Source organism: Urocitellus parryii, chromosome 3 (genome assembly GCF_045843805.1).
Source record: "Urocitellus parryii isolate mUroPar1 chromosome 3, mUroPar1.hap1, whole genome shotgun sequence".
Classification (NCBI taxonomy): domain Eukaryota; kingdom Metazoa; phylum Chordata; class Mammalia; order Rodentia; family Sciuridae; genus Urocitellus; species Urocitellus parryii.
The window spans coordinates 186770271-187923703 of NC_135533.1; the positions used below are offsets into that span (position 1 = coordinate 186770271).

Here is a 1153433-nt window from a genome sequence, read left to right on the forward strand (position 1 = left end):
GAAAGAGCAGGGGAGATAAAGGAAAGGAGGGAAGGGGAGAAAACTGAAAGGAAGGAATAGAAAAAAAGTTAAGGAATAGCTAAAAGTGTTTACAACTAGAAATACGCCTTATGGCACAATCCTTTGTACTTGTTTTATGAAAACAAAATTAAAAAGGGAAAACAATACTGAGTTTTAATGGGAGAAGTTGCAAGGAATGGAAGTCTTGGGCACTTAGTGGGACCAGATGTGGAGAGACCTGTGGTGAGAAACCTGTGGTTTTTTGAGGCTTAGTGATACAGTGCAGAGATCATTTCTTCCTCTTTCTGGGGAAGCTGCACTACACACATGAGCTCTCAGACAAGTGAGCACAGGGAGCCCATTATTTGGACTCTTATTAGTTCCCTAAATCATCAGGATTGGCCCTGAGGATGATGCAATGCAAGATGTCCATCTTGAGAAGTGCTTCAGGCTTTTTGGTGACCACACTGTGGGGCATTGAGCATCACCTGTTCATTCAGTGTTGTGCAAAGTTACAGTAGGAAGTTCAGGATGCTCAACAATGGTCCCTGTCCCATAGGATACAGTAGTCCATTAGGCTCTCTTGGAAATAAGATCCAGAGTCTGTCTGTCTGTCTTTCTTTCTTTCTTTCTTTCTTTCTTTCTTTCTTTCTTTCTTTCTTTCTTTCTTTCTTTCTTTCTTTCTTTCTCTCTTCTTCTTCTTCTCCTCCCTCCCCCCTCCCCCCTCCCCCCTCCCCTCCTCCTCCTCCTCCTCCCCCTCCCCCCCTCCTCCTCCTCCTCCTTCTCCTCCTCCTCCTCCCCCTCCCCCCCCTCCTCCTCCTCCTCCTCCTCCTCCTCCTCCTCCTCCTCCTCCTCCTCCTCCTTCTTTCTTTCTTTCTCTCTCTCTCTCTCTCTCTCTCTCTCTCTCTCTCTCTCTTTCTCTTTCTTGAAAACTCTGTTCAGGAGGCACCAGTGAATATTTGCTTTCAGTCTTGTTGATATTCAGGATGAGAACAAAGAATGACAACATGTATTATTTTCATGAGTATGCTTATTCATATGTTCAATATACTTGCTTCCTAGTTAGTGAGCGAAATTGTTAAAGCCAGGATTACAGTTTGTAAACATTACCTTTTAATATACATAGCTCAAGTGGTCAAGAATTACCTGCAATATATTGACATGATCAACTTGATATGTTGTAATAGCTCCCTCCTCTACTGAAATATTAACTTATTAAAGGCAGGGCCTGTGTATTATTCATTTCGGGAACAGTGTGTGTAACATGCAGTAGGAGCTTAATAAATGCAAATAGAGAAAAAAAAAGCTTAGAAATCTGATATGTGATATTAAGATCAGTGGGATGTATGATATTGGTTTGTGATTAAAGAAAAGTAAGGTCAGGTTAAATATACTTACCATTTATAAAAAGTCACATGCACACCACCCAATTGATGACCAAGGTGGCCACCAGTGACAGTTTATCTGAGACATGAGCTCTCTAGACATATAAAGGAAAAATATCATTTTCTTCTCTTGAGAACTTTTTTTCCTGGAGAAATGTCATGAGTTTTCCTGTGCCGTCCTGCTCCCTTTCATTCTGCCAAGTAAGAAAAGGTCCTTCTGTATAATGAACCCTAATGTTCTTATTTATTTATTTCTACCTCCTCTTATTCTCAAAGGGATCTCTTATAGTTGAGATGTTAGGAGTCCCCCAAAAGCTCAAGAATATGTAAGAAAGTTTAGAGGTGAAATGATTACATTATGAGGGTTTTAACCTAATCAGTGCATTAATCCCCCAATAGTGATGAACTGGGTAATAACTGTAAGCAGGTAGGCTGGGAGGATGTGGGTCATTGGGATGTGCCTGTGGGGTAGATATTCTGTCCTCAGTAAGAGGAGAAGTCTCTCTCTCTGTTTCCTGGTGCAACATCCTGAACCAATTCATTCCACCATACTCTTCAGCCATGATGTTTTGCCTTCCCTCAGGTCCCAAGGAATGGGAGCCATCTTATGGACTTAGATGTCTGAAACTGCGAGTACCCAATAAACTTTTCCTCCTTAAAATTGTTCTTGTCAGGTCCTTTGATCACAGCAATGAAAATCTGATGAAAACAGGACCTGAGTTGAAAAACTCCAGTAGGGAGTATGTGGCTGGTGATCATGTACACCCGAGTCTCTGACCCCTTGCTTGTTCTTAAGACATTCTGGTCTAAGCTGGTCTCCAACCCTAGTTGCTAACAACATGTCAGGTAAATAACGAATGCAGCAATATATGTATTTCTTATGTGCCATGGAAGACTTACTCTGAATAAATAATGAAGCCTTCAGAGGATTGTTGTAAAGGATTGTTTCCACCAAGCTTTCCAGCTCATCTGGTATTTAACAAAGAGGCTTAACTCAAGCTACTTCCATGGTCACCAGGAATCTGTTTCCCCCACTGCTTTTGGATGGGGAGAATCATGGGAATAAAATATGGTTTCTATCAGAAAATGATGTCACATGCTAGGGAATTCAAGGAAACAGGATTGAAAGTATTCTTCCTCTATAAAGGTCACAATGTAATGCTCAAAAAAACCTTCCATTTGTGCCTCTCAGACAAGCACCTTTTAAGAACCTTCACTTGGCTAGATTTTAAATTTCTTTGATTTTGAATCATCAGTTTTTACCTTCCTAAGAATACATATGTGTGTGTGTGTATCTGGGTGTCTAATTAATACATTGAAGTGCGATAAAGCTATATGTGGCTTAGTTTAAGTACAAACTTGAACTTTGTATGTAGCATAGTTCTAAAGCATGGACAAGGAAATTTTGTATAAAGGGTCAAGTAGTGAATATTTTCAGTTGCACAAGCCATGCTGTCTCTGTTGGAACTTGCCAAATCATATGAAATGAGTAGATGTGGCTGTGTTCCAATAAATCTTTATTTACAGAAAAACAAGGGCCAGGCTGAATGTGGCCCACGGGTCTGCAGCTTTGTGATCGCTCTTCTAACAAAATACACAATAACATGGGAAAGAAGCCAATGGCCTACTCTGTAGCCACTCCTCAGATCTGTGTAAATACATTTAAATAATACATTTAAAGGCAAGTCAACTTAAATATAGTTTAAATTCCTTGAGAACTTGACCCCCACCCGCCCACCCCACAGGCCACAGGCATCACTTGTCATTACTAAGTAGGAAATTAATGCCTTTGTCATCATGAGACATCCCCCGACCCCACATAACTCCCCTTACAATAGCCCTTCCCTTTACTTAACTGCTTGGTGATAAACCTCACTAGTGAGAAGGACCAGAGATTTGTTTCCAGAATGACTTTGCATCCTCCAGCCCCTGCCTGCGGCTCTTGAAAAAGCTCCCCAGCTCAGCTGGCCGCCTGGGCTGGCTCCTTGTGACTGTGGGTTAGAGTGGATATCACATTTCTAATGGATTAGCTGACTATTGGGAATGCAGAAGGATTTTAAAAGTCTCTTAACTTCCTAAATGCAGCACATAAATGGAGTTCTATGAATATTTAATTTGAGTGCAAGACCCAAAGTTCTTTGCAATTAGTTTAACTGTTGCTTTTGGGGGGGGGGGAGTGGGGGGGTGGTAAGGGAGGGAGAGAGAGGGAAAGGGAGAAATATTTCCTTTGGGTGTTATAGTATTCACCGTGCATCCTTTGTTTTCCTCATTTCGGAAAGTTTGCATGAGCTAGGCCATGACCCCTTTTATAAAATGCTCTGATCCATTCCTTTCTTAGTTCATACATCTAGTACGTGTCTTCTCCCAGTCATTAGAAAAGAGATGGAGTATGAGGTAGAATCTCTCTTCCATTTTTAGTTATCTTCTCTCACATCTTTAGTTAGGATCTCAGCAGAACATTGATACTCAGGTTTACCTGATAGACTAGCAGTGTCTCCTGTAAAATTGGTCGCTCATCTTTCCAGAGAAGTAAGAAGCTTATTGGAAGAACAATCTACTCTGAAAATCTAGATGATTTTCTTTCCCCCTTTGGAATAATACCCTGGCTCTCAAAAAAAAAAAAAAAAAAAAAAAAAAAAAAAAAAAAAAAAAACAACTTGACTGAATAAATCCAAGGTCTTAATCCAATATGATCTAGGGTAATATCTTTAATATTTCTAAGAGTTTCCTCATTTATAACATGAGAACTTTTTATAAGGTGATTTTATTTCCCTTATAGCTCTTAAATTTGATGGCTTCTCTGTGCTCAATACTTTGCTATGTACTGAAATGTCTACAAAATAGTATAAAATCATAACCTTTAGGAAACATTAATTAGGAAAGCAAGAAAAGTACAAGAATAATTAGAAAAGAAGAAAATGCATCATATAATGAAGAATGATTAATGACTTTTCGGAAGAAGCAGGTTATGTGAATGTGGAAAGAACTGATGGAAAGGGAGAATTTGAAGTAGGTCACTCATATGGAAATTGGGTTGCTAAAAAAGAAGAAAGGGAAAATTTCCAGCAGAGTTATTAAGGGAAAAAGTATTTAAAAGGTATATGAAAACCAGGAAAGAAGATGATGTATAATGAGAAAAGTTGGAGATAAGACAATCTCAAATTTGTGACTCTTATTAATATTGGCATTGTGTAGCATGGATAGGTTCTTTCTCCCCCTTTTTTGAGTGTCTTTTCTCCCTTTTTTTCTGTCTTCTCTCCTTTCTTCTCATTATTGTTCCCCTATCCTCACTTTAGAGATGCCATTTGGGTTGCTTTATTCATTCACCAAATATATTTTGCATACCTGATGTGCACAGGAACTCAGGCGGCCATCATTGCTTGCTTGCTTAGACTGTTCCAACAGCTTCTGAACTTGTCTCCTGTTCCCTAGTTTGTCTTTCCCACAGTCCCCCTAAAGGCTAACATGCAAGTCTAAAGTTATTAAAATAAAGTCTTATCATGTTACAGTTGTATCCTGACATCAGAGCATGTTGAACAGCACTTTGCTGATTTATCATTTTAGCGTCACTTTGAATAGCGTCAACAGCCTTTAGAGTTTGGCTTCCCCAATTACAGGCCTTATTGTGATTCCTTTTCACTTGTGCATTGATAAAGCCTGATTTCTCTACATTTGCTGAACTCCACTGCTGACTGCTAATGCTTTCATGCTGTCCATCCTTGATTGGCAGATCAGTCCCAATCTGGCTGCTTTCATAGTCTTGCTTGTTTAGTAAAATAATTTGCACCACATTCTGATGTTATTTGTTTGCAATAACTAGATGATAATTGCATAAGACTGTTTGAACCTGGAATGCTGGTGCACACCTGTCATTCCAGTGACTTGGAGGCTGAGGCAGACAGATTACAAGTTTGAGACCAGTCTCAGCAACTCAGCAAGACCCTGTCTAAAGAGAGAGAGAGAGAGAGAGAGAGAAACAAAAGAAAAGAAGGAGGGACTTGCTGGTTTTTGAATTCCAAATTTCTAGTACAATCTTTGGTACATTGCACCTGTATAATAAATGTTGAATAAATATCTATTCTTCAGCACTGAGGCATGAGGATCAAGAAAGAGCTCACATTCTTTCCTGGTTAAATCTAAGTTTATTTTTCTTTTACGTAATTATTGTCTGGTTTTGCTATTTATCATTTTAGCTGGCTTTCTATCTCATTTGAATCTCATTCTTAAATATCTTTTTCTTTTGTCTATTTGCTAATGTCTGTTTAGCGCCATTATTATTCTTGAAAAAAAAATGCCCTAATGTATTCAACATACAATGTCTTAACAATTTTCTGTAATTTGTACCATCATGTTCTGCTGCCTTGTGGTGGTAGGTTCTGGAAAATGTTGTGGGCTGCCATTTGTGGGAGAGTCTCTCTGGGTTAAGGCCATACTGTGCTCTTTTACAATGTATTCGACACCACAACAAGTCAACACAAGAATCTTCCATGGCAACATCTGTGGAGAAATAAATCCTTTTGTGTGTGGAAACATCTGTTTTCCATGTGTCTCTAAATGGATGGGATATGCATTTCCCAGTACCTTTGTTTATTTAGCACAAATAAATCTATTTCCTACAGAATAGTTGAAAATGTATGAATCCACCATGTATAGGCAACACCTTTCACACCCTTTAAATATGAATAGAGACTAACAACACATTGCATCCATGACTTGCCATGTGTTTATGACCTTCTGACACATATTATTAGGGACATGGAAGTCAATAAATTGTGTAGTTCAGCACTTTGCTACTTTTTTAAAGATAAAATAAATAAATTATTTTGTTTCACTTCACTTTTTATTCATCTACTTTTAATCCTACAGGAAAACCTAATTATTATGTATGTATCCTCCTCTACACCTCTGATTTCAACTTGTTTCCCCTCTCCATACAGTGTGGTTATCAGGAAAAAGTTTTCAGAACTTTTCCTAAGCATGCATATAGATACAAATATAGATGGATAGCTATAGACACTTCACAAGTGTATTCATAAGCTATGCATATGTGCATATTTATTTTTATATAATTTCATGTGCTTTTAACAATCAATGTATCCGTAGGTATAGATTTATCTGATTCCCTTTAACTGTCGAATAATATTCCACACTAGGTATAATATTCCACAGAGACATCTGGCTAAGAGCAACCAATGCTCCTCTAAATGTGGCTCAAAGAATAAATAAATAAAATAAATAATAAAATAAAATAAAATAAAGAACCTTTATTATTTCAATTACAAGGAGACCCAATGTAGGTGTTTCTGAGGCAGGTTCAGTGGCTGGGCAATGCTATCCAAGTTCCAGATTCTTTATCATTATTAAGCATCCTCACATTTGACTTTCTTCCTGTCTGAGTTATCTCACCTTTAGTTTTCTCTTCATATTGCATTTAAAAGCAAGAGCAAGAGGTCTAGGACAAAATAGCTTTCCTTTTATCATGAGTCCCAGTAACCTTCAGCATACTTCCTATTACGTCTTACTCACCAGAACTAGGTCAGGTCCACATCAGCTGCCAAATTAGGATGGCGACATGAGGATGCGGCAAAGGGGAAACAAATGGTTGTCCTTGAATTGGACATATCATATTATATCACTGAGACTTCAGGTATTGCTGCAAATCAAACTGTTCTGGATATAAGGAAGAAGAAGGAATGGCTAATGCATAGTCAGCTAACATAATATACCATAGAATATAGTTATTTAATTTTCCATATTCACTGGCTGGGTTAATCAGCTTTCCGTTGCCATGAAATACATGAGAAAGTCAACTTAGAGGAGCAAAGATTTGTTTTGGCTCACAGTTTCAGAGTCTCAGTGCCTGGTCGTTTAGTTCTGTTGATTCTGGCCTGTGGTGAGGCAGTACATCAGGGTGGGAGGACACGGCAGAGCAGAGTTACTCACCTATTGCAGCCAGGAAGCAGAAACAGAGAGAGAGTGCAAGGGAGCAAGGAGCTGGGGATCATACATACCCTTCACACAACCCCAGTTACCTACTTCCTCCAACCAGGCTCCACCTCCTGAAATTTCCACCACCTCCCAATAGAGCCACCAACTGGAAACCAAGCCTTTACCACCATGAGCCTTTGAGGGACATTCCAGATGCAAACTATCACACTGACATTTTAATTATTTATGTCTAATCTTTGCCATTAAAAACACTGCTATAATGAAAACCAGGGTACATGACTTCTCGTTCTTGTGTAAGTCCACTTCTCATGGAAATACAAAGAAAAGGAATTGATGGATCACAGGATATAAAATACGTTAATATAAACTGCCAAAGTGCTGTCAAAGTGCTTGCACCATTTTACATTCTTCAAGCTGTGTAAGGTAACACCTCTTTCACCACATTTGGCAATATTTTAACTATGAGATTTTGGTTATTATGGGGAAGACAGGGACAACTTATTTTTGTATTTAGCAAATCTTCTTTGACACTTTTGGCATCTTTTAACATCCTTAATTAGCATTCTCCTTCCATCTCTATAGATGTTCCATTCATATCTTCTACCTACTTTCCTATTTCCTTTTATATGTTTCTGCTTTCTTGGATTGGTTATATATTCTCAATATGATCTGGACATACTTTAATTTATTATATTTTTTATTAGTTTTTATTTCTTTTCATGACTGTAGAATGCATTTATGCAATTTGATATACTTAGATGGGATGTAATTTCTCTTTTTTCTGAGTATACATGATATAGAATCATATTGGTCATGCAGTCTCATATGTACATAAAGTAATAATGTCTGTTTCATTCTATTATCTTTCCTATCCTCACATCCCCTCCTTTCCCTCTCTTCATTTCCCTCCACCTAATCTAAGGTAACACTATTCGTCTCTAGTGCCCCCTCCTTATTATGAATTAGCATCTGCATATTAGAGAAAACATTCAGACTTTGGCTTTTTGGGATTGGCTTATTTAGCTTAGCATGATATTCTCCAACTCTATCCATTTACTGGGAAATTCCATAATTTCTCTCTTCTTTAAAGTTGAGTAATATTCCATTGTTTATATATATCATATTTTCTTTATCCATTCATCTATTAAAGGACACCTAGGTTGGTTCCATAGTTTAGCAATTGTGAATTGAGCATATATATATATATATATATATATATGGCTGTATTAGTGTAGTATGCTGATTTTAAGTCCTTTGGGTATAAACAGAGGAGTGGGATAGCTGGATCAAATGGTGGTTCCATTCCAATTTTCTGAGGAATTTATATTTTTATAAAGTCCATTCCTTTGTTTTTGAACAAACTCTTTGTCATATGGAAGTTTCTAATTTAAATTCCACTTATAGTTTTTTCCTCAATGATTTTTATATTTAGTAATTCATTTATAGCCAGTATAATAAGCACAAACATTTCTTCAGTTATTTTTTTAATTTTTTTATATTCATTATATTTTTATTTTATTTTTATTTGTTATTTTTAGATATATATGATGGTAGATTTGCATTTTAATATATTATACATACATGGAATATAACACTCTAATTAGGATCACATTCTTGTGGTAGCACATGATATGGAGATTCATTGTGGGATACTCATATTTAATTCAGTTCTTTAAGGCATCTGAGTTTTTTTAAAATGATCTGATGATAATCTTTTTAGATTTTTTTCACAGATTGTTGTTTTTGTACTAGTTATTTAATACTAAATTATTTTCATTAGGATCTGAAATATCTTTGTCATAATCTTAATTCTCATGCCAACATGAACTTTTTGAACATGTCACCTAATAAAACTGATTTGCTGAGAGTTTTTCACTAGTAAAGATGCTACATGTCTTTTGAAAGGATTTGTATTCTCTTTTGGAGCATAAAGTATTAGAGATATATGTCTATATGAGTTTTTCTAACTTCTTACAGTCAAATATCCCATAACACATTTTTTTTCTTCTTTAACTACTTGATCTGTGAATTTCTTAGAAAAGTTAGTATTTCCCTGATAACTTTCCATTTACTTTTCTTACCATGTTTTTTCCTTTAAAAATTTATTGTAATTTTATTGTGTGCTTAGGATCCCTGAGATTCCATCTTTTTTGTAGATTGTTCTTTAAAAATACTTATTTTTTTTCATTTTATTGATTTTATCCTTGAATATCAGTATTGGTTCCCTGGGTATATATTATATTGTATTATTTTTTTAGTCTCAATGAGTGTCATTCTTACAGCTAACTTAAAACTATTTATAAATGTATGGTTAGTGGCTCTTTTATTTTTCAGTTATTTATTGTGATAAAATATACATATCATAACACTTGCCATCTTAACCATCTTTTATTAGTGTTCATTCTTTCTCTTTTGGTAGTGGGGATTGGACCCAAAGGCACTTTACCACTGAGCTATATCCACAGCCCTTTTTATTTTTTATTTATTTTTTTGTTTTGAGACAGGGTCTCTCTAAGTTTCTTAGGGCCTTGCTAAGTTGCTGCCTTTGAACTTGTGATTCTCCTGCCTCAGCCTCCTAAGTTGCTGAGATACAGGTGTGCACTACCACACGTGGCCTTCTTAACCATCTTGACATATGCAGTTTACTGGTGTTAAGTATATGCATACTGCTGTGCAATCATCATCACTATTCTCAAAGTTCTTTCGATTCTGCAAAACTGAAACTCTATGAATATTAAGCAATAATTTCTCATTTGCCCTACCCCAGACCCTGGCAACCACCATTCTACTTTCTGTCTGTATGATTTTTTTTATTACAATAAGTACCTCACATAAGTACAATCATATAGCACTTGTTTTTTAGCATATGTCCTCCAGGCTCATTTTTGTTGTATTATGTCAGATTGTTCTTTTCTTTTTGATGGTGAATAATTTATTCTTTGTGTGTATATTTATTTTGCTAATTCATTCATTCACTGATGGTCCACTGTTTTAAATGTTATTGTAAATAATGCTGCTATGGATGTGAGTGTATAAACATCTCTTTGAGATCCCCTTTAATTCTTTAGATACATACTCAGAAGTAGAATTTCTGGATCATATAGTAACTCTGTGTTTAATTTTTTAAAGAATGATATACCATTTTTCAAAGTGGTACTATTTTTACATTTCACCAAAGATTCACAAGTTTCTAATTTCTCCACAACCTCACCAATGCCTATTTTCTCTTTCTTTGTTATAGTAGCTCCTCCATGGGTGCTATGTAGTATCTTATGTTTGGATTTGCATTATGGTTGAAGGTTCATTCCTTTCTCTAGGTTTCCTACAAGTCCTCCAGTGAATGCTTGTAGGTGTGTGTCTTTGATTGGCATGGTGTGCTTTAACTTAATTTCCAAGGATAGTAAAAGAAGAGACTGGGAATCCTGTAAGATAAAGCCAATCTCCTGGGAAGAGGCACTCCCACATTTTCTGAGTATTAGCAGACAGTAGGAATTCTGCATTGCCCCCCTTTTTTTTGGTACCAGGAATTGAACCCACGGGCACTTAACCACTAGGGCACATCCCCAGCCCCTTTTTGTATTTTATTTCTAGATAGGGTCTCACTGAGTTGCTTAGCCTGGCTTTGAACTCATAGTCTTCCTGCCTCAGCCTCCCAAGCCTCTGGGATTACAGGCGTGTGCCACTGTGCCTGGCTTGCCTTGCCCTTTTTTGAATCAATCATCTATCTACTCTTCTGAAGGATGAAGTTTCCTTTATTTATCTAGCTAAAATTAAGTGAGAGCTCACTGTGCTGTAGATACTGTTTTAGGAAATGGGAATATCATGATGAACAAATTTTAAAACTTCCACGCCTTCAGGGAGGCCTGTGTTTAGTGAGAGGGGACAGATAATAAGTAAATGGGGAACTAAATAGATAATATGCCCCATAGAAAGAAGTGCTTTATAAAAAATATTATATTTGTGTTCTGTTGCTGTGTAACACATTTCTACTAACCTAGCAACTTAAAAAAGCACAAATTTATTGCCTACAGCTTGCTTTGGTCAGGAGTCCAGTGTGGCACAGCAGGATTCTCTGCTCAGTGTGTCATATGACTGAAATCAAGGTGTGATCCAGAAGGTAATCTCAGCTGAGTTCCAGGGTCCTTTTCCAAGCTCATTCAGTTTGTTGGTTGAATTCAGTTCCTGAGACTTGCAAAGCTAAAACTAAAGTTCCTGCTTCCTGGTTGCTTGTTCACCAGCGAACTGTTCTCAGCTCCTAGAAGTTGCCCATCTTTTCCTGCCACAAGTCCTTTGTGCAACATGGAGTGGACTCTTCGATACCAGCAGCAGAATCTCTCTGCTGTCTTGTAGGTCTGACTTTTTCCAGAAAATAGATACAGATATAAAGGATTAGGTCAAGCAACTGTGCCTTTGACTATTTCCTAAACAGGACAATAAGACACATCATATTCACAGTGCTGGATACTATTCAGGGGCATGTACACTATTGGGTGGGGATCTTGGGGATCATCTGAGAATGATGTCTACCACACAGGATAAGAGGTAGGGTGTGCAGGAGTGGGATGGGCATGGTGCCTTTTTATACAGGATGATACAGGAGAGCCTATCTCTGATAAATGCTATTTAAATGTAGCTCTGAGATGTATGCAGGAAGAGTGCCATTTCTGAAGCATCTGCTTCCAGAACATGAGTTAGAAATAGAATGAGATCTTCATGGATAAGGAGATGAACTGAATTGGGGAGTAAAGGGAGATCAGTGTGAGAGGTTCCAATCAGGTTGGAACCTGAAGACTATTATGAGAACTTTAGTTTTTACTTCAAATGGTTCCCTTTTCAGTTCCCTTGTACATTATGTAATGTCATGACTTAAATTCATTGCTTTGGAAATAAAAAGGTTCATAAAGTTGAGTTGAGATGAATCTGGGACAAGATATATGGACACCAAATCTATAGTACTTATTAGTGCATATCCTGGAAGAGCTGAGGTTCTCAGATGTGGATGAACATAGTGATGGAATGTGGGTGAGGAATGAGGACATTTATAAGCTCAGTGTTTTAAATCAACACAAAATGTATATTTTCCTATGTTGAAGCTTCTGGAAAAAAATAGTGATGTCAGGACATGCATATATCACATATGCACACACTATTCACATTTCTCAACAATACTTTCAGTTAAATGAAATGTACGCCACTTTTTGTTTGAAAGACTTTAGATTTCAACTTAAACAAGCAATTTTGCATGCCCTACCTAATCTTGATCATGATTTATGAGGATTCTTTGCTTTTATTTTTAAATTTGGATCCTATAATTTGGGACTTCTTAAATGAAAGGAAATGTCATATCAGAAATATGAGGTTAGTTTCTCTAATTGGGCCATATATATTCTCTTTTATGATTGCAAAAACCACTTTGTGGTATCTACTTAGGCAACCCAAAGGGTCAGGTAAAATAAAAATCTTCAAAATCAACTTAATAAACCCAGACTTCTGGCTGGAAGTATTACTGATGTGTAGGCGGCAAACCATTTTGCAAAACTGGCAGTTTTCTGACTATGAAGATACAGATAAGTCCATCCATCTTTCCTACTCACACAGCAGCTTGAAATGCAATGTGCTGAATTTCTAGGCAGTTCTCAGGCTCTATCCCTGGATGTCTCAATGCTGCTCCAAGATCTGACAATTCTTCTTTCTCTTAGAGTTTCTTTTCTGCCAAGTTCCCCTTTTTGCTGATAGAGACACCATCTGCTACCTGTGCAGTGACCGAAGCATCACTGAAACTTTGCTGTCAGTTTTAGTTCAACATCCTACCGATTGCTAGTTTATCTCTGAAGCAGATTCCCACTCTAAAGCTCTTTATTTCAGCTTCAGTCATTTTGTAGCTTTCCTCAGTCATCTTAACATTTTGCTCCTCCTCCTCCTTCTCCTTCTTGCATTGGGGTCTCACTATGCTGTCCTGGCTGTCATTGAATTCCTGAGCTCAGGCATCCTCCTGCCTCAGTCTCCAGAACAGCTGGCCTACAGGCATGCTGGTAACTTTAAGGCAGATAGATGTTCTAGGAGCTGCCTTTCACTGACTTGCCTACCATTAGCTATGCATGTGCCTGTAGATTGTGAGTGTAAATGGTGAGTGCCCTTCATGTCAGATACTCCCCTCATTGTGCCAGTAGTGTGTAGAGGTCAGAAGTGAAGACTGGTATGGGGTCAAAGATTTGGAAAACTATGACTCCCCAATCAGGAGTCAAAGAAGCTGCTGCAACCAGCTGAGTGTCATCACTGTCCCTTCCCAGATAACAGCTGGTTCCTTAATACAACAGATCCCTAAAGGAGTGCATAGTTCTTAAGGGTCTTTCCTACCCTCTCTTACTCTTATTTGTACCAAGTGTTTTTTTTGTTTTTTCCCCCCCTCTCTGGTTACGTTTTCTACTTCTGCTTCTGAGATTTACATTGACTAGAAGGGAATCCAGGAAAGAGACTGAATCCTATGCACTCCATCTAGTTAAAGATATGTACTATTAAAACTTAATCTAGCTATTTCCTAGCTCTAGTCACTCAATATTGATCTCACACATGGATGTTGTAAAAATGAATTACATGGTATATGTAAAGTGGTAGAAAATGGTAAGAACTTTCTATTCACTCTCTGTTTATATATTTTTTCTCTCTTTCCTTATTCACTATGTGCATGTACTTGCACATGGATATCTACTACTGCCATATATAATAGTACAATCAACTGTGCTGTACATAACACAAGTGACTCTCTTTCTTGGTCTCTCTCTCTCTCTCTCTCTCTCTCTCTCACACACACACACACACACACACACACACACACACACACCATGCAACAGAGGCTGCATCTATTGCAAGGTTTCCTTCTATTCTTCTCTCCTAAGAGCCTACTCAAATCTCTCTTATTCTCTAGGAGCTATATAGACTCCTGTGCAAACTCACTGGATTTATCTAAAGAAAGAGATAAAGAAAACTGTCATTATCCGTAACTCTAAATGAGTCATACCTATTTTATAATCACACATACAAAAAAATTTTAAACTGAGGAAGTTGTTTTTTATTTAAACTAGTAGAATGAAACATGGTTGGTAAACATGCCAAATGCTAGTAAAATGATAATTATGACTAATTAATGAAATGCCTTTGAAGCTGAATTGACCATTCAGTGTTAACCAACTTTCTCCTTTGATTCTTAAAAATTTATTTTTCCCTGTAGATGACTCCAGTTCTTTTTGAATATTTTTTTTCTTTTTAACTTGGTTCCTCATGAACATCATGTTCTAAAATAATGTCAGCTATATTTGCTTTTCTCTGTGGTGCATGGTAGAAAATACACTCCTCTAACCTACGGTCCTCCAACTTTGTGTTTAGGTCTATTCATCATTGTTTCTGTAAGATATTTACAGTTGCATATCCTGTGGGTATTTGGAGGAAAATACTGTTGGATATAGGAGGAAGGAAATAATTTCCTTCTGCCCTTCCAAACTCATCAACAGCGCTATTTATCCTTTTTAACAGATCTGTCATCTTAATATTCTTTTTCTGTGAATTTCAACATAAATTATTTTTTGAAATAAAAATGTATATATTAATTGGTTCAAAGTCTTCTCAACAGTGGCTTCTGTTTTCATAACATTATTACTTCCTAGCATAGTTCAGGGAAACTATACTAAGTAAAATCCCACCTGCCTCCTGCTTTTGTAAATAAAGTTTTATTGGTACCCAGTCACACCATCCTTTTACAGATGGCTGGTGATGGCTTTTATGCTACAATGACAGACTAGAATACATGCTACTGAGATTGTAAGGCTAACAAAGTCTGGAATATTCACTCTCTGATCTTGTACACAAAAAAAATTGGCCAATACCTAGTCAAAGTGATTAGGGAGTGTGTGTGTGTGTGTGTGTGTGTGTGCAAGAGAGAGATAGAGATTTAAGATGTAAAATGCATACATAAACACTTATTATAATGCTTTTGAATTTAACGATACCTAGTCAAAGTGATTGGGAAATGTATGAACAGAAATAAAGGAACAATTAATGCCTGCTGAAAGGTTAGAAATTAGGTAATATTTTACAGAGTAGCTCATGTTTTAGTAGAATATTTGGAAATTAGTGTAATTTTCATAAGAGGTGGTGGGTGCAGGCAGTTCTTTCAATAAACACGTACTGAGGGGCTATTGATATATTCAGATAGAAAGAAGGTTTACTCAGGCTAGGAATATGCCACTCCCTTGTGGTGGTGGCCCCTTGCCTTCCACAAGACCTCACAGGGAGCCTTGTACCTGGTAATTATATTGATAATAAGTACTGGCTATTTAGCTGGTGAAGTAGAATATAACAAATGGATGATACTATTTTACAGCATAAACTTTAGCAGAGTTATAAAAGACTTAACTTCTGGCAGGCTTTCTTGGAGAGTGTTATGGGAGGAGGGATCATTGTAACTCTAGTTTTGTCATGGATGGAACAGTTTTGGGGTGATTAGTATTTGCTCCCAAGATTCATTTGTTACTCTAACCTTAATTCTTTGCTTTTTATCCTCTGATGATTTTTATGGCTGCTACCCAGTACATTGTTTGCTTTAGAAGGAAAACCTTCAATCATCTATGCTCTTTGAAGTAGGAATTCAATAAGTGGTACTAATATTAGAATGAGCTTAGTGCTCAGGGCAAACTACTCAGGGTAGTACTTTGCCGTACTTTGAAGCATGGAAACAGTAATTTTATTGGATTTTCCACTAATAAACCACTTCTTCTGTCTTTGGCCTATGGGAATTAATTTTTTGAATACTGGGCCTAATTAAATTAGCTCATCACCTGAAGCTTATACTAATAATCTAGGTGAGAGCCCTAAGCTTTCTGTCTTTTCAATTCCGCCCTTTTGCATGGTTTCAGATATTGATGACTTCCAAATCTTCAGCACAGGGCTTTCTACTGAACTCTGACTACAGAAATATCAAAAATATCACCAGTTTTGTGTTTGTGCAAAGGTCTGCCTTCCCTGCTAATTAGGATTCTCCCTGGAGGCAGGGCCTGTGTCTTCCTTTCTCATGGTTGTAGCTCTGCCTTCACACAATGCCTGGCCCATTGAAGGCCCTCATTAATTGTTTAATGAATGAATAGATGATGATTCTTATGTAGTACCATGTATTAGAAATGGTACTAGGGGTAGAGATAAGAAGATTATTAACTCCTGCCCTAGCATTATTCATGGTCTAGCGTAGAAATTCCTCTTAAAATAGACAAACTAGCTTACCTCTTGATGTTAAGCTATTAAAGGACTTGTAAGAGTCGTTTTCCATTTATCTTATTGTCATTTTTATAGGCTAATTTCATTTTGGGGAATCAGCCCATGGCAAACTCAGTCACTCTGGGGCTGTGGGACTGTCCTCTGGGGATGTTCTATGTGACTTTAACTTCCAGCACACTCATGCAGGAGTGCTCATGTGCTTGGGCTCATTGCATGTGCACTGAGCCAGGAATTAGCTGTGAAGGGACTTTTAGTGTGGAAAAGAAAAATAAGTATTGGAATCAATTACTCAGATATAAAGAAATTAGCCTGTGTTGGGTGGATTTCTTTTATTTCTTCTTTCCTTTATTCTTCTCTGTCTTTTTAATTTTGAAGGCAGGAGGGAAAGAAGATAGGTAGTAAAAAAGGAGAGAGGGCTTTCACAAATTCCACTTCCCAAGCAAGGCTATGTGCTTTTATTGTTAATTTAAAAATAAAGAATAGCATTTTGATGTGATAATAATTATGAGTAACATCTAATGGGTGTAAAATACTCTATTAAATGTTTTAACGTATTTAACACCACCAAGAATTCTAGGAGGTAGGTTCATAGTTAGTCTAACTATATGGGTGAGGAAACCGAGGCACAGGAATGATGAGGGGTTTTTCCAAAGTCATAAATCTGTTGGGGGCGATGGGGCGGTGCAGGTCAGGTACCTAAAGTTTGCTTTGAACAAAGCAGGCTGTCCCAGAGTCTGCATTCTGAACTGCCAGTTTTTCTTTCTCAACAAGCTCTATGGGATATCCTCTATGCATCAGATACTGTCACTTGTGTCTTTTCATTTTACCCCCCCCCCACTATAATCCCAGGGAGCCAGGGAATTTGAAAGAGGGAGAGTGTACAGGTAAGGAGAGTCTTACTCAAGATCACATAAGTAGAAATAGGCAGGGCCAAAATTCATGTCTAGGCTTTCGGATTTTAAGGCCAATATTCTTTGTATCCCTATTACACCTACCTGATTGTTTCCTAGCCAAGTGTGAGAAAGCAATTAAGAGAATTTGAGATTGCCTCTGCATTTTGCCATTCATGGCGGAAACCCTCTGCAGTCTCCAGAGCACTGTAATTGTAATAATGGGACCTTAATAATGGACAGAGATTCTTCTTACTTTGTCCTAATAGAAGTGTCCCAGTCACTGAGTGGCCAGTTTCCATCAGAGAGCATCTGCTCAGCCAGGGTGGGGCAGGATACTACCTAATCCAATGAGCCACAGGTGGGAGGCCAGCTGATGTGATCTTGCTGATCTATAGACAGCCTAGTGGGAGGGCATGGGGGGGCGGGGGCGTGGCCTGGCTGGCAAGGCCCTAAACCTATCTAGGAGAACATGCTGAAGTTTCTATCACATTCTACCTTTGAAATTCTGAAGCTTGACAATAGCAATAAAATTAAGTACCAGAAAACACCATGTTTTAGGATTATTTTATAAAAAAGGGCCTCTGATAAGAATGCTCATTCAGTTGCTTTATGCTTACATGTCATAAAACAAGAGATCTTGGAAAACTGAAGACAGTCCTCATGTCAAGGGAGCAATAATACCATTAAGGAAAAAAAAAAAAAAAAGCTTCCCTTTCCTTAGAGAAGCAAATCTGTTGAGACCAAGCAAGGGGCTCATCTTTGAGGGATGTTACAAAAGATAAAATGGCAAAGAAGAGAAGATGCATTTTTCTGTTCCTCTGGGGCTGTGGGGTATGAGAAGAACTTAAAAGTTTCTGCCCATTTCCTTGTGCAGCCCCCTTCCTTTTGAGGATCGAGATTTAGATCCATTTAAAAGGATTTATTTGAAAGGAGCTTCTTATACCATACCATCCAGGCAGTTTGTCTTTCTCTCTCTCTCTCGGGCCTTTGTAAATGAACAAAGTCACCGCTTGTCCCACACAGGGTGCAAAGAGAGGTTTGGTGTGGGTTTGACTGTCCATTCAGGCTCCTCGCTCAGCCAGTTGTAAGTGAAATCCTTAGAAGCCACACAGTGGGAATCCTTTGCTTGGGGCATGGGGTGGGGAGGGATATTTGAAAAACCTATTGAAACTGAGAGCTGTTGGGTAGAAACTGTTCCTTTTAGACTTCCGCACAGGCAGTACGGGAAATAAACACACATAGGAAGTCATTTAGCCTCTCTGTGAACTTCATGTTGACATTTGCTAACCAAAAAGTCCATTGTGGCTACTTACAGAATTGTGTTCATGGTATGTGCATGTACGTATGTGAGACCCATACACACAACACACACACACACACACACACACAGAAACATTTGCTGATTCTCCTGTAGCATGAGATTCATGATGAGTGCTGGAAAAAAAAAAGAAAGAAAAAAAGAAAAAGAAGAAGGCGACACTAACAATTGGGAAAAATTATAAAAAATATAGGTGTATGTACATTTTATAACACTATTTTCAGTAATAGTAACTAGATGTGCATGACATAGTTTTACACAAACATTCAACAATCTGCTGGTTTGCCTTTCTCACGTGTGCTATGTTGTCACGCTTTTTACTAATTACTAGACCCACAACCTGGTTTTTCACATGTAGTATTTGGTTCACACATTTAATCTCTACTGATGCAATTCTTGCTTTAGAATTCAAACAACTTTAAAATCTTCAGTAGAGGGTCACTCAGTGGCTAATGTGATCTGAAAATACTGATTTAAAAAGCCAAAGGAAAAAAACACAAATAACCTAATGGATAAATGGGCAAATGAACTGAACAGACACTTCACAAGAAATATGAATGGTCAATAAATATATGAACCAATGTTCAACATCTCTAGCACTTAGAGAAACGTAAATTAAAACTACATTGAGGTTCCATCTCACTCTAGTCAGGATGGTAATTATCAAGAATACAAGTGACAATAAATGTTGGCAAGGATGTGAGGGGAAAGTTCACTCATACATTGCTGGTGGGACTGCAAATTGGTGCAACCACTCTGGAAAGCAGTATGGAGATTCCTTAGAAAACTTGGAATGGAACCACCATTTGACCTAGTTATCCCAATCCTTAGTATATATATAACCAAAGGACTCAAAATCAGCATACTATAGTGATGCAGCCAAATCAGTGTTCATAGCAGCTCAATTCACAATAGCTAAGCTATGGAACCAACCTTCAACAGATGAATGGATTAAGAAAATGTGGCACATATACACAATGGATTATCACTCAGGCATAAAGAAGAATGAAATTATGGTGTTTGCCGGTAAATGGACACAACTGGAGATTATCATGCTAAGCGAAATAAGCCAGTTTCAAAAAACCAAATGCTGAATGTTCTCTTTGATATGTAGATATAAGGGGAGTCAAAGAGGGAAAGAATAGAAGTTCACTGGATTAGACAAAGGGGAATGAAGGGAAAGGAGGGGCAATAGGAATAGGGAAGATAGGAGAATGAATCAGATATTACTTTTTCATGTACATATATGAATATATGACAAGTGAGACTCTACATCATGTACAACTATAAAAATGGGATTCTAATTAGAATAAGCTATATTCCCTGTTTGTACAATATGTCAAAATACACTCTATTGTCATGTATATCTAAAAAGAACAAATAAAATTTTTTTAAAAAGTCAAAGGAGAAGGGCAGTAAACATATTTTATAGAAGAAAATGAAGGTGCATGATAAAAGGGGAAGAATATTGGTGTTCAGAAAGTAACCATCTGGTTGTTAGGAAGAGAAATCCCTTGTTATGATTGAATGTGTGTCCCCCAAAAGCTCATGTATGAGACAATGCAAGAACGTCCAGAGGTGAAATCATTAGATTACGAGAACTGGGACCTAATCAGTGAATGCACTCACTGATATGGATTAACTGGGCAGTAATTGTAGGTAGGTAGGTTGTGGCCTGAGGAAATAGGTTACTGGATATTCCTCTGGGGTTAGTATTTTGTGCTTGGTGAATGGAGCAACCCCCCAACCCACATCTCTCCCTCTCTCCTTCCTGGTTGCCATGTCCTGAGCTGCTTTCCTCTGCCACCAATTTCCCATGATGTTCTGCCTCACCTTCTCACCTTAGGCCCAGAGCTATGGAGTCTGCTGACTGTGGACTGAACCTCTGAAAACATGAACCAAAATAAACTAAATTGTTCATGTCAGGTACTTGGTTACAGCAGCAAAAAGCTTCTTGAATCATCCATTCAACCTACTGGAGGTTACATGGGAGTCTCACTAGCATGATGTACAGGATTTCTATGAAATGTGTTTCAGAAATTATGGAAACCACAAAGTCCTTTGTTTCTCTGTCTAACTCTGGACTGTGTGGTCTCTCAATTCTACTTCTTTCTGTAAATCTGTTCCTTTCACTTTTCCTAGTCAGTGGTCATTGATTTGTGATTTCTCTTTGAGATCACTTAAGAAGAAAAGAACTGAATATCTAGGCTCAGGACTAACTTATGGAACTCACAGCCAAGTGTTCCAAGAAACTGGAGCCTAAAACTAAGATACCCAGCACCAGAAACATCCCTTCCCTCTCCTCTGAGTAGGATCACCTCTTGTCTCTGCTATCATCTGTACTTTCTCTTCCTCCTTCTCTATCCTTGCTCCCCAATGCTCCTTCCCAAATGGGCTTTGTTTGTTCATTCACACAGTCAAACTCCATTTCTCCCTTTACATCACTTTTATAGAGATTTACAATTTATTGCATGAAAGTTTGTGTTTTCAGAAGAAAATATCTTATTGGTTTAGGAGACTACCTGCTTCCTTCAGATGCAATTTGAGGAAGTCACCTGGAATAATCATGTCCTTAAGGAAATGCTTCAGCAGAAACTGTGGGAAGACCAGGGAGGCTGCTAAGGCTGGAGAAACATGTCTGTTACAGTAATTAGTATGAAAAGACCCTCTGCTCTGTTAGTACATGACTCGTATTCCTTATGCTTTAAGATTATTTACTACAAAAGAAATAAAGTCTCCTTAAGATTAACTTCAGGAACATTTTAAGTTACCATTGGCATAGGCTGAAAGTATTTTCTGTGTAAATCTATGAATTTATTAACTATTTCTGGAATTAGCTTGCAATTTCCTTTACTGATAGCAATAGCAGGTTATTTATTTATTTATTTATTTATTTATTTATTTATTTATTTATTTATGCATGCCATGCTTGGTATCAAACCCAGAGCCTTGTGCATGCCAGGCAAACACTCTACCACTAACCTACAACCCAGCTCAGTAACAGCAACACAAGGGACAAATGTGAGCAATTTAGGTTGCAATTTAGTTACTGATAACTGAACTTGAGCAAACTTCAGTTCTTTATCATGTGATGATCATATCCCCAACAGCAGAATATAGTATTATTCTTTAGCAGTGAGTAGTTCTCATTCCTTTACCTCACAACAGTCTTGTGCTCTTTTGGATCATTGATTTTCTCTATAAATTTATATTAACATATAGCTATCATGATTTCACTCTCAAGCTCTCTCTTATTTGGTGGAATATGTTGTTCATTCTTGAGCTTTTTGTTTTGGAAATGAAAAGTTGTTTAGTCACATAATCAATCCTAATTTTGTATACTCTGCACTTTTATATAATATTACTTGCTCTGTGTCTTTGGGCAGATCACTTAACCTCTGTGAATCCCAATTTCTTTGTCAGCAAAATGAGAATAATAGCACCTACATCATTGGCTTGTTCTGAGGACTCAGACAATGCATGAAAGACACATCGCAGCAAGTGTTCAATTAACATTGCTATTATGAATACCACTTTTGCTTTTATTACTCATAGGGAAATGTGTGTAGTAATAAAAACATATTCTGCTCTCCCCCACCCAGGCTTATCTTTGATTTTTCCTACAACTACAATGGACAGTTCTGATTCATCTTGTACTTGACAACATCATAGCTGATTTTACCTGTCTGTCTTTCCAGTTTCTGCCCAGGACTTTCTTTGGTACCCAAATAATTCATTCTCCAATGCACAAACACAGCTTGGGAGTACTAGTGGTGATAACCTCCTTCAGAACAATATTCACCTGAGGCAAGTGCTCCAGTCAACCAACTCTCAGTGGAAAACTAATTCTAGGAGCATTTTGAACATTTCCCCTAGGTCTAAGCCAAATCCATGTGCCTTTGGTCTTGAGCTGTAGATCTCAATAGAACACATTTGTCTTGCTTTTTCATTTTCTCATCCAGTCTGTCTATCCCTTCCCCCTGGTTTACTTGCAGGGATTATTTCTAAACACCTCCTCTTTCCCCCACACACAAATACTTAAAAAGAAAAAAAAGTATACACCTAATCCTTGTCATTGAATTTGCTTTAGGAAGAACCCAAAGTCAGCAGAATATTTAAGAGCATGGTTTCTGGAGTCCATATCTGGATTTGAATCCAAACTCAACTGTTTTATCATTATATGACCTTAAATTTTTAAGTTATCCAATTCCTCTCACCTCTAATATGCACATAGTAACAGTAACTACCTCTTAATATCATTTTGCGGAATATACAGCTTGCTACTGTGCAAATATAAAGCACTTGAAATACTATCTGATGGGTAGTAGTTTGCGTGTAAGTATATCACTTATTATTTTCCTGTAGTATCATTGAATTACCTCTAGGAATCATAATGTTAGCTATTTCCTTCTTCCTCTTTGCATTTTTTTTTCTGAATACACCTTCCCTCTGCCCCTCCCTTTCATCCTTTTTCCTAGTTCTGACTGAAGAGATTGAACCGCCACTGTTTCCTGTAGCTTGGCAGTTTCTCCATGCATGTCAGAGGACCCCTCTTTTGTGCAATGCTCTATTTTTTTCTTCTCCTCCAACAGCCCTGACCCCTGATCTGTTGGCAGACACTGGGCAAGTCTGCCAGCGCCTAGTTATTCAGAAGCTCTTTATCCAGCTTCTTTGCTCTTCTCTCTGGCTGCCTGCCTTTTGGCTGTTAGAAGCTCCCTGGCATTACTCTCAAAGGGTATGCCAAGGAGGGAAAAGATAGTGGAACTCAGATTAGCCAATTATGGTGTCTAGAAAAATTAGGATTTTTTTTTTTTTGATCACGAGGCTTCCACATGAAATGAGAAATGGCATCTGAGCCATTTCTCGATGTTGTCACTGAAAACTCAGGAGTCAGCCTTTTGCAATAGGCCGACATCAATTGAAACATAATTTCAAACTTTGATTGAAATATAATTAAGACATAATAAAGTACACAGGTCTCAAGTGTTCAGATTTGATGAGTTTTGGCAAATGTATGCATTCATGTAATAACCACCCCAAATAAAATAGCAAACATTTCTAACACCCTCTCTAATTAATTGCTTTCAACTCCCAGACATCACTTTCTGATTTCTGTTACTATATATGTTTCTTTTTTTTCATCTTGGACCTCACATAAATGAATTCACACATATTCATTCTTTTATTCCCATCTTTATTTGGCATGATTTTAAAATCATTCATGTTGTTGTGTATCATGTTTATTCTTCTCAATAGTGTTGTAGTATTTCATTATATGAATATGTGCCAATTTTTTAAAATCTGTTCTCCCGTTAAATACATGTGAGTAATTCTTAGTTCATGGCTATTATGAATAAAGCTATTATTCCCATTTTTATGTCTTTTTCTATATGTATGTTATCTCTTGGGCAAATAACAAGATGGAATTGTTGGATCATAAAGTAGAAGTATTATTAATTTTATTTGAAAAATTCATTTTAAAAAACTATCAAACTTTGTTCTCCAAAATAGTTTTACCAAATTAAACTTGCTACCAACAATATATGGGAATTTCAGGTCCCCAATAACACGTCAACCTTTAATATTTTCAGTCTTTAGGTTATCCATTCTAGTGGGTATAAACTGATATGTAGTTGTAGCTTTATTTTATATTTCCCTGATGACTAATGATTTTGAGCACATTTTTGCATCCTCATTGGTCATCCCAGTATATTCTTTTGTGCATTGTCTTTTAAAGGGAGGATAATCTGTGCAATTTAATCAATATTTTTGAGCCCTTGCTCTTAGTCATTCAAAAGGAAGAAAAACAAAAGTACTTGGAGCTCTACAGCAGATGTAGGGAAGGTCAGGGAGTCAAACATTTAGGAGCAGATGCTATGTGTATTGTAGTCTTTCAATATACTACAATATACTGTATACAATATACTGTATACTCTGCCTATACCTTCTTGGTTCTTACCCTGACAGGGCATGTCAGCTGTGTCCTGGGACTCTCTACTTGAGAATGTTCTTTTGGCCTGAATCTGAGACAGGCTAGAAGTGCTAAAGATTTCAATTTTCCATGAGCAGGTCTCAGACAATATGAAAAGCAATAGAGGGCTACATTCTCCAGTTTCCTCACATGTGTGGTTTAACTCTGTGGCATATTCTACACTGTCTTCCAGAGTTCCCCAGTGGAGACAGATCTCAACGCTATACCTTATTCAATAACGCAAACTTAGCAGCTCACTCTTTATCCCCGTTGACTGATCCTACTGATTTTATTGGGAATCAATTCCAGAGTGAACTACTAGTACTCCAGTCCTTGGGTTATAAGATATGCTTCTGAGAAATACAACTAAGGCTTCTATCCTAAATGATGTGTGCTGGGACTCAAGAGTTGTTAAGTAAAAGGCTATCTGAGCAATTTGGTGAGCTTAAGTTGATAAAGTTACGACTTTAATTTCCTGCATAGACACAAATGAAAAGATGAAGATGAACATGACAGAAAATTAGGACAGGCAGAGCCTAGCGGAAGCAAAGTCTTCTTGATGGCTGGTTGATGGTTGAGGCTGATGGGATAGGTTTTTCAGAAAATGTCAAGTGTTTCAGCATCATGGAAGTGTGAATTAACAGAAGGTGAGAATATTCCTCTCAATGACATGAATGACAATGGTATGAACATATAGGTCATATTCGGAGTAACAATTTATTTAGAACTTGAGATGAGATGGAAAAAAATAAGCATTACAATGTCAGATAGAATGGCATTAGGAAGAATATCAAATGAGAGATTAAGAAGCTTTGATTTTCTTTCATAAATGGTAGAAAAACACAGAACATTTTCCAGCGAGGATTTACACAGTAAAAGCAGGTTTTCAGAAATTCAAAATATCATGTCATTATAGAGGGTCAATCATGGCTTAAGGTGGAAAGTTCTTGGTTCAGTTTAGCAGTTCTGGTGTAAATTGATGAAAATCTTAAAAAATGGGTAGTGGTAATAGGAATGGAAAGGACAAATCAATTCAAGAATCATGTGAAAAGATTCAATAGAATTTGATGACACTGATAATTGAAATTGGAGGAAAGATAAATGAGTGAAAGTTGATAAGGCTTCCAGGCAGTTGGTTTCAAAATGTTCTCATCACCTTGAAAATGATCAAATTATAGAGGAGGTAAAATTTTAGAGTAAAACAATTCATTTAATTTTATGAATGGTAATTGAAACTCTGGATCCCTTTAGGTGATTGATAATTACACAGCCCACAGCCAGCAGATATTTTAAAATTGAGGGCTCGGTTTCAGGAGAGAGATGGCACTTCTAAATTATATCTAGGGGTCAAGCTTTGACCATGAATGTGATCACGAAGGAGAAAAGTTAAAAGAGTTTAGAACACAAGACTAAGGATTAAATCCTGGGAAAATGACCTAATTTATGGAGAAAAAGGAAAATTGGCAAGTAGTGAGATAAGCAGGTACAGTCAGAAGGAACATTGAGTCTAAGAGAAAATGATTGTCATGGGGAGGGGGTGAAGCCTGTTAGAGGCTTCAGTGATCAAGGGGAAGTAACTCCTTAGCTATAGAAAGGGCAATTCAGTATTGGTTTTAGTAGCTTCTTCTGAGCTGAGATAAATAGATAAATGGATAGATGATGATGATGATGATGATAACAATAATAACAACAATATAATAAAATGCTAAGGTGTTTCAGCAACACTGTATGGGCTCTTTGATAGCTAAAATGCAAGGGGGATTAAACTGGTTGAATCAGGAACAGAACCAAGAAGGAACTCCAAGATCTTTATAAAAGAGTGGGAAGAGACTTGCAGGAGGAAGATCACCAAGAATAAAATCTTTGAGAGACTGATGGCACTGGGAACATAAGTAGGAAGTGGAGGTACTTACAAACTCATCTGTACACAAAATTTAAAGCTCCAAATCTAACGTACATGTAGAAACAGATTTAAAAAAAAAAACTACAATAACAAATTAAACGTGTGACTACTGGACCTAGTGTTGAAGGAGCTACTTCTAAATGCAACTGAGTTTGAAAGTGAATTTAGTGAGCATAAATACAGAGCAGAAACTAAGATACTTTCAGAGCTCAAGGTAAGTTCGATGTGGACTCATTTCTTCTTTGAGATGATTGTGACTGAGGTACAGAGAACAGGAATATTTATATACAGTTTCTATACTTAGAACCAAGCACAAATGTCCTGTGTTTACAAAAGTCGACTGTTCCTTCTCCAACAGGTTTTCCCTGCAGAGGTATGCAGTAGTGTGTACATTTTGTTTCAGTGGCTGCTTATCTTAGTGAAATATTGAGCCATGTGGATTGCATGCTTGCTAGTTGTGTTAATGAGAGATGAGAATGGGGAAAGATAGACAACCAGATAAAATGGTTGCCTCAAAAAGGCTGTGTTTTCCAGGTTTTTGTTTAAACATTTTAAATTGCTAATTACCATTCAATCACTGTTTTAATTTTTCTTTTCTTTTTTTTTTCCAAACATTTTTGAACTCTTGGGAAAGAAATGGCCCTGCCTAGCATGTTTGAGTTGCTGAGGTCCAGTTACCCCAAAATGCTCAAGTCTATTCTCAGAAAAGTTTTTGCTGTAAGCTAATGATATCAGAATCTAGTTGAGTGGGAAACACAATCTTGGATAAAAGTTTCTTCCCCACTGGATTTCCTGAATATAATAGCAATGCGATTAGCACATTTTCCCAGTGATTGAGTTGGCATAGATCCATAGATTTATAAATAGAATTTATTGTGAAAGTTACTGTGCTACTGGGGTAAGTGGCTATTGCAATTTGATGATAGAATGTGCTCTCTGAAAAGAAACTATTATATGCCTTATATGCTGTGGCCATCTGAGGACAAAGAAGGACAGAAGATACAAGTGAGTTTTGTTTTCAGTCAATTCCACAGTTATGAACAACCAGATATAGTTAACATTTGGCAAATTGATATTTTACTGCCACTATATTTTCAGTTGCATTAATAGAGCAGGTTGGGGGTAAATGGCAATTTCAAATGCTTCACCATTTCGCTGTCTTCAGGTAGTCAAATGGTGACCAGTTGGAGTGTGTCCAGATTTCTGCTGATGTCTCCTCAGGAGAGCAATAGACTCATGGAATTTGAATACCATTTAGAGTTGACCACCAATCTGTGCCTCAATCTAATCCTCATAAATTAAGATTCTTATTTACTGCATTCAGATTAGACTGATGGTGACTTTCTGATGTGAGCCCTGTGACGAAGGACATTTATGTAATTGAAAATATCACCCTGGCCATCACAACAGAAGCATAACTCATTTCCGAAGGATAGAGTTGCTCGTTGCAACTAGACGAAAACTGTTTTCCATGAGATTGATTTCAATGCACCTTTGTGCTTTGTCATCCAGTCAAAATTGTAATAGTGAGAAAACATTTTTATCTTAAGCAGAACAGTATTTAATGCTTCCTCTTAAGCCATCGGCTGTTTTCCCAGTTCTTTGCCAAGCTCATCCATGAGCATGCATGTGACTGTATCTAACTGGCTTGGGTTTTATATATGGAGAGCTGTCTTTACATTGCATTTCTTTCTCCTTGATAGTCCAGCTCCACAGTGAGAGCCTATCACACTAGTAAGTCACGAGTGACCATGAGCCCTGGCTTCAGCTCCCAGTGGAACAGCAGCCAACCAGCCTGGAATACATACTCCTTCCCAAGAGCAAGCTTGCACTACCAGTCCCATGCCAGCTATACCTACTGTACTGGACACCCTGCTGTAAGTACCCGTTCTTTCCTATTTAGTACAATGGATGCTTTATGCAGGTACATTTTATAATTAGAGCTGCTGCTTCTGTGTTAATTGGGCTACTTTTCTAATGAATATGTTGCTCTTGGGTACAAGAGATGAGAAATGGGGAATGTCTTAAGTGTTTAAGTGGCATATGTTTGGATGATCTTTGCTGAAAATTGGTACTTCATTTAAAGTTATTTCTAGGTAACATAGGTAGGAAGAATTTTCAAATGGTGTGGTGAGGAGACAAAGGTTTTGGGTCTCTGATTTTATCCTCTGTTTTCCTCTTGGCTGTTAATTATCAATCTAGTTGGTTGCTTTGCACATGGAGGAGTCCTTCAAACTGTCATAGAGGATCAGTGGATCTTGGATGCTCCCATTATCATTGATGGCCTTATATATTTATATATATGTAAAAATATAGGAACATTTTCCAGTTACTACTACACAGAACTCTGAAGTTGTTGTCAAAGAAGACTCAAGGTCACCTAAAAATAGCTGATATTTATTAAGCATTTAATATTTTCCAAGGTCTGTACTAAGTATTTTTGTTTGTATTCTATTGTGTTCATATCTATATAGATAGATATATGCATATGTAGAATTTATACATATACATGTGTGTATATATATATGCATATTTGTGTGTGTATATGTGTGTGTGTGTGTGTGTGTGTGTGTACTTTTCAAAATAGGTATTATTAGCATCATTTTATGGGGTAGTGAAATAAGTTCAGAAAAATTAAGTGCCTTGCTTCAACCTCTATAGCTTGTAGTGGGCCTGAGATTCAAACTCCAGCTGTTTAACCTTCCATCCTTATTCTTGTCCATTGTAATACACTATTCTTTCTCAATGACTCTGTGTATTTATTTACACCCAAGGACAATTACCAGATAAAGGAACATTTGTCTTTCTGAAATACCTAATTTTAGGTTTAGGGTTAGGGATGAAGACTAGATGCCATCCTATCTTAGAAATCATTAGGAACATTGTAGGTTTATAGTCCCTTTCTATGCTTTAAAAATCAGCACCTGATAATTTTCTTTTGTGAGACCACTGAGAATCAAGGAAATCCAATAAGAAAAATAGAAGCAAAAAGATCAGAGACTCCTTAGAAAAGAGTTATGGGTGTTATACTTCTGATTTCAGGGATACTCTTAAGGATGAACTTTAAAGCCTGCTTGATGTTCTTCCATTAATCCAACATTTAAACTTTCTTCCAAATTTCCTTCCCATGCTTTGATCAGATGACATTAAATTCTTGACTCTAAGATCAGTACTCATTTAGCTGTACTACTTCTTAGTAAAAAGAATTATATCATCCAAAAATAAGCCAGTGGTTCCACACAGGAGACTGTGAGCCAGGGTAGGATGACAACATCCCAAAACATGAACTATCTCATAGTATTTATTAGGATCCATTTTGCAAGTCAAAGTACTAGAGAAATAGCTGGTGAGAGTAGATTCCACAGTTGCCATGCAGCCTAGTATCCAAAGAGGTTTTATGGCAAAAACTGCCGAAAAGGAACCCTTGTCTGAACATATTCCCAGTAATTTTCTTGACTCATAAAATTTAGCAGGCTTTAGCAGAGCTATAAATGCTTTACCCACCTTGTGAGATGCTGGTCCTTTCTCCAATTCAGTAGTTGGGTTAAAGATTTCCAGCTCTTTGTTTTGTTTGCAGAGGAAGCAACTGACTCAAAGGGCTGCCTTTGGCCCCCATTTCCCTATTACCAAGGAATCCTGATATCCCCCACAAGTGTGTGAATAGTTAACTTGACACTGATAGCCTTGTTAAAATCTCAGAATACAGGGCGACCTCTACCCGACCAAATAAGTGTTTTTTCAGAGTCCTTTTTTACATCACTGTATTAGTTTCCTATAGCTGATGTAACAAACAACCTCATATTTGGGGGCTTAAAACAACAGAGATTTATTGTTTTACAGTTCTGGAAGTTAGAAGTCTGAAATGACGTTTACTAAACCAAAATCAAGGTGTTGACAGGGCCACACTCTTTGATGAGGATGTAGAGGAAAAGCTGGGTATTTTTTTTTTTCCTTTTCCACCTCTGGAGCTACATTCCTTGCATATTTTGGCTCATGGGCCCTTCTCTGATCTCCAAGGCTGACAGGACAGCATCTTAAGTCTATTTCTGCTTCTGCTTCATTTTCACAATTGCCTTCTTTGTCTGTGGTCAGGTTTCTCTATGCCTTCTTCTTAAAAAAAAATCACTTGTGATTTATATTTAAGCCCCCCACCCCATGATTAGGATCATCTTCTATCTAAAGATTCTTAATTACTGGAGCCATAAACAAAAGTTTGATATTTTCTGAAACGCCTTATCGTTCCACTTCTAAAATGAAGTCAATGGTAACAATGCACCTGACAACACCTCTAATAGCATGTATTAAAAGAAAATGTAGGACAAGCGTATTAAAGTTTAATTTATTGCATTAGTAAATGAAGAATTCAGTCAAAGGAAGAAATCATGTTCAGACATATAGAATGGCTACTTCAACTTGGGATATAAAATAGCAAAATATCATTCAAAATGTTCAAGTAGGACAGTCCACATCCTAAATATAGGATATTCTTTTTATTGTTTAAGGAAGCTACTAATAGAGAATGCAAATTTCTTCCCTAGTTATATTTATTTGAAGCACATTTCCTTCATGAAATATTTCTAACAGCTTCCAAATAATATGTTGACTGGTATGTTGGTGTGATCTTCCATTTGACACTTTTGTCACTAGATAGATGATAACACTATCTGCTTTGTGACTTGATATAAAGAATGCCATCAGATTTCCAAGAACTTCCTATTAATTGATAGCTACTATGTGACTAGGGCTCAAGTTAATCACACACAAAAAGAGATTCTTTGGCTACCCTCACACTAGCTCTCCATTCTTCCTGCATCTGCTCCTCTTTGGCAGGTATTTCCTCACACCTGAAATGATGCTATCATTTGGGAGACTTTAGGGGGATGGAGAGAGCAGAAAAGTAGGAAGATTAAAAGTAGATGGGGGCTCTGGGCATGATGGTACACACCTGTAATCCCACAGGCTTGAGAGGCTGAGACAGGAGGATCACGAGTTCAAAGACAGCCTCAGCAATTTAGTGAGGCCCTAGGCAACTTAGCAAGACCATGTTTGTATATGAAAAGTTTAAAAACAATGGTGGTGGCGGGGAGTTGGCTGGGGATGTGGCTCAGTAGGTAAGAGGCCCTGGCTTCAATTCCCTGTTCAAAAAAAAGTAGATGGGGATGCTCTGGTCTTAGTTGCCAAGGCCAGGAATGATGATTTTTGTTTCTTTGTTTCTCCAGTGAGGATGTAAGCTATGAGTCCACACTCCACTGGGGCTAATTGGAAGACAGCTTGTACAAACATGAGGCAGGGAGAGCTTAGGAGTGACCAGGGAGACAAAGCAGAACGGGGTAAAGGGAAGAAGAGGTAAAGAAAATGTAAAAAAAAAAAAAAAAAAAAAAGATAAATAACAAAATAAAAAGGAACTGTATGCTCAAAGATGCTGCCCTGAGGCCTTGTCTGTCCTTCAAGAGAAGAGGTAGGTATGGACGGCAGAGTTGACAGAGCGGTACTCAATTTCTCTTTTAAAAAAAAATCAAAACAAAAATCCCTTCAAAAGGAAGGGTGAAGACATGGCACTGCCTTGCTGGAGGACTCTCTCTTTCATCATTAAAAAAGGCTCACAGGAGGTTCCTTCCCTAGAAACTTGTTTACAGAGCACAGGGACAATTTCCCCATTGCCTTCCAGGAGAGAAATTAAGTTGGTATATAAAACAAGTGTCCCCTAACATCATTAGAGTGGGTATCACCACACAATGAAGCATCATATCTATGACATCTGTTCATATCTAGGGCCTCTGATAACCCTAGTGTGGGCTGCATCCTGAGTTCGGGTCCTACTTTTCTTCATCAGCAGGAGCAAGTGTTTCTTTAGCAATTGATAATAACAGAAGAGGCTGCATGCCTCCTTTCTCTTACTTTAGGACTTTTGTACTTCAAGAAAATATACTTTCTTTGAGAATAAATATGGTACCCTCTGTAATGGGTCCTCCAGCTCTCTGTTCTAATTCCTAAGCCAGAAAGATGATTGAGTAACACATTGAGTACCACAGCTGGCTTTTTTGTAATATCTGGAGATGACACACAAATATTGGAACTTAGATCATTAATTGTCTTCATTGGTTATCCAAATTATTCTATTCTATTTATTAATATGTGCAGAAATGTTTCAGTACTTTGACAACCAGTATGGCTGGGCAATAGTTTAATAATAGTTCTGCATCAACTTTTGAGGCTAATGGATAACTTGGCTAGGGGTATGGAAAATGAACATTTTTTTAGGGAAATAATGATCAGATCGTCAACTTCTTTGATTTCTCTTTTGTAAGCTGATTTGCTGGTAACTCAGCAGTATGCTAGTGCTATGGTCACCATATTCCAGTTTTCCTGGTTTATGCTTATTTCCTAGCATAGTTATTAATAGTGTCTCCTCTTGCTCTCAAAAATGTTCAGGTTTAGAAGATATATGATCTCCCTACCATAGCCTGTTCCAAAAAAATAATAAAAAAAGCATATTCTATGCACATAAATCTTACTGTGGCCCATTGCCTCAGGGTATAGAAGCTCCCCAGGAGAGCACCAACAAAGGAAATGCCTCATGTAATGATTAATCAGGCACCATAAGCCAATGGGGCTTCCAGTCTTTCCCAGCCATGTGTGTGTCAAGTGCTGAGGGAGAAGAATAGTGTTATCATGGTCTGAAACTTACAGCCTTTGCAATTATTTAAACTTATAATGAGAATTTTGGATAACTTATAAATGAGAAAGAGGGTATGTAATTTTTCAAAATTCTTCTAGGAACATGTGAATAAACCACTATTTAATGCTATTTAAAGACATTGCTCCAAGCTATTCTTCCTAAACTTTTTTTTTTTCTTTTGCAAAAATCACATCATGGAAGTCATTCTTAGAGGAAGGAGTGCTACAAACTCAGGATTCTGGCTGCCCTCAGCCTTGCCAAGCTTCTTCTCAGCATGCCTATATCTCCTTGTAGCATATACTGTCCAAGGCTTTCATTTCCCGCCTCACAAGACAGATTGTACAAAGCAAATGGCAACATGATTGCTTTTATTTGCAGGTGGGGCAGGAAACTCTATCATGGTTATTTTACTCCTCAGAACAGTATATCCAACTGACAGTGGTTTCAAAGGGACAGTTGCATTTTAACCTTTTTGAATAAAATGTCTGGATGTGGAGATGTGCTTTTATCTTTGTGGAGGATGACTGCAATAATACCATCCATCCTATACCCTCCTTTACAATGTATCCAACCATTCCCCAATCTGGCTGCCCCTGGGACTCACTTCTAATCCAGAAGTGATGCTGTGTGATTTCTGGATGGAAATTAGAAGAGGCCATGCAGTGCTTACTCATTCTCTTATAAAGCGTACCTCCTGAATGCTCTCTCTCTCTCTCTCAGGTGTGTCCTCTCTGAACCCAGTCATTGTTGTGAGGAAGCCTATGCCACATGGAAAGCCCAATCTATAGGTTCTCTGGGAAATAGATTCAGTTGAGCTCAGCCTTTCAGGGACCAGACACATGATTGAAGGAGACTCCAGATAACTCCATCCTATAACTCTGACTCACTTTCAAGTACCAGTGTCTTCCCATGAAAAGCTTCAGACACGAGAGAACAGAAACAAATCATTCCCACTGCATACTGTATATGTTCTCAATCTTCAGAAACCATGATCATAGCAAAATACTTATAGCTTTAAGCTACTAAAACTGGAATAGTTTGTTTTTCAGCACTAAGAACATGAACTATAAACTTGAGCATATTCATAGGCATTACATCACATACTATTTTTTTGTTTGTGTATGCAGAAAATACTTAAAAATCTACATGCCTAGCAATTTTTAATGATATAATACATTGTTATTAACTATAGTTACTATAGTGTACAATAATCTCTTAAATTTATTCTGATACATTGTATCCTTTGAATAAAATCTCTCAAGCCTTCCTCTCTCCAACTATCATTGTTCTCTCTACTTTAGATGTCAATTTTAAATTTCCTAAGACTTGTCTGTGGCTTACCATATGATTCATACCTGGAGTATGTTCTATATATACCCTTGAGAAGAAAGTGGATTCTGCTGCTATTAGATGGAATGTTCTACATGTATCTAATAGGTCCATTTGGTTGAAAGTATAGTCAAGTCTGATATTTCATGGTAGCATTTTAGGCTTTCTCTAGCCTGTTCCTCCAAACTTCTCCCATAAATCAATTCCAAAGTCCCTTCATATCTTCAGTTATAGTTTCAGTAGTGATCACCACACTTATCAGTACCAATTTTTCATGCTGGCCAGTTTTGTGTTACTAGAATGAAATAGCAGAGACAATTAACTTATAAAGGGAACAGTCTCCTTTAGCTCATCATCTTGGAACTTCCACCCCAAGACCAGGTGACCTCCTATTCTGGGGAACCTCTGTTGGGGGTACTGCCTGACAATAATGGGAAGCATGTGACAGGACAAACTGTTTACATCATGAGCCAGGAAATTGAGAGACTGACAGGTCAGGATTATGCAATCCCTTTCAAGGACATGCCCCAAAATAAAGGTCTCCCACTAGATTTTACCTCTCAAATGCTCTAACATCCACCAATAATGCCACTCTGAAGACTAATCCTTTAACACAGGGACTTTTTGGGGACATTCATCTAAACTGTATTGCACTATATATTTTCAAATACATTGTATTCTTGGTCTCAGATTCTTTTGCCTAATAAATTCTGTTGATGGTGATTTACACTGCATTTTTCATTTCACTTATTGTATGTTTCAGCTCTAGAATTTCCATAAATACATATATACACACACAAATATGTATATATGTGTATATGAACATATATGCATGTATACGTATATATATATTTCTGTGTGTTAAATTTCACATTTTTATATTCTCCTAAGTTTAGTGAATTGGTTCTCTATGTTTTCTGAAAGTTCCTTTAGCTTCCTTAAAACAATTATTTTGAATTCTTTGGCAGTCATTTTGTATATCTCCATTTCTTTTGGGTCAGCTATTGGTAAATTTTTGGATTCTTTGATGATACTTATATGTCCTATTATTTTTCATGTTTTTTATTGCCTAGTGTTGATATCTGGGCATTTGAAGAGGTGGGAACTAATTCCTGTCTTTTCAGACTTACTTTGTGTAAACCCTCACCAGTCCATAGATTCTAGAAACTTTATGTAGCATGGTCTGAGGATGGGTTTTTTGCTAGACTCCTCAGACAAGTTAACCATATTCTTGGATCGGCAGATGGACATGCACAGTGACCAGATCTACTAAGTAGAGTGTTGGTTAGTCCTCAGGAATGAGATTAGAGTCTGTATCCATAGGAACTGGACTGGCTTTAGGATGGGCCTTGAGCCTTAATTTGAAGGAGATGGTCGGGAGCTAGAATGGGCCTGGCAACTGAGTCCATATGGATTGACCTTTAGCCTGATTATTCAATGTCTGGTCTGTTTGGGTGGAAGACTCACACCTGGAACAGCAGTGATGAACTTGGAGCTTGGGTCCACAGGGATGGTCTTGGAGCATTAGTCCTCAGTGTCTGGCCTGCCACCATGATCTACCTAGGGTCTACTGAAGCAGGCCTGAACCTGAGGTCCTCAGGATCTTAGAGGGACATGAATAAGTCCGGTGTCTAGTACTGCCCTGGGACTGAGACAGAACTTGGGCCCATGAGGGCTGGTCTGGAGCCTAGAATTGTCAGATGCCCTGGTAATCCTTGTCTGCTTCTGTTGATTCAGAACCTGGGTGAGCAGGTGCTAAAATAGAGGTTAGATCTGTGAGAGCTAGTCTGGGTCTTGCATCTCAGGGGTTGCTTTGAGACCATGGTATACTGGAGCAGTTCTGGAGCCTGGTTCTGTGAGGGCAGTCCAGATGCTACTGAGATAGACCTGGATCATGGATCTGCTAGAACAAGTTTGGACCCTTATTCTACTGAAGCATTTCTTTATTTGTTATGTAATAAATTCAAGGTTCTATTAGTACGGAGAAAGGGAATGTGCAATGTGGACTCAGATCCATATTGTTTTGCTTCCCCCAGCATGCCCTTAGTGATCTCCTAGAAGATTAAGGCTCTTTGAAACAGCTTTAAAATTCCACACTCTTTAAGTCAGCTTCTCCACTGCTGTGACTAAAAGACAAAACAAGAACAATTTTAGAGGAGGAAATGTTTATTTGGGGGCTCAGTTTCAGAGGTCTCAAAGCTCTATTCCTTGGGGTTTGAGATGAGGCAGAAAATCATGTCAGAAGAGTATGGCAGAGGGAAGCATCTCACATGATGATCAAGAAGCAAAGAGAGAGAGACTCCACTCACCGGATAACAAATATATACTCCAAAGGCATGCCCCCAGTGAACCCACCTCCTCCAGCCACACCCCACCTGCCTTCAGTTATCACTCAGTTAATCCCATCAGAGGATTAATTCACTGATTGGGTTAAGGCTCTCATAACCCAATTATTTCTCCTCTAAGCCTTCTTGCATTGTATCACACAGAGTTTTAGGGGGAATACCATACATTCAAACTATGTCACAAAATAAAATCCAATTCCCGCTTATATCACAATATTTAAACCCAGATTAAATCATCTGTGATACTGCACTGTGTGTCTGGGTTGTCAATGTTATTTGTATATGACTCAAGGTGAATACATTAGGAATTTCTATCCTAAATTTTCCTTGTTCTTTTGCTTAATCCTTCAGGGACTATGGCTCTTTTCATAAAAATATGCTTGCTTCCTGATTATACTTTTACAGTTGTGTAGCAAGATTCCAAACCAATAGTTCTCCAATGTTAAGGGTGCACCCTTATAAGACTGTAAGTTGAAGAAGCTATAGGAATATAACAGCTCAATATGGACACTCTGGAATCAGACTGACATGGGTGTGCATCCCAGCTCTATTAGTAGCTACATGATCTAGGGTAGTTATTGAATATCTCAGGGTCAACTTCTTTCTATATAAAATAGACAAATTATAGCTTTCTTCTTGTGAACATTGTGGGAATTTAGTGAGATAATATACATGAAGCTGTTTAATACAAGCTTATCCCTTTAAATCACATAATAGAAGCTATATTGAAATTGGAAAGAACTCAATTTTAGTTTGATTCATCAGAGAAGGCTTATTATAGACTCCCCAGTTTGCACTGTTTGTGTGGCATCTTCTTTATGACACTGGCACTTGGACTTCAACTTTTGAGAAAGTTTCATGTACATGAAGAATTATTTACATCTTCCTGGAAATGTCAACCTTTTCCCTTTCTTTTCCATTGAACATCTATAGCCAAGACTAGGAAGGTGCTAGAAATGTGGCTATACTTTAGTGACGTCTAAGAACTAAATTCCGTTTGTTTCACATGCTTTTCTTCCCATAGGCAGTGTTTTCCAGATAGGAGTGAGAATCCCATGTGCTTGTACCTTTTATTTGCCCCACAGGAAAAATCAGGTTCTGAGCTGGTGTACTTCTTTCCCTTTGTGTAGTCTCCAGTCATGATATTCTCCCTTGTGTGGCCTTTCCTCTTTTCTAATATTCCCTTATACTATCTCTTTAATGCTTGGCTCAATACTATTTAATTCTGAGTATCCCAAGCAGATGTTTTGGGGAATGGATTCACTCCTGTATCAGGAGGTTCTGACCTCCTCTGGCAGATGCCTGAAGTTTCTAAGACAATGTTGGGACTCTAGGCTGTGGTGTTTCATGTTGCTTGAGTCTAACTCTGATGATTTCAGTTTTGTATATTTGACTTTCTTTAAAAAAAATTACCTGTCATGATCATACTTAAAATATTAACATTCAAATTGACTAATTATAATATATCCCATTTAATAGTAAATTTTTAAGTTGTCAATACAATATTTTCTTATAGAAGTAAACTATTTGCAAAGGCTTTGGTGGATAGCATGGAATCTTGTGCAATTTGGATATGACAACTTGGGTGAGATTAAATTCTTTTTATGACAAGAAATCTGATACATGAGAAGAATTTGAAGATGATAAGAAAAGAAAAAGGGACACCATTGTTGTAAAAGACACATGAGATAGAAGAGTTTGGTTTATGATCAGTGCTGTTCTAAATGCTAGAACTGATGCAAATGACCAGTTTTATCTGTTATCTGTTCTCTATAGGAGTGAAGTCTCCTGACACAATCTTACTAAGCTGAGTCTTTGAAAGAAACAATGACAAAATGTACTTTTATTATAAAGATTCCCTTTTGAAAAGTAAAATAATAATTTTAAACTTAAAAACAAAATGTTTCAGATTACATCCCCTCATCCTTTTAGGAAAGCCAAGTATCATCAATTACTTCTAAGAAGGGACTTTCAATGCGGTTTCTTAAAGCCAAGCTGCTGCAATCACAGGCAGTGAACTTACATGGCACAAGCTTATCAGCTCAGCTCATTGGAGCATCTTTGCAATCATTCATGTATGAATATCCATTAAGATTGGGCCAGGACTTTTTTTTCATCCAAATATAAACTAATGCAGGTTATTTGAGGACAAACATTCAAACTTTTAAAATATACATTAAAATTAAACAAAACATTCCTGGTCTCTCCTTCCCTGGCCATGAAGATAGTTATTTATCTTCCCAGACACTTTTTGGTTATGGATATATATTCTTCAATAATTCTTTAAACTTACATGTGTATTTAATTATTAATACAGTAGTCACCTCCACCCATATCACCTTATCTGTGAGGGATTTATTTTAAGACCCCCTAGTGAACACTCGAAAGTGCAGCTATTACTGACAATCTATTAGATAACTGAGGTGACTACTCAGTGACTGATAGGCAGGTAGCATATACAGTGTGGATACACTGGATGTATTTCATGCTGTAATGGTGTGGGCCAGCATGAAATTTCATCATGTGCTCAGCAGGGTAGCAATTTAAAATTTAGGAATTATTTATTTCTGAAATATTCAACTTACATTTTCAGACCAGGGTTGGCCACTTGAGTTCCTGAAACCACAGGAAGTGAAACCACAGATAAGGGAAAACTTCTGTAAAATAGAAATAATTACAAAACAATCTAACAAAATGTACATCTTTAAACACAACAACCAGCTTTAGAAACAGAACATTATCAACACTTTTGACATTATACCTCTTGAACACATCCTATTTCTAGCTTCTAACCATAATCTAGGATTTTGCTTTAAACATTTCTTTGTCTTTATTCATGGTTTTGCCATTCATACATATTTTCACATATTCCTACCTATGTTTGAACTCAATATCAATACAAAATGTACTATATGTGGGATTGTGTAACTTTTTTTTTCTCAGTGTTACATTTTTAAGGTCTATCCTTTTGATGGGAGTAGCTATAATTCATTTACTTTTGTTGATGGATATAAATATATATATATATATATATTTACATTGTCCGAACACATTACAATTTATTTATCCATTTTAATGTTGGTGAACATGTGGGCTGTTCTGTGTTTATACTAGGATAGCAGTACTATTGAGTTTCTGCTTCCTGGTACCACATTGGCTACCCCAAGGGTGTGGCATATTCAGTTGGCCTAGGCAATACCAGATTGTGGCTGTACTGTGCTGTATGGTTGAATATGAGCCACTCCTCGGACCTCTGTGTGAAATCCCATATTGTACTACATTTTCTTCATTTTCCTATTAGAATATTTGTCATTTTGCTTTCTATAACTGGATAATAATCTTTTGTCAGCTCTGCCTATAACAAATACTTTCTTGCTGCCAATTATATTTCATTCATTATGACATCTTTTGATGAGTAATTGTTGTTAGTATGAATGTAGTCATATTAAGCAGTCTTTTATAAGTAGATGATATTTCCTATGTGTTTTTTCTTTTTTAACCATAAGGCTGATGGTGGTTTTCTTTCCTCTCCCTGTTTCCCTTCTAGTATATTCAAAGTGAAGAACAAAACTTTCCCTTCTTATCATAATAAATTCACCCTCAGTAGTTCTTTTGTGATTTTTCTGTTGGAAATTTGAGGGATGACCAACTGAGGTCAGATATTCAAGGCATTGTATTGCATGCCTACCATTCTCTTTCCTGTGTCAGTCCTCTTCTGTCTTTGCCTGGCCTGTGGAGTCATTGAGAAGTTCTCTGATAACAATAATGCCACACTTCCTCAAGTCCTTTGGGACCTCTGATTCTACCTTACCAAGGGATTTCTTTGGAACAAATAGAGTGTTATCCTGAAAGAATTTTAGTGAGATGTAAATCAGACTTACCAGAGATGAAAGCCCATTTCACTTACTATTTAGCACATTCCTTTTGTTTAACAACCTGTATGAATCTTCTTTTCCTTCCTTTGAATTTTGGCATAAAGTATTATAACATGGCTTTGTGAAGAAGTATTTAAATCTTCCTTTATTAGGGATACTTTAGGTGGTCTCAAGTCATTCTGAATTACTATAATGAATGTACGTACATTGCTTCCTTATGTGCGTACATGTGCACATATGTATGCATAGATCCTTATATAATTTTAATGTTGTTTCTTTAGAGTTTTTATAAAGGTGGAATTGCTATAACTAGTCTAATTTTCATTTAAAATTCTTACTGCAACTGTTATGCTATTTTCTAACCTGTCTTAGATATTGTCATTTAATTAGACTTTTGTTAATTTGGGTCAGAATGGTGTTCTATTGTTTTAATTTGCATTCTCTCATCACTGGATAGGCCAGTGTTCTTTTCAAATGTTTATCCACCATTCATAATTTTTAAAATACTTCCACTCCTTCCTTGAATGAAAGTAGAGTGATAATACAAAGCAAACAACTAAAGAGATAGTTTGCACTTTACTGAAATTGTATTTTCATCATAAAGGCAATAGAATTAATGTCACCTGAATATATACATTTTGTCAATATTTATACTTCACCTAAAAAAAAGATCACAAACCTAAGCAAAAGTAAATGGATTCATTTGGGTTTGCTACCTGAAATCTTTTCTTCTGTGTTTAAAATAATGGGGGAGAAAAAGCAGTTCCTCCAATGTTTTCTCATATGATCCACTAAATTTTTGTAACAAAATTGTAAATCAACAGATACCAGATTAAACAAAATACAACAAAATGCTTGTTAATTTATTATTATAAATATTCTTCCGTACATGTTATATACTCAAGATTCTAATCTCAATTCAATATAATCAACATTCAGTGAAAACATTTTTAAATGTTAATGACTGAATATAATAAAGGTTATAAAAAAGCAGGGAAATTACAAACTTCAGAATAAGAGGGGATACTTGGAAGGCATATATATGTCTGCTTTCCTATTCATGTTCTTTTTCTGAAATTAGATAGTATATTCCCAGGGATTTGCGTGCATGCTATATAATTTCTCATATTTATGCAATATTTCTTAAAAGTTAAAACCTTGGAGCTTGCCTTTTTCCATTTCTACCGTGGCACATAAAAAAGGATTACCACTCTCAAGCTTAATGATCACATCTGAGAGATTCAAATGCCAGTGCATTTGGCAGCAACTTAGTGCAGGGTTTGTGGAGCCAGTCCACCAGCACTGAGTAGCTTGGATGCCTGTACCTAATCTGGCAAAGGGAACACTGATGAAAGCAATTACTCAAATTGCTTTAGTTCATATGGCCCCTCAAGTAATGAAAGTTCTTCAAGGCATATGCTGAAAAGGTAGAAAAGTAGGGTGGCATAGGACTGAAAGAATCTACTCCAAACCACTTATGTAAAACATTATTTAAAAATTTAGCCAACTGTTTTCTTGACGGATGGTTGGCATAGGTTATGATATAGACTTGGTGCTTGTAACCTTCTACTACTTTCTAAATTAAGAAGATGAGTTTCTGAAATTTCCTGAAGTTGCATTATTGAGGCCTGAGGATAATTGTGATGGAATTCATGTGACCATCTAGGTCACTTTGAAGTTAATCCAGGGAAAGGCTAGAGATTGTCATTTTGGGATTTAATCACGAATGTTCATCACACAGTTTTGTGAAACACTTCCTTGTTTAAAGAAACAAAACTTCTTGTGGCAGATTTTTACTGATGGGCGTGGAAGGGGTGCTATGTATTAAATGGATATACATTTGGACCTGGTGTTGGCTTTGCACTTACTGTAAGGTACCACAGCAGAGATTTACCCTCTAGCAGTGTTGCATTCAAGTGGGGCTAGTGGAGCGATAACACCACTATCAGTGGCAGTTAAGACATTTATGGCACAATTCATTTAGATTTTTATGAGTCCTTCATATTCCCTTTATGATCCCAAACAGGAAATGTCAGTGCAGGGAATGAGTAACACTGTACACAGAAATCTCTTTGATTTTCTTCTTTATATTAATATTCACTAACCTTCTAAACCCAGGAGATGTAGCTTCCTAAACCTCAAGCACTGTGTCTGTCGTGGAGGAGTGTCTTCTGAATGGAATTTCTTCCTGAAGAATGACATTGTCTGGTTTGATCCATCTTGAGAGAATATATTTTAGACATAGGGAATTGATATACTGTAAAACAATAACATTAATTTAATTATTTTGCTTATTGATCCAGTACTATATGCACATTAGTTGGGGACCTACTGTGTGCTGGGCAGCTTTCTAGTTCCTGTAGTGCATTTATTGAGTTATTTATAGAACTCATTGCTGTGACAAACAAATTCTCTAAATTAAGGCTAATAAATAGAACCTTATTTCTTATTCATGTGAAGTCTACTTGGGGTTTGAAAGTTTTTTTCCACATGGTGATTAGGGTACTTTTTTCAATATACTCCCTGACTTTGCAGTCCCCTAAGACCTTGGAGTCAGGCCTAGGATCCCTTCATTTGACTTGCAAAGAAGAGAGGAAAGAATAGAGAATCGCAATTAAGGGTTCTTTGTGGAACTGGCCTTGAAGTGGTGCACATCACTGCCACCACATTCCATTTTCCAGGACTCAGCTATGTGGTCGTGCCGATTGCAAAGAAAGCTGAGAAGTTTGGTATAGCCTCAATTCCTGGAAGACAGAAAGCAAGTTTGGTAAGCATAAAGCCAGTCTCCGCCTGATGAGCTCTAATATTGAACAGAGCAGATGAAGTTTCTACTTATATGGAGTAACTTTTCTGGTATAGCAAGATAAACATGTTAACCAATAAGAATTACAAGTAGTTTCCCAGTACCAAAAAACAAAACCACAGTGCAGAGTAATAGGACTCGGGATGAAGAGAAGAGGGAAAGGGAGCTCTTCAGTGTAGCATGATGAGAGAGAAATTTCTGTGAAGATGAGATTCCATCTGAGATCTGAATGAAGAGAAAGTTGGCATACAAAGACCTAGAGGAAAAACTGTCCAGATGGAGACCAAAGGGCAGAATCTAAACAGGCTTGACATGTTCAGAGGACAGAAGGAATCCAAGTCTGGCCAAAGCTTATTGACTAAATTGGAAGAGGGATAGGTGAGCAGAGGGAAAAACAGAACCACGTGTTCAATGCATCTCCTGGAGGACTTCACGGATGCTATGTTCAGGGATGTTTGCTCGGAATTTTGGAAGCATACCTTTTCTGCAAACCTATGAGATGGGTTTGATTGTCCTTCCTTTTAGGGACAAACAAATGAAGTTCCAAAGAGTTGGAATAACTTCTGAGTTTGCACAGCTGATGAAGTAGAATTGGATTAACACCTAAGTCCGTTTGATTGCCACTCCAAAGCCCATTTTTCTAACCACCATGCAACCATGCTTTCACGAAGTTCCTGTTTGATGCTCACAGCTTTTCTATTTCTTGCATGCAACAATGCAGAGCAGCGCACTCTTCTGTCTTAAAGATTTCTGACAACTCAAAACCACTGGAAGTGTTCCGAAACCAATGAATGCTTCAACAAACAAAGGCATTTAAAATATTTTCGTTGAAAATTTTTTCTTATAATATACAGGCTTTACTCATATTAAGAATTTTGGTCACATTTATCATTGTCAACTATGGACTATTGTTGTATAAGGGAACCTGTGAAATTTAATCCAAATCTTTTCATACAGAAGTCCTTCCATCAAACACTGCTTCCCTGAAAATGTATTGCAACTTCACTGCAGATTAGACTAAGGAATATCCAAAGTACCTTTTTGTAGCCTATTCCTTTTTCTTTTTTTTTTTAACTGCCATCCTGCCTGCTGATTTCAGAGTTTACAGTTGTTTTTAGTACCTCTAACGTCATGCTCATGTTTACTTTCCTGTTTTCTAGTTTTCTCTAATTTATCAATTTAATTTCAAACTGATTCTAAAGCCCAGATAATAGGTAAAATCACTGTCAGTATGTGCATCTCTCACAACTCAGACCACTGGAAATCCTCATCCAGTGAAGGATGAAAGGTGGCACAGAGTCCTGTGGTTTGATCTTCATGGCAATGTGTTCCATTGCCTTTCATCATCGTTTCTACACATGATGCCTTTTGTCTGCCTAAAGAGGACAAGTAAAACCTCACTTTTGAACTCCAGGACACAAAAATGCTTCAACTGAGACATTTGTCTAAAAAAATATCGTCCTTTGCTTCATTTTCTGATGTGGGATCACCATAGAACAAGCAACGCTGCAGTGTGGAAAATACCTTCCAGTCTCCTTTAGTCTATAAACACATGAGAGAGTCAGGAAATTTTTAAAAACACAAACTTTTTGTTTGTTTGTTTTACTTTAAAGATAGAAGGAACTATGAAATGTTTAAAACTTTTTTATTAATTTAATTTATTTACTTATTATATATATGACAGTAGAATGCATTATAATTCATATTACACATATAGAGCACACATTTTTCCTGTCTCTGGTTATATACAAAGTATATTCACACCAATTCCTGTCCTCATACATGTACTTTGGATAATGATGTCCATCACATTCCACCATCATTTCTAACCCCATGCCCCCTCCCTTCTCCTCCCATCCCTCTGCCCTATCTAGAATTTGTATATTCCTCCCATGGTCCCCCTCCCTAGCCCACTATGAATCAGCCTCCTTATATCAGAGAAAACATTTGGCATTTGTTTTTTTGGGATTTGGCTAACTTCACTTAGCATTATCTTCTCTAATCAATCCATTTACCTGGAAATGCCATGATTTTATTCTATGCACTCAACTCAAAATGGATCAAGGACCTAGGAATAAAACCAGACACCCTGCATCTAATAGAAGAAAAAGTAGGTTCAAATTTCCATCATGTGGGATTAGGCCCCAACTTCCTTAATAAGACTCCTATAGTGCAAGAATTAAAATCAAGAATCAATAAATTGGATTGGTTCAAACTAAAAAGTTTCTTCTCAGCAAAAGAAGCAATCTGTGAGGTGACTAGAGAGCCTACATCCTGGGAGCAATTTTTTACCCCTCACACATAACAGAGCACTAATCTCTAGGGTATACAAAGAACTCAAAAAATCAAATAACCCAATCAATAAGCGGGCCAAGGACCTGAACAGACACTTCTCAAAATATGATATACAATCAATCGACAAATGTATGAAAAAATGTTCAATATCACCAGCAATTAGAAAAATGCAAATCAAAACTACTCTAAGATTTCATCTCACTCCAGTCGGTATGAAATTGTTTTTACAAGAAACTAAACATATAGAAGCATGCCTAATGACTGAGGGCAGAAGCTGATAAGTCTTTTAGAAGGAAACAAAAGTCAGGTGATTTCTACCTACAGACTGCTTGACTCCTCTTATTTATTTTATTTAATTTATTTATTTATTTGTAGATGGACAGAATACATTTATTTTATTTTATTTATTTATTTATTTATTTTATTTTTATGTAGTGCTGAGGATCAAACCCAGTGCCTCACAGGTGCTAGGCTAGAGCTCTGCCAGTAAGTCACAACCCCATCCCTGCCTGTCTCTTCTTTAAGCTCCTCCTATGGATTTCTATACAGGTGACACCAGCCCATGAACAGAGAATGTAGTAACCCTATTTTTGTGGTACAGCTAGGTTTTAGGTATTTATCCTGAAGAAGTAAAGTCATCATACTATGGCAATTGCATGCCTACCCCTGTGTATAGCAGTAGAATTCACAATAGCCAAACTGTGGAACCAGTCTAGGTGCCTGTCATTGAATGGATGGATAATGAAAATATGGTGTATATACACAGTGGAGTTTTATCAGCCATAAAGAAGATTAATTTATGCCATTTATAGGATAATGAATGGAACTTAAGAACATCATGTTAAACAAAATAAAACAAATTCAGAAAGTCCAGGCTCATAAATTTTTCTCTCATATGTGGATGATAGAGAGTAAAAAGAAAAAGGTGGAAGGGGGAGCAAAGGAAAGGGAAAATACTGGGAAATTATATTGGCTACATTATATTATTATTTTGTGTGCATGTATGAACATGGACCAATGAATCCCACCATTAGATATAACAATAATGCACCAATAAAAAAAACAATGTGGAAAAGAAAAAAAAAAGCTTCCCCTGTAATTCTTTTCAAATGAATTATTGTTTTTATGAGTTGCAGACAAATTCATAGATTTTTTTTTCTATTTCTGCATTTCTACATCATAAAGTCATTCTCATTGTTTTCTCCTTTATCCCTCTATTTACTCTTCCTGGTCCATGTGCCTCAGTGTTTCCTTCTCCCAGGCAAATGCATTTTCATTTCCTTGAACCTGAGATACTTTCTAACTCTTTTGAGTCAAATGGTGCTCCCCTTCGAGGAATGAAGAACATCATTTAAAATTTTCTTAATTTTGAACTTAATGGAGATATAAATTCCTCCAACAAGTCCTTCCTGACTCTCTTCTCTTCCATATTGGAAAAATGGTACAGGCTTGTGTATACGCATTGTACTATTGAATAAAGTTACATAAATTTGTTTCTGGGGAAAATGTGGTTTTAATTACAATGCATTTTTCAAAGTCCTTTTAAAACACATAGGATACTTCTGAGTTGAGAATGGCTTTATACTTATTCATTCTTTTATTCCTTCTTTTGAAAAACGTTTATTGATCCAGATGTAGGGGGTACAGAAGTGAACAAAATGTTGGCACTAAAGAGTTCACAGTTAATGGAATAAGAGGCACTTACAGACCATTACACTCTCAAGACAAAGGGTAAATTAAAGTCTGTGCAAACTATCAGAGAAACACCAAACATGAGACAAATAATTAACTGCCTTTGCTTTTAACCAAGATGACTTTGCAGAATAAAGAACGTTTGGGTGAACTCTCAGAAAGTTAAGATTTAGCCTTATGAGGAGGACATCATTATAACAGACAAAAGGAAGGCAAAGGCCTATTTCTTCATGCATCATAAGTTATTTGGGGTCCAACTGCATTCCTAGCATGAAAGCATTGGACTAAATGAGTTCATGTCTGTCTCCAAATTCCATTCCCCTAGGATTTCTATGGTGCTACAAATCTCTGCTTCATACAAAGTTAGGTCTGTTCTGGTTACTGATCCTCCACAAGACATGGTAAAGAGGTTTTATTTCTTCTCTTCTACTTGTAGCTTGAAGTGCTGTGTTGTGAAGAACTGTAATATCACATGTAGGTTCATCAAAATAATGAGTTGTGATAGATTACTAATGCCTATTCTGGTGAGGAGGGAGAAGTGAAGATATATACATCATATATTCATGACACTTTTTCTACTCTTAGGAGTTAAATTTAGTCAGTTATCCAAAACCTAATAGAAAATTGGATAAATGAATGAAAGAAACATGTAACCCAAAAACAAGAGTGTTCTTTTATGGGGAGTTATATCATTAAACACAAATCCTCAATTCAATATTTTGTTCTCTTAATAATTAACGCATTATCCATAGCCGAAAAATCTAATTATTTACTTTGGGGCTGTGAAAGTTAAACTCAGTTTAAATGGTCTTAAACCAATTAGATTTCATATGCTCTCCTAAAAATCTGTTGTCTATAATCCCAGTGGCTCAGGAGGCTGAGGCAGGAGGATTGCAAGTTCGAAGCCAGTGTCTACAATTTAGCGAGACCCTGTCTCAAAATAAAACATAGAAAGAGCTGGGATGTGGCTCAGTGATTAAGCACCCATGGGCTCAATTCCCAGTGTGAAAAAAGAAAATCAGTTGTCCATTATAACACTCTGAGATGTGTCTACTTAACTAATGGATATGTTCTCGGAGGGCAGGAATGTTGGCCCTTACATCTCTAGCAGCTAGCATAGGAGAGCTTCCTGGGAGGTATGCGTTATGTTCCCACTACATAAGTGTCGAATGTAAAAATGGAAGGTTGTCTGTGATAGTTTGTGTAGATTTTTGGCTGTCGAGGTGTGTGCAGAAAGTTCACATCTGTAGATCATAAGCAAGATGTGAGAGGATGCCAGCTACTCAGCTGACGCCAACATTGCACAAGGAAGGAAAGTTTAGATGTGATATTATTTCAGAAATAAAACTTTATGAATCTTGCATATAACCAAATAACAAGCTGGCTTTTCATTTACACAATGGAAATAAATGTTAAAGTATTCATAAAGACTAGTGGAGAAATATAAAGTTATTCTGATGGAGTGAAGTTTTAAATGCAAAAAAAATGAATATATTTTATAGACTTATCTCAGCATGTAACAGATTTTGATGAATACACTGCAGACTATGGGTATAGAATTCATTTATGCAGATTCTTATGGCACCGACCATTGTAATTCTTGCAATACATTTAGCCTGTGTTTAATAAAAACTCCAAAAATTTATAATTTTCTTTTGTGCCTCCATCTTTCCATTTTCCTTTAAACCAATTTATACAAGACAGGCTACTCCTTTTGTTGGGTGTAACTTTGAGAGAAATTTCTTTATTCATTAAATTGTTTAGAGAAATGTTTCAATTCTAGGAAGTGCTTCCTTCCAGCTGAACCACATAATCTTTTAAAATAGAGACCCATTTCTGCCCTCACCAAGGCGGCAAAATTCCTATTTAACACCATAGATTAAAATATTGATTATAAAAATTTCTGTGAATGTGAAAACTTTAGATAGTTTTAAATTATAAAGTTAACTCCTTCATCTTCAAACTTTAGCAAATCATTTTGAATCGTATTGCAAATGACTTTTAGGAAGGCTTCTCTAATTTTCCTTCGATGTAAAATAAAATCAGTGTTTCACAGAATCACTGTTGATGGCCCTTTGTCATTTCCAGTATGAACACCTTTGGATGGGTTCAAGACTGATTAGCTTCATTCTCAACTACAATATAGAGATGTCTTTGCTATTGAGTTTATCTCAGATATCGAAGCCATATTAGAAACACACACACACACACACACACACACACACACATCTTGATTTAATTAAAAATGGAGAACATACTATAGCATCTAGAGTACCTTGCCAAAGGGTTTACATTGTCTTCCTTAGTTAACCTGTGTCAGACCTTTTTGAGTTCATAAGAAGAGTCAGTTACAACACCACAAAGGTAATATGAATGATGGCTGAAGAGAATTAACTTGAATTAACTTGAAAAGATGTGAACCAGCCCGTTGCCTAATGACCCCATCCAAAATTTAATTCCTGGACATTATAGATAGAGATAAGGAAGTTCCTGGGATTTGGTTCTCTTAGAGGAATTTATTGACATCGGATTGAATATATGTCTTCGAGCTGAAAACTTTAAACATTTTTTTGTAAACATAAAAATGGCCTAGGAGTCTATATGCCCATGAAATTCACACGATTAAATATAACAAGGATTTTTCCTCCACAGAGTAAATAACTTCCTTCCCATGTGTATATTGATATAAACTCTCAGTGCATTTGTTTTATGATTTAGCACAGATGGTTTCTCCCTTGTTTGAGGCTGAAAAATGGATTTCCTTTTGGCTCCCCTGGAGTTCTTTTTCTTTGATGGTTAGAGAGTAGGTGTTAGCTTTTCTTGATAATCCCACTTAAAGAAAACTATTGCTCTGCCTTTTAAAATGATTTTTATTTGTGTATATTTCAAAAACAAACGCACTGTGGTCGTATCTGTGGTTAGCACACATTAGAATTTATGTTCTCATGATAAGAACAATTCCCAAAGAGTCATAAGAATGCCAGACAACTTTAAGAAAAATCACATGAAAATCTATTATATTAAAACCAACGCTTGGCATTTATTGTACTGTTTGTTTCACATATTTTGTTAGTGGCAGCATGAGATCCAAGGGCATATTATTTTATCTGTTTATCACGTTCAGATAGAGATAATAAAATTAATCAAAATAAGTAGGCTATAATCTGAAGATCTTAAGCAGTATGGTGAAGAAGATTTAAATAATTTCTCTCTTTTATCTAAGCTATTCATTCTTGCTAAATATGTTTCTAGGTCAATATCATTTAGTCTGGCAGAAGTATTAGATATTTTCTAAACCATTTAAAGTCATTACTTCATAATTATGAAAACAGTACCGTGAAGTACACAGTGTTATGTTTTCTAATGTGAGAGATCCACAGAAGCAGGAGGCTTAAGTGGCTCACCTCAGATGACCTAGGATTTTGGGGAAAGAGAATTAAGTAAATATTAGTTCATAGTGTTTTTTTTTGTGTGTGTGTGTGTGTGTGTGTGTGGGAACAATTCTGCCTTCTGAGGCATAGCATTTGAATGGGTCTACTCATTCTTACACAGTGTTTTACCAAATGGGAATCTTCATTGGACACATTGTATCTAAGATAAGCCTTATGACAACAGTAATAGTAACAGCTAACATTTATTGAGTGCTAATTATGTTTGGCAATGAATAAAACTCTTTAACCATTGCTTCATTTAATTATATTAACCATAAGGAAAAGGCTGTCATTATCACCATTTTAGAGATGAAAAGACCTAGGTTTGAAAGACTAGAAATGGATCCAGTCTCATGTAACTGATAGATACTATAGCCTCAGCCAGATATTACGATTTTCACCAATATACTGTGTCATGAGAGGAATTCAGTTAAGCAGGAAAACCACAACAAACCCCATCATTAATAAAGATATTATAAAAGCCCTGTTCTAATTTTTAAGATTGCTATTGGACAAATATAATTAAGCTTCAAAAGTAACTCATCAGATTAAGATCCTACATGATAATTTAATCCTTTTGGGTTTGGGTATTGCCATAAGAACCGAGATGCTAAAAATTAATGGTGGTGCTTCCTAAATCAAATAATTAGTAGCCCTAATTTGCTAATTGGATATCTACCAGAGTCAGCTAAGCAGACAAAATATCTTCTGTCGGCCAAACTCATTTTTGCCTGGTCAGTGAGGTTTTCAGCTTCCTCTTACCAGGGCCTGGGTTAGTCGTCCTCCTTGCTCCCACACCTTGTCTCCGTTCAGGCCTGCTTTTCCAGTCCTTCACATCCCACCTGCCACCACTCCAGCTCCTTTTCATGCCTTCTTATATCTGATCTCTGTCCCTAATATGTGACATAGATTTTTAAGGAATCCAGATGCACTGGTCTGTGATTGGCGCAGAGTCTGCGGAGTCAATAAGAACCTTAGAGCCAACTTTAGGCAGTGTTGTCATTCAGGGCCAGTGGGAGGTGAGGTGGTATAAGTGAGGAGCTGTGCTGTGGATTAAAACTAAATCAATATATGCTAAGTGACTGGATGTCTGTATTGTTCATGCAGCATTGTCAGCCTCCCTTGTCCTTTGGGTCTACCTAAATCTTCCAAGCAAATTCTGCGCGTACATCTATGTCTTCTTCTCTAGCACCTTAAACTTTGAGATTTGCAGTGCCTCCTCTCATTTTATGAAGGAGCAAAACAGCTTGGCAAAGAAACAATAGAAAGCAATGACATTTCCCTTCACAGAATACACCTGGGTTTTACTTTCCACCATAAGTGACTCATGAACCACACATACTGTCCTTTCCAACCTGGGTTAAATCTTATTTGCATTTACTCTAGCACAGATAAATTCTTCCAGATTCGAAGATCAAGATCTCAAAAATGGACTCCCTGTATAAAAGCATATTAAAACCCAAAAATAAAATGTGATGGCTTAAAATGGAAATAATGTTAAAAATCATGTTTCATGCATTCGATAATTTTTTTAATGAATTATTTTCATGGGTCCCATTTGGAGTTGGCAAGAATGGGGCACAAGTCCAGCTTCATTTACAGAAGATCACACAGTCCAGAAATTTTGTCTCATACATCCATTCTCATGCTTTCATTGTTTGCTTTCTTGTAAACATTCTGGCCACTCACATGTAAACAAATTAATCAGTGCAGAATGATAGATAATAAATTATAAAGTTGGAAGTATTAAACATTAACCAGATTCTCAACCCCCTCCAAAGATCTTGATTCTTTGAAATAGGGATACAATGTCAAGATAGCTGAAGAATTGTTGCCTCATCATCTGTAGATCCTTGAAATGTTTCCCACAATCATCTTCCACCTAAATGCCCTCTCCCAAATGACTAACAAATGTTTCTATGTTTTCTAAAAGCATGATTTCCACTGATTTTTACCAAAACCTGAATAAATCAAGAGATCTTAGGAAGCTTATATAAGTAGAGGTAAGGTCATAATTTATATAAAGAATGACATGGTGTCGAAACCTAAAGATTCCCCCACATACACAATTGACAGTACTGTGTTATGTAATCTGCCTTTATTGGTCAGTGCAATAAAAGGCACTACTGAAACTATATAATCACTAAATGTTTTGAATAAATTCTGTGGTGTTCTTCTCACTAAACTTAGCTTTCCACTGGGTGGAGGAAATGACAGCCATTGAGAATTTTGATTGAAAAAAAATAACATGCTAGACAAGCTATTGTGATAGTTATGCACGTGGTGGAATAGTTGCGGCTTTCTGCATATGTTCACTTGTCATAGATGGCTGTATCTACGGTTCTCTCTTTGTTCATGAATAGGAGTGGAACAGTAGAAATCAATGCAGTATTTGTTATCATTCATCCAGTAAGCACTTGCATCCTGAATGCAAGAAGACGGGATATAGAGGAAAATAAGACAGTGTCCCTACCACTGGGATTTTCACATTCTAGAAAGGGAAAAGGAAACATAGCAACACTCAGTATAATCTAAAACTGAATAGGAAAAAGGGATACAGATGGTAGGATGGAAACATCAGGGAGAAGGTGGCCCACTTCTCTGAGGTGAAGTTTGGAGGATGGGATAGATGTCTGCAAACAAAATCCTAGTTAAACTTGACTGGACTCAAGGTCCAAATTCTGACATGACCTGAACATCCATCCCCAGATTATTTTTAATGCATTGATAAGATTTTTTACATCCTCGATGGTAATTTCCATCTTTATCTCTTTTCTCACTCATGCAGGTTCTGTTTCACCCCATATCAATTAGGGTGGGAAGTTCTTAGGAACAGTTCACCTGAGGATAAAAACTCAGTCTTGGTTCACAGCATGACATAATGAAAGGCTCCTGGGTAGACTGAGGGAGGGCAGGTGAAGCAGCATAGCTGCTTACTCCAGGCCCTGCCACCATGCATCTCTTATCCCATTTCCACAGGGGTGGTTGTTGTTGGTGCTAATATACATGGCCAAGCTCTTGGTGTGACAGGTCAAATAATGTGGAACAATTCATGATGCACCTGATACCCTAGATTCCATCCTCCAGCATCTAAGAAAGGCCAGTGGCAATCTAGGATTCTTTTCTCAAAAAGACAGTAGTTATCTGCAGTATTGGGTAATGCTTTGCAGCCCTAAATGCCAGCGCTGTGTCTTATTGAAGATTACAGCAACTCTATGAAATAATTTGTATTTATCACAATCAGACTGAATTCCATTGGATGGTCTGGGCTATTATGTCCAAGTGGTAGAGCAGCTTTCGGTATAACCTGAACCCATACCAGAATCTTCTCTTGCTTGACTTTCACTCAAAATCAGAAACCTTAAATTTACTCTTTTAAAGGTTCAGAGCAGCATCTCAAATATGGTATATTTACCTGAAAATTCCAAAGATGCAAAACCAGCACTTTACCTCTTTTTCTCCTTCTACTAAGCATCTTTAAAAAAAAAAAATCCAGTTAATGCAAATTGGCACAATTGTTTCTTTCACTTTGAAGAAATTCAACTTGCTCCAGACCATTGGAGACCAGAAACTTCAAAGAGTTGTGGGCCGCTGAATTTATGTGCTGTGTGTATGTGTGTGTGTGTGTGTGTATGTGTGTGTGTGTGCCTGTCCTATTGCATTCCTATGTCTTAGTAAGACATCAACATGATGACATCAGTATGGTCACACCAAGGTGGTGATCTATAAAATGTCCAAACAAGTTTCCAGATGACTGGATGATTGCAGAGGGAGGGAGAGGATATCCCTAACAAAGACAGTGAAGAACTATTCTCTTTTATGCCAGTTGAGAACTACTTACTAGTGTGTATATGTTCATTGATATAATAATACCATTTAACATCACGAGATGATAAAACCACCAAGAAAGTGAATTTGGAAGGAGAGAAGAGACCTTATGAAAAAAAACCTAGAGTTACTTTAATGTTTAGAAGTCAGAGCAATGAGGCTAGGCCAGAGTGACGGAGAAATTTCCAGGAAGGTAGGATGAAAACCAGAAGAGAGGAAAATGTTATGAGGTGAAGGTATTGATAGACATTCAGGAAGGTTGCCAAAAGGCTGAGGAAAATAAGCAACTGAGAATTAAATGTAGAATTTAGCAATGCGGGAGTCTCTAACAACTTGAAAGAAGTTTGAATGGAATGGAGAGCAGGGGGCTAAAAAGCCTGACTGGAGTGGGTTCAAGAGAGAATGAAAAAAATAATTGAAGAGAGCAAATATAGAAAGGTCTTTCAATGACTGTTATTGTAAAGATAATGAAAGAAATTGGTGTAAACTGGAGGGACTTAATATAGCATGCTTTGTGCTGATGGAAGTGATCTAACAGAAATGGAAAAAAATATATATGTATAATTCAAGAAAATGGAGAGTAAAATCACATGAATGAAGACTGAGAATAAGCACAAATCAAAACAGGGTATCTACACTTAGGCTCCAAAGATGCCCAGAATAGTTTGAAGAATGCATGATGGTTTGCAGTCAGAGTGCAAAAGAGGGGGAAAGGAGAAAAAATGTTTGAACTAAGAATATTTGGTGAGTCTGTGAGATGTTGGCACAGAATGTTCCTTCCCCTTGTCAGCCTTCATAAGTGTATGCGCAAACATGCGCACACAAACACACACACAAACACACACACCACCCTCCATGCAGGCGCCAATACATTAGCATTGAAGCATAGAAAACTTGAAGGCCAAGTGGAGGTGCTCATAAATATTCAAGAGAACATCATGTTGGTGTTTCCTGGCATTCTGTTCTCAAATATCTCTGTAATGTTTTAGAACCACGTGTCTTTGCTGTTAGATTGCAAATTATCTCAAGACCTGGAGAAGCCTCTGTGCAGTTTTAAAACAACGATGTACATCTCATGATTTAGCAAAGCAAATACAAAATCATTTAAAAACACAGATGCTGTTGATGGCTTCTAGGGACAGCTGCTGTAACATTATGGATGCAGGAAAAAAAGGACACTTTGCTTTTCTCTATTTTACAGTCATTTTTTAAATTGGAACCATTGATAAAGTTTGCTGACATTGTCAACATAAGGAAAAGGCAAACTTCTTAATAAAAGGTCAGGTTGCAAATATTTTAGGCTTACAGGCTACATTTTCCCTGTCACAACTACTCTTTTCTATTGGACAGCAAAAATAGCTGTGGACAACATAAATAAATGGGTATGTGTTCTGATGAAACATTACTTACAAAAACAGATGGCAAACCAAGTGAGGTGGCCTATGCTTACAACCCTAGCAATTTGGGAGGCTGTTGCCAGAAGACTGCAAGTTCAAGGCCAGCCTTGAAACCAGCATCAGTAACTTAGTGAGACCCTGTTTCAAAGTTCAGAAATAAAAAAAAAAAAGGGTAGAGATATGGTCCAGTGGTAGAGCACCCTTGGGTTCAATCCCCCAGTACCACAAAAACAAAACAAAACAAATAAACAATCGAATGAGTGAGGTGGCAATCCAGATTTGGCCTGACATCTACAGTTTACTAACACATAAATTTGGAAAATAAGAATAGTTTTATTGATCAGCAGTTCTTAAATTTGAAACTTTCCAATATTCTATAGGAAAGACTTGTACAATCTAGTTTTCTAGAATGTTTTTTGTGTTGTGTTTAACCACCCAAACAAACTATGCAGACTTCTGTTTGTTTTTTTTTTTTTCTCTCTCTCTCTCTACGTTCTTAAGCTGCTTAGCTCATTAAAATATGGTTAGGAGGAAAGTAATTCTTAAAAATAGTAATCTCATGAGAAAGCAGGAGGGACCCCACTCACAAATTAACTGAGAGAGCCATGGCATTTAGCTGGAACACAATGTCCCGTAGTATGCATAGATGCTCTTTCCAAGGATTTTTGTTTTTAAAAAAGTGGAAATAAATACACTAGCTCGAAAATGCTTAGTTTTCTTTAACTGGGCCAACATCATGGTTTTCATATTATTAAATCACATTCTGTAAAACACGTCATAATGTTATTGTGTGTGCTTCTTAGTCTTTTTGAAAAATAACTCCTAGCATTGTCTCAGCAGTATTCTCAGGTCTAACCAGTCAAAATCAGTTCATCTCGACAGGAAGGACTTGACTTATTCCATAATATTCCCCTTGCTTATTTATGAGTTACAATGCAAGAGAAATATTTACTTTCAGTGGATATTAGTTCTTTCCATTTCTCCTCATTTCCCCCTTCAGATGACCACCCTCCCTTTATTTTAGTATGCATATTGCAGATAGAATTAATCCCAGTTACTGTTCTCAAGATGGAAACATCCTCCAGGCCTGCCCAACCAGAGCACTGCATACTGCAGAAATGGGCACCGCACAAAAGCCCAGCTAGTCAATTTCAGCTGGTGGCATTTGGGGGATTTTCCCTGAGCACATGGCAAAGAGGCATTGCCTTCTCCTTACAGAGACTGATGGAGTTGGACAGTGGTCTTGGAGACTTTGGGAGAAATCTTTCCTCCATGAGGGTTGAGTCTGAGAATGAGAAACTTTTAGAAGCAGAGCTGAAAGATAGTAGGAGATCAGCTCACAGTGACTTATTTTAACCCCTGCTTAAAGCCACAATCATAGGAACCACTCACTCTTTTTTACCATCCCAATATCGGCTGGATGGTCTCTTACAGACCATCTGTTCAGCACTTTGAGCTGCCCATTGCAAGAGTACCTTCTATAATATCTTGATTTGTTGCCACAGTAAATCTCTGAGACAGGCTTTATAATTACTGTTTACAGATCAATAAACCAAGGCTTAATAATACCATAGAACCTCAGTCATTTATAAAACAAGGTGCCCAATTACATTCAGGATTCAGATTTCAGATTTTAACCCTTCGAAGTTCTTATCTTCCTGTCTCTTCCCAAGGGAAAGGGGCAATGTGGGGAGGAACGACGGCTCTGGCTTTGTCCTTACGTTGGTCAGCTTCTGCCACACACTGCTTTGCCTCTAGAAACCAATTCAGTCTCTGGCAGGGAAACTGGTAAAGAATACAATGAAATTGAAGCTAGAAGCAAATATAAGCAATGGAACTGAATAATCTATAAATGACTATATGCATATCTATTTGATAATGGATCATAAGAATGTACCATGTTCTTATATGAAGAGTCACAGTCCTCCACTTACTCATAAGGGAACAGGCTGGTGAATGAGAGCAAACTTTCTGAAGACGGGCTTGTAAAACTTAAATTTCAGTTGTTACTCACCAGCCCCAGGATAGTGGCAAAATCAGGTGCCAACCTGCATCTCAAGTTTAGTCATCTGTAAAATGGGAGATAATATTAGGATCTACTTCACAGAGTTGTACAAAACATATAAATGATTAGAACTAGCTCTGATACAAAATACTCATTGTTGGCTATTATAATTACTATAATTATTGATAACTTTTCTCTCAGAAGTTTTTGATTTGTTTAAAATATTTTTACTTGTATTTATTTTTTCAACAGTAGAACTAGTTTCAGTTTATAGTACAACTAGGGTAACCTTCACCTAAGTTTTCATGTGTTTCCTCCCCTACCTGCCTGCACTGGCAGAGAGCTCTGTTCCAAATAGTATCTCAAGCAATTATATTAAGAGAAATCTAACTATCTTAACAGGCAGCAACAGCTCAGAATGACAGGAGCCAGCACAAATGACTTTTTTTTCTTCTTTTGATTTCTCTATATTTTCAAAATTAGGCATTTTAAAACGGTTTTCTAAGTGAAAAGAAAATAATATATTTTTTTAAATAAATAGGACTTAATTATAGTAAACTATGACTTAAAAATAAAAACAATGAATTTATAACATCTAAAGGAGAGAGGAGTTATTTAATGACATTAACTTAGAGGAAAAAATATTTGTTCTTTTTAATAACTACAATCCTCTTGTCTTATGATTGAATACAAAATTCAAGAAAATTAGAAGTTATTTTTGAAGCTTATATAGTATAATATTGCAACTAAAATCTTCAGTTGGTTAATTATTTAAATAAATCCAACAGTGATAAAATTTTCCCAATCATGATTATCATATAAACAGATAAAATAATGGTATTCTGTACTACCAGTGAAATTCATTTTTAAGGAACAATGTAAATGCTTCTGAACATGGGAGGTTTATAGAAGTCATCATTTTACTCTTCAAATTAGCAAAAAAATAAAACAAGTTATTCAATATTATTTCATATTTAATAGTTATTTTGCCATTAAAATATTTCACATTCAGCAATAATCTTTCTCCATCCTATTTTCACAAAGCACTTCTTGGCTTGTAGAAGAATATATCTTCTTATACTCAACTGCCATTATTTTTAGTGAGAGTTTCCACAAGAAAGTTCACTAAGAACTGAAAATGAATTGGAAAACAGCTATGAAGAGTGAATAAACCTTTGATATTTTCCCCTGAACAATATTAATCATAAATCTGAGCAAATAGTTTATTAGTTTTATATCATTCTCAGAATATAAAAAAATATATTTTAAATCTTTTCTGTCTAAATGACAGACTGGACTATTGACTAATATTTTGTACTTCAAGTTTTGATGTTGAGGGGATTTTCTCTTTTTTGATTTTTGATTTTTTTTTTTTTGGTAGTTTTCATGCTCTTAGTTAATGCCATATTCCTAAAAGGAAAACAAGTAAAAATTGTGGATTTCTTCTGTCTTTGCTCAATTCCTAGAGGCAGCCACCTGGGAATCTTCCTGTGTTCCCCTAATTGCTGTTCTCTGCAGTTCTTGGTAGCATCCCTCGTCTTCTCTTTCTTGGTATTTTGATTTCAGATTTTTCTAATGCTTTTCCTTTACAGAACTTGAAGTTTTAACTCTCACATAAGTGTGTATGCTTCTCTATGAAGCTTCTCACATACAGCTTAATCTGAAAACTTCCTTTGATAATGATTCAGGGTTTGTATTATTGTTACATGTTGGAACCACATTTGATGGTATAATTAGTCTGCCTTGGATGTGAATTATATGCACTCTGAAGTTAATCATCTTGCTTTAGTTTCCTCTTCTCACCTGGGCAGATCCTCTTGAGGCCTTGTGAAGACCTGGTATCCTGGGATCTCCTTAAACATTTGTCTTGGAGATTCCCTTCCTCCTTTCTGTGTGGGGTCCTTTGTCTCCTGGCTCCAGCATCTCCCTTTCTCTTTGTTTACTTCTTTCTATTGATATGTCTTTCTGGGAGGTTAATTTTGCTGTGTTCTTCATTCATGTTTTATGATAGTTTTCTGAGGTAGAGAATTCTAAGTTGGAAATGATTTTCTTAAGATTGTTGAATGTATTTCTCCATTTTTTTTTTCCTGGCTTTGAATGTTGATGTTCTGAAACCAGATGACATTTAATTCCCAAGGCTGTTTGTGTGACCTACAATTCCACAGTTTGTTATGGGAGTTTTTCATCCATTTTTCTAGGAACACAGTAAGCCCTTTCCATTGGGAAAATCATGTTGTCATTCTGTGAAAAATTCTTTAGAATATGTTGATAAATTTCCGTCCAAGTGGGGACATACGGGTCTTGATAAAGAGTTGGGTTGTATTTTAGTCTTAGGAGGAATCTGTTAAAAAAAAATCTTAGGGAATGATAGGAAAGAGCAAATATATAAATCAACCACAGTACAAATAATGTTTCATATCATGTTGGAATATTTTTTTTTACTTATAAATGAATCATACTAAAACCATAGGATAACAATTAAAATTTATTTATTTTTCTCTATACTGGGAATTGAACCCAGGGGCACTTAACCACTGAGCCACATGCCTAGTACAGGGTTTCACTAAGTTGCTTAGTGCCTCCTAAGTTGCTGAAGCTGGCCTTGAATTTGCAGTCCTCTCATTAGCCTCCCAAGCCATTGGAATTACAGGTGTGTGCCAATGTCTTCTTCATTGTTTTATATAATTGCATAGTGTTCCATTTTATCTGTATAACATAACCTGTTACTCTAGTCCTTTATATGGGTACCTCAAATTTGTTCCCATATGATTGCTATGAACAAGGATTAACATTGTGCACATGCCACTCTGTAGGAATGAAAATGTACCTATAAGATAGACTATTTAAGAATACAATTGTTAGGTTAAAAGGTTAATGTTTTTTATAATTTGGATAGACAATTGTAGGTTAATTTTTTAAAAATGTTGTCTAACTTAGTAAAGGGAATATTGGGTACTAGAATCCAAGTGGCAGTGGTTCATATCTTTGTTTTACCTCTGCTATTCTTATAAAATGAGCAATTTCATCTTCTTCACAGTGCTTGTTTCCCAGATAAGATTATAATCTAATAACAAATGGATGGAGGGTATGTGAGTGTTGAATGTAGAGTCACTTATTTCAAAACGTTTATCCATAAGAGGCAATGAAAGAATATAAAGAGCTTGGGGTGATAAATGAAGAGATACTTCAAGATGGGAGACACTTGAGCATGTTTAAACTTTGATGATTCAGTTGAGAAGACCTGGTTGAACAGATAGGAGATAAAGGCATGAAAGTTAGGAGGAAGGGAAGAGGAAGTAGGAGTAAGTGAAAGGATTTACTGGTCTCTGCAATAACAAAGAATCCTGAAAGTCAGTCAAACAAAAGGGAAGCTGTGGCATTGGGTGGACCAGTGATTTTAGTACAAAGGAGCAGAGGGAATTTCCATTTATTTACTTCAGTGTTTTCCCTCAAATGAGAGGCTGGGTGATCTTCTGAGATTAAGGGAGAAAGACAGAGTAGATGTTGGATTTTTGAGGGGAGAAGAGAACGTTTTAAGCTGTTGTTGCAGACAGTGAGGGATTGAGTTGGTCAAAGAAACACACCCTAATTTTCAGCCAAAGTTTTGTTCTCATTTGAGTTTAGTGATTGTTCATTTTTCGGTCAAACCAGCTGTCCTTGTCTAGGACTGTAATTGAGCTCAGCTATTTGGTTGCAGAATATATTTTATTCATTTAATTATCGAGCTAAGTGGCAAGGGAGATTAGGATGACTCTACAAGTACATTTTTAAAACAATGAACCAGAGGCTCTAAATTGAATAATGTTATGGTTTAGATACGAGGTGTCCCCCAAAAGCTTATGAGTGGAACAACACAAGAATTGTTCTGAGGTGGAATGGTTGGATTGTGAATCATAATCTAATCAATGGATTAATCCATTGATATGGATTAACTCGGTGGTAACTGTAGTCAGGTGGGGAATGGCTGGAGGACATGGGTCACTGGAGGCATGCTCTAGGGTTTATGTTTTTTCCCTGGTGAGCAGAGTGCTCAGTGCTTCTTTGTTGCTGATGTCCTGAGCTGATTTTCTACTCCACGCCCTTCTGCCATGATATTCTACTGCACATCAGGCCCAGAACTATGGAGTTGGCCCTCTATGGTCTTGAGACCTCTGAAACCATGAGCCAAAATAAACGTCTCCCCTTCTAAATTGTTCTTGTCCAGTCTTTCCGTCATAGTGATGAAAAAACTGACTAAAACAAAAAAAAAATGAAATTGAAGAAAGCAATGGATGGGACAAAGGTAGAGGATAAAGTAGGGTGAGATCCATTTAACAAGCAAATAGGAAAGAGAAGATGCCATAACTGTTGTTTTCAGCATTTGAGATAGGGAACACATTTCATTTATCACCATCCCTAGCACATAGTGCTCAATAAATGTTAGCTAGAGCCATCGCCATGAATAAAATTGTGTTCTACATTCATCCAACCTAACACTTCTCTTTGAGTCAAAACTACAAGGTTCAAGAATCTTTAAACAGGAAAGTAAAAGAGATCCTTCAAACCAACTGCTTATTTCAAAGGTGTAAAATCAATCTGCTTTTTTTTTTTTTTCTCCTTTTTTAATCTGACAAGCCGATAGGGAAGTTCATTGTTGTTTTCCTTATTCCTATCGAAAACACATTGCAACTGAGAATGATAAAAGTACAAGACAAATGAAATTTGACCTGGTCAAATAGAACATTTCAGTGATAGCCTTCAGAAACTGCCATAAATTGGATATCTGATTCAAAGAGGTCTCCTTCCCTTCCTTTCACCTCCTCATCTTTGATGAAGTTGGGTTGTGGAATTAGACACAGAAAGGACGACAGAGGGCAAACACATCTAGGTCATTTGATGTTGCCAGAACCAGAGTCTCTATTGATCAGCTTTGATTATTCAGTTCTGTTATTCCAATACAATAAGACTCTGAGTCTAACTGCAAGCTGTTTTGCTAGGCATTCTCTTGTTTACTGAAGACTAGAGAAAGTGGGGGAACAAATACACAAAGCTGAATCCAAACAAAAATAGGTAACACAATGGAAAACATCTAATTTATTATCTATGTGAATGTGAAAGCATAGAGAAGAGCAGAATTTTTAGCAGTCTTGGATGAAAGATTAAAATAATTCAGAGTGATTTGTTGCAAGCTATGTGACAGGTCAGCACATTTGAATCTCATTTGAATTCAACAACGATCATAAGAAGAGGTGTAAACAGAATATCTTCGGTGAGTTCTGCATCTCGTTTACTGGCAGAGTAAAAATAAATACTAATAAAAATAAAACTCTTGCTGTACAGAAGCATAGAACTTAAACTGGGCTGTTGTTAGGTGCTCTGTTTTCCAATGGACGTATTTATCTTCCCTATTGATCCTTTTTTAATTTTGTTTCTTTAAGTTCTTTATTGTCTGTATCCCCCAATTAGAAAGCATGGACTATGTTTGTTTTGCTCCAGTTCCTAGGAAAGTGTCTAGAACATTTTATTAGGTGCCCAACACATATTCTTTGAATGATTTTGAATAATGAAAGAGTGTCTAAATCATGCATTTATCCTATACATAAATTCTAGTTTTTCAAGAAAATATTTGATTGGAACTATCGATGAAAAACTATTTTTTTTTTTTGGCTTGCCTTTACAAAATGCAATTTGAGGAGATTTAGTGGGTAGATTTCTGATGTGTAAAGTAGAGGACTTGAATCTCTGTTGGTAATGTAGAATGTCTCCCATTTGAGCCAGTGTCAATTAGTACAGTGTCATGGCATGGAGAAACTGGTACTTCACTTGATCTGAGTATAATGTGACACTTCGCTGGAAGTGTCTTCAGGTTAAGGAATCTGTAAGAAAAATACTCCAAACAGATATATAGACAAATTTTCCATTAGTTGATGCGAGCTTGGAGACCACTCAGGGGTTTTTCTTGAAATATGGAACTAGTGGGAAATTGTGATTCCTATCATTACAGCTACACAATATAAAGACTTTTAAAGAACATTTAGAATACTCTGGCTCAGAAAGAAGAACTCCTTGATTTTTTTCCCCTCACAGTTCCTTTTCCCAGTGAGCTCTTATTATATAAAATATTGTGTCCTGACTTCCTGATATGACAAGCAAGTGTATTCTTGGGTCTTATTATTTTTTTTTATTTATCTATGAGTAGTATTTACTCCCTCTTCCACACTGTAGTTCTTTATTCCTTTGCAAAACCCTGACTAATCCACACTTACAAACTACTTGAAAAAATCCAATAAAAATGGCACAAAATGGCAGGATAATGGTTCCCTTTCAAGCAGAAATGAAGCTTTTTGATAACATAGAATTTCCTTTCTGTACTTAAGAATATTTGTCCTTTATCCTTGCTCCTTACCTTCTGTTTGCAGAGATCCCATATATAATGAGGTGTAGAATGCACAGTGTCAAGGAAGGGTTCAAATAAGGAAAAGCATACCCACATAATTCTTGTCTAACACACAGTGTTTTTCTCCATGACCCTCATCTTCTATCTTGTACTTTTATTACTATACCTTCATCAGTTTTCAAAAACAATATATAACTATAGAGCTCTTTTACAGTGGTAATATATTTTAACAGCAGGATTCACAGATGTTAGTTTATTATCTATTCATGTATATTTCATGAATTAAACAGCAAAGCAGTTTTATTGAATTATCTAAATAAATTTTCAAGATTTTGAAAAATAAATTGATTTATAGGGGCACCTGCCTTCATTATCTTATTCTAGGTAATTTGCAAGGTTTAGCTCTTACTGAACTTGACATTGTATATCATTTTAAACCTCTTTTCAAATTCTCTATTATTTCTTTATTTCATTCTTGGAGTTATTCAAGGAATTATTTTAATAAGACTGCTTTTGTTTTGGGGAAAATAACTTTTGTAGCAGATTTGGTGTATTACTTGTTTTGAACAAATTCTTGGAAAAGTCAAACTTGGAAAAATGACTAATCATTTTCTTTTCTATTCTTGTTTAAACATAACCTGCATACCATTAAAAATAAATAAATTACGATTTCTAGTTCTGTTTGGTGAGTTTTGATGAATGTACCTGATCATGGAATAATTATTGCCCTCAATTTTTAATATCCCTTTGTAGCTAATGCCTTGTCCCTGGTAGCAATGGATTATTATTTTTTAACCCTATAACTTTGTCTCTTACAGAATGCCATGCAAATGAAATCAAACAACATATAGTAAACCCAGAGTATTTAATTTACATTTTGAAGTTCATCCACATTATTTCATGTATCAGTAGCTCATTTCTTTTTGTTTGTAAATAAAATCTATTGCATGGATGTACCACAGCTCTTTTCATTTGTTTGTTTGTTTGTTTTTAAGCCATTTTCAAATTAAGGAATATTTGTTTACTTTTATTTCTTTTTTCTTTTTTTTTTGCAATTACAAATAATGCTACCCTAAACATGTTTTTTCAGGCTTTTATGTAGCTATAATTTTTCATTTTTCCTTTGTAAATACTTAGGAATGCAATTGCTGGATCATGTGGTTAACAATACATTTAACTTTATAAGACATTGCACAATAGTTTTCCACAGAAGCTGAAACATTTTGCATCTTTACCAGAAATGTGTGAAAGTTTCAGGAAATCACTATTGTGCCCAAAATTGATACCTTGACTTTGTTTTCTTTTCTTCCTTTTTTTCTTTCTTCCCGTTCTTGAAATCAGTGTTTTTCTAATTACTAATGACTTGAGCACCTATTTGCATGCTTGCTTATAGGCCATCCATCCATTTTCCTTGATGAAATGTCTGTTCAAGTTGTTTGCAATTTCTTAACTTATTGTCCAAGTTTTAGAATTCCTTATACATTCTGAGTACAAACTATGCAGCAGTGTGATTTGTAAATATTTGCACCTAGTCTGTGACTTGTCTTTCCATTCTTTTAACTGTTTTTCAAAAGATAAAAGTTCTTAATCTTCATAATACAGTTATCATTTTTTCCTTATGCGCCATGATTTTCTTGTTGTACATGACATTTTTTTTCACAAAGATTTTTCTCCTGTGTTTTCTTATAGAAACGTTGTAGATTTGAAGTTAATTTTTGTGTAGAGTACAAAGTAAGTGTCAATATTAATGACCTGTATGCATATCCCAGCATCATTTGTTGAGAAGGCCATCTTTTCTCTATCCATTTGCCTTCATATCTTAGTCAAAAAACAATTGACCCTTTGTGTGTGGGGGTCTATTTCTGGATTCTTTACAGTACCCCATTAATTTGTTTCCCTTTCTCCAATATTACATCATCTTGATTGTTGCATCTTTTATTAAAAATTTATTTATTAGTTCTAATTTGTTATGACAAATTCTACATGACAGCAGAATGCATTTCAGTTCATAGTACACAAATGGAGAACAATTTTTTCATTTCTCTAGTTGTATACAAAGTAGAGTCACAACATTCGTGTCTTCATACATGTACCTAGAGTAATGATGTCCATCTCTTTCCACCATCTTTCCTACGCCCTTGCCCCTTCCATTCTCCTCCCTCCCCTTGGCCTATCCAAAGTTCCTCCATTCCTCCCAGGCTCCCCACAACCCCATTATGGATTAGCATTCACTTATCAGAGAAAACATTCAGCCTTTGGTACAAACCCACATAAATACAGTTTCTCATACTAGACAAAGATGCCAAAAATATATATTGGAGAAAAGATACTCTCTTCAACAGATGGTGCTGAAAAACTGGAAATCTATATGTACCAAAATGAAATTAAACCCCTATCTCTAACCATGGACAAAACTCAACTCAAAGTGGATTAAGGACCTAGCAATTTAGACCAGAGACCCTGAGCCTAATAGAAAAAATATAGTCATCCCAAATCTTCATCACATTGGATTAGGACCCCACTTTCTTAACAAGACTCCTAAAGTGCAAGAAATATAATCAAGAATTAATAAATTGGATGATTGTTGCGTCTTTATGGTAAATGTTGCAAGTAGGGAGCATGAATGATTAAATTCCCTTTTTCACTTTTTTTTTTTTTTGCTTTTTCTAGTCCCTTTGCATTTCCATATATGTTTTAGGATCATCTTCTCAGTATCAATTTTAAAACCCTACCGAAATCTTAAATGAATATTTATTGAACTATGGGTAAGTTTGGGATAAACTGTAATCTTTATAATAACTAGTCTTATAATTTATGAGTGTGGTATGGCTTTGCATTTATTTGGGTCTTTGCTTTTTTTCATCAGTGTTTTATGACTCATCACTTAATTATATCATGTCTTTTATTATTGCAACATGACATTTTTAGAATAATAGCATTACCGACATAAAATAGGTTTCCTAGAATTATATAGCAGTTAATAACATGAGACCTTACTCAGTGAGATTTTTGAATCTATTGCTTTTGCTTTCACTTTTTTTTTCCTGGTCTTTAATAGGTTAAAAAAAAATGAGCCTCTGGAAAATTTACTGATAAGTGATAGACTCTGATAAAGGAAATGATCTAGATAAATCTTGTATCATTTCTTCCACATATAAAAAGTGAGGCCTGAGAAAAGGTGTAGTAAAAAAAAAACCTGAGGATCATTACTAATTTTATTTCAAAGAATTACAATTATTGCTTTTAGAAAAAAAAATCCACAAAAGAAATATATCTCCATGTTTTTAATATCCATGTAATGTATAGCAGAGTATTAATTTATTTTCATATGAATATTTCAAGAAAATGCCTTAAGATGAGAGGTAAACCTTCTTTCCAGAAATGAGCTTTGAAACTTATTTCATGCTCCCCTCTCCATATCATTTAGCAGTGCCTTTAACCCACAGAGTTTACATTTCTTACCACTTCCAATGTTCATTGTGAAATTCATGTCAAATACCTAATTAAGTCTCAGTTTTCTTCCAAAAAGCATTCCTTTAAAATTATATATTTATTAAAAACCAATCTGATATGTTTTATATACAGAATATGAACCATGCTCACTGACCTGTTATATAGTCTGTTACATACCTACATCTGAATGGAGAGAACCATCCAGTGGGTACCACAGCCTAGCTAGATCATACTGCACAACTCCACAATTTCATGGCTTAACAGACAAAGGTTGGCATACCTTGTAATAAGCTCCTTTTCAGTGATTCAAGATCATGCTTTCTTTTATTGTTAGATCTTAACAACTTAATTCATAAAAATAATTATCAAAGAGAACACATGAGAAGGCATTTCAAAAACTATTGTGATCCTCATGTTATTAAAATCTACAGAAAAACATGAGTGCCTATCACTTCTCATTGGATTTCAATTTAAAGACAACTTTAAAGGATTTTAGTTAAGAAATAGTATAGACCCCTATTTCACAGATGAGGAGATTAAAGCCTGGATAAATAATTTGTCCAAATCCCCCAAATTAGCAGAACCATAACAAAACTCATGTCTCTTGGTACAAATTTCTTTGCCTTAAGTATTCCTTCAGTGTTTATATGGTGTGTTTGAAGCTTCAGCCTAATTTCCCGATTATAAATGAATTTAATGCATGGGGTAATCTACATATATCAGCAGTCTTTTGTCTTTTCCTTTTCTGCTACTTCTTGTCAATTATCCCTTAGTTTAATTGATTCAATTGGGGGCTACTCTAAAATTTTAATATACAACATAATACACATATGGTACACTCTTTGGATCATTTAGGTGATCCATGAAGGTTCATTTGGACATGGTAGTAAAAATGTATGAAAAAATTATCAGAACATGAAAGACAATTATTTGGTGGCTACATGTGCAAGAATTTAAACTCTGTCAAATAATATCCTAGGTGGCTTGGGCTGTTCCTGGGATGTTGAGGACTACAATTGTACTTGTGCTTTTCCTGTGTCCTACACACAGCCATCACCAAATTCCTTGTCATGTAGCACAAATATCACAAGAATTTAATAGATGGTATAGAAAAAACAGAGTCTGTGATCAATGAGTTTGAGAGATTTTAAACAAACAAATAAAAAAAAATTACACAGAATCCTACAAAAGACTTCTCAGGATCTTTAGTAGGTCAGAAGTTTAGCAGGTTGTGTGCCCTTTTAGGGACAATGGGATATGGCAGTACCCATTCTGGGACTTGGTGGTGATTATGTTCTAATAGGGGGAGAAAGACATTTAAAAATAATCACAAGACATCAGTTTTAAAAAAATAATAATCACAAGAAGGTTTTGAACAAAACACTGATATCATCATCTCACTAAGTTAGAAACTAAGTCAATGTGGCTGTGCTTTGGAGCTCTCCTACATGATAGAGAGCAAGAGTGGAAGCAAGAAGACTTTGATGTTAATATGGCAATCCAGGTGGAGAGAAGGTGGCTCATTCCAAAGTGGTAGCAGCAAAGGCAGTGACAAGTGGTCAGGTATTGGATGATTTGATGATAGAAGTGACAAGTTTTCTTGATAGCTTGGGTGTGGTATGTGAAATAATTTTTTAAAAAATAAAAAATAATTCAAAATTCTATAACCTGAGCTACTGGAAAGATGGGGTCACCATTTATAGTAAAAGGGAACATTTAGGGATGGAACAAGTAATTTTTAGGAAAATAGCTAAGTAATATAATTAATGACATGCTAAATTCGAGGTAGCTATTAGATATCTGAGTAGAATTATCAAAGACACAGTAGACTAATCTGCCTGAGTTCATTCTTGCCTTTGATTATGTTACTTATTTTACCTCTTTTGATTCCAGTTTCATTTGTTAAAAATTATGATAATAATAATGCCTAGTTCATAATGATTTTGAATTAATATAATAATTGTTCATATCTAAAGATCTGTATCAAAATATAGTATGTTTATATCTAGCTACATGTCAGTACGCAGATAAATTGCACCAAATATATTAATCAAATACATTGATCACTAGATAATTTCAGCTATTATCATCATTTGTTTTTTTTTTTTTAAAGAGAGAGTGAGAGAGGAGAGAGAGAGAGAGAGAGAGAGAGAGAGAATTTTTAATATTTTTTTTTTTAGTTCTCGGCGGACACAACATCTTTGTTGGTATGTGGTGCTGGGGATCGAACCCGGGCCGCACGCATGCCAGGCGAGCGCGCTACCGCTGAGCCACATCTCCAGCCCTATTATCATCATTTGAATTTGGAATTTGAGACAGAGGCCTGGGCTGGAGATTAAAAATGTAGAAGTCATCAGTTTATTGATATTGTTTATAACCATAGGACTGAATCACCCTTGTCACTTGTGGATATAGATATCATAAATAGTTTATGCTTTATGTTTCAAACTTTCTTGGTCCCAAGGTGTTTTTTCTCTGAAAGTACATCTTCCTGTAATGTTTATGAAAGAATGTTATCAAAGTTCCTGAGTGGGGCTGGGGGTATGGGGTATAGCTCACTTGGTAGAGTGCTTGCCTTGTATGCACAAGGCCCTAGGTTCAATCCCCAGCACCACATACAACAAACAAACAAACAAAGGCCCTGAGTAGATGCTCAATGGAAAGTTTTAATTAGAAAAATGTCACCTCAGGGGCTGGGGTTGTGACCCGTGGTAGAGCTCTTCATAGCATGTGTGAGGCACTGGGTTCAATCCTCAGCACTATATATAAACAAAAAAAATAAAGTAAATCTAAAATATATTTTTTAAAAAGTCACCTCAAAAATGTTTGGAAGATATGTAAAAAATATTAGATGTTCCTTAGGATAGTCAGTTAAGTCTATCCTAAGGATGTTAGAAATCTGTATGTCAGGAGGCAAAATCAATGGATAGAAATAAATGGACCCACATTAGTGGAAATGCAGGATATATGTAGCTATTCCAATACACAGGCCAATTCTTTCCCACTATTTCTGACTTTCACAGATGCATGTAGGATACAGAGTCACCACTATACTGTCTCCAACAGATGGGAGGCTATGCAAATGAGTTTGGATTATGGGCAATTACAAGCAGTTCTCTTATTGGTCAATAGCCAGATGCTTAAATTTTAGGGGGCACTAGTAGAGAATTCAAAGCAGCAGCTCAATTGTACAAGGCCGATGCTGTCCTGAGCTCACTCTTCTTGTCAAACTACTCCTGCTCATCATTTTCTACAGTCTCCCAAGTTTTCTTGGAGCCTGAGAAATCCTGTTCTTTATGCATAGGGTTATTACTGACCTACAGTAAGCAGGCCATAACTTGAATCATTTCTCTGGTTTTGGTAGATTTGTAGTGGTCCTTTCATAGTCTCACATCTGTTCTCACTTGTGGTCAGATACTAGAATTAACAGAGGGTTGGCTTGAGCTAAGCATTTGGCCATTGACTATGAACCAACACAGAAAATGACTGACTCCCAGGAGGCCCCATCAAATCCCCGTGTTCTTTTCAGAACACTGTGCTAAGCAGCATCATTCTGTGCTTCAGATGATAGCCATTCTTCATGGAATCCAGGATTTTTCAGGGAAGCACTTAGCACATTATTAAGAGATCATTAACCCTATAATCCTTTCATAAGACTTACAGGGATGGAAATGTGAAGGTATTATTAATTTTCCTTCTCTCTGCCTATACTTTATTGAAAATTTCCTATAAATTATTTTACTTCTTCGAAAAGAATATGACATTATCCCATTTTTCCTGATGGAGCAACTAAACACTTCAGAAGTTAACAGAATTTCATGGGTCCCATATCTAGGTAAGGAATTGACACGCTTCCGGGAATGTCCTACCTCAAAGCCATTGCTTTTTTTTTTTTTTTTTTTTTTTTAATGCATAAAGCAAGCAACTCCTATAACCTTGTGCTTTAGGTCAGAGACCCAGAGATACTGCTTTCTGTCAAGTTGGCACATTTAATTACTGAGTTTTTGATGGCTTTTCTGTGACTTGCAGGTGTGGTGTGAAGTACCTGTGAACAGCATTCTGACAGCAGATGGATATTCCCACGTGCAGGTGCCTTGTCAGGGTTTTCATTTTCATCTATCTACTGTAAAACTGTCCTTATTGTCACCAGAGTCCTTGAGACTATCTCTTTCTCTGTCCATTGTCTTAGCAAGTCACTCTATCCTGTCATGCACCGAGAAGCTTAGAAAGCTGCTGATTTAAGTTTTGGGTATCTTTTATCATTGAGGGTTTTCTTGGTAAAGCAATATTTGGCTTTAATTTGCAGACACACACACACACACACACACACACACACACACACAAACACATCACACATGCCTGTATCCATACACATACATCAGAATCTGTATGCATGATAACCACAATATGCATATAAGTATATGTATATTTAATTATACAACTGGATGTGTTTTGACCTTTATAAACCCACGTTATTACCATCCACTCTGTTACCCAACAGTTTCATTTACCACTGACACTCCCTCATTCCTGTTCTAGTTCTAAGCAAACATCACAGCACCCCTCACTAGTCTGTCACCCCCCATAGACTCATGGATGGATGCCTGAATTAAAGGTTGCTGTGAGCATTTATGTCACAATCTTTGTATGCACAAAGGCACTCACTTCTCTTAAGTATGTGCTCACAAGTGGAATTGTTGGGTCACAGGGTCAGGCACCGTATATTCAAAGTGATTTGGAATGCTGTTCAGAGTGGAGGACGGCAAATCAAATGATTAAAATGAAGCCAAATAGTACTTATGATTGGAGAAAGAGGAATTGGGGTTACTCCTTCTGGAAGATATGGCTAAGAGGTGATTTCCTAATTCTCTTGAAGTATATAAAGGGTAATTTTAAGGAAGAAAGGAACACACTATCAATTTATACAAGGTACAAGATGAGAGAAAATGGGATTAAATTTCAACAAAAGAGTGCTTAGGCAGAGTATTATCATAATTAACATAGAAATAGGTTACTGTCCCTAGGGTGTCTTCAAACGTGTAATGCTCTTTCCTTGGGTAAAAAGAAGAAAGGTTAGGAAGCAAATTTGTCTTGCTATCTCATGAGTCCTTATTCTTGATTTCTTTTCTAAAAGATACAATTTTCTTACTAATATGTCTTATGTCTAGGATACCTTACATATATGAAGCCAGAATACTTTAGTTCAGCATAAATGCTAAACTGAAGGGTTATACCCAAAGACTTAAATATGGATTTTCCAGAGGAAAGCTGGAGTATAAGATTATAATTATGATATTTATGAATAACATTTCTGAGACAAACCAGTAATATCTGGACACTTTTTTGTTTTGTTTTGTTTTTGGTATTGAGGACTGAATCCAAGAGCACCTTAATATCCTTAGCATTTTTTATTTTTTTATTTTGAGACAGGATCTCACTAAGTTGCTGGAGCTGTCCTCAAACTTGTGATCCTCCTGCCTCAGCCTCCCAAATCATTGGGATTACAGGCTTTGCCACCATGCCTGGCATACTTGGATACTTTCGACAGAAGTAAAGCTAATGAAGAGTCAATGCCTTCAGTATGGCAGAGTAGCTTCCATTAGACCAGCCTTTCTACAGATAATAAATGCAAGCTCTGAACAATATAATGAACTTCTAACTGCAAATGCTGGACAGACAACTAAAGCAGGCACATTTTAGAGAGGAGAAAAATAAAAATAAAAAATAAAATGAAAAAAAAAATAAAAATTTTATTTATGAAAATAAAAACCCTGGCAAGACATCTGGTTAGAGGAAAGGCATTACTCTACATTACTTTTTCATTTTCATGGCTTCTAGCCTGAGAGAATGCTAAAATATATCCTGGTACTGGGGGCTTAACTTCTGAAAGTCACTAACTTTTATTGGGGACAGGACTTCTAATCTGCTTTATGTACGATTCCATGAGAAAAGGACACAGAGACTACTTTAATTTACCCCTATAACACTTACAAATATGAAGTTTAGCTTCCCTTTTTATTTTTCTGTGCCTGACAATTGATGCTTGTGTATGAATAATATAAAAAAATGAATATAGATATATTCCCAGTATGAGGCTCCAAGCTGGATCACTGTTGGCATATGTGATACCATTTTAAGAATTATAAAATGCCACCCTTCTTAATAAAATGGCTCACCTGGAGATTTCTGGCAAACTAACTCCAAAAAGATGTTTAAGACCACTGTATAGTACACCTTTGGTGGGTACTGTTCTGATAATCGTAGTCCTAGGCCAGAGGCCCCCTCTGGAGATCCCAATAAATCAAATCTGGCCAGTTGCCTAAAAAAAAAAAAAAAAAAAAAAGATGAAAAAAGTAATGGTTAAAAGCAGGAAAGGAACTTTAATCAGTGTATCTCTATTGGAAAGACAAAGAAGACCAGTGCTTCCAGCCCTCTTGTTAGGAGTCCTGACATGTTGCTTCCAGATTTTATAGAAAGGAGGACCAGAAATGCACGTCCTGGAGCAGTCTTGGTCAAACTGGTTTGCTCATCCTTATCTCAAGATGGGTCAGGTGGACCTTGTCAGAGATAAGAAAGTTGCTGTTGCCTAGGGGGTAGTTTTGACTCAACCAAAGATGTTTATCAGTCAGACCTGTTGTTCCTGAAATCCAAGGTGACTCAGCAAAGGAGACACAGGAAAGCAGAAATGACAAGATTTTTTTATCCTGCTTTTAATTTTCCATTGGCAGTTTCAGGTCTAAGTGAAGAGTCCAAGTCCTTGTTACATTCTCACAGTAGTCTTGGTGAAAAATAGCTCATGGTCTGTTGAACCTTGAGGTATTGCCATCAAGGGTCCCCTTTCACTAAAAGATCATGCCCCCAAGAAGGGTGTGGCCAGGTTTTACCCACAACTTGTCCATCACACAATGGCCAATTGAGAGGGATATAAATGGCAGCCTTGGACCATTTGGTTTTTCATGACTAAGGAGATTTTCTGTTTAATTTGTTTCCTTGACACTTAACTTTCAAGAGCTCTTGGACCATTTTGATCTTTTCCTACTGCTCACTGGACTGAGATGAAAACTCTAACTCATAATTCACCTTAATGGCAAAGCTGGTCTTCAAGAGCTTAACAATTTGAAAATACTCTCCAAGATTTTACATGCATAGTTTTTTTTTTTTTTCACGATATAGCTCAAAGTCCTCAGATATTCATTCTGATGATCCAATCAGAAATCATCATTTTGGAAAATGGTTTTACCTAAATTCTACTTCTAAATATCACTTTTGGTTTTTTTTTTTCCTAAAATGTCTAATTTTCTATCTGTGCACATCTTTTGCAAGAAGGTATAGGTACTATATGATCATAATTTCAGGAATAATCATTTCCTTTTTTATCCTGAACTTTGGCTAGTCCCCCAAGAACATGGTGAGTAGTAATGCATTAGTTTTCTATTTTTTTTACACAATAAATTATCATAAATGCAGCATCTGAAAACAACTGAAATTCATTATCTTTTAATTCTGTTGGTCAGACGTCTGGAAAGTGTTTCACCAGACTACATTCTGTGTATACATTTCCGTGGTCTGTGTTACATTCCAGAGGTTCCATTTCTCTGTTCATTCGGGTTGATGATAGTATTCAGTCCCTTGCAGTGGGAGGACTAAAGTTCCCATTTTTTCTGTTGACCGTTGACTGTCTACCACCCTCTTGAGACATTCAGTTCTGATTGCATTCTTGGATCCTATTATTTAGTAAAAATTTGATGAACCCTTAGTTCCGAATAAAGAATGTAGAGATGAGTAAACTAGGACCATATTTATTAAGTACTTAAAATAGAAACCACGCTCAAAGTTACAGATATAAACTGAATTCTTTATAAAGCTGTCAATTTAAAATTGTCAATTTATCTGCCCAGATCTTTAAGAAAACAGACCATGACTTTTATCACTGAATTCCCAATACCAAGCTCTTGCGAGGTATACATAATAGGCACTCAACAAGAATTGTTGGATTCATGAATTCTAAAAGTATTAAGCATCTACTTAAGGCCAATATTATTTTAGATGTTTGGTAAACATTAGTGAATAAAATAAACAGTCTATACCTGTGTGGAGCTCAGGTTCTAGCAGGACACTTAATATTCTAGGGAGGTACTTTCATTTTATTGCTGAATGATTAAATGAAGACATGAATGTGGGCAGCTGAGTAAATAAATTGAGTACAAATTATCTGAGATTTCGAATGCCTTGCTTAGGTGTGTGAATCTTGTATTATAGGTAATGAGGAACCAGTGAAGATTCTTAAAAAGAAATGAATTATTAGCAAAATCAGTTTTTTAAAAACACTTGATGCTCGAGTAGAGAGAGGATGGACTAGAGGCGAAGAAAATCTTGAACCAAGAAAACAACAACTCAAATAGAAAGGAGGGGATGGTCCTAAGAGATATTTATAAAGCTGAAATCTGGAGAGGGGAAAAATGTTACGGAACCTAGTGTGGTATATGGGAATCTGATAAGCAAGTTCAGACACATATACTCTATTATTTGAGTATAGGTGATAGTTACTGTTTTGAATTAGATGTCTGCTTAATGAAAATTCATTTTCCTGTTAATATATGAAAAGGTTCATACACAGAAATGCCTTAAAGTGTTCTGACATTTGATATCATGCTACTAAGCTAACCAATAAGGTACAGAACATCTGTCAAACATAGAGTATCCTTCAATATTCGAACAGGGAATGTAGACAGTATTATTTTTGAAAGCAATAGACTTTATGTGCAAAGCCATCTGAACTGAAAGCATAACACGGGAGAATTTAGCAGTTGAAATGCAACCAAGCATACATCAGAGGTGACCTACATAAGGAAACTTAGTACAAATGATTCCTCCTTTGGGGAATCTACTTTTGTTCTTTCTTGTTCAACTGGGGAGAGGCGGGGAAAAGTCTGTAAAAATGCTAAGAAAGAAAGTAGGATGGAGAATTATGTTAGAAGGGGCATTTGCATTGTGTTTGTGAGGATTTCTAAGAGCTGTATGTTAGAATTATACATTCTATCTGGATTTCTTCTTTCTTTAATGGATTTTCAATGATGACTCCCTTGGGACTAGTCTGGTCAGTGTCCTGCAGGGTAAACCTTTGATCAGAACATAGTCCTGCAGCAGATAGGATCTGGAGGCAGACAGAAAGTCCAGTGGAATCTTTGAAAGGGTCTTCCACTACTGATAATTAAAAATTTTTATCATACTTAACAGAGAAGAGTCATCATAAACCACAGCAAGAAAGAAAGCAAGTGCCTTTGATTTTGTATTTGCTGAGATAAACACACACACACACACACACACACACACACACACACACACACACAGACTTACATATCAGTACAACCTTAACATAGAGTACTATGTGGGGACCAAAAATTCTGTGGTACAAAATGTTTGTTCATCATATGGTAAGCTTACTGAGTTGCTTGGGTTGAACTACCTCAGCCTCCTGGCTGAAAGGTTTAGGGTTCAAGAGTTAATCCATCAATACTATTGTGTCCAGATTAACATTACTGCAGGATAAGAAGTGTTGGATTTTTATTATTTTCTAAATAAAGGCTTAAGCACACAGACGTACACACATACTAGTTAAGAAATAAACATATAAAAAAGAAACGTAGCTTTGACTTTAATTATGAAACTGTGTGAAATAATATCTTCTTTTTTAGGTCATAAAGATACCCTCTATTCAGGACCTTGTACAATGAGAAAGAGTTCTGGAAACATCAGAACTCTTTATTCACATCATGAATTTGTGAAATTCTAGAGTTGGGAAAGACTTTGTTACCTTCATCCACAGAGGTGTACAGAGTGTCCAAGAAACTTCCAAATACATTGAGCTGCATAATTTTAGTGCTGAACTACAACACCTTTTCTTTTCCTGAAGGACAAACATTGAGCATTCTTGTATTTATTTACTTTTTTTTTTCACTTGTATGAATGTTTATAAGAGGATAGGAGTGCAATTTCAGTAGCTTCAAGTTCAGAATGAAGGAGAATTCAGGGATACACCATTTTGCTCTGCATCTTTGTCTCTGGCCCTCCCCACAACCTCCCCCTACTCATATTGAATTACGTCATGCAGGAAATATGTAAATATTCTGATATCTAAGTTTTGTTTATTAGATGAAAATATTATAACCTGAAAGCTATTTTTTAAAAGATCTGAAGACCCTTGAGGGAAAATTCCTGTGTTCTTAAATTAATTATTAAATATTTTATGAGTATTTTATTTATTGTTCAATCATAATGCCTTGAAGAAGATAACCAAAATAAGTGAAACCAAAGGACTAAAAAGACAACTTCCTAAAATTGACTTTTTTGAAAGTCAGTTTATTTTTTATTTTTGACCTAAAGCTGGTTGTCATTTTTGCATTCATCATGGGGTTGCAATATTCCCAACATATTAGGAAGTGATTTTTTTAAAAAAAAAGCAGAAAAATTTAAAAGAAAAACTGATTTCACTAAGAAAACATTTATTCATCCACTTGAAATATTTTTTCAAAGGCATAATGCCTTAAGAAAGTTGAAAATGATTGAAGAAATGAAGTCACATGACAAATGGGGGGAATTTAATGTACTGACATGATGTGCTGAAAGAATTTTTGTTGAAATATTTCTGACTTTTATATCTAGATCAAAAATTAAGGGCTAAATAAATTATAAGCTTAATTAAGGATAGGAACTCTGTCTTATTTAGTTTTGTTTCCTCTCCAGATTTTTACATGGGATATTCAACAGCTATTGTTATCCTGAACTATAATTGACTATGGTTCAATTGCAGTAATTGGAAGGAGCAAGTATCTATTATTTATACCAATTTTTCTATTGCTCTCAAATTTCATGGACCAGTTTTCTATAGACCATATTCACCAGTATACCAGTCTATGTGTTTTCGTTTTGAATATACATTATTTAGCCATTAAATGAATTTAACAGTACCACCCAGCCATCAAGGGTTGCTTCATGAATTACAAATTATATGAAAGAATTTTATACAGATAAGTGTACATTTTTTTTAGTACTGAGGATTGAACTCAGGAATATTCAGCCACCGAGCCATACCCCCAGCCCTATTTATTTAGATACAGGGTCTCACTGAGTTGCTTAGCACCTCACTTTTCCTGAGGCTAGCTTTGAACACGTGATTGTCCTGCCTCAATCTCCAGAGCTGCTGGGATTACATATAGATAAGTGTAAATTGTTAAAAAATTGGAAAAATATGTTTTTTAAAAGTTTAAAAACCTTTAAAAAATTGTTTAAAACTCTCCAGTGGCTTCTGTCCCACTTAGAAAGGTAAAATGCAAGCTTCAAGCTCCATCATCCATTTCTACTTCCATCTCTGACCTCTGGATTCTCTTCTGAGCTTTTCCTTCCTCATCCCTCTGTTGCTCCTTCCTATGCAAGGTGCAAAGGAAGCCTGGAATACTGCCTGGAATACTGTTTCCCCTCCTCCTCTTTAAACAGCTGGTCCCTTCTTATCTTTCACATATCAGTTCAGTGGACCTGTGACAGTCAGGGATCCAGCAGGAATACTAATTCTATGCTAATTATTGAAAATAAAATTTAAAAAAAATATATGGTGCAGGGAACTGAGTACCCACGTGGTTAAAAACCCAGAGAAACTGAACAGAGAACTGTGAAGCAACTGAGGAAGGATCAACAGCTGGAAGTCATCCTTACCCATGGACTGAGGGAGAAATTTTTGCTACCAGAGCCCAGGAACAAAGTCAACTGGTAGAATCTAAAACTACAGAGAAGTTCCCTTCTGATGGAATAACTGTGAAAAGCAGAGAAGGAAGAAATAACCTACTTTTAAAAATTTCTCCTTGTTTCCAGTACTTGGCTAGCAGGAGCTGGCAGCCTCAGAAATCCGGGAACCACAGGCTGTATACTGAGACAACCCTGTAATGAGGCAGAGGATGGAAAAAAAAAATTGGACATGAGGGCATGGTGGCCAGGGACCTCCCTGTACACAGGCGACTTTCACTGGATGAGACAAATCTAATCCAGAAATTCTGAAACATTTTTTCTCTTTTACTTATATTTTAGGGGATCAGGAATAGTTGATGGTGTCAAAAATATCTGATAATTGAAGGAAAATAATGTATCCTTTATTGTGCATTTTACCTCTCCCCCAGATAAACAGTGAAACCCATTATTTTAAATTCAGAGATACTTGACTGAGGATGTATCTAAAGGTTAAGGAAAATCCTACTCAACATATTGTTTAAAATGTGACAACCCTTTTTTATCCTATATTTCTTGACTTGAAGTGTAGTGTCTGGTCCACAACTTATAGTTTGTAACTATAGTCACCGTTAGAAAATGAAAATCACCAAAATGGGTGTCATGCTTAATCATTTTAGATTTATTACAACCCCCTTGAACTCTGCACTTCAGTGTTTATTCTTATAGTTCACAAATACAAAATTCTACAATTGAGGTAGCCATGCTGACCCTGTTCCTACCATGGCCTTAAAGCCACTAGACAAGCTTTGAGGCTGGGAAGGGATCTATAACCCAGCTTGTGGACCCAGGATCCTTTGAGCAGTATTACACCTGCATTTTCCTTCTCACCTTTCCTCTGCCCTCTTGTTCCTCACTCCTTTCTCTAGAGTGTCTCCTTAGCTTTTCATGCCAGTTATTATTTTTTTTCTAGAAGCCACCCAACCACACTCATATATCATACATGAAAGAAAACTCAAAGCAGTAAACATCACAGACAGCAGCTATCCCAAGGGAATCTGCCACAAAATGAAAATAAATGAGTTTTTATTTTGTTAGCCTATGAGGTTATGCAGAATAGACCTGGATTCTGCTTAAGAATTCCCAGTCCCCTTAGGGCCATTAAGTAACAGACGCAGGCATTAGAGAAGATTCTTTTTAAAGGGGACATTAAAGTACATTTAATAATAATGGGTTGGACATAGAAAATCATGGGAGGAATTTAGTACGAAATAGCGAATGAAATATTTATACATTCCATTGAAGCTTCATGTATATTCCAGAGGGAGATGTCCTAGCGAGATGGGTCTTCCCCTTTGTTCTGAATCTATTTTTCCAATTGCTCTGACACAGCTGTTGGCTTCGCAATCATTCTGAAGTTGATGAGATCAGAAAGGAGAGGCCTGCCTGCCCAGCATGACCAATGGCAAGCATGAAGTTTGTGGGTATTCCAGGCGTGCAGTCTGTGTATCCAAGTTGGTTTTGGTATTTTGCGGGCCTCCATGTCCTTTTCTAAGTTTGAGTGCTGCAGCATTTTGATGTCATCTGCATCTCAAAGAGCACAGTACAGTGCATACACTTGCATAAAACCACCAATCCAATTGGAAAAAGGCTGTTGGATTTATAGAGCATGGCTATAATTACATTCATACACATGCTCAGCTAAAAGCAGAATCGAAACCTTGTTACCTCTGTTCTGTTTGTTTTAAATACACAAATCGTCTGGATTTAACTTTAAGGAAATATCTGGTTACCTATTGGGAAATGCTTTGAACTTGCTATTGGAATGATTTAGTGTTTCTAAAATACTTGGTGTAGGTGAGCCTTATCACATAGTCATCTTTGTCTCAAAGTCAGAGAGGTTGATAACAACTATTTAAAAACAATGTGAGATAATATGCTGATTTCAACCATTATTTTATTTACTCCTCACAAAAACCTAGGGAGGCAGGTATGGATTTGGATTTCCAGGTTGCAGAGATGGAGGTTCACAGAACTCTCCCCCATCACACGTACTCCTGCCCCTGCCTCCAGTCAGGTCTGTCTGATCCCAGCTCCACTGAAGCACAAAGTTGCAGATGGGGTAGCATTTTAGTGAATGTTAACCTCCTTTAAAAGAAATTCTGTAGGTGCACCATAGTTGCACACAGGTAATACCAGCTATTTGGAGGCTGAGGCAGGAGGACTGCAGGATGGAGGCTAGCCTGTGAGACCCTGTCTCAAAATAAAAAAAGAGGACTGGGTATGTAGCTCAGTGGTAGAGTACCCCTGGGTTCAATCCCTGGTACTCCAAAAATGAATAATTAATTAAAATAAGTAAAATTTTAAAACAGATAGATAAATAAAAGGAACTTTCCTTAGTGGAAATTGGCCTCTGTGTCATGTGACTATGTCCACAGCCCAAGAGGATTTGGGGACTTGTTGGAGGAGAACCTTGAGTGGCTCTTTGCCAGCGACAACCACCCTTCCACCTGTTTCGTCAGGTTTCTTTGCCAGCTTGGCTCCTGGGAAGCTTGATCTTGCCAAAGGTACCACGTCTCTAAGCATAGGATCCAGAGCCAGCGTCATTCTGGGTCAGCAGGAACGGTCAGCTGAATTATTGTCTGAGGATTAGAGTTAGGAATGACCTTAAAGTTCATCTGGTCTGAACAACCAGGTAAAGAAGATGGTCCCCGGGCAATCAGGGGACATTACAGAGCTGCCCAAACAGGGAGGCAGCCTGCATGAGAAACAGCCTGTATCATCAGTTCCCAACTCTCCTCATCCTGCATTGCCAGGACACACTACCCACTGTTCCTTGGCAATTGACATTTTTTCCTCTTAATATTATATTTTACTAGGTTGATACTATAATCTAGAAAAAAATATATTGAATGGCTGGGATAGAGGATGAGTTTTAATTTTTAAATCTTTAGGGAATCGATCTGCCTTTTCATTTATTGTTTTAAACATTCACACGTGGAAACTGTTGACGGTGTCTCTTCAAAGAGGAAATCAGAAATGAAGTCTCTGTCTTTAAATACCTGGCAATAAAGATAAGCTTACTGGGACTAAGACTAGTCCTGAGGTTTTTCTTTCTCTTTTTTTTTTTAATTGCTATGTGTTTGTAGGAATTTTGGCAGAGGACAATGACACTAAGTGTAAATACATGTATCTTAAAATCACATCATTGCAGAAAAAAAGGAGGGGGGGCACTGAAAATGGAGGGGGCCACCAGATGTTTTTGTGGGCTCTGCTCCTCCCACAGATCTTAGAAAGTGATAGGTCAAAAGGAGAAATTTTCTTTGCAAGTGTAGATTCCTAATCCTTAATGCATTCTGAGAATTTAACATTAAATTTCTTTTATGGCTCAAAAACAAACAAACAACAACAACAACAACAAAACACCTCAATTTAGAACAAAAACAAATGACCTTAGAAAACACCATTTCCCTTCCCTGAGGATGTGGAGACTGTACTTTGCACATGTTCTGTAGAATAAGAAGGCCTCTTGACTGAATATGATGATCTGTATGAACCCTTTTCATGTGCCAGGGGAAATAATCAGACAATTGTGCAAATGCTTGAATATTTGTGGCTGCTGGATTATTTTTATTATGAAAAACTGTGTGTTAAAAGACTATTCCCTACTAAAGGAAAGGTTGTTCTGGATAACTGATATTTCTACAACTTTAAAAAAAATAATAATAATGCTATTCTGTGTTTGGAACTAAACTGAGGTTAGAGGAAAACAATGAGTGTCTTCAAGGGACTGAATTCTAAAGAAAAACCAGAACAGGAAATATCTTGCCCACTAAATTCAGCCTTCCTTTTCCGTTCTCCAGAGATTGGGTTTGGAGAACAGGAGAGAGAGAGAGAGAGAGAGAGAGAGAGAGAGAGAGAGAGAGAGAGAGAGAGAGAGAGAGAGAGAGAGAGAAACATTTCCTCCAATTTGTAATATTGAATCAGGCCCATTTTAAACTGTGCTAATTTATTCTTCATTGAACCATGGAGATTAATTAATCCTTTGTTTTGCTGGATTAATGAGTAATCAATATGCCAAAGGGAGAAAAAAAGAGAATGATTTCTATTCAAGGAACAAAGCATTCAGGTAGCCAAGTCATTTTATCTTTCATGTTTACAAAGCACATCACAACCCAGATGAAATGTGTGGCATTCAGGGAGATTTTAGAGAGATCTCTCTCTCTCTTTCTCTCTCTCTCTCTCTCTCTCTCTTTCTCTCTTTGATTTTGAACTAAGGTATCTAGCATTTGTATGTTTCAGAAGGATATAAGCCACTGGTGCAATATGCCCACCTAACCTGTCTCATGTGGGTATTTTGGTGGACTCTACTCATCCCACAAAATTTAAGTCAGTTTCTATAGTTCTTTAGCACATTCTTAGGATGGGAAGGTCACAGCCCTCACAACCAATGAGAGGCCTTCCCTAACAACCAGTGCTATATTTGAACACTCTTGCCTCCTTATTTTATTGGCTTCCTGGTGTCCATCACTATTTGAAATTGTCAGTTTTGTTTATATACTGCTTGCCCATCTCACACTCACTCCCACACTCAAATATAAGGGTAGGCATTTTTTTTTTCACTGTTTTATTCATTGAGGTAGCAGCAAGCCTTGCACACAGCATCCAAGCAATAAGTGTTTGTTCCATGAATGGAGGAATTTGCCGTGAATCACACTTGACTTGAAGCCACTTTTTCTGACAGATATGAAGGACCGGGTGGAATTTGTAGCTCTTAGAGGTCTAAAACCTAAGTGATAATGTCACAGGCCTTGGGGGACAAATATCATCTCCCTGGATGGGGAGCTTCCTACTTAGACTCCCCTAGAAGCGGTGTCTCCTCACAGTTATGTGTAGTCCTGAGTAGAATGGCATGTTGGTGATCAGGGTGGAATGGGTGGACGCCATGTGTGGAGGGGATGTGTCTCCTCACTGTTGGAATCATCTTGATACTACTCAGTATCACTTGCTACCAACACAATTCCCATTCAAAAGGTTAATAACAGATGCCAGAACCAACCTGTATTACAGTGCATTATTAGTTTTGTAGGAGTTCACCTGTAATCAGAAGCTCCAGCACATATTTTTATATTCTTTTATTTTATATTATAAAAAATTATGAATATAATTTTGTAATCCATTGGTATCTGAACTTGCAAGTGATCCTATACGTCAAATACATATGTTCACATCATATTTATGTCTTCAAACAAAATCGAGAATGCTTCCTTTGTGTGCCTCTACTTTAGACCTTTCTATTCAAGATTATGGGGTCAAAATTTGTCTTTTAAGGTTTTGTGAAATCATTGGAATTTTTAAAATTATTTAGGGGTCATGTCTAGAGTCCTATGATGGTAGGCAACAGTGCACACACACACACACACACACACACACACAAGCAATTGACTGAAATATATGGATTGAAAAATCAAAATCTACCATAGGAGAGCTGAATTTGAGAGATTAAGAATCAGGAACAAATGAGGACTCTCTTCAAGGTTTCAGAGTGGTGATGAAGAAACATCAACTCCTTTACATTTTGAGCTCATGCAAGACATGGGTTTTCAAGAAATGAATGCGATTGGTTTAGTCAAGTCAGAATAAGATGCCCAGCCCTTGAGTTGGAGACCATCTTGCATGAAAATTCAGAAATGCAGAAGGATTTTCTCCTAGGGGAAAATTAGTATGCTATTAATTAACAAAACATTAAAAGGGATGCTATGCAGGCAAAAACACAGATGTCCACTATAGGAACTCAGGTATGCCCATCATCCTTTTTTATTTTTAATTATATTTTCAGAGCAGTGGGAAATAATCACTCATAGTAATCACATGACCTTGAGCAATGATAAAAGAATAAACTTAGATTAAATTTTAGTGTTGATTAAAGTACAATGCAGCCAGTACTTTAAAAAAGAAATATTAATTGATAGTGACAAGGTAGGAAAGTGGAAGGAAATTAATATTTGGAGAGAGCCAAGCACTATGCTAATTGCTTTACAGGAGGCTCTCATTTAATATTCATGATGATTATAGGAAGAAGACATTCTTAAACTCATCTTAATGATAGGGAAACTGAGGATCAGAGATACTCAGTGATTTTTTTCAAGGTTGCATGATTAATAACATACTAATATAATGATGTGGTGCAAGTTGTATAGCTGTCAATACGGTTCCAAAGAAAAACACGTGTAATTGTTAGTCTGCCTTGCTGAAGTGATGTTGCAGTTGTCATGGATAATTACTACATAACTCCTCTCTGTTGGTCCATCATGTTATCTTGAGACCTAATAAAATATAAGCATCTCTTTTTCTGCTGGTATTTTTAAGGACTATGAATATTATCACTGGATAGCACATTTTCTTTTCTAGCTAAAAATTTCAGTTGTCAGTTTTTATTTGAAATTGGCTGTACTGTTTTTAACCCATTTTTCTTAGGTCAGGTTTCCTAGAAACAGTTCTTGAGATGGGGATTCAGGTGGATGTGCTTTATCACAGCACACTTTTCAGAAAACAAATGAACTGAAACACTTCAAAGGAAGTGAAAGAAAGAGAAAGAGTCAAGCAAGAATATGCTCCTAGGTAAAAACAAGGACCCCTGTCCTGATCCACAGGGGACTCTGGAGCATACTTTGTACTTAAGACATTTCACTCCTGAAATTGGGGACTAGGTGAGATATCGACTGAGAGTTATTATCCAGAGGTGGGGCAACACTGAGCCTTTAATAGATGACACTTGCAGGAGCTAGTAGATAGGTTTACCCGCTCAATAAAGGGAATCTGGGCCAGCCATGAACAATATCAGCTCTCATTTGACATTTAGGAGTCTAATCATTGCTAACTTCGTGGTCAAAGAGAGAGTAGGTCTTGCTTCCTACTTTTGCCTTTCTCCTTGTAACAAAATGTTTTTACTCCTCAGGAAATGTCCTTTCTAATAGGAAGATACACCTCACTGCTGAGCCTGCTAGTTCCTGGCAGTAGGGCCTGTGTCCTTGGCTATGTAAGACAATGCTTAGTCATTGGCTGGATTTAGACCTGCTTTCATCACTGTAATGATATAGTGGTCTTGTCCTAGAAGACAGCGGATAGGCACCGATGCCAGATAGCCATGATTCATGACTGGAGCTGGTGCATCTGCGCTCTAAGGATGCAAGCCTTGTAAGAGAAAACAGTACCTTTTTGTTTGTTTTCTTAGCTTGCACATCTAGCCTAAACATTCATATCTTACTTTTATGGTTTTAGGTAGATAGCTTTTGTTTATGTCCCAATCTCCTTTCTCTTATCTGACCCTCTTGAATTGAGTTTCATAAAAAGATACACTTTGGTGGTTTAACAGATATCAGGCTATTTAAAATAATTTGGGTGCGCTAACAAGGTGGGATTTTTAAGGAGGGGGACTTTCAAGGCGGCATAAATAGATATTTTCTACTTTACCTAACATCCAAACGATTGTAATCGTTATCTTTTTGACCAACTAAATCTTTCAGTCCCTGTGCACCCATCTGAACCCCCACTTTCTCCTTTCATGGATAATATCTCCTGTCTTACTTGTAGTTTTACAACTTTTGACCCCTTCTAAGTGTTTTAGAAACACTGCTCACCTACTAAGTGCAAGAAATGGAACAACCCCAACATACCTCTCAGGGCTTATGATGAAAGTCAGTTATAGATCAATTTTTCAGGATCCAAATCCCCTGAGCACCCTGCATTTTAGCAATTTCCACTCCATTTCTGCATCCCTTAACTGGTCTCCCTTTCTGCAGGATCTGCTCTGATCTCATACATTCTTCACAACCACTAGAATCCTATTTATTAAGGCCAATTATTTTACCTTTTTGTATCTTTTGAGTTTTTCCTTGGGCTTGCTGTCCAAAAAGTTGAACAAGTAATTAAATTTAAAACAACTGACAAATCAAATTATATCATCTTGTTGCTTATGCTGTACTAGTTCTCCATGATGTAATTGATCATAAATTCTAGATAACTCTGTGTGTGTGTGTGTGTGTGTGTGTGTGTGTGTGTGTGTGTTTATGTGTGTTCCCTCAATAGCCACAGAAGATTGGGTCCAGAGCTTCCCACACGTGCCCCAAATCTGTGAATGCTCAAGCCTTTTATATGAAATAGCATCGTATTTGCATTATAACCTATGTAAATCACCAGCTTACTTTAAATCACCTCTAGATTACTTATATACCAAAAAAATATAAATGCAATGTAAGTAGTTGTTATACTGTATCATTGAGGGAATAACAAAAGCCACTTGTACATAATCATTATAGATGAAATTTTTTTTAATATTTTCAATCTATTGTCATTTAACTCTATGGATGTGGAACCTGCAGATACAGAGGACCAGTTGTAAATATATCCTCATTTTGTGCCAATTTGCACCTTATTGCCTGCATGCCGCATTTGCAGATTTATGGGCTCACTAGGCTTTCTCCACCTCTGAATGTGAACGTATGTCATGTTCTCATATGTCACCGTTCAGCCTTTCCTCCTGTGTCTACCTGAGCTAATCTTACCATCTTCATGTCTTTGAAATTGAAGCAAATCTCACTTCCTCAATGAAGCTTTCCATGAACTCCCAGGCACTTTTAGTTATTATTCTCTTTCTCCTGGGTTTCTTTAGTGCCCTTGATATATGTACGTTTTAATAAATTGCAGTTCTCTATTTACAAGTCTGTTTCTCCTCTGAGTCATGAGGGCAACCATGTAACTGCACAGATATGGCTCCCCAAAGTCCAGCTGGCGGTGGTTTTCATGTGATTGTGTTGGCTGAACACCTTGTAGAAACCAGTGGAGACATAAATACCTCCTCTTGCTAAAAATGAAGAAAACATACGCTTAGGTGGGATTGCCAATGAGCAGCATCAGAGATGGCTACTCTCGTATAAGTGATTTATTGAGGGAGTGCTCTCAAGAGAAACCTGTAAGGCAGTGAGGGAAGCTGACCCTAACAGGGAAACAGGCAGAGAATGGTTTCAGAAATCTGGCTGCCACCTGTTCCACTGGAGAACATTGGAGCATGGATTTTGACTTCCACTTTGCAAAAGAGCTGAGGTTTTATAGCTCCTGTTTATGAACCACTCCTCAGGAAGATGTTGGAGTGATGTACCTGTAGCTTCCCAGGCAACTCTGGGTGAGGTGCTCTTATGAGCTAGAGGCTAGCTCCCAGAAAAGATGGGAGGATAGAAACACAGGCTCGGCAAAGGAGAGCTGTCAGGGGTGGACACAGTATCTGTAATAAATACCCAAATATTCTTACACATAAAAGAAGGCAATAGTTCACATTTGTTGAAATCTCACTTTCTACCAAGGGCTGTGTTCAGTGCCCTACATGCATGAGCTTGGACCTGTCAGGGGTCTGTCCTAGAGTATGTTAAACAACTATCTTCCTGGAGAGTGCATCATAGAACAAATCCAGTCAGGGAACCAGGGAAAGAGTGCCTATTCCTGCATTTCACTGAATTTGAGAAGCACTGATTACAAGGTATGTCATTATTTTATGCTCTACTAGGAAAGAAAACAAATACCTCCTAAGGGACTATAATACAGTGCTTTCCTATCACCCACGGTGACAAATCACTTGGCAGACATGTCAAAATGTAGGAGAAAGGCATGCATGTTATTTGGAAATTCATGAATATTGATGGCCAAACAACAAGTTGGAAGAAGTTTTTTTATTAAGAAGTATACAATTTTAAATCATGAATTAATTTTTTTGAAATGAGTTCTAAACTGGGTTATTTAAAATGATCATTACTGGGCTGGGGATGTGGCTCAGCAGTACAGCACTCGCCTCACATGTGAGAGGCACTGGGTTCGATCCTCAGCATCACATAAATATAAATAAATAAAATAAAGGTATTGTGTCCATCTACAATTTAAAAAAAATGTTAAAAAAATAAAGTGACAATTATTTTAAAATACTATAGGGCATACAAATATTTGTAAGAATTATATATTCTTCTATGTCACACACAGATTCTTAAAACAATATGCGTATACTTCCTGAAACTTATATTTGCTCCAGTACATCTATATGGTATTTTCATATAGAATCATTATGTGCTCTATTCTAAGCAGAGATTATATTAATTACACCTGTCAATAGTTTATCAGTAACTCTTACAATTTTCTATAATGGTATACATCTGATATTAAACACGATGTTTTCTTGTTCACATATGTTTTAATTCTTGATATAAAACATAAAAACAAAGACTATTGATAATTTTAAGAGACTTTTCAATAAATGGGCCAATTACACAGGCTGTTGTATGCCACACAATTTTCAAAGATTACCCATTACTTCCCTGGCACATTTCAAGTAGTAGAAAGCCAAAGACAATGCCATTGATTTGATAAAAACCAAGACTTTGAGTTGTCATATTGGCTTACTCTATTACAGATTGGTGTTTCCTCATTTTCCAATATTAGTGTGAACATTATAATATGAATTATATTAGAGTGAACCTTATAAATATTAACAGTGCAATATTTTTAATGAACACTCTCTGAGCATCAGCCAAATGAAATGAAATAGCCACCCTCGTTATGCTTTAGTTCAGTTAGTTAATTGAAATATGAGAGATTTCTTTATTTATTCTATGTTAAAAAGTGCTTATTGCCTTAGCCAGCTAGTTGCTATTACCAAAATTAAAAACTATATAAATTACACAAAGCTATCCACAGAGGCTAGCTTAAAAATTACTGCCCCTGCTGAGGACAAAATGATGTCTTTGGTTGAATTACCAGATACAAAATAACAGCTAGAGATAAATTATTTTTTAGACCATTATTAAAGGATTAAAGGTAGGTCCCAAATCTCTGTTGACCAGATTCATTTTCGCCTTTATGGTTGGTATGCCTTTGCTCAGTTTTGAGTTATTTATAACAGAGGAAATTGCTGCGTTGTTAAATAAAGCTCAGAGCTGCCACAAAAACGAATCTCATTTATTGCTTTTGTTTGTAGGTTTGGTTTTCCATGCCACCATCAGAGAGCCAGCTCTGGCATCTTTTGCAAGTTATCTAAATTTTTCAGTTGGTTTATACCTAAGCTGATCAAAAAACACTCTCAATGCATATTTAAAGCTAGGGTTCAAGTTCATGTGCAATCACTAACAGTTTTTAGAACTGAAAGTCTAAGCCTTGGAATTGTTTCCCCCTTGCTCAAGAGTGGGAGGATTGGTAAGGGAGAAAAAGTTTTCATCACATAGCTTTGCCCTTAGAGATAAGCTTCAATTTTTCACCTGTCTAGGAAACACTATCTCAAAAGAAAGCCAAAAGGATAACCTTTTAAGAGAAAGTGAGAGCATCTCTCTGCTGGACCATTCTACTTGGCCCATGATGGAATTGTATCATAGAAAAACTGAATAGCTTCAGATGTTATGAAAGTGGGTCATCTCCCACTATCCTGATTGATCAGAAACTATACCAAAGTCAGTGGGAGTGGGGAAAACCCATGGAAATAACTGCAGAGCTTAGATATGTTTTATTGGCATTTTATTCAACAATAGTTTAAACAGATGTTCATCTTTAGTTGTTCTTTACTTTGAATACAGAAGAAATTTAGTTTATTTCCCAGGCTAAGAATAAGAACAAGGAAATGAGCCCTCTCATACATTTTTCCTTTTTATACATATTTCTGGCTTTAAAAGTAAAGGAAAAATAGGGATAAGTTACAGAAGAGAATAAACATCATTTGAAGGAAAAATAGGGATAAGTTACAGAAGAGAATAAAAATCATTTGTTTTTATTTGGTGAATCATTCATTTTTTAGTATATACCATGTACTAGGTATTGTTCTAAGAACTGGGGCTATAGCAGTAAATGCAATAGACATTTCTACCCTTGGTGAGCTGACAGTCTCATAGGGGGAGATAGATAATAGTAACAAACAATATGACATGCTAGGTGATAACAACTCTTGAGAAAAACAAACTGAGGTATTCACAGTGCACACAAATTCAGGGAGTACTTTTACATTTTATTTTATGTCCATCTCACCCCTGCAACTCTGCACCATGGCTCTGGAAAGAACTGGAGACTGTTGGAGCCTGTGAATGAGAAAGGGATATGTTGGAGGTATGGCTGGATTGTTTCAGAAGTGTTTGCTGAAGGTGACATTTCACATTAAAAACTTGAAGGGGCCATGGTGCATGCCTATAATTCCAGAGATCTGGGAGACAGAAGCAGGGGGATTGCAAGTTCAAGGCCAGCCTGGGTAACTTAAGGAGACCCTGTCTCAAAAGAATAAAAAATAAAAAGGGCTGGGGATGTATCTCAGTTCAAGTAGCTTCAAGTTCAAAAAACTTGAAGATGTTGCTATTTAAAGGAAGACTGTTCTAGCCAGAAGGATTGGTCTGTGCAAAGGGGAAAGCATGTTTGGCAAGTCTCAGGTCCAGCTAAAGAGGCCAGTGTGGTTGGACAAGAGTCAGGACAAGGATAGTAACAGGAGATAAAGTGTGACAAGTAATAGGGAAGGTTATGAAATGAGTGTGCTGTGCAGCCATTGGGGGATTTTGAACAGAGGAATTTGATTTAATATTTAAAAGGTCATTTTCACATCTATACAGAGAATAGACTATGGGGCTGAGGCTGGGCAAGTCTGGAAGCTGATCTTACCATGCGAATTGGTGACTACCATAGAGAGAGATGCTTGCACAGGTTAGGTCCTACTTGACTTTTGTTGTGATGCAGGAGGAAGATTACCATCTTCATTTCCCATTGCTGAGATATCCATCCATCCATCAGTTCATTCTGCACATTTTTATGGTATGCTACTGTTAAAGGTTCAGAGGAACAGTGAACAAAATATGAACATTAGTCTCATGGAGTTTATTATCTGTTTAGGAGAGGATTGACTAACAAACACATATCATGCCACATATGTGTAGTAGGTTGATATGGCTTCTAGGGGAATGCTGATGGAGGGTCAGACCAGGTGGAAGTAATGGTGGATTGTATGGATTCTGGATATATCCTGAAAAAATTCCATTTAAATATTTTCTTATATAACATATGGATTCACAAGAAGAATAAAAATAAATTTAGTTTTTGGTATTGTTATAGTAAGGGAGTATATCCATGTAGTATTTTGCATGGATTTGAGTGTGTGAGTGTATGTCTGTGTGTGTGTGTGTGCACGCGTGTTTAGGTGTATAAAGTGTTTTGTAGTTATAATCCTATGCCACCTGCTAATATATACATTTGCACTTAGTATAGCATATACCATGACATAAGGATATTCTACATCCTTAAATGTTAATTAAGAATATAATCTTTAAAACAAAAGTCCAACACTTCACAAATCACATGCATTACCCTGTTGTCACAAGTAAGCATTAGAGTAGGTTCTGTCGAGACTGGATGGCAGCCTGCGGTCTTTCAGATAAGAGCTCTCTTTGGGTTTGCTGTGCTTTTTATCTTGCTGTTTCAGAGAGCTTCTTAACTGGGGAGATTTGCCAAAGAGCTTATTCTCTGAGTTTGGTAAGGAGCCCAAGAGTTAGGTGGCCAAAGCTTTGCCCTTGGCCAGGCACCTGTGCCCTGGTTCTCAAAGGATCATTTCTTATGCTGATGAGGCTTTCCTCACCTAGCACATTTATGGATAGGCAATTCTCATGGTCAGTTGTAATTTTGTGGTCTCCCCAGAAGTACTGGCAGAATCTAGACAGGAGCCCAGCACCACATCCTCACACAGACAGTGGGAGTTACTAATTTCTTCTGGAATCTCTTCCTTTTATACCTCAGATAAGCACCCCCTCTGCCTGCCTGTCACTGTGGTCTGGTTGCCTTCCTCTCAATCTTATGTGGAGACTTTTTCATAATTTCCTGTTGGTAATGAGGTTCAAGTATTCAAATCAGCATTTGCCTGGACTGGAAGTGTCTGAGACACGTGTGTGCGTACACGTGGCTTGGGTACAATATTGGATGGAAATCCCAAAGCTTACGAAAATACTAAGCATTCTTAACTTACTGTTAGATAATTTTGTTTTCTTATTTCCTTGTGGCTTTGAGATGTGTTTGGGGGATTGTTTCTGGCATGCAACATAAATTCTAATCAGAATTGAAGCACATTTCATTAATTAGTATTACATTTGTGTGGTATGTCTCATTCACTACTTTAAATTGGCACTTACCTGTTATTTCTTATTAGAACCATAGATGCTATTCACCTGTCGACAGGCACAGCTCATCCTGGAAAATGAAGGTCTTGCCTAGTGGAAATTAGTTGAAAGAAAGAAAAATATTGACTTACTATTCTCACCATGGGAATTGGTGACTACCATAGACAGAGATAGGTTAGGTCGTATTTGACTTCGCACAGGTTAGGTCCTATTTGACTTCTATTGTGATGCAGGTTAAGCAAGAGGAAGATTACCATCTTCATTTCCCATTGTTGAGATATCCATCCATTCATCAATTCATCCTGCACATATTTATGGGATGCCCATGATACATCAGCTACTGTTAAAAGTTCAGAGGAACCATGAAAAAAGTATGAACATTATTCTCATGGAATTTATTATCTGTTTAGAAAAAGGGTTGACCAACAAATATATGTCATGCCACATATTTGTAAGTGCCATAAAGTATGCAAATGGTAGGGTAATAGGACAAAGAATGAAGTGGACATGCTGTGTTATATGACATGACCAGGAATACCTCTTGATTATGAATGGAGATCTATAAGATGGGGGGGAATTAAGTCATGATTATCTGGAGAAAAGTTGGTGCAGACAGAAGGAAATAAAGGGCAAAGACTCCAAAGTGACAGAATGCTGTTCTCCCGAGCACCAGCTAGGGGGCAGAATAATCGGGAGGGGAAGTGATAGAGATGAAAAGGAGGTAGCAAATCCTTGTGGTTTTGCTATCTCATTGCCTGCCATACCACCATTTCCCTCCTTATTTGTATAATGTGTTAGTCAGACTTTTCATTGTTGTGACCAAAATACCTGATAAGAACAATTTGGAGGAGGAAAATTTTATTTTGGTCTGTTTCTAAGGTCTCGGTCCATGGTCACCTGACTGTATCACTCTAGGTCTGAGGTGAGACAGAATGTCTTGGTGGAAGGGTCTATTGGAAGAAAGTTGTTCAGCTCATTTTTGTTCCAGAATTTTGAGATGAAACTAAATTCCCTGGTTCTGTTGACAGATGGGATTTGTTCAGGCCTCACCAATTTCCTTCTGGGTTCTTGTCTTGCAAATTGGAAGTATAAAATCCACAGACAAGAACCAAAGGGAAGAGGGAACTTAGTAAGATTTATTTAAGTGAGAAGAGTTAGAACTCCTATGATGTAGGAGGGGATCTGATAGTATGGCAGGGCTGGGACCCTCTGAGAAACTGAAGGAGCATGAAGACACCACCCCCACTGACCCCCACTTCCAATTCCCACCCTTGCAATCAAGTTCCAAAGATTTCAAATATGTCGTTCAGAGTGACAAGCATGCGTTTATTGAAATGATAGGAAAAGGAAAAGTAGACACTCTCCAGGGAGAGAGTCTGTCTGCTCAGAGGGGAGAGGGACAGACAGTATGTCTCTCCTGCACACCAGTTTTAGTGGGGATTTCAGAGAAGTTTCTAGAGAGCCCCACCCATGTCTACTTCTTGACTTTTGACAGCAGGATGGCATCAGATTTTTCAAGTCCCCACTGCTACGACTACAACTTTGGCTCATGCTAACCGGTTCTAATTGGATTCTGAACCATGCATTCTTAGAGGTTTTATGGTTAGGAGGAATCATCCTGATCTCCCTGAGTTCTGGGATCTGGTCTGTGAAAAGGGTCACAAGGTCTCCCCCTTCAAAGTAATTGGGTTTTTCTTATTGATGTTATTTGGGGCCTGTATTTTCTCTTCAGATAACAGTTAGTTTGCTGAGGAATATGACATATCCTCTCCTATTAAACCTGGCAGGGCTGCAGGTAAATTGTTTCCTGGGAAGAAAACGTGTGTGTGTGTGGGGGGGGGGGCGCATAGTGGGCCTATTTTGTGGAATTATTCCTTTAACCTCATGTTCCCACTACTCACATCTGTATGTCCCCATCAATGGCAACCAAAAAGCAGAGGAAGGAAGGGAGGGAGGGAGAGAGGAGGGAGAGAGAGAGAGTGAGAGAGAGAGAGAGAGGTGGAGTGGGGTGGGCAGAGATGAAAAGAAGCCAAGGTCAAGATGTAATCCAAGGGCATGTCCCCAGTGACCTACTTCCTCCAGTCATATCCCACCTGTCTCTAGTTACCACTCAATAGTTCATTCAAATTATTAATCAATCAAATGGATTAATCCAGTGATGAGGTGACTGCTCCCGTGATCAAATCATTGCCTAAAAGCCTTACCTCTGAACCTTGCTCTATTGGGGACCATGCTTCAAAACCTTGAGCTTTTTGTGGAACATTAAATGTCCAAACATAACATGTAGAGCTTGAAGATGTTTATGTCTTCCACAACTCCTATTTAGAAAGAAATGTCCCCCGGGATAAATAAGACCTTAGAGTTGTTATCATTGGAAAGCTAATTTTCACTATACTTCTTGGAGATTCATGAATGACCAGCAAAAATTTGATTTAAAAAATAAGGGGTAGGCGTTGCTGGTAAATTGAGAAAGGAAATAGAATGTTATTGGGGAAAAGAGTATGATAAAACAGCAGGAAGGATAACAAAATAAATTAATTTTGTATGGAAGACAATTATGTTTTTTTAGACAAATTAATTACCTTTGATTCCCCTTTTTTTTCTTGTAGGGCTCCAAATTTTTTCTGTAGTACACAGTCATGTGTAGCAGTTTTCTCTAGAAAAGAAAGAAAGAAAGAAAGAAAGGAAGGAAGGAAGGAAGGGAGAGAGAGAGAGAGAGAGAGAGAGAGAGAGAGAGAGAGAGAGAGAAAAGAAAAAAGTGATTTTTCTCTCAGGCTCAGAAAGTGGTAGGTCTTGTGTACTCTAAGCCTGTTATGATGATTCCATCTCATCAGTAAATTATTTAGGCAATAGCAGGTGACAAATTCTGTCCAATGAAATATGATCAGTCAGCTGGGAAGGGGTTTTTAATAAAGGTGTTTTATATTTTTAACAGAGACAGAATCGATAAGGCAGATTCTTCTGGATGTTGATTGTTTTAGTCAGTTTTTCTACTGTTGTGACCAGAAGACCTGACAAAAATAATTAGAGGAGGAAAAGTTCATTTTGAGGCTCATGGTTTCAGAGTCTCTGTCCATAGAAGGCCAGCTCCATTCCCTGGAACTCAAACAGAGACAGACCATCACGGCAAAAGTATGTGGTGGAGGAAAGCAAGTCAGGTCATGACCACAGAGAAGCAGAAAGAGACTGTACATGTCAAGGACAAAGTATGTAACCCCCAAGACACGCCCCCAGCGACCTGCCTCTTCTAGCCACACCCTACCTGCCTTCAGTTACCTCTCCGTTAATTCCTATCAGGGGATTAATTTTCTGATTGGGTTAAGGCTCTCGTAACTCAATCATTTCACCTCTAAACCTTCTTGTATTGTCATACACATGAGATTTTGAGAGATACTTTACATCTAAACTCTAACGTTCATGGATTAGGAGAGTTTGGGTAAAACCATTGTGGGGTGAGTGTCAACATAAGGAGATTTCTTGTCATGGTTAGGCGAAGGTCGTGGCATCATTGACTGATGGTCTATGGCTTCAGAAAGGACTTTTAGAATCTAGATCCAAGGGGAAAACCCACAAGACCCATACAAATATGTATTTCTATCTTCTTACATAAAATGATGTAAGTTTTATTTGTAATAAAACCCATCAACAACCTGTGCCTCTATCAATAGAAAATCATAAAGTATTGCCATTACATATTAGGTATTTTTTAACTGGTGCTTTCAAAGAAAATTTTTTACAAATATTGTCAGGAGAAAGTATTGCACAAAAATATGAAGGTCTCATGCAGATTTGACCTATGTGAAAAGAGAGATGTATTCATAGGGGAAAAGTCAGAAATAGACCAAATATTAATAGCAGTTACTTCTGGATGATAGGATCAAATAGGATTAGATGTATGAATTTTGTGTTTGTTTTTATGCCATTTTACATTTTAACACCTTATAGTGAAAAAGTGGAACTTCTATTGGCAGGTGAAAGTTATGAATTTTTCAAAAAAAAAAAAAACAGAAATCAAAGAAACATGAACCAGGTGCCCCACAGGCCTTCTCTAATACAACATTGAAAACTTCAAATACTTTTCATGAAACCAAGACCCACGGGGACTCTCAGTGTACCTTGTCTTACTCAAGTCTTACCTTTGTCAGACATTAGCCTTAATTTGAATACTTCATCAAAACTGTATGTTCAGCCAGGCATAGTGGCACACACGTGCAATCCCAGTGGCTTGGGAGGCTGAGGCAGGAGGATCATGATTTCAAAGCCAGCCTCAGCAATTTGGGGAGGCCCTAAGACATTTAGCAAGACTCTGTCTCAAAATAAAATAAATAAAAAGGGTTAGGGATCCGGCCCAGTGATTAAGCAACCCTGGATTCAACCCCTACTACCCCCTCCCCCCCAAAAAAAACCCCAAAAATCAAAACTAAAAAAAAGTATGTTTAAAAATCACTACTTGAAAAAAATGGTGAGAATTCTTTATAGTCTCCAAAAGGGCCACCTTTGTAGTAAGAATGATACTGTTAACTCAGAAGTGGTTTCTATGGCCCCGGCCCATACTTCCACAGACTGTGTAGAATAAAATAGTGAACTCTGGTTTTCATATGAGGTCCTCTGCTTAAGTTCAGCCACTACCTAGTGATGGCATGGAACTGTGATGGCAGTGATAGGTTGTTCTGCATGTTTGGTTTTTCTACCCCAAACACCAAGGGAGCATGAGACCTAAGCCTGCAGATGACTCCACCAAGATTGCTGCACAGGACAAATTAAAATTCAAGTCAGCTTGAGTCCTGCAGGGACTCTGGGCCTCTAAGCCAATTTAGGATGACCTGCAGAAGCCAACGGGAGGCAGAATCTGGATGTTTCAAGTAGTTTTGAGACTGGGAATGATTTTAGAATCGTTGCTATGATGGAATACTTAGAGTTAATATATTTAACATTTTGGAACACACATCAAGGGATAGTTTTATTCCTCTTCCCTATATCCTGGCATAAACATAACATATGATCCAACAGTCTATATATCTCGGAGCTCTCTTGGGGTCTTGTTTGTCTGCTGTATGAGAGGAAAGAAAATGGGAATGTTGGAGGAACAAGTGTCATGATCCGGCTGTGTTTATGGCCAGTGTGGTTATGTCCTAAGTTGTTAGAGTCTGCACCATTTTATAATCAGGGTCAGAGACAAGAACTTGGGTGCAGAACTGGGATGCAGATAGATTGCTTGGTACATGTTTCTCTGAAATACAAGTGAGGAAATGGGGAAGGTGGAAGGAGGAAAATCCAACACCATGTGCAATGTCAAGGTCATTACTTAAAAGTTTGTAGCAGAATACAAAACAAGACAAAACAGTAGGGTTGGTCAATTGTGTCAGCATCACTAAGACCATCTGAAAAGGTACAGAGGACTTTCAGAACTGTTTGCATATGGGCTGGATGCAAGAACACTTTTACCTTCTCTTAACCTTTAGTATTTTGTGTCACCTTCACACAGTTGCCCTGAACTTTCAGGCCAAACTCACACAGGTGTCTAGCACTCTTGGAAGACACCTTTGGGAGAATGAAATATGTGGCGTATGCTTGAGGTGGCACACTGTGTGGTAGGTGAGCCTCTGCTTGCATGGAACTGTTTCCTGGAGCTGAGATGGCTGAGAGGATGTGATAGGGATCATCAAAGTTCCTGGTGATGTCGACCCTTAGAAATAGTGTTTTAGGAGTTGGAGCTTGGGACAAATTGAATATGTAGTCTATATTTTAATTTACTTATGAGAACCTATTATATTCCAGATGCTGGAAAAATTGACATGGTTAAGATCCCTTATAAGATTCCAGTTTGCTATAGGAGATAAGCTTATTTAAATTAAATAAGTTACCTACTCTCATGGAGCTGTGTATAGGATGCGTAATAAGGTTTCATGGGAAGCTGCTCTTATTCCAAACTGAGGAAGACTCTCATAGGAGGTAAGAATTGGGATACAGACACGCACACACGTGCACGCACGTGCACACACACACATCTATCTATATCTTTGTGTGTGTTTCTTTCATTCAGAAGGGTGATGATTGCATGCTTCATGTGAATTATTTATCCATATTCTCGAAATTCAAATCAAGAGACATTTTAAGATTCATGGAGCACAAAAATGGACCACACAATAAACTGGCTTAGGTGAAAAGTGTACTTTCCTCCCAGATCATATGTATGCTTTGGATACTTTGATATTTTGGGTTTTCTGGTGACTTATGTTCATTGCAAAAAAGGAAGACTGCCCATAAAGCTTATGTCTAGGTTTGAATTTGTATTCCGCAGAAGAAAACCTTTGCACCTGCCACTGAAATGCATCCACGTCTGGAGTGGAATGTGCCAGCTGTTCCCATCTCCAATGGCATGCCAGGCAATCCAGCTCTGAGAGGGAGGCATCAGATCCCAAGCAGATGAAGCTGGTGGGGAAATTTCAAGTTGACAGAATGCAATTACCCAAATTGAAATTAGGCCAGGGGCATATCTGGAGGCCCTTCCCATCTGCTGGGGAAAAGGATCATCAGATATTTACTGAGGGCAAGTGGTCAGTGTCTTAGCTTCAGGAGACATTTAAGAGGCAGACACTTAATTTTAAAAAAAAGAAAATACTAAAGGAAAACTGGACCTGGTATAAAAATCATATCCCTTCCCTGGAAAACAAAACAAAACGAAACAACAACAACAAAAAACCACATAAAGGCCTTGAGAGCCTCAGCCCTTTCCGGCCTAGGAGGAAAGAAATGTTTATGGATAGGGAAGTTAAATATTTCCACATCAGCTACTCTTAGAAAAGACATGGCATAATGGACAATTGGTTATACTGGAAGTGACACAAAGAGATTTCCCCAACCAAACATATTGAATCAAATACATTTATCCCTGGTCATAGTGGATAGATCTTTCCATTAGGAGCTTACGGAACAACACTGTGCAGTTTCTCTAAGGGCCTCGGACACAATTATTATTTGTTTACCCAAAGAAGCCAGCTAATTTTTAGAGTTTGTACCGTAAATAAAGAAGCTGGCATCACACAAGCCTTTAATAACTACCTTGTGACAATTGTACATCACTTCCATAGAATCTGCAGGTCCAGGTTATTACAGGGAAGCCCTGCCTGTTCCCTTGCCACTGGTAACACGTATACCCTTCACCCGGGAGGGTGGCTTTTGGTGAGGAGATAGAAGAATCTATCTTAGTCTTCATACCCTTGTGAGCCCACACATTCACATACGCTCTCCACACTCTAGTCAGAGAGAGGGAGAAGGAGAATGAGGCATCTCAGGCCAGACGGGTCAGGGGGAATCCATCAACCTGAGCAGACTGGCTAAGATACTGACCACTTGGAACTTTCTTTGCTTACAAAAGCTAAGATACTGACCACTTGCCCTTAGTAAATATCTGATGATCCTTTTCCCCAGCAGATTCTTCTTAGTCAATTGTTGAACTGGGAACTCATCATTTCTAGCCTGAGGGAGGAATAACAAAGAGGTATCTTTGTGCCAGATGTCTCCTTTTCCAATTGCTGCCTTTTGGAAACGTGCTTTCCTGGGGTTCTCACTCGCTACTCCCCAAAGGACAGCACCAAGGAGTCTTTTCTCTACCCTTCCTATAAGCAGCTATTTGATGCCACGTGGCTAATCCTGAAAAGCTCTCACTTCTTCCCACGGTGCCTAGAGAGGAAGGAAAAGACATGAGCTGGTAAGAAATCTTACACAGCATGAAAAGGAAAAAAAAAAAAAACTTCCTTTGTTAGGGTGGTTCACTTGGAACTTTCTTTGCTTACAAAGAGGAAGCATGCAGAGGAATCTGCTAGAAGAGCCAGACCTGCATGGGTTGAGACAAGGTTAACTGTCAAATTTAATGCAATTGTCCACTTTGGGAGGGAAGAAGCCACACGAGGCCACATACACAATAGGCCTCTGAATCCCTCCCTCCCCTATAATACCACCATTTACCTGAGTCTATGGCCGTGAAGATCAAGAATCTCCAAGTCTCATGGGTTTTCCACTAGTTTTTCCCACCACATAGTGACACACCATCCCAGAAAACCTCCCAAGATGAGCTCAATCCAACCAATGGCCCATCCTGGCCATATTCGGTACAGTTCACTTGTGAGAAGTGCGAGCATTTGAACATACATGGTGACTTATGGCCCTAGCTTTGCCCGTTTTTGATGAATCAGCCTATACAGATGTCTTCACCTCTTCGTTTTTGTTTCTTTCTTGGTCATTTATGAGTACCAAAGTTTATCTTTCACAGGGGAAAACAGAACACATGTGAGTTAATGTGAATCCAGAGCTCTACAAATGTTAAAAACTTTGGCATTATGGTTTAGAGGCTTAACTTGTACTAACTGCCTCTTAGTTTTACTAACCCTATATAACCAGCCATCTTCTGCACGTTTTATGTGAAAGCTGGTTTTCTGGAAGGGGTGAAAGTTGTAGGAGTAGGGAGTGAAATAGGTGCTAAGTTTTATTTCCTACTAAATAATTCTCCTCAAGGTGGGTAAACCTTTAGTCATTAAATGGCAGAAAACGAAGATTCTACGTTACAAGAACAAATCTCTAAGTGACAATTATTTGTCTGTGTTCTTAGCATTTACGAGTCTCGGTAAACATTCAGTACATTTATGTTCCCCCCATTACCTTCGGTCATAAACTTCCTTAAAGAAAAAAGAATAATTATGTCTCTTGACTGCATAATGAGCACAGATGTTCAGAACACTGAAAGGCTCTGGTGGCACAGGTCGGGCATGCAGGCCGCTAAGGGGCCAAGTGTTTTCAAGGCACTGGCAAAAGTGGCAGGCTGACTGTGTGTCCATGATTTAGTGCCATTCATGGAGGTGCCATGTCAAGAAGGCAAAGCAGAACTTCTGGGACATTTTTGGAATTGAGTACTGCTCCAGCACACAGCTTCAGGGAACATCTGGGAGTCTGACCCAAGGGTGATGACCCCATGCTACAGATGCAAATCTCACCATCAGTCCCCAGGGCCAGACAGTGTTCTCCTGCAGCCCAAAAGATTCAGTCTCATCTTAGTTTACTAGCCAGTGGTTCAAGGTGTCCTGAACTATGGAAGTCAGAAAATGACCTTCAAATCTAAATGCAACCCTCATTTTATACCTGAGATAACTGAGGGTCCAGCTGGAGAATGGATCTCTGTCATGTCTGTCCCTCACAGCCAAGATACCTGACATGTCCTGGCTTTGATACTCTTAAATAGCTCCCTTGTGTTCAGGAAGGTGGTGCAGGTTACAAGATAAGGCATTGATAATGAAAAGAGAATCAGGAAAACAAGAAAAAAATATTTGAAGGAATGAAGTGTTTCCTTCCTAGTTCTTGTGGATTTTACTGCTCTTTGTATTGCAGTCAGAAAACAAATCAGTGCAATTTTTCTGCACTAGAAGTATGCAAATGAAAATGAAGGAAAATCAGAAAATTGTGTATTTCCTGAATCAGTACTTCTCAAACTAATGGTGAAAGACTAATTTGGGGGGTTGGGGTTCCAGTTGACCTCAACTGATAGTTTTTGTGAAATACCATAAAATTATTAGAAAAACAAAATGCAAAAAAAGACTTTCAAAATTTATAGAAGTCCAGACTTTATTACCTAGAGACAAGAAACATAAAATTGCAATGAGGTTGCTAGACACTTATTCTTGATTTTGATACTGGATGACCATGGGTACCAAGTTGTTGATTGGCACTTGTCTGTGCATCACACTACATGGTTAACATTGCCCTGATCTTTTCTCTTCTCTTATGCTCATTCTTCTGGTATTTTAAAATGAGCATGTCTGTCATTAGTTTTTAAGTGAGTTTTGCCATTATTTTGATATAAAACTAATGACTCTAGCCTTTAACGAAAGAATGAAACCTTTCTTAAGTTGACATCTTATATCAGGAATAGAGATCTAGGTATCTATCATTGCAGATAGCATCTTATTATTATTATGTTGACTAACAATTGAAGAAAAAATAAGTTAAGTTTCCCTCTGATTAACAAGAAAGACACTAGCTTAAAGCTATAATTAAAAAAAAAAAAAAGAGCTCCTGGTATAGAATACTGCGTGGATACAAATCAGGGACATACTGTGGGTTAAGACTTAAGAGAGAATTAATTGAGGGACATGTTTGGTTTGCCCACTTTGAGTGTAAAGATAATTGAAATATTAACCATTGTCATTTGTCATTAAATTTGGACTCTCTACCAAATCCTTCTGAGTCCTCTGAAAAGCCTATAAACCGTTTCAGTGCATCAGTTAGGAGCAATGTTGCCAGATTTAGGAAATAAAAACAGAACGGCCAGCTAAATTTGAATCTGACACAAGCAATGAGTAATTTTTAGAAGAATAGTTCAAATATATCATGAGACTTACCATCTAATATTTGGGCTATAGCTATGTTTGAAATATTTAGCTATTTTCTGAAATTAAAATTAAGTTGATATGCTGTATTTTATCTGGGAATTCTATTTAGAAGGCTTTTGGCCTGGACTTCTGGCAATCTGTTTTTTCCCCCCCGCTAGGAGAAAGAGTCAGCCCAACCAAATTAAATCTAGCCATATCGACCCAACTTGCTTAGCTGTTGGCAACTAGAATCTGGAAGGTCAATAAAAAGTGATGATATTCCTTTTAGAAAAATATGTTTCCCTGTGGCAAAGCAGCTACACATTTTCCCCTGCTTTAAGGTTTTCGTTGTGTGTTCTCCAATGTGCTGGTCCACTACTTGGCATAGGTCAGGGCAGTAAATGTGCTTATGAGAACTACCACTGGAACCTATCTGTAACCTCAGAGCAGGTTGGCTTGATGAGCTGCAAGAAGTGGAATTCTTTGTACAGGAATATGGTAGGGAGGCATAGTGATAGAAAATGTTTGCTTATGGGACACATGTAATTTATTTTGATATTGTCACTTCTGGACTTTCAAAAGTTTCCTCTTTGCTAATAATAAAAACTATACTTTTGGAATATACTTACCTAAAATTTTCTTTCAAAAAAGTTTATTTTAAATAATTTCATATATTCTCACTTTTAGATAAGTTAGAACAAATTTTTATTTGGGTAAATTTGTTTACCCAAATAAAAAAGTTAAATGACCAATTACCCCAACCAAAGAGAAAAATCTTCACTGTTATTATTTTGATGTAGTTCTTCTATTCTCTTATCTTTGTGTTGTTATTTCATGGTTGAAAACCTACTACATATTTAATATTGTATTCTGATAGTTTCCATTAGTTACTCAGCCAAAGAATTTTCTCACATTGTTAAACTGTTTCCTAAGTATCATTTTAGTGGGTTGAATCAGAATCTATACTGTGCTTTATTTAACCAGTGTGCTAGACATTCAGATCTTTCCAATTACTTTTATAATGCTTATCTGGATGATTTGTTTTAGTTTCTTCGACTTACTGGGTGAAAAGAATGAAAAATTTGAAGTTATATATTTTATTAACCTGTTAAAGTTATTGTAAATGACATTAAGAATATATAGAAGTGTCCACTTCACTGGTCTTTTTAGCTTCCATATTTCCTTTAATTTCTTTGGGTTCTCCAACAAAACAGAACCCGTGTATGGAGAAAGGAAGAGAAAAGGGCCAGGGGGGCGGCGGCGGGGAGGAATTAATGTAATTAGCTAGGTGACTTTTAGTTTGAACCCAGCAGTCAGGTAAGTTAGCAGTCTGGAGACACAGGGGAGAGATGACATTGAGTCTTGAGTTTAGAAGCGGTAAAAATGCAGAATTGCTTCCTTTTCAGGGTATCTCAGTCTTTAGTTTTAATGCCCTATACTGATTGAATGGGAGTTATTTGTGTTATGAAGTGTAATTTGCTTCACTCAGAGTGTACCAATTTTAATGTTACCCCAAACCAGAAACTGACCTCACAGCAACATCTAGATTTCTGTGTGATCAAAAAACTTGGCACTATAATTTGGCCAGGATGTGACAATGAACCATCTTATCTGTTATCCAAACAAGATGGACACTCTGGTGGAAGGCCAAGCTCTCTTTCCTCCCAGTTCTCTCTCTATGAAGACTGAACTGAGTTATTTAGTTATTCTGTGAGTTCCCCAGTTTGAACACAAAGGTTTTCTCAGCCAACTTGGAAACAAAGCTTTTAAGATTTCCATCAAATGATGCTGAGGAGAAAGTTGGCTTTGAACCCCATCCAGACATGAATCAGGAATATTCCTCTACCATGTTGTACATGGGCAAGCTTGGCTTGGGTAAATTCTCTCCATCTCAGTTTTTCCAACTGTAAAGCATGAATAATCACAATTACTTCCCAGATGATTTTGAGTTTTAACCGAGGGAACATTTGTAGGTCTCTCGTACAATATCACATATGCAGTAGACCATCTCTCTGTGAATTCATTTCTTCCTTGTCTCAGTCACTTTGAGCTGCTATAACAAATTCCAAAGACTAGGTGGATTAAGTAACAAACAAATACTTCTTACGTTTCTAGAGGCTGAGGAGTATAGATCAAGGGGTTAGCAATTGTGGTGTCTGGGAAAGGGCATGCTTCCTTGTTTGCACAGGGCAGTTTTATCATTATATCTTCACATGGTGGAGAGAAAATCACATGTCTAATGTCTCTTCTCATAGGGGTACTTGTCCTATTCTTGCAGGCTCCACCTTCATGCACTATCTCCAAAAGATTTCACCTCCTAACCTTTCATAGTAGAGAGGATTTTAACACATGAATTTGGGGGGACATCCATACCACTCTTCCACATTCTTCCTTTCTCAGTCAATCTCATTAACCCATTTTCAATAATCCTTATGGTAAACCTTTCCCCCTTCAAATGATCAGTATAATAGTGGTTGTCCTATATGAAAAGATTTTAAAAATATCTTTTGGTACTTGCTTGATTTTCCCTTCCTTAAATTCACAAAGTAATGTACAACAACCAACAGTAGATGAGTGAGGTAATCATAGATGGAACCATTCATTGATTTATTTAGTATGTATTAAATTCCAAGGATTATTCTATATGTTGGGATATAATGTGAATATGATAAATTCCCTGCCCTGTGAAACTTAGGTATTAATAAGAAAGATATTCAAATAAGAAAACCAACAATTATGTACGCAATTTGCAAGTGATGCTGTATTAGTTGTGCTAGGGTAGGACACTCTGTGTTAACAATCACCAAATGTCACTTGTAGAACATAAGCAAAGTTTGTTTTTTTGTGAATGGTCAGTGGCTAGTCCAGGCACCTACCCAAAGTAATTGTTCTCAGCTTTTCAAAGTACTTTGTTCTCATTGTACAGCACATGCTTCCACCAGAGAAGAATTCAACCTCAGCAGCCCTCAGCAGCTGAATCTTTTGTGTGGGGGGGAAAGGGGGTGGGGGTGGGGTTTCGGGGTGGAACCAGGGATTGAATTCAGGGGCAGTCAACCACTGAGCCACATCCCCAGCCCTATTTTGTATTTTATTTAGAAACAGAGTATGGCTGAGTTGCTTAGGATTGTGCTTTTGCTGAGGCTGGTTTTGAACTCACAGTCCTCCTGCCTCAGCCTCCTAAACTGCTGGGATTATAGGCATGCACCACTGTGCCCAGCTGCAGCTGATTCTTTTAAATGTATTGAAAGGAAAGTGTTCCTGCCCCGAAGCTAACATGTACCACTGCTGCTTCATGTTTTATTGGCAATAGCAGTTCACAGGACTGTGCCCACTCTCAGTGGAGTAGAGAAATGTAAGCCTGGATATTTCTAGTATGAAAGGAGAACTACTGTGTCCACCTCCAGTATTAAGTGCCATGAAAAATATGTAGAGCGTGAGAGGATGGAGGATTTAAAATTTGTACAAAGATAACAGAGACAAAATAATCATGTGCTTTCATGTAGAGTATTACATAAAACTATAAGTATGTATTTCGGGCAAATATTGAGTGGATATAAAGAAAACTAGTTAAGAACTATTGTTATAAATCGGTGCTCAGACCTGAAAGAAACATTGAAGTCATTCATGACAGGCTAAAGTTTGGAAAATTTAGAGTTGTAAGCGTATTTGAGAATAGGGAGATAATATTTAGATTGATGTCTCCTATTATTTAGACATATAGTAGGTGCTTGAGAAGTGAATGATATTCATTATTTTGAAGTCTGGCTTTTCTACCAGATTAACCATCTTGAACTATCATCAGTTATAATTTTGTCGTGTTACTTAAAATCATCTTCCAAAGCTAATTTTATTATGTTTGTATCAATATTTTTATGTTCAATTATAGCTTCAGTTTGGAACAGGTATGCTTAAATCGGTAGTTGTCTATTTCTCCTTATTTGTCTAGGGTATTTCCCTAAATCATTGTTAAATGTTCAGTAGGAGAAAGAAAGTTCTAATACTACTTTAAGTTGGATTTTGCAATCAACCACCTTGTCTTTTTTGTTGTTGTTGTTTGTTTGTTTTTTAAGCAACCTTGATGTTTACCATCCCTCTGCCAGCAGCTGTGTTAAAAAGGGATTTCTCCTATTTGAATAAAGAATGGGGGAAATGCCAAGATTAAAAGAAAATATATTCAAGGTCATGAATATTCTTAGTGATTGACTAGTATACTTGCTTTCCAAGATGCAGCAGTAGAATTAGAGTATTTTCCTGCTCATTTGTTGCTCATTTATTTTGCTTTGTAAATAAATAAATACCCACAAAGAAAACTCAGCTGTCCTTTCTGTGGGTAAGTCAAAAGGCAAACCAGAAGAGTGTCTCTGTCTCTTCCCATCTGACCTTTATTGCAGTTATCATCCCTTCCCAACAACTGATGGTGTGTCTGAGGCATCATCTCGACCCTGTCAGTCAAAGAGGCCCGATCTGTGCATCACATTGAGTCTGTGAATGTCCAGGCCCTTTGATGCCCTTTGCTGCTCCTGCATTTGTAGGGAATTTGGTGGTGAGTTGGCAAATGGGACACAGCTGGCTTCTGATTTAGAGAGTGCCTTAAACCAGTTACCTCCTACCTTAACTTGATCATTTAAATGGAAAGCGCTACTGCTCCAACAGAGCAGAAATGATATAAAAACTATTTCTGACATCAGTATCTTGCCTCCTGGATTGCCATGGCTACTAGTGTCTCTAAGGGGAAAAGAAATAAAAAATAAATAAGAACACAGCTTTTATAATTCTCACAAGTGTAAACCCACTTTGCATTACTTAAGAAGCGCTTTAAATGCACAATGACTGTCTTAAGCTAATGACAATTGATGCCAGACCATTACAATAATCCAATGAAATAGAAAAGGGTTTTGCAAAGTGGCAATTTGTGTCGAAATTGTTGACAGCATCAATACATGGTGGGATCTTTACATATAAGTGGGCTACCGCTTTGGCTGAGGAGTTATTTACTTGGCCTTTTATTTGTAAATAATACAGTGTTCTTTTACTTTTTCAGGGAACATCTAGGATAGTTATTAATTAAGAACAAGGACATCCTTTTTCCATAGTGCCAGGATTTGCAAAATCAATCCTGGATGCTGGTCTTACAGGTGTTGGGATTGGGAAGACCTCAATAGGTCATTTAGGATGACAGTATTCTGGAGTTGAACATGCCCGGATCCAGACTATTTGGATGGAGTCCTTACTCTCATGCAAACTGCCAGCAGTTTTGCTTGCCATACCAAATTCTACCAAGACCAGTGTGATCTGGCCCAAGGGCATCTCTCCAGCCTCACTTTATGGTCATCTCTCCTCATTCCCTTCATTCTAGCCCCAGTGCCATCCCTATCCCATTCTGAGGGTACATTTCCTTTGCAGCCTTTCTGTATGAGCTTTTCCCTCTGACTAGCATTTATTGAGCAGATCCAACATGTTAAAGGTGTATAAATAAATGCTTCCTGTGATTATCTTGGTTGATTCTTATACTAACCCGGTGGAGCGAACAATGACATTTGATGGATCAAGAAATGCAGGTGGATGGATGCAGCAGAGGCAGTACTAGAGCCCAGGCAGGTATTGAATAAGCCAACAGCACCCAAAACTCAGGGAACAGTTCATACCCTCCTTTTAAGTTTAAGACTCTTGTAGGGAGATCATCTTTCTGACTATACTTTAAAAGGTAGAATCCATGAGATACTGTTTCTCTTTTCTCTGCTTTGTGTTTCCTTACAGTATTGGCTATCTCCTGATCTCATACTATGTATTTATTTGCTTATTCCTTTGTTCACCCACTAGAATAAACACCTTGTGAAGGAAAGACCTAGTTCTGGTCCAGGTGTCTCTATATTCTTTATACCCATGTCAGCTTCTGATCCGTGTCAAAGAACAAAATGTACTGAAGAAATGAGTTCCGCTAAAATTATATATCACATATAAAATATTGTGTCTTTCAGACATTTACTGAACACGCATTTTGTGCCAGATTTCATGCTGGTTTTTTGGAGATAGGATGATGAACAAAAATGATGTAATACCTGCCTGTCCCAGAGTTTATAACATCAGGGAAGAAGCAAGCAGTCAGAATAAGCATTCTGTTAAGACGACTATAATGCATGTGGGGAAAGCAAGGGTGTAGAGAAAACTACTCCAAGGAGCGATGCGTGTGCTAAGATCAGGAGGATGGGCTGAGGGGAGGAGAGGCAGAGGGAAGGCCTCAGGATTTCAGTATCAGGGATTGAACCCACAGGCACTTAACCACTAATCCACATCTCCAGCCCTTTTCTAATATTTTATTTAAAGTCAGGGTCTCACTAAGTTGCTTAGGGTCTCACTAAATTGCTGAGGCTGGCTTTGAACTTGTGATCCTCCTGCATCAGCCTCCTGAGCCACTGGGATTATAGGCAACTCCAGTGCAGAATGTGTGAGGCCAAGTTCAAGGTTTGAGATGAAGCAGGAAGCAAGGGCCAGGTCATCAGGTGTCTTGAAAACAGTTCCAAAGAGTCAGTACTTCATGGTCTGAGCAATATGATGCCACAGGAGAATTTTTAAAATCAATGTGGTATTTAATATCAGTTTATTGCTGTTAGCTGGGGAAGTTGACAGCACTTCCATTTTATAGGTAAGACAACTGAGGTCCAGAATGACACATTAAAAAAATTGCACAGCTGATTCAATGACAGTGTTGTCAGGGCTCCTAAAGCTTGTCTTTCGCTCTCCTTCCTTCCTTCCTTCCTTTGGATTATCATTCTTGACAAAACAAAGCAAAATTATTGGCTGGGTGAGGTGGCACCTGCCTGTAATCCCAGTGGCTCAGGAGGCTGATGCAGGAGGATCATGAATTCAAAACCAGCCTCAGCAATATAGCGAGGACCTAAGCTACTTAGTGAGACCCTGTTTCTAGATAAAATATTAAAAATGGGCTGGAGATGTGGATCAGTGGCTCAATGCCTGTGGATTCAATATCCCTGGTACCAAAAAACAAAAACAAAAAAAAAAGAAAAGCACAATTTTTACCCACCATCCTCATCTTTCTTCAAGGAACACACAGGCTCTCATGCAGCTTCCAGAAACCAGTTTCCCTGAGTGGAAGCCAGCTGCTTCAGGGGTGATGGGGCTTGTACATGGACGGACACCATGTGTGCATGGAGCCCCAATTCTGTGCTTTGGGCCAGGAAGCTGGATTTTTACCAGGAACCTTTTATCGGAAAAGGCGATTCTGGACTCAGGAGAACAGAGCCAACTTGACAAAGTGGAGAGGCAGAGTATTGGTCTGCCCACGCTTTGGGCATGCGTGAGCATTCCCAGCAAAACACAGCTGGCACGTCTAATTTTAGCCTCACCACTGCCTTGAAAAGGGACCCTTTAAGAAAATATATTTTTCTCCGAAACAATTTGTATTATAATGTAGCAGCTGATAGACATGTCAGAACATTATTATTGGTGGGGAAAAAAAACTCTGCCAAGTAATTATGATTTTTGTGGGGTTTTTTTCCTTGTGATGATATCAGTAAAGTGATTAAAGCATCCACGAATCAAGAAAATTCATAAAGCGAGAAATGGAGATTTTATTTATAAAGAAGCTAATAAATTTAGGCGATGGGAGAAATGCTGATTTTATTTATAAAGAAGCTAATAAATTTAGGCGATCACTTCCTTTCGTGTTTTTTTTTGAATGGATGTAAGCATAAGAATGATTATTTCTGATATTATACATTGGTCCATCTACTTGTACAATGTGTGGCTTGTTAGTAACAGCCCTGGAGTAGACCCTGAAATTTCCTCCCTACTAGCATCCTCCTTGTCTTCAGGAAGTGAAAGGTCAGTTTCTCATGGAGGTCCTGGATTTATCTGGCTTTGTGTGTGTGAACCGGTTTCGAAATCACCCCAAACACACTTTATTTCCATTCAACTAGCAAGGTTAGGTCCTCTGTCTTCATTCTTATTATTATTACTGGTCTGGCTTTGCCTTTCTCCTCCTTCCTCCCTCATCCTCTCCTCCCATCCCCTGGTCTTCTATGTTTTGTTCAGCAGTGTGGCTTACCTCAGAACTTGGCAAGAACAGAAAAGAAGGCAGCTCTCTCTCTCTCTCTCGTGGGGTAGATGGAGGGAGGGATAAGAAATAATCCACCGCCTGCTTTTGAGTTCTCCAGGTTCAGTTCCAGCAGCGGCGGCAGCTTAGCTGCAAAAAACTGCTCTGCTATTCCAGATAGCCAGCAGAGGGAATCGCAACTTTGCTGGCAGCAGGGGTTGAAGCAGCCCTTTTTTTTTTTTTTTTCCTTGGAGGAAATACTGCAGCCTTCTGGACTGCGTACGCTGCTCCCTGGAGAGGCTCTCTCGGTTCCACCCACTGGCTGGAAGGAGGGGAAGTGAATGAAAGGACAGGACAAGCCCCGAACACCATGTCACTCTGGGAGGGAGACAGCAGCAAGTAAGCTGTGCAAGGTTTTCTTTTTTTTTTTCTTTTTTCCCTTTTCTTTTTCTTTTTCTTTTTTTTTCCTTTCCCTTCTTTCTTTTTCTTTCTTTCTCTCTCTCTCTCTCTCTCTTTTTTTTTCCCTTTTTCTTTAAGGTGGGGAATGAGACAAACAGGAGACAGGAAACTGATCTGCAAGGATTCGGAGTTGTGCTAAAAGGACTTTGATTTTTTTTTTTTTCTTCCTTTTACAAACGCTGGCAATTGACATCACCACAGACAGCCTGCTTAGAGAACAAACTGCCTCATCCCGAGTGGACCCCGGCAGCTGGGAGAAGCCAGGCGAGATCTGAAGAGGCTGTCCGTTTTTTTTTTTTCCCCTGCTGATCTCACTCCCCAACCTTTTTTTTTTTTTTTTTTTTTGGTGTGTGTGTTTTTGTTTTGTTTTGTTTTGTTTTGATATTCTTGCCGTGTTGGAACTAGCAAGTGGTGAAGTGGTGGAGTCTCCGAAGCCTCATCAGTCATCGGACTGTCAGGAATAGTGGTTTAAGAGGAAGCTCTTGGCCTGGGGCACTATACCCTGTCATCCAGTTCCCTGCCTCGGAGATAAAGATTCCAGCTACATGGGCAAACGCCTGGATCAGCCACAAATGTACCCCCAGTACACTTACTACTATCCTCATTATCTCCAAACCAAGGTATGGCTCAAGCCACGGTCTGCTAATCAGCGTGGTATCGTTCTGCACTCGGGATGGGAAGCAGACAGGCATGTGAATTACTATTTAACCCTCACCCCTATCACCTCTTCCTGCTTCTTTGAAATGGGTAACATACCAATGGAGTTAATGAGGCAGAGGAAGATAGAAGAAGAAAGCAGCAAACCCCGGAATTGTAGCTTTCTGTTTAAGGAGTGATAATAGTTAGACTCGAGTTCCTTTGTTATTTGGAAGCATAAATGTTCCCTGTATCTGTGGAAGGTCCTTTGCAGAGGGACAGGGATTTTAGAAAGGAGATCACAACGGTGATTATCAGGCACAAGAATATAATTTCAGGGACTTTTTTGGTGAGCTGTTCTTTGTTTGTGGCTCTCAAAGGGTTTTTCCCCACTGGAGAGGAGGACACACCAGGATGGGGGTGACTCAAACTTTTAATCGCTAAGTATGGAATGAAAGGAGGATGTGGGAAGGCATGGGGTACCTACCAAAGTCTCTTTGAGTTTGTTTGGCTGCCTTTGTATGTTTTAGTTGCCTTGCGTACTTTATTTTGTATTGAGGGTGACTAGGATGCCAGAGGCTGAATTTGCTTTCCCATGATGGTCTTCACTTTGGGACGCTCTGTTTTTCTGTGTGAGTCGCCGTCAGGAGGCCTGGGTTCTTGCAAAGGCATGGAATGTAACTGATAATAATTGGACTTGAATTGGTTAACTACTTTAGGCTTTGTGAGTGAGCGTGTGCTTAAATGATCATTAGGGGCCCACGTAACTAAGCAGTGGGCAGTGCCAACCCTGAACTTTATCCTGCAGTTAAGACATGACAGACTCTCAGGTGTGAAATCACTGCTCCAATTTGTCAATTAAATTGGTGGCGGGGGTTGTTTCTGGAGTCACCACCTCAAGTGCATGGATGATATTATTTTGCAGCTGCATTCGCCAGACCCTACCATCTTCTTAATAAACAAATATGCCCAGTGAAGAAGGCGTGCCTGCGTGGTGTGGGCAGCCAGCAGTACTCACTGCTGTGGTTAGGCTTTGGTAATTCATGCTGTAGTTATCTCTCATTTCTTCTTTCTCATCAAACAATGCCCATTTGTAAAGCCGACCAGGCAGCAGACTTTCAGTATTGTATTAAGGATCATTGCTTGTTCTCTTTCTTTCTCCCCCCCCCCCCACTTGCTCTGTGATTCGCCTTGCCCCTCCAAGGTCGACTAGCATTGCTTTTTGCCTTTGTGAGCATTTAGTTTGTGCTGTTGCTGCTTAAATAGACCAGCCCTCCTGCTCAGTGCCTTGAGTTTTAACTCCTTGGGGGACTGAGTAGAGAATGCCTCCTGCCATTCCTCAAGGAGATGGCAAAGCAAGGACGAGTTAAAAAGAGGGAAATTCACAGTCATTTTTCATCCCCCAAAGAAACAAAAACAATAAGCTCAAGCGTTGCCTGAAAAATATTGAACATTCCATCCCTTTTACTCACTTGGCTAAATTTTTCCAAATGTTTCAAAAATCGTGCTTTGTTTGGGTCGTTCTTTTCTGTGATTGTGTTTACCCAGAAGAGAAACTTTAGGTTGAAATGAATGAAATGATTGTTTTTCTGCATGAGATTTAACCTTCTATTAGTAGAAAATAATGAATGATGTGCATATTTTATCAAAGATACAGGGTGTTGTATGAGCTACACCAGTATAGCGTGTGTGTGTGTGTGTGTGTGTGTGTGTGTGTATGTGTTTGGTGAGTGTGTGTGTTTGTGTTGTGGCTAAAGGAGGAGAAGGAAATGGTGGGGGAAAAGAAGAGAGCCTGGAAACTACAGAGGGAGTTTTTAAAAATTGTTTTGGGGTCCTACGTAGTTTAGTGGTATGTAGACAGGCAGCATCTGGATCTTGTTACTTTCAAGCTAACCAAAGGCATCAACTTCTGGAACATTTTTAAAGAAGTTAGATCCATTAAGCATCATAAGCTGATATTCAGGTATTCAGGTTGGGGTGGTAGGGACTGTAAGATCAGCTAGTTTGGTGGCTATCAGCCTAGTTCATATTGATTATTGTGTTGTAAAATTTCCACAGTGCTGTGAAGTTGTTGAATATGAGCCTCTGGAATGACAGACATTATTAATGTTCCTGAGAGCTGAAGATGTGAAACTTGCTCTATTTTGAATCTTGGGTTCAGAAAGGCTGGAAGGAAGTGGCAGTGTGCAATTGTATTTTAACATATGGGGACTTTCTGACAGTGTTAATCCTATACAATAAACCATTCTCTTGCCCAGGGTAAGAAGAAAACAACTGGGTTATTTTCTTAACACTTTTTGCTCCTTCAACATTTATCTCTCTAAATATAATATTTTTAAAGAAAATACATGTTGCTTATATTTATTGGGTAAGTCTGGATATAATCCATAAAATCCACTGTTCTAACCTTGGTTTGTGATTATAATTCAAATTATAAAATCATGGCTAATTAAAATGATGCTAACATATAAAGCATACTCGTGGTTGATAGAAGTAGAATTCTGTAGTTGATAAAAAATCATATTTGGTGATACCACACCTTAAAGTGTTGTCTAAATTCAGGTGTTCTTTTCTTCCCAATCCATGAGAAATATTTGCTGACCTTTGGGGTGTTTCTTGTTTGTTTTGTTTTGGTTTGGTTTGGTTTTTGTTGTTGTTGTTGTTTGGTAAATATGATGGGAATCTTTATTTTAAGGAACAAAAGTGTCTATTGTTATAATTATTCAGAAAATGCAAATAACTAAACTTTCTGTTTAAATAGTGTAACTTTACATACAGTTGCTTTTTTCTTATGGTTAAAATAGAATGAAAATGGCATTTTTTTAAAAAAGGAAAAATGTTTTCATTCCTTTGTGTATATGTGTGTGTGTGTGTGTGTGTGTGTGTGTATGAAAGTTTTAGGAAATGTGACACTTCCCTGTCCTCTCTGCTCTCATTTCCCATTACATTCAAACTGATCTCTTGACTTTGCTTAGAAGAATAGATACATATTTGCTTAGAAGAATAGATATATGATTTATGTCCTGTCTCTTTGGGTGATTTTCCAATGCTTAAAATGTTTTATATTAGAAAAATCTTCAAGTAAATTAAATAACACAAAAACCCGGCAGTTGATTTGTAGCTATAATTTGTAGTCACATTGCTATAAGTGCTTACTTTTCCATACCTCATATCTGAAAAGATTTTGTTGATTTTCTTTTTAACTAGTATTTTTCCTCCCACCCTCTGCCCCCAAAAAAGGAATTTCAAGAAGGAACATGGCTTTTGATTAAGAAATAATGAGGAATTCTTAGTGACAGATTATGATATTTAACATGAGACTTGATAGTATTTTAATAATACAGTCATTAGAACCTGGTGAACTGATATTTTGCCATTAAGAAATAGGCATTTCTTTCATAGGTGATATTTGGAAAACTTTAGTCAGCTTCACAAAACTTCGTAAGTCACCCAAGGCAAGTTCCTCCTTTCTTCCTCTTCCACATTCTTACCAGCTCACCATGTCCCACCAATCCAGTGCAGAGTTCCTAATCATTCTGCTCTTACATCAGTGCTGCATTCCCTTCTTTGGCCATCTGGTTCCCCAGAAGGTCTTGAAGGAAGAGATTCAGATTTGGGGACCCTCACATAGTTTTTCTGGCTGATGGTATTCAGATTATGTTCAGAGTCTTGTGTGAAGAAGGGGTCAGGTGGAAGGAGCAATCCATCAACTGCACACTGATTTCAGACGGAAGTTTCGCCATCTGCAGCCTGGATTCCCGCCTGTCTGTAAAAATCTAGCTGTAGTCCAAACCGGATTGTGCCTTCCAAAGAGCAAACACTTGAAAACACAAGAAGTGACGAGCAGGCAAAGAAAGAGGGGCTTCTATGGGGGCAGAGAAGACGTAATTCAAGATGTGAGTGTGCCCAGCCTCCAAAAGCAAAACAAAACGACCACGCAACACACTCCTTACACATGGAAATGTACAAAATCATGCAGAGGGAGGGAATGGGTTTAGAATTTCCTTAGTACTTCCTGCCTCAGATTTGCATTGATAGCCAGAGTTGGGAACATGCCAATTGTTTTAAAACAGCCTTGAAAACTCCCAAGTTCTGTTTTCCTTTGAAAGTTTTCTTTTGAAAAACTGGTTTTCTAAAGTCTTCCAGCAATTTAGGTACAACTCCAGATATTTTCTTTTGCTTCAGGGGGGCAATATGATAGCATGAGACTATGATAAATCCTGTTTGTCTCATTTTACAATGCATAGAATTTTAATCTGTTTTAAATAAGAGAAAAATAGAAACAAGGGACCACACTTCCCTTTCAGTTTTTCTTTTTTATTCTCCCTAATCTTCTTTTTTTCTTTTTTTTATTGGTTGTTCAAAACATTACAAAGCTCTTGACATATCATATTTCATACATTAGATTCAAGTGGGTTATGAACTCCCATTTTTACCCCAAATACAGATTGCAGAATCACATTGGTTACACATCCACATTTTTACATAATGCCCTATTAGTAACTGTTGTATCCCTAATCTTTAGTATCAGTGAGACTGGACACAGTTCTGGGACACATTTTGCTATATTTTCTGTAACTCAGTTATTATTTTCACAACACAAAATTTGGTGCCTTACATAAATAGAACAGGAATGTAAAAAGTTCATTTTTTTTGTTTCCTGTAGAATAAATTCAAAGTTAAAGGAAACACTACATTTATTTCTTTCAACAGCATCTTTCTACAGCATTTTCCTTTTAATTTCTCTCAATTTGGGGAAAAAATAGAATTATGTAATACAAAAGTATGTCTGTGAAGTAATAAAATCTCTTCGAACACTAAAAGCAGAGGTAATGTGTAGGGAGGGATACAAAGTAGGAGGGAGGGCTCAAGTTCATTCCAGGTTTCTCTGGCTTCAGGAATTCTGGAAAGCTTCATTTTTACACTAATGTGATTTTACACAATCCTTTTGGACATTATCAGTCTTTTTGACAGGAAGAGGACTCCCTCACCATTATGACCATGCCCAATTCTAGGAAAACCAGTCTTTTCCTTTAAAAGAAAGGTTTTTTTTTTAGTGTCAAACTTTTTATTCGGCGTAAATGGTTGATGTTTATTCACAATTGGCTTCAAGTACTACATTAAAATTGTTTTGTAACAGTCTCATAAGCCACAGCTGTATGTGATTAAATAGTGTAATATCAAAAGCATGTGAGAATAGACTTTTTTTTTTTTTATACTATAGCTGCTGCACAGCAAGAGTGCAGATGGAGCTGAAGGGAGACCAAGAGCAAAAATGTATTCATGTGTGGTAATGCGTGTATTGAGGATATGTGTTGCTATTTTTTGCAGTAGTGGGAAAATGTTGAACTATTTTGGATGTGCTTAAAATATATACTTTCTGAAAATGGAAACAGATGCCAATGCCAATTTTTTTTAAATGGAGTAGATAATATCATTTAATGAGAAAACATATAGGGATCAAATGGATCTGAAATCAATGCAAACATAAAAATCAAAATTACCCTTATAGAGCACATAGTCAAAAAACAAAAGGGAATTCCTGATTTGTGTTTTGAAATTATAAATACGCTTCTTCCTTGTATTTGCTACTTTAATCTGTGGAGCTTCTGTAAAGCAATCTTGAGGCCATTTATCCCTAATAAAAACAGGGGTAGGTAATAAGGTTCAGCAACTTAGAGACAGCAAAAGAAGCAACTGTGTAATTCTTTGTAAAGAAATTTGAAAGTACATTATTGGGTTTTGTATTATGTCCTCTGTCATTGCCAATGTTAAGAATTACAAAGTTACACAAGGGCATGTGACTTGTGCTTCTATTTCTGTAGCAGAGACATTATAGTAAAGAAGTTTGTTTTTTATGTTTGCTTTGCAGTATTTTTGAAATAGTATTTGTTCATGAAAACTATAATTTCTAGTTTTATGGAGAAAGTTTATGGAATTGGCTATTGGTTTTCAGATTTCAGACACTAAAAAAAGAAAAAAACAAGAATGCTGGTCAGAGGTGAATTGAATCATGTTTTGTCTTTAATATTATTTTCGTTCAAGTTGACACTGGCAGAAAATTTGTGTACATTTCACTTTTTAAAAACTTTTATATGTAGGCTTATTGATTAGGAAATAAATAGCATGTGGGATCATTTACATGAATAAATGTTGATAATTCAGTACTTCAATCTCTAGCATCAAATTTAAGAGTGTAGATAATCAATGTTAAGGCATGGATTTTACTTTTCTTGGGGACAATCTCTGACTTCTGCATTGGTGCACTGTTTGCTAGGTTGTGTTCATTCACTAAGACAACTTCTAGATTTGTCATTTTTGTAACTCTTGATTATAGGGAGTGAGCCTTCTTTGGTACCCTAGTGGTATGGGGAGGTTGCCTGGGTTTGTACCATTTCTGAGTTTTTGTTTGGTCCCTCAATGCTTTTTACAGAGCAGATTCAATATTGCTTTACCAACTCTCTAGTGATTTTGACAAATTTAACTGTCAGTATCCTTTGCGGTGTCTAAATCCAGTACACTGAGAGAAACACATCCATCACTTGGGAGTGGGTGGAGAGCAGTTCCCAGGGGTGGGACAAAATGACAGGCATCATTTAATCATTATCATTTCAGGCTTTGTTATGGTGGTGAAAGTTTTCTCCTATGAGTGGGTAAAATCAGGGCTTCTCTAAAGGCTTAATAGTGACAATATGGTGCTTCCCTTGTTCTCATTTAACTTCTTTCTATAGGTGAAAGAAGAGCTCATGGTTATGTGTAACTTTGGCTAAACCAGATGAGGTACAAGGAAACTAGCAGGGCCATGCTACCATTACTGACGACTCTGCTGTCATGGGTGAGCACAGGAGTCAGCGTAAATATAGAAATAATGATATATAGACAAAATTTTATTTTGACTGGAGTTTGCAACACCTACAAATTTCTGAACTTCAGCCTTTAATAAATACGGAATACCATATTTACCCTGTGTATTATAGTAACTATGTATAGTAATATATATATCTGTATATGTATACAGTTATATATGATAGGAAAATGATAATATCTCAAGGAAAAATAAACAAAATAATCTTTTCATCTTTTTCTTATTAAATACCCTTTGCCCTGCACCAAATTACCTATGAACTGAATTAATAAAATTAAATGTCAAATAATATCCAATTTTTAATACTTCATTTTTGATGCTTTGAAAATTCCATATTGTTTTCATCCAACTTAGTGCATAAATTACTATTACGCTTGTTGTCATTAATTGCGTATATTCAGAGCATGAGACAGGAAACGTAATCCTCAGAGGAAACCCTTTGTTTTCATTCATACGAATTAGTATGTTTGTTTGTTCTTCTGTAAAATGGGTGCAATGAACCCCCAAAGCTGACAATATATTACAGTGACACTGTTTCTGGAGGTATAGAGTTGCTGTGTGTTCAGAGAGAGGCTGCCATAGCAATGTTGTCATTGCTGAAGCTCCAGTGCACATTCTTATTTATATTAGTACAGCCCCAGCATTGAGGGGGGTTGTCTGTCAGTTTCAAACAGAAAAGTTTAGAAGGTCCCCAGATGTGTAAAAATCCATTTTTACTTGCTGGAGGCTATTCCTTCACCACATGTGATGAAGACATGTTTATAATACATCAAAGGGTTAAAAAAGGTAATTATGTTCCCAAAGTTATAAAAGCATAAGGAATACAAAGCCAGGTGGCTGCAGGAGGGGAGAGAAAGCAGAAGAAGTGAGGAATGAAGTTGACCAAATTATGCTATGCTCAGGTATGAATATATCACAGTGCATTCCAATTTTATATATAACAATAACACACCAATTAAAAGATAAACAGAAGGAAGACAAATAGAGTAAAAGAAGGGTATCAGGGGAGGGAGAAGGGGAGGGGAAATGGAAGGACTGGGATTAAAATGTAGCAAAGTATGTTATATATATTTATTAATATGTCAAAATGAACCTCACTATTATCTATTACTCTAATGCACCAATAAACATATCTTTAAAAAAATAAAATCAGCAAACATAAAGTATATATGTGCATGTATATCCATACATGTACATGTGTGTAGATACGTGTGTAAAAAGGCTTCAAGGAAATATATCAAAGTCTCAAGGAAAAGAAAGAAAGTAAATAAAATCCCAGTTTGTTTTATGAATAATAAACACATACACTAAACAGCACATACTCAGAAAGTAATCATGATAGTGTCCATTCTTGTTGGCTGAAAAGTCAGGTGTAGTGGGAGAAAAGCAAATCTAGCCATATTCTAAATATTAGTGGTAATAGCCTTTGGAGCTGATGTTTAAATTATATTAGAATCACCTTTCCCATGATCTGTGAGACCAAGAATTTGGGATTGCACTCAGGATGCCGTGTGCAGATGATTATTTTGTTCTCCCATTTCTTTCAATGGTTTTTAAGCTATATACCAACTGATCACAGATTTTAATTTTAATGAGGACTTCGAGAAATCTTATTGTTTCTTATCTTGTGTACTATCGTTCAACTCATTTTTGATAGTTGATGACAATTTATTGAAAAGAAAGGTGGAAAACAATTGCTAACTTGCTGATTTCTAGAGCCGGTTATGATATTTTAAAAGCTTTTTTTTTTTTTAAAGTAGGGGAGTCATATTTGAAGCTGTTATGGATGTTTATAAACTCTCATGTGGTCTCTTTTAAAGTTTATCCCTCACACAAACTGGACGGTGGCACCATCAATATAATGTAGAACTAAGAGATCTTAATTGTAAGCAAACATTCCTTTCAATTACCAAATAGATGTAAATAGATGAAGTACTCGAAAAATGAACATGAAGCCTGAGATGATTCTGGTGACTTCATCTATGGAGAGTTCATTTCATCTCCATATGCTTTTAAAATTTCAGAGATTGTTTTCCGGGGGTAATAAACCAAAGATATGATAAAACTTTCATTTCCTCTTGAGAGATGAGGAAAACCTGTTGTGCTACTCACTTGGAGGGCTTTGACAACCAAGCATTGGTTTCAGCTTTTGGCCCCTTAATCTCCTGTCCAGAAGACAGGTAAGGAACCATCAAAGAATAAAATTCTGCTATTCTTTTCCCCATATATCCCCCAAATTTTTACCAACGGCTTAAATTTTATTATTCACCTGTTAAGAACAATTTGGCTTCTTATTAGCAATGGAAGATTTTTTCTTTAAGACTTGTTGTGTTTTAGTTTGTTTACAAACATGAGAAAAAGTCAGAGGGAATATCAATGAACATGGAGTATTTTTTACCAAGTTTTGTGACTTCCAAAGGTGGAAGTTCAGGATCATTTTAAAACCTATTTAGTGGGGACATTTTTGGAGACTCCAATACCACATACAAGCAAACACATTAAGTTGCACTAACATTACACATCAAATTTAATTTGTCTGCAATAAAATATTGAAAAAAACTATTGTAATTTTGTTCTTAAAACTCTCTGGATACAAGTAATTCATTTAATGTATGCGTTCTGTGAATTGGGGGTTATCATCTTGCATATGTGGGTATTTTGGTAAAGTGAGAAAAAAATCTGTCCTACAAATCTTTTTGAGGTACAAAGATATTATTAAAACTCTAAGTGAAACAATGAATAAAATTCACCATGTATTGTTTTATATATAATAACATAAGTGTTTATTAATTTTAATTTTACAGTTTTGTTTTAGTTTTTTTTGTTTTGTTTTCATTGGGCCAGTTTTTGGGGGGTTCCCAAAATGTTCAGAGCATCTTAAAAACTGACATTACATCTCACTGTTGTGTTCTTTTGACTTTTAAGACATCTCTTTATTTTAGCAATCCCAAATTTCCGGGGAGAGACACACGATAGGACACCACAACATATTGGAAAATGTCATTGACATTCTTGGGCTAAAATATCTCAAAAGCAGACACAATGGATTGAGTTTTGGCAGCGAGAGCAACTAGAATTTCCAGGTCTGGGTTCCAGGTTCACAGAATATTTTATTGCATAATTGGTGGAATTATTTAATAGAAACTGAATTTGCACGTAACAGGTGTTTCCCTAGACTCCCAGCTTAGGGGTACAGGCAGGAGGCAAATGAATGGCGCAATGCTTTTGCTACAGTATAATATTTCTGTCTCAAAGTCTGATGGTGGGATTTTTACAGGTATTAAAACTGGCACATAACTGAAAATTCACTCTCTACCCTAATCCCAAAGAGAAAAATTCCCTCATAATCACCCCATGTTATATTTTCCACCTAATCAGTCAAACTTTGTTCCCATCTCTAGGCAAATCCTGCTGAATTGCATCAGCAGTTTCAATGAATTAATTCTTCAATTTCTCTTATGCATACGCGTACATGCACACACACACACACACACACACACACTTCTGAAAATCTATAGGGTTATTGTAATGGCTCTTATTTTCTCTGAAGTTAAATGATCACACAGAAATACAAAGGGATGAAGTGGTCTTAAGGAATCACATAGCTGCTCTTCTTGCTTCTAATTAATTAAATTGCTGCTTGCTGGTAGCACAGAAGGGTGAATCTTTCTTTTTTATTTGTTTTTTTCAGAAAGGTGAATTTTACTAAAATAATATTAATATTTTTCACTTTCTGTCAAAAGAGTAGGATCTTCCCATGATCTGAAATTTACTGATAGAGTATTATGCAAGTTAAATATCTGCTTTTTTTCTGCTCTTGTTTTTGATAGCATTTTTTAGAAATTTTATTGATTGATGGATTCTAATTTTTCCCAAATCAGTTCATAATAGTTGTTTATACTGTGGAGAGTCTAATGATCCCCAAAGCATTTAGTGGCGAGGCTATCAATACTGTTAGAAAATAATGAAAAGATGACAGTTCTACAACTTTAATTTAACCAGTGATTTATGAGGAGGAACCAGGAAGATTAAAACAAGGAGAAGAAGGAACTGAAACTAGAAAGGCTAAAAGTACCAGGTCTTAGTACATTTTTGAAAGTTTCTGGAAGTAGATGACTTGTTTCTCTTTCCAAGAGCAAAAGATAAGAGCTATTTGGCAAAGAAAAGATCATTAACAGAGAAATCATCTTGAGGAAAAACTTGATGGAAATACAAAGCTTAGTGTGCAGGAGTCACGTAGTTGAGACCCTTGGTGTCTTGTAGAAAAAGAATGCTGTGCTTTGGTTTTCCACGTGTAGCTGACCTCAGTGAGGCCCAGCATTTGCTTTCACTGTGTGGACTAACTCATCACCTGTTCTTAGGAAGGAACAAAAGTCTCCTAGGGGCTTTTGATTGGAAAGAAGAGTGCTTTTCAGAATGAGGCTTTGGAATGAAGTTTTACCAGCTATTTTAGAATTCCTGTACACGAGATGTTCATGTAAAGTCTGCTAGGCTCCAAACTGTATTTTTCAGCCTTGCCCTTATTCTGTGTAGAAAAAAACCTGGTTTTGAGGAGGAAAAACCAACACCTTAGTTATAAAACCAGCAAAGATGTATTGGCATGAGAATCACCAGTGGAAATTGCTAACCAGGCAATGGTCATATTTGAAGGCTGTTAATGTGCTTGGGAACCCAAAGAGCAAGTCAATAGAGAAGGAGTGTGTGATAGTGCTTACTTGCTCTGGGCTCATAGCACAGGCTTTATGTTAGAGGGTGGCGCCTGATGAGAGTGTCTAGACTTCAGTATGGCCCAAGGAAGGCTAGCTGTTATATTTTTCATGGTCTATCCTTTCTGTGGTTTGGTACTGCTTCTCTTTATTCTATGCAGTATGGCTATCTGATGTGACCTTGCTTTTACATTTTGTCTTATACATCCTCCTGCCTTGCCAGGATGTATTATAGCATCTACTTCTCTCATCCCTTCCTACTTACCTCCCTTTTCTCCTACTTTCACTTTTTTCTGCTATGGTTTTGCCTCCCCCACCCTGCCCCGCCCTCTGGTCCTAAACTTCTGCTCACTTCATTGTGTTCTCTCAACCTTCGGTCCCTTCTTGTCTTTGTATTTTTCATTATAATTTGTATATTTTCCATTTCTTTTTAAGGCATAGTGAGATTGGGTTTCGACTTTCTCTCTCTCTCTCTCTCTCTCTCTCTCTCTCTCTCTCTCTCTCTTTGCAGTGGGAGCTTGGTTGTAAATTTATTTTTGGCATTTTGAACATGTCTGTTCTCCGTCCCCCTCTCTTGGAAGAAGAATACTACTCAGTTTCTCTACAAAAGTAGCTAAATATACTTGTGACTATATTTAGATGTATATAAATATAAACACATAGGAATACATAAAAGTATATATAAATACATATAAATATGTATAACTATATATAAATATGACTACATATATACAGTCACAATTATATCAGAGTTAGTCTGTGAACAATTTGTTGAGTAGGATCACAGAGTTTTCATCTTGGAACACTCCTGCAGAATCTAGTATACCCCTGCCTCATGCAGACTGAGGAATTGATCTATCTTGTTCTGTGCATTTCATGTTACTCCACTGTGAAAGGCAATGATTTTTAAAACTTCAGCTGCTTAATATCATGTTCACTGTGATGTGTATGTCAGAATGCATTCTGTGTATCAAAAGTGAGCCTTTTAAAAATATCCCTCTTTGACTGTCTAGATTGATGTGATCTCTCCACACCCTATTTTATCCCCTGAAATATGTGGGTCACTGGGACAGATACCTCTGGGCTCTTGGCTGGAGTTAGATTACATTCTTAGCTAATGGGATGCAGTTTCATAGAAGTAGGTGAACTATGCCAGAAACTGATAGAAAAAAAAGAAAGAATGGAAAGAAGGAAACCATGATAGTGCCACATTCCAAGATGCTGGCAAGAAACTCAACACATGTGCCAAACTGGAGGGGGTAGAAGTGAATTTCAAAGACAGCCTATGTAGCTGGCATTTGGAACTTTGGGATGGGAATAAGCAAGCAGGCCAGAAATAAATGGTAGTAGTGGTGGTTTGGAGAGAACTGGAGAGGCAATTCCTGAGCAATGGCCAAGAATATCAGCCTTTATATGTGGCTTCCTTTCATGGGTTTGCAGAAAGTTGGATACATCAGAAGATAAACCTCACTTAAATTGCTATGAGATGGGCAGAGTAAGAGTCTCATCTTTTGTCAGTTTTACTTATTCAAGATCTATTAACTATGCATGTTATCAGGTTCTTTTTAAAAATCAAATACCTGATTTTTTTTTCAAAAATTAAAAAAATAGTTCAAAGATCATCTTTGAATGACAGAATTTCTGTTTTGGAGACCACTATCTAGTTTCCCTATAGAGTGAACTAAACTGGTACAAAGCCATGACCAAAGGAATTCTGAAACATATAAAAACAATAACCTGCTGTGGCTAACAGGACAAAGGATGATTTTGATTTTAACTTCTCATGATATTTCCAAAATTGTCCTGAGTCTCTTAGGTTTGGTCTGCTATTTTTTTTCCTCTGTCATATTATTTTGTTGCATTAATGTCATTATTTATAACTTGTAGAAAATGTAGTTCATATATTCATAATTCCTCAAAATTTAGTAAGGTGTTCATTGCAAAGTGATACATGCTTTGTATATCTAGGAAAACAATTCACGATACATGATGACACAGCCATCTAGAACTCTATGAAATAACCAATACTAGTAGCTAGGGCATGTCTTCCAATAACATTCTCTATGTTCATGCAAATTGCAATTGGAACTATGATATATGAGTTCAAACAGATCAGGTGGACTACTTTTTTTTGAAAATATATTTTGCATATTCTTGCCAGGTCATTAGTTCTTTATGTTTCTTATTGTCATTGTCCCTACTGTGTTTATGGCATCTTTTGTGGAAGTGCTTCCAATCAATGGGCATGCATTTTAATGACACTGTTTTCTCACTCTGCGTGATGCTACAATATAGGTCAAGGTACTCATTTAAACACTGAAAGTTGAATCAGTGATCTTCTAGTTGGGTTGGCTTCCTTGAAAACATGGAGAATGATGCCTTTCTTATTACATAAGAATTGACATCTCCTCTTGGATTCCTAACCCAAAGATTTGGTGTCTTGTGTGATTGTCTTCTTTGTGTCTGGATGATCAGGGTTGAACTGTGTGCTCCCTTTGGTAAGAAGATGAATATCCTAGTTGTGTTCACATTGAAGGAAACACCCATATTTGGCAAAAGAGAGAATGTCTAATTCCTTTGTGATTGAATCATGGATTGAATCAGGTGCTTTGGGTGAGCAATGCTACCATTTCATCATTCTCCTCCATTTCCTACGGGCTGCTGGGGTGTCTGCCTCCTGTGTACTAAGTTGAAAGTGCAGCAGCAGGTAAGGACAATTTTAAGCAGCCCAAATCTTGCTAGTATATTAAAATTCCACAGAAATATTTTTGTCTTAGAAGAAAAAAAATTCCAAAAGCCTTGGACATTGAGATTTTTCTTTTTAGACTATTTTTTTGGGGGGAGAATATACCCAATTGTGTTTTTTATGATAATCCTTTCCGAATTTATTTGGAGCTGCTTGGTCAACACCATGAAGAATCAACTGAGCTAAAACAAGTGCCCTGGTAAATCTTACAAACCTAAGTTAAATCCAATTACATTTCTTCTTTTTTTCCCCCCTATAAGTAAAGCTAGACCAAGAACACATATTTCTAATAACATTTAATTGTCTTTATATGTTCATATTTCATATTAAGTTCCTACTGAACTTAATCACATCTTTCCATGTTCTGATGACTCAGTTGCACACCCTTCTTTGGAAGCTCAGGCAGTTTTTCCCAACCAAGGTCTTCTGGAGATGATTCTTTGATGTCGGTGAGTTGGGAGCAGGGAGCTTGGTTCGACACACTGGAGCCAAATTAGCATTTTCTCTTTTTAGAACCAGAAGATTCGACCATTCTTTACCCAAGTTTCAAAAATCACAAATGTATAATATATCATATATATTCAGTGCAAGTAGAAACATCTCAACAAAGTCAAAGAAAGGAATATAATAGAAATTTAAATAGTAGTTTGGTTGTGTGAAAGAACCCTGAATGTGCTATGATTCTGGAAGGACAATTTCTGATTCTACAACTTGTGTTAGTGCCATTTCCCCAGGATTTCCTTACTTTTCTTTTATATTTCCGTTTCCTGTTATTTCCTCCCATCATAGGAATATTTAGTTATTGGATAAAAATGCCTTCAGGATCAATTTTAGATGAGTAGTAATGCATCTCAGTGTTCTGCAAAGAATGCTGATGTATTAACATATTATGAAGGTGATAAAATATAAATAAGAACCATTTACTCAAAGAGATTGTTATTAGTGATAATGGTAAGAAGAGGCCAGCTAAAAGGCTTGGAATTGACTTGTTACATGAGCATAATGGCTAACAGAACCTCATGATGGATCAGATCAATGCTATTCATTCAAACATTTCTTTGCACTTCTATTATGCTTCTCAGTATCCGTCTCTGCAATCAGCTGAGCCAAATCATACAGAGATTTACTTTCAATATTTCTCATATTTCCTACATGAATTTTTTTTTATTGTTGCTCTGTTTTGGAAAGCAGTACAAGTCTGTCCTGGCACTATAGAAAACTCAGCCTGCAGACTAAAATGAATATATTGGAAAATGGTCTGTTTTTTTTTTTTTTTCTTCTTCGTGACTACACTTTACAATACTTGTACTTTCATCATTTGAGTTTCCAGGATGCCTTTGTCCCCTAGAGTAACTAAATTAGAGGGGAGAAGAGGTGTCATTTTCTTGTAGCCATCTCCCAGAGTGTCAGCTTTTTCCTTTTCCTGGAGTGAAACCTCCTCATGTTCAAAAACTCTGCAGGTGAGGCCAGCACTGGCTCTGGGTGTGGTATTAGGTTTTAGCTAGATGATTCTCCAGACTATTCAGTGTGGAACGAAGAAATGGAGTTTTCTTTTTAGTTTTTCCGGCTAGCATTGAGCTTTTTATTATCCTATGAATTTCTTCATATTTAACATAACTAAAATTAATTTTCCTCTCTTGTTAATTTTTCCCAGTTACTATGGTGGCTCTCAAGCTCAAAATCCAAGGGCTATCTCAATGGCTTTTTTTTTTTTTAAAGAGAGAGAGAGAATTTTTTAATATTTATTTATTTTAGTTCTCGGCAGGCACAACATCTTTGTTTGTATGTGGTGCTGAGGATCGAACCCGGGCCGCATGCATGCCAGGTGAGCGTGCTACTGCTTGAGCCATATCCCCAGCCTTCTCAATGGCTTTTAAGTTGAATGATCCCTATTCCCTGCCCTGGAAAGCACGAGTTAACAGACATTAACTGACTCCATGATCCGTCCTTGTACATGGAAGTTGCTATTCCATATCTAAACCCCAACAACACTGAGGGGTAATTTTTAAATACTTAACCACTTTTCTCCCCTTTAGAAGCTCCACAGAGAGAATCCTCTTCTGCTCCATCTGTGTTTTGTCCTCAGAGCCTACAAGGTTGGCTGAATGTAGTCAGCAATAGTCCATGTGGCCTGAATAAAGAGCAAATGGTCTTATTCCCTAGATATCCTTTTAATTGATTTCATAATCTTCAGAGAAGTTTAATAAAGCCACTCTACACTTATCTGTGGTTCTCTTCTGGTTGGCTATGTCCTTTTTAATTTCAAAATATCTCACTTGCAATTCTTGATATTCAACATAAATCTAAGAAGAAAATGTTAAGGTGAACTTCTCCTCTGGCTGTTTCTCTGTTTTCCTGTATAATATTTGCTTTCTCCTTGCACATTCACACATTTACTCTAAACCCAATCTTTGACTTAATAAAAAACAGGTATCTGAAATGCATCTTCACTCTTTGCATATGTTTGTTCTGGTGGCATATTGGTGAAGAAAGGGGGAAAAAAAGATTTTTCAGTGTTTGTTGGCTTGTGGAATTATAATATGTTCCAGCCCAGTACAGTCTCCATTCATTTTGTGTCCTACAGTTATTAAGAAAGTGTTTATAGGAAGTAAATGTATCTATTAGTGCAGGAGCCTAGAGCTCTCTCTTGGGTCCTCACTGTATGGGATGGTTTGGACAAGACAGAAGGAGGGTATAATGGGATTCTTACCCATCAGAAGCTGAAAATTTACATGAGAAAATAGAGATGACTCATAAAACAAAGGAGAGGAAGTAGATGCTTGGTCACCTCACATTGACTCTCATTGAAGAAAGGGCCAGTGGACCAGGAAGGGAGAAGACAATCTTGAGTCAGCCTCAAGGTGGGCAAAAGTTTTGAGTATTTGGTATATTGCCCAAGTCAGGGAAGGTAGGGAAAGTCTTCCTGCTGGAACAAGAGACATGATCCAGGAATGAGGTTGGAACTTCAGGGGGACAGGATGGTAAGAAAACAGACTTAGCTGGCACAGAGCACTAGGTCTGATGGCCAGAGAATAGAGACTGCTAGAAAGATAAAAGGAGAAGTCAGGAAAGAAAAAGAAAGAAAGAAAAAATCTTTAATCTTTGGGTGCAGGGAGGTATTTTATTTTATTTTTTCTGAAGTCATAACCACAAAAATAGAAGGTTAGGTTTTTAAATTCTTCATGGTTATTTTGAAAATCCTACATTTTGACCGAAGCAGTATTTATAAATCTGTATATTGCAGAAAGAGTATCATAAAGAAAGGTGAAAATCAAATAAATATTCTTATAACAAAAGGTTTGCAGCATTTACTACTAATTGTAACTCCACATCGTACAACCACAGAATGGGATCCTAATTAGAATAAGTTATATTCCATGTATGTATAATATGTCAAAATACACCCTACTGTCATGCATATCTAAAAGGAACAAATTTTAAAAGTTTAGTGCTTTATACATAAAACATGCTTCTAAAACTCAACAGGAAAAAAAATGGAGTGGGAGAAGTTCCAATAATATAAGGGACAAAAATTTATAAATGAAGAGATAGAAATAGTTAATGAGCGTGCAAATGTGTCAGTCACCAATAATCACGGAGATAAGTAGGAACGAATATATTATTCTCACTTACTAGGCTTTTAAAGAGTTAAGCATTTCCTAACAAGAAGGGTAGATGGAGATGTAGGGAGATACCCCTCCCACACATTGTTCATACTCAAGGAAATATTACCAGACAGGTAGATTTGAATCTTAATTGGAAAGAATGCATCAAAAGCTTTCAAATCAAACATGTCCTGTTGTACAGTAAGGCCAATTATAGAAATGCTTGCAAAAGTATGTATGCACAAAGATGCTTATTGCAGCCCTTTTTTTTTTTTTTTTTTTTTTTTTTTTTTTTAGTAGAGAAGGTTCTAAGCAACCTAAATATCCACCAATAGGTGTAGATTAAATAAATTATGTTGTCTCTCTTTTTTAAAAAAAATATTTTTAATTTTATTTGTGTGTTAAAATGCACTTATGCTTTTGATTCAGGCATGGTATTGTATCTTTACAAAGAACCATTATTCAGGCATGGTATTGTATCTTTACAAAGAACCATTATGCATGAAATCAATTAATATAGATATATTGACTGAGGGAAATTCCATACTGTTAGGTTAATCAAAGTTACAAGGCAGTTTCATAATATGATTCCAAACCTCTCTTTAAAAACCTTGTATACATGTAACACACATGGGGAGTGCTTTGAATTGATTACTAGGGTTTTGCAAGATGTGATGGAGCAGAAGGTTAGCATTTTTAGGAAGTCAAGCTAAACCTGAAAAAACAGATAAGAAAGCACAAAATGCATGGTACCAGAGAAAGGCCAGTGTGGAAGACGACAAGAACATGAGAAAAGTTGATTGTCCAATTTTAAACCTGTTAACTCTGAGGTGAGAATGGGACACCAGGCGAAGAGGTGTTATGGGTAAAATAGAGAGAAATCTAATGCCAAAAACATAGATTTAATATCATCACCACTCAGGGCACATTTGAATTGGTCAACATGAACCAGATTACCAAAAAGGACAATAAAGCAACAATTATAGGGAGAGAAGACTTGTCTGAGCACTTGAACTCGAGAGCTCTATTCTCCCATCCTATCTGTACTATGCATTTTTTGACTCCTTATTTAAGATTGTCCTCACATGATGAGACTCTACATGTTAAGAATTAGTAACTAGCAAGAATATTTGAGTGACTGTCCTAAGAAAATCTAGAAGCCTTGTCTTGCAGACACGTAACCCATCTAAAGTCTGAAGTTTTATTTCCCAAGTTTTTGTTTTATTCTTAGCAAGCAACTGTCCCGGATAGCCACTTCTGATTTTATTCCCATGACCCTTTTGTTTGGATCATCCCAATTTTGAAAAGCTTTCTTCAGATGGAGGAAGACGGTTGGCTGTGTTTCATTTGCTTATTTGCTGATTTAAATGATTTTTGTTTGTTTGTTTGAATGACCAATCAAGTGTTTTATGTGGGATTTTTTTTCTCTTGGGTTATATTTAGGACATTGGTTCTTAATCTTTACATGGATTTAGAATCTTCTGGAGGACTTGTTAAAACATTGATTTATGTTTCCTTCTTTCAGAGAGTTGGACTCAGTAGGTTTGGGATGGGAGATGGTTGCTAAGGGCTATTTCTCCTGGTCTCCTAAGTGATGCTTATGTGTCTGGTCTTCAAACCACAGGACGAATATGCTATCTTTATTTTCACTTATCCCTTTTACACACAAACACATACATCTATGTCACTAACTACTATGTTGAAATTCATTGATGGTGGCACTTATTGATTCTTACTATGTACTGTATATCCACTTATCTAAATTTTAATTTGCCTATAATGTGAATAACTATATTTTTTTTTTTTGGCTTACCTCTCCTGAGTCTGGTGTCTTCAGACTTTCACAACATGACTGAAGTTGAGATCTGAAGAGGTACACATTGAGTGTTCCCTAGGAAACTGGGAAAATTAGTTTACTTCTGAGATTAAAATTAACTGCTTTTATCAGCACATGCTGAGAAAACAATATTTATCTGCATACATATGAATATCTAGTTTAACCAGTGATCTGTGAGATATTTGAAGAGAAAATATGCTTGAAGGCATTGGTGGATGTGTGCTTCCCTGGCCAGGAGAAAGGAAATTTGAAGCTCAAAGTTCAAGCATTCTCTCCAATAGGGTGAGGTCCTCTGCTGTGTGGCTGGGATGCTTTCAGCCCAGTCTAGGCAAAGATTTCCTCTTGCCTGTTCACTTCCCTGTTCTTGAATTGCATTTTATCAGCAACCTTCTTATGTTTTTATTTCTAGAAAATGTGAATAGGTTGATCAGAAAGGGATGTTTTCTGTTGTATATGGATAGAGTGGCTTTCTGGTCTATATGCTTTCATCTCATTTGAGTTGATTTAAGTGAACATCTCCAGGATTCCTTTCATCTCAGTGTAAACTGAAAATTCCAGTTTCTAAATCTTCAGGTCCGGGAGAACAACCATGGACCACCATCAGCTTACCAAGGCAGTCAAATATGTGGGTCCTCTGAATAGCCCATAGCCATGCCCCCCTGGAAACTTATCTGTTCTCCCGAACACTTTGCCTGCTGTTCATTTGTTCATTTGCTAGGAAGCAGAGCTATAGAATTTTATAAAACTGAAAGGAACTTTGAAATCATCAGGGCTAGCCCTTTCATTACGAAGTTGAGGCCACAACCTTCTACTGGTGTCTGACTATCTCCTGAACCTGGCAATTGACACCATTCAAAAGGCTAGTGCACTGTTCAGACACAGTCCACAGTGTGGTGGAGTGCTTCTCTTTTGTGATACCTTAGTCTGAAGCGTGGTGCTTGGCATTGGGTGCAGGTGCTAATGTTAGAATGAGAATCCATCAAACCTTAACCTCTAGGCCCCTTTCCTTACTTTAATTTAAGAATCACATGTGTGCATTATAAGACCTGTCTGTTTTGCTTACCTTTAAAAGTGAACTTCCCTTTCATTGAATTTCTCTTTGTAACCTTTGCAGCACAGGATGACACTTGATAAAAAATGCAAAGACTGAATCCTGTTGAGATGAATGCATGCTTAAGAACAGATCAGAGGGAAAAAATATACCTGTGAGCACCAAATAAGGTTAAATGAATTGTGGATTTACTGCACGAATACACAAAAAGCATAATTCAGGTAGTCATTAATTAATAAAGGGGGGTAAAGAAACCAGTTTTTCCTTTCATAATGAACTCTTCATATTTGTTTACCTTATGTGTAGTCTATTGTAATGGGAAGAAAGTGATCATAAAAACCTTATTCTAATCATTTACTGTCATGGCGAGGTTTCATTGCTTTTCTTCCTCTAAGAGATTTGGTTGTGAGAGTTAGGGATAGTATTTGGAAATTGTTTGGCAGATGGTATGGACTTGAGGAGTGGTGGTTATATTTAAGGAATATACCATAAGCTTATTTCTAACTGACTGACTTAATCAGGGCCATTAGAGCTCTAACTGCACCACATGGAAGATCTCAGGAAAAATTCACTCACCCAGGCATGAAATGTGGTCATCAGAGTACTGATTCTAGTAGGAACCTGAGATCTCCTCAGGATCACCCCAGGGGCTGGGCGAGGTGGTGCATGCCTGTAATCCCAGTGGCTCAGGAGGCTGAGGCAGGAGGATCCTGAGTTCAAAGCTAGCCTCAGAAAAAAAGTGAGGTGTTCAGCAGCTCAGTGAGACTCTGACTGTAAATAAAAAACAAAATAGGGCTGAGGATGTGGCTCAGTGGTTGAGTGCCCCTGAGTTCAATCCCCAGTAACTCCCCCCCCCAAAAAAATCACCTCAGGAACCGTACTTTCCTTGGCATTGTCGTAGATCTGAAGTACCCCTTTATGGCCTGCAGTAACTACTTATTTTACTTGATATTTCTGTATGTCAGGGCTCTGTTTTGCTTCATGACGGATTCTGACTTCCCAGCATTGCACATATACGCCCGCCTTATAAATAAAATCAAGTTCCCTGCTATCCCACTAACCTGGGTTCTCCTTTCCTCTCTCCTGAAATTCCCAGATTCTGAACTTTGCAAGATTTGACTGTCTTTTCTTGATTTTTACTATCATGCTAGTGTGTATTTTTAGTGATGACATAGAAGATCATTCTGGTTTGCCCTTTGCACACCTGGCCCTACCCCACGCTGACCTCATCTCTTACCACTCTATCCCTCCCTCCCTCATTTCCAACTATAATGAACTTCCTCTTGCTGCAACTTGCCAAGGTCTTTCCAGGTCCAGGATCTCCACAAGAGCTGTTTCTCCGGCCTTAATCTTCCCCGTCGCTTTGCTCAATCTTCGTATGAATGTATTCTACTTGTTTTTTTCAGATCCCAGCTTAAAGTTCTTCACTGACCACTCAGTTTAAAAGAAGCCCCTGGCCAAACTCCATTGCTTCACTACATTTTAATCTTTCCAGTACATAGAGTCCTTCTTGTTTCTGGATATTTTTTAAAATTTATCTTCTTACTTGTTTATGATCCGCCTTCCCTATTAACATGTAATCTCCGTGACAGCAGGGATCTCATCCATCACATGCTCTTCTGTATTCCCACAACCCAAACCAAGTGCTGGCACATAAGATGTGCTCAATAAACATGGTCGTTATCTGTATCTGGCTCTGTTTTCTAAGTTCCTACATCTGTTTGTATTCCAGGATAGAGATTCTTTTGTCTCTGATAACAAAAATTAACTCACTCAGCTCTTCTTCATTGGCCAACTTCACCTACCTTAGCCAGGAAGACATTAATAATTGACGGCTGTGTCCACAGCAGCTCCAGGAGGCACCACGACTTAACCTGACCCTGAAATCAAAATGACTTGTCCATGTTTGATCCTTAAAGTTGTTTCTCGATTTCCATTCTACTCAAATTGGATTGATGGCACCTGCTGTGAATTATGCACATCCTCCTTAAATGATTTTCCAGAGGAGATCGTTTAGGCAAAGTTTTTCATTTTAAAAACACCTGAAGGAAGTTATCAAAATAATAAACCACAGAGATTCAGAGTTTGAGTTCCACTATAGCTCAGCAGTCACAGAGTGTCCACAAGGAAAAGGGAACATGTATCCGTTGGTACAAAAACACATGAAGAACAAAGATGTGTGTTTGACACATCTTTTTTTTTTTTTCTTCTTCCTCTTAGACCTTTAGAAACCTCTCTTCTGAAAATTGCAGCATCTGGGTTTGTGTGTACAGCATCAGGGTTGAAGGGCTGGGGGAAGGTCAAGCTTTCTTCCATGTGTATATTTTTGCATTGTTTATAGCAGTTTTGTCTGTGTGTCAGTCCAATTTTAGTTTTCCTATTGGAATGCGAATCTCTTACTAGGTACAGGTTTGGTTTATCTGCTTATCAAGGAGCAAGACAACTCTGCACACGGTGGACTCCTGACCCAATCTCTGAAAAGCAGCTATTCTTTTCTAAAATTATTTATCTTGATTTATCCACATGATTGTTAGCATTCACAAGAGACCATCTATTAGAACCTTCCCCTTAGCTCTCTAGGTCCTCTGGTTCCTATCTTGGAGGCTCAGTTCTTATGATTTGCCTTTGCTTTTAGTTAGCTAGAATTTTTTTCCCCCTTCGGGTAACAAAAATCATTTACTTTTTCCTGCAACCATAGAACCTTGACTCGTAGAGTATTTCATTAATATTGAGCCAGACTGATACATGATATTTAGTGTTATTGGTAAATACAGAAGATGCTCAGATTTTGCCTCCCTTCTGCATTTCTGCTAGAACCAGAGCTGTGTCTTCATACCTGAAAGAGAAGGCCTCTCTGCTTCCAGTGAGTCCAGTCTCTTGCCAGAAGGCCTCTCTGCTGGAGTTTGCTTATGCTATCCCCTTTGTTTAGAGTCTTTCTCTATCCCATATCTGTCTTCTAGGTATTGCTCACATTTTGTCTCCTCTTTGAACTACAGCTTCAGAGATTAAAATAACCATTCCCCGTCATTCATCCAGTCTAATTCATCTTTTAGTTGCCACAGCATGGAGCTAGGAAACCTTGCATCTGTCGCTAAACCAAAAGCCATGTTTTAATTTAATGTGTTAAATAAAGGGAACGTACACACACAATTACAAGGAAACTCACTCTTTAAAAAAAATGTACTCATTCCTGAATTTATTGATCTTGTTTAAAATGGCCACTAGTTCTGTGATCGCTATTTCCATTTCGTTCGGTAAACTAAGGCAGTCTTAAAACATCCTCCCATTTTGAATCACCCCCACCTTGTATTAGAGAAGACATTCAGCGTTTGTTTTGGGGGGATTGGCTAACTTCACTTAGCATAATCTGCTCTAATGTCATTCATTTCCCTGAAAATAGGGAAGAGAGGTGGGAGGGAAAAAGAGAGGGAGAAGGGGAATTGCATGGAAGATGGAAGGAGACCCCCTTTGTTATACGGAATACAGGTATGACGATGTGAGAAAAAAAAAGAAGTGTGTCACTTTAGATTGGGTAGAGAGAAGTGATGTGAGGGGAGGGAGAGGAAGGGGGAAAGTAAGGACAGCAGAATAAAATAGACATTATTATTGCTGTGTGTATATACGTGACTGCATGACCAATGTGATTCTGCAACCTGTACACTCAGAAAAAAGAAATTATACCCCATTTGATTCAAATGTATGATTTGTCATGTGTAACTAATTAAAACAAACAAACAACAATTAAAAAAAAAAAAACATCTTCTCCTCTCTGTTATCTCTCCCTCCTGTTTTTACCAAATAGAGTGGGTAACCCAGGAGGATTTGAATGACTTTTCACAGTTTGTGTTGCTTTGAGTCCATGATGTTGCTTACTGCAAATTGGAAGCCTGAGAAAGACAGCCAAGAGCCTCCATTTAGAGCACTACTAGGTGGGGTGTTAAAGTGGTTGTCATTGGTGGTGGAATTTCAAGAAAAAATAAAAAAGAGCCGTGGCATCTGTGAGACAAAAGAATGTCACAACAATCCAAGGGTAGTTTCCTTGTAGCAAATGTGGGGGAAAAAAAGCCTTTGTAAATCAATTTCTTATCTATTATTTGGGGAGATACTTAATAAGGGCTTCTAAGTATAAATCAACTATTGACTGATGAGCAATTTGCTATTCATATAAGATATTTAATATTATAATATTAAATTCATTTCATCAAATAAAATTTAATAACTGAATAAATAATATTCAGTTATAATAATAAAACAATGTATTTAATACAGAATTAAATACATAAATAGGCAAATTGCCTAGGTCAAGAAAATTAACACTCACACTTTGCCTTTGAGTTAAATTTAATGAAAATGATCTGGATTCTTCATTGCTTAAAACATTTTTAGCTGGGTGTGACAGCAGATGCCTGGAATCTCAAATACTTGGGAGGGCTGTGGGCAGAAGAATTGCAAGTTTAAGGCCAGCCTCTGCAATTTAGCAAGACCTATTTCAAAATAAAACAAAACAGGCTGGGGGGTAACTTACTGCCATTCCTTGCCTACCATCTGTGAGGCGCTGGGCTCAATCCCCTGTAAAGAAAAATTCTTTAATTCAAATTAACATTTGTTGGATTTTTAAATAGCTGGGGAATGGTAAAATATGTTCTGGCAATTGGAATGAATATTTCAAACAAGATAAATATTGAGCTTAACTTCTCATAGAGCTACTAGCTTGTCAGAGATTTTAGGAAGTGTTTGGATTCATGGTAGCTTTATTTCACCAGTATGGCAAGGGACAATTCCATTCTACAAATATGTATTCAGCACCTGCCATGTACTGGGGCAAGTACTCTGCCAGATTGATTGTGATGGAGGAGATGGAATTATTTTTACATTGCATTTCCAGAGTCTACATAATGTCTGGTACATAGGAAGCACTCAGTGAACACTGAATCCACAAGGAAGGGGCTAAGTTACTGAATAAGACATCAGTATGTGTTTTAAGAGAAGAATAAAGAGATTTAGTGTACAACATAGAATAAGTCCTATGCAAGGTACAGAAGCATGTCAGGAATAAAAAACAGTGTTGCAAGGTCCTGTAGTTTGAAATCATTGATGAAAATTCTGTGGATATGTCATTTGATAGAAATGATAAAGAACATTATAATTGTGTGAAAAAATGCCTGAAGGAAAAGTACGCCCCAAGTCTGGAGTTTGAAAAGTATGTGTCTGAGAAGAATATGGCATAATGGAAGAACACTGGATACAACTCGAAAGTGTGGTCAGAAACCCAGAGAGCTTGACTGCCCAGTGAGGATGCTAGAAGCTGCTCTAGATGATGACACGTTGTGAGCTTTTCCCCAGTGAGATATGATATTAGATAATGGTTTTGAACAGGTGATCTGGTATTGGTTAGGATGAGGTTCAAAGGAGAGAATTGGAGACAGGAAGTCAGGTTAGAAATTACAGATATAACACAGGTAAGAACTCCTGAGGCTCTGGCTGAGAAAAGTTCTGCTGAAGAGGGTGAGGGATCAAGAGCTTTCACAAATGAGTGAAGTGGCTGCTGAAATGACACTGAGGGTCAGATATTCTCACTTGAGAGAGGAAGCCCCTGTGGAGGAACAGGTTTGGGGGACAAGGAAGAGAGTTAAGTTGTAGACATGAATTTGAAAGTATTGGCTTGCCCACTAGTTGCAGCTGCTAGAAGTCTGGTAGAAGCTTTTACTGAAGCCTGAAATACAGATTTAGATTTAGTGATATTAAGAATATCAATGACAACACCAACTAACACTTATTGAGGGGGTTGTGTTATATTGTACTGAACCATGAAATCCTTCAAATAACCTGGGAAGTAGGTTCTCTGTTTATTATCATTTTGCTGATATTTGGTATTGATCATCACTTAGGTTAAAACAAAGAGAAAAAAATTTTTTTTCAAGGCATGAATCCTATGGAATATTAAGGATCCCACTCAGTGAAAGCGGGAAGATGAGAGCACAGGAAGAAATAGAAATGAGTATTTTGACAGTAAAGGGAATATGGAAAATTCTGACAAGAGGGGTGTTTAATGATTTCATATATTGGAAAAAAATTAAAATATTTGGAAAACAGAAAAAAAAGTCCTTGCATGTAATCATTTGAGGTCATTGTTGACCTTGAGGAAATAGTTCCAGCTGAAAAGCAGTTGAACAAGGGTGGAAAATGCCGAGATTGGTGAGAACTAGAGGCACCAGGGCAGCCTTCTCTTTCTGGGAAGTTTGAGGTTGAAATTAGAAGAGAAATGGGCAGATATGGGATAACCTCATTAAGGGAAAGTATTTTTTAAATAGGGAGATTGTCTTTGTGGTTTCAGTCAATAGAGGAGTTGGCAGTGAAAGATTGGTGATGTGAGGACGTGGGCAAAGAATGCCATTAAAAGTGTGTCCTGGGCTGGGGATGTGGCTCAAGCGGTAGCGCGCTCGCCTGGCATGTGTGCGGCCCGGGTTCGATCCTCAGCACCACATACCAACAAAGATGTTGTGTCCGCCGAGAACTAAAAAAAAAAATAAATATTAAAAATTCTCTCTCTCTCTCTCTCTCTCTCTCTCTCTCTCCTCTCTCACTCTCTCTTAAAAAAAAAAAAAAGTGTGTCCTGCCCTTGGACAGATCAAAGGTACAGATGGACCAATTGAACATAGAAAATCTGATCCATAGTCACTTCTTCCTCTAAGGAAGAAAAAGAGGGAGTAGATGAGGACAAGCCTAAATTTTGTGTTGGGACAAAGTAGAAATAGATCATATTTGAAAACTTTCATCTTAATAAAGTAGGTCATCCTCTGTGAGTGAGCTGGAGGGCCCAGGAGAGGTCATATCTGGAGAGGCAAAGGCAAACTTGCCCTCCTATTGGAGCCTCATGATTTATAGGTCTAATAATTAAAGAATTTTGAAACAGAAGAAACAATTATTACACACACAGGAAATCTATGCACTGGATTTGGATCCTCTCCATTGAAATTCTTAAATACACTTGAATTGGAAATTTTTAAGCTTCTGTATTTAAAAAAAAAAAACAACTTGGATTTTTAGTGAAATTCTAAATACCATGGTTAATGATGACAGTTCTATAAACCATATTGGTGCGTTAAAGGTTTTTAAAGGTCCATCTGTTTCATGAGAAGATTTCCTCTTCCTGAAGTGCAGAAAAGAAAGGAGAGATGTGGAGACATCTCCTCCAGCCCCAACTTCATATTGTTACTGAGCTAGAGCTGGGGACCACAGGGTCACTCAAGATGAAGTTCTTGTTGTAAACTGATGTGGTCAACATATACTGTCATGTGACACTTTGGAAAGCTGCATCTAACATTTGTTTATATTTATGGCTCTCATGGTTACCTGTTATTCTATATCCCTTTCATAGATTAACTAGTATTTTGTTTCTACTGAGTTTTCCTATTTGTTAGATAAATGTAAAGTAAAGCAAGGCAAACAAAAACACAGTATAAAAATGTTCTGTCTGCACAATGCAACAACCAGTTTTTCCAGACCTATCTCTGATGTTTATGTCAATAGGGCCTGTGTTATCACTCCTGAGTGCACCTCTTCCGTGGTTCCAGCCACAGGCATTACTTTTCAAATCATATCCCTGATTCGGTAGGTTAATGGGGCTGTCGGGCATGGCACTGGTTGATAAACAGAGCTAATAAGCGAGACTAGACATTATCTTTTATGGGCAAACAGATTTGAGGTGAGTTTGTTTGTTAAGTTCTCCCATTATCTCTAGAGAGCCCTGGCAGGAGAATATCATTCTCCAGTTCTCTAATATAGCTCTTCTCTGAATTGAAATTGAGATTCCCCCATCAGCCTGGGTTTGAAGAATATAATAACAGTGTTTATAGACTGCTTTATACTTCATAGCCAGGCCTCCAGGAAGGAAGGACAGAGGGAGGGCAGAAAATTAAGCTGAGCATGAGAGGCACCGACTGCCAGACTGACTTTAGGAGTAAGAACTTGATATTCTAAGTGTGTCTTATACCACAATATGCAAACCACCAAAGGAAGATGTGTGAGTAGGGCATATGTTCCTGGGATGGCCATTTAATTCAGGTGAGGTTTAGTATTGAAGGTGATTAGAAGCCAAGATAGAGTCATTTGCTTGGAATATTGCGTGATTATAGCATGCACACTTGACTAGCAGAGGGCAGGAATAGGGGAATTGGCTATTTTAGGGATCTAGGGGTTAAGGAGTAAGAGTATGAAGAAATAAGGACACACTCCTAGTAATCATTAAACCAATCATTGTCACCTTTTTGTAGAGCTTGGGAAGCCAGATATGAACTGTTAGCCAGGCCTGGATTTCCTCATTTGTAGATGAGAGGGCTTGACTTGGATCAGAGATTCCCACATGTGTTCCATGGGGCACTTGTGCTGTGATGTGTACTTTGAAAAGGAAAGGGCTCTTTTATCAAGTCAGCTTGGGAAATACTGCACAGTCTATCTGCATGGTCGAGTCCTGAAGCCCATTAGTATTTTAAAGGATCAGAGAAGATCTGAAAGTAGGAAACATACTTAGATTTTATGAACCCACCATTTCCCAAACTTTGTAACTGCATGGTCATATGCTGAATAAAACCTACTGGCTTTCTATTTTAACACTGGAGTTTCAAGTTAAATAAATTATAAGGCAATTATCAGAAAATTTAAAATCCAAAACATCTGGTTATTTTTTTTTCCCTCTGACATTCTGGTTTTAAGGTTGAGCACACAATAAAGTAATGAACTCGTTTTTAGGGTCCAAGTATGCTGAAGGATATATACTCTATGTTTTCAAAATCTGAACTGTTCTTACTTGGCAAGAGGTTCCCTTCCATTGAGATGTAACAGAAACCCAGTGTGACCAAGGAGAGGCAAACTCCTATCTATCTCAGGACTTGATCTTGCTGTCTGTTATAAATTATTTGTAAGCAGCCACAAATTAAATCTCTTAATTCATTTTCATTCTTTCTACCCCTTTTCACTCTCGATTTCTCGGTTTTTGTCTATGCATCTTTTTTTTTTTTTGTATTTTTCCCTATATGTTTCTAACTCTGTCCCTTCATTCCTCTCTCCTATCTTCTCTTTTCATTTTCGATTTCCACTCCTTTCCCCCCACCAAGCCAGCTGCTCAGCAAACACAGAGCTGAAATCCCATAAATTAAATGTGCCTGTGCTGTGTTGATTTTTTACAGAAATGCTAGTTCTTGGAAAGTGTGGACACTGGAGGTAATCCTGAGACCCCTCGCCTTTGATTTGCTCTCTCATCTCTTGGCTCTTGTGGATTTAATTCTGCTTATTCCATTTACCCTCCCTGCCCCCAAACTGCAATCCTTCTCTACCCCATTATATTAGGACATTGGCTTGGAGAGGGATGAGAGAGCCCTTGTTCTAAGCCCTAAGCAAATAATCTGCATTTTTCAGTGTTGACCTGGAAAGCATGTGCATACTGTCTGTGGATCTTATAATTAATTGCTTTTTTGAAAGAATGTTCACCTTTCTTATCTTGCTTGTTATGCACATCATTTTTCAAACCTTGGAACGGTGAGCTGGCATTTCAAGTAAGTGTGGTCCCACAAATCAAATGTAGTGTGACTTGAGTTTCATTTCATCGTTGAAACATCTGGTCTTGTTTTAGTGCACACAATAAATAGGTAGGAAACAAGTAAAAGTCACTGCTGCCTTCAGCTCTGATGGCTTTCTCTTCTTTCTGCCATTGTTTTATAAAGCTGACTGCCTCCCGTAGTAAGAGGAAGTTAATTCCATAACAGCTTGATTTGCCAAGACTCACTTGCAGGTCCATGGACATGAAAGGTTTGTGTGGCCTGTTTTTCCAAATTCCAGTCTGGAACTCCCGCCTTGAACAAAGAAGGTTGAGGCACAGGTCACTGGTGTCTGCGGTGACATGATTTACTTGTAGGAGTGTTGAGTTAAATGTCACGGCACTAATAAGGATGATAGGAACCACGGCCACCCTTCAACTTTCCTAGCCACAAAGCAATATTTTTTTCCCCTCAGGAATCCCAAAACTCCCTCATAGGAATAATATTCTACACTTTGTGGTACATAGACTTCAGGTTGGTAGAAGTACATGAAGCTTCCTGGAAGGGCAGCGCTGGTCTTCAGAGCAAAGTGCATGTACCCAGAAGGTGATGTATTTATAGATGGACAGCATGCCTAATAGGAGTCCATTCCCTTTAATGGAACATCTCTTTTGAATGCCAGCTGCAAGTTCTGGCTCTCTTCCCTCCAGAGTTTACCCTTTAAGTTTTTGACAAAAGGAAATTTCAGGATGAGTAGAGAGAAGCCCCAAAACTGAGAGGGATTATCTTTAAACAAATGTATGGAAAATTCCTTGCTGCTATTTCTCATCCATCTCTTGGAGCTTGGTCATTGGCAAATTGTCTTCATTTGGTTTGGTCTACTTCATGGTGTTAGAGGCCTGGGTATAGAGTAGTAGTCACAGGGATAATAACTAACATTAGATACACCTCTTCCTTCATGTCAGGTTTTTTATGTGTTTAATTCAGTCTTCATAGCAACCTTGTAGTAAAAGAGCCTATGAAACTGTATGCTGCAAGTTTGAATATAATGTAATTGACAGTTGGTGCCAGAATCATTGGACATCTCAAACAGCTAGCTAACCTCCTTCTTTTCATTCATCTCCTAATAAAGGGTCCTCCTGTTTTATGGGATTGAATATTTAGATTCCATCTTAAAGGAATTATAGGGTTTCTAATGCTAATACAATCTTCATTTTACAGATTAAACAATTGGGGTACAAAGTGTTTAAGTGATTTTTTTCCCCAAGATTGCTTAGCTAGAAAGTATTGGCTTATAGAGTCAATGTGACTCTGAAGTTCATGTTTTTCAAGTATGGTATAGACTGAGCTTTATAAAAGATGTAGAAGGGAAGGATTCACCATTGCCTAAGTCTGCAGATGTGGCGCTGACCCTGGGTTAGTTACAAATACCCCATGTTTCAGCATTGCCTTTCTGCTTTGTTCCCAGGCACAAGGGTGGAGGGAACCAAATATGACGTACATAAAACGTGCTAGGAACCAAACCAAAGAGCTGGCTCATCAAGGGGCCTTGACATTGATTTAAAATTTCAAGTTTTATCTCAAAATGCATTTTCTGAACTGGAGGAATTGCTTTAAGCCCAACTCATGTGTCAAACATGAGTGTTGAACTGTGCTTTTCTGAATTGGAGTTATTCTTTCCTAAAGTGCCTCAAAAAGGCATGTACTTTTGCTCGGTAAAGTGATGCCAGTAGCTGGCATATGAAATTAGTAAGAAATATGCCAAAAGAGCATTGGATCCTCCATCTGGATGTAGCTCTGGGAATCCAGGCTTGGGAAACAACCTAAATGCCTACAGCCAGAAACCTAGAGCTTTCGTGTTTATAGTCTGAGTCTCTCAGGCCTAGACACATGGTCATCTCTGATCTAATCACATTAACTTTAAAAATAACACATATAAGGCTGGGGCTGTCGCTCAGTGGCAGAGCGCTTGCCTAGCTTGTGTGAGGCTTCAATCCTCAGCACCACATCAAAATTAATAAAATAAAGACATTCTGTCCATCTACAAATACAATTTTTTAAATAACACATATAAATTAGATACTGCTGACATTATTGAAAAGAAACTTGTGAATATTTATCAATGATCTTGAAAAGTTCATAAGCTTTCTTCTAAAAGACCCACATCAGCAATGATAGAAAAGGTACGTGTTCAGAGACGTCCATCATACTTCTATTTATTTGTTTGTTATTTATTCATTTAGTTAAATAATAATGTTCCGATTAAAAAGATAAATATATAAGTAAAATGTGCAAATTCTTCTCACTCCAAATCCACAAGCCAAAGTTCAACCACTCTTAGTTTGGTATAAGCTTACAAACTTGACCCTTATTGTATTTCTTCTCTTCTCTTCTCTTCTCTTCTCTTCTCTTCTCTTCTCTTCTCTTCTCTCTCTCTCTCTCTCTCTCTCTCTCTCTCTCTCTCTCTCTCTCTCTCTCTCTCTCTCTCACACACACACACACACACACGCACTCATGTACATATACGTGCATATATATATATATATATATAATTATGCACATATACACATGCATTCAGCTACAAAATTACACAAAAATATGATTGTTAAGGAAATTGAAAGGGTATAGATATTCTCTATAACTTAATTTTTCCACTAAATTATAGATATTCTTTTTTTGTGAGAGCATGTGGAACTACATAATTCTTTTCTTAACGTCAGAGTCATCTGGAGTCAGAATGTATTGTTAAGCATTAAACTTAGTGAACACTACATTTATTTCTGGTTTTGTTCACACAAACATGCTGCATTGAATCTGCTAGTTGCTGTATTTTGGTACATATTTAGAAATGTGTCTAGGAAATCAAATCTTAGAATTGATGAGTCAAAAGGACATTTAAATTTGTTAGAGATCAGCCTAAATGCACTGTAACCACCACCTCCATCTCTGATACAGTTCTACCAATTTATTTCCCACACACATGGTAAGCAGTACTTTAGGTTTATGCTATTCTTTTTCTGGATTCTTGAGAAAAATTTTATGTTTTATGATAAGTTCATTTTACACTATAAATTAATCTTTGAATGTTCTATTGTCTGTGTTTCATAGGTTTTGAAATTTAGGTTTTTTATCATTTCATATATATCTAAAATGCTAACAGTAATGCTAGGACCACCTTTTTCAACCTTTAACACTGGTATGGTAGTACTGGTATGAATTAGCTAGTTATCAGATATGTGGCTCCTATTGGAATCTACTGTCTATAGCCTATCACCTGACTAAGTTGTACAATTTGATATCTTCGAAATATATTTAATATAACTTGCTATATACCTTTGTTCTGACTCTTTGCTTGGATTGCTATTCCTGATGACTGTTGACAAAATTCCTATCAGTAATTCTAGGTTTCTTTTAAATAATACTGCCCCGATCAAGAAGAAATCCTCTTATGAACCACCTTATTTTGTTTGAACTTGTTATGGTGGTTACTATCATCTTCACCAGGGGCCAGCAAACTTTCCTGTGACGGACCAGATAAGCATGTACTTGCCGAGCATACATTCTCCATTGTTTTTATTTCTGTTGTAGTGATGGAAGAATAATCTGTAAGAATATATAGAATATATAATATAAGAATATATGACGTGGAAGAATCCATAGGCAATACCTATATGAATGGCTGTGGTAGTGTAATCATAAAATTATACAAACAAAAACAGTTGGTCATCCTCTAGGCCAGGTTTTAATGATGCTCCTTTCATCTTGAACTACACTATTTAATAGCTACATAAACTTTTCTAATCTTCTATTCTGAATTATACACTGCTTGGAAATGAAGTTTGTATAAGTATCTATGTGGCTTAACCTTTAATTCCTATGCATTCAAGCAATGTTGGAAAAGTATTAATACCATTATTACATACCTGCAGAAGTTATAGAGATTCAAAAAAATAATGAATATTGAGTATATTGACATATAATGATCAAATTTGTCTAAAATTAATATGGTTTCTAATTCATATTTATAGTGCTTTCTTGCTCATGTTCTGTATTTGGTTTATTCTTTTAGACTCACTCAAAATGTTTTTAGAAATGGAAGAAATTCATAAAAAAGTCTAGTATTTGAAAAAGCTTGAAATCAAAACAGGATATATTTAAAAGAACGTCTACTTAGATTGAATACTGTGACATTTATTCTTGTCTAGAAAATTCTATGTGGGTTGCTAATTTGTTTTTGGCTTAACTAAACTCAGCTATGACAGATTTGAACAATGATACCTTCCGAAAGCAAATGCAATTGGTAACTGCAATTATTTTTCCACCTTTATATTTCATTCTTTGTCCTGATAAGGAGTTCTTTAGGAGAAATAAGAGTAGGATGTTGGGTTTTGTTCAGTATATTTCTTTGGTTTTAGGCTATACCTATGCCTAAAACCTTTCAAAAATCTGCGGATGGAAATCGAGTCTATTCAATCATTAATTAGTGTTACAAGAGAAGGAATGTGTAATGAATTCACAGCCATTCAGAAACCACAGAGGCAAAATACACATAAACTAGGCTGTTAATAATTGCATAGGAAAAAATCCAAATCAATAAATACTGAGCATACACACATACACTTACACACACACACACACACACACACACAGAGAGAGAGAGAGAGAGAGAGAGAGAGAGAGAAATATATGAAAATAAAGGAAATGAGGCACAAGCAATTGAGAAATTTAAGAAATTATGAAATATGAAAAAGATTGTGCATTCACATAGTAAAGACTTGAGAAGGAATAAAACTTCCTACTGGCCATAAAAAGAGAATACAGTAAGGTGGCATCATTTAAACTGCATAGTTTGTCTTTTAGCAGTAGCAGGAGCTTGTGTTACTCTCCTTACAAGACTACACTTGTTCCATCCACTCATGGAAAGAACAGCTTGTCTTATCACCCTCCAGTGGAAATGAGTTATGAGCCTTTTATCTGGAGCTTACAGAGTGGCTTTAACCTCTTTATAGTTGAATTTCGGTGATGAATGCCGTATCTTATTTCATCTTAGTTAAATTTTTTTTCAAGAATTTCTTTTCGTGTTCTGATTTGTGGGCACATACAAGATAATAATGGAAAAGATCAAATTACCCTATTTGGGATCATGTTAAACAGCTATGTGTTGTCCCGCAAGTCTTCAGTATTAATTTCCTGTTTCTTCTGTTCATTTTAATCCAGTTAGAAAAACTAGGCCGTTGTGATATTCACAACAATCTGGTGTCTTCACAGTATTTCAAAGGATATCTAGTGTTTTATTGCAGTATCCATCTTAACATCATCCTTCGTGGGCTTATTTGCTTACTCTCTTCTTAGGTTTATAGTAGACTGTCAAGAATCTTATGAATCAAAATACCAAGACTGAGGTCATTTGGGTGCCAACTGAAGGTCAAAATGATCACTCACAAAGATGCAGAAGCCCTAACCTGTGTACTTACTGTTAGCAACAGCAAGAAGAGTGAGATTGCTGCATAAGACAAATGGATGGCCTTTCATGGCAGCTGGTTCATATTTCAGTTCTATAAAGGCTCACAACACAAGGTCCTGACTGAACTCATCAAACCCAAGAGATCCAGTGGATGAAACACATCTCCCCGCCCACACAGATCAACAGATAATTTTGAGTCATTACTTTTGGATGCTTGTATAGAGTTTGTGATTTGCCCAAAGTCATAACTCAGGTAGGTGATCATGGAGATCTAGAATTGTAGCTTCACGCCAACTCTATGTCATATATCCTCAGAGCTTCTCCCTGGTCTCATTTGGGGCATCTCCATGGAATCTAGAGTGTGTTCTTCCAAATAAAGTCAGGCCTCTGGTCCCTAAATGAAATCTGTGTACCAATGGCTTAGAGAAGACATGCTTCTTTATCTGTATCCAATTGTCTTTCTGCTCTTGAGCTCTACAGGCCTGCTCAGTCTGCCTAGTTCTTGTGAACAATTCTCCCTTTATCCTTACCGGCCTACTGTATATGAAAAGGGTTATAGATGCCATCAGGGAAGGCTTGAGAGATGATAAGACTCAGCACGTACCAGCTGGGGGCCAGGGTCTCTGCCAGAGCATTTACATGGTACCTCATTTCATCTTGACTCTATCAATGATGCTCTTCTCATTTCCATTCTCCAAATATGCAAAATAGATATCTTGTTTTAAGTTAAAGAGTAAATAAGAAATTTAGGTTTTTAACTCTTGTCAGTCTATTTCCAGAAAACCACTTTTTTGCACATTCTAATACTTGCCAGTCTTGAGAGTATGCTCCTGAAACAAAGTTCTTAGAATACTAATTACATCTAACACCACAACTAGCTTCTATTCTTATTCAAATTGGTCATGTCAGCACCTGTCAAAGCTGGTAAGGACATGGCCTATTAGCACCCCTTTACCATAAAACCCTGCCCTCTTGAAACTTCTGCTCTGGCAGGCACACAGTAGAAATAAGGACTCTGTAGAATACCTTTGCACAAGTTGCCTGAGCACTTATAGATAAGGAGGTGTTAATTTTACTCTCAGATTAGACCACCACTGACTGTTAATATGAAGAAACAGAAGATTCTACAAAATAGGAGAAACTATATGAATTCAGAGCTCTCTGGAAGGTTCAGACTGTTTTTATTTTAACTCTTAAATATCAAACACTCCACAAATACTCAAAAGGGATTTTATGAAAAAATGTTTTCTCCAAAGGTGCAAGAAGCCATTCCTTGTCTAATCACCTGGATCATCCTCATAGTCACCTGGATCTATGGTATATAAGTGGAGAAATTTAGGCTATCAGAGAAAAAAAATATAAATGTCATACCTCATTTCAAGATCAGTAATTCATAGAAATAATAATTGGAGACACTTCTATTCATTTATAGAATATTTTTAAGAGAAACATCTGATAATATGTTGACTTTCTGTTTTCTGTTGACTGTTTACTAGCAGCTCCATGACTTTGCTATTCAGGCAACTCAGAGTTGCAAAACACATTAGGGAAAAAGTATTATTTTTAGTTATCAATTAAGAGTTTGAATAAATATATTCCTTTTCTAAGTGGAAGGCTATTACAAACTTTGACGTCAGAGAACAGAATATAAACTGTGGCTCCAATGCAGTTGGTTTCTAAGATGCTGTGAAGATCTTTGAACTTGTTCCTCTCTCCTGCAAAAAGCAGTGGATTTTCAATAACAAAGGTACTAAATGGCTCCTGGACTCCTCCCTGTCATGCCAAGGGACAAGAATCTGCAAGTGGAATTCCACTGAGCTTTCTCCTTCATTTACTACCTTGCAATAAGAGTTTTATTGTTTCCTAAATTTTGTATTAGTCCTTTCCATTGAAATATATGATCCTAGCAACGTCCTTCAGAGCTAAAAATAATCATTTTGAAGTTATTACCTGGTGTAAAATAAAATAAGACAAAATTTTACTCCTGCCTTTTTAATAATTGATGATGTCTTGTTTAATTACTTTAAAGTTAAGTTTGTAAGAAACTTACAAGAAAGAAACATTGAAATACATTAATTTGGCCAGGAAAAGATTTTAGATTACAATACATTTTGTGTGGCTAACTTTTGTAATTTTCATAAGCTGTTCCTAAATGATGAGATGAGGGTCAGTTTCAAGTTAAGTGCATTCTTTATTTGTTACATATTGCTGGGCTTTATAAGTCTTTATTCCTTATGAATTGAGAACCAAATAGATCCCTATGTAGTCTTCCTTCTTGCAGTTGGCTGGAGTCATGAAAGAGCAGGGTCATCCTGATGTACTATACAAAATGAATACAAATTTGGTTCTCATCTCCAGTGTTCCACATGCTCCCTGCATTTTAACCAGCACTACATCACCAATATAGTTAGATATTATAATAGAGTCCACTTGTGGTTTAAATAATGAGAATATCCAGGAACCTGTGATGAAAATATGGACAGAATTTTACCAGGTACTGTGCTCAGGGTTAGGTAGAATTTTCTATAGGATGCTCCTTCTATGAAGAACTCTTCTTTTTTCTTTTTTTCCCTCGCTATCTTCTCCTTCCTTTTCTCCCTGTCTCATTCCTCTCCTTCCTCCCCTTTAGGTAGGGGGTCAACCAATATTTATAGTATACCCACTAAAAGCAAGGACCTAAGGATATGAGAAATCAATGAGTTTGTTATCTAGTAAAAATGTCCTATAATTTTTTTAACTGTTGCTTCTAATTCATCCTGATGCATCCTAATTTACATATAAATACATGAATTGTAACTAAGCTATAAAACTTGGGATGCCTTAAAATACATTAATGTTCTGGAACCTAAATCAACCAATGCAATCTTCCATACATGATTGAAAGATTCACAGTTTAACCTTCAAAAAGACATAGAGAATGCAAGGAGTGCATCTGCAAATAGAAATTCATAGTCCTACTATCTTGACTAGAATTCTCTTAAACTTCCTAGTCTAAATCATATCCACTTGCATTGCTAATTATTTTTTATAGTTTTTTTTTTTGTGAAAAGGCCATGGTTTAGTCATTGCTCTATTTCAGGAAAGATTCATATAAGGAAACTGTGTTATATGCAAAGGATTTGTGGACAGTTCCTTGGAGTTAATTTTCAAGGGCTATAGAAGGTACTTAAACTCCAAGACACAGAAAGGGTTTATAAATGATTGCCATAAGCTCTTTAGCTACTTAAGTTAAATAAGGTAGTGCTCCTTTGCCATTGAATGAATGGTGTGGAGAATTTGTGGGTCTGCTTAGAACTGTGGAGAAGTCCATTGTTTGAAGATTATGTTTTTGACATATCTCACTAGAACTCAGCCATCCATTTCATAAATGTTATTTAAGTGCATATAGTGTGCCAAGAACTGGACTTGGATCACCATGGAGACCATCAAATTCTAGTCTCATCTGTCAGAACTGAACATAAGTAAAGCTCAAGCAAAAAAATCAAGAAAGCCTGAGGCTCAGATAGACTGCCAATGGTCTACTTTTGAAGTTGCCTACCTGATCAAATTTTAAAATATATATTGATGATTGTCAAGGTTGCAGACACAAATTATTTTTATGCTTATACATGAACTTTCTTTTCTAAATAAGATATAATTGTAAATTTTTCACAAAAAGGTGATTTTTTTATAATAAGCATGCACGGTGTAGTAGAACACCTAATAAGGGCAGAATACAACTACCCCAGTAAAGAAGCAAAGCTGTAAGCTCAGGCATGTTGTTCCTATGATCTTTTCAACTTTTAGACAGATGGTATTAATAAGTTGTTAAACTTGTGACTGGAGTAATTGGAAGTTGGAAAATGCCAAGATTGAGATCTGCTCTATGATTCACATTATTCTAATCTTTTCATGGCCCCAAATGCATGTTTAATTTCAAAATACGTAATAAAATTCATAATCAAAAAAAGCAGAAATCAGAGGCCATATAAAACATGTCTGTTGTGCTCTTGTCTCCTGATATGTGTGCCCCTTCTGATACTGTGCAAGCATAATTTAATATGTATACATTCATGGATCACTTAACAATGGGGATGTGTTCAGAGAAATGGATCATTAAGTGATTTTGTTGTTGCATGAATGTCAGAGAGTATACTTACACAACTAGGAGAACTACAATGTCACTAAGCTATACAATCTGTGAGTCATCATTGACTGAAATATTACATGGCCTGTGACTAAATAAATGTCTATCTACACTAGATGGATTGATTGAGATTTTAAAAATCAACTATTAATATCTCATAATATCATTCACACTCTTTCTTTTTATTGCCCCATGATTTCTAGTTAAGCATAGAGGCAATTAAAGTCTTGGCATCAGCATTTTAAGGCAACATAGTTTAATAGAAATTTCCAGAAAAGGTGACTAAAGGCCCCACAAAACACCCCCACTTAGATATCAGCCTTGTTCAAACAGGGCTGTGAAATGGAGTCTGTTTTCTTTGATTTGTCCATTTCTCTGGGGAAAAAAATATGTATATTGAAAGCAAACCCCTGTCTTTCACAATCCCTAGTGATTTTTAATTTTGTTTTTATTTTTATCTGAACTTTATTTAGAGGACAAAAGAACCCACTGGAGTGTGGATAACAGATTTTACTGGGTAGTGAGCTTAAATGCAGTTCTGTAAAGCAGGTCATGAGTGTTGACTTCAACCTTTGGTTTTCCTTGGGAGAAAAGCAGTTGGAACTGCCAACAGGTTCCAAGTCTTCCTCCTGCTGAAGAAGAGACACTGAATTTTGGTTTGATCTGTTTCCTTTCTTCTTACTTTGGTCTCCTCTTTGTCTCTTTCCATTTACATGCTCTTATGAACTTCTTAGTGTTGGGGCCTCATAGCTACTTACAGATTATGCAGCGTTCTGGCTAACAGGATGAATATTTGCTTCAAGACAAGTCTTTTTTGTGCAGTTGGTTCTTTTTTGGAACATGTGGTCTCTATATGGATGGTCCTCTTGCTAGATTACCTGGAATGCTGTGTCCTGGGCCTTGTTCAGAGACATCTGCCTCTTTTGCTACGGTTTTGGCCTTGGAATTCATTTCTTCTCTGCTGCTGTAGTGGACAGGGTTGTTTGGACAGAAGAGTCACTGCCTTGCTCTGCTGTCTTAGCATCATAGAGAGATGATCCCCATGTGCCCTTCCACTAAGCCACCACACACACCTGCACTGAAGTCTCCTTACTCTCTTGTAGCATCCTGAGCAAGGTAGAGCATTCTCCTTTCATTCTGCTTTTCTCTCCTTTTCTCCTTGGCTGTTCCTTGTCTTTCCTAGTGTTCCTTCCCATTTTCCTACCTGCTTGCCTGCCTTCCTACCTTTTCTCCTTCCTTCCTTTTATTATATACCAATTTTTCTCACTTTTATCATCTTTTATTTAAAAAAAAAACTTTATTCCTTTTTTATACAGTAAAAACTAGATTCCCAATTTACAGAAAATTTTCTATTTGCACACAAATGAAGGATTCATGAACAAAATGATTAATTGCTGCATTCTTTATAATCAAAAGTGATTGGAAGCACATCAAATCTCCATCAATAGGGGGACAAATTGAATAAACTATAGCATGTCCAGAAAATAGGACACTATGCAACTGTAGAAATGAATCATGAAGCACTCTATATATTCGTTTGGAAATACCTTCAAGATATTTATTTAAGTAAAAAGAAAAGCAAAAACAGAAGATATGTACTTTATTTTTTCTTTGTGAAAAAAATTGGTGAAAGAATAAAGTTCTGGGGCTGGGGATGTGGCTCAAGCGGTAGTGCGCTTGCCTGGCATGAGTGTGGCCCGGGTTCAATCCTCAGCACCACATACAAAGATGTTGTGTCCACTGAAAACTAAAAATAAATATTAAAAAAATTCTCTCTCTCTCTCTCTCTCTCTCTCTCTCTCTCTCTCTCTTTAAGAAGAAAGAATAAAGTTCTATTTTTTGCATTTTTATTGCTACTAGTAAACACTGTTGAATTGAATTTATATTGGGAACTACTCTCGGTAGTCAGGATCAAGTGGAATGAGGAAGAGTGAAATGAGTGATTTCATTGTTCTATCTTTTTGTATTCATTAATTGTTAAAAATGTCACCTAGTACCTATCAAAATTAAATATAATAATGTAAGACTCAAAAACAAGGTAGGATTCAGTTGAAAAAATACTAACATAATGTGTGCTAAAATATAGAGGCAATTGACATGACTCGGGTATTTGTTCAAACTCACGAGTGCTTTTCTAGTGTAAAAACTGTCTTTGGTTTGAATCAAATGGAATTATTTGATAGGAAGAAAGAAACTTTTGAATATTGGCAACTAACTTAATCTTTCTTTATCCCAAATTAAGGCATCAGAAATTTATCCCAAGGTTGGACTGAGCCATTACACCCTAAAAGTTTTACTTCATTCCTCTTCTGTACCATAGAATTTTACTTAATTCATTTTCCTTTGCCACCTGGGTGGTAATATGAGGTGTAGCAATTCTACTATTGAATCAGTTTTCCATCCAAGTTTTATTAGCATATATATATGCTGGGATTATAGTGGCCTTCTCCACTGGGATTATAATGGCCTTCTCCTGAAAAGTCATTCTGAATCCCAGTCTTCTTTTGTGTGTCTAATTTCCTCAGTGACACCCAGATTTATCTTTCTGCAATATAGTTTGAATCCTGTTGCTCCTGACTCTAAATATATCTCATCTCTTTTCACTACTTATAGAGTGAATGTAGAGCCAACTCAGTAAAGGACGCCACTCAGTCCCAATAGCATCTACAGCTACTGATTGTTTCCACAAACACTCTGACTGACGCTTTCCCCAAATTGTGCCCCCCAATAGTCCTCCATGGCTTTGCTAATGACTGTTTGCAAAAGAAACTTCGCCACCTTCTATGATGTTTTACTACCTTTTAAGGTTCTATCCAGGTAACTCTTTTCTCCATGTCTCTGATCTCCAACCATCCACACTTAATTGAGTTCTTGGGGTTTTTTTTTCCATGTCTTTATTGCTATTATGAATTTGTTATGGTGTGTCTCCGATGTTTGTTTATGTGACTGTCTCCCCATTGACCAGTGAGCGCTTGGCAGTGGAGAGGAAGGTCTCGGTCACCCTCATACTCTCTCATGCTGAGCAGTGCTTGCTGTGTGGAGTTTTGTGCTTGGTAAATATGGACATATTCAGCAATGGTATTACTACTAACCTCCTTTTCTGTGTGGAAGGAAGGACTGCTATTAACAAGGTCTTGGAGAAGGGAAAGAAATGCCCTTTCCTGAGGAAATGAAAGTTGAACATTTAAACTAAACTTTCTAATTTCCTCATTGTCATAGGGAAGACATTGGGTTTGAAAGCATTCCAAGATTCTCCTTGAGTGTCTCCTTTGCTTCATCTCTGTGCTCATTTTGATAATAATTAAGGCAATGACACCAGTATGAATGAAGATTTTTTTGATAATTACACCTCTAAAAAATCCTTTGTCCTTTCTGTTGCTTGAATTCCTGTATTAATATTCAATGGCAATTGTTCAGGCTACCTTTATACCAGACATAAATTGAGTGTTCTTCAGACAAATAAACCTGAAAATTCTCAGGGGAGGAGAAATAAGATTTATTCCTTGTCTTAGTCTGTTTTCTGTTGCTAACAGCATAATACCATAGACTAGGTAAGTTATAAAGAAAAGAAGTGTATTCTTGCTCACAGTTTTGGTCTCATGTTGAGAGCCTGCATATTGTAATGAGCTTCTTGCTGGTAGAGTCCAAGGTGGCACAGCGACCACATGGTAAGAGACAGGGAGCAATAGCCTGTCTCCTCTACTCAATCTCTCTCTCTCTCTCTCTCTCTCTCTCATATCAAGTCACCAGTATTCAGTCATGGGGGTTGTACCCTGATAAACTACCTAGTCCTAATCACTTTACAAAGGCCCCTGCTCTCAACCCTGTAGTGAGATTATATTTTCACTCTATCTCATACCTTACAGTAAGGATTAAATTTTAATGCAAGAACCATTGGGAGGGTACACTTGAACCATATCCAAACAATAACACTTTTCCTTCTTATTCCCTTCCTCCCTTTCCTCCTGTTACTGTTATTTAATATTATTAGCATTATCATTTTTCCCTAATCTGTAAAATAGCCTATTAATTTAGCCTTTTAAAATTGTATTTGTACCATTACTGAAAAATATTAAGTTATCACCTTGAAGTACATACTCACCATAAAATGAGAATTCTTTGATAGTCTGTGGATCCTATCTTTTGCACAGTTAGATTAAGTGGCACTAGTTGGAGTGAGTTTTACTCCATAGGATGTTTTAGTTATTAGATCTTTATCTTATCCAAGGACCAGGCTGCCTGTTTTGTAGCTCCTAAGTAAGAGCTAGTACGTACATCTAACTCCTTGTCAACCTTTCAGTTCATCGAAATAAGTCAAAGAACCATGATTCATCACCTGAAAATGAGCCCAGGCAGAATGCTAGTAGAAGCGTTAGAGGACAAAGTAACGTCATCCTAGACCATAGACAATAATAACCTGTTGATATAAGAACAAGGGAAGTGCCCATTACCCAAGAGAGAAGAAATTAGCAGCAGTGAGCAGTGTGCTGCTCACTCAGGTGAAACCTACTATGGTCTGGTCTGTTATAACATCCTTAGGTCTTGCCACTGGCATTAAGAGGTGCCTGCCCTTCCCCTATCTTGACAGTGTCCTTCCACAAGAACGCTGTAGCACATTTAAATGGTGGACTAGTACTATAACATTTTTAGTTCATGGCATATTGAAAAGTGAGCAAGATTTTTTTTTAATGGAAACCAGGAATATATGACATGACTTAAATGGTGAAATGCAAAGTCTTTGAGAATGGCAAGATGGTGATTAACTGTGAGAAGTGATGGATCTGTTTTCTATCAATGTGAATAAATCACAATGAATTTTAAAGTTTGTGGGGCTTGAAAAGGGAGCTATTTAATATTATACAATGACTTTTCAGTTCTTCCATTCCCACCATCCAATTCTTCCAAGAATCAGGGTTGGCCAGTCATTTTCCACAGATTCCCATGCAATTATAAGATGACTTAAGAATTCTGGAATATGTTCTCCTTTCTCACAACCTTCAAGTAAGTCTGACTCTCCTTTGCTGGGTCAGATCCCCAGAACGTTACTCAGAGCACTTCTTACTTTTCTAATACTTGGTTCCACTTCAAATTCACAGTCATTTACATGATTATTTTTATTAGTCTTCCTTATTAATCCCAAAGCCCCATATAGCTGAGGACATTCTTCAACTCCTTATTGTAACATCAGTTCCTAGTGCCATTGTGCACATAACACATGGAATAAATATTATTTTTAAATGGAAAGAGTGTCTAGATATAAAAATAGTCAGTTTGGGCTATAGCATATAATTTGAAATGTGCCTATTAAATGTATCCTTAATTATGATTTTATGATTTGTTCTATTTTCTGAATTTCAGATCAGTATCATTTCTTTATTCTAAAAATAAACATTGAGTGATATATACATACACACACATACATATATGATATACACATATATACATATCATAATGATTTGGTTTTGAATTCTATATTGTGTTCTTTTTCCCTTATAATTCATTCAAATATTTCTAATATTTTTTAAAGATAACTTATTTGGATTCGGGGAATAGCCACATCTACATTTGGATGTGAACCAAAATGAACCAATTAAAAGTGTAAGCATATGGACTTTAAGATGTATGTAGAATTCTCCAAAGCTCATAGTGTAATTAAAGTTTGGAAGGCAGGTGGCTGAGAGGTTCTAGTAATTTATTGTGTTGCTTTAAGATGGGAATCTAAAATTTAAAAATTATAGGGGATTTGTAGTTAGCATGAGTCCAATAGATACACAATGGAAGCTACAGAAAGAAGATTTATTAAAAAAAACAGAATGAAACCAATAGAAATAATCTGTTAGAAATTGGATAATACAGTGCATCTGAGAAAGTTGAATAAGCTTTAGAATAACACTTTCTGTCCCTTCCTTGGGTGGAGGCTACTCTTTGGTATTAACTAGGAAATTATCTTTGTGTTGCTTGAATCAATTCAAGAAAATGAAGTGTTTCAGGTTGTCAGCAATTGAGGTAGGCATAGTAATCGAGCACAAACCCAGCATTTTATAGTGAACGGGTCTTCTACTCCCATTCAATGGAATTTAAATTTTTAAATTTAAATTTTTAAAATGACCTAAAGATGCCATAGATAGATCTAGAAAAATCTGGGGTACCTATTGTATTCACAGGATGCTTTAAAATTTTATTCATTCCTCAATATTTTCATCCAAATCTTTATGAAATTCACAGCCTACCTATAATAGTTCTAGATACACGATTGCTAGTGTAGACCAGCATAGTTATCCGACAATGTTTGGATAAAGCAAAAATTCAGAAACTGCAATGGTTGCTCATTAAAGACCCCCAAATATATGTTTGAATAGATCACTATATGGTATTTTGGTCTTTATACTACAAAAATGTCTCTTCCTGATCCCCGTGATCCTGTTTTCAGAGTGGGCGTTTGTTTACAAGTACTAGCCATGAGTTTTCAATTCCAGCTATGTTTGTCACTCAACAGCTTCTGCATTCAGATACCCTGATCGTGGATACACTTTGGAATAAGTAATACTTAATAAGTAATATTTTAAACTAAACTGCTTTATCTAATTTATGAAATCATTTGGGCTGGAAGGGCCCTACAGCAAAACATATAGCTCATCCCCTTTTCTAGAATAGTGGGATAGATTTTTATTGTCTATAAAAGACATGCTGGGTGGGTATCTATTCTCAGCCTTCATTATCTCCAGTGATAGCAATTCCACAGCCTCCCTTGGCAGCCTTCCCTTTTGCTGAACTAGCCTTGCTTATTAATCCTATAATAATACCTTATGTTCTCTAAATATTGAAGCAGTGCTTAAGTTTCCCCTGCTAACTCATTCCTCCCTGCCCACCCTGTGAAATGCTTTTGGGGGCGGGGGAGTAATTATGTAAGCACATGGCACAAACTGATTTGTTGTACAGCCTCGTCCTGAGGCATTCCACAAGGGGCTTGTTAGGATGGACGTTGTCAGTCCATAGAAAATTAAGCTATTAAATCTGCAGCACCAGGGGTAGTGATTGAATTGTTTGTGCCACAGGGATGAAATTGCTTTGCAGTCGTATGAATTTAGCAGGCAGTTGTACTCTTCCCTTCTTGTATGCTTTAATGCTATTGTTAGATTAATTCAATGATTTAGGGGCTATTCTGGCATGCTTGGGCTGGTACTGGCACAAGGACACTGATTGCACCTCTCCTAGGAGGGCGTGGTCCATGAATTGTCCTAGAGATAGAATTGATAATGGAGATTGGAGAAGGAGCATCCTCTTCCAGTCTGTGTACTACCTGGAGCTGGCACTGAACCTATATTTCTGAATCTCTTTTACCATTTGTATGTGCCTATCCCAGCTTCTGGATGCTTTGCTTGTCCTGACTAGTGCTTATGATGTTCTTTGGAGGACTGCCCACGACAGCTGCGGAGCTGAGGTGCCTGGAGTTCATGTCCCCCCCCCCGCCCCCCACCCCCGGTATGTATGAAATCCCAGCTCCCTTGCCTCAAGTTGAGACAAACTCTAGCATCTAACTCACAGCCTGTAATTCCTCTGCAGGGGTCTAACTGAAGTTCCCCTTCATAGTTCCTTGCTTGAAAAAGTGCTTTCTCTTGGTTTCTTTCCTTTTTTCTGCTTATTTTCCTCCACCTTTCTTACCAGTATATTCTAGAAGCACTTGCATAAATTTTGCCTATGAAGGCTTATCTCAGACTTTGCTTCTTGGGAACCAGACTCAAGACATCATTCCTTATTCTATGACCCATCTAAAATCTGACAATTAGATCCTTCAACTTCCCATGTTTAAAGTGGCTTGGTTTCTGCAAAACAACAACAACAACAAAAATTATTATTTTTTTTGTCATGGTAAATACATGGGCTACTACCCATGGAAATCACAAGTTTTGTTCTAGGATTGTTTGAGGCTTGTCTATAATATTACTCAAAGTTTTCTGAGCTTGCAAAACTTACTTGGTATTTAAACCAAGAACAGATCCCTTTGCTCCTGGAGTTTTCCTCCCATGCTGTATCATTCCTATCATCCTTTTGAAAGTGGTTTGTCCATCTACTAGAATACTACCTCTGGTTATAGAATTTACCTCCCTAACTGGACAGTGGATTGTTTAGAGGATACCTGGCCATCAGAAACCCTGCATGGTGTCTGCCACTCCAAAGCTGCCCAAGAGTTATGTGCTGCCTTCTTTTAATCAAAGGATTTCAGTGTCTCCATGCTGGTAGCAAAACAGTCCTTAGGGCTGATTCACTTTGATTAGCCATTTTTGTTTGTTTATTCAGCTCAGCTCCCAAACCACTGCCTGATTTATCTCTTTGAAGCCCAATAAATTCTACATCCCCAGTGCAGTAGATATTTGAGAATCAGAATAATCAAGGAGCAACGGGAAGGTATGAAGTGATGCACTTTGGGACAAAATAACAAGAAACAACCATAATCATTCTCTCACACCTTTTATTCTTTCCCAGGGTTTTTATCCACAAATGATATATTTTTTTAAGTCCTTCCTATATCTGTGGGTATGCCTTCCTCAAATTCTGGAGGGATACAGCTGCTTTGTCTTAGAAGTGAATCCCTTTTCAAGAATGAAAGCTGACCTGAATGTAATGTGCATTAGCTGAGGGTTATCAAGGACAACTTGCCTGGTCATGAATGTTCCAGAAGCTATGGGTGAAATGTAGATCAGCATGTTCATTGTAATGTTGATGTCTCCTTCCATTCTAAATCCTTTAAGTGAATACCTGAAACCTCCAGTCACACAGTCTCTTTCCAAGGGTACCTTGCACACAGTTTGGTACTTCAAAAGTGTTTTCAAATTATTTGATGCTTTATTTCTTGTTAGTACACACACACACACACACACACACACAAAAGTAATTTGACAAAAGTCCTGTCCCAAATACATAATTGATAATATTGTAAAATAAATAAGAAAATTGCATTTATGTTGCATGTTCCTATAATCATTAGCAGGCCCACTTTGAAATGAGAATTCAAAGTATAATTAAATAATGACATTGTTCTAGATGACTTCATACTCTTGTAGTAGACAAGCAAATAATATACTGGTTATTATATTATCAGCTACTATCTTAAGCAGAGAAATTTCATTAATAGGAAATAAATAATTGAAAATTTTTAGTTACAGGAGAACTTAAAACTTATCTGGTAACCGTGCATTTTTTATTTGATTGCCATCTTACTAAATTTGTATATTTGTGCTAGTATGCAGTAATATTTACATATGTAAATTTTGTAACAGAAAGGAGTTAGGAAGAAAGATTCTGGCACACTCTAAAACTAATACTTCATTCATCCTCAAATCAGTTGTCAGTTCTTTCTATGGCATGATCCAGCTTGGTGCATAGTTTCCCTGACTTTTATTGCCAGAGGTGACACGGTAATTGTCCTCATCCAAGATTCTCTTGGGGTTTTAGGCCTCAGTAGAAAGCAGTGGTGCTGTGTTCAGTGCCAGCACATGGGACAATCACTGTGGGGAAGGTGACTTTAATACATCAGTGGGCTTCAGATAGTGTGTGTGTGTGTGTGTGTGTGTGTGTATTGTGCTGCATTAAGCCATTCTTTGTCATCGTGAGACTATGTTGAAGGAAACATTTTTTAAAAAGCTGCTTCAAATCTACTGGACAATTTAACTTCAAAACTGAAGTGAAGTTACAGTGAAGGTAATTTTTAGCATTGCCCCTGTTCCCAGTTAACAGTGTCCTCTTACAACAGTGTGGGTGCGGCTTGAAATGTTCACCCAAGAGTTGCTCGTGACTAGGATTTGTTTCTAGTGCATAGTTATTGGATGAGAACAGGGATTCAAAGTTGTCTTGTTATTTCTGTATGATTAGGCTACGGTTTTTTACTTAACTGATGGTTCTTTATATGGTAGACTGATGACCGTATTTACTTTGTTTTTATGAGGAAAACTCCCCACAACTCAGGAGAGCAAGGAAATATAATAAAACAGAATGATTCAGTGATTAGCACGTGTGTGATTAGACAGACTGGATTTGTAAACAGCCCCACGACCATAGACAAGTTGTGTGTCTATGTTTTATTCTCAGTTGAGATTATATAATGAGACTATACAAGTTAATGTGAAGATGAAAATAAAGATGATTATGTTCAAAGTGCTTAGTATAATATCCAAAATCCAAAAAAGCCTTCCTTTATAATGGTTAATAATATTGATAGTAAGTCAGAGCTATTACATTAACCTTTTGTTTTTATTTCATAGAATTATTATCTAGGCTTTTCATAATTCCTGTTTATAATACACATATAGCTTAATGTTTTCAGTTCATTCCAAGACTGAGGTATCCTTAAGAATATAAAATATTAGGAGGCTGGTCCACTTGGATTTCTTTTTCTAATTTTAATTAAATATTTACTTAAGTCATTTTTATATTATTTTATACTTTGTTTTTTTTCCTGTCACACAAGAAGGTCCTTAAAGACAATCATTTCTACATATGTCTACAAAATAATGTTCTGCTTAATACATATTCTTGCAGCTATAAAGCAGCAGATGATAAATCAAAAACTAATATTGCCAAGTAGCTCAAAAAATAAAAGTCTGTGGCAGATTAAATATGGGCTAAATGAGGCTTATGGATGATTTGTTCTAATTAGATATAAGGTAAATGTTCCTGCAATTGTGACTTTTATTAAAGTCAGAACATGTGGTAGTTCAGGCTTTCTTACATTGCCCTTTAAAGAATCATTTGAAAATATTTTGGGTCTGCTGTTGCTGAGACAATATGGCTTGGCAGCGTATTGGTAACTTAATAAGCTCACCACATTTGTCATGCAGAAACTGTTCTTTATATGCAAAGCTGTCAGGCAGATTGAGTATATAATTCTTCTTCGCATGAAATAATATGATAAAACTCCAGTTTCGCATTGAACGCTGTACTAGTGTTTGGAATCTTTCATGCATAGGTTGGAATTGTTTTACAATGGAAGCATTGTTTGATGACAAATACTCTTTCCTTAACATCCATCCGTTAGGATTTAATAGCAGACATTATCCTCCTCCACGTAGGTCGGCCTTTTTTGCTGTTAACATACTGGAAAATGAAGACTACTTCACAGTTATGTTTGACATTTTGTTTAAAAAAAATTTTTGAATGGTTAACTGCTACGATTAGACTCCACCATCAGAGTTGTAGATGTTTTCATTCTTTCGACAAAAGCCTTATTTGTCATATTTGGCCAGGTTTGTGATAGAGCAGGCAATATTGACCTCCTTCCCAGTTTTGATCCCATCTCCAAAGAGAATGCTTCTCAATCTAATATTTATAGCGTCAGGTTATCCCAGAAGAGAAGAACACGTGAAATGAGGCCTCATCACGCATGGTGGCACCCGCAGTAGACAAATGGGTTAGCAGAAATGGAAGATGTAGCTCACGCAGCAAATTCTAGAAGGTCAGCATTTGTATTTTTCTCAGTGGTGGACGTCCTCAAGGAACTGGCCCACCCATGTCAGTTTCAGGGGGCTAAATGGGAAAGAAATCACTTCAAATATGCACACAGCAAATGTACTTAAAGCAGCCCTTTGCCAAGCAAGTTCCTGTTACAGAGGTGGCCTGGTGCCAAAGCTCTTCCAAGCACTCCACGGCTACTTCATGTATTTGGTATGTGGGAGAAGCTCGTAACTCTGGGGCTGCCCATTGTACCATGTCTGTCACGTCTGAAGTGTGAGCATTCCAAAGCCTCACAACCACCCCACTGAGAACCCTACAGGGAGGGCAGGGATAGGGTTTTAGCTGAACAGGAAGGGACCAAAAAAGTGCATTTGTGAAATTTGTCCAGTTCTCTCTCTTCCCTCCCTCCCACTTTTCCTCCTTTCCTCTGGACCCCTCTCTTCCTCCTCCCCCACCCCATCCTTCCCTTTCATTTTGTTTTCTAATAGTTTTATTTTCAAAGGGCATTCTGTTCTAAATGTATTAAAAAATATTATAAAATATTCATGAAGACTTTTAGGTCCGGACTGGGCAAACCTTCCTTTTTCAGCTGATCAGATTTTTCCGGTTTTTCTTAACAAAGGAAAATGAAATCTTTCTCATCCCCTAACTTCACAGCAAAGCCTCCATCTGGAATGAATTCGGCATCTTTAACAAATATGTGTTCCCTATTCAAAAAACCATCTAAAAATAGTGCTTCGACAAGTAAGAGAAAAATATTTTGACATTTTCCTTGTGTTTTGTGTGGCAAGCACAGTTTGAAACAGGCTTCCTGTTAATTTTCACAGGCCTAAGAGGCGATGTACTTTTGTGTGCCACTACAATGTATTTTACTCTCAGATGCTTTCTGATCTCAAATATAAAAATATAATACAGAAATTGTGTTTGTCAGAAAGGGACAACTGTTACCACCATGAGCCTTCACCCAGACTCAGACACAAGTATTGCAAGTTAAATGATCAATCCCAGTCTGCTGACATCTGAAATACTAGGTTTTCTTAACTTTTCTTGTGAAGGTGTGTTCACAGCTACTACCAGATAGGATACTGGTGGCAGTGACTTTAGTACCAATCGAAGAACCATGCCAATGAGTTAACTAACCAGCTGCTATGTATTAGGCATCATGAAAGGGTTACCCATATAGTACATAGGATATACATGCATATACATTGTGTGTGTGTGTATACATATATCTTGTCATTTAATTCTACAAAGAAATGATTAGTCACTCTATGATCAGAAAACTGAAACTCAGAAAGTTTAGCAAACTGCCAAAGTTAATCTGGTGAATTAAAGACTAGCAAAAATATTCAAGCCGAGGCCTTATACTGTCTCCTTTGCCTTCATGTTCCTAAAAAAGTGACAACATATTGACCCCTTTGGTCAAATCCATATCTAAATAATTTGAAAGAAATTAAGCTCAAATCATGTATATCCTCTCCATTTTCCTAGTTTTCTAACACTCTTGGATGTTTTAAAGTATAGAGTTGTAGCAAACTTGAAACAGTGTTTTAATTACATTATAATTTCAGTTTCACTTTTTTTAAAGAAGTGATTAAGGAAAATATTACAATTTAAAATTGGTGGATATTTATAAAGATATTTATTAATGGAAATATTGCTATCACAGTATTGATTTTTACCAAGCATTATATTGCCTTAGGTGTTTTTAATACACAATGTTGAAAATTTTTCCACTTAACCAGGCATGGTGGGGCACACTTGTAATCCCAGACTGAGGAGGCTGAGGCAGGAGGAGCATGAGTTGAAGGCGCCAGCCTTAACAATTTAGCAAGACCCTTCACAAAATAAAAATATTAAAAAGGGCTGGGGTTATAGTTCGGTGTAGAGTACCTATGGTTCAATAATAATAATAATAATAATACTTATTATTATTATTTCTCTGTCAATCAAAATGATTTCTCCTATAATAGAATACTACCTATATGGCTCAAGTGAGCTATAAGATTTAGGAATACTCTAGGGAAAGTTATATTTCACATTCACATGCAATTCCTAATATTATATGATATGGCACAGAACTAAGACTTGATATAATGGTAGAGCCATCCTGTTAAACCTTAGCACAAATGTAAAACAATTCACAAACCTGCTTATCTCTACTAATACTTAGAATTCCTAGGCACATAGTTAAAGCACATAGTTGGCAAGGTTGGTCTTTCCAAGTTACATTGTTGTGCAACATGGTATCAGGAAAATGTATTTTAGATTTGGAAAACCACCCCATTGACTGTCTGATAACCTATGTTAGTACAAATGGAAGAGACATGCAGCTTCTAATTAGCCTCCCCATTTTTAAGATGAGAAGACGGAGGCTCAACATTATCAAGTGAAATTGATATTGAGGTCTACACCCAGTTCATGATAGAAAGCTCTGGAAATAAAACCTTCATGTGCTTGATCTGTGATTTTTCTTCTGCATTGTGACTGGCTCTCTTTAAGCTCTTTTGAATAAGCTTCGCATCTATTTTGTCTTTGATTTGCATTCATTTTTATGTGCTAGCTATAAAATATCAATTCTAGCATCTTGGATATCATAAATGAGGCTTAGAATGTATTTTATATTTCATCTGTGAGTTATATAACAGCAAATAAAGTGTTTCATACTTTACAGATTGACATCAACTGAGGCACACACAAAAAGAGAGAATAATTGGCTTGCCTTCAGCCCAACAATTATTTCTCTTGTAAACTATAGAACAGAATCTCCCATGTAAAGGTTTAGAACAAAATGGTCCTCAGGTGTGGTCCCTGGACCAGAAGCTTTAGCACCACCTGGGAGCTTGAAGTAATGCAAGTTCTCTGATTCCTACCCAGAATTACTGAATCAGAAATTTGCTGGTGGGGTCCAGCCATCTGTGTTTTAAAAACTTTTCAGACGACTCTAGTGAAGTTAACATATAAGAGCTACTAGTCTGCTGATTTGGCCCATACTGATCTCATTGTTTCCTCCTTCCTTTCCTTCTTTTCTTCCTCATTTAATTTTTCCTAATAATTTAATACTTCCTAAATATATCTTTTTCCCATAAATACTTTAGTTTCTGAATCTTTGCATACTGTTTTTTAAAATATGTAGTTATTAAGCCATCACTATATCCTATTCTAGACTTTTGTAAAACCAAATGGTTACCCTTTGTGGGTGAGTGGACCAACATCATCAACTCTGATAAGACTCTTGGTGGGTGTTTCAAATGATCACCTCTCTTGTTGGTCCCTACTGTATTTTCCACTAATTAGCATCTCTGCTGGCACACCCCACTGAGACGTGAGCCATCAGAAACCAGAAGACCACACACTCCTCTCCCTCTTGTTTCTTCTCACTACTCCTGTGATACCTCATGGGCAAGATGATGGGAAAAAATGGGTTGGCTGGGGAACCCTGCCTACTCTGTGGCCCAGGCCATAATTCTTCTAGAGATAAGGAGGGAAGCCTAATTCTTCAAGCTCTAGGTTTACATTCCCTTTCCGCCAATACTAAATTCACTTCATTATCTTTGTCTGACTGAAGAAAAACCAAGACAAATGACATTTACAAATGAAAAAAAATCTGGAGGGCAAGAGCTTTGGAGTATGCCTAATAAGAAGTCAGTTGTTCTGTCTGCCAGTGTTTTGTGTGCTGGTATGAGCACCAGGAAGTGGCTGCAGGTCCTCACAGATGGGGAATTTCTGATCTGAATTTCTGATCTTTTGTTGTCCAAAAATGGCTGGAAAGTACTCTGTTGCAGAGTCATTAATCATGATTATTAAGCAAGGGAATAGGAAAGCTTCATGGCTCTTATTTAACTCCTAACAGCATTGCACACTGGATAGACTTCAATATGTCTATCCACTTTTTTCCCCCCCAAAAAGAGCAAAATGATGTTGTCAGGAAAATCATATATTTCTAGCAAGAAGACAGTGATATTAAAAAAAAAGCAATTGCCTCAGAAGTACAATGCCAAGAGATCTCTGGTAGGAATTGAGATCAAAAATAACATTGCTGACAAATGTCAGATGTCATAAATTTCTCTAATAGAAAGGAAATTTTTGAATAAATTAGAGGAATATCTGAAGTAGAAATGCCTTGAAAAGAGATAAATAATTGCCTTAAAATTCACAAGATGTTATGAATTCTGTGTTGGATTATGTGGAGCAACACATTTTGTTGGCTCCAGGTCATAGGGAAATGAGCAATAGTGTCCTCTTCACCTGAGAAGATGATGTCAAGGCCAAAATAGTGTGAAAATGATGATCTGAGGCTAGACACAAACACTACCTTGCACTTTTGCTGAGGAACCGTCTCTGTTGATTGATTTCTTCTGTTAAACAGTGTTTCTCCTATGATGGGGCCAATGCTAGATCAAAGAAATGTCAAACACACCTAGGCAGAGGTTTCAATAGCATTTGTCTATTTTCTCCCAGGACTGGCTACATAATTTGTGAAGTATGAAGCTGAATGCCAAATGACAATGTAAAGTGCTTGTTTAATAATACATTAACAATTTCAAGATGGTGACACTACAGAATTAAACCTAGAATGGAGTTCTAAGTGAGGAGCCCTGGGCACAGGTCTCATGCTCTTGAAGGTGGTTCTGTCTTCTTGCTACTTTATGGAAGTTTTTTTTCTCATGCTTCTTATTTTATTTTATTTTTTTTTATCCAGTACACATCACCATTGGTGTGCTAATGACAGAGAGTAAACTATAAAGTCTGATTTTGATATTGTATGTGAAAGTTTTCTTTTGACTTGATGGAGGATTTTGAGAATTGAGGAATAGTTTCCCTAGTAGCCAAATAAACTGAAAGTTTAATGTGTCTCAGAATCATTTCATGTTCTTTATAGCATTAGTTCCAAGTTTGTATTATTAAGATTTGGCAAAATGCCAAATCTTTCCTTATGTTCTAAAGTCATATGTCCTTAGAAAAGAAGAATGCCTTTTGCCTGAATACATATAGCAAAAGCAAAGCTGGTCTTAGTGTAAAATCTCTTAAAACCAATTCTACTTTTTAGGAGATGTCAAATATCTCAATTTCCTCCATGTGTTTTCTTTCTTGGCTTGACAAGATAATTATATCATAGTGTTTTGGAATCATAACAGAAACAGTAGCAAATGGAGTACATTTAATACTGTCTATCACCCCTTCACATTATATAAACACACATATATGTATATAAACACACATGTATGTATATGTACATATATCCTTTGTTGAAAGATGTTTAGAATAACTTAGATCTTGTTTGAATAGATAAAAGGCATCCTTACTTGATACTTTTAAATTTATACTAATTTAATTTAAAGCTTTAAAATATATTATTCTATTTATTTAAACATGTGTGCTATCATTGTCAGAAACTCCATATCACTCTTGTAGTGAATAGAAGAGTTACCCAATAGCAACAACTATATATAGAATTATATATATGTAACTATACATATATATGTATATACACACGCAGATGTTTATATACATACATACACACAAATACATATATATGAAGATATATGTGTGTATATATGTATATGCATATATGTAGAGATACATATATAAATGTATATATTAAATACACATATATAAATTGCTGTTATACAAATCCATATATAAGGTAAACAAATAAGCACCGAAATCTTTACTTTTTAATGCACAGAATTAAATTGATAACTAGTAAGCATAAAAAGAATAGGTAAATGAATCAAGTCATTTCATATGTTTTTTCATTTGAGTATCAGCAGCTCTGTGAAGGAGACAGTATCATCCTTCTTCAGAAAAACAGATTCCAGGAAGTTCAATGATGATGCCCATTGTCACACATTGGAGGGTTCAAACACTGGTCTGCAATAATTCTAAAATATATTCTCTTTTCATTATCCTGCTGTCCCGAGCAAAACATTTTTAAATGTTCTCAGTGTCTTATTCTATTGTCTCTTTTAATCTCCACTCTTATATTCCATCGGTCATTAATAGTCATGTAATAACTGCTCAGATTGACCAACCAGGTATCAGAACTCAAGGAAGTGAGGTGAGTTGTCTTGTCAGTTTCTAGAAGCTGCCCTGTTTCTGTGCTTCCCTGATGTGCCAGCTCTGGGTTCTTGCCCTGGAACATGCCATCTGTACTTTAGTCTTTGCTCCTTTTACTACTATTAACTAGCAACATACATTTTTCTTCATTAGTTTGTAATTCTTTTAAGAGTCTGTGCCAGTTGTGCATGTGTGAGACTCACCCAACATCTACAAAAATAATTCCTCTCAAACAAGGAAGGAGACAGACTTTGGTCATTCTCATTTTGAGAATGTAGAACCGAGCTCTTCGTTTTAGGGACCATGCCAAACACTGTTAATTGGATTTCACTTAACTGCATTAAAGCCCAAAATGCACATTTTCTCTTGCCTCTGTAATCTCACTCCTCTTCCTTAAGTTTCATTAACCATCGTGTGTTAGGTACTACTGCATCCCTGGGGATACAACTGGGATTGCTGGGTAAAGTAAGCTACAATTCCCCTTCTAACCAGAAGACATATTTTCACAGGGATAATATGAAATATATCAAGAAGAAATTGTGCTTATCTCATCATTTAAAGGAATGGGGTCTTCAGATATGAACAGAAAATAGATGCTTTGTTTCCTTACAAAATTGCTTAGTGTATCATCTACAGGGATTTTCGACCTAGTTCTTTCTACCATTACAGGTATTCTGAAGAGATGACCAATCCTAAAATCAACTTTGGAATCAATTTCAAATGGACAAAATATGGTGACTCTTTTAATTGAGTGTATTTTTAGCTGGTGGCCTTTTTGAATATGGAATACACTAAAAATTAATTTAACTACACCTTGCTCATTGCTGTTTGCTATTATGTGTACTTATTTGCATAAGACATTGAAAGCTTAGACTCACTGGAAAAACTACTTTTTAAAGAATGATTTTAAGAATTACAATACAACCGGCTGCAGTGGTGCATGCCTGTAATCCCAGGATCTAGAGTTCAAAGCCAGCCTCAGCAAAAGAGAGGCACTAAGCAACTCAGTGATACCCTGTCTCTAAATAAAATACAAAATAGGGCTGGGGATGTGGCTCAGTGGTTGAGTACCCCTGAGTTTAATTCCTGGTACCCAAAAGAAAAAAGAAGGGGCTGGGGATGTGGCTCAAGCAGTAGCGCGCTCGCCTGGCATGCGTGCGGCCTGGGTTCGATCCTCAGCACCACATACAAACAAAGATGTTGTGTCCACTGAAAACTAAAAAATAAATATTAAAAAAAATTATCTCTCTCTCTCTCTCTCTCTCTCTCTCTCTCTCTCTTTCTCTCTCTCTTTAAAAAAAAAGAATTATGATACAATAAATAGCTAATTTAGAAGTTGTGTCATTAAACCAATGGATAATGTAGCATAACATAGCTGTGTACTTGAGATGTTACCACATGGTTAGGAATTTATTTTTAGAATTGTCAAAAATCTAATTACCTTGAATATTATATTCTATACCTATGTTGACCAATTATTTAGTCAGGTAAATATACGTTAAAATCCATATATTGTGTTTTAATCAAACAAGTTTTCCAAAGATTGTACAAATGGTTGATGCATTTGAACAAGATTTGGAGAACGCCCCCCACTCATCCTTTCTCACTGTAACATTCAGATTCTGAGTTTGTAAGATAAAGAACACATTCAAAAGCCAATTTGTAATTTTTATTGGACTAACAACTTGCTGGTGGAGAAATTGGCTTACTGACTTGTGTTTGAAACTGAAATTCTAATCAGATCAATGTTGTATGATTAAGTTATTTTTTAAAATTTTTCTACTTTTCAGGAATAGGGATGGAATCCAGAGGCTCTTTACTACTGAACCACAAACTCAGCCATTTTTATTTTTTATTTTGAGAAAGGGTGTTTCTAAATTGCCCAGGCTAGTTTTGAACTTGCAGTCCTCCTGCCTCAGCCTCCCTAGTCACTGGGACTACTGACATGTTCCATGGCATCCAGCTAAGCTATTGTAAAAGTTGGAATGTTTGGAAACACTTAGTGCAACTAGTTTCTTATGCAATTGTTATTCAGTAGAACGATTTCTGAAACTGTCAAAAGTTTGTTTCTATATAAATAACTTGATTTAGTAATATATTTGCATGTGTTTTTGATCTACTGAAATAATATATGTAAAAACAATCTAAGAACAGGCATACATGACTCCAGTGGAGGTTCTGATTTCTGATCTCAATGAACTGCCTTCTGGGAATGTTTCGTAATAATTAGTATGTACATAAGTGATGCTCTATGGAGGCTTTGTTTTCTTTCTTAAGATGTAGCCAAACATGCAAGGAAATCCTGTTTTCTATTTTAGTCATCTCAACACTGATAAAATGTTGCTAAGTCTAAATAAACCACCTTGATTGACAAGGAAGAACAATATAGTTTAATATACTACATGTTTTAGTCTGAATAAATAATTTTAGAAACTTTCAAATAAATTTTGCTACTTGAAAAAAACAATTTACATATCTGATTAAGATACAATAGTTTCTCTTAAGTAGATAGCTAATATTTTTCTCTTACTTATGAAAAAGTTTTTCTTTGGAATGTAATAACAAATCCCAGAAAAAAACATCCTTAACTTCAAAGTTGGAATATGATGTTCCTCTGACTGAAAAACTTGTTTTGGTAGGAATGTTGGTGAATTGAAAGCAGCAGGGAAGCTTGATTCTAATTCATTGCCTTCCAAAGTACCTCCTACATTTCTGTGGGACTGCAAATTGGTGCAGCCAATATGGAAAGCAATATGGAGAATCCTTAGAAAACTGGGAATGGAACCACCATTTAACCTAGCCATCCCACTCCTTGATCTATACCCAAAGGACTTAAAAACAACATACTACAGGGACACCACATCAATGTTTATAGCAACACAATTTACAATAGCTAAACTATGGAACCAAACTAGATGCCCTTCAGTAGATGAATGGATAAAGAAAATGTGGTATATATACAGAATGGAACCATTGTTTATCTTGCTTACCACAGTAATGTACTGAAGTCATTATGGTAGTGTTTCCATTTTAAAGTTACGGGCATGGTCTCTGCCATCTAGAGACTTACCTGATTTCTTTCTTAAGTCTGTGTTATCACCTATACTGAACCAAGACTGAAGAAATCACTTTTCCCTATATTCCTCTTCTCCCCTGCTTCCCTTTCTAGTTCTTCTTTCAAAGGGAAGAAATGAACCCCCAGATTAATAAAGGAGAGCCTTTTTCTGTCATTTTATTCTTCTATTTGAAATGAACCTTCAGACCAGGTGCTGTGATAGGCACCATGGAGTGCTGACCAGTTTCGAATGCTGATAGTATCATGTTGTCTCTGAAACTATCTAACAATCCCTTGTTTCCTGGAAAGTAGAGCAGACATTATCTTTTAAAAACTTATATTTCTCTTAATTAAACAAGGGCAAAGTGAAATCACATCCTTGGTTCTGCTTCAGTTCACCAGTTCTAAATCTTCTTTGGGGAATTGCTGGTAGAGAGCAAGTTCCCAATCATAGCTGCTATTTTTAGTTTCTCGAGATGGCTCTTGTATCTATAAATGTTATTCCCTTTGTTGAGGCTAATGTCTTAAATGCAGTCCAAAATCAATTAGCTCTTAGGTGCAACACGACCGCCCATTAGGAAGGTGACTGTTGGCTTTTGTGTATCCTTATCATTATTTGGCACTTAGACCACAAAGCAAGAAATTGAAAAAGTTCCTGGTGTTTCTCTGGGAGTAATTTAAGCCAACAAATTTCATGTCCATGCTTCCCTATTTCTTTTCCCCACACACAAAAAAGGATGAATTACATTTTTTGAACATTTCTTCACAGAAGAAATTAAGACAGATCCTCTTATAATTTATCCGTAAGGGTCTTCTCCATCAAGAGAGCATACTAAAAGACTGTCATCTCTCACTCCTCACCTAGCACCTACTGATTTCTCTGTAGGAACTTAAAGCCCATCGAGATGCCAGATTCTTAATTACCAAGTGTCCAATTTCAAGCCATCCTACTAACGGCCCATCTATCCAACTGTGATGGCAGCAGTATTTGTCTTGTTAAAGACCCTGAAGTTTAAATTACTGCTGCACTGTTTTCCTTCAAGGCTCACTTGTTAGTTATGGTGGGAGTGAGCTATTGACTGGGGTCTTCTCATTCATTTAGATTTCCTTTATTATTTTAAATGATCCCAGGAGCTATAGCCAGCAAGTGGCATTCCTTGTTCAATGAATTCTACCTGATAGTTCTGTCTATAATTTTCTTTGGGAAGGGAAACAGAAAATCCAAGAAGGAATAAATCGTGTCTTGAAAACTCATGACTTTGTCTACTCCTGTCACAGAAATGCATAGATTTCAATTTTCTGGACTGGGGAATCATTGAGGGGAGCAGAAGTCCTGTATTCTAGTAGTTTTGAAGAAGGAATGTTTATTTTTCTCTCTCTTTGGTTCTCATTTTTTTTTCTTGCTCTAGGCCGTGCTTTCTCCAAAACCTAGATTTCCCCCATGGCTTTTATGGGGATTCCTCTGAAGGACATAAAACGCCTCTCTCCATGGGAAGCCCGTTCACTGGAGACAGCTCTTTCCATCTGTTTCATTCGCCCTGCATGTAGCTTTCTCATCCAAATGTAAAAGCTCTCTGAGCCCCAATGCAGCTCACTTGAGTCTCCCTAAAAATGTGCGCTATCAGGCTTACACAAGCATGTGATGTTTGAAGGAACAGGCTGATAAACCATGACCAGAGGAGGCCATTAAGGAAACAGTTTTGATTGAAGTCCTGACACTGATGTTGACAGCATAATTAAAATGATTAATTTAGAGTAAGAGAAGTGTTTCAAACTAATTAGAAAAATGGTTTGGTCATACCCCCAGACTGTACATGTGGCCCAGGGACACCAACTTTTTGATGGAGAGAAAGAAGAAGTGAACATCTTTGTGAGAACTGTGTCATTCTTCTTTGGAAAGGTTACTGCAAAGTTAAAAACCACAAGTTATTTTTATGTGGGTCGTTTCTCTGTGAGACGTTGAGCCCATTATCCCAGCCCTTTTTGCACATGCTCTCTGGGATTAGGGGGTACATCCATGTTCAAGAAGCAAGGATATTTCACGTACCCAGAGATGGCACATATTAATATAAATTAATTCTCAATCCAAATGACTATTTACTGACTTGTTGCTAGAGAGAAAACTAGTTTACAAAACCCTGCAGATGACTTAGCATATACTGAGGGCTCAGGGTTTTATGTTTGTGCCAAGGCAGCTCAAAGGATGCTTTCTAGTATGGCGAAATGAGAGGAATGGACAGTTTTGCTTCCAGTTTATGCCTTCTTTTTGTTCATTTCTGTTGTGTTGTGAATTCCAGGAAGGGCAATTAAATCTTACAAGTTCAGAACTCCGGAATTATCATGGGCCCATCAGTTTGCAAATTATTAATAAGTACTATTAAGGGTATGCTTCAGGCTTCTGCATATACAACTTAGTTAAGGCATTTCCTAGCTTCTGTTAAAGTCAATGTGTGACATTGTGAGATCTGAGCCCTTCCTGCACAAAGAAAATATTCCCTAAAAGAATTCCTTTGGCTTGCAAGCATAACATTTCAATAGCTGTTGACAAGAACTTTCTAACTAAAAGTGATATGAAAAACAAGTTCTTGCCAGATTTGAGGTTTTCCTTCTATTTGTGTTCCCTAAAGCCTGATGGTGGGTTTGCAGTTAATGCCTTCGGCTACATGAAAAAGGAGTTTCACCAAGAATGTCGGGAATTCCTTTGGTGCCCAAAAGGAAATATGAGGACTCTGGGGGATGATGAGAGAGAGGAAAAATAGGGAAGCTGTAAACACCATTGCCAATTCCTGCAATTTATTTCATTTTCTTTTCGATGTAAGATCTGAAATGGTTTAAATGAAATTTTAAAAAGCCTCATGTTAACTTTCTAGCAGTTTGAAGATGGACGTAAATCAGAATTCTTCAAGTGACACATAAACATGTGTAGGTAAATGCACTATTGGTAAGAATTATAATTCTTAAAGACACTGAATAAGTAGGTTCTATGCAGGAAGCTGACTAAAATTGATAGGGAAAACAGAGGAAATTAAAACAGATCCTCCTGTCTAGGGATCTGTGTATTTTCATTTAATAAAAGTAAACACTTGCAATCCTGTTAAATTAGAGTCGGTTTTGTATATTCTTGCTAGTTAAAGTTAATATCTTTGGGGTGTATGAGTTCCTGATAGAGAGGAAAAATGGTCTCTCGGGAAAAATGGCATTTTGACGAATCGCAGGAAATAGTAAATTATGTGGATTCCACACAGTTCCCAAGGCTGTGACAAAGATTTTACCCTTGAAATCCATGCACTCTGGTCTGTGGGGAGTTTTAATGGAATTACAATTCAAGTGCTTTACTTTAGGTGGAGTACAGGACTGGGACAGAATGAAATGTTCAGCATATTTCAACAAAACTCCTGACAGCAAACACTTAAAGAGGCAGAGAATGCAAACTTGTTATTTTACACACACAAAAAATCTAGCTGTATGAAGCAGTGAAGCATTCAGTATGATACTGGCCTTAAAAAAGTTTAGCATGTACTCATCATAATAACCTATTCAGAATATTTCAGGAAGGAACATGACTATAGTGAATCAGGTAGACTGCATATCAGGTGGGAATGAAGCAAATAAGGAATGAGTTTTCCAGGCTCTGGCAAACTGCATTTTACTGAGGCTCAAGGTCTCTTTATCAATAAAATTGGAAACTTATTATTATTTTTTCTTAGTATTCTTGTTTTCCTCTTGTTTCAAATCCCTTGGTTGTCTTGTCAATTAAGCTAATTAGAGCTGAAAATAATTCCCCAAAGGGGACATGGAACTAACATATTTCAGGGAAAATCATTTCTAAGACTTTAAATCAAGTCAGAAAATATTAATGATATGCAAGTGGGGTTATGTGTAAAAGGAATGCTATAAAACGCTAGATTGTTCGTGGTGCATCTAGTCAGACAAAACACTGTGTTGTCTGCCTCCAGAAAATGGAAGTTAATTCATGCAGTTCATCAACAGCCTTTATTATAGCACGACATATTCATGGGAGACTTAAGTCCATGGGAACTTTTTACTCTTGATTCTTTTCCTTAAAAAAAAAAAAAAAAGAAAAGAAAAGAAAAGAAAAATCGAATCAAATAACTGCTTATTTTTCTAAAAAAAAAGAAATACAATACAATAATGGAAATGTGCCCTATAGTCCCGACTTTTCACTAATACCTCCAGTGACATTTGGCAAAAAAAAAACCCAAAAATTAGAGCTCTAATTTCCTCTTTAAGTTAAGTGAGGTCACAGAGATCCAGGATCCACTTTAAGTAGCACATTGAGACTCAATTCAGAAATGAGAATGTGTCCTTTCCATTCAACAATCGATCTTTTAAAAAAATGTAGCTTATGTTTCTTTGGCAGCTGAAGTCTGCCTCCTAATGAACTCTTTGAAGTAGGGAGGGACACATGGTGCGTCTTTCACTATCTTCTCTGTTCATCTCCTCAGACTGCTGACTCTCCTTTCTCATAGGGCTGGTGGGTCAGAAAGGAAGAGGGAAGAGGGAGGAGAGGTGAGCAAGGCTGACTTGTCTATCTTGAGATGGCTTTGCCTTCTTTTTCTTGGGGACTTTCTTGGGCTCTTTGACAGCCTCTGCAGTGGATGTTTGGAAGCACATCTGTGGTGCTGATGATATTCTCCAGCCCTCTGTTCCCTTCTTAACCTTCACTCCCCTCAGAAGAGATCCATTCTGCAGATTCTTTGTGAAACTCTCATCTCCTCCCTTTGGTTCTTCTCAGAAAGAGACAGAAGGGCTCCAGCCTCATACCTTCTCTCTCCTCTGTTCACTCACACCTTGCCCAGGAAGTTCTGGTTCATGATGACTCCAACAAAGTCTTAGAGTGCAGTCTAATCCCAAAACCTTCACTTTGTGCCCCCAAAAGATCATCAGTGGTTTATTTTGTCCTCTACATTTCCTGAATAGGAACCAATCCCGGTTCATTTTGTCCAATTAATTCAGAAGAAAACACACAGGTTCCTGAAGGTCCCCTAGGAAGCTCCTGTTGATTAGCTGGAGAAGTAAGCACAGAACAATTTTTTTTTTTTTTTCCAAACAGATCTTTCACACGACTTCTCTTGCTAGTTCAGTTGGCCGGCAGCATGTTTTTAACCCTCAATGCATATTAAACCAGGCCATTAAACCAGGTTTAATTTGCCAAATGTCAACCTTCTCTGACATTTGGAAAATGCTATTGTAGGGTGTGCCTAACTTCCCTATCTGCATTTTATCTTGGCCACTCAGTTAAAGAATTCAAATTAACATACTGTTGCAAATGATTTAAATTTTAATAGCCTTTAGAACTTCTTATTATTCCAATTTCCCTTGTGAACCCATCCAATTAATCCCTATTTATTCATGTAATTCTAGTGGTTCATTTTGAACATTTTAAAGGAAGGAATTTAGAAAAAAAAATTTTTGTCATGATAAAATTATGACTAAGAATTAAGGAATGGCTGTTCCTGTTAACACAGTTGGTTGTTTTATTTTTGTAAACTGAATGTCCAATTAGGCAAGGATTGGTTCATATTAAAGATTACGAATATGTTTAGATATGTTTCTAGATCTGGATACATGTGCATGGAACAGAAAATTATATCATGAATTTCAATTGCTTACCACATGCAAAATAATAGAAAAGATAATTCAATCTTAAGATGTTTTCATTTAGCAAAGTTGAATGGAACAATTTATATATGTCAAACAAACTAGAAGCTGGTGGGGGGGGGGGCCACAAAGATGGATAGAACCAAGATAAAGCTTATGGTCTGTTCTGGCCCAAGTGTCATAACATCATTCATGTGGAGGTAGCTTGGTTTCTTTTGAATGATAATTGATTATTTGGAGAAATAATTCAAATCATAACACGAAATATAGTATGTTTTCTTTTTAATATTAAAGATGTAAAGAAGATACAAAAATCCATAATCTGCTACTGAAATAATGCCTTTCACTATAAAAACTAGCAAACAAAATAAAAACAAAAGCAAAATATATGTGCATTATAAAAAAAAATTTAAGAATATGGAAGACTGTGAAAGGAAATAAATCTTCTATCCTGTGCCCTATTTCCTATTTCTAAATCTATCTTTCTTAAGTGTTCTTACCTGTTCTATAGGACATTGTGTGTGTATGTGTATGTCTATTTGCATTTGTATTTGCAGGTTAGTATATAAAATTATCATTATAGCTATCCATTTTCCAACTTGCTTACTTAATTTCTTCTTTGCTTCTTTTATTTATTTACCTGGCCTTTTTCCTACAGTTTTACCTCATTGTTTCTACTAGCAATGTTGTATTCCTTAACATGGAGATGTGATGACACAGTTCATCAGCCCTCTCTTGATGGATGCTCTCACTGCTAACACAAACAACATGTGATGAACATCATTGCACCAGCATACTGATGACCCTCTGGAGGGTTTTACTCTCAGCCTAAAATCCTAAGAGTTGCAATAGTAGATCAAAGGAACCTTAAGTTTTTTTGTTATTTTATTATAGATTGCTATATTGCCCATAAGAAATAATCCACATATTTATCCTTTAGCAAGTATAATTGACTCTGTTTTTTCATAAGCTTTCTAGCATTATGAACATTGAACTTATTTTGCTTAACTTTGAAAAATACAGTCTCACTTTTTGTTTTGCATTGTTTTGTTATGAAGGTCAAAGTCCATTTATCTATCATTTGTAGATTTTTTCCCCCAGAAACCTAATATTCTTTACAGATTTCTACTTTGTGCTCTTCTATTGATTTTTTTTAATAGATTAAAATAATTACACATGTATTTGAAATAACATTTTCAAAAAAGTACATTTCAAAGAAGTACATTTCCTTCCATTGTTTTCTACTTTTTAATTTCATTTACATTTTTGCCCTATAAATGTATAAAATATATGAGTGATAAAATCTATTTTTTCTTTCAATTAATTTTTCTAGGTTTTAATGTGACTTAAAATATTCTCCTGTTCAGAGGATGAATAAGTTCAACCATGATTTCTTCTAACCTCTTTGCATTTATTTTTATATTCTATTGAGTGTAAGGAAATACACAAACAAATGCTTATGTACACCAATACATCTATCTACACACATACACAAAGACTCACATTTACATACATATATGTTTATATGTATAAACTGGACCTGTAGGACCAACACTAATTATCAAATACTTTCTCTTTTTGTACCTGTTAGAAATGTAGTTGAACTACAAATTTAAAACTTGTATGTTTTTGGTATATTTCTAAATTCTTTTTTTTTCTGTTTCATTTACTTCTTTTTATAGTTCTTGGTGTGTCTACTCTTTTATTAAAACATTCCATGGTATTTGCTAGAATTTTAAATTTTCTTTCCACAAGTGATATGAATTTCTTTTAGATTAATACCTTGTCCTTTATGTTTTTCCTTACTATCAAAAATTAGTCTATCCATTATTTTTCTACATATAAATGATAATTTTCTATATCACTCCCATGTTGAATTATCTTAGGATTCCTAGTATATTTTAATTGTTTTTGATTTAATATTCTTGGATGTCCTTAGGCATAATCATATCACCTAAGATTAATGATAAGTATATCTCTTGCTATTCTGTTTTTATAACTTTTTCTTTTTTAAATCTCATTGAATTATCTGACACCTACAGAGCAGAATAAAATCACATCACAGTCTTGTTATGACCTTGATTATGATGAGAATGGTTTGTGTTTCCCTGTTGCATTGATGATAGTGTGTATAGTGTGTATGTGTGTGTGTGTGTGTGTGTGTGTGTGTGTGTGTGTATGTTAAGTAGATATGTGTATATAGTATGAAGGAAGCATATGTCATTATTAAGGATTACTTTAGCATCGACACTGGACTTGAACTCTGTGCTTTTAATGTATCGATTAAGGAATAGAGAGTCTTAAAAGCATTAATTTCTTAACTGGCCACCTTTCTTTGCGTGACTGAAGCAGGGCATTTTTTTGCTGTTCTTTCACTTACTTATAATTGAAGATTGTGAGAAGGAGGATTTTGCAATCATGCTTCATTCTGCTATCAGCAACCAAGAGTCTGGTGGGAATATTTTAATTATTCATCATGAAATATCTACATAGCAAATCAAATAGTTATGTATTTTTCGCTTGATGATTTTGCTAATGTGATTCTAATATTCACAAGTTTAAAAACCACAAACAGCCAATAATGTTTTAAAACAACATAATTAAATAACGCTTGAAAGTTGCTACCGAAGGGCATCTAGTCTTCTAGGAGTTATACATTTATAAACCAGGGGGAAAAAAGAGATCAACACTTGTATTTTAATACATACTCAGTTTCTTTTTAGCAAAATGTCATTGATAAACAAGTGCAGGGTACTCGTTTCTCAGTGGACGTGCTCCTCGTCAGGACTCTACAACACTGGGAATTGCATCAGCTGGCACCAATTAGGATCAGATCCAGGGGCTTGGCCAGCAGTTCTTCCAGTCTTCCAGGAATAGGGAGGGGAGCTTTCATTTTGTCTTCTTTTTGTTTTGTTGGTTGTTCTGTTTTCCCTTCTGATTTTCATTTTTTTTTTGTGGTAGCTTTTTTTTTTTTAATGAAACAGTCCTTAAATTTTCTTTTACAGTTTATTGATTAATCATTGATATTTTCTTCATTTCCACGTGTTTTTATCCAAACTCCACCATCTTTTCAGATACCCACATATTTGAACATTGGCTTGTTCTCCTCTCTCTTTGCACATACGTGGGCAAAAAAGTAAACATGATTTCACATGTACATGCTAATTTTAACAAGTATTTATACACATGTACATGTTGAAATATAATTTAGTTCATTTGGAATACGAAATATAACTCTTTTTTTTTTTTGGTGGGGGGAGCGCTGGGAATTGAACCCAGGGCCTCACACCTACCAGGTAAGGTGCTCTGCAACCCAAAATATAACTTTTAAGTAGACTGTATTCTTGTTGCTTATGATCTCATAGTCTGTCTCACACACACACTTCTATATACTTGAATATTTATTTTCTTTTCATGTGTGCATGCACACACATACACTATATATTGAGTCATGTTTTCAGAGACTTCATGGAGTTAATAAAGGAGGTGGGTGATACTACCAATAATGATGTTGGACTCTGTAAATGCAATGCATTTGTCTACATCTGATAGAGTGGATAATAACCAAGATGGGGTTCTCTTGCTCGAATGGTGCTTATTCAGGCAACTTGGTGTTGACCATTTACACTAGCCTTTGGGAGCCATCTGATTTACTTACCTAGCACTCACTCTGATTCAAACTGTGCTCTTAGAACTTGAAATACAATACCTTCCTTAGCCCTTACAAAACCTTATATAGATACTATTTATCTATTCCGTTTTCTGATGGGAAGTTGGAGCGCAAGGCATTTTAACAGTTTGTCCAAGAGTGTAAATCCGGTAAATAGCAACCAGGATCTAAGCAGAGTTCCTGAGACCCTACTCCTATCTATTCCAGCACTCAGCACTGTCTGATTCTTCATGCTGTGTTGTAATTACTCACTTAATCACATGGGTTCTTGCCACTGTGTGTTCTCTGAATAAGGAGCCAGGTGATCCCACCTGTCTTTCTAGCTGATGCTGTCATGATGCCTGACATGTAATAGGGGATATGTCACTGGTATTCTTTATTAGCGGAGTTCAGTTAAAAATGTGCATCTAATGTACCCCTTTTACTCTATCTATACCTCCTTAATAATCAGCTTTCATAATAAACTTAGAAAATGTGTAGTTTGGTTAAAGAAAGATAATTCCAGAGAAAACAAAAAACAAATTTCTGGATCATATACCTCATCTGACCTACTGCTTAATTCCCATTTTCATTATTGAACTTCAGAAGTTCTTGGGGTAATTGACCATTTTTAGTATCTTGGAGTTTTCTAACACATTGCTCTTTTAACTAAACAAGATGACTTATGAGAATATATGTGCAACTAAAAAGGAAAGAAAGAAAGAAAGAAAGAAAGAAAGAAAGAAAGAAAGAAAGACCTAGCCATTTTCTGATGATACTTGTTCAGTTAGGATGCACAGCAATATATTTGTCATTCTCTCAAATTCTATATGCACTATGGCAATGTTTAGTCTTCTAAAATACCAGTGAGTCCACAGTGTGTGCCTCTCCTTCTGAAATTAAAGGGAAAGCTTTGAGTGCAAGACAACTCCTTGCCCCTACCAAAGAAATCATAATGGAAATTACATTAAAGGAAAATCTATTTAAAACCAGAAGTACAAATCTTCCATATGTGGTTCAATGACTTCTGAAAGAGATAGGGTGTGATGACCACTCCAGTCAAGATTCTGTTTCTCTAGAAAGTTCTCACATCCTCCCTTCCAGCCAATAGTCCCCACTCCCACTCTTTGTTAGCCTCTTTTTTTTATTTCTGTCACAATTATTAAATTTTGCCTGTTGTACAGCTTCATTTTGAACCTTACAAATGAGAAAGTACTAAAGAAATCTGTGATCGTGGTCACCTTTGCCTTTGTAAAGATCATTGGTCAACTCTCCAAGAGGTACAGCATCCAGGGCGCCATGCTGATAGAATAGAGCCAGGGCAAGTTGAGTTAGCAGATAATGCTGAATGCAGACACGGAAGGTGTTTAAGATGCCTTTTGAGAAGCAGGTCTCCTGCGAATAGTTTCTCTCACCTTTGTGGCATTGTCTTTTTTTTTTTTTGAATGACTACTGTGTGCTGTGGTTTCACAACCTCTTAATTAGTAGTGATGGGAAAATACTTTTACTCTATGTTTTGTTGACCTAGTGGTAAATTCCGTGGTACCCAGTCGTCAAGCAATTAGATTATAATAATCCCTGAAGAGAATATTTTCTTAAGGCAGTTTATTGGGCCAACAAACCCTGTGAAGAAATAATAATATCTTTTAGTTTGAGAAAGCCTGGTTTAACTCCTTCTACTTGTCAGGACTAGCCAAAAAGTGATCTTGGTGACTTTCATTCTATTAAAAAGTGCTTATGATTGTCCTCACCATCCTGCCAATATGAAAATAGCACAGCCAATCTAATTGTTAAATGAGCCATGATTTCTCAGGGACTCCTTCTCTTTAAAAAGTTGGGTGATTTGTACATATTCTAGTGATTAGTCTGAAGTTTATATAGGAAATAATACTTGCGGGGAAAGTTGTGTGTTTTTGTCAGTGAGAGTGTGCATGTGTTCAGATACCTGATGCCTTTACTGTGGCCAGAGACCCTCTTTTTCTCTCCTGTGAATTAAGTGTTAATGCTTGTACTTATTGCTGTGAGCTGCTGGAAGGACCAAATGAGAAAATGCACTCAAGAAGTGTTGGGTATTATTTGGTTTGGAAATTAAATAAAAAATGCAGTTCAGATGGGATATATATATATATATATTGTCCAGTGTAGAAAGAGGAACATAGAAAGTGTGATCACCATTTAATTTACAAGGCTTCTTTTAAAATACTACAGCCTACTTTCTAGATTGAACTATGTGTCGTGTATTACACAAATAGGTTAAGGTATTTTGAAGTGTAATTTCAATGATGCTTGACCTAATTTAATACCAACTTAGAATCCACTCCCTGATAAAACTCAATGACACTGTGTTGCAGTTCTTTGTTCCTCTGGTTATAGTCCCATGTGGGATGTCATTCTGCCTTCTCTCTTTTTCCACATGTATTGAGATCCTACTGTATACCATAATATAACTAAGCAATTCCCTTGCCTTTGATATTTTGAGTCATGTAGAAATTTTTCTTTGCTTCTCAGCCCCCAAGGCTTCCTTGGCTGAATGGGAATCTGTCCCGAACATCGGATAATGGCTTCAGTGTTCAATTTTAACTTTAATCCTTACCTCTAGGGCTTTTTTGGTTGAACTTGGCCTCTTCTCATTCTTTGGCCTAAATCTGAAAAGTGTCTCATTATATTCACTCAGGATACTTACTGTGTTATTCAGAAAGACTGGGACACACACATGTAATTTATAATAAATACATTTGGGCAGAAATAAGCCTATAAAGAATTGGGAATAGATTATTTCTTATTTTGGTTTGCCTACTTTGTGGACAAGTATCTTTACTGCAAATAATTGCAAAGAGATTAGCAAGACCTGATTGCTGTGTAATATAATACCCACAGAGACCCTTTGACCCAGGGCTTTCTGAAGCTTCAAAACATAAAAAGAATGGTTGAGGATTCACTATGTAGTGAAAAGATTCACATATTACTGAAAAGTTAATTTAATTTGAATAAAGCAAAAATAATAAATCATTTTTGTTATAAAATTTTATTAAAATTCAATATCACTCAGAGTCACAAATGTGAAAAGTTTACGCTCATATACTCAAGTGTGATCAGAAAAAAAATTTGTATTCCCATTTGGAAATATCCATAGATTTTAAAATTCACATACCATACATGCAACATTTTCACTTGTAGAAAGCATTTGCACATGTACAAAAATATAGATATTTGAATATATATGAATATATATGAATATTCATTGCAGACATGTTAGAAATCATTACATACCCAATGTAGGAAAAAGTGATTAAATATGGAACAACTACATACATTGGCATTGTAAAATCTCAAATACATCATTAGTTGAAAAAAAAACTTGCAAAACAATGTGCATAGAATAATCATGTTAGGTTAAAAAAATAAATTTACAGATGAATGTTCATAAACATATAATTATAGAGAAAGAATGGCAGCAAACTGCAGAAGTTGTGGGATTCAGGAAAAGTACTATCATGATGACTTTATTAGACCTACTTGTGCCCTACTCCAGTATATTTCTTTGTGTGTGTGTGTGTGTGTGTGTGTGTGTGTGTATGCATGCATGTTTCTATGCTGGTGATCAAATCCAGGGCTTTGCATATGCTAGGTAAACAGAGTACTACTTGGCTACATCCCCAGCCCCCCAGTTATATTTTATAACTAAGCACAGCATAACAGGTTGTTTATCCTAAGCATAATGTTTTATCTAGGGGTTTTCATGACTCAAGAGTAAAATATGGATAAGTATTTGGTAGAAACAACCCAAATGTTTTAAATGGAGCGTCCTGGTTAAAATCATCTTCATTTCTGAGAAATATATGTGAAGGTAGCTAGCAGCAAAACAGAGTAGATAGCATCAGTCTTGAGCTTTTTTTTTCTTAACATACTTTATATTTTCCCATCTATAAAAAGATGCTTTGGAAACAGCCACGAGAGTCCTTCAGGAATAACCCAGTCCCTGCTGCCTTATTAGATGCATAGAAGTGTGTTTCCTGGTGAGAGTCTCATGCTGTGAAAGTCATTAGAATAATAAATTAAACTTCTCTGAGCACAGGCTTTTAAAGCTTCAGGTGCATATTCCTTTTATGCTTTTTCCATTTTCCCATAGCTTGAAGTATTGGGATTGTAGACATATTCCTTCTTCCAAAGTTCTGCCAGCATAATGAGTTCATGAAGTCACTGATGCCTAAAATAATTTGAGGAGCTTGGATTGCAGTGGCCCACACAGTCCTCCTTTGTCTCAGTTTTTAAGAGCTCAATGCAAAGATGAGATCTAATTAATGAAAACTGACTTCACAAGGGCTGAGATAGAAGATCACATAAAATGATTTTTTAAAATATTTTATGTTAGGGACTGACACTGAGTTCCAATGCTATCCATACCAAGATATTCTAATAGCATTTCCTTATATGTATGAAAATTATCACATTAAATTACAATTTCTGACACATAAATTTTGGGAAAGCCCAATAATATTTGTAAGAAAATTTTCTGAAAGCAGAATGTATGAATTTAACAGTAAATGTTGCCTTTTCATATTTAGAATGTAAAAAATTTAGGAAAGGTTATATTAAGTACATTATTATTTTTTTTAAGACATTGCCATTCAGTGTAGGAAGTGTAGTATAATAGAGCATTTTTCCATTGTTGAAATAATATAGAAATGGATCATTTCTCCTCTCCTTATCATAGGAGAAAAAGAAAATGGTACCTTCTGATCATTGGTGATCAACCTCTGGATCTTCTAGGATAAAGCTGGAGAAAACAATGTTACATCTAAATGCAGCCGGTATGGAACAAAAAGGCATCCGTGTTTCCTTGTATTAATTGTTACATATTCTCTCCATCCACTGGTTCTCTTAGGAAAGGTGGACTTCCTCATGCAGCTCCTACTTGCCATTCCCTAGGGTCTCCTGAGGGTGCTGTGTCTCTGGCCATGGCTTCCTTTCAACTCTTTCTCCCTTTACTTCTGTCTTTAAATATGCAGTGCTACTGTAATTCCTCTCTTCCTGAATGGGAAAAATAAATCAACTTAATTTAGCTGCTAATGTTCTCAATTTCTGCTTCACACATGCTATCATATTTTATTTCACAGCTTCTTTTTTTTTTTTTTTTTTTTTTTAAAGAGAGTGAGAGAGGAGGGAGGGAGGGAGGGAGAGAGAGAGAGAGAGAGAGAGAGAGAGAGAATTTTTTTTAATATTTATATTTTAGTTCTCTGCAGACACAACATCTTTGTTGGTATGTGGTGCTGAGGATCGAACCCGGGCCGCACGCATGCCAGGCGAGCGCGCTACCACTTGAGCCACATCCCCAGCCCATTTCACAGCTTCTTGAACCCAATATTTCTGTAGACATTCCTTCTGTTCTTGAGTCCTGTCTACTCACCGAGACTTTATAAGTGAAGGCTGGTTCTCACCAATTTACTCAGTAATATTCTGGAAGCCTCTCATTTGACTTAGATGACTTCATTCACTCTTTTTGGTTATTTTAATTGGAAGAAAAGTCACATATTCTAATTTTAAAATAAAAGATAATAAAAGGAAAATAAAACCAACCTTCAGCTTTAATAATATTCCCCATCAAAATATGCATGTAAATTTAGAACAGATAAGTTATTCTTTATAAAATATAACAACTCATTTTTTTAAAAAGTCATTTAGAAATAGGATTTCTTGGGTGATATGATATGTATTCTCAGTGTCACACAGATGTAACATAGATCTGTATAGATGAACTTGAGGAATAAAGAAGAACTCAGGCTCCTAATGAAAGAAGCCTCCAGATCCAACTGTACAGAGAACTAGAAGCATGGTGGCATCTTTCTGGCTAAGAGCTTCCTAACCAGCCCGGCAGGCAAACCAACTTCTATAACCCAAGTAAAATTGCATTCAGCAACCTCCATTCTTTTACTCCTCTATCATAGTACTATGTCACTTTTTGATGACTTTTTAAAAAAGTGTATTTGTTTTAATCAGTTATACATGAAAGTAGAATGCATTTATGCACTTTGACATATCATACATAAATGGAATATACTTTCTCATTTTTCTGAGCGTACATGTTGCAGAATCATGTTAGTTATGTAGTCACATATATAAATACAGTAATAATGTCTGTTTCATTCTACTATCTTTCTTATACCCACATCTCCTCTCCTCCCCTCCCCTCCCTTCACTTCCCTCTACCAAATCTAAAGTAACACTATTCTTCCCTACTGCCCCCACACCTTATTGTGAATTAGCATCCATATATTAGAGAAAACATTCGGCCTTTGATTTTGTGGGATTGTCTTATTTCACTTAGCATGATATTCTCTAACTCTAACCATTTACTGGCAAATGCCATAATTTCACCCTTCTTTAAAGTTGAGTAATATTCCATTGAGTATATGTACCACATTTTCTTTATCCATTAATCTTTTGAGGGACACCTAGGTTGGTTCCATAGTTTAGCTATTGTGAATTGAGCTGCTATAAACATTGATTTGGCTGCATCACTACAGTATGCTGATTTTAAGTCCTTTGGGTATTAACCAAGGAGTGGGATACCTGGGTCAAGAGGGGGTTCCATTCCCAGTTTTCTGAGGAATATTTATACTGCTTTCCATAGTGATTTTTGCAGTCCCACCAACAATGTATAACTTTTTCACCACATCCTCTCCAACATCCTGTTGATGATTGCCATTCTGACAGGAATGAAATGAAATATTAGAGTAGTTTTGATTTGCATTTCTCTAATTGCTAGAGATGTGGAACACTTTTTTTTTTGCCAGTTTCATTATCTAAAAATTTAGAAATGATCATGAATGTCAGTCATACTAATTGGAAGCCCAGTTAGCTAACAGTGGGGTAAATATGTAGTAAATACAATTATATTTGATGATGCATGGAAACAATAAAAAAGAAAAAGACTATAAATATATGCATGTCTGTGTGTGACTAGTTTAGGTAAAAATTATGTAAATGATTCCTGAGTTAAATATGGTAGCCTCACTGGGCATGGTGGCACATGCCTATAATCCCAGTGGCTCAGGAGGCTAAGGCAGGAGGATCACAAGTTCCAGTCCAATCTCAACAACTTTATGAAGCTGTAGCAACTTAGAGAGACCATGATTTAAAATAAACAATAAAAAGGGCTGGGGATGCGACTCAGTGGTTTAGTGCCCCTAGATTCAAACTTTAGTATGAAAATAAATAAATTTATTTATTTATTAGAGTGCTGTCATTCATGGTTTTGCTGTTCATAGTTTCAGTTACCATTGGTCAACTATGATCTGAAAATATTAATATTTTCTTGACTCTTTTAAGAAAGAGAGACTACATTCACATAATTTTTATTACAGCATATTGTAAGATCATTCTATTCTGTTACCAGTTATTGTTAATATCTTTCTGTCCCTAACTTATAAATTAAATTTTATCATAGATATCCATGTATAGGAGAAAATAGTTTACATTCAGTTGAGAACCATGTGTGGTTTCAGGCATCCACTGTGGGTCATGAAGTGCATCCCCCGTAGATAAGGAGTGATTTCTGTCTACAGTATATGTGGAGAGACTTGAGCATACTTTAACAATTTAATATAGTTCTCCATTTTGTCAAAAAAACCTCGGTAATATAAATTTAAAAATCAATACTCATAATTAACAGAAAAATGGTTTTATCTAATTAAGATAATGTATAGACTTCAAGTATTATGATTTTCATATCAACTTATATTCAAGAAAAGTATTTAGTGGCCTGAAAACACTTTTGATATTTTAAGAAAGTAATATGCAGAGTGAATGTGTATATGTATAGGAGAGAGAGACAGAGACATGAAGGAAGACAGACAGGCATACAGAGTAAAGAAACAAAACAGAGAACATTTAACCTATCATGGAAAGGAAATATTCCAAAATAATAATACTGTTTTCACAGATAGTTTATTTTTCTTTTCCTCATTTTCTACTATTAATATTTAGTACCTTTATTATCAAGGAAACACAATAAATGATATTTTATATGTAAAAATCAATGCTTAGTAAATGCAAAGTATGTATACATTTTTAAGCTGACTATATATTTTTTGATGAGAATAAAATTGCTCTTGGTTGCTTTCTATCTTTCTGCAGTTCCCTTGTTCTCCCTGTAAAGAATATATATCACTCTTAAAATAAAACATAAGGTTCATTTTAAAAAAGAGGCAAATATCCCCTTATGCTTAATCAAATATTTTGATGCAACTAGAAAAATGAAAGACAGTAATTCACTTTCTCTACAACTAGATTATTACTAATCAGGAAGGACAATAGTGCACTTTATTTTATTATGCTTTCTTCCTCTGTTCTAAGCCAATAAATGAAAGGAAATATTGAGGTGGATATGTTCAAATGTCCCTAAAACAATGACTGAGATTTTAACTTGATGGAAATAAGTGAATTATCGCTGCTTCCTTCTTTTATACACAGAGAACACTTTGTACATTCAACGCATTGAGCCCTCAAACTTTCAAACCCTGCATTTTAGAGAATTGCAAAATATCCCCCTTGTATATGGATGGGGATTCTTAAGAGGCCATCAGGTCAGTTCACTTTCTAGCAGAAAGAAGAAGTGGCAGCCTGAAGTCATCTGCCATTAGAAGCTAGAAATGACACCAGCGTTGCATCATTTGGTGGGAAAGTCCCCCAAGCTCTGTGTAGCAGAGCTAAAGCAGTTGTAGATGAGCAAATGCCATCTGGACTTGGCCTGATCGCCTGGGAAGATGGAATTGCCCTTACTGAGCTGTGGAAAGTTAAAAGTGCAACAGGTTGGTCTGTGTTCATCCAAGAGGGCTGGGAGCAGATTTGTGTTCCTTGTATCAATAAATATTTATTTTTCACATCACTGTTGGAAAATGGGAGTCCAGAAATAGTTGTTAAAAAAAATCCTTCATTTTAATTTTAGATAGAACAAACATTATGAGATTATTTTAGGTTTACTGAATCTGTAACACACCTAATTTTTATGAGTTTTTGTTTTAATCTCACGTTTTCAGTGAGAATTTTTTAAGCCCTGGTCCCCAATCCCAGATCATCCATCTTTAACCCTGTCTCCCCCAACACACACTGGGTAAGGGGGAGCAAGGAACAATGCACAGGAAGAAGTAGGAATAGTTAAGGGAACATTTGCCTTCCAGTCTGTCTCAGTAATGGGTTAGCATCAAGGAAAGAGGGAATGATTATAGGGTAATCTGGTGGGAAAATGGTCCAGAGTCCAGAACTAAGAAAGAGAAATGTTGAATGGATTATTAGACCTTAAAATGAATGCAGCTGAAATTCTTCTTTCTGTCTAGTAAGGAGGTCCTAAAATGGTGATAGGGAGGACATTCAAAGTCCGCCTTTCTTATCATGCTTTCTAATTCCAGCCCTGGTTTACAGTTAAACTTTTCTTAGTAAAGAAACAGCTGTGTCTGAAACTTCTGTTCCAATTCTCCAAGGATCTGGCTCAATTAATCTGAAGATACAATGCAGGCACCAGCTTTTCTTTTGAATGTCATTTTCCTGAAGCCTAAAATAATGTTTCTCTAACAAATAGCCCCAAGAAATGGCTTTGTGGTTTCCCTTTCATATATTCAGAGATGACAGACAGACAGGCCTGATGACATGTAGTTCTGGGAAGTCTTTTTAATTGACTTGTCTATAGACTTAAAGAACCTCAGTAGCCAAGTTGTCTGCTATTGTCTCCTCATTTTCCTGATGGGCTTTTCTCCAGAGAGGGCAAGCAGATTATGACTTTGTTTATTGGTTTCAGTTGGCCCTTCTGAGCCTTTGGACCTGATTGAGGTATGATCATAATATCCTGCATCTTGTGGCTTAACATTTATTTGAACACAGCAGAAAGTGCTATGAAGATTGGGCATCTATTTACATGTCAGATGATCTGTTGTGGGATTCCTCTCTTGGTAAATTTATTGCTTTTGATAATCTGTTGGACTTTTAATTTCTGTATTTTAATTTTCATTGGGCTCAACCATGTTTATCCGTTGGATTTTAGTACTGGGCCTTTGAGATTCAGTTCAGACCATTTCTATTTGGTAATGGTGATATAAACCTGGCTCTTCCCATTGTATGACTCCTACATTTAGTGTGTCTAATAAATCACCAGAGGAGCAATAATTAAACACTTCTTTCAGTTCTATTATTAAATCAACAAGAATGCCTCGATCCTGCTTCTAGATGTGCTATAATTTATACTATTAGTGTGGATTGTTTTGATTTTCTAAAAATAATAAATGACCCAATGAATAGCATTTGGCCAGAGGCATACAAGAAACAATCCATAGTATATAGATTTGTTCAATGGCATTTAAAAGACCTTGATTAGAATTCAGACTGGGCTGGAGTGAAGAGAATGCTGTTTACTGATAGCTGTTTGAAGTTGTCCTATGTGGCAAAGGCTAGAGGGATGCACAAATAGAAACATTTCTTACCTCCAGTGGCTGGATCCAGCTGTCAGAAGGAGCTGACATTTTAAAAGACAGCTATAAAAATGTCCGAATGTCATGATCGCTGATGCTGTTTATATGATTTTGTTTTTACGTTACCTTTGTTTGCACAGAACTCCAGCAACAAGCCGGGTCAGTATCCCTCAGATGTTGTGACTTTCGGGTTATGAAAACATCAATGGTTTCGCACATGGCATCAAAGCATCTTTTCTGACATACATGTTCACTCATGCCTGTGTTCTTGCTGTCCAGGCTAAGAACATTCCAACATGCTTAGTCTTTTAGGATTGGTAGGTCCATGTGCTCAGTGATGGAGATTTATAGGCTTTTCTTAGAAGGCTTGGGAATGAAGCTACCTTCAGGGAGAAGGAAGGTACAAGGTGATAAATAGTTCATCTTTTAAATGCAAGCAGAGCCATTATCTATCTGTAAAATTATGTTGGAACACAGACACACACACAGACACACACACACACACACACACACACACATGCACATAGACACACATTACTGAGTGAGCAAATGTGATCCCTGCTCTCAGGGAATTGAGATGCCCATATAACCATATTAAAATATAACTGTGATTCTATTAGTTGTGTGTGTGTGTGTGTATGTGTGTGTGTGTGTGTGTGTGTGTGTGTGTGTGTGTGTGTAAATATCAGAGTATGTGTATAACTGTATAGGTGTCCTGCTAAAGGGAGGCAGTGACTGGCACAGGTAATCCTGTTTTCTGAAGGTCAAGAAAGGCTTTACATTTTATGTAGGTTTTTCAGGAAAGGTCCAGAGTGAAGGTAGTGATGATATCCCAAAGAAAAGAGGAAATCAAACTAGCAAATCTGCCCAACCCAGAACTTGGAGAACCAGGCAGTACTTTAATCAGTTCCATGCACAAAAAGGTCTTAATAAATTCTTCTATCATATCTGCCTCACCTTGAAAAGATTCTTTACTTCCTTCCTTCATTTATTAATACTTTGAACATCTTTTAAGTAGCTAGCATATGTTAGTGTTCTAATGGATGAGCACATTCAAAGTCTTCTAGATCAAGGAATAATAATCAGAGTCAAAAAAAGCACTGGGCTAACAATGAAGGATGACATTAAGACATTTGTCAGTAAATGGAAGGATCTGGAGACTATCATGCTAAGTGAAATAAGGCAACCCACCCCCCCCCAAAAAAAAAAAAAAACAAAGTTCAGATGTTCTGTCTGATATGTGGAATATAACCCAGAAGAAGCAGGGATGGGGAAGAATAGAAGTTCAGTGTATTAAACAAAGGGGAATAAAGGGAAGTGGGTGGGGGGCAGATAGGAGAAGGAAAGACCCTAGAATGAATGTAACATAACTTTCCTATGTACATATCTGAATGCACCACAGTGAATCTCACCATCATGTACATCCACAAGGCTGGGTTCCTAATTAGCATAAGATATACTCCATGTTTGTATAAATATGTCAAAATAGACTCTACTGACATGTATAACTAAACGAACACATAAAATTTTAAAAAGCACCTAGCTAAGGAGAGGAGAACCTAGAAGCCCATGAAAGCTTTCAATGAGCCAGAACACAACCACTATTATGCAAATATAGATGCTTCCACAGTTAAGTTATGAAAGTTTGCCAAAATATTGCTTTTGTTTGTTTTAAAAGTTTTAAAGGAAGAATTATTGGCTGTATTTGTTTATAATGAGATAGACCAGCTAAAGTGTCATCATTTTCCCTTTCTGATAAAGAGGACAAAATCAAAAATCAAAAATTAAAATCTTGACCTTGTGGGGAGACAAACTCCCAATGTCTCTTTGAACCAATGAGCACCAAAAGAATTTCACATGATTTTTTTTTTTAATTGCAAGGTTTTCATGTACTGGTTTTCTGTGTCTCCCACTCAATTTTACTATTGTTCCCTTAATAATAAATGTCTCTAGGAGACCACGTTCATCTTTCTTCTGGGATAGGAAAAGAAAAAACATTAATTGCCCAGAATTACCATCTGGGGTGGAGGGGAGTCAAGAAAAAAAAAGACAAGAAAAAGATGAATGGACAAAAAAAAAATTGTCTTTAGGCTTACTCATCTACAAAATGGAATTGATAATGAAACCTACCTAATATCCTTACTGTGACAATTCAGTGAGAAAAAAAATGCACTTGATGCCATTAGAACTGCACTGGGAAAACAGTCAGTGCTCAATTTTGTTACATCTTTCTATTTTGTGTTATGCACTAATAAACCTAAATTTAAAAATTCAGCAATTAGCAGAGGAAATTCCAATACATTGGCACAAATACATTTCTCAGGCTTTTGAATTCCATAAAGCAAGATGTTTGGAAATACTTTCAGGATTAGTGCCTAGGGTTTCTCATATCGAAGCTCTTATTTGGAGGTCACATGCCTGGGTGGTAATGTCCTGGTCCCCTTGTGTGCGAATCTTGAATTGCTTCTGTTGGTTTTTGCATCTAGAACCCACCAGTTGGCTGCCATTCAGTGAATCCTCAGCTCTGTTACTCTGGAGGAAAGCAGCTTCTGAAACTGGGAAAATAAAAAGGGTTAGGGAATACTGTTGGGTCACACCAAGGATAATCCCCCCAAAAGAAAATTTAACCAAATAATACCAGCTGTGTATTTTCCTTAACCTCCTGGCTGTACATATGTGCTGAATAAATGTGATTTAGCAAAAGAAAATGAATGGAAATTGAACAAATTGAAATAATTAAAAGATGTAGAAGGGAGGCAAAAGTCAGACTTGGCCCTCCAGACCTTGTGGGAAAGAGCTTGGTGTTGGATAAAGAAATGGTAATGACTACTTTCCCTGTTTGCAGACTGTTATCAGTGGTTTAGGTCCTTGTGATTTGTGCTAGAAACTGGGAAGGAATGCTAACACATGAAACCGAGCAAAGAAGTGGCAAGTAATTGAGCCTTGAGGGATCCCTTTGGAAAGCATCTTGTCATTTAAAAGAATGCACTTTTGATAGTCATCTCTCTGGTTTCTGAGTGCCTGTTTGCAGGAAATGAACTCCTAGGCTTTGCTGTTTGAAAAGGATAGGATAGGAGCGGGCAATGTTCTCAGAAGTAATCAAAGCCTTTTAGCATTAAAGATGACTATGGAATGTTTGGGGCTGTAGGCATAATGTTGCAAATTAAATGGTGTATTAGTATCCTGCCTAGTAAATGTGGAAATCTTCAAAATTCTGAGGATGTGTAGGTGGTCAGCATTAAAGCATGGTACTGGAGCTCAGAGGCAAAGAAACTCTTAATGTTATGCACATTTTTTGAGAGAGAGAGAGAGAGAGAGAGGTTACTGTGAGAGCTGGGGTGGGACATCAGTAACCTTGCAGAAAAGAGAGAAATTATAAACATGGGAACTCTAACCATTGGATGGTGTTCCATCTGAGTATAACAGTCAAACAAAATTGCAGAGGTCAGCAAGAATAAAATATTAAAACTGTGAAGATGGATCACGCACAGCCTACATCAATAGCTCTTCAGTAAATGTGAGTTGATAATAAGGACATGTCTGTTAAGTTGTAGACTCAGACCAGCTCTTTTTAATTTTCCAGGAATTTTGCAAGCTGAATTTTTAAGCAGAGTCAATATTGAAAATTATATTATAGAGACTTTTAATTCATTAAGTGAATTGTAAAGAAAAGGCAATGCTCAAATTTATCATTTATAATGAGTTTGCCATGTTTTGCTAATGTCTATGCTCTTGAAGTTGTTTACATGTACTAGATGGTGAAAAGAGTATATAGGGGAGAAAATTTTATATAAAAATGTCCTACTACACATTTCATACCCCATCTGCACTCTGTGATGGGATGATAGCAATTTGAAATCCATTTTACCTTCAGGATTTGGATTGTCCTTTCTCCTACCCATATGTAAAACACAGGATGGTAATTCTGAAGTCCTTCGGGAGAAATAAAAAAACAAAACCAAAAAAAGCCCCAAACCAAGATTTGTTAAATGAAATACTATTTTCTAAAATCAGTGTCTATCATCCCTCCATTGTCCTCTATCTTAGGGACTCCATTTCTTAGCAGGTGGATGAGCAGTATGTTTCATGGCAGCAGAGCCACTCCAAAGCCAGAGGACCCCAGGACACCATTCCAGTTAATTCCATCTTCTACTCTACTAATGTAGAGCATAGTGTGATAGATACACAAAACTATTCAAATTTAAATATAAAAAATTACTTCACGTTGAGCATAAACATGAGAACCAGAGGATCTAATTTAATTTGTTTTGGTAAGGCCTGAACATGGGAATTTTTTATAGGGTTCTCAGTAATACCATCATGGATCCAACATTGAAAACTTCTAGTTCAGGTTAATTTTTGCCTTCCACCTCCCTGGGGATGTCCTCTTTCTCTTATTACCACACGGCCTACGTGACTTACCTGAGTTTGCTTTCTTAGTGAATCTTCTCTTATCTCCATGTTGGCTGCAAGCTTTAAGACGACATAACCCTCAGAGCCACTCATCTCCAAATAAGACAGATAGTCTTACCTGGTAGCTCCACTAAAGGTATGAGGGAGCAGTTTCATTGTCCTGGTTTGGAGAATATATGTCTATCTCTCAAGCAAAACCTGTGGCCAGGGCAGTCGTGCTTCTGCCTGGTTGTTCTTCTATACTGAAGCAACCCCCTCATAACAGATGCTAGGCAAACAGATTTCCATTCCCCTGGATTAGATACTTATTATTATCATATGGATTAAGGGCTCCATTGTAAGCTTCAGCAAAAAAAAAAAAAAAAAAAAAAAAAAAAAAAGTTATACTAAAAATGGCACCCAAATATTTAAAGTTTGGTCTTTCAGCAAGCATCTTACTAGAATAAAATGACATGTATTTTTGATCAGTCTTTTTACATTGATCTCATTTCAAACATTATGCCCAGAACATATGGTAGTCCTGATTTTTCTTATTGGGCATTAGTTGCCAGGAAAAGCCAAAAGCTATACTACAGAAGTTCTGAGATTTACTCTCTAATCTGTCTCCAACTAGCCTTGAGCCCTTGGACAAGTGCCTTAACATGAAATGGAGATGAAAATACCTATCTCACAAAGGTTTGGTGGGGACTAGATGAGATAATATTGATGGGATAATTTTGAAAAAAAATCTATCAGATTACAGCTCTAAAGGATTATTCATCCTTTATTGGCTAACAAAGTAAAGGACACCAAAAGGATTATTCTTAACATAAAATTTCCACTGATATATATTCTTCTAGCTGCCATTCTGATTGGATTGTACATGCTCCCTTTGCCAAGACATAATTTGAGTGAAAATTTTTAAATCATTTTTTTCTAGTGATCCTTACTAATCATTAAGTGTGATATCAAAATCAAAACAAAAAAATGTATAAAACCAAATGCATTCATCTAGGAATACACATAATTTGTTTTCCAAATAAACTCAGTTAATATTTGGATAACATCTCTCATTTGTTTTATAACCTTTGAATCTGGTTTCCTAGTTTAATTTTCTCCTACCCCCAGAGCATCATCTCTATCTTGTCTGCCAAGAGATTTTTCATTCAAGGCCTCAAATAGGTGACCTTCTTTGAATTTTCCATGACAAATTTCCTTGGGCTGTTTTCTCTCTTTTCTCTCTCTCTTTTTTTTTTTTTTTGGTACTGGGGATTGAACTCAGGAACACTCAACCACCAAGCCACATCTCCAGCCCTATTTTGTATTTTATTTAGAGCCAGGGTCTCACTGAGTTGCTAAGTACCTCACCATTGCTGAGGTTGGCTTTGAGCTCATGATCCTTCTGTTTGTCTTTAAGTTTCTGAGAATCACACACACACACACACACACACACACACACACCTCACCTACACACCAGGTGGACTTTTGGACACAGGTCTTCACAGAATGTGTCACATTTTATAAAGCTTATCTGTTTATTCCTTTTTGTTTGTTTGGTTTTTAATTTTTGATACTGGGTGCTTTACGACTGAGCTACATTCCCAGTCCTTTTTATTTTGAGACTTTTTATTTTCAGACAGTACAAAGTTTCTGACTTTGAAGGTGTTACCTTCCTGCAAAGCCTCTTGAGTTGCTGGGATTGCAGGTGTGTGTCACTACACATGGATGTTTCAGTTATTAAAAGTAATTACCCAAAGTATCGTTCTTCCCTCTTTCTACATGTAAAGCAACCAATGTTGAATGTTGAATGAATGATGGAATCATAAAATTAATTCTTTGATGTTGATGAGAAGTTAGAATAACTAAGAGAGGAGGTCCAAAGAAGAATCCTGAAATTTTTATTTTAAATTAATATAGAAATAGAATGAATAAGCATTCATTAGATAAGTACTATAATGCCAGGCATCCAAGCAAGAGATGGGATTTAAGCGTGAATTATCATCAGAGCTATACAAGAAATAAGAAAGGGGTGGAAACAGGCCATAATGGAGACTTAATTTAGTTAGTGTGGTCCAGGAAGGACACTCTGAAGAGATGGTCTATCATCTGGGGCCTGAGGAAAGAGAAGGAAATAGTTTTACAGAGACCCAGAGGAAGGCATTTGTAATGAAGGGAAAGAGCAAGGAAACATATGGGGACTTAGAAGAAAGGAAAAGGGCTGGAAGGTGAAGAGCAAAGAAACAGAAGGAAACCGAGTCACAAAGGGATTAGCTAAATTGCCCACGTCACAAACCTTACTAAATAATGAAGCCTAGATGAGGGTGAGTCAGTGAGAATCCAGATCCCATGCCCAAAAAATCAGCATTGCTCAAATTGTAGTCCACAGACTATGAAATGTTTTTACTGGATCTGCCATAACTATGGAATTTGAAAGTGTGTTTTTTTTTAAAAAAAAAAAAAAAAAAAAGGAAAGTGTATCTCGAGAGGGCAAAATTGCGACGTATGCAGTTGAGGGGAGAAATAAAGAATGTCCACGCGCTTCTGCCCCTTTCAGTGCTTTATTCACTCAAATGACTCAATACAGTTTTACTCTATAGGTTCTTAATCAAGAAAACAACAATCCTTAATGCTAGTCACTGCAATAGACATAACCAAGTCACAGTAAACAATTCTAGATGAATTCTAAGCACTGCAAACACACTTAATCATGATAGGCTAATGACAGACATTTCCTCTGCAGGCTAAGTTCAAAAGTCTTCAGCCTTAGGCTTTATGTCCAGCCGATGCACACTCACTCAGACCACAGTGATCAGGTCCGGAACCGAGGCAGGATTTTCCTGGGGTGGAGCATATAACCCGTTGAGGAGGGGGTCGTAGGGAGGAGTGGGGCTGTCACTGGGGTCCAGATGAGGCGAGGTGGTAGCATTTGAAAGCAGTGAGGATTGCGCAGAGGCTCAGGAACCATGACAAGTGATGGGATGTCAGGTCCTCATCGGGCTCTCCAGCTTGAGTGCATCTTTGTTTGGGTTGGCTGAATCCCTGTTCATTTGCACTATTATTTATACTAAATTTGGGGGCTTTTTAGCTCCCCTTTCAATCCTTATCAGCTACCACCGGATTTCTCAATGACATCATTTACCCTGGGGTCAGAAACATCAGGTCTGGTGGGTGGTCTTCATCCTGATGTTCTTTCCCTTCCCTCTTATCAGGACAACCTGCCAGGGGCTTCACTCTGTTTATCAGGGTGAGGGGAAGTAACTTGTTTGTGGCCATACTGGAGGGCTCTGTCAGTGTGCCTGGTGAAACTGCAAGTTTCGAAATGGATTTTAAAAAATGGAGTTTCTTAGGTTCAGGCCTAAGGCTATCCTAACAAAGTGTGTTATCAGTAGTCTTTCCCCATCGAACCAAGTGTAGACCAGTTTGACAATTGTCAAAGTAGTGTGGAATTATCTGCAACATGAGCTGCATATGAACTTCTGGACCACATATCAGTCCATGACAGATTGGGAGTACAATGGGCCTTCACCTTAGAGGTTCACAAAGTACCACTTGGTGCCATATGCTCTACTGCCACAGACGAAATGAGATGTTAAATCTCCTCTTCTGTGCTTCCTGATATTCCATGTTACATGTCATGTGTGGAGTTTCATTTGTAATTTGCCTTATGAAAGCTCATTTTCTTTCTCACTTGCCTCTTGGGCCTGTAAAGAGGTGTGAGAGCAAAGTCCAGAAAGGAAAGAGGCCCTAGGACTTCCTTCTTGGCACTGATGCTGTGAAGTAGGAACTTGGGTCGCTCCCTGCAGCCATCCTGCAACACCTGTGGACCTTGTAAACCAATGGGAGAAGCAAGGTTATGTGGATGCCAAGTCAGTGTTATACACCATCAAGTCCTCTGGGACATTTGAGATGGTGTTAATTGCTCTAACAATATACATTACATTGTTTTCTTTCTCTGTTAAGTCTATAACCTAATCTTTAAGCTACAACCCAGAAATCTGGAGAAAAGGGATCCTGTTGTGAGATCTGTGTAGATTCCTAGAATGTCATCACCATGGGGTCAGAACAGAGGGATATTAAGGGGAATGTGAGTGACATCTTCATGTATGAAGATGACACAATTACCAACAGGGGAGAGAGGGGTAGACAACATGTGCAGTGATGTTATTCCTATCACTAGGCAGAAAATCACTGTGGACAGTACATTACCCCGCAGTCTATGGCCCAGCACAATAACCCTTATATCATATCCCTCTGCCCCTTGCTCTAACTAGAAAGGTGTCTGTTGTACCCTTCCCAGGTCAGATATCCAGTATGTGGCACCTGTGTGATGAGTTCACTTTTGTCTTTTTTGTTGTCATCCGTATCACCTCATGTGTTCTGCATTTTGAGTTGGCTATGGAACCAGATTTGTCTCCCTTTCCTGGAAAAAAAAATGGATCCCATAATTTAGCATGGGTGCTATTGAACCAGATTTGTCTCTCTTTCCTGAAAAAAAAATGGACCCCATAACTTAGCATGGATGCTGTTTATTTCTTTTCTTTCTTTCTTTCTTCCTTAACTAAAGAATTAGAAAGAATTCTGATAATCACCATATTGATGGGCATTCCTTGCTATTTTGAGCTCCATCACCATACTGAGGAAGATATTCCACAGGCTCCCAAGTCTCCCAAGATCCAGATTCTTCCACAAACAAGTCACACACAGAGATGAAATATGGAATTTTTACAGGACATTCAGTTCTCCTGTTGTCTTATTGAAAGACAATGACGATTTTATTTCTCTGTGAACACCTTTTCTCTGCAGTGTTGCAACATTTGTGAACTCTTAGGAGGAGTAAAAATCCAACAACATTTATTAGCCTACCACTGTGTTCACTGACATCCTGAAAGTAACATATTGTTCTGGCTTTAAGAGGTGATGACTGAATTATAATGTGAGCTACTTAAATACTCTTTTCTACTTTAACATAGACTCTAGATATGTGACAATTTGGGAATTTTTTTCCTACTCACTTATATCCCCTCTCTATAGTACAACCACTGAAGCTAGTACAAATATATTGTTTACATTTTAATATAGAATCCAGATAGAAGTATTCTTGATTTTGTGGTTATTTCCTCCTTTCTTTCACTAACCTTATTTAAGAAAATTAATGATAACCGAAGATAATCAATGAAGAAACTATACACATATATTGTCCGTACATTGAATCCATGATCCCTGTGATGAGAAAGCAAAACTAAATGAGAAAACCTGTTGTGTTATTGAAGGGGTAATGTGTAACCATCAAGGAGAATCCCTTGGTGAACCACACCTGACCTGTCCTCCAGCCAAGCCTCCAGGACTGCAGTGTCACAGATGATATATTCTATTACAAAAACAATGCCTTTTATTTTTAGGATGCCACTCATAATGGGAAGCTGATCTTTGCCAAGATAGTGTGTACCATTTCTGACCTCATAAATAGATAAGTAAAAGCTGAATTTTTTGATCCTAAGAATTGAAACTGAAGTGGATATGTTTTCCTTTTTTGAACCTAGCTCAGTCTCCTCTCATCCCTTGTCTGTATAAAACATTAGGGTATCACTGTTTTTTCTAGATGCTGTCTGTGATCCTAAGTGGCCACTGATGTTTCCTGTTGCTATTTACCCCTTAAAGATGGGGTAAAGGCTAAAGAAAGTTATTTCTGTAGTGCTAATTGTTCTTCTGTGACACTTGCAAATTGATTTCCCAAGAAGAGTTCCTCTCAGTCTATACATTTCTTTGAAAAATCAGTACAGATGTTGAGTTAAATTTGTTGTGGTTTAGACTCAAATCATGGTGTGTGGGGGGTGCACTTGGGAGGCAAAGGATAGGGAGATATTGTCAGCATAAACAGAGTCCTAATTCCATACTGGATTATGGAATCATCCATACTGCATGATTAGTCAACAGCATCCCCGGGCACCAAACCCAGTACCTGGCAATATATTGCAGTACTATAAATATGTGTGATCTGGGGAGTCTGACTACCCAGGTAAAAATTTTGTGTCTGCTGCTTACTAACAATGTGATCCTGAGATCATAACTGTTCTGTGTTTTAGTCACTTCAAGTATTAAAACATAGGCAATATGATTACTTAACTCAGAATTTTGAGAAAGATTGAAAAAGGTAATGTGGAAAGTGTATAGAGTACTTAGCTCATACTCTAAGTCTGTGTTAACCATACAATGTATTTTTGCACTCACCAAACTTTGAGCTGCTATCCTGAGGGAGTTGATAAGGACGAAATTGCAATGGGTAGGAATCCAAATGTGAAGGGGAATTCTAAATTAGCTGGAAAAGTTAAAACATACACCAGAAAAAAAAGATAAGCCAGAAAAACTCTAGACATATTAAATAGCGTCTAACAGGATTTGAAGGAGGGCAGGGAAGTGAAATCGAGGCCCACATCTACTCTTTCCTGGTCTGGAGAGTTTTATTGAAGTGCCTATGTCATAAAACCGTTTTGCTACCAGTGATGATAATTTGATGCCTTAACCATATTCATTGTGTAGCAGGTGTGACTCTCTCTTGATGTCTGGAATATAAAGGAGAAAGTCTGAGAAAAGACATAAACATTTCAGAGGCTTAGACCTGGGAAAATAATAGGCAGCTTCCGGCTCCCCCAGGCCACTCTGTATAAAGCATCCTTGGTCTCTGAAGGCCTCTGACATTCCTCAGTGATGTGAGCAGAGAGAAGAGAAATGCTTTCTAGTTGGCTCAGGTTACTTCGTTCTGGTTAAATGAAAAAAAGTATTAGCATTACATTCCTTGTCACCACAATTCCAGCTGTCCAACTCGGTGTTCTTGTGGCAGAGATGGAGGATCTTTTTAACCGCTGAAATTAAAAAAAGAAATGTGTTGCTGAACAAATCTCCCTATCCCTACCCTTGCTCCCTGCCTCTTGTGTGTGACAGGAAGGTGAAAAGGTCAAGTCTAAATAATAGATGCTTCTTCAGTGAGTGGTTAGAGCAGTGTTAGTAGATGCTGTGGAGTGTTTGCCATTCAGAAAAATGCTGATCAGATAGCAAACCCCTTAAGAAGGAAAATAAAACAGAATTTTTAGATATGCATTAAAAGAATCCCAGTTGTTTTTAATGCTCAGCTGACCTTGGTTGCTAAACCCATTCTTTTTTTTATTTATTTTTTTTTATTGTTGGTCGTTCAAAACATTACATAGTTCTTAATACATCATATTTCACAGTTTGATTCAAGTGAGTTATGAACTCCCAATTTTACCCCGTATACAGATTGCTGTATCACATCAGTTACCCTTCCATTGATTGACATATTGCCTTTCTAGTGTCTGATGTATTCTGCTGTCTGTCTTATTCTCTACTATCCCCCCTCCCCTCTCCTCCCCTCCCCTTTTCTCTCTCTACCCCTTCTACTGTAAATCATTTCTTCCATTTGTATTATCTTGTCTTACCCCTCCTTTCCTCTTATATGTCATTTTGTATAACCCTGAGGATTGCCTTCCATTTCCATGCGATTTCCCTTCTCACTTCCTTTCCCTCCCACCTCTCACCCCTGGCTAAACCCATTCTTATAAGGGCCCCAGGACTCCCTGGTTAACACTCAGAGCCTAATTTACAGAGCTTTTTTTTTTTTTATCACCCCTTTTCCTGACATCATGTCTAAACCCTACTGTGAGTCCTCTGAAACTCACAGAGTCACACACAGTATCTCCTTTATCCTCCTGTTTTATTGAATTCTTTCTTTCATTATCTTGTTATTTTTAAAAAAAAAGAAAAAGGAAATTTAGATATTCTAGAAGAGACTGCATCCCCATAGCCACCTCCAATTGGGGGAGTGGATTCTGCTGGTGCCAGAGAGTTTCCTCATTGCCATTTCACCTTGTTCTGGCACGTTCTTCTCTAAGACCCCAATCTATGAATCTCGTGGATCTTCAATCCATCTCCTTCGATGATCTCTCCACACTTAATTCACTGCATTCTTTTCTAATCCTGACATATTCTTGGTGGTTGTAGGACCCTGGCTTATCACTTCCTTGACCTCTTCTCCTCTAGTGACTTTCATTTTTATTTAACATCAGCCACCCCTCCAATGGCCATATTCTAGACACTGTCATTATCAACAACCCAAACCCCTCCATCATCCCAATTTCAGGAGGCCTGATCTTGAATCACTTTTTTCTCTTTCCAGTACACTACTCTCAGTTTTCTAATTACCAACACTTACTGGTTTTAAAAATGTCATTAGAAACTGTGAGCCGTTGTTTCAACTGTCTCTTCTCTGTTCCTTCTCCTCATGTTCTCCATACTCCACGTAGATTTCATGGAAAACCATTGTTACTTACATGTCCTTGTATAAATTTTCTCATTCTTCACTTTCTCCTTTGATCTACTGTGGTCCATTCTAATCTTGGTTATGTCCAGTTTTTTTTTTTTTAATCTCATTGAAAGTAAAATAAAAAAATAGAATGAACTATTCCTTTTACTAAGAGAGCCCTAACCCTCCCTCCTACCATCATTTACCCATTATTTGTTTGGTTTATTTATCCAGATCTCTGATAAAATGCCACTCCATCAGAGAGGACTTCCCCAACCAAATTAACTATTATCCATCCATCCATTCATCTATAATAAATACATATGAATTGCCCTTCTCTCTACTCCTATTTTTCTGCATACCTTTATCTGATATAGTTTTCTCTGTATCTTGAAAACGCCTTGAGACAGATGAATAATTTATTGTTGTATGGTTTTCAGAAATAAAACATAAGCTTCAAGGAGGGACAGACTTTTGTGTATGTCATTCATTGCCAGATTTCTAGAACCTATTTTGCATATAGCAGGTGCGCACTTCATATCTTTCAAACACATAACACTGAACAAAAGATTTTGAACTTAGATTTTACTTTTGTCCTTTTTCACCACTGCTGTGTTTTTAACCCAAGTTTACTTTCCGGGAATTCCAAGTTAAAGGAACACTGTAATTAGAGAATTTGGCTTTGAAGAAACCCATTTTATGTCTCTCCCTTACCAAATTTGTGGTTTGGCTAATTTTTTTCTTTGATAAGAAGGCTACAGAAAGAGCTTGCACACCTGACCTGTGTGCAAAGTAGGCACATCATTAAGTGGTTTCTCATAGTATTGGTCTGTACATTTTAGATGAATTGGGTAGAGGAGGATAATACTTAGCTAAACAGTTAAATCTTCTCTTATTTTTTTTTTAATTTAAAGTACCATTTAATTAAACCCTTTTGGAGAATTGTCCTGCCTCAGGAGAGCTAGTGAAGTGATAACAGTACAATCAGTTTGACACTCTGTCTGCACAGGAAAAAGAAATATGCACAAAACGATTCAACCTCACTGTCTTTTCTTCTGCTCTGATTGCCCAGGTATGCTTCTTAGCCATTAGCATGGGTTTTTTTTTATATATGTATATATTTGTCTTTGTCATTAGCTGGGCTTTTATGTTTTCTGTGTTAAAAATTCTACCCTTGAGATTGCTGTTACAGTGATCCCAATCTCGAAAAGACAAGTTTACAAATGTAATAAGAAGAAAATGGAGGAAAGGCTGGCTTTTAGCTGCAAAGCTACATGTGGTTCTGTCGTTCACTGGGGAGTTATGCACCTCCACAAGTGCTTTATCACAAAGGCTGAACTGTTCAGGGATGCGCAGATCCCTGAACATCCTCTGGCATCATTTATTTATTAATATCCTGGGCATCATCGTTAAGTACATGTTGAGTCCCTGGTCAGATTACCGGGCAGGGCAGTTCTCTCTCCTGCACTTGAGTCAGCATCTCCAATCTGGCTAATGCATGAATTCATTGAGTGGGATGATGATAAACAGGCTCCACAAAAGTGACTTCCTCAGCTCTGAAATTCTCTATAGTGACAGACACTGGCTGGGTCTAGGGAAGTGGCTCTCAAATAAAACAAGAGCAAAGCTCCCTCACTGTTGGGGTATTTGCATCCTTCATTCTTGTTCACTAAATGGTTTAGTTTTGCTTTTCTCATTAGAATCTGCTCGTTTGGTGTCTCACTATGGGGCAATTGAGTTCCTTATTAGTTATAGCTCCAGAATTTCTTCAGCAGGTTGAGAGGAAGGATTAGGGCTGATGATTGACAAGAGAAAGGGTGGGAACATGCTGTTGAAAGTGGCTGAACACTCTCTTTTCAATGATTGTACATCTGTTTGTCATGATGTTGGCAGGGATTGGATAGTGCTTTTGCACTAGAAATAAGAGAGATTTTAACAAATCCCTCCTATGAGCCCCTTACCATCACTCCTGAAAGAGTTTTGATTTATTTCTTCATGGTTTTATGTCAAATTCTATTCTGAATGAGTAACAAGCTTTGGAATATTTTAAAATTCTTTTGAAAATCAAAGATTATAAGAATCTCCCTATCTCCATTTTCCCTATCTTTATAGCTTGAGGTTTTCCAAATTCAAGATAAAATTTCAATGCTCTAAAATAAATAGATTTGGAATGTGTTTTCCATACAGTCTTCCCCCCTAAAACATTCTGCTGCTACATATTCAAGGAGATATTTTGTGGTTAAAAACTGCTCCAACTTTGGTATAATCTACCCATTAATATACTTCATTCAGTGTAAGTTGCTGTTGATTATAATTCGGACTCTTTTTAAATGCACTGCTAAGAAAAAAAAGCTGCCAATTTAACCATAATGTGATTATAACAAGCATTTCCATGTTAAAAAATAATTTGTTGAAAAATAAAAAGACATGTCTTTGAGTTTTCAAAGTACTTAAATTCACGAAGAGAGTCACAAAATGCATTTGTATATCATAGGTTCTGACAGGTACTGCACCAAAGAACTTGGCTGAAATTTCTTTAAGCCAGCATTTTTAAGCCTTTTGGTTAGCCATCTGAATTTCTATTATAATGTCCAACCTCAGAACATTTATTAAAGTTTATTTGAAAATAGCTAGTGGAATATTATCTAATAAGGCATTTCAAAGACAGGCGATCCATTGAGAGTTCTGAAGAAATGGAAAGAGAAGAGAAGAAATGAAAAAAAAAAAAACCTATGAAATAAAAAGGATGGGACAAGTCAGGTAGGGAAAATGTTAAGGATTAAGAAAAAAGTTTTTTTTTAAATATTCTTAGCAAGCTTTCAATTTTTTTGTGAAAATCTGATACGTTCTTTTTTCAAGTAGAAAGAGACTAGGAAAAAGATTGGGATTTTGATTGGTGAGAGTTTATGGGGGAACATGATCACAAAGACTCTTCTTGTTGATGTAAGCTTAGCTATAAGCATATAACTTTTCCTAGAATGCTATTTAAATCTGACCTCAGGTGTGACCCAAATTATATTTGTGTAAGTTACATGGGAAGGGTTTGGGGAGGGAGAGAGATAGTCTAGATTCCAGGAAATAAATGTTTGTTTCAACTTTGGAGATACTGCTCTATTATCTATAAAGTAGGATGAACAAAACTGAATGGCCAAGAACCCTTGGAATGTAAATGTTCACCACTAGGGATCTAGAATGTCAGACTGTGTCATGGAATTGTAAAGAAGAACAGTAAAATACTTAGGGGATAAATACTATGCTCAAAACACATTTCCATGTCTGTTTAGACTAATGACATTATCCAGATGTGCAAATAAAATTTTGTTTTGTTGAAAATCTGTTTGAAATAAAAGAATCAAAAGAAAAGGAGAATTTATATATATAATTATATTATACAACATATAATTATATAGTTATTATATATTAAATAACTTATACTATTATATATATTATTTATTATTATAATTATTAAATTTCATAACACTTACCTACATATTATATATAGAATAAAGCAATGACATAAAGCAATGACAACTGAATGGTAAGTGTAATTAGAAGATCCATATTTAACCTAAAAGATGATTTGCAGCTATGAGAAATATAGGAAAAAAAAAGACTAAGTGGGCTATAAAGCATTACCAAATATATATGTATATTATAATACCCCAAATTATCTGTTGCTTTCTTTTTTTGTCATTCTCTTTTCCTCCACTTCGACAGCATCTCCCATGAAAGTAGACTTTATCTTTCTATTATTATTTTCAAACATTTTTTGTGTGAGTGACTGGAATATAGGGGTTACTCAATAAATATTACACAGTGTTTGCTTAGGGAATAAATGAATAAATAAAACATAATTTCATTCACCACATTTGTTACTCATAACTTGAAAATGGATCCTCCTTAAAGCTTTTAAACTTTTGCTTAGTCGATATTATTCTTCTGAGGAATTCATTAGAATGACAGATAACAAAATTTTTATACAATAAGCCATAAGGCCACAGTGGAGGGAAGAGCACATATATATGAACTGCCTCAGTCATGGTTACACATCTGTGATGAGAGGTGACAGAAGGGTGTCTGCAGAGACATTTACTCCAGCAAAAAGAGGTCACACCCGACCTCACTTGACTGAAGATGTCCCTGGCAGCATTGCCAAACCGCATAGTGTCTGCAGAGAAGCCAGAGAGAGTTCTTATTATTATCATTCTCTATCCAAAGTTCAGGGTCGAATTTACCCTGCTGGCCTTTAAAAAAAAAAAAAAAAAAAAAAAGTCCTTTCCATGAAAGAGCCCCTGTATCCACAGATTCCTGTAAAGAATGAGTAAACTTCTGGTGGCCTACCTGTGAAATGCTCCACAGAGGTGAGGCACATCTTTGAGCCTGGATTCTCAGATGGGGATGAAAGGATGTCTCAGCATCCCAAGGATATGAACCTTTTTTTTTTTTTTTTAATCGTAAGACTTTGAATTGTAAACTTCCAAAATATTTCATATGAGAATATGTTCAGGGGAATATATTAAGTTTTCTGTCACTTTGTATTCTAATGCTGCTACAGAAGGATTGGATCTTTTAAAATGTTGCTTTTGAGTTTTTTTCTCTTTCAGAGAAAATCCTAGAGTTGATTTAAAATTTAGCATTTTTCAGAGCCAATTCTCAAAGCACTCTGGTGTGTGTTTTTTTTTAAGTAACATCAGAGTATTTTTATTATAGTCTTTACAGAACAGAATCTTTTATATGATTTCTAATATAATTTACTATGTGAACATATTTACATGAATTCCCATCTATAAATAGACATTCATTCAACCTTATATAGACCCATTCTGTGTCCCACAAACTATTTTGGGTTCTGAAAATTAAGTGATGCATTTGATTATCCTCAAAAAATACACCATGCAGGATATAATAGCAATGTGTAAATAAATAAAGTATAATAATGTAAGGAAAAGAAATGGGATTTTTAAAAAATATTATGGACAAGCAAAGAAAGTTGAAAAATTTCAAAATTCAGGCACTCTGATTAAGAGGTATACATCCTAAATTTTATACACATATAATTAATTTATTTTATTTTATTATTAAATAAGAAATAATTAGGAAAAGGAGAGGTTAAGAATGATTGGTAGATGAATGATCTACCTAGAAACCCATTTAATGGTATCCCATTTAGAAAAACCAGGCTTATCATATAGAATTAAAACACCAATTATACTTATCCTATTAAACTATAAAGCTGGGTCACGTGGCTCTTCAGCCCTAACGTCTTAAGGGCTCATGTTGGCTTCTGAAGCACTCAGGATCTCTCTAGCTCCCATCTCTTGACTTCTCCTGTCACTCTCCTGGTTCATTCTGGGCTTTCAGTAAAGCCCAGATGGTCTTGCTGATCCTCACACCTGGCCTTGCTTAGTTCATTTACCCTTTCTGTTCCTTCTGTCAGAAATGCCCTTTTTTCAACCACATCTCCTCCACGGTGCTGAAATGTTACCTTTCTAATCAAGTCTGCCCTGATATCTGCACTTAATTTACAAACTGCCCCTCCTGGCTTGAAAACTACCTTTGCAATCTCCTCAGATTACCCCGTGTAGCTGTTTGATGGATTGGAAGTCAATGTGTAAAGATGAGGCTTAATGTTTTAAAATCCTCATTATCATTTCCTAATTTGGGTGTGAAAGCATCAGGAGCCATTTATTATGGAACACTCCTCTTATCCATTGTTGTCAATTTTTTTTTTTTACCCATTTTCTCTGGACACCATGCCACCCTTAAAACTGACCCACCCCAAACCTCTAGAATTAGATATTAGATTTATTAGATTATGTATTGACAAGAAATGCACAAGATGAATTCTGTGTCCTGGATATATATTTATATAAAGAGATATACAGCCAGTCAGCAGTCACAAGAAATACTTGAGTTAAATTCCCATCTGTAAAATGGGAGAATACCTGTACTACTTAACAATGCATTCTTTTTAGGAGAAATAAGTTAACATATGTCAAAATGTTGTTAAAGTTGGAGATTACTGTGACATTTTACATTGTTGTTGTAATAGGAACATGCGTATGTTTAATAACATCTTTTTAGAGGATGTTCTCCTTCCAAAAGCAGTAAAACCAACCACCATTATTTACAAGAAGACTTTCTTTTTATTTCCTAAAGAAATATCCTCACTTATTGCCACTATTTTAATGGTAAAACACATTCAGAGGAAGTCAGTGACCTATAATCAAATTGCTGCTAAACAATAAAGTGTTTTCCGGTGATGCTGGGAGTCTTCTGCTCCACCATTTTTTTTTTTCTCACCCAAAGATGAGACTAATAATGATGGTGTAAGGTTGGAAGGGATTGGAATTGGAAAATCATCAGAGTAAACTATAAGAAAAAAAAATCACTGGATGCAACATCTCGGGAAGACATTTTGATAAGGCTTGAGATAGTTGTGTTGTCTTAAAGTACTTCTACATGGATTGCTTATTAGTTGTAGGTCAAAAATAGTCTATACATAAAGTAAAAGTTAAACAGAACTTTGGCCAGATGATCAGCATTACCAGTGACAGGCAGGTGGACATCATGTGTTTATGAATGTGATATCCTAAGAAGGACACAATATGACATGTGTTGTGTCATCCAGGAACAATACATGACCTGGATTTATTCTCAAGGAAACATCAGATGAATCCAAAATGAAGAGCATTCTTAAACAAAACAAAAATGCTAAATTTTTAAAAACTGTCCATGTCACAAAAGTCAAAGAAAAACCAAAGATTTGTACAAAGTTAAAGAGGACTAAAGGTACATGACAATTAAATGCACAGTGAAGGGATCCTATAATGTAGGGGTAAATGCTAATAAGGTCATTGTGGATTAGATGGCAAAATTGGTGAACTGGTTGTATCAATGTTAGATTTACTGGATGTCAATACAGTACTATAATTCTATCAGAGAATATCCTCCCTTTTTTTTGTACTGGGGATTGAATTTAGGGACACTCAACCACTGAGACACATCCCCAGCCCTCTTTTGTATTTTATTTAGAGACAGGGTCTCATCACTGAGTTGCTAAGCACCTTACCATTGCTGAGGCTGCCTTTGAACTTGAGATCCTCCTGCCTCAGCCTCCCAAGCCGCTGGGATTATAGGCATACATCACCTCATCCAGCTTGAGAATATCCTTATTATTGAGAGATTTGCATTAAAGATTTCAGATAAAAAGCTATATTTTGCCAATTTATTCTTAGATGGTTTAAAAAATACATTTTTAGTAGATGGATGGACAGATAAGTTGCACTAGCTCTAGACAGAACAGAAAAATTGAGCAAAATATAAGAGGTGAACCTATGGAAAGGGCAGATCCCTATTCTTGGATATTCTTTGTACAATTCTTGCAACTTTTCTGTGTTTGAAATTATTTCCAAATAAAGATTAAAAATTAAAATAATAAGGCACAGTAGCTGTGACTTCTGTTTATTTGACTTATCTGAAAGAGTTTATTTTCTTTTGTAAATACCTGACTTACAATCAGGCAGGGACTTAGTCTCCTGGGAAGGTAAGGTGTTTTGTGCATAAAAATAGCAATAGAGAGGTGTTTGATATGTTAATATTTTACTGCGTTTTCATTTTTTTATTATTTATTATTAATGAAATGCAGTTGTCTTTGAAGCCTGCTGAGCATTTAATAATGAAATTGTGCATTGTTCATTTTCAAATGTCTGCGTTCCATATGTGTTAGGAACATAAATTCAATATGCACTTCAAATCATTTCATAAAGGGAGAACTACAGAGAAGTTAACCAACTGATGCACTTTAAATGCATGTTTGATACACAATCACTAGGTTGACATACAGGTTAAGAATCCTGTGTTGTATGGAGAGTGCCCTGGTAGAGCATGATTGCTGGAGCCCACCGTTTGAATGAGTGATGATATTCTTCCTTACGATCTCTAATTTCTTTCTTTTTTCTTTTTTTATTGTTGGTTGTTCAAAACATTACATAGTTCTTGATATATCATATTTCACAGTTTGATTCAAGTGGGTTATGAACTCCCATTTTTACCCCGTATACAGATTGCAGAATCACATCAGTTACACTTCCATTGATTTACACATTGCCATTCTAGTGTCTGTTGTATTCTGCTGCCTTTCCTACCCTCTACTATCTCCCCTCCCCTCCCCTCCCCTCCCCTCTTCTCTCTCTACCCCCTCTACTATAATTCATTTCTTCCACTTGTATTATTCTTCCCTTACCCCTCACTTCCTCTTGTATACAATTTTGTATAACCCTGAGGATCACCTTCCATTTCCATGCAATTTCCCTTCTCTCTCCCTTTCCCTCCCACCTCTCATCCCTGTTTAATGTTAATCTTCTTCTCATGCTCTTCGTCCCTACTCTGTCCTTAGTTACTCCCCTTATATCAAAGAAGACATTTGGCATTTGTTTTTTAGGGATTGGCTAGCTTCACTTAGCATAATCTGCTCTAATGCCATCCATTTCCCTCCAAATTCTATGATTTTGTCATTTTTTAATGCAGAGTAATACTCCATTGTGTATAAATGCCACATTTTTTTTATCCATTCATCTATTGAAGGGCATCTAGGTTGGTTCCACAGTCTTGCTATCGTGAATTGTGCTGCTATGAACATTGATGTAGCAGTGTCCCTGTAGCATGCTCTTTTTAGGTCTTTAGGGAATAGACCGAGAAGGGGAATAGCTGGGTCAAATGGTGGTTCCATTCCCAGATTTCCAAGAAATCTCCATACTGCCTTCCAAATTGGCTGCACCAATTTGCAGTCCCACCAACAATGAACAAGTGTACCCTTTTCTCCACATCCTCGCCAGCACTTGTTGTTGTTTGACTTCATAATGGCTGCCAATCTTACTGGAGGGAGATGGTATCTTAGGGTGGTTTTGATTTGCATTTCTCTGACTGCTAGCGATGGTGAGCATTTTTTCATGTACTTATTGATTGATTGTATGTCCTCCTATGAGAAGTGTCTGTTCAGGTCCTTGGCCCATTTGTTGATTGGGTTCTTTGTTATCTTATTGTCTAATTTTTTGAGTTCTTTGTATACTCTGGATATTAGGGCTCTATCTGAAGTGTGAGGAGTAAAGATTTGTTCCCAGGATGTAGGCTCCCTATTTACCTCTCTTATTGTTTCTTTTGCTGAGAAAAAACTTTTTAGTTTGAGTAAGTCCCATTTGTTGATTCTAGTTGTTAACTCTTGCGCTATGGGTGTCCTATTGAGGAATTTGGAGCCCGACCCCATAGTATGTACATCATAGCCAACTTTTTCTTCTATCAGACGCCATGTCTCTGATTTGATATCAAACTCCTTGATCCATTTTGAGTTAACTTTTGTGCATGGCGATAGAAAGGGATTCAGTTTCATTTTGATGCAAATGGATTTCCAGTTTTCCCAGCACCATTTGTTGAAGATGCTATCCTTCCTCCATTGCATGCTTTTAGCCCCTTTATCAAATATAAGATAGTTGTAGTTTTGTGGATTGGTTTCTGTGTCCTCTATTCTATACCATTGGTCCACCCGCCTGTTTTGGTACCAGTACCATGCTGTTTTTGTTACTATTGCTCTGTAGTATAATTTGAAGTCTGGTATCGCTATACCGCCTGATTCACCCTTCCTGCTTAGCATTGTTTTTGCTATTCTGGGTCTTTTATTTTTCCATATGAATTTCATGATTGCTTTCTCTATTTCTACAAGAAATGCCGTTGGGATTCCTTGGGGGATCTAACATGGCGGCGAAGGGACTGCATCACCCCAGGGCGCCGCGTCACTAAGTGGGAGAAAGACGATGCAAAACGGCTGAAGGATATCTTTGGGAAGTTCAAGTGAAATTGAGGTGCTCCAGAATCTAGTGGACAGATTTCCATCGTGCGAAGTTCGGCTCTGAGAGCTCCATTTCCCCGCACGGAGGGTCGCATAGCCTGACAGGCGATCGCCCCGCGGCTGGAGTCTGTGGCGCGCGCCGGGGAGCGGCAGGGTGCCGGAGCAGGGGAACAGAGATACGGATCCGGGGGGGCTCCCGCCAGTGGTACATCGGAGCCCTTAGCGCTGAGTTCCGGCTTTGAAACAGAGGAGAGAAGAGGCCCAGTTTGGCTCCAGACACCGGTCGGACCACAGTGGAGAACAGCAGCCGCCATTTCGGAGAGATGATGTAATCATCCCCGTGTTCTACTGATCTCAGCCCATTCAACTACGAACAGGTGATAACAGGCTGGTATTTGCCTGCTTCTAGCAGACAGATTTTCTGCTCAGGCTCGGGGCGGGGGTTCTTGTGGAGAATACTCCTAGAGGCTCGTGCCTGGCAAGGCGAGCGCCAGGCACTGAGCAGCTGGTTTCGGGTTCCCGGGGCTAACCTGGCCCAGGTCTGAGGAAACTGCGGAGACTGCCGGCGGAGGCCAGCTCCAAGTGGAGCGTGCGCTGAGCTTGGGGCGACTGGGTTCTGACTCCCGGAACAGTTTTGGCCTGGGGCTGGGAAACCCGTGGCGTCGCTCCCTGGAGCCAGCTCCCAGCGGAGAGTGTATCAGATCGGAGAGGCGGGGTTCCGGCTACCTAAGCTGCTTTGGCCCAAGGCTAGGGAACCGGCGGTGACTGCTTCTCAATCAGGGTCCGGCGGGGTGTTGTAGGGACAGAGTGGATCTTCCTCCTGCGCCCAGAGCAGTCCAAGTGACCCGCCGGCGTGGTGCCATGACACCCCAAACGCAGCTGGGGCTGAAGAGAGCAGCCGCCCACGCATAGAATAGGACCAGCGATTCCGCGGCGCAGCAGCCAAGTAACCTCATTTGGAGTAGGGGCTGTGCGGAGCTGCCATCCGAGCAAGCAGGGCAGGCAGACCTGCCGCCAACTGGCAAGACAGGCCAGGTAGCTTGCCAGCGGGGTGGACACGTAACACCGAGGCAGTCGCGTCACACTGGTTGGAGTGGGGGTGGAGCAGGGTCGCCGCCCGGGTCCGGAGGGGGCTCAGCAACCCGTTGGAGAGGTAGTTAGGTACCCCCATTGGGAGTGGGGGCTGTGCAGAACTGCGACCCACCGGCCTAGAGGTCTGCCAGCGCGGTAGACTCGTCACACCAATTGGAGCGGGGGGCCCAGCTGAGCCGCCACCCACATCCAGATCAGGACCAACGATCCCAGGGCGTGGTAGTTAAGTTACCACAATTGGAGAGGGGGCAGAGCAAAGCCACCACCCGTGCCCGCAGCGGGGGCAGACCTGCGACCGATCAGCGGGGTAGACAGACCACCATAATTAGAGGAGGAGCACAGCCAATACCCGCCCTGCAAGGGAGACTTCCCAACTATACAAGAGCAACATAAATAAATAGGGGGTAAATTTCAAAAACACAACAGTGGCACCAAGCAGAAAGAAACGTCAGCAGTATGAAAAGACAAGGAAAGAAAGGACCACAAGCAATGCAGGTCAACTCAACTTTAGAAGAGGTAATAGCTGCAACAGATGGAATGTCAGATAAAGACATCAGGATTTATATGCTTCAGATGATCTGGAGTCTCAAGGAAGACATGAGACAGCAAAATCAGACAATGAAAGATCACATTGACAAACAAATCCAGGAAGTAAAAGATCAATTTCACAGGGAGATAGAGGTAATAAAAAACAAACAAATAGAAATTCTAGAAATGCAGGAAGCTATAAACCAACTTAAAAACTCAATTGAGAATACTACCAGCAGAGTAGATCACTTAGAAGAGAGAACATCAGACAATGAAGACAAAGTATTTCAACTGGAAAAGAACATAGACAGCTCAGCAAGTCTGCTAAGAAACCATGAGCAGAACATCCAAGAATTATGGGATAATATCAAAAGACCAAATTTAAGAGTCATTGGGATACAGGAAGGCACAGAGCTCCAAACCAAAGGAATAAAAAGTCTTTTCAGTGAAATAATACGAGAAAACTTCCCAGACTTGAAGAATGAGACAGAATCCCAAATCCTAGAAGCCTACAGGACGCCGAATGTGCAAAATCTTAAGAGATCCACACCTAGACACATTATAATGAAAATGTCCAACATACAGAATAAGGAGAGAATTTTAAAAGCTGCAAGAGAAAGAAAGCAGATTACATTTAGGGGTAAACCAATCAGGATAACAGCTGATCTCTCAACACAGACTCTGAAAGCTAGAAGATCCTGGAATAACATATTTCAAACACTGAAAGAAAATGGGTTCCAACCAAGAATCGTGTATCCGGCGAAATTAAGCTTCAGATTAGAAGATGAAATTAAAACCTTCCACGATAAACAAAAGTTAAAAGAATTCGCAGCTAGAAAACCATCTCTTCAAAAAATCCTTGGCAAAACATTACAGGAAGAGGAAATGGAAAATAACTTTGAAAACCAACAATGGGAGGTAGGACAGTAAAGGGGGGAAAGTAGTCAAAGAGGATAACAAATCAGGTTTAGTAACATCAATAAACAAATATGGATAGAAGAACAAACCATATCTCAATAATAACCCTAAATGTTAATGGCTTAAACTCACCAATTAAGAGACACAGGCTAGTAGAATGGATCAAAAAACAAGACCCAACAATATGCTGTCTACAGGAGACGCATTTGATAGGAAAAGATATACATAGACTGAAGGTGAAAGGTTGGGAAAAATCATATCACTCATATGGACCGCGGAAACAAGCAGGAGTGTCCATACTCATATCTAATAAAATAGATTTCAAGCCAAAGCTAATCAAAAGGGATATAGAAGGACACTTCATACTGCTCAAGGGAACCATACACCAACAAGACATAACAATCATAAATATATATGCCCCAAATAATGGTGCAGCTGTGTTCATCAAGCAAACTCTTCTCAAGTTCAAGAGTCTAATAGACCAACATACAATAATCATGGGAGACTTCAACACACCTCTCTCACCACTGGACAGATCTTCCAAACAAAAGTTAAATAAGGAAACTATAGAACTCAATAACACAATTAACAACCTAGACTTAATTGACATATATAGACTATACCACCCAACATCAAGTAGCTACACTTTTTTCTCAGCAGCACATGGAACCTTCTCAAAAATAGACCATATACTATGTCACAGGGCAACTCTTAGACAATACAAAGGGGTAGAGATAATACCATGCATCTTATCTGATCATAATGGAATGAAACTGAAAATCAATGATAAAAGAAGAAAGGAAAAATCAAGCATCACCTGGAGAATGAACAATAGGTTGCTGAGTGATCAATGGGTTTTAGAAGACATCAAGGAGGAAATTAAAAAATTCCTAGAGTTAAATGAAAACACAGACACAACATATCGGAATCTATGGGACACATTGAAAGCAGTTCTAAGAGGAAAATTCATTGCTTGGAGTTCATTCCTCAAAAAAAGAAAAAAACAACAAATAAATGATCTCATACTTCATCTCAAAATCCTAGAAAAAGAAGAGCAAAACAACAGCAAAAGAAGTAGAAGGCAAGAAATAATTAAAATCAGAGCTGAAATTAATGAAATTGAAACAAAAGAAACAATTGAAAAAATTGACAAAACTAAAAGCTGGTTCTTTGAAAAAATAAATAAAATTGACAGACCCTTAGCCATGCTAACGAAGAGAAGAAGAGAGAGAACCCAAATTACTAGCATACGGGATGAAAAAGGCAATATCACAACAGACACTTCAGAAATACAGAAGATAATCAGAAATTACTTTGAATCCTTATACTCCAATAAAATAGAAGATACTGAAGGCATAGATAAATTCCTTGAGTCCTATGATCTGCCCAGATTGAGCCAGGAGGATATAGACAACCTAAACAGACCAATAACAATAGAGGAAATAGAAGAAACCATCAAAAGACTACCAACTAAGAAAAGCCCAGGACCGGATGGGTATACAGCAGAGTTTTACAAAACCTTTAAAGAGGAACTAACACCAATACTTTTCAAGCTATTTCAGGAAATAGAAAAAGAGGGAGAACTTCCAAATTCATTCTACGAGGCCAACATCACCCTGATTCCGAAACCAGACAAAGACACGTCAAAGAAGGAAAACTACAGACCAATATCTCTAATGAACCTTGACGCAAAAATCCTCAATAAAATTCTGGCGAATCGGATTCAAATACATATCAAAAAAATTATACATCATGATCAAGTAGGATTCATCCCTGGGATGCAAGGCTGGTTTAATATACGGAAATCAATAAATGTTATTCACCACATCAACAGACTTAAAAATAAGAACCATATGATCATCTCAATAGATGCAGAAAAAGCATTCGACAAAGTACAGCATCCCTTTATGTTCAAAACGCTAGAAAAATTAGGGATAACAGGATCATACCTCAACATTGTAAAAGCAATCTATGATAAGCCACAGGCCAGCATCATTCTGAATGGAGAAAAATTGAAGGCATTCCCTCTAAGATCTGGTACAAGACAGGGATGCCCTCTCTCACCACTTCTGTTCAACATAGTCCTCGAAACACTGGCTAGAGCAATTAGACAGACAAAAGAAATTAAAGGCATAAAAATAGGAAAAGAAGAACTTAAATTATCACTATTTGCAGATGATATGATTCTATACCTAGCAGACCCAAAAGGGTCTACAAAGAAGCTATTAGAGCTAATAAATGAATTCAGCAAAGTGGCAGGATATAAGATCAACACGCATAAATCAAAGGCATTCCTGTATATCAGCGACAAATCCTCTGAAACGGAAATGAGGACAACTACTCCATTCACAATATCCCCCCAAAAAATAAAATACTTGGGAATCAACCTAACAAAAGAGGTGAAAGATTTATACAATGAAAATTACAGAACCCTAAAGAAAGACATAGAAGAAGACCTTAGAAGATGGAAAAACATACCCTGCTCATGGATAGGCAGAACTAACATCATCAAAATGGCGATATTACCAAAAGTTCTCTATAAGTTCAATGCAATGCCAATCAAAATCCCAACAGCATATCTTGTAGAAATCGATAAAAGAATCATGAAATTCATATGGAATAATAAAAGACCCAGAATAGCAAAAACAATACTAAGCAGGAAGTGTGAATCAGGCGGTATAGCGATACCAGACTTCAAACTATACTACAGAGCAATAGTAACAAAAACAGCATGGTACTGGTACCAAAACAGGCGGGTGGACCAATGGTACAGAATAGAGGACACAGTAACCAATCCACAAAACTACAACTATCTTATATTTGATAAAGGGGCTAAAAGCATGCAATGGAGGAAGGATAGCATCTTCAACAAATGGTGCTGGGAAAACTGGAAATCCATTTGCACCAAAATGAATCTGAATCCCTATCTCTCGCCGTGCACAAAAGTTAACTCAAAATGGATCAAGGAGCTTGATATTAAATCAGAGACACGGCATCTGATAGAAGAAAAAGTTGGTTATGATCTACACGCTGTGGGATCGGGCTCCAAATTCCTCAATAGGACACCCATAGCGCTAGAGTTAACAAATAGAATCAACAAATGGGACTTACTCAAACTAAAAAGTTTTTTCTCAGCAAAAGAAACAATAAGAGAGATAAACAGGGAGCCTACATCCTGGGAACAAATCTTTACTCCACACACTTCAGATAGAGCCCTAATAACCAGAATATACAAAGAACTCAAAAAATTAGACAATAAGATAACAAATAACCCAATCAATAAATGGGCCAAGGACCTGAACAGACACTTCTCAGAGGAGGACATACAATCAATCAACAAGTACATGAAAAAATGCTCACCATCGCTAGTAGTCAGAGAAATGCAAATCAAAACTACCCTAAGATACCATCTCACTCCAGTAAGTCTGGCAGCCATTAGGAAGTCAAACAACAATAAGTGCTGGAGAGGATGCGGTGAAAAGGGCACTCTTGTTCATTGCTGGTGGGACTGCAAATTGGTGCAGCCAATTTGGAAAGCAGTATGGAGATTTCTCGGAAAGCTGGGAATGGAACCACCATTTGACCCAGCTATTCCCCTTCTCGGTCTATTCCCTAAAGCCCTAACAAGAGCATGCTACAGGGACACTGCTACATCGATGTTCATAGCAGCTCAATTCACGATAGCAAGACTGTGGAACCAGCCTAGATGCCCTTCAATAGATGAATGGATAAAAAAAATGTGGCATTTATATACAATGGAGTATTATTCTGCATTAAAAAATGACAAAATCATAGAATTTGGAGGGAAATGGATGGCATTAGAGCAGATTATGCTAAGTGAAGCTAGTCAATCTTTAAAAAACAAATACCAAATGACTCCTTTGATATAAGGGGAGTTAACAAGGACAGGGTAGGGACGAAGAGCTTGAGAAGAATATTTACATTAAACAGGGATGAGAGGTGGGAGGGAAAGGGAGTGAGAAGGGAAAGTGCATGGAAATGGAAGGCGATCCTCAGGGTTATACAAAATGTCATATAAGACGAATGGAGGGGTAAGACAAGATAATACAAATGGAAGAAATGATTTACAGTAAAAGGGGTAGAGAGAGAAAAGGGGAGGGGGGGAGGGGAGGGAAGGGGAGGGGAGGGGGGATAGTAGAGAATAGGACAGACAGCAGAATACATCAGACACTAGAAAGGCAATATGTCAATCAATGGAAGGGTAACTGATGTGATACAGCAATTTGTATACGGGGTAAAAGGGGGAGTTCATAATCCACTTGAATCAAACCGTGTAATATGATGTATTAAGAACTATGTAATGTTATGAACGACCAATAAAAAAAAAAAAAAGAAAAAAAAAAAAAAAGAAATGCCATTGGGATTTTGATTGGCATTGCATTGAACTTATAGAGAACTTTTGGTAATATCGCCATTTCGATGATGTTAGTTCTGCCTATCCATGAACAGGGTATATTTTTCCATCTTCTAAGATCTTCTTCTATATCTCTCTTTAGGGTTCTGTAGTTTTCATTGTATGAGTCTTTCACCTCTTTTGTTAGGTTGATTCCCAAGTATTTTATTTTATTTTTTTTTGAGGATATTGTGAATGGAGTAGTTGTCCGCATTTCCATTTCAGAGGATTTGTCGCTGATATACAGGAATGCCTTTGATTTATGCGTGTTGATTTTATATCCTGCCACTTTGCTGAATTCATTTATTAGCTCTAATAGTTTCTTTGTAGACCTTTTTGGGTCTGCTAGGTATATAATCATGTCATCTGCAAATAGTGATAATTTAAGTTCTTCTTTTCCTGTTTTTATGCCTTTAATTTCTTTCGTCTGTCTAATTGCTCTGGCCAGTGTTTCCAGGACTATGTTGTACAGAAGTGGTGAGAGAGGGCATCCCTGTCTTGTTCCAGATTTTAGAGGGAATGTCTTCAATTTTTCTCCATTCAGAATGATGCTAGCCTGAGGCTTAGCATAGATTGCTTTTACAATGTTGAGGTATGATCCTGTTATCCCTAATTTTTCTAGAGTTTTGAACATAAAGGGATGCTGTACTTTGTTGAATGCTTTTTCTGCATCTATCGAGATGATCATACGATCTCTAATTTCTTTATGTAAACTCTAAGTGATGTGGGTGCTATTCCCCTGATTGGTCTTTGTCTTAAATATTGTCCCCAACGTTTACCATCATGTCCATGGAAATACCTGTCCTTGGCTGGTTTGGAATGAGGGAGTGAAACTTGCTTTTAATCCTCAAGAGAAGAAACAGAACACTTAAGAGAGCTGTGTCCTGGGAGGGGTGCCTCATGCCTGTAATCCCAGCGTCTCAGGAGGCTGAGACAGGAGGATCCTGAGTTCAAAGTCAGCCTCAGCAATGGTGAGGCAGGCATTAAGCAACTCAGTGAGACCCTGTCTCTAAATAAAACACAAAATAGGGCTGGGGATGTGGCTCAGTGGTCAAGTGCCTGAGTTCAATCCCTGGTACCGCCCTCCCCCTAAAAAAAAGAGAGGGCCATGTTCTAAAGCTTCCCTGATACTCAGGCTACCATTCCAGCTCATTATTCTTTTTTACTTGTTCTCTCATTCCTCCCCCTTTTTATCCTCCTTTTCCACTCATTCTTCTCCCCATTGGCTCTTCTCTATTAAATTGCTCTCTACTTTAGCCTCAAGTGATCTGCAAGCAGATGATCCATAACCATAAGGTCCTTCTGCCCTGGGACAGTGACAGAATAAATAGAGGAAATGTGTTCATGATGACCAAGTATTCAGACTGTGGTGAGAAAGGAAGGATGTGAGACAGACTGCTTTAATTTCTCTCAGGGATTCTGGGGAACCATATCTGTAGCTATCCATCTTCAGTGTTGTCAATGTCAATGCCAAGTCTGGACCCAGATGGACGTGAATTTACCTCCCTTCTGCAGCACTGATCAGCTGTGTGAGCGTCGTCCGTCAAACTTTCTGGACCACAGAGACTTTTCATCCTGCAAAGAGAGATAATGACAATACCAATCCGGGGACTCTCTTGAGGGTCAAAGACTATCTAGCAGGCTGTTTTGCTATTATTTTATTCAGCAATGTCATTTCTTGAATTCTGTTTCCCAGAGAGTTCAGCTCTTTAACTGTCAGCAAGGTCTCCCCAGATCTTCTGGGGGTACGAAGCAGGTTGGATACAATTTGAGTGAAGGAGCTCAGAAATGAGCAGGGTTAAGTTCTCTCCCTTCAACTTTCTAGTCTGCCAGAGGGTCACAGTGACCAATATCTCGTGGGCTGAACCTCCGAGATCCACACGCCAACTGATGAAATGAACAGAATACTCTGATAATGACCAGATCTTGTGTTGGTGAAAGCCAGTCTTATTACTGTGATTTGAAAATTCTTCTGAATTGGAGATGGAAAGATCTTTCTCAGATCCTCCCCACTGGCCGAATTCCAGCTGGAACATATGGGCATTGCCTGCCATGAGAGTTTATGCCTGAGATATCTGGAAGCACTGTCAAGATGGGCATGCGGGGAGACAGCGTTCTTCATGCTTAAAAGACCTCCGCCTTCCAAGAATGTCATGCCTTGCAAGCTTGAGGTGACCCAAGAAATGCTGACATGGCAGGAATAAAACCAAGCACCATGCATCTCAGCCAGCTTATTGTCTATGCTGTGTCCATACACGGGAGGACACTCCAGAGAGGAGAGGGTGATGGGCTCTCAGAACTTAGCTTTGAAGAGGAGGGGTTTGGCAGTCTTTTGGCAATGTTCTGCTGTACATCTGGGAAATTCTTGTGGAGAGTGGGAATCACTTTGCAGATCTCAGAAGTGCTTTTCCCACTTGCAAGCTGCTTGTGCTAGGCAGAGTCTCTGGCTGAGTGCCAGCTTAGGAAAATCACTCTGACGCTATCAAACTTCTCTCCTTCTAGCCCTGCCTTATCCCTTTTTCTTTTTCCTAGATATATATCTATATCTATCTATCTATCTACCTACCTACCTACCTATCTATATTTTTGGCGAGGCGGGTACCAGGGATTGAACTCAGGGGCACTTGACCACTGAGCCACATCCCTAGGCTTGTTTTGTATTTTATTTAGAGACAGGGTCTCCCTGAGTTGCTTAACTCCTTACTATTGCTGAGGCTGGCTTTGAACTCGTGATCCTCCTGCCTTAGCCTCCTGAGCCACTGGGATTACAGGCGTGTGCCACTGTACTTGGCTTCCCTAGATATTTTAATATCCATTCATACACTGCAGAGCATAATTTCTTGGAACAAATAACTAGACAAAGTCCAAGTCTCAAACAGCTATGGTCCTACAAGTACACACACACACACACACACACACACACACACACACACAAAGATACACACACAGACACACACACACAAATCACACACATCTATATGTTTTCATTTCACAGACTTATTACCAGTAACAGTATGATAAAAGAAAATTAGATCATAAATGTGGTTTTAACAAAACACAATTTATTACATTTGTAGACTTCGGAACAATTTAACCAGGCATTCTGGTTATGAAATATATGTGCTCTTAACTACAAATTTAAAAAAAGAAATTCTATCAGAAGCTTGGAACATTGAGGATTATTTGCCTTTTATAAAAGAAGCCTGAGATAAACACTTCAGGAGAGATGCTTTTCTCAAAAGTTTCAGACACCTATAGCACTTTGACTTTAGGCTCATGGTCTCAAAAGAGCTGCAGAAGCCCCAGCATCATGTCCAGACTACATCAATCTACTGCCTGCTGCCCATATTTAAAACCTCATTAAAGTCAAGGGAAAGAGCAAAAGCCAAAGGTGTCTGTCAGCTGAGTCTGTAACCTGGATTAGAAATGTAATATTGTCCTCCACTGCCTGAGTACCGACTCAACCAATACCCCATTATGTCTTGTTGACCACAACTGGTGTGCACCAGTTCCTAACCTGAACACTATAAGTCAGGGAGAGATATAGAATGAAGAATGCTGGTAGAATCAGCTAGCTGATTGTGTTTGCCACAGGTCCCAAGTGAATAATGAAACTATATATTTTTTAGAATGATCAGGTGGCTGAGTTATAAACAGGAAAAGAGTTGATAGAGCTCAGTCAGTAGAGATCTATATACCAGATTGATGAATTTGGGTTTCAAAGATATGGGGCAAAATTATAGATTCAGAATCAGAAAAGTGGTTGCACTAAACAGAATATTCATCTAGAGCTGTAATTAAATTTGTTTTAAATGTCTATTTTCCATCCCTTCGGGGGAGAAAAGCTTGATAAACCCACTAATACAATGAAATATTGTTTTTATTTCATTTGGAGACAGATAGTTGAATTCAATTCAAAGAGTATTTATGAGCTCTTGACTGCATTCAAGAGTGCATTGCTATTGCCACAGGAATTCTGTGCACGCTATAACACAGATGGACCTTGAGGACATTAAGCTAAGTGAAGTAGACCAGATACAAGAGACAGATATTGTATGACCCTCCTTCCTTGACATACATAGCGTAGCCAAATTCATAGATGCAAAAAGTAAACTGGAAGAACAAGGGAAGAGGAGCTACTGTTTAATGCATACAGGGTTTGTGTTTGAGAAGATGAAAGAGATGCTGGTAATGATTGTGTGGTCATGTCACTATACTTAATGCCAATGAATTATAAACTCACAAATGGTAAATGTGGCAGGTTTTATGTCATGTATATCTTACTCTGATAAAAACAGAAAAGGAAACACAGTTGCCACTCACGAGTTTACCACTAGCAAGTGGGAAAAGGGAACTACTACTTTGAAACTGAGTGCAACCCAAAGCACAGAACAATAGGGAAGAAAGAAGTATCAGTGGGGATCAGCAGGTTGTAAGCACCCTGTTCGCTCAGCCCAATCCTATGTTCTTCTCGAGTCTTACCGAATTTGCTACTAATGAATAAATTCATTACCTAGAGGAATCTGGGTTGGTGTTTCCAAGTTTACAGGTGAAACGATAGGAGTGATGGGGAGACACATCAGGAACTCTGAGACGTTTCTAATTGGGAATGAGGGGACTCCTGTGATGCATGGAGAATGGGTTATAAATGGATTATAAAGAAGAGTTGTGGGTTAAAATGTGTAGTTTGGATAATAAGCAAATGCCAAGGTAAAAAGTTTTATGCAATTGATTATACAGTTGGAAACCACTAGAGGTTTCAGGTAAGATATCGATAGAATTAATATTGCTCTGAACTCAGAGAAGTAGTGGAAATAATAGGAGAGAATTAAGAGCAAGATACAATTACACTTCTTGATTTTACCTGCTGGGGCGGTATGGGATAAGCTGGAGCCATGTTCAATGGTTACCTATGTTGGAATCCATTTGACTGGGAATACTCCCAGTTTTCCTTCAACAGGCACACATATTGTCAATCAATCAATCAATCAATCAGTTAATCAATCAATAAATAAGTAGTTCTCAGAAATGTCTGTCACTCACTATCAAAAATGCTCACATTAATTTCAAATTATTAAAGATGGGGTGTTTCGTCATTTGATATTGCTATAAAATACATTTTAGTGAGATACCATCACATCAGTGATACAATGAAGTTATAAACTGTTACGTTGTGCCTACTTCTATAAAGAAAAGTGAACTCTTAAGTAGGGCCTTTTGTATATTTAGTCTTTGCATTTGCAGCCTAACATTTTCCAGGGGTGGGGGTAGACGGCTGCAGAATAACACACCATTTCACCCTGAGAAGATATTTAATGCCCTCCCTGGTGCAGAGCTATAGGAGGGACTCTCGTTTCTGCTCCCTGCTGCTTATTTAAAACCCAGCACATATTTTAAGAAGAGAAGATAAAGCAAGACCAAGTTAGCTTTTAATTTGAACAGTGATAATCACTTTTGTGTCATAAAGGAGCATAGATATGCAGGATGCCATAAGTGGGAACTTCTGAATGAAGATTAGGAATAGGAATGTGCCATTCTTTGAAATACAGCTTATAAGTGAACTTGAATTTAATTTTCTTTAAGCTTTGTTAAACAGAGAAGTGCTCTTTGCGGAAAACCTGCGTTGTTAAGGTTTATCCTTCTCAGCATTTAGGCAGCTGCTCCAATTCTTGACTGTCTTGTGGTCTAAAGCTACCATGGTTATTTTTTCATTTTTATTTTTTTTAACTGAAAAAAGGGGAAATTGCCTCAAATTAAAGAAAGACAGCTTTGAACAACCTGCCCCAGAGTAAAGCATTTTAAATGTCAAGAATGTTATCGAAGATGCCTATACTGTAATTTAGATAACAGCTCAGACACCAGGCTGGTTTGTGTTCATTGTTGAGATTGCTACTTTGAGTGTTCTTGATGTCATGCCTTAGTGTTGTCTTTTTACTTTGAAAGAGATGAGAGAACCCCTTATTCATATATTGAAGACTAAGCTTTGTTTTGGTGGGTACCAGGGATTGAACTCAGGGACACTTGACCACTGAGCCACGTCCCCAGTCCTACTTTGTATTTTAATTAGAGACAGGGTCTCACTGAGTTGCTTAGCTGGCTTTTAACTTGTGATCCTTCTGTCTCAGTCTCCTGAGCCTCTGGGATTATAGGTGTGCTCCTAGCTAAGACTAAGCTTTTTGATATCTGACTGAAAAAAAAAAAAAAGTAAATACTGCAGCCTTCAGATCAGAAGACTGCATAGGAAAAATTATCCTAATGAAAAATGAGGTTATCTGGAGTATCTTGAGCTAAGAATTCCAGGTAGTCCTAAAAACTTCAGCACCAACATATATTAAGACAAATGCAAAAACTATTCAACCTCCCCTCTAGAAAAACAGTGAAAATATTTCAAGAGATTATGTCTTATTTTTGTATTCCCTGAGGAGTCTTTGTTCAATAAATGTTCCTTGAATGGAAAGATTACACTGTGATATAGTTGTTTATAGCCCCAGAAAAACAAAAAAAATGGGTAAAATTACCTAGTAGTTGTGAGATGTCTTTTGAGTGTTTTTTCTAACAGTGCTCATAGTGACTTGTACCAGTTTTTTTCCAGATGCTCTTGGAAATATTTCCCCAATTGATTACAAAGTACTCTCAATTATAAATATAATGGACCAGAAATCTGATGATTTGGAGAGACGACTTTGTAGATTCTGTCCTGACTCCAAACTCTGCTGATTTAAAGGTGGTATGAGAATTTTACATTTCTCAAAGGAAGAGGGTGTGCTGTCCCCAGTGGTTACAAACTGTGGCACAGAACTTTGCATGGGAAAATATTAAAACAGATTGATACAGAAGAATTAAAACTGGGGGCTAGGATGATGAACTGGAGTTTATTGGCACACAATAACTCATTGCAAACAGAGGGAGACCCAGATACAGTATCTTAGACAGTAGCTGTCTGCTGTTTGTGTTTTATTTCTGGGTATTTAATTTCTACAAGGTCCTGTAGCAATACAAAAAAAAAAAAACAAGTATAGACATATTTTTGAATGCTTTAATATAGGAGAGTCAAAAGGAGAGGGATTGAGCTGTTATTCGTATATACAGAAAGGACAACTTGTTCTCAAGCCAGGTAATATTTTCACAAATTTAGAAATAAAAGGCAAATAAACAAAAGCATATCACATCCTTTCCCATAGTTCTTTGAGAATCATGGCTATACTGGGTCAGTTTCTTATCCTGGCAAGAAAATATCTGACCATGACTACATGAGATCAGGAAGGGAGGTCAAAAGAAACGAAGTGCATATGAAGCCGGTGGGTTATTTCTTGGTCTCCTCTTATTTAAGGTGCTTGTTTAGAGCACAGCCTGTGGAGCATCTTGTATCACTTTTATACATAACTGAAGGGGGGAAATAGTGTGGAGCATCCATAGGAGATCTGGGTCTATGTAAAAGAACTAAGCCCATCTGAGTAGCTAACTTTATCGTCTTCCCATCACTCTGGGAAGATGAGCCTGGGAAAACTAATTGAAGATCAATAATAAGGGAACCTCCAACTTTGGACACCATCCATTGTGGGGCTCCCAAGGAAAACCAGACTTGGAGAAACAATAGGATCTCATTAATATGTTCTGGGAGTGTTAAAAATTCTGTTTCCAGGACAATAGGAGACTCACTGGAAATTCTGGAAAGACAATAGTGAAGTGGATGGAACAATACATTGCAATTAAGCCGGGAAAAACATCATGCCTACTTTCCTTTTCTGTCATTGTTAACAGACATGAAAAGAAAGATCTTTATGCATAAAGAAACAGATTCCTTATCTCATCTTCCCACCTACTAAAATAATAAGTAATGCAACATTAAAAAAAATCTACCCCCTGCTCCCCAAGCAGACAATACTATATAGTTGTCAAACTGCTCAGTGACCTCTTTTATGAATTGGGGGTATAAAATGCATTGATAGTTGTATCATTCTATTATTCTTTTTATAATACTTGATTTTATGGGTTAGGAGGATCTCTGTCAGTTCCCACTTATATAAAAGAGGGAGAATTCGCTGGGAGTTTCCAGGTGATATTTTTGCAAGGTTGTCACTGAATTGCAACATGATTTTCAGAGTAGCAGATTATTATTTATTTTTCACCTGATTCTTTGATGAAAAATACCACTGTGTGGTTAGCTCTGGACTCTCTAGTGCCACCCCTACCCCATGCCTCCCTGCTCTAGGTAGCATAATGATAATGAGTTGGCAGGTCAAACCTGAGCGATCAATCTACATTTTGCCTTACGAACAAACATGTGAGTATTGAGTTACAAATAGGTCATCTCTAAAGATGGCAAAGTACCGGCAAACTGAGCACATTTGTTTCCTCTTTTCTTCCAATACCTCTGGCAAAAAAAAAAAAAAAATGCACACACACGAGCTTGCACGCGTTCGTGCACTCACACACATATACACATCTCCAAAAGATGCCAACAAAAATGTAACTATAAAATTAAAAAAAAAAGTCTTGGGCAGGTTTTGAACTGTGTAAAGATTATAATGCTAGATGGTTCCTTCACCTTCTCTGAATTTCAATGAATGAGAATAAAACAGGAATGGAAGAAAACCTTTACCTAGAATTAAAAGCCACAATAGCCATGGGTAAGGATTGCTCTTAGTCATTTCATTCCTAGGGTTGATGCTTTTAGAAGGTGTTTTAAATTCTAGGACCCAAAAACTATTTTTCCTAGGTTTCAAAAAACAAAAATAGTTCTCAAAAGGAAATTAGATTTTTGTGGTATATGTATACATGGACATAGCACAATTTGGTAGATTACATTCCCCAGCATTTCCCCATGCTCCCCCCTCCTCTAGATCTCTTTGCTTGATTCTATTGGTCTCCTATTTTTGTGAGATTGCCTCCATTTTTTTTCCCTTTTCCCTGTACCTACTGCTTCTGTATATGAGAAAAATCATTAGACCCTTGAATTCTGTTTCTGCCTTATTTCTCTTAGCATGCTATTCTCCAGTTCCATCATTTACTTTGCAAAGTATGCAATTTTAGTTTCTTTTATAGCTGAGTAAAATGCCACTGTAGGTATGCCTGTATATACATATGTATATAGGTTTATGTATATCACATTTTCTTGATTTTTCTGTTAATAGGCAACTAGGGTGGTTCTATAACTTGACTATTATGAATTTTCTGCTGTCCACATGCCTATGCATGTATCACTATATATACTTATTTTTTTAATCTTTTGGATGAATACCAAGGAGTGTTGTAACTGGGTCATATTGTGGTTCCACTATATCTTTTCAAAGAATCTCCATACTGCATTCCAAAATGGTTGTACTAATTTGCAGTCCCACCAACAATGTATAAGTGGACCTTTGCGCTGCATCCTCATTAGCAATTATTGTTGTTTGTATTCTTGATGATTGCCATTCTCAGTGGAGTGATATGCAATCTCAGTGTAGTTTTGATTTGCATTTCCCTGATTGTTAGGGTGATGAATATTTTTTCATTTATTTATGAATCATTTATATTTCCTTTTTTTGGACATGTCTGTTTAGATTATTTACCCATTTATTGATTGATTGACTTGATTTTTGATGATAAGCTTTTAGAGTATTTTATATATTCTGAATATTAATCCCTTGTCAGAAGTGTAATTGGCAAAGATTTTATTCCATTCTGTGGGCTCTCTCTTTGCATTTTTATTTCCTCCACTGTGCAGAAACTTTTTAATTTGATGCCATCCACTTATTGATTCTTGGATTTATTCCTCGAGCTTTAGGAGTCTTATTAAGGAAGTTTGTACCTGCACCAATATGTTGAAGTGTTTAGCCTCTTTTCTTCTGGACGTTTCAATGTTTCTGGTCTCATTCTTGATGTCTGATCCACTTTGAATAGACTTTTGTGCAGGTGAGAAATAGGGATCTAGTTTTTCTTTTCTGCATATGGATATCCAGGTTTCCTGGCACTATTTGTTAAAAAGGTGATCTTTTAATGGTTTTGACACCTCTGTCTACTATCAGATGATTATATCTATGTGGATTTGTCTCTGTGTCTTCTATTCTACTCTGTTGGTCTTCGTGTCTTTATAATGCCAGTTCCTATGCTGTTTTTGTTAACTCTAACTCTGCAGTATAATTTGAGATCAGATATTGTGTTGCCTCCAGTATTGCTCTTATTTCATTTTTTAAATTTTTATTGGTTCTTTTTAGTTATATATAATGGTAGAATCTATTTTGATATAATTATGCATACATGGAATGATCTTATACTAATTAGGATCTTATACTAATTCTTATGGATGTACACCCTGGTGGGATTCATTGTAGTGTATTAATATATGACTAGAGTAAAATTGTGTCAGATTAATTTCACTGTCTTTCCTTTTTTGACTACATTGGGTCTTTTATTCTTTCATATGAATTTTAGGGTTTTTTTTGGTACTTCTATGAAAAAAATCATTGGAATTTTAAGAGGATTGCATTAAATCTTTAGGCCACTTTTGGTACTATGGCCATTTGAACAATATTAATTCTGTCTATCCAAGAACACAGGAGATCTTTATATCCTCTAAGATCTTCAATTTAATAAAATTAGATCTAAATGGGAAGGTAAAGTATTGTTCATGAATAAGTTATATAGAAGCCTCCAGGTTCTCTTTTGAACCCAAGATTGTCAAACCTCTCTGAGAACAGTTAATATAGTTAAACCATATCAATGCTTTCAGATGCTAACTTTCAGGTTTTGTATATGATATTTTTTTTCTGTATAATACCATTTATTGAAACATAAAAATATAGAATTATACATTTCAAATGAATTCATAATCCTTCTAACTCTAGTCCCAAACATTTCCCTTGCTTCATCTCATACCATATCCCTGTTGTATATGATCTTGTGTCCATGTTAAATAACAAATTCATGAAAAATTTCTTTACCAGGTCATATTTTTTAGAGTTCTTCATTCTTAAGTGCCTTTTAAAAAGAAAAAGTTGTTCTATCCATCAATACTTCTGAGTCCTTAAATAATCCTGTCCCTTATTATTTTGTTAACAAATCAGGGTTCATTATTTTCATAGTTAACATCATTGCCTTTTTTATGTATTGGAAATGCTTTTAGTTATAATGTATCTTAGGGAAGGTGGGAAGAAAAGAATATGAAACACACACTCATCCTCCCGCTCCTCCACACACACCTTGCTTACCTCAATCTGCAAAATTATGTTTCATTTTTTGCCTACAGCAATGAGAAAAATTCAAATATATCCATAATATTTGCAATATTTTCAAGGTGAACCTAGTGACCTGCGAATTTGTTTGCAAATTTTACTTTGTTGTTCTAGCTTTGTGATTTGCCATTAGTTGGGAAGAGGTGAAGATGTTGCACAATTTTTTATCTAATTAGCCATCATAAAAGAGTTATGTTAGATTAGATAGATTAAAATAGTCCTTGAATATTCTCACACAACTTCCAACCAAACCCAGACTATTTTTTTCCAGCAACATATTCTAATTGTTGAATTAAAAAAAAAAGAATGTAATTTATACACTGTCTTCCAGAGTGATGCAAATAAACACTAGACTGTTTTACAGCCTTCAAGTTATACTGTCACTCATAGTGATGTTTGCCTAGAGGCAAATTAAAGTAGGTATCTTTGGTGAAATTCTGAAGGAGACATTCATTCAGCTTGGTGATCTGCGGTTGATGTGTTAAACAGTTGTGGCTCACAGCTATGCTATCTCTAAATTCATTCTGTGGAGCTTGACCTTAAGATAATGTAAAAAAGCAATTAGTTTTAAACAGTAGGATGCCATCAGTGTGAAAGAAACAAATTACACGGTGGGGTGATATTTTTAGTGATTTTTAAAGAGATTATTAAAAATGAAATCTGTACTAAAAGCTGTGATCATAACTTCTAAAATTGACATGGAGCAATGCATTGATTTCAAAGCATTATGACTCCAAACATGACAACCCAAGGCCCTTTTCTGTGTTCTCATGAAAGGTGATCTGGCTCTTTCAACCACACAAAGCTCCACCTGATTAAGAAACAAAACATCCTTGCATGGGACTGTTAGGTTCCACCCTTTTGCTTTGTCATTCAGTATTTCAGCAAATATTCATCATGCACATGTGATCCCAAACTGGGTTTTACATCAGAAACTCACGTTTGTCATCCTTAACTAGATCTTGAACTGTTCCGAAAGATACTCGTGCAAACACACATATGCACATACTTTTACGGTTTACAATTTTCTCTTATTAAATGAAATTTGTACTTTTTGTTGACTCCATGCTTGCAGTTAGAAATAGCCAAAGGTCATTTTATTCCTTTGAAGTGTCTCTTGTTTAAGTAGTTAACAAAAAAAATGGCAGCATTTAAAATTTAATAGTTGAATTCAGTGTCTGTATTAGTCATTTAACTCTCCCAGGTTTATATTGCAAAGGAAGAAATGACCTTAACATGGTAAATTTGATCACCATTTCAAACTTCCGTTTATGAAACTTAGACATATGCTGATCTCCATGTCTCCAAGTTGAAATTCTGAGGTGCAGATGCTGACTGATATATTTTGCAGAACCAACGTAGAGCCTGACTCAGTTTAACAATAAATTTAAAAACAAGAACAATCTAAACATCAACAATGAGAATCACTGTGCCCTTGCCCAATTCTAGGAGCTATTCTGTCAGTATTATAATAATCCTCCTCAAATTATTAATAATTCTATTTCTCATCAAATTATTCAGTCAGCCAATAGCCCAACCACTTTGCTTCTATGGTTATTCTCAGTTTTCAGATAGGGAAACTAAGGCTCAGAGAAGTTGCATTTTTCTAAGGTTATGTGACTTGTAACTGAGGAAGTGTGTGCACAGGCTCGGGCTCTGTTTCAGAGTGCCCATTCTTTATTACTGTGCCCTGTGGCCACACCTTTGGGGCTATGTTGTTTATAAAAACTTTCATTGTAATTTGATTAAATACACACGGTCAAAGAATTTTAGTACAGGCAAGTGCAATGTGCCACTCATGCTATGATTAAATAATGTAGGGTCAAGGGATCTCACTGTAGGAAGATAATTTCAGAGTGCGTCCAGTGATCCAGGTACTTAAAAGTCTCTCTAATCTCCTGTGCTCTTTAATGGGTAATAAGGCACTATTCTTGCTTCTATGGCTGACTTGACTTATCTTTCAGTTAAGAAAGAGTTAAGAGTTAGTCACCATCTTCCTTACAATGAATACAAGTCATGGTCTCCCAAATTTATCTGAATAAATCAATATCAAAAAAATGTGCTGTTGGAATTTTTCTGCTTAAATATTCTAACTTGGAAGTAATAGGGTTATTCGTATTATTAATTGATATAATAAAATTAATAAATACATATTAATATCTTTAAAAAGACATTATAGAACCTAGAGATAAGCAGTTTTAATAGGTGACTGAAAACCAAGTAAATAATTTTTTTTGTTCACTTTTTATCAGAATGACAAATTTCTTTTGACTTAATTTGGTCTATAATTTTTTTCTCTTGGCAATACCTCCAGACTCATAAATAGTTTCTGATGTAATTCTTTAGCTCTTAATGTAACTGTCATATTAATTAGCTCAGTTGGTCAAAATTTGGTTCGAATACGGAGATCATGAGTTTATTTCCAAGATGGATCACACCAGTATATTTAGAGGTAAGAATGTAAAGTCTGGAGCCAATTGCCTGATCTGTAAGTCCTCCTCTGCTTTATATCAGCTCTGTACTTAATCTCTGGGCTTCAATTTCCTCATCTACCATATGCTTGGAATAGTGCATGTCATGTCATAAGGACTATAAAAATAATGGTTTAGGGGAGAAAAGTATTTCAAGGTCAAGGAAAAATCTTAACCTGATTTTTTAATATTTAATGGGTGCAGAATAAACATTCAATAATGATATTTAATTACTATGCAACTAACTGTAGGGGACTTATATGTGTAATAGGTACACATCTTTGACTCCCTAATGACATCATTGTACATTATTTTTAAATCTTTCTTTTCTAAATTATGGAAGGAGCTTGGAACAGCTGATCCCAGTTCTTTTGAAAAGCATCCATCCCATTAGAGTGTGCAATCACTATACCAAATAATAATTATTTTCTTCAGAATATACTCACTACTACAGGGTTGAAGGATCTATATAAAAACATTCAGCTATCATGAGCCTGAGGTAGAAGGCTTTTTTACAAAGAATGCTTTGTTATCTGGTGGACTTACATTTAACCAGGACTGCCAACTTGAAATCCCTTTAAGTATGCAATGATGCATAATTACTTTGCTGCTGCACTCAGGTCACTAGCAACCTTCATTTTGATACTAGAACAGAATGAAACAGACTCTCAGAGTTGGAAGGAAACTTTGAGACCAAATAATTCAACTTGCTCATACAAAGAGAGAACAGAGAGAATAGTCTCTAGCAGATTAAATGTCACACAGCCAGTTAGTTGGCCATCAGTATCTCAGATAAAGAATGTGTTTTTTAAGTACCTATTTCAATGATTAGTTTCTGCATAAAAAGTAGCAATAGATAATACAGTGACTAAAAACTGTATTGATTAATTTTTGCTAGGGATCCTCTGTATTAATTTAGCAGGTCTCTCTGTTCCCAATGGCACCAACTGGGTCACCTCTACCACTCCAGGCATCAGCGAGTGTGGCTGGGGAACCTCACTTCTCCTCTGCATTGCCTCTTTCTCCATCAGCTGTCTCATTCTCCAGAGTCTCTCCCTGTGGAATCTCTCTAGCAGGATATTCTGGGGCTGAAATGGAACGTGTTTAACCAGGCTTCTTTACATTGAGTACCATTTACTGTGCTCCAAGTTTATCTGGATAAGTCAACATCAGGAAATTATGCTGTTGAGATTAGTTCTTTTGCAGTGAGGTAGCTGGGTTCCAACAGAGAGCGTCTCAGGAGAATAAGCTCTGTGTGCAAGTGCTTATCAAACCTCTGCTTGTGTCCTCTTATACATATCTAATAGTCACAGCAAATCTATGGCCAAAAGCTAACATGGTAGAGGTGAATTACAGAAGATGTGGTTCATTCGGTGCTTCCAAGTTGCCTCCCTACCAAAGTGGCAGATAATATATGTGGTCAAAGCCAAAAGAACAAATTGTGAAAACACTCGTAGGTGATACACATGCTCTGTTGCTTAAATTAATCGATTTTTTTTTTTTTTGGCATTGCTTTTGTATATTGTGCACAGTCTTTGGTAGATTATAGGATTGAGGGACAATTGAAATATTCTAGAATTTTATGAGCAGTGAGAATGTTGACATTGTTTTTTGGCCGCCATGGTTTCTTTATTTCAGGTAGTGATATGGTGCTAGACTCAGGCAGCTGTCAACACTTCGAAATTCAAATCTCTGACCATCAGAGTAGAAAACAGCCAGTATTTTCAATGTGTGTGTAACAAAAAGTCAAGGCATCTTAATACTGTTCTGGGTATGATTCACTAATGAACAGAGCAAGTCTTCAGTATTATTCTTTTATTAGGATGAAAATTATCCCGACTCTCACCTACACTGAACTACTTTAGCCAGCAAATTCAGATGGAAAAAAAAGAAAATGTGCTGTCACTAAATAGCTGGCCTCCTAACAATTGCCACCTCTCAGCATGTACAAACAAGTGCAGGCAGGCAGGATTCAGTCACGAAGTTTTATCCTATATAAGGCTTCTCTTGGCCTCTCTCAAGTCCTTGACATACACCTGTGTCACTGACAGCTAGTATGCAAATTACTTGAAAGCTCCATTAGGCTGGTCCAGGCAAGGAAAGCCCATCTGTTAGTTCTATGACACTTTCCCTTTGGATTCTCATGTGGGAATATGTCCTTGAGATACCCAGATGGAAGATTTTGTGCCAGTGTCTGGTACCACTAACCTTGGGCGAAATTTTCACATCTGCTTCTTTTATTGACTTTAATATTTGATGTCCTCTTCCCTCCTGCTCCCAAAGAATAAAAGTTTTAAGACTAAAACTTAAATGGGATGGTAGACTTTTTTTTTTTCAATAAAAAGGAGACACCATTTTTAAGTGTGAGAGGATGGAATATGAAGACTCCTCTGTTTGCAAAATCTTGGTGTTCACTGGGGTTTTCAGCAATGTGTGTGTGTGTGTGGTCTGGTGATGACAGAAGAGAGCACACAATTTAAAATTAACTGGTGCTTGTCAGCTGTTGCTGATAGCTGTTGGAAGGCTTTAGGAGAGACAGTGGCTCGGTGATATTTTGGCAGTCCTGCCTAATAGGGCCATTTATTGGAAATGGTCTCATGATTCTTACTTCCTCTTTTCAGAAAAATGAAACAACCACTTCCTATAAATAGTAGTAAAAGGAATTCTAGCCTCCTCTTCTTTATGGGTTTTTAGGAGTAGACTTAAGTCTCTTTCCCATCTCACACTGAAGTCCACAGAGAAGAATTAGAAGTGGTAACAACTGAATCAGAAGATCAACCATCTCTTTGATAATTGATATTTGTTCATCATAAATAGTTTTCTTCCATGCCATTCATCTGGCTTGGCACAAAAATCTACTCATGTTTCTTTTTACATGAAGGTAAGGTGGCAAAAAAATAAAGGTAATTCTACCACCTGGAGAAAGTCAGTTTTAAGGATGAGAAAACAGTTCCTACAGATAGATTGTTATCTAGAACTAGAGAGCTAAAGCATTTCCTCCCCTGGAAATTCTTCAAGTCTGTGACAAATAGTATATGAAGGTATGTGAAAGGTTTAAGTCAGGGCAGGAATTGATGCTTTTGATCATTTTGACACCAAATGGTTCATAATTATACCAGATTAGAGCTTCTTTTTCCATTGTTCAGAAAATGGTCCAAAAGACGTACTGTCATTATTGGCAGGACTTTCTACCTAGTCATTATTTGCTAATAACATCATGTTAAGAGTCTGAACAGAGTGACTTGCCAGAGAGAGTGAAACTCCTATGCCTAACAGTGTTTGGATGAGCAAGATAATTACACCCTTGTCCACTGCAGATGCTGTTCTTCACTTTGGCAGTTTTTCTGTTCAGTGTGAAAATAATGTTCTCTAGTCAAGTTGGTGGCTATTTGCAACAAATATATATATATATATATATGTATATATATATACATATATATATATTTTCCCCTAGTTTTCAATGAACCTTTATTTTATTTTTTTATATGCTGTGTTGAGAATTGAACCTGGGTGCCTCACACATGCTAGGCAAGTTCTCTACCACTGATCTACAGTCCCATCCCTAATATATATTTTTTCCATCATCATTCACAAAGAACAACTGAGTTGATTGGAACTTTTTAATGTTTTAAACTCACATACAAATCTGATATTATAGAGGAAAAAACCTCAAAATTAGTATGCCATGTCCATTAGAGGAGGTGATAGAAGTTATTTATTTAAATAGTTGGAATACATTGCCAAGCTTATTTTAACTTATTTAAATCATGATGAAAAACTTAAATCTTAATGTTGATAGACATTTACTATACAGTAAAAAGCTCTTTATTTACATATCTTAGAAAAATCTTAAAAGATCTCTGACTCTGCATTTTTAGAAGGTTTCATTTTAGAAGGGTATAGTGAGAATCAAAATATGGAATTCACTTCCTTCACAATTTGACATATAAGTATGACTGTCCTGGCTCAAAATAAATGTGTATTATTCTTCCTGGTCAATGATGAGCAAATATATTTCCATAAGCCAGGTAGCTCAGGTGTAGTCGTTGTGTCGGTAATAGGCTAGCAGGGGTTATGTCAAAGAGATGCAGAAGAGGAAGAACGTGGATCTATTCTCTTTCGTTTCTGTCTATATAATGCAACATATATTCATCTAATAAAACTAAGAATATAATTGTGGGGTTAGGTTTTGACCTATCCTTGAATTTCTCAAGAACAATCATTGTTGACTAGATTTTTATAAAATTTGACTTTCAGCACATGATGAAGTACCAACAGAAAGATTTGTTCTAAGTATGCTCTCAGGATCAGAAATATGCTCGTTCACCTAGCCAGACTCAACTTGCCAGCATGCTGGGAACAGAAATACCCACTAAAGGACAAACTATTGTATATCATATCTGTCACCACCAGATACATGACGAAAACGTCCCGCCCCCAGCCTTAAGCAGGGAGAGAGAAATTTACCTGTGATGAAGGTTTCTCAGAGGAGGAGAAATTGGAGTCAAACTTTCAGGATGAATAGGTTTGGCTACTGGAGAACCAGGAGGCAGGCATCCCTTATAGGACAATAGGATGGATCTGCAAACATTAGGATCCTCCTTTAACAAATGCCTTTTTCAGTACATGCTCAAATGCCTTACCTCAAACACTAGGTAAGATGACTTTAAAATGGGTAGGTGGCCCTACTTGAACTTGGGCATTATTATTTCATTCCTCTTTTTAGAGAAAGAGTTGTAGCTGAGAAAGCGGGAACCATACAGAATAGTTTTGATAAGAAAACTGAACTATGTTTGTATACACTCATAAAGATTAATTAAATACTTGCAAAGACAATTCTAGTTGTATTCAATAGTTGCATGAGTGTCACTAGAGATAATATAAAAATGGTTGTATGGAATCTAGTGTAAAATGATTCCAGGTCCATCTAAGGCTAAATGGGATTAATGGTATTTTTTATTCACAGAGTACTTAGTAGGACCTGCAGGTGACTTTCCTCTAGGATCCTCAAGGTTGAGTTTCCATTTCTGTTTCGAGATGCAGAGAGTTGACTGTGTAGGGTTCATTCTGTAAACTTACTCGCTATTTAAAATGGTGTGTCCTCAGTTACAAATAACAGAGTGAATGGTGTGTAAGGATGGGAACTTCCTTCCCAGGATAAAAATTTATGCATCAAGGATATAGTCCTTCTCTCAGCTTTTCTTTCACTCAATCTGTCCACTTTCAGTTTGTTCTCCTGCCCTTTCTTCTCTAGCTACACACCCCGGCACATCTGTATTCCCACCCCCTTCCCCGCTTCATGAATTTGCAGCTACACACACAGTAAAAGATCAGCTTTGGGACATTGCTTTTTCCTCTGGAGAGAATTCTTTTAAGTTTTAAGGATGAGACTGTATTTTTAATCATTTTTTGAATATTCGTGTAATTCTATGTTTATCTTTGTGCCTGGTCGCATCCAGGAATGAGGATTCTGCAAAACAAAAATACAAACAAAAAATATTGGACTTAAGTAAAGGGGAACTATCTGCTTAACAAAGTTTATAAAATATATAGAGAAAAATATAACCCTATCCCTAAGATACATCCCAGTTAGAGGACAGTCCAGATTTCCCACCAATGTTTCCATAGCTGTCTGCTTTTTACAGTACTTTCCTTCTCAAAAGTTAACCACCAAAGTCTTTCTGTGAAGAAAAATGAGTGAGAAACAAAAATAAAGGAACGTCATTCTTCACCAAATAATTTAATTACGGAGAAATGCTTTTTGGCGAAACATGGTTTCTAGCGTCTTCCATCTTCCTGCTATTTATCCATACTCTGGATTACCTCATTCATTAGTTCTGACAAGGGACTGTATTTGTATCATTGCCTGACAGATGTGTTACATGTTTCAGTCTTAAAATATTCCACTCTGAGCTCAGTGCTGCATACTTGGGAGATGATGTTAAATCAGCCTTGGCAACACACTGCTGTCACCATGCCAAATAACTCAGGGGAAAAATGATAAGGGTATAAAGAGATCAATAAGGCAAGAGAATCCATGCTTTCAAAAGTAAGGGGAAAAAAACCAGAAAGACTATCAGTCACGCATTGGGGCGTAAATAAAGCAAGAGCGTGCCACGTTCAAGGCACCCATACGCTACAGTGAGCCATTATCCCCTGAGTAGTAAATTTCTCTTATGTTTTCCTAACTCCTTTAATATAGGTCATTTTAAAATACAGCCATAAGATTCACTGGCACATTGATCAGTCTGGCGTTGCTCTTCCTTCCCTCCTAATAGAATAAAATGAGGATATGGCTGATGAATGTCGAGAAGGACAATTCCCAGCCCATTCAGATGTGAGCAGCCACATTGGAACACTCTCCCTGTAGGATAAAGATTTGTGTAACTCACATCTTGGTAAATATAAATTATGCAAATACACTTCTGCCCTCTGAAATGAAATTACTCAACAGGGTCCTCATAAATGCCCAGTTGTGTTAGATTTTTAGATGGAAAACAAGCAAATGGTAGAAACTAGCAATTTGGAAATTTAAACTCTTTATTGAATAGATAGTCAAATGTGCACCAAGAGGCAGCGGTTTCTCTTTTTCAGCATAAAACATTACATTATTATAAATTTGTAATAATATATGGAATATCTTACAGATCCAAGACACTAAATTTTTTGAATATTCAAAAATAGGAGTTATCATGTATGTGCTCATGGTTAAGAAGACTGAAAATTATTCAGAGCCCTTCAATGTCAGTGTAGGGAAGGTGCTCTGCAGACTGTGAAGAGCATTTCAGGATTTTAATTTTTAACATAGGGATGAAGTGTGAAAATTAATTTTTGTTCTAAAGCTAGAGCTTGAGGCTGTGCGGGCTATATTAGAGTACTTGGGGGCAGGAAACACAATTTGGAGATGGTTGCATTAATCTATATGAGAAGTGAAGTAGTAGACATGAATAGAAGCAGAGTTAATGAGAAAGACAGATGTGGGGCAAACAGAGGGAAGCATAGGAAGAAATCAGTGCCTGCATCAGATGTAGCCATGACAAAGAACAAACAGATGTATCCAGATGTTAGGCACCTATACATATTGGTCTGTGTGAAAAATGATTGCAAAGTTCAAGTTGAACTTTTAAGGCTTAATGTATATAAGAAGAAACATTCCTTCCGTAGTCTGAGGCAATACTTGAAAGTGAACAAATGCAATCAGAAGAATGCCCAGAAAAGGACACTAAGGGGCATGAGCTAAAAGGATACGATTGTAGTCAGAAAGAACAGAAAGTGGGAAACTACAGGTGCAAATAGGAGATCATCTCTTCTCATGGAAGAGAGGCATTTTTTCACAGATCTTTTCACGATTGTATATCTGATCTTACATCATCATTTAAAAATTATTTTCTTTAAAAATGGGCAGTGCTACTGGGTGCGATGCCTGTAATCCCAGAGGCTCAGGAGGCTGAGGCAAGAGGATCTCAAGTTCAAAGCCAGCCTCAGCAGCTTAGCAAGGACCTAGCAACTCAATGATATCCTGTCTCTAAATAAAATATAAAAAAGAGCTAGGGATGTGGCTCAGTGGTTAAGTGCCCCTGGGGTTCAATCTCTGATACCAAAAAAGAAAAAAAAATGACCAATGCTATCCAAACTGTATAAACTTTAGACTGCATAAATCTACATTCTTCTATCTGCTAGCAATGCATTCATATGGATTTGGAAAACTTGCAAAAGACAGATAGTTTCATCACAACTGGTTAAGACCCTTGTCCTTTCTTAGTCTGACTTCCCTTGTGTACACTTTTCTGCTTCTCAGGTGTTCATGGGTAGTTTGGAATTGAGCTAAGGGTCAGTTAGGTGGGAAATGCTTTAGTGTGGATTTAGTGGAATTTATTTGTGTTTTTCCTTGATGTTCAGAGCTAAGAATGGTTTCCAAGAACACTCATACTGCCCCAGGTATTGAGGTCCTGAGCCATAGAGAAGAACCTGCTATGGTTTGGATATGAGGTGTTCCCCCCCAAAGCTCCTTTTTTAATATAGGAACATTCAGAGGTACAATGATAGGACTATGAGAGCAGTAATCTCGTCAACTTATCTTAGATTGAATTGATTGATGGAAACTATAGTAGGTAGGGCATAGCTAGAGGAGGTAGTTCACTGGGACCATGCTCTGGAAGGGTGTATCTTACCTGTATCCCCTTTCCTCAATTTCTGGCCACTGTGATGTTCTGCCTCATCTTGGGTCTAGAGCAATGGAGTTGGCCCACCATGGACTGGACCTCTGAAACCCTGAGCCAAAATGAACATTTCCTTCTGTAAGTTGTTCTTGTCAGGTGTTTTGGTGAAAGCAATGAAAAGCTGATATATCCACCAACCAAGAGCCGATTGTGATAGAAATGAAGTCTTTGTACCCTACACTGGAAGTATGTGGGCAGAAGAAAATGGGTTCTGTGATCTGAAGCCAGAACACAAGTCTGTGCAATATTCTTCCAGAGTGTTTTTCCAAAATGTATCATCCTAAGAATTAATCAGCCATTGTCATTAACAAAAGATGAAATTGTATATAAATCTTTTCTATACTATCAATCAATTAATCAGTCAGCATTTATTAAAGACTACAGGGAAGAGAGAATTATCTTTTTATTATCTCTGCAGAAAGTATTGAAAAGCAACAATCAAAGAGCATACAGCAAAATAAATAGATAAAAGTGGAAGAGGGTTTTTTTTTAAACTCTATGAGGGAATACATACAGTTATATTCTACACTTTTGGTGTTTGTGTTACTTAGTCATTTGAAATTGGTGATTTGTTGAAACTTCTTTTTTATTCTAAAATATGTTTATTTTTGGAATTTTATAAACTTTATTCTTTTTAAAACGGTTCTTCCAAATTGTGGAAGCTTTAAGCACTACACAGCCTGGATGTGTTACTCAGTTGAGGGGAGCACATTAATTTTTACAATTAAGTAAATAATCTTAATCTCTGGCACATTCAAATGCACTATTGTGAAGTTGAACATCTGTTGCCTTCAGAATCCATAGTGCTCACCCTTTCTACTTTCAGCCCTTCAACTCCTACACTGTCCTAATTTTCTAATTATAATTAAGGAATATTTTAGTGACTTTTATGTTAGTGGGATATTTCAATATCCTCTAAAATTTTATACCCTAATTCCAGCTAAAAAGAATGATCCCCTTTCTGCATAGTATAATATTTGACAAATCTATTTAGGAAATCTATTAAAGTAGAGCTTGAAAACTAGTTCAAGTCAGAGATATGTGGTTCAAAACAAAGTTGCAGTGGGATATATGTACAAATTCAGGAAGATCTCTACATGTAATATTTCTCTATTTAGAGAGTTTTGGGAATTTTAACTAGTTTCCATTTTTTTAAAGTCTTTTCAAACGTATACAAAACATCTTGAAGCACTGCCAATGGAAGGAGCCATCTAGCATTTATCAATATTCCACTGCCAGCAAAACAAATGTTAAGTAATTATTTTTACTTCATTGCATGATGTAAAACATAGATGTCCTCTGGCTCACAGGGAGACCACCCACAGAAACTTAAGTTCATAAAATGAGCAAATTTTCAGTGTTAGAGATCATTTTTTTCCCTAGTTGATCTCAATTCTTCTGTGTTTTTAATAAAAAAAAATAATCTATAACATGAGGCATGGGGATGTTGTCTGGTCACTAGAAGCAGCATAACAACTGCAAACGTCATTTTCATTTTCATTTTGTCCGCAAATAAGTCTCACCTTTATTTGTCATGCTGCACAGGGATAAGTTGCTCACAGCAAATGGAACCCTTGAGGTCATACTCTTCTGGGTATTCTAATTAAGGAAAAACAAGTGCAAAATATGCTTCTTTTTTTGGTTATTATCTGTGTCATCACACAAGATTGTGGGTTGAGTCTACAGTGGAAACTGGTGGCCAGGATCAAGGGTGTGTCTGTCTGTCTTTCTCAAATTGCTAACATATGACACTAACAGACCTTGTCAGAAGACTCAGTGCTGATTGAAATTAGTGACTAGTAGATTCTAAATAAATAAAAGGAAATGTACCTGATTACATAGTGTAGTCAGGTTCAGGATAAATGGACGACCAATGGTATAGATTACTGGGGGCCAATGGTGGGTATAAACCATGTTACTCAATTGGCCTGCATATTTTGCCCACACACACTCCTGGTCCTAGAAGCTGACACAGGACCACCTCAAAATTCTTTTTCTGTCTTCCTGTGATACCCAAAGTTGCTTTTTGCTACTCATGCATATGATCCCTTTCCCTTGTTTCTCTCTTCTAGGATAGAGGGCTGTTGGAAAACATTTCTCTTATGGTCACATCTGTAATGGGTTCCAGTAGGGGAAATGCAGCTAGTTTCCCTTGAAAGTTCTGTGACATGTTCAGTCATTTTACAACTTGGTATTGAAGTCATATGTCAGAATCAGCCATGGACTTACATGGCACAAGTAGCAAATCCATAAATCAGTTCTTTTCTTATTTTTCCTCAGAGACTCAGGCCCCTAATTCCGAGTACTTTCCCTGTTTCAATTTCCATTCCTGACAATTTGCCTTTGGCAAACACTGAGACTTCCTTTTGGAAGACCAAAGAAATGGTCATTCTTCAAAAACCCTTAGTGATTGTTCTTTAGACAGATTGTTTCCACTGTACGTCAGGTTCCACAAAATATTCTTTAAAGCAAAGCAAAGCAAAACAAAAGCATTCTCAGGAATATTGGAGTTGTGTAGTGATACTTTGGAATGTATAATGTATTACTACCCCATTTTATTTGATGAAATATTTGCTTTGGCTACCGTAGGGCACATGTCACATAACTTGTTAAAAATTAAGGATATACTTAAAATGAAATTAACAGTTAGTGTCATTGTTTACCCACAAAATATTCTTGCAGAGTGATAATTTTTAAAACCCAATTATTTTTAGTATTAGAAGCTACAGATATAGTATTGTTTATTTTCTGTATAAAAACTCCTTTTAGTTAAGTGCATGGATGCTTCACATCTATAAGCATTTTCCACTGCCAGTGAGATATGTCTTATTTTAATGATATGTTAATAATTTTTAGATATTCTCCTAAAATCTGTATATCTGAAAATGATTTCCATTGTGAAAGATGATATTTATCTTGTCATTAGTTTATATGAGGGCCATCAGTATGAGCGGCTAAAATTGAACTAATCAAACCTAACATCCATTGAGGAAGGACATTTCTTGATTTATAATCTGTAGAGAATTTCAGTCTGACAAGCATTAATAGACTTTTTACTTGGTATCATGAGATTTTTAAACCAGGAAAATCAGAGTTCAATTAGATCAGTCCTTGGACCAATATACCCATTACTCAAAAGAACATAGCAATACTGGTTATGACGACAATGGACATTGCAAAAATGCTTTGGGGTTTATGTAAGAGTTAATAGCTATTGCCATGGGGCTGCTTACCATGAGCCGGGTTTTATTTATTATACACACTTACTTGGCACGATTAACTATCTTCTGAGGTAGTTATTACTCCCATTTTCACATATAAAGAGACTAAGGCAAAAGATGAAGTCCTTCTCCCTCAGGTGTCAGACAGGTACCTGAGCCCAAGGCTTGTCTTCAAATCTAAGGCTCTGATCAATGTGCAATGACAATGACACTCCATTTTCCATGAGCTTTTGGAGACTTACAAACCCAGGACAAACACCCTTTATGTGCCAACCTCTGAAGCTCAATCACTTCTTTGAAAAAAGCTGAGTAATGTGTAATGTGTACAAGGAAAACTTGTCTATTATGGGGAATGTTTCATTCTCCAGGCCAAAAAAAAAAAAAAAAAAATCAAATGACTGGGAGAAGATGCAGCAGAACTTGGTTGTGTCCATGCTACTCTGAGAATTTCTGTAAGGTACAAGGTGCATTGACTTAAAATATACTGAACAAGAAGTCCTCTAAATGCTAATAATTATGAGAAATAGAAGTCTGAATGTGTAAATATCTTATATGTTTCTGATGATAAAAATTACAATAAATTTGTTAGCAATATAAAATACTTAATATTTATTTTATGGTCTCATAGTTCTCATCTCATGGGCCAAAAACATAAAACGTTGAAAATATAGTTATAGGAAATTCTCTGTGCAAGCACTTTTAATTTTTATAATGAAGCAATTACTTTTCATGTATTAATTTATGTCACATTTTGGATCTGTGCTCTAACATTGTCTTCTTGAGGAAATTATTGTGTTTTATAGTCCAAATTTCTTAGATTTAGGAGTTTAAAAGCTTAGGTTCTGTTTACATTTAATTTTGCTACATCAATAAAATATGAATGAATTGGCTAATAAAACAACAAAACTATTTTATGTCATGGAATATAGGTTATTGTTTATGAATTTGCTGAATTGCCCTGCTAGCTCACTGTAACAAGGCTTGCGCGCGCGCGTTCTCTCTCTCTCTCTCTCTCTCTCTCTCTCTCTCTCTCTCTCTCTGCTTTTTTTTTTTTTCTAGTCTTGGTCCTGTTGAGAGAGTAGTGGGAGTGAGGGGCCCTCTTTGGGGATGTTCATGTGAGATAGATGATGTAGTATTGAAACTGTGGAGTGATCCAGGCAGGAACATTGTCCAACAAAAACAGAAATGTTTTTTCCTGAACTAACAGTGAATATTGATTTGTCTCTCTCTCTAACAATTTTACAATACATTTGAAACTTGGTTATTGGCTAAAAACAAACAAAATACACCTATTCTTTCAACAGATTCTAATGTACTACCTGGAAATGTCTTTTAAAAAATGTCCACTTTCGCTCAGGAGAAGTATCAGTAGAAAGAGGTTTCATATGCCAAAATCTAGACCCACTCCCTGGTCATAGGCGAGGATGGATTTAAATATGGTCTCCACTGAAGGGAAAGCAATTGCACTTAAAAAAAAAAAGAGAGAGAGAGAAAGATAACAAACCCATAAATAACATCATGGAAACTGGGACCACTCTTTTCATAGCACATTATGTACTGTCTTTGAGTAGCATAGTGTGAAAGACAACACTTTGTAAGTATCAGAATAACCTACATCAGCACTGCCCAACAGAACTTTCTATGATGATGTTTGCATATGGACACAGTAGTCAGTACACATGTCTGTTTTTGAGTACCTGAAATGTGGTCAATGCAGCTAAGAAATTGAATTTTTAATTTAGTCTAATTACAGTTAATTATATTTAAATTGGAAGAGTTGCATGTTACTAGACTGAACATGTCTAGAGTAGATGCTGGAATTAGCTGGAGCGAAGACTGCCAGCTTCAGGTCCAGTTTATGTGCTGAGTAGCTGACTTCTCTGAGTTCCAGTACTCTCTTTCATAACATGGTGATAATAATAGTACTCACCTCCAAGAGTTCTGAGATCAAGAGTTCTGAGATCAGGAAATAAATATGTGAAAATAAAGCCCTTAGAACTGTGTCTGGCAATACACTATGTGCTCAGTAAACATTAGCCATTGCCATTCTTATTATTTCATTATTGTTTATAGATTTTAATGGTGCAGAAGCTAAAAAAAATAGATGGAAATAAAATATAGCTAAATTTAAAAAGGAAAATATCATGAATGGGATAGAATGGCAGATGATCACAAAGGAATGGAGAGGGTTTTGATAAATAGAAAGTAATTACAGGGTGATCATATAGTCATATTTTTGCTTTTGGAAAATCTCAGATTAGTTTTGTGTCCTGGCTTGATTATCCATGTCTCCTACCTTTGCTTTAAATTATGCCCCAGTGTGTAAGATAAATTTTAGAGACACCCTAGAATCAAACTCAGGAGTAAACCCCAGGCATTTTCTGGTAGGAAAGAAAATAAAATGAGGTCTAGATGCAGATGTGTTTGATGTGGTATGAACTGTAAACACTGGGAAGTAGATGGAAACAGGTTACATATGGACTGGGAAAAGAGTTGGGATGAAAATCTGGATAACAAAATTAAATTTGATGGTGCATGTTTCTTAAACTATGATTGCATTGCACCTGAGTCAACATATATTCACTTTCAGAAAAAGTAAAACTCTCATTTAATTAGAAAAAGAAAACATTTGATGTATTTAAAGAGGCTTATGCTATTTTGTGTGCTGGATGACTATTATTGACAGTTTCTTTTTTTAAAAAAAAAAATACATGGTTGGAAACAAAGGAGGCTATTTCTGTCACCCCTTTGCTATCAGTAACCGAATCAGTAAGACAATTTTTTAATATGAAAATTAGTGAACCGAGTGGGAAAACGGCTTATTATATCTAGAGCCATGAGTTTCAAAACTGAAGGAGAAAACTCTGAAAGGATTCATTTAGTTGTAATGAAGTATTATCTCAACATATCTTGTGGTGGTTCTTTTTAAACTACATTTATTGATCTTCATTCTACTGAGCAGGGCCTATATAACAGGGCAAGGGGAATTAATTGTAGACAATATTACCAGTTGTAATTTCAGTGAAACAGAGAAAGCATTAGATTGTGAAACACAGGATATTACTTTAAAAATAAAATTGGGAAAAGAGGCAAAAGCAGAGGTTATGGGGGAAAACCAAACTAAAAAAACAATAGGGAGACATATGAGGTACCAGACTGTGAGCCTTAATGAAATTCTTTACTGGTTTTTTTTTTTTTTTTTTTTTTTGATTCCAGGGATTGAACTCAGGGGCACTCAACCACTGAGCCACATCCCCAGCCCTATTTTGTATTTTATGTAGAGACAGGTTCTCACTGAGTTGCTTAGCGCCTTGCCATTGCTGAGGTTGGCTTTGAACTCATGGTCCTTCTGCCTCAGCCTCCTGAGCTGCTGGGATTACAGGCATGCACCACCACACCAGGAATTCTTAACTTTTTGAGGCACCCCCCTGAGTCTGTGAGTGCACTTAAAATTAAGAGACTGACCACCGGGTGTCCCAGAAACCCGGCAAACAGGTGCTGGTAACCTGTTCTGAGTGTCTTTATGCAGTAGTTCTAGCCCATCATGAAAGCAGGGATCTGGGTTGATTTCTGAGTTAATTCCGTGGATAAACAGAGCAGATGTTGCACTCAGGGATTATGGTCACTTTCAGTAGTTCTGGGGAATGCCCTGCACATAACAATTATTAATCATAGTGTAGCTGATACTGTAATCTCCACCTGGGAACCAGTCACATCTCATTTTTCCCACAAGGAACCAATCATTCTCAAGTCTTGAGCCACTTGGGTTTTTTTCAAATTAAAGACATGGCTTTTTAAATGAAGGCTGTAAGTGCCTCAAATTTTGAAGTGTGTCTTAATTTTGTATGTTTTTCCTTAAAAGAGGGATTTGGGGAAAGACCAGATGTCATTGGCATTTGGAGAATTGGCAATCTTTGTAAAAGGCCATTGACATCCTTTATAGCCACCACTCTTCTCTAGCTTGTAATTTTACTAATGAAATTTGTTTATAGGTGCTTGAAACTGAACAATAACTAGTTTGCTTGTGTTTCCAAATTCCATGCATTTTAAAATGTCATTTAATATCTAAACCTCTGAATGGAATTCAATGACTTTAAATTAAGCCTATTTGTAAATAGCACAGAGCAGGGTGTGATTATGCAATCTGCTGAGGTTTTTAGAACTAATATTTAGAGCAAAAGCAAATCTCATCCTTATCAGAATTTTAATAAAAACTAGGTAGTGTTTTTGTAAATACCTTGAAGCTAATTAGCCATTTCATCCAAAATGATTGTTTTATCACTGCCTAGTTGCTGTGCTTTTGGGTTCATGATGAAAATGGCAAACCACTGCTCTAATGACATAATTTCATTTCAAATAGACTGGCTCCCAAGCATTGCAAAAATAATAATAATAATAATAATAATAATAATAATAATAATAAAGAATTAGCTCTGATAGTACCCTCTTCAAGGTAAGCAACTCCAGCCAGAGGGGAGAGTCATGTTCATTTTAAGGATTCGCTTTCATGATAATGATGAAAAAGATGATAATGATGATGGCATTGATGAGAGAATGCAAAAGAATGTATTTATGGAGTATTGGCTTTGGCCTGGCACTGTGCTAAATATTTCATATGCAATTTATATATTTTAGCTTCACAACAGTTCTATGAAGTGAGATGATCATAATCCCGCTTTTACTCAGGACAAGAGGTTTAAGTGCCTAGCTAGTGGCAGAGCTGGATTCACAGCGGGCAATCTGGAGCTCTTAAGCACCATGTTACGGCAGTTGACAGCAGCTATTACCTAGGCCAGTTGACAGAGGATGTTCAAATTATTGCCTTTTGTGAGGAGTTTCATCGTTTATTGCTCATTTCCATATCTGAGCTGTGGGTAGAAAGAGAAAAGTAGGGCAGGTTTTCACCAAACTCTATTATAAAAGGCATAATTGAAACAATTGTTTTCTATAGTCATATTCCAGATAATGGAGAGGCAATTGCCTAGCATAAAATTGCAAAGCCATAATGTATGTGGTTCATGAAACCATGGCTAAAACTGCATGGCTTGCCTTTAATATTAATTTAGCTGCATTTGTTATTGCTTGCATGGACAGTGCTCATCCTCCCCCTCATTTGAGGCTATTAAAGACACACCAGTGACTGCCACAGTTCTTGCTGTGTCCACTCTCTCATGTCGTGTTCTCACTAGAGGAGGGGTCTGCAGAAGCAAGGTTATGTGGAAATTACACTGTCTGGGAGAGGAATCCAATAGCCTGCAGCAGCATTATCCACCGAGCAATGGATTGCATGTGTACGTGCAGGCTAAATAATGTATGATTTAAGACAGGAATGTGGTTTGTATTCATTTTTGGATAGTAAAAGAGTTGGCATGTCAGTCCCATGGGGGACTTTATCCAGGGCTTTACCCTTGAGTGGATAAAAGAGTACAAATTCTATTGCACTGGAGATGAATAAAAACAAATTGGGGAGACCATCAGCAGAACAGACTGTGGTGTGATGGAGTCCAAGGCTACTCCAAAACCACCAGACCAACTGCCTCCGGATCCTGCCAGCAACCAGATGCCGGCAAGAGAGCCGACTTCAGTTTGGCATGAGGGCCCTGTGATTCCCAGCCAAAGGGAATTGCATGCAAAAATATTTAACATTTTCTTTGTAAAGGAGTTATGTTTTCAATCAGAGGGAGAAGTATATTTCAGACCTAATCTGCTACAAATGAAATGTGGCATACTAACATCTTGGTTTCAGAGGGTGGAGGGGTAGGGAGTCAATGCCACATGCTCTTGGGGATTAGAAGTTGAACTTTGGTGTAGTGGTAGGGTTTTTCAATGAACTAAGTTTTACTTAGTTCATTGGGTATCACTAATCTAGAAAGGATACTATATTGAGTTTTCAATAAAAAAAGGGTTGAGTATGTTTAAAACAATGATTCTCAACTACAGGAGATGCTCCCTTCCTGGTCAGAGGACATTTGGCAATACCTAAAGACATTTTTGGTTGTCACAACTTGTGGGGTGGGCCATACATCTGACATCCAATATGTAGAAAGCAGGGAGGCTTTTCAATATTCTACAAATCACAGGATAACTTCTTACAACAAATAATTATCTTGTCTAAAAAATCAATAAGGCCAAAGTTGATAATACTTGGAAAAATTATCTGACTTGTGTACATGTATTACAGCCCTGCCTGCAGACACATGCTCATGGAATATAGTTTGACATTTTAATAAAATATGATTTTGGCAATTTTCTTTACACTATTGACTTGTGAGCAACATTTGTTAGATTTACCAAATGCTTTTTGTTAAAACAAACAGAAACAAACATAACTCCCATCCCTCTTCCATCTACCTCCGAAATACATACAGGAAAGAAACCATCATTAATGAACCTCCCTGTAAACCTACACAGAGCCACACCTTCAATACCAGATTCATGCAGTTCTCAAATTTGAAAAATGAGGCATATTAATAAAGCACACGAAATGAATCAGCTGTTTGGGATGATCTACAAGCCAGTTCATTTTCCTGTTCCTACATAACAAACCATGCATCTTGACAAATGAACCCACTTGTTGGACATTACTTGAAAAACTCATAGCATGCTTAGTTCTGATGGTGACTTCCCCTTTGAAATTAAATTTTAAGATGGACTTCATTTAAATTCTCATAGAGGGAAAGAAAGGGCTGGCTCAACTTCATTTTGATTGTCTGCTGTTTATCATCATCTTCTTTGTCTCCTGCTCAGACTTGGATGCAGCAGAACTTCTGCCAGTCCCATCCTCCAGAATTGACTGAAGGAGAGCATTTATGTTGGCGGGTGCCATATCATTAAGAGGTGAAGCCCTGTCATGTTGGGAGGGACTGCGTGGCATCTGGCATCAGCCTCCCTATGTTGGACGGGGCTCCAGTTGTGTGACCTTGACAAGGTCCTTTCTCCTTTTTGTAACTCAGTTTCCACATTTGCACGATGAAACTGATATCATTTGCCTTGCTGAGCTTTTGTGAAGATACCATATTAAATGCTTAGCAAGCATGTGGAAATGTCACCTATAATTATTATTTTAAGAATAGCGTTTTCCAAAATGGACACCAAGTCATTTTATTTAATTTCCTAATAAAGGACACTAGTAGAGATGTTGTGATTTGCAACCCCAATGTGTGGTTAAGGAGTTTTAATCCTTCTGTAATCCCTAACCCACCCTCTCCCAGCAGCGCCAACATGAATAAATATCTAAGAAAAATCTGCATATCTGCACACCTGCTAAACATACGAGGCTTCACCAGAAGTCCTCTCTCTCCTTCAATCACAGTGTCATCCAAAGCCCCACTTTGGAAAATCTGTCATTTCTACAGCTTCTAACCATGCTGACGCGGCAAATTCATAGCAATCCCTTGCCTGTTACAGTGCAGTGTTACAGTGTGCAGTAACCCCAGACTGTAAGTCCTCCCTACTCCTAAATAGGATTTATAGAGTGTGACTTTGAGCCATATAGCAAAGTCAATTTTATCTGAAGGAAAATATTTTTTTTTTTAACTAACATTTTAAAATCCCTTCCTCTGTAGCTCAAAATGATTTAAAAGCTAATCAATGATAAAATTCCAACTCCATGTAGAGACAAAAGAATTGAGGAAGGAAGCAGAGCCACTTTAATCAGGAAAGTGGCTGCTGTGACCCATTAGCCCCTAGAGATTATTGACACTCCTTTTTTTTTTTTTTTTTCTTTTTTTAAAGCTGCTGTAGTTAGCTCATCCGTCTCTGGCAGCCCACACATACAAAATCTCTTTTACTCTTCACAAATTAATGCATTTAGGCCTGTGAATTTGTCAGGCATTCCTAGAACCCTCTACCACCCTCATGTTGATTAAAGGATGTGTATTTTGAAAAATGGGTGGAGAGGAAGAAATTTATGATTCTTAAAAGGAAAGAAAAAGTTGGCTACCTGAATCACCAGTGCATCAACAACAGATAAATGAGATATTAAAGATTAGGAAGAGTCCCTGGACTGCGTGTTAAATTGTGGATTGATTAGCTCAATAACAGAGAAGGCTAACTCTTTCAGCAGAATTTCTAGAACTCAAAAACCAGAATATGACACAGAATATCACCTTTTATTGTGAATCTTTTTCAAAGACCTTCTGAATGTACCCTTTTCTCTATAACCTGGCACTTCCACCACCACTTATCAAGTGCCTATCTCGTATCCACACACACATCTGCCTACTTGCCTGTCCTCATCTCAACTTTGGTTTGCTTTTGACTGGTTTTATTTTATTTTTTCTCAGTGTCTATATTGGGCTCATTTGAGGGCATAGTTATTGTTTTAGGCATCATGCAATTTACTAAATGGTGTTCTGGTTATGGAAATGCTTGCAAAGAACCCTGGGGGAAAAAAGAATTAAGTAAACACATATTGATCATGCTGTAGCTGCTGTTGTCTCATTTGATCAGTGGAGGGCTCAGTCTGAACTGGTCCATCTGATCTGTGATACATAAAGCTGGAGACATTTTTCTGGCTCCCTGGTGGTTTTAAAGGCTATGCAGTGGGAAAAACTGCTTTAAACAAAGTCTCATTTTAAAAGAGTACAGGATGGAATTCAAAGAATTTGGAGGGAGGGGAGGTGAAAAGTGGTAGCAAACAGCTTTAAAAAGGCCCTGGGAATTTTAAGAGAACAAAGCACATAAGAAAAATAAAATATAAATGTCATGTAACCTGTTGTGAGATAGAGAGATAGGAAGCCACTTTAGCAAGCACATACTGAAGGCCTACTGTGTGCAGGACTTATAAAGAGGAAAAGCTAAACTGTTGAGGGGTGTCTAAGGAGAAAAACAGAATTCTTTAGGTCAGAAAGCAAGCCATAATTTTTTACGCTAGCAAATAACTTAAGCTTTATGCAGATATTAAGTTCCAAAAGGCAATGTGTATATGTCATTTAATCCAAATAGAAAAAGAAAGGATCCTCCTGTGTAATTCATTTTAAAATTCTACATTAAAATGTTGATACTAACTTAAGTGATTAAAGCAATTATTGAGAAAAATTTTCCTTTCATGAAAGGAAATGAAATGGCTCTCGGCTTTGCATTGGTTGAATTTGCTCTCTTACTTTCCCATTCCTTAATTCTTGGCTAGTTTCTGCTTGCATTGAGCAATTCTGTGTTATCCTCCCCAACCCCATATTCCTCCAAAGAGTAAGAGGCTAAAACTGGGAAACAAAACGGATGATATAGGCTGTGGTCTAGAGAAAGAATGGGAATTCAGAGATTTTGAATTGTGTGTGTGTGTGTGTGTGTGTGTGTGTGTGTGTGGTGGATTGTGTTCTCAGATTTAGGGTGAAGGAACAAATGTAACCAGTACTAAGTTTTCTTGTATGGAAGCTGGAACAATCACACACACACACACACACACACACACACACACACACACATACACACACACACACTAATTGTGATTTGCATTGGGTGGAGATTTGGGAAATGGAAGAATGTATGCAAAGAGTTGCACTCTGATATACTAAATCCAACAGGTATTTTCTTATAACCACTTGGAAATATGGACTGGGGCAAATGTGAAATCCTAGAAGATGTAAACAGATTATTATTATAGCAGGAGCCAAAGTTGGGCACTGCTAAAACTTGGCCTCCTCTCTCTATAAGCTTATTCAATTTTTATGGCACTATATGTAGCCTAAAATTTTATTAAGGTCATACTGTTTCCTATGCACTAGGTTAGGTGCTATTCATTTGAGAGTTGACATCTTCCTTGCCCTAAGGGAATATCCAAATTAGTACTAGAAATAGACATTAAATAAGGTGAGCCAAAACTACCTTGAATAGACTAAATACACTAGAAGCTAAGAAGGGTAATAACAGAGTGCTGTAGAGTGGAACAATTTGAATCAAAAGAAGGGGTAAGAACCAACTGAGTGGAGCTGTGCAGAGTGGAAAGGGGTGAGAGGTTTCTCAGAACAGTGGAATCTGGTCCAGGAAGTGACTGGAAAGGTAGAAAGGTAGTCAAGAATCACATGTGGCTTTTAGTACAGGCTGTTAAGTCCAGATGGAGCCTTGGGTTCCACAGAAAGCTATTGCAAGATCCTAAGTGTGTAGCTTGCTCTGTTCAAGTCCACATTTGGCTCCATTCCCAGGTGTCTCACCACTCACCTGGACCATAGACCTGTTCAAGTGGGCATATTGATTGTGTTGTCTCAAGATTCTTGTTGGAATGAGATCGCAGAGACACAAAGCACAGTTCTTCTTCAGTGTTATCATGCTAACCCTTAGCTTCTTTTCATGGCGGAAGTGGTTGTGTAGTTTGACATTATCTAATTTTTTTTGCAATTTTTGCAATTGTACCCTAAATCTGCCATCTGATGATTCTCAACCCTGAGAGATGAGTGTTCAGCTCAGAACCTAGCCATGTTTTTCCACTAGCATCTTGATGAACATGCCCATGGTGGTTTTGACTACCATTCTAGGCTATAATGGAGAAAATGTGGGATAGTTATGTAGCGTACTACTATCACTGGCAAGACAGATTTCAGTCCCAAATATTAGAATTATTGTTATTTTTGCTAATATTTATTAGGCACTTGTTGATTTCTAGGAACCATGTTGTTTGCATCAGCTCACTGAGTTTTTATAAAGACCCTATATTATAGAAGAGGAATATTTTTCATATTAAGGAGATCACTGCATCTCAGAGAGGTTAAGCCACCATCCAAAGATCACACGGCTAATTAAGAGACACAGCAGGGACACAACCCAGTCTGTCAGTATAATTTGAGAACTTTAAAAGCTATGCTTGAATGCAAAAGAATTAAGCATTATGAAAATACATTTACAGGGCTGGGGTTGTGGCTCAGCAGCAGAGTGCACGCCTAGCACATGCAAGGGCCTGGGTTCCATCCTCAGCACCACATAAAAATAAATGAACGAAATTAAAAAAAAAAAAAAACTAGCCTCTCTCCTTAAAAAAAAAAAAAGAAAGAAAAGAAAACACATTTACAAATTCTGGTGTGCATAATTAGAAATACACTCACACTGAATATTTCAAGTTTCTGGGTGTCATTTATTAATTTCTTTTTGACATAAAATGATTTGATGGATTAAGACAGTAGTTCTCTAATGGGGTGAGATCCCTGCATTCTGTCTGTCTTGCAGATAAGTGACATACAGCATGAAGAATCAGTCTGGGAAGGGGGAAACAGCTCAGGTGGATTCACTTGTTCAAACACTCCTTCCTAGAATCACGATTCATGGAATGATTTGTACATATTAGGAATTGTGCTGGATAGTAGTGATGTGGAAAACAATAATATCAAGTTTTTTGGGAGCAAAGGAGAGAACAGTAGAGTAGAAGCAAACGAAAGGTGTTTGGTTCTTCAAGGTAAGTTAGGGAGACCTGAATTGTTTGTATCAGAGAGGGAGGTATCATGCTGCTGAACAGGTGTAAGGACAGACAGTGTGATCAGGGAGAGATTCAAAAGCCTTAGGCTACTGCCAGGAGCACCTGGTAACTTCTTTTTCCCCCTTTTATGGTTAACTTATGCTGATCCCCACAAAGCCAATGATGTCCTCAGAAAGCAACTGAGAGCAGTGCACTTGTGCAAGTGTGTGTGTGTGCACGCCTATGTGTGGGGACTGCAGATTCAGAAGCTTGCCTTGCTTTTCAAGTTGTGCTGCTGCCTGTGAACAGGTGTGCTGGTTTTTGCTGTTCCAGTAACAGCTTTTTCTGTTTGCAGCAGTCCTATGCACCAGCTCCCCACCCCATGGCTCCTCCCAGCCCCAGCACAAACAGCAGCAGCAACAACAGCAGCAGCAACAGCGGCGGGGAACAGTTGAGTAAAACCAACCTGTACATCAGAGGCCTTCCGCCAGGCACCACGGACCAGGATCTCATCAAGCTGTGCCAACCGTAAGTGTCCTCCTTGCTCTCTGGGCTCCCAACTCCCACAATGCTTGTGTGGCAGCACTTGTGACTGTCCTCACATACCCATCTGCTATTGTGTTAGGGAGGAGAGCACCTCTGGACAGTTCAGCTCATCTCAGAAAGTGGTTTCCTTGAATCCTGGTCATGCAGGTGGAAGTTCTCGAGCAGAAGGCATGGGAGGGTCGAATGCTGGCAGATTCACACATGGGGACCCTAAGGGTGGAGAGCAATGGCGGTTGTGCTCTCAGCCCAAGTAGCTAGTGGAGTTAATGATGAATCTCCTGAGATAAGCTCTTCTTCTTGAGAAGAGTTAGTGAAGGGACCTTAAAAATCTCATGAGTGGGGCAGGGGATATAGCTCAGTTGATAGAGTACTTGTCTTGCATGCACAAGGCCCTGGGTTCAATCCCTAGCACCACCACCAAAAAAAAAAAAATCTTATAGGTGTTGGGTTGCAAGATGGTTGTTTTCTGTGAGCCAAAGTTTTTCTGGCCAAGGCTTGGTAAATACAGGTTCTAATAGGCCAAGTCATTGGAGAACTATCAGATTAATCCTCTAGTTTCTTTGAAAGCATCTACTGTCCGGTCCAGAATCTGTCTCCCACCAAGGCCAAGAACTACATGCTAGGAAGAGTGGAAGTGCTAAAATCTTCTTTCAAAATGTTTTTTTTTTTTTTTTTATTAACCTGTTATCTACAAACACATTATTAGCCCTCTCATTTCTGGGCAAATACATTAAACATAATTAAGTTTACCCTCCCAATAAAGTTAACCATGAATAATTGAGTTAAAAATCATATACCTGTATTTTTAGATAATTGCCCAACTATTTTCAAAATCCTATCAGTGTAGGTATTTATCATAGTGTGCCTTTTCTAGGTATTTTTAAATCTAGCAAAACTATTACTCAATGGTTCTTTTTGTCTTCTGCAATGTTTTACAAGAGGATACGTGTGTTGTAAATTTTCCAACCTCTAAAATATTGGAAGAGTAAAACAACAGGGAACATTTATTTGCCTTTGTTCTGGCTTTGAAGATTGGGAGTTCATATCAAAACAACAGAAAGTGGCAGATAAACCAAAACACAAATATACAACCATATAATCAGTTAACAACGCAGTAGGTGGATTTGTGTGAAGGCAGCCTGTTGCTGTTTACTGTCTTGATTTGTGAAAAAGGTAAGGTAGAACCTTGAAAGATAAATATTTATTTTCAAAGAAGCTGTTTTTAAAAAACAAATGTTAAAAATGCTGAGTCTAAGGCATATGAATGTGTGATAGATTTTGATCTACAACATATCGGTGTTGAGAGTTGGCAGGTAAATAACTCAAACTTTTTCTTATTGTTAGAAAAATCAAAACTGTTTTGAAAGGTAAGGTCTTTGAAAATGTGAAAGGTGGTGGGCTTTATGAGAGACATTTCAGATGAAGTATTCCCTTTAGTCAATGCTGATGTGAAAGGAATAGTTATTATCTTTGATTTATACCCACATTACATTCATTAAAAAAAAATTGTCAGTACTGAGGAAAGATTTTTCCCCCTATTTTCTATACCACTCATAGAGCTCATTGAAACAAATTTCCAGGCCTAAGATATTATGCTTTAAGGTCAGGAGCATATTCCAAGAGTACATATTTCTATCAGGACTTCTGGTACGGTTGATGCTGGTGGTCTCTTGAGAAGCACTGGTCTCTATGGTCAGAGAGAACCACTGACTGTTTTCTATTGCATGAAGTTTTATTTCATTGGTGAAGACAGTTGAGATGGAATCTTTGGTTTGAAACACCTGCTTAGTCATTTTGTGATCTTGAGGCAAACAAATCACTTATTTCTTTGAAGTCAGTTTCCTCTTTAAGGAAATTTTGAATGGATTGAGTTTGTTTTATTTTTCTAGGATTTTTATCCTTTTTTAATCTGTGGTGTGCAGAAGCTTCCTGATAAGTGTACTAGGGGCAACTTTTACTTGGTAGTCTGAAATAAGCAATGGTGGGAATATCCATAACACAGAAATCAGCAAATCCTACAAATCAGAACTGTTAAATTTTTGTATTTTATTGGATAGCTGGTTTATGAACATACCACTGGTGTAGCATAATACCATAAATCTCTGTCAATACCCATTTCTGCAATGAATTGGCAGATTTTTTTTTTATGAAAGTATTACCTGAAAAGCTTGTGTTGGCAGGAAAGAGATGTGGGAATACAGAACCATTGTTATTTAGGATATAGGCTTTCTTAATGTTTCTTAGGTATGCTTGAAAATTTTAAGGAATACTAGGTAAATAGGATAGTGATTATTTTTCTTATTATTTGCTAACTAGAAAGATCTGGTCCACGTTACTATAATTATAAAAATGTTTGTGAGTTCTCCAGTTACTCAAGTGATCTGGACCTGGAGTTTATTGCTTAGATCATTTTTCCTAGAAAATTGATGTGATGGGGCAGCATAATATTGTGAGAGTAAGTGTGGACTGAGAGATTGAGCTTCCAGTCATTGTGGATGGCATCAACTGGGTCTGTGGCATTAGACAAATGACTTGTGCCTTCTTAAGCTTCCTTCCCCCATATATAATAGAATGGATCTGAACTTATTAATCTTTTACTTTTTTTTCCCAACTCTAAAATTCTGATATGTGATTGAAGTCTTCATTATTTAGCATGAAACTTGCTCTGGATCACCTTTTATATCTTCTCCAATCCCCTTTATAGTGTTGACAATCCATACCTAAACCCATTCACCTGTTTGAGTCTGATTTTATGGATGAAGTTGCTTTTAGTAAGAGACTTTTAGTAAGATACTTGTAAAATTCTGGGTCTTCTTTTGCAGTGTTTGGTCTTTTCACAGTGTTCATTATTATTTTGCATTAATCTTCTGAAGTTTAAAATCATTTTTCATTCCTGTTACTCATTCAACATTTCAAAATAATTTCACCTAGAACAACAAAAAAAAAATCCTAGATAGTATTTTTAGGTTTAAATAAACTTACCATGAGGATCCATTTTCCATGTTAATGACTATGAAATTATTAGCACTTTTAGAGTTAATGCTACTTTTATTATAGGAAATGCAATATTTACTAATATTCATGCTCATAAAATAATAGGAAACAGATACACAAAAAAGGCATGGACATGTTGAATTTTATGGTATTAGTATGTAATATCCATATTAATGCTAATAAACAGCAAGAAAACTATATGAAAGAAAAGATATTGTTTTGTTTATCAGTGTATAATACAAGAGAAAATCCTTATTAAGGAATTCTATTTACATTAATCATCAAAGCTCCTACATTTCAGATTGCAAGTAAAATGAAAGGAAAGAAGACAAAATTTGAAAATAACAGATATGAAGAATGATTTTATTCTAGATAATTTGTTTAGGTATACCTATGTTTTTAAAAAATATGTTACATTGTATATATTGTAGGAAACAACACACTTAAAAATTTTGTATTATCTATCCTGAGAAAACTTTAGGAACTTTATTATGTTCTCAGTCAAGAAGTCTTTACAGAGCACCTTTGACATGCATGTGTTAAGATTTGGTGGTAGGTATATTTAGATGAAGGACTTGGCTTAGCAGAGTTTGTATTTTACTAGGGAAAATAAACATTAATTAAATAGTCATGATTTGATATAAAAATGCAACTATGCAAAAAATGAGACACATGTGATTAGACAGTTTAAAGTAAAGGATTAGATCTAGCTTCTCTGAGGAAGCCACAATCAACCTGAGATCAGAAGGATGAATAGGCATATCTAAGGAAGGGAAGAACATTCCAGGTAGAGGAAGCTTCATGTGTGCAGAATCAGTGGCTGGGGGGAGCATGGCAAAGCCAAGGGGCTAGAGTGGGAAGTGGAGTGCAGAACAAAATGAATTGGAGCATGGTGAAGGACAAGATGATCTGTCTAGATTTCATTAGGAGCTGTGTTTTATCCTGAGAGTAATGGAGGAAGCCAGTGGAGGAAGCTGTTGAATTGTCATAAAGAGGAAAAGGGTACAATTAGAATTTTGTTCCAAAATGATAATTCCAGCTGCACAGTGAACAGAAGGGATCCCAAGAAATCAAGGAATAGAAGAGATGTAGCTGAAGAGTAAGCTGGAGGAAGAGTGATTTACATTTAGAGATGAGTGTATGAGAATTCGTATGGTGATGGTAGAACAATTATGCATGGTAAAGGACGCATTTCATTATATGCTTTGTTTTTTTTTCCATGAAAAAAGAAAAAAAACTTGAGAGATTATTAATCGAAATAACTTCTAAAGAAACAGCAAAGTGGCACAATGTAGAACCCAAATCAATTGATTGTCAGTTAATTTTGTTTTCCTTACCAGTCACGAATGGACCAGCTGTATACTATCAGATGATATGAGCTGAATATATTCAGTGACTGTAATATTAAGAGCACACAAGGCAAATATAATAAAGACTAAAACTCCAGTTTCTGGGTGTTCACATAAATATATTCCTAAGATGAATTATCAGTTAGAGACCAAGGGTAGAGACTTTGACCATATGTCCCCAATGCTTATCACAAGAAGAGCAGATGAAAGTGTGAGAAGATAGATTTGGTTTAATAGAGTGAGGGAGAGTACTGCAACATTTTTGGACCAAATCAAATTGTGATGGCACAAAAGATTTTTCATATATTAAATTATTATTCCCCCCTTCAAAGAAATTGATGACTTCTATTATATGATTATGAACATGGCTTGAAACACATTTAAATTGCTCTTATAAGAATAAAACCAAATAGAAACCATAATGGATAGTATCTAAGGAAAAAAAAATCATTAATGTGTTTACATTTTCCACATCTACCCTATCTTTTATCTAAGCATCTCTGTGGCTGATTCATCTTAATTAATACATGCCCTCAGAAAGCCCTGGCCAGTTGTCCCCCCACTTCCACCTGATTAGTCTGGCCTTAATTAAAATAGTAGAAGCAAAGAGAATGGTTCTTGTGATAAAGCAAAGGGGCTACTTGAAGGACCCTGGATGCAGAAGGAAAGGAAGTGGAGGGAGGCCCTCAGTTTGGTGTACACACGTTCTCACTCATCCCCCTGAAGGGTAGGAAAATCCTCTGTGCCACCGTTCTTTTTTTTTTTTCTTTTTTTTCTGTGAATGTTGTCTTTGCTCAAATTTCTGACACCCTAGCATTTCCCCTTAAGAAGGAAACTGCGAATGTCATTTAAAGATTTAACAGGAGAGGATAAACACCCACGATGAAAAGAAGCCGGAGGGACACAATAAAGAGTGTGTGTACTCAGGAACTGAAGGGTTGCCCTAGCTCATCTCCCCGACTCTCACCCTCCCCTGTTGAGAGCCTTCTCCTGGTGTGCGAAACCCTGAATAGTAAGAGCAGACTCAAGTGCCATCGGGGCCTGAGTGCAGAGTCCATTATAGGCTGTGTCAGACAGTTTTGACAAATGCACCAACACAATCAAACCTTTTATCAATTTAAAAGTAACCTTGTCACAGCCATCTGTCAAACTGTTCAGATACAACTAAAGGCAAACAAGTCATCACGCACTCGGGGTAACCAAGTAAATAAGAAAAATGTGACTGGGATGTTTTTGAGTTCTTTCTTGCTGTGTCACTGAAGATTTAAAAGTTCCCCTCTCATCAGACCCAAGGATATTTATTAGTAGCTTTCTTCTATAAGTCAGACTCCAATTACGTAGCTGCTTTTGAGGTGTCATAAATCTGCATGGTGGCGTGTGTGAGTAGGAAGTGAATTCAGAATCTTGGAACCCTGTCTTGGCATTTTTTAAAATGAGAATGTCTCAAAGATCCAAATGGATATAACCACTCAAATGGTTCTTTGAGTCAGTACAGATCTAACACTTGATTTTAATTCAGATTTTGACACCACCTTATTTGCCAGTTATCTTTTAAAAACAGATACAGTTTTTGACTAGTAATGAATGAATAACTGTCATGAATAATGCAATCATCACTATACATATATTATTGCAACATTAATTATGCATTGCAGGAAATGTGCTCTGTTTTTTTATCATTTAATGTTCAAAAGGACCTATGAAGTGGGAATAATAATTTGTGAATAATAGTTGAGTAAACTGAGGCTCAAAGAAGTTGAGGAATTTGTTCAAATTTATGTAGCCCCTAGCATCCAAAATCTGGCTTCAGTATAAAGCTCTTATTCATCATAACTAAAACATTCATAAAATAAGAACATAATTCTTGGGTTCTTAAATCCGAGACTGCCCGTGAGAATCCCTCAGGGAGCTTTAATAAGTGGGAGGTCTGAATCTCATCCTCCAGGGATTCTTGTTTAAGTAGTATGGGGTCAGCCTGGACATGAGGGGTGATAAAGCCTACTCAGATAATTCTAATATGCAGCACAGTTAGAGAACCCCTCAAGTTAATGGTGCCCACACCTATAAGGAAGCATAATTTAATTCTCTATTTTATATTCCTTACTCTTTCATAAAATCTAGCAATTTCATAGAATCTACCACTTTGCTTTCAATTAAAACTGGGGAAGACTTAAAAATATATTTTATTGACAATTTGGGGATACATTCAGTTTTCAGATTACAAAACTAAATTTTATCATTAGGGACTTGGGAGAATCAACTCCAATAATAGGAATCTCCAAGTGATTTAAAGGTGTGCTTGGGAGAATCTCATTCCCCTTCATCACATCATTTTCATAAATCTTTCTTCAACATTGTAGTGTTTTAAGAGTGCTTATATTTAATTAATGATTTTATGGGAAACTTTCTATTTTGATTGATGTTGCTCAATTTCTATGTCTATTTACATTTTTTTTCTTACTGGCCATAGTCTGGAGAACAAAGGTCTTGTGAATCTTAAAGAACAATTCACATCTTCTAACATTTGGGTCATTCTAGAAATTATTGTTTGATTTTTGACCATTCCTGATTCATTATTTCATTACTTTGATGAGAATGTTCTGTTGAATGCATATGTCTCTCATATACTCTTTGAAAACATGTTTCGTGGAATTGCTGATAACTGAAATGCTATTCCTTGTGTATCCTAAAAACAAAGAAGCCACAATAAAAATGAACCTATGAATGCACCACTTACCCTAGTTTTACGGTGGTGGTAGCACAAAAGAGATGAGGATGTAAAGGATATGACAGACCCTGAGTGTACCAAGAGAAGGTCTGGAGCTTGGGGAGCAGTGGGATTCCAGGCAGGGTTCATGGTGAATACCTGGAAGCCTGAGGGACTTGGGGTTCAAGGGCAGGATCTGGCCAGTCCTAGTGGTATCCTGGATTTCAGTTTGTTGAGTCATTTTTAGATTGATAAATACACTTCCCTCTTTGTAATCCTCATCTGATCTCTCTGTCACCCTGTTGAGCCCTCCTCTATTCTCAAAACTTGCTGCTTTCATGGCTGTCACACTCCTCCAACCTGTTTTTTTTTTTTTTTTTCCTACCTTTTAGAGATTCTTCTTTGTAGCTTCCCTTTCTCTATCTGCCTCTTGCATGTTTTAGAGTTTTCTGGATTTTGGACCTCTCCTATTCTCACTCTATAAACTATTGACTCCCTACTATGTACATAACTTCTGCTATTCTGATGATTGTTAAATCCACAAATCCAACCCATGAAATCTTTGTTATTTGTTTTTGATCCCTAGGTCCATTAATCTCTAGACAATTCCAACTTGATATCCCCAAAACTATCAAACTCATTGTCCAAACAGGTTTATTCCTAGACCCATTCCTTTTGTGATGGTTTCTTTCTTCATGAATGGTACCTTCATCCATTCTGTCATCAAAAAAACCCAAAACCAAAAACAAACAAAAAAACAGGTCATTTATACCCAATATCTCCTTAGTTTCACTTCCACCATAGTTCCACCATTTATTACAAAGTAATATTATAAGGAATAGAAAAATCTCTTCATAGAACTTTCATTCTCATGGAGAGAGATGATGCATGAATGAAGGAATGATTAAAACTTCATAATACAGAAAGGCCATAAAAATCTGGTTGTAATAATGACTAGGAGGTTATCGTAGACCAAGTGTCTTCTTTAAGGTAAGATTTCAATTTCAAGAAGGAATCAGGCAGATGACATTCAAAATGAATAACATTAAAGACACATGTAAGGTCTTGTAAAAAACCTGTAGGCAGAAATGAACTTGGTGTATTCCTGGAAAATTAAAAAAAAATAGCTATTCCTGTGTGAAAAATTGATTTTAGAGGAGCACAGAAAACAAACAAGGAAATGTACAAGGAAGCCATTGTGGAAATCTAGAAAGGAGGTGGGATGGCTTGGAGTTGGAGCACAGTGAGTGGTGGGGTTAAAAGTGTGGTAATCTCTATATATTTTGGAGACAGTTTTGAGAGAATTCACTGATGAGTTCAACAGGAGAGGAGTGGTAAGGGAAAGAGATACAGGGATAACTCCTCAAATTTTGATCTGAGCAACAAACAAGGGAGACTAGAGAGCCATTTAATAAGATGAAGTGTATTACAGAAGGAGCAATTTTGAGGAGAGAGAAATCAAGAATTTTTCTCACTCGTGTTATTCTTTATTAATTAGTTACACATGACCAGTAGAATGCATTTATGTACTTTGATATACATAGATGGGGTATAATTTCTCATTTTTCTGATTGTACATGTTGTAAAATCACATTGGCCATGCAGTCATATATGTACATAAGGTAATAATATCGGTTTCTTTCTACTATCCTTCCTATTCCCATATCTCCTCCTTTACTGGACTCTACCTATTCTTCCCTAGTGCGCCACCACTTATTGTGAATTAGCATCCACATATTAAACATTCCGTCTTTGGGTTTTTTGGGGATTGGATTATTTTGCTTAGCATGATATTCTCCAACTTCATCCATTTACTGGAAAATGTCATAATTTCATTATTCTTTAATTATGAATAATATTTAATTGAATATATACATACATATATGTGTGTGTGTGTGAAATGAGCTGCTATAAACTTTGAGGTGGCTGCATCATTGTATGCTGATTTTATCAGTCTTGTTACTTTTGAGACTCCATTAGACATCTAAAATATTTTCCTTTGCAACCAACAAAATAAGAGAATACTGATAAAAAGCACATAAGGCACATATGATTCCAGTTTTCAAGGGAAAGGTTGGTGTGAAAGATATAGAATGGGAATCATATAAATTATATGCAATGAGATAATAATATGGTACCTAATGTGCACTAGACACTAAGTGTTTTATCATGTAAGTACTTTTCATTATATGTGTTCATTCATTTTTCATTCCCCATGCCAATTCCCACTTTGTTGTTGAGAAAACAGTGACACAAAGAAGTCAAGTGCCTTTCCCAAGGCTACACTGCTAGCAATTGGCAAGTCCAGTGTTAAATTGGAGAGTTTAATGATTATGTTGAATACTATTGAGGAACCAAGAAATATGCCAACAAAAGAGTTACTTTTGGAATTGGAAACATCAAGGCCATTGACCAACTTTACCAGGAAAGTATTTGCAGTGACAGAAGCAGAAGGTCATTGTAGAAAGTCCTTCTGACTGTACACCAGACAGTCCTTTCAAGTGGAAATGCTCATCTCCCCTTTGTGCCACTCTAACCTAAAAGTCACCTTTGCTACTGTTTCCCCCAGATGTTCTGATTTACTCTATCTCCATCTCTCTCTCCCTCTCTTTCTCTGTAGCTGGGTTTCTTGCCTCTCCTTTATTCCATTCTTCCTCTTTTCCTATCAATTTTTACTCCTTTCCTACCTGGAAACTTTTGAGGACAATAGATTGGTCTTATTCATTTTCGTGCCCCCAGTTCCTAGCACACTACCAAGTAAGTGGCAAGTGATACATATATAATAACTGATATATATATATATATCACTGAATAAAGCTCAAATTCATCAGTTATATAACAATCATTTTATTGGACATATAAAACTTGTTCCAGTGTAGACTTTGAGTTATTAGTCAGAAATATAGGAAACAGTATTTTATCTTGGATATTAGGTCCAACACAGTTCCTCCGGAGTGAAAGAAGAAAAGCTTTAAATATGACTCTCTTCTATTATGCAGATCTCAATGAGAGTTTGGGAGGGAGACTCCAGGATAACTTAAGTCACACATATAAAAAGGAACCAAGTAAAGATCAATACCTCTTACTCACTCACTGTGGCTGCTGAGACAAGAAATAACCATTTATTCTTTCCTGAGACATCGGGTTTCAGCTGTCAAACAGATCACAGTGTTCCACTGACTCTGCTCATTCCATAACTAATGCAAAGTCATTTGGTCTCATTGAATGTTTGCTGGGGGAAAAAAATTCTTGCAGTATTCTCTTTGCAACCAATGACTTTTGGGGAGCACAAAATAAGAGAATGTTTATGAGAAAACATACAAAGCATATCTGTATATTTGGCATATGAAAGCAATAACCTTTTATCTGAAATTGGTAGTAGTGTTATCTATGTACTCTGTTTAATTATATGACTGGTAATAAGCTCCTACATATGAACTATTCTTAAAAAGGAAAATTAAAATTCTTCTTATCTGTTATCATATTCATTATATATCTAACACCAGTAGCTCTTGAGAAAGGAGACCTTTATTTTACACAATAAATAGGACCATAATATTTTAGCAAGTAGATTTGTTGTTTTAAGTTTTTAAATTAGTATTATTAAGGGATAAAATCCAATGTACTCATTTAAAGTGCAGGACCTGATACATTTTGACAAATATATATACACCTATGGAGCCCCCACAAAAATACAGATATGAAAACTTTCCATCATCCATAAGTTTTTAAAAATATAGCATATGCCAGGAAGTTCACAGTTTAACATCATCCTACTAAGAAAACAAAGAAGCAGCTTCATGCATGAGAGTAGCATGTAATTCTCCGTTAATTGTGGGCTCTAATTACCTTGACCAAGTCATCTAGAACTGTGAGCCTCACTGTGCCTGATAAATGCTAGTTAATGTTATCATCCTATGCAATGGAGACAATCTATGGCAATTCATATTTTTACATAGCAAGGTAAAATTCACTGTAATTTTAAGGGTTCTGTAGTCAAACAAAACACCTTGTTTGGTTTTAATATCATCCTATCTTACTGACTAACTGAGGTTGGATGCATATGGCCACTGTGGATCCTTATATTGTTTTGTAACAGCTTATATCATTACTTCTGTCCATCATACTATGTTTTACACCATGAACATTTACAACAACAGGATTAATACATACATACAATTTAGGCTGCACTTAAAATATGAAAATTAAGTCAGGTGCAGTTGTACACACCTGTAAATCCCTGCCTTAGCAACTTAGTGAGACGCTAGCTCAACAAACAAAAAGGACTGGGGGTGTAGTTCAGGGGAAATGTGCCCATGGGTTCAACTCCCAGTTCCTAATAATAATAATAATAATAATAATAATAATAACAACAATTTTTATTATTATTATGATATATAGTGCAAAAAAATTAAAAATACAGCTGTGGTGCATAAATATATCATAGTAAATATCATTTAAAATGTAAAATGGAAATTTTTGAATTAAAAAGTCTACAAGCATCCAGTACTTCAGTATAATTAGGTGGTTTAAAACATTTGGCAATATTAGTCAGTGTGTGTGTGTGTGTGTGTGTGTGTGTGTGTGTGTATCTCAGTGATATTCTGATATTCTTATATTTTATTCCTGAATCAACAGGTTGAGTTTAACATCAGGTTGAATCATGTCTTTTTTACAAAGTTATCTCTTTTTCTTGTATGTTTATTAGACACCAATATTTCTTTAAATATGTTAAATTTAGAATCAGGGAGATAGATGACTAAATAATATCAATTGTTACAATATTTATTCATAGGATGTAAATCCAGATGCATGTCAAAGTTTGTTCAGGTTGACTTCTTCCTGAGATGTTATTGTCCTATTGAGATGCTCTGTTCAATACAACATTATGTGGAACTCAGTTTTCTAATTTCTCCAGAAGCTTTTTTTTTTTCTTTTTAACCACACTCATTGTAGAATTCCAGTTCTGATGTGTTGACAGATATGGGAGCAGCATATTTCATGCTATTTCACTTAATTGAGCATTGTCCAGGAATAGAAAGCCTATTACTTCCTTTCTCTGAACAGTTTTCTTTGTTCTGTGTTCATTAGAGGGATCATTCTCATGCCAAAATGCTTGGGTTCAGTTCTCAAAGCTATTGTTTATCACCTGTGTGTCCTTGGACAAGCTGCACAACTTCTCTGTTCCTAAGTATTGCTTTCTATAAAGTCTATATAGTAATGGCATCTCCCCCCCCTTTTTTTTTGAGTTAAAAGAATGGAATTAATTAATACACAGAAAACACTTAAGTATGGTCTGTTAGGGAGTGAGTACCCAAAGAGTTATTTGGTTATTTTTGTTCAAATGATTTCTTGCTATGTACTAAAATCAGGCATTGCAGCATACTATTCAAAGTCCTCTGGTGTTGTGAGATTCTTTAATTCTAGACTCTATGTGTATAAGCGCGATTAACCTTTATTACTCAAAGCACAAACCTTGGTATTTTGAAATTCTATGCGTGAATTTCAAAGGCATGAGCCTCACATTAGTTTGTTTCCTTCAAGATTGAGCCTTGCTGATTCCTGCACAGGAATCTTGGGAAGGCAACCAAGTTCAAGATAAGGAACAGCCCTGTTTCTCAGGCATGTTTTGACATCACAGGGCAAGCCAGAGACACAATCTATAGGTCAAGGTCAACTGGCAGATCATTGTAATCACCCACCTGGACTTTGGATATTAGGTGTCCTTAGGATACATTCACAACCACAAACCAGAAAAAGACGGTGAGCAATTCAAGTTAAGAATTGGAAGTGAGGTTACTGGAGAATTCTCAACGATTCCCCGATTTCAAAATTTCAAAGGAGTCATCCTGCACTAATAGAGAGTGACAGCTCTGGAGAAGGACAGGAGGTACGTTTCCAGGGAACACTTTCAGGTCAGGACCATTTCGTCTGAGCAGAAAGTGATTTTCAGTGGGCCGTTAAATAACCAGTCTGCTCTTGGTTCTCTGCCTCTCTACGTGACTCTCTTTTTCTAACTCTAAAGCAAAAGGGTAGGATTTTATTAGGTTACAACTTCACACCATTTCTGAGCAAGATTAATGAATTTGTATTCAGTCCATGTTTGGGTTTCAGTGAAAAGGACAATCATAATGAGATCTGACATTTCCATGAAGGCTTTGTACCAGGTATTGTTAAGGGCACTTCACAGGTAGAATGATGCACTCTTTCTGATTTGCAGAGAAAAATTTGGCCACACCTTTGCATACAAGGCACTGGTTTTATGCTATCTGTGGGTAGGTTTGAGATGCTCTGTTCGATGCAAGATTTTAGTGGGACAGTTCTGTGTCCTGGACAACTTTTAATCCCTGGGTAACTGTCCATCCCAGGCAAACCAGGACTCTCTTTAAAAATATATGAAGTCCCTCCATTTTCAATCAGATGACATGATTCTCTCTTGAAGCCAAGGGAACCTAGATACATCAAGAGATTAAGAAATTTTCTGAAGTTGTCAAAGCTATAGACATTTCCTCAAGGTGGCTGACTGAGGACTCAAATGCAGGCATTTGATCCTATCTCTTGGTCTCCACTTGGGTTTAACTACTGGGATAAACACTTGAATTGTTAAACCAGACTACTCACCAGAACTCATCCTATAACTCAGGTAATGCAATCCCTGCAGATGTAGGGAGAAGAGGAAAACTCTTTCCACACCATTCATTGGTGACAACAAACTATGATGCATATTCTAGTCCCAGAAATGCTTGCCAGTGGCCACAATGGAATGCATTTCTTTGCCACCAATAGAAAATTAATGAATCTCTTGCAATATTCTGCCCAAACAACATACCGGTAACTTGCAGATGGTATAACACCTTGCACAATAACTACTTGAGATTAAGGGTTGAATGTCGAGTTTGGAGAAAAAAAAATAGTTCACAAAATGTGTTTTGTTTATGTTAATGTACTTTCTTTGTTTTTTACAAGAGAGCATGAAAAGGTATTTCAACAAATTATGATAAAATATCTGCAAATATGAAATTGTGTTTCAAATGGAAGTTGCCACTCCCTGGTTATCATTGTGATTTAAATGCCCTTTGATACAGTTTTATTATTTCTATCACTCACTGCCTGAATAAACCACCAAATGTTCTGAGTAGAGCAATATAATAATTCTTGGGCTTTGGAATTTGGAAAAGCTGTAAAATAACAAAATAATAAAAGGGAGGTCAACATGGTATTGTCCACTTTTAACTTTATTAAACAATGATATTAAAATAAAATACCTACTATTTACCATTTACTAGCCCATAGACTGAAGAGCATAAATTCACTCTCACTAGGACACTATTCTTTAAAAGATTATTTCAACACCAAATAGCCATCCTAAGAGCCATCCTATAAGGGTCATGAACTGGAAAATTAAACTGTGTCTCAAACTATTCCAAAAGTAGAGGTAACATTCCTCTCAGTTTAATCTCCAGTGCCACAAAAAAAAAAGAAAGAAAGAAAAATAAGTAGAGGTTCTGTTGCAGAGAAAATTTGGCCACACCTTTGCACACAAGGCACTGGTTTTATGCTATCTGTGGGTAGGTTTGAGATGCTCTGTTCGATGCAAGATTACATGGGACTCAGTTTTTCAACTTCTCCGAAAGCTTTTTCTTTTTTCTTTTTAACCACACTCATTGTAGAATTCCAGTTTCCCATCTGATGTGTTGACAGATATGGGAGCAGCATATTTCATGCTATTTCACTCAATTGAGCATTTTCCAGGAAAAATGAGAGGATCTGAAGAACCACAGCCCCCAAACCAGTGCCAAGAAGGAAACAAGCCATGACAGGCCTCACATCTGCCTGGTGGGTTCAGGCACCACTTGGCACAGAGGTGCTTACCCCACCTGGAGCTCCCATCTGGCATGCAAAAGGCACTTGGGAACAACTAGAAAGGCAGATAATGGGTCCAGATTGGCCACTTGTGGAACCATCAAAGGGCTCTGGGGCCTAAAAAGTCCATTTACCTGCTTAAGCCTCTCTTGTCCCAGTGATTTTATGACCTTCCACATTTCTTCTGTTGCCCAGCACATAACTGTTAGATTCCTAATTCTCTGAAATCCCTGCTTTCTGCTAGTGCTCAGTATGCACTAAAGTATTAGTGGGTCTTACTCAGATTTATCTTCTCAAGCATGACATTAAATTTTACCTGGATTTTAATGATAGTGGGTTTCACTTAAATTCAAAGTCCTACATTGCTTTTGGGCAGAGAACTGCTTAGCATTGTTGCTAATTGTTAAAACAATGACATTACTATGGGCATATTACTCATGGTTTGTTCCTGAGCGCCTTGTTCATAGAAGTAACTCTGGAACTTGATGAAAGGCAAATGCTCTGAGCCTCGATTGCAGTTTCAAATAGAAAACAAACAAAGCAAAAATCAGATTACAAGGGAATAAGGAAAGCATTTATTTAATCCAAAAATAGCAGGACAGTTTGGAAAGCTGTGATTAGTTTTCCAAAGCAAGTGCTATGACCTGTACCTGGCTTGCTGTCTATCCCTCTCTCTCTCTCACACACACACACATACACAGTGTATATTTGCTTGTGAGCAATTCCATAGATCGGGACTATACTTTCCCTGAGGGCAGGGGCAGTGTCTTCTTGACTTGTCCTCATCATTTCATTCAGAGTCTGCCCATGTCAGGAGACCAGTAATCATTCATGAAGAAATGTAGCTGATGGTTGGAATAAGTCCTGCAAATGTTTCTTTCATGTTAAACCCTTAGCTTTTTCCCCATAAGAGAACGTGCAAAGAAATAGCCTTCTATAGAACCCAAACTTTGCAGAATAACCAATTCGTGTCAATATTCTTTTGGGTACTAAAATTATAAGAACACCTCTTTATAACTTGATGATTCTAAGCCAGATAGTTTGAAAGGCATAGAGGATAGTGAAGAAGGTAAAATAAGAATGAAAAATTTTTATAGGATGCTGAATGCAAATATGCTGATTGCTGAATGCAATCATTGTGATCTCCTCTTTCTGGGGTTTCTAAGATTAAGAGGGGCTGGGATGCAGTGCAGCTATAGAAGACTTGTGTGGGGGTCCTGTGTTCCATCTTCAGTAACACACACACACACACACACACACACACACACACATACACACACACACACAACATAAAGACAATCATGTTGAAATTTCAGCACATCAGAAAAGAGTCAACAGATAAAGGCCACTGCATTATCATTCAAGTCTCTCCCCAATGCAAAGTTAAACAGCATTCAGAATTACCTTTAATAGCTTCAACCTTCTGCTTGTGAGGGGTTTTTGGTTTGTGTTTTCTCTAGGCATTCAGGTAGATCAGGAACCCTCACTATGGGAGGGCAGCAGGCATGACAGGTGTGCATACAACCCCTGGAAGGAAGGGTGCTGACATTTTCTTTTCTTTTCCCCCCTTTGGATGGGAACTGACTGGCAGAGTGCTTGTTCACTCCTACTTCCATTGCCTTATCTGAGATGGGCTAATGCAGACACTTGGCTGTTAACTTTACCACTCTTCACAGACAGTAAATAAGCAACTGATTTTGAAGACAGTCTCTCTCTGGAACTCTGTAAGCATACTACATTCACACGGCTATGGTATATCCCATGTGAATTGTGTGGACAAATAATGGTGTAACTCACTTGAAAGAGCACAATTTTGCTAATTTCCTTTGTTTATCCCCTCCCCCCCAAAAAAAAGCAAAGAAAGCTATCACATAGTGAGTGTTGTGAGGGACATTTTGATCAAAGAGAAACTGGGATAAGAGTCTTTCAGAGCAGATATTTTCTGATTCCAGATGTGTTCCTTATATTTGCTGGATGTCAAGGTATCCTGTTCTAGGCCTGACATCAGATACAGGGATTTACCTCTGTAAAAAACTCAGGCTTTGACTGTGATACGTACAATATTTAGTTCTCTTATAGGAAGTGTTTCTCCTAATTGGGTCTCAACTTACTTTGCCTCTCTGTTGCACCAATAGTCTCCAACCACCATCAGGGTTGTGTGGGCAAGCTTTAAACAGATATAGTTTTTTTTTTTTTTTTAATCTGTACCAATGGAAACAAGATGAGAGTGGCCAATGGCTCATTAGCTCTCTCCTGTTTCGAAACCCTTGATGTCAATCTGATTATGAACATTCTCATATATTTTACTCTGTGATCTAAGAAAAAAAAATGCCTGCAAAATGTTTGTATACCCAAGACCAGATTTCTTGAAATAGCTGAAAAAAGAGAACTTCAGGACTCCAGATACCAACATGATGAACCACTGCTTTATTCTGAAAGTTTGGATGTATATAAGTCAATATTACTAACAGCGAATGAGTTAATATGAATCGTTTTTTAGTGTACTTTGTGCAAAGAATTAAATGCAGGAATTAAATAGAAGAAACTGAGGTAAACCTAGGTTCTTGACTAGGGGTCTGAGGATTTGGTAAAATGCTCTGCACAGTTTTGAAAATATGTTAGTACTTTTTGGGGCGTTAATTTTACATAGCTTGAAAATGTTTTAAAAATTGACATAAATTTGAGTGAGTTCTGGATGTACAACACCCAAATACATGTAATCTTGCTATTAATTTGTTTATCAATGACAGAAAAATCTACATATTCGTAGAGTTTTCACTGAAAGCTCTTTGAATCACCACTGTTTCCCTTGCATGCTAGGATGGACACCAAGGGGACAAGGGACACCAAATTTAGCTAATCCCAAAATGTTTTACTTTAAACCCGTTTTTGGAAGACATGTTTTAATACACAGCACTTGCCCGTCAGCTATCTTCTCTGGAATGTTTTCACTCCACTTGGGCAAACAGCCTCAGACTCAAGGCTTCCACGGGAAGTAGATACGGCTGGACTGAATGCTAGACAGTGAAGTGCTCTGTGTGTCTCTGATTTGGCACAACCTGGTGAAAACTGTTCAACTGCAGCATTTCAGACATGGTGCCAGCCTCATGGCTCGAAGCCAAGATTGCAATTTGGCAACCAAAGGCCAGACAAGCAGCTGGTTATTGCAGCGAATCTGAACAGCGTGCTTCAGGCCATGTCTCTGATGCCAGATCCTCCAACCCAGTTAGCAACTGAACCCTCGAGGCTGTTTCTGGCATGGTTCACTTTCTGCCTTGTGGTGGGCTTTGCCTTGGCAAGGGTGGTTTCTAGTAAGGTTGTCCCGCCTAGGTCCTGAGCTGTGGCGTCTGGCAGGAGCAGGGTGCTTATAGACCACCTAAGGCTGATAGAGTACTTGGCAACTGCAATGCACTCCGTAGGGCACTGGCCAGAGCATGCTTGCACTAGAGGCTGGCTGGAAGAGGGCAGAATCAATGCGAGCTGCTGGCATTGCACTCTGCCAGGGGCGAAGGAGTGGGGGCCTGCTGGCATCTGCCTTTTGGCCCTGTTGGCATCTATTTTGCGCTGTTCTTTGTGAAAAGTGCTGAGACAGAGGGGCCTGGTGAGCAAACTTGTCAAGAGGAAATGAGCAAGAGGAGGTGAGGGAAGAGAAACTGGCTCAGGAGACGTAGCCATAATCGATGAGTTTAATGACATTAGCAATGGGCGAGCAGGGTCTTACTACAATTTTCTCTGTGTTTCAAAAGTGGGAAAGAACTCCCTCCCCAGGCATTTGAACTCCCTTTTCCTGCCAGAACTTCTGAACCTTGAGAATAGTTTGATGTGAGGCATTTGGAAGGGAGAAAGCACAGCTTTTTAGGAGGCCTGAGCTCCCTGTAGGTTCCTCTCCTGGGGTCTGGCACCATCTGCAAGTTTGCTGCAGCTGCTGATGAATTTAAACTGGGTTAGCAGGAGTTGGGCACAATGTTTTTGGAAAGCACTCATCCCTCTTCTTTTGTTGGGGTGGGAGATGAGGAGAAGGGACTCTGGCAAGATTGTCTTCCCACTGTTCTCTCACAGATACCATAAAATCGTTTTCAACATTGTGCCCTCCAAGTTGATTCCCTGGAACTTAGAGAGCTATTCAGAAGGGCTGAAAATGAAGTCTGACAATTTGAACATAGCCGTCGGGTAATTCTCAGCATCTTTCAAAGGATGCCTGTAATTTCTCCTGGGGAAAGTTGAAGTGCACTACAATGGTGGATCTATTAAAAATATTGGCACGGAGGAACAAGAACCCCATTGTCTTCAGTTGCTGGGCTTCCCGCCTCACCACACAGGACAAGCACCAACAGGATGCTTTCTATGAAATGTGTCTTTGATTCCTAATATGCGATCACTTTCCGGAACTAGCCATATGAATAGTGTGCCTATCACTTAATATAGATGAAGTAAATACAATGGGAATATAGTTTCAGCACTATGCTGCAATTGAACATTTTTTTTCTCTTCTTCTGATGAGGTATGTTGACATCCATTTGCCTATTGGATCATTTATCTAAGAAACCTTATTGTAACATGCCATGTACAACAACCCTCAGGTCTATATGAATCACAGACAAGGTAAACTCACATATAGAGTATCAGGTAAAAAAATCTGCCAGCAGTTCAACTGATCAATATTTCACTCAAAAATAATTTCACAATATGAGACCTGAGACTTTTCCTTTTGCCATGATGCATTTCACTTGTCAACATTACACATTGGGAGTTGGCATTTTCATTCCTGAAGTCATAGTTGGATAATTTGTGTTTGAGCCTCCACGTACCCTGTATCCTTCCCTATCCATCTGCTGAGCACCCACTCATACCTAAGAAATAACTCAAATATGTTGCCTAGCGCCCTCCGCATTCTTTCTTCAATTTTGGCAGAATCATTTGGCATAACATGCATCTATGTTCCCATTTCACTTTATCTGTATCTTAATGATCACACTTTCACTTCTGTTCTAGTTCCTTTTTACCTCTTCATCTGTTCTGCTCCAGGGTGAGCACTTTGAAAGCAAGAATTACTATCTTATTCATCGTTGTGTACATTATAACTTCAGTGCAAGTGAATTGTATAGTAAAATGATATTAACACCACTTGCCAGCAAGAAGTTCTTTAGTTTCCAAACACAGAGGTACAGTTGCTTCTTGTTATTCATGGAAGTGATTTTTACAAAGTCACCATGAACGTTGAATTAGCAAATGTGGTACCAGAGCTCCTATGAGAAACACAGAGTTAGGATCCCACAAGCCTGTGGTCACAGTTTCATCATGCATCAATGAATAACTTTGCTGTATGTAAGTTTCTGTTTAAGACACCTGTTTAATATATTTTGTGGAGCATTAACATTGAACTCCTGACCAGGGGCACTACAACTCATGTCTGGAAGAGGGTTATCTCACACACTGATTTTCTCTGAAAGGCATATTGTGGCCTTTTTGTCCTTAGGAGCACTAGAGAGCACATCAGCATAACACTTGGAATCCATTTAAAATAGCAAAATCACATACACACTCACACAAAAAGCACAAAAATGAGAAAAACGTGGCATCAAATAGGTCCCCCAAAATAAACACTTGTTTACGGTATGAGAACTGAAGTAAGAAGGCAAATCATTGCCTGTTCCACCTCATTTGGGAATGGTCATGTCATGCCAATCAAATACTTTTCACCACAATGCATGCTGGGAGTACTGATTTTGGAGTTGCAAATTAAGTCTGGCAAGTAGGCAAATAAGCAAATACAGAATCAATGAATACTGAGAACCGACTATATTATGTGTCTCTGATATCTACAATGATAGTCACCATCTCATTTAATCCAAATTAGACTTTTGGTGTGTGTATAATAAGAAAACTCAGTTTCTGTAGAGGGCTATAGAAATAGTGATTAAGACACTTTCATTTGAAGTTGATTTTATTTTAAAATTATGTCATTTCCATAGCATTCCTAATTTATCTTTACTGTTTAATTCAGGAAAGGGAGACAATTAAAAGCATGTGTTTTCCAGAAGATATTCCATTCCCTCTAAAGTTGTTCTATTATAGAAGTTAATGCAATATGATGCTACAAATAAAGAATGGAAAGCATAAAGAGACATCCTGAGCACAAATATCTACCCAATGGATTTGCAGAAACAGCAATGAGCTTGACTCGGAATAGAATATTGATATGCATGTATTATTGATGGTAATTCACTCTGGGGAACTTTCCTCTACAATTTATCCAATCCACTATGTACCACTGGATATATTATAGGCATCTTTTTATTCATCCTATGTGGGATTATGAAGAATACCAGAAAGATGCATTCATTAAGGCTCATAGGAAAGTAATGACCATTTTCACAGTAATAGATTTTTCTAATAGAAAAAAAATGTGTATTATACTTTGAAGATATCATTCAAATATGTGTGCATACATAAGTATTTGAGGAAACTCAACAAAATGAAACTCTCTTGCTTTTAAATAAATGTGTTCAATTAAAGAATCAAGCGTTTGTGTGTGAAGAGGATATGAGAAATACAAGGAAAGGCCTCAGTCCTAACAGTACAGGGGAGAAGGAAGGCAGAGCACAGAGATTAAATAAGCATATAAATTACTTTCACACACAGGTGATGGTCATAGAATCCCGTGATGAAGATTTCACCAGAGTGAGTACATCTGGGAAGTATCTTTTGAGGTAGTTCTTGCTGTAGAGGTCATGCTTTGTTGAGGCACAGGGAAAAGCGTGAATAGTGTGAGGAGCGAGACTGCACTGGGCATGCTCAGAGTCCCACCTGAGCTTAAGTAGACTGTGGTGGAGTACAGGGGATGAGTTGGCAGAGTTAGGTTTGCTCACTGAAGCCAATCATCTGGCAGACATCTCTGGCTCCCCTTCACCTCCACCCAGCCATCGGTTGCCAAGTCAATCTCCTGGGTTTTCCCTGAGTTTGTTTTCCTTTGCTCTGCATCCTCTCTGTAGCTCCCTGCATCCAGGTCCCTGCTCTTTCTACTGCAAATGTCCCTTGACATTTTCCTTGCCTGTAACAAAAGCCCTTCCAGGTGTTTTTCACATTGCAACTAGAATGAAGTTTCCATTATGTGAAACATGTAATGTCACTTTTAAATCCAGAGAACTTTAAGGATCCCACGATCCTTGTGTGTTATATAAACACCACTCAAAATCAGGTAGGATCCCTGCTTCCTTCCCCAACCTCCTTTCTTACCATTTTTAACATTATCCTTTCTATATCAATAATAAGAAACTCACCTAAAATCCCTGTGATTGTTAGGTTGTCTTTTTTGGGGGGTGGGGGGTAATAGGAAGTGAATCCAGGGGTAATTTATCACTGAGCTACATCCCCAGTTCTTTTTATTTTTGTTTTTATTATTATTATTATTATTATTTACTTTGAGACAGAGTCTTGTTGGGTTTCTGAGAGTTTCACTAAATTACTGAGGCTGACTTCAAACTCACAATCTTCCTTCCTCAGTCTCTCAGATCACTGAGGGCACAGGCATGTACCGCTGCACGTAGCTCAGTTGTCTGTGACCTTCAAGTTTTTATACCATTGGTCTCTTTACCCAGAACACCCTACCTTCTCTACCACCTTCTACTTAGGTAATGCATACTTACCTGTTTAGGTGTCAGTGTATATGCCAATTCCTCTAGAAACCTATCCTGCTTCCTCCCAAATTAGAACATATAGCCTTTTAAATTTCTCACAAAATGTCATGTACTTAGACCAGAGTTAACTCACAGTTCATTATAAATGCACCTTCATATTGCTGTCTGCTCATTGCAGATGAGGTCTATTAGTCACCATTATGTATTTTTTTAGTATAAAAAGAAATAGCACAATGACTTGTACACAAGCTACTGAATATTTTCGGTGGAAAAGATAATACTAAAACTAGATCAATGGAGATAAACATTAGTTATGTTACATGTCTATACACAGTTCTTGGTGATTCAGGGTCGATTATTTAACTTAGAAAATAATGATGTGCTAAAATTTTTGGAAGGACATTTAGAAGAAAAATAATTTCATTGTTGGTGGATATGAATTCAATATGCTAATAATAAATAGCATTAAATGTAAGTGAACTAAATGCTCCAGGAAAAGAAAATAATTACTGGGTAAATCAAAATGAGGGAATGTGTCTTATGGATATATGTAAAATTCTATAGCCCAAAACAGGAGGAAACACATTATTTTTAAAATTATTTTTCTTTTATCTTTAAAAAAAAGTTTGTATTTGTTCATTGTAGTTGTACATAATAGTAGAGTTCATTTTTACATATTCATAAATAATTTTCTCCATTCCAATCTACTTTGCGTCCCCTTTTCTTTTCCTCCTCCCTCCCCCATCCCCCTTCCTCTACTCTATTGGTCTTCCTTCTATTTATTTAATGTTTTTAAAATTGGCACATTATAGTTATATAAAAGTGGGACTCATTGTGATATACTCATAAATGCACATAGTGTAATTTGGTGAATTTTGTTCTGCAGTTCCTCTCCTTTCCCATCATTCCTCCAGTCTCCTTGATCTGCCCTCTCCACTGTTCTCCCTTTTATCTTCAGGAGATTCCCCCTTGTTTTATTCCTTATTAATTTATAGCTTCTACATATGAGAAAAACCATTTGACTCTTGACTTTCTGAGTCTGGCTTATTTCACTTATCATGATGTTCTCCAGTTCCATCCTTTTACCAGCAAATGGCATGATTTTATTCTTCTTTATGAATGAGTAAAACTCCATTGTATATATAGACCACGTTTTCTTTATCCATTCACGAATTGACAGGCACTTGGGCTGGTTCCATACCTTGGCTATTTATTATGAATTGTGCTCCTATAAACATTGGTATGCATGCAGCCTTATAGTATGCTGATTTTCATCATTTTGGATAAATGCCCAAGGAGAGGCATAGCTGGGTCATATAGTGTTTCCATCCCTAGTCTTTTAAGGAATCTCCACACTACTTTCCAAAGCCAATTTTAAAGTTATGTTTTTAAATATACACTTTAAATATTGCAAATTGCCTCTGTGTTTTTAGTATTTAGGTGAAAATAAGATTAATATTAGCACCATGCTCTTAGCTAAGCATATCATATTATATAACTTATATACATATAGGGCTGTGTCTTCTTTTATTCAACTCAGTTAAGATTCTTCTCCACAATACATTGCTGTATTTTGTCTTGATGTTAGGTAACCTGGGTCTAGAAGTGAACAATGGAGCAGCAATCTTGATCTGACTCTGCTATCTTCAGTTAACTGTCTGCAGATTTGCTTTGGGAATTAGTTGATCCATAATTTGTAAGTTGCTTGTACCTACAGACAGGTATTATGTTCAGGACACTTTCTTTTTTTATTTTTTTATTATTGTTCAAAACATTACAATGCTCTTGGCATATCATATTCATACATTTGATTCAAGTGGGTTATGAACTCCCATTTTTACCACGTGTACAGATTGCAGAATCACATTGGTTACATATCCACGTTTATACATACTGCCATACTAGTGTCTGTTGTATTTTGCTGCCTTTCCTATCCCCTACTATCTCCCCTCCCTTCCCCTCCCCTCCCTTCTTCTCTCTCTACCCCATCTACTGTAATTCATTTCTCTCTCTTGTTTTTCCCCGCCCCCCCCTTTCCCCTCACCTCCTCTTATAGTTCAGGACACTTTCAAGGTCCAATACACATGAACTTTTAAAAATTATCATTAGGAAGAGAATCAATTAGGTTAGTTTGCTTGGTATAAACTTTATCTCCGTTCTCATGGTATTACAAAAAGTCCAATAGCTGCTAGTATCATGAAATACTATTAGAGGTGTGGGTACTCACTGTGAGTAGTATTAGGCAGAGGAGTGGTTGGAATTTGCAAACCTGATGGGTAATCTCTTTTGTCCTACTCAGTTGAACAAATGCATAAGCAGGTATCTTCACCTAAAAAATTTAAAATGGCAGTATTTATTATCTACCTGTTTAGGATGCCATAAAGACAAATTATACTCTTCTTATAAACTGCCTTCTGCTTCCTGTGCATAGGTGCTTATCATAATGAGAAATACTTATTCATTCAGTCTTCTTCTCATTTAGCAAATTCTTATTAATTGCCAGCTATGTTTAAGCCTCTTTGATAGGTGCTGCATATAAATACTGGTTAGAGCCAATACCCAGCTCACAAGGACTTCAGAGATAAGGGGGATGGGGACAAAGGGACAAAAATAATCACAGCGGTATGCTAACTGATAAGTACATGATTTCTAACTTATAACAATGTAGCCTTAGATACATGCTTGTAATACATGTCTTTTGGGCAAATACAGTTTAGACCAGAAATGTGCTAATGTTAAGCAAGAATATGTAATTGAGAGAACCCTAGACTTCTAGAGGTGGAGTGGACAGTGAAACGCGTCTACTCCAAACTGTTTGCTAAATCTTGAGTTTACAACTAAAATCCAAGTGACAAGTGGTCCACTAGCTTGGCATAGGGCCCTTCTAAGACCATGTCCTTTCTACCTCCTGATTTATTTCATGTTGCGTTGATCAACTCTTGTTGTTTAAAAGGTTATGTTTTCCTGTAATGAGTCAAAATACATCTTGCCATGCCAAAAAAGCCTAGCTCTTCTTCATCATAACAGCCTTGCAAACATATTGAGGTTCTTTTCAGAGACCTTGAGTCTTCCTCCAGGATGGATAAAATCAATTCACCATTTGATAGGAGTTTGCTCAACATCTCTAAGTCTCTTTTGATATAGACCATAGAACAAGAGTTTTTCAGTGTGCCAAATGCTACCAGTGAGTGCTACCAGTACGATAAAAAGCAAAATTCCAGTCTGTTTCACACATTGTAAAAGCACTGTTGACAAATTAGTTTCAGGCGGAAGTTCAACTTCTTTTTCTGTGTACACTGACTCCAAAATAAAATGTATTTCTTAATGTGGGTTATAATAAGCAAAATAAAGTAAAATATCACAGACATATTCCCACAGGAGGCTTCACATACCTTAAATAAGTGCTTCTTGAAATCAGTGTGCATGAGAAATTACCTGGAGTGTTTGCTAAAAAAGCAAACAAATTGTGTGTCCTGTTCCCCAACCCCTTTCTCTGGATTCTAATTCAGGTTGTCTGAGGGAGTGTCTATAAAGTTTATGTTTAATAGGAGTTGGATTCTGTTGCCCAGCATCCAGAGTCCACTCTGGGTCCTACTGCTCAAAGCAATGCTGATCAACTTCCAGAAGAGCTAAGTGTTGACACAAGTGTCGATCTAGATAGTAAATATTTGGTAGCACTTAATATTTTTCGTAAATAAGTCAGTACTACTCAATTTCTTTTATATTTTTTTAAATACAAAACTAAATACGACTAGGAATTTTGATAATTCTCCTCCCACCCCACTTTGCAAATGGTTGGAGACTTGAGAATAGTGCTTGAAGAAGAAAGAGATACAGAAAAGAGGACTCTCAGGGAACAGGGTCTGATTCCCGAGTTTACTCATTTGTACTTGTTGATCTTGGGTAGAGTCTGACCTCTCTTAGATTCCTCTGAGGCATACCCTGGTCCCCTTTGAATTAATTTGGAGGAGAACTTATACTCTCTGGTCTACTTTCTTTTATAATATCACCATTGGTTCCATCTAATGTCTCTAATCTAAAGTTGGTTTTCTTTCATAGAAAACTCCAGGGCTAACTAGTCCAGAAATTGTGTTTACTGATGGTTATTTCTCAACTTGAAACTTCGAGTCCCAAGTTCTGTCCCAATTTTCTCATGATTTTTTTTTTGACCTTGACATTTAGTTTTCTCCTCTGCTTTCTTTCTCACACACCTTGTTTGGTCTTGAATCACTTGAAGGCTAATTTTGAGAACCCCTTCCTTGTCCGATATCCTTGCAGTTTGAGGGGTTTCTGTACCCCTTGGCCAAGCCATCTTCCCTTTCAGGGACTTATGCCTTGGCATCAGGCCCATGTTTTTGTTTGTTTGATTTTATTTCTCTTTATTATCTTCTCCTCCTCCTTCCTGAAATCCAGAACCTCACTCAACCTTCCCTTCCTAGGTCTTCATGACCCTTCCCATTTCATAGTCTCTCTCTCTCCAGGACCCTTCTTTAGTGCAAACAGAAAAGGAATGACATGCGTGGTTTCACACCATACCAAACTGTTAACAGACTGCGGCCATCACAGAGAGGAGCTTTGATGCCCACAGATCAGAAAGGGCCACATCTTGGTCATAGTAGTTCAGCATTATAGTTCAGGCTGAGGGGTGGAGGAGAAGGCTAGTGGTTCTCTACCCTGAGAGACATTTTTTCAATCTCAAATGCTTTAGAATATAATGACAGGAAGCCTGGACATGTAAAGGGAGTCTCAACTTTTGAGTTCAAACCTGCCACTTGTTGGCCTTGTAAATTGTGGGCAAGTTGCTTATGTTTCAGGGTCTTTATTTCAGTCTCTTTCAGTGGGGATGATCATACATCTTGGGACTGAGTGATTTCAGTGTGTGACAAAGTATAAAAAATTGCACTCATGGGAAGGTCCTAATTACCATGGCTCCCTTGGATCTGAGTTATGGCTTTATTTGGTAGTTTAAATCCTGTTTCTCTACCTACCTACCCTTCCCGTATGGTGGTATTTGTTCTCAGCTTCCGGTGCCATATTTCCCTTCAGGAGGGACTATCTTCAATCAGTGCCATTGATTCTTTAATCTTGTTGTCAGTTCCAAATATTTAATGATAAATTGCTGGCTATTTTTTTTTTCTTTTTCTTTTTTGGTCTGGACAGTATCATATATCACCTCCTAATTGGATGGCATATCATATTCTCATTTACTTCTGATGTCTATTTATTAAGCTTTCTGGGCAGTCAGGGCCAAATTGTTGGCAGTTGCCTGGCTCCAGGGTCAAAGTTGCTCCCTTGCCGTTTTTTTGGTTGCTTCTTAAATGTCAGTTCTGGAATAATACCACCCATGCTCTCTGCGTTTCTTGTCACTCAACTCTTAGCAGGCATATACTTTACTTTATCCCTACCTCTCTTTAAAAAAAAATAATAATAATCATGTCAATAAGACCACTTTTAACGTGTATTGGTAGATTGTTTCCACAGCTGAGTTGTCGAGAATGATAACTCCATAACCTAGAAGGATGGATTTTGCCAATTAGATCTCTTTAATTATTGCTTTTGCTTAATTGCAACAAATTAAGGAAACTAAAGACTGGAATTAAAAAAAAACTAAACCTTCCAGAGAGTTGCAGCTTTTTTAGACACAGATCTCAGTCATTCAGCATGTTTCTTTTAAGTGTTCATCTCATGACTGATGTTTGTTAGGTGTTGGGAAATCAAAGGACACCACAGATATGAAGATGTTCTTATGAATTTTTAAATCTAATGAAGGAAGGTGGACGTTAAATCTCTAAAACCGCGGAAAAGAAGTACAGGATACTGTGAGAGAGTCTTTTAAAGAGATCTGAGTCAAGTAGGAGGAGATGGACCCTCAGGGACCCTCAAGTGATATGTAGGTGATATGTGCTTGAGTTTTTGTGCTATACAATCACATGCATGTTAACATTAAATGTATTTTAAATAACTCACATTACTGGTGCTCAGACACAGAGTACATATATGTATTACAATGTAACTTCAGATTACCAAAACAAAAGTGGTGAATTTGCCACTTCAAAATCCATCCCTACTGGCAGATACCTTTCAGACATTTTCTTTAAATATGTTGGACTCTCACTTTAGAGATGCTTGTGATAAATATGCTGAAATTCACAGCTATGTGTGTGGTTCTTGAATCATTCTTCCTTGATAAATTCAGTTTCTTTTAACATCTGTAATCTTTCGGTTGCTCCCTTTCCAACAGTGCCCGGACCTATAAGCATGATTGCTCTTGGGGTTCTTCAGTTACCAAAATATTATTATGGGACCACATGTCAAAATATCAGAATTCCTGGATAATACATTTGTAGTTAGTTTAAAAATAGTGCAGATGTAGACATATTTTCCATTCAAAGAGAGGGGTCTTCATGGTATTACTCTAGTAGCTGGAATACTGTGTTAGAACAGGGTGACATATAAGAAATGGCATCCTTAAAGCTTAGAAATCCTAGGGGGTTGGCACTGAGTACTCTATTTTCCCCTCGTTTACTTCCTAATGTAACCCCATACTACACCACATATTAAGCTAACTCACGGAGCTTAGATTACATAGTAAGAAAATAGAATGTTGTCTTATTGCCTTATTATTCTTGGATGACCACCTGATATTTCATACTTCAAAGTACAATTCAAAATTGACTGCCAACCAGGTAAACATTTTCTACACAAGGTGCCATTAAGGCCTTCAAAATCTATAGTGATCTTGTCTCTCCTTGGACACCTAGAACTTTTATATAACTTATATGAAAATTGATGATAATTCAGTGGAAAGTCAACCAGGCCACTACCTGGAGGGATATAAGGATTTCTAAAATCTAAATAAATATAAGAAAATTAAAAATATATATATGAGTAAGTCTGTGGTTACAATCAATGAGGCTGGGAGGTAGGAAAGAGGCCCCAAGGGTACGTGGGACATGATAGGTGGTTCCTAAAGCCCACTCTAAGGAGAGTGAATGGCCAACTGCAGGGTGTTTGTTTGCTTTGGTTCAAGATCATCAAAAGAACCATTGGCTCAAGACTGCAGAGGTTAAATCACAGGGCACTATTTTTTTTTTGTTCTCTAGTACTTCCAGCCTCTCCTTTAAGATATCAAATTTGAGTTGAAAGGGGATATGCTTATTAGCCAACTGGGGCTTTCAAATGCTCTATCCAAGTCATAGATACTTACAGCTAAACTAGAAGGAATTTAACACTGGAACCTTCTTTTGTTCCACACAAACTCTCTGTCTTTCTCTCAGTGAGAGAAAGAGAATGGTTGGTTGGTAGGAAGGTAGATACATCACTTCTATGACACTTGTTCCACTTAACAGGCACCAAAGAAATATTTTGCCAATGGATTGAGCTTTAAGTGACTGTCAGGTGCCATAAGGCTACTGATGAACATTGTAAGTTGAATGCTGTTCATCATAAGGAAAACAAAGGAACATCTCTCAGATTCACATCATGTGGCTATTTTTTCTAGAAAGCCTTTGAACCTTGTCTACCTTTCTTTACCCACCTGATCCGAGCTTCAGCATAGATGTGTTCATATTCACCTTTGTTCCTTCATGATATCATCCTGTGTATTCAGGATAACCACTCAGTACCATTAACACCATATTGGACTGATTTATTTTCATGCCTGTAGGCCTGCATCGACTGGTAAGCATTTGGGGGCAGAACTCACAACTAATTCCTCTCTCTATTCCAAGGACAATGACTGAACATAGCAGGTGCCAAATATATAGTTATAAAATACACAAATGTATAATAAATAATAAACATGACAATGACAAACACATTCATTTACCTTATCTAGCTCAGCCTCATTTCTCTACAAAAAGTATGCAGAGTCCACAATGATAATGGAGATTACACTTTTCAAAATAGGGTTTCAAAAATAGGGTGTGGGAAATGCAAATCCAGATGCTCCCTTTTCCTACATGCTCAAATGCCAGAGGAGAAGTCACGTGACTAGAGGCATAAATGTCAGCAAATGGATTTATTGCCATTAACTATGCCAGCCTCTTGGTGTAATGCTTGAGCATTAGTAGTTAGGTAATACATTTTAATGACTGTTTCTAACCTACAAGCATATATTTAGGGAAGAGAACACTATAGCACTTAAATAATTAATGATAAATAATTAATATGCTCCTCCAGAAAAACAGTTTCTATTATCTCTGGCTTATTGGGTGATGTTCATTTATCTTTTTAAAAGTCTTTATAATTTGGGACCCAAATAGAGAGGAATGTGTATTTCCTTTGAAACACTGTTTTTTTTTTTTTTTTTTCTTTCTCTGTTTATCTCGTAAGCCCTCTGGATCTGGAGGCTTTTAAGAAACATAGTTTGTAATTATAGGTTCATGTATCTATATGGTGAAAAATCTCTTTAATTGGAATATATTATGTAAAGTTTCTGAAAACTGCAATTTCAAAGACAGAAATCACTGCTTTTCAGAGGATTTATTTTTCCAAGGCAATGAGTTCATATTATTAAATTTTTAAAGTTAAGTTTTCCTAAGTGTTCACTTATTCATGCAAGTTCTAAAATTACTTGAAGGTTACCTTATATTTCTGCTTTGCTGTTTTATTTTATGAAATTCAGTCCTAATTCGAGCCTGGATATGATGGTGGAATTGACTAGGAAGAAGAGATTCTTTCTGGTCTGCCCTGGGCCATCTAAACAGCTGTGTGAGCAGCAGGGCCTGGATTTGGTGAGCTCAAGACTTTTGGATAGGATTCATCGATCAGCGTGACTCCATGGTGGGACCTCACTCACTGCCTGTAGCTGTCTCTTTGTGGTCATTCTGGAAGTCAGAATTCAATATGAATGCCTCTTGATAAATTTATATTTATATTAATGAAATATAAAAATCAGTAATCTGAAGTCATTTCTGATATAGTGATTATATTCATTTCTGCATACTGATGCCATTTAAAGACTATAGAAACGTAACAAATGAGGGACACACTCTATTGAGATGGCAGCTGAGTTAGGCAACAGACACAGCCCAAGCCTGGAAGCTGGTGATTTCTCTGTGAAGAGTGGAGTCCACCTTCCTGTGTTTTATCCTCTTCTTTAATATGTCCCTCCATGAATCCCCCAAAGTCTTTAATTGATACACACACACACACACACACACACAATTTTGAATTCATAGATCTGGTGGATGTGTTGTGCTTCCTTTAGAAAGAATAAATATTTTTTAAAAATGTTTAGATCATGCGTTTGCACAGCTTTTGAATTGAGATAAAATTGCTCTTAATAAAACATCTGAAAACATGAACAAACACTGAACAAGCAGAGTTCTCCAGAATAATGATGCTATTGTTAAGTGATTGAATACTTGGGAGATTAATATCACGGTGTACTGGCATGTTGGTTAAATGTAGCCATAATTTAACAGCAAAACCTACTTAAAAAAGCAGGAGGCTGAACCACATGTCAGACATAAGGCACCTACGCACAGAGCTCAACACAATAACAAATTAAACACTGTTTATATATGGACATGGTTGGCACAATTTTTTTTCTTAATCTGTGATTTAGGTAATAATTACCCTGTAATTTTAACTCTGTGCAGTTTGAATGTTTGCTTAATTGGTTTATTACCATTGTATTCATTGATACTAATATAGGGTGCCAGTGAAATCTGGCTCTGTGTCCCAAAGTCTTTATTTACATAAGACTGGCACTGATTTGGTCTTGATACCACATATCCTATTTCCACTAGATGACTCTAAATTTATTTGACCAAAGGCTATGGGGAAATTTCAGGCCAAGTGAAAAATATATAATTAAATTTTGTAAGTGTTCTCACATTCTTTAAGGTAGGGTTTTCTTTTCCTTGCATATTTTACAGAATTCCCCAGATAAGATCAAAGGATCTTTTGCTCAAATTTTGGCATACCACAAAGCGTCTACGTGTATTCGTGATAGACAATGAGAATTTGTCAGCTGAAAGCTGTACAAAATCTTGCAAAAGGGGAAGAAGAAAAAAAGAATTTTACATAAAGTCAAAGTGTACCTGTTAGCTACTTCAGCTTGGGTAAATGTAATGCTTAATTAACTTCGAGATTTATCTTGACACAATGCTAAATTTCTACTAGCTGCTAGGTTCCACAGAAGTGCATGAAATTTTATGAGATGTGTTTTTGTATATGTGTATGTGTCATAAAACAGCATGTGCAAACAGGGGTGTGCATATGAAATGCTTGATGATGTTGACACAGGTCTGATTCCAATTCAGTAGGTCTGAATGTTTAAGAAAGTCAAGGCCATGTCCATGCCATTGTACCATAGAGCACACTTGGAACAGCAAGATTATCAAAGATGGGAAGTAATCATGCAATACCATTTGTAGGCAGAAATGTTAGGCTTTCCAAAAACACACAAGGTGTGATAATATTAATTTGAATAACTGAGGGGCAGTTAGAACTTTTTTCAGATAGTGAACTATGTAATGTTCAACCTCGCAGCCTCTTAGCTGAAGCTGAAACTTCCCAGGTATGCTATTGACACTTTCAGCCATTTTATTTCTCTACAGTAATGTGATCTCATCCATATAGAATTCAAGATATTTATGATAGTGGAAATGACCCAAGGTTCATAAAAGATCTCATAGATTGGTGTGCTTTTGTTGATTTTATGGCTTAGAATTGGACTTAAGAGTCTGCCAGCAGTCTACATGCTAAAATGTTGATCTTAAAATTTTTCGTCTTTCAAAAAAGATAGATGGACCAGAAGATCTACATGTCCTCTGACATTTGTGGTGGTAGATGGACCAGAAGATCTACATGTCCTCTGACATTTGTGGTGGCAGATCCCCCGGAAGGCTTATAGTCTGATGACCTTAAGCTTGTTTAGATAACTGCACACCATACCTGTATGTAACCTCTGGAAAGACTTGAGTTTAAATGCAGCTATAACTCTTAGAAAAACAATATCTGCCATTAACCTAATCTAGAATAAGTTAGATGGCTTATTCAGAGCACTTGATGAAATACAGTAACTCTGTAGGGTTTGGGTTTTTGACTTTCTAATATTGAAAGTTTTATAAGATGTAATATTTGAGAAATAACTTGAATTAAGATGAATATTTACTTCATCTCCTAATTCTGTCTCTATGGTAACACCAGAAAACATAGTTTTATATTTACTGTTAAATATTTATGATTTGAAATGTTTAAATACTGGCACAACTAGTTTATTTAATATGAAATGCATCTTTTAAGCAAAAAGAGTCTTTTCCAGACCTAATGTAAACGGCTTAAATTGACCAAAGTCTTATGGAGACAGACCTTCTAAGGAATGAATTTGGAAACAAGGATGCTTTCTGGATAAAGTCATTTTTAGTTGCTATTTTTGCCTATTATACTCAAACGCACACACACACACACACACACACACACACGTACAATACACAATCTCAAGATTCTGTGCCTAACCATCGTGAAATGTAGAGAAACTATTGGACACAATGTCACAAATATTTGTCTCTTTTAAAAATCAGATCTTATACAGGAACTAGTCCATGACTCAAAAAAGTCACAGTTGAGCACTTTCATAAATAGCAGGGAAGTATGCATTGAAACTGCTTAATTTAAATTTGTCCTCAAATTTCAATAATACGTTATTTATTAATCCATAAAATCTAGAAATATTACAAAAATATTAAAATACTATTTTAAATAGTTTGAAAAATCTGAAGGAAATCTGAGACATAAACATTGGTAAGATTATAGAGAAGCTATTAGCTCCACTGATAAGACCAACATTTGGGGGAACTTCCATCAGTATGCTTCTGCAACCTAGTACAATGGCACATTTGTGCCTGTAAAATAGGTCATTGAGTTGGGCGCAGTGGTGTTTGCCTGGAATCCTAGTGGCTTGGGAGGCTGAGGCTGGAGGATTGTGAATTCAGAGCCAGCCTCAGCAAAAGCAAGGTGCTAAGCAACTCAGTAAGACCTTGTCTCTAAATAAGATAGAAAGTAGGTCTGGGAATGTGGCTCAGTGGTCAAGTGCCCCTGAGTTCAATCCCCGTACCCCTTCTCCCCCCAAAAAAGATCTTTGAATGTTAGTAACAGCACATTTATAATGGAAAAATAAAGTAAAGGAGTATGTGGATAAGCCTAAGTGAAAACAGACACTGGGTTTGACCCATAAGTCGTGAATTGTTTGTTTAATTATTTGTTAATGAGGTAATGCACTCACGATTGAACTCATGACTTAAAATGTTAAAAAGCATGTTGCAGCAAGACTAATTTGAATAAAGTGCTAAAAAGAGCAAAACTAAGCAATTTATATATCATATACATATGCTGAAATAATGGGAAAGACAAAGGATATTTTATGACAAAATATAGGAAAATAGTGTCTATGAGAGAAAATTTTAGAGATGTGCTAGGATAGAGGCCGTCAAGAAATTCACAACTGTGAAAATAATGTATTAAGCTCTGTAAGGTGTATTCATTTTAAAGTTTCTTATATCTTTACAGATAAATCATTTTTCACTGATTTTATATATATATATATATATGATTTTATATATATATATGATTTTATATATATATATATATAAATATGATTCTTGGATCCATAATTTATAGGTAAATTACTATTAATGTATTATTAGGTAACTAAAAGTATAAAAGTAAAATAAAAAAGTGATTGTATTTAATTAGAATTATAATAAATTACAATACAAGTAAGTAAGTGTTGGGATACAAATAAACTAAAATGAAAAAAAAATCCATGACTAAGTTCAAACTTTAATTTTTGAGCATAATATAGAAAGTATTGTTGAAAAGCAAAGCACGTTGTGAGCTCTTGGTCCCTTTTTAAAATGCAATTGATAGTAAGTACTTTAAAATACCTGGTAACCATCTAAGATGAAATTAAAGTTCTATAGTTTCAAAGTTGCCTTCAAGTCTTTAGAATGTATGGCACTCCTTGTGTGTGATGAATTAATTCTTTCAGTGTATTAATAATTTTGAATAGAAATAATAGTTATTTCTCAAACAATGTTAAGTATGATCAATTAGTGACCCCACTGTAGAAAATATATGAAGTGACCTTTCTATAATTACACACACACACACACACACACACACACATACAGAGACATCTGTTTCTTGATTTTTTAAACATAAAATTTCCAGAAAGAAGTAATGGATATTAACTCAAAAGATACTTGTGGCAATTATAAAATAGCTGGTAGGCATATCCATTAGGAGGTGTGATCTGAGGATACCTTTATCTTTTTGAAATTTATTGGTGTAATAACATACCTAGAATAATGTGTGATAGTTTGAATCTGTACTGTCCCTCAAAAGCCCATGTGTTAAGGATATAGTCATCATCTTGGTGCTATTGTGATATGGTGGAGTCTTTACGAGATGGATCCTGATGGAAGGAAATTAGGTTATTGGGCATATACCCTTGGAGGGGTTATGGGACCCCGGTCTCTTCCTCTCTTCTTTTTGCTTCTTGGCATTTGTGAGGTGAGCCGCCACCTCTATCACATACTCCCTGCCATTATGGACTACCTTGTTAAAGGCCCAAAATCACTGAGGATAATCGACCATGGACTGGTACCTCTGAAACTATGAGCCAAAATAAACCATTCTTCCCTTTAAATTCTTTATCTTTGGTATTTCTTCAAAGAGACAGGAAGTGAACTAATACATGATGATCCACTCAAAATTTTAAAAGGCTATAGAAATAAACTAAAGGAATTGTCACCTGCATATTTTCTGAGGGAATTCTTTAGTATTTAGTAACTATTCACCATTGACCAATAGGCAAATAAATAAATAAATTTAGTAATTAATGATAATAGTGAAAATTCCCTTGTATGTGAATTCTAAACACCCAGTGAGGATCATTATTTAACTCTTACTTGTTTGTATGTGTGCATTATCCTGTTAAAATTTTCTAGCATAACTTATGGAAATTTTATATACCTTTCTTCTGGTATGGTTTATTCTTAAAAGTCAGATAGAAAGTATTGAAAGTATTAGGGCTAGATACAAAATTATTTATGTTTTGCAACTAGAACTGTGTAAACAGGTGAGTAAAAAAAAAACATATTAGAAAAGGCAATTGAACAACATAGCAAATATTTGGTGAAATTATTATTAATTTCTATATTTCTATTTTATTGTCTGCTTTGATGAAATGTATTTTCTCTATTTTAGAAAAAAAAATAGTCAACCTATTCTCACATCAATTCTCAGGTAAGGAGTGTACTGAAGACAGTTAAGCAGATTTCCGTTTTATGGGCATGAAATGTAGCTTTTCATTACATTTAGAGTTAAGGAAAGTGGAACCAATTATGTTCCCACGGCATATGAAAAGTACCCACTACACAAACATATCCACTTTTACTTGGGCTGCAACCATGGTTAACATTTAGATAAGTGAACAAGAGGCTACCGCAGAATACATAACGCCTCCCTGGGTGAATTCCACGGTGTATTTCACGTATTTCATGTCTGTAACATAGCACAATAAATCCCATGACCATTGAACTGGGAAAAGTCACGGAGCTCTGAACGGAACTCACTTAGCAATGGAATGGGTCTTATTACAGGAAGTTATAGACACTCAGTGCTTATGCTATTCACTTCAAAACTACTGTTTTCATTGCTGTAATTAATTTTGTATGAGGAGAGATTTAATTACTTTTTTTCCCAATTACTGTTTTTGACGCAGCTAAAAAGTTCACATTAAAACCTACAATGTTGACTATTTTCTCTAATCCTTCATTTATACTTTTGTTTCCAGATTTCCTCTACAGTCAGCCTGGGGCAACTAGTTCTGAATTAAAGATTTTAGAGTCTTTGTACATAACTTGGTAAAAGTTCCTGGGAATGATGGGTAGGAAGCATTTCTTCTTCCTCATGTACCACATGGTTGCACTTCATTGAAAAATATTCTTAGCTTCTGCCATCAATCCTTTTATTTTCTGGGTGTTTTATTGGAAAACAGCAAATTGAAAAGTGCACTGATTCTCAATGTACATCCTGGTATATTTTGACAAAATGAAAACACACACAAAACCAGGAGCCAAATCATGGAGCAGAACATGATCAGCACAGCATAGGAGCCATCCCTCATACCCTTTCTACTTACCAATCACCTTTAAGAGTAACTTCATTCCTGACTTCTAATACATAGTTTATATAAATAAAGTCATGCCATGCTTAACTTTTGTCTATCTGGTGGTTTGGTTTGGTTTGGTTTTCTTCAGCATTGGCTAATCATCTGCATTGTTCATTGCATCTCTAGTTGGGTGGTCTCCTCATGTATGTGTTTGAAGAAACCCAATATCCCATCCATTCTATTTTGATGTGTGTTTGGGCAGTTTCCAGTTTTAGGCTGCTGGTGAGCATTCTTCTGTTTTTTTATTAAATTATTTATTTATTCTAATTTTTTATATATGACCTCAGAATGCAATTCATTTCATATTACACATATATAGCACAATGTTTCAAGTCACTGGTTATACACAATGTATTTCACACCATTCATGTCTTCATACATGTGCTTAGGTTAATGATGTCTAACTCATTCCACCATCTATCCTACCCCCATTCCACCAAGGACCTGAAACAGATACTTCTCAGAAGAGCATTCTTCTAGTTTAAAGAATGTGCTGAATGTGAATCATCAATACAAAGAGAAGAAATACAGTTTACCCAATAATTTTATGTGTTGTAGGTGTGACAAAAAAAGTTTCAGTTTTAAGTTTGCTTTGAAGCTGGTTAAGTTATGTGGGTTTTAAATGCTCATCACTGTCTAACATTTTTTTGTGTGTTCTCTGTGGTGACAGGGGGAGGTAAGGAAGGAAGGCATGGTTTAGGTTTAAGTAACTCTCAGGATTACCATAGAGTGGGCACCATGCTGTGAAGGGCGTGGCACTGGTGTCCTGAGACAAAAGCTGCTCCTTAATCAGCTAACAGAAAGAGAGTGTAAGTAGAATACATCTGGAGAGTACAATGGTACTGATATTAGGCAACAGAAGTTGGCTAGAGAGGCAGGGAGAAAGCAAGAACAGTTTGGGCTGATGGAATTGCATGATAGCAAGAAATATTCTAAGAAACATCTAATAATTAAACTTGGTTAGATTTAAGGGCTCATCTTAGGGAATAATAGGAACAGAGGTGTTAAAGTGAACCTAGTATCTAATACAGTTGTCTAATACAGTATAAGATACTTGAAGCATTTGAAGGACCAAAAGGCTATCAAAACAAAACCAAAAACTTCTTGAAACATACTGCAACCCAGCTGGGCAAGCTAATAGATATGATAATGAGGAGTTTATTATGATGGGAATAGAGTCTGTAATGGACTCTTAAGGTACTATTAAATACAAAGAAAAAAAAATCCAAGAAATAATTCATCAAGAGCAAAGCATTGTTAGTAAGTGATTAGCTTCAAAAATTATTTTTCTTATTGCACCACAGTTAAGTACAGCAGATCTTATCTTTCCTGGAGGAATATTACCACACCATCAGATGTTTGCTGTATTTCTTTCTCCTGGGTACCGATAACTCTTTGCACCACAAATATGTATTAGCCATGGGATCTCCCCTCAAGTATTATGGGATATGATCTGTGATAAAATACAAAGACCCATAGTCATAAGTGTTTCAAGAGAGTGTGAAACAGGGCTTTGGGTTGTGTGGGGACGGTTAGCGTGTCATAAGAAGACCATTGTGTGGAGCCTTGTGAAAGTGAGAGACAAGTTATACTCAAGTGTATTAGATAAAAGTTGATCAGGTAAAAGAATCCATAACAAGATATTCTCTTCTTCCTGGTGTGTATGGAGAGAACTGAATTTTTCTTGCATTTTCCTTTTAGCTCTAGCATGACCCTCCCCAGTGGCACAAACTAAATAAGTGTCACAGGAGTGTTCCTTGTCATGCAAAATACCCCGTGGAATGCAAGGAATGTCCTCAGGGGTGTGTGTGTACACCTGCAGTTATAGTGGGAAGGATTAAAGTAAATAAAAGCACCAGAATTCACTGATACTTGAGACAGCATTACACAAATTTTGCAATCTGCTCTCTCTTGATTATACTTTATGGAATCGAATTGTAACATCATCCTGAATTTCCTGATTACTAGGCATTTGAAAGATTGTGTTTCACCTGCAGCAACTACTGTTTTCGAATATCTACTATAAGCATAACTGTGAGATTTTTTTTTTTTTTTTTTTTTTTTGTACAGGGAATTGAACCAGAGGCACTTTGCCATTGAGCCATATGCTGAACCATATGCCATATTCCCAGACCTTTTCATTTTTTTTTTGAGACAGGGTCTCCCCAAGTTTCTTAGTGTTGTGCTGAGTTGCTGAGGCTGGCTTTGAACTTAAAATCCTCTGACCTCTGCTTCCCATGTCACTAGGATTATAGACATGCATCATCATGTCTGGCCTTTTCAAAAGTATTTAGTATGTACCCTTTAAGTCTCATCTACCCAGTAAGGGAGTTATATGTATTTTTACATGTAATTTTAAGTGTTCTGTGTGCAATATACAGAGTACAAAGCCACATAGTTTTCACAATGATATCATAGCACCTTTGATTAATATTATTATGAATTATTTGACTATATACTGGACAGTGGGCTTCCTGGTATAGTTCCATAACTACTGGTCTTTGGGGTGACACAGAGCAGTTTTATTCAATATGCTTCTCAAAATTTAATACAAAGATATTGATGTATTGACTAAAATGCCTGTGTTTCTTCTACTTGGATACTTTGCTTTGTGTGTTTTTGTAATTAAAGAAAAGAGGGTGATTTTAAATTAACGTCTGTTCTGGTTTCATCTTTTCTGCTTTCTCTGTGTGTTAGCTTCCCCTTTGCCTTTATGGAACTGCTTATTTCCATATTACATAGCTTTGTCTATTTTACCCTTTGTGAGTTTCGATTCTTTTAAATGAGGCAGTTGTATTTGTGTATAGCTGAATCACAGAAGTGTGTTTTAAAATGTTATGAAGCTCAGAAAGATTCCACAGACAGCTCAAGACTCTCATTCTCTTACAGACAAATCTTCCTGGGGAATAGATCTTTGAGTTCTTTGCATTAGTCACTTATACCAATCAGAAAAAGTGTGTATCCAATAAAAAGCTTACAGCAGTTGCTATACTATATGAGATTTCTCTTTAGAAATTTTACCTCATTTTTTTCCTTAGACTATCTTTGTGGACTTAAAATAATACAATTCCATAAAACAGTTCACAATGAAGACTTTAAAACTGTTTTATCAGTTTGACCCTTGAGTGGCATTATAGCTCACTCTCGGGTGAAATGAAGTGAACATGCTTCAATGTAAGATATAAAAAGCAAGTTGTCATGATCTGTAGGATGTGTACCTCACCACTTTGCAAAGTGAGTGATAATTCTTTGTCTAGATATACCCAACTCTCCTTGCCATCCTAATCCTAATTGTTTTGTATGATTTTGGGGGTGTGATGAATGGTATATACTCATTTATTCTTCATTCAACAAATGTTTAATTAAGCCCAGTGTGCAAGGCTAGGAATATTAAAAAAAAAATAAGACTTACACTGTACTCTTGAAGAACTCTACCTCAATATTATGGTAAGGAGAGATACAGTATAGCACACTATAATACAATAATGATAAAATATGATCTTGATCATTTACACAACTCATGATTCAAAAGGGCAGAAATATGCCCAAAGTTCTGTTAGATTGGTTGGACAGAGATAAATTAGCTACTTGGGGAAGAGAGGAGAGACATCAGATAGATGTCACTTGAGCTGGAAGGAGGAAGACATGCATGGGGACATAAATGGTCTTGGAAAAGGTTAGAATGTGAGCGACCCCTGCAACAGAAGCAACACAAAACTTTCTTGAGAACCTAATATATGCTTTGGAACTGTTCTGGAAGATAGACGAGCATTAATCATTTAGTTCACCCAGGCTGCTGTAGCAAAATGCCACAAATCCTCTGGTTTATACATGATCGCAATTTATTTCTTACAGTTCTGGAGGCTAGCCAGTTGAAGATAAAGATATCAGCAGATTCAGTGTTTAGTGAGAGCCAGCTCTCTGTGTCCTCACATGTTGGAGGAGGCAGAGAAGCTATCAGCGCCTCTTTCATAAGGACACAAACACCATTCACAAGGGTGAAAGCCCTCATAACCCAATCCCAAAGGCAATACCTCCTAATCACCATCACACAGGCGATTGCATTTCAACATATGGATTTTGAGAGAACAAAAACATTCAGATTACAGCCACAAGAGTATGTTACATATGTGAGAATTCCACTGCCACGAAATGTGGCCCTAAAAAATTGTCACACATGCTCCATGTTTGATGGAGTTTTTTTTTTTTTTTTTTTTCTTAAATACTACAAAGACTGTAGGTGATGTCAGGATTTTCAGCATCTGAGATTTAAGGTCTTCTCCAAATAGTCCATCTGCTACAAAGCTGTTTTTCATTGTGCATTCAGTTCACGTTAGGTATACAGTTGTACTAGAGACTACTATATGTCACAAAGCCACACACTTCTTTATGGAATGCATTTCTTTCAAAGTGAGCTCCAACAATTAGTGGCAAATGTTCAGCTATATCATTTCCAAAGAATGTTGGTCCTCTATCTGCTTTTTTAGGGTACTAACTAAGTCCCACATTTGCAAAAATCTTACAAATGGTTTTGTAGCCTCTTGACTAGTCAGAAGACTAACTTTTATCTATTCACTATAGGTAGGGTAACTATGAAACAAGGAAAGAGTAGTAATGTTGCAGTCAACCAGACCTGAATTTAAAACTCAGTTATTTAAGCATTGTATGAATTTGGGCAGGTAACTTAATTTACCAAACTTATAAAGTTTTTTTTGACCTTTAAAACAATAAGAATAATAAGATCAATTTATCCGGGGTGGGAGCATGAGTGTTTGAAGTAAAATATCTAATATACTCTGTCACATAGCTGGTGCTTAGATGATGGTAAACGTGTGTGTGTGTGTGTATGCATACATGTAGTCTAATAGTAGGTGGTTCTGATCTTTAAAAGTTGCCAAATCCATATAAAGGACTAAAAAAAATCATATTTTCATGGGGATTTACTGAGCATCAGGCTCCTTCTGAATATGTTGGGGATGATATGGGTAGTATAAAATTATCTGGGACCCTGAATGATGAAGGTCTGATTAAAGAGACAAGCTCATGGGGGAAAATAGATGATATGATAAAATTATAAAAACATTTAAATGAAATGTTAGACGATTTTGTATAGGCTATGAGCATAGCAGCTCTTGAGATTTGGGAAAAATAAGTGGTGATCAAGGAAGTCAGAACATACAGTTTAACTTTAAAATTCCTGCATTACTTAGAAAAGCAGAAGCTGGAAGATATCAGCATCAAGGTCACAAATTCCCAATTTTCAGGCTCGGTCTACCCAGAAAATCTGCTTCATTTGGAGTTTACATTACTTAGTAAAATTTCCAAGTCAACTTTGAAAAATTTGGATATTCTGCCAAAAAATCAAGATTTCTTTCAAAAAATCAAGAGATCTATAAATGTGGGGATTCTATCCCTTTATGTTTATAGTGACTGGTGCTGAAAAGCAGGTGTCCCTCCAGCTGGGGCCCAAATTGTAGTCTACAACCTATACCTGTTCCTTTACTTGACTGGCTTCAGTCTTGGAATCATTTCAAGAGGGCTTTTAGGAGTGAGTTGCTGGGGGAGGGGGGATGTTGAGTTTAGCATTGTCATGTCAGTGGAGGTGATCCAGCATCCAAGGGCAATTATCTGGTACCTCTAGTTGGAGATGCAGGGGTGAAGTTTGAGGGTAAAGGCAGATCTAGAGTAGGAAACGTAAACATGAAATCAATGGGAATTCAAAACTGGTAATGAAGGGGATTTTTAGTACAGTTATTCTTGTGGTGTTATGCTTAGATCAGCTCTTGTGCACAATCCAGGCAAACTGAATCATAAACTGTGGGGATGGAGACCCAGAATTATAAGAAACCATCCAGGTGATCCTGATTCACATTAACTTTGAAAAAAAAATTTTTTTTTTTTAGTTCATTGTGGTTATACATAATAGTAGGGTTCATTTGACATACTTGCATGGAATTATAATGCCCCTCCTCTTTGGGGGAGGTACTGGGGACTGAACTCAGGGGCACTTGACCACTGAGCCATAACCCCAGATCTATTTTGTATTTTATCTAGAGACAGGGTGTCACTGAGTTTCTTAGTGCCTCACTTTTGTTGAGGCTGGCTTGGAACCAAGATCCTCCTGCCTCAGCCTCCCAAGCCACTGGGATTACGGGTGTGCACCACTATGCCTAGCTAATTTCCCCTTTTCAGTACCCAGTGCTTTCTCTCTCCCTCCCCTCCTCCTTTCCCCTAGTCTCCTTTCTCTCTTAGTCTTCATTTTATTTATTTATTGTTTTTAATTGGTACTTTATAGAATCCACAAAAGATGGAATTCACCGTGGTATATTCATGTGTGTACACAGTGGAATTTTTTCAAATTTATTCCATGCACAATAAATTTTGAGACTTATCAACTTAATGAATACTACAGCACCAAAACACAAGTGGACTGAGAAATAAACTTTGATGTATACATATTTTACAGAACCTTGAGGAGTAAAAATAATGGAGATAAAGAGGTATATGCTAGCCAGGTACAGTGGCGCACTCCTGTAATCTCAGGGGCTCCAGAGGCTGAGGCAGGAGGAGTGCAAGTTCAAAGCCAGCTTCAGCAAAAGCGAGGTACTAAGCAACTCAGTGAGACCCTGTCTCTAAATAAAATATAAAATAGGGCTGGGGATGTGTCTCAGTGGTTGAGTGCTCCTGAATTCAATCCCCAGTACCCCCCACAAAAGTATGTACTAATTCACAATGGGAGGGGCTAAGGAAAAATACAGGTACTATGGATTGGGCAGAGGGGAGTGAAGGAAGGGAAGTAGGTATAGGATAGTAGAATGATATGGACATTATTACCCTATATACCTACACGATTACACAACTGGTGTGATTCTACAACATGTACAACCAGAAGAATGAAAAGTTACACTCCATTTATGTCTGATGTGTCAAAATGCATCCTACTGTCACGTATAATGAATGAGAACAAACAAAACAAAACAAAAAGAAGTATATGCAAAGAACAAGCAGGCCAGGATAACTCGAGGAATCTAAGGGGTTTCAGAAGGAAGGTGTTCAAGGAGGTTGAATGGTGGCAAGATATCCAGTCTGATGATAACTGATTATTTCACTCATTCCGAAGTTACTGGCTATTTTTAAAAGTCTGATTCCACAGGAACAACACAAAAATTGGGCAGTGGGCAGATAGAAGTAGCAGAAGTAAAGCAATCATACAGGAAGTCAGGCCATGGATGAATAGAGAAAAACCTAATGATGCCCAGGGTACCGCAGACAAGGCTTTGCATGTGTGTAAGGGTAGACAGAGCGAGAAGAGGCTTGGCATTGGGGAAACGTTTACATTTCTGAAAAATATAGGTGATATGTAGAGACACAGGCCACAGGCATCACAGGAGTGAATCATAATTGAAGGGGAGACAAAAACAGTGACTTTTGTTTGGAGACAGGAGGGATGGCTAGAGGTATGAGAGCTGGAGGCAGCATATTGAAGTGCTGGCAGGGCCTGGGATCTGCAGCCCAACTTTTGGAGACTGGATAGTGCTTTTGCTGCTTGCTAGTTATGTAACCTTGGGAAGGTTAGAAGATGTCGCTGGCTCCTTGTCCTCATCTTTAAATTCAGTTCCAGACAGAGCCAACTTCATGGGGGTTGTTGTGATGACTAACATGATTTGATGTATGTAGAGAGCTCTGAACAGCTGGCCCATAGGAAGGGTGATAAAAGGGATGCCAACTAAATAAAACAAATTGGGATGGATGTAAGAGAGGCTCAAAAATGGAGACACATGGAATCCTGAGCATGTAAAAGCCCCTCCAAAATCTAAAAGCCACTTACAGAAGATTCTGGAAATTGATAACCACAGGATTTGGCTCTTGAAGACAAAATGGCCCCGGGGGCGTGTTGCTGTTCACAGTCAACCATGCATGAATAAATGAGCAGTTGACAGCCCTGAAGACCAAGGAATGCCAGGGTCAGGATGTGGTCAACCAGGTAAAATGACTTTCTTAGCTGATGGCCAGGAAAGGAGAAAATAGAGAAGAGGGTGAGCCTAGGATAAGGATACAGAGCAGTGGATACTGGTGGAATGTTAAGGCCAGGAAAGTATCTGGGAAGGTCAGGGAGACAGTACTGAATTGGTTGAGCCTGGAATAGACCAAGAAGAAGCCAGAAGGAGCCCCAATGAGGAGGCAAGAGTGAACAGGAAATTCACTTTGAGTATAAATGAGAAGCCATTGCTAACACCGAAGTCCATGTGTCCTGAGGAGGCCTCCATCAGCACTGAGTTAGAATGTGCTGACTCTACCAAATGGTCAAAAGATACATCTGAGTTATCAATTATGCTATTCAGTAAATGCATAGGTAACACGGCAGGATTTAGTAAAAGAACGGAAGCATAGAAGCAATTAGTATGTTACATATTGTGCTAGGAGTTTTAACATGGTATTTTATTTAATGCTAAGAGACAGTGTAAAAAATAGGGCTTAGTAATCACATTATACAAATCAAGAAACAGCAGCTAAAGAGTATAGTAATGTGCCCCAGGCCATATGGGTATTAGAGCTTAGAGTCATATCTATATTATTTGATTCTGAAGCCCCTTGTCTTTTTCTAAATTAGCTGACAAAATATGAAAGGATGCTAAGCATTCTCAAATATGCTGTGATCAGTTGGAAAGAGGACCCAGATGTATGTGATTTGCAACCCTGTTGGCATGGAAACCTCTTTTTCACAACCTTCTGCTAAGAGGGCAGACTATTCTACCCCAGTCCTATAGCCTAAATATATAATCTTAATGTACAACGGATGAAGTACTAACTGTAAGAATTAGAAAACCAGTGATTCTCTATTTCATTTAGAGATTGAAAATGAAAATATGCATTTTTGGTCTGCTGCATCTGTTCCATGTTGGCATCCATTTCTACTTAAAGAACCAGTAAAGACATTAACCAGCTACTAATCAATATGTGCGTACCAGGTTTCTTATTAGATTATCACTCTAATTCAATCAAATATACTGTCAACCAGTTATTTTGGGTGAAGAATGAGAATAGATATTGCCCATATTTTCAGATACATTATAGGTATCTGAAAAAGAATGTCAAACAGGTGGATTTTAGTTGTAATTTGTCATTGTATTGGCTAAATGATGAATATCATTAGGCAAAAACCCTGAGAAAAATTGCCCATTTTTTTAAACATAAAGTGTTATTTGAATGAAAGAAAATGCAGTTTTGGATATGGTCGTTGATGTCTGTGGGAAGCTCCCATAGTCTCTGGGGTCCTACATATCTCATGCTTTGCATTTTGTGTTTGTCTTTTTGGAGCAGTGATTCTCAGAGCACCACCTGTAGTGCAAGACTCACCTGGGAAACACAAAATTCTCCAGGCCCGCTATAGAGTTAGAATTTCAGGGGTAGGGCCTGGCAATATGTGTTAGCAAACCATCCTAGCCATTCTTGTGCACATGAAAACTTGAACACCACTATTTTTTAGAGTAGGTCATACTTGAAATACAGCAGTACAGCCCCTTGGATCCCATTGAACCTGTTTGTAGAATGAAAATATAATTTACTAAATAGTAACACACTGATCTGAAAAAAGAAAACTTTTTTTTTAGAATTACTTTTCTTTAAGAAATATGAAGAGCACTTATGATTTTCAAAAGAACTTTTCTAGAAATCTCACTTCTATAGGCTCTTCTTTTAAGTTCTTTGGAGGGTGCTTTGCACAGACATGTATGTTAGCTGGAGACATTTTGTAGAATATATTTGTGAAATTTATTTGGTGTAGATACTTGGTTTAGAGTTTCTTTTTTTTAAACTTATACATGACAGTAGAATATATTTTTTTAATTTTTCTTCTTTTTTTTTTTTTTTAGTTGACGATGAACACAATATCTTTATTTATTTTTATGTGGTGCTGAGGATGGAACCCAGTGCCTCACACGTGCGAGGCAAGCGCTCTACTACTGAGCTACAGCCCCAGCCCAGTAGAATGTATTTTGACATATACATGGGCTATAACTTATTCTTGTGGTTGTATATCATGTGAAGTTACACTGGTCATGTTTTCATATATAAACATAGGAAAATTATGTCTGATTCATTGATTCATGATTCATTCTATTGTCTCCCATTCCCATCTCCCTTCCCTTCCCCCCACTCTGCCCTGTCCAGTCCAGTGGACCACGCGTGTCCCCAGCCTATTGTGAGTCAGCATTCAAATATCAGAGAGAACATTTGGCCTTTGGGTTTTGGGGATTGGCTTGTTTCATTTAGCATGATAGTCTCCAGTTCCAACCATTTACCTGCAAATGCCATTAGAGAAGTGCAAATTAAAACTGCACTGAGATTTCATCTCACTCCAGTCAGAAGGGCAATTATCAAGAATTTAAGTAACAATAAATGTTGGCTAGGATGTAGGAAGAAAGCCACTCTCATACATTGCTGGTGGGACTGCAAATTGGTGCAACCTTTCTGAAAAGCAGTATGGAGATTCCTCAGAAAACCTCATTTTACCTTAATTACCTCTTTAAAGATGATGCCTCTGGTATAGTCACATTCTGAGGAACTGAGTGTGAATATTTCCACCTATTAATTTCATCCCATAACAAATACACATACCTTGTCCACTCACTTGTAGTTTGAACTGGTTAATCCTTCAGAATATTAATGGTTGTGAGCTTGTAGATGAAACCAATGTAGTCCATCAAGGACAGCCCTCCTGCATTCCAACAGGGACCCCAGAGCTACAGATTTGCTCCATTAGCATCTCCAAATGCCAAAGAATGAATGAGCCATCTAAAAGTAGGCAAACAACCACATTTGCTAAAAGGATAATGTTTCATCCATTAAATAAATGTGATACCTTTTTCTAGTCTGGTATCAATATAGAAGGCATGTGAAAAATGAGTTCGCTGAGAGTTAATTGACTGCGGAGACTCTATTTTCAGTCTCTGCCTGCATTTTTTGAATTAATATACACAGTGGGTGATTCAGCAAAGGATTTAAAAATAAATTCTTTGTAGAACGCTCCCAACAATTTGATGTCTTCATAATTCATGAAGAGTAGACCCATAATAGCTCTTATTTTCTCTTCAACTTTGGAAATAAAATATGCCATTAGTTTAAATTAGGCTTGTATGTGGAATAATCAAGTGTATCAACAAATATAGTTTGACTCAGCTATCACTTAACACTAAGAATAAATGCCAGGAAAGAAATGGCTATTTAAAAAAAAATCACATGTAAAATCTGTATTAACAAGCGAGGCTAAAAATATTTTAGAGATGATGGACAACATATGAGTTTATACAATTCAGTTATGAAAGCTCAAACATAAGATTTATACTTATTGTAGAATAGCTACTGTTTAAGGAAATACTCTTAGAATGTAAGGAAAATGCTCTTTGACATCTGGCTTTATTTGGTGACCACAGGAGCATTCTGGGTAGTTGGTGAATATGTAGATGCAATATGGAGTTACATATATTTTTTTTAATATCGGAAGGTGTTAGCAGTGCTATATCAGGGCTTCTCACATTGCCTGGAGAAGGCCCACATGGAAAGAATTACTATATCAAATGTGGTCACTTCATTTATTTCTTTCCCCCAAGAAGTTCAAACCTCCAAGGAAGTAGACCATGGATAGTATTTTATCTCTTCTTGCTGTAGGAAACGAAAAGATAGAGATATGAATTGGATTTGTCTGAAAGCTTCTGGATCCAGGAGGCACCTGGGACCACTGCTTAGGTGTCCATTTCCAGGCATCCTCCAGTCATTTGGTCACATTTTTTCCCCTCTAATATCAGACTTTTGCTTTCCACTCGTGGGTGGCACAGTTGGAGACAAACCTTATGAAGACTTAAGTCTTGATCTAAAACCTGGAAAGGGGAAGAGTGAAGGAGGTAAATATAGGTTTAAAATTACCTCTTTCTTTTCTTTTTTTTTAACCTCAAAGATCTTATTTTTTCCTTCACAGTGTGCAAAAATATACTTTTAGTGTGTCTAGTAGTTTTTATATTCCAGTCTCTTTGTACACTTGGACAAAACACTAGGAAAATAAATTTAATATAGCTCTTCACAAGTTTAATATTAGCTTGGTGGCTTCTGTGCTTGTGTCTTTTTAAAAAGTGGCTTAAACTTTATTTACCTATTACAGTTGTTGACTTGGCAGGTCATGAAGAATACAGCCCCACTCATGCAGAAAGTACCTGTTTGCCCTTGTGAGAGTTCAGACATGAACTGTAGCCAGTGGCCCATTAAGTACCTTCTCTTGTTGTTCAAAGCGTATCCTAGCTCTGCAAAATAATGGTTAATGCAGAATGTTGTAACAAAGCCAACGGCTGAAATTCCTATAACTCCAGTGAGAGTAGAGGTTGTGTCAAGTTTTCAGAGTTGGGTTCCATTGTTTTATTACTTCACAGTGTTGGAAAGTCTCACCTAGAGTGCAATGAGAAATAGGGAAGTCAGGAAACGGTTTACTACTATGGTGAGTGTTTTTGTGTCTGCGTGTGTGATTTTTCCATTTAAGGTAATATTGTAATAGTTTCTGGGAAATAAAGTAAGTTCTTTTTCTTCTTTTTTATTAAATTGCTTACCAAAATATAAAATACAAGTGCTTTCTACAAGAATGCACTTGATTTTTTTAAGTTGTTGTAAAATAATGATAGCAGCATTTTCCATATCTACATTGAATGGAGAAGAAAATATCCTTGTGATATGGAGGTAGTGATACAATATGCATACCTTCAGTCCAGAGTCCCCTTGTGAGATGTAATTCTGTATAAAAAACAGTAATTTTCAATTTTATCTTTAAAAGCTAGAGCTAAATTTTAATTTTGAAGGTACTTCTATAAAAATTTCAGGAGAAGCTTTAGAAACCAATTAAGAAGGATTTTTGTCTTAAGGCTTTCTCTGCCTGACATTATGCGTTAGTTATACATATTTTAAATTCTTTTTCTGTTTTTTTTTAAATCATTCGCATACTGTATTAGCAGAACCTTTTGTGGAAAATAGTTTCAGCAAATATCCTTTTCACCATCATCATCATCATCTTTTTTTTTTTTTTACTTTTCTATTCTCTTTCTATATTTTGCAAATGTTTCTTCACCTGAATTGTCCAAAACTAGTAAATATTACATCTAGTTCCTTGATACGATCTGTGAATCATTGTCTACTGAAGGAACTGTTCAAATATGATATTATTTAACTGGTTACTTTGCCCAAAGAGAAACTCTTGTATGAAATCAGAGTTTGCAAAAGAGGCATGTATGTGTTTTCTGTGAAGTGAGAAAGGTCAGGTGTAGAGGGTTTGGAAGGGAATGAGCATATAAGTCACTAGGCATGGAGGTAATACAAAATAAACAAAAAAAAGGTTTAAACTTGTGAGTATTTGTGTGACTAATTGCTTGAGAACATAGCTAATGAAACCCTTTACACTAAATATAATGGTGTAAATTGTAAACCTCATCTTTTAGCAAATAAAAGATCTGTGCCCAATTTCTTACCAGAAGATTTTGACAGTCTAAATAGTAGTGATTTAGTGGCTGTTTGAAACAGAATCTTTATCCTCTTTTATGTCTCATCTACCACAGAGAATGCCAAATACTGGTATTCTACAGTAATGAGAGGGTGATCATAATGGGCGGAAGAGCTAAGGTTAAATATGAGCTTACTGTCAGCCACTGTCCTCAGTTCTTCAGGTTTGTCCCATTTAGTCCTCACATCAGCTCTAGAGGGAAGATACTATCACCTCATCTTATATGTTTACAAATAAATTTGTATCATTGCAAATAAATAAGAATCCACACCATTATTTGAATAATTGTGTCTACGTCACTAGATGATGAAATGATGTAAAGAGTACCTGAGGTGGCCAAACACCTCCAGGCTGAACTGGGATTCCAGCTGTGGCAGTTTAGCACCATGGTATATTTTATGAACCACTACACTAACTGCCTAGGGAACCTAACACCTGGATTTCTGAAGATGTGAAGTTGATTGAACTGGATTTCATATATGTAGTTTCTCATTTTTTCAGAAGAAAAAAACCTGAAATCTAAGGAAGATGGGTTAAACTCTTCGAAGTCACAGCAGTAGGTTTGAGTCAGAATGGGAGATGAACCCCATTCAACCTGGCCCTGAGGCTTATACTGTTCTCCTTGAGGCCATAGATGACAATTTACCTTGATCACAATCACATGCATTTCCTTTCAGCCACCAACAATAGTTCAATAGGTTTATCTATGAAGACACAACCCAGTGCTCAGGTAGGGGAAATGCACTGCAGAGTAATAAAGAAGATCTTGAGAAAGGAGATCATCCAGGTGTGAAATGGGAGTGCAGAACTTGTTTTCCGTGGTATATTCATGCTCAATTATGCCCTGAAGTTCATTAGGCTATTTTAAGTCTGTTCCTTGGGTTACAATAACAGGGCTTTTTCTTTCTCTGTTTCAGGTATGGAAAAATTGTATCCACAAAGGCAATTCTTGACAAAAACACAAATCAATGCAAAGGTAGGTATAAGGGCATCCATACTCTGAGCTCCTGCCTATGCTGTTCAATTGATGGTTCCTGCATCACGGCGGTCCAGGCCCCAGCTGCACAATGATGGCAGTGTACAGTATATGGCAACCCTCTTTAATAATGCCAGTGCTTTGATGAGTTGTATTTCTGGTAACATCGCTCATTAATTTTTTTCATTAACAAACAAAATGAAAATCACAAATCAGAACAAGTATCAAATTGCTTCAGCATAAAACTAAATTACCTCCTAACAACTTTGGGTTGTCTGATTTGAATGATATTATCAGGGATGCAAATTGATTTCCTATATAAAAATGAGGAGCACTGGGGGAAACTTTCTCTTGCAAAGCATGTTTTAATTTCTCTGTTCTTTAAAGCTTTAGCAACATTTGTTGACAAGGAATAAATTTATTGATGGGCCCACTGTATCTAAACTTTGGCTATAAATAATTCACAGGATTTCAGAGTTGGTATTTCATTTAGTCAGGCTTTTATTTTTCTTCCCTGAACACATATCTGAAGTCTTTTGACGATGTCTGTGGCTTATGTTTCTCAGTGTCTGAGAATCCCATATACTTTTAAAGGTTGTGTTACATTTTTATTTGTGAAATCTATATGGTCTCTCTTGCATGACTGCAGTTCTTACTGGAAAATTGGAAAGCTTCTTATAACATATGTTGTTTGTTGTTCTTAATCCAGTCTTCACTGTAATACTGAGATCAAGAAGTGTGGAAGAGCCAAGATCATTTTAAAAACTGTCCCCATTTCTTATGCAAATATTATATGCACACATTTTAAGTAAAAAAAAACCCACTCATATGTGCATATATATTTGGGTAATGGGAGCCAGAGTCAATTTAGCAGTTTAAAAAAAATAGAATTCCATGTCTCCTTTAAGCTAAAAAATACAGTAGTTACTATAAAGCAATGATAAGACATGGTTTCTGTCACCCAAATGTTCTATTTCTTGTTGAAAATAAATCAAGAAACTATTCTTAATATTCCTATTAAGAAACGTGCATTGCCCTAGTTAATGTCAGAGTGTCACAGAAGTACCTGTAACAGAAGTATCTATAGAATGGTGTCATGATCATAAATGTACTATTGGCATAGCCCTGTTTGGGGGTAAATGCAGTTTTAACAATGTGCTAAAGGAGATTCCTTTCTGGGGAATGAAATTTATAAAATCAAGGCAGAATGCATGGGCATGGGAAAAGATGATGCTTAGGAGAAAGAGTTTCAGAATATAGTTATATAGTTTTATACTATATAAAATAGTTGAGTAGACCCATTTAGCTGGAATGGAAAAATCAGACCTGTTAAAGAATTTGGTAGAGAGAAGGATGGGATGAAGCTTTTGAAGGCTTTAAAAATGTTATTCTGTATGTTTCAAACTTATTTCTGCATATAACATGGACCCTTTGATATTAATAGTTTTTGAGTAGGTATACTATGATTGTTTTATGCTTTTAAGAAAAGATATTTCAGCAAAAATGGGTGAAATTGGATTACAAGGAGAGAAAGTGAAGACAGAAAAAGAAAAAAAAAGGAAGTTTTGAAACCATGGTCAAGGGTAAAAATAAGGATAGAGTCATCCTGTTTTCTAATTATCATTAGGGTAGTGGAAAGGAGTCACTATAGAATCAGTTACTCTCTATGAAGATGAAAGGGAAGGCGGACCAAAGTGAAGCTTGCATTTTGAGTGTTCCTGACTGGAGAAGAGGATTTGGTGCTCATAGAGGTTAGAAGTCCAGAAATGGCAATCACAAGTTTTGGAGGGAAGATGATAAATTCCGTACTGGACATGCTGAGCTAGAGGACCTGGCATAGCATTTGTGTAGGAAATGTCAAAGAGGACTCTGCAAGAAAGCTTAGGGTTACAGATGGCCAAGGGAGTGAGATCACCAAAGGATAATCTATGGAAGGGGAATGGGCAGGGGTAAATTAGGGAGAACAACTGAAAACAGTATCTTGGAGAACATGTAGGAGTAAAACTGGACCATGACAGTCATTCCTGGCTGTGGGAAGCCTCTGGTATGTTAGAAGCATTACAATATGATTCCCATTACTTCAATCCACTTCCAAACTCTTTTGGGTAAAAATGTCAATGGGACCAACCAGAGAAAATTGAGGTCCCAAGACAGGCAGCTGATACCATTGATGAAATTCCAACCAGAGGCATGAATCTTCACAGGCAAGCAACATCAGGGAACCCTAGTACATTCTATTATGTGTTTGATAGCTGCAGTGGTCCAAATGAAAGGGCCCTTCCCTAGGCAGATTTCTGCTCAACCATTCAGACGTCTCTGATCACTGGATATCATTGGAGAGGACATAGAGGAGACTGTCCATGTGGAAAACTATCCTTGTATAATTGTGTGGTATGAAAAGTGATTTAACCAAAAGCAGGCCAGAGTCTCCATAAGTAAGTTATCCAGTGTGCGGGAGAAGCTAATCTGTACAAACTACTGTGGGGCCCCTCAGCTTAAGTCCTAACTCCTATCCATAGTTTTTGGTAAGTGCTCATTTCGTTTTCTGTCTCTCTGGCGAGATGTTTTAAAATAACGAAGACAGGGCCTGTGTAATCTAGAATACCTCTTTCCAGAGTGGGATGTGTGCAGGGTATAGACACACGGCTTATTTGGAGTAGTAGAAAAAAATTACTAGAACATGCATCATTTTTGGTTCCCTCATTCACGTTTTGTAAATATTTTGCTATGTAAGCATCATCAATACCTATGTCTTCAATATGTAAGTATTGGGTTTTCCATTCCAAGATATTTGTATTCCTAGCAGTCAGGTTTTAAAAAGTAGTTTGGAAATTATTGGTCTTAAAACATAATAGGTACCCGTAACTATGAAAGACAGAAAGAAGAAGTAAGGGGAGGAGAGAAGAAAGGGCAGGGGAGACTGTGGAACAAATTGGGAAAATCATTCATGAAATCGATCCTTCAGTCATGCTGAAGCTGACTGTGGGGACTGGAGAGCTGGAGATCTTTTGCTGATAAGGTCATGTGAAGAAGCCTTGGTGATCATGTGACCATTATACACTTACAAAAATCCTCCAGTCACCTTGTTTTGGCCTCAGCCTTTGGAACCTGTGGTTAGCAGTAGTGACTCTGACTGATGATAACCTTCACCAAGCACATCATGTGAGAGGCACTAAAAAGTAAGCAGTCATGATCAGAAGTGTACTATTGGCATGGTCATGTTTTGGGACAAATAATCATCTTAATGGGGGTACTGACTCCTATTTAGGGCATGTCCTTCCAGAAAAGTGGACCTTGATGTAATTACACATAGAGACAATTAGGAAGAGACAAAAATTACATTTCAGGAAAATAGTTGATAGTTATTAATGATGATCATGGAATAAGTCTCTGAGATGTGGAAGAAGATACAGGTGTTCAGAGAGTTAAAGGACCTCATGAAACCCGGTACTGGAACAATGATCTCAGGGTTTTCTGCAATCCTCCAGAAATGAAGCAAGGAAAAAGTTGACAAAAGTGACTAATCCAGAAAGTATTTGTGGAAAAATAACTAGAATGATAAATTGAGGGTCTGTAGACTATGGTAGAAATGAAGGTTAAGCTGGTTTTAAAGTTGGTTGATGTGAGATTCTAAATTAGAGATTTTAGATAGGACTGGGGCAGTATTGGGAAAGGAACATGCAAGACTCCCACCCACTCACTATGAAAGAAGTGGGTAGAACGGTGTGGACGAAAACAACAACACAATAGAAAAACAAAAACTTGAGAGGGCTACAAGAGAAGAGGTATCCTTAGGGCAAGTTAGGCAATCATCGGAAATATGAAAATTAAAGCAATATACAGTGATCATTTATATCCACTCAAAAAGCAAACACGTGGGGCCATCCAGTGCTGCTCAGTGTGAAACTGGTGCATGACGTCTTCACCATTACCATGCTACATTGGAAGTCTTTTTGCAAAGTTGGTTCAGAAAGAGCAATAAAGAGCATAGTCATTGATACTGATTATTCCACTGAGAACATTGTACCAAAGATTTTATTCAACATATTTTTAAAAATTGTGTATACATGCCACCAGTCTGAACACTCTTCTATTCTCCACTCTAGAAAAATAGATAGGCAACATTCAAATTCTAGCTTATGGACCATATACAACTGTTACATAGCTATTAAATTGGTAATCATAAGAACTAGACTGTCAAATCCTGGGAAATGTTTGTCATGTGAAACTAGATCAGTATTAAAGAATATAAAATAACCTAAACAGAGAGATAAATAAATATCTGAAAATCAGCATAGCTATGTTATGACTGTGATGGATCTGTACTGCATTGGTGGATTGGATCACTGCCACTCCACTTTGTAGCTGTGTAGCTTGGAGTCAATTACTCAACCTTGCTGTGCCTTAGATTCCCCATCTGTAAAGAGATAATGATAAGAGGGCCTCATTCACAGAACGTTGTGATGATTAAATGAGTTACATTTGGAAAATGCTTGACAAAGTCTCATGTTCTTTTCTATAAAATGCTTTTATACAAAATAGTTTCTGTTAAAATGCAGAATTATGTATGATATATTACTATTACATTCATGTTTATGTGAATCTGTTCTGCAGGAAAACAAAAATACATCTCTTAGAACAATTGAGCTGGTTTCAATTATATTTATATTTTTATTGTTCTTTCTATGAAACCTGAATAACTCATGATCATGTTTTTGTTTTTGTTTTATAAAATCATTTTATATGATTAGTAAAGAATTAGAATGCCATGCTTTGCTTCTTTAAATAATGGGCAGAAGTTGAGTTATTTAGGACCATTGCTTTCTTAAGGGAAGAAATTGAAGAGTGTGGAAAGTGGCTTCTTAAAACAAAATCACTAAGGTCATTGAGACTGTCATTATAGAACACAAGTGGGATTTGTTCTTTCCTGAGACACTTAGTTTTCCATCATTAGCAACTTCGCCTGAGATGAAGGCTTTGCAATTAAAACTAAACATTATGAAGACAAGGATTTATTCAATTTTGCTTTTAAAGATGTGATACAGAATCATTTTTTCATGAGCTGTTGCACAAGCAGCAGATCAGATGCAAGTTAGTTTTTAGTTGAGGTCTGAGAAAGTACATGCATTAGAGATAAAGAGGAAGGGTATCAAAATTAACCTCCGTGAATTAGCCCCATAGACTCTTGACTATTTTAGCATCTGAAAGACAGGTTTAGTTGTCTCCCTCATACTACCTATGAGCCTGTCAGGTGTGGATGCTAGTTGGGTGGGGACACACACTCCTTGCTCTGTTGGGAAGCATTTTCCGGAACTTTTTCAACATAACCTCTGTTTTCAAGATTGCTCTTTCTTGGGTGGTGGCTGCGACTGCTTTGGTTCTGTGTAATCTAACAACATAAAACAAAACCATCACCGTCAGGCCAAAATGACCAGAAGTTCCTGAACAAAGCCAGCAATCTCTCCAGATGGGAAGTAATGAAAAACAGACCACAAACTCGTTCAGATACTCAAACACAAGGACTAAATGAAGAGCTATCGCATGAGTTTCTGAGATGTGCACTGCTTTTTTGTTTGTTTTGGTTTTGTTTGTCCCACTGGGTTTCCTCCTGAGTCCCAATGTATGAGTTAGTTTAAGGTTGGGGGAAATTAAATGTAAGAAGCTATTGACAACAAGGTGTCCATCTTAAATGAATTTGGTTGTCTCTGTTTTTTTTCTGCTTTTTAAGGTTGACTGTCCTTTCTCCACCCTCCCTCACCCCCACACCCCTATTTTTTCTGACGTGCTATGTGTTTGGAGCAGAGGGAGTGAGTAATGGATATTCCATAGAAAGTTTCCATGCCTAATAGCCATGGGTGTAAGAAGAGACAGAGTGCTGGCGACACATACAGTCGCACCATGAGGAGTCTGAAATACGCCCTCCTGCCTCCCGAGTCACAGGCTGGTTGAATTATATTTATTGAAACTAATGTTGCCTTTGACATTTCACTCAAAATCAAAAATGATGACAAGCATCTAATAGTTTGGGAATAATCCATGAGTGATATCATTCATTCATTTTTTTTGGGGGGGGGGTGCTGTACCAGGGGCACTTGGCCACTGGGCCACATCCCCAGACCTACTTTGCATTTTATTTAGGGACAGGGTCTCACTGAGTTGCTTAGCACATCATTTTTCCTGAGGGTGGCTTGAAACTTGTGATCCTCAATCTTTAGCCACCCGAGCTGCTGGGATTATAGGTGTGCACCTGTAATCTTGTCTTTTCTTCAGTCAAGGGAAAAATTCTGCCTGCTAAAATGTACGGAGATGGATAGTGACAGAGAGGGGTGTGTGACTCTATTGTTGGACTGTATTTATTTAGTAGTTCTAGATCCATGGCCGTTTGTCTATTTTGTTTTAAGTATTTCTCGGTGATTAAATATGAGGTCAAGCAGTTGGATGTACTTGGAATTAATTTTATTTTTGTTTTCTTCTTTATGCATGGACAGGAAATATTTATATAGCCAGTAGGTGAAGAGCAGATTGCTCTATGAAACCCATGGACCAGCAGGAAGGGCAAATACTATATTTGCTCATGTTTTTAGGTATAGTCATGATAGAGTGGGACATTGCCCCTACCTATGGATCAGTCCTACCAAGGGATATTGACATGCACCGGGTTGTAATGTACGTGCGTCCGCGAGTAGAACTATTTAATTCTGGCAGAGAGCAAACTTACCTGAGCTGCTCCACATGGAATCAAAGCAAGCAAAGGGGAAAAACCCAGTGCCATGCTATGGAGAGGCTCTTTACTAGTACCTTTTATTTCCTGAAAGCAGTGCAAACTAAAATAAATGTTCTGTGAAATTTATGAGTCTGAGGAATTACATTTTGAGAGGAATAGGTACCTTCACCAGGTGGGCTCACCGTCTATTGAGCAAGAAGCTCATGAAACAAAATGGTCTGAAAAACACATTTATTCAATTTTCAAATAATGGAATTAGATTACTTAAAGAAAAAAAAAAGGACAAAAACAGTTGTAAGTTGTACGTTCCTTTGATATCGCAGATGTGTGATATTTCTGTACGTTTCTTTCGTGAATTTTACTGTATTCTGGCATTCATTTTGCCACTAGTCACAGGTAATCAATATAAAAAACTGACATGTTTGTTTGGTGTTGATATTGGCCTTTATTTTTATTTCAGAAGAGGTTAGTTTATGTAGGAACTTTAGTACCTTCAGCCAGTGCATTGGGCTGATTCAGAATTGTTCTGTAGGTACTGTTTACATGGAATTTTTATTCTTGGCCTATTTGGAGGAAAATGACAGTCTTTTTAAATGATTTTATAGCCAAAGTTGGGGAAAAACAATATTCACATGGGTGGTCAATGGTTTCCACTTGTTCTCTTTAGCTCCACCAGACAATTACAGCCAAACTTATTTCTCCTGCCCAAAATGATTCCTCCTAATTTATTATTTGCAATATCTGAGTACTAGACATTTTAAAGAATCATATGGTGATGATGATGATCATCATATCATTATTAACTTCGAGAACTCTTTGGAATCAATGTAAACAAAATAGATATTCATATTTTGGAAGACATACGCTTGCACGTTTTTCTTCAATAGAGTTCTGTAGCTACCTGTTTACTCAGCCTAGAGTTGCTGTTTCATGTATGTAAAGCAAAAGTAATAAAAATGTCCACAAAGCAGTATGGCAGTGCACACCTGTAATATCAGCAACTCAGAAAAGTAAGGCAGGAGAATTGCCAATTTTGAGACCAGCCTCTGCAGTTAATCAAATAAAAATAATAAAAATTAAAAAATTAGAAAGCATCAGGATGTAGCTCATTGGTAAAGCATCTCTGGGTTTAATCTGAAGAGAGAGAGAGAGAAAAGAAAGCCTACAAGCACTAAATATAACAGACAATATTGCTATTTTAAAGTTTGTATTTGATAGCATTTAATACTGTACCTATCTAATGCTTTTACACATGCACAAATGATGAGATTTCATTAGGAATAATTTTTAAATATTGCAGTGGAATGTTAAATGTCATAAAAATAAAAAAATAAGAGTTATGTCTCACGATCAAAATGTTTCTAAGCCATGTTTTCTAACTGAACAGCAATCCCTTTGCCCAGATAAAGCATCTACTCTGCTACGTTCAGTTCCCTATGTTTAGAGTCTGACTTGTGTCAATACACATAAGATGCTCTTTCTTCTTGCTTCTCCTAGTCTACATCAATTGTTTTTTGGTGGACTCTTCCCATCTTGTCTAAATACCTTGCAACACCAACTTCGTCAAACACCTTCCAAGATCAAAAATCTTTTGCTTTACCATCTCTCCTGCTTCTACAATTAGGGTCCTTTTTGTAGATTATAAGCTCCTCAGGCTTCGAGTGGGACTTACTTTCCATGGCCAATGACTTCAGGACAGAAGACATTACTTAGATTCCAGGGCTTTGTCTTTCTCTCCAGGCTGGTGAAAATACTAACGGCACCAAAGACATATTGATGCACATGTAAAAAAATAATAAAAACTACACAAACAACAAAGCAATGATTTCTAACTCAGGATGTTTATTTTATTAATGTGCAATTATTCCTTTTGTTGCCTTAAAGTTATCTATTGTCACTCATCAGTGATCTTAAAAAGACATGAGAAGTTTTAGATGGTAACATATATTTAAAATGATACGCAAAATATAACAATGTGTGTGAGGCACTAGTATGTATGTGTGTGTTCAGTTTATTAAAATTTAAGTAAACTTTCAATACCACATAAATAAATAGAATTGCAGATATTCAAAAAAATAAATAAAAAGACACTCCATTGATTTGTTTTTAGTTGTAATCTATACAAAAGAAAGAAAGAAAGAAAAAAAAATTGATTTAGTTTCTTGGATATGTTACATAATATCTCCAAACATCTGTTTCCTCAAACAGTCAGATGCTATTATTTATATCTACAATAGGGAAATTGTTTTCCAAGTTTCATGGAACCATATTTGTTGTGTGTCTGGCACAGAGATCAGGTAAATGTTTGTATGGTCTGAGACATTTCTTCTCACAGGAACCAGGTTGTCAAAGGCTTCTACACATCTCACGTGCTTTAATGTGGTTCTGAGTACATTTTAAGTGTTGAAGGAATGTGTGTTTCATGAGTTGACATGTGTTTATTGAGTCAGGCTTTGCTAATAACAGAAACTAAAAGTACTTCAAGGATGATTCTTTCCTGCGTTTGGTGTTGGCTATACGATAGCCCTCAGGATTTTTCAGGCCTATAAACCCGATGTCTTTGAGAAAAAGCACATTCCACCACAGTGGCAGGTGGTGGAATTCATTCTGATTGAGTTGGATAGGTTCTGAAAAAAAAAATGCTTCTGGGTTCACCCTTTGGTATGCTGTTCACTCTGCAGTGTTGTTTTACAAGTTCAAAGGTAAAAAGAAGAAAAAAGAGCCTAAAAATGTTCACTTTCTTGGTTTGTGAAACCATGGAAAAGCATATAAAATTGAAGACATGGTTGGCAGTATTTTGACTGATGCTTGTTATTATTCTTATTAATTTATTATTATTTAATCTAATCCTATTACTATTAAAAATTTCTGTTTCTTTGCTTTAAGAAGGAATGAGAGGTCTAGAGTTGAAAGAGAAAAATCCAGGTACATAGCAAAAAAAAAAAATTAAAAATATAAAAAGTTCAGTATAAAACCCTAGATTTAATTTGAAAGATGAATATATCATTGCTATTGTTCTTCAAGTGGTTACAAGTGGCTCAAATATCTCTTTATCCATAAAATATTGGTGATCTAAGGACTGGGTATCATATGATCATTTTTAAAGCTGGCATGCTTTTCTTCCTGTGTTGGGGAATAAGAGAAAATTGCAAGGTTTGCATTTAATTTCTGCTTGTGATGAGAAAAAAGCTCTTCATTTTAATTGTCAGGCATCATGAGAGACTTACTGGCTACTCAGCTGATGTTAACCCTGAAATGGAAGGAACCCGTATTCATGGGGTGTCTTTAGCACACCCTCTCTGTGGCATCTTTAAAGAAATAGTTTCTCAATAAACAAAAATTACCTCAAATTGCAGATCACGGATGCTCACACTTTCAGAGCTTGTGCACTGTGGGAAGAGTAAAAGCTAAAACTAAAGGTTTCTGGGAAGCAATTGCTAAAGAACACACTGAACTTTGGGATGCAGTACTTTGATAGGAAAAACTGCACAGGAGATGTATGAATGAAATCAAGTTGCAAAATTCCTTGAGAAATATAAGTCCCCTTGGAATTTATGTCTTTGGGGGAAGGTTTGCTATAATAGATAAATTAAACTAGATTTTAATTTAAGGAATGGATGAAAAAAAAGGATTTTTTTTCTTGTAAAGGAAAACTATATGAGGTAGAATTTGGAGTCTCATAAAAAATTATTATTATTATTTTTATTTTTTAAAGAGAGTGAGAGAGGAGAGAGAGAGAGAGAGAGAGAGAGAGAATTTTTAATATTTATTTTTTAGTTCTCGGCGGACACAGCATTTTTGTTGGTATGTGGTGCTGAGGATCGAACCCGGAAAAATTTATTATTAAACTATTATAATTTAATGATTTTTTTAAAAAAAGAGCTCTCATAAGATTTTTTAATGACAAGGGGTTCAAGATGAAAAAATTTCTAATTTTACATGTAGGATATAAAGAACTTATGGGTAGTATCTTTTCATAGGGAAGCAAATGATGAAATTGAGAGTGATTTAATAAGAGGAAAACTTAACAAGTCAAAGATTTCCATATTTTTCTCTAACTCATCTCAATTTCTCAGTTGTATTTTAAACCAAATGAGAACAACTCCAGGTGAAATATAAATCCACATAAAAATCTCTTAGATGTGATAATAATATATTTATTAAAGTTACATTATCATATGTTTGTCAGCATGTCTCTGTGTATCACATGTTCAATATATTTGAGATGCTTTTATTCTAAGATAATTTTGAATCATTTATCCAGAGATTTACTTCTTAAGTTCTTTGTAATTGATAGGTGTGGTGCTACATCAGCCAAAGAAGTGCTGGGGAAGTTGTTATCTTTCAGTAGATTCCTTTTTTTTTTTTTTTTTGTGGTTTCTTCTGTTGGAAGAAATAATCTAAGACAAGCAATAATGAGTTAGCATGGCATTCACAATTACCAAATAAAAGCTTGTGTAAGCATTGAAAAAGTTTGTGTATTTGAAACCTGTGTGAAAATGTCTACAACTCTTCTTTGTAGCAGTGTATTTGCCACCCATTATATCCTATTAATACACATTATTAATACAACTAAAACCATCATAAAATGGTGTCCAGTTTTGCCTGTCTTTCCTCTATGTCCTTCAAAAGTTTCTAGTCCAGGGCCAAGACCTTGGCTCTGTTTCCTTTCAAAGAAAATTTAAAATATGATATAAAGTATGTCTTTCCAGATAAGATGATTCCAGTTTGCGAGTAGTCATCTGTAGACAATACAATGCAAATATGGTGCATGAACTGGTGAAAGTGATAGGCACTGGCAAATCAGGGGATGGTCGGTCTGTTTGGAGAGGAAAACTTGTGGTATCTCTGTTAACCCACCATCTTGTCTTTTCTAGTATCGCAGTGTTAGTATTTACCAGCATTTTTACCTGTACTTCCTATCTGAATTCCCCCCACATAGAAGGTAAAATTTTTACCTTACCTGTCATCAGCATACCAATGAACCAATCAAGCAGTGAACCAAATAGCATAGATTCAAAGGCCCAGACATAAAAAAGAGAGAGAGAGAGAGAGAGAGAAAGAGAGAAAGAAAGAAAGTAAGTGAATCCCCAGGGCTGAGGTGTGTTTGGTCTTTTTGCCCAGGAGACAAGCCCCACTTCACAATGTGAAAAGAGAATGAGTTGATGATCTGTGTGTACCCGCCATTATATTTATACTGATACGCTGTGCAACTCAGACATCAATAGTTGTTCAGCATACTGGAGTCTAGGAGTCTCTTAGAACATTCCTGTAATTCATCAGAAGGACAAATTAACCTACGGGAGGAATGCTGTTTGGCTACAACACTGTTTAAAAGTATTTAGATAGGGATGCCTTTCAGTGGAGGTGAAACCATCCAGTATTTCTTTAAAACCAATCCATTTCAGTCACATGCATACCTGTCTGGTTACTGAAGGCCAGTGCATCTTCAACTTTTGATAACCTATGCTATTGTTGGGTGGGTATCGAGTAACTATGACAGTTATTATCCTCCCCATTCTACCCAGGAGGAAGCAAATCTGGAGATGCTGAATCATGTGTCAAATATTATGCAGTCAGCATCCAAGCACATGGTATCTAACCACAAAGCCTACTCCCCTCTTTGACTCTTTCCCCCACAGAATAATCCCCATGAGTAAGACTAACGTAAATGATCCTGGATATCATTAATGACAAGCAGACACAGGCAAAATGTTTTGAGTTTATATGAAGGCAGACAATTGGAAAGAAATACTCATTAGTCCCTATCCACCTCCTTCCATTGCAGCGTGAATGGTATTGATTCAGGTTTCTGTTTGTCACTTAATACAGACATAAAAACATGGAGACAGTGATTGGAAAGCACAGGATCCTATTTTATATTTTAAGACTGCTTTTCTGCTAACTTCAATTTTGTACTTCCATTAACAAATGTCTAGCATTCTACCTGTGTTAATGTCAAAGTGAGAGGTAGTTTAATAGATTCTAAGTGAGAAAACACCCATAAAATTATGGGTGGTGGTAGGAAGACAAAATGAGGATAATATTTTCTCTTTCTCCCAGACTCAGGAGGAGCTGTGCTTCCTCAGAAAGGGCCTGTGTGATGCAGTTTCATAGCAAATGCGCTTTTCCACCGAGTTTAAGTCCTTGGCTTGCCTCTGTGTTTGCTCAGTGGGTTTAAGGTTGGCCTCTGAGGAGGCCACTCCATCCCAATGACTTACCTAGCTTCCTTTTTGACTTCTTTAAACAGCTTACCCTTTAGTTGTGTCGAGTGCTTTGAGGTCATTATCTTCTAGATGGATGAACTTGGGAATAGACAACTTATTTTTATTTGGATTCTGAAGGTATGACAAAGTACAGGCGAAAGGCTTTTCATGATCTGAACCTATCCAGGAAGCAGCCCTTGCAGGAAAACATCCAAATGCGTGCTAAGGCCAATTTTTCCATTTCCACTCTGGTTTTTCTCAAAAGTTTCTTCCCCCACCCATCCACATGGTTTCCTATTGCCTGTAGTTTCCTTCTAGTCTCTATCCCCAAATCCACCTGGTCCCTCACTCCCATTTGTGATTAAAGAAACCTTCACAAACTGTGGTTAGTTCTTTTTTTTTTTTTTTTTCCAAGAGCTATATTCAAACTCATGTGTATTTCCTCTGGAGATGGTGCTTTGGAATACTCTGCCTGCATTTGAGTGTGAATTTTTGTGGGGTTTAGATTCTAACTCCCTTCCTTTCCCACCTAGTTCCTGAGAGTGATCCTTCTCAAGCCTGACATTCCATTGCCCAGCTCTGCTCTTATGACTAGATCTTGGTAATGGGACTATTGAGAGAATTACTTCTTCCACACCACCATCTGCTGTTAGTCTAATAACAGCTAGGCAACCTTTTCATATTTGTAACCAAAAGCAGTCATTCTAACTGAGAGTGTGGAAGTATTTTGTCTTGTTTCTTTTTAAGCTAAAGACTGTCTCCAGCATGTAACTATGCAGAAGATGTGCATTGTAAACAATAACAGAGCATCTCTGTCCCAACTTGGTAACTGGCAAGCATCCTCACTGCCAGAGATTTTTATTTTTTTCTTTTACTTTTTTGGACAAAAATGCAGAACAAATGCCAAGGCTTGCTAAGTTGGATTTCACTTTGGAGTTGAAGTTTTTACCTGAAGCTCTGAGCTGCAAATGGTTTCACTTGGGCTTTGTTCTCTAAACAATTTGTAGATGGTTGTGTTCAGAATTCCCAGCCCTCCTTCACTAACTGCACACATGTGGAAACACAGAGAGGCTCTGACCTTCAGATCCACTCCAGAAATACAAACTTCATCTCTAAGTTTAGAGAGGAAATGCTTCCCTCTGCTTGCCAGGAACTTGGATTGATGTTTTGCCCAGGTCACACATAGGACTGAGCTGTTCCAGGCAATAGTGGAAAAAGTGACCTCCTGGGTAATATGTGCGTCATGAAGACTCGTCTCTGTCCTTGGTCCAGATCACTTAAAGTGCACAGGCCCTTCCTTATGGAGAGTTTGGGAACCACAAAACTGGACCCAGACAAAGTGAAAATTATTGATAACTGGCCTAAGATAACTGGTTTTCTGGCAAACAAATGGACATAAGAAACACTGGGATATCTTTGTGGTCTCTGATATATTTATGTGTTATTTTTAATTGATAAATAAAAATTGCATTTATTTATCATTTAACTTGGTGACTTTGTTTTTATTTTGCAGTGCTGGGGGCAAACCCAGGCCTCTAGATTTTCAAACATGCATACAATGTGGAATGGTTTAATCAAGCTAATTAACATTTGAAAGTCCTTACATACTTGTAATTTTTGTGGTGAGAATACTTAAATTCTACTGTCTCTGCAATTTTCAAGAATATAATACAATTAACTATAGTCACCATGTTGTACAGTAGATCTCTCGAATTATTCTTCCTAACTGAAATTTTCTACCCTAACACATCCCAATCACCATTCTGCTTTTACTGACCCCCAACCACCAACTCCTGGTCACAATAATTCCTCCCTGCTTTTATGAGTTTGCCTTTTTTAGATGCTACACATAAGTGAAATTATGCAATATTTGTCTTTTGCGCCTGACTTATTTCATGCAATATAATGACCTTTTTGGTGTACTGCATTGCTAAGATTTCCTTGTATAAAACTGAATACTGTTTTATCATGAATATATGCCACAGTTTCATTTCCTATTCATCCATTTATAAATACTTGGGTTGATTTCATATCTTGGCTATTGTAAATAATGTTGCAGTAATCATGGGAGTGCATGTGTCTTTGGGATATATTGATTTCATTGTGTTTGGACATATACCCAGTAATGGGATTGCAGTATCCCATTATTAGTTTTGTTTTTAATTTTTTGAGGAATCTCCATATTATTTTACATAATGGCTGTACTATTTTACATCTCCACCAACAGTGTTCAAGGATCCCTTTTTTGTATCCTTGCTGACATGTGTAATCTTTTTAATAAGAGCCATTCTAACAAGTGTGAGATGATAGCTCCTTGTGGTTTTAAACTTCATTTTTATGGTAATTTTGAATAATTTTTTCCTTATACCTCCTGGCTAATTGTATGTCTTCTTTTTAAAAATATCTATCCATATCTTTGCCCATTTTAGGTAGTGCAGCAGGTCAGGTGCTAGGGATTGGTCCCATGCCTTTATATATGCTAGGCAAGTGCTCTACAATGAAGTTAAACCTCCCGTCTTTACTTGCCCAGTTTTTAAGTTATTTGTTTTCTTGCCTGTACTTTGTTTGAGTTCCTTGTATCTCCTATATCCTAGTCCCTTATCAGTAATATGGTTTGTACATATTTTCTCTCATTCCATAAGTTTGTCTCTTCATTCTTTTGATTGTTTCCTTCTCTGTGCAGATGTTCTCAAGTTTTATGTAATCCCATTTGTCTATTTTCTCTTTCATTTCCTGTGTTTTTGAGTTCCTATCCAAAAGAACTATTAGCAAGACCAAAGTCAGAGAGCTGTTTCCTTACGTTTTCTTCTAGTATTTTTTTTTTTTTTTCAGCTCAGGTCTTTTGTTAAGATTCTAATCCATTTTTAGCTGATTTTTTAATATGGTGTGAGATAAAGAGTCTGATTTCATTCATCTGTTATATAGATATCCAATTGTTCAAATACTGTTTATCAAAGAGACTGTCCTTTCCCCAGGTGTTTTCTTGGCACCGCTGTCAAAAATTAGATGATTGCAAACACAGGAATTTACTTCTGAGCAATCTGTTCTCTCCCACTGGTCTGTATCTGTTTGAATGCCATTCCCATACTGTCCTGGTTACTGTAGCTTTGAGTGTATTTGAGGTTAGGTAGTGCAGTGCCTTTGGCATTTTTTCCCCCCTAAAAATTACTTTTGCAATTTAGGATCATTTTTGGGTCCTTCAGCATTTTAGGGTTTTTTTTTTCTATTTCTCTGAAAAATATCATTGGAATTTTGATGGGGATTGCATTTGTGGATTACTTTGGGTTTTGTGAGCATTTTATCCATATCAACTTTTCCAATCAACCAATCAACGTATGTAGAATTTCTCTCCATTTAGTCTTTTTCAGTTTCTTGCATTTATGTTTTATACATTTTAGCATCCGGGTCTTTCATCTCTTTGGTTAGAGTTATTCTGAAGGTTTTTGTTTGATGGTTGATTTGGTTTGTTTGTAGCTGTTGTAAATAAGATTATTTTATAAAATTTGGGGGATAATTCATTTTTAGTATATTAAAACAATGGATTTTTTGTATGTTGATTTTTTTGTGTGTCTGTAAGTGTACTGGATTCACTTATTAATTCTAACAATTTTGGGGGAGGCAAAATTTAGGGTTTACTATATATAAACTATATCTTTTACAAACGGGAACACCTTATCATCTTCTCCAATTTGGATGTGTTGTATTTTTTTCTCTTGCCTAAATGCCCTTGCTAGGACTTTGGTATGAGGTAATGAGAATGAGCATCTTGTTCTTGCTTCTGATCAAAGAAAAAACACTGTCCACATTTTACTGTTAAGGAAACAGCTAGTTAAGTGTCTGTCATATCTGTCTTATAAGGTTGAGATACCTCTTTCCACACCTAATCCGTTGAGTTTCTATCTTGAAAGAATGTTGACATTTTCTACATCTATTGAGATGATCCAATGGTCTGTTCTTCATTCTGTTAATGTGGTGCATCCCATTTATATATTGGTGTATATTGAACCATCTGTGCATCACTAGAATAAACCCCACTTGCCCCATGGTGAATAATCCTTTTAATGGGCTATTGAATTCAGTGTGCTAGTATTTTGTTATGATTTCTTCATCTATGTTCCCAGGGATATTGAGCCATAATTTTCTCTTGTTCTAGTTTCCTTATCTGGTTTTGGTAGCAGTGTAATGATGATCTTGTAAAATGTTTTCTTTTTGAAAACATTTGAGAAGGATTGGTATGAGTTCTTTAAATATTTGGTAGAATACAGCAGTTAAGCATCAGATCCTGGCTTTTCTTTGATAGGAGACTTTCATTACTTCTTCAGTCTCTTGTTATTGGTCTGTTCAGACTTGTTCTTTCTTCATTTTAGTCTTGATAGGTTGTATGTGTTTAGGAAGTTATCTATTTCTTCTAGGTTGTCCAATTTATTGGTCTATAATTATTTATAGTAGTATCTTGTAATCTTCCATATTTATATCATGTCAGTGTAATGTCTTTTATTTCTGATTTTATTTACATAAATTTTCTATCATTTATTCTTAGTCTACTGAAGATTTGTCTATTTGGTTTATCCTTTTAAAAAAAAAACTCTTAATTCTCATTGATCTTTCCCTTTATTTTTCTGGCTTCCATGTCATTTATTTCTACTCTTATCTTCATGATTTTCTTCCTTCTGCTGTCTTTGGGCTTAGTGCTTCTTTGTCTACTTCCTGGAGGTGTAATATTAGGATGCCATTTTTCTATCATCTTTATTAAGAAGAGGTTAGGGTTTTTTTCCCCCTTTCTTTTTAGGGCAACATCTTTAGAATCACTAAAATTTCCATACCCTTTAAGCAAATAAACACAGTTATTTAATTTTTTCAAAGGAAAGAATACTTTAGGCATGGAAAAACTGTATGCATGAGTGCAATCTTTGCTTTGTGTTACTGAAAACTGGAAGTAAATCTGCAAAAGTGAGGATTGGCTGAACTCTGATGAAAGCAATTAGGAACTTCACAATTATTAGAAAAGCTAACTACTGAGATATTGCAGTAGCACAGAAACCTAGCTACAGCATGATGCTAAGTGGGAGAAAGAGGAGTAAAAGAATCTGTGTATGCTCTGCTAATACCTAGAGCAAAACATAATAAATGGTGGCTCTGAATATGGTTTTCTGGATACATGTGTGTTTGGGAACTGTCTCCTTCTCAGGACTGTGCATCCTTGAGTGGGGGTTCAGATTTTAATGATCTGAAAACCAAGACTTAGCACATAATAAGGTTTGACAAGTATTTCTCAATTAACACATAAAAGATAGCCAAAAAATCGAATTACAAAATATCTATAATCTGACCAAGATTCTCTAAAAGTAATTCATTCAGAAAACTAAGCACTTGAAAGGGATTCTGAAACAATGATTGCTAGGATTCTTTGTGTAGTGAAATAATGATTTCTGAATGTTATATATTTTTTTAAATTAATTGTGTGATGTAGAAAAATAATCACAATGACTAGTATAGTGTTAGCATAATTTAACAGTTTTGATAAGCAGTAAGAAGAAAACATTCATTCAATAATGAGAAAGTTTAAAGATGCATATCATCATTAAAATTCAATTATGTGTGTAAATTTTTGGATCTGTGTCATTTGGAATAAGATGTCAAAATGATAAACTTCAAACTATTTATAGACTACAAGGTCTTTTATGATTCATCCTCTTCTCTACTCTCTAATGCCAGAGCTACTGTACTTTTGTATAATGTGAGCCCTGCACATCTCTAAGGGTGGTAAATATTCACACTGTGGTTCATGTGAGTAGGGCCAATGGACTTGTAGCCTGAGCAAACTATAGGCTATAGTGCATATCTACCCATACCCAACTATCTACATGCCATACACAAGAATATGGAGATGCCTGGTCCCTTTGCCTGAAAAATTACAATCTTCCAACATTCAATAATATCAGATATTTATTGAACACATCCTATACAGAATACATAGAATAAGATTTAAATACACTATTGTAGTGTTTTTCAAAAGAATACAAATATCATTGATATTTTATAGGAGAGGGAGATAAAGAACTTTCCCAAATAGCTACAACATGAAATGGTAGATCTCAGATATAATTTTAGCATGCCTTATTCAAAAACCTGGCTGCTTAATCTCTTACAAATATCATTCCTCTCCTATGCTTCTTCTATTCTCTTCCCTGACTTATGAGACTTGGCTGATGACCACCCAGTTTTCATAGCTTCCCTTTCCTCTAAGCCTGTCAAAACTGACTTAAGTATCCCTCTCTGTATCTTTTGTTACAACTCTTTGTTCTCGCAAAAGTATGATCAATATTTAGTAAACTTGATATATAATCAGCAATTTTTCTTTTTCATGCACCTCTTAGATCATGACTTGTCAAGAGCAAGAATTATATATTTCTTTAGAAAAAAGAAAAACAGATGGTATCATGTTCATTTCTTGTTCACTGTGATTATCATGTGCTTGACTGACATATGCAGTCGTCTTTCAATTCTGAAAGAATAAAATAGTGGATGGTTTAACTACCTCTTGGATTCTTCATTCCTGAAAGCAGCACCAGGAAATGGTCATGCATATGAATTTGGTTGCAATTAGAAACTTGGGATAAAATTGCAGTCATTTATCACAGAGGTATGGTTAAGTACAGTTTTTGTTAAGAACATGTGGACTCGGGTACTTTTACAGATACACTGCCTTCTTTACACCATGTTTTAATCACATCTTTTCCCTGCTGAAAATCTGTTGTGTCTTGTTATTTCTCTCCTTATCAAGTCTGAATTCCTCACTATAGTTTTGAAGGTACTTATGACATAGATCAATCCACATGTTCTCCCTTCTGTTCCAACATTTACCTCTGGCACTAACCAGGCCAGTCCCTTTATTCTCCAAACACACCATGCTTATACCACCCTGGTTAGTTAATTCAGTTCACTTCCCCTACCCATTATTCCTCTGCCACCTTCTTTTATCCAAACCTGACTTACATTAGTGGTCAACTTCAAATTCTACTTTACAGATGCTTCCCTGTCTGTGTTAGCTCTTGGTAAAGTCCCTTTTGTACAAACATTTATTTCCTGTGTTAAATAATGTACCACTTAATAATATTGCTGACTACTGCCAGCATTGCTTTAGCTGTGCTGGATGTGGATTTTCCTGAAAAAAAAATATTAATGGATATCATAAATTTCTATGCTTACTTAAAAATCACAAGGTATTGAGTGCCCACTATGTGTTAGGATCTATTTGAATGTTTTACAAATATTTTACTACAAAAAGATTTGAGTTTGCTTTTGGCTAATAACAAAGGAGAAACTCTTTTAATAGAATTAGAAAGAATTGATTAGTCAAAGTGGATTTCTGGACCAATTTTCTAAAAATGAGTTTGCCTCTCAAATGTAATAATCCCAGTAATGTACACAGACAAATGGAAACTAGTTCTTACTAATGAGTTCCTACGTAGGGGTATTTTGTACAACTTTGATAGTTAGTCTAAAACGTACATGGAGAATAATTTTTGCTCTCTCCTGAGCATTATTGCCTTTGTGATTCTGCAACCTGTTATTTAGCACAAGACTTCACCAGTATCTGAGGTTAGTTATAAGGGGATCAGGCAAAAGATCCAACCTCTTTTGCCTGTGGGATCAGTTACCACACTCAAAAAAGTAAAATTGTGGGCTCTGCTTATAGAACCATCCTATCTAAAGAATAATGCTCTTTGCCTTTATTTAGATAAGACTAACTCAATTGCTTCACCATTTATAAGAATATTAACAAAATGGGAACTTTATGTTTTGACTTTAAAGTTGAGGTGTCCAATTGTGTGTTGGGAAAGAATGAAAACACATGTGTCAAACACTAACTGAAAACAGAAATTTTGTTTCTGTTCATGTTCAGAGTCACTCTGCTGACACTGTGCTCCTCCATTTGCAATTCCTTGGAGAGCAGAAGTTGGAAAGTAAAAGGGAAACTCTTCCTGTAACATTTGGTTTAAATTTGCATGCAATTAAAATGCTTATGTTATGGTACTAATAATTTTCCTCTTCTGGTTTCAGAAACATTAGATGTTTCTGATATACTTAGCAAAAACCTCCCTTTTCTTATCATTTCTAGTCGTTCTGATTTACTGAAAAATAAAAGTTGAGAGAAAGAAAAAATGGGAACATCTACATTATGAAAAGTTGGACTGATTTCTCATCTGAAAGAATATTTTAGCAAATGGAGGATTGTTCAGTCTTTCTAAGAGCTTGCTGGTTAGTAAATACGTACATGACAGGTTTCTAAGGTTTAGATCTGAGAATTTGGAAAGAAGAAAAAAAAGAAAACATAATTTATTCTATAGCTGCAGCCCATGGTGAGTGTTGAGGAAGTTTTGATTTACCTGATATTATAGTGAATTAAATTATTATCTAGAGGCTGTAAATATTGTGAGACTCCTTCTTATATTTAATAATTACACTATATGACTGTTCACAGGTATAAGTAACTGTAGTCTTAGAACTGTAAGATTGGGTATCAAGATCTAAATGTAATCCCACTTATTCACATTTTCCATTTGGTATTTGATCCAATCATCTTGTGGTTTTTTTTTTTTTTTTTTTTTTTTCCTTTCCAACTCAGAAACTGACCTAAAGACTTGAGAATTAACACCATGGACTTTTTAGGGAAAATAAAAACAAAATAAATTAAACAGATCAAAAAAACTCAGTGGAGATGGAGCACTAGTACTCGCTGTTCCTTGTAGATCAATCTAGGACAAAGGCTGCCTAATATTTCAAGTTTGGTGGCATGTGAACAATACTGTGTGCACTGGGCTTCCAACTTTGGCATTTAGAATGCATACATATGAGCATAACATTATTCTAACAATCCATCTTTTCTTTACAACCTTGCAGCAGTTCCAGAAGTCCTTAGCTGGAGGGTATATTTGGAAAGTGCTCCTTTTCCACTCTTACCACATTTAGGTAACCATTCCGGGGCCGCTGAGGTTCCACTTGAGAGGTAAATTGCTATCACAGTTTGTGCCATGTGTCATAAATGGGACCTATTATTTTCAGAGAGACCTCTTAGCAGCAGTTCCAAAGGGGCGGCTGGAGATTTGATTATACGGGTCTCTCTCCTGAACACATCCTTTCGCATGTGACATTTACACTGGTCGCGGATTTTTATGTAACTCGTTAGAAAGCAGTCTGAACCTTAAAAGGTGTTAGTCTTCCTAGAACCCTCTGGCAAAGGAAAGTCTTTTATTGGACTTAAATGTTTTGAATTGAAACCTGTCCTTGTCTGATTGGAAAATGTTTCAGGGAACAGATTTTGTTATTTTTCTAAGCTGAGCTGCAGGAATTGAGCTGCAGATATCACTGACCAAAAGGAGATTTTTTTTCCCCCCTCAAAGAGCTGAGAACCAAAGGAAATGACTCCACTGTTTAAACTCTTTTTATTTCCTCTGTGAACACTATCTGTGCAGCTGAGATGAACTCTTCCATTTGGCCCCCACCCAGACTTTATGGGAACTGAGATTAGGAAGTTGTATGGTCAAAATAATCATTGTCCAAATTGCTTCCAGTTTTAAAACCTCAAAGTTCTTGACAAAGCCAGGATGTCTTGCCACATATAATTTTTCCACAAGGGTGACTGACCTGTCATTCATTAATTACCCTGCCAGGATTTCTTTCATTCTTTCAGTAACTTCTGTGATACACACACACACACACACACACACACACACACACACAAGTTTGGTTTCAATTTGCATGCAATTAAAATGCTTATGTTATGGTACTAATAATTTCCTGTGTGTGTGTGTGTGTGTGTGTGTGTGTGTGTGTGTGTGTGTAGCTTTTTCCCCTTATTTGGGAGAAGGAGAACAAAATTGTGAGAGAAGTGCACAGGTGCCTGTAAAATTTCTCTGTGAGACATCACATATTTTGCTCATTTTTGCTGCCTTCTATTTGAATAAAATTGCTGGCCTAGAGTCAAGCTTATAAAAACATACATTTTTCCTCTCCTCATTTCACGCTATTCTTTCCTTCTTACCTGACTTTTCCATATCTGGGAAGAATAAAATGCTGGATGAAGTAGTTCCAAAATTCAACTTCTATAACTTCTTTTGACACAATCATGCCCTGCAGAAATAGAATGGCATTCATCACTGTAAAGCATTCTACTACGCCCTTGGCTTTTCTCCCTAGCCTAGAGGATCTTAGGAATCTGTGTACTCTTGGTGTTTACCATGGGAAGGTTTGGTATGTACTTACAGGGTGAAGTAGGCTAGAATGGGCAGCATATGGTAGGCTTGGAATACAGAGAGTAGCTAAAGAAATACATTTATTGCACATTTTTTAAAAGTCAAGGATTGTTTTTAGTATTAAAAACTGTTGAGAGGACACTATTCTCCATTCTGTGTATTTTAGTTATTCATAATATATTTTCTACACCATGGGAAGTTAGGTAGCAGAATACTCTCTTTAAGTGTTCTACTTTGTTCCATACCAATCTAATGGTACTCCGATTTCCGTGGAAGTAAGTTTTTCTTTGTCCCAATGTTTTTCTTTCCCAAAATTCTTTGAATTTGATGAGAATTGATAGTAGATGCCACTTACTCTCTAAATCACGTATTAAAATTAACTTTAGTAGCTTAACAACCAGCACTCAATAGGATTTATATATCCTAGTAGCTCAATTTAGTTTGATTTTCTACAGTGTCAGAAACTGTGCATGAGGCTGAGAAAGAAATAGAGTAAACCGGCCATCCCTCAGTGCTCAAGGAAGGAAGAGATGGGCACTTAATAAAAAAAACTAAAAGAAAATATCATAGTAGTTAATGATAATGTCAGATGTCAGTGAGTCCTTACACATGTCAGGTCTTTTTCTAATAACTCCATATGACTTAACCAATTTAATCTTTCAGGATTTCACAAATGATACTGGGGAACTATGCTCAACATCACTCCACATGCAACCTCAAAAAAGCCAAAATATATGCTCTTATGTGTAATTGTACCACAAATAAAATTATCTTAGACAAGAAGGAGAAAGTGATTAAGTAGCCCCTGAGTCTGGAAAAGGCACAGAGAAGCTACAGGGAGGAGGTGAGAACTGAGCTTGATTCTGAAAGATGATTGAAATTTTATCTAGCATTGATGGCAGGAAAAACATTCTGGAAGAGGAAAGATCCTGGCAATGTCAGAAAGTTGCAGAGATGCATGACATTTTCTGATGGCTTCAAAGTACAGTGCCTGCATGTACGGGCACAGTACACGATAGCAACTGAAATGCAAGGTTGAGTCTTATTGTGAAGCATGTTGCATCAAAGCTAGAGTAAAGAGATTGTTACAAAGGCAGTGGGAACCAGACATATTTAGAGGTAGAGAAAATAATATATCTAAAGCTTTATGTTGAAATCACATTCTGGCAAAAAGATTAGAATGCTAGAGGAAGAAAAGAAAAAGATGAAGGGAGATAGGATATAATGATGTGTCCTTTCCCTTCCATTCACCAGCTAGTAACCCAAAGAATAACTGAACAGTGACTTTGCCTATTTTTCCTTATAGCACAAGAAGGAAAGCGAAGGTAAGCCATCCAAAGTTAATGTGATGACTCGTTAGGGACTTATCATGAATTTATTCTTGATGTGGAACTTTTATCTTCATGCCCATCATCTTGTGGTTGCAAAGAACTGCTCCACCATAGCATCCCATTTTCAATCCAGGTAGGAAGAACCTGAAAGCTGAAGGTTTAAAGGCAATTGCCAGCTAAGTGTGCCTTTGTTCAAGAGATTTCTACTTATGGGTCATTGGTCCTAACTTGTAATGTGGTCATGGGTTCATGATACCTAAATGATGCTGGAAATTATAGTTCTTTTAGCTGGGCATGTTGCCAGTCATTAACAAAATAGGGTGCTGGAAGGCAGGGAACTCTGTCAAAGTGTGGCTATTGCAATTATCTTTGTGAGAGCTGAAGAAGATGGGAACTAGGGTGTAAATAGTTAAGCGGAGACAAATGTTAGAGATGAGAATTGGTTCAATGGAATGGATAAGATGAGGCAGGTTAGGAAAGGGGAGAAATCAAGGCAGATGCTGTGGTTTCTTGGCAACCCTGTTGGGATAAGTGGTTTTAACTAAGATGGAGAGATTAAAGGAAGTTTAGACTTTATGGACAAATTAATGCACTTAGTTTGGGATATACTGAGTCTGATGTATCTCTGGACCATCCTGTTAGAAATTTGGTAAATTGGTATAAATTAGCCCAATGATCCAGAGATGGTGGTCTGAGCCTCATGATAATTTAAACCATACCAACCGAAAAAATTGTCTGAGGAGAATATACAGTGTGGCAGAAAGAAGGAGGCTAAGGATAGGAACATTTTTAGGACAAGCAGAAAAAAAATTAGAGGAGAGGGAGCAATGGCATAAAAGCCAAGAGAGATATTTTTAAACAGAAATGGTCAGCATTGTCAATATCTGGGATGACTTAGCAAGAAGACCCGAGGATGGCAATTAGGTCATCAGGTATGCTCAGTAGATGTTGGAACAAAGGATCCTGTGACACAGGGAGCTCTTAAATGTGTGTGTAGGTTGATTTCATCTTCTTGCAGGAGCAATCACTTAGAAGTCAGGGCACATCTAAAATCTATTGAAAGATACAAATTTACTTGTGGGAAAGAAACATCAAGGAAATCTTGGAAGATACCACAAATCAAGTTCTAAGTGCAGGCATTGGATTTCATACTTTATTTCCAATTCTTTATAAATTCTTCCACATGTACCAATTTTTTTCCCCTTAAATACTCATTCTTACAGCTTTTACAAAACTGTCTTGCAGAACATTTTGGGGTAGCTAAATGGGCATGTAGAAAGCCTGTTGTATGTAAGAAAAACCATGGGATTCTTATGTTTTTAGATAAGCCTTACCTGCCTATCATCTCTTGCAGAGAGCAGGGAATTCATCCCTGCACCTACAAGTATGCACTGAATGACCTGATATGTGGTGCCTGACACTGGACTAGACAGAAGATGCTAGGTGTAGCTGGCATCGGCATTCTACTGCCGTCCACTCAGTCAAATTATTTTTGGAAAATTTTGGAGAAATACTAAAAAAAAAAATTCCAATTTCCCTGTGTGAATCCATAACCACATAGAAATGAATTTCTTTTTGAACTTTAAGGATAGAACAGCTATTATTTTCTGAGTTATCATAGCTTGACATTGGATACAAAATTGTTCCTTCCATTTCTTATTTTAGGTTATAAAGAAGCCAGCTCCATGCATGCAGCCATATAAATAATAAAAACACCTCAGGAAATATATAGAAAGATTGCATTGTTAATAAATATGCATGGGTCTCTCCTCTTGACTCCTTCCATAGTAAAGGAAAGCCATCATTAAAGATGTATCCTTTAACAGAAACGGATATGAAAGCATTTATAGTTTTCAGGGTCAATTTGCAACTCTCTTTTCCCCTTGGTAGGACAGGTCTAAAGTTTAAGTGCCCATTTTCATCTTGTCAACACATTTCATACCACTTTCTTTGTTCATCATTCAAAAATTGTAGGATATCCTAGCTCATTCACAGTTTGCAATTAGGCAAGGCAGAAGTCTGCTTACATTCAGCTCATACAAAGTGTGGCAACAACATTCTAATCTCATGTCTTAACTAACAGAGTAGTCAGTTAAGGAATAATTGAATTATGGAATTATCATAAGGAATTACGATGTTTGCCAAAAAAAAAAATAAGCTAACAATTGAGCACTTCAGGGCTTCCTATGCGAGGAAGACTGATGGGGTGTGGAAGTAGGAAGAGGGATGCCAAGGAAACAATTGAAAGTGGACATTTTATATGAGGAAAATTAGCATGAACCGTCTATGGAAGAGAGCAGAATACAAATTGAGCCACTTTCCTGCCTTTCTATATGCCTTTATGTTGCAAAAGTAATGAAATTCTGAACTGGCAATGTTGCCCTGAAGTTGACACATCTTCTATTGATATTTGCAAAGTAAGTTGGTGTACCCTTTCTAGAAAATGATTTGTGCACCTGTTCCAAGGCCCATGGATGTAGTCTGTCAGCATTATTCAACTAGAAACTAATCTCAGGACAGAAACTGATCCAAGAGAAACAGTTAAAAAATAGTAACAATCTATAGAACATTAATAAGGAAGAGTAACTCTGAGGTCCGAATAAGGCAGGACTGTGTGAGTAGAGAAGATTAAAGGGATCCAGGGGGTGTTTAGAAGGCCTGGTTGGTGCCAGTGATGTAGGGATTGGGGGGAAGATGGGAGATAGAAGAGGGAACCTCCAAAATTTATGGCTCAGACAACAATCCTGGCACATTCACTAACACAAAGTTCAAGGAGAAAAGTCAATACGAGGTCAACATACTGGAAAGTGCCTTTGGAACAATCACACCTCAATGTTATTTAAGACCTCAAAGATATTTCCTCTGGATGACGAGTGGAGCTGTTGCAGGGACAGTTATAGGTTTGGAATTAGAAGATGATAGGCTGGAGATGCAAATTTAGGAGTCATAAGTGTTTTATTTTTCCCACAGAAGAACCTCCCCGAAATAAATACAAATATATTTATTGAATGTGATACTAGTACACATTGATGATTATGAGGATTATGTTACATCATGGGAAAATACTCATGATACAATATTACTTTAAAAATATGAATAAAATGTACTTCTGCTCTGATGATAACTTATATAGGAAGAAAAGGCGTGGATGAAGACAACAAAAATGAAAATAGTATGGTTTGCATGAATAGTAGGATGATGAAAATTTTTTATTTGTTCTTAATGCTCTTTTTACTTTTTGTGTTATAAAAATTAATGGAAGATATTCACACATGTTTAATCTTCTGTATGTTACTATGGAACTATGAAGTTTAGGAATGATCTTAGAAGGTAGTAAGTTGTAAAACCCTACTATCTAACAAAATAAAAATGTAAAAGAACACAACATACATGGAACAAAAATTGATCACCCTTGTTTGAATATTTGGTGGAGAGTCTCAGGCCTCTTGCCCCTTAGGTCCAAAGTGAGGTGAGGTCCACGTTTTGATTACCACTCAGCCATTTTCCTCTGATGCAGCTGTGAGACTCAGAAGTCAACTAACAGAACTCAAATCTGGCTCGACTGTCCAACTGGCAGTTCATTCACTGTTTGGTATCTATCTGCAAATCCTCTGCTTTGCTTTCACACACTGGACCAGTTAGGATGTTTTAATGGAGTAGGTTTGTGTGGAAATCTCAAAACTTGCACCTTACCACCCCTCCCAAAAAACATCAAACTGCCTATTGTTATCAAGATGGAAGTTTTACAATGGCATTCTCAAGTGTGGTATTTCTTTTATATCACAAGATAACTCTCTAGGATTCTCTGAGATCATGTCCAAAATTCTGACTCTTCTGTTCACCTAGAGTTGCTCCAGTCAAATTTAAATTTTAAATAATATATAAAGACATTTTTAGTATTTGTTTAGCATAAAGCATTTTTAATATAAGTATTATTCTTTGCTTATCTGAAATTCAGATTCTAGCTGCTCTTTATTTTTATTTGCTAAATCTGGCAACCTTGTTTCAGTATGAAGAAGGCACAGTAATTCTAATGTTTTAGATATCGGAGAGTAGATGGGTATGGCTACTGAGCATTTGAAATGTACTTAGTCCAAATTGAGATGTACTCTGAGTGTCAATACATAATAGGTTTTGAAAATCCATACACACACACACATACACACACACACATATGATTAAAGGTTTAAATTATTAAAAGTTTAAATTAAATCATATATCTACATATATAGATATATCATTTAAAAGTTTCAGTATTGATTTCTTGTTGAAATGATGCAATTTGAATAGGTTAGGTTAAAAATATTAAAATTAATTTTATCTGTTTTCCTGATGGCAAAATTGCACACTGTGGAGTACTTAGAACCTTGAACTATGCCTGGCTCATGAGTAGGTGTGGTGATTCTCTGAGCTTTCTGATATTTCCTAGTACATTTGTCTCTCTATCATTTCTTGCCATGTATTATTTGGTTGCAATCTCAAGTACTGTTTAATGACTCTTTCCCATGTGGGAAGTCAGTAAAACAAAGCTCCTGAATCTCTACTCATTTGCTTTGCATTGTTGGGCTCCTACTCCAAGTCAGGTCCAGGTACGTGCCAGGAATGAAAGACATGATCTGTATAGCCAGGACTCCGTCACTCAATAAGCCTGCATTCCCAGAACAACCTCACCCTTATTGGCTTTAAACTTCCTTTCTGAACTGACTTGCCAAAAAATTGAGTTCATGGTACAGACTTGTGCTGATAAAGTTCTCTCCTTTTTTAAATGGAATTAATAAAATATGGAGCATATGCCTTGCATCAGGCCCTGTTCTTATCTCTTTATGTAGATGAACTCATTTATCCTCACTGTAACAATAACACTATTGTTATCTCCATTTTTTTTTAAATAAAGGAAATTGAGGCAAGACAAGGAATTTTACTAGTCACACAACTAGTAAGTAACAAAGCCAGGATTTGAATCTGGATAGGTTGGTTCTGTAAATATCAATAACCTAGATATAGAGGGCTTATGCTGCTAACATTGTGTATTTACCAAATGATAACTACTGTTGACCGCTTCATTGAAAGCTTCAGATCATGAGTTATTTAATCTGGTTTGGACATGCCGTCAATTTGGAAATTTTATCTCCATCTTAACATAACCCAGTCTTGCCCATTTTACAAGACTCAGCATGCTGTAAATTCAGGGTCCAGTCAAGGAAACAGAAATACCTTTAGGCCATCTGTAAAGAAAGTTGTTTGCACAGAGATGGAAGAACTGAGAAGCTAAACATAGTGTAGAGGGGCTACCCAGAGGTTAGGATAGCAGGGAACTGCCCGCACATGTAGGTCTTGAGGCACAGTGGAAGGAGACGGTGCTGGAAGATATGCCACCCCTAGACCTAGAGCACAGTGGAATGAAGGTAGCGTTACCATAACCCAAAATTCGGGGCGGTCCAGTGTAAGCACCACGGCAGGGCTGTTTGGTGGAAGCTGGGACCAGAAGCAGGTACTGTAGGAGAAAGAGTTCTTTTGAGTTCTCTTCTGCTTCAATCCTTAATTCTTTTCCTGGGTCCCATTGGCCTATAGTTGGCAGAGGGGCTTCAGAGATGCAGTTTGCAAGGATAGAGAACAGAAGACTCATGCTCAGGCTAAGAGGTAATTGACCAGCACACTTGAGGTGCTACCATTCTGACTTCAGAATTCCCAGGGCCCACGCTTGCTTAGTGCCTCTTCTCTTTTGCAGCATTGCAAGTGTTCCCTAGAGCCTGGCACACTGCCACAGCCCAGGCACTCATTTATATGCTAATGATCCTAAGTGCTATTCATACAATAATTTCTTTAATCCTCATAAAAGCCCTGTAAAGAAAACAGAACTATGATTCCCATTTCAGGGGTGAGGCAATGAGGCACAGGAACAATTCCCCCAACATTACCCAGTAAGTGGCAGAATCTGGATTCAAATCCTGACTGTCTGTTCTAACCAGTACACTTCCCTACCTCGCACGAGTCTTGCCTCATTCACTCTTTTTAACTCCCCAGGCACTATTTCTGCATGCTGTGTAGTAGGTGCTTGTTAAATTATTGGGCAAAACACTGGATTTCCTGATATTAATAATATGTAATAGTAACTTGGATTTTTGATGTTTTTTTCCTAAATTCACTTTTTCTTTCTTTCTTTTCTTTCTTTTTTTTCCCGTTTTGGTAATCTCATTTTCCGTAGTCTCTTTATTTTAGCTTTTTCACTTCTATAGCTGAATGTTTATCTTGGAAGATGATATCCACAGAAATTCAGGGACATTTTCTTCATATGCCTCCAGTGCTGCCTTGGAAAGTGATATTGTAGGGAAAAAAATTCCTCATTCTCAGGAAAAGAATCAGTTTGATTCCTGAAAAGTTAATTTGAATGAGGCAAACAGTCTAATGACAGCTACCTTCTGTTATCAGTCTACCGTTGATGGCTTCCTAGACTCTAGAAGTTTTACATATATAATGATACTCCAGGTATGTGTAATATATCAAAATATACTCTACTGTTATATATAACTAAAAAGAATAAAAATTAATTGATTAATTATTAACAGGACATTTGTATGAGCTGTTTGATAAAATTTTCTAATACCTATACTTTGTATCCTTTTTTGTTACCTTTTCAAATATACATATTTTAGTTGTTGATGAACCTTTCTTTGTTTACATGTGGTGCTGAGAACCAATTCCAGTGCCTCACACATGCTAGGCAGGTGCTCTTCTACTGAGCTACAACCCCAGCTCACCTTTTCCTTTTTCAAGTTATCATGTCTAATTTAAGATGAGGAAACTCAGGCCTGTGTACCACTAAGTAGCAGAAAGGCATTTGAACTCAGATGCATCTAGCTTCAAAATCTACAAAACATTCAAAGAAACACAATAATTTGCAACATGAAAGCAGAGATGAAGGAGATGCAGGTACTCCTTATGATGTCAAGGAGTGACAGTGCTTCTTTCTGATTTCACAAGGCATTTTAGCCTGGAGGATCTGAATGGCTCTCTTTATATTTCTCTGTGAACAGGGCATGGTGGTACATGCTTATAATCCCAGGGATTCAATTCCAGAAGCTGAAGCAGGAATATTGCAAGGTCAAAGCCACCCTCAGCAACTTAGTGAGGCCCTAAAGAACTTAGTGAGACCCTGTCTCCAAAAATAAAATGGACTATAGATATAGCTCAGTGATTAAGCACCTTTGGGTTAAATCCTGAGTACCAAGAAAGAATCTGAAGAATGATTTTTTTTTGAGAAAAAATTAACATATATTTTAAGTGTAACTGAGAAAGAATATTTGATTAAGAAATTCCTATCCCTCCCTTACATTCCTGCATTTCTTCCAGGTTTGTTTCTACATCAGTGCATTCTTGGGAGCTGTGCCTTTAAAAATGAAAAAGAGCACAGAGTTATCCGGTGTGCACATATTTTTTATCCTGGCTTGGGTCACAAAGACTGAGTTTGACTAGGCTCTGTATCAAAATAAAATCCAGAGAGGCATTCCTAAACTTGGACCTTTTGTCCACAGTCACTTCCTGTTGACCGAGTGACATCCCTCAGCTGGCCCTGGGTCAAGCTGTTCGCACAGAATAGGGAGCAGTGTTCTCAAGGGCAGCAAAAATCTTGCAGCTGATTAAAAGTAGCATGAGATGCAACCAAGATGCCAACTCCCTTTCCTTTTTGGGTTTGCTGGAGTTCAAAGGTCAAATGGAAGACAGCTGCTCAGTGTATTGGTTTGTAATTCCACTCCACTGTGGCTCAATGGTGCAACATATTCAGGTCCTGTCTCACCCAGGAGTTCTTCAATCTTCAATCTTTGTTCCCTAAACACAGGTTTGTGTGAGCACGCTATTAGCTAGCAGGGTTCAATTTCAATATCAGTGGTTATATTCAGTTTCTAACTCCTCACAGTTGCCTACGCTGAGTATGAATCTGGAACTGCTGCCAATTTTCTTTGAGGACATTTTAGTATCATTATCCTGGTGCTTATGCTATTATCTCTCAAGTGTTGTTTTCCAGCTATTTCCCGCCTCTAAAAAGACACGGTAGTTTAGCTATTTTATCAATGAAATTCAAGCATGTAGTGTGGCTGACTCTTGTGAATTTTTCTTATTTCTTTTATTCTACTACCTAATGGAGGGAACAATGTTTATAGCAAGAGGCAGCGCTGTGGCTACTTAGTATGGCCCATAAGGAGCAATATGGTTGTCACCTGGGATCCTGTTAGAAACGTGCGGTCTCAGACCCCTCCCCATAACTGCTGAGTCCCACCATGCCTCAGTGGTCCATGTGCAAATTAAGGTTTGAGAAACAGCACTGTGGTCCAGATCCACAATTATGCATGTATCTTCTCAGAAGTTCTTAGAGGGACTTCTTAACCTCTTTGGGGATACTGCCAATAATAGAGATGTCACATAACTTATTGAGTACGTCAACTCTGCCTCCTTATAATTTTCACACTGAGACCTTCATTCATACATCTTTTCAGAGCAAATGGAAGAATCCTGATATGACTGGTGCAATATCAGAAGTGGCTAGAATAGCATATTCCCCATCCCATTCCAACTCTGTCTGCCTCCCTGTCTGGAAATTTGAGTCCTTCTTTCACTTTGGATTTCTTTGTACCCATTCTTCTTTATCCCTCTCTCTCATCTCTCTTCAGGTAAGCCAGACATCACCTTGCCTGGCTTCCAAACTTTCAACATGATGTTTATTATTTTACCTTAACTGTGAAGTTGTTAGCTCCCTCTTAACATGTGTTGCCTAAAATGGCAAGAATAGTGCATTAGGTGTATCCATAAGTGCACTCTATTATATGTATACTTATTGTAGAGAAGTACAGGGGACTCTTTAAAACTCAGGAGGAAGAGAGTTATTGCTGTTGACTCTGAAATACTTAAGTCATCTTACTGGAGGCTACCAGATCACCATAGAGGATCCAATGTGTGACATTGTTACTTCAGATGTCATTCACTGAATTAAAAAAAAAGATGGAACATAGCAACTTAGATGAGTATTTTTATTATGTAATAATAAAGCATTCATAAATAAAATGCACAATTATAATTTGAACTTCCATTAGCCACAATCACTACCTAACGCTATTTAAACAGGTAAACCTAGTCCTAAAGTAGGACTTATGAATATTCTTTTTAAATCTAGGGCATTGCACTGACATGAGTAAATTAAGTTTCAGAATCAGAAGAAGTTGGTCTGAACTCAGACATTTGTGTTGTCTGGGTCTGAACCTTTACCTACCAACCTGTAACTTGGGAATATGTGTGAAGAATATCTTAATTTCTAGCTAAAAATCTCTTCTAAGTTCTTTATGTTCCCTGCACAAATGAGCTATCCAGAATTTCTAGGATTGTAACATCTTTTTAAACTGTGGATTCATATTTGGCAAAATGTCAAATAAGAAATATCAATTAATCATTCTGGTTTGATTTAATGTAGAGACATTGCCTAATTGCTAGCCAGAATTTCTACATAGAAATGCTAGTTATGACCTTCCTATTAAATTTTTATTGTCCTTCTTTTCTTCTTAAAAAAAAAAAGACTCTAGCACTGATTATTGTCCTCATAATCATGATTATGATGAACACACAGACATCGGGACAGGTAATTAAGAAATGCCAAGCACATCTTCAACATTAAAAATGCAAATGAGTTGAACAAATGCTCTTTCAACATTTGTAGCAACCAGAGAAGCATATGCTATTTGAGTGTCTATGATATGTAGAAAGTTGATCATTTAGAATACCCTTGACCTCAGGAATGTTATCAATTAGAATTTCACAATCATTTTACGCTTTACGCTTTTGTAACATTTCTTGCTTACTATCCAATTTGTTTTTACAACTCATGTCATTTTGATAAGAAATACAAAACCTGCCTTGTGACAGAGTACATGAAGAAAATATTGGTAAACTTTAGGAAACTATTCTCTCGAAAGGGTTTTGGTGGCCAAATCATCATTTGCTCCTATGTTGTCTTGAAGAAGACAAAAAAAATAAAATATGACATTGATATGCTATTTGTATGTTAGGATTGAAAATGAGAATGAAAAAAAATACTGAGATTTTCAGAACATACTGATGGATCTAAGATGATTCTTTAGACCAGCGTATGTATGTTTGTGACAGAGGACATACAGCATATGAGGACTTTTCTCTTTTGCAGAATCTAATCTTCCAATAATGACCACAACTGCTGGAAATAACACAAATGTAACTTATGGCCGTGAGGGTGCAAAGGAATAGAGATGTGGAAGATTTGGGTTGACTACTTTGTATAACTCTAATTTTTATTAATTCACAAAATTTCGTTTTTGGAAAATGCAAGATGTCACAAGAAAGCATTTAATCATTTTTGACTGCCTTATTTAATCTAAAGCCAAAGGTCTTTCTTTTGTGAAGAGACTATAAACAGGAATCAGGAATGTATAATGTGTAAACATCCCCTGGATGTTTTGATTTTTTTTTTAAATTTAAAATATTGTCTATTCTGATCCATTTTCAGATTGTTCATGTGGTTGTTCCACAGGAGAACAGTAGTGAACTGAAATGATCTCTACAGATGTGCATGCTTTAGTGAGGTCTGAGGATTAATTCCCTAATTGAACTTTAAAAAAAAAAAAGAATGGGAATGGAAAGCTTTTATTTTCTATCTTATGGGCTAGCAGCATAACTCACAAATAACATCATTGTGAAATTAAGGGATTTTTTTTTGAGTAAATGGAATCTGTGGCACTGTTTACAAAATTCCATTAGCACTTCATAAATCATAAGGGCAATTATTGGAAAAGGAAAGAAAATATCTGCAAAGAACCAGTACATTACAAGATGGATGGAGAATTAATTGATTTCACTTACAACATTCTAGGTAGCATGGACATTATGTTTTATTGAATAGTCTGATGTATATAGAAGGAAATAAACACTCAAACTCATTTTCTCCTGCAATACACTCATAATACAGATCACCTCTGTGACCTCAAAAGGTGTGGGGATTTTTTTTCCCCATCAGCGAACAAGCAACTCAGCAGCAGGAATAACAGCTGGGTGTCCTATAGTTCAATATAGTTCTAACACTATTCACCTGAAGGTAGTATCAGATGCCATGGGTTGAGACCCTGTCTTCAAGGATGTCCCCCCTTCTGATACCAGCTGCAAGCCCCAGGATGCTTACCGGTGCTTCTGGATGACTGGCTATAAATTGGGGTTGCTACAACCGTCTGCTTGAGCTCCTTTAATTTCCTCAAGCAGTTCATGGAATTCAGGGAAACTGTTACGTTCTCAGTCTATTATAAAGGATATTATAAAACTACAGGTAGAGAGATGCTTATAGCAAGGGATAGGAGAAGAGGCATGGAGGTTTCATGGTCTCTCTGAGGTGCTGCCCTCTAGGAATTTCCACATCTGGAGCTACGCAGAAGCTCTATGAACCCCGTCTTTGTGGCTTTTTGTGGAGACATCACTACATAGGCCTGATCCTTTATAGACTGGGGTAAGAACCCATTAAGGCTGCCTGTCCAGATTCCTAGACTTTCTGAGTGGCATACCTCTCTGCAGGATATGGGGAGGGCACTCTGGAATGAGGAGTCTTATGACCTACTATCAGATGAAGGTAGGTCAGAGAATGTCTTTATGGTCAGCTTCAAGTACAGGTAGCCTGGTGTGAGGGGACACATTTCCATGATTTGCCTTGGGGAGGAGAAATTCTAGTTTCTATCGCCTGGTTTAGGAGGAGAGAGATGACCAGGAATCATGGTTGGAAACCAATTGTCTGTCATAATATGACAGATAGCGAGTAAATACTGTCTTCACCCTACCTTATTTCATTTTCCTCTGACATTTTAATCCCCTCTGCCAGCCTTCCCTGCCTTACACACTCTGGGAACTGATTCCTTCATCTCCAAAGCTTCCTCTTCTCAGAACCCAGGACCTTTCCCAGCATAGGCCATTCACTTATAGAAAGAAATACAAGCTTTCTTTTATAAACATTTGTCATATGTGTGCAGAAATTAATAAACATCAATAGAATTCTGGCAACAGGTGAAAAAGCAAATTATAAACTTTCCAAAAAAAAAATGATATAGACCAGATTTAGAATTATAACATTCCCAATCCAGAAAGTCAGATGTGTTAAAATTATAGTCTACTAATTCCCAAAGAAAATTCAGTAATAAAATCTGATATTGTCAGCAAGTCTGCTAAGAAACCATGAGCAGAACATCCAAGAATTATGGGACAATATCAAAAGACCAAATTTAAGAGTCATTGGGATACAGGAAGGCACAGAGCTCCATGCCAAAGGAATAAACAGTCTATTCAGTGAAATAATACGAGAAAACTTCCCAGAATTGAAGATTGAGACAGAATCCCAAATCCTAGAAGCCTACAGGACGCCGAATGTGCAAAATCATAAGAGATCCACACCTAGACACATTATAATGAAGATGTCCAACATACAGAATAAGGAGAGAATTTTAAAAGCTGCAAGAGAAAGAAAGCAGATTACATTTAGGGGTAAACCAATCAGGATAACAGCTGATCTCTCAACACAGACTCTGAAAGCTAGAAGATCCTGGAATAACATATTTCAAACACTGAAAGACAATGGGCTCCAACCAAGAATCGTGTATCCGGCGAAATTAAGCTTCAGGTTAGAAGATGAAATTAAAACCTTCCACGATAAACAAAAGTTAAAAGAATTCGCAGCTAGAAAACCATCTCTTCAAAAAATCCTTGGCAAAACATTACAGGAAGAGGAAATGGAAACTAACATTGATAACCAACAATGGGAGGTAGGACAGTAAAGGGGGGAAAGTAGTCAAAGAGGATAACAAATCAGGTTTAGTAACATCAATAAACAATTATGGATAGAAGAACAAACCACATCTCAATAATAACCCTAAATGTTAATGGCTTAAACTCACCAATTAAGAGACACAGGCTAGTAGAATGGATCACAAAACAAGACCCAACAATATGCTGTCTACAGGAGACGCATTTGATAGGAAAAGATATACATAGACTGAAGGTGAAAGGTTGGGAAAAAGCATATCACTCATATGGACCGCGGAAACAAGCAGGAGTGTCCATACTCATATCTAATAAAATAGATTTCAAGCCAAAGACAATCAAAAGGGATAAAGAAGGACACTTCATACTGCTCAAGGGAACCATACACCAACAAGACATAACAATCATAAATATATATGCCCCAAATAATGGTGCAGCCGTGTTCATCAAGCAAACTCTTCTCAAGTTCAAGAGTCTAATAGACCACCATACAATAATCATGGGAGACTTCAACACACCTCTCTCACCACTGGACAGATCTTCCAAACAAAAGTTAAATAAGGAAACTATAGAACTCAATAACACAATTAACAACCTAGACTTAATTGACATATATAGACTATACCACCCAACTTCAAGTAGCTACACTTTTTTCTCAGCAGCACATGGAACCTTCTCAAAAATAGACCATATACTATGTCACAGGGCAACTCTTAGACAATACAAAGGGGTAGAGATAATACCATGCATCTTATCTGATCATAATGGAATGAAACTGAAAATCAATGATAAAAGAAGAAAGGAAAAATCAAGCATCACCTGGAGAATGAACAACAGGTTGCTGAGTGATCAATGGGTTTTAGAAGACATCAAGGAGGAAATTAAAAAATTCCTAGAGTTAAATGAAAACACAGACACAACATATCGGAATCTATGGGACACATTGAAAGCAGTTCTAAGAGGAAAATTCATTGCTTGGAGTTCATTCCTCAAAAAAAGAAAAAACCAACAAATAAATGATCTCATACTTCATCTCAAAATCCTAGAAAAAGAAGAGCAAAACAACAGCAAAAGAAGTAGAAGGCAAGAAATAATTAAAATCAGAGCTGAAATTAATGAAATTGAAACAAAAGAAACTATTGAAAAAATTGACAAAACTAAAAGCTGGTTCTTTGAAAAAATAAATAAAATTGACAGACCCTTAGCCATACTAACGAAGAGAAGAAGAGAGAGAACCCAAATTACTAGCATACGGGATGAAAAAGGCAATATCACAACAGACACTTCAGAAATACAGAAGATAATCAGAAATTACTTTGAATCCTTATACTCCAATAAAATAGAAGATAGTGAAGGCATAGATAAATTCCTTGAGTCTTATGATCTGCCCAGACTGAGCCAGGAGGATATAGACAACCTAAACAGACCAATAACAATAGAGGAAATAGAAGAAACCATCAAAAGACTACCAACTAAGAAAAGCCCAGGACCGGATGGGTATACAGCAGAGTTTTACAAAACCTTTAAAGAGGAACTAACACCAATACTTTTCAAGCTATTTCAGGAAATAGAAAAAGAGGGAGAACTTCCAAATTCATTCTACGAGGCCAACATCACCCTGATTCTGAAACCAGACAAAGATACTTCAAAGAAAGAAAACTACAGACCAATATCTCTAATGAACCTTGATGCAAAAATCCTCAATAAAATTCTGGCGAATCCGATTCAAATACATATCAAAAAAATTATACACCATGATCAAGTAGGATTCATCCCTGGTATGCAAGGTTGGTTCAATATACGGAAATCAATAAATGTTATCCACCACATCAATAGACTTAAAATTAAGAACCATATGATCATCTCGATAGATGCAGAAAAAGCATTCGACAAAGTACAGCATCCCTTTATGTTCAAAACTCTGGAAAAATTAGGGATAACTGGATCATACCTCAACATTGTAAAAGCAATCTATGATAAGCCACAGGCCAGCATCATTCTGAATGGAGAAAAATTGAAGGCATTCCCTCTAAGATCTGGTACAAGACAGGGATGCCCTCTCTCACCACTTCTGTTCAACATAGTCCTCGAGACACTGGCCAGAGCAATTAGGCAGACGAAAGAAATTAAAGGCATAAAAATAGGAAAAGAAGAACTTAAATTATCACTATTTGCAGATGATATGATTCTATACCTAGCAGAACCAAAAGGGTCTACAAAGAAGCTATTAGAGCTAATAAATGAATTCAGCAAAGTGGCAGGATATAAGATCAACATGCATAAATCAAAGGCATTCCTGTATATCAGCGACAAATCCTCTGAAACGGAAATGAGGACAACTACTCCATTCACAATATCCCCCCAAAAAATAAAATACTTGGGAATCAGCCTAACAAAAGAGGTAAAAGATTTATACAATGAAAATTACAGAACCCTAAAGAAAGACATAGAAGAAGACCTTAGAAGATGGAAAAATATACCCTGCTCATGGATAGGCAGAACCAACATCATCAAAATGGCGATATTACCAAAAGTCCTATATAAGTTCAATGCAATGCCAATCAAAATCCCAACAGCATATTTTGTAGAAATCGATAAAAGAATCAGGAAATTCATATGGAATAATAAAAGACCCAGAATAGCAAAAACAATACTAAGCAGGAAGTGTGAATCAGGCGGTATAGCGATACCAGACTTCAAACTATACTACAGAGCAATAGTAACTAAAACAGCATGGTACTGGTACCAAAACAGGTGGGTGGACCAATGGTACAGAATAGAGGACACAGTAACCAATCCACAAAACTACAACTATCTTATTTTTGATAAAGGGGCTAAAAGCATGCAATGGAGGAAGGATAGCATCTTCAACAAATGGTGCTGGGAAAACTGGAAATCCATTTGCACCAAAATGAATCTGAATCCCTATCTCTCGCCATGCACAAAAGTTAACTCAAAATGGATCAAGGAGCTTGATATTAAACCAGAGACATGGCATCTGATAGAAGAAAAAGTTGGTTATGATCTGCACGCTGTGGGATCGGGCTCCAAATTCCTCAATAGGACACCCATAGCGCTAGAGTTAACAAACAGAATCAACAAATGGGACTTACTCAAACTAAAAAGTTTTTTCTCAGCAAAAGAAACAATAAGAGAGATAAACAGGGAGCCTACATCCTGGGAACAAATCTTTACTCCACACACTTCAGATAGAGCCCTAATTACCAGAATATACAAAGAACTCAAAAAATTAGACAATAAGATAACAAATAACCCAATCAATAAATGGGCCAAGGACCTGAACAGACACTTCTCAGAGGAGGACATACAATCAATCAACAAGTACATGAAAAAATGCTCACCATCACTAGCAGTCAGAGAAATGCAAATCAAAACTACCCTAAGATACCATCTCACTCCAGTAAGACTGGCAGCCATTAGGAAGTCAAACAACAGTAAGTGCTGGAGAGGATGCGGGGAAAAGGGCACTCTTGTTCATTGCTGGTGGGACTGCAAATTGGTGCAGCCAATTTGGAAAGCAGTATGGAGATTTCTCGGAAAGCTGGGAATGGAACCGCCATTCGACCCAGCTATTCCCCTTCTCGGTCTATTCCCTAAAGCCCTAACAAGAGCATGCTACAGGGACACTGCTACATCGATGTTCATAGCAGCTCAATTCACGATAGCAAGACTGTGGAACCAGCCTAGATGCCCTTCAATAGATGAATGGATAAAAAAAATGTGGCATTTATATACTATGGAGTATTATTCTGCATTAAAAAATGACAAAATCATAGAGTTTGGAGGGAAATGGATGGCATTAGAGCAGATTATGCTAAGTGAAGCTAGTCAATCTTTAAAAAACAAATACCAAATGACTCCTTTGATATAAGGGGAGTAAACAAGGACAGGGTAGGGACGAAGAGCTTGAGAAGAAGATTTACATTAAACAGGGATAAGAGGTGGGAGGGAAAGGGAGTGAGAAGGGAAATTGCATGGAAATGGAAGGCGATCCTCAGGGTTATACAAAATGTCATATAAGAGGAAAGGAGGGGTAAGACAAGATAATACAAATCGAAGAAATGATTTACAGTAGAAGGGGTAGAGAGAGAAAAGGGGAGGGGAGGGGAGGGGAGGGGAGGGGGGACAGTAGAGAATAGGACAGACAGCAGAATACATCAGACACTAGAAAGGCAATATGTCAATTAATGGAAGGGAAACTGGTGTGATACAGCAATCTGTATATGGGGTAAAAGCGGGAGTTCATAATCCACTTGAATCAAACCGTGTAATATGATGTATTAAGAACCATGTAGTGTTATGAACGACCAATAAAAAAAAAAAAAATCTGATATTGGCTAAAAAAAATTGCAAGGTTCAAAATTGCAAACAAATTGACTAGCAAAAGAATTTCAATAAAGGTAAAATTACATGCATATATTTATCTCATTGATCAATATTCTGTATCTATGGGGGTACAGAAATGGGGGGATCACTAATAGAAGATATTGACCTAACTTTGGAAAAGATAAATGGGTCACATTGTTGCTACTATATTATGCAGTCAAGGCAAAGTATATAATTTCAGTTTTAAAACAAACACACGGTTGCAAGGGCCTTTATAATTAATCTGAGGAAGATACTCCAATACATAAGGCTTAAGTAATTGAACTAAAATTCATTTTTTTCTCACTAAAATAGGGCATTTTCAAAGACCTGGTCATAAACATCTAGAAATTATTTGAGCTACACATTATGTCCATGGAATATCTATCATCATGGACATAATGTGTAGCTTCATCTTTAAAAGAGGGATAGTAAAACAAATGTAAACTGGATAAATGGATATGCACAACTTGATGGACTCACAGTTTTATCTGTACCTTCATCAATATCTTCATATGAGTATGTTTTCATTGCTAAATATATGTTGTCAAAATGTATTATTAGTAATCTTATTTATAAATGTCTACATGTATACATGTACTTAATATACACATTTATTTCAATTATTTAATATACATAAATTATTTAATAGCCACATGAGTGCCATTACTATAGTTTCAAATAAAAAAAATATATGACTCAGTGGTGTAAAGTAATCTGATTGGAATATCTCCAAATACAAAGATGCTGTGAAAGCAACTTGGAAATCAATCTGAAAATACCTTTGATTTACTCCTTTACATAGCACTACTATTCCACTACTTCTTCATCTTCGTTTTTCTTCCTATTCCTTTTCTTCCTCCTCTACTTTCTCCTCCCCTTCCTTCTCTTTCTTCTTATTGTTTTCCTCCTCCTTTTTCTGATTTATCTTCGGTTTTTCTATCTTGTCTTTTCTAAATCATTATAGATCAAAAGTTTTCAACTTTGGTGCCATAAATATCTTGGTCTGTATAGGTCCTTGTTGGGCATCATGGGATATTTAAGAGCTTTTCTGGCTTCTATTCATTAGAAACAGGAGTAATTACCTTGCAGCAATCAAAACTATCCCTGATACAGACACTCAGTTAGCCTCAATGTTATTAAGAGAACCTGGTAGAATATTTTTTACTTCTGCAATAGGCCAATGGCTAGGTTCCCTTATTTTAAGTTGTTCCTTGGATAATCATCTTGCTTTATGATTCGTAGGGCCCATTAAAAGCTATAGAGAAGATACAGGGAAAAATATTGTTTAAGAAATATACATGGAAAACTTGATTCAACCCAGTAGTATGTATCTACTGAATATGAGCTTCATAGGACAAACGTGGAAATAAGCCCTTTTCTCCCAACTGTGCTTTCTCTTCTTGTCTCAGTTAAGAAACTGGTACTCAGTATTTCCCAGCAACTTTTATATATTACTCATATATTATAGTCAGTTCTTCGGGTTGATGGAACCTATTGGTGAATTAGCTTCTCCTTTTGTTCTGTAGGACTTTCATACTGTTATCTGTGTTCAATTCTTGGTCTCTACTAACAGCTTCACTGGCTTGATAATTGTACTTCTTGTTCTGTTTTCTGGAATTGCTACAGAAGCAAAATATGACATTGTTGACAGAAAATAGTCAGAAGACAAGTACAGAGAGAAACATACTACAGACCTACACAATGTAGAAAGAGGTTTTCAAGAAGCAAACGAGGGTATGGATGACATTAATGGGAAAGGTCATACACCTTAGTAAGGACCATTATGTGATAATCCTACCACAGTGAAACAAGGGACAGTTTCCCCAAATACAGCTTTTTCAATTATGATTACATAGGTTATAGTCTCCAAAAGCTTATAATCAAAACTATATTTTTTGTCCCTATTTTAAAATTTAAATTTACATTTTGACTTACACATAAAAATTGTGCTAACTCAGAGTTGCCATATGATATTTTAATGCATGTATACATTGTGTGATCTTTAAATCAGGGAAAACATCTATCTCTTCAAACATTCACCATTGGTTTATGGTGAAATCATTCAAAATCCTTTATTCTATCTTTTTGAAATGTACAGGATCTTATTATCTATAGTCATCGACTGTGCAATAGCGCAACAGAATTTCTTACTCCTAACCATAGCTTATTAAAAAAGAAAAAAAAGAAAATTTAAATGCTTTCATGCTATGCACAGAAAATTGATAAGGGAATTAACTTGGCTAAATGTAGTTGATTTTGGAAACCATTTTATGAAGATTCTTTAATGCTTATATAATCTCCTTTAAATGATTTTTAGTATCTATAAACATGAAACAAAATAGTCTTCTTGGTCAAAAAACAAAATCTAAATGGTGGAATCAGAATGCCCTTCCCTCTCTAGAGCTTACTGGATTTTTCTTCCTAGGTATGCTTTTATTTTTGCAGAGCTCAGATTTGTTGAATTTAAAAATATTTAGCGACAACAAAAGTTAATAGTGAAAAGATAGTGCCATCCCACTGAGAGAGGAGGCCAAGTGTTTTGTGGCCCAGGGAATAGTGATGGATTTTCTTGTACTCAAAATGTGGTCCACAAAAAAGCATCAGCATCACCCTGGGGCTTTCCAGGGAGGCAAATCTTAGTTTCAGAATAAATCTACTGAATCAGAATCTGCATTTTAACAAGGTCCCTGGGTGATTGTTATGAACAGTAAAATTTGAGAAGCACTGCTCTTTTCTAATACTGTATAAGTCAGGCTCCAACCACGAGATTTACCTGGATTGTTTTCATTCCAGTTTATTGAAGCGACAGACTGCATGGTGGTGCCACCCTCCTGTTTGGCTGTATAAAGGGAGATGTCTATTGTTCCTCGTTTGTTCAATTTTCCACTTCATTTATGAGGAGACATAAACATGGTGATTTGAAGAGAAAAGCTCGTGAGCTGTCTAAGAGTTGAATCGTGTAACAGGAGTATTTATAGAATAAGAGACGCCTGTGTTCCATGTGTCCTCTGATGCTTTGGTTAACAAGCGCCCTTCCCTTGGTGTTTGAGCATCTCAAGTTGTTCTTGCTGAAGCAGCAAGGAAAATGTAATTCTGAGCTTGTGCAGGATGTTGTCTCAGTAATGAATACGATACTAAGACTTCATCCTTCTCGGCATTAATCAAATTTGGACACAAACGTCAGGATGAAAATAGAATGTGGACCACAAGAGCCTACTTGGCTAGCACATTTGGGGACGCATACAAACTGGCTTTTATCAAGTAGCAATTCCCTAGTAATTTTGCTTCTTTCTCCATGACTCAGAGGTTCTGGTCTGATCCACTATTTTGTTCTTTTCGTCCATTTACTGTTTCTTAGAGTAAAAGAAGAGTGCCTCTCTGAGTCTTAGGAGGTCTGCTAACATTCCAGGCATTCCACAAATGCTAGTTCTTTCCCTCTTTGACTACTAATGATTCAATATAGCACTTGGAAGTACTAATTAACTCTCTTAGCTTCCATTTTCCTCCCGTGCAAAATGAGAATCAGAAGGAAAGACATGTTTGCACACATATATAACATACATGACATACGCATATACACATTTTGGGCAACAGGTATTTGTATTACACACAGTGGGTCTTCAGGTTGGTGTTTGCTGAGACAAGAGCCCTTTGGACTAGCAGAAGAGTCAGGGAATGCTGAGTGAACAGGGTTCCAGGTGCCCCATGTGCGAGCACTGTGCCCAGGGTGCATCCTATGTTCTTCATAAAGCTTCATAAAAGTTTTCAAGCTCTTGAAAACAAATAGTAGAGTGCTGGGCCTGGTGGTTTATGCCTGCAATCAGCTCGGGAGGCTGAGGCAGGAGGATCGCGAGTTCAAAGCCAGCTTCAGCAAATATGAGGTGCGAAGCAACTCAGTGAGGCCTTGTCTCTAAATAAAATACAAAATAGAACTGGGGATATGACTCAGTGATTGAGTGCCCCTGAGTTCAATCCCAAGTACCCCCCTCCCAAAAATTAAATAAATTAAGATCTGATACTCTCAGAAATAAAAATAATTGATAATGTAAAGTATATCAAAATGACCCCAGTGGGAACCAGTGAAACCCATTTACATGTGTGGCCATCTCTGCTTCACTTTGGGCAGTGACAAAAATCATAGATACAGGGCTCCAAAAAGATATTTTGAATGAATGAAGCCACCAGGTACTCGAGTAAGTCTGGATTTGGGAATTTCCACATAGGCTTGTTTTAATAAAGACTACCTGAAAGTTTGTGATGATTACCTTTCTCTTAGCTGCCTTTTTCTCATTTTAAGCTGTTCCATGGTTGTTTTCTGCCTGTCAATCATGAAGTCATCACAAGCCAAGACCATTGAGCCCATCTGGTTGGTTTAGATATTCTCTTACTAGTTTCATGAAACTAGTTATTTTTAACTACTGTTATCCATAAAAATGCCCTCTTTGGAGTTTATGCTTCAGCTCAGTTACTGCTATAGAGATTAAGAAAATCTCTTTCAAAATCTGTTCATACTGCTTAGCATGAAATGCCCTGTGACTAGAAAGCCTAACAAGCATGTACCAAGTTCTTTTTTTCTTTTAATCAACAGGTTATTCCTTATATTACTCCTAAATATATTGAATTTTCACTTCATTGTGTTCATGGGAATGTAAGTGTGAAGGTGAATGCTGGGGCTCAAATTAAGAAAGTAGAGCAGGCTAATGTTCTGGGAACCCCAGGAGTTTGGTTTCTATTTATTCCACTATGTTATGCTCCTTCTTTACATAAATGGTAGTACCTGCCACCAGTGGATGCAGCAAATATTTCTGAAGGATAGGGTTTTCTTTCTTCTCAGCAGTGTGGAGACAAAGGTCACGCTACAGTAACATCCTTTGCAAGGCTTTGTCACCAAGTGTATTCTGTTTTGAAACTGAAGCATCTATATCCTTTAACAACAACAACAAAAAAAATCTGAGTTTATGCAGAAGGATAGGAAAGACTGGATACCATGCGCCTCCTAAAGTCGGCCACCAACAAGTGGCTTTTCCCTTACCTTTTTGCTAGTTGAGTGAAACAAGGTTTGAAACTATCTCACTTTGTAAGTAGATCCAAATTTATACTCTGCAATAGGGGAAGAAGGATAGCAGGGGGGAAATGACACTGTCTCTAAAAAACTGACAAGGTTGTCGCAGGTTCCAACCTGTGATTCAAGAGTGTTGTTTCTTCTTCCTAAAGATCCTTTGCATCTTGAGTTAGCATTTTTAACGAATTTTAAGATGGTCAATTTCAGACTTGTTCATTTCACTGAAATTGCTTTCATCTCTTGGATCATGGAGATATGTAGCTGTGAGGATTTAGAAGAACTTTCATCAAATTTTCTGAATTGTGACAAATTAATTTTACTTTAAACAAGCCCGGATTATCTGTCGCCCTTCAAATTCTGTACTACAGTCTTTGGTAACACAGCTGATATATTATCTACTTATATGTCATCATGCAAGTGTGGTGAAGAATTATAACTGCAACACATTCATTTGTTCAAGGTTCTTTTTTGATGAGAGAGTTTATTGATTAAATAGAAAGATTTAAAGAAAAGCTAGCACAGCATAAATTTGAGAAAATTCGAGTCAACAATATGATATCCATTGGCAACTGGTTTTATGGAAACTGTGAAATGAAATACCAAAGGTGTATTTTATCCCTATGAATGAAAATTGCTGCAGATAATGGAATAATTTAGCTCACAACTTACAAGATCATTTAACTAGAGGTTCTCTATTAAGGAAATCCCATTGTCAGAGAAAGGGGCTCATATTTTTGTTAACTCTCCTTTGAGTTTTTCAGAGCAATTTTGAATTGAAACTGTAAATCACATCTTTTTTAGATAGCAAAGATATTTTTATGTTAGTGATGCTAAGGAATATGTCAAGATAATGCTCTTACAAATGTCACTTTGTGTTGGTTTATAAATGGACCATTTGTGTGATTATAAATACCTCATTCTTTAATCTCATTTGCTGGATTGTAAAATCACTTCCATTCAAAGTTTTTTATTACATGCCCACTGTTAAATTTTTTCAATGATAACTAAAGAGAAATTAATTGCTGTTACCAATAAGTTTACTCTGCTTCTTACACCCTCTCAAGATCTTGGAAGTTGCAGAATAATAAAAATTTCTCAGAACGGGAAGTGGCAACATCTATTCTACATCAGAGTCCCTTCTACCAACTTTCCCTGGATACTCTAGTCATAAAGAATTTGTGAGACCTATAAAACAGATGTCTATTTAATAAGGCATTTAAGTATGAGTTCAAGGATTGATGTCATTGCTCTCTTTATTGCTAGTAAATAGTAGTTATTCACAACCAATCAATTGGTATTCAAGATGGTATGTTTGGACTTCATACTGTGCTTCATGGATCAGCTTATAGATCAAACATTGATTCATTTCGACTTATTTCCCATTTAGTAATGAAGTGTTCTATTTCTAATCTATGTTTAGTCTATCAGTTTGACCTCTCAGCCACTTTTGATTACAAACCATGATAGTCTGAGAATTAACCATGAACAGATGTTGTGATAGTCTCTAACATGTATTAATCTCATTCCTCTTTTCATCTCTTCTGAAGTTTTGAGTATTTCTGGAATTTGGTTGATTATTAATTATTCATATATTACTGACCTCTGAATTACTTAACAAGGAGGTGTTAGCATGGTAAGCAGTCTCAAATTTCTTTCGAATTTGTATTATTTTACAAAATACAGAATATTTGGGAAAGACAATGCCAATAATCTCATGGTAGGCATGCGTGCTCCACAGCTGTATCCTAGAAGCCAAATAGTTATTTATAGTAATGTCATTAACTGGAAGCTTGACATTCAAATGAAAGAATTTTGTGTGTGTGTGTGTGTGTGTGTGTGTGTGTGTGTATGTATGTGTGTGTTTCAAACCAAGTGACACCAGAATTCATATTTGGAATGATCAGTATATTTAAATTGTTTTCAGATTGACAAAAAAGAATAACTTACAGAATTGCTGAATAATTATTAAGATTACTTCTTTTATCTTCCCTAACATTGTGCCACATGCTGCATCAGTTTTGTTACAGTTACATGTTCTATTCTGATAGTTAGTGATTTGGAACATATGCTATTGTAACTGCACTGTGATCCCTGTCATATTTCACTACCATAACCTTGCAAGGGGTTAGGAAGACCTGGAGACGTGTCAGAAGAACTTACCAACCTCATATGTTAGCTGTATTGCACAGCAATGCTGCAGAAATGAGCTGCAAATTCCAAGCAGCATATTGAGTTTGTGATTTATTTGTTCTCTGGGTAGGTCAATTAATTATTTCACTGTGATGCCACCCTAAATTGTAAATAGAAAGAGAAAATGAATTGTCACATTCTGTGCCTGTCTCTCTTACTACTTAGGATGACAAAAGTTGTTCTTCCCTGACTGCAGGTGATAACTTGAAATATGAGAATTGGGCTAGATCTAAAATTGTTGGTCTGTATGTCTCCAGGATGCAGTTTGAAATGACTTTAAAGGTACTATACTGATACTTTAGGGTCTGGAGTTCCTAGGAAGGATATTTTATAAGGTAAGGAGAAGGAAAATAATTCTTATTTCATGCTTTCTTTTTGGAAATTGGAAATGACGACTTCACCAAAATCCCAAATTTATTTTTTTTCCAAATAGATTTGGTATAGTTAACGTATTAATGAAGAAAGTGTTTCTAGATCTTTTGCTAAGGGGAAATGGGAAAAGAGATAAGAAAAACAAAATACTTACCATTCACAATGTGAAAAAGAAAAAAGATTCAGATTCATGGTATGAGAGGCCTGGGGGCGGGGCTAGTAGTTAAAGCTACCTTTCTCTAGTAAATAGATGAAGCAGCTAGGAAATTCATCATTGAGTTGCTAGTTCTATAACCTTTGCAGATAATTAAATAATTTATCTTTTTTCCCAACTTGAAAGTTTAAGTTGGGCATGTAATTAGATGGTATTCATGCATGTACACACACACACACACACACACACACACACACATACACACACACACACACACACACACACACACATTTTGTATCAGCCAAATGGTTCACTGGCACATATTCATTAGTTTAAGTGGAAGATGCCTTGTCAGAATCCTAACTTTGGCCCTAAAGACAAGTAAGTGGAACACTATTTGGTAAAGAATAAATATTTTAATGGAAGAATGTTCTTGTTTTCAAATCTGATCTCTTAACTGTAGGAATTTGAAGTCAATACTTAACTAGTGCATTCCATGAACCCCTAAGAAGTTATCAAAATACCTAAAACTTAACTGCTTGGGCGAAAATTGTTCCAAAAGTTCTTGTGCCACTTTCAAAGGAACTAAAGAACAAATTCTGCCTCCAATGTTATGAGTTTGAATCACTTTATATCTCATCTTCATATTGTGTATGCTATGAAAATATTGCCCTGGAAAACATTTTATGCCTTATATTTGGTTTCTATGCGTATGTCTAAGTTTTGCAACATTTGGGAAGCAGGGGGCAGATAATTGGATGATATTTAGAAAAATAGGCTGTACCATCATATTAACCCACTGGATATGTTTGGTCTTAAATGTAATGCATCACAATCATAGGCAATTTATCACATACCCAAAAGCACCCTAGATTTACACTGGATTTGACTCAAAATATAAATAAGATAAATGTGAACACAAAGATAAAGAAATGTTTGAGCGTTTCTGGAACCATCAAGTACATAAACACATTTATAAATTGTTTTGGCCTCTGTGCAATTGGTGCACCCTGGATTTTCCCACAGAAGATTTGAAGTAGCTTACAAAAGAATGTGCTTTACAATGAATATAATAAACTTGAACTAGAAATAGAAAACCAGGAAGAGGAAGGAGATATATACTGTTGTTGAGTGCTACACTTCCTGGTAATCCAAACAAAAAGGGATACAAATAAGAAACATGGTTATCCTCATTGTAACTGAGGAAGTTCTTCGGTAGAGGTCAGAGTTTTTCCTGGCAGACATTTCTACAAAAATGTTCTGAATTTATTTAAGCAAGACTTGCTTAGAAGCCTGCAAGTTGGAATTTGTCTGGTGCATGAAAATAGTACCCTGGGTAGATTTATGTCTCAAATTCCAAGCTCTGGATTGTTTCAGTATTACTTTTTTAAATGCCGTCATATTATGGAGAGAGGATCAGCAGCAGCCTCAAGTGGCTCGCGTTGGTAGACATAGTTCTAGGGTCAGTGAAGACACTGATGGTATCTAGCAGGAAACCTGGATTTGTATGCAGCTCTGTGCTCTTGGTCAAGTGTGATCATCAGAGTTCTTAATGTGTAAAATAAGAATTCAGATTACAGGGTTTTTGAGATTTCATGGTAGAATACATGTAAAACTTTGATCTCTAAAGATGAAAAACTTGTTTTCCACGTGTTTCATGATCACTCTTGTCTGGTCACTAATTTCAACTTCTTCAATAGAGGAATAAGATATGTAAATGAATGTGTATAATCACGGAAATTAGAACTAGAGACTAAGCTTCTAATGCGGTTCCTTTTAGGTCTCAGTACTGTTGATGACTTGCAGGGAATGAGTTACTGTAGATATACAGGTTTCCAAAGCTAACAGGTTTCTCTGGAAACAAAGCACATTATTGTTTCAAATAATAAAGGTGACTATTTCTAATGCAAATATTTCTCAAAGTGGACCCCACCCTTCCTTGTTTTCAAAGGTGAATGTGAATATGGATGGTCCCTGATTTATGGTGATTAGACTTATAGTTTTTCAACTTTCAGTGGTGCAAAACTGATACACATTTAGTAGAAACTATACTTCACATTTTTAATTTTGGTCTTTTCCAAGGCTATTGATCTGTGGTACAATCATATATGAGGTTCTGGGCATTGACACTGAGCCACGGCTACCAGTCAGCTGTGTGATTTCCAGGGTACATGACCAGCAGCGTCCAATGCCCTGGACTGATAGGTTATGGTATTTTGGTAGGCTAAAGGTTTGAAATGTATTTTCAATTTACCCTATTTTCAACTGAGATTTGATTTATGATTCATCATATGTCGAAGAGTTTCTGCATAACAAATAAAAAGAAACTTCTTTGTAGCAATTTGGGGTTATCACACTTTATTCTGCTCTAATACAGTGCCAACTACAGAGCATTTTGTGTTTTCAGAAGTGAGTGTTCTACACAAGTAGCCCCAGCCTCCTGCGCATTTGGTGTTTATGGGTCACTCATTTCCATTCACCAGGTCTGTGGCCCCATTTCTTCTTTTCTACACTGGACTTGAAATCAGATAACCAAGCTAGTTCTAAATGTGAACAAAATAAGAACAAATAGAGTCTGGCCTGTAGGTATCAAGCGCCTGGATTATTATGTGTTATGGTTTAGATATGAGATATTCCCCCCAAAAGCTCATGTGTGAGACAAAACAAGAAAGTTTAGAAGTGAAATGATTGGCTTAAGAGAGACTTAACATAATCAGTGAATTAATCCACTGTTTAACTGTAGGCAGACAGGGTGTAACGGGAGGAGGTATATCACTGAGAATGTGCCTTTGGGGTTTGCATTTTTCCCACTGGAGAGCAGAGCTTCATGATTGACACGTCCTGAGATGCTTCCCTCCTCCACACCCTTCTGCCATGACGTTCTGCCTCACCTGGGGCCCATAGCAATGGAACCGGCTGCCTATTGACAGCTATGAACCACAATAAACTTTTCCTCTTCTAATTGTTGTTCTCAGCATTAAAAAAAAAAGGATTGTACATCAACTCTGTGACTTCTTTGGGTTCCTCGGAGCTCCTTATGATTTAAGGGTTAGTTTTAACTGTGCTCCAAGAAGGCGAAGTTTTATTCTGTTTTGTGTTATTCTGTATTTCTGTCTGACAAGATGTCAGGAGTGCTCGCAAACACAGCTCAACATAATTAGAAGTTTTGACCATGTGTATATTCCATTGTATTCATTAACAAAGAATCATAACACTAATCTCACTTTACAGTGGATTGTTCAAAGGAAGTAACTGTTTATTCCTCAAAGAGGTCTAGAGAAGAAAGTGTTTGCTTCTTCTCCACAGGTTTTGTCCAGGGTTTTCCCACATTCTCCATTCAAACGCTATTCCTTAGATCTTACATATGTACCTCTTGGTCGTGTTCTCTTTTCTCTGGGTTTCATCCACAGGGAAAAGGAAAGACATTTCGAAACAACCCCTATATTGTTTTAAATTAACTATTAAATAATCTCCTAAGTTTATTTTTCATTTCCACTAATTACATTTAAATATTTCTTTACCCATAGGCCATACTTTCTAGTATAGTGTAAAGGGGAAATTTTATACACCATCTGTTCCTCAAACACAAACAGCAATAAGGGTTTTCCATATGACAAATTGCAAGGATGTAGCAACTTAGAAAGTAGCTCTTATACTAATTTACTATATATGATAACCAAATTTTCTTTTTTAAAAATGTTTTTTTGTGTCACTATTTTTTAGGGATTTAATTTGTTTTAAATTTGTTTTAATTAGTTATACATGACAGTAGAATGCATTTATGTACTTTTGATGTATCATACATAGATGAGATACAATTTCTCATTTTTCTGAGTGTACATGTTGCAGAATCATATTGGTCATGTAGTCACATATAGATATACAGTTAATAATGTCTGTTTCATTCTATTGCCTTTTCTATCCCCACATGCCCTCTTCTCCCCTCACATCATTTTCCTCTACCTAATCTAAGGTAACACTATGCTTCCCTAGTGCCCCCCACCTTATTGTGAATTAGCATCCACATATTAGAAAAAACATTCAGCCTTTGGCTATTTGGGATTGGTTTATTCCCCTTAGCATGATATTCTCCAACTCTGACCATTTACTGGCAAATACCATAATTTCACTCTTCTTTAAAGCTGAGTAATATTCCATTGAGTATATGTACCCCATTTTGGTTCCATTAGGCCATTAGCTTACCTCATTTCATTCTATTCTACTATAGACTTTTCTATACAGCATGTGTTCACTAACAAGCAATAGTTCCATCTAATATTTTTGATGTGTTTGTCACATATTGAATGAGTAGTGTCAAGAAGGATTCTGCCAGCTCTTTATGAGCTAACATTTATACTGTTCCTCATCTGCACTGAACTCTAGGATCAGTCTCTGCAAATGTGACCTTCAGTATATCTCCATCATAACAGCTGGACATGGATAAAGCTATAATTCCATTGTACAGATGAAGTAACTGAGGCTTGACAGGTGACATAATTTGTCTCACTAGCCAGAGGAAGGTTGAGCTGGGGTTGCTCTCCGGCACTATGGACATCTTCTTCATGCCAGTGCCCTGAGTGGTGCCACAGGTTCAAGACCATGGGTCTGGGTTAATGTCTGAGAGCAGAGAACTGCTACCTGCACCCCTAATATTTATTTCAGAAGGAGTAACAGTGCAGCCTGGGGCTGATCTCTATTGAACACAGGCATTGATTTCTTCACAGCCTGTGAGGTGTCTCAGAAGTGTTTCTCTACCCTCCTAAATTGCATTATTACTCTCATGCAAATACTAGCAACTAATCTTCACTCAGGGGCTTGTAATTGCAGGCAATTTCAGGGAAATGAGCTGAGAAATAGAAGACGACATCACCAGAGTGAGACTCACAGGGACATGGACGTGGCCTCTCTGAATTTACCCGTGGTGTCACCTACAACTACTCTTGGTGGGTGGGTGGGCCCAAATCATTCATTGTTAAACACTAAATGAACATGAAATGTGAACTGAAGTATCGTTGAACTTGGAAGTACCATCAAACTTCTGGTGTTCCTTCCCAGACCTGCTCCGCTTGGAGGTTTTCCTGTCTGAGTAAAAGACCCTTCTTGTTGATCAGGCCCAAAGTTGCAGGTTTACCTCAGCTTCTGTCTTTATGTCATCCTTGTCCTTCCCACCACGGCCACAGCGAAGCCACTGGCTGCCTCCCCTCCTCACCTGCTCATCTGTTCCCTGCCTCAGCCCTGGGTCCTTCTTCTCCCTCTCCTGTGATTCTCTAGCCCTAGGTGTACTCCTTCATTCTTCTTTCTTCCAGGTTCTCCACCTAAAAGAATAAAGGAGCAAGCTCAGACGATGACTTTAGCTATGTCATGTACAATTTGCCAATCCTCTTCCATCTCTCCCTTTTTGAAAACCACGAGAAGCGTTGTTTTGTTTATCTCCTCCACCAACTGTTTGGCTTGCCTCTAGCATGTAAGTTTCACATGTGTAAAGACTTCTGTCTGGTTCCAATCCTGTGTATTCCATCCCAGGATTTGGGACGTTCTGAGATATGATGAGCTCTCTTCTAATAAGTGTCGAACCATCTCTCGGTTAGCTGACAGTTGTAAAATTTGAATAATTCTCCTTTTTTTATTCCTTTACCATCACCCACGGGCATTTATGTCAAAGACTAGCTTCTTCTTGTGATTTTTGTAAAAAGATCAGAGGATCTCTTAAGTAATCTGTAGAATACTGTTCCCCATCCTCCGTAAAAAATAATATTTAATAGTCCATAAGAGCTGAACATTTAAAAGCAATAAAAATATTTTTAGATGATGGAAGCTTAAGAGAGATGGTAATCAGTATGTTCACAGTTGGAAGGAGTTCGCTGCACAGTGCCACGTATTTGAATGAGGGAGACTTTCCAGAAAGTGAGCAGAAATAGGAGGCCACCATGTGTGGGGAAGGGAAGATACAGCAGGGAAGTCCTATTGCTCCTAGACCTCTAAGAGGCACATCTGTCAAGTTCAGGATCAGTGCCGAGTATCAACATGAGAAGATAAACCAAAGTCCTGTTACACACACCAGGTAAAGGTTTACATTTTCTGAACTCCCTCTGAACCAAAACCAGAAAAAAAATAAATATGGAGCAAGAAAAGGGCCAAGAAAAACTAAAATTTTCTATAATCCTTGAACAGTTTAGATGAACTTTTGGAAAAATATCTTAGAAAAAAAAATCTCATACGATATGGAAACTCCTATTTACCTATAAATAAAAGGACCAATGATTATTTAGTTACTTTTCTATATTGTCACCAAAAAAAAAAGTGTTGCAATCATGCTCAAAGTATATTCTGCAATCTGATTTTGAAAGAACTATAAAATACTTGTCAGCTTTTTTAAAGACTGCTTTCCAGAATAACTGTAATATCCTCTTATAATAGAAAATGGATATAATTACTGGGGCACTTAGGTTAAAATTATTGGAGAAATAATGATTTTGGAAGGATATTGGTGTCAAATAACTATTTGTTCATCATTGACATTTAATAATTTATTTTGATGATCAGATGGAGTGAATAGTTTTTAAAGTAATATAATTTTTACAATAAAAATTTCAACAAAGTTGCCCTTGATACCCTACCACAGTATACATAGAAAGAAGATTGATCGGATTCTATCTTATGTTGTAACCTTAATATTTCTAACCAGATTGTAAAAGACAAGAAGTTAATGAATATGTACTAATTCATTTTGTTTTGGCCAGTGTTTAATATCACATAAGTAATGAATAAAGTAATGGAAATAATGAAAATAGAAAAGAATTGGGGAACAAAATCTTAGCAATCATTAATTCATTTTCAATTTTAGAATTTTCTTTTATTGATGATGAAAGTAAAAGTTTTCAATCTCTACAATTTTTATTTAAGCAAATAAGATGTCAACTAAAAACCTCACCTTGCTATTTTTCATATCACAAAATCTCTCTGTGGAAACATTTAGATGCAGGATAAAGGTCACTAAGCTGAGGGTGCACATACCTAACTTGAGATGAGGCAGTAATTACAAGCTTCAACTATGTTCTTTGTATTTCTATTATCTGTCTGTAATACACGGGGGTCAGGCAAAGTTTTTATGATTTTGTGTAGGATTTCCAGGGCGCTGCATTTACTCTGAATGCCACCAAAGACAGAATTCTTTGATTAGACAAAAGAAAGGGAGAAAATTCAGGTGTGTGTGTGTGTGTGTGTGTGTGTGTGTGTGTGTGTTATATTTAATAATAACCTATTATAGTAAAAGAGTGATCTGTATTTGTATTTCAAAAACTTTTTCTGTGAAGTATCAGGTAGTAAATATTTCAGATTTGCAGGCCATGTAGTCTCCATTTAAAATGTATAACTCTATATTGAAGCATAACAAAGCCATAAACAATATGTATAAAAATGGATATGGCTGTATTCTAATAAAATTATTTACAAATATAGGCAGTGGATGGGATTTGGCTGATAGCTATAGTGTGCCTACCTCTGATTGTACATCCTGGTGAAACTTGTACCACACTTCCGTTGGGCAACATTGAGGCCACCTCAAAAGATTTAATGGAAGTTTCTAGCAGTTAACACTGAAATCTCATTTCTAGTAATTTATCCTAAGGGGATAGTTGGACGAATGCATAAAGCTATTATCTACAAGGACATTTGTTATAGCATGATTTATGATAACAACAAAAGGGAAACAAACTAAAAGTCTTTTAATATGAAATAAATTATGTGTATTATGGTTTATTCATACAATGAGATTCTCCATACCCACTAAATTATGTCATGTATCTTTATTTACTGATATAGTATAATATCCATAAAGCATAGTTAACTGGAAAAGAAATAATCCTTAAAATATTAAGTATGACATGAGTGTGATTTGGTGATTATCTCTAGATTATAATATTGTAATTTTAATTTGTTAGTACTTTATGATGTTTTTGCATATAGTGTATTGCTGTTATAACAAGAATAAGAAACAGCAAAGATTTGTCATTTTGGGAAAAATGTGTAACAGTAAAAAGTTTATTCAATTATGATAGAGCACATACATTTTATAAAATCTAAAAATATCTCATAGACCTACAGTTGCCCTGTTAATTTATTTTCTACCAGTGGGATTCAAACTATCAGAATCTCAGAGATACAGGCATTTTAGCTTTGGTCTGAAGAGAGCATTGCTGTGCAAACTCTCCTATAAAGGAATAGTGGTACTATATTTAACATTACAATGTTGACTTCTCTCCGTTTGTCTGAAAAGAAGGAAAAGAAAAAGGAAAGAACTCTTCTTGTCTCTTTTTTGCTATTGTGGCCACTGCCAATCAAGACATCCTTTGGTCTTTCCAGAGGAGGAACTGTATTACAAGTTTGTTTATCCAACATGGCACGACAGGTTAAGAATAGAGTTCTTCCAGAATGTAGCAAGAACATGCCAGGCTGTCTGAATCCCCAGATCTGTAGCCCTGTCTCGTCTTCTATTTACACTATACACTGAAACTCTCAATATGAACCCTCCTTTGGTCACTCTCATCAAGTCTGCACTAAAATGTTAGTTTTCTTAAGGAAAACTTTGTCCAGTATTGAGTGGTTAGCTACGAATTCTACCAAAATAAACTAACACACTGACACAAAGCAATAACAGTTTTTGAAACGTTTTATCTAGTAATGTGTGTGTGTATGTGTATCTATAGGTATATAAACACATACATATAGACATATACGTACACATGCATACATACAGTCATGTCTCATTTAACAATGAAGATGCTTTCTGAGATGTGTATTTAAGCAATTCCCTTATTGTGTGAATATTACAGAGTGTAGTTACACAAACAAAGATAGCTACAGTATCATTAGGTGATATAATCTTCTAGAATCACTATTGTGTACGTGATCTGTTGATCAAAAGAGTTATTGACTGCATGTGTGTGTATGTGTGTGTGTGTGTGTTTATTTAATCTTCATGACAGTCCTAGAAGATAGTATTCTTATTCATCATCCTTATTTTGCAGAGGAGGATGAGGCACAGGGAGGCTAGTATATTGCCAAAGGACACATAGCTAGTTTATGGCAGAGGTAGGGTTCAAACTCAGACAGGTTGAGAGATAATCATTTCAAACTACTGCCTCACTGCACTTGCTATGTAGCCTCAGTGACTCTCTGGACACTAACTTGTGAGATTGGTGTACATGAAAAATGGAAAAGAGGTAGTAAACAATAAGAAAGTTCATGCTGTACAACTCTGATTTGCTTACACTAAAATAAACTTGAAATTTTATTACAGTTCAGGAAAAAAAAACGGTCGTTCAAATTCCTGAACTAAATTTTCAAAAAAATATATATATAAAAAAACATCTGGGCTATTGAAAAGGTTTTAACTTTAACTTTAGTTTAACATATGATATTCTACAAAGATGATCAGGAAAGTTGGAGAAAGAAGATTGTGAATGGCAGATAAATGCGTCAAGAGAATAATAACACATCACAAAATTAGATGATAATTTCCCAAATTAGTTTATGCTTCCAGCCATAAGGGCAAAGAGGATCTTGTTGGATTAGAAAATCTGAGATTCGTGAAAGTTTTGTATAGATGCTTTAAAAATTATGAAGATACTATAGAGATAATGGAAATAATCAGGTTCTATCCTATATAAGGTTTTTCACATTTGTTGTAAATTCAGCAATTCCTAAGTGGAGTTTTGTGGCAGGAATTATGTCTGGTTCTCACTGAAACAAGATGATTGGTATGGGAGATATGGGGAAAAGAAACTCTTTTTACTTAGTCAAAAATTTAAAATGTAATCTGACAAATATCAAGAAATATCCAAATCTACTACTTTTTAAAAAAACATTTAGTAGATCAATAGAAAATGAAAGAAGTTCTCATCATAGATATCACTTTATCATATGGACCTAGGGTCTCTGTTCTGGAAAAGAAACTCGGAAATCTTTTTTTTTTTTAAATATGAATACATATTTATTTCACATTTGCAATATTTCATATTGTGCAATATGAGTACATACATAAAATGCATGAGTAGAAACATAAAATTATACAAACAAAACAGAAAGCACACATAGATAATCCTTCAGAAGAAATGTTTATAAGTTGAGCTCTGTAAATTACACTTCAGGAATGAGTATGCAGTCTGGTAGGAGTACCAAGGAATATTTATTGAAACCATATTACATGCAATCAGAGAGGCAACTATAAACACTAAACCTCATTAGCTGATTGCTACTCTCTTAGAAAAAAAATAATTTATTTATTTTTTTTAATTTTTTTTATTGTTGGTCGTTCAAAACATTACATAGTTCTTAATACATCATATTTCACAATTTGATTCAAGTGGGTTATGAACTCCCAATTATACCCCGTATACAGATTGCTGAATCACATCAGTTACCCTTCCATTGATTGACAAATTGCCTTTCTAGTGTCTGATGTATTCTGCTGTCTGTCCTATTCTCTACTATCCCCCCTCCCCTCCCCTCCCCTCCCCTCCCCTTTTCTCTCTCTACCCCTTCTACTGTAAATCATTTCTTCGATTTGTATTATCTTGTCTTACCCCTCCTTTCCTCTTATATGTCCTTATGTATAACCCTGAGGATCGCCTTCCATTTCCATGCGATTTCCCTTCTCACTCCCTTTCCCTCACACCTCTCATCCCTGTTTAATGTACATCTTCTTCTCAAGCTCTTCGTCCCTACCCTGTCCTTGTTTACTCCCCTTATATCAAAGGGGTCATTTGGTATTTGTTTTTTAAAGATTGACTAGCTTCACTTAGCATAATCTGCTCTAATGCCATCCATTTCCCTCCAAATTCTATGATTTTGTCATTTTTTAATGCAGAGTAATACTCCATTGTGTATAAATGCCACATTTTTTTTTATCCATTCATCTATTGAAGGGCATCTAGGCTGATTCCACAATCTTGCTATCGTGAATTGTGCTGCTATGAACATCGATGTAGCAGTGTCCCTGTAGCATGCTCTTATTAGGTCTTTAGGGAATAGACCGAGAAGGGGAATAGCTGGGTCAAATGGTGGTTCCATTCCCAGCTTTCCAAGAAATCTCCATACTGCTTTCCAAATTGGCTGCACCAATTTGCAGTCCCACCAGCAATGAACAAGAGTGCCCTTTTCCCCACATCCTCTCCAGCACTTATTGTTGTTTGACTTCCTAATGGCTGCCAATCTTACTGGAGTGAGATGGTATCTTAGGGTAGTTTTGATTTGCATTTCTCTGACTGCTAGAGATGGTGAGCATTTTTTCATGTACTCATTGATTGATTGCATGTCCTCCTCTGAGAAGTGTCTGTTCAGGTCCTTGGTCCATTTATTGATTGGGTTATTTGTAATCTTATTGTCTAATTTTTTGAAAAACTCGGAAATCTTGCGTTCCATGTATCACTAAAGATTCCACACCTTCCACATCTGCTGACCCCCAATTTTTTTTTAATAATTTGTTCTTTTTAGATATACATGACAGTAGAGTGTATTTTGACATATTATACATACTTGGAGTATAACTTCCCATTCTTGTGGTTGAACATGATGTGGAGTTACACTGGTCGTGTATTCATATATGAACATAGGAGAGTTATGTCCAATTCATTCTACTGTCTTTCCTATTCCCATCTTCCCTCCATTCCTTTCATTCCCCTTTGTCTAATCTAATGAACTTCTATTCTCTCCTACCCACTTATTGTGTGTTAGCATCCAAGTATCAGAGAGAACATTTGGCCTTTGTTTTTTATGAGATTGGTTTATTTCACTTAGCATGACAGTATCCAGTTCCATCCATTTACAGGAAAATGCCATAATTTCATTCTTTGTGGCTGAGTAATATTCTGTTGTGTGTATATACCACATTTTCTTTATTCATTCATCTGTTGAAGAGCACTTAGGTGGGTTTCATAGCTTAGCTACTGTGAATTGAACTACTATAAACATTGATATGGCCATATCACTATAGTTTGCTTTGGTTTGTTTTAATGAAGTATAACTGCACTATCCACAAATAAAAATTATTCAAGGCTATAGGTGGTTAGAAAAATGAAATTCTACCTGATAAATTTTACCCCTAGCTTTAAATGCCCAATTTTCACTGGGAGACCATTTCAGGGGCTAATTGATGAAATTCTGAATATAAAGATAGAAAGTCTCTTGACATAGCACAATGGCTTTGGGGGTGAAAGAAATGTTTTCTTTTGCTGGACAGTTGGTGAGCAAGTCTCCTCAGAAGTCCACTTCAGTACTCGGGCCATGTTAGCTCAGTGTTCCTCATTCTTATTCTTGGAAGCAGCTTGATTTCAATGTCCCACGAGCTTTGCTCTAAGGTCTGCTAAATGGCCACACTCTCTTTTTCGGAACTATTCATCCACAGTCAGGGTATGGACTTTTAAAAAAATGCATATCTTTAATGAAAACAGTCTTTGTACTCTAGAATCTTTCCTGCAGCTTGACTCTGATCATGGCCTGGTCTTCCATTTCATTTGATTTTTGCAATCCCAGAAGTACGCAGAGGAAGTGTTTTATTTCTCTTTAAAGCACATTGAGAATAAAGTTAATTGGTAATAAAATGCATCAGTTGTCATCTCCCAGCAAAAAAGTGAATAGCTGTAGTGTTTTTCTGATGGTTTTTTCTTTAAACTTTTCTTTCCTTACAACTTTTATTGCCTATCAACGAAAGGAAAGAAATACAATCCCAATGCTCAACACCTAAGAACTGGAGGGTTTTGTTAATCCCTAAGAGGTCATGACATCAAATGGAAATGCAAAATATATGTCTTCTCTTTGCATGATCAGTTACTTCGGGCCCTGTCTTCCATGAGGATAGTAAATGGTAGAAACTCAATGCATTTACAAGTCCCTGTGTTCCGTATTGTGCTCGACCACTGTGAAATCTTGGGTAGGTTAGCTTACTATTCTAAGGTTCAGGTTTTCATCTACAGCTAGGGCTGATAGGGAACAGCATTAGCCTCCTAGAGTTGTTATGAACATTAAATACATTAATATCTGTAAAACGCCTTGCCTAGAAGTTCTGAGAAAATGTGAAAGTATATTGCATTTATTTTCAGGTTAACAAACGTATACCTCATCAAAAAAAAAAAAATGTCCTGTATCTTACTATTTCCAACATTTTAAATTTTAGGCAGAGTTGAAGTTTTCCAGGAAGAGTGTATGAGGCAGGGATTTGAGATGGAGTGTATTGGAAATAACCATTGATCTTCAGTTCTCTTCCATTTTTTTAAATTAATCACATCATACAAAACATTTTACAATCCTGAATTTAGCAAATCAGTAGCAGTCAATGCTAACTTGTATCAAAGGATAGACATAAGACTGATGAGACTGTGCCTCAAAATAATTGTGAGTAAAAGTGAGATGCAGTTCTTTAAGTAGCCAATAAAATATGAGCAGTGTGAAGGTGATGGGATGGGAGCCATATTGGTAACTGCATATGGGAAAACTCTTCACACAGAAGGAGGATTCCAAGCTAGACTTTGCAGAATTAGTAAAATCTGAACAAGGAACACAAATGATCAGGGCCTTTAGACAAAAGAAAGTAACAGCAAAGAAAATGAGATGTACCCAGGTGCAGTCTTGCACACCTGTAATCCCAGTGGTTGGGGAGGCTGAGGCAGGAGAATTGCAAGTTCAAAGTCAGCCTCAGCAACTTAGTGAAACCTGTCTCAAAATAATAATAATAATTATTATTATTATTTTTAAAAATGGGCTGGGATATGGCTCAATGGTAAACTGCCCCTGGGTTCAATACTTGATATCAAGAATTAAGAAAGAAAGAAAATGGGATGTAAAAGCAAGTGACAGATATGGGGAACTATGAGTCATTTAGTAACACTGCTTGTTGGAGGTGAAGAGATGATGGACAAGGTCATTTAGAATCATATATTCCAGGAACTTGACCTCCTTATTAAAGAGTTTGGATTTCTCTGTAAGTAAAAATATAGTTTTGAGCTAAAGAATGCCATAATTAGACTAATTCTTCAGAGGAAGGTCTGTGGCATTAATATAAAGTATGTATGGGTTGAGGAAATAGATAGGAGAATCAAATCCCAGTTAGAAAGATATTGCACTCATTCGAGGAAAGATTATTAACTTATTCTCTCATTTTTTGTTCTTTATTTACTCATAATTCATTAGTACATAATCACTTCAACCAGGTATTAGGCCCTGGGGCTACCTATGATAAAGATCAAGATCCATTTAAAATTCTTCATTTGTTCAACAAATATGAATTGAGAACTTTCTTGTGCTACGTGGGGGAATCAGAGCTGAATTCACCTCAGTCACCTTGAGTCATCAGGCTAGTAGTGAATAGGACATAGATCTGGCGATTACAGGCCAGTGCCTTGGAGGCATGAATCAAACACTGAAGCTCCCACCAAGTGACAATCTACAGAAGAGAGTACACGGGCTGTCTAAATGTCCTTTATTCCACCGCCCCTTTCCAATAGATCAGCTCTGTTCCCTTATGTCTTCCCCTTTCTCTCAAAATGGAGAAGCCAACTCCAAGCCTAGAAATCCAAACACAGATGGATCAATATGAAGGCCAAGAAGCTTGGCTACTTGGGGATTGGGAGGAATTAGAATACCCTGAAATCCTATATGTGGCTTGCTGGGCTTGCGTTCCCACTTTTGTGAAGTCTCAAGAGTGTTGGGATGTCATTTTGCATTTTAGCACTGTTACTTCTAAGGTGGTATTTATCTTTCCTAAGCCCGTGACTCTGGGCTGCCGTCAATGAAGCACATACCAGGGCACCGTGTTCTCATTACTCCATTACTGAGATTTCATGTGTGTGGATCAACCACTGCTTCAAGGAAAATGGTTTGTTGAATTGAAGACATTTTTAAAAAATTGTTTATTTTTTCTAATTTGTTATACATGATGGCAGAATGCAATTCATTTCATATTACACATATAGAGCACCATTTTAGAAGGCAGATTTTAAAACCTTTTTTTTCATAGCTAATGTAGTAATAGTGATTTACTCTTTTTTATCTACTAGAGCAAAATCAAGTACGTGGTAAAATATAAGAAAGCTAAAACCAGATTACATTTGAAATATATAATTTGTGAAAATGTTTTCATTTAAAGAATGTTGAGAGTGATTGGCTACATTAAAGATTCCAAAATATGTATTTTATTATACTGCCATAACCGTAAGTCAGCTACAATAAATGCAGAGTGAAATTATGACTAGGTAAAAATATCTTTTGCTTTAAGGGGACAACATTACATCTCAGCATTACATTTTAATTAATGTAACTTTACTTGAAGGGTGGAGGCGAGAGTTAGCCTCTGTGTTGATAATATTTAGCTTCTTGTGCCCCCAGAGGGGCTGGGTGGGTATAGGTAGGGAGTAAACTGAAATACATAAGATGTTTAGAGGGCACAATTATAGTGCTCTGCCCAGTTTCTCCTGAATCCCTTCTATCTGTTCTGTGAGCTCCTCCTCAGACCTGTGTGGGTTTTTGTGTCCAACCTCTGATACCCATGACTTCTACCTGGGGATCCTCAGGCTATTTGGAATTGCTTTATCCCTAAAAGGACGGTGGCAAAACTGCATGGAAGCTTATAGGAGCATCCTCCTTCGAAAGCAGTGACTTTCACCCAGTGACTTTCTACTGCCTGAATATGATAGCCTACTTCCCTTTCCTGGGCTGTGACAAACTCTGAGAAATGACATATGCACTATAGCTGCCCTGTGAGGTTAGGCTAAAGCAACCCTTCTTGACCTTTAGTCTGAAATCACACCCTTGCTTGGCTGCTTCTCCTCTGTCTGATTCGGTCCTTCCAAAACTCATTCTCTTGAGTGCATTTCCTTAATAAACAGCTTTCCTTTCAGCCCTTGTCCTGGAATATTTCCTAGGGAATGAGCTTGAGGCAGTGCTGCTGTTTAAAACATCTTTCCTATGCTTCACCTTTTGGAGATATATTCTGAGTTAGTGCGTTTTCTAAGTTCTGTATTTATACCCTCACAGGGATATGTATAACAAAGTAGAACCTTCCTCCAAAACTAAAATGACATGCAGATCCAGTAACTAAGGCTTAAAGGAAAAGGAAATGAGGCTGCCTATGTGGATGTTGATTTTTTTTTTAAAGGAGCCAAGATGCAGTGCCCATCTCTACTTATTTCATTCTTTCTGCACCCAGACAATGAGTGCAATTTCAAGATGAAGTTTCAAGGCTGCTAAGACCAAGCTCTGGCTAGAGCCCCAGTTCCTACAATTAAGATACTAAATTAGGAAGACAGAAAAAGAGACCTGGGAGAAGAACGTACTGGAAACTGAAGATTTTAATGTGTTTGGTTTAGAAACATGCACAACAGAGGGGTAGAAGAATCCATCTCTGTCTGAGATATCTATACAGTGTGACCATTGGACCCTGGAACTGATCTAGCTGCCATTTCTGTTATAGATATGATATTTAGAGAATATCAGAGAGTCAGAGAAAATCCACTAACTATTTATTAACACCAAGCATGGTCATTTTCTCCTAATTTTCGATAAACGGTAATAAACATAACTTGTAAAATCCATCCAATGGCCTTAAATAAAATGGAACAACACCCCGTAGACCAGAGGCAGACAAGAGGCAGAGAAGTCCTCTGAACATGATTTATAACAGGAACCAGAGAAAATTTAGAAGACTGTTTATCATACTTAATCTGATTTAAGAAGACATTGCTTTTGGCAAACAGGAAAAGAAAGCCACAAAATAGAACAAGCTGAGATGAAGGGACAACAGGATGAGATGAAAAGAAGACAGGATGTGAGTCTAAGGCAGCAAGCTGTGATGAAACGGGAGCTCTCGGCCAGATAACGAAGGTGCACAAGGAGACCAGGATAATTTTGAAATTAAAATGATTCTTGAGGGGCTGGGGTTGTGGCTTAGTGCTAGAGCACTCACCTAACACGTGCAAGGCGCTGGGTTCCATCCTCAGGACCACATAAAAAAGATAAATAAATAAAATAAAGATACTGTGTACAACAACAAAATTTTTTTTTAAAGAGAGAGAGAGAGAGAGAATTTTCAATATTTATTTCTTAGTTTTCCACGGACACAACATCTTTGTTTGCATGTGGTGCTGAGGATCGAACCCGGGCCGCACGCATGCCAGGCGAGCGCGCTACCGCCTGAGCCACATCCCCAGCCCCAACAACAAAAAATTTTAAAAGTGATTTTTTTTTAGTAACCCCTCCACACACATACACAAATACACACACACACACACACACACACACACACACTCCATATAACGTGGGAAAAAAGAAGAAAGTGATAGGAGATGTACAGCACAAATGAAGGTGATAGTAATCAAGAATTACAAATTTCTTGAAGGAAACTAGATTCACTGGCATAGAAATAGTAAATAAAGTTCTAATTGAAGAAACTTATCTGCAGGATTGAAAAGGAATGGGTGGAGGAGTGTAAATGCTGATTATAGAGACAGATTGTGATCTGAGGAAAATTATTTAAAAGACAAGTTAGACATATATCCTGGTGCTATTTTAAAATTTTAAGGAACAAGACTGATAAGCATCTCGAGAGATAAACATACACTTCATCTATAAAGCAATTGAGATGAATTTGACCCCACAGCATAATTTGTGACATTTTGATGTCAAAGGATGGTGAAGCTAATTTATAGATGCTTTCATTCATTCAACAAATATTAAGCTCCTAGCACCACGTTAGGTACAGAAAATAAATCAGTATAAATTGTTAGAACCTAAAATTATGTGTGTATAAAATTGAAGGTGATTCCCCATCATAATTACATAGGACCATTTATGAAAAGATATAAATTTGTATATCTTTTTGTTTTCATTTATACATTTATTTACACATGAGGCTCTGTTAGAGTCTAGCTCAGGACCTTCAGATTCAGAAGGTCTAGAGGTAATTCAGAAGGTCTAGATGTCATCCCCCAGATTTGCATTTCTAGGAAGTTCTCAGGGGAGGGTGATATAGCAAACCTGTGGTTTACATTTTTTAAAGTTTGGGAGAAAAAAGAAAAGAACAATTCTACAGTAGGGGTATAATTTCTTAACTGTAGGGTCTGAAATAATATATGTGAAGATTATTAATATTTCAAGTAGGTTAACATATCACAATATTGCACAGATAATTCAGCATGTACAATTTCACACATCACATTCTTTAACTCTACAAAGAGAAACAGTAAAAAATGGAAGAGATGTCAAATAAATAAAGATTCTCCAAAAATTTTAAAAATTTGTTAATAGTGATCGTCACTAGGCTATATACTTACACTTAAATTTTATTTTTATCTTTATATCTTTCTGGGATTTTTTAAAAATGGTCATGCATTATTTTTATAATGAGGAAAGATGGTAAAAATTTCAAAAGATCCAGCTCAAATGTTGTCTCCTTGGCAAAGCTCCTACCAGTCCATGTCCTTAAGCAGAGGCCAGCTGTGAGTTCCATCATCATACCATGAAAATACTCGGCCTTTTCTATCATTCATTAAAAGTTGACTATGCATACTAGTATTTTAAAGACTCTGAAATACATGAATGTTAAAGAAAAAAAATAATGTGGCTTCTTCTAGCATTATCCAAACTTACTTGTCCAAAGAACCAAGTAGATTATTTATTAATGTTCTGTGAAATAATTTGTTCATGTAGTGAAATTATCCACCCTTTGGCATTTATTGAGTGGATAAATAAATAAATAAAGTCAATGAATCAATGAAGCATTGGCTAAATATATTGAACCTTTTTATTCATTAATATTTTCCCTACCAATAAGCTTAAACCAAGAGCTTCCTTTCAAACTCCATTAGCATTTTTATTTTGATGGGCTTATACTACCCATTCTCTCAACTCTTCAATGAAACCAACTTTCTAAGATGCCTTCTGGGTTCAAAGCACTCTGGGAGACACAAAGGTCTTTTATTTTACATAATCCACTTTCAGCCCAGTTTGAGTTTATTACTTCTTCACTTATCCCAGCCTTCAACATTTTTAAAATTACTTTTCATATATGATTGTGTATCTACAGATATATTGTTTAAATATAACCAAGAGTGATCATTTCATTCAATATGGGTGAAAAGTGACAGTGCAAGAATCCAAGCATCCTCTCACAGAAATGTACAAATACCAGATGGAGTTTTCCTGCTTTTTTTGAAAGTTGATGACACTGTATTTCCAAACAAATATTGCATGCCAAAAATAAGAGCCCATCTGGAATTTTATAATTAATTATTTTCTCTGCCAAAGAATCTTTTTCCCACTGTAAAGTGGCTACATTCTATTTAATTACTACCTCAGATCATGGGATTTCTTGTAGCTCCCTATGTTTTGCAACTATGTGAGTTATCTAAAAATATGAAAAAATGTTTTGAAGTATTTGGTAGCTTAGCAACACAAATAGTATGGAATGCTCCCATATATAAACAGTGTGCTTCCCAGCACACATTGTACACACACACACACATACATATCACTAAAGATGAACACAGAAACAGAAGTCTCTGAAATAAGAGAAAATTTACTAACATAACTTAAATTCTATTATTTTCATATGAATATTACAAAATGCTTTTCTCCCAACACTGAACATATAGCTAGTTTGCAAAAAAAAAAAATGTTCAGAAACATGGCAATTAAATTATGTGATTTTTGAAGGAGAAGACTTTAGAAATTGCTAGAATTAAAGATGGTCATTTTATTATATAAACTATGTTTTAAACTGTCTTATGAGTACAATTACTTCCCCCTAGTGAATACAAACATTTCCCCCTGTGATGAGTCAAATGTTTTAATATGGAATGCTATTTAAAAAAATCAGATCCCTTTAAAAATATTATTAACTCTCCTTAATAAACATAGAAAGTAAAATATAATCAAGTTTCATTTACAGTGAAGATCAGATTGCTCGGTGAATTATAAGAGGATAGAATGGAATTAGCTATAGCTATCTACTTATTATGCTTCAGTACTGGTCCTTGTAGCTTGAAGGCAACACAGGCAACCATATATATCACCTGTGGGCCACATCTTTTTGTAATTAATAAAATAATGTATATTTGAATGAAAAGCATTTGAGGTCTTTTGTAACAGAAAAAATAATAACATTGCTTATTTTGTAGGTATGATGATTAACAATGTGCCTTGCACCATTCTAAGTGATTTACATATTGCCTTAGCTTTCTATTACTGTAACCAAATACCTGAAATAATCTGCTTAGAAAACGAAAGGTTTATTTTGGCGCATGGTTTCAGTCCGTGATTGATTTGCCCCATAATTTTGAGTCTGTGGTGAGGCAGTACATTGTGGTAAGTGTTCATGGAAAAACTGTTCATCTAATGAAAGAAATATAAAAGAAAGACAGGAAGAGATGAGACTTCTACTGTTTTTGAGGGTGCGCTTTCAGTGACCTAATACTTCTCTGTAGGCCCCGCCTCTTCAAGTTTTTACCATCTCCTAACAGTACTATGGATTGGTTCCCAAGTATTTAACATGCGGGCCTTTGGCAGTTACTTATCCAAATCAAAGAACTTTTACTATCTCATTTAACCTCCAAAAAACAGTCAAATGGATTGTTCAGTTGGTACTATAATTATCTCCCATGTACCAAAGAGGAAACAGAAGTACAGGAGGGGTTAATAATCAATATCTAACATCAAACCTTTTATCTTTATTTCAAGTGCTTACTCAGAGTTCTTTGCTGGTTGTTTGTCAAACAATGACATATATTGAGGCAAGAAGCCGACATCTACATATGCATATTCTTAGAAAATGTACTGATGCATTTCATGAGATAGAATAGTGTTAACTGATAACAAAAAAGAGACTGTGTAAAATTGCTTTTCTTGCTGAACATGATTCAGTTACTGAACTGTAGCATTGCCATTCTCAATTTTCAGAGCTGCTGGCTTTAGAATATTAGAAATACACCTTGTTGAATGACTTTTGTTTGCTTTCATGGGCCAGGAGTGCTCCAGGAAAGAAATGAAATACGCATCGCCTGATGGGCACCCTGGCATTCCTAAGCAAACTAAGCATCCCTGTGCCCCCTTCTGCTATTTTCTGTCATGCGAATAGTGACAGCCAATGATTTTTCACAATTTTCACTTCTGTCCAATCTTTTGATCCTTAAGGAGTAGCTGAAAACATAATTTCTATCCCAAATGTCTCATATTTGAAAATATATTGAAAAGAATTAAACAAGTACAAAACCTTCAAACAGGGTAGGCCAAAAAGATCACATCTGCAGGACAGCTCTTCTCTGGAAGTCACCTGGATCTGCAAGGAAGAAGCTGTATTGTGGATGCCACAGTCACCTGTATTAGAGGACATCACCCCTGGGAATGTTCCAGAAGTTCACCTCAACCACTTGCCCTCTCCTGCTCCACAAAACCTAGGAGTGGCTGATTTTCCCTTCAACCCACCCTTTATTGTACTTGGTATCAGGTTACTTGGGTGTAACATTGGTAGAACATTTAAGGATTTATCCTGAGTTACAAATTGTCTTCATGGAGGGTCTGTTATTGCATAAGGAAAATACCCAAAGATTTTTCCATATGCACACCTCCCAGCTCAACTGCATGCTCCTTCAACCTATTCTTATCCATCATGAGCATAAAAAGCCTTGGAGCACAATCCCAGATCAATCTTTAATCAAAACCATTGCATGTTAAAAATATAATTCCTTTAGGGGAAGGCACTCTTGAGACATAAACTATACACCAAAATAGTTTAATTTGTGTTTTTCATCTTAAAAGTGTCAAAGAATTGAAAAAAAATTTTTTTTGAGGGGGAGGGAATTTCTGAAGGAAATTCTTAGAAAAAGAAGAAAGACAAAGTCAAGGGTTTTATGAGGCCATTGATTTCACACTTTGAGCTGGGAGAGAATGCAAGATCAGGTCTTCCTGTGAAATAATATTCAGATGCATGTTTGGAAAGCAGAGCATTGTAGAGGATTGCCTTGTCTACGAATCATCAGCTCTCTTCTATCCCACTCTGAACATCAGTCTTCTGGGAAAGGAATCAACAGAACTACCAGCAAGAATGCTGTAGTTTGATACATCTAAGCCAGGACTATTTCTATTACTTTCAAAGATGTAGAGGAGGAAGGATACATATGAATTGACAAAACACTATCCTAGCACTCTCAATTCATGCTTTATCCCATTTTTCAATGACTGATAACCAACCTGGGTTGGTTAATTCATTTATTCAATGATGACCATGTGCCATATTCCAGACACTTCTGCAGCTGGTTAGGACATTGCAGTGATTTTGCTCTTAACTGAACCTTCAGCCAGAATCTATCAGTACAGAAATACTTATATATTTAATCTTTACTCCTTTAGGGAGGAGCCTCTAATACCAACTATATAATAGCTAGATTTTAATATCATATTTGTGCTTTTCTACTTCATTGCTATTTATTGAGGGTTTAAATTGTACTAGTTGTTTTCAATATAGGTAATATTTTTAAATTCTTATTTATATCATAATTTTTAAAACTGAAGCACATTTCTAAAACATAGTTCCTTAATTTGTCTTTGTCATTTTTAAATATATACGTATTTAGACATATATGTATAAATTTGCATTATACACACAAGCCCAGCTGCATAACATCACATTGCTTATGCGACTCATCTGTATTGTAATAAAAAATTAACTCTCTGAGACTAGGTAACCATATATAAAATATTTTATAAGTATTATAAGCAACAATTATAAAATATTGTAAGATTTAAGTGAGATAATCTACAAAAAGTATTACTACAGGGTCCAGCATAGAGTACATACCTTTTAGTTTAGTTTTATAAGTTTGGGATATGTACTTTGGGTGCTAGATCATTTTGTCTACTTGAAACCAGGAAGCTTCAGGTCCCTGCAGAACCTGGCTAGCGGAAGAAGTGGATGGTCACTGCCCAGACCCCTCAAAGCTTCACGGTACAATGTCTCCTAATGAACTGGTAGCTCCGGCAAGTCAGTTCTGGAAATATAATGCCATGCTTTGGGGCTAGACACAAGTCAATTCCATCATTTCCGAGAAAAGATGAGCATCTTTAAAAATCAATCCCAGAATGTCTGATGTTATTGAAACTCTTGCTGTTTTGCTTCTAGAAGAGGATGCTTTAGGCAGCAGGAGTTTCCTTTAGCCCTGTGTTTTCATACTTTTCTTCCTCATAAGGACAGAAAGCAGGCTTTCTTGGAGCTATCTTTTTTGTTGTTGTTTCCATGTGTAATTTATGCCCATGGGGAATTCCAGGCTTCCTGTTCATCCACAGAAGAAACTGACACAAAATGAACAAGAGGGAAGTTTATTCTCCCATCACCAGCAGTTTAGAGAAGCAAACTTAAATTGTATTCCAAAATTGCATATATCTTTGATATTGTACCTGTTAAATGGTTTAAGGATCTTTGTGCATAGTAGGAGGAGAGCTTTCAGGACCATCCAGGGATCGAGTTATTAATGTGATATAAATATGTCACAAAGAAAAAAAAAAGTCTGGCTTGTGCTACTATGTGCATTTTTGTGTGCTTGAAAACATGTCCAAGGTCATGTTTCTAAGGGCAGGACTTGAGAACAATGATTTCACTACCTCTGCATTTATTCCCATTTCACTACGGAATCCTGTCATTCTCTAAACAGTCATTCTTTGTGATCTTGGAGTAATTTATTTATTTATTTTCTGTTTTCTTTTTCTTTTTCTTTTGTCCTTTCAGGATGAGCCATCGCCTCACCTATTTTTTTTTTTTCCTTCTGCTGAGCAGTATTGTCCCTGACCCTTTTGTTAAGTCACAATAAACTAGGTAAGCAACGAGAAGGCCCCAGACACAAAGTCCTTTATTGATCTGAAAACCACACTGTGCTAACCTCGCCTTAAATCCTGTAGCATAAAACTTGAACCACTAATAAAAAAAAAAGAAGGAAAGAAAGAAAACCAAAGCCAACATCATAACATTTGACATCCATATTTTCAGGGCACATTTGACAAAATTTTGCCTTCCTAGAATAAGAATTTCAGTTATGCATTGGGTATATTTGGCAAAATGCATCCTTTGGTGATTTCATTGTTGTCCTGAATATTATAGAGTATAATTACACAAGCCTAGTACCCACTTAGACTTTATTAATACTTTTAGGGAATCACCATCATATATATGGTCAATGATTGACCAAAATGTCAGTACGTGGCATATGACTATATTGTTAATTATGGTGACTTTTGCATCCAACATTTCTCATTCCTCCCTGCCTCCATCCATCTCTCTCTCTCTCTCTCCTTGCCTCCCCATTCTCACTTCTTTTATTTTGAAATAAACACGGTCTATTTATTTTGAAATAAGTAATTATGATGTCTCCACTATACTGTGAAAATTTCAAAGCTCCTAAAGTATTAAAGATTATTATAATGAACCTCCACATACTTTTCACTTAAATTCATCATGTCTCAAAGTGAAATATTTTCCCTGTTGTACCCCAAGGTATATAAATACAGATCAGGCCAGCATTATGGTTTTTAGATTAAGTGTTGCAAATTTTTTAAAAAATGCTATATTTCTCCTTAAATTGCATTATAATAGAAGGATATTTTAGAAAAACAGAAGTAAGAGATTGTTTGTCAAGAATTGTGTGAGTTTTAATGTTATCTTGGTGATCTGATAAAAGTGTAGTAAGTGCTAGTAACGTCGTAATGAACATAAATGATCTTGTCCTCTCTTACCTTGGCACCATTTATAGTTGGGCAGCATAAAATGCAATAATCTTAGAAGAAAATCAAATAATGCAGATTGTGCCATTACACTGAAGGATGCTAACAGCAGGTGGTGGTGGAGGCCAAGGGAGGAAGGGAGCTAAGCCTCCACAGTAGAAGGTGAGCAGCCACTGCAGGGAACAGCAGATGCATCAGCCTCAAGGCAGCATGGTAGGAGGGAGTAGGAGAGCAGCATGAGTTTGGGTGTAACATTTAAGCCATCCATGACCAGGTGGTGGTATCTGTCCTGCACTATTTCACAGAATGCATAACTGTCTCAAATCTACTCTAATGAAGTTGATGGAAAAGTTATAGAATAAGAGAAAAAAAGAAAAGAGAAAGGAAAGTTTTGAAAACTCATATTCATCTCCTCCACTGTCTCTACCTTAATCAGAAATAAGCTTTCTTTCTACCACACACTGTAGGTTTTCATGACAAGCACCCTGCATCAAGCCTTTACCCGTGTCATGTGTCGAAGTGGCCCTTTCTCTATTGGGCTGGTGTATCCTCTTAGGAGATAATATGTGTCACATTTGTCTTTTTCTCCTTCCCAGCACCTAGCTCAGAATCCCGAAAAGGATCTCGCTGAGCATTTGTTAAATCAATACCAATATTTTTATATTTATATCCTGCCTGGTTTCCAAAAAGACTGAACAGGAAAAGGAATTGATTTTCAGGAACTGATAAATGAGTGCACTGGTCTGGGCAGGGGAGTGCACATCCTGTCTCCAGGTGTGAAAACTGGGAGGGAGGGGGCAGAATGGGGTTTTCAACCTACCACCTTCATACCTGTGCTTGCTTATTGATTTAAGGAAGTGCTGATGACGAATTCTCTGTGCTCCAAAAGGCAAATGCTGTGCAGACTCTCAGCATTATCTTTCTTAATGGTCTATTATTTCTCTGTAGACAGTCCCATGGTTGAATCAGTGTTGGCAAGCTGCAAAGAGGTGGACATGACACTGTAATAGAAGACGACTATTAGGTCCCATTATTACATCAAGGGAAGGAAAATGGAACGAGCATACTGGTCTATTGCATTAACTGCCACTCTGGTTGTTGCAGGGCAAGCTCTGTGAATCAACCCTCCTGTGCTCCTCTTTAAAAAGCCATTCTCCCTCTTTCTGCATACCCTCTTCCTAGGCAATTTTTGGTGTTCTCAACTGACCGATTACCTGGCATATTAGCTTTTTAAAATATGACACAAGTTCACCAATTCCTTCCAACTCATAATACTTTAAAATTGCGACTCCAAATTATTCCTGTAAAAATAGCTGATCTTTATGACTCCTAAGAGATTTCTTATTTTAATCTGAAACCTTCAGAAATGGTTCAGTTTTGTGGAAATGATGGGGGAATGTCTGCCCTTAGCAGTTTTTGTGTTCAAGGGCAAATCAACCTCTGTGCTTGCTAACTTTAATTTTCCAAGGGTTATGAGACTTTAATTTGATTCTTTATCCAGTGTGCATAAAATGTTCACTGGAATTTGCATAATACATTTATTGGATAATCACTCTTCACATTGGTTACCTGCTTCATCAAATGAACATTACTTCTTTAAAGGGATGTATTAATGTAGGGCCAATTTGAACTTTGTAACTAAACAGAATTAGGTATATCTCTGATGGACAAACATAAAAGAGAAAGGGAAGGGGAGACATATTCTCATTCTGAAATAGGCTATTATGTAAAAATAGCCTGATCCTGTATTTTCAAATATTCATTTTTCAAATACAAGCAGAAGGAGGGGTCCTGTCTTCAGAAATATAAAGATGTGCTATGTGGAGAAGGGAATACACTTGTCTGATTTGTCTTGGCATATATTCAGGAGAAGTGGATTAATTAGGGACCTATATTTTAGCACATGCTGAGAAGGGGAGAGATAGAAGGGAAGACTTAGGCACTAGGCCAGGTGTTTTAAATGCTTTCAAATTCATTCACTGCCCAGAGCCAACATATAATTTGGATATTCTTATTATTACCCTTACTTTGATTGAGTGTTTTGTGCCTAAAAATTTGTTATCAAATAGCAGAGCGAGGAGTTGAACCCAGACGTTCAGATGATAATGTCTTTGCTTTTCCACAACATCAGCTTTATATCAAAACCCTGATCTAGTTGGGCTGCTAGGAGACTGTGTACTTTCTAACATTAGAACTGGCTTAGGTGGAGCCTGAAGAGGTGTTTGGCCATGAGACTGTTGGGAGGTTTTAAGATCAGAAACAAGTTGAGAAAGATGACTTTTAAGATGCCCATTTCTCCCTGTTGTTAGATGAGAATGACCGGTGTCATCCAGACTCCAAGAGTGGCTTGTTGCTCTCCGGGGCATCTTCATTTTAGAGTACCTATGGGTCACCTGAGGATCTTATTAAATCGTAGAATATAATTCAGTAGATGTGGGTGGGGCTGGAACTCTGCATTTCTAACAAGCTCCCACAGGATGCCAGCTGCCAGTGTTGTTAGTTGGTTTCCAGATCCTACTTAGAGTAACAAAGTGGAGAACCTCTCCTGGGAGGCCCCAATGATCTCTGCTTGCAGAAGTGTTTCCCTAATGATCCAAGTCTTCATGTTTTTTAGGGCAATGTACATAAATATCCTAAACAATATAGTTCCTTAAATTGCATCTCAACCCACATGTTCCCTTTATACAGTGAAGATGCTGCCTGGTCGGGGGCAGGGGCATCTCAATTGTAACTCATGAATTACTAGCTATTTAAAGTGACACAAAAGAATTGGTACTGTCATCAAGCATACCCATTTACAAATTACAGTGAAGTTTTCATAGAAGAAAACATGGTTTTGATGGTTGGGAAAAAAAACAAAACAAAAACACCCTTCCATTTTCAACTTATAAATAAATGGTATAATGATATTACTATTCGAATTTTTAGTATCCCTTTTGAATCATAGATCTCTAATTTTGTCTTATAATGTCTTGATGTTTGTCTGAAATTTCCAACTTATTTATAGTGAGAAGGAAAATCGGTTTCCAGTCCCCTGTATTTCAGGAAGTGGGTGTTTGAATTTAATTAAAATAACTTCTGATACCTTTGATTTGTAATACATCAGAGTCCATTTTGGCAACAAATTTGAATGATACAAAAAGCTTGGGAAAAATCACTTTCTAAAATTTAGACTTTGAGGTCATTATCTATTTCTACATTATCAATTTTTAAAAAGTTTCCAAATCTTAGAACAAAATCGGTTTTGCAAGTTAGGAACCATTTGGCTAAAGCATACTGAAGAGCTCAGAAATCTTTGAGAAATAGACAGAGTGCTGAAACTATCACATTGACAAGATCATAGAGATCCATATGTATTGACCAAGAAAAGTAGCCATATGTACAACTGAGAGAAAAATCAGATGATAAAACTGTATTGTGGTTAAACATGAATAAAATTTAACCACCAATTTATTTGTCTTTGGGCTATGACATCATACCTCATTTCTCTCTGTATTGGCTAAAATTTTTTATAATGAACTGTTTAACTTTTAAAATTAGAAGAAAACAATTACTATTTATTTTTAGGGAAAAGATGGATCATTGGAAACCATTCACAAAAATCACGATTTTTTTAATATCAGGAATTCTATTTTACTATTCTATAAATCCCTGTTTCTGAATAATAGAACAATGAGAGATTAAGAATTGATTCTAGTTGCTTTTATGGGACTACGAGAAGGAATTATCGGATAGTTCCTAGGAAGTTAAACTAAAGCACTACAAGTCTTATTGGAATTAAACTTACCTTTCTCTGAATGTTCTTTTATTTGGCTTGATTTTTTAAACCACATGTTTTGGTCAGCTTTTCCACTGCTATGACCAAAAGACCTGACAAGAACAACTAGAGAAAGAAAAGTTTATTTGGAGGCTCACAATTTCAGAGGTCTTAGTAGATGTCTGACTCCATAGATGTCTGACTCCATTCCTTGGGGTCTGAGGTAAGGCAGAATAAGATGACAGAAGAGTCTGGTAGAGGAAATTGGATCAGGACCTGATCACCAAGAAGCAGAAGAAGTCTCCACACACCATGTACAAAATACATACCCCAAAGGCATGCCCCCAATGATTCATTTTCTCCTACTCCACCCTACCTGGCTACTATAGTTACCATCCAGTTAATTCTTATCAGGGGATTAATGTGCTGATTAGGTTCACTCTCATAATCCAATAATTTTACCTCTAAACTTTGTTGCATTGTCTTACACATAAGCTTTTGGAGGATACCTAATATTGAAACTATAACAACATGTACACATGTTAGTATAAATTGCCTGTGTATACAGTTAACATTCTAAAAATTCTAATAAAAACTTAGAACTGTGTTTTGCATGTCAGATAGAATGGAGAAAAATAATAGGAGTCCAAAAAGCCACTATGTCTCATAGTGACAGGGACAGTATTAGTGGATATTTTAAAAAAATAGAATAAGGTCTATAAACTTGGAACTGAGGAGCATATTCAATAAAATATGTTCATAAATTGGGAAATGCACAACTGAGTTTAACAGAACCTTTCATAACACTTAGAATTGAATTTTGTCAAAGGGTTAGAAGAAAGAAATTATGGAAGGAGCCCTTTCCAGGAAAATAATGATATTCAAAAACACATGAGTCTTGTATGAACATACAGAGAAGTGACATATTGGTAGTTGGACTCTTTAGAATATAGAAGGTGATAATCAGGCATGCATGTGATGCATACTTTCTCAAAGGATTATTTTATATGTGGGATTTGCTTTCTCTGCCTTTCTCACTGAGCTACCTAGTGCATCCCTTTGGGTGAATGATTGGTTTAACTGCTTGGATTCATCCTCTGTAGATTATGGGTAATGAGGAATGGGGTGTTTCTGAGTTAGGCAGGAGTACAGACATGCTTCCCAAGTCATTTACTGGGGCCATGATTGTGTATGTGGATTAAAGTACTTGGGAAGAAAGTAGGTGGTCCTCTAATTGTTGCTCATACACCCATATCATTATCTCTGTTTTTTGCATGGAAGAATAGTCCTACCCATCAGCAAAGCTGGAGCAAAGAGAGGGAGGGGAAGATGGGGCAGCTGGAATTAAATCTTAGTTAGGTTTCCCTACCCTACTGTGGGCTGGGGATTGTAGAGCTATAATTAAAGTCTTTACTTATAGCTTGCTTCCATCATACTTACAAGCTCAGTGGAATTGTTTTATCAATATCCTGGGCTTGCTCCTGTAGTCATCATTACACACTTGCTTCTTGGGCTGTTTTGATGGAAGAGACACATAGGACCCATAGTTCCCACAGACATATATTTTATTAAAATCTTTGAACATTGCCTGATAGCTTAGGAATCTTTGCTAGATGCTTCCTAGAGATTAATCTGCCATTTACAACCAAATATGCTGCTACTTGAAAACACAATATTGTAATAAAGTAGTGGCTAGTCCAGATGAAGCCTTTGGCAAATCAGTGTTTCTTTAATCTCAATAAAGCATAGTGATTGCACTAAGCCCATAAATAATGATCCTGATCCTAATTTTGACTTTATTCAGTATAAAGAAGCAATTTGTCTCATTTAAAAATCAATTGAACAGGGTGAGGAGGGAAGTGAGATTTGGGATTTGAATTTGTGTTTAGCTTAATAAGACATTTTGTGCAACATAAATGGAATGAGAAACTGTCCCATTTTCCAGTGGCATATTACTAAGTACTTTGCTCTCTAAATTTATCTGTCTTTGTAATTATTTTGTCCTGCCAGGAAATTCCATTTGAGATCTCTTTCTTTTTCTCATTCCTTACTTTTGCTATTTGTGCACTAAATATACTGAGTTTTACTTCACCTGAAAAGAATCCATTGCCATTTTAGAATACTAGCACTTTCTTTCTACTCTTATGTAGTGTTGATCCTCTCTGTACCTTGTATTTAAGTTAATTCATTTCATCTGTGCATACAAACTGAGAAAGAATAATGCATACATATATACATAATTTGAAATGTGGATAATTTTAGCATCATGCCACATATGGAAGGGAATCTAGCATAGATATTCAGCTTTGTTGAATAAAACTACACATGCAAAATTATGCATGATATACTATATGAAAATAGTTCAATAACATGAAGACAGTTTTGATTGTGTTCTATTTTGCATATACCTCTATATCTTTTTTAAAAATATTTTTTGGTTGTAGTTGTTAATGGACATTTATTTTATTCATTTATTTTTTATGTGTTGAGGATCGAACCCAGTCCTTCACACATGCTAAGCAAGTGCCCCACTGCTGAGCCACAACCCCAGCCCATACCTCTATATCTTATGCCCTGTGTGTAAGAGGACCCTCCAGTGTATTTAAATTTCTTTATCGATTGTACTAGACCATAAATTCTTTGAATTTATGAAAGGGCCATGGTTATATGTTTCTTTGTTTTCCTTACAGCATCTAGAGCATCATTTTTCTTCCACGTAATAGATACTTATTAAATTTAATAATGATAATAACTGGAGAGTTATATGATATTTCAAAAGTGTCTATAATAGCAGGGAAATTCTATTCCAAAAGCTGATATCTTGTTTTAGTGTTTCTGGCATTAGAAAATCAGAATGTTTAATGCAATTAAGCTAGAATATCTGGGGAATATAGTGAAGCAATATAGTGAACATTGCATCCATCTCATTTGCCTACATTTGTTAGGTGCTGAGGCACACTGTAGCCCTTTTTACAGGCAGTATATATGCTCTTTCACTGCTATAAAATCATTGGATCCTGTGTTCTAAGGACATTTCAAAGCATACATAATTTAAAATTGTAATGATTTAGTGTTGTTTTGTTGGTGCTATTATTAAAACAAACAACATTTCTTCTTTTTTCTTCTCCAAAATAATCTGTGTTGGCTCTGGCTTTTGCATTCTACCACAGTTTGTCTTTTGCCTTAGTTTTTCATAGCTCCAAGGTGGACTCATGATTCTTTTATTGGTTCCTTTGTCACATCCAAGCTTCCCCTTAATGGTCAATTACAGGAAATGGATGCAAAAGATACCAAAGAAAAGATTAGGTTTTATGTATGATTTTATAAGTAAAAAGTAGCAGTGACACTATCAGTGTTATCTTTTGACCACCATCTTTGGAAAATGGAAAGTCCAATAACTAATGAGAGATTCTGTAATCACTCAATAGTTCAGGGATACAAGAGAAATCCAGGAAAAATACCAAGGCAGGGAGGCAGCCAGATACCACCAGACTCCCAGGCACTGTGCATACCCTACTCTCCTCCTCTTGCAGGCTGCTCCTCACCTCTGATACTTGGTCTTCCCATTTTGAGCCCAGACAGCAGCCATAGCATACTGTGAAGTCTAAAAGATGGAAGGGGGAAATTGATGGAAAGCCAATTCTTAAACATCTTCAACTGTTAAATTTGAGTAGAATTTCAGTTGGAATTATAATTCTTAGCCAATGTGCTCACTTATTCTGTTCAGAAATCACATTTGACTCACAGCTGGATCGTCTTTGAAAGAAGTTGGGTGTTAGACCAAACCATCTGCGTTTCAAGTGGGCTTTTATGGCAGTCATTCTGAAAAGGAAGAACAATACAAATGTGAAATTCAGTGTGCAGTTACACTTTGAGAGCAAGGCTCCCTTGGCTGGCTCTAGATGCCACTGGAAATCTAAAACAGGAGTTCTGGTTTTATCATTCCTCTCCTTACACACATGCAGCAATCCCAGTGTTGGTAAATAAATAATCAGTTTAAACAGAGAATTTAAAGAGTCAGCAGCAACACGGCTTATTACAGAATGAGCTATAAAAGATAGTAAAGAGCCTTCGAATGAAATTCTAAGTGGATTGTCACCTAATGGTTCAATTGGGTGGCAAAGGTCACAGGGAATATGTTAATGACGATTGCATTAAAGAAACAAAACAAGAACCCTCTTGCAATTATATATTTATATCTACATATGCATACATGCATATACATACATGTATATGTTCATACACATGTATACATGCACATACCTATTTAATGCATATTTATATATTTATCTTTTTTTTTTTCTGAAGTCACTTGGCTAGTAGTGCGACAAAAATAGCCAAACGTTCAATTAACATACAAGGTTTAAAGCATTTCAGGAAAGCATTGATTCGATCTGTCAATGGAATGAGTGCGTTTGGCGAATGACCTAATTATCACAGAGTCGGTTCTTTCCCACTGCTCCACTTCCTGCTAATTGCAGAACTGCTGGCCTTCTCCCCCTGACAAGGAAGAAAAACAAGGACAGGGGTGTGTGGAGAAAACAGTGACATTTCGTTTTAATTCATTTGAACTTGCTGCCAAGCTTAATTACATAATTGGGAAAGTGATACGGGTGGGCTTGCAACCACGTGGGCCCAGGGTTTCCAATGGTTAGCATTTGCCCAAGTTCTGTCGGGGATTTTAGCAGTGACCATAAAGCATTATTAGCCAAGGCTGAACTAATCTCCCTACCCTTCCCCTCACCAGATGTAGGTACAGAGGTTCCTGTTCCCAGACTTGATTATTTGTCATTAAGGAAAGCAAATTGAAACCAAATTGAAGTTGCTTTATTCCTCAGTAAATGCATCATTATTCTCTCTAGGGAGCCTCGTATTTCATTTTGTTTTCTTCTGATTGTGATGTAGTATCTGCTGTCACGTAAAACTTGGGAATGCAAGGTTTATTTCCAGAATGGGAGTATTTTTTTTCAGGGTTGCTTTAGATATTTTTTTTACCTCTGAACTTGCATTTTAACTAGTGAAAGTATTTATGAAAGTCACTTAACTCAGTGGACTACTTCAGATTTGGTGACTTATCCTTTATTTATAATTTTGTTCATGGAGTGTTTGCTCCTCTGTTGGCTTGGAGCCATCGGTACAGATGTTTTGGATGAAGGGCCCTCTCTCTTTCCTGGCTGGCTTTATGACTCTTGAGATGTACACTTTATTCAAAGTTCAGCCATGAGTTCCCTATTTCAGAGACGCTCAGGATGTCTCATGTCCTTGCAGAAATTTCTGCTGTTTGGATAGGAGTTCAGCTCTGGAGATCATCATCTTGATTGTGTAATATCCTGTATAATGTGTGGGTTGGAAGGAAAGTGAGGAAGTTAGAACGAAGTCACATTAGAGTAAAGAACAAGAGTCACACAGTATGGGGCTGCCTTGCGGAGCAAGCGTGACTACACCACAGCCATGACATTGCATTAATATTATTTTTTATAATCAAGAATAATTAATAGACATTTGTATCAGTTAGTCACCATAGTAGTCTGAAAAGTAATCTAACGTCTTTTAAACATGCTTTGAGTTTATTTTAACAAATACTTATTAAGTACTGGCTATGCATTAGGTACAGTCCCAGTAACAGAGAGAATAGCAAAGAATAACACTTGGTAACCAAGAATGCACTTTGTTCTTCTTTCTAGTTCTTGGGAGGGAAGGCATAGTGCTTTCATATGTTCATCTGTGTCTTAGACACCCTCCCTACCCCTCTACCTTCTCAGGAATGTAATTCTATGTATTATCTCATTGCTTTCTTAAAGCTTTAATCTTTTATTATTGGCTTGATCTTTCCAATACATATTCAAAAGTGCGAAGAACAGAATTTTCTTATAATAAGCGTTCAATAAATATTTGTTGTTCACATTGGAACAAGGTGAGAATATTCCCAGCCACATAAGCACATATCTACCCACCAAATTTCCTATCTTAAAGCAACAGAAAGCTCAGTTGAGCTCATATCCCTGCTAGCAACTTTGCCTCTTAATTCTCCCAGTCAGTCAAGATAACTAACTAGAGAGGGCCTGTAAATGCTCTTTACCTCCTCTTCTTCCTTACTCTCCAGCTTCTCAGGTAGCCTTTCATTCCCATCACTTTTCTGAAGCAAAGGATGCTAGCAGCACCATGTTGCTGAGCTCACTGGGCATTTTCAAGCCTCTTGCTGGCTCACCCTCTCTTTCCTTCTTGGAAAATGTTCTTACCTTGGCTTTGAGACATCATCTTTCCTTTTTATTTCCTTCTTCCTCTTGGATTCTCCTTTAGCCTTCTTTGCAAATTCATTTTCTGGTCTTGCACCTAAATGCTGATGCTGTTCAGTTTCCAAACCTAGATCCTTTAAAAAAAAATACTTACTATAGACATTGTTGTCTATTCCCATCTCTTTAAATAACATCTTTATGCTCTTGCTTTCCTGATTTGAATTTTCAATTCCATCTGCTTTTCTGAGCACCAGCCTAATATGTACAACTGTTCCTTGACATTTCTACTGAGAGGTCTCATGGGCTTTTCTGACTCAATATGTCTCAAACCAGTATCTTTACTTTCCCTCCTATTGGAACCTCTTCCACTCTCCCCATCCCAGTAGGTCACGTCTCCACTCACCCAGGGCTTATGGAAAAACCCAGTAGTAATCCTTGTCATCTGCCCCCCCCTTACTCCCAACCCACTAAATGTATCACCAAGTTCTCTTAATTCTGCCTCCAAAATATAGCTCAAATCATCCACTTTATCCAGTCAGTTTCACTGCCAGCTGCCATTTCTATGGATTGCTGCAATAGCTCCTAAGTCATCCCCCTAATCTACTCATGCAGATCACTTTTTCTGTGATGTTTTAGTGTTCAACTAAGGTGATATGTATTTCATTTCATGCTACTGTTTCCTTAAAACTTTCACTAATGAATAATCAATTGTTAGATTCTGTATTAGAGTCTCTCTTTGTCTTTCAAGGGAGACATGCTGATGTATAATCATGGATTCATTTGTCTGGTTATTTGCCTCATGTCCATATCCCAACTCAACTGTGGGTTGCATCAAAGTGGGAACTGGGGCTATTTTTTTCTCAAGACTTCATACGCCATGCTTGTCATATTGCCTGACAGAGCATTTCAGTATTGAATGACGGAATGAAGCTATGAGTAAATGAGGAAGACTGACTTAAAGCATGAGGTAGAAGATGGGGAATGCCCAGTCCTCCTTTGGAGAGTTTGACTGTAGACCAGGTAGTCCATTAACTAATGCACTGACTGAATGAGCTGGATTGAATACTTTTATGAATTATTTCATTTCATGTCCTAACTTCAAAACCCAAGTCACTTCTCAGGATTAAATCCTCTCTCCGGTGAACTTCAGAGTTTACAAAATAGGATTGTAAAACAGTTCACCGTATGATGTATTTGAAAGGGTCTATGCAGCCTTGGTTTCACTTCTTGAATCTGCCAATTAAATGACTTGTGATGTTTGACCCATTGATCCTCTCATCTGTGCCTCAGTTTCTATGTATACATAAGAGTATGAGACCAATGTTGCATGAAACTCTTATGACATCACTACATGTCAACATGACAAACATCTAGGATAGCCTATGGCATAAGAAGATAATGTCTCAATTCTAGGTTTTTTTTTTTAAATTTTTGCCCTAATTCCACATCTTGACTTTTTATACTATTTCTTTCTGCTATTATTTTTTTCTATTTTACTCATCCTTATGGGTGGCAATAGTTATATTACCCACATAGTTTGAATTTTGCAGGAAGAGAAGAATTAGCAGTACTTAACAGAGCAGACTTCCTTTTGGATTAGAAATACAAACTTCACAGCTTCTCTGCCCAGCTTTTCAAGAGCATTTTATGGTACACTGCTGTGTAACAAGTTCATTTTAGGCTTCCATGCTGGGAGGGAGAAAACGAAGATGGGATTCGAGGGGAGAAAATTAAAAAGTTAATTAAAAGAAACAACTTGGTAATTGAATTCCCTAGCTCTCATCTTTGGTTACTGAGGTGGGGGAGGAGGGGTCAGAGCACATGGTTAGTTGGTTTGTGTCTGTGGCTCGCCTCAAAACTTCTAAGTGGGGTATGTATGAAAATACAGAGCAAATCCCTGCTTAACAGATAAGAGGAGGTGTAGAAATATATGGTTGGCTTTTTAGGAGCACCCACCAAACCTGCCCTCATATTCCTTCTTGAACATTTATATTTTTAAATATTCTTGGGGCAGCTGACATTGCCATTAGGCTAAGCCCTGGACTAATATTGGTTAGCATTAGGGCATATAAAACTCTCATTTCATTTATTCTTTTACTACTCGGTGTATACACACTCACAGGACCACAGTCATGAACAACTCATGTCTTTTTAGGTTGTGTTCAGGTAACCAACAAGTGGTTATTTGCTTCTTATTTTTAAAAGCTTGAATATAATCTACTGAATCACTCCTTCATAGATCACTGAACAGTTGAAATATTTTAAGATGTTAACATTGGAAGAGACAAGGTTCTGTGATGAAGTTCTAGCTTTGTAAACCAAAAAGATCTAGGTTGAAGTCCTAACTCACCCACAGCCTTCATTTATTCATGCAGCCAGCATCTGTTTGATGAAAACCTAATGTGTGGCAGGTACTATTGTGGTGGCTCATGATAACCACATGCTGGTTTTATGTAAGAAAATTAACTTCAGAGATAGATATTTTTATATTCTGCAGCATCTTGTTCTCACTCCTGAATTAAGTCCACTGAAGAAAGAACTTAGGACATAGAACAATATAGTGCCTTATCACCAAATAGATCTAAATCAGATTGCTGCTGATTTATTGCTCTCTAAAAATGAGTTACTCCTTTATTGTGGTACTTCTCCCAAGTACTAAGGACCACTGATTTGAGAGCCTTCATATTCAATCTGTTTATATTTAGAAGAAACGGATATAAGTCTTACCATAATCCCATACCCATCACTGTGATAGAGGTGCAGCTACCTGTGTGTACTAACAGGTGCTTTTGTGTTTTCACAGGTTATGGTTTTGTAGATTTTGACAGTCCTGCAGCCGCACAGAAAGCTGTAGCATCCCTCAAGGCAAATGGCGTGCAGGCACAAATGGCCAAGGTAAGACTTCAGTTTTGTGTGTGTGTGTGTGTGTGTGTGTGTGTGTGTGTATGAGAAAGAGAGAGATCTCAAATATTTCTCCATTGTGAGTTGATTCAGAAGTGGAATTTGCAATAATTTGGTTTATATTTACTTGCTAGAGAAAATAAACTACAATAAGACTTTGTTCAGAATAATCTGGCTGATTTATTGCATTGTTTCTTTGTGTATACTTATTAATGTGCTCTTTGTTATGGTAAACTCGTAAATTAATTAAGGATACTTGTGAAGTGCTCTTTTTTTCCAGAGAAAGGAGATGTATGTGTACTTGTGTCTAGGATTCTCACTGGGAAACAGAGTTTTGGTGTACTGGTAAGGTTTTTGGCAAGATGTCTTTGATTAACTGTGTGCTAAAAAATGCACTTCCATTCATCTGAGGAGAGCTGATTGTTGGATTATGGAATTGTCTGATCTGTGCAGGGCAGTAAGTTTACTGAAGGTCATTTGAATTATTAGAATTTCACTTTGGCCCAGAAACATTGAGTTTTCCTAAGTAATAATCTCATAGATATTGATGATTTTAATATTGTATTATAGAATAAGTTGTTGAAAACCTTCTATCTGAAATTATAATATAATTTTATTTCTAAGAAAAACAAATGAAATTGCCTATAATAATTTTGTATCCTGATTGCAATGGAGTTATAAGAATCTGCACATGTAATAAAATAATATAGAACTATGCAAACAATGTATCATTGGTTTCCTGGTTTTCATGTGGTACTCTATATAAGATGGAACCCATGTGGAAACTGGGTGAAGGGTACCAGGGATCTTTCTGTGCTATCTCTGCAATTTTCTACAAATCTGTAATTATTTATAAATAAAAAAACTAAAAAATCCCTTTATAACACTTGGATGCTTGATAGATATTTATGTTAAAGTAGTAGTCATTTTGGATTTGTTTACATGCAATGTCAGTTTTTAAATACATTGTATAATTAATAGTACTGAACTTTTGTATCTCTAGATTGTCAAAATTGGGAGTAAATACCCAGCAGATCTTGAAAACCTAATTTGAGGCAGTAATGCCAGATGCATGTATACCGTAGCCTTTATTGGTCCCTATTAGAGCTCAGTGTTATAAGGATGGAGTAATCAAATTTTCAGTCATTCAGATTTTGATGTAATTGCTAACAATTTCCGGCAACATTTTCCAATTTCAACTTGAGCTTGCTAGAGGTGGGATACTAGTCCACATGATCTGCAGTTGCCTCTGGGCAAGCGGATGCAGCCCACATCTGTTCACCTTTGGTTACAAGTCACTTCCCTTACAGATTTCTTTCGTGGACTCTTTGTCCTTTATGACCCTTTAATTGCTATTCAAGGCAATATAAATTAGAATTTGAATTCTTTCAGCTGTGTAATATATTCTTCATCAGGATTATGCCTGGAAGCTTTGGATTTTGGTCATGAACTAAGATGGATGAAGTTAATATATTTGATTAATAAGGAAATTACATACATGTCTTGGTTTAAAGGTTAGTTGGTGAAGAGTCAGTGGCAACCTCAGTAGCAATTTTCTGTACCCAAAAAACAAATAATAAAAACAGCTGTTAGTTTTATGCAAAATATACTTGAATATGAAGGGAAAGCAACACCTGTTGGTGAGAAAATGGTTTTAAATAGTACATAGAGAAAACTTGTTAGTGGAATATCTTTGATTTATTCTATTGTCAAACTCCTGAGTTTTGGAAATTGCTGGATTATAGCAGCTTTTAAATAATGAATGCAGCATGTATTATAAAATATGCTCAGAATACATACACACATATATATAACACCATATATAATTATATATATAATATATAATATGTAGATATATAACATACACAATAAGTTACTTAAGTTGTTTGATATAAACAGGAACAGAAAGTTGACATTAATTTATAGCTACTGGGGAGACACTAAGAGTATTTTTTCCTATTTCTTGGCATTCTGGTGCACAAGGAAACTCTCTTTCTTACACACACACACACACACACACACACACACACTCATTGACATCTTGTCCAGTTGAGAGACTATCAAAAGGGAAATATTTGAAAGAGCTTTAAAATTATTATTTACTCTATCCAGAATTTTGGCCCTTGACCTATACCCAAGGTACGTAGTAAGGAGGCTTCAATTGGGATATTTCCAGAGGTTCTCTCATATTTTATATTATCAGTTGTGATATCCATGAAGTAAATTCTTATTCTATTTTCCTCACAAACTTTGAACCTAAAGCCTAAAGCTTTAGATTCACATCTGCCTACTGGAAAACTTTCAGCAATAAATGACTCTGTAATTTAACCACCTAGAAGAAAATAAATAGCCTCCCTTTGACAATGAAATGGAACAGGCTCGACCACCTGCATTAGCAGATTTCTCCCTGAGCTATTGGATTTCATAGCACCTTTTCCTTTGTCCTGGTGGTAACTATTATTTATTATCATATAAACCCGCTGTCTCCAGGGCGTGTGAAATTTGCACTATATTTTTTGCCATTTAAGTATCTACTGAATCACCTCCTTCATTCTTGTTCTTATCAATATCCCGCTATGCAGGTTGTGGTGTCACATTTTAAAGACTCCAGGATTTTAAAATAAAAATGCTGCAAATAATCTAGAGTCCCAATAGCAACCCAGAGCTGACATGAAACTCTCCATCTGAATGGCTGTATTTACCTCCCCATCCTCGTGTGTGCATATAAAAACTCCAACTGATGTATCAGCAATAATGAATTTCATAACAACTTATTTAGGAAGTGACAATTGATTAATAATAAATAATCGTTAACACAAATGAAATTTTTATGTCTATTTGCTCTTTTGCCAAAAATAGCTTTTGAGAATTAAAGAATTCTTTTTTTGGAGAAAACAGCTTTAGAATGTTTTATTAGTACATGTTATTTAAGAACATAGGTTTGATTAGGGATAACATTGACCTTGAATACTGGTTCTTATATCACCTAACTATGTGATTTTTGCTTGTTATTTAAATATTTTTGAGGGCTGGGGATGTGGCTCAAGCGGTAGCGCGCTCGCCTGGCATGCATGCGACCCGGGTTCGATTCTCAGCACCACATACCAACAAAGATGTTGTGTCTGCCGAGAACTAAAAAAAAATAAATAAATATAAAAAAAATAAATATTTTTGAAATTCTGTAGCAGCAGCAGCAGTAGTAGTGATAATATAACACGTAGGTTATATAATTGCTGTGAGAATTTTTTTAAATGTACAAATAATTTGACCATAGTGCCTAGATGATAATATGAATTCAGTAAATGTTAATTACTTAATAAATACTGTTATCCATTAAATTAAGATTTGCTACTAGACCTTCTTCTATACATCCTAATATATCTTTTAAGTGTTGTGTTATTACAAAATAGTCTACTAAAAATATGGAAAAAAGCATCAGTCAGCAAACATTTTTATTGTCTAGTATATATAGCAGGCAGTGTACTACATATTAAAGAAGTAAGATTGAGTAAAACAGCTTTCTCATTCCAAATTCTTAAAATTTATTCCATCTCCATATTGCTACAGCTCTAAACTAAGGATCTGGTCTGCTATTATTCTTTCTAAACCTCAGGGTTTATAGATGAATGATATTAGCCAGGGAATGTGTATTTCCATGAGCATGAAAAGAAAAAGTGAAGAAGATTTAGCTAACAATGGCCTAATTGGCAGGTGTCTATTTCACTCATGTACTAAGAGGGACCCAGGTAGACAGTGAAGAGTAAATGCCTGAGCACCATCAAGGAACAGGTATTTCCTGACATCCTTTGTCTCTTATTTTCAAGCTGTACATTTATGTGATATCTTCTAGAGATCCAGCTCTTGTATCCACAGTTAATCCAATAACATGAAGAAAAGGGTGAATGGACAACGGAACATTATGGCTAATTCTGCTCTTTTACAAGATTTTCTAGAATAACAACTCAGCAACTGTGCTCACATCTCAGAGGCTAACACAATTACACTGTTTCCCCCATTAGCTGCAAAAGAATCTGACATGATAAGTATTGTGGTTTCTTTGCATCTGTAACCACATGTGGTTACAGATGCAAAGAAATAAGAATAAGCCATCCCCTTGGTTATATAGCATCCACAACACCATTATCCCATACTTATTTTTAAGGTGGCATGCATTAATTCATTTCCTATAGGAGCCAACTTGAAATCTTATCCTATTGTCACAGTGGGTTGTGACATCATCTCTAACTGGCCCTGGGCTGTCCTCACGGCTCACTCATTGCTTTAAAGGAAGCATGCAAGATAGAATGATAAAGAAGCAATAGGATGTATGTGATTAAAGGAAAACCACCATATATGTTGAATACCTGCTCTGTACCAGGATTCTTCTACATGCTAAAGATGTAGTACTGAAACCAAATGTCGTGGAGATCACTCTATTTTTCAGAAAGACAGAAAATAAGGGAAATATTATGTAGTCAGAATTGGTATGAAGACTATTGAAACTGGTTGGAGGTACAAAATGTTGAAGGTACAAAATGTTGGAGATGGGAATCGTGGGATAGGGTTATGTTTGAGTAGAGTTATGTTTTAGGTTGAATGGCCAGAAAAAGCCTCTCTGATTTTAATGACATTTGAACAGAAATCTAAAATAAAAGAGAACAGCAAACTCTCCCTATAGTTATTTTAAGAGACAATTATGAATAATTTCTACAGTAATGTAAGTAGAGGAGGCTTTGTGTGAGTTAGTGTATTTGGGTTCATTATCCATATCCTTCATCTTCTTTTTGGTAATAGATGAATTGTTAACATTACATCACTTCCTCTGCATTCTTTAATAGGAGTTCACTAGATGTAGTATATTTTTTGGATGATTTTTTCTTTCATAAACATCAAAGTCTAATTGAGTTCATAAATATTTTCTCCCAATACTTCATGTCTTCAAATCATGTGTTTTACCAGTGCCCATAAAGAAACAAGATGCCCTGTACCACTGCTGTGGGCTTTACTTTGAATAACTGTGACTCCAAAGCTTAGCAGTCCAGTGTTGCTTTTAACATAGTTCATTACTCTTGGATAAATGAGGGCATGTAATGAAAACTGCTGTATCTCATTTCCTAAACTACCACTTGAATGTCCGTGCCATATGCTCTTATGGGATATATCACCAACAGAAAAACATCTCATCATCACCATTTTTTTGAAAATTTCTGTAAAAGAAATACTTAGCCATGGGTCATTTACATGTCTATAAAATATTTGTGAATGTCTGCTTTGTTGGCTATGTCAACTCAGCTCAACTTTATTACCTGATCCTAATGCTGAATGCAGAGATTCAAAGCCCAATATTGAAATTGGGTTGATTTTAATCCTACTCATTAATTACTTGAAGTTTTTGAAGCAGAATCCTCTGAAGTTAAATATTTGTATTAGTTTTTACCTAACAATTTGCATAATCTGCCTGTGGGGTCAACCTTGAGCTTTTGCAAGGACTCTGCTCTATCCTCTTAAGTGAATTGGTGGGTATGTAAGCGTGTAGAATTTCCTGCTTTCCTAACAGTGGGGAAGAAAACAAAACAAAAAAAATGTCTTTGTACTTTAAATTGGAGTCTCTCTGAGTTGACCAATTACTTTCCCACTTCAGTATATATGTGGAAGTTCTCTTCAATCTGCAAAAAACATCAACACGTTTATCCTACCTCTTGGAAGGGAATGTATCCATTGGCTGGTCTCAATCAATAACTCATTTCTTGATATGTTGTTGAGAAGCCTAATAATAAACAGTCTTCATTCTTGGCTTTAATAATTTGTTCTTAAAGATTAAAAGAATAGATTCTTTCTTTAGTAACTATTATTGTAGTTGGAGGGATTCTAATTTAAATGCATTACTCTGTCCCATGTAGATTCTGATCCTATTGAAAAGGACAAAGAAATACACCAAAATAAGAAAACTAGCACTTCAATCACAATTGTGTTAGGAAAATGGGGCTTTGATTTGGGTAGAAAATGAGTCCCTTAATACTGAATGCCACAATTTGGTGTAGCAATCTGGACACAGGAAATGCTGGAGAACCACAGGCTTTCCTACCAAAGGATGAGGTCCTGTCTTATCCTGAGACCTAGAAGGAAATGAAAAATGTGCTCTCTGCTGGCAGTTAGATTTCAAGGGCAGGGCAAGGAGCAGTGGGCCACCCTTGCAGAGTTCTTGCTCTCAGACTCATGAGTTGGGTGTTATTACTTCTTTTACTTGGAAATATGAACTAAATGGAAAAATGAGAGAAGGACTAAGATTATACCCTAATATAATTCCACATAAAAATATAATAACAAGGGAGAAAAACTTTCCTCGCCCCAGCTCTTAACCAACCAATGGCTTTCTGCATCTTATTTTTATACTTACCCTTAAAAAAAAGGATGAATTGAAATCTTAGAACTATCTGTCATATAGATATATAATCTGATATCTCAACACTGAGAAACCTACTGATTACTAAAGTACATGGTCCACCTTGTGTTTCACTGTTTGTTATTAATGTACTCTGTGACACTTTCCAAACCTTTAACTTTGTCTATTCAACAAAAGGCAAAGAGATAGATAAGAGGATTTAGGTGACAAAGGAAATTATATTTCTCAAGTACCTGATCTATGCTAGCAAATAGGTTAAGTGCCATTATAGGTATTATCCCTATTTAATACTTTCTAGCATCCTGTAAGATAGGTATAATTATTTCAGATTTATAAATGTATAAAAAGAGATGTCCCAAGTTCACTAAAGATGTGAACCCAAACCCATCTGATTTTAAAAATTGATCTAAGCAGTAAGCTGCTAATGATGTTCTCCAATCTCTTCAGTGGTGCTTGGCTACTGGATTTCTAAAGTGAGAGAAAAGACTGGACAAACTTGTTAATATAGTAGATTCAGGAATCTAAGTCATGATTTACACAGTAGGAAGTTAGTTAATTTTCTGCTGAATAAATAAATGAACGAAAAAATAACCAATGTTGGTTATATTGTCCTTTTTTTCGACTGATTTATTGTTGTGATCTTAAATTAACTTTTGCACATGAAGTTCCTTGAACTTCCTATCCCACTAATGATGTGGTTGAATAATTCAAGTCAGAGCCACAGAGTGTGTCCTGGAGAAGGTGGGAAAAATAAACTGAATATGGTACCTAAAGCATTCATACCCATTTGTCCAGGAGGACGTATTTCTTGAGTCTGTGATATGAGGATTCAATGTAATCATTCCAACCACTCACTGGAGAAATAAGACTGATGGAATCTTTATGTTTTAAGAATCTTTAACATGTGAAGACAAAGATCATTAACTCTTGTATTTGAGAAGCTTTAAAGAAATTGGATGTGTACTTACCTGTACATACATGTATGCATACACATACATATGCATACACATACATCCATATACCCATGCATGTTAAAATGACTAATTATAATGAGTTGCCATGATTTTTCCAGGTAGTTATAGAAAAAAAAAAAAACCACAAAAATGTTTCACCATTCCACAGCATGTCTACCTTTTGCTTGGAAGTAGAACCTAAAGTTAAATAATAAACAAAATTGAATGATAGGCCTCTGTGATTGCTGGTCTTCTGTGCATCATAAATTTATAACAATGAGCTGTGTCATTAGACACCTGAGAGAAGCTATTCACAAATGCATTACACTGGAAAATTAAAAACCAGAAAAGATGTGAATGCTGTGAATGTGTCAGGGACCATATTCATTTGATTATTATTTCCCACCACCTCTAGGATTCACTTTGTAACTGTGACTTGAATTACCCAGCTACATCATGAAACTCCAATTCTGTCTGCTGGCCAGATCAGTGGGAGTTGATGTTCCAATCTCTACAAGCCTATTCCCCCTTCTCTGTATGTAAAAAGTAGTCTGAACTTTCAGAAAATTTGCAGCTTCAATAAAAACAGTGAAATTCAAAACACAAACTTTTATTTCCCTGTTGAAATTATTTTTTGAACTTTTTATTATTTTTAGTTATACATGACAGTACAATGTATTTTGGCATATTATCCATACATGATACATGGAATATAACTTCCTATTCATGTGATTGTATATAATGTGGAGTTGCACTGGTTGTGTATTCATATATGAACATAGGAAAGCTATATCTGATTCATTCTACCATCTTTCCTATTCCCATTCCCCTCCCCCTGAAATTATTTTTTTAACTACATTATGGAAATGAGAAATTTTGTGATTTTCTGTAAAGGAAATAAAGTTTTAAATATAAAATACTAAGGATTCATTTGCTCATTCTAATGAATGACTTGAGTCCATGGATCCATTTGGAAATCATCTTGATATATAAAACATGAACTATTTCCCCTGGTATTCTCATTTAAGGTAATTGAACAGAGGTGCTTTATAAGTCCAGTGCAAAAGAAATTAAATTTTATTTTTTTCTAATTCAAAGTAAATTGCTGGTGAGGGAATAGACACACTGAAATTATTATTATTCAAAATGTAATTCACATGCACTGAGAAGAATAATGTGTTGCTAGAGGTGGATACCAATACTTACATATTTGTCCTTAGAAATCTGGTTTCAGAAGCAGACCCAGTTCAAGATTTGTGGAATAAATAAAACTCTTTATAAGGATATGATATCATACACAGGAAAAGTTTATTCTATTGTAGAACATTTGGTGTTGAATAGAGCACACAAGAGTATTTCATACTCCCCCAAATATTGATTTACTAATATAAAATTTATATTGATAAAATATTGACAGACTGATATAAAAAATCAGTAAAGTATTGATTTAATAATATAAAAATAATTGAAAGTATCCACCTGGTCTCTGGCTTCCTGTGTCCATAAAGATACCACTCCCAGTTTCTCCATGAAATATGTAAAGATTCAGGAAAAAATGATGAGTAAATTACTTTAAAAAAAAAACAAGATTAATATATATCAGTTTCCCAGAAAACATTTAAGGATTTGCTAGTCCTGCTAAAACCTTAGGGAAGAATTGAGAACCTACATAGTATTAATATGTTATTAATTGTTTTATACAACAAGGTGCAATTTTTCTTTTTTTTTTTAAAGAGAGTGAGAGTGAGAGAAAGAATTTTTTAATATTTATTTTTTAGTTTTCGGCGGACACAACATTTTTGTTTGTATATGGTGCTGAGTATCAAAGCCAGGCTGCACGCATGCCAGGCGAGCGTGCTACCACTTGAGCCACATCCCCAGCCCCGAATTTTTCTTATATTACCTCCCCTGCTTTTCTTCTTGAAGAAAAAGTTACCCAAAACACACAAATACATTTCAGCTGTATCATGTAGCCAAATATCAGTGTCATATATTGCAGCCACTCCCGCAGAGGACCAGATTTATCTGAGGAGGTGTTTTCTTTCCTTTATCCTTTTTAGTTTTCAATAATAACTTCTCTTACCCCCCTTTTCCATCCTCTCTCTAACCCTTGAAAAGAAACCAATCAGAATCTCTAGGGGATAGGAAAGGTAGCAGAATACAACAATTACTAATTGGGCATTATGTAAAATTGTGGATGTGTAACCGACGTGATTCTGCAATCTGCATTTGGGGTAAAATAGGGAGTTCATAACCCACTTCATAACCCACTTCAATCTAATGTATGAAATATGATATGTCAATAGCTTTGTAATGTTGTGAACAACCAATAAAAAAAGTAAAAAATAAAAAAAGAATCTCTAAACATACACTGTAGGCATGCATATTTTAAAAATGTTTCTCCAGTGACATTAATGCTCAACTGTGTTTGTGATCAACTTAAAGGATGCAAGATGTACTGTAAAAGAGAACAAATCTCTAGAAGGAGAGAACAAGTCTGAATGCAAAGTCCACAGGATAAAATGCAGAGACATTAAGCTCAGGAGCAAAGGGAACTAAGTGTCATGATGAAGCATTAATTACAAGGAAACAACACTCTAAAAGAACTAACTTCCAATTGTCGTTAGCTGGGCAGAATAGGCACCACATAAAGTCAAATCACTTTCTTCAAAAACTGATTAAAGAAGCTCTCCTTGTAGTCAGGAAAATAAAGATTAAATTATGTATCAAGTGAGAGATCATACGATATGCATGATAGGCAAGGAGTGGAGATGCAACCAACCAACTGACATACCATCCAGAAAAAGAAATCAGGAGAGCTGGAAAAAACAATTATCAAAAATATAAATTGAAAACATCTTTCAAGAGCTGATATATCCTTCCATGGAAACTGAAAGAATTGACCACATTCCAGGCAACATGAAAATATATCTATCTACCAATATGTAGGCATTTTAAAATAGTTTTTTTTTTTAAATGCACAAGCATCTATCTATCCTACGGGGGAAAATGTGACTAACTAAAATGGAACAAAGATCAGCTGTTTTTATGTGTTCGCTGCAAGGTTAAAATTCAGAAGACAAGGGAATACTAATTGCTACTTAAGCCACAGAAAGACTGGCTGAAGTGTAAAGCAAAATGTGATCTTTTAATACACAAAGTATATACCTAAATCAGTAAATATACTGAAGTCTAAATATAATTTATAAAGGTATGAGTATAGAAGTCACAGGTTAAGATACACATAGCTAATAACATTATAAAGCATCATAAATATTACTAGTACAGATTGAATATTCCTTATTAAAAATGCATGGGATCAGAAGTGTTTCAAATTTTGGAAATTTTAGACTTTGGAATATTTGCCTGAACTTAATAAGATATCTTGACAATGAGACCCAGGTCTGAACCGGAAAGAGGTTTCATGCTGTGAAATTTTTCACTTGTTATATTATCTCAGTGATCAAAAAGTTTCAGATATTGTAACATTTTTCATTTTATATTTTCAGATTAGGAATAATCAATCTATAATAATAAAAATGTAAACAATAAAACATGTGAGATTACTATCACTAAAATAGTAGATTTTGAAGCATATTTTAAGAAGAAAGTGATAAATGATAAAATAATAAAATATTAACTAGGAGAAGAATGCAAAATGATAATTAACATTAGCACTTGTTTTCCTTTTAAAACAGATTTCTATAGAAAAGCAAACAAGGAAATATACCAAAATCTTAACCACAGGTATTAGTAGATACAGAAGTGTGGTAATGATTTAACTTTTTTTAATGGATATATCTATGTTTTCTAACTCTTTAGTATAAAACTGACTACTTTGTAATAAAATGACATTATCATAAAAAGATAAATATTATTCATAAAAATTACCTACCTAATTACTCAAAGATCAACCTATTATATGACATGTGCTATTAGTGGATTTTAACAATATGAATGGTGATAAGGACATCTTGATTAAATGCTACATCAATTCAATCTCTCTAATTATGGACTGACTGTGATGATTGAGCTTGTCCTATAAAATAACATAAAGCATACATTTGATATATATATATATAATGAAGATGTACAAATCTATGAATGCATAAAGAATGTTTTTGCACAATGCTTTTTACTATATATCACTTAAGAAATGTTAATTCTATTTGATGATAACCATCACAACATTAAGTATAAAATATAATAAATATAAAACTATATTTTTTTTCTTGTTTTTTTTTAATTTATATATGACAGTGGAATGCCTTACAATTCTTATTACACATATAGTGCACAATTTTTCACATCTCTGGTTGAATATATAATATATTCACACCTTCTTGTCTTCATACCTGTACTTTGGATAATAATGATCATCACATTCCAACATCATTAATAACCCCTTGCCCCCTCCCTTCCCTTCCATCCCCTCTGCCCTATCTAGAGTTCGTCTGTTCCTCCCATGTTCCCTCTCCCTATCCCACTATGAATCAGCCTCCGTATATCAAAGAAAACATTCGGCATTTGTTTTTTGGGGATTGGCTAACTTCACTTTGCATTATCTTCTCTAACTCCATCCATTTACCTGCAAATGCCATAAGTTTATTCTCTTTTATTTCTGAGTCATATTCCATTGTGTATATAGGCCAGATTTTTTTTAGCCATTCATGTATCGAAGGTCATTAGGTTGGTTCCACAGTAAAAGTATAATATTTTATATGCTGATTCTGTGTTATAAAAGTGCATGTGATATCTTTAAAATTATGAAGTTGAGGCCATTCTACAGTAGTACATTCAGTAAACAGATTCTAAACATATGTCTAGGAATAAACAAATAGTTGTGTTTATAAAGATTCAAAACGTGTCAAACAGTGTCCATATGTAGATATATGAGCTGAAAGGGAGAGCAAAAAGAAATATTCCAGCCCCACCTGACACCATGCACCTGTAATCCTGCTCTTCTTCTTTGAGGCAGAGGCAGGAAGAGCACAACTTCAAGGCCAGCTTGAACAGTTCAGTGAGACCCTTTGTCAAAAAAGGAGCAAACAAGCAAACAAACAAAAATATTCCAGAGTAATGAAGTGATATGCTAAGATCAAGTGACAAACTTTTTTTTTTGATGTTTGCTAAAAATGAGATTGGCATGTGTTTACTTTAGTAAAAATATTGCCAGCAAACCTCACCATGTTAAAGAAACAAGTTATCTTCCTATTTTACTGTTTTACCGATTCACTGCCTAAATAATTTTTAATTGTAAACAAAATTGTAGCACTGTCTATCATATTAAATAAATCATAGTTAGAAGAGCAAAAGTGAAAGGTAATGAAGCACTGGTCACTTAACTGTTTTGTTCAGTCTTTAGATCTGATGAAGTCCTTTCTTATTTATGTCTTGAGGTCTCCAAAATCAAGGAGAAGAGATCATGATATTATGAACATGAGCATTGAAATATGGAATAAAGAGAGACCACGTATAGTCTTTCCCAACATTGGGAATCCTGGTTAGCTAAAGAGCAACTCTATCAAAGGACAGTCATGACAAATGCCATCCATTCAGAAACAGTGTGAGTTCTGAGTACATCTCTTGTGCTTGGTGAGGCTCTCCTGGGATGTGTTCTGTTTCACACTCTTTTTACTATGAACAGCTGAGTTCCCAAATTTTCATAAAAGAATTTTTACAGCTTAATTGTACTGTATTCTAGTATCCCATTAGCTTTCTTTTTAAACATTTTCTTTAACTCAGACCTTATGGCCTTTTTCCCATATGTATTTGACAAAAGCATTACAGATAGAGTTTTTCTCTCTTCGATGAAGGAAATGGTCCATGGACTACTGTCGGAAATGTTCAATGATGACCATCAAGTTTCTTGCTTCAGCATTTGCGGAGACACAGGAAACCAACTAATGGCTGATAATTTCCAGGAAATTAGTAATTCATACATATGGTTATCATTCTGATTCTAGCCAAATGATTTGTTTAACTGATGGCCAGGGCTCTCAAAGGGACTTTTAACACAGTGGAATAGCTGGGCTTTGTTAATTGGACTGTGTGATAATCCTTGTGATTCTCTAGTTGAAAAATTAAACCAAAATACACAATGTAAATGTATATCCAGAAAATAAAATCTTAAGGCATAATCAATCTATATACCAAAAGATACTTTTCTTTTAACACTATTATTGTCATAGTTTTCTTATAACATTATCTTATTAATTTAGAATTCTATAAAATAAAATATTAACACAATTTAATTTGTTATTAAATCTAATGTTACTTTTCCCAATGTCCTATTATTTGTTAATTTGTCTGTGATACTGTTGGTTATTTATAACCCACTGTGTATCAGTTACCTACAGAACATCAGAACCACCCTGTGCTATGTACTTTCAGATATTGCTTAATTTCTTCTCCCTACCCCTTCTCCTTGGTAGTTATCTTCTATGTATTCATGGAAGACTCCTGTTCAAGTGTAAGTTCCTTGGGGAAATCTTGATGCCCATCTAAATCATGCTCGCCACTTTATATGTTCTCTTAGAATATTGCTTACCTGCACGAAACTTAGGTTTCCAATCTCTTATTTAAATTTATATGAGAGACTCCTGGGTTACTGTTGTTCTCTTAGTATATGAGACCTGTAAGTGCAAAGGCCAAAACTGCCCTGCCACCATTAATTATCCCCCGCTTTGCTTTACAACAATTTTTTACTGTGGCAAACAATATCTATATTTTTAAAAAAGTTTGTAGAGCCAAGCACTAATGGAAAACAAAAAACATTATTAGAATTTCAAGAAGTGTTTAGCTAGGAGAGAGATCACTAAGGGTTTCTTCTTTAATAACTTTTCAAGAATTGGTGATGATCTAGATGAGTAGATGGTTAGGCAGGTGAACTATTTCTGTAAAAGGTTGCACACTATTTTAGACTTTGTGAGCTGTTGAAGCCTTGTGAGCACCACTCTATCACCATTTATATACCTTCTGAACCTAGTATTGTGGCAATGCAGCAAGAAATAAAAATTAATGGAAGATCTGAGATGCTCAGGAACACTTCTCTGGAGGAAGTTTCATCTAAGTTATCTGAAGGATGCTTTGAAGCAAGAGTCCTCAACCTCAATGTCTGGAAACATTTTTAGTGGTCACAAATGAAGCAGAGATTGTCTCTGGGATCTGTTTCATGATTTGAAGCCAGGGATGTTGCTAGATATACCACAATGCATGGAATAGTGCCCTCTCTCCCCACAACAAGTAATTATTTGGTACAAAATACCAATGATGTTGAGGTTAAAACACCCTATTTTACAATAATAATGCTGCCACTTCATCTTAAAAATCCAATTTAATTTTGTGGCCCACAGTTATTATTTTTGTATATTGTGATGACAGTAAAAGAATATGTGTGTGTTTATGTGTGTGTATGATTTCATTTTGTAAGTGTCAAGAAAGTATATGATTACTTATTCAAAACAATTTACCATTTTTATTACCTTTCATAACATAACACTTAATAATTCACTGTAGCTTCTTCCTTTTGAATTTCTTTTACATTCCAATCTTAAGCCTTTGTGGCACTTCTGTCTTTCCGATTTAGTCTTTTGACTGTACTCAGTGTTCTGGTAGAATCGCTTCCTGATGCACCCTTACACTTCTATAGGGTTCTGCACATAGTGAGGGCTCAGATTTTTATTGATGATTTGAAACAAATTATTTATTTCAGAGGCTGAGCAACTAAATGTCTGTTGAAAAGTAGAAATCAATTGATGAAAATAGTCATTTTCTGCAGTACCTTGCAAATGAGCCTCCATACTAAATTTTTGATCACTAGAAATTCCCTCAATTAGAGTTCTGAAATCACATATGATTAAGCTTCTGGATAATTTGCTATGGCTGTTATAGTTTTTTTCCCCGGAAATAGCTCTGTTCTTTTACTTTTTAATAACTATTACTCTGTGGATCTTAGCAATGATCTTTCAGATCATTAATTTTCCTTCAGGGGTAGACCACTAGAGGGGTGGAAAGTTGATTGGCATTTATCTACCAGCATGTCTTTTTTAAAAGGATAGAAAATGATGATAAATTAAGCCTTAGATGCTTTAAGATATATTTTGGCATATTGGATATGTTGATATTTCTTCCAAAAAAGAAAAATGCAAAAATAAACCTTCAAGTGACTTTTTTTCCTTTATGCATACACTACATTTTTTTCATAGCTGTTTTTTTTAAGTTGCATTAAAGATAATGGTTCTTTCCTTTCTCTAAATATTTTAAGTGTAACATTTATATTCTACTTATGTTTTCATGGATTGTTTGTACTCATTTAATATTTTCCTTAAAATGCAATTTGAAAACAAGTTATGGATTAAATGGTGTACTTGCATGGAGTATAAATTTCTAACCCGAAGAATAAAATGAAAAGTATTGCTGATATTTAGTTGATGTTGGCATTGATCTGAAAGTAAAAAGGTAAGTGCACCAACTTAAGAATGCATAGTTTTAACATTGGCAATTTCCCATTTATAGAGTACTGAATATTTAAATATACAGAATAACATTGTGTAATTCTATGGGAATTCCTTTGAGTTTTACAGAATCTAAGTGAATTTATAAACTTTCTTTGTTTTTCTAAATATTAACAATCAGTGATTGTAGGGAAGAGTAGGGAACCACCCATATTCTTCATGCATTTTGGACAGAACCTTGTAGAAAAGGAAGCAGTAGTAAGAGTAAATGCAGGAACAAGGGTAATACAAGAGGAACATAGAAAAAGTAGAAATAGGAGATGATATATCATTGTTTCACCAACTGATTCATGAGAATAAAACATGGATGTCTAATTATTATTGGTCTTGGCAGTTCAGATTCAATAAGGGGGAAAAGCTATGCAGCATTCTGACCCTTTTTCAATCTCACTAATTCAATTTTATAGGGCAGACGTAGTACGCTCTGTCCAGAGTGCCAGGTTCAGTGATTTATGTTCTTTCCCACTAATGCTGCTAACATGTGCCCTGCACTTCCAAAGATGCTATCATAACTAGTTAGGAGCTGGTCAAATGTGACAGTGGGTGTTATATGGCCTTCTTACTTTTTTCCATTTCTGCCTTTGCTAAAATATAAAACTAGCTAAGTTTCCTTTTTTGCTGCTTGCCAACATGTAGGCATTTTAGGAGTCACTTTTCAGATTCTGTCTCTCCTAATGAACTTGATTGTTTACAGGGTTTTCCTTTTCTTAGTAAACCATGGTTTTGTTCAGTGATGCACCACTAGTGTATGAAGTTACCCCTTGTCTGTCGCTGATGTTTTTGTGTTGCTTAATGTTAAATTTGATCACCGATGACTGTATTTTCTCATTTCTAGTTTTTGTTTGCTGCCCACTCAGTGGTGTTGTAGCCTACCCTTTGGTCACTAATTGATGATTATAAAGGTTATATTGTCTGGAACCTGATCACATGAAGGTGTATATAAATGTGCATGACTCGTGCTTTGGCTTGCAGAATGACAGACATTTTGGCCAGATCACTTGAACACCAAAGGATTTTGTTCTTGTAGATTTTTAAATGTACTTGACTTCTTTTGAAAATCAACATAAGACTAAGACCACAGAGAATTTCTATAACACATAGATATTTGGATCAGAGATGGAGATGGTTTGCTCATATTCTATGATTCTTTCCTCAGACTCTCTAAGGTATCCACAAGATACCTTACACATAATTTTATAATAAGTAGGGTTGATTTTATAAGTAGACTTTGTTTTATGTATACAATATAAACTCACAATCAGGTATAAGCTGACAGGAGAAAAACCAACAGCCAGATTAAACATTTGCATCTGTTTCTGAGTTTTTCTGTATTTACTCCTTTACTGCAAACTCATTCCTTCTTTCATCTTCTGTAGCTCACTCTCAGACAAATGTTGCCAATGCCAATGTTTAAGAAAACACATGGGAGAAAATAGGGGGAAAATCTATTCATCAAATCTACTTCAAAATGGGGGAAAATTCCACTATATTGGTTAAAGGAAAGGATCTTCTCACATGAAAAATAACTGTTCAGTAATATGCAGTCCAAGCAACGTACAAACCATACACGATAAATCAGTAAAGAAAGTAATCTGACATAGAGAAAACAATGCAGTTTGCACCACAGCTTGACTCAACATGAATATTCTGTGAAAGTCAATGTGCTGAGAATGTTGGAAAATGGCAGATATTCTATTTGTGTTTCCAGAATTGCTGTGTTGTGTTCACTTCCAAATGTTAAATTATCATGTCAACTTAGTATAGATTGCAGATATTTTTGATTAGAAAGCTACCATGGCCAATCATTCAGTAATTAATAATTGCAATTTAAATTTAAAGCCCTCTTCCATTTGATGTTGTCTTAGTCCACTTGGGCTGCTATCACAAAATAGATTAGACTAAGTAGATTATGAACAACAGACATTTATTTCTTACAGTTCTGGAAGCCTGGCAGTCCAAGATCAAGGCTGCCAGTGATTAGGTGTCTGGCAAGGGCCTGTTTCCTGGTTTATAGATAGTGTCTTCTACCTCTGTTCTCATATGACAGAAGGAGCTAATGAGCTTCCTGGGGCCAAGGGCACTAATTCCATTGTTAAGGGCTCTGCCCTCTTGACCTAATACTTCTCAAAATGCTTTACCTCATAATACTAGTCTGTACATCAGGATATCTAAATATGAATGTTGGCTGGACATAAATATTCAGACTATAGCAGCTGTATAATTTGCAAAAAGGATTGTCTGAAGGATTTTTGTTTGTCTTTTTTCCTTTTCTTCCTTCCTTCCTTCCTTTCTTTATTTTTAGTTTCCTGGAGCTTTAATTTTTTTTTCTTAACACCTTTGCCAGAGAGAAAATTTAAGTTTCTTATATTTTTACTTTACTTTCAGAAAATTTATGTCATAATCTGCTACATTTTTCACAATAATATTTGCCTAAATTTGCCAATCAGAACACATTAAACCTGAAATTTGTAAAAAAAAAAAAAATCATTAATAAATTTGAATATGCTGCTCATAAATTTGGGGCTTCTATTCATTGATAATATTAATTCCTTACTACTGATTTTGAGAAAAGATTGGCTTTGTGAGAGAAAAACATACATGTATGTATTTGAGTTATTTTTCTATCCTTATTACAGAAATATTAAAACATACACAAAAGCAGAGAAAAATAGTATAATAATGCAGGACATGGAACCACCACATTTATTACTTTGTTTTAACATTTATTCTACTTACTGTTGATTTTGTTTCACTTGAGCCTTTTCTCAGTTTGCTTACTCTACTAGAATACATCCTAGACAGCATCATTTTATCTCTAAGTATTTAACCATTTAACTTTTCTGGCTAAAGACTTCTACATATTCATATCACCACTAGGCAGATTGAGGAAATTTTTTAAGATAGTTTAAATTTTGTGACAATATTTTAAGAGATTTGATAGGATATGCTGTTAAAATCAAACCTAATTCTTTCCAGTCATATAATTGAAAATTATCTGGAAAAAAATGACTTAAACCTAAGAGTAATGCAGTAGGATATTAAAGGATGAGACATACCATATTTCTTCTTAGCATTCTCAGTTTTATTTTTTTCTCAGTCATATGCTGCTTAAAGTTAAGACTATATGATTTTGAGAAAACTTTCCAGGTTAATCACTTTGGGTTTGATTTTGGCTATTATGCTATTGTTTGTATAACCAGAGGAAGTGGCTCTCTTTCACTTATAGGCATGTGTCATTTAAATTTGCTGCACAGTTTTTGTGCATTTAAACTGCATGAAGTGGCTAGAATTGGGAGAAGATGTGGTCAAGGCAAAAGGGGCAGAGGATACATTCAGGGTGCTGAGTGGCATATTTTGTTTATGTGTGTATTTCTCTTTAGAGCTCCTTTTTGGGTTGTGGAGAATATTTGAGGACAATGAGGAGTCTATACTAATTGAATGCTTGGTTTATGTGTTTTTTATATGTTTCATTCATTTTATTTTTCATGCAGCATTCACTGTGTGTTGCTTCTGACAGAGCACTTGCTTCTCAAATTCTGTTACAGGGCTGCTTGTTTTTATTTCCAATATCTTATGGATCAGTACCATAAAAATGAATTAGCAAATAAATGGAATAAAAGAAATCAAATACATAAAACATACAAGCATTATTATTATTATTATTAAAATGGTACCTGGGATTGAACCCAGGGGTGCTAAACAACTAAGCCACATCCCCAGCACACCCCCTCCTCTTTTTTTTACTTTTTTATTTTGAGATAGGGTCTTGCTGAGTTCCTGAGGCTGGCCTCAAACTTGTAATCCTCCTGCCTCAGCCTCCTAAGTTGCTGGGATTACAGGGTGTACCACAACACTCAGCTCAGTTTTTAAAATTATCAATTTTAACAGAAAAAAAAGAAACTAGTCTACCAAATTGCTGAGAACATTTCTAAATTTTGCCTCCACATGTCTGTTACTATGTCCTCTCAGACAGGCCAGTTTGTGATGTGGCCCTAGTCTGCAGACAACCCTTAATGTATTGCTGGTCCAGGTTGTTGATCTGTGTGCAAAGGTGACAATCAAAATATTAAATGAATTGCCACTATGACATTGGCACTAGCCAGCAAGTGCAGACCTGAATACTCTCTGATTAGTGCCAGGTTTTAACCAGATTGCAATATGATCCTAGCATCATTCCTGGAGGATGAATTAGTGCACCAGGGAGTCCAGGAGACACTATAGAGGAGGGTTCCATCAAAACCTATTAGTTGGTGTGGAAGTATTTAATATGATAGTAACTGGTATACCTATATATAAAGCCTACTACCAGTGTTTGCCATCTGAAAATTTATACTGTTCCATCTCCTCACACCTACAGACTCTGGAGGCAGGGAGTTCACTGTTGCTTCTATAAAGTAGCCAAGATCTGAAATACTAAATGCTAAGTAGATTTTGTTGAGTTAGCAGGTGCCTGCAGAAATGAGGTTTGCAGATAGAATACTTCTCTTTTAATATTTATATCAAAATATGGTGATTCAGATACTGAAACTGTGTGTATATGTCAATGTCAGGATGTGCAGAGCTTTCTTTCCAATCAAATAGATGTAAAAGACCCCGAACACAACAGAGAGAAACAAATTATTCTTGACCCCATGTCCATGTCAAAGACTTATTATTGTCCTGTGTTTGACAAATATTCAAACCTGTTACCATTTGCGTGTTTGCAGCTACAAAAATTTAGCTTTCTTTATATAAGAAGAAATTTTAATTTAAAAAATCAATTATACTTTTCATCTAGGCCTATTCTATAAGGTATTCTTTTTAAAATTTCATTCTAAATATTTTTAGATGACTTATTTTCTTTATCTGAGAACAAGCACTGAGGTGGATATAGAATATGATCTGATGAAAGAGGATACAAGATAAATGAGGACCCTATCATTAATGGATGCACAGTCTAGAGTGATTATGACAGATTCATGCATAAACATCAGCTAGAAAACAGTAGTGAACTATTGTATGGCTAAATGCCCAAAGAAATAAATTGTATACAGCAGTCACTACAATTTGTCAAGTTCAGGCCTGTGCATAAGAGTTGTTCCCACCACCCACCTTTACTCTCCTTAATGAAGAAACACAAAGTCATTCTTCAGATGACTTCATAGATGACACTTCTTTCAGAGCCACTTCAAGGGATAGCACCTACACCCATAATCAATTAGGTGTCCCTTCCTTGAAACTTTTGAGCCTCCTGTCATTATCCTATCATTGTGACATGGTCTCTTTATTTCTGGTCTTTCCTGTAGAGTTAGCCCCATGTCTGATATGTGGAGTCTAAAATATGTGTACTAATTTAATAAAATAAATAATAGATTCTGAACCTATTAATAAATCTTCCCAAACTATATAGCTTTATTTTAATTTTCTAAAAGACATTCTCTGCCCCCATTCTTGGTAAACACAGCTGTGAACAGAGCACAGCATCCTACTCTGGAAGGAGAAATGATTCTATAAAAGATTCATGCATTCTGGTGGAATTCTACATATGTATTTTTAAAAACTATATAAGAACTAAGATATCTATCCATGTGTTTTGTACCCCACATGCTTGAACTTATTGCCTTGCCCTAAAAAAAGAAATCATCTTTTTTTTTTTTCTTATATATTTAATGGGATTTGTCAAATCTTTGGTGTAGACATGTTTAATTTCTAGGGTAATGAGATACTTCCGTTTGTGGTAGGGCATCATGTTCTGCCCCAAATGAGATGTGCCAAGCCAAACATGAATTGGAATGCCAAACATTATGTCTTGTGTGTTTGTCAGGTGTGTGATCTATTCCCAAGAGCCAAACGCAGTGCAATGACATATTTTACTATTCGTGAACTTTTACCTTCTGTTAATATGATTGAAGCAACTGGAAATGAAAATTGTCAGGGCAATTCAACAAAGAAGCCCTTAAATCTTATGATGGCCCAGGTAGTAAAAATCAGTTTAGAAAGCATATTCTTCAAACCTGAATTTTATTTGGTGAAACATGTTGGTGCCTGATCCTTCCAGAAACATACCCCAAAGGAGTCATTTAGAGATCCCTGTCTTAAATTATAAACAGCAGCCTGATCAGATTCGGCTGTAGGTTGCTCACAATCTATGACAAGATGCATATGTATCCCAAACAGCCACATGACTGCATGAGTTTGATGTGTATTTTATGTAATTCCAAAATTCACAAAGCAATAAAAAGTCAATCTTATTCACCGGAAGCACATAATTATTGAGCAAATCAAAAAAACGTCTAATTTGTAATTCAAGTTAATCTTTCAATGGATAAAACCAGAGAGCAGTGAGCTACCCACTCATAGGCAACTTTTTGAAAATTCCACAGTTTAATTTTTAGGGTAGAAAATCAGAAGAGATGCCCATTTTGTGCATTAAAACCTATTTGTAAGTAGTGAATTTTTTTTGATGGGGGTGGTTACCAGGGATTGAACTCAGGGATACACAATCACTGAGCCACACCTCCAGTCCTATTTTGTATTTTAAATTTAGAGATAGGGTCTCACTGAGTTCCTTAGCACCTCAGTTTTACTGAGGTTGGCTTTGAACTTGCCATCGTCCTGCCTCAGTCTCCAGAGTTGTTGGGATTATAGGTGTGTGCTACTGTGCCCAGCTAAGGAGTGCATTTTCAATGTGCAAAAATCAAAAGTTCTTCAGTATCTGAAATACAAAGTAATGCCTCCTTCCTCATCTGTCCCCAGAGATAGTCACTTTCAAGAGTGTACAAGTACTGTACATCCAGACATCAGTGTGCACACAAGACGTGGTGCAGCACAGTGGCTATGAGTGCAAGGCCTGGGTCTAATTCCTGGGTTTCACCTACCTGCTGTGTGGCCTCAGGCATGTTGCTGAGCCCCAACTCCTTAGTTTCCTCATTTCTTCCTTTATAACAAAGCTTGGAAGAACACTCTGTATCACTGAAGAAGCATTCAATTGAAGTTAGCTCTTCTTTAGTTTTGCAACTCTTATAAATAACACCATAGTGCCTATTTAAATCAAAAGAATGAAGATATATATATATATATGGAAGTGGTAACAGCATATCAATGTTTTTTTCATATTTACACAAATGTATACTTGTATACAGCATTGAGCATGCAACTTATTTATTGATCTGTATCTTGAATATGCATTGTATGTATAAAGGTTTATTTATAATCCACCATATAAAATTCCATTTCATAGAAATATTATAATTTAATTTATCATGGCTCTTCAGATTCTCTACTCTTGTTCTTAGCAAAAAAAAAATGTTGTCAACATGTTTCTTGTATAAGAGTTGGCTCCCTTAAAATTGTGTCTATAGGAAAAATGCATAGAGTTGGGTCTAAAGGTATATGTATTTTAATCATTAATAGTTAATGCCAAATATCCTACAAAGTTTTGGCTAAATTTTTCTTCTATAAGCTAGATGAGAAAGTTGCTATGTGAATGAGATGCTTTGAGACTGTTTAGATATGGAATAATCTTCATAATGAAAGGTTATGAATGGGTCACTGAGATAGAAGACACCAGTAGTAGAGTACTCAACTAGCATGTGTGAGAAACATGCTAACAAAATGCCAACAAAAGTAAATAATAGTTTAAATGTTTTAAAATGATCGAAGAGGCCACAATAGATTTCACAAAATTGGTTTAGTTGGTAGCAAGTGATTATATTTGCTTTTTTTGACCAATTGTCATGCATCCTAAGCCAAAGCTGATATAAAGTATTACATTTCAAAAATACAACTTAAATGAATCTGGAAGAAATACTGCAAATAACTTTCATAACCTTGATATATTATTTTTAAATTGTATAGTTAAATGAAAAAAAATAGTGATATAATGTAATTATTGTAATCAAATTTTGGGGGCATGAAGTAAGGAATTTCACTCAAACCAATTTCATGTTCTCCTGCACTTGACTCGATTTATTAACACAAGGGCCCACTTCATGGTGTACTACAGAAGTCCCTGCTCAATAGTGTACTACAGAATTCCCTGCTCAATAGTGTACTACAGAATTCCCTGCTCAATAGTCGCATGAACAGTGCTCCATTGTTTCCATCTTGAAGTTCTTAATAATTTTTGACAATGAGATCCCCCTGTTGATTTTCCCTGGGCCCTACAACTTTCCTATTGCCAGTTCTGATAAGCAATAACTAAATTTCCAACTTATTCGCCTGTCCCACGTGAAACACAATCAGTATATTTGTTTGTCTGTCTACTGGGAAATGTCTTAATAGTTGTGTTTATGTATTATTGCTGAGAAAATGGCATACTTTACATATCTATATAAAATATCAGCAAAAGTGTATCCACCCATTTAAAATATGTAAGAAACAGAAAAGTCAATAGCAGGGAAGCAAATAACCCAATTTAAAAATGAGCATAGAAGGCATGCAAATAACTACCAAATATTTTTTAAAAAATGCTCAACTACTAATACTAGAAAAATGAAAATGGAAACTATAATAAGTTATCTTTCCATACTTATTAGAATATTTATAATAAATAAAAAGCCTGAAGATTACAAGTACTGGTAAGGATGTATATGAAAGACACCCCTTTGTACACTATTGGTGGGAAGATCAGTCACTATAGACATTATGGAAAAAAGTATGGAAATTTCCATTAAAATAGGAAATCACCCTAAAATCCAGTAATCCCAATTATGGCATATATTGTTTGAGATACAGTGTGCTGCAAAAAATCAAACACATGCTCAGAAGTAGCTCAGTGAGGCAAAGTTTACTTCTGCTGAAAGGTATGCTACCAAATGTAGCAAGCAAGCATCTTTAGGCTAGTGATCCTCCCTGTTTTCATCCCTAATGCAGCACTGTCCCTTACTCTTATAGGATGAGCTCAGGAAAATTAGCAATTGGCTAATTTTAAAACTGGGGTGGGCAAAGGAAGGGCTATAGTTAAAATGGCTACCATTAGATGATCTTACATCCCAAATAAGGGTAAATATTATATTCTGAAAATGGACCATGGACTTTCTATTTCTCACAATATCCAAAGGAAATTAAATCAGTATGTTAAAGAAATATCTGCACTCTCATGTTCATTACAGTGTTCTTCAGAATAGCCAAGATATGGAAGCAACCTAAGTGTCCATCAATAGAAAAATGGATAAAGAAATGTAGTATATGTGTATAGTAGGGTACTGCTCCATTTTGAAAAAAATAAAAATAAAAACACATCCTGTTATTTGCAAGAACATTGATGAATGTGGAAAACATTATGTTAAGTGAAATAAATCAAGCACACAAACACACATGCCACATGTTCTTTATGAGTGAAATCTTTAAAGTTGAATTTATAGAGACAGAGAAAAGGATGGTTACCAGGGATTGGAGGCAAGAGGGGTTAGGAAACAGGCAACAGATACACAATTTCAGTTGGAAGATCTGTTATACATGATTAAAGTTAGGAACAATGTATTATATACTTGAAAAATGCTAAAAAGAATGGATTATAAACATGGTTATAAAATTTGTTAATTAGCTTCATTTAGCAATTCCACAATGTATATATATTTCAAAACAAAAGTAAAATAAAACTTTATTGAGTTGATATCATAAGTCAATACAGGTAGAATGGATTATTTAAGAAGTACCTGAAGAATAATTGATTGACAATATGGAGAAAACAGTGTCTGGCATCACTTCGTATCATATATCAGTATAAATAATAGCTGGTTGTTTGTAATGAAAATATGATATTGCAGTAAAATATTTTTGGGTGCTTTCAGTGAAATGATACAGAACTGTGAGAAAATAACTGTGAATGAGATTCTGATATAAATCTATTTCCAAGGGATTCTATATCCTGGACAATAAGAATGCCTTCCTCTTGCTAAAATATTTATTCTAGAGAGTCATGGTAGAATACCACTGTCCTGGACAAATTATTTTCCCCTCTGAAGTATCAGACCAAAAGGAAAGTTGCTCATTTTTATACCAATGATGTGTGCTTTGAAGAATTAATTGACTAATACTCACAACTTGAAAGATATAACTGAAGCTTGGAAACGTTTAATGATTTGTGCCCAGTGACATGCACATTAATAATGAATTTTGAAATTGAGCTTAGTCAGATTTGCAACTTCTCCTCTTCCTGTCCTGATTTTCTAGCACATTTTTATAATTGGTCCTAATTGGAGCCAATTGTCACCATAATATTTCATAACTGGGTTGTTCATCTTGAGATAGAAATCAAAGGCAATTAAAGACCTTACAAACAATTGTAGAAGAGGAGGGTGACTCAAATCCTGAAATTAGTCTACTTGTCTTTAGATATGATGCCTGTACTCCTGATTTTTAACAGCCTCTCTGAGCTTAATTTTCCTAATATAATGAGATTATTCTTATGAGGGAATTGGACCACAGTTATCCCTGAAAAAAAATGACTATTTAACACAAATGGACCAAAACAAAATAATGTTTCAGATAAATATTTTTTATATACATTTGTAGATACAATATACTAGGACAAAATATTTTAAGTCAAATTTTATAAACTATGTCTAGGTAAGTGGAAATAAAAATACTAACAAATTAATAAGTGCTGATGCTCATCTTAAAGTTCGTATAGTGCTTGTACATTTGGATTAAAAATGCCCTTGTAATATAAAAATGTATATTTGAAACTTTTTATTTTTTTTTACCTTTCACAATATATATACATATATAAATATGTCAAGTTTCTTAAACTAAATATTATGTCAGGTGAATGGAATGTTGGTCAGCTCATACGACCTTATTTAATTGTTGAACATGAATCTGAGCTTACAGAGATCATGCTACATTCCTTGGAATACCTTTTTATTATGGTAACAGGCGTTATAGATAATTCACTACAGAGTCGTCATTTACAGGTCTGAAAATGAAGTCCCAGAGTGATTGTTCCATGTTTAATGTTGGCTCACTCATCATATTAATGATGATTTTTATTTAAAAACTGGGTCACTGTGGTGAATTAGCTGTATGGACTACCTGAGGCTCCTTGTCTTAGGAATGAAGATAGACTTCTGTGGTTATAAATCCCATTTCCTAAGTGACCCAGAGACATTTGACAGGAAATGGCAAACCTCATGAGCACTGAATTCAATTTTTATTTTCTCTTATTCGTTTCTAATGTAAAAGTCTGTCTTAAAGCCATGAAGTGAAGGAAGGAAATAATAATTTTGAAAATGAGGAAGAAAAGTAATTGCTTTGTGGATTTTAAACTTTGGGGTTTAGGGAACTAATGCTTCTGGGAAGAGAAACACTCAATTGATTATAGCAGCCCCTGGTTCATGGTGGTGTTCATAGGACAGGAAAACAGTGATCCATGATATGCTGTGTCGGTGGGGAATGGGAGGATTAAATGAACTCTAGATAGGGCCAAGGGGATTAAAGGGGAGGGAGGGAAAGGGAAGGGGCCTAACAGTAGGAAAGATGGTGGAATGCGATGGTCATCATAACCTTAAGTACATGTAAGAAGACCCGAAGGATGTGTCTCCAATGTGTGTAGAACCAGAGATATGAAAAGATTGTGTTCTGTATGTGTAACATGAATTGTACGGCATCCTGTTGTCATATATAACAAATCAAAAAAAATTTTTTTAAAGTCTAAGTTAAAAAAGAAATGAGAGGTGGATGCAGGAGGAAGGAAGTACAGAAATAAAGCCAGTTCTCTTCTCCTCCATTTCTTCCTTTTCAAGGTCAACAACTGAAATATAGTTTGTGTACAACTAACATTTATTGGAAATATAAAACTCAATGTGTTTTAATACATGTACGTAACAACAGCACAACCAAGGTACAGGAGATATATCTTGCCCCCAATAGTTCCTGTGCTCCTTGGCAGCCAGTTCATCTCTCCCTGATGTGCTGCAGCTGCAGATTAGAACTTGGACTTAGCAGCCAAAGAACATCTCTTTGCAATACACCAAATAAGCAATGAAAGAAAATTTTAAAATAAGTGTATTTGTCTCTCTTCCTGGGAAAATAAATAAAAAGCGGGTTTGTAGTTAATTGGCCAACTTTGTTTAATAATTAGAATCAATTATATAGAAGAAACATTTAAAATTTGCAATACGAAAGCCAAGAGCCGAGATTCATGAGTCCAAGTTGACATTAGAGGGAAAATATGCACATGGAGAAGTTCCAGAAAGATGAAGTTTTGAAAATACAATTCCTAGATCCTTGCAAATCTGCCTGGAGTAGAAGTCATTCATGTTCACACTGCAAGGCATGAGGGGGAAAATCACTAAATGGGTAGATAAAGGGATACATGGAAAGATGAATGAGAAGAAAATGAGAGAAAGGGAAAGAAGATCATACCAGGGCCACTTTCTGATAATAATTCTGAAACCAGAGGGCTGGACAAGAAAGAAGGTTCCTGTAAGACTATATTGCATGGTGAGTAAGAACTTAGGGTTAATATTGGAGACACCCAAGCTTTACTAACAGCCCTACACTAATGTTCCTGTCTGGGCAATCTGTCCCACGTACTGCATTCATCATTATGACTTGTAAAATGGAAGCAATGGTATCCGTGTTGCAGAATTAATTTAAAGATTAAATGTCGAGAAGTTAGTATAAGAATCCTGACACCAAAAAGGACACCTGCTATTATTCCATTTACATAAAGCACAAAACTGTTCTAACGAAGCTCTAAGGAGTTAGAGGAAGTGCAACCTTTGGGTGGAGGACAGTGATAGGGGAGGAGTCTGAGGAAGACCTCAGGATTGGGGATGGTCCTCTGCTTCATCTGTGGGATGGTACTTTGGGGGAGTGAGTATGTACATGTATACATGTGTGATATTTGTGTGTATGTCCATTACTTAATACAAGCCACTTTTTATGTAAAAGCAAGAGGAGAATATATGTTAATATGTTCTCATATGATGCTATAATATTGCCTCTGAGATATATATATATATATATATATATATATATATATATATATATATATATTTAAAATACACTGGTTGCTTGTTTGGGGTAGGGAGATTTTCACAGAATACCTCCCATGTCCTGCTTTTTGAAATAAGTAAACCTATTTACTCTTTAGGAAATTAAATAAAATTTTAAAAATAGCACAGAACCAAGCCCAGGTCCCTCTTTCTTGCTATTTCCCAATGGCTCTGGTCTTTTCTGATTAGGGATTAAGAAATGTTGTGATGATGAAGCTGCCAAGACCAAAGAAGTCAACTTTGACAGAAAATTAAGGCTTATTTTCCTGCAATCTATAATATTACCCCCAATACTTGGTTTCCTGGGATTCCTGCTGGGAATATCAGATAACCCAACAACTATTTTTAATTGCCCAAATGATTTAGTGAATACCTACCATTGCAGCCCATCTGGATGCTGCTTTAATTTGCTTCATTTTTTCCCCCTATCCCAGCAAGAACAATGACAACAACAACAAAAATTAAGTTGAAGATGCAGCTGTTGGGAGGAGTGGTGATTATTGCCAAGCCCAAACAAAATTAGGTAGAGAAAGAATTATGCAGAGAAAACATTTTTCAAGTTCTTTTTGTAAAGCGTATGGGACAGTATGTGAGAAGGAAAATGCACATGTAAATAAAGTATTTTTATTATACTTAGAAAATGACAGGGAAGTGAGAGTCTGAAAACACAGTTTCAGCTAAAAACAAAGTAAAAAGTCTCCCCTGAAATTAAAAAAAAAAATAAACTTCAAACTTTGTGATAACAAATAAAATATGGACATTGGGAAATTGCTTAAAATCACAATGATAGACATGACAAAGTAAGCATTTGAAGACCATGAAAATTGCTTTTGAATTTCTCTTACGAATGTACAGTTTCACCATCTTTATAAGAGATCAGATGGGCATTGTGGCAATAGAGAAAGCAATAGATTGCAAAGTCACCTACTCTTTGCTGACTTTGGACTCATCCCTCATCTCACTGGGTCTCACTGTCTCCATGCACACAGTGGGAAAATTGCTCTAATTGACCTTTGCCATTTAAAAACTATGTCTCACTTGATTTTGTTGAGCACTTCAAAATTCCCTCGATGCATGATTTAAGAATAGGGATTTTTTTTTTCTGCTAGACTATACTATCGATGGAGCAAAGTTTTAACTTTTGATGCCACCTGTAACAAACCCCTTTACAAAGGATCTAAGTTAACCTACATTGCGTTGTTGAGTATAGTATAATCAAATAATATAATGAATCAGTGCTATACATTCTTGCCTTACTAATATTTCCTTTGAATGTTTCATGGTCCCAAGAAACTGTAGATTGTTTAGTTCAATTGACTAAAGATTCATCTTAGAAAATGAAAACTTGGGTATAAGAGAATAAACTCATACATGCTTTGAACCCTGTGTAGATTTCCAGTAAATTAAAATAAGGATGAATGATGGAGAGGAGAGACTTAGAAATTCCACAGAACACTTGAAAAATTTTGTGAATAGCAATGGCAAACAGCAATTTAAAAACTTTGTTGACCACCTTGAAATTTTATTTCCTGAATTGGAAACAAAACCCTTGAATGGTTGGGTTTTGCATGTCATCATTATTACCTTTATTGACATCTTTATTACCTTTATTGAAAAATTCTAGGGTGGTAAAGCAAAATTTTTCATACATTCCAGGTTGAGTATTATGTGTAGTTTTTTTAAAAATTTTTCCGTGATTTCTTTGTATGATTTTTCAGTCTTTTGCTACTGGTGATTTCTCTTGATTATGTTCAAGTTTGCAATTTATGTCTCACCTTCCATTAAAATCACCAGTAACTTTAAATCATAGTAGAAAGAATCTCAGAATATGTAATTATGATAAAGTCATGTGACACAGGTCATTTTTCTTTAAGTGGGGGACCATTTACTGTATAAATGCTGTTGTTAAAAATCAATTTATAATATACTGTTACTGATTTGTTCTGAAACCATAGCAAAGACTATCAAAAACTTGCATCTGTATTTCTTTACATAGTTATAAATGTTGAACTTTAGAAAGTGAAAATTGATTTTATTAAATATTTTATTGAGATTTTACTAAAATTTCTAGATTAGCTCTGTTTTCCATATCTATAGGCAAAACAGTACATTTAATTAAAATTCATTTTTCATTTATTTCATAAGTTAACTTTAGTATTATTTAAATAACTCTCATTTAGAGAGAAAAAGAATAGTATTTAACTTTTTCTAAAGATATTTGTTAATTCTCAAATCATCTCTGACTAGTTGGAATTCTTATTTCAGTAGTCTGAAGTTACTGGTTTAGCATGTATGTGAGCATAAGTAAATATTAACATATTTTTTGATTCCCCCAAATATTCAGCATATAATAATGTCTTTGGATGCAAAGAAATATATCTTTCAGTCCCATTAGTTTTTCCCTTAGCTTGGGATATTGATTACAAATTATTTAGAATTCTTAGCATTTCAGGAAAACTGGCATTTCTAAACACAATTTATATATAATTCTGGAATTTTGTGTAACAGACCCCATGGAAATAACTTGAAACAAGAGTAAGCAAAACCTCTGTTCCTTGGAGAACCAGATTTGAGGCAAGACATCTTTTCTTAGTGAAGCCTCCTCCTTTGACCCACCATCCATCAACTTTGACAGCTTTCTGTCATCTATGGCCAATAATCCCAGCTTAATCTACAAAGTGTAAACTCTTCCCAAACAGCAAATGTGTTTCCCAGGTGTTAAGAAGATCATCATACCAGTTCATTTGCTGAGACACCATAAGTCTCATTCTGGGGGATATGTACATCCTTTGAAGACACTGGGAGAAGAACAGCTCCCAAATACCATTTAATTGCTGGTCTTACTGACAACAACAAAAAGCCCTTCCAATCCCTCATGCAATGTGTGTGTGTGTTGGCTACCTACATAGGCCTGTGCTCAGTCACATGAACATTTGATTGTAAAGAGCAAGAGTAGCTCAGGGGGCTCTTTCCCTGATGAGGAAAGTGACATGGAACATCCTGGGGTGGTATGATGGTAAACGAGGCTCACAGGTCTCCCTGGGCTGTGATTTGGTCTTGGGGAAAGGTCCCTTAAGATTTTGGTTTTAGCATCATTATTACCATGGGAAAATGAATATTTGGACTGCTTGCTTCTCAAAAGTTAGTGTGTGATTCAAAGTAGAAAAAAAATGTGAAAAAAAAAAAGAAAGAAATCGCAGAAGACTCCATAAAAAATCAGGGATGTCTGAAAATGAAAGCCCATCAATTTGGATAAAAGGTGATCAGCCCTTTTAATCCTAGACATTAACATTAGTCATTCTGGCCTGTGGGAGATGTGATTTGAGGATGAGTGTTGAAATACTTGTAGGTAAGCGGGTATTGAGTGACCTTTTCACAAAATTCTAGGAAATATTGTTCTGGTGGCTGCAAGTTTACTCTTAGTAAATTAATGGTATTTTGACCATTCTTGTTTGGTAATCTGAGCATTAGGTTGGGACTGTATAAGTGTTGTAATAGGAACATCTGTATGAGGAGTAAGAAACACAAAGTGCTTGCAAATCAGTGGATTTGGATGTAAATGCCAACCTTTAATATACATCACAAAGTGTAATGTAGTAAATAGAATAAAGGTACACAGTGTTGAGAATAAGGGTTTGAACCCTGAATACAGGTTACTTGACAGTTCAAATTCATCACTAACTGAATCAGTGATAATGTTACTTAATTTTTTCATGCCTCAGTCTCTTATAAGTCCAAAGGGAAACAACAAGAGATTTGAGAATATAAATTGCCTAGAAAAGTTTATAACACAAAAAATGTTGGCATCATGCTGTTGTTATGTACAATAATACAGCCTGAGTTGCTACCCTAGTTTTCTCACTTCTTTCAATTTCAGCTTTCTTTTCTTTTTTTTTTTTTTTTTTTTTTTTTTTTGTTGTTGTTGTTATGGAGGGGTGGGAGGATCAAGGGACTGAACTCAAGGGCACTCAATCACTGAACCCTATTTTTGTATTTTACTTAAAGACAGGGTCTCACTGAATTGCTTAGTGCTTTGCTTTTGCTGGGGCTGGCTTTGAACTCAGGAACTTGTGTATCAGCCACCCGAGCTGCTGGGTGAATTTCAGCTTTCTTATCTGAAAAATGTTAATACAAAACATCTATCTCTCCTATTACTGAAAGATTTAATAGGATAATGTGTCTGTGATTACATTGTGGCTTTCAGGAATTATCCACATATTTTGAGTTTTTCAAAATTTATTGCAATAGCCAGCATTAAACTGCTAACTGGAGAATCATCCCCCTTCCCAGTGTATACATGTCTCACCTATTTTACACACACACACACACACACACACACACACACCCTCTGCCTCACTAACTGTGGAGCAGTGTCTTAACCTCAGTGCTGTTGACATTTGAGGATGGATAACACTTTGGGGACTTCCCTATGCACTGAAGGATACTTAGCTTCTTCTCACTAGATCACAGTAGTGCAACAGCCCCCTTACACACCCAGTCCTGGGGGACAAAATTACCCCCAGTTGAAAAATACTGCTCTAAAGCATCTCTTAGATAATACTTCCTCCAGGAAAAAAGTCAAGGAGCATCCTAGATGGATTTTACTATCTCTCTTATGCACTCCTGTATGTATACCTAGATAAATATCCACCTGGCCTCATAAGTACTATACTTATTCACTTATCCATTTTCCTCATGGACTGTAAATTTACTTTGATCAGGCGTGGTATCTCATGCCCCACTGGTTTTCCTATAGTAGGCACTGTGAATATTTGTTTGAGGCAAGAATAGCAGGAAGGGAGGGAGGTAATCAGGAAGTTAATCTGGCCGTCTTAATGACTAGTAACCCTTAATAATTCATTAGTCTATATGGGCCTCAACTAAAAATAGAAAGAGGTCTTGATATTGTTTAGTGTCCCACTGTGTATTTTTCAGGGCCCCAGCAAAAAATAATGGGTAAACTAGTTTCCTAAGGAGTTAGTGTTCAGAAGCTACCACTTACTCCTTACTTCTGCAAGAAACATGGTCCATTAGATGGGAATCAGCTACATATTTGGCAGACACCTTATGTCCCTGAGTAGCAATGAAGAGTCTTGAATCAGAAACAGAACAGAAGTTGGAGCTAGCCCTTGCTACAGAAGGCTCGACTGTAGTTACCAAACTAATGCTAACTATCACAATGAAGCAGGGAGGCTGCCTCAGCTGTTCCAAGTTTCCACGTTTTTGTCCAAACAGCAACTTAAAAAATGCACAGAGGATCACATCAAATATTAATGTGATTGGGACTCCCCTTATCCTGCCCTTGGAAAGGGAGGGATAGAGACTTCCCTCCCACAGAACTGGCTACAGCACTGAGTCTGTCCTCAGATGACTTCTCTTGCCTCTCAGAATGGGCTTGAGGGGGAGTGAACTTCAAAGGGGCAGGGTAGTCTCTCTAGGGCCCTTTCTCACAGGCTACCCTAATATTTTCCCTGAAACCTTTGTTCTCAGAGTTTAAAGGATCTGACCACTGTATTTCATTGCATTTAATATACATCATTATTTCATGTACTACAGTATTAGAAGTATTGCCTTCTGAGTTAATAGTGCACCATTTTATTACTTAGAACAGCCCCCTATTTCTCTAAAAGAGCTTATTTAGACATAGTTTTTTTAATTCTTATACACGCATATAAGGGAAAACAATAAATAATAAATCGTCCTAAAGGATTGCTGAGAATTGTCATTGCCCTTATTTTCTTTCCCACACCCTCAAGTGTTTTGGTAATATAGCATTTCTTAAAAGACAATGCACTATGCTTTGATAGGGAGGCTGTCTTCCAAGTCTCCCAGTCCTAATGTTTTAAATGTAAGAGGAGGCAATGATAATTACACTGTGACTGTACCTGGCTGACAGCTACTTTAAGAAGCATCCTAATTTCAGAGACCATTAAAATGTGGAAAAAAAAATGTGCAACTTAGAATTGATGAAATAAGTAATTCACACCTTAAAGATGGGAGCGATATGCTTTCTTCTTTAAAGTCTTGAAAGAATTCAGAATGGAAAGTACAGAGACTGTTGGAACCAAGTTCACATCCTCCTACTATCTCCCAGCTATGGTATGATGACAAAGTATTTAACTCCTCTGTATCTCAGTTTCCTCATCTGTGAAATCTACTTCAGAGGACTGTAAATAATTTAGATATCATAAGTAACAATGCCCTGCGTAGTTGTACAAAATATGTATTTTTGTTGTTGTTGTTTGAAATAAGAACTCTACTGGTATTTTCTTTGTACTTGAAAATTTTATGTATAGTGTTCCAAATAGAGAGTGTTAAATTGGTAAACATATTTTTAATATTTATTTTTTAGTTGTAGTTGGACACAATATCTTTTTTCACTTATTTATTTTTATGTGGTGCTAAGGATGAAACTCAGGTTCTTGCACGTGCGAGGTGAGTGCTCTACTACTGAGCCACAACCCCACTCAGTAAAATTCTTATATCTTAATAAATTGGTTATTTTGATGATGATGGGTCCATTCAGATAGCTCTGTTTTTAATATATTTCACCTAACAAGGTACCCATCTTATAGCTGTGCAGCAAACTCCTTTTTTATTCCCTCCAATCAAGAATTTGAATTTTGACTGAAGAAAAATGGTAGATCATCAGTCAATCAAGAATTAATTTTATTTTTTCTTCTATACTCCTTTGCAGTCCAGATTTTAAGCAAACATCATAAACTCACTGACTAAATCATAGCTTAAACCACAGTTGACCCAGTAAGGCTATTATCTATTTTAGCACTCAGTAAAAGCACTAATAACCTCCAGTACAAGTCTTAAAAATTAAAATCAAAGGATTAGCAATATAATTCCTGGTGTTAATTCTATATTAAATTCATAGTAGGTCATAGGAAATCAATGTCTCATCTTATGAAGCCAAAGAAAATAGTCAGAAACTAAAAACTATTATGGCTTCTCCCATGAGATGCTTGAAACTTGGTGGCCTCTGGCTACTTTGGGCTTCTTTATTTTCCTTTTAGATTTTCATTGCTTCTTCCATCTTATTAACTCTTAAAGAACCTAGGAAAAAAATCTTTATTTCTCATCACATAAGAAGCAGGTTCTAGTCCCTTTCAAAATGTATAGGGAATGCTATCTCTTCTTTTTTTCTTGTCTTTCATGATAGAAAAACTGAGGAATGACATTGTCACATTTCACTAACATCTATTCAAGTTAGGAGAATTTAAGATAAATGGATATTAATAAATATATTTCATATTTTTATTGTGTCATAGATTTTTGTCATTCTGAGAATAGACAATGAGCAATCCAAGAGCCGGAGCTGGGGGGTAACCACTGTGAGCTTGACCTATGCCTATTCATCATCTGCCATATGCAAGGAAATCATTAATTGTTTGTTGACTGCAATGAATATTATTAAGAAAACGAAGGGGAAATAAGAAAAAGGAAATTAGCTATTTAGAAAAGAATCTTGAATTCTATCTGAATCATACCAGTAGAGTAAAGCAACTGGCTTAATCTTATGTATCATCAATTTCATTTGTATTTAGAAATATAATTCTTAAGCTTCATCCAGGCCCTCAAATCCAGTTCCTTCAGAGGAAGACAGGCTTGGAAACTTCTTTATAGAGCTACCCCTTTTGGTCATTCTTATGCTCAGGAGAATTTGTAAAACACTTTAAAAAAGTAAACAATAGTCTATGTGTCTGTGTTTCTGCAATAAGCAATGACGCATTTCAGACCAACTTAGTGACAGAAACATTAGAATGTGATGCTGGGCAGCAATATGATTGGAGGGGAAGTTGCCCTGTTTTTTTGTTTGGGTCTCAAACCATCATTTGACTGTCCTAGAGATGGTATCACCTCTAATTAGGTACCCGAAAAACATTATTCTGATTTCTGGACTTAATATTCTCCAGTGCTCAGAAAGCTATAATTCTTTTCAAACTGTGCTAAGTTGGTAGTGATTAAGAGAAGAAGCAACTTAGAAAATCAGGAACTTTTTCTATTCCTTCTAATTCCATTATACCTATTACTATAAAGATAATAAACAATAGGAAAGTATATTTTAGATAGCATAAATATATAAGATCACATAAACACAAAAACATTTATTAGACTCTACTTTTTCATGGCCTTCTATTGCAGTGTGATAAAGATGCATAACAACATTGCCAAGCTCTAGTTGTTCGCATTTTCTGTCTCCAGGCATGTATAATTTTGGTACCATCATTTAATCTTTAACTGCTTCTCCGTGTTATCATTAGGATCTGAGTCAGATAAAGCATTATAAATAATAAACGTTATTGAGTGATGTGATAGCTTAATCCCAGAGGAAATAAGAGGTTCCAATTTCCATGTAAAATTTTTATTAGCATTTATATAAGTAGAGCTTTTTTTTTTTCCATGAGTTTTAGAATATTTTTACTTTTCTTTAGTAAGGCATGTTGATACAACAAAGGTCAAACATCAGAATCGCAAAAGAACAAAAAGTTGACCTACCAACATAATCACACATGTCCTGTATCAATGGTGCTTACTGATTCGTTTATAATGAGATTTTCTGCAGTGAATAGCCCAGTTTTAAGCATGTTTTTCCTAGTCTTTGTGAATCACTGTTTGTCTGTCTGAAAACCTATTTTGTTCTGTTTGCAGAGCACCTTTCACTTGCTAATGATCTGTGCAAATTAAACAGAAAAGGGGAGGAGAGGTGAGGTTAGCTTTTTAAAACGTCTTTGCTCTGAGTCAATGGTAGGCAAGAAGCATTTAGCCTTTGCCTCTCTTGACCCCCAGGAAAACTTTCAGGACACAAAGAACAAGGACCACAAACACATGCATGCACATGCCACCCAGAAATGCAAACCACTGGGAGGGAAAGCCTATTAACAAGACCTACTTGCAAAGGAATAGCAATGAGAGGAGTTGATTTCTTTATCCCAAGTAGACTAGTGTTGTACTTCTCTATAGGATCACCAGGCTGAGCATATGCTCTGACAAGAGATTTTCCCAACATGATTCCATTGGAAAACAGTAAAATTCCAACCAAGTTTTATACAGATGTAGACCCAGAGAGTTTAAAGAGTTAGCAAATTTCCCAAGATTGTCCATTGTTTAAAAGCCCAGCATGAGAAATAAAAATTATGATTTGTTCTTTGTTCAGCATTAAGTCTCTGGTTTGCTAACTTTCTTTACGGTCTTAGTGGGAGAAAGAGAAATGGAACTAAGTATTTGCAACTGAATGTTTATTTACGATTTATTGGTTAACAATAGGTTATTTAAATTTACATACTAGAAATTTTTAAATTCTATTTTTTCATTTCAAAACTGAGAGCTACTAACCATGTGAGCATTTGAGTATCTTGGGACTTGGGACTTCTCTTGTTTTGTGCAGAGTGCTTTTAATAATTATAAAGAGGATTTTGTGGTGGCTTTGAAAATGCTCAGTGTTGTAAACAATGTTTTTGCTATCCAAAAGCCAGGGAAAAGACTAAATGGAACTTGGTACCATTTAAAAAAAACACTGAAAGGTAACTTCTCTGAAATGAGGTTTATGAATATATAAAACTTAATAAGCAAAGAATGGATCTTTGTGTGCATTCTCCCTAATATTGAATTTAAGAGATTTTCCTCTGGACAGTACAGGGACATGGCCCTGTATATCTTCTCCCCTCTTATTTCCCAACACTTTATACCATTTCTAATGGAACTCTTTATTTTCTTTTGAATACCTGGCACAACTAAATGTTTTCATTTATATTCTAATGAGGTTTACTATGTGCTAAAAGCAATTTTATAAAGATTTCCAAACAAATCTTGTACTATATTTCTATAAATCACAGCTGAGAATGTTCCAGGGAAATAAGGTCTAGGTTTTTGCTGCATTCATCCTACTGAAGCATGGTCTCTGGTTTTGCTTTTTTTTTTTTCTTCTCTCTCTCAAATATGTAAAACCCACTCGCCTGTACTTTCTTGCACCCCCCATATAGTTGTACTCAGAAGACAACGACATTTTTGTTTGGCTCTCTGAAAATTTAACATTCAAGATGGAAGAAATAAAACAGCCAGCTTTCTGCTTGAAACTTGTGGTCAAATTTAGAAATATGTCTTCATTCCAATTCCCACTTAACCTTCAGATAACCTTCTCAAGAGAGTAATTTGTATTAGGGGAAAAAATTCAGCTGGATGGGAACATAATATGGAGTTCAGGACTTATATCTTCTTAAGCCTTTTAGATAGTAATAGTAGGGTATGAATGGTCTTGGTTTGTAGTTCATCCAACATAAACTGTATAATTTGCTGTGCGTTTTAAAATTAAGAACCCTTCGAAGCAAGAGCAACATGAGATCAAGAAGGGCTGTGGCATACCAAATTATTTTTATATAATATAAAATTACTGTTTTGCTGTCTTGTATTTTGTAACCCAGAGTCAAGTTTACTGCTATCTTGGGCATCTGGATCCCATCTAGCTATTGTACTCAATGCTATAAACCACCATAGGACTTTTCTTAGCTCCTAAATGGTGTTTTCTTGGGCAACTACTTTTCTTGGCCAATGGCAGGAATCTGGTTCTGTCCTGAAAACTTGGCTGAGCCATAGATCCAAATTCAGACTGCAAGTACTGGGAGGATTCTTTACCTGCTCAAGTTCCTAGGACCAGCTTGAAAATGAAGAATCCTAAGATGAGAACCTGGCACTCTGACCATGTTGCTGTAATCAGACAAAAGATCCAGCTTGTAATTTTGGTTGATGTCATGAATGGATCAAGATTGAACACCATTGTATCTGATTGACATTTTATCTGCTATGTGAAAACTTGATTTTAATAATTCCACTTAATAATCTCATTTTAAAAAAAGAAAAGCATTTGTCAGAATGAAAACAGCAAACTTACTAACATCCCATAAAGAAATTTCATAGGAATGTTTTAATATCTAGACTACTAATTGTTGCCTCTGATAAAAGATGTATATATCACCCCCCCAAAAAAACCCAAAGATTAAATGAGCTAAAAGGTATTTACAGATTACCAACAGTGTTTTAGCATAGAACTAGGCAACCTGGGCTCCAAAGGAGACAGAAAGACGAATTCCCTTTGCTATTCCTGAAGGTGTGTTTTTAATACACAGCATTGTGTAGTAAAGCACTTTGTTCTACCACTGAAATTGTTTTAATATGCAGATAGATAATATGTGCAAATGCCTGTGTTAATATAGACACATTTCCATTTAGAGGAGAGATTATAGACTATTTTCATAAGCCAAATTTACTTTATTCCTCTACAATTTAGTAAATTAACAGATGCTATGAGTAGTCCAGTTTATCTCTATACATGGTAATCATATTACTGCAAACACCTGGTACTATTTACCTGAAGGCTTTCCCCACCCACCCTGGAAATAATAACTCCATTCACTAACAAATGGAAAATAGGTGAATATCCCTTCCTTGGCTCAATTCTGAGGACATTTGTTTTATGGTGTGTCTCAGGGGTACCCCATTACTGACAGTGGTAACGTACTTGATAACATAGCATTGATATCCTTCCTTGTCTGTATTTTCTGAAATTACTTTTTATATAAATTTCTTGTACTTAAATCCTCATCTCAGGAAATATTCTAATGCTTCCTCTTCCTTTATGTTGGAAAAATACATGTTTATTTTCCCAAGAGACCATCATTTCATTCCCTGTGTTCCATAATCAACCCTCCACCCACATGTGCTCAGTGAGTTTCATTTTTCTATAGTACACTAGTTCTGGCCTGAATTACTACCACAATATTCTACCCAGCATTTCTACTTCTAGCTGTAGACCACTCAGGCAATCTTGTCAATCATTACCAGACCAACTTTACTACTCATCTATCGTTCCATAGTTCAAGCATTCAAGACTCACCAGAGTTCCCTACTTTCACAACCTTAATGATATCACACTAAATTATTATCTGTGTGTGGCTGCTGATTCTCAATACTTATATCTCCATATCAAGTTTTCCTCTCAAATCTCATCTTTTAGATACTACTGCCTTCTTGACATCTGCATATAGACATCTATTAGATATTTCATGTCAAATATATAGCTAAAGTCCTGATGTCTTCCAACAATCGTGCTAATTCTGCAGGCTTCTCCATCTCAGTTATTGACAGCTCCACACTTATCATTGCTTAGGTCAAAAACTTTGGAAGTATCCTTGATTTATCTTTTATCCTCTCAGTCTACCTGTAATCTGTTAGGAATTCCTCATGTCTCTAACTTAAAAATATGTTCAAAATCTGACCAGTTCTTACTCTCTACACAGGTAAAATTTTGGCACAAGCCAGAATCAACTTTTTCCTGGATTGCTATGTCTCCTGGCTGTTCTTGCTTCTAGTTCAGCAGCCTGCTATTTATTTTCCATATAGAGAGCTCCTTTTAAACCATTGGTTTATAGCTCCTAGTTTTCTCCTGAAAACAGCCATATCTCACTCAGGGTAAAAGGCATATCCTTACCAGGACCTATGAGGACTGACTTGAAGTGTTTCTAATCTCACTCTGACTCTTTTCTTATACTAACTGCCTCCTTACTCACTGTTTCCAGTCAATTGATTAATGTATTCATCACTGAGAAGATCCCAAACGTTTCATTCTGTGTCAGCTGTGTTCTAGGCATTGAAGATACATATTGAATAAGATAAAAATGGTTCCTATACCTTAAGACTTATGTTCTAACAACATTTAAGATATAGTAGTTTTAAGGTATCTATTTCTCTAGGCATCTCTGATCCTCCTAACCCCCTTCTGAATTCTGTGTCTCCATCTGCACTCCAGGCAAGAAAAAGAAAAAAAATAGCAAGCCAGGAAGAGACTGTTCCAAAAGCTAGAAAGCCAAATTCCATTACAGCTTATTTTACTTCTCATTGGTCCAACAATGTCATAGGGCAACCTAGCTGCAAGGGATGCTAGGTAAAGCAAGTGTTTACAAGAGTCAATGGCTGCCTTCAAGGACATCAGGGTTTGTTGTTGCTTATATTGTTGTTATTTTTATTTATTTATTTATTGTTGTTGTTTTGTTTTCCAGAAAGAAAGGAATGTGCATTGTGTAGATAAATAGCAGTTCCAACCACAAACAGTATAAAATCATCCTTGTTTTATACCAAGTCTAGGTCCTGTCCACTTCTGAGCATCTTAATCAGAAAAGCATTACTACCCTCACTTGTTTTTTTATATTAGAATAACTGCTACTTATTGCCATCAATACAGGAAATGACCCAGTGTGGCCTTGTAAGAGAGAATTAATTTGCAGTGACTCCAGCTGATAGTTGGCTGCCTTTTAACTTCATAACTTGAAAATTGTCAGTATTCTTTGAAGTTAGTAATAGTTGTAAAGTGCAAATAAAAATTATCCTAAAGAAAATCAAATACACAATGGCTAGTCAACAAGTGCTCTTTCACTAGAACTGTTGGTGAATGAGTGAGGGAAGGGTGGGACCATGTCCAGAATTTCATTGTTATTTTGTGTCCTCTTGATATGGCTTTTGGATTATAAAATGTCCAACGCATTTTCTCCTTGGAAATGAAATTTAAAGCATTTAATAGGTTTCTGGTTGTGGGTAGAGTATTAGAAGCAAAGATATTTTGTGTGAGCATTTGGGCTGGAAGTGCATTGCCAGCATCATCTCCAGAGTAAATGCATTTGCACAGCAGGATTTCACATGCTAAATGAATGCACAGTTACTTGCTTCAGTCTTTCTACCATGGGAGGTGATTTTCCAAATAGGTATGTGTAGCCCCATTTTAATTAGGTTTTATTTTCTTTAATGAGCAAAGTAATGGGTTGAACCAAGAACAAAAGATTTATCAGTACAGAAAGAGCAGGCAACTATTTGTCTAAGTTATGTAAAGTAGCAGGCAGGGCATTTCAAGGAAGGATTGGGCAACATGTCATGTGTATGTGCAATATAACCGTTTCTAATATCGGTCCCTGGTATTAGCAGTGTAGAAGCTCCTAATGAGGCTGAAGATAATATGAGCATATGAGCGCAGATGAGCTTTTTATTTACAATGATGATAGTCAAAAGTTTGTTTCAGCAGGAAGCATCACTTTTGATTTTTTTCCATGTTGCTTATTGGTGGGTTTATTTCTACTTAATTTTCTGATTCTAAGACAGTCCAGATTGACATCCCTGGGGACTGCTGTTTCCTGTTGGTGCTTGTGCAAATGAAGGAATTCAGCAAGAGCTCTGTGTCTGGTTTTTTTTTTTTTTTTTTTTTTAATCAAGAATGTACAATTCTTCTCTTGGAGCTCAAGTTCTGGGTGATGTCCTGGTTTCTGTACTTTGTTGTTGTTGATTTTGTTCATTTTTTGTGGTGCTGTGGATTCAACATGGGATCTCACACATGCTAAGCAATCACTATTCTCCAGCCCCCATGTTTCTGTATTTTTACAGGCATCTCAGGTTGTTCCTCACAGGCAAGTTTAAGAAGCAGTTTTCCTGTAGGAACAGGCAGCATGATGGATCTTGACTAAGAGCACTGTGTTGAGTATTAACTTTGTAAGTCCCTTGTCTCCTCATTATAGAGTATTTATTACCAGGATACGTTTATGAAGCATTTAGTACCCATAACAACATGGGCACTAGAGTAGACCATTTCTTTCTTCATAAAATGGAAGAAATCACTTAAAGAGCAATAAACAAACTTACTAATAATGCTCAAAACTCTGGAAGTATTTATAAAGGCCTCTGAGAAGCCACTGATGATAATTAGATACCATCTTTTTTTTTTTTTTAAACTGCCATTGGAAAAAGCTCTTCATCTTTTTTTTGGATATTAATTCTGTTTGGAGGCAATCCTGAGTTGTAAAAGTATGCCTTTTCTTAAACAGCCAGATGTTAGTAGGACCCACATAGGTCAAGGTCTTTGAGAGCCCAGTAACTAAGTTGGAAAGGTGTTCTTGGAAATAAATAAATAAATAGATAGACAGATAGTCTTCTCCAACCCCTCCAAACAAAAAACATCAGAGCCTAAAATGCAATTTCAATATGACTGAGAACAATGTGCCTATGAGTTTTATTCTTGTAATTTTATGCATGTTAGAAAGCATGTGAGGACAGGATAATGAGGCATATGATTCTTCTTGAGTAAAAGCATGCATTAAAATTTAATCCAAGTCAACAGTAGATTATAAGCCTATCTTATATTAGCTGATAGATATGTATTTAGAAATCATTAATCCACTAAGGCTGTAACTTATAACTTTTGATACTGTAATATTACCCTGAGAGTTTCATTTAATCTCCCTGGATCATGTGGCTTACAAGATTTTTCCTTCACAGCTGCAAAATTACTGGATAAATTATCACTATTTTCTGTTACCTGACAGAGTTTTCTTGTGGTCTGTATTTAGGGAATGCTCTTAATTCTTCCTCATCTTAGAACTATAAAAAAAACAACAACAAAAAAAAACAAACAAAAAAAAACAAAAAAAACCTCAATACCTAAGTAACAGTTGCCTTTCAAGTGAATGACTTGTGAAGCATTTGAAGTCTGTGAAGATCTGTAAGGAACAAACATGCCAACACATTCCATAGTTTCTAAAATTTCATCACAGACATTTCTTGATTTGAAATACAGTAGGAAAGGTTGAGAAAATGTGCTATTCTTCAAATGTTACCAAGCTGTCTATTTTAAGGCATGGATTAGTTATTTACGTTAGATGCTACGAATTAATGCAAACCTTGTAGCTCATCAGACATTGCTTCAAACTTCAAAATTTTCTGTAAGAGTAAAACAAAACTGCATTTGTAAAATTTGAGACATTAAAAAACATATTCAGATTCCTCAACTGCCTAAAACTATCAATCAGAATAACTCTCTTCCCCCAAGGATTAAAAGTTGCTTTCATTGTTTTAAAGTCTTGTAGATTTATTTTCAAGTTATTCTAGTTTACTCATAATGGTAGAAAAGTCCTATTGTAAGAAATAGTCCAATTTGGAGAAAGAGACCAGGATGGGACTTTAGGCATATTTAGATGGTTAACCTGGGCTGAACTTTTAAGTGCTTTAACTTAATCTGTGCATAAAAATCATCAGAATTCAAAAGTATTTCTCTAGTTTTGCAAAAAGTTGAATATGACTTTTTTGTCCAAGGAGAGGGTCATGGTCATATTCAGGGAGAGTTAATTTGGAAGCACTCATTATAAAGTAAGGATTCCTTAATCCTTTCCAAGACCTACCAAATGAAAGTATCCAAGGGGATTACATTTGTATAAACACCACTGATGAAACTTCCTGTTCTACAAACTCTGGAAAATCATACTATTATATCTTTAAGTTTAAATTTTATTTGTCCTAATGTTCTGTTTACAAAGGATTTACACTAAGATAAGGAAATGTCCATCATAAAATATTCAATGACAAAAAAAAGTTCACGACAGAATTTAAGACTACTACCCCCCCCCCACACACACACATAAACAGAGTATGATCAGAAATGATCAGAATATAAAACAGAATAAAAGAAGGTGTCATTGCAAAAACTGGCCTCAGAAGTCCACCTTTAGTTTCCTGGATATCTCTTAAGCAAGGAAAGATACGTTAAGGAAAAGAGAAGGAGACTGAATGAAAGATTAGAGGAGAAGGAGAAAAATGAGCAAATGTTCCATGAGGTGTTCAGATGGTGAGGATGAGGAAGGTACACAGGATTGAAGGTATCCACTGTGAACATGTAAACTCTTCACTGAGTGTGACGTAATCCCCTCCTGTGCCACTGCTGTATGCCAGTGAGAAGATAATAAAATCACAATGATACAGAAGCAGATCCAGGTGTGTTGTGGGTGACTCCAGAAACCTGGAAGATCTGGGTTGGCATATGCCATTGACATTTTGGTTACATACACACACACAGACACACACAGACACACACACACACACACACACACACACACACACACACACACACACCAGAAAGAACAAATACCAAAAGGTAGAAGGGTTCTCTCTAAATGCTGTGTTGTTGACCTTGGTTATATAGTTCCTCTATAATAAAGTGAAAAATGATTTAACTATGGGGAGATAAAAATCATTTTCATGTGTTTTCAACAAATAATTCTTAAGTTCCATAGAAGATCAACAAAGCTTAATACTCTTTTTAAAATCCTATAGTATCCAGAAGTATACTACACTATGTATATTTAAGAAAGATATATATTGATTCAACTATTGAACATGAAATAAAATCCTTGGGTTCTCCAAATATGGTGTGTTCTGCAAAATTTTAGATCATGCATAAATGCCTCTGTTTCAAAGTGGAGGGGGGAGCATTTTAATGATTTTACATTCATCTGTACAATTCCTTTTGCTATCAATCATACAGTGATTCTTGGCTTCTTTTCCTTCTTTTAAAGGTAATTTCCCCCCTATTTTAAGATTAATATTATGAATCCCTGTTGTATGTAACCCTAAAATGTTCAGTTTTCGCTGTCAGATAAAATAGTCTGAAGGTCAGCTCAACTCCTTACTGCTGTGTGACCTTGGGTAAGTTATTTACCTCCTCTGCAGCTGTGTTTACTCATCTGTAAATGGGAATAATGAACGTTTCAATTTTATAGGGCTTTTCTGAGGATTACATGAGTTAATGCACATAGCAAACAGGGCATAGTCCTTGGCCAACTGTACAAAAATAAATTAGCCATTATTGGTATTTATTCATAATAGAAACTTCAGGGAAAGAAATTCTAAGAAGAGAATAAAAATTATGTTCCAACCCCAGCGAGTATAACTATCATTTGGGAATCTTTTATTCTTACATTTTTGCTTAAACACAAAATACAAAAATAAATCTACTCTTACACATTGTATTTTTAATCTCATTGTTAAACTTTATATAACTTAAATAAATCTGTTACTAAATATTGTTCCAAAACATCATTTTCAGTGGCCACATGCTTTTCTCTTTGTAAGGAAGCATCATAAATGATTCAATAGGTTATTTTTGAAAATAGTAGATATTTCCAGATCATTGACATTTTAAGAAGGTTACATTGGTCCTTCTTATAACTAAATATAGTGCTAATCCAGGACAATTACTTTAAAATCAATTTCTAGAGTTGGAATTACTGAATCAAATGGTAATATTCTAATATATTTTTAATGCATATTTTTAGGTATTGCTAACATTCATTACAGTAAGTTTGTGCCAATTCTTTGTTTTAACAGCATATGAAACACTCTTTTTAATTTTTTTTTTTTTTTTTTTAGTTGCAGGTGGACACAATACCTTTATTTTACTTATTTATATGTGATGCTGAGGATCCAACCCAGGGCCTCTCTCATACTAGACGAGTGCTCTACCACTGTTACCACTGAGCCATAACCCCAACCCCTGAAACACTCTTTAAACAATAAATACATTCACTTTCTTTTGCAAAAGAATAAAAAAATAAATAAATACAGCACATATTTAATTTTAAGCCCATTCCATTGAGTTTTTAGAAACTGACAGCTCATTTTATCTCCTCTGTATTATATGAACCTTTCAATCTTTTGAAGAATATTTTATTGCTTCTTAAATGAACACATTCACTGGAGTAGAGTCTGTTGAGCACCTTGTCAAGGCAGGTTCTTTGCATAGGGTTAGGGATGGAAAGAGAAGGGCAGTTATGCTGGAGTTAGTGGGATCTATGAGGAGCAAAGGCCTAGTAAAACCTACACGGTTCCTTTGGGGGACTTGGAAATGAACATTCAACATTAGAAACCAAGGAATCCCTCTTAGACCTGTCTTCCCAATTGAGAAGGAACCAAAAAATGGAGAAAGGGAGAATTAGACAAGTCTTAGTCACAGGGAGCTGACATTTCTTGAACATTTTATGAAGAGATTTAAAAACAATAACGGCTTCCATTTGTTCAACACACGTACTGTGACAGGGCTCACTGCTGATATCTTCTGAGTGTCTGTGATCAGAATGGGCATAAATTGTGGGTCTACCCATGAAGTGGATCCTGAAGCTAGGTGACATAAATGAGCTTACCTGAAAGTATGCAGTTATGCACTTGCTGGGATTCACCAGCAGGTCTGGCTCCCAGCTCTCCCTCACACTCAGTTACACCCAGTTGCTCCTTTCAGTCTCTTACATGTGTAATTTTTGCCATATCCGAATGTCAAACTTTTCCTTAGTCTCACGTTTATTTTTGAAAGTTCAATTTGAAACAAAACATTATGTTTATGTCATAAATAGAAAATCAGTCCTATTTACACAAAGAAATAAAAATTCATGAGTCTGTGTGTACTACCTAAGAGAGCATCTCCTCTCTCCATACCTCTTCCCATCTTCTGCCAGGGGCCTGGGTACATATCTCAGGGGACACTGTGTCAGAACTTGCCTAAGCAATAAAAAAAAGAAAGAAAGAAAATACAGTCAGTAGGAATAGAAGAATAAGACTAAGGGAACTTTACAAGAACCTGGATTTGTGCTTTTCTTCTATCAGTTTGTTTATTGTCTTTTAATGGTACCAAAGAGTAAATGTTTTTAAAGTACAAAGGGTATGTGTCCTTGTCCTGCAGGGGGAGAAAGAAGAGCTCCATAGATCTCTCCGGGGCTTAGAGAAGTGCTCTGTATACCTTATTGAACTTGACTTGTGCTGTAAAAGGCTGGAGACTCACCACGTTAAAAAAGAACTACCCTTCCCTCTCTGGGTAGTTCCAGGCTGCCTTTCTATCCACAGATCCCAGAGAAGACCAGCCAAGCCTGCTGATTTCCATTTACCAACACAGATTAAGCCTGTCTGGACAGACTATGTCTGGTAGCATTTTCTTAATCAAATATAATGACAATCTGAATAAATTCAAGTCCATTGAACATTTTTCATGTTTTATTATTAAGAAAAAATAGGCATTTTGATTCTTTGAACACTTTAAAAATAAAACTCTTCACCGTGTCACTTTCTGTTTGTTATTGTGAAGCATGACAGTTATCTGAAGAGAACCAGCTGGATTTAATCTGACAGCCACAGACTGGGAAGAGTGCTACCAATCTAATTATCCAGTAATCTAGTCAGAATGAGAGTAATTCTAGGCCTTTCTCAGGCAGCTAATCACATTTCCGGTGCATTAGCAACTACACATGGGGAGCTCTTAGGAGCAAGGTTTTTGGCCTGCGTGAGCTTCATGAACTTCATCCTGGCATAATTTCTTTGCTGGCTTTGCTCAACATGGGTTCTTTGGGATTGTTTTGTTTGGTTCCTACCTTTGCCCTTCATTGCTTGAACTTGCCATAGGTTCAGCATCACATTCTACATTTGACAAGCTTTAGGTCTTGCTTTGAGAATGCAGAAAAGGAGGGGAAGATTCTGGAATCCGCTTATTTTTTCTCATGCAGGGATACATTAAGGAGTGCAATGCAATCTGGTGGGGAAGAAGATGGGAGAAAAATGAGAAAGTGATTTTCTTTAAGGAAAGCATTGTTTGCAAACTATTTTGCATGTCATTTCTATTTCAGTGTGGATGATTTGAGAGAGAGGTTTTCTACAGAGGAGGCAAGAGAAAGGAAACAGTTAACAGATACTTAGCTTGTTAGTTAGTGTCTCTGAATGTCAAGCTCTGGACAATATTGGCCATATCTCGTTTCTGTAACTGCAATTTTAATATGAAATGTAATCATTGACAAAAAAGGAAAGTGCACGCGTGCGCGCACACACACACACACACACACACACACACACCAGAGTGGGATCCTTAATTAATACCCTGCCATTTCCTTATTCTGAAAGCTTCCATTTAGGATAATTTCATATTATTCCTCTAAAGCAGAATGTTTTTCAAGTGCATTGGTTTCTGACACTGTGAAATTGAGGTGTCTCTGAGAAGTCATTATACTAACAGCTGGCCTCTTTAGCTCCCATGTTTGGAACAGTTCTCCAACTTTTCATAATCACTGCTTGGTCAGTCTGAATCTAAGTGTTTGAATTTAATAGAGGGAAATTCCCAGTCACTAATAGGTTTATAATGCAAAAAGTTGCCCCCAAGTTATCTTTGATAAATGTGCTTCCCAAATAGCCCGGAGCAATTAGAACCTAACACATTAGGTGGAACACTGCAAGAAAGAGAAAATGTGAAATGCTATGTTAAATTGTTGCACTTTAATCTTGACCAAGTTTCAATCATAATTTGTGCCCTCTCAGATGAAAATTTTGAGGGCTTAAACATGTTCTTATTCCTATAATTGTGGGAGGTGTCTGCCTCTATAGACTGCATTGCTTGGGTGTACCTATATATATACACACAGGGACTATTACTAAATCATGAGTATATTTGAGCTTGGAGTTAGCAGCATCAAAACACAGAGGCTGATGTGTCTTGGACTGAACACATAGACTGGTTTCTGTGCTCATTGGTCTGATTCTAATTATGTTGTCTCCTCATTTTTTCTAGTTTTAGTGTCTATATATGCTATTGATATGCCTTTATCTAAAGAATTCAATAAAACTATATTATAAACCCAGTTTTCAAGTAGTATCCAATATATTATGCAAATTTTAGTTGCTTATTTTAGGCATCGTAGTTATTTGATTTCCATGTATAGATGAAAGAAGGGTTCATGTTGGGTGTTTTAATATTTCTATGAGCCTGGTTGTGTATTCCAATACTTTAAAATTTTTAAAATCTTTTTATAAAAATTACTTATCACATTGAAATTATATTTATGTATGCCAATACTGTATTACCTTATATATTTAATCTGAGAATGTGAAGACACTCATGGAAATCAATGGCATGGTAGCTAATCGCTATGAAGTGTTGCTTAGCCATGGTTCAATAAATCAAATAAGATTCAGAGTCAAATGAGAAAAAAATTCTGCTATGTCAATGACTTGAAAGATTCCAGCATCTCTTAGCATGTAATTGGCACAAATAAGAAGAACATCAGTTCTTACCTTTCTTGAGACAATGTCTCAATACAAGTTAAATGCACACAGAGGCTGCATATTAAAAGCTTCTCTGAGCAATGGAACTTCTAGGTATTTATAAGTGTGGCACTCCTTTCTCTACTTAAAGCCCTACATCTTAAATTACTCAAGTGATTGTAATCTGAAAATCAGTATACATTGTTGATTTCCTCGGGTCAAATTAATATGTGCTGAGTGAGTCAAGCTTTGTAGAAGTCTTATTTGTGTCTTATTCATTCTTTGCCAGGGTGTCTGGTACTGTCCAAGGAATGTCCTAGAACAGAAGTATCTTTGTATAAAGAACAGTAATAAATTCCATCTTTGCCATATGTAAATTACCAGCTTGCTCTTGATCTAGTTTGTTTCTGTATAAAGAGTGCTATCGACTTTGAACTTTAGTTAAAATCATGATGAGACAATGACTTCAAGTTTTGATCCAATGCATATGGTAATCTTCTATTTGACTACGTTATTTTAAAAATACATATATTTATTTTTTAATTGTAATTGGACTCAATACCTTTATTTTATTTATTATTTTTATGTGGTGCTGAGGATTGAACCCAGGCCCTCGCAAATGCTAGGTGAGTGCTCTACCGCTGAGCCACAACCCCAGCCCCCTGACTGCATCATTTTTAATAATAGTTTTCCACCCCCTTTAATTTGCATGTTTTTTCTTTTGTAAAGCCAATTTGTGTAACATGTTTTAGTTTAGAGACAGTCTACTTAAGCCTTTTGACAGTTCTTTCTTAGACAATTGGAAATTTCCAAGGGGGTGTTAGTGTTTTGCAACATGGATTATATACCTCCTGTATTGGCATTTTTCAATGTTTTCTTGAGTATTAAAAGAAGTATTATTCTTTGGGTAAATTATCACTGGCTGTTATCCCACTACCCCACCCCCATATATAATCTTTTAAACTTATTGGTTTATATGACTGTCATGGCCCTCATTTAGGAATTCCTGCAAAGCCTTACATTACCTCTAACTGTGCTGATCATGCACTGGTAATTTACATAGGAAACATAAAATCCTGCTGCTTTCCCTAAAGTTCCTATGAATCCATGCTTTCTAACAGAGTAAAATTTGGCCATGTGCCTGTTTAAATTAATTCCAATTAAATAAAATTAAAAATTCAGTTCCTTAATTGCAGTATTCATAGTTCGGGTGCTTAGTGGCTACCTATATGCAGGTAGCATCTTCCAGATTAGACAGTATAGATATAGAATATTTCCATCAATGCAGAATATTCTGGTGGACAGTTCTTCCTTAAATGCTTAATAAACTTATAGACAAGAATGTCTACATTAACTTGAGGCAGAGAGCATTTGTGACCACACAATCCCAGGTTCAATACCAAAGATAGCAAAGTCAATAAAAGTGGCTGAGACTCTCAGAAGGTATGCACTTGTAATTACACCTCATCGTGAGTTCCTGCTGCAATTACATGAAATCATTCACATATTGGTTTTATTAATTCTTTAAAAGGAACAGGGCCAATGGCCACTTGACAGTTCTTTTTATTTCACTGTAGTTAACATTGCTTAATGATTCTTACAAATCTGTCTACCTTTCATTGCAGGTTTCAGTTTCTTGCCAATTTATTTTTTCTTTCTTTTGTTTATCAAACCATTTCTATGCCATACCAGCAAGGGCTCATTTTTCTTTCTCCTTTGTCATCCTAAATATGGTTGCTTTCTCTTCCCTTATTTTCCTTTTCTTTTTCTTTCTTTTCCTGTTCCTATAATTCCATCTTGACAATGTTTAGGTGTCAAAGGAAGACTAGGCAGGAGAGTTCAATGTGCCCTTTTAAGCAGACAGTCTGTTTTTTGAATCACCCTTATGACTTAAGCAGAAGAGTCTTTGGGGAAAGTCAGTTATCACACACATTTATCTTCTTCTTTCTGAAGGTGTGTGCACATGTGTAAGATTATGGGAATGCCCATACCAAGGTTCTAAAGCATTCTTCTCCTCTTCTTTTTTTAATCAAGTGCTGAAACCTGGATGCCCTGGGGAAATTGGTGACCCTTGTCTGGAAGTGCCCTCATTCTCTGTGACTAGTACTGCTTGTTCTCTGTGAAAGCTGGGACTCATCAAAATCCAAAAAGAACTTGCCTCTGGTTTGAACTTTTCCCATAAGACAGTCACATGGTAGAAGCCTAAATGTTCCATTGTTGGATTTCTAGATACAGAGGGAAATTTAATAGTAAAAAATATGCTGATATAATTCAGTGCAGAAAAATATGCAATGCTGAAAGAAGTTATGTTGCTTCCTAGGGTCTTAGGATTTTCAAGAACTTGGGATGATTAGTAGATGATTAGCAGTGCATTATGCTTCTCCAAGACTCTGTATTCAGGGCAGAATCTAACCTATTTCAAAAACATATTTAGACAAATTTCTAGCTTAAGATTTAGGGATTTCTAAGCACTCTGGTATAGTCATGTACTTGTCATAATTTTGTTAACTGATTTATCTTGTAAGTTATAAATAAAGATTATTATATTATATCTTTTGAAATATTTTTGAGGTATGAAGGATTGAACCCAAGGGTACTTTACCACTGAGCTGTTCTTTTTCTTTTTATTTTATCCTTAGCCATTTTAATTTTTATTTTATTCTTAGCCCTTTTTATTTTTTTATTTTGAGATAAGATCTTTCTAAGTTGCTGAGGCTGGCTTTGAACTTAGCAATCCTCCTTCCTTATCCTCCTTAGTTGCTAGGATTACAAGTATGTACCACCACAACTGGCTTAAGTGTATTTTAAAAAAATCTCCATATCTTTTGAATGTTGTGTTGCTCACCTTTACTGTCTTATTGGCTACCCATCTCCAGAAGCAGTTATATTTTAGTAGTATCTAACTCATTTCTGTTCTCAGTGCAACCTGAATATCTGCTTTCCCTGTGAATGGAATGCTCTCCTACCCATCAATTATTTTGAGAACTTGTCCTTCAATTTAACTTTACTCAATTGTTCCATTCGTGGAGAAGAACCTTCCCTCTGTGTTAGCTATCTGTTGCTGCATAACAAATCACCCCAGTATTTCCTGGATTACTATAAAACTTATGGACTCATGATGCCTGTGTGTTAAGAATCTGGGAGTGGCTTAGCTGTGTCCTCTGTCTCATGTTTTCTCATAGGATAGCACTCAAGGGGTTGGTCAGAGGTGTGCATGCTGGAGGATCTGCTTCTAATATCACTTTGTAGTAGTTGGCAAGATTTAGTTCTTTATGGGATATTGGACTGAGGCCTGTGTTTTATCACATGAGCTTCTCCATATGGAAGCTCACAACACAGCAGCTTACTATATCACCGCCAGTAAGTGAGAAGAGTCACAGGCAGAGTATGAAGGAGATGGAAATCACAGTCTTTTACAACCTAATCTTGGAAATGATATCCAATAACTTTGTTATGTTCTGTCGGATAGAAGCAAGTCACTAGATTTAGCCCACACATATGGGGAGGGAATTATATAACAATGGGACAACGTGAAGGAAAAGACTTCTGGGAGCCAAGCTTCTTACCATACCTTTCTTCCAACCCATCCTAAGAGTGAGTATTTATACTACTGAAGTGAGTTCCCACAGTGAATCTTTATACTACTCTTTTGGAGTACAAAATCACATTACTATTTTCGGTATCTTATTGACTGTCATATCTTTACCATGGAGGCTACTTGGGGAGTGATGCATAAAAGTTGGTTGAACAAATGAATACATTTCCATGATAAGGTTTTGCATAGAAATGATTGAGAGCTATTGGACCTACTGCATGGAAAACCATACAGAGATGATGCTACTATATCATCATGGGTAGTTCCTCTAAGACTAAATGTTTTGCAAATCATACACTAAAAGTAATGCAACTTATGGAAAAAGTAGGGGTGAGTTAGACCAAACAAAACCAATGGAACTCTGTAGTCCAAACATTTGTATATACACACTGGCAATGTAGCCTTAAGCTATGGGACTGGTCCTTGCTCCATCCAGATATAGTGGTGAAAGGTGCTTTAATTCTAGAGACTCTTTATTAGAATTTTAAAAATCACATTTGGTTGATTTTTTTATTTTATTATTAACCTGTTGTTTTAACACAGGAAAAATGTCTTTCAACTTCTTGAACTAACTTAGAGCTTTGTGAGACTAATTAGCATCATGTAAAGTAGAGAGATTCTTGAGGCTTCTAAACCATCTCCCATTGAATGAAGACAATGCTGTAGCATTCATAGCTTCCCACCCCCCATCCTGCCAAATATCTTTATTGTCTGAATTTTTTTTAAATTTATGTGAAAGAAAACTTCCCCTAGTCACTTCTAAAGCATTCACAAGTTTGGAAGAATCTCAGAGGAACCAACAATACTTCCAATTGTTTTCAATTGCATGTAAGCTAAGGCATGTTCCCTAAAACACTCTGGATATAAACCAAAGTGTCTCAGGGTTCCCAGATTCAGTAAAGTCCCCTAGGAAGCACTTCACCACCTGATTTGATGTGTAGAAGGTGCCCTTAGGCCATTTGGCCTAATTGACATGTGACTTTGTCCTCCTTCCTTACTTCAGAAATAATATTATAGAAAGTATAATGCTTTTGGTCTAGGCTCTCAATGTTCATTGCTCACTCCTTTTCTCCCTCCATTTTTATAAACACTATTTCCATGTTCTTTTTTCTTTACCTTTAGTTGGTTTTTCATTTGTATTAATTTATTTTTTGGATAGATGGTATGTTTACATGGCGATAAATTCTAACAAGAGTCTCTGCACCCCAGCCCATCATTAAGAGAATCTTCCCTCCTGAATCCATGATGTTTTGCTATGTTGCTCTGGGGCCACGATTTACATTTGATAGGGTTGTGCAAGGGCCAACAAAATTTATCATTACCTTTTTGACTATGTCATCAAATTATAGCATGTGGCATTTTTTAAAACATAAGCAAGCACATTCTTGCTTTACTTTAGCTAAGTAAATGAAGTAAATATATAATTTGTGGCCTGCGAAGGTGTGTATTACTTGAACTATTACAAGTTATGGGGGAAAGTGCTATCATGGGTGACAAGGGCTTATTATAAGCACACATGGGAACTAAAGAAATATAGTGAAATCTCTAGATAGCCATTTCAATTCTAGAGACTCTGGATCTCAGAGGGGTCCCAGTCTGAAATGTTCAGTGAACAACTGGAGAGTTGGAAATAATGTGTTTTAATTATTACTTCAAAGGCAGATCTACGTTTTATCTTCCATCAAGAATCATTTTTAGACTACCTTTATGTGCATTCATATCCTCCTCCAAGACTTTTTTTTTTCTTTTGTTTCGGTACCAGGGATTGAACACAGGGGCACTCGGCCACTGAGCCACAACCTCAGCCCTATTTTATATAATTAGAGACAGGGTCTCACTGAGTTGCTTAGCACCTCGCTTTTGCTGAGGCTGGCTTTGAACTCACGATCCTCCTGCCTTAGCCTCCTAAGCTGCTTGGATTACAGGCCACTGCACCTGGCCCAAGACAACGTTTTTGAGTGTATTACTACCTTATGTGGAGATCCTCTGGGTGGTCTCTGTCAATAACACATGATAACATAGTTGCTTTCCATAACCAAGGTGCCATGAGTTCCCATTCCAACTCTGGTGTAGATGATTACAATCAAGGAAGTGGGGTCACATGGCTTGAGGCTCAGTCCTTTCATTCTGAAAGACTGATTGTCCATTAGCCACTAACCTAAGAATGGTGTTATTGGGGCAAGGTAGACACATAAGCATTTCAGAGACAATTCAGAGGAGAATGAACTCATTGTATTTCATTTCACATCCTCATATGGATGCTATTTGAAGTCATTTTAAAAGTATACTCTGAGATATTAAAAAATGTGTTTTCCCATTTTGCAAATAAGAAAGTCCACACCCAGGGAAGTTAAACAGTATATTTGAATTATTTCTATGAAAAGCCATGCCAATAGTTTAAAACCAATTAAAGAGAATCCCATCATGGCAGAAAAAGTGTCCATTATATATAGTATTTGACAAGGTGCTTGCTCAGTAGACAAATGAATAGAATTAGAGAAGGCAATTTAATTACTGGGCAAGAAACCACTTACATTATGAAAAGGTGGCACTAAACTTTTCTTTCAGATATGTTAGCTAAAAGTGCCTATTTTATTAAACTTATACTCTCATAAACCATTTATTTATTTGGAATATCTAGTAGTTTTAACCGCATTTCAGGAATTTATTTATTATTATTATTTTTTATATTTATTTTTTTTTAAGTTTTTTAGGTGGATACAATATCTTTATTTTATTTTTATGTGGTGCTGAGGATCTAATCCAGTGCCTCACACATGCTAGGTGAGCATGCTACCATTTGAGCCACATCCCCAGCCCCTCAGGAATTTATTCAATATCATGTTGTGTTTAGGAATGCTGGTTTATTCTCTAGGGTATTAATGCAATTTGTTTTTATAGAACCCAGGGTCTTGATATGGTTCTATGCCCCAGGATAAGTCCCAACTATTTTATTTGTTGATTTCTTTTGTTATTGCCTTTTAAAAAATCAAAACCATATTTAATAACTTATCAGACCAGTAGTCTATCAAGCTGTCTCATGAAAGCTTATGAGATCCACTTAATTATAGCCTCCTTGGATTAACAACAATGCCTTCCCCAGCGTAGAAGCTGCTGATTTCAGGCCCTGAAAATCAGGCTAAGAATCTTACTTAGGACCCAAGTCAGTCTGAGATGACTAATATGTGTAAAACATGTTGAATGTTCTATCTTTCTTACTTAGAAATAATAGCTGTATTTTGCAACTGAAAAATCAGCAGAAACTTTGAGTATACTGAGAATTCATTTTTTAAAAGAAATAAATTTTCTTTACTGTGGGCCAGAAATTAGGATATTAAGTTATAAAGTTAATATTGGTTATTGTTTTTCAAACAAAGTGAAGTGGTAGATTTTTGTGCAAAATCTCCTGAGTTTCATGTCATGATGAACTTAAAAGTTGAAGGGTCACCTGTAGTTTGCACTAAGTATTCAGAAACTAAGTAAAAATTTAATTTGTATTAGCTTTTGAAATTAAGAACACTCACATACACAGAAGTACACATACAATACAGTTTTTGATTGAAAGTTGATGAATTTTTAAGCACTATGAGTCACAAAATACTACTCTTTCCCAATTTTAATGAGATCTTTTTGGCATGTTCTACACCTAGTACATCAGTGATACAGATGCCATTGTGATTACTTAATGTCTCTAGATAGTTGATGTCTCATTCAACTTAACTATTTTGTTTTGTCTCATATTATGATTTTTAAATACATTCTGGAAATTAGTAATATACTTCATCTTGGAGTATACTTTTAGCCTTTTCAGAAAAAAGAAAAAGGCAGTTGTTTAATCCACATTTGTTAGTTAATTTAAATACTTTAGTACATCACTGCTCCCACATACATACATACATAACTGGGTTCTCTTCATTGCTTGGATGATTAATGAACATAAAATTCTGGAGAAAAGAATAGAAAAATCTCCTTTTTAAAAAAATAATGTTGGTATCAGAGGATGTCTTTGATTCCCAATTATTCAGAAAAATTCCCAATTATTCTGAAAGTTTCAAGGTGGTGGAAAATTCTCAAAGTCTTCTTGAATGTGAGAACTGTATGCAGATGACTGAGGTCATAATTCCCTCAACTGTAATTTTATCCTGTTGGATTTTTGTATCTGCTTAGTTTTATAAAAAAAAAAAAGTTCAATTTAAATCTCTAAATGTTCTCAAAACACATTTGTACTTGTTAGGAAAATGGGAGATGAAGTTAAAAGAAAGCCCCAAACTCCTGTCAATGGCTGTTATTTAAGAGTCTCTGAGATGCTATACACAATGCATAGAATCCAGATGAACACTGAAGATTAAATTAAAAAACAATTTTATTTATAATATCTGTGCCTGCCTTCAGCCATTTACTATTTGTCACGATCAATTATTGTAGACTCTCCTGCTGGTGATCTTATAATTATATGCCTGGCACGGATCTCTGTTGACTAAGAGGCTGCATCAGACTTTTATTGCTCACATACATAAAAACTAAAATTTCCCAAAGGAAGTTCTTTTCGTAAGTGTCTAAGTCAACTAGTACTATGAAAGGAAAAAAAAAAAAAAGAAAAAGGTAAGGGTGTTTGAGCAAGAAAAACATTTGGAAATTTGTTTTTCAAATGTCTGAAGTTTTTTATATGACTGGAGCCCTCTATGCTGGGAGGTCCCAAATGAATCTCTTTACCAAGCCACATGCTCTCCTGTGAATTTCTGAACTCTGTGGAAATGCAAACATCAGAAGTATTAATTTTCTGCTCCTGTAGGTGTAAGGTGACTGCTAAATCTCAAAACCTGTTTTAATCTCTTTGGCCCAAACATAAAAGAAGGTTAGAAAAGAGAATTTGTAGAAAGGAAGGAAATGAATAGCATAATGTTTTATATCAATGAGAAAGTGTAATAGATATTAATTGTAGTCAAATTTCACATGAAAGGATAGATTAAGAAGAAGATAAATATTTGGGAATATTGGTCAAAAAGATTCATTCCTAGAAAAATGAAATGTTAAACCTTCATAAGGAATTAATTTAGTTCTTAAGATTTCCTTGTTAATCTTTGTGAGAGTAGCACCATAGCAAAGACTTAAATCAATACAGATCTAGCATTTAATTCCAGATCTGTCGCTTATTAGCTACAAGGTACTTAAAACTCTTGGAGTGGCATTTCCTCACCTGTAAAATTGAGATAAGAATACATTCCCTGGATGTTTTGGGGGAATTACATATTTAATAGATACTTTTAACCTAGAACCTGGAGAAGAGTTCATTACATCTACTGTTATTTTTCTTCATAATTGTTACCATCACTTAAGATGCATAATGCTGTTTAAAGTCTAAAGCATGATATAGAGATGAGGATAAACATCTCTGAACTATGTAAACTGCTAAAGCCAGCTATGTGGTAATTTCAGGATTAATATAGATTTCTTTCAGCTGAAGGACTTAGTCATGAACCAGGGTGAGGATGTATATTAATGGCTTCTAGGTAATAATAGTCCTGGAGTCTAAACCTAATTAACATAATCACCCTTCCATTCTAATAGCATATTCACTGTGGTATTGATCAATATCAATTGGGGTTTGTGTTTTTGTTTTTGTTTAACCAAATAAGCCCTGTAGTTACTCCTCAATGATTAATAGCAAGCATCATAATCTATCTCTGGTAATCGTCCTGTCATAATTCTTCCTCTCCTGATTTGGCCATGAAAAAAGTTTATTTTTTGCCCACAACACCATGCTTCAAAAGGTCCAATGCTTTCCACAGGACAGAAGTTGTCAGCCCTCACCTCCAAGGTCTTCTTCCACACACTCCTCACTTGTGGCTTTGTAAACCTTCTTATGCAGGTCTTCCTTCAGCTTGCACCTACTCTTCTCTGCTCAGCAATGTAAAGGGTGAATTTTGAACCTTCTCAGTAGACTTTATTCTCTTTTCCTTTCTGCAAGAAGGGAGATTGTCAGTGAATCAGTTTGCAGGGTACCACTTGGTGGTATCCCTGTCCCACTCCCTTGTCACTGCAGACACAATGTTGAAAGGAGAAGGCAGGAACACTAAAAGACAAGATTCTGCCTGTAATCCCTATTCTTATCATTTTAAACACATTCTACAAATGGTAAAGTCTAGAATGTAGTAAGGGAAGGATTTGGTGATTTATGAATCTATATTTTAGCTCCTTAATGATATGTAGTTAACATAGGGCCAGAAACTCATATGTCATCAATAATAACTGGCCACAAGATTGGCGGGTGAACACTAACAAATTAGAGACTGTAACGTGGGAACAGAGGTAACATAGCTCCTCATCTACAACCATAAGTTGCCCTGAAATGCAAGAATATGGGCTGTGTGTGACTTTATCTTGTTTTTCTAAGAGAAACCAAATACTGAATTATTGGGGTGTGTGGTGTGTGTGTGTGTTTGTGCCTGTATCTTTTTATAAACATTAATGACTATTTTTAAATATTTTCATCAATACACTGCATTTATAAATAATATTAGGTTTAATTCTGGCATAAACATACATGCATGACATATAATTTGCTTTATTTTGGTTCCAAGTACTTCCTCTTCCCCTCCCTTCCCCTTTCCTCTACTGTTACTGATCTTTTCTTTCTTTCTTTTTTTAAATTGGTGGTATATGTGTGTATATATATATATCACCTATATATATATATATATATATATATACACACACACACAGACACACATACACACACATACATACATATATACATATATATATTTTCACACATATACATATATATACATATACACACATATAAATTATATATGTGCATACACACATACATACATATATACACACATACATATATACATACACACATATATATTCACACATATATATATATACACATACACACACATATATAAATTATATATATATATATATATATATATATATACACACACATACACACATATGGAGATGAAATTCGCTGTGGTATATTAATTTGTATACAATTTGTGGTATATTGATTTGGTATATCATTTGGTCAGTTTAATTCTGCGATTAACAAACTTTTTCTAAGGAAGTACTAGTTCAACAAAACGTGAGCTCTTGGAGCTTGTGGCATCAGAAGATGAGGGATTTTCCCTTAATGAAATAAAACATTTCAACAGATGCCCTCTTGCTTCCTTCTGCAGCCTTCACACTTTCTTCCTCAGTGTCTTCACCTGTGAAATAGGGATAAGGAGCAGTTGCTTCTCATGGGGTTTTGTTTTGCTTTATTCTTCCTCCAAAAGATCAAGGATCACGGCACATGCGAAGATTAATGAGGTCATTTGGTTAAGTGCTCCTCGCCGGGTGGAAGAAGGATGGTGTGTGAATACCAAGTAGCACTTGACTCATGGCTGCTTTCATTGTAAGAGAGTTGGACCATTTAGCTCTCCCTCTGCAGGGGGTTATAAAAGAGGCAACTGGGGAGGAGGAAGATGGAAATATTTCTTCACAACCATCTCCTGTGGTGAACCATGAAGTGGCATTGGAAATTCTGAGGGGCTGTCAGGCTGACACTGGAGACTCCATATGCAGTGCAGTCTGAAGAGAGTCACACTCACATGTGAGTTAGTGAGCTTGTACCTGTTGGAGTAGGGAGAGAGCAGATGTGGATGGGAATGATGTATGACCTCCCTTCCTGAGGTATACTACTCCTTCTCATGCTCTAAACAATCTTTTAATCTCTAGATTCTCCATCTTCCTGGTACAAACTAGTGAAATATACCCCAAATTGTCCTTAGATTACCCAATTATAGTCGATTTTTCTCTCTGATATTCCTAGTAGGTGGGTGGCGTTTCACATGATTCAGGAAACCAAGGCTCTTCCATCCTGTGGGTCCCCTTGGCTCCCTCAATGGCTATAAAAAGTGATAAGAAGATATCTTTATTTGTGGAAGGTCATTATCTGCAAAACCTGGAAGTGGCACATGTTGCTTTTGACTTGCATCCTCTTGGTGTCATTCATACCACTCAGTCACACTGCCATTCAAGGGAGACTGGGAAATGTAGCAGAGCTGGGCCCCAATAAAGAGGAAATTATTTTGACCAGCAACAATGGGGGAAGATGAGTTACCATGGCTGCCAGTTTCTGTGTAGGCACCTGTGTGATCAGAAGTAGCAATCAGATCCTCAGTGTGCAGAGGACGGGGCCCTCACTGTCCACCCTGACTCCTACCAGTTGTGTGTAGGCTGCTTGAGGAGCAAGTATGTAACACCATGAGGATATGAGTGACCGCTGTGAGGATAGGAGTTGGGAATAGGTCATGACTATTGTGATACAAGATGAAATCAAACACAGGTTACCATCTAGTCCTTCTCCTGGATGTAGCAAGCCTTTAACAGATCCTGAGTTCCAACATGGTTACATCAGACATTCTGCCAATGAGATGGTGGTCTAGGTGTGGGGACAGACTCCTGGTGCTTCCTGTTCCACCATCTTCCTCTATCTGTTGGTTTGGTATCTAAGCTCTCTGAGATATTGGCTGCCATTGGTGGGAATGGAATCATTATTTCCTCAGTATACTGAAGAAAAGACAGAAAGTTGGATGGTAGATAATAACTGCCCTATACAGTTGTGTAGTCTGGTTGGCTCCTGTTTCTAAGAAAGCTCATTGCACCTCTTTTTCAGAGGAGTGTCTTTGGGATTCCTGCTAGATAACTTGATTTCTATCAATCCATTTCCATGAATATCATCTATTCATTCCCCTTAATTTTCCACTTAGCAACGTATAGTGATGCTTAAAGTGTGTCATGGTTGAGGATGCTTTAATATTCAGAGTTTAATCTTTCCATGTCTGTTGCTCATATGTTTACATAGTCACTTTTTCCTTTCCTTTCAAAGAAAGCCTGTGTTTATTTTCATAGAATTGTAAAATTGAGCTTGGCTAATGTTTGCAATGACCTGCTAGTGGGTTTCCAAGACTGTGGAAAGCTTTGGGTTTCTGCTTTGCCCTTCCTTGTCCTTGAATCTACCTGGTTGCTGTGTTTTCACAGTAAAAGGCACAGTGTCTATAACTTAGAGAATGTGGGTGGTGAAACTCCCATATAATCACCTGATTAAATTCTGAGCTTCATTTCTGATCACAATGCACTGTGGCCAGTGTATATCCTCAGTGCATACACTGCAATTTTTACAAGGCAAAGTCTTCTTTCTTATGTTATTATGATTGTCAATCCAGTAGTCTGCTCTAGTTTTTAACAGCATTTGCATTTCTTATTGTAGGGGAAAAAAATTCCCTACAATTTCAGGAATTCATTACATGGGATTGCCTTTTTAAAAATACAACAGATGGAGAAAAAAGCATGTGAAAACTGTTTATAGTTCATCATATATATATATATATAAATGTGTTTATGAAAATTTATGGAATCATGATACTTCTGGATATAAAAAGTATTAAAAGGAAGATTAATTATACACTTTGAAATCTCATAGTGTTTTCAACAGAAGTGCCAATTTATATTATCTCTTTCTAAGTACTGGAAAAGATGAGGGAGCATTAAGATTAAATGATAAAAAATAAATGTTTGGTTATTTTTTTCTGAAAAGATACCACCACAGGAGAAGGTGCTTCGAGGAAAGATGTAACTTACACATATTAACTTAGGCCATTTCAACTAAATGCAGTAGAAGAAACCCAGATTCCTATGACATAAAAATTGACAATAAGGCAATGCAGTGGCACCTGCTTATAATTCCAGCAGCTCAGGAGGCTGAGACAGGTAGATCGCAAGTTCAAAGCCAAACTCAGCAACGGTGAGGTGCTGAGCTACTCAGTGAGACCCTGTCTCTATTTAAAATACAAAATAGGACTGTGGATGTGGCTCAGTGGTTGAGTGCCCCAGAGTTCAATCCTCAGTACCCCCAAATAAAATACAATATAATATTGACAATAAAATATAGGTATTATTTGATGCAAAAGTAAAGTGATCCAAAGTTAGTGACTGAGTCAAGCTGTCAACATAAATTACAAGCATATAGAACTCCAATACTATGAGCAAATTTGGACTGAAAGTGACTGCTCATATCCTGTAGTACTCTATCTACAATAATTTGATGGATCTGCTTGACTCCAAATATTTATCTTACAATTGTATCAATGTGACTTTCTTTCCTCTTAAACTTCCCCCTACATGTTTCTTTTCCATGAGAACTCAAAAATGAGAGTCATAAGAGCTATTTTAAGAAGAGGAGGTGGTGGTCTACTAAATGGATCTATCATAGAAAGCTTCAGCTTCTAGAGTACCATGTTTACTTTATTAGCAGTAATGGTCCGAGAATATCTTTAACTGTAACTATAAAACTGACACAGTTTTGATAAATTTCTAAGATATTTGTAAAAGTTTGTTATCCACCATGATGGAAGATGGTAGAATCCTTGGAAGTAGATGATCCTTTCTGATGGAAATTTCTTTGGCAACAAAGAGGTTGATATTTTCTTTAACATCCTTAGTAATATAATGCCTCTCACAGAGTAGATATGCACAATAAGTATATTGAATTAATGTTGTCTCTGCAAACTTTCCCCTTATGTTATATAATGAAATAAATCAAAAAATAGGTTAAATTTTAAATCCTCTCTATGAACATTTTGTGAGAAATAGAGATTTAATGCTTACCATCTCCTATGAAGTATATAAATGGCCAGTAAATTTTAAAGTTCCTTAATAGCCTAACTTAACATATTCCATAATTGTACTTAATTTCTTTCCTTATAAAGATTTCAACTCTAGATTATTCCTACTATCATTTTAGTGAGTCTATCAAGAAAGAGCAAATTATTCCAGGCAAGGTGGCACACACCTGTAATACCAGCAGCTCAAGAGGCTGAGACAAAAGGATCATAATTTCAAACCCAGCCTTAGCAACTTAGTGAGGCCCTAAGCAACTTAGAAAGACCTTGTCTCAAAATAAAATATAAAAACGGTTGGGGATGAGGTTCAGTAGTAAAGTACCCCTGGATTCAACCCCAGTACTGCCCCTCCCCCACAAAAAAAGAAAGAAAGAAAATAGAAAAAAAAGAGCTATTTTCTATAGTTTTGGTTAATCAGGTAGTTATGATGATAGCTTTGTGGTCTTTAAGGCACTTTTTTTTCCATTCTCCTATTAATTGGATGACATTATTCCAAAAGGGGAAAAGAGTTTTTCTTGGAGTCTGGAATAATACAATAGCATCAAGGAGTCAATTGGGGGGCAAAACATCAGGTAGGCACGAAGGGTAATTTGGGGAGATACATGAACTACAGAGGTCTTGGATGTCATATGGTATCTAACAACTTTTGTGACTTGTCTGACCACACCGTAGCATCAGTGGGAAGCTCCTTATGATATATCAGTAATATCCATAGTCTTTATTTTTTAAAGATTTATATTTCAGATTAAGAAAATATGATAATTTTGGTGAGTTCATATGTTCCATGGGAGTCCTAAGGACTTTCTTAGTACATGGCTCTGTTCCCAGTGCCTGGAGGAGTAGGGCCTCAAGAAGTACTTTGGATGAATGAAATGGATTAATGGTTCAATTGCAAAATCTCAGTAACTTCAAGACCCAGGACCTAATCTGATAAAATTTTAAAAACACAAAATGTTGAAATAGTTCACTACTAAATACTGCAGTCAAATTGATGTGGAAGTATGAACCCCATGAAAATGGCAACACTATCTAAAACTCACTTCTAATCCTGAATTTTACTACATTTAAGATACAAAGGAGACAATGTCTCTAATTTGGATCCAGAAATTTGAGATGCTGAATATTAGGGGATTGATGCCAACTACATTTGTTGTCAATGTTATTCTTACTCCATATACTCCCCATGACTTGTCCTTATTTCCAATACTGAGGCAATGATTCTTTTGTTAAGCATGATATACCAGATCAATGGAATTGGCATGATATGGCACTATCCAGGGAAATAAAATTGAGGCAGGAAATTTTTACTTACCCAAAACAAACTTGATAATAGTTTTAGATGAGAAGAAAGTATTTTATGATTCTTCAGAGCAATAAACATTAAAGCAAAAAGAATCTTTAAAAGATACTTAAACTGTATCCTGGAGCACGAAACTATAATCCCAGCTAATCAGGAGGCTGAAGCAAGGAGGATTGAGTGTTTGAGGCCAGTCTGAGCAACTTAGTGAGACACAGTCTCAAAATCAAAAGAAAAGAAAAGAAAACCACAACAAAATACTTAAACATTTTAGATAATACTCCTGCCAAATAATGGAGGCCAAATTCTACATATCAAATGAAGCTGGATTCATAATACTTCTAGGTTAATGGGGCTAATTTCTGAATGCCACATAGGAAAGAGTTTATAGATGACACATTTAAAATCATTCTGGATCTCTACACAACGCAACAGCCTGTTGAGAAGAAAAATAAATAAATTGCTACAAATAAAAAGAGAAAGATATTTAAAACCCAAGTGATGGACATCATTATCCAAAGTACATGTATGAAGACATGAATTGGTCATGAACATACTTTATATTGCAAACAGAGATATGAAAAATTGTGCTCTATATGTGTAATAAGAATTGTAATGCTTTCTGCTGTCATGTATTTAAAAATAAAAGCAATTAAAAATAATAATAAAAACAAGCAAACAAAATGAAAAAATAAGATAAAATAAAACCCAAGTATGAGTAAAAAGAGTAGAAGAATTTGTGAAGAATGTTTTGTGAAAATAAGAGTCCAACTCTAGGTGAAACCAGCCAAAGAAATTTATAGAATAAATAATAAAAATATTACTAACCAGATTAGGCTTTTCCTGTCTTTTACAAACTGGTTCTTACTAGATTTCTGGAGGACAGACATTTAGCTAGTTAATCTGTGCATGATAGGCTATGTGGATCAAACCCCTCCTTCACTATTTTTACTGGTATTTTGTAAACATGAGTCCACTGAAGAATAAACAAATTCTACTTTGCCCCCAAGGAAAATACAACCAATTATATGTCAGTGACTGACTAATTGAATTCTGTCATTATTTTCCCTCAGTAACACATCAATATAGCTTGAAAATAAAAGTTTATGTAATCTAGCCTTAATTGGATTTAATGATTGTATTATTTTTCACCGAAGAAATATTTCAGTAATTCAGTTATTTTTTCCTCCTTGCTTTCCCACATCTTATCCTTCTCTTCCCCTTTCAGCCTAAACTAGTTAATTTGCCAGGTCAGGAATGATTTCATGAACATAAACATTCCCATAATGGCCCTCTTCGTTGCAAACAGAACTAATGGCAATATAAACAGTCGCTCTAAATAAGTAAGCATTTAAGTTGGCAACATTTCTTTTCTGGGTTTTATAACTTAGTCACAACCCATTTCATTTGGAGAACAATGTAGTGGTAACAAGTTAAAAACAGTTTGATCTTTTTCATTTCAAATGCTTCATATGCTCAAAGAAGAAAAAAATTAATTATCATTCATATCTGGCATTATAGTAAGGAGTCTGTGAAACTTTCCAACTGTGTGGTTCAGATAATGTTTCTAATCTTAATTAAATACCAGTACCATTATCTGAAAGTACCAGTTCATATCTAATGTTTAATAAAATTCCTCTTAATGGCTCCTCATCTCACTCAGAGTGAAACGCCAGTCCTTAGCATAATATGCAAGGCCTAGAACATTACTGGTCTGCAGTTAGTTCTCTCCCCATCTCCCCTAGTCTGTCTTTATCTTGCTCACTATTACATTCACTGGGATCTCCATCTGGGTACCGCCATAGGCAAGCTCTAATACACAGCCTGGGCATGTGGCATGTTCTCATCCTGAGTCAGGTAATCTACTTGCCTCCTATTTCACTTCCAAGTGTTTGTCTAAAAGTCATCCTCTCAACAAACTGACCTCCTTTGGCCACCCATGGAGGGTGTGTCACTGCTAGGCCAATTCTTCCTATCCTCAGCTCCACATTACTTTTCTTTACAGCACTTATGCTATTTAAATAATTGATTTTTTTATTGTTTATTTTCACTGACTCAGATGGAAGCTTGAGAAGAGTAGGAATCTCTTTGTCTGTTCTTGTCATTACTATCTTCCCAGGGCACAAAACAGTGCTTGATTCCTAGAGGGTCCTTAGTATATGTTTAGATATTTGTTTAATGAATGAAGAAATACATAGTTATTTGTTTTATATTTTCACAGGGCTTATAAATGTTTTCACTATGTGAATAGACGTATGTTTGGGGGTTCCAGAATTCTATGTGGGGAATTGACGGAACAGAGGAAAAGATAACTGTTTTATAATCAAGTGGAGGGAATAGCACATAATCAAATATGTGATTATGTTAAACCAGTTGTGCCTTTAAATCATTCTCTACTAGTTGAATATTGATATAATTGGAAAAATAGTGTCGATTTCATTATGGGCATTAATTTCATAGCTTTTCATGAATGGCTATATAAACCTGTCAAAGAGAATATGTTTAGTTTCTTTCAAATTTGATGATTTTTGTATAGATATAATTTGAATGTTTGACATACTTATACAAATAGGAATGCATTCATCATAATTATTAATCATGAGCTCTCAATTCATTACCTTTGAAGTTCATTTACCCCAAGCCCTACGGACCTGTCCAATTTATTGATCCACTATGGTCAGGGAATATTCTACTGTATTCAACAGGGCAAATAAACACAAAATTAGTTTTACTGTCCTGTCTTGTACTCAATAAGGCAATTGTTGAAATTTTCCGAAAGTATAAATTGATATTTAATATTTAATCAAATACTCCCTATCCCTCAAGAAACCCTGATAACATACCTGCCCTCCTACCTCCAAAGAAATTAGAAATATGGCAAGTAGAAAACATTGGTGATAACTGGATGAGATTTGGCAATCTGAATATGATGGAATGTAATTTTGAAAAATAAAACTCCCTACCTGCTATCAGGTTGACCTTGACATAAGTTGGAAAACATCATTTTTCTTGGGTAAAAATTTATCTCATGGCTATATCTACCTCTCAGAAGGTTCTATAATCTATCCCAATGATACTAAGCTATGTCTGTAGACCAAAAACATGAGTATCCCCTAGGAATTAATGAAATGTAAATTTTTGGTCCCCATCCTAGACCTCTTAATCAGAATCTGAGAGTTGGGCCTAATAATCTATTTTTTTTAAACAAGTATGGAAGATGACTCTGTTATAGCTAATTTGATAAATTATGATTGTTTCCATTCATTCCGTAAGTATGGAGCTTCTATTATTATGTGTAAGATACTAAGACCTATACAGAACATCAAGGAACAAAACATAGAAATTACACTGACAATTACTAACTGGTAATATTCTGAAGGACAGTCTTCTGAAGTGACACCCTACTGGCACACATTAATATTATCTGTTGGAGCTACGTAGCATGAACCCTGTTTTCCTCTGGGTTTTTAATTTTATTTTTATGGACAGAAATCTCCAGATCCATATATGTAAATTTTAATTTTTAAGAAAAGTGGTAAAAGAATGTTAATTATATAGAAGAATTTCAGTAATTCTCTAAGGATGGCAAACTATATCCAGATGAAATTGTAACCTAAACAAAATGAGTGTTCCTGTTTATTGTATTCCACAAATATTGACCTTGGATGTAAGGCAAGAAGTAGCCTATTGGAATACCGTAGCCAGTGTCCCCCAAAGACACTACCTATGCTGTTTTGAGCTATGTCACTCAAAGTGAGTGACTCAAGCCACTCCTATGGCATTGTCACTGCAGTCATATAACTTCTTTGTGAATTAGGTATGTTTGATATTTTATCAGTTATCCAGGCAGAAAAAAAAAAAAACAGAAACCATTCTCAGTACATCAGAGTAAGGTCGTTTAACACACAAATTGTTTACAAAGACATTAGAACAAGGAAAGTGATGGGAATAAAATGATTCGGAGATTAGGAAAAAGAAATTTCTTCAATACCTAAGGCTGGCCAAACTTAACTGTGAGCAGATCCTGTGGGCACACTCATGTCTAACACTGCTCTAGGACACTGTTTCTGTCGGAACTGCTACCGATCTCATTTCCAGAACTGCCAAACACTACTGCTGGCCCCGTCTGGCCCTGCCATTTCAGTCCATTGTGCTAGAGAAATCTGGCCCCTGAGCTGGGGCTGTCAGGGTTGATAGCACCTGTACCTGGTTGCAGTTGGTTGCAGTGGCAGCTCCATAAGCCAAGAAAACAACTGCACTTTCCTGTTTTCTACCTGCCAGTATCCCATTAGTACCTCCCAATGGTAGAGTTAACTCAGAGTTAGCTGGAAACTATGGGGCATATAGTCTATAGGGTCCCAGCTGTTGGGATATAGAATAATCCATGAAAGAGTAGATTGACTCTAAAAGAAAGGAGGCAAAAGATCTGCACAGATGTGAGGATATATCTTTAAACAATTAGTTGTAATTCATTGTATTACAGGATTTCAGAGCTTAACTGATCCTTAGCATTTGTCTATCTGTGATATTTTTTCAAATATTTTTCAACCATGAAATTGAGATTTTTAAAGGACATCTGAGGAATAAGTCTGCTATACAATAGGTAAAAGCAACACTATGGCAGAAACTAATGTTGGAAGATTGGATTGCTACCTGAAGAGGGTAGAGCTGGGTGATACCACTATACCCCATCTCTTTCCTCTTTACCAGGTAGACCAGTTGCTGAGAGTGTTGGTCTTGACTGGATCACAGCTACCCTGTTCTCTAGGAAATTACCCTGGGGTGAAGAAAGGTGTCTTACACACACTAGGGTCACCTAGAACCTGTTGCTATGACTGATTGATACACACATGTAAAGCCCATCCTCATTGTGACAAGGCAGGACAAGCATGGGCAATGCTCCAGAGCCCTCTATGAAGAATAGACTTTCCCGAGAATCCATCTTTGCTTGGTTTTTCTCCCTCCTTTCCATCATCCCTCAACAAACCACATTCACCTGGATCCTTGCCACAGGCCTTGCTTCTAGGAGTTCCATCTTAACACACTATCCCCACTCTTTCTTCCCACTCTTCAACTCATGCGAGTTTCCCCATTCCATAGCTGACAAAGTTGAGTCACAGAAATGCATCTATTTCAGTGTCTTCTTCAAGATCGTGTTGCTTTGGGGGAATAAAATTATTCTTCCAAACCCAGAGTCACTGTACAAGGCCGTCACTACTATGAGTACGATAAAATAAATTCAGTACTACTTTTACTACCTTTATAATTTCCCTTAGGACTCACTAACATGGGAGTCCAGAGTGGACTGTAGATAAAAATTAACAATTTAAGAATAGATTTCTCTCACTAAGGTATTAGATTATTAACTGCCAGAACCATCTGGAGATGTGTGTGTGTCGGGGGGGGGGGTTGGTGCATGGTGTTGTTAAGCCTTTAAATGATCATAGCCTCCCTCCTTTGAGCCAGTTTATTCCTCCCTTTGGTTTTCTTCCCATGCCTCATGCTATTTTGTTTCTGTTTTTTAAACCACCTGTGCCAAAGGAAGGACCAGCTTCTTAGGGGAGCAGACTGAGCACATCGGCATCCATCCAGCTCTGTCTAACTTCTTTCCTAGAGCCATGCCTCATTGTTTTTCTGCATAAATCTTACATTACTGTTCTTTGCAAAGATTCAAAATTTCAATTTACAAAGTTTGCTCTAAGATCTTTTACCTGAGGTTTGTCAGTTTTCTTTGTTGGTTTGCCAGCTTCTAATATCTCTTAACAAAGTGGGACCATAAAATCCTTCCTTGTAATGACTGCCAGTCTCTGGTGATGGCCAAACACTTTCAGACATCATCATATTTAATATACTTCTAGTTGCATTCTTTTTAGTTACATTAATGGATGAAAGGAACCTTCTTGTGGGGTGAATGGTGTCCTCCCCAAATTCATATGTTGAAATGCTAGTATGTTCCTTCTCCTCTTAATGTGATCATCCTTTGGAAATAATTTAAATAATTAGCTAATTTCTAATTTACTGTTCCTCCTATTACTTCGCTACCTTAATTTGTAAATACAATTATTAGCTTTTTGCTTTTACCTCAGTTTTTGCAATATTAGCATGGTATTTTATAAACATCAAAACAAAAATAATTTAACTTTAGTTTTGTATTTAAATGAAACCAATACTGTCAATTATTTTATATAATGTCTGTGTAGTCATAACTTTCTACATTTCGTCAAGTAGTAATTTTTTAGAAAAGCCATTAGGATGTTCTGTTCCAGTATGTGTGCATACATTAGAATGTATTTTTTTAACATATTTATACATAAATGACAGCATTACTAGGTATAAAAATCAGGAGTCATTTTTCTCCATTCAAAACTCATTCTATCAGTTTTTTTTTGTTGTTGTTTGCATTAGTTTAAACAGCTAAATTCATTTTTTTTTTCAGGATGGATGCCTCAAGGATTTTTTCTCACTATCTTTGAAATTTAATTATTATTGCTTGCTTTTTTCCTAAAATATTGTAGTCAATTTTCATCTGTAGGTTTATACAAGTCTTCATATTTCTTTTCAGAAATATTTGGAGCTTTGCGTGTTTTTGTTTCTGTGATCCTCCTAACTACTCTATACCATGTCTATGACTTTTTTCTTTTTTCCTGTTCACAAGTCTCTATTCTACTTCTCATTCCAAATTTCTCAGAATTTGGCATACACATGTCAACATCTTCTCTCTGGAGTTGTGGCATTTCCCCAATCTTATTGCATATGGCCTCTGGTTTCCAAATATTTTGTTCTTTTCTTTATTTTTATTGGGTTTTCTGGAAAGCTTGTACTCTCCCCTCCCCTCCCACAAACGCATTCTAGAACAGTTTTCTCAAAAAAATATACATATTATGAAAAATAATTTTGGGGCTGAGGATGTGGCTCAAGCGGTAGCGTGCTCGCCTGGCATGCTTGGGCCGCTGGGTTCGATCCTCAGCACCACATAAAAATAAATGTTGTGTCCACCGAAAACTAAAAAATAAATATTAAAAAAAATTCTCTCTCTAAAAAAATAATAATAATTTAATAAGTTTTGTTATGCTCTTGGGGTTAGTGTATAATAGAAAAACCCTGAGCATGTGAGTTGGACAAGCTACATTTGAACTACAGTTCTATATGTCACATATCAGCTCTGTGACCTTAGTGAGATTACTAAAAGTCTCTGAGCCTCCATTTTTTATAAGATTGTAGTGAAAATTAAATATATCACCTAGCTGAAACTCTGAGCAAATTACAAGGAAACCACAACAATGTTAGCTATTATTGTCATATTTATTGAAATGGAACTCTAGAGCTCAAAGAAATCAGAGTAATTCCTAAAGAAGGCAGGAATCAATTCTTCCATTATGCTCTCTGTTTATGCCTGGGTTAAAGTTTTCTCTCTCCATTTTTCAACAAATGATTCATTGAAACTTCAGTTGATGAAAATATTTTACTGGATTAGAGATGGAGGGAGTAAAACAAAACATAAGAAGGGATTAAAAAATGTAGGAAATGGGAACTTTGTTTAAAGTGCTCATGTAAACTCAATTTAGGGATAATTCAGAGGAGATTAAAATAACTTCAGGGGTCAGGAAGCAGGCCTTCCATCAAATATTACAAAAATGATAGAAAATTTTGCATGGAGATGTAATAATTCTGTTATCCGTGATGCAGATTAGATTAGTAACCAGCCTAAATTATTCATCTTCAGTGATTATAGCACAAATGAAAACTGGCTTTCATTGCATCACTAATAATCTCCAGACCATGAGAACAGGATTGGGCTTCTCCACAGAGAGAGTTTTACCCACTTACCATATCAGGGGACAGAGAGCAGCCATTTGATTCCCTACTTTATAAAGACTTCCCATAGCTTGAGGATGGATCCCATAATTTCTATTAATATTTTAATTGTATCAATATTCATTAATATTTATTAATATTTTAATTTGCTCTAGCTAGTACTGTGATTCTAGCAACTTGGAAGTCTGAGACAGGAGGATCGTGAGCTCAAGCTCAAGGCCAGACTGGGCATTATGTGAAACTCTGTCTCAATAACAAAACAAAAAGAACCAAAATGTGTGACTTTGAATAGACAGCACACTTTTTTATTTGTCACTCCTGAGAAGGCAGTCACTCCACGGATAAAGTAGTGCAACAAATGTTTGAAGAGAAGGGGTTAACTAATTGTTTCCCAAGGCAAGTTTGACACTGGCAAGAAAGCAACAGGACACTGGACTCTTTAAGTATAGAAAGGTTTTCATCACCTTAGAGGGAAAAGGAGGCTGCATGTCAGACATGGGGGTGCATCTTCTTCTCTATTTTACTGAGACTCAACCCTTGATAGAAATCATTAAACACTGAGTGGCTACTGAGTGATCAGTTTTCTGTACATCTTTAAAAGCTGGGAAAATGATTTATGATTATCTTGGAGTGTTTGCTAAGCTTCTGACAACCATTTAGTGGGGTTGCATGCATCAAAAAAAAAAAAAATTGGACAAGCCCTGCTCCAAATGGTCCTAGCATCACGTGATAGTCACAGTATCCCCTGAAAACTTGTTGAATATGGAAATCCAGGAGCAACACCCAGTTCTGCTAAATTCATCTATGGGATCCCAGGAGTCTGTTGTTAGCAAGCCTTCCAAGAGATGTTTATGCATGATAGAGTTTAGAAACCACTCCTATAAGTTACTCTCTACCGGTTAAGATCATATATAAGATACTTGTGTTTATTTTTTGACTCTTGGCAACTTAGTCCCATGTGCAAACAACTGAAAGGCAAGTAAAATATTTCTGTGCAAGATCCTTCAGTTTTTCTATTTTTTAACCAGCCTCTTAATAATGTTTATTAGAGTCCTTTTTGCCATACAATAGATTGCCAAGATCATGATCAAGAAGCTTATTCAAATGAATTTAAAATGTTTAAATGGAAATGACCTGGAGATGTAATTGCCAAAATTTAATCAAGGATTTAATTTGTAGCTCAGGCCAGCCAAATGGATTTTTCAGTTTCCCAGCACACTGTTTGTACAAAGAAATTAAAAAGTATGGAGTCACAGGCAAAGCAGTGAACCCTTGAAGCATATTGCAATGTGCACTTGCTTCTTAGCCATATGATATCATACTGTTCCTTGGGAATTTTAGTTCTGAAAGTCAGCCTAGAGTCATTGGGGTAAAAAATATAGCAATATATATCGGTATTTAGTCAAATGGTATAAATTATTGCTAGATCATCTTAACCTATTGGTTGGTATGAGCATTAATAGGATGGGTTAAAAATCCTGTTCTTATTCTGCTTGTTAAAAATGTCCTTGTTTAAGCATGCTGTGTCCAGTTGCCTTCAAACTGCTAAATGAAGGAGAAGTGTGATTTAGAGTTGGGACATATTTCATGTGAATTTGATAATGGCCGCTGCTAGTGAAATACCACAGCATCGCCTCCTCCAGCCTGCCAGTGATAATAGGTTTTCACTGAGCTCTTGGCACTTGTTTTACAAAAGCCTGAGCTTTGAATACTTTGTGTCCCGAGGTGTCCATCATTTAGACGATGAAATTCCCAGTGTAGATTTGACAGAACAGTAGTTTATCAACTGTGATTTGCCGAGCTCAGCATTAAGGTCTGCATGTTCTGAGAAAAACAAGAACATATCAGGTCAGTGATGTTCTAATCAAGCTCGGGCAGACATAATTTAGTATTTGCATTTCAGTGACGTTTTGTCTAACACAAGTGCTGGTTGAAGGTACATGAGAGTGGGACCACTTCTAATGCTTTGAGGTTGAAAAGGATCAAGAGTTCTAAGTGAAACAATAGTTCTTTTTCTCCCTTGGCTGTAGCATGATAGGCCCATTCCAACACTTATTTAGGAAGAAACTACTCCAGAACTTCTCGTGGCATCACAGAATTTGATGTCACCTGGTAAAAAAAGGGGACTGAAACTTTTCTTGTTTTGAGTCCTAAGGAAGCAGGAGAAATGACAGCTAGAAGATTACAAGAATTTCATGATAAGATTAAGTATGTTTTTTTTTTTTCCCCCTTTTCCTCCAGCATTTTAACACACAGAGAAAAGCAGATAGAAGTTGACCATGGACTCACTACCTGGATTCCAAAATTAACCTTGGTCCTCTACTGGCTTTGCTCTTAACCAATTACTCTATCTATTCATCAATCTACCTTATTTTGTTCAAGGAGACACACGGATCAAATATTGATATACCTCACCTCTGTAACCTGAGGACCCAGCCGTAGGGAGAACATTGCCACTACCCTAGAAATTAATTAATGTTTACATCTCTGAATTTATGTATGCATGCTGATAGACCTCTGGTACTTTCTTTTAATTTAATAAGGAGACTCCCCTGGGCCTACATGGTAACTGTGGGAGGCTAACATATTCATCTTCTTTCTGCTCTTTCCTCTATGCTTTTCCTGAAAATGACATTCTGCTAAGCCTTAATGTTAGTCTATGTATCCTACACTTAGCTGATGATTTCTTAAAATTTTATTCATTTAATTTTTCATTAAAATGAGTAGAAGAATGTGAAGAGGCATGAAGAGCAAGCTAATCAGCTTCCTGCCATCACCAGCACCTCTAACCAAAGGAATTAGCCTCATGCTGATGGATCTACAGCTCTCCCTATGCACATGGATCTTCAGAATGGATGACTTAGGTGAAGGAGGCCAATTGAATGCTCTTTTTCAAACCAGCTCTGGTTCATTGATAATGAGTGTTAGTTGCCCGGAGTTCAATGTTAAGAAGGATCCTAAGGCGATATCTGTACTTTATGGAAGTGTTTAGTGATGCTTGCCACAAATAGAGGCTAGAGCAAAAACATGGATACTTTTCCTTTTCTATTGTAGATTTGGGAGAACTAACTACAAAACCAGGAAACTGAAAAGGACTAAGGGGATTGGGTACCATGCTAAAATATTTTCTGTTCTAGTTCATATTTGTATCCTATGGAAATAACCAAAGTTTCTTTTGACTGGTACTACTCACCAAAGGGATGTCAAAATGGAGTTTGCATATACAAAGTGAATGAGAAAGGTAGAAAGAGATATAGGGATGGAGAAGCAGGAACTGGCACATTCTCTCATGCTAAGGGAAAAAAAAATGTGCCACCATTTGCTTTAATGCTGTTGTACTCCAGGATCCCCCCCTCCTATGCAAAATATAAAATTCTAATTGGTTAAATACTTGGATTATTGCTACCATGGGATAAGAATGCCCAGTTCAACTTTACTGCTTCTCTCTAAGAGGCAAATAGATACTAAGCCTGTCAGGATTATTCTTAGCATGTGGGGGGTGGACAGTTGGGTGAAGAATCAAGCTTTTCTTTCATTTCTTACTATCCAGTTTCCTTTATAACACTTTGGCATATGTCAAGACGATTTGTTTGGCTCCTCATAGCATCTGTATGATCTCTCTCTTCATGGCAGTGTTCCTCAAGTTCAAGTTGCTTGGCTCAGGATCATTTTCAAAGACTCAATTTTCAAAGCAAATACACATACACATCAGTAGTATTTTCGAAAACAAAGGTTATCACATTTTTTTTTTGCCCCCGGGGCATAGACAAGCAAAGGGAGGATGCTGAGGACAGAAAGTGAGTTTATTTCACATGGCAGATCTCATAGAGATTGCATCCATAAATGCACTGCCAAATTGAACCACAGAATAAAGGGGGAATGAAAGGGGTGGAGTGGGGAGCACTATGAGAACAATGAGAAAGGAACAAATTTAGCAAAGTGTGAAGTTTAAGGAGACATGTCTGCAGAGTCAGTTTCCTTACCAAGTTTCAGGTTCACTCCTGAACAGAAATAGTAAGCAAGGAGACACACAGGCGCACAGAGACCTGCACAGCCCAGGGACACGCCCCACCTCCTGGAAGGGAGAACAATTTTATTTCATCAGAACTGCTGAGGAATGTTGCTGCTGATAAGGTAACAGAAAATATTTCTGGGAGTGTATTTTCTTTCGGAACTTGGGAACAGAGACAGTCTGTCTGAACCCAGCTCAACTTTTCCTTCTTATCACTTTTTAAAAGCATGTTATCTTTAAGAGCCAAATTAACTTTTCATGATATGGCTTCTTGGCAGCTGATACTTAGGCATCACAGATCTGGACATGAATGACGAAGCAATTTTGTAAAATGACTATTCCCAGAGCCGCTGGCTTGTTGGTTTTGGTGTCAATCATACATTTAGAATTTTAGTTCCTCTCTAGATTTACGCACCTCTGCAAGAATAAAACTGTTTCAGGCAAGGCTTGAGAAGCACAATAACCAATAAGAGCCACAAAGTATATTCTTATGAGAAATCAATTAATTTTTCACACTGATATCTTCCAAGTAGGATTCATTTTCTGTTTGGAATATTTTAGCATCGTATAGAATTTTCTCAATACATGCAGAAGGTATAATTAGTAATATTCCTGAAAGAAATCCTAGTAGTTTTGGTGCTATGCTGAAAGGTCTACCAAATAAAGCTTAAAGATGAAATTAAATAAATGTAATCCCTACTCTTAGGAAGACAAGAGTCCCAATATTTAAATTTTTACTTTGATGCCTTTCTCTACTATTTTGATATTCTAGAGAACACTAAGATTCATTCTGCAATGCTTTTTTTTTTTTTTTTTTTTGGATACCAGGGATTGAACCACTGAGCCACATCCCCAGCCCTCTTGTATTTTATATAGAGACAGAGTCTCACTGGCTTGCTTAGCACCTCGCTTTTGCTGAGGGTGACTTTGAACTCTCAATCCTCTTGCCTCAGGCTCCTGAGCCACTGGGATTACAGATGTGCACCACCACACGCTTAGTTTATAATGCATTTTAATCTTTTAATACAGTGAGATTTTCAGAAGCATATAGTTCTCTAAAGTGAATTACTTATTATAGGTAATCATGGGTAGCTATATGATTAGAAGTTTTACAACATGGTTCTACCATTTACAGAATCAAATAAAACCAAGTGTGGCTGGTAAAAGAAAAATTACTTCTAGTTTATTTATCCAACTATATACAGAATTGTACTTAAGAGAGTTACGGAAGGACCATTTCTCACAGGAAGTGTTGGTTCATCTGTTTTCTGTTAGATAAAGGTTTTCTTCATAAATTTTAGGCTGTTATTTATTTTTTTGGCATCTGACTTCTGCCTTACTTTATTTTATAATAGGAAACCAATTATGTAACTACATATTATCAAAAATTGGAATGTCATGGCCAATCTTCAGACACCTAAAATGTAAAGCTGTTATATACACATGCTCTGAGGCAGAGGCTAGTCTCTGTGTATACTTTAGAAATAAAAATATCTTTTGTTTGCTGCTTGTTTTTTTAATATACTCAAACAGAACTATTCTTGGGTTGTGTTGCACATTTTCTTGGGTTTAAATTTCCTTTTTATTGCATGTATGTACACATAATTTTTGAAATCTTTCAGTGGTAAAACAATTTCTATTAAGCATTTTTATAAAGGTAGTTCTAATACTTTCTGTATAAGTTTCTCCGTTTTATTTTCTTTTACAATTTGATGTGACACTCAGATCACTGCTTAAGCTCTATTCCAAATCTATCATTTCTTTCCTATGAGAGTCTACTGCGTATCCTCTCAAAAGCAGAAGAACATTAGTTGCAACCATTCTTCAGGAGAAGAGTACATGCATAGGTAAAAAGATATTATACATATTTAGAAATAAATAATTTGCATAAATAATTAACATAAACCTTGGGACTTGGCCTTGAACAAATAGGCATAATGGCCAGGAAAATTTTGTGGTTGTTCAATAAACTTTCTTTAATAAGAGAAGTATGCATTATTTTAGAGCTTTTCCAGGACTTCCTGGCCTCAGCACAATGACTTTTCCTGTCAGGGTTCTGTGCATGCTCTGTCACAGTTGGTCCAGCTTTACTTACCATCTGCACCATTGCCACTGTAACCCCACTCCTCAGCTGGGTGAACCAGGGAGCCTTCCATTATTGTTTTTATAGCATTTACCAACAGTCCTTCCTGAGTGTCCCCAGCTTTGACCTTTATGACATCACTTTCCCTACTGGAGTGTCATTATTGGAGGTGGAGAATAGCCCTTTGCCATGGCCACCACTATTGACCTAGATAGGTACCCTGAAATGTGGATGCCAACCAGCATTCCCACCCCTAGCCTTTCTCTGGACAATGGATAATTTTCCTTTGACCTCTCACTTGCTCTATCGTGGGCACACTTCTATTACCTTAGCAAGTTTATTTTATTCTAATTACTTGCATGCTTCCCCAGTGAAAATAAATTCTCCATGACACCCTCCATGGCAAGAACTATTTATTGTTGTTTTGTTTGTTTATAGTTGTTTGTGTTTCTGAGGATTTAACCCAGGGGTGCTTGACTACTGAGCTACATCCCCATCCCTTTTTATTTTTAATTTTGAGAAAGGATCTCACTAAATTGTGTCAGGTCATGCTACATTGCTGAGGCTGGCTGTCAGTTTGCATTCAACCTGCCTCAATCTCCCTGGCTGCTAGGATAACAGGTATATGCCACTGTGCCAGGCAAGAATTATTTAACACCATCTTTGAGAGATCAATTAGAGTGAGGAGGGCTTGGTACATATTCATTGTTGGATAGAAAATTCTGAACAGTACTTATATTTTAAATAAAAATAATTACAAAGAAAATAAACAAAAATTAATGATTGATTATATATACACACACACACACACATATATATATATATTAAAGAGAGAGAGAATTTTTTAATATTTATTTTTTAGTTTTCGGTGGACACAACATCTTTATTTTATTTTTATGTGGTACTGAGAATCGAACCCAGTGCCCTGCATATGCCAGGCGAGCATACTATCACTTGAGCCACATCCCCAGCCCCGATTATATTTTTATTTTATTCATTTTGTGTGTGTGTGTGTGTGGTGCTGGGGATTGAACCCATGGCCTTGCACATGTGAGGCAGGCAATCTACCAGAGCCCCAGTGATTGATTATATTTTTACATATGCCTTTTATTTACATAGTCATTTCAGTAATATAACATCAAAAATAATAGGGTCTAATTTTAAACAACTTAATTTTAAATTTCTTAAATTTTTAGATACAGAACAAAATTTGAAAGTTGTGAACAATGAATTCATTCTTTAGTTTAAGAAGGAGAGGCCTACTGTATTTAGGTGAACATAGCTCTTATTTTTCATTGTCTTAAATAAAATAGCAAGCACTTATTCAATGTTATATGCTATAAAATATATATCATTGGTTTATTTTACATTTGTTCTGGCACCAAGAAAGAATGAGGTCATGCATTTTGGAAGTAGGGACTATTTTGTGGATTTCCTTTATGTGTGGCTTCCTTTTGAATCAGATGGATTTTCTTCTTCCTTTTCAGGTCTCACTCACATCTTATACAAAATCTTGTAAATTGTGTCAACTGAGGACATGGCTACAGATAGTAGAAGTATTTTAAAAGCCACTAAGCATAAAGGGTTTCTCTATGTCCCCAGAACAGCCAGGTTCCTGTTTAATCCTATCCCTTCAGAATGTATCTTAGGTCTCTGATAAAAGCCACGTGATCATGGGCAAATAATCAAAAGGATAGAATCTTCAAAGAATCCAGTTCATAGGTAACATGTATTATGTTATTTAGTTTTGACAAAGTCATTCAGGCATTTAAACGTTATTATCTGAAGAGTTTCTTTTTCCTTCAACATAAGGACATTTGTAGAGTAAAATAATATCTATTTCATATTTGACATGAGGTATTTCAATTTAGTCCCATTTTCTTTCATTCGGCACTGAGCTAATTATTTTTTTAGGAATAAATGATAAATAACAACTCATAATTAGACACAAAGGATTTTGGGATATGCTATGTTGGCACACTTGGGGAAGGTTTCTTCTTTTTAAATGTAAAATATTATAGCATAAAAAGCATTAATTTGATGAAAAAAATTGGACCCATCTATCTTTGCTTTCCCATTTCCTAGACTGCTGGGAAGATAGCAGTATTTTCACTATTGCTATTTGCTAGAAATAAGTTGCCAAAGATAATAAAATGGTATCCTGCTTAATAATTGTGGTGAAATCTAGCATCGAAAAGATTATTAGCCTTATGAGTCTAAGTCAAATAGGTAAAATGTAGAAAAGCAACTGCATATATTAGAATATTTACAGGTAGTTTCTTGCTACAAAAGGAAACGATACTGAGGTAATAATAACGGTATTATTTCATGGTACTTGAGGAAGGTGCATGGGCTGGTAACAATAAATACTATTAGTTTTTTGAAGCGTAGAGTCAAGTTGGTGTTGTTTTTACTCAGTTCTATCAGAGCTGTACAGTGCTTTCCCAGAGCAATGACCAGCCTTTTCATCTTTCTGCTGAGTAAGATGAATTGTTCACTCTCATCTGTTTTTCCTTCCTCTTCTCTATCTCCTATTATGCTTCAGTATCATGTCCTCAGACAATGAATTGTCTTCTGATGCTTTCATGTGCTTTGATTCTGTTTCCCCATTTTCCTGAAGGTAGAGGGTTCATTTGCTTCTTCAGTGGTTTTTCCAAAATTCCTGTGACAAGGCGAAGGGTCTAATGCATCCTCCTTGTTGGATGCCCCCTTGTCAGTATATAAGAGGGCAAAGAGGCGGATGCCTTCTGGTCCACAAACTGCAAAGGTTATAAAGTTGCATACACTCTCATCTACATCTTTCTGGAGGGGGTGTGGCTTCCCATATTGTGCATTTAAACTTTAGTCTGGTATATTCAAGTCGTCTTCATTCTGATTATTGGAGATAGTTCAGTCAGTCCTGGAAAGTCACAGGATGTTTCATGGTGGAGATTGATGGAGAGATATTCTCTTAAAAGAAAAACCAAAGAGGTGGGAATTTGCAAAAGGGTCATGATTTCCCCTTTGTATGGATCAGTCTTACAGTGCCATTACCTATTAACCCTGCACTAAATTTTCTACAATAAATCTTTTTTATTTTTTATTTAACTTTTTACCTTCCTTAGATTTTGTCTATTTGGTCCAATTAACATTTTGTACAAAGATGAGTCGATTTAGGACTCTAAAAATATTTATTAGAACTGTCCCTCAGATATTCTGCTTGCCTTAAAATAAAGCAAAATGCATGATTTTAAAAAGAGGATCTGTCTTTGGTTCCCATCATTGATTGGATGTTCTCCCTGGTTGTAGAAAAGGATTTAAATGGAAAAAAATAGGATTCTTTTTCTTTAAAATGTTTCTTCATTTAAATATACAAGTGAATGGATGAGAAAATGTGGTCTTAAGTTTAATAATAATAATTATTAATATTTATTATTATTAATAAATAATAATACTAATATTTGCTACTGGGGATTGAAACCAGGGTACTTAACCATTGAGCCATATCCCCAACCATTTTTATTTTTTATTTAGAGACAGGTCTCTCTAAGTTGATTAGGGCCTCACTAAATTACTGAGGCTGGCCTTGAACTTGAGATCTTTTCTCAGCCTCTGAGCCACTGGAATTACAGGTGTGCACCACCACACCCTACTTAAATTTAATTTTTGACCCATACTTTCAAATGCTTAAAATTGTGCTAATAAAAGAGCAATAGATAATCACAGGGATTTAATTTCAGTAGAATGGCAAGAGTGGATGGCTTGCGAGTCTTACAACAGTTAATTGGGGAAATTATACTAAAGAAATGGAATGGGATATACACAAATGTTTACCTCACACTGGCAGAATGGAGCCCTCAGTAGAACTTGTTTACATGTACAGATTAACTTGAATGCTCATCTGTGAGGATGCAGTATGTAAATAATTTTATTTTCTGAGCTATCAAACCAAGAAAGAGACAAAAATGTATTATTACAGACAAATCTTTGCCTGGTATCCACATTTTATATTTTCTAAGGATGTTTTGTAAGGTTGGTGCTATCAAAGGACTACTTTTTAATGTTCTAGCTACTGTCTACCCCAAAGGAACTGAACATTGCTTAAGACTGGTTTTACAGTGCATTTTAATAGAGTAGATTTTATTCTTCTATAGAATAATACAAATGGTATTGGTAAGCATTGATAGAAATCGTTGAGAGAAATAAAGTGACATATGTGCTTTAAATTTTGCTTTTATGCCTTATTTAAGTTGTTCTTCACCCTCCAGTCCTCTTTAACTAATGGAATTTGAAATGGGTCATATACAGTTTAATGATTCAGTTTTGACGATAATCAAGTGTTAAATAATTTGTACACTCACACTGTCAAAATAGTTCTGATAGTAATTGACATTAGTTAGCCATGTTATATAGCCATATTATATTTTTGTTTTGTCTGGACAGTTTGAATTTTGTGTTTTGTCATTGAACTCCTACTTCTACTTTTGTCTTTTGCTACAATTTGAATATTTGAACGGATACTAATGGATCAGCACTGACTAGGACAAAAAAGGTCTTTTAGTAATTTTTATGTTAATATAATTCATTGAAGTGAAAAATCTGTCTCATGTCTCAATCCAAAAGAATAGGGGTATCTTTTTATTTCATAATTGCTATCTACTTAAAAGAGTTCTATATTCTCCATGTACAGTATTTAGCAAGGCTTGTAGATGTGTAGAGGATCAGGTAGACCTAGAAAATATAATTTAACAGAGAGAGTTCCATTATCTTGTGGTTTGAAAGGCAAATTTAACTCCACAGAATTGCCAGCAGGAAGAGATATTATATAAATATGTCAATCATATTTTGACATCACAACCTTGTATTGACACTTCCATCAAAATGTCAGAGGATAAAGCATTAATCTTGAGGTATAAGTTCCTGTTAAGTATTCTGTAGAGCAGAAGTTTTCTCTCATATTTACACTAAGTCTTCTAGGCCACAAAACTGCCACGAAGAAAATTGACTGAAATGGTTAGTGTTTTTGTACCTCCTCCCCAAACACCTGCCCTTGACCTGAGAAATAACTGCCTCCTCTCCTAAGACTGACACAAAAATAATCACTGGAAAGTGCCCCTTTCTATCTGTTCTTCTATTAGGAAATAATAGCACGTATTCTTGTTACTTCTCTCTTCATGACTTGTTTGTGGACTTCTCACTACACCAATTAAATCATTCCTTATAATAGCCAATCATTTGTTGAGTAGTTTCCTCATACACACAGGAAGAAAAGGCAGGAAGTCCCACAGAACACTTCAGAGGGAAAAAGAAAATCAGATAAAATGGCTTAATTCTTGACATTTTTGATTTATTGAGTCTTTTCTCATCTATTCTGTAAGAATACAAGTACCAGGTTAAATTTTTATTTTTGGTCCAGCTTTTCTAACAGTCTCATATTTTCGCCCTAGAGTTAAATCTAATGAAAAAGGGCACTTACTGGAAATAAATAGCATGTTTTATCTCTGGATACTGTCTACCCCTCTAACACATAATAGTATGGATTTTCTTCTAGTAGTTTCTGTGGATGGCTATCAAATCCAACACTGCTAGTAATCAAACAATTTTTTTTAAAATCTGATTTATGTGTGGTCCTTCATTATAGTTTTTAAAGTGCCCTGTATTTCCATTTCAATTTGACCTTGCAATGTAAACATTCAGCCAAGCCTACTAAGAAAGGAGATATAATTTGAAGCTTATGGTATCTGTGTACTCATGTATAATGAAGTATAGAGATGAGGATTAGCAAACTTTATTAGTTGAACCCAAATATGCCTTAGCTGACATTAAAAATGAAATAGTGTGTGTGTGGAGGGGGGGAAGCATAATCATCCCAATATATCTGTGAAACCCCATACCGAGAGAATTTATTTTGGTAGCCTAGTAAAAATAACTGACCATTTATATTCTTCTCTTATCAATTGTCAGATTCCCTTCTAGCATTCTCTCTTCTTTCATTTCTCAATATGACCAGTACTCTTCTTTTCTGGTCTCACTTCAATATGCTGAAGAAGGAGAGAAGTGTATAAAAGTATCATTTCTTTGATTCTCTACCAGACCACATAATACTGTTCTTGGGAAGCACATTGAAAATGTCCTTGGCTATGTTGCTCTTGCATGGTAGAAACACATTTGTTATGGTTTGGATGTGATGTGTCCCCCAAAAAACTCACATGTGAGACAATGCAAGAAGGTTCAGAGAAAAAATGATTGGGTTACAAGAGCCTTAACCCAATCAGTGAATCAATCACCTAATGGGATTAATTAAGGGGAAACTGAAGGCAGGTGGGGTGTGGCTGGAGGAGGTGAGGCATTGGGGGAGTGGCTTTGGGATATCTATATTTTGTACTGGTGAGTGGAGTCTCTCTGTTTCTGAATCATCATGTGAGCTGCTTCTCTTCTGCAACACTCTTTTACCATGAGCCCCGAGGAATGGAGCTGACTGTCTACGGATGGAGACCTCTGAAACCATGAGCCCTTACATAAACTTTTCTTCCCCTAAAATTGTTCTTTTCAGATCTTTTGTTGCAGCAACAAAAAAGTTGACTTAAACAATATTGCTAGCCACAAAGTTAGGTCTTCTATAAAGGCAACATAAGATTGAGAGTAATCATGTTCTTTCTTTGTTTAGAGTAAGTGATTAGTGTTCAAATTCAGTGCTTAATATAGAAGTACATATATATATATATATATATATATATATATATTATATAATACATAATAACATTATATAGATGTATAAATACATTTTATATATTATGTAATAATATATAATATAAATGTATATACATATATATAATAATGGCCTGATAATTTTTAAAAAATATATTTTTAGTTATAGATGGACATAATACCTTTATTTTATTTATTTTTTATGTGGTGCTGAGGCTTAAACCCAGTGTCTCACACATGCTAGGCAAGTGCTTTACCACTGAGCTATAATCCCAGCCCTCAGTGTTTATATTTGCTTTGTAAAAAGTATATTGTGCTCATTTATGTTTTGGCCAGGAAAGATCCTTTGTAAAATCACATTATTCAACATTTTAAATATCATTGGCTAGGCATCATGACTTCCATATATATTACTATAAGCATGTATCATAACTTATTCTGATTAGTGGCTAAGACCCTTCTGCATAATCACTTTGAAAAGTGATCTTTTTCTGAGATGCTTCCTTTATGAATCAGAAGTGTAGTATCTGATAGAAATACGAGGATTTTCTTTTCTTCCCAGATTATAGAATGAAGAAAAGACATTTGAAGTAAGAAAATATTATTTAAGAATGCATGATGGGGATCTCTATTGCTTTCATGGTGCAAATTTAGCCTAATACTTAAATCTCAGATATATGAATGTAATTTTCTCTAAAAAATTGCATATTGTAAGGTGACTTAATGACTAAGGAATAGTGCCATTTCCTGTTTACATATAGAAATAAATAGTACATATAGATTCCACTGTGAACATACCTATACGTGTAGTAATTGACATGAACACACACGTTAGATGTTTAATTTGAGATATTGAAATTATTAGAAGTGGTCCACCCAGAAAGGCCTAATGAAACATTTTGGCAAAAGCATGTTCTTGAGTGTATAGGTCAAAAGAGCATCTTTATTTAGCTTGTTCACAAACCACACACTGTTGAATTCTTGAGCTTTTATTCATGCATAGTAACCACCACTTGCTATTGAATTCTTGGGCTTTTATTCATGATCAGGTTGTGCATAGTAACAACCACAAGCTTTCTTATATCTAATGGAAAGTCCAAATCTTGAGCAAGTAGGAACCCAACAATGAGAAGTAGGGTACAAGGAAAACACACCAATTTATACTTGTACTGGGTTAAAAATCCATTGACCCCATTCATTTATAAGCTCTGATCTTGGACACAATGATTTAATATTCTCTTGTCTGTTTTTTTATTTGAAAAATAGATCTTGGTAATTTGCAAGACTATTGTAAAGGTTAATATTACTATATATTCAGACTAACACACTTCGTGTGCATGTTCGCTTTTCAGTTTTAAAAACATCCTTTCTTGAAGCAGAAAAGGGTGAAATCAGTAAATTAAATTGAGGCTGAAACTGTGCATAATGATGATTACAATGATTCAGGAAATGATTTCCAATTGTCTTATTTAAATTTATTTTAACTGAAAAACTTAAAAAACATAAAATTGTAAATATTTATGGGGTATCATATTATACTTAGTATGTATACACTATAATGTTTAAATCAGGATATATATATATATATATATATATATATATATATATATATATATATATAATATGTATATATTTTTTTTCCTTAAACATTTATCATCTCTTTAGAGTAAAAACACCCAGATGCCCTTCTTTTAGCTTTCTGAAACATATAGTACATTTTCTTTATGGTCTACCTTACCATTCCATGGGACACCAGAAATTCTTGCTCCATCTAAAAGTAACTTAGCACCACCCCCACTTTTTTAGCCTGTGGTAACCACCATTACACTTTCAGCTTTCTGAGACAAAACTTGGAACTCTTATTTTTTCTCTCTTATCTTCTATCAAAACTGAAAGTACTCTTCTTGTCTTGTGCTTCAGAGACAAATTCTAAGAAATTAACCCATTCTTTTCCACCTATTCACTACTGTAGTCAGTACCGACACGATCAGTGTTTGAGTTTTAAAGCCATTTATGATGCACTTTCTCCAGTGTGTTCTTCAAAACACCAAAAAAGGCCAAGAAACATTGTCTTCCACATCACCCAGAGCATCTGGTTGTTGATCATTGGTATTGAAACATGTATGGAATGTCAGCCAAGACTCCCTGTGGAGAATAGGGCAGGTGTGGGTGATGGTTATAGATAATGCAGTCACCTATACTTCTAAAATCCAGTTTCCATTAAATTTTGACAAATGATGTCATCTTTGGTCACAAGCATTTCTTCTCAAATATGGAACTATATTTCTCTTTGTTTTTCAACTGCATCCCACCTATCATTCATAGATGCTTCTGTCTACTTCTCTACAATTTGGGGGAGACAACTTCATATTATAGAAAGGTAACCCTCTTACCACTACTAATCAATAAGGGAAACAAAGTGCTTTAAAAAAATTCATAGAGATGTCTTTGTTACTTTTATTCCTGTAAAAAAGTTATCACTGTGGAATAACAGAAAGAGCTGCTGTGGTTTGGGTTATTTGGGATCTATTGCAACCAGGGACTAAATGTTTGGAAATCTGTATGAAAGTGCAGACAATGATAGTAATAGTAATTTGTATATAAATCTGTATATAAGTGCTTGAGTTTTGTGAGTTCTAGTTAATGGAGGTAGTTTCTGAATTTTTAAGGTTAGAGGTCAATAATTTTTCAAACTTATGCATTGTATGAGTCACTGTCCTATATGTTGTGAATAAACAGGAGGAAGCATTAAAAAGCTGGAAAGCACAAAACTACTCCGCTCCACCCTATTCCTCCTGAATTTTACCATCTAGCAAAGTGGAAAAGATACATACCAAAAAAGAAAACAAGGCAGATGATTTTATATTCATGTAACAACTTTCAGGCCTAGAGAGCCTCACTCATGTGCCTGGTGTGGTTGGTTATTCATTGAGGTAAACGCCTGTGATTCACTACTGCTCTTTCAGGCTGGTGGGAACCTGTCAGTCCCCATAACTGGGTCCCTCATCCCTTCATTTTGAAAACAGTTCTGTTGAAACAAAACCTTTGCTTAAATAACACCAGATGTTCCAATGTCTTTTTTTTTTTTTTTTTTTTTTTGAGTTTTACTATTACCACTACCAAAGTAGGGTTTCTTCATGTTAGGATCTCGTGAATTGTATTCAAGGAATGAATTCTTACTCTAATTTTGCAATGGTTTAGTATAAGATAGAATAACTAAAACACGGTTCAAAGGCAAAAATAACATGACTTCAGATGTTATGCCTTTTTCCCTATGAAAAACAACAACAATAACAAAAGAAAACAGTTTAGTGCTTCTGATATTACTTGATTCTGGTAATGGTAAAATGAAATATTGTGGGCAACTGGCTAGATACACAGATACTTCTAACCTCTTCATATCCCTTGTGTTCATTAAGGAGGGGACATTTTTTCCACATATAGATCCTACTCTGAATCACTATTTTGGCTTCTTGTATGTTCCATCTTCTCTTTTAGAATTTTCCTTCTGTTAGATTCCCATTATTCCCATCCTCCTTTTCTTCCTGGTGCAAAATTTCACGTGAAATCCTGCAGCACTCATGTAAACCATTTCAAGTGAAAAACTAACCATAAGGAAGTATCAGAGCAGTTACTCCAGGAAGTTTTGAAACTTTCCAAGTTTGACTAACAGATAATGAACTCTCTTTTTATTGTTAGGCAGTGGTATGAAGACAGCCCTGGAAAACAAACTCTGCTTGTATACATTGCCAGCTCTTGCTTAATTTACTTTTTACAAACAATCCCAAGCTTGATTTTAGCCAAAATCGTAAACCAGTTCCCACAGTAAAAGTTTTACTAATTTTCAGTTTGATTTTTATTTCTTTTACATTCCTCTGTTGATTGGCCTGGAGTGATTGAGCACTGACGTGACTATGGGGCAAAAAGTAAGGTCCAGGGGTCACTGGCTGCTCTCTTTCCCTTAAGCCCCAGACCAGGCTGTAGGGATTCAATGTTCCTTTCCTTCTACTTGCCTTGGATAAAGATCCCCTAGGCACTGACATTTAAAAAAGTCTCTGTATTCTTTGTTCAACAACTCCTTTAGGATCCTGATTCCTCCAACAGTGATGGATGGTGACAATTATAGACACTCACAGGCATTCGATTCAAGCAGTCTTGGCATCCAGTCCAGTTCTTCCCTCCACTGGCTATGTGACTTCATGTGAGATGGGCTCTCGGTTTTTTCTTCCTTAAGATGGAAATTATAGTACAGATTATAGTACCCATCTCACAGGTAGGATAAATGCATCTAGCACACAGTGTGGCATAGACAAGTGCAGGATAGATGGTACCTGCCCTAATTATTGCAAACTAATAGATGGTGATCATTTATATTCCTTTTATAGCTTCTTCATGGAAGGCAATGTCATCCCTCAGCAATTCAGCATTTATTGCCAAAAGGTCCCAAATCAGCAATGTCACACACTGTATGAGAAGAAGTGAATTTTCGTTATATCAGCAGCTCTGCCTTGTAGGTGACTACGGGTTCCTTCTTTCCGAACAGGAAGGAATGGAAATTTAAGTGTTTATAAAATCGCTTCATCTATAATATCTGAGAATTACTAATAATCTCTATGTTAGCTTGGCTCCCCCAGAAACAGATGCTGAGATAAAGATTTAAGAATAAGTATTTTATATGGGCCATAAAGAAACACCATTAGTGAGTCGTGAATGGGCCAAGAGGACCTTATAAATCCAGCCTCTACTTTGAGTGATTGAAGATCAATTTCAATGAGACAACTCTTAGTGCTGGGCACACATCTCACACCAACCCCTGACTGTCACTAGTTAAATGACTCCCCCCATGGTTGGTTTGTTCTCTAGGACTTCTGGCTTGCTTTAAAGGAGGACAGAGGACAACTAGGCAACCAGAGAAGTCCTTACATAAATCAGTGAGGGGCCTGTGTGCCCTGCAGAGTTTACGACAAGGGGATATAAATAGGCACCAAAAGCATGAATGTAATTATTCATATAGTAGTACTGGTGTGAGTTTGGGAAGGTTTAATGAGAATCTTCCTGAACACGCATTCTTAAGTATACAATAGGTTTATTAAAATTCAATATTAAAATGAATGTAATTTTGATAAAAAATATTTTTTTAAAAAAGCTACAATAAACCCATGGAATTTTGGACAACTCCCTTCAACTCATCAATCTCTGTGCCCTTACGTTTAAAGAAGGTCACCTGTACAGTGCCAGCTATCAGTTTCACAGATACACTTGGCCATTTCTCTGCCTATCTGAGATATTTGTATATCTGTTATCCATGAACTGTCATGACAGAGATTATTTTAACCTACTGATCTGCTTCTCAGAGGAAGAAACTTGCTCTACAAAACTTAGATAACTACACTGCTCCCTGATCAACCTGATCTGCCAGTAATGCATTCAACTGCAGATTCGACCAAGCCTTTTTTGTTATAATGTTGATAATTGTTATTCTTCTGACATGTTTCAGGAGCACCTCAGTCTTAACAGCTAAGGAGGAAAAGCAACACAGAAATCTTTATACCTGGTCCTTCTTTTTATGTGGGCTCCCTGAAGGGACAAGCTTGTGGCTGTGCCTACATTCCTGTGAAATTAATGCTCCTTCTTCAGACTCCTGTTATCCTATTTACAGCCACAGGGCTTCAGTTTTTATAAGTGTCCAGAAAGTTCTGAGTAATGCACAGAATTCTACATACCCAGCAAATGCAACCTTGGCAAAATTTAATCCCCGGTGAGAGGAAAACAGAGAATCAACAATTCCTCGCTTTTATTGGAATAATAAAAACTGGAGCAGTTTGTGTCTGAAAGCAGTGTAAAGCAAATATTTTTTCATGTGTATTCTATAGCCAGGATATAATGGAAATCATCATTAATTTGGTAAATGGAGAATATAGTTTTGGGAGGAAACTTGACTTTTTCCTCAACATGCTTTGTCTTCTCATTCCAATATGCCCATTTTTTTATGAATATCGTTAAAGATGTGGGATTAAATGAAACAGATTTTTTTTTATTGAAATGAGCATGAAGGGAATTTTTGTATGTCTACCAACCCATTAAGAGCAAGCAAGTACAATCGCTTACTGTTAAAATCTTCCAAGTCTTCTCATTTGCTCTTTTCAAAATATTAAAAATTTTGGAAGTATTCTGTGAAGACTATGCCATCCCTAATGTTTATTAAGAAGGGGGAATTTTACTTGAGATAAAGAACCTATTCTTAATTATTGTTTTGAATCTTAATCCATTAGGATTGAATTAATAATTGTTTCTCCATTGTAAGCCTTTCAGAAATGTCCATATTCTATCATTTCTTTCTCATTTATTATTCTGGAAGAGTTATATAAAATTCAACTGCCACTCATAAACTATGTTGTGACTTGAAATACAGTTCATATAGGAAGAATCTGAGAAATTCTTAATTCTTTTTCCTTAGTAATGAAATGTAATGATTTCCTTCTTAAAATGTCTTTAAAAGTGAGAAGGAAAGATTTCCTCTGTTAGGGTTTGCTTTGTTTTGAGTATTATAGGAAATAAATACCTTTGCTGTCTTCAGTTCATGACAGTTATATTTTTGTTGATACTTAAATTGTCCCACTTGAGGCAGTCAACAAGTACCTCTTCAGATTGGTTTCTTGAGTCACTGTTTTAGTCTTCTTGGGATAGTACAAAATACTATTGACTGGGTGGTTTAAACAGAAAAGAATGTATACTTCCCACAGTTCTAGAGGCTGAAAGAGATCAGGGTGCCAGTATGGGCAAGTTTTCAGCCTGGTTGGTAGATGGCTGCCTTCTCATTGGTCTTCACATTTCAGAGAGAGAGAGAAAGAGAGAGAGAGAGAGAGAGGGAGGGAGGGAGGGAGGGAGGAAGGGAGGTAGGGAGGGAGAGAAAGAGAGAAAGAAAACCAGGGACAAAATATAGTCCCCAAAGGTATGATCCTGTGACCTACTTCCACTAGCTATGCCTCGCCTGCCTACTGTTACCACCCAGTTGTCCAATTAAGTTATTAATCCGTCAAATTCATTAATCCACTGATGAGGTTACATCTCTAATAATCTAATTTTATCTCTTAACACTGATACATTGCCTAACAAGTTATTTAGAGGACATTTTTGAATCTAAATCATAATATCATCTAAACCTAACTATCTCCCAAAGTCTGTGTCTCCAAATAGCCTACAACATATAATATTTGGGGGGGGGGGAAATCAATGCAATCCATAGCAGTCATTTTGATATAATCTTAAGAGTTTTAGTTTCTTTGCTTTATGGTAGACAAGATAGTCCAAACTCCTTTTGCATTTTTCCAATTCAAGCATCTGAGTCAGGTAATTTTTCAAGAAGCCTTATTTGCTTTCAGGGCAAAACAGTAATTAAAAACTGAAGTCTGCAGTAGTGCACCGCATCCCTGTAATCCCAGCAATTTGGGAGGCTAAGGCAAGAGAATACTAAGTTCAAAGCTAGCATTGGAAAGATCTGCCTTAAAAAATAAAAAGGGCTGGGGATATGATTTAGTAGGCAAGTGCCCCTGGGTTCAATCTGGGTTCAAAAAAAAAAAAAAAAAAAAAGCAAAGAGAAACCCAAAATCTGGGTACTGGGAGTGCTCATAATTTTGCTTTCACAATTTTTCTAGGTATTTTCAGTAGAGAGCAGGTTTTATTTCCCAAGATAAACACATCTCATAATTTTGTATAATTTCCAAATGAAATAGGAGGATCATGTACTTTCTTTTTTTAAGTGTTGGGGGTCTTACACATATTAGGCAAACCTCTACCACTAAACTATACCTCCTAGCCCCTCATGCCACATACTTATTATTAACTTCATTTATCTTATATCAGTCTTTCTTTTATTTATACCAAAATTCTTAGTATTTTAGGTGATCATGAACTTATTACTTTCATATGAGTCTTTGATTTTTCCCCCCTTAGGGTGTATATAAAATGAAGATTTATAGCCAAATTGCCAGGTATTAGAATCACTTTGCATGCTGCCTGTGTGCTTATGCCACCAACTGCATCTTCCTTTAGTTTTTTTTTTTAAATTTATCTTTAATTAATTTACATTGCTCATTGAATTCATTTTTATCAAGAGTAAGTAAAATATTAAAGTGGTTATAAAGTAAAATTTATAAAACGAAACAATCAAGTGAGTCTTATATTTATCTCCTTTCCCTCCATCTTATTATTTTTCCCCTACAGAATAAAACTATTTTGAATTACAGTTTATCTTTTTTTCAATATAAACAGACATAAGCATGTGTTACTCTGCCTCATGTTTTAGATTAATGGTAGAATACTATTAACAGTGATTTCCATCTAACTTTCTTTACATAATAACATATCCTGGAATTCCCCTTATAATAACCAATGTAAAAATTATCGTGCACTTTCAGCACATACATAAATTCCCATTTTATAAATGTATCAAAGTTTCATAGATCTGTTCCCAATTGATAAGCAATTGGCATGTTCCAGTTGTTTATTCTCAAACACTGTCCCAGTGAAGAGCCTTTGGCGTCCATGAAGAATTTTTCCCTAGGTGCTTTTGGGAGTAGTGGAGCTATTTTATAAGGCTGAAATTCAGAAAGCATAAAGATAAAAATGAAAATCACCTGTAATCTTGCCACCCAGAAATCACCTTTTCCTTCCAGCTGTTGTTCTGTGTGTACATATCCACCACCCTGAAAGCATAGGAGATGCAGATGTATGTAGACCCCAGAAGCCTTCCTTTTTTTTATCTTTTTCAGTTAACATTGGGACATACGTATTATTTATGTCAAAACCAATTCTCCATAAATTTTAAATACCTGCAGAATATTATCTTATCATAATTAACCATTTCCCTGTCAGGTACAGACGTATTACAGCCTTCTGGTGCATATTCATATATTATAAATAAGAAAAGTTCCCTGATCTGCACTTGAAACAACAGTGCCTGGGTACCCATGCCACCTGTCCGTGAAGCCCCATTCTGACTATGCTTCAGTAGGTCCGAGACAGCATCTGAAAGCCAATGCGGTGGATCCTTGGACAGACCTCAAACAACAAAGATAGAAAGGATAATGATGGCCCTTATTTTATTTTACTTCCTCTAAGACTGAACAAAGGGAATGGATTTGGCATATTTAGGCGGGATTCACAGATGTCATAGTAAATATATATATTAGATTTCTATGAGATCACCTAAGGTAGATGTTTGCTTTAGGCTATTTTGGCCATATCCTAAATAAAGCTACATTACCACACTATGTGACCTCTGGATGTCCTTTCTTTCTTTTTAGTCCTTTGATTCCCCAGAAACACTTTTCTCTGAAATATCAGTACCTGGCCTTAGGTCTACTTTACATGGGTTACAATCAAACATCAAAATATGGAGGGTCTTTGCTGTGATAAGCTAGAGAGTAATTTTTTAGTGAATATAGGAACAGTCCTCATTCTATTCCACGTGTTACTGAATCAACACCAAACCATTGTGTTTGAAGCACATCCCAATAAGGCAGGTTATAGAACATGAGCTGAAGAGCCTTCAGAATTTCCCTGGAATACATTTCTCTTGCATTTCTTGCAGGATGCATGTTCCAAATTATTCACTAGACAAATGGTAGGTTGGGTAGCTCTTGAAATGTAACTATGAATAGCAAATTATACCTGCTCTCAAGGACCTTGGAGTTTAGAAGATTAGACACACTAGAAAATCAGCAATTATAGAACATTAGGTTTGGCAAATGCTATAGTAATGTATAAGTAGGCATGAAAGAGGAAAGCCTAACTCAATATTTTAGGATTTTTTTTTCCAGAAAAGTGAAGACAAGGTGTAATTAGCCAAGGAAAGGAATAGGGGAAAGTTATAGGAGCAGAAAATATCTTGAAGGTTTGGAGTTTAAAGAAGAAAAGAAGTAACAAGGCAAATTGTAAAACTGCAAGTAATTTTGTTAGCACCTGCAAGGAGAAGATTCTAAGTATGCATGTTGGTGGGTAGGTGAGTAGAGACAGGGATTTGTGTTGCTAAGAAAGATGAAGAAGTTGAAGAGGTTTTCGAGGGCCATATCTTGAAGTATACATAGCTAAACCTTTAGAAATGAATTCTGAAGACAATGAAGAACTATTTAAAGTAGGGAACATCACTCCCCCTAACAAACAAATGAATAAAAAAATCCACTCACTGCAAATTAAAGAATGAGTAGTAGCATACCTGGAAGATAAGAAGACTGGGTAAGAGCCCAGGAGTTGTACAAATGCTAATTGATTATTTTTTTAAAAAAATTATTGTCTATAGCAAACATTTTGAGAAGATAAGTTGCCAGATACTTCTTAAGAGATGCTATCTTAGAGAATCATCTACATATCAGATGATTATGGGAGAGAACCTTCTAGGTACAAGTGGATTCGTATGTACTGACATTTCCACAATGCTCAGAATATCTATAGAAGTGATGGCTAAAAACCCTACTACTGCCATGTTATGCCCAAGTTTTGTTGTTGTTTTTATTTTTCATCGCATATTCCATTTCTATCAAGTCAACAGCTGTTGTGGCATATCAAAACTCAACTTATTTTGATGGATTTAGAAGACTGAGAGTCAGAAGTTCAGATTTCTAGTCTTCCTTTGAAAGACCTTCATCACCTTTAGATATTCATTTCATCTTTGCTTCTTTTTTGATAATTAAAATACATGTGTATGTTCCAGGAAAAAATGGGTGCACATACAACACTTCATTGGATATAAGTGCCCAACATAGAAATACAGGGACATTTGGGGACTTATCTGATTTTCCTTTACATATCTAGTTATTTTTTTTTAAAGTAAAGGCAAGTTTATGAGAGCAAGAGAAGTGATCTAATTCTGTTAACTTGAGCAAATGACTCAACCTCTCAAAGGCAGTTTTGTCATATGCAAAATGGTAATAATAATGCCTATTTTATTGGATTACTATGAGAAAATGCATGTAAAGTAGCTAGAACCTAGTGGGCATCCACCCTACTTTAGATCAGTTCTTTTTCTTTCTTAACACTATGGTTTCATTATCATTATTAAAACATGCTGAGTATACATTTCAAATTGCTGTGCTGATTTTAAGCTTTTTCACTGAAAAAAAAAATTACTAAAAATGAATCCCAGTAAAGATGACATATATTTTGGCAGGAAAACAAATGCTACACAAATGCTATCTCTACACAGAGTTAACAGGGTCTAACCATAAAGAAGAAATCTTTTATTTTAGAAAAGAGGCCAAAATGACTTCTATTAGCTTTTGCCATTGCTTGGCAAGGTAAGGTCTTAATGTCAAATTTATAAAGTTAGCAAGGTTCTTTTCCCATGATCATTGAGTAAAATGTGACGCCAATATTTACCAAGGGGTGGTACTTTCTGGTGTCACTTGCCTTGTACTGTGATGAGGTCCTACCTTTCATCCAGGGACTGATTCACTCCTCAGGTGAAACACCACCTTCTTAGCCATGTCTGAAGTGAATGGCAGACCTATGACATTTGACCAATCATTGTAGCCACATCACAGGGCAAGAAGTTGAAAGATTTTTTTAGCATCTGTGATCCACAAATGTGTACCATTTAAATGCAGGAACATACCTGTTATTAGAAGTGGCTCATTATGCAAATGAAGTTCACATTCTTCTTTTTCACTTTGGTAATACACAGAATTACATATTGGGGGTTGAGTTTAGGTCAGGGTTATCTCTATAGCACATATATTACTTCTTATAGCAACTCTTCTTTTTCATTGAAGCCAGGGCCAGGAGAAATCCCTGCAGAGCATAAGTAAGTGCTTAAGCACTACACTAAGCATAAAGAGTGAAAATATCATGAAATTGGAAATAGTGTTAAAAAATAAAATTTAATATAAAATTTTCCAAGCTGTCTTTGATCTGAATGATTATATTTTATTTGTTTTACCCTCAGTGTTTTTCTTAGTCATTCCAAGTATATCTCCCTACCACACACTTCCTCTAGTATCCTCATTTTATTTATATTCCCATGCAAACCGGAGCTCACAGAGAAGCATTCTCATAGCATAATCATATCACAAGATTGTGGTGAGGCAAGACCAAAATGACATATATGACGTATATGCAAATGTCAGAAGTTAGTGTTGGTATTCATATTTAAGAACCAGGGTGGTTACTAATTCCATGGAGTTTATGTTAGCATTCATTGTAGAGAGTTGTAGTAATTTCAGGTTTGTTTACTGCCTGAAAACAGAGTAAAGGACACTGGCTGAATTTCCCCTTCTTCTTCAGCAACACAGCAGGTGTACCAGCAAGGGCTCTGCCTTTCCTTCCGTGGCTGTCATTCACATCAAGCTGGTTCTAGCAATTGCAAGCCACTGAAGCTCCAAGGACATGATGTCACCTGCTGAAGGATTCCAGTCTGTTGTGACAGAATAATTGCTCCCTGGTACAAAGGAAGCATATGCCATTGATTGTGAAAACTCTGCCACTTGATGTCAGGAATGAAAATTATAAACAGTGATGAAATCACCATATGTCTAAATTCCTCATGAAGGCCCCCCTGTGAAACATTCTCGTCCTAATATTCATAATTACTTGCTTTCTATAGCATAATCCTAGCATTATAATTTCTTGCATGGATACTACCTCTAATGACACCTCTGCAAATATTTAGAATCTATAAGCCTGATTTACTCTGTTCTGCAAAGGATGCTATGATATTGCCATGACATCAATCAAGAGTGACACATAATCAAGACTTTCAGAATCTGAGCAGGCTCAATGGTTCGGCTTCATTGTTTATTTCACAGACAGCACTGGGGCCGGGGGTGGGAGAGTGAGGTGGGGATAGCTGTCTTACAAAGACATCTCCAAGGATCCCTTTCAGTGAAGCTCAGACTCAGGGTTTGGCAGAACTCATAGTACAAAAACACGTACCCCACGACTCCACTCTCCCACAAGAAACTCTTCAGGCAGAACAACCAGTGACATCTTGAAACATTCTGCAGATCTTCAGGGATGGAACCACAAATGGGAAGGATGTTCAAAAATCAATCACAGTCATTTAAACACTCTGTGTGTGACAGAAGGATGACTTCACAAAACTACAGTGGCTCATGTGGTTGAGCCAAATTCACCAGTGTTTTCTTCTATTTGTTTTCTTAGAGTGGAAGGGAAGGACATGCAGATTTTTTTTTCAAAGATGATTTGGGGTTTATTATTTCTTGACCTAATCTTGGTCTCAGGGAGGTCATTGTCACCTCCTTTTAAGATGACAAACGAATAGGGAAGGGTTTTGCGGTATGCTTTTCAAATTTAAGTGGGGTATATACATATGGTTTTTTCCTTTGCATGGGTTGAAAAATTTAAAGGACATGAAGAAACTACTTAAAATTAATGCCTTTCATGAAAAATGGCTTTTATTACATCTGGAAAATGTCCCTAATATTAATGTTTATGTCCCCCCCGATAACCAAAATGTCTGAAGTTTTAGCATGTATATTTTAAATGGATTATGACATTGCCTATTTAATTTCTCTTTTAGAGATGATGGCAGTAAGCAATGAAGTAATTTGGGTGAAATAGACCAGAGTCTATTTATGTACTAAGGTAGAATTTAATAAGCACATTAATACTATAGTTAAAATATTTAGACATACAATCAGGGATTAAATGACATTTAATACCCTTTTAAAAGTAAGGAACCATCTTTTCCAATCCATATCCATTTATTTTAGAAAAAGAGTTCAGTGATAAAATTATTTTTAGCAGTATGGTAGTGGGTTAATTATCAGTCTTTAAAAAAAGAAAGAAAGAAAAGAAAGAAAAAGAAAAAAAATGACAAAAAAGCTAGCAAATAATTCTTCTGCAAAAAAACCCAAAAAATCCCAAAACAAAAAACAGCTGACTGTTTTTCTATTTTTCCCATAAGGAAAAGGTATGCCTTGTTTTTTTTTTTTTTTTTTCCCCCTTTCCCCTTCAATCCCACGTGAGGCCAAGCTAGACACAATTCATGTTTATAGAAATCAAAGACACTTTTATTTTTTGGACCCCTGCCATTCCTCTCCACCACGGGACAATTTCTTACTGTTTTTCTTGCCAAACGAGGGTAGAAATGGAAAGACTGTCAAGTGCCAGTAAGCCCATTTGAGAAAAGACAGGTCAAGGTTTTTCATTTTAGAAAGCCAACAAAATACAGAACAGCTTATAGTTATACGTTGCAATGCTTTCAGTGGACATTTTTATTGTGCTGTGTTTTATTGTTAAGTTCCATTGAACAGCAAGTGATCAACCCAGCTGGCGAGATGGCCCTCAAGTGTGACAGTGTCAAACATTCCTGGTGGCAGGTTTGACATGGGCTGATTGCTCCTTCCATTTAGAGAGCATCATGTCTTTTGCAACAAATTGCAGATCAAACCCCTACTGATTGACAGTGAGGTATGCTACTTTTGTTTTTAATTCTTTAACACTTGACACTCTCAGATGGTGCTTTAGACAAGAAAAGGACCAATTTTCCAAACATCCTTCCTTTAGAATTCAAGAGGCAAAAGAATAGATTGAAGATGACCTTCAGTACTGATTATCTCTAGTTTTCATTTAAATATCGGATGGAAAGTTTTAAAGCATGCTGATTTTGTTATTAAATAATCACCAACCTACATCTTGTGAGATAAAATAGTCAGCATTGCAGAGGCATGGTTATTTTGGGCTCTTAATTTAAGTAAGAATATGAAGAATTAACCCAAACTGGTGACGGTAGCAGGTGTTCTATTTGAGAAAATAGAATAATAAATAGTGTAATCCCTACAGAGCTGGAATCAAATCTTTTGAGAAATGTGTTATTTTCCTTGCTAATATACTGAAAGCTATGAAATTTAATTTCTTCTTCATTTTCATTTTCTGGATTTGGTATTCACTCCTACATGCTAGCTGAAGTCCCCAGGAGCTGAGATGGTTCTAACAATGGCTACTGCTCATCTGTCGGTTCTAGCATCATCATGGTTCTAGCAATGGCTAAATTTAAAGCCAATGGGAAGCAAAGACTATGGGGGCGGGGGAGGGGAGGGTGGCATTTATTTCTTATAGGTCTATCAAAATCATAATAAGAGAGTTATCTAACCTTGGAAGTATTATAGAGTGTGGTGGCATATGAGTGTCACACATCCCTTTGGTGGGACCTGGTTCCTGGAGCCCCAGCTCATTGGGAGGACTGTTGACAGCCTGCAATCGCTAAAGGGTTATCTCAGCTGCAGAAATCCAGTTAACCACTGTCACGCCTTCAGGAGTGGGCCCCATCCAACACTGATCTGCTCAGTTGTGTTTAACCCCTGGATATTTCAGACAGCTATGGGCCTTTCTAGATCCTCCAAAGTCAGCTGAGATCAGACCTACATCCCAGCCCAATTTTTACCTCTACTCACTCCTGTTTCTTCACATTCCCTTTCACAGGTGACAAAACCTTTCTCTTTAGTATACACATTGCACTCTAAATTCTGTCTCAGGCTTGGCTTCCCAGGGAAACCAACCTGCAGCCGCTGTGTCATCAGTCACATTTAGAATTCTTGTACTTGATTGTTTGCAATTACAGTCACATTGTAGGACCATGACCCTGTTTCATGTTTGATAGGCTTTGTTGACAATGCCAGCAATTTCACAGCCAACATTAAAACTATAGAAATGTTATGGGAATGAGTCCAAGGACGGTCTCAAGCCTTTATATGTACATCTAGGATCAAACGTCAGTTTCTGAGAGCATTAGAGAAAAATCAAAAGACTGTATTCTGTTTTGTGAGGAGTATATTGGCTTTTGTGTAATGAGGAAATTTTTATGGTTTCTGAGTTATGTGCGTGGCCATATGAAATTTTGCCTTTTAAAGAAACTTCAACCCTTCTAATTTAAGATTTCAAAGAATTATTGCCTTCATTATCAGTACTCGATGATGCTGCCAATTCAATTATCTACGATGGAGAGCAATAGTGCCTAATATAAGCTAAAACAATGGATTATCCAGAACCATTTATGTTTGTCCCCAAAGTACTTTTTTCTTATATACGACTCCAAATGCCATATACATAATGCACATTTTAAAATATAACTTTTAAATAAACTGCCTGTGGATAATTGAAATGAGATTCTATTTACCTTTGATTCTCTAAGAAAACTATAATCATTTTTAATCATAGAGATAAGACATTCTCTTTCTTGAAAGTCTTTTTTTCATATTTTATCAGTCTCAATTCTAAAAGGCAGTGGTGTGAACATGGGGTCAGGAAAGTAAAAGGAGAGCTGAAAGACATTGAGGGTGAAATGAGTCGCCATTATTTCAGATCATATTCATAACTTCTCTATGAAATGGAAATTCATCAAAAGGAAGGAGAGGCTAGATGTGCAAACTGGCATTTCCCATTCAGACTTGGTTGTTATATGTATGAAAATGTTCAGAGAGGAAACCTGTTAAATTCTTTCATTTTTTTTTTTTTTGGTTGTTTCTTTGTTTTGTTTTTGGTGGGAATTTAACGCAGCAATGCTTTACTACTGAGCTCCATCTCCACCCGCTTTTTTTATTTCTTTTTTTTTAATGTCGAGATAAAGTCTCTCTAAGTCACCACGGCTGATCTTGAACTTGTAATCCTCCGGCCTCAGCCTCCTAAGTCTCAGAGATGACAGGTGTGAGCCACCCTGCCCAGCTAAGCCCTTTTAATTTTGAGAGTTGACCTCCTTGTCATTAGAAGTTGTATTCATTTGCCTTTTCAGAATTTGTGAATAGAAAGGACTCAAGCCTTATAGATTTACATATGCTTTCTTTTTCCTTCAAAAGCAGATATTTATTAAGAAGGCTAAATTTAAATATGTTCTCTCTTTCCTACATCAATGGTAGAGAATAATATCTCAGTGATAATAAGAGCTAAATGCCTCTACACATACTCTGTTTCCGGACCCTACACTAGCCCACTCTGAATATGCTTTCTTTGTTTCTCCAGAAATGTTATAAGGGAGCTCATAGTAAATCTATGAGAAGCTTAGGCTCAGCAAGTTTAAAGGAGTGACCAAAGGGCAGGCATCTGGGAAGCAGCAGGCATGGCAGGCAGGGTCAAGCAGCAGCAGCCTGACAGGGGCTCTCGTGCTCTTTCCAATACACTGAGCAGTAGCAGATGACAGCTCTGTGTCCTCAAAAGGAATAGACTCAGCTTCAAGTGGAGATGGAGAGTGCCGGTGTAAAGGTGGAGACCATAATACGTCTCATTTCAGTGAGTCCTCTTCATCCATTTTAACTGTCAGGCCGTGCACGTCACCACTTTTTGGCAAAATCTCCAAGACTGAGTTTAAGGCATTATTGTTCTCTTCAGAGGAGCAGAGGCTTCCAGAGTATCAGGCTGCCCTTTGCTTATTTTTTAATAACTTTGTGCAGACTGAATGCTCTGCCATATAGAAATGCTTTAAGTTCTAAATTTTCACTCTTCGCAAGAAATTATAACATATGCCATGGGACATTAGTTCATTCATCTGAAAATATCTGAGTACCTACTATGTTACTATGTGTTAGACAATGTGCTAGGCATTAAGTAGAAGAGAAAAAGACACACACTGTGTCCACTTTTATATTGTTTATTTTCTTGTGGGGGAGGGAAAGGAAAACAATTATGAATTCTGGAATCCAGTTTTTTATTATTATTATTATTATTATTATTATTATTATTTGATTGATTGAATTAACCCAAGAGATATTAATATTCTGAACTCAGGTGCAGTTGTGTACACTTGTAATTCCAAGTGGCTCAGGAGATTGAGGCAGGAGTATCGTGATTTCAAAGCCAGTCTCAGCAACAGCAAGATGCTATGCAACTCAGTGAGACCCTGTCTCTAAATAAAAAATACAAAAAAAAAAAAAAAAAAAAAAGGCCGGGGATGTGGCTCAGTGGTTGAATGTCCCTGAGTTCAGTTCTCAGTACCCCCCCCAAAAAAAAATAATTTGAAATAAGAGAAATTTGCTTTTGAAGAAATTTATTTTTCTCATTTTTGTCAAGAAAACAATGAAATATTATTTTAAAGATGCATGACTTGATATAAAATGATATCTAAAAAGTAAGGTTAGAGGCATGTATTTGCTAATAAAAATGATCTCAAACTTTTCATGGTTATAAATAGCAGTCATTATTTGAAGTATGTTTTACAATTAAATTTCTAAAGAACTCTAAAATACACAAATGGTTATTTTCCCTCATGTTACATATTCTTTTTCTTTTACTCCAAATTGTTATACCTCAACATGTTTAACTCACTTGATGTAGCTAGGACACACAAAACCAAGAAGCTTTGAGTCCTAAGCTTTACCTTAACTGTTCCCAAATACAGCCATCCCTCTTAGCATGTAAGTTCAGACAACTGCTATTTCTGGGAAAAAAAAAAGAAAAAAACTTCTTATTCTAAACCTATCCAAAGTTTATTGTCATCTCTCCTACTTATTGGAGCTGGATTACATTTGTGACTCCATCTCTACAAATTAGATATGCAATTTTGGCTCATTCTTGATTGCGTACCTTACATTGTTCATGGAAACAATTTTCTCCACATTTGTTGGCTCTTTAAGCATCTCTAAACATGCTTGAGATAAGAGTTCTGATGCTTTAGGTCTATAGACTTGGCCTGAGTGTGAATAACTGGGTTGTGTTCCTGGCCTCTGCGGCACTTGGAACATGGCCTAGAAGGTTGCCTGATGGAAACAGTCATGGAATTTGGAGCTGGAAGGAACCTCAGAGACCACCATTCCAAACAGATGCAGAAACTCCAGAGCCAAGAGGGTCAAATGACTAACCCAGAATCTCAGATTGAGCTCGTGGCATAAGCTCATGGTCAGAATCCTGTTTCTTCCTCCAAGGGTCACCTTCTTCCCATGGCTCCATATATACAGTCTAATTTTTGGCAAACCCTTATCTTAACCTCATAAATAGGATGGATGGTTCTAAACTTTGGAAACAGCATGAAATTAGCTATTGTCTTCTGTGATTGAGCAAACATCTGGCTGTATTCTATTTAAGAAAGATAAAAGAGTAAAGCAAAACAACTACATTACTTACCAGTATGAAAGTTTGATTATCAGAATGGTTAAAATGTGATGGATGACAACTGCAACATCTGTTGCAGTGGCTTGCAAATAACAGGGGTCACTGTGCCCTTAGCTGACCACTTTGCTGCTCCCTTTTTGTCATGTGACTGATCATGATAGAAAGAAAACATGTTCCCTAGCCTGAAGCCTGGGGGTGGGTGGAGCTTAGGCAAGGAGAAACTTTCTCCTTAATTCGTTTATTTGTTTTTTTTTTTTATTCATTATCTATAAGACAAATGAGTGCCTTCTGTTTTTGCAAAAGAAAGATCATCTCTAAGTGTGATAGATAATTTTATGTATCAACTTGCCTGGGCTAAGGGATGCCCAGATCACTGATAATACATAATTTCTGTGTATCTGTGAGGGTGATTCTCAAAGAGATTTACATTCAAACCAGTGGAATGAGTAAAGAAGATCTGGTTTCACCAGTGTGGCTGGGTCTCATCCAACCAATTAAGTCTGAATAGAATAAAAAGGTAGAGAATGACAAATTTTCTTTCTCTTCTAAAGCTGGGACATCCATCTTCTCCTATTCTTGGACACTGGAATTCCAGGTTCAGACTTTGAACTCTGGAACTTAAACCAGGGTTCCCCCAGTTCTCAGGTATTTGAACTAAGAATGAATTACACCACCACTTTCCTAGATCTCCAGCTTGCAGACAGCATGTCCTGAAACTTCCCAGCCTTCATAACTGTGTGAACCAAGTCCCATAGTAAATTCTCCTGTCTCTCTCTCTTCATATTTATCTGTCTATCTGCATACACACACACACACACACACACACACACACACACATATATGGAGAAAGAGATATATATATATCTGATGTACAGATTTATGTATGTGTATATAATATATATGTGTATGTATGCATATGGCACCTATCTATATGTGTATACGTATACACACACACACACACACACATATATATGTGTATATATACACATATATATTATATATCTGAATTTCAGCCATCTATTATTTACATATCTCCCATTCATTCTTTTCCTCTGAACAACCCTGATAATACCTTTTCTGTTTGTTATTTTGGTGATATTAATACTTTACGACTTTTATAGTGATTAAATGCAACACATATCTATTTGAGATTTTTATAAATATTTGGATTCAAGAAACCCCTTTGTGCCACAGACTTTATAAAAGTTATTAATTGCATGAAATTTCTCCTCTTTCTCGTTCTTTCATTAACTTTCACTTCTGTACTTGGCAGATTTTTGTCACTCTCTCTGGTTATGGGAATCTGCATTCAGATCTCATATATGGATAATTAAATTTCTTAAGAGATTTTATAATAAAGTGTTTCACACTGAAAAGAAAGGTGAGGTGAGCCTAATCTCCTGGGCTACCTAACATAACATTCTTAGAATCAAAGAGAAAAGTATGCAATGAAAGTATATAGGCATCCTAATGCTGGAAGAAATTAATTTTTTCTCTAGATCTCTGATTATGTCCCATACCTGGCTGGCCACACACACACACACACACACACAAAAAAAAAAAATCTAGTTATTTCTATGCCCTCAGAAAGGTCAGAATGTATTTATACATGTACCTTTTAGTTTGATTTATGAAACTTCTCAGTCTTGCTCTCCATTTCATATTCTCTTAGTGCATGCTTACATGTGGTATCTTTGCTTCCTTTGAGCATGTGCATTGTCCAAAGTGTAGTGGAACAATGCAGTTCTCTAAAACTCTGTCCAAAACCTAATTTTCCCACAAACATTTATTAGCCACCAGGTGCCAGGATTCTTTCCAGAAGGTGGTTACTTATCAATGAACAATGAAAGCAAATATTCTGGTACCCCCAAATCTGTATATTCAGAGGGAAGAGAAAAAAAAAAGACGAAAAAATAAGAAAAAAAAATAATAAGTCACATTGTGCCATATTGTTCTGGAGAAAGACAAAGCCCGTGAAGTGGTATATATGAGGCAGAGGTATATACATGCGATTTTAAATAAAGTGGTAAGGGTGGTCTCTCTGAAAAGGAGTCATTTTTGCACTTTCTAAAGATCTGAGGGAGAAAGTCCTGTGGTTCTCTGGGAAAAGATGATTCTAAGCAGAGGGAACATCCAGGGCAGAACGCCTGAGGCAGGAACATGTTTGAGGAACATTAGGGGAGACTGAGTGAGTGGAGCAGAACAAGCCTGGAGAAACAAAAAGGAGATGAAGTCAGAGAGGAAACAGTCCAGTGGGTTCTCACAGATTGTTTTATGGGCATTTGCTTTCATTCTGAATGAGATGGGAAGTCATTGTAGATTTTGAGCAGAAAAGTGATGTGATCAAATTTTCAATTTCAAAAGGATTACCCGATCTGCCAAACTGAGATAGAAGAGTAGGAGGGTGGGGAGGGAGGCAGAGAGACCAGGTAGGGGGTTTCTGTGACGATCCACAATGGAGACAATGCTGGACTGGACCTGTGCACAGCAGTAGAAGTGTGAAGTGGCTATATTCTGTACATTTGGAAGGTGGGATTAACATGATGTAGTTACTGAATACAAAATATAAAGGAAGGAGAGGAGTCAAGGATGATTTCAAGGTTTTTTTTTTTTTAATGAAGGGTTGAAATTACTATTCCTAAAATGAAGAGGACTGAAAAAAACTAAATTAGTGAGATGGGAGTAGTATCTATGAGAAATCCAGATGGAAATTTTGAGTAAACAGTTGCTCGTGTGAATGAGACATTAAGGGAAGGGGCAGGTGTAGCGAAACGACTTACACGTGGAATTTAAAAACCATGAGACTTGGCAACATGAGGTCCTATGGGTCATAGGTAGGGAAGGCCAGATCAAAGTAGGTATTCAGCTTTCCTCTTCCTAGATGTACAAAGGACAGGTGTATCAAGTCATTTTAATTTTTTTCCCATTTGTTTTAGTCAGCTTTTCGTCGATGTGATCAAAAGACCTAACAAGAAGAAGAAAAGTTTATTTTGACTCAAGGTGTTAGCTGACTCCATAGCTCAGGGTCTGAACCTGGTATAGAAAAGCTGCTCAGTCCATGATTGTCAGGATGCAGACGCAGCTTACATGCAAGGACCCAGGGATAATGCAATCTCTAAGGGCATGATTCTGGTGACCTACTTCCTCCAGTCACACCTTCCCTGCCTACAGTCACCACCCATGAATTCATTCAAATTATTAACCTCTCAATTGGATGAATCCATTAATTAAGTTACAGCTCCCAAAAGCTAATCAATTCACCTCTGAACATTCATGCATTGAGATTTTGAGGGATACCTCATATCTAAATCATTTAACATAGAAGGCACCCTTAAGTGGCAGAAAGTAGTTTAGATAGTCATAGCTTTGAAGCAGTAGTTCAAGCTCAAGTGATAGCACTGAAGAAATAGAGGCCACACTGAATGGGCTCTTTATGAAACTTGGGACCTGATGAATGAATATTACAGCAAATCTTGAGGCAAATCTATTTCCTGGGTCTGTGTGGTTATTTGAGTAGTGAACTGTATGGACTTTATGTTACAAAGCACAAGGGGATCTTGTAAGGTTTAATCACCCATTGATAGAAGATAATTGCTTTAATTTCTTGGAATGTAAGAGCAAGAATTTTGTAATTCCATTTCTCTATGCCCCTGCCCTGCCCAGTTAGTGGTTTTCTCCCAAAGTTTGATTTTAACAATAGTTTCCAGAAGGTGATTTCCCTGTTCTTTGTGAATTATAAGATATCGTCTTCGGTCAATAAGTTTAATTTCTTTAATGAATCAAGGTGAAACCCAAGTGCTGCTTGAGGGGTACCCATATATACTAAGCACAGTCTTAACATTTCATAAATGTCCTCATCTAACTTGCCTAGCAACCCTATGTTGATACAGTGTGGCTTAGAAAATCAATATTCAGAGAAACTAAACCACTAGTTGAACAAGTAAAATGAATTTTGTAACTCAAATCCTATGCTCTTTCTACTGAATGACAAGCTTCATCTTTTTTACAACTCTTTTTATACTTCTTCAATATTTCTGTCTCATTTAAGCCAAGCAGATCTTTCCGAGGTTGAAAGTTTACCTACTGTTAATTTCTGCAATCAGCCCTTCCTGTCTTCCCATTCTGTGAGCAAGCACGCATTGTGCAGACAGCAACTTCCCTTACAGAACTTGCTTGGGTATTCAATGCAAATAATGACTTTAATCCTTGTTGTCCCCAACTGCCTTTTCCTATCATTAGCTTTATTTCATAGACCTGGTAACTGAGAAGGAAGAAACTGGTCTCAGTGTCAAAGGTGAAACATCCCTGGGCTCTGTCCTTTAGTGACAAATCAGTACTTTTGGAGTCTGCTACATTCTAGGGCATTTTAAGTGTTTGGTGGAAGAATTGTTCAATTTGGGGCATCAAAGCCTTATCATATCTGTGCACATTTCTTCTATGTATATGCTCACATGTCCTGTACAAATGCCAAACCCGTCTGATTACCTTTTGATGCTTTCTCATCTTTTATTTTTTCTGTTTTATTATGCCTAGGAAGTTTGTTTTTGAAAAAGGGTCATGTGATATTTGATTTTCAATGACTCAAAGAATTGAAAGCTCCTGAATTCAACAAATAGTCAACAAAGATTTAAAAGATGTATCAGACTACAATAGCAGGTGCACAAAGAAAACAGAACTTTTACATACTGTTAGAGGAGGGGTAAATTGACAGAAATGTGGGGAAACTCCTAAAACAAGGCAAATTTGAAATTTCAAGTAGTTCTACTGCTTGAAATGTATCCTCTAGGTACAATCACATGGCTACTAGAATTAAGATATCTAGATACAATCACACAGCTACTGGAATTAAGATATCTAGGCAAAAATGATTAGGCAAAGTATATGCTTTTACAATGCTATTGAAAAGAGAAGATTCTTATACGTTTCTAAAAATAAACAAATAAAAAGGAAGTTAAGCTCTGAATTTGTATTAGGTTAACTAATTGTTTTGCTAACTCTGCAAGTCTTACCCTGCCTAGGTTAAAAAATTTGAAACTATACATAAGCAAGAATGAAGGAAGAAGAAAAGTATATTCTTGTTTCACTTAGCAAATAAGGCAATCCCAAATAAAACCAAAGGCTGAATGTTCTCTCTGATTTGTGGATAATAATCCAAAACAAGAGAGGTTGGGGAGGGGGATAATAGGAATAGACTGGACTGGAGAGAGAGAAATGAATGGGAGGGAGCGGAGAGGGGAATAGGAAAGACAGCAGAATCAATTGGTGATAGCTTTCCTAGCCTTGTGTTTGTATCCACGACCAGGGTAATTCTACATTATGTACAGCCACAAGAATGGGAACCTAACAGAATAAGTTATACTTTATGTATATGTATTCTGCCAAAATTCATTCTACTGTCTTTAATAACTAAGAACTTAAAAAAGAAAGTATATTCTTTATGCCAAAAATCTTAGATAACCATCATTGAAAATTTGATGTTTCTTTCTAGTTGTTTTTTGTGCCAATACACACTTTGTTCTTTCTTTTACCATATATCTTCATGACATTACCATTTTACATTTATTAAAACTTTCTTTAAAAATGATTTTTAATAACCACAAGATTCCCCATTATAAGAAAGTATAGTAAATTTAATACTACCTTTGGGGGGGAATATATCTTTTTTTTTTCAGTTTTGTTTCAAGTACTCTGTTGGTAGCAGTCCAAAAAGTGTGTGTGTGTGTGTGTGTGTGTGCGCGTGTGTGTGTGTTTCTCTTTTTTATTTGAACTCAGGGGGCACTCAACCCCTGAACCAAATCTCCAGTCCTATTTTATATTTTATTTAGAGACAGGTCTCACTCCTTGCCAATGCTGAGGCTGGCTTTGAACTTGCCATCCTCTGACTCAGCCTCCTGAGCCATTGAGAATACAGGCATACACCACCACACCCAACCATATATTTCCCTTTTTAAAATTAATTACTCTATTCCAGTATGCCTACAGACTCTGGTTTGCTGAGTCTTACACAATAGTCTAAATGAGTAGATTCTATTTTTTTTCTATCTTAGTCAATCACTTTATGTCAGGAAATTATAATTTGTGATATATATACATATATATATATATATATATATATATATATATAGTGTGTATGTGTGTATGTGTGTGTGTGTGTGTATTTATATATATAAAATACACATTTTTCTTTTTATGTTACCAAAGCATTTGAGCTTAAAGTGAATACTTTTGGAGTGGCACACGTTATGTTACTGGTGGTAGTGTTGGGTCTTTTAAGAGCTTGCCTTCTGGAGTTAGAAGTCTAGGTTTGACTCTTAGGAATCTGTGTGATTTTAGGTAGATCCTTTACTAGTTGCAGCTTCAGTATCTCAGCTGCAATATATTGATGACAAATACATATAAAATGAAGTCTAGACATAGGTGTTAGAGGTATTCCAAAACCCAGTGCTCAATGCACAGTGAATGCTTAATAAAAGGTGACCATCATTACTATTGCTTGTTGTTCATTATTCTCACTGTTCTTAATGTATTATTGTAGCTTTTAGCCTGTTTTGTACTTGCCCTATTTTCTCTTCCCTTCTAGTCAACTCTAAATTGTTTTCAGCTTATACATTCATTTCTGTAATAACCACCTTTTCTTATGTTCCTTACCCCAAGTATTGCTAACATATGAATCATAAATTGCTAGAATTTAACTGTGAATTATAACAGAACCATGACATACAGTTTTTCTTCCATATTTCTATGGGTTGATATCTTTTAAATCAGAAATAATAAGTTACTGATTTCTTAATTTTTTTTACTATTTTGGTAAAAGCACAATCTCTCAGCTTATACAATAATGAAGCTTCTCATTCATTAAAATCACACAGAAATGTGGGGCTTAAACTACCACAATCCTCTTACTCACCTTTGGAGCAGTAAAATTAGGACTTAGTGATTTTAGTGCAGACATCAAAATGTAGTAGGAGGAGAAGCAGATAAAGGATTTAGCTGTCTGGCAATTTGATAGTAACCTGTTTATACCTCTTCATTATACCCTATGGCTTTTCTGGATTCTTAACTTGGGATATTGCCATGAGTGTTTTGTATTATTAGGGCAGAGAAATTTATGAAGATCATGAAGGGACCTATTGAAATGATTAGTCAGATTCTCATAAGAAATGGAGCCATGGGGCTGGAGCTGGGGCTCAGTGGTAGAGCACTTGCCTGGCATGTATGAGACACTGGGTTCTAATCTCAGCCCCACATAAAAATGAACAAAGATCCATCAACAACTAAAAAAATATTTTATTAAAAATAAAGCTATGTTGGGATAGTCACAAATGGCAACTATAGTTACATAATTTTATATGCACTGACATTAATTCTCTAATTTTGTATGAAGATTAAAAGATCTGAGTGTTTTTTCCCTACTTTTTTAGTTAATAAAAATGTAAAACAACAATAATGATAATACAAAAATGTCTCAAGCAAAACTCTCCTGTCATTCTGCCCCAGCAGCAAACATTATTCTTTTTATACATATTTTTTCTTTTTTTCTCCATGTACACACATGCATTCAACTGTATATAAAAGTGTATATTATATATCTGTATTAAATATTCGTTAAAAATATCATTAGTTTTTTTTCCCCACAAAAGCAGACTCTGAGATAAGAATTCAAGTGAATTTCATTTATTTGGGAGGTGATCCTGGAAAACAGAAGTAAAAGAATGAAAAAAAAAGGAAAGAAAATGAAACAAGGCAAGAGAAAAGTCTAAAAGGGATGCTTTATTAAGTAGATTTTGGGTATCAGCAATTGGAGCTCACTCCTACTAGGAAACCTCTGAGAAAACATGTCCATAAGCCTCAATTGAGAAGGGTTAAGCATTGACTGTCCATCTTCCATACTATGTTGGTAAGAGGTGTTCCCACGAAGTGTCAATTCCCCTGCAATTTGTGTTGCATGTGTGCACATTTAAGCAATTTTCTGTATCTTTGTGTGTGTGTGGGGGGGACAGGCGAGATAATGTGCACATCCTTGATTTTGGGGACTGGTGATGGCCTGTGACTGCCCAGCACGGTTGTCTTATGACCAGGTGGACCAAAGAAGGTATGGTCTACAATTGGGTTCTGCATGCTGTTTTCCTACTAGCTTTTTTAAGACCTCAAAAACTGTATCTTGGATACATTTGCAAGCCCATGCATGCACACATCATTTTGTTTTTAGTAACAGCTTTCCTCACTGAACGTTCGAGTGTGCTAGCCAGTCAGTCAAGGGAGTGTAATGCTAGCTTTCTGAATATGCAGAACTGATATGATCAATAATCTCCATGAAACCAAGAGTGGTGTAACTTTTAATAAAACAGCACTTTTGAAATTCTCCTGTACATGTAAATTATCTGCTGATATTTCTAAAAGACAGATTTGGATTAACAGGTCTAGGGTGGGGCCTGAGATTTTCCATTTCTTGGAATTTCCCAAGTGTTGCTAGTCCATAAAACAAGTTTTGAAGTCAAGAGTCTATAGACAGTACATTTTGAAAGTATTCTTTGTAACAGTCTGGAAAGTTTTCACAGATTAGATATATTGGCTAGGTTAATTTCCAGCTATAAATTTGGGACCTTGAGTGAGTCTATTCTGTTATTTGAAAAAAAAGAAAGAAAGAAAGAAAGTGTAGGTGCTGGGGTTGTGGCTCAGTGGTAAAGCATTCACCTAGCCCATGTGAGGTAAGGGGTTCTATTCTCAGCACCACATAAAAACATAAGCAAATGAAATAAAGTTATTATGTCCATCTACAACTAAGAAAAAAATTTTAAGTATATATGGTTATCAATCAGGTACCTTGATTCCATGTCATATTTTATAAACCAATGTGTGCATTTATTTGCTTATGGAGAGACTGTTTCTTGTCTCCTCAGTGTTATAAATGTGTTGGATCAAATTAAGTCTATAAAACCAATTTTGGGATCTCACAGGGTTCCTGAACATCTGCATTTACATCTAATCACTACAGTTTTACATTAAAACTTAACAAGTCAGGTCACAAATGTCTAATATCAAATTTATAGTGCCCAAAGGAAAGTTTTATTATTGCCCCCCTCAAATCTGGCCTTCCTGTGTCTTCTATCAAAATACATCGTAACTGTGTGGGCAAAGATGAAAACATCAAAATCTTGAGATAATCCCTGAATCTCTCTTTCTCTAATTCCTCACATCCTGTTAGAAAGAAGATACTCTTTACCTGCAAAACAGATTTTTTACTCCACTTTTCATCACAACCATCTCTACCACTATTCTCCTCATCTATCGCAACAGTGTCCCAGCTAATGGGAGCCTCACTCCATTTCTTAGCCCTCTGTGATTCTTCTCTTATACACAAGTTTATTTCTAAAACAAATCTGGTATGTCTTTCCCCAATGAAGATGTCCATAGCATTCCATTGCACTTAAGAACATAGTCCCAGTTGCAATGCAGGTCCCACATGGCCCTCCATGCTAGGATCTGGCCCCGCCCATCTGTGTGGTAGCATTCCTGCCTACCATGAACTTGACCTCTTTGCTCCCTCCACATCAGCCACACTGGACTTTTTTCTTCCTTCAGTACACACAAAGCTCTTTCCTGCCTGAGAAGCATTGCCTTTCTGCCTTCTGGGACAGAGGATCCTATGGATTTTGTAATATTTTTCTTTTCAGTTAATCTGAAAATGATCCGTTTGCTATGTAAATTGTATCATACTTAGTTATTATGATTATTAATCTGTCATTTTTAAAGGTTCATAATGAAATAGAAATGGAAGGGAAAAAAATAAAAGGGAGCTGTGATTTCTATCCCTGCTGCCCTTTCTATTTGTCCTCTGTAATATCTGACTTCCTTCAGCCTAATTAGGTACAATTTTCAGAAATTTTTGTAATAAGTTAAACACAATTTCCTATAAAGAGACATATTTTGACTTAGTATTTCCTTTAGAGTGAGATTCTGAAAATGATGCATTTACTTATTCCCTCAAGTCCTAAATTGCAGGTTATTTCTCATTTACTTGAGGAAAACAGTAAACAGGAAACTCACGAATGTTTAGAGGCAATTAAGACTAGGAGAAGGAAAGATACTAACATCAGTGGCACTTCCTTTTAATACTTACAATAACCCTGAGGTAGTTGTATCATTCTTTTAGTGAGGAATAGTCAAAGACTAAAGGAGGCAAATTCACTCATCCAGAATTGGAGCACATGTATGGATTATATTATTTTTTGTAAGGCTTTTCTAAGTTTGAAATTATTCAAAAATAACAGCTAAAACATCTGCATAAATAAAATAAACAAGCTCTTAGCTTTGATAGCCAAACTCCATACAAAAGAAGGAAGTGTTCATTATAAATACTTCATCTTACAAAAGAAACATGAAGACTCTACATTTTTGGGTCTTGCATTCAAACTGTACTCTCTCAAAACAAAAGGAACACAAATGCATGTCATTCAGCATCTGCTTCCCAGATACTGTGTGGTTATCATACTCAATGCCTCAACAATATCTGTTTGGTTTGTTGGTATATTATTAGCTCATGGGCTCTTCTAAAAGATTCATAAGTACCTATCCATCTATCCTTCTATAAAATCACATGTACATAAGGGAAAAGAGTTTCTGGATTTGAAAGCAGATTGATCATAAAATTCCGTAGTAGTTTTTCAGTGTGTTTTATTATCCTTCTCACTAGCTATGGTGAAAACAATTTTTAAGGATTCATGAATTACCCATGAGAATGCACGCATTTGAAACTTTCCATTTTAGGGTAATTTTTAAAAAGAAATATGAAAGCATGTTTAAGATGAACTGGATAGCCAGTTGATGTCACTTCCAGTAGCTATATCCAGTAGCTATATCTCTGTATTTACATCTACTATCACATGATGACAAGGAGGTCTACTCTCATGGTCTGGGTCTAATGAGGAAGAAAGCAGACAGAGGCAGACTTAATAAGTGAAAGATGCTTTTAAGCCAAATGAAACCTGATACCCATGCAAGCTTTGGTCAGATGAAGTTTTCATGGAAAAAAAAAAGTGGTAGACCAATCAGAATGTCTTATGACACAAAGAAAATAGTCTCTGAATTTCAGAACTATTTAGTGTAGCAGCAGTCAATACCATGTACAATCCAAGTGGCCACTTAGATTTTGCAAATCCACATTATCCATAATACTAAATTAATATTTAATTGAATTATGTTGTACAAATTTGCTCTTATGTTACTTTAAAGTGTGTTTGGTTTAATAGTTGCTTTTAAGCTACAAGCAGAAGTATTTATAACTTATTATAGACTTGTACATGTTTAAGAGCTCTTTAATAAAACTCAAATCAATATGGGATGTCTCATGTATATTTATATATGTTATATATAGTGATAAATAAACAATGGTATATATGTAATAACATTATGTATTGGCATGACAGAAACTTTATTTCACAGATAATTCTTTGTTGTAACAGACCTTCCTGTGCATGTAGAATTCCAGTAGTAGCCTCTTAACTAAAATTGTGACAAATAAAAATATATCCAAATATTGCCCACTGTTCTCTGGGAGAGGAGGGTTCTAAATTGCCATGTTTCAGAATCATTGGTCTATGCATTCATCAAATAGAGCAACCACTGCCTTCTCCCATGTGTGCATGAGATTGCAAACTCACAAAAGCCTGGTCTTTGTGTCTCTGAATGAGGAAATGATCCTGATAGCGTGCCTGTAGGTTACATTATGATGAGCATATCTGGCAGGGCCAGGTAAATATTGCGGTGGTAGAAGAGAATTATGCCTACATTTAAAGAAAAGTTATCTGGTTCCTTTTTATGCACTAGGGCTTATATATACCTAGATTTCAGTTTAATTCTCCATCTTCCTTTTTTCTGTATAGTCACTTAAGCAAATGTATTACTTAAAACCTTGATGGTTGACCATGGGCTAATAGCATACATATGAATCAAATGAATGGACACTGTACAAGGTGTTGAGTATGATAGTTATGCAGTATCAGGGAAAGCAGAACTTCCATGCTCCTATGTCCTTCTTTAAAGAATTGAGTTTGAATACATGACATAGTCTATAGTCTTCATGTTTCTTTCATGAGATGAAGTATTTATGATGAATGCTTTTACTTTTTTGGATTTTTACTATCAAAACTAATAGCTTATTTACTGTATTTTTTGCAGATGTTTTAGCTGTTAGTTTTGAACAGTTTCAAACTTACAAAAAAGTTGCAAAAATAACATAATAATGCTTCTCCCCTGATTTCCTATGTATTAATACCTCCCACATCTGCTTTATCATTTTCTCTGTAAATATACACATTACTGTTATATTTTCAAGATATTTGGGAATGACTATATATTTTATTTCCCTTTATCCACAAATATTTTTTCTTATCTTAGTAACATGGACGTTCATTAATCACATAGCCACACAGTAAAATAATCAATAATCAAGTTTATCTCAGTGGTGTTCTTTATAATGAACAAAAATTTTGGGAGGATTAGTCTGCAGCAGCCTTTCATCCTCCTTCGTCTTTTCATGACATCACAGGCCAGTGTTTATGCAGAATGTCTTTCTCTTCGGTCTGTCTGATGCTTTCCAGTAGCTAGATTCAGGTTATGCATTGCAGGAAGGAAGTCCAAGATGCTGTGGTGTCCTTCTCAGTGTGTCATATTAGGAGGCACACAGTGTAGATCACCCTGTTCTGATAGTTACTTTGATCACTGTTGGAGGTAATATCTGGCATGTATCTCCATGAAAAAGGTACTCTGTTTCCTCTTGAAATGAGTGAATATCTTGTGGGAAAGTTGTTAGCGATGATGCACATTTCCTAGTTCTCATCAAACTTTCACCACTAGTTTTGATACTCACTGGAAATTCTTACCTACATCTGTGATTACCCTTATGGATGTTGCATGGTAATTTTCTAATTCCAACATTCCTTCCACGTTTATTAGTTGTCATTCTAGTTGAGAAAATAGTTTTTTTCTTTCTTTTACTTATTCACTTATATAAAAGGAACTCATACATTCTTATTTTATAGGTTAAAATCATTGCTAACATTTTACATATTGATGACCATTTGGTTACATACTCCTAACATTTGTTATGAATGTTGCTCTAAGAAGATCAAGTAAATGATCCATATGAACAAATCACTTTCTCCTCCTCCTTAGCATAGCATATTAGCTAACTTTGCAGTCTTATTCAAGTATTAGGGTAATCCAGCCAAGAAGCAGTTGTCTCAAAGGCTGGGTGCCAGTTCTGCTCCAGTGATTCATTGAAGTGGAGCTGAAGGAGCAGAAGTCACTCTCTCCTTGGAATCCAGGAGCATTTTATTGTTCTTAACTGTGCTGAGCATGCCAATGACTCTGAAGCTAGAGGAAAAAAAGACTCTTAATGAGTTTCAGCATTTTAATGTACTGCAGGTTCCCAATTGTATGAATTTAAGAAGCTTAGCAATTCGGTATCTTCTGAATAATAGCATTTATTTTATACTCTAAATACTCCCGGGGAAGTCTGACTAACATTGTAGCTTCTTTGGTGTAATAGCTTTGGTGGACTAATTGACTTGAACAGTGGAATTGTTCCTTAAGAAAAAAAAAACCACAAAGTTTTGATTAATGAGCCTAGTAATAAATCATTAATCTTTTTAGCTCATAAATGATAGGAACACTGTTATGTTTCCCACCCTGTAATATATTACTATATTCTCTTGCTGATACAGTGGCCACATTTTAAGAATCTCATCAATTTAATATGCCCACCTTCACATAATTTAATATAATGTCTCATAAGTTTGAAGTTATATGAAATGCAAAAGGATAAATCCTAAATAGTGATAATTGTTTTTTTTATGAACATGACTTACATTTAGTTAGTAGCTGTCCTTTTGCAATGTTCAAAATTTCTTTATGTAATAATCATTATAGAAATAACTAGTCACTGAGCTTCTCTTATATACCTGGAAATTTACTACATTTTTAGTATAGTGTATTATTGAATTCCCACAATAGTCCTCTGAGATTACTCTTATTTTCTTGATTTTATAGTGCAGGAAATATATTGAGAACTCTCAATAACTAGCTCATGTCATAGAATGGGTTAAATTAGGGTTATTAGGTCACTGTTTGTTCACACACCATGCTTACCCAACAGAATATGGAGAACATCATTGTTTGTTGAAATGGAAATATACAGTTATATGATATAGACAACCCAAATTGGCATTTGGAGTTGTCTTGGGGCTTAAAATATCCCAGGGGGGGTTATTCTTCAGAATTAATTTTTATGCTCTTCATGTAGCTGAAGCATCATTTAGAAATAATTTAGGTTTGCTTAATCACCATTTTGAGGAAAATAGAATTTCAAGCTATGGGCCGTAAGATTTAAGAGGCAGAGATCTACATTCTTGGTTGCGCTAATGTGTTAGCTAATGAGAAATAGCACTTTATTATTGAAATTTTGTTATAAGCTCTCCAGTAGGCTGAGATCTCTATGATGGGCAGCGACCATGGCCTGTGATGTCTGTGTCCTTGGGATGTAGCTCAGTGGTAAGCACACACTAGAAGTTGGAAAAAAAATGTTAAATCAGTGAGTGGATGAATAGTCAACAGCAAATACATGAATGATCCATTTAGTAAAGAGCCCCACAAAAGTAAATCAAAATGATTTTGAATTGGATTAGTGATGTGACCATGAGAATCTCCAATTGTTCAAGCATGCTGGTCTGCTGAATCACAGGACTCTCCAAGATAGAAAGCCTGCAACTGAGCAAAAACTGATATGAGTGCATTTTCTTTCTCCTTTGATATGTGGGCACTCTTGGTGAAATCATTTAATTTGTTATTGAGAATTAAGAATTAAATGCATCTATCTCCCACTGAGGAGTTTTTAAAAACTTACAAATAATATAGATGTCAAAATCTGGCAATGAGTATGGCAGATACCCTGTTAAAGTCAAAATGGTTGGTCTTATTTGAAAATCTTAACTCACTGCTGTACTTCCTCTTTGCTGTTCTCTACCTAGGTCATAAAGTTAGTATGAGGCAGAAACAAGATGGTAGTACCTAATTAAGTTCCTCCTCCATTTCACCCTATCTTGTTGGCTGTTTTCATTGTGAGAAGCACACACCTGACATCACATTTCCTTCATCTCTTTGGTGGCCTGGTAAGCATCACAGGACACCAAATATTTTGCAGGCTGTTCAGATTGTCTTTGGAAACACTAGAATTAAATAAGAGCAAAAAACACTATCCTTCGCTTAGATGGACAGAATTTTAATAGACAACTGAATTTATGCTTTTGTATTTTTAAATAAAGTCCCAACCTAGAATTGAATGCTTCTTCTATAACATGGGAGATGTACATGACTTAGATTCAATTTCTGTTGAATTAACATGAGATAATTTTAAAATAAAAGTTGATTCAAGCAAAACAACAGCATATTTGTGCACAAAACTATTGCTTCTCACTTTCTATAAACTGAACATATGCTTTCAAATTTATGTAGTAGAATATAGAGGAAAATTAAGCAGGTTTTTTTTTTTTTTTGGTAATTTGGGAAATGATATTGCTCTGGCCTTCCTGGGAAGATGGATTCTCTTTTGCTAACTTATCTCCCCAGTATGATTAAGATTTCTATGCTTAGGAAGATGAATTATGTAGCTGAGTAGTTTGTACTTAGAATACCTGTACCAAACCATCCAACAATGGATCCTTCATTTGGATCTCTCAGAAAAAGTTGTGAGCCAACCACTAAATATACCGTTTATGGCATCCTATTCAGATCAATTAGGATTTGATTTCTGTTTGAACTTCGGAGTAGCTGCATGACCTTGGGCAATTCCATAGCTTCATATAACTCCAGCTTTCTCAATATAAAATGGGCATGTTAATAGAATCTATCTCAAGGGTTATTTTAAGGAATAAAAATATAATGAATTTAAATGACTTTATAGTGCTTAGCTTATGTTTAAATCCTGAATAAATACTAGATAATATCAGGCAAAAAGAAAAACGATAATATTACTATCTTAATTTTTTTTGTAAAATTACATTAATATTAATCCCATCTGACAATATATTTAGCATATTTGCCATGAAATATCTGGGATACAGTTATATTCAAAATATTATTCATTGTTAATCAGAAACTCAAACTTGATGGAATATCTTACATTCTATGAAGCATCCTTAATTTTGTAGGACCTATGTCTGTCACATGAGCTCTGTTACATAATCCCCAGAACCATCATTGGTGCTGTGTTCCTTGGGTGTCATTTTTATACCACAATGAGAATGGTTGTCCTTGAGTGGAACTTCAAGTCCTATGCATCTTTAACATCTCAGTGATACATTTGTGTGTGTTTGCTAAATATAAAGGCAAGTCTTGGTCCGTCAATCTAAGTGTCATACTCTAGGCAGAAAACACAAAAATAATTACCCTGTTCTCCCTCCCTTCCCGTCCTACTCCTCTCCCTAATCTAGAATTCGTGTATTCCTCCCATGTTCCCTCTCCCTTTCCCACTATGCATCAGCCTCCTTATATCAAATAAAACATTTGGCATTTGTTTTGGGGGGATTGGCTAACTTCACTTAGCATTGTCTTCTACATGTATGAAGACACTAATTGGTGTGAATATACTATGTATACAACCAAAGGTATGAAAAATTGTGTTCTATATATGTTATAAGAATTGTAATGCATTCCACTGTAATATATAAATTTAAAAATTTAAAAAAAGAAAATACAAAAATATTTTGCATCTGTTCTCTATTTATATGTGCTATGATGATTATTCTTAATGAAGTTAGTGATGTATCATAGTCAACCTACGACTACATTTATGCCATTTCCTTAGTTGCATAGTTTAAAGGAAGATCATGGTCATTATCAACAAATCAGGTGACAACTATCCATCCCAGAGCTCACACAAGGTGGATAAAAATAGAGAGAACATCATTCTCAATGTTTCCTGGAGCCCCTTTAGAGCACTGAATTAGACTGAGGAAGTGTATGATTTGCTTACAATATTGAGGAGTTCTCTATAGTTTTGGGGCCAAGAGTACAAAAGCATATACCTTTGTAATATTATAATATAGGACAATAAGCTGTAGAGAGATCTCAATATCATAAAATTTTAATTTAGCATTTTCTCATGAGAGAAACCATCCCATCAGGGCTGATACCTGGTGATACTCAGATGGAGTTCATGAGGGACATGTGGAGGGAGGAGTCAAGGAAAGCTAGGAGCCCAGTGTGGCTCCCTGTTCCAGCCCCACAAGTGACTCAAGATCAGTCCTGCAGATTCTAGGGACCCCTTTAATTATTTACAGTTCACATCCATTTGGGGTTGTTCAGAGGGTCTAGAAATGAAAGCAAGCCCCCAGCCTTCAAGCATAATGCCCTGGAGCAGTGGCCCAGGCTGTCAGGAGCATAGGTCGCTGTTTCACCATGAGAACTCTGCTGTTTCTTCTCCAGAGTTGAACCCTCTGATTGAACTTGACCTTGGACACAACCTCTCACTGCCAATGTCATGTTCACATTGTATGTGGAATAATTAAAAGCTTCTACTTAAAAATGTATTTCTTAGGAATATTGTTCTGACGGTTGTTGGGGAAGGAAAAACTGACAGTGTTTCTCTAGAACTCCATCACCAGGCAGAGCTAGCAAAGAGAAATCACGTCTGTCTTGCTGTGGACACATATGGCAACTAAACTTCTCTTAGCAAATGAGACAGAAACAGGGTGTGTTTACCAGGCACCATTTGAGGGTGCCACTTCTTGGCAGGGATTCTTCCTCTTCCATTTGATCTTCAATGTATTTCCTAGTATGTTTTATTTAGAAGCCTTCGTTTTAGGATAAAGCTATGCATCTCACTTCACCTGGCCAAAGGCAGTATCTTTGTGGCCAGGGAATGCAGAAGTCTCAGTATGAAGTCAGAGGTGAATATTTGTCTTTATTTTAGTTGTTAATTGTCATACAGTATGATAACACATGCATTCATTACCTTAGACTGAGTTCTCCATAGAAATGGAACCAATAGGATTGAAATCTCTCTCTTTCTTTTTCTCATTTGGAATTAACTCATTACAGAGATGACAGAGGCTGACAAGTCTAAAAACCTAAAAACCTTCCTTTGAAAATCTGGGCACCTAGGAAAGCTGTGTCTGTAGCTTCAGTCTAAAAACAGATGGGCCCAAGACCTAAGAAGAGCCAATGTTTCCATCTGGGTCTGAAGGTAGGAACAGAAAAGGTCCCAGATCAATGTCAGTCAGGAAGGAGGGATTCTCTCTTAACTCCCAGGACGGGTAGGCCTTTTATTTTACAATGATCTTCAACTGATTGGATGTGGCCCACCCACAATGGAAAGTCAATCTGCACTACACAGTCTATCCATTTAAATGTCAAACTCTCTCAAAAATACCCTCACAGTAATACCCAGAACAACATTGGACCAAATATCTGGGTACTCTCTGACAAGTTAAGTTGGCACACGAACTATCGCACATGCGTGTTACTGAAACAAGTATGGCCCAAATAGCAGGCTTGCTCCAGGTCTCATCTAGAGGTGGCCTTGCCTCCAGGAGACCAGTACCAAGCATGCAGATAATATCACCAGAAAGGAGAGGACAGCTTTGTACAAACAAGTTCCAAATAGCTGACACCTTTGGAACAGTGAGTTGACAGTGGGATATTGTTTTCAGAGTGAGAGAAAACATTTAGCTTTATTATCATTCATTTTTAAGTTGCTATAGCCTTTGAAATAGACTCTTCCACTAAAATCCAATTGCTTCTCTGTCTCCACATTAATTTTCTGTTCTGGAAGTGAGATCCATTGAACAGCAATATTTATAGGCTGTCTTCAGAGTTGCAGAACAAAGAGCACTAGATTAAGAGTCAAAAGACCACGTCACCATATGGCTTATTTACTTACCAGCTGTGTGACCACTCACAATACCCAAAACACCTTTAGTGTTAGTATCCTACATGGTAGGAGAGATAAAATGGTCACATGGTGTAAAATGACTCTGGGATACTTGGAATATTGTAAATCTCTTCTCTGGATTAAGTAATATGATAACCTTCCATCTGCTTGAACATCATTCTCAATGTTTCTTTTTTTCACTTATTAAATTTACTTTCAACCAATAGATAAAAACATTAACATTTCCATATTAAAAGGGGTAAAATGTAATGTTTTGATACATACATGCCTTTTGTAGTGTTTATATCATGTTAAACCCATCAGTTTCTCAAACATTTATTATCTCTTTATGGTGAAAGCATTCAAAATCCTTTCTCCTAGCTTTTTGAAATGCACAATACATTCTTGTTATAGCCACCCTACTGTCCCTAGCACACCAGAACTACTTGCTTCTATGTAACTGAAGCTTATACGCATAGATCAGCACCTTCATCCATCCATCCCACCCACCTACTCTCTGGTATCCATTATGCTATTCTCAACTTCTATGAGATCAGCTATTTTAGATGGCACACATGAGTGAGATCATGTGGTTGTTTTCTTTCTGTGCCTGACTTATCTCAACATAAGGATTATAAGTTCCATCCATGTTGTCACAAATGACAGGATTTCATTCTCTTTGATGGCTGGATGGTATTCCATGGTGTATAGGTAACTACTGGAGTGAGGAGATATCTCATTGTGGTTTTTTAATTTAAATTTTTTGTGGTACTGGGTACTTGACTCCTGAGTGCTCTATTACTGAGTTATAGTCCCAACCTTTTCTTTTGATTGTTTGAGACGTCTCAGTACATTACTTTGACTATCCTTTATCCTGAATTATTCCCGCCTTACCCTCCCGAATGCCTGGGATGACAGGCATGCACCCCTATGCCTAGCTCTATCTGTTTTTTTTTTAAATGCTCATAATCTCATGTTTGACTCAGAGTTGCTTCAACTCTTTTCAGGATATTTCTCAGTGTTTTGTTACTCCATTTCAGACTAATTCATCTTGAGACATTTGTCTACAAAATAGTTTTTTTAAAAAAGACTGTAATTCAGTTGTACACAATTTTGTGATTAAGCAGGAATTGGTAATACATAAAGTAAGAAGGCACTAATAACCTACTAACACCCATGTGACATATGACAGGAAAAAATATGAATAGAGTTCTCTAAGCCAATGCTACTCAGGTTTGTGTCACTGACGGCAATCTGCCCATGGTGAAGTATGGACAGGAATTGAGAGCAAGCACTTGAAACCTTTTAGAAAATTTGACATAGGCATGACATCTAATCCAAAAGGTAATTTGTGTCTGTTGAATATAATAATAATAAAAAGTTGCCACTTGCATTTTTTAAATTGTTTAATTTTATTTTCCATCGGTTTGTTTTTATTATGTTTTTATGAATATTGATCCATGACAGATTGGAAGTAAAAATGGCCCCCAACTGTGGTAGCTTGAGAAACATTGGTCTAAAATCTCTCTTGTTACCAGTAAGTGCTTCCTGGATGTTTAAGTGTAGTCTCCCTAGATGCCTAACAAATACAGCTTGGAGGAGAAAAAGTTTATTTGGGGCTCATGGTTTCAGAGGTCTCAGCTCATGGCTGACCAACTCCATTCCTCTGGACCCAAGTAAGGCATCACAATATGGCAGAAAGGGGTGGTGGAGGAAGGCTTTTCAGCTTCTGGCAGCCAGAAAGCAGAGAGAAAGAAGAACCAGGACAAGATATACAATATACAAAGCCATATTACCAATGACCTACTTTCTCCAAACACATCCCCCCTACCAATAGTGAAAATTCAGTCATCTATCCAAATTACTAATCCATCAAATGGATCAGTCCACTAATTAGGCTACAGCTCTCATAACCTCATCGTTTCACCTCTGAAATATCTATCACATGAGTGTATGGAGAGGATATACCTGGTATCCAAATCATAATGAAGGTTAGGAGCTCTTTAATTCTCCATAAATCATGCTCTTTGGTGAATAATCAAAAACAAATACGCCAAGAAATACAGAGACATTAATTTTTGTCTGTACTAACATACCTTGAAATCACAACCTGCTGTTAACTATTCATGGGGTTTAAGAGTAAAGTCAGTGTCATAAATAGACACAAAATATCCACCCAGCTATAAAGGACATAGCTCTATTTCTAACCTGTTACCAACTAGTTGAAAGGCCTTGGAAGTCATCACCAGTCCTCTAACTTCTGTTTTCTCCATTTGCTTAATGACAGGCATGGGCAAAACACCCCCTTAATTCTGTATCTGTGTATTCTTGAAATATTAAGATTAAAAAATTAATTAAAAAAATTAAATTAAAACATTGTTTTAGATTACAGTTATCACATGAGAAATTCTGAAAAGTTAAAAGTGTTCCTTGGTTCAGAGTGCTAATCAATCTTTTGAAAATGACTATCCATTTAAAATAAGTCATATGTGTAAATAAAATGGAAAGTAAAAATATAAGGATATATTGTATTTAAAAGTTTATTCCAGGTAAGTCTTAAATTCTACTGTCAACTAAATTCAAGACTAATACTGCATTTCAAAGGACAGAATTACTTAATAACACTGCACAAAGTCTTATTCTTTCTGCGAATACAAATTAAGGAATGACCCCATCCAATGCTATATTGTTGCTCTGAATACAAATTAAGTAATTGGTCTTGTTGTTTGAATTTGGAATCAAAAAATAGCCTACTGGGCAATCCCTTATGTATTAAGCTTTGTATGTTTATGGTACATCTTTGAGTCACTGCAACAAATTCAGCACATAGGGAATTAGGAAATGGATTTGAATAAGGATAAAGTAATGTAGTACTGCCTAGGGACAATGACAAAATCTGCATAGCATTCAGGGATCCTGGGGTAGGTTGCTTGTGATTATTTAGCTTCATCAAAGGCAAAGGGGTGCAGAATATGGGACAAATTCCAACCCATTCATGGGACTGCCATGTGTTGTGGTCCCTCCTTGGTATGTTCTGATTAATGCAGGATTTTCCAAGCAAATATTTTTCATGGAACTTGAGCAGATCTTGATGTGTAGGACTCAGAAATCATAACCCCCCCACACACACACACACACAAAAGTTATTCCCTTTTCTCAGTTCTTTCTCAATTCTGATTCTTCCCAGTTGGGGGAAAAAAAATACAACTCAGTCTGGTGCTAATATGCTTCTAACACCTCTCTTAATTAAGAATCCCCTTTGTAACAGAGAGAGGAAGAGAGTTAACCAGGAGTGTCAAAGCCTTCTGCAAACAAACAGCTTCTTGCTATAATTTAATAACACTAATTCATTTGCTGTTCTTCTAGTAACCTTCTATTTATGGCAAGTGATGCTGGCTTTTAAGTTATGGTAGCAACATACAGTTATGTTTTTAAATGAGTTTATTTAAGCCCTACAGGTATGTTGATTTAGAGAAAACTTTTAAATAAATAGTACATGACAGGCAAAACATTTCTAAGATGTGATATGCAAATGATTGAAGCTTGGTTTGTAACAGTGGGTTGGTAGAAAATACCCTGAGCTGGAAGATAGGAAACTTGGTCACATCTAATTCTAACTCTCTCACTAATTATCAGATTGTCCTTGGGCAAGATGATGAATCTTTCATGCCTCCATCTCCTCATTATCCAATAAATATTGTGAAATTTGCCAAACTACATTTGAAGTGATGATGTGAAGATTAAAATTGATGGATAGTGAAAAACTATAAAAGTTGAAAGTTTTATGTACATAAGGTTTATTATTATGTATCTGAAACATCACTTTTTTTTTCTTTTTTATTACTCAAGTGCCTGCCCTCAAAAAAAAAAATGCCCCACAACTATTTAGGAAAAGATAATATTATCTTTTAAATTTTAAAGATAATATTATCTCTGTTTCTAAGATCATGAAATTTACTGGTGGTAGTGATAGTGGCTAGTGTGGGGGTGGAGAGAATGATCTCATGAGTACAGTTAGTTCTACATATATACCATTCCAAAATATTAATCTGTAATTGTTTTTTAAATAAAGAATATATGTTCACTTTTACCCCGGTGCAGTGGCACACACCTGTTAATCCCAGGAGCTTCTGAGGCTGAGGCAGGGGGATCATGAGTTCAAAATCATACTCAGCAAAAGCAAGGTGCTAAGCAACTCAGTGAGATCCTGTCTCTAAATAAAATACAAAATAGGGCTGGGGATGTGGCTCAGTGGTCGAGTGCCCTGAGTTCAATCCCAAGTACCAAAAACCAAAAAGGAATATATATTTAGTTTACTATTTTACATGGTGACAAACAGCTTGAAAGTAAATTGTGTTTAAAAAATGAACCCAATAATAGATCTTATTCATCTTAAGGCTTAATTAAAATATTATGACCTATGTAAATATTTAGAGGTATTAAAAATAATGGCATTTTGTTTTGTACCAAAATTGTTTTCGAACCTGAATAAAATATTTGGAATCTTGTTTTTTTGTACTTTTTCACTACATTTGAAATAGCAAATTTTCTATTAGTATGATATCATCTCATCACCAAAGATATTTTATTATTACTTAATGCCATTTCCTATAGACTTCAGAGTTTCTTTTCCCAATTTAAATATCTTGTTGATACTTGAATTTAGTTGTTGTTTGTTTAAAATATAATGATCCAATTAAATGTCTGATACATTTTTATATTAATGATTAATCATGTCATCATGGCTGTCTTGTGTTTTGACAATACAACTAAGTTTCAATATATGTCCAATTAAATTTGAAATCATTCACATATAAATTAGAGAATATTCATTCATTGAATACTAGCAATTGTGATTTATTTCCCCATTCCATTAAGCAAAGCTTATTTAAGCAGTATTGCTGCTGAATTAGAAATGATAGATATCATGATTTTATTTGTATAGAAATATTCATGCTTGGTCTAGGACAGCAACTCTCAATCTTGAGCAGCTATCAAAATCACCTGGAAGGCTTGTCAAAACCCAGTTTTTTGACCCTCACTTAGATTTCTGCTTCAGTAATTCTAGGTAGGGCCCGAGAATTTGTATTTCTAACAAACTCCCAGGTGAAGCTAAAGGGGATGCTATAGTTCTGCGACTACACTGTGAGACCCTCTGGTCTAGCAGAAGGCGATAGCAGAGTGAAGAAGCCATGGTTGGATGATAGGCCAAGATATCTGCCCTGGCTTTGAAACTTGTAATCTGTGCAATGTGGACAACTTAGGGATAGTTTTTTTTATCATCCATAAAATGGTAATTTATTTGTTGAGACTATTGAGTGAAATAATGCTCATAAGTGCTAAGAACAATACCTCAAAGGCAATCTCCATAACTAGAGGTGATGATAATTAGACTGCAAACAGTAACAATAGTGGCTAGAAAACAATCCAGTAGCCCCATGCCCCATCTGTTGTAACACTTTCTTGGGTTTTAATTATTTTTGGTCAACCACAGTCTAAAAAATAGTAAATGGAAAATTCTGGAATAAAGTTCATAATAATTAATAAAGTTTAAAGTGCGATCACAATGAAATCTTTTTGCTATCCTGCTTTGTCCTGTCTCTCTGTCCAGTGTATCCATGCTGTATATGCTGCTCACTCTCATTGGTGGCTGTCTCAGTTATCAGATCAGCTTTGGCAATATTTAGTAGTTTGTTCTACTAAATAATGGCCTCAGTGCACAAGAATGAGTAGTGATGCTGATAATTTGGATATATCAAAAAGAAGCTGTAAAATGCTTTATTTATTTGAAAAGATGAAAGACTATAACTTAAGAAAAATAAATCCTATCATGATGTTGCATAGACCTAGAATAAGAATAAATATTTTATCCATGAATTGAAAAAAGAAATAGAAATTCATTGCTAATTTTGGTATTGTACTTCAAACTACAAAAGTTAAGCCACAGTTTAGGCTGGAAATGTGCTTCAGTGGTAAAGCACTTGTCTGGCATGTTTGAGGCCCAAAGTTTTATCCTCTGCAACACCAAAAAAAAAAAAAGAAAAATATTAAATTATAGAGTTCAATGACATCTGTGGCTTCAGGCATCCCTTGGTGGATTGGTGGTCTTAGAATAAATCCCCTGTGGATAAGGAAGGGCTACACTATTCCTATTTACCTTAGTTCAATCATTCCTTTTTTCTGAGGATACAGAGAGAGCTTGACTTTCAATGATGACATTATTTCTATGAAAAACTTTCTACACAAAAAAGGGACTTCAGTAAAAAAGAAATAGTACTCCTGGTGAAAGCACTTTGAAGAGTGGATTGGAGATTAGAATCTAGATTGCAGTTTAAGCAGGGATCTCTTCACTTGTGAGATGATTCTTAATATTCAGAACTTACTGCATTTGTTTCTTTCCTTCCCTTAGCAACAAGAACAAGATCCAACAAATCTGTACATCTCGAATCTCCCCATTTCTATGGATGAGCAGGAGCTTGAGAATATGCTGAAGCCCTTCGGACATGTCATCTCCACAAGAATACTGAGAGATGCTAATGGAGTCAGCAGAGGTGTTGGCTTTGCCAGGTAAAACGTTCGCTCTGTATGTACCCTGTCTTTCCTCATTGTTCCTTTTAATTCCAATCCTTTCTAACATTAGGGCTTTAAGCAATAGAATATGTAAAATCAGATTTTGAAAAGTAGCTTATCAAATCTGTGGGTCTCTCTGTGTCTTTGGTTACACAAAATTACACTGGGCTTAATAAAATATATACATAGAATGTGCTTATGTAACTGGAGTCATAATGATATGTATACCCAGTTCCCAGTCTTCTCTATGTATTTAGATCAACCAAATCAGATGGTGCCAATTCCGGTCAGGTATCATAGATGCCCAGTTTGTACAGTGTACAAACCTTTTGAGTGTTTTTACACTGATTTCTGTAGAAGAGAGGTGTCTGATTTCTCAGTTAGGAGAAGAGAGAAGAGTGGAAATATTTAGAGAAACACCAATTGTTGGGAAGTCCCAAGGAACCCAGAAATAAAAGGTAAGGTCAAGGAGGTATTTGCATTTAAGAGGCACCGGCTGTGTGTTTTTGATATTTTTGGCAGAACAGGAAAAAAAAATTGTATTTCTTTCATTGTTGGAAAAGAAAGAGTAGTTTTCATTTTAAGTCGAAGGGAATGTTTACAAAAGAGGATCTCAGCCAGAAACGAAGTTAAAATGATCATACCTGCTGTGCTTTCATGAAAAACAAAGCCAAAGAAACCACAAGGAAAAAGAAAATGCATTTTAATTTTCCTTTTTTAAAAGGAAAATTAAAATTGGCATCTCCATGGCTTGGTGTGTTTCTGTATGTGTCTCCAACTGACTTCATAGGGATGGGTATTCTGTGCCATCAGGAATCTGGGATGTTGCAGACAGATGTGTTCCACCTAGGGTGCACTCCGCCATCACTGGGAGAACCATTGCAAACTGAGCTCAAGGCCACATTGGAAAATAACAAATGTCATGAAAATGTTAATTGATCTCTGACGTGACTTGAGCTCATGGGCCATATCTCAGAATTCTTTTTATTTTTGTTGATGTTCTACATGTAGTAGACCAGTAGATGTATGCTAGGGATGTGTGCTTGAAGGTTAGAAGAAAGAAAAGCAGAATGAAGCTCTCCCAAAGTGAATATATAGAGAAGCATTCAGGCTTCCAGAATACCGATGACTGTTGACTTCATAGTAGAGACAGAGCAAATGACACTCTTGGGTCTCTTGAGTTTTGCCAGTGTAGTCATTTTTGGATAGTGTACAACTTTGTCTCAGAGGCTAGTGCAATGTGGGAGTTCACCAAGTGACGGCTATGTTTGGTTTTACACAGCATGCACATTCCTTTGATTCTTCCCCCATTGCCTGCCCTCCCCAAACTCTCTAATAAATCAGTTTCTCCTTTAATTTCAGCTGAGAAATAAATGCATTTCAAATTCACCAAGAGAATACATTTTCGAACATCCATTGTGATTTTTTTTTCTCTTTTTTGGGTACAACGCATAATAGTTTGCTTGGGCTGTCATAACAAAATACTGCAGACTGAATAGCTTAAATAGCAATTTTATTTTCTCATGATTCTGGAGGTTGGATGTCAGAGGTCAAGGTATCTTCAGGGTTGCTTTCTTGAAAAGCCTACTCTGATTTGCCAATGGCTGTCTTTTCCCCATGTGCATATGGTCTTCCTTCTGTACATATCTGTGTCCTGCCCTCCTCTTCTTCTAAGGGTACAGTCACACAGAATGGGGCCTCATTTGAACTGAATTTCCTCTTTAAAGGTCCTGTCTCCAGATACATTCACATTCTGAGATACTGAGTGTTAGAACTTGAGGGTGGTGCAACTCAAACTGTAACACAAAGATTGAGAATTTATTTCTCTCTTTTTTTTAGTTTGTTCTAATTTGTTATACATGACAGCAGAATGCATTTTGATTATGTCATACATAAATGAGTATAATTTCTCTTTCATCTAGTTGTACATGATGTACAGTCATATATGTCATATATGCATGTATGGTATTAATGTCCAATTCATTCTACCATCCTTCCTACTCCCATACACCTATATGTCCTCCCCTTCCTTCACTCCCCTCTGCCTAATCCAAAGTACCTCTATTCTTCCATAACCCTCCAACCAACACAAACGCACACTTAATTGTGGATTAATATTCACATATTAGAGAAAACATTCGGTCTTTTCTTTCATTTTTTTTGTGTCATCTTATTTTGCTTAGCATGATATTCTCCAGCTCCATCCATTTACTGATAAATGCCATAATTTCATTCTTTTTGAAGACTAATATTCCATATTGTATGTATACCACATTTTCTTTATCCATTCATCTGTTAAAAAGCATGTAGGTGGGTTCCATGGTTTAGCTATTGTGAGTTGTGCTGCTATAAACATTGATGTGGCTGTATCATTGTGGTATGCTGATTTTAAGTCCTTTGGATATAAACCAAGGAGCCATCAGATAGCTGGGTCAAACAGTGGTTCCATTCCAGGTTTCCTAAGGAATCCTCATACTGCTTGCTTTCCATAGAGGGTGCACCAATTTGCAGTCCCACCAGCAATGTCTGAGTGTACCTTTTCCCCCACATCCTCGACAACATTCATTGTTGTTTGTATTCTTGATAACTGCCATTCTGACTACAGTGAGATGAAATCTTAGAGTAGTTTTGATTTGCATTTCTCTAATTACTAGAGATGTGCATTTACTTCTCTTATGCCAATCTTTGCTGTATAACTTGATTTTGCTTTAAGTGAAGCTTGTTCTTATAAAGTCCAGAGCCAAGTAATATATGACATGAGATCAAAGCAGAAATCATGGTGTATGATGTCATGAAAAGAGTAAAACATACAAAGTTATTTTTCTTTAGGAACGGAAGAAGGGTGGAAATATTAAGTTGATATTCTATCCCTGCTCTGGAGGTAGCCTCTTTCTCCTCCAGTGTATTTGCATATAGAAGTCACAGAGAGCCCTTAAAAATTAAAATCTGGTTATGTCAGGGTCCTGATGACAGTGCTTCAATTCAGCCTGGGTGATGTCATTTGCAACCTTTCCACATCATGCCTGGCCTCACTCACATCTCAACTCTTAGGTATCCACTTGAATGTTTTTATTCAAAGAGTACTTCATTGGCCTCCAACCCCAGACTACAAACAGCATTAGTTGCTTTTGTTACAGCTCATATAAAATTTTTGCGTGTTTATCTTTCTCAAAAATCTATCCTAGTTGCAATGAATTTGCTGTTTAATTGTGTCTTCACCCACTGGATTGCCTATGTGATTCTTTAAGTCAGATTTCCTTTTTCATTGTTGGATGGATGGATGGACAGGTAGGTGGGTGGTGGATTTCATAATTACCATTCTATCAAGTTCCTGAATAGAGAAACTGAAAGGAGCTTTGGAGATGAATTATCTGTCACATTCCTCTACTGAAACTTAGAACTCTGTGCTCTAAATCATGGATTTCCCAATTGCAGAAAGTGGAAAGTGGACTGAAAAGGAAAACGTAGGTTCAAGTCACACCAATGATTTCTTAGGCCTTAGAAATGAAAAGGAAAATGTGAGTCTGCTCCTCTCTCTCTTGTAAAAAAGTCAGGAAGTTGACAAAATGAGTATTTCATTCACCATGCATCTTCGCCTGTAAATTCAGAGCAGCAGGATCTCATATGATTAACCTAACTTGATGAAGTGAGAGAATAATTTTAGCTCTACCATATGTAGATAGATCTGCCCAAATTCCTACTTCATCGACATTTGTTCTGCATTTTCTATAACAAAACTATTGTTTAACTAAGTTGATTTTTCACAACCTAATCCTTACACAGTGCTACTGCCCTTTGAAATATGATCCCCTTTCCTTTTTTACTCAGTCCTTCTCATCTAAAACTTAACCTCTGAACCACAAACCAGACAAGATGATTTAAGTCTTGATTTTTCTCGATTGTCTCCAGGATGGTACCTAGCAAGTGAGAGAAGTTACTGACTTCCTTGCAGATGTCTTGGGACAGTAGTTCTTCAAGGATGGTTCTCAGATCAGCAGTTTCAGTATTATCTCAGGACTTTTTAGAAAATTTTTCATCACTGATCTCCTGAAGCATCAGCCTGGTGATAGGGTGGACAACAGTGGGGAATCAGTATTCACAAATACTTCAGGTAGTGGTGCTGCTTGTGGAAATTTGAGGAACATTGCCTTAGCTCATTAGAACTTATTGTCTTGATCATATGGGAGGTCTGAAAAAATCTCAGATTGCCCAGCCTCACACTTGGAGTTTCCAATGCAGTAGGTGTGGGGTGCCACCCAATTATTGAATTTCTAATAAGTTTCTGGGTGATGCTGCCACTGCTGATACGGGACCCAGACTTTGAGAACTGTTGCTCCATGGTCACCAGTTCTGCCGATGGAAGTGCTTCCTATTGATGGCTCCATCGTACCACAAGTCACTTTCTCAGAATGTTCCACTCGTGACTCTGTCTCCTGTCCCATTCCTCGGGGCTAGAGACCATGCTTTATTCTTCATTATATCTTTCCTAGGACCTAGAGTGTTTTCTCACATATAACTGGTCTTCAGTAAATTATTGATGGTTAAATGAACTCTCTTTAAGTTTTTCTTTTTGTTTGTTTGTTTGTTTGTTTTGACTATAGAAAAATGAAGAATAAAAGGAGAGAAAATCATGGACATAAATAGAGAAGGCAGAATATCAAATACCATTGACATTTGATGCCAATGATTAGCCAATTCTAAGCCAGGGTGTACTAGAATGTTAGAGAAAACTACAGTGGCATCAGCTCAACTTGTACTGGTTGATAAATTTCTTCCTCTAAATATTCACAGTGCCACATTATTAGAAGAATATGTTTATTCATTTGGGAGAACGGCTAGCCTATAAATGGGTCTAGTAAATTACTGTACGTGTCTGTTGAATTTATGATTATCACAATTGATAAAACCTGAATCATTCTTTCAGCAGGCTTCCTTTTGAATGTTACCATTGGTCACTTCTCATCACCAGATGTGGTCCTCCATTCATGTACCAGAGATCCTGAAATTACTTTGACTGGAAAGAAAACCCCCCATTATTATTTTACTTCTAAGCTATACACTAGTCTTGTTTGATTACCATCTCTTCAAAGTAAAAGGAGAATCTTCATTTTATATTTAAAATACTGAACTTCAAAGCATCAACTTGAATGCCAGTTGGGCACAGAGACGGCACAATTATAGGCTTTTCAAGGTTCCAGAAGCACTAGATAGTGTCTGAAATGACATTTTATTTTTATGGGGGTTTTTTTCTTTTTCTTTTTTTCTCTCACTCTCTTGCAACTTAAAACAATATGGTAAGATACACCATTCTCCAGGCAGCAATTTACGGCCAAGTCATAAACCTCTAAAAACAGAAGTTTATGGTGGGAATGCTGACAGTGGGCCCCCCTCCTGCAGTGCCAGTGGGTGCCAGCAGACTACCTTGCCTGTGAAGGTGAGGAGCAGGGTGTAAATCAGCCAGAGTCTGCAGAGACATGAGTGTATGTTCATGTTATCCATTTCCCATTCCCAGCAACATGAGACCATTTGTCCAGCAAAAAATCACACTGAAAGAGTCTTATGAGAGGCCAGTAAAGAATGACCCAGGGTGGAGAAGGGATGGGAGTGAGCATTCACATTTAATCCAGCTTCAACATCTGGAAACATAGAACCTCTTTAAGAAATGCATTTACTGTCCCCTGGTGAGCTAAAGAGCGTGAGAGACCACTGAACACAGAGACCTTTGTGTTTTGTAGGTTTTTTTTTTTTTCCCCCCTCTTCAGTACACTTAATTTGATTCTCATGGAGCTTTGTTTAAACGACTTTTAACATATGGGTGGTCTTGTGTTCCACATCTCCCTCTGACCCAGCAAGTTTTCTTAAAAAAAAAAAAAAATCACTGCAGTTCTTCTTTCTTTTCACTAAATAAAAGAATTAATGGTGGTTACAGGCAGACCGATGCTAGCATGATTATTAAAAATCGGTAGAAAAACAGGTTCAAGTAGTTTTTGCATTTTCTATTAATATCTTTGAATATCATTAACATTTTTTGACATGCAGTCTACTGCCTAATACTTCTTGGCCCTGTCTTCTCCCACTTCCAGAAACTTAATGAGAACACTGAATCAGAATAAGCATAATAAAAATATAGGAATTTTAAAAATTATTAAACAAATGCTAAATGGTAGGTAAATATATGGTTTTTTTAAGGGGATCATATCTATCAAATTTTGTTTTTATTGTTTGGATTGTATCTACCTTGAGTCCATTATTGTGTTAAAAACTCCTCTCTTGCAGTTTGGCAGTTCTTTTCCCATTACTATCTCAAACACATAGATCCAGGAAATCAAATGTGACCAAAGCAAATCTCTCAAGTGTAAATTTGGTGATTAGCAATCTCCAAACTACAGCTGTGTTTGCAAAACAGGTTACCTTTGTATTTGCTGAGGTTGAAAAGGATAAGACCATGTTTCTTTATTTCTTCCCTATTTTTTCCCCCTTTGGAATTTTAATCCCTCTTTTAGTTGCCTGCAGATGCAATCTGCAGGAGAGGATGCTCTAGGTACCCCCTTCAGCTCCTTCTTCTCTGTTTTCTGTGTGCCTCTTTTTACTTTCACCTATTTCTTCTCATTACCTGTTTGTCTTTCTATTACCATCAGAAAGCCATGACCATGCCTGGGGAAAGCAGAACATCCTCTTTACTACTCGGAGCCCTGGATTTCAAAACCCAAACCAACCAGCCAGCCTGAATTAAATAGTATTAAATAATTTGTTATTCTGAAATAACCTGGACTCAAGTCTTTTTCTGGAGAAGGAGAACAACATATATTCATTGATTTTTTATTTTAAATTGGACATATCTATGTTCCAAAAATTGCCCTTTGTGGAATGAGAAGAAAGTTCTGAAAAATCATTTACCCAGATGAGACTGAATTTGGTAAACTGAATTTCCAGATTGAAAATCTTGGCCATTCAACATGCTCAGGACCTGCAGGGTCTCTGTGCCCTGTACCTGTTCCAAGCACAAACATGGAAGGAACTTTTGGAGAATTCAGAGGCTATGGAGGTTTAAAACAAGTAGTCTGCTTCTAGCCCACAGAGAAGAATAATTTGGAAACATAGCCCAATGTCTTTTAGATTGTAAGTTTGAGTTAGCTTCGGTAGTATGTTTCCTACATGCTCACCTTTCTGTGAGTTGGTGCCACCCATTTGTTCTCTACATTTCTGTGATTAAGAACATAGTTCTTTCAGAGATTAAAAATATCTTAGTTGACTTAGTTTAGTACCTCTTACCTGATCTTGGGCCAATTATTTAAATACCCTGAGCCTTTTCCTGATACACAAAATGCACTTATTTCTTCACTCATTTATTTGTCATCCAATAAATATGTCTTGGTCCTTTCTAAATGCCAGTAACTGTTCTAGATACAGCAATACAGAGATGTACACAAAGAGAAAATATCTGCTTTCATGAAATTATGTTCTGTTGGATTAGGGAGATGTCAATAAATTTATAATGAACAAATAATCAAATATCAAATAATACTTTGAAATTATAGTATTGAATAATATTGAATATTTACAAAATCAAAATAAAACAGGGCTTTCACAAAATCAAAGGACAGTGATACAGCATATGGGACGAGGATCAGGCACAGGAAAGCCCCCTAAATAGAGAATATTTAAAGTGATATTAAGCTGATAAGAAGGCACTAATCTTGACAATTGCTTGTGGGCAGGGACGGGAAGAGATCAATCTTGGCAAAGAGGAAAGAAAGTAAGTCATCTTAGGTGGGGTCAAGTTTGGCATGTTTGGGAAACAGAAAAGAAAAAAAGTTGTTAAACCATGGAACAAGAGAAAGAGGTATTATGGATAATAACATCTAGAGACAAAATATGCCCATCCTTTGAAGAGATTTAAATCTCTTAAATGGTTTTAAAACAACCTTTAAAAAATAATCTCTGTTCTAAGGGCATTCAATGGTAGGAACCTAACTTGGTGTAGGACTTTCTAGCTCATCTCAGTTTCACTTTTTAAATTTAATTTTCTTCCATTTGTTTAACCAAAACTCCTTTTGAAAACATTGACCTGTGGCTAAATTTAGATTATTGTGCATCTAGGTGTGGGTGCTGCACGGAGTAGTGAATTAATCTAAATGCCAGAAATAGTTTCCAGATTGAGTGAAGGAAAAATGTTTTCTTACATGTTTATTGAAATACACAGCCTCTAAGGATATCATTTGTTCCTTCATTGTTGATAGAGGACCAAAGCAGGGTGTGGGAAGGAAGTAAAAGTTCGTTCCAGATGATGCATCTAAAGAGATTGGAATATGGAGAAGTATGGGCAGAGTTAAGAGACGTCAACAGAGAACAGGAGGGTGCACTTACCACTCACAGGGCTGAAGGGGTGGGTAGAGGACTTCCAAAGCCCCATGGAAGCCAGAGCATTGGAGGAGGAACTGACTGAAAGAACTGTAGCCAGGGAGAAAGGCAACCCCTGCTACAAATAGAATGAGTAGGAGTCACTCAGCCACTTTCTAAATTTGCTTTTTGATATCCCTTCAGACCTACAATGCCTGCGCCCAATAGAAAGCTGGCCAATAATAGAGACAGAATGATATAGTCCACAGAAGGAAAGGCTGCTTCTTTGGGGGCATATAACAGGGCAGAATATGTATAAGGGAAAGGCAAACAGAAAAATGCCGGTGCACATGGATAAATTAATTTAAATATTTTTTTCCCTCTTGAATCTACTATTTAAAAATAAAACATTGAAAGTTCAGCAACAAATACTTTGACTTAGGATTAGCAATTGTTACAGATTGGTAGGAATGATGGAAAGCTGGCTGTGTTTAATGAAAGCAACTGCTTCTCAACTCTATCCCGTGGTTGCTCTGTTTTGTTGTTGTTTTTTGTTTTTTAATCTGGCTCTGTTCTGACACCAAATATGTGGCTTTTTCTGACATCGATACCTATTATTTTTGCTTACCAATTCTTCAACTCTGTGACATTGAATGTCCCACACTTCTTGTCAATTTTTACACTACCTACCTGGAGTTAGCCTCATGCTCCACAGGTGTAAGGACTCTGTCCCAACCCAGCTGCAGATGGGATGCTTGGGATACTCACAATTACCTGGACAACTACTAATTTGAAAGTTACCGCAAACTATCCTCAGGCTCAATAACTCACTAAAATGACTCATAAAAACATTTTATGACTCAGGAATAGCCAAAAATGAATAGATGCATATGGACAAGGTATAAGAGAATGGATGTTGAACTTCTATGCCTTCTCTGGGCTCACCACATTTCTGGAACATCATTATTTTCACCAACTTGAAAGCTCCCCAAACCTTGTGTGTAGACTTCATGAAGGTTTTCATGGAGGTGACCATTGGTGAAGATGGTCCATCTCCAGCTCCAACTCCAGTCCTCAGAAGTTGGAGAGTAGAGCTGAAGGTTTCAATCCATGAATCAGATCTTGGTCTTTTAGGTGACTAGCCCCCATTTTGAGGCTACCTAGCCCCCACCCCAAGTGACCACATTAGCATAAACCTAGATGGGATCAAAAGGAGTCTATTCAGAATAACAAAAATATTCCTGTCACTCAAGCAGGAAACTGGGGCAAAGACCAAGAATATTTTTGATTATGCCACATTTGCCATGTAGAAATCATAGGTCAGACAATCTCACCTTTGGTGAGAAACACAAAATCTCCATGTGAAGACACCTGATTTCTAAGCATTCCCAATTCTTTCAGATTTTCCAAAAGGGCTTTGCAGTCCAAACAAAGGATACCTATTAAAAGGATTTGTCTCATGGTTTCCAGTCTGAGATATCTGACATAGAACTCTAGAACGATAGTTTCTAACATGGTTGCACACAGAATCAGTGACCTGGTCAGCTTTAAACTTCATGCCTAGACGTGAAGCCAAGCAATTGTTTCAGGACCTCCTGAGTCAGCCCAAGACACTGGTAATTTTCAACATGGTTTCCTGATTGTTTTAATGATTTTTTTTAGATGTTTAGGTGCTTTTTATTTTGTATTCTAATTTGTTATGTATGATAGCAGAATGAATTACAATTCATATTACACATATAGAGCACAATTTTTCACATCTCTGGTTGTACACAAAGTAGAGTCACACCATTCATGTTTTCATACATGTACTTAGGGTAATGATGTCCATCTCATTCCACCATCTGTCTTACCCTTATACCCCCTTCTTTTCCCTCCCTCCCCTTTGCTCTATCTAGAGTTCGTCTAATCCACCCCTGATCCCCCCAACCCCATTATAAATCAGCATCCTTATATCAGAGAAAACATTCGACATTTGGTTTTGGGGGATTGGCTAACTTCACTTAGCATTATATTCTCCAACTTCATCCATTTACCTGCAAATGTCATGATTTTATTTTCTTTTTAATGCTGATTATTATTCCACTGTGTACATATACCACATTTTCATTATCCATTCATCAATGGACAGGCATCTAGGTTGGTTCCACAGTTTAGTTATTGTGAATTGTGCTGCTATAAACATTGATGTGGCTATGTCCCTGTTTTATACTGTTTGTAAGTTGAATATAGACTAGGAGAGGGATAGCTGGGTCAAATGGTGGTTGTATTCACAGTGTTCCAAGGAATCTCCATACTGCTTTCCATATTGGTTGCACCAATTTGCAGTCTCACCAGCAATATATGAGTGTACCTTTTTCCCCACATCCTCCCCAATACTTATTGTTGTTATATTCTTAATAGCTGCCATTCTGACTGGAATGAGATGAAATCTTAGAGTAGTTTTGATTTGCATTTCTCTAATTGCTAGAGATGTTGAACATTTTTTCATATATTTGTTGATTGATTAAATATCATCTTCTGAGAAATGTCTGTTCAGTTCATTGGCCCATTTACTGATTGGATTATTTGTTTTTTGTTAGTGATTTTCTTAAAAAAATAAAAATTTTGTTTTGGAATAAGTTTACATTTACAGAAAACTTGTAAAGATAATACAGATTTCTCCTATACTGCACATCAATTTCCCCTATTGTTGACACCTTACATTACCATGGTACATTTAATTTGCCAAAATTAGAAAAGTGGGCTGGGTGCTGTGGCACATGCCTGTAATCCCAGCGACTTGGGAGGCTGAGGCAGGAGAATTGCCAGTTCAAAGCCAGCCTCAGAGAAAGCAAGGAGTTAAGCAACTCAGTGAGACCCTGTCTCTAAATAGAGTACAATACAGGGCTGGGGATGTGCCTTAGTGGTTAAGTGCCCCTGAGTTCAATCTCTGGTACTTCCTCCCCCACAAAAAAAAATTAGGAAACTGACTTTGGCATATTATTGTTAGCAACAGACTCTATTTGGATGTCACTAAGTTTTCTAATAATATTATCTTTCTGGTCCAGACTCCAATCAAGGATACCATGTTAGTTCAATTGTCCTGTCTCACCTGCCTGCTCTGGTCTTTGGGATTTTCTCAGATTTCCTTGTTCTCCTTGAATAGTACTGATTCTGCATTCTGGAGAATTCCTCCAGATCTGTTTTTTGATGTTTTTATCATGATAGGACCTATATTACATATGGATTTCTAGAAAGAATGCCATTGGGATGAAGTGGCTTTCTCATCATATCATGGTTTAATCACCATGTTTTAAAATGATTGCTCTAATTAATAGTGGCCAGTGGAGAAGAGATAGCAGGTCTCGTTCAGCTTCTAGCAGTTTGAAGTGGACAAGTCAGTATAGGAAATCCAGAAGGTTGACTGGCAAGCAGTGATCTTCAATTCTTTTAAATAAGCTGTCTGAATTGAGTCAAGAGGCAAAGGTCCTCTTCCAGGACCATTCACTAATGAGTCTTTAGGGAAGCCAATCACAGTGTTCCAATGTTGATTTCTTCATTTGTACTACCAAGAATGTCTATCTGAGGCCATTTCCATTCCTAAAATTAAATGATTCCAAAAAATCTGGAGAGGGGTTTCATTAGTCAAATATTATCCATAGTTGAATTTCCTAAGAGGAAATGCATTATATACTGAGCAAGACATCTCCAAGATGTCCAAGTATATACAAAAGAGGATAGCAGGGCAGTCCCTTTACTTTTCCATGTGACATCTGTGATGCTTGTATCCTAGGAATATTAGACATTAGACAGGAAGTAAACAAATTGCAAAATCTAAGAAGAAAATTCAACTCCTCCATTCATCTTTTGTCTTTAGTACTCACTGGGGATGCTGGACTAAAAATGACATAATTTGTTTATGAAATATTAGGAGTGCACATTTTAGTACTTAAAAAAAAATCTTTTTAATGTTGACTCTTTGCATAAATCTTACCGGAAATGAGGAGGCTTGGCTTTCAACATTGGATGTTCTAAGTTTGCCAATAATTTGTACAGAGCCTGTGATTGCAAAACCACAAACATTTCGCAATAGTGGAAGGCTCTAATTAATCATAATAAATGACAGAGTGGATTTGTTTTAAATACATGTTTAATAATACTAATAGCTTTAAGATTATAAACCAAGAGATTCGCTGTTGAGGTGAGATAGGTAGGCTGCAAATGGTTTGCTAAATACTTTTTCCACCTCTGTGTGTTAAGTCTGACACAGAACATGCTACTAATATTGGATCAGGCTCTCATCTGATGTAATTTGCCTGTGGGAATTGTATTGGCTGTGAAATCAGCTCCTCTTAGCTGTTGTTTAAAAAGAGGGGCGGCTGGGGGCAGGGAAGTGGCACAATTCTATGGCACCTTTCAAATGACTGAAACCAGCCATTCTTAGGCACTCAGACAAGAAAGTATGTCAAACAGGACCTTTAATGTATATTTATATTTAAAAATCCGAACTAACAGAAAACCCTGAATCTTTTATACAATGACTGGAGCCTTGTAAGAGCCCAATTAATGTATTGTCAGGTGAATGGTTGGCCTGGCACTCCGAGCTGTTCTGAGGGATGAGAGGGGGCTCAGGTAGCGCCTAGGAAGAATAGATGCACTTGTAGTGATTCAGTGGCCCGTCTGAAAGGCACATGCAAAGGCAGCTGCATCTGGTGTGCTGTCTTTCAGGCTCACTTGATAATGCTAGTGTCAGTTTCAACTGAAGCGTGTGCCAGATTTCAGATAGCCTGAGCTGGCATTTCAGAGCCCTTAATTGTGGAACTTGAGAAGAAAATGGGCACATTCTTCCTGAGATGGTTATTCAAATACAGGCTGCTACTGACCCCCGCCCCACCTCTCTGGGCCCCACTTTTGTTCTGTTTCCACATAAAATGCATGAGGAATACTGAACCTTTTCCCCTTGGCCACTCCTTTATTGCCATCTTTGCTGGGAGTGGCCTTGTTAAAATGTGCCCCATGCATTAAAATGAAATTGTCACTCCTGGGTGGTGCAGCATAACGTGGTTTGACACTAAATGCCGGCAGCTACAGAAAACAGAATTTTATGGCATGTGTTCTTTCAGAGAAGAGTCTCTAAAGGCTCACAGCAGACTTCACTTAGTTAAATCTGAATGAACCCAAAGTGAACAATCTATGCTGCTGTCTTTGTGTTCATAGAAACAGCCCCCATCCAGCCTGATGTGGCTGTAAAACAGCTTTAAGAAAAGATGATCATATTTAGAATTCAGATGGGAAGACTGGAAGCTTTCAAACCACTGAAATATTGTAGGTGGGGGGAATGAATGGGCTAGCCACCTGATTTTCTTTCTTAGCTTCCTCTGTGTCCCCTAAAACACATAATGTAGAATCAACTTAACACTAACCCCATCTAGGTTGGGTCTTCTTTCAGAATTCCATGTCATTTTAAGGCCAAGAGAAAGGATTTGATTTGAGGACTTCTGCAAGCAAGTTTTAGAGTCTTAACTGCCTTTTAGCTGGATGAGTACCCAGAGAGAGATTGAGCAGGGAGGGGGCTCTAGGGCATAGGCTTTTCATTCTGTAGCTCTCCTAGAATAAAAATTCCATAAAGTAACATCTGTAGTAATTAAGGGCTTACATTTCCTCTCCCATTCATGTCTCTGCTAGGAGGAAAGGTTATTTTCCCTGAGACAATAGATAGTAGATCCTGTGGGAAGACAGAACACAGTTAGAATTCATTTGTTCTTAGAAATGGAAGTTTCCTACTTACAAAAAGAAAAAAAAAAGGAAAAAAAATCTGAACACATTGGAAGACTTATAATAAAACATTCCACTGGAAAGACAACTTAAAAGAGTTGGGCAAATTATATTTAGCTGGCCCTAATGTTTAGAATAAGGAAGGATTCATCTTATCTCTATTATGAACGAGCTTTTGATTTGCAAAATGCTATCTTTGTTCTTCTTTATTAAAACTTTATACTATGATGCTTACATATTTTTATGTATACATCAACTCAGTCTTAAGATTTTCCCCAGATAACATTTATGTGGATCTTTTGTGTCATTTGATAAAATGAATAATGACCTATTGACCTCAAATTGGTTTCTTGCATTAATAGCCAGATCAACAACATAAGTCATGAGGCCCAATGAAAAAATGATGACGTGGAGCCCCTTAAGACAAAAAAATTATCAAGAATTTTAAGATGGTGATAGCAGAGCTTTCAATCAAATGCATGTTGTTCTATGGGAGGGCTCTGTGTAAGGAAGGATACAGGTATCATGCCCATGAAGTTGGACCTGGTTGGTGGTAGGGATTTGCCATGGGTAGCAATATAAGAGGATTTCATCTCATGAATCACAGGAATGTACATCTGAAAACAAACTTTAAAGATTTGGCAGGAAATAATTACAGCTCTCTAATGGAGTTTCTGATATGATTTTTAACTTTGTTCATCAGGTCTTACAGATACCCTGTTTAGATCTCCTAGTCTGTCTCTAAGTCTCCAGTTGAACTTTCCACTCAGCTATGTGGCTGGCTCTCTCTGCCTCATTGTACAGAGGGGCCCAGACCTCTCCCTCCCCAGCTCAGTCCATGCGTTAACTAAGTTCTCCAAAGGCCTTTTCTGCCTCTATGCTAACTTTTCAGCATTTTCCTGGGTTTTGAGGTGCCTCTTATATTTAAATTCTTGTAGCAATAATAAATATGTATTACTTATTTGGCAATTGTTAACATATTTTTTTCTTGTTTCCCTTACATGTAATATGGTCATGTATTACGTTTCTGAAAACACACATAAAATTTAAATGTAGGAATGTTTGACAACTTGTATCGATGGTATCCATTGCAAGAATGCTTATATTAATAACATAGCAGAAAATCTAAAATTATACTTTGCCTTTTGGACAAATTTCACACATTTCATGCACATCTTTTTTCATGAATATGCGTGCTGTTTCTTAAGCTTTTTTTTTTTTTTAAAGAGAGAGAGGGGAGAGAGAGAGAGAGAGAGAGAGAGAGAGAGAGAGAGAGAATTTTTTTAATATTTATTTTTTAGTTCCCGGCCGACACAACATCTTTGTTGGTATGTGGTACTGAGGATTGAACCCGGGTCGCTCGCATGCATGCCAGGCGAGGGCGCTACTGCTTGAGCCACATCCCCAGCCCATCTTAAGCTTATTTTTGCCTCTAGTTTATTTTTGTGGGACTTAATTTCCTTTCATCAGAATCAACTTTTAATTTTTATCTTCTCCATTTAATTTTACAAAACAAGATGCAGATATAATTCATTATTTAAAAATTGTTACGAATGCTTCAGTACTTAAGACATGTCAACACTGCCAAAATCGAAATTATGGTGGAATGGTTCAAAACATTCATTCCTTTAATTTTATGTGAGATGCCCAAATTCTGCATGAGAACCCCCAGTTCAGGAATATTGGAATTCTAGTACTAAAAAATAAAGGAGGCGACCGTCCAAATTTCAAAATTAAGAAAGTATAAGTTCTGAGGTTGTTGTATTTCTATCCTTCTCCCACATGCAGGGTCCCAAATAACTCTCTTTGGGTGTCTTTCACATAATGTGTCTTCAACAAAAGTGTTATGGTGCTGATGTGACTAGCTGGGTTAGTCCCTGCTGTATGCTAAGAGCTGTTTAAATAAGACATGTCTCCTCACCTTGGTTGGTGAATTCCTCTGTGGTATGGCTTCACAGTTATAGAATAGACTTTAGTGTTGAATAGCGATCCGTTCAAATACTGATTCTACCACTTATTAGAAAAATAGTTCATGTCTTCAAGCCTGAGTGCCCTTGTTGACATGACCTACCTTTCAGATTGGCTAATTCATTCACTTGGTAGGCATTTATGGAACGTTTTCAGTTGCCAAACATTCTTGTGTGTGAATTAAGTAAGATAATGTCTCTGGGCTTCCTCTGGGTGAAGCTCCAGCAGAGAGCCATCCACATGGGCAATTTTCACTACAGGGAATGATACCTTCAACAAAGATGATGGCTTTGTGATGTTCTTTATCAGCCTGGTCATCACAATCACAGCAAAAGTTGACAATAAGAGTAAATTTCTCAAACCTTTCCATTGCCTTTCGTTTTCCTTTTGTAATTTCTTTCCTTCCTCCCTGCATTCTCTCTCTCCTCCCACCTGTCTGTCTCTCTTTATATATATATTTGATGTGCACAACTTGACAAAAGTATATGATCCCCTGTTTACTTTCTTTTGCCAGAATGGAATCTACTGAAAAATGTGAAGTGGTAATTCAACATTTTAATGGAAAATATCTGAAAACACCACCAGGCATCCCAGGTAAGAAGTGTCATTAAGAAGGCCTATTGCTATTTTTAAAATGATCATGTGCTAAGGCCCTTCCTTGGTCACTGGAAAGAAAAACTTTGCTTTTATAAATCTGTATTTTTTTGAGGGTAAGGGTACTGGGGGTTGAACTCAGGGGTACTTAACCACTAATCCACATCCCCAACCCTATTTTGTATTTTATTTAGAGACAGGGTCTCACTGAGTTGCTTAGTGTCTTGCTTTTGCTGAGGCTGACTTTGAACTCTCAGTCCTCTGGTTTTAGCATCCTGAGGCTCAGTGGAGTGGCATGAATGTATATTATTATTTTTTATTTATATATGACAGCAGAATGCATTACAATTCTTATTACACATAAACAGCACAATTTTTTGTAGCTCTGGTTATATACAAGGTATGTTTATACCAATTTGTGTCTTCATACATGTACTTTGGATAATAATGATCATCACATTCTACCATCATTTATAACCCCATGCCCCCTCCCTTCCCTTCCAACCCCTCTGCCCTATCTACAGTTCATCTATAACTCCCATGCTCCCACTCCCTATTCCACTATGAAGTATGACACACTAACTCATCTTTCTCAAAAGTTTCTTAGTGTATCTTCTTTGGCCTTTTCTCTGAACATTTTCTTGGCTAAAGTAAAATAGAAGAAAAACACAGCAAAGTTCATTAACAAAGAGTGCGTTTAAAACATTAGGGAAGGTTATAACTCTTATCATTAATGTTGACACCTTGTAGTTTGTAGTTTATAAAATAGTAAACAGTGATATTCACAGTGGAGTCCACAGATTGATGCCCGTCTCCAAGCATTTCCTAGAAGTCCATGACAAGAAAAGTACAGAAAGGAAAGTAAGCAATCAGAAACATTTATGGCAATTTGACACTGCCAGGAATTCTAAATGCCAATTTTTAAATTTTACAAGAATATCGATTACTGACAGAAACTTTCGAAAAAAATACCATCCATTCATTAGAGATAATTAGAGAAGTTCCAAATTAGACTACCCCATGGCATTTTGTATGGGGGAATTTTTAGGCAAATTCTTAAGGTTCTACAAATGTTATAATAAAAGATATAACTTCATGCTCTCAGGAGTTATATTCAGCATAAGAAAAGTCAAATATACCATGTATATCAGCAATATAAATGCCTCAACTTGATATTAATCTGGCAGCAAGTTACATGTAAAGTATTTGATAATAGGTAAGTTAATTTAAAAAATGTACTTTCACTAATGCACAAAAACTTAAAAGACTGAAGGGTTAAACCGGGAAAAATTCCAAGAAGTAAAGAACTATCTTTGTGATGAATGTTTTTTTGCTGTTGTTGTTGTTGTTTGTTTTGGGGTTTTACTTGCTTGTTTGTTTTTTGCTTTTTACAGTATGATGATTCTCAGGAAGGAAAACTAAGCTTGATTTCAAAAGTGTTTGTGCCACAATGCAGTGTTAAAGCTCCTTAAAGAGTATAGGGGTGGAGTATTTCAGTTCCTTATAATAGTTCAAGGTTATACAGAAGGGAAATGTGGACAAAAAAAAATGTTCTTGTGGAAGAGCCAGGAGTTGTTTTGTTTTTGTTTTGTTTATGATTTAGTGGGTGGGTGGGTGGTCAGAAAAGCAAGATGACCCTTCACACTGACACTGGGTGATGTGGAAGACCCAAAGTAGATGATGACCGGTAAATCAGTGAGTGAACGTACAGCAGAGACTGTGCCTTGATCTGGTTATCTCCCATGCATAACATCCCCTCGAGAACCAACTGCATTATGATCCAATTGGAGACATATGGTGTTGTTAAGAGAGGAGTTAGCAGTTTTCATCTCAGCATGTAAGCTGCCCTTGCATTTTAGGAGAAATACTTTTTTTTCCCCCCGTTTAGCATAAACAGATATTTTAAGACATTCTGCTCAGACCTATCATTGAATCAAGGAATGGCATTGTTTGTGTGGATTGTCTTCTTATTTATCCCAGTTGATACAACAGATGCCTGTTTATGCAGCAGGCATTCAAACTAGGTATGAGTTATATTGTTTTGTAAAAATTTAAAAGCAAGAAAACTATGTGGAAATTATTGTTGATTACATTTTAACATGGGTGTTTTACTTTTTAGATTTCATCGTTTTAGAAAAAAAGACATTGAAATCCTTCTTGACCCAATTGATTTTAAAATGTTTTGTTTTATTTTCCCCATAGAACATACAGTTGACTAATACAATTTAATGCTTAAGACAAAGAATGTCACTACAAATCCTCAAATGTCCGGGCGTCCTTCTTGAATACACAGACTGTGACATTAACCTATCTAATATCATAGCTACACCCAATGGAAACATTGTGAATAGCAGGAATTTGGTTATGAGTTTCTCTTCACTTAGATCTCATGGGAATAAGAAAAAAATGATAAAACTCAATTGTAAAACTCTTAGAGATATAGTTTATGAGCTTTGCACTCAATATAATAGAATTGAATATATAATATTGATCAGCATCTATTCTCAAATTTGCTTGTTTATGTATCACTTTGGAAGTCAAATAGTTTAATAGAAGTTTCAGATGCTAATTAAAAATACTTAATCATTGATATGTGAATATATGTGAAATAAAAGAGGACATAAGGTAAGATATGGGTATTTTTAAAGGTTCAGTAGTAAAATCTTTACTGGTATCATTTCTATGTGAGGTCTGGTATAATCAAATTTGGTTATGCTATCTGTCTTTATTCATCCTCATTGCTTATTTTGTTAGATATCATTGAAATCTTATTTTCAGAAATTCTTATCTTAATCCAAATTTTTATTTCATCTTGAAGACAGAAAAAGGAATATCATTAGTCCTGATAGCTGGGGATAGTCCTTTGACTTATTTTTTAAAGTGACCATTTTCCTAACCAATTTCAGTACAGTATTTTAGTGAGCTTGTCCTTGCTTGTGATTGTACTAATTAAAACCAACATCAATTGATTTGGCCTACCTAAAACAAAAATAGAAATCAAAAAAATCGGAAAAGGCTCAGTATACTGCACTACCAAAATTTAGTATGCTTGAGATCGGAAGTTGATGATTTTGCAGAACTGCACATTGATAATTTTGATGCAGGACTTTAAGACTGAGTAAATGAGGACTCACAGTGATTCAATAATGGCCTAAGATTCTCAGGCACCAAGTCTGGTGTCAAAAAGATTACATGCAAAATAAGTTAGGTTCTTTTTAAAAGCTCTGCTTTTAATCTTACTCCAAGCAAGTACTAAGCAATTGGTACCATATTCCCTTGCTGACTTCTCCATTTAGGAAGGTATTGGGGAAATACTGCATGTGCAAGTACAATGCCATTTTTATGTCTGTTGCTCCAGAGAATAATGATTATTCCCCCAGGATATGTGAAGCTAATTATTTTCCTTAGATGAACATATAGTTTCAAATTTCCTAGGGTCCCATTTTTATAAAATAATGAGAAAAATAACTACTTCAACCCAAAACTTTGACATTTTTCCTTTATTTAATTTCTTCTTCTTCTTTTCTTTGTCTCTTTTTTTGTTTGTTTGTTTGTTTGTTTCTTTCTCTTTATTTTCTTGGTACCCAGGATTGAACCCAAGGGCACTTAAACACTGAGCTGCATCACCAATCCTTTTTATATTTTATTTTGAAACAGGGTCTCCCTAAATTGCTTAGGACCTGCTATGTTGGCAAGGCTGGCTTTGAACTTGCAATCATCCTGCCTCAGCCTCCTGAGCCACTAGGATTACAGGGCTGCACCACTGTGCCATTGTCTCTGAATTTCAAATCCTAACATTTCATAGTTAAGGACATTTGCAAGGACATAAAACATTGACCACATTTATATTGCTGGCACCATTTTTATTTGAATCATCATGAAAATAATTTTCTCATTAAACATGATTCATGTTGATATTGAGTTTTCATTCCCAATAGATAATGTGAGCTAGGAGGGAATTTTATATGTACCTTCTTTTGGATCTTGCTTTCCCTCTGGACTCCTCCAATTTATTCATAAAATATCTAATTTTAATGAGTATAACATGAATCATTAATGCCTCTTAGCATCTCCCCAAACCCACCTTGTTTACTTTAGACTATAATGTTATTCCTAGGTTTTCATTACCTGGAATAGTGAAGCTAAATATCAAAGTCAGAAATCAAACTTTGAGTAGGAGCTTAGTTGATACAGGAAGTTAACAAAATCAGGAACCAGTGTTGCTATGAGCAGGTAAGAAGGAGAGGCTATAGAGGCAGGTGTTAAACAGTGTCAATCATTTGAGTGTTTTTGCCATCCGCAGAAAAAGATCATGCAGTATATTCTCCCTCCCCTAGAGAAAAAAAAGAAAACACAGTGTTCCATAAATGTTGCATGTCCTACATATCGATCTTGATGCTTTCTGGACAAAATGAGGGATCATTAGTTGCTTGCCTGCCTAACCCCAGACATTTCTTTGTCCTGTAATGAATCGCACAGCAATGTTGTGCAGCCCCAAAGCGTTCCAATTTCAAATATCTGGCAAAAGCAAAGGGTAAGTTCCCAGACACTTCAGGGATCTGTAGGGCATGAACTTGAAAGGCTCACTTTCAAAGAGCCCCTGGAGCACAGCAATGCACCATGCGGAAAAGGCTTCCACATGTAAGGACATGTATTGATGAACAGAACATGCAGCCTGGCTTATAGAAAAATAAATCATGGTGTGCTCTCAGACTAGACGTTTGCCTGTAAGCACATGTTCCTATCAGTAAAAGAGTCTTTCCTGAAGAATATGGAATTATCTACTTCTGATAGGACTTTCTCATTTTTAGACAATTGTTTCTCATCCCAATTAACCCCAAGAGGTAGGGAAGGTTTGAGAGGAAGCTTACCATTATAGGACCTTTTCAAATTTAACAGATCTGTTACCAACAGAAATTTAGACAAATATTGAAGTACTAGAGAACATGTTTTTTTATAATAAATAAAATAAAAACTCATGTGCCTTCTGATGCTTGACCATAGTAATTTTACTATTTTGTGTTGATGCAAATAAAAATGTAATTGTAGATGTATATGTGTGTGTATATATATGTGTGTGTGTATTACATTTAACATATATATGCATATACTTTATGGGAGCACTAAGGAAATATATTTATAATATGATAATTTAAAAAAAGAGAGAAGAAATATTTGTTTAAATGTAAAACTCCTCCCAGAATAAAATATCCACAACTTATTTAAGTGTTACTTATATTGAAAAGGATATTAAAAAATATGAACATTTGAGTAATTGGTTTTTCAATTATAATTTTCTTTTGGGAGGGATACCAAGAATTGAACCCAGGGATGTTTAACCACTGAATAACATTCCGAGACCTTTTTTATATTTTACTTAGAGAAAGGGTCTTGCTAAGTTGCTTCGGGCCTCACTAAATTTCTGAGGCTGGCTTTGAACTTGTGATCCTCCTGCCTCAGCCTCCTGAATTGCTGGGAATAATTATAGGCACACACTACCTTGACTCACATTCACTCAGAATTTTTATGAGTTGGAAAAGTTGAAGAAAGTCATAATTTCTGTTTCTCCAGTTATGCCAGTCTATTAAGTACTCAGATGCACTTATTGTTGAGAGGCAGGTAACAAATAGAAAAAACTGTGGTTTTTTTAGGCAAAAAATTCCTTATTGTCTTGCTCAGGTGAAACAGTATCCAACTTTAAGTATTTTATCTTTGTGAAACTAAAATCTCATTTGCATAACATATTTTGTAAACACTAGAATCCCCAATCAGATATCATTTTGGATTTCTCCTCAGTAAAGGGACTTTGGTAATATTTAAGTGCAACTTTTTGTCAAAGCTCTCATATTTATGTTAGTGATGCCTTCTAGATGATTTCTGTGTATCAAACCAATAATTCCTTTTTATGGTGGAGAAAGCACAATTAGAATATTAATGAACTTCATAGAGCAGCCAGAAAACTGTATGGCTAGTGACATTATTGAATCAGTGTGAATTCTATGAAAATGTATCTGGTCAATCAACCTTTGATCTCAACCTTCCTGTGGAGCCACATATGGTTTTGTAAAGGTAAACATCTAGGACTCTAGATATAAAGGGGACAAAGATTCATCCTTAGGAGACTAGAAATAATTGAAATAGATTTTGTGCCCCATGCTATTATAATTTTAGGTTTAACTGAGATAGGCGGTCTTTGTGTGTCCTCAAAGCATCTTACCTTGGCTTTATACCTAGTATTTTTGCTTTTGCTTCTCAGGAAGAAAGCTAGAAATGTCTACTCAACCAACAAAGGTCTTCTGTAGACTTTGGGGAAACCTTCCATCAGTGGGAGTCAGTGGATGATATCCAGCCTATACTCCTTTTGATGGTCAAGTTGGAATCATGTTCTACATAGTTCCTTGGGCTCTTACCCATAGTAGCAACATGCTGATGGGGGCATCCTTTCTTGCCTTATCCTTCCTCCCTGCCTTTCCTTCTCTTTTCCATCATATCCATATTCTGGTTTCAGCTCCTAATTGAGCTACCTTGTCCTAGACTCCGCTTTTAGAGAATGGAAATTAAAGTTGAGTTTTAATAATTACATTGGAGAATCCCTTTTTGACTCAGAACTTTTGGTCTAAAGGAAAGGAGACCCAGCTAAAGGAGTGAAGTGAATTTCATGGACTAGAGTATCCTGTATTCATGGTTTTGGGTTGATGAAGGTTGCAGTTAACAAGAAACATATGAAAAAAAGCAATAAAAAACACCAGCAGTGGCATGACTGGCTTTAGTAGAGTTGACATAAAGAAGTGGGATGGTTGATGAAAATTTAAGGGATGTAAAGTAGTCACAGTGCTAGCAAAGATGTTCAGACATAGGGAATTCCCATTACCGCAAAGGTAACTGTTGAAGCGTGGTCTTTGTTAAATATGAACTCTTGCATGCCTGTGGTTAGGTGAAGTAAAGTGCAAGTGATCTTTAGCTGAGTAATTGGAGGCTTCTGATTATAATATGGGAGGGTTTTTCATTAATATTTGAGGCTACATGACTTAATCTCACACACTGATGCTCCTGAAATTCTAATCTTCATAGGAGCAGGTTAAAAATTGTCAAGGATAGTGAAGTAACTTTTTTAATCTTACCTGATTCTGACTTTTCCAAACCATGATCATTTCCATGTTTTGTAGATTTACGGGCTGTGTGCTTAGCTCAGGGTAAGCCCTCAATAAATGTTCTTTGGAGGGTACAATTCCATGAAGTGAATGTCCTTCATACTTGTATTTTCTTACAATGAGCTTCCCGAGGGTGTGTATGTGGCGGGGTGGGGGGTGGGGATGCACATCTCCAGCTGAACAAACATGCAGCTAACATGGAGGAAAACCTTGAGTGATGTCAATCCATATTTTCTTAATTTTTTCAAAAAATCCTGTACACACACATGTCTATCTAAATAGAAGAAAATGGGAAGAGAGAAAAAGAGCACCTGAAATGTTCAGAAGAACATGAAACTTAAATGAGCAATATTCCAGTTACTTTTTGGAAGCATGTTTCCAAGACTGCTTGCTTTGCAAGGTGTTATTCTGCTGGCCTAATCATTATCTCTATAAAGAACTCATTCTGATCCAGTGCAGTGAAGAATTCTGTTTTCCTGGCAACGGTCTTGCCTAATTACATTGAAATCCTGTCTATATCTTAACTTTTTGCCACTGGTACTGTTACTGAGCTACACTTTCACTTTGTTTTTCTTCTTTTTCATTTTGAAAAAGTGGCTATCAAGAGAATAAATAGAAAAGAGAGTTTCCTGGCCTATTCTTTTGTCCCTTTTGGAATAATGTTTGCTTCTTGCCTAGAGGAAATTCCACACTACCCTGCTCCCTATTGTAATATTATATAGAATTTGTAGTTCTTATCAGTAGGACCTTTTAATGCTTTGCTGAGCATATCTTTTCTATTGTTATGCATCAAGCACCATGAGTAGCAGCAGAATTCTTCTAGGGTGTCATTTTGTTGCAGGATCTAATAATTTAAAGTACTTATAAATTGATGCAATGGGGAGAAGAGATGAGGAAGTTTTCAATAAATCTTCAAAATCATGAATAATCTTCAAACATTATTTCTAAAAGAGTAACACTGTTCAAGTCTGCCAAAATTTCTGAATTAAAGACTTTACAGTAAAAACTTATCAAATAAATGATAGGGCCTTAATTTTATCACTAAGACCATGTTGGCTTTGCCTTCCATTAGCATCACTAATGAGCAATAAAACCTAAATTTAGTGTCTATCCGAGTAAGTCTTATTAGGAAGCAAAGAGGGTTGAGGGGCTGCAGACCAATTAAGATACCAGCTAGGGAGACCAAACAGAATAATTAAGTGTTTAGTACATTTCCAAATCTACGATCTCATCTAATAGGTTTGATTTAAAAAAAAATTCTAGCCAATTTCTAAAGAAATGGATAGTATTCTGCATTGAATACTTGCCATTCTCTCCCAGTAAATGCCAAAAACCCTGCCATACTACACAAAATCATGTATGATGTAAGCTCTTTAGAATGAAAGTCTACAAAACTGAAGGAGATATTTTAAGAGGAATATAAATGAAAACACTCATTAGGCAAGCTCGGAACCAGCTATCATTTGTTTATCTTCTTATCTGCTTCCTCAGATTTCTCATGTCTTTAAGTTCATGAATGATGAATCAATTAATTTACTATTATTTTGATCAGTTTTTTTCAGTACAAAAAGAAATATTTCATAGTACATTTGCATATGTATGTTCTTGTTTTAGATTTCTCATATTTCAAAGACACGTTTGACCCAGTAGAGTGTGAATTTTTCTAAGAAAGATCTTTGATGTTTATCTCTCCTTTTGTTTTTCTTTTCTTTCCAACAAGACTCTTCAGTCCCTTTAGATACAAGTACTGCACCTTGCCCTTTGTTTCAGGCATCTAAACCAATCCTTGGCACAAAATATTACTAATAATTATTTGTAAAAAATTTGTACGTAAATATTTGTAGTAGGCAGAATAATAGTAGGCCTCTCAAAGATCCATTATTCTTAACCCCTAAAACTGTAAATTGTTTATATGGAAAATAGGTATTAAGGTTTCAACTGAAATTAATATTGCTAATAGATGGAAAAACAGGGAAATTATCCCGGATTACCTGGTAAGTCACACACATCCTTGAAAGTGAAGAGAAAGGTAGAAGGCATGAGAATGATACAATGTGAAAAAAGACTTGTTCCACCTCCTTGGGGTTGGAGGGGTATGGGAGCCCTGAGAAGCTGAGATGAGCAAGGAATTGTATTCTCCCCAGATATGAAACCCAATTTGTTTTATGACTTGAAGTTTTTAACGATCAGTTATAGGGGCAACAGAAAACTCACCCATCAACACTGAACTTGTTTTACCTTTTACTTTACTTTTACTTTCACCCACGTTATTCTTTTTTTAAATATTTATTCTTAAGTTTTAGGTGGACACAGTATCTTTATTTTGCATTTATGTGGTGCTGAGGATCGACAGTGCCTCATGCATGCTAGGGGAGCACTCTACCACTGAGCCACAACCCCAGCCCCAATCCACACTATTCTTAATGGTTTATACTGTGTATATGAACTGCCTCTGGAAAATTCTCATAGTTTCTTTTACTTTTTACCTATTTCATGAGTTGCTTTGCATTACTTGTATGATAAACAGTAAAAAAAACCTATCTTGTTAAATATTTCAACTTAGTTTCTTTATACCTTCTCATAAGGATATTCTAGAGTAGAAAACTATCACGCATCCTCAGAGAGCCTTTATAAAGGAGGTAATGGTCCTTAGGCCTCAGAGCACATTATTTTTAATTTCTTTTATTAGTGAATTATAGTTACACATAATAGTTGGATTCATTTTGACAAAATCACAAATTTATGGAATTTGATTTATTTCATTTCAGTCCCCATTTTCCTGCCCCCACTTTCTTCCCCTCCTTATTCCCATTTTCCTTTCTCTACTGATCTTCCTTTCACTCATTTATTTATTATCTTTGATTGATGCCTTATAAATATACATAAAGGTGAAATCCATGGTAATATATTTATACATGCATATAATGTAATTTTGCTAAATTCATTTCACATTTCCTCTCTTTTCCTGTCCTTCCTTCTCAAATTTCTTCTACTCCACTAAACTTCCCTACATCTTTGATATCCAATCTCCACCCCCCTTTTTTCCCCCATTACTTTGCTCTGGTTTCCACATATGAGAGAAAACATTTGACATTAGACATTAACTTTCTGAGTCTGGCTAGTTCACATAGTATGATGTTCTCCAGTTTCCATGCATTTACTGGCAAATGCATAATTTTATTCTTTATGGTTGAGTAAAACTTCATTGTGTATATAGACCACATTTTCTAAATCTGTTCATCTATTGATAGGCATCAGGGCTGGTTCCATAATTTGGCTATTGTGAATTATGCTATTATAAATATTGATGTGGCTGTATCAATATAGTATGGTGATTTTAGTCCTTTTGGATGAATACGGAGGTCTGGGATAGCTGGGTCATATGGTAGTTCCATTCCTAGCTTTTTGAGGAATCTCCATACTGTTTTCTGGAATGATTACACAAATTCATAGTCCCGCCAACAATGCATGAGTGTACCTTTTTTCCCCCACTTCTTCGCCAACATTGATTATTATTTATATTTTTTGTAATTGCCACTCTGACTGGAATGAGATGAAATCTTAGTGTAGTTTGGATATATGTTTCCCTGTTGAGTGTATTTTTAATTCAAATAAATAACTCATTAACTTGAACCATCTATTATATAAAAAAAAATGCCAGGAAAAGTATACCAGTTGTAAATCTAAATTGCATGCAAATTGTATCTCTTTAGGTCTCAACATTAACAGTTGCTCTCAATAATTCTGATGATTGAAGAAGTGTTAGGTTTTGGGAAAATCTATAAGGTCATAAGTTGATGTCAAGTGAAAGTTTTAGATGATTTTACTTAAAGTATTAATGGTGTTCCCATCTCAATTTACTGCCTTATGAAATAAGCAGTGTCTTAAAGCTTCAAATGGTTGAGTTCCCTATGGAATGTTAGTTTTGAGACATGAATTTAAAATACTTGGGGGAAGGAAACATTGATACTCATTACTATGTTTTAACAAGGATTGTTATATTTCAAGTGATTAAATTAAAAAAAAATGTCTGGGTATGGTGATGTACCCTTATAATCCCAGTGACTTGGGAGGCTTAGGCAGGAGGATTGTAAGTTCAAAGCCAGTCTCAGCAACTTAGGGAGACTCTGACTCAAGATTAAAAAAATAAATATTTGTGCATGAATCTCAGTGTTAAAGCACTCCTGAATTCAATTGCCAGTACCATAAAAACAAACATATAAAAACTCCCAAAACTGAGGCCTTCAACAGCCTTTGTTTATGTGGATTGCATCTACCAGTATTTAGAAATTAAGACTGAAGAAAGGTTAAAGATTTTTTTATGGATTCAGTAAGTGATATTTTCCTAAAAAACAAAAACAAGACAAAAAAAAAAGGAAAGAAAGCTAAAATGTAAGTAAATTTTCAAAAATGTATTCCTTGACACAAGTATATTATCCCTGTGGAAGATTCAGAGGCTGTACATATAAAATCACAACAGTTTTCTCTTGATCTACAAATGGGACCTATTTGGAACCAGAATTTCTATCAAATTGTTATAATAGTAGAGTCACAGAGACACCCTAAAGAAAAACAACTCAGCAATTCAAGTTGATTTCTAGCTGTTTGTTATTAGAACAGACGTTAGTGTTCCCAGGGTGCTGGATCAACTTCCATTAGACAGCGTCTGCATCGCTGTCTTTAGATATACTGCACTCAGCCTGCAGGAGCCTGTTTTGTTGATGAGCAATGACATTGACAAAGACCTAGCAATTTGTGTCCCTTTGGTTGGGCCAGCCCATAAACGATGACTGATAGGGTTAAAGTAGCGGTATTTCAGTTCTTTGATTCCCAGTAAAGGAAACCTGTGTGTCATCTACACCATCTCCATAGCTTCCTTAAAGGACTCGGCAGTTAGCCTTTATGAAACTCTTCTAACATCTGTCCCCTTGCCTGATACCTTCACTCCATGAACCTAATTTTCTCTTCCCCTACTGTCTTTTCCTGGAACTACATCCTAATAATTCAGTTTCCAGGCATTCTTGTTTCCAGGTCTGCTTCTGATGAACCCCAAATAGATCGGTGATCTATTTGTTTTCATTAATATTTTGAGCTTTAAAGTCTCATCTGTAAAATATACTCTTAAGTAAACTGAATTCCTCAGTATAGTTTGTGGGAGAATTAAAAAATAAATACAAAATTCCTCAAACTCCCTAGTTCACTGGAAATGGAAATACTAAAAACACTTTTAATTAAGGAATGTAACAGACTGGCTTCATTTGTTTTGTTGGTGCTGAGGATCAAACCCAGGGCCTCCCACATGCTAAGCATGAACTCTGCCACTGAGCTACATCACCAGCCCTATTACAGGGTTTTTTGGTAAAAGATATACACAGATTAAGTTTCAGTAAGACTTTTGCAGTGGAAGACAAAATTGTAATTATCTAGATATTCTGGGAGTGAGCACACCACTGTTTGATAGTATGAGTTAGCTAATCACATTACACCTTGATAGAAGTGTATACAAAATAATCAAAATTTGATATGATCTAAATATGTTATGTGCATGTACAAATATGCCACAACAAAACCCATTATTTTGTATAATTAAAATGCACTAAAAAGAAATAATAGTGAATACATATGTGTGTGTATGTATGTATGTATGTGAAACTAGGGTTTAAATATAAAAACATCTTAAAATATACAAGCATTGAAGTCAAATATTAAAACTAACCTAGGGTGGGACGGAAAGGGAGGGGGTAGGGGATTAGCAAGGAAGGTGGAATGTGATGGACATCATTAACCAAAGTACATGTATGAAGATACGAATTGGGTGTCAACCTACTTTGTATACAAACAGAGATTTGAAAAATTGTGGTATATATGTGTAATAAGAATTGTAATGCAAAAAATGAGAAAAAAAACAAAGTACATGTATAAAGATATGAATTGGCGTGAACATACTTTATATACAAAGATATGAAAAATTGTGCTCTATATGTGTAATAAGAATTGTAATACATTCTGCTGTTGTGTATTTTAAAAATTAAAATCAATTCAATACAATAATAATAATAATAATAATAATAATAATAATAATAATAAAGCTAACCGATTTTTATATGTAGCCACTTTAAAATAGTATGGAGACTGTCAGCTGAATAGTGTTCCAGAGACTCTTGGAATTCCCTGAAATCTTTTCTAGCAGTCTTCAAGATCAAAAACATCTTCATAGTAACTTTAATACATCATTTGCCTTTTTTATTCTGATTCTCTGACACCTATAGAGTGGAGCATCCCAGTGACTACATGATTTGCATTATAGAAAAGGGGGAAATATAGAAGCAGATGTGTGAATCTGTTTTCTACTAAGCCAGGAATTGTAGAGATTTTCAAAAATATAGAGTGAAGCCATTCTAATAATGATTTTGTTTTTGAAAATAACTTAAATATAGGGGCTGGGGATGTGGCTCAAGCGGTGGCATGCTCGCCTGGCGTGTGTGCGGCCCGGGTTCGATCCTCAGCACCACATACAAACGAAGATGTTGTGTATGCCGAGAACTAAGAAAAAATAAATAAATATTAAAATTCTCTCTCTCTCTCTGTCCCTCTCTCTCTCACTCTCTCTTTAAAAAAAAGAAAGAAAATAACTTAAATATAAAAATGTTGATGTTAACATGTAATTGGTCTATTACTTTAAAATTTAGTAAGGGCATCTAAAAATGTCTGAGATTTATTTTTCAAATGGTGAATCTTGATAGATACTATATATTAAGACTATCTGTATACAAAGTTTTTTGGGGCCTGAATAATTTTTGATAACAAAGATAGGCCCTAAGACAAAAATTTTAAAAAAATGAAACAAACCTTGAAAATTGCTGATATACAGTATAATTCAAGTCTTTCTTCTGAATATTAGAAAAGACTAACAAAAATAGAATGAACATAAAGTTTAAAAGATCCTCTCATTTTTTAAAAAAATAAATCTTATTTTGAAAGACCAGGTATGTCCTAAAAAGCTAATTTAAATCAAAGAATTAAGAAACAGAATTCAATGAGTTATAGGACTATTTTTTTTTGTAAACAAGCTTCCAGGTAATTTTATATGAGTAGATTGTTTGCATTTGCACTATCATTTTGATTAGCAAATGACACTGTTTGAGAGAATATGTGAACATGTTATTGAAGTAGTATGTTTTATCAGAATATGTATGTGCTGGCATTGTGGAATTGGAACTGTGTGAATATGTGGGTGCATGTGAATCTGCCAGAATTGGGGGAGAGTTTAATGTCTAAGAGCCAGAAAGCTAACCACAGACATCACTCAGGAGTTGTTGTCTTAAGGGCTATTCTGTTTTTCTTCTTTTGGTCACTGCTCATTTCAGAAGTGCCCATCTTGTAGCTGGACTCTGAGTGCATTTCATCATATGGAGCATCTTAAAGATGAGCTTCCAGGCTTACTGGTCATAGTAAATGATAACTGATAAATGAGAAACAGGAATTTAAACATTGATGCACAATTAAATGTACAATATCTGCTATTATTATTCACATAAAATCTTTTTTTGTTTGTTTTTAGAAATGGTAAAATCTCCTTTTATAGAATCACACCATTGTGAATTTCTTTAAGCTAAATATATGTTCAACCAATTTGAAATAGCAATAGGGAAAGTACTTACCTTGTCATCCTTAGTAACTAATTATAATTTTACCTGGATGAATCCATGTAATACATAAAAGAATGTAAGATGAGATTTCTCACATAATTTATTTTGAAAAGACGTGATTTAATGTTTGTCTACACCTTTTGACAACACCTCTATTTCTCTCATCCTCAAAACAAGCGTTGTTCATCTTTGATGATAATGTTAAAGAAAAGAGCAATATCCATCCAGCTTATCCTATATTTCCTATGAAAACTTTATGACTGAGATCCTCTTTTTCCCTCTGTGAATTTAATTGATTGGAGAACAAGCCATAGAGAATACCATTTTGCCTTTGGAGGAAGATGAATCCTGGCTTGAATTTTGATGTTGTCTCTTCTTGAGTTTTGAACTTGGACATATTATTTAGCCTCTTGCCATGTTCTTCCTGGGATCGAATGGCTCTAATATCAACAATTAGACAACAATATCTCCTTTGCAAAAGTGTTCCTAGAATTAACTGAGAGATTTTGTACAGCTTCACAAAGAGAGCTGGCAGGATATGGTACATGTCACTAGCATTATTAATAGTATCTATAAAGCATCATCAGAATCACTTCAAAATTGATATTCACTTTCGAGGCTGGGAATATAATTTCACTTTAATCGTTGAGTTCTATGAGCTACAACCATCAATGGGAATTATCTGGACAAGCTATATAAACTCTACCTCCTTTATGGGTACTCTTCCGTTTTGAGCATTATGCATAATTGCCACATCTCACTCTAGATTGGTATTCAATAAATTCTAAGTGTCCATGTTGATGTTCATCCATTTTCTGGGATAATTGGAAAAAGTATGGCATCAGATAAATATTTACCAGGACTTTGCTGATATGGCTCCCAGATTCATAAACACTGATCATACTTTTCATAGAACTAAATGGCCATCTAAATTCAGAGTGTTATTAAAACAACTGCAAAACTTTTGTGTCATCTCAACCTTCTTGTAACACTTTCTCAAAATATACCTTTGGGCTTCCAGTTCAGAAGTCCCAGGATCTTCTTCTATCCTCATATTCCAGAAAAAAAAAATGTGCTTAAATATAAATGCCACACTTTCAGGCAGATTTTTCTAATTCCCCTGCCCATCATTCTTATGTTTCCACTTTGAATTGTTTTCTCCTATACTGTATGCCCATTTGTTTATCGATAAGCAACCTTGTTTAACAAGTGATGTGTACTCACCTCATCCCACTGGATGGCAGAATTATGCCTTTTTAATCCTTATATCTCCTCCAATACCTGGCATTAGAACATAGACACTAAACTTAATTAAAAATAGTTGAGGAAAATTAGTGTGATTTCTTAATACTGTCTTAATTCTCTCTTACTAATGCACTCAATTAGTAGATGCTTGTCAAGTGAATGCAGAGAGCATCCACTATGATTCCACGTGGAAATATTTCTCAAACCATGTTCCTCTTTGTAAATTTTAAGTTATGACTCAAAAGCTATATTTTGGGTAGAGAGCAGTGTTCAGAAGTGAAAGGCTGCTTTTCATTTCCATAAAGCTTAAATAATTTTTCATTCTGGCTTCTATATTTCATTGCTCCCTTTTCCAGATTAAATTTTTCTAAAAAAGTAATGGGCTATGGAAATTAAAAGAAGCAAAAATAATATAAAATAAATGTGCTGGAACACCAAACATCCTGTTGGTTATGAAACTAATTCTACAACTAGCAATTAGACATACTTTTTTTTTTTTCTAATTTAAATCATTTGCAAACACAGCTCTAGTCTTCTTAAAGGATCCTCTTTTCCAAAATTTCTCTGTAGGTCTGTCATTGTAGTGCATAGGGTTGTAGTACCCTGTACCATCAGGGGAATGGATTAATTAACCTTTATGTTGGCTTGATCTGTCACTTCAATAAATATTTATACCTTTTTTCCCTTGTGCTTTAATGAAGTCCTTTATCAATAGCACTAAGATCTTTACCCTTGACCTTTGCTATGTGTTCATTCAGAAAATTTTCATCAAACTCTTTCACTTGCATTGTTAATCTCTTGCTGCCTCATTCAGGTTTGGCACAGAAACGAATTCATCCTGGATTAGGTAGAATTATTTTATACTCTGTTGGCTTCAGAAGAAAAAATAATTTCTCTCTTTGGAGTTCCTTCTTTAATTTCAGGTTTTAAATATTTTAAATATTTCCTATTTTCTGCATATTTGTTTTTCTGTCTATTATCTGCTGACAGAATGTTTTTCTTGTTATTCTTTCTATATGATTACTTCATTTTTATCTTTTCACACAAATATCTCCTAAAAGATATTGTTAATGACAGCAGGAATATTTCATATTTTGTCTTTAATTCTATCAGTGAAAATTTTATTCATTTTCTTTCTTTTCTTCCTTTCTTTTTTAATGGATTTATTCCATTTGTTTTTCAAAACACTCTTGGAAATGAAGACACTGTTTCACGTTTCTGATAAGGAGGCTAAGGTTTATAGTATGTATGTAAATTGCTCTAATTCAGATCTAGTAAAAAGGACTGATTGATCCTAAGATTTAGTTAGGCCACTTATTAGATGTATGACTTTAAGGAAGTTACTTACATTCTCCGTGTTTCAATTTCTTCACTGGTACAATAGAGAAAACCTATTTAGCCTTTGTGCAATAACACTGCAATGATGGCTATGGATAAAATAAAAACTAAAATCTCTTGGAAGACTCATGGTAAATACTAAGTGTTATCTAGTTGCTAACTTTATGCTGTTAAAAATTCTTTTCTTGGTTGGAGAGGACTTACAATACAGGGAAAGCAATCAGCAAAAAAATCCAATACCCTCTCTTCTCAATGTGGATGACAAACTTTCTTTCTTATTTGCTGAATATTAATATTCATATGGGGTTAAATGGTTCCTTCCTTTAATCTGTACAAAGCCCTTCTCCTTAAACTGACCACTTCAACCCTCATTTCCAGTTTTCAGAAGAGTGGTAATAATTGGCCATTACTTTCAGAACACCATGCACTTGGTTTTTATACTGTTGTTCTAATAAAGAGATTCTTTTGTTTTATCAGAAAATAACCAATTGGTAGAAACTTCCCTTCGAGAAACAATTTTTCTTTAAAAAAATAAGCTATATAATGATGTTCTTTTGCTTTTCTGAATTGCACATAAAGTTTAACAAGGAGGTCTGGGGGGAAAAAAAGACACATTATTGAAAAGCCCCAGTTAGAAAAATGACAGACCCACATTCTTTCCACCTGTTCTTCAACCGTATGGCATCCTTTCATTGAATGGGCCAAAGAAGGTCTGGAAACTGAGTAGGACCTGATGATGTATTCTGTTTCCTTGAATTCCTGCAATGCTGGAGAAAACAATGTCTGGCTATTATTACTATTTTTAATGTTGAACAGTACCATTTAGAAAATCGGTTATCATAGGTACCTAATTCAAAAGACTAGAATTCTTTTTCTGGCTGCAAAGGAGCTGCAACTCTCAAAAACATAACAGAGAGCAATATCTACTGAGATGAAAAAAACACCAGTCATCCTGCAGTAACACCAAAAATAAATAAATAATAAAATCTTAATGACCCAATGTAGTTCTGTGTTCAAAGGCACAAAAGATTGTATGATTTAGAGCCTAGTTTCTCTTATGATATTTCAATATCCTTTACACTTGCATACATTTGAATTTTTTTTCATTCATTAAATATCTTGACTTTGAATGCAAGGTAGACATCAAAATTTATTTTCAATCTGAGGAAATGGAAGAGGTATAACAAAGGGAATAGAATAAGAGCAAAAAGAGAATTGACCAAATCTACATAAAGGAGAGAAAGAAATATAGGGGAGCAACCATTTTAATTGAGCATTAAAGATAAGGAGAGAAGATATGCACTAACTAGAACTAGGCCAATGTTTTGGACATATTTGCATACTGGAGAGGACCCTGAGTCCATCAAATTGATAAGGACCTGATGGAGTTGGTGTGGTCTGGTTAGGTTTGATTTGAAGCTACTTGAATTAAGTTCTATCCAGATACATTTTTTTTTAAAATGACCTTGATCTAATCTTTTTAGTTTGAGTACTTTCTATATAAAGAATAATAAACATTTTTCCATTGCATTTGTCACATTTTTCATCATTTACTGTTTATTTCCGTTTCTTTAAAATAATCACTTAATTTTAGTGAAATGAAGTAATTCTTTAAATTGTGTATATTTTCTAAAAAAACACTTTGCAAAATATATTAGGAATCATGTCTGTATCTTTTTGTTTTTTCTCTACATTTTATAAGTGTTCAAGTAGTTTCTTATTTATAAACATCTAGATTATTTCCTTCAATCCCTACTATTACAAATAACATCAAAATGAAAATTGATGTTTTTACCTTTTTCCACATTGATGTGAACATATCTATATGAAAAAAATAATATATATATATATGTGTGTGTGTGTGTGTGTATGTGTGTGTGTGTGCGTGCTTGTTTTTGTCAGCTTTTTCACTGCTGTGACTAAAAGATCTGATCAAAACAATTGTAGAGAAAGGAGAGTTTAGTTGAGGGCTCATGGGTTCAGAGATCTCAATCCATAGATAACCAACTCCATTCCTCAGGGCTCAAGGTGAGGCTGAACATCACTGAAGAAGAATGTGGCAGAGGGAAACTGCTCACATTATGATCAGAGAGTAGAGAGAGAGAGAGAGAGAGACTCCACTTGCCAAATACAAAATATATACCCCAAAGGCACACTCCCAGGGACCTACCTTCTCCAGCCACACCCTCCTGTCTTCAGTTACTACTCAGTTAATGTCATCGGGGGATTAATTCACTAATTGGGTTAAGGCTCTCAAAGCCCAATCATTTCTTCTTTAAACCTTTTTGCATTGTCTCACACCTGAGCTTTTGCAGGACATCTCATATCCAAAAATAATACAAGCATATTTCACTTTGATAAATTTTGCAAAACTGTACTCCTATAGTTTTTCCTAAGTCACACATACACACCAGCCAATGTGACAAATTGTGTCCCAACACACTGGTCAGTACAGGGGCGTTGAATCTTTTTTCTAGATAATATAATGGTAAAGGTTTAAGATAGCTTGGTTTAAATAAGAATAAGAAAATATCTGGGATAATTATGACCACCACCCCCTGCCATTTTTTTGCCAATCTATTTTTATACTAACTTCATAATTCATACTTTACCTATCCTCAAAATATATGACTATCTTTTTTTTAAATATATGACTATCTTATGAATTATGCATCTAAAATTTTATATATATATTTCAGCATTTTATTATTTCTTTTTTTATTGTTGTCAAAACATTACATAGCTCTTGACATATCATATTTCATACATTTGATTCAAGTGGGTTATGAACTCCCATTTTTACCCCATATATCTAAAATTTTAAGGGAGGTGAACCTATCACTTTCTAGAGAAAACTTTCAATTTTGAATACTTATTACTAAAGGAAAACTACTTAAAACTATAGCCAAATGTTCCAGAATGGTTTCTTGCTACCTGAGATAGTGTGAATTGAATCAGTTCTGTGGCACAGCAATACTGTTTTTTGTCTCTTTCAACTCTAAAGTCTTAAAAGGCATATCATAACTTACTGAATATTTACAGATGATTTTAATTAGTATTTCAAATACTATTTAGAGAATCTATTATTGGAAAAAAATCAGTATATGAAGTTTAAAACATTGTATCAAAAACATAATTATGCAGTAAAGATTCCCTGCCTCTGCACCTTGTCTCTGTGTCCCCCTTTTCTTATTTTCCTTACAAAGATTAGATTTCCTATTTCCAGAATGGACACACTTGCATCATAACACTTAATTTAATGAAATGTCTTTTGTAAAGTATTGTCAACCAGTATGAGCACTTGTAGAGATGGTAAATATTAATGTGTCTTAACTGTATTTTCAAAGAGCCTGACACTTCCTTGAGCAACCCATAGTCATGAGAAATCCTGCCATTGTGAATTTCAAGCTCTCAGAAGTACTCCAAGGGGCTAGGTCTACACTCATGCCAGCAATTCTCCAATATGACCCAGGCAATGTCCTCGCCACCTTTCCTTGCTTTGGTATTGTGGTTTTCTAAATGTTTTACAGGAAGAGATTAAGCATTTGGAAGAATCAGTTAATTTTCAAAAAGACTGCTGTCTGTGTCTGTACCCATGTTCTTGCATATTGAGCCAGTTAAAAGGATTTTGAAGTTTAAAAACTCAAGACAGTTTCAATAGTAAAATATTTGCACTTTGATATTGAGCAAAATTTCCCAGTTAGCATGGTCTTTGAAATACAAATGTGATTTACATTTACTTTTCAAAGATTTTAATCCTTTTTGGTATATGTCCCCAGACACTGCGCTCATAAACCCATTCTATTTATTTAGCTTTAGTTTCTCCCTTGTCCTGAGTCTTAGACTTGGTGAGAGTCAGGGAAAGATATCAGAGTGAACCCTTACATCCCAGCCTTGATAGAAGGTGCAGCTTTTCCCTCTGTACCACTATGCTTATGAATGCTTATAAGAAATTCTGCCATTAGAAGTGCTATTTTTTTGTTTGTTTTAACGCTCCTCTCATATATAAGTGGGGTGAATAGGTGAATAACATTGATTTGTTTCAAAGAAAGGTTTTATGTAAATGCTGCCTGGTAGAAATGCATTTCCATTTCCTGCATTGATCTCATCTTAAACCCTTGCAGTCCATCCAATTTTTTATGTATTGCTGTTTTAACAGAAATTTCATGTTACAAAATGAAAGTGACTGACCAAAGATTTTGAAATAATGCTTAAAAGCCTCTTATCTATCATCTTCAGAGCTTTAGGATGTCATTAAAAAACAACAGAAAATAATATAAAGAACAAACAGTTGTGCACTTTAGCTGATGTAATTATTCAAGTAGCTTCTCAGTGTGTGCATGCATGTATGTGTGTCCCTGTGTGTGAGTGTGTGTGTGTGTGTGTATGTGTGCACGCATGCACTTGTATGTGTTTCTTTCCTCCTAGGACATTTATTTGGGGAAGATGAATTAGAATGAGAGGGAACCCATAAGGCCTGCATCTTACTTTTTATCATTAAGAGTACAGGATTTTCTTATTGAGGTAGAGCAGTTGAATCTGTCATTAAATAGCTAGAACTCTCTATACCCAAACTCTGTCTAATTAACCAGACCTAAGAACCTTGTCCTCTCCTAAGGCATCCTGGTGGAGTCTCCTGAAAGCTAGTTTGTGGTATCTCCCTAGAGATTTCCATCAACCAATCAATGGCAAAGAGGTCAGTGTCCTGCATTTGTATTACAATAGCTTCGGCATACACTAACACTTGAGGTGATGGTGCCCTAGAATGGTTCTTCCTGAACTTAATCATGATTAAAAGTTTATTTTTTTCCCTAAAATAACTAATCCTGCCTTTTTTAAAGACAATAAAAAACTTAATCTCTACATTTGCTTTCAATCCTATTGTAGTTTATTAAATGCATTTTTCAGTTGATCAGGAAAAATCTTTCTCTCTACTTTGTTTATTAGATTTATTAAAAATAAAAAAAGTACATGACCAGAATGCCTTATAATCACATCACAGCTATTTCCTATATAATGCTGTGGTTTCTCTTTTGTGCTTCTGATATTTTCAATCTAAAATAGAGGATTTAAGAGGAGAGAAAATGGATAAAGACCAATATCTCAACTTTGGTTCCTACTTCAGTCCATCATTATCATTTATTTTTCACAGGTGTAATTTCCATTATCAAAAAATAGGTACTCAATCTAAACTTCATTTCCACTTCTGGCAAAGAAGTTAATTTATGTCTTATTGTTCTTCATATCCCACATGAAATTCATATTTCGAAATGGAGGATCCTCCAAGCTGACACCAAATTCTCCATCTCTGTCTTCTAGTGACACATGCACACATTTTTATTTCTTTGACTTCATCTTTAAAAAGTCAGCATGAACTCTGGAGCCAGACTGCCTACATCAGAATCCCAGCTTCAGCATGTACGAGCTGTATGACCTTAGACAAGTGACGTAACCCCTCTTTAACTCAACTTTCTCATCTTTCCAATGAGAACAATAATACCTGCCTCACAGGATTATTGAATTAAATGAGGTTTTATATATGTAATCCTTAAAATACAGCTACTAATAAGTTCTTTGTAAATATTTGCCATTATAGTATTTATCATCATCATCATCTCCAACATCGTGACAAATTGGGGTCAATGTTATGTATTTACTTTTACTTTGCTTTAATGCATTGTAAATTCTGCAATTAATGCTTTTGTAGTGGAATGTAGTGACATTTGTAAGCGGCCCTAATTGTTTTCTGGAGCATCCAAGGCAATTTTTTTTTTAAAAAAATGAAAAACAAAGAGTAAAACAATCTTCCCATGCTAGAACTTATTCCTTTGCTCAGCAAATATTTCTTGAACCTCTACTGTGAGCCAGGCACAGTGTGAGGCTCTTGGTAATACAGTGAGAAACAAAATAGTCATATACCCTAAACTCAATGCCCTCAACACTCAATGTTGGGGTGGGAGACAATTGATAATCAAATAAGCCTCAAATGAATATGTAGTCATTTTGTTAATTCTATAAAGGAAAATGACAAGATGCAATGAGGGACATATGACCTACTTTAGATTGAATGATCAAAATGTCTTCTGGAGATAGCATTTACGGTTAAGTAAAATAATCAACATCAGAAACAAATAAAATACCTGAACATTATGAGTGCTCAGGAAAAGTAAGATTGAGTTTGAGGCTCACAGCATTTTATTTATTTATTTATCTATCTATCTATTTATTTATTTATTTATTCATTCATTTATTTTGGTGCTTGGGCTCAAACTCAAGACATCACACATGCTATACAAGCATAGGCTGCAATACCACTGTGGTACACCCCCAGTCCCTTACATCTTTGTAGGACACAAAGAAGAGCCTGGTAGTACCTCTTCTTTATTCTGTATTTTGTGCTATGATGGGAACACATTCCTTCCCTGACCCAGAAAGAAGTGCCTTATTTGTTGTGAGCACTGAATAAGAAGTGACTGGAGTTTAGAGTTGGGATATTGCTCTGTTGATTTACAATGAACATAGCTTGGGAAGAAGTAGGGAGAAACATCACTCTACATGCCAATGTTTTAGGACTAACGCTACTCTTCTCCCTAGACACCATCAAACCACTACATCTTTCATTCATCCAGCAGCTAATTTTTGGAGTTCCTTGTTTATACCAGCTACAATGGAAAGTCCCCATAAAGTTTTCTCTGAAAAAAAAAATGTTCTGCAGCTCTATGGAAGGCAAATTGTTTCTTAAATCCTTTAAAGATGCACTTTTAAAAACTGAAAAAGAATTATCTGGAGAAAGTGTTTTCACCTTTAATTGGTGAGGGAATATACAAAAGGATTAAAAAAATCAATAATTTTCATTTATTTTGGTTGGATGAAAGGTGATACAAGGAGAAAACACAAAGACTCCCAATAATTTATCATTTTCCAGGGATGGTGATAAAATGCCCTGTGAGGGAAGAACTCTCTAGAAACCAATAATCATTTAAAAATACTAGACAGACTTCTCCAAGGACTCCTTTGAGGGGCTAGACTAGAATTAAGAGTGTTCAATAAATGGATGTGTATTAAACATGTATCTCAAATAGGATTCATTTTTCCAGAAATGTTTCTGAGCACCCTGGGAACCTACTGTTGGCTCTGTACATCTCTTATACTGTCATGACTCTTTAGCCAGGATTCTCGGGTCATAAGGAGATGGACCTCCACAAGAGGTTCAGGCTCACTTCCAAACGGATGGCTGGTTCTAGCTATAAGGGGGACATACATGAACTTGAACATGGCCAAAACTCCTAACCAAAGCTGTGATTGTATTTCTTTTTTAATCTATACCAAAACCCAGATAGGCAACATATTTTTTACAAATGAGTAAATGCTTTCAAATGTTTGTCTCAATTGGTTGTGGTACTAGTTTGTGGCTAAGAAAATAGGCACTAGCATTAAATCATTGCATTTAGACCATGGTGCTACCAGACACTCAGCTCTGTGACCTGGGAAAAGCACCCTTTTCATTATGGGAATAATAATATCTACCCAGCTGTGTCTCCTAAGGAATCCAGTGAGCTATGGACATGTAAAGCACATCACTGTTAGCTCACTGTAAGTTGCCAATATAATATAGAAGCAATGTGCGTTTAAGAGCAATTAGATACCGACTTCACATTTATGAAAAAGTACAGGAGACTTACTACTTTAAATGCTGAGCTAAGATACTCAATATATTATGACTCAATTTGATCTTACCTTTACATCTAATCTTCTCTATGCTCCAAGTGGGTGTTGGGTCTCTGTTGATAGAAAACTCACTTTGGCTTCCTACGTGTGAATATCTTTCCATGTTCCTAGTCTTCCTTTGGTAGGAGCTATTGTTCATAAAGATACAATAGAGAAAAAATGAGATACATAGAATTGACATTTATAGCACACTAATAATGCCACACACTATTCTAAATGCTTGCAGAACATTACTTCTTTTTTTATATTTTTTTATTGGTTGTTCAAAACATTACAAAGCTCATGATATATCATCTTTCATACATTTGACTCAATTGGGTTAGGAACTCCCATTTTTACCCCAAATACAAATTGCAGAATCACATCGGTTACACACTCACATTTTTACATAATGGCATATTAGTGACTGTTGTATTCTGCTACCTTTCCTATCCCCTACTATCCCCCTCCCCTCCCCACCCATCATCCCTCTCTACCTCATCTGCTGTTGTTCAATTCTCTCCCTTGTCCCCCCCCCCACTTTCCCCTCACATCCTCTTCAGTGTAATTTTGTGTTACATTGAGGGTCTCCTACCATTTCCATATGCTTTCCCTTCTCTCTCCTTTTCTCTCCCCCCACTCGTCTTTGTTTAATGTTAATCTTTTCCTCATGCTCTTCCTCCCTGTTCTGTTCTTAGTTGCTCTCTTTATATCAAAGAATACATTTGACATTTGTTTTTTAAGGATTGGCTAGCTTCACTTAGCATAATCTGCTCTAATGCCATCCATTTCCCTGCAAATTCTATGATTTTGTCATTTTTCATTGCTGCGTAAGGCCAATTTGGAAAGCAGTATGGAGATATCTGGGAAAGCTGGGAATGGATCCACCATTTGACCCAGTTATCTCCCTTCTCGGACTATTCCCTGAGGATCTTAAAAGAGCGTACTATAGGGATACTGCCACATCAGTGATCATAGCAGCACAATTCACAATAGCTAGACTGTGGAACCAACCTAGATGCCCTTCAATAGATGAATGGATAAAAAAAAATGTGGCATCTATACACAATGGAGTACTAAGCAGCAATAAAAAATGACAAAATCATAGAACATTACTTCTTGTCCTAAAAAAAAAAATTCTACAACTAATATTCTGTCATTTCTGATTGAAAGCTGAATTTCACATGATGTAAGATGTTTTCCTCAAATAACTGATAAGTAGTCAGGGCAGGAATTTGCTACCAGCTGAAAACTGATACCAGAATCAAAGCCTGGCCAAACGAAACAGGAAAAGATGGAGCAAGAATACATTTCATTTTTCTGCTTGATCATTTACTATTTTTTTTCTTTGATCATTTACTCTTAATTAAATTATCACTTATCCCTCACTGACTTCCAGATTTAACAAAAATATATTTGAGTTTACTTGGTCCCAGATAGAATAGAACATATAGGCAAAGTGGAAGAAAAGTATAACAATGAAGACAAATGGTCAATGAGAAAGGGTACTAAATTTTCATCAGCATAGGGAGATGACATGTACGTTGAGACCTGAAATGAACTGTGACTGAGCTTCCTGGAAGACAAAGCAAAATGAAAAACCTAGTAAATTACATAATTCAGCCCAGAATACTAACTTTTAGGTGTGGTCAAGAATGTTGTTACGTTTTTGTTTTTGTGTCTTTTCCCCCACTGAAAATCTGAATGATTCTTGGCTGGCAACTCATGTTTAATATTTATTAAATGAAACATTTACATTTGTGAATAAATACTACAAAAATTCACGTTTTCTGTTTCTAAGATAGTAGTTATATATAATATTTATTTCTCCCAACTATTTATCTATTTATCTATCTATTTATTTAATTTTTTAAATACATGAAAGCAGAATGCATTACTATTCTTATTATACATATATACCACATTTTTTTCATATCTGTTTGTATATAAAGTAGGTTGACACCCAATTCGTGTTTTACACAGGTACTTTGGATAAAGATAGCCATCACATTCCACCAGCCTTGCTAATCCCCTGCCTTCTCCCTTTCCCTCTCTCCCCTCTTCCCTATCTAGAATTCATCTATTCCTCCCATTTTTAATGGTCTGCATTTAAGAAAGTAATTGTATGTAGCATTCATTTCTCCTAACTACCTTCTCCCACTTAAAATGGATCATGATATCTTTCTTAGGAAATATTTTATTTTTTGAGGAGTACAATAAAAATAATTTTGACTCATTACAAATGCTGTCAACCCCAACTCTCCTTAGCCAGTTCTGTCTTTAAGCTGCTAATCAAAGGAGAATCATGAGTTCATTGCATTCTATGAAGCTTAGTTTTGCTAATGTGGCTTGCATGCTAGTTCAAAGATGCATGAGCATTTTTGTGCTTTCTGTTTTTTCTTTTTTAATATAAGTATTTTTTAGTTGTAGTTGACACAATACCTTTATTTTATTTATTTATTTTATGTGGTGCTGAGGATTGAACGCAGGGCCTTGCCCATGCTAGGCGACCGCTCTACAGCTGAGCCACAATCCCAGCCCCCAGCATTTTTGTCCTTTGTAGTGACACTTTATTCCACTGACCCCTTAGATTTTACCTATGGCCTGCTCCAACTTAGTAAGGCCTTCGGCTATATATTAACCCTTTTTATGAAGGAGAAGGATAAAACAACATAAATCATGGACATCAATGGACTTTGAATCAATCCAAGCAAATAATGGGCCCAGCATGCATTGCTTGTCCCCAAAATGATTCTTGGACTAACTTGAATCCTCTTGTTTAGGAGCTTCATCAAGTGAAGTTTCACATGGCTATGTGTGTGAGAAACAGCTCTCCACAACTGGTAATGAGCAAGGAACACTGTAAAACTATTTGCTCAAAGGAATGGAAGAAAAGGAACTATTAAGTTAATTTTGTTTCTCACAAGGCTGCCTTTAAAAAGAAAGCATATTATGATAGGGCAATTCTGTGCCTCCCATTCTCAACTCATGAATACTATTTATGTGAGGCTGTGGGTTGTTTGTTGGCATGGGCATTTTTTAATTTTGTTATTACTGGATCCCATCAGATTCCCCAGGCTACAGTGTGTTATTGTAGGGAATATGTTTCTACTTCTTCCATCATTATAGCCATTATTTAATAAGAATTGGAAAAAGGACAGAAGAAGGGGTGAACAAAATAGAACTGTTGGTACTTTTCTCTGACTTTTGCTATGATTGTTAGCAATTCAGGATGTTCTCGGAGAGAACAAAAAAGCCCAGATGAGTGTGTGCACTCATACAGAAAGTGGTGGACCATATCCTTTTAGAATTCACACTTATTGTCAGATACCAGAGACACATGGCATCTCCAGAAATCTCAATTGTGAGTATTTATTTTAAAACAAAACTTTAAATCTTTCTGGTTAACTACATGCATGACAGGCAGGATAAAATGGTGCATTTTTTTCTCTTCTTATCATATAATTGTCATTTAATAACTGCATCTGTGGTTGATTGGCCTACTAATGTATTCCCACTTCCCAGAACAAGCTTATCAACTCTGTGAGGTCAAGAACCTTCTCAGTTTTCTTCATTATTTTATCTGTAATCTAAAACTATATACTGCATTTAAGCTCAGCAAATATTTGCAGAATCAATTGATTGTCAAATAGTGTTGGAATTAGATTTGAATCCATGATAAATTAGTAAGAATTTCTATGATCTTGGGCACATGTCTTAAGATCTCTGGGACTTATCTTTCTCCTGTGTAAAGTGGGGAGTAGGGAAGAAGAGGAAAAAATCTATAAATGGACATATGAAGTTTCATTCAAATTCTAGCATTTTGTGCATCATTAACTGGAAAAAAAACAGTGAACTGATGCATTACTTCATGGACCAATTCAGTAGGAAAAAAATAGAATTTTATAGAAAAGAATTAGATTGCATATAGCACAATGGAAACACAGTTTCTAGGCTAGTAGATTCCGAGAGGTGGGAAATGTATGTGATCAGATAGATTGTCACAAAATTCTGTATGATAAAAGAGTGAAAGATAAACAACATGCTCTACAAAGCTTAGGAAGTGTCCACATTTGAGTGATCTGTAAGTTAAATATGAGCTTCCCAACCTAAGAAGGAAAAAAAGGTTGGAGATGTTTTCATTAGAATAGAAAATGAAATTATGAAAGGGCATCTGATGTTGGATTGAGCAAGACTAAAACATAGAGTGTTGGTGTTGGGAGACGCTTTGAGATGAAACTAGTTGGGTCAGATATGATGAAGTGTGCATATTAAATGAAAGTGTTTAGATTTCATGGTATAATCATCTAATATGCAGCTATCATTTTACTACAATAAAATGGAATCTAAGTGACTTGATTGAGGGCCCTGCAGCTCCTAAATGTACAAAAGGCAACTGAACAAAAATCTTTGGACACCAAAGTTAATGATTTTACTGAACTGTGTTTCAACACTGTCCAGGTTGGTGTGTTGCCTAGAGGAGAATCTAAAGAAAGTCTAAGTGCCAGGTTAAATAGTACATGCTGGTCAAATATTTAACCAGACCTGAGGCATAATTTTTGCTTCTAAAAAGAGAGATACAGAACAGGAAACACATAGTTGGGAGAAGATTTGCAAAAAAATAGATGAAGATTTGTAACAATGATGAAAAAAAAGTTTTTCAATGTCACTTGGTTATTTGGTCAGAAAGGTGTATAACTCTTATATTTTTATATGTCATGTTATTATAACTATATGATATGAATATTTAAAGAGTATTTAGCTTCTATTTTTAGGTGTAGGTATGTGGAAATATACAGAGAAAAAGAAAGAGCAAGAGAGAGACAGAGGAAGAAAAAGTGTGTCAAGTTATCCAGAAATTGTCAGTTTTATTCCAACATCAAAAATTTCATAACCTATGCTGAGATGGAACATGAAACTATTTCCTCAAAATCTGAGAAGTGCTAACACTCTCTCTTGTTGTTGACATGCTCTTCTTTACACAAAAGCATTTAGAGAAACTTTTTAAATGGTTTAATGTTTTGGAGCCCCCATCCTTCCCTAAGCAGACAAATGACATGAAAATGCAGGCAGACATCCGCACATACAACGAAAGTCTACCAAATAAGCACTCTCAAATATTGTTACAATAATGGAATTTTTTATGACTGTCAGTTTGGGTTGTTCATCATCTGGATGTTTGAAATAACTTCTTAACAAACCTTTCTTGTTGTGGTATCTTTTGTAGTGGTATATGCCCTTTGTTTTTTGGTGTGTTCTTAATACAATGCTATACTATCCCATCATGAAGTTGGGGGCCCTGTTGTCTTAGTTTGTTTAAGTATTTCACAATTATTTCAGTCTTTTCTTAGGAAATTCTATTGATTTGCCAACGACAGTAGCCAAATCCCATTAAGGAAATAAGGGTACATGCCTCTCAATCATCCTTAAATGGAATTGACCTAATGCTAAACTAAGCTTCAAGATAAGAATGCCATCGAAGGAGTTTTCAATGCAGATGGTCAAAGCCATTCAAATATTACATAATCCTCTATCTTCTTCCACCCAATCAGTTTCCAAGCTGTCAAACCTTTTACTTTCTGAGTTATCTGAGTGACAGGATATGCTTGAAGTTTCCCACATTTCAAAACTTGTCTCTAAATGCAATTCCTCCATGCACTATAAGTAATCATACATCTACACTTAATAAATTTCCCCTGCAACTTGCTAGCACATCAAGACAAGCTATGTTAATACCATCCTACTTAATGCCAATGGCACATCAGAAAAAATAAATAAATCTTGGAAGGAAAGACTTTTTCCCCAAGTCAATTGAAAACTTCCTTATTCATTTTAAATATTTCATTGCATTAATTTTTCAAAGCAACAAAACAAACATTCATCAAGTGAAACTAAGCATGACCCCCCTCAGATGGGTACATCTGTTGCTTCCCTGCTGTGTCCCTGAATAATTCATTTTAATACATTTAAAGTATCCTCATCATTAAAATGAGCTCATTTTACATATGAAATTGATATCCATGGAAAGAAAAACAAAAGCTGGCCCTGGCACCATGTTAGTCCTCATGATTAATATTTAGCCATTTCTGTTGGCCTGTAAAGAATAGTATAGATCCATCCCCACACTTACCGACCACCAATCATTTCATCAAATATGTGGTAAACATTAGCCAGGATTTTGTGATACCTTTTCTCCCAGCCTTTGTCCCTCCAGAACACCTTCCAGAGATTTGCAGTCACTGCTTGTCTGTTTTAGTCCCTTCTAATAGATGCACCAGGTATATTGAATGGCATCGAGGAATAAAAGCCAGTGCAGAGAATACTAATAAGTTTTCAGTTCTTGAAAATCAATCAACTTGAGCTCGTCTGACACCATGCAGGGGAAAAAAATCTTCAGTTTTTATTCACTTCCTGCCCTTTTGAACTCTGTTAACTGGTGATCTAAATGGTTTCTGGGAAGGCCTTAATATTTCTCAACATTATAGCATTCCTCCCACCCTCCCTTCCTCCCACCCCCATGGTTATATCTTAAGCATAGAAATGTTGGAAAGGGAAAGGAAAGCAATGAAATGGAAGAGAAGAAAAGAAACAGATTTTAGTGGTTATAACATGTTTTTAAGCATTTTCTTTAAAGAACATTGCTTTTCCTAAAAGTGTGGCAAGTACAATTATAATGACATGGAATCCAAATAATAAAATAATTTATAAGATGCTTTCTACTCAAGAATTTGTCACAATATTGAAAATTGCAGATCATCAGACCTCAGGGATTATATACAAGAATTATACTCCTACAACTATTTTCATATCAATAATGAACCACAGCAACGTAATTTTAAAATTATGTGCTATTATTTTCTAAGGAGCCAAGACAGCATGTGTATACTTAGTACTGCCCATTTTTAGTAGAAGTAAAATGTAAAAACAAAATGAAAACTTTTGTGTTTTCATGGTGATTGGTTGATAGTTTGCTTTGTAGAAATTGGTCTTTGAGAATATACATATTTTTTTATATAACAATATCTTGATTTGTTTCAGGGTTTGCCAAAATTTCCCAGTTCACTGGATCCCATTGTCAGGAGAAAAATGATCTGAAATTACTTACCTATGGTCTCCCTGCTTGCTCCTCACCTGCTCCTTCTTCTTGGGAACAGGGGTGTAGTATGCCCCAGAACCCCGAACACACACCTGTTACCAGAGTAAAGGAATCCATAAGTCATAATACTCTTGCTGTTGAAAGATATCAGAAGCTAACAGTATGATAATGAGGGATGGTTTAAGAAAATTTTACATTTTTTTAAGTTGAATCAAAGGCCAAAGATTTAATGTTTCTTATTCTAAAACAGCAATGCAGACCAGGCTTGGTGCCACACTCTTGTAATCAATCCCAGCTATTCTGGAGGCTGAAGAAGTTCAAGTTCAAGATCACAAGCTCAAGGCCAGCCTCTGAAATGTAGCAAGACCCTGCTTCAAAATAAAAATCGGAAAGGAATGGACATATAGTTCATAGGTAGCGTGCTTGCCTAGCACAATGCAAGGCCCTATGGTTCCATTTCTAGGACTGAAATAATATTTTTATTTCAATTTAAAAAAAAAATACTGCAGTGGATATCCGTGCCCCAGGTCACTTGGAGACTCCACTGTGACTCAGTTATGTTACATGGATCACACTTGAAGAGTCATTGTCCTTAATTTCAGCTTCTTGGATTGTTAAGAAAGATACCAGCTAAACAAGTACAAATATTTTATTTGTTCTTTCTCCCTCATTTACATGAAATGTTTTTCTCTACCATAAAAGAAAATATTTTCTATGGCAAATTTCTTCTCACCATCTTGTTTTGGTGGCACTAGTAAAGTATGGCATTCTAGGAATTTTTGTTCTTTTTCTCTTCTTTGTAAAGCCTGAGTGAAAAGATCCTAGGCCTTGATGGCTGGCTTGGATGAAAATTCTACTTCTCTTTAGCATCTCCCTGTCTTAAGATCCTCATTCACACATAACTCCCTTTTTGGTTATTATAAAAATTACAGAATATTCTAAATAATGTTTATTCTAAACTCCCAAACTCTCATTTGATTTTAAATGAGATAATCTGTACTTTGGAAAATATAGAGTACCATAGGGATCTCATATATTTAGTATCAGGGCTGTTTAGGTTTGGATGGTTTGATTGTTTTTTCCTAGTATTTTCCATCTATCATACTTTTTCTGTACTATTAAAATTGGGGGTGGGAGGAACTGAGGCGTAAACTGGGAACCATTAGGAAACATTTAATTACCAACACATGAGCCTACCTTTGGGCCATTGCATTTGTAGCAGAAATGAACTTTAACCCAAGGGTATGGATAAATGTCCTAGTCCTCATGATAGAAAAATTATGCCTGATTCTTTGATTATTTTGAGAGTGAGATTTAAACAGTTTTGGATTACTATAATCTCTTCTTCTAAGTATAACCCACTGCCATGGTCCAACATACATTATTATCGAATGCCAATGCAGTGAGGCATTAAATTATTGTATCTTCTATCTGCCTTTTATTTGCTCATGTTTTATTTGTAACACACTACTTATTTTGCTTTTAATACAATTCATTGCATATCAGTTGCTACTTGGAAGTCTGTATGCCAAAGGTTACATTCTCACAGAGGAGCTAGGTAGTAGATTGGTGGCTTACCTGGCAGTTAGGACAGGATGATATAAAGGAAAGAATGAGTGCTAGCATTCACTGTGGTTTCACCATTTACTAAGTGGGACTGTGTGTGCTAGTACCTTTTATCTTTATTTCAATGCCCTTTCCACCTTAGCCAGTATTATGAATGGTGGAAATGGAAAATTCATATGCTCTTTTTTAAAAAATTTATTTTGATTTGTTCTTTTAAAGTATACATCACAGTAAAGTGTATTTTGGTATATTATACATACATGGATAATAACTTATTCTAATTAGAATCCTATTATTGTGGTTGTACATGGTGCACAGTTACCCTGGTCATGGGTTCACATACAAGGATAAGCAAGTTATGTTCGATTCATTCTACTATCTTTCCTATTTCCTTCTCTCTTCCCTTCCCTTTATTCCTCTTTGTCTAATCTAATAGACTTCTATTCTTTCTTTGTTGTGGGTTAGCATACATATATCAGAAAGAACATTTGACCTTTTGGTCTTGATTGAGGTGAAGGGGTTTCAAGAAATGGGACAAGGAGGTGGATTTTCTGGAAATCTGACCCAGGCTTTCCTCTGAAAATCCTGGTATTGGAGCTCTATGATGTGACACCATTTGAGCCTCGTGGCTCTTTAAATAAAATAAAAAATAAAATAAAAATTTTTAAAAAAAATCAATGTTCTTGTTGATGAAAAACCTGAAGCTCAGAAAGATTAAGTGATATAACCAAGATCCTGTTTAGGTTGAATAGTTATAGCCAAGATCCTTCACATCTCTTTTCCTTTTCAATAGTTATGTGGAATCAGAAAAATTCACATCTTAATTGGACTCTATCACTTTCTATCTTATGGATATGAGCAAATTAGTATTATTATTTGTATAATTCATGGCAATAGCCGGCTGCTATGCCTCTATTTCCTTTGTCTTACGTTTGAAGTTAAATGGTGATTATGAAGATGCTACATGAAAAATTCAAAGTGCTAAATAAATATAAAAAATCATCATTATTGGCAACATAAAATACTTGGTCTCTACCATAGTATCACAAGAATGATTTCTGTTGAGAGGATGTTTGTAAAGGAGTGTGGTTGGTAAAACTCCAGTTCATTAGCGCATGTAGGAACTAAATGTAGTTTTCATAGTGAATGCCTATAGAGTTTCATAGACTAGGAACACAAAATGTATTTTTATCAACACATTGACATAGTTATGTGTGTGTTTGTGATTATAGACAAGGAACTAATTTTTAAACCATTTGAGGGTAAGTTATAGATATGTATATAGATAAATAGGGGCTGGGAGTGTGGCTCATTGGTGGATCTGTACTTGGCATGGTTTAGGCCCTTGGTTCAATCCTCTGTACCAAAAAAAAAAAAAAAAAAGAGAGAGAAAGAGAGAGACACAGACAATTACTGTTATTATTATCAAATGAGTAATTATTAAGTCAAATCACATTTAATCTGGCAATATTTAATGCATCTAGAGTAGATGGTAAGCTATTTTATCCTTACATATGTATTTTTCTTTTAAGCTACATCTGATCATCTGATTTTTTTTAAAGAGAGAGAGAGAAAGAGAATTTTTTTTCATATTTATTTTTTAGTTTTCGGCAGACACAACATCTTTGTATGTGGTGCTAAGGATCGAACCTGGGCCCCACGCATGCCAGGTGAGCACGCTACCGCTTGAGCCACATCTCCAGCCTCAAACATCTGATTTTTTAACATATAAAAGCATTCAGAAATTATTAGGGAAAAGTTTAGCTAAGTTCATCATTACAGATAGAAAATTCTTGTCAAGTTATGACATTTGCCCTGGATTACCAGGTTGTGTTGAAATCATTTTATTGTACATTTGATAAAACTTGGCATATTCACCACTGCTCTCTCAAATAAAAGTAAGAAAATTCTTTATGTGGTGTAGGGTAATCAGGTTTGAGATAAAACTAGTAAAGAAGAAACTGATGACAGATAAGATATATACATAGATGTATCCATAGATACTTTGCATATGTAATATCTCCCAAAGGACCATGACTCAAAGCCTTGCTCCTCAATCCATTGATGCTGTTAAGAGACAGTAGAACTTGGGAGGAAGTCAGATCATTGGGCATGTGCCCTTGGAGTGGATAATGGAAATCCAGCCCCCCCCCTCTCTCTGATATCCAGGTCATAAGGTGAATAGTTTGCTCTGCAGCCTACTACTCCCTGCATGGCCCCCAAACAATGCTGTCAACTGACCATGAACTGAAATATCCAAAACTGTGAAATAAAATAGAACTCTCCTCCTTTAAGTCGATTATCTCAAGTGTTTTGTTATAGTACATGGAAATCTGATTAGCATAAAAACAGAATCACAAAATAATGCATAATTGTAGAATATATGGATGTACATTCTGTTTACTTTAATATTTTTATTATATGCCAAGTAATTGAAAGGCAACCCAAAGCTTTGTAAATGGCACAAGAAAAGCCTATATGTTTTTTAAGTTGGTCACTGCAAAATTATGTGCACTTTGTGCCAATCATTGGGATTCTACTCTGTTATTACTCTTAAGAAATAGTAAACTCTGATTTTTGATAAATAGCCTATACTTCTAACACTCAGAGATTTGGATTTTTAAAAAATGCTGCCATATCTTACTGTTTATTTCTAAGACTCGAGATCAGTCATTTTTCCTTGTGAAGTCTCCATTTCTTGATTTCTTTCTTGTCAAAAAGCCAGTTTATTTAGTTTAAGTTTGAAATATTTTTTCTAACATATGAATGAAGATGACAGATGCTTTAAATGTTGTACTTCATAATATACCTTATGACAGTTTATTATAATTCCTAGGCAAGGACTAATATGTGTGGGATCGGGGTGGAATTGTGCTGGATTTCTGAGGACTGAATCATTGTAATTCTCTTTTCAGAAACTATTAACAGTTATGTTAAATGCTGTTTATCTATTTTCTATCCTATGACTAAGTGTTTGAATTTCATATTTTCAAAATGGACAAGTGTAAAGAGATTATTGTTTTCTCAGGGATATCCAGGGTTGGCCACAAATTCTCTCCCTCTACTTAACTGCCTTCTAATATCTTTTTTTTTCAGAACTTTTTTTAAAAGTGTATAAAAAGTAAAAATGGATTAAATAGCTTGTTATTTTTCATTCCAAGATAGAACAGATTTAAAAAAAAAACTTATATATACGCTAGGTTTCTCAGAGAATTGATGATAACCCACAGACCCAAAGCCTCAGAAAAGAACCCAGGCAAAGAAATAATACAGATATTGCAAAACTACAGAATTCCTTTGAATCACTTGTTTATTTCCTGTCATTTGGATATTGCCATGTCACTGTGAAAGTCTTTCAAGTCAGTTAGCTGACAAAATGCTTCATTCACTGAGTTATTAAATTCTTGATAATTTAAACCAATGAGAGAAAATGTAGATGTAGGTAGTTGTTTTAACAGATAATCTAAAAGTTGCACAGAGAAGTGTGTATTAGAATATTACTATGTTTTCCAGAAGATTTGTGCTGCAAATTTGGGATAATTTTGCACTTCCTATTGACCATTTATATATGGGCAGAGTTTTAATGGATAGAGAAGGAATCTAACAAAAAAAAAAATTAAACCTGCATCAGTAAGTCTCACAAAAACTTAACAAAGTCCACAAATAAAATGTGAAATTTTATGGATCAAGAAAAACTAGGGATATAATGATTGCTTTAGTCTCTTCACCAAGTCTGTTCATAGATTTCATCCCAGTATATGATGGTTCATCAATAATTATTACAAGACAGTGTCAAATTTCTGGATCATGGTGGATTCTCTCTTACTTTTTTCAAGTACATCATGAAAAACAACTTTTTATTATTCTAGGTGAAGTCCTGAATATTGATCAAGAAGATATGCTTCTTAAATCTATTGCCTTTCACAAATTAACTATTTGCAGTAGCTTTTTTTTTTCAAAAATAATTTGAATTCTTTTGCAATACAGTTTGAGTGAATCTCCCCTCCCCCCATTTATGTATGTCTGAGTCCAGAAGATTCGTACTATGTTTGCCTCCAAATATCAAAATCTATCCACTTTGGCTATGGGCAGTATAAATCTGTAAATGGGGTGTCTGTGAAAATATATACTTTAATTTACAAATGGACAATTAAATAAGAAAATCTTTAGAAGCCGAAAATAGAAATGGCATCTCTTGCTTCCCCAACAGGACAGGGTTGCAAGCATTGGTAATAAAATAATAAGAACATGAAACTGTCAGCATCAAGATTGCTTTTCATGTTGGTACATGACCAAAATGTCACTGCCTCATTATCAAAGCCACTGGGTTTTCTGTTCTTTTGTTTTTCCTACTCTGCATAAATATAACTCCTAAGCTTTCCCAAATCCTTTTCAGAATAGACAGGAGCTGTAATACATTAATAAATAAAATAAAATATTTTGTAGGATCCCTACCAAGACACAGAATCATATCAGAGGGTGATTTTTCTCTGTGTATTAAAATTTAAAATATGCATAACTATTGACCCAAAATCCTATATGCAGGATTCTGTCCCATAGAAAGACTAGGATCCATGCATACAGATGGTTGGACAAATATTTTCACTGCAGCATTTTGGTAAAATAAAAATCTGGCTTTATAACTCAAATGTCTGTTAATTATAAAATGATCTTTAAAACTTTGTAATGTCCTATGAAATATTACATACACATTAACAAAAAGAATGAGATGACAATGTGATGACATGGACAGATGTTCTATAGCATGTAATAACATGGAACAAGCAGGTATAGATCACTAGAAGCAGTTTGATCCTTTTGCAAAACCAACACACTATTTCTAGGTGTAGGCTTGTGTGTTTATAATATCTAACTATTTCATTTGTGTGGAAAAGGGAAAACTAGAATCTTCCTATGCTTAGTTCTATTTTTTTTTTCTTTATCCTACAGCTGAATCCCACATTTCTGGGTGCTTCCCCATACCCACCATTGCTAAGTAAAATTGGTTCTGCCTATAGAAAATCAAATGCCATTTTTCCAAATTACCAGTATTTGAATCAGCTTTGTAATAAGCCACTTACCACATTGTCTGGGTGGATTGGTTTTTCCAATACCAGTTTTACTGCAAATCCTCAGAATCACTGGCTTATGGCATTTAACCCTTATCATTCATTTAAAACACAAGTAATAGGTCACCACTTGGTTATCACCATGCTTCAGGAAGTCGCATTACTTGGGGCCATTTCTGCTGTTTATTCCCTTTGTTAGCAATGTCAGCAGATAATATTCATATTTTAATGCATTTCTAGCTGAGCATCAAAGCCTCATAACTTTCTCAGCTTTCTCTTTCCTGCTATTTGCTCACTGACCTTTTGCAAATTTAATTATTTATGCCCAACTTGGTTTCTTCTCTCTTTTTTTCTGCTAATATATCGAATGCAGAATTGATATTGTCAACCCAGCAATAGAATGTGCTCCAGGAAATATTTTGCCTTCTCCAGCCAAGTGACAAATGAAAAGGAAAATGCTAAAGGATTTTGCAATTTGAGACACAGAGTGGTAAAATAAGGATATAATCCTGAGGTGTGGGCTTAACGTGGTTATTTCCCCTCTGCAGGGAGGAATGTCATGCAATACATGTAGATTTTCTGCTCAGATACTCAGTAAAGTACCCATAATGAAACATTGTCATAAAAATGGGTTAAATAATTTAACATCTGGTTGACCTTCACCTTTTATAATGAGACATCACAGGGTGGCTCATCCTGTTGCCTGCTTGGTTATCACTTAGACCTGCTCAGTAATTCTGAAAATTATAAAAAAGGATAATACAACAAGAAAACCCTCACAAATGGGTAGGACCCATACACAGGATAACACGATTTCAAAAGCATGATAATGAGAATAGCAATCCTGATGTCTTAATAAAATTGAGACTATTTTTGAGAGTATTTTAAGGACTCCTGCTGAATACTGTTTATTTAAAGACATTAGGGGGAAAAAATGATCCATGAGAAAACATTGATCCTGAATGTCATTTGTTGCAGTGGTGGAAAAGTACCTGGATTCTCCTTATCTTTAATAATAAGAATGATCCAAAGATTGTGTTAGTACTAGTTTAATTTTATTTCCTGACAGTGGAGAAGATAAAATAAAACTTAAGAGTCAAAAAAGAATTCTATATCACTGTCTCAGACCTTAAAAATTGAATGGAATTATATTTTTAACCAATTATTGAGACAGCAAAGAAACAAATGTGGAATTTACCTAAAATTTTCTTTTAGCAATTTATGAAATTCATTTGTTATAATATTTTTGGATCATGGGGATTATAAGGTACAACTTTTTAATGTACTTTTTTCCTCCTTAAGTCTACAGATGATTGTGATGTCAATGTATCAAAAGTATTAAAGATAAACTTTTGACACATTGAAATATTGGTGTTTATTTGAACATCCAGCAATTCTTGAATCAGGCAACACAGCCCTACATGAGGCTGAAGCTCCACAAACGTGCAAGGGAAGGACTTTGCACAGGAGAAAAGATTTCTTTCTGTACCCAGTGCTAGGTTCATGGCTGAGACATCTATCACAAAGGATAGATTGACAAGGACAGATGAAAATATACATCTATTTAAGTTTTATGTGACACAGGAACCTTCAGAAATGAAAATGGATAAAACCAAGAAAGAGCATATTTTTATGGAACGTTTTACTGTAAGACAGAGGTTGTGCTCTGATGTAATAAACTGTGGGAATTCAGCAAGTCCATTTGTTAAGAATCTTCTCCTGTCCCTGTCTTAGGAGAAGAGGAAGTTTCTTTCCTTTGGGTAAAGGGAGGGTGCCTCTCTTGGAGGGTCTTTATCCTGCTCCAGGGGAGAAAGGGTAAGACCAGAGAGGCATTCTTGCTCTGCTGTTTTCTCAAATGCCAGAAAGCCATTTAGGGGCTTTCACACCCTGAACCCCCTGAACTTTTGTAAATTGTTAAAAGAAATAAGAAAAAAATTGATTGTTTAAAACCATAAATCCCCAGTTACAGGTTAGTTGGTGTTTTCTGATTATTTAAGCTTCAGTTTCTTTTTCCTATGTGCATTGAAGTGGGTCTCCTTTTGCTTATGTAGGAGCCCAAGGCACTATAGTTTATCAGTCTAACAGCCTTCTGATTTATCCTTTTAAACAAAAGTATTTAAATTTTCATTTGTATACACTAATTTTTCTTTTATTTCCCCCAAAAGGGAAATGGACAGAGGATCAGTGTTTAATGAGTAGGCAAAACAATATTAAATGTGCATTTTGGGGAAAGTATTAAAGATTATGTATACTTAAATCCTTTTTACAAATAATAGATTTAATTCTTTGGCAGTAGGGAATTTTATTCCTATTTTATCCATAATAACTCCAGCTACATGGAAATGAGGTAAAATGTGAATTATGCGTCAGTTAATATTATTGTATCAGTAATACGATAATACTTATTGTATCAGCAATAAGAACTCCAAGTACATGAAAATGATTTGAAATGTTAGTTGTTTTCAAGAAAAGGATTATGCACAGTGGGAAAAAAAAAACATTAAAATTCCAAGCTGTTACATTTGCTTCTTTTATCCACATGGACATATGTATGTACATATGATACTAGCTTAAAATTAGTAAAAGCACATGTGTGTGCAACTTTTTATTCTAGAATGGGACAATAAGTTGTTGACTTCTTACTAATAAGGGTCTGGACTATGTCAACTCTTCCCACATATGCCAATTTTCACTATTAAAGTTAAAAGTTAAACCTACATTTTATTGATCAAAGTTTGGCTTCTTGTTTCTTGGTTTGTTTTAATAGAAGACAAGTAGCTTATTTCACAGTTTACATCTACTGTTCTTTCCAGGCTGTTCCTATTGTCCTGCAGATATTTTGGGTATTGGGGAGACTACCCACTTTCTGGACAATCCCATTTAAGAGTTGATTACTGTTAGGCTGGGGATGTGGCTCAAGTGGTAGCAAGCTCGCCTGGTACGCGTGGGTTGCTGGGTTCGATCCTCAGCACCACATAACAATGTTGGGTCCACCCAAAACTAAAAATAAATATTAAAAAATTCTCTCTCTATTTAAGAAAAAAGAGTTGATTATTGTGATAATTAACACAATGGACTGATTTCCTATGAAGATAGCAGTGTTAATCTTCAATGCTTTCTAAAAAATGAAGAAAATAACCTTCATCTCAGCAATTTTGGAGAGAAAAATAAAGTGCATTCAGTAATATCTGTTAAAAATATAAATTCTGTCACCACCACTACCCCATCTTAGCTTTTTCCTCCACTGGTTAGATATTTTCAAATTCTGTTTTATTTCATTTTATTATAATATTTGCTTGGTATATTTGCAATTTTGTCTTTATTTTCTCAGGGAAGCATCATTCTCAGATTCTTTATCAGAGTCAAGTAGGCCATTATAGTTAGAGATATAAAGAAAGAGCATAATCACTGGATTATAATGTATACGTTTCGTTAATCAAAGTGAGAATTTTCATCTTGATTATAATTAACACAGTGTTTCCTTAAACACATAGCAAGTTGGAAAGGTGATCTAGGTAGGTAAGAAAAGACAAGATGAGTAATGTTTAATTAGAGAGGTGATCCCTTTAGTGCTCACCTTTTCCACATCTCCAGTTATAATTATTTTATTCCTAACTTTAAAATTAAACTTAATCTGGGATCCCTTTATGTTCTCCAGGTAGCCTTAAGATACTTTATCATTGGGATTTATTTCATTTTATGTGAATGCTTGAACTTTCCCATCTGTCTTGGAGCTATTTTGCATCTGACAAGATTCTTTCTGGAAGGCATTTCAAACACACAAATACATGTATACATGTATATCACCCTGCTGTGGCACTTTACCCTCTCATAACTTCTACTCCAGTCTTAAAGTACAGAGTCCTATTTCCTTATCTAAGGCTTAAAGAGGGGAGTTTTACAGAGACCCTCATTAAGAACTTGAAAATGTGCATTTGATGTGGGAAGACCTGAGTATTGGTGCTTGACTTCTACTTGAGAAAGTCAAACCCAACTGAGACAACACTCTCTCTCCAGTCATCCAAAATTTAAAGAGTATGGTAACAATGAACAACTGCTAGTGTCCTGGGATCCAACTCGCCCATCTAATATTTGGGGTAGAGGCCTATGCAAATGTAGGTTAAGTTCAAGAATTTGACTATTACCTGGAATCTGTATTTAAAGATATTAAAATGTTTCTATTATCATAAGTGAGAGAGGGATTTTCTTTCTTCTGAGAGTGACTAGGAGAACCTAAAGCCTGTATTTGCTTGTGCCTTGTTCTGATGATATGAGATTATTATCATCCCACCATAAGTCAAAAGGAATTGTGCATGGACATGGGATTGCATGCCTATAATCCCAGTTACTTGGGAGGCTGAGGCAGGAGGATAGCAGGTTCATGGCCAGCCTCACTATCTTAGTGAATCCCTATCTCAGAAAATAAAAAGGACTGGGGTCATAGCTTAGTGATAAAACCCTGAGTTCCATCCCCAGTATTACACTACATTAATAAGTAAATAAATAATAAACGAATGGTGGGACACACTTTTTCATTAGTCCCTGTGTCATAATTTCCCATAATTACCAATTTGTCATAACTACCAATCATGTGTGTGTGCATGTATGTATCTTGGATGAATGTATGTATACACATATTCATTATATAAATGGTTTTATAACATATATTGTTTTAGTTGCTCTTGTAATAGTCATGAATACCTTTACATAAAAATATTCTTTGTAATGGTTTCATTTGCCATGAAAATTAACTAATCCCCTCTCATTAGACATGAGTGGTATTTCCTGTTTTCAATATTATGGATAATGCTGCAATAAGCCTAGTTGTGGCTATTCTTTTTTATTGGTCCCCAGGTATTTCCTTCAGATAAATTTCTCAAAGTCATCATTTTGAACATTTTATGGGTCATGATACATTACTAGTTCATCATGTAGTAAATATTTTACAACCAACTCTAGAAATCTTTGTTCATGTTAAAAAATAATATTTCTGAAAGATTCTTGGCATTATAATCCCAAAGAGACCTGAATTAGTATGTCTTTTTAGAAAATATTGGTCCTGCAAAAACCATGATGTACTACACAAATATTCAAAATTGGTATCTCATTTTCCATCTTTTATATGGCATTTTTGAATGAACTGTAAAAGCTAGGAAAATAATGATAATTTAGGAAGTTTGATATTTAACACACCTGTGTTATCCACTCCTTCTTGTAGAAGGTAAAGTCTCAGAATCTGTGTTTTCTTCAAAAATCCTAGTGATTTTTGGATCGAAGTTCTGCCTGATTGCCACTTGAAAATTAAAGCAAAAGGACCTTAGGACCTTGGAAATAATAATACAAGAATTTTTAAAGTATATATATTTTAATTCTTGTATAATTCTCACTGTAAGAAATTAAAATATTCAGAAGTATATATAGTGAAATATGTAAATCCAAAGAATTGTCCATGTCAAATGTAAGACTATAGGGATTTGAATCATAAATAGAAATAGATTTTTTTGGAAATTTTTGTTTGACAATATGTAACATACATTTTGAAATGGCAGCATTAGATCCAACTCATTCTTTTAAGTGATTCTGTAGTGTTATTCATATAATTTACTTAACCATTTGTCTATTTTTGCTCTAATGAAAACAATAATTTATTTTTAAATACCTTTCCCTTACTATTTAAGTTCTTTACATGTATGTTTAAACCATGGATCAACTCTAGAAAGAGGAAACAATACTTCAAAGAACACTTTTGCATATATATATAGTCATATAGTTTGATATCTTGGTTACAGTAATTGAAAGGTGATAGGGCAAGTTCATTAAACATGCAAATAGGTCATGTGCTGATTTATCCCTTTAATTTACAAAAAAAAAATTACTCCTACAATCATTCATTTGGGAATGTTCCTTATTTTAAAGGTGGAAATTTCAGGGCTTTTCTATAAGAAGAAATCTCTCCCCCCAACCCCCCCCCCACACCGCAAATCCTTTAGCTTTGATGCTTATAGAATGAACCAGAGTTTCTTGAGGTTGGTTGCATGTGAGAGTTTGGTGAGCTGTTGCTCAGCACTCTAAAAGCTCTTTATCCTTGATTCACCACTTCTTCCAGCCAAGTAATAGTAAGAGAGTGTTGTTTTTTAAGAGATTTTGAAGTGTTGCATGGATCATTTGGTGAGAACTGATGTCCAGCAAAAGGCAACCTGAGCAGCAATCGAACAACTACTCCTAGAATGGCAAAGAAGATCATCCAGGAAGAACTGATGGAGCATGAGCTCACTCCATCCATCCTCCATCACCCAGGCACAGTTCTAAGGGGTCAGGTGTGGCATCTCTGCCTGCAGCGCAAGCTAAGGGCAGATTTCATTGTCATTTTCCTTTGGACACAGTAATAAATATCAACTGAGGTCATATAATTCCCAGGTCCCTAAATTCCCTATTTGCACTCTTTTCCCCAATACCCCAAACCTTTAGCCATTGCCCACTCTACCTGCCCTTTGCAATTGTTTCCTCTTTTACAACTTTAAACACTTAAAACCATAGTTGTTTCTCATTTTTATTTCTCTAAGCATCCACTTTCTCCTTAGGAAAATATAAAACATTATAATATATTGTTACAGTATATTGTTAAACAGCATATTAAAATTGTAGTCAGTATGTTGTTTGAAGTCAAAGGCATTTATTGTAATCTCTCTGAATCTCAGTTTGCTCTTTTTAATAATAGAGTTAAAAACAGTGTTATGAGGATTAATTGGATAATGTATTAGTTTTTATTGTAGCTATTACTAGCTGTATGAATTAATTCAGTAAAATTTTTTAGTCATGCCAAAGTCCACTTTGGTGGTAGTATAGGAATTGTGAATTCTAAGCTACGCCCACATGCAAGAATGTAGACCTCTTCTTGATCATTCCAAGGGCCTCCCTATCCTCTGATAGACCCTTTCATTCCCAGTTAGCAGGAAAGGGAAGAAAGTACACAGGGTTGCCTTATTGGTGGAGTCCACTGGTCATGTACACTCTCCCACACACATTTCACTGAACAGAACTCCATCATGTGACCCAATCTCTTAAATTCAGGAGAGCTGGGAAACTGTAATCTGGTTATATGCCCAAGAGAAAGAGAATACAGATGTTGGTGAACATTTCAGCAAACCTCTACTGCAATTATCATTTGGATATAAAACCAACATTTTTTATTAATTGGCACAACCTCTAAGCATTCCTTTGATTGTTATTTGCTTTGTTGAAGTGCAATACAGCCAAGCCTAGAAATCAAAGGTTCTTCCAGTGCTTGGAAACAATTTAATACAAAGATATTATTATGAATAACAGTGCAGTTCTTTTAATTTTGGCCCAAAATGTCATTTTTTTAAAAAATAGCCTTTTCTATACCCTTTTGTGAGCATAATAATTGGCACAGAATGCCTAAGGTATTTTTGGTATCAATCCACACCTAAATAGAAACCATAGATAGATACCAAGTAACTCTCATTAGTTACATCTTTAAAAGGCACATTTTGAAAGAAACAAATTGAATTTAATAATTGTGTGTTCTCTTAAATTTTCATTACTGCTGATTGAACCTGAAAGTAGAAGTCAGCCCACATTTAGGAAAGCAAACATCAGAAATAAGAAATGCCTTTGGTCAGCATGTTTAATATAGAAAAGTAGGTTTATTAGTACAATGTCATCTTTCATTTGGAACATTATATTCCTAGCGGGATCTATGTCTATGTGAGCTGATGTAGAAAGAGAATGAACTATTTGAAATAACTTTTGAAAAGAAATAGAATATTTAAAAGAAATAGAAAGAGTCATCATAGACTCAAAAGGTCTACTTTTATATTGCTCCTAGAATCAATGTATTATTGAACCACCAATATATCCATTCATCCATTCAACCATTTATTGAAAATTTATTGCACACCTGCTATCTCACATACTCTATGTTAAGTTGTATATGTTTATGGAAACTTGTCCTGAATACCAGGCTCAATTTTCATCAACATTCTGATTTATGATTACCTATACATAAGTGCATATAGTTAAAATGAGAGAGAGAATTAGTTGATATCAAATTAGTTTTGTGCTATTTAAGAACAACTAACTTGTTTAATATTCAAGTCCTATTTTTCTTTGAAAGTCTCAACTTTAATCAGTAATTGTTATAATACCTCCCAGAGAAGTTGTATCAATTTTATCTGCCAGAAACAATTTCTTATTCTTTCTTCAATTACTTTTTCAAAATATTTTCTTGTTTAGTGGGTAAAATATATTCCAAGTCCAATTTTGTCAAAACTGTGATATTGTATGTTTTTTCATGTTTTTCCCACTTATACCTTTTCCTGAGTTCCCTTTTAATATTTTTTGTAAATTTTCTTAGTTAATCTTTGATAATGCTTGAACCCTATTGATAGAATTTTTCAATAACTTGGGCTTGCATTTGAAATTAACAATTCCTTTATAAAAAAGTATTATTGTTGATGATGATCATCTATAAACATAGATGCTTTAGAAAGTGTGATTATATTCAACTTAGTATGCAATATTCATTTTCTCCATAGACTTGGGATAAAACAAAAGACCATTTATTATGCTGCCATCAACCAAACATACCATCAATATTGGTTAATTTCTACAGTCATCTAAATTTGTGTTGGAAAATAATAATCAATTTGCCTTCTATTTATTTGACATTCCCTGAAAATACATAATAGGAACTTTCGTTTGGCTTAATGTTAAAAGAAAAATCAGTTTTATCGAATTCAAGCAATTCAGAAAAAAAGGTGTTATCTCTATGGTAGTAACCTTTGCCTTTCTCAAAAGTAGTGGCTGTTGAATTACACTATCAAAGCCCAACTTAACAGGAAGGCAAAGTAGTAGCAAATCAAAAATTGTTGCAAACATCTCTGATAGAGTAAATTCCTAACTGCAGGAAATTTTAGTAAAATAAAAAGAAAGAAGCTTGTTCCACTGGTACCCCACAAGATTAATACACACACACACACACACACACACACACACACACACACACCAATGATTTGTACCGTGTTCCTAGTGTGGTGTTGTCAAGTCAAACATGAAACATTCCAGGGCCCTCTGTCTCTCTCCCAGGGTAGCCAAACACTCTCCCAAAGCAGTGTGTTTCCTGCCCTTGCAGGTTGTTTTCCATTTCCACATATTCTTGGTCATGTATTATAGAAGTCAGCAAGCTTAACTTGAAGGGCCAGATAGTAAATGTTTTAGGCTTTGTGGATCATAAATTCTCTCTGGCAGCTGCTCAAATCCCTTACAGTTCAAAGGCAGCAATAAACAAGATATTCAGGGATGGAGGTGGCTGTGTTCCAATAAAACTTTATTTACATAAATAGGCATCAGGCAGGTTTGGCCCAGGAGAATAGTTAGCCAACTCTTTTTTTTTTAAATTTTTTAGTTTGTTTTAATTAGTTAAACACGACAGTAGAATGCACTTATATACTTTGATATATCATACATAGATGGGATATAATTTCTCATTTTTCTGACTATACATATTGTAGAATCACATTGGTCATACAGTCACATACATACATAAAGTAATAATGTCTGTTTCATTCTACTTCCTTATCCCCACATCCCCTGCCTTCCCCTCCTTCCACTTCCCTCTACCTAATCTAAGGTAACACTATTCTTTTTTTTTTGCATTACCATTCTTAAAACACATATATACCACAATTTTTGTATCTCTGTATATAAAATATGTTGACACCCAATTCAAGTCTTCATACATGTACTTTGGATAATGATGTCCATCACATTCCACCATCCTTGCTAATCCCCTGCCCCCTCCCTTTCCCTCCCACCCCTCTTCCCTATCTAGAATTCATCTATTCCTTCCATGCTCTCCCTCTCAATCCCACTAAGAATCAACCTCCTTATATCAGAGAAAATATTTGGTATTTTTTTTGGTGGGGGGAGGATTAGCTGGCTTCTTTACTTAGCATTATCTTCTCCAATGCTATCTATTTACCTGAAAATGCCATTGGCTAGTATGTTTTTAAATTTTTTGAATAGCATCAAAGTATATTTTAGCAATTTTTATACACTGAATATCATGGTTTTGATTTTTAAACTGATTGGCATTTGTGCACTTAGTACTTTTATTCAACATGTTATGCGAAGTTGTTTATTTAATCTTGTAATGATGGGCATTGATTTTGTTTTCTATTTTTCACTGTTATCAGCAATGCTGTAATGGCTATTCTTCACCTTGTACCCTGTGCTCATTTGCAAAAGATTCTGTTTGGTAACACACTTACAGAGTACGTATCAGAGTCTTTACCTAAGTTAGCAGCTCAAAAGATATTTTTCTAGTTAGATGAAAATTATGGGCAGAGAAGATCGATTGTTTTAGTAAATCTTGACAATTGAAAGGGTTAAAGTTTCTTAATTTCTACCATTCTTGCATTAAACAGTAAAAGGAAATATTGAATTTAAACATCGTGTTCTATTTATTTAATTGACAACTTGTGAGAACACAAGGAATTTGTTTTTTAACAGTGGCAGTTTAAATCCTTTCTGGTTGTAAAACACATGGCTTTTCTGCAAAAGGCATTTGATAAATTCCTTATTAATTTTTCCAGTAGTTGAACCAAGTGCTATTTTGTATTTTTTTCTTTTGCATTTTGTATTTCTAAAGTGTAATTTTGGTTTTCCTCTTGGGTTCAAACTAGCTAAGTGCAAAGCATAACATTCATTTTAGTCAGATTTAGCTATTTATAAACTCAGAATATGATTATCCCTTTGTTGCCTTAAGATTTTTTTCTGTTACCTATTAGGTTGTAGTCTTCAAGATTCTGTCATTTAAAATACTTTCCTTATAATGAAGATAAACTCTATTGGACAGATGGTGAAATGTGTCAATTTCTTAACTATTATGGCATATCGTCCTACAAAATTTCAAGAGTACAAAAGGGGAATCAATAATTCTCTATAGTATTAATTTTCTTCCCTAGGGGCTGCTGTTGATACCAGATTCCTCAACCTTCTTGTAGGGATATCAGTTCCTAGAACAGTAACATTTTATGATTGGAGCAAACTGACTTTTTATAGGAGTAAAAATGTAAAATACAAGCTTATATATTCCATGATTCTTTTTCTGCTCTAATGGAATCCATTATCCAAATAGCCAAGTATGTATACATAGTCACTTATGATTTTTAGAGTTAAGTTTTCACAGAGTTCAAGCAGCTAGGACCAATTTTATTTCTCTCTCATTTGTCTAATGTTTTACTTAGGTTTTGAAGAGTTTCCTGATTTCTTTTCTACAACTTTCTTTACTTTTATTTGTTCTAGCACTTTGCATTCTTTAATTCATAATCATGACCTCTATCTTATGTGAGCTCCCAGGCCTGCTGATTCTTTCAAGCTGCATATCAGGTTTCCTTTTACACCTAGAAATGGTCTACCTACAGAGATATTGCAAAGAAACCAGAGTTGATGACATGACCTCAACACAAATTGGGATATCAGTCCCTCAGTACCTAGATGTGAAAAACTGAAAAGTAGGCTCGCCTCATTCTGAGGTTTTGGCATCAGAGCAGCCGAAGAAGCGATGTTTGTAGTTATCATTAAACTCTTGTCCTTGGTTCTCTCTGGTTGCTTTTGGCACACTAGATTCTAATATCATGTGTCTCCATTCTTCTTGTTATTAGAAGAAACCTGCTGAACAAGTGATCAGAAATAGAATATGTTTGACTCTTTTTCTCAACACTCAACTAAATCACTCGACTCCTAGGGAACATTATTCCCCCGCCACACATTCATTCATTGGGTCATTACTTCCAACTCAGATATGCAGTATTCATTTTTCATTTATATAACTTGCATTTTGCAAACTGCACAGGGTGATAACCCTGCGACACCAGGTTTAAAGCTGTCCTACATATTTCTGTGTCAGGCTAGACAGTGTTCCTTTCTTTTTCACACTTCTCATACACCCTTTATTCTTCAGGTCATTATATGCCATTTGCCACTTCCTGAGTCTGAGTGTGTGACTGCAAGTGTTTGAGAGTTTTATTCCTCCTTTCCTTCAGACCAGTGACTGCCTAATTTTAAATGGACTATTTGTGCCAGTCTCCCAGTTTAATCCCTGTTGCCATGATTAAGTAGTCCAAAACATTCTTCAATGACGTCTGAGGCTTTGAAATTTAAAAGTAAATTGCTTCTGGGAAAAACAAATCAAACTTGCACTGCAGACCTACAGAAAGTGCATTAAAACATATTACGCTGCACTTTCTTGGTGGAATAAATTGAGAGTCACAGTAATGTTTCTTCTAGCAATGTCAGATTCTTAGACACTTCGATTAATTTTGGCTTTAGATTGAGTTTCTCTCCAACACTCCACTCTCTACTTGATGTGTCTACATTTTTCAATGTATCCAATGACAATTTATGCCATAAATTATTGGCTTGGGGGCCAACCATCCAAAGTAGAAAGGTAAAGCAATATACTAAAGGGAGCGCATGGAAAAGATATGGATTTGATTTGATTTCCCATTACTGATTTGCTATGTGACATTGGGCAGATTGTGCAACCTTCACAGACCTTCATTAATATCACTCTCCGGGTCTACATATGATGGTGTCATGGCTGCCATATTACATTGGAGAAATATGCTCTGGTGGAGGGTGTTGGGTTGATAGTAAAAAATACTCTAAACTGTGCCAGTGTTTTGTGGGTACACTGCATGCCCTATTTGAGAAAACTGGAAAGGATAGCTTAGCCAAGTGTGGTACATGGAGGAATCCATTTTATTCAGTTAGGAAATTAAATGAAGAGATTGAATATTTTAAATTTACATTTAAAAGCTGCATTGTAGCTTAATTTAAAAAATATATTTTAGTACACCCTACGTATGTATGTATATGCATAATATAGATATATAGCTCAATAAATGTTTACAAACTAAACATATTCATGTAACCAACACCTCCCAAATTACCTCCTCAAGCTCTTTTTGAGTCATAACCCCCGACCTACCACTTTTAATGTAATAGATGAGTTTTACCTGTTTCATACTTTTTGAAAATGAGAACCATCAGTACTCTTTCATGTCTGATGTGTTTCATTCAAATATATTGTTTGTTAGATGCACTCAGTTTTATGTAGACACAGATTATTCATTCTCATTATTGCATAGTATCCATAGAGTGAATCTGTTCAATATGTTGAATATGTTTATGGATAAGACATTTAGGTAGTTTTCAACTTTTGTCCATTATTAGCAATGCCACTATGAATGTTCTAGAATAGCATAGTGCAACAGAACTTCTACAGTGTTAGAAATGCTCTAATGTGTGCTGCCAAATATCATAGCAACTAGTCACATGTGGATATTAACTCTTGAACTACAGCTAGTGTGAATCAGGAAATAAACATTTAATTTTAACTAATTTTAATTGTTTCTAAGTGGGCATGTTTGCTAGTGGCTTCCATATTGGATAGAATGGTTCTAGAACATGTCTTTAGGTGAGTATATGTACTTACATCAGTTAAGAATGTTTCATTTATATCTATGAATATGAGGTTTGGTCATAAGGCATGCAAATACTAAATTATAGATTTTTCTAAGCAGTTTTCTATCAGCAGTGTTCAGTTGTACCCATTTTCATCCCCACCAACAACATATGGGAATTCATTTCTTCACACCTTTGAAAATAATTGATATTTTCTACTTAAAAATAACAATTTAGACATTAATGGATTGACTTTTATAGATGCATTTATAGTCTCAATACTTGTGTTCTTGGTTCTTTCCATGTTAGTTGCCATTATCTGAACATTCGTGTCTTTCCAAATTCGTGGTTAAAATGCCAGCCTCCAAGGTGAAGATATCAGCAAATGGGATGTTGCAGGAAATAACTAAGCATTGTGGCACAGCACCCATGAATGTGCCCTTACGAAAGGAGCCCCCTGGAAACTTGGTTGCCTTTCTCATATGAGGACCCTATGAGAAGCTGCCGTCTATGAAAAAGTAGGCACTTAACCAGACATTGAATCTGCTGCTTCCTTGATCTTGGATGTCCCAGCCTCACAGAATTGTGCAAAATCAATTTCTGTTGGTTATAAATTGCCCAGTTTATAGTATTTAATTATAGCAGCCCAAACAGAGTAAGACACTACTCTTCACAAAAGAAAAAAAATTAAAAATAGAAATCAGATCACAACTCTTTCTTCTAAATCTGTTCCCAACTCCCCATTGAGTTTCCAATAAAACTTAAGTCCTTATCAAGAGGAGATGTGGTCCTGGTCATCTCTCCAGGATCAACATCTTCCACTTTCCCCAAAGCCCACTATACTCTGATTCCATGGACTGGTCCATGAATCTGTGAACCTTTCCCTTTGCTTTTCAAATTTTCTGTTGTAGTTTCTACTGCCTGTAAAACTGTACTTCATTCCCCTTTCCTAGCTTTGTCTGACATTCCCATGAGTGCCAGTCTCCTGCCTGTGTCTCATCTCTTTAGTGGTACTCGGATGACTATCTATCTAGATCCTTCCATTTCAAATTCTAACAATTTCTCTAGTTTCTTTCTCATCTTAGACCAGTGCTTATTATCATTAAAATGGTTATCATTCACGTTCTTTATCTAGGTTTCCCTCTCTTCCTATAATTTGTGAATTCCATGATGATCGCATATATCTCTTCTTTCCCCTACTGTGGCACATAGAATAGGGACCTTCCAAAGATGTCCAAATCTCAACTCCTAGAAGATACAAAGATGTTATGTAACGCAGTGAAGGGTTTTAAAGTTGCAGATAGAATTAAGGTTGATAATCAACTCACCTTAAAAGAGGGACCTTATCCTGGGTTATCTGGAATGGCTCAGTGTGATTACAAGGATTCTTATATGTAATGGAGAGGGTAGAAGAGGTCAGTGTAGTGTTCCCTGAGAAGAACCCACTGTTGCTGGCTTTGAAGACGGGAGACAGGGACATGAGCCAAGCAATATGGGAAGCCTTTAAAAACAGAAAGGCAAGGGGTTAGATTCTCTTCTATAATATCAGAAAAGAAGGTGGCTCTGGTTGCATCTTAATTTGAGACCTGCGTCAGGGGTCTAACCCATAGAAGTATAAGTGAAAGATGTCAAGTTAGTGTTGTTTTAAGCCATCAATGGTTATGGTAGTTTCTTATACCAATGAGAAACTAAAACTTAAAGTTAGAAGACATATAAAGTTAAACATGAAAAATGAGATGAGAAAGAGAATGAAAAAATGAAATGAGAGAGAGACCCTATAGATGAGATGAGCAGAGAAGGCATCACAGAAAAGGAAAATTTGATGTGATACTGAAAGATAAGCTGGACTTAGTCTTCTAGAGCTATTTAACAAAAATATTTTGAGCCAAAGACTCAGTGTATATAACGAGTGGGCCGAAGGAAGCATTTTGTGGTGAATTGTAATGGCTGAAGTTTGCAACAGCACTGTATCTAGTGTTATTGTTAAAAATTAAAATATCTACAGTAATAACTAAAACTAAAACTCATCCTAGCCATCTAGTCATTGAGATGGACACCATCGCTACATACCACTGACAAGCCAGTTGGGATTTTGATGGCCCAATTGACTCATATCAGAAGGAAAGCACTTAGTTTACAAAATTTTTGAGGAAATTATGTATAGATTAACAAGTATAAGGGTAAGAATATGGAAAGGAAGATAAGAAACATTCGGTGTTTACTTTTGTAAAGGACGCAATGCTTTCTAAACATTCCAAATTTAATCCTCAGACTTTCTTGAAATGCATATGATTATCAATCTCATATAATCTAATAACAGTACTTCATCTTAGGAGAGTTTTGCAGGTGATGTGTGGTGGAGCTGGGGTTTCAATCAGTGCTATATTTTAGGTGGCAAATTCTTACCCAGCTAATATCTCCCACGTATTACAAATATGAAATGAATTATGAATACAGCTGCTTTCATTTTAAAAACAGTTTGAAGAATCCAGGGCAATGAAGAGTATCTTCATTTACTGTCTTCCAATTGACTAAAATATTAATAAAGTATGTTTAGTTCATATTTCCTTCTATTATAATTTAAGAAAACGTAGTAATAAAAAGGGACAACTCATCCACCTCCGAGTAAAAGATAAAACATAGGAAATGTACTTCCAGTCCTTCCACACTTTGTTACCAAAGGGGTTCTCTAGACCTGCCATTCAGACTTAATGAATTGTAAAGTAGATCTTGAATCCGTGAAGTCCATTTCATATTTTCCAACTAGAACCAAAGTTTTCATCCTCGGAGGCCAATTAAAGATCCCAAGAAAGCTTGCCCTAATGAGCAAATTAGAGGAAGCTTAGTAAGAATGTTTCATTTTATAGATGAAGAAACGGTATTTGGAGGAGTGAAATTATTTCCCAGGTTACCCACTTACCCTCACACTGTGCTAAATGCTGGAGTTACCATGCAAATTAGGTGCAGCCCTATCTTCAGGATCCTTACATTGCTGTCAATCTTGAGGTGTCATTCTTCCCAAAACAAGCTGGGAAAATAGAGCTTCCAAGAGTAGGTACAAATAATATTTCCTATAAGATCTAGCTTTCTCTTCTAAGATTTATTATAACCCCTATGATGATGGGGTAATAATAATGAAAGAGATGCTAATGGCACCCCTAGAAGAGCCTACAGGCCCCTAACCTTATCCCAGATACCAGACCAGAACTCTCCTTGTCCAGTCTCTAAGGATCCTGCCAGGTCCATGTGTGTCATCTTTATTTAAGAATTACCTTTGGCACCAGAAAAAAAAAATTGCCAAAAATATCCTTGGAAATTATTCTCTTCCTCTAGAGGAAATCAACAGCCAATGACTCATTCACATATGGTGCAAACGACCAGCCCTCTTGCAACATGGAGGCACAACTGGATGGTGCCATTCCTACTCCTTAGTTCACTGTGGGGTCAGGCTAAGACTGGACTCCAACTGAGCTGGAATGCTTGCTTGGTTGCTTTTCCTGCTCTCTACCACCTCTGTCATTTTCCTCTAGGTTTCACTTGAAAGTGCTCGCTTGCTCTCCTCCTCGGGAACTCACCTAAATCAATGTCACATTTCTATGATTTTCCTACATGACTTCCAAGATTAAAAATAAATAAATAAAATATAAAAGACCTAATTTCTTTCACATGTTCTACAGAAGGTATAACTGCTATATTTTTTAAATTTTTTTTATTTACTTGTTTTTTTCCTACATAACAGTAGAATGTATTTTGATATATTATACTTATGTGGAGTACAACTTCCCTTTCTTCTGGTTGTATGTGATGTGGAATGACATGGGTCCTGTATTCATATATGAAAATAGGAAAGTAATGTCTGATTCATTCTACTAACTTTCCTAGTCCCATTCCCCCTCCCTTCTCTTTATTCCCATTTGTATAATCCAAAGTACTTCTATTTTTCCCTATCACTCCTCCTCATTGTGAGTTAGCATCTGCATATTAGAGAGAACATTCAGCCTTTGGGTTTTTGAGATTGGCTTATTTCACTAAGCATGATAATCTCCAGTTCTGTCCACTTACTGGCAAATGCCATAGTTTCATTACTTTTTATGGCTTAGTAATATAACATTGGGTATATATACCTCATTTTCTTTATCCATTCATCTGTTGAAGGGCACCCCTGCTGGAGCCATTATATATATATATTTGGTGCTATATTTTTTAATATTACTCTTTTCTAAACACATTACACTCCAAAAGAAGACATTCTTTGGGAAGAGACAAAATCAAAGATATCCAAGTGGCAGCCATTATGGAAGCCATAATAGCTCTAGGTGTCTCAAGACTTTTCTCAGATGTCTGAAGATTAGTGAGGAGGAACTTGACCTCTGGTCTCCTGATTCCTGGTCTAGTCCTTTGCCCTTAGCTTACCCTTCTTAAACAGGGCTGTTCAGACTTAGTGTAATTCTTTGCAGAAAGGCATTATGGCTGAACTCTTTCCAAGGAATGGGAGAAACAAAAATCTGAGCTCTCTGATAAGGAACGGGAGTAACAAAAATCCTGCTTCTAATCTGAGACTGAAATATTCACACTTGAAATTTGTCGTTGCATCAACATAGTCATTTTTCTTTAAAGAGATGCATTGGCCAGAGTGAAAGAGAAAATATATTTATTCTTGAAGGAATGAATAAACAAATAAAAGAGTAACTGGATTGGCTGACTGGCTGAATGAATGAATCAAGTGAGTGAGTAGATTGGCTTTCTTCAATGTCCTTGAGGAGTAAATCTACATCTGTCAATTCTGCAGTCATAAGAGGTATTACTAAAAAAAAAAAAAAATTACAAAAAACTCAGAAGAAAAAGGCAAGCTAGAATTTCTTTTCTCTTTCTTTTCTTTCTTTCTTTCTTTCTTTCTTTCTTTCTTTCTTTCTTTCTTTCTTTCTTTTTTTTGGTGTGTGTGTGTGTGTGTGTGTGTGTGTGTGTGTGGTGCTGGGATTGAACCCAGGGCCTTGTGCTGCATATGCAAGGCAAGCACTCTACCAACTGAGCTATATCCCCAGCCCCAAGAATTTCTTTTTCTCTTCCCTATTTATTTTCTTTCTCATCCTCTTTTTATATCAACAGAACATATGAGTTCTTTAGAATAAGTTAGGGAAAATATTATACTTGGACTCATTCTCATTTCACTAACTTCTAGTGGAGTTGTTTATTGCCCATATCTTCAGAAACGAAATTTCTGTTCCGTAAGAGACACAAGATTTTCAAAATTTAGTCTATTTGAGGAAAAAAAACAAGCAAACAAACAAACAAAAAACTCAGCCTTTTCCAACTTCACAGAATATATTTGAGGCTGGGCACAGTGGCACATGCCTTTAATCCCAGTGGCTCAGGAGAATCACTAGTTCAAAGCAGCCTCAGCAATAGAAAGGTGCTAAGCAACTCAGTGAGACCCTGTCTCTAAATAAAATACAAAATAGGGCTGGGGATGTGGCTCAGTGGTTGAGTGCCCCTGAGTTCAATCCCTGGTGAAAAAAAAAAAAAAGATTATATTTGGGAGGTTGAGGGGTATTATATCTAACAGCAGTATAACTTCAAAGTATTTAGTTATTTATATATGTTCTTGTAGCTATACTATGAATGAACATATCAGCAGATAAGGTTTTACACTGTATTTACAATAAATGATTGGCTTACCTAGGAATACAGTGGTTAAACACACATTGCTTTTAGATATTACAAAATGAATCAAAGATTAAACTAAGTTGAAGTACATGAGTAGAGAAAATTTATTCTAGAATATTTAGAAGTTTGTGCTTTGTCTAAACCTTATGCCAGAAATGTCATGTGGAAGCCTCTGTTGAAAGGAGTGTTGAGCATAGACTGGTTTTTCAGCATCTCCCATTGGAGCATTCAGAACACAGGGCAACTCTACTGCTGTTTTGTTCTTAAGATGTCCTAGTACTTTATCATGCTGCCTCTGGGATAGCACAGGGTTTTACCTATAACTGTTAAATTGCTGATTTCAAGAGCTGGGGGAGTAGGAGTTAAAACCAACTGCCTCTGAAATATGACTAAGGTAAAATTACTTTTCAAAAGAAAGTAAATATGTAGGTATATTTTTACAACTTAAAAGAAAATGGCATCTATTAAAAGAATGCATCCTGATACTTCTTTTTAAACACGTCCTTTCGTTACTTTTGACAAGATGACTTAATATGGTTAAAATAGATATTTTAAATACCTCAGTCTAATTTAATATTGAAGGGCTGGAGATATAGCTCAGTTGGTAGCGTGCTTGCTTTGCATGCACAAGACTCTGGGTTCAATCCCCAGCACATAAAAAAAAAAAGAAGAGAAAACTAATTTAATACTGATTGTCGTACATAAGAATGATATAAACATGGAATTACTTTAAATGGTAATGAGAGAATAATAAATTGAAATAATAAAAGACAAAGGCAAGTGTGTAGCATTGTTATGTTTGATGGTATAGCTCCCATGAGTTTTAAGGTGGGCAAGAACTGATGGAACACAGTCAGGCCATCTTAGATGAGCCCTCCTGGGGCATCAACTAATTGTTGCTGCCATTTCCCTCCTTATCATTAGAATAAGACACCCAGATTTTTATGGCTTACTTCCTTGGCAAATAATTACATAAATAAAGTATTTCATTTTGACTTTTATATTTATCTCTAATTTGAATCCCTACCATAAAATGTCCTACCAATTATATTTCTGACAAACCATGAGGAAGGATTGGAATGGGCAGCCATTCGAACAGTGTTCAAAGATATTGTCCTGATAAATTATTCTCAGAATAAATTTTGTAAGACTAGCTGATGCTAAGGAGATGCACTAATAAGAGAATAAGCTGAGTGAGCAATTGAAAAAAACAATGAAGTATATTTGGTGCACTACCATCATTGAATTTCAGAAAAGCCAGAGTGATCATTAAAAAAAATTCCTATACAAAATTAATCCCATATCCTTTGTTGTAAATTTTTAGTTTCTTGGTTCATCAAGAATCAGTTTATACATCTATAAAAGCAAACATAGCTTTCTGTTCTCTAGTTTAGCAGGATTTCTTCCTGAGTAGTTGCTGAGCTAGATTTCTTTGGAATCTATTATATAGGATTACAATTGCAAATTAATTTCTAAGTTTTCCCCCACACACAGAAACATTGGTATGGAAAACATTAGTAGATGTACTAGTTTCAGCCTCCACCAGGGATGAATTTTCTGATACTGAAATTGGTGTGAAGTTATTATAATAAAGAAAAAAATTGGCATTTTTCTACTTGGAACACCTCCATCTTGCTGATATGGGTCACTTATTTATACTAACTTCGATACTTATCTGAATGTGCTACTGCTTCTCTTTGAGATTTATATTCTTCTACCATAGAATATGGACAGTCACAAGGATTAGAAGTTTGTGGATGGGGTGGAATGGTAAATGATAATAATTACTGAAATGATACATTGTTCTGTACCAAGCTTGCCCACACATATTTATCAAGTTCTTTGGTTTTAACAAGCAGAGAAATAGATGCAAGGGGAAATTAAGTGGTCCAACAATCAGAATTTAGAATTAGAATGGACTTCCCGGATACCATATAGGTTCTAGCTGTTGAGAATTATGTGTAGGTATAAAATGTTACATGCTTGACCAAAATGGTACTTTTGCCCTGTGATCATGGGGTTTGGAACCAAGCTCCTTTTTAATCTTGCTAGAGAAAATTCCATGAAGTCCTATGTGTTGGAAGTCTTCTGCACTTCCCTTTATAAACATGTTCAGTTTTCACTGCCATCAGCCAAGTTCAAAGCAATTTTTAGTGAAAACAACGAAAAGCTAATGGAATGTGTGGATTCAGTGCTTTTTTCAGGGCCACATGAGTGTTAGGACAGTGGTCACAGTGTACTCTCTTGTTCTTTCTCCCAGGTGCACTGCTTAAATAAATAATCCTAAAATTATGGATGTTGTGAATTTTCAGTGTTTTTATGCTCACCTCATCTTTCTGTACATTGTATAAACACACAGGTTGATATTCTAGGAAGTTAATGAATTTCACAGGTCACGAGGTTCTCTTGCTGGTAACTGAGCCAAGGCTAGAGCTCTCAATCCTGAATTATATACGTAGACTCTCCTTTCATTCTTTGCTGTTACCTCCATTAGTATAACCTAGAGAAGTTTCTTAAAATCAGAACCGCCAATGATGCATTATTTAAATATCACATTGCATCTTGCACGTAGCTGGAACAGATACATTTCCTATGAAAAATGAATGAATTCAAATTCAGCCCATTCTCTGGGTAACCTACACAACTAATAGGGGGCAAGATGGCAAGATAGAAGAAACAGATCAAAAAGATGATAGGTAAGGCATCTAGAAATGGAGTAATCATATGTGTCTTTCATACATCTTTGGGACACTTTGCCTAATGGTAACCTCACAGCATCAAGAAACTGTGAAAGCTCTCTCTGCTTTCACCTTGCTCATATCCTTGACCTCTCAGAAGTAGCCCTGTTCATTATTTTTGCATCAGCCAAAGGATATTTGATGTGTGGATGATTGTGTGTGCATGTGATGCATACATGCATGATAGGATGGAGAAGCAGCATAGCACAGAACTATTCAGCTGCCAAACTAAGTCCATGAGCCACACTCTCCTAGAAATATTTTCCAGCCACACAAAAATTTAATGGTTTTATATCCCAAGAAGCCCTGACTTGCCACAATACCATGGATGCCTCTCTGCCTCTAGGGGCGCTCTTTCCTTCTCTCTCTCTCTCTCTCTCTCTCTCTCTCTCTCTCTCTCTCTCGCTATATCCCCTCAACTTGAGCCATTTTATTGTTGTTGTTTATTTTGCTCTAATATAAACAAGCCAGTTGAAAATTAGTCAGACTAGTCATATGTGCTACTTGGTTGATGTATGCACTTACTCTCCTGAAAGGTGTTTAGCCTTAAGTAACATAGAACATAGAAAACAGTGCTTCAAACACACAGACTCTGTTTTTCCCCAAATCCTAATGGATAAAATAAATCAGAACCCATGTCTTACCTTCCAGTGGATGATTAACTTTGTCTCCAATATGACTCAGTTCCTTAAATAAGAATCTTATACTGTAAACATCATAGAACATTCAAAGAGTTAAAATTATGAATTTCACATTTCTCTAGATAGTCCTTAAAAAAAAAAAAAGGACTATCTCTGGCAGATCACAGGCTAACAAAGGTAGCAGATGTTGAATTGGAAACTGCACAGTTTGGAAAAGGAAAACAAATTTGTGAAAAAATAGTGGTTTTTTTTTTTTTTCCCCTGTGTGGGTTTTTAATAGCCTTAGCAAAGCAGAATGAAAATATTTGCATTGTCTGCAATCAATTTACATGCTTAAGTATTTGTTTTTCTTCCTGTCCTCAACATTATAGGTTCAATAATAGCCCGCATAGTGGAAAGCAGGGTCAGGAGGTGCTGTGTGTCTTTGGTGTCCAGCCTGCTGTTAGGCAGAGAGAGTCTATAGTGCTGTCTCAGAGTTGCATTACTCATTTCTTTGTGCACAACTTGCTAAACATACTGCTACCACAGAGGAGACATGTTTTCCATCGCTTGGGTGGATTCTTCTCTCTCTTGAATATAACTTGAGTCTTCCATCTCACTTCTCTACAGCTTCTGACAAAACAGCCTTCCTTTTATCTTCAATGTATTGTGGAGCATCCTAAAATCATTAAAGAAAACAAAGGATGGAGATAGTGGGAAATTTTACAAAACTATTTTATCTAAGCATTGAGTGTGTTACTTTAAAAAAAAAACTTCTTCTTAGTGTTGATGCTAATGAAAATTTGTAGTTTGGGAAAATGGTCCCGTTTAAGCCATTTACAACAGATTTCATAAAAATTCCTACCACACCCCCATTTCAATGTCATTGAAATTGACATTGAATTGACATTGAGATGACATGCAGGTATGGGAATCTTTTTCAAAAGTCTCACAGCACAGGACACTCTGGCCAGGATCATTAAGCAGAGACTGCCTCTGCAAAAAATTGTGGGTTTACTTTGCAGTTCAGCCCTATCATGAATGATTGGATCTCTAGCATATCTGCATAGAATTTGAATATCTCCATCTTCCTGTCCCTCTATCTCTATTCACTACTTTAGTCAAGAGGATTAATCCAAAAGTGGTTGCCATATTTTATTGCCATTTGTAAGAGTCTCATTATTTCAATTAAGCAACTTGTGAGCAACTTGTGCTGCTTCTTTAAAGTATATTTATATGTGTTTATCATCTAATTATATAATATGGGGTTTTTTTGTAGGTGATAATTTTTTCCCCTCTGCCTGTCAATTTTCCCAAGGCATTTTTGAGAAAGTTTTGCTGGGAACAACTTGAAAAGGCTTGTATTTCTGTATTAAAAACTTTTATTTTTTTTAAAGCACAATTTTTTTAATCTTTATTTTATTTTTTTTATGTGGTGCTGAGGGTCGAACCCAGTGCTTCTCATATGCTAGGCAGGAGCTCTACCCACTGAGCCATAGCCCCAGCCCTGTATTAAAAAACTTTTAAATTTAAACAGTTTCGTTAAAAATGGGAGTGCTCATGAAGTGAAAGTCAGGGTTTAATTTAAAAATGGAGCATTTTAGTGTACACAAAGGAAAACTCTTCTGAGCCAATATCAAGCAGATTTTATTTTTTTTAATACCAGTACCAGCTCTTTCTAAAAAAAAAATGAAAAAAAGAAAAAGCTGTTTTTTTACCCATGTGTCTCAGTAGATTATAGGAGATGGTCATAGATTGGGAAAAAGAAAAGAAATACATTTCAAAACACAAGTCCTTATGATTGTGGTCAGTAATACTTTGTTCAAAAAGCTTTGAATAAATAGAATACATACATAGAGCATGTGTGTGTGTGATATACAGATACAAAGCCCAAAAGACCCTGAAGATCTCCTTTGCTCAGAATTCTAGTACACAACTGAAAATTATGACTTTGGTCTATGGCTGTACCACCCTGAACCTGCCTGACCTCGTCTGGCTTTTGGACTTCTAGACTTTTATTTCTGCCTGGATACACCAAATACAAAAGCAAGTAGTTTAGCTCACAAATTGCTGTTCAGACCTTTTGCCACGTGTGCATTCATTTACAGCAATGCTTGCAATACCATTTGATCTTAAAACACTCGACAGAAAATAAAAGCACAGGGAGCTAGAATATTACCTCAGTTAAGTGTAGACAAGCAAGAATTAAAGTGACCTTCAACTTCAGATTTTTCTGTCCTTCCCGAAAGAAGGGATACACAGAGGTGCTAAGTTGATTTATGTTAAGTTTAAGCCATTTCACTACAGCAATGACCTTGTACCAATAAATGTTTAAGTATCTAGTTCTTCAGGGATCTGTGAAAAAATGCCATTCTTAAAATAACACAGATCTTCTGTGAGAGCTTTTGATTGCCTGATAATTTATAGATTTTAAACAACTTTCATGTACGTAAGAACTAAGCGTGGCTACTATATGCTTTACTTGAACTTTTATAACAGGTTGAATGCTGCCTAGGATGAATGGAAAAAGAAAACCCTAGAAACCAATATATGTTTATTTTCTCATAATATTCTGGACAAATTCCCATTTTGAGAACTGAGTAGAAGTTAAGTGGTGGCTTCCAGTCCTACTTTTCTTCTTATAGTTACCTTGGTCATCATCCCACATGGTGAGAGACCATTTTATTCCTCAGTGTTCTTGGCTAGAAAATAAAAGTGAAGGAAAAAATGATGTGCAAGTTTTTTTATGTTATAAAAATTCTAGACTATGTCTCAAAATGAAAGTTTAAATGAATCATAATTCAAGATGCATATATGATGAGATTCTTATTATAGGGAATTTGTACATTGGAGAAAAGAAGTAATAAATAAATAAAAAGCTACCATAAAGTTATTTTAATTATTGTAATTTACTCAAAACTTGAAAGAAAGTAAAATAAATATTTCAAAATTCCATTTTTCCAGTTTTTACTAAGGAAAAGAAATGTTTAGCGAATGGCTAAAGGAATTTTTTTTCCCTTTAAAATTCTATGAAACATCTTGTTGTACCCAAAGTTGCTTGATTAATTTCCATCTTGTTTTTATAAGGATTAAATTGCCAACAGCGATGAACATGAACATATTTTAATACATTGTAAGTTCCTTAAAGTAGACATTACCTTAAATAACAAATCAGCCTGGGAGAGTTGATGTGATGGGGTAAAGTGGTTCACACATCCTAAGATTATCCCAAATCAGCAATTTTGTGTGACCTATGTTTAATAATGGTCAGATGACTTATTTAATAGTAGTGCTATTTCCTTTTCTTTTTTTAATTTCTCTATAACATTCCATCATATTTTTATGCCAGAAATTAAGGTGTGTAAATAAATACCATAATATGTTACAAAGATTTCTCAATTGATGGACTATATTCTACCTATACATAGTATCATATCAAAGATTTAAAATAACAATATGTTTTTTTTTTTCTCGTGGATTCACAGGCTCATTATTTAATCTTGGTTTGGTGGAGCAAAACAAGGATTACTTGATTTAAAATATGCTTAGAATCCTGACTTCTGCATTTACAAATAACTTGAGGCAGGTTACATACTCTCATTCCTAGCTTTCCATATGAAAAATGGGAGTAATGAAAAACAGTGCTTGTTAGAATTGAGTAGTCTCAAACATCTCCCACTCCACTACTCATCCACCACTTGATTTTAATTTATTAAAGTTCATATTAATAATCTTATAAAACCCCAATTAAAACTGCAATTCTTCAAAATGGTGAAGGATCTGGGTGTGATAGCACACACCTGTAATCCTAGAAGCTTGGAAGGCTAAGGCAGGAGGATTGCAATTTCAAAGCTAGCCTCAACGATTTAGTGAGGACCTATGCAACTTTAGGAGACCCTGTCTCACAATGAAAAAAAAATTAAAATTAAATAGATCTGGGTTGGGGCTTAGCGGTTAAACTCCCCTGGTTCAATCTCTGGTATGAAAAAAGAAAAAGAGATGAAGGAAAGAATAACTGGAAAATAGAAGAATATAATGAGAAATATTAGTATTTACTTATGTTGAAATAATATTAAAACTAAAACTAGCAACCACAACCATAGTATCATTTGTTTGGCCTAGATAGAATAGCTATTGATATATTTCACCTCAAAGAACTCTGGCCAATTGACATCAAACTCAGGCTCTAAAGGCAGATGGACCAAGATGATAATTACAACCCTGCTAGCCAAAAGACCTTGTGTAACATTGACATCTTAAAATCTCAATATCTATAAAATAAAAATAATGGTCAAGTATACATCATGTTTGTGAGGCTTAAATGTCATTAAGCACATAATGCACTTAATACTTTGCTAGGTAAATATGCTCAATAAATGCCATCGCTAACTTGGTCTATATTTGTCTGATGCAATGTTATTTTCTTATGCCAATCTGATGGCCAGGCAATAAATCTGTTAAACTTTAATAATGAGAGAAAGATAGTGGTATAGGAGCTTTCTATCATAATCCCTCCTGCAAAAACATTGGTTTGAACAATCAATTGGTGAGAGTTCCTTGTGGAAGTCTGAATCTCCAGCAGAAAAGATTTAGCACAGTGATGAGGCCCCCCCGCCCCCTCCAAAATAGCTGAAAACAGACATGGAGGAGGGAGGGGAAGGGAGGGGAAGGGAGGGGCCATGGGGGTAGGAAAGATGATGGAATGAGATGGATATCATTACCCTAAGTACATTTATGAAGACATGAATAGTGTGACTTTACTTTGTGTACAACCAGAGATATGAAAAATTGTGCTCTATATGTGTAATATGAATTGTAATGCAATCTGTTGTCATATATCACAAAATAAGATTAGAAAAAATTTTTTAAAAGAAAAAGTCACATTACAACAGTAAAAAAAAAAAAAGAGGGTAAAAGGAGAAGTTTTACTTTATAAATGTCATCCCTCTCAAGGTGGCATATCTCAGTGCTAAGTCAGTCTCCTTCACCCACCAATTTCTACCATAGAAGAAAGTAAACATGTATTGAAGGAGAATTAAATTTTCCAATTAAAAAATAATAAAATTATATAGCTATATTGTGTGCATGAAGAAATGTGAAACAACAGGTCTCATCATTATATACAACTACGTAATACACCAATAAAAAATGAGAAAAAAATATAATAAAGTGGCTAAATGGATTTAAAAAAAAGGAAAGACCCAACTGTCTACTGCATACAAGAAACTCTCTTCAGTTTTAGAGCACACATAAACTAAAATTACCACAATAGAAAAAGATATTTCATGCAAATTGAAACCAATAATGTGCAGAGATATAGCTGTGCTTATATCAGACAAAATAGACTTTACTATATTTTGAATATGTTTTGCCCCTATGTTTAAATTTAAACCCCCTGTGGGGATTGAAGTAATTCAAACTTAACTGAGCTATAGTGTTCAGAAGTAAGGCTTTAAAGAGTAATAGATGAGATCATCAAAGCAGCACCTTCATAACTCAATACTATGTAAGAATAAGTAGAGAAACCAAGACACATACACTCCCTCTCTCTCAATGTGTAATTCACTGCATCAGGACCCTGCCAGCAAGAATGCTACTACCAGAGGCAGCCTCTTGAACTTGGACCAGAACCTTGACCTGAAATAAACCTCTTTTCTTTATTATCTACTCAATCTGTGGTATTGTGCTGCTGAAAGCAAAAAGCAAACTGATACAGAAAATTGGCACTAATGATGGTGTTTCTGTTAATAATGAAAGTCTGTGGAAGTGGCTTTGGAATTGGGTAATTGGCAGAGAGGATGGAAGAGCATGGAGGAGCAGCCTAGACAATGCCTAGCATACCCTTCAGTTACAGTGGGGGCTCAGAGTAAGACGACAAGACAAGCCAAGAACTGAAACATGTTTGAGATTGGATAAGTGGTCATAAGCAGAATGCTGATACAAATGAGAATTATTCTGTTGGAGATTATAGTAAAAGTCACCCTTCTCCCAGCACTGCAAAGAATTCGACTGACCTCTGTCCATGCTATAGATTTTCATGGAAGGATGCATTTAAAAATAATGGGTTGGGATGTAGCTCAGTGGTAGAACACTTGCCTAGCATGTGTGAGGCCTTGGGTTTGATTCTCAATGTCACAAATTAAAAGGAAAAAAAAAAAGAATGAACTAAAGTTTACCTGAAGAGCGGAGTAATCTAAACAGGAAAGTATTCAGGCTGCTGCTTGACTACCTTTTAACTTCAGGTAGTAGTACTTGGGATCAATGGCATGATCTCAGGGGAAGCAAATTAAAAGACAAGCAGAGTGGAAAGATATGAAAAATTCTCTACTTGATCAGGGAAGGAGCAAACAAAAAGTGTGAAGGGTACAACCCAGCAACCACTTGTTGAAAAGCTTAGCAAATATTCAAAGAAGCTAGGAGCTGCTCTTTCTTCTAAAAGGCCCAAAAACCTGGAAGAATTGCTTCCAGGAACAAAATCCAGGGCACACTTCATAGACTCTCTGCCCTGAGCTACCTTGGTATTTTCCTGTCTGCTTTCTAGTGAAGAGCTCTGCAGCCATAGTTTAAGCCAGCCCAGGATCATCTCATGTAGGTGGCACACTGTGACATCTGCATGGTGCTGATTTGCAGATGCACAGATTGCCAAAGTTATGCAGTCATGCCTGGGACCCAGGTGGAAATTTGCTTCAGGTCAGAGCCTCTGCAGAATTTCTTCACTGGGAGAATGACCAGTGAAGCCATGGGAGCAGATCTACAATGGGGACATCAGGAAGGTAGAGCCCTTAGCAATGCCAGTCTTTCATAGGCACAAGCCACAGAACAGGTAAGTGGCCTGTGACAAGCAAAAGCACAGGAGTGCTGCTGTTCAAGGCCATAAGGTCCCATATGCCACTGCAGTGTGCCCAGAAAGCCAGATATGGGACTTTAAGATTTAATGTCTGCCCTGCAGACTTGCTCTGAACTGGTTGTTTCATTCTACCTGCATTATTGCTCCCTTTTGGAATGGAAAGGTCTACTCCATGGCTGTCCCACCACTGTGCATTGGGAGTTCATAACTTGTTTTGACTTTATAGACTCCCAATTGGAACCAGTTTGCTTTGAGTCTTTGACAAGACTTTGTACTTTTGAATTGATGTTGGAATGAATTAAAACTCCCTCTGTAAAATTATGTAGTAACAAATTGAAGAGCATAGATGAAATGAATAAATTTCTGGACACAGTCTACAAGGGCTCACGAATCGTGATGAAATTCAAAATCTGAATAGACCAAAAAGAAGTAATGAAATGGCATCATTAATCCAGAATCTCTCATCAAAGAAAAACCCAGGACCTGATGGTCTCACTGGTGAGTTATATCAAACATTTCAACATCTAACAGTGATCCTTCTCAAATTCTTCCAAAAACATGGAAGAGGAGAAAATACAATGTAAACTTGTTTTTACAAGGCTAGTATCACCTTGATATGAAAGCTGGAGAAGGACATGGAAAGAAAAGAAAATTCCAGGCCAATATCCTTAATGAACATAGATGCAAACATCTTCAACAAGATACTCGAAAACCATGTTGAATGCCGTGATCAAGTGGCATTTATTCCAGGGATAAAAATCTAATATTAATATTAGTTAATATTTTGTACACTTGAAATTTGCAGAAAGAGTAGATCTTAAATATTCCCCCAACAAAAATGTAGCCATGTAAAGTGATAGGTATGTCAATTACCTTGATTGATTGTGGTAGTCACTTCATCATGCATAGGTATATCAAAACATTACAATGTATACATTAAATACATATAACTTTCATTAGTTAAACATGAATAATACTGGGAGAGAAAGCTTTCATTATTAATGTACAGATTGGACAAAGAATCAGCCTATCAATCTAGTTATATGTAGTAATCATTTTCTTTTAAATAATGTATTCCTAAATCCTTCAGACTGGCAGAGGTCTTTCATATTACAGACATAGGAAAGTACTACAGTTCTCTGGTACTGCTTCCCACATGTTACCCTGTGATGGGTTAAGAAATTCCAAATCATCATTTTCTAAACTTACATCACAGGGCAGTTTTCTGGAAGGCCTCAGTCTAAATCTTCATTCTGAATCCTTGAATATTGAAGTAGCCCACCTTTAAAAGTGAAAAGTTCTTTAAAACTGAAAAATTTTTAAAGTTTTAAGCTTAAAAGTAATTTTGAAGTAATTACTACAGTTTCACCCATTATTTAATTAATAAAATAATTATTAATTAATAATAATAATGATTTTTGAGGTACTAGGCATTGAACCCAGTGGTACCCTACCTTGAGCCATATCCCCAGCTCTTTTGTTTTTTTGAAGCAGTCTTCACTAAGTTGCTCAGGTTGGCCTTGAACTTGGATCTTCCTGCCTCAGCTTCCCAAATTGCTGGGATGACAGGCATGAACCATCACATCTGGCCTATTCATAACACTTTAATTAAGATGAGGGTTCTGCAGTCTTAAGTAAGAATATGGTCTTCATTATTATATTGCTTTGGCCCACCTGAGTAGGATATTTGAAACAAAAGTACTAAAATGGAAATCTTTGAAAGAAATTTAATTGATAGTAGTAAACATGTTATATTGTGAATTTCCCACTTACACAAAGTGTTTTGATTTATTTCATGTCATAAACCCATATTTTTAACCAAGATTTTTTTGATGTACTTTAACACTGGAAGGTTATGGTGGATATTTGCTAACTCTGATATAGTCAGTTGGTTTTTAGATCAAATTGGCAATTTATTAGTCTTGGTTCTATATAGCAATTAAGTCAATTAACTAGAAAGGCTAAATACAAATACAGATATCAATTAGTGTCAAGTTTATATTTTATTGTCAACTACACAATAGATTGCAAAGTATAACAGTCTAGAAAACAGACTCATAAATTCTGTGAGACTAGGTACCTCTCAGAAGATAGGTGTAAACAATAATGAGAAGAGGGTTTGAAATTCTGTACTTTATGTTAATGAACACTCCTAATGGCTACCAGGGGGAAAGCTTTTACTGGAATTATCTTTTGTGAATCCTCCTCATTAAGGGGTAAGGCCTTTCTAAAGTGAGTTAACTATCTTTCATTCCACATCTACCATGTCAACCACACCAAGAGGATTTGTTACTATTTCTTTCCAGGTAGACCCAGATCTTTGTGGAATTAATTTGGTGACAGCCAATAATGATTTTAACTGGCCCTCAGAGCTGAAATGCACAGATGGTATTCTTCCTGTGTGGTGCAGGGAACACTTCTAAATTTCTGAGAGAGTTCTATCACTCCCCAAAGAATTTCCTGACAGCAATGACATTTGGCCTAATAATTTATTCACTTGGTTTCAAGTCCTCCCCGCAGTGGCTCTCATAGTCAGGAAAGCTTCTTGAGTCACAGCTATCAACATTGGCTGCCAATATTTGGCTTGAAGTTGTCCCAACTTCTCATTAAAACAATAAATAAATAAAACCACACCCTTGAATACTTCCAGGCTATATTCCTGAAAATAAAATCAAACTTTTATAAAGTGACAGAGGAGTATATCTCTCAAAATTACTAATGGGAAAACTTTTGAAGAAATAATTGGAATAACATTGAAAGTGTTTATAAAATATTACCTAAAATCATAAAACTGAACTCAGCCTAATTAACAAATAATTCAATCAAAATAGAAAATACTCAAAAGATATATACCAAAATAAACATTGTTCTCAACAGTGGAGATGCCAAAATATTTATAATATTTTGAAAATATTATAAAATAATTGTAAATCAGAAAAAAATGTTTAAAATGCTAAAATAATGGCTATGTGGATCAGTATCCAACACAAAGGAAACTTAGAATGTCTTTTGAAATTGTGATGTATAATCCTTAATAATTTTGTGGCATTTATACCACTTATCTATTATTTTTAATAAATTTAAAAAATTATACAGGAATACTTTTTACTTCTTTATAGCTTCCATTCTTATACCTTTTTTCATTTTTACTTATATCTGTCCTCTTTTCTCTTTCCCTTATGTATCTGGACTTTAACATGAAACATAAAAGATAGATTAAATTGATAATCTCTACTAGAAAACAACTCACTAGCTGAGGTTGGGTTTTCAATAATTAAAACTCATCATTTTAAAAATATTATAAACTACCTTAAAAGATAATAAAACCATTCAATATTAATTAAAATAATATTTTATGGAAAAAAAACACATTTTCTAACACCATAAAAATTTTTAAGAATGGAATCTTGAGAGAGAGAAAGTGTGTGTGTGTGTGTGTGTGTGTGTGTGTGTGTGTGTACATACACATATATATTTTGGGGATGGGTACTAGGGATTGAACTAATGGACACTCCACTGTTGAACTACCTCCCTAGTCCTTGTTATTTATTATTTTTCTTAATTTATTAGACAGATTCTTGCTAATTTGCCAAGGCTGGTCTCAAACTTGCTATTCATCCTGCCTCAGCCTCCCAAGAACTATGAGCATGTACTACCACTCCCAGTTTATTTACATTTTTACAAATCTCTTTAAGGTTTAGCTCAATAGAATAGAGCTGAATTTTGTAATGTGCCTCTATATTTACCAGAACAAATGTCATATAACCTGTACAAGAACTTCTTTCTACTTTGTGAGAATGAGGATTAATATAAGGGTTGAAGGAAGATTGATAACATCTTCATATTTTATGGAGTAGCATTGACCTTGATAAATTCCTGAGTTAATTAATGTGATGTATTTATACAAACTGCTCTGAAAATAAATGTTGGTATTACATTGATGTTTGCTGTCTTCCCATTACAAGCAATGTTGCAATGAATACCATTATAAAGATATTTTTCACATGTGTGTCTATATCTCAATGATGGATATATATGTGTGTGTGTGTGTGTGTGTGTGTGTGTATTGTCTAGGTGTTTTTCAATACTGAGGATTAAACTCAGGGTAATGTACATGCTAGGCAAACTCTCTACCACTAAGTTACATACCAGTCCCAAAGGATGGACTTTAAAAGTGAATTAATAGATTAAAAGCTATATAAGATGTATGGACAAACTATTAATTTAAAAATTTGTTTTTAATTCAACCAAAATAATAGGTTACAGGTTTCTAGCTATTTAAAATACTGGGAAATAATAAGTCTTACCAATTTTTACAGTCTCTAAAAATTGCAAGATGTAATTTTTTGTGATTTTTCCTTTATACTAGTGAATTTGCGCATTTTTCAGATGCATTTATTGTTCAGTTGTAAATTTTTTACCATGGACCTATGGTTTCAGTCCTTTGATAATTTTTCCTTTGGGTTGCTTATTTTATATTTTAATTTTTTAAAGCTCTCTGTATATTAACTAGATTAAACCTAGATTTGTTGTACACCTTGTAAATATTTTTTCCCAGTGAATGCATTCACTCTTTTTAATATAGATCTTCCTCAATTTGATAATTTGGAATTTCATTACTGTATCAACTTCTCTGTGTGGATTTTACCATTTGGGGAATAATGAAACAGAAATGGAAGAAATGAATTAACAAATTTACTTTTTAAACTCATTGTTGATGTTTCATTCAGAATATGATTTGTTGCTCTGTATTAATTCTGGACCTCAAGGTAGAGAGTGACCATGGCACTTTAATCCATTGCCAGTATAGGCTCACCTTTTTAGGGTGATTATGATTTAATGGTTCAATAGATGTTTGCTTAATGAATAAATAACAATCATTAGTAGAGATATTAAATACTATCTCTGACTATGTTTACTGAAAATTCCCCTATTGAACACCTTTAAATATAGAAATCTTTGTACACTACTCAGTGATTTTGTAAAAGTTCACCAAGAAATAATGGCTTCTATAATTGCAGTAATCTCGAAATAGATGAACTCCAAAATTATAAGAATTCTTGAAATCATCCTGAGGTAAAACTTGTCCTACTTTCATACATTTCCATTTTCTCGTTAGAAAGAAAAAGTACAACTTGAAATCCAAGTCTAATTTTCCCAGAGGCATAAGAGAGAAGACCTTAGTAATTACTCATCTTTTTCATCCAGCCACTTAGTGTCTTCTTTTCATATTTTTTTTTTGCCAAAGATTGTGAAAAAAACAAAGATCTCCATAAGGAGACAGTGTTCTCCCAGTCGATAAGCTGTCCTCAGACTTTCAGTTCCACTGTTAATTTCAACCCACTCCTTTCAATATTTCACATTTTTTTCACAGTAAAAGGATGTTCCTCAGTTAAGACTTTCTTAAGTACATTATTCTGAGTTTGTTCTTTTCTATGTACAATTCTATATTATTGTCATTATTAACTGGATTCTAGGACAAAACCTAATTTTAGAAAAGTATTTCAATTTGGAGGAACAAGAAAAAAAAATGAAGCTACTTTTTTAAATTGTCACTGACGTTTTTGTTCAAAATATGATTTATTTCTCAATAAATCATAGACATCTGGACACAGATGTGCCATAAGCATTTGAGTCTATGCCCAGTATAGCTAATTCAGGCTCAAGGTTTCAGAGTGTCCACTCTGTACAGGACTTTAAAGGATATGACTGAATGGCTCAATAGGTATTTGCTAAACTAATGAATACCAATACTTATTTGTAGAAGCCTTGATTCAATACTTGAAAACCTAATTTTTTGCTTTTCTTTTTTTTCATTTCTTTTCTCCTTGTAATAGGCTGAATTATTGCACCCCAGAGATGTCCCTGTCCAAATCCCCCGAATATTTTGCCTTTCTTTGTTCATATGATTGAATTCAGGATCTTGAGATGGGAATATTATTCTGGATGTTTTCAGATGAGGCCAATATAATCATAAGGGGTCCTTATAAGAGGGAGATAGGAAGATAAAAGTTAGTAGAGATATAGTGACAAAAGTAGTGGTTTTAGTGACACAAGAGGGCCATGAGCCAAGGAAAAGGAGACAAATTCCAGAGGCTGAGGACATAAGGGCATAGATACTCCCTGAAGCCACCAGAAGGAAAGTAGCCCCAAAGATACCTAGACTTTAGAGCTCTGACTTCCAGAATGGTAGGAGCTTAAATTTGTATTATTTTAAGCCACTGAGTTTGTAGGAATTTGTTACAACAGTCATAGGAAACTAATGCAACTCACCAACTCCCATTTCTTTCTGTATGTCATGCCCCTTGCTGTTGCCTCTGGAACTATCTGTGGTAATGTTTAGCACTTAGGATGGATGATACTTTTTAAATTCAATCTCTTTGCCATTGTAGATGGATTGTACAGTTTGTACAGTGATTGTATGTGAACTTCTATCAGCTCAAAGGTCTTTCCTGTTTTTGTCAAATGAATGTAAATACATTCAAATGAAAATGTGCCCAGGAGAACAGATTGTCTTTGAACTTAGTTCTTGAAGAGTTTAACCCCATCTCTTTACTGGAAAGTAATGTGAAATTTAGTTTAAAATTTAGAGGTACAGGACCATATAAATAAAAGCAGTGCAGAATCTTGGGTGACTTTTCCGTCACCAGGGTAGTTGTGATCTTACAACATTGAAATTATTGTAATGACATTCACAGGTATATATTTTGCTTGAATTTGTGTATTGCTATAGTCACTGAGACATATTTCATTGTTTATAATCTACAACCTAAATTCTTTGCTAGATACAAAGAATTTATCAAATCTGTGGACGTTATAGTTTTCTTCTTCACTAAGGGAAAGGGAATTATACCTGCTATTGCTCATCTCATGCATCTTATAAAGAAACAAATGTTAAATTTTATTTTACTGAATCTACTTACAGAAAGCATAATTTATATCTGAGGGGGTGGGGAAAACTATTGACTAAAACACTTGGCTGTTTTATTCCTTTGATTCATATTAAAAATATGTACTTTTACATCTTAGTTTTTAGTCATTCTTTTATCTATGTAGGAGTAGACAGATGTGGTACAAATATCTTGCTTATTTAAATATTGCTTTAATTGTAAAATAATGAACCACTTTTACTAATATGAATTGAGAAGGCTCTTGCAATTTTTTTTTTTTTTTGCTTATAATTGGTTCCCATGGGGGACCTACAAAATCCATGTTCTATGACAAAATGGAGAGCAATAGGGGAGTTACAAATTATAAAGCAATTATGACTGGGCTAGTCAATAAAGTCTCAAAATCAGTTATTAAAGTGTTATATTTAAAGTTTGCTAGGGAACACAGAGTACAGAAATGTTGCCATTAACTAATGTGTAATTTGGTCATATTTCTTGGTAAGATAATAAGACTTTTCATTTTCTTTTAGTCCAAATTTTCTCTAGGAGGCTATGCAATTTAAACCAATGTGATTAATATCACCATTGAATTATTTAAAAGTATTTTCTCCAAAGAAAGAAGTCCCATTAATGGGATTGAATACAGTCTTTAGTAGGTGGTTCAGACTTTGAATTCAGAGCCAGCATTTCCATCCATTTACTAATTATCTGATATTGAGCAAATTATTTAATATCTCCAAGGCATATTTATTTAACCAGTAAAGTGGAGGTAATAATGAATCACTAAATCATGTTGGGAATTAAATAACATACGGACCCTAGTTTTTCTCAGTGAGATGTCTCATATGGTGGTAATAAGCAAATCTTCAAGTCTCAGGGGTATAATACTTAAAAATGTTATTCCTTGGTGGCATTGCAAAATTAGGCATTGGGGACTCTGCTGCACTCTCAAAGCTACTTGCAACACCCATAGGACAAACAGCCTCCAAGGACAGGATGGCAGGAGAGAAGGGGCACCCATCCCTGGGGCTTGGCTCACAAGTGACACTTGCCAGGTTGTTACTGTGAAAGTGTATGGGAGGAATGGGAGCATGGACAGATTTTGCAAGCATGCATGTCCTCACACTGTCTAAAGTGCTCAGCATGATGCCTGGCCCATGGTTGGAAGAGCTCGGTGAATGTTGCTATCTTTGTCATCATCATCTCAGTTATTTGAGAGGCCCTGCAGGTTTATAGTTAAGAATCCATCTCTAACTTGGCAACTTTGGAAAGCTTTTAAAACCCTCTGAGTCTCCATTTCTCCCATTGTAAAATACTTTTCACCTTATCAGGTTGTTATAGTGACTCAATGGAATAAATTGGTGCTATATAGTGCAGCCTCTAAACAGATGGGAGTTTCATTATCACAGTTTTGTCTTTCAGTTGGTTAAATGCCGACCTGTGTATTTTTTAATGTAGGAGGCTGAAATTTCTTGATTTATATTATTGTGGATATTCTAATATGATATTGATGTTTGTATTTGTGGCAGAAATATGCAAATATTAATCATTCAGCAGGTCTCTACTAAGTACCTACTATGTTCCAGAGGCTGAGAATAAGCACTGAACACATAAGTGAATTCTTTTCTCTTGTGGAACTTAAATTTGTGGGTAGTAGCAGGCCATGGCATTGCTCACCTGTCATCCCAGTGGTTTGAGAGGCTGAGGCAGAAAGATCACGTGTTCAAGTGTTCAAAGCCAGCCTTAGCAATTTAGCAAGGTCCTAAGTGAGACCCTGTTTCTAAATTAAAAGATAAAAAAGGGCTGGGGAGGTGGCTCAGTGGTTAAGCACCCCTGGATTCAATCCCAAGAATCACCCCCCTCACCCCCCCAAAAAAAATCTGGAAAAGTAAAGGGGGAAATAGGCAAAGAGACAAGAGAATATAAATAACTGCTCTGTTAATTTAAGATCATAATAATCCCAATGAACATATGAAAACAGAAAAATTGGGTGAAGACTAACTTGTAAAGGCTTAACCTTTTTTATTCTCAGGAATGCTTTCTCTGAAAAAAACATTTCAGCCAAGATTTGAGTGGCATAAAGGTCTTTTGAGGAAATGCCTTCTTGGCAGGGGGGATTCCAAGAACAAAAGCCTTGAAGTGTAGCTAAGAAAGTGAACAACAGGAGAGCTCTTAGGAATGAGGCTATTGAGATAAGTGGGAACATTTTATTTTGTCTATAAATTCTATGAAAAAAATTTATTTTCCCCCAATACTTGATATCTTTCCATGGAAGAGGGATGTTATCAGATTTTTTTTGCTTTAAAAAGATCACTCTGACTAATGTACAGGAAATGGACAATGAAGGCTATTGAAGAATTCTGGAAAGAGATGGTAGTGATTTTGAATGGATGTGTTTTCTTTTAGGTACTCAGTGGTAAGGAAGTATAGAACTTAATTTAGAAGTTCATAAATGTCCTCTAAGGAAACACATGTTATAATTTATAAAGATAAGCTTGTAAATCCAAGGGAAATAAATTTAACTTGAGGATCAAAATGAGAAAATTTGTTTTCAATTGATTCATCCTCAACCCAAACAAATTGATTATGTAAGAAGAAAGAGTAGTTCTTTGTAATGACAGGTTTGGACTGCTTCCTTGGTGTGTGTGTGTGTGTGTGTGTGTGTGTGTGTGTGTTATCCTATTGAAATCAAATATTACAGTGTAATTTTGAGCTGCTTAGGTTTTTGTTGTAGACTACCACATCTGTGCCCATCTGATACAATACTCAGGAAGAAGTCAAAGTTATAGGTCAACATATTGCACAATACAGACACTAACAAGGTAACAGGGCAAATCATTCACCCTTTCAGGAAAGTTACTATGTGACACAGCCTTGGGAAAGCCTGTTTTGGAGAGATAAATGGTTATAGTACCTTAGAATGCTGAAGTCTACCTGCTTTTTGTGCTTTCAATCTTGTCCAATAAACAGGTTTATATTGAGCAGGAGATCCTACCATCTCTGTTCTAAAACATAATATTGTGCAAGATGCACATTGGGCAAATAAAAAATGTGATCCATAGCCAGTCTATGTGTCACTCCTACAAAAAGATATTAACTCACAACTTCTGGAATCTTTCTTTGTGCTTACTGGTTATGACTTTGTAAATTGGGGTCAAATTTCCAAGTTGAGCACACAAAGCCCTTGCCTTTGGCAGCTAAAGGTCTATTATTATGGGTAGAGATTATAATTACCCTAGGCCAAGATCTGTAATTTTGTATGTGAAGTCTTGGGTCAGTGTCACAATGGTAGTAAAGTAAGGTATTGGGAACTTAATTTTTTTTTTTAATCATGAAGCAATAAGAGTAATGATTCTGTTAAAACCAGTAAAGGAGATAAATCTCATTCACTCTAGTTAGTGTTTTAAATGAAACACTGTGAAACCACACACTGAGATGTGAGTTTTTTCATTTTGGGGGAGGATCAGGACACCACACTCAAAAGAGCAGAGCCATAGCTTTGTTCACCCTATTCCTTGATGTCCCCTGAGTCTTTGCATAAAGGAGCCAGTAGCCTTCTTTCTCAGTCCCTGATGGAGAGAGTGAAGGATAACTTGCAGAAGTCCTTCCCTTCAAGGCAGCCTGCGTTCAGGGTTCTAGAACTGCAAGCCAGCACACATGGACAGTTCTAAGTGACTGCTTTTACGGGACCTTCCTCCACTATCCCACAGCTCACTCTGCTTCCTGTACTTTCCTTTTATGAACTGCGGCACTTACTGCTTTTCTTGTGTTGCCTTATTATACAGCAGTTCAAAGGTTTTTATTTTGTCTTTTCTTTTCCTTGAAGCTCATCCACAGTTAACACCTTGGACTTGGTTAAGGGATGAGTATAGGTTCAAGAAAATACAGGAGTTAGGGAGGACAGTAATAGTAAAGATAGTGGAATGAACCTGACATAACTTCCCCATGTACATATATGAATACACCACAGTGAATCTTTACATCACGTCCATCCACCAGCAAGGATCCTAATTAGAATAAAACATACTCCATGGTTGTATGAATATGACAAAATACATAACTAAAAAGAACAAATTCAAAAAATGTTTAACTTATAAAAAATTAGGTAAAAAAGATGATACATGAGTTAAAAATAATCTAGAACTTTTAAAATGTTTAAATGTTCTATAAATTGCCTTAAAATACTTCAGTCAAAAAAAAAAATACTGGTAAAGAGGATTTTCCGAGTAGCAGCATTGCCATGTACTTTATTAGAACCAGAGGATGACCAGAGACAATTTGTTCTGTAGCTATTTTTTAAATATTACTTGTTGAACAAATTGTTTTTTTATATTTTTTTTAGTTGTAGTTGGACACAATACCTTTACTTTATTTATTTTTTTATGTGGTACTGAGGATCAAACCTAGGGCCTTGAACATGCTAGGCAAGCACTTTGCCACTGAGCCACAACCCTAGCCCCAACAAATTGTGTTTTTATCATAGAATTGCAAAAATGGGTTTGGAAGCATGAATTTAAAAAGTGGCTGTAGAAAATATGTAGGAATGCAGATTTGCACACAGGATATACATAGTAGGTTTATTCATCTTTCATATTGGTTGTATTTTTTTAATATTTATTTTTTAGTTTTAGGTGGACACAATATCTTTATTTTACATTTATGAGGTGCTGAGGATCAAACCCAGTTCCTCATGCATGGTAGGCGATCACTCTACCACTGAGCCACAATTCCAGCCCCAAGTTGGTTTTTAATTTTTAAACATTTCATGAGAATTACATAATTCATATTATTGAAATAAAATGTTCTGTATCATTTAAAAAAATACTTCAACCAAAAAAGAGGAGAAGAATATTAGATCTAACAATATATGCACACTGTGAATACTTATTGAAACTAGGTAATAGAACTATGGGTTTCAATAAAGTGTTCTGTCCATGTGTTTGAAACTTTTCATAAAGAGAATTATTTTAAATAAATAAATAAAAGCATACAGAGATGCTGGAACAAATTTTTTATTTGTGTTTTAAACGAATTTTAAGAAGCTTTGTGTCATTAATGAATCAGGCTCAAAAATATATGGGGGCAAACTAAATCCTAAGCAATGAGAAAGAAGGGGGAAGAGGCTACTCTTCTCCAGTAATGTTGAATTTGACATTGTGAACAGTGAAGTTTTATGATTGGAATGTAACTGTAGTAATTTTTATTTAATCAAAAAAGTCACAGTAGGAATTTTTCTTTGTAAATACAACCTCTTGAAATGCTATTTTCTTATCTTATAATACAGATCTAAGTGGATAACGTGAGAAATACACTCAAATCTATTTTTTTTGGATATTCTCTTTCACACATTTTCATGCACAGATACAATTCCTAGCATTATTTGCACCTCATCCACCAAGAAGCATGCGTGCATGTGTATATTTCACACTTAAAAGCAGATCAGTTAAAGGGATTTTTAAAAAAAGGTTTGTTTGTTTATTTGTTTGTTTGTTTGTTTGTTTATTTATTTATTTATTTATTTATTTATTTATTTATGGTGGTGGTGCTGAGGATTGAACCCATGGCTTTGTGCATGTGAGGCAAGCACTCTACCAACTCAGCTGTATTCCCATCCTGATAAAGAGTTGTTTTTTTTTTTTTTTTTTAAATCAGCTATTCTATTTGGGTTTATCAAATAATACTGCAAACAACCTTTTAAAATTAGATTTTTATATATGTAACTGCACCATTCTCAAAGAAATGGGAAAGGTCCTATCCTATCAAAATAATGAAACCAACAAAGAACTTGAACTTGTAGAAAAGATTTTTAAAGCTGAAAGGTAGATTCCTCTAAGGCATTACCATTTTGATGACTATTGTAATAATAATGCTGAATTAGAATGAATGTCACCTATGTCATAGAGTAATAGAAAGTTCCTTGATTCCATTTCTTTTTAAGGATTTAGAGACAGCAAGCAGCTCAGATGCTGGAGGGATGATCTGTAAATATATTAATTATGTTAACAAGAAAAATTATGAATGCCTGAATATTTGCAGCCTATTTCCTCCTCTGCTTTTCAAAGAATGTTCCATGACTCTCTGGTTTTTACTATCTGATATAGATAATAGGTAGGCAGAGCTGCAAATGGAAGTAGCTGGGACAGAAAAGCAACAATTTCCTTCAGGAAACTCCTAGCAAGAGATTAGAGTAGATTCTGGAAGTCAAGACATGAGGGTAAAGACAGGATTCCCTAAAGAATGAAAATGAAGCTGGGCAGACATGGACCATGTAAAGAGTAAAAGAGACAGAAGGAGCTTTCTGATGGGGATCTCCTTGCTCTGAGTTATCAGGGTAGACTGAATAACCTTTGAATGTTTCTTAATTGTTTTCCTTTGACCTTGAATCTATCCTGAGAGTGGACCATGAAAGAAATCCTTTTTCTTTGAGATTATGTAACTATTCACAAATAAAATGTTCAATCCTTTTCCATGGTTAATATTCACTGAACATAGAAGAATGAGTGCCCGTATAGGAATCTCCTTATTTTTCTGCTTTGATCTTCTCTTCCACTGAAACTCTGGTTCCTTTGAAATTTCATTATTGCTACTTTTCTATACTCTTTCAGACCCAACTGAAGGAAATTTCTCTCATACCCTGCACTGTTCCTAGGGAGTTAGGAGCCACATGAAATCAGGAAGACTTTCATTGATTCTTAGAAGGAGAGACCTTTGAAAGTATCTCATCCAATATACTCTTTCAAATATGAGAACAATTATGAATTATTCTTTATATCTGCAAACAAATAAAACTCAAATTTTAAGGTTTGCTAGTAGAAATATCTATACTTAGTTTAGGATGGTTAGACCTTGAAACTTGATTCTCCTTCCTTGAGTTTACCTTTCTCCGAGAGCACCCTGCTAGCCTCTTCAGGTCCATTTTACTAGGGCACAAAATGGATTAGGAAAGGACCCCTTGTACTCTCTGAACTCCTCTGACATTACCGTCCCCTTTTCTCATTCAGGACCCATTCTTCATTGCCATTCCTCCTAAGAGCTAAGTGCATGCTAATCTCAGGACTTTTGCACTGCTGATCCTTTGTCTGAAACACTTTCCTTCCTCTGATCTCCAAAGTTTGCACTCTTATTTCACTGAGATCTTTAACAAGTTCCTTCCACATTACTAAATCAAATATAGTGTCTCTTTCCTTGTCACTCCATACATACATTATTTTGACTATTTTTTCCAGCACTTATATCAATTACAGAATTTTATGTATACTCACTTGTCTATTGGCTGTTTTTCTCTCCTACAATATCATTTTTATGACAGCAGTGTTCCTTAATCTAATTCTCCAGGGTTTAGACTAATGCCTGGCACATAGTAAGTGCTCCATAAATAATTGTCAAGTGGAGGGATGTTCTTCTTTTACAGAAAAGGCTGTAATTATTCAAGATTATGATAAAGAATGAGGAGGGGGTAATGTGGTACAGAACACAAAATAGAATACTGGAAAATTCAAGAAGTATGATTGGGGCTAGGGTTGTGGCTCAGTGGGCAAGCTCTTGTCTAGCATGTATGATGCACTGCGTTTGATTCTCAGCACCACATAAAAATAAATAAATAAATAAATAAATAAATAAAAGTTTAAAAAAAATAAGTATGACTAAACCCGGTCTCTTACTACATATACTTCTAGAAGTCACCTAAACTCTTTTATCTTTAATTTTTCATTTCAAAGTGGATTTCAACTCAAAACAGGTTGTTTTTAACAACAAAAAAAAGTTGATACACTATGGTATCTAACACAGTGTCAAACACAGGAGAAGCTTCATTTCAAAATTAGTAACTATGTTATCACCTTGCAAAATTCCTTAGAACTTGCAATTCATATGAGACCTTAAGTTGCGATAGTCTTCGTTCCCATCTGTGTATATACTAAGCAGGACCACATTCTCATACACCTGTTCCGTTGTATTTTGAAAAAAAAAAAAAAAGGCAAGAGGATTCTACCTCCTGACAATCTAAATTTAGGTTCTCAGAACCAACTTCTTATATGAGAAACCAGGGGACTGACTCTAGATTTGAGCCTCTTTCAAATGATCTCCTCCTTTCAATTCTTTCAAAGGCCTCAGAGTATCAGCCAAGTACGATTGCAATGTAATATGTTCTGTGGTAATGCAGGAGCAGCCCACCAATTCTGGTAGAAATGATGGTCTCATTTTATGCAGTGGAAGAGAGATTGTTAGCTAAATTTCTTTGAGAGCATCAAACAGGAAAAAAAAAAAAAAGAAGTTAAAAAAATATGAAGAATGGTAGTTGTAATCCTTTGCCCTTTATATTGCCTGGAAATTTTGACAGGGTGTCTCATGGGCTATGTCTGCAAGAGTGAAACAAAGCAGAGCATTTTACCATAATGTGGCCTGTTTAGGTTCTTTCTCACAGTCAGCCCTGGTAAAACAGATCATAATCCACGTAAGAAGAAAGCTCTCCTTACCTCTTTAAGTTTTATAGTCCAAAATAGAACCTTTGAACTCTCATCACTTCTGGATGCATCTCTGTGAGGCCTGCTGAGTTTCAGGTCTCTTTGCAATTGACTGCACTATTCCTATGGTGGGAATAAAATGAGAGGCATAGCAACAGGAAAATGACTCTAACAATGACACTTTCTATATGTACTCCAACAATATTAATAATACCAAGCATTTGGTATTATATGCTTCCATGGTTCATCAAATTTATTCCTCTGCCTATCTTACATAATGGTCTAAATTAATGCCAATCTTTCATTCATTCAACACACATATTTGCTGCATGCTATTATGTACTGAGTTTGAAGTTAAATGCTCAATGTAAAGCTTTAAAATTCTGTGAGTTATGGGGAGGTCTCCATTTATAAATAAGTTCCAGAGATTTTATGAAGCTGGTCTAAATTTTTAAATGAATAAATATAAAATTGAGATATAAAAACATCCATTATCATCAAAAAAGATCAGATTTATATATCATACTGCACTTCCATCAAAAATGGCTTTTTTCCTCAGAAGAAAGCTTTATAAATTTCTGGATGACTGACTGACTGACTGCTTCTACTGTCTCCTAATTGTCATATGCCCAAGAATCACATGCTATATTCAATTTAAAAATTGTTTCTATACTGATGATTATTTTAAGCAAAAGGAATATATAGCCAAGCTTTAATTGCTCAGAATTCTTTCAACATGTGACAAGCCAAATTTGCAGTGTTCTTAAAAAACATTAAAAAGTTTTCCTATGTCTATTTTCTAAGAAAGTGTTTTTGACTTAATAAACATGAAATGCATTATTAAGAATTTTAGAGGCTCTTTTTATACAGTGGCATTTTAAAAACCTGACATATTATGGCCACTGTCCACTGAATTAAGTGCAGTCTTGATTTATTCAGCTGAGTTTGAAGTTAAATGCTCAATGTAAAGCCTGTCATCAGGCTATGGGACAATTCTCAGGGTATCTTCTGCCCTGAAAATTAATAGATGAACATGCTAAAATTTTGTGGGGTGTGTGTGTGTGTGTGTGTGTGTGTGTGTGTGTGTACAGAACACTATAAGTACTGTGTTTCAGGAACTACTTTATACTTGCCGAATACAAAGATGAATAATATAGAAATCCTGCCCTTGAGAGGCTTTCGAATTAGCAAGAAAGACACGTAAACAAAGGAGACAGTTGAGGTATTTTCCAAATGTTGAATTACAAGTGTAGATGATAGATGCATAAAGGATGAAATTGGAATTGACTTGTGGGTCTTTTTATTATTTAATATCTGCTTTTCTATCAGAAAGAATATTTTTTTAAGGACTAGGACTGTGTCTATTTTATTTGTTGCTCAGTTTTTCATGGATAGCACAAGACCTGATATATAATGACATGTTTCAAATGAATTTTGAATGAATTTCAGGCAAGGGTGAATGAATAAATGGAGGAAATATATTAAAAACTAACTAATGACAAATTCTCTCTGTGGGCATTTGCATTTGAGAAAAGAGATCAGAAAAGATTCTGTGAAAGTGATTAAGTGTGAAAAGAGGAAAGCCATTTCAGACAGGAGAAGAGTAAGCAAATTGAGAAGGTGGGAGGGGGTCTCAACCACTTGCTCATAGTTTTATAAGGTCATGATATTGGAAGGCCTTTTGTGATAAGAAGTTGGAACTTTACCCTAGATTTCAACTTGTGGAGTATTAACATAAAATTTGCATCTTTGCAAAACCTGTAGACAATTTGAATCCATGTAGAGTGTCTTTAAGGGTCACTCCTAGTGACAAAATTAGTACATAACAAAAATAAATTCTGGGCAGTTACTCAATCTTTCCCTGAGGTAGTCTATCCCAAAGCTATTTTGTCTCCTTTGTTACTATAACAAGAACAGAGGATATTGAATTTTAGAGCCATTTATATGTATTGTGTTACTCTAAAAACCTCCCCATGTAGGGCCATCGAGTCATTTATTTATTTTTTTAAAATAATTCCTGAGGTTGATTTATCTATTGATGTTTATGGCATGAATAGTTTCTAGCATAAATGCCAATTTTTTAGCTCCTAGGTCAAATTTACAATCCTTTGATTTTTAAGTGGTTCAGATAACACATTATGTCAGCACAATTTCAGTACCTTGACTCTTGAATTAGAAAACATGAGTCCCAAGTTATTGTTCCATAACTTCTTCACCTGGGGAAGGAGAGGTTCTCAGCCTTCCTGTTACCTCTGGCCTTGCTAACTGATGCCCCCAGCTTCTCCTGTGTTTGACACTGTGTTAGACACCATTTTTACTGTCTCAGGTTTACTATATTGTAGAAGTACTTTCATCCTCTAGTACCAGAAATTATATACTTAGGAAAGCATGAGGGAAACTGAGAGGTGCTCTTGATCCAAGTGTGGACTAATTGTGGAGGTGTATATGTGTTCACTTCCTTGGTAGGGAACTGTAAGTGGTTACCACCAAGAAGCAGGCTTCACATTTCAAGATTCTTTCCTATTTTTCTCTATTTGTATTTTCCTAAGGCAGTTAACATGGGTTCTACATAAAGTTAGAGTCACACCTGGGATCAGAATTGGGAATTTTTTAAAATTTTAATTTGGTATATATGACAACAGAATGCATTACAATTCATATTACACATACAGAGTACAGTTTTTTATATCTCTGGTTGTACACAAAGTAGAGTCACATCCTTCGTGTCTTTATACATGTACTTAGGGTAATGATGACCATCTCATTCCACCATCTTTCCTACCCCTATGTCCTCTCCCTTCCCCTCCTTCTCCTTTTCCCCTTTGCGCTATCTAGAGTTCATTTAACACCCCCCCACACACACAGCATATTATGAATCAGCATCCTTAAACCAGAGAAATCATTTGGCATTTGATTTTGGGGGATTGGCTAATTTCACTTAGCATTATATTCTCCAGCTCCATCCATTTACCTGCAAATGCCATGATTTTATTCTCTTTTAATGCTGAATGATATTCCATTGTGTGTATATACCACATTTTCTTTATCTGTTCATCTACTAAAGGCCTTCTAGTTTGGTTCTACAGTTAAGCTATTGTGAATTGTGCTTCTATGAACAATGATTTGGCTGTGTCCCTGTAGTATAATGTTTTTAAGTCCTTTGGTAAGAACTGGGAATTTTTGCTTATTTTTTTTTTATTTTAAATAGATTGGATAGTTACTTTTAAACATAGAACTTTGGTAATTCTCTGCTCCTTTAAGAGAAAACAGTTATATCCCACTCTTTAGTTCCTTTAAATTCCCTTATAAAAGTGAGCTTAAGAAGTTATTTTGTCTACATAACTGCATTTATTTAATAACTTGATCAACAGGTAATGCAATGCATATTACCCTCAGCCCCATTGTTAGACCACTGTAGTAGATGCTAGGTGGAAGGAAATAGTGCTCAAATCAATCAAATCCCATTCTCATTCTAGTGTAGTAGAACATGGAAATGCACTATGGACATTTAATGAGATCTAACTCTTTCCCTATTGATAAACACTTAGAAATTATAGTACATCATAATTATGCTACCATCCTGAGCAATATTTTTAAATGATTATGTGTGCAAAAATGGAAAGCTCTTCACATATAATCTCAGTGAAAAAAAACAGACAAACAACACTGATATACTAATAGAAGTTCAGTGGATTAGACAAAGGGGACTAAACGGGAGAGATAGAGAGGGCAATAGGAAAGATAGGAGAATGTTATGTTAAGTGAAGTAAAGCCAATCCCCCAAAAAATAAATGCTGAATGTTTTCTCTGATATGAGGACGCTGATCCATAATGGGGGCGGAGTGAGGGAGAGCCTGGGAGGAAACTTTAGATAGAGCAAAGGGAATTAAGGGGTAGGGAGGGGCAGGGGTGTTGGAAAGATGGTGGAATGAGATGGACATCATTACCCTATGTATGAAAACACTAATGGTGTGACCCTACTTTGTGTAAAACCAGACATGAAAAATTGTGCTCTATATGTGTACTATGAATTGAAATGCAGTCTGATGTCCTATATAACAAATTAGAATAAACAAATTTTTCAAAAAAGAATGAATTGAATACAACTTCCGTATGTTTGTATATGACTATACAACCAGTGTAATGCCACATCATGTGCAACCACAAGAATGGGATCCTAATTAGAACTTACACTTCACACATGTAAAATATGTCAAAATATACTCTACTGTCATATAGATCTAAAAAGAACAAATAAAAAAAAAGAAAAAAAATTGACCAACTTAGTAAGACTGCTATCTTTACAATTTAAAAAAGGACTAGATCAATGGATTAGTAGATACATATTTATGCATTTCCTAGAAGGAATTATAAAAAAGAAGTTGTAAAGGAGATTTTTTTTACTTTTTATATTTAACCTTTCAATAATTGGAATTTACTAACTTTATACATATTCTTCTATATTTATATTTAATATCAATGGGACATATGCATTGTAGGATAACTATTTTTCCTCTTTATAACTCTAGTAAGAATACCATCTTGCATACAGTACATGGCAGTCTATAAACATGACCTTCATGGGGAGTGTGCAGAATGCTCTACAAGGGACAGGTGGAAATGAGGAGGAGTATAGGAGGAGGCAGTGTCAAAAGATGGCCTATTTTGTTTAATAAAAAATATTCTGCTGTTTTTAAAGACTCTTTGTCTTAGACACCGTTCCATGATGTTTCACCTTCCAGCAACAGGGTTTCTAATGTGTAGTTAGGTAAATTATTTGCTGCTTCTCAGAAGTGCTGCTGCTTTACATTATCCTAGTCAGCACCAGTGCTTCACTTATCTTTACCATATAATGAACCAAATGTAGCTGTCAGCAAATTCTTTGTGCCTCATCAACTTGAAACATCAGCTTTCTCTGTTTGAGACAATAATATTATGTAATTCCCCTGACAGGCTGTGGTTTTTCCTCTCAAAACCATCTTGTCATACCAGGAAATAATTATCAGAGAATGGTTGCAAATTAAAAAAAAAAATGATGGTGCTTTAATCCTTAAGACAGAGAGGTGATCTCGAGCTCATTATTCAGGCCATAATATGATGTATCAGAAAGTGATTAGCTCTGTCTTGTTTCTAGGCAGCTCTTCTCAGCTTCTATCATCACCATGGGACATTCTCTTTCCTGGAAGGCTAACTTCCCACGTACAGACTGTCTGTGAGACTAAATATAAGGAGTAATCCATTACTGAGGAGTAAAATTAGGAACATGTATGCAAATTATACTTTCTTTGGGGTGTGCTATTAACTTTTTTATTTATTTCCACTTTGGGGTTTATATTCCTCTGCCAAGTTTAGCCTAAATGATAGGGGTAAGCATGTGTCTGACACTTATAAATATAACCCATGTGATTTGCTTATTCTGTTAATGCAAACTGTTATTAGAAGAGCAGTATGATTCCTTTGAAGAGATCTCGTTGGTTGCTTACTTTACAGTTCTTTTTTGAACCTGTGGCCATACAACTACTGCGATAATATTTTAGTGAATATTTGATCTTTTTTGTCCCATTTCCAAATTATGTAATCAATCACAAGAACTGCTTGAAATTCATTTCTTCTTACCTCTGATGATAAGAACATGGAAAGTAAGATGTTGGAAAGTGTGGGTTTAGAAGTCACCAGAACCTAGTTCTGGGTGTAAATATGCCAACAACTACCACAAATTACCTGGCAGTTCATTAAACTTTTGTTTTCCTTACTGAAAACATAAAGAGTTTAAATTAGATAAATTTGGGAATCCTATAACAGACAGGAACTAAGTGCTTTCTAAAACAACATTTTATCACACCAGGAGCTCCCAAATTGCTACAACTCCCTTATTAGAGTATATAAAACAATTTCATGTTAAATAGGATACTGTTGTCTCAAAAGGAAATGTAACCAAATAGCCTCCTTTGCTATATGCAAAAGATTTTACATCTCTCAAACATAATAATTCTGTGTGGTAACATTCAAACAATTTTTGCCATGTAAATTGTGGTTTAAATTTGGAGCAACTTGCTAGTTTTGCATCTAGAAATATATACACACACACACACACAAGCACACTTAAGAAGTCTGTCATATATCATGTAAAGGGCAAAAATGAGCATAAAGTGAACACTCTAACAAAATATGCAGAATTATTAGAAGCCTCCAATATTTACTTGTTAAATTGAAGGTATTTTACATTTTCAAGAGAAAATATCTTTTACCAAAAGTTTGCTAAGCAAATTCTTTATTGGTTTTTATTTTATTTTATTTTGCTTAAAACAGCAAGTCTTTTAAACCACTAGATCATCATATCTGTTTGTATATTGCATGTTTCACATTTAATTTAAAGTTTGGAAGATGAGAAATACTCCACAAAGCAAGCAAACAGTAATTACTTCTTCATAATTACCAGGAAACTTTATTGCCATGCATTGTTATAATTATATTTTAAATACTCCCCATTTGCATGATAGACCATAATGTCTCCTAGCACATTGCAATCTGTGGCTTATAACAGCATCTCACATCCACAAAGGGCTCTTCGTCATTTAGTCTCTATTTTAACTACTGTTAAAGGAGACTCCGGAAAATTAATTGGCACCATAGTCCTGCAATAAGAAAATTGTAGGCAATACAATATTTCTGTGCTACTGAAATCTTCTCATTATTCAGAGGAGTTCGTGTTTAACTTCTAAGACGTCTTCTTCTCTCAGTTAAGGAGCCAGTCATAATCAAACTAGTTCTCACAAATCACCTTGGGATAGGGTTTAAATGCAGATGTTGATTGATTTTTGTCCGAGGTGGAGAGTGGAAGGGACTCAGATTCTGCACTTCTAAAGCATTCCCAGGTGGTCATACTACTGCTGGTGGCCCTTATATCTTACTGAGAATAGCATCCTATTTATGCATCATCTGTAGCTAAGGGCAAAATGCTTTTAACAGCATGAACGCACATGCATATATACTTCACACACATACATTCAGATGCACATACATCTACTTTATCCAGTCTCCTACTGTGAGCACTTTCTACACTCAAGTCTCACAATAAATTGCTACCTTCAATGGGTTAATTTAACACAAGCAGAGATAACATTTTACCTGTGAAATTCTTCCAGGATAATTTCATTCTGAGGCGAGGTGGGATAGAGTCAAGAAGGCTTCCTTGTAGTTTACCAAGTGGAGAGTGTAGATGTGGGGAAGTTGGGAAAGAAAATTCCAGGAAGGAGGGAGGACATTTAGAGGTGGTACCAGAAATCCTTCAAGGGATGGGAAGTTGTGGGTAAAGGTAAGATTGAGAGGACACAATTCTCTCCTCTAATCAAGGGAATTTTATCTTGCAGGTATTTGGAAATCACATGAGAACTAGAAAATTGCATAAATCTTAACATAACTCTTAATTCACTCAATTTGCTAATGTTTTCCCTGCCACTTTTGAAGAAATATTCCCCTTTGGGAAAGTAATTTAAAATTAGGCTCCTAGAATTCAAGGGTAATATTATAGATACTTATCCATATTTTTAAAATGAAGGATTTGGAAATTCATTTTGGGAGATTTATTTTTAATTTTTTTTTTTCATTTAGTAAAAAACATCGTTTGGGGTTGTGGCTCAGGCGTAGATTCCTTGCCTAGCACATGTGAAGCACTGGGTTCAATCCTCCAGCACCACATTAAAAATAAACAAATAAAGTTGTGTCCATGTACAACTTAAAATATATTTTTTAAAAAGACATTGCCGGGTATATTTTCCCATCATAATCAGTTTTGGATTAATGGAGTTGCATCTGATCTTTGAACACGGCAATATAAATAAGTACAAATAGGTCATTTTCACTCTCTTCGCCCAACAGCTTTTGAAGACCCTTGAATATCAGAGTGGCTGAAAGCAAGAGACCTTTGAGAAATTGTGAAATTCACAAAGACAATCCTCAAAGACATCTCAGTTGAAAGCTAATAAATTCTTACTGTATAGCTTTTTAAATTTTGCTTAATGCTAAAATAGTTCTTCCAAAGTGTTTTTTTTTTTAATTATAAAGCTTCAAGGTAACATTAAAAATTGAGAATCTCATGGTCTATGTATATTTGACCCTTGGCATGCTAGAATATGGTTTTTGACAATATTTGTTTCAGTGATACTTCTGCAAATTTTTTTTTTATTATACCAGTGGGCAGATGAGTTCCTGGGGTGAATACTTCATTCAAGTCCTTTTACTGCAAATGTTGCCCATTAATTCTATAGCTACCGAGTTTCCACACAAAGGCTTTTAAATATGCACACGTTCTTATGTAAGTACAGGTGTTTGTGTATATATATATATTTCTAGATCAATCCCCTTGTCTAAATAAATGTACAATGTATGTAAAGATATTTAAGACATATATTTAAATTAATGCAATGGGGAAAACACTTGCTATATAAAGAGACTTTTAATTTCCATAATAAAAAGTTAGAACTTTGGTGGATTAAAACTCCTGATAGAACTCTTGCAACTAAGTAACAAAATAATGATAATGGCAATAGTAATGAGAAACAAAAGCAAAAAAAAAAAAAAAAAAAAAAAGAAGGGGGGAGAAACAAGGAGCATATGTTGTACACAGTTTTAGGTTAAAACAGAAGAGTAATGTGGCCAGCTTCAGGAGATAATAGGGTCTTAGTTCTGGTGAAGACCCAGGAGAGTCACCCCAGGAGAGTCACCGGTGCTGAAGTGCCCAGATGGTCCAATGACAAGCCATAGTCAACATGAGCAAGTCTGCAAACACAGATCCTCTCTAGGAACACATCTTTTTCTTATGCTTGGAGTATAGTCACACATTGTGTTGATGAACCTCCGTGGAATTAAAATGAAACAAGCCTGATGAAAATAAAGTTGAGTTGATTAAACACTCTGAACTCTGACAATGACAAGTGATCAGGTCTCACAGCCTTTAACTGGGAACTGCTAACAGGGATGCTGAGCAATAATGACTGTTGAAGCAAATTCGGGATTTTTATTTACAGATGTTCCATAGACTCTTGAGCCCTTTATATGCATTAATTTATGCACTTTTCACAGCAGCTCTATGAGGCATTTAACACTATTATCTCCATCCTATACATGATAAAATCGAATCACAGAAATATTTTTTTTTTAAATAACATGTCTGGTTTCTTACAGATTTTAAGTTGAGGAGACAGACATCAGGCCTTGGAAAAAAAAAACTGGTACCACTAACAATTAAATGCACCCAAATTAATCTTTACCCAAAGTAAAGCCTATAGAAACATGCACTATTTTAAAAGAATTCAGTTTTATATTCTATACTTGTAGAACTAGAGTTTTTTTTTTTTCCCCCATTCACCTCAAATAAATCAGTATTAAGGATGCAATAAAGGTAATCCTTCTTCAGAGAGTAGAAAGTCTGACTCATGAAAGCCATTATCCAAAGAAGTATAAAAGGTATAATTTAAATAATTTAAGAAGGGATTACCATTTACAAGTTGGAAAAGGAACCTCAGACTTTCTGAGGCCACTAGTCAAAGTATTGTTGCTGCCAAAGGACATAATACATTTCTGGAAATTATCAGGGAAGATTTAGAAACAAAATAAGAAAGTGGGTCCCTCTTAAAGTACAAACATAATATCCTAATAACAGGAGTCTTATTATATTAAAGAAAAAAATGGGATGAGGGCTAAGGAAGGAAGGAAGAGGCACTGTCTCACTCACCTAAGACTTAACTCCCAAGGAGACGGTCAGATTCTTTCCCATGATGCACTGGATTCCTCATGACTCTTTAGACATGAGCTGGGGAACATGGAAACAGATCTGGACAGAAATGAAAGTTCTACATGTGGCCAATTCCATTTATTGGAACACAGTGCACAGAGGGATGCCAAGACCTTTTCTTCCTTGAGGATGATACTTGGGAAATGAAGCATGACTTCTGTTGAGGACTAGGGCAATAATTGCACTTAGTGGTTTAACTGCTACCTGGCTTTGAATACCAAATCTATGACCTGGGGAAAGCCACTTAACCATTCTGAATTTCAATTCCCTCACTTACAAAATAGGGGAAAATTTCAACTACTTCATAAGGTTAGTGTGAGGATTAAGTGCAATCATCTATGTAAAATGGAAGGGTTTTTTTATGAGCACCAAACACTAAAAGAAATTTTTTTCTTTGGATAAGATTACATGTGAATAGAAATTTCTGACTTTTGGGAGTAATGAATACGTTTGTTGTCTTGACAGTGATGATGGGTATACAGGTATTGTGAACATATTAAAATTTACAAATTCTATACTATGGATATGTGTAGTTGGTTTTGTGTCAGTTGAATCAATGTAGCTGTTAAAACAAAACAAAAATCAGTGTCTATGACTTTGTGTGCATTTGTAAATTTAGTTGCTAGATATTTATTAGCTAATAGAGGCACAGGACATGATATCGCACCTCAGAAGAATTGGACCTAGTTCTTTAGGGCAGGAAATGAAAGGTACTTATAGGTTCACGTTTTTTGGGAAATTTGTACTTTTATCAATGATGAAGTTATACATTAGCACGACTTCCCATTGAATGGACAGCTGTATTATAAAGTGCTGGGATAGAAAATTCTACAGAAATGAATGATTTTGCATAGTATATATAATTTTGAAATCTCACTAGAAATATTCTTGCTCATGAAATACTGAGATCCAGTGATTGGATTTAACTGTTTCATTTGGAGTGAGAATTTACATCAATTCTAATGTAAAGGCAGTAGCTTTCCACAGACATTCTATGATGTCCTCTTTATCTTGTGTGATATCTGTAGTTTCACAAAATCATGGAAGTCAGAGCTTTAATAACTCTGACTTTTTAGGGCATTAATTGCAATTAATTTTCAGCTAAAATTGTTTCTCAGTAAAGAAAGGAGTGATTCATTTTTGTTTCCAAACTGTAAACTTACAAAATAATATTGGGCTTATTCAAGCCAATAAATGAACAAATTAACCTGTCCAGTGTCTTAATGTGTTGACAAAGTCATTAAGCCAATATAGCTTTCTTGTACAGTCTAATAGTGATATGGAGGGAGACACCAATCTCCAAGAATAATTTGCCCTATTGGATGTTTAAGATTCATCCTATGTTTTCTCTGATATGCGGATGCAAATTCACACTAAAGAGGAAGGAGAATTGAGGTGTTTTGGACTAGGCCCAGGAGAATGAAGGGAGAGGGGGCATGGGGGTAAGAATGATAGTAGAATGAATTGGACATTATTACTGTATGTGCATATGATTACATAACCTATGTGATCCTACACAGGTACAACCAGATGAATGAGAAGATATATTCCATTGATGTATGATATGTCAAAATGTATTCTACTGTCATTTATAACTAATTAGAACAAATAAAAAACTTGAAAAGAAAGAAAAGATTCATCATTCATCCTTTCTCACTGTCATTTTTGTAAGACAAGGTCTGACACACTTTAGTTTTGATCATTTCCTCTTAGGAAATCAATTTACTGAAGTCTGACAGGACCTCCTAACGAATCTATGAGTCATGAGTTATAGTCATGTACTTTGGCTATGTTTTATCAAGTGTGTCCACTTAATATTCTAATAATTGTTCTCCCTGGGATTCTGTCTAGATTTTACTGGAAAATTGCAGTGAAAAGAGTGGGGTGGAGGATCAACTTTTAGCCTTTGTGGAATTGCAAAAGATTGATGAGAAAACACAGCTAATTTGATTGCAATTAGCAAAATCTTTCCCGTTTTTTAGAAAGCAGCTCCCAAGCATCTACTTTGAAAATTGAACCCAGCAGTTTCTACAGTGAAAATACAGTTGCCTTGAGGGAGAAATATTCATCCACACACAAATACAGATTATGGATGTCTCTAACTTAACTGTAAAAGTTGGTGCTTGCCTCTTTTAAAGCGAGCTCACATTGTACTTCAACAGACTGTTTTTTCAACAACATCTATGATATCCTTTTATGGTCTGCCAGTACTTTTTTGAAGCCCACTTAGAACAGCAGCCAACAAAATTGAGACTAAAATATATTGAGGCCAAATATTTCTTCAGAACCAAGATGTTACTTCAAAAGATCTTCATTACAAAGCACTACTGTGACTCAAATAATCGCTTATTTTTTTAAGGGGGATTTGCTAACATGGAATTGGTTTCTTATCTTCTCAGCCCCCAGTGAGCCTTTACTGTGCAAGTTCGCAGATGGAGGACAAAAGAAGCGACAGAATCAAAGCAAATATACCCAGAATGGGAGGCCTTGGCCCAGAGAAGGAGAGGTGAGTCCTGACTGAAAACCTTTGCTCAGAAATTTGGCAACAAATATCTCTCAGAAGATATCTGGGGCCATGATGGAATTTGGTCCCATGGAAAATCAAATGACTTCAAAGGGGCAAAGAAACAGGCCTACATTTCACATATCCAGAATAAAATTATTTGAGGAAGAACATAGGACTTAAAAACCAGCTTTGGTTCTGTACCGCATTAACAGTTCTGTCTTTAACCATACTTGAACCTGAAAAGAGCTCATTGGAAGACTTAAGAATAGGTTAGTCATTATAAAATAGTTATAAAAGAATGGTATGATTATTTAAAAAATTAGTTTCACTGAAATCCATATTAAAGAATTGAATGTGTATTGACAAAGGCAAGCAAAAAATTAGGATTTATTTCATCCTGTCTACGTGCACAGGTACATGTGTTCGTAAACGCACTGCTGCTGCTCTGTTTATGTATATGTCAATTTAAAATATGGCATTTCTGTTGGTCAAGAAGGAGGAAGTAAATTTGATGCACTCATGGTTCTGTTCTTCACAAGTGAGGGGAAGAGAAAGCTCTTTCCAGTTAACCATGCATTGACCCTTCTGATAGAAATCGCCAGAGAGGCAAGCTCTCTGGATCCAGTGTCACATGGGGATAGATTCCTTTTGGTTACTTTATTTCTGAAAGAAGACAAGGAAAAGGTGTCCAGGCTTCCATGAGGGTTTTGTTTTGTTTTGTTTTGTTTTTGTTTTTGTTTTCATGTGAGATGGAATGGAGTTGTTTAAATGACTTGAATAAATGCCATTTTGGCCAAGGCCATAGCTTCAACAGGAGAGATTTATTTTGTATTTCTAATTCAAAACACCTACTTCATCCATTCATCACTGAAGAGTCAGTGCATTTGACGTGGCATTTTATACTTTCAACACTGAGAGAGTAGTTGTAAAAAAGAGAGGAAACTGGGATTTTTCTTAGCAAGCCTTTTAACCGATTTTCAGTTTCTCGGCTTGCTATCTGTTTCCATGAAGGTCTCAAACCCTTTTAAAAGTGTATAGTTATGTTCAAGGACCTACAGAAACTACCACTCTTTACAATAAGGCATGAAATACAGAATTGGTTACTGAGCCTCAGAAGCTAATAGAAAAAGGAAAGAGTTTTCTTATTGTCCATTTCAGAAAGGAAGTTTATGTTGTATTTGTAAAAAGATGTGGGAGAATGATCCAGGTGTCCTCGTCATGGAGTTGAGTGTTTTACAGGTAACCTTCTTCCCAGAAGGAGAGCAGATACTTGTGACAGCACTTACTACATCCTTCCCAGACCAAACATCCATAGTCAGAATGACTCACTTGACCTTTAAAATGTGGTTGGATAAAATATCAAATTAAAGGTAACTTTGGATCATAGATTATAACCCCAAAGTCAAGACTCAATGAAGTACCTTAGCTCTAATGACTGAAACTTCAGTTCCTGCCTCCTCAAGTACCTGTACTATTACCTTCATCCTGTTGATAGTGATTGCAGAACAACACTTGACTGGGATCCATGTTTCTTGGAAACCAAATCAACAAACAGAAATGTAGACTTACAGCTCTCACCCTGCTATTATATATAGAACTAGGGGTTTTAGCTCCAGGGATGATGAACCACATGTACCACAGTGTGAATGCATTGTGGGGACAAATTTATAACCCAGAGCGCCTTAAAATATTTTAAATGTTGGCCTTAAAAGTATATTCCTAATACTTGTTTTCAAAATTCGTTTTTTTTAAGGACTATAGTTTTTCCTGTTGAATTATGAAAATCAAGAGGCCATAGTAAATTTATCAGTGATCAAAAAAAAATATACTCCAGACTTTTAGAAAATTGTAAAGGAAGAGATCAGGAAAATAAATGGCAAGCATTAAAAATGTTTATCAAATACCTTGTTTGGGGGATGAGCATGTTAATCCATAGACCTAGATTGTGAATCTAGAAGTAGACACACTAAGGATGCTGGATCACTTTCCACTTCATTCTATAATTTTCATTTCTACCTTTTTATGCATTATACTTATTAGAGCAATCTAAAGGATATTAACAAAATATAACATAATTCAAATAATCCCACAAGCACTATGTAATTAACTTTTATGTTCCTGTAAATTCTAACTACATATTTCATGGGGATTCTAGTTGTTGTTGTTGCTTGTCCATAGTTCAACACTTCCGAAATGGAGTCTCCTCTTGTTGTGGGGGCAGGGAGTAACATACAAGAAGGTCTGCTTTTGCTCCTTTCAGTCACCTGGGGGTACTATTTACACTGTCTGCTTAAGCTTTGTGGCAACATTGATTACAATAAAAGCCCACCTCTAGAGGCTGGGAATATAGCCCAGTTGGAGGAGTGCTTGCTTAGCATGCACAAGGCTTTGGATTCAAACCTCAGCTTCACTGGAACTTGCCACAAATTAATTTCTAGTGGGTGATTTTTTTTTAACTGCATACTACAGTGGGCATTTTAACTTGATAAGAAGATCCTTCTGGGTGTTTATTTTTACTCATCTATTTTTCTTGGTTTAAAAGACAATGGTACACCTCTCCGTCATTGTTGTCTTATATAAGATAAAACAGTTGATTATTCTGAGTCAGAATTTGAGGTAATAGCACAGAAGACAATGTTTCTTTTTCCTCCCTCTTGAAAGGATAGTAGAAAACATAATCTGAAAAGGATTTCTGATAAATACTTAAAATAAAAAACCAGTGGATTGCAAGCATTTTAGAAGTACCATAAACATGAAAATTGATATGCTAATTACAAATTTAACTTATTATTTAAATCTGGAGTGTTTTGGGTAGCATTTTGATAGTTTTATTAGCATTTCTGGTGAAATGCATTTCTTTATGAAAAATATAACACTGAAAACTTTAAACACATAAATTGATCTAAATTACCAAGGTTTTGAAATTTAAATATATGCTAGTGGCCATAATTTTGCATAAGTGAAAAACACAGGGATATTTTGAAGTAATTAACTAATCTTTCAAAGATAAGTGGAACCCTGATAGAATGATCAAGAGATTGGGGCTCTTAGGCCCCTCTTCTCTGGTGTTCTATATTCAAATTATGAATTCCATTGCTTCTTTAAGCAGCAGTTTCAAATTCTTTGATCTCTGGATCCCTTTAGATGCTTAAAATTTTTATTCATTAATTTTTAAAAATAATAAAATAAACCCATCAGATGAAAACAAGAATAGTATGTTTTATGAAAAATAACTATATTTTTCAGAGTTGAAGTATTTTTTAGAAAAGAAATAATTAAATATTTTGCAAATTTAATGTCTGTCTCTGTAAAAGATGACTAAATTTGCATATCTGCTTCAGCATTCAACCTCTGGCTATATGATATTTTATTTTAAGCCTATTTAAAAATCTAGCTTCATCTAGACATGTTATTGAAAAAGAGGAACCTTTATGGATCTCCTTGAGAGATCTTGGGAAACCTCAGTTGTCAATTGTGCCTCCTCCAAAGCCTCCCATGGTCCAGAGAGAATAAGGCATGGGCTGGCACAGCAGGAGTATCCCCGGATCCTGCTGCATTAGGTTCTGATTAGCCAGCACCCTAGTGAAATATTTTTAATGTCACTACAAGTGCAAGAGTTGCCTCACTCTGTCATTGCTGTGACTCTCATGATCCTCAGAACCTAAAGACCTGAGGCTTTAGCCATGTGTTTTATTATATGTGAGCCCATATTTTGAGTTCCTACTTAGGTAAAATGATACTTGAATTGACCTTGATTGCTGCCCACCCCAACCCTGGCTGCACCCCCACCCCCCACCCCGAGATAACTGGTCTGGAACTGGGAATGCTTCAAACCAGTTTGGAAATATTTCAGGAATATAAAGAGGAGCTCTTTTTTGATTTCTCTTATGCTCCCAAAGAAGACATATTCAGTTTCTACGTAAAGCCACCAAATTGGACTCTATCCCAAATAAAAAAAGTTGATCAAAAAGCAAATTGCTATGAGCATTTCCCAGATGACCCAGAATAAGATCTGATTGATGGCAACTTGCACTCTCAGTAAAGATAATTATAAACTAAAATACACATTCATTTCACCGCTACCACCACCACCATCATGGCACATAAACACACTATAACTTGTGGCATGCATATTTTATAACCTGTTCAACTGTAATTGTAAAGCAGATTGGATCAAATCTAAGGATGGATAAGTTTCCACTGCAATGATGATATTCACTCAGATTTTGAAATGATATTGTGTTCACTTTTATTGCAACTTGCCCCTTTGGGTTTTCATAAGAATTTTCCAATATAAGTATATCCCAAGTTTCAATTTGCAGCATTTGGTACTCTCACCAAATGTTGAGATTGGACTTTTGTCCTTAAATAGTGCAAGAGACATAAACAAGCCATTTCTCACTGGTTCAAACCTCTGATGTAGCTTTCATAAAATCTTCCCAAGCCCTAGAGTAATTGAATTAGTAAATGTCATTGATAGCAATTGTTTCAGGAATTACATACTATTATTTCCATGAAATAATGTTTTGGCCATGGACGCAAACAAGAGACATAGCAATTGAACAAAGAATACCACAACAAAAGCTCAGATGTTTAGTGAAAAAATGGTCAAGATTTTATTAAAAGACCAAACCACTGTAATGATATTTTTTATCTTATTTATAGTTCCCTTTTAGAATCAATTGAAAAGCAATGCGAAACAACAAACATTTTCTCTGTTTGACACTCTGAAGATGTTTTTTCTTGCCGAGCGAGCTGGCTGAGCCCCGTTCCTGCCGCTCGCCGATCGCCGCTCGCCGATCACTGCCTGCGGCAGCTATGGGAACATTTAACAACGTTATCCACAAAGTTTTGGATATAACGTTGTGCTAATGCAACTAATGTAATATTGTGAATGATCAACACTAAGATTCCCAGAAGTAGTTTACAGATTATGTTGAAGAGAAAAATCAATTCAGATTTTCTTTAGGGGGAGAATGTAGTCTAGGAATGTTAAAGTTTGGATTTCTTTAATGATACCCAATTAAGTAATAAGTTTTAGGTGAAGCAACACACCCAACACACCTCTGATGAGATAGTATTTTTTGAAGAGATTTTATGTAAATGCATTTTTATTCACCCAACATACTGGCTGTAGGTACCACAGAACAGGATATGTATTGCACAATACCAAGGGAACTTTCACAAGGACATTGCTATAGTCCTGCCTGGATGCACAGTTTGAAAACCATTAAGGGAAGTGATATATTGACATACTATACTGTAACTTCAAATCAGTAGGTCCCAGTAATGCACTCACAGAATTCACTATTGATGGGCTGAATGCTAGGGTTAGCAGTTTTAATGCAACCAACTTTTAACCCATTGAAGATATTGTCTGTTTTCAGACACAAAATCAACTTGTTTTCAGTGGCCCTTGAAAACTCCCCTTGTGCCATAAAATCTAATAACTCTTGTTTATTCAGAGCTCATTTTAATAAAATCTTCTGTTCATTGCCAGTAAGTGAATGAAAGCCTGCAAAGTTTCATGTAGCAGAATGGGATTTCCCATGCTAGTTTAAGTCTACGGCCAAGTACAAGCAAAGTTGAAAAGCATGATTCCAAACCCCCCACCTCGGCTCTGTTGTGGCTCAAGACTTTAGGAGTAATTACTCATTCCAGCTGAATCCACTTATAACAGAGACAAAGATGTCTCTTTAGATTTCCAAGGAGGCAGTCATATCAGTAATGCAATAGCTGCATCCTACATTCCAATTCTAGATGAATAAACATAATCCTTGAGAGAAATGTTCTAGCCGTTTTGGTGTCGGTTTGCTTTTTTTTTTTTTCTTTGAACAAAGGATATGCAGACTCTACATCATAATTATTAATTTCAACCCCGCTTTTGTCACCATCGTCATCTGTTGTTATCATAAGGCCTCTGTTTCCTTACTGATTAGCACTTCATCTATGGAGGGTACCGTGAGTAGAAGAAATGACTCTGCCCAGAATACATGAGATATATACACTCAGAATGCAAACTCCTCTAATCTCGTTTTTCCTATTTGCTGTTTTAACTTCTCAGTGTAGGACAACTTTTGGCAGAAATATTTTTTAAGAGAAGAATTCTGTTGGAAAAAAGTTTTTTTGAAAAGAAAATATTGAAGAAAATGCAACTGAAACAAAAAGCATGCAATCTGTCAATAGCTTTGATTGATGTCTACTATATGAGAAGCAGGCAACAAGATAGGCAGGACATGCTGTATAGACAGAGGCCCTGCTCCCTGGGAGCCTAACATGGCACAGATCTCTGTCTGCACACAGTATTGAAGATTAAATATAGAACTGAGTAGAATTTAGCATCGTGGAAATCAAATAATTGACTGTAATTGGCTTTCTAGCCACATAACAGTGAAAGAAACCCAAAGCCAAAATAATAATAACAAAAATAGCAGCCACAGAAACATCAGCTCTCGTTTTACTACTAAATATTAATTGTGTGTTTGTTTTTTCATGATGGGTAACTTAGAACTTGATTTAAGTTCAGTTATAAATCAGAAAAGCTTCCCAAAGTTTGAAAGTCTCCCTTTGTCACTTGGTCAGCCAAGGCCATTGAGTGCCATTGAGGGAGGAGAATGTGTATAAGAAAAGCAATTTGAGCTTTGGGATGTGCATATTTGATGACTCCTAAGTCCCTCTCCAATGCACCTCTTGAGAATAACAATTTTTAGTGTATTTTAAGGATGGAGTGTGTCACCATTACTGATGGATTCCATACTGTATGCTTTCCTTCATAAAATGTCAGGCAGTCTACTTTAGGCTGAGGGGATAACCTCTAGAGTTTAAGCCACAAATTCCAAAAAGGTAAAGCTGAGTGGCAACAATGGGAAAGTTTTCAGAGTTGGTGAGTTTCATTTCCCATCCAAAAAAAAAATGAGAAGGATTGAAGGTGCATATTTAGTGATTGGATAGATTGAATGAAATGTCCTAGGCAAAGCACTGAGCACAGAGCCTGGCCAACTGTGACTATGCAGTTATTCACTATTATATGAGTACCACAGGATCACCAGTGCAGGGCATTTTAACACGAAAGTCAGTTTTTCTCTGCGCCCTAATGATTAGAGTGTTCTAATTCCTTGATTTCCAATTTTATGTACCGTTAGTTTAATTTGTAAATAGGAATTACCTTCAATGATAGGCTATGTGAAAGAAAATTCACTGGCAATATAATCTGTTAGCTGAGTTTTTGCTTAAGTTATAAAGCCTAAAAAAGAAATTAATTTGTATCTTTGACCCACATAACATTAAGGTTTTTAGTACAATCAATGCCAAATCTTGAAGCATTATTTAGCAATGAAACATTAGGTAGTTTTCAAGTTTGTAGCCAGTTTTCTCTTGAAGGTCATGTAATCATAAAATCCCAATAAGAGTTGGCAGAGAGAGAGGACTTAGATGGAAAAGTTGAAAGAAAATTAAAAAAAAAAAAGTAAAACTAATCGTGAGCTATTGCTAGAAATCGAGGAATAGACTGAGCCACTATTGAGAAATGACAAATTGCAGTTTAGTACTCGCATAAGAAAAGAAGATGACTTATTAACTCATTCTATCAAATAATAGCATAAAATTGGACCCCCAAAGTGCTTATACAATCTCAGTAGCTATAAGTACTCCTCATATTTAAGTATGTTCCACCATCCTTCAAAGCAACTGTCTATTAGAGAAGAATCAATCAAATGCCATGATTGCTAGCTCTTTGAACTAAACAAGGAACTGGGAAATAGTAATTTTCTTACATACACCATATCTCCATAGTTTTCAGTGTAATAATCTTTAGACTTCCTTAGTCAAATAAATAAATACATACATATGTATGTAAATGGGTGCTATTACCAGATTCTGTGTAACTTTTGGAGTTCTTAGAAATAGTGATATTAATGCCATTTATAAAATTTTCTTTTGTTTGCAAAACTCAGAAATTATCAGTTTAAAACACACACACATACACATACACACACAGTTTACCCTCCTGATTCACAGGTTCATACTTACAAATTTACATTTTTCACTAAAATCTATTTGCAATCCAGAACCAATACTCATGGTGTGTTTACAGTCTTTCACAGACATATGCAGACTGGTGACAAATCTGAGTAACCAAACATGCACACGTCTAGCTTAGGTTGTCCAAGGTGATGCTCTGCCTTCTTGTTCCAGCTCTTACACTGTACACTAGGATCCTTTTCATGGTTAATTTAGGTCTTTAGGGCATGGTTAATTTAAATCATTTAATTTGTGCTTTATATTGTGGATTACACTGTTTAAAATGGACCCAAATGTGGTAGTGAAGTGCCATGTAGCGTTCCTATGCAAGAAAACTGGGATGCACCTTATAGAAAAAATATAGAAAAAAATGGAGAAAAGTTTTATTCAGATGCAAGAAATAGTACTGCTGGTTGTGAGTTCAATGTCAACGAATCCATGGCATGAGTTAAATAATGTGTCTTTAGATAGAAACACACATGAAACAAAACTATGTAATAATTCAATTGGTGAAAATCCTGTGGCCAGAGTCTTAGAGGACCCTAAACCTCTCTTCATGAGGAGCACTGACTTAGTGTTTGGCTAAGTCAGTACTCATGATGACTTTATAGAACAGAGCTATTGAGAACAACAAAAACGGACTCAAACTTATTTTATAACTTTGGTTATTGAGTGAGATCCAGTCTATTTATTGGTTAAGTTTATGCCTCCTTCTTTTAATTTTAACATTTAACACATGTATTAAAGCTAATCATAGATTATTAAAGACTTGAAGACAATGATAGTTTTTACTATCCCCAACCAATATAATGTTTTTTTAAAAAAATATTGAAATATCTCATTTTATTCTAATCATTGTAATGAATCTATGAGTGATCAGTTGACTTGTAATCATTTTTAAGAAATATTAAACATCTGATCCAATGTAAATATTCACAAATCTTCTTTAGGAAAAAACTAAATTGTTTCTGCCATCATTTATAATATTTCTATTTACTGAACTAGCTGCATATGAGGGAAAGGCTATTGACCAACTGTTACTATAGGAACTAAAATGGGTCACATTAATATGGAACAATTGATGTTAAGGGGCAAACCGATAGCTCTGGATATAATGGCAGAGTTGCCACCAACATGATACATAAAATCTGGAGATAAAGAGGCTTACCCTTGTATTTTGTCAAGCTTCTTAAAAACATTTGGCTCACTGGGCATGGTGGCACACTCCTGTAATCATAGTGGTTTGGGAGGCTGAGGCAGTAGGATTGAAAGTTCAAAGACAGGCTCAGCAAAAGCAAGGCCCTAAACAACTCTCTGAGAGCCTGTCTCTAAATAAAATACAAAATAGGGCTGGGGATGTGGCTTAGTGGTTGAGTTTCCCTGGGTTCAATCCCCAGTAAATCACCCCCCCCCAAAAAAAAAAAACAAATTTGGCTCTCACAAGCTGTTAGCAATAGTACAATAAAGCACACACTCTGATACATTCTTAGCAAAAAAAAGATAAGACACAACTCAACAAAATAGCATTCTCACCTTCAGTGGAAGTTACTCTGAATGGTGTACACATCTCTTAATCATTTTAAGAGTCACCAGTCATCATCCTTCTTATTAAGCATGAGAAAAACCTGACAATGAAGTCTAAGAATACACCATCGTCAATAGTTTTGAAGCTATATTGTATGCAATTTAATCTTACAACACTTAACACTAGAAAAATTATTTCAGATATTTGAAATTGATGTGCTATCCCCATGAGCTACTGGAATCAAAAATATTTAAGAGAGAAATGAAATTGAAAACTTAGTAAGAACATATAGACTCAGGAAGCTTTCTGTGAAAGTAGGGATATTATCTATGCAGTTCACCATTATTTTCTTTGTGTATATCACAAAATTCAGCAATTAGTCACCCAATTCTTTTTAAACATTAAGATATATCTACTAAATTGCCAGGTTCTGCAAATAGTATTTATTAACTTTGAGCTAAAGAAGATTCTTTACATATGCAATCTTGAGAAGAGATATTGGCCCTTATAATACATGCTGTACTTGCAAGATAGGTTTATTAGCTAGCCCTCCAGATGTGATTTTTATTAATTTAATATCTTCACCTGCAGTTTAGAGAGTCGGCTTAAGGTGAGTGGCCCTTCTAATCTTAGTGCAAGAACTTGAACTCTAGTAATTCAGCATTAAAACTTTCTTGCTTGGATAAGTGTTGTATTTTAAAGCTGCTAGGCTCAACATTTGCTAAACTGAGATCATTGAGGATAAACAGTTAACCTTGAAAATCTATGCAATATTGTAATTTTGGATGGACTGTAATAGGGATGAACCCCATCCACTGCTTAGCCTGTGTTGTCAAGAGAAAAGTCGGGATGACATATTCTTGGGGAAGGGCTCAGAGTGGGGAGTTTAGGAGGGTCATATAGCTGGGAAGATGATACCAAGCCAATATAAGAGGAAAGGCGAATGGTTAATAACCATGACCCCTGTCTTCTCCTGGCTGAAACTATATAAAAAAGGCAGACTTACCTAACTTTGGTATTATTGGAGTTGTTGGCACTTTCTTAGCAATCCCAGGCTGCCCCAAGACTTATATAACACTTATTGAACTCCAGTATGTTTCACCAGGAAAGGAGGTACATACATACATGGGATTCAGCACTTTGGTAGGATAAGGAAGGAGGATCTCAAGTTCAAAGACAGCTTTGGCAATTAAAGAGAGAGAGAGAGAGAGAGAGAAAGAAAGAAAACACCCTGTCAAGCAATGACAGAGGAAGAAGGGGTACCAAGATGAATATAGCCATGAATCTAGCTGGGGGACCTACATGGCAAAACAAGGTCCTAATAGACCCTGTCTGAGTCATAGGAGCAGAACTAATAAAGAGTGGTTAATGGTACAGGGAGGGAAAGATGGGTATAAGAGGCTGTGATAGGTAGTCCAAAGCTGGAAGAAAAGAATTTCAAATTTCTTACTGGCCATGAGGGAGGGAATTTTTAGCCCCAAACCACAGTTGCAAAGGGCAGAGGTTATCCTCCAGAGCAGGGTGAGTGCGTGTCTGAGTTTGGTTAAAGATGGGATCTTGCATTGCATATGAAAATTGTGGAGATCAATAGGGACAGGAGGATTTCATTATGAAGAGTCCTGTGAAGTCAGCAAGATGCCACTGGAAGGAAGGACCGTGATGTGATCAGACTTGCTTTTCTTAAGAGCAGTCCTTACAGCCCAGTGGAATGGTTGATGGGTTGGAAGAAGGTTTTAAATGAAGGCAGGAGGACATACACACAAAAATATAGAAGTAAATACACAAATAAGAAATGGTAATTCATAAGGTAATCACCATGCATTGAACTTACTGATTTAACCTGGCAATAAATGTCTAGAATTCAAGATAGAGACATGAGCTTTGGACAAAGACTTGGGGGAATCACCAGGACATAAATAATAGTTGGACTCACAAAGGGAATGTTACCATTGTACAATGCAGAGGAGAAAGAAAAAAAAAATCTGGCCTGAGCACTAATATCTCAAAGGCAGTTGGAGTGAGTATTGCCCAAGAACAAATTCATCCCTGAGAGAGGTCATCAGAAAATGAGGGAAGAGGATCACAGAATCCAAGGAGAAAGAGTTTTTAATGAAGAAGAAGAAAAAAAATCATGAGTCAAATAATGCAAATTAATTAAGCATGATTTTAAATAAAAGAATTAATTTAGAAATGATGAAACTTAGGAAGTATAGCTTCATAATACTGATCAGTTGGCACCTTTTTTTTTTTTTTGTACCAGGGATTGAACCCAGGGGCACTTAGCCACTCAGCCACAAGTCCTGCCCTTTTTTATTTGTTATTTTTGAGACAGGGTCTTGCTAAATCGCTGAGACTGGCTTTGAATTTGCAATCCTCCTAACTCAGCCTCCTGAGCCACTTGGATTACAGGTGTGTGCCACTGCACTCAGCAATTAACACCTTTAATAGGACAGTTATAGGATCTTTCTGTCTTGTCTGAGGACTGGGTAGACCTTGGGAATTTCCTTGTCTACTATTTTACTTATGCCTCAACTTCTCTTCAAGAGATGGACTCATTGTCCAGCAGTTTCAGCAGGTAAGAGCAGACACCTGCCCTACCTGGTTGACTGCCTCTTTGGAAAAAACAAACCATAGAAAAGTCTCCTGACTGTGTAGAGTGTTCTCCAGTAAAATTCTGCCACGTGTCTCTTGTGGAGGTCAGAAGTCAGTTCTCTCACATCTCCTTTCATCAAAAGAACCAATAACCTGTCTTCAGTTTTGCTCTGAACATGTTTCTCTTTCTACTATTAGTCTCTCCCATAACAGGAAGTAGGTTAAAAGTTCTTTCTTTGTTCAAATTCTTGACATGGTTTCAGTCTTCCAATGGTTTTATGACGATAGCTAATTTTTGTTGGGTTCTCTGAATATTTTGGGTAGCCACTCTTTTGGTATCACATATGCTCAGCCAATACTGCCATTTTTTGAATTCTCATTGACTTCCATCACTAGAAGTGTCGTATCACTGACCTTCCGTTTTCAGTCTTTTTTCCTGACCCCTCACGTATTCTCACTTTACCCTTATGGTGGTGGCCACCCCGTTCCAGTCTACCTTTTCTGGATTCTATTGACTCCAGAAAGCTAATTCCTCCTAATGTTTTCAAACTTATTTCTAAATAAGATCTTTGGTCTATATTACTTTAACAAATGAGAAGGACTTTTTTCACCTCTGAATTTAGAATTTTAAAACAAGTCATAAATGACACAATGTGATTTTTTTTTAAATTAAAAGTTGAATACAGTTGAATACAGGAAGGACCATGATGTGATCAGACTTGCTTTTCTTAAGAGCAGTCCTCACAGCCCAGTGGAATGGTTGATGGGTTGGAAGAAGGTTTTGAGTGAAGGCAGGAGGACATACACACCAAAAGATAGAAGTAAATACACAAATAAGAAATGGTAATTCATAAGGTAATCACCATGCATTGAAAAAGAAATTCCTAATTGTATGCATCTTGGAAGAGTATTTTTCACATTTGTTGAAGCATAAAAAGTCATTTAGAATTAGACCATCCCAGCTTTATCATTTCTTGAGATTAACTTTGGTTTTACTTCTAGTCAGAGATTTAAATCTTTAATTTTTTTTTTTTTAAAAACACATTGTACACATAATTGTGTATTATCATTTGTTCACTATGGGCTGTTTTCAAAGACATATTTGTGAACAAATATAAGCAAATTTAAGTGAGATTTTACTTTGATAGCAGTACCTAAATGTTTATGGTACATACTTTGTAAGCCCATTTAAAGCATATTATCTTTTAAGTCATCTTATTTTATTTATTGAATATTTAATCATGACCACCTAACAGTTGTTAAATACTATAAACCTGGTTGCAAGGAAGAAACTTGCATCCAGAAAACTATATCATCTTTATCCTTAGCTTTTTGAACTCCACTTGAACTGATCCAGAACAGAATAATTGCTAAAATATATTTACTAAAAGTTTACTAAAGTGTTAAGTCCAATCATAGAAGACTGGGAATCCTTGGAATTATTCCTTTGTATTTTATGTAGTTATAATACATGATGTGTCAAGACAGAAATTAGGGAAAGGAGAAATGATAGTCTAAACCACTATGTTTCAGTTTTTCAGAAATTTCAGTCTGTTTCTGGTTGTATAAATTTTGTTGCCTCTAAGTTTTTGATCCCGTTCTTATTCAGTATAAAAATAGTTTCAAATATCGTAGGACAATCCTTCCAGCCATCTTCTCCTTGACTTTGTTAGAGTCAATTAATTATTCCCTGTTCTTCAGAAGACGAAGGTCTGTCTTAACACATGACTGAAAAGGTAAGACCACATCAAACTAATCCATCTCAACAAACCCTCCATATTTACTGAAAATAAAAACACTCTGATTACTGCAATGAAATTTTAAATTTAAATTTTTTTTCTAAAATATTTAGCTGTCTAAACAATGATTCTGTCTAGGAGACCTAGAAATATCCAATTATGGCTGAAATATGAAGCCAAAACTCAGCTATTATTGGAAAAATGACAAAAATACCCCATTTTGTTGTAAATAAATTTTACATACCTCTGAAATACAAATAATGTGAATTCAAAAATGGGAAATATTTATAAATGTAATAAACACTTTTTGAAAGTAAGTGACAGAATTAAACATCACTTTTCTACATATGTGGTGCAACATTTTTATTTTGTTCCAAGATCTTTTGCATTTTGTGTGACTCTGGAGTTTGTAAACATGCCATAACATTTGGCGATTACATAAGGATGATTTCATGGTTCCAGCTTTGTATAAAGGTGGCTAGACAGAGCAGCAAAATCAATTTATTTTTCATCTTTGTGGGAAGAGACAAAAGGAAATTGAATGCAAAATCTGCATTAAGACCTTATTAGAATTATAACTTAGCACTCTGTTACACATGAGGTGAAAACTGGGCGTAGTCAAGTGTAGTTGTTGTGCTAGGATATTCAGTCAACAGTGACGTTAAGAAAGAAGAAGAAAAATGATGTTTAACCCTTGCCTTGATTTGTAACCCAAGATGTTCCAAATGCATGTGTCCTGACACTATCTCTTGTTGTCTCCTCTTGCCAAAGGTACTCAGAGACAGGACTATCCCTAGGCAAAATCATGAAGTAGGTGAAACTTGTATTCATTCCCTACCCTTTTGCAATGATAATCTCACCTTAGATTTTCTCCACCTCCCTGATCCTAGAAACATACACCAGTTGCTCATTGCACTGGATTTACCCTCTGTTTTCCAGGGGGTTCATGCTGTGTATTGTCGTCCAATCCCTCTTTGTGATTATAAATGTTCCCTGCTCAAAAATATTCAGTTGTTCCCCCAAGAGGAGCTGGGCAACCAAGATCCTCCCTCCTGACCTTTTGGATCTTATTCTCCCCATCATGTATTCTACCAAAAGTAGGGCATTTTTATTTATACCATGTCATTTTTATTTATATTTTTTTTTCATTCTATTCCTTTTGCCTGAGCTGGCCTTCACCTCTCACCTCCATTCATAGCAATCCTACTCATCTTTCAGAGCCCGCCTCAACTGTCCCTCCTCTCTGTGCCTTACCTGATCATCATCACCAGCCCCTCTCCTCCCCACCTCATCCATACCACTCATATGGCACTTACCACATATTGCTTTGTATTATAATATTTATGTATGTGTCTTGTCTCCAGGCACTGTGCTGGGCGCTTTACAAAACGTAATCTCATTTAAATTTCACAACAATCTGATGAGGTAGGTATCATACCATTTAATAGTTGAGGAAACTGAAGCTCAAATAGGTTGAGTAATTTGCCCAAGGGCACACTACTAGAAACAGAGTGAGGAGGTGACCCAGACTTGTCTGGTTCCAAAAGCTACTTGCTTCCCACTATACTATATTGCTATCTACTCAGTTCTCTTTTCTTGGCTGAAAGATAAAAAGAAGATGAACAATGGAGGAAGAGACCAATATGGATTTTTCTGACTGAAATACATATTGAACCAAGACATCGAGTTGATTGATTATTACTATATTTCTAGCTAGGATAGATTGACTAACTCGTATCCACAAGGAATTTAAGTAAAATGTGAGAAAACAGAAATCCTTACTTAAAGTTGCTAGAACAAATAAAGAGTATTAGAATGTTCTAGATTATTTATAATTTAAGAAGGACTACATAGCATTGGTCTCTCTCACTGAGCACTGTTGGAAACAAGTACAGGGAAAAGAAATGGATGTGAGGATGACTAGGGGAAGGCTTTCTGTAGGGAAGAATTTAAACAAATTAAAGCAGTTAGAAGGCTAAAGATATGCTTAGCATCCTAAATGTTTCCTGAACAAACAATCTCTCTACTGGAATGTTAAACGTATATTTTCATTCTGCACCTAGTGTGACATCTTAGATGAGTTATGGGAGAAAAGTTTAGCATCCTGAAGAGTAAAATCTCATTCCAAATGCACAACTTTTACCATTGCCTTCTCTAGCTCCCAGGAATTTAGAGTTTTGGCTCAGCCTTGGACAAGCTTCCTTCTGGAGAGAGTTCAGTCTGGCCAGCCTTCCACTTGTCATGTGGTAGAGGCCCCATCCCAGGAAAGAATGCAGACTTCAGATCTTTTTTGTGTTTTGACACCATTACCATTTTTACCTCTCTCAAGGCACAAAGCAAAAACCTTCCTATTTGCTGTTTTATTCTCTTCTCATTTCCCAGTTCCCCAGCTTGTCATATTATGGGTTGCATGTTTCTTTAACATGACTGAGATCCTCAAGTTTAAAGAGGTCATGCAGTTGTCATTAAACACGTACCCTCAGTGCACCTCTGTTGTTGCTTGACAGTCATCTCAGTTTGGTATACAAACTCCATTTCGATTTTTTTATTCTCCTTTTATGCCAATTTCATTCATGTATGGTTCTGTGCTTCTGTTCCTCATACCAACGGTAAGGACAATATAGAAATTACTACTTAGGTAAAACAACATAAGGAATATAAACTTGAATGCAGCAGACCAGACCATACCTCAGGTCCCATGTTAGGCAGCATGAAGAATTTTCATTTCAGTTAGGTGCTACATCTGAGGAATTCAAAGAGCCCAACAGGAAAATCACCTCCAGCTATGCCATGCTGGGAAAAGAAACAAACAAACAAACAAACAAAACAACAATAGCAACAACACATATAAATGCTCTTCATTTTTCGTTAAAATTTTTATAGTTTTTCTTAAACTACAAAAGTCCTCCAATCTCATTCACTTTTTTCTTAGCGTTTTTATTTTGAAGTAACTACAGATTGACAGAAAGTTGTAAAAAACAAACAAAAAAAATTACAGGGTAGCCCTGTATATACTTTACCTCATTTCTCCCAGTGGTTACATCCTGTGTAATTACAGTACAATATCAAAGCCTAGAAATTGATGTTGATATAATTCACTTTTCAATTTTCAAAAGAGAAAAAGAAATCCTCCCTGAAGACAACCTGGGCAGTCTTAAGTTGCATTTTACATTTTATTCCTACACACAGGTGATAACCATACTGCCCACCCTGGTAAACCAAAGGTGATGTGTTCCGATAGCCACAGAGAAGGTTCTCCCTGATGGATCCTCTGGCCACTTTCCAACCCTAGGCCAGTGTCGTAGCAGAAGAGTGAAAAGTGGCCTACATTGGAAGACTTGGGTTAAAATCTGATTTTGCCTTCAAATTTGTGACCCTGAGCAAGAGGCTTGATCTTTCCCAGCTTCAGTGTGTTCATCAATAAAATGGAGAAAATCATGTTCCTGCCTACTTCATGGGGGTTGTGAGGATCAAATATGATGCTGTACAGGCAGGGACATGGCAGGCTATGAACCAGCAATCCTCAAGCTTGTATTCTTTTCTGAAAACATGGCAGGTTACAGAAGCGTAGCTTTTCAGAGGTGGCCTTATTCTTAGAAACAGAACCAAACTACCTCGTTATTAGCCATGTGGCCTAAAATTTCCGTCATATGTAAATAATCTCCCTTTCCTACCATACTTGATAGAACAGGTACTAGAAATCCATATGACAAGCGCTTTGTCATTCATTCCCTGCATGGGATCTATTTTAAAATAAATATTTCCTAAGTTTCTTCTACCAGGTTGAATGCATTTTAAGTCTCTTTTATTTTTATCCAGACTACAGGATTCATTCTTACTTTTTTCGTGCTAGCCATGAAACCCACAAGAGCTGCTCTTGACACTAGTGAGAAATTATAAGGATACCAAATTAGACAGCGGATGGTTTATGAAGTAGAAATGGAAATCATCCAAGTTCCAATGCACCTTGGTTTGTCTGGATATATTATCTATATCACTGGTGGGAGTCTGGTTTGTGCTAGTTTGGGCAGTAAGTGTGAAGTAATATATAGGAGAAAATAAACACAAATCATGAAAAGTAAAGATAGAAATCTTTGAACTGAATGTTCTGGGTGTTCTAATAAAAATACTGAGACTTGTTTCCTCCCCTCTCCCCCCATGTGCAGGCTGGCATGGCTCTGACCTATGACCCCACAGCCGCCATACAGAACGGGTAAGTAGACCATATATATTTTCTCTGTCTTAATTGCTAGCTTGAAGTCTGAGTGAGTACCAAAGAAAAAAAAGGGTCAAATATGTTTTCTTTTTGTGTCAGTTATTTAAACCAGACTGTTTTTTTTAACATTGGAATAATTTTTATTCCCACACGTGATTCTGATCTCTATTTGCACAATTCCTCTGTTTACAGATAGCCCTTCTCTTTCTTTTTTTTTTAAACTTCTCCTCCCACCACTGCCCCCAGTCATGAGAAACAGCGAAGAACTGGATGTGAAGAGGGAAGTATAGATACAGTGAGAATTATCTGTGTTTCTCTAGGAGAAGAGTGAAGCCTCTGATAATCACTATAGAAATTAGCTTTCAATAATTTCAAGTGTGTGCCTGGGGTTAATTCCTACATCAATAATGCTTTTTTTCTCTTTCCTTCTGGTAGTCTGGGTAATGGTCATAGACAGAAGTCAGGGTAGTAACTCAGGTGATTGTGTCCTCATTCTTCAGTTTAATTAGCCTCTTAGTTAGCTTTAAGTTCCCCCTCTGAAAAATAAGACTGTTCATCGACATGGTCTGGCCTCTCTACAATTCCTTGGATTCAGAGTATCTTTAGTTGGAACTCTTTTCTCACCTCCTCTTGCTTTCTCTCTGCTTTGACTATCTTATAATCAACAATAATCATTCTTTGGTTGGTTGCTTATTGTATTTTCACAGCCTTTTATGTTGGATTTCCCCCATTTCTTTCAGTCTTATTAAAGAATCAATTGTGATGAAGGCCTCATTGAAGATCAAAAAAGAGAAGGAGTTAAATCCCATTTTTCTATTTGGTCAGTGACCTCTAATGAAATCATTAAGATGTTGAGTGTTTAAATAATTATCTCTTACTCTTACACTCATTCATTCCGCCAGTCATTTATTCATCCATTCAACAAACATCCAGGGAGTCTACCAGGCACAGTGCTATGTCCTATAGATGTTAAAGATCACAGTATTAGAGAAGACATCCTCCTGCAAGAACTTTGTAGTCCACCTTCCGTCAAGAGTTAACCGCTGGTAATAAACAAGGGTATAAGTTTGGGCCTTTGTCCTCTTGTTGATGAAAACTTCCCTCCAGGAGTGAAGCTTAAAGATATCCATTTATTTAGCCAACAAGCATATTTACTTACCCCCGCCACCCCCCCCACACACACACACAAAAGCACTTTAGACTTAGTGAGTTGAGAAAAGTAAAGACCCAGCCAAGAAAGTCCTCTAGAATTAAGTTGCATAGCTGAGACATAATAGTTAATTCAAAAGCTATGAAATTAGGCATAGTGTGCTAAGTGACAGTAATAGAATATAGGTGCTATAACAGAAGGAGTGACATTTACTGAACATACACTATTTACAAATTACTTGATATTTTTAATTCAGTGGGGCCATTGATTCAAATGGATATATCTGATTTGAGAGTTAAATGAATGCATATTGTTAGAGTAAGTAATTTATTTTGAAAATGGGTACACATACAGAGAAACATAAATGGGCATACATAAACACCTGTATGCCCACTCATTAGCAAGTGCTAATGTTTTACAGTGTTTCATATATATACACCACGTGTGTATGTATTCATACCTACATATTTGTATGTGTGTATATATCTTATGCAAATGTGAGTCTACCTATTTACCAAGACTATGTCAGGGATTAGAGATGCACAGTGACCTAGATGTACCTAGTCCTCGTATCATAGAGTTTATGTTGTTAAAGATAGAAATAGGATAACTTATTTTTATACTTAATTATACACTTAATTATTTAATTACAATTGTGTTAATCACTATTTAGATCAATAGATATTTTTGCTGGACCATATCAAAGCAAAATTTAGACATCATAACCAACTTCACCCCTAAATTATTCAATACACATCTTCAAAATTACAGACATTATACCACAATGACAATATCATTGTCACATACACTGTAATTAATACTAACTCACAAATGTCATCTGTTTTCCATGTAACTTTCAGTTATCTCTAGAATGCACTCTATTGCTGGCTGATTCTGAAGCAAAATCTAAAAGCACACACAAACACACTTTGAATGGTTTATTTCATGAACTAATGATAACTCCTTTGGTGAGTACTAACATTCCCATTTTACAATAAGTAAATGAGGCCATTCAGTCTGAGGAAGAGCTGGGAGTCAAATGCAAGTCTCTTATTCTAAGGAGAATCTGATGCCCTTGACAATTAGGATAAATGTAAAGCTATACAGAAGCAATGGTATTTGATATAGTCTATCAAATGCCCTCTCCTACTCCCACTTGAATAGTCTCAATGATGAATAGTTTACTCAAGAACAAACCTTTGATGCTAAAAGTACCCTCCTTCATTCATTCATTCATTCATTCATTCATTCATTTATTTATTTATTCATTTATTTATTGTGTAACCGGGTATTAAACCAGGGCTTTACACATGATAGGCAAGTGCTCCACCACTGAGCTACACCTTCAGCCCTTTTAGTCTTTTCTTTTGAGACATGATCTCACTAAGTTGCCAAGGTTGGCCTCCAATTTGTGATCCTCCTGCCTCAGCCTCCTGAGTAGCTGGGATTATAGATATGTGCCACCACATCAACCCAAATTATTGATTTTTATCTAATCTCATAAAATAAAGAACTTTATTCCATGAATCAGTCTCCCTTTTTAACACATTGCTGCCCATAAAATATTACTTTTAATCTGTACATTATACACTTTAATTTCCCCCGCCTACATAGATGTTAGAAACAAAATAATCCTTTCCACTGGCAGGACCCTCTGTATAGCAACCAGACCTTCTCTTTCCTGATAAACATCTTTAGTATTCTACACAACTGTCATCCTTAGTCTTTTCTGATTCAGCCTGTTGAAATGTGAATTTTAGACCAAAACTCCTCACAGGAACTTCTCTTGTTGGTGTCCCCAGGGATCTCCAAATTTGACAGTTGTAACTACAGTTTTTAGTCCACTTACATATTTAACATCGTATACATTTGATTTTTTTTTAAATTCACCATTTATACTGTTTTGAAACTCTTCTCTTGGATCCACTCTTTGCTATTTCTTCATGCTCCTCATTTTACTGCCTTCTATCTCCTCTTCTGATTCTTCCCCTTCTACCTGCTGTTTTTTTTTTTTTAACTTGTTTTTAGGAACTAAAGACCTCACAGTTTAGTTCATAAAGCTTCAGAGCCCTACCGCTGTTTACACGTGTCTTTGCATGTCCCAACTGAGATCATGATCTTCATCAACACTTCAGGATACAAACCACACAAATTTAAGTGGAGAACACTTATCAAATTATCTTTCCTGTTTAAAAAATTCACTCTAAAAGTCACTTAGGCTATCAAGTCCAGATTATAGTGTGGATTCTTTCTTTTGGGTTCTTCTACATTCGCCATGATCAAATTTTTCATTAGATTTTGTTCTTTCTATATCTAAACTATATCATCGTCTCAGCCTTCCCTCCTGCCACTGGGGGAATTAATCAAATCACCATTATATACCTGTACTACATTGTCATTTACCCGCCTCTAATATAGCTTCTCCAAATGATTTTCCTGTTGCTTTTTAAAATTTTTGTTTTTTAAAGATTATTGATTGATGTGTTACAATTTTACAAAAATGGGATCTATTATGATAAATGCATATATGCACATAACATAATTTGATCAATTTCATTCTCCAGTACTTCCCCCTTTTTCTTCCTAGTCCTCTTTCTTTATTCTATTGGTCTCCCTTCTATTTTCACAAAATCCCCGCCTTATTTCCTTTTTTTTTCTCTTTAGCTTCCACATCCAAGAGAAAACACATGATCCTTGACTTTCTGAATCTGGCATATTTCATATAACATGATTCTCTTCAGTTCCACCCATTTTCCTGCAAATGACAATTTCTTTCTTCTTTTTGACTGAGTAAAACTCCATTGTGTATATACACCATATATTGAATAATTTGTAAAAGTCAACGTAATCACAGGAATCACCTATCTACCTGATTTGAAGTTCTGAGTAACATTTACTAACCAGAGAACAAAATTCAGAATCCCCCAGGTATCCCAAAAGGAATTCCAGACATGGGTTACTGCAGCTGAACTGTGGTTCTCAGAACATCACAGTGCACTCTGGGTGTTGTTACTTAAGAAATTTTCTCTCCCTGAGTTCAGACATGGTGACACCCACTAATTACCCCCACCACACACACGTTTTTAAAAAGTATTCATTTCAGGGACATCATCAAATGATACTAGGCACAGCTATTATACAATTGGTCATCAGAGAAATAGTATAAGCAATGGTTCAGAGAATAGAATTCAGAACCAGCTACCCTGAAGTACATTCAAGTTCTGTCATTTTCCAAATATGAGACCACAAACTGTACTTCAGTTTCCTTCTCTATGAGGTGGAGATGACAGTGCTAACATCCTTTCATAAGACTGTGTGAGGATTAAAGGAAATTGATGTGGTGTAACATAATCAGCATTGTAAATACTGATGAGATTGTTGCATTCTGTGGCAATCCCACAATATATGTCACAATTAGCCTTTTCTTCACATAGCTATTGAATACACACGTGTTTGCATCCCTGCTGGACTATTAACTCATTGATGAAGTTCACTATGTCTTGTTCTTTTGAGTAGACAGTTTTTAAACTGGGCACGGTGTTGCATGCCTATAATCCCAGTCATTTGGGAGGCTAAGGCAGGAGAGTTCCAAGTTCAAAGCCAGCCTCTGCAACTTAGGGAGGACTTAAGCAATTTAGTGAGACCCTGTCTCAAAATAAATATAAAATAAAAGGCTGAGGGTGTTGCTCTATATTTAAGCACCCCTGGGTTTAATGCCAGGAACAATAATAATTAAAAAATAAATAAAGTTGAATAAACTGTTTAACCCAGCATTGGGAATGCCGAATCAGAAGTGGAAAGTCTGGCCAGGTGTGGCGGTACACGCCTGTACTCCCAGCAGCTCCGGACGCTGAGGCAGGAGGATCAGGAATTCACAGCCAGCCTCGGCAAGGTAGCAAGACCCTATGCAACTCAGTGAGACACTGACTCTAAATAAAAGATTTATAAAAAAAGGGGGTGGGGATGTGACTCAGTGGTTGAGTGCCCCTGAGTTCAATCCCTGGTACAAAAAAAAAAGGGAACCCTGGTGATACCTGCTTGTTTTAGAGAGTTGGCATCAGGGAAACCCCTGCCCCAACCCAAACTGCTCGCATATGATATCTTAACCTGATTCTCTGTAAATACAACATCTAGTGTCACCCAAGAAAAGTGCCCCCGAGTTTCTCATGTCCTGGGTTGAGAATGGAATTTTGAAAGCATTAGACTATCCACTGTATTATTTGATGATATGATAGAAATTTTATATACTACGGTGAAACTGAAAGAAATAGAGAGATGATAGCTAAGCAATATTATTCATTTGATTCTTTTTAATAGAGATAATTTTTTTAAAATATTGTGCTCATCTCTGGTTTTTATTGGCTCACATGGTAACATTTGCACTGGCAGAACAACCATTTCTACACACCTAAGATGTCAAAATAGCTGCAAATATTTTCTCTACATACTGTCCCTTAGGTTAACGCTGGCACTTCATAGAGGTATAGAAGCTGATTTAGATAACTACTCAGCACACCAAGGAATGTGTAAAATAAACGTCTAGAATAAAGTGTGCTATTCCCTATTCACCCGGCTGTATTCCATCTATCAGTCAAACCCAACTCAAAAATAACAGAGAGACAGAAAATAAAAAGACTTAATATGTAATACTGTGGGGAAGAAGCTAGTTCTATACCATGGGCAGACCAGAGGATGGGACCCAAAGACACAGTTGCAACTCACTCCAATCTGGTTAGTACTATTAAGGATTATTTAATGTTGATTCAGTTGAGCTCAACAAATCTTTTAAAAAAATTGCTATCTGTTGTACCATTGAAAATTATTTTTGTGATACATTTTGAGAAACAAATTTTTCACACTAATTACAAAGGATATGTACACAATTCTAATGTGATATAGAAAGCAAAACACAAAGTACTAAGAGATTTATGTACATATTCATGTTTGTTTTTATATATATATATATATATATATATATATATGAAATATTTTGCAAGAGGATACAAGAAAGGGTAGTAATCATTTTGTGCTAAGAGCCAAAGGAGTACTGGGAAATAGAGGCAGAAGGGAAATATTTTTCACTGTTAACCTTTTTATATATTTTTAAATGAGGCAAATTAGTTCCATTGGACACAGAGGATAGGGATTTGTGTTCCAATGAGGCATTCATTGAGCGGCTTCAGGATGAGTACTAACATGAGTTTGTCCTCTTACAGAAGTCCTTGTTGAAGGACATATTTTATAATCTTGTAGTGTCCTCTAACTACATGCTGCCACAGGCCTTTCTGAGAATCATAAGCCAATATGTAGCTAGGTTGCAGCTGGAACCTCACACTGTGTACCGATTTAAATGTTCTGAGTCCCAACACGTCCACATTAATAGAGCAAAGAAACTGAAATAAAGACTCTCACATTTAGCTTGATTGTTACCTAATGAAGAACAAACATTTTGTCACTGGACCATGGTAAATCCATGCTGTTTGCATTTAGTCAGCGGAAAATGTTGGTTCTGTCATCTGCCTGAATCTATCCAATTACCACGTTTAAAAGAATTAGTTCAATGTCACTTCTGTCTAAGGCTTTGGAGGTTAGAGTGAAGAAGTATCTGAGTCACTATAGAAAAGGAAAAAAAAAAAAAGCTGCATACTTTTTCCAATAGGGTAACTTGCAAGAATAAAAATTCCTGTCCTTCTTTCAAAGCTCTCTAGCATAACTCTATAATTTGTTATTACTCTTGCCCTATTGCTTTTTTAGCAGTTCAATATGAAATTCCATCACTTTCAAATATGAACATAGGAGGCGGGGAACAATCCCTCCCATATTCAAAATCTCATCATTCCTGTGCCCTTTTCACTGAGAGATGCTGTGTGAGACCCTCTTGGATTGTTTTATTTAAATAAAATGTATTCTTGGGGGAGATATAAAAAGAATATTTTCTATAACATTGGTTTGCCAGCTGTTTTATATGAACACTTGATATTAAGTGATACAGAAGCCTTATCTTATTATACCAGGAAAGAAATCTAATGTGAAGGATACGTTGGCATTACAATAAAAATGACCAATAACTTATTAATCTTATGCTCTTGTGTTACCCTGAGGGTAGCATTCACTGTTCTGACTCTAACAATATAGCCTGCAGACATGAAACACAAGCCTGTGCTGTTTATTTCAGTGTGTAAATAGGATTTTATAGTTTTTTTCTACAAGAAAAAAAATATCCTTCCCTGGGGTTATTGATACATTCGTGTTGTTTTTATTATCAGTGAAATAAGATTTCACCATATTACTACTGACTGCCAAATCCCCCGAAGATGACTTTTCTGTAGGCAAAATAATATCCTATTAGTGACCTACACTTGCATTTTCTGGACTTACAGAGGCTCCCTGCCTTTACTGCCAGATTACCATGGAACTTTTCACATTCACTAGAAATATTAAGTTTTCAGGGGCTGGGGTTGTGGCTCAGTGGTAAGAGCACTTGCCTAGCATGTGTGAGGCCCTGGGTTTGATTCTCAGCACCACATACAACTAAATGAATAAAATAAAGGTTCATAACATCTAAAAAAAGATATTTTTAAAAAGAAAAGAAATATTAAGTTTTCAAGGGCCATCTTAGAATTCATGGTTAGTTAACTTCTCTTAGTCACTTTGGCATTTAGTATTTTGTTTGTGTGAAACCTCTCCAGAGGAAACTAGCCCTTATGCCAAAGTCCAGTTTCCTGGATCTCAACACTATTCACATTTTGGACCAGATCATCTTGCTGTGAGAGCTTTCCTACATGTTGCAAGGAGTAGCAACATCCCGGACCTCTCCACAGCACATGCCACTAGCATCCACTCTCCAGATTGTGGCAAGTGTCTCCAAACACTGTCAAATGTCCCTTGGAGGGAAAAATCCCCTCTGGCTTAGAAGTTCAAGGCTGAATATAAAAGGGGTCCTTGTTACATTCATAGTATTATGTGAATCTTGTCATAGAAATCTCTCTTAAGAGAGTAAACTGATTTCAGGAAAATGTGTTGAGCAGTGCATTCTCAGTTTTCTGTAACAGGATTTTGCAAGGTAGAATGCATGGATTAACAAATATAAAAGCATAAGGGCACATGTTTGGAACTACCTTCAATCTATTATTATGGCTAAAACGTTTTGTCAATTTTCTCTTTCCTGGTCCCCAATAACATGTCACTTCTGCCTGAAGGTTTATTGGGATGTTCTAATTTTTTTTTTTTGAGGTGATGCCTCTTATATAGAAAGTATTTTCAGACTGTGATATGGACACATGACAGGGAATAGGAAAAAGCTAAGAGATTGGAAAGCACATTCTACAGTTCTCCCTTTGAGTTTCTGTGTATTTTCTTTAGATATAGCACCTTTAAGCCTCAGACACACTAGTAGTCCCTCCTGTCCTGGTTTAAGCAAGGGCTTTCTGTAAATTCATCTGGTTTGTGTTTGGGCTTGAGAAGAGCTTATTTTCAGATACCAGAATTAGAGGATCAAGATAGTATGCTGTGCTCAGTCTGTTCTTCCCAGTACATTTTCCCTTCTAAATGACTCTGACTTGAGTGGCAGTATTGGAACTTGCTAGGAAGTATGAAATATCATTCTCATTTGATGGATAGGATTAGCACAGATAGAACAAAAATGCATTAAATTTTCCCCCAAGGGTTCCTTTTGTTAGTATCACTTTACTTGGCTGGTTTCTTTATGTTTCTGCTCTCAGTTTTCCCCATGGAATTTCCTGTAAACTCTTCCTGTCAATCCAATTTTTATTGCTTTCATTTTTAATACTCCAATTGGTACATTTTATAAAATAGACCAGCCATGCTAAAATGCGATGCATGATTTTCTCTGTCGGTATAAGAGGTTAAACTTGAATTTCTACAGGAAGTTAAACTACTACGTGGTGTAAGAGAATGACTGTTGTTTGAGTGGTCTTGGGAGCCTGTCACGTCTTCATGATCCCTGGACCAGTCTTTCTGTTTACTGCCTCATAGATAAGACCTGTCAAAAGTAAGACCTAAAGGGGGTTATTAAATGCAAACCATGTTTTTCATAGAAAAGGACTTTTGTCTAGTTACTGTTGTCTTTGTATGCATAGAAAACAGAGTATGCAATGCTGGACTGTGTTCTCTGGGCTCTTATCTCTTAGCTTCCTACCTGGCTTCAGGGACCCATTTTTTTCTGTTTCTGTCCTCTGGGCATTGGCCATCCTGTACCATAATCACTATTTAATCCCCCAAGCTGCTCTGCATGTGTTCATTCATTCAATATTCAATAGTTATAAAGCATCTGCTATTTGAGCTGACATTCTAAAGAGAGAAATCATTGATAAAGACATTGCATTTTCCAGTCTGGGATGCATTGAGAAAGAGTATTGAGTGGGTGTTTTAAACAACAGAAACAACAGAAATTTGCCCTCTCACAAATTCTGAATGCTACAAGTTCAAGATCAAGCTCCCTGGCGGTTAGGTTTTAGTGAGAGCTCTCTTCCCAACTTGTGGACTGTATCCTCAAATGGCTTTTTCCCAAAGCATGTAAACAGTAAGCTCTTTACTGTCTCTTTTTATTAAGAACATTAATATTATCCAATCTGGGTCCCAACCTTATGACCTCATTTAATTCTAAATAGTTCCTTCCAGATCTTCCTCAAATACAACTGCACTAGCAGTTAGGACTTCCACATTAAGAATTTGAGTGAGGATGAGGCTCAAACATTCAATCCATAACATATGTAAATAAATTTTTGGAAATTATGACTTCACATAGATACAAAGAAGACATTAAATACATAATAAAAAGGAGCTGGGGAACAAGCAGCCATTGCTCCATCACCTACAGGTCTCTCTAAAGAAGAAACAGTGGAGTGAGCCCAAAGATGAAAAAGAGGCAGTGTTAGGGAGTTTGGGGAAGTGAGCATTCTAGAGAGAAAGAATAACAAGTTGAGTAGCCTTGAGGGAGATGGGGGGGGGTAGTCAGTGGGGTTGAATCCTCCTTGACCAAATAGGAATGAGGTAGGAAAATATCTGAGAGGTAAGCAATAGGTACCCTGTTGAACTGGCCAGGACAAGGAGTTTAAATTTTATTTTAATTTTTTTTTTTTTTTTTTGCAATGAAAATCCTTTGGAGAGCTGTTAGGCTGATGAGAGTGGAAACAAGGTATAGTTTGAGTGACTCTTAAGAGAAACTCTTAGGGATATTTCAGAGTCTTATCCATCTTCGATACACATAGAAAATGCTTAATATATTTTTAAATTGGAGCGATGGATGCTTTATTAAATAATAATTGTCTTTTTAAAAGAGACAACTGCATATAACTTACTCAGTATATTCACCCTTTTCAGTGTATCATTCTATAATTTTGACAAGCCTACACAACTGTGTAACCTCAACAACCATCAAGGTATTGTACAGCTGTAGCCCATTCTCAAATCACCTCCTGTTGCTTTAGAATTAGACCCTTCTAGCTGGGTGCTGTGGCACATGCCTGTTATACCAGCAGCTCAGGAGGCTGAGACATGAGGATCACAAGTTCAAAGCCTGCCTCAGCAATGGCGAGGCACTAAGCAACTCAGTGAGACCCTGTCTGTAAATAAAATACAAAATAAGGCTGGGGATGTGGCTAAGTGGTTGAGTGCCCCTGAGTTCAATCCTCAGTACCAAAAACAAAACAACAACAAATAGACCCCTTCTCCCACCCCAATTCAACTATTTCTGTCAATATAGTTTAGACTTTTCATGTTGTAATATAAATGGAAATTATATGGTATATAATCTTTGAGTCTGACTTCTTTTAGTTAGCATAATTCGCTTTAGAGTCATCATTTTGACTGTACCAGTCGTTACATTCGACCCTTACTGTCTGTGGATTCCACACCGACTAATTCAACTAAGAGAGAAAATATTTGGGGAAAAAAATATATGAGTGTATTAAAAATACACAGACTTTTTTTCTTGACATTATTTCCTAAATAATACAGAATAGCAACTAATTATATAGCATTTACATCGTACTGGGTGTAATAAGTAATTAAGAGGGGACACAAAGCATATAGGAAATGTACTCAGGATCAATGAAAACATTACCCCATTTTATACATGGGACTTCAGCATTCTTGCATTTTGGTATTTGTGGTGGGTCCTGGAACCAATCACACATGAGACCACGGGGTGACCGTATTGTTTTTCTAATCCCCTAGTAGTATTTCATTGCATGAATACACCATAGTTTATCAATTCAGTTCAATGACATTTAAGGTCTTTCCAATTCCAGGCAAATATAAACATAGCTTCTATAAACATTCACATTAATCTCTTTGTTTAAAGAAAAATTTTCATGAATTTTTTTATTGAGAAGAGTGGCATTCCTGAGTCCTATGATGTGTGTACTGCTAACTTTATAAGAAACAGCCAAACTGTTTTCTAAAATGGCTGCACTATTGTGTGTTTCCAGGAGCAATGAATGACAATTCTACTTTTTTTTGCATCCTTGTCAGCACCCAGCTTTGTTTTGTTTTGCCATCCTAATAAACATGTAGCCAATATTTTTTTTTAAACATACAACTATAAATTTAAGGGTCTATTGGATAGAAATGATATAATGTAGAATGGACTAATTTTTTTCAGCTATACTTTTTTTTTAGAATTAAAAGTGTATGGCCTCATAAAATTCTTGTTAAGAACTAGATAAAATAAAGTTAAGACAATCATCCCCTAGTCCTTACTTGAAGAATTTACTCCTTGAATCCTGGCAACCTTTACTCTTCATTTGTCTACATTCAAAAGCAGTCTCAGGAAATGCTTCCTTTTCAAGTAACCCAGGAAATTCTCTATGAAAAAACATCAGTGACTACTAAGGCTTATTAGGACTTTGTCTCAATAATTTTAAAACGTGAACATAGTAATTGATTTTTGATAGGCATATGGTAAAATTCAAGTAATGATTCCTTTATCCCTGATATTCATTTTTCTCTATCAATTCTTACATCAGCGAAATACTCCATCCCAGGAAACCTGGTTTTATTTGTTCACTTATAGTGAGATAGGAAGGAGAATATATGACTTAAATTTCTGCAGATGAATTTGACATCGAGCAACTCATGAATTCGAAGGTACATCCTGAAGAAAGAAGGGCATACAACTTATTTCTATTTCTAGGATCCACTCATTACTAGATCTCCAGAAGAATCATCCCACTTGTAGCATGTGAAATCCTGATTTTGCTCAGTATCACTTTATAATTGTTCTATGAAGGACCCCAGAGTCTCCAAGAGTCTGTCATATAGATCCAGTTTTCTCCATCTTCATTGAATCCAGAAAATATTCCTATTTTTATACACTAATTTTCCTCTTTCTTCTCTTTTCGTGGAGAAAGAATTCTCTGCCTGAGGGCACAATGTCTAGCACTGAAATATCCAGAACTTCCTAGGAACTGATACTTATTTCTTGAATAAAGAGATAGATACAGTTCCTGCTGGTATATTAGCCATCTTCACAAAACTTGGTGTTTTCGTTTGCCTTTCTCCCACAGAGCTTTAGAATGGCCTGACCCTTTTTTTTTTTTTTTTAAAGAATGATGACCGATGACCATGGCTTTTCTGATCTTGTTGATTAAATTACTGTTATATTCACCTGGCATTAGAGAGAGATTTTTGCAGCTAATTTTATATAATGACTTGAAGTAGTCATTTTGTTCAATGATTGACTTCTCTTAGTGGAATCCAATACTGTTAATCCCCTGGATGCTCCTATTAAGAGTTGGTGGAAAATCATGAGGGTGGAACGCTTGTCTTTCTAAAACGTGCTCAGTAGCATTGATCAGTAGCCAGGCGTTCAGCAGCTTCATGAAATCTTCTTCTTCTTCTTCCTTTTTTTTTTTTTTCTGTTTGCAGATTTTATTCTTCACCGTACAGTATTGCAACCAACCGCATGATTCCACAGACATCTATCACGCCATTCATTGCTGCTTCCCCTGTCTCCACATACCAGGTATGTCTGATTCACCTGCACCTTAGGAGAGATCTTCCTTACCAGTAATTCACTATGTAGAGGCAAAAAGGGCACATTTAGAATTAATCGAAAAAAAAAATGTCCTCATATTCTATAGTCTCCTCTTAGTGTGATGATGCTCAAGTTATGAATTAGTCTTTACTTTCTAGGGCCGGTTTGCATCAATTCACTGAATAATAAAATCCAACATGCTTTTCATTCTTCCTGCTGAGTTTTTATGATTATGCAACTTGCCAGCCACTGTTAGTACAGCTCTCTTACCACTGGGGAATTATTTTATTTGTTGTCTGTTATTTTGGTTGTTCATGTTCCCTATTGTGTCTTTCCGAAAAGCACGTTTCTAGCAATCCCTTCACTTATTCTAGAATATTTCACCATTGTCATCTCATTTTGTCACAGCAACACATTTAGAGGTTAAATCATACTTCCCCCGCAAATAAGGAAAATTATCAAAGTGGTAAAAGTGATTCCTGCTCCCTGTTTATATTTCATTCTCAGTTCCAGAGGGATCAAAAGGGATCTCCGTGATTCCACATGTTGGAACACAAGAAAATCTGAGACTCAATGTGTCTTAAACCAAATGTTGCGACCAGTCATTCCAAGTGCACAGGTGGATTGAAATTGTCATACTTTTCCCTGAAAAAAAAAATATTCCTTATTCCTTTGAGAGATGTGATATTACTCCCTTCTCCTCTTTACCTAGTTATTCTTCAAACAACTCTTCTAATTCTGATTAGAAAATGCCTATAAATGCTACATCTAGGAAGTATTTCTTTTTTGAAAAAGTTGTGAAAGAGAGAACCAGCACATGCTTCTCTGTGTTTTGCAAATGGTGGGGTTGGACATTTTACAGTGGGTAAAACTATCATGGTGCTGACTGCTACTAATTCAGTGAAGTTTCACCTTATTGAGTCACTGCATACTTCATTTCAGGATGTCCCAGCTATCAGAGCATCAAACTTAAGACTATGTGCATTTTTCTTTCACTGATTCCCCCTGAAGCAGATCATTTTCACTCTTTTTCTACACTCTTGAAATATACCCATGGGCGAATGGAATGGACTTTTGTTTGAATTACATTAGGGGGTCGTAGAAAGGCTGATTTCTTAATTGTCTTTCCTTGGGACCCATGAGGCCATATGCAGGTGCTATCCAGTTTTTATTCTTCCTGCAGGCCAGCGTGTGTGTCTGTGCGTGTGTGTGTGTGTGTGTGTGTGTGTGCACGTGTGTGTGCATGCATGTGTGTGCGAGCTTTCTTTTTTCTAATCTTGGTCTCTGCTTCAGCCAAGACCACCCACTAAGACACAGTGTAGAGCACTTTGGAGATATGAATAAAAAATGCACAGAAAAGACACTTCACTTGGGAGGGCTCATACGTGAAATTTAACTCTAGTTCTTTTCTTTCAAAAAAAAGAGATTACAGCAATTTCCCATGTTGTTGACTCTTGGCTTTTCACCACTTTTATGTTTTCATAATGTAAAGTGAATTGGCAATTTTGTTGGTGTGAATGTATTGGAAAACAAAATATTCATGGTTTCCTATGTGACAGTCAGCTTGTACAGTCTGACTTTCTCATTTGACTGATACATGATACCTTTAAGAAGAGCTGGCTGGCTCAAATGCACATTTCTATTCTCCATACCAATTGCCATGAGAGAGAGAGGAAAAAAAAAAAAAAAAAGAATTTCCAAACTTGTTTAACTTGGGTTTAGCCCAAAGCACTCCTCACAATTTTCTGGTTTATTTCTTCATTTTTTTTAAATACCACTTTTGCTCCTTGGACATTTTTCTAAGATTGGGATCACCTGAGGATTTAAAGTCACAACCAAAGACAGAAAAAGAGGAAGTCTAGCAGTTAACTCTTGCTGCCTTGATTATTTCCCAGAGTATCCCTGGGAATTGACCTGAAAATAGTCTCTGAGGCCTTCTAAGTCTTGAATCTTCAATACCAATCTCAAATATGCTTCAAGATCCAGTCTCGTCCATGTGGACACTAAAAGCAAAGCCAGCCAGAGAAATGGGAAGTTGCTTTATTTCATTGTCTCAGGGACCAAATTACTCAGGTCTAAGAATTTCCTTTTGATCCTTAGTTTTGAGCGTTAATTAGCTGTAAAGTCAGATGGAATCCACTTCCTTATGACCTAGTGTGACTCCACTGAACACAAGAACCAGTTCTCTCTGTGATTGCTTTGTGCTAATAAATGCTGTTTGATATAGGTCCAGAGTACTTCATGGATGCCTCATCCGCCATACGTTATGCAACCAACAGTAAGTGTTCTCAGTCACCTGAGGCTCAATATTTCTCTTATCCAAGTGCAAGCTTTTGTAATGCATCGAAGCTTCGGGGTAAAGCTTTTGTTATATTCTATAACTCTTTCAGGCAGCCATATTCTCCAGATAAAAAGCTGTTCCTGAAAATATCTACAAAAGCATGTACAACTGATAGCTAGAGAGACACAGGTAGATAAAGAGGGAAAGAAGAGATAGATAGAAACTTTATTGTAGGAAATAGCAGAAAAGCAGTCAACCTCCCAGCTGATGTCTACTATTTGTTATGAATGAGAAACTTTTGCTTTATACAAGAACTCAGAACTCTGTTAAATCCTTATACCAGAAAAGTCTTCATTTTTCTTCTTCAGATGTCGTGAGAAGTGGGTTTGGGGGCAATTTTGAGTATCAAAGCCAAGTGTTGACCTTAAGCAATATATCTGAAATGTGAAGGTAGTTCTGTGCTGATAGATGATGATCTATAGATAGCAAGGTGGGTAGTTTGTTGTTGTTGTTGTTGTTTTATAAGGTTAGCTAGCTATAGGAATTCTTTTCTTTAGTGGGAAATGTCATCCAAAAAATATTCAAATTATTCTCTGCAGGCTAAATTTCCCATTTTTTCTGGCACATTACATCTGTTCTAAAGGAAGAGCATGATATGTGACATTAGAATCTAGAATGGAGGCCAATATTCCTTTTATCTTGTCTCATCTTCAAGATTTTCTAGCTCTGAGAGAGAGAGAGAGAGAGAGAGAGAGAGAGAGAGAGAGAGAGAGAGAGAGAGGTGTGTTTCAATAACAACACACTCATAAGAGTGTGAGACAGACCAGAGAGCCTGACTGCTCTCTGGTGTACTCCTAGGTAGCTCACATCTATGGCTTTGTGTCCTTTTTGGTCACTAGACTTAACAGTGCTTTAGGGAGGATCAAATGAGAATGTCTATGAAAACAATGAAAAAATATTAAATGCTGTACATTATTATTATTACCATTATCCTTATCATGGAATATGTTAGTTGTACAAAGGAGTAACGCTGCATTGTCACCCTAAAAAGCTAAGTTTAAAGAGCATGGAGCTGAATGCACAGGCATTCATTTCCTGCACTGAGAGGGCCAGAGAATCTGTTTTTCATATTTGAACTTTGTCCGTTTCTTTTTTTTTTAAATAAGGAACTTATGTTGCTGCTAACATTTCAACAGTTTGGTTTTTATTTAAAGAATACTAATAGGTAGGTTACTACAGCAGAACTTTGGAACATATTTTGTAAATCCCTCTATTTACTGTTATTTACACACCTTGGGGGTTTCCTGAGTTCATCTCCTCTGTGTTCTATAAATCATACTAATATGCAGCAAATCCAGGCTTACTCTTCTATCCAAATCATGAGGCAAAATTCAACATGTGTTGCCAAACCAACATATAGCATAGCATGGTGTGAGCTAGCATAGGAAAAGCAGAGAGACCTGCCAAGTTCTAAAGGAGACTCCAGAAGGAAACAACCACTGTCTAAAGAAATAAGGTGCTTATCCGCAGAGCAATAATGCTTACTCAGTCTTCACACCAAGGTTACACATCTCTTTGTGGCTAAAAAGAATGCAGATCTGGCAAAATATTTAGATAGTCAAAATATAGAAACTCCTTAGTATTTCTTGAGCCGTTAGGAGGAGGATCCAGGAGGGTTGTTCAGGTCTTCATCTGAGCTGTTACTGAGGACCTCAGCTAAGTTTTTCAGCTACCTCTTTCTCCAGCCCAGAATAGCTTCAACCTCATGGTTGCATGTATATTTCTCATGTATCTTCCTCTGGCAATAGGGGAGTGTGTGTGTATGTTTGTGTGTGTGTGTGTGTGTGTGTGTGTGTGTGTGTGTGTTTTACTTTGTCTCCTTGGATTTTGCTTGCTGTGGCTTCTGCTCATTGATATCATGTGTCACGTCCCATGACTACACTGCACATCATGATTGAGCTTAGGCCACTAAACATAAAATGTAATGTCTAACTGGGGCAGATTCCTGGAAAAAGGAATAGTTGGACCACCCACCACATTCTTGTCTTTACCATGGAAAAAAATAACTAAACAGTGTCAGGGGAACACAGAGTTTATACTACCAGTCTTTGCCCTGTCTTGGTGGTTGTATGTATTACCCAACTGGCCTTAATTTCATTCTCACAATGAAATTAAGTTAAATAGATCACAATATCATGCTAAAAAATAAAAATACTTAAGCTTTTTGAAGTGAAGAAACAAAATAACCAGTATCTTAGAAGAATGATGAATTGATGATTAATAACATAGATTCTTGGTTACACACATCAGCCTAGGAAACTCTTCTACATATGGGGATTTCCTTAAACTTTCTGAACTGCACTTTTCTCATTTGTAAGATAGACATAATAACATCTAAATAATTATGTGCTTTGTTCAATAAATGAAATAAGGTATTAAGTTACATATGTAGATTTCACATTATGTTTTAGATTATCCAATTGTAGAAAAGGAGTGCTGGTATAGAAAAAAAAGTGGAGACTTGGCAAATATCACCTATTTCTACCACATTCACAGTGAGTTTTTTAATAATATTTATTTATTTAATGTGGTGCTGAGGATTGAACCCAGTGCCTCACACCTGCTAGGCAAGCACTTAGCCACAACCCCAGCTTCTCCATGTTTTTTTTTTTTAACTCACTTTGCTAATGAGTTTGGTGAGGATAAACTTTCTGGCTATAAATAAGTCCAATTGTTTTAGATTGGTACTTATTTCATTTACTTACCAAACCATTCAACACCTTGTACTTAAAGGAAAGGCCCATTGGGTACCTTCTTTATCAGTAACTGGAATCTGCTTGAAAAATAAATTCAAAATGTCACTAACCATGTCCTAAATATGTTGCCCATAAGTTCACTGCGGTTGCAACTTTCCTCTCCTATCACATCTCTCTTCCCCATTTGAAGAAAATCTCCTGTGTGACCTCTCACGGTGGAGGCTGCTTCTTCCCAGCTGGATCACAGACTCTTGAGTGGAAGCCAGATGCATTGATCCCCTGGACCAGAAGCCCCTTCAGATTCCTTTTCAGAGTCGACTAAAGGGGCCCTATGGTATCAATCAGGGTTGTATCTGAAAAGAATCAGTCTTTCAGGAAAATATAACCGTAGAGCACAGTGCCCTTGGTCTTTTTTCTATGGTAGATGAATGGTTAAGCTGGAGGAGTACTGTGTGGTTGAGAGAGAAGTAAATTGATGTCAAGAAGGAAGGGAATAGAACAAGAAGAAGATGAGGAACAAAAAACATAAGCATATAGTTTGCTCAATTTTTCCATTCCAGCTGGCTTCTCTGGAGATGTAATTTTCAAAGTAGTGTGCAGAGTGGTTTTTTTTTTTTTTTTTTTTTTTTTTTTTTTTTTCAGATTTAGAAAAAGGCTCTTGGAAAAGGGGATCTCCTCTCATGGGTTATAGCCATTCTGGTATTTGTGCAAGAAAACAGATCACAGTTTTTGGACTCTGGGATCTTATTGAATCTCCTGGAAAGATTGTAGGAAAGCAAGCCCATTTCTGTTTGCACTTTATTGTTGATCATTTGAACAGACTCTAAGGACAGAGGGCTGCCTCCTAAAATATGAATTCACTTTTTGCTGTGAGCAAGTAAATATACTGACTCTGTCAATACAATCTGGTTACTTGTATTTGTATGACTATGTTGTACTCCAAACTGTACCATCACACCAACAGAATATTAATAATTAATTGGATTACACCAAGTATCTGCTTGACAGAACAGTACCTTATAGTAGGATGGCATGTCCATAAGTGGTTGACATTCCCACGACATTGGATATTTTGTTAAATTTGTGCTACTGACATGGAGAAAAAAATAATACTTCCCAAGAGAAAAGTAGAGTCCCATTCTCTTGAATTCTATTTAGGCTCATTTGAGTCATAAATATGCTATTTTTCATATGGTTAGCCCTATTTCATCTCAGGGAGAAAGGTCATCTTTCATTTTTACTTAATTACAAATTGGTTATCTAATTACAGTAATGTAAGGAACTTAAGATGCCTTCATTGAATCATTAGAAGATTTGTCACCATGCATAGTTCAATTGTCGTTTTTCTGATTAATAAAACCTAGTTTACAGCTAAAGAACAAATATAAACTTTCTTTCTACAACAAGGTTTTATAAGAGAGCCAGAATACTTGATTTGATTATTCTTTACCTCCACAGAGGTGAAGCCTAAGCTGTAGTTTGTCCTCCAAATTTCCAAGTGTGTTTTCTTAAAAAGCATATCACCAAATTTGACAATATACCAAATACTACAGAATATTATAACTGTTCAAAAAACAAGGTTTTCAGAATATTTCTCTTTTACTGTAATACCTGAGCCAGACAAAAATGATAATCCTCATGTTTTCATTTCCAAAGTACCCGAGCAAAATAGTTAACTTAGCTAAACAAATACATATGTTAATATAAAATATTTTTCAACTTAACAACATCAAGAAACAACTTCCCTAACCCATAAATATTATTTCTGTCAGGAAAGAATTCAAGTGAGTGAGACCCAAACTTAGGAGCCATATCTTCTTTCCATTGTTACCTCCTTTTAAATGTACTTCTAGGGTGAAGCAAATATGAACAAAACAATTTTGTAGCAAGTCTCTGAGTCACCTTAACTACTTTACGAAGCAGAGCTGACTTTGCTTTGTTCCATGTAAATCCAATGTTCTATAGTAGTTTTTCAAAAATATTAAGTGACTTTATAAAAAAAATCTATAAACAGTGGCATTCAGGGCCCACTATTTAAGTGCACAGAAGTTTAAAAGACAGAAAACTAGAAATCCTTTACTCATCAATTCTATCCTGCAGAAATGAACATTGTTAACAAATTCATGTTACCATCCAGTCAATTTATGCATATAACAGTATATATGCATATTCATGTAAATGTGTACGTATTATAAACACATATTTGAGATTGGAAATATTGTATTACAACTTGCCTTATTTTTCTCCTATTGGATTGTTTTAATTTGTTTTGTGTAGCTATAACAAAATACCTGCAGGTGGATATTTTATAAAGAAAAGAAATTAACTTTGGCTTACAGTTTTGGGAGCTGAAACTCCAAGATGAGGCAGTCATACCTCTCTGGCCCCAGGTGAGGGTCTTCTGTCTGCTTAAGAAAGCATGCAAGAGAGGGATCACATCATGAAAGAGAATGCAAAAGATCAAGGAGACTCCAACCTCACTCTTTTATAATGACCTACTATCCTGGGAAATAAGTGGCTCCTGCAAAACTCTACCCACTGCATGCAACTGGCATTAATCCATTTGTGAGGTAGATCATAACCCAATTCTCTCCCATTATTAGACCCCACCTCTTAAAGGTCCCACTACCTTTCACTAGTCTTACAGTATGGATCAAGCTTCCAAAACACGAAACTTTGTGGGGGGATAAACCACATCAAAACATAGAAAGAATGTTTAGGATATCATTACATAGGAGACACATACAGTTCTATATCAGCCTTTTAAAAAATTCATAATATATCATAAATGCACTAAAAGCTATTTAACTGATTTCCCATGCATAGTTCCTTCTTTTACAACTTGCTTAGAAACTCAAGATTATAATATTGAGTCCTAGTGAGAAAATATCTGAAGGAAAAGTTGCTAGCATAAAAGGTGCACGTTTTAAAATTTACCATACATCATTGTCAAATTATACTTTAATAACCGATTTTCTTTCCTCAGGGCCTCCTCAACATAGGTTGATTTCAAGTTTTAAATATTTGTTAGAGTGATAAGTAGTGAATGTGTCTTACTGATGTTTTACTTTTATTTCTTTGAGTCCTGGAGGAGTTGAGTTGCTTTTCATGTGTTTATGGATCTATTTTATTTTCTTTTTCTCTGACCTCTAATTTCATTCACCTTATTCATTTTTCTCTTAGGACCTTGATCTTATGTATAAAATATTATAATCAGTGTATCAACACTTGCTTTAGCTTAGATATTTTCTCAATTTATTTGAATTTTAATTGTATAGGTTTTTATATGTAAAAAGTTGATATTTATGGATTCAAATTTATCTTTATTTATGTTCCCTTGGTCCAGTCATTCTCTTTAGAGCAAGAATCAGCAAACATTTTCTATAAACAGCCAAACAGTAAACATTTTTAGTTTAGTGTGCCATATGGACTGTGTCACACCTACTCAGTTTTGTGGTGGTAGTGTGAACAACACATAAATGAATGGTGTAACAGTTCTAATAAAACTTTATTTATAGAAACAGATGAGGGCAACATTTGGTTTTCAGGCTCTTTGGTCAACCACTGCTATAGAACATATGGATTCTGTTTGAAAGACTCTAATGACTGTAAAATTTAAATTATTGATGTTCCATAATGTGTTTATAGTACTTTGGAATTTTATTTTGTAGTATTTGATGAGATAATGATCCAGATCTTTTTTCCTTAAATGTATAGTCAATTGTCATAAAAAATTCTACAAAATAAGCCATCTATATTTTCTCTACTGATATTAAAATTTATGCCAATATTTATCACAGAGTAAATCTCTGTTCATGTTTGGGACTACTTCTGAATTCTATTCTGTTTGTTACTGGCTTTTTTGTTTCTACAATTGCTCTATTTTAATTACTGTAAACTTACAGCATCTCACACACTGAACTTGTCCTTAACAATGTTTTGTTTTGTTTTGTTTTCCCCCCCTGCTCTCAGGAACTTCTCTAGAAAATTGACATTTTTGTATGAGTTTTAGTAGCATGTTACCAAGCTAGAAAAAAATTATTGAAATTCAGATTTGTATCATGTTGAATATTATGTATTGACGTATAAGAGAAGAGACATTTGGAAAAAAAATTCCAATATTTTAGAAAAAAAATTTCCCAAATGTCTTTGCATTTACTGAAGAATTCTATTGTGACTTCTGAGCCATTCAAAGAGCATTTAAGTTTCTTTCTTATATATTCAATATATTTCTTAAATGTGTGTTTTCTTTGACATATTAAAATTTTTGTTGTTGTAATAGTTCTGAAATTTGTATTCTATTTTCTCATTGGTCACTATGGTATATAGAAAAATAATTTACTCTTATATGCCAATTTTCTTTGTAAAATATCCTTTAATTATTCAAAGCATTGTTGAAATTTAGAATATATACCTAAGTGAAAACAGGAATATATAACCACCAATTCCCTCTTAAGAGAGATTATTCCAATTAGAATCTAATATTTTATATGTCCAGATACTCATCTGTATTTATATCTACATCTACTTGTCTACCTACATCTAAGCACACACACAAACACTAGTAAATATCACACATATGTATGTCTTTTATCAAAATGAGATCACACTGTACAAACATTTTTAAAACAATTAGCTAATAATCTCCATTTCCCCACATGAAGAAATTTTTTATGTCCTCTTATCAAATTTTTTCAACTCATCCAAAATTACCTTTAGAGTTGATTTGCACAAACCAAAAAACAATCGATGACTGCATATTATATTTAGTTACTGTACTTTAAGACTATCTTAATTTAGTGCAGTCTCTCCTTCACCCAGTGTTCCTGATTAGCTGTCCTAGAGAATATCCACCTTGGGGAAATGTTTGGTTGATCATTCATGATGCTTTTAAGCCTGTTCTTCCATCCCATAATATGAAATAATTTTCATAATAGCTATCTCTCTAAATTCTTGTATTTTTTCCATAATGTACGTCAGTGATTGATAGAGTTTCATAGCTATCCTAAATAATATATTTTCTACCTCATTTTTAATATTTATACTTCATAATTTATTTTGCTGGTTCAGTATCGTTGGAGTATATAATTTGATTTAATCCTTATCATAATGGAAATGATGCTAGGAGATATTTATCTTCTTTAATTCGATATTGAATTTAATCAAAAGTCTTTCAAAAAAACTATTATAAGTCTGTTTTCCTTTGGCCAAATTAATTTTATTAATATATCAGTATTAATTGGATTATAATTATTATTTTTTAAGATGGAGCCTCTCTGACATGAACACCATTTGTCTAGGTTGTGTACTTCTTAAAGACATATTTCTAATTATACTAATTAATATTTTATTATTTTGGCATCAGTTTTTATTAGTGAAATTATCAAGTGATAGTCTCTTTTAGGTGTACTATTTTTGTCAGTTTTGAATATGAGAATTACAAAAACTTCACAAAAATCATTTGGACTCTTTTTTCCCTAAATTCTGGAACAATTTTAAATAGTATTGGAACTATCTAATATTGAAGTTTTCAAGAAATTCACATACAAATCCATTTTTGCTTTTGAGAATAGATGTACTTACTCCACCAAACTCAGTTTTAATTAACTTATGGTTTCTGTCAGACATGTTCACAGTAGACTAAAACACATAATCTGTTTGTAGATTTGTGAGTATCACCTAGGAACTTTACAGACTCTACCAGATTGTTGCATAGTTGATGATTTAGTTGCTAAATGCTCAAAGCAACTGAATTGCAAAATGCCATGATCTTAACCAAATTTGTATTATTAGATCCTTCATAATTAGTTGTTGATCTTTTGGACCGCATGGATTTTAAGTATAGCACAAAGTAAAAATAATTTGTGGGCAAGTGTTTTAAAAGAAATTGCTCGTTTTAGGTCAATGGTTTGTCATTTTTAAGAATATATGGAGTTTTCATTTTGTTTCCTAATGATCATTATTGTGTTAAAATGAGAGGAATGTTTTCCTTATATTTTCACTTTATTCAGACTTCCTTTTCTTGAGCCATTAGCTATACTAGTCATTGACTCTTCATCCTATGAAATTAAGATACTGGGATTCAATTTAAAACTTTTTTTTTTAATTCTTGAGCTTCGGATATGCATATACTATGCTTTTTGTGTTGGAAGTGGGAGAAGAGAAATAAAAAATAATCTTTCTTCGGATGTGCAATTTAATTGTAGAGAAATATTTTATATGCTTAAAATGATTTGATTAAAAATGGACAGCTGAAAATGTGTCACATGTTTAGCAATTATATAACATTGAAAATGAGGGAGCAACTTTGAACAGTTAAGGACAAGGAAAAATAAAGATATACACATGACCTTTAAGAGGGCATTTTAGTTGAAAAAAAAATATTTGTCCCCATACATAAAGTATGGGTAGGGATCTCAAATTATTTCAGGGCAGAAAGGCAAATAATCTTTAGTAAGTGAAATTTCTGTTATGAATAAGGAAAGATTAGGTTGGAAAGGTAACTTTTGGTTTATTAAAGGACAACTTTCATTTAGTCAGCTCTGACCAACTTTCCTACATATTTTGATTAGCTTGAAAAATCCCAATGCTTTTGTCTAGAATTTAGGTTTATTTTGTAAATATAAAACAGAAAAAGTAAATTATGTCTCTTATGTGTGTGAAAGTCATAAATTCCAATGGAGAAATAGATAACTCAATCATAATGGGAAAATGCTTTATAAAAATGCCTTATGTAAAGGCTCTGAACATAAAGTAATTTTATGCCCTTAAAAATAATTTTGTTGATAACATTCATTATCCAAATAGATCTTCCAAAAGCTTCTGAGTGTGCACGTTTCTTGCTAAGGACCCTGCTTCCTACCCAGGAGTATCTATCTAGAAGTTGTATTAATCCCAGAATCTTTTGAAATTGAAAAATAATTTTTTATACTCCTAAAAATTTTCTCAGATATAGATGTTGCCATCTGCCAAGTACCAGGTACCAACACAGGTCCAGAGTACACAGCGATGCGTCTATAAGCCACTGTCTCTGTAATTTTTTCACACAAGCAATTAACACTGATTGAAAACTTTCAACTTCAATACTATAGAAATGTTGTATATACTTGTGTGTGTGTGTACATGTGCACATTCATGCGTGTGTATGTTTGCATGTGTGTATATGCCTTTTCTCCATGTGCTTTAATGTTATTTTACTGTGCATCATAAAAAGGAAAGAATAGCTCAAACTGAAATTTATTACTTTTTAAAACATCAGACACACCATTCTAAACAGGAGACTGACAGCTGCTAAGAGATGGAATTCCAATCATACATGACCTCCAATGAGTCCTTGGACAGTACTTCCAATGTCTTCATCACTTCATCAGTAAACCAGAATATTACTACCTTGCCAGTTCCTTCCTGAAGACATTGGCATTACTTCCTTAATAGCCACTTAGCATATTAAATATAATTAAATAGAAACATAATGCTAAGTATTCAACCCATTAAAGCTCTGTTTCCTAAAGAAAGCAAATATACAGCCAAAAGAATGTCCAGGTCAGACTCTCTAGAGAACAGCAAGTTACCAGGGCAACAAAATCATATAGAGAAAGGGTAAATCATTTATTTTACAAATGTTGCCAGGGCAACAAAAACTACTAATGAAATCACTGAAGGACTGAGGAGGAGGGGACAGAGAGTCTGTACAGAACCATTTGCTCTTTCCTAGCACTTTGGAAGAAAATGTCTTCACATATCTAAGTCTTTAGCAGTTATGTGAAGTATTTGAGAATTCATTAAACATGCAGTCAAAAATGGGTTTAAATATTAACAGTATCCCTAAATATTAAAATGCATTATTCTCTATTTCTTGCCTCTCAGAATGTCATTGGGAAACTTTGTTTTTCTTTGAAAATTGATCTTGAAGAGCTTAGTTATTTCTACTTCAGGACTTACATCTGCAATTCAGGATCATGGTTAATGGTCTTGAATAGCTTGGGTTTTGTAGGTCAACCAATTAGGAGGTATAGGAGAGGGAGGTGGAGATGAGAGAGATAAGAAAAAACTATTTTAAAAGTTTGCTAAAAAAACAACTTAGGAAAAGTTCTCACATTCATGGTGTAGATTCTAGCTGCTTTTTAGTTGCAGGTTTGATTATACCAGAGACACTGTGTATTTATTTCCCCATTTCTCCTCTAATCGCTTTACTGAGAAGTCTGGCAAGGGTATAGAAGACCTTGTATGCTCATTTTAACATTCCAGAATTTAGTATGTGCATTGCTTATGCCCTTCCTGGCCATATGTGAACATTTTGGGCAAACACTGTAGCACATGAAAATTATTTTTCTTCATTCTGTTTCATATTGTCTCTTCTCCTTCCTAAAAATCTGAAAAATTGATAGATCTGTTTTTTTTAGAACTAAGCTGTAACTCTTTTTCCTTGCCATGTAGGTAAATACTCTATTTGGGGTGAATAAAAGAATCAACTTAAAAAATAAATTTGTACATGTAGTATCAGAACAACTTTAGATCTACTATTTTAGGACCTGATTTTCCAAGGACACCCTCCTGCCACTTTTGGGTACCAATATGGAACTGAATAAAAAGGAGATATCCACTCTATTCAGACCCAACACTAACAAGGACTTACATCTGTCTCATCTACTCTTAAAAAATGCACTGAAGCTACTTACAAGAAAAGACCTGTTCAAAAGGTTAAACCAAGAAAAATGGAACAAAAATCATAGCAGAGGAAATATATTTCTTAAAACTTAGATTGTGGGTAGTTATTACAATGGGACATCTACATTTCACCTTGAATTTTCTAAGGTTAAGGCCAAAACAGTTTAAATAAATAAAATTGGTCCTATTGTTTTATTCTCTGATTTAAAAACAAAAGTATCAGATGGCCCAAAGAGGATTTTTTTTCCTACTTTTATATTCTAGAAAAAAAAGTATGTGTCGAATAATGTTGTCTCTCTATCTTAAACCTGCATTTACGTAGACAGAGAGAAGCATATACTTGTGCACCTAAGTAGTTATTCTTCAGGCACATAGTTTTCCATGGCTTCATTTGATGTAAAAATGTCACTGAAAGCTGAGTCCTGGTCGCTGCCATGCCAATCCAAAAGGAGGGCAAGGTTTTGAAAAAAACAAAAAGGAAAAAGAAGTTTTACTGCTTTGCTAACAAAAGAGCAACACTGGGACTCCAGTCCCAGTGGCTATGATTCCCCCCATCTGGGAAAAGAGAGGGCTTTTAAAGAAGCTATTCAAGGGCTGCATTCCAGATGTGCCCTGACAGGGGGTCCCAGGTGCTCCCTGAGGGTGTGTGGAAATTGGCTTGTTAATTCGGGAGATCCTGACTTCCTAGTTCTTCTGGAGACATCTCTTTCCTGTACAGAACAGCTAACTCAAGGTAATCTTTTTCCCTGCCCCCAGGTTAGGGAAGGGTTGAGAGAGAAGAGGAAAAGAAAAACTTGTCCCTTTTATTTATTTATGTATTTTATTGGTTGTTCAAAACATTACAAAGCTCTTGACATATCATATTTCATACATTAGATTCAAGTGGGTTATGAACTCCCATTTTTACCCCAAATACAGATTGCAGAATCACATCAGTTACACATCCACATTTTTACATAATGCCCTATTAGTAACTGTTGTATTCTGCTACCTTTCCTATCCCCTACTATCCCCCCTCCCCTCCCCTCCCATCTTTATTCATTCATCTATTGAAAGGCATCTGGGTTGGTTCCACAGTCTAGCTATTGTGAATTGTGCTGCTATGAGCATCAATATGGCAGTATCTCTGTAGTACGCTCTTTTAAGGTCTTTAGGGAATAGTCCGAGAAGGGCAATAGCTGGGTCAAATGGTGGTTCCATTCCCAGATTTCCCAGGAATCTCCATACTGCTTTCCAAATTGGCCGCACAAATTTGCAGTCCCGCCAATAATGTATAAGTGTACCCTTTTCCCCACATCCTCGCCAGCACTTGTTGTTGTTTGACTTCATAATGGCTGCCAATCTTACTGGAGTGAGATGGTATCTTAGGGTGGTTTTGATTTGCATTTCTCTGACTGCTAGAGATGGTGAGCATTTTTTCATATACTTGTTGATTGATTATATGTCCTCCTCTGAGAAGTGTCTGTTCAGGTCCTTGGCCCATTTGTTGATTGGGTTGTTTGTTATCTTATTGTTTAATTTTTTGAGTTCTTTGTATACTCTGGATATTAGGGCTCTATCTGAAGTGTGAGGAGTAAAAATTTGTTCCCAGGATGTAGGCTCCCTATTTACCTCTCTAATTGTTTCTCTTGCTGAGAAAAAACTTTTTAGTTTAAGTAAGTCCCATTTGTTCATTCTTGTTGTTAACTCTTGTGCTATGGGTGTCCTATTAAGGAATTTGGAGCTCAACCCCACAATGTGTAGATTGGAGCCAACTTTTTCTTCTATCAGAGGCAGAGTCTCTGATTTGATATCAAGCTCCTTGATCCATTTTGAGTTAACTTTTGTGCATGGGGAGAGAAGGGGATTCAGTTTCATTTTGTTGCATATGGATTTCTAGTTTTCCCAGCACCATTTGTTGAAGATGCTATCCTTCCTCCATTGCATGCTTTTAGCCCCTTTATCAAATATAAGATAGTTGTAACTTTGTGGATTAGTCTCTGTGTCCTCTATTCTGTACCATTGGTCCACCCGCCTGTTTTGGTACCAGTACCATGCTGTTTTTGTTACTATTGCTCTGTAGTATAGTTTGAAATCTGGTTTTGCTATACCGCCTGATTCACACTTCCTGCTTAGATTGGAAAAAACATACACAGGCTGAAGGTGAAAGGTTGGGAAAAAATATACCACGCACATGGTCCTTGTAAACAAGCAGGGGTGGCCATCCTCATATCAAATAAAATCAACTTCAAGACTAAGTTAATCAAAAGGGATAAGGAAGGACATTATATACTGTTAAAAGGAACCATTCACCAACAAGACATAACAATTATCAATATTTATGCACCAAATAATGGTGCTGCGATGTTCATAAAACAAACTCTCCTCAAGTTCAAGAATCAAGTAGACCACAACACAATAATTATGGGTGACTTCAACACACCTCTCTCACCATTGGACAGGTCTTCCAAACAAAAGTTGAATAAAGAAACTATAGAACTCAATATCACAATCAATAACCTAGACTTAACTGACATATATAGAATATATCAACCATCATCAAGTGGATATACTTTTTTCTCAGCAGCACATGGATCCTTCTCAAAAATAGACCATATATTATGCCATAGGGCAACCCTCAGTAAACATAAAGGGGTGGAGATAATACCGTGCATTTTATCTGATCATAATGGAATGAAACTGGAAATCAATGATAAAAGAAGGAAGGAAAAATCCTACATCACATGGAAAATGAACAATATGTTACTGAATGATCAATGGGTTACTGAAGACATAAAGGAGGAAATCAAAAAATTCTTAGAGATAAATGAAAATACAGACACAACATATCGGAATCTATGGGACACAATGAAAGTAGTTTTAAGAGGGAAATTCATCGCCTGGAGGTCATTCCTCAAAAAAGGAAAAAAACAACAAATAAATGATCTCACACTTCATCTCAAAGCCCTAGAAAAGGAAGAGCAAAACAACAGCAAATGTAGCAGAAGGCAAGAAATAATTAAAATCAGAGCGGAAATCAATGAAATTGAACCAAAAGAAACTATTGAAAAAATTGACAAAACTAAAAGTTGGTTCTTTGAAAAAATAAATAAGATTGATAGACCCTTAGCCATGCTAACGAAGAGAAGAAGAGAGAGAACTCAAATTACTAACATACGGGATGAAAAAGGCAGTATCACAACAGATACTACAGAAATACAGAAGATAATTAGGAATTCTTTTGAAAACCTATATTCCAATAAAATAGAAGATAGTGAAGACATCGATAAATTTCTTAAGTCATATGATTTGCCCAGACTGAGCCAAGAGGATACACACAATTTGAAAAGACCAATATCAATGGATGAAATAGAAGAAGCAATCAAAAGACTACCAACCAAGAAAAGCCCAGGACCGGATGGGTATACAGCGGAGTTTTACAAAACCTTTAAAGAAGAATTAATATCAATACTTTTCAAGTTATTTCAGGAAATAGAAAAGGAGGGAGCTCTTCCAAATTCATTCTATGAGGCCAACATCACCCTGATTCGGAAACCAGACAAAGACACCTCAAAGAAAGAAAACTACAGACCAATATCTCTAATAAACCTAGATGCAAAAATCCTCAATAAAATTCTGGTGAATTGGATACAAAAACACATAAAAAAAAATGTGCACCATGATCAAGTAGGATTCATCCCTGGGATGCAAAGATGGTTCAATATACGGAAATCAATAAATGTTATTCACCACATCAATAGACTTAAAGATAAGAGCCATATGATCATCTCGATAGACGCAGAAAAAGCATTCGACAAAGTACAGCATCCCTTTATGTTCAAAACATTAGAAAAACTAGGGATAACAGGAACTTACCTCAACATTGCAAAAGCTATCTATGCTAAACCTCAGGCTAGCATCATCCTAAATGGAGAAAAATTGAAGGCATTCCCTCTAAAATCTGGAACAAGACAGGGATGCCCTCTCTCACCACTTCTATTCAATATAGTTCTCAAAACACTGGCCAGAGCAATTAGACAGACAAAAGAAATTAAAGGCATAAAAATAGGAAAAGAAGAACTTAAATTATCACTATTTGCGGACGACATGATTCTATACCTAGAAGACCCAAAAGGGTCTACAAAAAAACTACTAGAACGAATAAATGAATTCAGCAAAGTGGCAGGATATAAAATCAACACGCATAAATCAAAGGCATTTCTGTATATCAGCGACAAAACTTCTGAAATGGGAATGAGGAAAAACACACCATTCCTCAAAAAAATAAAATACTTGGGAATCAACCTAACAAAAGAGGTGAAAGATTTATACAGTGAAAACTACAGAACCCTAAAGAGAGAAATATAAGATGATCCAGGTAAAGGCTGTTACCTCCTCATGTAAGGGACAGTAAGAAAAAAAGTATGTGTCGAATAATGTTGTCTCTCTGTCTTAAAACTGCAGTTATGTAGACAGAGAGAAGCATATACTTGTCCACCTAAGTAGTTATTCTTCAGGCACATACCAAAAGCTTGTTCCCTTTCTCCAGTGCCAATCAATGCCAATTTAATAATGAGGACAGGGATTTGCAAAAAAGGAAAAAGAAGGTTTATTGCTGTGCTAGCAAAGGATAAACACAGGGGACTTCAATCCCAAAGGCTGTGACTCTCCAGATCAGGAGGGACAGGGGAGTTTTAAAGGAACTTCAAGGGTTACATTCCAGGTATGCTCTGGTAGGGGGTCCCAAGGTGTCCACATGGTGGTCAGGATTCACTTGTTCATTTGGGAAACTTTCACTTCCCAGATCCTCAGCAGGCATCTCCTTCCTATAGTGGGTGTGTTCAAGGGCAGTTAACAAGGGGAAAAAAAGATAACACAGACTCCTTAATCCTGTTAAGGAGAGCAAGAGGGGAGAAAAGAGAAAAAAATCTTCTTACTTATATTTTGTATAATGATGACCATCACATTCCCCCATCCTTGCTATTCCCCTTCCCCCTTTCTTTCCCTCCCACCCCTCTTCCCTATCTTGAAATAATCTTCCTCTCATGCTCTCCCTCCCTACCCCACTTGGAGTCTCTCCCCTTATATCAGAGACAACGTTTGGCATTTGTTTTTTGGGGATTGGCTAACTTCACTTAGCATAATTTCTCTAATGCCATCCATTTACCTGCAAATGCCATGATTTTGTTCTTTTTTAGTGATGTTGGTGTCAACATACCTTATATACAAACAGAGATATGAAAAATTGTGGTATATATGTGTATTAAGAATTGTAATACAAAAAAAAGAGTACATGTATAATGGCATAATTTGGTGTGAACATACTTTATATACAGAGTTAAGATTAACTTGTGCTATAAATGGGTAATAATGAGTGTGACACATTCCACTATTGTCATGTATGTAAAAATAAATAAAACAGAAAAAAAAAATAAGCCTTACAGCAATGAGGGCTATATTTAGAAGGAGAAGGGACCACTGTTACAAAAGGATGCAAGAATTATCCTCAAGTAGCATCTTCACAGCCTTCATAAGTATTTGAACACATTCTTAACTTGAGATCTTGCAGCACTGTGCCTTCAAGTGCTCAAAAGGCAAATTTTGCCTAAAACATTGATGGCCAGCAGGAAACCAATCAGCCACCATCACTTATTGGCTCAAGAAGTGCTTATAGCTCTCAGTAGCCCTAGATGCTGACATTCTTGCTGAGGTGACTTGGGTATAAAATGCACTCTTTGATAGCAAACTGAACCAAAAGGATAGAATTATTCAGTATAGAACATGAGAAAATTTGAGTCTCTGCCTAAATTGATGGCTTGGTGTTGGCTGTAGTTGATACCATCAAGTGATTTCATCTTATCGTACATACTCAAGGTTCAGCTAACTCTGAAGCTGCACTTGAGAACTGACCCTATCAGCAACAGAGACAAGAAAACCAAACTTCCTGCAAACTTTGTAAGAAGAAATGGAAATAATCAGTTGGCAGCATGCTGTTTATGTGTAATTTTTTTTTTTAATTAAAGCTGGGCACGGTGGTTCATGCCTGTAATTCTAGAGGCTCCGGAGGCTGAGGCAGGAGGATAGAGAGTTCAAAGCTAGCTTCAGCAACAGTGAGGCGCTAAGCAACTCAGTAAGACCCTGTCTCTAAATAAAATACAAAATAGGGCTGGGGATTTGGCTCAGTGTCCCTTAGTTCAATCCCAGTACTAAGGGGAAAAAAAAATTAAGGTGCTGCTTATTCTTTCCAAAATTTCAACATAGGTATGAAGCTACTGCACAAAGTAGAAGAGAAATACTAAAAATAAGCTGAGAAAACCAGAAGCAAATGATCAGAAAGAAGGTCTCTCCTTATCTACCTTAAAAAGAACCTTGTGCTCTCAGCTTTTCAATTCTCATTTAGCACAAAGGAAATCAGCCTCATTATCAGCTTGGGCTCTGAATAATAATATTTAAACTTCCATTCACAAGAGAGACCCTTTCTCAGAGAGATAAACTTAAAGGTTTTTTAATCAATACACATTAGAACCATTTCTGCATAACAATGCTGCATATTAAAAATCAGTTCTTATTTTCCAATAAAGCCTTTTGTCTCCTCAGTCTTGTATATCTAAGAATTTTCAATCAATACAAAAAGATCATTATGATGCCCGTTTGTATTACATGTTACATGATAAAATTCTTAGATTCTAGTATCATACTAAAAAATGAAAAGACTTTTCAAGATGCATATATGCACTTTATTTTAAAGGGTACTTTATAATAAATGTAATATAAACAGCTGGGTTGATACATGCATGCATGGGTGTGTGTAAACTACGTACAGATATGTTACTGTCCACATATGCTGATTTTCATAATAGATATTATTTAATAAAACACTGATTTATATTTATAATGCAAATGTGTTTATATGAGGATATCCAAAATTGCATTTATATGATACAAAAAAAAGGAAAAGAAAACAAACCATGAAACAGTGAAGAAATTTGTGGTATAAATTAGGGAGAGAATAAAAAGAATAAAAGGTATAGAGATGAAACTAAAGAACTAAGGAAGGGGATGTGGAGTATGTATGCATGGGGTGGTTAAAACAGACTCTAGCAGATTTTAGCCTAGTAGGTTAATGTTCTTAAAATGAATCAGTGTGTGTAAGAGAAGGAATAAATTCAAGATCAGGGACATGGAATTCCTTTCGGGCATGCTGAATTTGTAAGACCAGATAAAGACTTTCAATATATAACTTTAAATTGAGGTTTGGCACTTGAAAGTGGCAATAACAGACTTGGGAGTCATTCATTCCTATTAGAGAGAACAGATGGGATTTCTAGCAATCCATTTTCTTTCATTAATAATTGCCATGCTTTAGCTATACGATACATTTTAGACTTAGAAATACGAATTCGTATGATGACATTATATGAAGTGTACTTGTCTTACCTGTATTAAATCAAGAGTGTTCCTATGTCCCTTCAAGAAAGATTCTTTAGCAGCTTAATTTTGTTTTTTCATAACTATAATTTTAATGTTAACTATGTGTTATATTACACATGCCTTTTTAAATGAACCGAATGTATATGCACCTTACAGTTTTGATCCAAGTGAGAAATTAGAAAATAGACATTTCAAATTAGCAGAAGTCTTAAAGATCATTATTCAGCCTCTACTGAAGTATAGGATTTGCTATAAAGGCTTTAGGAGTTGTCATATATGTTTGAGAAAAACTTTCATTCCAATCCTGCAGGACGGTTCAGGCAGACTTTTTGGTTTTTGTTAAATTGGTTTTCCTCTATAGCTACCAACCTAGAGAGGGAAAGCAACAACATTGGAAAGGCCCAGCAGCAAACCCCCTGCCTGGTACAAACCAAAGAAGCAATTAGCTCCTTTATCAAGTCCACATTCTACTGTTTGCAGAACAGATTGCCTCTTTTTCATGATCCTAAACAGTTTTTCTCCTTTCTGTACAGACAAGCATAGACTATTTCTGGCTTTTCTGGATAATTTCCATCTTTGGGTCTTAGAATGTTAAACTGTATTTTCCTCTAATGTTATGGTTGATGCGAGTAATAAGATCTACTTTTCCTGAGCATAGGAGTAATGAGCTCCTATGACTCACTAATTCCAGTGTTTCAAGGAGCCAACTTCAAAAAATTATATACAAGGAATGTGAGAGCTAAATTATTGAAGAACATCATGTTTTCCTGTGTTTTTTTTTTCCTTGCCCTGAGTATTTTATAGATGGAATTCTTTTCCCTCATCCCATTTGACATTTTTAAAAAGCAGAAGTTTAAAGTAAGTTTCTTAAGAACCCTAACAGTATGTCTACATCTCTAGGCAAGTGTTTACAAATTGGATTATGGTTCAAGATTTAACTTTCCTTCATGACCTTTTCCTAACAGTGAGGTTCAGTCTGAAATTGTCAAAAGAATGTGGATTCACTGACAGGAACAAAGGGGCCTTTTAGTGAAATATTACCTGTAACACAAATGGATTAAACATTTCAAATACAGACCTTTCATCGGTACCATCTCATTAGTGACACCTGAACCAGTATTAAATTTTTTTATTTTTATTTTATTTACTTTTATAATTTTAACAAAGGAAAAAAGTAAGATTCTTAATTATGCACTTTGAACAAATTTCCAAGGTATAACCATATATGTTCAGACTTTCTTTTTTAAATGGACTAGAATGAGTTCCCAGTGTTTCTTTCCAATCATTCAACAAGGCACCCCTGTTAGTTATCGTCACCCTTGTGTATGAAGTTATATAGATAGTTCTGTGCAAATCAGAATGGACCAATCATTTGAACTTGTCCCTTTCTACCATGCATGGCCAGGGATATGATGAGAGAAATTCTGGGTGACACAGCTTCTTTTTTACAACTGTCCTAGAAGATGAAATTAATCGTCATAGCATTGATTTCCTAGTGCAGTCAAGATTATGCAAGAAAGAAAGTCCATTTATTTTACCTCTATCCCTGCACTCTCTGATAGGCTGTTCTTTCCTTCCCCCTCTCTGCATTTACTTTTAGTCATACACAGATTAAATTTGTTAGACAATTACAAAATTGTACCATACTTCTGTTTAAGGTATGTCTTCTCTTCCTGAATTTGTTAAGTGAGCAATCTCAAGTGAATATCCACCAGATAACACGTGCTACTTTTTTTTTTCCATTTTGAATTGCTAAACTCCCTCAGAATTCTGGAATTTGAACCTACTTAAAAGTAGTTTGTTATTCCTTATATGCTTTTTAGAAAATGTATTCATTGATTGCTTAGGAAAAGCATTCTTTGTCCTAAAGTAGCCTGTTAATGATCATATAAGTCTCATCAAAATTATGAGAGCAGTAGTAGGGGTTGTGGCTCCGTGGGAGAGCACCTGCCTAATACACGTGAGGTACTGGATTTGATCCTCAGCACCACATAAAAATAAATAGATAAAATAAAGGTATTGTGTTCATTTACAACTTGAGAGGACACTGCAAGTGTACGTGGACTAGAAACATGGGGGTTTCAAATGAAAAATAAATGTTCATTTGAAAGATTCTTTAGAGGAAAGAAAATGTGTTTTAAATTTTATTAATCTCAAGGTATTTAAGAATCCTCCAAGGGATGGCTTAAGAGCTGAAAATTATAACTATTGTGTGATTAAATGATTCTTGGAATATTTTTAGTAGAATCAGTAAAATTTATATTGCATGAAATCTTAAAAGAATAAAAAAGTGCATTTTTTCTAATTTTTCTTTCTTTAATTCTAAAGGTTTTAGATTGCTTTTAAGTCAGTAAACTTGTTAGAAAAATGAAGCCAGAGTCATTCATTCACATTTCTTCATTTATTGGACACTTCCTATGTGTCTGCTATGGGCCCAGCAATGTTCTAAGAACTTGGAATAGAAAACAGAATTGAGCAAAGTCTGGATACACTGGCTCATGTCTGTAATCCCAATAACTCAGGAGGCTGAGGCAAGAGGATTCCAAGTTCAAATCCAGCCTATGCAACTTATCAAGAACTTCAGTAACTTAGTATGTCCCTGCCTCAAAAATAAATAAATAAACAAACAAACAAACAAATAAATAAATAAAATTTAAGAAGACTGGAGATGTAGCTTAGTGGTAAAGCATCGAAGGGTTCAATCTATAGTATATCCCCTCAAAATAAAACCGAATAAAAATAAAAGTTTCTTTCTAATGGAACTTATGTACAAGCAAGGAAAAAAATGGTTAATAAAAAATAAAGATATACTAACCAATAACATCAAATATTTGAAGTCAGATTTTGGTACAATGTCAACCAGGTATAATTTGTTTTTAGGAACTTCAGCCATATAGTCAACATTTTTTCCTCTGGTTGGGGATGTCCTTCCTTGAAGACACTTGGATGTTCCACATATCTTTTGCTTTTTTATTTAAACAATATTTATTACAGAATCTGCTATGTGCCTGACATTTTTAACTTTCCATAAACAGGGATGTAGTAGACAGTAAGTCAGGTATAATTTCTATCCTTATGAAATTTCCAGTGTATTGGGAAAGAAAGAGAGAAGTCAAATTAGTCTATCAATTAACATGAAATTAAACTAGTCATAAATTCTATTGAAGAAAGATACATGGGACTCTGAGATGATTAGCAGGCTCTGACATAGAATGAGTGTAGAGGTGTGTGTGTGTGTGTGTGTGTGTGTGTGTGTGTGTGTGTGTGTGCGTGTGCGCGCGTGCACGTGCATGCCTTCCTGTCTATATGCACACCTGGATTTGGGGGAGCCCAGAGAGGAACCAGAGGAAATAAAAAGTAGCCTTCCATTCCACCTCAAATTATAGAGCGAGTGCTTCCTTTAAAAGGCCTTCAGGTGATTAGCGAGTGCTTCCTTTAAAAGGCCTTCAGGTGATTAGTATCTTGGTTGGAAATAGTTAATGGACTGGCTTATGTGCAATTTTTTTTATTAATCTGTAATAAAAAAAAATTAGCCTTCTAGAAAATTCCAGGCATCAGCAAGCAGGTGCACTGGCTTTTGAATTTGGAATCTTCTCCTCTCTGGAGCAATACTCTGCCTTTTTAGGTCACAGAGAAGTTCTTCACTCCATCTCCTTATGAGGCTCTTGATAATATTTCATGTGCTACAACAAAAGATAAACCTGACTATTGTAGAATAATGTTTTTATGGATGAAGGAAGTGAGACTCAGAGAGGTTAATTGATTTTTCTAGTATCACACAAGTGTGTGGCAGAACTGGGACAGGTATGTTTCAATCCGGTTGACACCAATTCTATTTCATTATATCTGGTTTGATTCTTCATTAAATTTTTATATTTGAGGTTATTAATTTAACCCACAGCAAATCAATTTGAGAAATTAATAAAAAATATGATTGGTTCTGTCTGTATGTAGAATACAAAATATTAATGTTATTTTATGTCCATTAATTTTGATAAAATTAGCATAAGTAAGATACTTTTAATGTTTTAGCAACCCCACTGTTATATTTTAAGTGGAAAAGAGTTTTATGTTTTAGTTAAGAGCTTTGACTTTGGTTGCAGATTTATTTAAATAGTATCATATTTTAATTCTTTGTGGCTCAAAATTATATAATGTTGGATGATATCTGAAGTTAATAGACCTTATTTTTAATCTTCATAACCATTCATATGGCCCACAATAACCTGAGTATTGTAGAGATGTTTTAGTTTATCAAGTTAATAACAGTTTTTGCATTTTAAAACGGGTAGGTTAGCTAGTGTGGTGATGCACTCCTGTAATCCCAGTAACCTGGGAGACCAAGGCAAAAGGATTGCAAATTAGAGGCAGCCTCAGCAACTAAGCAAGACCCTGTCTCAACACAAAATTTCTAAAGGGCTGGGAGTATGGCTCAGTGTTAGTGTTCCTGGGTTTAATACCCAATACTGCAGAAAAACAAAACATAAAAGACAAATGGAACACATAATGAATAATTGTGAGAAAGTTTTGTAAAAACACAATCTAAAAAAAGTGTCACTGTGTTTGTTAAATCTATGTTAACTAGAGCCCTTTCTGAAACCATAGCAAAAATCCCTTTTAATTTACTATACACAGGATGGTTTATCATCATAACATGTAATTCATTTTAAACATTATGTAATAATTTTTGTTTGTTTTTGAAGAGGAAACCCTTTTATTATTTCAACACTCCCTTTACTAAATAAAAAAGACCAAGTAGTTCTGAATTACACCTAACTCAAATAGTTCTCCTAGAGTAATATTATTCCATCATTTTCCTTTTATTAGATGTTACTTATTTTGTAAATTAGAAATAAAACAAAATATAGCCTTTTTTCATCTATTTTCATGTAGGCTCACATCGTTTTAAAAATGAGAAATAAATAATTAATGAAGACAGAATATATCCTACTTGTCTGTAAGGTTTATTCCTAATCAGTTATTTTAAAATACTTACGAGGTTTTGCTTATAATCCTCCATTAATATTATGGCTTGGAGAATAATTGTCCAAATACAGGAGTTTTAATACTGGAAATAAATCCAGTCGATTTCATCAAGTGGCTTCTAATAATGAAGTTGGGTCCAAACAAAGGACAATCATGAGTCCCAGCCCATTCCCCCAGGGAAAAAAATCAATTTTAGTTTACCAGTCTGTGGCATCAAGGCCTACGGTGTCTCTTCCAAGACACCTGAGATGAACAGATAGAATAAAAGACCAGAAAAAGAGAATTTCTCATGGAAGGAAGAGAAAGTGAAGCTTCCAGGGAAAGAAATACAGCTATCTGAACTGCATTTTAATGCATAGACTGACAGTTTTCATGCTAACCCTTGCTTAGCACACACTTTGTGAAGTCAGTAATTGCCACAATTGCTAATTCCACTTATAATTTTTGTTCTTCTCTCCTGCTGCAATCTCATTGTAATTTTGTCTCTTAGTAGTTATAATCAAAATAAGAAGATCTTTGATGATTTCTCTATTTTGTACAATTTTATTTAAATACTGAGGATGCCTCTGACTCCCTCTCAGAATTACCTTTGGAAACCGGGAATTCTAGATAGCAGCAGGCTCCATGTTCCTATGAAATAGAGTTCCTCAGCAACTTAGCAAGGCCCTAAGCAACTTAGCAAGACCCTATCTCAAAATATAAAATAAAAATTTTCTGGGATGTGGCTCAGTGGTTAAGCACCACTGGGTTCCATTGCTGGTACCAAAAAATAAAAACAAAAAAAACCCCTCAACTTTTACTCATTTGAATCCACACTATAGATGTACTAACTAGGATGGGATAAAATCATCAAATCATCATTCCTTATGTGGACATATTCTTGGCACGTCATTTGTGTTTTTAACTTTAAGAATTGAGTTCTTGTTTCATTATGGTTTCCAATGAATGTGTATAAGAGAAATACTTATTTTAAAAATCACAGAAACTATCATAAACCAATGTAGCTTATTATTTTTAATAAAGTATGAATTTTATATACTTGGGAACACTGTGTAGAAACATCTTTTATTACATATTACTATTCATTAGATCTATTTTGTGAAAGAAATTATGAAATTGTAACTCAACATTTTAGCTCTTTAATCTTACAAAATACCAGTCAGAATAGGTAGCTGTGTAGACTTGTGGAAGATCTGTTTGCTATTCTACAGTCATGCAAATAATAAAAACTGTCAATTGAATAAAAACATTTGGGGGTTGTAGGCAAAATGGTCAGGAGGCCTGGCATGGTAAAATATTACCAGTGCATTAACAAGTAGTTTGACAACTGTCATTTATTAGAGCTAAGGTGAAAGAGGCCTTCTTCATAAATGAGCTGTGATTGACAACGGAAATTAACACATATGTAATTATCTCAACTCTCCTTCAGAGATTAGCCATCCATCCCACAGGATATCAGCAATCTAGCCCTATAAAGAAATTTTGATCCTGGTAATTAAGCTACCAATTAAGGATATTTTTAGGCACAATCTGGTGTGCCTACAATTGTCCTTTGATTTTAAGAGCAATTTCCTTCTTACATTCTGTTCTTCAGCCTGGCACTCAATGATCTCAGGGTGCTTTATGGAGACCACAGTCTTCTACTGTAGAGGTGTCCAGCTTAGTCAGCCTATGGCCTAAGTTAGAGGGGGAAGCAGAAATTCATCTGTGACGCCAGGAGTTGAATGTGAGCATCAGCCAGCCCAAATTTTACACTAAATGAAGACAGTATTCGACAGTATTGCCAATGCTTAGAACTGTGAGAAAATTTAATCTTAATTACTTTGTCTGCATTACATTTTTGAAACTTGCATAGTTACTGCTTGTGAAGGTTACTTAACTCTAAGTTCTTTCAAAGTAAGACATAGTGGGCACTCAGTAGGTATCAATCAGTGTATTAGTTATTTAATGTCCTTGATTCTAAAATCCACAAGTCACCAAAACATCTTTCAAAAGGTTATTAGGGCTCTGCCATTGCAGATAGTTTGGCATGTGTACTCTCATTTGAATAGTCCTCTTAGTACTTGAAGGGGATAAAATTCTTATTATGAAAAAAAAAATCTAGCTTTGTCAATTACAAAAAAAAAAAAAAAATCCAAGATCGACTTCTTCAAATGCAGATTAATTTTTGTTTCTAAAAATACATCCTAATCTATCTTGAATTGCCTATCCATTTAAGGAATGAATTACAGTTGGACGATTGGTGATATAAACATTTCTTTGTGAGAATTTTATACTATCAAAAGAAAAAAAATTAAAAAAAAAAAACAATGATCGACTGATGTGTATTTCAACAAATTGAAGTTGTACTAAGTCACCAGATGTTTTCAGCTGAATCAAGCCCGCAGATGCCATTTCGTCATTATTCCTTAAGCTAGGGATTACAATTGGCTAATGTGGTGACATTTGAGGGTTCCAAATGAGCTTGCTTCTCTTTTGTTACATGCAACTTTGGCTTGTAAAGAGCTCTTGCCTCAAGAAGGGGCTGTCTCCTACCCTGAAAATGTTTTCAAGGAAGTTATCAGGGCTGTTTATTTTCCTGCTTTTGCATGTGGTCTTTAGTGAGGTCAAGGGAATGGCTACAGATGACAATGGAGCTATTTCCACAGCTGGCTGCTGAGAGCAGGCAGTCCTTTACAGATGAGCTAGCATGTGGAGGTAGATGATATAAAACATCTGTCACAATGGGAATAAGCAAAAACAACTGCCTTTGAAGATTGCCTTTTAATGATGAAGTGGGAGGAGGGAGTTCTGCCTCCATGATGAGAATGAAAGATGTAGTTGTTGGCAGGCAGACGGCTCCAGGCTTGCTCTTGCGTGAAAGAAAGAAAAAGTATATGTTGAAAACCTCTGACGCTAGTCAAATTGCCTGATTTTGCTGAACATTCATTTCCTTGCCGATCCCACAAATAATCTATGAGAAAGGAAAGGGAGTGTTAAGAGAAAAAAGTGAAAGAAAAAGATAAGAAAAAAAAAACTGGATAACTTTAAAACATAACTTAAATAACTGTAATTTCAGCTGGTGACTGAGAGGTCAGAAAAAGCATTTTGCAGTAAGTTGACTTTAATGGATTTTAGCTTTGTGTTACTTTTGACAGAAAATCTGAAAGATAATATAAAAATTGTATATCATTGAGGCCACATTATGATAAACACTAAAATCTGAATACCCCATTCTAGTATTTGTTTCTCTTCAAGGAAACTTTTGATTGAATAAAACTATCTTCTAAACTATTTTTTTTGACAGAATGGTGTTAGTGTAGTGTCTCACTTCATCTAGCTTTGAAAACAAATTAAAAACAGTGAAATTTATATGTATCTTTTATGTCCTATAGTTTCTAAACAAGGAGGAATCTTTACCAGAGATTAGTTTTGAGAGAAAATAAATGTTGAACATCAGACGACAATGTATTTCTAAACGTCCTATTACATGCATCGTTGTACCCTGGTCACTGCTGATCCCAAATCAGCCTTCTCAGCTCTGGTGAGGAAGTGACCACCATCGCTGCCACCCATGGAATTGTCTTTGCCACCTCGACAACAAAGTGAATGCCCCATTCCCAGCTCATTTCTTATTCTAAACTGGTTTCCACAGAGTTCCCTTGCAGGTGCTTCTGATTAGTAGAAGTCAACAGATCTCTGTATCCAACAGCAAGAGGGTTCAGAACATGTTAAAGGAGGTTTTTTTGTTATTGCTGCTGTTTTGGTTTGTCTTTGTCTTTTGGGGTTGTTTGGTTAGGGTTTTTTATTTTTTTCAGTTTTACATTGAAAAGGCAGAATTGTTTTTTTGTGGAGAATGAATAACATGTGGAGAGATTATTAAAAACTAAATATCTACAGCCCTGAATGACAGAGGTACACCACAGAAAGCAATTGAATTGATCTTAATGAGAGATCTTAAAAAGAAAACAGATTTGGAAACACTTGTGGTATTGTAGGGACCAGACTACAGGATTGTTAACAGGGGATGAAGGAGAAGGCAAGAATGACCCAGAAGTTTCTATATTATTCCAAGAATCTAAAAGAGATGAAAGAATATGCTCTGAGGATGAAAGAGCAAAAAGATATTCAGGATGGAATACAGTCGTTTTGTGGTGCCTGAGATTCTACATACGGTGAGTAGTTGGAAATTTGAGTCAGGAGTTTAGGATAAACACCTTGTCAAAGTGAACTTATAAAAACTTTTAAGTTTCAATCTAATTTCAGCAGTTTTGATTAACTTCCTCAACTTCTAACAAATGGCAATATTTTTTAATTCTACTTTAAACACCTTACCAACACTTATATTACATTATGTGGTATGTATGTATATTGGATTAACCAAAAACTTTAGATACTCAACCTTACTGTTTTACAAGGCATACAGCACCTCTTCCAACACTTGGCTCCAATAGCTATGTCTAGCACATTGGTGAAACAGAAGATGTTATTTGGAAAGAATGATGTTTCCAGTGGGAGAATTGCCACAAAAAATCTGTCATAGGAGAAGAAAGGGTCTTTTTCTTTTTGTAATTGAGATTTTATAGAGAAAGGCAAAAACCCCTTGAAGATGACTGAGAAACTAAACTAAACTTTACCGCCAGTCTGTGGTGATGATGAAGAGGCATATTAATGTCACTAAGATTATTTCAAGCTGTTTGGCCCTTGAGTAAGAATTAGAGAATTAATAAAATGATTATGAACCAAACCAAGAATCTCTTTGGAAGCCAGGCATTAGAAAATTCAGAGTCATGATCAACAGCACATAGAACAATGCTTCTGAAGCTTTGCCATAAATGGGATGCACCTGAGAAATGTATTGAAATACAGACTGATTCATTAGGTCTGGAGTAGACCTCCTGAGATTCTGCACCGAGATCTCCTGTGTTATCTGGTCTCAGATTACACTTTGAGAAACAAGGAATTAGAAGAGTTGAGACCATGCTATTAAACTAAGACAAAGGTAAAATTACACATATTACTGTTTAGGAGAAATGACAATAAGATCCAAGTGGATAAAAGCATATAACTAAGTTTCTGGCACAAATCCTATAACAAATATGATTCTAAAGAATAGCAACAAAAAAGCTGCCTTTCATCTCACCTACTGGACAATTTGATGTGTATTAATTAGCATCTTGAAAGCTGCTCAGAATATATCTTGATTGGAGGCTGTTAGCTTTAGACATGGGGTATTCCCCAAAGGCTCATGTATGAGACAGTGCAAGAAAATTTGGAGGTGAAACAATTGGATATGAGAGCCTCAATCTAATCAAGATATTAATCCATTGATAGGGATTAACTGGTAACTATAGGCAGAGAGGGTGCGGCTAGAGGAGAAGGGTCAGTCAGGGGCATGTCTTTGGGGTTTATATTTTGTCTGTGGTGAGGGGAGCTCTCTCTGTGTTTCCTGATTATCATGTTTGGAGCTGTCTTCCTTTGCCACACCCTTCCACCATGATGTTTTGTCTTACCTCAGACACAGAGCAATAGAGCCAGCCATCTATGGATTGAGACCTCTGGAACTGTGAGCCTCAAAATAAACTTTTTCCTTCACCAATTGTTCTTTTCAAGTCTTTTGGTAACAGCAGTGAAAGAGCTGACCAAAACTAACATAGAATGTACCTTAGAATATGCCCATTCCACGAGGACATATTTGATCTCTGCATTTGATTAGAAAACACTTCATCAATAGGGCTTATGCTGAGTTTGAGACATGTTAATAACAATAATACTTCAAGAAAGAGTACCTTTAAGGGATTAAATTTGTTCTTTAATTGAGTCATGACTTTACACCTCTATTTTTGGATCTTGCTGAGTTGTGAGCTCCAACTAGGCAAATTCTTAAAAATGTCTTAAAGGAGAAAAGATATAGCCCAGAAATGGCCTCTGAGAGACCACAAAATGAAGTGCATTTTGTAGAAAATTGCAAGACAAAGAATAGCTACTTTCCTAGTAACAGTCAGAATTGAGGTGCCTTGTGACATATTCAGGCAATATACACTATAAACAATGGCCCTACGTAAGAGAACAGGCAGCTTTTCCTCTTGATCACCCCTGTGGTTTGAGAAATGATTTCCCAGGCCCATCCACCAACAGGATATGGCAAAACCTTGAAAATGATACACAGCCAGGACTTTGGGTCTATTTGTCAGTAAGGAGAAGTTTTTAATGAGAAGGTTTATGACAGCTCAAAGTCTTGAGTGCTAGTTAAAGTCAAGTAAACATTTTACTAGACAAAAGATGGGGTCCATAAATATTCAGTCATCTACCGGGAACCCAATTTGCCTTATCATTTAGAAGAAAAAAGGCCTGGAATATTGCATCTGACATGCATTTGAAACTTCCTGTACATTGAAAATCCACTTGGAGGTATACAAAGTGATTGCTGTACAAGTGAATAAAGCATTTCTTCTCTTATTTCACAGCAAGGTTTGACAAGACTCTTACACAGATGCATGGCTATTAAGCCAGTTTGTTACATGGGAAAGCCCTTGGGGTGGGGGGGAAACTTAAGCTGCTTCTGTGGCTCTGTGCAGTGGCTATAATATATAAAGGAAGTTTTGCAGCATTTAATTGGGTGTATTTAATTATTCCACAAAACAAAAATCATGTGGGGAACACCAATGTTAAACTTCCCTGAGTAAGGAGAGACCCTCAGAAGCCCTGGAATTCTCATGTTAAATAACAAGAAGGTCAAATTGGCAATGACAGGGGCATTTTTAAAGGGAAACAGAGAAAATGGATGGTTGGATCTTTTAAAAAAAATTTTATTAGAGCATTATTGTTATACATAGTAGTTGAGTACATTTTGACAAAAATCATACATGCAAGAATTGGTTGTATTCCATTTCAGTCCCCATCTTCCCTTCCCCTACTCTTCTTCTTCCTCTCTACCAACCTTCATTTTATTAACTTATTTATTTATTTATTTATTTTTGATTGGTGCTTTCTATATATATATATGTTGGAATTCACTCTGGTATATTTATATACATACATAGCTAATTTCATTAAGTTCATTTTGCATTTCCACCCCTTTCAGGTCTCTCTTCCTTCCTTCCCTCTTGATTTTCTTCTTGGCATCCAGCAACCTTTCCTGTATCTTTATTATATCCAACCCCTCACTGTTTTTCCCCTTATTTTGCTCTACCTTCTGAATGTGAGAGAAAACATTAGACCCTCGATTTGTCTGAGTCTGTCTTATTTCACTTAGCATGACGTTTTCTCTTTCTTGATGGATTTTTAAAGTTCATCCTTTTGACAAATCAAGAGAATGCTTCTGTTATTTAGTTGAATACCCTTGCCCAGTTTGAGCATGGAACTGCTGCTATTTTATTTTATTTTATTTTATTTTTTGCATTGTGCTGAAGCCATAAGAGCCCTGGACGATGACCAAGTGCCTTTCACTTGTTTAGTAATGTAGCACCATTAACTAAGCAACTGTTTCATAAAAGTCACTGTGCTAGGCTTTAGGACCATTGAAAAACAAATGTACAAGTTGTTACAAATGTTGGTAAGTTCACTGTAAGTGAACTTAGAATCCATGGGGAGAAGTAAAGTATGATTAAAATCATGTCTTGTGTAAAATGTTATGAGAGAAGCAAATGACCAACAGTTTGGATCAGTCATAGGAAATGTTGCCCAGAATGTAGTATTTATGAGTGTTAGAGGACATAGGCAAACCTGCTGTAGATGCCCACCATTCCTGGCAAAGATACCAAAGGCGAGAGATTAAGGAGGGTCAAAGAATAATGAGTAGTACAGTGTGGTGGAAAGAGAGGCTTCATGTAAATGGACTTGGGGAATCAGGCTGGAAGGATCAACGGGAAGCCATGTGATCTTAGTAGATCGTGTATACTAAGCTAGCAAGACCATCCTAGACACACCTACAGAAGGCTTCTTTTGGATGTAGATAATGCCATAACACAGCAGTAAAGCCAAAGCTTATTGGTGTCCCCACTGCTCATTTACTTTACATGAATAAGGAAAGCATGAATAGAAAATGTTTCAATCCCATCACTGAATTGCCTTCTGTACTGTTAAATTCCTCCTTCACATTTAAGCTCACTCAGTTGTAAAAATGAGATCTAGGTTGCACTTTATTAGAGAGGTAGCTTAACAAGGTTTCCCTTATATCTCCACTTGGAATAAAAACTATGAAAAATTGGTTCTGATCATCTTTAAAGTATTATTCAAATTTTTTGTTTATTGTTTAAACAGGGAAATGGAGCTATTCTCCTTGTCTCTAATATAATCTTGCACTATATAGTTTATTTATTACAGTGTTTGACGTTTCAAGCAGCTAGCACAAACTGTGTTTAAATTCCAGTTCCCTATCCATTCATTCCTACAGGGCAATGTGAAGTGAAACATAGTGCCTAGAAATCAAAGGTTTCTATTATATTTTGAAAAGTTTGGAAGGTGATGAAATATATTTGGATTCATTTGTTTGGTGGTGTCATGGCATAGTTATCTCTAATTTTTGTTGTTTTAATCATTTTGATACCTTCAAACCAATTTTGGAAGAATGTAATGCTGCAGTCTGGCTGGGCACAAAATAACCAAGCCGCCAACCAAGCCGCCAGGAGGCACTTGTAGGTTCAAACAGGAACTACTTTATTGCCCGAACTCTCACGGGGAGTGCACACTCCCCAGGGACTCTCTCCACCCTCAACAGGGCTCTGAGAGAACTCAAAAGTAGTGGGGCAGGTGCCTGAGGCAGCAGGAGCCGCCCTATTGCTGGACAGCAGGGGTCTATATACAACTGAATACACAGCCTGTTTCAATCCAGCATCATCCAGTCACAGCAATTATACACAGCTTAACTTAATTATCATTTTAAATGCTTGCTGGTTTCACCTCTCAACCACTCCTTCTGGCAAAATGCCAGGTACTATCCCGACTCTACTGTGGCTCTCAACAATGTAATATATCTCTATGGGGAAGACATAAACCAGGGGGCCCCTGCAAAGCAAAGGACTTCAGTTAGATCACTAGTTTCCCCACACAAATAGCTTGATTTTTTTCCCCACATCATCTACACCACACCTGTGTTAGTCTGCTTTTTGTCATTGTGACTAAAATACCTGACAATAACAACTTAGAGGAGGAAAAATTTATTTGGGGTTCACAGTTTCAGAAGTCCAAGTACATGGTTGGCTGACTCTATTGCTCTTGCAGGAAGTGAGGCAAAATGTCGTGGCAGAAGGGTTGGGCAGAGGAAATCTACTCAGTTCAAGACAGATGGGGGAACAAGCGGGAGGAGCTTGGGACAAAATGTATGAACCCAAAGGCAACCCCTGTGACCCATTTCCTCTAGCCATGTCCTACCTGCCTATCTAGTAACCACCTAGTAGCCCATTCAAAGTATTAAGTCATCAAATGGATTAATCCACTGATAGGGTCTAATAATAATAATCTCTAATAATCTAATCATTTCACTTCCTGCGTTAACATGGAAGTTCTTGAAGACATCCCATGTCCAAACCATAGCAACACCACATAGATTTTCATGACTCATATGTTGTGGGTTGTGGATACCTCCATCTGAGAGCTGATCATTGGTTATGTGATTGGAACCAGACACTAACACACACAAGTTTGCCCTTTGTCAGAGCTTCTTTGACAAGAAGCTTGCTAGAGAGATGATAGGATCTATCTATGAATAATTAATACTTCCACTGACCCAGTAATCATGATCTCCTTAAGTAGAAATATAAAAGGAAAGAAATATAGTAACCCATCTGCATAACAGAATATTAATGGGATCCATTCTTTTCACCAGATATAAGAGCTTAATGATGGCAGAACTAAGTGTTCTTTGCACTTTTGATCAACAAAATATTTAGCCCCAAATTCTCAGATTTTTAGCCCTTCATCAATAATAGAATATACTTAAAATCTACTTTGCTTAATTAGGTTTCTAAAGAAGCTTTTTAAAAACACTAATAACTACTACTAAACATATTTCTTTCATATTAGGTGCAAAAGTCTAAAGGATCAGGAAAAAAAATCATTGTTGATAGTCCTACTTATCTATGTGCCTGCTTTGGTAAGAACTATCAGTGTGACATATTTACTTCATATTCTCATTCAAAATGACACCATTGTATTAGTAGGTAGGTACTTAACCAATAATCAAGTATTATTAATTATAATTAATAATTATAATATAATAATTGAATATAATAATTGAATAGGCATAGTATATAATTAGAATTCTTTTAAGATGGTTGCCGTGAATAAAACTAATTTGGCTTTAGTGTATTTTAATATTACATTAAAAACAATTAATGATAACTGAATATAAAACCAACCTAAATAATATTTGATTAAGACTGAAAGAAAAAAAAACTCTGCTTTTATAACTAATAGATATTCTTTGGGGAGGGGTTACTAGGGATTGAAATCAGGAGCACTCAACCACTGAGCCACATCCTCAGTCCTATTTTGTATTTTATTTAGAGACAGGGTCTTTTGAGTTGCTTAGTACCTCACTTTTGCTGAGGCTGTCTTTGAACTCATGATCCTCCTGTCTCACCCTCTCAAACCAATGGAATTACAGACATGTGCCACTACATGTGGCCTAGATATTCTTTCATTAGGCAACCTACATACATAATTCTTTGACGTTTACCATTTAGCAATGAACAATGTCTTTCTTTTAAACATCATTCCCCTGGTTCATAGCTACATTTTATGTAGTAGTCCAAATATTATACCAGTTAAATCTAATCCTGTCCTAGTTTAGGAAAGAAAAACTCAGTCAAATGAATCACATTTCCAAAATAAGTAACAAAATATCTTTGAACTCATAATGACCATAGAGCCATTGAAAACCATAATAGTATTACATCCTTTCCATGTTCAAATATAGAATTTAGGCATTTGATTTAAATATCAGACCTGTAAGAGACTGGTTTGTATCTTAATCTCAGCACAGTAGCTATTGTTTGCTGTTACTTGTAAGGAAGAGACAGTGGGTAAATACTTTGCTCCATTTTCTAATTACTGCAGTGTCAAATTATTTATAATTTTGTATAAATAGAGTTTATGAATGTATGTGTTTGTATATACAGGATTTCTAAACCTTAGGACTAATGATATTTTTTGGCTGGATAATTCTTTTTTATAAAATGTTTTTATTAGAGCAAAATAGTAGGGTTCATTTTGACATAAGCATATGTGCATGAAATATAATTTGTTCCATTTCCATCCTCACTACTTCCTCTTTCCTTCCCTTCCTTCTTCCTCCTGTTCTCCTCTTCTACTCTCCTGGTCTTATTTATTGTTTTTGTTTTAAAATTGGCACTTTATAGATATACAGAAAGCCAGAATTCACTGTGATATATTTATACATGTACATAGTATTTTACATGGTCAATATTCTGCAATTGCTCCCTTTTCCTGGCTCCCTTTGTCAATCCATTTCTTCTGCACAAATCATCTCCCTTCTATTTTCATAGGATCTCCTCTCCCCTACCACTTTTTTCTTTCTTTCTTTCTTATTTTGCTGTACTTTTCACATATGAGAGAAAACATTTGACTCTTGACTTTCTGAGTTTGGCTTATTTCACTTAGCATGATGTCCTCCATTTTTATCCATTTACTAGCAGATGCCATAATTTCATTCTTTTTTGTAAAGTAAAACTGTGTGTGTGTGTGTGTGTGTGTGTGTGTGTGTGTGTGTGTGTGTGTATCACATTTTCTTTATGGACACCTGGGCTGGTTCCATAACTTGACTATTGTGAATTGCACTGCTATAAATATTGATGTGCCTGCATTACTATTGTATGCTGATTTTAGTTCTTTTGGAAAAATATCAGGAGTGATGTAGCTGGGTCATATGATAGTTTCATTCCTAGTGTTTTAAGGAATCTTCACTATGGTAATATAAACTATCCCAAGTAGCCATACTAACTTGCAGTCCCACCAACAGTGTATGAGTGCACTTTTTCCCCAGATCCTCACCAGCATTTTATTGTGGGGACTTGTCCTGTTTGCTGTAGGATGTAAATCAATGGCACCTACCCACTAGGTGTAATGAATACTTCATCCCAATTATGAGCAGCAAAAATATCTCCTCTGGTTGAGAAACACTTTAAAATGCACATACAAAAAAAAAAACTTTTTTTTTTAATAACTTGCATAGAAATAGCATTGGTGGAACTTTTTACATTCTGTGAATTTTAGATCTTATTTTTAAGGGTGGGGTGGTCAAAGATAAGACAAAATCAGAAATATATGAACTGAAACATGTTTTTAAAACTGAAGTGCCCCTTGTGCAATCAAGTTTTTTTCCCCTGAAGTTTTAAAATATTCTTTATTCTGATCAAGTATTTTTAGCCTTCATGTCTGAAAAAGAACATGCAGTAGTTTTACTTCTAATCCTGGCTTATTTCTCGTAATATAATATCTTATAGTTACATTCATGATGCTGCAAATAACAGGATTTCATTCTTTTTATGGCTGAATGATATTCGTGTATGTGTGTGTGTGTGTGTGTGTGTGTGTGTGTGTGTAGGTATCTCATTTATTCATCCATCCCTAAATTAATTCCATACCTTAGCTAATGTGACTTGTCCTGCAATAAACATGTATGTATAGGCATCTCTTTGGTAGGCTGATTTTATTTTCTTTGGATATATAACATAAAGTGGGATAGCTGAATCATTTGGTAGATCTATTTTTATTTTTTTGAGGAGTATCCATGAGATAGCATCTCACAGCAGTCAGAATAGTAATAATAACAACACATACTGATGAGGATGTGGAGAAAAGGGATCTCTGATCCACTATTGGTGGTAATATAAACTAATAGATCCATTATGGGGAACACTATGGAAGTTTTTCAAAACACTATGTACTTTATAATTTGAAGTTTTGTTCTCTCATTGTCCTTCCAATAAATATTTAAGAAGCATATATCATGTACCTTATACTATAAACAGCACTATAGACATTCAATAGAGTAGGGAATAAAATAGACATAAGGCTAACCATTTTTAATTGGACAATTGAAATCAGAAGCACTACTAAATGCTGTTTTTTAATTTAATAAAACAATGTGTGCTATCAATATATAAAACTAATTTACAAAGACTATTTTAAATATGTATTACATGCCATTTCTATTTGTAGAGGTTACAAAAATATGTAAAAAATGTATGTATATATATATATTATTTTTTCTTCTGGTCTTGGAAGGCATACTACTGAACAAAGCAATTATAAAATAATGAGAGAGAGGAAAGGGTTCAATTATGAGGCCCAGTGTGACTGCCAGCTTACCATGTTGGAGGTCATTACAAAATGCTTCCAAAGATGAGGCTACCATGTTGGCCATTGCTTCCTGGATTTCAAGCATAATTTTTAAAAGTCAGATTGTCTCTCCAGTAGCTAAAGATGAGTAAGATTATTTGTAAGAATGGGGGAAATGACTTATTTCCTTTATTTTCTCTCCCAATACCAGCCCTTCTTAAACCCTATCCTCTGCCTATACCCTGAAAACACCTATGCTGTCATCAACAAATGAAAGAGATTAAACTTCTCTGCATATACTACAAGAAACAGGAGGTTTCTCAGTAATTTTGTGGGACACTACGTTTGATATAGCTATTCTCCAAGTTAAATGAAATACCTTCATGCCACACATATTATGTAAACATGGTTGCTATTAGAAAATAAGTTACACTAACTCATTTGCTTATAACCTTATATCATTCTCTGCATTTAATTTTATTTATGTCAAAAATAGATTGATGTACACACACTAAATTAGATATTAATTCTAGAAATTAACAAAGGGACAAAAATCTGACACATGGGAAAGAAGGATAAGATGCTTAAGTCTTATTTGTAAAAGGTTGAATTACTATTGAAGAGTTCGTTAAAGTTTTGTAAATGAAAGCTTGGTCCCTGTCCCCAGTGCAATCATTGCCAATTTAATCATGAGGACACAGTTTTGAGAAAAAGGAAAAAGAAGTTTTATTGCTGTGCTAGCAAAGGAGAAACACAGGAGACTTCTGTCCCAAAGGCTGTGACTCTCCAGATCAGGAGGGACAAGGAGGTTTTAAAGGACCTTAAGGGTCACATCAGGTGTGCTCTGGTAGGGGATCCCAGAGTGCCCAGATGGCTGTCAGGATTCACTTGTTGATTTGGGAGATATTCACTTCCCAGATCCTCAGTAGGCATCTCCTCCAATAGTGGGTATATTCAAGGGCAGTTAACTAGGGGAAGAAGGGAGAAGAGAGGAAAACAATAAATAAATAAATAAATAAATAAATAGATAAAACATACATAGAGCAACGGGGGCTATATTCAGAAGGTGAAGGGATCACTGTTACAGTTTTACATAAATTGCTATAAGAAATGGTATAACATGGGCCATAAATATTTTGACATTAATTATTCGGTAAGAGGAGAAGTGGGGTGATATTTCTTTTTTCTCTTTTTTTTCCCCACTAATAATCTCCAAATAACTTTCTCACCTTATTTTGTCCAAATAACCTTCTTACCTTTCACTTTGACACTGCTATGATTTAAATACAAGACTTTCTAAGACTCCAAAGAGGAAGGATTCTCAAATGCACTGCAATACAATCAAACTGGTTAAATGGAAGCATGTGGAATCAGCTTAGGCCTGAATTATTCAGCTCAAGGGCAGGCTTAGTTTGTTTGAATGAAATGAGATATAATTGATTATCAGATTCAGGCTTGTGCCCCTTAATAAGACTGGATTAAAACCAATAATGGATAAACAGCATAAATAAACTAGAGGGAAGCATTTGCCTCTAGAACTGTAATAGTGGTTAGACAGTTGCAGTTCATAGGCAAAGTATAGTTCCCAAACTTTAGTGTTTAACCAGGATCACTTGCAGAGTTTGTTAAAACACATTCAGGGCTTAAAACACAGAAAGTCTAAATACTTGGTCTATTGATGCTACCGACCCACTCGCCATAGCTGGAGTATCTCTGGTCTGGCATGCATACCCATTGTCACAAGAATATCAATTGGTCCACGTCCTGACATCACTACTGAGTAAAAAGCCAGCAATGTGTGCTCCTGAAGGGAGAGGAGCTGCCCAATGTTTTCTTTTATTGGCATGGTCTTATATTTCAGTTGGGAAACTGATGAACTTTCAAAGACTTTAAGTTGCTTTCAAATATTGGCAAAAGGTTAACAGCACACATGCTTTTCCACCCTTGGGTCAGGTATATTAATTCACACAGGAAGATCTTTGGAAACTTTACCCAAATTACTGTTGGATTGTTGATTTCAAAACTAGGGTGACTAGATCTACCCTTTGTCTATGGAGTGGGAGCAGCCTTGTATTTTCAGAAGCGGTGTGACTCAAATGGACCCAGTGTTCCCATTATCTGCCTGGTTACTGTGCTTTTTTAGTGATAGTACAGCGTGCTACAATATTTTTCTTTGCAGCTTAAACATTGAGCAAACCCAGACATCCGGAGATGCTAAAATGAAAAATCTGTTTCCTCTTGTTTTCCCGTTTGCCAAGTGAACTCTGTCAGACAGCACATTCTATACATTTCAAGTAAACGAAATTACCCTTAATGTGTTGGCAACATCTGTCACAAAACACTCTTCCGTCTATGGCTTAAATGCGTTGAGTGGGAATAGAGTTGACAGTGTATTTAATAAGCTGCAATTATGGTTGAGGGCACTAGTTTTTACCTTAACCACCATAAGGTTTTTCACTTTCTTTTATGCCTTCCTTTTCTCTGTTTCTTCTTTTTATTTGTTTTTAGTCTATGCTATACAAAAGAGATTCTGTTCTCTTTGATAAGCAAAGTACTGACAAGGACCTTTCTTTTGTTGTAGATAGTCAACAATTAAATCTCCTTAAATGGTCCCTGACAAAGTATCATCAAAAAAAAAAAGTGTTTTTTTTTTCAATTATATCCAGCTAATTCACTAATTGTAAATTTCTCGCATTAAAGAATTAATGTTCTTTATATGGGAATTCTTGATCCACTGAATATTTGTATTGAATGTGAACAAGAGTGTATATTCTTACATATGCTCACCTACACATTCTTTTATTATTGTTCATTTACAATAACTGATCTATTTAAGAAAGGAATTTTTCCCTTACATTATTTTTCCATTCTGTGCCTCATGCTGCTATTTACAATTTCAAATTATGACAAATCCCTTCCCACTCTTCCTTTTGATTGTCAGGTTCCTGGTTGATACACAGAAGCAGCACATTGGCGTCTGTAATCAAATGAGTCCCTATTCACTGCTTTCTAAGAGACCAGACAGTCCTTCCTAAATTAATTCCAAGTGCAGGCATTCAATCCTTCTATTCTTATCAGGCATAAATTTTGATTGTCCCTTGCAGGCTACACTGCCCTAACACTTTTGCATACAGCCTCCCAAACAAAGAAGAAAGTCTACCTCACATGCCCTTGGGGAATCCTGTGGGGGGAAAGGGTGACCTTCAGGACCAGGAGAAGAAAGTGTCCTCACAAACACAATTTGGTCTTTATCTCTGATTTACATAAATGATCCATGATTAGAGGGGCATCTGGAATTGTGGTAGCTAAGCTCTGTTGGAATGTCTAGGGGCAGATATTCTAAGAAGAAAGCGTAAGTCTCAAGTTCAAAAAGAGAATTGAAGTCTGGTGGCTACTCAGGATTGGTATGTTGTAAAAGTGCCACATTTTGATTAAGAAATGCTCCAGGACTTCCATCTTAACTCTGAGGTTATTCTATAATTTATCCCTAGGTGATTTAAGAAGAACCCTAGTTCTTCTTAAAGTGTTTACTTCTGGTCTGGCACAACAAATACCTGAAATGAAGGCCAGTAAGTATTTAAAAAAAAAAAAAGGAAAAAAAATGGTAAAATTGGTAAAGAGTTTCAGAAAGCAGGAAGAAAAAAATGATCTGTCTGAATTAAAATTAAAGTTTATCTTAGTTATTATCTTTCTCCTTTAAGAAATATCCTGATGAAAGGTAATTCAATAAAGCATCAAGAAATTAAAAAAAAACACAAACACACAACTAGGTTTAATTACAACTACAGGCCTAGGAAATAGCATATGTTTCCTGATTGATTTCAGCATGAAAGGCCAAATGCCTTGGTGAAGAAAACTGGTTCTAGATATCAAGTATTTCTAAATATTTGATTCAATTTGTATTCTCCCTGAAAAAGAATGGGGAGGAGCCCATAGGGAAGGCTGAGTGGTAGCCTATCTTTTAATAGATGCAATGAGAAAGTTGGATTTGAATAATATCATACGTAATTGATCATCCTGAGCAAAAATATTTTAGGAAACATTTGCTCATGGGTAATTAGTTTGGGTGCTGAGATCTTGTTATTTACATGCATCTGTCCTAGTTTATTTCTTCAAAATATTTACATACACACAGGGGAAAATAGTAACAGTGAAGAAAATAATATTTAGGGAAAAACAATTTTTTAGGTATAAATTATTTTATTACAACTGAGTATTTAAATGGATTGCTATGAACTTCTGACCTATAATCTTTGAAATGGGGTATTACAATGATATAATCTGAAAGCTTCCATCCAACCCTAATTTTTAAATTTGGCTTTAAAAAAAATATTGTCCCTAGTAGGATAGGGAAAGAGGAGTAGAAGAGTACCAGGTCCTGACTCCATTCTTCACTAGCTTTGTAACACCTGGTACATGCATGAAAATCTTTCAAATGTATACTTTTTGTATTTCCAACAGTTATAAGGAATCAAAATATGAATTCTAGTAACACACCTTTCATAACATCTTATAAAAACCTTGACATTTTTCCTCTTTTGAAAAATTATAATTTATGGATGAACATAAAAATTCAATCATTTTAACAGAGGTCAGTGTTCTTTTGAATTATGTCAGAAGTACAAATAGAACATAGGTCAAAAGATCAGGAGGAAAATACATGGAAAACAGCACCTTTAATATTTAGGTCATTAATGTTAGATTTTAATATGTCTTTCAAAGACATCCAGTCAAAAACCCATCTGAGCTTGCCTTATTCTTTCAGTGTTAGATTTTTTTCCCCTAGTGTTAGATAGTATGGGGGCTATCAAAAATACATATCTAACCAGGTACAGTGGTGCATGCCTACAATGCCAGCTACAGGAGAAGCTCAGGCAGGGGAGTTGCAAGTTTGAGGTCAGCCTGGACAACTTCAGAGACCTTGTCTCAAAATAAAAACTAAAATGGGCCGTGGATATATGTCAATGATAGAGCACCCCCAGGTTCAATCCCCAGTACCAGAGGGTAGGGGTAAAAATTACTTATATAAATCATGGACAAGTGGAATAAACCCCAAATTTTATTGAATATCAAAAATAGTGAATTTTCATTAATGTTCATATTTTTAGTCAGAGAAATTTACATATAGAACAGTGAAAGTGTATTCAAATATGATTTATTTGAATATATTCTACATCAAATGTTAGAAATATAAATGATATATGTTTAGATATATCACATATAAATCACATCAGAGAAATGGAAGTTGTTAATGCCATCTATTTAGCAGGCACAAAATGACATGCATGAATATAAAATTCATATGAGGCTAAATTCAGTCTTTTCAGTAAAAAATAAATAGATTTGATGTTAACAGAAAAACATAGTTTACTATAATTAATTAAAAGAAAAGTTTCCCTGCAGAATATGTTTTCAGATGAACATTTATATGCTTGTAGGGTGCTGTGATTACACCAACCATGGACCATCCTATGTCCATGCAGCCAACCAACATGATGGGTCCCCTGACACAGCAGATGAACCACCTCTCATTGGGAACAACAGGAACGGTGAGTTGATGTTTGTTTTGTTTTCTTGGATTTCACTAAGATGTGATACTGTTTTCATTGGCATTGTTAGTGAAACTGGTTCTGAATATTCATCTAACACACCTATCACATTCCAGTGTGAATAAGCCGTGTTCATGCATGTTCAATTCCAGGGCAAAATTACTCACATTGACAAAGTTAAGGGTTCAACTGTGCTGCATTTAAACTTCAGTTAGAACGCAATGTGTGAGGTATAATGTCTGTTTTGGGAAAGGAAACCTCTTAAGTGCATCTGCAAATCTAGAACCTGTGATTATGTACTCAAGCTTGGTTTACCATTCCCAGCTGCTTACCAGTTCACCCAATATATCATTAACAGGTTCTACACAAGCTAAAGGAGCCAACTGACTATGCTCATAAAAAGCTTTTTTTATTTTATCATCAATGCTTAAATTAATGAAAATCTATTGAGAATTTGACATAATTGAATTCTTTTGGAAAGGATGACAAAGATGATATTGAAAAGAAAGAAGGGAATCTAATGTGCTTGCTATTTTCTTATAAGTTGGATATTTTTGACTAGTCCTATTTGTTTTTCCTTGAGGAACAGAATTGTCCTGAGAAAATATCTATTTCAGTTTTGATTTTATATCAACAAAGCATTTGGAATCATGGGCAAAACTTCATTATTTTTTTAAAGATAATTCCCCATATGTTCAAGAAGGCAGATACATACTAAAATACTGAAATTTTGTTAATTGCCATTATTAAGAAGGGTGAAAACAGCATGTGATATTAGCAGTTAAAGTTTTTTTTTCATTAATGTTAGTGCAGATAATCTTATCAGGTTTAAAGATGTAGAAATAAAATAGATTTTATTTTGACTGAGGCAGCTTAAATATTTTAGAAAGAATAATGGACCAAGAATCAAGAATCCTAGATCTAAATCTTTATTGAGACCTCCTTTTCTTTCTGTCCTCAGGAAAATAGAATCATCTGGTCATAATTTCCTTCTTCACATAGTTGAAGCTTTGCACTTGATAGATGGGGCCCTTTGAACTCTATAATTTTATATCCTTAAGTCTATATGCATCTTAGTCATCACTTCTGTGGTTCCCCACAGAGGTGCTGGGATCATTTGCAGAGATCTATGTACTTATGCACACTAGCTGTGCATTTGGGAATGTTACCTTATAGTGGTGGCTTGCTGTCTTTTAGTGGTTGTTGACTCATAGGCTTTATAGAATATAAGAAGTTTCTGACATGACCACTGAGGCCTTACTAATATGCCCTAAATAAGAAAATCCATACACCTTAATGCAAAGAGTCACATTGTTTCAATAAGGACATTTAGTTTTATTAACATGAACAAAGTGCCTCTCTCTAAAGCCTCAGTTGTTGAACATATAAAAAGCAATTAATAATAACTTACCTATCTGAATGCTTGGTCAGGATCAAGTTTTCTTAGGTTTCAGATCTATATTTTTGGAAGCCATTCCTCAGACTATAATTATTATAATTTTAACTATAAACTATGGTACAGATCATTTTCATCAAGGAGATAGAGTTTGAAGATAGTATTTTTATTGCTTTCAGTAATGTGTGAAGATTATTATTATTTTTTGAGGTGGTACCAGGGATTGAACTCAGGGGCACTCAACCACTGAGCCACATCCCCAGCCCTATTCTGTATTTTATTTAGATACAGGGTCTCACTGAGTTGCTAAGCACCTCACTTTTGCTGAAGCTGGCTTTGAACTCTCAATCCTCATGCCTCAGCCTCCTGAGCCCCTGGGATTACGAGAGTGTGCCACTATGCCTGGCTAAAGATTATTTGTAGTCGATTTGTATATTACTAATAAAGCAAGTCCCAAGTACAGTATTTTCATTTATTTGTTTACTTACTTTTTTTTTCTGGTGCTAGGGATTGAACCCAGGCCATGTGCATGCTAGGCAAGTGCTCTACCACTGAGTTACATCCCCAGCCTAGGTGAAGTGTTGGGAGGCCTAAAGATTATCATATTTCCATTATAGACTGCCTCCATTATCACCTTCCTTTTCCTTCAATGATTATAAATTCTTTATGAGCATAGAAATGCAATTTTACTGTATTGCATGAAAAGCTGAAATCTGGTAAATTAAAAAAAGAAATTGCAGTGTAAATCATAGAAACCCCTTATAAATTTTACCTGTTGGAATCAAAACCAAAACCAGTACTTGCTAAGATTTAAGTGTTTGTACTAGTGAAAATATAAGAGCTGGGTTAAGTGAATATATGTCTGAAATTCTTTAGTAAATTAAAAAGTAAGCTAAAAGATACAGAACAGACTAAGAATTATAATAATCATTGATTCAACAAGAAACATATGTTTGTGTATTTGAACATTTTCAATAAGCATGCATTTATTTGTATCCACAAGTTTTAAACAGCTGGTAACAGCCAATAATAATAGTAATTCAATAATGATAGACACTGCTCCCTTACTTAGAGAATAGAAGTTTTGAACATGTGCTTAGCTTTAGCACCAGATTTCCTCTAGCTTTTTTTTTCTTTTCCTATTCATTTCTTCCTTTACATTTGCAACTAAATAATGCTTAGAAACATTATAAGCCTTTGTATAACATGATAGTATGCAAAAGTTTAAATTTTAATGAGGTTTTAAGGGAGGCAGAAAAAGACTATTACTTTGTTGATTCATTCAACAAAACATCATTGTTTAGTGTTTAGAATGCTATTATAATTTTTTCTTAAGCTGTGACTATAATCCTTTGATATGCCATCATATATTCATTTTATCTAAAATTTTCATTGGCATTTGGAGTGGCCATTATGTAGTGGAGGTTAGTTTCCCACCTAATTGCTTCTTTCCAACATTTCCACTGATGGGAAAGCAGCCTGGAATCATGGAAAGTCCAATGGGCTTTGGAATCAAACTTGAGTTCAAAGCCTGGCTCTACCCCTTCATTAAGCTGTGCATGTTTAATCAGGTTACTTATTTATTCTCTTTGAACCTTTGCTTCATCTTTTACAAAGTAGGAATAATAATATGTATATCCCAGTGATGTTGTGAGTATTAAATCACAGTGTACCTAGTCCCGTGTTGGTATGTGCTTATAAAATAAGCTGTCCTTTTTCCCTCCTCCTCCAGTAGATTTTAAGTAGTGGAGTCCAATTAAGGTCTCCAGAAGGGTTGGAGCACACTATTTAATTCACAGTACAACTCCCTCATCTGTTTCATTTCAAGTGATATAACTGACTTCTTGAAAGTCTCCACCCCTTTAGCTGATCACAGAGTGTTCCAAGGTTGCAAACTCAAATTTCTCTGAAGCCTGGCCAAGTCATGTTAATGAATGAAGTTGACTGAGTTCAAGCATATACCTTGGAAATATATCATATAACTTTCTTTATATTTTCTAGTATTATAAACATAGTCACATCATACAGATATACATGAGACTGAGATTTTGTTTTAGATATTTTCAGTGGAATAAGAATAATATCTCTTCCTAACTGTTGGACAAATGATAGGGAGAGATGGTCCATTTGGCAACCTGAAATATGGACACCTTTTCAAGGAACCATAGCCACTACTGAACTCCAGGCAGCTATTCCCAAACGGATATAAAGATCTAGAGTAGTCTCACCTTGCAATTTCTTAAGATAAACTGAATGTTTGGATTTTGATGTAAATCTTACTTATATTCTAATACTAGATCCAGTTTATCCCCAGAGCTCCCAGTTTGTAACCATTGCCCAAGATGGTCCTACTTTTCCTCCAAATTCTCAGAACATTCCTTCTCTTTTCTTTCATAGGTTGCTAAATCAGGATTTCATTATTAACTTACTGCTCAGGCCACATGATTTTCTTAAGCAATCTCATTCCCTTTCATGATTTTGAACCCTACCTTCTATGATGAAGACTGTTAAGTCTGAGTCTTCAATGCTAACCCCATTTTAGAATGTTGAAATCATTTATCCAACCACTTCCTATTTCCATGTCACTTTCCCTCCAACTTCTCAGAGTCAGCATGGCCCAAACTAATCTCAAGAGCTTTCCCTGAGCTTCCTTCCAACTGAACCCTCTTCATCTTGTTTGTTCCTGCCCCAGTTTTCTTTCAAGTTTATGCTATGACCAAACTAATGCCAGCAGCCAAACCACGCACCTAGGATTGGATGTGGACCCTGCCCTTCTCCCTTACCACCATATACAATTAAATTTTTTAAGACCCACTGATTGTGTCTCATTGACACATTTCCAGAGGCTCTGCTCTGAGCCTCATTTGGTTTTGTGTGATAATCTGTGTCCTAACTGCACTTTCTGCTTTCAGTCTCAATGTTCTCGAATCCATTCTACACCATTTTGCTGCAGCCAGTTAATCTAAAACTATACAACAGTGTCTCTATCCTGGGTCTCCTCAGAGTCTTTCAGAGATCTGAGCTCACAAAAGTTCTAAAAAAAAAAAAATGTGAGAAGTGAGGAATGAGATTGAGATAAAGACCTCAGCTCCAGGAACAGATGGATCCCAAGGGCACAGAGCAGTGAGATCCAGTGAATCATTCAGAATAGGGCAGTACTCAGGAGTGATGGGGGGAGGTGGAGCTAGATTAGAATTTGTTTCTTTTCTTTTTTTTTTCTCTTTTTTTTTTTTTTTTGAAGGGTGTTGATGACCACAGGTTTTTGTCCCACTTTTTAAGATTCCTGGCTAAAATAATTGCATTGTGCTAAAACCTCTTTTTCATCTTCATAAAGGAGATATATTTCATCCCATGTAACCCCAAATTTTGAAATGGGTGCCATGGTAGTTAAATATGCCTTTCTCTCTAATTTGCCACTTCAAATATTTATTGTTCAATTCTCTACCCATTTTTAAGCTGGACACAATCTATAGGCTTTAGGAGAAATGAATCACATGCAAACAGTGTTACTCTTTTAGTCAGTCCATGGCTCGGCTGACCTTGAAGAATTTTTCTAGCTTTTCTGCTTTTTTATTTTTTTTTTTTTTGGTCACAGGATTTCTTTGATGGAACCAAAGCCCCATTATCCATATTTTCTTATCACTTTATTGTAAGCTTTAGCAGAAGCCACTGAGGACTTTGACTGTATTATGAGAATCTCTGAATTGCATGACAATCTTGTTTTACAAGTTTCTTATCTCTTTTTTATTTGTTCAGTTGCTGGTCACCAGTGGCTTACAATGTCACCAGAATCTGTTTAAAGAAATAAAAAGATTTTGTTCTGAACGTTCCTTATCTGCCGTTTAGTTTCTGTTTCTCTGAGCCTCTGATGATTTGTGACATCATTGGATTTCCATGGTGTGACCATAGCTACTCACAAAAATTATCTTGTAATTGGTCCTCCACTGATTTCCCATGGTTCTCTAGTGTCTTTCACTCATATCACTCCTTCACTGCTCCAAAACTCCTGTGGTACCAGGTAAAAATTATTCATTGCACTTTAAGAGTGTCTTTTATCCATTATTAGGTATGAATAAAAGTATCACATCGGAGAATTGTAAGAAGCGACATATAAGGTATCATATTGACTCCAAGATCAGTAAATACTATCATAAAATGATAATGAGTACAATTCCTTAAGTGCATTTTCAGGGAAAAAAATCAACTATTTACAAACACACACAAGAAAGAAAATAGAGATAGAGAGAAATAGCTTTTAAAATTTATTTAGTCTTATTGTAAAATAAATGAACTTTGAAGGGTAGTTGTACAACCTATGAACAAGTAGATATTAAGTGAAAGTTGAATATCAAGAAATATTTATTTGCTACTATTAAACTTTTTGCTATTTATAAAAATAAATTAACAATGCAATAGAAAAGTCTTAACACATAAAATGCCAGAGCATGAACAGATAGTTGAAAGAAGGAAATAGAATGCTAAAAGATGTGGAAAAAATTATAATCAAAGAAACAAAAGATATAGCCAATTCACACATGCATGTTGACCTAACACACACACACACACATATCTCATCAAAGAAAATCATCAAAATCATGCACATTATGCTGAATGTATAGGAAACATTTTCATATATAGTTTGTATCATGTAGTAACCTAAATTTGCACAAGAATCAGTAGATAGCGAGGTGCACAGTCAAAACACCTCAGAACATTTATCCTGGCTGAACAGATGGTTATATTGAGAAGCCAGTCTATAGAAATATTCTAAAGTAACATAGTAGCTTTTATGCCTCACAAATGTATGATGTAGCTTTTTAAAATAATATCTAGTAAATAACCATTAAATTATAAACCATCCATAAATTCAAAAGGTAATGCCTACATTATAAAAGTTTAAAATAATTAGAAAAAGAGTTATGTATACAATTAAAGCAAATTGTTGAATATAAATTTGTACTTGTGAAATACAAGATCAACTGTGAAAAATATTTATAAAATAATGCTATAGAGAAATACAAAGCAAGTGTGGCTATTTTAAGAGATGGGATTTGGGTTAATATCTATTTTAATCATTATACTTTCCTGTATTCTCTAGTAATCAACAATGAACATTATTTGCTTCTATTTACTTTTAAATGTTATAAATATATTTTTGGAAAATATCAATGGCGTAATCCAAAAATTAACTTTTTGTTTGTTTTTGTTTTGGAGTGGTAATGATTTTGTGATTGTGATTTTTTTCTTAAAGGTAACTGGTGATTACTACCACTGTTAACAAAGCATTTGGAGAACACTTTAAAAATAATTCTACTTCTTCTAGATTTGGAGATTATAATTAATTCACTAATTCCCTTACCTGTTTTGAAAAACAAAATCACTCCTAACAGGTTTATTTGCATTTGAATCTTTTGCCATGCAGTTGGTCAAAGTGCTTTGTTATGTTCAAGTTCTAATCTGTCTTCACACATGCCATTGACTCCAGAGAGTGATTAATATTATCCTTTTGTGAAAGGAGATGAAAGTGAGAATTTTGTGAGAGTCCCAAAGTTATCAAATTTCCAGAAGAATGAAGTTCGGACCTTTAACTTTTAAAATGGAATACAGATCATATGAATAAGAGTTCATACAAGAGCATCTATTAATCATGTTTTGGCAGTTTATTTGAATGCATATAATACCAGGTCCCTTTTATAATGTATCCCCCCCAAGGAGAGTTGGGGAAGGATTAAAATTTTCCTTTTTTAGAAAGGGGGGCTAAGGCCACAGACTATGTCCCACTTTCCTTTTTAAGATCCCTGGCTAAAGGAATTGTATTGAACCAAAGTCTCTTTTTCATCTTCAAAAAGCAGATATATTTGGTTCCCCATGACCCTACATTTTGTGATGACTGCCATATAATTTAATGAAGCTTTCTCTCAAATTTCCCCCCCTCCAACGTTAGGACACTTTGGAAAAAAAAAAAAAAAAAAGAAAGCTACCTATTTAATAGGTTCTGGTCTTTGTATCTCTGTTCCCACAATTATAACACAAAAAGCTGCTCCACCCAGGTGGAGCAGAAAGCACTGTCTGCTCTGCCTCTGATCAGAACTGCAGCTGAATAACTACTCACAAAACTTGGGCTTCAAAATGCATAAGCCTCCACAGAGTCTGAGAATGTGCAAATGTTTCATTTTTCTCTTTTAAATTTTAGTTGTTCCTATGGTTCTCCAGGACTTTGCTTCCTATCATGTTTGGACGCCTCCAAATGTAAACTTGTTGTGTCGTCCAGGGAGGGTACAGATTTCATATTGATTTTTTTTAAGGGAGGGATCCAACAGACTGAGGGAGATGACAATGTCCCTGTTGTCCCAGCGGGTCATGCTGGTTCCAAGACCATGTGCAGCCGCGTGAGGGTAATGGGAACCATGGTGTCACCTGTGAACTAGGGTCAGAATGCCTTGAAGGCAAGGGGTGAGGTGAGCTTGTGACACACAATGGGCCGTTCCAAGTTTTAAAGCTAAAATTCTATTTTATTTTCTTTTGTACTTCATTGCATTCTTTCTCATGCTCTTTTCATTCAAAGATTCAATCCCAAGACAGGATTATGATACTCCACCAGCTGTTGTGTCAGGTAGGAAAATTCTCATTCCTTTAAAAGACTTGATTGGAGGGGAGAGATGGAGGTTGCCTGCCTTTCTCCACAACTCTTGAAAGCAGTGATTCTCAATAGGGGTGGCCACAGGAAATTTGAATGTCAGTTTGGCAGGGGGTATATGTAGTTTGGAAAAGTGTATTTAATATGATAATCCAGCTTTATGCCTGGAAAATGAATATATCGCTTTTTAAATAGAAAGGACACATTGTCTCCAAGGATACACAGAAGATAGAGTCTGTGTTCTATGTATCAGTCAGTCTCAGCATTGGACAAGGTCTCCAGAATTTTTGAAAAGGGGGAGAAGGATTTTATATTAAGCCAAAAAAAATATTAAAAAGGGCACAGATTAATTAACATAGATTGAGAAGCACTGCTTTAGAGAACAGAATTCTTCTGAAATCAGAAAATCATCCCATTTTGCTTGCTCGGCATCCAGTGCAGGGTACTCAATATAACTATTTGTTGAATGAATCAAAAATTTAAATTTATTCCAAAAATTATATTTTGGGTATCATAAGTGAAACCACTAATATTCCATTTATACAATAAAATGGCAGAGGTTCCTTGAAGAACAAGACATCAGGGTCTTGAGGATTTTAATTAGCAATACTTAAGTTGTTTCATAAAATTTAGTGATGAAGCCAGGGTATGTATGTATGAAGAAGTTAGTTCTTATTTTGAACTGCACAGATCCTGTGCTTTTGTATTAAGTTTGAGTTTTGGTTTCTTGCAAAGTGGAAAGTGGATACAATGGTTCATTTTTGTTGATTTTTTTTTTTTAATTTGATGAAATACTGGCAGTTTGAAGAGCTTTGTACTCTATGATCCCTTGACATGTTAGATGGCAAGCACATAAAATTAAAACTAAGAAGGACATTGGAAAGAGCAAGAAACAATGTCTAGAAACAGACTTAAAGAGCCCACAGAGTAGTTGAGTCTGGCATTGGATGGTGGCTTTGAAACAGGGAACTTCATGTTTCTGGCCCCCCCTCTTGCTTGACCCAGCATCTGAAGGGTAATCTTTTTCTCATGTCTATGTATTGTTTAGTTATGCTCATGGCCAAATACTCATCTTGGAATTTTAAGTAAGAATGTCCCCATTGAAGAACCATGTGAAGTTATTTGGGTTCTCTTCAAGGTCTATATAAATTGCTATTATTTAAAATATCACATCTTTCCCCAACGTGTATTACCTGCCCTATCTTTAATGTGCCTTTTTTTCATTTATGTGACATCATGAATAGACTGTTTCATGTGTTCAGCTTTTCTACTTGAACATATGGCGTCTTTGTTTAACCACAGGCATCTATCTGCTCTTGATAATTTAACAATGCAAATAATAATAAAAGACAAAAGACACAATCTGGAGCTTTCCTTCACATAGGTGTCCTGATTTCACTTTCCAGAACACAATAGGAAAAGCAATCAAAATGTCAGAAGTATTTACTAGATACCCATCAAGGGTCAGGCTCTACCCAAATCAATTGAAGCAGAAACCCTGGCTGAAAATCTATGCTCTGAAGTTTCCATCTGGTTCCGTAAACAGTAGTCACTGAAAGTTCTTGAGCAGATAAATGATTGGATAAAAGTAATACTTTAAGAAACTTGATCTAGCAGTTTTGTGTGTGCTCAAAGAAGAAGAAATAGGATTGCACAGAAGAGCTAGAAAACCAGATGTATTTACAATAAAAAAAAAAAATGTTTCTAAATTCCAAGAAGTGCAGTACACAAAAAGGGACCAGTAGATTTTCCATATGAAAAATAGCATTTTAGAAGATTTTATAGTTATTTCTCCCTTATAAGATTTGATTGCTGGTTTGATGAAAACATACAGATCTTTTTAGTCTATCTTTAAGTAGAAATAGACCTGCCATTCTAATGGGAGAACTTCAGTAACTCTTGAAAAATGGTATATTCTTTACCCAACCATGATCATATTAGAAAATTGACACAGGCCATGGCATTATAGTATCTCCTTTCCAATTATCTCAACTTGCCAATATTGGACAATTCAAATTGTTAATTCTTTGCCAGTGTAGGAGCCAATCAAATTATTCTAATTTATTGGAGTCAAGATATCTGATTGGATAATCTACAAAAACATAACCCAACCTAATTTCATTTACTCAATATTTCAACCACTTAATGAACAGTTTACAGGAGCTAGATACTGCATTCAAGTATTGGTGATACTGATATACTATAACCAGCAATTAAATCTTACAATACTATAAGAATAGGAAAAAGATTATTGTAAAACATATCAGGATTATTTGTGGTGTTAAATGTATAGAGGGAGGAGGAACAAAAAATCTAGAAAGAAGGTTTGAAACTCTCAGGGAAAAAGAGAGTTCTGAGCTGGATTTGGAAGAATGAATAGGAATTCATCACCTGGGTAAGAGTGGGAAGGTGTAATAGGCAAACAGGATATGGAAATTCTTATAAATAGGAAAGATTTAGAGGTATATGATAATTCATTTGATATTGTTGGTGCAAAATATCACTCTGACATATACCAGAATTACATCAATATAAATCTGATTTGGTGTAAGGATCCTTTCTTCTTGGAGTCGTGTATCATCTTATTCCTTTACTTATTTATATGACATTTATTGGAAGAATATTGTGTGACAATCATCATGCCAGGCACTAGGAATGCAACTTCCTTCTAAAAGCTTAGAAAGTTAGATAGAAGCAGGTTATTACAAGTGGCATAAATGCTTCAATATTAACAAAACTTATGATGTTTGTGAACACACAAATAAGATACCTCAGTCCTACTTGTGTCGTTTACCAGTTGTGGAAACTTGAGAAAACTTAACCTCTCTGTCGCTTAGATTACTTATCTGGGGAAGTAACAAAAAAACTTCGTAGAGTTATTTTAAACATGGAGTAAAATATATAACCTGCTTAAAGTGCATCCGGTATGAAAGTGCTACAACTATACTACCATTATTGGCATGAGATATTATGGTGGTACAAAGAAAGAACAAATAACATATGAGGAGATGTCAGAGAAAGGGTCCCAATGGATGAATTCTCTAAATACAAACATAAGAACACTTAGGAATTAGCTAAATAAAGAGTGTATCTGGGGAGAGTTTCAGATCAAAGGAGGCAGCATGTTCAAAGAGTCATGAGGATAGTGTGTATTGAGTTCAGAGAACTACACATGGTCAAAAAGGGCAAGGATAGGTTCAGAGATAAGGGGAGTAGAGTAATGAACCTGAGAAGTAAATAAGCAGAAACCATATCACAAGACAGGTAGCTTGGATTGTTTCCCAATGGCAACAGGAAGATATTAAAAAGTTGTGAGTTGGATGTGATCTTTCTGACTATAAGGTCAAGAATATACTGGAGAAGAGCAAAAATAGAAGAGAGGGAACTGAACTGAAGAATCTTTGGAAGGATCATGTTGGCATGTACTCAAGTTGTGTAAAGGACAATAGAAAGATTGGTGAATGTGTGACAGGTTAAGTAGGTAGAATAATAGGACTTGGTAACCAAATGAATATCAGGAGAGAAAGAGAAAGATGATTTAAATTTGGCTTATAATTTCCTCAGTGCCCTGAAGTATCTTTTCCCAGGATTTAAACCACAGAAAGGAGGATCAGGTTTGTGAGCAAAAGAGATAACTTCAGTGCTGAACATGCTGAGTCTGAGATGCCTAAGATGCAGCCAGACAGAGATGCTCAATAGATGCTGAATGTATGTGCTTGAACTCAGAGGCCGTCTCGCGCAGAGGTAGATTTGGGAATTACCACCATGGATTTAAGCCATGTTTGCCCACAGAATGTGCTTGAAGTGAAGTAACCAGAACTTAAAAATAAAGAATGGATAGAAAATGGAGCCCAAAGGAGAAGTTGGATAAGACAACTATACATGTAGAAGGGAAACAAGAATATGAAGTTTTAAAAATCAAAATCATGATAGTAATTCTAAAGAGTACTATCCAGTGACATAAATCCTGAAGTTTTGTTATGTACACACACACACAAAAAAATTTGTTATATTGGCAAAATTCAATTTTGTCATTGAATTTTGTTATATGGAGATCAATAGTGAATTTGATGGTACAGTTAAGGGTAAAAATCAACAGCATTCAATGTCATGTAAGGAATGATTGTAACTACTACAGGAAACAACAAATTGGTTTTGAGGAGAAGTAGAGAAATGATAAAAAAAATTAGAGAAAAAAACTAATTGATTTATTGATTTTGATGAAAAATAATGGGAAGATAGTTCTAGATAGTTCTAAAGCTTAAAGAATGTGATTCTTAAGGGTAAAGACAGAAGGAAGAGATAATGTAGGTGCATGTAAATCCGTAAAGGTAGAAATAAGGAGTTAAAGGATTTCCCAAATGATACATTTTATTTGTTTTTATACGAAGTATTAAGTGCCATCATCTTCTGAGAGTGGCTGGGAGATGGCATGGTAAGAATTTAAGGTGAACAAAGATTTGGAAAACTGAGGAGTCAGAGGGTCAACAAGAAATAGAAAGTTGAAGGGACCTGGGTTTATTTGAAGCTATAAACTATAGATTATTTTCATACTTATTATGGTTTAAACTGGAATGTCCCCCTCACAAAAAGAAAATGCTCATGTGTTATGAAGTGCAGCAATATTCAGAGATGGAAAGATTAGATTTTGTGAGCTCTGATCTCATTAGTGGATTAATCCACTTGATGGATTACTAATTTGAATAGATTACTCAATGGTAACTATAGGCAGGTGATGTATAGCTGAAGGAAGTAGATTGTTAGAGATATGACCTTAAGGACTATATCTATCCCTGTTTCCTTCTATACTCTCTTTCTGCCTCCTAAATGTCATGAATTGAACAGTATTCTTCTGCAATGCCTTTCTGCCACAATGTTTCTGCCTTGGAGATGACCATGAAACCACATAGTTTCACAACCAAAATAACTCTTTGCTCCTCTAAGTCATTCTTGCCAGGTATTTTGGTCACAGCAATGAAAAGCTGACCAAGACAAAACTAATCTGTGAAGATGTTTGATTGTCTTGTTGTCGTGATCATTAGCCAAGAAGAGAGCCTAGTTAACCCATGGTTGAAAATATACTGAAGTGGAGTGAGAAAAGGACAATGTGCATTGATGATATTGGCAAGAAAGAAAGAAAGAGGTTAACAGTGGTTTTGATGAAGAAAGAAGCAGCAGTCCATAAAGAATGAGAGGAAGACAATAGAAAATATGGAGACTAGAGTTCTCAGCGTGAAGTACAGTGTACTGGGGTACTTGGATTGAAGACTTTGAATAATGCACTGTTTCTTGACAAAGTTTGGGTCATGGGAACAGGTAACTAAGTGGACTTAGGGTGACATGACAGAAGTTAAGGAAGTCAAGTAAATACAAAAAACTGCTAGATACGTGGGATAATTTTACATATCAGGGTTTTGTTGTGTTTGATCTTTTTTGTCACTAATAAGTTATGCATGACTTCAGGAGTATTTTGCTTAGGAAGAGTATAAGGTAAATATTTAAGCTTCCACAATGAATACACTTAAAAAATAATGATAATCTGGGAGGAAAGAGCTAAGACAAGAGTAGTGAGGTTCAAAAGAAAGTTTGGGAAACAGAGCTGACACTGTCTCCTACGTTTTCAAGCAAAATCAGGAAACTCTTCTTTAAAAAAAAAATCCCCAACAGCTAGAACTCCTTAAAAGGTCCCTTATTTTACGCAAATTTTAGTAGAAAATATGTAAATGAAGGATAAAATATCATTTTTATACATGGTTGGATTTTATGAGGCACATATGAAAACCACAGATAATTTGTGATCAAATTTTTATCTTAGTTGCCTTGAGCTTAATTTTTTTTGAAGGGCATCAGTATGGAATCAAGCTAAAGATTATGATTCCCGGAGAATAAAAGTAGAACAGAAATCTCTCCCTTTTTTCTAAAAGCTTAGAGTTTAGAATTTGAATTTGAGTTTGGAAAAATTAAAAAAAAAATGAAAAATAAAAATCAGGGCTAAAAGATGCATTGAAAAGATCTATAGAACTTCTGGAACATATATTTATTTTCTGCTATATCCTTTTGCATACCAGCTAAAATAGGTTGAAGTAATAAATGTTATCAGTATATATCAGTACAATTTGACAATGAGGTTTCACAGAAAAAAAAAGTTTAGTAAACCAGAACATAGCAGTCGAATAAGAAGTCCTTAGTCTCATGGAGCTGTTCATAAGTGTGCCTACCCCAGTGAAGATGGAATTCACTGTTAAAATAATATGCAGTTTGTTTCTATTGCTTTTGCTTGTTAGAAATATAAATTTGTGTTGGAAAGCCCCATCAACCTGGAAGGGTGATCCTCAGATAAAGCATTATTTGAAGCCTGTCTTTATGCTGCCTCTTTGGGTAAGGATTACCTTTTTAAACTATCCCATATTATCAAGGAATATGGGGCAGTATTTAGGCTATTTCAAAGAGGAAAAACTATATTTTTCAAGCTCTAAGTAACATTTGTTTTCATGGATAGTATGAGCTAATTACAAATGATTTCCATCTCTTAATTAAAAATTAGGTCCATTAGTACCTCTCATTAGCAACAATTAGCCATTAAATTGTATTTACTGTAAAAGACCTGATGCAGAGTTATAAGTGATCCCACAAGCCACCAGTGAAAATCAGTTTCAGTTCTTTCCTCAAATGCTGTACACTTATTTTGATTACAAAGTTGCATATCTTTAAATACCTTAATTAATTGAATTTTTTGTTTTTAATAAGTTCTAATAAAGAAAACTTGCTCTATTTCTTCATTCATTCAACTAATATTTACAGACCTTCTACAGAGCCACAAGGAGCCAAGGCAAAGGGGGTATAGAATGCATTCCGTGCCCTCAAAGAATAAAGTCTCTAACAGAACAGGGTTATAAAGAACTGTCACATAACACAGCATGTGACAGATATCAGAACAGTCCTCTGCAGAGCTGGACTTTGTACGTGGGATTTGTACAAGTATCTGACACATAGGAATGTGCATGCTGAGTTATTATGTTCCCGCTGGTGCATTTATAAGGTTCACTAAATTATAAAAATGGAGACTTTTTTAAAAAAAGACTTTTCCTGTGGAACAATAATTTTTATTGATCTATTCAAGTAACTTATCCCAAAGGAAGCTTAAGCAAATGGACTCTTCAGATATATAAACGTCATTTTTATTTAGGACAGTCCCTGCACTCCTCTCCTGTTCCCAGGGGGAAGGATAGGGGAGAGAAAAATTTAATCTTCATTTCATAATCCAGCAAGCTTTTTTATAAAGGTATAGGTAATAAATATTTGGGATTTTGCAAGTCATATGGTCTATGTCACAACTTTTTGACTTTGTCATTGTAGCATAAAAAACTATACAATGAATGAGCATGGATATGTTCCATACAGGTTTTATTTGTAAAAATAAGAAGAAAACTGCATTTGGACTTTGGGCTATAGTTTGCATACCTCTCTCCTGATCACTGTATGTTCATAAGTATCCCAAAATTTAAGTACTATCACTAACATTCTTTATAAGACATTTGAAGTGCCTTTCATTAAAATTAGCATTTTTGTGCCTTTTCATTTTATAAAGGCCAAGGAAATGTCAGAAGTTAGAGGTGGCGAAGATTGAGAGGGAGGTGGAAAGAGATATTTCTTAACATTCTAGTTTATATTGTACAATTAACTAGACTACTAATATGTTAAAAACCTCTAAGTACATTTCTATTTTTCAAATTCTCATCATATATTGGCTCTTCTAGGACTTATTTGTATGTACCAGCAAGAGTATACTAACTAGGATAATTAAAAATATATTCTGTTTAATGTCCTTTTACAGGGCTTTAAAATTTTTTAGGGTTAGAAATTTAGAGAAGAGGTGAGAAATGCATCATCCCAAAGGATTTGTTGTCCATGTATATTTTATGTCTTGGTTGCACCACCTGAGGTGGTTTTGTTGTTGCTATTGATGTTGGTTGGTGTCCACCAAAGTTGCTCTTGGTGTACTACGTGTGTGTGTGTGGGGGGGGGAGTGCTGGGGATTGAATCTACAGCCTTGTGCATGCAAGGTAAGCACTCTACCAACTAAGCTATATTCCCAGCCCCACTGTACCACTTTAGGCTATCCCATTTCCCCTGGGTAGCTGCTTCTCTGAGCTCTATTTTATGCTTTGCACTCTGAAGGTGGAGGAAAGCTTTCCTAGTCTTATCTGTAAACCAAACACTATATAGAGCAAGCATAGGGGTGCTGGAGATATGACTACCCTCTGGGCAAAGGTCAGAGCGCAGTGCCATTTGTGGATGCAGCACACACATCCCATGGAGAGCTGCATCCCCAAATGCTGTCCTTGCAGTAGAATTCTCAATTGAGTGGTAGCAGCAGCCATAGGGCACACCATAGCAGCAGCACATAGTGTCACTTAGTACCTTCATCATCTGCAGAAGGGCAAAGCCTACATGACAGCAACAGAGGAAGAGAGCACTTTCTGGCAACAATAGATTTTGAAGTAAGCTAATTGCATGCGCACGAGTCGGCACATCTGGTATTGAAAGCACATGGCTCCCTTTTTAATCAACAGCACAAAGTGGGCACTTGAGGCTCCTATTAGAGAATCCAAGCATGAATTGACTGTGAGTCGGCACTTGCCGGAGGCATGCTGGAGACATCTGAGGCTGGAGAGATGCTGCCTAACAGACGTGTTAACATTTCTCTAGACTCTATGTTAAATTAGTCTATCAGAAAGCAAAATGCCAGAACCATATGATTGTACGTCCCTGTTGAAATGCTTTCTCTGAGTCAAAATTTAATGCTTTAACCTCTTCTTTCTCAGAGGAGTGATATATGACACAAACATTTAAGAAATGTTGCTAGTTGTCTTGATATGACCAGTGGATATAATTGTCCCATATTTAGCCCAATGTTCCTTAAGTCAATAAGTAAATGATGAATAGCTGCTAAAGTCTAGTGGCTTCACAAGAATCTCTCTCCAGGTGAAAAGGTATGCTTCTTTGAAACTAACAATGTGAAATAAAGAACTTTATAGTCTTCCTTTTTGGCCTTATTTATCAGGACAATTGGATATAGATGGGGTACATTGCGTGTTTTCTCAGAATATTGTTCTCAACTGTTCGTTGATTTGCTGTGTTTTTAGTTGTGCTTTGTAATATAGTGCTTAATTTTGTAAGCCCTTCGCAGAATCGGCTTGGAACTATGAAGGCTTTAATTCCCAATAAAAAAATAAATGAAAATATGCCGGTGGGTTAAGGGAAGTTTGTGTGCTATAAAAGTTCAGTGGAAAAACAAAATGAAAGATGATTTTGATTATGTGTTGATCTTATCTAAAAATTTGCCAGCAGGCACTGTTTTTATTTATTCACACACATGCAGCTCTGAATAGGAAACTGTATGGTATAAAAATTAGAAATGGCTGTTAAGAGTCAAGAAGATACATAGGACTCCTGTTCCCACTATTTAATAATTATTTAACAATGAGGGTTCCTTAAGTTTCTGAAGTGTGCTTTTTTCCTTTCCTATGATATACATGGTGATGCATTAGCTCTTCCTTATTTGTATAAGACAATAACATGAGGATCATTTGAAATGGCATCCCAAGCACCTAGGCAGTAACGTGATGTGTAATAAGTATTAAACAAGAGAGTTTAATACTTATTAAACTTATTAATACTTATTCCCTTTATCCTCATTCAGGGAAGAGTGTTAGGACTTATTTGAAGTGTTGACAACTTCACATTTGCTTTGATAGGTCAAAGGTTAAGTAGTATAAAATCGTTTGTAAACCCAATATCTAAAATTAGGAGAAATACTAAAAAAAAAAAAATCATTGCATATCCTCCTTATTGACTGAATTTTATATTATAGCTAAATTAATGTAATAAACTATAAATATTTTATAACAACATGAAAAATACTATTCATACTGCACAGTGAAAAAGACAACATAAATGAAAAATAATTTGATTTTGAGTCCTAAAACACATCCATAGAAAGAATCTAGAAGGCAGCACAAATTTCAGTTGTTATGGGTGCTTTTAATTTGCTTTCTAAACTTTTTTGTAAGTTGCTTTGCAGCTTACAAAATTTAATATAATTTTTATAGCAGTCATTGAATATCATAATTCTAGGGAGGCATTATATATCAGGAATGCATGATTGTATTAATATGAAGATTAAAATAAAGGTATTAATGATGATTGTGATGGTTATATTGGTGACAGAGACAGTACCAGTGACCTCTAAAATTCCCCCACTTCCACTCATCCCATCTCAACTCTGTGGCATTTGAGGCAGAATTTTTAAAAGATTATATCCCTTTATAGGTGTGGCTTAGAGTTTTCAAAGGAATTGTAATCTAAAGTCATTGCTAAAGTTTTATGTGAATTCTCTACCCACCTAAAGGGGGTCAGCATCTCTACCACTTGACTGCTGCTTTTCAAATGATGTCTTCTGTTCCTTGCATGTAGCACTTGGAAACACCTAAAGTCTTCCCAGTTTATGCAGCATGAGACTTCCAGTCCTGTGTTTATGGAATTGATGTAACAAATTTGAAACTGGAATTATATATGCTATATTTTAAAATACATATTGATATTGTCTAACTTCTACAAGTTGTACATATATATCCTATTATTATTTACAGTTTTTCTAGCTTTATGCTTAAAATAAAATCTTCTGTAGTTGAAAGGCTCTGTATCACAAAATAGTTATACCTAGCAAAATCAATAAGAGAACATTTTGAAGTCCATTGGCCACCCAAAACATTGCTATTCTTTCTTCTTTCTATGATGAACTTTCATTCATTTAGGCAAGGTGGAATACATCATACCTTTTTTAACAAGCCAGTTCTGTTTCACTTGTCTCTACCATGCACTATAATTTTCCTTCAATTAAATATCAATGGAAAAGTCATTGGCTAACTGACCTTGATACTGTGTACCAAAACTATGATCACTTCACATCAAGTTTCCTTACAAATGGAAATAGGAACATTGAAAGGGTTTTAAACCCAGGCTGTCCTTTGATTTACATGAAATAAACATATTACAGTTGGCAACAAAACCATGTAGTTTCAGAGTGATGGGTTGCAGGCCCCTCTGGGGCACACATAAATTTACTTTAGGTGCCTGCTCTGAGTCCAGCAGTATGCCCCAGAGACTCAAATCTGGGAAAGCACTGGACTTCATATTCAGGAAACATAAATTTTATTCCTAAATGAGCAGTTACTTGAGCAAATTAAATATGCAGAGTTGGTAAAAAATCATTGAGATAAATTTGAGATACTTGTGCTAAAGGGTTAAAGTTAGAAGCCAGACAATCCCAGAGACCAACTAGAGCCTAGAGTGATGTTTAGAAAGTATATCAGGTGACCCTGGTGGGATCTCAGAAGAGGAAGTTTGAAGTGCTTATTGTTGGACTTGAGCTTGTGGTGTGCGGCTTTGGGAAGAACTTAAGGAAGCAACAATATATTAGCAATTGGGTGCTTTCAGGAAGTGAACAGTAGTTGAATGATCAATTTGTCTTAACAAGTATTATCTTGTAGATGGGAGCAATAAAGCAGGGCTAGAGTTGTCATTGCAAAGAGACTGTGGTCACTGATGTTACACAGTAAAGGGAGATATTCATTTATTTGTCTTCAGCTTTGCAGAAAGTGTTTTTTTTTTTTTATTCACTACACTCAACCAGTGGCCTTGTCTGCTAATTATAGTTAATCTTTGAAAATTGTTTAACTGGGAATATTATGACCTTAAAAATAGCTACCAGCTAATTAAAGGTTATTTGAAAATTTTCCATGAATTCTTTCCTTATCTTGAAGATATTTATAATACTGTCAAAAATATAACAAAACATTGGATAGCACTGATAAAAATGTAAACATAAGCATGAAATAAACTAAAATAGCTTTTTTAAAAAATTTTTTTATTGGTTGTTCAAAACATTACAAAGCTCATGATATATCATCTTTTATACATTTGACTCAATTGGGTTATGAACTCCCAATTTTACCCCAAATACAAATTGCAGAATCACATCGGTTACACACTCACATTTTTACATAATGGCATATTAGTGACTGTTGTATTCTGCTACCTTTCCTATCCCCTACTATCCCTCTCCCCTCCCCACCCATCATCCCTCTCTACCTCATCTGCTGTTGTTCAATTCTCTCCCTTGTTCCCCCCCCCCCTTTCCTCTCACATCCTCTTCTGAGAGAAGGGAAAGCTAAAATAGCTTTTTATTCTCACATGCATTGAGCATGTATGGAAGTTTGAAAAGGGACGACCAGGGGATTCCAAGGAACATGCTGTGTTCTGGTTGCTGCACCTAGTGCCTTCTATGGATTAATTGGTAACATTTGATTGACACAATCATGCTATAAGGCAGTTTCTGTGCCCTCTACAAATTGGTTCTTTATTATGTCAGCTGGACTTTCACCCATTATTTATGTTCCTTCAGCTATTTGAGACATTTTGACCCTCTCAAGTTCCAAATATGAGTTTTGTCATTCTTACCCAGCAAATGACTGCCTGCTCCTTTATAAGAAGAGGAATACATTTGATCTGATCTTTGTATGTATCCCTTTCATTTCAAATGGCTATTCCTTCAGTCTTCTCTTCCTAGCCTCCAGTTTCTGTGAGGTCCTGGCCCTCTTTTTTGTCAGTGTTAAACCTTCCTTCTATGATCTTGCTTTCATCTGTCTTAACCTGTTTTGATGGTCATGTAGCATTCATTAGCCTCTATGCCACATGTACCCTCTTCAATGTATACTTATCCACTGGGACTTTTCCTGTGCTTAATAAAATGGGCAGATGATTTCCACTTCACATTTCTCAGGGTGCTGTTCTTAGCCTACTCTGCATTCCTTTTTTCTGCTTCCTCTCCTTGAACCATCACACAGATGACCTCCAAGTCATTAATGCTAGCATTCCTCTGTGTGGATCTCCATGCCAGTGTCTCCAGTTACTTCCTAGAGGTCCCCCATCCACTGCTATCCCCCTTAGCTGACCCATTAGTAGTTCAGACTTCATATTCTTAGCATCAATCTCATAATATTTTTTTCTAATCCAGCCTCTCCTGCAGACATCCCTAAGGCTCACCCTCTTTAAGTATTACTTCTCTAAGCCAAGATTTTTAAAGCTCAGTGCAGCGTGAGTTTAGGATTGTTATGGTGTTTGGCAGGGCATTGGAGTATAGCTCTTGTTTGTGGGTGAGAACCATGTGATTTAATATTCAGCTAGGCTTGGAGTAGGATGGAAAAATCTCTCATACAGTGGTGAATAATTCTTCCAGTCAAGACTGCTTAAAACCTTAGAAGCATTCTGGAGTACTCTATCACACATGAAATATTTCATTTCCATGGAGATTTTCCTTTCACAATACATTTTGAATCTGTTATATCCATTCCGTCTATTACACTGGTGCTGGCTGGGTCTTTGTACGTTTTCATTTTATTATCGCAACTTTTTCTGGTGTCGACACCTGCCCCTTCCCCTGCTTTCTCATCCTTCACTCAAATGCCTCAATAAATTTTTAAAATTAACATTTTTAAAACTCTATGTGCAAGTATATGGTCTTGCTATGCCATTGGAATTTAGGTTAGTTGCAACTATTTCTACCATCCAGTTCTATTCCTGACAGAAAGTAGAATACAGATTGGATTTCTGAATTAAAAGTCATCTTTTCTAATAGCAAGGCTTAAAGTTGCAACCAGTATGTAATTTTAACTATATATGTTTAGCTTATGGAGAAGGTTCTATGGTGAGTTGAATATTAAGACTAGGTGATACTGTAGAGCTACAGTTTCTAGTGTGATTGCCCTTTAGTTTCCAGGTGAAAGCAGACCTAAATTTTTTTCTGGGAAAAATATTGTCCTTCTGCAGCTACTCTCCAAAGATATGTGTGTTTTGGACAGTGTCAGTGGGTTCTCTTAAATTCTTCTTACCTGCTTCCATTTGAGACTTGCTATACAATGCCAATTCCAGCTGATGGTGAAAACATACAGGCCTATATAACTAGAAGCAAAGAAAGCTGCAGTCCAGGTACTTGTTGCGAAGAACAATTCCAAAGTCTCTGCCACTCATACCTTTCAGAACCTCGCCTAAAAGAAATAATACTTTTGAAGTAATATTTGGATAATATGCAGTATATCTACTCTCCTTGGATATTTCAACTTATATCCCTAGATTTAGCTGACAAAACTGTTTTACCTGGATGAGTACATCCCTTGCCCCTGCCCCCACCCACCAAAGACTAGCTTTTTGTGAAATATGCTTGTCATAATGCCATTTGGTTATGTTTGAAGGACAATGTAATAAATAGTCCTTAGAAACTTGGTTTGCTTTCTTTTAGGCTATTGTTCATTACCTACACAGTGTCAGCTCCTTCAGACTTGCAGGAAAAACATCTGCTTTGCCTCTATACTGAGAGTTATTCTTCTCTGCACCTGGTTTATCTTCTTATCTAGTGGATGAGTTGACTTGTGTAATTCTTGTGTGATTTTTTTGCTAACTACCTCTGATAAATTGTGTGCATGTGTGTGGGGGGGGTGCTTGGGCTTGAACCCAGGGCCTTGTGCATGGGAGGCAAACATGCTACCAACTGAGCTGTATCCCCAGCTCTCTGATAAAGTTTTAATGACATTTATTTTATTAGTCTACTTGATCACTTTATCTTACTGCCTTTTTTTTTTTGTCTCATGTTTTTCACTTGACACTACCATATTTTATATACCTTTGGAAGATGCCTTAAATCCTTCTGAGGATCAAGGGGAGCAATAATTAAATAAATGCTGGAAATAGAAACTCCTAGATACGTTATTTTCCCCAGTCAGGAACCATAACTTAAATGCTACAAGAATGAAGGATTCCTTAGACTGCACAGTATGGTCTTCAATCTACTTTTCCAACTGCTTTTCTTCCTGTCACCCTGGTCACAGTTATTTGTAGGATGTGTTTGCTGTGAGCACTTTCTTTTCTGCCTTTGCTCATCCTAACTCTACCTGGAAACTGTTCCCTGCCTCATTTGCAGTTTTTGCTGGTTATGTCTTACCTATCTCCAACTGTCTATCATTTCCACGTATCTCCTTCTGTTTCCACAGCCAGGTATGATGGTGGTTCACTATGAAAATTCACAGTCCTCTGTGATCCACCCGATCGTGTAGATACTCATAGGTACCCCACTAACTTCCCCCACACCATCTTTCTATTGTAGATTTACAGAGGTTTAGAGAGGAAAAAGAGAGAGGGGAAAATAATTGTACTATTGCTTGTATCCCTTGAAGTACAAGTTAAAGTTTTTGATATTTATGAATAGGGACGCACCCTCATTTAGAGTTCAGTGTTGACTTTTATTCAAAGTGAATGTGGAGGGAAAAAAACGTGGAGGCAATACTAGCAGAGTCAGATGCCTGAATTTTCTCCAAAAGAACTAAAATATAGGATTTTCTTTTCCCCCCCAGAAAGTTATTCTATATAACTGACATCTGTTGGCAGAAGTAGCATGCCATCCATCTAACTGGTCTTGCTGATTCAAGGCATATTCCTCCTCAATTCATCCTCTTGACAGCCCCAGAGCCATCTTCCTAAAACAAACATGACCTACTTCACATTCTTCTGCAGTCTTCAAAACAGAATCCTCCATCTTGATCCTGTGCTACAGGGCCCCTCATGATGCTGATGGCTGCTTCTTCAGACTCATTTAGTACTAGTTCTGTATTTAGCCATAATGACTGTCTTCCGTTTCCAGCATGAGCCTTTTGGGGTTTTGCATATGTGAAGAATTTGATAAATATGACCAATACTTGTATCCAGAATATTTTTCCCTTTACTCTTTTTTTTTTAAAGTTTTAGTTGTAGTTGGACATATCTTTATTTTATTTATTTATTTTTATATGGTGCTGAGGATTGAACCCAGGGCCTTACACATGCTAGGTGAGCATTCTACCGCTGAGCCACAACCCCAGCCCTGCCCTTTACTCTTCAACTTGCTAATGCTGATTGGTTTCACAGTAGTTGTCTCAGGTACTTTCTTCTCCTTAGAATCTTCCTTTATGCTTCTATCTTGTCATTGAACTGCCACCTTCTCTGTTCCTTCAAGTCTCTGGGAGTATCTTTATTATAACATTTAGCACACTGAATCACCATTTACAGTTTACTTATCCATCTTTCAAGACAGGTTTATAAACTAATCGAGATAAGACCATAAACTAACCCATGTTAACCTTATTTCTCCATTACCCTGTAGCTTCTGGTGTATTGTAGGTGTTTGGTCAATATTCATTGAATACATAGATGATAACTACATATAAGAATACTGATTGCTAGACATGCCCTCAGTATAATCCTGACCTTCACCTCAAGAGATTAAAGTAGTTAAGAGGACAAGAGACTCAAGAATGCCCAAGAAGTTTAGAAATTTGAGGGAACAACCAAGTGCAGAGAGCTTATGGAATGGGATAGAAACAAACAAGCAAAACAGAAAGCACAAAAACCTTATGAACAAGAAAATGGTAGCAAATTTAAAATGGACATGGAGAAAATAAAATTATTGAGAAATGAACCTTGCATGAAGTAATTTAAAATATTAGTGGAACCTACACAAGGCATTTCAGTATTGCCATTTCTCCGAAAGGTTTCATGTTGTTCATTATTTTCCCTGGATGCCAGAGTCCTCATTTATCTTATTAACATTAATTCCCTTTCTTCTCCAGTGTTACCTTCTGAAAGTAGCTTTAACCCTTTTTTATTACTCAAGTCCCTCACGTGAACATTATTGCAAACACACTCTGGCCCCAATGAAATAACATCTTTGCCCAATTTTTCTTTGTATTTTGATATTATTATTATCTAGTCTCTTCGTGCCCTATGACATGCCTTTTACAGTGTCTCTTGGAGACATGCATCCAGGTGCCCCACTAGTACTGTGAATGATGGCCTGGGCAAGTAATGGCCTTTAGCTCTTTCTCATTAACAAAATGAAAAAAAAAAAAAAAACATGCCCACTCAGCTAGTGATGCACTATCATATTGAGAGCTTATTGAAGAAAGGCAGCCAACTGGTGACCCTATTGCTGGTTTTTCCCTAAATAGTATTTTCAGCTATGATCAAACAAGGTGGACTTTCATCTCCCAGGAAAATTTGCTTTTTTCTTTTCTCTCTCCCTCTTTCTTCACATGTTTTGTCCTGATATAACCAGACAGTCCATAAGATATTTAAGTATTTTCTAGATGACATTGAAAATTCATGAAGATTAACAGTATTCATGGGTATCAAATATCAATAAGTTTTTTGAATGCCTTTCTTTGTGATTGGTTTGTGTTTGTGGATTTTAGTTTAGGATTCTTTACTCTCAAAGAGATATTTTTCCTCTTAATTGTTTATTATAAAACTAGATATAAGAAGCCATTCTGAATTTTTAAAATTCTTTCAGCACTCAAACAAATAAAAATCCCTGTTATTTTCCTTCTTTTAGGAAAGTGTATTTATTTGTTGCTCTTGAACTTGGCTAGTTCAGATGAGATTTAAGTGTTAAATTTTTTAAAATCCCCTAAACTCAATTGAATTATTTTGTCCTTAGCTTGTACTTTATAAAGTTTCTATAGGATTAAAATTCACACTACTGGCATTCATGTTTATCACTCAAGCCATTTAGACTTTATGCTCATTTGAAGAATGAAGTCTTTGTGATGTCCAAGTGTGTATGTCTATGGCCCAGTTCCTAAAATATCCTTCCTTAGGAATCTCACTGGAATGCAATTACTTTACTCCACTGAAGGAAATCACATCAGCTTCAGAGAACTTTATCTAGAATTACCAATTTATTTTTGTGCAAATGGGCATTAAAGCAAGTAAATACAACCAATGTGTTATTGTTAAATAAAATCTGGACAGGCAGTTCCATGTCTCTTCTGCCATGGGTTCTGTTTATCACCTCTTCCTCATCATAATCCACTCTTGAGTGACCAGACAGAATGAGAAGACATGAGCATTTTACAGCTCAACTGAAATTCTTCATCTGGACAAGCAGCATGCACTTCAAAAAAGAACATAAACTTTGAAGAACATCAGCATTTAAGTTCCTGTCTTCCAGGTGTTCTCTGTAAGGCCTCTCTGGAGCTGCCTTCTCATCTATAAATAAAGAAAATGATAATACCCTATAGAGACACTGGGAGAGTTAAATAAGATATTAAAATAGCCTTACCAAGAGTCCACGTTTTTGACTTAATAATTTTTATTCTCTAAGCCATTGATTCTTAAAATGGGGTCCTAGTATAGAGCTTGTTAGAAGTACAGAATTTCAGGTCCCATCCTACACCTAGTGAACCCCAAACTCGTTCTTTAAAAAGCCCTCCAGGTACTCCTAATGCACACTGAGGCTTTGAGAATTACTACTCTAAATTGATCAGCCAATCACAGGCTTGTATGCAAATGAGGAGAGGATAAAATAAGACAATGGGAGATGATTAAACCATGGTGGAATAAAAGTACTAGACTGTTCATTATGCTATATTACTCAAACTCTTTCCTTCCTTCCTTTATTATATTTTACTATTTTACTTTATGATTTCTTTCCTTTTGCATGGTGTTTTTAAAAGACTAACAGAATTTGACTAAGGTTGGAAATAAGTACAACTCTGGGCCCTTGGAGGTAAATCAATAAATCAGTATTTGAATTTATGAACTATCCTCAAATCTAGTAGTACAAAGTGATCTATTTAGGAATTTCTAGAAAAAAAAATGATATCAGAAGAGTTGTTTGAGATTGGGAAGTTCTTCCAGTCTTTTTATGTGGGTCCATTAGAGAGTTTACTAGTGCCTTGAGTTAGAGTTGTATTTCTAAAACAGACCAAGGAATTGATTATATATAAATGAAAAGTCACATCATTCTATAAGCTTCTGCTTCCCTAGCACTTTTTTTTTTTGATCCTCTAGCAATTAGGATGGTAACTAAATTGGCCCTTTTTATTTTCTACTGGTGTAAATAACTGCTAAGAGGATTACACTATATTTGGATATTAAGGGTTTTTCATAACTGGCAGCATCTAATCCTGATTATTCACTGTTTGTATTTATAAAATATATAAAACTAGAAACAAAGCTTTCAACTGAGTCCCCAATTTTACACCCAAGTTGACCTTCTTTGTCTACAGATTAGTGATGCATTGCTAATGAGGACAGTTGTACATTTTAAAAAATTTTTTCCAGTTTTTCTCTCAGTGCCTGCAGAATGAATCCTACGTAGAAGTGGGAAGAAATTTGATTGTGTAGATTTACTTATCTCCTATGCCCTTCATCTTTGGTTTCAATTTGTGTGTTTGTGGGAGGGGGACACTTTGTTCTATTTTCCATTCTTTTTTTTAAAATATATATTTTAGTTGTAGGTGGACACAATGCTTTATTTTTATTTATCTTTATGTGGTGTTGAGGATTAAACCCAGTGCCTCACCTGCTCTAGGTATGTACCTCTACCACTGAGCTACAACCCCAACCTCCTATTTCCCATTCTTAATGTAAGGTGAAATCCCACAGAATAATGATGAAAATTCAGAGCACTGTTTTAGCCAGCTTTTTTATCTCTGTGACCAAAAGGCCTGACAAGAACAATTAGAGGAGGAAAAGTTTATTTAGGGTTCACGGTTTTAGAGATCTCAGTCCATAGGTGACTGGCTCCATTACTCTGGGCCTGAGATGAGGTAGAATGTCATGAGGGAGTGAAGGAAGAAAGTGGCTCAGACATGGGACCAAGTAGCACAGAGCTGCACTCATCTGGGACAAAATGCATACCCCAAAGCCATGCACTCAGTGACCTACATCCACCAGCCACATCCTGTCTGCCAACAATTACTGCCCTAAAAGTTAATCCATATCAGTGCATTAATCTACTGATTATATTATACTCTAATAACCTAATTATTTTGCCTCTGAATGTTTTGTATTGTCTTACACAAGAGCTTTTCAGGATACCTCGTATTTAAACCATAACAAGTACTTAACACACATTCCTCACTCCAATTTGATTCATCTTTTGGCCATATAGTTTTCTTTAGGGGACACACTGAGGCATCATTTCCCAAAACATCTCCTAGGGTAGCAGGTCTAAAATTTGTAGCATATTCGTCCCATCAGTACAGCATTAATTATTTCAATTTCCAGGTCATAATCAAGGTCAATTAAATCAGACTATCTCTGAGTGGAACCCCATAATATTTTGTTAAATCTTTCCAAGTGATTCTAGTGTCAAGCCAAATTTGAAACATACCATTCTAGAGGATTCTCTTTACTCTTATGATATATTTGTGTGTGTGTGTGTGTGTGTGTGTGTGTGTGTTTAAACAGTTCTAAAGTTCATTATATTTGCAATTTGTCCTAACTAAGTATAGTTGTCTTAGAAACACTGAGAGAATCACAGTAAACATTTGCACGTTAAAGATTCTGAGTAGTACTGCAGGGAAGAGAACCTGTGGATTCAAAGAATAAGGAGAAAGAAAACAAATGCTTAGTTTGGTTTATTTTATAATCTTTCAAATTCATTTACTCAAAAGTGTAAACTTTGTGGAACAATTATTTAAAATGTATGAAACACTCTTTTCATGGGGTATAATTTGGAAGATACTGACCCATAGCAAAGTCTTGTTTTGAACTGCTTTTCGAAGACCTAATTTACCTCAATTTTACTACACTCTCTTGGAGCATTTAATATTTGAAATAACTTGGGGAATTCAACATATGGGTTCAGAAATTGTGAAATATTTACTGGAAATAATCTGTTGGATCACAAACACCACTTGAAATTTAGTGTAAGAAAATCAGTCTCCAACTATTAACAGAACAAAAGAGTGAGATGAATGGTATGTGGAGAAATTCAACATTCAGTGATAATGGAAAGGTGTGGGAAATCCAGTCAGGCAAAAATGCAGTGATATGATTGATAGAAGAAAAATACCAGGGTATGGTGGACCTGGTATTCAGTGGTATGTACAGGGTAAGGGTAACAATTTTGGTTAGTTTTGGACAATCTGATATATTCTTCCTATTGCACTCACTCTCTGTTTTATATTTCTTCCCCTTATATTCTTCTAAAAATTTTGTCTCTGAAATTTATACTTCTGGAGCCTATCCAACCAATTCTACTCTTAGAGTTTTTCATTTCTTTTATGAAAACTTTCCTTTGTTTACCTTTGAATTTTCCTATTTTTTTCTTGGAGGCCAATTATATAATGAAATAGAAGATTCTTAATATTTAATATTTTTCTCTTGAGATGGGATTTCAGGTGCTGTGATGGATTTTATTTATTTATTTTAGTTGTAGATAGGCACAATACTTAGGTTTTATTTATTTATTTTTATATGGTGCTGAGAATCAAACCCAGTGCCTCACTTTTGCTAGGTGAACACTCTACCACTGAGCCACAGCCACAGCCACAGCTGTGATAGATTTTTAGTTGTAAGGTAGATACAAAGTGATGGTGGTTATTCTGCATGAGGGTTTGGAAGAGACCTCTAAAAATTTTGCTTAGAATCTCTTTCTTATGAGAAGTTGTTGAGTTACTATAAATAGTGGTGAAAATATTTTATGTATTTAGGTGAAGTGAATTTGAATAGACCTTCAAATAGATAATCAAGTATCAGGGTCAGGGAAGGTTCTATTAGCAATTAAGTTTTGTTGACAGGATAAGAGAAAATTAAATGTCTATTGGGTGAGGCTCAGAGGTCTGCATTACCCCTAAACTGCTACATTTTTGGCCAATTCTATCAGCATGGATGATGTGTATTTCTTTTTAACTCATTCTTTCTTTCCTAATTTCCCTTTTCAAATTTATATGACCTTCCCAACCAAAAAGAACAAACACCAAGTCCAAAATAGTTTAATTTACAATGAAATCAATTTATACACTTGAAAAGAGATAGGATAATCTGACTCAAATGCCATTAATAAATGTCTATTTTATTATACTTGTCTGCATTTCATCTTCACATTTTATAGTCTCATATCTAACAAACCTAGGTCCTCTCTGTCATGGTGGCAGAGGGGTTGTCACAGGTGACCTTACTTGATTATCCGACACTATACAAAGGGTAGAGGAAAGGTCATTTCCTTTCCCAGAAGTTCATGTTTTACATGAACTTCTCATGTTTCGTTCATGTAAATGAGCTTCTCATGTTTCGTTGGCTCAAATAACATTATTTACATCCATTTCTGGGCAAAGAGTCATGATACAGCAACTGTGGAGCCAATTACATTCCGACTGCATGGTTGGGAAATAGACATAAGAATACCCAAGTGTAATGTGGGTTATCATTGAGAAGGGGAAAGGAAAACTAAGTGGCAAGAAAATAATATAAGAAACATACTTCTTGTCATTGTTCATACATTCCTCTCCAGAATCCACCCTTAATTTAACTTTTGATTGATTTTTACTTTATTGACCGGGGGGCGGGGGGTGGTTTTCTGGGGATTGAATCCAGGAGCATTTAACCACTGAGCCACATTCTCAGCCCTTTTTATTTTGAAGTTGGATCTCACTACATTATATAGGGCCTCCCTAAGTTGCTGAAGCTGGTCTTGAAATTATGATTCTCCAGCTTCCCCATCCTCAGTCTTTGAGACTGCAGGCATGAGTCATCATGCTTGGCTTGATTTTAACTTTTGATTCTATGTCAGTTTAGTTGCTGAACTTTTAAAAATATCCAAACAAACAAACAAACAAACAAACAAAAACTTCCCCTATTGTTTTTATAAACATCCTAAAATATTCTATAGTTAAGACTTGAGGGTTTTAAAATAATTTCAAACCCACATGTTTATATTTTCTATAAGTGTGTATAAAATTTATGAAAGAGGAGATTGATTTATATTCACTGCTGAAAACCCATAGCACTTTAAACATAATTGACTCTCAGTAAGTTCTTTAGTGGTATTTAGGATATACAACTTCATTAGGCAAAAGAGAGAATGAAAAAATAGGGTTAAAATTTCAGGAAAAAAAAAGTCTGTAGTTAACATTCTTGGAAAACTATCACTTCACTGTGAGTTAATGAGGTAGTACCCCCTGACCCCAAGCAGAAATGAAAGCTTTTAGAATGAAACAGTTAAGGACCAATAAACTAGGCAGGAGCAGGTCAGGAAAATCATGAAATAAACATTAAGTATGAGATGGTATCCATATTGCTTTATCTCTTGGTTTGACCTTACTTCTTTTTGCCCCCATCAAGGAAAAGCACTTCTGTTTGCTTCTTCCATTAATTTTGTTTCTTTCTGGAACATTTTGCATGCTTCTCTCAATGATAAACTCATTGCATCTTATTTTTTCCCGTGAATGGGAAATATTAAGATTTGGAATAAATTGAAAAAACTTTGTTCGATTGCATTTATTTTGATTTCTTTAAGAAAAGTTATGCAGGGAGTTTGGGGATAGCTCAGTGGTAGAGTACTTGCCTTGCATGAGTGAGGCCCTGGGTTTGATGCCCAGCACCTCAAAAAAAAATGTATCCCAGATATCATTAGGTCTTCTATTATTTTAAACAAGATGATTAGCTAAAATCCCCAAGTCTATGCTCTTTGGAAGTCTGAAACTTTCTTCAGGTTGATCATCCTGTATGTGAGTGTGTTTTTAAGGGCACTTTGGAACACCTATCTGCTCTCTCCCCATAGTATATTGATTTTTTTTGAAATATATCCCCTTTCCAATTTTCTCACCAAGAAATCCCATTCAGTGTTATATAACAAAGACTTTGGATGTGTTCAGTAATGGCACATGGCATCTATTCAAACATTTCAAAATTAAAAAATAAAGATACACCATTGTCCTCAAGTTGCCCTTTGTCACCTTAAACATCGAGAAATTTAGAAATATAAACCCAGGTCTCTCTTTTCCATCAGGCTAAATAACTCAACATACACCTATTTCCTTAGATTTTCATTAGTTAACATTATTATTCCAAAAAGAATTTATTTTGCCTTGCCTTGAAAATATCAAACAGAAAACGATTTTGAAACCCATCTTGTTGAAAGGTAATAATTATTTTTGAAAAGGAAGATGCATTAATACCCTTATAATCTTGTGCCATTTCTCAAATTGAGAAATCCTTTTGCAACATATATAAACAACAGTGTCCCCCCAAATGACATTTCCATGTTTTAGCTCTTATTTGTTCTGGAATACTTAAATATTTATCAGAAACATCATCTTCATCATTAATTTGCTTTCATTTGAAGCATAGTTTTTGAAAATGATCTTCTAACTAATGTAGTATACTGCAAATTAACCCCAAATTACTTTGTCAGACTTCAAGATATTTGGAAATGAAAAACAGAATGTATTTATAATATAAGGGTATTGCCTATGTATTAAATCACAGAGTAACAATATCACTCTTTTAGCATGTTGATATTCCCCAAAGCATAATAATTAACATATTTAAGCAAAACAACAAAAACAAAGAACAAGAAACAAAACCAGAAAAAAAAAATTTCAGTTGTGCTGTTAGATTACTCTGTAGGTAGAAGGTTTGCACGTCTTCCAGGGAAGTTTTTCTGATCAATACCCACAATTAGGAGTTACTGTTAGGTATCCCCTCTCCTTGTCATTTCAAAAATCATGATAGTGCTAGTGAGTAAAGAATAATAATACTGAAGGCACTTTCTAACCAGCATTTTCTAAGATTTATTCTTTTGGCAAAGTTAAGCAGAGGGAACATCTGTTTAGCTTTAGATTGAAGTTAAATTTAAACAATCCAATTCTCAAGGGGAAACAACCTCTAGTAATGAGAGGGTAGGAAAAAAAAGGAAGAAAGAGTATTTACAGACCAAGGAAGTAATGGTTTTAGCATTCCTTACAGGCATTTACATATCAAGCTTGTGACATGATAGGGGCTCACCTGGGCTGACTCAAACTTGGAATGACCAGTTGTCCACAGGTTCTCATCTTCATCTTTTGAGCCACCATTGTAATTCAATTCTGCTTGGCTTCTACCTTCATAAATTCTTTATTTCCCAGACACTGTACTGCTTGCCCAGTGGACCATCTTTTCACTATTGACCTCATATGGTATCTCTTCCTTTCTGTTCCCCTGAAAACACTTTTATAAATGCAAAGGTTAATACCCCCTGCATCGTCAGACTCTGAACAGAAAGTTCTTTCCTCCTCAGCATGTTATACCTAAATTCTGATTCTTCCTACAAATATGGCTAACCTATCCACCCCCTCAATTATTCCTGAGCAATCTTCTACAACAAAATTGCTTCTTTTAGGTCTTGGGCAAGTTCCTTACTCTCTTTAATGATAGCACTCTCCCAGAAGGTCACCTACCTTCTCACTTTTGGTGGCTACCTTCTGTCAATCTCCATGCAACCTGCAGATTAAGTATGGCCTTGTGTCATCTGTCTTCTCCTGCTTCCACTTCCTGTGTCACTAATATAATAGTGTCAGTGTTCCTTAATCTCCTCAATTCCAATGACCTTCACGTCATGCTGCACTAGATACCCACCTTAAAAGAGGAAACCAGGTTGCCTCCCCCTCTGAAATCTTAAAACCCTGCTTCTTGCTTTATCAACATTATTTCATTTTTGCATTTCTCCTTTTAAACCATGTCTATTACCTGCCCCTTTTCCATTTCTTTCCCTTTTCACCCTAGAAAACACTGTGTATTAATTACTTCAACTACTCTCTTACGAACACCCTCACTTCCACCATTAATAACAGTAATGGTACTTAAAATCACTTTCATTTATTCTGAGTCACATCTCTTCTTAATTCTCCATGGAATCAATTCTAAATGTTCACTTTTATTTATTTTTTTCCAATGATAAGATTTTAAGCATTCACTCTCCTGTTCCCAGTACTGCACCAGTATTCTTAGGAAATGAACTAGCCATGATTTTCCTGGAGAAAATGAAGGATGTCAGGTATTTGTTCCTTCAGTATCCTGATTCCAAACTTACAAGTAAATGAGTCCTGCTAATTAACACCACCTTCTTTTATTTAATCAAAGGAAAACGAAAAACCTCCTTTCTTGTTCTCCCTTCTCTACTTGGCCCTGCACTCATCTACTTCCACATCTTCAAAACTGAAGTATTTCATTATCTTTGACTCTAGCTTCAGCCTCACCTCCAGAAAGCCTTTGAACAGAGTAGTCCAGAGCCTCTACCAATGAGTCTGCCATCTCTGTGTAGAAAAGGTCTTCCTATGATGGAAAATGTTCTACATGTGGTTCTCCTACCTCCTTTTGTGCTGATACAGGTGAATTTTTAAAATGTTAAGTTCCAAATATATATATATTTGGATCTGAGTTTCTTTTCATTTAAAATTTTCCCCTTGATACTACCCCTTATATATATTTTTTTAAAAAAGGAGCCTGCTTTCCTAGCTGATCTTATTCTCCCTGTGTTTTATATGCTCCCCTTGAAAACCTTGAATATTTTTATTCAGAACTTTTAATCACCTATCCATTCATTCACTTATTCATTCAACAAATGCCTTGTAAGTCCCCAACCTTGATGAATCAGGCATGGTCTTGCTAGAAGCTTATGGGATTTGCCTTCTCAGAGCTGTGGGAGAGGCAGATGAGGAGCTGTTAAATGCCATGGAAGAGAATCGTCATGTTCAAACGTGGGCTTGAAGCAAGGGTTTAAACAGTAATTTGGCATTTGGATTCAGCTTGAGAGACAGGGTTTGGATTTGTGTCAGAGTTGGATTAAAGGGGGCTGAACACAGGGAAGGCACAGGGAAGGAGGTTATGAAGAGAGTGCTCTTAACTCAGCAAGTGGCTTGGGTAGAGCCCAACATAAATCCGCTGCTTGTACATCACATGGTTATAAGTAAGTTGGTGCAAATGGGTTAAAATTTCCCCCAGGATAATGTACTTTGCTTCTCCACTATTGGAAAGCTGTCACCATGCAAATTCCTCTTCAATTTTTGCAGTAAACAATGGAATCTGGACTCTGGCACCACAGGGCTGATTCCCTTCCAGTGTTTCTCTCCATCTTTCTGCTGGTGGTTCTTTATCATGAACTCCTCAATCCTTAGAGGAAAGCATGATAACATCTGTAGCTTGGCAGAAACTCCTCTATTATGCTTTTGTGTTACCAAAATTGTAGATGCTCCTATGAATAAAGACTGTCATTTAAATCTGTTTTTCTCCTAAATATGTAACGTTTCTAGAGTATTTTAGTCCAGCAGCTTTGCGCCCTTTCTTTTGCAGTTTCCAAAATGTTGTTTTATTTCCTCTGTATTCAGAACATTGCTGAATTTCTTTCTTCCTCGGGCTCCTTTTCTCCTTGCCTTCCTTTGCTTCCCACCCATTTTGGATCCATCTCTAGTATGACTATTCTAAATAGTTGAGTAGGTCGAGTTCTGTCTCTGAAAATCTCATGCCTGAAAAACAAACCCATGAAAAAGGAATGGGTTGGTTGGTTTTTATAGAGACTGGATTCTGGTTTCAAAAGACATTTAGGGGCACCTTCTGTATGTCCTCCTGTTGAGCTGGGTCATCTTCCTTGGTCACAGGGAGAGTGGTCATTCATGGCTTGTTTCTTGAAGCATCCAGAGAGGAAGGGTTTTCTGTGGAAATGGGACTTCTGTGTGTCTGGCAGTCTGGATGAGTTTCACATTGACTCAGGTTTCTCTTCCTGGCCTGATGTATTGCTTTAGTTACAGAAGTTAAATAGAAAACTGTAAAGCTTCTAGGAACATGGAGGTTGCCCTAGTTCCCTTGTCTTCTTGTCATAGTGCCTCAGTTCTTTCATTTCTAAAATGAAGAAGCAAGACTAGTCTTCTAGGGGGGGAAAATTATATGATCCTAAGGAGGCTGAGGACATTAGCTATTTAATTTCAAATCTTGAGGCTGATAGTGCGTGTTGGATTTGCCTCAAATGTCTATCTCATTTAAAGAGGTCACCACTTTACAGAAGCAAAGTGGTGATATAAATATGGCAAAAATAACAGTATTAAGGATCACTAATGAAGGGATAAGCAGATGAGGAAATTCAAATGTGAAATGGGAACACTTACAGAAGGCAGTAGTAATAATACAAATGGTCCAATTTGAGTGGATTAGATTAGCTACTCTCTTTCTGGGTACTACAGTTAAGGTATAATTGGCCGCAGTGAATAATGCATTAAATTATCAAATTATATATAGAGAGGGGAGAAGGACGGGGGGAATGGAGAGGGAGAATATATAAAGATCAGAAAGAAGAAATGAGCTAACTAGAACACTCAATGGGCTGATAACAAAGCCGGTTTTTTTCTGTGCTTTCTCAGGTCCTATTGTCCAACCCATGCTGGAATCCTATTGTACCTGATTACTCTCCTCACTGCTTGGCTCATGGGATGGACTCACAATTTTTGATAGAATGATGCTAATAACTGCACATCCCTTACTGGAATTTAACAAAGAAGCACCTTGGCCTCTTAGTTCCTGAGTTCCTCATTTCTGGTGATTTTCTTAGTCTTATTCTAGATTTTGTTATTTGCAATGACTGAGCCCCCTGCAGATCTCAAAGTCAAGCACTCACTCCTTTGAAACCCTCTGCTCTCTGACAGCTCCTTCCTCTCATGCATGTTTTTGTTATTGTTGTTGTTGTTGATTGTTTGTTTGTTTTTAGGACCCCTTATTCCAACAAATCTTTAATACCACCCAGCCTGCCTCGGGGTTGATCACCTCTGACTCTTCCAGTGTTGTTTCCTCTGATCCATGCCCAGCTTAGATTCCACAGCAGAACACTGAAATCACTTCCTTTTCTGTACCTTCACCTTCTTTGCCTGATTCTCCTTCCATCCCACTCTCATGGTAAAATTTGACCTGAGTCTGCCCCATTCTTTTGAATAGAGGAATATGGCTAGAGTAAAACATGCCACAGTGCCATTGGATTTCACATTCATGTTGTGGCCCAACAACTTTCATAGACCTTTAGTGTTATCCCTACAAGTCTTATTACATAGCTCAGTTGATAGACTCTCCCACTCTCCAAGACAACCATTTCATACCTTCTCAGACTCCAAACCCAACTCCTACTTTCACCTCACAAGGTACCTCAAAAGTATAAGCAATAAAAAAAGGCACATAAGTACCTCACCAATTTCCCAAACTTCTTATATCGAAATCCATTCATTTTCTCCTTTGAATTGGTACATTGTCCCTGATCTCGTCTAAGGTCAACCTTTCCTGTTTTCTGATGGAATATATCCCAAAAGAAAACAGTACACACACACACACACACACACACACACACACGCATTGAAATATAACATATGGACAGGAAAGTATACAACTTACAAATTTATAGCTCAATGAATTTTACACAGTGTGAACACTGATGTATCATTCAAATAAAGACACAGAAGGGTCCTTTATGTCTCTGATTTCTTATCTTTACAAAGTACCCATAATCCCAACTTGTATCACAATAGATTTTCTTTGATTCTTTTTGGTCCTTAAATAAATGGAATAATACAGTATGGAGCCAAATTTTATGTCTGCCATCTTTCATTCAACGTAGTATCTGTGAGGCTTATCCATATTGGTAGACGAGTTTGCTTTTTCTTTGTTTTATATCACATGCACATATTTCTATTATTCCTCTACTGATTAATATTTTAGGCTACTTCATGTTTGGAAGATTATAAAAGCTACTTTAAATATTTTTTACATAACTTTTGATGCACATTTCTAGGAATTTCTGTTGTGTTCATTTATACCTAGGAAGAAATTGCTTGACTATAAGTTCTGCAAATGCTCTGCTTCACTGGTCCCACCAAATGGCTTTACAGAATGGATATACCAATTTAAACTCCCACTAGCAGCATGTGAGAGTATTTGTTGTCCACATCTTCAACAATACTATCATCAATCTTTCTTTTTGCATTTTTTCATACTAGCTAGAATGTAGTGGCATATAATATTTTTAACTTCCACTTCCCTGAGAAATGAGGTTTGTCAAATTTTCAAGTGTGAATTCACCATTTATATTAACCATGCGTACTTATATATTAAAATTTTATGCTACTTTAATGAAATTTTTATTTAGATTGTTGTTGTTTCACATACAATTGGAAGAAGTCATATAGAGAAACACCTTATACACATTACCCCATATGGCCAATGGTAAAATTTTTTTGGTAAAATTACAATATCAGAACCAGGAAATTGACACTTACACAAATTTCCCAAGTTTTACTCATTTGAATATATATTAAGTTGTATACAATTTCATTACCCTGCGGGTTTGTTTATCCACCACCATAGTCAAGATCCTGAACAATTTCCCTCCTTTTTATAACCATATTTGCCTTAATTTTATGCTTCACTCCCCTGTCCCTAACCTTTCATGACAGTTAATCTTTCATCCATTTCTAAAATTTTGGCATATCAAAAATGTTGTATAAGGGACTGGGGATATAGCTCAGTTGGTAGAGTGCTTGCCTCACATACACAAGGCACTGGGTTCAGTCCCCAGCACCACACACACACACCAAAAAAAAAAAAAAAAGTTGTGTACCTAGAATCATATATACTCTTTTGGAATTTGATTTTTCTTTTTTCTTTTTTTGGCTCGACATAATTCCTTGGAGATTAATCTAAATATTTATATATATTAATAGTTTGGTCTTTTTTAAAAAATAGAGCTCTCAGTCTTCTTAATGACTTGTGGATATATCTATACACATATGTATATGTATATGTATATGTGTATAATTTGTACAGATTTGCTTGTGATATGTATATATTGCAAATATCTTCCTTCAGTATTTTGATAATCAGAGTTCTTTAATGAACTTCATTTTATCATTCTTTTCTCTTATGGTAAGCACTTTTTAAGTCACGTTTAAGAAATTTTTGCTTTTCCTAAGATCATAAAGCCTTTTTCCTATTTTCTTCCCAAAGCTACATTATTATACTTTTTATTCTTGTATCTATGACCCACCTCCAATTAACTGTGAATGATTTGAGGGAAAAGTCAGGTCATTTTCCTCTATACAAATGTAGCCGAGTCAGCACATTTATTGAATAGGTTCTTCTTTGTTGCGCTGAATTCCAGTGACACTCTTGTTACAAATCACATGGTTTTATATTTGTTTCTAGTCTCTATTCTGTTCCATGAGTCTATTTTTCTCTTCTTGCAGTAATACCATACTATTGTGATTACCATGACATTTTAGTAAACCTTGACATCTAGTAGTATATATCCTTCAACCTCCAAAATTTTCTTGTATATTCTAAAAGTCCTTTGCACTCACATATTTTAGAATGGGCTTATTTATTTCCACCAAGAAATTTGCTTGAATTTCAACTTGAATTGCATTGAATATATAGATTGTTTCTTTGTTTGTTTGTTGGTTTTAAGCAAGAACTGACATTTTAGCAGTACTATGTTTTCTAATCAAGGAATGTGCTCTCTTCACCTTATTTAACCCATTAAGACTTTCTAAGTTTTAGGATAGAATTTTTTCTACCTTTTCTCTGAGGTATTTCCAGGCATTTTATTTTTTGAATACACACACACACACACACACACACACACACACATATATATGAAATATATATATATATACAAATGAAATATATATATATTTCATTTTATTGATCTATTGCTGGAATATAAAAATAGAATTTATTGACTTGTATCTAGCAATATTGCTATATTTCCTTGTTAATTCTAATAATTTTTTTCCTTCTTAGTATATTTTTGGAATATCTATACACAACCACGTCATCTGTGAATACTGACAACTTTATTTTTTCTATATTTATGCCTTCCATTACATGTTATCATTTTATTTCACTGTTTTTAACCTTGAAGACAGTATTAGAAGAAGTGATATTGGATCATGTTATCTCATTCCAAAATTCAAATATAAATTGCTCAGTATTTCACTGTCACCTACCAGGTTATCTGTCTGCTTTTTATATATAGACTTCTACTCCTGCTTCTCATCTATTCCTTAGGTATTTTGTCATATACAAATGCTAGATTTTATCAAAGATGATTCTGAGTCTTTCAAAATGATGTTGTGCATTTGTTCTTTATTCTTTCATCATGATAAATTATGTTGATTGCACTTACAAACATGATGTGAAACTTACCTTGAAACATCAAACTTACCTTGAAGTTCTGAACTTAATCTCACCTGGAGATGTTGTGTATTATCAGTAGGCTAAAATGCTATTTAAGAAACTCAGACAAAAATGGTCGGTCATGAGAAACTTTCCCTTCTTTTAGTGTCCCTACCAAATGTAGGCCTAAGGAATATGGTAGGTTTATAAAATGAATTGGAAACTTTTCCTTCTGTAGTTATCTCTGGAGTAATTTGTACAAGACTGATATTATCACTTCCTTAAATGCTTAGAAAATTCACCAGGAAAGCCAATTAAATCTGAAAATTTTAATGTGGGTAGTTTTGAATTATGAATTAAGTTTATTTCAGTAGATATGAAACTATTCAGAATTTCTATTCATTATTGTGACTGTTTTGATAAAGTGCTTCTCAACAAATTTCCCCATTCATAAATATTATCAAAGTTGTTGGTCTAAGGTTGTTTATAACACCCTCATTATATTTTCTACTTACCTACCACATGCCTCTGTTGAATCAATGGGCCATTCCTATTACTTCACCCTAAATATGCTTATTTATAGTTTCAAATGACCTTCATTCTGTACTCTGATGTACAGTTAGTTCTCAGTTTTTATCTGATTTACGTGTCTTTAGCTCCTTCATGACCTTTGTGGTCTACTGAAATTTTCCTTTATCCCATCATCCTCTGAATTTCACATCACACACACACACACAAAAGTATGGGAGTAGAATTCATTAGTGTCTCTATAGGGCTGTTTCACATTCAATTTAAAGAGATACATTTCCATAGGATTATCTTTTACTTAATTGCAGTAACAAAGATTCATGCACATTTTCAAAGCTAATGAGCTGTGATTTTTCCTAATAACATCCATGAATATTGCTTTCTCTGCAAGGTTGAAGCTGTATAGTTTGGGACCACATGGGCATGTCTCCTGCTCACTGCTGTGCAGAGGGAGAGCTTTTGTAAACTTCCAAGCTAAGGATGAAGTTGAAGATTCTTTTCATCTCTTGGCTATATGTTAATAATAAATAACCCCTGCTTCAGAATACAATGACAAGTTTATCTATTTCTCATTTAATAGCTTAATCTACATCTCTCTATGGGTTATGTTCAGTGTTATTCTGGGGAAATAGATGAATAATAGGGACTGTACACTTCTAAGAACCCTGGACTCCCATCGCTATCAAATCCACTAACTCTTCTCTTTTAGAGTACTTCTATCCATAGGAGAAGTATATCTGGCTCTGTATTCACTTCCATCTACTCTTGAAGGACTATTAATTCATCACTTAAAACTATCTACTTTGTCATATATGTATTTTTTAAACGTAAACAGTGTGTTTTATATAGTTTTACTAAATTATAAACATTATAAAAGCAAATGTTGTTCCTGTATTGCATGAGGATCTTCTGCATTATCTAGAGTGCACTGGCAGAAGTAGAAAGAGTATAGAAAGAACTGGGCATAGTGGTCTAGCCTCACCTCACCCGCATGAGGCATGCTTTTCTTTCAAAGGGACTGTCTCCATTTCTCTTCTCTGTGGATGTTTCATGTATTCAGTGATATGGAGACTTGGAAGGCTTGCTTTGAATTATCCTCATGGCAGCTAATCTGAGCAAGCCTGTGAAATAATATCAGATTGCCATCCCAGGTCCAGGCACTGTGCCTCCAGTCTAAGATGATAGAATTACACAAATCCAAAGAGCAGGGCCCTCAGAACTCTGGAATCATTCTATTAGAGATAACACTGAGCCCCTCTGGACTGTAACAAATCATCACTCAGGCTGCTCCCTGTATCCACACGTATCTTTTTGTTAAAAGAAACTTTGGACTTCATGGTTCTTTCAAAGTAATTCACACTGCATACTGTTAGCATCATGTACCACAAATCGGTCTTCTTTTTTTTTTTCTCTCTCTGCTCAAATGCCTTTTGGAGATATACACTTTTACAATTTTCCTACATCCTTCTCATTGATTTTCTTGGTTTGATGAGACCAGAGCAACTCTCCATTCTGAATTTGTTAATCAAGGATTAGAAAGCCCCAATAAATAGGATTAGTAGAACTATAACTCCAAATAAGCCACTGTCATCAAATAGCGTAGGAAATTCCAAAAGTGAAAATATGGGACCTTTCTTGCCCATCCCCAATAATTTTAAAATGAACAGCTTCCCCATAGGAAGTATCTAAAACCCTTTGTTTTATTTGTTTAACTTTGGTGGAGGAAGAGAGAGTAAATCCAAAACTAATAATTGGGAGATTTCTTTGTTGCCACAGAAAAAATCATTGATTACACGGTAACAGAAACATTTTGTCCCAACTTAAATAAGCATCAACACAATTCCTTTTCAATCCCACTTTTTTTTCCCCCGCCTCTCTTCAAGTAACTATCTGGGTGATGCAGTGTCTAGACTTCTTGGAACAAGTGATGGAGTCTGGAATTTATTCTGCGGCTTTGAAAATGGCTATTCAGGGCTCCCACGCACTTACATGTGAATGTCCTCTGCCTTAAGAATATGCAAATAGCACCAGGCTGATTACAAGAAAAAAAAAGTCATCCACTGATGCTGTAACTTCTAGCTGCTACTTAATGGGGAAATATTCTGTGAATTAATCTATTTTATCTGCATCACCTCATCATATTCTGCTTCCCATTAGCTATCATATAAAAATAAATATATAATTTGTATTCATAAAAAATATGGCAGACATTTTGAAGTTTTGGGAAAATACCCATAAATGAAATTAGCTTAAAGGACATACATACATCCATATCTGTTATGGTCTTAAAAAATAATCCACAAGAATGCATCAAGTCAAGGACAAAATTATTGTCACAGGTCGTTCTCTTAGTCCTTTGTCATTTGTTAGCTGGATAAAATGAAAGCAGTCTCTCAGGCGCCCACATCTAAGCAATGCTTGTACAGCCAGGATTATTGAGTCTGAGCGGAGTTTATCTGGGCTCTTAAGGAAATCAAACTGTGTGCTCAGAGAGAAAGTTCAGAGTTATTTGTCACCAATAATCTAAAGCTGAGGGTTGAGCTTACACAGAGCTGTAGCCATTTCCTGGAAGTACTTGCTCCTGATTTTACAAGACTGTCACTTTTTTAGGCTTTACCCTAGAAAATAGAAGTCTCCCACAGAAGAGCTTTAATACAAAGTTTATCTGCCCAAAATAGTCTAAAAGGACATAAAAAGTACTTAAAATAATTCTGTTCTTAATTTTCAAACAAATTTTCAAAATCTTCTATTATTATTTTTTATGACATAAGAAAAAGCAACCAGAAAGATTTTTTTCATTGAAAGACATATATACACACACACACACACACACACATACACATAAAACATGAAAATGAGGTGATCTCACCTATACTATAAAATCTGTAATGGTTCTGTTCAGAAGAGCACTGTAAAATTAAGTTCCCAAGCATTTGGGCTAGTCCCCTTATAAGAAAATTAGGTATTCTAAGTATAAAGTAAAACTAAAACATTGAGTGGAAAAGAATGGCAAAAATGTCAATCAACGTTATGTTACTCTATATTTCGAAATTGGAACTTCAAGTAATAAACCCCATTGAGAAAAATAAGTTGATACCTATATTACATGATAATGATTGAAAGAATGCTCTTAGAAAAGTATTTATTTAACTTCAAAAATAATAAGGTTGGTTGAGGAGCTGAATCGTGAGTCAGAAGAACATGGGCTTGTTCCCAAATATATGTGGGTCTAAGTTTCTCCATTTGTGAAATGGGGAAACCATCCTGTTAGACTCAAAGACCTGTTCTGAAGAAAGTACGAGTATATGAATTGCTTCCTAAGTGGTTGAGTTTTGGCCATGTTCTAAACTGCATCAGATGTTATTGGAGAAGTGAAAGATTAATGATCCATTTTTACAGAAGCAAAACATAGATGAAGTTTTGAATAATTAAATCATTTGAAGAAGTCTAGCTAAGAAATCACATACAATGTTCACATTAACCACACTGCCTGGGAATTCTTTAGTTTGACAGAAAGGTCTAAATAATTGAGTGGATTCTCATATGAACTAGTGAACAGTGCTCTAAAGGGCCAAAAGGTTATGTCCCTAATGAACTCTAATGCACAGAAATGCCTCTTTAGAGATATAGACAGTAGAGTGGATGGATCAAAATAACATCTTTCATATGGGTGCCAATTAAGCCCAGTTGCAAAGCATGCAATTACTAACTGTACAATAAAAAATACCCAAATAGATGAAGGATGATTAACCTTTTACTAGCATAGGGTATATCTGGCTAAAACGTTTGTTTAAATGTTACCTAAAGACGTTAGAGATGGTGGTGAAATGAATACCTACTATGAGCTCAGAATTATCAATGACTAAGAGGCTTGCACAATTTTTAATTGAAATAAAAGCTTTCTGCCTGCAGAAAAGTCATGACCACAAGGTAGAAAATCAGCCACAACAGTATCAATTTTGCACTTGGACAAATTCCTACTTGGCAATAACATTCCACTTGCTACGTTATCTGCTAGGATTTTAGAGTTAAGTAAAGGAATGTTTTCCAGAATGTGTTCTTTAGAGCATTAGATCTAAGCAAATTTTATAAGTGCTCCAAAAATAAAAGTTTTAGAAAAAAATGTTGTTTTAATCACCGATAAGAAGGATTTGTAAAATATGACTTTTTAGATTTTTATTATCTGTCATTTTCAAAGAGAAGGATATGTTATGCAGCATTGTTTAAATGCATTAGAACACAGAATGCTTTCCTCTCAACATAACTGGTGTTCCAAAAAACACATTAAAGGGGATGCATAGAACATTGTAAATCATATATCTGAAATGGCCAGGAAAATATTATTTACAACAAATTGCTAGAGCAGTTTTATTGATAAGCTACATGCCTGCCACAGTGTTCTCGATGTGAAATTTTATTTGCTGAAATGTGATTCTCATGTTCTGTATGTATTTGAAAAATTGATAGCAGTCAAACATCTGAATACTAATTGTTCACTTAGGAGCACAAAAATGATGATGAGCAAAGTTGGCTAAAACATTTGTTTAAATGTTACTTAAAGACATTAGAGATGGTGGTAAAATGTATACCTACTATGAGCTCAGAATTATCAGTGACTAAGAGGTATGCACAATTTTTAATTGCAATAAACGCTTCCTGCCTGCATTCTTTTATTCAACTATTAAACAGTTCCTACTGAATACCAACCAGGCATTACCTTGTGTAGGGACAGATTCACAACTTAAGCCTGGATCATACTTTTAAGAAGACAGTAGTCTGGACATAGTGATAAGCACTGTAAGAGGACAGAGGACAAGGGTCTCTGATAATATTCATTTATAAAATTAAATTATAAATATCATTAAGCATTTCAAAAAATTGCTCTTGTTACATAGTAGTTTTTATATGAAGATGAGCTATACTCAGTTATTCATGGCCACACATAGATTACAAACAAGAGTTTGGTTAGTTTGATTTAGGGTTGTGTCATCAAGACTGCCTCTATTTTTAACAACTAGATATAATAGAAGAGTGTTTAGTTTAGGATGGAGATAACATTTATTCCAAAGTTGATTTAGTAATATAATAGTCTATGAATGTTAAACAGTCACAACTGATGGGTTAGTCTCCATTAAGGTATTTCCCTTCCTTTAGATCAAGTCTCCTGGGCACTGTGAGGGCTAAGATACACAGAACAAGTAATTTATGTTTTCCATATTTACATGGATCCTTAATATTTAATCTCAGCAAGTTCAGAAAAATACTGAATTAGAGGCTTTTGATTTTCTGTAGAAACCATTCCTCTAACCTTGATGAATTGAGAACCTTGTCTCATGAGATGAATCTGGTTCAGAAGTTTCATGATATTGATCAAGTTTAGAAGCTCTGAAACATAGTTCATGCCATAGGAAAATTTAATTCTCAAACAGTAGAACTTTGAGTTTACAGGGAGAATGTGTATTAAAAATAGGAATGTTGGTTATACTTTATGCCTATGTAAGTGAGGATGTGATTTTCCCGGAGCTCCCTTTCTTCATTGCAAAAAACGCATGTCATTCCCAAAAATACACATTTTACTGACTATTAGAACTTGCAGAAAAATGATTTGGCTGTTTTGTTATTCAACCCAATGGTGAACACTTGGAAATTAAAGGAGTTGGAAAGGAAATACTGAAAGTGGCCTTGAGAATGGGGTGGGAGAAGGGAACACAGAGACCTCAGCATTATCTGCAATACTCCATTTCTTTTTTTTTATTAACAAAAGTGATGCAAAAATGATGAAGCTATATTTGCCAATTTTGAATGTTTCTACATAAGTACTTCTTGCATTATTTCTCTATTTTTTTAATTAGAAAAGAAAACATTATTAACAATTAATATGATGATTCATTCATTCAACAAATACTTATAGAGAGTTTACTGCATGATAGCTGCTAGCAATAAAATGGAGGAAAAAAACAGACATCATGCTCACCCTTTCAGAATTTGTTTAGATGTAAAATATGAGATGCTTGAGCTATTATACAGAAGGTGTGGGAATTGGGGTTAAGTCACTTAGTGAGGCTACTCTTAGTACTGAATCAGTAAGCAAAGGTCATTCAATGCTCATGGAGGGACCTACCTTATTTTTGGTCTAAGTATAATTACACCCCATGCAATGGCCTGGTCCACACATATAAAGTTGTCTCATGTGGTATATGATTTTTCTCTCTGGTTGCAGCCTCAAGTTCACATGTATTTTTCTTTGATTCCCTCTAGTATATGACTGCTGCTGCTCCTATGCAAGGGACCTACATTCCCCAGTACACGCCTGTGCCTCCGACAGCTGTTTCTATTGAAGTAAGTCTAACCCTGTCTTACAGAAATAGATTAAGGGAGGTCAATCTCAGTCAAATAAACTGTGGTTCTCAGGATTCAAGAAATCCTCATGTATAATTTTTGTGCTGATCTAAACTTTGCAATGGCAAGCTTGGTATATGAAAGTATGCACATTATTTTCAAGCATACCTTTATTTTGCTTTGCATGTGAAATGATCTAATCTGATACAGAGGTTTGAGGGGAAGGTCATTTTCACATTTAGAGAAAATAACAGAAAACAAATCACTACGCCATCAAATGTTAACCACAGATTGTCATAAAAATAGGGAGGCAAAACAGTTTGCAAGTATGAGAATGAGCTAGATCTCTAGTGCCTTGTTTTACATTTCAAAGTATGGGCCCTGTCCCCACCATCATGTGAATCACCTAAGACTTTGTTAGAAATGCAGGCTGTCAGGTACCACTCAGATCTACTAAATTTGAATTTTTATTTTAAGAAGATCCTTCCATAATTCAGTTGTGCATTGAAATTGTAAGAAACGCTGGATTGGTGCACTAATTCTCACAATTTCTTCACATTAAATTTATTTGGAGAGTTTTAGAAACGATTGCTTCCTGGATTCTACTCCCAGAGATTCTGATTCACCTATCTGGAAAATGTCCTCCTATACATGAGTATGTTTAAAAGATCTCAGCTGATTCCAATATATACCAGTGGTAGAATGCCTAGCATGCAGAAGGCCCTGTGTTTAATTTTTAACAATAAGGAAGGGAAGGAAGGAGAAAGAAAAAGGTGGGAGATAAAGGGATAAAGAGAGAAAAGGAGAAAGAGAAGAAGGAAGGAAGGAAGGAAGGAAGGAAGGAAGGAAGGAAGGAAGGAAGGAAGGAAGGAGAGAAAGGGTGGGCAGGGAAGGGGGAAGGAAAGGGGATAGGAAATGAAAGAAAGACACTGTTCCATTGAATAACCCTTGATAGATTTGTAGCTTCCTATAGACAAGAACTCGTTGGATCCCTCTTAACAGTGTAGACATCATAAATGATAGTGTCATATTGACCTTAAAGGAAACATTATCCCTCTCCTTTTGTCTTTCATTTGGGATGAATCCATCCCCTCTATACCTTTACTACATAAAACCATCACGCTTTGTTGAAAACAGAAGGCATAGAACTTCATGGAGGGAGAGGTGAAACACTTAGAATCTATTCTTCCCTCTGATTCTGGCTGTTAATTTTCATTTCACTGCCCCCCTTACCCCTCTCCTAATGCATATGTACATTATGGTCACAGAACACTTCCCCTCCTCAGCTGAAAACCGTCTGGAATTGACGTCTTTGCTGCTCCATAAATCGGCCAGCAACTAGCACATTTGTACTGCACCACATGAAAATCCACTGATAAAGAGATTGATAGAAACCTTCATAGACTAAATTAGATTTGTTAAAATACCTATTTTTTGGTGTAACAAATGTTGACTTGTACCAAGTTATAGAAAGTGCAGAGGGCACTACTGTGTCGTTTAGATAACTAATATCAAATTTTCAGACCTCTTATATGTTCTAGACATATGGGACCCAAAGAATTTGTCATATTAAATAGGTTTTAATTTGATCTCTACCAAGTTATAGAAAGTGCAGAGGGCACTACTGTGTCGTTTAGATAACTAATATCAAATTTTCAGACCTCTTATATGTTCTAGACATATGGGACCCAAAGAATTTGTCATATTAAATAGGTTTTAATTTGATCTCTACCAAGTTATAGAAAGTGCAGAGGGCACTACTGTGTCGTTTAGATAACTAATATCAAATTTTCAGACCTCTTATATGTTCTAGACATATGGGACCCAAAGAATTTGTCATATTAAATAGGTTTTAATTTGATCTCTAAATTTCCAAAAATATGTGATTGAATTACATGTTCTTTGCTATATTCAGCTCTCAAAAAGGAGCTATGCCATGAGTAATCCAATAATCCAGGCATTCTAGGTGCTGTGAACATAGATCTCTGCCACATGTTTGCATTTCTTTATGTCTTGATTGGCACATGCCAATCAAAAGAATTGAAACATTTTGATTATAATCAATTAATATGGCCCATTTCACAGGGTAGTTTATTAGAAATGATATAGGTAAATCTGGAGTCTGAAAAGAAGAACTTCAGTGAGAAAAATATAAATACACTCTGACATACTGCCTTTCATTTGTACTTATAGGGAAAAGCACTGATTCATTTTCCATGTGAAAACTTTCATTACACATTCACCAGAATCCATAAAAATAAATGCTGGTGGGAGAAAAACTCAAAACAGCATATAGTACCTTTGGAAAGGAAACAATGAATGTCTCTAAGAAAAAAATTTTCAGATTCTAAGGAAGAATTTCAGGGATCTTTAGTTAAGTGACAAGAGAATTGACCAAGAGCATTTGAAATTCAACATGACTGCAGGTGTCCAAGATTATAACTAAAATCAGGAGAGATACCTTCTTCAGTTCTACTAACAACCAAATAAATCCATGTACATCTCCCTTGGAAACAAACATAGGTTCCTGATAAATGACCAGCTCCAGAAATTCATTCTTGCCAGCATCTGTGAGAAATGAAAGATACAATATGAACAAAAAAAAGGAAGAGCAAATCTAAATTAAGGACAAGTTGTTTTGTTTTGTTTTGTTTCCTTTTTCTGGAAACTGTAAATGGATTTCAGTTCATATCTTGGAAAACAAAGCAATCTAAAACAAATTACTGAAGGCAAAACCTACTCAACTGTATCCTTTGAAAAGATTTTCAAACTTTGATGGAGATTTTTATGAAGGACAGAGTCCATTATTTTGCCAAATGATATGGACAAGGTACAGTAAACTACCCCCAGGCAATTGTTTACATATGCAAGTATTTCTAGGAATCCTGAAAGAAATTTTTGATTAAAAACTTGTTATTTAGTCTGACTATATGTAACCATGGTTTAAAAGTTCCAAGAATGGGCAAAATGATTTTTTTTCTGACAATATGACTATACCAAGGACTTCTAATGGCAGAGCTTATGGTGTTGCATTAGAATGAACTTCCCAACCCTTATCCAAATTTATTCTTTGCATTGCTTTGAGTGCTTATCATGGTTTCATGGAGCTGAGAGCGTTTCTTCTCAAGCCAAAAGAGTATTTATGATTCATGAAGACAAGATCGTTTATGCTAAAGAAAATAAGGTCTTTGTGTACTTATGTGCCTCCTTAGGGTGTCGTTGCTGATACTTCTCCCCAGACAGTGGCACCTTCATCCCAGGACACCAGTGGTCAGCAGCAACAGATAGCAGTGGACACATCCAACGAACATGCACCTGCATATTCTTACCAACAGTCAAAGTAAGTTTGGGTTATTGTAAGCTCTGCCCTTCTAAGATCAAACATCTCAAAATCACTCTTTTAAGGTGTATCCATTAGTTTGGGTTGTAAAAACACCACCCCAAATTTAGTGACAAACATTGTTTAGCTCGCTGCTAAGTGAGCCTATTTGGACTGACCTTGGATGACTGTTTCTTCTGACCTTGGCTGGACCTAGAGTCTGGGTCAGTGGCTGAACAGCCACGTAGCTCTGTTTCAGGGTAGGGGCTGGTTGTTGGTTGGATGATAGAACTGAATAGGCCACATGTTCTTGATCATTCTGAGAGCTAATTGAAAGGAAGTCTCAGAATTTCCAAGACAGCAACAAAGGAAGTCTAAAGAGATCAAGCATTCTTAATTCTATTTGTGACTCCTGGGGTATTGTTGCATAGGACAAAACAAGTCATGGCCAAACAGAATCAATGTAGGTGCTCACTGTGAGAGGGAAGAATTGCATTAATTTTCACCAAAGGCACATACTTATCCAAATAATTGGAACATTCTGATGATGATAAAATAATGAGGCAATTTGACAGTTCAGTATATTAGAAACAGTCTAGTTGAAAACTGAAAAAATTTCCAGTATTCACCTATGAAACTTCATAGTGAAATTCCATTTTATTGTTGAATGAAAACAAGTGACACTTCTCTTGCAGAGTTGCTTTGAACACCCAGTTAAATGTTTGTGGAAAAAAAAAAGGATACCATAAAATACAAATCATAGAAAATAGGTTCCTACTTAGGAGTTAAGGGGCAAAGAAAAAAACATCAAGTAGACAGAATTACTCTTGAAAGTTCTTAAGCCACTCATAAAATAAATTGCCTTTGTGTTGAGTAAATATACAGACTAAAATTTGAGAGCTTTTTGTTGAAACCAAAGGAATTAACAATAGTAAAGTCTACACACAGGTAACTTGACATGCAAAGTGCTCCACTTTGTACATTACAATCAAACCCCTGGTGAACAGAGAATTCCCAGATGATCCTCTCAATAGTTTGGCTCTATTTCTTGGTCATTTTACTTATTCATAAAAAAAATTATTTGACACTTGTTAGCACAGTAGGAAGGTTTTACTCATAATTATCACAGTGTGTCAGGATTGTCACAAAAGAGAAGAGAGATTGGGCCCAACTAAAAATAGATCACAGGCAGGTGGAGATTTATAGCCAATCAACAGAGGGAAGGGAAAATTATTAAAAGGAGACAGCAGGAGTAGGGAATTACTACTAAACCAATTTAATCAAATTCTTACTGAAAGAAAATCAAAGATGGATAAAATCAAAGGTGCCACATGAGAAAATTGATCAGATATTAAGGACGATTCCATGTCAAGGATAGGAAACTCTGGCTACACTGACATAATAAATAAACTGACATAAACAAACATAAAGATTAAAAATGTAATAGAAACATTAAAAAATAAACTGATATAAAGAAGGGAAACAAGGGGTTCTATGACCTAGAACTTTCCTACTAGCAGCTAAATAATTTCTGGATCAATGGAAATAATGCTTTCACTCATCAAGTCAGCAGTTTTTTTTTTTTTTGAGCACCTATTATGTGACAGTATTCTAAGTGCTAAAAAACGATCAATGAAAAAAGCGGATTTCTCCCCCCCTCTCCTGGAGTTTATTTTCCACTTATAATCAATAGATCAATCAAAAAACAATTTTAAAAAAGACAGAATTACAAAGCAGATCATTCAAATATTCCAGGGGATATAAAATGATGAGGTCAACTCCCAGGATTTAGTATTGGAGAAGACCTCTCATATAGGCCTGGGTTCTTGGGGAAATTTAGAAACAAGGCATTTTAAGGAGAGGAAATAGGCCATTTGTAGGCCCTTGGTGGGAACATGAGGCTGATGTGTTGCAGACTAGAGGCAACCATTCCAGGAGGTTAGATCAAACAGAACAGCTGGTACCAAGCTTTTGCCCCTTAAATACTTGACTCTCTATAATGATACTTGGTTTTACTCAAAATGAGCTCAGAACTCTTGGGAGGGCTGTAAAAGAAGAAATGATATCATTTGATTCACAAATGTTGACTCTAATACCACTGAATATAGAGGGATATATTTCAAGGATGGCTTTCAGCATGCAAATATCCCCCTTCTTGCAACTCTCCAAAGACTCCTCCTTTCCCTGACCAATTAACCGAGCTTCAGTTGCCCCAACTTGTTATTCCACAATGAGGTGTACTCTAACTTTCTCAAGGATGTACTATCTCAGGTGTAAAGCTCCTTGCCATGGTCACATTATGATTTGGTGGGGAAAGGTATTCCGTCTAACCCAGAGGGAGTATCTCTGCCTCTGGCAGATTCTGGTGACAGTTTCCACATTCACTTCCAGGGCCAGAGCCAAGTTCATGCATGATAACAGCATCATAACCAGTTATACCAGTAGACATGGTCTATCCTCTGGATTTACAATCCAGGCTGGGATTTAGTTCTCCATGTTCAGAAAATATGCATTCTATATGGAAGAAAATGAACATGACTCTCTTTTAAAGCGCTATAGTAATAGGAGAATGCACTTCATATTTCCTGGCTTGGTAAGCCTGGGTGGTGGTTATGGCAACTGGAACTGAATCTTGGAGGCAGGAGCAGCATTTTAGATGGTGTAACAGTTTGATCAAAGTCCAAGGGTGGGAAGGGAGCTCAGAATGCTTCTTCAAGAAGTGGAGGTAGAGTAACAGAATTGTGTTCAAAAGATGATTAGATTTAGATGATTATATCAGGTGCCACACTGAATTGCTTGGATGGCATTACCTTTGTTCTATGACTACTACTTTTTCAGCCAAAGTAGGCAATGAATTTGATAGGAAGGGAAATCAGCAGTGCTATTATTGCTATGACTTAGGAAAGAAGTAGCAAAGTTCTGAAGTGTCACCATGGTAGGTGCAATGGTGGGAAGAGGAAGGTAGAGTGGAAGATAGACTGAAAGAAGAAAAAACATAAATAAGACTTCAAAATTCAAAAGGAATCAATGAAGCTCTTCATGCCATTAACAGAAGCAGATGAGATAAAAACCCACGAGGGTGTGACTTTCTGGAGAAAGACAGGAATTTAATTATCCTTGTGATGAGTCCATTCTAATAAGCTCTACTCTTTGAAGTATTTGAGGAATTCTGAATCTTAGCACATACAACTTTCACTATTGAAACATGTGTATAAGTTTGGTTACACACCACGGTCATTTCTCTTGAGCCACGGATTTTTATGGTTGACAATGCTGAGTTTTCCAAAGATAATAAATATTCTGAAATGAAATCTCCATCCCATGTCCTCACAGTGGTAAAACTTATGAGGAGAATTGCCTTGACTGGAAGAATTAGATTCTGCACTCACACGGGAATGTATGTGGCAGGATGTTCTACAGCTCATGCTCAGTGCTACAAAAATGAAACATTCTGGAACATGGAACATTTCAAAAATATGACATGCAAAAACCACTTTTATTGCCCTTCAGACATTTTTTAAACCTGTAAAAATGTTCATAAATTCTGTGCATGTTCTCAACTTCCTCTTTTGGATATGATACAGTCTTAGAAGCTTTTGACTTGAAACAACAATAAAAACAAAATAGTGAATGAAATAAAAAAAAATATACTAAGACAAACTACATTTGGGTGTGGCAATCACTCCTGGAATTTTATAAAAGGAAGTAATGCATGAGACTCTATTCAGGTGTTTGTTTTTTTTAATCAGGTTCAGTCAAGAGAATCTGACCTGGGTCATGGTAAGACAGATTCTTCAGAATCATTTGAGGAAGACACTGGGAATTAAGCTGAGCATTTGGATCATGCAAAGTGGGTTCCTTTTCATTGGCAACCATCACTGGGAAGAGTTTGAGGGATGCAAGAGCACCCTCAGAGACACTAAGCAAGCATTTGTTAGAAAGCAGGCACAGAACAACTTACACAGCTTGCTGTGTACACTTAATAAACTCCTAGCTCTGTTCTTTAAAGTTAACTGACCAGACCTGGTATAAAAAATTCTCTCAGGTTAGATTCAACCGTATTCTAGATATAGGACTATGTCGTCCTTATAAAAGCCACTCAGTCTGCTCTGTGACAATTCTGATTTGAAATCAATCCTCAAGCAGTATCCGAAAGTGAATTGTGTTCTATACATTTCCCTAAATTCTTATATCCTTCCTGTTCCTAGTATAATGGAGAGTATCTCTAAAATAATTTAGCCAATCCACATTTTCTTAAATATGCCAAATCTCACAAATGGCAGCTCATTTCCAACACCATTATGCTAATTAACATGCCACTACTTTCATTAGGCAACCCATTTCTAACAATCATTATGCTAATGGAGATATGGATAGCTTAAAGTACTTGTACTACCTCTGGCCTTTTTGATTAAATGCTAGCTGACCTCTTGTGGGGTATGAAATTCTAATTAGGGTAGCAGAGTGCCCCTGAAAAGTAGCTTAATACATCACACATACATTTAACACCAAAGCCTCTATACTAAAGATACTGTAAATTAAGTTACACCCATTGTAACCAAAGATTGCAAGAGAAAAGTTTGAGAAATATAAATGATAGGCCTATGAATTATGGAACTATATTTGTGATCTGTCCATTCCAGATTCCACTTTCCAAGCTAAACTATAGGACCACACATTTATACTTATGGTTTCTTGTTTTCTTTAAGAGAAGCTATTGATGCAAAAGGGACACTCAGCTCTTATCTCAGGAGGAAATGTTCACTGTGGTTTCTTTTGGAACTTCTATGGAAATTCTAATTTCACCCAAGATTTCTATTTGTTTATTTGATTTTGTGTTATGAAAGAAACCTTAAACTAACTAGGATCTGAAAAATATGTCTTCAAACAAACTTAAATTCTACTATGCAGAACCATAAGCCCTTTGTTCTGACTCCACCTTTGTGACATCTCAGTTACTACTCAGTTATTTGGAGCTTGATTTTCCTCTTCAAAGTGAGAAGATTGGGCCATTCTCCAAAGAGCCTAAATTAGGTATCTAAATGGGAGGGGGGGGGAGATTTACCACCATGCCCCAAGTCAGGGTTGGAAAGTGCCCCAAGCACTTCCTAGTCAAATTATGTTGGGATGCACTGCCTTTTAAAAAATAAAATAGCTTTATTTTATTTTATATGGTGCTGAGAATCAAACTCAGTGCCTCACATGTGCTAGGCAACTGTTGTACCACTGAGCTACAACCCCAGACCAAGGATACACTGCTTTAAACCAAGCCAAATGCTTTCTTTAATCAGAGCTCTCTCCAAAACTACTAAAATACAGTATTAACGAGCAGGATCTTGTGACCCATGCCTGTAATCCCTACTACTTATGAGACTGAGGCAGGAGTATCTCAAGTTCTACACCAGCCTGGGCAACTTAGCAAGATCCTGTCTCAAAATAAAATTAAAAAGGATTGGGGATATAGCTCAATGGTAGAGCACTCTTAGGTTCAACCCCCAATATCGAAAACCAGAAAAAATACTTCCAATACTTTATTTCCTGAAAGATTATGGTGCATGCCCCTTTCCTCCTATGGAATGCCAAGATATTTTTTAAAAATATATTAAATTATTTTAAAAGTTTAACAAAATTTTTAAATTGTCTATGTGTTGATTATTTTCATAGTAATATAAAGCATTGCATTGTTTTGAATTTTTTTATCCTGCTATTCTTCTTTGTGCTTTAAGTATTTGTTTAGTTTACCTGTAGATAATCCAGTATTAGGAGTTAAGTGTATAGTTTTTTTCTCCAAATCCTGGACCACAGAATACTTTTTTTATATAGCATTGCATGAAGCTAGTCTATGAGAAATTTCTCTGGGAAATACTGAATCAGTGGATTTCTTAAATACTAAATTCTAGCTTTCAAAAATATGGATTGCTATTTCCCAACTTGTAAACTATTTTTTGTTGTTGTTGTTTTGTTTTTATTTTTATTTTTTGTTTTCTTTGGAGAGGGAGCTGATAAGAAGATTCAAAATGAGTCTATTCATCCTGACATTAAAAAAAAATACTATTGCATTTTATTTTTATTCCTCAACTCTTCCATGGCTAATGAAACTGTGGGAACACAAAATTCCTAAAAGTGGTCAGTACAGTGATGACATGTAATTATTACTTACGAGTCACACCACCTTCTGTGTTCAGTGCTTCACAGTTTGCAAATAGTTTTCAAACTCATCTTTTTCACGTGTTAATTATTCTAGGTTTCATCTTGTTTTCTTGCTATTCTCAGAGTCCAACTTAAAATGTTCTCTATACTAATGATCACAAACTTGAGAATTTAGAATGCTTCTATTTTTATAAATATGGGGGCAACCCATAAATACTGTGTAAATGTACACATTCACACTTCATCTGAAGAAGAGGGAGTGGAGAGAAGTGAATTTAATTCTGTTAAACAGCAACACCTTTTTCCTTTCAACTTCGGCTAAGAACCATGAACATGTAAATTACAGCCCTTTATTTCTCCTTATTTGTTTTCATGTAGCAATGAGGACCCTTTAAGGACAAAGCAAATTATGGAAGGGTACTGTTGGAAATTATTGTATAAGGTTTAAAACATAGAAGCAGCTACAGCTTTAACATTTAACATTTATATACACACATATATTTATTATATATTCATACAGTATACACACATATATATAGTATATGTATGTGTATATATATACATATATATGTATATATATATATATGTGTGTGTGTGTGTGTATATATATATATACTTTTTTTTTTGTACTGGGGATTTAACCTAGGGGAACTTTACCACTGAGCTACATCCCTGCCACCCATCCCCCCTGCCCTTTTTGGTTTTGTTTTTTTATTTTAAGACAGGGTCTCACTAAGTTGCTGAGGCTGACCTTGAACTTGCAATCCTTCAGTCTCAGCCTCCTGAGTCAAGTGGAGTCATTGGGATTACAGGCATGTGCCACCATGCTCAGCTTAACTCATAAAAACTGATGCTTCTGAGATCAGTGCCTATTGAGGACTTGAGCAGGGAGGGTCTTTTGTGCCACCACTGAGTAAGACAACTTACTGAGTTGAGCTGCTCATCATAGAGATTCATGGTGTTTTAGGCTTTTTCTCTTTATTGTACAGTGGAAAATGGGAATGGAAATAAAGAGGAGACCAAAACACAAAACCAAGGAAAGAAAAATGTTGGTTCTCATAGAAAAGATAGATTTTAGAAATACATAAGAGTCAGCCTACAGTTTGCAAAGGCAGAGAAAGACAGCTAAAACATTGACCAGGGTTTTTATAGCTACTACTAATAAAATTCCCTTTATTGTTGCTATTATGAGAATTCTAATTGCATTTTTTTCTTGAAGAAATCCTACTTTTTCATGTGACCCAGGGGAGAAAATGATATATCCTCAGAGACTTAAACTATTGGTTAAAAAAAATGAAATATTCACTCTATCAATTAGTTGCTTTTCTTGCATGATCTAGGAACAAATTAATTAGGTCCCTAATAGCCACAGCTGGCTCACATGATGGATTTATGCAAATTAAGAAAAAGAGACCTTTTGAGGCCATTTTAGGCAAGATATTATCCATTTTAAAACACTGTTGAGGACATTATGTGAATTTCAATAAGGCCCATCCACTTGATTAGGGCAGATGCAGTCCTGTATCAGATTATATAGATTTGGAAGAAGACAGTTGGTTAAAACTTAGCCCTTCTCCCTTAACCATGCATCCTGTATAGTAAGCAATCTGCCTACCTGTACCTAACAACCCTTTGTGCTAAATGAAGCAAATGGGTATGAAAAATAACCTTCGGAGCTTATTGCTATAATCTGTGCCTGGAGGAAAGAGATCATCATTTAAATGTGACTTGCATGCATAGAAAGTTGTATTATTCACCTGTTTTCTGTTGCTAAATCAAATTTACTAAAGGTGGATAGTGTATAAAGAAAGGAGGTTTATTTAGCTCACAATTTTGGAGGCTGAATGTTCAAAATTGAACATTCCTATCTCTATGGCCTCTTGACAGTCCCCTTCTGGGGCCACAAGAAGGCTTCATGGTGGGAGTGTTAAAGGGATTGCATGATCAGACAAGAAGCACAGAATAGAGAAGGAAGGGGCTTGCTCTTTTGTAACACCTTACTCCCTCAAGAACTAACTCAGGATCCCATGAGAACTTTAATCCCCACCAAAGACACACACACAATGGCATGCCACTGGGCTCCATGTCTTCAAGGTTCCAACCTCACCTTCCACATTTCCACACTGAAGATGGAGAGTCCAAAACATGAACCTTGGGGAGAACATGTTCCCACCATATCCAGTCCATAGCAGGAGTGCTGTCTCTCTGAGCCCTATTTGACGATTATTCATCATATTTATTGCATTGGAATCCAAAGGTATTCTTGGTTTCTTTACCTTGATTTTTAATGTGAACAAACTCTCTCACTTGAACATATATTTATGTGAAATTGGCAGCATTTGACAACTTCATAGGCTAACTATGCTTTTCCAAATTTCTTTCTTGACCACGTTCTTGCGCTTGATATCTTTGAACGTCCTCGCTAGAAAAGAGCACAGAAGACAGTTTTCAAAGCTGCTTTGATGTAACAGTCACTCTTATTCAATTGTTTTCACAGACCATAAACAGAACTGAAGAATGTTCATCTGAAACTTTGCCTTGAATGAAGAAACTTCATTGAACAAGAAGTTAGTTGGCTTCCAGTTTGCACAGGCGTCAATGGAAGGCTTTTTTTTTTTTTTTTAATTTTATACTTTACTCGATGAAAACAAAAAGTTTTTATGTGCTGTGCAAATGGTTCCTTTATGTGGTCTGACAGTTTATTTTTGCCATCCTTTTTTTTTATAATTAAAGAAAAAAATCCCAAGAAGAGGGGGTTAAACATCACAGTTTTATGTTTTATCTAGAACATTTAAATTCAGAATTTACCTGAAAGTGTAGATAGATTCTTTTTTTTATTTTTTATTTTTCTTTAACAGAAAACCTGATGTCAAGAGGTGGGCAAACAGAATTGGAACAAATTGTCTTGCTCAGTAACTAAGCTACTTTCTCTCTTTTTCCTTTTTTGTTTAAATCTTGTGTTTTTTTATTAATTTTTTTTTAGAAATATGTAGGTAAGGTTTATCTTGAATCTTAATTGCCTTAATTTTAAGGACGTCAAAGGCTCTCAAGGCAAGCTGTCAACGTCTGGTTAAAAAAAAAAATCAAGAAAAATGGAAATATTGTGCCAGCTTTAACTGGTACAGAAGTTTAAGACTATGAGTTTTTAGGGTGAAAAAAAAAAACTGTACAGTTTAAAAGAAAATGTTTTTTCTTCATTTGAAGAAAATTTGTTGATAAAAGAAACCATGGCAACTGCAAGAATTGGGAAATGCTGGGACTTTTCATGAACTTTGTCTTAAGTGTTGACACAAATCATTCTAGAAGGCTAAAACATTTTACGGTAAAGTTATTCATGTTGGTTTTAAAACAACTGCATTAGAAATAATGCGTGTTTGGGGGGCAGAATGCAGATTTTTTTTATTTACAAAGCGTGATTGCTAGCAAAAGCATTAGTGCTTTTTATCTGCAGTCTTTTTTATGAGCTTTACAAAGTTTTTAGTCAGCTTTGCTTGTCACATTGCAAAATCTAGCTTAAGAGCATTAAAAAAACAAAACAAAACAAAAAAAACTTAAGTAGATAGGAGCTTATGGTCAAAAAGTGCAAAAAACAAAAAAAGCAATAGATAGAGAAATTGTTGACAATTTCTGTAGTCTTTCCTAGTTGTGATCAAATTCAGCCTATGGATGGCCTATTTTATACCAAAGATGAAGTGACACCCTATTACAGTCCAGAGGGTAGAGGTTGTTAATTCTGTTTTGTTTTAAAATTTTTATTTGACCTACATGGCCGGACCAGTTTTTTGTCCTTTGTTTAAACTATCTTCCACTGGTATTTTACTTACTGCAAAAGAAAAAAAAAAGTGTTTTTTTTTTTAAGTCTTTGTTGATATTAGAAGCTTGTACCTGCTGTGTTCAACAGTTATAGCAAGGAGAGTCCTGGGTACCAATTGATAGAGCCAAGAGGCTTTAAATCCTGTGAGCTTTTCTGATTCCTTGCTAACTCTCTTCAATAGTGAAACCTGTGCTGATGGCCACCAATAAGCCAAGACACTTGTTTAACAGGTTGGAATTTCTTTGTATGAATTTTGAACTAAAGATGCTTCCTGAACATGATCTGAAAGGTCACTTGTCAGAAAAGCTGAGTGATATTGTGTGCAATGGTGAGTGGTCTCTGAAAAGGTCTCATTTTGTAACAGTCTTCCTTCTAAATTCTAACACCTCCTGGTTTTGTCTTCTCACTTCAGTCTTTTGTCATCATCCACCATGAATAGCCACCTTGATTGTGCAATTGAGGGGGGGGTATCTTCTTTTTGCCTCTTTTCATATCTTGGTGATGCCGGAAAGAAAGACAAAACAGACGTTTCATTTCAGTTTAATTATCCAAGGCAAGCAGGACTAGATTGAGGGTTCTCTTAATGGAATTTCTGAAAAATGCTAGTTGACAATCAAGTAATTGTATCATTTTTAATCAATAAGAACCAAAAGAATTAGGTTTGATCAATGATAAAAGCCAAAGGAGATATATGCACTTAGGACAATGCAAAAGTTTGTTTAAAATTAAATTGACTTACCTAGAAAACATCTTTGCATTTTGATTCATCAAGTCCACGTTCAACTTATACAGTTTTACCTGAAATTAGAGACAACAGAATGGAATTTTGCTAATTGAACCAATTGCTAAAATGGCTTTGCGAATGAATCATTTTAATCAAATAGATGAAAATCTTTTTGCAAACTAAAGAAGTCACAGGAATCTGACTTATTCCATAAAGAAGGAAGAAATACATGAAGTGCACTATAGAAGAAAACAGGGTAGGCTTTTGAAAACTAAAAAATTCAAAATGTAAATCATATTCTTGTTAGGGCAACATGAGTAAGGAGGGGGACTCATAGAAAATTGCCACTTTTTTTCACTATTTAAATGGACCCTTGTTCTCTTATTTGCCACCCCAGATATTGGAAGCTCAAACCTACAGAATGGCTCCATATCTCTGCAGTCAAACTAATAGCAAAAGTGTATCCAAGGAAATGTCACATGTGCTACAGAGAAATTCAGCTGGTCACACCCTTCCTGATGGTTTTCTGTTTCTAGAGAGAATCCTAGAATGACACATTCTTTGGTATCCTACAGCTTCCCAAGTATTGCAAGAGTGGCACTTAAGTTTTGCCTTTGAATAGTGGGTCCCCAAGTTACAGGGGGTATAAGAAAACATCTTTGGGAACTGTATTTTCTGTTCTTCCTTTTCACTCTCTGAATTCTTTGTATAAATAAGGATTATCCTAGGCATAATTCATTTGAATATGAAACCAACATGCTTTCCTTTGTTTATGTAAAGAAAATATACCAAAAAACAAATATTAATGTGATACAAAGAAAGTCTCATTTACACAATCAACAATGAGGCTAAGAGGTAGCTACCATGTGGCTGATGAATGTGCCTAGGTAACTTCCTGTTTCTATTCAAAACTGCTGCTTTATTTATACATTCAGAAACATTTTTTTCAACTATGAAATTTCAGTAATCTCAATTTTTTTAAGCCACTTCAGGCGAAAGGAAATTACCTGTCATTTTATGTGTCCATGTGTGTTTTGTGTTTAGATTGTTTATGTCATGCCATTCTATAAAATTTCAAACCAAAAAGAAGAAAAAAGCAAAGTTCAAATTTGCCCCCTTTTCCTGACATCTTACCTAATAACTGTTTCCAAGTGTCCAGTTTGGGGTTGGGGGTGGCGCATCCACAGGTAAGCAGTGCTACTCTAAGTGAAAAAGAAAGAAAACCAAAATATGTGTTCAATATATGTGGGCATCAGCATCCTAATCTAATTCACCGTATATAGTGTGGTGATTTTAGTACTATTTAAGACTATAACCTTTTTTAAAGTTGAAGTTGATTTTCCAAGTATTCTGATTCACCAGATTTTTAAGTATTTATTGAAATATCTAAAATTGGTTCTTTATGACTGCAATTGCCAAGACTTAGCCTACCCATTAGGAAACAAACTACAGCCACAATCCATGTAAGACAAACACTGTCTCATCTAAACTCAGTTACTAGGTCAGTGGGAGAATGGGTTTATTCTAATGAAAAGGTGTTGTCAGGAGAAGCAATGTATGTAGTAACTGGACATTCACAGGGCATGACCATTGTCTTCTAAGGACAATTAATGTAGCCCAAGAGAACTAAAGTCACAGGAGCAGGTGATGAATACTGCTTGTCATAAATGCTGACATGTTTTGAATATTAACAAATCACAAAATATTTGAAAGAAAAAAATCCTCCACCTGGTTTCAATTTGGCTAGAATTAGTTTGTTTTCTTGGAAAATTTCAACTCTTTAGAATATTGTCTCCATATTTCGCTTAAATTAATTCTTGTGACTATTAACAGACATGCCACCTTTGAAAGCACATGACTCACTTCCACCCCTTGTAATGCAAAACTACTTGGTTTTAAAAGCATGTGCATTGGAAATGCAAGACCGAGAGCTGAAAAAAGCTGATGGATCAAACAGTTTGCATTATTTCCCTATGCCAACAAAATACATCATGGGCCTCATTGCCAAACTGCTTTAAAATCACTTTTAGCTCATGTATGACCAAAAACGGACTTCATTTTGTTCCTCCACCCCAGAAATTTTATTTGAAAAATAATCAGGGTGTCTATTATATACCTAATTACTTTTGCACTGGCCTAAAATCCCCATTGGTGGAAAAGGAAATTTTATTGGGATAGGACCTTGAGAATTTCTTCATGATTATAAAAAGTTTCAACAGGCTCTCCAGAAACAGTTATGATGTTAGTAGACTAAAAATGCATTTGACAAATTGGTCTCCTTAATTTGAGTGCATGAACCACTTATCAGAGGAGCAGATAAGCAGATAAAATTTCTTAAGTGTGTTTTAGTGATCAATGTTTTTTATATGATTTCAAATCAAGCAAGGGGCAATATTTATATAAATGTATAATAACATTCAGCATTTGAGGAATCACACGTTGTAATACAGTATTAACACATCATAATGATGATAACACATCATTTTTATTTTGACTATAGTAGAGAGGAAAGGATGAGACTTTGTTTTTTTTTGTGTGTGTTATGTGGCTGGCATACTTCAAAATTTTGAGTCCAGTGGAACTGACAAGCTTCTCACTTCAATCTGAGGGACTGACAGAATTTAAACAAGGCTCACTGATTGTGTGCACTGTACTCTTCCTGTGGCAAAGCGATAATGGGATTTCATTAACCAATCAATTTGCTTTACAAATGACATCCACTGTGGGGTGGCATTGGAAGACAGTTGGGTCTGACTCAAGGTTAACATTTCCTACCAAAACTTTTTAAAATATAAAATCGGTCCCTTAATCCAAATGTTATTGGGCATGACTATTAGTTGTGCGAGTTGCATATGGAGTTCAGGAAAATAGGAAAACTAAATACCAAGTCCCCATGTGGTCCCAAAGACCTTTTCTGATGTGGGAGAGGAGAGTTCACCCCAGATTACTGATTTCTTTTAGTTTTATATCCCAACATGGAGATGTTCACTATCACAAAAAAGGGATGGATGACTTCTCAAATATTCGCTTCTATGTGTTTCTGGGAGGGAAAATACTTTAATGGATCAAGAAATGGTTCTTCTATTCAGGAAGCTTTCAAGCCAAAACTCTGGTGGGATGGAGCTTGGTGCCTGCAGGAAGAATCACAAGGCTACTGGGTCACACTTGAGCTTTTCTTAATACTGCCCCAATTTCTGCGTTTTGCAGAAATACAATCACTCTCAATTTTTGAAGGGCTAATTATCTACTTTGTGGATGTGTTTTGTCTTTTCTTCTCAAGGATTAGGCCTTGGGCTCTGTTTCCTTTCATTATTATTTCACCCTGAGGGTGGAGAAAAGAAACAATTGGAAATAAAATTCAAATCAGTCTACTTTATTTCTTCTTAAATTTTGTTTTATGGAAGGTGTTTACAAGAAATCATTGGCAAAATTAATGTGCGTGCATTACATACTGTGGATTTTGAGAATTCATAATGTTCTTTTTCCATTTACCACAAACAATTGAGAGTTGGCTGTATTCTTGCAGAATAAAAATGAAAAAAAAAAAAACCGTGGTAAAGAATTTGGCTTCCCTCAAAAGAAGCTTGTTTGGGTTTCATTTACTCTACTGAAATTTAAGCCAATAGAAAAGATCAACACAATTTCTGTTATGATAATATAAGAGTAACTCTTGGTTAAATGTGCACTCTTATTCCTACTTTAATTCTTTGACCAAAAAGAAAGGGGGGGAAAAAAAGAAAGAAATTGCATATGTTTTTTAACTTGGCATTACTATATCAAGGCTGAAAGACTTTGACACTCCAGTGGATATTTTTATGATCACCTTAAAATAAGTTCAAAGTTTAACATCAGTGTTATACTTTGTCCTTAACCCCTCAGTCTTAGATGATTAAGAAAGATGCTCTGTCCTCCTCCCCAAAATGTGTTATTTCTTCATATGCAAAAAAAAAAAGAGTTATTCCATAACTTTTAGGAACTGTGACAATTATTTCAAAGAGATACTTGGAAAAGTTTTCTTCACTCTGGAAATAAATGCTTCCCTTTATTTAAAAGGAAGGATATAATTGGAATCTTAATTTTAAGAAAAACGTGTAAAAGTACTTGTTATGACATTCAGTTTCTAAGAAAAATAGGACACAGCTTCTTTTTAAAAACCCTTATTTCAGGCCATATTCAACATCATGGAACTTCTGAAACATCGTTCAGTTTTAAACTTTATTTCAGAGCATTTTTTTATTTTATTTTATTTTATTTTTTTGTACTGCTGTCTCTGACTGTCGAGGAAAGTTCTGTAATTCTGTGGTGTTTCTGGTTTTATTTTTAATTTTTTTCATCTGTACCACAGTCCAATGAAATACCATTTCCCCTATTCCTTGGGCTTTCTGTAGATCAGTGGATGTTAGGTTTAAATTTCTGTTTTCTTTGATGAAGCTTTCAATAAAAAATGACAATAAAATCAATCAAGTAGGGCTGTTGTGTTTGTCTGCACTCTTCCAGAAACCAATTGTGGTGGTGTTATTGGAGGGTGGGGGGTGTGCTGGTAAGAAGGGGCTCTGTTTGTATGTCATTGGGTACATTGTTGGAATTCCTCCAGAAAAGGGTTGTCCCCTTTAACAAAAAGTGAGACTAGAGAAAGCATTCTATTCATGCAAGGGGGGGTGAGAAAAATCACTGTTTGGGGACTTCAGAGAGAGTCCAGTAGTTCTCTTAGGTCTTCCCTTACCTCTCAGCGCTTCATAAGAAGAACTTATGTCAATGGGTTCAGAAACCACCCAACTCCTATCTCCAAGCCTAATATCCAGCAGCCACTTGGTACATCTTATGTGAAGGCCACAAGGGATCAAGCTATATATATAACAATAAAGAAATTTCTTTTGACACGCATGATTTGTATACCTGCAAGGATTAAACTCCCGGCTAACCCAGTTCAAAAGTGTTCATTTCCCAACCTATGGGTGACTATGGTAAGCAAATAATTATAACCAATATTTCATTATATAGCAAAGGAAGATAAGAAATAAACTGAGAAAGCATGTGAGTATGAACAAAAATATAAAAAGAAAGACCAAGGAAGCACTGTATATTTATAATGGACTAAATAAACATGGGGAATCTGTTTTTGTTGCTGTAACAAAAAGGCATAGACTGGGTAATCTTAAATAATAGAAATTTATTATTCATAGTTTTGAATCCTGGGAAATTCAAGATTAAGCTGCCAATGTATATGTTGTTCGGTTGTGCCTTTTATGTGTCTTCAATGAGTCCCCTGAGGCCTGTTTTTTTGGGGGGGCACTGACTTTATCCATGAGGGTTCTACCCTCATGGCTTAATCTATCTCCCAAAGGCCCTACCTTCTAATACAATTACCTTGGGAGTTAGGTTTCTACATAAAATTTGAAGGGGCACACACATTCAGGCTTTAGCACACATTTTCCATTATAGTTTGTTTAAGACAATGGCTCTTTATTTGTTGTTTGTTGTGTGTTTAGGACTTCTAAGGAAATCATATGACCCACACCCACCACATACATAAAAATTTTGTTTCTAGTTTCAAGGTATTTTGGAAGAACTTCCTGAAATGCATCCACATGTGTAAAATCCTTGGTTTCAAGATATAAAGAAGAAGAAAACTAGAAAATGAAGAAATAAACTTGATTTAGTATGCTGTCCCTTATGTATCAATCATATTTTTCTGTCCTAATATCACTATTTTTTTAATGTTTTATAATTTATTTTCTCTAAGAACTGACTGCTTTGTCAATTTTCAAGAGTTCCAGTAAGTTTCATGATGCTCTTCCCTGTCTCCCCCCAACCAAGGAATACTGATGAAGATAACATGTAGCTGCTTTCTAAACAGTAAAGTGAAATCTCATGGTACTTTATCTCAGGAGATTTAAAAAAATTTTTTTTTTCTTTGAAATTGATAAAATGTCTCTAATTAAGCTAAAACACTGTATTTTTATTTAAATCTTTAGAAACTGAGGAAGCAGCCTCTCTCCCAGGGTTTTTCTCCAACCCTTAGTGGAAATCATAGGTTACTATCATAGTAAAGTGGTTGCCGGGTGGTGCTGCCATGTTAGTCTCCTATGGATTCCAAACCCACCTTCCAGATTCTGTGTTTCCAAAGTAAATTAGCATGGTGAGAAAGGGCTGTGGGAGCAAGGTCATTATTAACTGTGCCCTCACTCTGCCAGGTACTATTCTAGCTGCTCCCACAGACTTGAATTCACACGACCTTCACAAGGATGCTCTAAGGTAGGTAATACCTTTCAGAGGAGGCTTGGAGTGAACCTAGGGATCCATGCTTAGAAAGGGCTAGAGTGTAATTTTAAAAACAGATTCATTTTCTCAGATCTGTAGCTTCAAAGTTTTCTTCTTTTGAAATGACTCTGGGCAATGCCAATGTGGAAGGCACCTTGGGTTAGTTTTATTTTTTAATCGCCAATATTCTTTTTTTTTTTTCCAAAACAGTTCACCTCACTGTGGCAGGATCCATTGTTCCCAGAGCTTAGGGGCATTGGGCATTCATTCTAATAACTGTGTCATAGAAACACAGCACAATTCACATGTTCTATCTGAGAAATAACTTGCCTTTTTCATCTTTTCTTGATTTGACCCTGTCTGATTTGTTCTGGAAGGAAAGGGCCTATCTGTCAAGGAGGCAGGCATAACTTTTCCACCAATGCCTTTACTTAACAGCATTCACCGTGTGGTTCCTCCACATACATTTTAGTCATCAGAGTAGATAAGGATCTCGTTTGCAAAAATGTCACAGTCAAGTAAGTACTGGCTTAGGACAACATTTTAGCATGAATAAGATCAGGGAATTTGTTGGACAATATGTTTAGCACTTTTGTAATCCAAAGTAGATGGAAGAGCTGTCTGGTTTGAATGTAGTCATGGCTCATCAAGGTACCTGGAGGTGCTGGGGTTGTGGCTCAGTAGAAGAGTGCTCGCCTAGCACGTGTGGGCTGCTGGATTTGATCCTCAGAACCACATAAAAATAAAATAAAGGTATTATATCCAACTACAACTAAAACAAAAAATATTAAAAAAAAAAGATACTTGGAAGGTCTGCTACCCTCCTCACTGCTATTTCCTAGTTCCTCTCCTTACCAGCACTACCCTTATCCTTTTCTTAAATTATCTGGGACATTTAACTCTTTTGATAACAAAAAAGAGTGAAATCTGTCATTCTTGGCTGGCCATAGCTCTAGTAGGAACTGTTACATATTACCACTGATCTTTCCACAATCATTCCAGGTACAGTGCTGGCCACATTTTTAACATGCTGGAAGTGGGTCTGTGGAAAGTTATATGACCCGGCCAAGTTTTCAGAGTTCAGACAGGATCTAAATTTAGGATATGCTAGCTATAAAATGCCAAAGATTTTCCTCATAATAGTGCTGGAACCACTGATATGATTTGAAGGGATACATGGCCCAAAATAACTATTCTTTTACTTGACATTTTATCCTTATAATTTTATTCTTAAAGGTAGACCACAAAGCAGGGGAAGAAGTGTTTGGGAAGCAGGGGAAAGATCTTGGAATCTAACTAGACCTACCATCTGAAAAATGGTTTTCTTTCTCCCTGAACTTTAGCTTCTTTATTTATCCAAATGCATAACTTTTATTTATCAGAGTATTTATTCTTTTTGTTACTGGGGATTGAACCCAGGGGCACTTTACCACTGAACTACATCCCTAGCCCTTTTTATGATTTTATTTTGAGACATGAGCCTTGCTAAATTGCTGAGGCTGGCCTTGAAATTACAATCCTCCTCCCTCAGTCTCCTGAGTCAATGGGATTACAGTCATGCGCCACCATGTCCAGTTTATCAGATTATTTATGAGGAAAAAAAAAAGGCAACACACATACCATGCACAAAAATTGTAAAGAAAATCAAATCCTAGGTATAATTTGAACTTTTATATTCTGAAGTTTTCCATTAAAACATAAAATATTCCAACAAGGGTAACTCCTGAAAGTTAATGTCAGGATAAATTCCTAAGATGAAAGGAGGCAAGGAATTAAATGAGCCAAGGTAACAAGTAGCTATTTTGCAATGTTGCCCAGATTCCAGAGGACAAAAATGCCAGGCTTGAAATCACAGCCCCCAAGGCACTAAAACAAGAAAGCACAGAGGCTCAGCTGCTATTGGAGCTCCATTCACCACGCCCACCACCACCCATTTGAAGGATAATCCTACGTCATCATCCCATCACCATTCTTTCTGCTTTCTTGGGACTTTCAACAGGGCATCTAATTTAAAGGGAGTGCCTGATGGTAGGGGGCAGGTGGTAGCAATTCAAGATTACCTACTTATCAGCTACAAACTGGACTTGAAAACCAAGGGTAAGATCTTCAGCAGACCTCATGCATAAGGTAAGTTTATCCCAAGAAGTTTCTGGAATCATACCAATAAGCAGGTTGCATCAAAGAGGTATTTCCAAGACAAATGATCATAACTAGCAAAATGTAATGAATTCTGGCCTTTACAGGATCTGAAAAAGTATAAAGAGCATAAGAAAATTATTGTAAATGTGTGTGTTGGGGGGGGTGTGGGGGGGTACTTTGTCTGAGGTACTTTCTCTGTCTCTGACTGCCCTGTGATTGACTTGTCTCTTTATTTGGATCTTAACTTTACTTTTAACTTGAATTTAATGATATCACAAAGAACATTGCGTATACCCTAAATGATCCATATGATTTTTACAAGTTACATACTCAAGTGTAAGCCAAAATTACAAAATTAGTGTCACCCAGAAAGATACCACTCTCCCCTGCTCTCTGCTATTCACCATGCAAAACTCCTCCTATTAAAGGGCTGAATTTGAACAACCTAGAATGATCTTGTCTGAAATTTTACTCTACATAATTGCATGTTCTCTTGACTTTTATGAACACAGGGATATTATACATGAAGAGAAGACTAACACTTTTGTTTGGTTTTGAAACCCCAAGATAGCTATTATTCCTCTGAAAACTACACATTATTCAATTTTAAAGATGCTCAATTTCAGAGATTACATATGTGTTTTGTGCAGTCTCTTTGACTATTGAGCATTCTTTACAACTAAGAAACAACAAAAGTTCTAAACTAAATGTCCTTTAAGAGAGTGTTAGCCACAGTCTGAAAGCAGTAGCTGAGTCCCAAGGCAAGGATTGTTGCCTGGCTTCTCCCAAGGTTTGCCAGCATGTCACTCACTGTCTGCTTATTCATACAGTGAGTGACTTGCGGGTAGCTGATGCGAGATTTCACTGGGAGACCATCCACAACCAGAAATCATCAATACATCAATATTTCTACAAAAGCACAGCATATGGAATATATTACACCCATGCCCACCAACTGAAATAGCAACATTTTAAACTTATTATCCTTTTAAAATGTTTAGAGTTTTGTTGCATTGGAGATTTTGCTCTTACTTTCTTTCCTCCTTCTTGACTTCATCCTTTAGGCCAGTGGTAGAGATCAATCGGGTCTCCTTAGGACATTTCCCAGGTATGTGCTTCCTGGCTTGTTTTGGGTGAAGGAATCATCATTCTTTTATCACGGCCGTCCTAGAAGCAGAACTCAAAGTCTTTGGGAAACTAGCTTAAAATCTATTACTTTGGTGAACCCTCCACTGATTTTCTATTAAAGTAAGCACTGTGCTTTAAATATTTTGCAAGAGTCCTCTGATGTTCTCACTAAGCCCAAGTCTTAGTCTCAGAGACGTGGATTTTGCCAATGTTCCTGTCCCTTCTTCCTATTGAGCTGTACCTAGCCACTCCTGTTTCTCTCCTAAGGGTAGAGATTTCTACTTTCTATTTTTGTCCTGTTTCCTTCCCCTGGCTACAAAGGGTTCCCAATAGTACCCCAAAGTTACAGTTTTTCTTTTGCTCTTTCCTTCCTACTGATTCAGATCAGGGTTTTTGTCTTTGCTCTTCTTTGCTTTTCTTAGGGTTTAACTTTTTTTTGTTTTAATTTTTAATTTTGTGGTTATTGCTGTTGTCATTTTCTCCCAGAGGAGAGATGAAGTCGGTGTTGGCATTTTTAGCAGAAATTTTTGTTTCTTTCCCCCAGCTAGCAACATGAGGGATGTTTTCTTCCTCATCTTCCCTGATGGGGTTCCTGAGGAAAACTTCTATAGGGAACAAATTTCTGTTATATCTGCAGCTCTCTCCACCCAGTGTCAACAATCTCCACCAGCCTACAAGTTTAGATCAATCATATTACTGGGCTTATATGTACTGGGTTGAATTGTAATGTTCAACTCCCAACCCCCCAGAACCTGTAAATGTGACCTTATTTGGAAATAGAGTCTTCAGAGATGTCATTAAATTAAGAGGCGGCCATATTAGATTAAGGAAGGTACTAAATCCAATATGACTGGTGTCTTAATCAAAACAGGAAGATTTTGGCACAGAGACAAATACAGAGGGAGAACAGCCATGTGAGGATCAGTGGAGAGACGAAGCTACAAATCCAGGGCTGCCAAGGAGTGCCAGAAACCACCAGAAGCTGGAAGAGAGACATGGAACAGATTTTTCCCTAGAACTTCAGAGAGAACTCAATGCTGCCGACACCTTTATTTCACACTCCAGAACTGTAAGAAAATACCTTTATGTTGTTTTAAGCCACTTAACTTTAGAACCTGGTATTTAGTGATGGCAGCTCTAAGAAACAGATACATAAGACATGCAGAGAGTCATTCCCAAGCAAACAAATGCTTAGATCCTGTCTTTTCCAGTAGGTACTTATTCTCCTAGATTTTCCCCTACAAGTCTGCCCTGCGACCTCCATTTTCTCACAATTGCAAAAAAAAAAAAAAAAAAAAGTAATCTACACCTTATTCAATGCAAATATTTTAAACATTATAAGTATGGAGCTTTCTAGATTTCTCCATGTTTGAGGTGAAACTAGAATGCTTCTTACAGTGGGTTTAAATTTCAGAACCTAAATGAAGCTCTTTAAATGAACTTTTCACTGCAAGGCTAATTTGGGACAAGCAGAAAATTGAGACTCTCAGCTTCTCCAAGCAGCAGATTCTCTGCTTTTCTACTATCTTCCCCATTTTCAAGGCTCCCAAACAAAAGGAGAAATGGGACTAAAGGGGACAAAAGACACCATATTGTCTTGCTCTCCTTTGTTTTGATAAGACCCAGGGAGCCCTGTGAGTAGACCAATCTGGCAAGACCTGCATGAAAAATTCTGATGGGAGCCGGCTCATCTTGAGATGGTTTTCTTATTACACTTAGTGGCAGCCCCGGGAGTCATCATGGCAGGAAAAGTCGAGTACAAATGATGAGCCTTGGCTGACAGGTCTTCCAATTGCATGGGGGCAAATTCTTCCCACCTCTCTACTCTAGACCTATTATTACCAATGACTTGTAGCCCATACTACAGGGATTTTTTTTTCTCTTCCAATACTTTTTCATATTTTTAGCTAATACCCCTTTCTGGTATTCAGTTAGGGCATTCACAAAAGTAAATTTATCTTATATAGTCTAGCAAATTAAAATAAACTCCAAATTGAAGATCTTTATACAAAGCCACCCACATTCATGAACCATATGTACACAGGAAATATACCTAGGTGAAAAAGAGAAAGAGTTTTCAAATGGGTAAGGAATACCCTCTTCTCCCACTCCCTGCAAGTCCCCCTCTATCTTAGCAACCCAGGTAGAAACCAACATTTGAAAATATAGACTTTCATCTCAGGCAACCTCTTTCAATTTCAGCTCTCCATTATAGAGTTTGTGAACTTTGTTTCCTTTACCCGTAAAATAAGGAAAAATAATATTACTTATCTCATATGTGGATTTCATGAAAGCTAAATCAATTAACACATGTAAGACATTTAAAAGAGTGGTACATAGTAAATGGTCAGAGAAAGAAAAGTGGCACAGGACTGATCTCACATACACCTGGGGTAAGAAGTGGGTTTATTGTCAGGAGGCTGACAAGGCTGCTCTGCACAAAGAGAGGGACAGCAGCAGCAAAGAGGGACCGCAGCAGCAACTGCCCCTTGAATATGACTTTTTATAGGCTAGAATCATGGCTGTGCGCCAGGGGTGGGTTTAGTCTTGCCTGACATAGTGAGCATCCCCTGATCTTGTGGAAGGCAAGTTTGTTTCTTGGGAACAGAGACAGGCAGTTTTCCTATCTCTCAGTGGGGGAACAGGGAAACTGGCATGTCCCTTTATCTTTTCAAGGAGAGAAACAGGGAAATCAGCATGTCCTCATCTCAGGAGCCAGTAAGTTGTCTTCTAACTCTCAATGGGAGAACAGGGACAGACCAGCATAACTCCAGGTTGGTAGGTTTTATCTCGGGCTACTTTTTCTTTCTTTCTTTCTTTCTTTCTTTCTTTCTTTCTTTCTTTCTTTCTTTCTTTCTTTCTTTCTTTTTTTTAATTTTTAGGTAGGTATTTATTAGTCATCAGTTTCTAGTGCAATAGTGAAATACAAAAAAAAGACTGTAAAAATAGGGGTTTTTTTGGACCGTAACAAATGAGCTTTCTTTGTTTAGCTGGGGCTGCTGGTCCTTGCCCTCCATTTCTCCTTTTATATTTTCTTTTATATTTTGTCCCTTGCTTACCTTAAGCATAACACTTCCATAAGCCCTCTTCAGGGATTTCTTCTTTCCTTTTCTTTTTCTTTCTTTCTTTTAAGTTAAACTACTTGTCTACTCATGAGGTAGGGGTGGAGCGACGTTTATTTCTAAGGGGAGTGTCACCCTTAGGTTAACTCAGAAGCTAAGCAGTTTTAAAAGTTTATCTCACAAAAGCAGAATTTAAATGTTGTAGCATGAACTCCCTTATGTGAAATATAGTTATTTTTCCTAGTTGAACCTCGTTGTGAGATGGCATCTAAGCTCTTTCATTGTTCTTTCTTTTTTTATTTATTTCTTACATACATGACAATAGTGGAGTGCATTACATTCATGATTATCCATTCACAGCACAATTTTTTGTAACTCTGTGCATAAAGTATGTTCACGCCAAATTATGCCATTATACAGGAGCTCTCTTATTTTTTTGCATACAATTCTTAATACACCTTTATACCACCATTTATCATATCTCTGTTTATATATAAGACATGTTGACACCAAATTCACAGCTTCATACATGGATTTTGTATAATGATGAACCTCTCCTTCCACCATCCTGGCTATTCCCCTTCTCCCTCCTTTTCCCTCCCACCCCTATTCCTTATCTAGAAGGTAATTTTCCTCCCATGTTCTCCCTCCCTACCCCACTTTGAATCTTCTAAATCTGGTCACTCTAGTGGTTCTGGTTAGGCTAAGAACTAAATTCCCTCATGGTAGTTATTTATGGAGGAAGAACACTAAAAAAAGAAGAGAGTAGTTTCAGTACCAGGTAAAGAAGTAAAAAACCTACCTTCAAAGAAAGAGAACCTGGTTCTTATCTGAAGCTTGACAAATAGATAAATGGCTAAGTTCTTGGGCTTAAGGTTGTCTTTGAATCAGCTGAACACAGTGCAAAACAAAGATGCACCTCTCAACAATTTTGCTAACAGATATATAATGATAATAGGAAATAACAAACTTTTTATAGCACCAAACCGGTCCCCAAACTATCAGAGACGTTGTAACATTTATATTCTCCAGTACATATGGTACTTACACAGATGGGAACATTGAGGCTCAAAGAGGTTAAATTACTTGCCTTGGCAAAAATTGTTACATCCTTCCAAGAATTGATCCACAGTGGAGAACAGAGAAGTCACTGTTTGGATAAAAGGCAATGGGTAAAAATGTTATTTTATGCATTTCTTCTGAAGGAATCTTTTCCTTTTCCTTTTTCTTCTGAAGAATTATTGTATTTCCGAGACAGTATAAGATTGTTCCCATTGTTATAGGATGTCTGAAACATCTGTCCTATATTGTGCTGTTACTACTTTACCCATTGTTTATCTCAAACAATATATGACATCTTTAGAACATATTGAGGCTTCTTCCTCCTTTTCTCTTTTTCCAAAATTCTGAGCTCCATCTCCTCTCCTCTAGTCCAATTAGCCTCTTTCCCCTCCTGGGGAGGATGCTAGGATGTTGCTCTCCCAGACTTTGCATTCTGCCTCTGGATGTACATGCACATTCCTCACTTGAAAACCTGTTTGCAGCTGCTGCCGACACACTCCAGACCCTGGCTCCTGAATCTGTGTCTGTATTAGACAAACTTGATAGCTAAAGATGTTGAACACTTTTTAATTGTTGACCATTTGTACCTCTTTGTCTGAGAAATATCTGTTCAGTTCATTTTCCCATATTTTGATTGGGTGATTTGTATTTTTGATGTTAAGTTTTTTTGTGTTCTCTCTATATTCTCGGTATTAATTCTCTGTTGGAAAAGTAGCTGATAAATACTTTCTTCTATTGCTTAGGCTAACTCTTTATTCTATTGTTTCCTTTGACATGTGGAAGCTTTCTAATTCAATGCCGTCCCACTTGTCAATGTCTGCTATTATTTCCTGAGCTACAAAAGTCCTGGTCAATTCACAAACTAGATGACCATGAAAAGATGAATGGATAAAGAAGTTGTGGTTTATACGCACAATGGAATATTACTCAGCCATAAATAAGAGTGACTTTATGACATTTGCCAATAAATGGACAGCTCTGGAGAATATCATCATGCTAAGTGAAATAATCCAATTCCCCAAACACCAAACGTTGAATGTTTTTGCTGATATGTGGAAGCTAAGCCACAATGGGGTGGGGGAGGAAAGTTCAGTAGATTAGACAAAAGGGAATGAAAGAAAAGAAGGGGGAATAGCAATAGGAATAGGAAAGACAGTAGAATAAATCTAACATTATTTTCCTATGTACACATATGAAATTACCTAAGTGAACCCCCCCATTGTGCCCACCCACAAGAATGGAGTCATAATTAGAACAAGCTATATCCTGTGCATGTATAATTTTATCAAAATGGATTCTACTGTCATGTATAACTAAGAAAAACCAATAAGATAATTTTTTTAAGTCGTCAAAAAAATGAAAGAAAGAAAGATCAGAAGTTGTTGCCTCTCTTTTTTCCCTGATGTGTTTTTTTTTTTTTTTTTTTTTTTTTGCCCTCTTACAGTTTCAAAGCTTCAGGTCTTATATTTAGGTTTTGGATACATTTTGAATTGAGTTTTGTACAGGGTGAGAGATAGGGCTTAACTTTTGATCTCCTCTGTGTGGATATCTAATTTTTCCAGCACCTTTTGTTAAAGAGGTTGTCTTTTCTCCAACATATATTGTTGGCACTTGTTTGGAGTATCCAAGGCTGTAGATGTGTGGGTTCACTTCTTGCTCCTCTACTCTATTCCATTGATCTATGCATCTGCTTTTAAGCAAATACCATACTGTTTTTGTCACCATGGCTCTGTAGTATATTTTGAAATCAGATAGTGATGCCTCCAACATTGATCTTCTTTCTTTCTTTTTTTTTTTTTGCTAAGGATTGGTTTGGCTACTCAGAGTCTTTTGGGCTTCCACATGAATTTTAGAATTGTTTTTTTTTTTTTTCGTAGTTTTGTTGAGTATCATTGGTATTTTCGTGGACATTGAACCAAACATGTAAATGGCCTTTGGCAATATGGCCATTTTAACAATATTAGTTCTGCTGATCCATGAACATGGAAGTTCTTTGTAGGACCTTCTTCAATTTCATTCTTCAGGTTTTCAGTAATTGTCACTGTACATGTTTTCCACCTTCTTGATTATGGCTATACTAAGGTGATTTATATTTCCAGTACTACTGTGAATAAATTTTTTTCCCTGATTTCTTTCTTGTGGGTTCATTATTGGACCATAGAAACACTATTGAGTTTTGTATGTTGATTTTGTATACTGCCACTTAGAATTTATTTATCAGATCTAAAAGTCTTCTAATAAAGTCGTTAGGGTTCTCTAAGTGTGGAATCATATCCTCTGCTCATAAGGATAATTTGATTCTGACTTTCCTCTTTGTATTGCTTTTATTTCTTTCTGTTGCCTGATTGCTCTGGATACAACTTCAAGTATATTCGATAAGAGTCATGAGAATGAATGTTCTTGTCCTGTTTCTGATTTTAGAGGAAATGCCTTCAGTTTTTCCCCATTCACTATGATGTTGGCTTTGTCTTTATCATGCATAACTGTGTTGTGTTGAGGTAAGTTCCTCTATACCTCATTTCTTCAGGACTTTTATTATTAAGAGGTATTGAATTTGTTATTATTTTCAGTTGTACTGTTTTAAAAACATTGTATTCCCATGAGTAGACAAACTAAAATCTATCACTGGATTTAATTATTTAAAAAGGAAAAATACCATCAACTGTAGTATTGAGCAATGATAGGCAATTTATTTTCGAAATGCTGAACTTTAAACTACTTAAGTAAAAAAGTCAGCTTCTATTAGCAATGCCTGGAAGACTGCCTCGTGTTATTTACTTTAAGCTGCTTACATTGATTGGCTAGTGCACTCAGATTTGTGTTGAGGATTTTAGGCTTAAAAAGAAAAAAAAATACCTGGGATAGTGTATAGTGAAGTATCCTTCATTTTTCAATTTTTATTTTGGTTATAATTTTGTTTTCTTTAAATGGGGGATAAGCAACTGAAGTCTTAAATGTCAAGGGGTTCCTATTTTGAATCCTGACAGTAATTTTGACCTAATAAGAGATGGTTACTCTTAGCAAAGTAAGAGTAGGTGTACAACAACGTGTGATAGGCCACCAGGAGAGTTGCAAAAGAGCAAAGTGTGTGTGCATGTGTGTTTACAAATTTTCCTTTTCCATTGACACACACCCACACCCACAATCTGCTTATAGGGATAGATGCCTCTGGAAATGGCCATAAGAAACTCATTACACTAGTTTATTCCATGAGGCAAAGCTTGATTTGTAGGGAGAGTTTTCACTATATGCTGTTCACATCATTTGCATTTTTATTCTGTGAATACCTTAACTCTTCAAAAACCCAGGATTCCAACAAACAAAAACAAAATAAAATGAAAAGTTTTTAAAAAGAAAGAGGTGAGCATTTTTGACTTAGACATTCATCTTGACTTTGAACCCTCCAGTACTCCTTGCCATGAAAATGTCAGCTGCCAAGAACCTTGACAACAGGCTTCTCCATTTTAGAAGTGTAGCATTTGGTCATACCTTTTCAGAAAATATTTATAGGGACAAATAAAATACATAGAAACAAAATAAAAATAATTATAGTGATAAAATAACAAAATATTTATAGCTTTTCATATAATAATATATGCACTTTATTAACGACCTGTTCTGGTTTGAATATGAGGTGTCTCCCAAAAGCTCCTGTGTTAATGCAGGAATATTGAGAGGTAAAATAATTGAATTAGGAGATCTGTAACTTAGTCCATCTGGTTTGAGTGGACTGAGTGGGTATAACTGTAGGCAGGTGGGGTGTGGCTGGAAGAGGTGGCTCAATAGGCCCATGACTAGAAGAGTTCATCTTTCCTTTGGCCTCATCCCTCTCCTGTCTCTCTGCTTCCCAACTTCCAATGAAGGGAGCAGCTTCTCTCTACCACTCTCTTCTGCCATGATATGCTGTCTCACCTTGGGCCGGACCAAGGGACTTGGCTGACAGCGGACTAGCCCTTTGGAACCATAAGCCAAAAAACAAAACAAAACAAAAAAAACCTTCTTTCTCTAAGTTGTTCTTGTCAGATATTTTGGTTACAGCAAAGATGACCAACACATGCCCTAAATAAGATTTAATGATGCTTGGATTTTTGAATTGTATGCAACAATTGTAGTGCAATATGAAATTATTTGTAATTCCTATTGGTGATGAAGCACTCTAAATAATACTGTGGTTTGTTGTTTAAAATCATGCTTAAAGGAAATGTTAAATTACTGTTGAATATTAGTAAAAATAAGACCATATTTTTTTTCCTTACTCATGTTCAGAGACGTGAAAAAATATCCCTTGATTTTCTTGGAAGTCATGTTGAGAACACCTACAGTGGGTGAAAAAAAATGACTTTGGATAAACCCATTGAAAACACAGAAAAGGCTGTGTTAGAGACTAAGCCCTTCTGAAGGGATACAGAAGTGAGACCCGAGCTATGTCTTAAAGAACAGGCAAGAATTTGGCTGTTGAATAATGATAGGAATTTTCAGGAGGTGAAATAATGTGAGGAACAGTAGAAGGGTGCAGAAACTCAAGGAAATGCAATCCATGGAGAGTCATGTGCATTTATTTATCCCTAAAGCTCACAAAGGGGTGTGGGGTGATGAGATTGTAATGGAGGCAGGGAGTATATGTGAAGAACACTGCGTGCATAGCCTGGCATTGCATTGGTAAGCCATGGGGAACAACAAGGAATTCTAAGGAAGTGACATGAACTAATTTGCGTGTGTGTGAGTGAGTGTGTGTGTGTTTTAAGAACCTAATTATATGGTAGAAAATGGGTTTGAGTAGGTGGAGACCAGAGAGGAGACTACTTCAAAGTTTGCACAGAGATAATTAAGATGATTAAGTCTGAAATAAGGACTTTTCCTATTAGAATGGAAGCAAAGGATACGATTGTTTAGATTAGATCACATGTCTCTGGGTTTTGAAATTACATACCCACAACATTGGCCATGTTAATTGTATTTCCCATCCCTTGATTTTGGGGTTAGCAGTGTAATTTTCTTTGACTAATGGGATATTGATGGGCTTGTTATAAACAGAGGGTCAAAATGTGATCATGCAGTTCATCATCTTGAATTTCTTTCATCATAGTGAAGCATATTCGAGGTAGCCTCTATTTCTAGAGGGATAAAAGCTTTGTGTATTATACCTAAATATCATCCTCAGTCCAAAGCCTATCCTGGCTACCTTATCGTCTACAGCACATCGTTCCTGCTAAGTCCATCCTAGAGAATAGAACCGCTGTCAGTCACTCAGAAAACCCATACAACTGAGAACAAATGCTTACTGTTGGTGGCCACTGAGATCTTCATTGTTTTTGTTGTGCAATCATATTCTCCAGGTTCTGATTAGAGTATCTGGCAATCTAATGGTTCCAGAAACTGAGATCAGGATTCATGGAAGAGAAACATCTTTTGTGCAATAGTTAATGTGGTCGGTATAAGACACACCAGGTGGATCCTTTAGATGAAGAAAAACTCAGCACACAGCTACACACATAACTCAAAGCTAGAGAAAATACCAGACTTGAAGACAGAAAAGGGTAAGTCATTAGATGAGAGTTGGTAACTAATAACAAGGGAGTTAATCAGATGGTTCTTAGAGAGAATGAGTAATAGCATTGGACCAAAGAAACAACAGTGGTCAAAGTCCAGAGTAGAGATGGGTGCGGTGGCACACACCTATAATCCCAGCACTTGAGAGGCTGAGGCAGGAGCATTGCAAGTTCAAAGCCAGCCTCAGCAATTTAGTGAGTCAGGGAGACTCTCTCTCTAATAAAATATAAAAAGGGCTGATGATGTGGCTAGGTGGTTAAGTGTCCCTGTGTTCAATCGCTGATACCAAAAAAAAAAAAAAAAAAAAAAAAGTTCAGAGTAGTAGCCAATAAAGGAAGCTGAGAAGAAATTGCTTATAACTAGATGGAGAACCAGAATTACAGGAAATAAAAGTGGGTCTCATGAAGATAGAACAATATTATTGAATATAGTTGGTGGGTTGGGTGCAGAAAACAGATTGCAGTTGGGCCGAGTAGTGATTTTGAGACGAAAATCTTAATTTCATCAGAAATGTATAGATATTTATATATTTCAACCACAGGCTTTCATACCATGGAATAAACTATCTAGAAGATTAGCTTCTTCTGCTAAAGTACATTTATCATTTTTAAATGAAATCCTTTGGATTAACTAAAAATCCTATATGTGAAATAAGGTCTTTCTTTAGACTGTTACCTACTTAATACCCAGTTTTTAAAGCAACTGTGAATGTGGAAGCATCCATTGAGTTGGGATTCAAGCTCACACTTCAAATTTGTTTTCAAATCACATATTCCTTTGACTCCATTACATCATAGAGCTAATGGCCACAAAGTAGAACACTGACCATGAGTGTGCTTCTATGCCTCAATATTTAATGAGCCCATTTGATCTGTGAAAACCACTTTGGTTATTGTTGAATGCAGACAAGGGCATCATGGAAGTTAACTCTGTTTCACTGCATCTTTTATGCAGAAATTTAGGTAATCTAGGATCAAGGCAGGATAGACCATATTTCTAGCTCTGTTTTAAAGTCTTATTATGCTTCGTATAGATGTTTAGAAAACTTATGTTCTACTAGTGTTGGATTTCACTGAAAACTAGCTTTTAAAACAAATTCAGTAAGAACCAATCTGTAAGCATTGTTGTGAGACTGGGCAGTCATGTTTATAAGTGACAAAATTCTGACAGAGAATTTGAGTTAGAGAACAAAGTAAAAGAGTGAATAGTAGGAAAACTGACATTTCCATTTTCTTTCCTAACAATTTTTGCATTGTGATATATAATATTTGGTCATAAACCACCACTTAGGGACAATGTCAGAACTTTGGTGTATGTTAATGTATATTCTTTTTCCCACTTTTAAAAATTGGATATTCCTAAAATAAGATGAAACTCTTAACATTTTCTGTTTTTTTCTAATAAATAAAATTTTGTGGTATTGGTATATAGTTCAGTGATATAACACTTACCTAGGCTATATAGGGTCTTGGGTTCAATCACAATCACCATAAAATAAAATAACATTTTATATTCTAGTTAATTTTTATATACAAATGCTTCTCAAACTATCTGTGGTAAAGTGTCATTTAAAAAAATTCTAGTCTATTGCAAATCATCATTTTTATAAAACACAAAAAAAATCTTATTTTTAGGAAAAAAAAGACACACCTAACGAAATTCCCAATTACTAATTATTATTAGATTCAACTGACATTAAATTACTGTGTCAAATTGTCATAAAAACTTTTAAATGCTAATTCTCAATTTTTCTGCTTATCATAGACCCGTAATAAATAGTTCATGCATGGTAGATATCTCCATGATGCACTTTGAGTAGCCCTATGCAGCAATGTCATTTTTGATGTGATATATAGTACTATATTGTGCATATACTATAGAGAAGATATACTGTAGAGAAATGTGTGTGTTAGTTAAGTCTTCAGCCTTGTTCCTTTCTTATTGGGTTTAGTCAGGGACAAGTTTTGTAAGATCAGAGTCAACAATTGAGGGAACAGTAATCAGAAGTGGACTATTTTGTATTTGAGAAATATAAAATGTGAGTTTTAGTTAGTAAAAATAAATGAGTCTGTGGGAGGCCATCCTCGCATGTGATTTGAGTCACCTCCCTGGCTGGGTGAGAGGCGCTTAGACACAGCTGTGTCAGGGCTTTCCCCACCCTTTTCCAGGTCCGAGGGCTTGTCCGTGCAGAGGCGTGTCTGGCCACTGCCCAGAAGACCCAATCGTCACCCCTGACCTTGGGATGCTGCCCCCCTTAACCTTCATTGGATGGGATTTCCTGTGAATTTTTTTGTTCCCTAATAAAAGTCTACTCCCTGGCGTGTTCTGTCTCTCTCTCTAGCCTCTTCAGTAAACCTTGTTAACCACATTAGGTGGCTGGAGGCTGGAGCTAGGAGAAGCCATCCTGGAGCTGGTTTTAAAGGTAATTAGAGTCTTGTCTCTTTAATTTAAAACTCCCTAGTGTTTTTTCACAATTCAAACCTTCTTTTATGAAGCCAGCGCTGGTTTCTTGGCAGATGAGTCAAATGCATAAACTTGAGCAAAGCATATAAGAAGCCCTTCTGGAGACACAACCAAACTGAGAAGTTGACTGGATAGCAAAATGGCTGACTGGCTGGCTTCCTTTCTTTTTCTTTTTGTGGTGCTGAGAATTGAACCAGGGCCTTACACATGCTAGGCAAATGCTCTACCACTGAGTTGCCTCCCACAACCTCCATCTTATTTTATTTGAAACCAGGTTTTGCTAAGTTGCGCCCCAGGATGGCTTCAAACTAATGATTCTCCTGCCTCAGCCTCCAGAGTAGCTGGGATTATGGCTGTGCAACACCGTGTCCAGCTGCAGAATGGTTCTGATTCTTCAATTGTAGAGATGGAAAGATTGCTTAGCACACAATTACTCCGAGACCAGAAAGAGGGAGTTGCCTGTTCCATGAAAGGTGTGTATCAGTTCATTATATTCAAAACTGGGATACCTCTTACATTGGTGCTATACAGCATACAATTTGTATAATTAGTTTTATATTAACATCTATGAGTGTTCATCATGGTAGAAGAATAGAACATAGCAACAAATTTCTGATGTCATGGCTAGTATCACTTAATATATAGCTAATGAGTAAAGAGTGTTGAATATTATTAATAACAGTATAGGTAGAATGGAAATATGGCTCTGTGGAAATTACTCAATTAGGAGAACTGTGGATTTATACAATTTAAAGTCCTATTCATAGTCAAAATTCTATTTTCAGCTATTTTAGAATATTTTACAAGTCACAGAACTCTGGGCCCTGAGGACATGGGGGAAAGCATGGAAAAAAGAAGTTGTTTTAGTTACTATTTCTGTGGAACAAACCACCTTAAATTAGTATTGCAAAGCAACCATCTTGTGATGCTCTTTGATCCCCTGCATCAGAAATTCTGAGACAGCACAACAGAAATGATTTGTCTCTGATTTACATTATCTCTGGGGCCTCAGCTCAGAGACACTAAGAGGAGTCTGGTGACACAGTAGCCACAAGTGTCACTGGCACTCACATATGGCAGCCTTGAGATGGGGTTCTCACAGAGCTGTTCAGGGCTCCAAGAGCAAGGTGGGGACAGACCCGCTCTTCCAGAATAAGTTAAAAAGTCACGTGGCCTTGCTTCTGATGTGTTCTATTGGTTTCAAGATTTCAAGTGCACCCCAAGGTGAAAGAAGAGAATACCTACCTCACTATTGGATGGCAGGAATACCAAAGAATGTGCTTTTGAGGCTCCGAAAATGTTACCCCAAAGTACTTTGAACTGAAGGAGATTGGAAGGGCTTCAGAAAAGAGAAGGTCACTCTGCCCTTCCCCATTTTTCTATTTGAGATCTGGCCACAAGGAATTTGCTGACCTATCTTGCTTGAAAGTCAGTCATGGGACTCTCATTCCAGAGGAGTCCTGCCCCTTACCCAGGGGGAGGGAATGCTGCACAGGGAGGCCAAGAAGAATCTGAACACACAGGCTTGGCAGCGTTCCCTCACATGGTCTATTACCATTACAGTGCATTCACTTGTCCAGTTATTTTCCACTATCCCCACCTCTCATCAGACTCGGCATAGAAACATAGTTTTCCCTGGATCTTAGGGTCTTCGTTTCTGAGGGAAGTCTCCCGTGTCACATAAAACTATGCTTTTCTCTTGTCCACTGATCTTTTCTTGTCAGCCAAAACCCTCGTGCCTTCCCAGAATTTCTTTTTTTTTTTTTAAATTTTATTTTAAATACAGTGTTAAAATGATGAGAGTGAGCCACATGGCATAAAGCCATGCTTCTGATACTGTATTATAAATTTGATCAACTTGGTTATGAAACTTTCTCACACGTAGTTTCCATGCAAGTATGTTTACCAGTGAGTGCCCTTCTTGAGATCAATATTTGAGAATAACTACTTGGAATAAAGTCATTTGACAAGGATACAATAGAAGTATCAATTAAAGGTCCCTGCATTTGCTTAACTGTTCATCCATTTCTCCATTCCCAATTTCCTTCTATCAGAAATAATTGTTGACGAATGGAAAAAGAAAAAAGAAAGATTATTAGGATGTTTCCAATGAGAGTTTTTTTTTCCCCTATCACATGCTAGCCAAACACTTAGTGCATTTTAATGAATGTCCTTTTCATATATCTCTGTATTAGTTCCATTTTCTATTGCCAGTAACATCACCCCAGACTGAATGAGTTATAAAGAAAGGAGGTTTATTTTGGCCCATGAATCTGGAGGTACAAGTTTGTGCCTTATCTTCTGATGGACTTCTTGCTGGCAGAGTCCCAAGGTAGCACAGGGAATTACCTGGCAAGAGACAGGAAAGGAAGCAAGTGTATCTTTGTGGTCTCACTCTCTCTCAGAGAGCCACCAGGAATCAATCACTGGCTCCACCTTAAAGTACTTAGCTAACCCAAATCACCTACCAAGACCCTGCCTCTAAATACCACAGTGAGACGAAGTTTCTAACTTCCTAATACCTCACAATAAGGATTCAATTTTTCAACACATGAAACCTTGAAGAAGCCCTTGAAACCATCCACACCAAAACTATCTCACTTTTGTGCTATTACTCAGGATAATGAGCAGAAAGCTAGAGTTTTCTTTTAATGTGCTGATACATATTTTCTAGTCATTGACAAGACTGCTATTTTCTGAAATTTTGTTGTAATTCTTTTTTTTCCAATGCCATTTGGAGACAAGGGAAATAGGAAGACCCAGTATGATGTATTATCATTCATCTTCAAGTTATTCATTCCCATTTTAGCCACTCTGAAGTCATTTCTAAATGAGTCCACATGCTCAAAACAGCACAACTCAAAACCAAAAATAAAACAAATAAAAACAAATAAAAAAAATAAGAATGGAAGAATAGCAACTCAGGGAAACACTTTATGAAAAGCAAAAGATTGCATCCCATCTTTCCTTAAAAAGAAAAAAGAGTCACACCATTTATGCAGTCATACATGTGCCTAGGGTAATGATGACCTTCTCATTCCACCATCTTTCCTACCCGCCACCCCTCCCCTTCCCATACTTCTCTATGCCCCATCCAGAGTTTCTCCATTCATCCCATGCCCTTCATCCCCCATTATATCAGCATCCACTTATCAGAGAAAACATTTGGCCTCTAGGTTTTGGAGATTGGCTTACTTCACTTAGCATGATATTCTCCAACTTTATTTACTTACAAATGCCATAATTTTATTCTTTCCTAATACTGAGCAATATTCCGTTGTGTATAGATACCACAGTTTCTTTGTCCATTCATCTATTGAAGAGCATCTAGGTTGGTTCCACAACCAACCTAGAATTGAGCTGCTATAAACATTGATGTGGCTGTGTCACTATAGTATGCTGTTTTTAAGTTCTTTGGGTAAAGACTGAAGAGTGGGATAGCTGGGTTGAATGATGGTTCCATCAGAAATTTTAAAAGGAATCTCCAGACTGCTTTCCAGAGTGATTGTACCAATTTGCAGTCCCACCAGGAAAGTATCAGTGTACCTTTTCTCCCACATCCTCACCAACATTCATTATTGTTTGTGTTCTTGTTAACTGACATTCTGACTGCATTGTATATATGGTGTGACTCTACATCATGTACAACCAGAGATATAAAAAGTTGTGCTTCATCTGAATTGAAATTCATTCTACTGTCATGTATAACTTATTAGAAAAAAAAAAAAAACAAAAAAAACCAAAAAGGACCATTGTTTGGAGTCCACCTGCCTGAATTCAAAACTTGGCTTCATCAGTTTCTAGCTAGTTGCTTACCCTCTCTGGGGTTCAGGTTTAAAAAGGTGGGAAGTTCAAGAGGAGAATTATTACATATTACTAACTTTTTTCATGGTTTTGATGTGAGAATTAAGCAAAATAATGAAGGTAAAGTACTCATCACTGAATATCATTGACTATTATTATTAGTAAGTACCTTTTCTGCATGTTCCACATGTTATAGAAGGTACTTTAAATTAGGAATCACAGAATTACTATAGGGAGTTTGATAGCTTATTTTAGATCAATGGTTCTCAACCAGAGGACATTTGGCAAGGTGTAGAGATATTTGGTTGTCACAACTAAAAAGTGCTACTGGCACCCAGCAGGTAAGGGGTCAGCAGCACTGTTAAACATCCAACCAAGAAGTGGGACAACCTCCCACAACTAAGAATTGTCCAGTCTGAAATGTCAGCATTGAAGAGACAGATAACATCAGAGTCAAGCTGCATGTGGAGAAAGAACTTTTAAATTTATATTCAATTTATTAGGCAAATTATATTCAATTTATTAGGCAATTGTATGTAATGTGTAAATCCAACACTGGAATACATATGGTAGTCCTGTGGTATACTGACAAGAGGGTTTAACAGGAATATAAAAGGCAGAAACTAAAGATAAAGAAAAAAAAAAAAGAAAAAGAAAGCATTACCATTGAGTAAGACTTAAGTAACACGTAAGCCAAGTATTTGCATGTCAAATGTCCCACCTCTACATGTCTTTATTTTTACTCTTTGAGATACCTAAACTGGTTCTAATGACTACCCACTTCTGAGTGGTGGTATTCACTTCCTCAACCCTCCTTCAAATAAATCCCAGCCAACAAAGACACAGTATAACAGGAACAAGACTGAATGTTAAGATGGGGTAAATATCCCCAATCTCCTTACACAAAAGAGATTCTCTTCAGAACTTGAAATCTTTCTGTAATGGGGTTTAATGCACATACTATTTACCTACATTTTTTAGTAGTTTGATTTAATTATACATCTATTTCAAAGCAGAGAATTTGAGAGGATCTGTGAAAATAAACAGTACTTCCTAAGCATAAATGTACACACAAATCATCAGAAGATCTTGGAATAAGATTCTGCAGGTCTAGAGAATGGTAGCTGGGGCTGAGATTTCCTGCCAATGCTGCTGGACTCAAGACTACACTTTGAATTACAAGGATAGGAGGATGTAATCTATTTTAAATTTTCATTTATTGCTATAATTCAAAAAATAATCCTAATTGCAATAAGTTTTATGTGATATTTTCCCCTGTACAAACTGGAAATAATTCCATATAAAATGGGGAGTAATTAAAATAATTTTCCATATACATAGAAATCTATGTGTGTGTGTGTGTGTGTATGTATATTTACACATATACACACATTACTGTCAGTTGATTCAAGTAAAAAAGTTCATTTTGACTTTTTTTTTAGTTGTAGTTGGACACAATACCTTTATTTTATTTATTTATTTTTATGTGGTGCTGAGAATTGAACCCAGGGCTTCACACTTGCTAGGCAAGTGCTCTACCGCTGAGCCACAACCCCAGCCCTCATTTCGGCTTTTTATCAGAAGCACACACACACACACACAAAAAAAAAAACCAAAAAAAACAAAAAACAAACAAAAAAAAAAACAAAAAACCTCACAATATCAGAGTTAGATTACTAGGAAATACAAAATGAACGAAGTTAATGAGAAATAGCAAAATTACTAGGGTGTTGACTCATTCTTAGATTAGCACATATGAATTTGTAGTTCTGAGTTTGCATGGCTGACATTCATGAGATGTGTGTTTTCTTCAGACTCTAGCTGTTGTTTCCCATCCCTGAATCAAAAGCAAACTGAACGTTCAGAGCAGCTGACCACACATGCCAAGACACACTGAAGCTAAATGTACTCTGTCCCAGTGGCATCCCCAAATGAGTGTGAAGAAACCATTCTAGACACTTCTATCAGAGTCCCAGCCCATCACTAATTTTTAAGCTCTGAGCTGAAAGGAAAAGGCATAATTAGAGGAATGTATGATTTACACATTAACAAGCAATGAAATGCAACCCACTAAGGGGAGAATGAAATTGTGGCAAGCTAGTAAGTGTCTGTACTTATTAAAGCTAAAGAAACAACCTGTGAAACAAATCTAAGCCTTTCCCAAACAGCGCAGGGCAATTATATTTGGCATCAGTTCCACAGGGAATATGCAGAGAGCCTTAAAGAACAGAGAAATGGGAGGAAGAGAGCCCACTGAAGATACAAGGAAAACATTGCTCAGATAGATCATAGATAAGGGAAAGGATAATGGTGAGAAAAAGGAGATGCTGAAAGCTATGGGGAAAAGGAGAAGAATGAAATATGCCTTTTCAACCTTAGCCTTCATTCTAAAAGATGATGGGAAAAATTTAAATTTCAAAGTCATCCACATGAACTTGGAGAATAACCTTGATGGAAAATTTCTAACGGGACTACAGAGACCTTTAATGCCCCAAATCAAAAGAAACAAACAGTCCCTTGAAGAATATCTTTTTCTCCTGGTGGTAACTTTGTTAAACACTGATTCTTTTATTAGAAATGATGAAACAAATATTATTTCTGACTCTGAGAGGTTTCAGTGGAGTGAAAAGTATTTATATATATTTATATAACATATATTTATATATTGTAATAAATATATTATATAAATAAACCTGTTTATTATATATTTAATAAACATAAAAACATTACATATTTACATATAATATATATGTACTATATAAATATATATACCAAAATACCATATATATGTATATGTATATATATATATATATATATATATATATATACAAAAAATACCTGTATATGTACAAACACACACACACACACACACATTCACCACTCCCACTCCCACTTCAGCATTCTACGTAAGCAAGTCTGGTAAAAAATTCTGGGTCTTGTCCTCACTGGGAGATTTGGGGTCAAATCCCAGATCCTGCACTTACTGAAAAGTATGACATTGGGCAAGATATTTATCTCTTTAAATATCTGCTTTCTTATCTTTAAAACGAAAACAATAATATTTATAAGTCAAGACTGTTGGGGCCATTAAATATGAGAGTGCCCATTCACAAGTACGTAATGCTTGTTTTTTCTTTCCTCTCCTCTGCATTTTGCAGAGGGCCACATTGAAAGATGTAGGAAGGGACATTCATGATGATTTATCTGCTTTCCTTATAACTCCCTTTCTCTCTCTTTTTTTTCCTCTCACCATCCCTCCCTTCCTTCCAAGATCATTGAGAACAATCACAACGACAAACAAAATTCTTACACTTAATGAGCTCACAGTGGAGTAGAAAAAACAAGGGTGACTCACTTCAGGGCAATGCAAGAAGTTCCATAACAAGGTGAATCCCAGTTATTGGGGCAGAATCAGAGATGACTCTCCTAACTATAAGCAGAGGGAATGCAACATTAAAACCGTTGATAGTCAAAGTGGCCGGGGAGGGATTCATCAAGGCAGAGACATTGAAGGCAAGTATAGGACCTTCAAACAGATCTAGTTCTATTCATTGACTTATCCCCACTTTCTAGATCCCTGGAGATCCTCTGTAGACAAATGATGGAGGTGGGCAAGGGCAGGTGAGTAGATTGGGATCTCTATTTCAATGGCGGTTATCAATTATGGTTGAGCATCAGAACAACCTCAGGAGAGCTCATCATCATACTTTTAGATGAATTTTTATAATGCTCCACAAACTACAAGGCATGCTTCTGTAAGAATCACTGCACTTGAAAAAGGGAACATTTTGTATCCTGTCTTAGAGACACAAGGTTGCATTTCACAGGCAGGTAATTACGAATGCAGCAAAACAAACAAAACAAAACAAAAATAGACTAAGGGCTTTAGGAAGTGCTAACACCAGAAAAAACTGAAGGTGGTTCTTCTCTCCCACTTGCAGGGAAGGGTGGGACTTCTCCCTAGAAGATTGATTCAGTCTGGGCCCACTAAACCCCAGTAACAAGTTCTTGAGTACAGGAAGTTTATTTGGAATTGATTCCTAGATCAGCCCTAGGGACCAGAGGTGTGTAAAAGTAAGCGGGAAAAGGAATGTTCCATGGATTTGGTTACACCATGGGAGATTCCATCCAGCCAGATCTCCTGAGAAGCATTTAAAACAACTCTCAGAATTTCCCACTCTCAGGAGATCTGGCTGGATGGAATCTCCAGGGAGAGACATTTATAGCTCTATCACCCATTGAAGTCTGTCCTCGGTTTTATTAACTCCTCAACCCTTCTAGGCATGTCAAGCAGAGAAACCCTATAGCAGAAAGCAGAAGATGTGCTGTACACACTTGGGGGGAGCTGCTAACTGAACAAGGTGAGTTAAGTTTCATGTATAACTGTGCTGAAGCCACAGGAATCTGAGATGAAGCTGAGAGGATGGAGATTGGGAGAGGAACAACAGAAATTTGATATGTTGACCTTCAAGATTTCTTATAATGTATTATTTCACCTCATTTCTATGTATTTTTGGCACACACTAAGGATGACTGCACTCCTTTAAAACTACCTCACTTATTCCTCCAGCGTCTTCCACAATCACAGGTTGTATCCTCACCTGAGTGTAGGTATAGAATTGAATACATTCTGCTACTTTATATAGTATATATTTGCTCTATAATTGCTCATTTGAAAATTATTTTTCAATATTTTGCTTCTTTATTTTGGCCACACACTACAAAGCGATTTCTTATTCCCAGGCCTCATGATAAGCCATATAGTAACTTCTTGCTTTCTTGTAAATGAAGATGACATTAGATCTCCAATCCACCATGATCCAAGATGTTTAGAAATCCTAATGGAAGTATGGAAATCCACATGATGACATATGGTGCTGCCAATGAAAGAGGGCTCACCTTGGTGAATTCTTCAGGTCCTTCTTCTATACCCCAGGGTTTCAGAAGGAAATTAGCTTTCTCAGTGTCTCAAGCTTTCTCCGGTTCAGGAGTGCTTACTGATATAGGTAGATGTGTGAGCTTCTGGAGAGCAGAATCTTCAGGTGCTTGTTCAGCATTGTATACAGTAGCACTGGGGGTCCAACTAAAATGCCTTCAGGGACCAGAAGGTGATGTGAATGAATATACATAGACATATATAAGTGTGCAGACCCAGTGGACTTTAGATAGCCTGTGACCTACTTAAGGGCATTTCAAAATACTGTCTGGCCAAATAAATTAACAACAAAGCAATAAACAGTTTATTGACAATATCGACTATGTGATGGAGATAAAGACTCGTCCTCAAATAGACTCTTAAGGAAAGGATCCTCAGTATAATGTTTTCCAAGTTCTTTGTATTTTAATCTCTTAGATAGAGTCAGCTCTTGAAAGCCAGTTTGGCTGGATATAAAATCATGGGGAATCCATTAATCATTTCCTTGGATTTCTTGAAATTGTTGCACCACTATTATTTTATATTGCTCAAATGACCAACATCCTAATTTTTTAAAAATTTTTTTTTAAAGAGAGAGTGAGAGAGGAGAGAGAGAGAGAGAGAATTTTTAATATTTATTTTTTAGTTCTCGGCGGACACAACATCTTTGTTGGTATGTGGTGCTGAGGATCGAACCCGGGCCACACGCATGCCAGGCGAGCGCTACCACTTGAGCCACATCCCCAGCCCAATAACATCCTAATTTTTTTGTTTCATATAAAGCATCGTCTTTTTTTTCCCAGTAGAAATGGCTTTTAATTTCTATAGTGTTGAAAACTAATAAATTTTGTAGGATATATGCTAAAGTACACCCTTCTAGTTATAGTGGCCCCTTCTAAAATGTATATTGAGATTTTTATACCTGGAAAGTTTTCTTTGATTCTAGTTTTAAATATTAGTTTGTTTCCCTATTATTATTATTATTATTATTATTATTATTATTATTAGGATCTTCTTTCTCTCCTCTATTTGAGTTTGTTTTTGATTCTTACCTTTTCCTTTTCTTTCTCTTGGCTATTTTCATTCCTCTCCTTAGTATCCTTTTAGTTTTAGTGATACTACACTCCCTAGATTACTCGAAATTAATCTTTTTTAAAAAAATATTTATTTTTAGTTTTAGGTAGACACAATATCTTTATTTTGTTTTTATGTGGTGCTGAGAATCAAACCCAGTGCCTCATGCATGCTAGGTGAGTGCACTACCACTTGAGCCACATACCCAGCCCCGAAATTAATCTTTATTGCTCAGATAATTTGGTCTTTTCCTTCAATTTACTTCCTAGCATTGGCCAATTCCACACCACATTTTCCTGTTTGGACTCATTGCATGTCTTACCAGTTTTCTCAGTTTTATAATTCTCAGTTTCATTAGCTGAGAAATCTTGATTCTCATATCCCTTTTCCCCCTGTGGTAGTAGATTTCAAACTCAGGGCCCCATGTGTGCTGGGCAAGCATTCTTCCACTGTTGTACATCCCAGCCCTATTGTTTTTTTTTCTTATAGTAACGTTGTTTGGTTATGACCTGCCATTTTCTGTTTATTTGTAAGTGGCTAAATTTTCCTGGGTGAACAGCATGAGTTTCTATGGTGAAGAGACTGGGATTTATGTGGTTTATTTGGTTTCTTTAAGAATGCACTTGTGGCCTGGCACCATGGCACATGCCTATAATCCCAGAAGCTCAGGAGGCCAAAGCAGGAGGATTAAGAATTCAAAGCCTGCCTCAACAATGGCAAGGGACTAAGCAACTCAGTGAGACCCTGTTTCTAAATAAAATACGAAATAGAGCTGGGGATGTGGCTCAGTGGTTGATTGCCCCTGGATTCAATTCCTTGTACCCGCCCCCCCCCAAATAAAAAGAATACAATTGGTTACCCAGTGAAATGCAGGTTATTTAGTAACGTGTTTATGAGATGGAGGAGAGCTATATGTTCTGGTTTTTCACCTCTGTAAAAACTCTTAATTTATAATTTTTCTTGCTTCCTTCTTTCCCTTTACCATTAAGCCTCCAAGGAAGGGCTTCCAGGGTAGCTGCCTCTCTTCTTCCAAAGCAGTGCTTTCCCGTGGCTAACACTTTGCTTTTAGGCACTTTCAGATCCTTTTCATTTGAAAAGTCATACATTAGTTATCTCTTGCAGTACAAAAGATAACCCCAAACTGAGTGACTTAAAACAACAGCATTCATTATATCTCAGGACATGGGTCAGGAGTCTGAGACTGGTTTGACTGAATGGTTCTGGCTCAGGGTCTTTCACAGGTTGCAGTTTGAGGTCAGGTTCATCCATGTAACAGATGGCAGGGGCTTCTTTTCCTCTCTGGCTTTACCTGACATGAGCTCCGGAGATACTTATATATAAATTGAAGGTCGTAGTATTTTTTTTCCTTTTTCTACTATAGACATCTATAATAATTTTTTTCCCCTTTCACTTCTGAATGATCTGTATAGATTTGAGAAGTAAGGTAGAAAAATTTGTATTCACACAGAATTCTCCTCAGGGAAGAAATAAATTATTTTTGAATCTGTGAAAGAATGAGTAAATTGATACAAAATGAAAAGGATAATTTATTGATTAAAATTAGAATGATCATCCCTTATGCATACTGGATTCTTGTGACCATAAAATTGAACTCTTTCATTTCTGGAGAAAATAGGGGCCCATGTTATAATCAAAATGTTCCTGGGTGAGATTAGAATATATATAAATATAGAACAATTTATAAAATTTGAAAGTTATGTGGCATAAGACTTCCTCAGGTGACCAGAGCTATGCCTTTGGTATTATGGTTGGTGTATGGGTGATCTTATGAGGAAGGTGAAACCAATAACATGCTCAGACAATAAAAACTCAAGGTGACTGCAGCTGTCTCAGCCCCAAGTACTGCTGGCTTAAACATGGTGGACGGCCATCTTTTCATACACGTTCACTATGAGCTATGGGGATGGATTAGAATTTCTGCAAACATGCATGTTCACATTGGCAAGTAAGGGCTCACGCACACGGGCCCTTCCAGATATGACGTAGTCTTTTATCTTATAGAGAGAAGCCCTGGCAGAGTAGAAGTACTAGAACTTTAATATCAAACCCGGTATTGCAGTCCACAGTAGACTCTTCATGGAGAAAATTTGGCTATGATATTCTTTCTTTCTGAGTCTCAAGTTATTCATCTAGACCTTGAAGACAACTTTTATTTTCTCTTTCAGCCTGTAAATCTTTGTGAACTAAAACTTTTCTCTTTCAGAGTCAATAGTTTTTATTTTGGGACTGTTGACTTCAAATCTTTCCCATTGTGCTTGTCTGAGTCTCCTCATTATTGTCACACTCTCAAAGCCATTTTTGCATATCTGAGGTAATTTAGGATGTCATAGTCTGTTGAACCTCTTCTGATCAAGTTCAAAGAGGCTAGGAAGTAGATAATTTTCTCTTAAGTTGGAAAGCATAAAGGAGTATATTATCTTCAACTGTGTTTCAGAGGCATCCCTTTGTAGTAGAGGAAAATGACTGACTTTGGCGTAGAAACAAATGCCTGACTTTTCAACATTTTTTTGAAAGTGGGCAAATGTGCTGAATATCAAGGTTGCAGGCATTCAAAATGGGCTATTTTACACTTTGATTGTTGTTTTATTTGGTTGGACATCATCATCTCCAATAGTTACATTTCAATAGGCATTCATTGTTTAAAAAATGTAGATGTTTTGGTTAAAACATCAAACAAATCCTAAGACTAAGTTATCAAATATTACCTCTAAAACTATAGAGTTTGGGGTTATGTGATTTCTCTTCAGAGGATTTTTTTAAGAGGAATCTATCTACAGAACTCTTAAATTCTGAATATTCAACATAGAAAAAGGAAAGAGTATTCAAAAATGTTGTGGTTTAGTTACCAGGTGTTCTCCAAAAGCTCATGCATGAGACAATGCAAGAAAGTTTAGAGGTGAAATGGTTGGGTTATGAGAGCTATAACCTAGTCAGTGCATGAATCCACTGATCGGGATTAACTGGGTGTTGATTGTAGGCAGGTAGGGTGTCACTAGAGGAGGTAGGTCATTGGGAACATGCCTTTGGGATTTATATTTTTTCCCTGGTGAGTAGAGCTCTCTGTTTGCTTCCTGGTGCCATTCCTGAGCTACTTTCCTCCTCCTCACCCTTCTGCCATGATGTTAAGCATCACTTTGGGCTCAGAGCAATGGAGTTGGCCAACTATGAACTACGACCTCTCAAACTGTGAGCCCCAATGAACTTTTCTCCTCTAATTGTTCTTGTCAAGTCCTTTGGTTGCAGAAGAAAAAAAAACTGACTAAAACAGTGCTTAATAGTTATTAAACAAAAGAGAGAGAGAGAGGGAGAGAGAGGGGGAGAGAGAGAGAGAGAGAGAGAGAGAGAGAGAGAGAGAGAGAGAGAGATGAAACTACTGTCTTACACTTTAGGAGAGAGAGAGAGAGAGAGAGAGAGAGAGAGAGAGAGAGAGAGAGAGAGAGAGATGAAACTACTGTCTTACACTTTAGGACAGTTTTTCAAATCCTAGGGACAAGACTGCCTGAATTGAATCTAGATTTCTTTGGAAATCCATGCCCTGTTGTAAGAATTGGGAGACATGATATCCACTCCTCTCCACCAGAGGGCACCATAGACTACAATCCAGCAATCATGCTTGTAGGTCTGGGTACATAAACATGATAATCAAATATAGTAACTTGTAGGTTTTATATTTTTTTGTAACGAGGAGAGACTTTTAAGATCAACAAGTGAGCATTATTGATTTTTTTCAGTAAGGTAAGGATTTGTTTTAAAGACATCAATTTGACTCTTCATAGCCTTCTGACATATTTACCCTCCAGGTAGAAAAGAAAAATGAAAACAGAAACTTAATCTTATATTTATATCTGTACTTCTACAAAGTTATTTATTTAGAGTTGGGTCATGGGAAGTTGTTCTAGCTGTAGTAACCCCAATGACGAAGTCCATGGACAATTTTGCCTGTTGGGAGACATCTGGGACAAATATTTAGAATTTGTGGGTCCTGTGGAATTATCGTAGGTTCTAATTTCCAAGGAAGCTACAGGAAGCAAGGGCTGTCCCTCCTGCTACAGATGTTTTCTGTAGCACTCGAACTGAAGTGTGTCCATCCATTTGCCGCCCAGTAGTGCACTGAGAAACTCATGCCTTCGTTATCTATTGAAAATCCAGGCTTTGCCCTGAGTCCCTGACAATCAGATATTTCAAGAGACCCTATAGTTTGCTTCAAATGCTGGGCCTTTACAAAGACACATTTACTTGTAATACCTTTGTATTCCAAGGGGCAGATTTTATGAGCTGAAAGTCTGCTTGCAGTCCCTTGTGAGTGTTCTGTAAGCCGACAGGCTTGTGAAGAATAACCCCCATGGCTGCTGTCTACTGGCTGATTAGGACTGAAATAGTGCATTTGGAAATGGAGTACCATTTGAAATTCATGGGCTGGCAGAGGATCACAGCTGATCCTAATTTCTTATGTGAAAATGTGATTTCCTTTCCCTATTTCTTCTTGCTGCACTGCTGAGGAGTATTAAATGAGTTCCCAGCCTATGGCCAGGAACTTCTTCAATGGTGCAGCTGGAGAGATGCAATTCAGAGGAACAAAAGCATCAGGTTTCCAGGCTCCAACCTTTTAGGCGTGCAGAGAGATGGTTTTCAGGCTTATGAACTGATGAGTTTCATAACGTGGCGGGGCTGGGGGGGGGGAGAAATGTAACTAAAGGAACTGAAGTCACGCCCCCAGCTTAATAGAGTGTACCCAATCACTTTGGATAACAACGTGAGTGTGTATGTAACAAGCATCTCCCTGAACTAATATGGCTGTGATGCTGATTGGGCATCTGAGGCCTGAATTGATCCTACCACCTTTCCTGAGACTCCAGATACTGTTTCTATTTCCATAGAGCAATTATGAAAACACCACAATTTATTAAGAAGGTAGATCTCATATTACATGTTCTTAACAAAACATAAAACAAACTAAGACAAAAGCTATAATAATAATAATAATAATAATAATAAATAAAAATTAAATAATAATAATAATAATAACAAAACAACTCCTGTCATTTTTTTCCATGTATCAGGAAATATTTAAGACAAAGATGTGTGAAGAAGAGTAATATAACAGGGTAACCAGGCCATTTCACAAGTAAATGCCAATACATTTAATTCCCTCTACATATTTCTACCCCTTAATAAAAAAGTAATTACCATTTAACTATATAACCAAATAGACATTTCACCTAGCATTAATGATTTTGTTAGCAAACATAACTTTTTTTTAATGACTCCTTGGTTCTCTCCCACATTGTTTTCCTTATTCTAATCCCACCCAATAATAGATGATTCCATACACTCTACAAAGTCTAAATCTGCCCTCTTCAAAATTTAATTATGAGAATTGATGACTGCTATATGTTTGAGCAATTTAATGGGAATATGGGTTCTCAAACTGGAGGCCTCAGGCCAACATAAATCATAACATGGATTGACAAGTTGTAATCAATAATTCAAAACTCTATCTAGAGATTTGGTCTGGGGTAAAGCAATATATTATTTTGTATCGAAACTATAGAAACCCAAGGTGTTTGCATTGATCAGAAGCCGATAATGAAGTATGGTTGACTAATAAAAATAGGCAATAAAATGTTTGCTGATAAATGTATTGAGATCTCCTTCACATATCCCCAATATTGCCTATAGCTCTCTCTTTCCCTTCAAAACACTCAAGGAATTGGAAAAGAGGTTTGTTATTTATACTTCTTGTTATTCATTTCTTCTATAACTCCAAAGAGTATTTTCTGCTTTCAAACTTTACTGATATTACTTATGTTGACATGACCAATGACCTTCTCCTTTCCAAGGTCAGAATAAGCCTTCCTGACTTCTTTGACTTGCCCTTGTGACATTTCTTCCCTCACTCCTCCTATCCTCTCTTCTGGTTTAACTCCCTCTCTCTGGACATTTCTCTGCTTCTTCTTTCTTCCTCTATGAGAACATGTTCTGGGTTTCATTCTTACTTCTTCTTTCTAGTTCTTACCCCCACCACCACCCCCAAAATCACCTCTTCCTGACATCAATTAACATTTATATGATAATTTTGAATATTTTTCTGGTTCAGACTTCTGAGATTCAACCTCCCATTTTTGTCTTCTGAATTTTCTCACCTAGATGTTTGGAGTGGAGAAAAATGCTGCATGACCACCCTAGCTCTTGTTTGCTTTCTTGTGTTTTACCAAGCATGCACTTGCTAGCCTTCCCTGCAGGTATGTGAAGTCACATGATGATAGGTATATGGCCCATGGAATGTGGGCAGAATCAACACATTCTGGTTTTGGCCTCTATGATGTCCTACACAATCCTCCAAACTCTTTCCTGAAAGCATTGGAGGAAGGTGTCGAAACAAGGTTTACCAGTCAGGAACTTTTAACCTGAATTTGTTGAAGTGAAGACAATATTTGTGGTAGGCAACTGAGAATTGGGGTTGTAGTTCCAGCAGGGAGACTACTCTGATTATTGAAATGTAATAAGGGACTCAATACCTCTGAAAGAAAAATAATTTTGTTCTCCAAAGATATTTCCAGAATTCAATGAATGGGATCCTCCAAATTGCCCAAACTGAAAATGTAAAAGACTTTCAAAATTTGTGCTCCGATTTTATCCCTGCATCTAGTTTCTCCCCAAGACATCTTAGCAAACTCTTTCATGGACTTTTTGGTTCATTTATTAATGTTTATCTAGTTTAGGTACTAATAGCTTTTAACTGCACTATAAATATACTTATAAAACAATAAAACAAAGAAAAAAATGGAGAAAGATGTGAAAGGCTATTCATGAAAGAAGACAATGGCCAATAAACATTTGAAAAATTACTCCATTTAATGAGTATTGGAGAAATTTTAAAAAACTTAATAGTAGGAAGTCTATTAAAAAGTTAAACAGGTACAGTCTTTTGAGGGAATGCATAGTTATCTAATGAAGTGTTAGGTGAGTATAACCTAGAAGTTATATGCCTTAAGTTAACTATTATTCAGGTATTAACTATTATTCAGGTATATGAGCAAAAGTGTGTACACTTACACATTTTACAGCATTGTTTTCAATACCTCCAATTGGGAATAAATCTAATGTCCAGCAAAAGAACAACAGACAAATAAATCAGGGTACGTTCATGCAATGGAATGCAGGACTACAGTGAAATTAATAGACAGCATACTAGTACGGATGAATCTCAAATAACAAATGCAAGAGAAATGACAAAATGCCAATTTCTGAATAGTGATTGTTCCTAGGAGAGAAATGTTGGAGAGGTGATGGGGTAGAAATATGTAGAGGGAATTAAATGTATTGAAAATACCTCTGTGAAGCAGCATTACTCTGTTATATTACTCTTCTTCATAAATCTTTGTCTTAAATGTTTCATGATATAAGAAAAAAACCAACAAGAATCAAAATGTTGTAGGAAAGCATATTTGGTGTGATTTTGAAAATGCAGAAATTGTCTGATTGCATTGGTTTTTAAGATCCCTACTGTATATTTCTCTAGAAATCTGATCATAAAAGCAATGGTATTTGACAGAAGAGAAAGAGAAGGGCTTCCACTTGATTTCCCCTCCCCCCTAAACTTCCCTTGGAGAGAGGGAGTGCTATGCTTGCATGGTATTTTGGGAAGAAGTTTCCTTGGATCGGTCTGTGCCTATTAAGCAATTTTATTTAGACTCAAGGAGACTTTATATCTGAAAGTGCATTAAATTTTAGCCTTTTCTAATCCTAAATCTAGCAGACATGTGTGAAAATGCAGAAGACTTTTCCATAGTGCGCACACCTTGATGTCCTTGGAGTCTGACTTGCTAATTAAGCTAATGCACTCTGCTGGTGATGCTTATTAACAGACTTTTTAATTTATCCCTGATGCTTGTGCATATGTTTTATTTTAGATTGAACACATCTCTACATTGGGCTGTCAATATTTTCCATTGCAATGATAAAAGAACTGCAAACAGGCACACCAAGATAAAAGGCATCCTATCAAGCACCAGATCACATAACAATCCCAGGACTGCTTTGTGCTACTTTGTCCACCATTAAAAGAAATTCTGGGGAGTTCTGCAGTGAAAGCAATGGATTGATAATTAGAGTTCTTGAATTCCCTCCCAGCTTTATGAACTCATTGTCTAGTGGTGTTGCAAGTAACTTTGAATTGCTCAGCTTTATGTACTACTAGAATGTTAAAAGGTTTACAGCACTCACAGGGGTATAGTGAGGCTTAATAAATGTTTAGAAATTCCTACTAATAAGCAGCTTTTCTTCCAAAGCATTCAAGATACTAAAACTAATTAGGTGCTATCTACTTATTAAGTGCTAGATGACAAATGTTTTCACTGAGTTTTGAAATTCTGGGGAAAAAATTGAGAGGCCTAATTATTGTTGGTAGCAAAGAGCACACATGATGAATAACATAAAAAAAGGCTTCAAACCATTACTGAAGCAGGTTTTAGCTATTTTACTGTAGAACTAGGTAAAAGTACTGTCTAAACTGAAAGGTGTAAACAGCATAAAGAAATATTGAGGGCTGGGGATGTATCTCAGAGGTGAAGTCTCCACCTAGCATGTAAGAAGCCACTGGCTACAGCTGAACTTTCATATTGGGCACTCAAAATGGGCCCTCAAGATGTTGAGTTGAGAATAAGGAGAATAAATGCATAATTTGTATTTGGAATAGTCACTTTCTAGAACCATAGAATACCCTGGAAGTAGCCTAGTTAGTGGCTTAGGAAGTCACCTGCCCTTTGATAGAGAAGTCAATGGTGAAAACGGTTGAAGACTTAGAAGAATATGAAACACTACAACTATACTCTCAAAATGTCACTCCAAAGGTTGCTTGAACTATCACCTAAAGTCTGAAGACAGGTCCAGGTGCTGCTGCTATGACTCTGGTTGCTTCCTGTATAGGCAACTTTAATGATGTTATATCTCAGTTTTGAGGCTGACCATGTCAATACCTACTCTCTCCTTTCAGAAAACTTGGACTCTGTTTTAGAGAAAGTTTTTAAAAAAAAATACTGATTTTTTTTGTTGTTGTAGTTGGACACAATACCTTTATTTTTATTTATTTATTTTTATGTGGTGCTGAGGATCCAGCCCAGGGTCTCACACGTGCTAAGCAAGCACTCTACCACTGAGCCACAACCTAGCCTGAGAAAGGTTTTGTTGTTGTTGTTGTTTACTCCTTATGTCTAAATGGTTACACCACTGCATCCCTGCCTGTCTACCTTAACAATTGAAGGGGGCCATTTGATAACACTCGCATAAAATTGCATTTCAGTGACTTACTACAGCTGCTAGATAAAACAAAAAGAATATCCTTATAAATGCAATTGCAAAGTGCTTTAGTTTCTAAAGCATTTTAAACCCATATTTCCAAAGCACACAAATAGTGGTTCCTTTCAAAGCAAATTTCATATGATGAGAACCATCTAGGTCTCTCCAAGTCTAAGGTTCTTGAGATTTTAATTGTGAATAATCTAGAAAATTTGAAGAAGTTTTACTTGTATTGTTTGGATCTCAAATGAATGAAAGTCAATTTTATATGGCTTATACTTAATGAGAGGTATATGGGGCTAAAAAAATAAAGATGCAGGTGAGGATATAATGTAACCCAGCTCAGAAATATCTGGAACTAGAAACTAGAAACCTGAATGCAGTAGGCCTTTCTCTCTGTCTCTCATTTTTGCTTTTCTTTGAGTTCCAGGATCATTCTCTTTGCTGTTAGATCACTGCTAGGGTTGTACTGACATGTCCTCTTTAACTCCTTATTAAAAAATAGTCCAGGGAAAGGTTTTTCTGAGTTGAGATTTTGGTATGAAAAGTAAGAAAACCCGACACTCCTAGGAGAACCAGATGGCTAAAACCAGACAAGAGCAGCTTGCAGATTAGTTGGGTAACCTTCTTAGAAGAAATGACATTCAGGGCAGACGAGGTGTTCATGGTAAAATCTCACTTTAGTCCTATACTATTTGCAATTTACAGGTGAGAGAACAGACTTTAAGCAGGGGAGTGATTTACTCAAAGTCATGCAGCTCCTAAGTGAGAGAACAGTGACTTGGATCTGGACTTTCTATCAAGACAGGACTACCACACCAGATTAAAGGCCTAGGCTAGAGCATGGCTTTTGATTTTGGCTGCTTGACTGGAAGGCCCCATTCATGTTTGGATGCTTATACATTCTGCTGTTGCCCTAGGCTTCCTTGACTACCCTCCCATTAGTCAACCCCAATGGGTTGTTTTGAACCCAAGCAATTCTCTGTTTTATGAACAAATACAGGACCAACTCAGGTTAACAAACACAATACAGCATCCATTATGGGAATAAGAAATTAAAATTGCACACTTGCTGTTGAGTCACAAAAAGATAACAATCAAGAGAGACAAAGTCAGTCAGTTAACATCTATTCATTGAGCTTCACCTATAACCATGTACAGTGTTAGGCTTTTTGGTTAGAGAAGGGAGGAGGAAAAAGAGATGGTTTAACAAATTAATCACAAAATAGTAAACATTCTAAAAGGAAAACTATCTGATGCTACGAGAGTCCACAGAATAATAAAATAAAACTTTATGTTTGTATGAGTGAATGCGTGTGTCCAAATGATTGGCGGGTGTGGTCATGAAAGTTTTCCTTGTGAAATGTTCTGACACTATGAAATAGGTCAGGACCTGGTTTATTTTAAGAGTTGATTTTTGGACGCTCTGAGTTTGTGCCTCTCCCACGATCATGTAGTTTAAGAACTCAATCTAGAGTGCAAGACCTTAATGTAAGACCTGAAACTTTGGAACTACTAGAGGAAAATAAGAGAAAGACTTTGGCACAGGAAATAATTTCCTGAATAAGAGTCCAATAGCACAGGGAATAGAAGCAGGAATTGAAAAATGGACTGCATCAAATTAAAAAGCTCCTGCACAGCAGAGGAAGTAATCAGCAGAATGAAGACACAACCTACAGAATGGGAGGAAATCTTTAGCTGATATTCATATCACACAGGATGAATATCCAGAATATATAAAGATCTCAAAAAAATTAACAAGAAAGAACAAGCAAACCGATCAACATGTGGGCCAATGATCTGGGCAAAAATTTTCAAAAGAAGTAAAAATGGTCAGTAAATATATTTTAAAATGCTCAACATCTGTAGTCATCAAAACCATTTTGAGAATTCTATCAAACTCCAAACAGAATGTCTATTATCAAAACACAAAAAGTAACAAATGCTGTTGATGATGTGGAGACTAAGGAGCCCCTATACACTGTTTGTGGGAATGTAAAGTGATACAATCACTATGGATGACAATATGAGGTTTCCTCAAAAAATTTAAAATAGAAGTATCCTATGATCCAGCAATACTGCTCCTGGGAGTATACCCCAAAGAATCAAAGTTAGCATAGATAAGAGACACCTGTGTGTGTGCACACACATACACACACACAAAAAAACTGGAGTATTATTCAGCCATAAAGAACAATGAAGCCATATCATTTGCAGGAATATGGCTAGAACTGGAGGACATCATGTTAAATGAAATAAGCCAGACACAGGGAGATGAGTACCATCTATGGAAACCAAAATACTACAGAAGACCTGAAAGTAGAAGAGGGACTCTCAGGGAAGGGGACAGCGATCGGGAAGAGCAGGAGGGCAGGGATTGAAAGGCAGAAGAAGATGTAGGTGATCAAAACATGATATATGCATATATGTATATGACACACCCCGAAACCCATTAATTTGCATATTAATATGTGTTAACAATTGCAATAAAATTTAATACTAAATTTAATAAAAATCCTTGTGTCCTTCCAAATTCCATATTAATCATTTTGTGCTATTGTGTTTTTTGAAAATTATGTAGAGGATACTGTGTTATATATCTCATTTTGTTTCTGCATTTTGCACTTGACATCTCACTGATTAGATCCACTTATATTGCCAGGCATACCTCTTATGTGTGGCTTCTCACTACTGTTTAGCACTTGGGAATTTGTAGTCACCATATTTTACCTGCCCCTTCTCCCAAGGACAAACGCTCTATTTGTTTGCTCAGGCTTCCATAATAAAATGTCACAGGCAGGATGAATTAAATAAAAGAAATATATTTCCTCACTATGCTGGAGGCTGGAAATCCAGGATCAAAGCAACAGCAAGGCTGGTCAGGGCTCTTCCATGGGCTACTGATGGCCTTTCTTTGGTGCTTGCACAAAGAACAAGAAAAACACTTTTGTGTCCCTTCTTCTGAGGTCACTAATACATACCATCGATTAAGGCTCCAACTTTCTGAGCTCATTTATCCTTAATTGTTCTTTAAAGGCCCTTTCTCCAGATACAGTAACATTTTAAGATAGGCCTTCAATATATGAATTTGGTGGTATGAGTTCAAATAATAACTTATGGTGTTTCCAGGTTCCCATGACTACTAATAACCCTTAACAATTGTTATGCATATCTCCTTATGTACTATATCAGCACAACATGAATCCTTGACTGGTTACAATGCTAGAGATCCCACATGGTCCTCAAGGTGGGAAATATGCTCCTTGTAGCCACTCAAGGATCCAGGTTAATAGAGACCTCATCTCAACATATGAATTCTATTATCACTGAAGCAGTAGAAACAGAACCAACAGGAGAAGCTAAATGTTAAAACAGTCATGTCTACTCACGTGGGTCAAAGCACATCACATGATCACACCTATCTTCAAACATGGAAAAGAGACGTAATAAAAGCTTTCATGTGCCTGGAAGAAGGGCAGCCAGAAATATTTGATAAATAGCTCTAATTTCTACAATGTATGACCAAGAGTGGGATTTCTCCATGATAGGCATGTTTTTCCTTTTATTTGCTTTAGTAAGACCTGACTGCATTCTACAATGGTACCAGTCCAAATTTCTACTAGAAGTGTGAGAGAGGTTGATATCTTCACCAATACTTACCATTATTCGGTTTTTAAAATCTGTCATGGAATGAATGCCAACCAATATCTCACTATGGTTCAACTTTCATTTATCTGATTAACATTTTAAATATGACTTTTTATGCTTAATTATAGATTTCCCTTTTGTTAAATATCTATTCTTGTCCTTTACCTAATTTTCTCTTGGTTTTTCTGTCCTTATATAAATTTGTAGTTCCTTTTATATTCCAGATATTAATCTCTTAGCAGTTTTAGGCACTGCAAGTTAGATTGATCCTTCTGCCATTGATGTATTAACTCCACTCATCCATTTGATGTGTCCAAGTGCATTTTATTGTCATGCATAACTAATTACAACAAATAAAATAACTCTTCATGATAGCATTTTTTACAAAAATCTATCATTTTAACATTAAATTTGATATGATTTAAAATTGTCCTTTTTTGCCTATGATTCATATACTTAAAGTTATTTTTTGAGAATAACTTCCCTGTTGTTCAAAAACATATTTTTAAAAAAATGTCTTCTATGAATCTTATACACGTATTTTTCTTGTTTAGGTCCTTACTGTACTTGGGACCTAATTTTATATGTAGGGATACGTGGAAAAATATTTCATTTTCTCTTGATTCTCAGAGTCCTACCAAGTAAAATATACCTTCTTCCTTGATTTGGTGGTGCTATCATTACTGTCCATTAATTATGCATATCTTCATGTTTCTGCATATTTTTATTGTACAATTTCTCCTCTTTTTTATACTAAGTCCACACTGTTTTTAATACCATGGTTGTGGCATAGCTTAATACCCAGTAGAGAAAAATTACTCTCCTTATCTGGTCTTTCAGATTTACTTACTGATTGATGGATATTTATTCAGTCCTATAAATTTTAAGTTCCTTAATTTCCTCAAAAAATAGAAATGAGCAATTGACTGGTATTACTTTGAATTTATAGATTAATTTAAGTTTAGTGGACATTTCCTTATTTTAAGCTTTCTTATCCAAAAGTTAAGGACTCAGTGACTCTAATTGTACTCCATGTACTTTATTGGATATTTTAAACATTCTCCATAAAAATACTGTGTTCTTAGTTTTTTTTGTGGCCACTTTGCTGAACTTTATTATTAGATGAACCATTTAATAACTCTTATTTTTTATGTTTCAAGGTAGTTACTACTTCTGTAAATAATGACAATTTTATTTCTTCTGTTTTAAATCTTACCACTTGTTTCTTTCATTACCTGCTTTTTCCAGGATTTTAGTACCATGTTACACATTAACAGCAAGAGAGTGGACACACTAATCCCATTCTCAGTCTTGAAGTGGGTGAATTGATGAAGCGGGTGAATTTAAGGCCTTCTGTTAAGAGTGAGACATGCTATATATCTTTGGTCCATGATCTCTATGATGTGAATGAGGTTTCCTTCTAATCCTAGTTTGCTAAGTTTTTTTTTCTTTTTTTAATTTTAAATAAGTACTGAAATCCCTCCAGTGCTTTTTTTTTTCTGAATCAAATGAGATAATAACTTCATTTTTTCCCCTTTTAGTCTACTAATGTAGTAAACTAGGTAATATATTTTCTTATTTCAATCTTCTTCATGTTCCTACTATCAGGCAAGTTTGCCAGTATTTATTTTATATAAGTACATTTTGGATTCTGTCAGCTCAAAGTCAACTTTCATAAAATGTCTCACAAGTCTCCATTTACCTGTTGCCCTCTCCTCTGTGCCTTCCACATTGCATCTCTCAATTTTGTTTCCTCCAACTTGCTTCATGTGTTCTCTTCCTTCCAGTCACCCTGTCCTCTCGGTTCCCCCAGCTGGCTGAGCACTTTCCCATATAAGTGTCTTTGCATCTGTAGCCCTTTCTGCCTATACACACTTTCTTCAGATATGCAAATGCTGACTCCTTCACCATCTTCAGATTTACACAAATTTCCATCTTCTCAATGAGGCCTGCCCTGGTATTTCTATCTAAAGTGATAACCCACCCACTCCCACTATTTGTGTGTGATTGTGTGTGAGTGTGTGTGTGTGTGTTGTGGGGGAATTGAACCCGGGAGCACTTAACCACTGAGCCACACCCCCAGTCCTTTTCTATATTTTATTTAGAGACAGGTTTCACTGAGTCACTTAGGGATTTACTAAGTTGCTGAGGCTGGCTTTGAACTCAGAATCCTCCTGATTTAGGCTCCTGAGCTGCTGGGATTACAGGTGTGTGTCACTGTGTCTGGTTCCACTCCCACAATTCTTTATCCACTTTCTCTGCTGCGTTTTACTGAATTAACTGTGTTTTCTTACTCTCTGTATTTTTGAAGTTCTGGCATGTTCAGGAAAGTGACTATCCTTCCCAGGATTAGTCATTTCTTAGAAACAGCCAAAAGGTCTCCAGTGAACACCTATTTCACCCACAAACTATCATCAACCCAGAGCTCACATCCATAGCCATTTCCTTTATCAAGTTCACTACACAGCAATATTTTCCTTGACCTCAGTCAACCAAGGTCAGTTAGCTGTCAACTAAGGATATCCCTTTTTCCTAAAATAGATGATCCAAAGCTGCTTCTGTGGCCCTGCTAATACCTTTCCCTCAGAAACCCCAGTAAAGACAGTGGCTCTCGCTTGTCACAGTAGTGCAAGTCTATAATCCCAGTGGTTTGGAAGGCTGAGTCAGGAGAATCATGAGTTCAAAGCCAGCCTCTGCAAAATCATGAGTTCAAAGCCAGTCTCATAAAAGCAATGTGCTAAGCAACTTAGTGAGACCCTGTCTCTAAATAAAATACAAAATAGGGCTGGGGATGTGACTCATTGGTCGAGTGCCACAGAGTTCATCCCGGTACCAAAAAAAAAAAAAAAAAAAAAGTCTGGGTCAAATGTCCTGCCTCTAGGGATCTGTGAGTGTGGATTTGTTTCTTCATGGTAATCATTTCCATGTACACTTACCTTACTATAACTGATTTAAATAAATCCAAGATACATGTTTTAGACAATTTATTCCATATTTCTTAACACTTACCAAATGACATATCATACAGTTTACTATCAGTAAATATTATAAATAAGTAATTACCAACCAGAATGCAAGTTCCATAAAGCAAGATTTTGGTCAGTTTTCTTCACTTCTATATTTTCATTATCTAGGACAATCCCTATTAAATACTGGCCCTTCAATAAATATTTATGAAATGAGTGAATGAAATATCAATGAGTAAAATGAATCTATAAACTTTCTTTCAAGTACTGGTTCCAAAACAAACAAGGAACATAAGAGGCAATCAATGTTGACATTTTGACATATTTCCTATTATTCAATTTACACATTTTTATTTACAGTTCATGTTTTCATCTGATGACAGTTATTTCAATGTTTGTTGAGCAATTGCATAGTAATTATTTATCGATGCTAGGTACTGGTCAGGCGGCAAAGATGACAAAAATAAATGCTATTCATTTTTGCCAATATGCAGTTTTCAGGCCTCAGTATTTTTAAATTTTTTGTTTATTACAGGAAATTCCTCATTTTAAAAATAAGATGTCTATGAAAATTAATTTCAATGATTGTGTATCATAAGATTTAAAACAACTTCCTACCCATTTTTATGACCATGAAAACTTTGTTTGTAGACACACATTTTAAGTTGGCTGCCAGTAATTTAAAAGTTGAGTGACTTAAAATAAAATAATTCAAATTTTTAGCTTCTTTAGAAAAATAGTAAATTCTAGAAAAGGCGACTATTCCCTCCAAAAGAAATTAATTGATACTCTGAGCTGAATGGCAGCATCTAATTTAGCCTGGGTATTAGCTTGTCAATAAGAATTTTCTTTCATCTGGCTGATTTTTTCACTTATATTAACTGACTGGCCTCTATTCATTTTGAATTTGTGTCCTCTGTATAGAATACTCCATTTACATGGATGTATCAAGTTAACAAATTAGGTTATTGTAAAATTTTCACTGGTATAAACAATGAAAAACAATGCAGGTCTAATGTCACATTCTTTCCTTAGGGTAGATTTTCCTAACAGGGAAATAATTAAGTCATAGGACAGGGAATTTTTAATTGCTTTTCAAAAAGATTATGTATTTTTTTAACTCACATTTATGTACGAGGCTGCATGTTTCAATGATGGTCTATTTCAGCTGCATTTTTAGAATGTTTTAGTTTTTGCTAATTTAATAAACAAAAATTGTCTTTTAATTTGGATTTGATTGGTTACCACTGAGATTAAAAAGTTTCTGTTTTATCAGCATTTATATGGCACTATTTGCAGGTTGCTGTCAGTTTTATATGCCATTTATTCATGCTTGGTATGGATTCTTTTGACATTAATAAAATTAACAATAAAGTGAACTTATTTACTATAAATATGTATTGTTTTTAAATTTAATGTTCTCTTTGATACATAAAACTTATTACTTTTTAATGTTCAAATCAAGATATTTTCATTTTTAAATTTTTTTCTATTGGTTTTGGCTTTACTATAACCCTCTCTTTTATGGAGACCAATTTAAACAGTCACATCTACATGATATTTTTATGGTTGAATTTAAACATTTTGCTTTTTGTTACCTCTATAATCTATTTTGATATAAATTGAGGGGATATTGTTTTTGTCAGTTTCTATTGTTTTGTTTTTACTTTTATCAAATCAGGATTCCAAAGGCTATTTCTTCCACCTTCTCTTCAATGCTTTGTGTATGCTTAATGTATGTCATGTTGGTATGTACTTTAGAGTCTGTGTCAAGGTGAAATTACTTTCATAAACTTGCCTCTCAGCTCTCATCTCTTTTCATTACTAAGATTTATTGTTTTAGTCAGTTTTCTTGCTGCTGTGACTAAAAGACCCAACCAGCACATTATAGAGGAGGAACGTTTTTCTTGGGGGCTCCATTTCTCAGGGCTCCGAGTGAGGCAGAACATCATGGTGGAAGAGTGTGATGGAGGGAAGCATCTCACATAATGATCAGAAAGCAGAGAGAGAGTCTTCACTTGCCAGATACAAATATACACCCCAAAGCCATGCCCCATTTCCCACCTCCTCCATCCACACCCTACCACTTCAATTACCACTCCATTAATCCCTTTGGGGGGTTAATTGACTGATTGGGTCAAGATTCTTATAACCCAATCATTTCTCCTCTGAACCTTTTTTTTTAAAGAGAGAGAGAATTTTTTAATATTTATTTTTTAATTTTCGGTGGACACAACATCTTTATTTCATATTCATGTGGTGCTGAGGTACAAACCCAGCGCCCCGCGCATGCCAGGTAAGTTCACTTGAGCCACATCCCCAGCCCTCTCCTCTGAATCTTATTGCATTGTCTCCCATGATGAGCTTTTGATGGATACCTCACATTCAAACCATAACATGTAGCCCCCAAAGTCTTTTCAATAACAATTCTTATGATTTTACTTTCTAAATATAACCATTCTTATTTTTCTACAGGAAATCTGGTTTTTTTTTTCTTTTGTGGCCGTGGTAGGGATTAAACCTAAGGCCACGTGCATGTTAGGCAAGCACTCTACCATTGAGCTACATTAATCTTGTTAGATTTCTAATTGGGATTATATTAAACATATAAATGCATTTAGAAATAATTGCCATGTTGGTAATAATATTGACATAGGTCTTTGAAGAAAATGGTGGTCTTTATACTTTTCAAAAAATTTATATTTTTGTGGCACTGGGGATTGAACCCAGGGCCTTGTGCATTCAAGGCAAGCACTCTACCAATTGAGCTATACCCCCAGCTCTCAACATTTTTGATATAGATTTCAGTAAAATTTACAGTTTTACTTTTCATGAAAATTTAGCACACATTTAGCTACAATTACTCTTACCTATTTTATATTCTGTTGATATTTTGAAGAGAATATTTTCTTTTTCTTACTTGCCTTTTTCATTTGTACATATCAGAATGTATTTTGACATATTATACATACATGGAGTATCACTTCCCATTTTTGTGGTTGTAGATAATGTGGAGTTACACTGGTTGTGTATTCACATATGAACATAAGAAAGTTATATCCGATTCATTCTTCTGTCTTTCCCATTCTCATCCTCCCTCCCTTCCCCTGACTTTGCTTTGTCCAATCTGGTGAACCTTCCCAGTAATCCCACCATCTATTGTGAGTCAGCATCCACATATCAGAGAGAACATTTGGCCTTTGGGCTGTTGGTTTCTTGGGACTGGCTTATTTTACTTAACATGATAGTCTCCAGTACCAACCATTTATTGGCAATGCCATAATTTTATTCTTCTTTATGGTTAAGAATATTACATTTTTTTACTCATTCACCTGATAAAGGGCACCTAGGTTTGTTCCATAGTTTAGCTATTGTGAATTGAGCTGCTATAAACATTGATGTGGCCGTGTCATTAGAGTATGCTGATTTTAAGTCCTCTGGGTATATGCAGAGAAGTGGGATAACTGGGTCAAATGTTGGTTCCATTCCAAGTTTTCTGAGAAATCTCCATACTGCTTTGCGGAGTGTGGTTGCACCAATTTGCAATCCCACCAGCAATGTATGAGTGTACCCTTTTCCCCACATTTTTGCCCACATTTATTTTTACTTGTACTCATGATAATTGCCATTATGACTGGAGTGAGATGAAATCTTAATTTTAATTTTCTTTTCTCTAATTTCTAGTGATATTGGACATTTTTTTTCATATATTTGTTGACCTATCATATTTCTTCTTCTGTGAAGTGTCTGTTCAGTTCCTTTGCCCATTTATTGGTTGGATTATTTGGGTTTTTTTGGTGTTAAGTTTTTTGAGTTCTTTATATATCCTGGAAATTAATGCTATATCTGAGATGCAGATGGTAAAGATGTTCTCCCATTCTGTAGGCTCTCTCTTCATGTTCTTGATTGTTTCCTTTGCTGTAAAGAAGCTTTTTAGTTTGATGCCATTCCATTTATTGAATCTTGATTTTACTTCTTATTCTTGTTGAGGAATTTGGTTCCTAAGCTGACCTGATGGAGATTTGGGCCTACTTTTCCTTTTGTAGGCACAGGGTCTCTGGTTTAATGCCTAGGTCCTTGATTCACTTTGGGTTGAGTTTTGTGCATGGCGAGAGATAGGGATCTAATTTCATTTTGTTAAGTATGGATTTCCAGTTTTCCCAGTGCCATTTGTTGAAGAGGCTATCTTTTTTCCAATGTATGTTTATGGCACCTTTGTCTAGTATGACATTATTGTATTTATGTGGGTTTGTCTCTGTGTCTTCTTTTCTGTACCATTGGTCTCCAGGTCTGTTTTAATGCCAATACCATTGCCATTTTTGTTACTATTGCTATGTAGTATAATCTAAGGTCTGGTAATGTGACTCTTCCTGCTTCACTCATTGAAGAGAATATTTTCAATTATATCTTCTACCTGTTTACTGCTGGTATTTAGGATGTTTTAACATATTTTAGATATTTATATATCCTTCTAAATCTCTATTTTCAATTTCCCTTTTAACTCAGGAAATTGTCTATATGGTTAATACTGTAATTCCCAATAGTGATTTTTTTTCTCATCTTTCCAAACACTAAAATTCTTATTTTGATCATATTCCCTATTATTTTGGTTACAAATACCAAATCAGAATTTAAAATATTATATTTCACATCTTTGCTTTGGTTGTGGCTTTAATTGAATTATCTGTAGTGTTTCATCTTTGGTATTTAGGTATACCTACTTATTTGCCAGTATAATCATCAGGTTAATAAATACCCTCTTTTTCTAGTTTATTCATTATTGAAATTAAGCCTAAATCATTGTCTTTTCTATCAATTACTAAGACAAGTGAATTTTGCCAATTTCCCTAGTTGTTGATATCACTTTGTTATTTTTCCTAAAAATAATAATTATATTTTTTCATTCTGCAGTTCAAAATAAATCATTCTTGCCAGGTGCAGTGGTGCATGCCTGTAATCCCAGAGGCTTGGGAGGCTGTGACAGGAGAATCTTGAGTTCAAAGCCAGCCTCAGCAATGGTGAGGCGCTAAGCAACTCAGTGAGACCCTGTCTCTAAATAAAAATACAAAATAGGGCTGGGGGTGTGGCTCAGTGGTTGAGTGCTCCTGAGTTCGATCCCTGGTACCTTCCACCCGTAGCTAAAAAAAATGAATCATTCTTTTGGTAGGCTATTGAATTTCATTTGCTATTTCTTTTTGAGATATATATATACTTACATTCATAAATGAGATTACATAGTTTTCTTTTCTGCATTATATTAGTAAGTTTTAGGGTTGGATTACAGGTAGATTTGCAGTCTCTGCTTCTTTCTCTTTGTCAGGGGTAGTCTCCTTGAGAAGGTAGCATTTGAGAAAGCACTTGAATAAGTGCCCTGAGCCATGAAAGAGGATACAGCAGGTGCAAATCCCTAAGCTAATGAGTGACTTTAACATACCAGGCTGAGCTTGGCATCCAGGGGTTTAAAGAGGGATAGAATGTCAAGTCTGCCTTTGAGTCTAGCAATGGAAGTCTATTGATCATCCTGCCATAGTAAGGAAACTGCAAGAGAGGCTATGGGAAAGTGTTTTACCCAGTCTGGAGGCGACATCAGAGAAGAATTCCTGCTGGAGACATGCTTCAAATGGGTAGGGTGGGTCGGATTTACCCAGGTGAAGGCACAAGTTCTGTGTGAGAATAAGGTATACATAGGTAATTTGAAACAGTTGAATATAATGCAAGTGGGTTGCACAGGAAGGTAGGAATGAGAGTTGTGATGAGAAAGCTAGGAGCTGCCAAGCCGGGTCGCCCCATCCTAGGCAGTTTAACTCCATTTACCAAGAGAAGGAACTAGTTAACCCATCAAGGTCTAAATTTTCAATTCTGCAAATGCTTCAATGGAAGTGACACAGGTGAAGCCAGAAATTAGATAGGCAGTCAGTGTAGATAGGTAAATCAAGTCAGGTCTGGCCAAGGAGGCCAATTTTGAGTGAGTCTGGGAAGTTGGAGACTGTCCCCTGAGGAATCTTATCAAGAACCTGCTCCTGCTCCAACCTGTTGCCAAAGTAACCTGTCGCAGGAATTTCCCCTCCCTACAGGGAGCTATAAGGTTGTTAATGTGTCCTTGTCTACTCCATCCTGCCCTTCCCCCTTCAGCCCACCTGTTTCCCACCTTTTGGCCCTCCCACTGAACATTCCTGGGCCTAGTCAATATGCAGGAAAGAGAAAGATAAGTGGGAAAAGGCAGGAGAGCAAAGGAATCCTAGGACATATAAAAAGGGCAGAACACCTCACCTCTTGGGATACCATGATACCAGATATGGCCCCCTACTCCCTCGTGTGAGACATCTATGTTACCCCTTTTTAAATAAACCCTGCTTCATATGCTTGCCTCGGCATGCTTCTCTAATGTTCAAACTTCAACATGTGGGGAAGCAGGACTTGTCAAGGATAACCTGTATCACAGGTGCGTTAAAATCGTCCAGAAATCGTAATCTAGGAGTATTATACAATATGTTATCATTAATAACATTAAGGGTATCATTAATGACATTAATGAACATGATCACTATTCACCCATTACTTTTTTTCAAAAGCACAGAACACTAAAAACAGACACTTATTTTAAAACTGTCAGAAATGATATATTTGTTACTCAATTTAAGTTTTTTAGGTGTTCAATAAATGGGACATCATGGGTTTAGAACTTAAGGCAGGGGAAAGACTTGTTTCTATGCTGTTTACTATTGTCACAGTTAAATGACACTGAGTTTGTGGCAAAACTGAAGGCAACAAGGTCAGGTGGGGTTCTGCTGCTTATTTTAGCAAGAATGGAAATGAAGTTAATAAGGCAGACAGATGGGAAGGATAGAATGAGTGGATTAGAAGCTGGTTAGGGGGCTTGGGTGACTAACCAGATGGAAAAGAAAAGAATACTAAGAAAATGGGGTAATTCCTAAATTTTTGGATTGTATGATTAGGTCAAAGGTGTTATGTTCTTGGATAGGTTTATTCCCATGTAAGGAATAATGCAAGCGAATGAATGAGTTCAGAGGAGGTGATAAAAATGAGCATATTAATCAGATGTGATGTCAAATGAAAGACTGGATTCCTGCTCCTGAATGTGTTATGTAGGTTTTATTTCCCTTTCTTCAAAAGCAGTGTCCATTTGCTTGACATATCAGATCTGAGAGCTTGCTTTATTTTGTACTTGGTACCTAGTCTATGTATGTCAGTTTTGAATAAGGTCTAAATATATCCAGAGGGCTTGTTTATTAATTGGATTTCCTGAGGCATAGCTCATTCGCATGAAGTGCAAATAATCTGATAATTTCAGATCTTTAATGCTAGAAATTGGTAAGAGCAGTTGAATAACTTCTTAAAGACCCTAGTATTCATATTTGTCTTTAACTTTTATTACAATATGAATTTCTTTATCACCCCCCTCCCCTAAGGGTACCAATCTATTTTAAGAAGCCTTCAATAATGGCTTTCTGATGTGTAATTATTCAAAAGACAAACTCACCATATCTAAAAGTGTCACTTTAATTGCATTTCTTTCCAGTAGAAAGAAATTTGCCCCTGAGTTTTGAGAGAAGGTGAAATGAAGCCAGAAGGCTCCTGTGTGTTCTATCTCACTGATCTCTCCTCCAGGCAGGTCTCTGTTCCTCAGATGTGAAAGAGGCACTGACTTTTTTTCCAGCAGAAGAGTCCAATGAAGGGGGCTTTCAGCACCACTGTGGACAATCTGCTTGGGAAGGTGGCAATGAGGCTCAGCCAGCCAGGCCTCGTGGCAGCCCAGGCAGAGCATGGGACTCTTGCAGCAAGAGGTACCTGAGGAAAGTAATGGAAGAATCAATGTCTTACTGCTGCTATAACAAAATACCTGAAACTTGTTAATTTATAAAGAACAACTTCTTATTTCTCACATTTCTAGAGACTTAAAAGTCAAAGATCAAGGCTCTGGCAGGTTCAGTGTCTTAAGAGGGCCCAACTTCTGTTTCTAAGGTGGCACCTTGAGCGCATGTCCTCATGAAATGGAAGAGAAAGAAAAGGGCAAAAGGAGGCCTAGTTAGTTCTCTTCAGCCCTTTTAAAAAGGTTATTCCTCCATTCATGTCTTAACCCCTATGTCATATCCAATTTTTAATGCTATCACATGGATAACTTAAATTTCAGCACAAATTTTGGAGGGGACACAGTCCCCTAGTAGTCAATGTGACAAAAGAGGGACAAACATATAACAAGGGGTGAGAGGATATAACTGTGGCAGAAACAACTTTGATTGACATTTTGACATTAGGAACTCTGAAATAAAAATTTGAGTGGAGTTATTCTTGAATATCTGCAAATATCTGGGATAATTTAAACATGATTTGTTTTGAAAGTTGATTAAATGTTATAAGGGATCTCCTCTCCTGGTGGTCACCCAGAACATTTGTAATAATCACAGACTCATTCCATTTGCATTGTTATTGTATTGTTCATACCTCTCTGGGTGACTTCTGAGTACTTGGTATGAAAACAAACTCTGATATCACACCTGTTTGGGGAATTTCAAACCTTTGGGGTAGAGCATTAAAACCTGAGAACATCAAAGTCAAGCCATGCCTACAAATTCTGCTCAAGATTCCAAACATTTAGCTATATCATTCTATCCTTAAATGGGTACTTAGTGAACTTGGGAGACTAATTCATTTTGACTCAGAAACATATATCAAGTGTTTTATTTGAATGTCAAGAATTTTCATGAAAGTCAACATTTTAAAAATCTTTTAATTAGATAGATCCAAACTGGCAGCTTGAGAAACCACATGCTTAGATCTTCAGATATCCACTGAAGGTACAAGGGACTAAAAAGTGGAAGAGGGGTAGGATTGTTGGATCTATTTAATTAGATAGATACAACCTGGCAACTATAGAAATGGTCTCAGCCATAGGTCAGAAATGTCAAGGAATTTTTGCAGCTCAGAACACAGATCAGGGCCAGAGCAAAATATGATAGCCTTGGTTGGCCTGATGATTTGGTGCTCTTTCTTGACATTTGATATGCATTTATTTATAAAGAACAGAAAAGATTTCTGGAGAAGTGAATGCTTTGGTTCATTTGATTAATGAGTTATTTGTCAATTTAAATACAGATTTTAAATATCTGACCTGTTTTAGGCTACTTGTTCATTCGTATAGAGAAAGATTGATGTTTTCTTTCTTCCACGATTGGGATTAGAGATAGGTTTCATGAGCAATAGCAGCCATTTGTTTAATCATTCAGCAAATATGGGAGAGGAAGGAAATGGTTATTTTTACTAGACTTTCCTTTGGTTCAGCAGGCAGAAGGAGAGGAAGGGATCCCAGAGGTTTTGTGTTTGGCTTGACTTGATTGGGCAGTAGGGAATTTCACCTCTCCAGGGAGTAACTTTTCAACTGTGTGTTGGCAGCCTGAGGCAGACAGGCATCTCCACCCTGCTTCCTGCACCTGCTGCCCATCCTCAGAGGCAGCCTTGGTACCTCCTTGCACCAAATGCAAACAGAATGTACTCCATCCAGGGTACCTGCAATGTGCCTTCAGGCACCTGCAATGTGCCCCCTGGCCCAGGTGAGATTGGATTGTACTACACTCTCTCCCCTTGCATTCTGCCTCACTTCTAGGCAGGCTTTCCCCAAGTTAGGGAAAGTAGTGACATTCTTCAGCTGAATATTCTTCCATCTACTGTCGATCTTCAACAGGAGGTAGGGCATAGATTGTTTCTCCATTCAAATCTGAGTCACTGAACAGAAGTGGACTGGAGGGTCAACCAGATTGTTAGGGAGCCAGGTGGGGCAGAACCATCCTGAAAACAGAAGAAAGTTGTATTTATCAGCGCTTCCCTTGGGAGAAGGACTTTTGCTGGTTAGAAGGAATAATTTGATAAGCTGTTTAAAGCAAGGTGAAACCCATGACGACCTGCTCAGTCACATTAGATCGCTGTACAGCTCTCTGGTGGGAATCTAATCTCGTTCAGTATGGATGATGATTATCTTGGGGAATACACTGAAGAATTTTTATAAGGTGCACAAGTTTATACCAAGAAATTCCTCTTCTAGAAATGTATCAATGGAAATACTCAGGATAAGTGTAAAGACCAATGTCCTGAGTCTTCTTTATAATAATAAAAATCTTAAAACAAATTGGCCAAAAATAGGGCTTTGTTAAATCAATCAGAGTAATTTTATTTATATTTTAGAATATACAAACTCGATAAGGTTGCAGTTGCCATGATTATGTTAATATCAATAACCTAGGATGCAGATAATATATGTACCACTGCTAGCATGCATGTGCCCATGAATGTACATATACATGTGATTTAAAAATAACAGAATTAAATTATATGCAATCCGTTTTGTAGAATTAAATGAAATACCCTGCCATTTGGGGACATCCCCATTATCACATTCTTTCCTAATAACTTTCTACTATTCCTTATAGTTTTCCATGAAGTTTTCCAGTTGCTAGTAGTCTTATTGAACTCATCTTCTTCTTTAAGCTTATTCCTATTACTTTAAAATTTTTATCCTCCTCCCCATTCTGAGGTAAGATTCTTAAAAAAAAAAATAGTCTAGATTTTCGAACCCTAATCCTTTCACACTTCTAGAATGCAGAGTAGGGTGTAGGGCTAATGTCAAGCTTTCTGCTTGCTTGTTTAAATTAACATGCTAACCAATTTGCCTTTTACAGAGCAGTGGATTAAATATTTATATACAAGGTCTCCTATGGACTTATGTTCAACTGGCTGTAGATCTGGAAATCAGAAATCAAAGGAGAGGAATATAATCTTCCTGTGTTTCTTTTAAGGGACCTTTGGCAATTATTACACAGGACAGGGCTCTTCTTCATTCCACATTTGTAAGACAAAAAGCAATTCTTTCTTTCTTTCCTATTTTTTTTTTTAAATGAAAGGGCCAGTGGATTCATACATCTGTGTTACATGTGATTGAACACCAAATAGCTGCATTTGACTAGAACTGTCAAAACAAGATAATGGATCGCTTATCTGGACAGATCAAATTATAACAAGACTTCCTGTCTCCCCAGGAAGTGCCTTTTAGACTTCATTTCAAAAACCCAAGGGATGCAATAAAAGAATAGATTGAAAATAATCAGAGGAGAATAAACAAGGGAAGAGGCGGAGGAAAAAAATAAAGCCAGACTTCCAAGGATGCTTTTGATCTTCAAGAGGCTCAAATGCCCCTTGGAACAGAGAACTGCAAAACAAGGCTTGGGAAATGGAGCCCAGAACCAGCCAGCTGCTCCTGGCCAGAAGCCAAACTCTTCTAGGTGAGTTCAGAGCTGCATATACTCCGTATTCAGAAAGCATTTTCCAATGACAGGTGGTGGTATTTTCCCTTTCATTTATCTATTCATTTCTAGCTTCTTGACTCTAACTTTTGATTCCTGTGTAGCCACAATTCTCCCTCTGGCCACAGAGGTCACTGTCACAATCCTGAGTTCACACCAGGAGACACCATTTAGAAGTCATCTTTTAATTGAGAGCTCTGCCACAGTCCCAGGCATCCCTGGCATCCTAGGGTGTCAGGAGGAGCTGCTTCTGAAAGATGCTGAAAGGTCATGTCTTCCAGATGAGGCTTTCAGAAATTACAGCCCTGGAGGAAAATGGCTTTGTGCCAATTTTAATACATGTTCAAGTTCAAGGTGCAGCCTCTGAGGTGCAGAAGACAGATCCAAAGAAAAAGTAGATGTTTCTTTTGAGAACCAGTCTTCCCTTTCCCTTTTGCCTTGTTATTTTATTCTTCTTGGGAGCTGAAAAAGATTTCTTACAACCAGCCAGAGAGGAAATGGTGAATATATGTGTGGCATTGCCTTTTTTCACATGAGTTTATGGATTTTGCTCAATTCAAGTATAAATGATTAAATTATAGACAGGTAAATAAATAATTAAATTTTTAGTGTTCAGGCAATGCTTGCAAAAGGTATTGAACTTCAGTTCAGTTGGTAGATTTTTTTCTTTTTTTCCTTTCCTCTCTTCCTTCCTTCCTTCCTTTCTTTCTTTCTTTCTTTCTTTCTTTCTTTCTTTCTTTCTTCTTTCTTTCTTTCCTTTTGGCTATACTATGCTGCCATACACTATACTTAGAAGACATAAAATCCTAATGGCTCTAGCCCTCTCAAAACTTCAGTATATAAGTTTATGGGGAAAAAGTTAAATTGAGTATCTTACATATTAGTTATATATAGTTGCTTCTCTTTTTTCATCTAAGGGCTCCAAACTAAGAATAGCAGTGAATAAACTACTCACATTCCTACATTTCATATTTTTTTTTTTGTAATGGGGATTAAACCCAGGGGTGCTCTATCATGAGCTACACCTCCAGGCCTTGTTATTTTACTTTTTATTTTGAGACACGGTCTCATTAAGTAGCTTAGGGCCTAGTTTGCTGAGAGTGTCCTTGGACTTGCAATACTCCTGTTTGAGCCTCCCGAGTTGCTGGGATTACAGGTGTGCATCGCCACACCCAGCTCCAACCTTCTAAAGAAAGGTGCTATGACCATCTCTGAAGAACTTGTCAAGTCTGACTTGGAAGTCAGAAGTCAGTTAAGCCCATGACTGGAAAATGGGCATTCCTTTGAAAGTTAAAATGTACTTACCCCTATGACCTTGTAATACCTTTCCTGGATATTTATCCAGAAGATATGAAAACAGAAGCCTGCATGAAGACTAGTACACAGAGATCATGGACATTTCATCATAAATTACCTAAACTGAAAACAACTCCAGAGTGTATCAACATGTGAATGGCTAAACAAATTGCACTGTGTCCATAAATTGAAACACTACTCAACAATAATAAATGATCACATTATTGAAAAAATGCAACGAAGCAAAACCAATGATTCCCAGAAACATTGTGTTAAAGGATAACAAAAGAATATGTACCCTGAGAGTCCATGTATGTGAGATTCTGCAGTAAGTAAAACTAATCAACAATGATAGAAAGCAGATTAGAGATTGCCTGGGACCTGGGGAATTGGGGTAGGTAGGTTGGAGACTAATTGCCAAGTGACATGAGAAAACTTTCTGAAGTGTGGAAATATTCTGTACCTTGATGGCAGTGGTGGATACAGGTTGATTACCACACCCTTCAAATAGGTACCTTTTGTTTTTACATAAAATATATCCTAGGAGAGCTAAATTTGACAGAAGATATTTATGTCAATGTTAGTTCTCCCTGTTTTATAAGCAAAGGTTGAAGAATTCCTTACAGATCTAGATATTTGGAAGACTTCTTTAAAGAGAGTCTATAGTTGTAGAATGAGGGAAGGTGTTTTGTCTTGTAAGTCGTGATATCAGAGGACCCAGAGGAAACTACTTATGTAACCTGACATGTTCCCTAGAAACTGTGAGATAAAAGGGCTGGTTATCTTATAGCTAAAATATGTGACTGAGAGGGTGGATGACTACAGCATCCTGCCAAGTTGTAGAATAAGGAGGCAAAGATGTTTTGGGAAGGGCCTCTAGTTCCATAGTTTGATAGTCAAGGATGGATTTTTTTTTCATTCTCTCTCTCTCTCTCTCTCTCTCTCTCTCTTTCTTTTATCTTCCTGAGGGTCGGATGTAGACCTCCCCAAAGAGATCAAGACTTGGGCTGTCATAAAGTGATTCTGAAGTTTATGAGAATCAGATTCAGAGGAGCTATGATGATAGAAGTGAAAGTTGGATGATGTGGCCATGAGCCAAGGAATGAAGGCAGCCTTTAGAATCTGGAAAAAAATAAGGAAACTCAGGCTCCTTTAGAGTCATCAGGAGAGAATGCAGTTCTGCTGACCCATTTTGGACGCCTGGCTTCCAGAACTGTGAGATTATACATTTGTATTGTTTTAAACCAAGATCATGATGATTTGTTATAATGCAATAGGAAACTGCCACAGGATACTGCCTAAATTTTCTGATGTTACAATTGTGTACAACACAAAACAGTTTTATTTGTAAAAATGGAAGAACTGTTTTATTATTTGAGCTTCAAATTCATGAAACAGAACACACATTATGTTTATTTCTTTAGCAAACAGAAACTTATCTGCAAGAATATACCCATTACATACCTTATTACATATATTTTCCCTGTTCTCCATCTCCATATCAAATTCCCCTTCATCCCTTCCTCTACTATTAATTGTGAATCTCTCCTTTACATCTCCTTTTCCAATCTCTCCTTTACATATTAGAGTTATATTTTTTTTTCATTTTGACTAGTGTGTCTCCTTTACTGGACCCTACAGTAAAAGAAATGATAATATCTTGAGGAGTTCAGAGATTATGTAGTTTACTTTTGTCATGTTTTATCTACTATTCTAGTCTTTAAGGCCCAGGGTAAAGCATATGGTAGATGCTCAATATGTATTTGCTGAGTGAATAAAATCAGACTATCCAAATGAATGAATTCTGCATCTTATGCCAACTGATAACTTCAGAGGAACTGAGAAATTGATATTGATTATTTCCTATTTTTTATTAGTGCATTATAGTGACACATAATAGTGGGGTTACTTTGACATAATTATACAAGAATAGAATCTAATTTGCTCAATTCAGTCCTCAATACTTCCTCTTTTTCTCTTTTCCCCTCCCCCATTCCCATTCCTCTACTCTATTGGGATTTCTTTATTTATGCTTTTTTTTAAAAAAAATTAGTGCATTATAGATATCCATAAAGGTGAAATTTCCTGTTCTATCTTCATATACGTACATGGAATAGTTTGGTCAGTGTCATTCTACTGTTCCTCCCTTTTTCTGTAGCTCCTCCCTCCCGCTTCAATCTCTTGATCGCTCTTCTGTTTTCATGGAACTCCATCTGTTCCCCACACTGATTTTTAATATTTTTTCCTTATTTTGGTTTATCTTCCAGATGTGAGAAGAAACATTGAACCCTTGACTTTCTGGTCTGGCTTATTTCACTTACCGTGATGTTCTCTAGTTCTATCCATTTACCAGCAAATGACATAATTTCATTATTCTTTATGGCTGAGTAAAACTCAATTGTGTATATATACCACATTTTCTTTATTCATTCATCTATTGATGGGCATCTGGACTGGTTCCATAACTTGGCTATTGTGAATTGCGATGCTACAAACGATTGATGTGGCCGTCTCCCTGTAGTATGCTGCCTCTTTTAAACATCTGCTTGAGGTGCATGAGTCCTTGGATCCAGAAACTAGAAGCTAGATAAGGAAGCAGTGCACCAATCAATGGAGCAATTGTGAATCTGATCAGTCGTGCTATCTAGCCACAATGTGGCAAGAATTCAGCCCAGTAACAGCATCTTGTATTTGAATGATTCTTAGTGTCAACAGAAGCCTATCAAAACTTATTTTTCTCTAGGATGCAACCCCTTTTAAAGGAGCAATAATTTGTTGCTTCTATGCTGGGGTGACATGAAGTGTTTACCTCATCACTCTTTCTGGCTCAAAGCCAAAACATTCAACTATCAGCAAAGCTCTTTTATCCAAGAAATCTCAAGTAGAGAACTGAGTGCAGTGACATATGCTTGTAATCCCACCAATTTAGGAGGTTGAAGGAGGAAAATTGCAAGTTTAAGGTGAGCCTCAGTAATTCAACAAGACCCTGTATCAAAATAAAAAATAAAAAGAACTGGGGATAGCTCAGTATTAAAGCACCCCTGGATTCAATCCCTATTACTGAAAAAAGAAAAGGAAGAAGGAAGGAAGGAAGAGAAAGAAAGAAAGAAAGAAAGAAAGAAAGAAAGAAAGAAAGAAAGAAAGAAAGAAGGAAGGAAGGAAGGAAGGAAGGAAGGAAGGAAGGAAGAGAAAGAAAGAAAGAAAGAAAGAAAGAAAGAAAGAAAGAAAGAAAGAAGGAAGGAAGGAAGGAAGGAAGGAAGGAAGGAAGGAAGGAAGGAAGGAAGGAAGGAAAGAAAGAAAGAAAGAAAGAAAGAAAGAAAGAAAGAAAGAAAGAAAGAAAGAAAGAAAGAAAGAAAGAAAAAAGGAAGAAAGAAAAGGTGGATGAATGGATGGATGGATGGATCTCAATTGGAGGACATTTTAAAGTCTAACTATGGAACTTCTGGTTTACCCTTGTACACATCATAACTTAACTGAATTGTAGGATACACAGAAAGAAGCATGTCATTGAAGATCTGTTAGAAACCTTTGAGGGAAAGAATTTGAACCTAGAAATTGATGCAAACTGCTTGAACCAAAGGGCAGCCGATGATGTTTGTATTCTTCTTATATCACCTGCACATCTTTTGTTTCCCACAAACCCAACAGTTTCCACTTTTCAATCTCTCTAAGGGCTTCTTCAGGCCTCTGGACCCCGTTTGGTACATGTACATATAAAAGCACATGCACATGAGTGTGTTCACACATAGTATGTGTGTGTGCGTGAGCACACACACCCATGAAAACACACACAATCACACACACACACACACACACACACACACACACAAGCCAGATAAGACAGGGAGCTAATATTTATCTGGAGCAACTCAACAATGACTGATGGCAATTGCTGAATAAAGCCCCAGGTTTCTCACACCTTGGTTTGGGATAGCTGAGGCATGGTCTAAAGTTCTCTCAATATTTCAGTCTCCAGTTTCCCATAACAGCAACCTTCTTGATAAGTGCATCCACGTTGTATTGCTTTCCTTCCCTGTCTTACTTTCATACTCCTCTATTGGTGCCTCCTGAGCTCACTGTCAGGAACTCTGAAGGGTCTGAGGTTTTACTCTTAGAAGATGATAAGTTAGTTTAACACAGTTTCATGGAGCTGGTAGAAGATAAACAAGACTCTTCGGTCAGTCTCCAAGGGCTTTATTAGATAACAACAATAACCAGAGCGTTGGTACTTTTTATAGTCCCCACAGCATGATACCAACAGGGTTAGGTGGCACCTGCACATTCAGACTGTGTTGAAGGAGATTCCAAAACTGCTTCAGGCATATGTCTCATGTTTGAAGAGATGTTACCAGACCTTTGCCCATTTGAACCATCAGACTCTTGCCCACTTAAAAGCGCCATTTAGGTAACCTCCTCTATAGCATATTTCTCCAAATATCTTGCTTTTTGATTTTTAAAAATAATATTTCCTAATGTATAAAAACTCTAAGAATTTTATGCCTAAATATATTACATACTGTATATAGATTCTGGGGTTCTTTCCTTATTTAAAATTATCTCCACCAGGAGCTTGTTACTACCTTGATTTTTTTTTTCTAAAAATTGATTACTGATCTGTTCATATACTTGACTATGAATTCTTTGGGGATTTATTTTTGTATATATTATACAAAAGAAGACCAACCAGTATTTTTCCAGGTGTATCATACCAGTTTTATCAATAGTGATTATTAAATATTGTCTTCCCATGAATTGGAATACCATCTCTATTATATGTTAAATGACTAGGGTAGTTTTCTATTCTTTTACAGTTTTGTATTTATTCAATTTTATGTCAATAATAAGTTAATTTGATTATAGTATATTTGTAGTATATTCTGATAATTGACCTAAGTTTCTTACCACAATGATTTTGAATTTTTCTGTATCTATTCCTGGGCTTTTGTTTTTCTGTATACATTTTAGGAATAATTTTTTATAATTAGTAATAATCAATTGGGATAATTATAGTCACATTATACTTATTTATGAATTATGGAAGATATATCTTATGATATATTTTGTCAGTCAGAAAACTAAAATATATTTCTGATTTTTCAGAATCACCTTGTTCCTTGATAATACTTTATGTTTTTAATCATTTATCCTGTGCCTTATTATTAAGATTTATTCTAGGTGTTTTGATTTGGCTGCTATCATGGTTATGTATTTTCCTAAAATATCATTTCTATGTAGTTTTTGCTAATTGGTTTTTGCATATTTATTTAAGGTCAACTAAACAAAATCTCTTTTAATTATAATTCATTATTTTTAGATCTATTTTATCATTTTCAGAGAAAAGATAAAACCTTTTTTTTTTTTTTTTGCAATGTATGCTTAGCTACTTAATGTTCTCATCTTAGACCTTTCAAGCCCATACTGAACATTAATGGGCATAAGCATATATTTGTCTAGTTTCTCATCTTAATTTAAATAATTTTAGTGTATTGTCTTTTATTTGTATCTAAAATTGTTAATACAATATAAGTTTCTTCCTAGTTTACTTTTATTTTTCCTTTTTTTAAGATTGGCTAGTGATTTTATTAAATGTAATTTAACATATTTATTTTATCATATGATTTTCTCCTTTAATTTGTGGATTTCTTAATATTGAAGTTCTTGCATTCTTGATAAAAAAATCTATTTGGTCAGAGTATATTTTATATATTTTATATACTTATGGATTCTCTTTGCTGATGTTTTATTAGGAATTTTTATATCAGGTGAAACCATAAACTGAAGCTGAACATGCTATTTTTCTAATTTAAATATCATCAACTCCATGTATTTTGATCTTAGACATGTATTCATAGATAAAATATCTCTATAATTTTCCCATTTTGTACTTGATGGACTAAAATTGTCTGTCATTCAGACTCTCTTTGTCTATAGTAAGTATTTGCAAAACTAATGTTTTACTCTATTTCATAGTTTTATTGTATTTTGAATAGGTAATATATAGTACAGAGTATTCAAAATGTATCAAGTTTTAACTTAAAAGTACAACTTTCTTTCCTGAGACCAACAGCCATTAGCAGTTTCTTGTGTTTTCCCCCCTCAGGATATAAACATATAAACATAAAAGCCAGGGATGTTTGGAAGTTCAATTTTTCCATGTAACACCACTTCTTGCAGATTGAATGACTTTTCATTCTACTATCCATATAATGTTTAAATACATGAATGTACCAAAATAGATTTCGCTAGCCCCCTATTGCTAAAAATTTGCTTCTAGACTCCTACTGTTTGTAACATATAGCATCTACAGGGTCCACATGGCATTTTGTACACGTGTGAAGAATATTTGAGGAATCAGTTCCAAGAAGTGGAATGGATGTGTCAGAGTAAATGGGATTTTTACAATGTTGAGTAGCTAGTTATTAACAGATCTTGGGTCAGGAATCAGATACTCAGATTTTTCCCACAGTACTATTTCAGACTTGAAAAGTAGATTCTTCCTGATACAATTAGAAGGTTGCCTGGGATAGAAATCAAGGCTAGAATTTCCCTGAGATTGATAAATTTCCCTCTTAAGGCAAACTCAAGTCTTCTTGGAGATGTATGAATGAAATGAGAAAAAAAGATGGAAGCCCCTGTCTAGGGTCAGCAGCCTAATCCTGGAAGGTTGTGGAAGGGGACAGGAGGTCCTACGATCATCTGGTATTAAAAATTAGAATTTAGAAGCTTCATCAGGGGACTGACTTTTCTGTGCAGATAAGAGGGATCAGTTTTCAGAGTATTCAAATCAGAATCAAGGACTCCCAAGAACCATAGCCTATTCTTGAGTGTTTTCCTAAAATCAGAACAACAACAACAAAAAAGCAGAAGAGCATTCTACTATCAGTTTGTTTTATTTTTCTTATTTCTCTCTCTCTCATTCTCTCCTTTTTCCTATATAGCTGTGGGTATATTTCAGTTCAAACTATGAATATTTAGTTGAAATATTTCTGGTAGAACCAGAAGCATCTGTTTCTCAATGGATTTTCTCAAAGCCCACTCTCTATCCATGTTACTCTTTAGAGTAAGCAGAGATATTTCACTTCTGCTCAGTCACAGCTTCTGTTACTGGGTTGACACACTTTCTGCCAATTGCCTGAAAGTGTCTTTCTTTGGCCTTGTTCTTCCTCTTTGTTTTTCCTCTAGCAGTGCAGCAATAATCTTAATGTGCTACTGTGTTTTAATAGTCAATTTAGGCAGACTATTAAAATAAAATAACACACTATAAAACTACTACATTGATGAGTGCCCTCCAAATGGCAGATCCCAAGGAGATGGTGTTTTGTTTTGTTTTGTTTTTAAAGGGACAACAAAGCTTGATTAGAGTGAAGGGGGTGGCAGAGTATGCCATTATCTCAAAACATAGCTTCTACCTTTTATGCTAGTTTTTGTTTGCTGAGATATTCAGTTCAGGGTGGACACTGAATTAAACTCCACCAAATGAGACTCGGTAACCCTATTATGGAGTGCAGTCCTCTGTATTCCAGCTCTGTCCTTCTAGAAAGAACTGGGTAAACAAGTCCACAAGGAATCTCTGAGTACTGTGTGCCTCTAAACAGAGACCCAGACTATAATGATGTTAATATAACCTAGGAGAAATGGCAGCATTCTTCTCTTGCTGGTTCTAATTAAGATCCCAACTAAGAATGAAACTAAAGCAAAATGGGTTTAAATTACATTTTCTGCACCTCCAACCCATTTTTGGGGGGGGTTCTACTTTCACCCAACTCTTGACCAAATCACCCTTTGACTTCAGGCTGCTTCCCCAAATTTTAGACTCCTAATTCGCTTTTCAATGATTTTTCTTTTTAAAAAATTCTTTCACAGTTCATCATTATTGCCAGCTGACAATTTTCACATAAAAGAACTCCCTGAATGTAATGCTTAATCCACAAAATATGTCAAGGCGAGCCATATGGCAATATATTGCAGGAAATAGTTTAGGTCCTGGGGAGAGCAAGGGCTTTGGTTTCCTATAAATCGCATCATATAAGTTGTTGTCTCCTCTTTGCACTTACAAAATCTACCCTGGGCTCCTGAAGTATTTATCTCAAAGAAGACTGAGTAATTAGGAACCATTAGGAAAAAATCATTTTATACTTTCGACCTTATAATTTTTCTCTAAAATCCTGGTCCAAATAATACCATGTCAAGTATTAATAGAAACCAATAGGGTCCTGGAAAGGACTAGACAAAGCTGGTCTTGTCGTGTCTGAAATTAACTGGAATATAGTCTGTTTTATTAAAAAGAATATTTTTCTGCACTTTAATATGCAGTCTCTCTATTCTAAATTTTATTGGAAAGCAAGACATCGCAAGACATTACTTATAGAGTAAATCTATAAGCCAAGCCGGACTGCAAAAGAGAACTTTTAATGGAGTTGACATGTGTAGATCTAGGTTGATTTACGTAGAGTTATGTTTATTTGTGTTCCATGAGTAAGTGCTAGCTAAAAATCTTAAAATAAGTCCTAGCAGGGTAGAGCAGCTCTGGATGTGTTCAGAGTCCTTAAGAACATGCCCTTCTTTTAGAAGTGCAAATGTTTTGGCTTGCTATGCCTGCACTTTCCTGCCTGAGTCTATTTTCTCAGCCCACTTCCTATGAATAATTCTCAGTCTGCTGAAGTTCTTTTCAGAGCACAGAAAGTTCAGTACAAGGGGAAGAAAAGCTAAAAATGTTAGTACTCAAGTTAGAGGAAGAAAGAGAATTGGAAAACAACCCAGTGGGTTTGACTAAATGGTCAACACCTTCAGTACCTGTAATAGGATGCAGATGATTCCTATGCAGATAATTCCTTAAGGTGTTTTGTTGCTTCTTTAGCCATCCACAACTTAGAAGTAAGCTTCAATATTGAGGGACTTTCAATGCTGATATCCTAAGGGGAGTTAACCTATATGGCCTTTCCTATACTGAATATGATCTCTGTTCTCACAAGAGTTCTAGCATTTAGCAGTTGCCAGATAGGATGCTTTTAAACTGTGTTTTATTTCCTTTAATTACAATAAGATGGAAACTCTAGGAAAACCAGGAGTGGAGGGAAGTCCAAGGCTTTGCCCTGGCTTTTATTTCCCATTAAATACAATGAGAAGCAATATCCAGATATTATTTTCTTTGCCTCCAGCACTTGGCTTTGGGGGTGGTTCCCCAATTCTCTATGGGGTCCTAAAGTCTAGGGCTGCTGGCACTTCTGTCTCAGTGATTAGGAACAGATATCATGGGACTATGCCCAGAACAGGCTAATGGACATCCAAGAGTCATTAATTCCGGAAAACAGAGGGCCTGTTTCTCCAAGAAATCATAGGTCCTGCAGGGAAGTAGTATTAAAATTGCCTCTTCTATGTTTGAAATATTCTTCCCTAATTTAAAAGAAAGCTCAAGCAGATAGGAGTACTATGAAAATAGATGATAAGCAGAATATTTGCCGATGATATACAACCTCCATCCGGCTGCCAAAAATTTCCAGAAATGGCCCAATAACATGGCATAGCTCACGTTGAAAATAAGGAAAAAAATGTCTAAATCTGTGTGTTCCCATGAGAAGTAGACATCACCTAGAAGTCTCCCAAATCTCAATCCCTATGTGACTTTTTTTCCTCTTCATTCTAGAATGAAGAAATTTACAGAGGAAAAAAAGTTAAGTCTAGATTGGAATTTGATTCACATAAATCATTAGGAGAAATTCCATAAAACAATAACCTAACATATTTATAAAAGTAAAAAATCTAAGTCTTAGTTACAAGAAATGGTGAAAGTCAGTATGATTTTATAATTTTAAAGCAAGTACACTTTTTTCTCATATCTAAAACTTTATTAGAAAGAAAATACAGATCAATAAAGTGCTGATTTTGAGACTAAAGGAAATCAGTTCAAATGAACATAATTCTGGAGACCTGCTTACCCCCAAAGGAGAACCTCAAAGCTATGCTATATCAAGAAACTCCAGAATTAGATGTTTTGAAAATATTGTCTATAGATGTAGGAAGATATAGATTTAGTTGCTTTTAATGATATTTTATAAACAATTTCTAGCTTCCATTTTTCTTCAGTAATAAATGTAGATGCTCTCTATCCTTGGCATGATGAACCCAAATGTGCTTTACTACTTCCTTAAAGACAGGTACAGCTTAGCTATTGTGAATTGCGCTGCTATAAACATTGATGTGGCTGTGTCCCTGTAGTATGCTGTTCCTAAGTTCTTTGGGTATAGACTGAGGAGAGGGATAGCTGGGTCAAATTCCCAATTTTCCAAGAAATCTTTATACTGCTTTCCATATTGGCTCCACCAATTTGGAGTCCCACTATCAGTGTATGAGTGTACCTTTTCCTCTACATCCTCACCAACACTTATTGTTGTTTGTCTTCATAATAGCTGCCATTCTGACTGGAGTGAGATGAAATCTTACAGTGGTTTTGATTTGCATTTCTGTAATTGCTAGGGATGATGAACATTTTTTCATATACTTGTTGATTGATTGTATATCCTCTTCTGAGAAGTGTCTGTTCAGGCCCTTGGACCATTTATTGATTGGATTATTTTTTTGTGTATGTGTGCTTAGCTTTTTGAGTTCTTTATATACCATAGAGATTAGTGCTCTATCTGATGTGTGAGGGGTAAAGATTTGCTCCCAAGATGTAGGCTCTGTATTCACCTCACAGATTGTTTCTTCTGCTGAGAAGAAACCTTTTAATTTGAGTCCATTCTATTTATTGATTCTTGATTTTAATATTTGCACCATAGGAATCTTATTAAGGAAGTTGGGGCCTAATCCCACATGATGAAGCTTAGGGCTTACTTTTTCTTCTGTTCAACACAGGGTTTCTAGTTTTATTCCTAAGTCCTTGATCCATTCTGAGTTGAGTTTTATGCATGGTGAGAAATAGGATTTTAATTTCATTTGTTGCATATGGATTTCCAGTTTTCCCAGCACCATTTGTTGAAGAGGCTATCTTTTCTCCAAAGCATATTTTTGGCAACTTTGTCTAATATAAGATAATTGTAATTTTGTGGATTAGTCTGCGTGTCCTCTATTCTGTACCATTGGTCTACCAGTCTGTTTTGGTGCCAATACCATGCTTTTTTTGTTACTATTGCTCTGTAGTATAGTTTAAGGTCTGGTATAGGGATGCCACCTGCTTCACTCTTCCTGCTAAGGATTGTTTTAGCTATTGTGGGTCTCTTATTTTCCAGATGAATTTCATGTCTGCTTTTTCTATTTTTTTTTTGAGGAATGCCATTGGGATTTTGATTGGAATTGCATTAAATCTGTATAGTGCTTTTGATAGTACGGTTATTTTGATAATATTAATTCTGCCTATCCAAGAGCAAGGTAGATCTTTCCATCTTCTAAGGTCTTCTTTGATATCTTTCTTTAGTGTTCTGTAATTTTCATTATATATATCTTTCACCTCTTTCATTAAGTTTATTCCCAAGTATTTTATGCCCTTCAATAGATGAATGGATTTAAAAAACATGGCACATATACACAATGGAATATTACTCATGGCATTTGCAGGTAAATGGATGGAGTTAGAGAAGATAATGCTAAGTGAAGTTAGCCAATCCCAAATAATCAAATGCTGAATGTTTTCTTTGATACAAGGAGGCTGGTTCATAGTGGGATAGGGAGAGGGAGCATGGGAGGAATAGACAAACACTAGATAGGGCAGAGGGGTTGGAGGGAAGGGAAGGGGTATGGAGTTATCAATGATGGTGGAATGTGATGATCATTATTATCCAAAGTACAAGTATGAAGACAAGGATTGGTGTAAATATACTTTGTATACAACCAGAGATTTGAAAAACTGTGCTCTAGATGTGTAATAAGAATTGTAATGCATTCTGCTGTTCATATATAAATTTTTAAAAAGTAAAAAAAAAAAAAGACAGGTACATAAACCATGACAAGACTGAAACAGCACCTACCCATGGTTACCTGATCCAGTGTGAAGTTGAATAAGAGAGTCAGCAAAGTGAGATATGCTCTTCCCGAGATACTCAACAGCTCGGGAGACTCCAAAGGTTCAAAGTCGCTAAATATCAGCAGCTGATGTAAGTTATTCATAAACTCAAGGCAAGTATCTGGTCCTTTGGTCCTCCCTAATGTTAGTGCCACTCTCCATTTAGATTTCTCCCCATTTCTGGGTGGTAGGAACTGCTTGGGACGGTAATAGGATATGTCTTGGCACTTTGCATACTACTGGGAAAACCAAAGCAATGTCAAACATGGACTCAGAATTCAACTGCTCTATTCTATAACAAAGCTGTAGTTCCCTTCCCTCTTATCACCTTCTACTCCATTCAGAGTTCAAATTCATTCTTGCTTTCTTCCCTTCTTTCTCTTTTTCTTTCATTCGTTCCTTCTTTTTTTCTTTCTCCCCTCCCCACCCCCGTCGGCTCTGTTTCTCCCTGGATTGAACCCAGGAGTGCTCTATTACTAAGCTATTTCTGCAGCCCTGTTTATTTATTTATTCATATTACCTTGAGACAGGGTCTCACTAAATTGATGAGACTGGCCTGAAACTTATGATCCTTCTGCCTCAGTCTCTGAAATAGCTAGGATTGCACTGCACTCAGCCAGACACTCCTTTTCGTGTGTGTGCTTTAAATTCTACTGATGCTCAACCTTTCCTTAAACAATCTAGTTTATTCCACTGATTGAGGGCTGTCTATTTGACGTATTACAGACCTCGTTGAGACAATGTCTTGAGATACAGAATTTCAGCTCATAGTCATTGTGAAGGTCCATCCTTTTTTCTTTCTAAAAAATATGCTAAAAATACATGAAAAAAGATTTTAATGGTTAAGGAAGCAATAAAATATTATTAAATATAATAACAACACATCCTTAGGAGTTTTTCCTCTTTGAACAGTGTTATGGTTTAGCTGTGGTGTACCCCAAAAGGTCTTATTTGAGACAATGGAAAAAGGTTTGAAGGAGAAATAATTGGGTTATTGCCTTAACCTGATTAGTCAATCAATTCCTGCTGGGGTTAACTGAGTGGTAACTCGAGGCAGGTGAGGTGTGGCTGGAGGAAGTAGTTTACTGGGGGCGTGGCTATGAGGTATATACTTTGTATCTGGAGAGTGGAATCTCTCTCTGCTTCGTAGTCACAAAGTCAGCTGCTTCCCTCTGTCACACCATGATGTTCTGCCTCACCTTGAGCCTGGAGGAACAGAGCCAGCCTTCTATGGACTAAGACCTCTGAAACTGTGAGTCCTCAAATAAATCTGGTCAGGCATTTTAGTTACAGCAGCCAAAAAGCTGACTAAAACAAACAGCAAGTCCCCTTTCCCTCCTTGCTCCAGCTTTTCTACCTTCGGAAACTTGTTTACGTAGACTCATACATTCCTGTCCTCAGTTCCTGGCTGATTTCACTTTGTCCAATGTCCTCAAGTTTCATCTGCATTGTGACGTATGGCAGAATTTCCTTCTTTTGAATAGTTGAACAATATTCCACCACTGTCTTACTTTTATATTATATTTTCTTCATCTGTTCATCTGTTGATGTATGTTTAAGTTTTTCCATTCTTGGCTCTTGTGAATGATGTGACGGTGACTATCTTTAGAGATCATGATTTCAATTCTTTTGGATAAATAACTGAAGTGGGATTGCTTGATCATTGGATAGTTCTGCTTTTAATTTGGGGGTGACCTCTGTCCTGTTTTCCATAGCATCATTTTAACTTCCGGGTGGATAGCACACAAAGGTTCCAATTTGGTCACATATTTTTCAAAACCTGTTTGTTATTTATTTATTTATTTATTTATTTACTTTTTACTTTTTTCTGTGACATTGTTTTTATCCTGAACAGGCGTGAGATGATACAGTGGTTTTGACTTGCTGTTCCTGATGTTTGATGATATTGAGCACTGTTGTTTTACCTCTTGGCCATTCAAATGCCTTCCAAAGGAGAAATTCTCAATAAGAAATGTATCTTCATGCAACTTTCCCTTTTCTGACCCTTAGGCCAAAAAAAAAAAAAAAAAAAAAAAAGACAAAAGACAAAAAAACACAAATACTTTCCTGGAAAAATTTCTTAACCATTTCATTTGATATTTATCGTCAAGGAGCCTTTAGAACTTCTAAGAGGCTTAGGTATCCCATGGCAAGAGAAATATTACCATGCTTTTGGATGGGTGATTTTTTTTCTTTTTTTGGTGAAAGCCTTCTCAATGAGAGAGAATAAAAATGTCTTTTCCTCCAAATGAATTTCCTGATTAACATAACAGTCATTGTTCAAGCATGAAACAGAATTCACCCCCTGTATTTCAAATGAGAATCATGAATGAAAGAACTATTTATGAAAGTCTGGGAAGAGGGTTGAAAAAAATAATAAAATGGAATAAAGCAAAATCAGGCCTCGCAGTGGAAAGCTATTATCACAGGTAGGGCTGAAGGAGTGAGGGCAGAGAATCCACCAGAGTAAGAGCCAGGTCCATGGAGGAAGGACCTCTAGGGCCACAGCCGTGAAGGCATCAGCTGGGCCAGGGTCACTTCATCATAGCCGGGAGGGAACACAGCAGAAACACCCAGACTCTACCTCCTCCTGCCATCTGATCTCCTGCCCTGCCTCTCATTGGTGTAATCCAACTGAGGCCCACTACCAACAGGGTCTACTTGTTGTTTCATCCTGGTGGACAAAGCCAGGCAAGGGAGAATAGGAAATGGACCTAACTTAGGCAAGAGGGTCAACTTGAACATCACCAGCACACCTAGCTAACTCAAAAAACAAAACAAACAAAAAAACAGTCGTGGGATACTCTGGCATGATTCTTTCAGGTATAAAAATATTTTCATTTGTTTTTAAAATTCAATTAATTTATGTCAACAAAATCCATCAGTTATATATTTGGTGAGTGCTTTTTTTTTTCCCCCCTCAGATGCAGGGCTTGATACCAAGTATCACCAGGCACTGCTTCTCTTGTTAGACAGCCTGTTGTCAGTGGACATAGGGAAAGGATGGATAATTTTTCTAATCGACTATTTTAGGTTCCTTAAAATGAATTCACCCTCTTATGGAAGTTCAAACAAGACGAAAAAAATCACATTAGAGTGATGGGGTGGCAGATAGTTTTAATGGATAGGTAGGAGTTTAAAAAGGCATTTTTCCAGGAGGACTTCCTGGAATAACAGGAAGGACATGCCTAGCAGAGGTTAGAGCAAGGTAGAAAGAGGTGATTTATGTTTGGGAAATGGAGGACAGCCTCTAGTGTTAACAGACAGTAGATTGAGAGAGAAACCCAGGAGGCAAACTTTGATTCAATCGTGGAAAGTAGAAAAAAAACCAAGACAATGTTTCAGGAAAGAAATAACTGTAGTCAAAATAAGTGAAATCTGTTTTTATTTGAGTCTTGCGTTATCTATGCCACACTACAGAAGAAACCAGATCACAAGCTATACCAGTTCTAGGGAATAAGAGTCATGGGAGGAAATAGGGAAGGCAGATTTTTTTTTTTAAATAGAAACATTTCCTAATCAGCCCTCCAAATGCAATAAATAGCTTGAAAAATATCTTTTGGAATGTTCAAAACCAAACATACCTGGCCATGTGTAAGGGAGCAAAGCAGATTCTTTCTTTAATAATTGAAAAGATGGTCTTCAGGATTCCTTCCAACTTTGAGTTTCTATGTCACAGAATAATGTATGAATTATGGTAGGAAAATTTAGTTTCTAAACATTTTGAAGCCCTAATGAGGGGATAATAAATGAAAGAAGAAAAAGCTTCTTCCTTCATTCATTTCTTCTTTTGTTCTTTTCTTTCTTTCCCCCACTCCAACTCCTTACCTCTCTCTCTCAAGATTTAGGACTGAGTGCAAAACAGAAGACCTAGACACCCAAGAAAAGGTGTTTAGGTCTAATGCCCAGACCACGACAACCTGTCCAAGAATCTTTTTTTCTTTACTCATTAAGTTTGGTGAGGTTGGAGCAGATGAAATCTGTGAGCCTCCTCTTCCTCCTCTGGACATGTGCAATGTGTTTTCACATTCTTAGAGGGTTTGGGGAGTGGGAGAGATTTAAAAAAATGATGCATATGAATTTCCTGCTCTGTGGTTATTTAATAAATGTTTATTTCTACATGTTATTATCAAAAGATCTTTTCGACACAAACTTTCTATTTTAAATAATATAGCAAAATTTAACCTTTATGAAAAATGTATGCTGTGTCATTTCCTTTAAATATAGGTGTTACAGGGAAGAAAATGTTAAGAGAAAATGATATGTAATAGAAACTTGAGACTATGTGGAGTAAAAATATTTTCAATAGCTTGAAGGCATCCAAAATAACAGCTGCTCCAATCTATCACATGGGCATAGTGTCTCAATGATGAAAAACTTACTTAGCTTCCTCACCTGGTTTAGGGCTGAAATCTGCCAATTGAATAAGGTAATTAAGACTTCTAATGTTTACTAAGAACAAAGACGATGCTCCTAACATTTCAACCAGTGATGGTATGTTTATTTTTTAAAAGTCTTAAGAAAAACAATTTTTATTATAATGAGTGGATTTTGAAAACTCAGAAAAATATAGTCGAGCTAATGCAAAAGTACAGGAAACTGACTTTTATTTTTAAATTTTCCCCAAAATAACATTTATATAAAAAAATTCCTCTATCAAGCAACCAAACAAATAAGCAAATAAAAGACAACTGCAGAAAGCAAAATTCAAGTTTTTCCAATGTTCAAAGTCTATGATTTTATTGGCATGTTGTTTCTGGATTTAATGAAAAAGTTTTCTTTTGTTCCTATTTTTTAAAATTTTTGTTTTTTTTAGTTATACATGACAGTAATTTGACTTATTTATATCAACATGAAATGAAGTACATCTTATTCTAATTAGGATCCAAGTCTTGTGATTGTACATGCCGTAAAGATTCACTGCAATGTATTCATATATCTACATATGACAGTTATGTCAGAATATTCCACTGACTTGCTATTCCTTTCCCCTTTCTTGTCCCTTCATCCTCCTTTGTCTAATCTGCTGTTTTTCCCTTTGTCCCCTGGTTTTGTGGTATCATCCACATATCAGAACATTCAACCTTTGGTTTTTTGGAATTGGTTTATTTCAATTGGCTTATTTATACTCCCCAGATCGATCCATATTGTGGCAAATATCAAAAAGTCATTCCTTTTTAAGGCTGAGTAATATTCTATCATGTATATATGCCACTTCTTCTTTATCCTTTTATCTGTTGAAAGGCATGCATAGGGGTTGGTTCCTTAGCTTAGCTATTGAGAATCGAGTTGCTATAAAGATTGATGTGTCTGTGTCAATGTGACCTTCTACTTATAAGCCTATTGTGTATAAACTGAGTGGGATAGCTGGGTCAAATGGTGGTTCCATTCCAAGTTTTCTTTTATCTTTCCTTTGTGTGTGTGTGTGTGTGTGTGTGTGTGTGTGTGTGTGTGTGTGTGTGGTGCTGGGAATTGAACCCAGGGCCTTGTGCATGTATGTGAGGCAAGCAGTCAACCAATCAAGCTATATCTCCAGCCCCCATTCCAAGTTTTCCAAGGAATATCCATACCACTTTCCAGAGTGGTTTCATCAGTTTGCAGTCCCACTATCAATGTATGAGTGAACCTTTTCCCCACATCCTGACCAACATTTGTTGTTAGTTGGATAATTGCTATTATGACTGGAGTGAGATAAAATCTCAGTGTAGTTTCAATTTGCATTTCTCTAATTGCTAGTGATGTTGAACATGTTTTCATGTATTTGTTGACCAATTGTATTTATTTTGTGAAGTGTCTGTTCAGTTCCTTTACTCATTTATTTTTGGTTAGTAAATTTTTTTGAGTTCTACATGTACGTGGGAGATTAATGCTAAATCTGAGGTGCAGCTGGTAAAGATTTTCTCCCATTCTGTAGTCTCTCTTTTTATGTTCTTGATTGTTTCCTTTGCAGCAAATAAGCTTGTGAGTTTGATACCAATTTGTTTATTGATTTTTTTTAACTACTTATGCTGTAGGAGTCTTGTTGAGGAATTCAGTTCTTAAGCCAACAAGATGGAGATTTAGGCCTACCTGTTCTTCTAGTAGATGCAAGGTCTCTGATTTAACACCTAGGTCTTGACCCATTTTGAGTTTATTTTTGTCCAGAGTGAGAGAGATTTATTTTCATTTTGCTAATAATTTCCAGTTTTCTTAGCACCATTATTTTTGAAGAGACTATCTTTTCTCCAATGTACGTTTGTCTAGTATAAGATAACTGTATTTGTGTGGGTTTGTTTCTGAGTCTTCTGTACCATTAGTCTTCAGGTTTGTGTTGGTGCTAATAACATGCCATTTCTGTTACTATTGCTCTGGAGTATAACTTAAGGTCAGGTATTGTGATGCCTCCTGTGTCATTTTTCTTGCTAAGAATTGCTTTGGCTATTCTGGGCCTCTTATTTTTCCAAATGAATGTCATGATTACTTTTTCTGTATCTATGAAGAACATCACTGGAATTTTAATTGCATTAAGTCTGCATAGTGCTTTTGGTAGTATGGCCATTTTGATAATATTAATTCTGCCTATCCAGGAACATGGGAGATTTTTCTATCTTCTAAGGTCTTCTTCAGTTTCTTTCTATAGTGCTCTGTAGTTTTAATCATAGAGGTCTCTTTTATTAGATTGATTCCCAAGTACATTTTTGAGGCTGTTGTCAATGGGATAGTTTTCTTAATACTTCTTTGAGCTAATTGATCATTGGTGTACTCAATTGATTTATGGATATTAATTTTATATCCTTCTATTTTCCAAATTTGTTTATGTGTTTTAATAGTTTTTTGATGGAGTTTTTTGGGTCTTCTAAATATGGAATCATGTCATCAGCAAATAGGAATAGTTTGAGCTCTTCTTTTCCTATTTAGATCCCTTTAATTTCTTTCTTTTTGCCTAATTGCTATGGCTAGAGTTTCAAGGACTAGGTTGAATAAAAGTAATGAAAGAGGGCATCCCTGTCTCATTCCAGTTGTTCGAGGGAATGATTTCAGTTTTTCTCCATTTAGAATGATATTACCCTTGGTTTTCATGTATATAGCTTTTAAAATGTTGAGGTATGTTCCTGCTATTCCTAATTTTTCTGGTGTTTTGAACATGCATTGATGCTGTATATTGTCAAATGCTTTTTCTGCATCTATTGAGTTAATCATGTGATTCTTCTATGTAAGTCTATTGATGTGATTAGTTACATTATTAATTTTTGTATGTTAAAACAATCTTGAATCCCTGGGATGAAATGCACTTGATCATGGTATACTGCCTTTTTAATGTGTTTTTGTTTACAATTTTCCAGGATTTTACTAAGAAATTTTGCATCAGGGATATTGACCTGACGTTTTCTTTCCTTGATGTATCTTTGATTTTGGCATCAGGGTGACGCTAGCTTCATAGAATGAGTTTGGAAGGGTTCCCTCCTTTTCTATTTCATGGAATAGTTTGAGGAGGATTGGTGCTCATTCTTCTTTGAAGGTCTGGTGGAACTTGGCTGAGAATCTGTTCAGTCCTGGGCTTTTCTTTGTTGGGAGGCCTTTGATGGCATCTTCACTTTGATAGCTTGGAATTGATTTAAGTTTTCTATGTCCTCCTGATTCAATTTTGGTAGGTCATATTTCTCAAGACATTTGTCAATGTCTTCAAGATTTTCTGTTTTATTGGAGTATAAGTTTTCAAAATAGTTTTGGATTATTCTCTGTATTTCAGTACAACACTTCATTTTTCATCACAAATTTTGAAAATTTGAGTTTTTTCTTTTCTCTCAGCATGATTAATGGTGTATCAATTTTATTGACTTTTTTCAAGGAACCAACTTTTTGTTTAGTTGATTTTTTTTGGAAATATTTTTTGTTTCAATTTTATTGATTTAGGCTCTGATTTTAATTATTTCTTGTCCTTTACTTCTTTTAGTATTGAACTATTTTTTTCTTTTTCCAGGGCCTTGAGATGTAATGCTAGATTATTTATTTTGGTGACTTTCTATTTTTTAAATAAATGAGCTCAGTGCTATGAACTTTCCTCTTAGAACCACCATCATAGTGTCCCAGAGATTTTTGTTTTGTCACTATTCTCATTTATCTCTTAGTATTTTTTTTTCAAATTTCATCCCTGATTTCTTCTGTTACACATTGATCATTGGGTAGCACATTATTTAGTCTCCAGGTATTGGAGTAGCCTCTATTTTTATTATATTATTGATTCCTAATTTTATTCCATTATGATCTGATAGAATGCAAGGTATTACATCTATTTTTTTAAACATTTGTTTGTTTTTGCTAAGTGTTACTTTGTGAGCTAAGATGTGGTCTATTTTAGAACATTATTCCTGTGCTGCTGAGGAGAAGGTGTATTCAGTCATCGATGACTGAAATAGTCTCTATATGTCTATTAAGTCCAAATTATTAATTGTATTTCTTAGTTCTATACCTTTTTTTTTAAAGTTTTTGTTTGGAAAGTCTATCCAGTAATGAGAGAGACATGTTAAAGTCACCCAGTATTATTGTGTTGTGGTTTATCTGGTTCTTGAAATTGAGAAAGATTTGTTTGATGTACATAGGTATTCCATTTGGGGGAACATAAATATTTATGATTGTTATATCTTGTTGAAGTATCATTCCCTTAAATAAAGGGCAGCTCCCCCACTGGATCAGCTTGACAAGGTCCCCACTCATATCCTAATGAGAAATTTTTGTTGTTTTGATCATGCTAAAATAGCCAGTTAAAAGAAAATAATCCATTTGTTATTGCTGTATTTAAAAAAAAATCAAACTATGTTTTTAAATAGCAAAAATTTATTCTGATCGTGAATCTTTAATGCCAATAGGGCTTTGTGGGGATGACAGGACTATTCTTTTTTGCATTTGTGGGGATGGCTTCAGTGGGGGCTGGCCCACTCCCACGCAGACTGGCTCACTCAACAGCGCCATAGACTGAGAAGTATGGTTCCTCTTGGCTGTGGACTGGAAAATATGGTTCCTCTTTATGTGAGCCCTGCATGGGCTTCTTGAGCTTCCTTATAGCACCAGGACAGGGGTTCCAACAGAAAACCTTCCCCCTGAGCTGGGAGGAAGTGCAGATGTTTTTAAGTTAACTGTCGAAGTCACATAATTTATGGTCAAGGGCATCACATTCATGGAAGCTCATGGCGAAGGGGACACAGACTCCACACAAGATGGGAAGAAAACAAAGGTATCATTGTGAAAGCTGTGTGGGAAAGAGAAATGGCATGGATGCAAGAAAATATTGGAGTCTGATTTACAAACCTTTCCTCGGTGTTTATTTTATTTGCCCCAAGTAAAGGTGTGAGCTATTGCATTTTTATAATTCTTACACTAGCATTTCATCAGTTGCTTGCCTTGGGATGACATATTTCCATTTATTTAATAATGTATGTGGTTCTGCCTGTATATAACATCTGACTAAATATAAATGCTATCTTTGTGCCTTTGTTTTATTTCTCTTTTTTAATATGTTCTTTTTCTTTTCCTTATCTTCCTTTGTTTTTACCTCTTTTTTTCCTTAAAGATCAAATAGATTTACCAGCCATCAAGCTTCTAAATAAGTGGAGGAAGGAAGTTCCTTAAGTAAGATATGTGTGTGTGTGTGTACATAAATATATATACACATATATATGTGTGTATATATATATGTGTATGTGTATACACATATATATGTGTATATATATATATCTTGAGATACATCTGTGTGTGTGTAGAGAGAGGGAGAGAGAGAGATGAATTTAAAATTTTATAAATTTTTAAATTATTTTAATGGAGACCATTTTACCCCTTTTGCCCTCCATAACTTTAGGAGCCTCTTTTCTCATGTATAAAAGGAGATACATTTCCGATATTGAGCAAAATATTCAGACACACACACACACAATTAGTTACATGCCATTTATTATAGCACTGTAGTATGAGAGTACTAATCTTTCAGTCCTCACTATACTAAGGGACATGTACCAGAGCAGGGTGGCATTCTTTTGGGCATACCAAGGTGGCTCTGATGACCCTACAGTGCTCTCCATATGAGCCTAGGAAGGGAGTAGGAAACATTTAGGACAATGTGAAACCAGGAAGGTGACCCTGCTTGAAATGAGGAGCCTGTAGAGTGCTGTATATGGTGAACACAGCACTGCTGTATATGATGAACCTGCTCCTTGTGAAGCTTATGAAGGCAGGTAGGGAACAGGGATTCAAGGCTCTACCAAATTGTTAAGATTGCTATGATGATTAAAGTAAAATGCTTAACCAAGTGCCTAGCACATGATAAACTCTCAATGTAATTATAATGCTTTAGATATTGTGCATCCCCAAAAGCTCACGTATGAGACAATGCAAGAAAATTCCCAGGGAAATGATTGGGTTAAGAGAGCCTTAACCTGATCAGTGCATTGATCCCTAGATAGGGATTAATAGGGTGGTAACTGTAGATAGGTAGAGTGTGGCTAGGAGGTAGGTCCCTGGGGGCATGCCTTTGGGGTTTATATTTTGTCCTAGTTTAGTAGATCCATCCGCCCCCCCCCCCCCAGCCTTCCTGGTTTTATGCTCCAAGATTCTTTCCTTTGCCACACTCATCCGCCATGATGTTCTGACTCACCTCAGGCCACAAAGAATAGAGTGTGCCATTTATTGACTAAGACATCTGAGACTGTGAGCCCACAAATAAACTTTCTACCGCTAAAATTGTTCTTTTCCGGTTTTTTGATCACAGAGCAAAAAGCTGGCTAAAACACTATTATTATATTACTATTGAGTTCTATCTAGTCTCTCAGCTCTTCTTCATGCATGAATTAAAGCTATTCATAGAAGAAATATACTTTATAAGCAGATGTTATGGAATATTATAGTTGTTGGTGTTGTATTATGTAGTGATTGTTAACAAACAATTGCCTGTTCTCATGGATCTGTGGGTCATCTAGGGATCAGCTGAGGGTGGGCAGACCTGGCCTGGGCTTGGCTGGACCTGGCTTAGCTTATACCAGGTCTTTTAACCATCTTTCCAGGAACAAGTAGGAAGACTTGGCATGTTCTTCACAAAGTGAGAGCAGAGAAAACAGAACAAGCAGAACCATACAAGAATTCTTCAGACCTAGGTTTAAAACCGGCAAAGGGTACTTCCACATTATCATATAGTTACTCTGCTACTTGTCCATGTTTGAAACCCAGAAGGGGGAAATGCACTTTACTTCTTTTGTGGGAAGAACTAGAAAGTCACAAAGAGAAATACTAGATATCCTCTGTTTATTCTCGACCTCTGACTGTCCACTGAGATTGTCCTTCCAACATTTTACTGCCTCAGTCCAAGCATTAATTTCTGGTCAATGATCCTCACTGTCCAGTGCTGCCAGTGGGGATTTATTAAAATTTAGATCTGGTTATATCACCATAAGAGCATGCCGTAACGAGGGATTTGAGGATGCCAGCCATCCTCTGGAGCACTTCAAATCAGATCCTGTGTCTGGGCCCATGTGGACATGGTCGGCTGTGCCAGCTGCCACACCCTGGAGTGGGTCCCATGTCATTGCATACGCTCATGGCTCAGTCACAGCGTCATGAGCTGGATGATCATTATACATATCCTTAGTAGCATCCTTCACACTTGCTATACTCAGTTTTATTCTTCCATCAGTCACTGGCCCCTTCTATCATTCCAGGACTCAGTGTGGTCTTCACTCCCTGGAGAAATTGCTTTCTCGATTCCTCAAGATGTGATTAAGCATTTTGCAGATCACTCTTGGTCTCAGCATTGTTTCCCATACTGTATTGTAATTGTTTTCTAATTTTCTATTTTACTCGTGAACTGCACTCCTGGAAGGCTCATTGTGTCTTTTATGTTTGTGTTCCTGGTACTTATTACAAAGCAGTCACACAATAATGGTTGTTGAATGGGTTATTTTTTTCATCCATAAAATAATCTCTCTTTCCACAGGGTAATATATTGAAAGATGTTCACATCCTCAGTACTAATTGTGTCTTGTATCCATGGGTTTTATTATTATCATTGTTGTTATTGTTATCCTTTGTGACAGATTTTATTTTCTGCAAATTTAGATAACACACTTCACAGTGTTATACTTTTTCAAGTATTAAACTGAGTGGCACAAACAGTTGCTCTTTATATGGAGAAGAGAGAAATAAGATATCAAATACTATAAAATATAACTCTTTCAAAGTTTTGCTGAATAATATATCCACAATTAGGACAACCCAAGTATTCCATTTTCATTTTATAGTTGTACATTTTAAAGTCCATGGTTTATAAAGATAGACCTCTTGTTTCTATTCTGAATTTAGTATTTACTATTTTCCCCTTTATAGTGTTTTTTTTATTCTTGCTCTTATATTTATTTTCTTTTAGCCTCCCTAGTATTTTGCTAAATGTTGACTTTGTGCAACATTTATTCACATTATAATAAAATTAATATTTTCCCTTTAAAAATATTTCTGCAATATTTCTGATCCTAGCTTACTGTTAAACGTTTTCAACTCCACCAAGAAGAGGTCTGTATTCCTTTCACTTGAAATCGGATGGGTCTTTTTTGACTGCATCAAAAAGTAGAATGAGGCAGAGGTATTAATGTGTAACTCTGAGGCTAGGTTATAAAATGTGATATAGCTTCCATCTGGGTCATTCTCTTGGGATGGGGCTTAGAATACATCCACTGTACTCTGAGGAAACCCAGGCTGCATGGGCCGACCATTTTATAGGAGAACTGAAACTCCATCCCTCAGCTCTGGGGAGCTTCCAGCTCTCACCAGCATCATTTGTCAACTACATTAGGAATGAATTCCACATGTTCTAGTCAAGGGGCCCAGCTTACCTCATATGCAATGGAAATGCACCTTCTGCACCCAAGCCACACTACAGATTGGAGAGCAAAATCTATGAGGAAAAATAAATGATTTTTACTAAGTCATTAAGTTTTAAGGTGATTTGTACAGCAATATCCAATCAAAAATTGTTATGAATATAATCAATCTTTAAAAATATCTGGTCAGTATGGGAAAACAATAAAAAAAATGCACGAGTACTAAAAGTTTGAGAAAGATTACTGTCCAGATAATATCTTCCAAGGACCATGCTGGGCAAACATATTTTTAAATTTTTGTTGCTGTTGTTATTTAAATGACCATGGAAAAATACTTTTTTTCTTATAAACTTGAGTTTATACATTCCAAATGCAAAAATTATGAAGACATATATTGGATTATCTGGATTGTACCTATAGCCACACATGGCCCAAGAGACGAAGTTAAAAAATGTAAAACTCACTGGTCTCAGAGGTAGCCTAAGTTATTAAAATGATGAATCTTTGATCATTTCAAAATATCCATCTGATATTTGCCTCTACCTTTGGTGAATCTTTTACTCAGGAGTAAGCCAATTATGGTTTTCAGGACAAATCTAGTCCACAGCCTGTTCGTGAATCCTGCTGTGTTGGAACTCAGCCACACCCATTCATTTAGTTACTGTCTACTTTCATATTAAATTAACAATGTGGGGTGGTTGTTACAGACTGTGTGCAGTGCAAAACGGAACATGTTTACTATCTGGTTCAGGTCAACATTTGCTGAGCCTGTCTTAAGTTAATCATTTGAGGACTTCTCAAGAGGCCTGTCGATTAGACTGGCCTTAGAAGAGCTATTTTCGTCACACCTAAAATCTGTGCCTCATGGAAATGCACAGTTCTGAGAAGTTCCATCCCTGAGTGACTTCTTGTGGCTAGACCTGAGGGATGGAGGGGGAGGTCAGGAGAAGGCAGGGAAGGCTGGATGGATACAACAAGCCTGAGTGGCAGTTCTGATTTCATGGCCACGTTAGGAAGGAATGACATGTCTCAGAATGTTAATCAGAAATTTATTACAAGTGCAAAAAAATTCCTTTTAAATAAGAAGAGTGTACCCAACCTTAAGTGCAGCTGAAACCAGAGGTTCAGGTAATTTAACAATTGCTGTTTCTCTCCTTTATTCCTTTATCTGATTTTTCTCTTAGCTAGCTTTCTTTTTTTCTTTTTTTTTTCCCCTTGGTACTAGGGATTGAACTCAGGGACACTCAACTACTGAGACACATAACTAGTGCCCCCTTTTTAAAATTATTTATATTTTATTTGTAAGTGGATACAATATCTTTATTTTAATGTGGTGCTGAGGATCAAACCCAGTGCCTCACGCATGCTAGGTGAACACTCAACCACTGAGCCACATCCCCAGCCCTCTTTAATATTTTAATTAGGGATAGGGTCTGACTGAGTTGCTTAGCCCCTTGCTTTTGCTGGCTTTGAACTCTTGATCCTCCTGCCTCAGCCTCCCAAGCTGAGATTACAGGCATGCGCCATAGTGCCCAGCTGTCTTTATTCTTAAAATCTCTCCAAATAATTCTAAACTTACATTGTCCTTACTTTTAGAAATGTAGTGAGAAAAGATAATGCCTTTCTCCAAAACTTCACCTAAGACCCTGGAATCTATCCTGAGTCTCTTTCTTATGAATAGTCACTCTGCAGTCCCACTGAGCTGTCACTCTGGCCAGAATAGTGAGGTCTTTTGATAGTCTAGGTCTTGGTGACCTCTAGCTTTGAAATTTAATCCCATGGGTTAAGAATGAACAAGGAGCCCTTCGCCAAGGAAATACTGGATAAATATTTTCTTTTTTCATATGTTCATCACATCTGCCTATTGGTACCAGTTTAGGTTTGCCAGATAAATGCGGAGTGCCTAATTAAAATTGAATTTCACAGTGGTTTGGGAGGCTGATCATGAGGATTGCGAGTTCAAAGCCAGCCTCAGCAAAAGTAAGGTGCTAAGCAACAGAAGGGCCCTGTCCCTAGATAAAATACAAAATAGGACTGGGGATGTGGCTCAGTGGTTGAATGCCCCTGAGTTCAATCCCCAGTATCCCACCCCACCCCCGCCAAAATTTAATTTTTTAATGAGTGGCAATACATTTTACTCTAAATGGATTTTAAATATTTCATGGGACATATTTATACTAAAAATTCTTCATTTTTTTTTAGAAATTCAATTTTAACTGAATATCCTCTATGTCTACTTGCTAAACGTGGCAACTCTAAGTGATTCAGTTTTTTTTTTTTTTTAATTGATCCAACCTAATTTGAGGCAATTCAAGATAAAACTCACAGGATTATTTTGCAGATCTATCAAGGTAATAGTGGCAAAAGGGTCTAGTAAATTATACAGTGTTATAAAAACACGAGAAATTGTTGTTTTCTGAGTTGGATTCCTTAAATTTTGTTTTAATCTTGGTGAGACACTCATGTACTACAGACACACTCTTCTAATCTGGAAGAATTAGAAGAATCTTGTTCTTCCTGACAATTAATAGAACTCATAGGATAGAGCTTACATATGTATGATTTAAAATAATCACAACAGTGAAATAAAGCAATCAGCATTTCTCAAAGGTACACATATCTTTTCTCATTCCCAGGGAGAAAGAAATTCAGTGTCAACTATCTATAATTTATAGTGAATCTTCAACTCTATCTCAAAATTCCTGTAATTCTCATTTGGAGTTTTAAAAGACTGCTAAAGTCCTTCCTGCCAGGTTTTAATTACTTCCTGTAGGGGAATCTTCTTTCTCTGGTCCCTGAAATTATTCAGAAGAGAGACATCTGCTCACTGCTGAACTGAAACCCTTCTAGCCACAAAGATCGTTTTTCTTTCCTTGTACTTTTCCCCTCCAACTAGTAAGAATAAAGTCTGTTTTCTTCTGGGAGGTGGGGTGGGGGGAGGAAGGCAACGGTTCTACCACTTTCCTATCTTCACTGAGACCTAAGAGGATCTCTTCTTGTTAGTCTCATAAAAATGGGGGAAGAGTCATCTGCATTTGATAGCCAAGCTCAATTAAGTAAAACCTCAGGTCAGAATTTCCTGGAAGGCTGATAAAAAATTGTATCATTTACAACCTGATTCCATTAAAGAGGTGAAGTGATAGATTTTGGAAATAGAATAGCACACTATTTGAACTCCATATTGCATAGAGACAGGATAAAGTGCTGAATAGGAAATGGGATACTATCTTATGTGTTGGTTATTTCATAAGTATCATCAGTAAGAGAAAATTAGAGAAGGAAAGGTGGGCATGGGACATAGTCATAAAGCTAGAATTTACTAAGCTTCCAGGGAGAGCAGGCACTAAGTACTAGGAATGACTGAAATTTCCTGATTGAATAGGCGAGTGATTTACAACCCCGTTCGACATTCTCCTTACCAAATGCTACAGTGGCTACTTGAAAGTTTACAGGAGATACAACACAGTTTTTGATGCATCTTGAAAACTGCCCAGCATGTGGCAGATCTGAGCTCTGGATTTTTGTTGTTCTCCATTGCTATTTACTTTGGATTCTTTCTCCCTTTGGAGACTTTCTTCAAATGGTTGATTGTCACTCATACCTAACAACTAAAAAGCACTGTGTACAGGAACAGCTTTCACCACAAGGTGGTTACCTGTAGACCAGTTCTTGGATGAGAGATATCCAAAGTCAGTGTTTTAAGGTTTTGCTCAGATCCCTTTCTGTTTTTCCAGGAAAAAAAATATGCACATTTCTTGCCTGGAAAAAGGATAGAAGCTGATGGATGCTTGGCAGCTAGTAACATGGGATCAGGAATCTTACCTCTCATATATTCAGTTTTATAATGTATATCCATCTTCCATTCTTCTATGACTCCCGAGTTCATAGCATAATATCTAGTCTACCTGCTTCAGAGAATAAACGTGAGATTATCTTTGAAGGAGAGGGAGGGTAATAGCTCAACTGACTGAAATCAGGAAAAGACCTAAGGGTATGATTGATTTATATAAAATATTAATCAATGATTTGGCCCATTTTAGATTTCTGAATCTAAAATTCACCAGCTTGCCTTCACATGTGTCTATAAATTCTGATACTCCTCCTACTAAGAAGTGAAGTCTAATTCTCCCCCCTTGAATGCGAACTGACATTACTGACAGGCTTTTCTAACAGATATAAGATGGAAAAAGTGACACTCCATGATTTCAGAGCCTAGGTTATGAAAAGTGTCTATAGCTCTAAGTCTCTTTCTCTCTGAGAAATACACACTTGGAGTACATGGCAATACTGCAAAAATCTGGTGACACGGAACCTGCCATGTTCAAGAGAAGAGATGAGAGAGAGAATGGGGTTGGGGAGCAGAGAATCGGCTATCTGGTCTTCATCTCCCCAGGTCTTCCCAGCTCAATTGTCAGATACATAAGGGAAGAAACCCTCAAGATGACTACAGTACCAGCCAGTATGTGATAACAGATGTAAGGGATCCTAAGTGACATCTTCCTACCTGAGTCTAATCAATCTCCAGAGCCACAAGAGATAACACCAACAAGTAACTACTGCTGGTTCTTAACATTGAGTTTAGAGAGAGCTTTTGTGGAGGAGGTGGTAACGGGTACACTTGGAATGCTGAACCCCACACTCAATTGGTAGAACATCACAATAGAAACCCACTCTCTAACAAGTGCTTGGCTCCGCCTGCCCCCATCAACTTTGCAACCTGAAAGAAGACACTAAAAAATCCTTCAAATCACAGATTTTTCATTTGAAAAATAAAGATGATTCCCCCATGAACAGATCTTTCATGTGGATTAAATGAGAAAAAATATGGGGAAATGATGGGCTCTATAAAAATCTACATAAAGTTGTAAATTCCTGAAACTGTGATAAGCAGCTCTACCTCTGAGCAAGTTCACTGAGTAGTTTTCAAAAATGTAGCCAATGCTATCTCTGTTCATTAGTTCAGGTTCTGAGGAAGGGAAAGAAAGTTCTGTTTATGTCATCAAATTAATAGCTTTGTTTTATTGTATTCTAAATTTTTAATAATTACATTAATATATAAAATCCCAAAGATTATATAACTCCATACTTAGGAAAATGTCAATAATATCCGGGGGTGGAATGATAAAGGGAATGTTGTTACCCTAATGTTGGGATCCCAGTAATGATTTGTGGTTGTGTTTTTCATGAAATGCCAGAATTTGTTACCATATTTTACATTTCTAATGAACATGTAACTTGCCATCAGAATGGTATATTGTCTTTTACATTTAACTTAATATTCATATTTTTTTGCAGTAGCACAAAAAGTTTTACAGTGATTTCACTCAACAAATTACATGGCAATAAATAAGCATGACAATATAGTGGGGGAAAGTACTTTCTTAATACACAAAACTAGAAGTGATTTTTTTTAACTCAATTTAATTTTTGAAAATCCACCTCACCTTGCATGTTTTGGTGAGAAGTTAATCATAGTGAATTTGTAGTTTCCCCCATTCAGGATTGCACCTGATTCCTGTATTACTTATGGTTGGGAAAGTGATATTCTTTTAGATAGTCTGTCATAGACCTTGTCCCTCACTTATGGGAGATGATAATGCATCTAATATGGTGATTATAAAACTTTAGCAGATATAAGGATTACCTGGAGGATTTGTTAAAACATAGATTGTTGGGCATCTCTTCTAGAGTTTCTGTCTCAGTAGGTCTGGGACGAGGCCTGAGAATGTGTCTGCCTACTATTTCCTAAGGATACTGATGATCTTGGACCACGCTTTGAAGATGACTGTTCTTAGAATGGGAAGGTTGGATCCGTCTATTTGTGGAGAGCCTGGCCTAGCTTAGGGAAAGGTTTCATTGTGAGGTCCTTCATTGTTCTACATCAAACACTATCCAAATGAGATAGGTAATTCCGGCAACAGAGGTGGGGAACATTTCAGGTTTTCAGCTTTAAAAGACCTTAAGTTATGCTCTTATTTTATCTTTTATTTAATAGGCAGTTAGTTTCAGAAAATTCCAAGTAAATCAGTAAAATGTGACCTGGATAGAGAGAAAAGCTTTGTTTTTCTTTTACCCATCTCTCTATACCTACAAAATGGATCATAAGGCCCACATTTCATGAAGATAATTTTTTTTTTTTCGGGGGGCAAGGGATTGAACAAATGAGATTTATCTCATCACCCTTTTTGGTCTGAAACAGCCTTCTACAAATATACCATCTCACTTTGCTTTGTCCTAGAACAAGTATTGGGGATATCTTGAACAGTTCTGAGTATATTTTTTTAAATGACATATATTTTTTGGAACTTTTCCTTGAAGGTGAAAAATACTATATACCCCATTTGGCTGAGTCTCATTCTTTCCAGTCTGTGGACTACATTTTTAAAATCATTATTGTTGCACACCTAGTCCACTTATTTGGTGAGGTCTCTGTGGAATCTGTCAGGTCTGCATTATGAGGCTTAATACATTCATCTTTGAGGTGTTCTGTTTGAGAGGCAACTAAGAGAGGAGACAGTGGTATGACTGCTGGATAATGAAATTGATGAAATACACTTCTGAAATAAGGAAGTCAACCCACCCCCCTTGGATATACAGATGTATACGAGGTAGGGTTCTTCAGTGCTCAATCCCAGGTCTTCTTTTTACTCCTTTTGGTCTTTCCCGAAGTTTGGTGATTGATATGTGCACATGAATTTATTTCATAAAGATTACGGGACATACACATGGTCTTTCCAGAGGCAAATCTGTTAAAGCACTAAATTTGGAGATACACACTTTCATTAAATTTCTGACTTTTGCACATTTGAACCGTATGAACGTGAGCAAGTGGCTTAAATTCTCTTTGCTTCAGTAAAATGGGCTTGATAATCCTGTCCCTATGATGTAGGGACTGGATATGTGAACCAGCACAAGCATCTGCACACATCCTCTTCATATCTTAGTTGCTTGCTCGGTGTTGTGTTGCCCTTTTCTGCCACTTTTCATTCCATACAAGTGAAAATCTTCTTTTCCTGACCACTAGGTGGAGAAAGCAAGCCTTCTACAGTAATTGAATTAAACAAGGCCAAATCATCCTGACCTGAATACTACAGATATTTAAGGGAGAGGAAAGAAAACTTTGCCTTTCTCAGAACTTTAGGCGGCATGATCAGGCAGCCAGGATAGATGTTTGGGGAATTCTTCAGCAATTCACAATGAAGTATTTGAGTTTCAAGAGTGGTCATGCCTTGAGGCTCTAGATTTCAGTCAGGGATGGTCTTAAGCACATTATAAAGTTCAAAAAGTCTGCTTCCCAACACCTTTTTCTCTTCCATATCCCACTCTCTTCTCCCCTGCATTTCAAGGAAACAATTGTCTGATGGTCTCTTCTCTCTGAGGTAGTATATGGCTACTGATTCCCAAGGACATTTGTGTTTTCAAGAAAAACTCTTTCGACAAATAATTCATTACTAATCTTTAAGTGTCCGAATTCTGTATAAGTAATACTGCTTATATCAAGTCCACAAAACTATTCAAAGAAAATTTCCTTTAGGCCAAGGAAATTTGTCACTATGGTAGAATTAACAAGGCATTTGCAACCAAGGGTATCTTGAAATCTTACATGGGAGCGGCCCCCAAGTAGGTTAAATTTGTTAACCTTATTTCACGTATTGTTTCCAATGTTAGTTTGCTATAATTTTAAGCACTGTTATCAAGTTATTTCACATTCCAGGTTTTTAAAGTGTAAGAATATTTTTTTTCCTCTCCAGTTTTTGCCTTTAAAGTAAGAAGATGAGAAAAAAGATTTTTGAGAAAGATTCTAGTTTGCATGGAGCAGAAGTGATATGACAGAAAATGACTTGACACTTCATTGGTAAATAGTTCTAGAACTAGGTGGTAAGATGAAAAAGAGTTTTTACTTTTAAAGGTTTGCATGCATTTCTAACAAAATGTTCCTCGAGGTTATCCACATCACTACTGCATCCCCACCCGGTTCTGAGCTTCCCAACATCTAGGTGAGGTCACTGTTGCTCCGGTCCCCGGCTCCATATTTCCTTCCTGGTGCTCCTTATCCTTACATCTCATCTGGTTTCTGAAATCATCTTTCGTGCCTATACTTACCTTCCCAGCATTGATCCTTCAGTTGATCAACTATTTGGAACATTAACTCATGCTTTTGATTAGCCTCTCCCTACAAATTACCTCATTGGCTCCAAATGTTGCAGGTACCACCTTCATTCCTGATACAACTTAAAAAGTTGATACTAGTCCAGGAAAGTATCCCATAATCTCCTTGAACATAATGGTGCTCAGAAATGAACCATTGAAAAATTTTACCAATACTTTCACTTGTATGCATAAAATTTTCTGCTTTTTATACTGGAAAATACCCAAGTTATGTACCAAATTTTTAATCTGAAGTTGATGTGATTTTATTGCAAAAAAAAATCTTTATCTACTTTTAAATAGTAGTCCTATTTGCCTCACCACCAGTGCTATTCACAGGCACTTTTGTTGTTGTTTTAGTTTTTTCCTATGTTATTTAAGGAGGGAAAAGGCAAGGGAGAAATTTCAGTTTATGTTCAGTAAATTTCCACTCTAGGACCTGAACAAAAGTTCCCATAGGCAGCCAAGAGCAGGCTGGAGTCCTGGAATGCAATTCCATTTAAATGTGGCTTGAAATAGCACACTTATTTCCACTAAATTTACTTTTAATGCATCCCATAGAATGATCATTTATGCATAATTCACATACACACAAAAGCATCTAGGACTCAAATATAAGATCTAAATGTAAATGCTGTTTTTCCTCTTACAACACTGTCAGTTCTCAATTGACACTAGTCAATTTTCAATCACCATGTTCCATCTACATAAAGCACTCATATATGATAGCATTTTGTGTTGGGCTTCCCCCAAAGTAAACTCTGAGGCAAACTCTTTAGGCAGTTTATTTGGAAGTACGAAAAATACCTGTAGGTAAGGGGAAGAGACATGGGGGAGGAGAGACAAACAGTAGGTATATTAAAACTGATACCCACAATGGACAGTAGGGATGTAAACCTGTGGAAAAGCTCTGGAAATGAGGCAAAGTATAATCATTACTGTTGTTTGGTAAAGACCAAGGAAACTGGGCTGCAATATTCCTCCCTTATTGGTAGGTTTGCTTCCTGCAGTTTCAGTTGCCTGAAGTCAACCATAATTTGAAAATATGAAATGGAAAATTCCACAAATAAACCATTCCTAAGTTTGGGGGAAAAAACCCTTTATTATAGTATATTTTTATAATTCTATTTTTATAGTTGTTATTAATCTCTCACTATGCCTAGTTCATAAATTAAACTTTATCATAGGTATGTATGTATTAGAAAAAGCAGTATTTTGGTGCTGTCTGTGGTTAAGACGTCCACTGTGGGCATCAGAACACATTTTCTGTGCATATATGGGGGACTGCTGCCTTTATATTCCTATACCTGCCAATTGTTAGTTAAGAACTATGGAGGGGAGGGTTGGGATTTGAATTCTCAGCTCTAACTATCTGTCTTGCATGTGAACTTCATTAGATTTTAGCAGGCCAAGGGCAGTCTTCCTATAGTGATGGAAACTGCTGTGGTTGGGGGAGTAGGAAGAAGGTCCAAAGGAAGGGGTGAAGCAATGACGGGCCTGCTAGGCCACCCTGTGAGGCAATATTGCCACTCAGGTATCAGTTTACATTTCTAAGTTTATATCAAATCCCTGTATTAAAAATCCATATGGAACTTCCACAAAAGAAATCTCAAGGCCCATATAGCTTCACTGGAGAACTATACAAAGCATTTTTAAAAGAATAAAAATTTTATATGATTTTCATCAGGCTAAAGGAGAAGTAATACTTCACAAAGCATTTTGAAAAGCCATTATTATCCTAAAACCAAAACCAGACAAAGGGTAAAAAAAAGAAAATAATAAAAACCAATATCCCTCCAGAAATTATATTTGAAAATCTCCAACAATATTAGCAAATTGAATGCAATAATGAATAAAATGAATTCTACATAATTTCTAAGTAGAATTTATTCCAGGTGTGCAAGATCATCTCAACATTTGAAAATTAATGTAATCAATCATGTCCACAGGCTAAGCAGAAAAATCATGTAATTATATCAACTGATGCAGTAAAAGCATTTGGCAAAATACAAGTTCCATTCATGATAAAACTCTCATCAAGTTAGGAGTAGAACTAACTTATCTTAATGGAGAATTTGTACAAAACCCTGATGGCTAGCTTCACATCTAGTAGTGAAAGACTGTTTCCCCCTAAGATTCTAGAAATCCTAACTCCTGTAATAAAGAAAGAAAAAACTTAAAGAGCACATAGATCAGAAATAAACAATTTTGTCCTTAGCTAAAGATGATATGTCTATATAGAAAATCCCCCAAATTTTAGGATCCCCCAAGCCCTAGAACTAATGAGTTCAGTCAGCAAGTTTGCCAAATAAAAGATCAATAGGAAAAAAATCACATTTCTATATACTAATAATGAATATGCAGAAACCAAAATGAAAAATATCATGCAATTTATATCTCAAAGAATACTAAACACACTTTTGAAAATGTCCATGTCTTCATGCTGAAAATTATAAAGATCTGTTAAAAAATCAACAAACAGAAAATACCATACTCATGGATTAGAAGACAACGTAGTAAAATTGTCAATTCTCCTCAAATTTAACACGAATTTAAGTCAGTTTTTTTCAAAATCCCAGGAAGACTTGAAGATTTTTTTCTAAACATTGAGATTATTCTAAAATTTATATAGAAAGACAAAGATCTAGAACAGCTGAAGCAATCTTGATAATGATACTAAAGCAGCAAGTCTCACCCTACTTGATATTAAGACATATTTACAGTGATGATAATTAATACCATGTGGCATTTTGGGAGGGATAGACCCACAGATCAATAGGACAGAATAAAGAGCCCATATCTGTGTACATACAATTTAATGGCAAGATCTAAAACTATAAGATATAGCTGAAAAACTAAAAAGGATTACTGTATTTTGCACTATGGCGTTCCCTGTCTCTTCTTGACATTTTAATCTGATTTTATTTCTTTTAAAGAAGAGAACAGCAGAACAGGGTCATGGCTTAGAGTACAATCTGTGGAGTTCAAATGCTGTGATTTGTATCAAATACTCGGGCCTGCATCCATGCATGGTTAACTCTTTGATTAACCAGCTTTTTGACTTTGACCATGTTCCCTAAATCTCCATCTGAAGTTTCCTAATTTGTGAAATGGGAATAATAGCAACAATCCTTATCTCAGTGGGAAGTGAGAATTCTTGGTCAACATCAAGGCCTGTAGAACAGTACCAGACTTGTGGTGAGAAATGTACAAGTGTTAGTTGCTTTCTGGTATTTAATTTTGGGTATTTTCTCATGTTATTTATAAGGAAGATGTTTCCTAAACAATCTGCTATCTGCTGAAGGGCTGTTGATCCAAAGTAATAAGAACGCTGCATTTTGATCACTTGCATACTCAAGCAGATGCCCCTAGACAAACTAACCAAGAGAATAAATAAGAGCAGACGCAAATCAATGAAATTAGAGATAAAAAAGAAGACAACCCCACAGATATTTCTAAAACTGAAAGGATTGTTAGTATTTTGAAAACTTAAATTCCAATAAATTGAAAAATCTAGAAGATATCGACAAATTTCTATATATCAAATATTTGGTATATAGAAATTGAACTAGGAAGATATAGAAAACCCAAACAGATAATATCAAGCAATGATTTGAAGCAGCAGTAAAAAGCCTTTCGACAAAGAAAAGCACAGGATCAGATGATTCTCAGCTGAGTTTAAAGAAGAACTATCATCAACCCTCTTCAAATGACTCCATGAAATAGAAAGGGAGGGAACATTCTCAAACTCATCCTATGAAACCAGTATCACCCTGACCCCAACACCAGATAAAAGACCCATCAAGGAAAGAAAACTGCAGACCAACATCCCTGATTAACATCGATGAAAAAAAAAAAAAAAAAAAAACAACCCTTAATAGAATTCTAGCAAACCACATTCAAAAAACACAATAAGAAGATAGTACACCAGTGATCAAGCTGGATTCACTTCGAGGTTGGTTTAATATACATAAACCAATAAATGTAATTCATCACATGAGTAGATTGGGGGACAAAAATTGCATGATCATCTCAAAAGATGCAGGAAAAAAACCTTTGATAAATTCCAACACTCATTCATATTAAAAATGCTGAAGAAGTTAGGGATAAAAGGAACTTACATCAACACTGCAAAAGCGATATGTAACAAACCCAAAGTCAACATCATATTGAATAGAGAAAAAGTAAAAGCCTTTCCTCTAAAATCGGGAATAAGACAAAGATGTCCACTGTTAACACTCCTATTCAATAGAGTTAACTCTAGCCTGGGCAGTCAGGCAAAGAAGGAAATTACAGGGATACAAGTAGGAAAAGAAGTAGTCAAATTTTCTCTGCTGATGACATGGTCCTGTTATCTAGAAGACTCGAAAAATTCCACCAGAAGATTTGTAGAATTGATAAACAAATCCAGCAAATTAGCAGACTACAAGATCAATATACACAAATCAATAGTTTGCTTTTACTCTGTTGTAGTCAGCTTTTGCTCTGCTGTGACTAAAGATCTGACCAGAAAAATTTTAGGGGAAGAAAAGTTTATTTAAGGGCTTACGGTTTCTAAGGTCTCAATCCACAGATAGCAGGCTCCATCCCTCAGGGCTTGAGGTGAGGCATAGAGAAGAGTATAGGGGAGGAAAGCAGCTCACTTGATGATCATAAAGCAGAGAAGAGACTCCACTTGCTAGATATAAAATATATATATACCCCAAAGCCATTCCCCTAATGCCCACCCCCCTCCAGCCACACCCCACCTGCTATAATTAGTCACAATTAATCCCATCACGTGACTAACTTACCAATTGGCTTAAGGCTGGCATAACCTAATCATTTCTTTTCTGAACCTTCTTGCGTTGTCTCATGTGAATTTTTGAGGGATATCTCACACCCAAACCATAACATACTCCAATAACGAATCTGCCAAACAGGCTATTTAAAATAGTTGGATGCTTTCTGTATTTTCCTCCCCCAAGAGTACCAAATGTTTTCAATTCCATTTTTCCCTTGAAATAATATATGGTACTATTGGAAAAAGATAATATATACCCATCTGTGATATAAGCTTGGAACAAAAAGTAGAACTGGTTTGAAATAGTAATCAGATTAGAGACATAAATCGAGTAAAAGAATGTAATTACGTGTACAACAATGAGAACAATATCAACAGTGAAGGTGTTTTCAAATACAGATGTTTTTCCCAGCTCATACTGAAATTGATTTCTAAAGCTTACAATTCAAAGGACCAGGTCCCCAAATTAAACATTTCTTTTCTGGTTCTGAGAAATTCTGTTTTTAGACAAAGGGATTTGCTTCCTAATTTAAACTCTTCTTTGCAGTATATGTCAAAAAACTATGAAAAAAATAATACATTCTAATCACATGGTCACTTTGAAATGACTCTTCAGTCAATGCACTTAGGGATTTACTTTATACATTTTTTTTTGGTACCTGTGCATACCAAATGTATTCCTTGATTTCATGCATTGTTTGTAAATTAAAACCAAATTTTTATTTGTATTTTGCATATGCTACCAAATGCCTGCTCCTGATCCTTTTGGTGTTTTTGGCATTTGCACAATTTTTCTTTTTCTCAAATGCTATTCAGTTTCAAAATGATATGTGCATTGAGCCCTTACTTGTACATCTTTTATTCTTCTCACCCCTACTATTAGATAAGAACAAGACTATTTTGTCCTTTGTTTGTTTCTTTGACTCATGGATTGCTTTGTCCAGACATTTAAAAATTGGCATCATGTCAACAATGATTAAGTATTTTGTTGGGTCTTGCTCCTGTAATCACTAGGCTGAACTAAATTATCTGCTGTCAATTTGGCACCACCATTACTTTCTAAGGCTAGAAACTGCATTTCCAAGAATTCCCCTCCAAGTGTGGTTTCAGGTTGGTGTTTGCCAACAAAAGGAGCTAAAAGGAGCTCCTGGCTAATTTGAAAGGAGAAGCAAAGCAGAAGCCTGCTGTTGTTGTTAAGGCGGGAGCAGACAGTTTTGTAGGGTGATATGAGTTGCAGTAGCTTTTTGGTCAACTCTAGAATAGCACTCAGTTTGTAAGTAAAGCAGATGGTAAGAGATTCTCAGTGACTCAAGATAGTTGTGCTAGCCTCCAGGCACAGGCTGGAGAATCACAAAACTTATTACTCAGGCTGAGATTTTGAGATTTTGAGCATGATTTTTGGTGGCACTCTTCTGGCATTTCATAGTACCTTCCTAGACTGTCACTCTTCTGTCACATAAGCCACAAATTCTAGACTAATTCTGTTTTACCTAGAACACATAGGGTGATTCTGATTTCTTGACTGAACCCTGGATGACACAAAGATCTTCAATATCTTGAAAACAATATCTGAGTATCTTCAGTAGTACCAATGAACTATCCCAAATGAGTCCATCAAGTCTTTTTTGCTATGGGGCCTCCTGCTGTGTGGCTCTTCTGAGGATGTCTCCTCACATCACCTCCAAATGGCCTGTTCCTACTAGAATCTCTGTGGAAACCAATGACCACTGCAAAATTTACCATCTTGAAAACATGTAGTGCCAAAGTCAAATAGTAATCCAAGAGATTGCCATCATGCCCGTCCCCCTCCACCCCCCCCCCAGCACAATTTGGTGTCCATCTTCAGCATTTCAACATCATGCAGCACTGTACATGTTCAGTTCTTTCACAAAGCCACTCATGATAATATCAACTTTGAATTCTGTCTGCCATCCATTCAGACTCCATTCAGTTGAGTATGTCTCCATGAAAATGTCATACCTTATTCCCGACAGTCTTTCCTTAGCAAACTGCCTACCTACTCTGATTCACCCACACTAGAAAATTACCATACAGAGTGGCATTAATGAGATTTGCCATTTAACATTTGCTTAATGTGTCTAGACCTAGAATAATAGTATGCATAGAGTATGGTTGTTATGAAGACTACCTGGATTACGATGATTCTTTGCATTCATACTAAGTAATTATAATAAGATCCTTTTTCATGATTGAGTTTCAGAATATTCAGATGGAAAGGTCTATAACTTCTCTAACATTCTGTGGACCTAAGATAATTTTCTTTTTCAGTTATAGCTTTGAATGACTTGGAAAAGAGCAACGACAGATTGATATTATCCAGGGCCAAGGAAAGTCACATTGAAACTATTTCCTTTACTGAACTTCATGCTGGACAGTAAATTTTGAGAGTAAATCTTAAATCGTAAGAAAATAAAAAAGAAGTGTCCTAGTTGTAATGGCCTCTGAAGTCAAGCAGTGTATAAAACTGATCACTGTAAATCATTCTCAAGTCTTTCTTGTAATCACTGTGAATTTGCTTCTCTAATCATCTCCCAGGTGATAGAGATGCTGCTGGTACACAGTTGAATATTATACTATCCTAGATTGTGTGTTTGGATCCTCTGCTGTCGAGGGAAGCAACATCAAACAACATATAAGCTATTTCTATTCGAAGATATAGGAATTGTTCACCTTTGTTCGATCACAAACACAGTATGATCATTGTGAAAATAAGATACATACAGAATCATGAAGATATATAGAATCTGATTTCAGATGATGATTTTTTAGCCTATTCCTGGACCCTGGATTGACAGAATGGAGCACACGTACATTCAAGTAAGCATGAGACTACTTGCTTTACTTATTTAAAGATTTAAAGTTTATTGTTTTCTTTTCATTCTAGCATTAATTTTAAGCATAGGTTATTAAACTGGAAATTCCAAAGGTAACACAAAATATTTTTATGTCCTTCTTACTTTCATTAAAACTGCTAATGAACATGAGGGGAAAGAACCACTTTTTTGATATCAATTTCAAGAGCTTTGGCCAGGCCATAAAACATTCAGTCGTCTTGAACGTTTTTTTTCATCTCCCTTATATTCAGAGGCACAGATATGTACCTTTTTGTTATTAAGACTATAAACATTTATGTAGATGGTAGCATGTATATCTCCACCACTAACACCACCCCACAATTCCTTTTCATGGGTCCTGAGGCCCTCTTGTAAACCTAGGTTGCCCAACGTGAGATTTAAATAAAGCTAAGAAGAATTTAACCATGGAACCACGAATCACTGCCCAAAGTGAAAGACTTAAAAATTTCGATGCAGGATTGCTTAGAATACTTTTCTCCTCAAAGATAAGTGAAAAATTGACTTGGATTCACAAGGACGGAAGAAGTAAGCATGGGCTGGAAACCCAGAGTTCCAGAGAAAGAAGCCTTGACATGACATCCTGGAGGCTGAGCTGAGCAGCCTCTGTGTCATCATCATCGCCCTCCTGAGAGGTGGGCCCTAGATGTCAGTCATCCAATTTGGAATGATCTCTCTGACAATCTCTGTTTTCTGTTCTATGGGGACATTCTTCTTTGTAGTCCTCTATATACATAAGCGCCCTAAAAAGGAGGAAGTGTGTGCTACATATTTCCAATTTTCCCTCCAGATCCATTCTTCACACTTGTCACTTAAGCCAGGAGGCTGACCTCAATGGTGCATGCTTCCAAGGCTCTCTTGGCTGCTGTCTCCTGTTGGGTGTTGAAACCAGCAGAAGACTGGAAAGGGTCAGGGTACCTGTCCTATATATAAATCTCCCTCCCTGCTGAGCGTTTGTGGCAATAGAGGAGCTGCAGCCTATCCTCTTCTGTGATCTGAAATCCCTCATTTCCCTTGTCCCTTTGGTAATGGCTCTGCACTGTTACTAGCCCTCTGAAAATACAAGGTGTCTCTTAAACTTGTATATTCCTTTAACAAATAAAAATAGGGATTTGAGCATCTTTAAAGATGATGATGGTTTGAAGGGAGATCCTCCACCTTTGGTAAATATGAAAATAGTCCTTTTTAGTTTGGCACACTAGCTAGCAGAGTGCACTGTTAAACAAGAGACCTTGATATACTCACAAATCATTAAATGAATCTATTTCTCTTGAATAAAATACATATAAAGCATTATCTGGGCCAATGGGTGTAGGCAGTGCAGAACATTGGTGAAATTCAGAAAATCACATATGTTCTTCTAAGGAACTTGAAATTTAGAGGAAGAGAATGCATGTATATAATAATATATCTTCAAAATAATGTAAGGAACAATGCAAAAGAATAGGGGCTGTTGTATTCAGGGAAAGACAAGGAGATGGCAGAGTGTGTAAAAGTCTGAGCTATTAATCACAGCAAGAGTTATATATTAGATGCTGTTTAAAAATTCCATCCTGGTGCTATTGGTGGTGCTTAAGAAGGCTTTCTATGGTCAGTGAGTTCTGGAGCAAACCAAACAGAGACATTTACTAATTTTATCCTGGGAGGGTGACTTAGCGAAGCCCTGTACAGGTCTTGGGCCAACATGAATAATAGGATACTTGGGATATTGAGAAATAGAGGAAAGAGAAAAGGAGAGAGAGGATAACATAATTGTTAGTATTATTTATGAAATTCCATGCTGATTATTGCAGAACTTCTCTTCTAGAAGAACATAAAAATCAACAGAGGCAAGTTACTGAACAAAAAATTTTTTGAACTATATATCTTCCCTTTTTCTTAATACTTCTGTAGAAATGCACTCCTCTCCCCCTCAACTTAGATTATCTAATCTTTACTGATCTCTCTCTCTCTCTCTCTCTCTCTCTCTCTCTCTCTCTCTCTCTCTCTCGCGCGCGCGCGCGCACTTCTTCTGCCTGAATAACATTGTTTCCTTCCTCTGAGGTTGAATCAGGGCTCTGGTATTATATCAGGATCCTTCTTTTTTTTCTTTTGTTTTCACTGTCTTGTTTCACCTATAATATATCCATTCTTAACTATTTTGCAAAGGCAGATTCCCTAGCTCTGTCCAGTATTTTCCCATAATCCTGAACCAAAAGACAATTTCTGTTACTGTTCATTTATTCATTTGAAGATTATTATACTGTGTTCCAGATCCTTTGTAGACTCTGAGAATTCAGAGAGAAACAGACTATAAATAAAGAATAAATGGATAAGGTGGGCTGGGATATAGCTCAGTTGGTAGAGTAAGTACTTGTATGCACAAGGCCCTGGGTTCAATCCCCAACACCACACACACACACACACACACACACACACACACTCAAAAAGGTAATTCCACAAAGTGACAAATCCCTTGATAAAGTCGTGTCATGAGGACTGACAGGCAGGGGAGTGAGTTTAGGTGGGACTCCCAAGAACAACCCTACTGAGAGGATGACATTTGAACTTATGTCTAAGTGAGGAAAAGGAGTTTATCTTGTGGCAATTAGGAGGACAAGTGTGCCAACAGAACATGTCCATATACATACACAGAGACACATACATGTACACATACATATGCATATATTGAGCTATGATATTTTCATTTTGACCTTGAGTTCCCAATATTGCCAGGTAGGAGTTCTTTTTCTGTCCACATTGTTCTAGTACTGTGTTTCCATGGTAACTTAAGACAGTAACTAGTCTGGTTTATATCATCTTGGAATTTGTCTTATTTAATGTTGCCTAGAGGGAGCCTCTGGGAGTGGGCGAATGTATGTCTCTGGCCAGTCTCCAAATATACAGGAAAGATAAAATCCACACTAACTCCAAAAATTGATTATATCTTGCTAACTCCATTGTCCCTCACTAACAACTAAAATGAAAATTTATATTTTTGGAGAGAGAAATGAAGAAACTTTGATAGAGAGAGGAAAAAAAAAATCAGTCTGATAATCTAAATTTGATTTTCACTCTATTACTCCTGGAAGATACCCATGTTCTCCTTTTGAGATTTTGGCATCTTCCAAGTTATTTCATCATATGGAAAGGAATGTCATTGCTTGTGTCTTCTGTCTTCTGCCCAGCTTCAGTAGATTAGATGTTTTTTTTAAAAAAAAAAAATGGTTTGACTTTACCATTCTACCCGGAGAAAGTGAAGTCAATTGTTCTAAGACAAAGAAGTATGACTGCAAAATGTAGGAATCCAGGACATTAGTTGCCAAGGAATGAGAACTTGAATAGCTTGGACTTTTCATTTCTGCTCACAGATTAATCTGAAAGACCAAAATAGTATCTGATAATGCCATCTGGAATCTCCTTAATCACTTGGTTTCTTTCTTTGACTCAAGCCACAGAATTCAAATTCTCTTTGAAGGTCATCAGTAACAAATGATCTTTTGCTTTGTAATGTACAGTGGTCACCCAATAATCTCAGCTTTTGCTCTTAAACAACATCTGATGCTGTCAACCACCTTTAACTGCTTGCAGTTAAGGCTAACCTCTCTTTATGCAGTAGTATGGCTGCATCTGTCCTTTTGTCTCCCAGACCTTCCCTTTTTTTTTTTTTTTTGCTAATTTTTATGCTCATATATCACCCTATTAATGTGAGGGTGCACTTTCTTCTCTCTGTGACCCACCATCAGTAGTGTCAACCATTACTTTATAGGAATGGCCCAAAGTCTAAATCTGTAAACTTCACCACTTTCTAAAGGCCAACCCTACATTTTGAATATCACATTGCCAATATTTTGCTGGTAATTCTTCCTAGTTAAAACTACTGGCACCTTGTCCATTCCTGGACAGCTACTTAAGGCTCTCAGACTAGATGGAAACACCAGCACCCATGTGGAGTCCATGTCCTGATTGCAACCTGGCCTTCCCACGCTTTGGGTTTTCCATAACCCCCTTCCATTACTTGGACTCTGATTGCCTCTGTGCATTTGCAGGGGGCTTCTGTTTGACATGCTGCTGTGCATTTTCCTCCTCTCCTCTACCCCCTGTAGAATCTTGTTTATTGGCCTCATCTCTTTTCATTAGGTAGATATTTCTATGATCAGTCTTTGGGGTAATATTCCCAGTGGGCTCAATTCTTTCCACCACCTTCATAGAAACATCTATCTCCTTTAACAGATATTGAATTTCAATTAACATGTTTACATCTGGGCTTTTTATCTTCATCTCAAACCTCACTGCATGCCTGCATTTCTCCTGTGGCATCAGTCTTCCCACGGTCTCTAAAGTATAAAACCCAGTTCATCTTTAACTGTTCCTTTTCCTCCACCCCTTACACCCACCCATTCAGGTAGCCAAATTGTATTAGTTATTTTTGTTCTAACTTTGTACTCCCTATCTTGACTTCTAGTTATGAAACCCTTATGTTTTGTTATTGTATACACCTTTTACCAGTTTAGCCTTCTTGATAACTGTGATTTATTCTAACTGTAAACATATATTGTTCTTTGCATGTTGGCTACTTATAAGATAACCTGATTATTAGCTCTATGAAGTGAAAAATAGAGACTTATATTTCTTTCTCTCTTTAGTATTACTTACTTATGAAATAACAACCTATCAAAGAATAAAAAATTGATTATTTTAAATAGTAGCCTATAGCTTTGGGTACATTGGGCATCAGTTGTCCAAAACAGAGATCACAAAGCATATGTTTCTCTAGCTATGTTAAGCAGAAAGTAATATGCAGAATTGTGTTGAATAAAAAATTTGCAAAAGGGTATGCCTTGAATATCTCCCCAAACAATATTTTGAGATTAGCCCAGTCAGGTGGGGGCTGTGACCAATGGAAGTGTGAACTCCAAAAGAAAACCAATTTGAACAGGTTCCATGGGTAAGGAAACTTCTACATGTAGAGCCATGCCACTATTCTAGACCTCTACCAGGGGGGAAAAATGTATACCATATGCCTTGTCTCTTGACATCCACAAAGACAGTGAATATTGATGCTGCTACCAAAACAATAATGACAACAGAATCCAAAACAACAAAAGCACAACATCATTCTATCTCTGCCAGTTTTGTGTTTTAAATCACATGAAAGTTAGTCCTAAAGCAAAATTATATTTCTCTTATTCCCGTGTATCTAAAGCACAGATTAATCAAAAACATCTGTGCTTTAGATACACGGAAATAAGAGAAATATAATTTTGACTACTTAGGCTCTTAGTACACTGAATCATACTTGGAGGAGAAGACAAGACTCTTTAAAGGATTTTAAGTGTATTTGTATTTTCAAAGATTTTTGTCATCTTGGGATTTCTATCAGAGATTTCTATTTTGGTGCCTCTTCTTATTCAATCTACATTATGCTTCCAAATGTCATTTAGAAAAATTCCAGTTTTTAATTCAACTGAGTCTCCAGAATTAAGTCAGCTAACTAAAGAATATTTTGTTGTTTCTTCTCATTTTAATTTGATTTTATTTAATCATATGTAAGAATGTTTGCATTGGTTGTACAAAACTTAAGTTAACTTAAGAAAATGTTGCCTAAAGTAGAGATGATTTAGGACTTAACAAATAAAACTGTAAAAAGTAGAACTTAGAAAGTTCATTATAACTAAACTCCATCTCCTAATCTTTTGACTGACATCCCCAACTTGCTGCAAATATCTGTGAAAATAATGTCCCCCTTTCATCTGTATGAACTGTAAGAAATTTGATTATCTCTGGATAATCAAGTCTCACAGTTGCTCTGGCACAATCAATGCAAAAATTCTTACATGTAATTAAATAAAATCAAATTAAAAAGAGAAAAACAATGAAATATTCTTAGCTGTGCCATGGGCTGGAAGGTAGGGTCAGGGGAGATGGACTGAGAAAGAAAAGCCTATGATACTACGTTTCTCAAATTATCTTTGTGTTCTTTTTTAGAAATTGCTTTCCTTTACCATTCCTAAATAATACATAATTGTCCAGGACAGAATTGTGACCTCCAAAATTTAATATAGGTCTAATCCCTAAAGCCTCAATACCTCAGAATGTTCTATATCTGGAGATAGGGATTTAAAAAGATAATTAAATTAAAATGAGGGCTTTTGATTGGGACCTAATCTATTCTGACTGGGACCTAATCTATTCTGACTGGTGTCCTTATAAGAAGAGTACAGTAGGACACAGAATGAGAATCACTAGGGACATGAACACACAGAGAAAAAGCCATATGAGGGCACAGTAAAATGGTATATGTCTCCAAGATGGTAAAACATAATACCTTGGACTGAGTGGCTCAAGCAATAGAAAATTCTTAGAAATCTAGAGGCTGGAGAGTCCAAGATCAAGGCATTTGCAGATCTAGGATCTGTGAGATCCCTCTTCTTGGTTTGCAGATGATAGTTGTTTCATAGCATCTTCATATGATTGAGAGAGACTGAACATCTCATGTTATTCTTAAAAGTGTACTAATCTCTTTCATGAGGGCTCTGCCCTATTCACCTAATTACCTCTCAAAGGCCATACCACCAAACATAGTTGCTTTGAGGATTTAGGGTTCAATATATAAATTTTGGAGGGACACAGACCTTTATTTTATAGAAGAGGTCCTCCACAAGCCATGAAAACAAACAAACAAACAAAAAACAAACCAAAAGCCTAGGAAGAATTCAAATCCGCAAACATTTTGGATTTCTAGCCTCTAGTACTCTGAGAATATACATTTCTGTTGCTTAAGCTACCCAGTCTGTGCTATTTTTTTCATGGCAGCCCTAGAACACTAACTACTACACAGATAGAAAAAGAAAAAAATATATTATAATTTAAACAAGTAAGCTTGATGCATATTTTGGTATAAATAAGTGATTCTCATACAGTGGCTGCTTTGTTTCCCCTAAGAGGTATTGGGCAATGTTTGGAGATATTTTTATTGTTGCATTTTGGAGGAGGGAGGTTCTATTGGTTTATAGTGCATAAAGATCAGTGATGCTGCTAACTGTCATACAATGTACAGGTAAGACTCTCCTTTTTCAGTACTTGTTCCTTCCCAATAACAAAGAATTATCTGGCCCCAAGTGTCGGTAATGCTGAGGTTGAGAAGCGATACTCTAATGGCATGAATTTGCTGCATAGGTTTCTGATTTGCAAGGGAGGCATTTTAACTTCTTCTTGGTGTTTCCTGCAAAGTCATTTCTGCAACAGTTAATTATCCTGTTTCAGATACTTTGAACTGTTAGCTAGTGCATGCCCTCATTAATGATCTTCATCAGGCCAGTTCGCCCTACCTGTGATGAACACACTCTGCTGGGGCATTTCCCCTGTACAATGAACAGAATGGAAATATTTCTGCAACTTCTCATCACACAGAACACAGAAAGCAGAAACTAATTTAATATTTTGGATGTATCTCCTTATCGAGATGAAGGAAAAATAGACCTATTCTTTTTGTCCACAATGTACTGTACATGAATTTATTATACCAATTAAGAACTGAAGTGACTTTTAAAATTCTTTATTTAGTTACAAAGAATTTTGAAAGTAAGTTAGGCCAGGATTTGGAGACAAAAAAAAATGTGCAGTTACTTAAGTTTCAATATCTATCATCTATATTATCTCATGTTAAATTCCTTTTTCTTTCTCCTTCTCTATTATCTATATCTGGTCAACCAAGAAGAATAATAAGGGTAATGGCATGCAAAGCTGAGATGCTAAATTTATTCAAGTATGTTCTATGCCTTATGGATGAAGTTGGACCTCTGCACCCAGGAATGGCAAGGAAACAACAGATGGAAACAACTTTGTCTCTGATTGAAGCTACAGGATAGCCTAGAGCTAGCCAGCAGTGAAACTGCTATGTCTCATCTGCTTCCAATTTACAGAATTGGATCTTAACTGGGGACATAGCAGTCATTCTGTCATCTCCACTCTAAAATTCAGCAGAATATATTATAAATCTTGGAACTATTGTTGGGAATGACCACTGATTTGATTCAACAGTGGAAATGATGGTAATCATAGCTGCTTGCCCCAGGCTATATTTTTCTTCCTAGAGCTATGTTATTGTTTTGAGGAAGTAAGGATTTAATATTACAATTAAAAAAAAAAGATAGGCTACATATGGAATAGGTAGAAGTATGTCAACTAATGCTATTTATTATCTTCTTCTGGGAAGTAATTAGCATTCTGAGAAAATATTTAACCATCTTTGATAGACCCTAAATAACATTAAGATATTTTCTGGGGAGTTAATTACTCATCAACACAACAAACTGTTGGAAGCATGAGCGTTTTTAGCTAGGCATTTCTTTACTATCTTTCTTTTTTATCCCCTGTAAAAATAATGCTATCCCTTTGTGGCAAATTTGAAATACATATTTAACCCTTGTTACCAATTTTTTCTGTAATCTTTTAATTTTAGTACTACACTGCACTAGAAGATGCCTACTACCACAATTTGGAAAGGAAGTTCTGTAACCTACAAGGACTCAGTAGAGTTCTTCTTGGTAGCACTTAAAAAATCAACAACAGTGCTTGGGTGGGAGGACAATTGTGTTCAGAAGTGGAAACAAAACAAAACTTTTTTTTTAACCCAATGAATATGCAGTAGGATGACTTGAAAAAGCTCTTAAGCTAAGGACAAAAACTCTTGAAGGCAGCCAGAGAGGAATAAACCATCACATAAGGAAATTCCTCAAAAGATGATCAGTAGACTTCTCATCAGAAATTATGGATGCAGCAATGCAGTGGGATGCATATTCAAAATGCTGAAAGAAAAGATTCTCAACCAAGTATTTTATATAGGATAAAATATTTTTTTTAAAAAAAGGAAAAATTAAAATATTCTCAAGTAAATAAAACTGGGAGTATTCATTAGCAGACCTACCTTTACAAAAACAACTAAAGGGAGTCTTTCAAGCTGAAATAAAAGATCTCTAGACAGTAACCTGAATCCACATAAACTGAAAAAGAGCACCAATAAAGGTAAATACATGAGTTATATAAAAGACAGCCATACATATATACATATATTTATAAATACATATATTATATAAATTTGATTACATATATGTGTGTGTCTGTAAATATATATATTTATACAGATGATTGAACTCCTGGGGGCACTTTACCAATGAGATACATCTCTAGACCTTTAAAAATATTTTATTTTGAGACAGGGTCTCACTACGTTACTGCAAGTCTTGATAAATTGCTTAGGCTGGCCTTGAACTTGTGATTCTCCTGACTTATTCTCCTGAGTCACTGGCATTACAGGCATGTACACAGCATCAGGAAGCATAAATGTAGTCTTTATTCTTCTACTTTATTTAAAAGCCAACTGCTTGAAGTAATAATTTTAAAGTTATAGTGGTGGCCCTAAAATGCATAGAGATATAGTTTATATGATAATAATTGCAGAAAGAATGTGGAGGAAAGAAGATATATTTGAGAAAAATTTATGTATTATTGAAATTAAGTTGTAATTAATTCAAACTAAATTATTATAAGATATTCATTGTAATTTTCAAGGCAACTAAATGAAAAAACTGAAAAGCATGTATAGTAAAAGAAAGTGACAAAATCTTACTAAATAATAAAATGGAATTAAAAGAGTACATCAGAACATATCCATTTAGCAGAAAAGAAGGTAGAAATGGACAAATAGAAGAAAAGAAAGATATGAAACATATAGAAAGTAAAAAAGAAAATAAAAATAACAATGGAAGTTATAAATACTACATTACCAGTAAACACATTAATGTAAACATATTCAATACTTCAATAAAAAGAACAGATTGTCAGGAAGATAAAAACAAAACAGAGTAAAATATCATCTGACTATATATTATCTGAAAGAGCTATATTTTAAATTCAAAGACATGAGCTAAAATAAAATTTAAAATAAATGGAGCATTCTTCTGTACAAACAAAATATTAAGCAATAAAAAGGCCATATGTCATAAAAAGTCTTAATATTTTTAAAATATTTGAAATTGTACAAGTTATTTTCAATTTCATACATTGAAGAAATAAAATTGGAAACTGATCAGAGAAAGAAATTTTTAAGAATTTCCCAGTACACAGAAATAAAATAGCTGACTAATAAATCAAAGGAAAAAAAGTAAAAAGAGACATGAAAAGATTAAGCAGTACTTGTAAATAATTAATAGATCAAATCAGAAAGTTACAAGACACTTGAAAAATACTTTGAGATGAACAAAAACTGAAGCACAATATAACAACATATATGCAATGTAAATAAAATAGTGCTTAAAGGAAAATTAGATACACTTTCCTACATTATAAAAGAAGAAAGATCTCAAATTAGTAATCTAAATTTTCACCATAAAAACCTAAAAATAGAGGAGAAGATACCAAGTCAATCAAGAAGAAAATAATAATGAAGAGAGTAGAAATTAATGAAATAAGAAATCAATGGGAAAAGTAAATATTTTTTTAAATGTTTCTTTGAAAAGAAGAATAAAATAGAGAAACCTTCAGCTGTACTGGGAAAAAAAATCAAATCACTGAAAATAAGAATGAAATTCTGGAAATTACTACTGTATTAGTCTGTTTTCCACTATTATATCAGAACATAGACTAGATAACTTATAATGAACATAAACTTATTGGTTCACAGTACTGACACTGAGAAGTCCATGATTGAGAGGCCATAATCTTCCGTAATAAGGAAGAAGAAAAGGTGTGATAGAGAAATGGACCATGCTTGTCTTTTGGTAAGAAGGCCACTCCTGTGATAAGAATCACATTTTTTGCATAATGACATTAACCTATTCATGAAAAAAGAGTCTATATGTCCTAATCATTTACTGAAAGTTCCACCTCCCCACATCACCAAGTTTGAGATCAGTAGAATCCTATGAGAACGTATGATTTGATGATTTTAACTCACAACTTCTATTTTAATAATAACAGGTATACATAATTGAGACAGTGTGGTAAATACTTTGCATAGACATTTTATTCCATCTTAGCTGTATTAACAAACTACTACACACTAAGTCATTTATTAATACAAGAAATTTATTTCCTCACTGTGTTAGAGGCTGGGAACTCCAAGATCAAGATTCAGGAAAGTTCAATGTCTAGTAAAGGCCCATCTCATATTCTAAGATGGTGCCTTGACTTCTGTCTTGACCTGGAGAAAGACAGAATGGTGAAAAGTGACTGAATGCAGTGTGAAGCCTTATTAATAAAGGCCTTAATCCTATTCATGAAGGAGGAGGCCCATGACCTAATCAGCTTCTGAAGGCCTCATTCACCTCTTGATTTTGTTGCATTGGAGATTAGGTGTTAAGTTTTACATGTAAAGAGTTCTCCAAAAACTCACGTGTGAGACAATACAGGAATCAGAGGTGAAAAGATTGGATTTTGGGGGGCTGGGGATGTAGCTCAGTTGGTAGAGTGCTTGCCTCACATGCACAAGGCCCTGGGTTCAATTCCCAGCACCACCACCACAAAAAAAAAAAAAGAAAGAAAAAATAGATTTTGAGGGTTGTACCCTGATTTGTGGATTAACCCATTTGATAGATTAATAATTTGCATGAATTAGTAGGATGTAGCTGCAGGCAGGTAAGACATGGCTAGAGGAAGCACGTCATTGGGGACATGCTGTTGGGGATTATATTTTTCCTCACTTCTTGCACTCAAGTTTTCTATACTTCCTGGCTGTCAGGAACTAAGTAGCTTTCCTCCAGCATGCCCTCTTGCCATGATATTCTTCCTTGTCTTGGGCCAAGAGCTATGGAGTATCACCAACTGTGGACTGAACCTGAAAGTTTATTTTGGCTCTGAAACCATGAGCCAAAATAAACTTTTCTTCCTCTAATTTGTTCTTGTTGGATCTTTTGGTTACAGATACGAAAATCTGACTAACACCTTAAGTTTCGACATGAATTTGGAAAGGAAACAAACATTCATACCATAGTGACAGATGATCTAATTTAACTCTCAATATAAATTCTTTTTTAGAGATTAGGCAACTATATTTAGAGACTTACAATAAGATTGCAAGGTGTAAGGCCAAATTAGACACATTTGAAACCTATTTATGCCATTTACCAACTGTATGATCATGGGTCAAGTTACTTATTTTCTGAAAGTTTCTCCATTTTATGAAAGCAATAAGTGAAGCAATCAGTGCCTACTTCATTGGGTTATTGAGTCTAAGTGATATAAAATACTGACAAGGGATGCCTAGTAAGGTTTGATAAGAATTGGCTATTATTATTAGTTACATAGTAGCGAATAGTGAAGCCAGTGTTTGAACCCACGTGGTTAGGGGCATGGAGATGCATTGCTTGTGTCCCACTTCAAGGAAAGAGTTGCTGTCAGCCGTGGAGAGCAAGTTTAGCAGAAACCTGCAACTGACATCTAGTGCAGAGTCTATTTTCTATCAGAAAATTGTCTGCTCAAGGTCACTCAGTTTTCAGAATAGACCCAGGTTTAGTGACTGAGTTGAGGTAAGGATATAAAAATCTAGCCATTTTGACTACAGGAGAACTTTGCTGGGCAATATTTATTTCTGAGTTCCTTGCTTAGTTAGCCAAGATTTCACTGGATTTTTATTATAGCTCAATTTAGAATTGCACTATAATTGGAAAGAGGATACTCTTTCCAATTCTGCTTCTATCCCCTTTTTTTTCTCCACAGGTATGCCTCCCTAATAAATACCTTGTGCACTAAATTCTGCCTTTTATCTGCTTCTGGGCAGCCTTGCTTGTGATATCACAATAATGCAGCATTTAGAAATTATGCTTAGAAAGAAATTAAGCCATTTGAGATTTGGGAATCTTTACTAACGGAAAATGGAGAACCCCTAGCAAAACTGATCTTTAAAATTCTGCAGTGCAGGATTAAAAAGACCAAAGAACAAATGCCCTATGGGACCATGGGATCACAGAGCCACCGACAGCAATAGACACAGTGATTATAACTGACCTTGTGTTTCTGGCTTTGACTGGGCAAGGTTTATTTACGTGACTTCAGTGATGAGGGAACCTGCAGTTCACCAGCTCTGCCTCTATTCTGATGCCTCTCCCCATCAAAGTGCTGGCCTAAATCAAAACTTTAAGATTCATAATTCATCAAGATGACTCCATGAGTACATCATAAATTGGGCAGATTAGATTTTGTGTATTTTTAGCTTCACAAATCATAATTTATGAGTCTCTCCGTTGGATGCAGAGTGATAAGAGAAATATAGGGAAGTAGGGGGACCAGAGTGAGATAATCTCATTTGAATTAGACAAATGAGACCCTGCTGAAAAGGAACACCCAGTGTCTCTGGACAAATTTATGAAGTCAAAACAAAAAATAATTACAGTGCAGAAATGGCTGGTGCTGGATGAACCTGCTTCATTCCTAATGTTGGTTGGCAGCTCTTCATCCTGATTATTCCATCTGGAGATAATTGTGTGATATCATCCATAAAATTAAATCATAAATCAACCCAACTAGTGAACAGGCCAGCAAGCTGCTGAGAAAACCACATGTAGGGGAGGTAAGACTTCTCATCTTAATGAGAGATATGGGAGTGAAATTAAGAGAAGAAGACATGTAGAGGGTGACCCTCAGCATGTCCACAAATTGACTTGCTGACAGCTGCCACCCAAGTCCATGCTCCAGTAGTATCCAGACAGCCAACATACTACCTGCAACCAATTTGCTGATGAGAAAATAATGTTCTGTTCTTGAATTGCTTTTTTTAGGGATTGCTCATTTGAGTTGTTGGTGTTCAAAAAGAAATGCTAACAAGTTGTGGAAAATCTACAAATATAATGAAAGTCATATACAAGAAAGAGCATTTGGCCAAACATCTTTAGACTTAGCTTTTGGAGATTCGAAGAGTATATCATAGATCTTTGAATTTGTTATAAGAAGATGTGATCAATTTGTAATGTATTTTTGAAAAGGAATCTACTTATTCAGACAATAAAGTGTGGTTCTAAAGCGATTAATTTTGATGCACAAAGAATAAGTTACTAAGATAAAGACAAATATGTGATTTAAATTGTTTTTGCTAATTGCCACAAGTGCTTTTGCTGTGGATAGCAAGTTGAAGGGGATCAAAAGTCAAAGGTCATCTCAGACTCCAGTAGTTCAGGTTGGAGTAGATATCCAAAGGGAACATGTATGGGCTGCATGAAATAATCAATCCTGTTCACTTGGTAGATTCCTCTGTGACCATAATAAAGGCAAAGTCCAGCTGTATGTTGGGCTCTGAATTTTCCAAGTAGCAATAGTAACAGATGTTGAGAAGTTAGCAGATTATGAGCATCTGCAGTGGGAAGGTCACTGTGCCACTCAGCAAAGAAGTGAGTAGGAAAACAATAATGAGGATAAATTTTTCTGTCCTTCCTTCCCCCTGAATAATATTAGGACCAGTAGAACAAGTCACCAGCTTTGAAAATTGCATATTCTTTTTTTGTATTGCTATTAATTGCTTTAGATATATAAAACATGTATATTGAGCTCTACTCATTCCTAAGTATAGGAGTGCCGGGTTTGTTCATGACTAAAAGGCTCAGGGGTCACTCCAGTTGAACTGGGCTAACTGGGCTGCACAAAATAACCACACAAGAGACACAAATACCTTTTTCTTTGGGGTCGCTGTGATGGCTCCTCTGACCTTAAGGGTCCGCAGGAAGAAAGAGAGAGAGAGAGAGAGAGAGAGAGAGAGAGAGAGAGAGAGAGAGCGAGCGCGCGCGCGCTCTGACCCCTTTTATTGAGGAGAAGCTATTCACATGAGGCAAGGGGTCAGGTTTCAGGGGGCTGAGTGTATCTTCATGATGTCCACTGTCAGCAGGTTGACTGACATATAGGTAGGCCACCCCCAAGAGTACAGTAAGAGAAGGGGACATACATAAGGCACTTCCATGGAACATTCTATCCTAAACAGGGCAAGGAGTAATATTACAAAGAAATGGGTGAGCATAGCTCACCCATAGGGATGTGAAAGCCACGCCTGGGCAAGAAGACAGTCACTGGAACCCTAGAAGAGCAGGCAGTCTAGCAACATGGGTGCCTGAGGCTACATCGCCCAGTAGGGGAGTTAACTCAGTCACATGCCAGGTTGGTCTCTCACATAGGAGCCTAGTTGGTTTTGGAGAATTCTAAAATTTGGACCAATCAGAAAATGAAAAACCTTCATAGAAATAAATTCTATTTAGCCATCTTTATTCCCTTCCCTTCATTTTCTGTTCTTCAGGGTTCTTTCTATTTTTATTTCTTTCATTGCTGCTATTGTTCTCTATTTTGGCCATTTTTAACTAGAAACCTGAAAATCACATGGACCCATTTTATAATAATGAAGAGCAACAAAATTCAATTTTTATCAGGCTTATTATATTGGTCAGGACTCCTTTCATTGTTAATTTAGGAACTCAAACTGGTCTATGTAAAAAGAAGGAATTTATTATGAAGAATAAATTCACATAAAGATCTAAATGGTTATATCTAGAAGAGGGTTGTAACAGGCATGGCTCAAAGAATCCAAGGCTCAAATAATCATATTGATGTTTTTATTCCTTCTCCCCCCCTTCCTACCTCTGTATTCACCTCCATCTTTATCAGTCTACTTGATTGTACTTTTTCTCATTTGGTTTAATTCTCAGATTACATCTAAAAAGCAAACAAAGTCCTATCTGGGATCAGGCCTATATAATATTTGAGATCCACGATTCCCTGGAGGCAGAGTGTTATCTATTTCTCAATGATTTCAACCACCACTATGCCAAGCAGCTGTAGTTAAGTGTCAGGGAAACACAAAAAAAATAAGGCAAGGCTGGTGAGTGTCACCAGATTAAATGCCATGCATCCAGCCCATAATGGGGAGATTTATGAAGTTTTAAAGCTATAAAACGAAATGAGCAGATCTTTATTTCAGAAGGAGTACTGTGTGTTGTGAAGAATGAATTAAGTTGTAAGAATCTGGATTCTTGAAGAGGAATGGAGGCTGTAGCATGTCCGGGCTTAGTGGCAGAAGGGTTAGAAAGGATAAAAAGTGGATCCAAAAGACTGCTGAGGAATAAGACTGACGGAATTTAGCAACCAATTGATAGTGGCAAAATGAAGAAACAGGAAAAGGAAAGACAGCATTGAAGTCCCCAGCTTGGATGATTGAGATTGACTGTATTCTTCCTTCAAAAGGCTTTTAAACCTTTTTTTTTAACCTCTACGTGGAAATGCTACCAAATCTGGTGCCTCTTACAATCTATTCATGCACAGAAACTGGAGAATGGTAGATTTTAGCAACATTTGAGATTTAAACTAAGCTAACCTTTCAGCCACTAGAGTGACTTGTTGCATCTTTCAAGCCAATTCCATCAAAAGACATCAAACGCTCAAGTATTCTTTCTTGACTTTTAATAATTTAGAATATTGATATTATAAATATTTTATTTTTCCCCCAAATATTTTGTGCTATGATTTAAAGACTTTCAGAAAGTTTGTTAGTTTATTGAAGACTGTATTTGCCAATTACTTGGAAGAGAACATCTAGGAGATGTGTGACTTCGCCCCTTGTGCTATTGAACAGTTTCCAACAGGGGAATCAAAAAGACATTTGGGAGGAATGAAACTTCATTTTTTAGTGGTAGGTGTTCAGCCAAATTTAAAAAATATTGAGTTATTATAATATCTATCTTGATGACTGTGTTCTCTGGCATCTCCTTAACTGTCATTGTTCCTGGGTGATGCTTCACTCCAGGGCAGTACTGTTGGTACAAAAGCTAAAAGGAGCTTGTTTCTATAAGGTCAAGGCACTACATTAAGGAGGGAGACACTAAGCAATAAGATTGATAGCCACTAGAATCTATCTACCAGGTCATCATGTGGAAACCCAGAATTGGAGCCGGTAGGGCAGGTACTTTTGAGAAGGGTAGAAGAAACACAGACCTGTTTTGGGATGAGCAAATCCAGCTTAACCAGTTGGGTTAAGGGTTCCTGGGTCAAGAATGTGCTCTTATATTTTTTGAAGTGTTTTTATCATTAAGAAGTAATTTGTGAAATGTGATATTTAATTTGGATTCTTGCAGCTAAAAATGTAGACAATGGACCAGTAGTGTCAGCTATGAGTTTAAGATTTTTTTTTTAAATGTCAACATCCGCATCACTTACTCTCTTATTAAAAAAGCAAATTCTCAGACTAAATCCCACCCCTTTGTTTTTTGGTACTAGGGATTACACTCCATCTCTAGCCCTTTTTCATATTTTTATTTTGAGACAGGGTCTTGCTAAGTTACTTAGGTTCTTGCTAAATTGCTGAGGCTGGACTTGAACTTGCAGTCCTCCCGCACAGCCTCCCAAGCTGCTGAAATTACAAGGGCATACCACCATACCTGGCAAATCTGCATTTTTAAGAAACTATCCCCAGGCAAGTTTTTTTTTTTTTTTTTTTTTTTTGCACTTTGAAATTTGAGAAATAATCTCCAAAGTGGGCTATAAATTAAAATAATAGAATTTTTATTTAGCATTTTTAATCTCATACTCTTACCACAGCCCCTCCCCCTACCCCATAGGGGATATGTTCCAAGACCCCTAGGAGATGCCTGAAACCACTCATTGTACTAAACTCTCTATAAACCATGTTTTTCCTATGCATGAATACCTTTGATTTGAAGTTTAATTTATAAATTTGGCACAGTAAAAAACAATTTTGAAGTTATACAAAAGCCAATATTAATATTGAAAATATACTGTAATGAAAGTTGTGTGAATGTGGTCTCTTTCTCTCTCACAATATCACATTCTAGACTCAGCCTTCTTGTGATGATATGAGATGATCCAGCCCCCACATGACGAGATGAAGTGACACAAATGTCACAGGCCTTGGAATGCAACATTAGGTCACCACTTCCCTTCTGATGATAATCCAGAATTATGAATTGCTTATTTCTGAAATTTTCCTTTCAATACTTTGAATCTCAGTTAATCTCAGGTAATAGAAACTCTGGGAAGTAAAATTGCACATAAGGAGGTAGTACAGTATATAAACACATTTTATGACATATTCATTTTATTATTGTAGTGGTGCACAACACATTTGTTTTTATTAGGTATATACTCACAACTAGTTTTTTGACATAAATACATTATCAAAACTTTTTGGAGACCCCTGCTTGAAGGATCACAAGTCAGACATGCAAGTCTTTGGAGAGAAGAATAAAAGAGAAAAGAACAAAGGTTAGAATATTCCAGCCTTCTAGGATATGCTTACCTTCAAGATCAGACTGTTATCTATTAATTAATCAAAATCCTTATGGCACCTTCCAGGAAACTTAATCTAAGTTGTCCTCCAGTGACTTATTGCTCTCCTCTGATACCTGGTCCTAGAACACACAAGCAACTGAAATTTACAAACCAGTGCTTAGAGAACTATCAAGTGAAAAAGCAAATTCAGAATTTTACCTAATTGTTTCTTACATTGTAAATGGACTCATAGCCGTCATCTTATGTGCTTAAAATTCCTTGTGCAGCACTAAGGCTTTTCCGGGTAAACAATGAAATGCAAATATCACCAGTCATTAATAACCTGAAAAAGGTTCAATCTTCTTGAAACATGGAAATGCAGCCATGGCAGACACATTTCTGAGATGCATCCCTCCCATGGAATTGGTACTGCTCTGTCTCAACCCCCTGGGCCCAAGGCTGGCTTCTCACTTTCTTGTTTTGCTAATTTAAAAAAAAAATATGTATTTTTTCATTGCACCTTTATTTATTTATTTTTATGTGGTGCTGAGGATCGAACCCAGGGCCTCACACGCCCTAGGCTCTACAGCTGAGCCACAACCCCAGCCCCTTGTATTGCTATTTCTATTCTCTCTTTCTTCCTCCCTTCTTTGCCCTCTTTGCTACACAGTCTGGGTTATAGGTGATTCACATTAATAAAAGAAATAATGAAAAATCAGTCACTGGCTCTTAGAAACCTTTTAATAATAACATGTAACTTGAAGACTACCTGAGGATTCCATAGCAGGCATTTTAAAGTAATATTAAATTTATTACTTTCATATATCTGAATGTAGCCTTTGGGGAAAATTCAAAGGACAAGTCCTTGGCCAAACGGATTTCTTCTTAGGCTTTGTGCTCAAGCTGCTCAAGAATATCCATTTATAGCACAGAGACCACATATAGGAGCCTGCCTCTGTTTCTCTTCCAATTTACCATACTGAACTTCACTCCAACAGGGCTCCATCTGGGTCCACACATGCATCTTGTTTCTGAGTGCTTCCCTTTGGCTTTTCAATCACTGTTGGCAAATTCCTTTGGCAGGCACCCAGGGTTGCTCCCACGCATATTAAAATCCAGGTTTTAGTGAATTATGTTACAGTGATTGTTAGCACTTGAATGCTGCAATTATGGGAGATTTCTCCAATAAAATAGGAAAATGAGGAGGAAAGGTGGCCTTTGAAGGTTAAAATGTGAGAGGCAGGTGACACACAGGAAGAACACAGGGTTTGGAGTCAAGGTTAGTTGTCTAATAACTTTGGAAAAGTGACTTAATCTCTTTCGGCTTAAATGGGAATATACTTACTTACTCTCTAGTGGTTCTTAAACGAAATAAATATAAATGATTGTTCTTAGAGTGTTAAGAATGTAAAGGACAGGTAAAATTTCTCCTCCTCCTGCTTAGGGTCTCTAACTGGCTTTAAGAATTAAGCTAATGTGAGAAAAATTAATAGGAGGAAACCACACACATTTCATTTTGTAATTTTAACATAGGCATTGGAGCCTTCGAAAGACAGAGGAAGACCCACAGAAGCACTTGGGTGTTAAGGTCTGTAAACAAGTCAGGATGGCGCCTGGCGTTTTGCCAGAGGGAGTGGTTTGTGAAGTAACGTCAGGGAGCCATTAAGTGTGGAGATTCCTTATTGGTTGACTGCTGTATCTAGTTTATGTTAATTAAGATAAGCTGTGTGTAATGTATACATACCCCTCCTGTCCTACAATAAACGGCTCCCACTTCTGCTGTATCAATGTACACAAGTTGCTCGTCACCCCCCTGGTTATTTTGCTGCAGCTGGACTGTGGCACTTGGGGAGGAGAGTTTTTGTACAAAGTTGGACAAAGAGTAGCAAATTTTGAGAGGTCAAGATAAAGTAACTAGGTCAGTTAATTGTGGAAAAGTACTAGGTACATAAGTGTTAGTTGAACTCACTGTGTTTATATAGACTTCTCTCAGTTTAGACTTCCTTATCCCTGGTGATAAGAATGTCTTCCTTCCTTTGGAAACAGGGAAGGCTCTTTTCACATGGGGATTTTATCTCCTGCTTTAAGCAAAAGAAAAGAAGTTTGGAGCCTTCAATCTACTATTTTCCCAAGTCCTTTTATTCAAAGTAATCATTAGGCCAAAGTGACACATTTTGGGATGGCCTGGTTTGAATCTTTACACTACCCCCCATGTTAACTGTTGATTCTGTGGTTAGAATAAACACACTAGTTCTGAGCCAGATATATAGAGTCCTTCTAAATAGTCCTGGACCCCTGGACTCTGATTGAATGGATCAGGAATAGTTAAGAAAAAGAAAGGTGTTTATTAAGCATAGATGAATGTATATGTCAGTAAATGAAAACAAAACTAACAAAAACGCAGCAAATTTCCTTACACTTCTGGAAAGCAAAGGAGGTTTTTACCGAATCCAATTATTCTGGTCTCCAAAATGAATGGGATGTGTTAGAGTTTATAAACTGATGACCATTAGCCTTGCAATATTTGAACTATCTAACTCAATATTCTCAGCAGTGGCTGCTTATAACAGTCACCTGGAAAGTTTCTTTCTAAAAATGAAATTTTTTCTACATTCACTAACTAGATATCTTGAGCTCATTGTTCTAGGGTGAGACTACACATTGGTATTTTATAAAATAATCCCAGGGCAGCCAGTGTTGAGATCAATCAATATAACCTCTTGTGTTTGAATTTGATGTCCACCAATCATCCTTTTGATTTCTGCTTAAGACTTGTCAATATCAATACAGAAAAATGACCAAAATAATTTTAAGTATTTCTTTACCTGTGGCTCATATTTCCTGTAATAATTCACTAACAAGGTGCTTGATTATGATTTGATTTCCCACAAAGGCTGGTGGTAGACTATGGGTCAATCATGTCAGAGTGAATGTAACTGTACCCTGTATCATTACCTATATAATTTTTACAAGAAGTTAATCAACACTTTGTAGTTCTAGTTTAGTTTTCTGTCTCCTATTTCCTAGGAATCAATTTCATGAAGACTGATTTCTTCTAAAACTAATTAAAAACAATTTTCCCCCTTTTATTGGTTCTAGTCCCCTTATATTTTCTTTATTTTTCCTTCCTAAATTAAATTTGTATAAAATGTTATTAGGAGCAAACAAGCTATGTTGGCAAACAGGCAAGGTATATATGCGGGAGTCATATAAACAGAGCAGAGATACCCAGAGGAGATTCTTGGGTAGGAGAATATATGCACAGGGAGATGTCAGATCCCAAGCAGAGTCAACAGCCTGTCCACATGGGCAGGAAGGCGGAGAGGTGTCCGGGTCAAAGCATGAGGAGTTAGAGTTAAGATGGGATATGGAGAGTATTCTTAGAATGAGGGATCAGTGTTTGGTGCCACAGCCCAAGAAGTTATAAGAAGGATGTTCATGGTGATGGAGCAAGAGATTTCATATCCTGAGTAGGGATGGTGGTTACACAGCAATAGAAAAGCAGGTACTAGGGTATGTATCTTCTAATATCCAGTCCTCATTGATTATGAAGCATTAAGTCCCCAGGACATTCAGACTATCCTGCATGGCTGAGCAAGTTCCTGCTTGTGGAGCATGACAGAGATATAGCACTTGAAGGGAGAAGCTGTCAGGGTGCACAGCCCCTGTCCCTTCTACCTGCTGATGATTGGAGGTATGTAGGCTCAGGATACAGGAGCTGAGCAACTCTACATCTATCTCACCTTGAATCAAATTGTAAACCTTATATTTGGCAAGCTGGAACATACTAAATCCAATGATAGGTACTCTGGTAGCTCAAAGGAAGTTTCCACTCCAGATTTCAACATACCGGGAAGGTGTCCTAGAAGAACCAAGTGGGTTCTTCAGTCCCCATTACATCAGAATGTGATTAACAAATTAACGGCTTCTCCAGTACGACAAAATCCTTTGGAGGAAAAAAAAAATGTTTATATAAAAACATCTGTGTTGAGGATAGCGTTATGGTTATCCTGCAAACAAAACCTTGGTATGTTATGGTTAAGTACACGATGACCCTTGTCTTCTTTTCCTGAGGGAGCTGTGCCTCGGGCTGCATGAAATTGATTTAATGACCCGCTATCCTTAAGCTGCCTATATATATATTTTTAATTTTTTGGTGAGCAAGTGAAAATAATATGCTCTTTCATACATATGTTGTATAAATTCCTGCTTATATACAAATATATTCTTATCAAAATTAAAGTGAAAGAAGAAAACAGTGCTACTTAATAACTTTCCAGAAATCCTATACTCTTGTAACCAATTCCTAAAGGAAGAAACAGAACATGACCAGCTCTCCAGAAACTCCTCCTGCTCCATCTCCCTGCAGGTACCCACCCTGACTTCAGTCCGTGGGTTGACATTCCCTGCTTGAGGGCTATGCTGAGGAATCAGATACCAGGCAGGCCTATTGGGGTCTCACTCCTTTCATTCAACTCTTTTTCATTCATTACTTGAAGTTCATCTACCTTTTTAGAGTTGTTTATTTTTATTTCAATTATTTGATTTTAACTTCCATGTATTAAATTGGAAGAATCAGGAGGTCCATGGTTATCACCTGACATTCTATTTTGATATTGTACCTCCAAATGAAGACATTTTACTAGGAAGAAAGAGGGGGAAAGAGACAGAGACCATTTAAAAAAAAAAAAAACTTTTCTAAAATGCACTGCATGATAGGTAGTGTTTCCTCTGAGCATGACAGAGATATAGCACTTTGGCAAGGGTGTCGAAAGGGGAGTATATTATTCATTCAGAAGACTTTGTCCTCAGATGCCCTCGTTTTGTGTAGTTGAATAATCCCCACTGTAAAACGATATTATCTGGTTTCTGTGTAGGATGCCCTCCTAGAAATATAAAAGCTAGAGTTAAAATTGCGTACCACCAGCAATGTTTATTTGCTTACATCATCATAGCTTGAATCTTTATCTCTGTGAGGGCTAGGAATTTGGTGGGAAATGTGAAAGGAAAGCCCCTTCCTAGTATGAATCACATCATTGCCTCCAAAATATCAGGGTAAGAAGATAACCTGAATTTAATGATTTTATTACTAAGTTCCACCACATCTTAGTAAAATTGTAGAGTCTTTACCTTTAGTTTGCTCAGAAAGAGCAAAGGGTACCATGATGAGAGAATCGGCCTCAGCAGGGGAAAGAAGCTATTTTAAAATGCATAGACAATTGTAAAAACAATCCCCGCCCCCGGAAGTGGGCTGCCCTGGGTATACATGAACAACCATTTGCCAAAGAATATAAGCAAGAACTTAGTTTATTAACAATCTGGGCACATGGCCAGGCCTAGAAGCTCTAGCCATGTTTTATTGTCTTCATGTTTTCTTATTTCTTTTCCTTTTTTTTTTTTTTTTTTTGGCAAGGAAACCCCAACTAACTATATCCTCTGCTGTGTCTGAAATATGATCTGATGTAGAGCTGTTAGAGTCTCAGTGCTCTTGAGCTACTTTAGGAGACAAGAGTTAGGAGACAAGAATGGAATTGGGGTGCTACTTTATAGAGTCCAAAGTACCTTCCATGTACTATCTTTAATATTTAGCACTTAATTTTAAGATAATTATTAAGAAAATTGAAAGGTTTGTGACTGTCCAACTATAATAGAGGCTTGAGGTGCCCAATGATGGTTACTGACATATGTTAGCCCCATGGCATCCAGCCCCTCTCCAGTGATGATCACATTTAAGTTTCCCAAGAAAGAACGAGGAGGTTGCTATTCTTATGCCTATGGTTTCATGCACATGACACTGAGACGAGAGAGAGAAACCCACCAAAGGCCCCACAGCTGGCAGAGTCAACTTTGAATTTTAAGCAGTCTGACTCCAGAGTCAGTGCTTATGAATGCCACATACCATATGCCCTGTAGCTGAGGAACTCCTTGCTATAGAGTGGAGGAGTTATTGTACCTGAGATTGTGAGATTCTTAAATGATCCCTGTAAAAGGCTGACCAGATGTCTTGACTGTAATAAAGCCCTCAATAAATATTGGCTATTGTTATTATTGACAGAATAATGATGAGCAAATGATTCACCTGAAGAAATCCCTGGGACCTGGCAGTGGTCTTAGTAGTAATGTCCCTAACAGGTAGGTTATGTGTAAGACGGCAGCTGGCATGGTACAGTTGAAAAGGCATTGTTGCAGAACTAGGGACTGCTGCTGCTGCTGCTGCTTATAAGTGACTTCTGGCAAATCAGTTCACCTCCTTAAATTTCCTTCTGTATCTTGATGGTAGAGATGATACTTCATGCTTTTCAGAATTCCCATGAAGCAGGGCTGCAGTTGTAGCTTAGTGGTAGAGTGCTTGGACAGCACGCTCAAGGCCCTAGGTTCTATGCCTAGCATTGCAAAAACTAAATTAAACTAAAACAGAATTTATGGGAGGCTTATATAGAAAGTGCATTTTTTTTTAATAAGGTCTGGAACATAATGGAAAACTTGCAGTGGTAAATTTTCTTCACAAAAAACTATGTGACTCTGGATTAGAGGATGGAATTGTGATCAACCACAGGAAGTTTAGATTTGGTCCTAAAACCATTTATTTGTAATGGGCTTCCTCAAAAGAAAGGGCTGGCTCTTTGTGGAGGGTGATTGAGTATTTAGACTAGGGATGGGTTGGGTGAACTATTTGACTCCCTATTCTTTAATGCACATGGGACCAAGGAAATATTCATACAGGCTTGCAGAATGTTCAACTGAATCACTCACACCACAATAATTTTAAATAATCACAGAATACATGACCTCGTCTATAGTTAAGTATCAGCCACCGGAAGTGACAGGCACATAGATCCTATACACTAGTCTGCTTCAGGCCATCTTTCTTATTGAGTTGGGCTTCCTGTCATCGGAGGTGGTGCTGGTCTGTGTTGGCTTCTCAGTGACAGCATCTCGGGCTATCGAGTTATTAAAGTATCTCTAACTTCCTCCTCCTCAAACCAGGAGCCTTTGCGTTTCATTTCCTCAGACTCTTGCTGAGCAAAAGGTGGCATGAAGCAGGAGGGGAAATAGTGGAATGTTGCCGAGGTGGTGTTGAAAAATTTTTCATGGCACTTGTTGAAGGTGATGAGGAAGATTTCTTTCAGGAGTCTGCTACAATGGTGTTTCATAGCAAGAGAGAGAGAGATTTGGGTTCAACTCTCAATACCACAAGGACAGATAGAGATTTATATTCGAGGAACAGGGAGGGGTTCAGTGGATGGACAGGAAGCATTAACAGGAAGCATGAGGGATAAAGGGGATTCTGGCAAATGGACTTGAGATAGGATTGTTACTGGAGGTAGACTAGGGTGATACACAGCTGAGGGTGGGAGATGGGAAGTTTGATCTGAAATTAAAAAAAAAAAAATTGGAGGATTTTTGCTAAATTGACCCAGCAGAAATCTTGCTCCAATTGGATTAAATGGACAAAGAACAGAGTTCAAGTTTAGGCTTAACCAAAGAGGAAGCGCAGAGGAGGCTGACTCAAGTTTGGTCAAAGGAGACTTTTTTTTAGTAATAAAGGGAAGAAGGAAAATTAATTGTAATCTTAGAAGGATAAGAAGTCTTCTATTCTGTGATAAGAAAGGAAGCACCACCCCCTAGAGTAGCCCTAGGGAGACAGTGAACCCTCAGACTTAAGCTGCCAGTAGACTTAAATTAGGGAACCTGAGAGACTGTGGCTTCCACATCAATCCATATTCTCCTGGTCAATAACTGTATCCAGTAGTCCTGGAGGGTGAGGCTGCTCTGCCATGGACTTCCCATCTTGCATTGGTGCAAACCAGTTGCTCAGGACAGAGATAGCAGGTCCCTGAGACTCCCTGTACTTGAATGGGGAGGTGGGTGGACCCTCTGTAAGGGCAGTCCAAATCTTCCATCAGCCTGCTGAGATAAAGGCTGAAGCCTGAGTTAGGTGGATTGTTAAAAAAAAATAAGCAATTGTGATTATTTCAACCACATGGATTTTTGTAGCTGAAGATTTAGACTCCCCACAAATATAAACCCATTTGAGACTTCTCAGTGTAAGGTCATAATCCTCTGGGTCCCTTGTGGTGATGAGAGATGCCGCCACGCTAACCCAGTCAAAGGTGAAGCCAAACAGAGCCCGAGAGATGTGAAGTTATTGATCCAGACATAACACCACCATCAGCAGCATCCAGGTGAGTGAAAAGCCTAATTCTAGATTTCCTAACTCATAATTGCTCCCTCTCCATGTTTGAGAAATGCTGTCTCAAAATGTATCCATTATTTCAAGCGATCTTTTATTTCTGCTCATGATATTTATGGAAAGCCGGTGGATGATGGAAATTTAACTGTGTTCCCCGGGTGCCTTTGAGAGCTCCGCTTTCCCAGCCTTCCTTGCTCAGCCTCCACTTGGCTTCTGCCTGGTTCTGAGAACAGGAGGCTTAGAGAAAGCGATTAATGATTGAAAAGGACTTTAGAATCCTGAGATGAAAGTGCTTGGTGAGCCTGAAGTGCCGCTCCTGGAAGGATTACCTCTGTTGATGCTTTGGCTGCCACTTAGTTGTGTTTAAGGGAAAGGCTGATTTCAGAAATTGATCCCTTCTGCCTTTGAGCAGGCCAAAGTGGGCAGAACTGAAAGGGAATTTGAGGCTGCTTTGTTCCGGGGTGGGGGGGACCTGTTATCACCCCTGCATGGGGACAGTATCTGGGGCTTGACTGGCTTCCAGCAGGTAATGAAGGCTCCTATAGGGTCACCTTAAGCCCCTTCCTGCTGTGGCTTGCACTTGAGAACAGTGGGCTCCCAGAAGGGAGGCAGAGGGACAGTGGCACAGCTGTACCTCTTGGGCCCTCAGCCCTGCATTTGGTTACCTGCTTCCCAACCTGGGACAGTCAGGCAGTGAGTCTCTGATGAGAAGCCCACTGGCCTGGATTGGGTGGGGAGAGGCAGGGAGAGGCCAGGGAAGGGCAAAATGGACTCCAGGAAGAAGCCCAGACCTCTGAGTCACTGCAGGGCCAGGGGTTGGGGGCTCGAGTGTGACCTTTACAAGCCACGATGCCCAGAAGGCTGCAGACACCTGATCTCTTCTGCTCGGTTGCCATCTCACACTGACTTTGCTGACTTTGACAGCCTTTCTTTCTATTTTTATTTCTCCTTCCTGATGTCTTTTAATAAAAAGAAAAAAAAATGTTAGAACTTGAAAGAATCTCAGTAATCATCTACTCAACTTTTCACTTTATAGAATGAGAGAACGAGGAGTGTGGGAAAATGAGTGGGAAAGTCGGTGACACATGAACTTGGATAGTCTCCCTCCCTCCCTTTTTCCTCTCCGCTCCTCTCTCCTTCTCTTTTCTCCTTTCTTACTCTCACATTTCTTACTCTCTCTCTCTCTCTCTCAAACACCCCACAATTTTGTCAAGATGTAGGAAATCAGTTCTTGTCCTGACTCTGTCACCAGCCACGTGAACTGCTGAAAGTCCTCCAGTCTTGGGCTTCTGTTTGACCATCTGTGAAATGAAGGATCTGTCCAGAGCCTCAGTAACAGTGACAGGTCCATGTGTTTATCAAAGCTTTTTTCCTTTTTCGGCTTGTGGAAAACTACATTTTCCAGTCTTCACTCCATTATTTGGGAACAGATGACTCAGTTTTTGGACAGTGGGATGGAGTGGAAGTAATACATCTCACTCTGAGATTTGGTCATAACACACCCTTGTCTTTTTTCCCTTTCGTGATGACCTTGGAGACGACATAGGAAGTTGATAGCATTACTTGCTAGACAAAGACTGCATGGAGCAATAACAGCCTCCTTGTCCCATTCCCACATGCTTCGTCTTCCCCTCTATCTTGTGGGACAGACTCTGCCATGAGAGCCCTGAACCTCTGTTGAGTTACTGAGAATTAGGGGTTGTTTGTTATAATAGCATATCCTGACTGAGTAAACCTCTAAGATCACCGTCATTTGCAATGGCTTGCTATTCTACCCATCATTTTTGCTTTTTTAAAAATCTCCTTCCTTAATCACATATTAGTCCTTACCTTCTTTCAGGAAACTTGCAAACCCAAATCTAAATCAAATGTCGTGGGAGGAAATTCAGTGTAGAAGACATAGCTTGCCTTTGACTTTTCCTCCTTTCTTCCTGTGACAGTGGTAAAGAGGAATCCGGGAGGAATGGCTTTCAACTGCTACTATCCAGCTCCATTTTAAGGAAGTCTCAAAGCAATTATTGAGTATCAATGGGACAGTTATAGATAAATGGGAGGAAGATATGCTTCTAATTATAGAGCTGGTGGAGCCTACTTGAAATGATACACCACCAACAATCCAGTTCGGAGGACTGGGCTATGTGACTCCATTTAGACATACCTGCATTGTATGGGGCCCTTTGGGTTCTTTTGAAAACATCTTTAAATCGGGTCCACGGACAAGCACTATCTGTCCTCATTAGAACTGTCAGTTCCCTGCTGGCTGTGATGCCCACTCCTACTCTCAAATTCTTTAGGTACATTTTTCTTCACAGCACTGCAGCCCAGCACATCCATCTGGCCAGAGAAAGAATATAATAGAGCATATTTTCAGCATGACCAATTAGATGTGCAACTCCCATTAACAATAACAGGACTTACACTCCAGATTCTTCCTCAATAAATCTGGCCTTTCCCCTTATGAGCAACAGATGGGTTTTCCACAATGGCTCATTACCTTCTGGCTCGGCTCTGCTGCCAGAAGTGAAATATAAAGTTATTTATGGATGGAGAAAGATGCATAAGTCACTGTGGGTTATTTTCTGCCATCCTTTTTCGTTTATTTAGTTAGAGTTTTCTATTGCTCAAGATGAACAAGTTAAAGAAGATGGAGGCATCCCCACTGGGAATGGAGATGGATGTCCCTTCAGCTTGGGTACTCTTCCTGATGGCCACAAGATCTCTGGGGGTGATGCTGTGTTTCTTGCAAGAAATGGTAATTGGGGATATTTCCATAGAGAAGATACCCATTCCTCAAAAGATTCTCCAGCCTCTGACAGGCCATCTCACTGAAATTTGGTCAGTGGGGGCAAAAGTCGTGCCACTTAACCACACGTGACACATTTGAGAAAAGAAAACAAATTGCTTATTTAAGGAATGCCAATACTTCTCAGTGCTTGACATCTCAGCCAGGTAGAGATTATTCCTCTGTCAATTGGGAGAGAAGGACAGGGAGACAGTTAAAAAGATTGCCATGATCGGCATTATATGAAAAAGTACACAAAAGGATAAAAAAAAAATATATCCATGCAGAAGAACGGGGGAAGATGGGGAAAGGATCTAGAAAATAGTACTGAGCGTGATGTTCTCAGACTTTGTGAGTGCTGAGCAGTATTTGCTATGTGCATAGAATGCAGCGCAGGCTGTTTTTGCCCTGTCAAATTCCTTACATGCTCTGTGCTTCAATTTCCTTGTCCAAAATTAAAACAATACTAATAGGGATGTCATAAGATTAGTCTAAGGATTAAATAAATTAATATCTGCAAAGCTCTTAACAAGAGTGCCTACCTTACAGTAAGTGCTGTAGATGTGTTACAAAGGGGAAACTCCAGCCAGTAATGATGGTAATTGCTTTCTCTTCCCACGTGGCTCAATGGGGCTGCCAGTCATAGGAGCTCTCGTGCCCCTCGGGTCACTGGAATAGCTATATTATTCAAACCAGCTTTCTCCTTAGAATTTTTTTTTTTTTGGTACCAGAGATTGAACCCAGGAGTCTTCTACCACTGAGCTACATTCCCATCCCCTGCTTTTTATTTTTCATTCTGAGACAGGGTCTTACTAATTTGCTCAGGGACACTCTCTAAGTTGGTTGAGGCTAGTCTCAAACTTGTGATCCTCTTAACCTCAGCCTCCCGAGTCCCCAGGGCTAGGTGTATACACCCTGCCCCCTAGAATCTTTTGGATCCATTCAAAAGGGAGATGATTTGCCCCTCTCTTATGGGTAAGGCTGTGGGTTAAAAAGTCTAATTGCTCCCAGAAATTGCCCCATATGACCTGGAAAAAAAAAAAGTAGCAATAGAACAGCTGAATCCAGTACAGAGGGAAGTCGGACAAGAGGAGGAAGGAAGCCAGCCTTAAGCCCTGTTCCCGATCCTGGTGTGTTGGTTTCTAAAGCAGCTGTGCCCACTCCCTTCCTACAGTTTTCCTGCAAGAAGGAAGACATTCCCTCTTTTGAGACTGGAGGAAGGACATAATCAGCTCAGGTTAGGGATCTGGCACTCACAGCATAAGAACAAAATGTACTGGAGAATGGCCCCAAGACCAGAATCTATTAGAAAGTAAAGCTGTAATGCCCCCCTGCCCCCCTCCCCCTCCCCCCTGCTTCCCCTGTCTCCTGACAAGTGGTGTGTGTGTGTGTGTGTGTGTGTGTGTGTGTGTGTGAGAGAGAGAGAGAGAGAGAGAGAGAGAGAGAGAGAGAGAGAGAGAGAGAGAGAGAGAGATGGAGAAAGAATGATAGTGGACTATGGGGAGGGTTGATGGTCATTTTTAGAAAAGCATGGAACAGAGAAATAATCCTAGGGTTATTTTTAGAGCCAAAGAATGAGAATCACAAAAGAACAGAGACCCAGAGTGGAGAATTACCTCACAGCTTTCATTTAGATGATATGATTTCAGGCTTCATTGCTAGGGTATTAGTAAGGGCAGGGAAGCCATTTCTTCTGGGGTGGTCAATAGTTCTAATGGTGAAGACGGTCATTCTTGTCACTGGAGCAACCTGACTGTGTTGAATCTCCTCTTCAACCCTGGTCCAGCAGCTCTCTGGGAAAGCTGCGAGATTCTTTTCTCATTCACATGCAGGGAAGCACAAGAGTTGAACATAGTTGTTATTTCTGCATAAGGCTACTTCTTTGAGATAAACATCTCTCCCCAAAGATTGTATGTTAATAAGAAATATAAACTTTAGCATATTTAAACGAGATTGGTAGAAGAAATGTTTGCTTCAAGTCTGGCCATTACTGTATGAAAATGTAGAGCCTATCATCTGAAAAAAAATAAAATAAAAATAAAAGATCCTAGACATGGGACAGTCTTTCAGCAATAAGAATAGGCCATAGCACAATTACTGCTCGTGTGCTGGTGACCCTGACTTTGCAACCACTGAACCAGGAGCTAATTGGTAATATATAAATCCAATTTCGTTTTTTTCCTAGGTTGATTTCCTTTAGGATTGACAATAATTAAGACAGATATTATGCTAAATGGCATCCTGTAGTTGGGAAATAGAGTTTTCATTTAAAAGATTTCATTTGGCAGGGAATCTATTGGAACATTACCCGCTTTACCTTTGAAACAGTTTAAACGAGAAGGACACATTTTTGAAATCTCATTTCTCTGACTGAGAAGGAGAAATTAATCACTAGAACACAGGAGCGTTCTCTTCTCAGGTTTCATGTCTCCAGTCAGTCTTAGAGGATTGATTCTAGCTGGGACTTCGTTGCTATTTAGAAAACAAAAGTAATAAAATCACTCTGGCTGGTCTTTTAAAAATTGCCGTCTATGGAACAAATAGCCCTCCGTTATAGCTATTAAATAAAATGAGGGGAAGGAATAAAAACAACGATTACCACAGCAGTTATTTCATATTGAAGAACTAATATATTTTCACTATAATATTAGAGGCTATAGGAAATACCACCAGACTTTGTGGAAGCCTTAATAGATTTTCAAATCTCTCTCAAAGTGCGCATTTGGAATAATTAAAATGTAGATTTACTTTTGCCAAATTTTATTTAAGAATCAGCGCCACCTCTGAAGTTCAGAACACCAGGAAATATTGTACCTGGGTCACATCAGCTAAGCTCTTTTTTTTATATCACTTCAGTATTGCCACAAATATGCTGCACATATTACAATAAAAGACCATCAAACATCATTTTAAATGTATAAAAATTTAAGATCTGACAGTGTCAATTCCTGGTGAGGATATGGAGCAACTGGAACTCTCATACAATCTTGAAGATAATACAGAATAGAATAGATCCACTTTGGTGAAGAGTTTGATGGTATCTTATAATATAGACTTCCATATGACCCAGTGGTTTCACTCCTCGGTATTTACCTCACACTATGGGAAAAAAAAAGTCCATATCAAAATGTATGATTGTGTTGGGCCACAAGAAAAATATACCCCAAAGTTTGGCATTTTGGCATGCAAAGTACTTTGAACCAAAGAATATTAGAGAGGCCAAAAGGAATATATAGACAGGACTTGCTGGGGTTTTCTACTCAATCTATTACTGTTAGAGCATGTCCTTTTGGTCCAATAGCATTTTTAGATGGCATCCTTATTTCATTGTAGTTAGGTAGAAAAATGGATAGTTCACCCTGTTTTTTTTTTAGGTTTCAGAGGCTTCAAAGTCATGAAAAACTTTATTAAATGAATTTTTTATGCTTTTCTCTTTTTAGTCTGTCTTTTGATATAAGTGTTGGTCATAACGTTTATGAGGGGTGAAGAAAACTATCATACTTTTCCACTTCTACCAGTATTTACAGCATCTTTATTCATATCGCACAAAACCGGAAACAGACCAGTGCCTCTAGAGTGGAATGTAAAACTAACTACAGAGGGGCAACACAGTGGGATATTGTTCAACAACAATGCATGCAACCATACAAAGTGATTTAAAGTGAATTAGTCTAAAGAAGGGCAGACATAAAAGCTTACATCCTATTGGCTCCTATTATGACCATCCAGTAAAGGCCAAATGATAAAGATTGAGAGCAGATCAGTAATCTACAGGGTCTGAAAATGATGGAGAGGAATGACTGCCAAGAAGAATGAAGACCTGTTGGGGGTATGATGAAAATGTTTTATGTCATGTTTGGTGGCGGTCACATGCCTATATGCATTTAACGTGGTGTAACTAAGAATGAATGGTTTTGCCTGGAAACTAGATCCCAATAAACCTCATTTTAAAAAGTCCCAAACAATGGGCTGGGGCTGTAGTTCAGTGCAGAGTGCTTCCCTACCTTGTGTGAGGCACTGGGTTTGCTCTTTAATATTGAATAAAAAACATAAATGAATAATAAAAAAAGTGCTATACAACATACCACTCCAAAACTTGGTGGTTTAGAAAGCCCCTATTTCCTTGGACCTGTGGGTTAATGGTTCAGAGGAGCATAGATGGCTTAGTTCAATAATTACAGCATCTCTACTTTTTGCCATAAGCCACAGATATGGTTCTCACCTACAAGTGTCCCTTTGTTGGACTGCAGGGTACTTAGGACATGTTCTGATGGTAGAGACACAACAGAACAAGTTTAACCACAGAATAATGTTTCAAGTATTTATTTGTGTATCTTCTTTTTTATTACATTTTTAAATTTTTTTGATTAGTTACACATGACAGTACAATGATCTTGACATATCATACATTTGAATCATATGGGGTATAATTTCTCATTTTTCTGAATGTACAGGTTGCAGAATCACATTGGTCTTGCAGTCACGTATATACACACAGCAATAATAATGTCTATTCTATTCTGCTGTCCTTCCTTTCCCCCTTCCCCGCCTCTCCCCTCCCATCACTTCTCTCTACCCAATCTAATGTGACTCACTTTTTTTTTTCTTTTTCCTCACATCGTCATACATGTATTCTGTATAATGATGAGGGTCTCCTTTCAGCCAAAGAAAGTCAAATAACCCAAATTTAAGAGGCAGGAAGGTAAAATTTTATTTCCAATGGGATTGCATGGCCCATGTGGAAGTGAAGTATTGGAATAATAATTCAGTCACATAGAAGAAGGCACTTCTTGAATTGCAATTTATGAGTATGCCTCTAAGTTTTTTTTTTCTTTTTTTAAAAAAGAACAGTGGGAACAAATGATCCTGTGATGAGTTTTGTTTTTTTCTGCATGATCACTATTGAAGTTTTGTTTGTTGGAATTCAGACTGGAAATTTATATTCCACTTTTTGAAGAGCAGTACAGTTGCTTTTATTGGGCAACTGGAAGTCTATGATTCATTTTGATTCCTTTTCCTGTCGGTAATCAGTGAGCTCAAAGCCAATTGCAGTGCTCAGTTGAGATAACCATGATAGTTCATGTTCCTTACATATTTCTCCTCACTCTGTGGGATTCATAACTTCTTTTAAAATCTTTATATGTAAATTCTTCATTCTCTATGTGCTTTTATTGCAAGACTCTCAAATATATTTTGAAAATAGGCAGGAATTCTGAAGGCAGATCATAAATAATGCAGAGCACAGGGCAGGGGGCAGGGAGAACATTTGCACTGTTATCATTTCCTTGGAATATACTATGTGAACTTTGCAAATCTCTCAATCTCTCTGTGCTATGATTTCTTAATCATTTTACAAGGCTAATTATGTCTCTTTTAACTTACTTTTCAACATAATGGAGAAAACAGGTGAAGTCACAATACATTTCTTTGGCACAATGGACTCCTTGGTTATAACCCATTTTTATTAAGTGAATAGACAGGTGTGACTTTGGCCCTAGAGGAAGCCCATATTGTTCTATAAATGGAACAAAAGCCCACACTTGATTTCTTGCAGTGGCTTTGCCTGCTGAGTGAGTCAGGAGATTTGTAATAAGCAGGAGAGGCTCAACTTGAGCTTACTTGTGCTTTTGTACCTGTACAGAAGGATGACAGTTCTTCAGTTGCTGACGGTTGTGAAATGAGCTGGTGGTCTCAGGCTGATTTTAAGTAGAAAGCTTGCCACAGTTCCAGCAAAATCTTGAGGGATTTGCTATGTCAAAGCCAAGGTTGTATGAAGTGCAAGTATAAAGGAACTCAACTGGCCACAGGGGGGCGGCTTCTAGGGCAGAAAGACATTGAAATGGTGTATACAACAGTACTTTGGTGAGAAGGCAGTGAGGGAATTTCCAGATGAGTATCAGTTCTCTCAACCTATTTCTACTGGACCCTTGACCCTCAATGTAAGATTGGCAAAGGTCATAGCTTCTTTTAGTCACTTTCATCATAGAAAATGACTTACATAGACAATTATTTCAAAATGTTAGACATTTGAGCCATGAGATTTGTAAATTACAGGAACATGTTTGATTTTATCAATGTTTTAAAACCTACATGTTTCCAAGAAGCCTCAGGTCATTGCAAAATTACATACTGGAGCTGTTTCCCAATGAGCCCATCACTTAGGAAAGATCATTCTACGGTTAGTAATTTGAGTGTTAATCAGCCAGGATTCCCACTTTGCAGTCTGTCAAAACATAAGCTTGCACCAGAATCACTTCAATTGCACATTAAAAGGGATAATTGTGGGACCCGCTCCAGAAACCATGAATTAGATTTTCAAAAGTTTAATTTTGCTTTAAACAGGTTCATCTGCTGATATGAAAAGATACGATGAGAACCATCGTGTATAAGCAGTCTACATTACAACATGTACCACAAACCTGGGTTCTTGCTTTCCCTGGTGCACCTACCCACAGACCATACATGGAGCACCACGCCATTTTTCTTAACTTTGGTACCATTAAGATTTTTTATTTACAAATGTTCAGCTGAATGCAAAATACCACGAGTTTTTCAGATAAAACAGGAACCAACAGCTTGCTTGTGTGAGATTAATTCCAGGTGTGCTTCACTGCCATTAAAAGGACTTGGTTAAAAAGTTTGAAAGACCTTCAGAGAAGGATTCTCAAGGAGAAGATGATGTCAGGGCTACAATAATTCCCTGTACATATTGTATTCAATCTAGCAATATTTATGAAATGCCCACAATTCAGGAGGCCCCTGGAAAATACAAGGTCCTTGCTGAATTGAATGGTGCTTGAAAAATCACCTCTAACACACAGTGAACAGGAACTCACAGCAGATAAGAGATCAAGTGAGACTAGAGAGAAAGAAGAATATGAAGTAGGGCATTTGGGTAGTTGTAAGGATGATGAGAGAGACTCAACTGAAGGAATGGCAAGATGAGGATGAAGTTCATTGAAAGACCAGATGTGAGCAAAGAAGAAATGGAAGGAAAGCAGTGTTTACTAAGCACCTAAATTCCAGGCACTGCAGAGTTGCAGGTACTTCATAGAAATCTTTTGGCATTTTTTTTTTTGTGTGTGGGGTGCCAGGATTGAACTCAAGGGCATTGGACCACTGAGCCACATTCCCTTACCTATTTTGTATTTTATTTAAAGACAGGGTCTCAGGCTGGGGATGTGGCTCAAGCGGTAGCGCGCTCACCTGGCATGCGTGTGGCTCAGGTTCGATCCTCAGCACCACATACAAACAAAGATGTTGTGTCCACCAAGAACTGAAAAATAAATATTAAAAAATTCATATTCTCTCTCTCTCTCTCTCTCTCAAAAAAAAAAAAAAAAAGACAGGGTCTCACTGAGTTTCTTAGCTACTCACAGTTGCTGAGGCTGGCTTTGAACTCACAATCCTCTTGTCTCAGCCTCCCAAGCTGCTGGGATTACAGGCGTGATCTACTGCACCCAGCCTTGATGTTTAAAATTCAGTTTAAGTGAGACTTCCACTTAGAATGTTCCCCCCCCAAATTTTCTGCCATTCCCTTCATTATATTGCCTGTATTTTATTTTCAAATACTTAGTCATAATGGATGCAACATGTGCTAGTTAGCTTAATCTAATGAGGTGTGGTTATTTTTTTGTGGGAAAGCACACTTGAGGTGGTTAGGATTCAAATGGTCTATTTATATCTGCTTTGGGGATGCTGCTGCTACCAACTGTGTATCACAGTTCAGTATCAGGATGGGAGTTGTTAATTTGTTTAGGAATCCTCTTTTATCAGTGAAAAAAAACCCAGAGTTCTAGATATGTGAGTTGATTAGAAATACTATATAGGCATCCGGGAACTTGTGTGGATCTAGCCAATTTTACTTAACTATGCCTGGAGTCACGGTCATATATGTCACCCTTTTCAAGAAATTTTGAGACTAGCTGCATGCCATTATTGGAATGTTGTTGAATGATCCTTTCACTTGGTATTACTGTCAGAAGGCCTGAAAGGATAGACCACTGGGAATCTTCAGAGTACCCTTGTGACATTATTCTCACACTGGCTTTCTAATAAATGTGCACATTTGAGAGAACAGGGCCTCAGATGTGCTGCCTATTCAAATCAGAGGCAAATAAACCTAAAGCTATCACTTATTCTGATTATTGGAGGCTACAAATATTTGCCAAAAGGAAAGTAATAATTGTGACTGAGAAGACACGTTTGGTTGCATTTATAACAGAACTCTTCCTTCTTCGATTAAAATGCACCTTCTAAATGTTCCCATATCTCCCTAAATACACACCTCTAACACTTCCCTGTAATTATCAGTTTATTTACCTGTCTCCTCCCCTGGAGGATGAAATTCCAGATGCTGCAAAATGATCTAGCCAATTTCATAGGTGCATGTGTTTTTTTAAATGTAGACATCTAAAATTCAGGAATGGGTGAGATTTTGCTACCACATCTTTTCTCACAAAATTGTAATGGGAGATATTTATTGAATAGCCAGCTATGGGTGAATAAGAAATCACAGAAATTAATCCACATCTTTTGTTCCACAAGCTCAATTAAGTCCCATCTTTTAAGTCTTTTCAGTTCTCCTATCCATTGTCTTGCACGAAGAAGATGCAATGGAGGCTGCCCTGCCAAGGTGCAGAGGCAGCATGCTGTCATTTAGCAGGTGTTTGTTTGGCAACTAGAATCCTAGAATTGCACAGGATCATTTCGAGCTTACTTCTGGGCATCATCCCTCAGGGTAATCCCACCAACGCTAATTTATTTAGAACATTCATAATGTCATTGAGATTTAATTGCATAAGTAAAACTTAATTTCTGATATCCATCATGATAATTTAAAAGTTTGGTGTTTATTGAGGTAAGGGTAGTAGATACTAGGTAGTAGGGTTTCTGAAGCAGAGGGTACTAAGTGACACACTGTCCTGATAGCTGAGCAAAACCTAAAACAGGTATCTTTGAATAAAATGCGATTTGCATCTGGGTTGTGGCTAATCCAGCCCCAAATCAGACAATATCACTCTTTCTATGCTTAAATATAACAAAGTAATTTATACATAGTTTGGACTTGATTAAGGGGACTTTGATTGATTAGATTTGGTAAACTTAGGGCTTTGCAGAGTGATACACAGTGTCTATTCCTTTTTTTTTTTGATAGGTGATATTTTTTGCTGTTCTATTTAGATATGCATGAAAGCAGAGTATATTTTGACATATTTTACATACATTGAATATAACTTCCCATTCTCATGGTTTTACATGATGCGGAGTTTCATTTGTCATGTATTTGTATATGAACATAGGGAATGTCAGATTCGTTCTACTGCCTTTCTATTCCATTCCCCCTTTCCCTTCACTCCCCTTTGTCTAATCCAGTGAACTTCTATTATTCCCTCCCCTGCCTTATTGTTTGTTAGCATCAACATACCAGAGAGAACATTCAGCCTTTTGGTTTCAGGATTGGCTTATTTCATTTAGCATGATAGTCTCCGGATCCACTCATTTACTAGCAAATGCCGTAATTTCATGTTTTTTGAGTAATATTCTATTGTGTCTATATATACCACATTCATTCATCCGTTGAAGGGCACCGAAGTTGGTTCCACAGCTTAGCTATTGGGAATTGAGCTGCCATATTGATGTGGCTGTGTCACTGTGGTATACTGATTTTAAGTTTTGGGTAAAATACCAAGGAGTGGGATAACTGGGTCAAATGGTGGTTTCATTCCAAGTTTCCTGAGGAATCTCCAACTGCTTTTCAGACTGGTTGCACCAATTTGCAGTGCACCAGCAATGTAGGAGTGTACCTTTCTCCCCACATCATCATCAATATTTATTGTTACTTGTATTCTTGATAATTGCCATTCTGACTGGAGTGAGATGAAATCTCAGGGTAGTTTAAATTTGCATTTATCTAATTGCTACTGATGTTGAACATGTTTTTTTTTCATATATTTGTTGACTGATTATATTCTGTGAAGTCCCAGTTCACTTCCTTTGTCCATTTATTGATTGGGTTATTTGTATTTTGGGTGTAAAGTTTTTTAAGTTCTTTATTTATCCTGGAGAATAATGCTGTATCTGAGGTGCAGGTGGCAAAGTTTTTCTCTCATTCTGTAGGCCTCTCTCCACATTCTTGAATGTTTCCTTTGTGTGAAGAAACTTTTTAGTTTGATACCATCCCAGTTGTTGACTCTTGATTTTACTTCTTGTAAAATCTTGTAAGCTGACATGATGGAGATTTGGGCTTACATTTTTCTTCTGGTAGGCAGAGAATCTCTGGTTTTAAGCATAAATACTTGATCCACTTTAAGCTGAGTTTTGTGAAAGGTGGAAGATAGAAGTTTAATTTCATTGTGCTACATATGGATTTTTAGTTTTCCAAGTACCATTTGTTGAAGAAGCTATCTATTCTCCAAGAATGTTCATAGCATCTTTCTCTGAGATACCTTTGTTTATGTGGGTATGTCTCTGTGTCTTCTTTTCTGCACAATGGTCTTCATGTCTGTTTTGTTGCCGATATCATGCTGTTTTTTTTTTTTTTCTGTAGCTCTGTAGTATAATTTAAGGTCTGGTACTGTGATACCTTCTGCTTTATATTTATTGCTGAGGATTGCTTTGGATATTCTGGGCCTCTTATTTTTCCAAATAAATTTCATGACTGCTTTTTATATTTCTATGAAGAATGACATTGGAATTTTAATAAGAATGGCATTGAGTCTGTGTAGAACTTTTGGTAGAATGGCCATTTTAACAGTATTAATTCTGCCTATCCAAGAACATGGAAGGTCTTCTCATTTTCTTTAGTCTTCTTCAATTTCTTTCTTCAGTGTTCTGTAGTTTTTATTGTAGGGGTCTTTCACCTCTTTTGTTAGATTCATTCCTCCAAAATTTTTTGAGATTATTGTAAATGGGATAGTTTTCCTAATTTCTCTTTTAGTTAATTCATTACTGATGTATAGGAACACAATTGATTTATGGATGTTACTTTTATAATCCTTCTACTTTGCTCAATTCATTTATGAGTTCCAGGAGTTTTCTGGGAAGCTTCTTGGTCTTCTAAATATAGAATCATGTTGTCAGAAAATAGGAATATTTTGAGTTCTTTTCCTATTCATATTCTTTTAATTTCTTTTTACTATGTAATTGCTCTGGCTAGTGTTTCAAGGACTATGTTGAATAGAAGTGGTGAAAGAGGGAATCCCTGTCTTGGTCCATTTGTTAGGGGGAATACTTTCAGTTTTTCTCCATTTAGAATGATGTTGGCCTTGGATTTAGGAAATACAGCTTTTATACTGTTGAAGTATGTTCCTATCCTGCTAGTTTTTCAAACATGAATTGATGTTGTATTTTGTCAAATGCTTTTTCTTTATCTATTGAATTATGAATTAATTATTAATTATTTAATATTATTATATAATTATTAATTATTATTATTAGAATTATTAATTAATTCTTAATTATTAATTAAGAATTATGTGATTCTTCTATTGGTGTGATGAATTACATTTATTGATTTCTGTATGTTGAACCAACCTTGCATCCCTGGGATGAACTCCACTTGATCATAGTGAACTACCTTTTTAATGTATTTTTGTATGTGATTTGCCAGTATTTTATTTAGAACTTTTGCATCTATGTTCATCAGGGCTATTGGTCTGAAGTTTTCCTTCCTTGATATGTTTTTATCTACTTTTGGAATCAGGGTGATGCTGGCTTCATAGAATGAGTTTGGAAGGATTTCCTCCTATTATATTTCATGGAATAGTTTGAAGAGGATTGATGGTAGTCATTCTTTGAAGGCCTGGTAGAACTCAACTAAGATTCTGTCTATGCTTGGGATTTTCTTTGTTGGTAGGCTTTTGATGGTATCTTCAATTACTTTGCTTGAAATTGAACTGTTTAAATTTTCTATATCTTCCCGATTCAATTCTAGGTCATATGTCAAATGCCTTCAAGATTTTCTATTTTATTAGAGTATACATTTTCAAAATAATTTCTGATTATTGTCTGTATTTCAGTAGTATCTGTTTTGATAATTCCTTTTTCTTCATGAATTTAGTAAGTTGAGTTTTTTCTCTCTTTTTGTTCATTAGCTTGGTTAAGGGTTTATCAATTTTATTGTTTTTTTTTCAAAGAACAAACTTTGTTTTGTCAACTTTTTGAATTATTTTTTTGCTTCAATTTCATTGATTTCAGCTCTGGTTTTAATTATTTCCTGTCTTCTACTGCTTTTGTGGTTGATTTGTTCTTCTTTTTCTAGGGCTTTGAGATGCAATGTTAGGTTAATTATTTGGCGACTTTCTATTCTTTTAGTGAATGAGCTCAGTGTCATGAATTTTCCCTTTAGAACTTCTTTCATTGAGTCTCAGAGATTTTGATATGTTGTGTCACTATTCTTATTTACCTCTATGTATTTTTTTTTAATTTCATCCCTGGTTTCTTCTGCTATACATTGGTCATTTATAATATATTATTTAATCTCCAGGTGTTAAAGTACCTTCTATTTTTTATTTTATCACTGATTTATAATTTTTTCCATTATTATTTGATTGAATGCAATGTATTATCTCTATTTTTTGTTTTTGCTAAAAGTTGCTTTGTGACTTAATATATGGTCTATTTTAGAGATGGATCCATGTGCTGCTGAGGAGAAAGTATTTCACATCATTGATGGATGAAATTTTCTGTTAATGTCTGTTAAGTCTAAATTATTGATTGTATTTTTTAGTTCTGTAGCTTTTTTTTTTTTTTTTTTTTTTAGTTTTTGTAGGGCAATCTATCCAATAATGGGAGAGGCATGGTAAAATCATCCAGTATTATTGTGTTGTTGTCTGTTTTCTCTCTGATTTCACTCCTTACATTGTTCTTTGCCTAGCATATCAGTTTAACCACATATATTCTAAACTCCTTCTCTGATATTTCTTCCAATGTGGTGTCAATGGATTCTGTTTTTGAAGTATCTTGGTTTGGTGCAAATTGTTCCTTAGCTTTTTCATGTTGTTTGTGTGTCTACCCATCAAACAGTATGGATCTAAGTCAGTAGAATTTCTACCCTATGAACCAATAGTGTCCCTAAAGTTTTCCAGTACCTCACTATTTAAGGGTAGACAGAAAATAACAACAACCAATTCACAAAATATACAGCATTAAACCAAATAGTTGCTGCTATAACATCTACAATGTTAATTGTCAGAATAAACAGAAATGATATGATCAGTTATTGCCTACAATAAAAACAGCAAGTTTGCAAAAGGATTTACAATTTTGAATAGTGGACAGGGAAAGAACAGACATGATATGGGATGTGATGATTATGCAGGAGGATAGAAGACTGAAGTGAGAAATTAAAGGAAGAGTGAAAGGGAGAAAAACAGAAATTGACTGTTAGCAGAAGAAAAGAGAGAAAGAGAATTAAGGAAAACAGATAAATGAGAGAAAAAACATATACGACGTAATGAAAAAATTTAAAAATTAAAGAATACAAAAATATAAAACTGAAATACAGTAATAAAGAATCCTAATCTTCAAAATACTGACCCATGAAAAATAACTGGCTTCAAAAATGCTAGAAATGAAGAAAAAAATAAATATTAATATGCATCAATGTCCATGAACCATTAGGGGTGCAATTAAACATAGAAAAGAAAAATAAAAAGATCTTGATGAAAAAATTTTAAAAAAATAGTTTTCAATGGAGTTCAAAAGATTGTTCACTTCCCTTGTCAGCAGTGTTAGGTGGAGTCAATTGGAGTGTGATGCTCTACCCTCAGGGTGGTGGTGTGGAATGAGAGAGGGAATCCTGTAGGCAGAACTCCTGGAGGTGGGGTTTAGGCTTAGGTGGGCTCCAGGTTCTTTGTTGAATGGTAATTGGATTGGAGATTTAATATCAGTGGACCACCAGGGCTCAGCAATTGCTTTGCCCATTATGGGAGACCACACCCTAGGGATGTTCCCTGGATTCCACTTGTGTGGTGAACCAATTCTCAGTCCACTGTGTCACCTGCAGACCCACATTTCCTGGTCATGGGTTCAGTCTCCAAACTCAGTCTTTCCTGTCCTCGCTCTTTCAAATTCCCAGCCAGCTATGTCTCTCCCAGCCAGTCCTGTAAGCAGCCAGATTGGAGGAAAATGGAGAGAGCCAGGTGGGTTTCCACAATCAGTATTCCTCTGTATAAACCCTTCTCCATATCCGATTTTCTCCTGGTCACTTAGGCACACTCCATGTCATGCAGTATGGTTTTGCCAGGTCTGTATTTTGGGTCAAACTCTGGTTAGCGAGGAATGAGTTCTGCCAGCTGCTACCTCCAACCCTGCAGTTGCAGAATGGTTCCTTGCTCTGTCCTCTGCATGCAGCAGGGAGAGATGCAGCTTTGCACAAGGATTTCATGTAGAAAGCCATTCAGTTTAGTCAGGCAGTGTCTTTGATCTCTAAACTCTGTACCCAGACATGCTTCAGCCCTCCTAAAAATGTGAGTTCCTTTAATTCCTTTATCCCTCCTCTTTGCTCATGGAGGAACTGCCAGATGGTGCCTCTGGATGAGGCAGTGGTGGATATTTCTTCCTTATTTTATTATATCCAACCTCCTAAGTCCCGGATCTGCTCTGAATGTATAGTATTAAATCCCAATAAAGAGCCCTTTCCCCTTTTTTTACCCACCTTACTGAAAAGCTGTCTGTTTTCTTGGTTTCACACCACAGAGCAGCCAGGATCGTGACCTTCTTTATTCTTCCAATTTGAAACCAACCTATTCCTTTTTCTTATTGAAAAAAAATAATATCATATTCATTTTTTAAAAATTGATTTACTTGAGTAAGTAAATCAATCAATCAGTCCATGACAACACTTAATTCTCATCAGAGCCATGTGCAATAGTATCACCATTTTTAGATAAGCAAACTGACAGCTGGAGAGATCAACTTTATTTCTGAAGATCTGTTCATCAAGGAAGAAGTGTTCTAATAAAAACCTCTCTGCTGCAAAGTATGTGTTCATCTTGTTGAACAGATATACCTCCCAGAACACAGAGGTATGGAAAGCCATGATATATTTGAGAAACAAAAATTTCAATTTGATGAAATGTTAGACCAAGAGAATGAAGAATAGGAGATAATCGACGAATACAGATGAGATTTTTCTGAAAGCCATAAGCTCTATGTTATGGATAATATTGGTAGTAGGTGAAATATCAAAAGGGGATGTGTGTGTGTGTGTGTGTGTGTGTGTGTGTGTGTGTGTCTTTGTTTTAGTAGAATTAAGACAAAGGCTATGACCTAATTAAGGCTATGCTTTAAAAAATGGAAGTGGGAGTAGTTGTTTATTTAAATAATTTGAAGTTAGAAAGATATAGGAAGAAAGTAGTCTAAGTAGAAACCAAAGAGTAAGGAGAATTAAAAAGAAATAAATAAAAGAAACATGATTAAACCTCAAAGGGCAGGGTATAGTGACTTATTCACTCTAAGGTTATAGGGAGTGTAAAGAGATAAAGCTGGGTGTCTGAATGTCCATAAAAGTTAAAAATATTAATACTTGGGATGAAGATGAAACTTAGTGGTGGAGGACATGTCTGACATGTGCAAAGCCCTGGTTTGGATCCCTAGCACTGCAATAAACAAACAAATAAATAAATAATGGCTAACTTCGGTAAAAGTTTATCATCTGTTTTCTAGAAAAATTGTTCCCACACACACCTCATGGCAAGATGATATTTTTATAAAGTTATGTCTTTCTGCTCAAAATTATGTGCTTTTTCTGCATTGAGTGATTAGTACCTCAACTTGCACAGTGGTGTTGAGAAGCCACCAAGAGACCTGTTGTGGACTTGCAAAAGTTTTTCAAAATGTTAAAAAAATATATATAATTATACAAATAGTGAGCAAGTTCCAAAGTTTTAGTTTAGTTCATTAATAGGGGACCAGTATAGTAAAAAAGCTAGTTCAAAGTTATCAGTCTACAGATGGTAAAGCTCAATAAAATAAGATAAAGTTATATTCAAAATTACTTTAGAGGAGAAAATAAATATGTAGACAATAAATTTTAAAAATACAGAATGCTCAAGTAACATTTATAAATTAAATACAAAAGCAATTAATGTCCTGCAGCACAATAAAACAGGCTTTGTGGCTATCATCTGTAACGGAAAACAATTGCTTGCATTGCTACCAGAAAAAAACAACAACACCTCTTTTGCATTTCTATAAAATAGAAATAATTTGCATCCACTATCTAAAATTAATATCTTTAAATAATTGCAATTTTACCAAACTATCATATGTATACCTCCTAATTAATATCAATAGTAGTCTATATTCCTCTTGAGAAGCAGGTGACCCATATGCAGGCTTGATGTCATAGTATGACATCAAAGATCACACTAAGTTTTCTACTTCCAAACTATGGCGCTATATGTACATATATGTCATGAGATATATATTTTCTTTGCCTACCAGTCACTTTTTTTTTCTGGAAACTACATCCTTGTCCTGATTCCATACATGTTTTTTCTGAATTGGGCATTTTGCTAGGGGAAATGCATCTCTGCTTCCATTATGATTTCATCCAAGGCTAATGAAATACCCCAGGAGAGAACTAGCAGCCTGGGGGTTACTGGTTTTCAATTTCCCTCACTTCATCCAGAATTTGTCAGATTGAGTGAAATCATGTTAAGTGTGTTGTTTTTAATTTACAATTTGTGAAACTAGATTTTTTTGGTAGCGATTGTAAAAATAAAGTACTGGAATAAATTAGATTGTTAAACTCCACTTTATTTTGCACTGTCAAAAATGAATATGCAAAATTATCAACTTTATATAAAATGGTATATTGTATAATACCTGTCCATATCATACATTAAATGTGTATGTTTTAAGTTTTTATTTACATGTCTTTTTTTCTGTGTTTTTTTTAATTTAAATATGTAAGGTAATCAATAGCATTTTTCTTTAGAGACACTTTCTTTTATTCCAAGATTATGTCCTACATTTTTCATGTTAAAATGTATTGGGCATGCATGTGTGCTTGATTGTGCCTGATTATAATGAGAGACAATTACAAGATGTTTAATTTTTTGTTGGTTTTATTTTATTCTTAATGTTCTTACCATGAAAAATTAAATGGACAATCCTATGTCTGTCCTTATTTTCATGTTTATTTGTTTAGCTCTGTATTAATAGCTTTCTTTTGAAAGCCAACTCTGGAAATCATGCTAACATTCCCATGTTCAGAGTTTAGCTTCAAACTTTGCAATTTTAGGAAGCAGAATTATTTTTCTGTACACCAATAGTAGGTTAGTTTATTCAGGGTCGGTTTATGTTAGCCAAAATTAACCTATGAAACCAAGCATAGGATGTAGAACAAAGATGCAATTAATTAATATTTGAATTCTAACTACAAAGGGGTAGGATCATATACATTCAACACTCCTTGTTCACCTCACACCATCAGCTGCCATGTTATAATCAGAGTGTCTGGCTAGTATGTAATCAGAGGAAAGGACATTGGGTTAGGATTTAAGGACCTGAGTAGTTAATAGCTTCAGCTTGTGCTGGGGCTCAGGGTGCTGTGCTAGGGAATCCTCTCTCTTGAACAATGCTCAGTGGATACCATGTGCATTTTATCTTTGGTTGAGGACCAGAGTAAAAGAACCTCTTTTCTAACAATACATCTTTCTTTTCTGATAGGTGTAATATCTTCCAGAGGACTGGAAGCTATCTTACCTCTTTAAGAAATCCACTCTGACCCATAAAGATTAATGTTTAAATTATGACTTTCCTTTTTTCTTTGTTATCTGTTTTTTAGCAAATGTCACAACTCCTCCCCAGCCCTCTGTGCATACAATGGTCATCCTTTTCTTTAAGAATTGCAGAGATTGATTGAGGACTTATCTGCTATAACAAGAGTGGAGGAGAAAAGATTTCTTTCCATGTGAGGTTCATAGTTGAGTCCTCTATAGCAAAAGACAGATTAACAAAAGAAAAGCATGCACATTGATTTAGTAAAAGTCTTACCTAATACATGAACCTTTGGAACCTCTTGAAGACCCAGAGAACTGGAAGACCTCTATGGGTTGGCTACGTTGTTAAAAGAAGTAGATAGGTGTGGAGCAGGAAGATTTGGACAAAAATGTATGTTCAAATGGCAATAAACCGGGGGCATTTAGAAGATCTGCTCAGGTTTTTCTCTGTTTCAGTATTTTCAGAGATTAGGACATTTCTTTCCTTGTGCATAGGGTGAGTCCCTGTCATATGAGGGTCTTATGACCTACTTCAGAAAAATTTTTCCAGTTAGTCTTTTCCTCATGCTCTTCCTTCCTGTTTTGTTCTTAGTTGCTCTCTTTATATCAAAGGAGACATTTGGCATTTGTTTTTCAGGGCTTGGCTAACTTCACTTAGCATAATCTGCTCTAATGCCATCCATTTCCCTCCAAATTCTATGATTTTGTCATTTCTTAGTGCTGCATAATACTCCATTGTATATAGATGCCACATTTTTTTTATCCATTCATCTATTGAAGGGCATCTAGGTTGGTTCCACAGTCTAGCTATTGTGAATTGTGCCACTATAATCATCAAGACAGTCACTAATATGCCATTATGTAAAAATGTGAGTATCTAACAGATGTGATTCTGCTATCTGTATTTGGGGTAGAAATGGGAGTTCAAAACCCAATAGAGTCAAATGTATGAAAGATGATTTATCAAGAGCTCTGTAATGTTCGGAACAATCAATAATAAAAAAAAATAAAAAGAAAAAAAAGAAAAAAAAAAAGAAAAAAAAAAAAAAGAAAAATTTTTCCAGGTTTTATGGCTTTCTAGGTTTCTAGGTTTCTTCAGGGGAGAAGATTAGGAGGCCAGTTTTCTTGAATGCCAATGTAATACATTTTGGAGTAGTGTGTCCTGAACCCCACCCCAAGATTCTGTCTCTCCATATCAAACCAAAGCTAGTCATTGACATTCTTTCGGAGTCCTGCCACCCTCTTCATTTGGTTTTCATTTTGTTTAAGATTTTTGGCTGTAGGTCCATGTGGAAGTGTTATGTCCAGTTTTTATATTAATGGTTTCATTGCACAATCATTTGCTTATCTCACATCACTTTTGAGAATTGTCCTTACATCTGAGATGCAGGTTGCTGTTACATTGAGTTTGAGTTTTGAAAATTCTTTTTTTTATAAATATTTATTTTTTTAGTTATAGTTGGACACAATATCTTTATTCCATTCATTTATTTTTATGTGGTGCTGAGGATTGAACCCAGGGACCTGTGCGTGCTAGGCGAGCACTCTATTGCTGAGTCACAATCCCAGCCTCGAGTTTTGAAAGTTCTTACTTGAGTTCTCCATTGTTTCCTTCCCACTTGTTATTTTTCATCTCTGGCTATTTAAAGACAAAAAGAATGAATGTCAATTTCTGGGCTCTCAATGTTTCAAATACATAATTTTTTTTTTCACTGTAAGTACTAACTCAGTCTCCAAGTTAAAATAAATCTAGTGTTTGTTAACTGATACTTTTGCCTCTCACTATCTTAGATATTTCAAGTTGTAAACTTATATGAATTCTTTTTACTTTTTTTGTAATGGGGATTTAACCCAGAGGCATGTAACCACTAAGCCATATCCCCAGCCCTGTTTATGTTTTAATTTTGAGATAAGTTCTTGCTAAGTTGCTTAGGGTCTTACTCTGTTGCTGAAACTGACTTTCAACTTGTGATCCTCCTGCCTCATCCTCTTGAGCTGCTGGAATCATCATTCCCAGAAATGTTGGTAAATTCTGAGTATTAAAAAATAACTCTCTAACTCAGAGTAAGTTAAACTAGGCAAAAATTTTTCAAATCTTCACCCCAAATGTTTGACCATAAAAAAAGAAATTTCACATGGTGCTATCGAATAGTTTTCACGTAGAACAATTTATTATTTCCCCAGAGCACGTGAACATTTTTTTTCCAAAGCCAAGAAAAATGTTGCATGTAGGAAAAAGGGTGAAGTAAGGCAGACGGGGCCTCTGCCAATTGTGAGCCTTGTCCTGATACCCCAAATTCATCTACTCATGCCATAGACAAGAAAGCCATCAAGACTCAGATGACGGAGTCCTTCTTTGTCCAAACATTTATGACAACTCCCTTCTTTGAATTATGCACCTAGTAGAAAAAAATTCTTTCTGAATCCCATCAGACTTTGTACATTTTACATATATATTTAAAAAGTCTTTTCCTCATCTTCTTCAAAGTCCTGTTTCCACAGCTGTGTAGTTTTCTGCTATATTTTAGAAAATGGCCTTTCTGAACACCACTCGAAACTCCAAGGGCTGTGGACTCGTGGTTGTCCTCTGGCCCCGGGAGCACAGTGCCCCTGTCCATTCCTCCTCCGGGTATCAGAGTCCAGCATGCTATTGTTTTGCTTCCACTTTCCCCAGGTTTTTTTCCCCCATCATTTTTCCTTTTCTCAGAATGAAAATAAATATTTTTATTGCCTAGAAAAATAAACAAAAGCAAAATTAAGAACTACTGACTGCTCTTACTTTCCTCTTTCTTTTATTCTCTAAAAGTTCAGTTAAAAATTAAATATTTCTTTCTAAGATTGAGCAAACCAATCCTGAAATATGTTTAATTTGGGCTTACTACTTTTTAGGGGAGATTCATATTTAGTAGAGTATGTAAAAGTGTCACTTTGAGGTAGCACCCAAAAGGTCAAATATCAAGAATTTAACTTGCTTTTAAAAATGCTTCATAAAGATAAATTCTAAGAAATGGAAAAATCTAGAAACTATACCATGTGAAGACCTCCAAATCTGAAGATTTTGTGGCAATTGTATCTTAAAGTACTGAATGCTTAACATTAAAGAGGCAACAGATATCTCTATTATTCCAGAGCCTAAGAGCTGAGTTGCAGAATTAGAAACTCTAAGTGATGAATTTTTGCTTAATATTAAACATAAGTTTTAACTTGTTTAAGCTAAATGCCAGAAACTACAATTAATTTTAGGACTACAGTGATTAGTACTGCATGCACTGTTCTAGAACAGAGGTCAACAAAATATGGGCTGAGATCTAATCTGGCCCATTGCCTGCTTTTGTAAATAAAGTTTTATTGGGACCTATTCATGCTCATTCATTTATATATCTTCTATATCTACCTTCATACTATGCAACTGAATAGTTGGAATAGAGATTATATAGCCAAAATAGTTAAAAATGCTATCTGACCCTTTACATACAATGTTTACCAGTTTATTCTGTAGAAAAATGCTCCTGGCCCAGGCTTGGTGGCACAAGTCTATAATCCCTTCTGCTCAGGAATCTGTCAGGACTGCAAATTTGAGGCCAGCCTCAGCAACTTTGCAAGATCCTCTCTCAAACAATGAAAAGAGCTGGGGATATAGCTTAGCGTAGTTTAGTGAGTTTATCCCACTAGTACCTCAAAACAGAAAAAGAAAGAAAGAAGCAATTAAGAAAGAAAGGAAGAAAAGAAAGAAAGAAAAAGAAAAGAAATCCTTTGTTACTTTTAGCTGGCCTAACACTATTAGAGAGAAAATCTAGATCCAGACTTATGAAACTATACAGAAAGAAAAATTGTCTCGTCAACTAATCCCATTTTACCCATTTCTTTTTTCTTAATTTTAGCACTGAATATTCCATGTTCTGGGAAAACTTTCAGTCCTGTACTAACAGGGACAGTTACTCATCCTATAAAGGCCAGAACAAAGTCAGAAAAAAAAGGACAATTCAGAAACTAGAGAAGAAAGAAATGAAGCTCCACTTGGAGATGAGATCAAGTAGGAATGTTCCAAAGAGCCACCTTGATCAAAATACATTATAGTAGGTTACATAGCTATGAAGCAGAGCTAGGATTTGAGCTCAGATTCTTCTTCTTCATTAGAACCAAGAACTTAATTACCTCTTTATGTTGCACACAGAGCATTTTGTAAGGAATGGTTTTTACCAAGATTTTCCAAGCCCATAGATCCAAATTCCCAGCTTCAGTGATGGCACATGAAGTTAACCATTTCTAGAGATCTAGGTTGATCTCATGTTGTTATCATGTCTACTCAAGAAAGGGGAATATGTATTTTTCTTTATCTGATCTATATACACACAGAAGTTTACCATCCATTTTACTGATATAAGGCCCATGATTTTCAATTCATAAATGTACAATAAATAGACTCTTTATTGTAAATTCTGCACAGCCAACTGATTTCCACGGAACATATTCCTTTTTTTTTCCCCCGCCAAACTTGAATTGATAGCCAGCCGACAGTTGTAATTAATACACAAGTATAGCTCCGATCTGGATGCTGATCAATATGTTCATTTATGTTAACCAATGAGATGGGAGTAAAGCAATACTGATGGAACCTTTATTTATTCATTAATAATGTCAGTACTTTCTTTTCAGAAGTGGATGCCAAGAAAGTATGAAGTTTTCACATTATGAAAGAACATTTACTCAGTTGTTTTTTTTTTTTTTTTTGTTATTGACAATGTAACAGCTACAGAAATGGCTTACTTTTAGGCTTATTAGCATTCTATTTGTCACTTTTAGGGGGCTTTAAGGATTTTTTTTATTTGTTTGTTTGTTTTGGTACTAGGGATTGAACCCAGGAGCAGTTAACTGTGGAGCTACATTCCCAGACCTCTTTATATTTTGAGACAAATCTCACTAAATTGCTGAGACTGACTTTGAGATCCTCCTGCCTCAGTGTCCCTAGCCACTGGGATTCCTAGCTTGTGCCACTATGTGTGGTATAAATGTTTTTGTTTTTCATTGGTACAGTATAATTTATATATAATACTGGGATTCATTATGTCATATTCTTACCAGCACATAACATAATTTGTCCCCCTTCCTTTCTCTTCTCCCTTCCATCAGCTATAATTTCTCTACTGATCTCCCTTATATTGTTATTTTAAAAAAATTTTTAGTTGTTGACAGACCTTTATTTAATTCATTTATGTATATATGGTGCTGAGAGTCGAACCCAGGCCTCACATATGCAAGGCAAGTGCTCTACCACTGAGCCACAGCCCCAGCCTCTCTATTGTTATTTTTAATGAGTGCATTATCATTATATGTAAAAGCAGGACTCTTTGTGGCATATTTATTCATGGGCAAAGCATAATTTGGTAGATGCCATAACTGAGTACTTCTCTTTATCACGTTCATAAGTCTAGAAGAGGGTTTGATAACTATAGCCCTTTAGCCAATTTTGTCCTTCTATTTCTGTAAAGAAGTTTTATAGAAAAAAAAAGTAGTTTTATAGGAATATAGGACCATTTATTTACACATTACCCACATGTACTTTCACATGAAAATGTCAGAGTTAGATAATTATGACTGAAGACATGTGACCCACAATTCTAAAAATATTCATCATCTGTTTATAGAAAAAGTTTACCAACCTTTGTTCTAAAACAACAGAGAGAAATAAATAGACAAAATGCTGGAGCTCATATTTTTAGTTTTAGAAGAGAGGGCTTTTATAAAATCAAGTGACTGTTCTGGGAAAGAGATCTTAGAACACCTTAAAGCAACTGTGCAGGTGACACCTTGGTTGGTTTAATGTATAGTTTGTGGAATTCCAAGGAATGTGGTAGACCATTTAGCCTGGCAGAAAAAATTCTTTATATTTCCCCTAGATGATGATTAAAATGAAATTATAAATGGAAAAGATATTGAAAAGGAAATAAGCCAATCCTAGAAGGGTACGATGGTCCTTCTGCCTGTAATTTCCTTATGTTAGCTTTGGAGATTCTCACAGTGCAAAGAACTGGGCAAGTGCCAGGAACAGAATCATGAAACAATTACTAGACAAAATTCCATCCAACAATTCACCTTCTCTCTTCTAAAACACAAAGGGGTTAGGTTTCGAGGGCAGCTGCAAGTCTATTGAAATTTTCACATCTCTTTTTAAGTGTTTGTAATGTTCAGAAAAGGTAAAAATAAAAGAAGTTTGCAAGAGAAAATGAGGGCATGTGTGAACTGCAGGAATAACAGATGTCTTGAAAAGATAAATGATGTTATGGGGGAAAATTGACAAGATAATCAAAGTGCAAGTTCTTAGTTACTTATTTCTTCTCTGGGTTTGCAATCTAATTATTGCTGAAATCTGGAACAGAAAATTCTTTTGAGTTGCATTTTAAATTCCCCAAAGTCTAAGATTATGTCCAAGAATTTTGAGGAATCCATTTGAAAATATTTGATGTATTTGACTGTGCAACATTGTGTTTGTGGAGCATCCAGTTGAGACATTTGGGAAATAAGGGATTCATACAAGAATCAGATTCTGCTGGTTTTGTCTCTTCCCTAGGATAGAATAGATAACCAGAGAGAGAGAGAGAGAGAGAGAGAGAGAGAGAGAGAGAGAGAGAGAGCGTGCGCGCTGAGCCTAGTATTTGCTCTCTCAAGGTACTGGAGGAAAGCCAGTTCAATATCAAGTTCAACCATCAACCTTACACAACCTGAAACATTTTTAAGCTTAAAAAAAGAAAAAGAAAAAAGAAACAGATAACTTCACTTTCTGAGTCCTGAGGGGAAGAAAAGATAAAGTGCCAGCCTATTGTAAAAGGAGCTCTTTTGGTGCTCTCTGATGTGATTGGAAATTGACGGTGCAGAATACTCTCAGGAGAGAGCCTGTTCTTAGGAATCCTTGAGACAATTTTGCAGTCTTGGTAAGTGTGGATAAAGTCAAGTCTCTTTCAGACTCTTCAGGGCTTTATCATGATTATATCTTAACACTTAAAGAGCATCTTTTCTCAAAAGACCTTCAGGTATTTTATCAACAAGAATAAAGAGAGAGAGAGAGAGAGTTAGAGTGAGCTTTTGTAAAAATAATGACTGTATTAGTTTCCCTGGGCTGCCATAACAAAATACCACAGTCTGGATGGCTTCGACAGAAGAAATTTATTTTTCTTACAGTTCTGGAGGCTATACATCCAGGATTAAGGTTTCCACGGGGTCTGGTTTCTTGCAGGGGCTCTCTCCCAGGCTTGGAGAGGTTTGTCTTCTCTTATGTCTTTTAGCTGTCTCCCTCCGTGGCTGCACACTCTTGGGGTCTCTTCCAGTTCTTCTAAGGAGTTTGGTCATATGGAACTAGGGATTCACCCAATCTTAATTACCTCTTTAAAGACTCTCCAAATATAATCATTGGGCATTAGGACTTTGTTTTAGTCAACTATTTGTCATGATAATCAAAAATTCTGAAAAGAACAAGTTGGAGGAGAAAGTTTATTTTGGTTCACAGAGGTTCTGTATAAAATCAGCTTCCATAGTTTTGGGCCATTGATGTGGCAGGACATCCTGGCAGAAGGGTATGATGAAGGAAAATCACTGAGGACATGCCAACCAGGAAACAAAGAGAGGACTCCACTCACCAGGATCAAAAATATGAATTCCAAAGGCAAGCTCCCAGTGACCTACTCCTCTCAGGCACACTCTACCTGCCTACATTTACCACCCAGTTGATCTATATTGGTGGATTGATTCACTGATCAGGCTACAGATCTCATATTCTAACTATTTCATCTCTGAACATTCTTGGATTGTCTCACATGTGTTTGGGGGGACATCTCATCTATCTAAACCATAACAGACTTCAACATCTAAATTTGGGCACCAGGGAATCAAGAAACAATTCAGTCCATACCAATTTAAGATAATCCCAGAATACACCAACAAAACATCAAGATATTAAAAAGAGAGTATATTTTAAAAGAAATCATCTTTTTGTCATTCAGAAATAACAATTTTAGGTATGTCATTGCATATATCTCTCTAACTATGGGATGAATTACTAGCTTCATTCAGAATGAGATGGAAAATTTCCTATCTATGAAAATGGAAATGGAATTATATATAATTTACTTTTGTACTACATGATTTAAGATTTTGTGGTGTGATATGTTATCTTAGTTTAATTGATTCTAAAACAAGCACATAGTTGCTGTTTTTCCACAAGATTGCTAAATTACCCATACAATGAGGTACATTTGTTCCCTGTCTCAAGGCTGTTCCATAATCCTCATGAACATCACATTTGAGACCCTGTAAGCTAGACTACTGGAAATTAGAAACAAAAACAACAACCAGGAAAATCTGTGTGAATGTATGTCTAGTCATTGAAACCATTCAATCAGTATTAAGGAAGGATGGGAAATTATAAAGTAACTCCTATTTGCTTTAACAGGGTTATTTCTGTCTTTTAAAATAGGCTTCACATATTGGTTTATTTTTTCGGTTATTAAACCTTTTAACACATATGACAACACCTAGAATAGAACCATTAAATAGCCATTCATAGTATATGCTCGGTAAATATTCATTGATTTAAAATGTAAATCTTTCTTAATCAGAGTCACATCTACTCCGTTTTTAAAAAAAAAATTATAGAAAGAATGGCCTATTTGGCATTTTATGTTGAAGTCCTGTTGAATAACTACCACTCTTATAGCCCTAGGCATTGGTCTAATGGAGTGGGACTTTATAAAGATAAGTTTCATAGTCATCCACAAGTTAAATGATGTAATTCTATTATACTTAATGTAGCAGAAAACACTTAAATGCATTAAAGCACATTTAAAACTAGGATCAATGTTTCTGAACACCAATATGTGTTATTTCATAAAAGATTTCTCAGAAAAGATAAGATTTTTCATGAAAAGAAAAGATCATAAAAACAAAGTTTTGGAGTCACATTTGCATTTTAAAAATATTTTTTATTTTAGATTACTTGCTATGAATGATAATGAAATTAGGTTTTTATAATTTCTCCAGATTGCATTACATTTGGACCTCCCTTGTTGGTTAATACATTTTTCTATGTATTTAATATTCACTAACAGTCTTTCTATTTCAATTATATATCCAAGTTCACTTAAAAAGTTTCTGGTTATCTGCAGTTAATCAAATTCTTTCTGTGGGTTCTTCCATGTTTTGGAATGCGTATAACCTTTATTCTGGGATGACAGCTTGATTGAGCATTATTCATGAATCACATTTTTTTCCTTTTAGAATTGCACAGACTTTGGGCTTGTATTCTAGCTTTGAAGGCAGATATGGAAAAGTATAAAGCCAGACTAGCATTTTCTGTCTGAATGCCTGAAGAATTTTTTTTTCAATAAATTTTAAAAATTTAGCCAGGATATGCCTAAATGTCGATCATTCTAAATCTATTTTTTATTCAAAAATAATTTTTTTTCCAATTTGTAAATCCAGTCCTCACATTTCTTTGAATGCCTTTCAGTTTCATTTATGTTTCTTACCTTAGCAGAAACACTCAGGAGTAGAGTTTTCCTTATGTTGAAATGGTTTCTCCATCTCTCTTATAAAATAGTTTCTTTCCAGATTGGTTTCATTGTTCTGTCTTTTTTTTTTTTTTTGGTGATTATCTCAAGACTTTCCTTGTGCCAATAATTCTATGGTCCCTCGTGTTTATTTTGGTTTCTGTTACGTTCAATTAATTTATTGTGCCTATAATGGAATACTTTTTTCTTTTCAGTTTATAGCCTCAATTCCGCAATCTCCATTTTAATTTCATTCCATTGTTTTATAATCTAGATGCTTGTTGAAGTCATGTTCTTGTTATTCTTTTTTTTTAAAGAGAGAGAGAGAGAGAGAGAGAGAGAGAGAGAGAGAGAGAGAATTTTAATATTTATTTTTTAGTTTTTGGCGGACACAACATCTTTGTTGGTATGTGGTGCTGAGGATCGAACCCGGGCCGCACGCATGCCAGGCGAGCGCGCTACTGCTTGAGCCACATCCCCAGCCCATGTTCTTGTTATTCTAAAGCATAAAACATTCATGAAATTTTACTTCTGTTCTTTGGTTTGCTTCTCTTCCCCTAGAATACTTTCTTCATCCATTTATTTCTTCCATGTTGTGAGCCCATCCACATGTCAGGAGGGTGACACACCCTACCTCCACTCCACAGAAGTTCCTGCTCTCAGATTCTGTCTCCTCTTGTCTAACCCACAGCTCCATCTGGCTAATTATTTGTTTCCTCTGTAATCTGTTTTATATTGAGCCAGTACTCATAAGTGAAGAATTTCCCTGAGTTCTGTGAGCCAACAAAGCAAATTTTCAAACACATGGAAGGGGTCATGGAAAACTCCAATTTGTAACCAAGTCAGATGGAAGTGTAAATAGTAACCCTGGGACCTTCTACCTGGGACAGGGTATCTAAAGTGGGACCAGTCTTGTGGGAATGAGCCCTTAATCTATGGAGTCTATGCTGACTCCTGGTGGTGAGTACACATTCAGAATTGAAATTAAATTTTAAGACTTCAGTTGGACAATTGGTTTCGGTGGGAGAAAAACACATGGTTTTGATGCCAGAAGGATTATGAGTTAAGAAACGGTTTCTGTTCCCTTGCCAAAACCTGTTGATATTTATGATACTGGGCTATGCCTCTTTATTGCTCATTTTTTTTACTACTTTTCCCCCTTTGGTTTTTTAAGAAGATATTTTTTGTTTTATACTCAATTCTTTATTTGTGTGTGTGTGTGTGTGTGTGTGTGTATGTGGAATAAGTGTCTCTGATCTGACCTACATCTGACATAATTATTTATAGTCCCTCCTTTATTGGGATTTAATTCCTGCAGTGCTGAGATATGTCTTTATCATCTTCAATACACTTCCAGAGGAACTATGTTTAGGTGAAACTACTTGTTTTTGATATTTGTTTTTATAATACTAAATGCAGGATTTGGAAACTCCATCGGGGCTATTTATGGTTATAATGACAAATACATTGCCATTTTTTAATCTAGAAGCATCAAACAGCTCCAAGTACAATCAGCAGTGTTCCTTTTGCAGATGGGATGCAGACATATAATTGCAACATCTTGCTCAAGGTCAAATGTCCATAGAGGTAGCTTTTGAACTCCTCTTGGACTGTGTTTTGTAGATGTTCCTCAGGCAAAAAATAGTAACAATCACCTACCTTCTCTTCCTGCCTGTGCAGACTAGGAGTTGAGGAATCACGTAGTGAGATGTTATAGAGCTCCATCACCCACCCAGCTGTTCATTTCAAGTCTCCAGTGATCAGTCTCCCATGGATGTTCAAGCTCTCCTGTACCCAGAATTGTACAGAACCTTTTTCTCTGCTTCTGTTGGTTAATATATTTGCCTTCTTTTACTGTGGAATTATACTGCCTTTGAAACTGCCAAGTTTCTGTTTCTTAAAAAATTCAACACATGCTTTCAGTCATAAAGCTGAAGCCCAACTGATTCCTGCCCTGGTGAATTTTAACAGATCATTGAAAACATCCAAAGAAATAGCTCTAAATGTTCAGCTTTATTATATGAGGATGAAGAAAGGCAAGGGGATAGGTCCCTCCAACGTGGAAAGTATTTCTTTATTCATTCGGAGCTGGAGTTGAGAAAACCCAGAATAGGACTCATGCCTGTAGACTCCCTCGATTATACTGTCTCCACAGACAATGACCCTAAACCAACTGCTTAGGGTACCAAGTATCACAATGAATATTTAAAATCACATTGATTTTTTTTTTTATTAGTGAGAATTTTAAATAATCTTGTGCCAGTTTCCCTTCACAGTAAATACTTTAAAAATGAATGTTTTTGTAGACTGGACGATGGCTGCCCAAGGATAGATAGTCACATTCAAAACCCCAGAACCTGTATGTATGTTAGCTAATGGGCAAAAAGGACTTGTGGATGTGATTAAGGATCCTGCTGGATCATGTAGATGACACTAATCTAATCACATGGGACTTTATATGCAGAGAAGCAGGACAGTCAGTCAGAAAAGGGATGAGACAGAAGCAGAGGTCAGGGAGTGATGATAAGATGCTATATGCTGGCTTCTGAAATAGATGAAGGGGCCGCACACCAGAGAATGCAGTCAGTCTTAAGAAGCTGTAAAAAATCAACTGTAAGATGGGTTACAGAGCTGCATGCCTTCTGTGCTGGTTTCAACTTGGTTTGTTGGGGTTAAGCATATGTAACTGATGGCATGAAAGTTCACAATTAAACACTTTTTTCTCTAACTTTATGGTGGCATTCAAAAAGCGGTCACTTTAAACGAATCATTTATTATGTGATTTTAGAAACAAATGGTTGATTTCATCTCCCATCCACTTTGTCAGCAAGTACGTGCCATTGTTCTTGTGTAGAACACTTAGTGATGAGCCACAACTAGTACCTCTCTACAAGGACCTTTCTCTTAGCTCAGGCTTCTCACCCAAGTGTCATCCTTCCTTTTCCTTTGGCCATGATTTTTTTTTTTATTCTTCCAATTCATAGAACACATGGTTTGGAAGCTTCTTGGGGGTCCTTCATCTGTATTCCTCAATTCTACACATCCTTCAAAGTCTGTCTCAAACTCCCTTCCCCAAGGCATCCATTCTCTCTTCTAGCTGCTATATTGTAGATGATGATGAGTCTGTAATCGCACCTTACCTCTCATTCTATGGGAATAGGACCTCTCCTCCTTTTGTGAAACTCCTCCTTTTCCCACTTTCTGTTGTCAGAGGGGACTAGTAATACTCCATCTCCATCCCCACAGCAGTGTGGTCCCGGACACCTGACTGAACTGGAAACCTATAGTACTTCCGCCTAATGGGTATCACATTGATTTCCCGTGGACCCATCTCATCTCTAAAAATTGTAACCTGGAGATTCTGTGATCAGCCCTTTCCTCCAGATCAGCAGCTGTCTAAATGAGCACTTTTCAGTTCCCAGAGATGGGCTGCAGAAAGTCAACTGTTTCTGGTAAGTCCCAGTCCACACCAAAGGGAAATAGAATGAGGACAAGAGATAAGATAGACAGAATGTGGGAGCATTTCTGAAGACGGCTTTACTCATATCCTTCTTACCTTTGACTAAAGAAAACTTTTCCTCGTGCTGGGTTGAGTGTTCATCCTTTACAAACAAGAGTTTCTGGCATCCTCTGGTCCCTTCCCATAGACCTCTTGAATTTTTATACATCATCCTTTAGTACTTGGTAAGGATATGCCACTCAGCTTCTCCTTTTGCACAAGTTTCGTTCTCTAACTGGATTGTGCGACTTGAAGACACACAGCCCAACTTGAATTCATCAAAATGCTTATCATCATTGTGGAAGAAACCTCAGAGAATACTTGGAGGTTGATTAATGGATGAACTTCCGCAGCAGACAAGTTGTATGTTTAGCATGCATTATCAGATATTATCAGCTCAACTGGGTACATGAAAAAGAACACAAGAGTCAGTAGATCAAAATCTTGCCTCTTTCTTTGTCTCTGTAGTATGATTTAAATGACTTCACCTTTCTGATCTCTAGTTTCCTTTTTATATTTTGGATGGATGTCTTTGGTATGAAAGTTTGAGTTGCAAAGCACAGAAATGCAATGCAATTTAATTTGCAGTTAGCAGAAAAATAACTTTTATCTAAATAAGGAGCAGCAGACTGGATTTTCTGTTATGGTGGTTATGGGTAAGCTAATTACGATCTTTCCATTCCTGGGCCTTAATTTTCCCACTGTGATACTTTTAGATAGGAATTCCTTAACTGGCAACAGATAAAGCCACCAACCAGGTGTTCCAGGCTTCCATTCAATCCATCATACAACCGAAGTGGAAAGATATGGTCTCTCACAATAATTCTGATAACAATTCTGGTTAGGCCTGTTTGATCCACACATTATAACTTGATTTAATCACTGTGGTCATAAAAAAAAGGATTGTTTTGATTAACTAGCCCTGAATTGATGGCCCACTCTTGGTCTACTGGATGGGGTCACTTCCAATTGGAACCACAAGAATAATAAATGAGAGACTAGATTAGGCTGAATAGAGCTCCCTACAATGCCCACCTACTCATCCCTGGAATCACAAATGTAGCCATGTCATCCCAATGCACCTTGCTGGTATGATTAAAGAATCTGAGAGTTAGTATTGCATTGTGTTTTCTGAGTAGAACTATCTCAAAGATACTTTTAAGAAGGGGACAGGGAATCTGAGAAAATAGCAATATGACCACAGACATAGTGACAGTTGTGATGTATTTTGTAGGAAAGGAAAAAAAAAAGTTCTATATATGGAGACCTGAGAATTACCTGACAAAAGACAGACCAACAGAAGAAATGTAAAAATAGAAAAAAAAAAGTAAAAGTATGTTTTGCATGTGTGGAGCTTTCACAGAAAAGAAGATAGAGTCCCAAGAAAGTGATTAGCTTCAGGGGCTTATATACCATTTTAACAAAGGGTGATACATTGTGAAGAAGTAATTAGACAAAGGAAAGGAGATTTGGGCTTTTAGCTGTTTCTATTCTAGGGTACTGTGTAATTAAAGGATACAAGAGGAATATAATTAGAAAATGACACACAGATGGCCAGAGTCAGGGCAGGATGAATATTAAGCTCGTGTGCTTTTCAGAGGACAGTGTTGTAGAATCACATCCCGTCTCCATCTCCTGGCAACAAGAAGGAAAATACAGCAAAATCCAATTGATGCAAAGAAGGGTCTTCTCCTCTGAGCTGTGGTTTTTCTTTCACAATCAACAGATAGAACATCTCTTGAGTATGATACCAAAATTGTGCCCCTGGAATTTTGGGAAGAGAAACTCAAACTCAATATAACTTCTTTTTCCAGATTCTCATGCCATTAAATCTTTGCTGACTACTTAATAATAATTATAGAAATAATATTTAAAATACTTGCAGTGATTTTTAGAATCTCCACTTTTAGAATTAATGTCTTTGACTTGCTTGGTCTTCTCCATTGAGGTACACACAGAGGTACTTTTGGCTCTTGTTAAGAGTGATGGTGGCATGTAAATCATATTTTGCTTTTAGTGTATGAAAGGATAAGGTATTTCTGTTTGCTTTATTACACACAAATTTTTGGTGCTATTTTTCAAGTAATTTATGAATTTCAGGCATTCCTGAAAAAATATATTTGGTGTTTCTACTCGTGCAGGAATGGATGCAGGGTGAAAACAGGGAGGTGTTCAGAGTGGAGGGACCATTAAGGATAATGTGGAATTGTCTGTTTAGGATAGATATCCCCTTGAACTTCAGAAAGCCATGGCATAAATATGAAAGGACCTGTTTGCAAGAAAGATCTTGTTCCGTTCTTCCTTTGGAATGCCACTATTCCTGCCATTGTGATCAATTTACCTCCAGAACCTTTGTGAAACATTCAACATCTCAGAAGATTTCTGGAGTTTCCAAAGTCAAATTTTGGTCCCTCTTCAGTTGCCTCTGGGAGCCAGAACCCAACCAGTTTTCAGAAATTTCCATCTGGTGAGAGAATTGGCCTAAGTCGCCTAATCCCATGTTAAGAAAGATATCCTTCTGTTGATGTGCATTTGAAAAATGCTTACCAGTATCTATGAAAAATAAAATGTAGCTTTAAAAATTTTAAATACTAAGACAACTTTCCCTATTGCAATATTAAAAGCTATGAGGTTTTCCCAGGCCGCTTCTTATCAAATCCATCTTAGTCTCACTTGATTATAATAAGCATACAAATGCACATGATATTAATAGCACCATTGAAAGTAATCCCTGCTACTAAGCACGCATCTGCCTTCCTAACCTTGCCCGTAACAATAGATATCAATATCATTGTCAGTAACAGTGCCTTCTCACACAAAGAACAACCACCCACAAGCATTTATCTCTGTCACTTATTTGTTATGCATTTCAATTCTTCCATTAGTGCTTTCTGTCAGATTAATTATAAAGATCCCTTCCCATTTTTGCTCCAGATCTAGGATTGATGTCTGAATCCACAGATAATTCTGCCTCCTTAATTGTCCCTTTCCCTGCTGGAGACATCGTCCAGATGACTCCTGTGACTAGCTAGGAGGGATTCCTGATGGAATGAGAAGACTGGGACTCCATCAAAGCTTTCCCTCATTGAGTGCTTTGGTGACAGGATAACAGTCATGTACCCACAAACCTAGGTAAATTCAGGGTAAGATGCTCGCTTTTCTCCAAAGCAAAATTTCCTATCCTTGGTGTGGTGGAATATTATAATCACCTTGGGATCTAAAAACAAGCCAGGGGCTGGTCATGGTGGCGCATACCTGTAATTCCAGTGGCTTAGGAGGCAGGATGATGATGAGTTCAAAGCCAAAGTAACAACTTAGTGAGATCCTGTCTCAAAATTAAAAAATAAATAAATAAATAAAAAGGGTTGGGGATTTATATGTTTCAGTGTTTAAGTGTCCCTGGGCTCAACACATATCAGTCCAGTTAGAATCTTGGAGATTGAGTCCAGGACTGAAAACCACTATTCTAACATTTTAAATAGAATGCAAAGGACTCGATGCATTTCCAAATGCTGTGTCTTCTGCTGAAAAGAATAGGCAGAGAAAATCTGCAAAACCCCATCATGACTCACTAAATAGTGGGTCTCTACCTATAATGATTTTGTCCCAGACACTTGTTAAAGTCTGAAGACATTTTTAGTTGCCAATCCAGGGGAAGAGGGTGCTACTGACATCTACTGCTTGGGGAGCACAGATGCTAAACACCCTGCAATGTGTAGGATTATCTAGCCTTCATTGCCAATAGTCTCAAAGTAGAGAAACCTTCCCTAAAGGAAGGTGACTGTGTCTCTTTGTCTGGACTCTCTGTAAAATCTATTAAGCTGAAATTCAGAGCTCCCAATGGTAAAAATAAAAGTCTCTATACATTTTTTTTGAGGGGCATTAATAAGGGACAGTGCTGATTTCTTTAAATCATCTTCATATTCTCCTTCATCCTAAGAGAAGCCGTTCTTAGCACAGGGGAGGATGACTCAGATTTCAAGTCTGCTTTTTAGACGATAGACAAGGAAATTGGTTACTTCTCCAAACACCAGCCAAAACTATCTGAGGGGTTTCAGACTTGCAGTGGATTCCATACTTTAAAAATTACATCTTCCAATAGATTTAACACCATTCTCTAGACAGCCTTCTTCCAAATAAATCATTTTCCTTTAGCAGAAAGTAGAAAGGGGACAATACCAAATGAACAAGGTGCTCAGTCACTAGCATGTGTATGTAAGTCATGTGATTTTAGAGTCAAAAAAAGTCATTATGAAGCTGTTGTTAAGAGCAATTGATATTGCTCATTTTTCCAGATAACGGTAGAGTTAGGCCTGGTACTCATGTCCCTTGATCATCCATTGTCTTTTCCACCACTCTCTGGCTTTTCAAATGTGATTAATACAGCTAAAGATCCAATTCAGTAATGTCAAATTTAGCTCTTAAAAATTACCAATTCTTGCCAGGTGCAGTGGCACACACCTGTAGTCTCAATGGCTTGGGAGACTGAGGCAGGAGGATCCCAAGTTCAAAGCCAGCCTCAGAAACTTAGTGAGGCCCTTAGTAACTTAGTAAGACTATCTCAAAATAATAATAAAAAAAATTAAAAAGGTGGGAATGTGGCTAAGTGGTTAAACACCCCTGGGTTGAATCCCTGGTACAAAAAATATAATAATGAATGAATGAATGAATGAATGAATGAGTGAGTCCTTTGAGTTTTTCCCCAAATGAGGGTAAGCATATTATCTGTTTATCCAAGTAGAAGTTACACATCAATTGTGGAAAAATGGACACATTTGGTTCTGAAAACCTGAGGCAACTTTCTCAAGTTGCCCGCCACAAATATCCCATCCTACATCTTCTTTTTAGAGTGTTTCTGTGGCATGACTTTCAGTGTAAAGGCTACTCTGACCCTTGGTTAACCTTCTCCGCTTTCTTGCCCAACAGAGTAAAGTGTGTGATATGTGTGATTTCCCAGATAATTTTATAAAATTTCTATGAAATTCTGCCTTTTTCCTCTTGGGGGTTCCCTCTTGGAACCTAACCACTATGATATGAAAAACCCAAATAGCCATGTAGAAGGGCCACCTGTGGATGTCCCAGCTACTCTCTTACTAGGCAGCCAGTATCAGTTGCCAGACATGGACTGAGGGAACCTTCAGATGATTCCAGCCCCCAAGCAAAGATTATCTCCAGTATTCAGGCTCTTCTAGCTAATGCCGTGTGGGACACAGATGCACAATCTCTGCTCAGTCCTTCCAAAATTGCAAATTTGTGAACAAGTTATTTGTCACCTGATTTTTTTTAAAACAATAAGTTTGGGGCTCTTTGTTACTAAGTAGTAGATGACTAAGACACCTTGCTCCAAGTTTTTGAGTCACACCATTCACCTGACTTCTTGTGATCATGCTTGGCTCACAGCTGAGTTTTATTAATAGTCTATTCAATAATTGATTGAATCCATTACATGCTCACAATGAAGTTCCAGATCTGGCTTAGCAAATATTAAAAACTCCATAACAAACATCAATTAGTAAAATGACATTCGGTGTCATTCATCAGACTTTAATGAGCATAGTATATGGACTCTTCTCAAAGATGAATCCTCTGTCTATCGCTGAACATATTGGACTTCTAGGCCTAAATAGGCCAGTAACTAAAGTGTGATAAGCTCATCAGCATAAAGGACTCTGTGATTTCAGTACTTGGTACAAATAGTCTCTCTTCCGATACATGAATTTTATGGAACATCTTAAATCTCAACTTCAGCTGTTTCCTTTTCTTCGTGTCTGAGTATTTCATATGTGATGAATCACCAAGCATGAATGAGGGAATGAAGAAGTAAGTAATTCTGACATACCCTAAAGAACATCTTTGGATGGAAAGTTACAGACACTCTTTTCCAGACCCTAGTTCTATCTTTGCATCAGCCAAATCTCTTCCTAATCAGATGCGTGTTTTGGTAGAAGAAACGCCAATCTTTATGTTGGCTGCGAGCCATTTCAGCAGGACATGTGCCATGTAAACTCACCAAGGAGGCCCCAGCCAAGTGTTTTCGATTTATGAAGTCTTAGATGTGGTATACAATGAGTTAATTACCCTTGGGAGCAAAATGCTATCTTATAGATCAAAGCAGTGTTTAAGATTTATTTGTGTTAGTGAAATAACTCACAATAATGTAAGATAATTTTTCTAAGGCTATGGTCTCTCGGAGTTGAAAAATGATCCCCTTTCTCTGAAGCCAGGGACATAAATTGGGGTCAGTTCTTTTGAGAAATAAAGTTTCTAAAAGCAAGATTATTTTGAAGTAGAAGAAAGATAGGAGGAGAAAAAAAATGTAAGTTGACTTGTCCAACAAGAGCCAGAAACTCAATCTAAGACAGTTGGGTATTGATGCAAGAACAGAAAAACAGAAACACAGAGCCCTCCAGTCGACTTACCTGGTTAAATAAGCCTGTTATAGGAAAAAATCTGGCACTGTGTATCAAGGGGAAATGATAAAATGCTAATGAAATATGTTGAGACATTTGGTTTTCCAAAACAAAGAAAAGAAGTTGGGCTCACATATCATACTGTTAATTAATTCATATTCAAAAAATCATTTCCAAATGGTTTAACTACTTAAATGTGAAAGGCAAACTTTAGGGACAAAAATGTGGATAAAAGAAGTTTAGGACCTCAAGGCAGAGAAGGCTTTCTTTAAAAGGATGAAGATAACATCAAGGCAAAAATGAGAAGAGTCATAAATTCAGTTGCATTAAAATTAAGACACCTTAAAACACAAGCCACTAAAAGAACACATTTGTGTTCATTTTACACATTTTATAGTTGGCAAAGTTTTGTTACCACAAATATATAAAGAACTCCAAAAATCAATTTTAGAAAATGGCCAAAGTTAGGAACAAACATTTCAAATAAAATGTAACTCAAAGGACTAATAAAGACTTTATTAGTTATCAGAGGGGCTGAAGGTATAGCTCAGTGGTGGAGTGCATGCTTAGCATGAGCAAGGACCTGGGTTCAATCTCAAGCACTGAAAAAAAAAATTAGTAATGAGAAAATGCAAAATGAAAATGAAAATTTTACACTGAATTAAACAATTAGATTGGTGAGAATAAAGTCTGATTATAACAAGTATTGACAATGTGGAGAGTTAATGGGAAATATCACCCTGATTATGGAAATGTAAATGAGGAAACCACTTTGGGAAATAATTTAGCAAAATACAAAAATTTGAATATATCCAGATCCTACAATACCAGCAATCTCGCCTCTAAAGATGTTGTTGGCAGTTTTGCAAAGAAACCTGCAAATTTGTGTATATATGCATGGTTTATACAAAACATAGAGCCAATCTAAATCTCTATGAACTTTATAGGAATAAACTACAGAGTATTTATACTAAAGTAGTTTATTCCTGTAATACAGGAATATTATTATTGCTGTAATGGAATATTACAGAGCAGTGGAAATAAAGTGGCTCCAGATATCTATCTATCTATACACACACACACACACACACACACACACGCAGGCTGTGTGAAAACAGTCTTGGAAGTCACAGTCACTGTGACTTAGCACTTTCAAAATGTATCATAAGGGGCTGGAGTTGTGGCTTAGTGGTAGAGCGCTCTCCTAGCATGGGTGAGGCACTGTGTTTGGTCCTCAGCACCACATAAAGATAAATAAATAAAGGTATTGTGTCCATCTACAACTAAAAAATATGTTTAAAAAATGTATTATAAAACATGTAAGGGCTGGAGATGTGGCTCAGCGGTAGCACGCTCGCCTGGCATGCGTGCGGCCCGGGTTCGATCCTCAGCACCACATACCAACAAAAATGTTGTGTCCGCCGAGAACTAAAAAAAAATAAATAAATAAATAAATATTAAAAATTCTCTCTTTCTCTCTCTCTCTCTCTCCCCTCTCTCACTCTCTCTTTTAAAAAAAAAAAAACATGTAAGTAGAAAAATAAGTAAAACAAAGGGAGATATTGCTTACAAGTACTTAAGTAAATAGAAAACTATGCAGGAAAACGTAAGAATGATTAATGACATTTCTGATATTAATAATCTCTAAAAGGAGCTAGAGGAAACAGCTGGTATGGATACCCACGGAGCTTTCAGAATATATTCTGTTAAATTGGGGGGATTGGTTCACAGTGTTCTTTAAATCAAACAAATACGGCATATGTACTGTTATCTAAATGATATATTTCAAAATACAAAAAAAAAAACACAGAAAAGTAAATATCATGCTATCTGATGGCAAGTTTCGCATCCGAACTTTCTGATATCTTTTTGTCAACTAGGAAACTGGGCTAGGTTGATTAACTTTCATTTCCGAGAGCCATTTAGAATTAACTGCTCTGTGCTAACACAAGGGGAGCTTGGATCCTATTACCCAACCTATAAATAGATAAGCAAAGGTTATTTTAAGAGGAAAACAATGCCCACAGCTTGGAATGTTTATTTTTAAAGGTGTTCCCTTGGCTTGTGCCTTTTCAGCACAACCTTGACCTGAACATTCCCCAGAGGACATGAGCTCCATCAGAACCTTCCCCACCCAGGCCACCATGTTCATCCACGGCACCCTTTCCCCTTTGTGGGCAGCAGGACCCATTGGTTTCTCATGGTCAGCCTTCACCTTGACGCTTAATTATTTATTATTTTTTAATTTCTTTTCCTTCATTAGATGGCATCAAAACTGAGAATCTCAAAGTGTAATTTTGTTTTCAATCAACAAAAACCTTTTGAAGTCAAATCCATAATCCTGTTCTAAATACATTCAGGGATCAAAAATTATACCAAATCTGTCTTCAGGGATACCATTTCATAAGACTCCATAAGATGGTCAAAATTAACAAGAAGGTCCTGGAGAGAGAATTCAAATTAAAAAAAAAAAACATTATTGGTGAAAATTGATGTGCAATGAATTGTGTATATTGTGCAAATTTTTGATGCATTTGATGTAGGTAGACATCCATGGAAACAGTTTTGCAATCAAAGAAAGCACTTTTGCAACCCCTAAAAATTTCCTCAGGCCTCCTTGTAAACCATCTCTCCCTTCAATTCTCACCCTGCAGCTATAGTTCTGCTTATTTCTCTTCTTTCTTTCTTTCCTTTTTTTTTTTTTTTTGTATTTATATAGATTAGCTTGCATTTAAGGATTTCATGCAAATGGAAACACACAGTATTTATTCTTTAGGGGAGGGAATCTTGCTTTTATCACTGAGATTGATGATTCTGACATTCAGTTGTATTCTTTTATGTACCAGGAACTTGTTCTTTTTCTATTTCTGAGTAAGTACTCCAGCAAGAAAATAGTATTAATCCAGATTTCCCAGTCTGCATATTTTCATACTAGATGAAGGTCATATGAACAGTAATTGCCCAGATTACTGTGGGCAATTACTGTTGCATTACATGGGGCTGCCCAGCACAGGGGAACCACGGGGAATCTGAAGACACCCATACTGGAGGGCATTCCATTTGAATTATGAAAGTAGTATACTCTGCTTAAGAGATCCTAAGCTAAGCTGCTTACAAAGCTTTAATAATCAGCTTCTTTAGTTTTTTTTCTATGTCCTTATATTGTAGGTATTAAAATTGAGACCATAAATTTAGATTATCAAGAAAGATAAATTTATTTCATGTGGTATTCGTATTCTACAGCTGAAATTAATTTATAATTGAGCACACATTTCACCTAGAGGCAGAAACTTCATAGTTCTATGTTTTGTTCCACTTCACCCCTCAGCCCTTTTAAACTTAGGTCTGCCTCTAACTTCTACAAGGTGTTACCCAGGTAGAAGGTAATGACTAGCAGTTACTGAGATGAGATTCTTACCTGGGCTGTAGCTGTCTGCTCATGCAGCTAATCTGTGTCCATTTTTGCATTCTCCACTACAACCCTTCAGGTCTGTATCTTATGACTATCATGACTTGTGTTACTGAAAAACATTTTTTTTCTGATGCTGGCTAAGTAGGTAGGGTTTGGTTGATCTTTCTCAGACCCACCTCAGATATGTCAAGAAGGTATCTCTATTCTCCCACGTCCATAGCAGGTGGATATTTGAGCAGATCTCTGGGACAGTGCTGCTTGCTCTCAAGTCCCACTATTATCTGAAAGCATTTTTTTTCCTCCTGGGATAAACTCTAAAAAATGATTTTTCAGACATTCAAGGATTCTTCACAGACACTTAGAATTATTCTTCTCCTCTGCTAAAGAAGCCTTAATTACTGTGTTACTCTTGTCATGCAAAGCTCATTTTTTTCTTATTATAAATACTTTTTTTTCCCCAGATGCCCCTTGGTTCCCCACATACATGCACTTCAGGTATATTACCCTTCCCGGTGGGTTAGACACACTTCAGTGTATCTAATCCCAGTGTTGTATTCCTCAAGATATCACCAAACATTGTGTTAACAAAGCAAAATGAAGTTTCTTGGAATGTATATAGTTGGAGAGAAGATAACACAACATGGTTTTATAAGTAACTTGGAACAGGAAGCCAGACATGGGATGTTTACAGCACTTTGGGGTCTGGGCTGAAGCAGTCCCAGGTTGAGAAAGCCAGACATGGGATATTTACAGCACTTTGGGGTCTGGGCTGAAGCAATCCCAAAATGAGAAACTGAGTACAAATGGAAAAATCCTTGCTGTTAGAGTTTAGAGTTGGTCATCCCTGAGGCAAGGGTCTTGAAGAACATATTGATAGATATGTTTTTGTTGGTTAAGCAAACTGTCTGCCCAGTGAGAAAACTATTGTCTCTAGTAAATTGATGTGTAGGAATTTCCTAAAGCAAACGGTTATTTATTGGTTCATGGTCTTATCTTTCCTGGGCAAAGTTTCACTGGAAGATACCACTAAGTCATGTTGACAGATGTCAAAATGTCTTATGCAAACCATACTGATGTAAAAGATCTTCAAACTTACTTATTTAGACCTAAACTTGGATTCACATAAAATTTTTAATGTTATTTTCAAAGTATAACCCCTTATCACCTCAGAATTTCTAGAAAATAGCCCCACATATGGGGAATCAGAGAATAACTTTCAGAGGAGAAGACATTTTGAAGCAAGTCTTAAGAAAGGAATCAGATCTAAAGAAACAGAAAGGAGAAGGACAACCTTTAGTAAGTATGTGTATAAATGCACACATGAGTAGTGACATTTGTGAAGAACATTGAGAAGGAAAAGTCTATGTTTGAAATAATTAGTCTGTCTGGGTGAGCACAGTAAAGCCAGAACATGATTTACCTATATGCATGATTGAAGAGTCCCTATAGCTTTAATTACATATTTATAATCATTGAATGACTGCACATAGAAGACATTCAATAAATGCTAGTGATATCATCACTAGCAGATCACATTAAGCATTAAGAAGAGGTTTTATTGGCATTATAATCAGGCATTCAGGGATGGTTGAATCCCCAGTCACAAAGAAAAACAGCAAAACGAGACTTGCAGTATTCTTCATAGATGCAAATGTACTCTATGGTCCAATACAGGGCTCTAGGTTTAAAAGTACTTTTAGAACATGAGGCTTAGGGCTCTCTCTAAAAAGGAAAAAAAGTGTAAACAGTGAGAAAAAGTTGAATTTATTTTCTCACATATATATAGTATCAGAAAAGAGCATTAAAATTTGTGAGACTGTGGGATGGCAGGATCGTCTATAATTTTACATCCTCCACACATGTCTGGAAGAAAAAAATCAGGAAATATCTGCATGGAGTGTGCTCCTTGGTTTATTTCATATGTGTGCTTTGTTGTTTTGTTTTGTTCTAGCACTCAGTTCTCACTAATCAACACCTGAAGTACAAACAAAGCCAGACTAATTTTGGGGTAGGGTTAAAAGATGAGCGGGCAGAGATATGCAGAGGAGACAGGGTACTGCTAGGTTTCTAAGCTCCTATATTCTTCTATTTTTTCCCTCTGTATAAATTCAATTCTATTGAATACATGGATTTGCAGCTATTTTGCCCTTTTCCAAGAGACCTAGAAATTCTGGATCCTGCCCTATAAATCAAATTTCTATCCATGGATTCCCAAAGGAGCTATATCCACAGTGAATAATGCAAGCAAGGAAACCAGTCTTGCTATATTAACAGGAGTGCTAATACCCATGGTGGAAAACTTTACATTAAAAGCTGGGTTGGCAGACTGGCCATATAGCTCAGTGGTAAAGTACTTGCCTAGCATGCATGAGGCCTTGGGTTTGATCCCCAGCACTACAAACAAAATAACAACAAACCCTGAGATGACAGATAACATTTAGCTGCATTTTTGTCTAAATCCACATACATGTTTGGATTTTGAACTATTTAGATGGTCTTACTAAGGAAGGAAATTAAATATAGTGGGAAAGAAATAGGACCATGTCTATATTAAATAGCTGGCTTTAAATTCCCTAAGCTCCCATTAGGCAAAAAAGAGGAATCACTCTTTGCTTTCAGAACTTATTAATATACATTTTCCTTTCCCACTAGAAATTATGACCCGTTAACATGCCAAACTCTGGACAATTATGCTAGCAAATTTTTCTTCTTTTGAAGGTAAGTTGGAAACAAATAAATAGTACAGCCAGAGAAGGGGTTCAAATTTCTTTTTAGGCCTTTCCTTTAGGAAGGAAGAAGGAGATCTACAAGATAGAAAGGCATCCAGAAGAAAGCTTCTAGCACCACTGTGCAAACATCATTCTTACCTGTACTGTCTGCAGCTGGCTGGTGATGTCCTTATACTAGATGGCACCTAGCTAAGGCCTGAGTGGAGCTAGGCTTAACTAGCTAACCTCCTTACAGACTATCTGTAGTTTACAGTGTATACCATAATGCTTAATTGTATTTATTCCATTATATGTAGCCCTGTTAGCCTACCCTTCCCTATTGCCCATCCGTTGAGGGCTCTGATAATGGGAAGTACGTGTAGCTGTTCTCATTTGTAGACACCTATCTACCACCTGGGTCATTCTATCACATGGTAGGAATTGTAGCAGACTTTCTCCCATACCACAAGATAGCTAAAGTCTCACCTTCCCAGCCTACCAGACTGCAAAGGGTAGCCAGGAAGCTGTAAGTGTTAAGTACTAATCTGTTGCTATCTTCCGGGAAAGCTTTTGCTCTACTAATAAAAATGACAGACATGGTTTATTACCAATCTCTCTTCTTCTTGCTTCAAATGCAGATGCTTGTCTACTAGCTGGTCTGCCACTTCATGCCCAAGTCTGAAGGGGAGGCTGAAAAGGTCACAAATCTTCAGTGCTGACACCTTCCAGCCCCAGAACCAATACCAGCAGTTCCCTCCATCTCACCTTGTTGCCACGTGAGAACAATAAACCCCTGCAAGCTCAATCTAATACTAGTTTTCTATTCACATTCTTGACTCTTATAGAATTTATCTGGAAAGGAAACAGGAAAAAAAATCATGAAACTAAATCACCCAAATGGAAATTCACATCTGAGTTGAAAAATAATCACCGTTTTTCTTTTTTGCAATATAAACATTTACAATCTGCATCTGTGTGATACTTTCCCCAGGTGCATGAGACGGGGAAAATAGAAAGTGAGGCTGTTCTGGTTTTTTACTCATAAGTTCAGGAACAAATATAGAAAAATGATTCTCCATAGAGAAGAAAAAAAGCTGGGATTCAAATTTCAAGTGTCAAACTTTCCCAGTGCCCTGATCTTTGAAGCTGGATTCTCGGCCTAGATTTCACAGGTCCAGATGTCTGAAAAGATGCTTTATATTGCAACAATAGAACTATACCCTATATTTCTTTTACGTATTTAAATTGCTATGCATTTCTTCATTAAAAACACAGCAGATTTACCAAAAGAGAAATATATTAATAGGATAAGATATCTTAAGGAGTTATGGTTTAGCCTAAGCCAGCTGGGTTTAGCAATTCAGAGTATCATATTATTCTAGATTATTATACTTCCAGGCAATAGTTATATATTTGAGTCAGCTCACTAGAAAAAAAAAAGCGCTAGCAATGGAGTCAGACAAATTTGAAATTGAATTCTGCTTCCTCCATTTATAGGAGTATGAGTCACTTGCAGCAAGTATACTGGTTGCTTATTAAGACTGGGACTTGGGACAAGTAATTTAACCTATATCAATCTCAGCTTTTTCAGCTGGAAAAGTAATTACTAAAACTCTGCCATCAAGGTTTTGGTGAGAAGTTGAAAAACAAACCTGATAAATGGTACTAGCAATTATCATTAATGTTTAACAGTTGGCAGACAAATATTCTCTCTTTCTGCATTATATTTTCCAAGAATGTCCCAAAGTGTCACTCTTTCAGGGATGAGGCTGGAGAAGGGTGATGATGTGCTGATCCAGTACTCCAGGTCTACAGTCTATGCTTGACATTTCTGTGTATCTGCTTAAGTCATTTTGACCCATAGCAATTTAGAAAACAGATTAATCTGAGTAAAGTGTTACTCTCTCTCCAGCATCCCATGGGTTGGCAAGACTGAAATTCAGAGGTGAAGTGGAGGTCAGAACCAGTCCCCTTTGGAAATCAGGGTTATAGATCCTTTGTAGAAAGCAAGAGACCAGGAGTTCCCTGAAGAAACCCTGTGGCCCTGTTCTCCATGACACAGAGAACAGAAGCTACACTGCCAGCCCCTCTGCTCCTCTGTCACTTAAAAGCTTAAACAGCTGCACTCTTTGCTAGTTTATTGATTTTGAATAAAGGAATTCTAGACAAGTTCTTTATTTGGTACAGTTTGTCCAGGAGGCTTATTACATGTCACAAAAGGGTGTCTGCCAGATTATTTCACTTGAATTATAAACCAAGCTGATTTTCTTATAATGACAACCACCAAGCAACAGCTTCCAACACTTGAGACTTATTCTAGTGAATAAGAAAGGCAAGCTAGGCAAATCACAGAGATTTATTTGTTTGTTTGTTTGTTTAACTGAATGGGGAAATTAGGCTTGGATTTGCCTGAGTCTGAGACTTACCCTCAGTGAGCTAATGTTCTCCAGAGACAGTGGCTTGAGCCAGACCTCAATTATAAGTTAGGATTTGCTATTAAATAGCTGTGGTTTCACAGCATTTCTGGGTCTCTGTGAACTCATCTGTAACAGGAGCTTACTTGTGTTACTTGATCACCAATGATACTACCAAATCAATGCTATTCTACTTCTTTGATTTAAAACGTCAGCATTACAAATTTGCCTGATGACTGGTGATAACTAAATTGTTGTAACACCCTTCCTGGTCCCAAGGATGACACGAATGAGATCATAGTATGTATGCCTAGCCTAAGCTACTAACTTAGTGTACACAGACTGCCCTCTTCAATATACCCAAGAACTATAAACATTAAATTTTTCTAGTAGTACTTTCTCTATCACAGAATCATTTACAAGCAGCTAACACATATTATTGATCCTTGTGGTTTATATTTATTGGAATCCTATTAGGCTATTTCACAGGACCCAGTTATTCTGTGTTGAAGAAACGCAGAGATGTAGATATTCTATTACTGTACAAAAGCAGAGACACTAACATGTCTGTAGTTAGGTTGACACGGGCCTACAGCGCCACCTGTTGGCTAATGTGTTAATATTCACCACAGAGTACCAAGCGTTCAGAAAAGCTCATTTCCCCAATAGAAAAACACAATAGCAGAATATGTAGAGGGCAAACTTTAGTTAAATCTACTTATAATGGAAAATCAAAAACATTCCACTAAAAATTAGTGAGGCTACTTAATTCTAGATGGCTATGAAGTGGATGGCAGGTTTTCACTCACTTTTTCTAATAAAGCACTAGAGGAAAATGGAAAGGTAGAATGATAGAATTTCAGGGACTCTTTTAAGTAATAGCAGAACTTCTCATTAAAAAGATTTTTAAAAGCCAAGATTCCAGGTTATGAGGTATCCCATGGTGCAGTGCTTGGCGTTGAAGGTGTCTAGAGCTCACTTGTTCCGATGTTTAATTCAAGGGTTTTACCCTAGGTAACTTTCTCTAAGATGTATTTCAGAGATCTTCATAGTCTCTATTTTTAGGAGAGGGCTACTAAGAATCAGAGGCAGTTTTCATGATATTCGTTACATAAATTCACACCATTCGAGAAGCAGCAATTTAGTTAATAATTGCTATTTCTGTCTTCTTGTTAAAAAATTTTTAACCACTGTTGGGATGTTTTCAGAATCTAAACATGCAAAGAAAAACTTTTCCCCTTCTCTTTCCTCCACTATTCCAGCAATTCGCTCATTTTCTCCCATTGAGATTGTGTGCCATGTGAAGAAATGTCAATGAGAACTCTGTCTCCATTGAGACACAGGGTTCCTATGTCATGGTCTCCTGAAAATGCTAATTGCGCACTGGAGACACCCAAAAGCTAATGAAAGAAAGCAACTCCCAACCTGTTCCCCTATCCTGATTACATCTTTGAACCCATCGGAGGGGGATGGAGACTTAAATTGGGGTAAGGTCTGGAACAGGCCAATGTCACCTCACTGAAAAAAAAAGGGACCACCAAAGACCAGCAGGGCTCATATGGAAACAAGTCAGGAAACATCTACCAGGAACAATATTTAGAACTTGGTATTTTTTAAAGACATCTAACAATATTCTTTTTTTTTTTTGATTTTTTTTAAATGAGTGTTTCCTAGCAAGTACCTTAAAAGAAGTAACAAACTCAGCTCCCAAGAACAGTAGGGAGAGTGAGAATGTAGGAGTCAAGTTCTCCTTCCTAGTCAGTGTGAGAGTGGATGGTGATGAGCAGTGGAGACTTCAGAGGGAAAGGAAAGCTGGTTGCATCCAATTGGATGCATTATCTGCTGCCTTGGTGCCTGCAAAGAGGTTTGATATGGGAAATATATGTGAACTCCCAACCTAATTGCTCATTCAGTCCTTGGCCCATCCAGAAATCTGAAGGTTGTTCATGATCCTCACCCGCCTTAGATACTTATCAATTGCACCATTTTCAGGTGTCTTTGAATCTACCTTTCCCCTTCCCTTTCTATTCCCATTGCCATTCCTTAGCCCAAATGGTACCACAACTGCCTCATAACCAATCTTCTTCCCTGGAAGTCATTTTTGCACATGGTCACCAGTCATTTAGAGATACAAAGTGGATCATGTCACTTTCCTGCTTAAAATCATTGACAGAGGACAAAATCCAAGCTTCTTAGCATGGCATATAAAACTTTCCAACTTGGCTAGAATCTTTTTGTCTAGCCTCATTCCCTGGCTCCACAGCTCCAGTCCTACTTACTGTCCCATCTTTCCTTTGCTGCATGCCTGTCTGAATGGCCTCTTTGCCTATAATTAACAGTCGAGTCTTTGGCCTGCTGTGTCCTTCACTTCCATTACAGGGCAAATTCTTATTCATCCTTTAAGGTCCATTTCCATTATCACTGCCCCTAAGGAGGCTTCTCCAAAGTTCTCAAGAAGGGAGTGTCTCTGCTCTGCCTGCTTGCATTGGCTTTCCTATTACTTGTCTTTATTATTGCACGAAGAGTATTGTGTAACTCCATTAGCACATTAGTCTTCCTTACACAGACTATGAGTTTGCTGATGTAAATATTCTGATCAATCTTTTTAACAGTTGACATTATTACCAAAAAGCCGTGATCACAATGATCATTGAAGATTGAGCACGGATCTATATTTGTGCTACATACTGAAGCTGCAAAGAAAAGTCATGAATGATTTCCACAGTTCTATCACTCAAGGGCTACCTTTTATTCTTTGTTTTTTATTGGCGCATTATAATTATATATCATAGTGGAATTCATTATGACATATTATGTGCATGTAATTTGATCCATCTCATTCTGCAGTATCTTTCCACTCCTTCCTCTCCTCCCTCCCGCTGACCCACTTACCTCACACTAATGATTTCCCTTCTATTATTTTAATAATAATGATAATAATGTTGTTAGTTCATTATGACTGTAATTATATATAAGGAGGATCCATTATAGTATATTTGTACATGGACATACGTAATTTGGCAGATTTCATTCCCAGTGCTTCCTCATCCCCTTTCCTTCTCCCTCCGTCTCAATCCCCTTCCTCTATTGTTCTCCTTTCTGTTTTCCTGAGTTCTCCTATGTTTTATTCCTTTTTCATCTCCCTCTAACTTCTGCACATGAGAGAAACTATCTTTTCTGTATCCTAAGAATGTAAATAGTTTGGAGAGAGAAAAGAATATGTTCTAGACTGGCTGAACTCCATTGCAGCATGGTGATTCTTAGTTGTGATTCACCAAAATCAGTCGTGAAACATATTGTGTGCAATATGTGCAATTTTAGCTCTTACTTAATGATATAACATCTGTATAGATCTTTAGATACAACAGATGGCATCATCTGCATGATCTTGATTGTAATGTGCATCAATTTTTTCAAAGTTGAAAGCACTGTCCTATGCTTTGCCTGTGTGCTTGGCAAGCACTGAATTCTGATTCAATATTCTTGGAATGGACAAATATATGAGTGGGTGAATGGATATGCTATTGAAATGATGGGCAGACAGATGAATTTGAATTTCTGATCCTTTTCCATGAATATCTATTGCACTTGACATTTAAGTTTGAACTTTGGGGTGGATACTGTTTATTAATATCTGAAACGATGATCACCTTTCCAAGCTCTCCCCCGTCTGCATAGGCATAAAGACTGAAAACTACAATTCTCAGCTAAACTTGCCAGAGATGTAATTATGTGAGGCTTAAAAGCAGAAAAGGAGGAAAAGCTGCTATCTTCAGGTGGCAGCTGTGGTTAGACAAGTGGACACAGGCAGACAGACAACATGGGGCTTCTCTTGTAGCCATCAGACATTTTATAAGGAACGATCCCTGATGGTGCCACAGGTAACTGACATATTTGGAAATGACTTTACTGAGATCCTTCACCTTGTGGATGTCTTGAATGTTCTTGGACTGACCTTTATTCATTCAGCTTTTCAATAATTCCATTTTCTTGTAGTTAATTTCTTTTTATCCAAAATACCAAAAGTGAATTCTTAGTGATACAGATTCTTGGTTGGAACCAAAAGAAAAAGGTTACTTATCCTACTGAACCTTTAAGTCCATGACAATTACTGTAAACAAATGCACATACATATGTATGTATATACATATATACTCAACTCTGACTTAAATACTGTTAGTGTCTAAGCCTCATTGCTTCATAAGGCAGCTAATTCACCTCTAGGAGAGTGAAATTATTAGAAAAAAAAATTAAAATTCATTGTTCTTAACCTTAAAATAATTTTTCCTCATTATTTACTTATTTTCTAATTCTAGCTCCTCTACCTCTAGAAAGTTCTCAAACTCTGGATTCTGACAGTGTCTGTAGGCAGTCATACCTAAAATCAATTCCCTTGAATTTTGGGGTAGGGATAGGTAAGAAAAATACCATGATAACTGTATCTATGTGTTTTCTTGGAGTGACAAATTTCAAAGTTCAGGTTTGATAATATAAATGAGGATGTGTGATCTCTGGATAATAAGCAGTGATAATATCTTTAAATACTAAATACTAAAGGCAGTGATAATATCTTTAAATCCTTTAAATACCCATTATATATGATTTCCTTATAAATAACATTGTGTTTCTCTATTGTCAAGCTGAACCAAACTGAAAAGGAAGTTTTAAACAAAAAGACAAAGGTTCTAAAGTAAACAGACAGAAAAAGGAGAGATTGTTGACACTAATCAAAAGAAACCCGTAGTGGCTACTTTAATATTAAGGAAAGGATATTATGAAGAATAAAAAGAATCAATTTATTTTATGAAAATCTTAGACATTTATGTGACTAATAATAGAGCTTCAAAAATACTAGAGGACTGAGTACCCGTGGCACATGCCTGTAATCTCAGCAACTCCAGAGATTGAGGAAGGAGGATCTCAAGTTCAAGGGCAACATAAACACTTAGTGAGACCCCCATCTCAAAAAGAAAAGAAAAAAAACGGTGGATGGGAATGTAGCTTCAGTTGCAAAGTATCTCTGGTTTCATTCCCCAATGTCTCCCCAAATACTGGAAACTAAAACTAATGAAATTATAGTTGGATATTTCAAAATACTTTCTCAATAAGTACAAGACAAGCAGGAGTGATAAAGTAGATGTTAACAAAGTCATCAACCATCATGATCCATTTGACATTAGAAAGAACCCACGTTCTGTGGTTCTGAGGTCTTTCTAAGTGCATCAAATATTTACCAAAACAAACCATATTCTAGGCCATGAAAAGAGTCTCAGTAAATTTAATAGTCACAAAGTATGCTCCTCGACTATAGTGAAATTAGATATTAAATAATAGGAGTATTTCTTGAAAATCCTCAAATATTTTAAAACTAAACAACAAATTTCTAAATAACCCATAGGTCAAGCAAAAATATCAAAAAGGAAATTTGAAAATATTTTGAACTGAGCAAAATGAGAAATGAGAACAGGACATTTCAGATTGTGTGGACTGCATGCCTATATCTGAAAAGAAGAAACTCTCAAATCAATAAGCTCATCTTTTACCTTAAGAAACTGAATAATAAAAATGAATTAGATGCAAGGTAAGCAGAAGAAGGAAATAATAAAGACAGAAAAAAAATAGGAACAGAATAAATTAATTAAACTAAAAGCAGTTTCTCTGAGGATATCAACGAAATTTGTAATATGCTAGCCAGACTGATGAGGAAAAACACAAAATGCACCATTTACCAATCTCAGGAATAAAAGAGATAACTTAGAGTATAGATAGTATAGATACTAAAAAGAAATTTTAAATTAATAAATATTAACAAAGGAACATTACAAATACCTTTATGCCTAAATACTTTAATAAATACTTTATTCAACAGTTAGATGAAATGGATTAATTCCTCAAAAGAAAAAAAAATCTACCAAAACTCATTTAAGAAACACAGATAATCTGATTAATGGCTCTGTATCCATTTTAAAAAATCGAATTTATGTTTAAAAATCTTCCCACAAAGAAAATTCCAAATCAGATGTTTTTACTAGAAAATTCTTTCAAACATTTAAAATGCAAGTAAATTCAACTGTGCACTAATTTCTCCAGAAACTTGAGAGTTAGAATTCTTTCTAGCTTATTTTACAAGGATCAATAATATTCTGATACCCAAGGTAGGCAAAGATATGACAAGGAAAGAAAACAGAGACCCATTATCCTTGTTATCATAGATAAACAAAAATTGTATGATTGTTAAATCATTGAGAAGATCAAATTTAACAATGAAAAAATACAATGTATCATGACTGCATAGAAAGAATTTACCCTTGCCCAGGGAGAAGTCTGGCTTTTGTCCTTGGCTCCTGGGGAGTAATCTTTAAACCCTTGAGATGTCCTACCTGATAAAAATTATCTTTGTTTACCTGGGTGTCTACACCAAATTATTTGGTAATGTGATTCAGGGTGAAGGTTGGGTAATGCTGGTTCAATCTCTGGAGAGACTGGAGATTAAGATTAGCTGTGTGAGCAGTTGACCAGGTCTATGTGATAGAGCCTCAGTAGTGACTCTAACCACCAACACGTGAATGGAACTTCTTAGGTGACAATATTCTGGGCAAACTGCCCCATATTGTTTCCAGGAGAGGAGTGTTTTCTGTGGCTCTGCTTTGAGAGGACAACTGAGAAACTGAAATCTTCATGACAACCTCCAAGAATTTCTTTCTTGATTTTTTTTCAGCATCTTTTCCTGGTAATAAGCCATAACCATGAGATAACTACTTTCAGTGAGTTCAAAGAATCCTTTTGGCTCATTATTGAAATTGAAGGTGCTCTTGGGGACCCACAAGCTTGCAGTTGATATCAGAAGTGAAGGTGGTCTGGTCTTGTGGACTGTTTGCTAACTTCGGAATAACTAAATGTGGTTAAGCCCAGGAATGCAAGGTTGATTTAATTTAAATATAACTCACCACATATCAGGCTGTGAAAGAAAAACACATGTTCACTTTAGTAGATGAACAAAACATATTTGACAAAGTCCAAGATTCTTTGTTGAAAAACTCCTACAGCAAAGTAGAGACACAGATAGTCATTCTTCTACTTGATAAAAGACCTCTATGAAAAAAAATCATAGATGACATCATTCTTAGCAGTAAAAGATAATGTTTTCCCTTTAAAATTAGGAACAAGGAAAAGATGCCTACTTTCCCCATTTTTGTTCAATATTGTACTGAAAGCTCTATCCAGTGGTAAAATGGGGAAAAGAGCACAAAAAGGAAAGGAGAAGGAGGAGTAGGAAAAATAAAAGAAGCTCGGATTGGAAAGAAAAAAATCGTCTTAATTTTGCCACCTATCATAATCATTATGCAGAAAATTTAATAAAATCTATATAACCACTGTGAGAACCTGTAAATGAGTTCAACAAAATAACAGGATACAATATAAATGTGGAAAGACTCAACTGCATTTCTATATAGAGACAACAAACAATTGGATATTAAAATAAAAATTGCCATTTAAAATAACATCAAAAAATGAAACATTTAGAGATTTAGAGTAAAAACTGCAAAAAAATTGCTAAGAGAAATTAAGGAAGGCTGAAATAAATAGACATGCCATGTTCCTCTATTGGAAGACTCAGTATTGTTAAGATGTTAACTTTCCATATTTGTCTATAGAATGAGCACATTCCTAGTCAAAATCATAACAAAACATGTTTTCTGCAAAAATTGATTGATTGTAGAAATCATATGAAAATTTAATTAACCTAGAGTAGCAAAATAATAATAAATTACCTTGAAAAATAAAAAAAGAAATATTTGAAGAATTATACTATCTGATTTTAAGACCTATTACATGTATAATTATAATAATAAGCACAATGTTGTGTTGTTGTTAATAACAGACAAATAAAAGAATAGAACAGAGAATAGAGTACAAAAATAGAGATACTTATAAATTGTCAATTGATTTGCATTAAAGTTGCAAAGACAATTCACTAGAGAAAAGGCAATGTTTGGAACAATTAGATGTCCATATACCAAAATAAATAAATAAATAAATAAATAAATAAATAAATAAATAAATAAATAAATAAAGTACTTTTGAATGACATGGTAAACCATGTAAAGAAATTAACTCAAAACTGATTAAAATCAGTTGGACATGGCGGATCATATCTATAATCCCAACAACTTGGGTGGCTGAGACAGGACAATATCAAGTTCAAGGGCAACCTCAGCAACTCATTAAGGCACAAAGCAACTTAGTGAGACCTTGTTTCAGTATAAAAAATAAAAAGGGCTGGGGATGTAGCTCAGTGATAAATCCTGGGTTCGATTTCCAGTACCAAACAAAATTATTTAAAACTACAGATGTAAAGTTTTAAACTATAAAATGTCAGAAGGAAGTGTAGGAGAAAGGTTTTGTCATCTTTGTTTAGGCAAATATTTTCCTATAACCAAAAGCATGAGTTGTCTAAAAAAAATAAATTGAACCTCATCAAAAACAAGATCTCCTGCTATTTGAAAGTCAATATTACATCAATGAGTGAGAAACTGCATACTGAGAACATATGTTAACAAATAATATCTAACACTGGACTTGTGTCCACAATGTATAAATCATTCTCACAAACTACAAATGATAAAGTAAGAAGTTTAAGAGGAAATGGACAATCTGAACAGACACTTCACTGAGGTTTAAATGTATATAATTATATAAAAATTTGCTCAATGTCTATGGTCATAGGAAAACTATGAGGTACCATGGCACATCTATTAAAAACTTTGAAATTATACATAGTGATACCATGGGTCAGGATGTTCAACAACTAGAAATCTCACGTGCTGCAGGTGAGTATAAAAATATGCAATCTATTTTGAAAATAGTTTAGAAATTTCTTTAAAAGATAAACATATCAACCATATGACTCAGTCATTCCATTTCTAGGTTTTCCACACAAGACCTAGTAGCCTGCTTTCACACTTGTTCATGAATGTTTGTTGGAATTTTATTTATCAGCATTAAACTGGAAACAATGAATGGATAAGGAAATTGTGATACATCTGTACAGTAGACTAGAACTCATCAATAAAAAGGCATGAACTATGATGCTCAAAAACATGGATAAATCTCTAGCTATACTAAGTGAAATTGAGCAAATAAAAAAAAATAGAACATACTGTTGGATCCCATTCATATAAGATTCTACTAATGCCACATAATCTGTTATAACAGAGAGCATAGGGAAGTAGCACAGAGGGCCATAAGAATAAAGGAAACCTGTACTTTTCTTGATTGCATTGATCTCTTCATTGGGGAAGAGATCAAGTTCAAGGGCAACCTCAGCAACTTGACTATTCAACACATGTCAAGTTGCCTGCTTCAAATATGTGCAATTGATTGTGTCAAGAATATCTTCGCAAATCTCTAATCATTTTTTTAATGGGATTCAAAATGTTCATACTTTGTAAGAATCATGAAGCATGAATAGTACTTAAACAAAATGAATAGTACTGTTTCTGCTTCATGCCAAAAATAAGGCTTTGGCTATTCGTTAGAATTTATGGTATGAACACATAAAACCAACCACTTTGAGCAACCCCAAGACTTTCTGTTATGGGAATGGCAAACACAAAAGGATTGAATTCTGCATTACTGAATTTCTCACCTTTCCAGATTATAAATAACTGCAGCATAGGGTAGAGCGGTTAGCACACCATTCAGTGGCCAGTATGTGGTGGAATCAGTAGCAAGCATGTATTTCCTGTTCTGAGGCTCCTACACGCTCTCACCATGTGTGGCTCCCTCCAGGTGCATTACATTGGCTTGCCTTTGGCTTCCTACCTGGGAAATGCTCATGTCTCTTCCATTCAAGATTTCAAACACTAGACCTGTACATTATGACCTCTGTATCCACTTCATTCCATTTTCATTCTGTCGAGTTCTCCCTGAGAGCAGTGTTGGGCCCCTCTCTTTTCTCCCTCTCCATTCCCTTTGAACTTTCATCTTCGTATTTTGCTGTGGGTTCTTTTATCATTTTCCTTTCTTCTCTCCTACCCCCATAACACTCCTGTGTCTCATTGGTCTCAACCTCCCCATTTCCTTCATCAGACACTCACTGCCTTCTGCCTGTCATGGTTAAATCCTTTTTCTTATTTTCCTTTGTTCCCTAAAACCCATTTCTACTCTAGAAAGAAAATACTCCTACTATATTTGGGTAAGTTATGTATGTGTCTTGTATATATTATGTAACCACAAATATATATGTTATGTGTCATATATGTAAAAATAGACAATACATATTTTTCTGGACATTTGTCTTTTGAAAATATAAAACAATAACAAAACAAAGTTGTACACAGTAATACCCACAATATAGTCTATAAATTTGATGAATTTCTTTAAAAATCCTTATGTGATATGTGTCTATATAGTCATACTACATATTATATAATAGGTATTTTTCTGTATTTTTAGTAGGAGTGAAAGATGGTCAAACTTGGAAAGGTGAGTTTTAGAATTTCATAAATTTGATGATCATGCATATTAACAACAAAATTCAAGATAGATATGAAAATGGTAGTCTTTTGGGGAGAGGGCTTGGGGACTGAACTCAGGGGCACTTGACTACTGAGCCACATCCCCAGCCCTATTTTGTATTTTATTTAGATAAAAGATCTCACTGAGTTACTTAGTGCTTAGCTTTTGCTGAGGCTGGCTTTGATTCTCCTGCCTCAGCCTCCTGAGCCTCTAGGATTACGGGTGTGCCTAAAATGGTGGTCTTTTTACACAATGGATTATAAAGCATTGTATTTCAGCTAAGACTATAACAAGATGGATAAATCTCACAAACAACATTGAGCAAAAATAAATAAATAAATAAAAGCACAAAAGAATACAATATGGCTAGATTCATATAAAATTCAAAAAATAGACAAACTATAGTTTGGGGATATGATTTAGGTAGTAAATTATGAAAAGTGACAGAAAATGTTCACTTCTAGGAAAAAACAAAAGGATTGAGTTTGTGGATACCTTGCTGCAGGCAATGTTCTCTTGGGTGACCATGTGGGCATTTATTCCAGAAATTTTTATTAAACTCATTTATATGCTATTTTCTTTTTAGTATGTGTATTTGATTTCACAACAAAAAAAATGTAAAACAAAAAATATTACATACTGCATATGATAACCTGCTTTTTTCTTCTACATCATCATGTAATGATGATACTTTCCCATATAATCAATCATAATGTGTAAAAAGATAAACTTAAGAGTACAAAGATGCAGTTCACTCTGAAAAATAAATCTAGAGCTCTCAAGTATTCCATGTGGACTAAGTTAAAAATATTATACCATAAATTTGCTGAGAGTAATACTTTTAGCGCACCAAAAAAAGGTGGTGGATGGGGGGTAGGGGTGGGGGGACATGAAACGAGGACTAACTATGTGAGATGATGGATATGTTAATTTATCTGACAGTAGTAATCACTTCACTTTATATATGTATATCAAAACATATTGTGTGCACAATAAAAAATGAGGGAAAATATAAAAATCTCAAAGATATGATTCAATCTATTGTACCATAATTTATTTAAACAATCACTCAAATTTGGACATTTTGACCTTGCTCTCTCTGTTTTTCTCTTACAAAATATAGAATAAGTCTCCACACGTGTAATTCTTTATCTCAACTCTGACCATTTCCTTAAGATAACATTTTGAGGTGCAATAGTAAAGTCAAATGGCAAATATTCTACCATATATAAATCTAATGATTCCTGCCTAGTTTTCTTCCAGATATTTTCTGTCACTTTGACCACCAGCCTTTTATGAGAATTCTCATTTTCATTCAAACTCACCAGTGTGGCTGTTAAATATCTTTGCTAATTTGATAATTAGCTAATTAAAGTTTCATGAGAGTAAAGATCTTTATATTTTTCAATAACATAACATCTTGCTCATACTAGGTTCTCATTAAATATTTATTAACTGAAATAATTATATCTAACTTATTCGAATTGGCATGTACCATATTGCTGAAAGTTTGCTTCAATACTATAGTTGTAAATGGATGTCTTCAATGATTTTTATATGTAGGCTGCCAAATGGCCATCATTATTATTTTTCAGGGGAATAGGGTTTTTTTATAGGTATAATTAGATCTCTGTGTATTTATTTTGTCTTGATCAACTCTTTTCCCCACTGCTCACTGAGAAGTAAGAGACTATTTATTCCATTTGCTTGGGTGAGAATAGCCACTTTCCAATTGGACCATAAGCTAGTGACTTAGTTTCTCTATTACAGCATTATGTATACATGGGCAGTAGTCACTTGAGCAATGGAACACCCCATGCTCAGATGGTAGAGCAAATAAAAGTTTGTAGAGCAGGTTTGTGTACACACCCAAATAGATACTTGTATCCTTAACAAGGGCCCAAGACCCTCTTGATTTGTGCAAAGATTTGTAATGTTGCTTTATACAAAATGATACCTACTATCTCCTCCTTTATTTAGCAAACACTGTTACATATTCATCTACCTGAATGAAGGAGAGATAAAATGATAAATATGATGTATAAAATGAAAATCACCTATTTAGATCCTTTATTATCTCTTCAAAAATAGATGTCATGAACTCATGAACAGTTGGGTGGTATCTTAAGAATATGAAAAAAACTGAGTAAATTTGGCATTAATTTTCAGTGTTTAATATCTAATTTCTTTAAGATCAGATAGCATAGTCCCATGGATGGGTTAGTTCTCCTAACTAACCAAATAAATGGAAAAGAAAAATATAACAGGACAATCCTCTTTTCAGGGTTGATGTAGTTGTAATCAATGCCAAGATTTATTTCCTATTTCATGAGAATACAAATGCTGTATACAAACTTCATGTTTTTCCAGTAGCTGGATCTTGGCATATACAGCAATCTTGCTTTTCTCATTCCACTAAAACCCATTTGAAAAAGGCTCATCAAAAACTTTCTTACTTGCCAAATCCAATTTGGATTAAACACTTACTGAGTAGTTGAGTTAATAATTGTTCATAGTTTAACATCCTATTTGACCTCCCTATGTCCTTTAATCCTTTAAAGCTATTGATAACCTCCTCGAACAACTTTGAGGCTAGTTTTGTGGCACATATTCTTTCTGGATTTATTTCAGTAATCTAAACATTCTTTTTATCTCTTCTTCTCTTCCCTCTATCTTTATTTGTTCTTAAAAGGACATCCAGTTGTTTTTCTTCAGTGCTTCTCTTTTTTAATCACACACCCTCACCCTCCACTGGCAGCTTTAGCTATCACCTATTATCTCCTAACTCTTGAAAGTTTTCTTCAGACCCAGAGCTCTCCTGTGACATCATTACACCAAACCATCTCCTGCTCCTATTTTCCTTATCTTCACCGGCAGCACCCGATTCGCCCTTCGTCCAAGTCAGATTCTGGAAGTCATACTCTATTCTCATCTGTGTCTATGAAATACAATTAATTTGTGAATCCTTCCAATTTCTGGTACAAAAACATCTCAAGTCTCCGACTTTCTATCTTTTCATTACTGCCCCCACACACACACGCACTCAATGCATTGTACTCTACTGTTATTTCTGTATCTTCAGCATCTCCCCATCTATCATGTTTCCATATTTTGCAAAGGTCATTTATAATTATGTACTTAAAACCACCTTTTCTCACTCATCTCCTTGAAAAGCTTCCTTCAAGAACCTGTCTTCATGCTCTGTGCTAAAACCTACTGCTCTCTTACTCTATGCTTTAACAGCCTGTGATGCATGTTGAGTATAATGTGTGATCTGCCTGCTACATATCTAATATCCCTAAAATAAACTTCCTTAAGGATAGAGACTGTTTTCAGTTTTAGTTCATTGGATCCTAAACATCTCACAAATGGATGAAGGGATGGACAAATGAATATACAGTGTAGGTAAGTAACTGTAAGCTAGGTGGTTTATTTATATTATTTTGTATAATTCTTACAACTAACACTGAAGGTATCATTAGAGCAGAACCTGCAGATAAGGTGGGAGTATGAGGCAGCCTGGCTTGATGTACAGCTAGGATGGAAGCCACTTGTCAGTTGTACAACATTAAGCAAGTCGTTTCCTCATTTATAAAATGGAGGTTATAATACCTGTGTTATTTAGGGCAAAAGCTAAATTTCTATAGAAATATTATAAAATATGACTTAAATTAAGAAGATATACCTCCGTTTGCTTCCCTTGATGTGGGCAGTCCTGACTAATCTTTCCCAGACACAAATTCCTCCCAGCCTGAAGTTGTGCCATCTCACTGAGTCTTGGTAGAAGCCAAGTCACTGCTAGGTTGCAAAGCAAGCAATTAACTTAGAAGGAATCGGTGCCCAGTTCCCATGTTATCACTTAATTTGCTTGGAGAAAGCATACATGACCACCTATGCCTCCAAAGGTAACCCCTTTCTGGGTGACCATAAGGACATTTAAACCTTTATCACTAGGGGAAAAAGGACAGATATTTGGGGGTACCCCTAGATGATTTCCACACTGGTTCATGATCCTATTATCAGAAGTTAGAAGGAACATGTGTGAAATCATAAAAGTGTCTGGCACAGAGCGAACACTCTATAAACATTATCTATTGTTTTTTATAGTCTAAGAAGGTAAAATTCAAGGAGTTTAAACAACTTGCCTTATAGGCTCACACTGAGTAAGTAGAAGAGTAAGAAAATGAACTGAGTGAAAATTTTCAGCCTTCCCACTTCCTAAAATATGCTGCACACTTCATGGAATCTTCATGGAAAAGAGAAAAGCAGTCCTGTTTCTAACCTCATAATGGCATTCATTGTAGTGAAAGGGCCCTTTGTGTCCACTAAATAGCTTTTTAATGTCAGTGAAGTTCATGGAGACAAGGGGCTTCTACCCTTCCAATTGTCCCAGGAAGTATTTGAAATATAGTCTGGCTCTTGAAAATATTTACCAGACGATATCATCAAAGGAGTGGTTGAAGAAGTTTTTATATTCCCTAAGATAAAGTTGGGAGCTTTATGCAATATTTATGTTCAGATAACTTAATCTATTGCATGCAGTAGAAGTGTTAGCAGACTTATCTTTGGTTTGAGAAATTCAAATCCACTTAAATTCTTTGCCTAGTACAGATGTCTAATGATGGCACCAAAGAAAAGATGTGTTCACATCTTCACCTCTGAAAGCTATGAATGTGACCTTCTTGGACAAATATCTTTGAAGATGTCATTAAGTTATGGATTTTGAGATAAGAACATCCTGATTATCAACTGCCCCATAAATTCAAGTGTCCTATTAAGACAAGTGTCCTAATAAGAGCCATAAGTAAACAAGAAAGGAAAATTGTGAAGATAGGAAAATTTGGAGTTATGCTGCTACAGACCAAGGAACTATTAGAGCCACCAGAAGCAGGAAGTGAAGGAGCTTCCCACAGAGCTTTCAGAAGGATCACGTCCCTGTCAATACCTTGATTTTGTACATCTAGCTTCCAGAACTTGAGTTAATGTCTTTTGTGTTCAGCTACTCCATTTGTGGTAATTTGTTACAGCAACACATGCAAACTGGTATGCCCAGAATAGAAATTTTGCTGAAACCCAAAAGTGAAAAATCAGAGCTAAGATACTGACTCTAATAACTCTTCCTCTAACCCTAAGCCCCAAGACTAGGAAAGAGAAAAATGAAGGAAAGATTGAGAATGAAAAGGCATGGGAGGGAGAAGGGGAGAAAGCCTCTTGGCTAGTGGGGGTGGGTCCTCAGAGACTACAGGGGAACCCAGGCTCTGTGGCAGGTGAGCAGGCAGCTGCAGAAGGCTTGTCAGGTAGCTTGAGGTCCACTTTCAGAGGCACCCTGCCTGTCAGTGGGTCTTGATTCCCTCCCTGACCTATTTATGCTTAAGGCCACAGGTGGTATTTTGTATCATTATGAATAATTTCCTGCAAAAGTATTCTTTAGCTTTCAACTTTAAAAATAGAAATAAACAAATAATGCAGAGCTAATTCTACATGGACCTGGACTATGTGTGTGAGTTATCTCCTAAAGATATTACTGGGGAAGCTATGGCGGAAATGTCATGGCTACAAGATAATCCCAGTGAATGAGGATATTCTTTGTCACAAGGGTGACAAGGATTTTCTTTTGTTAATTAATTATTAAGACCATTTGTCCACATGAAATTTATATAGTATGGTATTGTTGTGGGGCAGGTCACTCAGAAAACACACTAAGTCCCAATTTTGTCCAAATTGAAGAGTCTTTATTTAGCTGGCCAGCCAGCGACTGCCCCCACAGGACCCATAACTGTCTCTGCAAGGAACGGTCCCAAGTCTGCGCATTTTAGGATATTTAAAGGCAAAAACTACATCTGGGTTGACATAGCTGTAAGCAAGCAGGTACAGAAGCTGGACTGGGCAGTTAGCGAGACAATGCAATAGGTACATTGGTATTTTCCACAGGACTTTCCAGGTTGGCATAACAGCAAGCAAGCAGAAGGGAAGTGGATCAAAATGACCCTAGTTGAGTACAAGTTAGAGAATGGTTACTAACATATAGACAATCAATTGCCCAAGAAGAGTGTAAAGCAAAGAGAACAATTTTACATTGTATAAGAATTACTATTTTGTGTTGCTAAATATGTTATGCTATGTAACTATTAATGGATACAGAGGTGGGGCTTTCCCATGGGAGAAGCATTTCTTATATGATATGGAGTCTCAGGGTAAATGTAGTCTGTTTGGTCATTGCCCATATAGCCTGGCCCATAACAGGATCAATGTCATGATCCCCTTTTTACCTGTACTTATTACATGAAGAATCTGGGCCTTTAGTGACTTCTTCTAGGTCATGAAGAAAGTTATAGATGGAGCTAGGATTAAAAAGGAGAAACACTAATTCCATTATCAATTATCAATTTTTTTTCTTATTTTATTTTTGTACCAGGAATTGAACCCAGGGTTAATTAACAACTGAGCTACATCCCCATCCCTTTTTATTTATTTATTTATTTATTTATTTATTTATTTATTTATTTGTTTGTTTGTTTTGAGCCAGGATTGCACTAAGTTATGGACACTGTCTTGATCCTCCTGCTTCAGCCTTCCGATTAGCTGAGATTATAGCTATATATCACCATATTTAATGCTAGGCATTGGAGAATAAGGTATGTAATAAATGCAAGGTAGAGTTCTGGATTTCAGAAACTTCACAGCCTTCACAGAGAAAACTAACAAAAAGGCCATCTTAACTTTAAAAGTAAAATGAAATGTAAAATACATACATGTAGCAAAGGCCTGTGATGATACCCCTTAACAAGAATTTTCATGTAATGTGAATAGTGATTATACCCTTTTTTCCAATTAGTACCTATTTTTATACATGGAGTAGACAAAAGTGGACACAAGGAGATAGGCAGAGTTTGGGAAGGCAATGCATGGTTTGGCATGCATGGAAATGCAGGAGACCTCTACATCACAAGTATTCTCCCAGGTGGTAAATGGAAACTACTAAATGGTGAATTTGTGCATTTTCTGCCATGATCCTGTATATGCCAGACAGCTTCAAGATCCAGAATTGTTACCATTGACATTTAAGCTAGAGTAGACAACCACTCTTAGTGGCACCAAGGAGGAGGATGGATTTGTGTCTTTCATTCAGATTTCATTACAAATCAAATCAAGGCAAAGTCTATCCTTTTTGTGTTTAAAAAAAAAATCTCTATATATGACAAATAAGGTATTTGGCAGATGAAAGAAAATGAATTAAAATGCAAACAAGATCGATTGGATGGTTGAGATGCCTTTATTAAAATGTTTTAAAATTGCTTTCCAGTTAATGAACTTTCTAGTTAAAAATGTTTCAAAACATATTTCACTTGAATTATTAATCTTGAAACCTGATTTGTAGCTAAGTTGTGTGTGTGTGTGTGTGTGTGTGTGTGTGTGTGTTGGCATCCAAATCCCAGAGCCATATGTTTCTCACAGAGGTGGTAGAACATGACTGTTTTCTTTTCTAGAAGGATTTTCTTCTAGATGTCAGGAAGCCAAAGTAGCTCTCATAAATAGGACCATTTCGGACCATTCCACTGTTTCATATAAAGTTTAACACCATTATCCTGATATTCTCTTAACAAGTTGTACCTATATCCCTTTGTACTCTTTCTGTGCTATTCTACTTACCATGAGTGTACATAAACATTTTCATTTACCAGCTGATGAAATGGATCCCTAGGGATGTAAGAGGCAGGTCCAAGGTCACATATATGCTGGCTTAAAAGGCCAAATGCAGCCAGAGAGTTAATAGAAATATTTGATACTTTGACTGATTGTCAATATTTTATTTCATGGCTAAAATATTAAAGTCATCATAACTAAATTGGAACACTTGTCTTCCTTGTTGTTGGGCTGTGTTCATATGCTCAGCACTGTGATGACAATAGAGCTGGGAAAGTTGAGGCCTGAGTGTAATGCTGCTAATTAGCTACAGGCTGGATCTTGAAATGTGCTTTAGTGCACTGCTATACACACCATATTACGAATGTCATGCTTTTTGTCTCCTTTTCCTTGAGTTCTTAGACATATCTTGGCAAATTATCAGTTCTCAAAAGGAGCATTTGAAAACCAAAGGGAAGTTTCAAGTGTAACAATGGGGATTTAAGGAATCCGAAATGGCAACCACAAAGAAAATTCTTCTGACAGTTTTAGGAGCTTTTTTGCTTCTTTAGCAAAATGTCCTTCTTTTAACCTTTGAGGGACTTAAAGTAAGTATTGAAATAAAAGAGGTTTCCTTGATGTTTGGTAGAGATTTATCATATAGAATGTGTTTTAGAATGGCAACGGTGGAATTTGCAGTTACTCAGAGGCAATGAGATATTTCAATGTCAAATGGGAAGCTGAGAAGACAGCTCCGGCAGGCAGCAAACTCCACTCTTGGCCTTTTCCACAAGTCTGACTAGTACTGAGCTACAGGGGCAGAAAGTGATACGTTTCAGGAGTACAAACAGCAGTAGGTATGTGTGGGCCCCACACCATATCTTGGTCATCTTATATACCCAAGATATTCCAAGAGATGTTTATATTCCAGGCTGATTCTCTGCAGTGAATCCCTTATAGTATGATTATAAAGAACACACACTTTAGACCCAGCTCAACCATTTATGAACCCTGTGATCACATGCAATTTTTTTTCTCCCTTCTCCCCATATTATGAAAGGTTTTTGTCTCTTCAGTGACATTCCTATCTCTCATGTCAGTTGGCAGAGCCTTGCTCCCGCAATGCAGAATTAACACATTCTCACTCCCTTTTCCAGATTTCTTTACACCTAGCACTGAAGGATGTGAATCCATTCAATGGAATCCAGTGAGATCTCAGGATTAGAGATCTCTGAGATACAAGGGAGGAGATTCTGTTTCTGTTTGCCTGTAAATACCCAAATGGTGATGGTAGGATTGCAGCTCCCTTACAACTGTGACAGACAAGGCTGAGAAAGACGCAAATCTGCAAAAAGATGACATAGAGAAGACATGTTAAAAACCAAGGATTTTAAAAAATATTTATAAATTAGTCTAGCAATCTTGACATCTCTCTGTTACAATCGTCTTTTTTTATTAAAAGAGACAACAGTGGTCCTTAACGTGACATTAATTTTAGCTAGATCTTCTGTAATCACAGCTAATTGGATCACAACAGATAAACTAATAAGTATTTATAAGGTTATTGTGAGGGTTAAAGCAGAGGATGCATCTAAAATATAGTGCATTTAAATATAACACTTGACATATGTAGATGTACCTATAGAATCACAATTAATTATAGTCATAATAAAGCATTTTTCAAGTCTGATCATTGCCCTCTCACAAAACTACAGGCTCTGATTTTTTTTTAATTTTATTTTTTCTAACCTTGTTGAAACTAGTCGGGATCATGTCTATAATAAGATTTCATGGAGTTGATATTACTAATGCAATGTTGAATGATACTCGAATTTTTTTTCTTTATCTGAACCAATGTATGTACAACCACAATAGCTCAGTGCACAGGTGGAATAACCTAAACTCTCATAGTTTTAGTCCTAGCCACCTTCTGAGAAAACTCATAATTTTCCAGTGGTTCTGAGAGCTCTTCCAGAGTACCTCACCTGTGCTTCCCCAACAGTCCTGACCTTCCTGACCCAATAATTGGCCCAGAAAATGATTGCCATGGCTACTCACTAGGGTCACCTTCCTCTTTGCAATGCCACCTCCACTGGTAGCCCTGCCTCTACTTGATACTTCTAGTGTGAAAAATGCACTGGAATCCTCAACATGCCAAAGTGGTACATGTTGGACTCCTCAGAGTAAAGCCATGACTCTTTTGTGCAGAAATGGGGACCATATGTTTCTCCCTGTTTATTGTCCCATTTGGATATGAGTCTTAAGGTGACTTTATAGGGGTCCAACATATTGTAGGAATGTTAATAAAAATAAATTTTCGAACCTTATTGTTTAAGTCAGCTTCTTTGCTGCTGTGACCAAAAGACCTGACAAGAATAATTTCAGAGGAAAATTTTATTTGGGGTCTCACAGTTTCAGAGGTCTCAGTCCATAGATGGCCGACTCTGTTGCTCTGGGCCTAAGGTGAGGCAAAGCATCTTAGCAGAAGAGTGTGGAGGAGGAAAGCAACTCGGATCACCACCAGAAACCAGAGAAAGCATTCCGTTCTCCAGGGACAAAATATACACTCCAAAGGCATTAGCCCAGAGATCCACTTCCTCCAGCAAACCCTCCCTGCCTGTAGTCTCCACCCAGTTAATCCCTATCAGCAGATTAATGCACTGATTAGGTTAAGGGTCTCATAACCCAATGTTCAGAGGTGAACATTCATTTCACCTCTAAATGTTCTTGTATTGTCTCACACATGAGCTTTTGGGGGGACACCCCATATCTTAAAAATCATAACACTTAATTTTACCGTTTTTCTGCCAAAATATGTATGCTAATCATATACATATTATCATACTTACCTAGACTTCATTCCTTTAGGGTCTGTGCTTAAGAACAGTTAGGAGAGGTGACTTTCATTCTTGTATGGCATCTTCTCTCCGTATCTACTGACTGATGTTTGACCACTTGGCCAAATTTCTGCTTCTCCCTTCTCCCTTCTCTCTCCTCTCTTCTCTCTTCTTTCTTCTCTCTCCCTCTCTCCCTCTCTATCTCCCTCCCTCTCCCTCTCCTTTCCCTCTCCCTCTCCCTCCCTCTCCAAATTTTCCCCAAAACTATTATAATTGGGACATCCTTTTCAACCAAACAAGCTATTTCCAGAATCAGGGGAAACCTAACCATGCACAGAGGTTGGGTTTAGTTTACTTTGGGGACCCCCTTTCCTACCACCTGCTTTCACTAACTCTCTAGAATTGTCAAACAGGAAAAAACTTGTCACATATTTTCCCCCCACCTCTTGCCATTGAATAAGAAACATTCTCTCAATTCAGACTGAAGAGAACCTTATTTTTCTGCAAACTTTTTCATGCGTTTTCCTAAATAGTTTCTTTGCAAATGATAGCACACTTTAAAGACAGGCTTAATCTAATGATTAAAAACTTCAGTGTACTGAAATGATTCCAGGAGTCAGGCTAAATCCCTCTAACTGTAGCATGAAATGAAATTATTCTCATTTGATTCATTGTGAAGACAGGCCAGCTACTCTACCATTCCTCTCTAAACTAATGTCACTCTCTAAGAAAAATGAAAGATTATCCATCAGATCTCTGATAAATAGAAATTCTAGAGACCTTAACTATTTTTCCCTCTCACCATTTTTATTTCCCAAAAAAAAAGTCTTTTTAACTACTTCTTTGAAAGGTCTTCATGTTCTCTGATGCCTTCTGAGCAGATAAAAGGATTCCAGTTTTGTGATTTTCCTTTATTAGTCTTACTTTCTTATACTTGATAATTATTTTTAAAATTTTTTTTTGTAGTTGCAGATGGACAGTATGCCTTTATTTTATTTGTTTATTTTTATGTGGTGCTAAGGATTGAACCCAGTGCCTCACACATGTGAGGCAAGCGCTCTGCTGTCGAGCTATGGCCCCAGCCCAACTTGATAATTATTGTTGACCCATTCCTGGGCTTTCTCTAGGATTTCTGTTCTGAATATAACTGATGACTAAAATTTGATACTAGTCTTTCTCATGGAGAGTCTGCCAACGCTAATAAAAAGCAAACATTGCCCTCATGAGATGACTGTGCTATTCCTGTCTTCCAACTAGACAACATTTCAACCCTTTGGAGACAACATGGTGGGGATATGCACATAAACCATTCTGTAAAAAATGCATCAAATAAAACTAGTGGGACTCATATAGTTCCAAACCTAAGGGGAAAAAAAATTTAAGACATTTGCAAAATCATCACCAGAGGAAACTCTCTTTAGAATAGCTGACTTTATAATATATTTATAGCATATTTTTCTTACTGTGTGGGTGGCTTTTTATTATTGCCACACAGGATTTGACTATGATGGTTAAGTGCCATGCTTTGTAGAATTGGTTTGTAGAAATAAATGAATAGGAGAAGAGAAGAAAAGAAATAGTAGCACTGCAAGAGCCAAAAATGTTCTATGTGCCCAGCTGGTTTGGGTGTGAGTCAAGCAACCGTGTGAATGAAGTCCAGATGTCTCAAGACTAATCAAGAGGATAATGTTTTCATCTTAAAACACTGTCTTCTAAAATTTCTGAAGTAACCTGCTGAGCTGACAACGAAATTGTAAGGACAACACACCTACTCAATTTTCTTCTTTCTATGAAATTTAATTTAATGAGTTAAAGGAAAGAAACTAGAAGCAAAACAAGCAATAACCTCTAAGAATAGGGTCTCAAATATGGAAATTTCATGAGCTCTCTCTCCCAGAAAACTTATTTACATACAGCCAAGTGGCAAAATTGCAACAAATACAGGACTCTGTAAATTCAGAATCAGTAACTTTGGTTTCAGCAGATGAACTAGACTATCATTAGCAAGATCAACCATTCAAATTATAATCATTCAAAACTACTTAGAGAGATAGATAATATAGTATTTAATGTATTTATCAGGATAAATAATGAAGAATAGTATTAAATATTTATAAGGATGCATGATAACGTTGGTACTAAATATTTTTTTGTATTAAATTTAAAAAGAAACATCTTCATCCAATGGCATCCCACCCTTACATTTTTGGATCATAGGTCCAACAGCTAATATATTTTTGAATTTCCAACAATTCATGAAACTTATAAAATGCATAAAGTCAGATTATTTTGCCTCTTGCAGTTAGTCGCTTTCTGTGAGCAAGAGAAAGGCCTGATGTTGTGGGGTTTAGCTCTGAGACCAAACCACAGAGAGGCTACATTGGACCGTGGTTCCACAGCTGAAGTCAGCAAAGGGAACTGAAGCTAATCCAGATGGACCAGCCACTGAGTTGAAAACGTGACACTAGGTTTTACCATCTGGTGAAAGTTTGCTTTTTCAGTAAAAGTTTTGTTATCATAAAGCTTATTTACTGATACTGTCCTTTTGTTCAGAGCATCGAAGCTGCATCCACTCAAATACCTCCCCCTCTCCATCAACTTCATGAGAACTCTAATCCACACACCCGTCAGATTTGAAAAGGTCTGATCAAGAGAAAATTTGACATTTTAAAAAATATTTCTGAGCAACTAATAAATACCCTTAGTTTGATGATATAATGGGAATGTAAAATGATCAGAGACTCAATAGAGCCAGATGCTCCCTTTATTATACAAGAGAAACATAAAGCAAAATGGTTTCTTTGCCTCAAACCTGCTCATCTCTCATCCATAGGACTCTTATCTATGACTATAGAGAAAAACAATCAGCAAGAGCATCCAAGTAATTGAGTAATAGTAATCTAATCATATTCTCGTCTCTCAAATTCCATGTGCCTCGCTACACATGGAGCCCAGCCATCTTTGGAGAGAATAAATAACATTTGAAGGTCAAGTGAAAATTTTCTATGTAGCAATGTCAGGCAGAGAATAAAAAAAAATCACTGCTCAGATGTTCTTTTACAGGCAACATCCCTACTTTTAATTATGCTAACACTGACCGAAATCGTTATTTCACATATTTGGGGGGCCAACACTGTGATATTTTATTCTATGAGCTCTCTTTCTCAGTTAGTTATAAAAGAAGACAGAAAATAAATCAACTAAATATTCAGCCACTTAGATGACGTTGATGAGGTGCCTCCTATATGCCAGCCACTCTGCTGGAATCTGGGGAACCAGAGAAATCAAACCAAATCCAGATGTTGTAGTGGCCAAAAATATATCAGAGAGAGAGCCGACCTTGCGTCACTGTGGTAAGAGTCACAGGGATATTTTGACCCAGACAGAGAAGGGAGAAAAAACTAATTTTCCTTTGCAATGTGAACAAAGACTGTTCACCCAAAACTGCTTTATTCAGAGACTTAAACTTTTTTTTTTTTTTTTTTTTTTTTTTGCATACAGAGAGGTGAGGGATCTTCCATACAAAGAATCATCTGGGCATGTGGATAAATAAGACTTTGGGGCATTTAGGAGACTATCAGCAGTTTGAGTTGACTAGAGTTAGAGAGGACAAGAAATGGTGAGAAAGGTCAGAGAACAAAGGGAACCAGATGCACTATAAGAGCTTTAACTGCAGCCCAGGGAGGACTGGGGATTAGGAGAATCAGAACTTCTAACACAGGACTCTTGGGCCCCTGTGGATGGTGGCAGAGTATGACCCTGGACTGAGGCTGTGATGATAGAGATTTACATTACTAAGGATCTGGCAACTGGATGAGAAGTGGAAGTGCTGTGACTCATTTAAACTCTTGAAGAAAGTCACCCTTGCCCAGGCAATCCTTAGATTTCTGATTTAACCCCTTTTGTTTTCAATTCCGAATCTATATCATACTTTGTGATTAAAACAAGTTTCCTACACTTAGGAGACTTGTTGCATTGAGAAAGAATATAAGCTACCAGAGAAATGAGATGTCCAGAGACTGGTCAGAAGAGGACTCCAGGGCCATCTCTTTAAAGGACTGCTGTGTGAAATAGTGATCAGCTGAGGCTAAAGGGTGGGGGGGGGTACAATTAGGAGGTGAATGCAGGATGAGTTTGGGTTGGGTAGACAAATGTTTACCAATTTTCTTTGGGAAACCCAAGCCCTAGGGAATGGTTTAGAAAGTCACCAGGGACCACTAACCTGTGACAATGGTTGATTGCCTTGATAACCATCTTTCAGCTCCACAGATGTTTCCAATGATAGGAAATGTGGAAATATAAAGGCCATGTGCCTAATCAACCCAACACTTAGCTAAGCTGGGAACAATGTACAGTGATTTTTTTACAGCCTATTGTGATTCTCAGCCTTCCTAACAGGGTGGGGAAGGCTCAATTCTAAAACCTCTGTTTCAAAACACCAGCCTCATATTCCAGTTGAAATCTCATACCAGAGAAACCTAAAAGACACCGCTGATAAGAAGAGGGTGCTAAGAATTCTTTTTTTTTAGTTCTCTGCGGACACAACATCTTTGTTGGTATGTGGTGCTGAGGATCGAACCCGGGCCGCACGCATGCCAGGCGAGCGCGCTACCGCTTGAGCCACATCCCCAGCCCCTAACAATTCTTATGCTAAGTACTTTGCCTAGTGGACATTGCCTTTTGCTAAGTACTTTGCCTAGTGGACATTGCCTTTTGCTTTAGAGCTTCCTGGAGAGAGGTATTTGCTCTTCTGATGAGAATACAATTCTTCTATCCTTGCCAGCCAACCAGAAAACACCATTTCTAAAATTGGTGACATAAAATTGTATGATCTTTTTGAAAAAACCCTCTGTAGCTTAGTACAAAGTGGGTGAAAGGCAAACATTTTGAAAGCTAAGACTTATAAGGTTATACTCAGTATGATCCATGGGCCAGAAGAGTACAGTATCACCTGAGAGCACAGAAAGGCAAATTCATGGGTAATATGCCAGACCTGCCAGTCAAAATCAGCATTTTATGTTAAAATTTTATGTTAAAATTTGAGCGTCACATGGATGGCTTCCTTTGGGGACAAGGAGATCAGAAACCTGTAATTATTTTTTTCTTTTTTAAGGCACATGCTCCTTTTATCATGTTTTTGGGTTTTGCCCCATTCTAAAATAAATGCAGATATCATTATTATTATTACACTACTAAACCTCTTTAGTAGTGTAATAAGCCTAAAAACCCCTCCTATAGAATAGTTTCTAAATAATAAAAGAAATTATAAATGATCAGAAAATCACTTATGTAGACATAGTTTTCAAAATGAAAACAGAAGGGCACATGAGATATAGTTGCTCATGTGCTTCTATCTTTAGGCATTGAACACAAGATCTAGAGAGTCAGGGCTAATAGTTCCATAATTTTGAAGTGATGTGTCAACTACAATGTGATATAAATATATCTGTGACAAACTCATAGGTCCTGATAATACCACTGAGGTTTGTTACCTACAGTCATAATTAAAGTACTGAATATCAGTTTGAGGTTAATAAAACTTAAACCTAATTTTCTTCCCGGTTAACAAACACCACTGAATTCTATTCAACGGCTCCAAGTTGAGGGTGCTTGTGCTAAATGGTTAATCTAGTGTACCATGAGATGTGCTTCAACTTGACCTTGCTCAGAGGTGGGTGAGGGCTCAGAGCTGTCTTCATGTCCTCAAGTGCATGGTGAAGGAAGCCTAAGAGGCTTGCTGTCCTTTCACACCTACTTGTGTCCAAGCCCTGCCCCCTTAGGGGCTCAGTGTTCAGAACCACTGAAAGGGTTGGGCTGAATCCAATGAGAATGTCGCAAAACTTTTGTTTACTTCATCAAATCAGTTCAAACTTTTCGTCATGTCACAGGGATATTTACAGATGGTTTTGTTTATCGTTTTCTATTTCACCTTTATTTACTTAGGGCTTTGGAAATCTCATCTTGGTTTTTATTTTGTAGTCTAATTCATTTGATGGTATGACTTCAACAACAAATGTACAGACTCAAATGGTTATTTGTACATTATAAACCACAGAGTACAAACGGCACAATAATGAAAAAAGATAACGTGACTTGACGATGGGGCAAACATTTCATCCCCTCAGTTGTTTAATTTTAGATGAAAAAGAAAAACAAAAACTGAACCTGGCATGTAGTAAGCATAAGACAAATATTTAATAAGTAATCAAGGTATTAGAAAAATATTCAAAATGACTTTCTGTAATAGCTACACCTAATTGACTTGCAATATTCCTCTTATCAGAAGGAATTCATTAGAATAAAAGAGCTGACACATCAATGTTTATAGCAGAAGGATTCACAACAGCTAAAATGTGGAACCAACCTAGATGCCCTTCAATAGAAGAATGGATAAAGAAACTGTGATATATATATATATATACACATACACACACACACACACACACACACACACACATAAACACACTGGAATATTACTCAGCATAAAAAGAGAATAACATCATGGCATTTGCAGATATGGATGGAATTGGAGAATATCATGCTAAGTGAAGTAAGCCAATCCCCATAAAACAAAGGCCAAATGTTTTCTCTGATAAGCAGATGCTGATCCATAATGAGGGTGTGGGGGGAGCATGAGTAGAATGGAAGAACTCTGGATGGGGCAAAGGGGAGGGAGGGGATGGGAGTGGGCATGGGGGTAGAAAAGATGGTGCAATGAGATGAACATCATTACCCTCGGTACACGTATGAAGACCAAATGGTGTGACTCTACTTTGTGTACAACCAGAGAAACGAATAATTGTGCTCCATATGTGTACTATGAATTTGTCATGCATAACAAATTAGAACAAATAAATAAATGAATTAATTTTAACAAAAGGAAAAAATAATTTCTGTTATATATAACGTAGGAATTATTATAATTATATATATAAAAGAATATATATATATATATATATATGAGAATAAATGAGCTGAATTGAACACTGCTTCAAGTTTCTTTAGGCAGTAAGATTTTATTATTTTATTATAAATGAATAGACCTAGGAGTCAGAGATGATCTGAGGTTATATTCAGAGGGTGGTTTTGGCACTGACAGCTATAAGATCATTCAAAACCACCAAAACATTCCCATTGTTAATATTTTAGAAGTTCTGGGAAATGTGTCCATTTATTTCACAATTTAAAATAAACATGTCTTAATAGCAATGTTTGAATATCCCTGAACAAAATTATCATCAATCACCAGTAGAAATAGCTTTACACTGGCTAGATGTTGGAAACGAACCAAAAGCTGATAGAACTCAAGCTGCTGCTATCTTGTCTTTGTATTGTGTCTTCAAATGAATTTTAAGAAGTTCAAGGCTATGTTATTTTTATTTCATTGTAAATACTACCAAAGTAGGTTACTTTGCAGTGATTTTTATAGTTCTCATCCTGTTTGATGGGAAGCCTGCAGCCAGAGCTCATGGAATTCTTTGCTGAAATGAAGGAGGTCCTCTCATGCCAAGGAGTTTCATTGAAAAGTTTCTTTCCTGGGTCCCTCTGTTTAAATGCACAACAAGACCCACTGCATGCAATTTCTGAGCCTCCATCTTGGTTGTGGGCAGAGTCAATGAATTTTGCTCTAGTCCATCCATTAATTGTCTTCCATAAATTTTAGCAGAAATTCTTTCTCCAAACTAGTATTTCTCAAAATAACCTGGATCCAGGTACTACTCTTTCAATAAGCCCCTTGGGAAACATGAGTTCTGTGATTTATTACATTTGAGAAACTGAATACACTATTATCTTTCTCTTAGCAATTTTAAGATTATCTTATAACATTAAGGATTTACATTAAAGTATTAAGTAGACTCTTGGTGAAGATGCATATGGGGCAGGCACAGAAGAGTCTCTTCCCCCAACCTCAGACCAGAGTTACTGAATTAAGTATCTATTCAGATACAGAAAAAGAAGAGAATGTTTCCAGGTGTCACAACCAGGTGAGGGAACTGACAGAACATCTATCAGTTCATATAGCAGCTATGGAAGTTAAAAATAAGCACTACTTTGTCCAGATAACTCACTCTACTCTGTTGAAAACATTGTCAAAATACACTGATTTTATTTTTAGAAAGCACTTTACTGCCATCTATCAGGAAATTTCAACAATAAGTGCATAAATTAATGCTATCTTACAGGTGAATATCCACTTTGGGTTTGCACAGTGCCCAGTCTGGACAGGTGGTACAAGGGAGCCTAGAGAATCCCAAGTCCAATGGGGAAGGAAAAACTGGAGAGCAATGGGTAATACTAGATATGGCCTTAGGTTCTTCCGCAGGTGTGGTAATTGATTATACTCTCCTCCCTCTCTCAAAAGCTTGCCTGTTTGGAACAATTAGCTATATGATTTATCTATCTAGGAGATAAAAAAAAAAACAGAAAAGAAGGGTTTTCAGGCTTATAAGAGAACAGAAATTCATTGTAGTCCCTACTGTTGTTTCTCTGCTCATCCCCCATCTTGAAATACCATTTCAGTTCCTGTACATTCCCAATGGCCAGCTCCTCCATCTTTGGCTGGGGGATTTCTCTGGTGTTGAAACCCACACTATCGGGTGCATGGAAGACCAGAAGAGCTAGACCTGGTGCCTTTTTTCAGCATCTCTCAATCTGCCGATTTGATTTGCTATATAAATGCCCAATTCCCTTGCCCCTCAAGTGAGATAACTCTGAGGCATCTGTTCCATGATGGCTCTGAGATTTCACCAGGGAGATTTAATTCCAGTTACCCACCATGGAAACTTGCTTGTTAATAACCCTTTACTGGCTACTTTACTTCCCTATCTCACTTTCTTACTCTCATACTGGTGTTTCCTATGGTCTCCCCGCAAATAAACTAATGATATTTCTTGACTTAGAGTGGGCTTCTGAAGGTACTCCAACTCAGACATTCCCCTGAAGTAGAAGACGACAACCAAGCTCTCCATTAAAAATTGGGTACCTTTTCCACTAAGGTTCTCACTCCATGAAAGTGAAATAGAAAATGTCATCTGTTAACTAGAGGAGAAAGCAAGAAAGCTTACCAGCCACTTGGTGTCCTGAATGGAGAGTTGCCAGAATGACATCCCCAAGTCTATGCCAGGCATGGGATTGAGGTCCAAATTTGCACAGTAGCATGATGCAGAAGCTCCAAATTGTGATACCGAGAGAACAGTGAATATAGGATTTGCAAAAGTCCTACATCTACAACAGATGCAAAGATGAAACGATTCTATATGACATATACACAAACAATGGAGATGGAACACCCAAAGAAAAACACCTTCCTGGAAATTAGCTGAAATATGTATTTACAAAATATATGTGAAAGGAATCACCGAGAGTAAGAATCGGGGGATACCACAAGTCTGAGACTTAAACTGTACTTACATAGTTGATTCAAACTACATACATTCATAGATTTCATCAAATAACTTTAACTATATTCATGTCATATATGTATTGTATACTTACACATATAGCATAAATATTTAAGCTATGGAAATATTTAAATTATCAGAAAAATATATAAAACAAATATATATAAAATATAAAGTTATGTGAAAAAATAAGATGATGATTGAATAATAAGAAAAGTAAATAGGATATCTGAAAAATAAAAGAAGCTAATAGAAATCTTAGAAGTTAATAATAAATTCATTAAAAAATTATGAAAACCAATAGATGGATTACATAGGGTTTTATTCCTCACTGAATAATATAAAAAATTTAACAAGCAACTGTTTAACAAAAATATTTGTGATATATAAATGTTGATATGTTGAACACATAAGAAAACATCTACAGGTCATTAAAAATGAAAAAAGGGAAAAAAACAGAAAAAGTGTTTTGAATAGATAGATAATCCAAGATTTTTTGAAAGTAAACATGAAAAAAATGCTCAACCACACTAGAAATTAGGAATATATAGTTTTTTAAAAATTTGTTTTAGTTGTTGATGTACCTTTATTTTATTCATTTATTTATATATGGTGCCGAGCATCAAACCCAGTGCCTCACACGTGCTAGGCAAGAGCTCTACCACTGAAACACAACCTAGCCCCTAGTTGTTGTTTTTTTTTAATGTGATACATTTAACTCATTACACTAGCAAAATTCAAGATATCTGATATTAGCAAAATTCAAAATATCTGATATTATTAAGTATCAGGAAGATATAACAAAATGACAGGAGAGAGAAAAAGAAAGAACCAGATGAATTTGGCCAACTGGTCACACTGTATTCAGTAGGTGGGAAGAGAAGATGTCAGACAAGGATGATGGTCACCTTTCCTAATGCATGTTAAGTTCATACCACAGTGCAATTTAGTCGGGAGAGGTGTGATAATATGCACAGGGTTAACAGACATATATTTGGCAGAAAGATAACAGAAATAAGGGTCTTAAAACTTATCTTATTAATATTCCTATAACTTGTTGGGCCCTCAATAAACTACCGTAAGACTCAGATGACATTAAGCAGGGAGAAACATGTGGTCCCCATTTCTGCACGAGAGTCATGACTTTGGTTTCTGAGAACTCCAGCATGTACCACTTTGGCATGTTGAGAATTCCAGTGTCTCCAGGACAGCAGAAGTGTCTGGTAGAGGCAGGGGCACCACTGGAGGTGGCAATTATTTAGGAAGAAATGTGTGATGCACTATTTACAACAGACACGAAATGGAAATAACTCAAGTGCCTATTGTGAATAGACAAGACTGAATGGAAGAATAAAGAAAATGAATGAATGAAGCAACGATGGTCCATATACCCAACATTGTCTTCTCTCCTATATATTTTCTGAGAAATAAGCTAAGACCTTCATAAGTAGTGAATTGCTTGTCTCTTGCTTCTTCCAAGACTGTCTCTGATTTTTATTTAACAATTTGACTATGACATGTGCAGATGGAACTTTCTTTGAGTTTATTTCATTTGGTATCCTTTGAACTTTCTTAATATGTACGATAGTGTTTTTTGTCATGTTTGCAGAGTTTTTAGCCTCATACAAATATTATTTTGCCTATTTTTTCCCTCTTTTCCTTCCAGAACTTCCACTATACACATGCTGTTTAATGGTGTCCCATAGTTGTGAGGCTTTATTTTTCTAATTTTTTAAAATTTCTTTTTCCTAGACTGATTCTTTTACCACTTCAAATCTGCCACTGAGTCCACCTAGGGATTTTTGAAATTTCAATTATTATACACGTCAGCTCTTGACTTTTTATTTCATTTTTAAAAATAATTTCTATATTTTTATGATGATGCATTATTACATATTTCCCTATACTTTTTTTAGATGTGGTTTCCTATAGTTCTTGAGCCATATTTTTAAAAATTTATTTAAAGTTGTTTATCTGTAACAATGTCTGGACTTTCTTAAGGATGATTTCTACTCATGACTTTTTCCCTGTGTGAGGGCCTTACTTTCCTGTTTCTTTGTGAGTCTTATAATTTTTGGTTAAAAACTGGTCATTTTAAATAATGTAATGGGAAAACTTGGAAAATGTGGTTTTTCCCTTCCCTAGAGTGCTGCCTATTGCTGTAGTGGTTGCTATTGCTTAGTGTTCCTTCCCTAGAATGACTCTGCGAGGTCTGTACTTTTTGTAGTGTGTGGCCACTACAGTATCAGCTCAGTTAGGTTCCTAATCAGCTGATGTATGGTTGGACACAGGTTTCATTAAATGCTTTGAACCAGCAAATCTACCAACATTTGTCAAGTGCCGTACATTTGTATATGTCTCGGGCATGCTTCAACACCTTGGAAGGCAGCTTAGGACTTTGCTTTGAGCCTTTGCTTTGTGCATGTGCAGAGCCTCAACTTTAATCAAATTGAGAGATTCAGGATTTCTCGAATCTTCCATTTGCACAGACTTGCTCATGGTCATGGACTTTCAGATTCCCAGGAATGTGTCAGAGGTTCACCAAGACATTACGGACAGCTCATTCCCCACCTTTTTTTATGCTTCTTTGTCTTATTATTATTTTTCTCAGCCACTTGTTACCTCTGTTAATGCCTTCTCAGGTAGCTTTGATACTAATCATCATTGATTGTTTTTGATGATTGTTCTATGAGACTGCTGTTCACATACACCAAGATCTGAATCTGTATTGAGATTTTCAATTCAGTGAGCTGCTATCCAGGTAAAATAACAATAACGTTTGGGTGATGAAACTTTGGGGGATACTTCAAACTCATTCCTCCCCTTCTCAATGATGGATGTGTGCTTGGTTTTCAAATTGCCAGAGTTCTGAAGATGTTTGTTTTCAAGGCTGTTGTAGAATTGGGAAGAGAGAGATGAGATTAGAACAAGTTCAAAATAGCTCCCAGTTCTTAACATAATTCCAGTAATTTTCTCAAGTAAATACCTTTCAGAATATTACAAGCTTTACTTAATTTTTAGAGTTCCAAAAAAAGTTGATTTGGGACAACCTTTCCAGTATTTTCATTTCCTGTACGGAGAAGCTCATTTTCAGAGGCCCTTACTCCATCATTCTGGAAAGTAAAAATTAAGAATTATGGATTTTTGTAGTGGTTTTCATGCACTTTTCTGTTGTTTGACCATGTATGACTTATAAAAGACAATTTTATATTGTTTGAAGTAGCATATTCTATTATGCTTTAATCTGAATCCTTCTGTAGGCATAAAACTATAGTCTAGTAGTGTTGACTCTGATGTTCGAGTCTGCTTGCTTCTAAGTCAGTGAAAATAAAGGTGGAATCTCTGTTCTAGTCCATTGAAGTTTCTTCTTGCTTTATTTGTTGCTTCCTCCCCCTATATATTCTGCATTTTCATCTTAACTATCTGGCCCAAAATTCACTGGATCTTGGTTTAGGCACCATTATTGACTGTATGGAGCTATTTTAGTGTTTGCACTTACACAAGCTCAAAGTTTTCTATCGGTGTCGTTATGTGTCAGGGTGCCTCTCCAATTCCCTTTGCCAAAAGTAACTGATGCTCTTTAAATGTTCGTTCTTATTTCAAATGCTGGCTGCTTAGTGTTTGTGCAATTCATTTGCTGAGTAGAGGTACCTGTCTTGCGTTTCCATGATCTATAGTAAAATGCACTTTCTGTCAAGCCAGGAAAGTGGGAAGCATTATATATTCTGCCTGGCACAAAAAGTTACTTCCTGATTAGCATCAGACCTGAAAATAAATTTTCCCCTGCACAGCATTTCCTGTGTAACATGATTATTCCTTCTTCAGCTCAACACAGGAAGAAGCTTTGTCATATTTTTGCCTGTGCTTTATAGTGTGCAGGTTTTAATTACCTAGCTTGAAAGGAAATCCTCCCCTGGCCCTATACTCCCTGCTGAATGAAGTCCAAACCTTTTATAATCTGGGATTTGCCCACGGCTCTTTTGTCCGTGACTAGAAAAAGGACCTGGGACATAGTAGGTATTCAGAAAAAAAATATATATTGGTTGAATGAATTAAGTAAAATATTGAACTTTTAAACCTCATTCCCTTTTTCATAGTCAGGTCATGCTCTGAGTTCATTTTTTCTTCCCATCCCTCATCTCTTCATATACGTTTCACATTCTTTTTCTTATAAAATTTCTCCCATCTGCAGTATCCATGGGCTCCCTCCTATCTATAGAAACTACGTGCCTTCTTCTAGCCTCTTCCTGTGCTCCCTGACAGTGCTCATTGCTTCTAGGACATGTTATGAGTGTCTTCACTGGGCCTATCACTTTAGAATATCGGTATTCAAATCAGTTGTAGATATTCTCACCTACGTGCTATGAGTCAGTCATCTCATGAGGCATTTTAGATCCCTGAGCTTCATTTGTCCTTTAGTTCCATCCCTGCTGAGTAGATCAGCTCTCTGTGGGCTAAAGCACTCTCCAGCAGTGCTACCTGCTAGCCTACTTCACCGTGCCCATGTCTAGTCCTTCTCTCTTCCTGCACTGGGTCCTCCCTGTGGATGCCAAGGCATTAAATACTGTAGCAATCTCTTTGGTTCCCATACATTGCATAGCCCAGAGATATGAGTCACTTCAGGCAATACAGGGCAAAACTCACCAATGGAGGATAGAAACTAGCAAATAAATTCTGCCATCTTTTTGCTCAAATATGCACTCTAGTAAAAAAAAAAAAAATTATTTAGATGACCTTCCAAAAGACTGTGGTGTGAGATCAAGCAAATGTTCATATTTGATTGCTAGGAGGAGGCAGCTCCATAACATTTTTATTTTCCTTTTTTTTTGTCCCACTATGCTCTTTCTTCCTGCTCCCCCAAATATTACTGATTAATAAATATGCACGTAAGACCTTGCCGTAAAGTTTGCTATTTGGGAAATTCAGACAATAACATAATACCTACCTACTATTGTGCTAAGAACAAAAAAAGAATAAAATATCATTCCTGCCCTAAAGGATCTCATTGAAGAAAAGAAACATAAGTTATTAACTATAATTAAGTGTGTTCTGTCATAATTGAACTGTGAACTGAAGTACTAAGGGAATATGTAAGAAATGACATTAAATTGTGCTGGTAGACATAGGCTTGAAAGATTCCAAACAAATACAGCACTGAATTACTCTTCAAAAAAAAATGGGAGTATTCTCTTGCTGGGTGTGGAGTGTGTTTGACTACATAGTAATAGAAGCATATGCCTCTCCACATGTGCATCTGGAATAACTTTCAAGTAGCAACATACTGGCATTTAGTCTAACTTTGAAAGGTGTTTTCCTCCTTAAATGTTTTCTTACCTCATAGTTCATAACATGGAATGGTCAATTAAGTATTATAAAACAAGAAAAAAAATATCTCAAGTCTTAAAACAAGAATGTAACATCAGAGCAAACAAAAACATGTTTAGAAAAGTAAACACATTTACTAGGGGAGAACTTTCACTAGTAACCTTCCTGAAAGATAGAATGCAAGAAAAAAAAAAAAAAAACTAGTGAGGTCTGAGCTATGGGGCAGGATGTTGTCGCTTAACTATGATTTTATAGCAGATGCCATTCAATCCAGTGTCTGGGAATGGAATATACCTATATGGGAAAACGTTTAAGTGAAAATGTTGAATTTCCTCCATAAGAACTCACTTAAAATTTTTATAATTGAGAATTTAATTCAGAAACCATAAAATTCAACATTTTTAAATGTGCAAAAAAAAAAAAGGAGGGGAATCATGCCAGATGGGTAAAATAGGTGAGATAGAGTAACCAAAACCAAAAACGAAGCATAAATGAAGAGAAAAAGGGGTAGAAATTTTCATTAGCTATTAATCATTTATTTCATATCTGATTATAAGTTCTTTTTTTCTCACATTTTTGTTGCATTATAGTTGTACACAGTGATGGGATTTGTTGTTACATATTTGTACATGAGCACAATATAACAATATAATTTGGCCAATATCACTCCTCAGCTCTTCCCTCTTCCATTCCCACCCCCACCTCTTGTTCCCTTTCTTTTACTGATCTCCCTTTGATTTTTAGGAGATCCACCACTACCTTTGTTTTCCTTTTTCCTCTCTAGCTTCTGCATAGGCGAGGGAACATAGGACCCTTACCATTTTAAGTTTGACTTATTTCACTTAACATTATGATCTCTAGTTCTATCCATTTTTATGCAAATGCCATAATTTGATTATAGGTTCTTTGATGTGAAGACACAAATATTATGCAACTTAGGAGAATGTATTCTTTTCGTTCTCATTAATCCCATGAAAACTTGCAAAGTGCCCAGCACTTAAATGTAGATGTCATGGGTTGGGGTTGTGGCTCAGTTGGTAGAGTGCTTACCCGGCACACAGGAGGCCCTTGGTTGGATCCTCAGCACCACATAAAATAATAAATAAAGGCATTGTGTCCATCTACTGGAAAAAAAAATATTTTTAAAAAGTAGCTGTTTCTTGTGTCTGAGTTCTTAGCTGCCTCTTACAAACTGAAAAACAGCATGAATGGGCACGTATTGTATGCTATCCCAGAGCAGGTGCAAATCCATTGCTTTCTTATTTTGAGGTGGTTTTAGATTTAATAACAGAAAAATAAAATGTCTGTGCACATATTGCGTCTCTGTGAGCCAGCCTCGCAATAGCTGCTGGAAGCATTCATCTGAGCAGGCTTTCACATGGTCTAGACCCAAAACTATAGAAACTACTAGAAAGATATGGATGGTTTCAGGGCAGGGGAACGTGTCAAGACACTGAAATGTTTTGTACTCACTGCTCACCATTTGGGTGTCTTGTGAACCTATGACCATAGTTTACTTTGTCATTCTATGAAAATAAAGCCTATTCTTTAAAAATAAATTTATGTAACATTTTCTAGGTGTCCAGCTTTTGCTAGCACGCTGTTAGAGGATAGAATGGGAAAGGCAAGTCAATTTATTCTCTTTTTACCAACACAATAGATTGGTGATGGCTTCCTTGAGCCCAGGGATGAAGGATTTTCAGTGAAATCAAGCTGTCCCTGGTGAAGGAGAAGGATAGTGGAACACACTTACTTCACATTTGCTTTTTCACTAACCTGGGAGTATGGGATAAATAAAGGCATTTGCTTTATTAAAGCTTGTAATGTAGTGATGATGCTGGGGACCGGCTAACTCCTATCACTTAGCAAAGTGGTCCTAGAGCTAGAACGGGCAGCCTCCCAATAATTTAAACTCTGAGAGCAAAGGTAGAGAATATTTCAGAGACAGCAACTTCTCTGTCCTAAATGTTTGTAAAACATTTTTTACAGAATTGAAAGTAAGTAAAAAACACTGACATCATCCAAGTCTTTAAAAAGTTACTTCCCAGAGCATTCCCTGGTACTCCCTGCAGACAGCTTTTCTAATATTGGTTCTCTTTCTGTATTTGCACTCTCAGCCTCTCCTGGGAGAGCGGAAGCTCCACAGAGACAAGGGTGAGAACCTCATGATTCACCCTCCCCAGCCCCACACTTCAGAGAGGGGTTTTGAATGAATCAGAGAAGAACTAAGTGAATCTAACCTCATTTTCCCCTAATATATAGTCAAGCAGCTTCAATAGTAGAAAAGTTTTGGGAAAAAAAAAAAAAAAAAACAGGTAATTCTGTTTCAACCTCAAGGGAATCTCATGTTAGTACCAACATGGCCATCCCTCCAACACAGGATCCAGTTTGTGTGGAGCACTCCCCCTATTCAATGGAAAATGGATATTTCCACTTAACTCTCCTAAGTGGATGGAGTGAGCAACTTTCAGATTATAAGGCAAGAATTCACCAACTCAGTCACAACAAACTTGCAGAAGGAAAGTAGAAGATTTAGATCTTTATGATTTATTAAGTCGGCTCTTATAAGGTTTTTAATTCATTCTTACATGTATCTTACAGGCTTCCCTCATTCTCTTCTGCTTTTTGCCAACACGGCTCATTTAACAGCAGGACATTTGCCAGAGGATGGTCCAGAAACAGGGGGAATCAGCCAGGCACAATGGCACACACCTGTAATCCCAGCGGCTCAGAAGGCTGAGTCAGGAGGATCTTCAGTTCAAAGTCAACCTCAGCAAAAGCAAGGCGCTAAGCAACTGAGTGAGATCCTGTCTCTAAATAAAATACAAAATAGGGCTGGGGATGTGGCCCTGAGTGCCCCTGAGTTCAATCCCCAGTACCCACCCCCACCCCACCACCCCCAAAATAAAGGACCTGGAAGAATCAAATTGATTTAAAATCCAGCTGTAAGACCTACAAAATCATGGACTATTGTGATATGGAGACAGTGAAAGGCTTCCTGAACTGGAGCTACAGGGAGATAATTTAAAACAACAACAAAAAGCTCATTTGCCTTGACAGTGGGGCAGACAAATCAGCTAGCTTGGCGGTGCAGGGTGCAGGTTCACTATGGTAGGGTCACTCAAGCAGCTTCCTGCTCTTTGCTGAATGTGCAGGCTGGTGGGCCCTGCTCTGCCTCCCTGCTGAGCAGACAGTGTGTTTTCAGTTTACACCACGGACCTCTCAGCTCAAGAAAGGGCAAAAACTTGGATGGAGCCATCCGACGGATGATTGCCTTTGGTTTGATTCCAAATGAGAATCAGCATAGCATGGCTACTGATGGAAAGGGACTGCAAAAGGTAGAGATAAATTGCTAAGATAACTGCATAATTTTGTAGTCATTTGGCACTTGGCCAAGCCAGCAGGAGCTTCACAATGAATCATGATTGTAAGACTGCAAGTGCTAGGAGGGTATGCAAAAAAGGGCATTTTTACTCAAGCCAAAGGAAAATGCCCTCCCTTTCCCTTTTCTCCCTTCCTTTTGTTACTCCCCCTCTAAATTCAGCATGATGCTTTCACAAACATCTAGAACAGATTTGGGAAGAGACTCCATTTCTAAATTTGAGGTGTCTCCTCCAAGAATCATCACTAGTGCATCAATTCTACAAACTGACTGACAAAAGAATGCATGTATGAGAGAGGCATGGTACATACCCTCTGCATTCTCAAAGTCTTGTCAAAAGGAGAATGAATTAAAAACCTTATAAGACCTGACTTGGAAATCATAAAGATCTCAATCATCTATTTTCCTCTTGCAAGTTTGTTGTGACTGAGTTGATAAATTCTTTTATTTTTAAAGAGAGAGAGAGAGAGAGAGAGAGAGAGAGAGAGAGAGAGAGAGAGAGAATATTTTAATATTTATTTTTTAGTTTTCGGTGGACACAACATCTTTGTTTGTATGTGGTGCTGAAGATCGAACCCGGGCCACCCACATGCCAGGCCAGCGTGCTACCGCTTGAGCCACTTCCCCAGCCCAGTACATTCTTGCCTTTTAATCCAAAAGTTGCTCACTCCACCCACTTAGGAGAGTCAAGTGGAAATATTCATTTTCCATTGAATAGGGGGAGTGCTCCTCACAAACTAGATCCTTTGTTGGAGGGAGGGAGAGGTAGGCAGGCAAGTGTGGACATGTCCAGTTGTAAGAGGTTTTGGAAGAGAAGGCTGAACAGGAAATATATCTATAGAAATCATTGGTAAACAGGCTGCAGAAGACTGGTAGATTGATTGAAAGTCTCCATGGTTTTCTCTCTTCCATTTGGCAAGGTGACTTCATAGTTCCTCCCAACACTTTCCTACTGTTTGACCTTATCCCCAACCATGGAATTTGCTTTGACTGATGTTAGAAGATTCTGTACATGCAATAGTTGAAGTATCTCACATGCTTACCTCATTCTCTTCTGCTTTTACCCTCACCATGTAAAGAACCCATCTTTGGTAGCTTGCTGGTCCAAGGACCTGGCCTTAACCTGCACCTTGGACCCAACCAAGATGGGATTAACAAATCAATAGCTTGCTGGTTAATAAAGCATTGCTGGTCTGTTAAAAAAAAAAATCAATAGCTGTCCCTCATATACATGAATGATTAAAAATGACTAATATTTCAAACCAAAATTATGAGTTGGTTTGTTACACAGTTATGACTGACTGATGCACACATACATATTTTTAAAAAAATTATTCAGGATAAGATTATGAAGAGCTATAAAAAAGTATCAGGTGAAGTACAGGAAAAAGCCAGTTTCTATAAATTATATTCCATATATTTGAAAGCTTCACAGGTCTGTTTATATTTTTTCAAGTTAAATTATAATGATAGAAGAACCTAAGGGACATGTCTAATAGAAAGTTCAAAGAATTGCAAACGATTATTCATCAGCTTGTCCTTCCTTTATTGCCACCATGAGGATTAAAATTCTTTCTGCTCATTGATCAGTAATAACAACAACATTAATTTTCTATATATATATATATATATATATATATATATATATATATAGTTGCTGATTGACAAACATTTAATTAGACATTTTGCTTATATTATTTCATTTAATCCATAATTCAATCCATAATCTGGTGTTATTATCCACATTTTGTATATGAAAAACCTAAGAGTCTGAGAAGGCATGTGAAGAGGAAATGTCAAATATAATATTTATGTGTGTGTGTTTTGATTTTTTTTTCTCACCGTGGTCCTCATCTTTTTTTATATTTTGTTCTGCTGTTCTCTGTTCTGCACCAATCTGTGTCATCTCATGATGATTTTCCCCTAAATCTATCAACACTGTTTTTAAACAACAAGAAAATTTTACATTGTATCCAAAAATGATAGGCATTTAGCCATAATATATATGTGTATATTATTTCTATGTATTTATCTTGATGATTGCATCCTGTATAGACATGATATAAGAAGATAAATACATGGAACATCTCTGTCAGTCATGTAGTTACCAGCTGTAACTATACTTTAACTGAAATCACATATGAATATTTTCCTATGACATTGATAGAACTAAGTATTTAAGGTTGGTGAGAGCTTTTGAAGTTCTGATGAATTTATTCAATTAAAATAGGTACTTAATATGCAAAGCTTATTATGAGACAGTGCTTAAAAATGCAGGTTTAGGTTTCTATTGAATTTTCCCTACTTATTAAAACACTAATATGATATACACGTACACACATACAAGTGCAAAAAAAAAACACTGAAAAATAAATGATTTTAGTATCATTGTTATGACCTTGGAGAAATGACAAGAGATCTCAGCTATAATAAAGACTCATTTAGATGCAGAACAGTCTTGTACCCATCAAGGGGACAGAGCTGGAAGAACTGGTCTTTCAGAGCAATCTCTTTTCTCTTTCCCTGTAATGCAAATGTAGAGGGTCTGGATTAAGTAGAACACAAGGCAAATATCCCCTGGTGGTCATGCATTTTCCCCAGGAGGTGCAGATTCTTGTTCATTCTTTTTCCCCCAGTGTTCATGAAGGGAGGATGAAAGAACTGAATATGTCTGTCCTTCTAAAAGATCCTGTTCACTGCTAGTGAGTGTTTTGAAGTCATAAAGCAGTACATAACTGGGGCTTTTTGTACTTCTGGTAAAGAAGAAATAAAAATAATTTCATATTGGTGACACTGGCATATTAATTGTTATTCTCATAAAAAAAAATACAGAAGTGCTGCTATTGGACAGTCTACAGTTGCAAAGTATTTTGGATCCGATGCAGGTGTTAAGCCAATGGTAGGCTATTCTGCAGGGAACTCCAGCCAATGACTGCAAGAGTACCAGGCCTCTATAATCTCTGTCCACCATAGGGACCCTATAGGGGCAATTTTGTTCTGCAGCATTCCATGGTGTGGGCAGAGGCTTTCTCAGTGATCACTGCAGTCTGAAGCTCTTCCCAAACAAACCTTCTTCATTCCCCTCTTTTCACAGGTCTTAGATCTACAAACTGAAGTTTCTCCCTGCCTGCTCTTATTTCTTCTCTGCTATAGATTTCATGGCATTTCTCCTAGTAAATCTCTTGCACTTCTAATTCATCTTGGTGTCTGCTTCCCACAAGGCTTAACTAACACAAAGAAGATCTATCAGTCTAGAACTGAGGAGGCAGGCCTCTGCTGGAGATCCAGGGAGGACTTTGACCTGAACTTAGGAGGACTGATTGTGACCACTAATGGGATCTGTGGATTGTATTTATGTTTTTTCTTTGGCATGATGCCTGTTGCACATCTAAGTTAAAGATTTTGGACTGCACAAATTCATATAGGTTAAGCATCCTTAATCTAAAAATCTGAACTGCTCCAAAATTTGACACTTTTCAGCACTGGCACTTCAAGAGGAAAATTCACATGTGTCCTCATGTAACAGGTTGTAGTCAAAATGCTAATAAAAGCCAGACATAGTGGCATGCACCCGAGAGCTTCACCAACTCAGGAATCTGCAGCAGGAGTACACTTGAGCTTAGGAGTTCAAGACCAACCTGGGCAATGCAGCAAGATAGTATCTGAAAAATAATAATAATTTTAAAGTATTACCCTAAAATTGTATGTAAAATTATCTTCACGCTATATGTATAAGATATATCTGAAACACAAAATGAAATTTTTGTTTAGACTTGGGTCCCTCCTCAAGATAACCTCATTTTTTTTTATGTGCAAATATTCAAAAATTTGAAAAAATCTGAATTCTGAATCATGTTTTAGTCTCGAGCGTTTCTGAGAACAATACTCAACCTGTATTATGCACATATGGATCCGGCCAATCTTGCATTTCCTTTACAATTATGATTTTCTTGAGTAAAAAAGCTTATTTCAGATTTTGTAAGTATGTGGACTCCAAAGGAGTTTGAGTCACTAATTGAATACTCAGTATAAGAAAACTAAACAAGCAGTGAGCCCTTAGTGAATGGTACCTAGTTAAGGCTATCTCCAGGAGATCGATCCAGCATTACCCATATGTGGGTGAGGAGGAGAAACGTGACAACCGAGGAATCGGCTAAGCAATGTGAGCTCATTGTAGGACCAAGAATGACCATTTATCCAATTTCCAGGGCATTGGCTGGTGGAGCACCTGCTCATCAGAGGGCTCTCTGCTGCTACCATGTGGACCTTAAAGCACTGAGTGACCCTCCCAAGGGGAGCCAGGTCCTCTGCAGCACTCTGGGTTCTCTTTCCTAATTCATTTCTCTCGTCGCTTTGCTTGGTAAGCCCCACATTTTTAATGTCAATTGTATTTTTAGAATCCTACCAAGAAAAGTCCCTTCCCATTTTACCTCAGCATTCACAATGGGACTTGATTGTGTTATCTAGTTTCTGTAACTTGAGTAGATTCAGAACAACGTTTTTTTTTTTTGTTTTTTTTTTTTTTGGTGTTTTGACATATATCTTAATATGTACTTAAAATTGCTATGTGAATATTTAATAGCAAAGCCCACTGTTAAGTGTAACTATAATGCATCAAAAAAACCAAACAAACAAAAAAGCATGCAAGAGGTTACTCTCAGGAGAATGACCTGCAACACAGTTTCAAGATCTAAAGCAGAGTTTGTCAAACTTTTTTCTATAAAGGGCCAGATAGTAAATATTTTGGGTTTTGCAGTCCCTATAGTCCTTGTTGAAACTATTGCTCTGCCACAGTGGAGCTAAAATAGCCAGAGAGAATGCATAAATCATGGGCATGGTTATGTTTCAAAACACTTTATTTTTAAATACAGAGGGTGAACAAGATCTGACCCATGGACTGTAGTTTGACACTCCCTGATCTAAAGCATGACAAATCATTTTAAATCCTTTTGATATCTCAAAATAAATAAATAATAAAGAAATATTCAAACAAAACATTCACTCTTTTTCTTTGCTTCTTTTTTTGTTTGTTTGTTTTGTTTTGTTCTTTCCTTTTTCTTTTGCTGGTGCTAGGAATTGAACCCCGGGCCTGGAGCACATGCTCTACCACCAAGCCAAAACTGCAACCCCAAATTCACATTTTCCAAGTATATGTGAAAAATTCTGTAATGAACAGTACATTTTCTAGTAACTATTTGCCCATTGAAAACTTCCACTCCTCTGATCTTATGTTAATTTATGTATCATAGTTTCACAATCTCTTAATGAATGAGAAGTGTCCTTGTTGGCCATGGATTGCAAAAGGAGAAAACTTTAGGATCCTTGAGCTACATTAAGCAATCCATCAGTTCTTGTTTTGATGGAATTTCAGAAAAATAGCAAACATTTTGAAAGCCATTCAGTCTCAGGTTCGTATTTTTATCTATGCTATCCATTTTATGAATATTTGTCTTGATTTTTTTTTAAATTGGTTTGAAAGCAAAGCCAACGTAAATATTGGATCTTTTTTTCTTGGATTTTCACAGTCTTCATTCCATGATGAAGGTGGTTACTGGTTGCCATGGGGATGATTAGCCAAGCTCTATTTAGGTTTGTGATCTCTGAGAGGAAATGAGCATCAAAAACAAATGAATTTTTTATAGCACTTTTAAATTTCAAAGCTAACCTTTAAACTGACCCTATCATATCACCAGTGGGATTATTTAGTTATAATTACTTCTGTTGGTGATGAGAAGTGCTGGATACTAATTCCAAAGCTGAGCTGTGTGGAACACAGAATTAGACATAGCCATAAGACATATCCAGTATTAAAACCACAGATGTCTCTAGGGACAGAGTGCTGGAAGAATGGCTTCTCCAGGTTTCTGAGTGTTGCTTGCTATCTTTGTAAATGGAAGATAGAAAATGTAAATTTAATAGTTTTTGCCCCCTGATATATATGCACCAGTGACTTTTGTGTAGACTAATGGAAAGAAATTTGGATTGGTAATTAAAATTAGGTTTAAGTCCTGGCTCTCTTACAAAGTCCTCTTATACCGACAATGACAGATTTAACAATGGAAATGCAGACTGCTCAGTTACACTTTTATTTCAGCAAAGAATTAATACTTTAAAAAATTGTATATGTAGCCCATATAATGCTATACTAGAAATTAATTCTTGTTTATCTGAAATTAAGATGTAACTGAGCATCTTGTCTTTTATCTGTGAATCCTTCCTTAGAGGAGTCACATACATGAGCTTTCTGAGCCTCAGTATTATTCTATGAGATTAGTTCTAATCTTAATATTCCCTAGCTTCAGAAGGATTTTTCAAGGTTAACAAAAGGCTGATACGATAAGTAGTGTCTGAATCTTGGTTACTTAATACAAGACATAGATTTCTTATTCATATCACACTCAGTGGGGTCCAGTAGGCTGTCTTCCATATGGTGGCTCAAGGACATAGACTCCTTGGTCTTGTGGTTTTGTCATTTTCAAAATGCACTCTCATTAAAATGAAATAGTAAAATGTGCCTCTCTCATTGGTGAGAACCAGTTATGGTTACCACCTAGACTCAAGTTGTTGATGAATGTTAAACTGACCACAGTCCTAGAAATAAGAAGTCAGTTACATGAGTCTCTAGCCAATTTCTGCCATAAACCTTCAGTTTATCCACCCACCCATCCCTCCATCTCTCCATCCATTCATTCATATGCTAGCACTGTTATAGGTACTAGAAATAGAACAGTGAACAAATTAGATAAATCCCCTCCCTTTGAAAAGTTTGTTCTAGTGGGCAGATAGGGAAAACAAACAGATTAATAAAATATAAATATGCAGCAGGTACTGTGAAGAACATAAAACAGTGTATAGGATTGAGATTTCATGGTAGGGGCAGGATATATTAGAATCATCAAGTCTTCTCTGATAAAGTGATTTTTGATTAAAAAAAGGACCTGAGAATAGTTTCCAGGTGGAAGAGAGAGCAAGTCCAAGCCCTAATGCAAGCATGCAGTTGCTATGAAGAGCATTGGAGGTTGGTTGGCCAGGAGGATGATCAAGGATGGAGTGGTAGGAAAATGAGTCTGAGATGCAGACCATTGTAGGCACTGTAGCTTTTACTCAGAGATGAAAAGCCAGTGTTGTGTTTTGAGCAAAGGAATAATATGACCACACTAAATGTTAAAAGTCAGGCATTTAAAATTTCTGTGGCTTTATTGGGTACTTACTCTATAGTTCACACGGTATATTATGGACAGTTATAGGGCAAGGCCATAGCAAGACATCAATCATAACACTATTACAACAACATTCCAGGTGAAAGATGATGGACCTAATTAGACATAGTGATACTGACAAGAAGTTAGTGTCTTTTGAATATATTTCATAGGTAGAGAAGGAATTTGATGAAAATACCATGTGATGAGAAATGAGGCAAAGAGTAGATGTTGGGTATTCTCCAAATGCTTACACATGAGACAATGCAGAAGAGTTCAGAGGTGAAATGGTTGGATTATTTAGAGGTGAAAGTGTTGGTTTGGGTTAACCTGATTGGTAAATTAATACTCTGATGGAGGTTAATTGATGGCCATTAATTGGTAATTAAAAGGCTGGTAGGCTATGGCTGGAGGTGTGTCCCTGGGGGCATACCTTTGAGGTATATATTTTGTCCTGTTGAACAGAGTCGAGTCCTCTTCTCTTTCTCTCTCTCTCTCTCTCTCTCTCTCTCTCTCTCTCTCTCTCTCTCTCTCTCTCTCTCTCTCTCCCCCCCCCTCTCTTCTGATCATGTCCCCAGCCACTTTCTTCCACCATACTCTTCCTCCATGATGTTCTGCCATACCCCAAGCCCCGAGGAAAAGAGCCAACAGTCTGAGGACTGAGATCGCTGAAACCATAAGGCCCCAAATAAACCTTTCCTCCTCCAAACTTGTTCTTGTCAGGTCTTTTAGTCACAGCAGCAAAAAAAGCTGACTAAACCAGCTGGTCATCGAGCACTTCACAGAGGGGATGGTAGCAAAGACCATCACCTAGAACTAATTGGGCTTCTGGGAGTAATTAAGGACCTAAGGATGGTCCTTATGAAGGATATGGCATCAACAAAATCTGGAGAACACAGTTTCCACCTCTGATTCTGTATGATTTATAAATCATCACATTCTCTACTAAGAGATAGCTCAAGATAGAGTCCTTATTGTTGGGATCCCTTCTCTTCCCATGTGAGCCCTCTCCTTCAATACACACGCATATTTCTCCAATATCTACACAACATTTGAAGGAGTCTTCAGACAACAACATCAGCATCACCCAGGAGCATTTTTTTTTGTCATTTCTTATTTATTTATTTATGACAGCAGAATGCATTACAATTCTTATTACATACATAGAGCACAATTTTTCATATCTCTGCTTATATACACAGTATATTCACACCAGTTTGTGTCTTCAGACCTGTACTTTGGATAATAATGATCATCACATTCCCCTATTATTAATAACCCCATGTCCCCTCCCTTTCCCTCCCACCCCTCTGCCCTATCTAGAGTTTGTCTATTCCTCTCATGCTCCCACTCCCTATCCCACTATGAATCAGCCTCCTTATATCAAAGAAAACATTCAGCATTTGTTTTTTTGGGATTGGCTAACTTCACTTAGCATTATCTTCTCTAACTCCATCCATTTACCTGCAAATGCCATGATTTTATTCAGTCTTATTGCTTGGTAATACCCAAGAGCATTTTTGAAATACGCCTCCCTGTCCCCTCTTACAGACCTACCAAATCAGAATCTCTTATTACCTAGGAACATACTGTTGATCATTCAGTCGATTCTCATGCAGTTAGATTAACTTGTCCAATTATCTTCCTAACAAGGTACTTGCAGATTTTTCTTGTTTCTCTTGTGCTTCTTAGCAACCACTGCTGCAAATACTTAGGATTAGAATTAGATGCTCCCTAACTTGATCTTTCTTTACCTACTGATAAGAAGTTGTTTTGATTGGACTTCCAACATGCCATTAACAGAAACTTCCAAGAAAGAGCCATGTAATAACCCAGAATGGGATAATTATTGTTATTCAGGGAGCATTTACATTCAGCCAAGTTTTGAAAAGACATTTCAATCAAAGAAAGCTGACATGAAAGATATTTGCATATATATATATATATATATATATATATATATATATATATATATATATATATATATCCATCCAGGAAATAAACTGAATAATAAGAGTCAGACATACCAAAATTTTGTATCTGTCATTGATCATTGAGTAAAGCATTGAAAAACCCACTAGAATTTCACTGATGAACTTTTGCTAAGCACCTTATTTAATGAACCTATATCAAGCACCTGCTGGTTGCCAAGGGTTGCACAGGCACCTTGAGTTAAAAATTCTTTTCCATCCCACGATGTTTCCTAAGGCCTGCTCATTATCTTTTCCTTTAAAATCATCTACATTTAAAATAAGTTTTGTTATTTCTCACACTTCTGGAAAATGTTAGTGAAGAGGATGAGCAAAATAGAGTCTCCATTCTTTAAACTGCTTGGCATCCCTCGTTCATTCAGAGAACTGCTATACCAGAATGGAGCCTGCACACTCAGAAAATGCTCCAATTCAAGAAGAGGATCTTACACCAGTGGGGTTCACCAGGAGTGTCCTTGGGAGGGAATAACTATTTTCAAAAGCTTGTTTCTTCCTCTTGTTATCTTTTTTTTATTTTTATTTTTTTTTTGCTTTCTGTCCTGCCCATTCCTAGAACATCCTATATTTTTCTCAGGTACCCACAGGTCTTGTGTTTTACTCCAAATTACTCTCCAGAAAGTAACTAGCAATAACAACAGTTACTGTTGTCACATTTACTATATTCCAACTGCTGAGTTAAGTGCTTTAGAAATGGTATCTTATTTTATCTTTGCCATGGTTCAAACTTATTTTAAAGAGTCTTAGGGAAATTGAAAGAAAGTTGTCTATGCTTACTTATATTGCAAAATCTGCTTTAATGAAATAAAAAGTTACAGATTTTTTTGTATGTTTGTTCTTTTGTTTTTCACTTTACAAATGCTGCCACTATGGCATGTCACCTTATTTCTTTTCCCAGAAGTATTTACATTTAACATAATCTACAGTAACAAAATGGGCTTGCACGTTCCTGATAGGACTTGGACATTGATGAGGTGGCTTCTGACTCAGGTGGCAACAGGAGCTTTTGACTTCACACTGTGGACATTTGCCCTTGTACATGAAGGTACACTGTCACATTAATGTTTGAGGATGACAGAGATGCTTTCCCTGTCAGACTGAAACCCGACTCAGAGCATGTCTGAAAGACAATTGAAACCTCCTTTTTGGAAAGAAGTTATAATTTGTATAAATGCCAGGTTGAACCCTTTCCAAATTCTATCTTTTTTTTCTGGAAGAAAAATATTCCTCTCCCAGAAAGTCTCCCAATACTCCAGTAGTGTGTAGCTATTGGGTGTGCATGAATCTAAGCAGGTGTAAACCATCTGGCTCTAGCACATGAGCTAATTAGCATGTCAGGTTAAGGGCACCAAGGTTCAAATACCATTCTACAACTGACCAGGTAGGTCTCCTCACGAGTATGTGAAGATGAACTCTATTAGAATTTCCCTGATAATCAACACAAGCAAAACACTTAGTTCTGTCTTTTGCAATTAATAACAGCTGCTACCATTATGAATATCAACTGAACCCAGATATCTAAATGACCCTAGAAATTGCTTCTATGAACTACTTGCCCCAGAAAATGTGCGCTACTAGTCTATAGACAACATTGTGATGTCAGTAGGTTACCACAGAGATAATACTCATTAGAATAATTACCATTTTTGAGCATTTCTTATGTAGCAAGTCCTGTGTAATATCTTATTGAAGCCTCTCACGATGATTTCATGAATGCTGTTGTCATCCCATTTGTACAGATGATGAGACTGAAGTGTAAGAAGTTAAGTAAATGATCAGCTCTAAACAAAACTGGGATTTGAACCAAGTTCTAACTACATGGCCACTTGCTTAGTCGATGAGTTATAACAACAAATTTTTGTAAGATACTTGCTAGAGGTAATCCCTTCTTTATTAGTTCAAGAGATTATTATTCTTACTTTCTGCTTTAAGCTAGACACTAAGTATTGGCTTGTATGCCCGACATACTGTCTAGTGAGTGAAAAATCATTTCCTGAATACTCAATAAAGTATAGCCTGATTTCCATTAGTTATATGGATTGTTGAAATCTGTTATTATAAAATAGTTCCCGCTCTGTTAAAATAAGAGACTGCAAAGTGGAGTTATCTCACTGCTTCTATTTGGTTGGGGTTAGGGTGGTAGGGTGGCAGGAAACAGATAAATCTACCCCTACATTTCTATTTACTGCTGAAATTGCTCCAGGAAAACCACCTGTGATGTAAATAGGGCAAGTATGGACAGAGAGCCTTTTTTTTTTTTTTTTTTTTACAAATCTGTTTATTGACCAGAGGCATCCTGTGGGTTATCTCAAAGGAATTCACTTTCCTGGTTGGTTTACCATGGGAGGGAAAGGAGGCCTGACAAACAGTGCCCTTCAGTTTGCTCAGCTGTGAGATTTCCATTAACCAAACACAGGTTGCCTGCACACACTGTGTGTTTGCACAGCTCACAGTGGCATCTTCTCAAGACCCACGGTTGTCTGGAAAGCTCTCCAAAGTCCTAAGTCCATAATAAAGCAAACAGTTTGCACAGTCATTACTGTCAGGCTCCATTTTTATAGTGCTGCATATGAATGTCACTGGCTGAATTAAATGTCACCCAAACAGCATGATGGTTAAATGTGGTCTACAGCATACTAACCACTTCCTTTTAGAGGCTTTCTTTCCACCAAACTATTGAAACTTTGATTATGAAAGAGAGAGAGAAAAAAAAATAAGAGATTGATTCACTCCTGAATTTTATTGAAGAACATTTATCTAACTAGTAACCATAAAGCATCTTGTCTTCAGAGTTTAGACTGAGTCGTGTAGTGGCATGATATCCATAGCCAGCAATTATTTAAATGGCCTGGACTTTCAAAACCACTTGCCCATGTCTTTTCTCATTTGCATGGAATAAGTACCATTATTAAGATTTTATTTCATTCATGAGTAAACTAATGCTCATGATGATTTGAGGATTTTCCTTAAATTATTTATCTAGTGAACAGAAATGAGGATTAGATGCCTATAGTTCTGCCTCGAGGGTCTTTAAGCTTTCCACTGCCTATCTTCAGATACAAATCTACTAGATCTTCACTGCTTAAAGAGTGGTCCATGCTGTAGTAGCACCAACACCTGGAAGCTTGTGACTAGGGCAGCATCTAAGACTTCACTGAAAACCTACTGAATCTAAGTCTATGTTGTTAGCATGATCTACAGTTGACATTCAAGTGTTAAAAGTGCTCTCCTAGAGACAAATGGTGCATCTTCTTTCTCCAGCTGGGTAATATATCAACACACGATGGCCTTTGAAATCTCAAGTGTCAAATACCAACAGGGAAGCTGAGAACATGCCCTTTTTTTAAAGACATTAAATGGGCTTCAACATCTATAATTTCATCTTCATTTCTTGAAAATACCATTTTGGCATCATACAAATACAAATATATTCACAATTAAACATATACTCACCTGAGCCAGGAAAAGATGCCATGTGTCTTTAGCTATTTGGGTAACAATATCCCTTTTCATTAGTGTGGTGAATGGAGAGGGGTACACCATCTGGAGCTTGAGCCAGATATTCCATCAGGGGTTTTTCAATTCATGCAAACTTTTAAATTAAATGCTCAATTCCAAGAAAATTCTTGTGAAATTGCAACACTCCTACCATATGGTGTGCTGCTTAACAGTAGATTATATTTTTTGTTCCTAAGTCAAATTATCTATTGGATATCAATACTGTGTCCAATAGCTTTGCTGATAACCAGGTAAATGAGATCAGATAAGTCATTTAAATGCTTTGATTCTTATGTTTTCTTGCCTATAACATTAGATCAGGGAATCTCTATGCATCTTATCCAAGTTTGAGCATAGAATGGGAATTTTTAAAAGTCACTGGAGATATGTAGAGTATGGAAAGACACAGTGAATTCACAGCCAAATATCTTTCCCACTTACATTCTTTTGTGAATGAAGTCCTCTGGGCCCTTCATTAATTGCACTGAAGGTAACTATTCCTTTTATTATCTTTAGCATAAAAGAGCTTCTAAAATCTCAGGAATGTGGCCCAGCAAAGCTCCAAAATGAAGTATGCATGAATGAATGTGAAGGAGTGGTTGAAGCACTCTTAGGAATTCATGGAATAATTACAGGAGCAGACCTTGTTAAGTCAGGGTAGGTGGCCCAAGGGAGGAGCTTACTAATAAAAAAAATTATATAACAGCAGAAACTGGATTCCTGAGAAGCAAATTGCCACTTGTCTTTTTGCACTAGGAATTTTCTTTTAAAACGAGCTGCAGAAGAATGCTCATTCTCAATTTTTAGTGTGATCTATGTCCCTTCATTCTTAGACTGGTCTAAGACTTTGATTTTTTATTTATTTATTTATTTATTTTGGTACCAGGGGTTGAACTCATGGGCACTGGATCACTGAGCCACATCCCCAGCCCTATTTTGCATTTTATTTAGATACAGGGTCTCATTGAGCTGCTTAGTGCCTAACTTTTTGCTAATGCTGACTTTGAACTCCCGATCCTCCTGCCTCAGCCTCATGAGCTGCTGGGATTACAGGTGTGCACCATCATGCCTGGCTTGAGCCTTTAATCTCAACTTTCTACCTAAACATGACAGTCTATGAGCAGACACTTTATGTATCAGCCAGACTTCTGGGGTAAGGAGTGCCATTCAGCTGCTGCTGACATCTTTGAGGGGTACCAGCATCTTACCTTGAGATCCCTATCACTTAGTATTAGAATAAAATGGGAATAGAGTGTGTATGTGTGTTTAGTAGAAACAGAAGGATTTTAGAAAGAGAGAACTAATCCTTAAAGTCTAGGGAATATTGGATTGGGTAAAGTCCAATAACATTTAGTGCAGGACTTAATTTCTCAAATGACATGCTTGTTAAGTTGAAAAGTAAATGTAATTTCACTCAATGAAGGTGATGTACTCTGAGCATCCATCCATCCACTTCAGTGAATGGGGAAGGCATGGATGCAGAAAGGTTTATATGCAGAGCAAGAACAGAGGAGAGCAGCAAAGTCAGGGCACGAGGCTCTCTGTGGGCCTGCAGGCCCTCCTGGGCTCCCCATTTTTCATGTTTGGAGAAGCTCAGGGATTTCCTGCTGAAAGCCCTTTTGGTGAATAAACAGCCCTTAACCATTATGCACATCCACAAGAGGAGTGTCCTAATTAGAATAAGATATGTTCCATGCTTGTATAATTACCTTTAAATAGATTCTATTGTCATGTATAACTTAAAGAACCAATAAAAATAATTAAATAAATGAAAATAAATTATTAAAATTTTTTAAAAAATTTTTTAAAAGAGTGAATAGACTGCAGTCATTTGCCCATGTCAATTTTCTTGAATTAAAAGAAAAAGCTTGGAAGTCTCATGAATCCTCAGGGTCAATTACCCACTCTGGGACCATTTTCCTTTTTTTTAGACCTGCAATAAGAAAAGTATCTTGCGCTACATACCAGTATACACACACATACATTTATGTAAACCTGAAACAAAAGATTCATAAGACAATATTTTTGCTCATTGAAGGTGATGCACTCTGACATTTTCTCCTTCATCTGATTTAATTCTATTTTGTTATGAGAAAATCAGATGCTAACCCTTAGAATCAGTATAGAAGGTAAGTTTCTTTTTTATAGATTGTATAGTTTGGATTATGGTTTGGATATGAGGTGTCTCCAAAACTCCTGTTAATGTAGGAATATTCAGAGATGAAATGATCAGATAATGAGAACTATAACCTAACCAATCCATTCCTAGTTTGCATTTCTGAGTAGAGACAGAAAGGATTTTTAGAAAGAGAGAACTAATCCCAAAAGTCTAGGGAATATTGGACTGGATAAAGTCCAAAAACATTCAGTATAGGACTTAAATTTCTCAAATGACATGTTTGTAAGTTGAAAGGTAAATGCAATTTCACTTCAATGAAGGTGATGTACTCTGAGCCTCCATTCATCCATTTCAGTGAATGGGGAAGGCATGAGGCATGGAAGGAGGCGTGGTCAGTGGGGTCATGCAATGGCTCAAGGGAGGAGCTTACTAATAAAAAATTATATAACAGCAGAAACCTGGTTCCTGAGAAGCAAATTGCCACTTTGTCTTTTTGCACTAGGAATTTTCTTTTAAAACAAGCTGCAGAAGAATGTTCTTTGCATCTTTCTGGTGGACCCTTCCCTTCCATCTCTCTCTGCTTCCTGACCCCACCATGAGTTAAGAAGCTTTCCTTCTCTGGGCTCTTCCCCCAAGGTGTACTGCCTCACCTTAGGCCCAGAACAATGGCAGAGTCAGCCATCTCTGGACTGACACCTGTAAACCATGAGCCAAGTTGTTTTTGTTAGTTATTTTGATCACAGCGATGCACCCCTGACTAAAACATTGGGCGCTTTCCCTTTGTCCTCCTGGTGGCTTCTTCTGGCCATCACAAGCTCCTTCTCTGAAGTCATCTGCTGGTTCTGCTGCTAGTTGTTCTGGAAACATGTGGGGGTCACTGAAAGATGACCCCATATATGGTTCCATCAGAAAGATGACACACACAGATCCTCACTCCTCTTGTTCCTGTCAAGGGTCTGACAGCAAAACAGAAACGATCCTGTAAATTTAACAAAGAGAATTTAACATAAGAATCTGGTTAAATATGTAGTAGAGAACTAAAAAGCTTGAGATAACAAAGACCTAGTATTTAGATGAAGCAGCTGTACCACCCCTAAACAGGGGCAGGCAGACCTAGATTGAGGCCCCTGCAGATGGTCAGTTGCTGCCTAGCATCTGCAATTTTAGGAACCCAGAAGAGGTCTCTGCAGAATTAGCCCCCAGATCCCCAAGGTGGCAGTACCAGCACCACCTGGTCTCAGGTAGGGATGGGGGAACTGCACTCTAAAGTTGGTTCCAGGGGGAAGAAAAAGAAAAACAAACTAGAAACTAGAACCAACTTCTGCTGCATACACCATCAATGAGAGTGTGGGTCCTTGCCTAGATGACAGAGCAAACAGGAAGAAGCAAGTTCCCTCCTTCCTCCAACCTTGCAGTCTCCCGGACTCCCTCTAATCTTTCCAGTGTCAGAACCTAACAAGAGAGCAGCTGGCAAAGCAGCACTGTGGGGGCCCAGCATCAAAAAGAGTGGGGAAGGGAGGATATGAAGCTGAGAGATGACAGTTCAACTCATTGCACCCCATCCCTTAATTCCTCACAATGCCACCCCACAGGCAGCTTTAGATGAATAGCCAAGAAACAGGGTAAGAGCCAGACTTCAGGTACAAAGAAAACATACCCTTTACATTGAATTTGATAGTTCCCAGAATCCATGGAGAAATAATTCACCAACAAGAAAAATTCCATTCTTCCCTGGGGCCCCAGTTCCTATATTTGGTTCTCAAATGAGGCATAACTTTCAACTTTTCCTTGTAGAATGTCTCCTTCTAAAAATTCTATAATGTGATTTCAGTCCCCACTTTGGGGCACACCGTTCCCTTCCACCAGAAACAAGTCTGGCCCCAAGATCTCTCTCTTCTCCTCCTACACACCCACCATTATAATTTATAGATCACAAAGTCCCCTGGCTGCCGTGGTTCTGAATGTCTGAGGTAAGTCTAGGGTAACACATGGGGGAGGGAAGCTTGAGGCAAAAGTGGGCTTCCAAGAGGACAAAGCAAGGTGATATTTGACACTCCATCCAGACTACTAGCTTCCTCTGAGATCTTTCTCTTCAACCACATGCTACTAACCCACCCTCCATGCACAGAGGGGCACCCACATCAAAGATTCATACAGCATTAGAGCTGAAGTTCATAAACCCTGGTCCAGATACATAATAGAATTTACAAAGAGTCCCAACCCACAATAACATTAATATTTAATACTCTTTTACAGAGAGATGCATACTTGCAGCTTATCCACACATATTCTCTCCAAAGAAATGCTATCTGCCGTTCCACCCTCATTCTTGGCATCTCTGACTCCTTGTGTAGGGTGAGATGGGTGGTCTGCTAAGAATCTCAAAGCTGGTTCTCAAATAATCCTCACACTGCCCTGCTTTGGCTGCTCTGCACCATGCTTGGGAAGGAGGGCATATCAGATGAATTCACACTCTGATGTTTCACACCCTTCTAGGTGGCCACCTAGTAATGTGTGGCTGTTATGATTTGGCACTGGAATGTCCCCAAAAGCTCACATGTTGAAGCCTTGGTCCTCAATGAAACAGTGTTCAGAGTTGGGGCTCTTGGGAAGTAATGGGTTCATGAGGGCTCTCATCTCATCAGTGGATCAGTCCATTGACAGACTCATAATTAGATGGCACTATTGATGGGGGTGGAGGAAGATGGAGGAGGAGGAGGTGGGTCCTAGTTGGAAGAAATGAGTCATTAGGGGCATGTTCTGGAAAGGTGTGTCTTATCCCTGACTTCTTCCTTATTCTCTCTCTGCTGACCTGCTGCCTTGGGGTGAGCAGCTTTCCTCTGTCAGCCCTTCTGCCGTGATATTCTCAGTCCCCAAGCAATGGAGCCAACTGCCCACCAACTGAAATCTCTGAAACCATGAGCCAAATAAACCTTTCCTCCTTCCTCCTCTAAGTTGTTTTATTCATCATTCTGTCCCCATTCCAGAGAGCTGACTAACACAATGACCCTTCCCTCAAAGGGCTCAAGAGACCACAGGAGCAATTTGTCAGTGAAGAAAATGAGGGGAGTCCTTCATGATCTAAAGAGGATCCCCCAAATACCAGGAGGATCTGATTGTAACCACAAAATACGTCTGTGAATCAAAATGGGCATGAGCCAGTGAGAGGGAGACCAAGTGTGTTGAGGCTGCAGTAACTGTTGACTTCATACTGGGAGAATAGAGGCTGTCTTAGATCTGCTCCTGCAGCATAGGATACCCCCTTCCCCTGGAGCAGAAAGACATCCAGGCTCCTGGGTCTAAAGCCACAGCCCTGCTCGCCAACAGGCATGTTCGTGCCTTGGCAAGACTCAAAGAAGAATTTTCTGGTAACCTTGCCTGCATGGATGAGGCCCCAACATTCCTGTATTTGCTACTCTCATTCCTTGCCAATATGTCATGGGTATTAAATCAAGAACCCACTGAGGACTATCTTAGAAGCCACCCCATCAGAGATTCAAAGTAAAGTTGATGTCTGTCTTATGGTGTTCATATGAAGAAGTACTTCCCAGAGGTGACCCAGGCCTCCTCCAGGACAGGGAAAATGCAGTGAGCGCTTTCAGCCAGCTGGAAGTCAGAGGAGTGGGAGAGGTGGGGGACATGAGGAGCCTGTGGCTTCATCTTGGCCCTGCTCTGCTTTCCCTTATTTTATTTCTCTGGAAAATAGTTGAGGTTAAGGGTGTATTTTGTATAGTTTTTGTGGAATTCAGCAAAGAAGCTGGGGGTGGGGGGAAGAGAGCAGCATTTTAATATGTTCCTTACATGAAGGAATAAATTCTACTTTCTCTGTTTATGGATTGGGCAACCTGTTAACATGCTGCTGGCTGAATTGCCCTAGACTTAAAACAGCTGAAGGCAATAAATTCATGTTTCATATGAGGTGACTCATAGGAAAGGCACTTTCCCCTTCTCCTCACTTCCACTGGTTCTTGAGTTGTGCTTATTAAAAACTCAAGATTGCTATGTCTCTGATTTAGTAATTCTGGGGTGTGGCCTGGGAGTTTGTAGTTCAGATCAGTTCCCATGTGATACTGAGGCTAACTGGTCTGGGATCACTCTTAAAGAATCATGATCCTAAACAGTATGATAAGATTTATGGTTTTCCTCAGTACTGCGGATAGAGCCCAAGGGTGCTCTGCCCTTGTTTTTCTTTAAGATAAGTTGCCCAGACTGGCCTGGGACGACTCCTACCTCAGCCAGCTAAGTACCTGGAATTATAGGCATGCACCACCACGCCTGACTCTGATCAGACTCTTTTTAAAATTTAAATATATATATATATATATATTCATGTGATTCTCTTCTTAGAAACCTCCCATAGACCCCAGTTACTATTACAATAAGGTCATAATCATAGCCCAAATTTCAAGACCTTTAACATCTGATCTAGTCCCCCACTACTTCTTCCTAAATTCTAGTTAGACTCAGGAGTACACGCTCCATCCCTTGGAATATAATGACCCTGACCCACTGCAGGTGTTTTCATGTAGTGTCTTCTGCCACCCTTGCTGGAGCCAGGTCGTATACATGCTCTAAGAAACAGGTGGCATCACCATTCTTCGTCTATCAAGAAGAAACCCTGGTGGTCACAACCCTCAATCTACCTTCTTGGCAATTTACTCATAACATTCGCAAAAATTCTTCTCATCTCCTTTTTTGAAGAAAATTGACAACCTGCAGTGACACCTGTATTTTGAAGAACAATGTGTCAAGCACTGTGGAGTCTACAAAGAAGTGAAAGGAAAATAGAAAGGAACCTGCTCTGTAATTGGCATGATTCTCCGTTGAATAATTCATGTATGCAAAAAATTCTAGTTTTGGAGGATTCATTTCAACAGTAAGCCTTTACATGATTGACATGGTAGGAAATTTAAGTGCAATCACTTTAGACCAGTCTCCTCCTCTTGGGCTCATATACCACAGTCCAGGGAGTTTTAAGTGGTGTCTGGAAAATTCTCAAATTCACTAGTATTTTTATTATCCAAGCCCACCCTGATGGGTCTCAGCTTCATGACAGGTTTCAAATGTAATAATTCCTATTGAAGCTGGAAATTCCATGATAAGGGTCCTGCCTCCCTGAAGTCTGATTATTTATTTGCATACCTGCCACATGTGGCCCATGTGTCACAATTACTCTTTCAGAACCTAGACCTCTTTGTCTTGAAAAACTTTCATAAATAAGATAGAAAAGCATCAAGCTACAGACTCTGCTTTCCTGTGTGTTTAATTTATTGCTTGCTATATTGTCCCCAAGCAATGGCAAACAGCCATTGGCAGCTTCAGACTCACCTTCTACAGATTTGCAAACAGAGGGATCCTTTTTTTCCAAGAAGTGTTCTCGTTGGCTGACTTGGATCCATGTCAACCCAGGCCAATCATAGTGATCAAAAAGGATTGGCATTCTGAGTGGCCAGATCTGGTTGATAAGCCTGTCTCTAGAGACAGAGGTGGAGTCAGCCCCACTCAAGTTGCATGGTGGACAAAGGGGAAAGTGTGGATATCCAAGATGAGTTGTGTTATCAAGAGAAAGAGAACTGGGCAAAGAGAAACCATGCAACCGTTGTTGGAACTCAGAGACTCAGTCTTGGCAAACAAAATGATCATAGCAAAAAAAAAAAAAAAAAAAAAAAAAAAAAACAGCTTTTTCTTGGTACAGCGAATGAAACTAATGCTCAGAAAGCTTAAATAACTTATCCAGGTTTGCAAAGACAGTTGGGAAAGAATGACCTCACTTTTGCTTTTGTTTGTCTTACTTTGTTTTCATGCTTTCTGATATTTCTGGATTCTTCAATATTGGGAAACTGTCTCTTTCTTGCTAAGACAAGACTTGTTCAGAATGAGTTGGTTTTACCTTTCCACATTCCTCCTCTATTCATCAGAAGAGATATGTTACAGAGTTAGTGCAGTACACATGGTAGGGGAATGTTTGTATATACCTCCTTGGATATTCTTCCTCTCTAAAAAGTCAGCAACTAAAAGTAATGAAAACAATGATGAATCATTCCTGTGCTGTCAGCAGAAGATGTTCCTTCAAAGCAGCATGTCCTTTGAGTCAGTACTATCTGCTACTCATGCATTCATTCTCTGTAGAGTGGGTGTTGTGGTTGTGGAAGACATGAGCATTCTGAATAAGAGAAGGCAATGCAGAAAAACATTCATGAAACATTGCAATGTAAGTATAATATTTCATTAAACGTTATTATGGTGTGATTTTACTTATGCCAATATATATAAGTATCAACCGAAGAGATATTTGGAAATACTGTAAGAGTGTTAATAGTATTTATATTTGAGTGTCAGAATTATGGTTAATTTGGTTCTTTTTATACTTTTTGAAATATTTAAGGAAGTTTTATAATAAGCACATATTTCTAATATAAGCATACATTTCCTTAATTTTAAAACACCTTTGATTATATGACCACCATAGAATTAAGAGCTTCTTTGTTTAAAAAATTCACTCTTGCTTTATTAGTATTTTTAAATTTCAAACCAAATGTTTGACATTCTTGAAGGGAAATAATAAAAAAAATTGTGTTTTTTTTTAAATCAAAGGGAGAAGTAATAGTATGAGATCATACTTGGTTACAAATTAATGGTAATATTCTATACAATGTGGATGTGTCAACATTTAAAAGTTTCAACATTAAAGTGGACATCTGCCATTAAAAATAAACACAAACCGGGTGCCAAAGTTGTAAATTCACAGACACTGAAATAAATAAGCCCAAGGGAGTATGTTTCAAGCACCAAAGTTTCTACACAATGTTCATAAACCAATCCAAATGCCCGGTGCAAAAAAAAAATGTAGGAAAAAGAAAATGACTTCACTTCTTCACACCACAGCTGTCTGGTGCTGTACATGGTCACTATACAGACTCATGGCTGACCACTTTTATCAGTCAAGATCATCAATGAAGAATTGTATGTATCTATTATCATATGTATTGAGACAAAACACTTCCCAGTTGGATGGTGGGTACCATAGTTGGGTTCTTTCCAAGCAGACCTGTGACATAAGTTATCCAGGAGTAGCCTCTTGTTCATGCTTCTAGACAGAGAAATCTTGTAGGATTCTGAGAAAATAGCCCTCATGCCCCAAGATACAGATGGGCTGATGATGTCAACGTGAGCACACTGACAGGTCCAGGGAACATGAAAGGAGCATGTCCATGAAGTCAAGTCCAGGAAACATGACTTTGTCCATGAAGTCAGCTCATTCCCCTTTACATCACAGAACCCAGCACATTTCCTTCTCACCATTTAATCAACATTTCTTATGGCATTCTGTTTTGGGCATTTTCAACATGAGTTTCTACACTGGTTTTTCTACCGAACCCTTGATAGTCACAAGATTCATTCACATACTAACTTTTCTGAAACTGCCACATTGAGGGGTGTCCAATCTTTTGTTGTTGAGCAGCTGGAATTCTGAACCTGTGATCTAAGTGGTCCCCTATTTCATCAAACCACAGTGTCTGAGCTTAAATGGGTAGGTACAGTGGCCATAAAGGACACATGAGAACTGAAGCCCCAGCAACTGACAGGACTGGGGATTAACAACCCCACAAAAGAAGAAGTCACCTGACTTTCTTGACAAAATGCATCGGCCATTTCCAGCAGAGAGGAGAAAAGGAAATTTATTGTTACTTTTGAAAAACTTTATTTGAGTCATCATTACTACCTTTCAACGGCCTCAGATCCAGATTCTCTTGACCATCCAAAGAGCTACCTATTAACTAAATTTATACACCCACCTGGATTCCAGGAATGTTAAAATATGGGGAAGAATTTTTCATCTTACAATAAAGAGGGGAAGGTCCCTATGTGGATATATAAGGGTGTTTTTTTTACAACAGTGCACAACATAAATTTCTAGGGTGAAAGGATCTTTATCTGAGAAAATGCTTGATTGAGCCTGAGTGAAATAGGAAGCTCCAGGTTGGTTATAGGCCAGATGCAATCACTCTGGGTAGTAGATGAAATCTCAACTCCTGAGCAAAGCCTATGGGAAGAATTGAACTGAGAAGAGCTGATAACTTCAGTTGGCATGAACTAAACAGATGAAGACAGGAAGGTACAGGAAGTACCCAGTAACACTCCACCTTGGAGAAGCAATGCCTACTTGATCCTTGACAAGTTGTTTCTATTGGTGAAAAGCAAAATGCTGCTCTTGTGTTCTGAACTATCTTTTCCTTCCCCAGTTCAGGAAGCCCTATTATTCTAAGGAATACTTTGATGTGTGTGTGTGTGTGTGTGTGTGTATTTGAGATGGAGGAAGACTAAAGAAAGGAAATGAGCTGGGATTCAAGTCAAATGGGGATGTGGAGAGGCACAGAGATGGCAAATGATGTTCCAGGACCTGGGAGGATATAGTGGCCCTGAGAACATAAGGTCAAGAACTCACAGCAGTAGTGGGGTGAGGACTCTGTGCATCTACAACCAAGAGAATTGGAGCCTGTTAGGGCTAGTTGAATCTATATATTAAAGGTCTAAGGAGCCGCTAGTTGAAATTGGATGTTCATGTGTATATTAGGGTGTGCTGCTTACCAGTTATCTTAGAACATCCTAGAAAAAATACTTTTTTTCTTAATAAAATTCTTATAAAAGCATAAGTTGTAGGCTTTTGGCACTTCTAAAGTAAATACCTATTTCATATACTATACAGGCAGGCTTATATTTTCCTCACTGTTTTGCATTGCCAAGCACTTATCTTTGACCTTTTATACACAATATGAGGCAGACCCATTTGTTAACGATGATTTCCTTGTTTATTTCAGCTTTGGGGAAGTGATTGGATCACAGGGGATCTAACTTCATCTGTGGATTAATCCATTGATGAATTCATAATTTGTAGGCATTATTGGGAGGTGATGGACACTTTAGGAGATGAGGCCTAATTGGAGATAGTAGGCCACTAAGGGTATGCCCAGAAAGGTATATCTTGTCCCTTGCTCCTTGCACCTCTCCCCCACTTCTTTCTATTTCCAGGCCATCATAAGGTGAGCATCTTTTCTCTGCCACACCCTTCCACCATGATGTACTGACTCATCCCAGGCCCTGAAACAATGGAGCTGGTGAATTATGGACTGAAACATTTGAAACAATGAGCCAAAATAATGTTTCCTCCTTTAAATTGTTTTTGTCAAGTATTTTGTCACAGTGATGAAAATCTGATTAACACAATGGTTACTAAAAGTCTTTCTGGCATGATATGTGCATCATTTTTAATGGCAGTTAGCTTAGGGTAGTGAACCCATAGATGGTAATTCTTTTTCTTTTCCATTTTTCCCCAATTTACTACAGAAGAAATTTCCCTCTTTAGCTTTTATCTCAGCTATATTCATTTTTTTTAAGTTTAGTGCATGGAAAAATGCTCTGGCACAATATTTAGAAGAATTAAAGGATCTGTGACCTAGTCAATATTCAGTAACTTAGCAAGTCATCTAAACTTTCTATGTTGTAGCCTCATCATCTTTAAAATCTGCAAATGACCTTTTTAGCTCCCCAAGGAAGAAAGAACCCCCTCTCTTTCTCTCTATCTGCTTTCGCATCCCTTGTAATCCTGTCACCTAGCACAAAACCAGTCTTTTTATGTTGATTATTGTTTAATAAGTAACATGGTGTTTAATATAAAATAATAATTATTATCATATCACTATGTACACTAATTATTAATAATAAATAAAATGATAAAAGAAAACATAGGTTTAATGTTTAATAAATATTCACTGGCCTATTCAAGAAGCAAGGTAGGCATGAGTATTTTGAATTATTCAGGAAGGTATCGAGCTAAGTGATAATTATTATATAGTCAGGATTAAAGGGCTCCAGTAACTGAATTGCCAGAAGAATTCCCACATGGTCACACTCTGTTGCTTTATTGGTAAAAATAGTTCCCTGTTAAGAGTTCAAGTTCTTGATCTAGGAATCCCTAAAGATTCATGGCTTAAAGGTAAAGCAATCAACTGCTTTTGTATTCATTTATTTATTTAAATATTTCACAAATAATAATGTTCATTATATAAAAATTTAAAAATGATAATTTGCATAAGGAATAAAATAAAAATCATTCTATAATTGCATTACCCAATGGTAAATTCTATAAAGATTTTTATTGTATCTCTATAGCAATAAGAGAGAGAAAAACATAAAGGAAAAGGAAATATATTTTTATGTATTCATATATCATGTTTTTCCTACACAAATAAGATATGTCAGCTATATTCCTGTTCACTTTAATTTTTCATCTTGTATAACATGAGCATCTTTCTACATCAATGTACTTAATTCTACAACATCATTCTTAATGGCTATCCTGTATAGGTATGTTTCCTTATCATATTTTATTTAACCAAATCTTTTAAACAGACATTTAGTTTATTTCTTGCTATCAGAAATATCCTGAATTAATACCCTTCTTTGAATTAAAGACCTTCTTTGTATATATTTCTGTCCTTAGGCAAATACTCTTGCCCAGTAGTACTGGCAAGCAAGGAATTCAACAGACCTCCTGGCAGATGGTCTTCTGTGTTTCTACACATGAGGTCAACTGATACTTGACTAAACTGAATGTCCAATTAAATCCAGAATTAGATTCACTTTTCCTCTCATGCATTTGATTTACTATTAATCCATATGGATTAAACAATATTTGTATTTTAAGCAGAAATTGCTTTCTTTATATCTCTCCTCTTTCCTTTCTCTACCTAAAAATCCTACAAAATGATATTTATGATAAATATATAAAATGTAAATTATCAAAATATTGAACTATGAGCTGTGTACAAATTAAAAATTAACTTATAAGTACACTGTTTTATGTTTGAAAGCTCTTAAACATCCTCTACCATTTGTAGGGCCAGTCATTTTGTATACAAAAAAAAAACTCTTGTAACTTTCCCAAGGTCACATGGTTATTAATGGCAGAGCAGAAAATAAACCTGAGGTTTCTATAAGAAGAGGTGGTGATAACAACACTGAACAAAACTCAGTTTTTATTCCATTAGACAAAAATACATGAGTAGTGTTGGAGGACCTCACTTAATTGCCCACAGCCTTTGATGTCTGCAGCATGTGTGTGAATTCCCTTTGGAGAGGGAAAAAAAATTAAAAACATAGAAGCCTTTGCAGTATGACACAGTATGACTTACCATTTAATGCCAGTTCACATCCATCTTTACTCTGGGATGATTCCTGAGGCAACAATTAAGTATGTGGCCCCAGAGACAACCTTGCTGCCAAGAGGGATTAAAGAATTTGTGAGTCACTTCTTATACCATAGAAAGGGTGACAAACAAATGATGTTGTGCTCCCAGGCTTATGAGTAGTGGTTAATTGGAATCTCCTAGTGGGTGGGGGAGTGGTTGGTGGCTTGTACTCTTCCACTCCTCTTTAGTAAACTGCATAGACATGGGATGAGATCACCTCAATTTCTTTTTCTAATTAAAAATATAATTTAGAACTTTTTATTTCCTTTATCTCTCTTACTTTTCAATAACAATTAACAGACTTCAACAGGGTCCAAAATATAGGTGTTCAATAAACATTTTTTGATTGAACAATAAATGAATAAATGAATTTATTAAGTAACAAATATGTCCTATACTCTGCTTTAAGGACTGAGGATACAGTAATGGATGAAACAAAAATCTCTGCTCTTATTAAGCTGGCATTCTAATCAAGAAAAAAGGGCAGTAAGTAAAATGCATAGACATCTAAAAGATAAAATAGGCAATAAGTAAAATATTTATACGGGCTTTAATGAAAAGTAGATCTGGGGAGAAAAAAAGTGTATATGGAAATATGAATGATAATTGAAATTTTAAATTGGGGTGTCAGGAAATGCACATCTGCCCCTAATATTTGCAGGGCTTGGGACAAGAATGCCAATAAGCCTACATACTTACATATAAATATTCTAAAATTAAAAAAACAATAGGGCTGGGGATGTGGCTCAAGCGGTAACACGTTCGCCTGGCATGGGCGTGCTGGGTTGGATTTTCAGCACCACATAAAAATAAAATAAAAGATGTGTGTCCAACGAAAACTAAAAAATAAATATTAAAAACTTCTCTCTCTCTCTAAAAAAAAATCAAAACAATAAGTTGTTAAGTAAAATATATTATATCCTCATATCTTTAAATACATGATGGAGCAGCCCTATTTAAGTGAATAATCAGAGAACATAATTCGGGACATTTTTTATATTTACTTAATGAAATTGATCCTATTTTTCTTTATGTCAGGAAAATCCCTATGTAAATAATCAAATTTTTGAAATAATTTTGTTCTAATCATCTAAAAGATAAAAAATAAAATGTAATTATATTATAAATAAAATAATTTTTCATCAAATATTTAAAATAAATGTAAAACATTAAATAAAATATTTTCCATATGCCTTAAAAGTTATTTTATTTTAAAGTATTTAAAATTATATACTAACTTAAAAAGCAAAAGACAATTATAATTTATGAATAGTATTTTGAGCTCAAATTTATTTGAAGTTGAAGTCTAAAATTTTAATTGAAAAATGTCACTAAATCATTTAAAGCAGTTTTTAAAATTTAAAACTATCCATAATGTTTTGCTTTGAATATCTAATTTTCAAAGAAAATCACTTTTACATTTCATACCTGTTTCATCTCATCTTACATATACACAGATGTTATAAAAATAAAAAATCTTTAAGTTTATAAATTATTTGTCAAACCCTAATGACAACCTTCTTGAATATTATGCTAATTTATGAATATCCCCAGAACCACATATTTGAACATAAAAAAGAAACGAGGAAATGGATTTTCAACATTATTAGTAAATTAAATTTCATTAAACAAGACACTATTACTTTCATGTGGAGAGGAAGGATATAACAAGTTAATTAAATTATCTTTTCTCTTCCCCACTACATTTATTATATATTGGTGTAAAACAAATTACTGTAAAACTCAACTACTCTACACCACCAGCATTTGCTTCTGCCATTTCTCTGAGGCAGGTATATCTTAGCTGGGTGCCTGTGCTTCAAGGTCTTCATGGTGGATGTTAATTGGGTCATGTCTCAAGGCTTCACTTGGGGGAGATTTTCCAGGAGCCCTACAATGTTTCAACTATGAATAGGTCTACACAATAGTGTTAACACCTACACAAACTTCTACTAACTTCCTTGTAGCTTGTAAAAATGTCTGCAGGGACTCCAATGACACTTTATATAGGAGACTGTGATGGAGGGGCTGTTAGAGAATGTGACAATATAGCTATCCAAAACATAGTATTTTGAAAATTTTACAAAAACATGAAAACAAAGATAAAGATAGAGCTTTTCCCATGCTTTTGGAAAAGTCTTAATGTTTACGTTTCACTAATTTCTTAATAAATTCATTTCTATTCTCCATCAAAAGAAATCAAGAGAAAAAAAATCCCACATGAATTAAATGCTCTAGTACAGAGAAGCTCTCTTAATTTTCAGAATTCAATAGATATTGAAATTATCTTTTTATTTTAAAAAAAAAACATAGTCATTGTGTAACTTCATCTTTCCTGAAGGAAAGAGTAAGCAACATGGATTAGCCTTGTCCCTACAGTTTGGTGATTTTCTTTTGAACAGTTAATGTCTCAGGCAGGCTGATGAAGACTCAGATTTATCTACCTGCCTCTGAAATGGTGGAAGGTCCCCACTGTCAAAAGACCATTGGTGGTGAAAAGTAGGTACAGGTCTGGTGTGTAAGCAATGCTGCCGCTGGTGGCTACAGGAGGCGGGGGCCTGTCATGGAAAAGTTGGAGCACCACCTACTCTGGAGCCTCTGACATAGAGAAACTTCTCTATCACAAAGTAGGCTGAGCTCAGTTTTCACCTGTGATTCATAGCTAAGTTCATTCCTCCCTGTTCACTTTTATTAACTTAATAGGGTATTAATGAATAATTTTCACTGATTGTACCTTGTCCTGAAAATGAAATCTTGATAAGGGACAATCTTTAATTAATTACAGTGCCCCCAGTAAGACCCAGAAGAATGAATATCCCATCTGAGTGCAATTACATTATGTCTGCATGAATGGCCTGCTTTTAGCAGTTCTGGGCTTCCTGTTTCTCCATGTGTTATAAAATTATATACAACTTGAACATGTCAGAAAACAAATCCATGGTAGATCATAGGAACCAAACCCAAAGACAGGCTTTGGAATTCTATTTTACAAATATTCCCTGGAGGGATTCTTGTTGTTTGCTAAAGTTAAAAACGTCTTAGTGGCATTTGAAGTAAAGTAATTAGATGTCGGTTGTAGAATTATTTCATTATTTTGTAACATAGTTGTTTTTAACAAGTCCCAGATTAGTCGAAAAGCTGGGGCTTTATTTCCAAATTATATTGAAACCTTCTTGGTTTCAAATTCACTGTCTTCTTTCTTTCCCTAGGAAGCCTAATGTCTTCACATCATGGTGGCCCAATCTTTATTTTAGAAGAAAATGAACAAATCAAAAATTTGGTACGAGAGCATATGTGTATTATTTCGTGGCATTATTTTCTTACTAGCCAACACGGCAGAGGTAGAAGAAAAAAGAGTTAATATCAATAACGCAAACTAATATGCAATTCAGAAACCTCTCTCTGTGACGTGAGTGTAAGACTTTCTTGTAATAGTAAAACTGGGGGAGAATAGAAATCAGCTTCTAAGAAACTCAGCATCAGTCGAGCCATATGTAATGAGTAACATTCAGTACAGGTTGATTTCTGCTGCTACTTTTACTGGCAAACAATGGACAACTGCCAAAGCCTGTTCAACCCACACAGCTGTTTTCAATGATTCATTTCCCCTGATTTCCCAGCTGACCCATTCAGAAGGAGAATAGCAGTTTTCAAACCCCTGTTGCTAGCCTCATAGCTGCAAGGGGCCCTCCCCTTCAATTGTGGGAGCATTTCAAAGGCTAAAGTGAGAGACCATTGTCCTCAGAAGCAAAGTTGTTTCTAAAACCTGAGTGTAAAAAAGGCAGAAAAGGATGAGAAGAAGCAGGGAAATATTGACTTTAGGGTGAGGTGCTCACCATGGCTCTGCTTCTCAATATGGCTACATCTCAAACCACCCTGACTTCAGCCCCACATTCCAACCTCTCTGACAGTTTCCCCAAGCATAGAAGGTTCTTTCGCCCACTACTATCACTGCTTTTCACACTGGTTGGAATGCACTTCCTTCTTTGAGAAATTTCTGCTAATGACAAATGGAACCCAAGAATTACCATCTCTAGAAGCTGCTCCAAAGCCCTAAAAGATAGGTTCGATGGTGCATTGGGAGTGGGATGGCCTCCAAAGGGATGGAAATTGACTCTTGAAAAGCAGAATTTTCTCTCTTTTGTATTCAGATTACACATCCAGTACATAAGCACATGATTTGCCTGTGTTATTAAGATTTCATTTTGGGAGGAGTAATTAAAAGAAAGTGTATAAAAGGAATCTATGAGGGGGCATAAATGAACGAAAGGTTGAGAAACCCTAATGACAAGTTCCTTTGTCACCCCTGTACATACTATTTAGCTTGTTTTAAGTCACTGACCCTGGATGGTTTGCAGATCAGGATTTGATGAAGACCCCCCTTTTCCAAAGTCCCTTCTCCCTACCCCAGTCAGGATTATAAGCTCTTTGAAGTGTGCTGTGCTCCACTGCCCCTACAGTCCAGGAACAGTGCTGGCATGCAGCAAGCACTTGGATATATTTATTTTTTTCAATGGCCTTGACCAGATCATGATTTTCAACCCTACTTGAGACAGTTAACCCATTGTACTATATGAAAGAGACTTTGAACCCTTCCAGTTCCTCCAGCATCCTGTGATTTAAGGAGATGCAGTTTCATGAATTTTTACTTCATTTATCAACATCTAAAGACCTATGGACTCAAAGGGGGATTTATATTGCTGATGTTTCCTGTTCAAATATCTAGTGGGTACTTTGGCTCTGCCATTGTGAGGTATTTGACGTGTTCTATTTCCACGTAGAAATGTGTTGCACCAGCAGAGTAGCCATGTCTGTCAAGGGTAGCATTCTCACTGTAACATGGATTGAATCAGAACTCCTGAGTGCCAAATTTGCAGCTTTCTATACTGGGACAGATCCCTACGATTGCTTTAAATTCCTTGAAAAGTCAATATTGGAAAACTCTTCTTAAAATTAACGGTACATGTCATGGTTTGAATGTTTAGATCCCCTCTAAAATTCATGCTGAAACCTAATTGACAATATCCTCATTGGAAAAAGATATACTCCGTGTTTGTATAAATATGTCAACATAGACTCTTCTGTCATTTATAACTAAAAAGATTTAGAGTTTTTTTAAAAAGAGGTGATACCTTTAGGAGGTGATTAAATCCTTAGTCTATACCCTTTTGAATTGCATTAATGCCTTATAGAAGAGGTTTCATGGAGAAGTGACACCATGTTTGCCCTTCTGCCCTCTGTCATGTCAGGACACAGCATCTTACCTCCAGAGGATGAAGTGAGGACCATCTTATTTTTTTTTGGGGGGGGGGTGTCAAATAACATGTGCTTCTTGTGGGTATAATGATTACCTTCACTTATCGTATTTCTTTTATTTATTAAAGAAGTTTCCTTGTATGATAATTAAAATTTTACTTGGGAATTGAAATATTTTTATTAGTGCATATTTATTATCAGAATAATGGATTTTAGTATGACCTATTCATATGTGCATATAACATACTTTGATCATATCCATCCTCCATTATTCCTCTTTACCCTCCCTCCCCCACCTTTTTTATCCCCTTCTTCCTAATCCTCTTCCTGTTTTCTAATAGTCTACAAGGTGCCATCTTGGAGCACAGAGCAGCTTTCGCCCAACACCAAACTTGCCTGCCCTTAAACTTTCCACCCTTCAGAATTGTGAGGAATAAATTTCAGTTGATGGTAAAACAGACTAAGAGTATATATCATTTTTTTTGCTTGATGTATCTGTTTTATTGCAATGTCACATTATAACGATGCTGAGGAAGATAATGGTAGAGGATAGCTCTCATGGAGTATGCACCATCTCAGTCATTTTGCTAAATGCTTTTTATCCATAGTCTCACTTAATCTCCTCAGAGGTCTAAGAGGGACATATTATCCATCTTCTTATTGACAGATGAGGAAACTAAGATGGAGGCAATTAAACAGCCCAAGGACTCAGGGCTGGAAGTGAGAAAGCTAGAATTCTAGTCCAGGAAAAGTTGACTCCAGAATCAAAGCCTTTAAAGCACTATGCCAATTAGAAAACAAAAAAATCTGGTTCAAAATTACATAAAGTGTTGCATTCTAAAAGCATCTAAATGATGATGATGTTGATTACTGTCAACATGAATGAATAAATGAACATTTCAGTTTGCAAAGCAAGGTGAAATTGTGGCTCGGATTTAATCTATAACATTCTAGCTACTGATTTATAATAGGAAAAATGAACTTATCTCCAAATAGTAAGATGTTGAAAAATAGATTCCAGTGAAAATATTGAGACTCTGCATAGCTAAATATGTTGTTAGAAGTTGTTGGTAGAAAAGTGTTGAGAGTGTGTGGGGGAGTTGGTGAACAGAGAACTGGGAAGAAAAGACACACAATTCTAATTATTTGCTTTAAAAAAATTCCCACTGCCTCACTCCCACTCCAGTTGCAAGCATGAATAAATTCTTTTCACAGGTGTTGGTGTTACAATAGAATACTAGTGAATTAAAAAAAAATTGAAACATGGAAAGTAACTCCATGCCTCAGAAAGAGTGAAATTAGAATAGACCTTCCCCATTTCTAGGGTACATTGCATTTTCCATGTGACACCGCTTCCCTTGGCCCAGTTTGGAAGATGGAATTTTTGTAGCTTTTAAAGGGCAAGAGGGAAGGAGTGATTGCCTTAAATTTATGTGGAATTTATTTTATAAAATGATTGCCTTAAAACAGAGGGAGAGGGCAATAAAAGCAGAATTCAACTGTCTAGCTAAGAAATTCATCCTAAATGCAATTTCAGATTTCATTCTCACCCTGGAAACTCTTTTCTTCCCAAGAAGTTCTTTTGTAATCAAAATCTTTTTTCCTATGTCATATTACTATTGTTGGTTTATTTCTGCTCAACAGGTAGTTTCTGGGGAAAAAAATCAGTGCACTGAACTGGCTTAAGACACACCTTTGCAACCTCCTCCACTTGGTAGGAGGGCAGATGACTTAACTTCCTGACCCTCAGTTTCCACATGCATCAAGTTTGGTAATAATATTTACTTCTAAAGATAATAATGAGTTGAATGAGGAAACACACATATAGTTTTGGCTCAGTATTTTCCACTTGTGCTTATCCTTTATTCTTCAGTCAGAAAATACTTTGTCAATATTTTCAGAAGGCCTTTTCAAACTTCATTTTCTGTGGTGGTTAATTCCTATTGTTAGAAATATATTTTTTTTATACACAGTTTGCTCTCCTGGTTGAATTTCCTGTGAGATTTCCACAGATCATTAGAGAATAGAGACAAACAGGAAAGACGAGGAGAAGGAAATACCACGGTGTGGTTTTATGTGTACAGCTGACCACTGCTGCTCGTGGTTTGAATTAAGGAGAGTTGCAAAGTCAACCACCAGACAGAAACTTCCAAAGTCACTCTGCAGGCTTGTGCTGAACAGATGTTTCTCCAGCATGCCAGCTGGAAAGGATGATGGAAAAGTTTGTAGAACCCAGAAAAGAAAAAAGACACCAAGGGTTATAAAAGAAAAGATTCTTCTTCAACTCTTCTTTTTTTTTTTATTTCTAGGGAATTTATCAAATATATCATATTGGTACATTTTGCAACTCTTTCAGTAACATAGGGTATAAACAATTCAACTCCATTTTGCAGAAGAGAAAACAGAGATTTCAAGAAACTAAGTAATTTCCCCAAGTCTAATTAGCTAGTAAATAGCTAGGGTCTGGATTCCAACCAGTGTAGGGGCTCCAAAAGCTATCTACTTTGCATGCTGAGTCCCAATGGTATATGAGCCAGGATGTTCAATGAAAAGTAGTTAAAGCAGAAATAGGGAGTGTATTAATTCCATAAGCAAATTATGGGAATGAGTAGAAAGAACTAGTTTTAGAAATAGTCTTAATGGATATATACATGGCTGGCTTGCTGATACTTTTCCCCTCATCCTTCATCCACTCTCTGCCACCTTCCTTCTCTTGGTAGATTCCTTCTCCCCACCATCATTTCCCATCTCTTTGAACCCATTGCTTTGCATGGTTTCAGAGTCACATCATACAAACATATGACCAGGGTCACAAAACTCTCCCATGCTTTATCCTAAAGGAAACCATTTTAAAGGGGGCTATTATTGATCTGGTTTGGTTGGGTATCCACTTCTAAATCAGTAAGAGAGCAGATGGGATGGTTGCAGTGACTGGTTCAGGCTAGGTCATCTGCCTACACTTGTGACTCAGCATTAGAAGTGAAAACCTTCTTTAGAACCAAAACACTGGATAAAGAAGCACTTGCCAGATAGAAAAGGATTGTTGTTTGGGGCCAGACAATATGGTAAAAGACTGCTCTCCAGCTAGGGAAATTACATGGATCTTGGAAGTTGATAGAAATATGTTTTAATTTCGTTCTGCTGCTTCCTAAGAGTATGACATTAAACTTTAGTCCCTAGTATGAGATACACAGTAATAAATTGGAAAACTGCCAATGCTCAATAATGAACCGATAAATGGATGGATGATAAAGTTTAGGTAAATCCTCAGTTCTAATATTAATAAGAATTTGGTCATTAATTTAAAATTGTCCTTATTGGGACTCTGATGAGATATGATTTCATAACTTTTTCTAATCTCTTGCACTTTCCCCAAGTCATTGTTCAAGTAGAGAGGGAAGATGCTGGAAAGCAAGGACAATATTTCTACATCTTTTCTGCTTCCAACATACCTAGCAAGGAACTGGGAATAACATGGTGTTGACAGCATTTGCTTAAAAAACACTTACTAACTTGAATCACTGAAAAGACCACAGACAAATCACATCGGCAGTCCTTTCCAAACCTTAACAATGTTTGTACTAGTCCTCAGTGAATTATTATGAAAATAGGCATTCATGCTGTTAGTGCTCACTTTTATTGAAAATGTGCAAATAGGTGCATTTGCTGAATTTTTCATCTAAACTTGTAGGTAGGGCTATGTTAAATAGTTTTGATGTTAAATAATAGTATTGCCTTGAAAATGTAGAATATTATGGATGTTCAGCCTTTGAAACCCACCTTGCATTATTGGCTCCCATTATTTAATTCCTGTTCTCTCATGATCACTTTGATACATTTCCATATATCAATTATGTTAATGCTGATGTTCTGAAGTAGCTTCAGCCAAGTGAATTATGTATTTTGATGGAAAAGAACTTAAATCTAAATTTAAACAATTTACATTTACCTCTTAAAAAGCAAATCTGAAGTGATCATTAATGAGCCACCCCATATAAACTCTGATTTTGAAATTCTATTTGAATTTTATATTTTGCACCGCACAAAAAAATAAAACGTCATTATTTTTGCTGAATTGCTAGGTGCCCGTTATCCATGGTGTGGAGACATGAGTTGCTGTTTCTTCTCCTTTTGTCAATGGACTGGAAACCCTTTTCCATGAATGCCATGAACTCTGGGTGAATACTGAAGAGACACGGGTGACTTTAAGGTACCTATGGTTTATCTGTTGTGTGCATGCGTGTGTGTGTGTGTGTGTGTGTGTGTGTAGAAAATTCAAGTGCTAAACGGGCTACTACATTAATTTGGATGCCAACAGGTTTTTTTTTGCATGAAAATGGGAGGCAGGAATATTCTATATTATATTTCTGATTATGCTTCAAATGGCTTGAATCCCTTTTCTTCTAACACTGTTCAATATCTATGAACAACTTCCCATTACTCCAGAATGTAGTCCAAACTGCTTAAGGTGACCCTCAAGGAATTATAGATTCCTGCCTCTGTCTACCTCCCAGGGACTCATTTTGTGTTGTTCTCCCCACCCTGCCATGTTCCACCCACATTCTCCTTCACTTCCTGTGATGAATATACCATGCTTCCCCAGGTTAAATCAGAAGCTGATTAAATCCCCTTTGCCTGGAAGGCTCTCCCTTCCACTCCTTCACCTGGCTACTCCTGCCCTCTATAAGTTTCTTCTTAACTAGCGGTTCACTGAGACTTCCAATATAGTTGTTCTAGCTTTGAATTTCTAGAAGTCTAAGGAAGGTATATAACTGTTCTCTTAGTAACCAATTATTTCATCTGGCTTCTGGTAGGAAGCCAGAATAAAGAAGACAACTTTTACGTTCCTTAAATACTTTGTGTTTCTTCTTCTCAACACTAGTTCCTCAGAGAACAAAGTCAGGGAAACAGGAATTAAGAAAGAAGAAGAAAATAGGCAAAGACTTCAAGGATAGAGTCAGTCGCAGATGAGCCAACAAATCCCACAGCTTTCCTAGGCTACTCTGGATAACACGAGTAAGATGCTCTTCACATGAAACCACGTTGGGGAAACCATCCATGACACTACTCCATCCAGGCAATTGCCAGTCCTTGAAGTCTGTGGGGTCTTCCTATGGCTGTGAGCATTGAGTTCCTTGTACAGAATGATATGCACTCTCTTGGTCCCTACTTATGCTTAGCATTTTTTGCCAATGCCTTTCTCTGTCTTTATTTTAATTAGTTTACATAGGGAAGAGTGTGTGTGCCTGTGCATATGGGTCCTGAGCAGTGTAAATGCATTTCAACTTTATTATTTTCATGCACAATTTTCTATACTCACAAATGTTATTTTCATACTGTTTCTGAAACTTAACTGGTCTTATGTAAAAATAAAAGGAGTGCAAGCCTTGAGTTGAAGACAGTTTGATAAGGCCTTTTACAAGGAGGGAGGCTTGTCTTCATATGCATAAAACCACAGAAATATAGCTAGTCCCTGCAGGACTCTTTAACAATTGATGGCAGTTTAACAACATAGCAAATTAATTTAGTTATAACATTTTCTTGACTACTTAATTCTCTGAACAAATACTAATGTCTATTCAATGAATGGGAGTACTTTGTTGGTCTCTGACAATATCAAAAGATATAACAAACTCTCCACATTCATGAAGTGAACTACATATCAGCTGGTCATAAACAATGCAAAATAGGCCAGGCACTGGGGCACACAACTGTAATCCCAGCAGTTCTGGAAGCTTAGGCAGGAGGATTGCAAGTTCAAAGCCAGCCTCAGCAACTTAGCGAGGCCCTCAGAAACTTAATAAGACTCTGTCTCTAAATAAAATATTTTTAAAAAGGCCTGGTGAATAAAATATTTTTGAAAAGGCTCATTGGTTAAACATCCCTGGGTTCAATCCCCAGTACCAAAAAAAATAAAAAATGCAAAATAGACTCCATCAAAGAAAGGACATAAGTTATAGGCAAAGAAATGTCCATCTAACTTTTCATTCTTTAGCAAAGAGTACAACTGTTCTTATTTAAGCTTTCCAGGAAATGAAAAAGTCCATTTTGTATACACACACACACACACACACACACACACATTTTCTGCATGTATGAAGACATCAAAACACATAAAATACAGAGGTGGCAGGGTGTGGCGCTGGCACTTTATATTTCAATAACCGGTTCCACAGGCAGTTATTTTGCAAATAGATTTCAAAAATTAATTACATGAATCAAAACTCGATTTAGTTTCCTGTATCAGTATTGATTTTCACCTACACAGATCAAAATTTATGTTCTGCTCTTTGATTGCTGACCTCCTACTGCCTCTCACATCCCTAAATTGAGTATGCACATATCTACATACCACATGTTGGCTCAGAGTAGTCCTTTGAAATAAGATGTCTCCAAAAAATACAACAAAGCAGAAATGAAGTTCACTTATCCTTACTTTTGCTTCTCATTATACCTATTCTTGAGAACTTGTGGTTTACCCTATTTTCTTTTTAAATTTGTATTTGCTATAAACACAAATGATGATTGCATTAAACTGTTTAGTGCCATGTAAATTGATAAATCACCTTGTTCTTGGCATGGCATTTTAAACCATGAAAATTAAATGGTAACTGTTCTAATCAGCTGTTTCTCTGCAGTGACTAAAAGATCTGACCAGAACAATGATAAAGGAGGAAAAGGTTATTTGAAGGCTCATGGTTTCAGAGGTTTCAGTCCATCAGAGGTTGGCTCCATTCCTCAAGGCTTGAGGTGAGGCTGAACATCATGGTAGAAGAGTATGGCAGAGGCTAGAAGCTCACATGATGATCAGAAAACATAAAGAGTCTAAGCTCAGCTCACCACCAAATATTTACCTCAAGGGCATGCCCCCAGTGAACCACCTCCTTCAGCCACACAGAATCCACCCTCAGTTCCCACTCAGTTAATCACATCAGGGGATTGATTGACTGATTGGGTTAAGGCTCTCATAACCCGATTACTCCACTTCTATGCCTTCTTGAATTTGTCTCACACATGAGCTTTTGGGGGACACCAGTTATCCAAACCATAATAGCAACTGAGGATTTTAGAAGCAGTTTAAGAAGCTGATAGGAAAGTCACATGGGGTATCAGTGGAGAATGCTTATGATTCCATGAGGAGGGCATTAAAATATAGTAAAAAGTTAATATTTGGGGGAAACTGAGTATAAAGTAATCAGGAGTTCTTTTTAATTATTATTGTGATTTGTTTTGAGTCCGAAATGATTACCAAATTAAAAAAAAAATACTGAGTAAAATTTTAAAGGAAAATGACTCATGTCCATTTAAGATGGTGACTACATGGCATGATTTTGAGGAAATATGAGGGCATTAGCCAGATTTTACAGGTAAAATCCCCAGTATGAACCAATCAGATAACATCCCACTCCAAAGCTCAGTTGTAATTAACACACACTCATCCCTGCTTAGTAAATCCTAGTTAAGATCTAAATAAATTCAAAATCCAACTCCTGTCTTCCAACTCACCACCAGCAAAATAAAATCATGAACGTAATGAAAAATGGATTACAAAGGATTTCGAATAAATTTTGTTTTGAACACAATTCTAGCTACTATCAAATATCTTGGCTCACCATTACCAGAAGAATATGTCAAACAAAAACAACCCAATTTAAAAGCTGCACTTCAGTAATCTCAACCGTGTTGTAATCAACTTTTTTTTTTTCCTTCTTGTTACTGGGCATTTTAATCATCTCAATTGTCTCTGGAAAACCCATCAGGCATCTACAACCCATAGCCCTGCCATCAGAACTCATAATTCTGCCTTGGGAACAAAAGCCATCTGCACTGTAAACATAGGCTGGTGCATTAATGTGCAGGGGAAATGACTGTGCCCTCTGCAATGTTTCCTAATCCTTTATTCATCTCAACATGGTGGCATTTTATGGCTTCCCTCGTGAGACAACTCCAATTATTCTTACAGTTTATCTAGGTTTCTGGAAAAATCTGTTGGAATGTTGCCTTCCTGCCCTATTTCCCCTGGTGATCAGTTTATTGAGGGATACATTTTACCTGCACATTTTTATTTCTTAGAAAAAAACTATTCACTAGACATTCCTTTTCCCCATGGTTCCCTCAGAGAGAGACACAAACTGGGAAACTATAAAATAGAATAAAATAAAGTGGGACACTAAGATAATCATGCAGTTTGATTCTGATGCCCTGACCTATTTTTAAAAGTCAAAGCAAGAACAAGTTCTGTTTCCCCTCCCCAGCAATTCCATGGAGATTTTTCTCAGTGCAGTGATAATATGAAGTATAAAATAGCTCTCTTTATTGTTGGGAGGGAATTTCAACTTTTTAAATTTTAAAAAAGAAACAACTATAACTGTTCTTTAATTCTCTAGCCGTCTTATCTTAGTTCAATAGTAGGTGTAGCTGCCATATCATGGACTCAGGTACTGTGAGCAAGATCTCTGTACTTTCCACGATTCCTTAAGCTTTAGAAAGTTTTTGAAAAATTAAAAACTCAGAATTTTACTTTTCAGATCAGGCCAATAATTATCTGATTATAAGGAGTGGATTCTTTTGGGGGGAGAAAAACTAGGAACAGTTTGGAAAACAATTTGAGTACCATGAGGAGAATGTAGTATAATTTATTCCAAAGAATTCATTTACCTGAAAAACTTACCAACTGATGTCAATTCCAAAGAATTCATAAAAACTGGGCCCAGAAGAAGAAGAGACAGCGAAATTCTAGGATACTCTGAATCTTTCTTTCACTCCCTTTTTCTTCCTTAGAGTGCTTTCCCTCGCAACTGGGTCTTTGCATATTCTTTCTCAGTTGTACACATTGATTTGGGGGGAGCTCATCTTTTTCTTTATTTCTTTTCTTGTATTCATATTTCAGTATGTCCAATAATTCAAAGGAATTGAGTCAACATAAGGTATATTTATTAATATAACAATTATTTGTGCAGCCGACAATGGGCAAATATTTTGTGGCACTGGGATAAGAATGGACAATATAAAGATTTTGTAGATAGGAGATGGAACTTTTATAGACATGAACTGTATTTTAGCAGGGACTTGCTCTAGTTTCCACACATTTGAAATGTGCAGCAGCATAACATGGTAGTTAAGAAGAGCTGTTCTGGAGTCACATGGCCTGAATTTAGTCCTACTGTGACTAGCTGTGAGACTTCAAATGACTTATCCTCTCTGGTCCTCAGTTTCCTCATCTGAACATTGGGAATTGTTTCTACCTCATGGATTGCTTTGATGATGAAATGAAGAAATTTATGTCAAGTACTTCGAAGAGCACCTGCATCCCTTAGACTTTGTTCTTAACTTTTTTATTTCAAAAGGATTTTAGATTTACAAGAAGTGAAAAAATCAGGACAGAATAATCCCACGGTGTCCTTATCCCCAGCCCCTTTTAATGATAATATCTTACATAACTTATAATGCATTATGGAAACCAGGAAACTGACTTTGGCACAGTGCTATGAACTAGAATATATGCCTTACTCAGATTTTATCTGTTTTTGCATATGTCTAGTTTTATGAAGTTTTATCACATGTACATATTCATGTAAAGACTACCACAATAACCAAACAGACCAAAGGAGAGTTGATAAGACCTTGAACAAAGAGAAATAGAGAAAACAGGACAGAGTCAATAAATATCAATGAACTGTAATAGTGGAGAGCGTAGATTCTGGAGCCAGACTTCCCCAGACTGAACCCCTGCTCCACTGCTTACCAGCTCTGTGACTGGATGCTGTGTAACTTGTCTGTGTCTGAGTTCTCTTATGTGTATATGATAATAGTACTTTCGAGAGGTGTAGTGGGAAATATATTAGAAATAAAAAGAGCATATAACAATCACAGAAAAGTAGTCAGTATATGTTAATTCTATGAATATGTCAGCTTTTACTGTTAAGTAAGATCCAATACTGGTGGAATGTAGAGCTGAATTAAAGGCCAAATCTTGAGCTTGTTACCTGGTAGATGGCATAGGTACCGCTGATGCAGAAGGATGGGTTTGGTGGGGGAAGATGTCAATAAAATTTGAGGTGACGTTTTATACATATACACACACAAAAATAAAGAGTTAAAGAGAATTTGTGGTGGATATGAGGTTAAGTAAATGTGTCAAATTTGTGTCCCCTACAAAGTCTAGCATGAATTTCATCAGAACAGAATATGGGTTTTTATGGCAGTATTCTGTAAGAGGTACTTTTTCTAATCGACATGGTTTTCCCAGTATATAACATCTGCCTGATAACAAACATTAGTACACAGGATACAGTGCGGTTTGGGAAATCCCTCACAAGTATTTCAGGGAGATATCAGTCACCTTTCCTGGCCTTTCAGCTTACACAGTATTGGCTGATGCTTTCAGGAACCATGACGTCATTTCTGCATCTCCTCAAGTGGTTCACACTCTGAGAAATAACTTCAGCAACTCTCTTTCTACAGGCTTAACTATTGTTGCTATTAATTTGATCCTGTAATGGATCACTGCAAGGTTGAAGATCCCTCTGATGGCTACTCTTTGGTGTGTACTCTATAGAGATCTGCTATTCTCTCCTGGCTCTATGCTATGGTGAAAAGTGGCAATTTAAAATATAGTGCTGCATTTCTCTGGAGATAATGGTCTAAAAGGTGGACACTTGTGTTAAGATATAACAATCCATTTATGTCTTCCAGGTGCTTAAGTCACCAAGAAGTAGAAGGATGATAAATCACATTACCTTCTGGAATACCTGCTCTGTCATTTAGTCTTTCTTTCTATGAGCTACTTCCATATTCTTTGAATGCATTCCTTTTTCCTTGAATTAGTATTTTTTGTGTTGCTTTCAATTAAAGAAGGTTAACTCTTAAATGACTATTAGCAAAACTATACTGTTTTATAGATTACAAAGAGGTGAAAACTTTGAAACATCAATTTGGCGGTATGTGCCAGTATCATACATGTGCTTACATTTGACTGAGCAATTTTACTACTAGTAATTTACCCAGAAAAAAAAAATCCAGACAAACTCAGAAAGATGTATACATGGGATGATTATCAACATAAAATCTAGAAACTAAGTGGGTACATTTATGTATAATGAAATATATGATTATTGATTACATAAGTAATACCGATAGAATATGAAATGATTAAAATGATAATGAATACATATTTAAAAGATATAAAAAAATTTCATGAAATACTAAGTAATAAAGTCAAGTATAAAATATCTTACATAGAGCCAGGTGCAGTGGCACACACCTGTTATCCCAGAGACTCAGTAAGATGGGAAGTTCAAAGCCAGCCTCAGCAACTTAGCAAGGTCCTAAGTAATTTAGTAAGACCCTGTCTCAAAATAAAAAAATAAAAAGGGATATGGCTCAGTGGCTAAACACCCCTGGGTTCAAACCCTGGTACCATAAAAAAATAATGATGACATAAAATCTCTCACACAACATGATCCAACTTGGTTAATATAGCATGGTTACATGCATGTGGGTGGTTGTGCATGCATGCATATATGTGGGTATGTGTACAAGCTAAGAAAGAATTTTGAAAGAATACATGTGAAATACCAGGGATGTGTATTATCTCTGAATGATGGGTTTCATTGTATTTTTATATTTAGTTTATATTATTTAAGACTTTCTATACTATATCATTTATTAGAAATAAGTTTTTGCAGATTTTTTTGAAAAATTGAAATATCTCTTTTTATGCAAAAGTCAATGTATATTTTCCTCTGATGCATAAACACACTTTGCCCATAGCTGAGGCAGACTGGGACTGATGTTTAACAGTGTGGAGATATATTTGCATATAGAATATACTCATATATGTCTGTATGGATGAAGAAGTTTGAGCCTAAGGCTTTGAATGTGTTAGAGATACATATGTGACTTGTGTATTAGTTTCCTATAGCTGCTATAACAAATAATTACTTGATGGCTTAAAACAACAGAAATTTAATCTCTCATAGATCCAGTGGCCAGAAGTCTAAAATCAGCATCACTGGACTGAATACAAAGTAGAGGCAGGGTTTGTACACCTTCTAGAGATTCAAAGGAGATTTCCTGTCTTTTCTACCTTCCAGTGGGGGGGGGGGGTTCTGGCATTTCTTGGCATTTGCCCACATCATTCCAATCTCTGCCTTCTCCTCTTTTTTTTTTTTTTTTGGTAATAAAAACATTCCACTTTCTCATAAAGACACTTGTGGTTACATTTGGGACTCACCAGGATAATCCAGAATTCTTTTCCCTTAATTCACTCACATCTAACAAGATCTATTGTCCATATAAGGTATCATTTACAGATTTCAAGAACTGGACACTGAATCACAGGGAGACATTTTCTTATAGCCTACCACAGCATATCATCCTAAAAATGAGAAGTGCACCTGAATTTTATACGATTATTGACCACCTTTTTATATACTGGAAAGACATACTTGATCTTATTGATTATATAGGATAGAAAGTAAATTTAATGATACATTTCAAGCCTTAATATGAAGCATGTGGCCCTTCACAATTCTAAGAAAATGATGAATGTATGTATCTGAAAGCTTCAAGATGACCAATTCAGTAGTCTAAAGGGATAAGAGATGGTCATGGTTTTAAGAAGAAATACATGATACAAGGGGATTAAGGAAAGGAAGAATTTAGAGAAACCAATATGGGTAGGTTGGCAAGGGTGGTGGAAATACATCACTCTGGGTCTGAAAGGGGCAAGGGAAGGGGGATCACCAAAATGTTGAGAGAGCTGAGGATATAGGTCTAGTTTCAGGAGGGGGCTGCTGAACAGGAGCTGTGGCCTTTGGTAGAGGAATAGAACACTGCCAATCTTCAGCCTGGAGTGAGGGAGCAGATGGTTTTGGTGGCCAAATCAATGGGAAGCCAGATGATAAAGGGGGCATTAATGTTGTCCATACAGACCTGCCCCCTGGGGCAAGATAAGGATGGAGCAGGATGCAAAGTGAGCCCGAATCTTGGGGCAAGAAGTAAACAGCTGGCATGTGTTGCTACCAAGTTGTAAAGAAGGCAGCAGGATCTTAGAAGTAAAGTGAAAAGAGAATTTGAAGAGAGAAGATGGGTTCATATTTCAAATGCTGCCAAGAGGTCAAATAAGATAAGGACTGAGAGATGTTCATTGATTTTTAAGACAAGGAAATCTTTGGCAGCCAGAGCCAGTTCTGCTGAGGTGCAGGGGTGAGTAATGAAACCCGATGGATGTTATTTGAAAAGCAAAAGAAGGAAGCAAATGGAAATAGCAAGACAAAAAGTCATTTTTTTCAAGTTCGCTTGATAAAAGAAAAAGAGAAATAGAACAACAGCGGCAAGACCAGATGAGGTTGAGGAGAAGGATTTTTTTTTCTCCCAAGATGAGCAAAATCTTATCTGTGTGAGAGGGTTAATGAAGGACAAAGGTAAGAAGAAACAGTGGGTGAGTCATGCAATGTACTCTTCATTCTTAGCTGTGAAGGAATGCGGAGATGAATTAGTCATGTCTGCCATGGACATGACTTGGAGATGGAGAGGGAGAAATTAGGAAATGGATTCTAACCCATTTTCTTTATTTTCTAATTCAGCTATGGTTCAGAGGTGGGAACCCACTTCCCTGTCATTCAGGTAACTAGTAAGAAACATTTTTACTTTTACTCTGGCAATCCTAACAATTGGTCACCATTTCTAAAATCATGCCACCCATACCATAGGAGATATATCAAATAATTTCAGATATTTGACAGCTTAACACTTTAATAATTATGCACTTATTTTTAAAATTTTTTTAATATTTATTCTTTAGTTGTAGTTGGACACAACACCTTTATTTCACTTGTTTTATTTTTTGTATGTGGTGCTGAGGATTGATCCCAGGGTCTCGTACATGCAAGGCGAGCACTCTACCGCTGAGCCACAACCCCAGCCATATGCACTTATTTTATAGTTGCCATAGATTAGTGGCCCAGAATATTGGCTCTCAATTTACCATGCTAATTTATATAGTTTTATTTTTAGTCTAATGGTTTTAGAAAGGAAAATTCTATTTAAATAAAAATGCCACAAAAAATACATAGCTATGACAACAATTCTAAAACTGTGATGGTGATCCTGAGCACATGAGTTCTGAGACAGTCTATAGTATCTCTGTATTGCATGTTTGCAGAGTTAATTTTGCATTCATTGGTGTAGGAGTTGAAGAGTTCAAATCTCACATATACAATCTTACCTTAAACTGCCATTCCTAAGCAACTAAAAATGCAAAATGCACCTGAAGAGTCAAGAAGAAAACTTGAAATATTAACTCTCTCCAGCATTTTGCTGAGTGGACAGAAGAATTATCTTAGCTATGCATTTTTATCACATAATTTAAAAGAACTCTCCAGATTAATTAAAAGAGAGACAAACTCATTTAAACTAGCAAGAGATTACTGCAATATATAATTTTTTTGGTCAAACTAAAGTGAATGGATATAGCTGTATAGCTTGAGTTTTTGTTATTCACGCTATTGCCCATTTGCTGACAAATTTTCAATACTTACAGATTTATTCAGGCCTATTAAAAGCCTCAAAGCAACCAGGAAGTATTATAAATATTTAAACAGAGAGCTGGGTGTTTCAAATGCTGAATAAATCATAAGACTGAGAGCTGGTGTGCTGGCTGTTCTGCAACGTGACTGCCCTTGGTTCTGGGCTCACTCTGGTGAACGTATGCCCTTTACTAATCCAGTCATGGTATATACTTCACTGGTAGAGGGAAGCTCTATTTTCATTTCAAAGCATCACTTCTCACCCAGAAATGTAATAACAAGGAGAAATGTTTTTGAGAACAGTAAATCAATTTGTTTCCTAATAATGAGAGCTATATAACCATCGTTTATATTTCTGCATGATCAATCAGCTTCATATACCAGATGAAATGTTTTAGTCCATTGCTGGGCAACAATCAAGAGTCTTACACTCCTGAAACCCACCTATAAGTCATGGAGGATCTGACTCTTTACAGAGCAGCTCCTTTTTCCGTTTCTCACAACCAAAATATTCAGAGTCAGGCACTCCTGCATAGGTGGGACATTGAGGATGTCCTCTTCTCCACCCAGAATTAGTTTCAACCCAGCATTCTGTTTCTAGGTGTTGAGATTTGCTGGTGAGAGTCAATATTTTTATTAACTTTACTTGGATTTTTAGCTTCCTACTCTTTGCCCTGCCCCTAAAAAAAAAAAAAAGGTATATTAGTTTCTAAACTCTATAACAATTTACCACAAATTGAAATTTAGTGTCTTATCATTCTGGGATCTAGACTGCTCATGGGGAAGGTATATGCTCCCCCTGAAGATGGAGGGGGAGAATCCTTTCTTGCTTCTTCCTAACATCTGGTGACTGCCACCAGTCCTTGGTGTTCTTTGACTCATAATTGCTCCAGTATCCACCTGTTGTTACATGCCATTCTTTGTCCCTCTGTGTCTCTGTTTTCTCATTTTACAAAGACATTGGTCATTGATTTAAGACATACTCTAATCCAGCATGAGCTCATCTTAACTGATTACATCCGTGAGGAGCTTGTTTCCAAATAAGGGTCATGTTCTGAGGTTCAAGATGGATATCAATTTTGGGGAGACACTTTTCAACCTGATATAGGTGAATACCATGATTTCCATTGGTTCTGCCAAATGCCTAGCATTCTTGACACATGTTCAAGTCTAAACCTTTCCCCTCCTTTTATTTATCAAAATGTGATGCTGTTGCCACCACCAAGCCATTATATCACATGGCCCATGAGATAGCCTAAGTGTTCAATGCCGAGGAATGAGTCTCTTGTGCAACTTGCAAATGTAGGCTAAAGTCAAAGACCTCTTTTCTTTTTCTAAAGTTCTTAATATATTTTTAAAACAAAGACATATCAAATAGAGTTAAGAATATTGGCAAGACACCTACCAACTGCAAGAGGTTTCACTATGAGCCCTGTAATTTCAGGATTTAGCTGTGACTTTGGGACCATCGTCTAACTCATAGTTCTGTGCAATGATCTTTTTCTGTCTTATAATGTTCAGCTATAGCAATGCCATCATACTAGCATGTCAGACCACAGCAAACCCAAGCACTGGGAATCTTGGAGGAAAAGCTGCATATAGGTAGGACTGTGTCCTCAGGACTCTAATCACAGTAAAATGAGCCCAACTGATGAGGTTGTGGGGAGTGGAGGATAAGCAAAACAAAGAAGACAGATGAATGGGCATCCAATGGGGTTTAGGCAGAGAGGCATGAAGCATTAGAACCTGAGCTGTTATATCAGGTCATGAGGGTAAGAGGCAGAGCCTGGAAATATTCTCCAAAGCTGGCTTTTACTGAGCACAGTCCACCCCGTAGCCATCACTGTGGCTTGGTGTTCCACATCTATTTCATCCTTCGAGATAAGTATTACCACTCTATACTTCATATACCCATATTGAGGCTTAGGGAGGTATCATGAAAAAATTTTCAAAACTATTTTGGGAGAATCTGACCCACAAGTGAAGAGGGAACTATTAATGGGTGTCAAGTTGGCTCAGACCATTAGAATACAATTAACTCCTTTTTGTGGCCTTCCTAACTTTATGTGCCAATTACCATCCAGTCATGCAAAATGAGTGATAATTGGCCATCACATGGCTGGAATAAAAGCAAATAAATGACAAATCAGTTAATTTTGCGTTTGAGAATAGAAACAGGCTCTAATTCTAAGCAATCTGAGTTTGGCCTGGTATTGCTTTTCTATGAGTGCAAACTGAATTTTCTAACTCTTAATCGAAAGGAATCCTGTACACCCCAGGGCTCTGTTTCTTCTGCCACTAAAAGTGTGGTAAGGGCCCACTCTGGATGTTACTGTTTGATCTCCCCATGGCTTTGCTCTTCATCTTATCAAGTCTCTGATTTAACAGCTCTCAGCTATGCCTTCATTGAACCTGGATAGGAAGCGACCTCCTCTCTAGGACCACAGTACCCTGCCCTTAGCTCATCAAGCAAAACCAGATTTAGATTTGAACAAGTATAGAAAATGAACCCCCGACTTTTCTGGAGCAAGCAGGAATTGCTGTACTTAGCCGGACTATATTTCCCCCCAAGATCATAATCTAATCAAGCAAGTAAAAAGAGCCAACTCTCATCTGTAGGATGTGGATAAAAGAGAAGGTAAATTATAACCCTTCAGATGGACCACAAAAGCAAGGGGGATTCTGAAAGGTTAAGTGGTACATCAATAGAGAATAAGAATTATTCCAAAACCCAGGCTCAACAGCACAGGACAAGGAAGAGATGGCAAATGGGATCTGGAGGCAGTACATGGGATACACAGAAAAGTTTCTCATATGGTGTTTGAGGACCCAGGCTGTGCTCCAGATGAGAGTAGTCACATCACTGTGTTGGCTTGGGCAAAGACAGACCCAAGTCCAATAGGGTTCCGGTCTTCTTCAATGACTTCATGTTGGGGTCTGTGGTTTGAGTTATCAAGTAACCTTTCTGTTTTGCTAGTTACCTCTTCTTGGAGGTGAATTCAATAAGGTTATAGACTCTTTACTCAGAAACAGAATCCCTGCTATAGACAAGTGTATGCTAAAGTACCACTTTCAGGAGAAGTGCATTTCACACAATTTATCTATTTATTGCTATACTAAGGATTGAACCCAGGGGTGCATTACCACTGAGCCACATCCCAGCCCTTTTTATTTATTTATTTATTTTTTAGAAATAATCTCACTAGGGGCTGGGGATGTGACTCAAGCTGTAGCGTGCTCCCCTGGCATGCGTGCGGCCCGGGTTCAATCCTCAGCACCACATACAAACAAAGATGTTGTGTCTGCTGATAACTAAAAAATAAATGTTAAAAATCTCTCTCTCTCTTAAAAAAAAAAAAAGAAATAATCTAAGTTGCTGAGGCTAGCCTTGAACCGATGATCCTCCTACTTAGCTTCCCAAGCCACTGGGGTTATAGGTGTGTGCCACTGTGCCTGTCCTATTCTATTTTTTGATTTTGAGAGAGGATCTCACTAAGTTGCTGAGGCTGGCTTTTTGGCAATCCATGCAGTGGGATCAAAACTAAAAAGTTTTTTTCCCTCTTTCTAAGATCAGTTATAATAATACAGAACATAGCATGTCTAGTCCTCTTAAGATACCCATTCACAAGCATCTGCCATGTCCTGATTCCTAAACCTGGCAGTGCATGCTGTCATGTCTTGCTTTCTGTTTGGGGCTTATGAAAAGCATGCCAGCCTGCTGACTGCATATCTACTTGGTGAAGTTTTTACTAGCATGCCCTCTCAATGCAAATCAAGGTTAACTTCTGCCTCTTGAAAGCATTTTTAAAAAGCTAATATGGCCTCTGTAGAACAGCCAGAGGAAATAGTCCCCCGGGGAGCTTTGGATGTTTTCCATCATTTGGGGAAAACTGTCTCCTTTGAACTCTTCTCCATTTTGATCAGCCAAGAACTTCTCTGCAGTGAGGTAAAGAGGACACAGGTCTGAGACTGTAGGACCATTACTACTTCTGAGCAAAAAGGGCTTTCTAATGGGGAATTGGGTGAGAAGCTTCAGTTCAAGTGAGGTCAATGTACATTGCATCTTTATTCTCTCAATGCCCTCCTTCTTAATATTCTTCTCTTTAAAGAAGGCAAAGAGCTGTCTTGTGTTCTTGCTTATAAATTTCAAATTCAAAAGAAGAACACTGATCCATCTGCTGAGGCTGCTTCCGACATCTGGTATAGCCATCAAGAAGCAGCAGCAGTAGCTGGCAAGATTCCAGCCCTCTCTCAGCTTCTCCACTCAATCCACCTTTTCCTGGGTTTATTAGAGCATCCCATTAATGAAGAAGAGTATGTAGTTTCTTTGCCTCTGTGAAGTGTCTTCTATTTTTTTTTTTCATAAATAGGGGGACCAGATAGGTGAAAGTACTTTAGAAAGTAGCTCATGTTTATAAATTGCTTCGATTAAAATCTCAAATAAGGTAATCTTTTGATAGTTACATGGATTGCTGGGGGCTGACATTGGCTTGCTTATATTGCATAGGGCACATTTGTAATTTCTGATAAATAATTCCATCCTTAGGTTTTTGTCACTTCAATATAGCGTCTGGGCATTGAAAGGAGTTCTATTTGGAAACACTTCTTGATTCCTTGTATTTTCTGTCTTTCTAAACTGAGAAATAACCAGAAGTCAATAAAAAAAAATAACATCTCAGTTTCATGCTAAGTTGAAATGATGGCTTCCTTGAATCCCTGCTGGAGGGATTGTAGTTGTAACCACAGCATCCTAGTGAGTGTGAGTTTTCTCAGGAGACGTGAAGGGTGTTATAAACCTCCAGGACAATACCCATGTTTTCACATTTTGAGAAAGAGGAGTTTGTTACAGAATGTCCATCTTGACCCATGCCTATGACCACCATGCTTTGGATGAAGAGCATTGCAGAATCTTCTACTGCCCATACCTTGTGCTATTCAGAAGCGCCACAAATCATTTTCACTCATATTCATCACCAAGTGTATTTCTCCCAAACTGAGTTGTGTCATTATTGCACTTCCATCTCTCTTTTCCTCTTGGACCAAGAGAGCACCTAGGGAAGGGCTATTGGTTGAGACAGAATGTTGCATAAAGCCTAAAACAAGAGTAGTTGGTCCTTAAAGTTGTTAAATTAAAAAAAAAAAACAAAAACAGGAAAGTTGAAGGAAAGATCTCTGAAAATGTCTTAAACCAGGGATCAGCAAACTTAGGATGAAATCTCAGTGGGTTACCTATATTTTTAATAAAGTTTTATTGGTACACAACCACATTCATTTGTCTGTAGCATGCCTACGGTGGTTGACTCGCTGCAACAGTGGTTGAATGGTTGTGACAGAGTGTATATGGGTCACAAACTAAAAAGTATTTGCTACCTGACCCTTCACAGAAAAACAAACAAACAGAAAAGCTGATTCCCTGACTGAAATGAAAAATAAATACAGCACACAAGCAAGTAAGAAGTAATTACCGAATGCTTGCCACCTATTCAGTGCTATGGCAGGATTTGCGGTGGACCCAAGATGCATCTTACCTCTCTGAGGAATAAGTTATGGTAACCACTGATTTTAACAGATGTGCCAGCCGCAGCAGAGGGATTCATGTGCTACAGTGAGATGACATCACTGAGATGGAGCAGCCAGTGAAAGCAAATTGGAGGTGAGCAGAGGGGACCAAGGCAAGGGCAAAAGTGGTATTTCAGAGGCAGCAAAGACAAATAGCAACCAAGAGAATGTAATTATCCTCCAGTCTCTCCTGTTCACATTTTCCTGAAGGAATATTGGGGAAGGCATTGTATTCTGTATTTACTGTAATATAAAAACTGGGACTATTGTACTCAGCTATTGAATGAAGGAATGGGCTCAGAAGGCTTGGGGATAGGTTATAAATATTTGATCTCTGCTGTATATAATTGTTGTCTTTTTGCATTTTATTGAAGACATGCTATGAATCTAAGAGTCATGCTATGTCCTTTCTGTCCATTTTTTTAATGTTACAAATTTGTGTGGTAAGTCTCATTTTCTACAGATTAATCTCATTACATTTCACAGTAATTTCCTAAGTAATACAGCGTATGAGTCAGTCAGGGTAGGCTAGGCTAGACTTCAGTAACAAACAAGCCCCACATTTCAATGACTCATACAACATAAGCGTATTTCTTGTTCGAGTCACACGTTCACCATGGATCAGTGGGAGTCTCTGCCTACTGTTGTCACTCAAGAATCCAAGGTGCCAGAAGGTCCAACTTGACCCATGCCTATGACCACCAGGCTTTGGGTGAAGAGTGTTGCAGAATCTCCTCTTCCCTATACCTTGTACTATCCAGAAGTGCCACAAATCATTTTCACTCACATTCATCACCAAGCTCAGAAACCACATTTGTCTGACTCATTCTGCCAGTTTTCATAGTTATATGTTACATCCATATTAATCATAATTAAGCCTCATAGGATTTTTCACCCAAACTCTAAACATACACAAAGCCTCAATGACATTCACTACTGAGATGTTTCTTAAGTGTCTTCTATGAGCCATCCCCGGTCCTCAATGCTAGGAATGTAGCACAAAATGGAAGAGAAATGCCAGACCTCATCAAACTTTCTTTCTAGCACAGAGACAAAGTATATATGTTAAAAATATAACTTAATAAAATATGGAGGCCAGTTGGTGATAAGTCCTATGGGAAAATAAGACATGGAAATCAATAGAGGATGCTAAGTGTTAGGAGTTAAGTTGCTTCTCTGTCCGTAGTGCCTTTAGCATTTGCTCCAGAGCATGGCAGATGGCCTGAGAGTACTAGGGATCACATGGTGCCTATAGGAAACTGGTATAAGGCGAATTTACACTATATTTGGTGTTTTCAAGTCTAGTAAAGGTGCTGAGGCTGTAATCAGTGGAGAATTGGGAGGGGTGGATATCTTGGGACCATCCTTTCTCCTGAGGCCCCTTTCAGATGGAGGCAGAAAGGTTGTAGGAGGAAACTTGTACAATAACATTAATAACCTGGATTCTTAAATGCCTCCTTAAATATACAAAAAAAATGTCCATAAAATAAATCTTCAAAGAATACAATGAGGAGGAGGTGAGGGATCTGTTTGGCACCTAAAAAAAAAACAAACAGCAAAATACATGTCTTCTACATTTGTGAGGAGAATTTAAAGATAAGCTTACTTTGGGTTTGGCTGGTAGAGGATTGCAATGTTTCTCTTCATTTATAATGAGTGACATGTTTGTAATGAATTTTCCTAGCTCAAATTTTGGTCCTTGTTTTCTGTCTCCTTAAAATAACTCTCTTTCATTTTCTCGCTTCCATTCCAAAGCCCTCTGGCCCCTTCAGTAGCTCCCATTGGTAGTTCATGGGGTATTTTAAAGCCAAATAATATTCCTTACATTCAGTAATGCCTTTCTATTTTCCCCTGCAATTTTTCCAACTTGCTATCAATCTTCATGCTGAGGTTTCCAGCAAAGTGTGTGGATAAAAAATATCACCGTTATAAGTGGCTTTTTCTATTAACCTGGCTCATCCCACCTTGTCAAAACACTTAGCCTTGAGATAGTAACTCCCTTAAAGTTCTGGCTCGGTTTTCAATTTGTCGTTGACCTTGGGTGGATGAATCACTTTACCATTGTGACAAAGAAGGTTCCTCTGGGGATATAGGATTATTCATTTTCTGCTGAACTACAGAGAAAGAATTTAAAGTTTCTTAATATCTGAGACATGCCCTGTAATAGAAAAAAAAAACCAAACATTGCAAATGTCTAATTACATGACCTTGTTCTGTTAGTGATACAGAGGAAGCTGATATCCACAAATACTCAGAGCTCAGGCTTCCCCATTGAAATATGCAGAACAGGTATGTTTCTTTAACCGAACCCTTACTCCTAAGCTAACATCTCATCCCCCATATTACCTCCCTGTCTCCCAACAGCCCCCAACTTAGTCCACCATAGAATCAGAGTGATCTCTTATTGAATGCGTATTGTACAAACATTGTGCTATGCATAAAAAGCTACAGAAAGTGCACACATCCAGGTATGGATGGTTCCCATGACCTTGCCACATAGTTTTGCAATTCCTCTTATAAAAGTAGAATGTACTTCCTGCTCCATTGATGTTGGGGTTGGTCATGCGATTTGCATTGGCTAATAGTATACGCAATCATAATGCAACTTCCAAACTTTTGCCTCAAGAAAGATTGAATGTGTTCACCCTTGTGGACTTCTGGTTACAAAACAAGTCTGAGCTAAGTACTTGGAGAATGAGAGCTATGTGTCTCAGTTATCTGAGTCAGCTTGTAATAACCAGCCAACATCTGGAAAATCTCCAGATAAGTATATGAGGCCTTCCTGGACCAGATATCCATCTCCCAGTAGGCCTGCCTCATGTTGAGACCAAGTTATATCGGCCAAGCCTGGCCCACATCAGCAGCAATGTCAAGTTAACCCATAGACTTACAAAAAATAACATACAGATTTTAGTCAAGTCATGAATATTATCATGTTTATCATAGCTAACTGATGAGCATGTTATAAAGATTAGTTTATTTAATCTTTGAAATAAACTTACACAGGTGATTCTATTAGTGTTTCCATTTTATAGAAGAGAAAACTGAAACTTAGAAAGTTTAAACATCACGCAGCCATGAAGTGGCACTAGGAGTTCCAAATGTCTAATAATTAAAAATCTAACATTTAATCTCATCATGCTTCGCTGTAGACTCCCTTCCCTTGGTTTTCTTTAACTATACCCAATCGAAATTTGCTACAACTAGGCTTTCCTTTCCTAGATGAAGAGTTCCTTTTCATTTGAATAAAAATGAGAATCTAAGTTCTCTCTGACTTTCCTTGGGGGTCTCTGTTGTCTTCTGAAACTTGTCTGAAGCAATTGTTAGTAAAGAAATAGGCACAAGACATTTCAGGCCACTTATGGAAACATTTTCATGGTAATAACTTGTTTATGCAAATAACATTGTTTTCTGCTCTAAATTTCCCAGTGCCCCTTCATAATGAGTGAACATAATTAATGGATCCTGTCACTCAGCCAGAAAGAAATTTGTTCCTAAGCTGAGTGACTAATTGGACAGGTCAATGCATACACGATCATCAGAGATGGCTTTGTGAATGGAGGAATGAACCCTGACTGGGAAGCTGCTATGATTTGATGGAGATAGAGGCATGGAGCTTGGTGTGGTTGGGACTAAATACATTGCTTCTTGATGAAGTTGGCCTCAATCCATACACCTTTTGTGAAACAGAATAATGGAATTCCTATTCTGTATTCTTCTGTATATTTTTTATTAGTACATTATAATTATACATACTAGTGGGTTTCATTTTGACATAATTATGAATGCATATAACATAATTGGTTAATTCTCAATCCTCAGTAATTCCCATATCCCTCTCTCTCCCTGGCTATTCTTTATGCTTATAGGATACACATAAAAAATACTTGAACTCTCAAGAAACATTAACTGCTTTTATTAAAGCTTTAGTAGATGCCAATAAAGAAACTACCTTCTCTTTATACAGTCATCTGTTGTTAATTTGGTTTTCTTATTTGTAAAATTCAATAGGAGGGCTTCTTTTTTTTCAAGTGGTTTGATTTAAAACATGCAGTGGTTGCTATTCCATGTATTTTGGACGTTTTATAAAAGTATAAACAAGAAGTTTCAACATTTCATGGAAATTGTCTATGGCTTAAAGAGAATGAGAAAAATAGCCCCTATCTTTCTGCTCACATGAAATCTGTGGCATTATATATTGCTATAATTGCTTTCTAAACACACAACTGAGAGTGTGAAAAAACTGAATGCCTGTGATGCCTGAATCATTCAGAGCTTCCAAGCTTGTTCCGTTGTCCATGGCAATTGCATGGCATTGTTCTGATTTTCCGTCTATAATAAGTTGGGAAAGCTGACGTTCTTTTGACTCATTCTCACAAAGTGGAAATAATTCTTCAACAGGACTTTCCACCTGGCAGAATCATGGTCCAAGTGTAATTAAATAGATAAAAATGAAATATGGTTCCTAAATATTATCAAGTTTGGTTTTGCGGCTGGTAAATATCACAAGTATTCCTACAATGATTAAAAATATGTTATAACTTGAACTCTATTTATCTGCCATGTATTACTACTATTTAACTTTTGGAACATATTTTGAACCCAGAAGGCTGTAAGATTCTTCCTAAGTTATCTGGTAGCTAACGTAGTCTCTCACAATATTAGCTTTTCATCCATCACTTACTCATTCATTTATTGAAAAGTTCTTAACGATTGTTGGTATACAACATCCACAATTTTCAAGATTCCTATTAATTATTTTGCTCAGAATAATAAGTGTACATTTATATTAAAAACATATAAAGAGATTTTTCACTTTAAGGGACATTTAGAATGAGTACTTCTGTTTGAAAGTAAACATTCATATAAAAACAATTATTAAATTATTTCACTAACCTGATAATGCTCTTTAGGTCTGATGGTAAAATACGTGATCACATGACTCTGCCCAAACATGTTTAAGGACATCAGACATGATGGAAAATTGTACCTGAATCTTCAACCTGAATCTTTGAAAGGTAACTGCTAAGACTAAAGTTAAGAGCACATTTTGGCCAAATATCTAGGCCAGATTAAACTTTGATGACTTCCTGAATAGATTCTATTTGGAGATAAGTTTTAAGACATGAAAAGATATATTTTCCCAGAGTTTTTGGGTTTACATTTTGTATTTGGATGCAGTTCAACCAGAGTCTTTTACTACTCACTCCCCAAGCTAAAAAGGTAGAAGTTAGCCTACACCTACCATGGTTCAGCCTAATAAGTAATTTTGCCTATGGGTACAACAACTGAGAAAGAAAGCACAAAAGAAATGATGTAAAAAGGAGCATGAAAAATACCAGATAAGAGGCAGTTAAGGATAGAATGGAAATGGTTCAGAAAAGGCCAAGATAGTTTCAGTCCTTAAGAACCTGGAGTCTAGCAGAATTTGGATAACTAGGTTTTTACAATACAAAGATCCTGTCTAGGTCTCCACTGGTTTATAGGGTGGATGTCTGTCTGTGCCAAAGCGGGCTGTTGGAAGTAGACTGGATTCAACCCCTACTCTGCCTGTCTGTTGCTGTGGTCTTACATAATGGTTATTCTGCACCAAGGGTACTATACAAGCAATGTAGAAATATAGTGAGATATGAAATACAATTTGGGGGAACAGTGTAATTATGAAGACATCATCCTTATAGTAGCCTGATTTTAACATCTGTAGAAAGGATCAATAACATAAGTTCTGATGCGGAAACAGATATAAAGAAAACTGAGAAAAAACTTTTTAGTTTGAGTAAGTCCCATTTGTTAATTCTAGTTGTTAACTCTTGCGCTATGGGTGTCCTATTGAGGAATTTGGAGCCCGACCCCACGGTATGTAGATCGTAGCCAACTTTTTCTTCTATCAGATGCCGTGTCTCTGTTTTGATATCAAGCTCCTTGATCCATTTTGAGTTAACTTTTGTGCATGGCGAGAGAAAGAGATTCAGTTTCATTTTGATGCAAATGGATTTCCAGTTTTCCCAGCACCATTTGTTGAAGATGCTATCTTTCCTCCATTGCATGCTTTTAGCCCCTTTATCAAATATAAGATAGTTGTAGTTTTGTGGATTGGTTTCTGTGTCCTCTATTCTGTACCATTGGTCCACCCGCCTGTTTTGGTACCAGTACCATGCTGTTTTTGTTACTATTGCTCTGTAGTATAGTTTGAAGTCTGGTATCGCTATTCCACCTGATTCACACTTCCTGCTTAGCATTGTTTTTGCTATTCTGGGTCTTTTGTTATTCCATATGAACTTCATGATTGTTTTATCTATTTCTACAAGAAATGCTGTTGGGATTTTGATTGGCATTGCATTGAACTTATAGAGAACTTTTGGTAATATCGCCATTTTGATGATGTTAGTTCGGCCTATCCATGAACAGGGTATATTAAAGTTTTTTCTCAGCAAAAGAAACAATAAAAGAGGTAAATAGGGAGCCTACATCCTGGGAACAAATCTTTACTCCTCACACTTCAGATAGAGCCCTAATATCCAGAGTATACAAGGAACTCAAAAAATTAGACAAAAAGACAATAAATAACCCAATCAACAAATGGGCCAAGGACCTGAACAGACACTTCTCAGAGGAGGACATACAATCAATCAATAAGTACATGAAAAAATGCTCAACATCGCTAGCAGTCAGAGAAATGCAAATCAAAACCACCCTAAGATACCATCTCACTCCAGTAAGAATGGCAGCCATTATGAAGTCAAATAACAACAAGTGTTGGCGAGGATGTGGGGAAAAGGGTACACTGGTTCATTGTTGGTGGGACTACAAATTGGTGCAGCCAATTTGGAAAGCAGTATGGAGATTTCTTGGAAAGCTGGGAATGGAACCACCATTTGACCCAGCTATTCCCCTTCTCGGTCTATTCCCCAAAGACCTAATAAGAGCATGCTACAGGGACACTGCTACATCGATGTTCATAGCAGCACAATTCACGATAGCAAGATTGTGGAACCAACCTAGATGCCCTTCAATAGATAAATGGATAAAAAAAATGTGGCATTTATACACAATGGAGTATTACTCTGCATTAAGAAACGACAAGATCATAGAATTCGGAGGGAAATGGATGGCATTAGAGCAGATTATGCTAAGTGAAGCTAGCCAATCCTTAAAAAACAAATGCCAAATGACTTCTTTGATATAAGGGAAGTAACTAAGGACAGAGTAGGGACGAAGAACAGGAGAAGAAGATCAACATTAATAGAGATGAGAGGGGGGAGGGAAAGGGAGAGAGAAGGGAAATTGCATGGAAAGGGATGGTGATCCTCAGGGTTATACAAAATTACATACAAGAGGAAGTGAGGGGTAAGGAAAGAATAATACAAGTGGAAGAAGTGTTTTACAGTAAAGGGGGTTGAGAGAGAAGAGGGGAGGGGAGGGGAGGGGAGGGGGGATAGTAGAGAATAGGATAGAGAGCAGAATTCATCAGACACTAGAATGGCAATATGTAAATCAATGGAAATGTAATTGATGTAACTGATGTGATTCAGCAATCTGTATACGGGGTAAAAATGGGAGTTCATAACCCTTTTGAATCAAACTGTGAAATATATCAAAATAGATGTAATGTTTTGAACTACCAACAATAAAAAAAAAAGAAAACTGCTTTGTAATTCAATATTCTCCTTTAAATTTAAAAAATTAATCTGGCTATCTGAATCCCAGTAACAAATTTATAATTGACTCCATCTGAAGCCCATATACCTGTTACTTCTCTTGTCACTAAAATAATATGAATACTATAGCGTAAAGCTAGATGATCAAAATAGTTAGCTTGAGGTCAAACAGAATTTCACATCTATAATGCCAACTTTGTGATATTGCCCAAATTATCTAAATTCCTGCATCTCAGGACTATTCTTCTCTAAAATGAGAATAATAGCAGGATATCTGGAATGATGAAATGACATAATCCATGAAGAATAGAATCAAAATGAAGCGCAACACAACCAGGAGTGGATATACAAATTTAGCTCCTCTGTTTTTATAAGAAATGCACATACCTCTGCTACTCCTATTTCCCCTGATGGCAGAAGCTACTTCCAATTGAAAGTAATGTGGTTTCTCCTATTATAAGCACTTAGGTTAAGGTGAGATTTGCACATCTTTTTGAAAAGAGCTTCTACCACCCCCCCGGCCCCCACCTTTCTTCCAAATCAGCCTCTGAAGTTGCTCCTGAAGCCTAAAGCAATCTCTTTCCTCCATAATCTTTCTTCATGGCTTCACTGACCCACAGGTGAAATGTAGCTCGCTGTGCCTGTTCTCTGGGCACTGAGCACGGCTCTCACTGTCTCTACTTCCATAGCCTCCCAGACTCTGCATCTCCTGGGACTTCACTTCCCCACACTGCTGCCTTGCCACTAATTCAGATCTTTCTCACTTGGTAGACTGCCCAGGGCTCAGCAGTCACCTCAGCTGACACCCTCCAGTCACCAGTGCCCATCTGGTTCTTGGCTTTCTTCCTAAAGTATCTGGAGCCTGTGGTGGGGGCACCTGGGTCACTGTGGACCTCAGGCTTTATCTTTACTTCAGCATTGATCCTCCTAAATGCCCATTCTTCTCTTCCATGACAAGCTTCCTTTGCTTTTCCTCTTTAGTGGAAACCTTCCAATAGCATATCTTCTTTGTTATTCTTTATTCTAGGGTTAGTCCATTTCCCTTTTCTTAGCACAGCTGTATGCAGGACTTGTGTCTGAATTTTGAAAGAGCTACCAAGGAAGGAAATAAAAGGGATTCCTGACAATTTACTGGGAGTACTGCACAAATATCACCCTTGTTACACATAGAATACATTTAGCACATTAGAATAAAACAAATGATAAATAAATGTAGTTGCTGATTTCAAGTTATGATTATAGCATAAAGCTAAACCTCCAAGTCTTCCTTTTCTTGTAACCTAAGAGGAAAAAAAACAAGCAAGCAGATAAAAAATAGCCAAAATACACTAATGGAAACCAGGAAAATATAGAAAGCAGTTTTTACTACTAAGAAACATTTTAAATGTTAAAAACTGGTAAGGCTGATGTAGTGGGCAGAATTCTAATGAAACCCAAATTCCCCTGCGCCCCTGTACACACATGCTTTATATGTTTCCACAACCCCTTCACTGTGAGTAGAACCTATAAATGTGGTGGGGTGTCATTCCTGTGGTTAAGTTGCTAATTAATTAACATGGAGTTAACCAAAAGAGAGATTGTTCTGGATGGGTGGGACTAGAGACATTGCAAGATGATAAATGTGCCTCTGGATTTGGAGCACTAAGTTTGTGCGGGTTGGTTACTTGGCAGTAGATAACTGATACACTTGGAATCTGCAGGCATTCAAGAAGCTTCAAACACTGCCTCCCGTAGAAGCATGTAAGGAGAAAGAGACATCTCTCAACATTCACTCTTTCCTTCTGTCTTTTTTTATCTCTCTCCCCCACCCCCTTCTCGGCTTTTTCTCTTCTAGAATAAATGTACATCCTAGAAAGAGGATAAAGGATAGCTCCTATAACCACTTCCAAAAGAACAAGTAACAATTTCCACAAAAATGTCCACCATGAACAACTCTGAGTTCAAGCAGAGCCAGGAAATCCGGTGTTCTTAATTTATGATGAAAAATAGATAAATAGGCAGGAAGGGGCAAAATGGTTATTAGCTTTCCATTCTAATTATCTCTAAAAATAAGCAGGGATATAGCCAAAGAGAAGATGAAGAAGATAAATAAAGTGAGAACTTCAGAGGGAACAGAGAAGAGGGAAGAGAAACTCATGAAGCTCTTCCCACATCATAAGTAAACAGGGCAAGGGGAGAATGTGGTATGAGGTAGTGTGCACACACAGGGTACTGAAATGGAATAAAAGAACAACACAGCTGAATTGCCAACTTAGCAGAAATCTCCAGAACTTTAAGGTAAATTGGAAAAACTATTTGAGACTAAAAGTGTTCTTTCATGGGAACAGCAGAGTCTGTCTAATATCCACTGGTGGTATCTTGCCTAGTAAATTTTTCAGGTTTAAGTATTTTGAAAAGTCCTGCAATTGATAGAACAAAAGAGAATAAATTTGGCCATAAGGCATGACAGTAGTGCTCAGGTTACTAATAAAAGTGTGTTGGTCTTTTTCTAGGGCTTTGAGATGTAGTGTTAGGTCATTTATTTGTTGACTTTTTATTCTTTTCATGAATGCACTCAATGCAATAAACTTTTCTATTAGTACTGCCTTCATACTGTCCCAGAGATTTTGACAAGTTGTACCAGTGTTCTCATTTACCTCCAAGAATTTTTTATTTCGTTCTTGATTTCTTCTACTATCCATCCATCATTCAATTGTGTATTATTTAGTCTCCATTTGTTACAGTAGCTTCTATTTTTTAGTCTTTCATTGATTTCTAATTTCACTCCATTGTGCTCTGATAGAATGCAGGGTATTATCTCTGGGTTTTGTTTTTTTTTGTTTTGTTTTGTTTTTTTTTTTTTTATTTACTAAGAGTTGCTTTTTGGCATAAGACATGGTCTATTTTAGAGAATGAGCCATGTGCTGCTGAGAATAAAGTATATTTGCTCATTGATGGATGAAATATTCTATAGATGTCTGTTAAGTCTAAATTATTGATTGTATCATTTAGTTCGGTAGTTTCCTTATTTAGTTTTTGTTTGGAAGATCTGTCCAGTAGTGAGGGATGTGTGTTAAAATCACCTAGTATTACTGTATTGTGGTCTATTTGACTCTTGAAATTGAGGAAGGTTTGTTTGATGTACATAAATGCTTCATTGTTTGGATCATAAATATCTATAATTGTTATGCCCTGCTTATGTATGCTTCCCTTAAGAAGTATAAAATGTCCTTCTTTGTTTCTTCTGATTAACTTTGGTTTGAAGTCTACTTTATCTGAAATGAGAATGGAAACCCCTATTTGTTTATACAATTCATATGAGTGATAAGTTTTTCCCATCCTTTCACCTTCAGCCTGTGGCTGCCTGTGCCCATGAGGTGAGTCTCTTAAAGACAGCATACTGTTGGATCTTGCTCTTTAATCCAAACTGTCAGTCTGTGTCTTTTGATTGATGAGCTTAGGCCATTAACATTCAAGGTTATTATTGAGATATGATTTGTATTCCCTGTCATTTTGATTTATTTCTAGTTTTTGATTTGTCTTAGCTTCTCATTTGGTTGAATGTCCCTTTAGTATAGATCCTCCCTTTGCTGGTTTTCACTTTTTTTTCCACTCTATCCTCATGGAATATTTTGTTGAAACTGCTCTGTAGTGTAGGTTTTCTAGTTGTGAATTCTTTTAATTTTTGCTTATCATGGAACATTTTAATTTTAACTTCAAATCTGAAACTTAATTTTTCTGGATATAAAATTCTTGGTTGGCATCCATTTTCTTTCAGAGTTTGAAATATATTATTTCAGGACCAAATCAATACCAAAAGCAGTAGAAGACAGGAAATAATTAAAATCAGAGCTGAAATTAATGAAATTAAAACAAAACAAACAATTGAAATAATTGACAAAAGTTGTTTTTTTGAAAAAATAAATAAAATAGATCAACCCTTCACCATGCTAACAAAGAGAAAACTCAAATGACTAAAATATAGATGAAGAAGGAAATATCACAACAGACACATCTGAAATACAAAACATAATTAGAAACTATTTTGAAAATTTATACTCTGATAAAATAAACAATATTAAAAACATCAACAAATTTCTAGAGACATATGACCTACCCAAGCTGAATGAGGAGGTGATACCTGATATAAATGGATCAATTTCAAGTAATGAAATAGAAAACACCATCAAAAGCCTACCAACCAAGAAAAGCCCAGGACCAGATGGATTCTCAGCTGAGTTCTACAAGAAGAATTAACACCAATATTCTTCAAAATATTCCTTGAAATAGAAAAGGAGGGAACCCTTTCAAACTCATTCTATGAGGCTAATATCACCCTGATACCAAAACCAGATAAAGACACATCAAGGAAAGAAAACTTCAGACCTATATCCTGATGAACATAATGCAAAAATTCTCAATAAAATTTGAGCAAATCACATACAAAAACATATTTAAAAGATAGTGCACCATGATCAAGTGGGATTCATCCCAGGGATACAGGGTTGGTTCAACATACAGAAATCAAGAAACATAATTCATCATATTAATAGACTTAAAAACAAGAATCATATGATCATCTCAATAGATGCAGAAAAAGCATTTGACAAAATACAGCACGCCTTCATGTTCAAAACACTAGAAAAATGAGAGGTAGTAGGAACCTACCTTAACATTATAAAAGCTATATATGCTAAACCCAAGGCCAGCATTATTCTAAATGGAAAAAAAAATTGAAAGCATACCTGCTAAAAACTGGAAGAAGACGGGGATGCTCTCTTTCACCACTTCTATTCAACATCATCTTTGAAACTCTAGCCAGAGCATTAGACAAAAGAAAGAAATTAAAGGGATACAAATAGGTAAAGAAGAACTTAAACTATCACTATTTGCTGATGACATGATTCTATATCTAGACGATCCAAAAAATCCCAACAGAAAACTTCTAGACCTAATAAATGAATTCAGAAAAGTAGCAGGATATAAAATCAACACCCATAAATCAAATGCATTCCTATATATTAGTAATGAATTAGAGAAATTAGGAAAACTACTTCATTCACAATAGCCTTAAAAAAAACAACAACTGGGAATCAATCTAACAAAAGAGGTGAAAGGCCTCTACAATGAAAAACTACAGAACACTAAAGAAAGAAATTGAAGAAAACCTCAGAAGATGGAAAGATGGAAAGATCTCCCATGCTCCCAGATAGGCAGAATTAATATTGTCAAAATGATCATACTATCAAAAGCATTATACAGATTTAATGCAATTCCTATTAAAATCCCAATGATGTTTTTCATAGAAATAAAAAAGCAATCATGAAATTTGTTTGGAAAAATAAGAGATGCAGAATAGTCAAAGCAATCCTTAGCAAGAAATGTGAAGCAGGAGGCATCACAATACCAGACCTTAAACTAGACTACAGAGCTATAGTAATAAAAACAGCATGGTATTGGCACTAAAATAGACTTGTAGACCAATGGTACAGAATAGAGGACACAGAGACTAACCCAGATTAAATATGGTTATGCCATACTAGACAGAGGTGCCAAAAACATTTACTGGAGAAAAGTTATCCTATTCAACAAATGGTGCTGGCAAAACTGGAAATCCATAAGTAGCAAAATGAAATTAAACCTCTATCTTTCACCCTGTGCAAAAATCAACTCAAAGTAGATCAAAGACTTAGGCACTAAAACAGAGACCCTGTGCCTTATCGAAGAAAAAAATAGAACCAAATCTTCACCATGTCGGCCTAGGATCTGAATTCCTTAACAAGACTCCTAAAGAACAATAAGTAAAATCAAGAGTTAATAAATGGGATGGGTTCAAATTAAAAAGCTTCTTCTCAGCAAAGGAAACAATTAATAAAGTGAGGAGATAGCCTACAGATTGGGAGAAAATATTTACCACATGCATCTCCAATAAAGCATTAATCTCTAGGATATATAAATAACTCAAAAAACTTAACACCAAATAAAACAAATAACCCAATCAATAAATGGGTCAAGGAACTGAACAGACACTTCACAGAAGAAGATATACAATTGATCAACAAATATATGAAAAAGTGTTCAACATCTCTAGCAATTAGAGAAATGCAAATCAAAACAACTCTGAGAATTCATCTCACTCCTGTCAGAATGGCAATCATCAAGAATAAAGGCAACAAAAAATGTTGGCGAGGATGTGGTGAAAAAAGCACACTCATACACTGTTGGGGGGACTGCAAATTGGTGCAACCACTAGGGAAAGCAGTATGGAGATTTCTTAGAAAACTGGAAATGGAACCACCACTTGACCCAGCTATCCCACTCCTTGGTTTATATCCAAAGGACTTAAAATCAGCGTACTATAGTGAGGCAGCCACATCAATGTTTATAGCAGTTCAATTCACAATAGCTACACTATAGAACCAATCTAGGTGTCCCTCAATAGATGAATGGATAAAGAAAATGTGTTATATATACTCAGTGGAATATTACTCAGCTTTAAAGAAGAGTGAAATTATGGCACTTTGCAATAAATGGATGGAGTTGGAGAATATCATGGTAAGCAAAATAAGCCAATCCCACAAAACCAAAGGCCAAATGTTTTCTCTAATATGTGGATGCTAATTCCTATAAGGCAGGGGGCACTAGGGAAGAATAGCATTACCTTAGATTAGGAAGAGGGAAGTTATGGGAGGGAGGGGAGGGGATGTGGCAAAAGATTACTGTCAGACATTATTACTGTATGTATATATGTGACTACATGACCAATGTGATTCTGCAACATGTATACTCAGAAAAGTGAGAAATTATATCCCATCTATGTATGATATATCAAAGTGCATAAATGCATTCTACTGTCATGTATAATTAATTAAAACAAATAAAAAAGATTTTTTAAAAAAAGTGTGTTTATCTCCATCCAGCCCTTCCCACCAATGGGATTTTGGTGTTTGACAATTGACTCTAGAGGGAATTTGTGTGTGTGTGTGTGTATGTGTGTGTGTGTGCGTGCACGCTCATGCGAGCACAAGCACATGCATGTGTATAAACAACATTAACTTATATGAAAGATGTGTAGCATACAAATTAAAAACAGTAAATTTAAATGGTATTTACAAGTTATAATAAAATATATAACCCATCCCATTGAATTAAATGATTCTTATATTATGTTCTGTTGACGTTTTGCTGAACTCTTATACCCTTTTCCAAGCTATGGCTATAATTAATTAAATAATGTAGTTCTAACATGAATATTCATGGGTACTTTTCTTTGCTTGTCAAAAAAGAACAACATAAAACCACTTTCTGCTCAAAGTTGCTGAAACCGTTCTGAAAAATAATTTATTTAAAACAAGGCAAAATTATACGTGTAGAAATATTATTGAAATATTCACTCCTTTAGATGATTGATTAATTTTGTCCAAAGAACAAAAATCACATGTTTCTTCATTGTAGGAAATAATGTGCTACATGCTTTATAGAGAGAAAAGAAAAGAAAACCTTGATTCTTATGAGTGATAATGCCTTCAATAAGGGCATTTCCAGGGAGCACAGGATATGGTATGTGTCATGCTCTTGGACTTGAATGTTGTCACCATTGTCTTTTTGCTGAACTTTTTCATTTTTCATTAAGGTTTAGAAACATAAGGGTCTACTTTCCTGGAGACTGGACCAATTATAGACTCAAATTCAGTAATGATTGTAAAAAGTTTGATTGTATATAAGAATATGTATCATTTATCCAAGTAATATTAAAAATTTCATGTTCTTATTCAAACACTAGATTCTTAATAAAACAACACCCAAATTAATAAAGAAGTGTTAGTCTAAGGAACCAGTGGGGTAAACTATGAGCAGGGCTTCAGAATACTGTGCTCAGATTCTAGAACATTTCTTCAAAACACTCCTACATTCAGAAAAATCATTACATTTCCATGCAGATGTTTCTCTAATGTAACATGAAAGCATTATCATTGTCTCTTCATTTCATGAATAATAACAATAGTATTTCAGCCTCAATATAAATAATAATAATTTATCTTAACTTTTTTTTTCTGTTTGTGAGGCCTTGTGCTGAAAACTTTATAGGTGTTTATATGATTTAATATTCATAATGACCTATTAATTATAGTTCTTCTTAATCCTATTTTTTAAAATAAAAACACCATAGCTCTGAGAAGCTGCTCAGCAAGTAGGTAGAGGCTCTATAATTTGAAATTCTTATGCCTAATTAAAAAATGTGTGTACTTAATTTTATCACTCTCTTATTTTTCCTATTAACCGTTCCTTAGAAGAGAATAATTCTTCAAAGTAGAGAAAGGAAACCTTCAATGGCATGTCTTTTGAGTTTTGTATTCTTTTACTGTTTTAAATTTCAGCCCCCATGATAATTTTACAAGGATGTTGTTATTCTCAATTTATAAGGGAAAAGATAAACCCATACAGTTAAGTACTGATTGCATACAATTTATACAAAAGAATTCCCCTATGTGATTTTAACCAAGTCACTTTTCTTTGCAAGGTTGAGGTGCTAACTTGCAACTTAGTGAATACTTAATTTTTTTTTTTTTTGGCTATTCTAGCAAAACCACTTTTCCTCTCCTATGCTTAAGATTTTGGGGAAAATGAACAAAGATAATATTAAGTGTCTCTAGGAATCAGCACAAAAGAGTTTGAGGTCAGCAAAATTTAGTCCTTTCAAAATCTTAACCTGAGACCCTAAGAGGTTCTCTACACCTTTGAAACCTTCAAGAAAAGGTGATTCGAAGAGCAACAGCTTCTCTTCAATCCTTGCAAGGTTTTTCTTCCCTGTCATCAGACTTCCAGAATAAAGGCTTGAGGGCGGTTGTGCAGATCCCCTCAGTCTGCCAGCACATACTTGAACATGGCTGGTGAACCATCACAGCAATGACATCTTCCTTTCTGCTAGCCAAGCTCTCCAGGGGCAACAATTTGCCTTGCTTTAGGAACAGCAAACCCTTACACTGAAAAAGGAGGGGTTTGAAAAACACAGGTCTGAAACAGATGAGTGAAAATCAGATTCTTAAAATCTCCAATCCCATTTCCCTGCTCAGAGTGTGGACAACTGAAAAAGCAAAGAAACCACTGTCTAAAATTAGCAAAACCCCAAAACACAGCCCCTTCACATAAGCTCTGGAGCTGAGATTCAGGTGCCCGTCCAATATCTGAATGTATAGGACCTCTCTGTTCATGCATTCTTCTGCTCCTTTACTGCCATGGCAAAGAGAGCCTATATTCTCCCTTGCTGGGGAGCCTCAGCTTTAGAATTTCTGAACATCACTTTTGGTATTTACATGAGATGGCAAGACTGCTGGATGAAGCTGTCTTTTTATCTATTTCCCTTTATTTACTCATTACAAAAATAATCCATGGTCACTGTAGAAAATGTGAAAATATGGGAAAGTATACAGAGGTAAAAAAATCTTCAGTAATATAAGTCAGAAGGGTGGCCCTCTATGCAGGGTGGAAGCAAAGTGAAGGGCTGGTATTGACTGAGAAGAGTCACAGTACAGCCTCTGGCTTGCTCCTCATGCCCCATGCATGGCTCTTGGGCTCTGGGCAATGGTGACATAGGAATCAAAATATTTCACGAATGAATTAAGGGAAACTGCTTTTCACACCTCATTGTACACATAATACACCTCAATAAAAAGGAAAACAGTCAGTATCACTGATCACTCCAAAATAGAACAACCTTCACATTTTGAAATATTTCCTTCCTATGTGTGATATATATATATATATATATATATATATATATATATATATATATATATATCACACCCATATATATGTGATATGTGTGTGTGTATATACATGTATAACTGTACCTTATAGATAATATACTCATGCAATAGTTTGGGATTCTTCTATCTTTACATAAAAGATGGTCCTTTTCTTAACAACTTTTTTTTAGTTCATTTTAGTTATACATAATATTTGGATCAATTTTGACATAATTATACAAGCATGGAATGTAATTTACTCCAATTCAGTGCTGAGTACTTCTATCTCCTCTATTTCCATGTTTCTTTTACTTTGCTCTAGTGATCTTTCTTCTACTTACTTACAGTTGTTTTTAATTACTGTATTATGGCTATACATGAAGGTGAAATTCACTATAGTATATTCATATACATACATAGAAAAGTTTACCCAGATTCATTCCACTGTTTCTCCCGCTTTCCATCCATCTTCTCTCCCCATCAATCACCTTCTATACCACTGATTTCCATTTTCATGGAATTTTTCCACTCACCCATCCTATTTTTCTCTCTTCCTTTGAACTAGCTTCTGCATACTAAAGAAAACATTAGACATGTGACTTTCTCAGTCTAGCTTGTTTCATTTAGCATGGTGTTCTCCAGTTCCATCCAGCAAAGGCCATGATTTCATTCTTTTTTATGGTTGCATAACATTGTTTTTACTTTTTTTACCCATTGATCCATTGATCAGTGTTTCTTCACCCATTGATCTATTGATGGGCACTTAGGTCAGTTCAACAGCTTGGCTATTGTGAATTGTGCTGCTATAAACATAGATGTGGCTGCATCCTTATAGTATGATGATCTTAGATCTTTCAGATATATAGCAAGGAGTAGAATAAATGGGTCATATGGTAGTTCCATTCCTATTTTTTGAGGTATCTCCATCTTGTTTTCCAGACTGGTTGTACTAATTTGTAGTCCCACCCACATCCTCACCAGCATTTACTATTATTTGTATTCTTGATCATTGTCATTCTGATTGGAGTGAGATGAACTTTCAACGTAATTTTAATTTGCATTTTCCTAATTGCTAAACACTTTTTTTCATCTATTTATTGGTCATATAATTCTCTTCTTTTGAGAATTATCTGTTTAGTTGTTTGAATTGGGTTATTATTATTTTTGTTGTTGTTAAGTTTTTAAATTCTTTATATTTGTGGATATTAATCCCCTATCTCAGGAGAAGATGGCAAAGGTTTTTCTCCCATTCTGTAGGTTCTTTCTTCATGCTCTTAGTCATTTCTTTTACTGTGCCATCCCACTTACTGATTCTTGGTTTCACTTCTTGCACCTCAGGAGTCTTGTTAAGGAAGTCGATGCCTGTGTCAATGTGTTGGAGTATTGAGCCAATATATTCTTCTAGCTGCTGCTAAGTTTCCAGCACCAATATGGAGTCCTTAGGAAGAAGAAGAACAAGAATGAAATTTTGACTCTTGGTAATTTAAAATTTTTCCATTTCTAACGCCACAAAAAATTTTTAATCAATAATTTCAGCCATCTTATTTTCCCAACTTAAATCCCTAGATCTTTGATCTACTCTGAGTTGGTTTTTGAGGCAGCATGAGAAATAGGGATCAGTTTCATTCTTCTACGTATGGATACCCAGCTTTGCCAGCACCCTTGGTTCAAAGGCTATCTAGTCTCCAACGCATGTTTCTTAATAACTTTGAACTTGCAAGTAGTCACAGAGACAACGGAGCAATGTGCCCACTCAACTCCCTACCGACAGATGCCCATATACTCTCCTGCTCTATGATTCTAGATTCTATTCTAGGCCACAGCCTTTTAATTTTTTTTTTAATTTTTTTGTTCTGTTTGTGCTTTTTTAAGTCTATGGGATCTTTGTTATGGTTGGGCTTATTTTTGAGGTATTCCACAAAGTTTATTACTTCATTTTCTCCAATAATTCAAAAACCTCTGAGAGCACAGAAATTGTCAACAGGAAGAGGCACATCCATCGTGGCGAGGGTGGGAGCAAAAAGCAGAGAAGCATGTTGAAGTGGAGCCAGATGTGTACAGAGACAGAGGAGGCTTTGCTTTCACAAGACTAGGAACTCGGGTTCCAGCCAATGGGAGCGTGAGTTCCCAGTGTAAGCAGGGCTCCAGGTGGCACATGGGTGGGTCCCACAGCAATTTATTTTCTTGGATTCTTGTGCAAATAGCCTGATAAGAAATCTCCCAAGAGACATGACTAAGGACAGGGGAAAATCTGAAAAAGGAAGAGGAAGAATCCAGAAGAGAGTGATTTCAGACAAATCCCCAGCCTGCACCTGGTCTAGTAGGAATTCTGGAATCTGTTTTCCCAAATTGCCAGGACCTGGAAAGAAAATTGGGCAATCCTATTTTTGCACCAGCCCATTCTACGGTGAGAATCTTTCATGGAGGCCATTCTTCTTCCAGGCATTTTAGATCTGTAAGCTAAAAAAATGGCACAGCATGAGTGGCCTGAGGGTAGCCTTCTGAAGGAAGGTATAGGAGCCACCCCTGGGAACCAAAACCTGCAGAACCTGGAGGAAAAAGGCTTTGCTGTATTCCTAACCTGTGTTGAAAAGAGTCATCTGGATATGCCACCTAAGCACAGCTCGTTGTGCATCATACCATTCCTGGAAACTCTACTCACTGACGCCGTGATATGTAGGGCACCCCCTGGAGGTGTGTGACCCCCAAGTGTTCATACTCCACACCCAGACAGCCAGCACTAGTATGGAGTCCTTAAAAAGAAGAATAAATTCTGGGCCCATGGGCATTTAAAATTTTTCCATTTCTAAAACCATACACACACATACACACACACACAAAAAAAAAAAAAAAGATCAATATTTTCAGCTATTGTATTTACCCAAGTTAAAACAACTCAGGCTTCTTCCCCCCAATTTCTTTTCAATTTCATTCTTTGAGAAATGAGGGTTCTTGAAAGAGTTAAATGTGATCATGCTGTGAACACCTTTATTATAATGTAACTCGCTGCCCACATTTGGGAAAAGCAAGGGCACCATAGCTCTATGAACAGCATCAGAGGTATGAACACATGATCTGTGCATGGAAAACACATGGCTGTGTGTTCTATGGCCAGCCGTGCTCCTTGTAAGCTCCTACAAGCTCTATTCCTTGTCCCAGACATGAATGCACCTTTTCATTTGTAAGTCTCAGTTTCCTCATCTGTAAAGTAAGATATTTGGATGTCCTTAATTTAAGGTTCTTTCATGACTTAATTTTTTTCTAAAATATCCATAAATGTAAGTATTGATGCTGATTCTCTCCTAGTTTTATCCTTCATCTCAAAATAAACACCTACATGATAAATATGCCTGAATAAAAATCCCTGCTCTATGGTCGAAGATCATAGAAAACAGACGTGTTTCCCCTTAAATTATCAAAAGGCTTCCCAGAAGGGACCATTCCAATGTCTTAACATCTAGGACTACATGTTAAGTGTCTGCTAGGGCAGGAAACACTTGCAAAAATCTTCAAGAAATTCAATAGACATAGATTTGTTTAAGAAGCTTCATTGCCTCTGGCAAAACCTCATTATTCAAAGAAGAAATCTAGACATAAACACATTTATCATTAGCCATGCCATTAAACTATTATTAATTTTAGTAGGCTTAGAAGGTATATACTTATAGGTGTATGCTCAAGGCAAGAAAAAAATCCAAGGTATTCCCGATAAATATTTCTAATAAATTTTAATTTACCTTATTGTCTACCCTCTACTTTGAGCTCCTTGTAGGCCATCAGTATCTCTCCCATCTACAAATGAATTTATTTAGTGTTTATTGAGGCTTTATACATACATTAATTTATTTAATCTGTGCAATGAATATTTTGAGTCAATGTAACAGAATAAGATTCTATTGAATATGGAAGAAATCCCAAAGTGACTGAAACAAGACTACTTTCTCTCTCACAGAAAAAAAAATATATATATGGATAATATATATGTATGTATGTATGTATGTATTTATGAAGGATGAAATTAAACTTGCGTGGAGGATTGCATGTACCTTGGAACCTGTGAGCATTCTATTTTTCTGCTTTGCCCTCCTGGAGTGTGCAATCTATTCTTAAGATCATATCCTGGTTCAGAATGACTGCTAGAGTTCTATTTATCAAACTCATATTCCAAGCTGAAAGAGAAAAAGAAGAGAAAGGGGATATAATTCTCAACTGGGTCCAAAACTTTAAAGAATGTTTCCAAGAGGGAGAAAGACATGAGCTAGAATCTCATTGGTGAGAACTTAGTCCCTGGAAGATTGAGGGGGAAAAATTGTATTTGTGGAGACGATACTGGTCACTTAAAAACTGAGAGTCTGTAGCCACGGAAGGAGAGAATGATATTTATCAGCAATTGGCAAAGATGTGATCTCCATGTAATAGATAGACATTAAGGTTCAGTGTAATTGTATACAATTTTAAAACAGTATAGCTAGCAATCTGCCTCATGGCAAAGCCAATGCATTTTTTACTGTGTCACACTATCATCAAGGCTATCTAGCAGAGGGTTGTCAGGTACAGGTGTTGAATGCACATTTGCAAAATGTGTTAACAGGGGAAGCAAGATGCTAAAGAGCAGGGAATGTTGTGCAGCCCTTTCCACTTTAATATGCATGAGTTCCCTGCTCACCTAGTTAAAAATGAAGTTCATGATTCAATAGGAATGGAGGGCAGGTCTCAGAGTCAGCATGCCAATCAGCTTTCAAGTGACACCCATGCTGCTGGTCCATGGCACACTTAGAGAAACACCATCAAATATGATAGCCTTTTACCACGTGTGGCAATTGAGTACTTGAAGTGCCACTGGTCTGTGAAATGTACTGTGCTGAGATTATAAAAATACACACTGGATTTAAAAGACTTAGTTTGAAATTGATTTCTTGCGGAAATTATAGTGTTTTGGTTGTGTTGCATTAAATAAGATATGCTATTTAGATTAATTTCCTTTTTTATTGTTTAGATATGACTACCATAAAATGTAAAATTATATATGTGGTTCTTCAAATTTTTTTGGTCTATATTTAGTTCTGGATCCTGACTTCCTAGCAGAGACACTATAGCAAGTTACTTAATTCACAAAGTGTGGTTTTTCCTTATAAACTGAGAGTCATAGTAGTGTTCCCTTCATATGTTTGTTATATGATTAAATAAGAGAACCAAATAAATCATTTAATACCTGGTAACCCTTTGAAACTGAATTATGGAGTTAGGCTTTCAACAGGGAACACTAAAAAAATCATTTGATGCTTCATATTTTTTAAAAATGGCAAGCATAGGAATTAGGCACTTTAAGACTCTTTGTTGCCAATTACTTTAAAGATTATTTTTATCATATATAAAACATAAATTGTGCCTGATCTATTTTTCTTATGAGGTTGTCAGTGTACAGACACAAGGATATTTATTAAGTTGTATTAGGTTATCAGTGCTGGACACAGCTACAGAATCTACATTTTTCCAGACTAATGAGCTGCCAGTCATGTCACCTTTGTTTGCATAGGACTACATTCCTCTGTAGATCCCCAAAGCAATCTATATTCAAAAAAAGCAGATCCTTCCAAGCACCATGTTTCTGTCGGTCTGACTCTTCCCAGAATGCACGGGCTTTTGGTGAAGCCATCAGAAATCAGTTTACTGAGTGGGCAATTTTCCCAAAGCCAATTAGTTCAAAGTCTAATTCAACAGCAACCAACAATAAAAATAAATTCATCAAATTTACTTGTATCTTTCAGCTATTTAGTTGTGATTCATGGGTTTTGATTTTTGTCCTCATTACAGCATTTTAACAAATGCTAAATTTGTATCTGTCCCAACCCCTATTAGAGCTAAGGGACACAGAGAAGGAGAGGCTGAGGAAAGAGAGACAAGAGAACAGAGAATTACAAAGGGGAAGATGCAGGTTAGAAGAGAGAAATGCTGTAGAAAAGGAGAAGCATGTAATTAAAAGATATTGGTTCCAAATACGGAGCACTTTAAACTCTATTTTTCAAGAATATATTGTTTTTCCTGAAAGTAGAGGATCGCTACACTTCTTGATATTCAAGAAAATATTGCAGAATGTATTGAATGTATGTGAATAATATCTAACAACACAATATCCTCATGCAAAATAATATATGCATGAGCATTTTCGTGTTCAATAATTATCCCCATGAAATATCTTCTTAAAGGCCTAAGTCTTCCAAGTCTCCCGCTCTCATCCCTCATCCTCCAGGTGGTGGCCACAGAAGCAAGGGTGGAAACATACTGTCATATACAGATGACAGCAAAAACAAAAAGTTGTCCATCAAAAATAGTTTTTGAAAATGCAAGTCAATGAATTTGCATTAAACATATTTGCCTTTGACAAACAACCATTCCATGAATTGGCTTCCAGGAGTTAGCCTGCTTTTAAAGGAGCAAAAAGAGCTAATAATGGATGTGTTAAGATGGAAGTTCAGACACTGGAGACAATGTCAGAAATTCTACCTTTTACTTTCCTAAGAGAAAAACTTGACAAATGGTCAGTCACATGCTTTTGTTACTTTAAGTCTCTTTAAGTGCTGTGATTCAGAATGTGATACCTGCCATGCCCTGAGCCCCACCCACATCCTCACCCACCTACCACTTCACTATGCCATTTTTTCTTGCTTAAGTGGATGTAATTTGAGATTCTTCTTATATATGCCATAATCATTGTACTTTTTTGACATGTAATAATAAATATAAGTGCCATCCTCAGTTTTCCAACCATATTAGCACATAAGTGTGAATAGAGTGTGATTCCCCCAAATGGATCAAAGAATAAATATGCAACTATCTTCCCCATCCCCCCCCCTTGGTACTGGAGATTGAACTCAGGGGCACTTAACCACTGAGTCACCTCCCCAGCCCTTTTTTATATTTTTATTTAGAGACAGGTTCTTGCTGAGTTGCTTAGGGCCTTGCTAACTTGCTGAAGCTGGCTTTAGACTTGCAATCCTCCTGCCTCAGCCTCCTGAGCTGCCAGGATTATAGGTGTGTGCCCAGCAATGCAACTATCTTAATGAGAAAACATAATTCAAAGACCAGAAATATGTGCCTAGCCCCAGACTAAAGGTCTTCGTATACCTAAAGGATGCATCAGTGAGGAGAAGGGAATGATTGAAAGTGATCTGAATTATTGATGATGCTGCCCTCAGATCAAGATGCCCCTCCCACTGTCTCCATCTGTTGTGGTCCTAAAGGCAGGTATTGCTCATCTGGTACATGTGGGAATACTATATTGTCATAACTTGACTCATTTAAAATTCACATAGTGGGGGCTGGGGATGTGGCTCAAGCGGCAGCATGCTCACCTGGCATGCGTGCGGCCCGGGTTCGATCCTCAGCACCACATACAAACAAAGACGTGTGTCCACAGGGGAAAAAAAAAAAACTAAAAAGTAAATATTAAAATTCTCTCTCTCTCTCTCTCTCTCTCCCTCTCTCTCTCTCTCTCTCTCTCTCTCTCTCTCTCTCTCTCCCTCCCTCCCTCCCTCCCTCCCTCCCTCCCTCTTTCTCTCTCTCAAAAAAAATAAATAAAATAAAATAAAATTCACAGAGTGGATTTGATTTGATGGCCTCTGCTCTTCTTCCATGTTTAAGCAACAACATTTCCTAAACATATTTTCGTGTCTTAAGTTATATGAACCTCTTAGCAATATGTCTCTTTCTACAAACTGTGCTTTGTAACCCTTCTTCAACATCACTACCTATTATTGTTAATCCACTTATCTGCTGTGTGTGCTAGTGTATCCATTAGACTACTTGGTTTTACAATTATATCACGAGGTAGGTACCCTCATTGATAAAGGTAATGAGTAAGAATACCCTCAGAACAATTCAACTGGACTAGAACTTTGTCAAACCAACCTGTTTGACTCCTGAGCCTGCAAGGGCCCAACTTCTGCACACCACACTCTTCTGAGTCTCATCACTAATGAGTGATTCTTGGAAGCCAACAAGACCAGGAATCGGAGCCAGGTCCTGAACTGTGAAAAATCCACACATCCGAGAGTGCCAGGCAGTCTCTCCTGCCTAATTGATCAATAATGTCATAGCTGTATAAACTGCATGCAACTTCTTGATTTTATTGTCAATTCTGAAAGGCAGATTAACATCTAATAATAAGAATCCTACATCTATAATTAATAGTTTATACATGTACACCATTTTAGAAGAAGAAAAAAGCTGACACTGTTTTTTTTTATTCACAGAACACCTACTATCTTCTCAAAAAAAGTGTTGGTGCTATTGCCTAAATACCTCACAGATGCAAATGAAGTGACCTAGACTCTGGAGAAAAAAAAAAAATTGGGGACCCGAATAATTTTTTGGCTCGGGCAAGGAATTCTGTTCTACCTTCTTTCCAAAATATAAATAAACAAATAAAGCCAACCCCAAACTGAGTAACCCAGAAGTCCAGCTGGTAAGGAAAACCAGAAACTCCCAAACTGACAGGAGTAAACATCAAGATGAAAGTCAAAAGCAGCACTAAACCAAAATAAAACTAGAATCACAGCAGAAACAGACCTCAGATGGACACATGGTAGCAATCTTACAGTTTTTTTCCATCTTGAAGACTTCTTTTTTTTTCCCCCCTAAGAATGTGAATCTCTTTCTTACACAATTTGTGAATCGTTGAGCCAATACTTGGATGGCTGCAGTCGGGGACGTTTAGAAGGCAGGGAAGACAAATTAAGGACTTAGCTCTTTCTCAGTGAAGAGGGAACAGAAGGCTTCACAGTGGGAACCTTGATGGGTACATAGGATAATTCTCAGAATATTCAGTTTATCGGAACATCCTGTTCTTTGGTAAAATAGTTCTTTCCTGACACAAATATTCCTGACCTTGGGAAAGTATTTAATTTACGATTGTTATGTACCAAAGGATGTGTTTTTTTGTGTTTGCATCTGTGAAAAGAGAGCAATGAATGATGCTGGGAAATTGTGGGAACACAATTCACTTGTGGGAGTGCTTCCAATATTTTAAAAAGCTCAAATTGGCCTAAGAGGACAACATGAGAAATTTACCTTAACACCACTTAAGTCTCAACAAAAGAAGAATAACAATTAACATAGGGAAAGGAGTTTCTTTCAGAACACAGGAAACTGAGTCAGAGAAAAATAGGGGCCTTAGCTTCCAGGTTCCAATTTTGGTACGAATGAGGTCATCAGGAACGAAGGGCAATGAAATGGCACTTTCATTTGAAAGAAAGATCACACAGCACCCTATATAATTCACACTACAATCTCGCCAATTACTGAAGACTCAAAAAAATTAAATAAAAGTAAAATATCCAACAAACAGACATCAAAAAGTGGCACAGCTCTGAAAACACAGCAGGATCAAGAGGATCCTTAAGATGTATTTTGAGCCAAAATAAAGAAACATATTAATGGAAGCAGATAAGAATTCTGGGACCCACAAGATCAGATCTACCGTGCCACCAGCAAGGAATGAGCCTTTCTAGAAACAAATTGACGACAGCTCCACTGGATTTCTTTGGATTGGAAATGGGAAGTCAAATTTTAATGTACATTTGTTAGTGTAAACATAAACCCTTGCTAGAGAAAAATTCTAACCTGGTCTCATTGGAGATGGTTGGGTCAGTTGAAAATGGCATCATCATCTGTAAGATTATGCTGTTCTACAGTTAAATTTCCCGGTACATATTGTTCCTGTATTGAGTCAATATGTTTGAGCCAAGTGTCATTCATAATCAGCATGCCTTCGTGTAACTATTGGTAACTTTGAATTTGTTGGCAGTAGGTGAGGGCTATTGGCCTCTTTCCCTGCTCTCATAACCAAGAGGCAATGAAAATGTCTAAAACCAAATTTCCATCACACAGGCAAACATTTATCCCCAAGCAGGTGTAACAATAGTTTGTGATCTAGTGAGTACTCTGAGGAAGTTTCAAATCTATGCTCTTTAAAGAGCTCTGACAGCACCCTAAAAGAGAGGTCTCCTCAGGACAAATGCAACCATGTCCTATTGGCAAGAGTCAAGCATCCCTTTGTGCCAGGCAACAAAGAATCCCAGGAATCTGTGCCTGTACGTGGGCCATTTTGGAATCTAAATTTATGGGTCCATTCTAAAGTTTATTTTCTAGGTTTATTAGACTCTTAAACCCTATTCAGATGAGAGTGAGAATGCCTATAAAGTGCCACATCTAAAATATAGGATAAAGCAAAATAATACAATATTATGTATACCACACCATCTCTATCAAAGTGCTTTAAATGATAAACAACCTAGGCACCAATCCAATGTCCATCAACAAGAGAACAGACAAAAAAACAATGTGATACAGTCATATAATGGACTATCCCAAGAAGAGAAAGCAAAAACCAACTGATAATTGCAATGTGAATGAATCTCTAAAACATGATGGTAAGTTTAAAAAGCCATGAAAGAGAGTGTTTACTGTAAGATTCCATCTTTATGGTAGTTCAAGAATAGGCAAATGGTTTATGAAGATAAAAATCAGAATGGTGATTGACTATGAAAGAGAGGGAGGAGCTTTGACAGCAGACATGCAAAGCACTGTATTTATACGTGTATATACACATCACATCGAATGCAATTATACCTCAAAAAAAATCACAAAATGATATAGATCTATTTCCAAAAGAAGAGCCTCAGGGTAGTTCAGGGGTTGCAGTGTTGTTAAAGAAGGAAATGTTCATTTGATCTCTTGATAGCTGTGATACCAAGTCCTAAACTTGTCTAAGCTGCTCCAGGGCGTCAGGCACTGCAAACTAACTGCTTTGCATGATTCAAATCAGCAAATTCAATCAACAGTTTAGAAAGTCAGAATTTTCATTATTCCCATTGTATCCTTGGTGCAACTGATGCCAGAGAGGTCGGTGTTTCATTCTAGTCACAGCCTAGTGAGTGACAGTGCTGGTCATCAGGCAGGTGTCTTTATTCAGCTCCAAAGTTCCACAGCTTACACTTCAGGCTATTTCCTACTTTCATCCCCCGATCTCTGTGTGACTTCTGGGTTGCGGAAAACTAGAAGACAAAACTGTTAGGCCAAGATCAGTGAAGAGTCAATCCAGAAATGAAGTAAAGGCAAAAGGAGAAAAGACTCATTTTGATTTCTTTTGTGGAAATGAATACAATGCACTCTGTTACTTGGACACTAGGAATTATCATCAAATGCAAATTTAAATTGGAAAACAAATTTTCTTTTTTCTTTCTCCTCTGCATTACAATACAAGTCTTTTCCTGAAAATCTAGGATTGATAAAAATGTTTATTATCATTTAGAAAGAAGTTAATTCTGATAGGAGATGAGTTCCCCCTACTAAGATTATATATCACCTAGGACATGTTCCCCTAATTGGGTCATTGTTATTTTACCTCTTTGGTTGTAACTCCAGTTTTGCTGCATCTCCAGATGTTTTATTAAAACATTCCTAAAATCTGTAGGTAGTATCAAATTACAGTTCAGAAAAACAAAGTCATTTTATTTTTTTTTTTCAAAAGTGGGTCAAATTTTCTTTCTAAAGAGTAAAATGAAGAAAAAGTCAGAACAAAAGAATGATTTTGTGAGTTCCTTTATTTTATCTTACCTTATATTTCTTAAAGGAGCTTCACTCTGACTGACTGAGAAACTAAGCACACAAGTACACTATTGAAAAGAGTCCTGACTTGTCCAGTACTGTGTGAGCTGATGGTGACCCTTGGAGATATAACTTCACTCCATTCTTGTCTAAGGAACAAAAGATAATGAGGATGCTTCAGTGGGAGCATATATTTTGTAAGAATTTTAAAGATTTTAATTTTATTATTAGGCTAGAATAAGAACAATAGCCTTTTTTCTGCCTTTTCCTTCTCTGTCGCACTCCTCATCTTGCACACATAAATCAAGTGCTTTTACATACACCCACAGCATTCTGAACCATTCAACATCCACAGGGACAACTGGACAGTATTAGAAGAGCTGGCTGTGTCCTACCATGTGCAGTGTTAAGCTAACAGTTTATGCCTGCAGGTGGCTGCTTGCAAAGCAATTAAGCCCTATACCCATTGGGAGGGCTCAAGTGTACCTAATTAGATGGTCCAAGATCTTATTAATACTAGTAATTTTCCACCTGCAAAAAAAATGGACAGCATAAGCCAGAGGAAGTGAAATATATGGCCAGATGTCCATAGGCCATGGTAGCCATTGCTGTTTAGTAAGGAGAAGTATTGAAACCAGAGTCCATTATATTTAGGAGGAGTTGGATCATCCCTGGCTCATTAAAAAGGATTTTTCTCAGCAAAAAGAAAAAGCTCATTTCCTGCATGGGATTTTTGAAAAATACAGTGCTTAGTCCTTTCAAAGTGAATTGTGACAGTTTAGTGCAAGGAATACAGGATCTGGAATGAGTCTGACCTACATTCTAATCATATCTTGAAGGTGTTAGCCCACTGATAAAGAGTGGAGTGAGGAGTTGAACGTGGATTGCAGGATACTAGTTTCATGCATTTTCTTATTACACATAAAGTCAAGACACAACATGATAGAAAGATTATCTCATAGGAAATTAATAATTGAGACCTCGGTGCATTCCAATCTGAGATAATTAACTTTCTAGAAAACACAGCTTTATAAAAGTAGGTCATATTATTTTGTAGTAGCAATTTAGACAATCTTTCTGGGACTGTGATGTACCCGGAGACATCGTGCTCAGGCACAACATAAAGGGTATTTATCATAGTCCGTGCTTTGTCGAAGTTGCATTATTTTTCTGTTAGGGAAGAAGTAAAAGTCACTGGAATATTAATCTCAAGTGGTTTATAATACAAATTGGAAGAGAAAAGCAGGAGGCTTTGAGGGAAAGAGGTAGGTCAAGGAGTTAAGTGTTTATGGCATAATCAGATAGGATATGGAGGGGGACAAATGAGGACAAAGTGACTCACTCTAGTGTGGCCCATACCCAGGAATCATGGGTGTCCTAGAGGACAAGTGAGTCCTCAAAGCTTGAGCCAGACCAGTTGTTAGATGCACCTACCATTAGAATAGTGGGTCATCAAGTGCCCTGTTAGTTGCAGCCTATTTAAGAGTCCAGCCTCCAGAGTCAGGTGCCAGAATCCTTGTTCCATCACCTACTAACTATGTCCAATGCAAGTTACCTGCTCCCTTGAAGTTTCAAATAGCCATGATTACAGCGTTTCTTTCGCAGGCTGATCAAGTGGGAAAATCCAAGCCAAGTATTTGGAGGAAAGTAGGTGCTCAATATTTGTTAGCTCTGAAAATTTGGCCTAGGACATCATTATTATCCCATATTCAGCTCTATACTTCAGCAGACAAAATACATTCCTAAATGATGTTCCAACATGCTCTAAAACAAGAAAAAGATAATGAAGAAAACGGTGACAAAAAAGGAAACAAATGCTCAAGATGCAGCCAACACTGATATATTCCTTTAAACAAGGGTATTCATCCCTTATCTCCTTTCTAATTATTAGTCAAGGCTTAACTCAACTCTCCACTTGGCCTTGATAAAACTCCCTCCAATTACACAAATCAGAGAATTAATTCTCCTTTTCTCTAAGTTCCCCAAATGCATTGTGTTTACCCTACTTGCCAGGCTTATCACTTGCTGCTCCACACTTTGGTTAATTGCAGGATTCTCACCAGCTAATTTAGGTAATTTTTAAGGACTCATCTCTAATTTCAAGTAAAGTCTAATGCTTTTAACCTAGTAATTCCATAGATGCCTATTTAGCATTGAAATTATTAACTATTTTTATGAACAAACACACACACACACACACACGTGCAAACACATAACTCACTCATTCAGCAAGTTCGTCCAAGAAATGAAAATGTACCTATAGTTCCTCTCACAATGCAAGTTTTGGTGGGAAACAATACATTATTCTAATAAGTAAAATATCTAGAGCCAGTCCCACCCTCTCCTCAGTTGACCTCAAAGAAAAGACCAAGGGAAGAATAGTCGTGTGCATTGAACTGTATTATTGAGAGGAAATTCCACTTGCTCTTCATTGCCCTCTGTTTTGAATAAAGCAGAAAATGGGAATCTACCTGACCAAGGAGGATTGGAACACGGAGTTAATAACAAAGTTCTTTGCAAATGCATGTTTTAAAAAAACTTCTTTTTCACAAAAGTCCTTGTCAAAAGCAATGGAGTTGGGTCTACGAGCCACTCACACAAATAATTCCTGTGCAGATATAATTTTGAATTTTAGTTGCATTGAAGTATACGCTAAAGTTTATCTCCAAAACCTTCAGCATCTGAGCTACTTCCTACAAATTCTTGGGAGATACACACACACACACACACACACACACACACACATGCACACACACACACACATATATATATATATATATATATATATATATATATATATATATATATATTTTCTTACTGTTCTAAGTCCTTTTTAGGTTCCCTTTGTGTACTCTCTAGTTCTGTCCTAGGGAAAGCAGACAGGGTGGCCTCTTCCTTGGCAATACAGACCTAGATTTAGAAATATAATATATAATATAATATTATATATTATATATGTAATGTATATGTAATACATATATATTATAATATTATATATTACTTATGTAATATATATATAACACACACACATTCTTCTCAGATTGCTGCACAATAAGGTCAAAGAAGCTATCTAAACAAGACAAGAAGACATTTAGGTCAAGATAAGGGGGAAAACTTCAAATAATTTTGCCTTGTCCTTCTGTTTCTCTGTCTCTCTCTGTCTCTCTCTGTCTCTCTCTCTCTCTCTCTCTCTCTCTCTCTCTCTCTCTCACACACACACACACACACACACAAACACCATGATTTAGTGGATCCAGTGATTTAAAATGCATAAACAATCACCAGCAAGGTAACCCTTCCTCTTGCTGCACAAGAGAAATTTAGATAATTTTTTTTTAACGTCGCTGTTTTGAGTCCACAAGGGCTTTTCTTTTTGGTCTTGAGAAGCACAATAATCAATTCCTCTGAAAGAGAAAAAAATGTATTTTTCCCAAATATGTTGCACAGAAGATAAGGCAACTTCTCCCGGGGGAGATGGGAAGAACAAACAGTGTTGTCAACACAGGAAGGCCGCCTCGGCGGTGGACACATCCCCCTGCCACCCTGATTAGAGAAAGGCCGGAAGCAAGGACTGTTTCCTTGGGAGCCACCACGGGAGCCATGCTGTAGTCCTGAGGGCGGAAGGGGATAAACAACCAACGCTGGGAAAGGCCCTGATTCCAAAGTGACATTTTTTTTTCACTCATCGTCCACAGCACAAGCTGTTTCTGAATCTGGGTGGGCAGTGCCAAGGTAGAGACCACCCTGCCTGCTCTCCCCAGGACAGACCTGGAGAGTATGCCCAGGGAACCTGACAAGACTTAGGACAGGAAGAAGGAAAACTATAAAACCATTAACTCCGACTCTCTCCATGGGGAAACGAGTTTGTACACTAGATTTGCACTGTGCCAATTTAGCTAAGAAAAAACTATGTTTCCTAATATTCCCATTCTCACCCCCCCTGCAAATCTAGTGGGCATAAGCCATAAGGTAGGATTGGGAAAGCTCAATATGGTTGAGCATCAAGCACAGTCTGTTAAAGCCCCGAAGGTTGGCACTTGCAGAAGAGCAGGGCAGAAGAGCAGGGTACATGGTACTATTGCAGATCACACAGGTCACTGCCTTTGTTGACACTGGGCAGAAGCCGGGCATGCAGCTCTTATAGCTCTCACCAGATCTTTCCTTCAGGGTCCCCAGATCTTGCCTGGACCAAGTGTGCCATTAGCCTCCACCGAAACACACCGGTTTCTCTTGCAGATCATTTTCATCTTTGAAGTTGGAAGCTTCAAGACAGGCTGATGGGAGTTCCAGTGTCTCCTTGTGGGTTCCAGATCACCCTCCTGGATTCCTCTTTATCTTCTCTTTGTGATAGCTTTCCCCTGAGTCTTCACACTCCAGTGAGACACAGCAAGGACAGCCATTCAGAAACTGCTTAACTAGCTCCATCAGCAGGAAAGATCCACTCTCTGTAATACTTTACTCTACAATGCTGCTAGGGGTTCTGTTACTGTCGTCAGACCCCACCGGATACCATCTGAATTCTACATCACAGTCACCAAGGTTCTTTGGTCTGGGGTTGACCTGGTTATTAACCAGATGATTTGATTTAGGCAAGATGGAGCCCTAGAGAGTTCTGATAAGATGAAGTCATGAAAATATAATTGCAGAGTTGAAAAATGGGATAGGAACATGTGGCAATAGACATGCATTCTGAAGCGGTGAAAAATGACGGTTTGAAACCTTGAGAATTCTCAATTAAATGTTTCTAGGAATATACCAGGTTCTATGTTTAGACCTATGTCCATTTATATACACACAAATGTGTTTGTGTGTGTCCAAAGTAGATATTATGATTGGTCTCTTAAGTATAAATTTTCTAATAAGCCTTACAACTTGATATATACACAATTAAATTATTTCCTATAAAAATACTTAGAAAAACAGTATGTTACCTAGCAGACATCTCCATGGGACTTGTTTTTTGTAAACAAATATGAATGGTAGGCTGCCGAAGGAATTCTGAAATGTATCTTTAATACAGCCGGGTTTGGAGAAAATAACACCGCTCCTTGTAACTTTGAGAAATAAAAATGATTTGATTATACTATTTTATATATACTTTATACTCCATCTCATTTCCAGTAGTATTTGAGGCATATGTTAAGACATGCATATATTGGAAAATATGTACACTAAACCCAAATAAAATAATTACATGGTGAAAGAGAGACCAGGAAAAAATATGGCTGGAAATATAAAACAGAGCAGATGTGAAGTAAATTCAGAAAACTATATATTCAGAAGGACACCTACCTTTTAATTCCTCTGCAGTCGTGTATAATAGGTACAGCAGTGTGAGGCGGTGACCTGAAAAGCTAGTGCAGGTTTAATCAAGATGTAATATGATGTATGCGGAAACTGGTAATTCAATTTACCCTGTACTAATCAGGTCTCACCTACAATATTCATTCAATTTATGGTTCCAGGATGAAACATATTTAGATAAACAGGAGCATGTTCAGTTAAAGATATAAAATAGTGAAAGGATTGGAAATCATGTCTTAGGAAGAACAGTTGAAGAAACCAAGAATATTTAGCTTAAAAGAAGGAAGAATTTATGAGGCAGGGTGACTATTTTCAATATTAAAGGACTTCTAAGGAGAATAGGGAAATTCAAAATGCAGAACCTGGAGATAAACATAAATTCAAAGAGCATAAAATAGAGAAAATAAATATAAGCCAAATGTAATATCCATATCTACACAGTTATAAATGTGAAATAAAATCTTTTGAGCAAAAGTTTTTGTGTATGTGTTAGTCAACTTTCTATGTCTATAGGAAAATACCTGAGATAATGAATTTATAAGTAAAAAAGGTCTATTTTGGGTCACATTTTGGAGATTCCAATCCATGATTGATAGGCCTCATGGCATTGAACCTGTGACAAGGTAGCACACCATGGCAAGAATGTGTAGGGGGTAAAATTGCTCACCTCACAACCAGGAAACAAAAGAGGAAGAGGAGGGGTTGGAATCCCGAAATCCTTTTGGAGGACCTAAGGACCTCCTACTAGAGCTCACCTCTCAAAGGTTTCACCACCTGCCAATAGTGACAACCAGGGACCAAGCCTTTAACATATGGACCCTTGGGGGACATTCAAAATCCAAACTACAGCATGTGGTTTCTACAGAGAAAAGTCAAATAATGGGGGTGAGATTAGAAAAGATTTTCTGTCTTAATCCATGTAATAGGTACCAATCTATGACTAGAAATACGTGCTTTTTCCAAAAATCACAGGCCAAGTTCTTGCAGTGTTAGAGGTAGCACATCCCTAAAATGTGAACAAAGTGATTCTTTGAATGCTTGGTTTTCATGGTGAACTGACAAGTGAAAAGAATCACCCCTGAGACACACCTATTACTCAATGACAACATCCAGATTCTTGACTGCTTCTACATTCTGTAACCATTCAAGAGTATGATTTATCTCTTTTGTCTGTAAGCCAGAGGCTGCCTTAACCACTTCTAACTCCAGGTAGGTATGTTAATTCCATCAAATTTGAAGTTTTAAATCTAGCTTACAAAAATTTAAAAAATAAAAAATAAAAATCACACGGAATTTCAAATTTCCTATTGTCTTTGAAAAAATAGAAAGATATAGGAAAACCAAATCCATATTCCTGCAAGACAGGGTCTTGTTGAGTTGCCAAGTGCCTCACTCATCTGCCGAGTCTGGCTTTGAACTCGAAATCCTCCTGTCTCAGCCTCCTGAGTTGCTAGGATTACAGGCGTGCACCACCACACCTGGCTGCCATGTATTTTGAGCATAGTGACTGAACTTTTTTTTTTTTGACTTAGACATTTTTAGTGAATGTGTGTATGTGTTCTTAAGCAAGATGAAATTAAACCTCTATCTCTCACCCTGCACAAAAATCAACTCAAAGTAGATCAAAGACTTAGGCACTAGAATAGAGATCCTGCACCTAATAGAAGAAAAAGTAGGTCCCAATCTTCACCATGTTGGCCTAGGATCTGAATTCCTTAACAAGACTCCTAAAGCACAAGAAGTAAAATCAAGAATTAATAAATGGGGTGGATTTAAATTAAAAGGCTTCTTCTCAGCAAAGGAAACAATAAAGTGAGGATACAGCCTACAGACTGGGAGAAAATCTTTAACCACATGCACCTCCTATAAAGCATTAATCTCTAGAATATATAAGGAACTCAAAAAACTTAATACCAAATAAACAAATAACCCAATCAATAAATGGGCTAAGAAACTAAACAGATAATTTGCAGAAGAAGGAATACAATTGATCAACAAATATATGAAAAAGTGTTCAACATCTCTAGCAATTAGAGAAATGCAAATCAAAACTACTCTAAGATTTCATCTCTCACTCCTGTCAGAGTGGCAATCATCAAGAATAAAGGCAACAAAAAATGTTGGCGAGGATGTGGTGAAAGGATATACTCATACATTGCTGGTGGTAGTAATTTGGTGCAACCACCAGGGAAAGCAGTATAGAGATTCTTCAGAAAACTGGGAATGGAACCACCATTTGACCCAGCTATCCCACTCCTTGGTTCATACCCAAAGGACTTAAAATCAGCGAGGCAGCCATATCAACTTTTATAGCAGCTCAATTCACAATAGCTAGAGTATGGAACCAACCTAGGTGTCCCTCAATAGACGAAAGGATAAAGAAAATGTGGTATATATATTCAATGGAATATTATTCAGCTTTAAAGAAGAGTGAAATTATGGCATTTGCCAGTAAATGGTTAGAGTTGAAGAACATCATGCTAAGCAAAATAAGCCAATCCCACAAAACCAAAGGACAAAAGTTTTCTCTAATATGCGGATGCTAATTCACAATAAGGCTGGGGGGCACTAGCGAAGAATAGCATTACCTTAGGTTAGGTAGGGGGAAGTGATGGGGAAAGGAGGGGATGTAGGGATAGGAAAAGATAGTAGAATGAAACAGACATTATTACTATATGTATACATGTGACTACATGACCAATATGATTCTATAACATGTACACTAAAAAAATGAGAAATTATATCCCATCTATGCATGATAGATCAAAGTGCATAAATGCATTCTACTGTCATGTATAACTAATTAAAACAAATTTTTAAAATTTATTAAAAAAAAGGAAAAGAATGTTTTATCTGGGTTCCCTGGAGAATAGAGCCTCAGGCGAGGATTAAATATGGTGCTTTATTTGGAAAGCACAAACCTAAGGCAATAAGGTAGAAAGAAGAATGTGAGGCAGGAAATCATAGGAAACAATTGTTAGGACATGCTTAATGTGCTGAGCATTACATTCCACTCAGAAGGTGCACACACTTACCCAGGTAGTTGTCTCAGAACAGTTTGTACAAGAAATTGTTAGTGTAGGAGGGGAAATAGAAGGCTTGGCTTCTTCCTATCTCCCATTTCCCAGTGGTTCAAGAAGGTAACCTCTGTATGATTCTGGATTGTGTAGTCTGATTCCTTTAAAGGTCTTTTGGATTCCAGATTCCATGTCCTCTCATGCAATTTTTACTCTATTATAGAAGTGAAAGGAGTAGACAGAAGTCTAAGTGTGTGACTGATGAATCTAGTAGCAGCCAAGAAAAATGCTAGTGCTTGGTCCCTGTGGACAGATAGGAGTGCAATTACTCTGTGGCTGACAGTAAATAAGGGTCCATGTCTCTAGTTTTACAAGAACACAGCCATGCTCATTCATTTGTGTATTGCCTATGGCTGCTTCCATGCTATAGAGTGGTCATGGAGAAGACCACCAACTGCATGGCACACAAAGCAGGAGATATTTCACATCAAACCCTCTATAGAAAATGTTTGCCAATCTCTAGTCTAAGGAAAGACTATAACTGGATCCTAATTAAGAAACAAACTGGAATATTCACAGAAAAGTGCAATAGGGCCATAATCTCTTGAAATTTACTTAAAAGCTACACTTTGCACATGCCTACTTAAGCCCTCATAAGTGTGAATGCAACCTCAATCACACTTTTATCTCTCTGAAGAGCCTTCCATGGTTAGTGTTACACAGTCTATTTATGGAATCACCTACAAAAAGAAAAAAATAATAACTTCTATTTATCTTAGCTCAATAGCAATATTAGACATTTATTTTTGGATGACAATAATTTCAGAGCATTATCCTTATATGCAGCAGGGCAAGAAAGAGAACTAATAGCATTGCTTATTAAATATGTAATTCAAATCACAAGGTTTAAATGTTTAAAATCTACTTGAAAATAAATATGCACAACAAAAAGGAACTGTAGCCCAGAGACCCCTCTTTGATGTGTTAACCAGCAGACACAGAGTTTCCTGTGGTTATCATTTGAGGCGAATCAAAGGTCTATAATGTATCAATTCTGTACCAGGTGAAAAGATACATAGTGTGCTAATAATAGGCTCATTTTTGCTGGCAGCTAGAGGGAGGAAGTAGTCTGAATGACTGACTATATTAAGAACTTCATGCAAAGAAAAAAGATATTGAACACAATCTTTTATTTTGGGATTGACCAAGTTCTGTTTATTCATTCACTCAAAAATTACCCACTGAGATCCTATTATGTTCTAGGCAGTAGTGACATGTTAAGGACACTTACAGGAATAGGAACAGTTCCTGCCCTTGCACTTTTCATCAAGCAACACTCCAGCCCCCATTGCCTGATGCTATAAACTATGCATTCCCTCCCAGAATAGCCCCCTCTGGGAACCACTGCTCTAGTGGAACAGCATTGAACTATTCTGAGCCCTACTTCCCAAGGCAAGCCTGACTTTTCATGCAGTTGAATAGTAAGAGCTACTAAAGTCATGCAAACCTCTTCCAGTGAATATTTCCCCAAGCCATGAATGTGCAAGGTGTACTTTTTTGAACAGAAGCTCAGCCCAGGCTCCTAATGCTCTAGGATACTTCCTCTGTGCAGTTATTACAGTAACCCATCTACCTCTCAACAGCAGACCTACTTTCTGAGAATCAAGTATCCTTCTGTCACTTCTAAAAGTAGATTTTGCTTGGAAGTCTTGAAAGAGCCTGAGATGCAAAGCTGGAGTTTGTTATACACATGTGTTTTATGGCCAGTGGGTTTCTCCCTGTCTGACATGGTGTGGAGGGAATCCCATTAACCTGATTAGATGCTGGGAAGAGTCTATGAAAGAGCCACTTCTTGACACTCTGTGTACATGAGAAAATGTTCTCAATAGAAAATCCTAGACACTGTGTTTTTCAAAGTAGTTATATCTGAGGCAGCATGGTGAGGTAGAACAAATAATAAATGCTCTTTAATTAATTTCCACTACTCTTGGACCTTATGCAAATTAAACCTGAATTCTTATTTGCATAGCCCCACTCCATAGTTTCATGAAAGCTGTACCTCTTTATGAAGTGGGGAAAGAATTCTGTCATTTAATATATTTCAGAACACTAAAAACATTTATCTTCCTCTAAGAACTTTTTAAAAGGTATGATAGTAGGGAGGATAACATGGTTATAATCTAGAGCACTATGAAAAGGTGTTTCTATACAGATGTTTATTCCATAAACATTATATGGAATAAAATTTGTACTTCCAGTCATTCACCAATGTTTTATATGTAACTGAGTAAGTCTGTTACATATAATTTTATATGTAACTGGGCCATCTTGGACTTTGATGCTCTTGCTTCTTAAATGACAATGTAGAAAATAGATGATGGTCTACAGATCCCTGAAAGCTAGAAGAGTACCTTTAATATAGCAGGTACTCAACTATTAAGTTTATTGTTTTGACCTGAACTTAATTCATCTTTAATTGCCTGTGATTGGTTGCTTATTTGTGTCAGAATAATTTTAGGCAAAACTTTTAGTTTTGCATGGTTGTGCATAGCTGGCTGTATTCTACTGTATTGCTTTCTGCTTTTCTGCTTTACTTAGTCCTACAGGCTCTACTGCAGTCCGGGCTCACTTGACTTCTGATCCATTCCAGATGTAGAACTATAGACAGAGCCACGATCTGGAGCCCAAAGACATTTTAGCACATATGGGTCATACATATTAATGGGATTCACTGTGATATTTCCAATCGGACCTGCAGCAGCACGGATCATGTCCTTTTATTCATCCTCTGCCCTCACCCAGGACTCTTTCCAGTCCCTAGTAATCACTATTCTACTTAGATCAACTTGATTTGTTTTTTTTTTTTCCACATTTTAGAGAACACATGTGGTACTTACTTGTCTGTCTGCATCTAATTTATTTTGCTTGATAGAATGTCCTCCAGTTCCATCCACTTTGCAGCCAATAACAGGATTTCAATTTTCTTTATGGGTTAATAGTACTCCATTGTGTATGTAGGCCATCTTTTCTGTATCCATTCATCTATGGATGGGCACCTGGGCTGATTCCATATCTTAGCTATGGGAACAGTGCTGCAATAAACATGGGCATACTGTTATCTCATTTGCATGCTGACTTCATTTCTTTGGACACACACCAGGATTGGGATAGCTGGATCAAATGGTAGTTCTAGTTTTTGAGGAGAACATCCCTTGGTGTCCTATAAGGAATTTATACACATTCCACATTATACACATTCCACAGCCTGCTGAGAAGAGTTTCCATCATACTACTCACTGTGAGCAAGGATGATCTTAAGACAAACTTGAGAGGAGGGTCTTTCTCCCCATGCCATGCTCAGCAGAGGTAGGAACAAGACCTTCACAGAAAACTTTAGAAAGAATGCATAAGCAAAAGTCTTAAAACATTTACCAAAGATCCCTATTTGATATGGGTGGGTAGACTCTATAATATAAAAGTCATGTGCAGTCAAAATAACCTTAGAAAATATCCAACTTTTCCCAGAGCTTCCAATGGGGTACAAGTTCAACTTAGCTCCATCCCTGCTACCCTTTTCCCCAACATTAGAAGAAATTATACTTTCTTCAGTTGAATGCCAGAGGAGATAATTGGGGTTGCATTTATAGGCCATGTTATGGATAAACATGTACATTATTTTAAAATTACAATCATAATAGAACATCACCATGTTCACACCGTGGGAACAAAGCTCACCCTAGGGCTTACACATGTTCAGTGGAATGACAAGGGAAACCAAGTTGGATTTCTCACTTTCTTTTCTTATTGGATTTTTGTGCAACAGTCTCATATTATGGAACTCCACTTGTAACAAAGCATGTCTGAACCAGCCGTCAACGGGAGGAGAATGTGCCCAGTGAGATTGTGGGGACCCTGAAACTAAGCAGAACCTTCACAATGCTAGAGGTTCCAGAAGCAGGAGAAAGGAATGTTCAGGCAGGAGATATCCGTGATGGGTGTCTTGCACAGGACTGGAGGGAGTGCAGATTTCCTCTTCAGAGGATCCTGGCAATGGGTATTCGGAGCTGTGACACTAGGCCTGGGTTTGAGCAGGAGGGTCCCTTACTTCAGAGGATAATGGAGGAGAGAGAGAGAGAGATGTGATGTCATAGAGCATCTTTAAGTGGTTGAGAATCAGGCATTCCTGGGGCAGATTCAGGCGGGCACCAAAGGCACAGCTGAGCTCTGGTGAATGGGCTCTTCCTGCGCCTACTTACCCACTCAACCCACCATCTTCATACAACACTGGAACTTCACAGTGCTACACAGTATGCCTGATGAGATCAGCATAAAAGTGGGGCTGATGGTCAAGGTCTATTTTAATCCTCCCAATAGGCAAATTGGTCTCAGAGCTTGGGCCCTGTCCGCAGGCAGGGGTTATACACATCCAAGCCTCCAGCCACCCCTCTTCATTGTGTGTGCTGGGCTTTAGAACAATCCTTTAATCTCACCAACAATCCCTGCAACAAGAAACACTGATTCTCCTTTTATTTAATTAGAGGACTGTTTCCTCGTGAGTATTGTGCTTGATTTATGAATACTTATTGTTCAAAATGTAATTGCATATTCAGCACTGCTCAATGGAAGAGGGACCATTTGGGATTGCACTACTGGCTTTACATTTTTAAAATCCTTTGCTTAAGTATATATGATTCATTTCATTACTATGCATAATGCCAAAGCATTCCAGCAGGAGCTCTGTGGATGCAGGTTATTTTTAATAGTAGTTAAGTCTCATGGAGAAGACTGTTGCCCAGCCAGCCGAAACACAGTCTGCTGCAAAAGCCTGGAAATTTGAAGAGATACACAAGACAGGTGTCTCATGATCCGACTGAGGTCTGGTCTCTAGAGGTGTCCACAATCTTCAGACTATAACCCAGAGAAGCAGATTCATTTTGAATGAATGAAACATTAAATCATACTTTCAAGCATTTGTTATTATGCAGTGACAATGAGTTGTGTTTCTTTAATATCTTGCTGGCTTCCAGATGCTCAAATTCTAGAGTAATGTTACTAATTGGGGGGAAATTGTGCAGTCCCTGCTGTGGGGTCAGGTCACTCCATCAGCTCCATTGTGGCATTGGCAAACAGCTCTGAGATTCAGGCATGGGGGAATTCAAGTCAAAGTTGTAGAGTGAGAACTGGAGGTTCAATATCAGCTGATCTTCTTATCATAAGCCCAACATGACTTCCACCATTACCTATGTTAATTCCCTGTTCCCCAATCCTTCAGCCAAAAGGAACAACTTATTCATTCTTCCCCACTCATATTCTGGCTGTCCCACGCCTATGTCTTTGCCTATTTTTTTTTCCTGCCTCATCTCTGTTACTGAGGCAACTGGAACTGACAAAAACACCCAGGGGGGCTAAGAGGTATTTGCTATTGTGATTCACATTTAATTGTCATGAAGTAAGGATATTGGTCACTCCCTAATGAGGTCATCAAATTCTCTTCTCAGCCTCAAAGTTCAAATTCACTGTTCCTCTCAGCTAGCCATCAATAAATATTTACATGAGACTTGTTTCATGCTAGCTACAGTTCTAGGCATGGGAGACTTTACAGAAAACAAAAATTTGGGGTCCATCATTCATGAAGGGTCCTAAATATACTTTTTACTATTTCATGCATCCTCTGAGAAATGCATCTGTTTTCCCAACTTGTTTTAGTCAGATTCTTCACTGCTGTGACTGAAGGACCTGACCAGAACAACTATAGAGGAGGAAAAGTTTCAATGAGGTTTCAAGGTTTCAGAGGTCTCAGTCCATAGATAGCTGGCTCCATTCCTTAGGGATGAAGTGAGGCTGAACATCATGGCAAAAGAGTGTGGCAGAGGGAAGCAGCTCACATGATGGTCAGAAAGGAGAGAGAGGGAGAGAGAGACAGAGAGAGAGAGAGAGAGACAGGCTCCACTTGACAGATACAAATATGTATCCCAAAGCCACGCCCCCCAATGACCCACCTCCTCCAGCCACACCAGGTGATTCATTCACTGATTGGATTAAAGCTCTCATAACCCATTTCTCCTCTGAACCTCTTTCCATTGTCTTGTGAACTTTTGAGGGACACCTCACATCCTAATCATAGCAATTATAGCATTAAGAACACACATAAAATTATACAATCAATCCAAAATTACCCACCTAACACCCAGAAACCATATGGAATGTCTCTTCCATTTACAATCTCTTTTATAAGGGAAGAAGAAGTTTGTAGAATATTGTCCAAACCTCTAGAACAATAGATAATATTGCTTAACGTTGTCTGTAGGACAACTGGTGACCTTATTCTTTTAATTAAAAAAGCATGTTTGGCTTAAAAATACTGACTGGATTTTAGAATGTTTTTGAATCTTCAGTTTTTAAGTAATATTTACTTGTTCTTTTTTTTTCTTAATGTAACACACATGCAAAAAGCATACAAAACATCGTGTGCAGTTCCACGGGCTGCATGGTGAATCTCCTCAAGCAAATGCTCCTGCTATCACCACCTGGATCTAGAAAGATAACATGACCCAAACCTCCAGAAGTTCTGCTTGTATTTTCTTATTAATCAAAACACACCAAAGTTTTCCCTCTTTAACTTTCTCATTTTTGAGATTTTAGATTTTCCTTTATTAGTTATAGGAAATCATTGCAATGAAAATCAATACCTTTTTATCCTATGAACTTGCCTGACTTTCTAATAAACATGAGTAATGCTATTAACCTTGCTCATAATTTTATAGTTTCATAGAATTAGCCTCCTCCTATCTGTAGGATGGGCAGTTTAGGGACAGTGACACAACACATCCTGCTTACCAGTTACTCCTTTCCTATCATCATGGCCCATGTCAGTGTTTCTGAAATGGGGACAGTTTGCCCCCCAAGAGGACATCTGCCAATAAACCATGATCTAATTTCTATGATGTTAAGAGTTTTGCTTGCTTTTGAATTTCACCTAAGTGGGATTTTTTAAAAACCTATATTCTTTTATGTCTAGTTTTTCTTTCTCTCAACATAATATGTCTGAGATTCATCCATATTGTGGTGTGTGATTGTACAGTATGTCATTGTGTACCACCATTGGTTTCCCTGTTCTACTATTGATGGTATTTTCTGGTTCATTCTAATGTTAGTCATATAAAATGCCTTCTGCATATCTAGTATCTACATAATGATCAGTTTGCATGATTTTACTCACATTCTGGCTTCCTGATTAGTTCACCAAGAACTGAGCCTCTTGACTCTGATGAGTGTGTGTGCCTGTTTGTAAAAATATGGTGTGTGTGTGTGTGTGTGTGTGTGTGTGTATGTATGCACACACTTTATCCTAGATAAATTTCTTCACCAATCTTTATCTGTAAACAGGGTACCATCTTTATCGCATTAGCACATGCTTCTTAACAATGTCATAGGGTTTTCCTGTGCCACAGTAAGCAATTCAGATGGATATGAAAGTTGCTTCTACCTCAAAGGAGATTCCTCCTGTGGCTTTTAAATTTTGATACTCTCTTTGATAAATCTGGTCTTGCCAAGCAGCTGATCACTCATCTTAAGTTTTCATCATCTTTCCCCCTCAGATCAGCTTTTCTTCAATGTCTCTTTTCCAGATGAGCGCTCAAATGAAGCAAAAAATTGTCAACTTCAGCAGACTAATTATCAAATACAAAATAGTCATTATCCAACAGTGTTTACCAAGTACCACCAAAAGTGGACTTGTGATATCTGTTGACAAAGACATTGCCATTACCTGTGGTGTCTTGTTCATCATAAAGTACTCTAAGAATTCTGTTCCAACAGTAGCTGACTTCTCTGAGCAATTTTTCTATTTTTAATCTAGGAGCTGAAAAATATTTAGCTATGGTTCCAGAATGCTCAACAGTGGATTTGTGACCCATGCAGAAGAACTCTAAGGTACATTTTTTATCTCATCCCTGCCTACCGGTCCAGCTGACTGCTGTATGAGCAATTGTCAACCACTGCTTGATTTAAACAAACAAACAAACCTGAACTAGAACCATCCAACCAAGCCACAAATAAACTTCTAACCCACAGGAACCATTAGAGGTATAAATAATATGTGATTGCTTTTTTTGAGGCCACTTTGCTATAAATAATTTTTTAAACGCAGCATTAGATAACTAACATGAGGAACAATTATTTTATAACCAATAAATTTGGTAACCTGAAGTAAAATGTACAAGTTCCTTAAAATATACAAATAATCATAATTGTCCAAGAAGACACAATAGCTAAATAACATAATACCTATTAAAAGAAATTGAATTTATAACTAAAGTGTTTCTGAGACGAAATCCCACCCTGTGATGACATGGCCCACTCTCAAATTTCATCAGACTTTAAAGAAAAATAAAATGTCCTACTTATCCACACAAACTATCTCAGAAAATAGAGACACCAACACTTTCCAAGAAAACCTCACTCAGATACTGCTCTGATTAGAATGATGACGTTCTCTGTAAGAATCATAGTGAAGCTTCATACCCAAGGCAACAGTATTACAAATTGTGGCCCTGGGGGAGTGATCAAGTCAAGAGTGCTATGCCCTCATGAAGGCTCAAGGGTCACTTGCCACGTTATGGGGACACAGCAACCAGGGATCATCATAGAAGTAGTCAACCGCCCCCACCAGATTTCAAGGCAAGCACCTTGACCTTGGATTTTCCAGTCTGCAGACTGAGAAATAAATATATATTCCTTATAAATTACCCAGTCTGGAGTATTTTGTTGCAGTAATACCAAAGGGCTACGACAGGCATCATCTCCAGAAAAGACATTTCTAAAGAAAAGAAAGGTACAGAATAGTACATTCAAATAGTCCCTTAAAAATTAATGAATTGAATCAATCTATAAATAGAACAGTACATCACAGTCAAGTGGGTTTTTCTCAGGAATGGAAAGTTGGATTAAATTTAAAAATCAAATAACTGGAAATGTTCTGGATGTAGACAGTGGTCATGATTGCACAATTCAGGGAATATGTTAAAAACCACAGAATTATAGACTTTAAAATGATTCATTTTATGGTATGTGAGTCATATTTCAAAAAATTATTAATAAAATTATTAATTGTTATAAAATATCATTATCACCAAATCAACAGAAGACGTTTAGAAGATGAATAAGAAGTATTTTTTTTAAAAAAAAACTCACAGAAAACACTTAGAAGAACATTTAACCTGATAAGGAAAATCTAAAAAACTACAGACAATATTATACTTGAAGGTGAATGCTAAATTCATTCTCCCTAAGATCAAGAGCAAAGAAAGCATATCCATTCTTATATTTCCATGGATGATTGTGTTAGAGATCATATATAAGGCAAGAACAGTAAATGAAGGAAGAAATAAACTTGTCTTTATTCACAGACAATACAATGTCCTGGATATAAAAACCCTAATAAAAGACCAGTGCTTTCTCTCAAAGAGTCCTTCTATAACTAATAAATGGGCTTAGCAACTTTTCAGCATACAGTCAATCCATACAGGATTTATTGTAACAAACATACTAATAATGAACAACTGGAAGTCAGAATTAAAAGTAAAACAATTCTATTTACCATAACAGAGACTCCCACTTTCAACTTAGGTGCAATAACAAGTATTTACCTTTCTGCCTAAAACAATAAAAGGACAAAATATATGGAACAAATGTTTTCAAGATATTAGGCATCAGACAAAAGGGGCAGTGATTCCTGAGATATGGAACACAAATGAGGTACAAATGAGATGAACTATACAAATGGTTCATGTCACCACTATGAGAGTGTCCAGGCTGTGGAGGAAAGGGACCAAGGCAGAGTCTAGTGAACTTTCTGAGTAGAAGAGATGGAGATAAGAGTCCAGACAATCCACAGAGACAAAACTTGAGGACAGTACTGGTGAGGAAATGATGGTACCCAGAGAAACTGTAGAGATTTCTGCCGACCGGCTCCCTGCAAAATATAGGATACCAGTCAGTGCATGCAGGTAAGGAAAGATCTGGCACTCAGGGAAAGAACCACAGAAAGTAAGTAAAGGTTGAAGTTCCCAGTACCCACACTGGTCTGGAAATGGTGCCAACTTCCCAGCCCATAGATTGTGAAAGCTCATGATTCCTGGTGCATTAGGTCGACTGTACTAAAGGGACTTGCCTCAGTAGTGTCTGTAGTCTTCCTGCTTAACAAAACTTGAAAGACTTGAAAGGATCACACTGTTTACAAGTAACTTAATTGCATGTTAATACAAAGCTTGAGTACTTAGGAAGAATACAAGAAACAAATCAGCTTTAATGAGGTGAATCGAACAGAACAATGTCTTCAATAAAAAATGTTTTCAATAAAAAATTACCAAGCACAATATAATGGAATACCGTGTAATTATTCAAAGATTCTAGATGAGAAAGACCTCTTTGAAAGTAGAATGATAGCCAAGATATACTTCGAAAAAAATTTCAGAGCTCACAAAAAATATCTATAGCATGTTATGATTCATGCAAGAAAGGACTGTAAGATAATTTTCTTATAAGAAATGCAAGATAAGACATTAGGCTTAGTTGCCTAATGATAATTCTCTTTTTTCACCATTCCTGAAGAATAAACTTGAGACAAACTAGAAACTAAAAAGATTTATTACCTACAAAGACTTTGGGGAAAGGATTGAGAATAAGGAGAGTTGGGAATAAGGCAGAGAGATATGTCCTTGAAATATCTTGAGATAACTGCAATTCTTAGAACCACAGCATTTCCTATTCCCTTTAAAGAACCCAAATGAAACAGGTCATTGAAGGCAACCCAGGCACAAGGATAACTCCACATGAAACAGCACCAGAAAATGAACCTGTTACAAAGAAATAATACAGCCATATGAACGTATGGGAATAAAATACCCCAAGTCATAGGAAAACTGAACTTTGCCTGAATACTGAAAGGCTGAGATAAAAATAGCTAATCCGAAGAATTGTAATTTAGTTAAAAGTTGTTAAAAGAGAGGTAAAGTCTATCAATTCTGAAACTACTTATATTCTGGACTTAAACAAAAAAAAAAGTAAATAGATTGTAAACAATGAGAGCCAGAGTTTCTCAATGTTAGAAAAAGAATTTATAATTTTGGAAAAGGGGAAGCCAAATGCAATCCATACCCTTCCCTAGGGTATTAGATTCAAATCAGAGATAGCAATATTAATTCATGAATATTTTTACAATCCTAAAAAATCCCTCTTCATCCTTCTTGCCTCAAGCTCTGACAACCAACTGAGATTTTTACCTTCTCCCCAGGTTTTTCTTTGTGCGATGTGTCTTATAGTTGGAATCACCCAACATGAAGCCTTTTCAGACTGGCTTCCCTTAAAGCTATGCATTTAAGATTCTTGCCTGTCCTTCCATTGCTGGCCAGCCCATTTCCTTTTAGTGCTGGATCACGTTGTTCTATTGTATAGATGTACCATACTCTATTCATTCACCTAATAAAGGGCATCTTGCTTACTTCCAAGTTTGACAATTATGAATACGCTGGCTATAAATATTCATGTGCATGTTTTTGTGTGGCTGTGTTTTCAGCTCTCCTAAGGCTATAACAAGTGTGATTGCCAGATTATATGTAAAAGTGTGCTTAGTTTTGCAAGAAATCAACAAAGTGTCTTCCAAAGTGTCTGTGTTCCACCCAGCCACAAATGACAGTTCTTATTGCTTAACGTTCTCATGACATATGATGTTTATATTCCAGAGTTCTTTTCTCCCTGTCTGTTGCCCCAGCTGGCCTCCTGCCTCAGTCTCCCAAATAGTTGGGATTACAGGTGGGCTTCACTGCGCCTGGCTATAGCCATTTTAATAGGAGTGTGGTGGTATCTCATTGTTTTAATTTCCGTTTTCCCTATTACATATCATGTGGAATATTTTTTCATATGCTGCTTTGTCATCCATGTATCTTTTTTTTAGTGAGGTTTCTATTAAGATCTGTGAACCCTTTTTAAAATTGGGTTGTTTTCTTTTTGTTCAGTTTTAAGTGTTATTTGTGTATTTTGGGTAAACATTCTTTATCAGATGCACTCTTTGCAAATACTTCTTCTTAATCTGTGATTTGTACTCTCATTCTCTTGACAATGTCTTTCACAGAATGGAAGTCTTTAATGACGTCTGCCTATCAATTATGAATCATGGATTATGCCTTTATATTATATCTGAAATGTCATGGACATTCCTAAGATCTTGTAGGCTGTCTCTGTCCCCAGGAGTTTTATAGTTTTTCATTCTAAATTTAAGTCTGATCTTTTTTTTTTTTTTTTTTTTTTTTTTTTTGGTACCAGGGATTGAACCCAGGGGCACTCAACCACTGAGCCACATTCATAGTCCTTTTTTATATTTTATTAGAGATGAGGCCTTGCTGAGTTGCTCAGGGCCTCTCTAAGTTGCTGAGGCTGGGTTTTGAACTCAAAATCCTCCTACCTCAGCCTCCCAAGTCGCTGAAATTACAGGTATGGGTTCTTGTGAAGGGTTGAAGACTAGACCCTTTTCTCTCTGTTTCTCTCTCTCTCTTTTGAATATGTATATCCAATTGTTCCAACACTCTTAGTTGAAAGGACGATTTTCTCCATCATATTGTCTTTGCTCCTTTGCCAAACCTCAGTTGATTATATTCATGTAGGTTTATTTCTCAGCTATTTTTTCTGCTCAACTATTTGTGCCCCCTTCATTCCTGCCCCCTCTATTTTATAATACCACATTGTCTTGATTATGGTAATTTCATAGAAAGCCTTGGAATTGGGTTGAGTCTTTCCCCAGCCTAGTTCTTCTTCATTACTGTGCTGGGTATTTTATATCTTCTGCCTCTCCATATAATAATCTTCAGAGTCAGAATGGCCAAGAAATGGACCCCGAAAGCAAACAGGCACATGACCAGCCATTCCAATATGAGCCATTTCTTTTTCTTCAGCAGTGGGAGACTGAGGAGAAAATGGGCTTGTGTGGAAGGTACGAGGTTCCAAATGTTTGTTTTACCTTGACCTTCTTGTGCACGTTAAATAGGATCCAGCTATTTTATTTCAAAACACCCTCCCAGAGTGTTTTATAAAATAATGAAAGCATGCCAAGAACTTATCACAGAACCGGTGCCAGGTGAAAACACCAAGTAATTCCTGTGTTTCAAACCTTACCTTGGAGGGTCATTCCATTTTTGAGTCGAAAGCGAAGTAAATCGAAAGAGAGAAGAGAATAAATATTTTAACATGGAAGCATTCTTCTTTGTAAAATTAAATAAAGCAGGGAGACTGATAGAACCACAGCCAAGGCATTTATCTTTTAGAAATGCTGAAGTATCACTAAGCAAATAATAAGCCAGAAAAAGCAAACATTCATTTTCCTGCCATTCTGGGGTGTGATCCTAATTCCTTCAATTTAGCATATTTATGAACTGCCTTGCCCTCTTTCTTTCATTCTCACAATTCTTCTGTCCTTGCAGGAGGCTGTCCTTTCACACACGTTGTTCTTGCTTAATAAAGTAATAGCCAACACAATCTGCCCTCTCTACAGAGTAATTATGTTAGCCTGTTGTTATTGATTTTGTTGCTAGGGTCTGAGAAATAGCCAAAGCTCCACTGTGGGAGTGGTGGGAATGAGGGTGGGGTAGGGAAAAGCATGTTCTTATAATTTTCCCATAAACCAGATGTTTTCTTTAACTTTTACATCTTTAAAATATTTTAAGGGGGAAAAAAAAAGGATCAGAATGAGTTTAGAAGGGCCATGCTTGTCTTCTCAGCATACCACAGAACACACCCAAATAACTGAGTGTGGACAATTCTTGCTTACGGGGGAACTTGAGTTTCTGCCACTCCTCTGATAAGCTCTACTCCTACATGCAACTCAAGTAAAACCTGTTTCCTAAGTAAACTGTCTTATGACCATCCAGTGATTCTGTTTCAATCACCATTGAAAACACTAAAACATTACCATGAACCACAATTAAAAACATTTAAAAAAATCACCCCAAAGGTAGTGGGGTAAAATTTTAAAACTCATTATCTAACAAAGTATATGAGTCAAACATTCAGGGCAGTCACTTGAGCTCAATGTGGGGGGGTCAATTCTCAGAACACAAGCCTCTGGCAGTTTCAGAGTAGTTAACTGACTTCCATGTTATTAGTTTCTCCCATACTGAGTATCCCAAGAGAACCAGAAGAATGACAAATGGCCCTTTATGACCTGGTTTCAGAGGACACGAAAAACCTTACTTCTGCCTTTCTCTATTGCAGTGATTCTCAACAAAGAGAAATTTTGTCCCAACCCCTGCCCAAGAACAGCTGGCAGTGTTGGATAAATCTACTTTAGGTTTGCACAACTGGTAGTTGTGGGTGCTACTTATGCACTGGGTCAAACCTGGGGATGCTTCTAAATATTCAACAAGAAAATTTCCCCCAACAGAGAATGTCATGACCCAATATATCAATACTGCTAAGGATGAGAAACCTGGTCACATTGGTAGGGATAGTCATACCTGCCAGATTTAAGAAAAAGAACCATGGATCATAATTCTTGATGGGAGGACAACTAAGAAAAAAAAAGAATTGGCAGCCATTTTTAGAAAACTGTCCCAAAGTCCAAAATTTGCTTTTTTTTTTTTTTCTAATTTAAGGGCCAGGTCTTCCATTAATTCAGCTCCTAGGAGATACGTTTTAAAATTGAGAGAGTGGGGGCAAAAAAACTGTATTGTTTTTGAAACCAGGAATCTCTACATAGGACTTAGAAAGTGCCTGGGAACCAACTTTGCCTATAATTTATATACAAGACTCAGAAGTAGTGCTCGGCTCAAGTCACACAGATAGGCAGGAAAGTCTAAGCCCAGATATCTATTCAAAATCTGAAGTGCTCACACTGTGATTGGCTGTGCATCCTTGTGTTTCAACCTCTTTTTTCATTCATTATTGTCCAGTTCCATAATGAGTGCTATTTTTAGAACTTTGTGTGGTAATATTAAATATAGTTTTCAAAATGACTTGCCTGGAATTCAGGGCACAGTCATAAGCCTCTAAGTTAAAGGAACAGAAATGAGCATCATTGAGGTAATGGGGGACATGCCCTAGGCCTGAAGGAGGTGTCTCCCCATCCTTCAGCCAGCTATGCAGCTGTAGAGTTTTTGTTACTGTCTCTTCCTTGCTGAGCAGCATCTGTCTGCACAAGAAACTCTCTCCAGATAGTCCCCAGAACCAGGGAACAGGTGGAGGAGTAGCCATAGGAGGCGGGCACTGTCATTGAGCAAGGTGATGGGTTTTGTAAAATAAACATTAGAACTTTAAAATAGCTAATAGTGCTGACACCTTTCCTTTTTAGTTGTTTTCATGAACCCGTTTTTAAAGATCTCTATTTTCATTCCTTTATTTGTTCTAACAGTTTTTCCTACCATCTTCAGACAATGCATCTGAGTTCTTCTTCTCATTCTGTAGTTATAAAAGAGGGAAATGACCTGGTACCACTCACATATCCATCAGCTATATCTGGAGCAGCCTTGACTTCCCAGGTATTGAACTGAGGACTGAAAGGTCTAACCATGAGCAAGACAGATGGAAAGTCACTGACAGACTCATGAGGTGGCCCGCCCCCACATGGTCCAGTGGAAGACAAGAATGTAAGACGACATGAATTATAAATGAGGGAAAAATATGACTATGCCTGGAGAGTCCAGAAGGCTTCATGGAGTCAGTAACTTCTGTGTTAGTCAGCATTCCATTACTATAACAAGTACCTGAGATCATCAACTTCTTTTGGCTTAGGGTTTCAGAGGTTCCATTTTATGGTCAGTTGACCCCGTTACTTTCAGGCCTGTTGCAACATAGCAAATCATGACCAATGTGTATGTTGGAACAAAATTGCTCACTTGATGTCCAGGAGGTGACAGAGAGAAAGGAGAGAGGAAAAGACTGGAATCCCAAAATCCCTTTTGAGGGTATACTCCCAATACCGAGACCTCCTACTAAGTCCCATATCGTAAAGACACTACGATCTCTCAATAGTGCCAAATTGCGGGCCAAACCTTCAACACATAGACCTTGGAGGGACATTTATCATCCAACTTAGAGCAACATCTAAAATGAGAGTGGGAGTTAGATGCATAAGTAGATGAATTGAGGAGGGAGAGGGCTTTCCCAAGCCAAGAAAGCAAAATGAATGAAGTCTCCATTTTAGGTTCAACCATGCTGGTTCTTTGATTTCTTTTGCATTGCTTGTAAATGGATTTAAGATGGTAGCAACAAATTCTTAAATCTTTGTACAATAGTGGCAAGGAATTTGAAATGAGCCACTGGATATTAGCTCTGTAAATCCTATTTTTCTGCTTGTGGCTTTGTGCTACTTCAATATTAGATTTTTTTTTTTTTTTTTACTTGTGTTGGGCTATTTATATAATGCCGGTGGTGGGGGGGGGGAGTACATTTTAGCCAATGCTGTTTTTTACTTAAGATAAACTTGATGCCCTCTGATGCTCTAAGAGATGCCTTTGACCTAGTCTCCTGACATATATCTCATGCTATAAACAGTCTTAGTGCCCATCACTTCTAATAGCAAAATGGCCACAAAGCTGCTTTAATTATCATGTCTGGATAACCCATCAAGTAGCACATTTGTAAGCAATTTCAACAATGGCAAGATTGGTAATTATCCTCACTTTTAAAACTCTGCCTAATTGAACTGGGCTTTGTTTCCCTGCATACTTCAGTCACTTCCACACAGAAAGAAAAGATTCTCTAACCCTTTGCTGTCCTTAATAAAATGCACCAAACTGCCCGGTTTGTCATTCCATTTCTACATAGTCAGCTCTCTGAACTGGAGGACGTCGATGCTCTGTGGGTCATAAGAAAAAAAGGAAAGCTGAAAATGAAGATTAAAGTTTCACTTTAAAAATAATATTCAGCATTTTCCAAAAAGACAGCTTTTCTTTCATCACCCCAGCAAGTGGCATGAAGAGCAGCAACTGCCCAGATGGAAACATCCCCTTTCTGTTACCTCACTGAAGGTCCAGAGCTTTTCCAATGATTGGAGCCACATACTCTACCCACTGCTATTGCTTTACACACCTTTCCAGGGTCTCACAGATCACAGCCTTTGATACCTGCCCACAGCCAAACCCACTGCCATATCTCACTCTGACCCTAATTTTTATTTTTATCTTCCTGACTTCTGAGCTCATTATTTGCTCCTGTTTTTGTTTTTACCTCCAATTTTCAACTTGGTATAATGGAATTATTGTTCCAGATTTAAAGTATCCTCAAATGTGGGGTTCTCGATCCTAAACCACATGGCCATAGGCTGGTTATTTGTCCCCCAGGATTTCTGTTCCTAATGCTGTCCCCCACAGGGTAGATATGTGTCATACAGATCCAGTAGAAATTTGTCTGGAATCAATATAATATGCTTGTTTAGATTACAGACCATAGCTTCAAGCACACCTGGACTTTTTACATCAGCTCCATAAATTACCAGAAAAAATAGACAGACACAAGTTTAGATACAATCCTTTATCATTAATTTCCTCCTAAAATGTTGATATTAATAGTAAATATCTCATGTACTTATAAGAACTAAATAAGAAAAGCAGAAGATGATTAGCCTGTGGGCAAATTGTTGTTGACATTGTTATCATTATTAGTAGTGCTGTATGAACAATAATAAACTACAATAAAGAGCTTTGAAAATTATCTTTTTTAAAAAATCATCTCCACACTGCTTATCACCAGCCCTCTTGGAGGGACAAATGCATTAGAAATAAATACGTTGATTTGACGTGTTCATAGAAAAATAGTGAAGTCATTTCAAACTGGGAAAATAATCCAAGGTGCTGACACAGTTATGACCATGAAATATTTATATTATTTAGTACCTGTTTTAGGTGTAGGGAAAAATTTCATTGATACTAGCAGAAAGGGAATCCTTTGATATGAAATTCAATTCTGGTTGTCTACTTCAAAACCACCAACTTCCCCCAAGCAGAATCTTGAGCTTCAATTACTCAGGATAAACTAAGAATTTGTTAAACATATAGATTCCCAGAATCTTTCCCCAGAGGTACAGATGCATAATGAGCTAAAAATCTGCATTTTTAAGAAGTAATTATATCATTTTTGTGATGCTCTGTACATTTTAAATGTGAGAACAATGATTCTAAACATAAAAGGTTAGTAAAAATCTGTAATAATCATTTTTAATAATCAAGCTTTACAATTGAATTGTCATCTTATTAATTGCTAACGTCTATTTTGTTCTTATCCATGTAGATAAAAGCAGTGAAAGTGTTGACCTATGACAGAAAGAATTTTGTTGCTTCCTGACATTAGTTAGCTAAACAAACCATTTAGACTTAAATATGCATTTCTGTGACCTTCTTGGGCTTGTTTCATGCTTCAGTCTTGAGTCACCCATAACTTGAGTCCCTACCATGAACAGCTGCACATCTTCCCCAGTCAAGTGTCATTTTCTGCTGTGGTTATGTATCCCAACTGCATGTCTCAAACCCCATCTTCAGAATCAGATTTTTATCCATGACCTAGCACTACATCCCATGCAATTGGTTTCCCTGTGTAAGAATATTTTTTTTTAAATCGTCTCCACTAATTTAGAGAAAAGTTTTATGCTTGGATAATAAATAGGCCCCGAGGAGAAAAGCTGACTAAGAGGTAACTGTCCGCCACATCCATATTTCAATAATGTAATTAATTTGCTAGACATTTCATCTGTGACACTACATTCTCTAGCAGACATCAGATGTACACTGAGTTGCTGGTTAGACCAATGATCTAAATATCCTTTAGAACTTTATTACTAAATAGTAGGAACCTAGTCTTAGATGAAGCTGCGATAAATATAGGAAGAAATTAAATATAAATATTTAGAGCAGGCATCACAAAAATAAAAATGTGTGAAGAAAGATGATCTCATTTTATGTTTCCCAGGACAGTCAGATCCCCTAAAAGATATTCCTAAAAGTTATGACTTCATACAGTAAACAGGTTGGAGCAAAAAGACACAGGTCTGGCTCATTGGGCACTTGGGACTTGTCCAGGGCTAATTAAATAAAGGCTCCAAGAGACATCATGGCATGATCCTTAGGTGGATGCATTCCTACATGCTGAATTTATGACAAATATAATTTGGTGCTGGTTGACTGGTGACGTCTGGCTATTGCTGGTACTATTCAAATGTTGGCATAGTAAGATTTAGAGCATAACCCACATTTCTCCAGATGTTTACATGTCAGAGTATAACAAAAGCAAAATTTTAATATCTAGCAAGCACCTTAGTCATTGGAATACTAACATGTTTATTCTTTAAAAAGCAAATCATTTTCTGTCAATCTAAAATTGTTCTAAAGGAAAGATCTGGGTCTAAGAGCACTTTAGATAAATTGGAAGAAACAATCATTCAACCACTATGGCAGACTGGGAAATTCACTTCCCCACAAGATACCCACATCCTAGCCCCCAAAACCCGAAAATATGGTGCTACATGTGGTCAAAAGAAGTCAGCTAATGGGAGTAAGTTAAAGGTTTTGAGGTGGGAGATTTTCTTCTGTTATCCTTGTGGGCCCAATGCCATCACTGGGGTCATTATAAGAGGAGGGCAAGAGGAGTAAGGTCAAAGAGAGGGGATGTAATCACAGTAGTCATGGGTGGATTGATGCACTTTGAAAATGAAGGAAGTGGCCACAAGCCAAGGAATTCAGGTGGCTTCAGAAGCTAGTAAGACAAGAAAATAGATTTTTCTCTGAGAGACTCCAGAAGACTGTAGCTCCATTTACACTGATTTTCATTTTGTAAGCTTCACTTTAAACTTCTGAAAATCAGAACTATAAAATAGAAAATTTGGGTGCTTTCAAGCAATTGCTTGTGATAATTCATTACAGCAGCAATAGAAGACTAATAGAGTCGATGTGCCTTAAATGGAGAAAAACATAGTATGGTGTGTTATTGTTTATAAAATAGATGCTGTTCTAGCTAACAAGACTTCCTGGGAGTTATTGTTACACAGGATATTGCTAATTGAGGTGCCCTTGGGAGAAATGAAGTGAATAAAGCAAGGTGAACTGAATAGACAAAGAGCTATAAATATAAAGTAACAAGAAAGGCAAGAGGAACAGGGCCAAGAGGAATAACACTAAACTAGAGAAAAGAGAGATTGATTAGAAGCATTAATGGGTAAAATGAATGTTTAACTCACTGTAACTGTGTGAAAATTGGACCACAGGGAAGTCACTTGCCCACTATTATAGAACTGGCAAATGATATATCAGACTTTGGACCCAGGAAGTCTCTGTTCTTAACCTCTCTGGTTTTCAATCTCTCATGTGGCTTTAATATGACATGTTAGTTATGGTCATATGTACGTTCTTCAGACACATCAAAGTCTAAAGATCTAGATTTGGACTATTTCTTATGTAGGGATGCATTAGCCAAGATTAATAAAAAAAGAAGCTGAACATAGTGGCACACACACCTGTAATCCCAATGGGTCAGGAGACTAAGGCAGGATGACCACGAGTTCAAAGCCAGCTTCAGTGACTTAGCCAGGACTAAGTAACTTAGACCCTGTCTCAAAATAAAACAAAGAAAATGTCTTGGATGTGGCTTGGTGATGAAGCACCCCTGGGTTCAATCCATGCTACTCAATAAATAAATACAGGAGAGTAAAGAAAGGCCAAGCAAGAGCAGCAGTGATCTGGATCCAAGAAATGTCATCAGGGCGTCAAAGCCAGCAAGCAGTCAGGACAGGGTGGCTAGATGCCAAGTTCAAAGCAGTGTGGAGGGTCAGGATGAGGTGGTCAGGAGGAGGGAGAACAGGAGCAGTTAGAGAAAAGAACACTTGAAGCCCAAGGCAACCTCTGCCTCAAACAGGATTGCAGCCAAAGGGTCTGCATAACTCCAAACACAGGAGAAGGCTCTTAGAGGGGACCTTAGGAATACAATATCCTCAACATACATACATTCATGCATGCCCCAGAAAGAAAAAGGAAAAAAAAAAGAAACAAGAATATTTATAGAAACACTATTTATAATATCCCCCTACTGGAAACAGTAGAGTGGATAAATGGATTGTGGCATATTTGTGTAATGAAGTACTATTCAGCCATGTGACTAGATTTACAACTACACTTGCAGATAGGGTTGAATCTTCTAAATATAGTGATGTGGGAAGGGAATCACACATAATAGGCACATGTTTTATTGCTCCATGCTTGTGAAATTCAAGAAAAAGCAAAAGCAATTGAAGGTCTTAGAAATTCTGATAGCTTTTATCCTTGGCTCATGGGGTGGGAAGTATCTAGAGGGAATATATAGCAGATATTCTAGAGTACAAATAATCTAGGTGCTGGTCACAAAGTCCAATTTGTGAAAATTCAATGAGTTATGTAGTTAAATGTGCATTTTTCTATATAATGTTATGCTTTAGTAAAAAAAAGTATAAAAAATGGGAATATAGATAGACTTGTGGGTTAGCAGGGCATGTTGAAAAAGAAAAAAAAAACATTGTGAATCTGAGCTGAGAATTAATCAAGCTATGTTCAGCATCTTTAATTGCCTACTAGAGAAAATTTTGATAGTGGGTTGAGAAAATTCAGGACTCTGTTTTTGTTAGCTGGGCTTTATTGAACACCACTTGGCGCCTGCATGCTCACTCACTGTGTCAGGGAATAAATCTGATTGCTTGCTAGAACTAATTACTAACCACATATCAATTGGCTTATCATTGGCGTCTGGTGATTTTTTGTTTTTTCAGTGACTGGTTTACTCATCAGAATATCTGTGGAAAGCTACAAATCACAGGTCTTAAATATGAATCCATGTTAGTGGTAAGAGATGGTGGTTTTGTGGCTATATGAACTAGACCAGCCTCTATTTTCTTACATACACATTCCATCATCTCAGGCACTTGTCTGTTCTTCTCCCATCATTTCTTTTTGAAATTCTCACAGTTTGATACATGCTCAAGATCACTTTGAGCTAAGAAAAATTTTTCTAAGAAAATTTGCTTCAGCAAGATATTTTTCAATCATGGGAATTATATGTGCAAACCTGGGAAGGGCAGGATGGATGAAAACTAAAGGCCACAATGAGGAACATGTTTCAATCAGTACTCAGTCTCAGGCATCTGTCAGCTTTGAATTAAAAGAAATTTAGAAATCTGGATTGTCTAAATTGTAAAATAAAAATTTTAGATTAAATTTTAAAACATATAAAATTGTCAATGAATTCAAATATTTGAACTTTGAATAAGCCAAAAAAAAAAACTATATGTATAGGCAAGACTGAGCTCACACATAACTAGTTTGTCTTCCACAATTGTGATTTTATTCACATTTGAAAGTGGGCATTGTACATAAAAGGAAACTGAGATTCAAAGAAAATGTAATGCATTGGTCAAATCTGCACATCCAATAAGAGTACCAGACAAGGCCCAGCGCAGTGGCACATACCTGTCATAGCATCAGCTCGAGAGGCAGAGGCAGGAGGATCACGAGTTCAAAGGCAGCCTCAGCAATTTAGAGAGGTGCTAAGAAACTCAGTGAGACTCTGTTTCGAAATAAAATACAAAATTGGGCTGGGGATGCACTCAGTGGTTAAGTTTCCCTGAGTTCAATTCCCAGAACCAAAAAAAAAAAAAAGTACCAGCCAAGGAAAAATCCAAGTCTAATTATCCAAATTACTATTCCTTTAGAAAAAAAAAGGGGGGGCTCATTACATAACCCTGATATTGGAGACACCAATCAGATTTTTTGTTTACAATCTGGGGAATAGGTAGAAAAAATGTTCACGTTATTTTCAGAGGAATATATTTCAGGGAAATTGGTTTGAAATTGTGAACTACAAATAGAAAAACATCACTCAATATTGAATTCTTCTTGGTTATTCTGACAAGCAAACAAGCAATAATAATATTCATGACAATATCATTCCTTATAATGACACAACAAATAAGTCAATTGCCTTATGTTAGACAATCCAAAGCTCACAAAGGGATATGGTTTAAAATTATATCTAGATCACAAGTGACAAATAGCATCCTATGGAATGGATTTCTGGAGAGTCAGATTCTGACTTTTCAGTTTTGATTGTTTCAAGCTTTCCAAATATTTATTCTCAATATAGTTTTCCAATCAAAAAAGTTTTAGCACATTTCTGTGAGACCATTCATATTTTGTCTGCAATTGCTTCTGTTTTCAGTGAATGAAGAAACACAGAAATGAATTGTTTGGAGGACCGAAATAAGAATGCTAGGAAATACTGATTACTCTTGTTAATAATGTTCCAAACTGTCATTAAAATGTGATGATTTGTCTTTGAAGAAAAGTGAAACCTTTTCTAAGTAGGAGCAAATGTAGTTAACGAATTACATGTGACAAGAAAAGATGATCTATTGTTTCATATTTTTAAAGGTTTTTGTCTGCTTTCTGGTGGGAGTAGGCCAGCCATGCTTGGTATGTCCCAACCCTTCCACGTGGCCACCCAAGAAACAGAGTTCTTATCATCAATCTCTAAAAATTGTTAGGCTCTTGGCTTCACACATATTCATAACTTTAGCTACTTCAGTTACATTATTTTACTTCCTAAATGATTTGCTTAGTTTATGTATGGAAAAATGGGATATATGTTAACATCGTTCTCCAGATGTTCAGTGATCCAGCAAGCCACATAGGACTGAACTGAATGCAAACTCATTTTCAAACCCTATTATCCAGTAAGGTATTGCCCTTTCCCTCTCTTTCATTTTATCCCTTACTTTTTTCAACTTTCCATAAGTACTTTAATAAAGACCTGCCACATATGACCATCTTCCCTCCAGGGATGGAGTGTCAGGCCTTGAAAGCAAACCAAGAATGTGAGCTGTGTTGCCCAAAACTATTTTACTGTGTGTTTTGGCCTAGACATGAACACAGACGTATTTACTAAGAGCATGGCTCCACCTCTTACTCAAGGCATCCCATAGTTTCAGGGGCAGATGATATCAGGCACTTACTCCCAGGAAAATAACAACAATAACAACAAAACAGAAGACTTTTGTAAAACAGAAGACTTTGACCCCAGTAAGTGTTTGCCCTTGTTGGTGGTGTGGGGGGGACACAATATATTCACCAATTTCAAATTCATTACTATATTGAGAGTTGAGGGGAGAAAAGGGAAAACTTATGTATGATATTCATACATATATACATTCATAAACATATATGCAATATTATCTCCACCTTACAGTGGCCTACCACCCAAAATTTTAAAAAGCATAAAATTATTTTAAATACTTGTTGCTTAGATCTTTATTTTAAATAATCCATGATAAAATTCATAAACTCTTATAAAGTTTTGGAAGCTAAATAAATGTAAGGCTGATGAACTACTATTAGAAATTTCAGAGACTGGGCTAATGTAATGCTTATTTCATGAGCCTCTACGCTGATTGTCAGGTCAAATAGGTGATGGGATAAGGAATATTCTTATCTATAAGACCATTGAAAATATATTTTTTAGTTAATAAATGATGCATAAGAATGACAAAATCAGGGCCTTAGGTGGTGGCTCAGTGATAGAGCACCTGCCTAATATGTGCGAGACACTGGGTTCGATTCCCAGCACCACAGAAACATAAATCAAATAAAGGTCCATTGACAACTAAAAACTATTAAAAAAAAAAAGAATGACAAAAATAAAAAGATATTCTGAAGGGGTCCCAATACTGGATTTTGTTGTTTTCAAGTGGCTATTATACCACATATAATGTGCCAAAGTTATGCTAGGTCCTCAGAAGAGTCATCCTGGTGAGCAGCCATCCCCACCTGTAGTGGATGGAGTCTGTCATCCCAATGGGGAACTCACAGATAGGTACCACGAATGGGTGGAATACCAAGTGCCACACTGCAGTCTAAACATTCCAAATTTGACCTTCCTCTTGCAGTAGGGGCTGCTTTCAAATCCTGTCTCAGGAGCAAGTGCCATGGGAAAGCAGCTGCAAACATTAATTATTCAGATATCTACACTGCAATTGCACATCAGAGTTCCAAGAGAATTTAAATTTCTGCCACGAGATCCTGGGCTTCTGTTCCACATGGAATATTCCCTTCCCACACTGTATCTTTGCCCTGATATGACCCTGTAGGTAATTGCCAATTGTCATCCCTGTTATTTTTCTTCCAGTGTTGACTTTCTTTCTCTTGTTGACTGCAGACATTCCTGATATATTCTGCCCACTAATTGTCATTTTTCACAAGTTATATCTCCAAGGATATCATCTGAATGCCAACTTTGTTTACAGTGACCTTCGTTGAAATGACTCTAATTCTGATATAGACAAGTTTATTAAATTTTTTTTTGCCTTATGAATTGTGATAGGAAAAGTGGGACTTATTTTTTAAAAACTCATTTCCCATGACTCTGTTATGAAGTCTTTGGAAGTGGCTATGCCCTGTTCTTCCATATGAATTTTTAAATAAGCTTGTCATTTTCTTCAAAAACATTTTTGAATTTATAGACTAATTTTTTAGATAATCAACATCTTTATAGTGTTAAGTAATTGCAAATAATGCATATTTCTCCATTTATTTGGTCCTGAAGTAGAGGTTAAAATTTCCTCCCTAAGGTTCCTGTATGTTTTTTGTTAAGTTAGTTCCTAAATATTGTATGGTTCTAGTAAATGTTTGGAGGACATCTTATTGTTGTTTATAATGTCCAATTAATTATTATTATAAAGGACCATTATTAGTTTCTCAATATTAACGTTTTTTCTGCAAATTTCCTTTATTCCATTACTAATTCTAATAATTTCTTGATTGGGGGGGCTCTATGTAGATGACTAAGTCACTGCAAATAATAATATTTTTGTCTTCCCACTTCCTGTGCTTATAACATTTATTTAGTCCTTTAATCAACAAAGCCTCCAAAACTATGTTGAACAGGAATAATGATAAAAGAGTTCCTCATCTCTTTCTGGATTCTAAAGGAAAATAGATCTAAAGCCTCTCTTTATGTTTGATGTTTGCTCTAAGCTTCTGGTGTGTAGCTTTTATGAAGGAAAAGTACTTCTCTCCTAATAGTACTTTTTGGAGTGTCTGTCCTATAAACAGGTATTGAATTTTAATGTTTTTTTTTAATACAGCAGATGACATATACATGTGAATTTTTCTTCGGTCTATGATGTGGTGACCAGGCCCAGAACTTGGCACAAGCACAAAGAGGCCCTGAGTTCTGGGACAGGCTCCTTCCTGACTGTACCTCCATGCCACACCCTCCTCACCCTGGTCACAATCCCAGGGCTCATTAAAGTGCACAGATATTCTAAAGTTAAACTTTCTTTCCATATCTGGAATAATCTCTAATTGATCATGATGCATTTTAATACTATTTGATTCTGTGAGTTAATATTTTATTTAGAAGGTTTGCACCTCTCATCATAAGTGAAGTTCACAGATAATTTTCTTTATTTTACAGTACTCATCTGGTTTGGAAAATTTAGCATCTTAAAATGAGAAGAATTTCCTTTTTACTGTAATGTTTTGGAAAGATTTGTACATGACAGGCACTAACCTACTCCTCTCCACATTTCTGGATAGATAATGTATTATGAAGAGTGAGTTTGAAAGAGTCACTTCTGTATCACTGGAACTCAATCTTCCCTACCTTCAAAACAAATATAATTAAACTCATCCTGTAGATATGCAGGGAAGAGAAAAGCCAATTTAAAAACAATACACAGATCTGAATGTTAATATCCAAAGCAGACATTTCATTAATAGCAGTTTGACACCTGTTTGAGCTTCATTAGCTTTGTTGAAACATTTTTGTCCCCTCTATCCCTGCCTTCTCTAAAATTTCAGTTTGCTCTTGATCATTCTCTAGAATTTACTTTTACTTTCTCTATACTATAATGCCTATTGCTCCCTTTCATTTCAAGCCCAGTCCAAATCTAGCCCTTCTGATTAATTACTATATATGGAAAAGTGGTTGAATAATGTCCTTGAAGAATTAATCAGTATGCTTTCTATCTAATATGTTTACTCTTATCTCATGATCCTTGTCTTCAGGCAAATATTTAGAGAGCATTAGAGTCAGCACCTCAAGGAAGGGACGGGATGCTAAAAGAAAAACATAAAAGAGTATATTGCCATTTTTTTTCCTTTCACAAGTCTACATTTTCAAGAGGAAAATTTAGTTATGTGTATAAAGCATACAATATAATTAAGAGAAAATAGACTTGATGATTAAACTAAGGATCCATCACTTTCCCAAAATCAAATCACCTCAAGGAGATGAAGTGAGGGTTGACTATTAACAAGGAGTGAAGAGACAGAGTGGGCTACAGAGTCAGGAGCTGGTCTGGAACCTGCCCCTCCTCTGGGATCAGTTCAGGGTGTACAGATATAATAGGAACCTGAGAAAAGGTGGTAAATTGTACTACAAGGGTAACCTATATTGTCTTCTCTAGGCAGACCAGGAAATTGGCAAGATGCCAGAGTAGAATTGATGGTGTGGTATGTAAAGCAGATAAGATTTAGATAGCCTTGTGGTGGCCTGTTGTCCCAGTATGATATAAAAGTATGACTGCATCCATAGATAGCATGGAAATGAGGAAGGGCCATAGGTGGCCATGTTTCCAACTCACAGTGTGGTTCAGATTTGGATAATGATTGCAAAATCCAAGAGAGATCTGAGAGTTAAGTGAGAGAGAACTGACTCCAAGAAGCTTGGTTGTTGGGTTGAAAGCTGGTTGTTGGGAACAACTCAGGAAGCATCAGCACCCAAAGACAGGCAGGAACAAGGACATGTCAGTGGGTGGCATCAGGAATTGCTGACGGCCCGGCCTCCTGCTTCCCTTAGGCCTTGACATACCATAGAAGCCCACCAGACCAAGGAATAGACAAGAGGAGCACTTGTCTGAGCTAAAGTTCCCACCAAGTGGCCAGATGGAGAGTTCATGATGGAATTGTGTTTTGTATGGAAAAAATGAAGTTGTACCTCTTGAACACTTGCTTGTGAAATAAAATTACCATCAATGACCACACCTATGTCCCTTCCACTCCCTCCCTGCAAATGCCTGTCAGAGGTGTGACAGTGTGGTCTTCGGAACATGCCTTCTACCTGTAGTAACCAGTGGAAACTCAAACTCTCTTTGTCTCAGTCTCCATATTGCAGCTGGGAGTGTGAGCTTTATTGGCACTTATTAAATAATGAAGCAAAATAACGCCTGGTTTCATCAGGCCTAGTATCCAACTAGTATTTGTATGTTATCAATTAGTTTCCTAACTCTAACTTCTTAGAGAAAATGTGGGGAGAATACCTACAGAAAGTAAGAAGAAAGCAAAGAGCTTGGAGAAGCTGTTTATTGGAAGATTATTAATACTGTTACTGCTAATTATGAGTCTGGGTGTACGGTTCCCAGGCAAGGACTGAAATCAGCAAAACTTTCAGCCTGATGCTCACTACAATTAACACCAGGGCAGGTCTTTGATTTGCCTCAAGTACAAATCCTTTTTTTTTTTTGGTGGTACTGGGGATTGAACTCAGGTCTCACACTTATGCTGTTACCACTGAGCCATATCTCCAGCCCTCAAGTACAAATTCTTGTCAGCACTTTTTATCCTCATTTGTGGCTTCTTGAGCATCAGCTATTTAAACCCATACCATAACTATCTCTTCCAAAGGATACCCGCCATATTTGTTTAGTGGGTATCCTTTGTATATTTGTTTAGCGGGCATCCCTTTCTTCGGTTAGCTACGGAAAAAAGGGAATCTCATAAACCTATACTAGGAATAATAGGTATTTCCTGTAATGTACCATCACCATCAACTACCTAAAAGCAAGAATAGGTTTTGTATGCTTGCTTTTTTAGTGCTTCTGAGATTCTGAAAAAAAGCAACAAATTTGGAAAGTCAACCTCGGTTTATTTTCCTCTGCTTGCCATATGGCATTCATGAATCAATAGTGTGATTATTATTAAACATTGTATAATTTTTCTTTACCTCATGATCAAAATTTTACCATGAGAGAATTTCCCCTTCTAAGCTCTTTGTATATTCTATTGTCAAGAGTTCCCTCTGCCTAACGTCTTACAGGAATTTGTATGTGAGAGCAGGGGAGATTGTGCTGGAACCACTTAGCAATGTCTGAGAGCTTTGCTTCATATCTCACCATCTCATCTATACAAGGAAGGTGAAGCTCAGTCATTTCTAGTTAAATGAGCATGTCATACATTGTTGGGAATGGACTCTGTTTCAAACATTGTCTCCCTTTGGTCTCATCAGTAAATTCATCTCTTTGAAACCAAATATTCAAAAAAAGAATCTCAGTGTACTTTGAAGAATATTGCTGATCAAAGTTTATATGATAATTTTACAGATAGGAAAATGAAGAGGAAATTAAATGGACATGTTGGGGTAAAGAAGAAGGTGAGAAGGCAAACAATTTCTGAAGGATAGATGACCTCTGAAAGTAAGTTTAATCTTGCAAGTTCACGTATATTTTTCTGTCTACTCTGCAGCAGACATGACTAGGTAAAGGCGTATTGATTTCAAAACCAAAGCACTAGGATCTCTTCTGTTTAATTATCTCCTTCTAAGTTAAAAACTAAACACTTTGGTAAATGTTTTTCAATACAAAGGGAGTGTTTAGTACCCTTGGAATTAATGGCATGTTCGAACTGTACATGACAAGAAATGGCTACTATTCATTCATCTGTTCTAACAAAGTCAATAACCAACTTCTGGGGAATCAGTCACTGAAACACAGAGATGAAAAAAGCCCAGTCTCTGGTCTTAAGGACCTCAGAGTCTAGAGGAAAAAAAAAAAAACACAATAGAAAATACAAGAGAAATATAAACTGGAAGCAAAAATAGCTTGGAGGAACTAACTTATAAATGAAAATGTCAAAGAAAGGACTCCTCATTAAAGGGATGTCTGTGCTGAATTCTGAAGATGATTAAAATTTTAGGGAAATGAAGGCAGCATTTTGGCAGTGATAACAATATAAGTGAGTATATTTGGGACATAGTATGAAAGCTATGTTCACCATAATGTAGTAGGTATTTCCAGAACACAATGGGACAACCCACACCCAAACCATAACAGAAGGCCATTTGCAGGATGCTTAGCCCGACAGTGATCCAAAGTTGTGGTAGAAACTCACTCCAGCTACTCTGTGGAGAACGAGAGGTTCAGAAAAGTGAGCCCATTCATGATTACCTAGGGAAAAGACAACGAATTGATTCAACCTGCTAATGTGCACTGGCCCGTGGAGTGTTTTTAAAAAATTCATTTAATTCTGAATTAGTTTTGAACATTTAAAAATCAGAAGCTCTCATACAAGATTAGGATAACAAGGCTTTTGTTTGGTTTTGTTTTTAATTAGAAGATCTGGCAATCCTGGAACCACATTCCTGAGCTGTCAAGAATCACATGGAGCTGAGTTGTCTAAAATTTGACCCCGTTATACAAGGCAAGTGCTCCTCTGCCAAGCCATTTAGTTTGATCTTCCAGCTCCTGCCTTACCTGGAGAGAAGACGTAGAGAAACAAACAGCAAGATACACACATGGTCTTAAAGTGTCTTCCTATAGAAAGCTTATTAATTGCAATGAAAAAAATCTTAAATATACAGAGAAATTGGACAATACTTTAATCAGGTGATCACAATTAATGTCAATTGGACACCATGTGTCTATGCATGTGATGCCCTAAGAAATTCACAGCATCATTATGCAATATCAAAGTCGACCAAGGTAAGGTCAAAGGGAGGATGGTCTAAAATCAGAGAATCATAGGACTTTGGAGAATCAGGTGAGGAACCACTTCATTAGCTCTTGAATGTCTTGGAATCTCTCTTACATGGGATGGAAACAGATTCTAATCTCTTTTTTCCCCCTAAGTCTAAAGATATCTAAAACCTAATTCAGACACGTAAAAGCATTCTGAACTCTTTTTTTTTAAAGGAGAGAGAGAGAGAGAGAGAGAATCTTTTTTTTTTTTTTTTTTTTTTTTGTAGATGGCCTACGAAAACACAATGCCTTTATTTTTATGTGGTGCTGAGAATCGAACCCAGGTCCCACCTGTGCTAGGCAACCCAGGTCCCACCTGTGCTAGGCAAGCACTCTACTACTGAGCCACAATCCCAGCCCCACACTCTGCACTCTTGATGAAGAGAGAATACCCAAAGGAATATTAGAAAGACTAAGAAATCAGAAAACTCGTCTTTGAATGTCACATATTCTCAGTTATTTTATTGTTATAAATGTTTTTATTATTAAACACACACACACACACACACAGGAGTAAAGAACTCTGTTAAGAAGCCATTTGAAGAACAATAAAACAAACCTAAGCAAATGAAGTGAATTAATAAAATTAGAAGTAGAAAATAAATAATTAAATAAATAGACTGCATAAATCAAAGAACAAATTCTTAATTAAGAAAATGAATTTTTTCTGGCAAAGGTAATTTCAAAGAGAAAGTAAAGAACATAAATTTACAAAATTACATTTAAAAATATAACCAGAGAAATATATATTGCTTTCAAAGTACAGGAAAATAATATGTATAATAACCAATTCTTCCAAAGATATCATAAAATTGTTCACAATAAAATATGAAACAAATAGTCATGAAAGAAATTGAAAAACTACCAAATCTATTTGGGATAGATTTAGTTTTATATAGTCTTGTTAGTTCAAAGTATTAAAATCAGAGAATTCTCACAGAACCTTTTTCTATTTCTGAAAAGAGTGGGAAATTTCATAGTTCATTATGACATGAACCTAATCTTTGTATGTGTGTCTGTGGGTATGCTATTGAGGATTGAACCCAGGGGTGCTTTTACCATTGCATTACATCTCTAGTCCTTCTTATTTTTATAATTCTCACTAAGTTGTTGAGACTGGCCTCAAACTTGAGATCCTCCTGCTTCAGCCTCCCAAATCTCTGGGATTATAGGAGTGCCCTATCACACCTGACAATGAGCCTAATCTCAAAGCTGAAATTGAACAGAAGGAAACAAAACACAAAATTTTAAAATGAACTAAAACAAAACATAAAAACAAATTTCACATAATTTCACAATAAATTTATGGTACATAAACTTTTCCATATAAATGATATATCTGCATAAATATTTAAAATATAAAATATGAATCTTGACAATATAAATTCTAAGCTCTTAAATTATGGTTAGCTGAACCTAGCAGCTTATTAAAAGGAATGTGTCATGAAGGATAGTCTAAAACTCTTATATTTGCATATAGTTTCTTAGAACTGTAATCGCATAATTTATTATATCAAATGAAAATTTACATGATGAATTCAAAAGTCACTGGAATATAATTACATTACATAGAAAATCTGGAACTAGAAATAGAAGAAATATAATAATGATTTTAAAAAAAACCTAAGGCCAATTGAGCATACAAGAATAAAAATGAAAATATTCTCACTGAAATAAGGAAAGAGACAAAGAATTGAACTATTACCACTCTCATTTTTAAGCCTTGTTTTTTTAAAAATATTTATTTTAGTTGTTGATAGACCTTTATTTTGTTTATTTAAATGCAGTGCTGAGAATCAAACCCAGTGCCTCATACATTACAGGCAAGTGCGCCACTGCTGAGCCACAGCCCCAGCCCTTAAGCCTTGTTTTGAAGGAGTCAATCAATGGCATGTAACAAGAAGTTCAAATAAAATGTTTAACAATGGCAAATGAGGAAATAAAATTATTATTTAGAGTTTGTCATTTAACTGAAAAGTGAGAAGAACCTGCTGGGAAAAATCATATAAATAAACTAATAAAATGCCCAGAGATAAAATAAATATGTAAAAATCAATAGCTGCAATGAAAAAAAAAGAAGATCATTCACAGTAAAATACGATGTATTTAATACCTACAAATGTATTCAAGAGAAAACAGCACACAAAATGATTTTGTAAGACAAATAAAAGAGTTGCTATGCCCAGTACACTGCTATGAAAATACATTTTCAAGTAAATTTAAAATTTTAAAACAATGCCCATAAAAATGTCAAAGCATTTTTTTAATCTGAAAAAAAATTATTTTAAAATTCATTTGAGAAATATAGACTTAGAACTGAAAGAAAAACATGCCATTAGATAGGTTTGATTCTCTGCTGCTGGGCAAGCTTGCAGCTCAAAGTCAGAAATTAAATTGGCTTAAGAAATCAATTCTATTTTTCCTCTCCTGAGTCCATGACAGAGAAATTCTTGCCTGTGATGCCTTAATCAATCAGGCCTCCCCTTGCTTGGCAAGCCTTGGCATCCTCTGGGTTGCACTTGGGGTGGAGTCCGCAGGAATCCCTTCTGAAGACCTTCAGTCTTCTCTCCACCCACAATCTTTCAGCTGCACAGCCCTGATTCCTGGAAAAGAGCAGGATCCTTCCCATCAAGACTTTTCACTCACTGGACTTCTTTTTTGTACTATTATTCCTTTTCTTGGAATGTCAATTATCAGTGTGTATTTTTCCTCTACTTCCTTCTTATTCTTCAATTCTCATTTCCAATGTTAGATCTTCAGAAACAAGATTTGACTTTCTTATCAAGTATACACCTCTGACTTCCTTATCTAAAATAATTATGGGATATATCCATGTGTGTGTTAACTTCACAACTGTTTGTACATCAAAATTTTTAAATCCTGTCTACTTGCTCATTGTTCCTTATCTGCCTCATTTTATCAAATATAAATTTCCCAAGGGCAAGGGCATGGTTTACTTTTCTTTTTCCCTTGTGAATCTCTATTTTCTAGAATGGTGCCTAGGATATAGAATGTCTATACTCAATAAATCTGTCTCTAATTGAATGAATAAGTCAATTATTTACATCATATTATAGAAGACTATGTCTACACAAAGGGAAACCCTCATGATATATCAAGTGAGAGAAGTATTACAAGTAGGTTATTTCAATTTTGTTAAATATATGTATACATCAGCATGTATAGTTGAATACCAAATAAAATAGAATTAAAAACCCTAGAAGAGGGGCTGGGGATACGGCTCAAGCGGTAACGCGCTCGCCTGGCATGTTCGGGGCGCTGGGTTTGATCCTCAGCACCACATAAAATAAAATAAAGATGTTGTGTCCACCGAAAACTGAAAAATAAATATTAAAAAAATTCTTTCTCTCTTAAAAAAAACCCCTAGAAGAACATATGTCAAAACATAACAGCTATTATTGTAATTTTTCTAATTATTTATTTGAGAATTGAAATTACAAGTTACTTTTATTTCCTTTTTTAATAATTTGCTGAATTTTCTAATTTTTTGGCTATATATACATACACACACAAATATTTAAAAGCACTAAACCATCTCAATTGAGTCATTTGTTAATTTGTTCTTTTTAGATACATGACAGTTGAGTGTATTTTGACATATTAAACATATGTAGAGTATAACTTATTCTAATTAGGATCCCATTCTTCTGGTTGTACATGATGTGAAGGTACACTGGTTGCGTATTCATATATGAACCTAGGAAAGTTATGTCCGATTCATTCCCCCTTCCCTGCATTCCCCTTTGACCAATCCAAGGAAATTCTATTCTCCTCACCACCACACCTGCCTTATTGTGTGTTAACATCTGCATATCAGACAGAACATTCTGCCTTTGGTTTTGGGGGGATTGGCTTATTTCACTTAGCATGATAGTTTCCTGTTCCATCCATTTACCAACAAATGCCATAATTTCCTTCTTCTTTATAACTAAGTAATAATGATTTTTTTCCAGAGTTCTTTTATTTGCTTTTATTTTTTTTAATGCATCTTTAATTCTGCCCAGGAGACAAGATTTTCATGGGAACCTCAGACTTGGGTTGAAATCCATTTGCCCCTAATGAGCAACTGATTTGGGGCAAGTCATTCAATTTCTCTGAACTTCTTCACATAATGGAAATAATTTTCAATGGAAATAATTAAAACTCTCCGACCTGAGATGACGGTGTCCCTGCCTTAAGATAAAATTATGGGAAGGAAAATGGAGCAACCCACCCCACCAATCTTCCTTTCCTCTTCTCTTGTCATTTTTACTCAGAGCTCTTTTCTCTCTCCTCCCCTTGTTTGATTTGCATATCTTCAACTCTGGATTTTATGTAATGACTCCTCTTAAAATGAAGTCTGGTTCATTCTTTTGAAGAGACTCTAGGCTCTATAAGAAGTAATGTAGCTTCCAGGGGACCAGAGAAATCAAGAGCCTTCAGGATGCGTAGCAAGTTCTGTTTCTAAATTCTCACTTCCTCTCTCTTATTATCTTCTTTTGAGTTTTCTAATTCCTGGGGCCAGAGGAAAAAACAGCAACCTTTAGGCTAAAGTTTGAAATGGTAAGGGAAAGGGAAATTATCATATAAATAATATTCTACATTACCTTTCCCTGATGGAAGAAGAGGTCAGAAACTTCAAAATTCAAGATTGCAAAATATTTGTCATATGCAGGGTAGTGAGTATGTGGAATCTAATGCCACACAGGAAAAATAAATAAATTTGATTTTTTTTCCCTTCTCTGAGGGAAGATTTAAGCATTGAAATGTTTGGATTTGGCTGGCTTCGTCCAGGCTAGGCATTTCCATTTCATGAGGAAGAACAAAACTAGGCAAATAACCTGAGAGTGAATAAAGACAGGTGGGATTGGAGATTGGCACTTATAGTTTACCTTCTATAAAAATAATATTTTCCTGTTGCATTTTTATAGGCTGGAGGGCTGTTGAAAAAAATATCTGTTGATAAACTGAATCCATAATTATTAAACTCACTGGGAGAAATTTCATTAGGGAAACAGCATAGATTCTTATTAGATTTTACATGAGGGGGCACCTAAGCTTTTAAGCATTGAACCAACTACCTAGAGAGATGACTGAGTATGGTACTGGACTTCCAGGAGACAAGGCTTCTCTTGAGAGAAGAATGGATGTACAGCAAGAGACTGTAGCTAGACAGTTGTTTTATTTTCTTCAGACCCTGAATGTACAACCCTAAGGTGTGATTTCATTTATTATTACCCCATCATTTCTACCCACCAGGAGAAACAGATCCCCATCCATCCTCTGCCTGATTCTCCTCCAGCTTCTAACTCTTCTCAGATGAAATATCCCACTCTCTGCAGCCTGGTGAGGGTGAGCAATAAACTGTTGTAAGTTGAGAAGCAACACATTTTATGTAAATGTCACTGCACACAATGCAGAAGAAATATTTAGAAAACAATACTTTAAAATATCCACTTCAAGCTCAAATTAGCTATTATTTTTCCTAAAAGACTTATCTTTCTAGTTTGTAGACTCTTTTCAGGATTAAAAAAAAAATCACACTTCCAAAATTTATTTCAACTTCCTTTCAATTTGTTAAACTTGTAAACATCTCCCCAGGAGCACACAAGATAAATAATGGGAAGAGGAGGAGGAGAGGCTGGCCTCTTCTGGATAAGTCTTAGCTACAGATGACTAATTTTTACAAGCAAATAACCTGGAATTTGAATCCAGATATATGTGATTCTAAAGCCCATCATCTCCCCCACTGTCTTGAAGTGTGAGATAACTCCAAAAATTTGCACTAGGAGCAGTCCATAGTCTATTCATCAGAAGTACCCATGGAAAAAAAGAACACTTACATAATTGGGAAAAGATTCTTGAATAAACCTGCCTGTCCCCATCCAGCCCCCCTGTTCTGATTCTGATGAGCTCCTTGGTTCATGATGAGATGGCAACTGTAAAGGACAACAAGTGAATTTGTGTTGTTTCTGGAAGGGAGAGGGTCATGTCAAGCTTTCCTGAGTGGGACATCAGTGTGAGCAACTCAAAACCCATCTGACCTGAGTAAAGGTCAGATGGGTTCAGTTAGGCAGATCTGGGGACTGAAGAGGCAGGTTGGGTCCTGATTAAATATGGATTAATGCCAGGCACAGTGGCTTGAGAGGCTGAGGCAGGAGGATCACAAGTTCAAAGCCAGCGTCAGCAAAAGCGAGGCGCTGAGCAACTCATTGAGACTTTGTTTCTAAATAAGATACAAAATAGGACTAGGGATGTGGCTCGGTGGTTGAGTGCTCCTGAGTTCAATCCCTGATACCACCCCCACAAAAAAAAAAAAGAAAGAAAGAAAGAAAGATGGATTAATGTTACATTTGATTGGCTCTTTCAACTATCTGATCCTCCTGACTCTTCTGTTTGCTAAGAAATTCTACAGCAAATCCACTGTTCAGACCTCAGCTGTGTGGCAAGAGACTCTCAAACCCTAAAGGTACTAAAATATATTTCACCTTTTTAACAAATTCCTTTTAGATTGGAATGTGCTCCAAGTGCGACTAAGGTCAGATTGTGGCAGGAAAGCCAATACTAGTGATAAGCTTTGTCTCACAAATAATGTTCAGGTTCTCCAAATCAGGAGTTTAGTGTGTTATCAGGGACTCAGACATGTCTTCCTTACTCTCTAGAATTGTTCTTATTCACCGGTTCACTAAAAAAGAAAAGGTCCATAAAAATTAATGTCAACACTTTAAAATTTAAAAAAAAAATGTATTCTTCAGTGAATAGAACTTGTCTAATGCACTTTCTGGATTGCAAATTGTGAGTCCCTCATGCAATCTAGCTTAAAACCATCATAGGTAGCCTGGCTTATCATATTCCCCACTGTGCATTCCATGATAACCAACAGCTTCAGCTAATGCCAGGAATCTCTTGAGTGGTCAATCTGCATGTTAGTAAAAGAAAAATGAATTATTTCTGTTTTTATCCAGGAGTCCCTGGAAAAATCACAATTTCTTTTCTTTTTCTTTTTTAATGTCATACGTGTTTGACGCAGTGTTCCAGGTAAAATAGCAAAGACACAAGCAGGTCAAGAGAGCTCTCCACGTTGAAAAGGGAGGATTGTTCTAATTGAAATTAATCTGTATTTTTGGAGTTTAAAGAGAAAAGGACTCAGTGTGAAACCATTAATCAAAAAGAAGTCATTTTTCACCACTCAACAGAATTAAGTGCACTAATATGTCTTCTTTTTCTAACTAAGCAATGTACTAGTCAATCACTACTGGTAACATGATCCATTAATAATTAAACTATACTTCCAGGTTTTGTGTGCTATTAGAAAAGAACAATGAGATCTTTAATAAGAAATTTTTATGCTTGAAATTTCACATCTTTGGAGGGAAAAAAAGCAATGTTCTGGAGTGGATGATGGAAATATAAAAAATGTTTCCTGGTGTAAAAAGAAGGTCAAGTTGCCCCTTTTTGCCCTCTAGATTCAGCATAGATTCTCTGCAAAGCCATTAATATCTAATGAAACAAGTATTTTTCCATCCCTTTTGAAATCCCCTGTGCTGCCCCTCTAAGCAGAATGCAAATGATGCCCTATCTCTTTATGGAACGGAGTCATAGACTCAGTGACATGCCAGAGATTAAAAAAGAAAAAAACAGGTAGCATGAACTAAATTGTGAACCCCACCAAATTCACATTTTGATGTCCCAATGTTCAGCAAGGCTATACTTGGATATAGAGTGTTTAAGGTGAAGTTAAGGTCAAGTGAGGTCAAAGGGTAGTTTGACTGATAGTCTAGTTTGACTGGTGCCTTTGGTAGAGAAATACCAGGAATGTGTACACAGAGGGCAAAGACCATGTGAAAACACTGTGAGGAGGCATCCACCCATAAACCAAGAAGAGAGGATCAGGAAAACCAGACTCAACAACAATTCAATCACCTTCCAGCTGCCAGAACTTTGAGGAAATGAATTTCTATCATTTAAGCTACCTAGCATGTGTATTTTTCTATGGCAGCTCTAAAAGACGAATACAGTAAGTCTGGCAAATTAGAACAAGTCACTCATTACAATATGGTCCTCAAGTTTACTATTTCAAATTCATGAGCCTTATTTCTCTAATTTATGTACTCCTTCAATCATTGCAAACTCCTTTACTCATGCTAGGATCACCATTAGCAAATTGAGCTTTAAAACAATGTCCCTGCCCTCATTTAGTTTATGTTCTCAATGAAGGACAGAAAATAAATGATGACATATACAAATTAACAAGGGCCTTTCAGATAATGATAAGTACTCAGGAAGAATTCAAGAGTTGATGGAAATCCCAGAGCAGGGTCAGCCTCAGTGAGGGTGATGAGGAAAGCCTCTGGGAGAAGAGGACATTGAAGTTAAAACTTCGAGAACAAGAAGGAGCTAACCAAGTGGAAAATGAGAAGACAAGTTATCCAGATAGAGTAGGCTGTCAGGAAAAAAAATGTTGCTAGGGATGAGAATGAGCTCTGTTTGCTGGGGACTCTGGACATCATGACTATAACATCACAAAAGAGACAATAGCATGGCCTGTGTTTCAAGAGGCCAGGCCAAGGGTATTACATACAGTGAGCTTTAAAGACCTAGAGTGGTTCCATTTTCCATTTTGCATAAGAGTCATTTTTTTTTCTCTCCTTTGCTGTGTCCTCCAGTATTCATGCCCTTTAGGATTTATATGTAGGACACTTGGTCCTCAGTGCAGCCATGTTGAGAGATAGGAATTTGTGGAGGGGATTGGTCATGACAGCCCAGCCATTATGAATGCACTCATCCATTTAGTGGGTTCTCAAGGGAGCAGGTTATGTCTGTTACATATAAAAGATTAGGTCTGTTAGAAAAGCCAGTTTGGCCCTCTCTTGTGAGCCCTCTTGTTGTGTGATGTTATGTACCACCTCAAGACTAGAGACTTCCAACAGCATTCAAGCCATTTTCAAATGTGCACGGCATGCTCATGAACTTCCTAGCCTCCACAATGTCAGGCTAAATAAACCTCTATTCTCTGTAAATTTCTCAGTCTGTGGTATTCTATTACAGCAACAGAAAACAAACTGAGACATAGGGTGTCTTTTCTAGACTTCCGTGAGTTGACACTTGCCTTGGTTTTCACTTGCATGACTGCTTCTTCCAACCTCAGGCTTGGACCTTCTCTTTTCTACTTTTGCAGTGAATTTCAGGTGCTCACAGGCCCTTTTATTGGGCACTGCTCCACTCTTTTTTCAGTCATTCAGGCTCTTGCTACAGTGATCCTTAAAATCCCACTTAGCTTATTTAACAGGCATCCACAAGCTCCTCATTCCCACCTCCCTTCCTTTTCGACAGCTAGCTTTCTCCCCTGCACAATGGCACAGTCCTCTCCCGACTTGATTGCTCAAGCCCAAGACTGAAGAGATGCCTCCCCCATCTTTCTAAACTCTCTCCATCATCCACCATTGGCACAGTCTACCTGTTTAATCTGTGTTCATCCCTCCACACATCTTAGCTTCACCCACTTCCCTTCATCACATCCTGCAATCCTTCCTCACCATAACTAGAGCAAGAGACCTTGGAAATTCCATCTTTGTGCTCCCTGCCACTGGTTCTCCAGGCAACGAGGATATGGTAAAAATGCCAGTCTAATGATCCCATCCCTCCACTGGCTTCCCACTGCAGTTAGAACTCAACCCAGCCCACCAGGCATGGCCTGGCCTCCTTACCCACTCCTGGCACACACCATCCTGGGTTCACTGGGCCCCCGGGGCTAAACTCACTCCCTCTCCTGTCACTCACCAGGCTTGTTTCCCCTTACCAAAGACCCACACACTATGATTTTCCCTATGCAAACGTGCTCTTTCCATGTTTCCATGTATCTGGCTCCTACTCACCTCTGCTTGAAGGTTTCCTCCCAGGTTTTTCATGGCCTGCCAAAGCCAAGTGACTCTCCTTCTTATGCCCTGTTGCTCTCAATCCCATTGCATCCTTTGTTTCCTTCTTTGTACTTTCCATGGTCTCAAGTCATGGTGTCCGTTTAATTATTTGGCAGTTTATTCTGTCTCCTTTCATCAATATTTTAAGCTCCACAAGAGAAGGGCGTTTGTCTCTTTTTTTTTTTTTTTTTTACTGCTATATCGCCCACACCCATGCCAAGTACATGAATGGAGTCTATAATCCTTTCTTGCTAATGAGAAGCTTTTAAATAGGAATTTCCAAGGCAGTTCTTCACAGTATATCTGTGGCAAGGATGAAGTAAGATGAAACAGCTAGACTTTCTCTTGCTGCCAAGAGTTTTTGCAGATGGGGATGAATTGGCTCCCTGGATAAGCACCTCTTGGTTCTAAAGTCTTATATCTAGCAAGACAATGATGTGATCACGCTTACCATACCTCCGTCTTACATAGAGTGACTTCCGTTGTATCATGCCAAGAAAAGAAAAAATAATTGTATTTCTCTTCAGACTGCTCTGCAGGAGTTCACCAACCAGATAAAGAGATGAAAATAAAAACAACTATAATATGATCACAGAAAGATGGGCATGAAAGCATAGATATGAGACAGTTCATCTTCCATGAGGGTATGTCAACAAAGGAGGCAGCACAGAGAGGGTGACATTTGGCAATGCTTCAGTGGACAACTGTGACTATCAGGGGAGGTAAGACATTTCTCCAGTGGGAGCTGCTTGAAGTCAGCCAATGTGAATATATGAGATTTACCAAGAATCCTGAGTCACATCAGCAAGGAGAGTGAGCAACTATTTGATATTGGAGTTGGTAATAGTTAGGTTCCACTCTAGATTTCTAAGTTAGCAACATAGATCAGAGTTTGCAAACTGAATAAATCTACTTAACAGATGTCTCTTGTTGAGTCTGGAATGTTTCAAAGCATTCTGATTTGATGCCAACATTAAAAGTCAGTACATTTTTATGTGTCTTTTGGAGAAATACTTACTCAAGTTCCTTGCCCACTTTTTAATCTTTTTTTTTTTAACATTGAGTTTTAGGAGTTTATTTTACATTTTGAATATTAACCCCTGCCTCTCAGATGAACAGATTTTTCTCCCATTCTGTAAGTGGCCTTTTCATTTTGTTGATTATCTCCCTTGCTATGCAGAAACTTTGTAGATGGTTCTAGCAAAATTGCTTTAGTTGACGGCACTTTGGGTGTGAAATAAAATATAGATATATTTATTTTATTTACATACTTAAAATAGATATATATTTTACAAATATATAGTCAAACCAATGCCAAAGAACTCTTTCTGCATTTCCTCGAAGTGTTTTGTGGTTTCAGTTCTTATGTTAAAGTCTTCATCTATTTTTAGTTGATTTTTATGTATGGTATAAGATAATGGTCCAATTTCATTCTTTTGCATGTGGTCATCCAGTTTTTACAACACCACTTCTGAAAAGACTATCCTTTATTATTATTATTATTTATTCTTTGCACCTTTGTTGAAAATTAGTTGCCCATATATAAATAGACTTATTTTGGTGTTGGTGTTTTTCTATTTTGTTTCACTAGCATATTTGTCTAATTCCTGCCACATATATGAAAAAAGTGCTCACCATCACTAGTAAATGGGGAAATGAAAATCAAAACTTTATCTGATATCACCTCCTACACGTTAGGAGAGCTATGATTGAAAAAGATAATAAGTGTGAAGATGTGGAATAAAAGGAGGCAGCCTTTGCACAGCGTTGGTACCATCTTTATGGAAAATGATACAAAAGTTCCTCAAATTTAAAAATAGAGTCATCATATGATCCAACAATCCCATTTCTTGGTACACATTCATGTGAACTGAAATGAGGATCTCAAAGAGATACTTCTACTCCTATGTTTACTACAGCATTACCCAAATAACCAAGGCATAGAAGCAATCTAAATGTCTATAGGTGATGCCTGGTTAAAGAAAGAGTGGTATATACATACAATGGAATAGTATTTAGCTTTAATGGAGAAGGAAATTCTACCATTTGTGACAACATGGGGGGACATGGAGGACATTTTGCTAAATGAATAATCTGGACACGAGACAAATATTATACAATCTCATTTATATGTAAAATCTACAAGAGTCAAACTTAAGGAAGTGGAAATTAGTAGTTTCCAGGGCTAGAGAATGAGGGAAACTTTATAAAAAGAATAATAAAAGGGTATACCATTTCAGTGATACAGAGTGAGTAAGTTCTACAGATTTACCTTATAGCACAGTGCTATAGCTAAGAATAACTTGATTGCAGACTTAAAATGTCCTAGAAAAGTAGAATAATGACAATAATAAATAATGATAAAGAATTGGAGGGGATGTTGGCAGGTGAAGGATATGTCTATGACCTTCATAGTGATAGTGGTTTCATGCACGGTTCTGTATTTCTCTCCAAACTCACTAGGTTGTCTGTGTCAAGAATATACAGCTTTCTATATGTCAATCATACCTCAATAGAGTGGTCTAAGAAAAAAGTCAGGATATTTCAAGTAAAACTGCAAATTTATGCCTTTCTTGGAAAAGCCAGACTTTTCAAACAGGCTGAAGCTGTTGTGACTGCCCCAGTGGGTCAGTGTCACCTTCTCACTTGCTTCCTTAAGCTTACCTGCCTCCCACTGTGTACTCTGAACTTATCGCCCTGCCTTTTGACTTCATGAATTTACCCTGACAAGAAAAATTATAAAGTTAAAGAAAAAAAAAGTTCTAAATCAACATTTTACTAAAACATAGCACACATTAATTTTAAAGACCATAAATCAGTAAATGTTAATGAATTTTCACAAAATGACTTCACTTATGTAACTACCACCCACATTGAGAAATAAAATATTACAGCATCTCCAAAATCTTCCCCATGTCACCAGCCTTCATCATAAGTAACCGAAGAACACATCATCCATTTGTTTTGGTTTTTCACTTTTAAAAAAGAGATAACACCATGTACTCTTTTATATCTGTTTTCCCCTCATTAACATAATTATTCTGAAATTCAATAATGTTATTTCTTACTAACACTCATTTTCTTGGCTATGTGGTATTCCTGTTGTGACCACATAACAATTTATCTATCCTTTCTACTCCTGGTTACTTTAGCTCACTTCCACTTTGTGGCATGTGTTTATTACATTGCTGTGGAAATATTTTTTTTTTTTTTTTACAACTTTGAAAGTACATATGTAAGCCTCTCTTCGGGGTATATGCTTAGAAGTGGAAACTGCTAGGTGGGAGAATAGGTATAAATACAGCTTTGGCAGATACTTCAAGTTTCCTAAGTGTCTGTATCAATTTACAGTATGACTAGATACATATGAGAATTCTTTTTTTACCATTATTGTTACCTTACCATCATTTGATATTACAAACTCGTATTGAATTGCTTCTTGATTTTTTTTTTAAGTTTAGCCATTTGGTTGCATATGTCACTAAACTTTTGACTTGCATTTCTCCAGTAACTAATAATATTGAAGAAAGTGCATATTTTTATTAGATAGGCTCTTCTGTAAAATATCTTTTCAAGAATTTTATATCTTTTGGCTTTTGATTAATGTGCATTCTTGATATATCCCATATACATTTCTTTCATTAAGTATTTCTATTATATTCTTCCAATCTATGATATGACTTTTACTCTTTTGAGGATATCTTTTGATAAATAGAAGTTCTTAATATTCACAACATTTGATTTGTTATCATTTTCCTTAATTTTTAATGTTTTATATTTTGTTTTTAATTCTTCATTACCTGTACCTATATGAATACAATGGAAATGATCTTTGTATATTGACTTTTTACCCTGTGACTACAATAAATATACTTATTTTCTGTATAGTCATGGTGGCATCTTTTTTTTTAATCTTATTATACATTCTAGGACCTATAAGACATTGATGCTTAGAGTTATATTAGTCATCTATCACTACATTAGAAATTATTTGAACATTGGTTGTTTCGCAGACACACACATTTATTATTTCATAGGCTGAGAATGTGGGTGAAGCTCATCTCAGCACCCATGGCTCAAGGTGTTTCATGAAATTGCAGTGAAATAGTCAGCTGAGCCTGTGATCTTACACTGCAATGGTAGAATGTGGAAAAAGTGAGATTCATTTCTGAGCTCAGCCCCTGAACTTACTGTCAAGGACTTGTTGGAATCCTAGGTCCCTCACTACTTGGGCATCTTCACAAGATTGTATCAAGACACAGCATCTGGTTTCTCCCATGGAGAGATATTTAAGGAAGAAGGGGTAGGGGCTGTGAAACTAACAGCCTAATCTTTAGACCCTAATCTTAGAGTAACATCTCATTCCTTCTGTCATATTTAACTCACTGGAAGTGAATCAATAATTCCAGCTTTCACGAAGGGTAGAAGAGGCATGATTACCAGGACATGGATGTCACTGAGGATCATATTGAATGTTGCCTATCACAGAAGTGGTGATAATGATTCCTCACCTCCATCCTAATATTAGTATGCATTCCATATTTCAATGTTAAATTCACTCTATCTTAAAATCCTTTCTTCAGACTAAGAAAGATATTTCTTCTTGAAAAGACCACATTTTTTAAAAATCATGAATGTATTTAATTTTAACAAATGTTTTCCCTGTATCTGTTAAGATAATCATGGTTTTTGCCTATTGTTTTGATAAGGTGAAAATTAGCATTGATTGATTTTTTTGTGGGGGTGGGGGGAAGGAGTACCAGCAATTGAACACAATGTGACCACTGAGCCACATCCCCAGCCCTATTTTGTATTTTATTGAGAGACAAGGTCTCAGTGAGTTGCTTAGTGCCTCACTTTTGCTGAGGCTGGCTTTGAACTTGCTATCCTCCCACCTCAGCTTCCCAAGCAGCTGGGATTACAGGTATGTGCCACTGTGCCTGGCTAGCTTACACTTTAAAAGACTTGATCTACTGTAATATATTTTCTCTTGCATTGAGTTTAAAATATTTTCTAATTTGCATTATAATTTTTTACTCATTGGTAATTTAAAAGTATATTTTAAAAATTTCTACTTAGCTTTTTACTTAGCTTTTAATATTTTTCTAGCTTAATACTACTTGAGCAGAGAACATGACATGCCAGATTTTTAGCCTTTGATGTCTCTTGGGATTTGCTATAATTTGATGTCTCTTAAGATTTCTTATAATTTAGCAAATGATCAATTTTTCTAACTGTTCCTTGAATACTTAAATATGTCTGTCGCATTTGTGGGGAGCAGTGATGTGTGTCAATTAGATCAATAAATGAATATTTTAATTTGTCTTCATTTGTTTGCTATTTTACTTAAATTCTATTCTACTCTTCCTTTATGATTATGTGTTTGCGTATTTCCATGTAAAATGTGCTAATATTTGCTTTATATATTTTGATGCTTTGTATTTGTCATACAAATTTACTGTTGTTATATATTTCTAAATCATGAGTTATTTTTATTTCTTTTTTTCCTTTTTAGCCAGATTTATTTAGGATGTAATTCACATATCATATAATTTACCCATTTTAAAGTAAAATACAACAAAATTTTAATATATTAATATAATCATACAATAACCACTACAATCAATTTTAGATTTTTCATCACTCCAAAAAAAAGAAGCCATATCCATCAATGGTCACTCCCTGTTTCCCCAATCCAGGTACCCTTCAGTCTAGATAATCACTAATTCAATATCTCTCTATATATGTTTGAATATTTCATATAAATGGAATCAAGCATTATGTGATTTGTATAATTTTTTTTAAATCTAGCGTATATTTTCAAGATCCTCTATGGAGAGGCTGGCATAAATCAGCATTTTATTTCTTTCTTATTACTAAGCAGCAATCTATCATATGTATATATATATTTTATTTATCCATTTTCAGTTGATGAGCATTTTAGTTATTTTTACTTTTTGGGTATTGAATAATACTGGTATGAACATTTGTATTCAGGTTTTATGTGGAGAATTGTTTTGTTTCTTTTGTGTATATAATTAGGAGTGAAATTGCTGAGTATCATAATAATTCTATGCTTAATATTCTGATAAAACTCCAAATTAGTTTCCAAGGTGATTTTTATTGCTTTACATTCTCTTTTTAATTTTTTTCTTTTTATATTAGTCTGGATATTTCCTAGTGACTTTTTTTTTCAATTCACTAATTATTTCTTCTCCTATGTCTGATCTATTGATAAATCTACCTACTGCATTCTAAATTTAATTCACTGAATTTTCTATCATGAAATTGCATTCTGATTCTTTTTTACAGGTTTCTGTTCTCTGATGAACATCTCCATTTTGTCATACAATGTCTTAAATATATTAATAGTATTTATTTGAAATTTATTTTAAATTTTAAATAATTTTGATACATGGACCACCTGGAAGTCCTTTACTTCACTACTTTCCCCCTCCCTTTTTGTTTACATTTATTTTGCCCTGACTCCTGACATATCTTGATAACTTTGAATGCACACTGAGCACTGTGAATGACATATTGTATAAGTTCTATGTGATATTATTTTCCTTGGAAAAAAATCTCATTTTCTTCAGGTAGAAGTTGATTAGGGACAGATCACTTTGACCTAATCAAGAATTGACATGATTCAAGCCAGACTTTTTGTTTTTGTGAGGTCTGTTCTATTCCTAAGTTTTTCTTTTCTCCTGGAATATATCCTGCCAGGACTCTAAATGGGATCTTGGCATGCTTCCTAAGAACCTTTCTTTGAAGTACCCTGAAATTCAAATTCTGTCTCATCAGCATTATGAGCTTGCTAAAGAGCTGTGCTTAACAATTTTGCTTTTAGCTACTGCTTTCTGCCTTTAATATGCCTTCACTATATGCAGATTTAAATTTTGAGAATGCTTTCATGGTTAAACCTGCGTAGGATTTTGGAATCACTTTTTGTAGTTCTCTTTCCTCTGGGACATTAGACCCTCGATTTCTGTCTTTCTTAAGAGCCCTGATCTCCCAATTTTTTTGCCTCCTTGGGCTAGTGAGACAGCAAAATGCTTGAGCTGTCTGTCAACTTTTGCTTTGCTTCTTAGCCCCACACCTGTTACAAATTAGTAAATGTTGCAAGTAGAAAAGTGACTGGCAATATTGGACTTGCCACTATACAATTTTCTCCAAAATCTCGGTGGGTCTCCAAAGCCTTTTAACAGCTGTGTTGGCTTGTTTGTTTGTTTGTTTTACCCTATTCAGCTTTCATAGGTGTCTAAGCAGATGTCTGACTTATATAAGCTATCCCATCCTTGCAAAAAAGCAGAAGTAATATTCCATTATGAGATTTGCTGATGGCATATTTTATTTGATGCTCGGGTTCATCACTATTAGCAACCCTGTAATTTTAAGCCCATCCCCATGAAATGAACCTGATTTGATGCTATTTAGAAATTTATAGCTTCAAAAAGGCTTCAAAATACCCCTCTCTAATCCCCTCACTTTGCAAGTAACACATCAATTTAGTGATGGATTGGAACTAGGGACCTGGCCTCCGGGCTCCTAATCCAGTATGTTTCCATGCTGTGGTGCTTCATGAATAATGCCAAAAATACATTCTCAAAGCTTTATAATTCATCCTTCAAAAACTCCTTGGGCAGGGTTAGGTTTTCTGGGGGTTTTTTTTGTTTTTGTTTTTTTTATGTCACAATAGCTCGAGAATTGAGTATACTCTTCAAGTTATGCAAGGAGTTTCTACAAATATAACAACAAAAAAAAAGTTTAGTTAGACCAATCTCCCAGCAGGAAACTATCATCCTTTCATCTTTCATTTTTTATGCCTTAAAAAAAAAATTCATCCCCAGACAAATGAATGCAACATCTGCAGCAGAAGCATACTGGAAAGAACAGGGCAAGGATAATGGTTCCAAGACTAGAAAAATGTTCACATCCATTGGTGAAAACCTGGGGTATGAAACCAGAGAAGCCCATTAATCTAAAATGAACTATGGCACCTCAGCCCAGTTTCAGCTAAACAACCCCCTGCTGGTCTATTCCTGCTGGCACTAACCACAGTTAAAGAAAGCTCATGTTTCTCAGGAGGCCCTAGTGTAGGAAAAGTGTCTTTAATTTAAGAAAGCAGGATAAATCAGTCCCCGCCTCCCCCCCCCCACTCCACCTTCTCTCTCCCTCCCTCCCCTCCCTCTCTCTCTCTCTCTCTCTCTCTCTCTCTCTCTCTCTCTCTCTCTCTCTCTCTCTCTCTCTGCTTTCACAGGCCTGGTGGTGGAATTAGAATTCTGAAGGCAGTGTCCACATGTTGCTTTGGTCCCTAGAGACTAAGTATACTAAGTAACTGCTTGCTGTAAAGTCCACATGGGCACTACCAGAGAACAGCCTTTGTGAGCCTCTGGACAAAACCCTTGTTGAATGACTCTCAACCTACTGTCCTGTGGCCAGCTGCTCTGTGGTGTGAATGAGATATCCAGCTCAAAGAATTTTCAAGAGCCAGCTATAAAAACACACAGAATTCTGCCTGGTGACCCATGTGAAACTTTATTTCCCTAGTGCTTATTCTTTCTTAAATTAACTTTACTCCTCTGAGAGCTATGGAGATTTGTTTAACCAGCAAGAGAGTTGTTTCATTCCATGAAAAGACCATTACCAACATTTTCTGCCTTACAATGAGGGAATACCCGTTGGCATGAGGGACCACTCTATTTAGTGTGTGTTGATGCCATTGGCCCTACAGGAAGCAAGTCAAATGTTTTATACTGAAGTCCTTGGCATTCTTACCATGTCATCTTATTTGCAGAATATCATTAATATCATCAGTGATAATTACCATCCAGAAATTTATTAAACACTCAATCAACCATGGCCACTGAAACCCACTGAGGATCTGCATATACTCTATTCCCACAGTCTGCTAAACAAGGCTTCAAATGTGTTGCTCTGCAGAATTCATCAGACACTAGAATGGCAATATGTAAATCAATGGAAATGTAATTGAAGTAACTGATGTGATTCAGCAATCTGTATACGGGGTAAAAGTGGGAGTTCATAACCCTTTTGAATCAAACTGTGAAATATATCAAAATAGATGTAATGTTTTGAACTACCAACAATTAAAAAAAATGTGTTGCTCTGTAACCAAGGAAAGTAAATATATACATTTGTAATTATATACATATTATATGTATTATATATTATATGTAATATATATAATGTATGTGCATATATATATATATATATTTTAATCTCAAGTTTCTTGTTAGAGGTAACAGTAAAAGTCTTTAGAAAGAAGTTTACCATGTTCTGACATGAACAGCATATGCTATTCATAAATGGATACAATTAGGAGCTCTCTTTAGAAGGACCACAAGAGAAGGTCATCTCAAAATTGCTCAGTAAGGCAGCCTGTTCAGGGTCTTCTGCGTGAGATTTGACTTCTAGTCTCCTCTGATCCCCTAATGCATCTTTGTCTTTTATTATAGGCCAACTCACATTCCTATAGAAAATAGGAAGAATATAAGTTGTCAACAAATTGATTTGGTTTTGCCATTCCAAGCAAATCTTCCCTGCTTGGTAATGGTTCCAGCATCCTAGCAAGATGGCAGTGGTTTTCTGGAGTAACCAGTTCAAGGGAGCTGTAAGGAAGAGCTGGGATCATCAGTTGTCTCCTCTTTCTCAATAGAAAAGAAGTTGCACCTTCAGAATTGCCTTCCTGATTCTTTGCCCTCCAGGAATCTCCCTGTGCATTCTTTGCTCCAGAATTCTAACTGTTGCCACTGAGTGAACAATTAAGAAAAAAAAGTGTCAGAGAGCCATCAATGTAATTTCATAATAAAACACTGCTGGTATCTTTGAGAGTTAGGCAATATTTTAAAACAACACTTTCCCAGTCTATCTTGATGGAAAGTAGTTTTTCTCCTTACTTCCTACAGTGACTATTGGATAAATAATAATAAGTCAAGTTCTAAAAGAATGGCTTTGGGGTAATTAATAAACATGTCAAAACCTGCTTCTGTTGTTTCTGTGTGGAGACGGGTTGTAACTCGTAATAAATAATTAACATAGCCCTCATTTCAGGCAGAATTTTACCCAAGTTGTTGTCTTTCAGAAAAAGAGACAACTCCAACTCCAGGAAAAAAAAAAAAAAAGAAATCAATCCTATTGCCTCAGGATTCTTTCTGTGCTTCATCTTGCTACCCATTATTTCATGAAATATTTTCATTCGAGGATAGCTGTTGAGATGTATAGGCAAAAAGGCACAAGGCACACTTTAAATTTTATTTTCTATATTTTCTTATTTGTGGTAAAAGCAAAATTCATTACACAATGTGATGGTGGTAGACAGAAAGACCAGTGGGTTTAGAGGAAAACAGCAAAAACCAAAATTGTGTATGGCAGCATGCTAGTTGAAGAACTTTATGTGGGGTGAGAAATTGAATATCAATGATGGTGGTGGGCACAGCATTTGAGAAGAGGACTAGGAATTCAGTAAAGAGTTCAGGTCACTCTGTCCTGCTACCAAATGAGAATGTGATGTCAACCAGATCCTCTTTTCTCTTTGGAGTCTCTGTATCTCAGTGGTGAAACTAGAGCATTGTTCGGGGGAATCTCCAAGGATACGTCTAGCCCTACACTTCTGGGTGGAGTGCCCAGGATGGGTCGGCTTGCTTGGTGTGTATTTGAGAAATTTTAAACCATACAGGCAAATTCTGATATAAATGAGTGTATCATTTTTCTGTACCTACAGTTGGTACCTTACATACTAGAGTGATTTTCCAAATAATGGACATAATGAGTGAAAAAAAAAAAAAAAGGATGATTTGGCACACCTCTCCTTTCCCAATACTAATCTTCCTCTGATTGCAGTAGAAGTCTTATTTGTTTAGGGAATAAGAGATGAACCTTAAGGATCTCAACTCATTATTGAGTCAAGGACATTTCAAGGACAGAGAATAGCCAAGGTAAACAATTCAAAACTCCAGGAGCTTATTTCTTATTGGGTATATCAGTTCACTTTCTTGTTTCTTTTCCAAAGTACTTCCATATCATCTGATTTTGATGACTAGCTAAGAGGTGATCTTGAGGTTTGCCCTTTGTTCCTCAATCTTGTTTCTGACTGTCCAATCTCCTTGTCAAGGCCACAGAATGTTCTTGCCATTTTATTCCCTTCCATATGCAAAATGAGTGGCAGTTTATTCACCCCCAGCCATGACTCATTTACCCAAGTGCACTGACTCTCAAATTATTTATTAGCTCTATAAATAAAAGGATTCAAAGAGACATTACATATTGCACAAACAATCAACTTGAAACATAAATAAACAAAAACACACAGCTGAGAACAGCTGTTCCCCCACCGATTCCCACCACGCTCTAATACAGAACCAAGCAAATAAATAAGAATTCAATGACTTCCCCCATAATTTCAACAGCAGGTGGCAGTAAAAAAAAAAGCTGGGTCTTCTAAAACTTATGTATCCTGTCATATTTGTTCAATGGCCACCTCTTGCTCCTGGAATCACAGGGTCTTTTTGCCCTCATGTGAAATCAACACTTGAATATGTCATCTAGGCAGAGAGCTTGTTCCTGCACATAATGAGGTGAAGCAGGCCCCAAGTCTTGTGCTTCAGACAGAACTAATGAGTCGTCCTAGAATTTTAAAGCCCATTCTTGGTCATGCTTGGGTTTCTATCCAGCATTCTCACCTGCCTTGGGAATCACACAAAATTCTTGGCAAGGCTGGATCTGCAGGAGGGAGAGCAGGAATATGGATTATCAGCAGGTAGGAAGAGGGAGAGTTGGAGCATGTTTAATCGAAGATTCTCTGTTTCTCACTCCCTCCCCAGGAAAGTCTTTGAGATGACCCTGTGGGCTCTGGCAAACGTCATTTCTGTCACCAGAGGAGAAGGAAAGCAAAGAAGGGAGTGCAGAAGGAGAGTGAGCACATTTCTAGTACTCTTATTAGAGCATTATGGTAATACATAATGGTGGGGTTCGTTTTGACATCATCGTACAGGCATGAAATTTAATTTGCTCCATTTCCCCTCCCTTCCTCCCTCTTGCTCTACTCTACTGGTCTTGCTTTTATTTATTTATTTTTAATTGGTGCTTTATAGACAAACATAAAGGTGAAATTCATGACATGACAGCATAATTTTGCCAAATTTATTCTGCATTTCCTCCACCTTCCTAACACTTCTCCTCCCCCCAATCTCCTTCTATTCCACTGACCTTCCCTCTATCCTTCTGATATCTAATCTCTCCCTACTTCTTCATTTCCCTTTACTTTGTTCCAGCTTCCACATATGTGAGAAAACATTTAACTCTTGATTTTCTGAGACTGGGTTATTTCACTTAGCATGGTGTTCTCCATTTCCACCCATTTACTGATGAATGCCATAATTTCGTTATTCTTTATAGCTGAGTAAAACTTTATTGTATATATATGCCACATTTTCTTAAACCACTCATGTATTGATGGGAACCTGAGCTCATACCATAACTTGACTATTGCAAATTGCTCTGCTACAGACATTGATCTAGCTACAGTATGCTAATTTTAGTTATTTTGGATAAATACTCAGGAAGGGGATAATTAGGTCACATGGTGGTTGCTTTCCTAGTTTTTTGAGAAATCTCCATGCTGCTTTCCAGCAAGGTTATACTAATTTACAGCCCCACCAATAAACGTATGAGTGTACCTTTCCCCACATCCTCGCCATCATTTACTATTATTTATATTCTTCATAATTGCCATTCTGTGGGAAGATTAAATCTCAAGGTAGTTTTGATTTGCATTTCCCTGATTGCTAGAAAAGTTGAACATTTTTTCACCTATTGGTTGCTCATTTGTATTTATTTTTCTGATGTGTATATTTAGTTTTATTTATTCATTTATTTATTTAGGTGTTAAGTTTTTTGAGTTTTTTTATATATATTGTGGATATGAATCCCCTTTCAGAGGAGTAGCTTGCAAAGATTTTCTTCAATTCTATAGGTTGAGAGAGCAATTTAAAAAAAAAAAAACCAAGTACCTTTTATGAACCAATCTTTGTGCTAGATGCTGGAGACACAAAGGTGAATAAAGGGTATTTTTGTCAACTTGAGTCCCTCCTAGTCTAATGGTGGAAGCATCTCTATGACCATTACAAGGGAATATGATCACTTCTATCAGAACTGTATGGTGATTCCATTTGTTCTCCCAACCATATTGGAAGGTATATCCACATAGTTTATCCATGAAGACCCTGAGTTTCAAATTCAAACTATCATAAGGCCTCGTCCCAGCTCTGCCACCGGTTTCATGTTACTCTTCCCAAATCATCACAATTACCCGAGTCCTCTTGAGCTTCAGAACTAAGACTTCCTAGAATTTTGAAGCCCATCCCTGTTCACATTTGTGTTCTAATTCATAGCTCTCACCCTCAGTGGTGCTTTATAGACACAAAATTCTTGGCAAGGCTGGATTTGCAGGAAGCAGAGCAGCAGAGTGGATTATCAACAGGTTGGAAGAGGGAGAGTAGCATGGGGAGGGGGTAGGGAGCAATGTAGCAATATTATTGTCTTAGAGATGAATATACAACTTAAACATAAAACAGGCAAATGTTTATGTAAGACTTGGAATACAGCAAGCATTCAATAAAAAAAATGATTAGCATTCTTTACTATCATTCCAACTTCACAGATGAGAAAACTTCTATGTCTTGCCCAGATTTGCAGGGGCTTATGGTAACAAGGAGAAAGCTTGAGCTCATATCTAATTCCAAGTCCAGTGCCCTTCTCATGCACAAGGGATGCAACCTTTGAAGTAACTAGGTCAAGTGCTGCATCCAGAAACAGGCACTGCTAACCTCCAGCGTTTTCCTTCTCCACATACATCATCGCATTTGAAATTTCTTTATGCTCTCACCTTGGAAGTTACAGAAGTGACAAAGATCACAGATTATTGTCTTAGATGGAATTTCCTCTTTGCCTGCACATGAAAAAAAATAAGATTTCAGATTGTGCCTGAGGGATCCCCAGTGAGTCAAAGAATGACACAAATTTTTTTCACCTCCATTCACATTCCATATTCTGAATGGTATTCCTTATGTAAAACCTTACTGAAAGCTAGTTTTCCCATTCATTGAATAATCGCCAAAGCTTTGGAGGAATATTCATTTATATGACAGGCACTGAGTTAAAGCTTAGGGCTGGAACTCTCAATAAAATAAAGTACTTTCTCTTGTAAAGTTAGATTCTATTGAAGGAGTAAAAATGAACTTGCAAGCAAATAAATCTATTTTAAATTTTAATTTAGTGTTAAGGGTAGGATAATAAGATTGAGGGTCAGGGTGGAAAGGACTGGTTCAGATTGAATGTTCAGGAAAGACCTATATGAAATGAAAACTTTAAACAGAGATCTGAATGAGAAGATGGACCCAGGCATTTAAATTTGGAGTGAATGAGCAGTTTCAGAAAAAGAAGTCTAACTGCAAGGAAAAATTAATTTGTCTCATCTAAAGAACAGATTGTGGGCAGTAGGATAAAATGTGATTCCGAAGAGAGCGAGTAGTATGCAATGGGATTCTCAGAAGGTGGTGAGGGTTAAATCATGAACAGCCACCCAGGACACCAGAGAGTGGTTGGATTTTATTCCAAGTATAATGGGAAGTGCTGGGAAGCTTTAAGCTTCATATGAATCACATCTTTGAAAAGGCATTTTGACTTCTTTGTGGACAATGGATTACAGAGGGACAAGGAAAAGAGAGGGGAGACCGAGCTGGGAGACATACCACCACAGTCCTGGGACTGGGACTACACTAACCAAGTCTCCAGGTTTTCTGTGGACTAAATCAGTTTACTTTGTATTAACACTTAACATTTGAGGCTTGTACAATATTTTATGTAATGGTGTTTCTATATGATAAATATAATAATAACATAAAATTATTCTAATATTTAGCATTATTTTACCTTTTTGTTGATAATCGAAGTGATGCGAGTCCAAGTTTGCTACATTATTTTGAGAGACACAGATGTTCCTACTTATCCACAAATCAGCATCTTAGTCTTGATTCAATTTTGTGACCTTCTCTCCCTCTCCACTTCCTCCTTCTCTTCCTTCTCTCAAACATTGAAGTTTTGGAGAACATCTTCAAACAACCCTTTTGCCAGAAGAAAACTTGTGAAGAAAACTCCATTGAAAGACCTCCATCAGTTATACTGATAAACTAGCCCTCCAGTGTCCTCAGAGCAGGGTAATTGTCACACACAATCCCTCAGCAAGTAAGTGTATGTAAAATGAAATACCTGATCGCTGAGAAACTAAATCCTCTAAATTGCTCCTGTCTCTGGCTCTATTTTGAAGAAAAACCATAGACATTGGCAATATCCAGTCATGGATTTATGACTTCTACCTACTTTCAAAAGCCACAGGCATCCAGTCATAACGGTTATGGGGATAAATCTGGTCAACAACTTGGTTGGTCTCAGGAAAACCATCATGGAGACAGATAAAGGACATGTTTCCCCTCAGACTGAAGGAATAATGTAGTGCTAAGATTACTCTTCACAGGTATAAAATCTTCTTTCTTAATGTTATTAATATTTTCCTCCACAGAAAGGCACCAAGATATTGCCTATCCCCATGGCTCTAAAATAATTTTAAACCAAGCGGCTTCATGGAGGGAAAGTGCTTGGAAAGTTTGAAAGAACACATCAGGCCCCTTAAACGATATGCTTAAATTTATGTGCAAGTGCATTTTTTTCAAGTGGTAAGGCCCATGGCATCTAAGTACACAACAGTGTGGGACTTCAAATACGTAAGAGCAGCTGTCTTAAAAAATAAAGTATCATTTTTTTATTTTGCCCAACTATCTCAAACTCAAAATTTTAGAAATAGATTTCCTCCACTTAAAATCAGGTAGCAACCGATCTACATATTGTGCAGTCGGGCTCCAAATTCCTTAATAGGACGCCCATAGCCCAAGAGTTAATAACAAGAATCAACAAATGGGACTTACTTAAACTAAAAAGTTTTTTTCTCAGCAAGAGAAACAATAAGAGAGGTAATAGGGAGCCTACATCCTGGGAACAAATTTTTACCCCTCACACTTCAGAGAGAGCCCTAATATCCAGACTATACAAAGAACTCAAAAAATTAAACAATAAGATAACAAATAACCCAATCAACAAATGGGCCAAGGACCTGAACAGACACTTCTCAGAGGAGGACATACAATCAATCAACAAGTATATGAAAAAATGCTCACCATCTCTAGCAGTCAGAGAAATGCAAATCAAAACCACCCTAAGATACCATCTCACTCCAGTAAGATTGGCAGCCACTATGAAGTCAAAAAACAACAAGTGCTGGCGAGGATGCGGGGAAAAGGGTACTCTTGTACATTGCTGGTGGGACTTCAAATTGGTGCAGCCAATTTGGAAAGCAGTATGGAGATTCCTGGGAAAGCTGGGAATGGAACCACCATTTGACCTAGCTATCGCTCTTCTCGGACTATTCCCTGAGGACCTTAAAAGAGCGTACTATAGGGATACTGCCACATCAATGATCATAGCAGCACAATTCACAATAGCTAGACTGTGGAACCAACCTAGATGCCCTTCAATAGATGAATAGATTTAAAAAATGTGGCATTCATACACAATGGAGTATTACAAAGCACTAAAAAATGACAAAATCATGGAATTTGCAGGGAAATGGGTGGCATTAGAGCAGATTATGCTAAGTGAAGCTAGCCAATCCCTAAAAAACAAATGCCAAATGTCTTCTTTGATATAAGGAGAGCAACTAAGAACAGAGCAGGGAAGAAGAGCATGAGGAAAAGATTAACATTAAACAGAGATGAGTGGTGGGAGGGAAAGGGAGAGAGAAGGGAAATTGTATGGAAATGGAAGGAGACCCTCAATGTTACACAAAATTACATATAAGAGGTTGTGAGGGGAAAGAGGGGGGAACAAGGGAGAGAATTGAACAACAGCAGATGAGGTAGAGAGGGAAGATGGGAGGGGAGGGGAGGGGGGGGATAGTAGGGGATAGGAAAGGTAGCAGAATACAACAGTCACTAATATGGCATTATGTAAAAATGTGGATGTGTAACCGATGTGATTCTGCAATTTGTATTTGGGGTAAAAATGGGAGTTCATAACCCACTTGAATCAAATGTATAAAAGATGATATGTCATGAGCTTTGTAATGTTTTGAACAACCAATAAAAAAATAATCAGGTAGCAAAAACTTATTCTATAGCTAAATATGACTTGAAAATTTTGAGAGGTACAGATACAAAGACTTCATGCTGTATCTAAGACAAGCAGTGGGCATGTAATAGAGTAGCCCATGGAGGAAAAAAAAAAAAAAAATATATATATATATATATATATATATATATATATATTTTATAAATATGTATACATATATATGTGTGTGTGTGTGTGTGTGTGTGTGTGTGTATATATATATATCAGAATTGCTGAAGCATGATATACCATCTGACATACTGCAGGATATGTTTGGTTTTGTTAGCAGACCACTCCCCGAACCCTTAATACAGAATGCTTCTAATTAAATCACTGCTAACAAAAAACTGGTGCTGTGAATCAGTGATTTATTGTGTCATATTGGTATCAAAAAATCTAACCTTTGGATGGATTTATTTTTTTAGAAACTTGTGCTTCCTTCTACACACACACACACACACACACACACCTGTCCTATGAGTAATAGAATATACCATTCCTAGTGATGGGACAGAATGGACTTATAAAGTCCACTGGACTGTGCAAATGTAATTCAAATATCTATTCATTGCCCTTGGGAAGACTGAATTCAGCCTGAGAGATTAAATGTTCTGTTTAGACTTTAGATTTCCCTTTGTTTTTTTTTTTTATTGTTGGTCGTTCAAAACATTACATAGTTCTTAATACATCATATTTCACAGTTTGATTCAAGTGGGTTATGAACTCCCAATTTTACCCCGTATACAGATTGCTGTATCACATCAGTTACCCTTCCATTGATTGACATATTGCCTTTCTAGTGTCCGATGTATTCTGCTGTCTGTCCTATTCTTTACTATCCCCCCTCCCCTCCCCTCCCCTCCCCTCCCCTCCCCTCCCCTTTTCTCTCTCTACCCCTTCTACTGTAAATCGTTTCTTCCACTTGTATTATCTTGTCTTACCCCTCCTTTCCTCTTATATGTCATTTTGTATAACCCTGAGGATCGCCTTCCATTTCCATGCGATTTCCCTTCTCACTTCCTTTCCCTCCCACCTCTCCACCCTGCTAATGTAAATCTTCTTCTCAAGCTCTTCGTCCCTACCCTGTCCTTCTTTCCTCCCCTTATATCAAAGGAGTCATTTGGTATTTGTTTTTTAAAGATTGACTAGCTTCACTTAGCATAATCTGCTCTAATGCCATCCATTTCCCTCCAAATTCTATGATTTTGTCATTTTTTAGTGCAGAGTAATACTCCATTGTGTATAAATGCCACATTTTTTTTTATCCATTCATCTATTGAAGGGCATCTAGGCTGATTCCACAGTCTTGCTATCGTGAATTGTGCTGCTATGAACATCGATGTAGCAGTGTCCCTGTAGCATGCTCTTATTAGGTCTTTAGGGAATAGACCGAGAAGGGGGACAGCTGGGTCAAATGGTGGTTCCATTCCCAGCTTTCCAAGAAATCTCCATACTGCTTTCCAAATTGGCTGCACCAGTTTGCAGTCCCACCAGCAATGAACAAGAGTGCCCTTTTCCCCGCATCCTCTCCAGCACTTATTGTTGTTTGACTTCCTAATGGCTACCAATCTTACTGGAGTGAGATGGTATCTTAGGGTGGTTTTGATTTGCATTTCTCTGACTGCTAGCTATGGTGAGCATTTTTTCATGTACTTGTTGATTGATTGTATGTCCTCCTCTGAGAAGTGTCTGTTCAGGTCCTTTGCCCATTTATTGATTGGGTTATTTGTTATCTTATTGTCTAATTTTTTGAGTTCTTTATATATTCTGGTTATTAGGGCTCTATCTGAAGTGGGTGGAGTAAAGATTTGTTCCCATGATGTAGGCTCCCTGTTTATCTCTCTTATTGTTTCTTTTGCTGAGAAAAAACTTTTTAGTTTGAGTAAGTCCCATTTGTTGATTCTAGTTGTTAACTCTTGTGCTATGGGTGTCCTATTGAGGAATTTGGAGCCTGATCCCACAGTATGTAGATCATAATCAACTTTTTCTTCTATCAGATGCCGTGTCTCTGATTTAATATCAAGCTCCTTGATCCATTTTGAGTTAACTTTTGTGCATGGCGAGAGATAGGGATTCAGATTCATTTTGATGCAAGTGGATTTCCAGTTTTCCCAGCACCATTTGTTGAAGATGCTATCCTTCCTCCATTGCATGCTTTTAGCCCCTTTATCAAATATAAGATAGTTGTAGTTTTGTGGATTGGTTACTGTGTCCTCTATTCTGTACCATTGGTCCACCCGCCTGTTTTGGTACCAGTACCATGCTGTTTTGTTACTATTGCTCTGTAGTATAGTTTGAAGTCTGGTATCACTATACCACCTGATTCACACTTCCTGCTTAGTATTGTTTTTGCTATTCTGGGTCTTTTATTATTCCATATGAATTTCATGATTCTTTTATCTATTTCTACAAGAAATGCTGTTGGGATTTTGATTGGCATTGCATTGAACTTATAGAGAACTTTTGGTAATATCGCCATTTTGATGATGTTAGTTCTGCCTATCCATGAGCAGGGTATATTTTTCCATCTTCTAAGGTCTTCTTCTATATCTTTCTTTAGGGTTCTGTAATTTTCATTGTATAAATCTTTCACCTCTTTTGTTAGGTTGATTCCCAAGTATTTTATTTTTTGGGGGGATATTGTGAATGGAGTAGTTGTCCTCATTTCTGTTTCAGAGGGTTTGTTGCTGATATACAGGAATGCCTTTGATTTATGCGTGTTGATCTTATATCCTGCCACTTTGCTGAATTCATTTATTAGCTCTAATAGCTTCTTTGTAGACCCTTTTGGGTCTGCTAGGTATAGAATCATATCATCTGCAAATAGTGATAATTTAAGTTCTTCTTTTCCTATTTTTATGCCTTTAATTTCTTTCGTCTGTCTAATTGCTCTGGCCAGTGTTTCGAGGACTATGTTGAACAGAAGTGGTGAGAGAGGGCATCCCTGTCTTGTACCAGATCTTAGAGGGAATGCCTTCAATTTTTCTCCATTCAGAATGATGCTGGCCTGTGGCTTATCATAGATTACTTTTACAATGTTGAGTTATGATCCAGTTATCCCTAATTTTTCTATAGTTTTGAACATAAAGGGATGCTGTACTTTGTCGAATGCTTTTTCTGCATCTATGGAGATGATCATATGGTTCTTATTTTTAAGTCTATTGATATGGTGAATAACATTTATTGATTTCCGTATATTGAACCAGCCTTGCATCCCGTGGATGAATCCTACTTGATCATGGTGTATAATTTTTTTGATATGTATTTGAATCCGATTCGCCAGAATTTTATTGAGGATTTTTGCATCAAGGTTCATTAGAGATATTGGTCTGTAGTTTTCTTTCTTTGAAGTGTTTTGTCTGGTTTCGGTATCAGGGTGATGTTGGCCTCGTAGAATGAATTTGGAAGTTCTCCCTCTTTTTCTATTTCCTGAAATAGCTTGAAAAGTATTGGTGTTAGTTCCTCTTTAAAGGTTTTGTAAAACTCTGCTGTATACCCATCCGGTCCTGGGCTTTTCTTAGTTGGTAATCTTTTGATGGTTTCTTCTATTTCCTCTATTGTTATTGGTCTGTTTAGGTTGTCTATATCCTCCTGGCTCAATCTGGGCAGATCATAAGACTTAAGGAATTTATCTATGCCTTCACTATCTTCTATTTTATTGGAGTATAAGGATTCAAAATAACTTCTGATTATCTTCTGTATTTCTGAAGTGTCTGTTGTGATATTGCCTTTTTCATCTCTTATGCTAGTAATTTGGGTTCTCTCTCTTCTTCTCTTCATTAGCATGGCTAAGGGTCTGTCAATTTTATTTATTTTTTCAAAGAACCAACTTTTAGTTTTGTCAATTTTTTCAATTGTTTCTTTTGTTTCGATTTCATTAATTTCAGCTCTGATTTTAATTATTTCTTGCCTTCTACTTCTTTTGCTGTTGTTTTGCTCTTCTTTTTCTAGGATTTTGAGATGAAGTATGAGATCATTTATTTGTTGGTTTTTTCTTTTTTTGAGGAATGAACTCCAAGCAATGAATTTTCCTCTTAGAACTGCTTTCAATGTGTCCCATAGATTCCAATATGTTGTGTCTGTGTTTTCATTTAACTCTAGGAAGTTTTTAATTTCCTCCTTGATGTCTTCTAAAACCCATTGATCATTCAGCAACCTATTGTTCATTCTCCAAGTGATGCTTGATTTTTCCTTCCTCCTTTTATCATTGATTTTCAGTTTCATTCCATTATGATCAGATAAGATGCATGGTATTATCTCTACCCCTTTATATTGTTTAAGGGTTGCCCTGTGACATAGTATATGGTCTATTTTTGAGAAGGTTCCATGTGCTGCTGAGAAAAAAGTGTAGCTACTTGATGTTGGGTGGTATAGTCTATATATGTCAATTAAGTCTAGGTTGTTAATTGTGTTATTGAGTTCTATAGTTTCCTTATTTAACTTTTGTTTGGTAGATCTCTCCAGTGGTGAGAGAGGTGTGTTGAAGTCTCCCATGATTATTGTATGGTGGTCTATTAGACTCTTGAACTTGAGAAGAGTTTGCTTGATGAACACAGCTGCACCATTATTTGGGGCATATATATTTATGATTGTTATGTCTTGTTGGTGTATGGTTCCCTTGAGCAGTATGAAGTGTCCTTCTTTATCCCTTTTGATTAACTTTGGCTTGAAATCTATTTTATTAGATATGAGTATGGACACTCCTGCTTGTTTCCACAGTCCATATGAGTGGTATGATTTTTCCCAACCTTTCACCTTCAGTCTATGAATATCTTTTCCTATCAGATGCGTCTCCTGTAGGCAGCATATTGTTGGGTCTTGTTTTGTGATCCATTCTACTAGCCTGTGTCTCTTAATTGGTGAGTTTAAGCCATTAACCTTTAGGGTTATTATTGAGATATGGTTTGTTCTTCTAGCCATATTTGTTTATTGATGTTACTAAACCTGCTTTGTTATCCTCTTTGACTACTTTCCCCCCTTTACTGTCCTACCTCCCATTGTTGGTTTTCAATGTTATTTTCCATTTCCTCTTCCTGTAATGTTTTGCCAAGGATTTTTTGAAGAGATGGTTTTCTAGCTGCGAATTCTTTTAATTTTTGTTTATCGTGGAAGGTTTTAATTTCATCTTCTATCCTGAAGCTTAATTTCGCCGGATACACGATTCTTGGTTGGAATCCATTTTCTTTCAGTGTTTGAAATATGTTATTCCAGGATCTTCTAGCTTTCAGAGTCTGTGTTGAGAGATCAGCTGTTATCCTGATTGGTTTACCCCTAAATGTAATCTGCTTTCTTTCTCTTGCAGCTTTTAAAATTCTCTCCTTATTCTGTATGTTGGACATCTTCATTATAATGTGTCTAGGTGTGGATCTCTTATGATTTTGCACATTTGGCGTCCTGTAGGCTTCTAGGATTTGGGATTCTGTCTCATTCTTCAAGTCTGGGAAGTTTTCTCGCATTATTTCACTGAATAGACTGTTTATTCCTTTGGTATGGAGCTCTGTGCCTTCCTGTATCCCAATTACTCTTAAATTTGGTCTTTTGATGTTGTCCCATAATTCTTTGATGTTCTGCTCATGGTTTCTTAGCAGACTTGCTGAGCTGTCTATGTTCTTTTCCAGTTGAAATACTTTGTCTTCATTGTCTGATGTTCTCTCTTCTAAGTGATCTACTCTGCTGGTAGTGTTCTCAATTGAGTTTTTAAGTTTGTTTATTGTTTCCTGCATTTCTAGGATTTCTATTTGTTTTTTTTATTACCTCTATCTCCCTGTGAAATTGATCTTTTACTTCCTGGATTTGTTTGTCAATGTGATTTTTCATTGTCTGATTTTGCTGTCTCATGTGTTCCTTGAGACTCCAGATCATCTGAAGCATGTATATCCTGACCTCTCTATCTGACATTCCATCTGTTGCACCTATTACCTCTTCTAAAGTTGAGTTGACCTGCATTGCCTGTGGTCCTTTCTTTCCTTGTCTTTTCATACTGCTGGCGTTTCTTTCTGCTTGGTGAAACTGTTGTGTTTTTGAAATTTTCCCTCTATTTATTTATATTGCTCTTGTATAGTTGAAAAATCACCCTTGCAGGGCAGGTGGTGGCTGTGATCCTCCTCCAATTGGTGTGATCCGTCTACCACGCTGGCAGGCCCTAGGTCTGCTCTGCTGGTCAGTCAAAGGTCCGCCTACCCAGCAGGCGTGAGGGGCACCTCTGTCACTCCGCAGGTTGCTGGGCCTAACCTCCCAATGGGTCTCAGGTTCGAGTAGCTTGCAGGCACTGGGGGAGGGGCCGGTTCCGCCCCTCAGCAGACCGCTCGGCCCGATCTGCCGGTGGTCACAGTCCCTCCTACCTTGCAGACACTGGGGGAGGGCACGGGCCTGCCCCTCAGCGGGACGCTGGCCCTGTTCTACTGGTAGGTCCTGCCCGCGTTCCCTGCAGGCGCCTGTAGTTGTTCTGTGACTCCGCTGGTTGCTGGACCTGACCCGCCCGTGGGTTGCAGGTTCGCCTAGCTTGCAGGCACTGGGGGAGGGGCCGGTTCCCTAGATTTCCCTTTGTAAAAAAAAAAAAAAAAAAAAAAAAAGCTTATTTATTCTTTTTCTTCCTTTTTAAAATTTTTCCTTTTTAGATATACATGACAGTACAGTGTATTTTGACATATTATACATACATGGTATTCATTCTTTTTTGTGGGGAGGAGGGTTCCGGAATTGAACTCAGGGGCACTCAACCACTGAGCCATACCCCGCAGCCCGATTTTATATTTTATTTAGAGACAAGGTCTCTCTGAGTTGCTTAGCATTTCATTTTTGCTGAGGCTGGCTTTGAACTCATGATCCTCCTGCCTCAGCCTCCTGAGCCGCTGGGATTACAGGCGTGTGCCACCATGCCTGATAGTATTTATTCTCAATATGTATGTGTCTTTTGAAAAGTAGTTGCATACTGTTTAAGAGATCAAGCTACTGAAGGAGGAAGATGTAGATCTGGTGGAAGAAGTGCTAAATGGTTAGGAAGAAACATCTTTCTTGACAGCTCAGCTTTATTTAAGGGAAATAAAATGAGTACTGAAATTTCCTAATTGGACAGGAAGACCAGTTTACATGCTTTGGATAGAAATGAATTTCTCATTTTCACAATCCTGAGGAAGAAGAAGGAAAAAGATAGACCTCAAATCAAGGGGCAGGAGAACTACTTACCCTTCTTGCTGAGCCCAAGAGAAAGCTGGGAGCACTTTCCAAGACAGAATAGAAGTGACTGAGGAACCCCCATCGTTGGCTCTGGAAACAACAAGGCAAACCAAAGCTAAGAGCCAGAGAAGAGAAGATCCACATAGTAGAGAGTCAAAAACCTTGTTTAGGATCCACTCATATAATCTGCATTGTAGTTTCCTGCTCTTGTTCGCCAAACCTGGCCTTGAACTGTCCACTGGGGAATTAATAGAGATGCGTGTTTCCATTGTTAGGGTGAAACAGTACTGAAGGAAGGAGATAGGAAACAGATATCTGGCAAAGTTGACATGTGAGCATCATGCGGGAATCAGGACCTGTCAACAGTCCCCTGGTATTCTCAGATAGGCTTGGAGCTGGGACAAAATAAAAGCCCAGACTTCCCACAGTCTCTCAGGATGACAAGTTCAGGTAGTTGATAATTGGATACTAAAGGGAAAGGAGATCACAGAGAATATGCGTACGTAAATATTGACTGGGGAAAGGACTGCAGCAGTGACTTGGGGTTCAGTCACTCATCAGAGCAGATATAATTTCCTAAGCACCTGCACACTGTACATCACACACACTTCAAAAGCCATCTCATCCAAAGGGAGTGTGTTCTCGTTGGCAGAAAGCAGTCTCAACCCTCATTACTGACTCCTTACATTGAACTTTCCAAAACTCAACAATGATTAACCCACTCAGTCATGAAGCTGAACTAGGCATTCTCTGGAGGGAGTCCTACCAGAGTCTAAATTCTTACTCTGCCACTTACTGCATCAAGATCTTAGGTAATGGAATTAAACTGCTCAGGTTAAACTTTTCCTTCTGTAAAAAGAAGGTAATTTATGTTAGTTCTGTGGGTTAAATGTAATAACACCAACACCCTCAAAATGTACATTTCCTTTTCATTCCTTTCTCTGTCCCAAATTTCAAATACACTGTTGTCTGTGGTCTCCAGCAGTGTATTTGAGGCTTCAGTGTGCACATAAACCTCCTGGCAACCTTGCTAAGATGCAGATTTTAGTTCTGCATGTCAGAGAATCTATCTTTCTAACAAGCTCCTAGGTATTGATAAGACTGTTGATCCTCAGATCACATCATGAGTGGCAACACCTGTAGTATAAATTCATGCTGTGGTCCCCAAACTTCCCTGCCATTTCTATTACCTGTCCACCCTCCGAGTCTTTGGTTCCTCATTCTTCTTCCTCCACTAACCGTCCTTGAAATTTATCTGGTATTTCCACATCTGCTTTCTTCCCTCCTTCCTTGATTCTTTCCCTTTTTTTTTTTTTTTTTTTTTGGTTGTTGTTTTTGTATCTTCCTAAAATAGTCAAGATTCCAAATCATCCGTTGTCTGAGTCGCTTAAAAGTGCCCCAGTAGCATTTAACAATCTTGTTCAATTTTTGCTTTTAGCTAAACCTTCTGATTTTGCTCCCTGCAGGAGTACAGCCTCGTATAGGAAACCAAGCCTTCTTACTTGCTCCCAGAGCATGTTGAGGCTTCTGGCTTCTGTTTAAATACAGTCATGTATTTTAAATGTTTCCTGATCTTATACAAAGATAGACTCCATGTTAAAGATGTGTATTTTATCTTTAACATGCTTTATAAATAGTACTTTGGGGGGAGTACTAGGGATTAAACTCAAGGACACTAAACCACTGAGCCACATCTCCAGCCACATTTTATATTTTATTTTGAGATAGGATCTGACTGAATTGCTTGGCACCTCACCATTACTGAGGCTGGCTTTGACCCTGAGATCCTCCTGTCTCGGCCTCCCAAGTTGCTGGGATTATAGGCGTGTGCCACCACACCTGGCAGTAAATAGTACTTTCTTGATACATGCTAATGTAAAGAAATCAACTTAGAAAATATAGTATAGCTGTCAAAAACAAAAGCTATATCTTAGGGGGAAAAAAACAAATATATTTTAGGACATATTCATTATGGATCTTGGTTTCAGTTATACTCATTAACTGATAAAATAAGGAGGGAAGAAGGTAAAATGACGAGGGCCAGTTGACAGTGAAAGATACCTGACCTAAAGATACCTGACAAGATGCAAAAAAGAACAGCATTGCTGTCCTCAGGTTCTTGAATGTGTATCACAGAAGAGGGAATCAGACTGGTTTTCTGTGGCATCCAAACCTAGGCCAAAAGGTACAAATGACCTTGACCAAAGGGTGTAAGCTAAAGTGAAACAGAGCTTGGCACACCGCAGGAAACCAATAGTCACTTATCTTGTACAGTAAAAAGATAACAGAGGCTTTTTAGGAGATAGGAGTTGCTGGTCCCAAGCCATGTGGACTCAGAGTCAAGACAATTATTGATTGAAGAAAAGATTAAAGAACAACAACAAAAAAATCATATGGCAATGTTTAAAATTAATTTCAACCTCGAGGGTCTAAAGTCATGAAGAGATGTTATGTTCGTGGGAGCTACGCTTCAAATTTCATATCCTTCTGTCATTTCCTAGTCACCAGACCATGAACGTTCTTCAGGGGTTCTGGTCTGCCAAAGCTCTAACTTTCAGGAAAACTCATTGAAATTTGTGACCATGGAGACAAGAAAGAAATTCATGTGGCTATTAACTTCTATATCCACCACACCAGCCAACCATCCCTTCTTCCTTGCCAAGAACACGGAGAGAGAAGATTGAATGAAAAATTTAGCAAAACATGGTGACCACCTCACATCCTTTGATATTACCCCAAGCAGAGTGCACGTAATGGAACCCAGGGACCATTTGCTGCACATTCATTGATACTTTGGAGGAAATGGAGTAAATGTGGAATACTTTTCATTTATAAGTGGAGTTAGACAGCAGTCTGTCTCAACATTTTCTATTTTTATTTAGCTTGAGACTATTTTCTGAGTTGATAAAAAGCACTAACCTAGAAGGGGAAAAAAAATCTTTATGCCAACTGGAAAAAAATTACTCACCACCAATAGAACAATAATTTCCCATTCAACGTGATGATGCTGTTAGGAAGGGCTGCTAAGTAAACAAGTGCTGGTAAATATTCTCAGCAGACAGATATTTTGATGGGTGTCCTGTGATTGTGTAAGCTCTGGAAATATGAAGTGCCTTTTCTTGATTCATGAGAGTGTCCGTGTTTTAGCACAGAGGGGTGAAGGCTTGATATTTCTCAAAAATTATGAATCCCTGAACCCCCTCAGAACCATGAATGGTAAATCCATCATACAAAAGGAAAACCAAGCAATTTACAAAAGCCATTATCATTGTGCTGCATAAACTGATCAAAATAACTTATGCAGAGTTACCCAGTAGGTTGTACTGCAAATTGCCAGACGATACATATTAAGCCAACCCTGGGATGCCTGTGTACCATTATGAACTTTTGTGATTTATATTAGTTATTAAAGAGTATTAGAAAAAATCTCCAGCTAGGGAGAGCTGTAGCACAGCTAGAGGAGTCTCTGAGATATCTTGAAGACTGAATGGCTTTCCTTATAAGAGGAGTCCTTCATGCTGGACAGCTGCTAGGCGCGTCCTGTGATAACCTTCCAAATATTTCATGTTCACATTCATGTCATGGCTTAATTACTAAATGCTGTCTTTTTCTAATCACCCATGGCTTGGAGGCCTCGGGAATTTTCTCTCTAATCCCTGGTAAATGTTAAGTCTTTGTTGTTGAGTGACAACGAAGAATCACTCAGAAGTCTGAGAGGCCAAGAAAAATCTGAGGAAAACAAAGATTTAATTTTTGGCCTCTACAGAACTGCAAATGTTAAGGAGAAAGAGAGCTGACACGAATAGCCGGCTGACCCAGCTGCCATTTTCTTGACCCCAACCAAATGCTCTTCAGAAAGCTGACTTGTTCTGATGCTGAAACGTCCCCTTTTCAGTCTCAAAAGGCTGCAATTCTCAACCCACATGAATGCATGCCTAAGACTTATATATAGCTCCCACTCTTGGAATGAAATTGTTGGGTGACAATAATATCATTGTTGTTCTAATGTATCAAAGAACCCCTTCATGAGAAAAGTCATTTTAATAAGCTTATATGTCAAGTAGAATAGGCCCATAAACCGTACTGAAATGCTCTTTCATCAGGGCCTAATTCTGTTCAAGATCA

General features: G+C 36.5%; 1 protein-coding gene and 2 non-coding genes across 5 annotated transcripts; 2 read left to right on the forward strand and 1 right to left on the reverse strand.

Annotated features, from left to right (window-relative positions):
• The first annotated feature begins 113350 nt into the window (after positions 1-113350).
• Positions 113351-778916, forward strand: Rbms3 (RNA binding motif single stranded interacting protein 3). 3 transcript variants are annotated; one of them, XM_026406224.2, is made up of 14 exons: positions 113351-113570; positions 260181-260353; positions 312560-312618; positions 399662-399753; positions 531049-531206; positions 547789-547868; positions 643594-643700; positions 661742-661788; positions 674831-674927; positions 677167-677217; positions 719759-719869; positions 766750-766830; positions 770043-770170; positions 778797-778916. In XM_026406224.2, exons 1-14 carry the CDS (start codon positions 113496-113498, stop codon positions 778801-778803), a joined length of 1266 nt encoding a protein of 421 aa, XP_026262009.1. In that variant the 5' UTR covers positions 113351-113495; the 3' UTR covers positions 778804-778916. The 3 variants fall into 3 exon arrangements, with proteins under 3 accessions (XP_026262009.1, XP_077651779.1, XP_026262027.1); XM_077795653.1 differs by lacking the exon at positions 778797-778916 and adding an exon at positions 727831-727878 and having other exon boundaries at positions 770043-770174; XM_026406242.2 differs by lacking the exons at positions 677167-677217; positions 778797-778916 and adding an exon at positions 727831-727878 and having other exon boundaries at positions 770043-770174.
• A 52016-nt stretch (positions 778917-830932) lies between these two features.
• On the reverse strand, positions 830933-831006 carry Trnas-uga (transfer RNA serine (anticodon UGA)). Its single transcript has one exon. It is a non-coding gene; the product is annotated as a tRNA-Ser (tRNA).
• A 61889-nt stretch (positions 831007-892895) lies between these two features.
• Trnav-cac (transfer RNA valine (anticodon CAC)) lies at positions 892896-892968 on the forward strand. The gene has a single exon. It is a non-coding gene; the product is annotated as a tRNA-Val (tRNA).
• The last annotated feature ends 260465 nt before the right edge of the window (positions 892969-1153433 follow it).

Excerpts from the sequence above, each read along its gene's own strand:
- Rbms3 (XM_077795653.1), top strand. The coding sequence starts at position 113,496 with ATGGGCAAACGCCTGGATCAGCCACAAATGTACCCCCAGTACACTTAC. Across the intron at positions 677,218-719,758 it reads CATACGTTATGCAACCAACA|GGTGCTGTGATTACACCAAC; the intron begins GTAAGTGTTCTC and ends ATATGCTTGTAG. Across the intron at positions 727,879-766,749 it reads TCCACCAGCTGTTGTGTCAG|TATATGACTGCTGCTGCTCC; the intron begins GTAGGAAAATTC and ends GATTCCCTCTAG.